This window comes from Lutra lutra, chromosome 7, assembly GCF_902655055.1.
Source record: "Lutra lutra chromosome 7, mLutLut1.2, whole genome shotgun sequence".
NCBI classification, from domain to species: domain Eukaryota; kingdom Metazoa; phylum Chordata; class Mammalia; order Carnivora; family Mustelidae; genus Lutra; species Lutra lutra.
Window position 1 is genome coordinate 61,994,671 of NC_062284.1, and position 927,465 is coordinate 62,922,135.

Below are 927,465 nucleotides of genomic sequence, written 5' to 3' on the forward strand. Positions count from 1 at the left end.
TGACATGAGTCAAGTGCCTATCCATGAATGGGTGCCTGTCATAGCACACAAAAAAAAACATGTATACCAATGATAGTATTTTTTTTAAGATTTTATTTATTTATTTGACAGACAGAGATCACAAGTGGACAGAGAGGTGGGCAGAGAGAGAGAGGGAAGCAGGCTCCCTGCTGAGCAGAGAGCCCCATGCGGGACTCGATCTCAGGACCCTGAGATCATGACCTGAGCCGAAGGCAGCGGCTTAACCCACTGAGCCACCCAGGTGCCCATCAATGATAGTATTTTAATACTTAATGTATTTATTAAATGTAGTCCATACTCATTCCCCAGGATCCTATTTTTAGTGACTACAATTAATCCGATAAACCGAGTTACATTAAGATTAATAATGGTGGGGCGCCTGGGTGGCTCAGTGGGTTAAAGCCTCTGCCTCCGGCTCAGGTCATGATCTCAGGGTCCTGGGATCCAGCCCCGCATCGGGCTCTCTGCTCGTCGGGGAGCCTGCTTCCCCCACTCTCTCTGCCTGCCTCTCTGGCTACTTGTGATCTCAGTCTGTCAAATAAATAAAATCTTTTTTAAAAAAGATTAATAATGGTGTGAAGTGTTACTCCTCCTACATTATTGAAGTTCTAATAATGTCTATGTTTAACAAGATCTTCAGATCCTAAAATCAAAGTAAGCACTTCCCTTCATCTATATATGTCCAGATTTTCATCTAAAGGACTGAGGAACTATTCCAATTCTGTATTTGTGACATCACAATTTCTTGAAACACTCAAGGTCTGAGGTACACTGCTCCTTCTACTCTCTTTCAAAGATGCAATGGAAGGACTACTTTGCCCTATAAGCTAGGGGCCATAGTCCAAGGAAAAGCTTGTAGAAGACCAAGGTCAGCCATTGGTGAGCATCAAGGTAATCCTAGATCAGAGTTTCTTTTTTCTTTTTTTTTTAAGACTTATTTATTCATTTGAGAGACAGAGAGCAGGGGAGGGGGAGCAGCAGAGGGAGAGGGAGAGAAGCAGACTCCCAGCTGAGTGCAGAGCCCAGTCTGGTACTTGACACCACCACCCTGCGATCATGACCTGAGTGGAAACCAAGAGTAGGATACCCAACCAACTGAGCCACCTAGGTACCCCTAGGTCAGGGTTTCTTAACCTTGGTACTATTGATACTTTGGACATACTTTTTTTTTTTAGAGGTGGGGAAGGGCAGAGGGGAGAGAGAGAATCTCAAGCAGGCTCCACGCCCAGTACAGAGCCCACTGTGGGGCTCCATCTCACAACCCTGAGATCAAGACCTGAGCTGAAATCAAGAGCTGGATGCTTAATGGACTGAGACACCCAGATGCCTCAATTTTGGAGATAATTCTCATGCTCTCCTGTGCATTGTGGGATGTTGCTAAGCATCCTTGAACGCTAGATGCCTGTAGTATCCCCCACATTTACATCCATTATATGCCTTTACATTACATCCTTTATGTTACACCTACATGCCTTTACATCTCCCACCCCAATCCCCATCATCTTGACAATGAAAAATGACTCCAGACATTGCCAAATGTTCCTCAAAGGCAAAAATGTCCCTGGTTGAGAACTATGGCATTATACCATGGCAGTAACCCTCCCATAAATAAAGTCAACCCCTTCTGCCCACACAAAGTAATTGCTGCTTGAGAAATTCACACAGGAGGGTAGAAGCTGGGGAGTTCATTTTTACCAATCTTACACAGGACCTTCACATTGCTTAACAGTCCTACTACTTGTCTGGGGTCAACTTGTTCTTTCACTTTCTGTAACAATTCCAAAACTTTTCCACCTTCCTTAAAACTCCCAACTCCTTTTCTATTAGCAGATGACTTCATCTCCTACTTCACAGAGAAAACTGAGGTCATCAGAAGAGAACTGAACTTCCTGTTACTAAACATAAAACTTACAGGCACATACTTCCTCTTATATTTGAAATATCTTCTCTCTCTTCCAAAACCATTCCCTCTTCTCCTTTGAAATACTTTTTATTTATTTATTTATTTTAATTTGCAGAATTGTGCTGTATTCTTAGAGGTGCCTGGAAGAATTCCTGGACCTGTTTAAAGCCCTTCAACAGCTCTCTGTGTTCATAGCACAAAGCGCAGGCTCACTAGTCCATCCTTCCAAGATCTGGCTCATTGCTGACTATTTAAAGCTTATTCCCCACTTCACCCAGAGATAGACGATGAGCTGTAAGCCTCTAACCAGGATGAAGTACAAGGAACCTACCGAAGGTGCTATGTTCTTAATGGTATACGCCGTTCCTACAGGCTGGAAATTATTTCTCTCCAACCCAGGCTTCTGGCAGAACTCCTACTTAGCCTTCCTGATTGAAAAGTCACTTCCTTTGGGAACCCTTCCAGACATCCCTAAGAATAAGGCGCTGTTTTCATTGTGCGCCAACTCGGCCTCGGACTTTCCAACACCACGCACTGTATTCTATCCACTATAATTTGTTTACATATCGATTTCCAATCTAGACAGACGGAAAGGCCCTGGAAGACAGGGAAGGCATTCTTTTCTTCATCGATCATCTACCAAACGGCTTGCCCTTTACAAATGTTTGTTGCATAAATGCTTCCCACCTTTGGGAGACATTCGAATTTTCCGGTTAACGGGTGAGTCCCCAGACTCTCCGCCTGCGTGGCAGGGAGATTTAAACCCCTCAGACCGTGATTGGCTCCAGCTCTAGGGGTGTGTCCGTCCTCGCGCTGAGGGGGAAGTGCGCAGGCGCGGGGATCCGGCGCGCGCAGGCGCTGGGAGGATTCAGCTCCAGGTCCAGTGTGGGGGTGTCCGAGCGGCTGGGGCGCGAGAGGAGTGGCCGGAACTGCTTGGTGAGCCTTCAGGAGTGGGGTTGAGAGAGGTAGCCTGGTCGAAGATTGGGATCAGGTCCCAAGAAGAAAGAGTATTATCATGACGGTTTAAAACTTGGTGGGGTCGGGCTTAAGCGGAGGAGTGGCGGTGCTCTGGCCCGGACTGGGCAGGCCGGGCCCAGAGCAAGGACGGGAGGCGCCGAGAAACTACCGTGGGGCCGGCGGAGGAAGGGTGGCGGGATCATGGTTCGTTGGACCCCTCCTCAAAACCTTCCCCACCCCTACCGTGTTGCTATGATCGGGGTTAATTGACTGTATGGTGACCACAGTGATCAGATAACTCTGAACTAGGTGTTTGAAGGTGTCTGAGGTTCGTGTCATTGAAGAGTACATGCTCTCTAGGAAAGTCCATCCTTATGCCGTGGCTTTACTCTAGGCGCACAAAGGATCCCTGAAACACCGACTTTTACAATTCCGGGCTGGAGTTGGTTGCGGGAGACTGCGTGGGGGCGGGGGGCGGTGGAGAGAGGGGGGCGGTGGAGAGTAAGTACTGTAAAGTGCTGTTTCATCTCATCCTTTTTTTCCCCATCGTTAGTCACCACAATGTTAGGAAAGGTAGATGAGGAAAGAGGAAACCGAAAGACATCAGAGTTGGGAAAAGGAGATGAAAAGGGAGTATTATTTTGCCTTTTGCTAGTCATCTTTAGGAAGTAGGGAGACGATTGGCGAGGGGTGTTTGGATACTGGCAGCTTCTGACAGCGTTCCCTCAGTCATGTGAAAGTAACGTAGCTTCACAGTAGCAGATATTTCAAGAACTGAGAGGAATATTACTCCCTCTGCCTCTATGCCCTTAAGACTGGCATTCAGATGTGCTAGTAGAAAATACGGCAGATAAGACCAAATAGAAAGCGTTCTTGCTTAGCTTGGAAAACCACACTTGAAATTCATAGCACATCATTACCTAGAATACGTTGAGATCTAAATTTGAACAATTTCATAGTAAGATTTTTTAAAAATTAATGTTTCTTCCACCATCACAGTTGATGTTTAAGGCATTCAAATGGTCAGTTGTCATTCATTCCTTTGGCAAGAGGTAATGAGAAAGAACACATTCATATAAATATGAGGAAATATTAGGAGAAACATCTCTGCTCACATTACCATGCTCCTTTGATAGTAAATGTGAATATAAATAGAATGATCATGTAACAGCTTACAGCTCAGATATTTATCACATTCTTAGCCTTTTGGGGTTTTTTGTTTGTTTTGGTTGGCTTTTTTTTTTTTAGGTGCTTGTGGTATGTGAATATGTACTAGAAAATTCCTGTTATTCCAGTTCCAGGATAGCAAAGTCTTATTGTGCTATTATGTTCTTAACAGTATGGCACTCTTGCCTGTAAAACAGTAGCGTTTCTGTATGCATCTTAGTGTTTGCTTCTTTTACTCTAAATGAGCTTAAGCATAGTAACAGGATCACTTAACTAAAGGTCACATCATTTCTAATCATTCAGAACACAACCTTGAACCAAGAAGGAAGCAAAAAACAAAACAAAAACAGGCCTTGTTGTTCATGGGACAGCTGTCAGTATTTCACTCCTCGTGAACCGTACCACCAGCATAAATTTTGCCTTTTGGAGGATCGCCTGTGTTATTTCATGTTTTTAATAGACTTGTTTTCAACACTAATCTTTTCCAAAGTGATAATTTGTGAAATCATGGTTTTTATGTATACCTTTTTCTAGTACACATTATAATAAATACGTAACTTCAGTACATAACTGTTGCTTACATAACAGCTGAAATCTTGTGTCCATGTTCTGCACTCTGGAAAATACTGCTGTGGAACTAACCTCATTTTTAAAATAAAGTGAAGATTGGACGTGTCCATTGGACTTCAAAATTCTGTTAACTCAGTGATGGCATTCACTGTTGTGACACAATTCTAGCACACTTACTTATCTGGTTTCACCAGATGAAAGTAGATTAGAGTAGCAAAAGGGAAAAAGAGGATGTTTGCTCTTTGACATTTTTGTGAAATCAGCTGCCTTTTATTTTCTTCTGAGTTTAGGTGCCATGTCTTAAAACATTCTGAAAGATTGTTTTTTAGTTGTGTTTGTACTCAGTGTTACCCATAGTCTAGCATTTATAATACATGATGTTGCTTGCATTCAAGAGTGCTGAACTTTTTGATTCGAGTGCTGTATTTCGTTTCTAGGTCTGTAGATTGAGAGAGGACTAGATGACAAGGAACTGATCTTTTTCTTTGTTGTGGTGGATAGAGACTTGAAACAGATGGATCCAGTGCCTCCAGCAACTGGAGGAAGTGGATTGTAGAGCCAGGAAACAGCATGTACTGTTCGTTTTGTAATATTGGTGGTGGAGGTGGTGTTCCATTTGCAGTCATTTAAATTCACGGACATTTTGGTTTTGATTTCAGTTTGGGTTGTACTGCTAATAAAATATTTAAATCACTGATAAGTATATTTTTTCTGGAATTCCCCCCATCCATCTTGATTTTTGGAGATCTGTAACTTGGATTTAAATTTATTTGAATAATGCTTTGACGATTGAAATTACCTTTAGATGGCCTTTTGAGACTTCTAAAATAAAGTTCAAACTTCTTGGTTAAAATATACAAAGCCCTTTAAAACTTGTTTACTCTGTCTGCCTTTTAAAACCACCCTACCTACCCTGTATACACATATAGTATATCCTGACATGACTACTGAGGCCTTACATTGTGACACTTCTTTGATAGTTTGAAATCATAATTTTTTTAGGGTTGATCATGCTTGGATTTCAATTCTCAAATCAAAATCACAAGAGATGTTTAATAATTATGAAAAATTATGATAGCTTTATTGAGCACTATGCACCAGCCAAGGTTTAAATGCTTAGCATGAATTAACTCAATCCTTCTAATGCTCAAGATAACCATTATATTCTCATTTAATGAAAAACACTGAAGCACAGAGAAATAAATTAAGCAGTAGTCAGGATTCAAAAACATGCCTCCACGTATTGGGCACTTAACCACTGTGCTGTTTTGCCCTTTGTATAAATAAGAATGTCACTCTTCTTCTTTTTTAAGATTTTATTTATTTATTTATTTGAGAGAGCATAAGCAGGGGGAGGGGCAGAGTGGAGGGACTAGCAGACTCCCTTCTGAGGACTGAGCCTGATCTCAGGCTTGATCCCAGGACCCTGAGATCATGATCTTTGGTGAAGTCAGAAGCTTAACCTACTGAGCCACCCAGGTGCTCCAAGAATACCACTCTTCTTTTTTTTTTTTTTTTTTTAAGATTTTATTTATTTATTTGAGAGAGAGGCAGTGAGAGAGAGCATGAGCGAGAAGAAGGTCAGAGGGAGAAGCAGACTCCCCGTGGAGCTGGGAGCCCGATGCGGAACTCGATCCCAGGACTCCGGGATCATGACCTGAGCCGAAAGCAGTCGTCCAACCAACTGAGCCACCCAGGCGTTCCAAGAATGCCACTCTTGGGGCGCCTGGGTGGCTCAGTGGGTTAAGCCGCTGCCTTCGGCTCAGGTCATGATCTCAGGGTCCTGGGATCGAGTCCTGCATCGGGCTCTCTGCTCAGCAAGAGGCCTGCTTCCCTCTCTCTCTCTGCCTGCCTCTCTGTCTACTTGTGATCTCTCTCTGTCAAATAAATAAATAAAATCTTTAAAAAAAAAAAAAAAGAATGCCACTCTTTTAACCTAGTGTGGGACATACGCCTTTCCAGGGACGTGAGTGCTTAACATTCTCTATCTCTGGCATCTGATTCCTCGAATCAGAGTATTTGAGAAGCTAACCAGAAAACTTCTAGGTGAACTTGGAATCAGAGCCAAAATACTTGGATGACTTGGGTAAATACTTCATACAGGCAAGGTGAAGCCTTGCTAATTGTTCCTACCTCAAACTTGGTGTCTTCCTCTGCAGATACCATAGTTAAGTCTGCCAGATTGTATGTCTGTCCTACTTGGAGAATGGATGCTGCATTCTTGAGCCTCTTTCTTAACTCTTAACAGAGCATCCCTTTTCTGTTTCCATAGCCTTTCTTTTATACAGTGTCGATACAATTGATTATAATCATATATAGATGTACCTTCCTAGGATTATATTCTGGTCAGTTAGAGTAGAATTGTGGAAGTTCCAGGGTTGAGCAGGACTTGAAACCTAGATGTTGGACTTCAGCAATTAAGTCATAAACAGTACTTCTGTAAAGCTGATGTGTAATCTTGATCTTTTTGGTTCCTGATTTTTAGTGCTATTTTCTCAGCAGTATGCTTTCTGTCTTGAATCATGTGCTTCAGTGCTCTTTGAAACCAAGATGTTTAATAGATAGGATTCAGTGGTATACTTCTTATATTTGCATAGTTTTTGAGTTTATAAGAATGGTTAAAATTGTTCCTGTAGAAGGAAGTAGAAAGGAAACAAGAGAGGAAGTAAAAGGAGGAAACTAACCTTAATATGAATAAAGGTCTCATCTGAATGCCTTTAGAAATAATTAAATTTCCTAACCAGAGCAGGGGCTCTTTTTTGGCGTAACCTGGAGTATTTTGAGTATTTTAGAACACTGTGCACCTGGATTTAGTGTGTGAACATCCTTCCTTCCTTCCTTTTCAGGCAGAACTGAGCCACCCAGGCGCCCTTAGATCCTATTTTTTTTTTTTAAAGATTATTTATTTATTTATTTGACAGAGAGAGATCACAAGCAGGCAGAGAGGCAGGCAGAGAGAGAGGAGGAAGCAGGTTCTCCGCTGAGCAGAGAGCCCGATGCGGGGCTCGATCCCAGGACCCTGAGATCATGACCTGAGCCGAAGGCAGTGGCTTAACCCGCTGAGCCACCCAGGCGCCCCAGATCCTATTTTTAATATGAAACATTAAAAATGTTCACACATGGGGCGCCTGGGTGGCTCAGATGGTTAAGCATCTGCCTTCTGTTCAGGTCATGATCCTGGGGTCCTGGGATCAAACCCCCACGTCGGGCTCCATGCTCCCAGGGAGCCTGCTTCTCCCACTCCCACTCCCTCTGCTTGTGTTCTCTCTCTCGCTGTGTCTCTCTCTGTCAAATAAATAAGTAAATCTTTTTTTAAAAATGGGACCTAAGAGCAAAACATACATTCCTAAAGAAAAACTAGATTCTTTTACCCCATAAGTGATGGTCCATGTCTGAATTTCGACTTTGTTCTCTGTAACCCTTTCTTCTATTCTTTCTGTTTATTCTCCATTATTCATCTTTATTTAGAGTCTTTAAGAAAGAGGTACATAGATACAGCATGACATGGGGCACCTGGGTGGCTCAGTGGGTTAAGCCACTGCCTTCGGCTCAGGTCATGATCTCAGGATCCTGGGATCGAGCCCCATATCGGGCTCTCTGCTCAGCGGGGAGCCTGCATCCCCCTCTCTCTCTCTGCCTGCCTCTCTGCCTACTTGTGATCTCTCTCTCTCTTCCCGCCCCCGTCAAAAAAAAAAAAAGATACAGCATGACATGATACACAGGTGTGAGGTGGGGATGACTGGCAAGGCTCACCCTGCTTGAATAAAATATTCATCCCAACCATCCAAAGTATTTTGGCTCTGATTCTAAGTTCACCTAGTAACTTTTTGATTAGCCTCTCGAATACCACAGATAGAGAACATAAGTAACATGAGCACTGTGCTAAACACTTCACATACATTAATTCATTTCTGCAACAGCATTGGGAAGTAGAACTGTTACCCTTTTTATTTTTTTTTAAGATTTTATTTATTTAACAGACAGAGATCACAAGTAGGCAGAGAGGCAGGCAGTGGGGGTGGGGGGGACGGGGAGCAGGCCCCCTGCCAAGCAGAGAGCCCGATGTGGGGCTTGATTCCAGGACCCCAGGATCATGACCTGAGCTGAAGGCAGTGGCTTTAACCCACTGAGCCACCCAGGCGCCCCTAGAACTGTTATCCTAATGAACAAGGAAACGGAGACTTGGAATAGGCTAAGTAAATTGCCTGGATATCAGATCTAGGATGAACTCAGGGTCTGTCTGAGCTCAGACAGACATTACACTACATACTATATACTACATACTCATAAAAACTACATTATGTTCATTCAGCACAATTTATTAAATTATCTCACCTAATCTAGAAGTAGCAAGGTTAGTCACAGGAGAATTAATAGTAACTGCAATCATTTTCAGCCCAATTCAGCCTTGACAATAGTTGGGGTAGTCTTAGCCTTAAGCTAAGAAGACTTTAGTCTTGTAGACAGGCAGGATTTGTATACACAAAACAACTAGAAAACTAAAAAATCTGGAAACTCTATATATTTAGAGGCAGGGGAGAAGAGTGCTTTATTTTCCATATTCTAACTACAGAGTATCATAAAATACACATTTAATAAGAAAGGAGGGTAGTTTTCTTTTTTTTTTTTTTTTTTAATTTTATTTATCTATCTGACAGACAGAGATCACAAGTAGGCAGAGAGGCAGGCAGAGAGAGAGGAAGGGAAGCAGGCTCCCCAAGGAGCAGAGAGCCCGATGCGGGACTCGATCCCAGGACCCCGGGATCACGACCCGAGCCGAAGGCAGACGCTTTAACCCACCGAGCCACCCAGGCGCCCATAGGAGGGTAGTTTTCTTGACATCACAGTATGTTCCCTTACTTGATAGCAGATCTTTGAAAAATGTTTGTGGAATGAATTAAGAGGGGTGTATTCTGGGACTAGGATCTCTTTCTGCTAAGCTTTCAGGCTAGCCAGACTGCTGACTCACCATCCATCAGCATAAGGGAACTCTCAACTCTTTGGGGGCAGTCACCATAGCTAGATGTCACCACATTCTCTTCTGACAACCTTTGTCTAGTTTTCCTTTTCAGTTGGGTTTTGGTCTGGGACCTTCTGAGGTCCCAGGCCTCTGCAAACAACTGCCTTCTCCTCAGTTACCATCAGGTCTGTTCCAGGAAGGACCACCCCCCTCCCTCAGAAGGGATTATGTATTATGCAAAGAGCCTGAGAGCCAGAAGTACTGCTTTTTATTCCCTTAGCATAAAGAAGTTGGACTAGATGATCTCTGAGGTTTATTTTCAGAGACTGTTCTCTGAGATAAGAATTGAGAAGACACTCTGTTCCCAGATAACTGATTAATCAGGCAGAGATTACTGTAGGCTAGTAGTTTCTAAGTCATGCTCCATGGAACCTTGGTTCCCTGGGATTAATAAAAGTATTCTTGGGGGGCGCCTGGGTGGCTCAGTGGGTTAAGCTGCTGCCTTCGGCTCAGGTCATGATCTCAGGGTCCTGGGATCGAGTCCCACATCGGGCTCTCTGCTCGACAGGGAACCTGCTTCCTCCTCTCTCTCTGCCTGCCTCTCTGCCTACTTGTGATTTCTCTCTGTCAGATAAATAAATAAAATCTTTAAAAAATAAATAAATAAAAGTATTCTTGGAAGGAAGGACTTTATGGTCATCTGTATTTGACTGGGATAGCCACAGTTAAACAGATTTCTTCACTGCTTCAGGACTTCTGATTTCCAGCCAAGAATTTAATTAGCCAGCCAGTCTATAATACAAGGATAAATAAGAAAAATAGAAGATGGGGAGGTTTAAGACCTAAATGTCTTCATTGTAGGAAGGTCATGAATGATATCCAAAATTGGAAAATATCAAGGGGCTCCTGGGTGGCACAGGGTTTAAAGCCTCTGCCTTTGGCTGTGGTCATGATCCTGCCAGGGGAGCCTGCTTCCCCTTCTCTCTCTCTGCCTGCCTCTATGCCTACTTGTGATCTTTGTCTGCCAAATAAATAAAATCTTAAAAAAAAAAAAAAAAAAAGAAAATATCAAGAAACAACACTATCAGCATATGATTTAGGAATTTGAGGTTAAACACTGGAACAACTAATATTGTTGAAAATTTTCCCTCCAGGCTCCTGGAAGTAGGAATTGGTTCAGGGCACAAGAGAAGGTAGGGGAATTGCTGTTATACTGTTATAGAACTATTTGACATCTCAAACTATATATATTCATATATATATGATTAAAATTAAATATGGGGGTGCCTGGGTGGCACAGTCAGTTAAGCAGCTGCCTTTGACTCAGGTCATGATCCCAGGGTCCTGGGATCAAGCCCCATATCAGACTCCCTGCTCAGTGGAGAGTGTGCTTCTCCTTCTCCCTCTGCCTGCTGCTCTGCCTACTTATACTCTTTATCTCTGTGTCAAATAAGTAAAACAACAACAACCACAAAAAAAAAAAAAAATTGAAAAAATAAAATAAAATTAAATATGGGAGAATATAAAATCTTCAAATAATTTTGAATGGCTGAATAACATTGCATCATGTAGTTGTACCATAATTATTCAGTCAAATTCCCTGTCATTGGTTATTTAGATTGCTTCATTTTTTTAATATTATAAATAATACTGAGACATATAAATATATATGTATATATATATTTAAAGATTTTATTTATTTATTTGACACAGAGAGATCACAAGTAGGCAGAGAGGCAGGCAAAGAGAGGGAAGGGAAGCAGGCTCCCCGCTGAGCAGAGAGCCCGATGCGGGCCTTGATCCAGGACCCTGAGACCATGACCTGAGCGGAAGGCAGAGGCTTAACCCTCTGAGCCACCCAGGTGCCCCTGAGACCAATATTTTTGTCTATATCTGTGATTTTCTTCTAGATTTCTGAAAGAAAGCCGGATTTGGGGCACCTGGGTGGCTCAGTCCTTAAGCATCTGCGTTCAGCTCAGGTTATGATCCCAGGGTCCTGGGATCAAGCTTCCTGCTCCTCCCTCTCCCACTTCCCCTGCTTGTGTTCCTTCTCTCGCTGTGTCTCTCTCTCTGTCAAATGAATAAATAAAATCTTTAAAAATAAATAAATAAAAGAAGAAGAAAAAAACCAGAGTAAGAAATATCTTGAAATTTTCTTGTCTGTATTACATCATCTCTTGAGAGTTTTGGGTTTTTTTTGTTTTGTTTTGTTTTGTTTTTTTTAAAGATTTTATTTATTTGACACAGAGAGATCACAAGTAGACAGAGAGGCAGGCAGAGAGAGAGGGAAGCAGGCTCCCTGCCGAGCAGAGAGCCCGATGCGGGACTCGATCCCAGGACCCTGAGATCATGACCTGAGCCGAAGGCAGCGGCCCAACTCACTGAGCCACCCAGGCGCCCTTTTGTTTTGTTTTTAAAGATTTTTTTAATTTGTTTGACAGAGAGCAGGAGAGCACAGGCAAGGGGTCTAGCAGGCAGAGGGAGAGGGAGAAGCAGGCCCTCTGCTGAGCCAGGAGTCATGGGTGAAAGACAGTTACTTAACCCACTGAGCCACCCAGGCGCCCCAGAGTTTTGGTTTTTTAAAAATCAGCATTTTACTTTCCTAAATAGTGGTTAAGAAAGCTTTAATTTTATAGGAATGGGAATTGAAATAACCATAGATGTCCTGGGTATACTATTTCTTGTGTCATTTGGAGCTTGCAACATTTTTTTATCTTTTAGAGTTTTTCATTATCAAAGGCTTATAGTTTTTGCATAGAGTTGCTGTTAATGAAGTTATAGAGTATTCTGAAACCTATCTACAAAACCAGTGATTGGGTTTTCTTTTTTATAAGATTTATTTATTTAAAAATTTGAAAGTCCTGATCTTTGAGTTCTTTCCTTCCCCGCAAAATTGATTTATTTGTGAGAGAGGGCCAGCATGTGAGTGACAGGAGGGGCAGAGGGAGAGCATCTTCAAGTAGATCTCCCAATGAGCCTGGAGCTGCAGGCAGGGCTGGATCTCACCCCCAATGAGATCGTGACCTGAGCTGAAACCAAGAGCTGGATGCTCAACTGACAGCGCCACCCAGGCGTCCCAACCAATGTATGTTTATAACATTTCGGGAGTGGGGTGAGGAGTTGGGTTAAATAGGTAATGGGGATTAAGGAGTGCATTTGCTGTGATGAGCACGTGGTGATAATCACTGTGTTGTACACTGAAACTAATATACCACTGTATGTTAGCTAACTGGAATTAAAATCTTAAAAAAAAAAGTCCTTTTAAAGAAAATTTAGAAAATACATTATTGTATAAGACAAAAATCATCTATAAAATTTTTAAAAATATTTTCAGTCCATCTCATTTAAGCTGGGTAGACATTTACATTTTTGGCATTTAGTTTTTAAACCATACTTATTTTTTAATGTGGCATTAAGATTTATTGATAGAAAATAGTAGTGTATAACCTGTATAATGACCATTTTAAGTCTCCAAAAACAGCTCAGCATTTTCATATATATGTTAGTGTATCTGACCTTGATGTTCCCTTATTTAGGTTTCAGTTTCTCTTGCATTAGTTATTAATAATAGCCAGAAGTGCCAGTTAAAAACATTTTTTTTTCTCTCATTGCAGGAAAGAAAATTGGACTCTTTCATTTTTAAAGATATGGAATGGCATGTTTTCAGAATTCCAAACACAGACTATGCTTGAATTTTTTTTTAAGATTTTATTTATTTGACAGAGATCACAAGTAGGCAGAGAGGCAGACAGAGAGAGAGGAGGAAACAGGCTCCCCAAGGAGCAGAGGGCCCAACATGGGGCTCGATCCCAGGACCCTGGGATCACAACCTGAGCCGAAGGCAGAGGCTTTAACCCACTGAGCCACCCAGGCACCCCTGTACTTGAATCTTAATAAAGAAGTACATCACATGGGGCGCCTGGGTGGCTCAGTGGGTTAAAGCCTCTGCCTTCGGCTCAGGTCGTGATCCCATGGGATCGAGCCTCGCATCGGGCTCTCTGCTCAGCAGGGAGCCTGCTTCCCTTCCTCTCTCTGCCTGCCTCTCTGCCTACTTGCGATCTCTCTCTCTCTGTCAAATAAATAAATAAAATCTTAAAAAAAAAAAAAAGTACATTACGTGTATTTTTTTTCTTTTCTTTCTTTCTTTTTTATTTTTTTACTAACATATAATGTATTATTTGTTTCAGGAGTGCAGGTCTGTGATTCATCAGTCTTACACAATTCACAGCACTTGCCATAGCACATACCCTCCCCAATGTCCATCACCCAGCCACCCCATCCTCCCACCGCCTCCCCTCCAGCAACCCTCAGTTTGTTTCCTAAGATTAAGAGTCTCTTACAGTTTGTTTCCCTCTCTAGTTTCATATTGTTTCATTTTTTCCCTCCCTTCCCCTATGATCCTCTGTCTAGTTTCTCAGATTCCTCAAATCAGTAGATCATATGATAATTGTCTTTCGCTGATTGACTTATTTTGCTTAACAAAATAGCATCTATTTCAATCTACATCATTGCAAATGGCAAGATGATCTGTTTTTAATGGCTGCATAATATTCCATTGCGCGCGCACGCGCGTGTCTGTGTGTGTGTGTACCACATCTTCTTTATCCATTCATCTGTTGATGGGCATCTAGGCTCTTTCCATAGTTTGGCTATTGTGGACATTGCTGCTGTGAACATTTGGGTGCCTGTGCCCCTTCAGATCACTCATCAGGTGTATTAATATGGTTGTTCTGTCCTGTTTTCCAACCACCATTTTTCTTTTTCAAGAAGAAGGGACATTTCAGTGGTGCGTACTCTATAGCTACTATCATTTATTTTAACCACATGGGATTTTGTTGCAGAAAATTGTTGGGCGTGAGAAAAGCTACAAAATTAATGTTTTCCTTTTATCCTCCTTTTCTTTCTTACTCATACTGTTTTCTTTTCCTTAACTGTTCTCTTTTCAAATATTCTTTCTCCATCCTGAAGTCATTTTTTTCCATTTTTAGAAATTGAGACATAATTCACATAATGTAAAGTTTGCCATTACAGTATACAACTTAGTGGCTTTTGGTATATTCATAATGCTGTGCAACCATGACTACTAATTCCAGAACATTTCCATCACCTCCAAAACAAACCCTATATCTGTTGGTCAGCAGTCCTGTTCTGCCTTTCCCCCATCCTCTGGCAATCATTAATCTACTTTTAAATAGGGTTTACCTATTCTGGACATTTCACATAAATGACTTCATACAGTATGAGGTCTTTTGTATCTAGTTTAATTAGATTAATGCTTTCTAGCCTCATACATGTTGTAGCATGTAACATTCCCTTTTATGGCTGAATGATATTCCATTGTATGGACATTTGGGCATTTGGGTGTTTTCTGCTTTTTGGCTGTTAGCAATAATGCTGCTTTAAACATTTGTGTACAAGTTTTTATGTGGACGTGTGTTTTCATATGTCTCTAATGTACATAGGAATGTAATTGCTGGGTGACATGTAATTCAATGCTTAATCTATTGAAGCCTGAGTTCTTGTCCTGCATTGTTAAATGGTATGTTTTTCCTCCATTAGGTACCAGAATTATAACAGGGGTAGGATATCATCCGTTAGTACCTGGCTATACATTAAAAAAAAAAAAAAACAAAACAACTTTCACCTAAAACAGCGGTTTTCAACATTGGCTGCTCATTGGAGTCATCTGGGAATGTTTAAAATCAACTGGCACTCATTTGCGACGACGTGGATGGAACTAGAGGGTATCATGCTTAGCGAAATAAGTCAATCGGAGAAAGACAACTATCATATGATCTCCCTGATATGAGGGAGAGGAGATGCAACATGGGGGGTCGAGGGGGTAGGAGAAGAGTAAATGAAACAAGATGGGATTGGGAGGGAGACAAACCATAAGTGACTCTTAATCTCACAAAACAAACTGAGGGTTGATGGGGGGAGGGGGTTGGGAGAGGGGGTGGGGTTATGGATATCGGGGAGGGTATGTGCTATGGTGAGTGTTGTGAAGTGTGTAAACCTGGCGATTCGCAGACCTGTACCCCTGGGGATAAAAATATATGTTTATAAAGCTGTAAAAAAAAAAAAAAAGAAAGAAAGAAAGGATGAATCCCCAAGTTTTGTAGCAACATGGACGGGACTGGAAGAGATTATGCTGAGTGAAATAAGTCAAGCAGAGAGAGTCAATTATCATATGGTTTCACTTATTTGTGGAGCATAACAAATAGCATGGAGGACAAGGGGAGATGGAGAGGAGAAGGGAGTTGAGGGAAATTGGAAGGGGAGGTGAACCATGAGAGACTATGGACTCTGAAAAACGATCTGAGAATTTTGAAGGGGTGGGGGGTGGGAGGTTGGGGGCACCAGGTGGTGGGTATTGTAGAGGGCACGGATTGCATGGAGCACTGGGTGTGGTGCAAAAATAATGAATACTGTTATGCTGAAAAAAATTAAAAAATTTAAAAAAAAAAATCAACTGGCACTAACCCCCAGAGTTTTTTATTTAATTAGTCTGGGGTGCTGCTTGGGCCTCCAGGTGATTATGTGTAGCCAAGACTGGGAACCACTGTTCTAACTCTAACTGGAGTTAGACTTGCTGCTTGAAAAGGGGAAGGCAAGGACTTCATATATATACTTTTCTTGGCAAAACTGCTACACATTTGAATGACTTGATATTGTGTCTCTCTATTCTCTTTTTAATGTGTGTAATAGTGATTGAAAGCACATACTCTGTATCGGTCTACCTACCTTGGAACCTGGCTCTACTATATGACCTTGCAAAAGTTGCTTAACCTCACTGTTCCTTAGTTCCTACATCTGTAAAATGTGGAATTAAATAGTGTTTGCTATGATCTAAATATTTCTTGAAATCCTAATTCCTGGTGTGATGGTATTAAGTAGAACCTTTGGAAGGTACTTAAGCCCTGAAGGTGGAGTCCTCATGGATGGAATTAGCGCTTTATAAAACAGGCTCCAGGGGCCCCTGGGTGTCTCAGGTAAGGGTCTGCATTTGGCTCAGGTCATGATCCCACCCCACATCGGGCTTCCTGCTCAGTGGGGAGCCTGCTTCTCCCTCTCCCCCCCCCCCCCCCCCCCCCCCCGTGCTTATGCTCCCTCTCTCACTCACTCTCTATCCAATAAATAAATAAAATTTTAAAAGGGGGGTGAGAACTACCTAGTCCCTTCCACCATATAAGGCATCAGTTTTGTACCAGAAAGAGGGCCATGATGAGAACGTGACCAATGCAGACACCTTGAGCTCAGACTTCTGCCTCCAGAACTGTGACAAATACATTTCTGTTGTTAATAAACTACCAACTCTATTTTTTTGTTATAGCAGCTGGATAGACAAAGAGAGTGTTTTAAGGATTAAATGAATGTGTGTGTGTGTATTTTTTAATTTCTTAGAAAAGTGTCTTGCATGGGGGTGCCTGGGTGACTCAGTTGCTTAAGTGTCTCTTGATTTTAGTCATTATCTCAGGTCATTATCTCAGGGCTGTGAGATGGAGCCGTGCTTCAGACTCTGCACTGGGTGTGAAGCCTGCTTAAGATTCTCTCCATCTCCGGGGGGCCTGGGTGGCTCAGTGGGTTAAAGCCTCTGCCTTCGGCTCAGGTCATGATCCCAGAGTCCTGGGATCGAGCCCTGCGTCGGGCTCTCTGCTCAGCAGGGAGCCTGCTTCCTCCTCTCTCTCTGCCTGCCTCTCTGCCTACTTGTGATCTCTGTCTGTCAAATAAATAAATAAAATCTCTAAAAAAAAAAAAAAAAAGATTCTCTCCATCTCCGTCTGCTCCCTACCCCACCTCCATCCCTGTGCTCACTCTGTCTCTCAAAGAAATAAATAAAATCTTTTTTTAAAAAAAGTGCTTTGTGCATGTATAGTGCTTTGTAAATGTTAACTTGTAGTTGTTACTGTGATTCCTCTCAGTCCTTTACTCACTATCTAGACTTACAAAATGGTGAGTAATGACAATTAAAAAGTTACGTGACTTTTTTAAAAAAGATTTTTATTTATTTATTTGACAGAGAGAGAGCGAGAGCACAAGCAGAGGGAGTAGCAGGCAGAGAGAGAGGGAGAGGCAGGCTCCCAACTGATCAGAGAGCCTGATGTGGGACTCGATCCCAGGACCCTGGGATCATGACTTGAGCCGAAGGCCGCCACTTAACTGACTGAGCCACTCAGGTGTCCCTAAAATGTTACTTGCCCTTTTATTTATTTGCATGTTTGTTCATTTATTTAAAAGATTTTATTTATTCGACAGAGAGATCACAAGTAGGCAGAGCAGCAGACGGCAGGGGCGGGGCGGGGCGGAAGCAGGCTCCCTGCTGAGCAGATAGCCCCGACTCGGGGGCTCCATCCCAGGACCCTGAAATCATGACTTGAGCCAAAGGCAGAGGCTTAACCCACTGAGCCACCCCAGCACCCCAGTTACTTGCCATTTTAAAGAACTGTCCTATATGTTGAATTCTTGCATAAGAAAAAGTTGAGAAAGTAGCATGATGACATTTTCCTGTATTATTCACCAGCTTCATCAGTCATGGCCAATCTTGTTTTCTCTGTACTCCCACCCATTTACCCACCTTTGAATTATTTTAAAGCACATCCTACAGGTTACCTTTTAAATGGCTTCTAATTTCATATGTTTTCTTTGAATCCCTGAGGAGAGTGACGATTGGTAGGAGGTTTGAGAAAGAGAATACACTGAAGGTGAGGGGCCATGACAGGAGATTGCTTATATTTCAGGATGAAGTTGTAAAATCTTTATTCCAGCTAAGTTCTCTGCTTCTGCATGGGGCCCTCTTTTATCTACCTCTTAGTATTTTGCCATGAAGTACTAAAGACTTATTCAGAACTCATTAGAACCCATTTCTGTCGCCTAATGTGAATGAAATATGGTTCCCAGCTGAACTTTAGCTAGGGCCTTTGCTCTAGCCATCTGTTAGCAGAACATTTAGGACAAATTGTTCTGTATTATTTCCATACCTTTATGCTTTGGAATGCTGATCATCTATTAATGAATGAATATGTTTCTGCAAACTTACATTTGCTTTCAATATGTGCCAACAGAAGATTTCTCTCAAGAGAGGCTAAGAATTCATAATTATGCTTATGAAATGGGGTCTAAAATTAATTCCTTGTCTTTGTTTTCTCCAGTCTTATAAATCTTTCTTGTTTGTCATAAGCTATCATATATTTTTTTAAGATTTTATTTATTTATTTGACGGACAGAGGACACAAGTAGGCAGAGAGGCAGGCAGAGAGAGAGGGGAAGCAGGCTCCCTGCCGAGCACAGAGCCCGATACAGACCTTGATCCCAGGACTCCGAGACCATGACCCAAGCCAAAAGCAGAGACCCAACCCACTGAGCCACCCAGGCACCCGCTATCATATATTTTTAAAGATTTTATTTATTTATTTATTTATTTATTTGAGAGGAAGTGAGAGCAAGGGAGCTAGAAGGAGCATGAGCGGAGGTGGGGGAAGCAAAAGTGGGGGGTGGGCAAGGAGAGAGAGAGAAGCAGACTCCCCACTGAATAAGGAGCCATACCCAGGGCTCAGATTCCAGGATTTGGGATCATGACCTGAGCTAAAGGCAGACATGTAACCAACTGAGCCACCCGGGTGCCCTTAAGCTGTCATGTTTTATGATGAAAATAAATGTATGAATTTTAAAAGTAGTATAACTACATTGCAAACTATTTTGTAAACTGGGAAAAGAAGAAAAATCACTTAATTCTACCACCATAGCTCTTGGTTATATTTTAATGATTCCCTCCTAGACTTTTTTCTCCCTATATATATATATATTTTTTTTTTTTTATATAAAGTCTTTTTTTAAATCATTTTTAAATATTATTTTCTCTACCTATATTTTTTATAGCAAGTATTTGATTATTTTTAAGTCTTACTTTGTTTACTTCATATACTGACCATCGCCATTTTGTGTGGTTTTGTGTTTGCTAATAAGCCTTAGCCAGGGGAAAAAAACCCAACATTTTAGGCAGTCTTTAACTTTTTAGACATGCAAAGCTGTATATATATTTGTCTAGATAAGTACCAATCAACCGGAAACTTGGTTTAATTTAAAACTGTTTAGTATCTGTCTTGACATGTGCAGACTCATGGCTGGTGTATAGCTCATACAGTATTACCAACTTTAATATTAAAATTTAGCCTTACAGATAGAAGAATTAATATTTAGTAGCATTTATGTTAATGTCACTTACACTTAACATTGTTGTTTTGCTTTTCTTTTGCCTATTTTTATCTGCTTCCCTAATAATGGCTGACACGAATATTAGCCATGTATCAGGCACTAATAATAAGCGCTTTGTATGGATCATCTTTTTCTTTTTTTTTTTGGATCATCTTTTTTTAATCCTCACAAAAAGGGCCTATTATCTCTATTCTACAAATGTAGAAACTAAATCTTAGTGGATTTAGTTAACTTGCCTGAGGTCATACAGCTGATACATTTTAGGGTCAGAATTTGAATGCTGGAGTTCCTGCTACTCACCACTATCCTAGCCTGCTATGAACAGAAATTTGCACTTGCTGTCAATACATTGATTACCATGAAAGTCTAACCAAAATATACCAAAGAGAATCACAAATTTTTATCCTACAGTAAACTACATGGTGTAAGTTGTAGAGCAACTTACATTAGGATTAATTTTAAGAGAAGGAGTAGGTCATGAACTAACTTAGTAGAATATTTAATGCAAAATCTTTGCTTTCCAGTATAAAATGTTTTATAAAATCATTCCTATATTGGTCTAGGCAGGACACTGGAATTGAGGGTGATTTAAAGTGCTGTTTCTTTTATTACTTCCTAACATATCCCCATTTTTATCAGTGAAGACATGGATCTCCTGTTGACTTAGTTCTAAGACTTTTTTCTTTGTATTCCTTCTTCCCAGTAGTATTAGTTTCATTTTCTAAATTTAAATAATTTCAGGTTCTACAAGATACTTTTTTTTTTTTTGCTTAGTTGCCAAGGCAAGCAATTTCTTTGTTGATTTAAGTAATCACTACACCCAGTGTGGGACTTGAACTCACAACCCTGAGATCTAGAGTCCATTGCTGTACTAACTAAGCTAGCCAGGTGCCCCAGTTCTTCCTTTAATTTAACTAACTGTGACTCTTTTGAAGGGTTCTTATGGTTTTATTATAGAAGGCATCTTAGGGGTGCCTGGGTGGCTCAGTCACTTAAGTGTTTGACTCTTGGTTTCAGCTCTGGTCATGATCTCAGGGTTGTGAGATTGAGTCCCACATTGGGATCCACACTCAGCAGAGAGTCTACTTGAGATTCTCTCTCCCTCTCCCTCTGCCCCTACCCCCCAAAATAAATAAATAGATCTTAAAAAAAAAAAAAAGAAGGCATCTTAAATTTTGAAATGAACTGTCAGGTAGGGGAATTAGTCTGTTTTCTGATATTCAGCACATCTTTGTTAAGGGAAGATGCACCCAATGGTTATGGGCCCAGCATGCTTACTTTTTTTTTTTTTTAAGATTTTATTATTTGACAGAGATCACTAGCAGGCTGAGAGGCAGGCAAAGGGGGAGGGGTAGGCTCCCTGCTGAGCAGAGAGGGGCTCAATGCAAGGACCCTGAGATCATGACCTGAGCTGAAGACAGAGGCTTAACCCACTGAGCCACCCAGGCGTCCCATGCACCCAACAGTTGAGACTAGTTCCTAAACCATGAACTATCTTTGGTTTCAGAATACCCAAACTTGAGTAATGAATCTGCCCTTTACTGACTTAGTCACCTTGGGCAAATTACTTACTTGAGCCTTAGTTTCCCCATCTGTAAACTGGTATAATAAAGATAATGATGGGGGTGCCTGGGTCTCGAGCTCTCTGCTCAGCAGGGAAGCTTGCTTCCCCCCCTCTCTCTCTGCCCGCCTCTCTGCCTATTTGTGATCAAATAAATAAAATCTTTAAAAAAATTTTTTTAAAATAAAAAATAAAAAGATAAAGATAATGATATATATAAGTACTTAGTAAGGTATATGACACATAGTAGGTACTCATTGACTATTTCTTCTTCCCCACCCCCCTCCAAAGTTTATAAAAAGAAATTAAGGTAAACTGGGAGTCTTCTAGAAAGCCCAAATGAACCATAGTAAAAAAGATATATTGTAAAAGCATTGGGGAAAATCTTGCAGTTTCCTCTCAAAGGGAGCATATACTATTCTCACAATTAACATAGTATATTAGGTTCTGGGAGCATTGAAAAACTGACACAGATATTTAATTATTAGGTTATATCTAAGAACAGTAAGTTTAATGGGATATTTGTGTCAAACGACATTTTGTTTTCCTTCCCCTCTCCCACCTCTAATTGTCTTTACTACGATATCCTGGATAGCCTTTTCCTGACTTCATAAGAAAAACTTCTGAAGATAATCATAAATATGAGTAAAGCTATACAGCTAATTCTAGGTTGCACCCTGCCTGACACTTGTGAGCAATTTAGTAAAGGCTAAGAAGAGCCTGGAGAATATTGTTGCTTTGTCCTTCCCCCTTACAATTCTGCTTTGTCTCTCTTACTCCCATTTACTGTAACCATGTGTTCAACACCATCAAGAATCCAGAGTAGAGGTCTTAGGCAGCTGTGTCCCAATGTCAGCCTGTCAGACATGTGAGAACTTTACATAAGTCCGTTTCTTGTCTTGTGTGCCATCTGCTGAGGAGAGAAAAAAGGAAGTACTAGGAAGCACTTTGAGATCACCAGTGGGTGTGTCCTTCAAAATGAGCCCATAGCCATGCCAGAATTGATTCTTAATATCTACCTCCCAGCTGTATGTATGTATGTATGTATGTATGTATGTATCTTTCTCTTTCTTGCTCTCTTTCTCTCTCTCTCTATCGTTAGAAGGTAGGACTCTTGGTATCTGCTCATTTGACAGAGGTCAGTTTTATATTCAAGGGTCTCTTTGAACCTATGAGGAGTTTTTGCTCATTTTCACTAGAGTGGGAAGATATACTGACCTGTACTTGGCAGGAATCAGGTCCAGGAGTAGAATTATAAAATTATGCAATTTGAGAGATCTGAGCATCCTTATGCCCAAAATGTCTTCCTATCCACAGGATACCATATTGGAAAACCTGACTAAGGGTGTCACTTCCAGGCATTGCTTGATTAGCCTATATTACTTTTCTCACCACTTTCTGCTCTGCTGGGCATTGAAGAGGTATAGACAACTGGAGCATGCTGGGAAGGGCAGGCTTTGATTAGTGTGTTGTTAGGGCTCTGAAAGTAATGGAGAAGCATAAAATTACATGGGGTATTACAGAAAGAAAATGTTTACAGAAATCTGTACTATGTAACTATGAAAGATTAACAAGAGAAACTGTAGCATGAACAGATCTGTGATAAATCTTATGCCTCAAATTATTAGCAAAGTAATCAAGCATGTGGTTCTATTAATGCTTCCTTAATTCAAGAAGGACCTTTATATCTTGATTTTACATCTTAGTATATGAACCTTCTGCCAGAATTAGAGCTCTACACTGGCAAGCAAGATATGAAATTAAATTTGCAATTTTTGTAGTAATGCTTTTTATTATTAATAATGTTAATTAATAATAATTGTCTACATGAGCATTAATAACTTTAGTCAGTGTTCAAAATCTTAATTAAACCTAAAACAGCTGTGACAGTTGAGTTAATAAATAGACCTCCAAATGCAATGCCTTTTTGCTTTTTTTTTTTTTTAAGATTTTATTTATTTATTTATTTGTCAGAGAGAGAGAGAGAGAGCACGCACACAAGCAGGCAGAGGCAGAGAGAGAAGCAGGCTCCCTGCCAAGCCAGGAGCCTGATGTGGGACTCAATCCCAGGACCCAGGGATCATGACATTAGCCAAAGGCAGCAGCTTAACCGACTGAGCCACCCAGGCATCCCTGCAATGCCTTTTTGTACTGAGAATCTAATGTTGCTTTTTGTATTATCAGTGATGATTCTACTAAAAGTGATGGTTAACTATGGATGCGACTAAAAAGATTTGTGGGTGACCAGCAGGCCATTCCAGATTATACATATGTAATGGCAATTTTTGGTTTGTGTTTCTAGTGGATATTTGCAGGTTTTCTGCTACTGGTACATATAGCTTTGTTTCCAGGATCCACTTAAGTATTTTGAGAGTACATCTTATTTTTCTCGTATTTGGTCATTCAGCATATATTTGCTGCAGTACCAACTGTCAGATCCTATTAGGTGTTAGAGATAAAAATATATACAAAATCTCTGCATTCCAAGGATTTAGTCTAGTATATTCCTGGTTAACTAGGTTCCTGCTGGTCAGTGAATTTATTACATGGCAGGGTTTCTCAACCTCAGCACTTTGACGTTTATGGCCAGATAATCGTTTGTTGTGAAGGACTGTCCCAAGGAGAATTATAGTATATTTAGCAGCATCTCTGGCCCCTACCTGCTAAATGCCAGTAACACTACCCATCCCCCTCAAACTCATGACAGTCATTGCCAGATGTTCCCTGAAGGCAAGTTTAGAATGTAAGTCAGACTTTATTGTGTCATTGACAAAGAACTTTGGTAAAATTAGTTTTAAAAATGTAATACAAGAAAAAAAAAGTAATACAAAGCTAGCAAATGTAATGAAAGAAAGCAACCTAGAGTGTTACACAGTACTTCTACTCCCTATGTCTTTTTCAAAGAGGAGTACACAACGGTAGTACTGAATAACACCTAAATGTGTTGTGTTTTAGTATGAATGTTTGTGAATCTTCTCTGAGTTAGGAGTTACTATGTATAAGTGAATAATTACTTAGTTTCTTAGGGACTTCACTAAAACAGCAAACAGTATTATAATTGGAAAGAGAAAATCCTCTATGAAATATTTCATGTTTTTTGGGGCGCCTGGGTGGCTCAGTGGGTGAAGGCCTCTGCCTTCAGCTTTGGTCACGATCCCAGGGTCCTGGGGACCGAGCTCCGCCTCAGGCTCTCTGCTCAGCAGGGAGCCTGCTTCCTCCTCTCTCTCTGCCTGCCTCTCTGCCTACTTGTGATCTCTCCATCTGTCAAATAAATAAATAAAATCTTTTTTTAAAAATTCATGTTTTTTTCTGAGTTCATTGTCAACATTACTCTTTTCTTGTTTAGAATGAAAATACTTCATTTTCTCCAGCTGGCACATGTCTGGAATGTTTCCTGTGTTCTTCAGGCACACCACCTTGACTTTTGTTACTTGTTTAATGGAATACTACCTAACTTAGACGTCTTCACCTTACTGCTTTGTGTGTTCAAATAATGTATAAATACATATAGACAAATTATTTTTATTAGAAAATAATTTAGAAGGTTATGGGACTTCAGGAAGCAATGTGGACTGTGACAAAAGAATGTATCATAAAAGAATGTATCATAAAAAAAGATAATGTATGAATAACATTGTACAACCAAGAATTCACTTTATTAATCTCTTAAAGGAGTGCCTGGGTGGCTCAGTGGGTTAAGCCTCTGCCTTTGGCTCAGGTCATGATATCAGGGTCCTGGGATCGAGCCCTTCATAGGGCTCTCTGCTCAGCGGGGAGCCTGCTTCCCCCCGTCTCTCTGCCTACTTGTGATCTCTCTATCTCTATCAAATAAATAAATAAAATCTTTAAAAAGTTTTTTAAGGGGCACCTGGGTGGCTCAGTGGGTTAAAGCCTCTGCCTTCAGCTCTGGTTGTGATCCCAGGGTCCCGGGATCAAGCCCAGCATCGGGCTCTCTGCTCAGCGGGGAGCCTGCTTCTCTCTCTCTCTCTCTCTCTGCCTGCCACTCTGCCTACTTGTGATCTCTGTCAAATAAATAAAATCTTTAAAAATTTTTTAAAAAATTTAAAAATAAAAAGTTTTTTTAAAAAATTTAATAATCTCGGGACGCCTGGGTAGCTCAGTTGGTTGGACGACTGCCTTCGGCTCAGGTCATGATCCCTGAGTCCCACATCAGGCTCCCAGCTCCATGGGGAGTCTGCTTCTCCCTCTGACCTTCTCCTAGCTCATGCTCTCTCTCACTGTCTCTCTCTCAAATAAATAAATAAAATCTTTAAAAAAATTTAATAATCTCTTAAAGCTTGTCTTCTAGTTCGTGCTCCTCAAAGTAAAGAAACCACTTTCTCTTTGAAACAGCACTTCCCAAAAAAAAAAAAAAAAAAAAAAAATGGAGAGAGAGAGAGAAAAGAAAAGAAACAAAATGAAACAGCACTTCACTAGAGGTCCTGAAACCTGAGTTGAGTTTCAGGTTTACCTCTGGTACTAACTAGCATTTTAACCATCCATTTATCCTTTCTTGGCCTTAATTTCTTCACCTGTGATAGCTAGCTAGTTAGCTAGCTAAAGATATAGATAGGCTTTTTTATTCTGTTTCCCAGATAAGTATCCTGAATTCCATAAATCCACACTCTTTGTTTAAACAAACCCTTTTGTATCTTTATTCTTACAGAATAGCCACATTTCACTTTCCGTGCTTATCAAAAGTTTTAATTCATCATGGATAATCTGTCATCAGAAGAAATTCAACTGAGAGCCCACCAGGTTACTGATGAGGTAAATGTTATACTTGGAATAAGTAGTTCACTTTTCTCAGTGGAAGGATGAGAGGACCTTTTTAGAAATCCATTTTGGCCTCCTCCCTGTCCCTTTATGTCCAAGAATCCATTTTCTTCAGAGTGCCATTTCTGGCCCCTTAGTTTTTCAGCTTACCAAAAACTAAACAAGTGAAAGCAGCTTGCATGATTTTCCTTTTTTGTCATTGTTTAACAGTTACTTACAACAAAGATACTCTCGATTTGAGGAATTGGAAACATCTGTGTAATATAACTAGATTTCTGCTTACATTAAACTTTTATAAATGCTGCTAACTTTACCTTCCAAATTTTTTCTTAAGGAACAACTGGTAGGAAGAAAAAGAGTAAAATTACAGTGATCAACTTTCTTTTTAGTTTGTTTTTGTTTTAAAGGGGGGAGGTATGGCTGAACTGGCAGTATTTAAAAATGGGGCAGCATCATGACTATGTGATCAGATTTTTATTTATTTATTTTTTGCTACATATTTTAGAATATTAAAAGCCTGTGTTTTCCCCTAGTCTCTGGAAAGTACAAGGAGAATCCTGGGTTTAGCCCTTGAGGTAAGACAATGTTTAATCATTAAGCAGAAAAATTGTATAAGAGGGATCGATAGCACAAACTGGAATTTTTTTTTTTTTTTTAAGATTTTATTTATTTATTTGACGGACAGAGATCACAAGTAGGCAGAGAGGCAGGCAGAGAGAGAGGTGGAGGCAGGCTCCCTGCGGAGCAGAGAGCCCGATGCGGGGCTCGATCCCAGGACCCTGGGATCATGACCTGAGCTGAAGGCAGAGGCTTAACCCACTGAGCCACCCAGGTGCCCCACAAACTGGAATTTTTGTTAGGAATCAGAAGTATATGGTATCAGTAAGCTTTTATTATTTGAAACCAGCAATTGCTGAACTTGTCAAACAATGAACTGATGGGCCGTTTTTGTTTTTCCCATTGACACTATAGACTATGACAGGGAAGATCAAGTCACCGTGAATTTTGACTTAATTATATTGGGGGGAGTTAATATGTTAAAGTTTGTTGCTGTGGGATATTAGCTTTCTCTGTAGCTCTGATCCTCTGAAAACTTGGGTTTCTAAATGATTCTCTCTTGCTATTAGGCCTTGTAGGTTTTGTTTCTGTTGCTTTTGTGTTGTGTTGTATTGCTCTCAGCTTTTTTCTCTTCTTTTAGTCTCAGGATGCAGGAATCAAGACTATCACTATGCTGGATGAACAAGGGGGTGAGTTGCAGTCATGGCAGAAACTCTTGATTTTACTTATGACGCCAGAAAGCCCTTCCAAATCATCCATGTCTAAAATTAAGCCTTGGGAGTGTCTTCCCTATGTAAGATAAGAGTGATTCATTTACTTCCTTTTTCTGATTTGAATTATCCTGTTTATTGCCTGTTTGAGGTGGGAGCAACAATGCCCAATATACACCAAGTATTTGTCAGGTAGCAGGACTGTGTGTATTTGTCATTCGTACATTAGATACTGTAATATTCTAGCATCATTTTCAGAAGTCAAGTTAAGTCCTTAAACAGGTTTAGATTCAGGTAAGTTTGGAAATATTCTGTTTGAGTTGGCCCTGAGAAATCTGGCCTAGATTTGATTAGACTTATGATAGCCTTCAGGTTTTGAACTTACTGAGAGAGAGAAATGCTGGGGATCCAGTCTGGTCAGAGTATACCTAACCTAAATCAGTTGCAAGGGTGATCTTGAAATATAAGCCTTCACATGCTCCTATTATACAAATTTCTTTAGAGCATGTCTTCCCACAATAAGAAGCCAGGTGCCTCGGAATCAGTTTGTGAAAGATTGTTCTCATGTTGCACAGTGTGTAGTACCTTCTGGCACTGATAAAGTCACTGGGATGGATTACTGGTGGATTCAAAATTGAAGTTTGCTGTTCCACATTAATAGTGTCTTCTCATTGTAACTGTGAATATAACACAAAATGTCACTTCCACAATTTACTCTTAGAACAACTAAACCGCATAGAGGAAGGCATGGACCAAATAAATAAGACATGAGAGAGGCTGAGAAGACTTTAACGGAACTCAACAAGTGCTGTGGCCTTTGCGTCTGCCCATGTAATAGGTGAGTTGAGAAATCAAGAACTTTTTAAAATGAAAGTGAGAACACGCCACCCTCCCGTCCTCCAGGAAGGTCAGAAGTGTGCGTGGGCCTAAATAAGGAACTTTGTTAGATAAATTTAAGCCATTTTTCCTTCAGGCAGAACAAGCTTTTCATGTAAATGGGCACATTCACTGAAAACCGTGGCTTGAATTTAGTCAGTCCTTGAATCAAGTCCCAATTTCGTTTTCTAATAGTACACGAAACATAATATATGGGAAATAAACATCTGGCTAATACAGAGGAGGATGGAATTAGTGTCTTTTCCTTTCAAACACAGAATATTAACAAAATACATACTCTGTGGTAGGCACATGAGGAATGGCCAAGGGAGTAAAGGACTTGGATCCTGTCTTCGAAAGACCTACCATGTGATGGGATATATGAAGGAGAATAGCAAAAAAGTAGAAAATATATACATCTAGTGGTAAATCATGTGTCAACTGAGGACACAGAACTGATAAAATTTGGTTTGGAAAAATTACAGGAGAGTGAGGACTTGCATTGGACTCGGTGATTAGAAGGATTTGGATGAACATGGAAGAACTAGGGAAGGCATTTCCTAATGTAAACATAAGTTATAGAGGAGCTTGACTTAACTGAGCTACATGATTCATATAGATGAGAAGTGAAAATTAAGACATATGTAGGTGGACTAAAGGGTAGATGGATTGGAGTGGCGTATATAACTGCCCTAGTTAGGAACCTTTTGTAATCTGGGTCTGTGAGGCGAGGCCTTATTAGTGAGATTAGAGAAAAAAGTATAAGTCAAGGGAATTTATTTTAAAGCAACTGATTGTATGTCAAACACAAGAAGGGAAAATCAAAGAAGCCTCTGAAAATTTGAAGTTTCTAGTAAAGTAGGAGATGAAAAGTCTTCAAATTTTTTGTGTATAAGTGTATAAGATTATGATTGACAGAAAGAAATTCATTCTTTTTGGTGACTCCATTATGAATATTGAAATTCCCTACTTACTCTTTAGTAAACCAAACTCCATATAGTTGACAAATACTTTATGTATTTCGACTAGGAGGAGGTTTGGGCTGAGGCAATTAACCATTATCTTCCCTTCTGTCTGTTATTAACAAAACAACAACTTTGAACTTTCCCCTTAGTTGAAATGACAACGTCTGGAAATTGAATGACCATCCTTACTGCTGAGAGCATTCATTTGAGAAGAGCTTCATAAACATTAGTATTTGATCTAGTTGTCTCAGCTGGTATGGTAAACCACAAGTGGGATACAAAGGTTTACATACTCTCATCATTTTTACTTCTCAAGGAGTTGGGAAAGGAGGAACTTTTGTTATATTGTCATACTTTTAGATAGGTGTTTTCATGTGACAGCATTCTCTGCCATCTCTGCAAGAGAAAATAGAATTAAGTTGTTTATTGGTCAACTTTAGTGTTTGTTTTGAGCATAACAAATTAAAATTTGACAGTATTCTTCCTACTGTTGTTCATTGGCCTTCTATTCTAAGACAAATCTGCTGGCCTGTTTAGAACTTGGTTGACTCTCTAAAAATGCATATTTTAATAATGACTTTAAATTTAAATATGACCTGTCCATCAGGGCATAGCAGATTACCTTAAGCAAACAAGTTAGAAATGCACAAGTTTTTTCTTTTTTTACCTAAACTCTTAACTATATTTTGCAAACTTGTGCTTTTCTCGTGTGTTCTGTGTACCCTTTCAAAAGTGCAGAGGAGAAAAATCAAATGAATTTCCCTGAGATTACATATTAGGAGAAGAGAAAGGCAGAAGTCATCCTCCTGAGAACATAGTGCAAAATCACCTCTGAGTCAGGGGTTGATAAACAGGAAAAACAGTGAATCCTACGATGGTCTTAGAAAGTGGGAAATAGAACTACAGAAGTATTAACTATTAGTTAATATTACTGTTTCACTTTGAATATCCTAGCCAAGCATGGGCAGGATTTTCTGGGACACTGGTGAGAAAGAAGGTGGAATATGGTCCTGAGGCAGTTTGCAGGCTCTCACCTCAGCAGAACCCTTTCTCAGTAGGTCCAAAGTATGCACTTCTTAGCAAATGGAATGAAGGGGCTCCTATAAGAGAACAGTTGTTCTCTGAAGAGAAGAGAGTGATATTCCAGCTTAAAGATGTCAGATTTTAATTGCCTTCCTTGTGTCTCTCTCTTCTTTATAACATTGACTTTTTGGCCTCTATGATATCCTTGTCCTTAGCTCTGTCTACTATTATGTCTTGATCTTTCTAATTTTATCTGCTAATCCGGGCTTTAGTTAGGCTTATTGTATAAATAGTCATAACATGAGCTTCTTAAAGGTAGATCATATAAGACTAGTATTAATTCTGGTAGTAATAAAATCCCAGGTCCACAATCTCTTATCTGCCACTTAGAAATCTGAAAATCTCTGAAAACCAAGGATTTAGGCTTGGGTTTTTTTCCCCATAATGTGCCACAACTCATTAATTAGGCCATAAAACAACATGAGTTGAAGCTTTTCTTTTTTTTTAAGATTTTATTTATTTATTTGACAGACAGGGACCACAAGCAGGCAGAGAGGCAGGCAGAGAGAGAGAGGAGGAAGCAGGCTCCCTGCTGAGCAGAGAGCCCAATGTGGGGCTCGATTCCAGGACCCTGGGATCATGACCCGAGCTGAAAGCAGAGGCTTTAACCCACTGAGCCACCCAGGTGCCAAGTTGAAGCTATTTTTAATCTTTATCCCACTTAGTGTAAATGCTAATTTGTTTCACTACAGAAATACTCATGTATTTATTGATTATGTGATACTGCTCAAATGTCACATCCAAGGGTTTGGATGAAATTTGTGGGCCTATATGTTAATTTAGGCTTTTATTATTTTGAGCACTTTCAGTTTAATCCTAACAGTAACCTTAATATGAAATAGACTCTTCTTATCACCATTTTACGTATGCTGAAACAGAGGCACAAAGAGATTACACCAGAAATGGAAGAGTTGAGATCCAAAACCAGGCAGAGTCTCAGCTTTTACCTATATAGCTACATTGCTTGACTTTGGCAGGAAAAGAATGAACCTTTTTGTTGTTGCTGTTAGATGTATTGCTGTATAGAAAATGTCTTGCGTAGATTTGTTCTTTGAAATGTTTTTCTGTTTGGTAGTTTTCATTGAAGCCAGCTCAGCAAGTGAAACAGACATAGACATAGCTTTATTTAATAGAGCCCTATATTAGAAGAGAATTTTAACTTTAGCTAATTCTTTTTAAAGGACTACCAGAATTTAAACAGACTACCAGGATTAAACTTTAAAATTGTGAATTGTGTCACCATCTTTGATGGTAACTTTGATAAGTTGTCATTCTAATTGTTAAACCAATTAACAAGAATTTTAAAGGAAGCACACTTTAAATGGGAAGTCTCAGGATAAGTAAACTTGCTGGTGTCCTGGTTTAACTATTCTCAGACAAGGTATTCTTCTGTCTGAAGATGCCTCTCTTCAGTCTGTACTTAAAATGTCAGACACATAGTTTGAAGACAAATTGGTATTTCTGGACCACTTATTAGAGAAATTCACAATTTGTACTACAGATTTTCTCCTATTCAAGTCTTACTGAGATGTAAAAATTCAGCTCTGATTATTAAAATAAATGTTGAATTATATTTTAGTCAACATTTGAATTTTCTCCCTCCATCCTCCTCACTACACATACAAGACAAGTAAGGTATAGCTCTGGCACTGTTTCATTTGTCATTACTCTTTATTTTTGGGAGGCCTGACATGGTAGCTGATATATAGTAGGTGTTCAATAAATACTTGTTGATTGAATGTCCTTAAGAAACTTGTTGGCTGATGGGAGAGTTAGACATGTAAAAAGATTTTTTTTTTAAAGTTAAATGCACATGAATATGTAACAAATAATTAGGAGAGATCTGTAATCACCAAGAAAGAATGAAGAAGTCTTAGACCCTCTCCATTAGTTTTCACCTTCTCTTCATAATGATTTTCATAATTTTAGGAAAGAATATCATCACCCAGACATTCTTAAGAAAAATGAAGTGTGCTCTGGTTTAAATTATTTTCCTGTTTTTCTTTTTATCTAGATTCTCAGATGTTCATTGTTTCTATGAAACCAGGCAGGAATTTAAATGCATTATGTTTTTAGAATTCTAAACTTGCTTCTGTTCTGTTTGACTGGCATTCACTCTTTTTCTGCATTTCATTCTCTCACTTGATTAATCTCTTCCTTTCTAATCTGCTTACTAAAAATGAAGACTTAACATCAGGAGCCGAGCTCCGTAACTGATCAAAGGGAACTTTAAGATGCAGTAAGATGCAGTCTTGTGGCGCAGTTTGGGCTGTTAATCTGCTTTCTAAAGGTGATGCTTCAAATGGTTTTTCTGTGCATGTGCATGGATTTTGTGAATGGTGGAGACTATCTTTAAAATTGTGCTGTGGTGTGTAATGTAAAGTGAATTTGTTCTGAGTGTTGTATGCCGAAAGATGGACTTGACAAAATGTTCTTAATTTCTAATGCCCCCCCTTTGATTAATGGTTCTGATAACTAAGTTTTTGCTAAATAACATTTAAGATTATAAAAATAAAAACATCCCTGAAGTTTCTAACAAAGTTTTAATTAAGGTGATGTTTGTAGTGAATTGCTTAATCCTAGTTCTGATCAAAGGTAAGGGAATTCAGGCAAAATCCACCAATCTCCATAGGACTTTGATTTCAGAATCCTATCTTCTTTTACTTCCCTGTGCCTTTCCGGTTCCAGAATCAAGATTTTTCCTATTTAAGAGTTGCTTCTAAATGATTCGGATTCTCCATAACTTAGGCCACTTACCAAATTGGAATTAATTGCCAATCTAGTCATCTTGAATACCACTTGGAACATGGTGGGATATAAACTTAAAATGTTAGTTTATCTGGTATTTTCTTTCTTTTAAATAAGGATTTTCCCTCTTAATCTGCTCTGTAATTCCTATAATGTCCCTTGTTAGCTTGCTCTGGTTTCATGCTGAATTAATACAGAGCTAACTAATCTTATTCTTTTTTAATGAAAGTTAAACCTAGTCTACCTACTGTTAAGTATAATGTTTGACTCCTTAATTTTGGAGCTTATTAGGAACTGTGAAGACCATGGTTAAATGTTAGAAAATTGAGCATTTGATCTTTACAGTTTGTTTCTTGCCCTCCTTTTTTTTCCTTCCTGTAGCCTGATCACCCAACACACACACACACACACACACACACACACATATGCTCATTACATTTGGTATTTATTTGGTCCCTTTTCTTCCTGATATGAAAGAATTATAGCTAATATTGGGCTTTCTTTTTGCTCTCTTTATTCAGTTAATTTAATGTTGATAACCAAAACTAAATAAATCATTAATATTACTGTGATCATATCTTTTTTAACTTTTTAAAATTTATTTATTTATTTTTTTAAGATTTTATTTATTTATTTGACAGACAGAGATCACAAGTAGGCAGAGAAGCAGGCAGAGAGAGAGGAGGAAGCAGGCTCCCTGCTGAGCAGAGAGCCCAATGCGAGGCTAGATCCCAGGACCCTGGGATCATGACCTGAGCCGAAGGCAGAGGCTTTAACCCACTGAGCCACCCAGGCACCCCTATTTATTTATTTTTTAAGTAAGCTGGGCATGGAGCATCAAGCTCAACACAGAGCTTGAATTCAAGACCCAGAGATACAGACCTGAGCTGAGATCAAGAGTCGGATACTTAACCAACTGAGCCACCCAGGTGCCCTGTGATCATATCTTGACACTTGTTTTCTGCTTTTACAACAGCTTCTTGAATTGATTAAGGGCTATTTCAAATTTGCCATCTTGTTTTTTTGTTTCTTTGTTTTTTAAAAGATTTTATTTATTTGAGAGAAAAAGTGCACAAACGGGGAGGGGCAGAGGGCTCAGCGGGGAGTCCGGTGTGGGGCTCCATCCCAGGACCCTGGACCCTGGGATTATGACCTGAGCTGAAGGCAGACACTTAACTGACAGCCATCCAGACACCCTTCAAACTTGCCATTTTTGAATGAGATATTTATATGGGAAAAAATGGTAATGATTATTAGAGTCCTCAGAACTGACAGGGTAAATCTAACTTTCCAGATGGCATTCTTTTTTTTTTTTTTATTAAAAGATTTTATTTATTTATTTGACAGACAGAGACCACAAGTAGGCAGGGAGGCAGGCAGAGAGAGAGAGGAGGAAGCAGGCTCCCTGCTGAGCAGAGAGCCCAATGCGAGGCCCGATCCCAGGACTCTGGGATCATGACCTGAGCCGAAGACAGAGGCTCTAACCCACTGAGCCACCAGGCGCCCCCCCAGATGGCATTCTTAATAGCAATTCTATCACAAATTAGCTTAAACATTTTAACATAAAGTCTAATTTTCTTCTCAGAAGAGCTGTAAATTTTATTAAGCAAAATAATTCAGTCATAGATCAGACTCATTTCTTACTGTAGGCCAAAACAACTTGGGCCTAGTTGTCTTTTTTTGTAGCCATATTCCAACTATATTCAGCTCCTATAGATCTCAAAGCTAGGGAGTGTTTATAGGCCAGAATAGTAAACATGCCACTTAGTAATCTGTGCCTTAAAGGCATGAACTATTAAGTAAGGATCAGGTTGAGATCCAAGCCAAATAATAGAAATATTTAACTAATACTTTTCAAAGCAATTTATATCCATTATCAATAGAATCTTTTCATGGACCTGTGAAGTATTTATCGTTTTTTTTAAATATATTTTTTAAAGATTTTATTTATTTATTTGACAGACAGAGATCACAAGTAGGCAGAGAAGCAGGCAGAGAGAGAGAGGAGGAAGCAGGCTCCCTGCTGAGCAGAGAGCCCGATGTGGGGCTTGATCCCAGGACCCTGGGATCATGACCTGAGCTGAAGGCTGAGGCTTTAACCCACTGAGCCACCCAGGTGCCCCTCATCGTTGTTTTATTGTAGTTTTACATATAAGGATATATATGGATCCTTCGATCTGAGCCAAAGGTAGATGCTTAACCGACTGAGCTACCCAGGCATCCCCAAGGGTCTTAAATGCTTTAAAGGTAATATTTCCGAAACCTGACTGAGCCACATAATGGAAGTTTTTGGTTTTTTTTTAAGATTTTATTTATTTATTTGACAGACAGAGATCACAAGTAGGCAGAAAGGCAGGCAGAGAGGAGGAAGCAGGCTCCCTGCTGAGCAGAGAGCCTGAAGCGGGGCTCCATCCAAGGACCCCGAGATCATGACCTGAGCCGGAGGCAGAGGCTTTAACCCACTGAGCCACCTAGGCGCCCCAAATAATGGAAGTTTGCTTAAGGTTCTATAGCAGTAGAATGACAGGTCTAGGATTGGAATTCATGTCAATATATTACAAATCTTGTGGCCTTTTAAAAAAAAAGGGGGGGGCACCTGGGTGGCTCAGTGGGTTAAAGCCTCTGCCTTTGGCTCAGGTCATGGTCCCAGGGTCCTGGGATTGAGCCCCACGTCGGGCTCTCTGCTCAGCAGGAAGCCTGCTTCCTCCTCTCTCTCTCTGCCTGCCTCTCTGCCTACTTGTGATCTCTCTCTGTCAAATAAATAAATAAAATCTTTAAAAAAAGAGAGAGAGAAAAAAATCTTGGTGTGTACTTTTGCTTTGTCCAGATTAATTTCTCAGTGTCTCGATATATAGAAATACTAAGGTAGACTGCTGGAATAACTAAAATACTCTTTCTACAAGAGAGTGGAAGTCCATTAGACAGTGTTTCTTTTCCCTGGCTGGGAAGCTAAATGAGCTTTTGAATTTAAATAAAAAAATAATAACAATAAAAGATTCTTGGGCTCTACCCCATATGTACTAGAACAAAACTTTTAGCGTGCAACTTACAGACCTGTGTGTTCAAAGGCCTCCATATTGCCCTGTGCTTAGTTAGGTTTGGGAAATACTACCTTTCAAGCATTCAAGATCCTTTGGGGGGATGCCTGGATGGCTCAGTCGGTTAAGCATCTGCCTTCAGCTCACGTCTTGATCTCAATGTCCTGGGATGTTCTGCATTGGGCTCCTTGCTCAGTGGAGAGCCGCCTTCTCCTTCTGCCTGCCACTCCCCCTGCTTGTGCTATCTCGCTCTCCCTTTCTCTCTCTTTGTTTTAAGATTTTATTTATTTATTTGACAGAGAGATCACAGGTAGGCAGAGAGGCAGTCAGAGAGAGGGAGGGAAGCAGTCTCCCTGATGAGCAGAGAGCCTGATTGGGGCTATATATCCCAGGACCCTGGGACCATGACCTGAGCCAAAGGCAGATGCTTAACCCACTGAGCCACCCAGGCGCCTCTCCCTCTCTCTCTGACGAGGAAGTAAAATATTAAAATAATAATAATAATAATGCATTTAAGACCCTTTGAAGGAAGACAAACAAGATTGAAACCATGATCATCATTGTTATTATTAGATGAGTAGCTGCTTGACAATTCCTTAGAAACATAACTTTCAAGGGTATTTCACGTTGGTGGGACAAACTCCAAGGTGATGATGGCAAGTGGCAGGGTAAACTGGAAGGCATTACCTAGAGTGCACATGCTGAAAGAGACATGGAGCAGCCATGTGGATGAAGATAGAAAATGAGCACCATTTAAAAATCACCTCTTCACAAACATGCAAAACATGTCGTAACTGCATGAGAAAAGTGTTTTTCCCCAACTCATTTGAAACTCATTTGAAAAGCAGACTGAACCCAGAGGCCCCTGGGTGGCTCAGTTGGTTAGACAACTGCCTTCCGCTCAGGTCATGATCCTGGAGTCCTGGGATCGAGTACCGAGTAGGGCTTCCTGCTCAGTGGGGAGTCTGCTGCTTCCTCTGACTTTTCCCTTCTCAAGCTCGCTGTCTCTCAAATAAATAAATAAAATTAAATCTTTTTTAAAAAAAAATGAAAACCCAGTGCAGAGCTATTAAAAGAAAAATTCAAAGTCACCTTTTTATCCCTTTTCCCCTTAATATTGGAACATCTTTTAGGATCCAGTTCTCTTAAAGGGAGAAGGAATGATAACCATTCTGATTCTTTGTTGAGAACACAGATGATGATTTCATTGGAATTCATTCATAATATCATGTTGAAACAATTCATTTGCATCCTGAGCCCCTTGTATCTAATTATGGAAAGAAGAATTCTCAAAAACTTAAAGGAATTTCAAATCTTTCAAGATCCAGAAGGAAGTTGGAGCATGTATGTATTTCTTGATAGACCAGGAGCTGGCAGGCCCTGTCCCAGTCTACTCTTTATGTATTATGACTCTCAGAAACATGATGAATTCCAGCCCTCACTCTTTCACTTCTACAATCTGACATCCCGATAAAAGCTGCATTTACCTTCTGTTACTTTTTATTGATATATCTGGTTATTAACTTTCTGATAAACTTTCGTGCTGTTTATTTTGTTTACTAGGTATTCCTCTGCTTTAGCCTTTTGTCTGAAAACTTACCTTATTAACAAAGAATACATGTAAATGGGTTTCACCAAACTAACAGATAATTATTTATAAATAATCATTTAGAAAAGGTATATCCCACCTTGTTCCAGGACAGATTTAACATGGCTGGTTAATAAATTGATAAATTAATTAAACATAGTAGCACAAGTAGGAAATTGTGAGAACTTAAAGTGGAACCAAGAAAGGCACTTCGATTAGTTCTTCAGTGTTCATAGATATATTTACCTTTTTAGTACCTCTTATAAAAAAGGTGATAGTACCCTTTCTATAGCATTAATGACTTAAGGTTTAGATCCGATTCTAGGTTTGCCAAAACCTGGAATGTCTGTTATGTCTATTAAGGAAGGAGCTACAATTTTCATAAAGATTTCTGTTTTTGCAGTTTTGTAACTTCCTTGTTAACATTATGTAGGATAAATCAGAGACCAATATTACAGCTTTATACTAGTTTTTGTTTATAGAAAAGTAAAAACTAAAATTAAGAATGAAAAATGTACCTAGCCAAATAATCAGTAAAAAAAATTTTTGTGTTATTTTTTTGTAACATTAAAAGTCACTTTACAAGGCTTTTTTTCTTGCCATTATTACCAGTTTGAATAGTAAATCCCTACATAAAATTCTGGCTTTGACTACATCAGTTACGTCTAAAGTATATTATATACTTTTATTTTTAAGAGGCTTGGATTTAGGATTTTGGGGAGAGGGGCGGAGAGTAAAATCTTAAATGAAAAAGCCCCAAGTCAAAGGATTTGCAACTGGTACCAGTGTGGTCAAGATGGTTATCATTGGCTATTCAATTTGGAAATAATTCATGCCTTTCTTTCATGATGTTTGGTTTTTGTTTTTGTTTTTAATTTAATGCAAAATTCTAGCTTTAAAAAACATCTGGATCTACCCTGGTTCACATAAGTGGGCAGCTGGGGTCTGAGTATTGCCCACTCAGCCACCTTTCTTTTCTCTTCCATCCCTCATCAACTTGGGAGATCCCTCCAAGGAACCTCATAAGGCATTCCAGAACATCTTTCCTAAGGAATTTTTTTCCCTAATATCCATTGTTTTCTTTTCTGAAGACTGTTACAGGCCAGGGAAACCTGAAAAGTCAAATATTTTGCTACTTGCTAACTTTTTAATGAACATTTTATGTAAATAGTTGAACTTTAAAAAAATGTTTAATGTCAGTGGCCTTCACAATTCATCTTTTTCATATACCATATTATAATGGAGCATATCATAGCTAACCTCAATCTAACTGTAGGTAGCTTTCATGTTAAGGATGCTAGGGTCATCCTGAAAGTAAAAAAACACTAATAATTACAATTCTTCCCCTCCTGCTTTTCCGTATCTCTCTACAATCCTGACTCTTACACAGGACAAAGAACTTTGAGTCTGGTAAGGCCTACAAGGCAACATGGGGAGATGGTGGAGACAACTCTCCCAGCAATGTAGTATCTAAGCAGCCAGGCCGAGTGACAAACGGTCAGCCTCAACAAACAACCACTGGAGCAGCTAGCGGTGGATACATTAAACGGTATGCCAGCTCCTTCTAATTTTTTTTTAACCCCTTTCCTAAATGAATGGCTCACTCAGGGGAATGGGTGTTGTTATACATGAACCCTAACTCATCAATTAGAAATAGTGTTTATTCATTTGAAAAATGCAACTTTTAAAATCTGCCTTCTGACAAAATGTTGACTGGTTATGACTTTCATTGATAGATTAACTTTTTCTTTATATTTTTCAGTATTTTGAAAATTACCCAAGTAAGCATATTTTACTTCTATAAATGGGAAAATGTGTTTTAAAATGTATCATGCAGGATCCGACTCTTGATCTCAGCTTAGGTTTTGATCTCAGGGTCATGAGTTCAAGCCCCATGTTGGGCTCCATGCTGGGCGTGGAGCCTACTTAAAAAAGAAAGAATATATCATCATGAGTTAGAAGTTGGCCAGATCCCTATAAAGATAACCGTAAAGGATCAGATAGTAATATTTCAGACTTCGCAGCTACTCAGTCCTGTTGTTGTAGGGTGGAAGCAGCCATAACAATACAGAAGCAAGTGAGCGTGGCTATATTGAATAAAACCTTACTTACACTATCAGGTGGTGTCGTGTGCACTGAAGTAAAGTTGTCAGACACCAATCTGAGTGGCCGTGTGGGGCTGCCTCTGCAAGGGAGAGCAGCAGCCTCTGAATCCTGCACATAGCTTCTATTTTTTTATCAGAAGAGCAAGGACACATGCCTCCAAAGTGTGGGAAAGGAATACAAAGTAATGGCAATATCTTGAAGCGGCTGGCATTTTCCCCTATTTGTAGGCACCAGGATGTTTGGGCTAGCAATCGCCAGGTGCAGAAAGGAGAGACTGAGGGTTACATTATTCATAGCTCCCAACTTATGCCCTGCCCCTAGAGATCATGGGATGCCACTCCTGCCAGGCCATTGCGTTCAACAGCTCAAGAACAGGAATGCTGCTGATGTTTCAGCTGCTTCCATACTCACTCCTTAGGGTTTACAATATATTCTCTTAACCTGTGCCTTGCCCCAGAAGATCATGGGATCCTGCTCCTCCTGAGCCAATGCATTCAGTAGCCTGAGAACAGGAGTGCTGCTGATGTTTCAGTTGCTTCCACAGTCACTCCTTGGGGTTTATAATATATTTTCTAAGAAATACTTCATAAGATGGCAAGCCAGTTTTGACCTTTGGGCCAGAGTTTTGCAACCTTTTTTACAGCAGTGTTTCTTTAGACTTAATCTGCATGAGTTACCTGGGGGTTTATTAAAACCTAGAATGCTGGGATTCACTTCCAGTTTGATTCAGTGGATCTGTAGAAGAGTGTGAGAATTAGCATGTTTTCATGTTTAATAAGTTCCCAGGTAATGCCGTGATCACTCTTTGAGAACCATTGTTCTAGAGTTGTTTCTTCTCCTCCATGGCCCTAAGACATTTGTGCTCTCTTTGGTCAGTCTTTCAGTTTTTACTATAGAATGTTTTCTGAGAATGGTAACATACATTCCCAGGGGTCTAACACTTGCTGAAGTCATTTTGGTTACTTATTTTTATGAAGACTAAACCCAGATTTAGTCCATTTTATAATTCACCAAAAAGCTGAATTAACTGTCTTTTTGGGATAGTATAACTAATGATGCCAGAGAAGATGAGATGGAAGAGAACCTGACTCAAGTGGGCAGTATCCTAGGAAACCTAAAGAACATGGCCCTGGACATGGGCAATGAGATCGAGGCTCAAAACCGACAAATAGACAGGATCACAGAAAAGGTAAATGGTCTTTCAAAATTCCTTCAGGAATTTGAGACACTCACAGTGTTTTAGTACTGGACATCTGTGCTTGATACTTTTGGGGGAACAATAAGAGAAGATCTTGTCCCCACAGGATATGAGGTGGCAGTTCGAACATACTGAAAAATTATAGCCAGGTCCTACTCTCTCTTGGTCATGGGAGTTGGTTCATTTTGAAACCAAAACCTTAGAATGAGTGATTTTATTTAAAATTTCACACATGAACCTTAGAGTCTACTCTAACCTTTGGAAGGGCTATATTTTTTCCCCCTGAATGAACGTGTTAGCTTTTGGAGTTTTACTTTGATACTAAAAAATTAGTAAGTTCCTAAATCCTCATCTCATGAGTCAGTAAGTGAAAATCAGTTCTGCAGAATGGTTCTGGTGGAATGGACACACAAAATGGGGTCCTGTGAGTAAAGAAAAGATGGAATTGCTTTTTTTTTTTTTTTACTTCACATGATATAAAAGATACTGAAAATGCAGTTGGGTTCAGTGTTTGGATGTGCCATGTCTAAAAGCCATTATTGTTATTTCATTAAAAATCTCAGGGTCCCTTAAAGAATGGGGTGAGTTTTGGGGCACCTGGGTAGCTCAGTGGATTAAGGCCTTTGACTTCGGCTCAGGTCATGATCCCAGGGTCCTGGGATCAAGCCCTGCACCAGGCTCTCTGCTCAGCAGGGAGCCTGCTTCCCCCTGGCAAACCCCCTCTCTGCCTGCCTCTCTGCCTACTTGTGATCTCTGTCAAATAAATAAAATCTTTAAAATAAAAAAAAAAAAAAAGAATTGGGTGAGTTTTTAAGTTTGGCTCTGTTGAAATCACTTAACAGTGGATTTCATGGAAGTAAACTGTCGTTCATAAGATGCTTTTAGAGCTGTCCTGTGGGTTTAACGTATTACCTATCTTTTTAATTCAGATGTTGATGTGGATGGTAATAAATCTGTTAAAAAATCTTGGGAAGAGTTCTTTCAGTCTTTCTGGGTTAAACCTAGAGTCGTCTCAGATAAGATTCTGTGATTCAGTTTAGGGAACTCCCACAATGTCCACATCTATAGCAGAAAGCATTTTTAATTTCATTGTGTCGAAAAAGCCATTGATTATAAGATGCATCCCAGTTAGGGATGCCTGGGTGGCTCAGTTGGTTAAGCGGCTGCCTTCGGCTCAGGTTATGATCCCAGCGTCCTGGGATCGAGTCCCACATCGGGCTCCTTGCTCAGCGGGGAGCCTGCTTCTCCCTCTGCCTCTGCCTACCACTCTGTCTGCCTGTGCTCATGCTCGCTCCCTCTCTCTCTCTAACAAATAAATAAATAAAATCTTAAAAAAAAAAAAAAGATGCATCCCAGTTAAACTATGAAAACATACTACAGAATTCATGAAATACTGGCAGGTTCTTTTGTTAAACCTTTGTCATGTTTATATTCCGTTTTCCCGAATGAATTTCATGTTCTCTCTCTTCTTGCCGAAAATGAGTTGTTTGTTTTAAGATTTTATTTATTTATTTGAGAGAGAGAAAGTGAATGAGAGAGAAGAAGAGAGGGGAGGATCAGAGGGAGAAGCAGGCTCCCCACTGCAGGGAGCCTGATGCGGGACTCCATGCCAGAACGCCGGGTCTGTGACCTGAGCCAAAGGCAGTCACTTAACCAACTGAGCCACCCAGGCACCCCTGAAAATGAGTTTTGTAATGTAACTTCATGCTTCCTGAATTTTCTCAGTGTGTCATTTACTCCAGATGTATGAAATTCAACTTTTATTAGAGTAACTTACCTTGTAACATAATGCTGATACCTTTTTTTTCCCCCCTAGGCTGACACCAACAAAGATCGTATTGATGTTGCCAATGCCAGAGCAAAGAAACTCATTGACAGCTAACACTGCTGCTGTACTTCTTTATCGTGTATTCACTTCTCTAGCTCCTCCTTCAAAGTTATTAACTTTTCAGAGTTTAACATTTTGGTTCCATGCTCTTCTCAATCAGGAGATAATGTGCAAGAAGGGCCAGGAGTACAGACCCTCTGTTCTTTTATGATCTCTTTCCCTTGAGGGTATACTACTGCTCAGACTTCCTTCTAGTATTTTTTGTCCCTTGGTTCATAGTCTTAGATTGGTTTTTATACATCATATAAAGTATTACTTTTCATCCTCCTCATTTACTTTAGCAGGTTCTTTTGCTTTCAAGATTTGGAAGCCTTGCCAAAGACAGCCATGAAGAAGGAAGCTAGAGGCGGTGGGGGGGCAAGCACAAGGAGGAGAGGCAAGAGATAAGAGGTTGTTACCTCAGTAAAACCTGCAGGCCACAAAGCAAAAGTTGCATAGCCATAGTAAAGATCTAGTTGGGTTTAATTTGTCAATTTAAGTTGCAGTTATTGCCAGTTTAGGCTACTACTTGGTTTCGGAGCTTTTATACACAATATTTTTGTTATACGTCACAACTTGGCAGCCTCTGCTCCAAAAAAAATAGAATGACTTTTTCAAAGTGGGCTTATTTTCTGAACGTTTGGTGATTTATGTATGTACATAGACAGCGATCCCATTTCACACTGCACCATACGGGAACACTTTGTATAAATGAATGACTTTTTATTTTTACATTAGTAGTATCATGGTCCCATTACATGCCTATTAACCTCATAAATTTGTTATTAGTCTTTGAGGAAAAAAATATGTAAATATGTATTGTAACACGAGAATTTCTCTCTAAAGCAGGACTTAAAATTTTTTTGGAAAAGTTTGACAAAATATATTACGTGAATTCAGATTTACCTCAATGTCAAGAATTATGTTTAGATAGGAAAAAAGAAACTTGTTTTGATCTCAGGTAGAAAAATAGTTAGATTGCCTTGAGTTTTTTATAGCTTTAGACTTTAAAAAAGCTAGACTTTATTCTGTTTAACTAAAAGTGATTTGGAAGATTATGCCTTTGGTTTAATTATTGATGATTGCACTATCATTCACTTAGCCTTGTAGATTGAATTATGTCTAGAATCACATTTATTTAGATCCTGAACAGTGTTATAAGAATCTGATTGATATTTGTCACCTTTATTTAAGAAGTAGTATCTGCACACTTCGAAGCTATTAATGTGGATCGGTTTGACCAATACCACTGCTTGATCTTTACGATTAAATTTTATAAGTAACTGGTGGAATTGTTCTTTCAAATAGGTAATATGATTCTGTGACTATTTGGTGGGGGCTGGGGGGCAAAAATTTCATCAGCTCTTAACAAACTGAATAAAGCAAAGGTCCTTAAATCAAGAAGCACTCTGATGGAAAGCTGCCTTTATAGCACCTTTCCCATTTTTTTATTGGAAATACTGACAGGACTTTTCTTCCTATGATTTGTCATGAGGGTCATTTTAATTATTATTAGCCTCTTACTCATTTGAGCTTTAATACAATCATTAGTGTGAACTAGCACTACAGCCCACTTAGTGAAGGTACTGTTAACACGAGGACTTCCATAGGCTGAAGAGGATAATATTTAGAGAGATTCAGTCAGGCTCTCTGGAATAGAAATGCTCCATGCCAAAAGGAGTAGTTTGGCAGGTGGTGGTAAATGTGTAAAGAGAGAAAGTATAAAACATTAGGGATTGTGATATACCTAAATTGAAAAATGTTTTTCATGTTATGGCTAAAGGCAGTAGTTCTGAGGATACCAAAATGCTGCCCCCACAATATAATTGGTTAGAAGTGTAAGTTAAGGCACTCAACTATCTGAATTTATACTCTGCCACTTGCTGAGACTGTAAGCCCATTTCTATGCCTCAGTTTCTTTGTCTGTAAATGAGGATTAATAATTCCTCCTCCATAGAGTTGTCACGAAAAGTCAGTGTGGTGATGCCATGTCAAGAACTGAGAGCAGCACCCAATAAATGCAAGAGCTTAATAAATTATAGTTGCTATCCTCTCTTGGGTGAAGCTCTTTTGGGGTCAAGAGTCCATTTGTGAATTTGATGAAAGACAACTTAGCCTGTCTCCCCAGAGAAATAAACATAAACATGAATCACGCATAAGTAAAAATCACGCATCAGTGGGTCTTAAAAGCCTATCTGTGGATCCCAGGTTACAAATGCCTCCAAGAGAAAGAAAGAAAGGGAAAAAGAAGAGGGATGAGGTCATAGAAGTTAGGTCCATAATGCATAAGAAATACAAGCTGCTGACTTAAAGCCTTTTCTGATTTTCTCCAGTAACATTGTGTGGAAACTTGTTTCCATTACTTTTGAAAGGTAGTAACTGTAAGTAGTTAACACAAGCTCTAGAGTCTGACCACCTGTTTCAAATTTTGCTTTAGTCATTTACTTGGTGTAGTCTTTTTTTTTTTTTAAGATTTTATTTATTATTTATTTGACAGAGAGAGATCACAAGTAGACAGAGAGGCAGGCAGAGAGAGAGAGGGAAGCAGGCTCCCTGTCGAGCAGAGAGCCCGATGCGGGACTCGATCCCAGGACCCTGAGATCATGACCTGAGCCGAAGGCAGCGGCTTAACCCACGGAGCCACCCAGGCGCCCCTACTTGGTGTAGTCTTGAGCATAACACTAACCTATAATTAAGGAGTTCAAAAATAGTATCACCCTTGGGGCACCTGGGTGGCTCCGTGGGTTAAGCCGCTGCCTTCGGCTCAGGTCATGATCTCAGGGTCCTGGGATCGAGGGTCACATCTGGCTCTCTGCTTAGCAGGGAGTCTGCTTCCTCCTCCCCAGGTGCCCCAAGGGTGATACTATTTATTTATTTGACAGAAATCACAAGTAGGCAGAGAGAGAGGTTGGAGGAAGCAGGCTTCCCGCCAAGCAGAGAGCCCGATGTGGGGCTCCATCCCAGGACCCTGGGATCACTACCTGAGCCGAAGGCAGAGGCTTTAACCCACTGAGCCACCCAGGCACCCCCTCAATTTAATTTTTTAACACTAAGCTCCTTCTTCAAGTTTCCAGTCTTATAATAACAGTGGTATTTATCCCTGATAGTTATGCTTATTTCTTTCCTCCTCCACTCTTTTTTTTTTAAATATTATTTGTCAGAAGAGAGAGAGCGAGAGAAAGCGCAAGCATGGGGAGCCAGCATGCAGAATGAGAAGCAGGCTCCCTGCTCAGCAGGGAGCCCAATGTGGTACTTGATTCCACGACTGTGGGGTCACGACCTGAGCCGAAGGCAGAGGTTAACCAACTGAGCCACCCAAGTGTCCCTTCCTTCATCCTTGTTACCACACTTCAACTTAGATCTTTTCATGTCATGTGTGAATTATGAATCTCCTCTTAACCCAGACATTCTATATTCAATTGCACTTAGAATTAGTTTCTTTAAATATTATTTTCTCTATTAGGTCACTGTCTTATCAAAATTCCAGGTTATCCCAGTTAGTTTCCTAATCAGATTTGTATTTTCAGATTTGTATTTCTCAGATTGATAGTCAAGTTCCTTATTCTCTAGTCATTTGTTTTCATCCTTTTTAATGTAGTATTTGCTCTAAGCCTTCTGTTTCTATATGACTCGCTAACTTCTATTTTAATGCCGTACAGGTGAAATAAATGGCACCGTTTATTGATTGCTTACTCTATCATGGACACTCTTCTAAAATGCCTTTATGTATCTTTTTACTACATCCTTCTAACAAACCTGAATGGTTGGAGGTATTCTCCATATTACAGATGAGCATAAATTGCTCAAATTCACAAAGCTAGTAAATGACAGACTGTGTATTCAAACCAGGATCTTTCTGACTCCAAGGCCCATGATCTTAATATATGACACTGACTTCTAACCAGGCTCTAAAAGAATGTGGGTGACTTCAGGTTGGTGGCCAAACAAATATGGGTCTCCAGACCACATACAGGTTAACCAACTTCATTATGTTGGCTCATAGGTAAGTAAATACTTGTGCTTTATAAATCTGGGCATGTTACTTCACATAGTTCCTGCCCACAAGTAGCTCATTCTAGCGAGAGACAGATATAGTGCTATCATAACAGATGGGGGAGCTATTAATTTGGCTTAGAGTTAAAATGAATTTTAGACAGAAGAAGCACGTTTAGTGAGACAGGACATTCCTGACTGAGCAAACAATGTAAAGGCAATTACAGGGGAGGCACACACTGTGGGTTTAAGGAGCAGAATAATCTGGTAAGACTGGGCAGGTGAGGGACGCCTGGGTGGCTCAGTTGGTTGAGCGACTGCCTTCGGCTCAGGTCATGATCCCAGTGTCCTGGGATCAAGTCCCACATCGGGCTTCTAGCTTGGCAGGAAGCCTGCTACTCCCTCTGCCTCTGCCTGCCACTCTGCCTGTGCTCGCTCGTGCTCTCTCTCCCTCTCTCTCTCACACAAATAAATAAATAAAAATCTTAAAAAAAAAAAAAAAAAAAAGACTGGGCAGGTGAAATGAGAGTGAAGAAAGGGTATCTGAAATAAGGCTGGGTTCAAGTTGTGAAAGCTAGCGGTCACTGATTCTCAGAGATGGGGGGTATTTTTAACTCTAATAATTAAATGTCGGGGGACATTTAAGTTGTTTAGTTTAGAAGTTCTGATTTATTAGATGTTAAGCACTGATTAAAAAAAAGAAAACAAACCTAGAGAAACATTGTTTAGTAGACCAAAAGATTAAGCATTGAAGTTTACAAAAAGCAAAACTCAGCTTCTAAGGATAAACTGGCAGCCCATCCCTCCCCATGTTGAGAAACAGAAAATAACATGGGAAATATGGAATACCCGGATCAGATTTCAAGTCAGAGAGATTTACGCATATAAACACTAAGCTGTTGTGATCTATTGACTTAATGGTTAAACTAGGTTTATAAAACAAGAACTGACAATACGTGCTAAATTGCCCTGGCAAATACAAAACCTCTGAACATTTGAGTGGTAGTTTCCGAAATGTTCATGTCAGTAACAACCAGAAGTCATCTACCTTTGTACTTTCAGTTTCTCTTAATAAGCATGGTTCCAGTACTTGCAAGGTGTTTATCAGTCACATGAAGACATTTCGTACTCCTGCACTTTAACAAGAACATGAAACATTTCTTTCTAATCAGTTTACTTTCAAAGGGCCACATACAAGTTAAAGTTCTGCCTTCTTCCTTTGAAGGATTAACCCTTTTTCCAGCCGAAGTTCATTAAAAATTCTTTATTTAGTGTATTCTTGCATCCAGAGAATAAACTTTATAAACATAGGTTATTTTAAAATATTGTAGCAGTAGTTTTGATAGGTAATTTGATTAGAATTATAAATACAAAAAGGGAAAAGGATTATCAGAAATAAGATTATTTCTAACAAAGCTTCAGGAAAATCTTGATTATGACAACCGTCTGTATCTTACAAGTTTTGCATATATGATTTTAGCTCTTCAGAGCCCCCTACCAATAAGGCACATGCAATAGTAAAAAATTTGCTACTGCAGCCTTGGGGAACATCTCTTAGTGTTGTGTTGGTGCTTTCTCTGACACAGTACACTTTTAATCAAGACAGTAACATATTTATGTACATTCTAACTTCCAAGTATAAACACTGCAATTGAACTGATGGACTGAAATAAAATCATAAGCCCTTAGATTAACCATGGTAGCCTCTCACAAATTATTTAAATTTCATAAAAATATGAAATGTTAACACAGGTGGAATGGCAACTGACTTTATGAAAGCGCTCATACACTGAAACTAAACATGAAATTTCAAGCTGTGATATGGAGTGGTTCTGTTACCAAGCAGCATCCTTCATTGTGTAAATAGTAATGAGCTACTAATTTTCTTAAAGCCAGACTAATGATGGTTTTGATGATCAACACTGTCCTTTATCCTATCCATGACTCAAAATGGAGGACTCTCACTGTCCCTTGATTTTTTAGCTTGCTTAAGACGAGCCCTGGAAAGGAAAAAGATCACTGAAATATTATCTGCGGGAGCATCATCTCCATACTGCAGATAATCCTTGACAACAGGAGCCTCTGATTCAGCCAGATTGTAAGAGATTCCATGTCAGTGTCCTGTAAGTTTCTCGAGCTCCTGGAGAACATCATGCAAATTTCTTCTTAGTGGCCGTGAACCTCTCCATGTACTAAAAAATTATAAAAGAAGAATATGGTATTTTGGTATATGAAAATATTAGCATTTTTTTAAAATTAGGATTTTGTAATTTTTTTCATTTAGGATTTTATTGGCTATGGTCTTTTTCACTTCCTACAAAATTCTATTCTATTCTATTCTAAATGCAGATTTAAAGCACACAGCTTTGGGTTTTTCCCTTATATCTTAAGAGGACACCCATCAAAAGACAAAAATGCTTTACAATAAGCTACTTGGAAGAAAAGTTATCTTGGCACAATACTATTTGGCTAATTTTTAGAATCCACCTCCAAAATGGGGAACAAATCCTGCTGACATAAACAGGATTATGCATACATCCTGTAGCTATAAATGTTCATGTAGTTTCACCATTGTCATCTCTGGAACAGTGATGAAGTACACTAATACATACCTTATCATATCCTTCCAGTTCTCGAAGTTTCTTTATTTCAAAAAGGTTGCCTTCCACAGCAAGCAGACAGATCTGGGAATCACTGAGAATGCTCTGTGGAAGCATGCTGAGCTCAAGACAGTTCTCTTCCAGGCGAAGAACTTTAAGGCGAGGACAGCAAGAGATCTTTACTGAGATCTGTGATATCTATTGAACAACAAAAGAATCATAAGAAAAAGAAAAAGCACTACTATATACATATATTTTTTTTTTACTAAAACAAAAACTTGACCATTTGTCCTAGTTCTTTTACCACCTCCATTTTCTCACCACCTACTCATTCCCAAAGCCTGTGCTATCTAGCTTCTGTTACTCCTCCTCCACTTTTTGGAAAAAAAAGATGCTGTTTGAAGGTTACCAGTGGCTTTTTAGAAACAAAAATGTTCTAATAAAAGTACAGTTGATTACAGAAAATTTGAAAGTCAAATGAGTTTAAAGAAAAAAGTTACCTCTAATCTGCCACCATAAACGTTTTGGTGCATTTACATTTACTGCCAGTCTTTTATGTGTACATAGATGCGGTGCTGCTATACTGCCGAAGTCAAGGATTCACTGTCCTCACTCCCTATTGGATTTGACTACCATCTACCACTTCTTTGAAACTCCTTCTTGTACCTAAATAGTGGACTTCTCTTTTGAATTATTCCTGATTTTTGGCTCCCTACCCCTTGTTCCTATGGACATTTTTTAAAAAGATTTATTTATTTGAGAGAGAGAGAGATCACAAGTAGGCAGAGAGTCAGGCAGAGAGAGGGAGAAGCAGGCTCCCTGCTGAGCAAAGAGCCCAATGAGAGGCTGGATCCCAGGACCCTGAGATCATGACCTGAGCCGAAGGCAGAAGCTCAATCCACTGAGCCACCCAGGCACCTGCCTATGGACATTTTCAAGCAGCGGTCTAATACTTAATATTGGATCTTTTTCCTAAATTTCCTCCTTAAAAGCTCATCCTTTCTTAAAGCTACCACTTCTGTTAAGACCTGAAAATCTTTATCTACATTCATATTCGCTCACATCTATTTTTCTCCTGTGTGTCTAATTTTTAGTAAAACATTTCAGTTGGGATGAGTTACCATTATAATCAACTCAGTTTATCCATTTATCCACTCAGTAGCACCACTCTTCTTTTAGGTCCTTGAACAATTAATCTTTGATTCATTCACCTCTTTTGCCCTTTAAATTCTTCAACTCATCACATTTTATTTACTCTGCCTGGTATTTTAGACCATCACCTGGGGACTTTTTACAAATATAAATTCTCAGGGGTGCCTGGGTGGCTCAGTCAGTTCAGCATCCGACTTTTGATTCTGGCTCACGTCATGATCTTAGGGTTGATATGGAGCCCCATGTTGGACTCCACATTCATCTGGGAGTCTTGAGATTCTCTCCCTCGGCCCCTCCCCCTTGCTTGTGTGTGCACATGCACGTGTGTTCTCTAAAAAAAAAAAAATCTTAATTTTTTAAAAGATTTTGTCAGAGAGAGTGCACATGTGCACAGGAGAAGGGTCAGGCTGAGGGAGAAGCAGGCTCCCTGCTGAGCAAAGAGCCTAATTTGGGACTCAATCCCAGGACATGGGGATCATGACCTGAGCCAAAGGCAGACGCTTAACAAACTGAGCCACCCAAGATTCCCAATAAAAATCTTTTTAAAAAATGTAAATTCTCAGACCCCACTCCAGACCTACTGAATCACAAATGTGGAGAGTGGGGACCCAGTGATGTCTTCACAAGCTCTTCTGGTTAATGTGGTGCACACTAAAATCAGAACCAGTGATAATAGGGCAGCAGCGTAGGTGAATGGGGTGACTGAGCAATTAGTACTTCTTAAGGTTTTTCTGTAAGTTTTTTTCAAATAATCACAATTTTTTTCCCCCAAAAGTTCAACATACAAGAATATCCACTTTTGGGTGTGCCTGGGTGGCTCAGTCAGGTGTCTGCCTTTGGGTCAGGTCATGATGCTGGGGGTCCTGGGATTGAGCCCCGCTTCTGCCTCTGCCTCCATCTCTCTCTCTCTCTCCCTGTCTCTCATGAGTAAATAAATATTTTTTAAAAAAAGAATATCCACTTTCACAGAAAAGGTGAGGCAATCTCAAAGACAGACTGAATTTTATCACAGTATAAGATTACTACAATCTAGAATGGTTTTATACAATAAAACCTGGCAGTGATTGAAATGTTTATCTTTGTGGTTCAATATGGTTGCCACATACAGCTTTTGAGCACTTGAAATATAGCTAGTGGCAAAGAGGAACTTAATTTTTAAATCTAATTTTTTATTTTTTTATAAACATATAATGTATTTTTAGCCCCAGCGGTACAGGTCTGTGAATCGCCAGGTTTACACACTTCACAGCACTCACCATAGCACATTTAAATCTAAATTTTAACACCCATGTGTGGTGGTTGTATTGGACTATGCAAATCTAGAATTGTACGCAGTAAAAAGGCCACTTAGTCTCACTATGTTTAATGTTTCATCATTTAAGCCTTACGTCTTGACCAAGGATTATTTCTCCAGATACCTATTAACCAAAGAGCTTCCAAAGTAATGGAAACCAATTTCAAATATTTCAATTAAAGCTGTCCAACAATGAAATGGGCCAGAAAGCCTGTCAGTTATGAATTTTCAGTAAAAGCAGGACATGCTTGAGAAAGAGGTCAATAAAGGGACAATGAATTATCTGTCTTGTCCAACTCCAAGAACTTATGAGTTAAAGCCTCTTTTCCAGGGGCGCCTGGGTGGCTCAGTGGGTTAAAGCCTCTGCCTTCGGCTTAGATCATGATCCCAGGTGTCCTGGGATGGAGCCCCACATCCGGCTCTCTGCTTAGCAGGGAGCCTGTCTCCCCTCCTCTCTCTCTCTGCCTGCCTCTCTGCCTACTTGTGATCTCTGTCAAATAAATAAAATCTTTTAAAAAAAAAGCCTCTTTTCCACTCTACCTGACATAGCTCCCTGCAAGATGATTAGAGGCATATTTGAAGAGGCTCTGAATCCTTCAAGATTTGTGAGACAGTTTAACTTTTGAAATTATCCAACCCCATTACCCATCCCACTCTCCTAAAAACACCTACACAACACACACACACACACACACACACACACACACACACACACAGTGTCTCAACTAATTCTATAGCACTTTGAGCTTTGAAATAGTCCAGCCCGTAGACTTTACTGCTCATCTAGCCTCTGATACCCAGCTCCATGACTACAGTTTAGAGAAGAACGGATTACAGAAGACTGTAAACCCACATAATGTAAGAAAAAAACCTTAAGCTCTAGACCTGGTTCTGGTTGAGATTGAGTTCGATGACCTGCAGCTCCCCCACTATGTCAGGTATGCTCCGAATCTGATTCTTGGAGAGATCCACCACATCCAAGTGCCGGAGGCTACAGAGTTGTGGTGGTAGTGCTTGAAGCTGGTTCCCAGAGAGGCTCAGGGTCTTGAGGGCTGCCAGTTGCCCAAAGGTAGATGGTAGCTCTCTCAAGTGGTTGTTGTTCAGGCTTAGCATCTCTAATTTTTTCAGATGGCATAACTCCTCAGGAAGAACAGCTGGCAAAGAAAAAAATTAAAAACCTGAATGATACAGCTGAGACACACTTTAGACAAAGTCTAGAAAAACTACATGGCCACCTTATATGCCTCCTATCAATAAAATTCAATAAAAATCAATAAAATTCCAACATTTTGTGCCATTTTTAAGTATTGCATTTTACTAACATAGTCTTCAGAAAGTGAGGGTGCCATCAAAATACAGGAAAGCATTTATGTGTATATTGGGCTCCTTTTATAAAAGGACCTCTGCAGAATCCGACAGCAATTTTGTGGGCTCCCCCTTCCCACTCCATCCCCTTTTTTAAATTTGCAAAATTAGCTCTGTTTACATTACATCCCAAAGATGGTCTTCCCTTTCAAGTCCAAATTAAGCCAGTACCAATCATTACACACCAGAGGAGGCGTGTAGATGTAATTACGAGATAGCTTCAAGCACTCTGTGTCTTGAGCTCTCAGAGAGGTTTCATAACAACAAAAATCAGCTTGTAAGAGAAAACCACCCTTCTTAACAGCTGGTCACTAGCAAAAGCTTCCCAGGCGCAAAAGCCGTACTCAGTTTGTTGTTGTTCAAGGAGAGGCTCTTCAGCACAGTGAACTTCCCTATAATCATAGGCGGTAGGCTCTCGATCTTGTTGTTGGACAAGTCGATGGTCCTTAGATTGCTGGTCAGCTTCTGCAGCTCTGAGGGGAACTGGAGAAAGGGGTTCACAGCGCGAAGAATCCCTCACCGATTAACTTCGCCACCCCCGCAGTCCCTCTCCCTTTATTTTCCCTGGTCCGTCCCCTCCCAGTCTCACCTCGGTCAGCCCACGGTCCTTAAGCTGAAAGACACCAGTTTTCTGCGCGGTTTCCACATGAGCGCGGAGGGCACTGTTTCCCATCCTAGGACCGCGGCTCAGGTCCCTGCAGGAAGGAAGCGCAGCTGTCACCACTCAGTCCAGGCACCCAACCACCCCATCCGCCTCTCGGCTGGGTCTCTTGGCCAAGCTGTCACCTCCTGCCGACTCCTAGATCTTGGGGATCAACTAAAAGTGGCAAGGAAGAAAGGGAAGAACTGCCCGACCACCACGCCCAATAAGTTTTACAGCTCTTCTGAGGCCTGACGCCGCTAGAGCCTACAAATGATCAGGGAGCGCGGGACTCGTCTCCTACCCCTCAGCTCACAGCCGGCTCAGCAAGGGAAAACCCGCGGCCCGCGCTCGCCCGGGATGAGCTCCCCGGGCTTCCACCCGGGCGGAAACGCCCAGTGACGTCATCGATCCGCGCCGCGCGGTCGCCGTACGTTCCACTCACTCATCGCGGGAGCCGGGGAGGTGGGTCCCAGCCATGGCTGCTGTGAACCCTTGGGATCCCGCGTCCGCTCCGAGTGCTGCCGGGCTACTGCTGGGCCATTTAGTTGCTTCGGGGGTGGTCACTCAGGTGCGTGGACGTCGATGGCGTCATTAAGGGGGTGCCGGCGGTGGCGACAGAAGATGGCTGTGAGGTGGTGGTCCTGGGCGGCGGGCCTGTGTGTGAGGGTGCTGGGTGGGGGCTGTGGTGGAGTAGAGGCCAATGGAGGCCTTTCAGGCAACAGTAGTGACGGTTCTGTAGTGGTTGTGCGAAAGCGGGGCTCCGAGCAGAGGATGTTTCAAGTGTCTGCGGGCGAGTTATCCTCGGTCAGTTCTTGAGGGATAATAAAGATCAGTCTTCTGCTTTTTTTCACCCAGTGATAGCGCCTCTGTATAGTAATGGGTGCCGGGGTTAGGAAATACGATTAAGTGTTAAACGCTCCCAAACGCTTGTTTGAGGTATTGAAGCATATTTGGGGCTGGAGATGCTGGGTACAGGAGAGCTTCAGGGAAAGCACACAACTTTAAAGGCAAAAATAAATGAATGAATGAATGAATGAATGAATGTTGAGAAGTACCGGGAAGACCTTGGAAGGTGAATGCAGGAGGGGAGTAATTATCAGAGAAGAGACACATTATTCCCAGCTTTTTAGTTTTAGTTTTAGGCTCCGCAAGAAGAAGAACATGTTAATATGCCAAAGTGAAAGGAGCCAATAGAGGGAGAAATTAAAGATACGCGGGAATAATGGAATCCAAGTGGCAGAAGTGACAAGGGAATGGGGAAAGTGAGATTGAGGGAAAGAAATTTTGAGATAACGAGCAAGTTGAGGTTTTTAACTAAAAAGGAAAAGTTGAAAGGTAAAATCATCCGTGGAGATTAGCTGTATGAACATGATGGAAGATATTTAGAAGAGTCATTAGAGAATTTTACCTTAATCTGTTTTTTAAAAGATAGATTGATTGATTAAAGAGAGAAAGAGGGTGGGGAGGGGCAGAGGGAAAGAATCTCAAGCCGACTCCTTGCTCAGCTGAGCAGGAGGTTGGGGCTGCATACCACGACCTTGACATTAAGACCTGATCCGAAATCAAGAGTGGGAGGCTTAACGGAGGGAGCCACTCAAGCGCCCCTACTGTACACTAATTTTTAAGATGAAGAATGTAAAGGGGCGCCTGGGTGGCTCCGTTGGTTAAGCCTCAGACTCTTTTGACTCTTGATTTCGGCCGAGGGCCTGGGGATGGAGCCCCATGTGGGGCTCCCCGCTCAGCAGGAAGTCTACTTCTTGATTCTCTACTTCTGTCCCTCCTCACTTGCGCATGCGCGTTCTCTCTCTCTCTTTCTCTCTACCTCTCTCACTCTCAAATAAAGGTTTTTTTTGTTTCGTTTTGTTTTGTTTTGTTTTTTAATGAAGAAACTAAGGCGTAAGGAGAGCAAGTAATTTACCCAAGGTCACTCAACCAGTGAAACAGATCACAGTGCTCTCCCTTTTCTGACACATTGTATCATCTCTGGGATGAACTGTGATAGGTGATACTATGACACTATCTTGAAAAAGTTTAAACTTCTGATGAAGAATTCCTGTAGATTAATGGAGGTTCTAGTAACCAGATCTTAAGGATTGGGGGTGGGAGGGGGTACAAATGAATGCGTTGGAAAATAGGCAGAACATAACTACAGAACTCCACCAGTTCTCACCTTCTCTTACCTCCTGTTTTCTTCCTACCAAAGCACCTGGTAGTCTCACTTACATTGTTTAGTTCTGTAACAAAGTAATTTGGTAAACATACTGTAAGACATTTGAGACTTACCCTCTAGAGTGTATTGGTAGAAGAAATAAACACCTAAGAGAATTTTGACATTGATAAGTCAGGTATTTGTTGAGGGAAGTTGTTGTGAAGAGCATTGTCTAGTGTCTTTTAAGTATCACTAATTGGACAGTTCACTGCTTTGCCTACAGGTAAAAATCTCTTTAAGACCATCTTACAATCTTACTACACAGCTAGTCCCAATGAGGAAACCTTACAGATTTGTAGCATGATTTTGCTTTAAGCAAACTTTACATATGAAGGCCCATTTTTATTAGGAGGATTTAGCATTGGTTCTTTCAAAATGATGTTATATGATCTCTTTAGCCTATCCCTTAAGTGTGCATCATCCCATGCGCATTAAAAAAATCAAGTGATGCTTGAAATTGTGATATGATGCAACTCTTCCAGAAAACATAACTTGTGTTTTGTTTTGATCTATCCATTGGGGAATGATTTAGTGGAAGAAAGTATAGTTAACTCTCTGTGGGATAAATGGGGTATTTGTTTTCGTTTATGCCCTAGGACTACTTTAATGGCCTTACATCCTAGCTATTTTTCTGGCAAGCTTTAGTGAGTTATGGTAGGTCAATCGAATACATACACATACACTATATAGAGATATATGTAGATATTATTTATATGTGTGTTTATACATTTATATATATATATAAATTTTCTATGTAAATTCTGTATAAATATATACATTTATATATATATTATTTTCTCAGTGTGTCCTGCCCACCTCTGTATTCCCTCCCCCACTTTAAAGACTCTGCTTTTAATTTCTCTGCTATACTGCCTCCCTTTTAGTGTCCCTCAGCTAGAATTCAGTATGAAGTAGAAAGGACAAAAAAGAAGAAAGGGTGCCCCCAAACACAAGTTTATACATATATATATACTTTGTACACAGTGTTATCAGGATTTTTATATTATACATAAAAGTCTTGGATTTCATCTTCTTGTGCCTAGCAACAGAATGAGCAGAAATACCTTAAAGAGACTCCCTTTTTCAGGATCCTTTCATTTTCGGTGTCCCTTTACCCTACTGGCATATAAAGTGTATAATATATATTGGCAGTAGTCAACAGTAAAAACTTTTCTGTAGTCCCAATCCTTGCCTTTTTTTTTTCCTTTTTTTAAGATACAAGGTTAAGTCACAATCCTCAAATGTTAGAATTTCTGTTTTATTAGAGAAATTGGCTACTCTTTCTTTCCTCTCTCCTTTTGGCTCTCGAACATTCTCACTTTTCCATTGGTTTCTCTTACATGTTCTTGGCTAAGCTCCATTACCCTGCTGTTGAACCTAACAGTTTACTCGTTTGCATGTGTTCAGTTAAGATTAGCATATACCCAGGGAGGGATGAAGAGATACCAGACTACCAGTAAGTTACAATGAGGAATGGGAGATGTTTTACTGTTCATTGATCTTCTACCTAAGAGCAGAAAGAAGAGTAAAAGAGTTATGCTGATATGATGGGCATCAGTAGATTAGATTCATCCTCATTTCAGCCATGATACATATTTATAGAATGAAGTTAAACTCATGCTTTGCTCTCCCAAACCTCGGTTTTGCCATCAGTAAAATAACTTGTGTTATCTTTGTCATTAAATGGCATATCTATCTGCCAGTCACTAGGGATCCTCAGAGTCAGTATTGACTTGACTTTATCCCTAGTACCCCATATCAGCCAGGATTTGCCCTTTTTAAAAAAGATTTTATTATTTAATTGAGAGAGAGACAGAGTGGGAGAGAGAGAGAGCATGAGCAGGGTGAAGAGCAGAGGAAGAAGCAGATTCCCTGTTGAGCAGGGAGCCTGATGGGAGGTTCAGTCCAATGTAGGGCTGGATCCCAAGGTAGATGCTTAACTGCCTGAGCCACCCAGGTGCCCCAGTGGTGGGTTTTTTGGTGGGGAAATGCTCATAAAACTTACCATGTTAACCATTCTTAAAGTGTACAATTCAGTGGCATGAAGTACAGTCACAGTGTTGTGCAACTATTTTCAAAACTTTTTTTTTAATCAACCCCAGTGAAAACCCCATCTGCATTAGTCACTCCCCATTCCTTACTGCCCCCAAGCCTAATTAGTTTTATTTTCCATGCCATCCCCATTTAAATTTCTAAGATATATATTATATATCATCATGTTACTTCTTCACCACGAAGCCTTGAATTACTCGAATTTCCTGCATTATAATTGCTTGTCATAGCCATTAAGATCTTCCACAATTATGTAGGAAACTACATAATCAGATTCTTCTTTCCCTTCTTTTCACATATATGTTAGTACTAGAAAGCTTTTCCTTCCCATCCATCCTTCAGTCTTCTACAGCCTAACTGAATGAATGCCTATAAAATCGGTTGTCATTGGTCAGCAAATTTTTGCTATTAAGGACCAGAGGGTGAGTATCTGAGGCTTTTAGGTCAATATGGTTGTATCTTGTCTATTGTAGTGTGAAAGAAGCCAGAGATAATAAGTAAATGAATGGGTGCAATTGAGTTTATTCTGGATCCTGAAATTTCAATTTCATGTTGGACGTGTGTCACAAAATACTGTTTTTATTTTTTTCTCCCAGCTTTAAAAAATTAAAAAACCATTCTTAGCTATGGGCTGTACAAAAATAGGCAGTGGGCTGCATTTAGTTCATAGACTATCCTTTCCCACCCTTTTTCCTATAAGATCTCTAAAGATCTCTAAATGTGCTAATATTCTTGAAAAGAAGAAGAGGATACAGAAACTCGTGGATGAAGCCAGGGGATGAACAATATTCTTATTCTGAAGTAACCTGCAATTTAAGGAGGCTATATGCAAGCAGTATTTTGCATAGAATTAAAGGATAAAAGGAGGGAGTAAGGTTTTTAGAAGAATAATTCCACCTGGACAAAACATTCTTTTAAGAGAGTATGTGAAAAGATGGGACGCCTGGGTGGCTCAGTTGGTTAAGCAGCTGCCTTCAGCTCAGGTCATGATCCCAGCGTCCTGGGATCGAGTCCCGCATCGGGCTCCTTGCTCTGCAGGGAGCCTGCTTCTCCCTCTGCCTGCCATTCTGTCTGCCTGTGCTTGCTCTCTCTCCCTCTCTCTCTCTCTGACAAATAAATAAAAATCTTAAAAAAAAAAAAAAAGAGAGAGAGTATGTGAAAAGAGACAGTATGAATGAATTATAGCCAATAGAGGTCATTTAATGAATCAGATAAATGATTCCATGGTGGGAAAGTATTTGACTTTAGCCCCAGGAAGGTCAGAGCCTCGGTTTTGTTGATTCGTGTAGAGGTAATTCTCCATCAACCTCAAGCTCATCCTTCTTAACCTTATCAGCTGTTACTAATGCAGTTGTATTGTGCATAGTCCTTGAGGAAATAGGACAAAGTGACCGAGTCTTGTTTGTTTTTCTTATTTTTTAAATATTTGGCCAAAAGATTTGTGATAGTGAATATTTAGTGCCTTTTTTTTTTTTTTAAAGAACATAATTCTTTCTTTCTTTTACTTTTTTTTTTTTTTTTTTAAGATTTATTTAGGGGCACCTGCATGGCTCATTTAGTTAAGCATCTGCCTTCAGCTGGAGTCATGATCCCAGCGTCCTGGGGTCAAGCCCCGTGTTGGGCTCCCTGCTCTCTCTCTCAAATAAATAAATAAAATCTTGAAAAAAAAAAAGTATATTTATTTATTTGAGAATGAGAGAGCAGGCACAGACTGAGGTGCAGAGAGGAGGGAGAGGAAGAGGGAAAGAATCCCAGGCACACTGAGCACAGAACATAATGTGGGGCCCAGTCTTAGAACCCCAAGATCACTACCTGAGGCAAAACCTAGAGTCTGCCTGACGCTTAACCCACTTAGCTACTTGGGTGTGCAGATAGTGAGTATTTTAAAAAGAGGAATGTACATTGCTACTGTTACTCTCTGTACTTCATTTTTCAAGGGCTCTGTTGGACGTAATAAATCCTCATGTTTGGGGCACTGGGTGGCTCAGTCCTTAAATGTCTGCCTTCGGCTCAGGTCATGAACCCAGGGTTGTGGGATCGAGCCCCGTGTTGGACTCCCTGCTCTGCAGGAAGCCTCCTTCTCCTCCACTCTCCCTGCTTATATTCCCTTTCTTGCCATCTCTGTGTGTCAAGTAAATAGGATCTTAAAAATAAGAAAGTAAGTAGGTAAATAAATAAATAATTAAATAAATAAATCCTCATGTTTTAAGCCTGTGGGGGTGCTATTCCAATGCACACAGAAACTTTGTGACACACTGCTACTTTCTCTGTTCATTTACCAATAGGAGATGTTAAATATATCCAAGAAATCAGCTTCCTACTTTGCAAACTTCTCCAGACTACAGCAGATCACAGATATTGAAGCTGAAATCTACCAGGTATATTATATTGGACTTTGTACTTTCTGTTTCTAGTACAGGAAAAAAAAATTGATTCCAGCAGTAGTTCTCGTACACTTGGAACATTGTCTAGCACATAATTGGGTAAGTGTTTACTTATTTGTAGTAATAGTCATAGTAATAGTTAGTAGTAGTAGCAGTAGCAGCAGTACAGCTTCAACACCAAAATGAAAATCTTCAGTAAATTCCCTGGGCTCATAACAAATCCTCCTCTCCCTGCGCCCTCCCCCATATTCATGGGTTAAAGACTATGCCTTTTTTACTAAAGTTTAAGCCTTCAGGCAACATTCTACATGAACTAAATATTATTTTTCTTCTCAATGTAGAAAAACTTGGAAATTGAACTTTTAAGACTAGAAAAAGATACAGCAGATGTTGTTCATCCTTCCTTTTTGGGTAAGTAATTTGATGAAATGGGTAATCATTGGAATTTCAGCTTTTTCTTGAATTACCTTGGATAAGCACCAGGCAATAAAATTACGATATACCATAATTTTTTTAGGTATTAGCCCAAAGCTAATAAAATCTTATATTCTGTGCTCAAATAGAAGTTCTGTTGGTTGTAGTGCAAATAGCATTAAAAGTGACCCAGGTCAGAGCTCTTCAAATTCAGGAAAGCTTGAAAGACAAAGAAAGGCTGAAGAACTTTCCAGATTACAGGAAACTAGAGGGACTCAACAGCCAAAGTACAATGTGGGACTCAACAGCCAAAGTACAATGTGGTCATGGATTGAATACTTGATTACAAATTCATTTTGCTATAAGGGACATTATAGAGTTACTTGGTGATATGTCAATATGGACTGTATTAAATACTGGTAGTATTGTACCAATGTTAAATTTTCTGAATTTGATACTTGTAGTTACATAAGATTATGTTCCTATTTGGGGAAATACATGCTGAAGTTTTAGAGGTAAAAGTTCATGGTATTGACAACTTACTCTCAAGTGGGTCAGCAGAAATACATGTGAAGAAAGAAAGATGTAGGTAAATGTTAATAGTTGGTGGGTCTAGATGAAATGTATGTGGGAGTTCAATAAAACTTTTCTCTAAGTTTGAAATTTTTCAAAATAAAAATTTAAAAGAATCGGGGCACCTGGGTGGCTCAGTGGGTTAAGCCGCTGCCTTCGGCTCAGGTCATGATCTCAGAGTCCTGGGATCGAGCCCCGCATCGGGCTCTCTGCTCATCAGGGAGCCTGCTTCCTCCTCTCTCTCTGCCTGCCTCTCTGCCTGCTTGTGATCTCTGTCAAATAAATAAATAAAAAAAATCTTTAAAAAAAAAAAATTTTTAAAGAATCAATTGGCAGCATTAATTGAATTCCGGTCAAAATATTGAAATAATCAGAAATAGCTTGAAGACATGTTCATTTTTTTAATTTCATGTAGAATGTTAGAGGCAGAGACGAGAAAAGATTTTATGTGAAGAATATGGCTCTGGCTATAAAAACCTGAACTAGGTATAGAGTTGAATAATGAAGACAAAGAATTTAGCACTGGATTTGGTTGTCAGCAAGCAAAATAAGAGAAAATCATTGCGGGGCACCTGGGTGGCTCAGTGGGTTACAGCCTCTGCCTTTGGCTCAGGTCATGATCTCAGGGTCCTGGGATCGAATCTTGCATCGAGCTGTCTGCTCTGGCTGGGAGCCTGCTTCCTCCTCTCTCTCTCTCTCTCTCTGCCTGTCTCTCTGCCTACTTGTGATCTCTATCAAATAAATAAAAACTTTTTTTTAAAAGATTTTATTTATTTATTTGACAGACAGAGATCACAAGTAGGCAGAGAGAGGAAGGGAAGCAGGCTCCCTGCTGAGCAGAGAGCCCGATGCAGGGCTCGATCTCAGGACCCTGGGATCATGACCTGAGCCAAAGGCAGAAGCTTTAACCCACTGAGCCACCCAGGTGCCCCTAAATAAATAATATCTTAAAAAAAAATCATTGAGGGGCGCCTGGGTGGCTCAGTGGGTTGGGCCACTGCCTTCGGCTCAGGTCATGATCCCAGGTCCTGGGTTCAAGCCCCGCATCGGGCTTTCTGCTCGGCAGGGAGCCTGCTTCCTCCTCTCTCTCTGCCTGCCTCTCTGCCTACTTGTGATTTCTCTCTGTCAAATAAATAAATAAAATCTTTTAAAAAATAAAAAAAAATAATAAAAAAAAATCATTGAAAGTAAACTGATTTTGATATTAAAGATAGCAAAGGGGAGATACTTAGGGGGAAATGGATTAATTTTTGACATTGGTAGTGTCAAACCAAAGCAAAAAAAAATTATTAGTGATTTTAAAACTTGTCATATTGCTAACTGTAATTACGGTTTCTGGTTTGTATAGCTCAGAAGTGTCATACTCTGCAAAGCATGAATAATCATTTGGAAGCGGTGCTAAAAGAGAAGAGGTCCCTCAGGCAAAGACTGTTGAAACCCACGTGCCAGGAAAACTTGCCTATTGAAGCTGTTTATCACAGGTTAAACTAAAGAGTTGAAATTAATGGTCACACATATTTCTTGAGGGTTTAGTTTATTATTTTTTTTGTTTAGTAGTTATTTCGTAGCATAATTTATTAAACAATATATAGTGATTATATCTGTTATCATTATTTTTAATGCTGATACATACAATCAGAAAGAAAATCTCCTGCTTTTAAGGAGTTAAGCTGTGGTGAAGAGAAAGGCATTCTTTTTGCCCACTATATTTTGGGAATGATATAATGAATTCAATTAAAGAAATTAGATCAATAGCATCTAGTAAGATGGATAAAATTATTTTTATCATGTATAGACTGTTTTCTATGAAGTAAACTTATTGTTGTGTTAATCGTACCTATATGTAAAAATTCTCTTGGGGAGTGTAGGCAGAGAGAGATGAAAACCATGTCGGCTAAAAGAAAAAAAACATGAGTTCTGCTCTCATTTCTGCTGTTTGTACGCCTCAAAACCTTGGGCAAATGATTTGTTTTAGCCTCAGTTTCCCAGTCCATAGAGTGGGGATGCTTTCTGTTCCTCTTTTCCTCATATGAGTATCGCAAGTATAATAATAAACAACAGTGAAGAAGCAAACATTTGGGAATCTGATTGCTAACTCTCTCCACCAGTGCCTCACTAGCTGACCCTTAGCAAATCAGTACCTCTCTTAAGTGTCAGATTTGTTATCTTGTAGTAAAATAATAAATGTAAAAATCCCATTCTTGTGGATATGTTCAGTTATCTATTCAGTATAGTAAAATACCATTAATGTATATATTATACATTATATATATAGAAGAACTGAGTAATGATTTTAAAGCATTTTGCAAATGTGAAGATTCAAAGTGGTTTTAGGTGTAGACAGTTTCAGTCAAGTACGTTTATCTTTATTATCTTCACCCTTCATGGAAAATGAGTAGATTGAAATGGAATGAGATTTAATCTAGGAAAATTATATGAGAAAATTACTAACATTAAGTTTTGTCTCATATTAGGTTGGGTACCAAATTAGCATTGTCTCTGTTTTTCTGTATGGATGACGAGTTAATTTCTGCTTAAAGTGAAAGAAAATTACATTTTTATCACTGGTATTTCCATGAATGCAGAAAGGTTATTATTGGCTCACTGGGTTGATTGTAGTTCTCTTATATTAAAAGTCCTGATTGAGGGGCGCCTGGGTGGCTCAGTGGGTTAGAGCCTCTGCCTTCGGCTCAGGTCATGATCCCAGGATCCTGGGATGGAGCCCCACATCCAGCTCTTTGCTCGGCGGGGAGCCTGTTTCCTCCTCTCTCTCTGCCTGCCTCTCTGCCTACTTGTGATCTCTGTCTGTCAAATAAATAAATTTAAAAAAAAAAGTCCTGATTGAAAAGAAAAAAAACACAAACTAAAAAAAAACATAGTTTATTTTTTCTCTCTCTTTTAGCTGTATGGTACATTTGCTGGAATTGGCAGTAACTTTCATTGAAAGATTGGAAAACCATCTTGAAACAATTAAAAATATCCCTCATTTAGATGAAAATCTAAAGAAAATGGTGAGTATTAACAGTAGCATTTAAGTATCTCAACTACTTCACATTACATTTGGCTGTCTTTGGTTCTTTTATACCAGAATCTCAAATGTGTGATTGCTTTAACCTTTTTTTTTTTTTTTTCTTTTTTTGAGAGGGAGAAGGTGGGGAGGGGCAGAGAAAGAGAATCTTAAGCAGGCTCCACACCCAGTGCAGAGCCTGATGGCAGGATTTGAGCTCACAAACCTGTGATCCTGACCTGAGCCAAAATCAGGAGTTGGACACTTAACCAACTGAGCCACTCAGGCACCCCTTTGTTTAACTTTTTGATGGCTAATATTCTAAATGACTTATTTTTTAAAATTAAAGTGTCTTTTTATAGCTTTTTTAGAAGTCATTTTACATTGTTTTATTCTAATATTTAATAAATATGTGTTAACTTTATTGTTCAAGGGGTTATGCCATAGGTATCAGGAGAGATAAACAGATATGACAAGTCCCCGCCCTCAAATTCTCAAGGTTTAATGAGCTCTAAGATACTATCTGTTTTATAATATTTTTTTTGTGCAGTGGATATAGTAGAGAATTACAAAGAAGGTCCTGTCTATTAAGCAAAGAAAACAGAGGGATTGTTTCTACTTTAGGGAGATAGGGAGTAGAATGGGAATAAGAATGCTTCAGTAAAGTTTTTATTTTATTTTTTTAAAGGTTTTATTTGTTTATTAGAGAGAGAGAGAACACAAGCAAGAGGGAGAGGGAGAAGCAGACTCCCCACTGAGCCCCAGTTTGGGGCTCAATCCCAGAACCCTGGGATCATAACCTGAGCTGAAGGCATATGCTACCCAGCTGCCCTTTCAGTAAAGTTTTACATAGTAGTTAGTAGTTAGTAGTGAGCTGAAGCTTGAAAAATCAGTGAAATTTGTATCAAAAAGAATAGTTTGGTCCAAAGCAGCAATGTGAGGAAAGACATGAAAATTAGCATTGGCAGTTTGCGGGAGGAGTGGTACTCCACTTTGGCTGATCCTTAAAGGTATTTAAAGGGAGATTAAATCATGGTTAGTTTATAGAATGCCTTGAAAGCCAGACTAAGAAGTTGAGACTTTTGAATACTGGAGAACATTCAACAATTTAACTGGTTGTTTGGTTTGGTTTGTTTTTAGAGAAGGGCACAGAGGAGTGACTTGATCAGAATTACACTTTAATCGAGAAAATATTGGGTAGAAGAGACTGAGTCACTCAGAGTATGGGCAGAGAGCTCAGCAGCACCTGGAAGCTTGTTAGAAATGCAGAATTGCAGACTTCATTCACCTTAGACATTCAGATTCTGAATCTATAATTTATTAAGTTCCTCAGGTGATTCCTACACCCCATTAAAGTTTGATAAACTGTAGGTTAGAGGACTAGGCAAATGAACCAAAGGCAGAGAAACTTGGAGAATAAATACAAGCATTCAGATAAAAGATTTAAAGCATAGGAAAACAAAAGATTATATAGACTTTGAGATTTGGGACATCAAATTTCTAGAATGTGTCTACTCTTTGGACAAGAGACACATCCAAAGTAATGAAGTAACTAGCCTTGGTGACTTGAGGGTGAGTAGGATCAAGAAATCAAAAAAGCTAATGACCGGGGCGCCTGGGTGGCTCAGTGGGTTAAGCCACTGCCTTCGGCTCAGGTCATGATCCCAGGTCCTGGGTTCGAGCCCCACATCGGGCTTTCTGCTCAGCAGGGAGCCTGCTTCCTCCTCTCTGTCTGCCTCTCTGTTTACTTGTGATTTCTCTCTGTCAAATAAATAAAATCTTTAAAAAAAAAAAAAAAAGCTAATGACCTTGTTTTCTTACACGCCTTCCACAGAAAGTAGATCTTCAATCATTGTTGAATTGCAATAAAATCGAGTTTGTGATACTGAATGTACACTCAGGTAGATACTCAATAGAGAAATATGGGACTGAATTTTAGGAAGGGGGTAGGTTTTACAATACAGATTATGGGTCATCTGCGTTGAGGTGATAATTGACAAAGAAGAGGTGAATTTATAAAGAAAAAGCATGTTCTGTAATAGGTGGGGAGGATACAATTTTTTTTTTTAAAGATTTTATTTATTTATTTGAGAGAGAGACAGTGAGAGAGAGCATGAGCGAGGAGAAGGTCAGAGGGAGAAGCAGACTCCCCATGGAGCTGGGAGCCCGATGTGGGACTCGATCCCGGGACCCGGGGATCATGACCTGAGCCGAAGGCAGTCGTCCAACCAACTGAGCCACCCAGGCGTCCCATTTTTAAGATTTTATTTGTTTATTTGACAGGCAGAGATCACAAGTAGGCAGACAGGCAAGCAGAGAGAAGGGAGGGGGAAAAGCAGACTCCCCACTGAGCAGAGAGCCCGATTCGGGGCTCGATCCCAGGACCCTGGGATCATGACCCAAGCCAAAGGCAGAGGCTTTAACCCACTGAGCCACCAGGCGCCCCGGGAGGACACAATTTTAAGAAGCCTTTGTATTAAGGGGGTAGAAAAGGTCAGGTTTGAACTTTTGGTATCATAACCATTCATGATATAATAATGATATATTGATGACAAATGTAATTTCTCCTCTTTTCCCCTTCTTTCAAACACTACAGAGTATGGCTTTAGCAAAAATGGATATGTTGGTGACTGAGACAGAAGAACTGGCAGAGAATATACTCAAGTGGCGAGAACAACAAAAGGAAGTTTCCTCTTCTATCCCCAAAATACTAGCAGAAGAAAATTATCTTCATAAACATGATGTTGTAATGCCTTCTTTACCTTTTACTTCTAAAGTTCATGCCCAAACTGTTAATGCCAAGTGACTTGTCAACTTTATTTTTGCCTAGTTGTATGTATTACGTGAAGTCTATTTCTAGCCAGTTGTAATATGGGCATGTATAAGCTCTGCCGCTAGCAGTACTGAAAGAGCCCTCTTTATATTGAAGCAGTAAGAGTCCAAGTTCATTGAGACCAAATTGAGTTTTCCTTTGTTTTTCATATATTTTCATTATACTTTACAGTAAAACTCTTGAAAATCAAATATAACTATGAGTTTATTAACACGAGTGCATTAGCCATTTCTCAGGCAGCAACTCTATTTATGTCTTCTTTTTAAATGCTTGTTTCTGAATTAGAAGAGTCTTCTTGCGGGGCGCCTGGGTGGCTCAGTGGGTCAAGCCGCTGCCTTCGGCTCAGGTCATGATCTCAGAGTCCTGGGATCGAGCCCCGCATCGGGCCCTCTGCTCAGCAGGGAGCCTGCTTCCTCCTCTCTCTCTGCCTCTCTGCCTGCTTGTGATCTCTCTGTCAAATAAATAAATTAAAAAAAAAAAAAGTAAAAAAGAAGAGTCTTCTTGCAAGTGAAAGTATGTCAATTTTTCCTGTGGGATAGTTACTGAATGTATAGAAAAGAGCAAACATAACAGGCCTAACTGCTATCCTTTGAAAGGCTTGCTTACAAAGTTGGTCCTTGCCTGGCTTCTGGGAATTTAGATTTCACTAGAGTTCTTCCACTATCACTGATAAGAGCACTCACTGTGACTAAAGTGTTTATACAGTGTGGTTTGTGCTGAGCACCTTTCCTTCTGGGAGTCTAGAATTTTGGTCCATGGTAGAAGATAGCTATGTGGCTAGCCCATGATAGTAACCCTTGGCACTGCATTTCTTTCTTTCTTTCTTTTTTTTTTTTTTTAAGAGTTTATTTATTTATTTGACAGACAAAGATTACAAGTAGGCAGAGAGGCAGGCAGAGGGAGGGGAAGGGAAGCAGGCTCCCTGCTGAGCAGAGAGCTCAATGTGGGGCTCTATCCCAGGATGCTGGGATCATGACCTGAGCAGAAGGCAGAGGCTTTAATCCACTGAGCCACCCAGGAACCCCTCGGCACTGCGTTTCTTTCTTTTTTTTTTTTTTTTAAAGATTCTATTCATCTATCTGACAGACAGAGATCACAAGTAGGCAGAGAGGCAGGCAGAGAGAGAGGGGGAAGCAGGCTCCCCGCTGAGCAGAGAGCCCGACCCGGGGCTCGATCCCAGAGGCCTTAACCCACTGAGCCACCCAGGTGCCCTGCATTTCTAATGAGATTTCATGAAAGACATTTCACACGTTACACCTTAGTTGCTGTGGGAATTAAGCATATCCTCTGTGACTCCACCAGCAGAGGACTCTGGAAGGTTGTGCTTGGATTCCTCTGGACTTTGTCCCTTGCACCCTTTCCCTTTGCTGTTTTACTTTGTATGCTTTTGTTGTAATAAGTCATAGTCATAGATACAGTGATATGCTGAATCCTGTGAATCCTCAAAACATCTGACCTTGGGGGGTGTAGGGGGTTGGTCTTCAAAACCCTGAGACATGAAGAAATTCCTGAGGGTGTTCACTGGCAGCCTTACAGATAGGCAAAGAAGAAAGGTAGAATAAAGAACAGAAAAAGGCATGTTATAGTAAAACTTTTAGATGTTTATCTTACAAATGCTCAGATATTTTACCCGAGATTATTGTATACATAAAAGACAGCAGTACCTTGGGGCACCTGGGTGGCTCAGTCAGTTAGGCTTATGATCTCAGGGTCCTGGGATTGAGCCCTGCATTGGGCTCTGTACTCAGTGAGGAGTCTGCTTGAAATTCTCTCTCCCTCTCTTTCTGCCTCTCCCTTCTGTGCTCTCTTGCACTCTCTCAAATAAATAAATCTTTCTTTTAGAAAAAGTGTTATATTAATAGTTTCTAAGACTAAGCCTCAGGATGTATTAATTTGTATCAGTACTGTAACTACCTCTGGTTATTTTCAGACTTGGTGTTTTCTTTTGCTTTAAGAAAATGGAAGCATCAGTATTATTATGCTGTTGCAGTCTCTATCACCAGGGTTCACTGATCCTTCTTTCATCACACTCCTTAACACGAGAAGACCTCAGCAGAGTGAGTAAAGTAGTTATTCGTAAGGAAGCAAGATCATTACCAAAAAACCGCTAGAACAACTAGAGATCATGTTTTGAAGCCTCCTTTGCTGACTTTTGTAAATTGGGTATAGAAGAGTGGTCAGAATATCTTGAACATTACCTAATATTGTCTAGTCATTTAAACAGTTTTAGTTGTGTTTCATCAGAAATTTTTTCAAACCCAGCCTTGGTTTCAAACATCATACTATGTTTTTTCTTCATGTGATTTCCTATATTTCTTCATGTGATTTCCTATATTAGTGTGTGTGTGTGTGTGTGTGTATTTATATTTATATATATATCATGCCACAAAAATTGATATCCCTGGTGTTGTTTTTGTCTAGTTATGTCTTTTACAAAATAAAATGAATAAACCTGTAATTTCTAAATAAAATTGTGTGGCCTTGGTCTGAATCCTATATGATAGATTCTCTATGTAGTGTCTGCTGTTCAATATAGGCGTGTAGTCCTATAGGCTGGCTGACTCAAAAGCTTAAGGTAAGGGTGCCTGGGTGGCTCAGTGGGTTAAGCCTCTGCCTCGGCTCAGGTCATGATCTCAGGGTCCTGGGATCGAGTCCCACATCGGGCTCTCTGCTCAGCAAGAAGCCTGCTTCCCTCTCTCTCTCTCTCTCTGCCTTCCTCTCCGTCTACTTGTGATCTCTCTCTGTCAAATAAATAAATAAAATCTTAAAAAAAAAAAAAAAAAGCTTAAGGTAAGTTAGGACAGGTCTGCTTCAGGGCACTGGGGTGGCGCAGTCAGTTGAGCATCTGATTTGTGATTTCATCTCGGGTCATGATCTCACTGTCATGGGGTTAAGCCCTGTGTGGGGCTCCACACTCAGCGGGGAGTCTGCTTCTCTCCCTCCCTCTGCCCTTCTCCCAACCCCCTCTCTCAAATAAATAAATCTTTAAAATTTAAAAAAAAAAGTCTACTTCAGAGAGAAAAGCTAATTTAGTACTACATTAGTGTGAAAAAGTGCTGATCAACTTTTTTTTTTTTCTTTTAGTTATTACCCACCTTTAGATGCGGATACTAAAGCTCTGGAATGTCTAGATGGGGGAGGTCATTGAGAAGATGTGACTACCAGTTGATCTGTTAGCTGGACCCCAGCAGTTAGAAGTTCCTCACCCCCTCCCCTATCCTTGAAATTTGGGTCTACTTTCCCTACTCCCCAAAACTGACCAAAGGATATATGTTTGAGATATGTATAAGTAAGTCCTTGCTGTTATTGGTTAAGATAGTCATGTGCTGAGACTATCTGGATGGTATACATGACTGAACCCAGTTAAGGCCTCCACATATAAACTAGTAAGATTTGCTAGATGGATTTGGAGATCTAGTCATCTTGTAGCTTCTAAAGCAACCCTCATAATGTAAGTTCCCTTTTTTATTAAATCTGCCACCTACTAACCTGGAGAGTCGGCCTCTTCAGTCTCATCCTGCCCAATAAATACAGGGGCCAATTTTAGGTTGCACCTGGAAAACTCCTGAGGAGCGAGATGTGTAAATTCATTTCCAGCATAATAATGATGCCACTCTGGGGCACCTGGGTGGCTTCGTCGGTCAAGCTTCCAACTTGATTTTGGCATAGGTCATGATCACAGGGTTGTGAGATGGAGCCCAGCATCAGGCTCTGGGCTGGGCATAGAAACTGCTTAAGATTCTCTCTCTCCCACTCTTTCCCCCTACCCCTACCATCTTTCCAAAAAAAAAAAGTCACTGTGAAGAATATTCTGGAGGAATTGAGATGCTGCCTGGTTTTTCTATCATTTTTCTTATTTTACTCCTTCCTCTGATCTATGACTATATGTTCTTTCTAATTTTTCCCATATGAGCCTCAATTTCCTTTTCTCTAAATGGAGTTAACAGTGCCTACTTTATGGATTCTTGGGAAGATTAAGATAATACACAAAAAACAGTTCTAGTACATAATAATAAGTGAAAGTCCTTGCAGTTATTGGTTTTAGCCACAGTAGAGTAGATGACTTTGGTAACTCCCATTTCCCTTTCCAGGCTATTCTTTTTATTTTCAGACACTAAATTAAACAAGCAAGAATTGGGTATGGAACTTAGCTAAAGAGACCTTTCTGGATTCCCTGAAATTTCATTCTTCTTATTCAGTCTCATTTGGATGTGGCTGCCCAGTTTTACCAACACCATTTATTGAAGATACTGTCCTTTTCTCCTTGTATATTCTTGGCTTCATGTAGTAATAGACTATATATGCATGAATTATTTCTGGGCTCTTGATACTCCTGTGGTCTTTTTATGTCAATACCATACTGTTTTGATTAACTTTGTATACAGTTTGAAATTAGGGATTGTGATGCCTCTCCAGCTTTGTTTTTCTTTCTCGAGATTGCTTTGGCTGTTCAGTGCCTTTTGTGGTCCCATATACATTTAGAATTGTTTCTTCTTTATCTGTGAAAAAAAACCATTGGAATTTTAATAAGGATGGCATTGAATCTGTAGGTTGCTTTGGACAGTATGGACATTTTGACAATATTAATTCTTCCAATCCATGAACACAATATATTTCCATTTATTTGTGTTTTCTTCAATCTCTTTTATTAATGTCTTACGGGTTTCTTTGTTGTTGTTGTTGTGTCTTGTAGTTTTCAATGTAATTTCCAATTTCAGGTCTTTCATTGCTTAAATTTATTCCTAGGCACTTAATTCTTTCTGATGTAATTGTAAATGGGATTGCTTTCTTAATTTCTCTGATAGTTCATTTTTAGTATAGAAATGCAGGGGCACCTGGGTGGCTCAGTGGGTTAAAGCCTCTGCCTTTGGCTCAGGTCATGATCCCGGGGTCCTGGGATTGAGCCCCACATTGGGCTCTCTGCTCAGCAGGGAGCCTGCTTCCCTTCCTCTCCCTCTGCCTGCCTCTCTGCCTATTCATGATCTCTGTCAAATAAATATATAAAAATCTTTAAAAAAAAAAGAAATGCAACAGATTTTTGTAAATTGATTTTATATCCTGCAACAGTACTGAATTCTTTTATTCTAATAGTTTTGGGGGGGAATCTTTGGGGTTTTCTTTTTCTTCTTTTTTATTATTCTTTTTTTATTTTGTTCCTTCATTTGACAGAAAGAGAGAGAAAGCACAGGAAGGGCAAGCACCAGCAAGAGAGGGAAAAGCAGGCTCCCCACTGAGCAGAGAGCCCAATGTGGGGCTCAATCATAGGATTCCGGGATCATGACCTGAGCCGAAGGCAGACACTTAATTGAGCCACACAGGTACCCTTCTGTATGGTTTTCTATAAATAACATGTCATGTCCAAGTAGTGACAATTTTACTTCTTCCTTTCCAGTTTGGATGCCTTTTATTTCTTTTTCTTTCCTAATTGCCACGGATAGGACTTCCAAAACTATGTTGAGGGAAAGTGGCAAGAGTGGGCATCCTTGTTCCCTATCTTAGAGGAAGGTTTTTAGCTTTTTATTATTGAATATGATGTTATCTGTGGGCTTGTCATTTTTTTTTTAAGATTTTATTTATTTGACAGACAGAGATCACAAGTATGCAGAGAGGCAGGCAGAGAGAGAGGAGGAAGCAGGCTCCCTGCTGAGGAGAGAGCCTGATGTGGGGCTTGATTCCAGGGCCCTGGGATAATGACCTGAGCTGAAGGCAGAGGCTTTAACCCACTGAGCCACCCAGGCACCCCTGTGGGCTTGTCATTTATGCCCTTAATTATGTTGAGGTACATTCCTTCTGTAACCAGTCTGTTGAGAGTTTTTATCATAAATGGGTATTGATTTCGTCAAATGTTTTTCCTACATCAGTTGAGATGATCATATGATTTTAATCATTCACTGATTTTAAGATGTTGAACCATCTTTGCATCCCTGGAATAAATCCCATTTGATCATGGGGTATGATCCTTTTAATATATTGTTAAATTTGGTTTGCTAATATTTTGTTGAGGGTTTTTCTTTTTTTGAAAGATTTTACTTATTTGTTTGACAGAGATCACAAGTAGGCAGAAGGGCAGGCAGAGAGAGACGGAGAAGCAGGCTCCCTGCTGAGCAGAGACGCACCCCCACCATGCGGGACTTGATCCCAGGATCCTGGGATCATGACCTGTGTGGAAGGCAGAGGCTTAAACCCACTGAGCCACCCAGGCACCCTTGTTGAAGGTTTTTGAATGTATATTCATCAGGGACATTGGCTTGTAATTTGGCATTCTTGTCTGGTTTTGGTATTAGGATAATGCTGGCTTAGTAAAATGAGTTTGGGATTGTTCCCTTTTCTATTTTTTGGAAGAGTTTGAGAAGTTTTGGTATTAATTTTTTGAATGTTTGGTAGAATTTGCCAGTGAACCTGTTGGGTCCTGAACTTTTGTTTGTTGGAAGGTTTGTTTGGTTTTTAAGTTTTATTTATTTAGGTAATCTCTACACCCCATGTGGGGCTCAAACTCACCACCCCAAGGTCAAGAGTCATATACTCCTCCAACTGAGCCATCCAGGCATCCCTGGAAGGTTTTTTTTTTTTAAAGATTTTATTTATTTATTCGACAGACAGAGATCACAAGTAGAGAGAGTCAGGCAGAGAGAGACAGAGAAGCAGGCTCCCTGCTGAGCAGAGAGGCTGATGCGGGGCTTGATCCCAGGACCCTGGGATCATGACCTGAGCCAAAGGCAGAGGCTTTAACCCACTGAGCCACCCAGGCGCCCTGGAAGGTTTTTTATTTACACATTCAATCTCCTTACTAGTAATTATTCTGTTCAGATTTTCTATTTCTTCATGATTCAGGCTTAGTAGTTTGTATGTTTCTAGGAATTTATCTTATCTTCAAGGTCATCAAGTTTGTTGGCATGTAATTGTTCATAGTAGTCTCTTTTTTAAAGATTTTATTTATTTATTTGAGAGAGAGGGACAGAGAGTGCAAGCAAAAGCATGAGAGGTGGGGAAGGGTGAGGGAGAAGCAGGCTCCCCACTGAGCAGGGAGCCCAATATAGGGCTTGATCCCAGGACCCTGAGGTCATGACCTGCACTGAAGGCAGACGCTTAACAAGCTGAGTCACCCAGGCGCCCTGTTCATAGTAGTCTATTATGATCCTTTGTATTTTTATGTTATCAGTTGTAATGTCTCTTCTTTCATTTCTGGTTTTGTTTGACTCCTCTCTTTATCTTGGTGGGTCTGGCTAAAGGTTTGTCAGTTTTTCATTTTTTTTTTTTTTAAGATTTTATTTATTTATTTGAGGGGGAACGAGTGAGAGAGAGCATGAGAGAGGAGAAGGTCAGAGGGAGAAGCAGACTCCCCAAGGAGCTGGGAGCCCGATGTGGGACTCGATCCTGGAAGTCTGGGATCATGACCTGAGCCGAAGGCAGCTGCTCAACCAACTGAGCCACCCAGGCACCCTCAAGTTTTTATTTTTAAGTAATCTCTGTATTCAACATGGGACTTGAACTCACAACCCCAAGATCAAGAGTTGTATGTTCCACCTATTGAGCCAGCCAGGCACCCTAAGGTTTGTCAGTCTTGTTATCTTTCAAAGAACCAGTCTTAGTTTCACTGATCATGGGATGCTTGCTGCATCCCATAAATTTTGATATGTTGTGTTTCCATTTCATTTGTCTCATGGTATTTTTTTCCTCCATTGATTGTTTCTTTGACCTCTGTCAGTGGCATGTCATTTAATCTCCACACACTTGTGAGTTTTCCAGTTTTCTTCTTGCTTGATTTTTAGTTTCAGAATGCTGTGGTTGGAAACATTGCTTGATATCCTCTTAAATTTATTAAGACTTGTTTTGTGGCCTAAGATAAACTAATATATTTTTTTTAATTTTAAATAAAAAATGATAAATAATAGAGACATAAAAAGAACCAGAAATCCTTGAAGAAATGGCTGATATCACATTTGAGTGGGAAATGTTCAAAATGAACCTGGAACTTCTTGTCATATCAGAAATAAATGAAGCTACCAAAGACTACTGGAGCTGAGTCAGAATTCAGTGAGTTTCCCACTGGCCAAAGTTGGGATGATTGGGGTATCAATAATAGTAAGTACAATAGGCTGAAGCAAATCAAATACACTTAAATCCATGAATTTTTTTTTAAGATTTTTTATTTATTTATTTGACAGAGAGAGATCACAAGTAGACAGAGAGGCAGGCAGAGAGAGAGAGAGGGAAGCAGGCTCCCCGCCGAGCAGAGAGCCCGATGCGGGACTCGATCCCAGGACCCCGAGATCATGACCTGAGCCGAAGGCAGCGGCTTAACCCCTGAGCCACCCAGCGCCCCAAATCCATGAATTTATAATAGTATTAAAGACAACAACTCATTAACCACCTTTGGGAAGTGCTAGAGAACAAACTTATTTTAAAAACTGGTAATTGATGGGGCGCCTGGGTGGCTCAGTGGGTTAAGCCACTGCTTTCGGCTCGGGTCATGATCCCAGGTCCTGGGTTCGAGCCCCACATCGGGCTTTCTGCTCAGCAGGGAGCCTGCTTCCTCCTCTCTCTCTGCCTGCCTCTCTGCTTACTTGTGATTTCTCTCTGTCAAATAAATAAATAAAATCTTTAAAAAAAAAAAACTGGTAATTGAAATAATCAAGCATTTGTTCTGCCTTTGCAATGTAAACTGCACCTCGGAGTAACCAAATAGTTGATGAGGAAAAGTTTCTCTGGTAAAGAAGTATTTCAACTCATAAATGAAAAATGATAGGAGCACCTGGCTGGCTTAGTCAGTAGAGCATGTGAATCTTGCCCTCAGGGTTGTGGTTTGAGCCCCATGTTAGGTGGAGAGATTACTTAAAAATAAAATGTTTAAAAAAAAAAATGAAGAATGATAAAATTAGAGTATCATCACTGCAATCCTATGACATTGTAACTTACAAAAAGGAATATGTATAATGGTCTTCACCCATTTCTGGCATAGAACTCCTAAAACCCTTGGAATTTTCTAAGTGATGAGACTGTTAAAGGTGTCACTTGTTTTGGTAACGAGGTGACTTTTTTATCCCACCTAGGAATGAGGGCTGGTTGCCAGGAGAAGCACCATGTGAACAGAGAGTTGGAACTCCTCACCTCCCTAAACTTGTTGAATTCATTGAAGTCTTGTTGGTTGAATTCATTGCCAATAGTCAGTTACTTAATCAGTCACACCCTTGTAATGAAACCTTCATAAAACCCCAAAAGGATGGTGCTCCAGTAGCTTCCAGAATGGGGAACCAGAACACTTCCATGTGCCACCATCCTGGGTTCTGAACTTAATGAGGAAAGAAGTTCCTTTGGGACCTCACGCTGTGTATGTCTTCATCTGGCTGTTGATTTGTATCCTTTAATATTCTCTGTAATAAAGTGATTATCTAGTAAGTAAATGGGTTTCCTGAATTTTGTGAGCTTCTCTAGCAAATCAGTTGAACCCAACAAAGGGCTCATAGGAATTTCTGGTTTATGCCCAGTTATGTCAGAAGTACAGGTAACAACCTAAACATTTTGACTGACATCTGAAGGCCACTCTAGGAAATTAATTAAATACAGGACAGGTTGTGGTAACCTCCAGTTTGTGGCCAGTGTGTCTGAGGCACAGGTAACAACTGGGTTAGTGACTGGCATTGGAAGTGGAGGGCAATCCAATGGTTCTGAACCCTTAACTTTTGGAATCTGATGCTATCTCTGGATAGATAGTATCAGAATTGAATTGAATTGTAGGATACCCAGCTAGGGTTGGAGAATTGCTTGGTGGTGTGGGGAGCCACCCCCATCCCTCCACACACCTTCAAACACCTAATTAATTGATGACCCACAATGAGCTCAGAGGATAATTATTAGTGGTTGTAAATAGCACAAAAAGAAAGACAAGTGCTTATTGATTTGATCAAGGTTCTGGATTGAACTACCAATTACAGAAAATACAGAGATGGAAAAATACTTGGATATCACCACAGGGATTAATTTGCAAAATCTAGTCTGTGGGGAATCTACAGGAAAATGGCCTTTGTTTGTTTTTAATAAATTAATGCCAGGGAGAGAAAGAAAGGAACAAGGAAGTTACTGAATAAAAGATTAAAAGACATACCAAGCCAATTTATTTGGATCCTGATTTAAACAGATTGTAAAAAACAAAAAACAAGCAAACAAAAACCAACAGCAGCAGCTTTATGAGACAATAAGGGAAATTTGAACTCTGAATATTTATGGTATTAAGGAGCTAATATTCTTGGTTGTAATAATGGTATTTAAAAGATAAGGACTTACCTTTTAAAAACCCATATTGAGGGACATCTAGGTGGCTCAGTCAGTTAGGCATCTGCCTCCTGCTTCGGTCATGATCCCAGGTCCCTGACAAGCAGGGAGCCTGCTTCTCCTTCTGCCTGCCACTGCCATTCCCCCTGCTTGTATGCTCTCTCTCTAACGACAATAACAACAACAACAACAAACCCCCCAAAAAAAACCATACTGAAATATTTATGAGTACATACAGTTTGAAAATATAGAATATTGTTGTGCCAACCTCTGCAACCTGAAAATAGAAATATATTAACATAGTAATGCTTTTCCAAGCTTTATTGAGATACAGTTCATATTTAACGTGTAACTTTAAGGTATACAACATGACTATTTCTTCTTTTTTTTTTTTTAGAGATTTTATTTATTTGTCAGAGTGGGGGGAGCACAAGCAGGGGAGCGGCAGGCAGAAGTAGAGGAAGAAGTAGGCTGTCCACTGAGCAAGGGGCTTGATGTGGGACTTGATCCCAGGACCCTGGGATTATGACCTAAGCTGAAGGCAGCCACTTAACTGACTGAGCCACTCAGCCATCCCTGATTATATATTGTGAGGTGATTACCACAATAAGATTGGTTAATATATCCATCACCTCATATAATTACTTTTTTTGTGTTCCTGGTGGTAAGAACACTTAAGATTTATTCTTCTGGTATCTTTCTTCCTTCCACTCTTTTTCTTTCTTTCTTTCTTTCTTAGTAATCTCCACACCTGCATGGGGCTGGAACTCACAACCCTGAGATCAAGAGTCACATGCTCTACTGACTGAGCCAGCCAGGGGCCCCTCTTAGCAACTTTCAAGTATACAATATGGTATTGTTAACTATACTCACTATTTTGTACATTAGATCCCTAGAACTTACATCTGGAAGTTTGGTAGTTCTTGACCAACATATTTAGGGCTGGAACCACAAAATCTAGTCTCTATTTTTATGAGTTTTATGTTTTTTAAGATTCCACATATAAGTGAGATCATACAGGTTTTATCTTTCTCTGTCTGAACTTCTTTCACTTAATATATTGCCATCCATGTTGTCACAAATGGCAGGATTTCCTTTCTTTTAATGTCTGACTAATATTCAGTTACACACACACATACACACATACACACACCACATTTTCTTTATCCATATTTTGATGGACAGATTTTTTTCCATGTCTTGGCTAATTGTGAATAATGCTGCAATGAATATGGGAATGAAGATATATTTTATTTTATTTTTTTAAGATTTTATTTATTGGGGCACCTGGGTGGCTCAGTGGGTTAAAGCCTCTGCCTTCGGCTTAGGTCATGGTCCCAGGGTCCTGGGATTGAGTTCCACATCGGGCTCTCTGCTCAGCAGGGAGCCTGCTTCCTCCTCTCTCTCTCTGCCTGCTTCTCTGCCCTACTTGTGATCTCTATCTGTCAAATAAATAAATAAATAAATAAATCTTAAAAAATTTTATTTATTTATTTGACAGAGAGAGACATAGTGAGAGAAGGAACACAAGCAGGAGGAGTGGGAGAGGGGAGAAGCCAGCCTCCCGATAAGCAGGGAGCCCTACGCAGAGCTCAGTCCCAGGCATGCTGGGATCATGACCTGAGCCAAAGTCAGTGCTCAATGACTGAGCCACTCAGGCACCCCCATTTTCAAGATAGTGATCTCATTTCCTTTGGATACATACCTAGCAGTGGGATTGCTGGATCATAAGGCAATTCTATATTTAATTTTTTGAAGAACCTCCATACTGTTTTCCCTAGTAGTGATTCTTTTCACTGTAAGACAGTGAGTAGAGAAGCCATTCGTAAGACTAGGGTTCTAGGTGACTCTGGATAGTAAACCAGCTGTCCTAATACTCCAGATGTGCATTAAAGGCACCACCATAAATTCTAGCACTGTCACTGGAGTACTAAAATAAGGTCCTGACTGGGCTCTCTTGGGCTTTCATCCTTCCCATTCCTCAACTTAGCCTCTAAATGGCAGCCCAAAGAATCCTTTAAAGTTATATATCCCATAATTTGCTTTCTTCTAAAACTTTCCAATAGTTTGGGGGCACCTGGGAGGCTCAGTTTTTGGGCATCTGCCTTCTGCTCAGGTCATGATCCAGTATCCTGGGATCAAGCCCCATGTAGGGCTCCCTTGCTTAGCAGGGAGCCAGCTTCTCCCTCTCCAGCTCCCCTGTGCTTGTGTTCCCGCTCTTGCTAATTCTCTCTGCCATAAACAAATAAAATCTTAAAAATAAAAAGATGTATTCTTAAAAAAAAAAAAAAAAGCTTATCAGTAGTTTTCCAAGTCACCTAGAATAAAATCCAAAGACTTTATGGTGGCTTCATGTTCCTCCATGACTCCCTCCCCCTCTGTCACTTGCATTCTGTCACTCCTGAATTTATTGTTCTTCTTATTTTCCAGACAACCTCCCAGTTTAGGGCCCTCACATTGGCCGTTCCTGTGTCTGGAGGTTGTCCTTCCAGATTACTGCAGGAATCTTTCTTTCACATCCTTCAGATTTTTCTTGTGTCACTTTCTCAGCGAAGACTAACCTGGCCATATTTAAAATTTCAACACCCTCTCCACTCACTCTCTATCCCCTCTCCTGCTTTATTTTTTTTTCTCCTTAGCTTATCTGATATACATATTACTCAAATTGTTTTGCTTATTCTTAATTTCTCTCACCAAGCTCCATGAGGTCAGAGGTTTGCCTGTTTTCTTCGCTGCTTATGTCCCTCCTGCTTAGAACAAAGCCTGTCCTAATAGGTGCTTACTTAGAAAATATTTATTAAATAACTGAAAAACTGCACAGCTCCCTCCCTCACTTTCTTCAAATCTAGTCAAGCATAACCTTCTCAGTGAGGCCTTTCCTAAAGATCCTATATAAAATAAGCACCCTTCCCTTTACACACCCCAAACCATTACTGTATCTTATCCTGCTTAAAAAAAAAAAAAATTGCATTTAGCATCACTTGACAAATTATATATATATAAATATAATAAATAAATATAAATATATTATATATTATATATAAATATAAATATAATAAATAAACAAAGCCATATATATATATATATATATGGCTTTATTTATTTATTTATTTATTTACCAGAGAGAAAGAAAGCAGGAGCGGGGGGAGCGGCAGGCAGAGGCTCCCCGATGACCAAAGAGCCCAATGCAGGACTGGATCACAGGACCCCAGAATCATGACCTGAGCTGAAGGCAGCCACCCAACCGAGCCACCAAGGCATCCCGACAAAATTATATTTATTGTCTCTTTCCCTTCCATGTAGATTCTAATTTCCATGAAGACTTGGGCTGTGTCCTCAAGAACCTTAAAACAGCACTTGAGTCTCGGTAGGTACTCAAGTTATTTCTTGGATGAACTAATGAACTATTTCTGACTGACAGCATTCTCTTCACGATCACAAACACTGCTAGAGTGGCCCTGAAGTTCCATCACAATCGAGAGAAGCTTGGAGCACTCTAAACTTCTCCACACACCCAAAGAGACACTTGCTCTTTTCTGGTAACTGCAAAAACAATGGTGTTCCCCGTCTCATTTCTGCCCCTAAAATTTAAGCACAGAATTGACAACTCAGGCCAACGCAGCGAATACAAGTATTTAGCAAATTCCGTTGTAAATTTCGCCTTAACCGAAACTTAAACGTGTTTACTTGACCCGGTTTAGCGTTGTCCAAGAACAAAAGCTAGCTCTTAGTAGGTGGGACTTGGCCGCACCCAGCGGGGACTGGCGCCCTCTCGGCCACAGGGCTCAGGATTGGCTGAGGAACCTCGGGCACCGCCCCCATGGAACGGAGGAGCGCATGGGCGGGGCCGACCGGGAGGTGCGTGGGCGGGGCGGGGCGGGCGGAGAGAGGTGGGCCCGGCTGGCGGGGCCTGGCCGCGCGACTTCCCGCCCATCGGGCTCAGGATTGGCGGAGACACGGCAGGCACCACCCACGCTGGCCCTAGGCGCGCGCATGGGCGGGGCGGGTCCCGTGAGGCGCGTGGGCGGGCGGGGCAGGGTTGGCTTGGACAGGGGGTGCTGCCACTGGGCGGACTGTTGCTTGGGTGGTGGCCGAGGGATGGCGAATGTGCGGGTGGCCGTGAGGGTCCGGCCCCTCAGCAAGAGGTGAGTTGGGGAGGGAGGGGGCGCCTGAGGCGTCAAATGAGCTGAGAGGAGGGCGAGGTCTCCGCCTCTCCCTCAAGAGATTCTGGCGCGGGGAAGTCAGACACAAAGTGGCCCACGGGGCCAGGGTCCGGAAACCTTAAAGGACTATCGGCACAAAGCCTCTGTTAGAGCTTTCAGGTCGTGTACTGGGGTATAGCGGTTCCTGGATTGCGTCAGGGGTGGGGGTGCGCCGTGTCTCTGTTCCTGGAGTCCTGTGAGCAGGAGTTTTTGGGGTACAGCGGCTCAAGTCTGGATGCACGAATTGGGCCTTTCTCAGTGAGTTCCCTGAGTAGAGCTGGGAAAGTACGCGGGGAGAGAGTGATCAGTCTCCTTTCCTTGGTGGCTCTAGAGTACCTGTGGAGACTGAGGCAGAATTCCGCGTGTTCCTGGGCGCACATGGGTTTCTCTGCAGAGATGTGGAGAGAGCCAGGTTGTAAGGTGTGAGAAGGAAATTGAGGCCCGGGGAGATCGTGGTTTCATCCTACACGCGACAGCAATACTGTGAAATAGAAGGAAGTTTCCTTAGCGTAGCCAGTGCGCATTTCCTTATGGGTCAATCTCATGCAGCACCTCTCAGGTCTTGAGGCATCCAGTGTCCAGCTACATAATTTCTTCCTCTTTTCACTGATTTTCCACTCACATTTGGAAAGTCAGGGAAGAGCTGATGTCTGTATATCCAGTGTGGGGCTTGAACTCACCATCCAAGTTCAAGAGTCAAATCCTCTACAGCTGAGCCAGCCAGGTGCTCCAGAACAGCTTTTTAAAGAGCTATTAGAGTTTGCTGACAGGTGAAGAAGCTGTAGAGAGCACTCTGTAGAAAAGACACTGAGAATAAAGGACTTCAGCTGTTAGAAAAGTTTTGGTGGTTTGGTGAGAAGGTGTGTAGAGGGAGGTGAGAGGACACAAAGCTGGCAGAGTATAGCCTGGGATCAGAAGACATACCGTGGAATTATTTGGGAGGTTTAAAAGTTTCCAGGACATAAGATGGCTGGAAAATTGGACAGAAGAATAAAAAAATGCATTGTCTTCCATAACAAAATTTGGTACTAGTAGGGATTATATTTGTCCCTGATATGGTGGTGATTCATTTTGAAAAGTCATTCAACTGACAGTAATGAGGAGAACAATGGGATGAGGGAAAGAAACAGAACAGAAAAGAAAGTAGGAAAAAGACGAAAGAGATACATGGAGAAAGAAGGAAAGCAGCACATGCCCGAACTACTGTGTTTAGATTGATATGTGGCTTATGACATCTGGCTTCTAGGTTACTGGATGTGGTTACTTAGGGTTGAAAAGTTTTCATAGGAGTATGCTACCTTGGAGGTAGCCTCTAAGCAGGTCTTCTTTTTGCAAAACTGTTCTTTTAGGGTTCTCAGGGTAATTACCTTGGCCTCTCCTGACAGTAACTTCTCAATTCCTTGAGAGCTAGGAATTTATAATAGTGTGGATTAGGTTAAGAAAATGCTGTTGAGGGGCGCCTGGGTGGCTCAGTGGGTTAAAGCCTCTGTCTTCGGCTCAGGTCATGATCCCAGGGTCCTGGGATTGAGCCCCACATCGGGCTCCCTGCTCAGCAGTGAACCTGTTTCCCCCTCTTTCTCTGCCTGCCTCTCTGCCTACTTGTCATCTCTGTCAAATAAATAAATAAAATCTTTTTTTTTTTTAAGATTTTATTTATTTGATAGAGATCACAAGCAGGCAGAAAGGCAGGCGGAGAGAGAGAGAGGAGGAAGCAGGCTCGCCGCTGAGCAGAGAGCCCGACGCGGGGCTCGATCCCAGGACCCTGAGACCATGACCTGAGCCGAAGGCAGAGGCTTTAACCCACTGAGCCACCCAGGTGCCCCAAATAAATAAAATCTTAAAAAAAAAATGCTGTTGAAACTGAGTTACTTGCAGCCACAGTAGAGAGTAATTTATCTCATCAAACAGAAGTGAGGAGAAAAGAAGGGCGCAAAAGCTTATTTACTTTCAGTCAGGTTAAGAGACTTCAGCGTCAAGAGGTAGGATGCCAATACTGCAGATACCCAGGTGTGAGTAGGTTATTACCAGGCTGAAGATTCAGGAGCAAATATGGATAAACACAGTGTGACCACCAACATCCTCCCTCCCCCAGTTAAGAAGTAGAGACCACTCCTTTCTCCTCAGAGAATCCTGCAGAGATGCAGCTGTACTCCAGGGTTTGTTAACTTCCATCATCTTTGCTGAAACTTATCCAAATGTAGGCACTCTGCTAATTACATGGTTTGTTCAACCTTCAAATAAGTTATCGGCACAGATTCAGTTAATAATCATTGGATCTGATGTGCTTGGGAAGAAATCTTAGAGATCATCTGGTCTAAACTTATATTTTTTTGTTTTTCCAGATGAGGAAAATGATCTTGTTTAAGGGTTAAACAAGGTAAAGCCAAGTTAAAGGTAAAGCCAAGTTTCTATTCAATAGACCAAGCTGCTCCTTCCTGAGACTACAGAAAAATTGTACTGCTTGATCAAATGCCTATTTGCCTAGAAGAACTAGAACTGACCATCAGTAAAATGATAATGTGGGGCATGGTTTTGATTCCCTTCCCACTCCTCATAGTTTCCCATGATTAGAAAGTCGGTAGCTCATTATGTGATGCTGTCCCTTGTCTATCCAAAATCATTAATCATTAACAGAACATGTTCTCTTCTTCCAGTATTGTAGACTTTGGAACACTCCCCACTGCCCTGTCAAAATTTACTGTTCAAATAGTATATTCCCTTTATGTGGAGTGTGTATGTGTTGTCTGTGTGTGTGTGTGTGTGTGTGTGTGTGTGTGTGTGTTTTGAATCAAATATAGGATAGCTAAATATAGGATAGCTACTTCAGTGGTTTTTTATGAAGATTAAAAGAAATAATACGTTAAAAATACTTAGGGCTTGGCTCATTTTAAGTGTACAATAAAGTGTTAACTGTATAATTTTTAACTGTTTTTATTACTGCTTATACTTCGCTTTCTACTTATATTTTTAAAGTTTTACAAAGGAATAGATAATAAGTGGTCATGTCTTATTTTCCCTTCTAGGACAGTGATTCTCAAATTATAGTATGCGTACAATCCACCTAGAGAGTTTGTTACAATGCAACTTGGTTTTGTTTTGTTTTTTTACCCACCCCCCATAATGCAACCTGTTAACAGGAATTTGAATTAATAAACCCCACCATCTCATGTAATTCCGATAAAGGTAGCCTGTGGACCATGCTTTGAGAAACATTGTTCTAGGAGTAAGTGTATAACTGAGGATTTATTCCTGTGCAAAGGGAAATTCATCTTAAGGAATGAATGCCTTGGTAGAATTTAGGACCCAGAGGCAAGTAATAGTAGTGCCACTCTGCCATGTGTAAGGCTCCATCTCCAAAGACTTTCATTGAACTCTCTGTGGCCAGGTCCCCAGTTGAGGTTGGTGCCCTTTCTTTCTGTTCTGCTCAATTTTAATTCTCCTCACTTTGTTTAGAATAGCTTGGAATCACTAGGTTACCAATGGCAGTGGTCCAGGCCAGGAATGAGAAACATCTTACCCTTATAGTTTGTATCTTTCTCCCAAGAAGTAAAATTCAGGGGGTGCCTTGGGTGGCTCAGTTGTCAAGCGTCTGTCTTCGGCTCAGGTCATGATCCCAGGGTCCTGGGAGTGAGCCCTGCATTGGGCCTCACACTGGGCTCCCTGTTCAGAGAGAAGCCTGCTTCTCTCTCTCCCACTCCCTCTGCTTGTGTTCCCTCTCTCACTGTATCTCTGTCAAATAAATAAATAAAATCTTAAAAAAAAAAAGTCAAATTCAGGACACTTCTTTCTAGGCTGCTTTACGTGAAAGAACCTTAGATGAATCCTCAAGAAAGGGCATACTTTAAAAAAATATTTGATGATAGATTTGGAAAAATTATTGCATCATTTTTCTTTTATGATTTTATTTATTTATTTGACAGACAGAGATCACAAGTAGGCAGAGGCAGGCAGAGAGAGAGGAGGAAGCAGGCTCCCTGCTGAGCAGAGAGCCCCATGTGGAGCTGGATCCCAGGACCCTGGGATCATGACCTGAGCCGAAGGCAGAGGCTTTAACCCACTGAACCACCCAGGTGCCCCAGCATTATTTTTTCTTATTTATTGTCCAAATTTACTATAATCTGTGTATTACTTTTATAGGGGGAGGAGGGTTAAGAAAGTCTACTTTACAATGGAGAAAGGAAAAAAAATGTTACCTTGTAAAATGATAACAGCAAAGATGAAAGATTTTCTTTAGAATTGTGGAGGGCTGTGTGGGGGCGGGGGTGTGGTTTATGATCCTGAAGGCCTAAGAATATCTCTGCTGCCTTAAATACTGTGTAGCATGAAATGTGAAATAAAGAGCATTAGGGCCTTGAGGAAGTTTAAGTAACAAATGTTATTACATGGGAGAGGGAAATTTCCTATCCTGGGCTTTATCCCAGACTCACTTAGTGGTGTCTTCCCCTCCCCAGATTCTCAAGATTACATCCTGGGAACCATGAGGAAGGATAAAAATGAGACAGAACATATTTTCTTAACTTTAAGTTCCCAGGCTAGGAATAATTTAATTGATTACTTTTACTGTAGTGGAGGAAATGCTGATGACTTAATTCTTGTCTCAACATTCTGGCTTGAGCATGTTAGCTAAAGGTTTTTATGTATGAGAAAAGATTTCATCTATAGAATGGAGTAATTCTGCTCATTTTGGGCTTCAGGTTTATGGGTCACTTGGATTAAGCCCCTTAAAGTAAATTTAGGTGTTGGTTAGTTGTTAACAGTGTTACTGCCTAACTGCAACATAGGAAAATTCTTGAGAATCTTGGCTCTCATTCCAATTTATGAAGATGAAAGGATTTGGGAAATATGTTCTCAGTATGTCAACAGAGAGGACTCCAAAACCTTTTTCATTACTCTCTATGCTCAAAATCCCGGAGAAAGTGAAGGGGATGCCTTGTGCATTGAGCAAAAGATACTCTCCAGAATTTCAAGCCTGATTTCTAAGGATATGGCTAAGAGCCCAGGCTTTGTGGTCAGACAGATCTGGGTTTAAATCTCAGTTCTGCCACTGCTTGATGTGTGACCTTGGACAAGTTACATAATTTCTCTCAGGTTCAGTCTTCCATCTGAAAAAATGGTAGGAAACCATGTCAGGAGAGTGTGTTAGTGGGAAGATTGCATAAAATGAAGTATAATATGTACTGTACCTAATAGAATGCCTATCACATGAAGGGTGCTCAATAGTGGTCATTCGTAGCTGTTCTAGGGCCAAATTCAAATGATCCAGAGAAGCATGTCAGCTAGGGACAGCTACTTACCGAGATAGCAGTAGGGAAACATTTTGTCCCAGTAACCCTGATCTCAGCTTCCCTTTTCTTAATTTTTTTTAAAGCAATGTTTCTTCTTTTATGGGCTTGGGTCTTGTTTCTAGGGAGACCAAAGAAGGAGGAAGAATTATTGTGGAAGTTGATGGCAAATTGGCAAAAATCAGAAATTTAAAGGTAAGCCTGAAATTGTTTTCCTTTCTTTTTCCACTGAGGAGTTTGTATATTACAGGGGCTTCTGGGATAAAGATGTGTGTGTGTGAATGGGTTTAAGGTGGGGGTTTGGGAGAAGGGAGAGTTTTATACAAAGCAAGTATAAAAATAAAGCAGGAAAGAAGTATAGGGACTGTGGCCACTACAGGCCAAGTTCTGTTAAACAGGGTGCAGCTGTTTGGAAACTGGTCGCTTACTGCTTATGAGAGTCATGGCTAGTGTAAGTCACTTCCATGGGTATATTTAACTCACTGGACCACCAGTTAGACTTTGTCTGAAGCCTCTCATTTGACACCACTTAGTCCAGAAGCATTACTAGATTTTAGTATGCATCAGCTCCCCGAAGGGGAGTTGTTGTCCTGAATCCTGCTGTAGATCTTCTTTCACAGATCTGATTGACCTTTGAGTCACAAGTGGACAAACACTGGGAACTTCCTCCTCCACCCATCACCCCCCAGGGCTAATTTCCTCCATCCGTTCCTCCATTTACCAGAACAGCAGAAGTGGAAGGGGTTCTTTCTATATGGGCTTTGGGGAGTGGAGGGAGACAGGGAAACTGACCTCTACCTGCTGCTGTAGACAGCTTGCAGGTGGTACTCAGCATTCCTGGAGCTAAGGAAGCGGACTTGTAGGAGCGAGGGTTATCTGGACCCCAGGTCTACAAGCCATGCCCACCCCTGTGATGTGGTATTTCCATTTGTCAGCAGCTCTCTGCTAAAAGAGAATGGGACCTTCCAAACTTTCAATAGGTGCTCCCCAGGGACAAAAGACCTTTTATTCTCTACTGTCTCCTATTTATATCTCTGTTGCTTACATACTTCAAGGGCTTTGTTCTGAGAGTTGAGAGTTTTGGTTTTTTAAGAATAAATCCTGGCCAGGATCAAACTCTAATCTGTCACCTGCACACCTACTGAGCTGCTTACTTCCTTGAGTTCAGTTATCCCCTAAGAATTTCTTAGTCATTCTGACAGCCTCTTTCTTTCTTTCTTTTTTTTTTTTCTAATTTTTTTTAAATAAACATGTAATGTATTATTAGCCCCAGGGGTACAGGTCTGTGAATCGCCCGGTTTACACACTTCACAGCACTCACCATAGCACATACCCTCCCCAATGTCCTAACCCCGCCACCCTCTTCTTACCACCCCCCCCCCCCCCGCAACCCTCGGTTTGTTTTGTAAGATTAAGAGTCTCTTACAGTTTGTCTCCCTCCCGATCCCATCTTGTTTCATTTATTCTTTTCCTACCCCCCAAACCCCCCACATTGCATCTCCACTTCCTCATATCAGGGAGATCATATGATAGTTGACAGCCTCTTTCTATTGTAGTTTATGGCAGCTAGTGCTAGGGTTTGTCTATCCCTGTCCAGAGTCTACATATTAAAGAATAAGATAAAACATTTGTGGCATTAATACCATTCTCCCCACTACCTGGATGTCAGTGTGGTTCCAAGCTCTGAATCTATCCTCATCTACCCTGGGCAGTTGGGTTGGTCCTCGTTCTTCTATCCAGTGTGCTTTCTAATGCACTGGGGGTAAATACCCAGGGACCTCTTTGAAAGCCCTAGATTGATAGGGTCAGAACTACTCATGTACTCCTGGTATCCTTTACAGAAATACTTGGAGAAAGAAATGATAGTGTTAAGAAGATGCTCAGAGAGTTGGAAAGGCTTTCCCTCCTAAGCTGTTCTATGCTTGGTTCATATGTAGGCAGATAGGTAATAGTATGAGAGACAAATTTAATTCTCTGGAGCTTTTATTTGATGATGCAAGGACAGAGTTTACATGTTTTCTTTTTCAGGTCGATAACATAAAGATTCTCATGGCCAGTCAGGGTTTCTCTAGGTATAGCAGGGAGGAATCAAGTGGCACTGGCTAGATTCTGACATTATGATAGAGAGGACTGTATTCTATGTTTGATTTTAGGTGGACAATCGACCAGATGGCTTTGGAGACTCCCGGGAGAAGGTTGTGGCATTTGGCTTTGATTACTGCTACTGGTCGGTCAACCCAGAGGATCCTCAGTATGCATCTCAGGATGTGGTAATGTCATTTTCCTTCACTCTCCTTAGTGCCCCATAACTGGATAATTATTAGGAAATTGACATGGAATTGGGGCCTGGCTATTTCTTATTTTAATAGTTTGGTCAGAAATTAATAATGTTTTGGGGTGCCTGGGTGGCTCAGTGGATTAAAGCCTCTGCCTTCGGCTCTGGTCATGATCCCAGGGTCCTGGGATCCGGCCCCGTGTCAGGCTTGCTGCTTGTCGGGGAGCCTGCTTCCCCTTCCCTCTCTGCCTGCCACTCTGCCTACTTGTGATCTCTTTCTGTCAAATAAATAAATAAAATCTTAAAAAAGAATTAATAATGTCTTGATCTGAGAAGTAGTAGTGAGAGGCCATCAACTGCAGAAAGGACAAAGGGGATGAGAAAAGAGTGCTTCTCTAGGGCATAGAAGTTGGCTAGTGTCCATTTAGGTTTGGGCCTCAGCATGATTCAGGAGGGTACAAGTTAGTTCAGTTAGTGATCTTCTCCAATGGCAGGTAAATGGGTTCACTTCAAAGTTGGCCTGTGTTTTATACAGCAGAAGGGCCCAGGAATCCTAGAGGCTAGAATCTTTGAGCCTTAGGCTTGTGCTTATGGTCCTAGGCTGAGCATAAAAGGCTTAGTTGGCTAGTCTGGCAATAGAGGTGAACTCTATTGATGTGCTGAGGATTGAGAGAACAAGCCAAGGCCTTCCCAGCATAGTTGTGACCATATATGTGTCATAGAAGACAGTGGTCTTTATTCGTAGAAAGTGTGAGCAGTCTGATGGCTATTTCAGTCCTCCCTGGCCACAACATACCTAGGGCTAGTCTCTTTTTCTTTTTTAAGATTTATTTATTTGCTTTAGAGAGAGGGAGGGAGAGAGAGCGGGTATGTGCATGCATGGTGGGAGGGGCAGAGAGAGAATCCTGGAGCAGACACCCTGCTGAGTGGGGAGTCTGATGTGGGGCTCAGTCGCAGGGCCCTGAGATGATGACCTGAGCTGAAATCTACCGTTTGGGATGCCTGGGTGGCTCAGTTGGTTAAGCATCTGCCTTCTGCTTAGGTCACGATCCCAGGGTCCTGGGATTGAGTCCCATAGGGAGCCTGCTGCTCCCCCACTTGTGTACTCTCTCTCTCCAGAAAATAAATAAATTAATTTTTAAAAAAAATTCCACCACTTAACTAACTATGAGCTACATAGGCACCCTAGGGCTATTCTGGATACAAGAAAAGTTAAAACTCTTTGTGTAACAAATCAATAATCTGGGTCAATAATGTTTGTAAACAAAATTACATATCTATATATATCTCAAAAACTTGGTATAATTTTGATGTGAGGCTCACATTTTACATTTATATAGCTTAAGTGTATAAAAAATAATGTAGTGGGAAGCCCAAAAGTCCATAGTGGAGGGGAGTTCATAAATATGATTCTTATGTTGTTGCCTGATTTGGAGTTTAGTGGAAAGATCAAATGGGATTTAGACAGGAAGCCTGTGCAGAGAGATAAAACCACTGTCCCCTGAGGTTTATTCTCACTTGTTTATTAATTGTCTAAGGCTTTCATCAGTCCCAAGGGGAGTTAAGATAGGAGACAGCAGGAAAGGAGCCTCTGTCACAAGCTTAAGTAGGGCCAGAGATTCTTGAATGATGGCAGGACTCATTGCTTTAACACAGAAATTAGAACCCAGACTTAACCCTGAGGTCACCAGGAATGGAGAGGCAGACTGTAATAAAACCACAGGACGTGGGGTGGAAAGAATTTTTATGTCATCCAGTTCAACCTCTCCTAACAATCTTCTCTGTAGCATTTGTGGTCATATTTTGGGGATGTGGGTAAGAGGGGTCAGTTTTAAAAAAAATTTTATTTATTCATTTAACAGAGAGCACAGGCAGGCAGAGTGCAGACAGAGGGAGAGGGAGAAGCAGGCTCCCCACTGAGCAAAGAGCCTGATGTGGGACCCTGGGATCACAACCCAAGTCAAAAGCAGACACTTTAAGAACTGAGCCAACCATGGGCCCCAAGGGCAGTTTTATTGAAATATAATTTAGATATAGTAGATTCACATTTTTAATGTACAGTGTACAGTTTCATGAATTTTGACAGTTTTGTAGCTATAATCCGTATATAAAACAGTGCATCATTCCCCAAATTCCTTCATGTCCCTTTGCAGTCAAATTGTTATCCTTACCCCCATTACCTGGCGACTGCTAATCTGTTTTCTGTCCCTGCAGTTTTGTCTAATCCCAAATATCATGTAAACGTAATAAAATAGCATGTAGCCTTTTGAGACTGGCTTATTTCAGTAAGCATGATGTATTTGAGATTCACGTATGCTGTTGTGTGTAGTATCTTATTTTGACCTTGATTCAGAGCTACTTAAATCAGCTTCTTGGCCAGAAGGAACTTATGGCTTTGGAAGCATGGATTCTAACTGCAAAGAACAAGGGACAAAGTCCCTGGAGGATTGTGCCCCCTTCATCACTGGGTTTCTTCCTTTTTTAGTCAAAATTTTTTTAAAGATTTTTAAAATTATTTGTTAGAGAGAGAGAGAGAGTGCGCACAAGCAAGGAGAACAGCAGGTGGAAGGAGAAGCAGGTCCCCCGATGAGCAGGGAGCCCAATGCAGGACTCAATCCCAAGACCCTGGGATCATGACCTACAGCGAAGGCAGCTGCTTAGCTGACTGAGCCACCCAGGCATCCAAGAAACCTCTGGGTTTCTTCCGTTGTGGGGAAAGACTGTCCTCACCCTCAAAAATATGGCACTGATTTCAGAATATTCACATATTGGAGGGAAAGTTTTCCTCCACTGGCTGTAGGGGGATTTTGAGCAACGTCATAAGCCATTGCTTGATGATATTAGCAGGAATGTCATCTATTTGGTGTCGGTTCTGCCTCAGAGTCTCTTAGAATGTTAGAGCTCGAAGGGAACTTAGCAGTCACATCTAGGCCAGGGCTTCTCAGCCTATTGATATTTTGATATTGTTACTGAAATTTTGACCAGATAATTCTTTGCTATGGGCATCTGTCCTGTGCACTGTAGTGTGTTTACCAGCATCTCTGGCCTCTACCCACTAAATGGCAGTGGCAATCTGAATCAGGAACATAAAAAAAATGTTTCCATCACCCTCAGGTTCCAGATATAGCTGTTTGATTTATATGGCATTATACAGGCAGTTAATGCCCAAGCGAGCCTGGACCCATGCTTCCTGTGGTGGTCTTTTCATTGCACTGTACCATTCTACCTCCTTTTTATATTTATTTTACAGCCTCAGAAGATAGGTTCAAGATTAGCATTTCTTAGTGCTTTAACATTTGCCATTCCTTAGTGGTGACACACTCAATTCATAAATTAGGCATCCACAAACATGGGCCTCTAGAGAACAAGTCAGCTACTCTTAGTTCTACTGAGAGGCAGTTTTCTTTGTTAATATATGGCTAAATATCTATAGATTCTAAATGTTTATTGTTTCATTTGATCATCTCCAAAACCTTTAAGTCCTTACTATTTATTTCATTTTATAGATAAGGAAACTGAGGTACATAAAGGTTACAAGACTTCCAGATCACTTAGCCAGTAAGTGGTGGAGCAGGGATTCAAATCCAAGACTGTCCAATTATAAATTGTTTGCCAGCAAGCCTCACAGACCCTCAAAGTTAAAAGAAATCTCAGTCTACTAGGAGACCAGGTTATCTCTTCATACATACTGTCTGATTTAATTCCTTCAATAGCCTAAAAGGTAGGAGATTTTATCCTTTTATAGTCAAGAAAATTTAGACTTAGAGAAGCTATGTGATCTGCCCAAAGTCACACAATAAGAAATGAGTTTTAGATTTGAACACAGGTTATCTGAATGTGAAATTCATATGCTTTGCTACACTACAGTGTAAAAAGGAAGAAAAAAGGGATATAGGAAAAGGAAGAGATGATAAATTAGGAGAGAGGAGAGAGGATGAAGAGGAAAGACAGGGGAAAGACTGTAGTGAACAGGGGCTGGTAGGGGATATCCTACCACCTGTCTTGTCCATTACCCTATGACCCTCGTGCTGTTAGCTTCCCATTCTTAAGGCAGCTTGTTCTTCATCTTAATTGTGTTTTTAGTCTTTATTAATGTTTAGACCTCCACTCAAGCCTTTTCTTGGTATATATATAAGCCAAAATTGGCCTATATTTTATCTGGTTATAATCTGTATTAATGTTAATCTACTTCTTCTCTGAGGTTAGGCATGGGTTTCAATTCAGGCATAGCCACTTATTAGCTGGCTTACTTAACACAAGTTACTTAGATTCTCTGAGTCCTCGTTTCTTGAGCTTGAGCTCCTGTGAGGAGGAATTGAAATAATTAAGTTCCCAGCCTAGAATTTGGCAACCAGAGTTGATAAGGGAGGTCCAGAATACTGTGGCTTGGTTCCATGTTGTGATTACCCTATCACAGAATGAGAGAAACGAGGCCCATGCTCCTAAAAGCTGAACTAGATTTGAAAATCTCTTCTTGAATCTGGTTGTGATCCCTTCTGGATCATCATGCTCCACTTGGAAAAGTAACTTCCCTCCTTTCCTCCTGCTCAGGAATATCTCTTGGAGCTGGAGTTCTCTGATTAAGTGTATTGTGTTTGGGTAATTTTGTGTTTGTTAAACTTTCCATGAAGAGCATTAGCTCAGCTTTACCTAAGAAGGGCTGTAATTGGCTGTCAAAACAAGTGCAGACTGAGTCAACAGAAAGCACGTCCAGAACAAAAAGCTACCCAGCCCTTTGTGGAAAGCAATTGCTTCTGTTCTCCTGGGAATCTTTATTTTTAAATGGCCAGTTATTTGGCTGAAACACAACACCTAAAACACTTGTATCTTTTCCGGATAAAAGGTCAGGTGAGTGTACAAGAGATTTCCTTCTCATAACCACTGAATCCAAAACTGAAATTATAGCAGCAATGTGTTGTACTTTTGTTTTTATAATATTTATTTAGTCTCTACCATGCACTGAACACCGAACACACAGTATATCCATTGTCTACTCTCAAAGAGCCCTGAAGAGGGGTGGGGTGGGGTGTGTGTGTGTGTGTGTGTTAACACATTCTTTGGTAAATATTCTCTTTAGTTCTAGACTTTAGTTCAAGTATGTTAGGAAACTCCAAGAGTCTTCAGAAAATAACCCCACATAACACTAAAAATGATTGAAGGGCTGACTACAGGAACCAAGAAGAAAGCCACTATCGGTATAGTGTACATTATGTGCATCTGCATGTGATTATTTAATAAAGAAATGTTGGTTCGGGGTGACTGGGTGGCTCAGTCAGTTAAGCATCTGCCTTCCGCTCAGGTCATGATCCCAGGATCCTGGGATTGAGTCCTGCTTCGGGCTCCCTGCTCAAGAGGGAGTCTGCTTCTCCCTCTGCCTCTGCCTTCCCTCCTGCTCGTGCTCTCTTTCTCTCTCAAAGAAATAAATAAAATCTTTTAAAAAGAAGTGTTGGTTCAGAGACAAGAAGACAGGTGATAATAATGCTCAAATGCAGAACATGATGATTTTAACAGTTTTTGGAGCATTAGAACCAGTTAGTCTTTAGTTCCATTAGGATAAAATGGAGGAAATTGCAGATGATTATATGTAATTAGGACATAAAGAGTAAGTTGTGCAGAATTTTTGAATCCTAATATGTGACGAGGCTGTGATTAGATATGCTGCCAAAGAAGGAATGTTTCTCTCTGGGGACCCCAACCCATTATAAGATGAAGACAAATGATCTATTACTTCCTCAGTAAGCAGAGTGAAGTAGAGAAACAGACTGAGACCCTCATTTCTTTTTTGTGTTCTGAGCTTAGAGTGTGAATGAGTAGAGTAGAGAAGGTGGAAGAGTTACTGCAACTGAGGGAGGGACCTTAGAGGGGTAAGAGGAGGGGGAGCACAAAGAGGAAACTAAGACGAGAAGAAATTTGAGAGTTTACAGAGGGGGAGATGCTGTTAGGGTTATGGTACATTTTATAGTCACCATTATTATCTCCATCTTCAGGATGGGAGCAGGCTCAGGCACTATGACTAGCTTGCTTTAAGGTCATACAGCCAAGTTAGAGACCCAGTATTTAAACCCTTGACCATGTGACTCCAGAGTCTCCGCTTTCAAATGCTGTACCACACACAGCTCTGTTTATTTCTGTATTTCCAGTGTTGCACATTTTATGTTTTTTTTTTAAAGATTTTATTATTTATTTGACAGAGATCACAAGTAGGCAGAGAGGCAGGCAGGGGGGCAGGCTCCCTGCTGAGCAAAGAGCCAGATGTGGGGCTCGATCCCAGGACCCTGGGATCATGGCATGACCCACTGAACCACCCAGTGGCCCCACATTATATGTTTTTTAAGATTTTTTTTTTTTTTTAAGTAATCTCTACACCCAACGTGGGGCTTAAACTCACAACCCGGAGATCAAGAGTCACAGGCTCCACTGACTGAGCCAGCTAGGCATCCCCAGTGCCATATATTTTAAATGACCAATTAATGGTTATTGGATCAATTATTCAATTCATGGTTCAATAGATGAGAGACAAGTTAGGACTCTGCCCTCTTGAATCTTGCTGCCTGTTTTCAGAAAGCCTCTCAGTTTACTTACGTTAGAGAACCACAGTCCCCTATCAGTTTCTCTGTGCATCCCTTTTCCCTAATGCATTTGTGTGTTAAGGGAGCTAGGGAGTGTGTAGGCGACAAAGCATTTTCTCATGAATATTTGCAGAGTTGTGTACATTCCATCACTAGTGCTATTTCTTCCCAAGCAGGATGGAGACAGAGGTAGAAGGGAGAAAAGTTTATAAGAAAAAGCCTTTTTGTGCAATAACTGGATGGGGCTCTGCAGGCACAAGTGGGGGAAGGGAGATTATCATGAGTGTTTCATTTCAGTATGTTCCTTCCCCCTGCCAGCAGCACAGCTGCTCAGCTACATAAGCATGGCCATGGGCTGGATTTTAAGGGAATAAGGTCATTCTTTTGGCTTCATCTAACACATTTTTCCCCTCTTTAGAAACTTGATTATGAACCTTTAAAGAGTAGCTTTCAGACTCATAAAAGTATAAAGAATTGAGGTCCTTGAAACTTAGTTTGCTGCTGGTGCTGGATGCCTGTACAAAAATGAACAGCAGAAACTAGAGAACACTTTTAAAATGCAAAAGTTGGCTTGAAGCAGTCTTTTGGATTTTTTCTCCTTCCCTGTGAGCCAAGGACTAACAGAAATTTCTGGTATGGAGCTGGGTCTTTGAGATCTAGGCCAGTGAGGGAGGTTATTTGTAGAGGAGGCATACCCGAAGCTCCATAGTCAGTTGCAGATGTGGAGCAGCCTAAATATAAATATAAATAGGGTTCCCGAGACAGTTGTCCTTGACATTGCCCAGAAGTTCTCTTGCTTGCATGTTCAATGCTGACAAGTTGATTTATACATGCACTCCCTTTATATTTGAATTTGTCCTGGGTTTAAAAGGTTTAAAGGATTGCCAATTAATTGCTTTAAAAAGAGCAGTATGATTGATGATGGTGATGCTTACTTCGAGAGTCTGGAAAAAGTGATTCACAAAATCATCTAAACAAAGGGATATAAACTGAAGAGCAGCCCTTTGTACAAAAGGTCTATGTTTCTACCGCAGTAGACGTGTGCACAGGCAGACTGATAACGGTAGGCCTCTCCAGAGGAGGCCACCTGGTCTGCCTCGCCAGGTGCTAAATTCTCTCCCACATACTTGCACAGTAAGTCTGTGTCCAAGCACACTCTCAACACCATGTCAATGGTCCTCTGCCTAGGGGAGCCAGTCCAGCTGACCAACAAAAGGCCCGTTCTAAGTACTGTGTTCTAAAAAAGATTCAGAAAGTGTGGAGAAAGAAATGGTACTGGTTTCTATCTAGTTCTGTACTCAGTGGAAAGCAGATGACTCCATAAAAAGTGTCAGCAAATGAATTGGTTTATCAAAATATTTTGCTATAAAGGAAATGCAAGCTAATTATAACATATACAAATAGTACAGAAGAGTGTAATGTAAAACGTGGGAAAAAACCTTCTCCTTCCACACCTCCCCCCAGTCTCATTCTCTAGAGGTAACCACTGTCTACAGTTTCTTTGGTATCCTTTCAGATAGTCTCTAAACATAAAAATCATGTATTACATATCCTTTAAAAAATGTGGAGGGGTTTACACTGTACATACTATTTTTCAATGTTTTTTCAATACTATTTTTCAATATTTTTCAACTATTTTCAAGCTTTTTACTCAGCTTATCCTGGCTCTAATTTATTTGCTATACATGTGGTTCTATCTCATTGTTTTAATGCTACATAGAATTGTGGTGTATAAAGGTATTAGAGTTTAACTAGTTCTCTAGTAATGGATGGCTGGGATATTTCCATGTTTCTGCTATAATACGGAATACTGTAATAAACATCTTTGCATTTTTGCAAGTATAACAGTAAGACAAATTTCTGGAAGCGCTGTTGCATGTTCAGAGAGTTTGTGCATTTTATTTATTTTTAACATTTTCTTTTAAAATTTTATTCGTTTATTCGTGAGAGGGAGAGAGAGGCAGAGGGAGAGGCAGGCTCCCTGAAGAGCCTGAGGTGGGACTTGATCCCAGGACCCTGGTACCATGACCCAAGCTGAGGGTAGAGGCTTTAACCCACTGAGCCACCCAGGTGCCCCCCGAGTTTGTGCATTTTAAATTTCAATAGATTTTTGTCTAAATGCCTTCAAAAACATTGTACCACTTTATACCCTTAACAGTAATTTATCAGAATACCCTACTGTATCCCTTGTCAATACTAAGTATTACCAAACTTTTTAATCTTTGCCCATCTGACAGGTAAAATAGTATCTTACCAGCTTTGATTTTCTTTCATTTATAATTGAAATTGAGCATCTTTTCATGTTTTCTTAGCCATTTGTATCTTTTCTGTGAATTATGTGTTCATATATTTTCCCTATTTTTCTACTGTATTGCACATCTTTTCTGATTTTTTTTTAAAGATTTTATTTATTTATTTGACAGAGAGAGATCACAAGTAGGTAGACAGGCAGGCAGAGAGAGAGAGGAGAAAGCAGGCTCCCTGCCAAGCAGAGAGGCCGATGTGGGACTCGATCCCAGGACCCTGAGATCATGACCCGAGCTGAAGGCAGAGGCTTAACCCACTTAGCCACCCAGGCGCCCCTCTTTTTCTGATTTTTAAGAGCACTTAGTGTATTAAGGAAATTGATCCCCCATTTCAGATGTTGGAAATATTTCACATTTTTACTTTTGTTTTGGCTCTGTTTATGGTAAATTTTTTTCTCTGTGTGAGTATATCTTTAAATATAGGCAAATTTGGGGTGCCTGGATGGCTCAGTCAGTTGAGCGTCTGATTCTTGATTTTGGCTCAGGTCATGATCTCAGTGTTGTGAAATCAATCTCCAAGTTGGCCTCTGTAGTGGTTGTGGAGTCTATTTAAGATTCTCTCTCTCCCTCTGCTCCTCCCCTCCTCTAAAAATCAGCATTTTTTTCATGGTATACTAATAGATTTATCTTTTCAATATTTAATATTCTATCATTTGAAATTTTTTAGTATAAGAAATGAGGTAGAGCTTCAACTTTATTTTTTCCCTCAGCTTAGCCATCTGTCCCATTATCATTTATTGAACACCCGGCCTTTCTTCACTTTCATCATTTACTAAATTCTTGTCTGTACTTGGGTCTCTTTTAAAACTATTTTGTTTAATTGATCTATTCATATTTTGTGATAGAACCATATTGTTTGAGGAAAAAAAACACAGTTTTTCACTACCTTTTCTTTTTTTTTTTTTTTAAGATTTTATTTATTTATTTGACAGAGATCACAAGTAAGCAGAGAGGCAGGGTGGGTGGGGGGAAGCAGGCTCCCTGCCGAACAGAAAGCCTGATGTAGGGCTCGATCCCAGGACCCTGAGACCATGACCTGAGCCAAAGGCAGAGGCTTAACCCACTGAGCCACTCAGTCGCCCCAGGACTTTACTTGTTTTTAAGTAATCTACACCCAAAGTAGGGCTGAACTCACAACCCTGAGCTCAAGAGTCTTGTGCTCTACCAACTTCCTCTCACTATTTTTTTAATATTAGACAGGGCTAGTCCTTTCCCCTTTCTTTCTCAGACTATCCTGGTTATTTTGGTTATTGCTCTTCCCCAAAATGTCATGTATTTTCTTGCTTTTGCTCGTGTTGGCTCTTCTTTCTAGAATATATTAAAATATCTCACCTCTCCAGTTCCTGCCATTCAAAATGCTGCTTGTTTTTCAAGACTTGGTTAAAATAAAATGGTACTCAGTCCTTGAAGTTGCATTGCTTAGTTCTCATAGTATTTGTTACTCTTTTCTGACACTTCCTGTATATTACAGTTAATGCTCTTTGGGTACATGACTTACATATTTTATTTTTTTTTAAGATTTTATTTATTTATTTGACAGAGAGAGAGTGATCACAGGCAGAGAGGCAGGCAGAGAGAGAGAGAGGGAAATGACTTACATATTTTAATAGACTGTGGTCTTTGAAGGCAGATGGGGCCTCTTCCATCTTTTAATAACCCACATTCCCTAGCACACTGACATTTCTTTCATTCATTCAGTGAGCATTTAGGAAGCAACTACCATTTGTAGCATAATGGGGTTGAGTGCTATGCAGAATATGGAATATGGACTTATATGAGACGTGATCCCTGCCCTCAGAAAGTTTACAGTCCTATTGGGAATACCAGGCTTTAAATATATAAAAATAACCAACAATATTGAGCATTCAAGTGTTAAATGGGTGGTACTTAATGATAACTACTTCAGGAATCCAGAGGAATAGCAATAATAATAGATTGCTCTGAGTAAGTTCAAGGGAGGTCATTTCAGTCAGAGGGAAAGGCAAAGATTATAAGGCAAGAATAAGAATATACAAGATGTGTTTGAATGGATTATGTGGTGGCAGTCCAGGGTGAGGCTAAGAGGATCTCAGTGCCCATCTTTCCAAGTGTTCTGGGAGGCCAGACTCCCATATTCCACCTCTTTAGCTACTCCAGATTTCAAGGGATATGGAGGCTAATTACAGTTTCTTTGGTATAGTGGCAGAGTGGCCTCAAGGATGTCCTGCCTACTCAGCTGAGTCCTGCAGATACAGGCCATGTCATCATTCCCATTACAGAAGCAAAAAAGGGGAGGATAGGTACTTTCACTTCAGATAATTTGGGCACCATGAAGATTTTCAACCTGAGGGAAGGAGGCCAAGTATCCTGGGTTCCAAGATGGCAGAAACAGCATTTGCTCACTCAACAAACATTTATCTACTCTATGTCAGGCATATACTAGGTGCTGGGTAATCAAACTGTGAGTGTGTGTATTTAAGACAGCGTTTTGCTCAGTTTTTTGTTGTTGTTGTTGTTGTTCTTGTTTTTATTCTTTTTAATTTTTAATTTTTATTTATTTATTTATTTATTTTACCTTACTTTGATACAGCTCCTTTTCTCTAGATTAGATTTTGTGCAAATCTAATGTCTCATTCAAAGCTCCTTTTCCAGAGGTTCTAATAGGCTATAGTGCCTATATCATCTTTCTGTCCACCCCACTGTTACTTGGGAATCACTTCCTTTTTTGTTTCCAGATACTGAGCTTGGGGCCATCATAGCTCCATCTCTACTGATTTTTTCAGCAGCCTGCCCATGGGGCATCATACAGATCTGTTCTTGTTCTAAAACAGTAGAAGTGTTCACATTTTAATTTAAGCTACTTTCTTGTAGAAAAATAGCCTCCCAGGAACACATTGCTGGTTTTTCCTTCTGGATATGCCTATTAAGCTTTACTGAAGACCATGCATATCCAGAGGCCTCCTTGCCATGGGAGGAAGAGAACTTGTTTCCTACCCTGGGAACACAGATGTAGAGAGCCTGGGGTTGTTCTTGCTACTCAAAGTATGGACCTTGGTATTTCCTAGAGCCTATCAGAAATTTATATTTTTGGGATGCCTGGGTGACTCAGTTTGTTGAGCATTCCAACTCTTGGTTTCAGCCCAGGTCGTGATCTCAGGGTGGTGAGATTGAGCCCCACATCAGGCTCCTTGTTCAGTGGGAAATCTGCTGGAGATTCTTTCTATCCCTCTCCCTACCCCCCTCCACTTGAGTGCACACACACACTCTCTCTCAAATAAATCTTTACTTATTAAAGATTTTATTTATTTATTTATTTGTCAGAAAGCCAAGGAGGGGGAGCAGCAGGCAGAGGGAGAAGCGGGCTCCCTGCTGAGTATGGAGTGCAATGCGGGACTTAATCCTCCCAGGACCCTGGGATCATGACCTGATTGAGCCACCCAGGCATCCCAATAAATAAATCTTAAAAAAAAAAAAAAAAAAAAAAAGAAAACAGAAAAGAAAGAAAGAAGGAAAAAAAGAAAAAAATACGTATTTCAGACCCAACCCAAGGGTACTGAATTAAATCTGCATTTTAGAGATCACCAGGTGATACATATGCACCTGAAAGTAATTCAAGTTAGAGAAACAGATTTGGAACCAAGAGGTCTGAGGTGGAGTTAAGATGCTGCATGCCTGAGGACTACACTTTGAGTAACAAGAGTGTAGAGTATGTGATGCATTCCACTGCAGTTTATACAAATCTGAATTGATGACTGCTTTTTTTTTTTTTTTTTTTGGCTACAAAATGTGGATTATTTTTAACCCACTGAGCCACCCAGGTGCCCCAAAATGTGGATTATTTTTATTTTATTTTTAAATATTTTATTTATTATTTATTTGACAGAGATCACCGGTAGGCAGAGAGGCAGGCAGAGAGAGAGGAGGAAGGCAGAGGCTCAACCCACTGAGCCACCCAGGTGCCCTAAAATGTGGATTATTTTTAAAGATTTATTTTTTATTTTTTACTTTTTAAAGATTTTATTTATTTGACAGACAGAGATCTCAAAGTAGGCAGAGAGGCAGGCAGAGGGAGAGAGGGAGAATCAGGCTCCCTGCTGAGCAGAGATCCTCATGTGGGGCTCGATCCCAGCACCCTGAGATCATGACCTGAGCTGAAGGCAGAGGCTTAACCCACTGAGCCACCCTGCTTTTAATTCTTTAATAAAATATTTTCTTCTAAAAATACTGTCTTAATTTTTTAAATAGGTAATATGCACGTATGGCAAAAAAAAGGTACAACAGGATATATAGTGAAAATTAAGTGTCTCTTTTATCTCTAGCCACCTCCTTCCACTATGCTGAGGCAACCATTGTTAGCAATTTCTCATATATATTCTCAGAGAATTCTATGGAAATATAGAACATAACTGTATATTTCTTCTCTTTAAAAATTGGAACACACATATTCTGCATCTTGCCTTGTTCAGTAACAGATCTTGGAAACATTTTCATATCCATTTATATCATTACTTCAATTTTTTTTGATGGCCCCATGGTAACCTTCTGTGTGGGTTAACCATAATGTATTTGTTACTATGAACTTTTAAACTATTTAGGTCTTTATATTTACAGTGAATTTCTTGTAGGCAGCATATATGTTTTCCTAACCAGATCATCTCTGCATTCTAATTGGGGCTATTTCAACCATTTACATTTAGCATAATTACCAGTACAGTCATAACAATCATTTTGCTTATTTGTTTCCTATTTGTCACATCTCTTGTTTTTTGTTTTGTATTTTTTAACCTTTTTTGGATTGTAATTTTTAAAAAAAGATTATTTATTTATTTGACAGAGATCATCAAGTAGGCAGAGAGGCAGGCAGAGAGAGAGAGAGGAAGAAACAGGCTCCCTGCTAAGCAGAGAGCCTGATACGGGGCTTGATCCCAGGACCCTGGGGTCATGATCTGAGCCGAAGGCAGAGGCTTTAAACCACTGAGCCACCCAGGGGCCCCTGGATTGTATATTTTTTATGATTCCATTTTATCCTTGTTGGTTTTTTAGCTATAACTCTTTGTTTGCTTTAAGGTTAGTGCTTGCTTTAAGGTTTATAGTATACATTTCTAACTTAATATAGTCTACCTTCAAATGATAAGATACTACTTCCCCCCACCTTAGAATACTTCTGTTTCTCCTCTCTCAGGCTTTATCCTATCAAATCATATACTTTATGTCTACATGTGTTATTAACTCTATTATAAATTAATATTTTTGCTTAGACAGTAAATTATCTTTTAAAGCATTTAAAATCTTTAAATATAAAAAATCGTATTTATTTACCTGTGTAGTTACTAGTTCAGGTACTCTTCCTTTCTTTTTTAGATCCATATTTCCATCTGGTGTCATTTTCCTTATGTCTCTTAGTATATTCTTCAGCTTTATTTCAGCTATCATATTTTGGATACTGCAAAGATAGAGACTGTGTTTGATTTATATCCCCAAAACTATATAGCATTATGACTGGTGTCAGCACATGATCCACATTGGTTTGTGATTTGCTGTATGGACTCTAGTAGAGCACATTTTAACTTAGCATTTGTCTCCTAAATCAAAGGCAGCCAGAACCTTTGTCAGGCACAGTGATAACTATGCTGTGGCTTCTAGAGCATGGACATTTGATAATTTTCTCTGTAACATTTGGAGCATTTCCAGTTGTAGATCTTGGCTGCCCAACATCCTTGTTGCTACTTGCTTTTCTTTCTGAACTGCGTTTTTTGGGACAGTAGTTGGCCTCATATTTCTTTTTCAGGATCCAAAGTTAGGGGTGATCACTACAATATACTGGCTCTAATCTGTGATTTACATACATCTACATAAACTCAGCTTCCAGTAAAAATCGCCTTTTTGGAGTTCTGAGCTGGTATGAGGAGGAAGAGGGTACAATCTGTTTTTATCTTTGTTCTATCATTTCTACTTGGTTGTCCTCCTTTTCTGTTACCTGTCCCTTAAACCAACATTCAATTTGATGTTTCTTTTATTTGTGAAAGCTCATTAAGGTCATGTAATATGCAATTCTTTTAACTTGTTCCATTATTTATTCAATGTGTATCTACTAAAAAATATTCCAAGAATTGCGCAAAGCACTGGAAATAACCAAGAAGAATTGGACACTGAAGGGACACCTGGGTGGCTCAGTCAGCTGAGCATCTGCCTTTGGCTTGTGTCGTGATCCTGGGATCCTGGGGATCAGTGTGGAGCCTGCTTCTCCCTCTGCCACTCCCTCAAAACTCCCTCTGCTTGTGCTCTCTTTCTCTCTCAAATAAATAAATGAAATCTTAAAAAAAAAAAAAAGAATTGGACACTATAGTTACCCATTAAAAATTCATAGTTCTTGGGGCACCTGGGTGGCATAGTCAGTTAAGCGTCTGGCTCCTGGTTTCGTCTCAGGTTGTGATCTCAGGGTTGTGATATCAAGTGTTGCTTCAACCTCCATGCTCAGCGTGGAGTCTGCTTCTGATTCTTTCTCCCTTTGCCACTTCCTCTTGTGCATGCTCTCTCTCTCTCAAATAAGTAAATGAATCTTTTTTTTTTTTTAAAGATTTTATTTATTTATTTGACGGAGAGAGAGACAGTGAGAGAGGGAATACAAGCTAGGGGAGTAGGAGAGGGAGAAGCAGGCTTCCTACGGAGCAGGGAGTCCGACAGGGGGCTCTATCCCAGGACCTGGGGATCATGACCTGAGCTGAAGGCAGACTCATAACAACTGAGCCACCCAGGTGCCCATAAATCTTTTTTTTTTTCAGACTTTCTGTTTATTTATTTGACAGAGGAGAGAGAGAGAGAGCACATAGCTTAGTGAGATTCCAAAAAGATCAGATACTTTTCAAAGCATCATGTAAATTATTCACTAATTTTGGGGTGCATGGGTGGCTCAGTCAGTTAAGCATCAGATTCTTGATTTCAGTTTGGGTCATGTTTCAGGGTTGTGAAATGGAGCCCCTTGTTGGTCTCTGCACTGGGTATGGAACCTGTTTAAGATTCTCTCTTTCTCCCTCTGACCCTCTTCCTCTCTAAAAAAATCATTAATTAATTTTACTGGAGCTCCCTCCTGGGTTTCTTTCTAGATACCATTTACTCTTATAATAAAATAAGTGTATGAATTAGTTGATTGAAGCTGGCTACTTAGCATACTAATGTAATGTATGATCATTATGGAGGGAACTGGATTCAGGAACTGGATTCCTTCTCTGTAGGAAAGGCAGTTGATGGTTTCTCATTTTCAAGTGTAAGGCGTAGCAGCATGAGCTATTTATAGACTTACTTCCCCCAACAGACTGAACACAATAGAAGCTTGAAATCAAATGATGACCAGATGTGTCCAGGCATCCCTCAGTTTGAATTTAGAATGGAAAAGGCAGAGCCCTTGGGGAGTTGGTCTCTGGGCAGAAGCAGATGGACTCACTCATAAGATCATTTTCTATATACAAAAGCCCCTTACATCTGTCCCCAGGAGTGAAAGAGGTAAACAGAAGAGTGTGTTAAACTTTTTTCTGGCTTTTCTTCCTAGAAATGGGGGATAGTCCTTTGTCAGCATTTCATTGCTTGACTCTTATCTCAGTAGTTACACAGTTAGGTAAAGTACAAATGTTTTATGGGGATATGTGCTGAATTGATGTAGGAGGAAGAATTATCGCAGCTTCCATACAGCTGGTAGAGATAGTGGTTCTACTCAGATGAGAAGAGATCTGACAGGAATAGGAACCCCTAGTTACTTTTTTTCCCCCTTTACTATTCCTCCCCTATTAAACTAATCCCATCTTGTTTGTGGTGGTGGTAAGGTTTAAAGCACAAACATGTCGTTTCTGGTTGGTATTGCTTTTCCTTTTCTCCCACATCAGAGATTTTAAGAAAATAGAAGCAACTTCCTCCTTCAATAAGCATCTGGAAATATTCTTAGTTAGTTTAGAGATTTGATTTCAGGGTTTGGAAAAGTTGCATTTAATTTTGGAAAACGTTCTCATGACAACTTGCTTAAGTGGGAAGTGAGAAAAGAAAATACCATTTCTTTTTTTCTTTAAAGATTTTATTTATTTATTTCAGACAGAGATCCAGAGTGTGAACACAAGTGGGGGGTAGGGGCAGAGACAGAGGAGAAGCAGACTCCCCACTTCTGGGGAGTCTGACATGGGGCTTGATCCCAGGACCCCAGGATCATGACCTGAGCCAAAGGCAGACTTTTTTTTTTTTTTTTAAAGATTTTATTTATTTATTTGACAGAGAGAAATCACAAGTAGGCAGAGAGGCAGGCAGAGAGAGAGGAGGAAGCAGGCTCCCTGCTGAGCAGAAAGCCCGATGTGGGGCTCGAACCCAGGACCTGGGATCATGACCTGAGCTGAAGGCAGCGGCTTAACCCACTGAGCCACCCAGGCGCCCCCAAAGGCAGACTTTTAACAGACTGAGTCACCCAGGTGCCCCAGGGAGATACCATTTCTTGAGAATCTACTCTGTTCTAGGTACTGAACTGAGTGCCTGACTTATTTTCTCATTTACTATTTGCAAAAACCCTGTAAAATGGGTTGTTAATATCTCTGCGGCAGAGACATGAAAACTGAGGTTCTGAGAGGTTAGGTCACTTGACCATGGCCACACTACTATGAGGTGGAGCTCAGATTGAAACCCAGATCGCTCCAAATCCCTTGTTCTTTCCACTCCATCCAGCTGCCCACTATGTGAGATAACTCCTCCTGTGTGCCTGGCTCTCCTATTTGAAATACGCTACGAATTAGCTGACAAGTAGAAAAATTTGGGCTGTTAACCTTTGCATTTATTGTAGGAAAGGACCCCAAAGTTATGAATAAGGAACTTGTGTTGTCAAGCCTTCCTAATGGTGCCTCTCTCTCAGATATGGAGAACCCCACCTATTTTTTATTTTGTTTCTGAAGCAAGTGCTTGCCTATAGGTGCAGTCAGGGTGTTGTGTTCTAAATCCTCTGAGTAGCCATAGATGACCCAACCATGAGACAAAAGAAATAGTTCACACTTCATAGCAAAGAGATGCTTCAGTTCACCTCTTCTAACCAGGGGCCAGATTTTTAAGTGGATTTTAAAATGGTGAAGTGTAACTGGAAGTGTCCATGAAGGGGACTGGGATCTGTGCACTAACCCTTTCAGCCATTGTGCTCCTTTTCCTTCCTGGTACAACTCAGCATTTCCTGGTACTTGCTTTTTTTTTTTTTAAATAGGTTTCTTATTTGTTAAGATACCCTATGGCATCTACTTTCATATTGGGGAGGGAGGGAAAGAATGAATGCAGGACCTCCAGATTGAATCCAGAAGAAAAAATCTTAATATGTATATATATTTGAATTAAATGAAATCCTACATTGTTGTCTAGATTTATCCTAAATTCCACCAGCTTTAATTTCCAAGTATTTATTTTTTAGCAGAGATGAATCTCATCTCAGTATTTTTCATATAGAAACATCTATGCACCAGAGAAAATGAATCTCTTAGACATTTTTCAGCTCTGTTAGGATTTTTAAAATCTTATTAACCATGGTTCATTGAAAATCAGTCCCAAGTTCCTGATTGGCCAGGTTTATGTCAGTTCTTCTCTTTGTTGTTACCAGCAGGTAATTGTTGCCTTGAGCACTCAAGTTGTCTTCCATCATCTTTTTTGTCTTTTGCCTTTACTTTGATAAGTGGCAGTGATAACCCTGAGATAGTCCCAGGCTATTGGCTGAGGTTGGAGTCATGCTTTGTTTATTATTGAGGGACAGCAAATGCCCCATACCAATGGTTGGAGATGGAGATCTTTTGATTCTTTTTTTTTTTTTTTTTTTAAGATTTTATTTATTCATTTGACAGAGAAAGGGCAAACACAAGGAGGGGGAGCGACAGGCAGAATTAGAAGCAGGCTTCCCGCTGAGCAGGGATCCAGATGTGGGACTCAGTCCTAGCACCCTGAGATCATGACCTGAGCCCAAAGCTGATGCTTAACCAACTGAGCCACCCAGGTGCCCCTGAGATATTGTGATTCTAACATGCAGTTCTTCTCTTTGCAAACTGGTGTTGCAGGAGGGAAGTGTGGCTCCAGGGAGAATGGCCCGTGTCAGTGGGATGCATGAGACAGATGCTGTGCAGATCAACACAAATCTCATCTCTTTAACTAGGCCTTGGATTCCTGGGAATGAAATGGGCTTCAGCAAGGGGGGCTGCACCCGACTATGAAACTGGAACTGTCTTAGGGGCCCAGTTCATTTGCTTCCTCAGCATTAAGATTGGTCTCTAGAGACCTATTCAGACTAAACAATACTAAAAACAGGAAATTTGTTCCTAGCAGCATGGTTGCAGGAAAACTTTTTCTACTTAGGCAGGAATGAGAGTTAAAACAGAAACTCCATCCTCCAGGCTTACTTACTTCTTAGTACTAACAACTCAACAAGCTGTTTGAAGCAGCTTCATCCTACATGACTGCCTTCAGTGTGCTGGCTGATGGGACCTGTTATGAAAGGTGGTAAAGAGCCTTGTGAACACATTAAAATATGAAACAGGGACACCTGGGTGGCTAAGTGGGTTAAAGCCTCTGCCTTTGGCTCAGGTAATGATCTCAGGGTCCTGGGATAGAGCCCTACGTCAGGCTCTCTGCTCAGCAGGGAGCCTGCATCCCCCCTCTCTCTACCGGCCTCTCTGCCTACTTGTGATCCCTTCAAATAAATAAATAAAATCTTTTTTAAAAATATGAAAACTGGGCGCCTGGGTGGCTCAGTGGTTAAGCCTCTGCCTTCGGCTTGGGTCATGATCCCAGGGTCCTGGGATTGAGGCCCACATTGGGCTCTCTGCTCAGCGGGGAGCCTACTCCTCCCCCCCCACCCGCCCGCCTGCCTCTCGGCCTACTTGTGATCTCCCTCTCTCTCTGTCAAATAAATAAATCTTTTAAAAAAATATGAAAAACAGTGCTGTGTGGAAGATAATAACCTGGTGATGTTCATCTTGATTAAAGATCAAATACGCAGAATTAATGCAGGCAGGATTTAGAGGAGACCTAGAGAACAGCCATCATTTAATTTTATTCAGCACACATTTTTTTGCACACATTTTGGATTCAGTCCATAGATAATGTATTCATTTATTCAGTCAGTGTTAACTGAATGTATACTGTGTGTTGTGCACAGGTGCCATGTCCCAGCTGCAGCCTTAAGAAGTGTGATGTTCTCTTCCCTCTTTAGGACCATAGGGCCCGCTCAGGTCTCTTTGTCACAGTCAGCTCAGGGCATCCCTAGATCTAGGGATTCAACTTCTGTGACTGCTCCTCTTTTGCATAATTTGCTGCTGGGGTTAGTGGGGGTGGACAAGGGACATTCAAAAAGAGAGTGGAGACAAAGAGGAAGCTAAAAGCTAGGGAGGAAGTGCTCTTTTCTTCCTCCCCTGCTGTGATGCCACTCTTCCTAAATAATCCAGTGTTGAGGAAGGCTTCTGAAGCCCTCTGTGAACACAACCTGAGCTCATTCTGTTACTCCAGCCTCTGTTTGCATTCCTTACTCTGGCTCAGTAGATGTGTCATGAACAAGCTTCTGCAGTAGAAGAGATTATGTAGTCAAAAGATTCCTTAGCAGATGTATGTCATCACTTTCTGTTGGTGAGAAAACAAAATTACTCTTTTTAAAACTTTTAATTGAAATATACATAAAGATGCTTGTATTATAAGTGTACAGCTCAAATTTTCTATCCACTTGAATTTTCACAAGCTGAACATATCTGTATATTCAGCATCCAGATAAGAAATAGAACCTAACTAGCCCCTTAGAAGTCCCACTTGTGCTCTGTTAAAATACATTTTAAAGCTCTTTCCTGGGGCCTTTTCCAATAATGCTCTGAAATGTTGAGAGGTGAACTGTTTGAGGATAGGTCTTTCATCTTGGTTCAAGTGTGACATTCATCATGCTGCTTCCTAGTAGACTTGGCAGAGGGTCTTACAAATATTAGAACAGTCGCTGCCTTTTTTCAGTCCCTATAAATACTCCAATGTCACAATGATAGAGTTTGGTTGCAGGGGTTACTCTTACATAGTCTTAGAATTTGCCTGGCAAAAAGAGGATGAAATACCAGCAAGTGGAGACCCTGTGCAAAACAGACCTAGGAGAAATCAGGATGGACTCATAAAAGTGCCTAGGAATACAAGTGGATAGAAAATTTGGACATAGGTATAAGTCCTCCTTCTACCATCAGCTTGCTATGTGACCCTGAGCCAATTACTTCTCTCTGGGTATCAGTAAAGTCACTACCTAACCTGCTAATCTGTGAATCTAAAAGATGGCAGTCCAAACACAGCCCTGCCGCCTTCTCAGCTTTCCCTTCTTTCTCTGACTTTCAGGACTGTATGTGGGCTCCTTGAACAAACTTCTGTTGAGACCTAAGGTCCAAGACAGTATGCTTCCCCCCAACCTTTCTGTTCTATTTCTCTTTATATTGTGCTTTCTTTATGTGGGGTTTTTATGGAATTAGTCTGAGAGCTGTCAGTATCCTGCCAACCTCCTTACATTTAACCTGGGGCTTGTTTCTAGCTATAGAGATGGATTTTACTTTGTTCTTATTTTGTGTTACCTTTATAAATATACTGAAAACCATAAAGTGCATTTCTTTACCAGATATGTATTTCATGTAGAATGTCTTTAAATAGAGTAGATCCAGGGTGCCTGAGGGGGTCAGTCAGTTAAGTTTCTGACTCTCTATCTTGGCTCAGGTCTTGATCTCAGGGTCATGAATTCTAAGCCCTGCATTTGGCTCCCTGCTGGGGGTAGAGCCTACTTTAAAAAATAAAATGAAATTGAGTAGATCAGTGAGGTTTTAGCATATTTGGTGTTCATCATCCCTCCTCATTTTGGTACTGGTCGAGTTGAGTACATGTCCTATTTAGTAGCTGCATTATAGCCCCACGTTGTGAGTTATCATGCACATGCTGGCAGTGCAGCTGGCAAGCTTCATGGGAGCCAGGCCCATGTTTTGAGGTAGTTCCATGCTTGGTCAAATGGCCACATAGGAATGGAAGGTATACATATATATATGAAGGGGAGCCAGTAAGAAGAAAGATCATAGAGTTAGAAGTCTGTAAACAGGGCAGACTTTTAAAAGACCATCCATCATGCAATATTGTTTATAGTTAAGACTGTGGACGCTAGAGCCAAACTGCCGGGTTTGATTTTCTTCTCACATTTACTAGCTGTATGATTTTGGGCAACTTTCTTGTCCTTCAGTTGCCTCATTTGTAAAATGAAGATGATAATATTATCTATTTCATGGGTTATTGTGAGGAGTAAATTACTAATGCATGTAAAGTACTTCAAAACTTCCTGGTACATTTCAATAGTGAATTAACTGTTATTCTTCTTGTTACCTTAACATTGATCATGACACTAGATTGTCAACTATCTGAATCTCTTTTTTTTTTTTTTAACTAAATGTAAATCCTTATGGGATTGAGATAGAATATAGAGTTTACTCTTCAGAAGTATTCTTTATAGGCAACTTTGCTTGCACACGTTTATTTCATAAGATGAGGACATTCATAGCATTGGAAAGAAAATCTCACGAGTTTTTTTTTTTCTCTCAAAGTTTTTTTTTTTTAAACTGTCTTTCTCTCCTAAAAATTTTCTCGGTAGTAAGCAGATCCATTGTAAGCTTCTATCAATTCCACTTTGCAGAGAGTGGCTGAAGTTTTTCTTATAACAGTGATTCTTTTTTTTTTTTTTTTTTCTTATAACAGTGATTCTTAAAGTGAGGTCTCCAGATCAGCAGCATTAGTATTACCGGGGAGTTTGTTAGAAATGCGGCTTCTTGGGGTCTGCCCCATACCTACTGAATCAAAAATCCTAGGGGTGGGGCCTATCAAACTCTTTTTAGCAGTCCTCCTGGTGATTCTCATGCTTGCTAAAATCTGAAAATGACTGCTTTATAAATTTTCTATTAGTAGACAAGTGGGAGTATAATCAAAATTACAGGTTGTGGGGGAGGGACTCGAAGTTGGGAAGCAGCTGTCTTAAATGAGTTAACTTCATAGTGTATTTGCTGGTTTACAAAGTACTTTCACATGTGTTATCATAGACACATCTATTTGATTATCTCAAAATTGTTTTGGTAGGTATCATATTTCTACATTTGGAAGGGCTGGTAGAGACTTCCATTATCTAATAAGTGGTAGAGCTGGAACTTTGTCATTTGGAGTCTTCTGAGTCCAAATTCTGGCCTCTGTCTATAGCACTAATTAGCCTTTTTATCCTTAAGCTGTGGGTGGGCTGTTTCCAGGCTGGCTTACTCAGTAACTGACTCTAAGATGGGGAGTTGTGTGAAGGTAATTTATTAGGAAGTATTGTCAGGAAAGAAATCATAGGTGGGGTGGGGGAGTGAGACCAACAAGGGAAAGAGATTGAGCAAATTCATGGGGGGTGCTTTAAAGACACTGTAGAGTCTCCCTGATCAAGAAATTCCCAATCAAAAAAAAAAAAAGAAAGAAAGAAAGAAAGAAATTCCCAGTTTTCTTGCACCCATCAGCTGTTGGTTAAGGCTGACTCTTAGGACATCTGGCTTTCAAAAGGAGTTCCAGTAACCTGAGGGCAGTGCTCCAAAAAGAGAGAGAGACACCAGTATTGGTTTTTGGGGATTAAAGCACACCAGCTGCCCAACGTGCATGAAAATGGTGAAGGAATCCAAGTGTATATAGATGAAACATTAACAGCACCTGCTATTCCATCAAAATTGATCTAGAAGGGACGCCTGGGTGGCTCAGTTGGTTGAGCAGCTGCCTTCGGCTCAGGTCATGATCCCGGCGTCCTGGGATCGAGTCCCGCGTCGGGCTCCTTGCTTGGCGGGGAGCCTGCTTCTCCCTCTGCCTCTGCCTGCCATTCTGTCTGCCTGTGCTCGCTCGCTCTCCTCTCTCTGACAAATAAATAAAAGAAAAAACATTAAAAAAAAATTGATCTAGAAAACTACAGTAGGGAACCTAAGGAATTGTGAAATATATGCTGATCCCAGAGTGGAATATGGCAGCACCCCTTTGTGAATCCTGTCCCCACTATCTCCTGAAGAACTCCGCTTCCCATGCAGTTTCTGGTTATAGCCCATGGTCAGTGATAACTGCAGAGTCCTGTGACTTCAAAATTCTTAGACAGTAAGGAAAAAGATACCAAACAATAAAAAATATTAATTTAAGTGAAGTTGACTGTGGTTTCTGGCTAACCAATTAATCAGAAATGTCTTCCATTAAGAATCTCATTTTGTGATCAATTAGGTAAAGTGGCTTAACTATTGCTATGTGATAGTCAGTCATGCTGCTTACTGAGTATTCATGGTTCTTCATCTCCTTTGTGATAGAATTTTACCTTCTGGGGCACCTGGGTGGCTCAGTGTGTTAAGCCTCTGCCTTCAGCTTGGGTCATGATCTCAGGGTTCTGGGATCAAGTCCCTCATTGGGCTGTCTTTTCAGCAGGGAGCCTGCTTCCCCTTCTCTCTCTGCCTGCCTCTCTGCCTACTTGTGATTTCTCTGTGTGCGTCAAATAAATAAAATCTTAAAAAAAAAAAAAAAAGAATTTTACCTTCTGGTCCTGTTGTGTGAGATGGGGCCATGTGATTAATTTGTACAGTGTGTTATGAGCAGAAATTATGTCTGAACATTCAGTTGCTAGGGTATGACCTTTCAAGCCCTCTTTTCTTTTGGCACCATGAAGCAACATTGGAAATACGTTGTTCTGTCAACTGGTCTTAGAGAAGCTACAACCCCAAGAGTCCTCTGTTGACCCACATGTAGCATGAGCCAGAAATAATAAAATAAAAATAGTTGTTTTAAAGCTCCCATACTTTGGTAGTTTGCTGTAATAATGTTACTTAGCCTGTCATGTCTGATAAACTATTCAGTGTGGAGTTTATTGAATAATCACTTTAACTTAGCTACAGTATCAGTCATTATAAGAAAATGGACAAGGTGATCTATCTGTACATGTACTTTCATTTTATGTTTAATGATAAATGATTTTAATGTATTTATAAGGATTAGAGGAACTTTCACATAGGCAGGATTTGCTTTAGTCTTGCTTTGTTCCCTTTTTTCTCTTGAAACCCACAAACCAACTTGTATTTTTTAAGAAATTGGCTCTAAAAAGGACTTTAGCCCTGTAGTAGGGATTGGCAAACTATGGCCTGTGGACCAAATCTGGCCATCACCTGTTTCAGTCAAGTTTTACTGGAACATGGCCATGCCTATTTATTTATGTAGTATCAGGGGATGCTTTTGTACTATGAAGGCAGTTAAGTAGTTATGACAGGAACCATATGGCCCACTAAGTCTAATTAATATATTTGCTCTCTGGTCCTTAATAGAAAGAGTTTTCTGACCCCTACCCTCTAGGGTTTTTAATTGATTTCCAGATGATTTGCCTCAATTGTTGCAGACATCTTAGTTCTTGGAATTTTTACCTGTTAGAATAAAGGCTTTCTCCTGGATCTCTACTTTGTATGCTATCCTTAAGTCAGTGACACAGCTTACTATTCTTAGATTTTGCCTATAACTTAGCAAATACTCCCTCAGCTTTGATAATCAAACTGCTTTCTGTATTGCTACTGCATTGTTTTTGTCCAGGCCAGCTGTTGGACAAACTGCTAATAGGTCCACCTATGCGACTGCTGCTCAGTATTTCTGCTTTGTACTTATTGCTGTTGACGTTGAACTTGCCATTGTGATAGGGCTTTTTCAGGCTGCATGGAAGGAGGTGATCAGATTATCTCAGAGTGGGTCGTGAATGTAAAATTATGTGGGGGAATAGGAAATTGGAAACTGTTTGCAGTCACACAACCAGCCACATGACCCTGGAACATTTGTTATGGCTCAGAATTCAGCAGTAACTGTTAGAGGCTGATGGCAGCTCTGTCTCCCTAACAGAGTTGATAATGCCTGTTAATCTTTATCCAATTTGGCACACCATATTAGCATTCTTTTTTTTTTTAAGATTTTATTTATTTATTTGACAGAGAGAAATCACAAGTAGGCAGAGAGGCAGGCAGAGAGAGGGGAGGAAGCAGGCTCCCTGCTGAGCAGAAAGCCCGATGCGGGGCTCGAACCCAGGACTTGGGATCATGACCTGAGCCGAAGGCAGCGGCTCAACCCACTGAGCCACCCAGGCGCCCCCCATATTAGCATTCTTTTTTTTTTTTTTTTTAAGATTTTATTTATTTATTTGTCAGAGAGAGAGAGCAAGCACAGGCAGACAGAATGGCAGGCAGAGGCAGAGGGAGAAGCAGGCTCCCTGATGAGCAAGGAGCCCGATGTGGGACTCGATCCCAGGACGCTGGGATCATGACCTGAGCCGAAGGCAGCTGCTTAACCAACTGAGCCACCCAGGCGTCCCCATATTAGCATTCTTATGTAGGTCACCTAATGCTGATAGTCTCTCTTAGGCCCATGCTGAATGTGGTTGCTTTTGCTTGGGATCCAGTTAGCTGGGGCCTGGAAATGACAGAAAACATGGCAAAATGTGATCAAGGAGCCACTTGTGGTTGTCTTTTTAGAAGAGGTTGTGGGAATGGAAAGAACTTTGGACTCTTTTCCAGTAAAACCATCTTTCATCTTTTCTAACAAGATCCTGTCTAATGAATCTACCTTTTTGCAAGGAAAAGGAAAGCAGTAGAGCTACATATCCATCTTTTTATTCTAGGAATTCCTTTTTTATGTCCAGAGGGTAGGACAACTGCATATGGGACCTACCAGATCTCACATGCCATTCAGACAGTTGTCCCTGTAAACAATCTTTAGCAAAACAATATTGTTAGAAATAGCAAAATCTTATATAAACAAAGACGTGTTTTGGTGATCTCAAAGCTCAGTTTTCTTGGTTCCTTCAGGAACCAGGGGCTTAGACTGGGAATATAAATTTGCATTTCTCCATGTTTCTTTTAAGCTGTTGAGCAACTAGGTGAAATTAAGAAACTTGGGGTGCCTGGGTGGCTTAATGGGTAAGCCTCTGCCTTCGGCTCAGTTCATGATCTCAGGGTCCTGGCACTGAGCCCCGCATCGTACTCTGCTCAGCAGGGAGTCTGCTTTCCTCTCTCTCTGCCTGCCTCTCTGTCAACTTATGATCTCTATCAAATAAATAAATAAATAAATTTCAAAAAAAAATAAGAAACTAGTATAATGATTGAATAATGTGGGGTTTTAGACAAAATAGAAGGTCTATAAAACTATGAAAATGAGTCTGTGTATAAAGCTTCATTATACTTGACTGAGAAGTATTTCCCTGGAGAGGAAGAATATCAAAATGTTGTGCCAGTGGGGCGCCTGGGTGGCTCAGTGGGTTAAGCCGCTGCCTTCGGCTCAGGTCATGATCTCAGGGTCCTGGGATCGAGCCCCGCATCGGGCTCTCTGCTCAGCAGGGAGCCTGCTTCCTCCTCTCTCTCTGCCTGCCTCTCTGCCTGCTTGTGATCTCTCTGTCAAATAAATAAATAAAATCTTTAAAAAAAAAAAATGTTGTGCCAGACACTACCCTACCAAGTTAAGGATGGCACTTCTGGGGCCTTAACTTTAGATTGTACTTCTGAGGCATAAAGTCTATGTTTGGTATAAGTTTGTCTTAGTGGGTTTTTTTCCTTCAGATTTTAATTTTTTTGAGAGAGAGAGATCACGAATGGGTGAAGGGACAAAGGGAAAGGGAGAGGGAGAAGCAGGTTCACCGCTTAACAGGAACCCTGATGTGATGCTTGTTCCCAGGACCCTGAGATCATGACTGAGCCAAAGTCAGATGCTTAACCAACTAAGCCCCAGTCTTACTGGTTTTCTGCTAAGAACCTTTAAAATTTTTGTTTGTGGGGCACCTGAGTGCCTCAGTCAGTTAAGCATCTGCCTTCGGCTCAGGTCATGATCCCAGGGTTCTAGGACTGAGCCCTGTGTCAGGCTCCCTGATCAGCAGGGAACCTGCTTCTCTCTCTCTTTCTCTCTCTTGTGCTTGCTCTCCTTCTTTCTCTCTCAAATAAATAAATAAAATATTTAAAATTTTTGTTATTGTAGCACTTTTTACGACAAAACTATACTTGAATAGTTCCGAACTATTATATATATATATCTTGTATGAAACCTCTCCAATCAATGGGTTTCTTCTTTCTTTTCTTTTCTTTCTTTTCTTTTTTTTTTTTTTTTTGTAAGATTTTATTTACTTGAGAGGAGAGACAGAGAGAGAGATAGCATGAGCTGGAGGAGGGGCAGAGGGATGAGAGGTAGAAACAGATTTCCCACTGAGTGCAGAGCCCACATGGGGCTCAATCCCAGGACCCTGAGATCACGACCTGAGCTGAAGGCAGAGGCTTCACAACTGAGCCACCTGGGCACCCCTGGATTTCTTATTTCTATGTGGAATTTTGTGTCTTGCAGTCTCCTATAAATAACAATTAAATTCCACCCTTTTCTTTACCTTAACAGGCAGCAATAACTATGGGATCAGCTGACATTCAGGGCCTAGAGAGTTCAGAGAAGGCCTCAGGCTTTCTTGCAGTTCTAATACAGGAAGCTGGTACAGGACTTCATATGGGGGTGGGGACAGTTTTGGAATGGAACCCAGAGGTAAAGATTGAAATGCACAGATTCTTGGAGATCATGGTGCAAGATGAGGATAAAGTCGACTTAGGTTAGTCATGCTCCTTGGTATTTACCCAAAGGATTTGAAAACTTATGTGCACACAAAAACCTGTGCTTGATGGGGCGCCTGGGTGGCTCAGTGGGTTAAAGCCTCTGCCTTTGGCTTGGGTCATGATCCCAGGGTCCTGGGATCGAGCCCCGCATCGGGCTCTCTGCTCAGTGGGGAGCCTGCTTCCCTTCCTCTCTCTGCCTGCCTCTCTGCCTACCTGTGATCTCTGTCTGTCAAATAAATAAATAAAATCTTTAAAAAAAAAAAAACCTGTGCTTGAAATGTTTCAGCTGCTTTAATTGTCAAAACTTGAAAGCGACCAGAATTGTCCATCAATATGTAAATGGATAAACTGTGGAACATCCAGACAATGGAATATTCTTCAGTGTTAAAAAAGAAATGAGTTGGGGAGCCTGGGTGGCTCAGTGGGTTAAAGCCTCTGCCTTCGGCTCAGGTCATGATCCCAGGGTCCTGGGATTGAGCCCCACATCTAGCTCTCTGCTGAGCGGGGAGCCTGCTTCCTCCTCTCTCTCTGCCTGCCTCTCTGACTACTTGTGATCTCTGTCTGTCAAATAAATAAATAAAATCTTAAAAAAAAAATGACCAAGATGCCCTTCAACAGACAAATGGATAAGGAAGATGTGGTCCATATACACTATGGAGTATTTTGCCTCCATCAGAAAGGATGAATACCCAACTTTTGTAGCAACATGGACGGGACTGGAAGAGATTATGCTGAGTGAAATAAGTCAAGCAGAGAGAGTCAATTATCATATGGTTTCACTTATTTGTGGAGCATAACACATAGCATGGAGGACAAGGGGAGTTAGAGAGGAGAAGGGAGTTGAGGGAAATTGGAAGGGGGAGGTGAACCATGAGAGACTATGGACTCTGGAAAACAATCTGAGGGTTTTGAAGGGGTGGGGGTGGGAGGTTGGGGGAACCAGGTGGTGGGTATTGGAGAGGGCAACGGATTGCATGGAGCACTGGGTGTGGTGGCAAAAAACAATGAATACTGTTACCTGAAAATAAATTTAAAAAATTTAAAAAATGAGTTATTAAATCATGAAAAGACAGGGAGAACCCTAAATACATATTACTAAGTGAAAAAAGCCAATCTAAAAAGGCTGCATATTATGATTCCAAGTTGTATGACACTTTGGGGAGAGGGAGGAAGGAATGACTAGGCAGAATACAGGGCATTTTAAGGCAGTGAAATTGCTCTGTATGATACTGTAATGATGGATACATGTGATTACACATTATACATATGTCAAAATTCATAGAACTCTACAACAAAAGGAAGGAACCCTAATTTGAACTATAGGACTCTAGTTAATATATCAATATTGTCTCATCTATTGTTACAAATGTAGCACATTAATACAAGACATTAATGGGGGAAACTGAGAAGTGGAGAGCTGAAGAGATGCATGGGTACTCTACTTTCTGCTAAGTTCTTCTGTAAACCTATAATTAAAAAAATAAGGTCTTTTAACTTAAAAGTCAGTAGATTTTGAGGAAAAAAATATTTGCAGTGCATGTGACAGATATAGCACTGCTGTATATAATATACTAGGAAGTCTTTTATATTGACAAGAAAAAGAAAAACAATCCTGTAGAAAAATGGGCAAAGGGTATAAATAGGCCCTTTCTAGGAGAGCAAACCCAAATGGGCAAAAAATAAACGATAAGTTCAAATTCACTGTTACCCCAATAATGATAAGATATGAGATACGAGTTTACATCGTTCAAACTAAGAGCAGTTAAAAAAAAAAAGGCAGTAGTACTGATTGCTGGTGGTAATAGTAAAGGGTACTCCTACATTGTCAGTGGAAATTTTTGGAAAACAAAATCTATTTGAAAATAAGAAATCTTTGACCCTTTTACCTGGCAGCCCCATTTCTGAAATGTATCCTATAAAAAATAAAAACATCAGTATAAGGATATATGGTCAAGGATATTTATTGAAACACTGTTAGGATAAAATAGTAGAAACAAAGTGATCTACTCATTCCTACAGGGAATGGTTGAATGACTTTTGGTGCATTTATACTATGGAATATATTGCAGGTGACTTAGAAGAATTTTCATGAGATGATATTGACTGAGAAAAACAAAGGGTATAATAACAATAACATCCCTTTTTAAAAATTTTTTTATTTTACAGAAAAAATTATTTATTATTATTTTTTTAAGATTTTATTTATTTCACAGAGAGAAATCACAAGTAGGCAGAGAGGCAGGCAGAGAGAGAGATAGAGGAGGAAGCAGGATCTCCGCTGAGCAGAGAGCCCGATGCGGGACTCGATCCCAGGACCCTGAGATCATGACCTGAGCCGAAGGCAGAGGCTTAACCCACTGAGCCACCCAGGTGCCCCGAAAAAAATTTTTTTGAGAGAGACCACACACTTGTGGGGTTGAGGAGGGTTGGGGGAGAGGGAGAGAGAGAATCTTGAACAGGTTTCATGCCCAGTGCAGAGCCCAATTATGGGAGGATAGGGCTCCATCTCATGACCCTGAGGTCATGACCTGAGCCAAAATCAAGAGTCCGATGCTTGGGATGCCTGGGTGGCTCAGTTAGTTAAGCACCTATTGGCTCAGGTCATGATACCAGAGTCCTGGGATTGAGTCTGGCATTGAGCTCCTTTGCTCAGCGGGAGGCCTGCTTCTCCCTCAGCCTGCTGCTCCCCCTGCTCATGCTCTCTCTCTCTCTCTCTCTGACTGACAAATCTTAAAAAAGAAAAAAGGCAGATGCTTAGCTGACTGAGCCACCCAGGAGCCCCAAAGACATCCCATTTTAAAAATAAGCAACCGGGGCGCCTGGGTGGCTCAGTGGGTTGGGCTGCTGCCTTCGGCTCAGGTCATGATCTCAGGGTCCTGGGATCGAGTCCCACATCGGGCTCTCTGCTCAGCAGGGAGCCTGCTTCCCTCTCTCTCTCTCTCTGCCTGCCTCTCCGTCTACTTGTGATCTCTCTCTGTCAAATAAATAAATAAAATCTTTTAAAAAAAAAATAAGCAACCAAGGGCACCTGTGTGGCTCAGTTGGTTAAGCGTCTGCCTTTGGCTCTGGTCATGATCTCAGGGTCCTGGGGTTGAGTCCTATATCCAGCTCCCTGCTCAGTGTGCAGTTTGCTGTCTCTCTGCTTTTCGCCCCTGCTTGTGCTCTCTCTCTCTCATTCTCTTTTTCTCTCAAATAATTTTTTTAAAAAGGAAAAAAATTTAAAAGTAACCAAAACCCACAAATATGCAAGTGTGTGTGTGTGTGTGTGTGCGCGCGCGTGCACACCTTATGACTGTTGGAAGAACAAGAAATGATGCTAGTTGTTAACATGTTACCCGAAGGTGTGGGGTTAATGTAGAAGGAAAGAAAGAGGAGGGGAGAAAAGGAAAGTCAATAAAAAGGAAATAAAGCATTAACCCCACAGCACGAGTGATATCCCAATTATTTTAAATTTTATTTGGGTAACTATGGCTGTGGTGTGTATGCATGAAAAAGGAAAAGTTACATATGTGGCAAATAACCTGAATGTTCATGTGATAAAAAGCAAGTTTGAAGTTGGTGTATATTGTATGTGTCTATATCAGTGAAAACAGACAAAAACAAAGAACTATCTATCCTTCTATATGTGGAGAAAGGTATGGAGGGACATACTTGTTAGATATAGCCTTTTCTGCCTAAGTACCTGAAGGCTACCTGTTGGACACCTGAATGAGTGGGATTAGGGGTGAGGAAAGCAAGGTTAGCATTGTTGGATATTTTTTTTTTTACTTGATACAAAAATGAGCATTCTTTGTAATTTGAAAAATCACAAAGAAAAAAATATATTTGTGTGTGTCTCTAATAAGGCTTTAGATTCTGGTCGTTTAATAATGGCAGTGTGGGGGGCGCCTGGGTGGCTCAGTGGGTTAAGCCACTGCCTTCGGCTCAGGTCATGATCTCAGAGTCCTGGGATCGAGCCCTGAATCGGGTTCTCTGCTCAGCAGGGAGCCTGCTTCCTCTTCTCTCTCTGCCTGCCTCTCTGCCTGCTTGTGATCTCTCTGTCAAATAAATAAATAAAATCTTAAAAAAAAATAATGGCAGTGTGGGTGAAATTTGGGCATTAGATTATAATTCTCTTTATACACACTGAAAAGGTTAATGGAGCAGAAAACTCCAAAAGTGATTAACAAATGGCAGTAGGATCAGAGTTCATTGTTTTTGGCCAAAATATAACAAAATATTACTGAAAATTCTAATAAGAAATACTAAAAATGAGACTTGGTAAATTTTCTCCCAGTGTAGAGCAAAAACAACAGAAAACAAGGAAGCCATGAAGACAGTTGTAAATCGTAGGGTAATAGCTTAGTGTTCAGCAGGTGAGTTGAATAGTTACTTGTAACGGGTTGAACCCTTACTGGTAACTCCTAACAGTTACTTTGTTAGCTACAGGTATCACAGTGGTTAAGAGCAACAGCTTTGTTTAGAAATACTTAGTACACGGGGCACCTGGGTGGCTCAGTACTGGGGCGCCTGGGCCTCTGCCTTTGGCTTAGGTCATGATCTCAGGGTCCTGGGATTGAGTCCTGTATCGGGCTCTCTGCTCAGCAGGGAGCCTGCTTCCCCCACCCCCTGCCTGGTGCTTTGCCTACTTGTGATCTCTATCAAACAAATAAATAAAATTAAAAAAAAAAAAAAGGTTTTAGGAATACTTAGTACCTGTGAGACTTCAGTTTTCTTCTGTGAAATTTAGAGAATGATAATAATAGTAACTACCCCCATAAATGTGTTCTGAGGAGTAATAAACACTTTTAATGTGCTAAGAAGAGAGCCTAACACAAAATAATTGCTTAGTAAATGTTACTGGCTATATGGATCTAAAACCCTGGCTTTGAGTGAAATACTTCTATTTTTTTTTTCAAGACTGTATTTATTTATTTGTCAGAGAGCACAAGCAGGGGAAGCAGCAGGCAGAGGGAGAAATAGGCTTCTCACTGATCAGGGAGCCCGGTGTAGGGTTCTACCCTAGGACCCCAAGATCATGACCTGAGCTGAAGCAGACACTTAACTGACTGAGCCATCCAGGTGCCCCAGAATAAAACAGTTCTAATGAAGTAATTATTGTGCAAAGTAAGCTTAACAGTTATCTTTAAACAGTGGGAGTGGTGCCTAGCGCAGTATTTTGCCTTAGTAGGCACTCTACAAATATTGTTTGAATAAATAATTTTAACTTCTTTCACTTGACTTTATTAGAGTCTCTGATTATTTTAACATTATTTCACATATTTCTGTTTTCTGAAAATTAAAAGGAAAAGTATATCTGTAGGGTGATAATTTGGGTGAATCATAGTTAATGGATTCAAGAATAAGAGAGATTCCTTTGTACTTAAATAGATACAGTTTTCAATAGGGAAATATGATACTAATTTGTATTTTCAAGAATCATTATGGAGGAAAGAAAAAAATCATTATGGAGGAGAGGAGTTCTGGGAAGATGGCAGAGTAAGGAAACATCCAGAATCTGTTTCCCCACCTAGACAGGGATTTCACTGGCCAGATCTGTCTGATATAATGATTTTTGGAATTCTGGAGATTATTGAGGGTTTGCAGCTTCCAGAGGAAGACTTGGAGGATAAACTGCAGTTAATTTCCATTAATTTCAGCTCTTAGCACAGTAGCAGCTATCCATTCTTTATCCCTAGCCACATGGCAGGCAGCTGTGCACTGGTCCTAGAGCATCTTGCACACAGTCTGCAAGAGTCAGGTAGACAAAAAGTATCCTGTCTTCCAAATATCAAGAATCTGTGTTGATTGCTAATTCCTGCTTGGGAGCACGGTGTTGCAGACTTGGGCAGCCATTGTTGTTGAAGCATTCCTAGTGGTTCAAGTCCCTTCCCGTCCAGCCAAAGTGGCTTCAGGGGATTTAAAATGACAGCTGTCCACCACCCCACTCCCACTTCATTTTTCTCTTTTTCCCCATTTGGCAATCATACATTGAAGACCAGGGCATTGAAAAACAACTACGTACATGGGGAAGTTTGGGAAGTGAGACTGCGTGCCCAGGGAAAGGCTCAGAAAAGACCTGTTAAACCTTCGGTTTACATGGCAGGCTGATCCTCAGCACAGAGACAGCCTACAGTAATAAAAAACAAAAACAATAAACAAAAAGAATAACAAGAAATAGCATACCCTGGGGAAAGGAGAGAATCTGATTTCCAGAGTTACTATCCTGTTAGATTCAAATGTTCAGTTTTTACTTGCTCTTAGCCAAAAGGCTGAGAAGTGATGACACGTGTTCAGTTTTCAACATAAAAAGTCATAAGGCATACAAAGAAACTTGAAATTGTGGCCCATTCAATGGAAAAAAAAAATCATCAGGGTGCTTGGCTGGCTCACTTGGTGGAGCATGTGACTCTTGATATTGGGTTGTGAGTTCAAAGCCCCACATATTAGGCATGGAGCCTACTTAAAAAAAATTTTTTTTAAATCCATCAATAGGGTGCCTGGGTGGCTCAGTCTTAGGCATCTACCTTTGGCTTGGGTCATGACCCCAGGGTCCTGGAATTGAGTCCCACATGGGCCTCCCCTCTCTGTGGGAAGCCTGCTTCTCCTTCTCTCACTCCCCCTGCTTGTGTTCCCTCTTGCTGTGTCTCTCTCTGTCAAATAAATAAATAAAATCTTTTTAAAAATATTCATCAATAGACACTGTTCCTGAAAAAGACCTAAAGGCAGATATACTAATTAAAAACTATAGACCAATGGTCTTAAAGATGCTCAAAGAACTAAAGGAAGATGTGGAGAAAGTAAAGAAAACAATGTATGAATAAAAAGTTATTCTTTAATCATGGATTTTGCTGTATTTGATTGCATGATATGTTCTTTTCATTGCTTTGTGACTAGTTTATAACATCAGTTTTGATTTCTTTTGATTTGAGGTTTATCTGTGTTTCTTAATTTCTTTCCTATTTGTTTGTCCTTGTGCTGCTGATTTTTCATGGTATAACAATGGCTCATCTGTCATGTTCCTTGAGACTCTGCCATAAATAATGCAGTACATGTTAAGATGAGAGAAAATAAAACCTGATCCTTATCATGACCCCAGTACTTTATTTTTATCTCCCAGCATATCTGATTTTCAAATTCCACCTGAACAGCCATGGATTTTTGTTACTCATAGCTTTGCTATGAGTGTTCTTTGTGCCACCTAAAACATCATCTCCATCATGAAAATCCTTGTTTGAGACTTAGTTCAGATGTTCTCTGTTTCATAAAGTCTGGCCAAGTTCTTCTGCCAGGATTCCCTTCCTCTTTTAGGTCCTGTTGAATATCTTCCTTTTGCTCAAGATTAACTCTTAAACCTTTTCCACCTTACTCTCTGCCCCCAAGGATGACCTGTTGGACTAAATAATGGGCTCTCTTGGCCTCTGGCTTGAGGAAAAATGGAAAGCCCTAGCAGGAGAGCTGAGGGATATCCCATGGGGTTGTCTTGGTCTGGCCTCATCCATTTGTGTTTATGAAGCTTTCCCTACTGGCCAAAGTCTTTATTATTTTGGAAGTAGAGTTCCATACAATATTTTGTTAGTATCAGATATACAACATAGTGATTTGACAATTATATACATTATGAAATGATCATAATGTATATAATTACTGTAAGTATAATTACCACCACAAGTGTAATTACCATTTATCACCAAAGTTGTTGCAATATTACTGACTACATTCCCTGTGCTGTACTTTTCATCCCTGTAAATTATTTTATAACTGGAAGTTTGTGTCTCTTATGCCTCTACACCTATTTTACCCATCTGCTAAACCTCCTTCCTTCTGACAACCACCAGTTTGTTCTCTATTGAGTCTGTTTTTTGTTTCTTGTTTTATTTCTTAGATTCCACATATGAGTGAAAGCATATGGTTATTTGTCTTTTTCTGTCTGACTTACATCACTTAGCATAATAACCTCTAGGTTTACTCATAATGTTGCAAATGTCAAAATTTCATTTCTTAAGGCTGAGTAATATTCCACTGGATAATATATATATATTTTTATTTACTCATATATTGATGGACGCAGGTTGCTTCCATATCTTGGTTACTGTAAATAATGCTGCAGTGAACTTGGGAGTTCATATATCTTTTCAAATTTGGCATTTTCACTTTCTAATGAAGTTAGAATTTGGAATTTCATTTTCCAATTCCACAGAAGTAGAATTACAGGGTCATATGGTATTTCTATATTTAATTTTTTGAGGAACCTCCATACCTTTTTCTACAGGGGCTCCATGTACTTACATTCCCACCAGCAGTACACTACACATCATTTCCTCAATATCCTCACTAAAACTTGTTATTTCTTGTCTTTTTGATACTAGCCATTCTGCCAGCTGTGAGGTGATAACTCACTGTGGTTTGATTTGCATTTCCCTGGTGACTTGTGATGTTGAGCATTTTTGGCCATCTTTGTATTTCCTTTAGAGCAGTGTCTGTTTAGGTCCTTGGCCCATTTTTGACTGGGTTCTTTGCCTTTTTGGTGTTGAGTTGTACAAGTTCTTTGTACAAGTTCTTTGTACAAGATGGTTTTTTGGATAACCTCTTACTGGAGATATCATTTGGAAATATCTTCTTCCATTCAGTAGGTTGTCTTTTCATTTTGTTGATTTTTTTTTTTCTGTGCGGAAGCTTCTTAGTTTGAAGTAGTCCCAATTGTTTATTTTTGCTTTTGTTTCCTGAATTTGAGAAAACAGATACAGAAAAATATTGCTAAGGCCAATGTCCACGAGATTACTGCCTATGTTTTCTTTTTTTTTTTCTTTTTATCTTTTTACTTTTTTTAAATTTTATTTTATTTTTTTCAGTGTTTCAGAATTCACTGTTTATGTACCACACCCAGTGCTGGCTCTACTGCCTATGTTTTCTTTTAGAATTTTAATGGTTTCAGGTCTTACATTTAGGTGTTTAATCCATTTTGAGTTTTATTTTTGTGTATGGTGTCAGAAAGTGGTCCAGTTTCATTCTTTTGCATGTAGCTGTCCATCTGGTGTAATATGTCATGCAAGGCCATTGTTTTCTTACTGATTTTCTCTCTGTGCAATCTATCCATTCATATAGATGGGGTGTTATAGTCCCCTACTATTAGCATGTTACTCTCAGTATCTCCCTTTATGTCTGTTAATATTTGCATTATGTATTTAGGTGCACCAGTGCTTAGATGTTTACATGTGTTATATCCTTTTGTTGGATTGATCCCTTTATCATTATGTAATGGTGTTCTTTGTGTCTCATTACTGTCTTTTGTTTTAAAAGTCTATTTTGAAAAAAAAATAAAAGTCTATTTTGTCTGATAAAAGTATTGCTCCCCCAGCTTTTTTTTTCTCACTTTCCTTTTCATGGAATATCGTTTTCCATTCTATAACTTCAAGTCTGTATATGTCTTTAGATCTGAAGTGAGTCTCCTATAGGCGGCATAAAGATGGCTCTTGTTTTTTATTTAGTCACCCTATGTCAGTTGATTGGAGCACTTAGACCATTTACATTTAAAGTGATTATTGATAGAAATGTACATATTACTGTTTCGTTAATTCATTTTTTGGTTGTTTTGTAGTCTACCTTTGTTCCTTTCTTCTCTTGTTCTTCCCTTATGATTGATGACTTCATTCATCATTATGCTTGGATTGCTTTCTCTTCATTTTTTGTGTATCTATTAGAGGTTTTTGGTTTATGGTTACCATGAGGTTCATATATAACATAATAAATATATAGCACCCTATATTAAGTTGATGGTTGCATAATTTCTAACACATTCTAAAAGTTCTACATCTTTACTCTTCTATCCCTCCGTGTTTATGTATATGAAGTCATATTTTACATCTTTTTATAAACTTAAAATTTTTTTGAAATGAGGAAACACAGAGAAGATGGAAGTACATTTAAAGATTTTATTTATTTATTTGACAGAGATCACAAGTAGGCCGAGAGGTAGGCAGAGAGAGAGAAGAGAAGCAGGCTCCCTGCTGAGCAGAGAGCCCAACGCAGGGCTGGATCCCAGGACCCTGGGATCATGACCTGAGCTGAAGGCAGAGGCTTTAACTCACTGAGCCACCCAGGCACCCCTGTGGAAAAACATTTAAAACTTTATTCCTGAACCATCTGAAAGTTGTCATCCTGATGTTCAATTACCCTAAGTAGTTGAGTGTGTATTGTCTTATAGAAAAGACATTCTCAGGACGCCTGGGTGGCTCAGTTGGTTAAGCGGCTGCCTTCGGCTCGGGTCATGATCCCGGTGTCCTGGGATCGAGTCCCACATCGGGCTCCTTGCTCAGCGGGGAGCCTGCTTCTCCCTCTGCCTCTGCCTACCACTCTGTCTGCCTGTGCTCATGCTCGCTACCCCCCGCTCTCTCTAACAAATAAATAAAATCTTTAAAAAAAAAAAAATGACATTCTCTAATATAACCACAATATAACCTTCAGAATTGGGAAATTAAAGTGTTGTATTACTACCATCTCATCTTTATATCCATTCATGTTTTGTTGATTGTCTTAATTATGTCCTTCATACCAAAAGGATGTGTTTAAGAATCACTTGTTGCATTTAGTTGTCTTATGTTTAGTTTAATTCAGTCTGGAACAGTTCCTCAGTTTTTCCTTATATTAATAATCTTGACACTTTGGAAGATTACAGGCCAGTTATTTTGTAGAATGTTTCTTAATTTGGTTGTCCAGTGTCTCTTCATGGTTAGATTCAGATTATACATTTTAATAGGAATATCAGAGTTCACTTTGATTACTTGATTAAGGTGTCATCTGCTGGGCTTCTCCACTCTGAACTTAACTCTTTCCCCCTCTTTGTAATTAATATTTTGTTGAGGGGTACTTACTATGTAAATATCCCATTCCTTGTTAGAGTTTCAAATTATTTATATGTATATTAATTCATGGGTTCCCATTTTATTCAGTGAATTACAGTCTGTTATTATCATTGCTTATTATGATGCTCAAATTGTTCCTATTAATAGAAAATGATATTTAGAAGGTGAGATCTAGGTGGTAGGTACAGTCATTGCTGTTTGGGTATCATTGCTCCCAGATCCTCTTAGTAGAGTTAGACAAAGTGAGAGATGATATATTTGCTTACACACACACACACACACACACACACACACACACACACACACACAGTTACATCATCATATCTATTTCTGTATCTTTTTCTGTTGAAACCCATGAGTTCTCACTGATTCTGATCTGACACTGTAAGGCTCAAAGATTAGAGTGGGAGGAGAGAACTTGAGTGCTGGATGGAGTTAATTAAAAATAACCCAACCAATGCAACAAGAGCAGTTCTAAGAGGAAAATCTGTGGTGATATAGGCCTACCTTAAGAAACAAGAAAAAGCTCAAATAAACAATCTCACCTTAAAACCTAAAGGATTTAGAGAAAGAAGAGAAAAGACCCAAGTTGAGTGAAAGGAAGGAAATACTAAAGATCAGAACAGGAATAAAAGAAAAAGATAAACAAAATTGATAAAACCCTTGGCCAGACCCATCAAGAAAAAAGAACCCGAATAAAATCAGAGAGAACTGACACCATAGAAATACAAAGGATTATAAGAGAATAGTATGAAATCTTATATGCCAACAAATTGGACAACCTAGAAGAAATGGATAAATTCCTAGAAACATAGAATCTTCCAAAGTTGAATCATGAAGAAATAGAAAATTTAAACAGATTACTAGCAATGAAATTGAATTAGTAATGAAAAAACTACCAAAAAACAAAAGTACAGGACCAGATGGCTTCATAGGTGAATTCTATCAAACATTTAAGGGAGTTAATGCCTATTCTTCTCAAATAGGAGAGAAAGGAAGACTTCCAAATATATTCTGTGGGGCCAACATTACCCTAATACCAAACCAGATAAAAACACTACACACACACACACACACACACACACACACACACACACACGGACATGCTACAGGCCAGTATCCTGATAAACACTGATGCAAAAATCTTCAAAAAATATTAGAATCACTCATCATGATCAAGTGGGATTTCTTTCAGGGATGTGAGGATAGTTAGTATTTTGCAAATCAGCTTAATATAGCACATCAACAAAATGAAAAATAAAACTCATATGACCATCCCCGTAGATGGGAAAGAAAGCATTTCATAAAATTCAGTATCCATTCATGATAAAAGCTTTCAACAAAGTGGGTTTAGAGGAAACATACTTCAACATAATAAAGGAAGGCCACGTATGAAAAGCTGACAACCAGCGTCATACTCAGTAGTGAAAGTAGTGAAAATTCCTCTAAGATCAGGAATAAGACAAGGATATCTACTCAAAAGTACTAGAAGTCCTAACTGCAGCATTCAGACAAGAAAAGAAATAAGAGGCATCCATATTGGTAAAGAAGTTAAATTGTCATTATATGCAGATGACATGATACTATACATAGAAAATCCTAAAGATGCCACCAAAAAACTACTGGAACTGATAAATGAATTCAGTAGAGTTGCAGGATACAAAATTAATATCCAGAAACTGGTAGTGTTTCTATACACTAATAACAAAGTAGCAGAAAGGGAAATAAAGGAAACAATTCCATTTACAATTATACCAAAAAGAATAAAATACCTAGGAATAAACCTAACAAAGTAAGTGAAAGACCTGTACTCTGATAACTATAAAGTACTGATGAAAGAAATTGAAGATGACACAAATGGAAAGATATTCCATGCTCATGAATGGAATAATTAATATTGTTAAAATGTCTATACTACCAAAAGCAATCTATAGATTCAGTGCAATCCCTATCAAAATACCGATAGCATTTTTCACAAAACTATAACAGTACTAAAATTTGTATGTAACCCTCAAAAGACCCCAAATAGCCAAAACAATCTTGAGAAAGAACAATAAAGCTAGAGGAGAGGTATCCTAATGCCATATTTCAAGATACACTGCAAAGCTCTAGTACTCAAAACAGCATGGTACTGGCACAAAAATAGACACATAGATCAATGGAACAGAATAGAGAGCCCAGATGTAAACCCACACTTCCACAGCCTATTACTCTATGACAAAGGATGCAAGAATATACAGTCAGGAAAAGGCATTCTTCTCAATAAATGGTATTGGGAAAACTGGACAGCTACATGTGACATAATGGAAATGTGACATAATGGAAAACTGGGCCACTTTCTAATACCGTACACAAAAATAAATTCAAAATGGATTAAAGACCTAAGTGTGAGATCTGAAACCATAAAAATCTTAGAAGAGAACACAGATAGTAATTTATATGATGTAAGCTGTAGCAACATTTTTCTAGGTATGTCTCCTCAGATAAGGGAAACAAAAGCAAAAAATAAGCTATTGAGACTACATCAAAATAAAAGCTTCTGCATGGCAAAGGAAACTATCAACAAGATAAAAGGCAACCTAGGAATGGGAGGAAGATATTCACAAGTGCTATATTCAGTAAGGAGTTAATATCCAAAATATATGAAGAACTTATACAACTCAACACCAAAAAGCCAAATAATTAAATTAAATTAAATTTAATTATATTAAATTATTTAATTAATTACTGCCAATTAAAAAATGGTCAGAAGACCTGTCTAGACATTTTCTCAAAGAAGTCATACAGATGGCCAAGAGACACATGAAAGGGTGCTCAATATCACTAATCATCAGGGAAATGCAAATCAAAACCACAATGAGATATTACCTCACACCTGCCAGGATAGCTAAGATAAAAAACACAAGAAACAAGTGTTGGCAAGAATGGGGAGAAAAAGGAACCATCATGTACTCTTGGAATGTAAATTGGTATAATCACTGTGGAAAACAGTATGGAGGATCCTCAGAAAATTAAGAATAGAGCTACCATATGATCCAGTAATTCCACTACTGGGTATTTACCTAAAGAAAACAAGAACACTAATTCGAAAAGATATATGCATCCCTATGAGTTTATTTTTAAACTTTTTTTAAAATTTCCAATATAGTTAGCATTCATCTATTGAAGGACACTTGGGCTGCTTCCATAATTTGGCTATTGTAAATAATGCTGCAATAAACGTGGGGGGCTGTGTATGTGTGTTGAGTGGAATATTATGCAGCCATTAAAAAAGATGAGGTTGTGCCTCTTGCAGTAACATGGATGGTCCTAGAAGGGATTATGCTACTTGAAATATGTTGACTGAGAAAGACAAATACCATATAATTTCACTTATATGTGGAACTGAAAAAAAAAAAAAAAAACAAATGAAAAAAAGCACAATCATATGTGGAAATACAGAGAACTAAATGATGGTTCCCAAAGGGGAAAAGGCTGGGGAGACGGGTAAAATAGGTGAGGAGAGGTAGGAGATACAGGCTTCCAGTTACGAAATAAACAAATCATAGGAGTAAGTGAGTAAAAAGTACAGCATAAATAATACAGTCAATGATATTGTAAAGCATTGTATGATAACAGATGGCAGCTATACTTGTGTGCATAACTTAATATATAGATTTGTCTAATTGTATTTTATACTTGAAAGTAATGTAATGTTGTCACCTCTATTCAAATAAAGTAACCCACTCAATTCAGCAAATTTATTTCAGGGTAAGGGGTACTTGACTAAGGTGAGTTGATTTCAAAGAATTTTGGAAATTGAGGGCTTAAAAATTGTGAAATCTGCATTTTTTTTCTGTTTTCTTACAACTGGGAATAATTGATCTTGAATTGCAGTTATAAACCGGTAGCACTAGTTGCTACTAATATTCCTTTTAACAAAATTTTATTTTAAAAAATTATTTTTTTTCTAAAGATTTTATTTATTTATTTGACAGAGAGAGATCACAAGTAGACAAAGAGGCAGGCGGAGAGGGAGAGAGGGAAGCAGGCTCCCTGCTGAGCAAAGAGCCCGATGTGGGACTCGATCCCAGGACCCTGAGATCATGACCTGAGCCGAAGGCAGCGGCTTAACCCACTGAGCCACCCAGGCACCCTAAAAAAATTATTTTTAAGTAATCTCTACACACAGCATGGGGCTTGAACTCACAAACCCAAGATCAACAGCTGCATGCTCTACTGACTGAGCCAAACAGGCACTCCACCACTAGTATTTCTTAATGGGAGTTTTGGGTTTCATTCATCTCATGTTGGAAGGCAGCTATGCTCACCACTATACCACCAATGCTCATTCATCTCATGTTGGAAAGAGAATAAGAAAGCAGTCAATTGTTAACTCTTGAGGATAGTTGTGTAAATTATGAATATATAAAATTATAATTGTGAAAATGAATAACAGAAATGTTTAAAATCCTTAAGTGTTTTAGGAATATAGGAATGAAAAGCAATACACAAGAGCTTATATATTCTGAGTAGCAACCATATAAAACTTACATATTTGTAGAAAAATGGAGAACTACAGTGAAAATGTATTGTGCGCAGCAATAACATTTGGGTAGGTCTTCCAGTTTTCTTTTGGGATGTTGACTAATCCTGATTTGGAAGTGCTCATATATTGTGATATCAAATTACAGTGTGTACATTATAGAAAATAAGTACAGAAGAAAGTGAGATAGAAATGCATGTATATTTCACCCTTTATTCTTCCTTCTTTCTGCTGACTGAAGCAATATACTGAATCCAGTTAGGAAAAGGCTGAATGCTTTGGTCTTTTCCAAATGCCCCCTAGTTCTGTAATGATGACAGTAGCTATAGGGTCTGAGAAATTTTAAGTGGGGCTACTCTGGTCTTTAGTCCTGTGTCATGGTTAAGAAAATTGCAGCCCTTCTGTCTCCTCCTCTTCCTTCTTCAGGAGGGATCTCCTGGATCAGGTACCTTATAGGGCATTGTGAGAAGAGGGCTAGTTTACAAAAACCAAGCAGAAACTCCAGAAAGATTCTGTTTTATCTCACCACAGAGTAGTATTCATTTTAGGAAGTGATAGTTACATACCACTAAAGGGTTGCTTAATGTGAATGGGCCACTGCCACTACCAGTGGGACCCTTCCATTGAGACTAAGAATATGTCACTCCTGATGTCTATCCTTTTTGTACCCATACCTCCGTGTTCAAATAAAGTAACTTTAATGAAGGAACGGGAAGGGATTTATTTGGCCGTTTCTGGGATTACTTCCCTGGATGTTTGTTGTTCCTGTGGTGGGAGATCTTGGGTCATAGGCATGAACTTTCCAAGGTTGACAGCCAGTTATTTAGAGATGGCAAATGGTGGTCTAAGGTTTTTCAGAGTAAAGTAACCTAGTTGTCTTATTGTTTCAGCCAGAACTCTGACTTAATGAAGGATTAAAATGACAAGGATACATTTTAGATCTTGTCGTGGGGTCATGGGGACATTGTTGATTCAGAGGAGAGGCCTTTACCTGGGGATATAATTTAAAGAAGGGACATATCTGAAAACATGCCTAAGAAGCAGAAAAAGTGACCTCTCTGCTATGAAGATTTTTGTAACTCTCCCAGCCCACAATCATTTTCCCTTCTCAGATATGTTTATATCTACCCTTCATTCATATTTTACTATGTACTAGTATTGAACTTTTTACTAACTGCATGGTCTGTCTCTTCAACCATATGGTAAGCTCATTTTGAACCAAGACATTGTTTTAAATGTCTTTCAAGTCTCTCACAGTGCCCCCTGCAGTGGGAGGGCCCTTTTGGCATTTTAATAAATATTTGCTTCCCAAGGTGAAGAGAAATCTGGTTCTGAGACCTGCCTTTGTCAAAACTAGTTTCTTTTAGAATATTGATTCTTCTTTCTCTCATTGGGTATGGCATAGGTTTCAGTTGGCCTTATTTGTGTTTACTTGCATTTCAGAACTTCTGTTGTTTCTTTCACTTCCGATTCCTTGGAGACTGTTTAAAGAACAATTTCCATGGTATTTAGTATATGTGTACATTTGCAATATGAATGAATATGGGAAATAAATTTCTCTGTATTTCACCTTATAATATAGAGAAGCCAAGTAGGAAATCTAGTTCCATCTGTCAAAGTTAAATACAGGCTGTTGCCTGTTTCCTTTGGATAAAGCTGCTACAAAAGATGAGGAATAGTATCTGGTCCTTACTTGAACTAGGATCCAGATGATGATCAACTTCTGGCCAGGCTTGAAATGGAAATGGGCCATCTGTAAAAATTTATGCTGGGTAGCGACCCAAGGATGAATAGCCTACAATGGGATTGAGGGACTAGCCCAGAATTTACCTGACATTTATGGAAAGTGGACAGTGTTTCCTGACATTTTGTGGGGTTGTTTTGTCAAATGTGACACAGATGAGGCTTTTTTCCTCCCTTCCTAAATACTTGCTTGCACTTTGGGTGGCACCTGCCAAGTGGACAGAAGAGTCTGGGCTGTGGCTTAGATATATTTGGATACCTGGTGGGTGGGACTGTAGCATGCCTTCCCACTTGGAAAATTAAAGAGAAATTTTAAAATAAAAAATACTAAATTGTCTAGCCATAAACATAAGGAAAACTATGAGTATCGTAATAATTATAACAAGATAAAAATAAAACAAGATAAAAAATAATTATAACAAAAAACATAATTATAACAAGATAAAAATATAAAAATAAACCTAGGTTTAATTTAGATTCTCATCATATTCAAGTATTCTTAATTACTATATTTGTGTCAGAATTTAAGACCTAGATTGGAACATTCAATATTATCTAGGAATAGAACAAAAGTCGGAAAGAGTAAGCTATATGCCAAAATATTAACAGTGGTTATCTCTAGATGGTGGGATTATTTTTATCAGCATTTTTTCCCTATTTTCAATTCCTGACTTTTATAATAAAATTCTCATAGTTAGTACTCAAATGTTGTTTCTGTGAGTAAAGATGGTATCTGTTACTGAATTAGATACCAGTTTTACATAATGATGTATTGTACGGTGACTAACATAACACACACACACAAAATAGACAGCAGTTTTACTAAAAGGAAAAAAGTTTTCTAGTTGAATCCTTTTTTTTTTTTTAAGATTTTATTTATTTATTTGACAGAGAGAGAGAGATCACAAGTAGGCAGAGAGGCAGGCTGAGAGAGAGGAGGAAGCAGGCTCCCTGCCGAGCAGAGAGCCCGATGCGGGTCTCGATCCCAGGACCCTGGGATCATGACCTGAGCTGAAGGCAGAGGCTTTAAACCACTGAGCCACCCAGGCACCCTAGTTGAATCCTTTTATTTTAACAAAGAATTTATAGGTCAAGAGAAATAAGTAATATTTAATATTAATTTAAACAAAATACATCATAGAATTTAAAGCCATTTTCTCACAAATATTCCTTTAGATAAATTAAAAACTGGTAAGTATTTCTTTATAATAGCAACTTCATTTTATAATAGAACTGTGTGGGTCAAAGCTACACATTTCCAGTTATAAAGTGAATAAGTAATGGTGATGTAATTGACAGCATAGTGACTATAGTTAATAATACTGTATTGCATATTTTTCAAATGATTTTATTTATTTATTTGTCAGAGAGCAAAAACAGGGGGAGTAGCCGGCAGAGCAGGCAGAGGGAGAAGCAGGCTCTCCACTGAGCAAGAAGCCCACAGTAGGACTCAATCCCAGGACACTGGGATCCTGACCTGGGCTGAAGGCAGATGCTTAACCAATTGAGCCACCCAGTTGTCCCTATATTGCATATTTGAAAGCCGCCAGGAGAGTGGTCTTCAAAGTTCTTATCATGATTTTAAAAAAGTTGGTAGCTTTGGGGACGCCTGGGTGGCTCAGTTGGTTGGACGACTGCTTTCGGCTCAGGTCATGATCCTGGAGTCCCGGGATCGAGTCCCGCATCGGGCTCCCGGCTCCACGGGGAGTCTGCTTCTCTCTCTGACCTTCTCCTCGCTCATGCTCTCTCTCACTCTCTCTCAAATAAATAAAATCTTTAAAAAGAAAAAAGTTGGTAGCTTTGTATGCTGATCTATGTTAATGACTTGTGATCATTGTGGAATACGTATAAATATCAGATTAAATAATATATTGTATACCTGAAAATAATATAGTGTTATGTCAAATATACCTCAATAGAAAACAAAAGAGAAACCAGAAGAAAAATATATGAAGACTTTCTGTGGAAAAGTATTAGGGGCCAAGAACTTAATATATTTTGTTGGATAGGTAACCTCCTATAAATGACATGATTTTCATATTATAGGTAGGAAATAATAATCCCTAGGCTCTAGCAAAAACCTTCAAGATATGAAGAGTTTTAAAGATTTATTACTTTAATGGTTTATGAAAGTGTTTTTGGAAATAAATTTTTAGTAGGATAGAAAATAGAAGTTTTTCAAAAGTTATCTGTGAAGTTGGGAAGTATTAACTATGGTATCTGTATTCAGGTGTCTATTTTCCAAAATAAGTACATAGCTCTTTTTAAAATAGATGAGGATATCAGAAAGAAAGATGACTGAGTAGTTCTTATACAGAAAAGTGGGAAAAAAGTGTAATAACAAGAAAAACTTTAATTAGTGCTCACTTTGTTCCAAACATTGTTCTAAATGCTTTCCATATATTAGAACAATTAATCCTCTCAAAAACCCAGTGAGTTTTAGGTGCTTTTTAAAAAACTCTATTTCTTTCTTTCTTTCTTTTTTTTTTTTTTTTTTTACTTTTTTGTTATGTTAGTCACTATATAAGGCATCATTAGTTTTTTTTTTTTTTTTTAAAGATTTTATTTATTTATTTGACAGAGAGAAATCACAAGTAGGCAGAGAGGCAGGCAGAGAGAGAGGAGGAAGCAGGCTCCCCGCTGAGCAGAAAGCCCGATGCGGGGCTTGAACCCAGGACCTGGGATCATGACCTGAGCCGAAGGCAGTGGCTTAACCCACTGAGCCACCCAGGCGCCCCCAAGCATCATTAGTTTTTGAAGTAGTGTCTTCTAGGTGAGGAAACTGAGGTAAGGTTACCTCCCTAAGGAGCCAGGCTTGGAACCTAGAAAGTTCCAAAACATGTTCTTAGTGATTAAACTATAGGTAGCTGTTTAGAGGAAGAGAAATAATCTTAAGCACTTTCCCCAACTCCAGGCACCATTAAGTTATATATTTTACATGAATGCTCTCTCTTTAAATAACAAGCTCCAGCCCTGCTTTTCTCATTTTTTAATTTTAGCAAATAATTTTATTTAACAGTGTACTAATGTAACACATTATCAGATAGTTCTCCATTTTTTGTCTATAATGGACATTTTAAATCAGTATCCTGAATCTACAAACAACAAAAAAAAAATCTCTTTGGACTTCTACATGTTAATGCAGTGCAAAAAACATTTAAGAAACTGTTAATATAGTTAATATAACAAACTGTATAAATATATACCTTCTCTGAAAGATTTGAAATGATATAAAAATAATTATAGCAATGTGTTGTTGGATTTTTTAAATTAACATATAATGTATTATTTGTTTCAAGGGTACAGGTCTGTGATTTATCAGTCTTACACAATTCACAGCACTCACCATAGCACATACCCACCCCATCCCTTCCACCCCCCTCTCCTCCAGCAAGATTAAGATTAAGAGTCTCTTATGGTTTGTCTCTCTCTCTGGTTCTCTATACAGATTACCACAAGTTTGGAGAGAGGCTGGGTCAATAGAGCCATAAATGGTGTTAACCTTATGTCAACCTTGGGAGACAAACCATGAGACTTCTTTTTTTCTTTTTTTTTTTTTAAAGATTTTATTTATTTGTTTGAGAGAGAGAGAGGAGAGAGCATGAGAGCTGAGAAGGTCAGAGAGAGAAGTGGACTCCCCGTGGAGCTGGGAGCCCAATGTGGGACTTGATCCTGGGACTCTGGGATCATGACCTGAGCCGAAGGCAGTCCCTCAACCAACTGAGCCACCCAGGTGCCCTGAGACTTCTTTTTTAAAAAATATTTTATTTATTTGTTTGACAGAGATAACACGTACGCAAGCAGGGGGAGTGGCAGACATAAGGAAAGGGAGAAGCAGCCTCCCCACTGAGCAGAGAACCTGACACTGGGCTCGATTCCAGGACCCTGGGAACATGTCCTGAGCTGAAGGCAGATGCTTAACTGACTGAGCCCCCATAAGAGACTCTTGATTATAGGACACAAACTGAGGGTTGCCAGAAGGAAGACAGGTGGGGGGATGGATTAATTGGGTGATGGGCATTAAGGATGGCATGTGATGTAATGAGCACTGGGTGTTATATGCAACTGATGAATCACGGAACTCTACCTCTAAAACTAGTAATACACTATTTGTTAATTAATTGAATTTCAATTTAAAATAAAGTGTCAGTACAACTCTGGATTTTTTTTTTAAGTTTTTAACTCCAGTTAGTTGACATACAGTGTTTTATTAGTTTCAGGTGTACAGTATAGTGATTCATCAATTCCATACATCACTACTCAGGGTTATTTGTTCATTTTTTAAGTTTTTAAAAATTTTCTTTATTTTAATTATCTCTATACCCAATGTGGGGCTTGAACTCATGACCCTCAGATCTAGTGTCGCATGTTCTTCCAACTAAACCTTGGGTTATTTTTAATCTAAAAATAAAGTGTTTCAAACACAGGTGACTATAAATTCCCTATAGTATCTCAAGAATCAATTCAGTTTCAGAAAAAAGATTGCTAAGGAAAATGTATTCATTCAAATATATTTTAAAGTGCTTACTGTATGCCAGGCACAATGCTAGACATTATAAATTTTAAAATGATATGGTTCCTTAATCTGGTATGGGAAGAACTACATTGATGTGCTTTCTACTTTCGTTGTGACAGGTTTTCCAGGATTTGGGAACTGAAGTATTGTCTGGAGCTGCTAAAGGCTACAACATCTGCCTTTTTGCCTATGGGCAGACAGGCTCTGGGAAGACATACACCATGCTGGGGACCCCAGTGAGTATTGGTATTGGAATATGATCTCTTTCTATTGCCACAGAAAGCCTGAATCTCACACTGTTTTTGTTACTGAGAGAAAGAGTGCGAATTTAGTAATTATTGAACTTTAATAAGATTTAATGGGCTCCCTTTTGTATTAAGAATGGGTTTCTCGGCCCTTTAGTTGAAAGATGAACTTTGAATAATTAGCCCCTCTTTATTAAACCTTGAAGAACCTTAGAATTACATGACTCCCTTTGATGAAGCTGACCTTGTCAGTCGTTTTGCATTTCTCATATTATTTCCAAGTTCATCACTTGAAGCTTTTTAACACAAGCCCCAGACTGAATCTGAAGTGTTGCTTAGGGCTATGCAGAAATGGGGCTATGTGTGTTAGATCTGAGCATTGGAAAGAAGCAGGAGAACTACCTACTGGGTTGGAGACTTAAAAAGTGTGGAGGACTTATGAGAGCCTTACTTTGTCATGGAGAATTGAGAAGGTAGAGGTCCTTAAGCATACCTCTTTGTTTTATGTTTAGAAGTATCTTGGTGAGTTGAACTGGTGTGGCAGGTGACAAATAACACTACCCAGGGACATTCTCTGTGACACTTTTCTCCCAAAAGATTATCTGTATTTTGTGCTCAGCTCGTTGCTTACTATGTCCATGTTTAGTGTGCTTTTATATATTTGAAGAAAGAAGAAAATGTCCATTAAACCAGGGGTGTAAAAACTTTAACCTACATACAAATTAGCAGTGGACCCAAGATGAAAAAAGAAGCTGCTTTTCCCTAAATGTGTATTTTAAACACCCATGTACTCTAGTTCTCCTGTGTATATAGGGATAGAAAGTTTTCAGAAGGGACCACAGTGGTAAATTGGTTTATCCAAGAAGGATGTAACCTTTATTGTGTGAAAGCAGGTACCTGGATTTGTTAGCCTCTCCTCTCTTCCTTCTTATGGTAATAATCTGCCTCTCAGCTGGTACTTGCCTCCCTCCTGAGTATCTCCTGAGAGCCAGGCAAATAGTCTTCTACATACCACCAGTGAAACTCCCTAAAAGTGAAGAGGCTAGCGCAGGAAGCCCATGTGCCCATTCCCTGCCAACCTTGGTTTCTGGGTGTTGGGGGAGAGTTTTTCTGTGCATGAACAGTAATGCTTTCCTTTCTTCTGTTCACCAGGCTTCTGTTGGGCTGACGCCACGGATATGTGAGGTATAGACTCTATTTTAAGTAGATCCTCTCAAAGTAGACCTTCTTTGTACACTCCCTTCATTGAAACTCCAACCCTCTGGTTTGTGCAGGGTCTCTTCATCAGGGAGAAGGACTATGCCCCACTGCCTTCCTCTTGTCGGATAAAAATAAGGTAAGAATCTTTCAGGCTCTGGGGCCTAAAATATTTCCATTTCCACTCCAAATTCTAGCATGTTCAGCTGTCCTCTCTTTGCATCAAGAGTCATCCAGAGGAAGGGAGAAAAGCCACAGAAGAAATATTTTGCAGTATAGGGAGATGAGAAACATACTTAGATCTTTGGGTTGTAGGAAACTTAATTCCTATCCCTACACTTAACAAACGGGTGTTTCATGTGGATCAGCTTGCCCTGGCTGTCTATTTTACTTTTCTTCACTTTCCTTACAATTTACTACTAGCTTTTGGAATTTCTCTTCCAGCTCCCTCTGCATTGTTCTTTGGGTCAGTTGTTTCTAAGCTCTAGTTCTGAGACAGTGCTGGTTACTCCAATGTGAAGTTTTAACCAGTCTATAGTGAAAATGTTAGTGCAAGGTTACCAGCTGCCCAATTACCCTTAATTTTTTCTATTTTTTTTTTTTTTTTTGGGATTCAGTGTCCTTTTTAAAAAAACATGAAATGTATGGGGCACCTGGGTGGCTCAGTGGGGTAAGCCTCTGCCTTCAGCATAGGTCATGATCGCAGGGTCCGGGGATCGAGCCCCGCATCAGGCTCTCTGCTCGGCGGGGAGCCTGCTTCCCCCTCTCTCTCTGCCAGCCTCTCTGCCTACTTGTGATCTCTATCAAATAAATAAATAAAATCTTAAAAAAAAAACCACATGAAATATAATTCATATACCATAAACTTCATGCTTTTGAAGTATATATTTTTCAGTGTTTTTCTTTATATTTACAAGGTTGTTCAATCACCTTACTATCTAATTCCAGAACATTTTCATAACCCCAAAATGAATAAATCCCTTTTAAGAAATTAAATGATAGTAAACAGTATCTGTACATTTTTTTTTAAGTTTGTGAAGTAAATATTTGTAGGCCTTTGTGTGTGTGTGTGTGTGTGTGCCTGTGTGTGTAAACATGTACCTGTATATTAAATGTTTTATTGTCCCTGAAATCTGGGAATCACTATTCTGAGAGACATCTGGGCTTCCTGTTTCCAATTCCGAGAAAGAAGGAGAAACAATTTAAAAGAAGAGTGCAAGGTGGCCTGGGTGGCTCAGTGGGTTAAAGCCTCTGCCTTCGGCTCAGGTCGTGATCTCAGGGTCCTGGGATTGAGTCCTGCCTTGGGCTCTCTGCTCAGTGGGGAGCCTCTTTCTTTCTCTCTCTCTCTGCCTGCCTCTCTGCCTGCTTGTGATCTCTCTCTGTCAAATAAATAAATAAAATCTTAAAAAAAAAGATTTAATAAAAATAAAAATAAAAGAAGAGTGCATAGAGTTCATCTGAGGTGGAGCCTTTTTTAATGGCCGCTGGCTTCATAGGCAAACATCTGTGTTCTGATGAGGAAGACCTTTCTGTGAGAAGTTTGTTTTCTTTTTTTTTTTTTTTAAAGATTTTATTTATTTATTTGACAGAGAGAGATCACAAGTAGATGGAGAGGCAGGCAGAGAGAGAGAGAGGGAAGCAGGATCTCTGCCAAGCAGAGAACCCGATGCGGGACTCGATCCCAGGACCCTGAGATCATGACCTGAGCCGAAGGCAGCGGCTTAACTCACTGAGCCACCCAGGCGCCCAGAAGTTTGTTTTCTTAACAAAATTTTTGCTGATTGTAATCAAGAATTCTAGCTATGTTATTATTTTAAAAAGGAATTAAATACCAGCAGGTACCTATAAGATAGAGCATATCTTAAAGTCCCATTGTATGAAACAGGTAAAATGAGATCTCTCCTACTTAAATTAGGGGTGGGGACCAGAATCTTTCTCATTTGGCTTTCCTCATTGCTTAGCAGTGGCTCTTGAGATGCCTTCACAGAGCACTGAGAGGTCGTAGATGATGTTTGAAAATCACTTAAGAAACAAGCCTTAAACTCTGTGGTCTGATCAAGGTATAGACTGGTGGCAGTATAACCCACAACTATGCTGAAATAGCCTCTTGAAGGCTTAATTTGAATCAAGGCTGACTTTGTAAACCTACAACTGTGAAGTGATGACAGCTAATGTGGCAACACAATTGTGCATGCGTAGAAAGAGACTCAAGAGCAAACCCTGGCATGGTCAACGTCTTAGAGTGTCAGAGGTGGAACTAGGTTAAGAATTAGGGCCTTCTGGGACGCCTGGGTGGCTCAGTTGGTTAAGCAGCTGCCTTCGGCTCAGGTCATGATCCCAGTGTCCTGGGATCGAGTCCCACGTTGGGCTCCTTGCTCAGCAGGGAGCCTGCTTCTCCCTCTGCCTCTGCCTGCCATTCTGTCTGCCTGTGCTCGCTCTCTCTCCCTCTCTCTCTAAAAAAAAAAAAAAAAAAAAAGAATTAGGGCCTTCTGATTCTTGGCTTAGTGTTTTGCCCACTTTCTTCCAAATCTAACTATGTTGCCTTCTTTAAAGTGTAATTTTGAAAAGATGTCATCATTTTCCAAAATCTGATTATGTGCCTTGTTCCACATGTCTCTAGTTTCCTGGAAATCTATAACGAACGAGTACGGGATCTGCTGAAGCAATCTGATCAGAAGAAGTCCTACACTCTGCGTGTCAGAGAGCATCCAGAGATGGGGCCCTATGTACAAGGTGAGCCACTGTGGTTCTGGAGGTCTGAGACCAAATGGAATTCTGGGAAGCTTTCCTAATGGTCATGGATTCATTCAACAAATAAATAATGAAACTTGCTATGTGCCACCTATTGTACTAGATGTTGGATAAATAACCGTAAAAGAAAAGACAGTCCTGCCCTCATAGGCAGGCTTATAGTCTTGTGGGGGTGAGGCAGAAAATAAACACTTAATTACAAGTTGTGATAAAGACTAATAAAAAAAAATAGATGTCGTGATGGAAAAGAACAGTGGGCAGTATAGATAGTCTGTCTGCATGGCAGGGTCATGAAATGCTTCTTTGAGGAGATTCAAGAGCCAATCATGTAAAGAATGGTATTCTGAGGGGAAGGATGATTCTGACAGAAGGAGCAGCATGAGCAAGAGCCCTAAGAGAAGGGCTGGGTGGTTGCAAAGAGGCCAGTGTGTCTAAAGAATAGTGAAGGAGGGGGAAAGGGGCATGGAATAAGGTGGAGTCTTTCGTGGCAGGTCCAGAGGGCCTGGACTGATTTTCAGATCAGCTAATCTCCTTTTCAGGGTGGTTTTCTCACTGGTGGCAATAAGGGGATGAGGAGCTGTCACACATGACACTGGTCTGAGCTGCTTCCTTATTAACTACTGATATTTGGTGTTCGGTACTATCTGTCTTATCCTACTAGACTAGGTCTTACTATGAGGTAGGAACAGTTGTATTCTTTTGTACAGGAAGTTTTTACCCTTTCAGCCCACTTTACAAAGAGCAACATATGAATTTTATGCTCCTGTTCCTTCAGAAATATACTAATTTAATTCCTAACAAAGAGATGGACACGAAAGATCAAGAGCTGGTCTCTTCTTTATCAGGGCATGGCTAATGGAGTGTGCCAGTTACAGATTCTGCTACCTGTGTCTTTTCCCAAAGGTTCCATCATGAATAGCAGCCTGGAAACAAACAAAAAATACCATTTACTTTTCTGGGAGCCAGTAGTTTACTTCATAAAACTCTGTGCATATAAATTTTTGTGTAAAGCGGTACTTTGAGGGCAGACCAGAAGTTGATGCAGTGCTGTCAAAGTTTCTTACTTTTGTATTTTATTTTAATGTATGTGTGTGTGGTAGGGGGAGTAACTAGAGGAGACCCAAGATGTAGTCCAAGTGTCCCCCTTGCACAGAAGCTAAAATGAAGCTGCAAGAAGCTACAGGGTGTTCCCAAAGTCACACAGTAGTTGGAGCAGGGTTGGAACTGGGAACCTTGCCTAGGATAGGAAGGGGTCAGTGGGATGGAATCCTGAACATCAAGGTGACCTGTGACTATAGATTCTTTGATTGGCATTGTACTTGAAACCCAGAGAAGGTAGGAACTTATGCAAGGTCATTCAGTTTGGGTGATACGCCCAAGGCCAGTGATAGGAACCGGACTGAAGTCTCAGGGCTCTTTTGGACCTTCATGGAGCAAACCCTTGTGGGGGCGGGGGATGGTTGGTAGGAAATAATTCTACCCAGCAAAAGGTCTCTTGGGTCCTTTGGGTTACATGTTTTTGAAAGTTGGTCTGGACTTTCTTAAATCATGACAAATATAGGTCAACAGTCCTTGCATTTCTTAGTGAAGGAGCCTTGAGCTCAAGTACCGTCCTGGGACGCTAAAACCCTGAATAGTCACACTGAGCTATTACTTCCATTACCACCTTCTGATGGCATTGCCATTAACTTCTTCTTTTAAGATTTTATTTATTTATTTGAGAGAGAGAACATGCATGTGTGCAAGTGGAGGGAGGAACAGAGGGAGAGGGAAAGAATCTCAAGCAAATTACCTGCTGATCATGGAGCTTGACATGGGGTTCGATCTCACAACCCTGAGATGATGTCCTGAGCTGAAATCAAGAGTTGGATGCTTAACTGACTGAGCCACCCAGCACCCCTACAGCAAACTTTTAGTTCTTTAAATGTTTGCCTTCTCATTCATTTATTTGTATTATATGCCTGCCTATATCTGTGTCTATGTAGCTCTATCTTCAGGCTCATATATTCTGTGAATATGATTACTAAGTGGGAAAGTGGTTTCTGCTTTGAAACCAATTTTATGGGAATTTATTGGGCACATGCTAGATATCCATACTATTCAGGGTGTTCCAGGAAATAAATATGAGAACTTAGAGTTCTAGTTCAGAATTGTGAGCTAGAACTTGATAGTTGCCTAAAGCACAGGAAAGGAAGGGGGTAGCCTATTACTTTCCATTAAAAAGTTTATTAATTAGATGACTGGTTAAGTTGAAATCTGAAATGTACACAGCCCTGCCCAAAGCACATGAGAAGCCAGTGGTTGTAGGTGTCATTTAAATGAAGAAAAGATAATATCATGTTTTTTGCCTTGATCTTAATCTTAACATAAAGGGATAGGTACAGAGCAGGAGATGTTGGTGGTAGGTAATTGCCTTGCCCCCAGTTTTTGTTGTTGTGGGTTTTTTGTTTTTTTTTTTTGTATTTTCTGTGTGTTCAATCTGCACAAAAGTTTTTTTCTTTTTAATTTTTTTTTTTTAACTTCTTAAACCTTTTTTCCCCTTGCCTTTCTACACTTACTAAGACCTCTGGTACCATATTAAATAGAAGTGCTAGCAGTATTTAGTCTTGTTTCCAGGGGAAAACTTCAATGTTATACCATTAAGTATGATGTTTGCAATAGTGTTTGTTTTTAATAAATATCCTTTTTTAAAAAAGATTTTATTTATTTATTTGACAGAAAGAGAGAGATCACAAGTAGGCAGAGAGGCAGGCAGAGAGAGAGGAAGGGAAGCAGGCTCCCTGCCTAGCAGAGAGCCTGACGTGGGGCTCCATCCCAGGACCCTGAGATCATGACCTGAGCCAAAGGCAGCGGCTTAACCCACTGAGCCATCCAGGCGCCCCCAGGTACCCCTTTAATAAATATTCTTTATCACACACTTGTAAAAATGTCCGTAGCAAAGGATCAGGTTTGTTTGTTTGTTTTTTAAAGATGTATTTATTTGAGAGAGAGTGCGCATGTGTGCAAGTGGGGAATGGGGTAGAGGGAGAGAGAATCCTCGAGTACACTCCCTGCTGAGCGTGGAGCCTAATGTGGGGCTTGATCCCAGGACCCTGAGATCATGACCTGAGTGAAATGAAGAGTCAGCCACTTAACTGACTGCCACTTAGGTGCCCTGCAAAGGACCAGGTTTTTTTTGTTTTGATTTTTAATTCCAAGCTATGGCAAACTAACACTTGAGTAAAATAAAGATGAGTTACTAGAAAAATGAAAATGACATCTTAATTACAAGCCCCCAATTTTTTTACAATTCAGAAGATGTAAAATCACTCTGTCACATTGTTATAAAAGTTGCTAAATTTCTTTATCTATCTCATTATGTACTAATAATAGTTTGAGAACCGGCCTTAGTCTTTGGATTAGCTTTGAGAAACATTGCCATAGCAGACTAAGGGAATTCTCTTTTTTTCCCCTAGTTTTCTTTTTTTAAAGATTATATTTATTTATTTGAGAGAGTGAGAGAGAACATAGAGGGAGGTGCAGAGGGAGAGGGAGAAGCAGACTCCCTGCCGAGCAGGGAGCCCAGTGCAGGGCTTTATCCCAGGACCCTGGAATAGTTTCCCTGAGTTGAAGGCAGATGCTTAGCTGACTGACCCACCGATGGGCCCCTTTCCCTAGTTTTCTAAGAGTTTTTGTTTTTTAACATTGAAACAAATTAAACTTCTTAAAAAGCTGCAAGAACTTTTTTCTTGAGCCATTTGTGAGTGAGTTGCCAATCTAATGACCCATCTCACCTGATTATTTTAGGGCGTTTTCTCTCCATTCCTTCAAACAAGAATGTTCTCCTGTATCATTACAACACAATCACCCAAATCAGGAAATAAACTTTGGCATGTTACCACCATCTAATCCTTAGAGCCCATTTAAATTTCTCTAAATTTAAATGAGCCCAATAATTGCTCATTTGAGATTCACATGTTGCATGTTGTTAGGGTATTTCTTTGGTCTGGAAAGTTTCCTGGGTCTCTCTTTAACTTACATGAACTTGACAACCATCAAGTGGTGTACAATTTTGATATGTCCCATTACTCATGATTTTCAAGATGATATCTTACAGCCTTCTTCACTCTAGAATTGCTGTTCTCCTTTTGTAATCAACAAGTGTTTGTGGGGCAGTACTGTGAAATCATGTGTCTATCCCATCTTCATCTTATTTTCAATTTATTTATGTCAGTATAGATTCATGCTTGTCTATTTTATTCAATGAATTATCTTCTGTTACTGTGATTTTTTTTATTCTGATGCTCAAATTATTCCAAATTTAGTCAACAGAATCCCTTTCAAGTGTATTTCTGTGACATTTTAACATGTCACTATTATTCTTTGAGCACCTTGTTTTCTGGCATAGAGGTATTCCAGGCTTATCTTCTACTTTCTTTGCCTCAGTCTTGGAATCAGCCATTTCTTTTTACTTTTATTTATCTTACCTGTTCCTTTTTGCTGGAGAGTAGTATTTAGAAATTAAAGCTAAGATATAGGTGCTATGTATGCCTATTACTATTGATGTTGCAACGTGGACAGATCTAGGTAATCTGTGTTCATACCAGTAGCTCTAATTGGTGTCCAACACAACAGAGTTCATTCTCGATTTCTCCCTTTTCATATTTGTAATTCCTTAATTTTATTTTTTAAAAAGACATATATTTATTTAAGAAAGAACAAAAGCGAAGGGAAGGGCAGAGGAAAAGAGAGAATCTCAAGCAGATTCCCCTCTGAGCGCAGAGCCCAGTGTGGATCCCACAAGTGCATCTGAGTGGAAACCAAGAGTAGGACATCCAACTGACTGAGTCACTCAGGCACCCTTGTAATTCTTTTATTTAGCAGGGGAAGTACTTCTCTGATCTGCCTTCCTACATGTAATCAGTCTCCTTGCCATTGCTCTTCTCTCTCTCATGTGGGTACCCTCCTTGCCTGGCTGTGGTTAGACACCATCTGCTGGGCCCTGTCTCCACAGTTCCAGCACTCTGTGTGGGAGTGCCTGCCCCTTAGCTCCCCACTGTGTAGGTGCATTCTATACCCCTCTTGGTCTTTGTATCCCTTTGCTGGTCCACCTCCCCACTCTGACATGGAAGCTCTGCCTCTGACATGGATGCTCCCTTCAGCCCCCTCAGGCTCTGACTTTCTGGGCCAGGCTGCAACATGTGCAGTCACCCTTCTCACCCCACTGTCCTGCCAGGCTTTCCCTTTGTGTGGACCCAAACAAACAAGGTTGTGGACAACCCTGCTCAGGCTTGTCTTGGCTATATGTACCAGGCAACCCTATGTGGACACACTCCCCCTCCTTTCAGGCTCTTCACCCTGCTCTGCGTCACTGCAGCCATCACTGCAGCCCCTCACCTTCATAGTAGCCTACCATGCTCTGTTCAGCTTGATAACTTTAGGATTAAATTTGCAGGGAAGGGAAATAGAAAGGGTGCTAAAAATGTTTTAATAAGATTACTGTGTTTTGGGGTGCTTAGGTGGCTCAGATGGTTAAGCCTCTGCCATTGGCTCAGGTCATGAACTCAGGTCCTAGGGTTGAGCCCTGCATCAGGCTCTGGTGAGTGGAAGTCTGCTTCTCCTTCTGTGTTCTCTCTCAAATAAATAAATAAAATCTTTTAAAAAATTACTGTGTTTTTACAAATGCTTTTCCATAGCATATGACATTTGTCTTATCCTGCTAATGTGGTTAATTACTCTGATTATTATTATTATTATTATTATTATTATTTGGTTTTTGGTGTTTTTTTTCCTTAAAGATCAGGAAATAATTTTAAAATGTTTTAAAATTTAAATTCAATTTAGTTATCATATTGTGTATTAAGGGACACCTGGGTGGCTCAGTGGGTTAAGCCTCTGCCTTCGGCTCAGGTCATGATCTCAGATTCCTGGGATCGAGCCCTGCATTGGGCTCTCTGCTCCGTGGGGAGCCTGCTTCCCCCTCTCTCTCTGCCTGCCTCTCTGCCTACTTGTGATCTCTGTCAAATAAATAAATAAAATCTTTTTAAAAATTAAAAAAGTTTCAGGGATAGAATTTAGTCATCTATCATCATCTATCAGTTGCATATAACACCCAGTGCTCATTACATCAAATGCCCTCTTTAATGCCCATCACCCAATTACCCCATTACCCCACCTACTTCCCCTCCAGCAACACTCAGTTTGTTTCCTATAGTTAAAAATCATTTATGATTTGTCTCCCTCTGTTTTTATCTTATTTTATTTTTCTTCCCCTTCCCCTATGTTCATTTGTTCTGTTTCTTAAACTCCATATATGATTGAAATCATATAGTATTTGTCTTTCTCTGACTGACTTATTTCACTTAGCATAATATCCTCTAGTTCATCCATGTCACTGCAAATGGCAAGATTTCGTTCTTATGATGGCTGAATAACATTCAATTGTATATATATCCCACACTTTCTTTATCTTGTCATCTATTTATGGGCACTGGGCTGCTTCCATATTTTGGCTATTGAGAATAATGCTGCTATAACATAAGGGTGCATATATCTTTTCAAATTAGAGTTTTCCTATTCTTTGGGTAAATAGTGGAAATACTGGACCATATGGTAGTTCTGTTTTCTAATTTTTTAAGGAATCTCCATACTGTTTTCCACAGTGTCTGCACCAGTTTCCATTCCCACCAATAGTGCATAAGGGCTTCTTTTTCACTACATTCTCACCAACAGTTGTTGTTTCTTGTGTTTTTTATTTTAGCCATTCTGACAGGTATGAGGTGATACCTCATTGTGGTTTTAACAATAACTTCTTAATATAAAGAAATCCAGTCAATGTTGAAATTGCTTTGTTAATTTCTAGTATAATTATATTTACCAATCGAGCCGCCAAAGTTAGTCTGTCCCTGTATCTCTGATTGAGTTGTGAAGGCACTTTTTGACCTGGTCAGTAACTACCCATAAAGACTTTCATGTCCTTAAGCTCCTCTTCACCTATCTGAAGCTGACCCATTCTTCAGTGACTGAATTCAAGTCTCACTCCCTCCATGAAGCCTGCCTTGGCCACTCCTCTGATCTCCTTACCATTTATTATCTCTTTTACTCCTGTGGCATTTGGCTATATTATGTTGTGTAGTATAAGTTCTTATGATTGTAAACTGCTTTTGGGTAGGGACATGTATACTGTATGTTTTGTATGTCAAATTGAGTCTGCCATCTTGTGGGACACATAGTATCTGTTTGCCTTAGCAATTTGGTGAGGGCCAAGTGAGATAATATAAGAACTTTTCTTATACCCTATATAGCTCAATTGTAAGGAATTACCATTTTTTTGTTGTTATTAGCATAACCACTATATGAATTCTGGACTACATTTTCTGTGAGAGCAGAGACTTGTGTTTCCAGAGCCTATCATAATGCTTGACAGTAGGCTTTCCCATTAAAAATAAGTAAATAAAAAGATAATTTACCATCTTAAAGAATTTAGTCAAGTTCTCTCATCCTTGTCTATCAAATGATATAAAATAGGATAAAGTTAATGGCCAATAGGAAGAAGTTAAACTTTACCAAAATTTTATTTCTTTTTTCCTCCCTCACAAATCTGATAGGTTTATCTCAACATGTAGTTACCAACTATAAGCAAGTAATTCAACTCTTGGAGGAGGGAATAGCAAACAGGTAACAGGTTTATTTGTTGCTGTCCTTCTTTCAGTCGTACTCTTCTTTCCCCCTTTGGAGTATATGATTATACTTCTCCTTGCAGCTTTCCCACATTCACAATCAGGAGGCCTTTCTCAGAACAGTAGTGTACTCAGGATAAGGGGCAGTGGCTGAGATTTTGTGCATTTCTCACTAATAGTGAAGGTGGAGTTTGTTCTGGATATAATAATATTGGGCAGTAAGCCCAGAGTTACTCTGTGCTTTGTCTTATAATATATAACTTTTTGACTGAAGAAAATATCCTGCCTGCATTGTCCTCTCTGTAGGCTTGATAGAAATAAGATCCAATATAGTTTAAAGTGTTTCAGAAAATTGTTTTTTCTTCTAGTTTTGCATACTTGTAAATGCTACCCCAAAAGACTGTTTTGAATCTGCAATGAATAAGCACTGCAGACTTTCCTATAAACTATTGTAAATTGTGATAATATTGCATATTTTTAGTTACTAGGAAATGCCCACACTGTTATTAGTATATGCCTGAAAGAATAGCCTTTTTACCTGGAAAAAACGTTGGGATTTAGTCTTCTTTTTACCCTATTAGTAGCAAGTCCAAGTTAATTGACTGTAAAGGAAGACCCTTTAAATTTAACATTCCACTCCTTGGGTTTCATGAACTATTCTGGAGGCACTTGCCTTTGGTCTTCAGGATACCCTGGGTTCCTTGATCTTGAAGTGTCAGGCTTCACCTTCTCTATCCTTGAATCATGAGACCCGACTTTGGAGTTTGACTCTACTTAAATTCTCCAGCTCCTCTGAGGACAGAAGTCAATGACATGATCTTAAGCTGAAATATGATTGACTTAGATTTAGATGAAGGGAAGGCTCTTCTGACTTTAAGGATTAATATGATTAATATTGCAATGAATTTCTGAAGAAGACTTTGAATTTCACCTGGCTTAAGTATGACATTGACATAATTCAAGATCTCATTTCAAATTCCTTTCTGACACTGTAAGACTAATATTTAGTGTTTACTCACATTTTACTTTCTCTGATGCTTCTCCAGCAAGCTTTCTACCTCCATTTGTCCTACTTAACTGGGTCTGTTTTAGGGGTCTTCTTCCACGTTGATGACACTCTAGTATTCCCCTTTTTCAACTCTGATTTTTGCTTCTATTGCTTAAAATGTGTTCTAACATAGTTTAATATGAAGCTACACTGCATTTTATTCTCAGATATCAGTACCTAGAATGATGCTTCTGCCATCTTTGGATCACTCTCCTAACTAAACTGGACTAAATATGGGTGTTTTATGATTCTCACCGGTGAACCTTGGCACTAACATTTCTTTTTTTCCCCATTAAAGATCCGCTGTGGATAAACAATACTTATCCTAATTGTTTTCCTTTATGTACATAGAATCACAGCAGCTACTCATGTTCACGAGGCCAGCAGCAGATCCCATGCCATCTTCACTATCTACTATACACAGGTTGGTTACTCCTTTATTTGCTTAGATTTCTTCCTTTCCTTGTCCCTTTTAACTGCTTTCTTGTGTCCTTATTTCTTTTCCTTTCTTCCTAACTTTCCATTTACAGGCCCTCTACTTTGACCTAATGTTATAAGGAGGACCTACATATAATCTACTAAGGTTCTACACCAGAAGGGGTAGAGGCAGTTTCATAAAGACTAATCAAAATATCTTCAATTTATATTTTACTTATAACATTTTAAAGTACTTTTACATCTATGTGATCAGTATAAGCATTAAAATAAGAAGTAAGATTGAAATGAAAATAAGCATTAAAATAAAAACATAGAAGATTTACTTCTGTTATGACAATTTACTTCTCTTAAAAAGTAGATTTACTTCTACTAGGAATAAGTAGATCAACAAATCCTCCCCCCGCCCCAAAACAACCGTAAACCTGGACAAAATGTCAAAGTAACCACTTCTCGGGGCGCCTGGGTGTCTCAGTGGGTTAAGCTGCTGCCTTTGGCTCAGGTCATGATCTCAGGGTCCTGGGATCAAGTCCCACATCGGGCTCTCTGCTCACAGGGAGCCTACTTCCCTCTCTCTCTCTCTGCCTGCCTCTCTGTCTACTAGTGATCTCTCTCTCTCTCTCTCTCTCTCTCTCTCTCTCTCTGTCAAATAAATAAATAAATAATCTTTTTAAAAAAATTTTAAAAAAAAGTAACCACTTCTCTGCTCTAAAAATAGACCAGAGTCATATAATAAATCAAGACATTTATTCAAGAAAACTACTGAATTACAGGTAAGAATAGTGCAGATCTGTGGTGTATTGCCTTGGGCTGTTCCCATCCCTACCTGTCTCTGTAAGTGAGGTAGTTCAATCAGAGAATGGAAGGCAGTGAAAACCAGCAACTTTGTTGCTACCACTGCTAGAGGAGTTCACTTGATTTGGACCATTGTCAGAATGGTGCTCTTGGTGGCAAGCTAACGAGGAAATCAGTGACTCCATTAGCCTGAGATTGTTAGTCTGTTTCAGGCAAGAAATGAACTGGCAAATTAACTGGGGATTAATAGGGAGTTCTGGAAAATGATGCAGCCATAGTGGGCTTGATAAGATCTTCACATATCCTGTACTGAGCAGAACTTAAACCTAGAACTGAATTTTTAATGCATTCCCCAGCCCACACATAGATCCACCAAAAATGAATAGAGATCTTATTGGCTCAAGGTGTTTGATTATAACTTCTGAACAGTCTTTTGCTATACACTCACCTATGCAGACAGAGGGTGGCCCCCCAAAGGTCAAGCTTAGAATTAAAAATAATTAAAGGAAAAAACCTGAACAGAGACCTCTTTGGCTACATATTGCTAGAGAAGCAGAATTTAAGAAATTTTTAGCCAGGGAAGTTACCAGAGAAACCAAACAACAACCACTATGACCCTCAAGATGGAAAAATTCAGAATTCTGAGTTGTTACAATATGTTATCTAAAATGTCTAGTTTTCAACCAAAAATTACTAGACGTGCAAAAGGAAATAAGAAAGTACAGCCAATGTCATGAAGGGAGGGGAAACAGTAAGTAGAAACTGATTCTAAGTGCTCCAGATGTTTGATTTAGCATACAAAGTCTTCAAAGCAACTGATATAAATATGTTCAATGAGCTGAAGGAAACCATGTTTAATGACAGTGACTCCATAGAATTTCAATAAAATCATAGGAATTGTTAGATAAAATAGGGTTGGGGTCCTGGAATTGAAGTGTACAATAACTGAAACAAAAAAGTAGTGGGGACTTGAGCAGATAGGAGAATAGCAGAAGAACTAGCTAACTTGAATATAGACAAATAGAAATCATCCAATTTGGGGACACCTTAGTGGCTCAGTTAGTTAAACAAATGCCTTGGATGAAGTCTTGTATTGGGCTTCTTGCTCAGCGGGGAGCCTGCTTTTCCCTCAGCCTGCTCTACCTGCCACTCCCCCTGCTTGTGCTCTCTCTCTCCTAAGATAGATAGATAGATAAATAAATCTTTGAAAATAAATAAATCATTCAGTTTGAAGAAGAGAGAGTAAAAGATTAAAGAAAAATGTAGAGTTGGGTGCCTGGGTGGCTCAGTTGTTAAACATCTGCCTTTGGCTCAGGTCATGATCCCAGAGTCTTGGGATTGAGTCCCACATCTGGCTCCTTGCTCGGCAGGGAGTCTGCTTGTCCCTCTCCTCTCTCACTCCCCCTGCTTGTGTTCCCTTTCTCTCTGTCTCTCTGTCAAGTGAATAAAAATCTTCAAAAAAATTTATAGAGCCTCACAGACCTGTTAACACACAGCAACTGTGTTAACATAAATGTAATGGGGATCCCAGAAAGAGAAGAGAAAATAGGCATAAGAAAAATTTAAAAATAGTGGCCAAAAAATTCCAAAGTTGTTGAAAATCATTAGTGTACAGATACAAGTATTTTAAGAACTCCAAGTAAATAAACGTAAAAAGATCCATACCTAGACACATCACAGTCAATTGTTGAAAGACAAAATCTTGAATACAGCTAGAGAAAAATGACTTATGATATATAAGAAAACAGTTACATGATTAATGGTCATTGGACCCCAGAAGACAGAGTGCTGAAAGGAAATAAAGTGTCAACCAAGAATTGTATATGCAGCAAACTAACTTTACCAAATGAAGATGAATAAGAACATTCCTAGATTTAAAAAAAGAAGAAGAAAAAAATTCATTGCTTGCAAGTGTAACTTGTGAGAAAATCAAATGAATCTTTCAGGCTGAGGAAAGGAGTAACTTAAGTCTACAGGAAGGAATGAAAAGTGCTAAGAATAGGAAATATGTGGGCTAATATAAAAAGCTACATAAATATATTCTTCCTTATTTTTCTTCCATGTTATTAAAAAATAAGATCGTATAAAAGAATAATTATAGGGTGCCTGGGTGGTTCAGGTCCCACATCGGATTCCCAGCTCCAGGAGGGTCTGCTTCTCCCTCTGACCTTCTCCCCTCTCATGCTCTCTCTCAAGTAAATAAATAAAATCTTAAAAAAAATAATTATAATGCTGTGTTACATATATCACATATATACATTGTCATACATAATACACTAAGCACAAGGAGTGAAGACGAAAAGAAGATATATGGCAGTAAACTTTCTATATTCATAGGAATAAGTTATTATTATTATTTAAGATTTATTACTTATTATTTGACAGAGAGAGAGAGCGAGATCACAAGTAGGCAGATAGGCAGGCAAAGTGGGGGAGGGGAGGAAGCAGGCTCCATGCTGAGCAGAGAGCCGGATGCAGGGCTCCATCCCAGGACCCTGAGACCATGACCTGAGCCAAAGGCAGAGGCTTATCCCACTGAGCCACCCAGGTGCCCCTAATATAATGATTTTTAAGGCAAAAATAAAAGGCTAATCAAAATAGTGTGACATTAACGTTAAGATAGACAAATAGATCCATGGAACTGAAGAGAGTCCCAAATAAACCCGTATATATACAGGCAAGTATTTTTCACGAACTTGCAAAGGCAATTCAGTGCAGAATGTAATCTTTTCAACAAATGCTGGTAGGACAAGTGGATATCCATATGTTAAAAGTAAAAACAAACCCCTCTCCCAAATAGAACAACTTTGATCCATACCTTGACTTATCTAAAAATTAACTCCCAACTAGATCATAGACATAAATGTAAGGCCTGAAACTATTAAACTTGAAGATAACTTGGGAGAACCTTTGTGATACTGGATTAGGCAAAGGTTTTTCTGATGTGGCACTAAAAACACAAACTGAACAAAAGAACAAATTGAAATTTATCATTGGTCAAAATTTAAAACTTTCTTTGAAGACGTTATTAAGAGAACAAAAAGAAAAATCACAGATAGGGAAAATGTGTATGTAAAAACATCTGATAAAGGACTTGTATCCACAATATATATAGAACTATATCAATAGTAAGAAAGCAACTCAAAACAGTGGACAAAAGTTTTAAATCAACACTTAAGTAAAGAAAATATACAGATGGCAATTAAGCACTTGAAAAGATGCAAAAATCACTAAACATTAAGGGAGTGCAAATTAAATGAGATGCCACTGTCTGCTTTTTAAAACAGCTAGAATTGAAAAGAGTGATTATACTAATTCGTGACTTGATATATAGGAGCTGGAGTTCTCATCCACTTTATTAAGTTGGAATATAAAGTGATACAACTTTGGAAAAGAATTTAGCAATTTAAACATATATCTACCTTATAATCTAAAACCACACCTAGCTATTTTTCCCAGGAGAAAAGAAATGGTATGTCCATATAGAGACTTGTACTCAAATATTCATGGCAGCTTTATTTGTAATTGCTCAAAGCTAGAAACAACCCAAATGTCCATGAAGAGGTGAATGGATAAATAAGCCTGGTATATTCATACAATGGAATACAATTCAGTGATAAAAAAAGGAGTGAACTCTTGATACACGCCACACTGTGGATGAATCTCAAAATAATTAAGCAGTGAAAGAAGGCAGACCTTGTGTAGTTCCATTTGTATGAGATATCCTGAGAAGACACATTTTATATAGAAAGTTGATGAGTGGTTGCCTAGGCATAGGAATGGGAGTGGAGCTTGATTGCAAACTGACTTGAGGGAATTTAGGGGATTGTTGGAAATGTTTTAAAACTAGATTTTGGTGATGGATGCACAATAAAATGAAAGAACAAAACCCCACACTTAATTTCTTTAAAAAAAAGGAAAAATAGTTTTGCTCTTGAGGGCTGGATGCTCCTGAGTAGAGAACATAGGTAGATTTGCTTGCCCTGGTGAGTTAACATGCTGTGACTCCAGTTAAGGAGAGAGAAACCCTGTCAGGGGCCCCACACCTGCTGTGGATCTCTACTGATGAGAGTCAGCCCCCAAGAGGGGAGCTGAGCATTTGCCTGCTAAATCATATTAAAATTTCTGGTACCTCTGAAAATTGTGCTCATAAGACTTTGTGGGGATTTACTGTGTGGAAGTCCTGCTCATATTTTTAATGAAATAAAAACTCAGGGCTTACTGACTGAGTTATCAGACTTTGAGAGCTCATCTGGTTCAGGGCACATTCAAATACAGATTTCTTGAGTGATTTGGCTAAAAGTCCAGAATATCACCTTGTTTAGGAGGGCGTCTAAGGGGTGGGGGGGGGACACTGTCTTCCAAATGACAAGCTTTAAATGTGTTTTCTCCCTTAGGCAATCCTGGAGAACAACCTCCCCTCTGAAATTGCTAGCAAGATCAACCTTGTGGACCTAGCAGGCAGGTAATTAGGATTTCAAAGCCAAGGGGAATTAATCCCTTGGCAATGACCTTGTTCTTGCCCATTTTACAAGGAATAAACTTGTTCCATCCTTTTTCACATTTAGATCATCCTGAGAAAATGACAAAAGAAACAAATTTTTTAATGCTATTTTAAGAAATTATAGTTTTCCAGAGGCTAAAAAACATCTATGTCAAGGGTTCTAAATCTTAGCTGCCTATTAAAATCACCTGGGCCTTTAAAAATTCTCTGCCTTAGTTTCACCTCTGATCAAATAACTCGAGTTATTAGTGAGGTCAGAGGCAGTGCAGAGATCAGTAATTTTTGAAGCTCCCCAGGTGATTCCAGTGTATAGCCAAGATCAAAAAACACTGCTCTAAATGGAAGTAACTGAGTTAATACACTTTTTTTTCTCTGTCTTAATATTGATTGTGTGCCGGTATGCTACTGAAAAAAAAAAAAAAAAAGGAAAGAAAGCTTTTAAAAATACTGTTCCATTGAGGAGAAGATATGATCTTCTAAGTATTAGAAGAAAGCACGAATTGTAGTCATGTATATCCAGAAAGAAGAAAGTCTTGGAGATGTCACAAAAAAAGTGTGAGATGAGATAGAACAAATTTTCTTATTTTAAAACTACTAAATTATTACTATGGTACATCATTCCCTTAAAAATGAAGGATTGTCTCTGTCAGCTGCAACTCTGGCATTTTGGGGGGAAAAAATGAAGGGCTGTCTGGAAGAAACTGTGTCAGGCACCTGGAAGTATGACTTTTTAATATTTCCCATTGACTGCAGGAAGATTAAGACAGTTGACAGATAATGACACAGATACCATAAGGCCATTAATAGATGAAATTAAAACAAAGGTTGGGCATATTGATGCTAATATCATTACTGTAAATGAGCATTACAGTTAGCTAAAAGTGCTCTAGCAGCCAAAATTTTAAAAAGGTAATGAACTATTTGATTTCCATTGCCCAAGAAGTGGAGGAAATGCCAGTTTATTACAAGATGGTAAGACTTTTCCTGGTAGTGAATTCTAAAAAGAATTTATCATGTGGGCTTTTAATATAATGTACAGCATAATGGATAGTGTCTTTCAACAGCATTTCAAGGACAGTGTCTTCTTCTTTGCTTTTATTTTTTTTTTAATTGACTGTTTCAGTGAAAGAGCAGATCCCAGTTACTGTAAGGACCGCATTACTGAAGGAGCCAATATCAACAAGTCTCTTGTGACTCTGGGAATTGTCATCTCCACCTTAGGTATTGTGCTGATAGATGATTATCAGAGTGGGAGGGAGACTCTGGAAAATAGCTCACATATTTTCATTTTATGAAAATGGGGTAGACATTTACAAGGTTCTTTTTATAAAGTTACCTCCTGACTGAGGCCATAAAAATGGATATTCTTTTGTCTGCACTTGAGAACCCTGTGTGGTCATCATCCCAACCCTCTCATTTCAAGAAGAAGGAAGACTGAAAAATCATGTGGGTCAGATAGTCTGTGTTCTGAGTCCAAAGGCTAGTTCAGGATTGAAATTTGTACTATTCTGTCATTCAGAGAGGAATTCAAAGTGTGATACTTTGTGTTCTTCGGCCATTGCTTTAATGCACGTGTTTCACAATTCCTTTCTTTTTCCACTTTTATTATTTTGTTGTCTTTAAAGCCCAGAATTCTCAAGCATTCAGCAGCTGCCAGAGCCTCAACAGTGCAGCCAGTGATGGTGGTGACAGTGGGATCCCTAGCTCTCCGTCTGGGACCAGCAGTGGAGTGGGGTCCTCCCGAAGGCAGTCTTACATCCCGTACCGGGACTCCGTGTTGACCTGGCTGCTGAAGGACAGTCTTGGAGGCAACTCCAAAACTATCATGGTTGCTAGTGAGTGGGATGCTAGAGCTTGTTGGGACTAGTACTCTGCCTCAGAGAAAGGGCCGTGACCACCCCTTTCATTAAGGGTCTCATGATATAGCATGGACGGTAGCAGTAAGGCACGTGGTTACAGGCTGGGTTGTAAGGGCTTGGCATGGTTTCTAACTTTCTCCTTCTACCTCAGCTGTGTCTCCTGCACACACTTGCTACAGTGAGACCATGAGCACCCTGAGATATGCATCCAATGCCAAACACATCATCAACAAGCCACGGGTAAATGAGGTGAGACCTTCATTTGAAGTCTTGGTCTGGTATCATTTACACTAACTTCATTTAGTCTCTCATTTTTAAAATTAATTTCTTCCTCTCTCTCTCTTTCTCTCTTTTCTTTCCTTTCTCCCTTCCTTCCCTCCTCCTGTCTTTCCTTCTTTCTTTCTTTTTTTCTCTCCCTTCACCCTCACCCCAACTTGCCCGACTTTACCAAATGAAGACAGAGTGGAATTCTTTCTTTCAGAGCCATACCCTTCTCTCATATCTCTACTGACTTCATTCAGTTACCTTTTTAAATTATTTTAGATATTTCTCTGAGACCATTCCTTTTAAGATCTCCGGTATACCACTGCCACCCTAAGGGAGATCACTTAAAATTTTTTGTGTTTTCTGCTTTTATTTTGAGTTTACATGGATGTATGGTTGTATTTTATTTATTTCTGCGCAAACTGCAGTGAGTTCTCTGTTTCAGGCTAAAAGGGGCATATAAGGAACTTATTCGTTTGAAAAGTTGAGTAATAGTGAGAAACTTTAAAAAATTTCTTATGTGCTTTGCAATTTCAGCAAAGAGTTTCAGGGCAGGGATCACAAACTGGTGGCCAGGCCTATATAGCCCGTCTGTGGACTGTTTTAAAGGGCCATGTGATTAGGTAGATACTAAGTGTAGTTGCACTGCAGGAAGATGAGCATCTACTACCCATACGTGCTCTGGCACTTGTGTTACCCGTCACCCTCCTGCTCAAGCGCAGCGGTTCTCATACTTGAGTGTGTATCAGAATCACCTCCTGGAGGGTTGGTTACACCACAGGTGGGCCTGAGCCCTCAAGAGTTTCTGGTTAAGTACTTTCGGGTGCAGAATTTGCATTTCTAACAAGTTCATAGGTGGAGGTGATGTGGTTCTGGGACCGTACTTTGAGAAGACTGCCTCAGAAGTTACTCCAAAGTAATAAACCACTTTTTCCAAACTATTTCTTTGTAGCATCTTAGAGTTTTGGGGGGCCAGATATCAGTCTTTGTGAAACCAAGTTCTTTGTGTTTCAGGATGCAAATATAAAACTGATCAGAGAACTCAGGGAGGAGATTGGAAGACTCAAAGCCATGCTGCTGAGCTTCGAACTGGTATTCTGGCAGTCAGAACTTTTCTGTTCCCCCAAACCTGCTTTTCTTCTGCATAAAATCTGAGCCCTGCTGCATTCCATGTTTTCAATTAAGGGACACTTGTAGAACAGAGGCAGGAACAAAGACAAGACATGGATGACTCTGATTACCTGAGTAGTTTCAGATGGGGTGGGCATCCCCACTATATCATCTTTGTTTTCCAAAGGGCATTTGCCTAAATGGCCCTCCTTCTGTGTGTGGGTGGATTCAGGGAATGGGGCCCTCCAGAAAAATTTCTTTGAATTTTTTTTCTTTGTACTAATATGATCCCCAGTATTTAAGCTTCTGATTTGTTTCTGATTTTAATGATAAAGTCTTTATCCTTCATAAGAATAAGGATGAGACCCACATCACACATCTCTCTCTCTTTATGCAGAGAAACTACTGTCCATTGAATGAGGAAAAGGATGAGAATCTGAAGGAGCTGGTTCTCCAGAATGAATTGAAGGTGGGCGAATTGGGTAGACTGAGTTATGTTTTGCATCACCTTGGTAGTAGATCTCTCCCTCCATTATTCCTGAATGGCTGCTCCCTTGTGAGGACAGAGAGGTTCTATCTAGTTTAGAGACAGTTTTGGTATTCACTGAGCTTTGAGTGGAGAATGAGTTTACCTTAGGGGCTGGTAACTGGCTTTCTTTGTTTTGTTCTCTTAGGGGTTCATGATAACTTCCTTTGGGTAGGGACAGTAGCCTAGGAAAAAAATTATTTTCCAGGGATGCCTGGGTGGCTCAGTTGGTTAAGCAGCTGCCTTTGGCTCAGGTCATGATCCCAGCATCCTGGGATCAAGTCCCACATCGGGCTCCTTGCTCAGCAGGGAGCCTGCTTCTCCCTCTGCCTGCCACTCTGTCTGCCTGTGCTTGCTCTCTTGCTCTCTCTCTCTCTGACAAATAAATAAATAAAATCTTTAAAAAAGAAAAAATTTAAAATAAAAATTAAAAAAAAAATTATTTTCCAGTCAGTAAATCAACTGACTGACATGTATTCACTGAGCAACAAATAGGTGTTCAGCATGATGCTTCAAGAGAGGAAAAGAAGTTCCTTTCCACAGGTGGCTTGCACTCTATTTGGAAACACATTTAGAGAATGGTTAAATGTAATGAACTACATGAGTTATATAAAAAGAGCTTAAGGAAGGAAGAAATCATTATGGCTTGGAATTTTCATGGCCAGTATCACAGTGATGTGGCTGAAGGCTAGAGGACTTGAACTAGACCTTGAAAGATTGGTAGAGTTGTTAGATAGGAAGAAAGGGTTAGGCATTTGGGGTGAGGATGGGATAATCTCAGCAAGACCGTGGAACTGAAAGCATGAACTGATGTGGGCGGCCATGTGGAAGCCCACAGTGTGAGGAAGACCGAGCGGATGAGAATACATATTCATGGCAGAGAGTAGTAGAGGTGAGGTTAGGGCCAGTTTAGGAGGTTTGAACTTGACATTCACAATATTAATTGTAGCTTCTTGAACCAGGTTGGTGACATAATAAAGGTGTATCTTGGAAAATTAATATGACAGTTGTGTGTAGGATGAATTGGAAGCACAGAGATCAATCAGGAAAGAGACTAACTTTGTGACTCCATGAAGGTGAGGACAAGACATCTAGGAAGGTTAGATTAAATGGTGATTTCTGGAGACACTTACAAGGAAAAATGGCAGGCATTATTTGGTGACAGGTTACATTTAGATACCACAACCCAAATGTCCCAATTCCCAGTATTCTGTTGCACCATCATTATACATTATAAAGTATCCTGGCTATGTCAGTATTTTGTTACCCAAACTAAACGTTAGGACTACATCACATATCCAGACATTTCTCAAAAATTCTATGCTTAAATATACATTCTGATTTTTGGTTCAGAAAAAAACAAACAGGGTTTGGATGAACCTGGTGATGGGCATTAAAGAGGGCATGTATTGCATGGAGCACTGAGTGTGGTACATAAACAATGAATCTTGGAACACTGAAAAAATAAATTAAAAAAAAAAAGGAAAAGGAAAATACCACTCACGTATACATAAAAGATGAAGTACAGAGTCAAAATCATTCCACGCTCATTAGCAGTTTTACATTATACATTCTGGCAGATCTGGATTTGAATCTGCCACTTGCTGGCCTTTGACCTTAGGCAGTAAGGGAGGTAGGTGATGAAAGCCAGCCAGAAGGGGAGGTGTGTTCAGTGGTACCTCCAGGTAGCTGAGCAGGCAGGCTAAACTGTAAGCCAGAGTGCCTTGCTGCTCAACTTTGCCAGGTCCTCATCCAACTCAGCCCTTCATGGGTACCCTGTAGTCTCATTCTTTGCAAACTTCAACTCAGTGAGTATAACATTAAAAATAACATTTCTGAGGTATGTAAAACACTTGTACCTAAACTTGACATACTTTGTTTTTTCTCAAGTATCCCTTTTATGAGAGAAGTACTTAGTCTTTCTGGTCCTTTTCTTGCTTCCTCAGTTCTTCCATTCCCAGGATAACTCTCCTGCCTGGGCATCCATTTCCACCATTTCCACCAAAAGAAGAGAAAAGCACCTTATGTTCAACATTGTTCATTCACGTTCCCCAGGTGGCCTTATCTTAAGGCCTGTAACTTGCTGTATTATATTTACCTATCTATCTGTCTGTCTATCTATCTATCTCTATCATCTATTTTTTTAAGGGGGTGGATAGAAGCAGAGGGAGAGAGAGACTCTTAAGCAGGCTCCATGCCCACTGTGGAGCCTGATGTGGAACTTGATCTCACAGTATGGATCACACAGAAGAGGAATAGGGAAAGGGGAATTATAAACATATAACTAACATCTCAATTAATAAAAAAAATTTATGGCATTTTTGTCGAGTTATAGAAACAATACACGCTTGTTGCAGAAAACTTTAAAAATAACATTTACTGAGGGAGTTTCTATTTATAAAAGTAACACTTGCATTTTGGAGAGATGTTAGAAAACAGCTCACAGAGGAGGTGCAATGGCCTCTGTGGAGCTTTGAATTGTAACAGTGAGGAAAGTGAGGAAGGAATGCCATGAGGAATCAAGCCAGGATGGTTTCTGACCTTAAGTCTGCTCCACGGGCGGGGTGCCTAAAACCACGTCCTCCATCTCTGCAGATAGACCAGCTGACTAAAGACTGGACCCAGAAGTGGAACGAGTGGAAGGCCCTCGTGGAACATTACAGAGTGGACATCAACAGGAGGAGGGCTGGTGTGGTCATTGACTCCAGCCTGCCCCATCTAATGGCCTTGGAAGACGACGTACTCAGCACAGGTGTCGTGCTCTATCACCTCAAGGTGAGCAGGCTGGTGCATTCCCTCTTTTCCTGAGCTACTGGTCCCAGAGGTCAAAAAGGGAGAAGTCAAGGGCAGCAGCTACACATCTGTGAATTGAGCCAGTTGCCACAAAGCTGCCTTCAGGTTTGCCCTCAGGAAACTGGGCTAGCCAACCAATTATGATTCATTTGCTTTTGTATAATTAGAGCAGAAGACTGGAAATCAGAATAATTATTTGTTTTTCTGTGGCTGCCACTGCTGCTCTTATACAACTTACTTTCATTCTCTGTGATTTAATTTCCTCATTTTAAAGTAAGAAAGATGCTGCTTATATTCCTTTTCTGGCTTCCCAAAGCATAAGAATGCAGGCATGGAAGTGAAATCCTAACCTCGAAATCCCATGGGCACTCCTGAGCTCTGCACATCCAGGCTGCTCACAGCTTTCAGAGGCTACAGGGGGAATCAAGATCTGAAACAGTTTCCTTCTAACACCTCCCCACTTCTCAACTCTCAAGTCAACAAAAAGTGCACCTCCTGCTTCTCCATTACTAGGTTTACCAGGGAAAGAAGAGAGGAGAATGAAAGTAGACACAGAAAGCTTAAAGAAAGCATGAGGGAGAGCCCAAAGAGCTGGTGGGCCAGCACGGTGCCGGAGGGCACACCACCAGCCATCTGGAACAAGGGAAGGAAGCTCCTGCCTTCCAAGGCCTGGATCACCTGGTTCTTTGTCACATAGAGGCAGGTCACGATTTCTAAATGAAGCATTTTGAGAGTCCGTTCCCAGTGGTAGGTACATCATATCCTGTCCTTATCAAAATGTTTGTGTCCCCATAGAAGGACAGTCCCTGTGGTTGGCAGAACGTACTTTATGTGGCCAAAATCCCTATGCTCACTGCAAATTGAATCCTCATTCTCTGAATTGCCCCCAGCTGCCAATTGAAAGGAACAGAGTTTATGGGGGATACATAATGCTGCTCTTACCCCTGGAGAAATCAGGCTCCTAACGCTGTAGTGTATCTGGTAGTGAGATGTTAAGAGAGCTCCTTTTAGGATGAGCTCTCAGGGTCCATATCAGGGACCAAGCCTCTCAGAAAGTTCAAGTAGCTCATTTTCAACACAGTGAATGTAAATTAGCTCAGTGAAAATGCCTCAGGCAGAGGTGGCTGTTACCTAAAAACCAGATCTAAATACCAAAGGCTATCAATTCTTCTATTAAACAGAACCAAGGGGAGAAGTTGGAGGTTAGGAAAAGACCAGGTGGATTAAAATGGTTACTATTTGAGTAGAACTGATCTGCTGTATTGGTTGGATGTGGAGCGAGCAGATGAAGCTAGAATTCAAGTGGTAGAGCTCAGGGTGGCATCAGAGGGTTAAAGGACAGGACTGAGATTGAATCAGGCGAGAGATGGGTGCAGGCCTCATCTGAATGTAGGAGCGTTGGTTTTCATTGAGAGTCTGTGTGCGCTGAGGGTGGTGACCCCTCCTTGATGCATTTCCAGTGAACCTGAAGGGTGAGGGTTCAGTCTACTTCTAATCCTGGCATTTCTGCATTTTATGTACCCAGTTTCTCCTTTTTTGTTTGTTTAGATCCTGGTTTGGGCAATGGTATAGCAGTAATTGCTCAAGATTCTCTGTGTGTTTGTTTGCATTGCTGTCTTGGTTACAGACATGGAACTAACCCTAGCAATGCCCAGGAAGCTCTTTTGCCTTTGGTCACCTTGGGTACTTCCCAAGTACCTTGGGTGGGAAGAGGACAGAGGGAAGGGTGGGTAGAGCACAGGTTAGTGGTATCCTGGACTTCATTCTCATAACTGCCCTGTACCGTTAATTCTTCCTACATAAATAAGCAGAGGGGGCAGCAAGCACAGACATCAACTAACTTCTTGTAAAATGAGAATGCCCTTGGGATTTGTGATGGTTTCTGCCCTGTAGATGTAGGAGTTGTGATAGGCTGTGACCTTATCTTTTTGTAAGGAATGCATTTCATCATCAGGGCTGACCATGAACTGGTAGGAGGGGTCTTAACCCCTTTTCCTCAGTTTTGTTTCGTGTTGTTTGTAGGGACCAGCGTCCATTTGTTTGAGAGGTCCTCAGTGGCTGAGCAGAAAAGGTGGGGCTCTGGTTGTCTGCGTGTGCAAGCCCAGTAAGGTCAAAGTCTCGTTCAGTTCTTTGAGGAAACTGCCTTTACACCAGCTATTTTGGGGGAGCTGCAGGGACCACCCACTTCTGACTACTAACGGTTGAAGCCTAGTGGGGGAACTCTCTGGTCACTTCAAAAACATCAGCTACCAGGGAGGTGGTGGTACAGTGAGGATGGGCAAACATGGGCTCAGGCCCAGAGAAACGTCAGTTCTAGCCATGGCTCTCCTATTTAGTATATGGGTTCCATGGGCAACTTTCTCCATCAGCTTCAGATTCTTCATATATAAAAAGGGGGATAATAACTATTTTAAGTTGTTTCAGGATTAAATAAGAGATGTCTATAAAGCACTCAGCGCAATGCCTGGGACATAGTGACTGTTATTCAGTACATGATAAACATGTATCTAAACTCAGCATTTGTCATGTTGTTGCCTTCCACAAACAGAGGCATGTATTCTTAAAAGAATTGCCATAATCCAAGGGCCAGAAGGCCTGTCTTCTACTAACCCAGTGATTCGTTTATGCTAACTCCAGTTTCCCTTCCTCTCGTATACTCTTCCAGTCCTTTTTGATTCTAGATACGCTTTTCTCCTATTTGTGTTTTACCCTTCTTAGAATCTGGTGTCTGTCGAACTTCATCTGTCGACCAAGAAGGTAAGATCCTGTGCTTCCATACATCTTCATAGAACATGTGTCTCTTGAATAATGGACTAAACTTAAACCACACCAACCTTAGTCCCTGGAGGAGAGTTCTGCCTGTGTGCCCACTTCCTCAGACTAGAGAATCTCTGACCAATGGTCATGGCTATTTCCTAAGGCTATGGGACAGAAGGGAGTTTGCCAATACTTGTTGACTTTGCAAAGAGTTGGTGCTGCTTTTTATATTCCCCCCACTGCCTTCTCAGAGGCTTCCTGGGCTGCAGTGAGTGGAGAGAGCAGTCAGAACAACCTGGACCAAAGTTGAGAACTGGTGTGGAAAATGCCAGAGTGGTGTGGGAAGACAGTGATAACACTCCAACAAGTGGACTCTGCTTTGGGGGCAGGCTGTGTCCCTTTGATTCTTGTTTAAAAAGATTCGTTTTTTTTCCTTTAGGAGGGGACAACAAAAATAGGAAGGATTGACTCAGACCAGGAACAGGACATTGGTAAGTGATAGAACATTTGGGTCTGACTCTGTGGCAGGTAATCATGACTCATGCCTGAACAGTCTCTTTAGAGGAACCTGAGAGGAAGAATCTTTGAAGATCAAGGGGCTGTTCCTGTTTTGCTTCAGCGTTGTGGTTGTGGGTCAGGGACTGATAGGAGAGACCCACATGGTGGGGAGAATCCAGTCTGGTGGTTTCAGGTGGTGGCTCTTCCTCTCTTACCATAATGTAGATCTTCCAGGTGTGATTCTGATCTCACAGAAGGGTGTTTCCCTGGGTGTCTCCCACACCCATTGACCCCCCCATCTCTTGTATAGTCCCTACAGGGGGCATGGATTGAGAGAGACCACTGCACTATCCACCAGTGCCTGTGGGGGTAGTCATTCTGCGACCTGCCCAGGGGGCCCGCTGCACAGTCATGCCGGGAGTCCACTGCCTCCTGTCGTTTGAACCCAAGGTAAAACTGCTTAAACTCTATTTATGCCAGGATAGGGATGGACTCCACCTTTTTCCTGGGCCAAACCCAGGGAGAGCCCATGAAGCAGACTTTAAAGATGTGACACCCCAGCCTCTGCACTCGTAGATGTACAGGTTTCCTAATACCATCCTCTTCCCTAAACAAAGAAGCCCGAATTCCAGGGTACCAGGGAGGAGAAGGACTGTCTGAAATTTGTAACTGTGTCCTTGGGAGAGTTTGGAACCTCAGTTTGCTCATCTGTAAAACAGCCGTAAGAGGATTATTGTGAGGATTGAATGAGCTAGTTCATGTGATGTTCTTCAGGTTCTTGGCACCCAGTGAATTCTCATTCTCATTATTACTATTACTACTATTGTTACTCTATTACTATTACTACTGTTGTTAATCTAATGTTAAGCATTCCCTCACTATTCCACCGGGAACTCATTTTGCTTTCCGTTGGAGTAGCAGAACTCCTCCTCTTCATTTTGTTAATTCAATACATATGCTGTGCAATATCCAGTGACTCTTACTGACTGAGACCTAAGTTATCAACTTGTTGAGGGCAGGATTTTGTCTTCCCGAAGGGTGCCTTACTCGTAATACACACTCAGAATGTGAGCTCTTGGTTAATTCTTACCTGTCTCTGTCACAGGAGCAGTCATAACCCTGGGGAAAGCACAGAAGTTCCGATTCAACCACCCCCGCAGAGGCCGCTGTCCTGCGGCAGAGAAGGCAGGGTGAGTGTGCTGCGGTTTCAAGGGTGGCTGCCAGCCTCCCTGCTTCTCCTTTTTGAGGGACAAGGTTGAGCTTTGTCTCGTCTCCTTGAGTTGGGGGTTGGTGACAGCAGCCTCACCCGCTTTCTTCCTCATTCCCAGGTCGGAGAGGCCTGTGGTGGCGTGGCTCTTTGGAATGGTTGGACTTGGATGAGATGTCACCACCTCCCGGTTAGGGCTCTGCCCTTTGCTTGGGAAGAAAAGTTGAGAAACATGTGCTCCTTCACTGTGAACCTACTGTTCTTACTTCTTGGTCTCTTAACAACGTGGAGCTGGATAAGGGAGGTGAGTGTAGTAGCCAAGCTCTGAGTGAGGCCTGCACAAGTGACTGAGGGGAACCGAGCTAGCTGCTTAGCTTGTTTTTGGCAAGGAAGCAGTCTTGGCCCTCATGCATTTCATGTTCAGTATTGTAACTTTCTTCATCACTGGAAGTAGTATATCATTTGATATTTCCTATGGCTGCTTTCTTCTGCCAGGATTTGAATGTGACTTGTTCACACGTATCTTTGAAACTGCTTCTGAACTTACCTCCCTGTGTTCCCCTTTAAATTCTGGACTGCCTGTGAGCTCATAGCATGTGTCAACTTCCAGGACTATGGCTTCCTCCAGGTTTTTAAAGAGAGTGTGGGACTCAGAATCCTTTTTTTCCCTCAATACCAAGGGTCCAGAACTACACATAAGAGGGTCGGAAACTCCTGGAACAATGTGCAAATATCTCAGGGTTCTACCCTCTGAAACCCACTTCGCCTGCATTGTGACCATGGAAGCATGGAGTCAGAATTTTCTATGTAATTGGTGGCAACCACTCTTCTTCATAGTCATTGATCCATTCTACATAGAATGCCCTTCCCAGATCTACATGTCTCATAAGTCAGATACTGGGAAAAGGTTATCTTTCCTATAAGTCAAAGTAGCCTCTGACCTGGGGAGGTTCTATAGAAAATGCCAGCAGGAGACTCAGTATCTGTGAGACCACTGGTAGTCGGAGGCTGCCCAGCATCATGAGCATGGAGCCTGGGGGGTTCTGATGGCCCTTTCCCCTGGTGCCTTCAAGAGGGATATAGCTTGCTCTGTTCTCAGACCAGGAGTATTGCTGGCAGCTAACGACAGTCTTGGGTCTGACCTTGTGGTGAGGGACATAGTCATAGGAGCAGAAGTGCTGTGATACAGGGAGCATAAACAGCAGGCAAGTCCTCACATGCGGGCTGCTAAGGACCAAAGGATGAGGCAGAGTTGAAGGCAGGATGGCCCCAGTGTTGCATGACAGAGGACTCTGTGGGGTGACAGGGAAGCTAGGAGAGGTGACACAACTGGAGTGTATCAAGGCCAAAGTGGATTAAGGGACAGCTGGAGCTCTTCTTTGTCAAGAGTACAGTCATGAAAGGAGGCCTTGTCTTAGGTTAGGTTTCTGCTGGGAAGATACACTGGAGCTCTGTCTTTCCCAGAGTTCACAGGTATACAGGGAACAGCTCTGCAAGTTAACAAGCTGTGGTATTGTAAAGTCATATTGGAGTTGGATAAAGCTGCATCACGTCCTGAATTTCTTTCTTACTTTTTTTTTTAAAGAAATTTTATTTATTATATAGACAGACAGAGTAGCAGGCAGAGGGAGAGGGAGAAGCAGGCTCCCCGCTGGAGCATGGAGCCCGACATGGGGTTTGATCCCAGGACCCCGGGATCATGACCTGAGCTGAAGGCAGTCGCCCAGCTGACTGAGCCACCCACGCAGCCTGACATCCTGATTTTCTGAAGTAAAAGCTCTGTGGCTCTGGGCAAGTTACTGAGTCTCCAAGTCTGTTGGCTCACCCTAAGTAAGGATACCACCATCTGTCTCCAAGAGATCTGTGTGATAAGTATTGAAAGAGCAAGTACACACAGAGTGCTTTGCCTGCTACCTGATGCTGCCAGCCCTGTGGCTAGAGGCCCTTGTGTAGAGCTGCCCAGGTACACAGCTTCCCTTTCATTTTCATGCCTCCCACCTTGTCCCAGCTGACCCATCCACTCTAGAGAACACTGCCTTTTTAAAGTCTTCTCAGCTCTATAGCCCATGGGCACTGACATGACCTTTCAGCAACACCAAGAATGCACCCTTTCATTTGGAGAGGACAGAGAGGGATTGGAGAATCAAGGCCTCTCCCACTTGCTGCCTCTAGTCTTTAGCACCAGCTCCAGGAGCCTGTGGGCTGGGCTGGTCCTGCGCAGCTCCAATAGCTAGCATCTGTGTGTCAAGCCCTGGTGGAAGTGATGTGGAATGGGGCCTGGTGGAGAGAATCCAGGAGGAGAGGAGAAAAACTGCATGTTGTCAGCTGGGCTCCCAGACGGGTTTGTGACTGTGTCTCCATGAGAGTCTCATCTGTTCTGGTGGGGTGGACTCTAAAGCCTCTCTTTGTCCTAGAATTTTCTTCCCCTCATTTTTCTCTCTGGAGGAGCACTCATGGGGAGCCTGCAAAGCTGGAGCCAGCTCCAGAGCCAGAGGAGATTGGCCAGCCTGCCTCTGTTTTCCCTTGCGTAGTGATAGAGACCAGAGAGGAGTTTGTCCTTGAAAACTGTAGCATTTTCCCCTTTGGAATTTGGGGGGCTTGGTGATAAGTGCTTAGAGCCTGGGAGACCTGTTGCTACTGCCACTGCCACATCAGGTGAGTACACACTGCTGCATTCTGCTGGGCAGAAGCTGTCAGGCCTCGAAGCAGCTGGGAGGGCTGGGGAGATGGTGCGGGAGGACGTGATGGAGTCCAGCAAGCTGCAGGGAGATGCTGGAGCCACCCAAGATGAAGGGCAGTCATCTGACAGAGGTCCTTGCTGGCAGGTAACTGAAGACCTCGCCAGTAATAATCTACCCAGATGTGTAACATAGGTTGGTATTTTTTTCCACCTGTTTTCTTGTGGAAAAGCACATCTGACTGATGTGCTTAGCTGAGGAGCCGTTTTTCAGTCTATTGGCGTGTGGCATTTGGGTGAATGTGCTGTGTCTCTGGTGCTCATTCCAAACAGCTTCCCCTTGCAGGTCTTGTTGGTGCTGGGAAGCAAGCTGCACTGGTCTGCAGAAGGTGACTGGCTAGCTGCTGGGGGGAGGGGTAGAGGGATTTGTCTACTCTGGAGAAGCAAATTGTGAATATGAGGATTTGGGAGACAGGAAGAGGAGGAAGTTGTGAATACCATCTGGGAATTAAAAATAAAGATGCCCTTACCTGCTCTTTGCATCTGATGTTCTGAACTTCAGCTGGGTTCTTCTAAGAGTCCTTTGATGGTCATGTTTGTAATTCAGCCATATCTGTGGTCAGACAAAATTTGGGGCAGTAATGCATGTACAAAATGTTTCCCATCAGCAGCCTTTTCTAACTGTTTGGTATTAACTGGTTTTCGTTCTAATTGCTGTCCCTAGTCTTTTGCCTCACATGTGGCAAAGGGTGCCTTTCCTCTTTTCTGTACATTCCAGTGTGCGTATTTGGCCTTTTGGCCATAACAGCACCAGTTTTCCCCAGAGCATACTCAATATTTGGGCCTGTCTCAAGTCCTCGGATCATTGTAGATTGAGTCACCTCTTAGCCTCCTTCCCAGGGAAGAGATTGCTACCTCCTACCCATACTCTCCCCCTCCCCCATTCATCCTTCACTCTCCTCTGAAGGCTGCATTAAGAAATCACAATCTCTTCCACGGTAGAGGCAGCAAACTTTCTGTAAAAGGCCAGATAGTATTTTAGTATTTGTGGGCCATAAATTGTGTGCAGCTACTCAAGCAGCCTAGATAATACATAAGTGAATGAATTTTCCAGTAACAGTTTATTTACAAAAACAGTCAGTGGACCATATTTGGCTCATAGGCTATTGTTTATGGACCTCTGCTTTGATATGCCTCTGTGATTTCATTCTGCTCTACAAAGTAGTAAATGTAAGCCAGGTAAACGAACCCCCTAGAGTACTACTGCTCAGACTATCTAGTGTCAAGTCATTAAGTGGGCCTTGAAGAGGCATGGCATCCTGGACTGGAATGAAGGCTAAGGGCTGGTGAAGGGAGAGCAGATTGGGGCTTTTTTGCTAGCCCAGGACAGATCCCAATCCCTCCCAGTCACACCCTACTCCTACAACCCAGAAGACCCATGCAGTTGGCTCCTTTAGCAACCCGAGTGACAGGGATGGAGAGACCCTGCTGTGAGGTCCTTGCATAAGAGGCCATTTGTGACCAAGGGAAAAGCCACACAGGTAGAAGCTGTCAGTCTTCAGAGGAAGACTGTATCTCATCCATGGCCACACAGGAAACTGCAGTATAAAGCATGACTGCAATCTAGAATTCTTTTCAAACTTTGTATTCTGGAGAATTCCAAATATACAACCAGTCATCAAATCATGGCTAATCTTGTTTCATTTATATCCTCACTCCCTTTCCACTCTCCCCTGTTCTCCCCAGCTGGCTCTAAATAAATCCCAGACTGTTTCACCAGTAAGTATATCAGGGTGTATCTCTGAAAGTCATGATAGAGTCTAAAACTCTTGAACCCTATTCTTGGGCTCATTCACTGAGAACCGCCCTCGAGTGAAGACCAGCTCTCCTCCGGGTCTCCAGCCACACACACAGGTGTGGTGTGCGTATAAATTCTCTCTTCTCTGTATTGGCTGTCTCCTACTCCCAGGTCACAGAGGGTTTCTGTTTCATAAAATGGAGATAGAGTCACAATCTCTGAACATGTAGGAGACTTTGTGTTCCCACAGTGTTTGTTGGAGCTTCTGTTCTATTCTGTTTCCAGCAGGTTTTACATTTTTTATTTTTTTAAAGGATAAAGCTTCTTGATTTAACTAAAATGTTTGTGTTTTTTAAAGCTGCTTTACTTTTCTGGTCATTTTCCTTAACCAGAATGAACCTGTGTTTCTGGTCACCTCACAGTCTAACAATATGCTAGTCTAAGGACCATTCTCACCTCCTGCACTGTGACATCATGAACTGCCTGTGACAGCATGCCTGTGTGTCCCAAGTTGCCAGAAGTTCAAAGCCCTCTCTGCCCTGTTGAATTCAGGGCTCTCAGGAAGGCTTAGACTGCCACTGGTTTGTCCTGAACTGGGTTTGCATTTCACTTGGGTAACCCCGGCCCCTCTGTGATAGGAGAGTGCTGGAAGAGCAGAGTGACGAGGACCACCAGCCACTGAGGGCTGGAGAGGCGCCCCACAGGGCCCAGATTCAGCAGCAGCACTACGTGGGGGATTTGAGGCAGCGAATCCTAGCAGGACAGATTAGAGCCAAACAGGATCTGGAGTTGGACCAGGCGCACATCAGCCGGCAAATTAAAGACAGTAGGTGCCCACTGCTCACCATGTCTGCTTCACCTTCTCATCTCTTCATTTTCATGTTTCCACATCCTTCTGTATTCTCTCCTTTGTTTTCTTTGTGATATGATGGAATCTTTGGTATTAGGTGTTCTCTCCCCTCTTTTAGAAACCAGAGGCTCTTATGAGGGCTAGAAGCAAGATAAGGAAGCTAGCTTCCTTACTGCCCCTCAGAGTGATTGGGCCCCCTGCTCTTTCCTCACATGCACATTTATCCATGCTTTGCTGCCTGCCCCAGCATGTGCTAAGGCCTGGGAGCTTCTTTCCCTAGCCTTGTGGTAAGGGGGCTGGGTAGCTCTCAACCCACCACATCACCCCTGGCCAGCACTTTGCCTCCATTAATGTCCAGCCACAGCCAGAGGTGTCTGTGTCTAGGCTGCACGGGCAGGGAGGGAAGTGCTGACTTTCTCTCATGGGTGTCTTTGGTTCCCAGACCAGGAGTGGCTCTTCAGAGAAGAAACTTGGCCAGCTGGCTTGCAGCAGCAGCAGCAGCGAAACCACGTGGCAGAGAAAGAACTCGAGGCCTGTGTGCCACCTGGTGCTTGGCTTCAGGCAGATCCTGAGACTCCACTATCCCCACTGGTCCGAAGCCAGAAGAGGGAGGTGCGACTGCAACTTGGGCGCCCGAAAGTACTTCGGGCAGCACGGCGGGACATCCGGCAGCGAAGAAAGGCCTTCTTCCAGCTAGAGAGAATCATCAGCAAGCAGAGGCTGCTGGAGGCCCAGAAGGGACTGGAGCGGCTCACGGCATTGTGCTGGATCCAGGATGGCTGCACCCAAAAGCCCCCACACCGGGTACCCAGCACTGACGCCATGGTACCAGGGCCTCAACGTGGAAGCAGACGGACAGGTTGCAGTTCTTTGAGCCTCCGAAGGCTCTGCAGCCTGTACTTTCCCCACCTACACAGGTACAGCCAACAGTGGTCACCTGAGATCATTGACCGAGGTTTACAGCCTTGTTGCTCAGGAGGTGTTCTTTACTTCCCAGGGCCTCAGTTTCTCAGTCTGAAATGGAAAGATTTGCCTACTCCTCTCTTCCCCACCACTTTCCCACTCTTTTTTTTTTTTTTTTTTTCCCCTACTTTCCCCTCTTTTGACTACTCTTCTTTCTCTTTAGTGAGATCTAAGACTCAGGCTTTACCTTCTCCTAATCTGAGTGGCAACTCTTGTTGCTTTGGTGATATCTTACAAGTAAGAATCTCAGCCTCGTTTTTCACCTGCTTTTTAGACCCTGGCTATCCACGTACATCTCTTGTGTTTGTTCTGCCACCCCCTTCATCTCATGTCTCCTCACACCAGACTTGGTTCCTACACGCTTCCTCCTTTTCCCTCCCACCCGTCCTGCCACCCAAAGTGAGCTTCCTGACCTACCTTCCAACTGGTAAGCAAGTGGAAGGCTATCTTTCTGACCCTCGGGTCCAGTTTGGGAACTTCCTTTTTTTTCTCCTTCACTCCTTGCATTCGGTCAAGGTGACAATGGAGCAGGGGACTGTGTCTACTTCTTTATAACCTCCAGGCCCAGCTGGGCCTTGCCCATAGTATGTTTATAGTTCATGTCTGTTGGTTCTGTTTGCTCACCTCTCTGGTCTTCAGAGTACTAGGCAGGTACTAGGCAGGTTTTGTGGGGGTTTTTGGCCTTTTTATTAAAATTTTTCAAACATAAACTAGTTGAGAGGATAGTATGCCTGTCTCCCACATTCAGCAATTAGCAAGATTTACCATGCTTGCATTAATTTCCTTTCCTTTCCTTTTTCTGATGAAGTATTTTTTCTAAAGATTTTATTTATTTATTTGACACAGAGAGAGAGAGAGAACACAAGTAGGCAGAGAGGCAAGCAGAGAGGGAGGGAAGCAGGCTCCCTGCTGAGCAGAGAGCCTGATGCAGGGCTCGATCCCAGGACCCTGGGATCATGACCTGAGCTAAGGCTTAACTCACTGAACCACCCAGGTGCCCCTGATGAAGTATTTTTATTTTATTTTTATTTTTTATTTTTTTTTAAGATTTTATTTTTTTTTATTTATTTGACACAGAGAGATCACAAGTAGACAGAGAGGCAGGCAGAGAGAGAGACAGAGACAGAGACAGAGAGGGAAGCAGGCTCCCCGCTGAGCAGAGAGCCTGATGCGGGACTCGATCCCAGGACCCTGAGATCATGACCTGAGCCGAAGGCAGCGGCTTAACCCACTGAGCCACCCAGGCGCCCCATATTTTTAAAGCAACTCCTAGACATCGTGTGATTTCTAAAAAATAAGGGCTTTTCTTATAATCACATTGTCATTGTTCACCTAACAAATTAAGATCAGTTATTCAATATAATCTAAAACCTGGGCCATATCCAATTTCTCTGATTGCTTCAAAAATATTTACAGTTAGTTGTTAAAATTAAGATCCAAGTAGGGTTCACACACTGCATGTGACCTTTTAAGTTCCTTATAATTCTTTTGGTTTCATTTTTTTTTTTTTTAAGATTTTTATTTATTTATTTGACAGAGATCACAAGTAGGCAGAGAGGCAGGCAGAGGGAGAGAGGAGGAAGCAGGCTCCCTGATGAGGAAAGCCTGACATGGGGCTCGATCCCAGGACCCTGAGATCATGACCTGAGCCGAAGGCAGAGGCTTAGCCCACTGAGCCACCCAGGCGCCCCTTTTGGTTTCATTTTTATTTCTTCGTATCATTGATTTGTTAAAAGTGGATCAGTTCTGTAGAATATGCCACTTCATAGATTTGCCCATTTGATTCCTTGCAGTATCATTTAGATTGTTCCTCTGTTCCTCACATTACCTCTTAATGGAAGTTTTCCCTAAAGGCATGATTAGATTCAGATTCGGTTCAGTCCTTTTATAAGATAAAAAATTTGAGTGACAGAGTATAGCTGGGCCTCTTTGAAGCCAAGACTGTAGTCCACAGGTGCTTTTTGTACCTGTAGAGCTTTTCTCTGATCTCAAAGGCTAGAGGGGACAGTGACATTGTTGGCTTAGTCATTAACCTCTTTTAGAGCAAACTAAATGGGACTTTATATTCCCTCTGTGAGCAGGAAATAGGGACCTTTTATTTTCTGAACTGGCTTTTCTTTTCTCCACAGTATTTTCCTGAATCAGGATCCCTCCACCATGTTACCTCCTATGCCTGATCCTACTGACCAAGTATCAGAAAAAATTCCATCAGAAGAGTATTTGCCCCAGGCTGCTTCTTACCCTCCAAGGACAGGATACTTCAATAAGAATGCCCTCTATTCCTCAGGCAAGGGTCATCTCTGCATTGCTAAAGGGGCCTTGGCAAGGAAAGGAACCTCAGCGTCAGGCACCACCCTCACTGTGAGTTCTGAGTCTACCAGCATCCAGGAAATGAAAAGAGTGGGTAAGCAGCCCTGTTGGATGGTGTCCCAGAGCCTAACATCTCTGGATCATTCAGCCTACAAGCTAAAGCCAAGGGATGAGCCAGATGTACTCACCCCTTACACCTGTACCAGGAGGGGTAGGGAACCAGCAGACCCTGACCATACACGAGCAGGGTGGCGAAAAGAAGGGAACCTTGGGACCCACAAGACTTCTAAGGGAGCCTGTTGCATTTCCTCATGTCCCCGTGGGCCCAAACAGGCATCTGGGCATGGAAAGACTTTCTGGGTGGAATCCAAACCACCACCTCCAACCAGGGCATCAAAAAGGCAGCAGAGGGTTATGGTCAAAGACATTGCCAAAAAGTCCTCCTTTTTGCTTCCTGGCAGCCCTTTGAGGGGGCAACACATTGTGGGAGACCCAAACTCCACATCCTCACTCACAGATTTCAGCCCAAGTGTGGACCACATAAGAGAGAAAGATGGTGATTTATCTGATGCAGATAGCAGTTACTCTGTGGATTCTCTCTCTTGTGTCTACACCAAAGTCCTAATGAAACCACTAAAGCCAGAGGACCACCAGGAGAAAGAACAGGATCTCCCAGAGCCAGAGAACTCTGAAAGTGAGGATGGCCAAATATCTGAGGACTCACTGGCTGAGAAGGGGTATGAGAGCCCACCAGACAGCCCAAGGAGTAGTTATCTTCCCAATGGCCATGGCCACCACAAGGTCAGAGTGAGAGCCTCTATGAGGGGCTTCACTGAATCCTCAAACAGTGGACTATTCACCCAAACTAAAAGGAGCTTTTCCCTGGATAGCCTGCTTGATGCCCAGGAGGAACTGAGGGAAGATCAGCAAGAAGAGCCTTTCTTCAGTTCAGCTGATGAGATGCCCACAGAGACTTTCTGGCACCTACAGACCTCTAGTCTGCCCACAGTGGACCAGGAGGCAATGTACAACCTTGGTCCCATCAACCATGGAACAGGAGCCAGGCTGGATGCCATCCTGCCAGTGAGCAGTTCATTTTACCTTGGGCCCCCGCCCCAGCCCCGCTGTGAGCAACCAGAGTCAGAGGTAGAGGCAAGCTCCCCTGAACAGGCAAACATACTCCAAGGCCTGCAGCTTTCAAGAGGGAGCCCTCTGTTGTCCATGGATTCCTGGTTTTCCTGTGACTCTAAGATCAATTCCAGCAGCCCCTCAGGAATAGTGGGTTCTTTATGTCCAAGTCCTGATGTCCAGGAATCTCAGCCCTGTGGATGGGAGAAGCCTGGACACTGGCAAAATATGGAAGAACTAAAGCCATCAGGGGCAGAAACACTCCTGCCCTACAGCTCCAAACTGCCCCGAGGCAGTGCTGAGCCGCCCGGCCGTGTAAGCAGTGCGAACGCAATCCCTGCTTCTCATACTTCTAGGCTGTCAGTCTGGGGGTCTTACAGGCTTCTTCAGCCACAAGCTGCTGGCATCTTTCGGACCAAAGGTATCTCTGACACAGCCCAGGAGCCCAACCCTGAAGTATCCAACAACTCCAGTGTGCCAAGCGTTTTGGCTGCCTCTGCGGCCTCATTCTCTCACATAGGCAGCTCCCAGGAGAGGGACTGGGCTGCCCTTCAGCAAAAGTACCTCCTTGAACTGTCCCATCCTGTGTTGGAGGCTGTTAGAGAACCCAGGCCAGCTTTCTCCTCCCTCGAAGAAGACTCTGCCTCCTTGACCCAAGCTTCTGGCAAAGAAACAGATACTCTATTGCCATTTGGTTCTGGGGTATCGAGTAGTCTGGATTTCAACAACCTTCCTATCCATTTATCCAAAATTAGGTGTTTGAGAGCAGAGAAAGAACAGGACAGTTTGAGTGCTGAGTTAAAAGGGACTTCAGATTTCTTTATAACTAGAGAGAAAGAGGTGAGTCATAGTGGAACTTATTCAGCGGATGTAGAATCATTGACTTCTGGAACTACAAATGCACCAGTCTTTGCAGCAAACAAGATAGCAAACTCTATGACTGAAGCATGTGAAGTCAAGCAGAACAGCTTGGAAGAGTCTTCTCACAGTAGTGGGAAACCTCAACTGATCACTTCCTCTGATGAATACTTTTTACAGAGGAGCCCTTGTCACGGTCATGTCTCCATAGCCACTAAAAACCACTCGCTCCAGAGCTGGGCTTCTCTTAGGGAGAACAGTACAGGCCAGGAGGGGCAGTTCAGTCCCAGTGGCTACCCCTGCCTGCAGGAAGAGAAGGTAGACTATCAGGAGAGCTCCAGGGAAGTGGTTGGAAGACACCCAAGTGTTTCATTTGTGTCAGGTCCAAAGCGGTACCCTCACTCTGCCACCTGGAATCCATTCCCGTCTTCCTTAAAGCCACCTCCCTTGGAGACATTCTATGTGACCAAAAGCCGGGATGCCCTGACAGAAACTGCCTTAGAGATCCCGGCTTGCAGAGAATCAAGAGTGCCTTCTCCACCCCCAAGAGAAGCCTGGGGCTTTGGTCATGACCATCAGGTTCTCCAAAATATTTATTTGAAGAATAATTGGCCAGTGCTATTACAAAACCAGAATTCCAAGATTGCCTCATCTCAGCAGGTCACAACAGGGAGGCCATTTGATCTGAACACCAAGGAAGTTAGCAGAGATAGAGGGCAGGGCCCTGGAAATATTGAAGAAGAAAGCCATAATTCAATTTATTTTTTTGTTGCTCAGAACAGACATTTTCTTTCATCCACTAGCACAGAAGTATGTGAATTTGAAAATCAAGTTGGAATTTTAAATGAACACAGTCTTTCAGAGCGCAAGGAGGGAGAAAAGGCCACTGTACAGTCCTATTGCAATGTTTGCTCAAGCCGTTCTAGGTCTAGGAAGCCTCTCCTTATTTGTGAGTCTGAGGCAGATGAGGAAGAAGAGCAGGATCACAATGTAGTCCTAAGGCAGACTCAGGCCTTTGATATGAACAGACAGTTTCCTTCTGGGGCCAGGTCTGATTTCATCTACGAAACCATCAATTTAGCCCTTGACAAGGACATGCTGGGGGAAACTGCTATTTCTTTGCAGTCCAGATCAGTACATCATAGAGTAAGTGGCCCAAACATGATGGCCCTGGATGAGAGTCTAGCTCACAAGGCTGAGAGGAAGAATGAATCTGGGCTTCTTGGGAAAGCTCTCTATTCCAAAGGCCACTCAAAAGAGTTTAAGCTTCCACAGACAGAGTCTACATATGAAAGATTCCAGTCAGTTACATGCTCTCAGGAAAAAAACCTGAGTGAATGTAAGGGCCCTGGAAGGTCACAAGTAATGTTAAGCCCTAAAGAAGAACCTTCTGGAAAGAAACAAAATAAAAGAGTCAACAATGCTGATGAAATGGCCAGGCTAATTAGGAGTGTAATGCAGCTAGAAAATGGCATCTTGGAAATTGAATCCAAGCAGAATAACCAGCCAAATGCTTCCCACTCACTGGGAGTCAATAAAGAGTTTGTGTTCCAGGACCGGAGGGACCAGGAGATGGCTGACTATGTCCTGAGGCCAGGCAGCTTTGGAAACCACCTGTTTTTGAAGGGTCAACCATCTCTGAAACAGAGAGATGATGTTACCTTTAGGGATAACAAAGCTGGAGAAATGGAGGTTAACAGTAGCATTGGGAAAGGTCCCCGGGTTGAGAAAATCACCTTGTACCCCTTCAAGTCAAAGGAATGTGTAGAAGACAAGTTTGCAAAAGAGCACACTCTCCTAACTGTATTAGACAGACCCTCTTGGGACACGTGTGGTGATGTAGGGACATGTACAGCTGGCAGAGAGTTCGCAGACATTTGTGCTGATCCAAGAACCAAGGCATTGGCTGGTGCTCTGCCATTGCAGCTGAGCCCCAAGATGTCTTCTAAGAAGCAGGCCAAAGCAGGGAATGCATCTGCAAGCTCCAGAGGGCAGCCCTATGGCTTGGGAAGTCTTGAGGAACTGGAAGCTGTGGAAAGTTTTTGGGAAACCCAAGTTGCCAAATGTATAAGTAGTTGTAAGCAAGAGGGACCCAAAGTTCAAGGCAGAGTTGAGGAGATGGCTGTGCGAAGCGGAGGGAGCCTACAGGAGGAAAACACAGTGATCTCGTCAACTCAGAAACTTCGTAGCCCAAGCCGGCATTGTATGGGTACATCTTCCAGCCAGGAGACTGGCCCATTGCTGAGTCAGCCAGACTCCTCTGCAGTTCCTCATGAAGACCTGAGCAGTACCTTGTCCTTGAATTGTCCAAGGCTGCCAAGAGACTGTCTTCATGCACATGATACTGTAGGCATCTCTTCAGTTGATTATGTGCTGGATCCCACAATGTTGAAAATGCCTGACAGTCCCTTGGTAACTGGAGCAGGGTGTCAGAATCTGAGTGGAGAGCCCCGAAGCCACAGTCCTCAGGGAGATGTTAGAGGGGGCTCCTCCTTGGCACACACTGCTTGGTGTGGGTCTGTGACATCCATAGCCATGGGATCTCATGGTCAATCCCATGTATCAGAGAGCATTCCCCTGGCGGCAGAGGGCCACCGGTCAGCAATTACCCAAGACCAAGGAGAGGACCTCAGAAGCATCTCAATGGGCTTGAGTCCCAGAGAGGGTTTTGTTTCTGAAGCTGAGGCAGCTGTACAAAGAGGAACAGAAAGAACCAGATCCCTGAATAGGGTCTCTAGCTCACTTGAACAGAAGGCCCACTGCCTCTTAGAAGAGGATAACAGGCAAGGCCAGCAAGTGAGGCAGAAAGCAGAGAAGGAGGCTGAAGACCTCAGTTCTCCTAGTGGCCCTTTCTCAGCGCCTGTGTCCCTGCCAAGGGTGTCTCACCCAGAGCACTGTGCTCATACTTCCACGGGCCTTGCTGTGTTGGAGATCAGACAAGCAAAGGCCCAGGGAAAGCAGCTTCATGACTTTGGAGCTGAGGCCAAAATTCTTTCTTACTATGAGACTTCATTAGGACCTGAATGTTCTTCAGGGCCCCCGGGTGGGTCTCAGTGTCCAGAAAGGGGGGACCAGTTAGTGTCAGAGAGGACCAGGAATGAGGCTGAAGCAAAAGGATTTCATGTGGCATCTCTCTCTGCTACATCAGGACATCTGTTGACTAATGAGAGGAAATTTCCTCAGGCCACGCCCCTCCCTGCAGAGAGCTTTCAACATCCGCCCAACATGGAGACTAAAACAGGACCACAACGTCCCTCACAGACTTCTTCCCCTGCAGCCCCAACTCTAGGCAAAAGCCATTGTGCTGGAGAACTGAGACATTTTCTGGAAACTGGTGAGCGGTTTCTGTGTCACTCTTGTTCTTCTGAAATCACAGAGAAAAAGAAGAAAGCACCCCGAACACCTTCCTCTTCTGATCCTGTGGGCTCAGGCAGTTTTCCGTCAACAGTTATGGAGGACAGGAAGGAAATATCAGAGGAAGTAGTGACTCCCTTATCTTCTTGGGCCCCTAATGACGACCCTGGCATGATTCCTCATGGGGGAAATCAGTTAGCTCTGTGGGAGACTGCAGGGGCCGTGCGCCCTGGTGGTCAGGAGTGCAGCCCAGTGCATCAAGATCCTAGAATTCTAGATACCACTTGTGGAGGAGGTTCAGGTAATTTCTTAGTGGCTGCACAGGGAGGAAAAACAACCCATTTTGAAAGTCAGCTTGTGACCTGTGATGTTCAGAATTCTGTCAGCCTCTCAGTGCATACCCAGGACCACTCCCAGTGCCTTGAGGCTTCCATTGGCTTGGAAGAAGGGGGTTCAAATCCCAGACAGGCTACCATCCTGCCTAGAGCCCTGAGGAGTGTTAAACCAGAAGCTGCCTTGCAGCAGGGTGTGAAGTGGAAGGAGAATGTTGGCTGTGGGCTGGCAGAAGCCTACAATGCTGGCAGCGAGCATCCCAGACTGACTCCATTGCCAGATCAAAGACCTAGCTTGGGTCCTGGGGGAGTTCAGGAGCAGGCCCAGTGCAGGTGCCCACAGCAAACTTCCTTTTGTGTTGTCGTCTTAGGGAACATTGAAAGCAGCAGGACTCTTAGTGCATCTGGGGGACAGGAAGACAGCAGAACAACTCCTTGCAATCCTCAACCTGTTACTTCTCTTGCCTGTTTCTCACTACCCTCCACTTTACCGTGTCATAGGGATGGTGACCTGGGAAAGGAGAGTTCCAAGGCTGCCCCGCAAACTCTCCAGCCATGCTGCATAGTACCTTCCAGAGCCTGTGGAATGGATGAGAAAGGAGAGAGCTATACCAGGGAGCTTGAAGTGCTTTTGGCACCTGGTCTTGAGCCCAAAGGCATTCATAGAGAAATTGGGCCAATAAACAACAGCACTCTGGAGCCTTCTACTTCTGCCGCTGTCCTGTCTGTGGCTCAAGGGGACAGCTCCCCTTCTGTCTCTCATGTTGGGGCAAATTCACTGAGCCACTCAGTGGCCGATGGAAGCTCAAGGTCAGTAGAGTATGCTGAGAAAAAGGATGCCAAGAAGAAAGCCAGCACAGAGCTTGAGGCTGCCTTTTCCTCTGCAGGCACATGGTCTGAGCCACTGAAGATGTTTCTGGAAAGCTCTGGAAGTGACCAGAGTACACAAGAGTCTCAAACCAAACCAGAACCACCTTTAACAACTGAGAGACCTCACACCCTGGATTTAAGTGAAGGGTCTGTTGAGAGTGAGCTTCTGGGGGAACCACAGCATGGATATTTAGGAAATGCAATCCAATGCCTTCCAGAAAAGCCACAACTTTCCACTAAGTCCAGAGATCACAGTGGCTTGGATCCCCAAGCCACGTTTGTAGCAAAGTTAAAACACATCTCCAGGCAGCAAGCTGATGGGCCCTGGGAAGAGGAAGAGCAGCAGAGAGATCAGGCTTCAGGTGGTGGTAAAGAGCCTGCCCAGGGCAGGAATTCTCAGCCTTCGCATGAAGGTGGCTTAGACAGCTGTCAGATTAGAGGTGCAGGCAGAGAGGAGGCATGTGCAGCCAAGGCCTCTGTGTCTAAGCTCTCATCAGGCTTCAAAGACTCAACTAGCATGCCTTTGGAGCAAAGTGAAGCCCCACGACCCATACCCCCTAGCCCTGACCTGCCTGCCTCTGGCACAGAGCAGCCGGCTCCCCCCAGCAAGGGCTCACTTCCTGTGATTGCAGTTGTCTCTGGCCCCAAACACTCTAGGTCCTCCCTCAGACCACAGTTCTCTGTGATCAGCTCTTCCCGGTCTCTTCTGGAGCTGAACATGAGTGTGGAGCCTCCTTCCCCCACAGATGAATATACACAGGAGCCTAACAGATTGTGGTTTCCACATCCCAGGGACTATTTCTCAGGTAATTCAGCAGTGAGAACATCTCTGAAAGCTGAGGGCTGCGGTCAGAGAGCCTCATCTAACTTGGACAATAGCACTGCTGACCACAGGCCCCCAAAACCTGCCACCCCTCCTTACCCAAGGTCATCAGCTCTCTCTTGCATGCCAACCCCTGATTTCATGACCAGTTGGACATCTAATACCCTAGAAGAGACCTGGCAGGAAAGTCCAGAGAGACTAGGTGGCCAGGCCAGGCCAGAAAAGTGGCACTCCAAGGCAGACAAAGGAATGTTACACTTTGACTCCAGTGACATCCATCCCTACATCCTATCCTATCCAGAGGGGCTTGTGCAGATCGGCTGGAAGCAGTATGTGTTTGGCAATGCAGTGGATGTCTCCTGTGGCCAGACACCCCAGGGCCTGATACCATCAAACACGGCCCATTGTTCAAGCATGGACAATGGCCTAGAACACCAGAACTCTCCACTCTCCTCCCACATCAGCACCTCTGCCAATGCCCGGGACCTGTCGAGCCCACACAGTGTGGGAAATGCCCAGGGTTCATGTGAGGCCTGGGAAGTATGGGGCTCCTCATTTGCTTTGGGGAACCTCCACATCCTGAAGAACCCTGAAGGAGCAACCGCCAGTAAGGGTCCTGACAAGAGAGCCCAGTTCCTGGGCACCCCTGATGAAGCAGGCTGGCTGAGGAGGGAGCCCCTCTTGGCTGAAGGGAATGCTGCAGGTCCAGTAGATGAGATTACGCTGCTGTGTCCATCAGAGGCAGGTGGTCCTGTGGGACCATCCAGGATGGGCACCTTGGAGCAGGGTACACAGACCGTGGGGTGCAGTCTCCGCTGGAGCTCCACCGACCTCTCTGCTCAGCCAGAAGCCAATGCAGTGCCAGGCTCTGGTCTGGTCTCCTGGACCAGCATGCATAATCTGTCTCTCCACCTCTCACAATTGCTGCACAGCACCTCAGAGCTGTTGGGAAGTCTTTCCCAACCAGGTGTGGCTGAAAAGGAACAGAACATCAAGAGGGAGACCCCAGATGAGGTGACGCAGGCCCTTATGATAGATGGCTGTACTCAGACCACCATGGACAAGGGCATCCAAACTGACCTGGCCTTACCACCTCTGCACCTTCAGGCCCCAGAGGCCAACCCTCAGGAGGTCAACGTGGTCCTCGAAGTGCTGGGCTCAGATATTCCCACCATGTCTCAAGAGCAGGGCTATGTCACGGGGATACTTCAAAAGACAGAGGCAGAGGAAACAACATGGAAAATGGCAGGGCCTTCAGAACTTCAGGAAAAAAGCACCCACTTCAGGCCCCAGAGCGTTCCGGCACCCCCCATCATCCCACCTCAGGTTTCAGAAAGCTCACTTTGGGCAGAACCTCCCTTCTGTGAACCCTCAGGCTTCTCCTGATGACTCCCTACCTCCCAGTTCCCAGCCAGAGGATCCCTCCTGCCTGGCTGTTGGTAGCCCGAGCCTCAGTGGCTCCCAATCCCCAGAGCCCTGTCCCAGTGCTGCGGAGTCTGTCAGGGATCCTAAGGTCGAGAAGGAGCTGGGCACCGGAATGTTGTTGGTGGACAGGGCCTCCTCCCCAATCCTCACGCTTAGTGCCAGCACCCAGGGGTTAGGGCTCCCCGCAGATTCTTTGTCACTCATAGCCCCCTCAGCATGTCCTTTTGAAGGCCACCAGGAGCTTGTCTCCAGCCCAGACCTTGACACCTCCAGGCCTCTAGTGGATAATCATTCTCAAAGCACTGATGAGGCAGGTGGCTCCCAGCGAGTGGGGGTTCCATGTGGGGAAGGCAAGAGTCCCTTAGAAAGGAGCGATGGCAGGTCATTCCTTGAGATGAGCCCCCCAGGCAGCCCACCGCAGAGCCCACAACTCCCAGTCTGTTTTTTAGGGCAACTGCCTCAGCAGCTTCAGCCCAGGACCACCACCTTGGTCCAAAGCAAACTGCCACCACCCTCACTGAGGAGCATGAGTCAGAGGCTGGCTGATGGCTTTGTGCCAGAGGACCCAGCTTCCTTAGAGGACAGCCCAGTGAGCAGTAGGGGGCCAAGTCAATGGGAGAGCAAGACAGAAAATGGGGGTGAGAGTCCAGCATTACCAGTGGAGCCACAGCCCAGTCTGGACTTTCCATCTTCAAGGGGAGGCCTCCAGCTCCTCAGCCCCTGTCCTGTCTCCAAGTTGACTGATATAGCAGGGCTCCAGGCTTCCACTTTGGGCCCGACTGAGGCCTGCCAGTCTGAGGTGCCACTGTGCCCCACTTCCCAGGTGTGCAGGGCCCCTGACCCCCAGCATCATGGCCCGAAGGACTTCCCAGTGCATAACAAATTTCCTCGTTGGTGTGGGGTTCAGAATGGCTCTCCTGGGGAGCTAGGTGTGATGGAGTCACTGGAGACCAGATATGATCTGAGCTCTGGAGAGCAGGGACAGAAGCCCCTACAACCTCCTGATGACCAGAGCTGGGATCCTCAGTGGTCCCAGAGGGATCGGATCCCCCTGCAGTCTGGGGCGCAGAACCTCTCACTCAGCATGGAACTCACAGAAGCAAAACTGCACCGCGGCTTTGGGGAGGCAGATGCCCTGCTGCAGGTGCTGCAGAGTGGGACAGGGGAGGCGCTCACTGCTGAAGAGCCTGCGCGGTCTACCTGGGAGGAGCTCTATGCCCGGTAAGGGCCTGCAGCCTGGCGGGCAATGGTGAGAGGTGGGCTGGAGGAGAATCAGAAAAGGCTAATGGCTATACCGTTTTCCCCCGCTAAGCTCTGGGATCTTCTGGGGATCAGAGGTAGATCTTAAGATGGAGAAGGGCATTCAGGGCCAGCTTCAGTGAATCAGTCACATTTCGTCTCAGGCAAAAACAAACGATTGAGACCCTCCGGAGAGAAAGGGCTGAACGACTTCAGAACTTCCACTGGACACGGAGCCTCCAGCCCAACAGGGATCTCCACACCCGGGACCCCAACCTACCCAGCAGGCGCCGAGAATACCTGCAGCAACTGAGGAAGGATGTTGTGGAGACCACCAGGTGCGGGTGGACCCAGAACCCCACAGAGAGCAGGTGTGTAGGGTGACAGGGCTGTGGGGAGCAGGGCTTGGAGAGAGGAGGCTGCAGCTTTCTTGGACGGGAGTGATTCCAGGAGTGGGTCCCACGCTCCCGTGGGCAGGTGGAGGTGACTGTGGGAGAATGGGGCAAGAGAAAGAGGAGGATGTGGGAAGGCATAGGGTGGGGACAGGGGACAGGTCATGGGAGAAGGTGGGCAGAGTGGCTGTGACCTACCATGTAAGACAGTAGACCTGAGCCTCAAAATGCGTTGTAAAACCAAACTGTAGGCAAAGAGAGGATGGTATTGAATAGGTCTGGGATGAGCAGGCCAAGGCTGTCACCCACCTGCCCATAATGTTAAAGGGCATCTCTCCACCCTATGGTTTTCCTCAGGAGCCCAGGGTCGGCATCGCGGTCTGCTCACCCCGCCTCTGACATAGCACTGATGCTGCAAGAATACCAGCGTGCTCGCGAGGAGGCCAAGGTGGAGATTGCCCGGGCCCGGGCCCGGCTACGGGAGCGGACTGAGCAGGAGAAGCTGAGAATCCGCCAGCAGATCATCTCCCAGCTGCTGAGGGTGGGAAGTGGGACAGGCCGGTGATGTCAGGGTAGTCCTAGAGCAGATGTCAGACTGGGTCAGCCTTCACTGGAGCTGCCTCTGAGTCAGGATGTGGCAAATGGAGGAAGGTGTTGGACTCCTAGTACCAGCTCAAAGCTGTGCTTACTCTCTTTCCATGCCATCCTGCTCTGACCAGCTCCTGTCCCGAGGCCAGAGGCTGGGAGGAGGCAGCTTTGGTTTTTAGTTGGGGTAAGCTTGTGGGGAGGCCTAAGTGTTTCAGGTTGAGGTGGGAGGTGCTGGGAGGTGATGGGTGCTGGGGAGGTGAGGACTGGTGGTGTCGGGTGGAGTGGGTAGTGGGTAGGTTACACCAGAAGCTGGTTGACAGCCCCCTGTCCTTCTCAGGAAGAAGAAAAGCTGCATACCCTGGCCACGTCCAACTCCCTGTGTACCAGCTCCAATGGAAGCCTCTCCTCTGGTGTTACTTCTGGCTACAATAGCAGCACAGCCTTGCCAGACCAGCTCCAGTCCCCAGACAGTGTGGTGAGTAGGCAGATGCTAAAAGTGAGCCAGGGGCCAGAACGGAAGCAAGAGTTGGGGCAGGAAGTTCTCCCTCCTGGAGGCTGCTGCTGACATGAGCCCTTCTTGTGGATGAGAGGTAGTCTTTGGTTTTACCTTTAGTTTTGTCTCCTACTTCCTGTTTGTTCATCCAACAAGTGTTTATTTTGTAGGTAGTATTTTAGGCACTGGGGATATAGCAGCGAGGAAAACCATTCTTGGGCTAAGTATAGCTTATTTAGTGACTATTTAATCACCATCGCAGTAAGTTATATGAAGAAGGGGTACTAAGCCAATATAAAACGGGATCTGATCTAGTCTGGTAGGTCAACAAAGATAGTCTGAAGAGGGTGCCTTTAAACTGAGATCAGGAGGGGTGAAAGGCAGTTAACAGAAGAGGTTAGTGCTGGGGGGTCAGGTGTCAGGAGAGTGACAGTCTTCCAGGCAGAGGGCTTGGCAAGTGAGGCCATGAGGGAGGAAGAGTTGGAGGAACTAATAGAAGGCTGGTGTGGCTGGAGAATAGTGAGACAGGAAAGGGAAAAATCACATAGACTGTTGTGAATTCTGGCCCTTTTAGGATCCGTGTGATCATGTTACTTCCCAGAAGCTGCTGTAAAGCTTTGAAGCAGGGGAGCAGGATGATGAGATTACAGGAGAAGGGGGCAGAGCAGCTGTGGGTAGAACCCAGTGAGAGTTGCCTATCGCCTTGTCAGGAGCCCTGGCCGTGAAGCCGAGCACAGAGAGTGCTGTGGACAGAGAGCATCCCCAGGACACAGGAGCCCATTGCCTGTGAGAGGAGGGTACAGGGTAGAGCTGGGAACAACACACACTTCTGGCTTGAGTAGCTGAGGGGGCCGTGATGGCGACAGTACCTCGGAGCATTGGAGGAGGACAGGTTTTGTGGGGAGGATCGTCAGTCTGGTTTTCCTGGGTTTAGAGTGCCTGTGAGAAATGCGAGGAGAGCAGTTGGAAATATAGATATGGAGCTTAGGGGTAAGATCTGGCTGGGATATAAAATTTGAAATTTGTTTTATATTAAACTTCACATAGTAAAAATAGTATTCAAACAGTAGCAAAGGACATATGATATCAAGTTCATCTTCCAGTCTCCTGTTTTCCCTCCCCCGAAGCAGTCACACACCAGTATGGGGTATATTTCCAGAGGCATTCTGGACGACATTCTATGTTTTAATATCTATAAGAGTGTGCATATCTTTTTCTTTAAATTTTCTTTTTTTTTTTAAATTTTCTTGTTTTTTAGATTTATTTTTCTTTCTCTTTAAAATTTTATTTTTTGTTGTATATTTTATTTATTTATTTTTGAGAATGTGTGTATATTTCTAAAGTATATGAATGACAGCATACTGTATATACCTGCTTTGTCCCTTTTCATCCTGAGGAATGTCTTTCGGACAGCACTGCACACTGGCAAATCTGCTGCTGACTCGTCCTTTTTAACGGCTGATACAGTGTTTCCTTTTTCTCTTTGCATGTTTATAAATGTCATGTTTTTGCATAGATAATCTATCATATGGTATTTCTACCATTCATGTGGTAGAAAAGACAAAAAATATGGACATCTGTAAAGATATATAGGGCAATACCTGTTCCCATTGCCTGAGAACCTGGTCCTCCTCCTTCACTGACACCTACTCCCCCTCGCCCCAAGGCAACAGAGCTGTTGCACAGGGGGGCTTGAATTCAGTCTTCTGCTGTTATGAACAGTGCTGCCATCCATAACTTCGTGCGTGTGTCATTCTGTACATGTGCAAATATACCTAGAAGTGGACTCAAAAAGTATATGTATTTGAGATCTTAATATTGACAAGTTTTCCCTCACACAAATGTACCAATTTATACTCTCACCAGCAATAGAAGAGAGACACGTTACTACCCCCATGCTCTCACCAAGTTGTTATCAAAATGTTTGATTTTTGCTGAGCTATCTGTTCATATCTTTAACTCATTTCTCTAATTTTTTCTTACCAATCTCTGGAGTTCGTTTGGCAAGCTAGCCCTTTGTCTGATAGGAATTATATTTGTTTCTGTTCTTGGTTCTCTTCTGACTTTGCTTATTGTATTTGGAGCCATTCAGAAGTTTTTATCAGTTTTTCTCTTAATTGTCTATGTTCTGATCATAATTAGAAACACATTCTTCATTTGAAAGTTGCAAAGAATTTCTCCTGTGATTTCTTCTGGAAATTACATGGCTTTATTTTTCATGTTTAAATCTTTGATTAAAAAAATAAATTTTTGTTCATTTTGAAAAAATATGGGTGCCTGGGTGGCTCAGTTGGTTAAGCGACTGCCTTCAGCTCAGGTCATGATCCTGGAGTTCCGGGATCGAGTCCCGCATCAGGCTCCCAGCTCCACGGGGAGTCTGCTTCTCCCTCTGACCTTCTCCTTGCTCATGCTCTCTCTCACTGTCTCTCTCTTCTCTCAAATAAATAAATAAAATGTTTAAAAAAAAAAAAAAGAAAAATATATGTGTGTGTGTGTGTGTGTGTGTGTGTGTGTGTAGTATAAGGTGGGATCCGACTTCATTCTTTCTAGATGGCTATCAAGTTGTCCCTTTAACATTTGATAGTTCCTCTGGACAGCTCATCTCTACAAGCTTAGGATGCCAACTTTTCTTATATAAGGTTTATAATGTGTTTTACTCCCGGTTCTTCTTTTTCTGAGCTTTTTTTCCCTTAAATTTATGTATTTGAAAGAGGGCAGAGCGAGTGAGAGAGAACTCGAGTGAGGGGAGTAGGCAGAGAGAGAGGGAGAAGTGACTCCCCCTGAGCAGGGAGCCCGATGTGGGGCTCAGTCCCAGGACCATGACCTGGGCTGAAGGTAGACACTTAACTGGCTGATCCACACAGGTTCCCTTTTCTAGAGTATTTTTTCTTGTTTACTTTTTATATGAGATTTAGAATTAGCTTAACTAGTTCATTTATAAAAACTTGTTCATATTTTTAATGGGACTTTGTTAAATTTATAAACTGATTTATATTTATATTTATAAACTGAGATTTAGGGAGAAATCTCATCTTATGTGATGGAATTTCCTAACCAAGAACATAGTAAGTTCCAGCCACCTTTGTGTGTTTAATATTTCCTTGACATGTCTCTCAATTTCTTGTCAGATTTATTCCTAAGTGTTTTATTTTTTGTTACTGTTGTAACTGTACGTGTTTTATGTTATTTTTGTTACTGTTGTTTTGCCTTTATATCTTCCGTATGGTTGTTAATTTGTATGTATGAAAGGCATTGATGTTTATTTTGTGTGTCCATATTGTTTTTTGGTCTGTTCTCTAGATCTGTACTAATACAGTAGCCACCATCATAGGTAAGCTATCTTATTTTAAATTTAATTAGAATTGAATCATAGCTTTTGCTCTTAAGTCACACAAGCCACATTTCACATGCTCAATTACTACACGTGGCTAGTGGCTACCATACTGTAGAGCCCTGCTTTCGATTTTTTTTAGGCATAAAACCACATAATCTGCAAGTAGAGATGGCTTCCCCATTTCCTTTCTAATTTTTGTACCAGTATTTTCTTCTTCTTTTCTAAGTGCATTACCTAGTATTTCCAGCATAAATAAAATCATAGTGATGACAGTGACCATCCTTGTCTTATTCCAGGCTTTAGTGGGAATGCTTCCAGTGTTTCCCTATGTAAGCTGGGTGCTAGTTTTTGAGTTGAGCTAGATCTATTTGGCAGTACTAAGTAAGTATCCATCTATTCCTATTTTACAGAGCATTCTTATATGGAATGGTTATTTCATTCTTTGGAGATGATCATCTGATGGGATAATATTGAGCCATTCTTACAGTCTGGAATCAATCCTATAATACATTGTGTACTTGTGCATATGCTCTATTATTTTAATGTAGTGTCAGAGTCTATTTGCCATGTCTTCAGGATTTTGCATCAGTATTTATGACTTTTTCCCCTGTAGTTTATGTTTTTGCAATAAGTTTCAGGTTTTGTTATCAGTGTTATATTTCTTTTTAGGAATAAAATGTTCAGGAATAGTTAAAAAGTAATGAAACTTTATACCTATTAAGTTGTCAAAAATTAGAAAGTCAGATGTTGGCAGGACTTTTGGGAAATAGGAATCTAATAAGACTTATAAAGTTCTTATGATCCAGCAATGCTTGCATAGTTTATGAGGGGACATGTATGAAATTATTAAAGCATTGTTTGAAGTGATAAAGAGTTGGAAACCATTTGAGAATCCATCATTGGGCGAACGGATAGATAAAATGTGGTTGATATGGGACGCCTGGTGTCTCAGTTCGTTAACCGTCCAACTCTTGATTTGACCTTCATTCATGATCGCAGGGTTATGAGATCCACTCCACACTGGGCTTGGAACTTGCTTGAGATTCTCTCTCCCTCTGCTCTTCCCTGCCCCTGCCCCAGTACACGCATGCTCTCTCTCTGAAAAAAAGGAAGTGGTCTGATGAGATCAGGAGTTGATAAACAAGGCTCTTTGGCCAGACCAGGCCCTCTGCCTGATCTGATTTTGGTAAATGAAGTTTTACTGCAATACAGCCTTGCCTATTTATTTATATGTTGTCTGTGGTTATGTTTATGTTCTAATAGCAGAACTCTGAGTAGAGGAAACTACTCAAATGGTCCACAAAGCCTCAAACACTATCTAGACCTTTGCAGAAAAAGTGTGCCAGTCCCTGGTTGAGATTTTTTTTCTTTTGGAGTTTTTATCCTAATTTGTTAATTTCTGCTTTAAAAAAATTAATTCCTTTTTCTTGTGATAATTTCTAAGTCTTGTCTTGTGGTCAGTAGTTTTGTGGAATGTGTTTGCTATTTTCTCATGATTAGATTGAAGTTATGCATTTTGTCAAGAATACCACAGTAACGATGTGCCCTTCTCATTTGGGGTTGCTAGATAAAACAAAGAAAAACACAGGACATCTCTTAGAGTTTTAGACCAACAACAGATGGTACTGTTGTGTAAGTCTGTCTCCTGCAAATGCTGTATCCTTAGTACATTATAGCAGAGGCTGCTTGATGTCAATATGTCCTGTTAGTGGTGTTAACCTTGAAGTTACAGTGATGTCTAGGAGCTGTCCACTGAAAGTTACTATTTTTCTCTTTATAATTAGTAAACATTTGGCAGAGATACTTTTAAACTATGCAAGTATCCTGCTTTTCCTCAAACTTTTGCCTACTAATTTGAGCATCCATCAGTGTATTTTGTTTGAAAAAAAATTATTACTGTGGTTTTCTTTTAAGATTTTATTTATTTGACACAGAGAGAGAGAGATCACAAGTAGGCAGAGAGGCAGGTAGAGAGAGGAGGAAGCAGGCCCCCCACTGAGCAGAGAGCCCAATGTAGGGCTCGATCTCAGGACCCTCGATATCATGACCTGTGCTGAAGGCAGAGGCTTAACCAACTGAGCCACCCAGGTGCCCCTTACTGTGGTGTTTTAATGGCAATTGTGTATTTCCCTCATTTCTTCTACATTTATTAATTAGAATTTTTCTGTAAGGAAGTATTCTTCTCTCCTATTTATTCAGTTATTTAATTTGTTCAGTTTTTGACTCATATATATTTTATTCTGTGGGTTATAATCTAATAGTAGCATTTTAAAAAAAGATTTTATTTATCTGACAGAGCGAGCAAGCGCAAGCAGGGGGAGGGTCAGAGGGAGAAGGAGGCTCTCTGCTGAGCAGGGAGACCGATGTGGGGTTTGATCCTAGGACCATGGGATCATGACCTGGCTGAAGGTAGATGCTTAACCAGCTGAGCCACCCAGGTGCCCCTCTAATACTATCATTATTTCATTTCTCAGATTGTTCCAGCTTTCCTTATTTGTAGTTCTTTCACATTGAGTCTTGTGCCCTTATATCTCTCCTTTTTTTGAGCACTTCCTTTAATTCATTTTTTTGTTATAATTCATTGTCTTTTAGTACATTCACAGAGTTATGTATCCATCACCACAATCAGTTTCAGAATATTCTCATTACCTTAGAAAGAACCCCCGTGGCCATTAGTCATCACTCCCCAAACTCATCATCCCTAGCCCTGGGTAAGCCCTGCTTTCCTTCTCTATGGATTTGCCTGTTCTGGACATTTTGGTCCCTTGTGACTGGCTTCTTTCACTTGGCACAATGTTTTCAGGGTTGTGTTAATTTCCTAAGGTTTCTGTAACAAATTACCATAAACAGGGTGGCTTAAAACAACAGAAATTTATTTTCTCATAGTTCTTAAGGCTAGGAGTCTGAAATAATGGCATCGACTTGGCCATGTTTCCTTTGAAAGCTGTGGGGAAAAATCTGTTTCATGCTTCTCTCTGGGGTTCTGGCCGCTGCAGGCAATCCTTGCCTTACAACTGTACACTCCTACCTCTGCCCCTGCCCTCAAATGGCATTCTCTCTGTATGTCTTGGTTGTCTTCACTGCTCTTCTTAAAGGACATGAGTCATTGGATTTGGGGCCCACTCTAATCCCATATGACCTCATTATAACTTGATTACATCCAGTGTAATCCAAACAGGGTCACACTCATAGAGGTCAGGGGTTAGGACTTTTGGAAGACAGTAACTCAACCCACCAGGTTTCTTCTACATTGTGGCATGTATCAGACTATCATTCCAGTATAACCAATAATAACACATTGTGTGAATAGGTCACATTTTACTCATTCATCAGTTGATGGACATTTAGATTGTTTTTACTTTTTGCCTATTCTGAATAATGCTGAATAATGCTATTCTAATAATGAACATTCACATCTAAGTTTCGGTGTGGGAACTGTGTGTTAGGTCTGTGGGAAAGAACTACAAGACATCTGTCTGCTGTAAAACTATGTGAAAGACCTAATAGATTTTTAAAATCTTGGGTATGGGTGTTTCCCAACAATCTGTGCAATTCTAGGGTGTGATAGTTTAGGAGTGAATAGGATTTGAACTCATTCATGTGTAGAGTGAAATTCATGTGAAATTGAGAACCAGGCAGATCCATCTACTTCCTGAACATGGCTGCAGAGAAATTGGATCTCAAAGATTACAGGTGGGGGATTTTTGAGGTATGTCCATATTCATTCAAGTGGAGGTCAAAGAAGCCCAACTGAAGGAACTCTGGACTCACAGTGACAACTGTGGATTGAACAAAAGTTCTTTTTAAAGGGGCTGTTTTGAAGATTATGATTCTGACTTTGGAGGAACTATGGTGATTGGCACTAGGAGGAATCACATGTAAAATTCCTTAAATAAAAACTAATTGACTTAAAAAAAGGGGGGGGGGGTGCCTGGGTGGCTCAGCAGGTTAAGTCTCTGCCTTCAGCTCAGGTCCTGATCTCAGGGTCCTGGGATTAAGCCCCGCCTCGGGCTCTCTGCTCAGCAGGGAGCCTGCTTCCTCCTCTCTCTCTCTCTGCCTGCCTCTCTGCCTACTCGTGATCTCTGTCTGTCAAATAAATAAATAAAATCTTTAAAAAAAATTTAAAAAAAAGTTTTGGGGAGTGCATGGGTGGCTCAGTCAGTTAAGCATCTACTTTCTGCTCAGGTCATGATCCCAGCCAGGGTCCTGGGATTGAGCTGCCAGGCTTCCTGCTCAGCAGCGAGCCTGCTTCTCCCTCTGCCTGGCCCCTCCCCTGCTCATGCACCCCCATGCATGACAAATATCTTGAAAAGGAAAAAGGTTTTGTATGGACATAGTTTTTCATGATTTGGGGGTATATGCCTAGGAGTTGAGTTAATGGGTCATAGAGTGCGTGTTTTAACGTTTTTAACAACTACCAAACTATTTTTCACAGAAGCTACCCTATTCTAAAGTCCCACCAGCAGTATATGAGCATTGCATTTCTCCACATCCCAGCCAACACCTTTCTCTTTATTTATGGTAATCCTAGTGGAGGTGATAGGGCACCTCAGTGTGGTTTGATTTGCATTATCCTGATGTTTAAAGGCTTTGAGCATCTTTTCATGTGCTTACTAGCCATTTGTATGTTTTCTTTGGATACATGTCTATTAAGATCTTCTGTCCATTTTATAAATGGGTTGTCTTTTTGTTAAGTTTAAAAATTCTTTATATATTCTAGTACCAGTCCCTTATCAATTACAAGATTTGTAAAACTTATATCCCATTCTGTGTATTGTCTTTGCACTTTCTGGTAATGTCCTTGGAAGCACAAATATTTTGATGATGCTCATTTTATCTACTTATTCTTTTATTTCCTATGCTTTTGGTTTCATATCTAAGTAATTATTGCCCAGTCCAAGGTTACAAAGATTATGCCTATATAGGCATACATGCCTCATTTTATTGTGCTTCACAGATAATGTGTTTTTTACAAATTGAAAGCTTGTGGCAGTCCTGCATTAAGCAATTCTCAGTGCTATTTTTCTAACAGCATTTGTTCACTTCCTTTTGGTGATTCTTGAAATATTGCCAACTTTTTCATTATGATTATATTTTTTATGATCTGTGGTCAGTGATTATGACTCACTGAAAGCTCCAATGATGGTTAGCATTTTTAAGCAGTAAAGTATTTTTTAATTAAGGTTTACATATATATTTTTAGACATAATGATAATGCACACTTAGTAGACTACAGTATAGTGTAAACATCACTTTTTTGTGCACTAGGAAACAAACTAAAATCATTTGATTCACTTTATTCCGGTGGTCTGGAACCAGACCTGCAGTATTTCCACAGTATGCCTGTATTTTCTTTTAATAGTTGTATAGTTTTAGTTTCTACATTTAGGTTTTGGATCCATTTTCAATTAAGATTTGTATATAGTGAGCCAAAATTAGGGGTCAAATTTCATTCTTTTGCATGTGAATATCTAGTTGTCCCAGAACCATTTGTTCAAACAACTGTTGTTTGCGCTCATTGAATTGTCTTGGCACCCTTGTCGAAGATGAACTGACCATCAGTGTAGGATTTATTTCTGGACTCTGAATTTTATCCCATTGAACCACATGTCTGTCCTTATGCCAGTTCCACTGTCTTGGTTACTGTAACTTTGTAGTAAAGTTTGAGGTCAGAAAGTGTGCAACTTTGCTCTTTTGCAAGATTGTTTGGCTATTCTGTGTTCCTTGAATTTCCATGTGAATTTTAGGAATCAGCTTATCAATTTCTGCAAAGAAGTCAGGTGAGATTCGGGTTTGGATTGCAGTGATTCTGTATGTCAATTTGGGATGTATTAAACACCTTAACAGTAATGTCTTGATCCATGAACACGGGCTGGCTTTCCTTCTATTCAGGACTTCTTTGCTTTTAGCAGTGTTTTATAGTTTTCAGAGTAGGAGTTTTGAAATTTTTTTTTTTGTTAAATTTATTCTTAAGCATTTTATTCCTTTGATGCTATTATAAATGGAATTTTAAAAAAAGATTTATTTATGTACTTGAGAGAGAGGGAAAGGGAAGGAGAGAGGGAGGGAGGGAGGGGAGGAACAGAGTCCCCAGCAGACTTCCCACTGAGCACTGAGCCCAATGTAGGGCTCCATCTCAGGACTCTGAGATCATAACCAGAGCCAAAATCAGCAGTTGGACACTTAGGCAAATAAGCCATCTGGGCAATTTTTTCTTAAATTTTTTCTTAATTTCATTTTCAGTTTGTTCATTGCTACTCTACAGAAATACAGTTGATTTTTGTATATTCATCTTGTCTCCTGTACACTTGCTGAACTAGTTCTAATAGTTTTCTAGCAGATTCCTTAGGTTATTCTGTACACCAGCTCATAGCATCTGCCTTGGTTGTTTTTTTCTTGCCTAATTGCCCCAGTAGAATCTCCAGTTCAATGCTGAATAGAAGTGCCCTGAGAGTATACATCCTTGTTTCTGACGTTAGGAGAAAACCATCCAGCCTTTCACCATTAAGTATGATGTTAACTGTGTGTTTTTTGTGGATAATCTTTATCAGGTAGAGGTAATTCTTTTCCAGTCCTAGTTTGTTGAGTGTTGTTTTGTTTTTTTTTTTTTTTTTTTGGTAAAGATTTTATTTATTTGACAGAAATTACAAGTAGGCAGAGAAACAGGCGGCGGGGGTAGGGGGGTGGGAAGCAGGCTCTCTGCTGAGAGATATGGGGCTTGATCCCAGAACCCTGAGACCATGACCTGAGCCAAAGGCAGAGGCTTTAACCCACTGAGCCACCCAGCTGCCTTGTTTAATGTTTTTATCACGAAAAGGTGTTGAATTTAGTCACATGCCTTTTCTGCATCTATTGAGATGATAGTGTGGATTTTTTCCTTTATTAACATGTTATATTGCATGATTGATTTTTGTATGTTGAACTAACTATATCCCAGGAATGTATAATGTATACTTGGTCATGTGTATATTTCTCTTTCTGTGATGCTAGATTCAGTCTCCTAATTTTTGTTGGCAATTTTGTGTCTCTATGCATAAGGGATATTTATCTGTAATTTACCTCTGATGTCTTGGGTTTTGTGTCAGGGACTTACAGAATAACTTATGAAGTATTCCCTCTTCTGTTTTTGAGAAGGGTTTGTGAAGCATTGGTGTTAATTCTTTAAATGTTTGGTAGATTTGAAGCTAATGAAGCTGATCTTGTGAAATTTTCTTTATGGGAATTTTTTTGTTTACTAATTTAGTATCTCATTAAATGTTCAAATATTATATTTCTTCTTGAGTCAGGTTTGGTAGTTCCTGTCTTTCTAGTGATTTGTCCATTTCATCTAGTTATCTAATTTATTGGTGTATAATTGTTATAGCATTCATTTATTATTTTTCATTGTTTATATTTAAAGCTAAAAATTTCTACTCAAGCCCTGCTTTAGTTATATCCCACAAATTATTTTTATCGATTTTTAAATAATTTTGCAATTTCAGTTTGTAATTCTTCCTTGATCCAGTTGTTCTTGAGTTTTGTGTTTTGTTTTGTTTTTTTTAATTATTTATTTATTTATTTGACAGAGAGAGAGAGATCACAAGTAGGCAGAAAGGCAGGCAGAGGGCGGGGGAAGCAGGCTCCCTGCCCAGCAGAGAGCCTGATGGATGCAGAGCTCGATCCCAGGACCCTGAGACCTTGACCTGAGCCAAAGGCAGAGGCTTAACTCACTGAACCATCCAGGTGCCCCAGTTGTTAAGAGTTTTTAAAAACTTTTTTGGTAGAAAGGCTCTTGTGTTTTCTGATTTTGCTAAGCATTTTTGTTGTGTGTTTGAGTATGTATGATTTCAGACAAATGTGATTTCTATTTTTTTAATTTGTTGAGGTTTTTTGTTATAAATATTCCCATGGACATCTAAAAAAATTTTTATTATCGTGTGGTTTATATGTTCTCTGCATTGAGGGTGAATATGTGTGTCTTTTTTCTGATAGTCTGGAAGTCTTGAAAAAAATTCTTTTCATGATCACTTTTGTATCTTTATATAATCTTTATTACTAGATTTAGCAGTTTTCTTTTCACCCTGGTGATAAAACATGAGGAAACCAGTGTATTTCCACCTTGTCTTTTTTTTTTTTTACAGTATTTCTACATTGTTTATAATGTTTGCATGCATTGAGATGTTCTTATGCTAGATTAAATGGACTCTCCTCACCTCTAGTGATTAGCCCAGCATTCTGTAGTCCACCCTGGCAATCCCTCCCCTGTAATTTCTTCAGAAAGGCTCACGGGCACCTTCTCTAGGGTCTCTGAGTTCATATTTGAAAGTGTTGTTTATTGCTTTTATACTTACATGAAAGAACATCTGTTCTTTGCTAGGTCAAAGGATATGTACATTTTTAATTTAAAATACGTGGTAAATATTTCCACAGTATGCCAGTTTACACTCTTAAGTAATAACTGCCCACTGTGCTAAAGGTTATTTTCTTCAGTCTTTGCCAAGGTGAGAGGCATAGAATACACCCTTCATTTTAGTCTTGGCTTGCAGTTCAGTTCTGCCCTTGTGTCAGAGATCGCACGCCTTGTAAGGTACTTCAGACCCTTTGTCTTCGTGCTCGGGGCCACTGGATATGTCCCCCTCTCAAACCCGCTGTTAGTCTTTTTGGTTTTGGAGGCCCTTGTTATGTAAAGGAAATTACCCGTTTGTGTCATATGAGATACCAGTGGGTTATTTCCTAGATGAGTCGTGTGTTTGTTTTTATTTTGTTAATGACATTTATTACTACTAGGAAAATGTTAATTTTATGTTGCCTAGTGTTCGTCAGTCTTTAGTTTCATGGCTTCTGTTTAGTTTCATGCCGTTTAGGAAGGCATAGCCCCACTATGAGATAATTTTTTTAATTTATATTGTTCTGTAGTAATAATAAGTTTTCTTTCACTCCATATATTTTTGCATGATGTATGAAATGGGTCTCTGATATAACCTTTTTTTTCATATGCAGCCAGTTGACTCAGCAATATTTATTGATCGGTCCATGGGTATTTATTTTGGGAAGTCATCAGCGTAGCAGTGGGAGCAGACGGAATTCCCCAGGAGTATATTATTGAGGGAGAAAAGAGGGCCTAGGCCTGAGTCTTGAAAGAATCCTAGAGTATCAGTTTTTGTTTGTGGAGGGTGAGCCAACCCAGGAAATTGGAAAGGAGCACTGCAGAGGTAGGGAGCCAGGAAGAAGTCCAGGGCACTCAGGAATGGAGTATCTCAAGTGGAAGGGAGAGGCTGGCTGAATGGAAGTTCTCTGAGAGGTTGAGTAAGATTGGGCCTGGAGTTGTGGATCAGATCTAGTCACAGGGACCTGGGTGATTTACTGTTTGGCGGAGTGGTGAGGCAGGTGCTAGGTTTAAGTGGGTTCAGAAGGGAGTGAAAGGTGGGAGACGGCAAATGGTAACAGTTGTTTCAAGAAGCATATCTGTGGGTGGGAGAGCAAAGACGCCTGTGAGGAAGGTTTTTAATGGTTTTGCATACTTAAATGCTCATAGGAAGCATTCAGCGAAGAGGGTGAGGCAGAGGCAACAGGTGAAGAAGGAGAAGATCAGCAGTGGAAAGTTCCCAAGAAGAGGGCACAAGACCTCAGTCTGAGACAGAGGGACCCGCCTAAAGTAGGAGAGACCACTTGTAATGTTGCAGCAGGAGGAATGGAGGCAAGGATGGAGGTGGAACTGTCTGTGTTCACCTCTTTTTGTCTTAGAGTAGCAACAGGTTAAGAACTGATGATAGAGGTTGGTGCCTCTAGATGGATGATGCCTGTTGGGTCCAGCAGGAGTCAAGGTCATGTCCTTGAGTTGCTGGCTGAGATGAAGGTAGGAGGAACATATTGCAGATCCAGAGGATCATCCCCATCTGGTTCCAAATTAGGACCTTTGGTTTAGCCGCTGTATGGGGCGTGGCGGGGCAGGGTGGAGAGCATGTGGAGGCCCCAGGGTCAGGCTTCTAACAGCCCATTGCTTTTCCTCCCCCTCTCCTGCTTTCTGCTTGGGCTTTGTTTGCTATCCCACTAATCCCAGCTCTAGCCATGGCCACGTTCCTGTTGCCACAATGGTAGAAGGCACTCCCACCCCTACACCTACTGATGCTCTCTGCTGGGTCTTCTGAGCTCCGTTTGTTCTGGTTCCTTTCGGGAACTCTCCTGCAAGCCATCTTTGAACCTGTGGTTTGAAGCATAAGGGGAGATCATCCAGGGACAGGTTTCAATTGCTCTCAACTTCTTGGGGGGGCATCCAGCCTTCTGTAATCCCAGCGAGGAAGATCTTTTACAATTGAGCCTTTATGTTGGAAACTGTTGGCACAGTTCAGAGTTGGAGGAGATAATTCTGCACGGGCTTTCTGGTGCTCTGCTTTTCTCTTTATCTGCCTTTGCTCTGATCTTGAGCATTTTCTTTTTTGCAGGGGGACATAAACTTGCCTGATTCCAGTGACTCCTGGATAGGGGATGTTCGGGGCAGTTCCACAGTGAGGAACAGTCACCTGAGTCTGGCCGGGTCCACCTGGAAGAGCTTAGCTTACAGTGAGTGGAGGAGGCTGAGGGCACATAGCTACCTGCCTGGTTTGGGGACTTTGGGGGCTGAGGTATCCTAGATCCTAGGGAGTCACTGGCCTGAGGTTATCAGCCCCCAGTCACCATCCCTCAGGAGGCTGTTGCTGCTCCGATGCCTGGATAATCACGTCTCACAGCCTCTGCCCATTCATCGTAGGCCACAGAACCTCCTTGGGCAGCTGCTGCTGTTCTCCATCCAGCCTCTCCAGCCTGGGGACCTGCTTCTCCTCCTCCTATCAGGACTTGGCCAAGCACATCATTGACCTCTCTGTTGCTGATGTGAGGAACTGTTCCACTTATCTCCGTGGTTCCTTTATCAGACCTGTGCTGGGTGGGGAGGATGGGAAAAGAGGGAAAGAGCAGGGCACTTGAGGGCCGCATGGCTGCTGGTGGCTCTCCTTCTTGACAGAAGGGGAATTGGGTGCATGCTGGCTGGAGTGACTGGCTAATCCAAGGGTCTGGTTTGTCCTGTGTCTGCTAAAGTGGGTGTGATCGCTGTGTCTCCAGGTGATGGCTGCTTGCTCAGATAATCTGCACAACCTCTTCAGCGGCCAGGCAGCAGCTGGCTGGAAGTAAGTGCCTTTGCCCAGCGTCTTGTCCTAGCCTGCTGGCTGTCCTTTTTGTCCTCTCTCTTTTCCCTTCTCTGCCCTGGCTTCCTTGAGTCCCTCACCCCAAGCTGTGACTCTGACCCTGGATCCCAGTTTTTACCTCTTCTTCCTCTTCGTTACCCTTGGTGTTCCCCAGCTATCAGGGTGAGGAGCAGGAGGTCCAGCTTTACTACAAGATGTTTTCTTCTACTCGGCATGGCTTCCTGGGGGCAAGCGTGGTGTCCCAGCCACTGTCTCATGTGTGGGCAGCTGTGAGTGATCCGACCCTGTGGCCGCTGTACCACAAGCCCATCCAGACAGCAAGGCTGCATCAGCGCGTGACCAACAGCATCAACCTGGGTGAGCCTGGGGAAGGCTTCCCGTGGGCTGTGGCTAGGGACAGAGGGAGCAGGGCTGGAGGCAGCCCTCTTGGGAGGCCAGATGCTCAGACGACCTCCAGATCACTCAGGCTGCAGAACGATGGGATATTGGGGGTGCTTCTGGGCTGGAAAGTCTGTCCACACACCTCCTGACTCTCCGCATTCCTGACCTTCCAGTATACTTGGTGTGCAATACCACCCTGTGTGGCCTGAAGCAGCCCCGGGATTTCTGCTGTGTCTGCGTGGAAGCCAAAGAGGTGCCTTTCTTGCTGATGGTAAAGATATTATGGGCAGAACTTGGGCTGGGGTGCTGTGAGAGGCCGTCATCGTGGGCATCAGGACCTCTGGGCAAAGGAAGTTTGGGCAGGCATGATGGTAGCTTAGAGGCTGGCTTCACTGGAGCCTGTCCCTGTCTGACCCTTGTCACTCTCTGTCCCCAGGGGCACCTGTCTGTCATGGCAGCTCAGTCTGTTTATGACACATCCATGCCAAGACCCAGGAGGGAGATGGTCCGAGGGGAGATCCTGCCCAGTGCCTGGGTTCTACAGCCTGTCACTGTGGAAGGAAAGGAGATTACCAGAGTCATCTACTTGGCCCAGGTGATCCTCCCTGCGTGACTGGCTACGTGGAATGCCTTGGTTCGACCCTGGCACCCCACGGGAGTTTTCTCTTTAGCTGCTTGTCACCCTTCAGTGCCGAGGCCCTATGTCCCAAGAGCCAGAGACTTGGGCTTCTTGGGTCACAGTAAGGGGGTGGTCTGTGGGGAATTAAGGCAGGAGGGGGCAAAGTTGGTCAGTCACCAAAGAGCTCAGCAGCCTTCAGCCTCTCTGTTGCCAGTGTCCTCAGGAGATAGTCGTGGCAAGGGAGGAGCAGCAGCCTTAGCAGAGCAGAGTGAGCATGACCTGGGCTGTTTCTTTCCTCTCTATTCCCAGTTCCCCACCATGACCTTCAGTAGCGGGAGGGGAAGCCCATGCCAAGATCTGAATAGCAGAGCACAGAGGCCTGTAAACTCTGGAACTGCAGACAGTCGGAGGAGATTTTCCCATCACGACAGCCCGGGTGGCTCCTTGTGCCCATCAGGAATGGAACATCCGCATCTGTTCACACCTTTAACTTCCCTCTCTGCTTAATTTCAGGTAGAACTTGGCGCACCAGGCTTTCCCCATCAGCTCCTGAGCTCCTTCATCAAACAGCAGCCGCTGGTGATAGCCAGACTGGCTTCCTTCCTTGGTAGTTAGCATCTTACCGTCAAGATGGTGCTGCAGAGCCGCAGGCCCAGGATGCGCCAGTGACGATAGGGTGGCTCTCATCACTCTGTCCTGGGATGCAAGGAGAGGCGAGGCTACCGGCTGTGGCTGACCAAGCAGACAGCACTCAGGCTGAGTGGCCAGCAAAGCCCCAACAGTACTTGGGTGACAGCTGGGGCCTCTGCAGAGCGAGGGGACCTGAACTCTTGGCCCTGGCTGGCCAGAGTGAATGAAGCTCAACTCACCATTTTGGACTTCTTACCTTTCTTTCCTGCCCCTGGGACCCGGTGGCAGACAAGTCGCTTGAAGACCAGGATTGGACGCAGCCGGCAGAACTGGGGAAGGGCAGGTCTCTCTGGCACCATGCTTCCTGGCTCTGGCCCAGCCCTTGGGCAGGGAGGGAAGCAAGCAGCCATTGGCCAGGACTGCTCGGAATCTGCCTCCAGTGTTCACCTCCACTGAGGGATGGAGTGTTGGAAAATAGCAAACCAGAAAAAGGGTTTAAAAAAACAGCTGCACAAACCACAACAGTGATTCAGAATTGTTTCTCCTTTGTTTTTTTACAAAATGCTTTATTATTAATTTTTGGTTTTTTCCCCTTTTCCTTTCCCTCACAGGAGAGGACATTTGGGTCTTTGCCTCATTCAAAGTATTGAGCAATGCTCAGTCTTGGAGCCATCACTCCAGAGCTCAGAATGGAAAGACCACTGTAGAAGCAGGTTGGACAGATTTGGGGTCATCAAGGGGATTCTAGGTCTTTGAGGAGGGGTGGGGATGAACAGCTAGGTGTTGGCTGCTGTCTGCACAAGAGGAATTTTAAAAAGCTGAAAAGTTGCTTTTTGAAGACTGGAGAGAAGATACTAGAACTCCTAGAAGTAGTACATGACTTGTTAGGAGGAAACTCAGTTCCATTCCTCACCTCCCTCAGAGCCTTGGTGCCAGCCTTCAGTGGTCTCTTGGGCATCCTGCTATTGGGGTAGGATGGGCTATTCTAGGAGGGGCTGGGGAATGGGCTTGGTTTTCTTGTACCTCAGCCTGGCTGAACTTGAGCTTTGAGTTTGCCATATGGTGATGTGGAAGTGGTTGGGGTGGGAGAGAGTCCCATCTTCCGTTCTGGTGCTCAGAGTCTTTGGTGGAAGAGGGCGACCATATGGGGTCGGAAAAGATGTGGTGAAAAGGTTTCTGTATGGTACAGTGCAGAGATTTCTTTAGAAGTGTTTGCAGGATTTTCTTTTACCTCAGATTGTTACTTATGTAAAACTGAAGGCTTTTTAAATTGCCTTTAAGTGTATTTTTCTGGTTTTTTTTTTTGGTATATTTAACACCCTATTTATGTACTCCCATCTCTGTTCATATAAATCTTTAAAGACTATTGATTGAAAGAGTACACTTGTAAATTAGAAGTCCATGGTGTCCTTTCATTTAGTGAAGACTACTGTATCATTTGAGTTCAGAATTTAGCCTGAAGATGATGACAGCAACACCTGCTCATGGCCCAGTCTGAAGATATACGGTTCATACAAATATACCGCGCTCTTCCCATGAGCTCAGCACAACTCTGCTTGAACAACAACCTGATCTGTTGCCCAACTGTAGCCAGCTGTAGCCCAGATATACAAATGAGAGAGGATACCAGAGCAGTCACTGCCACGCAACCGCGACCACAACCCCCTGGAAGGAAGCTCTTCAACAGGTGAGCACCTCTGGGCTTCTGGGCAGAGCCGGCAATGGGAATCCAAACATAGGGTCGCTAAGAGGTGACAGACACTATTCCCCTTACCGTTAGAGCCTCACACCTGGCCTGAGTCAGAATCTCAGAATATCAACTGAGGCTGATGTTGCATTCAATGTAGTCCAGGGCCCCAGCTCTAAATGATCATGAGGAAGTCATATTTTGGTTTTGATGTGGGGGGCTCTCAGGCTCATCAGAATCACCTGGAGAACTTGTTACATTACACCCCAGAGTTTCTGAGTGGGCCTGGACAGGGGCCAAGACATTTGTATTTCTAGGAAGTCTGAGGTGATCCTGAGGCTGCTGGTCTGGGGACCACACTTTGAAAATCACTGTTTTAGACAATTCACAGCCAGCAGATACATAGAAAAGGACCTAATTCATTCACTAGTTTTTGAGCTGCCTGTGATTCCTAAGTTTATCTTATTGCCTAGAGAGTGGGCCTTTAAGGTTCACACAGGCCCATGATAAGTTTCCTGAATTGGGCCCATGCTGCACTGAACTGAGCGGGCTTGAACCCAGCACCTGCGGCTCTGGGCTTGTCTCCCACCTGTCCCATCCATGGGGAGCTGCCCCAGCTCAAGTGGTAGCTTCTTACCTCGGGGGTCAGATTCGAAGGACAGTGCTCATGTTCAGCCACACCTAGTAGGCACACAAAGATAAAACCCTTCTTAAAACTCTTTTGGTTCCCAGGCATCTGGCACCTCCTGAATTTGCTATAGTATAAAATGGATTTAAAGAACAACGATAAAGGCCTTTAAAAATGAAGAGATTATGGAAGGAAGGTTCAGCTGCTAAAACCTGTGAAAGGAGCAACTGGGAGAAGAGGGAGGGAATGCACCCAGACAAGGTGTGACAGCGAGATCTTTCTGTGCAGCTGGCCGACAGGAAGGACTTCCCACCAGCTTTCCTAAGGTGCCATCACAGGCCCCCTCTGCCCAGAGAACCTGACACTTCCTTGGGTCGCCTCTTTGACAGCTGTGTGCTTTTCCCCAGGAAACACACATGGATGCGCAGGCAGAAGTTTTGTAAGACATTAATAGGGTTCACGGAGTCTCCTTCCTCCAACACAGCCTGAACCTCTCTGTGCTGCTGATGCAGAAAGACCATGAATTTTATACAAGTGAACTTCATGCACATTACCAAGGTAGTGCTTTTTTGTCAAAATCAGTGGATCAATTAGACACACAAAATACTCCTGAGCCAAATCAGTCTACACTCCCCCCCCCCCCCCCAACAAAACAAGCGTGACAAGAGCTGCCCCGCCATCTAGTTTGTTAGGGAGTGGCTGGTGAGTGGAGACTTTGCATATTAACTTAACCTTATAGGGAGATATATAGAAGTCGCTACCGTTGGCAAGGAGGTAACAGGGCCCCAGGCTCCAACAGGATGGAACATTTAGGCACTGCTAAGTGGCCAGGCCATTAGTACAGCTCTACTCTGTTGTGCCCACCTTCAAGCCCACCTGGGACTTTGCAGCCTGCTAAAGGGAAGAGTCAGGTGAGAATAACTAGACAGAAACCCTTTGATAAAAGTTTATTTTAAAAAGCTCTAATGTTCTGCCCTGTGCTTGGCCCCTGGATGGAGCTACGGTTGAGAGTTAATACCTGTACAGGGCTGAAGGCAGAGAAGGTGCAGGGCAAAAGCTGGGTTTCTGGCGGGTCAGCCCCACCTCCCATGTTGTGCATTTTTAAGAAGATGGCAGCAGTCCAGCTCCTGATGGTAAGAAAATGTCGACTCCCAAGATTCATGTTTTAACTTTCCCCACAAGTTAAGCAGAAGTCATCTGCCTCTGTCATGATTTCCAAACCACAAAGTTTTAAGGGACGCTGGGGTAGCAGCAAATGGGGCTCAAGTCTTGGGTCATCAAGCCCATACATGTCATTTAATCCAAATAATAAATGCCAACTCTTCGGCTCCAGGACTGGAGTCTCTAGGCTTTGCCTTCATAATCCTCAATCAGGCGAACCCTCCTCCTTCCTCTAGGACTCGGGTGGTGAGCCTGCAGTCGGTGGGATGCCAGGCAGCCCCATACTTCCTTCACACGTGAGCAGAAGGCCTGACTACAGACTCAGCTACTCCTTCCTCAGCAAGGGTCAGCAGTGAGCACACGGAGGGGGGCCTGGGGCCTCCTCCTGAGGCACAGTCAGCCGGGATTCCGGGGTTCTGGTCAGACACCCAAGACATGGCTGCTTCCGAGCCCTAGCTCTGGGCCAGCACCGTTCCCCGGTTTGTTTGCACCAACTCACAAGCTCTTAGCTGGGGTTCTGGCATATGAGGCTCAGCTAGAAACAGGTGGAACAGTGTCGCTAATTCCTCAGAGAAGTCCTGGAATAAGCAGAAAGACGACAGACAGACAACACTGACTGACATATAATTCTGGATGATACAATCTTTCTACTAAAAGGCAATATCCAGGGGCACCTGGGTGGCTCAGTGGGTTAGGGCCTCTGCCTTCAGCTCAGGTCATGATCCCAGGGTCCTGGGATCGAGCCCCGCATCGGGCTCTCTGCTTGGCAGGGAGCCTGCTTCCCCCTCTCTCTCTGCCTGCCTCTCTGCCTACTTGTGATCTCTGTGAAATAAATAAAAGGCAATATCCAATATCAAGCCCGGCTAACCAGCGAGTAGACAACCTTATTTTTTCCCACCTGCCTTCTACACTGAAATGGATATGACCCGTTTTCCCAGGAGTACTCTGGGACGTTCAAGTTACACCAGGGTGAGTGAAATCTGACAGCAGACTCCACCACGGAGTACCTCACCACCACCATGTTTCATCTTGACAAACCATAGGAGGTATAAATCATTCTGCCCTAGATCACAATAACATTAAGTACCAGCTGAGATTAAAATCTAGGTTATTCTGATTTTTAAAACTACTCACGGTACCACGCTGCTTTCCAACTACCTACCTGCCTTCCCTCTTCCCTCCCCCCACATCATCTCAGGGTGGTCCTGAAGATACCTGACAAAATCCATCGAGCTTTGGGAAGATCTAAAGAATGCCTGGGCCCCATCACTTGCCTCATTTCAGGATAAAAGGGCATATGACACCCGTTCTCTGTCCAGGTATGAGGAGATGAGAACTCCTTACCTTTGGCCACTGGGCATCACGGAGGCTGCCCAGGCAGGCCTCTATCTCCGTCCGTCCCATAAGCCCTTTCTCTACCAGCTCCCGGAGCAAGAAGAGGAGCAGGTCCCACTGTAACACATACGGAGGAGGTCAGGGTGGCTAGGAACACACAGCAACCTTGACTGATCCAGAGGACAGACAACTGCCAAAGAAGCCACCTGGAGCCCACGCTAGGGTGTCAAAGAAACTGAGCACCACTGCCAGAAAAGGGGAGTAAAGGAACCCCGGCCATGGTGGTGGGGTTAGAATAGGACTGCAGAGGGCTAAGGAGCCCGACTGCCCCCGGTCTGCTGGCTCACCTCCCTTGGCCGAGTGTCTGCCAGAAGCCCCACATTTCTTGGGCTCAGCAGCAGTTGCAGTGGAACTGGCACCTGAAAGTCATCCTTCCACAAGGAGAGCAGCACGTGCAGGAGCCTTCGAGCCTGCCCTCTCTCTAGCCCGCGGGGTGATGGGGGCCCGAGGACAGGTATGTGGTCTGCCACTATGGGAAGAGAAGAAAGCCCAGCTTTAAGAGACAGAGGTAGGGTCCCCTAGCCGGCCCCTGGGAGGAAGAAGAAAACAAAGCTCCATGTGTGTCTAATCTTGCTTGTACCCAGCCCCAAGATCCGGGGGATCTGGCAAGAGTGAGAGGTCATGGAAAGGAGTCATACCAAGGAGGGATGCTAGATCCACAGAGCACTTTGCCAGATGCTGCTCGGCAGGCGGGCACAGGAACTGTGGGGAAGAGGCAGGGAAAACCCCGGGCGTTAGCACCGTCCTTACAGCTGCAGCCCCAAGCCACTGCAGCTCCGGTTCATGGACACCGGACAAGGACACCCAGCGGAGCGTCCCGCTGTGGCTCACCTGGCGGCACTGCAGTGTCTGGCCCAGCTGGCCCAGGAGCTGCTCCAGATGGTCCAGAGAAACTCCTTCCTCAGGGTCCCGGGGGCCCACAGCCAAAGACAGCACATCCTGGAGACAGCAGGGGTGGAAGCAGAGTGAGACTGCATACCCGGCTGGCACCTGGGAGGCCACAGAGAACGTGGCCTGGGGCAGGGATCGGCCAGTGGAAAGAGGCAGAAGGAAAAGGAAGACGGCCCCTGGATGAAGTGGCGGGGTCAAGGTGCCTTAGACCTGGGGCTCGGCTGGGACCGCACAGCTGGGAGAAGCAACCACGTGGACGCCAACAGATGAGGAGTGGGAGCAGGTCAGCCGAGGAACAACATGCTGCCTGAGCTTGAGATGTCCCTCGTCTTCAGAGAAAGGCGAACCTAGCCAATTCCCAGAGAGCGCCTGACTTGGCAAGTACTTAGGGGAGCTGTCCTGCTCCATACATGGTGGATTTTCTCTCTCTCAGGCTTCTCTGTTCATCTTCTCGAGAAAGTCCGGTTTCAGTAGAGAAAACCAGTAGCTAATGGTCATTTAGCCTTTTCTTCTCCCTCCCGGATACTCTCCATCTTTAGTCATTCCTCCTTAGCCCTAGTCCTAATCTTTGCCCTACCAATAAGTAAAGAGTTGAGGCTCTGCCCCACTGCTCAACTCTGCTGCTGTAGCACAAGAACAGCCTTAGGCAATTCATAGCTGAACAAGTAAGGCTGTGTGCTGACCCCTACTCTAGACACGCTCTAAATTTTTCAGATTGAGAGCAATGGTAGTTTATCCTTATCATCTGTAACTAAATAAGCATCACCTCCCACAGAGGAGAACATTACTGAAATCTGATCCCAAAAGCAGGTAACTGCCCCTTAGAGACTTTCCTACCTGTTAATACCAGACAGGCCCTCGTGACCAGGCTCCCATCGGCACCTGTGTAATATGCAGCCCCTCCCAAACTTTCCCATCTGCCTGCTTCTCCTTTCGGGTGACTCAAGTACCAGAAGTCCGAGAAGAGCAATGAGGAAAACCGTTCAGTTCAGCTCTGCCCCACCGAACCCCATTGTCATGATGGACACTGGACTAGCTGCACAACACAGAAAGCAGCTACACGAAACACTGCAGCGGACGCGAGGAAGGAGGGAGACCAGGAAAAAAGCGGGGAGAGGGCAGAGGGGAGGGGCGCAGGGAGGAGGGGAGCTGTGTACTTTGATCTCGGAGATGAGGTGGGAGGGGAGGGGAGCATGGTGCTCACAGGCTCGGGAGCAGCCCCTCCGCTCCCCCCGGGCAGCTGCTTCGGGACCCTGGGCTCGAAGTGTGCGACTCACTGCCGCCTTCACCTCTCTCCTGATCAGTGCTGCAGGTCAAAGGGAGAACAGAAAAGGGGTCACACCACGCCAACACATGCCCAGCACTGTTTCCAGCTGCCTGGTGTTCCATCTCCCCAAGGGCCTCACACTTTATGCCAGTCCACTTTGGAAGAACCTGGCCAGCCCTCCCCTAGCCCAGACCTTACCTGTGATGTTGGCTGACAACCAAGTACAGGCTTTCTCTGTTGCAAGCCCCACAGCAATGTTCTCTGCGCTGCTTAGAACCTGTGACCCAGAAGAACTGCAGTGTCAGAGGCCCAGGGAAGCTTGCAGATGACATGAACACGCAAGGCGCACCCAAGGCTGGGACCAACGCACGGGCCCACCCGCCACCAGCAGCCTCACACACGCACAGCCCGCGGCACACTCTCCCACCACCAGACACTAGTGTGCAGGCTCTCGGCCTCCTCCCTACTTACAGCTGCTGGGGTCTCCTCGGGAAGCAGTGCCCGTACAGCCCCAGGACTTTTCTTCTGACAGAACCTGAAAAGAAACAGAGGCTTTCAGTGATGGCTAGAGATTTCAGCCTGGCTCACAGAAGGAAAGGCCAAGGGCACCCATCCCCTGTACCAGGATGGCCCTGCCTTGTGGAGGGTACGGTAGGGTGGGGTGGGGGTAAGAGAAGCACTGTCAGTCCTGAGCCCACCCTGATCCCTGATGCTGGGGGGGATGGGACACCCAACCCCCTCTCTTCCAAATTCAACTTCGGACGTTGGGTCCTAAAGCTCAAGATACAAGCCTACAGAGAAGCAAAAGAACAAGGTGGGGGGTGGTTTGGAGAGCACATGGAATAAAAGTGTGTGAAAAAGGCAGAAAAAGAAAAGCTGAGAGTGGGGATGAGGGTCCAAGTAGACCGGTATCTCTTACTCCCGCCCCTGGGTCAATGCCTGGGCCCCATGGGGGCACAGCTGGGAACACAAGATCTCCAACAGCTGGGCTGGATCTCCTCCGTCCTGTCCCTGTGTCACCAGCTGCTCCTGAAGAAGCGACTCAGCCTGGCGCACCAGATCTGCCACCAACGTGGCCCTGCAGCAGGGACAGAGAGGCTTGGAGGTAGCTGAGGGAGCTGAATCAGAAAGGGGCTACAAATTCAAGGAAATCTGGTCAGAACTAACTTCAAAGAACGTTAGCAGTTTGAACCTCCCCACCACATCCTTCCCCTCAAGCTAACTTGCCTCAGACTGGCAACACGTTAGGAGATTTAAAAGGGGGAACACGTGAGGGAATGAGCCCGCACCCCTCCCTGGATCTGCCTTCCCAACCCTCTCAACCCTCGCTCACTTGATGTGTTTGACACAGTTAGAGCCAATTCTCTCTGCCACAAACTCCACAGTCCTGCGCAGGGAGGGCGGCTGGTTGTGGAAAAAGGCTTGGGCCAGCTGTGCCTGTGGGGAGGGAACATTGGGTTGTTTCCTTTCTCTTTCCCTCCCGGCGCTCCCTGCCTCCACCCAGCCCCTCACCTGCAGCCCCTGGCTGGTCCGGGGAGGCTGGGCTCCAAGGCCGGTGGTGGTGGTGGGAGTGATCTTCCTCACAAAGCCCCCACTCCTTGCACTGCTACCCGACACCCAGGATGCGAGCAGTTTTCGGAGCTCTCCTGCATCAGGGAAGCCCGAGTGCTTAGTTCCAGAGCCACCCCTACCCTCCCAGGCATATTGGGCTTTAAGTATTTGTGGAGTAAAGTGGCTGAGGCACCCGGGGAATGCCTAAGGAAAACAACGTGTTCAGCTGTGAGGCCTACAGGATGTCTGCTGGGTACTCATAAAGGGACAGGCCAAGGACTGAGGACCCTGGGCGGCAGAGCATCAGTATCCTCACCAATATAGGGGCAGCAGGTGTAGAGCAGGTGCTGGTCCACCACGGGCATGCCATCCTTGGGGAGAGAACAGAGCAGAGCTAAGGAGGCAGGTTTCTCTTCCTTCCCACTGTGCCAGAAATGGGACAGTCGAGGAAGACAGTTACTCTAGAACTCCCAGCCTGCCTGCCTCCTTTATTCCTTCCACCCCCACGGCTCTGGCAGGACCGCAACACTCACCAACCCAAGCTCTGAAGCTACTGTATCCACCTCCAAGGCATCCAACTGACCCTCTTCCAGAAAGAATAGGTCCTCAGGGACTGTGGGAATCTGACAGAAGATCAGGGCAGTGCAAGCTGCAGTCTGCACTACAGACCTCGTGGCTCCAGGAGCAAAGCCACCTTCCTCCAAAACCATGGGATTCCCACCCCCCTCCACCCTCCATCTTCTGAGTCTGACCTCAATCAGACTCAGATATCCTCCCACTCCCCAGCTCCCACCACACTGGCTACCTCCCTTCCCTAATCTGGATCTTCCCTCACTCCACTAACCTGGAACAGCCAGCCCAGGACAGCTAGCAGCAGCAACTTGTTGAGGAAACACATCTCCCCTTCACTCTCCTTTGACAAGACCAAGCTCCTAGCAGGAACATTGGGACCAAGAAAGAAATGGAAGGGAGTAAAAGAAAGCTATCACAGGGAAGGTAATTCTCAAAAGCAGCCCAGAGGAGACCGCTGTCATGCAGGCGAGCAGGATCTCACCGCCCTTTCCCAGATCTGTATTCCCTCTCAGCTGGGCCACAGGAGGAGTCAAAAAGGTCCAACTGAAGTGCAAGGAACCTCCCCGGTTCTGCCGTGGACCCGAGCCTGCATCTCCCCTGGGGATCAGCCTTGGCCTGGGCTATGTGGCCTCCTTCCTGGCAGTGCCCTCGGCGCTAGCCCTGCCTCACTACACTCACCGGTGCAGGTGCAGCAGGACAGAGAAGATGCTGCGGTAATAGTCCAGTAGGGGCACGATGTGGTCAGCGAGGGAAAGGAATTCCACCAGCCAGGGCACGGTGAGCACGGCTCGGCGGGCCCGCAACCCCTGCTGCAGCAGAGCCCGCACGTCCAGGGCCGGCGGCACCTGGCAGGGCAGGGCTCAATCAGTGGATGAGGCTGGGGGCCAGACATGCCCTCCAACTCCAGGACTCTGGGGCCCCTCTCAGCCCTCCTTACCAGAGCCCCCATTCACCTGGCTCCTCAGGGCCAGAATGGAGTCCTGGAGCTCACGGGTTGGGGGTGGCTCAGGCCCCCGGTATGGCAGGAAAGCCACAAAGCCCAGGAATTTAGCCAGAAGCCTCAGGCTGAGCAGCACCATGGCAAACTGCCTCCGTTCACCCTGCAAGGGATCAGGGAAGTAAAAGGTCCTAAGCATAGGGCTTCTAGAATAATTATGAATCTGTCATAAATTCTTGAAAACAGCCCCTCCCTCCTAGGTCAGAACCCTATATTCTTCCTCATTCTGCTTTCTAACCTGCCAGTCCACGTCTGACTCCCCATCTTCATCGCTAGGCTCAGGTTGGGGCAGGGCAAGGCTGTTAAGCTCCCGGATCTTCAAACTCAGACTGTCCATGAGATGTTGATTAAAATGGAAGCTAGAAAGAAAGGGGAAAAAAAAAAAAAAAAAAAGAGAGACTGGCAGAGGTATAGAAAGACCCAGAATAGAGAAGAGGTGCTGCAGACAGAAAGGCACAGTGGGGTACAGAGGGGAGGCAAAGGAACAGTGAGGTTACCTACATGGGTAAAAGAATGAGAAGGGAAACAGAGGCAGAAGTGTGAGCTGCAAGGAGCCCGGCCATTGCCTAGTCCCACCCTGTTAGATTCCAGGCAAAGAGAGAGACAACTGTTGCCCTTCTCGAAAGACAAACCTCTCCTGGCCCTAGCCCCACTCCCTGCAAGACACAGGGGACCTTTACCTGCTGGCACTCAGGATGAAGTCCCTGAAGAAGCCCTGACAGCCTGGGAAGGTGGGGGGTGGGCAGGGTCCCCCGCTGCTCTGAGGGGCCACAAGCCTTTCCTGCAGGCGCCGCAACCGCCCCAGCTTGTCCGCTCCAAGCATACTTAATACATCCGGAGCCTCCCCCAAGACAGTGCCCCCAGTGCCACCAGGACTCTGACACATCTGAGGCAGAGGAAAGAGGAGACAAATAAAAAACCCCTAAGTTTTTCCAGAAAGGAGGACTGAACAAAATAGGGCAGAATGAACGAACATTTAGGGAATGCCAACCCCATATCAGGTGCAACAGATCTGTTTTTCAAGGTAGGGATGATATCGTTTATAGGTGAAGAAGCTAAAATTGCAAGGTGAAACATTTGCCTAGGGTCCCTGGAGCTAGAATTTGAAATCAGGCCCGAGTAGTGCGCCAGTGCTCTCTCTACCACAGCACAAATTGAGCGCAAGGAAGTAGTGAGAGTCTGCAGGCGGGCAGGGCGTGCAGGACTCATGATAGAGGGGTCTGGCTCCTCTTCGACTGCCTGATTTTGGCCACTGCTCCCCCACCCCCAACGGAACAGAAGTGTTCAAAGTCCAGCCCAGGACCTGTCTGGCTGTCCGCCCCATCCCAGAGTACCAGTCATTACTTGGCTGCCTTTAATACCTACTGATCCCCTGTAATCTCCTGCTGGGGCTATTACCTGGAGAAGTTGTTTCTGGAAAAGCCGAACAAAATGGCTGTGACTGCAGGCTGCAGAGAGCTGACCCATCATGGCTCTGAGGAGTAAGAGGCAGGAACAGAATGTGAGGGAAGGAGGAAGGGTGCAGAAGTCTGAGAGAACGAGCTAATCCTTGGGCTCTTCAGTCCTTTACCAGGGGCCCAAGCAGACCTTGGCCAGAGCTGGCCAGCACAAGGTAACAGGTAAGTACACCTCACGGTAACAGGTAAGGGACACCTTCCTTCCTCAGCACCAGCATCCCTCAAGGCTACAGATACACTTAACCTGACAAGAAATAGTACCACCCCTCTCATCTTCAGTCTACACTGGGCTCCAGTGAGTTTCATGACCCAAGTGGAAGGCAAATCCCTGGACAGAGGATACTCTCTCTGCACCTCATCTCACTATGCGAAGTCCTCAGAACTGCTGAACTCCATGATGGAGAAAATGGGAAGTTGGAAACGGTCTAACCAGTGACTTGGGCCAAGTACTCCATCACTCAAGCAATCTGGAGAAAGGGTTTTGCACTTAACTAGACATTAGCCATCACAGAACAAGTCTGGGTCACGTCTGAGTGCAAGGAGCTAGCCAAACAAATCCCTTCTGAGTTGGGCCAAAGCTGCCCGTAACTAGAGATGAAGGAGCACAGAAGGTAATTGCAGGCTAGGGGTCGGGGAAGACCCCCCCTCCAGTCAGCTACCAGAACACTACTAAGCTGCCCACTGCCAGAAGCAAGAGAGAGACAAGGTGACCGGTGTGGGAGCACCTACCTGATCCTGCTGCCAAGCCCTTCTCAAAATCCCAGCCAGGCTCCTCGTGCCGATCTTCCCACTCTCGAAGCACCTCAAAAAACACGTCCCTGATGGGCACAAGAATGCCTGATCAACAGAGACACGGCTGACCTCACCGACTACCAGGAGCGCTCTTCTCTAGCTTTTCCTCTCCAAAGTTCTCTAGATGACGAGAACGCTGCAGACCCAGTGGCAGCATGCCAAAGGGCTCACAGACCCTGGTGCACAGCAAAATCCGATTCTTTCTTATTGGAGAACCCCGTGACTAAAGTCATACACCTGTGAGAAGGCTGCTAAAATTGGAGGTTCAAGTCCACCACAGGAAACAAAATGAAGGTTCATTTTGAAGGCCATTCTGATGGTTGGAAGGGAAGGGCCCAGTGGTGCTAACCTACCACCTGCTAGTGCCAAACTCCTAGTTTCTATGAAAACAACATAGGCTGCCTATCCCAGAGAAAATGCCGCCTCGTTCCCTCCCCAAAGTTCCCTTTTCTTATCACCTCTGTTTTTTAAAAGTATGAAAGGCTCGGTCACTGGAGAAGTTGGCACGATTGTCTGTTTCTGGCTGAAAGGAGACAGCTTGAGCAGAGGGTGGCATCGCCAGAGAGACCTAAAATACGGGAGTGACATTAGGGATGGAACCCTCACAGGTCGTGCTCAGAAAACTTCACCCCCGCATTTCTGCCCAGAGTTAGCCCACATGACAAGTAGGGTGGTGGGTGCCAGGCTGCCTGAAGGATGAGGCTGGGGAAGGTGAGGTCCAGGCTAGGCAGGGTCCCTACCTTGGCAACACTGCCCTCATAGGCAGCCCGGAGGCGGCCTTGCAGAGCAGGTGAGAAGCACAGCAGCCGCTCGTTCTCAGCCAAGAGCTTCAAGGTCCCTTTGTCCAGGTAGGAAAGAACCCTACAGGGACAAGAGCGCATCTGACTGAGAAGGGGATGCACTGCAAATAGGAAGCAGGCACCTGTGCACCACAGAGCACATCATCGGGAACATGGAGCAGGTATGTACGGCAAAGTCATGGGCAGAGCGCTTAAGATGCTGGAGGCAAGGGGGGCAGGAAAGACCCCTAGGGAGCAGGGAAAGATCAGACACAAACCCAAAGGGTAGATGCCAAGACTACAGGGGGCAATTTGATTCTGTCAGGGGTTAAATTCATAGCCTTGACACAAAATGATAGGCTACATGTAGGAAGAGGCCCAGGGTCACTGTGCCTTTGGAAAGCACAAGCACTTACCCCAAGTGGCCAGAGAAGCAAGTGGACAATGGGAATAAGGCTTAAATGCCTCAGCTAGGGAAACTCACTGAAACTGACGCTCCAACACCTGCACTGCAAAGAAGACACAATCATGGACACTCTGGAACAGTGGGCTTTCCAAGGAATCTAGGAGGATAGTACCAAGTTGTCAGTTAAGAACTGTTTCATCTGCAGACTTCGTTTCCAAAAAGAGGCTTGCCCACTAACCTGGTGCTCCTGGACTTGGTTCAAGGTCACCGTCCTTGGTGGCCACCATCCTCCGAGCAGTAAGGAGCTGAAGAACGAAGAAAAGCTCCAGGAAGAGGTTTGGTACCAGGTTCTCTGGATGTAAAAAGAAACCCCAGGGTGTTGGGCACCATTTGGAACCAAGGCTCAGTTCTGCACACCTTACCATTTCTCCTACCCCACACTTTCTCAAGCATCTACTCCAGCACCCTTTGCTCCCACCCACCGGCAATGCATGAAGAGTAGACGAGGGCTATCAGCTCTAGGCGCTGGCGGGAAGACACTCTGGCAGGATCAGCGGATTCAGCTGTGAGGTTTCCTGACCAGCTGGGAAGCGGAGGCCCCAATTCTGAGGTGGGACAGGTGGTAGGTGGTGACTGCTGCAGCTGCTTAGAGCTATGGGGACAGAAAGATGTCATGAGCAGTTCCCCTAGCTTCCCCCACACAGCCACACTCCGGTTCCTCCAGAGCAGATGCCCACAGCCCAGGAAATAGACCCAGGGCTCCCTGGGGCAAACTAATCTCAGGGAAAACCCCTTCAGATCCCCCAGTGGGAGGAAGCTGACAACCCAGGGAGTGGCAAGGTCATACCGCTCCTTCCTGAGCATCTCCCGCTCCTCTTGCAGACTTCGGCACCCTGGGGGAAGGCCATGGCCCCAAGGGCTAGTGTCCGGGATTGAGGGTTGGGAACTGGGGACACAGTTGATTGGGGGTGAGGTGAAGCAGGTCTTGGGCTTGGAGAGTGACCGCTCTTCGCTCACCGGAGTTGGATTGATCCTGCGTGAAGGCTTCGTCCTGCTAAGTGGCCACAGGTTTTTCTCAAATTCCTATCTTCAAACATGTCCCCCTCCACCGCCTCAAGGGCGGGGGCCGCTTGCAAAATGTCCCTCACTATGGTTATCTCACCCCCAACCTTCCGGCCATTCCCACGCTCAACTGCGGAGCGCCCTGCCCTAATTTCCTGACTCCCCTCGCACAACCTTCGTGCCACCCCGCTCATGGGGGAGGGCTGATTCTCACCCTGCAGGGCCGGGGGGCACCGAGCCTACGGGAGGGAACTCCTCCAGGTTGCTGAGGTTTGGCGGATCAGAGCGCACGAGGCTGGGGCTGCCGGGGCTGCCAGAGCCCCTGGACCTCCGGCCCCCAGCCCAAGGCTGACTCTCTCCACCGACTCCCTCCTCCAGGCCCCCAGGGCCGCGGCCTCCCCGCTCGCGGCCCGGCCCCGGGCCCCGCCTCCTGCCCCCGCGGCGGGCCGAAGGGGCCTCGGCGGCGGCGGCGGCGGCGCTCGAAAGCTCGGTCGGAGGGAAGAGCTGGCTGCGCGCCCCGCGGCCGCCCCGCGGCGGGCCCCCCGGCCTCCCTGGCAGAGCTGCCGAGGAGCCCGGGGCCTTAGCGGGGGTTGGGGGGCCCTGCGGGAGGACGCGGCTGCTCTGCTCCCTCAGGAAGTTCAGCAGGAACGGCACGAATTCCTTCCGCAGTGGCCGGAGGGAGCTCAGCGCGGCCGCCTCCCCGGGGTCATCCTGAGGGAGAAGCGGGAAAGGATGAGAGGGTCAGCGGCCAGCCCGGCGCCACGAGCAGCCGGGACCGCAGGGCACGCTGAGGCGGGCGGCCCGGACAGCGGCCCCTACCTAGTTGGAGCGCACTCGGCCCGCGCTGACAGTCAGGCACCCTAGAGAAAAGGAACCTGAGGGATGGTATCTACGCAGAAAGCAGATTCCGGTCAGGCCCGGGAGTGTGCAGGGGCTGTTACCTCGGAACTCTGGGTGCTGCGAGCGATCCACCGCACCGCCGCTGCGACCGACACCTCTTCTCGCAGCAGCGACTCTAAAACGGCCGCCATCCCGGTCCGGGCGCTTGAATGCGATTGCGCAGGCGCCGGCGCGCCACGGGCGGCCTGTGAGGGCGGAGCAGGCCGACAGAGCGACCGTTGGGCCGCTGGGTGGAGGGGCGGGGCAGAGGGGCGGAGCCGGGGCTTCCCCGGGCTGAGTTCGGGCTCAGGCCTTCGGGCAGGCCCGCAGCCGGCTCCGCGCCTCGGGACCATAGGCCGGTGGCCCGCCAAGTAGAGCCGAACCGCGGTCGGCGAGGCCCAGCTCCGGCTGCCCGGGCGCGCGGGGCGACCTGTGGGGACTCGACATGACGGGAGACCGAGGACCCGGGAGAGCGGATGGATGGTAAAGATGAACAACTTTCCGGAGAGACACCTGCCTTCTGCGATAAGCACACTCATTTCTTTCAAGAGTTTTGGTGGTTTTTTTTTTTTTTTTTTTTGAGAGCGCCGAAGGAGAGGGAGAAGCAGACTCCTCACTGAGCAGGGAGCCCGACTCTGGGCTGGATCCCAGGACCCCAGGTCGCCAAGATCATGAGCTAAGTGAGCCAAAGTAACCCACCTAGCCACCCGGGCGGCCCCTCAAGAGTTTACGTTTTCTAGATTCAACCGTCACCACCTTGAAGAAGTTAGGATAAAATTCGTCTAACCTCATTTGATCACTTAAGACTAAGAATTCTTGCAAGGACGATTTTTAGAATCCTCAGCCCGCAACCCTTAAATGCCTCAGGTACGCACAAAATCAGCTGTATCTTTACCTTACACCAGGTTCTTACTTCAACTGCTCTGCAAGATGAAATGTTAAGAGGCACATGCTTGAGTTATTTCTTAATTTCTCTTATTTGTTAACACGGGATAGGCAGCTCTTTGAAGGTTGTTACTAGTTGAGATAAGAAGGGGAAACCAGGCAGGGAAAGACTGATGGCACTAACATTCCAGGTCAGACCATACAAGGTGGGGTAGAAGCAGTGCCCATGTGAGTGCCTCCTGAGAGTTCCTCTGGTTCAAAGGAAGGTCACAGGTGGAAAGGAGAGGGTGGTGGGGAGCAGGAATGACTAGTGCTTCCTGTGGAGAAGGAGAAAGTATGTTCAAAAATGAAGGACGGGCGCCTGGGTGGCTCAGTGTGTTAAGCCTCTGCCTTCGGCTCAGGTCATGATCTCAGGGTCCTGGGATCGAGTTCCGCATCAGCCTCTCTGCTTGGCAGGGAGCCTGCTTTCTCCTTTCTCTCTCTGCCTGCCTGTCTAACTACTTGTGCTCACTGTCAAATAAATAAATAAAATCTTAAAAAAAAAATGAAGGACTTAGAGGGAACTCTTAGCACTTGCTAGTTTTAAAAAAATTTATTTGTGGGGGGGGGTGTCACAAGCGGGGAATGTCAGGCAGAGCAGGCAGAGGGAGAAGCAGGCTCCTCCCCAAGCAAGGAGCTTGATGCAGGACTTCATCCCAGGCAGCCGCTTAACCAACTGAGCCACCCAGTTTTTAGATTTTATTTGGGAAAGAGAAAATCTCAAGCAGACTCCACACTCGGCGGGGAATGGGACAAGGGGCTCAATCCCAGGACACTGAGATCATGACCTGAGGGGAAAGGAAGAGTCCGACACTTAACCTGCTTAACCAACTAAGCCACCTAAGCGCCCCTTAGCACTTGCAGTTTCATTACTTCATCTTCAGTTTTATTTTTTATTTTTTTAAATATTTTATTTATTTGACAGAGAGAGAGAGAGAGATCACAAGTAGGCAGAGAGGCAGGCAGAGAGAGAGGGGGAAGCAGGCTCCCTGCTGAGCAGAGAGCCCAATGCGGGGCTCGATCCCAGGACCCTGGGACCATGACCTGAGCCGAAGGCAGAGGCTTTAACCCACTGAGCCACCCAGGTGCCCCTCATCTTCAGTTTTATTACATGAGGAACCATCTCCTTGTATCCCAGAACTCTGGCTTTTATCTGTAGGGGTACTGAACACATAGCTTCTAGTCAATCCACTGCTGCTTTTTCTAGGTCACTTCTGGATGTAGTACTGCATTTAGAGCAACACCTTCTGTTCCCTGTTGGGCTTGTAACCTCTGGTGCATCCAATAACTTTATTAAATTAGAAAAATATTTCCCTTTAAAAGCAAACCATCACACAAACAGAACTACAGTGTGCATGCGGAATGAATATTTTATTACTAGATTATAAAAATAAAATACAAAATAATTTTAAAACAGAACTTAAAACACTGTACAAAGCTTTAATATGATACAAATGGGAAAATTAAATAAATAATTACACTTTTATGTACAGATGGCCTATACAAAAGCACTCCATGTTTCTGCCAATACTCTTATGTCCTCGGTTGCCTGAGCAAAAATGCATAAAGAGGGCTGCTTGGAGGGAAAAGGACAATACAATACCTTTGGAGGTATTTCAAAGAACAATTTCTCATCACTCTGGTTTCATGAAGAGGAGAAAGGGCGAAAACTGTGGGATTACTAAAGTCCTCTATCCTAACTTAACTGGTTTTGCTCGACAAGAAAATTCTTCTGGTTTTTGGTTCAATCTGATAGAACAATTGCCAGTAGTTCCTAACTTTCAAGAATTATATCTAAGTCAAAACTAGATGTCTCCCCTCTTTTTTCCTAAAAGCCGCAAAACGATACATAAATGACCCAATGAAATCAGCGCTGGTGATTTTAGGAATGGAGCCGGGAAGGGGATGGGAACTGTGCAAGGCAGAGGAGTGTGTGGGCTCAAGCATGGGTCACCTTAACAGTTTTCTTTGTTCAGCTCACTCAATCCAATTTCGGAGCCCCTAGTGGCAGAATGCTGTGTTTCTTTCATCTTCCTAACTGTATTTTTGAATGCTTTCTACCTTAGTGAACTAATTTATCTATCTTGTGAATCATTTAAAAAGAAAATAGTTTTGAAAAGTCCTAAGGGCTTTCCCCTCCCTGGGTTACTCCCTAAGATAAATCACATTAAAAACTCTAGTCACCTTGTTTATCATGGGTGAATGAAGAACAAAGCCCAGATTCCAAATATGGGGAAATGCTGTGAATGAATTTTTAGGGATTTTAAACTGTGTACTGTAAGGTGGGAAGAAAGGGTCATATGGCAAGGATAGTGTATATTAAAAACTTGGATTTACGCAATGTTTTTAGCTGGGTGAGTGAACAGTTCTGTACACAACATGAAACAGTATTAAACTACTGAAAAGAGAGGTAAAATTTCTATCGTTAGTGTGTAAAGCTATGTCATGGGCAAATTCTCTAGTCACAGAGGCCCAAAGATCTGCCTCATGGAATCCTATACTGTAGGTCAAGGAACCCAGAACCACTGGCCCATGGGTACTGAAGAGACATGGCAGCATCACCAGTGACACACACGTACTATGCCCACACGGTCACTTCCAATTTAACAGGCAGACTCTCTTAAAGTTCCAAAGGATAATGAAGGAAAAGACTTCACTTCCTTTACATGTCTCCTCAGACCAAAGATCCAGCGAAGCGTAAGGAAATATTCAACTCATTACTAAATGTTACTTGTTGGCTATTCAGTTTTTTTGAGATCACATATAATAACCACAAAGTGATCCTGATCTAGTCATAAACTTTCATTTTCTGATCCAGATTTGCTCAAGGGGGATGATTAAACATCCAGTTTACATTCTGAAAGTCAGAGCAGATCATCACAACGCACTTAGACAAGGTACTGATGGGCCAGGACTCTCATTTCATGTCTAGCCAAGGATTTCTTAGGGACTTGAGGTGTGCAGCATCCACATTCCCCTCTAAAACACTAGGGATCCTGGTCCCATATCCTGCAGCTCACTAAGAACTAGAGGAATTCCCCAGACACCTCCTGCAGATCCTCCTTGCAGATTCTGCAGGCTCCCGAGACTGTCTGGGTTAACGTTCTCCTAATTCCAAAGAGGCAGCCAAAGTACTGAGAAAATCCAATGAGAGATGTTTCCACACTCCTCCCCCATCCTTGCAGTGTACCCCAGAGTTCTACCGGATAGGGGGAGGGGAGTGGGACGTTCTAACCACCAGGAGGCAGGGGGCGTTTCCGTGCACCACATCCTTCTGTGTGGTCTGGGGACCTGCAGTTGCCACGTGTTCCCTTCTTTAAGTTAAGGTCTAAACCCACACCCATGGATTCGGGACTTGGGTGAATATGGACCTGTGGGGATGGCCATAGTGGTAACTCACCTTAATCTTGTAATACTTTTTGTGTTAAAACCTAGGTAACTCTTCTGCAAATAAACTGTACAGACCCAAACTCAAGAAAGTTGGACAATGCCACTGTCATCAACCCTTCTATCTCTCCTCAGTGATACAGGTGCCAAAATACGTCTCCCTTTAGGCAAAGTCCCAACACATCTGTGGTAAACGCATATAAACAGAAGTGGGCAGAATATAAAAGAGTGAATGTCAACAACTTAATTCCAAAATACATGAACATGACAGAGGAATGACTCTCTAACATATGTCGTGTTCTGATAGATACAAAGAACAAAGTCTTGAAATGTGAAAACTTTGATCTCCAAGACTATATCTAGAGTTATCTACAAATTGATATATTTTCAAATAGCCAGAATAAGATGCATTTTTTTCCCCCTAAGCTGCTAACTCTGAATTCCGGATCCTGTTTCTCCTATCACCAATTTCTAATGTTAGGTTAAGAATGTAGTTCCTAGAACAAAGAATCCTCTAGGGAAAAAGCATCTGTTTTTAATTCAAAGCTATTGGGTATAGAAAAACTTATTATAGTTTTAACTATCTGTGTGTGGGTTTATAAAACATGCACCAATGTACACTTCTTCCTCGTAGATTGAATGCAACCATAGAAACATTTGCATAAAAATCTGTGGCCTGGGAGGAATCTCTGATGATAACCAAAGAGACACAAATCCCCCTAGTGGTCAGGAACTGAGCAGAGATACTGCACAACTAGTCCGCTGAGTCAGTAAGCAGCTGGGATCTGCTTGGTATTTTAAAGCAAATAATACAAAGTGGATAATGACAACAGCGGGTATCAATTATCATGTTGCTACTTATCTAGGACTGGATTGACTTGGCAACTTTTACAAAAAAAACATTCACTTCACAACATGCAACTTAAGAAACGCAAGTGTGCTGGTGCCCTTGTCAGCAAGGCCAGCTTGCACACCGAGGTGGGAATGACAGCGCCCACCTGAGACTTCCCGTTCAAAGATGTTTACAGTCTGTGCTTTAAGGTTACATTTGATAAGATCCTATTTTCCTTTGTTCGCTATACATTAAAGTTAAATGCCTTTATGCTGTGCAAAAGATGGCCAGTGAAATTTTAATATTTTAACCCATCTGTATACCCTGGAGATTTGGTGGCATAATGCAAGAAGAATGCTGCCGATGGGGACTGAGAGGTGCGAATCCATTTTCTGCTCCACCTAAGTAACTCCGGAGACTAGACATGGCGGGGTAAGGGCAAGTATGATTAGAGTTGCCATCATGTTGTGAGAGGAGAAACCAGGACGCACCTGATTTTCGAAAGCTGGTTTTCACTTTTGCCCCATACTACTTTTCATATAGTTTGGCTTGACTTTAATTAATGGCCATGTCCCTCAGCTTAGATAAAATAACCAAAGTGGTTTAAAATTACTTGGATGATCTCTGTTTGTCACTGAAATCTGAAATATGCCATCACTTAAAAAAAAAAACCAAATAAATAAAAAATAAGTAACTAAAACAACCAACTCATTCTCTGTATCATACCTTAAAATAAAGCAAAAACAAAAATCCTTGTGCCAAAAATATTTTGCTCAGGGCTGCCAACTTCTCTTTTTAGCCTGAGACACTGAATATCTAAAAGCACAAACTATGCTTTTAAAAATCATAAAGTAAATCTCTATATGATAGTACTTTTACGTGGACCTATTGATACATATGATATAACTAGTCTGTTTTCTTTTCAAAGTATCAGAGCTGAAACATCTTTGGTTAACTCTTTCCTCTACACTCAAGATGAAGTATTCTTATACACTGAGGCTATTTCTCTCTGGATACGGAGTTCGTCGGTGCCATCTGGAAAAGGGGGCAACACAGTGGAAGAGTTGGGAGAAAAACAGAAGAAACCAAGAGAGAGAAAACACCCAATTGCCATGTTGCCATCACTGTTTGTTTCGACTGCTAGAAGAGAAATACCAATAAGTACACACACACATGACTATAGCCTCATCTGCTTTTCCAATGGTTATGATGGGCACGCTTCTAATGACAGGGGTAAGGATTTAAAGCTGGCTACTTTTAGCACAATTTAGCTAATACAAGAGAAAAAAGAAGATAATTCCTTAATTGTAGACTGCTCCACTCCCCCACCATCCAAAAAATAGTGAGGTGCAAAGAGGAATGTAGAATGGCAATTTTTAAGAGATTTTTTTCCCTTTAAATCAATTTATGTCAGACCCATGATTATTGCCCTAGTTTATCCCCTTTAACCATAAGGACAGAATTATGTGATTAACGTGACAAATTTTTGAACCAGTATTACAAGCGTGTCCCAGTAATTTTTTTCCCCTATCAAAATTTTTAAAAGTGAAAATTAAATAGCCTATCTTGGCTTGAAGGCTGCCAACCCTTGCATTATACACAAAGAAGGCAAGAAGAATCTGAAGGGTCCCATGCCAAGAACATATTTTCGGAAAATGAAGACAGGCGAGGCCCAAGTGTACACGAGGCACACAATAAAAAGGAATTTCACCATCTGTGATCTTGAAATTACAAATGGAGAAGGAGAAAGAATGAGTTTATATAAGCATATGTTTCTCTATTTATAAATATTTATATCATTTACCATGAAGACATGCAAGTAGTGTTAGAGCAAATATTATACAATATCATACAGAAGGACTGGTCTTCCAGTATTACAGTTGCTTTAGTTAAACAGCAAATATGTCTTATCTATTGCATTCCTCTGTAGTGCTTGAAACTGGAGAGAAATTAAGATTCCACACTATGCTACATTTCTTACGGGAGATCGTATAGGAGTCGATAGTGTTTGGAGTTTCGGGTTTTTTTTGTTTTTGTTTTTGTTTTTAAAAACAGCTCCGCACAGAGAGAACGAGAAGACCAGTGCAGCTTCAGGGCAGCTTTGATGCAGCATCATGAGAATGTAGTCACCTGGTGAGGAAACAGACTTCTTTTTGTTTTTTTTTTTTCCCTTTTTTTTTTCTGGTTTCCAATTCAACCATATTCGATTTGGCAGCAAACACAAGGTCAAAGAGAAAGCACAGATGTTTGCTAGAAGGCAAATTGCAACAGCAAGCAGACCAATTTACCTGACCTCAATAAGGTCTGTACAACACAAAACACCTACAGAGTAGAAAAGAGCCCATTGGAAAAATCTAGCATAATTTACTTTTGCCTGATTCCTGTTAGCAGAAGACTGAAATGAGAACAAACACGCTCCTCCTCGCAGCTTTATAAATTGAGGTTACAAGGAAATCAGGTCCAAAAGCCCAAACATTCAAACTAAAGCACAGGAGAAGCAGTAATAAAACAGTAAAAGATAGATATTGAGCCTAAATTTATTTCCCCAGATACTCATTCCTTATTGGCTAAACGTATATAAAATACAAAGTTTGAGGATTATAAGCCTCAACAACGTACCTAATTTCTGTTTTTCTTTCTAAATCTCTAAGAGCATAAAGTCACATTCCACAGCATCGGACTTCCCTGGTATCATCTTGGAGGTTAATATTGGAAAACAGTCAGTATCCAGAAGACCTAAGAAAGCAAGGTCTGCTCTGGTGGGTCTTCCTTCCACAAGGAGGAAATGGAGGGGAAGAGCGTTCTTTTGTCTTGAAGGGTATTCACCCCACTCTGTCCCTCTGTCCCTAACGTGCTAACGCCTGTGCAGTAGGCTGTTTCAGCTTCTCCTTCCTTTACCTAAGTTTCAGTAGTTCTTTTTCACAATAAAAATATACTGAGTTAAGAACTGTGAACTGTAACTTTTTTCTGTTCCACAGAAAAATATTAGGGGACTAAAAAAAAAAACAACAAAAAACCATACACAACTGGATTGGAAATTTTCAGCATGTGCTGCTAAAAGCATATTAGAAGGTACTGTTAAAATAAGAAAAGGGAGATTGATTCCAGGGAGATACTCTAACTTTAAAAACCATGAAATGCAGGGAGGGTAGTAGGAGTGAGGCAAAGTCAAGGTGTGAACTCCCAGTACACGAACAAACACACGAGCTGTGTGTACACTGGCACTGGCTCCTCAGCAGCAGACTCATTATATATCCTCCTACTGGAGCAATTCTGACTCTCCAAGGTTGGGAAGTTTTGAACGAAAATATTAAAACAACAAATTTCACTTTTGCTATATAATCTTTGAGCAATGCCTTTAAAAAAACAGGCCGAACCCCTTAAAATTCCATTCCATTTCCTACCTTCAACTCTTTTGTTTCAAAGGCAGCTGAAAAATGAGAGTTCCTTTAATCTCCCCCTTGGATTTTGCTGGATTGCCCCTTCCTATGCAAAGGCATTGATTCCTGATCTGATTGCTGCCTGCCTTAGGTAATTCCTTATCATAAATTTACGTCTTCTTATAAATAATTTATCATGTTACTTTCTTTTGCAAGAGAAGATCAACACTGATTGTTTAAATAGACAGTACAGGGACACACATGCATCAGGCTGAGGAGGAAGATCTCACACCTTTCACAGAGCTACAGCCCGGCTTCTACCTGCTGAGTTTAGTGGCTGACTTACTCTTCCCGGGGGGGGCTTTAGTGCTGGCCGAGTGGTGGTGGAGGCTGTTGGATCCTTTCAGGCCATTCTTACTGGGTTTGCAGTGCTCCTGTTGGCAGGACCTCCTGGAGGAGGAAGATCCTGAGTGGCTGGGAGGGGACTTGCTTCTCCCCAGATGCGGGGACGAACTCCTCTGGTCATGGTGGGGCCGGGCAGCCCTGGATGGTGAGGAGCTGGACGTGCGAGGCAAGGAAGAGCTTCGAGGAGAGGCACTGGGACTTCTGCGGGGGACAACTGGACTCTTGGGTGGTGTTTTTGGATTGTGGGGTGATCCTGGACTCTTGCACTGAGGAGTGCCCCGGGGCTTCTGAGATCCATTTTGAAGAATTTGGGCCAGGCGGGAGAACAGGTCTGAGTCAGAACTGCTACTCCCTAGGACTTTATATCTGCGGAGCCTTAAAAGAACAGACAAGAATTCTTTTTATTTTAATCCAAAGGCGTCCAGAAAGTCACAGTGTCCTAATGATAATGTGTATAAGGTGAGTCAAGTCAGCAAACACTGGAAACAGAGTTACTCTTTCACACACCACTTGCATGAGCCTGGACAAATTATTTAACCTCTCCTTTTTTTTTTTTCAAAGTGAAGTACAGTTGACACACGATTTTGTGTTAATTTCAGGCATACAGCAGGACGATTTCACAATTCTATACATTAACAATGTTCACCATGATAAATTTTGTTACTGTCACTGTACAAATTTATTACAGTATCATTGACTATATTCTCTTTGCTATACTTTCCATCCCTATGACTTATTCTGTAACTCAAAGTTCATACCTCTTACTCCCCACCCTTCACCTATTTCGCCCACCCCTCCCACCCTACTCCCTTCTGGCAACCGGCGGGCTATTCTCTGTATTTATGAGTCTGTTTCTGTTTGCTTGCTTGTTCATTTTGTGTTTTTAGATTTCACATGTTAAGTGTGAAAATACCATATGATTTCACTTATATGTACTTGGTATTTGTCTTTCTCTAATTTCACTTAGTACAATACCCTCTAAGTCTGTCCATGTTGTAAATGGCAAGATTTCATTCATTTTTATGGCTGAGCAATATTCTATGACATGTACACACACCCCCCCTACATTTTTGCCCATTCATCCATCAATAGACACATTGCTTCCATATCCTGCCTATTGTAAATAATGCTGCTATAAACCTGGGGTGCATATATCTTTTCAGATTAGTGTTTTGTTTTCTTTGGGTAAATACCCAGCTGTGAAATTACTGGATTGGATGGTAGTTCCATTTTTCATTTTTTGAGGGAATTCCATACTGTTTTCCATAGTTGCTGCATAAATCACATCCTCACCAGCAGTGCACGTCACCTCTCCTAGCTTTTAATGGGAATGTTACCTACCTCCCAAGATTACTGGGCAGTCAAGAATAATGGCGCAAGTAAAGTATTTAGTATATATGCTGCCGAAGCGAGCACCCAAGTAAAGTATTTAGCTGGCTGGCTGCTGTTCAGAAGGACTTAAATGTTGTTGGTCCCTTTCTCCTATGGCACGTTTGCTCTTCCTCTTCTTTTAAGTTTTTATTCATTTATTTAAGTAATCTGTATACCCAATATGGGGCTTGAACTCATGACCCCAACATGAAGGCTGTACACACTTCTGACGGAGCTAGCCAGGCACCTGGCCTGTTTGTTCTTCTAATTTTAGGATCAACTTAATGAAACATCTCTAGCATGTTAGTAAGTATGAGAGAGAGTAAACCATTTTGTATAAGGCTCCAAGACAGAAATCTGGCATGTGTATATGCAGACATTAAACCCCACAACGTGAAGTATACTCACCAACATCAAGAACTACAGATCAAAGTATTATTTCAACCTCATTTAACACTTTGCAAAAGGAAAGCATAGTCACTGGTTTCTCTGGGCTTCAGTGTCTGTCTCTGACAATAGTCTGAGATTCAAGAAAGCTGGGTTTGGAGACTGACTGCCCTGTCTTACTGGCAACAGAACTTGGGCCCTTGAATTCTACATCTAGAGAATATTCACATGAATATCAGTGTCTCCTCTGGCCTATATTCTTTCTGTCTCAGCCTAAAACCCACTCAGTTAAAGAATTTAAACATCAGGCGCCTGGGTGGCTCAGTGGGTTAAAGCCTCTGCCTTCGGCTCGGGTCATGATCCCAGGGTCCTGGGATCGAACCCCGCATCGGGCTCTCTGCTCAGCAGAGAGCCTGCTTCCTCCTCTCTCTCTGCCTGCCTCTCTGCCTACTTGTGATCTCTGTCTGTCAAATAAATAAATAAAATCTTAAAAAAAAAAAAAGAATTTAAACATTAAACTGCTGGGGGGCCTGGATGGCTCAGTCAGTTAAGTGTCTGCCTTCAGCTCAGGTTATGATCCTGGAGTCCTGGGATCGAGCCCCGAGTCAAACCCTGTGACAGGCTCTGTGCTCAGTGGGAGCCTGCTTCTCTCTCTCCCTCTGCCCCTGCTCATGCTCACTTGCCCTCTCTCAAATAAATTAAAAAAAAAAAAAAAACAAAACAAAACCAAAACTTTCAACTGCTGACATGCCACTCCTTATGGAAGGAAGTGGGAGAAGAACTTGCAAGGTCGTATTAGCAGCTGCAGGATGCAGGGGCATAAACAGCCATCATCACCGTAATGGGTCAGCAATAAGCTACTGATTTTTTTCTCTCTTCCTCCTTTCCCACCATCTACTTATTCTGACATGATGAAACTCCTTCTGGTTAAACCTACCCTCGTGGATGTTATAGTAAAGTCGGAAGAATGGAATAAAATAATTCTTCTGTGCCAGGACCTATGTGGGAGAGTTGAGTGACCCCTGAATTCCCAGATGAAGTCCAGGCTGGTCAGCTCCGTGACACAATGCCACATGCTTGGCTTGGTTACCAAGTGCTACTTTTAAGGGACTTATAAAGTGCTAAGTAATAAATGATAACCAAGATTTGTTTGCTGAAGTCCAAAGCAGCTCAAGCCACAGATGACACCATCTCTACTAAGTACAGAGGACAAGCAAAAGGAAGAGGGGATGTGTCACTACTGTTCATGGAATCACCTTTCTAAACTGTCTCAAATGACTGTTGTTTACTCATCACCATGCTTCCTGTAGGAGTCTAGTCCCATTGGCACTTCAAATCCGATGTTTAGTTACCCTTGAACCTGAAACCCTATGGCAACTCAGAGCTAACCTTACCTAAGGCGAACAAGTTCTGCTGGGTAATGATAAAGATAGACTCCCACTTTAATACACTTCAGAATCCATAACAATAATCCATATTGTTGTACTATCTAGAATAGGCTACAGTCTTCATGTATTTTGATTTTTCACCTGGTTTTTGTTCAAAGGCCATTCTTTTTCTCATTCTCCTAACAGGGCTGAGACCATTTTAGTCTGTGGAATGAATAATCATTCTCCAATGAAAGCACTCTTAACTGGTTTATCACCTCCCAATAGTTTCCTCTCTTCTTTAAAATATAATTACCTTATGGTCAACTCTACACAAGAATACTTCAATTAACAAGTATACCAAGTAGTAAATATTGAAGTAATTCTTTTATTATGTATGGCTATATGTATCATCAGACCTAAGGGAAACTGCCTATGGGGTTTTGTGTTTGTTTACTTCATTATAATCAGATAAAGAGCACTGTGACCAGGACCCATTCATCAAATTATGGACACAGTCTTTTTCACGAGAATTTGACACCATAATGACATCTCTTATAATGGGATTTGGACTAGAAAAAGCTGGAAAATTACCGAGTATCTAGTTAAAACGGACTAGAAGAGACATGACCTTGGTTGCATGCTAATTAAACCCGTCACAAAGCTCTACATGTACGCAACCATATTGCAGTCCACATGCGCAACCATATTTGATCCTGCCCAAACCACAAGGCAAATATAAGACCTATTTTATGGATGCAGAAGCTGAGGGTCACAATGCTAGAGAGTGGGAGCGCTAAGAGTTTACTTCCTCTATACTGGCCTATAAAGCTTGGGGAAGGCAGTGAAGGCAACAGATAATCAGAAGCAGGCAACGGAGAAATGAGACCACTGACGTAACATAATCAAGCAGACACAGAGAGAACATTACACACTTAACACGGTGACAACACAGAGCCTTACCTGGCTTCCACTCCAGGCCTCGTGGGAGGCTTTCCTGGTGGTGGCCGAGGCAAGAACTGAGCTGAAGTTGCGCTACTGACTTGATCTGTGTTGACCCATGAAACTGGCCTTGGGATTTTGCTCTTTCTGGACTGGGAGATGATGGGTGACAGAAAGCTGTCTTCGGCTGATGTGCTCAGGTGTGAGTCTATAGCCAGTCTTGAAAAGGGAGCAAAGACCTCCTCCTCAGAAAAGGGGGCGGGAACAGTAGCTAGTCTCTCCTCCAGCAATTTATCAGAGGCACTTGAGAGATCCCCAAGGAAAGACTTGAGTTGCCTTTTTTCCACCAGAAGCCTGACGAGGTCTGGCTGATAAGCTTTCTTTTGGAGGAGCTTTTCTTTTGCGGAGACTGGAGAGGATGATTCAAAAGTTGAGTCTATCTCTTGGGCTAAAACAGGGATTCGGCTGTGTCTAGTTACAAAGGATGACCTGATCACGTCCTTCCGGGATGGGGGACAATGTTCGCTCTCGGAAACACAATGAAATAATTCCCCATTTCTAGGGGCCACTTTCTCTCTCTTACCCTCTTGGTGCAAAAATGTAGACAGGTCTCCCTGCTGACCTGGCAAGTCTGCACTCCTGACATCATCATCCTTAGATGGCTTACCTTTTTGCATTGCTGCCACCTGACCTATCTGTCCTTCAACATGTGGGTCAATGACTCGTGAAGAAACTTCTGAAGTTTCAACCTCCAGAAGCTTCATTATCTCATGATTTTTGTCTTGATTTGGCACTACACTAAAAGTGTGTGTCTTTGCCACATCAAGAGGTTCAGTGGTAGCTGAGTGATCTCTTTCCACAGTTACCAAGTCTCCTGGAAGGGAGGCGATCTCAATATAATGCTGCCCTTTACTTAACTTCTCATCTTCATTATCTGACCCTAGAAGGTTGCTTTTCTCTTCAGTTTCCCTAGGGAGACTCTCAAGTTCTCTCAAAGCCAGTCTGTTATGGTCAGGATGGTCTTTTGGTCCTAGATCTTGAGATTTGTTACACTCTCTAATATTGGATAACAAGTCATGACCAGTATGATCTATCTGCAGCCCCAAGTCTGTTCTGCTTCCTCCACTAGGAGGTTCACCTTCTGTTACAACCAGGCCAGAGAAGTTCTCCTTTGGAGAGTAAAGTTCCACAGTGGGTTCCACAGGCTGAAGGTCCTTCTTCTCTTGCTGTTGACCAAGGTGAAAGCTTCCTGAAGTTGACTGTGTAGATGCCACAGAGGGTCTAGGAATTGTAATCTGGAGAGACAGGAGTAAAAGTGTTATGCAATAACGTGGAATATAATAAAGATGCCTGATTTGAAATTTCACATGTCAAATTCTAATTTGTAAGAGGAACACAAATATTGACCAGGTCTGCCCAACTCATATTTAAAATGAACAGCTCCAAATCAAAGTACATCAAGCTCTCCCACCCAGGAGCTGTATAAAACAGTCTCTGTCCAGGCTCATCCCTGCCTCTTCTTTAGCCTGCTCTGTGCTCTACAACACTGACTTCTCCAGACTGCACGACTCAGACTCCCTTGCCTTCTGATTTCCGGCTGGGTTTGCTCAATGGGCAGCACCAACAGAGCATCAGAGTTGGAGAAGAAAAAGGTCTGGGTATTATTAATATTTTCAAAGAGATTTATTTATTTATTTATTTATTTATTTATTTATTTATTTATTTATGAAAGTGAGAGAGAGAGAGAAAGAGAGGAGGAGGAGGAGGAGCAGAGGGAGAAGGAGCAGACTCTGTGATGAGTGGGGGAACCCCAACATGGGGTTCAACCCTAGGACCCTGAGATCATGACCTGAGCCGAAATAAAGAGTCAGACGCTCAACCAACTGTGCCACCCGGTACCCCCAGGTCTAGGTATTAATTCTCTCTGTATCCTGCCCAAGGGATAGCAGCTTTGGTAGTGGCTACAGTTTACCACTTCTGACCACAGTTACTATGGTATGGCCCCTCTCCTAGCTTTTATTCCCTCTTCCTCCTCCCACAGGACTCAAGATAGAAATGGCTCCCTCCACTGATGCTTCTGTTAGTTCTCTCAACTCTTCCCACCCATCTGTAAAAAGCTCTTCTCAGTAAATTCTCTCCAAGTCCCCTTGAGTGTGCCAGCTATTTTCTGCCAGAATCCAGATACAGGATTACAGGGGAAAAAAATTACTGGCAAATTGTACATTTAAAAATTCCAGATTTACATGCATTTTGTTTCCCATAACTCCTATCAATCAATTTTAGGAATATACAAGCAAAGCCATACAAAGAAAGACGTTTCCTAATGTTTCATTATCTTCTTTAATTTTTTAAGGTCAAGCCTATGATACCTTAAATTCTATCATCCTTCCACTGAGGTCATTTAACTCTATGTGAAGTAAGCCAAGCAGAGAAAGACAATTATCATATGGCTTCACTCATATGTGGAACATAAGGAATAGCACGAAGGACCATAGGGGAAGGGAGGAAAAGCCAAAGAGGGAGAAATCAGAGAGAGATGAACCAAGAGAGACTATGGACCCCAAGAAACAATCTGGGGGTTTCAGAGGGGAGGGGGTGGAGAGGTGGGGTAAAAGGGTGATGGGTATTAAGGAGTGCACATGCTATGATGAGCACTGGGTGTTCTACTTAACTAATGGATCATTGAACACTACATCAAGGACTATGTACTATACAGTGGCTAACTGAACATAATAAAAAAAAAAAAAGAGAGAGAGAGAGATTCAATATCTAATAAGAATGACCCAGGGGCACCTGGGTGGCTCAGTGGGTTAAAGCCTCTGCCTTCGGCTCAGGTCATGATCTCAGGGTCCTGGGATCAAGCCCCGCATCAGGCTCTCTGCTCCACGGGGAGCCTGCTTCCTCCTCTCTCTCTCTGCCTGCCTCTCTGCCTAGTTGTGATCTCTCCCTCTGTGAAATAAATAAATAAAATATTTAAAAAAAAAAAGAATGTCCTACCTTAAGACTCCTAAAGTTTCTACATTTTCACATTTGTTAAAAGTAACATGTAAGAGGCCACCTGGGTGGCTCGGTTGGTTAAGCGACTGCCTTCAGCTCGGGTCATGATCCTGGAGTACAGGATCGAATCTCGCATCAGCCTCCCTGGTCAGCAAGGAGTCTGCTTCTCCCTCTGACCCTCCCCCTCGCACGCTCTCTCTCTTTCTTGCTCTCAAATAAATAAATAAATAAAATCTTTGAAAGGAAAAAAAAAGTAACGTGTAAGAAAACAAAAGTGATACATAAGGAGTCAGCAAATATCAACCACATAAACTGGTATGGAAAAAAAGCCTTTTTGAGAAAGGAAATAAGCCAAATTGCTTCATGAAGCCAATTTAGTTCTAGGAAAATTATGGAAATTGGTCTGAATTCAAAGCAAAATGAATTTGGAACTGTTGTGGGAGATTATGCTTAGACCCCACCTTAGTCTACAGACATCAAGAAATCGGTGTTGTTCCAGAGTCAGAGATACTGTCTGGATCTGTTTCTCTGTGTGTCAGGAATACAGTTATGTATACGAACATGTAAAGCTTATCCTAAGCCCAGCCCAGGAGAAAACACCTAACTCATGTCCTGAAATAGCTCCTGGATAGAACCAGTATCCTGAGGATCTGTCAGGTTAATTGAATAAAGACAGGCTGTTTGGGTTCAGATGTGAATTCTTACAATAAGCCCAGACCTATAATGACCTTCGAGAAAAGGGAGTAAGTTCCAGCAGTGCTGTTGCCCTTCAGGAAGTCACCTCAAACCTCTATCTCTTTCATTATTCTAAAATATATTCAGGCAGATGTCAATTTCCTAGTATATTTTAAAAAATCATATTGAAACCTAACATGTATAGTTACTTACTATTCAAAATATAATTTTTAAGACCTGAGAGTGATGGTGATAAGAAAATCAGGTATGAAGTTATAAAATGCCAAATAACAAGGGAGATGACTCGACCTACATTGAAAATACACCAAAAGTCACTTCATTATTATATGTAATTCCAAAACATCAGCCAAAATAAACTCAGCAATGTTTACACAAGTAATAGTTTACTGCTCGGGACGCCTGGGTGGCTCAGTTGGTTAAGCAGCTGCCTTCGGCTCAGGTCATGATCCCGGCGTCCTGGGATCGAGTCCCACATCGGGCTCCTTGCTCAGCAGGGAGCCTGCTTCTCCCTCTGCCTCTGCCTGCCACTCTGTCTGCCTGTGCTCGCTCTCTCTCCCTCTCTCTCTCTGACAAATAAATAAATAAAATCTTTTAAAAAAAATAGTTTACTGCTCTTTTAAGATTGGAGCTAGGGAATCCATGCAATTCTGAGTTTAACTCATCTTAGATTCAGGATATAAAAGGATGTGTGTGTGGGCACCTGGGTGGCTCAGTGGGTTAAGCCTCTGCCTTCGGCTTGGATCATTGTCTCAGTGTCCTGGGATTGAGCCCCACATCGGGCTTTCTGCTCAGCAGAGAGACTGCCTCCCCCGCAAGCCCCTCTGCCTGCCTCTCTGCCTACTTGTGATCTCTCGCTCTCTGTCAAATAAATAAATAATCTTTTTTAAAAAAGGGTGTGTGTGTGTGGTATGACAAAAGGAGTGACAATCTTTTTAAAAATTTTTTTTAGATTTTATTTATTTTTTTGTCAGAGAGAGAGCACAAGTAGGCAGAGAGGCAGGCAGAGGCAGAGAGAGAAGCAGGCTCCCCACTGAGCAAGGAGCCTGATATAGGACTCAATCCCAGGACCCCAGGATCACAACTCGAGCTGAAGGCAGCTGCTTAACCGACTGAGCCACCCAGGCATCCCAAAGGAGTGACAATCTTGTACACAGAAAAGATACTCTGCCTGAATTTTTCTTAAAAAAAGATTTTCAGCAATTATGATGAACTGCATAAAATACTCTCATATAATATTTCTATAGCACCTTAAGTTTCTAAAATATTCCTAAAACCATTTTTACTAATTCCATTTTATATCTGCCCTACATTTCAATTGGGTGCTATTTTTTACACAAATTTCACAAATGAGAAAAAAAAAGGTTCAAAAAAGTCAAGGATAGGACCGAAGGGTTTTGAAAATCATGCATATCATACATAGCCCACCACATGCACTATACTTAAATGAAGTCTAGAAAAGTCTGCAAAAATATTATCTGACAAGATAAAAGGAGAAAAACCAAAGAACAATAGCTAAATGTAGTAAAAGGAAGACCAATTCTAAGTATAGCTGAAAATAACTTCCTTTTTTAAAATCTTTAAAAATTTATTCATTTATTTATTAAAGATTTTATTTATTTATTTGACACAGAGAGAGACAGCAAGAGAGGGAACACAAGTAGGAGGAAGTGGGAGAGGGAGAAGCAGGTTTCCCACTCTGCAGGGAGGCTGATGAGGGGCTTGATCCCAAGACCCCGGGATCATGACCTGAGCTGAGGGCAGACGCTTAATGACTGAGCCACCCAGGCGCCCCTGAAAATAACTTCCTTAACCTTAGACTGTAAGATTTGAAAGCAATTCCCACGCTGGGACCACTTTACAATTGGACTAAATCAATGATCTGCCAGTAAGTCATATGCATTTTTTATATCTTTAATTTCTATAATTTACAAACATCTCATTAAGGCATGAATTCACTCAAGTCCTTTCTTCTGTTCTCTAACTGTATAAGGTAACACCTTTTTACAGAACTAGAATATGACTTTGGTACTTTCCATTTCTTTAATATTAGTTTTACTAATGCCTACTACTCAGTTTGACTAACATCAGTCTCATTACTGTTTAGTTCAGATAAAGTAGCCTCATTATTTATCGTTATCCCATGTTTATGACTGGCCAGATAGCAAGAGACAATAAACTGCAAACTAGTTATTATGTACATTTAACTTATAAATACCCTTTTAACTTTCATCTCATTCAAGGGCTGTAATGTTAGTAAGATAATAAAAACTCTGGGAATTCAACATTGATACCAAACAGCCTCTCTTCCAAATAAAAGGTATGTGATTTATGAAATATCTAGATCTCGGGCGCCTGGGTGGCTCAGTAGGTTAAAGTCTCTGCCTTTGGCTCAGGTCATGATCTCAGGGTCCTGGGATCGAGCCCCACATTGGGCTCTCTGCTTAGCGGGGAGCCTGCTTCCCCCCCTCTCTCTGCCTGCCTCTTGCCTACTTGTGATCTCTGTCAAATAAGTAAATAAAATCTTAAAAAAAAAAGAAATATCTAGATCTCATTTTGTTTTTTTGACAAATACTTTATGAGATACAGGTAGTAGAATAATTTAGTGGTTCCTACTCTTGCCAAGAATAACAGTTATATGAACACATTCCTGGTCTATTAAAAAACTTAAATTATTTATTTATTTATTTATTTATTTATTATTTAGAGAGAGAGAGAGAACATGAAAGGGGAGAAGCAGACTCCCCACAGAGGTGGGAGCCTGATGCGGGACCTGATCCCGGAATTCCAGGATCATGACCCGAGCCGAAGACAGTGGCTTAACCAACTGAGCCACCCAGGCACCCAAAAAAACTTAAATTTTAAACATTTACATTTCTTTGAGCCATTCAAAGACTTCTTTTGTTAAAAGCATCTTTGTGTGATACTTTATACAACTATGGAAAATTACGAATAAAACTAAAATACTAGTATTGAACCATGTTTTTAATGTATCGAGTTTTTATTTCTAGAGAGTGCACAGCAATGATAACATTTGAATGATAAGAACCCCTACATGCTAAGAGAATATCCCACTCTCTTACTCTTAACCCCTATTGCTTACTCTGACCACATTTATGCTGGGCACTATCGTTGAAGATGCTGCTGTAGTGTGACTTGGCTTATGGATGGTGGACTGGCAGGAGGAGAAATGGAGCAGGCAGCAGTCTGCTACAGAGGTGGAGAAAAGTGAAAACCTGAAGCCTCAAGACCTAATTAAATAAAAAGTAGAAGCTGCTTTTTCTCTTTCCTGTTATCCCACTCCTCAGAGACAGTCACTCATCATCAATAGTAACAATGTATTTAGTGGGACTGGAAACTCTCTAAGAATGTTGTGGGGATGCTAAAAATCATAAGCAAGCCATAACTCACACCCAAAGATTAGAAGTCACAGAAAAGACAGACTAAAATAAAAATATTTTTGGCTGGCCAGTGATTACACATCACATATACAGCTACAGGATTCACAGTCCGTTTTCAAGCCCCTTCACATGCAATACTAGAAGACACTTCAGGTTTGAATCTTGTCTTTTTTTTGTTTTTGTTTTTGTTTTTTAATGGCTTCCCGGCCTTCAGGATAGCCATTCTTCTTCTTTTTTTTTTTTTTTTAAAGATTTTATTTATTTATTTGACAGACAGAGATTACAAGTAGGCAGAGAGGCAGGCAGAGAGAGAGAGAGAGAGGAAGCAGGCTCCCTGCTGAGCAGAGAGCCCGATGTGGGGCTCGATCCCAGGACCCTGGGATCATGACCTGAGCCGAAGGCAGAGGCTTTAACCCACTGAGCCACCCAGGTGCCCCAGGTTTGAATCTTGTTCAACTATTCCCAACTTTCATAACCTACAGATTTCTATCACAGCATCTCTAACACTGAAGACTGTTTCCCTTTACTAGCCTGAAGACTCTTGAAAGCAGCGAGGAGACTCATGGGCTTTGAATTCTTCACTGTCTAGTGCAGTACTTGATACATAGTAAAGGCCTGATAACTAATGAACACGAGACTGCATCACTGGATGCCTGGGTCCTTTCCATGGAGCCTCTCCCAAGGGACAGTCCAGTCTGTTACTTGAACACATCACAAAAGGGCTTCCTTTACTTCCCAAATCAGGCCATCCAATTTCTGGTCTTTTCTGTTCATAGACTGAATTACACTGTCACAGATCATTTCAGAGGTGTAATCGCATACAAACAAAACTTTTCTATCATTACAGTAACCAAATTTTCCAGAACAAAAATAGGTATCCGTGGTAAGACAGAGGACATGTGGCCACTCCCCAGTCAAGGTACATGCAGTCAATACAGATTTCTCCTGCAAAATCCATTTCAAGTTATTCCAGAAAGTCTTTACCTTTTCACATGACTAAACTATACTATTAATACATTACATGGATCATTCCTTTCTTCAGTGGGGGCTCTGAGTATTCCCTCTAGTTTATACAAGGGCTCCAAACAGTCAGTGGAACCCATTTCGCTGGGAAAACCACATGAAACTACTATTTCAAATGAGTCGTACCACTAAAATGTCTCTCAAGTTCTCACTGCAATTTTCACAGTTCAATCCCTCATCGTATTTGCTTGAATTAATGCCAAAGCCTCACTGGCTGCGGCCTCGGCCCATTTCCCCCACTCGGCTCCCAAATAGCATGTTATTTCCCGCCCACAATCCTGGCAGTTTCTTGTCCCACAGCCCACACAGCTCAGCAGAGCAGGTGAATCCCCGTTATCACCTTACCTTCTGTAGCTCTTCTTCAGCTTTTTCCTTTGTCCTAAGAAAAGGGCACTTATATTCTAGATCACTCATTTAAACTCTGAACTCTGATGCTTTAAGCCTCTATGTCTCTGTACGTACTGTGTTCTCTGCCTGATAACCCTGCATCTCTCTCCCGCAAACTAATTCATCTTTCAGAGCCCTCTTACTTTTGAAGTGCAACTTAATCTTTTTTTTTTTTTTTTTTTAAGATTTTATTTATTTATTTAACAGAGACAGACAGCCAGAGAGGGAATACAAGCTGGGGAAGTGGAGAGGGAGAAGCAGGCTTCCCGCCAAGCAGGGAGCCCGATGTGGGGCTCGATCCCAGGACCCTGGGGATCATGACCCGAGCCGAAGGCAGACGCTTAACCGTCTGAGCCGCCCAGGAGCCCAAAGTGCACCTTAATCTTCCCAGGAAAAGATTTTTAATTTTTATTTCCTCTCCAATTATGAAGGTAGTGTATTTTCAAAATTTCAGTTTTCATGGTAAAAAAAAAAAAAGTTTTGATGATAAAAACCCCCTGATATCGCACTCCTTAGTCCTAGGCATGTCCACCTGTGTCCTCGTTTTGTACACAGATCCACTAGAATCACTTCATGCTCTTTAAGGTAACTGTTGGACATAGGCCTTCGGTGCCAACTGATTATCCCTGGGGTAGAGTAAATCCTGGAACGTAGGAGACAACCAATGGAATTGAAGGAATGAAAAGAAGAGGACTAAGGCAATGCAATCACTGCTGATCTGATTTTCGTAGAACTGGGATTGGTACTGCTGTAAGTCAGTCAGAGGAATCCTCTTAATAGATGTTGACTACCAGACAGATCACACACACACAAAAAATTACATGACTCCCTTTCTCTCTGTCCTGTTCCCACTGTGTGCATTATTGTACACCCCCTTTCTTCTTCTCAATGTCTAAGAAATAAGTCAATGAGAAAATTCCTTCAGGATGTTGATAATCCCCTGGTGTGGGAACGTAACAGAGTCTACTCCAGTAGCCATCTGCCTCTTTATAGATGATCTCACTGTCCTACGGTTTTGTGTCATCAGTGCAAAAAAGGACAATATTCCCTCTGCTTGCTACACAGAGTTGTTGTTAGGATCAAATATGAATGTATTCTATGAAATAGAAACGTAAGATTAAGATGGCAGCCAGTCTCTCTGATGGCCCCAATGACCTCTGCCTCCTGGTATTCATACCCTTGTCTAGTACCTTCCACACTGTAACAGAGTTGGTCCACGAGACCAACAGACCCACGAAGTGCTGGTGTGCCCCTTCTGAGATAAAGTTATAAAAGAAACTATGGCTTCCATCATGGTGGAGTCCTATTCACTCTACCACCTCATCTCTCCCCCTATTTCTGCCTCCTTCTCTCCTCAGTCTGTGCAAAAGCCAGCTGCCATGACAAGAATGGAGAGGAACTGAAGCCTCTGGCCAATAACCACAGAGTATGCCTGGAAGGGGATCTTCCCATCCCGGATGAACCTTACAATTTCAACTCTAGGTGACAGCTTGACAGCAACCTCATGAAAGACGCTGAGCCAGAACCATCTGAGCCATTCTTGCACTCTTAACCCCGAGAAACAGGGTGAAATAACTGTGTTGTTTAAAGCTGCTAAGTTTGGGGTAATTTGTTACACAGCAACAGGTAACACATTGGTGGTATTATTATTTCCCAGTCACATTTATACAGCTTCCAAAGGTAACATTAAAATAAAACAGTGGCTTTCTAAATTACCATCTAGAACCAAGAGACCATGTGGTACAATCTGCCTTGATACCTGGTAAGAAAGATGTCTTCCACTTCTACATTACTTTTCAAATTCAACCTTCTCCCTACCAACAGTGATTACCCAAGGTCACATAAAACTGGTCATATTCTTCCCTACAGCTCCTGCCATTCTGGACCAGTTGTTAGACCTCTTTTGAAAGCAGTTCATATTTCCTTCTCTACCCTTATTCACTTATGCTCTCTTAATTTTGTCTCTGCATTTTCTAATCAAAACATAATTTAATATTTGTTCTGTAAACCAAAGGTTGGTCTTATTTACTTCCTATAAATCTGTGTTGCTTAGCATCTTTTTAGAAATGACTAACAGTGGGTCAATTTCAATACTGTTTACCCAAGGAAAAACACTTAATTTCCAGTAGAGCCCCAAAACAATTTCTTCCAAATCTAGCAAATTTATCCATCTTTCAGAATATATTATCTAAAAAGTTTACACATGCTATTTGATAATCAGTGGCTTCATGTGTAGGGATAAGGGAAGACCTAACGAAGGCTCATGAATCTGTACTAAGACACAAAGAGAACTAGAGGGTGCTAAAACTCATCGGTTAGTTTATTATGCTAACTATGACTATAATACAGATAAACTTTTGCTTTGCTCATTTTTATAGCTCTTACATATTTTAAGACATCAATATACTTTCCCTTCATAAAAGAGAAACAAGCCTGAGTGAAAAAGATACAAACTAACAAAGTGTTTTCCATCAGAATATGTCTTAATTTAAAATACTCAGATAGCCCAGTAATACGGTTTAGCATATCCAAGCTAGAACATATATTCAGAGTTGTAAAAGACAGGGAGAGATTAATTGGCCGTACTCCCTATTTAATGTGTCTGTAGTAAAACAGGGAAATAACAATGTCTGTTTTACAAAAGTAAACTCTGAATTTAAGCCTCAAGAAGAGAATCAAGATAAATATATTTTTAATCCCTGCCCAAGTGAAGGAAATGGTAGGTTTATTACCTTAGACATAAATATACAAATGATGTAGGTGTTATTTCTTTAGAGACCTTCAGTTAAGAAAGATGTTTTCTGTTTTGTTTTTTTTAAAGATTTTATTTATTTATTTGAGAGACAGAGATCACAAGTAGGCAGAGAGGAGGAAGCAGGCTCCCTGCCAAGCAGAGAGCCCGATGCGGGGCTCGATCCCAGGACCCTGGAATCATGACCTGAGCCGAAGGCAGAGGTTTTAACCCACCGAACCACCCAGGCGCCCCGAAAGATGTTTTTATTTAGAACTACACAGTATTATGCTGAGCAAAATAAGTCAATCAGAGAAAGACAATTATCATATGATCTCTCTGATAAGAGGAATTTGAAAGTCAGGGCAAGGGGCTTGGGGGGTAAGGAAGGAAAAAATGAAACAAAATGGGATCAGGAGGGAGACAAACCATAAGAGACTCTTAATTTCACAAAACAAACTGAGGGTTGCTGGAGGGAGTGTGGGTATGGAGAGAGGGTGGTTGGGTTATGGACATTGGAGAGGGTATGTGCTATGGTGAGTGCTGTGAAGTGTGTAATTCATAGACAATTCATAGACCTGTACCCTTGGGGCAAATAATACATTACATGTTAATAAAAATAATTAATTAAAAAATGCTTTTATTTAAAGATACCTGAAAATAAGGTTGAACTTACAATATCAAATATATGAATACAAGTCTTTCAATAACTTGACAGAGAAAATGCTGCAGGCAGCGTAATAGAACCATGAGAACAATCTTTGTGGATAGAATACTACTTGTGGGAAAAGGCAAAAAATACTAGGAGAAGTGGAGCCAAGGCTGTAGAAAGCCTCTTTGCAGGGAAGCACACCAGAACCCAGTTGGAAAAATGCTTGAGTGGCAGTGAATGCACAGTAGGACAGAGTCAGAGAAAAGAAGAACTGAATGTGGGAAGATGGAAAGAAAGAATGAAATAGGAAAGAGGAAAGATGGGAGGAAAGAGTGTTAAGGGGAGGGGAGGGAGGTGGCTGGACCTGCCTCTAGTCCATAGGTTACTGTGTACAATTTAAAAAAGGATGCTCCTCAAAGAGGAAAGAGAGCCACACAAAGATGCACAGTTTGGTTAACAACGTTGGGGCTAGATTTCAGCCCCTACTTCCTCCTTTGGCTAGGCCACTTTATTCAGTGAACAACCTGTATAACTGTATAAAACAGTCCTGGAAAAGAAGGAAAGACCAACCCTGACAAAGAATGAGGCAGGCATTTATTTTCCTATGCTGAAGTGCAGATGAATTCCTACAGAGCTATATACAAAATCAGATTTTGTCATCTTTTTTCACCGTTTTACACCTGCATTTGGAATTGTGTTCTAAGAAGAAACATTTCAGCTTAAGACATGGCTGCTACATGATTAGGGAATTTAAGGAAGTCTGGTACTTCTACCCATGTAAGGACAGATGTACCTGCCCTCGGGCTGGTGCCAAAGATCTGTGTACACAGTTCCTTACTGCCTGCATGTTTGGCTTTGCTGGGGCTCCTGTGGCTCACAGTCCTAGGGGCATCGTTGCTCACTGATAATAAAAGGGTAACAGGTGTCTCCAGCTGAATGTCCAAACTGAGAGTAAAGAGTACAGTTTCTTCAAAATGCTCCTTTGCAGAAGACATTTATCAACACCTGCTCTCAGCTACTTGTTAAAATGCAGACTCCTGGGCTCACTCTATCTCAGACCTATTGAAGCAGAACTTCTGGAAGAGAGGCCAGAACTCTGTGTTTTAAACAATGGACATCAAAGCTGGAAAACTACTATTTAAGAGGAATGTAAAATATGACAAATTTCTGTGTGGAGATTACAAAAAAAAAAGCAACAAAGAGAATCAGGCCTAGCCTATGAAGTACAAACCACATATGCCTTCCTCACCAGATTTATAAGATTCAAAATCTCTAGAATTACAAATTCTTTTTTTTTTTAAAGATTTTATTTATTTATTTGACAGAGAGAGATCACAAGTAGACGGAAAGGCAGGCAGAGAGAGAGAGAGAGAGGGAAGCAGGCTTCTTGCTGAGCAGAGAGCCCGATGTGGGACTCGATCCCAGGACCCTGAGATCATGACCTGAGCCGAAGGCAGCGGCTTAACCCACTGAGCCACCCAGGCGCCCCTAGAATTACAAATTCTTAAAGTCATAGACAAACGCATAGATAGTTCCTGTGGTCTAATTATAGATGTTATTCTGAAATTAGGTTATAATGACACTTCAGGTGTTGAGTTGCTATCCTGACAGACAAGCTCATTTGTTTTGAGAAATTTCATACTGGTTGACTGACTAGAGAAGTTAGTCTAGACATCACTCCCTATCTCCATGTGCCAAACCTAGGCATCTGCTGATCAATCTTAGTTGATCAACTGTTCGTTCTTTTTTAACAGCACCTTGAGTGGGTAACAGAAAAATAACTGGAACAAATCTCTTACCGCTGTGAGGGGTCCTTCTGCTTGCGCCTCCATGGGACTCGTGGGTGTCACTGCAGCAAACTGGCCGGCAGTCCCCGCCTGGAGTTCCAGCCGATCCATATACTGTTCTGAGGCAGCGGTGGCAGGGCATTCCCCAGAAAGTGCTAAGACCACACCTGAGGGTTCTTTCTGTAAGTGATTGCTTTCTGCCCAAGGACCCAGTAGGAGCTTCTCATCTTGAGGTGATTCCTCTAGGACTTGAAGGACTTCAGGCTCCTCATCAGAAGGGCTTCCAGTTGTTTTATGACCTAAAGCCTCATTTGTCCTAAAATCCCGAAGGTCCTGCTCCTTGTCCACAATCACCCATTCTTTGGAATCAACCTCCTGCTTGCAGGAGCTCAAGTTAACTGCTATAAATCCATTGCTGGCACCGCCATCTGCCTGTTCAGGGGTGTTGGCAGAGGCAGGCTTTGAAGCATCTGGAAGATATTCCTCATCATAGTGCCAGATGTGGTCAGTACGGGACACGGCAGGAACACAAGGCTTATGAAGCAGAGAAGGGAGAACAGATTCCTTGCCTGCACTGGAATCTTTCTGCATTTTCTCCAGGCTTAAAAAAACAGAGAGAAGTTACTCAACTGCTCTAGGAAAATATGTATTATATAATCTATAAGCTCTATACAGAACTAAGATTCACACACGGAGGAGAGAATAATATATAAATAAAGCATGAGGAAAATTTCACAGGCTGCTAATGTTCTTCTCCACCTGTCATAACCGGATTTTGGAAGATGGAACCCATGGGGGAAAGACGGCTCTCCTGCTGCAGGGCAGGGGACATGCCTAATCAGGTTGACTTATGGGATCTCGTTCACCTTTTCTAACCAATTCAATCACATGGCTCTCTGCTCTCTGTGGGGGACTGAGGCAGAGCTGAGCCAAGGGGATTTTGCCTCATCAGAAGCCCTACAAAAGGAAATGAAGAAGCTAGTATAGGAAAGGAAATGGAGAAGCTAGGCAGATGCTTTATGTGTTTTGTCTTCAGAGATGTACGTAAATGTAGACTCATTCAAGGGAACTTCAAAGGCAGAACTTTTAAGAAGAGCTACTACACCTGCTCAAGCAGGCGCAGCCCACTATGTACACGTGGGGCACCCAGTGGTGGGGGGTGTGGATGTGGCGTGGGGGAAGCTTCAAGGTATACTGCCTGTTTAGGTGGCTTAGAAGGCAGTCAACATGGTATATGAACCTCTGCTACCTGAGGGTCAGGCGACAGTGTGACCATTCGGCTGCACTTGCTTCTACGAACCATTCTCTGCTTCAGGGTAGCAGTTTAAGGGATATGTTTCTTCCTTTCCAAGTTTGTAATTAGGTGCTTCAGTTCCTTCAATGGTTTCCTACTCATTCTAGGTTCTGGCCTGAGTTCATTTTCTTAGATAACTTCTCTTTTCTCAACTCATTTCTCAGCTCTTCCCACAGCAGGGACTCTCTTTTTAGTTCTGTTCTTTTATTAAACTAATTCTTTACCAAACTAAGCTTTTATCCCTATTGCATTTATATAGTTATTTCTAACATTAGCCACTACTTGAAATGTTTAAGCACTGCCCCAACTCAAATTCATCCTTTTGATCACATCAATGTATAAACAGAAGCTGCTTCTTTTTTTTAAAGAGATTTTTTTTTTTTAAAGATTTTATTTATTTATTTGACAGAGAGAGATCACAAGCAGGCAGAGAGGCAGGTAGAGAGAGAGGATGAAGCAGGCTCCCTGCTGAGCAGAGAGCCCGATGCGGGGCTCGATCCCAGGACCCTGAGATCATGACCTGAGCCGAAGGCAGCGGCTTAACCCACTGAGCCACCCAGGCGCCCCTTTTTAAAGAGATTTTATTTTTATTTATTTATTTGAGAGAGAGAGAGAGAGAGAACATGAGAGGGGAGGGCAAGGGGAGAAGCAAGCTCCCTGCTGAGCAGGGAGCCCGATGCAGGACTTGATCCTGGGATTCCAGGATCATGACCTGAGCTAAAGGCAGTCATTTAACCAACTGAGCCACGCAAGTGCCCTATAAACAGAAGCTTCTATTACATAGGTGTGAGGCTGAATGATTGCCATGGAAGAAAGAACACACATATATGAAGGACTGTCAAAAATGGAAGCTAGATTAGAATAGGCTGAATTATCTTTGTTCACAGTAACTACCATGTCAATCAAATACGTGGTCTTTCTCACCTAACATCTCATTACCAAAAGCAGCCACCAGTGATGTACATTGAAGGGTATGTGACTATCACTAGTCACTCGGCTCTTAATATTACTGCAGCCTTCTGTAATTCATAAACATATCCAAATTCTTTTTTTTTTTTTTAAAGATTTTATTTATTTATTTGACAGAGAGAAATCACAAGTAAGCAGAGAGGCAGGCAGAGAGAGAGGAGGAAGCAGGCTCCCTGCTGAGCAGAAAGCCCGATGTGGGGCTCGAACCCAGGACCTGGGATCATGACCTGAGCTGAAGGCAGCGGCTTAACCCACTGAACCACCCAGGCGCCCCTCCAAATTCTTTTTAAAGTTTCATTTCTGTCTTCTGTTATCAAAATTTGGGGATAATGGGACTTATAAACATGAACTAGAGTTATTACCTATGCATAGTTCTCCAAAGTTCCACTGTTCCTTCTTTCCAGGAAGAATGATAAACTTATTTGTGTCTATTTTTCCTACAGTACTTATTCATAAAAGGCATTCATTAAAGTGAATTTAACTGCCTGTCCCTTGTGTATAAATTACTTGTTTCCCTCCTTCACATGCTCCCCTCCTTCCTGTATCATGCCTTCTTTATCACGTGCTCTCCAACTCTACATTGCATTTTCTCATTCCAATGAAAGAGATCCCTTACAAACAAAGCAAAAAGCTCATTTAACTTATGCTGGTGTCATGAAGTTACCAGCTCCCATTGCTCAGCTCCCAAACCCAAAGGTTGTTATAGAACTTGTAACAATTTTATAAGACAATTCACATTAGGAATCACAATGATAATTAAAAACATGGATGGAGATGAGAACTTAATCAAATCAGTACTACAAAAATGCAAAATTTTCTTATTTGAAAGAATAATAGAATTCACAATGATGATAATGATAATGGTAATTATATATCCTAGTAGTTTAAAAAAAAAGAAAAATTATTTTATACCAGGTCTCAAGAAACTTTTCCGTATCTGGCTTTGACTCCAGTGTCAGACGTTTTTCCAGCTCAAAGCTGTGGATGGAGCGTAACTTCCGCACCAATGGAACATCTCTGTCTGGCTGAGTAATCTCGGAGCGGACACGAATTGGGGAACCAAGGCTTGGAGCATTCAGAATACCGTTTACTTGACCGTGGCTATTCTCTTCCTCGGTAGCAGCCTAGACAAAATATAAAAGAAAACCATGAAAAACATTCAGGTGACTGTATGTGTAGCAATCACTGAAGTCTTTCAAAATAATAAATGCAAATGCTTGGGAGGTGTTTTCAGAAATAAGGTATTCTGGATAGCGACATCATTACATACTTGTCTACTAACCCTTCATAAAGCGAGTTTTCTTAATTTATTCTCAGTTCAGTATTATTCCAGTTTTTTATATTTGGGGTACAAAGATAAACAGTCTAAAAATGTTTACCCACCTTGACTTTTTGTATCCTGTCTAATGAAATACTTGCAGGACTCCATTCCACTAAACTAAAAATAAAACCTGGAAAGGACATTTTCTTGGAGACATAAGTGGTCTCACAAGAGGTAGGATGGGTCACCAAGCCTGAATATCCCCTTGTTCCCTCTCTAAAAAACAAGTGAAAAACCAAACAAAAACAAGAAAACCTGAAACTAGAACAAAAAAGAGCTGGGCAGAGCAGAAGGAGGTTGAACATGACACAGCTCAGAGCAGTGGGGCTGCCTAAGGACAGATGCCCAGAGTAGTACACTTACCAGAGAAATTAAACCTGACCCCAGTACTGGGGTGAGAGAGGGAAGTCTGGTATGTCCATTCTGATTAGAGACCCACAGAAGATACCCAGTTGGTCTCAGACTGGGGGTCTACTCTGGCTACTAGCAGAAGCAGAAGACAATCTCTGAAGGAAGGCTTCCCAATCCCCAGTTTAGGTTTACAGGATTGCCATCAATTATTAACTAATAAGTAAAACACTAAAGATAGTCAAACACACAAGAAGGCATGCCACCATGACTAAGAGCAGAAATAATAACTTTTAGAAAAACATTTAAAACTCCCTAAGATATGAGGGGCACCTGGGTGAGACAGTCAGTTAAGCATCCGACTTGGTTTCAACTCAGGTTGTGATCTCAGGGTGGTGAGATTGAGCCCCATGTCAGCTCTGCACTCAGCATGGAATCTGCTTAGGTTTCTCTCTCTGTCTCTGCCTTTTCCCTCCTCTTTCTCTCTCTTATTTTTAAAGATTTATTTATTTGAGAGACTATTCCAAAGATACCAGATATTAAACTTGTTAAGATACAGAATACAGAACTGTTATGCATCAAATGTTTAAATAAATAAAGGTCATTATCACAAAGATCAATAAGGGATTGTTTGAGATTAACTGATGAATTTAATATTAAATATTCAATTAACAAGTTAAACATCAAATTACCCAGAAAAAGACAAAGTTATTAACCAGTGAACTAGAAGACATAGCAAAAGAAATTACCTAGAATGGAGCACTGCAAGGAGAAAAAAAATACGGAAAAAAAAATTAAATTATATAACAGAATGAAAAAGCGTACATTCACTTGGAGTCCCAGGATGAGAGAACGAAAAGAATGAATTAGTGGAAATATTTTGGTAGGAAATAGCTGTACATCTCCTAGAAATGATATGAAACTATGAATCAAAGATTCAGGAAACATAAGCTATCCTAAGCAGGATAAATAAAAAGAAATGTAAGCCTATGCACACTCTAGATAAAATGCAGAACACCAAAGACAAAAAGAAAAGTTAAAAAGCAGCTGGGGTAACAAAGACAGAGAGCAATGGACCATCTACAAAGAAAAAAAAAGTAAGTAACAGACTTCTGAACACCAATAATTGAATCTAGAGGAAAAATAACTGTCAGTCAAAAACTCTGAACCTAGTATAAACTCTCTTTAAAGAATGATGCTGGGGAACCCTCTCAGGTTCCCTCCCTCCTTGGAAGCTTTGTACTATCATTTTGCTATCATTCAATAAACCTTGCATTGATGCCCACGAAGAAAAAAGAAGAATGATGCTAAAATAAATACATTTACAACTAAGTAAAAATTGAGAGAGTCCCCAAAGACCTCAACTAAAGGAACTTCTAATGGAAATACTTCAAGAAGAAAGAAGACAAGTCCAGGACTTTCAAAAATGCAAGGATATAATAAACATCTTTGAAAAATCCAGACAAATATCACTGATATTAAAACAAAACAGTAGCCAAAACAAAACAAAACAAAACAAAATACCAGAGTATCTGGACGGCTTGGTTGTTTAAGTGTCCGACTCTTTGTTTTGGCTCAGGTCATGATCTCAGGGTCGAGAGACCAAGCGCTCCATAGGTGTCTGAGTGGCTCAGTCAGTTAAGCTGTCTGCCTTCGGCTCAGGTCATGATCCCGAGGTTCTGGGATCAAGTCCCACATCAGGCTTCCTGCTCAGTGGAGAGTCTGCTTCTCCCTATGCTTCTCCCTCTGCCTCTCCCTCTCTTCCTCTCTCTCAAATAAATTAAAAAATCTTTTAAAAAAAATTAAAGGAAGGAATTAACAAGTAGAAGAGAACTAAATACAGGTTAAATTGTGATGATGGGTGAAAGATAGAAACTAAATAACTCATCCCCATGTCAAGTGCCATTTCACAGTATCATACACACAGAGATACTCATGTGGGCTGGCAACTGAGAATGTCACAAAAGGATTTTTTACTGTAAGAACAGTTTCTGCTTCTGGTGCAATAAAGACAGTTACAGTCGACATTATAAAAATCTGACACTGACTTCTTGACTACATTTCACTACCTATTCTTTTTTTTTTTTTTTTTAAGATTTTATTTATTTATTTGACAGAGAGAGATCACAAGCAGGCAGAGAGGCAGGCAGAGAGAGAGGAGGAAGCAGGCTCCCCGCTGAGCAGAGAGCCCGATGCGGGGCTCGAACCCAGGACTCTGAGATCATGACCTGAGCCGAAGGCAGCGGCTTAACCCACTGAGCCACCCAGGTGCCCCTCACTACCTATTCTTAATTACTATTAGTCCGCATAGGGCTTCTTCTTTTGTCTTTTTTTTAAAATAGTTTATTTTTCTTTTAAAGAATTCTTTTAATTCAAATTTGTTAACATATAGTGTATTATTAGTTTCAGGGGTAGAATTTAGTGACTCATCAGTTGCATATAATACCCAGGTCTCATCACAAGTGCCCTCCTTAATGCTCATCACACAATTACCCCAACCCCCATCCACCTCCTTTCCAGCAACCCTCAGTTTGTTTTTTATAGTTGAGAGTCTCCTATGGTTTGCCTCCTTCTCTGTTTTTATCTTTATTTTATTTTTCCTTCTCTTCCTCTATGTTCATCTTCTGTGTTTCTTAAATTCTATGCAAGAGTGAAATCATCTTGTATTTGTCTTTCTCTGACTGACTTATTTTGCTTAGCATAATACCCTCTAGTTCTATCCACATCATTGCAAATGGCAAGATTTCATTCTTTTTGATGGCTGAGTAATATTCCATTGCAGATAAACCACATCTCTTTTATCCATTCATCTGTCGATGGACATCTGGGTTCTTTCCATAGTTTGGCTATTGTGGACATTGCTGCTGTAAACATCAGGGTGTATGTGCCCCTCTGAATCACTACTGTTTGTATCCATGCAACTGCTGGGCAGTTCTATTTTAAACTTTTTGAGTTAAACTGTTTTCCTGAGTGACTGCACGAGCTTGCATTCCCACCAGCAGTGCAGGAGGGTTCCAAAGAGGGCTTTTTCAGTAGCCAGACCACAGAGCAGCATGTCATATCTATGCTGAGAATGATTTTACAAAGTGACTTCCATGACTGAATGTATATGCTGTTAATTTTTTTAATTATTAAGTTTAACAATATAGTATGTAACTTGTCTGAAGACAGACTAAGCCCCTCAGAATTGATCATGGAAAATTCTTTCCAAGATACATCTCACAAAGCACAACTAGCCAACTTTCTATCAATGATGTTAACAGGTATGAGCCCAAAGTCTCATTTTACACCTATAAAATTAACTTCCATCCCAACTAAATCTTTATAAAATCATAAGCAGCACCAAAAGCTAATTGGTTCATAATTCACTGCCCCTCCATTCCCATTTAGCCTCATCTTATCTTCTATGAAAATGGAAATGACAAGGACAGTAAGATCAAAAAGAAATTTGAGTACTAAAGAGTACTGCAAGAGTACGAAAAATTAACCATTTAATTCAGAAATCTGTATCTCTCCCCATACTTAAATATTGGTACTGTTTAGAATCCTAAGGAAGAAAAAATCATGTCAATTATTCAATATCCACTTTATCAGCTTCTGATTATTTTGGTGCTTTCCATTTCTAGCCCCTGTTTCCCCACCTCCACTTAAGACAATTTTCACAACAGGTACTCCTAGCTCCTCAGGTCCACACTAAAGAAGGGGCCAAGAGTCTTGTCATATTATTTAGAAAGACTATTAACTTCTGACCTACAGATGTCTCTTCTTTCAGTCTCAGTGTGATTTTTTTTTTTTTAAATGCCTTCATCTTTTCCACCAAATACAAGATGAAAATTAATGTTTAGTGTCTGTATCTCACTGTTATGGGCAAAATTAGCCAAGATGTTGTAAATACAAATACATAAATCACTAGTAATACAATTTTCTATCTATTTCTCATCCAAAATTAAGAATCATGATACTTTGTTACAGCAACAGAAGGAAAATATTAAGCACTTAGGAAAGAAACCCCGTCCTATGCAAGAAATACACACCTTACAAATCCCAAGCTTTATCTTGTTCCTGTTCGCATCCATCTCTTCCCAGACATCCTTCTCCTGGGGACGTGGGTGTCCCAAAGATCCCGGCAATTTATCTGGTGACACACCAACAGGGATGCCATTCTCCCCATCACTAAGCTGTTCATCTGGAAACACCTCATCTGTATTTTCCCGAAGCAAGTCTCCTGGGATGGGAGTGGCATTGGCAATTCTAAAAATGTGGGGTGAAAGAAAGGTAGAACTTTAAAATACCAGAATCAAAGATTACTATGAGACTATCTTACACTTTGCTTCTGAATTTAAATGATCAAGTGTATACATAATTAGAAGAGTAAGACAAAATAAAAAAACAAAACCTCAGAAACTTAGGCCATGCCAATTCTACAAAATAAAACTATTTTTTTTGAGGGGCGAGGGGCAGAGGAAGAGGGAGAGAGAGAGAATCTTTTTTTTTTTTCCCCAGCGTTAACAGCATTTATTGTTTTTGCACCACACCCAGTGCTCCATGCAATCCGTGCCCTGGAGAGAAAGAATCTTAAGCAGGCTCCACAGCCAGTGTGGAGCCCAACGCAGGTCTTGGTCTCATGACCCTGAGATCATGAACTAAGCTGAAGTCAAGAGTCAGATGCTTAACTGCCAGCCACCCAGGTGCCCCAAAACATCTATTTTTGATGAGGAAAATTTGCAGGATGATCTAAAAATACAAATTTTAATATAATAACTCACTGATTTAAGAATCACTTTAAAAGTAAGAAATATTTGGTCTAGGGGCAGTGGTTGGCTCAGCAGTTTAAAGCCTCTGCCTTCAGCTCAGGTCATGATCTCAGAGTCCTGGGATCGGGCACCCCGTCAGGCTCTCTGCTCAGCAGGGAGCCTGCTTCCCTTCCTCTCTCTCTGCCTGCCTCTCTACTTGTGATCTCTGTCAAATAAATAAATAAAATATTTTAAAATAAATAAATAAAAAATTTAAAAAAAAGAAATATTTGGTCTATTTTCTAATAAGTCTTGTGTCTATTTTAATAATTTCTACTCTTTACCCATTTTTTTTTAAAGATTTTATTTATTTATCTGACAGAGAGAGATCACAAGCAGCCAGAGAGGCAGGCAGAGAGAGAGGAGGAAGCAGGCTCCCTACCGAGCAGAGAGCCCGATGCGGGGCTCGATCCCAGGATCCTGAGATCATGACCTGAGCCGAAGGCAGCGGCCCAACCCACTGAGCCACCCAGGTGCCCCACTTTACCCATTTTTTGCTGAGAGTAACAAAAACTATAAACAGAAAAATGTCAAGTGTCATTATGACATAAGTGGGTATGAGATCAGTTATATATATATTTATTTTTATTTTTTTTAAAGATTTTATTTATTTATTTGACAGAGAGAAATCACAAGTAGGCAGAGAGGCAGGCAGAGAGAGAGGAGGAAGCAGGCTTCCCGCTGAGCAGAAAGCCCAATGCGGGGCTCGAACCCAGGACCTGGGATCATGACCTGAGCCGAAGGCAGCGGCTTAACCCACTGAGCCACCCAGGCGCCCCAGTTATATATTTTTAATAGTGTAAAATGTACATTTGCTTCTTCATTTACAGACTTTTTACAAGTATCTACTCTATGCAAGGCTCTAGGAACATAAAGAGGAGAAAGGAAATTCTTGCCCTCTGGGTGAACTAGAAATACTGTAATTATACAGAACAATTATACAGAACTGCATGAACTGACCAGCAGCAAAATAAAAAAATATTAATTGACATTTGTCAATATATTTCTTTCAAAGTAATTTCGTGTCCTATTTATATGACTGGTTGTCTCTCCCTCAGAGTTCTGGCTTGTGAGGAGCTTTTTCCAGTTCTGTTATTACTTTTTAAGTGATCAGGTCCCTATCAGCTTGCATGTTCTGCAACTCTACTTTGTACACTAGTTTGTTTTGCTTTTCAATATTGCTGACTGAACACAATATTTACCACACAGTGAAATCTTTTCTAAGTGATCTGGAATGTCTAAAAGTAGAGAAGAACCAGTTTTCAGTAGACTATACTGACACACACAATTCTTCTGAGTGGGAAAATAGGCATCTTCTCAGTCTACACCTAGCCCACGTGTCATCCATATGTCATGTTGTGAGAACAAAGATCAGTCATTCTTCAGGGACTTGTCCTGCCTGAGCTGATGACCTTCATTACCATCTCTCCCTATTGGGTCAACAGTAGACAATGAATCTCATCTCGGTATGTTGTAGGTATAATTTAGAAAAGCACTGATAAGGGGGCACCTGGGTGGCTCAGTGGGTTAAAGCCTCTGCCTTCCGCCCCGGTCATGATCCCAGTGTCCTGGGATCCAGCCCTGCATCGGGGCTCTCTGCTCAGCAGGGAGCCTGCTTCCTCCTCTCTCTCTGCCTGCCTCTCTGCCTGCTTGTGATCTCTGTCTGTCAAATAAATAAATAACATCTTAAAAAAAAAAAAAAAGAAAAGAAAAGCACTGATAAGAGCTCCCAGGGAAAAAACCTTACAGCCCTGTAAAAACAGTTCTTGTAGTTCTGAAACTGGGAACACACTGAAAAGGGAGTTCGAAAAAAAGAAAGAAAAAAAAAAAAAGGAAAAAAGAAAAGAAAAGGTAGTTTGGCCTAAAATAGTTCCTATGAAAGGGTTTATTCTAAAAGTAACCAAAGTTCTGGGCGCCTGGGTGGCTCAGTGGGTTAAGCCGCTGCCTTCGGCTCAGGTCATGATCTCGGGGTCCTGGGATCGAGCCCCGCATTGGGCTCTCTGCTCGGCAGGGAGCCTGCTTCCTCCTCCCTCTCTGACTGCCTCTCTGCCTGCTTGTGATCTCTGTCAAATAAATGAATAAAATCTTAAAAAAAAATAATAATAAAAAAATAATAAAAGTAACCAAAGTTCAAAGATAAATAAAGTTCATGAAGTTCATAAATAATACTCTCACATATACTTTTGCACTCACTCGACTCCTGAATGTAGGATAATTTTTCTGGGAAGGAATTTCTTTCTTTCCATAGCTCAAACTCCAGATTTGGATCAGAGTTACAGGAGAAGGGAGAAAATAGTAATTATGTAAGGAGTAAAAATGGGCAAATGAATGCAGAGAGGAACCTGAGTCATGTGGAAGAGAGCCCGTGTGGGGAAGTGGTGAGAGCCAGTAAGGAGCTCCAAAGATTTTTCAGATAGAAGTTCAATATCCTTTACTGACTGACGCATACAAAGGACACCAACATAGATGTGCTACATGGTAATCCAAATGTTTATTGAAAGAATTCCCTTTGTTCATGAGGAAAGGGAGTGACAAAAGAATCAATATCTGAATTCAGTAAGTTCAGTCTACCAGCCCCACATTTTTTCCCATTTTCATCAGTATTCTTCCAAATCCTTTTTTCCCTATGCCTAAGCTACTATTCTGCTTCTTTCCAACTACCCCAGTTCCTTGGCATCTCCTTCTCCACTCCTGAGGAAACAAAGCACACCTTGACCTATGAACTGCTTCTATTTTTACTCTATCTTGGTTTCCCTCTTCTCTCTGATACTAAACACTTCAAGGGGCTCCCACAGCTTCCCTACATGGGCTCTCTTCCACATGACTCAGGTTCCTCTCTGCATTTATTTGCCCACTTTTACTTCTTACATAATTACTATTTTCTTCCTTCTCCTATAACTCTGATCCAAATCTGGAGTTTGAGATATGGAAAGAAATTCCTTCCTAGAAAAATTATATTACATTTAGGAGTCGAATGAGTGCATATGTATACATGAGAGTATTATTATTTTTTTAATTTTATTTTTTATAAACATATAATATATTTTTATCCCCAGGGGTACAGGTCTGTGAATCGCCAGGTCCACACACTTCACAGCACTACATGAGAGTATTATTAACACGTGGTTTGTGTTGGGTGGTTGCAGGTAAGGTATAAATTACAGAAGCAAATTAAGGAAGAAAAGTAAGGACATGTATAGAAAAATCAGAGAGACATCAAGAAAAGCAGAAAGAATGGACATCCTTTTCACACTCTCTTCCCCACCATCTAAGGCAAGGCTCGCCAACTAGGGCTATGGGCCACATCTGACCTGCTCACCTATTCTTGTCAATCAAGTGGTATGGCAAGAGTCCTGCTCCTTCATTTACACACTGTCTGTGGCTGCCTTAGCACTAGAAAGGCAGTGGTAGTGAGGACAGAGACAGCAAAGCCCACAGATATTTAGGTCTGCTATAGAATCAGTATTTTAATTCAGAGGTCAGCAAATTCATCCACTTCTTAAATGCTAGGCCTGTAGGCCTTATACTTTTCAGGTAGATTCACAGGCAGACTCTAAAACTTGTGGGCAAAATTACGATGAAAAACAAGTTTATTCGAATTGTCTCAAAGTATCTTCCCACAAAATACTTCTTACAAAGTAAAGATAGTAACTTCACAGTGGAGAAACCTAGCTAATATCACCCTAGCCCGATTAACAACATTAATAGGATCAGTAATAGGACAAACTGACATTATGTAGCTCCTTATTTAATACCAAGAATTTCCCTCTTTAGTATATGTGCTGCCGAAGCGAGCACAAGAATTTCCCTCTTTAAATGTTTAAAAAAAAAAAAAAGAGTACTTTGATAGGTTTCTAAGTTTCCAGAAGGATGGGCTTTTGACATTTTTGTTCTTGTTGGAAAGTTCTAATTCTACTGTAGTGTGATCAGATAGTATAATACTTGTGCTTTATGGGTCTACTTATATGCTTTCCTGATGACCTAATAACTGATCAATTTTTATTAATGTTCCAGAGGCACTTGAGCAGAAGGCACAAGCTCTATTATCAGGGTGTAGAGTTAAAGATCTATCTTATTGAACCTATTCTTTGTCTATTTCTTATTCTTTGTTCACTTGATCTGTCTTGTACTGAGTTACATAGGATTTCCAATTACTTGTGTGTTTCTAGCTATGCCTCCCTGGATCCTCTGTAATTTTTGCTTCCTAAAGGTGACTGATGGGATTCTCAGGACTAAATATTAACAAACACCGTATTAAAGGGGCACCTGGGTGGCTTAGTCAGTTAAGTGTCTGCCTTCCAGGGTCCTGGGATCAAGTCCCACATTGGGCTCCCTGCTCAGCAGGAAGCCTGCTTCTTCTCCCACTCCCCCTGCTTGTGTTCCCTCTCTTATTGTGTCTCTGTCAAATAAATAAATAAAAATCTTTTTTAAAAAAATGCTCTTATGAAATAAGTCAAGCAGAGAGAGTCAATTATCATATGGTTTCACTTATTTGTGGAGCATAACAAATAGCATGGAGGACAAGGGGAGATGGAGAGGAGAAGGGAGTTGAGGGAAATTGGAAGGGGAGGTGAACCATGAGAGACTATGGACTCTGAAAAACGATCTGAGAATTTTGAAGGGGTGGGGGGTGGGAGGTTGGGGGCACCAGGTGGTGGGTATTGTAGAGGGCACGGATTGCATGGAGCACTGGGTGTGGTGCAAAAATAATGAATATTGTTATGCTGAAAAAATAAAAAAATTATTAAAAAAAAAATGCTCTTAGTCCCACTTTCTTATTTCACCTTGCCACTGAGTTTCTCAGGTTTCAATGGTATTGTCCTTCAGGGACTCGAACAAGTGCTATCCCTTGTCTGCATTCCATTTGCACTACTTTCTCTCTAGTCCTTTTAAATGATTTTTTTGGGGGGGCGGAGAGAAGGGGTAGAAGGTGAGAGAGAATCTTTTTTTTTTTTTAAGGTTTTATTTGTTTGAGAGAGAGAGAGAGAGAGATCACAAGCAGGCAGAGAGGCAGACAGAGAGAGAGGGGAAAGCAGGCTCCCTGCCGAGCAGAGAGCCCGATGCGGGGCTCGATCCCAGGACCCTGAGATCATGACCTGAGCTGAAGGCAGAGGCTTAACCCTCTGAGCCACCCAGGCACCCTGGTGAGAGAGAATCTTAAGCAGACTCCACACTAAGTGTGGAGGTGGACACAGGGCTCGATCTCACCACCCAGAGATCATGACCTGAGTTGAAATCAAGAGTTAGACACTTAAAGGACTGGGCCACCCAGGCACCCCTTTAGTCCTTTTACATGATTTATTTTCATTCTCTTAGGGCTTTTTTCCCCTTCTGCCTTTATTCAATGCCCTTTATTAAATTTTCATTTGCGTCTATTCTCCTTTGTGCAACTTTATAATTTTTTCACTTCGAAGACATCTTTTTCTTCCATTTGTTTCCCGACCTCAATCAACTCTCATTTGTTCCTCTCTCTTCTCGTTTTCTGTTTTCTCCCAGCCCCCTCTACCCTGTGGTCTATTTCTGTTCTTAGTTTTTAACTTTCTGATTCAAGGTAGTTGTCCTTATCTTTGAATGCACGAGTATATTTGCTTCCATTTGGGGTTTTATTTTATAGTTTTCTTCTTCTTCATGGCTACTTCTCTGAGGGGAAATTTCCTTAGCATGAATTAGATTTTCTCTTCTGATTTTTTTTCAGTAACATTGAAATCTTTCACTTCAAATCTGTTCATTTTTGTGGTATTAGAGTATTTCATGAGATTCGTAGTTTAATTAGTGCCCTCTTCTGTCAATGTGGCAAAGTCCAAACAATTTAGGGGATTTTTATTTGTTTTTATGGTCAGAGAGACACAGTATCCTCTGACTTCATAGTTCTCCCTCTGTAGGCTGTTAAATTTTACTTCCCCTTTGCCCTTCTGTGATTATTGATGTACTGCCTTCAACTTGAAATTCATCTTTTTTGCCAGTTCTATGAAAGTAGATCTGAGCTCTTTAGCTATTTTCCTTTGCCAGCTAGCCCTGGAGCTCTGTCCGTAGAGGGCACTGGAGAGACACTGCAGGAGGAGAGTGCTCTGCTGTGGGTTCCAGTGTGCCGCTTGGCGAGTCTCTCCAGTGCGTGTGGCTCTCCCTGGCACAAGGATCCTGCCACATCCCAGCATCTTCAGCACCTGTCTCTTGCAGCACAAAGACCGCAGCAACCAACAGCTTCCCTGAGCAATTCCCACTATCTAGAAGAAAGTAAATAGCTTTCTCTGCCACCCCGGAGAATAGATTTGCATTAAGTTCCAGAGGGCAGATTTTCAGCAAATTCTACCAGGCATCAGAGTGACTTCCCCGCCATCCAGTAAGCAACGGACATATGCTCTCCAACAAGGTCAGGACTCAGCCCTGGTGCTGGTGGGGCTCAGTCTTGGGATGCTGAATCTCAGCCCCTGGAGTAGGAGCTTTACTTGGTATTTGCTATTCCTGTATTCTCTACTTCCTACTAGTCTATCCCACATTACTCCAATTCTGTATTATAGCTACTAATTCCTTATATCATCTTCCCCTGTTCAAATTACTATGCAGTTTCTCTCTCCTGATTGGATCCAAAACATAAATGTTTTTTCCTTCACTGTTCAACTGATAAAAGGCATTTTCTCCTTTTTTTTTTTGTCTTTTTTTTCTTCTTTCTTTCTTCCATAAGCTGTATGTTTTGAATCATGCCTATTTATACCTCTCTGTCTACCTGAACACTTTCTAGTAATTACATTTGTAGGATGGGATTAGTTTTTCTGGTGTTGGCTTAAAATCAACCTTAAGTCCTATTTCAAATTCTCTTCCTCTGCATGGTTTTTATTGATCTGCCTTTATAAAGCCTTGGGGCAGAGTTGAGTAAGGCGGGAGCGTGAGAGAGTTGGTGGTTTTGATTTCTCTTTTTACTTCTTTTGGAGTTTAGGCTAGGTATCCTTTATCTTCAAATTATGGTGAGGATGTGGTTTTTGCATAGTTTTATTTCTTCTTTCTCATTATTGCTTTATTTTAGGAGGAAACATTGGGAGATGGGAACTTAAACTGTCTTCACTGACTTCAGTTACCCCGAACTCCTTATCATCTGGATTTCTACAAGTTTGAGACTCACCTACTTCTAACAACAATCAAAGGAGAAGGAGAACAAAGGCATGAAAACAAGAATCAAAATTTTAGAAAGGCTCTAGCTCTGTTGCTAGTTTTTACTTAGTGTTGATGAGTCACTCAGCTAGTGTTAGGAGTAGCTCATGTGTTTGTTTGTTTTATAAAAGATTTTATTTGGGGCGCCTGGGTGGCTCAGTGGGTTAAGCCGCTGCCTTCGGCTCAGGTCATGATCCCAGGTCCTGGGTTCGAGCCCCACATCGGGCTTACTGCTCTGCAGGGAGCCTGCTTCCTCCTCTCTCTCTGCCTGCCTCTCTGCTTACTTGTGATTTCTCTCTGTCAAATAAATAAATAAAATCTTTAAAAAAAAAAAGATTTTATTTATTTATTTTAGTGAGTACTTTTAACAAATCTCTGTGATGATTCTAATCTAGCTAGTCAGGGCCCCTCACTTAGAACTCTTAGACAAGCTAATCAAGGATATCATACCTAGTTAAACAAGTCCATGTAAGCTTTTCTGATTCGATAAGCTCTAGTGATCCCAACTTTCAATATAAAATCAAACAATGGATTAGTGATAAACTTCCCCAATTATAAGATGATTTTTCTCTATTTACTTTTTTTCTTTGTTACCCAAACATTTTAAAGCAACCAGAGCAGGTAAAAACGGATTGGGGGGGGGGGTAGAGAACGACCCCCCCCCCCAATTTATTTAATAACAAACAAGCAACTGTATTTAATGCATGAAGAGAAGAAAACAAACAAACACAAGATGATGGAAATACACCATAATCTGTTCCTAATATACTTTGCAAACTAAATCACTTATTCATAGAGGAACAAGCTTACATTTTTTGTTCATATTAAACTTAAACATAGTATAGTTAGGTGCAATTGTGGCTCATTCTTTCCAGGTCCCATATATTCTTTAGAAGTAAATGCAAACTGGGGTGCCTGGGTAGCTCAGTTGGTTAAGCATCTTAATTTTCAGCTCAGGTCATGATCTCAGGGTCATGGGATAGAGCCCTGCTATTGGCTCAGTGGGCAGTCCACTTGGGATTCTGTCTATCTGTCTACCCCTCCCCTAGCTCGTTCTCTCTCTCAAGTAAATAAATAAATCTTAAAAAAAAAAAAAGAAGTAAATGCAAACAATTCCTTCTCATTTTGAAAAGCCACTGTAAATCTGACATCAAGAAATCATACAAGCTTGAAGCTCCCATTTCAAAGTATGATCTATAAATACTTTCTAAGAAAAATAAATGTGAACAAAGACATATATAAAAGCAATGTTAATGCAAGGAAATTCATAGGCTCTCTCCTCTGTCTCAGCATTTTGTCATCTGAAGGGTCTGGAGGAGATAACAGACGTCTCTAAGAACACAGTGCACCTAAGAAAGCCACTGCTAAATAATCTGCATGGGACATACCCGATGGCCGCGGGGGTCAGGCGGGTGTGCAGCTGAGGGGTGGTAGAAGTAGTGGTGGTGGTCAGGGAACCATCTGTTCCAGTCTTCTCCCAGTCAAAAGGATCACTCTCCATTACTCCAAAGGTCTTGATGCTGTTGTCAAACACGGATGTCAGAAGCTAGACCATAAAGAAAAAAACTAGAGTAAGGTAACAATAAGCATTGTCATTTTATTCTTTAAGAGAAAGCTGCTATGTTCACAAATTAGTTTTGTAGTGGGATTAAAAAAAAAAACCCAGATGGTACAAATAGGGGAATTTGAAAAAGGACTATATGTAGATGATGATATTGAATACTGATTTTTCTCAGCTGAGGTACTGGTTTATAGTTATATAGGAGAATATCTCTGTTTTTATAAGATATATAATGAAGCATCTTATCTAAAACCTACTTTCAGATGGTGTGGCAAAAGGAAGTTTGTGTTGTATGTGAAAGATATTTATCCAGTTTTAACCATTTAATCTTTTTTTTTTGTCAAAAAGGAGTTATTTTTATATGGTTCAGCTTAAATAAGTGAGCAATGTTAACAGCTGTTATATCTAGATTAAGGGGTCTATAGAAGTTCATTGGGCTTTCTTACAGTTCTGAGGGGATTGAAAAATTCTTCAGCTGTATGTGGTATGGGTGTATGTACATATTATCACAAAGAACTCTGCCATTTATTTGGTTTATATTAAATATTTCATTTTTTTGTCTTTTTTGAAAAGATTTTTTTAAAGAAATCTCTCCACCTAACATGGGGCTTGAACTCACAACCCCAAGATCAAGAGTTGCATGCTCTAAGACTGAGCCAGCCAGGTGCCTTCAAATTTTTGCCTTCAAATTCCAAAACTCATTTTCTTGCCTTCAAATTCCAAAACTCGTATTGCATGGAACACTGGGTGTTACACACAAACAATGAATCAAGGAACACTATTATCAAAAACTAATGATGTACTGTATGGTGACTAACATAACATAATAAAAAAATAAAATAAAATTAATTTCAAACTCTGATGTGATGTAGATAATGATCTCACAAAAACTGCCCTTTACTGTTTCTGATTTTTAATTTTATGATTATAGCTTCATTCTCTCCTCATCATTTCTCTTACCCTGTTAGTATCCAAGAATAAATAATAATTTAGATTTCTGTCCTGAGCCATTGGGTAATAAATGGTGGTGTCACTTACTGAAAAGGAAAGCAGAGAGTTTGAGGACTAGGACACTGAGAGTTTTAGGGAGTTTAGGGAGGAAAATGGTATACTACAAACTCAAGAGTCATCAGCATATAGATATGAATAGGTATTATTTAAAGCAATAGGACCGGATATCACCTAAGGAGAGTAGGTAGCAAAGAGGTCCAAGGGCAAAGGCTAAGGCACTCCAACATTTAGTTAGAAAGAAGACTCACTAAAGCAAAGCAAGGAGAAGTGGCTAGTGAGACAGAAAAACCAAGTGTGTGCAGTTTTAGAGGCTTACTGAAGAGAACATCTGAACAAGATGGCCAAATGCTATCAATTGTAAATTGTAAAAGTTATTTCTGATTATTTAATTGGTTTCTCTCTTTTACCCAGACTGGAAGCTCCTAGAGGCTGGCACTCGTCTGATCTTGTTCATCATAATATCTAACACAGCAGCTTATATATGAATGCAGTGTTGTGATTTATAAGAAATAAGTTTGGTCAACTGCATAATCAAAATATATTTTTTATATATATTTGGTATTTGTCCACAGTTGCTGGGTCACAGGTCCCCAAACGCTTAAAATTTCCTGAGAGAAAAGAACAATAGGAGTACCTTTTGTTATAATATTTGATCTGTAGTCCCAAGTTCCTGAAACCATGTCAGAGCCATAAAGGTAAAATGACTCTCTTTTTATTCGTAACAAGCCCCTTTCCACCACCACTGAGTTTTTGTTAATGAGGTGACTTTTGGAAAGCACCTATGGATAGGGGCTGGTCACGAAAGGAACCAACCCTGTGACTAGAGAGTTGGAACTTTCCTATCCCATGGCCTCCAGTAAAGAGGAGAGGGGCTAGAAGATGAATCAATCACCAATAGTGAATGATTTAATCAATTGTGCCTACATAAAGAAGCCGCCAAAAAAACCCAAAAGGATGGGGTTTGGAGAGCTCCTGGTTGATAAACATAATGGAGGTGCTGAGAGTGATGCCCTCGGAGAGGGCTTGGAGGCTCCACACCCTTTCCTCATACCTTGCCCTATGCGTCTTCTCCATCTGGCTGTTTTGAAATTATACCCTTTGTAATGAATCAGTAATCTGGTGAGAAAACTGGTTTCCCAAGTCCTGTGAGCCCTTCTAGGAAATTAATCAAACCCAAGGAAGATGTTGTAGGAACCTCTGAATTACAGTCATAGGTCAGTCAGAAGTACAGGTGACAACTAGGACTTGGGATTGACATCTGAAGTGGAGGGTGGTCTTCTGGGATTGAGTCCTTAACCTGTGGAATTTGATGCCATCTATCTCTGGGTGGATAGTGTCAAAAGTGAGTTGAATTGCAGGAGACCCAGCTGGTGCCCAGAGAATTGCCTGGTGATGATGGCAGGGAACCTATGTAAGAATTATGAGTGCAGAACCTTTAGTGACTCTAAAAACATTTTGAGAACAAACACGTGCGAGAATATCTATTGCAAGATTCCCAAAAGGAAAACAAAAATAAATGGAGAAAAGGAAACTAAAAAGATCAAAGGAATTGTAAAAGGCATGGTTACAAAACCTGGGAATTTTTGTTTTGGTCATATTTTCGTTGACTTAAGTTACCTATGTTATAACATAGATTTCCCCAAATTGTCAAAGTTAGAGGGCTACAGAAAACACACAAGAAAGGAGGATGGATTAAGACCCAGCATATGGGAACAGAAGTCGCAGATCTTGAAGTCCTCTCTCCTGACTCAGGAAATGGAGGTTCTTGCAGAGCGGGCTGCATGCCTCCTGAAAGAGGGAGTCCCTAACCAGGAGGCAGCGCCTGCCTTGCTGTGTGAGCACTTAGACGGCTGCCACTAAGCGCACTGCCCAGACTGGGCTGCCAAGGGAATGATCCTAAGCAGTTTGTATGCCAGATGTCCTTTCACTATGAATTATTTTCTTACATTTACCATAGTATTAGCGTATGTCTTAGAAATTGTAGCATATGCCGCTGGGCCTCAGATAAAAAAAAGTTTGTTACTAAGATGGTGATAAAAGAGACCAGCAGCAGAAGGCAGAAGGATGGGAGGCACAGAACAAAAGAAACAGACCCTCCCTGGCCCTCTAATTTATGGGAGGCTCCCCCTTGTTTCTAGCTCAAACTGATTGTTTTGTTTCCCTAACAGCCCAGCTATGCCTTCTGAGAAATGTAACTCCAATGTCATCAGAGTCAGGGGAATCCTAAAACAGCTAAGTCCCCTGAAGCAAGAGGCAAGCCTGCTGCATTTTGATGTAACCTCTGTTTAGAAAGTCCCATTCCTAAATCTAGGAAGAGATTAACAGGATTAATAAGAAGCTTGGTCAGCTGTGGATTTCCTCTCTATTGTATCCTCTGATTTCAGCAATGTTGTGGCACATTGTATGAACTGGTTGCTCGACACATTTTAGTTTCAGGCTCCCGCCATTGTGGATATTTATGGGTTTTATTAGTCTTCTCAACTTGCTTCTCAACAATGCTTAGCATAACTGGGACACTCTAATAAAGATACTTTTATGTTCTTATGTCAGGATCACATGATTCTACTAATTGCTGACAAAGATTTCAAATAATTCTTCATATAACTTTTTAGTTCTTTCATTGCAGTTTTATGAACCAGTCATGTTAGTATTTATTTCACAGTGGCTGCTGTATTTGTGGCCACCTCTCCAAAGAAGGCAAGATGGTGAAAAACGACCAGAGCTTCGGCTTTTTTGAATGAGCCAGAAATTGGGTTCAGGCACCACTTCCAGCAGCACGAGTTTTCCCAGGCAACGGGTCTAAACTAAATCTCCATAAAATGGGAATAATAACACTACCCGGGTACTACTGTGACACTGCTGGGTGTCCTTACTGTGACAATCATGTGCAAATGCACCAAGGGTTCTTCTTTATCCAATCTGATGCTATCTTAGTTTCCTATTAACTAGTAACTGTGTCATCTACCAGTGTAGTCTAGGTGTGGAATTCAAGGTTAAGACCTTCCTACACACTCCTCAGAGACATGTTCCTTTCTCAAAACACTTTTAAAAGGATTGTTTAAATTATAAGGTGGCCACAACAGAACTGAATGTTTCTAATTACTACCTACATTTCTGAAACTGTTGGTCCAGCATTTTTTTTTACTTTTAATCTAAAATAAAAATTCACAGAAAATTACAAAAATAGTACAGAGAAATCCTCTTCACCCGACGTGCTCCAATAGTAACACCTTAAATAGCTAGACTGCAGTATCAAAACCAGCAAAGTGACATGGGTACAATCCACAGAGCTTATCAAATTTCACCAGTTTTACATGCCCTCATGTGCGTATGTGTGTGTTTCCGTGTGCATGTATATAAATCCATAGAATTTTATTGACCTGCGGAGATTCGTGGCCCAGCATCTTTTTTTCTCTTACGGTTGCTATACTGTTTCAGAATCTAATAATAAAAACGTTTTCATAATAAGATCTCTGTTTCAATCTTGGCTATAATTCTGATAGCTTCACCTAGTTTAGTTTAACAGATAGAAAACAGTATTTATGCACTGACAAGTTGATTTTTCTTAGATTTCCTTAGTAGGAGACTGTTAGGCAAACTAGGATTCAGTTCAATTTTCCTGACATTTGTTGAAAATTTAGGTGCCAGGCACAGTCCAAGGACAGTGTGGGATAAAAAAAGAGAAGACATGGTTGTACTTCCAGGACTTAAAAGCCAGCTGGGAAGACACCCTTGTATATAAATACGAAGTACTGATAAACTTGGATGTCATTTCCCAAAACACCATAACACTTTCCAAAAGCAAGTGTCACCCATTATTCTAATTGAGACATGAATAAAAGATTCCTGGGACACCTGGGTGGCTCAGTTGGTTAAGCAGCTGCCTTCGGCTCAGGTCATGATCCCAGGGTCCTGGGATCGAGTCCCACATCGGGCTCCTTGCTCTTCAGGGAGCCTAATTCTCCCTCTGCCTCTGCCTGCCATTCTGTCTGCCTGTGCTCGCTCTCTCTCCCTCTCTCTCTCTGACAAATAAATAAAATCTTAAAAAAAAAAAAAAAAAAGATTCCTGGTAAAGAGCAAAACAGCTCCTCTCTCTATATCTGCTGTCAGAGCAAGCAATAGCAGGCTACTGGATGAGGTATTAGCCATGTGCAACTTATTTTTTTTTAAGGTTATATTTATTTATTTGACAGAGAGAGAGAGAGAGAGCGCACAAGCATGGGGAGCAGCAGGCAGAGGGAGAAGCAAACTCCCCGCTGAGCAAGGAACCCAATGCAGGACTCGAGCCCAGGACCCTAGGAGCATAACCTGAGCCAAAGGCAGACGCCTAACTGACTCAGTCATCCAGGCACCCCTCACAATAGTCTTCTTTAGATTATAGACAGAACTAAGTGGTGAATGTGATAAAAAATTCTTATTTGCTCAACTCTTATACTCCTGTGCAAACTCAATCAATAAAAAAATTTTTGCACCTAAGGTGGGAAAGTTGGAACATTTTCCAGCTCTTCCTGAATCTAGTATTATAGCTTTAATTTCATTATTTTAAGTAATATGAGCTCTGTGCATTTCAGAAATACCTATGAAATGTAAATATAAGAACATGCTCCAAAACACCTTGTATGTTCTCCATTTGTAAGAGTCTCTAGTTATTAACACAAATTGCCACATAGGAAAGAAGGTGATAGGCTCACCCACTTAAGGTCTCTAAGGACCCAAGACTATATGCTGTCTCTCTGCTTTATACCCTGTTTATATTTATACAAAAGCTGCCATTTCACACAGAAATAGTTAATATATATGAATAAGTTCACTGTGCTTTGATGGTCTTCTGACTGGGCAAACTGACAATGTTGTAGAATGTAAAACTTTCTTTAACAGTAAAGTCTATGTGTTGTACTTTGCGGGTAAAAATTATAAACTAATACATCATTTTTACAGGCACAGCTCAGAGATACTACAGGCTGGGTTCCAGACCACCACAATAAGGCAAATATTGCAATAAAGTGAGTCAAATGACTTTTTTGGTATCCCAGTGCATATAAAAGTTATGTTTACACTATACCGAACAATAGTATTAAGTGTACAATAGTTTTATGTTGTACACTAAGAAAACAATATACATGCCTTAATTGAAAATACTTTATTGCTAAAAGATCCTAACCATCACCTCAGCTTTCATTAATTAAGTGTAATCTTTTTGCTGCTAGAGGGTCTTGCCTCAATGCTGATGGCTGCGGACTACCCAGGGTGGTTGCTGATAAACACAGGGGGTGGCTGTGGCAATTTCTTAAAATAAGGCAATAATGACTCTGCCACACTGATTGACTATTCCTTTCACAAGTGATTTCTCTGTTCCACGTGACGCTGTTTGACAGCATTTTACCTACAGAACTTCTTTCAAAACTGGAGTCAACCCTCTCAAACTCTGTCACAGCTTTCTCAGCTAAGTTTATGGAATAGTCTAAGTCATTTGTAGTCATTTCAATAATCTTCAGAGCATCTTCACCAGGAGTGGATTCCATCTCAAGAAGCTATTTTCTCTGCTCAGCCACAGAAGCAACTGGTCATCCATTACAGTTTTATCATGAGCTGGCAGCAACTCAGTCATATCTTCAGGCTCCACTTCCTATTCTAGTTCTCCTGCTATTCCCACCACATCTTCAGTTAGTTCCTCCACTGAAGTCTTAAAGCCCTCAAAGTCATCCAAGAGGTTGAGAAGTTCTTCCAGACTCCTCTGTTAGTGATAATATTTTAACTTCTTCCCAAGAATCATTAACGTTCTTAATGACATCTAGAATGGCAAATCCTTTCCAGAAAGTTTTCAATTTAGTTTGCCCAGAGCTATCAGAGGAATCGCTGTCTACAGCACCAACTGCCTTACAAAATGTATTTCTTAAACAGTGAGACTTGAAAGTTGAAATGACATCTTGACCCATGGCTGCAGAATGGAGGCAGTGGTGAGCAGGCATGAAAACAACATTAATCTCATTGTACATCTCCAACAGAGCTCTTGGGTGACCAGGTGCATGGTCAGTGTGCACTCATATTTTGAAAGGAATCTTTTTTTTCTGAGCAGTAGGTACTAACAATGGGCTTAAAATAAACCATGCTGTAAACAGATGTGCTGTCATCTGGGTATTGTTGTCCCATTTAGAGAGCACAGACAGAGTAGATTTAGCATAATTTGTAAGGGCCCTAAGATTTTCAGAGTGGTAAATGATCACTGGTTTCAGCTTCAAGTCACCGGCCATAGTAACTTCTAACCAGAGAGTCAATCTGTCCCTTGAAGCTTTGAAGCCAGGCATTGACTTCTCCTATCTAGCTAGGAAAATCCTAGATGGCTCTTCTTCCAATAGAAGGCTGTTTTGTCTATACTGAAAATCCGTTGTTTAGTGTAGTAGCCACCTTCAGAAGCTAGATCTTCTGGATAACTTGCTGCCTCACCTTGTACTTTTATGTTACAATGAAGGCTTTTTTCCTTAAACTTCATGAACCAACCTCTGCTAGCTTCAAACTTTTCTTTGGAAACTTCCTAATCTCTCTTAGCCTTCGTAGAATTCAAGAGTCAGGACCTTGTTCTGGATTAGGCTTTGGCTTCAGGGAATGCTGTGGCTGGTCTGATTTTCTATTAAGACCACTAAAAGGGGCGCCTGGGTGGCTCAGTGGGTTAAGCCTCTGCCTTCGGCTCAGGTCATGATCTCAGGGTCCTTGGATTGAGCCCTGCATCAGGCTCTCTGCTCAGCAGGGAGCCTGCTTCCTCCTCTCTCTCTGCCTGCCTCTCTGCCTACTTGTGATCTCTCTCTGTCAAATAAATAAAATCTTTAAAAAAAAAAAAAAAGACCACTAAAACTTTCTCCATATCAGCAATAAGGCTGTTTTGCTTTCTAATCACTCATATGTTCACTAGAGTAGCATTTCTAATTTCCTTGAAGAACTTACCGTTTGCATTCACAACTTGACTAACTATTTGGCACAAGAGGCCTAGCTATCAGCCTATCTTGGCTTTTGGCATGCCTTCCTCACAAGTTTAATCATTTCTAGAAAGGTTTTGATTTAATGTGATAGACATGAAACTCTTATTTTCACTTGAACACTTAGAGGTCACTATAGGATTATTAACTGACCTAATTTCAAGATTATTGTGTTTCAAGGGATAAGGAGGCTGAAGGAGAGGGAGAGACAGGAAATGGCTGGTCAGTGGAGCAGTGAGAACGCACACAACATTTATAGATTAAGTTTTCCATTACATGGGTAGGGTTCATGGCACCCCAAGACAATTATAGTAGTAAACATCAAAGATCACTGATTAGAGATCACTTTACAAATGTAACAATAACAAAAAAGTTTGAAATATTTCAAAAACTATCAAAATGTGACACAGAAACATGAAATAAGTAAATGCTGTTGGAAAAAATGGTGCTGATGGACTCGCCCAATGCAAGGTTGCCACAATCTGTAAAAAACGCAATATGTGCAAAGTGCAATGAAATGATGTATGCCTGTTTTAACCTATGTGTGGCTTCATTTATGTCTTCAGAGGTAGTAATTATTTTGCATTAAGCTCCAACTCCTCCCTGAAAGCAACAGAATCTTCTGAAATATATAGTTGGTTGGGGTTAAGGGTGCAATTTGTGGTAAACCTACTCAAGGCCTTATGAATCGACACCCTAAGGAAATGATTCACTGACCACAGATAAAATGGAGCCAATAATCTTCACTGACTTTGTTCCATAGCATATTAACATATGATATTACAGCCCTTAAGCCCTTGACAGATACATTACCCAGCTGGATATTTTCTTCTGATCAACAAATTAGCTACCGGATTTACATAATTTGGACCATCAGCAGTTTTATACACCAAATGAATCAAAGCAGGAACAGTAAAATCTGTTCAATAATAAACAAACCTAAAACTCTAATGAAGTATGCCCACCCAAAATGGAGGAAACACACACACACACATATTATCCTCATCAGTCAATATTACCACATTTCTCAGGATGTATTAAAATATCATTCTAGGGACCTTCCATACTGATGTACAATATAAAATAAGTGAAGATAAAGACTAAATGAGAGAAGAATTAACCCACAGAACTCAAAAAGATGATTACCTGGTAGTCTGGTTTTGTAAAATAATCCAAAGAGGAGATGTGATCCAAAAAGATGCTGAATTCTGGAGGGAGATGTTTCAACATAAGCCTGTGGTCATACCTCTCCTTAATAGAACCTACTTGCTCCTGGGAAGTAAAGAGAAGAGGAACCAAAGTCAATTTCTCTTGGCAGCTACACATTAACAGCCTCTCAGTAACAGTCTCAAGGGTATGTACTAGGGAATGAGATAGTGAGTAATTAAGTATAAAGCAAGATCTGAGCTCCGACTAATAGCTTAATGTACACTGCTTTATGGGGGGAGGGAGGACTGTAATGAATAACCAAAAGGGTAACACAAGAGTTCTGCATCAGTGAATGGACAGTCTGCCAAATAAAGAGTTGATCTTCAATCTAGTCTATTTTTTTTAATCAACATGTTTACAGTTTCCAAATTAAACAAAATAATGTAACAATTAAAATTTAAAAGCTTACACAACTTATAAAAAGAAAAAAGGAGAACTAGGGAAAAGAAAAGCTCTGAGGGAAAGCTAGAAATCAGATCAGAAGCAATGATTTAACAGATCCTTAAATGAGTATTCTTCATGTACGTAGAAAAAAATCATAACATTAATTAGATCTTTAATATCAGCTTAATTTTAGTTCTTTTATGTAAGTATATTCTCATCCATTATGTCTACCTGGGAGAAAATTTTATTCCTTCCCTTACTAAAACTGTTATTTCCACTTCCATTTCCAAAATTACCTTGTCCTTTATTTTTCTCCAAGGCAGCTGACCAACCACAAACTCCACCAACATGTAGAATAAGGACCAAAGGTCATCATGTCTTCCCATTTCCTTCATAAGCCAAAGAGAATTCAGTCACATTATGTAACTACTCCTTTTGAGTATATTACATTGTCTAAGGACTAACCATTGTGTTTCGTCTTATTAGGCTTAAAAATTGTAATGTATTTCGCATAAAATCTTCTGGTAAATATATCTACATAGCTATATAACAATCTATAACAATGTACATATCAGAATAGATATAATAAAATACTTTTTGCTACAAAGAACAACCCAAAACCCAGAAATGCTGGAAATGTAATTAACAGCTCATTAATTAATAAATGAGTTCATTAAGAAGGGAAAGTGGTTGCCAAGAGCTGAGGGAAAGGGCAAGGGTGAATTAGCATTTAACAGGTATGGAGTTTCACTGCTGCAAAATGAAAAAAGTTCCAGGGGCACTTGGGTGGCTCAGTGGGTTAAAGCCTCTGCCTTCAGCTCAGGTCATGATCCCAGGGTCCTGGGATCGAGCCCCACATTGGGCTCTCCACTCAGTGGAAGCCTGCTTCTCTTCCTCTCTCTCTGCCTTCCTCTCTGCCTACTTGTGATCTCTGGCTGTCAAATAAATAAATGAAATCGTTTTTAAAAAATGAAAAAAGTTCTAGAACCCTGTTGCACACTAATATGAATATACTTAACACTGCTGAACTGTGAGCTTAAAAATAGTTAATGTGGATGGCAGCTACACTGGTGAGCAAAGCATAATATACAGAGTTGTTGTATCACTGTGTTGTACACCCAAAACTATTGTTACACTGTGTGTCAACTATACTAAAAGAAAGAAAGAAGGAATGAATGAATATGGCTAACGTGGTAAATTTAATGTGATAATATTTTTTATCACAATAATAAATAAAGAAAGCAAATTCTAGGAGCCAAAATTAAAGAGAAAGCTGGAAACAAGAAAAGCAAGCTGATGTGGAAGCTTTGGTTTTAGGGGCCTCTGTTACAGGTTTTGTCAACCAGGGTTTTAACAGTGAGGAAAGGGAAAGGTGTGAAAGCACTGAGCCTACACAAGACAGGATTTGTAACTGAGACACCTTCTCTTAAGCCCTCACCAAACACCTTGGAACCTCTCAGGGCTATCTCTACTACAATATCTGGTATATACATTATACTACAGTAATTGTTTTTTCTGTAAAATTTAACCACTATCAAAAGGATAAAGTAAGCGATTAAAAACATTGCCTCCCCAAAAAAACACTGCCCTGAAAATTTGTGGTGACAGACCTGCCCCTCACTCAGATTTGGGGTTTAAATTTATACCACTTGTGTGGTTTGGGAAACAAAATCCAGAAATTTTTTTCTGGGTGAACATGTCCTGTAGTAATGACAAATGCAAATGAAAATCCTCTCAAGATAAAAGCACCTTTAAATTCAGGCCTCAGAGAAGTCCTTATAGACAAAGACTCACCAAATATAACCTGCTTATTCAGAAGTATAAAATACATTAAGAAGCAAGCTATCATAAGCTAATGGTAAGAGAAATTATAGAGCAGAATTAGATATCCAAGAATTCCAGATATGGAATTATAGGATAAAGAATACAAAATTAAAATGTTTAAAATGCTTAAGCAACAGGCACCTAGGTGGCTCAGTCACTAAGCATCTGCCTTTGGCTCAAGTCATGATCTCAGGGTCCCGGGATCGAGCCCCACATCAGGCTACTTGCTCTGTGGGGAGCCTGCTTCTCCCTCTCCCACACCCCCTGCTTGTGTTCCCTCTCTCGCTGTGTCTCTCTGTGTCAAATAAATAAAGTCTTTTAAAAAAATGCTTAAGCAAAAAATTGAATCAAAGTCATAAGATAGGAACCATATCCTATCTAAAAAAAATTAAAAGACCAGTTTGATTTCAAAAAGGACCAAAAAGAACATCTAGAAATTAAAAATTCAATGGCTAGGTTAGAAAGCTGGTCAAGGGGCGCCTGGGTGGCTCAGTGGGTTAAGCCGCTGCCTTCGGCTCAGGTCATGATCTCAGGGTCCTGGGATCGAGTCCCGCATCGGGCTCTCTGCTCGACAGGGAGCCTGCTTCCCTCTCTCTCTCTCTCTCTCTCTGCCTGCCTCTCTGTCTACTTGTGATCTCTCTCTGTCAAATAAATAATAAATAAAATCTTTAAAAAAAAAAAAAAAAAGCTGGTCAAAAACAGCAAAAAAAAAAAAAAAAAAAAAAATTAACGAACAGGAAGACAGATCCGAAAAAATTATCTAGAACACAACACAGAGACACAAGAGAAAATCTGAGAGTGAATTTCAGAGGCATGGAAGACAGAACAAGAAGATCTAACATACATCAATTTGAGATATGAAAAAAGAGGTATTAAAAAGAAAGGGGGGAAGAGGGGAAAGGCAATATTTAAAGAAGAAATGTCTGAGAATCTTCCAGAATCTATGAAAGATGTGAATGTTCAGATTTAGGATGCACAACAAATCCCAAACTGAATAATTATAAAGAAATCCATGTGTAGGCACATTCTAACTTATCTGTAAAACAGCAAATATAAAAAAGCAGATATCTAAAACATCGAAGAACAAAGATAAATTAAATGCAAAAAGATCTTCTGAATAGCAACTACAGAACCAGAAGACAGAATTTCTTCAAATTACTGAGACAAAACAAATATTAATAAAGGACTGAAATGTAGGACAACAGTGTAGTGAACAGAGTTCAAGTAGTATGAAAAGTCCTATACTGTCTGGGAATCATTCCTGTTAAAAGTTGAAGATTAAAATATCCAAAAAAAAAAAAAGAAATGGAGTATATTTTTACTTTTTTTAAATTTGTGGAGATTTCTAAAAGTAAAAATATATTATCTTTCTACTAGATATTCTGGAAATGCTTATATAGCTATTATGATCTCTGGAAATGTTTATGCTTATTTCAGAAAAAGTGTCCTATTCAAACATTCCAATGTGGACCAAAATTTTAAACAGAATTAATTAAAAAGCTTAGTAATTCTAAAGGTTTTTAAGAATATATCTGGAAAATAAGAGTACTTTCTTTTCAAGACAGAATAATTGACTAGATGCCTTATTTTTTTCTAAGTTTATTTATTTTTCGGTAATCTCTACACCCAACATGGGGCCCAAACTCACAACCCTGAGACCAAGTCACATGCTCTTCTGACTAAACCAGCCAGGCACGTACCCTAACTAGATGCCACAAATTAATACAACACTGAATCAAACCAAATGAGCTGAAATGCTTGACAGAGTGCTACATTATTCACTGATAAAAATACTTTTCCTATTTTCAATTTATAATCATATTATTAGAAACAAAATTAACTGGAGCATAACATATAAGACCACAGTGTACTCTTCCTACTATAGTTAGCATTAGTCAAATTTTCATTAAATTTCATTATTTTGGTTCACAGAACAAGAGTAAGGTAAGATTAAGAAAAGATTTCTCTTTATTTTATGAGGGAACGACATATTAAACTTCTCACCTCCAACCAGGGAAGTTCAAGGATTAAGAATCCACAAAATAGGGGCGCCTGGGTGGCTCAGTGGGTTAAGCCTCTGCCTTCGGCTCAGGTCATGATCCCAGGGTCCTGGGATCGAGCCCCGCATCGGGCTCTCTGCTCAGCAGGAAGCCTGCTTCCCCTCCTCTCTCTCTCTCTCTCTCTGCCTGCCTCTCTGCCTACTTGTGATCTCTCTTTCTGTCGAATAAATAAATAAAATATTTTAAAAAAAAAAAGAATCCACAAAATACCCAACTTTCCTACTCATAATTAAGGTTCAGAATGGGGAAAAAAAATCAGAGAAGAACAAAAGGAGCAAAGTAAAAAAAAAAAAAAAGAAAGAGAGAGAGAGAGAGAGACTTTAAAAAGTTTACCCAAGAGGTATCATTTCCCAGAAAATTTGAAAGTAGTTTGTACTTGAGATCTTCATGAAAAGAAAAGGTTTAATGGAGAGGGGATACCACAGATTAGATGCATACTACAGATAAAATGATGACCCCTATATTTCAAGGTATTGTAAGTATGATATTCTCTAATAACTTCTTAAGATTAGAATGCAGGTGTTTTACTTCTTCAAAATTCCGTATCAGATTTGTTAATACTTATACCTAATTAAGGACACAAGGTTCCCTACACACACATACACACACTCTTAGCTATTATCTTCTCTGGCAAATACACTTTATTTTTTATGTTGCTGTACACATCTATCATCTACTATACATACTACGGTACATTAGTATTACTAACACCTTACTCTCTGCTCCCAAGCACCTTCCATACTTGTGTATCTAACGTAAAAAAGTCAATCTCATTCAAGTAATCAGCATGCTTATATAGATATGACTAGTTCAGATACCTACCCTGTTTCGATGAGCGTTGATTGATGCATAACGAACTGTCCCTCGAAAGCCTGCCACAGTTCGAGGCTACAACACCACCAAGAAAAGAGTAATAAAATGAGCTCCAAATAGCAAAAGACTCAGCACACCCAAACCCATTAAGTAGAAGGGAGAAACATGCATTACTGTCACAATAAAATACTACTTAAATTTCTAATTTTTTTATTGCAAAATTACAGAAAATTAGAGAGTATCTCTAAATCACGTTAAAAAAAACTACTGGCATTTTATTTATCAGGGAGTCCCATTTTTTTGTACCTGCATTTTAAAGTAAAGCAGCATTTATGACAAATTCTGTACATTAGAAAACACTAAATACTTTCATATATCCAGAATCATGCCAAGCATTGTAGTACATACAGTAATATTCAGGCTCTGGTTACATTTAAGCACAGTAAGACCATAAGGAGTCTGCAAGTAAAGATGTCAACCTATGTCCTGGCTATTTCACTCAAACTCGACTTGAAGACAATGGCAACTTATATCCCTCCCTATACGTGAAATTCATATATTCATAAATCAAGTCACTGGGTAACTATTACATGCTAGGTACTAAAATAATCCAAACATGAATAATACATGATCCCAGTTCTTGGAGAGCTCAGCTTAGAATAAAGTCCAAACTTTTCTTATTTGGCCTACAAGAGTTCCATGATTTGGCACTGGCCTCATTCCCAAACAGATTTACTTACAGTTTCTCCTACAACCAACTGTGTACCTAGCTTATTCTGCTATTCTCTCCAGTGAAAAGCCAACACTTTACCTTCAATGGCTAACTCTTCTACCCAACACCTCTGCTCAAATGTCCCCTCCTCAGAGAAGTACTCCTTAATCGACCTAATCTAAAATACTACCCACCCCCTTCAATGCCACTCCATTCTTTTTTACTCTGCTTTATTTTTTTCCTCATAATACCTTTCCTTACCTAAAATTAATTTTATTTAGACTTTTACTTATTTGTTCACTGCCTATTTTATTTCATTGAAATATAGACTCTGTGATGGCACGGTCTTGGTTTGCTCATTTCACAGACACAGAAACAGGCTCTGAGAAGTAACTAACTTTATCTGAACACACAGAATCAGTAGGTGATAAAACAAGCATCAACCAAGGTCTTCTGACTTAAAATCATACACTGTTTCCACTCTACTGCTTCACAAGGATCAAGTCAGTATCCCAAAGACTCAATATGAAAACTTGACAAACCTGAAAATGACCACAGCCAATAAATAACTTTCATTAGTAGAGGTTTTTCCCCCAGTAACCGTTAATTATCTTCAATTAAGATGTGTTACTGTTATAATCAGAAAAAGAATATAATAAATGTTCTTTTAAAAATCTTTAGCTACCAGAATCATTCTGGTCATATGCTGTAAGATAGACATTCTATGTGTTCTTCCTTTGATCATTTTTGTAACATATGTGTTATCTTTTTAAATTAGTTTTCCATTTATTTGTTTCATGAAATTCTGTCTTCTCTTTTAAAAAATTTTCATTCCATTTCATTTTTAAATAAGCTCCACGCCCAGTATGGGGCTTGAACCCACGACCCCAAGATCAAGAGTCACATACTCTATTGACTGAGCCAACCAAGTGCCCTTCTCTTTCCATTTTAATTACTCCTTCTTGTTTTTGTCTTAACATTTAACAATTTTAAAAATATTCTTGGGGCACCTGGGTGGCTCAGAGGTTAAGCCTCTGCCTTCAGTTCAGGTCATGATCCCAGGATCCTCGGGTCGAGCCCCGCCATCAGGCTCTCTGCTCCGCAGGGAGCCTGCTTCACCCCAACCCCCCGCCTGCTGCTCTGCCTACTTGTGATCTCTCTCTGTCAAATAAATAAATAAAATCTTCAAAAAAAATTCTTTGTATTTAATAACTCTCATTAATCAAAAGTTCCTGTGATATATTTAAATCCCTTTTCTCACCTGCCATTCATTGTCAATCATAGTCAGTAGATCTCAATATTTTCCTACAATATCACAACTAACAGGAATAGCTAATATTCTCAATTTGATGGAACTCTGAGATCAGAGATTTCTTTTCTAGACAAAGAATGTATAAGATTATACATGAAAGCCTATCAACTCTATTCAGTAAATAACATTTCACTGGTTGTACTTTTATTCATTACCTGACAAGAGCATTCACTAACAAAAATGTTTTAATAGCATGTACTTTTTCCTAGTTACTTTCACTCCAGTAACTATCAGGATAAAAATCTCCAAAGCTATTACCACACTCTGCAATCCAGTCCACAGTTAATTGGACACCTAGATGTCCCCCTGATAGATTCTAGCCAAGACAAACCCAGGAGACTCTTTCCAGTTAAGAGTACCCCTGACTTTGCTTCTGCCATGGAAAGGTTGGGCCAGAGAGAAAAAGAGATCAGCTGTTTAGAAAGATCTTGATGTGATTCATCAAAGAAATTATGCCAGGTCAAGAAAATTCAGCCATCTTATATAAAGCAGAAAAGAAAACTCAACCCACCTGGGAAAAATAGCCATATATAGAACTACTAATTTAAAGCAAATTATAATTAAGATCATTAGCAAAGTACAATAAGCTATGAAAGCCTAGGAATGGAAAGCATTAGTTCCATTTGGTGAGAGGGGAGAAGGCAAAGTCCTGCTGAAGAAGAAATAATCTTAAGAATAAGCAACATTTAATGGGGCCTTAAAATAGATGATCTCTTGACTGTCCAGGAAAAGCTCTCAGTTTTTCCCCACTGAGGATAATATTAGCTGTGGGTCTTTCATACACGACCTTCATGATGTTGAGGTATGTCCCTTTGTTATGTACTTTGTTGAGGGTTTTTTAATCAAGAATGGATATTGTGTATTGTCAAATGCTTTTTCTGCATCTATTGAGAGGACCACATGGTTGTTATCCTATTTTTTAATTAATTAATTTATTTATTTTTTTAATTTTTTAAATTTATTTTCAGCATAACAGTATTCATTGTTTTTGCACCACACCCAGTGCTCCATGCAGTCCGTGCCGTCTCCAATACCCACCACATGGTTCCCCCAACCTCCCAGCCCCCGCCCCTTCAAAACCCTCAGATTGTTTTTCAGAGTCCATAGTCTCTCATGGTTCACCTCCCCTTCCAATTCCCCTCAACTCCTTCTCCTCTCTAACTCCCCTTGTCCTCCATGCTATTTGTTTATGCTCCACAAATAAGTGAAACCATATGATAATTGACTCTCTCTGCTTGACTTATTTCACTCAGCATAATCTCCTATTATATATATATTTTTTAAAGATTTTATTTATTTATTTGACAGAGAGAGATCACAAGTAGACTGAGAGGCAGGCAGAGAGAGAGAGAGAGAGAGGGAAGCAGGCTCCCTGCTGAGCAGAGAGCCCGATGCGGGACTCGATCCCAGGACCCTGAGATCATGACCTGAGCCGAAGGCAGCGGCTTAACCCACTGAGCCACCCAGGCGCCCTCCTATTATATTTTTAAAGATACTATTTATTTGAGAGAGAGAGCACAAGCAGGGGGAGGGCCAGAGGGAGAAGGACAAGCAGACTCCCCACTGAGCACAGAGCCCAATGCAGGGCTCAATCCCAGGACCCTGAGATCATGACCTGAGACAAAATCGGAAGTCAGACACTTAACCAACTGAGCCATGCAGGCACCCACTTATTTTTTCTATTACTAATGTGGTGTATCAGACTGATTGATTTATGACTACTGAACCATCCCTAGAGCCCAAGAATAAATCTCACTTGGAGGTTCTTCAAAAAGTTAAAAAGAGTTACCCTATGACCCAGCAATTGCCCTACTAGGTATTTACACAAAGGATACAAAAACACAGATTCAAAGGGTTACATGCACTCCAATTTTTATAGCAACACTATCAACAATAGCCAAACTATGGAAAGAGCCATGTCCACTGAATAATGAATGGATAAAGATGATGTGGTGTATATACACAGTGGAATATTATACTTAGCCATCAAAAAGAATGAAATCTTGCCATTTGGAACAACTTGGATGAAGGTAGAGTGTATTATGCTAAGTGAAATAAGTCACTCAGAGGAAGACAAATACCATGACTTCACTCATATGTGGAATTTAAGAAACAAAACAGATCAACATATTGGATGGGTGAAAAAGAGAGATAGGGAAACAAACCATAAGAGACTTTTTTTTAAAGATTATATTTAGTTATTTGAGAGAAATAGAGTATGCATGAGAAGTGGAAAAGGAGAAGGAGAGGCAGAGAATCTCTACTTGATCTTAGCCCAAAGGCTGAGAAGTGTATGAGGCAGAGAATCTCAAATTGAGCTTGATCCCAGTGACCCCAAGACCATGACCTGAGCCAAAACCAAGAGCTGGACACTCAACTGATTGAGCCACCCAGGCACCCCAACCATAAGAAACTCTTAAAGATATAATAAACCACGGGTTGATGGAAGGAGGTGGGTAGGGGATTAGCTAGATGGGTGGTGGGCATTAAGGAAGGCACTTGTTATGATGAGCACTGGGTGTTGTATGTAAGTGATGAACCACGGAATTCTACTCTTAAAACCAATACTGCACTGTACTGTTAACCAATTAAAATTTAAATAAAAATTTGAAAAAGAAAAAAACTAAGTGATCTCTTAAAACCTCCCTAACTAATGGCAATTGGGCAATATCTATCAAAACTTCAAAGGCACACATTCTCTTTGAAAAAGTCATGTCACTTCTGGAAGTTTATATTACATATATACTTGCATATGTGCAAAAATAACGGACATAACACATTCACTCACTACATTAATGTTTGTGATAGCAAAAGACTGAAAGTAATCCATATGTTCACAAATATGTTCATAAATAGACTGATTAAATAAATTACAGTACATCCTTACAACAGAATACACTTTGCAGCTTCACAAAAGAATGAAGACGCTCTATATCCTGACATGGAAAGATCTTGTACATACACTGTGGAAAAAAAGACAAGTGCAGAATGTACATCATGCTACCTTTTAAATCAAAAAGAGAAAAATGAGAATATACATTCATCTATATTGCATATTCAAGAAGAAATTCTGGAAGAATACATTAAAGAAAAAACAAAAATATAGTTACCTAAAGGTCTGAAGAAGGCATAAGAGCAGTATAGAAAATGAATGCATTTGGGATAGCAGGGATGAAAGAGAAATTTGTTTCATTGCTTCTTACCATTTAGTTTTTTTCAAGTCAATTTTCAAGGTACAATGTATTCCTATCACCCCAAGAGTTCTCTTTTTTTAAAATTAACATATAATGTATTATTTGTTTCAGGGGTACAGATCTGCGATTCATCAGTGTTGCACAATTCACAGAACTCACCATAGCACATACCCTCCCCAATGTCCATCACCCAGCTACCCCATCCCCACCCCCTCCACTCCAGCAACCCTTAATTTGTTTCCTGAGGTTAAGAGTCTCTTATAGTTTGTCACCCTCTCTGGTTTCATCTTGTTTCACTTTCCCCTCTATTCCCCTATGATCCTCTGTCTTGTTACTCAAATTCCTCATATCAGTGAGATCAAATGATAACTGTCTTTCTCTGACTTATTTCACTTAGCTAATACCCTCTAGTTCCATCCACGTCACTGCAAATGGCAAGATTTCATTTTTGATGGCTGCATAATATTCCTGTGTGTGTGTGTGTGTGTGTGTGTGTGTGTGTGTGTGTGTGTGTATGCCACATCTTCTTTATCCATTCATCTGTCAATGGACATCTAGGTTCTTTCCAAAGTTTGGCTATTGTGGACATTGCTGCTATAAATATTCAGGTGCACATGCCCCTTTGGATCACTACATTTGTATCTTTGGGGTAAATACTCAGAAGTGCAATTCCTGGCTCATAGGGTAGCTCTATTATCAACTTTTTGAGGAACCTCCATAATGTTTTCCATAGTGGCTGCACCAGCTTGCATTCCCACCAACAGTGGAGGAGGGTTCCCCTTTCTCCGCATCCTTGCTGACATCTGTTGTTTCCTGACTTATTAATTTTACCTATACTGACTGGTGCGAGGTGCTGTATCATTGAGGTTTTGATTTATAATTCCCTGATGCCAAGTGATAGTGAACACTTTTTCATATGTCTGTTGGCCATTTGGATGTCTTTGCAGAAATGTCTGTTCATGTCTTCTGCCCATTTCTTGACTGGATTATTTTTTCTTTGGATGTTGAGTTTGATAAGTTCTTTATTGATTTTGGATAATAGCCCTTTATCTGATATGTCATTTGCAAATATCTTCTCCCATTCTGTCGGTTGTCTTCGGTTTTGTCGACTGCTTCTTTTGCTGTGCAAAATTTTTTTTATCTTGATGAAGCCCCAAGAGTTCATTTTTGCCCTTGTTTCCCTTGCCTTTGTGATGTGTCTTCTAGGAAGAAGCTGTTGCAGAGGAGGTTGAAAACGTTGCTACCTGTATTCTCCTCAAGGATTTTGATGGATTCCTGTCTCACATTGAGGTCTTTCATCCATTTTGAGTCTATTTTGTGTGTGGTATAAGGAAATGGTCCAGTTTCATTATTCTGCATGTGGCTGTCCATTTTCCCCAACACCATTTGTTGAAAAGATTATCTTTTCTTGATTGGACATTCTTTCCTGCTTTGTCAAAGATTAGTTGACCATAGAGTTCAGGGTCTACTTCTGGGCTCTCTATTCTGTTCCACTGATCTATGTGTCTGTTTTTGTACCAGTACCATACTTTCTTGATGATTACAGCATTGTGATAGAGCTTGAAGTCTGGAATTGTGACGCTGCCAGCTTTGGTTTTCTTTTTCAACATTCCTCTGGCTATTCAGGTCTCTTCTGGTTCCATACAAATTTAAGGGTTTTGTATCATTTCTTTGAAAAAAGTTGATGGTATTTTTATAGGGATTGCATTAAATGTGTAGATTGCTATAGGTAGCATAGATATTTTCATAATATTTGTTCTTCCAATCCATGACCGTGGAACGTTTTTCCATTTCTTTGTGTCTTCCTCAATTTCTTTCATGAGTATGCTACAATTTTCTGAGTACAGATTCTTTGCCTCTTTGGTAAAATTTATTCCTAGGTATATTATGGCTTTGGGTGCAATTGTAAATGGGATCAACTTCTTAATTTCACTTTCTTCTGTCTTGTTGTTGATATATAGAAATGCAATTGATTTCTGTGCATTGATTTTATATCCTGACACTTTACTGAATTCCTGTATGAATTCCAGCAGTTTTGGGGTGGAGTCTTTTGGGTTTTTCTTATAAAGTATCGTATCATCTGCAAAAAGTGAAAGTTTGACTTCCTCTTTGCCAATTCAGATGCCTTTTCTTTCTTTCTGTTGTCTGATTGCTGAGGCTAGGACTTCCAGTACCATGTTGAATAGCAGTGGCAATGGTGGACATCCCTGCTGTGTTCCTGACCTTAGGGGAAAAGCTCTCAGTTCTCTCCCATTGAGAATGATATTTGCTGTGGGTTTTTCATAGATAGCTTTTACGATATTGAGGTATGTACCCTCTATCCCTACACTGTGAAGAGTTTTAATCAAGAAAGGATGCTACACTTTGCCAAATGCATTTTCTGCATCTATTGAGATTATCATATGGTTCTTGTTCTTTCCTTTATTAATGTACTGTATCACACTGATTGATTTGCAGATGCTGAACCAACCTTGCAGCCTTGGAATAAATCCCACTTGGTCGTGGTAAATAATACTTGTAATGTATTGTTGGATCCTATTGGCTAGTATTTTGGTGAGAATTTTCGCATTGGTGTTCATCAAGGATATTGGTCTGTAATTCTCTTTTTTGATGGGGTCTTTGTCTGGTTTGGGGATCAAAGTAATGCTAGCCTCATAAAATGAGTTTGACAGTTTTTCTTACATTTCTATTTTCTGGAACAGTTTCAGGAGAATAGATATATTCTTCTTTAAGTGTTTGTAGAATTCCCCTTGGGATCTGTCTGGCCCTGGGCTCTTGTTTGTTGGGAGATTTTTGATGACTGCTCCAATCTCCTTACTGGTTATGGGTCTGTTCAGGTTTTCTATTTCTTCCTGGTTCAGTTTTAGTAGTTTATATGTCTCTGGGAATGCCTCCATTTCTTCCAGACTGTCTAATTTGCTGGCATATAGTTGCTCATAATATTTTCTCATAATTGTATTTCTTTGGTGTTGGTTGTGATCTCTCCTCTTTTTTTTTTAAGATTTTATTTATTTATTTGACAGCAGAGATCACAAGTAGGCAGAGAGGCAGACAGAGAGAAAGGGGGAAGTAGGCTCCCCACTGAGCAGAGAACCCAATGTGGGGCTCGATCCCAGGACCCTGAGATCATGACCTGAACCGAAGGCAGAGGCTTAAACCACTGAGCCACCCAGGCGCCCCTCAATGGGTCTTGTTTTTTTATCCAATCTGATACTCTGTGTCTTTTGATTGGGGCATTTAGCCCATTTACATTCAGGGTAACTATTGAAAGGTATGAATTTAGTGCCATTGTATTGCCTATAAGGTGACTGTTACTGTATAGTGTCTCTGTTCTTTCTGGTCTATGTTACTTTTAGGCTCTCTCTTTGCTTAGAGGACCCCTCTCGGTATTTCCTTTAGGGCTGGTTTGGTGTTTGCAAATTCTTCTAGTTTTTGTTTGTCCTGGAAGCTTTTATCTTTCCCTCTATTTTCAATGACAGCCTAGCTGGATATAGTACTCTTGGCTGCATATTTTTCTCATTTAGTGCTCTGAATATATCATGCCAGTCCTTTCTGGTCTGCCAGGTCTCTGTGAATAGGTCTGCTGCCAATCTAATGTTTCTACCGTTGTAGGTTATTGACCTCTTGTCTGGAGCTGCTTTCAGGATTTTCTCATTGTCTCTGAGACTTTTAAGTTTTATTATTAGATGATGGGGTATTGACCTATTTTTATTGATTTTTAGGGGGAACTATCTGTGCCGCCTGGATTTTGATGCTTGTTTCTGTCCCCAAATTAGGGATGTTCTCCGCTATAATTTGCTCCAATATGCCTTTTGATCCTTTCTCTTTCTTCTGCTTCTGGGATCCCAATTATTCTAATATTGTTTCATCTTATGGTATCACTTATCTCTTGAATTCTCCCCAAGTGGTCCAGTAATAATCTTTTTCCTCAGCTTCTTTATTCTCCATCAATGGGTCTTCTGTATCACTAATTCTCTCTTTGTTATCCTCATTTATCCTAGCAATTAGAGACTCCACTTTTTATTGTACCTCATTAATACCCTTTTTGCTTTGAATTAGATTTTAGTTCTTTCATTTCTCCAGAGAGGGATTTTCTAGTATCTTCTATGCTTTTTTCAAGCCCAGCTCTTATCTTTATAATCATTCTGAACTCTAGTTCCAACTTCTTACATTAGTAAGATGTGTTGATTAGGTCCCTGGCAGTCAGTACCGCCTCTTGTTCCTTTTTTTGAGGTGAGTTTTTCCATTCTGTCATTTCGTCCAGAGAAGAATAGGTGAATGAGAGAACAAAATGCTAAAAGGGTAAGAACGACCCCAGAAAAATATTTGGAGACCCAAAACTGGGGGGAAAGAAAGAAAGGGAAAAAAAAGGAATATGATCAAGTTGGTGAACAGAATAGAGCCACACACTAGATTTTGGGTGTACTGTAGTCTGTTAAAAGAAAGTGCCTCCCAAAATTTTAAAGAAAGAAAAACTTATATATATACAAAAATAAGGGTAAATATTGAAAGGATGGAGTATGACTGTAAAGATAAAAATTTTAAAATATTTTTAAAAAGGAATTGATAAGAAGTTGGCTGATAAAGAAAATAATTAATTTTTTAAAAAACGGAGAGAATGTGATCAGGTGGGAGACTAGAACAAAGCCATATACTAGAATTAGGGTATATTTTGGTCTATTAAAAGAAACTGTATCCCAAAAATTTAAAGAAAGAAAAACTTATGTATATACAAAAAAATAACATTAAATACAATGAATAGAATATGACTATAAAAACGAAAATTAAAAAAGACTTAAAAATGAATTGATAAGATGTTGGTTGCAAAAGGAAAGAAGAAAATTTTAAAAAATAGGAAAAGAAAAAAAGAAAATGTTAAAAATTAACTTTGAAAGACTCAAGAATCATGGAGAAAAAGTCATGAATTCTATATGTTGTATTTCCCTAGCACTGGATTTTTACAGTTCTCACTGATCAGTAAACTTGGCTGGATGTTCTTGCTGATCTTCTGGGGGAGGGGCCTGTTGCAGTGATTCTCAAATGTCTTTGCCAGAGGCGGACTTGCACAGCCCTTGCCAGGGGCCAGGCTAAGTAATCTGCTTGGGTTTGGGCTTGGTAGCTTTTGTTCACTGAAAACTTTCTGTACAGCTTTGGAGGATGGGAATGAAAACGGTGGCCTTCCAATCTCTGGGCCAGAGAAGCCGAAAGCTTGGGGCCCCACTCCTCACTGCACCCTGAGAGAAAAGCAGTCAATCACTCCTGTTCTCCCTGGTCTCCCGTACACTCTGTGCTCAACCAGCCTGTAACCGAATGTTTCTATCTCTGGCACATGACCCTATTTGAAGTTTCCAAACCCAGTAGGTTCCTGTGGTGCGCTGCCGTGCCACTCCTCCCAGGGGAAGAAGGGGCGTCTCCCTGGATCTGCCACTCACAGGGTCCCTACTTGAAGAGCAGTGGCCAGACTGTGCCTCAGATCACAGTTTATGGCAACCCTGAGATGAAAGCCCACTCCTTGGCTCCACCTTTACAGCCAGCTTCCCTGCTTCAACCCTTCGGTGCTCTGCCACCCTCAGGCACCCCTGGTCTTTCCCGAGGGTCCTGAGACCACAGTGTTCCAGCAAGGGTTCCCACCCCCCAACTTAGCCACTGGAGCTATGTCCCTCCACAGAGCAAGTTCTGATTTTGGGCTCCGCTGCTCTATTACATGCTGGGAGCCAGCTGACGAAGGCTCCCTCCCCCACCCCTGCAGTCTACCTTCCTGAATATCGCCTCGGAATCACTTCTTGGCACATCCTACCTTCCAGAAAGTGGTTACTTTTTTGTTCAGAGAATTGCTGCTATTCTTTTCTTTGATCTCCTATTGAGTTTGTAGGTTTTCAGAATGGTTTGATAATTATCTAGCTGAATTCTTGGGACCAGATGAAATTTAGGTGTCCTGCTCTTCTGTGGTCTTGCTTCTCCTTCTCCTCCCTCCCCAAGAGTTGTTCTAAAGTCCTGTATAGTCAACCCCTTCCCCTCCAACTCCCAGTCTTTTGCAACCTCTGATTTTCGTGCCTCACAAGCATTCAGAAATGTGTTTTTAGCTTTATTGCTGTGTAGTGATGTCTCACTGTGCTTTTAATTTGCATTTCACTGATAACTAAAGATGTTCACCATTTGCTATTGTGTTTATTTACCATCTGTAGTGTTTCTTCTTTGATGAAATGCCTATACAAATCTTTTGCTCATGTTTATTCATTTGTTTTATTACTGAGTTGTGAAAATTGTTTATAGATTCTGGATATAAGTCCTTTGTCAGACATGTGTTTTGAAATATTTTTCTCCCAGTCTGTGATTTGTCTTTTCTTTTGCTTAACAGTGTCTTTCAAGGAAGTGTTTAACTTTGATGAATTTTTACTTTCTTATGTTCACACTACATAAATATATTATCTCTTCAAGAATTATATTTTAAAACTATCTTTAAAGATAAAAAAGAAAAAAGTGAGAGTGGTTTAACAGCCTAAGAGCACATTTTACTAAAATAAATACCTAAGTATTTAAGTGAAAATGAAAAAGAAAAAATAAATTGGACCTTGAAAAACTGAAAGAGGAGTGCCTGGGTGGCTCAGTTGGTTGAACATCCAGCTCTTGATTTTGGCTCAGGTCATGATCTCAGGGTTGTAAAATTAAGCCTCAAGTTGGGCTCCATGATCAGTGGGAGATTCTCCCTCCCACTCCCTCTGCCCCACCCCACTCATGCTCGGTTTCTTTCTTGCTCTCGCAAATAAATAAATATTTTAAATGAAAACTGAAAGAATTACAACAGGAAGAAGAAAAAGCACTTTAAGTAAAAAGAACACTGTGTACAATGCAAAATGGTAGGAAAGTACTGTGTGTGTGCTAGGGAAAGTGATAAGGCTGGAGCAAATGGTGAGAGGAAATAATGGAAAAGGAGGTTGGAATCAGGTTAAGTAAGGATGGCCTTGAATGTCATACTAAGGTGTTTCGTTTATAACATGCAGCGAAATGGAATTCATCAAAAAATTTTAAGTAGGAAAGGGACATGAGTGAGAAAGTGCTTAAGATGCTTACTCTTCTGGAGGTAAAAAGAAGAGACTGGAAGGAGGACTTAGGGAAACCAAGGAGGAAACTCTTAATAATCCCAATGAGAAGCCTCAAGACTACTACAAAGACAGAGCTGTGTGAATATGAAGGAGAGGATGAATGTCAGAAACAAAATGAGCTCCCAGGAGACTAAATCTACCAGGAGCAGGGAGAGACTGTAAGCATGAACCCAGGCCTATTGCTAACCAAAGGTAGGGACTCTGGAAAGGGACAGGAAGCATAGAGAACTATGTAATATAGCCCCCAGTGGAAGTAAGAAAATAGTTGAAGTTGTGGAATTGTAACAGAAAAATACTCTTTTTAAATTAACATAAAATGTATTATTTGTTTTAGGGGTACAGGTCTGTGAATCATCAGTCTTACACAATTCACAGCTCTCACCATAGCACATACCCTCCCCAATTTCTACCACCCAGCCACCCCATCCCTCCCACCTCCCTCCACTCCAGGAACCCTCAGTTTGTTTTCTGAGATTAAGAGTCTCTTATGGTTTTTCTCCCTCTATGGTTTCTTGTTTCATTTTTCCCTCCCTTCCCTTATGATCCTCTCTTGTTTCTCAAATTACACATATCAGTAAGATCATATAATTGTCTTTTTCTGATTGACTTATTTCACTTAGCATAATACCCTCTAGTATATCCACATCCTTGCAAATGGCAAGATTTTATTTTTTGATGGCTGCATAATATTCCAGCGTGTGTGCACACACGCGCATGCACACATACACAAGTATATGTGTGTGTATGTATGTATGTATGTATGTACACACCATATAACCACATGGATAAAGAAGATGTGATATACACATATATATATTTATATATATATAAAAATTTACATCTTTAAATTTATTTTTTATTTTTTTAAGATTTTATTTATTTATTTGACAGAGATCACAAGTAGGCAGAGAGGCAGGCAGAGAGAGAGGAGGAAGCAGACTCCCTGCTGAGCAGAGAGCCCGACGTGGGGCTCGATCCCAGGACCCTGGGATCATGACCTGAACTGAAGGCAGAGGCTTTAACCCACTGAGCCACCCAGGCGCCCCCCCAAAATTTACATCTTTAAAATCAATTTTTAAAATTATGTTATGTTTTGAGGGGGTTTCTTTGTGGTGATGAAATAGTTTGGTAGCTTGATTGTGGTGTAGGGTGTACGAATCTACACATGGGAAAAAGTTTCATATACTCCCCTCCCTCAGGAAAAATTACATATAAAAATATATTAAACGCTGACTCAGTCCTGCACTTGAGTTAGTAATAGTAAGCCAGTATCTATTTCCTAGCTTTAACAATATACTATGGTTATGTAAGATATTATCACTGGGGGAAACTAGATGGAAGCCACATGATAACTGTACTATTTTCCAATAGCTCCCTGAATCTGCTTTATGCTCCAAAACAAGTACTGTCAGGTTGGCAGAAGACAGACTTATTCGTGCAAAATTCAGAATGGAGGTTATATCTAGAGCTGCAATGACCAATATAATAGCAACCTAAATCTAAATGAAATTTAAAACAGTCCCTCATTTCCTCTGGTCACATTTCAAGTGCTCAATAGCCCATGTAGCTAGTGACTACCATATGAGTAGGGGTACAGAACATTTCTTTCTTTTTTTTTTAGATTTTATTTATTTATTTGACACACAGAGAGAGATCACAAGTAGGCAGAGAGGCAGGCAGAGAGAGAGGGGAAAGCAGGCTCCCTGCTGAGCAGAGAGCCCGATGCAGGGCTCAAGCCCAGGATCCTGAGATCATGACCTGAGCCTAAGGCAGAGGCTTAACCCACTGAGCCTCCCAGGCACCCAGACATTTCTATCCTTACAGTAACTTCAATTAGACAGTGCTGCTTGAGGAAGAAGAGGGAATGAAATATATAGTGGTAATGAGCTATTTCTTAACCTAGATAGAGGCCACAGATGTTTTACAGTCTTCCTTAAAATTTTTATATGTGTTTTTTACACTCTTCTGGAATACATAATACAGCAATACAAAATAAAAATATTGATTTTTGCAGATAACATGATGGCATACCTAGACAATTCAAGTGACTCAATTTAAGTTTCTTACAAGGAATAAATAAACAAAATTGTACAATATGAAACAAATCTACAAAGGCAACTTTGATTTTATATTAATGGAGCAATATGAAAAAAGGATTTCAATCATAATCATGATCTGAAAAAGTTTAAAATTAATTTTACCTGAGATTTAAGAGATTTAAAGAAAATTATGAAAATCCTACTGAAATTCTATAAGGTGATATATAAAAAAAAGGGAAAGATCATTCCTTACACAGTCTGAATTATGTTCAACCACAATAACATTCTCTCAACTCTCTTCTATCACTCTTCCATAGTGCTAACCTGATCCTTACCCAGGTTAAACCCAACTCTCACACTAATGTGCACTTCTAAATAAACAGTTTAAGGTGTTTAGAGAAAAACAAACTGTACTGACAATCTCACCTTATATTACCATAATACTCAAATGAGTTTTCAGCCCAGGTCAGCAATCTATTTTCTGAATCTAGTTCACCTCTCCCTCTCCATGGTAACTATTTCGCTTGTCCTCTTCCATCTTCAACCTCCAGCACCATTCTGCACTCTCAGCAAAAGGCCTTACCTTCTCTAAGAGAATAAAAGCCATGAGAGAACTTCAACTTTCCACTACCAAATCTAAATGCTTACCTATATCTGTGTCCATTTACTCGGCCTTTTCTCAGTTACAATGGAAGGAGTGTTCTTGTTCTTAGAGAATGAGCTAACCTCATCATTTGTGCTCAGGTTCCTTTCCTTGGCTATGCAAGAATGTGGCTCCTAGAATTTTTCCTTCTCTGTCTACATTATCATTTTTTTCACATCTCCTGGAGTATTACCATCAGTACACAAGCATGCTGCAATAACTGCCATTAAAAAAAAAAATGAGGGCACCTGGGTGGCTCAGTGGGTTAAGCCTCTGCATTTGGCTCATATCATCATCTCAGGGTCCTGGGATCAAGGCCCACATTGGGCTCTCTGCTCAGCAGAGAGCCTGCTTTACCCTTTCTCTCTGCCTGCTTCTCTGCCTACTTGTGATCTCTCTCTCTCTCTCTCTCTGTCAAATAAATAAATAAATAATCTTTTAAAAAATAAATAAATAAATGAGAAGGAAGGAATAAATTAAGGAAGGATTTTATTACTTCCCTTTCAACTACGTCCCTGTTTTACCAGTCTTCTTCTTCTTCTTTTTTTTTTTTAAGATTTTATTCACTTATTTGACAGAGAGATCACAAGTAGGCAGAGAGGCAGACAGAGGGGAGGGGGGAGGCAGGTCCCCCACTGGGCAGAGAGCCCAATGTGGGGCCCAATCCCAGGACCCCAGGACTATGACCTGAGCCAAAGGCAGAGGCCGAACCCATTAAGCCACCCAGGCGCCCTTACCAGTCTTTAAAATAAAACATCTCTCAGAGTTGGTTAATCATCCAACTGTTAATTTCGGCTCAGGTCATGATCTCAAGGTCATGGGATTGTGCCTTTTGTTGGGCTCTGTGCTCAGCATGGAGTCTGCTTGTCCTTCTTCCCTCTGTTCCTTCCCCCTCAGACACTCTTTCTCTAAAATAAATAAATAAAATCTAAAATAAAATAAAAACAGCTCTCGGGGCACGCTGGGTGGTGCGGTCCATTGAGCATCTGTTCAAATACTTTTCTTTCTTGTTTCACCAGTACTTGTCTCTCTGCCTTCAGATTTTCTCAGTGTCAAGTAGTCAAAGCTTATCTACTTGGGACCCCCAAAACCAGGTACTCTCGCACCCCTGTGCCCTGACTACACCCCCACCCCCAATCAAATTATTCTTAAATTTCTATTATTTCCAGTCCTGATTTCTCTTTTGAGCTACATATTATTGTATCAAATCACCTTCTTGTTGTATTTCCATCTGGAATCTAAGAAGCATCTCAAACTTAACTTCTAGAAAATAGAACCTCATTTTTCCCTTATCAAATCCACTGTTCATCCTTCTTCCCCATCATGGTTAAAGGCATGACCATTAGTTCAGGACAAAAATTTAAAAGTCAATCCTGACTCTTCTTTTTTCTTGACATCTGATATTAACAAATCCAAAAGGAAGCATCATTCAGTCTATCTTTAAAATATATCCTAAATATGACCATTTCTCACCACCTTCATTAGAGCTCCCTAATGCCCTAGATCTCAGTCACTATCAATGACCATTGGACTAACAAATTTAGCCTTCTCACTTGTAACTTTCTGATTCCACTCTTGCTCTTGCTCTCAATAGTCTCTTCTTCACAGCCAGAGTGACTTTAAAAAAACAACAACACATGTTCTAAAACTCGAAAAACTGTTACTTAGAACAGAAACAGGATTCCAGAAATATATTCAAATATAACAAACTACAAAGAACCTAAGTTCTTTTCTGCAAGACTGCTAATTTACAGAAGAATACTGATAGAACTGAAGATAGGCTCCTTACAATTTCTAGGCACTGAAATTCTCCTAAGGCTATGTCTTAAATATAATCTACTTCTGTATATAATTCCATTATATAATTAGCTTATTGACAGATCATGTACCAGATTATACAACAACCCCGCTCAAAATTTTCCAAAGGCTTCCTATCATATTTAGAATAAAATCTCTTTGTAAAATTGTATACAATCTAGGGCCAACCAACCTCTTATACCTTATCTCTTGCCACTGAACTCCTCATCATGCTATGCTGTGTTGTGCTATACCCACGGTGGCCTCCCTGCTTTTTCTCAAACACACCAAACTTACTATACCTTTAGGGCCTTTGAATTTGCTATTCCCTTTGCCTGGAACACTCTCTTTCAAGATATTCACATGGCCCACTCTCACACTTAATTCAACTCTCAACTCAATACCTCCTCAGAGAAGTCTTTTTAAACTATTACTTCTAAAATAGTCTCCTTTTTTTCTTCTTTGGTACTAACATAGTCTCTTATTCTCACTGCCCATCACTCTGTCAATACACTGTTTTGTGTTTATTCATAGCATATACCACTACCTAAAATTATGTGTTTATTTGTTTTTTAATCTGTCTTCTCCAAAAAAATATAACCTCCATAAGAGCCTCATTTTGGTCTGCTTATTCACCACTATAGTCCTAGCACCTAGATCCATGCCTCACACAGATTATGTGCTCATCAAATATATGTTATGTGTGAGAATAAACAATAACCTGTAACAGTCTAAAAATTCAAAAAGAATGATATCTGGAAAAGAAATGGGATTCCAGAAATATATTCAAATCTAGCAAGCTATATAGAACCTAAATTCTTTACCTGCTTTGCTATGTATTAATGCAAGATTTTCACTAGAATCAAAAAGATTATCTTGTAATTTTTAAGGCACCTCAATTCTCATGTGCCTATATTCTAAATACAATTTACATTTACATATATAACTCCATTATTATATATTTAGCTCATTCAAAATCAGTATTTTAGCTTTTGTGCAACTTAATTTGCTAGGAAATGAAAATCACAATCAGTACCAAGTTAAAACAAAACTAAAAGGTAAAAAGGAGACAGAAGAACTGAACTATAGGTTATGACAATATAATGAGTTCTACTGACCTGATCCCCAGTAAAATTGGTGAAAATTATTTTAAAAAACTAAAGCTCCTGGAAATGGTCCTTAGGGCAAATAACAAATAAACATCTATTCAAGAAAAGTGAAAATTCTATGATACTTGAACCAAAACTATTCCCTCCCTCCTCTCTTCCAGAGCAGAGAACGTGGCTCTACTCCAGACTATCGCCACCATGGACACAGGACCCCCTTATTTCCCAGTTCTGAGCTGGAGGGCTTTCTTCCCATAGAAACAGGACTTCAGCATTTCTGAGGTTCTTCCAGATCTCTACCTTGGGTGTATGTTGACAATCCTGGGAGCCCAAGAGCCCTTCCCCGTGGCTCAGGAGACAGTGCTTCCCTGACAGGACAAACTCAGAGATCTCCACTTACTGCCCTGTCTCAGCTCCTAAAGAGTAAAGATGTCATTCAGAAGCTACCACAGTTCTCCGCCCAACTTTAGAGCCTTGGCTCAGAGATTTTGCCTGGGGGCAGGAGAAAGGCCATTAAAAAAGACCACCTGTTAATCTCTTCCCACAGGAGTTTATCTTGTTTGCAACAGTAACATTTAAACTTAAAACATTTCTCAAAAATAGGGAAGGTTGTGGTATAGGGAGTTGGGAGGAGATTTGCTTACAGATCTAATGAAGATAAAGCCTGGACTACAGGCTGGCCAGGTAAGAGAGAACCAGGGGAATAAGACTTCTAGAAGGCCTCTTGAGGTCAGAAATATCCAAACTCTAACCTTAGAAATTAGATAAGATTAGTTTGTCAAGCCCCTGCCCGGAATTTATACCCCAGGGTACTATTATAAACAACAAAGCAATCAGCCAGCAATTAGTGGAGCTGAAAACCTGGGTGTAGTCAGGGAAAAGTGTAGAGGAGAGCTCCACCAGTACAAGAGTCATTCCAGGGTGACTATAGGCAGACTGGCCCAGGAGCAACAATAGAGACTTAATATTCTGTGCTGGGGAAAGGGAGGGAAGGGTCACAGGGGGAACAGCCTTCACAGAAACAAATCCAGTTCAGCCCCTAAACAAATAAACAAGCAAATAACAATAACAAAGCACTGGAAAGGAGGACCGGTATCTAAAACAGCTATATTATCTAAAATGTCCAGTCTCCAACAAAAAAATTATAAGGAATCAAAGAAACAGGAAAGTATGACCCATACATTTGGGGGTGGGAGAAGCAACAGAAACCACCTGTGACAGTGACTAGATGTCAGATTTAAGAGGAAAGATTTCAAACTAGCCATTATAAGTATGTTTACAGAACAAAAGGAGAGCTTGATTAAAGACAGAAGGAAAGCATGACGACAACATCATGTCAAATAGAGAGTATCAATAAAGAAAAAAAATGTTCATTCTCAAATAGAGAATATCAACAATGAGAAAAAATATTTCCAAATGGAAATTCTGGATATGAAATGTACAAAACGAAAATAGAATTGTAGGATATAGAAAGAACCTCAGACTGCAAAAAAGACCCTTGAGCCTAAAGGGCCAATGTATGTTCTTCTCCAAATCCATTCTTCCAACTCTGTGTCTGATGTCCTTTTTTTTTTTTCTTTTTTAAAAGATTGTATTTATTTATTCGACTGAGAGAAAGCGAGAAAGGACAAGTAGGGGGAGTAGCAGACAGAGAGGGAGAAGCAGGCTCCCCATTGAGCAGGTAAGCCTGATGCAGGGCTGGATCTCAAGATCCTGGGATCATGACCTGAAACAAAGTCGGATGCTTAACCAAGCCACCCAGCTGCCCCTAATGTACTTTTTTTTTTAAAGCCACAACTTTCAATAATAAAATTAATTAAAAAAATTAAATAAAATCTATATGCTACTTCTTGGATGACATCCATTCTATACATAATTCATATTTCTTTTTTAACAAAGTGATATTATAAATAATAGGTTAATTCTCAAATTTAATAATAATATGAAAAATCTTACTGGTCTGACGTCACCACAGGAATTGGTAAATTGTCGAGCCAAGCCAAAATCAAGCATGTAACATTTCCTACATGTACTAGGAAAGCGACCCATGGCGAAGTTTGACTAGAAAAGCAAAGAAGGAAAATATACATATTCTTATAATACTAAATCCTTACATATATCCTTCCTATATTTTAATTCTTCTATTTAAACTCTATATAATACATATGTCTCAAACACACTATTCTAATCCATGATATTTACTGGATATTAATACATAATCTTGTTGTGTATTCTATTAATGCCTAGGAGCAGGTAACTTTGAGGAACAAAGAATTAAGTGATGGTACAAAGTTACCTACAACAACACTGACTTAAGTGGAACTCTATGTTCCTTGAAATTCTGGTCTAAGTCAACTTTAAAGACAGCCCAATTCTTCCTTTTTAAAATGGGAGGAACTAGGAGTGAGCAAAATTGAATACACAGCTAAAAATTTAAATGAATTTCCTATAAGCATCATAAAGCTGAATTTCACTAAGCATAAAAATTAAAATTCAATTTAAGGAAGCATTTCAAAACAGACTTACATGAAATACACTTTGCATTCTTCCCTTAAAAAATAAATGTAATGTTAAATGAGCACAAATTTGCAAAGATGGTATGTAAAAAGAGAATTTATAAAGGAAAAAGCAAAACTGCTACAAAATTTTTAGCTTTTATTTTAAAATAGTGTTCTACTTAGGGAGTTTTCAGATGAAAATGGAAAGTCTTCAGTCACCATGCTTCTAAAGTAGTGACATTTAGTTTGGCATAGAATTGAGAACAAGAGAAATCTATATTACATTAAGCCTGACTCTACTAATGTTAATTTTAGTTGGCATTTTCATGTAAACTATTTAATTTTAGAAATCATGTAGCAACAGATGGATGTAATTTTCAACTGCACTAACCAACACATGATATATTTATAGTAAATATAGTATATCAGAAATGGATCATTTCCCCTTGTGAGCAATAAAAAAACAAAGAAGGAAAAATAAATGCATATTTCAGTTATGGAAATGACAATTTCTAAGAAAAAACAGAATAGAAAAAAATACTATATATTGCCACTGTAGCACTCAGAAGAAAAAATAAGGTCTTTCATAATTGATGGTTCCTTATAAGTACAATTTGTCACTTGAGAAATATTTCAGAGAACACAATGAATATAAAAGCCACATATGTCTGTACCCCTGGGGATAAAAATATATTATATGTTTATAAAAAATAAAATTAAAAAAAAAAAAGCCACATATGTATATATTTTTACACAGTATCAGGAAAAAGAAATCTAAAGAATGACTTCCAATTTAGGTGTAAGGCTAAGTAACTAGGAATGTTAATGCACATAATAATAATAGTCAAGCATTATTAATTTTTACTTTGGCTGCGAGCAACATTTTCATTGTATGAAAAAAGCTCCTGAATGTTAAATTGTAGTTTGTAATTAGAATTTTTTTTAAAAATTAAGAGGCAAGTTACATTTTGCTTCTAATTACAGAATTAAAATATTACCTTGTATTTAATAATAGAAAGAAAATACAGAAAGCTGCATTCATAATTTATTGTGCCCCTTCATTAGATTAAGAGTACAAAGCAAACTCATTCTGTGCTCTGACTTGAAAAGGCCTCTTACCGGTTTGATGTCTCGGTGCAAGAATCCCACAGAATGGATGCTCTCAATAGACTCGAGAATCTGTCTACCCAACCGAAGAGTAGTGCTAATGGTGAATGTGCCCCGGGACTGGCTACGGCGTAGATCTGCCAGATTCCGACCCTGTGTAAACCAAATAAACACTTTCACATATGGTACTATGTTATAAAAGAAGAGCGGGAAGTTATTCATTTACCATTAAAAATGTTTTGACAGGGGAACCTGGGTAACTCAGTTGGTTGAACATCCAAGTCTTGGTTTCAACTCAGGTCATGGTCTTGGGGTTGTGGGATGGGAGCCCTGAGCAGCGTGGAACCCACACTCAGCGGAGCCTCTGCTTGGGATTCTTTCTCTCCCTCTACTCCTCCCCCCCGACTCATCCTCTCTCTCAAATAAATAAATCTTTAAAAAAAAGTTTTGACAGAAAGAGCAAGGATTCTACCCAAATCGTGACCCTCTCATTCAAGAGAAGAGATTCCATTAAGGTAATATATGAATGTTTCAAAGAAATTTAAGAATAACCAGAAGTTTTTGAACTTATTATGTTTTTGAGTCATCATGTTTCCGTCTTTCATGCCATAACAAAATATAGTCTTGATTATTTGAAAATATAGAAAACATATGTACCCAGAGCAATAATTCCAAATATAAAAAAGTGATAATCTACAATAATGAGTTTTACAATCCCATGAGTAGCTAATAACTTATGAGCATTCCAATCATTTTTTTCTCAAAAATCAGTATTTTGATTTCCAAAAATATACCTAAGAAATACTGGAACTTTATTTGTAAACAACTTCCACCATTATAAAAGCTTTTGAAGGAAAATCAATTAATTTGATTTATGACAGTAGTAATGATTCTAAAATTTCAAATCAGTTATTTTTTAATTTCTTTAAAAATTTAATTAATTTATTTATTTGTCAGAGAGAAGAAAGAGCACACAAGCAGGGGGAGCAGGCAGAGGGAGAAGCAGGCTCCCCCCTGAGCAAGGAACCCGATCTAGGACTTGATTCCAGGACCCCAGGATCATGACCTGAGCCGAAGGTAGATGCTTATTCAATGAGCCACCCAGGTGTCCCTAAAATTTCACATCTTTTAAAATGTAAACTAAGGTATCAATTAACAAAATCCAAAAAGATAAAATATAAGGCTAGAAGGAGTATGGGGAAAAGTTATTAACATGGTAAATACATGCAGGTTTTATTCACCTAATTAAAATTAAAAACTTCACAGTATAAATTAAATAAAAGTAGTTATTATTTGTTACAAAGAAAAACTGAAAACAATCTACATATCTATCAATAAATGAAAGGTTAAATAAATTATGGTACACTCATCTTACTGACTGGTACACAGCCACTGGGAAGGAGGGGGATTCTTATTCATAACATAGAATGAATATTATTGAATGAAAAAAAAAAAAAACAAATGGATTTTTCCCTAAGTAATTCTATAAATTTAACATGATCCCAATAAAAATACAAGTGGATTTTACTACTAAAAATGTGAAGTGAACCTAAAAGAAAATAATATAATGAACCCTCATATAACTACTCATCACCAAGAATTAACAATTATCAATTCATAACCAATATTGTTTCACCGGTTTGTTACCTACTCCCCCAAACCCTTGCAATGCACACCCTTTTCCTTCCCACACATATATATGCTGGATTATTTTCATGTAAATCCCAATATCATTTCATCTACATATATTTAAAAGTGTGTAAGAGCAAAGAGATAAAAATAAATTGTCAGCAACCCTACTGTCACAAATTTGAACTAGAAATATCTACTTTCTCTTTTAAAAAATGTGTATCCTGAACCCATCCACTTGAAATGAATTTAAAACAATGTTCAACCCAATTACGAGAGATACCCATAGCCTCTAGGGTTTGTGGTCTCTAAATACCATTTCCCACGAAGAGGAATCAGGGCTTACTGGAGAAATGGCTGATTCTAGCTCTGAAGCATGAAACAGAATGAGCTTGGAACATGATATTGGACGAGAAAGTAAGGATGCTATCAAAGACTGCTACAGTCTGGTCTTACCAAAATGAATCAGAATCCAACTTGAAAGAAGCCCTATTGGTCAAAGATAGAGCAATTTGAACATTAAAAACAACTGCAATAATTGAGAAATATAAAAGATGTGAAATCCATGAACTCATATTTTTTTAAAAAGACAGAGCTCATCAGTCCTCTTTGGAAAATATTAGGGAACCAACTTGTTATTTTGAGAACTAGTAAATGAAAGAAAAGAAACAAGTACAAATCCTGCCCTTCCTATATAAAAATTTATCTCAGGTAACCTAATAGTTGAGGGAGTGCTTTTTTTGAAGAAGAATTCCAGCTATTAATTAAGGAAAACTGATAGAATTAGAATCATACACCTGCAACCCCACCGAAGTAATGGATCTAGGCAATGATTACTAATCGGTTGATAAAACCTAGAAGAAAAACTACTGGGAGCTTTAAAAAGGATGCATCAGGCTGACTGTCCCTGAATCTCAAGGATCAATCCTAAGAATATTAAAAAGAGACAACCCAGGGGCGCCTGGGTGGCTCAGTTGGTTAAGCTGCTGCCTTCGGCTCAGGTGATAATCCCAGGACCCTGGGATCAAGTCCCGCATCGGGCTCCTTGCTCAGTGGGGAGCCTGCTTCTCTCTCTGCCTCTGCCTGCCGCTCTGCCTGCTTGTGCTCTCCCTCTCTCTCTCTGACAAATAAATAAATAAAATCTTAAAAAAAAAAAAAAAAAAAAAAAGAGACAACCCAGACATTGCCTAGGGATGGCATGCAAGAGGAAGCATACCACTCACCTCTGAAGTACTCTGGCTAATTAAAACAAAGATCTAATCACCAGTTTACAGAAAATACAGAGGATAGAACAACATGTTAAATAAGGAGGGAGATAATCAGCAAACTCCAGAATATGTGAACTTCATGACAAGCGACATCATTTTTGTCGATGACAATATGAACAAAAACAAAAAACTGTAAAAAAAAGAAATAGAGGGAACCTAGAGAGTAAAGAAGGTTTAAGAATTATATCCACCACGGGGCACCTGGGTGGCTCAGTGGGTTAAGCTGCTGCCTTCGGCTCAGGTCATGATCCCAGGTCCTGGGTTCAAGCCCCGCGTCGGGCTTTCTGCTCGGCAGGGAGCCTGCTTCCTCCTCTCTCTCTGCCTGCCTCTCTGCCTACTTGTGATTTCTCTCTGTCAAATAAATAAATAAAAATCTTTAAAAAAAAAAAAGAATTATATCCACCAAATGCAACATGTGGAACCCTCTGTGAAACCAGATTTAAGTAATCCAAATATTAAAAAAAAAATAAAATAAAAGATATACAATAAGGAAATCTGAAGATTATCTTGATATTTAATGCTATTATTAAGGAATTACTGTGTACTGTGATTAAGAGGAGAAAAAGAGTCTCTGACTCTTAGGAATACATATTCATGTATTTCCAGATAAAATATGCTTCCATTTTGCTTTGAAATAATTTGGGGAGGGAGAGGAGAGGAAGAATACACCAGGAACAAAATGGGCCATGTACTGATAACTACTGAAGCTGGGTGATGAGTACAAGGGTGTTCATTATACTATTTTATTTTTGTTTATGTTTAATTTTTTTCACAATAAGAAAAAGTTTTAAATATAAGGCAGCTCTGATGTTAGGAAATCCAGATCTACATCTGTATGATTATAAGATTCAAAAATTTTTTTGCCCCTCCCTAGGTGATAACGCTTTTTCACAAAATATCACACTTTGGCTATATGAAAGCTGCTCATGTAAAGCCTCAATGATGAAAGGAAATTTCACGAGACTCTTCCCAGATGTTGCAGGTAGAAATGAAAAAAGAAGCACAAATTCTCAAACCCATAAGATTTCAAGACCCAGATTTTAAGAGCCTCCCAGGTGCCCCAGTCCTTAAAATTTTTAAGGCAGATATTCTACAACTGAATCACCAAGAGGAAAAGAGTATTAAAGAATAATAAATTTAGGGGGCGCCTGGGTGGCTCACTCAGTGGAGCATACAACTCTTGATTCTGGCTCAGGTCATGATCTCAGGATCATGAGATCGAGCCTGCATCAAGCTCTGTCCTGAGCATGGACCTACTTAAGATTCTCTTTCAATCTCTCCTTCTGCCCCTCCTGCCCTCCATATCCAAAAGAATTTAGGATTTTTAGAAGAAATTAAAAGTGGCAGTGAGAAGCTGACTATGTAAATTTTATCACAATATACAAGGGGAAACATAGTAGTTATCTTCAATATGTCATGTAAGACAGAGTACCCTCTAACAATTATATTAGATTTACTCTAAATCAAGTCAATCATAACTGTACAGATGCATGGCTAATGGTGGATAATTTTCTTATGAACAGGAAAAAATACAGCATGAAAGTCAATTGGAAAGGTTCTTGGATAAATCCAGAGGAGCCTGCCAAAGGCCACAAAGGCCATCGTTATCTGATCTACACTGGTCTCCTTAGTTTTCCGTAACTTTTTCTGAATTTCTTTCCTCTGCTGCCCCAACCCAACTCCACTCTCCATCTAGGAAACAGAACTATGTTAATGAATGAAAAAAGAAAAAGGAATGCATTTCTCCTATGTATCAAGTAATGCTTAAATTTTCAAGCAGTCAAAGTTGGTTCTTGAGCACATAAATTAAAAACTAGAGGTAACAAGAAGTAACAAAGAGAGGAAGGGAGAGGGACCCGGCAAGATTCCTATCCAACAATCCATGTGGGGATTGAAAAACTGCAATGGTGATAATCAATGGATAGCTGACAAGAACAACCCTTCCAGAGGGAAAAATGAAACAAGATGAAACCAGAGAGGGAGACAAAGGATAAGAGACTCTTAACCTGAGAGGAAACAAACTGAGGGTTGCTGGAGGGGAGGGGGTTGGAAGGGATGGGGTGGCTGGGTGATGGACATTGCATAGGGTATGTGCTATGGTGAGTGCGGTGAATTGTGTAAGACTGAGGATTCACAGACCTGTACCCTTGAAACAAATAATATATTATACGTTAGTTTAAAAAATAGCAAAAAAAAAAAAAAAAAAGAACCCTTCCATCTTTGGGAAAATCTATGTCAAATCTGTTTATTTATTTATTTTTTAAAGATTTTATTTATTTATTTGACAGAGAGATCACAAGCAGGCAGAGAGGCAGGCAGAGAGAGAGGAGGAAGCAGGCTCCCCGCTGAGCAGAGAGCCCGATTCGGGGCTTGATCCCAGGACCCTGAGATCATGACCTGAGCCGAAGGCAGTGGCTTAACCCACTGAGCCACCCAGGCGCCCCTCAAATCTGTTTAAATGAAATTCCATCTGCATAATATAAAACATTCTGAGGTGATACCAAGAATTCTATTTTATTCATATCTACTGAAATTAGGTACTTTGATCAAAACTGAAATATTTTAAGATACATTTCCAAGTAACCTACCTGCAACTGCATGACCACATAGTTGAATCGATCATTCCTCCCACAGCCAATAAATCTACAAACGTGGTCTTTCCCTGGATAAAAGAAAGAAAGAAAGACAGAAAACAGTGGAAAAGGTTATGCTATGGTTTCTCTTCTAAATAATTAATAATTTGCTTTTCTGTATAGTATTTTATAATTGAATATAAAGGACCTGTCTTATGAACCTTAAAAATAGGAAATCTGTATTATTCAAATTTTCTATCCAACTCCCCCTAGACCCTACATTGCTCTGTGTGTAGTCAAACACATGTTTATTGAATGAATAAATAAGTGAATGAGGAAATAAATGAATGATAATTTATTTATGAAGTAAAGAATTAAAAGGTCATTTCAGGTCAACTTGCCCGTATATTATACGTATGAAAACGGAGAAGAGCAATAAATAAGAACTCTGTTAGGAATATAAATCCTGGGAGATACAAATATTATATTTATAATATAAATTTATTGTATAAATATAAATCCTGAAATATATATATAAATATAATATAAATTTATTTTATAAGTATAAATCCTGAATTTCAGATATGGTCTGCCATTCACCAATATATGACTTCAGTCCCTTAATCACTTAATCTTTCTGGGCCTCAATGATCTGGATTAGTTTAGTGTTTTTCAACCTGGGTTTTACCTATGAAATCCAAGGAGGTGCTGACTAGGGTGCAGAGGAAAGCAGAGGTGGAACAGGTAGAAATCCAGAGTCTGCCCTGATTCAACAAAAGCAAACAAAGGTCTTAGGAAAGGATTAAGACTGGTGGGCTCCAGGGCAAGAAGAGGGCATTTTGTCTGGAGCATAGTGAATAAAGGGAGAACAGCATGAGGAGATGCTGGAGAAGCAAGAGACATGAGGCCCTGAAAGGTCTTAGACTCTATAACAAGGAAAGTGAGCCACATGGAGAAGTCAGTTTATCTCAGCCCCAGCTACGTATCGAAATCATCTTGGAAAATTTTGAAAATTCCTGCACTCTTTAGTGATTCAGAATTGGTGGGGGAAAATACAGGTTGGAGCTTTTCAAAAGTTCTCTAAGTGATCCAAAAGCAGATGGGCCATGGATGGATATATGATCTATTGGATCTATTGCTGGGTAAAGAGAAGCATCTACAAGACTTTAAGATGAGGAAAAACACACTTAAAACATTGTACTTTAGAACACTGCTATGGTGGCAATGACAGACCACACAGAGGTCAACTCTAAAGGCAGAAAGGTCACTCTGGGAACAGTTACAATATCCCAAGAGAGAATAGGGCTTAATAGTATAGGAGAGATGGAAAAAATAAGATAAATATGAGAGATACCAAAGACAGTTCTGACTAGAAACTGGTACAATTAAATGGTAAGTTTTACCAAAATAAGAGAATATATAGTAGGTGGTATAGGCTGTAAGGGATATTAGAATGTCGAGTTTAAGGACAACCTGGTGAAATTAGCAGACAATTGTAATTTTAAGCCTGCTGCAAGGCAAAAAGCTGAGCTGTAGAAATACACTGGGGAACCATAAGTTCATGGAAGATAGATAGAACTACACACACAGATGGAAAACTACCAAGTTGGAAAAATATAAAGAATGACAAGAAAATTAATCTAAGAACTGAATTTTAGAAAATGAAACATTTAGAGCATGGGAAAAAATAAAAGAATACATGAAGGGAATCAAGTAATAGCCAGAAAGGTATGAGGAAACTATGAGAAAGAGGTATTATAGACATACAACGAGAAGAAGCATTTTGGCTAATGGCAAATGCTATAGAAAGGCTGAAAGAGTTGGTTAATATAAAAATTAGGAAGTCACTAGTGAGTAGAAAGGGCGACAGCCAGTCTTCAATGGAATAAAGTATGACTCAACCACGAGGCAGTGAGGGTAATCTTTAAGAAGTTTGCCTGTAAAGTGAGCAAGTCATATGCCAAGAGCAGGAAGGGCAAGATTTAGTGAATGAATGAGAAATACATCTCAAAATTAAAACAAAAACAAAAACAAGGGGCACCTGGGTGGCTCAGTGGGTTAAGCCACTGTCTTCGGCACGGGTCATGATCTCGGGGTCCTGGGATCGAGTCCCACATTGGGCTCTCTGCTCGGCAGGGAGCCTGCTTCCCTCTCTCTCTCTCTCTCTCTGCCTGTTTCTCTGCCTACTTGTGATCTCTCTCTGTCAAATAAATAAATAAAATCTTTAAAAACAAAAACAAAAACAAAAACTTTCTACTGACGGACTTAAAATACAAATGCAATCCAGACTTATTTTAGATAATAATTCAACTTCTTTTACACTATTCACTCTTTCTCTGTGGTTTTGCTGGAAAGGGTTGGAACTCACAAAAAATATGTTCAATGGGAGCAATAATTCCCAATGTGTACAATGCATGTGCATCACTTTACATGTATTTTATAAATATTTGCAAAACTGTGTCTGTCATCTAGTAAACTGCAGTAAGAATGAAAGGATGAAATGACGGCCAATTAGCAACTTACTCTTTCCCTCAGCTTCAAAGGAACAATTTAAAAATCATTTATGAAGTATTTTATTCCTATTATCCATTAAAAATTCCACCTTCCTAGCATATAACATTTAAATGATGGATGTCTATTACAAAGACATTTCAACCATCTAAAAACAAAAGGCCATACTGTATTTAATGCTTCTCAGAATGTTCTTTCAAAAATATCTTTATGGTACATAACACCAAAATACTATTTATCTCTTGATAGTGAAAACATCCTACTTATATATTTAAAAAAAAATCAAATAAACTGTAGATCCTTGACTGATAAACAAAATACAAAGTCAGTAGCAAACTCTTTAGGATTCACCAACACATCTTCATTGATATAGGTTAGAGCTTAATGAGTTCTTAACTCATACTTTTTAGCAGAGTGTACTACTGTTCTTATATTTTAGATACATGCAATTAGTGAAAATCCTTGGTTCAATAATATGTACAAATTTTTAGAAGCATGAAGAAACTACATTTAACTGGAACAGTAATTCTTCACCACCACTTAAAGTATTAAAAATAACTATTGTAATAACTAGTACAAACTGAGATATCACTCCACGAGTACAGGGACCGTATCTATCTTGTTCTGGTGACTAGCACAGCATCTGTCAATTAGTGAAATGCCCAATTAGTATCTGTGAATAAACAAATTAATATAAATAATGATAGCTAGTAAAACATACATAATATGCAAGCATATTGTGCCAGGCATTATATTAAGTGCTTTACATGCATTTAATCTTCACACCTTAAGTATTATTATTTTCCCCATTTTTCAGATGTGAAGAATTCAGCAAAATAATCTCTAAAAATGAAGGGAGCAGGGTAAGTTATACTTGAAGAGAGTGTTAATAATTCAAAATCATTGCTGTGGAGAAAGAGAAACACAAAGGGAAAGAGAATCAGCTTGCTAAACCCAGACTATATCAGAAGAGACCTAATAAACTGTCATTAGTTAAGAGTCCTGAGGAGAATCCAGATACCAGAACTACAGCAATCTTTATGATAAGTCAGGCAGTCTCCTAGGTCAAATCTTTTTTTTTTTAAAGATTTTATTTATTTATTTGACAGACAGTGATCACAAGTAGGCAGAGAGGCAGAGAGAGAGAGGAGGAAGCAGGCTCCCCGCGGAGCAGAGAGCCCGATGTGGGGCTCAATCCCAGGACCCTGGGATCATGACCTGAGCCAAAGGCAGAGGCTTTAACCCACTGAGCCACCCAGGCGCCCCTCCTAGGTCAAATCTAGTTTGTAAGCAAACAAACAAACAAACAAAAAAAAACAAGACAGTCCCACACTATGCACTGCTAGGCATGATTATGATTCCACGTTCACAAAAATAGTTATTCAACTTCATGCACAATAAGATTAGAGGAGAGGTCCAGAAATATTACAGAAACCACTCAAAGTCCCTAGATAAACCATTTTATAAAGTTTTAAGAACTCCCAGTATAAAAGACATGCAAATAGTCCTTTTTTAGAAGATTTTATTTTAGGACACCTGAGCGGCTCAGTCCGTTAAGTGCCTGCCTTCACCTCAGGTCATGATCCCAGGGTCCTGGGATGGAGCCCTGCATCAGGTTTCCTGCTCAGCCTGGGAGTCTGCTTCTCCCTCTCTGTCTGCCCCTCCCTCACATTCATGTCCACGTGCTCTCTGTCTCTCTCACTCTCAAATAAATGAATAAAATCTTTAAAAATAAATAAATAAAAGATTTTATTTTCAAGTAATCTCTCCATCCAACTCTGAGATCAAGATTTGCACACTCTACCAACTGAGCTAACCAAGTGCCCCCATGACATCTAAATAATCTTAATGTCACTCTAGGACAGGAGTGATGTCAAACCCACACCAATCCTCATTTTATTCTTACTTAATAACCTCCCATACATTCTCATTAAAGGCACCAGAATATGATAGATATATAAATTTAATTTCAGCATCATTAGACTACACTGTCTTTGCTTGTCTGACCCCTAGACTGTAACTACTCCTAGGGTAGGGGCTCTAGTACCCAGCTCTGCACAGGGTACACACTAACTAAACAATGAGTAAGTTTTTTACAATACCTTTATTGGAACATTATTAATGTACCACTAAATTCACCCATTTAAAGTGTAATTCAATTGTTTTTAGTATATTCACAGTTGTACAACCACCACCATAATCAACATTAGAACATTTTCAACAGCCCTACCCCACCCCACCAAAAAACCCATACTTATTAGTTGTCACTTCCACTTCCCCCTGCAACTCCCCCAACCCCATGAGAGTCAGTCTCACTAAACTACTTTCTATCTCTACAGACCTGACTATTCTGGACATTTCACATAAATGGAATCATACAAATAAGTAGTTTTTGTGACTGGTTTCTTGTACCTAGCATAATGTGTTCAAAACTCATCCGTGTCGTAGCACGTATCAATATTTCACTTCTTTTCATTGTCAATAATATCCATTATGTAGCTATGCTTAATCTTATATAGTTATTAATATGTTTAATCTTAAGCAGTCCATAGGAACTGCTAGACTGTTGTCCAAAAAAGCTGCACACTTTATATTCCTACCAGTAACATATGAGGCTTCTAACTTCTCCACATACTCACCAACTCTTGTTATTATCTGTATTTCTTTTTACTGCGGTCATCCTAGTGAGAGTGAACTGACATCTCAGTATAGTTTTGATTTACATTTCCATAATTACTAATAATGTTGAGCATCTTTTCATGTGCTTACTGGCAATCTGTATATCTTCTCTGGAGAAATGGCTATTCAGATCCTTTGCTGATTTTTAAATTGGGTTTTATGTCTCTTTATTACTGAGTTTATGAGTTCTTTATATATTTTAAATACAGTCCCTATCAGATGCATGATTTGAAAATATTTTCTCCTATTCTGTGGGTTGTCTGTTCACCTTTTAAAATTTTTTTTTAAATTTATTTAACAGAGAGAGAGAGCACAAGTAGGGGTAGCAGCAGGTAGAAGGAGAAGCAGGCTCTCCGCCAAGCAGCGAGCCCAATACAGACTCAATCCCAGGACCCTGGGATCCTGACCTGAGCGGAAGGCAGTTGCATAACAATTGAGCCATCCAGGTGCTGTGTCTGTTTACCTTCTTGATGGTGATCTTTGAAGCACAAAAGTTTTTAAATGTGATGAAGTCCAATTAATCCATTTTTTTTTTTTTTTTGCTGTTTAACAGTTTTAGCAACATATCTAAGAACTCATTGCCTAATCCAAGGTCACAAAGATTTATACATATGTTTTCTTGTAAGAGTTTTATGTTTAAGTCTTTGATCCACTGTGGAGAAATTTTTTAAAGATTTTTTTTTTGAGGTGTTTTCCCTCTATTCTTTTTTTTTTATTTTTTTATTTCTTTTCAGCATAACAATATTCATTGTTTTTGCACCACACCCAGTGCTCCATGCAATCCGTGCCCTCCCTAATACCCACCACCTGGTTCCCCCAACCTCCCACCCCCCGCCCCTTCAAAACCCTCAGAAAGATTTTATTTTTTTATTTGTAAGTAAATTCTACATCTAATGTAGGGCTTGAACTTATAACCCTGAGATCAAGAGTCAAATGCTCCACCAACTAAGCCAGCCAAGTGCCCCCATTTTGAATAAAATTTTATATATGGGTTTATACATGGTACAAGGTAAAGGTCCAACTTCATTCTTTTGCATGTATATAACTGTGATGGAAGACACACTCCTCTTGTGTTTCTCCTTTACTCTTCCACTACCACCACACTCAAAACACTTCTGACACCAGACATGTGGGCTTTCCACACATCAAGCTATACTCCTAGAGACTGGCTGGCTGGGTGTCTGTCCTATAATTCAATTAAATTCTATCTACCTGGAGTTTACATCAGATCCCCAAAAGGGCTTAGTTCTGCAACACTGCCCCTACTTGAAATGCCAATCCCAAGTCCCAGGTTGTCACCTGTATAAATGACCCCCTCCTTGGGTCTGACAATTTGCTAGCTTATAGAATTCAGGGAGATACTTAGATTTACCAATTTATTACAAAGGCTATAATAAAGAGTACAGATGAGCAGCCAGATTTAGAGACACATAGGGAGAGCTGTGTGGGAAGTGGTGCAGAGCAGCTGTGCTCCTTCTGTGTGCACCACTCTTCCAGCACCTCTAAGTGTGCACCAGCTCAGAAGATCTCTGAACCCCATCCTTCTGGAATCTTTACTACTTCCCAGAGGACAGAGGGTAGGGCTGAAAATTCCAAACTTCTAATCATGACCTGGTCTTTCTGGTGACCTGCCATCATCCTGAAGCTATTAAGGAGCCCACCTAGAGTTGCTTCATTGGAACATGAGACACTCCTATCGCCCAGGAAATGCTCAGGAACACAGGAGCTCTGTGTCAGGAACCAGTGTCCTAGCCAAAACTACTAAGACCAAGCATCAGAACAAAAGTTGCTCCTAGTGCTGTTATCACTCAAGAGATTATACGGATTATAAGAGGTCTCTGCCAGGAACTAGGGGCAGAGACCAATATATGTGCTCTTTATTCTTTTACAATATCCAACGGAGTTGTGCTGGCACCATTTGTTGAAAAGACTCCTTTCTCCATTGAATGTTCTTGGCACCCTTGTCAAAAATCAACTGACCAGGGCGCCTGGGTGGCTCAGTGGGTTAAGCCGCTGCCTTCGGCTCAGGTCATGATCTCAGGGTCCTGGGATCTAGTCCCGCATTGGGCTCTCTGCTTGGCAGGGAGCCTGCTTCCCTCTCTCCCTCTCCGCCTGCCTCTTTGTCTACTTGTGATCTCTCTCTGTCAAATAAATAAATAAAATTAAAAAAAAAAAATCAACTGACCATAATGTGACAACTTCTGGACTTTCAATTCTTTCTACTGATCTACATTTCTATCTATATGCCAGTACCATAATTACTATCATTCTGTAGCAAGTTCTGAAATCAGAAAGTGTAAATACTTCAGCTTCATTGTTCTTTTTCAAGGCTGTTTTCCCTTATTATAATCCTCTTCATTTCTGTAAGGTCAAAAGAAATGTCCCCTCTTTCATTCCTGGTTTTAGTAATTTGATTCTTCATTTTTTCTTGGTCTGTCTAGCTAAAGGTATGTTAATTTTGTTCTTTTTTTTTTTTTTTCAAAAGAACCAATTTTTGGTTTTTTTGGTTCCCCTTCTTGTTTTTCTATCTTCTATTTCATTCATTTCCACTATAATCTTTACTATTTCCTTCCTTCTCTCTGCTTTAGATTGTTTTGTTTTTGTTTAAAGATTTTAATTTATTTTTCAGATAGAGCACAAGCAGGGGGAGTGACAGGCAGAAGGAGAAGCATACTTCCCTCTGAGCAAAGAGCCCGATAATGGGGCTCAAACCCAGGACCCTGGGATCATGATCTGAATTGACAGCAGACACTTAAGGGACTGAGCCACCCAGGCATCCAAGAAGGGGCTTGAACTCACAAACTTGAGATCAAGAGTCAAATGCTCTACTGACTAAGCCAGCCAGGTTTGGCTCTGCTACCTTTAGGTTTAATTTGCTCTTCCTTCTCTAGGGTCATAAGGTGAAAGATTAGGTAATTTACTGGAGATCTTTCTGGCTTCTCAATATAGGTGTTCACTGTTATAAGTTTCTGTTTAAGCACTGCTTAAACTGAACCCCGTAATTTTGGTACCTTGTGATGATATGTAAATTAAGGAATCTACAGAAAATCACTTTGAAATCTTAGATAGGGTCATTGATGCCATATGCCATGTGGGACAGCCTATTATTTTTCTTTGAAGAAGACACAAGACTGAAGGAAAGAAAAAAAGGACTAGCTTAGAGTTAAATCTCATTCTGCCACTTAATAATTAGGGAACCTTAAGCAAGTCTCAGTTTCCTCAGCAAAACTATCAAGAAAATTAAATGATACAGCATATTTATAAAGGATCTTTTTTTTGAGATCAAGAGTCAGACACTTAACTGATTGAGCCACCCAGGTACCCCATAAAGCATCTTCCTCACTAAATATCCAGTGTTCATTCCCCCTTACTAATAGCACCCAAATTACCCAAATTGGGGAATGATCTTCCTTTATCATGTATCTACTGTCTCAATGGGTTTGATCTACTCCCAGGACCAAAGTTGGGCATTAACTGCTCTAAAATCAGAGTAATAGACACATTTCTCTTTTGTTATGGAAATCAATTTGTTGATGGCAAGAAAACTAAATATTCAAGACTTAAGGCATTCAATGCATGATATTACTCTGAGATCAATCTGTTGATGGCAAGAAAACTAAATATTCAAGACTTAAGGCATTTAATGCATGACATTACTCTGACAAATATAATTATTTTTTTTCTTTTGTTTTCCAAGGATATTCTAATCAGAGCAAAACCTAGTACATTCCATATGACAATTATGAGAAGAAATTTTTTTTTTTAGATTTTATTTATTTATTTGAGAGAGAGAGAGCATGAGAAGTGGGAGGGTCAGAGGGAGAAGCAGACTCCCTGCCGAGCAGGGAGCCGGATGAGGGACTCGATTCCAGGACTCCAGGATTATGACCTGAGCCGAAGGCAGTTGCTTAACCAACTGAGCCACTCAGGCATCCCGAAATGTTATTTTTAAGGAGAAAAGAATGTAGCTCCCTTCCAGTTGCTATCAGCAACTATCTCTCAACCATGAAGGAAACCAGCATTAAGAATTAAGTCTACAAATATGGAAGAGATAATCACACACAAAAAAGTCAGATGGACAGCCATATGCAAAAGAATGAAAACTAGACCCTATCTTATACTTTACACAAAAATTGACTCAAGATAGACTAAGATTTGAATATAAAACCTGAAACCATAAAATTCATAAAAGAAAACATAAGGATAAGCTCCTTGACCCTGGTTTTGGCAATGGTTTTTTGAATTTCACACCAAAAGCAAAGATGACAAAAGCAAAAATAAACAAGTGGGACTACACCAAATTATAAAACTTCTGCACAACAAAGAAAACCATCAACAAAATGAAAAGGCAACCTACTGAATGGGATAAAGTATATGCAATTCATATATGTGATAAGGGGTTAATATCTAAAATACCAGGAAAGGATGCTGTATTTTGTCAAATGCTTTTCCTGTATCAATTCAGAGGACCATACGGTTCTTCTCTCTCCTCTTATTTAATGTGTTCTTTCACACTGATTCATTTCCAAATGTTGAACCATCCTTGCATCCCAAGGATAAATCCCACCTAGTGTAGGGATGGAGGAACAGTCCTCAACTTCATAAAAACCATCTATGAAAAGTCACAGTGAAAATCATTCTCAATGGGGAAAAGCTGAGAGACTTTCTGTTACGATCAGGAACACAGGGGCGCCTGGGTGGCTCAGTGGGTTAAAGCCTCCGCCTTCAGTTCAGGTCATGATCCCAGGGTCCTGGGATCGAGCCCTGCATCAGGCTCCTAGCTCGGCAAGGAGCCTGCTTCCCTCTCTTTCTGCCTACTTGTGATCTCTGTCAAATAAATTTAAAAAAAAAAAAATCTAAAAAAAAAAAAAAGATCAGGAACACAACAAGGATGCCCACTCTCACCACTACTGTTCAGCATAGTACTAGAAGTCCTAGTAACAGCAGACGGACAACAAAAAGAAGTAAAAGGTATTCAAACTGGCATAGAAGAAGTCAAACTCTCTCTCTTTGCAGATGACATAATACTTTATGTGGAAAATGCTAAAGACTCCACTTCAAAATTACTAGAACTCATACAGCAATTCAGAAATGTGGCAGGATACAAAATCAATGCACAGGTATCAGCTACGTTCTTATACACTAACAATGTAACTATAGAAAGATAAATTAGGGAATTGATTCCATTTACAATAGCACCAAAAATCATCAGATATCTTGGAATAAACCTAACCAAAGAGGTGAAGGATCTATACTCTAGAAACTACAGAACACTTATGAAAGAAACTGAAGAAGACACAAAAAGATGGAAAAATATTCCGTGCTCATGGATCAGAAGAATAAACACTGTTAAAATGTCTATGGTTCCCAGAGCAATCTATACTTTTAATGCCATCCTGATCAAAATACCAATGGCATATTTCAAAGTGCCAGAACAAACAGTACTAAAATTTGTATGGAACCAGAAAAGACCCCGAATCGCCAAGGGAAGGTTGAAAAAGAAAAACAAAGATGGGGCATCACGTTGCCTGATTTCAAGCTATATTACAAAGCTGTGATCACCAAGACAACGTGGTATTGGCACAAAAACAGACACATAGATGATGGAATAGAATAGAGAGCCCAGACATGGACCCTCAACTCTATGGTCAACTAATCTTTGACAAAACTAATCTTTGACAAAACAAAAGTCTATGGCCAACTAATCTTTGACAAAGTCAAAACTAATCTTTTGACAAAATATCCAGCAGAAAAAAAGACAGTTTCTTCAATAAATGGTGCTGGAAAAACTAGATAGCTCTATACAGAAGAATGAAACTTGACTATTTGCATACACCAAACACAAAAATAAACTCTAAATGGATAAAAGACCTCAATGTGAGACAGGAATCCATCAAAGTCCTAGAAGAGAACATAGGCAGTAACCTCTTTGACATTAGCCACAGCAACTTTTTTCAAGACATGTCTCCAAAGGCCAGGGAAACAAAAGTGAAAATGAACTTGTGGGACTTCATCAAGATAAAAAGCCTCTGCACAGCAAAGGAAACAGTCAACAAAACAAAGAGGCAACCCATGGAATGGGAGAAGATATTTGCAAATGACACTACAGACAAAGGGCTAGAATCCAAAATCTATAAAGACCTTCTCAAATTAACACCCAAAAAACAAATAATCAAGTAAAAAAATGGGCAGAAGACATGAACAGACACTTCTCCAAAGAAGACATACTAATGGCTAACAGACACATGAAAAAATATTCATCATCATTAGCCATTAGGGAAACTCAAATCAAAACCACATTGAGATACCACCTTACACCAGTGAGAATGGCAAAAATTGACAAGGCAAGAAACAACAAACGTTGGAGAGGATGTGGAGAAAGGGGAACCCTCTTACACTGTTGGTGGGAATGCAAGGTGGTATAGCCACTATGGAAAAACAGTGTGGAGGTTCCTCAAAAAGTTAAAAATAGACCCAGCAATTGCACTATTGGGTATTTACACCAAAGATACAGATGTAGTGAAAAGAAGGGCCACATGCACCACAACGTTCATAGCAGCAACATCCACAATAGCCAAACTGTGGAATGAGCCAAGATGCCCTTCAACAGACAAATGGATAAAGAAGATGTAGTCCATATATACAATGGAATGTTACTCAGCCATGAGAAAGAATGAACACCCAACTTTTGTATCAACATGGACGGGACTGGAGGAGATTATACTGAATGAAATAAGTCAAGCAGAGAGAGTTAATTATCATATGGTTTCACTTATTTGTGGCGCATAACAAATAACACAGAGGACATAGGGAGATGGAGAGGAGAAGGGAGGTGAGGGAAATTGGAAGGGAAGATGAACCATGAAGAGACTATGGACTCTTAAAAACAATCTGAGGGTTGTGAAGGGGCTGGGGGTGGGAGGTTGGGGGAGCCAGGTGGTGGGTAATATGGAGGGCACATATTGCATGGAGCACTGGGTGTGGTACATAAACAATGAATTCTGTTACACTAAAAAGAAATTAAATTTTAAAAATGTGCTTACAAAATAAATAAATAAATTTTTAAAAAAGAAACAAAACAAATGAACAAAGGGGGAAAAAAGATACAACCCCATAAAACAGACTCTTAACTGTAGAGAACAAAATGGTTACCAGAAGACAGATGTATGGGAGATGGTTAGAACTGTGAAGGGGATTAGAACTGGGATTGTCTTGATAAGCACTTAGTGTATGGAACTGATGGGTCACTACATTGTATACCTGAAACTAATATAGCACTGCATGTTAACTACATTGGAATTAAAATTTTTAAAATTAAAAACAGAACTACCAAATGATCTAGCAATTCCACTTGTGGGTATATACCCAAAGAAATGAAACTATCTTGAAGAGACATCCCACACCCATGTTAAATGCAACATTATTTACAATAGCTAAGACATGGAAAAAACTTATGTGTCTATCTATAAATGAATGGATAAAGAAAATATAGTATTTATATACACTACAATACTATGCAGCCATAAAAAAAATAAGAAAATCTTGCCATTTGTATTAACGTGGATGGGCTCTGAGAGCATTATGCTAAGTGAAATAAGTCAGACAGGGAAAACTTATATGTGGAATCTAAGAAAACCAAACTCACAGAAACACAGAAGAGATCAGTAGTTCCCAGAAGTGGGGGGTGAGAGGTAGGGAAAACAGGTAAATGTGGTTAAAAGGTACAAACTTCAGTTGTAAAATAAGTAAATCTTGGATATGTAATGTATAGCATGGTGATTACAGTTAACAAATTTTAAAAGTTCTCATCATAGGAAAAAAAAGTAACTGTGAGGTGATAAACTCAACCAACTAAACTTACGGTAATCATTTTACAATATATATGTGTATCAAATCTATGTTTAATCTACATATAGTACAAAGTTGTATGTCAAATACCTATACATACACATATATAAGTACATATATGTATACATACACATATACATTACACTGAGAGGGAAAAAAAGAGAATTGAAATCAAAATATACCTAAAGTCTACTCTCCACCTCTGGATCTTTCAGTCTGGTATATAAGAAAAGTATATGTGCTCAAGACTACTTGAGGTAAATATCAGCTTTTTCACTTGCGAGCTTGGTACTTCATCTCTAAAAGCCATGTGATGGGTAACAAAAGCACTTACCTCAAAGAGTTATTACATAAGTAAATCAGCTAAGGTATGTTTAATATTTAATATACTACCTGGCACATAGTAAATGCTCGATATATGCTTCCTATAATTATCATTAGTGATTATGAACACAAGTTTTAGAAAGACACAGATCTAAGCTAAAATCTGGCTCTTTATCTTACCACTTTTTTGACCGTGGACAGCTTATTTAACCTCTCTTAGGCTGTATTTCCTCAACGATAAAATCTGGGGAAAGTTGTGGTAAAAATTAAATCAAATAATATTTTTTAAAAAACATTTAAAACAATACCTGACACAGAAAGAATGAATGACTGCTAGCCTCTTCATTACATAATAGGTACAAATTGCTTTTTAAAGTGGTTGTACCAGTTTATACTTCTGCCATCAGGACATGAGGAAGTTTTCTTTTCTCTATCTTCACCAATACATGGTACTGTCAGACTTTTTTTTTTTGCCAATCTGAAGGGATAACTTGCATTACTCTAGCTACTAGTAAGTTTGAGTATCTTTTCATCTGTTTATTGATTGTTTAGGCTTCCTTTTTTGTGAATTTCCAGTCCTTATCCTTTGCCCATCTCCTCTCTGTCCACTCCTACTGCCTACCTTGGCCTAGGACATTACTATGTCATAGAGTATGTACTTGGAATCCTCAGCCTCTATGTTCTTCAAATACTTTAAGGCCCTCACTGGTTCCTTTACACTACATTCCTTTCTCACCCTATTACTGGTGCCACTTAACCTCTAACCTAAGGAGTCAAGCCCACCTCACTCTCTCCCTGAGGCCCAGCAGGAAACGTTTATGGAGTTCTAGCAACCACAATACTCTCGATGTCATGAACCATTCATCCTTGCTGCTAGTTTTGTCCTAATTCCCTGGTTTGGACAACTGAGCTTCTGCTTAGTTTCCCTTTTGTTCCCTTGTCAATGCTCCTATGGATCTTTTTATACATTCCTCTTTTGTCTTTTAAGATTTTATTTATGTATTTGACAGAGAGAGAGAGAGAGAGAGAGAGAGATCAATCACAAGTAGGCAGAGCAGCAGGCAGAGGGAGAGGGAGCAGCAAGCTTCCCAGTGAGCAGAGAGCCCAATGCGAGACTCGATCCCAGGACCCTGGGATAATGACCTGAGCCAAAGGCAGACAAACTTAATCAACTGAGCCACCCAGGCACCCCCATTCCTCTTTCTTTTTAGGTTTTATTTATTCATTTGAGAGAGAGCGAGCAAGATGGCACACACAAGCACAGGGGGGCAGCAGGCAGAGGGAAAGGGAGAAGCAGGCTTCCCATTGAGCAGGTAGCCCAATGCAGGGCTCAACCTCATGACCCTGGAATCGTGACCTAAGCCAAAGACAGACGCTTAACCAACTGAGTACCCAGGTGCACCCATCTTCCTCTTTCTTGAATATTTTATACATTTTTTTGATAACTTATCATTCTATAATTCTACATCATTCTATAACGTCATTATTCATTCTCAGTGTCAGTCTGAGTTGACTGTGAACTGCTGAGGACAAAGACCATGCCCTGTTTATATTCCTAGCTCCTAGCACAGTGGTTCACATTTACCAGGCATCTAAGAAGGAAAGAAGGGAGAATGAAAACAAGCATTCATGAACTATCTAATATCCTGGACTTTCTAGAGCTTGCCCCTTCTTCTCCACTCTACTCCCCCTCTCCCCGCCCCCCAGGGCCAAATGTCCACCTTAGAATGATAAGCATGAGCTTGCTTTGTCCTGTGCTTCACTTTCCTTTTATAAACATCCTACTGGACTCTGCTGATGATGACTCCTCTAATGAATTACCACCAATTATCTATTGACAAGCTCACCTAGCAGTGTCTCTTCTGGACCCCATCTGTTTGATCACATCTGACAGTACTTCAGGCCAAGAATGTCCCATAATGTCACCGGCCACACACTATTCATAAGATAATCTCCCCCCAAATACTGATTTTATCATGTCATTATCTATTCAAGAAACCATAAACAATAATGCCTATAGAAATAACATTAAAGTGGTTAACCCGGACTCCTCCACAAAACTACTAGAACTGGTGAATGAATTCAGTACAGTCTAAAGATACAAAATCAGTACAAAGAAATCCATAGCATTTCTATATACTAATATTGAAAGAGCAAAAAGAAAATTAAGAAAACAATCCCATTTATAATTGCATCAAAAATAATAAAACACCTAGGAATAAACTTAGCCAAGGAGATGAAAAACCTGTACTCTAAAAACTATAAAACACTGATGAAAGATATTTAAGAGGACGTAAACAAATGGAAGACATTCCCTGCTCATGGATTGGGAGAACAAATATTGTTAAAATGTCCAAACTACACAAAGGAATCTACAGATTTAAAGCAATCCCTATTAAAATACCAACAGCGGGGGCGCCTGGGTGGCTCAGTGGGTTAAGCCTCTGCCTTCGGCTCAGGTCATGACCTCAGGGTCCCGGGATCGAGCCCTGCATCTGGCTCTCTGCTCAGTGGGGAGCCTGCTTCCCCCTCTCTCTCTGCCTGCCTCTCTGCCTACTTGTGATCTCTCTGTGTCAAATAAATAAATAAAATCTTTTTAAAAAATAAAATAAAATACCAACAGCATTTTCCACAGAAGGAGAACAAATAATCCTAAAATTTTTATGGAACCACAAGAGACACTGAAGTTTCCTCAAAAAATCAAAAATAAAACTATCCTATGATCCAGTAATTGCACCAATGGGTATTTACCCAAAGAATATGAAAACACTAATTCGAAAAGATGTATGCACCCCAATATTTACTGCAGCATTATTTACCATAGCCAAATTATGGCAACAACCCAAGTGGCCATCAATAGATGAATAGAAAAAGAAGTGATGTGATGTGTGTGTGTATGTGTGTGTGACAGATTATCATTCAGCCATAAAAAAGAATAAAATCCTGCCATTTGCAGCAACATGGATGGATCTAGAGGGTATAATGCTAAGCAAAAGGAGTTAGAGAAAGACAAATACCGTATGATTTCACTCGTATGTGGAATTTAAGAAACAAACAAAGAAAAAAAGGACAAACAAAAACCAGCCTCTTAATTATAGAGAACAAACTGGTTACCAGAGAAGAGGTGGACAGGGGGATGGGTGAAAAAGGCGAAGGGGATTAGGAGTACACTTGCTGTGGTAAGCACTGAAAAAGGTATGTAAATATTGAATCATTATATTGTACACATGACTAAAATAACACTATGTCAATTATAATGGAATTACACATTTTTTAAATTTACTTTCTGAAAAAAATAAATAAAATGGTGAACCTAGAATTTACGATCATTCTACATTATTTAGCAAACCCCATTTCCTTCAGTTCTTCAACATACATCATACACTCTGATGAAGTCAGTTTGTTTTTTAATTCTCCTTTGAAAATGTGCTACTTTGTTTTTTGCTCAAGTTATTCCCCTCCACCTCATTTCCTCAAACAAATACAAATCTCGAATCCAAATATCCTTGTAGGAAGTAATATCAACCAATTAAAACTCAGGATTAGATTTACAGCTATCAGCAAGTTAGTTATTTAGCAAAGCCCTGAGGGGAAAAAAATAAAGAAGTCTATTAAAATAAGTTTCCTGGAGTTGAGTAAGAGCAATCAAGTCTGGCGCAGAGATGAAAGTAGAGAAAGAAGAAAGTCAGCAAGGTAAGCACTGATCACTAACAGTCATAGATTGTTGACCTCAAGAAAACATAGCATGGAAATATACAATAAGTCAATTTTAACTCCTTATATGTCTCTTACGTTAAAGAAATCCTTTAAAAGATTAAAGGAATCCTGATGGGAGGCCTGGCTGGCTCAGTTGGTTGAGTGTCTGCCTTCAGCTCAGGTCATGATCCCAGGGTCTGAGGATCGAGTCCCACATTGGGCCCCTTGCTCAGTGGGGAGCCTGCTTCTCCCTCTGTCTGCCACCCCCCCCACACAAATAAATAAATAAAAACTTTTTAAATAAATAAATAAATAAACGAACCTGAACATACAAACCAAATCTTTACCAGTCACTCTAAATACCACCACTAAGGCTTCCTCTTTATTTTCTAGCTCTTGACTAATCTAACTGAATAGGGAATGTTTGTGGTCTGTCACCAAACATTCATGCAAAACATGCAAAAAAAAACATGCAAAAAAAAAAACATGCAAAAAAGAAATAATCAATGATATGTCCACTCAAAAAAGACAGTAAGAAATAGACTTACTTTAGACAGGTAGATAATGTCTACAGATATTACAGGCAAGGTAGCATCTTGCTAGTTAAACACAGATTTTAACTGTGATATTAAAAAGGATTTTTATTCATCTGATGCATGTAGTGATAAACCCTTCCTTACTGTCCAAAATCTTTTTTTAAAGGAACAGATAAACTGTACTCTAAAATTAATGCATATGGAGCACCTGGGTATCTCAGTAGGTTAGGAGGCCAACTCTTCATTTTGGCTCAGGTCATGATCTCAGGGTCCTGGGATTTGAGCCCCGAGTCAGGCTCTGCACTCAGTGGGGAGTCTACTTTAGGATTCTCTCTCCACCCTCTTTTCCTTCCCCAACTTACACTCTCTAAAATAAATAAATCTTTTTAAAAATAAAAATAAAAAATTGGGGTGCCTGGGTGGCTCAGTGGGTTAACGCCTTTGCCTTAGGCTCAGGTCATGATCCCAGGGTCCTGGGATCGAGCCCCACATCAGGCTCTCTGCTCAGCAGGAAGTCTGCTTCCTCCTCTCTCTCTGCCTGCTTGTGATCTCTGTCAAATAAATAAATAAAATCTTTTAAAAAATTAAAAATTAAATAGATGCATTTTAATGAATCTTTTTGTTCTTACAATTTCAAATAATCATCTACTACCCTTGCTTTCAATACAAAAGCTTAAAAAGCTATGGTAAGTGATGGTATGGTGGTCTACACCCCAGCATTAAATATTAATGAATAACAATGCCACATAAAAGGCAAATAATTTTATATGATTTTTATATGCCTGAGAAAGTAAAACAATCAAAAAGAGGCATTATTTTCCTTTTTAAATAAAAAAAGCCATTTAGTAATAAAGTAAAAAGCTAGTTAAAAGTATCCTAAACACGACTTCATGAAGATAAAAAGCTTCTGCACAGCTAAGGAAACAGACAACAAAAGAGGCAACCCATGGAATGGGAGAAGATATTCGCAAATGACACTACAGACAAAGGGCTGATATCCAAGATCTATAAAGAACTCCTCAAACTTAACACCCCAAAAAACAGATAATCATGTCAAAAAATGGGCAGAAGACATGAATAGATAATTCTCCAAAGAAGGCATACAAATGGCTAACAGACACATGAAAAAATGTTCATCATCATTAGCCATCAGGGAGATTCAAATCAAAACCATATTGAAATACCACCTTACACCAGTTAGAATGGCCAAAATCAACAAGGCAAGAAACAACAAGTGTTGGAGAGCATTTGGAGAAAGGGGAACCCTCTTACACTGTTGGTGGGAATGCAAGTTGGTGCAGCCACTTGGACAACAGTATGGAGATTTCTTAAGAAATTAAAAATAGAGGGGCACCGGGTGGCTCAGTGTGTTAAAGCCTCTGCCTTTAACTCAGGTCATGATCCCAGGGTCTTGGGATCGAGCCCCGCATCGGGCTCTCTGCTCAGCGGGGAGCCTGCTTCCTCCTCTCTCTCTGCCTGCCTCTCTACCTACTTGTGATCTCTCTGTCAAATAAATAAATAAAATCTTAAAAAAAAAAAAAAGAAATTAAAAATAGAGCTACCCTATGACCCTGCAATCGCACTACTGGGTATTTACCCCAAAGATACAGATGTAGTGAAAAGAAGGACCACATACACCCCAATGTTCATAGCAGCAACATCCACAATCGGCAAACCGTGGAAAAAGCCAAGATGCCCTTCAACAGACGAATGGATAAAGAAGATGTGGTTCATATATACACAGAATATTACTCAGCCAACAGAAAGGATGAACACCCAACTTTTATATCAACATGGATGGGCCTGGAGGAGATTATGATGAATAAAAGAAGTCAAACAGAGAAAGTCAATTATCACATGGTTTCACTGACTTATAGAACATAAGCAATAGTATGGAGGACATTAGGAGAAGGAAAGAAAAAGTGAATTGGGGGAAATCGGAGGGGGAGAAGAACCGTGAGACACTATGGACCCTGAGAAACAAACTGAGGGTTTTAGAGGGGAGGGCGGTGAGGGATGGGTAATCCTGGTGGTAGGTATTAAGGAGGACACGTATTGCATGGAGCACTGGGTGTGGTACATAAACAACGAATCCTGGAACACTGAAAAAATAAAATAAAACAAAATAAAGCAAAAAAAAAAGTACCCCAAACCTACTCATGGGGATGCTCTGGAACTCAAAGAACAAATTTCAGGTTAGTGGGAAAGTAGCAAATACTGGGAATTCTGCAAAGCTGGACTATTATACTGCTAAGGACACAACAAAAGCAGTCTTAGCATCCTTACCCATCATTTCTTTTTACTTAACCAGTCACACCACCACCAAACAACCAACCACACCCAATCTAACAATAACAGCTCATGAAACAACTATACCAAGGAACACAGAAAAATATAAGGTATAACTCCTTTCATCAAAGAATTTACAATATTTTTGAAAGAAACAAATGTACTGGGGCGCCTGGGTGGCTCGGTGGGTTAAGCCTCTGCCTTCGGCTCAGGTCATGATCCCAGGTCCTGGGTTCGAGCCCCACATCGGGCTTTCTGCTCAGCAGGGAGCCTGCTTCCTCCTCTCTCTCTGCCTGCCTCTCTGCTTACTTGTGATTTCTCTCTGTCAAATAAATAAATAAAATCTTTAAAAAAAAAAAAAAGAAAAAAATGTACTATAAGATAATATGATAATACAAGATCAAATGATAGTTTCTATGAACAAAAATAAGCACTGTGAGAAATCAGTAGATTAAGTGGATCAAAATGCTTAGAGCACAGAGCTAGGAACTTATGAATGGTAAAACAAAAAGAACGCTGAGTGGTCTAAACCAAGTTCCCAGGAAAAAAAAAATTGAGCCAAGAAGTTTAAAGAACAAAGGCTCCTCTTAGCTCTCATGGGGATGCCCTTGGGTTCTAGTAGCTCCCCAGGAGACAAAGACAAAACAAAGTTTCCAAGCTCTTCAATCTAGATAACCATCACAGGGAATTCTATCTTTTAAACAAAACTATCCTATCATAATGGTCAATTTAAAACTATCAGGTTTTTGTGGTTAGAATGGAAAAAAAAAGAGCACAATTTCATCATCTTCTCTATTTAAAACACGTACTTGTTAATTACAAAAATATATGAACAAATGTATGTAAAAATAGGAGAGTAAAAGTCAAGAATTGGGGAACCATTCCAAGAGACCCAATATCAGCATAGCAAGCGTTCCAGAAAAGAAGGGGTAAAAAATTAAGGGGCTGGAAAACATCAACAAAATAATTCAAGAAAACTTCCTGAGAAAAACTTTCAAATCACAAGTTTCAATAAAGGACAAAGACAGGCACACTAGATGAAAACATACCCATACTATGGTATAACATCATGAAATTGCAAAACCCTGGGGGAAGAGAGAAAAAATTATATGTTTCCAAAGTAACATGAATCATAACAGAATTATACTTCTCAACCGCTACAGGGAGTATAAAGACAAATTTTGGAAGTAAAATTATTTTCAATCCAGAATTCTATATCCAGCCAGTTTTTCACTTAAACACCAGGGTAATATAAAAACTTTCAGACTTGCAAGAGAGGTCTCAAAGACATACCTCCCGGCATCCTTTACTCAGGAAACTATTTAGAAGAGGTATTTCACTAAAATGAAAATAAACAAAAAAGAGAAAGGGATTCAACGAGGCATACAATATAAAAGAGAATCAAAGAGAATCCCCAAGAAGACAGTGAAGGGTGATCCAAGGATGATACTTGTGAACAAAAACACCAAGGTGGACTGGAGCTGACTAGGAGGTCCCTACAGAGACTTACCTAAGGAGAGGAAACCCAACAGCTGTGCAAATCAGTAGCTCGTTGTTTTTTATTGCCAAATAGTATTCTACTGTATGAATATACCAACCCTGATTTATCCATTCACTTTTTTCTTTGAAGTATACATTTTCGGCAAGTAAGAATAAAGCTGATATAAATATATGAACACAGATTTTCATTTCTCAAGGTTAAATGCCTAGGGGTAGGGTTGCTAGATCATACAGTAAATCCATGTTTGACATATAAGTATATGCTTAACTGTTTTCCAGAGGAACTGAATCACTCTGCATCCCTACCAGCAATATGTGAGGGTTCCAGTTGCTCCACATCCTCCTCAGCACTTGGTACTGACAACTTTGATTTAAGTAATTCTAATGGATGTACAGTAGTAGTTCACCATTTGCACTTAATTTGCATTTCCCTAATGGCTAGTTATGCTAAACATCTTTTCATGAGCTGATGTGCCACTCTATATCCTCTTGCCAAAGCCTATTAAACATTTTTAAGTGGCTTGTTTTCCTACTGTTGAGTTTGCAGAATTCTTTACATATTCCAAATATAAGTCCTTTGCAGGTATATGATTTGCAAATCTTTTCTTCCAGCCTATAATCTGCCTTTTAATTCTTTTAACAGTGTCTTTGCAAGCGATGGTTTTAATTTGATGAAGTCCAATTCATCAATTTCTTCTTTTATGAATCATGCTTTTGGTGTAATGCGGAAGAACTTCTTATCTACACCCAGGTTATGAAGATTTTCTCCTGTCTTCTTCTAAAAGCCTTACATTTCTATATCTCAAATTTAGATGTGTGGTACATTTAAAGTTCATTTTCATATATTGTGTAGTTTAGGTCAATGTTCATTATATTTGTATGTGGATATCCAATTGTTCCAGGACCACTTATTGAAAAGATTTTTCTTTTTTCCGTTTTGTCACTTTGTAAAAAATTACTGGCCATGGTTGTGTGCGCCTATTTATGTGATCTCTATTCTATCTCGTTGCTCTACATGCCTTTCGCTTTGCCGATACCACAGTCTTCATGATGATAGCTTCATCCTGTTTTAAAATCATGTAGCTTGATTTTTTCCAACATTTTTCTTTTTTAGAATTGTTTTGGGAGGCCTGGGTAGCTCCATCCTTTAAGCATCTGCCTTCAACTCAGGTCATGATCCCAGGGTCCTGGGACTGAGCCTCACATTGGACTCCCTGCTCAGCGGAGAGTCCACTTCTCCTTTTCTCTCTGCCCCTCTCCCTCACCCTCTCCCTGTCTCTCAAATAAATAAAATCTTTTTAAAAAAATGGTTTTGGCTATTCTAGGCCCTTTACCTTTGTAAAGAAATTTTAGAATCAGTTTAAAACCAGAAACGGTGCTGTTGGGATTGTTTTTATTAGTACTGCATTAAATCTATAGATCAATTTGGGGAAAATCAACATCTTTACTATTGTGATTCTTCAAATTCATAAATACATTTTTCTCCATTTACTTAAATATCCTTTGATTTTTTTAAAAAGATTTTATTTATTTATTTGACAGACAGAGATCACAGGCAGGCAGAGAGGCAGGCAGAGAGAGGAAGGGAAGCAGGCTCCCTACTGAGCAGAGAGCCCGATGCGGGGCTCGATCCCAGGACCCTGAGATCATGACCTGAGCCGAAGGCAGAGGCTTTAACCCGCTGAGCCACCCAGGCGCCCCTCCTTTGATTTTTTTTTTTAAATCAGGGTTCTATAATTCTCAGCATAGAGATCTTATATATATTTTGTTGAATTTATACCTAAGAGTTTCACTTTGGGGAAGCTACTATAAATATCTTTAATTCAGTTTTCAATTGTTGTATCACTAGTATATAGAAATATGATTGTTTTTTGTGAGCTGACCATGAAGCACTTGCTAAACTCATTTACTCTAGGAATTTCTTTGTGGATTGCTTGGGATTTTCTACATAGATGATTATGCCATCTGCAAATAGGGGCAGTTTTATTTCTTCCTTTTTAATCTTTGTACCATTATTTCTTCAAGTATTTTTAATGGATCACATTCATTATCTTCTCATTCTGGGTTTCCGATGACACAAATGTAAGACCTTATCATAGTTTCATAGGTCCCTGAAGCTGTATATTTCTTTATTTTTAAGCTTTTCCCTGTTATTCAAATTGGATCACTTCTGTTGACCCATTTTTAAGTGCAGACTCTTTCATTGTCATGTCTACTCTGCTATTGACCCCTTTTAATGAATTTTAATTTCCATCATTGTATTTCCTAGTTCTAAAATCTCCATTTATTTCTTCATATCTTCTATTTCTTTGCTGAGACTTTCTATCTTCCCGTTCAATCCTTGAACATGGTCATAATAGCTGATTTTAAAACTACTTTTCAGATAATTTTAACATATGTGTGATCTTGGCATCACCACCTGTTCACTGTCTTTCCCCATGTAAGTTCAATTTTTCTGGTTCCTTTTTTTTTTTTTTTAAGAATTTATTTATTTATTTGACAAAGAGAGATCACAAGTAGACAGAGAGGCAGGCAGAGAGAGAGGAGGAAGCAGGCTCTCCACCAAGCAGAGAGCCCGATGAGGGGCTCGATCCCAGGATCCCGGGATCATGACCTGAGCCAAAGGCAGAGGCTTTAACCCACTGAGCCACCCAGGCGCCCCTTTCTGGTTATTTTTAAGCTGAGTAATTCTAGATTGTATTCTGGACATCTGGATATTATGTTATGATATTCTGAATCTTATTTAAGCCCCACTGAGAATGCTGGTGTGCTTGTTTTAGCCAGTAATTGATTTGACCCATTGGGTTCACATTTCAAGTTCTGACCAGCCTTCTGTGGGTTGTATTTCCAATCACAATTCAGTTTACAAACCCTCTGCAGTCATACATACAGTTTCATAACTGTACCATGCAGTGTCCAGTTTGGGCGTTAGGGGTGGTCTATCCCATAATTCAGTCCTTGATGTTTCTGTATGCTGATTAGGAATCAGACTCATACAGGTCAGCTTGGGAGTCAGCTCATGAGTCCATCACCAACTTTAAGTAGTCAGCTTTCTAAACTCCTCATTCTCTTGCAATCTTTTGGTTCCCTGGGGCTCCCCTTTTCCACCTTTCCAGCAGAAAGCTGGGACTTCATTCACCCCACTCTGCCATGTACTTCCCATGACTGCGCCCACATCAGGGCTAAGCAAAAGAAGAGCAGAGGGAGAAGAAAACAATGGGATTTGCTGCACTCTCTTGATAGCAAAGCTCCTCCAATCTGGGAGGAAGTCTCCCCTCCCTCTGAGATTTAGGCTCCTGCCTGCCCCCATTGAGGCCACTGCAGCTTCTGCCAAGGACTGCTTGAGGCCTGGGGTGCAAGAAAATGAAGAAAAGGAAAAAAAGAAGAAGAAGAAGAAGAAGAAGAAGAAGAAGAAGAAGAAGAAGAAGAAGAAGAAGAAGAAGAAGAAGAAGAATGTGGGAAAGAGATCCCTTCGGCTCCTTGAGTCAGAACCAGAGGGCTTCTCCTGGTGCTTTCTCTATCCGTATTAATAATGCTCACTTCTAAGTTTCAGGATACATTAAGTTCAGGCTGGGGCATACCGGAAGAAAAAAAATGGTAAACTCACCGCCGGTTCAGTGGTACTTTGAATTCTGGTCTTCTTCCCCAATCTGCCTCCTACTATTTATTTTTCAGAGTCCTCAAATAGCCACTCCAAGCATTCTGTCCAGGTTTTATAGCTGCATTCAGTGGGAGAGACAGGGTGAAGTGCGCTTACTCCATCTTATCTGGAACCAGAACCTGGACTACTGTTTTTCATAACACACTTTGTCGAACTGATTATTGAAACTATTTATAGAACTTTGATTACAAGAAGTTAAAAAGTAAAGATAAGCAAATCCTGTATTAACCTTACTGTGGAAAAGGGAACAAGGAAGCCAGTAGGATCGCATTTTTTTTAAGCATATATTCTTTTGGGTATTATATGCTTAGGAAAAGTGAAGTTTTTAATTGTATTTGTTTTATTTATTTAAATCCTATCTTATCTGTGGACTTTTATAAATACTAGGACTGTTACAAATTTTTTAAAAGAAGAAGAAAAAGTAGTATGAGACAGAGGAAGCAGAATTCAGATGAGAGGCCTTAAACTGTTTAAGAAATTGAAAAAAGTTCAGGATGACCAACACTCCAAGTGTAAGCCAACAGTTTCTGGTAAAGAGGCTAGGGAAGCAGGCAGGAATCAGTTCAAGATCTTGCATGCCAGGTTAAGGTGGCTGGACTTTACCTGAGAAAACGAAGGCCTTTAAATGTTTTAGCAAATGTTGGGAGTGACATGATCCAATCAGTATGTTTGAACAATCGCTCTTGCTACAGAACATAAAGATATGTAAAATATGAGTCTTACTGTCTGAATGTTAGGGGGTCACATCAAGTAGCAGAAAAATACATATATATTATGGTTGCACATGTTGTTGAGGGATATGGGTGAGAGGGTTGTTTCACATAGACATGCATGCACACAGTCATTATATATCATATGTAATCATATGATTTTATACATGATTATGATTCCATATGATTTATATATATAGGATATATATCACATGATTATGTGTGTGTAAATATAGATAGATAGATGACAAAATATGTATTGAATGTTTCTGGAAAAAAACACAAGAAACCAGTAACAGTGGTTAGTTTAGGAGGAAGTTGGGGGCTAAGAGAGAGCAAACTTACTTTTCACTTTATTCTTCTCTCATTTTTAAACCTTTTACTGTGAATATTTACACCCTTAAAAAGGGTTTAAAAAAATAGAGGGAGGTCTTACACATGAACTAATACACTAGAACAAGTATGAATAAGCCTAGCATTCAGTAATCCATCTTCCAGCGTAGAGTTAGCACTCAAACACTACTACAGATTTCCCTACAAATATTACCTCACCATTTATAAAGTTCACAACACAGAACAGCTTTTTTTATTACATTACATTATACTGCATTTCACTAATTTACTACATATTTTCAAGCACTGAGAAATTTAAGAAAATTAAGAAATTTAAGAAATTCCAGAAGATGGAAGAGTAAGAACCGATTTTGAAGATATCATCATTATACTACATTTTTTCACTATGAAATTATACATTTTCACTATAAAAGAAATGTTTGTGTTACTCTTTTCAATTTCTTAAGCACTGAAGGACATAAAGGGAAACATTAAAAGATTTTTTCTTCTTTCCTGCTCCCCCTAATGCCAATTCATAAACTTAACTATCCTCACTGGCTTCTTGAGCTCTGTATGATTCCAGACTTTTGCTGTGCTTATAAAGCACATATAAATATATGTGTATACAAAGACACACACATATATATTATACTCTCTTTCAAGGAAATGGATCTCTGCTCCTTAAGATAACCTAGACATATTCAACTTCCTAAATGTCATTTTCCTAAATCCAGAGTAATCAATAGACAAATCCCCAAGCTGGCAGATAATGTGAAATCTTCCAAGTAGAGAATGTTAAAATAAACACTGAACAGATAAAGTTCTCAGAGATCTCCTAACACATCTTTGATGGAACAGATGAACTTTAACCAGGGCAAGCAAAAAATTACTTTAGGGAAAAAAAGTGTACAAGTTGTAATAAACAAAAGGACAGGTGATAGGTATATAAAAGGCTAAAGAAAGACTACAGAGCACAAGCGGAGGATTGGGGCGAAAAGTGTCATTAGTACAGAAGAGCAACTGCATGGGCTCCTAGGTGGCTCAGTTAACTGTCTACCTTCAGTTCAGGTCATGATCCCAGTGGGATTGAGCTCCCTGCTCAATGCGGAGCCTGCTTCTCCCTCTCCCCCTCCCCCTGTTTATGCTCTCTCTGTCAAAGAAATAAAATCTTATTAAAAAAAAAAAAAGTGACTACAACTCTTCTGCCTTTCTGCTTGAAGTCTCTAGCTACTGCTACAAAGTACAACTACTCCCTCTCCCAGTCATAAGAATGGGAGACGTATGTCATTTTGGATTAGACTACTGGTCTATCCACAGACTGCTGTCTATGAAAGTTCCTCCAAAGTGCTTACCCTCATCAAGGTTCATCTGTTCCATCAAAGGGTGCAGAAGATCTCTGATAATTCCTTTCGTGGGAGAGCATAGCAGTTGAACTCTGGGACTAAAAGGTTAGGAATAGACCCTTACCCCTTATTATATTCTTTACTACTTTGTGCTATCATTTTTGCCACTGAGCATGATACAAATATCAAATTTAAGTGTATGTAATTCTTTAAGTGGCTTGCAATTTAAAAGAGAACACAAGTGTATTTTTTAAAATAAACAATTCAGGGGCACCTGGGTGGCTCAGTGGGTTAAAGCCTCTGCCTTCGGCTCAGGTCACGGTCCCGGAGTCCTGGGATCGAGCCCCGCATCAGGCTCCCTGCTCAGTGGGGAGCCTGCTTCCTCCTCTCTCTCTCTGCCTGCCTCTCTGACTACTTGTAATCTGTCTGTCAAACAAATAAATAAAATTAAAAAAAAAAAACAATTCAAACACATTGAAAAGTGCACATAAGGATAAAACAGACAAAATCTAGTAATTAAAACCTACTGAGAGAAATGTGTTCGCCCAATAACAATTAATACCCTAGTGCCCATACTCTGGTTTCAATTATTTCTCAATGAAAGGAAACAGGGCTTCTTGGAGAAAGAGAGTTCCTGATTCCAACAATGGCACAGGGAAAATTCAAGGAAAGTCTGAAATATGGACTGTGCCAGAAAAGAAAGATGGTATCAAAGAACTCTGGAGTTAGAAGGACACAGCAGTCCACTTGAAAGGGCTTCCACTAGCCAGTCATGAAAATTTGAGCATCAAAAAACAATCACCACAATGAGTTGAAATAAAATACATAAAATATTGAAAACAAAAACAAACTCATTGGTCATATGGCACAAAACTCATTTTTCTGAGAATTGGTAAATAAGAGGGAAGAAAAATCAAGCCTTTATCCTGCCCTTCTTGTAGTGACTATACTTCGGGGGAAACAAACAGCTGATGAAATAAAGTTCTACTTGGTAGAATAATTCCAGTTCAGAAATTTGATTCAGAAAAAGAATCATAAAAATCACAATTTTGCCAACCATATGGAAACAATAGATCTAGACCATGTACTCTTGCCAAAAATAAGAATAGTAACAACAACATGAATCTCATCAAGGCTCTGCATCTACTACCAGTTCACAGGAAAAACAGAGGCTCGAGAAACATGTTAAAAGATACCCCAAGTATGCAATTAGCCAAATCCAGAATTTGGACTCTTCTATCAAACTAAGAACTTCATTTCTTCAACAAATAAATGGCAACACCAAAAAAAAAGTTGGGGGGAGGGGGAGTAGGAGGATGACAGAGGAACTGTGGAACTCTCAAAGACTAAGAGACTTAAGAGATATGTCAACCAAATGCAGTGTATGTGAATCTTGATTTGAACAAGTCAACAACAGGATACTGCTTTCAATCAATCTAACATTAATTGAGGGCATTGTGCTAAACACTTGACTTTTACCACTTCATTCTCACAACCAACCTATAATTTGTGTGTTGTTAATGTTCCCATATTGCCCTTGGGAATTTGAGCTAAGTAGGTTCACATGGGCAGAAGGTGGTGGAGATGGTCCTCAGTTGTCACTTTTTTTTTATCAACCACAAGTTATGTTTCTCTATATATTGTACTTCTGCTACTTCCCACTGGACAATGCTACAGTCAATAGCCAAAGCATGCCCCCCACAAGTCCTCCTCACTCAACAGTTACTTCCCTCCCCCACCATCAACGCTGACAAGGTCTCAACATGCCTCAAAGACAGAACAATAGGATATTTTTAAGACAATGGGAGAAATTAAACACTGGCTAGATTTTAGATGATATTGAGAAATAATTTTGTTAGGTGTTTAAAACTACTGTGCTTATGTTATTTTAAAAAAAGGAGTACCTTACTATAAATTATAGACTTTTGTTAATAATAATGTATTAATATTGGCTTCACCAATTATAACAAACATATCCCACTAACACAGCATTTAGTAACAGGGGAAATTATAGGTGGGGAGGGGTACTATGGGAACTCTATATTTTCTGTTCAATTTTTCTGTAAACCTAAAACAGTTCTACAAAAGTAAAGTGTATTAGTTTAAAAAAAAAAAAAAGCAAAACTGTGAACATGGGCTTCCTCTCCAATGAATTCTCTAACCCATTATTAAAACTGGCCACCTGAGGGGTTTCCACAGACTTATTATTTCACTTTTCCAGTTATATAGATATCCCAAATGTTCCTAATGTTTAAAATAAACTACTTCTAATATATCCTCACAGCATTCCTTTTTTTTTTTTCTTTTTTGAAGGATAAGTGGCTAAGACTTTCTAGGCTCCCACAGATGAAATTTAATGGTTTTACAAAATCACTGATCATCAATAAAGCACTCATTCGCAGGCAAAGTAGTATCTGTCAAATTTTGATGTATCTCCAAATACCCCTACTCCAACCCTATAGACTCCCTAACTGGCTGGTAATTCATAACTCTATGAAATAAAGAATATTTTCATTAAAAAAAGGAGCCCTTATCTATTAAGTAGAGATACATACTGAAGTATTTATACATGATATAATGTCTACCATTTCTTTCTTAAATTCATTCATATCTGTTACAACCTTTTAAAGCAGAATATGACTTGAGTACTACATTTCCACTTATAAAACTTGCTGTTCTGAACAGCTTCACAACACACCTAAGTGGGCTTTTAATTGGCTACTCCAAACAATGCTCTTCAGAAAACAAACCCTATTATGTAATAACTCCCATCAAGTTGGTTCACTTTAACATACTAGTTTCTAGAGGCCTGGTGTACACAGTTGGTAACTACAGGGGATATAAGATTTTAAAAGTAGATCCTAGAAGGTGAAGTTGTTTTAACCAATATTTTTCTTTTAAACATCAAAGTGTAGCTCAGTCACTTCAGTGACAAAAAAATTTGGTCTCACTAGGGAATCCGCTTGATAGCTAAACACTTTAGCCCACAAAGTTAATATTAGGTTAATATTAGGTTATGTACACCTTACAACAAATGTTACCTTGTCCTGTTAAATAAGCTCACATGAAATCAGAAAAGAAAGACTGGCTGGGCTTTTGTTCCTAAGTATCAGCGTATCATAGGAGAAAGAAACCTTATCTTTCCCTCAAGCAGATACTGTCATGTCATGCAGATTTTTAAAATGTTAACAAAAATAAAGAAAAATATATCATCAGAGGGAATGAAGACAAAGTATTGAATACAGATACAAGTAATTCTTGGGATGGAACTTAGAGCTTAGCCTACTTCTTCTACACATGACATGTCATCCTCTCCCTTGAGGGGTGACATCTCTTCTGGTCACAGCAGTATTACTATCATCAGCAGTGGGGTCATCTTCATTGATACCAAAACAAAGTTTGATCATCCCATAGATCCTGTTAGCATATGTCTGGGGATGTTCCAGAATGAAGCTGGAGGACAGAAGTGCAGTTTCATAGAGCAGGATGACCACTGGTCATTCTTGTCATTTTGCCTTCTGCCATGAGTTCTCGATCATAGAGTGGTCAGAGTTTTATCTGCAAGTGCTTCTTTGCTGCCATGTAGCCATGGTTGAGTTGCCTCTATGGCTGGAGCCTTCATGATTCTTTCCTTATTTGCCATCCAGCCACATGTGCTTGTGACAGTACAGTATGAGGATGTCACCAATCAGTTCAACACACGCACCTTTATTTGTTTCTTCAAAATATCCTTCATGATTTTGCAGATTTTCAAACTTTTTTTCCTCTTCCTGTTTTTTTCTCTTCTTCATTTTCTGCAAGTTCTAAGCCCTATTTGATAACAGACACTACAGTCTTCCCCTCAAATTCCTTCTGCTGTTGGACACTATACTTGTCAAAAGACTTGATCATATATACTTCTAGGCCATGCTTCCAAAGACATTCCACAAAGCCAAATTTACTACCTGGTCCTGGGTCTTACCTGTGATGTAAAAGATATGCTTCTGGTATTCCTTCACTCTGGTACAATAGTTCTTGAGAGAAACTATCTAATGACCAGAAACAGATGTGTAGTATCTTAACAGCTCTGAAAGCTTCTTCTGATTTTTAAAATCCTCAGGTAATTCCAAACTTAATAGGTTTTTTAAAATTTATTTATTTATTTGGTGGGTGGAGATGGAGGAGGAACAGAGGGAGAGAGAATCCCAAGCAGACTCCACTGAGCACAGAGTCTAAGAGTTTTGATCCCACGACCTTGAGATTATGACCCAAGCTGAAATTAAGAATCAGAGGCTTAACTGACTGAGCTACCCAGGCGTCCCCCAAGCTTAATATTTTACAGAAATGCTCATAGAGGTACCTGAGTGGCTCAGCCAGTTAAACATTTGACTCTTGATCTCAGCTCAGGTCTTGATCTCAGGGTCATGAGTTCAAGCCCCACACAGGGCTCCATGCTGGCTGTAGAACCTACTAAGAAAGAAAAGAAAAGAAAAGGGAAGGGAAGGGAAGGGAAGGAGGGAAGGAAAATAAATGCTCATAAAAGTTTTGCAGTTCTGTCTTATGTCAGTTCAGTGAAGAGTTAGTTCTAAGAATCTTTTGACCAAATTCTGTAACTTTTATAAAATTCTGCTTTGCTGTAACATCTCATGGGAAATATTTAAAGGAAGATCCTCAGAGTACACCACACCTCTAATGACATTCAGATAAATTAGGGATTAGCTCCTTGCAGTTATCCATGATAAAAATTCTGAGAACATGGGGTGCCTGGGTGGCTCAGTGGGTTAAGCCACTGCCTTTGGCTCAGGTCATGATCTCAGGGTCTTGGGATAGAGCCCCACATCAGGCTCTCTGCTCAGCAGGGAGCCTGCCTCCCTCTCTCTCTGCCTGCCTCTGCATACTTGTGATCTCTCTGTCAAATAAATAAATAAAATCCTAAAAAAAAAAAAAAAAAAACTCGGGCGCCTGGGTGGCTCAGTTGGTTGGGCGACTGCTTTCGGCTCAGGTCATGATCCTGGAGTCCCGGGATCGAGTCCCGCATCGGGCTCCCAGCTCCATGGGGAGTCTGCTTCTCTCTCTGACCTTCTCCTCGCTCATACTCTCTCTCACTGTCTCTCTCTCAAATAAATAAATAAAATATTAAAAAACAAAACAAAACTCTGAGAACATACAACTTGATGTTGTTCTTTATCTTTGTTTTCAAACAAAACAAAGGGAGCACGACTTGGGACAAAAAGAAGGGATCTGAATTCCAACTGCCCTTCGATTGAAAAATGCTTCACTTCTAAGTGATCCTGCCACTCATCAGTCAAGCTCTTATAAAATTATCCATATTCTCCATTAATAATATCATCAGGATTTCTGGTCCAAATAGGCTTTGTCTTGTTCAGTTCTTGACCAATGTACTTCTCCTTGATCTTTTTCTTTTCTTATCACCAACCTTCCTTTCTTTCTCTACCTCATCAGAACCAACATATATTTCAGGTCTGTCATTAGACTCCTTTTCTTTTTTTCCTCTTTCTTTTCTTTTTTTTTTAAAGATTTTATTCATTTATTTAAGAGAGAGAGAGTATGAGCAAGGGGAAGGACAGAGGCAGAGAAAGAAGCAGACTCCCCCCTGAGCAGAGAGCCTGACACGGGACTCCATTCCAGGACCCTGGGATCATGACCTGAGCCGAAAGCAGACGCTTAAACAAATGAGCCACCCAGGCACCCCCTCTTCCTTTTCTTCAGCTTCATCATCATTGACTTCTTTATCACATTCCTTCTCCACAAAAAGAGTAATATATAGCCAGTAAACTGGGAGTGTTTCTTCACAATCATCTTTACTCTTCTTTCTTCCAAGTACTCAGTTCAGTCTTCCTTCAGATGCAGGATAACCTCTGTTCCAGGACCCACGAGTTGACCTGTATCAGTCCTAACTGTGAACGATCCTCCTGCAGAAGACTCCCAGGCATACTGTTCATCATTATTACGTTTGGTGATCATGGTCACTTTCTCAGCAACCAAACAGGCACCAAACTGGCCAATTACAGAAATATGCACCAGCCTGCAAAGTTTCCAAGAACACTTTGGTTCCAGACCTGGCAATAGTACCAAGGTTACTGATCAAATTGGCCTTGGTCATGCCAATCCTGGTATCCACCATAGCGAGGGTTAGATCTTGGCTGTTTGGAACATGGTTAATGTGCAGCTCTTACCCAGAATCTAACTTACTGGGATCTGTCAAGCTTTCATATCTGATTTTGTTCAAAAAATCTGATGAATCTGAAATAAGCTTCCTCAGAAAGATCTCTTTATTCAAGTAGAAAGAGCTGATGACCAGGGACATCAACTGAGTGATTCCCACCTGAAAGGTGAATGTCTCAACCACCTTCTCCTTCATCAGCTGGTCTTGGGTCTGGGTTTCCTCAGGTATCTCAGCTAAGGGACCACACAGGCTTCGTGATGACACAGCACCGGGACACAGAAGCCACTCAGCATTTCTTTTTAAATACTCCAGCAAGGTGGGAAAAAGTGTTGAAGGAGTAGCACATAGCTGCAATAAGACTGGCCAAGTGCTGATAACTTACTGAAGTTGAGTACTGGGTAGAAAGAATGTTCTCTGTATCATTATTTCTATTTTTGTGTATATTTAAAGTTCTTCATAATAAAAATTAGGGAAAATGGCAAATTTAAGATTTGCCTGTCTTGCTGCAGGATTCTAGCTATGTATCAAATTTCTGTTAAGAATCCTTTAACAAAAAAAAAAAAAGAATCCTTTTAAAAAGCATTGATGGTAGGTTCCTCAGGTACTGCAGAATTACTAGTGATCAATTTGAAATCATTAGAGAGTTGGTTTTTTTTTTTTTTTTTTACTCTTACACCAGCACTGCAAATAATACTGTATTTATTAAAAAGACAAAAAAGAGGGGCGCCTGGGTGGCTCAGTGGGTTAAGCCGCTGCCTTCGGCTCAGGTCATGATCTCAGGGTCCTGGGATCGAGCCCCGCATCGGGCTCTCTGCTCAGCAGGGAGGCTGCTTCCTCCTCTCTCTCTACCTGCCTCTCTGCCTGCTTGTGATCTCTCTCTCTCAAATAAATAAATAAAAATCTTAAAAAAAAAAAAAAAAGACAAAAAAGAGGGGTGTGGTGAGATACAGCTCAAGAGTTCATTAAAATGGAGAAGTGAAGATAGCCAGGATATCACCCTAAAATATTTACTGAAGATGGGAGAGAAGAAAGATAAAAAAGAATCTAACAGCCTAGGGAGGCAATTATCCCCTTTGCTCCAAGTTTCAAAGCAAATGAACTGAAAGACAAAGGTCTGAAGACAGTATAGTCCAAATGGAGACAAGGAGGAAACACAAATAAATGGTTATATGGAGATGTATGTTAATAAAAAGAAAAGCTTATTAAGTTTTGTGTTTCTATGTACTAGGAATACTCTAGAGAATAATAACTAAGTGTAGAAGTACTACCTAACAGGCCTACAGACAGATGATTTAGTTGTTTTTTTTTTTTCTTTTAAATTTTATGTAAATTCAAGTCAGTTAACATATAGTGCAGTGTTAGTTTCGGGGTAGAATTTAGTGATTCATCAGTTGCATGTAACACCCAGTGTTCATTCCATCATGTGTCCTCCTTAATGCCCATCACCCAGTTACTCCATCCCCCCACCTCCCCTCCAACAACCCTCAGTTTATTCCCTATATTTAAGAGTCTCTAATGGTTTGCTTCCTTCAGCAGTGACTAACACATTCAAACACATTTGTAAAAACCAAGTATGATTCAGGAGTCAAACTTGATTCAATAGAGAATAGTAAGATACATCCAGAGTGGTTCTGAGAGTTGTGAAAAGAGAGTAATCTGGGTAGCACCATAGGGGAGGTCATTTAGAAGAAAAGATGAGGTAAAATGCTAAAGCCCTCACACTTTTCAGAGCCGATGAGAAAGGATCATCCTAGTAATCAGATTTACGCATGAGCTGAGGAAATCTAAGTTTAGCAAGTACAGGAAAGACTGAGAGAAAACTAAGAACTCAGGGTATTCAGGAAAAAAACACTGTGAGAGTTTTGAAAAGGGGAACTGATTTATTACAAAGAACAAAACTTAGGGTTCTGGCTAAATTCACCATAGAATATTTTTTTTATCTTGTCAAGAAACAAATCCTGATATCACCTATCAAAAACATCAATTTAAAGATTTATTTGAGAGAGAGTGAGCAAGCCTGCATGCACAGGGGGCAGAGAGGGGCAGAGAAAGAGGGGCAGAGAAAGAGGGAGAGAGATGACCCTTAGGTTACAACCTGAGCGGAAACCAAGAGTGTGATACTTAACCAACTGCACCACCCAGGCGCCCCTGTATATCAGTTCAAAACCAACCAATCCTTTAAAGGGTTAATCTCTGGTTATATATCTTCTCCTTACACACTTAGCCTTTTTATTGGGGCCAGTAAGTAAGAAGTCATTATACAAAAGGAGGCAAACCTAAGTCAACCCCATAAAATGTTCTCAAAAAGGCCTAGATTCTAAAGCACCCTTAATCAAAATAAGTTGTAAGGCATTAAATATACAGAAGGTATAAGTTAGGAAGTCAACAAAAGAGTCAAGGGCTGCCTCACTGAAATACAGAGCTTGGAATTAAAATTAAAACTTCAAAAAAAAAAAAAAAAAAGGCAAGAAGAAGAAGAAATACAGACCAGAAGATAAAAATCTGTTTGTTTTTGGAATGTGAAGAGCTGTGAGGACTAGGAGGTAGTTATAAGCAGGTAGGAGAAACATTTTAGTTAATAGTATGGAAGATAGAAGGAAAGACTTAGCATCCTAAGGTTTCCAATTCATCCATTAAAAGGTACTAAAGTTATCTTCAACCTTTATCCCATAGAATCCTGGGTAAATCGTGGCCAAAACAGGCAAGAGAACCTATGGAAAGGGCTATGGAGCTGTATTCTCCCTCACCTGGAACACCTCCTTAGGGCCAAGTAGGAGAAAAGTGAAGTGGCATGCTCCAGGCCACTGATGCTGACACATCCTTTTTAGGATCATCGTCTGAGAGTCAAACTGATCCCCTAGGATCTGTGCAAACCAGGAACTGGTAGCTATAGCTGCACCTATTTGTGGCCTCTGTGTCACTGAGCTGAGAACAGCTCCAAAGAAATAGGGAGTAAGGAGAAAGGCTTAAAAAAAAAAGAGAGAGAGAGAGAGCGCCATCTTTTCCCCTATTCTTCCTTTTCCAGTTACATTTTTTCTAGTAGTGACAATAGGTTTTGATCTATCCATTGCCTTCCTAATTTCCCATGTTTTGGGAAACCTAAGTTTGGGCTAAAAATAACTATTAAACAGATCTAGCATTTTATTAGCATCAGGCTCTAAACAAATGAGCCAACTGGTAGAAACACCTGGGTAATGAGAAAGCTTAGGCAAAGGACAATGATTAAAAGAACAGACATTGCCAGAATACATAATACACATTTCATCAACTTAATACAAACCAGTTTACTAGAATTCCAAACACCAGGAATTCACAAGGAGAGTACAATCACCCTGGAGACTACACAGGGTCCTAGGTCCTAGGCTACAAAGCATTTTGGGCTTGCTACTTCTACCAACTACAGTTATTTCTACTAATTCCAGCAACTTCTTTTGCTCTATATTAGTATTGAATTTTCTTTAGATACTAATGAATGTCCTATAACAAAATCAAACGTTCAAGAACTTAACAAGATCATTTAATGTGCTAATCACCCACTTAATTTTGATTCAGATACAACATTTAAAAATAAGTAATATCAGATTATATCATTAACCTGAAAAAACAAAGACGAATACAAACTAGCAATGCATTCAGGGTTTTACATCACTGGGTTAAAGTCAGAAAAAAAAGTTATTTATCCTTGTAGTAAAAAACAGGAACCCAAGTAGTAAAACAGATCTCAAAAATGACAACAGGGCCAGAAAAAGTTACTCTATGAAACTGAAGTTAAAGAAATCACATAACAAATACTATTATTTTTAATCCACCCTGCAGTGTGATTTGAAGGTTTCCTTAACGTGATTAAAGCATATTTACCTCCAACAACACAGGCAGAAACAACTCAGAGGTATTCATGTTTAGTGGTTTAAAAAAAAAAAAAGGTAAATTTTTACCATTTGCCTTACAAAAACACTTTCTAAGGCAGAATGTTTCAGCTAATTCACTCTCTCATCCTTATTCACTATGAAAAGGAATTCGAAAAAAAAAAAAAGAAAAGGAATTCCCACAGTCCAATTAGCCTAAGCAATTAATATTTCTACTACTACTAGCTAGTGATAAAATTTCAAAGAGAAAAATACTAAGCATTGTTTATACTGAGCTGACACCTGATTATTCAGTTAATAGAGGATGTAAAGACGTTCAGAAAGATAAAAATAAATTATAAACTGTTTGGTATATCATACAAAGCAGCTTACCTTGTAGTTTTTTCAAAACAGCCACCTCCATTTTCAGAACTTGTTTTGGTTGTTGAGCTGATTCTACCTTCAGTGCAACATTTTCCCTGGTAAGCATGTCCAAGGCATCGTAAATTTCTCCAAAGCCCCCACCCCCAATCTTCCTCAACTGCACAGGAAATAAGAACATACGCACATACAATTACTAGAACATTCTAATTGGAAATCAACTCATCTCTTATATTGAAAAAAATAATATATAATTTTACTATCCCTATTTGAGGACAAAAGATCTCAATATTGTTAAATTAATTATACATATGTCAAGAAGAAAACAAATGCCTAGAAATAGCATCAAAACCTTTTCTCACAGTTTTGCCCACAAAAGATAACGAAATTATCTTAGCCACAACTTTAAAATTTAGTCTACAGCCAGCATTTAAAATGTCACAAAAAGCATCGGATCTCAAAGTTTCACTTCCCACAAATGCCCCTCAACAACCAGATATGTTCTTTTAATTCTAAGGCAATCATTTGAAGACTTTTTAAACCATGAAATCTTTTTGCCAACTGAAAGCTTATCTGGAACCCAGCTGAGATGTGTATGTGGGGAGGTGGGAGTGGGGCAACCAGAGCCCAGCCCTCTCTGCACCATTTACCCACCTCTCTGAGGGACCGAGCTGGCTCCAAAGAAGAGACAAACTCCTGTCCAGAATATGCTATATAACTATATGCCCAAATAATATGCTCAAATACTAAACCTTAATCAAATAAAACACTTTCAACCAACACTTAATATCCTTCCTGATAAAATGTTTAACTGGGGGAATACCAGGATCTCTAGTATCATAGTATCATAGGCAAGTTCTCAGGTGTCAGTGACAACTTAGCCTGTAAAGCTACAACCACCAGGGTGGGTAACATATTTCATGCTAGATACAGCATGGAATTAGCCTTCTTCCATTTCCTGAAGGTCCTCTCCCTTCCACATTATCAAACATCTAGGATGTGATATAATGCCAGAAGTCATCACTAGAGGTACACAGTCCTAAATTCTAAACACCCCAGAGGACTCATTTGAAGTTCTACTTCTTTCAGTACTGGGTCTGTACTGATTACTACCCCCAGGCTGATTTTTCTATCTTCTGAATTTCTATAGTTATTTGTTTAATCATTTAATTACTCATTTTACTAGGCTAAACACCTCAGATATCACTTATATTAATACACTGGACAGTTTTTTAACTTTCCACTGTCAATGTCCTAGCCCCCTACAGTGAAACCAAGCTTCTTCAGAGAGTCACTCTTTTCAATTTTTTTGTTTTCCCTATAGCGAGTGGCTAAGTGGTAACTACATAATTACTGCTAAACAATTCAATGCTTTGTATATAAGAGACATAATCCTTTATTCCAGTGGGTGATGGGAAAAGATACCATGAGGAGCTACAGTATGAACTCAGGATTAAAATAAAGTTCCAGAACTTCATTTCAGTTAAAAAGTTTTTTGTTGGGCCCTGAGCAATACTTCCAATTCTTAACATTTGCCCATTAAACAAAGCCTAGTGTAACTTTAAAAACTCATAAACAGTACAAAAGGGACATCTCTCTAATTACAGACTGTACTGAGAGGTAGCTTTATGTTTCACTTTACAAAAAGAATTTACCAAATAACAGAACAAAAAAGCTACACCAAAGTAATGATTTTGCACCTTGGTCTATTCCTATGTCACTTCAATGATAGTGGAACATCAATATTTTTTTTACCGAGCTCGACAAAGCACTAAGACATCATTAATGCTTATAAGGCAAAGAGCTAGAGACAGTTTAGTATTGGGGAGGGGGAAGACAGATTAGGGAAAGTATAGAGGTAAGTGGCAGACTTTCTTTACCAAAGACGATATCAACAATATCAACAAAACCTTTGCTCTTCTTTAGTGTGACCCTGCCATTCACCCATCAAGAAGCAGAGTCCATTCCCCAACCTCTTAACTCTGGGTAAATCTTGTGACTGCTTTGACCAGCAGACCACTAGCCCTGAGAATAGTCCTTAACAGCCTTGTCGCTTCTGTTTCCTGTCACTCAAAAGCCAGCTACTATGTAAAAAGTCTGACCATCCTGAGAAGACACAGACCTGTGGAGAGATCCTAGAAAATAAGCTACTAGAGATGAAGGGGGGTGGGTAAGAGAACGAAGGACCTCCAAGTCACCAAACAAGCCATTTGGGAATGGATCCCCTAATCCACACAATCCTGCAAGTACCACATGGTTAAGAGACAAACCACCAAGCAAATTCTTCGCAAATTCCTAATCCACAAAATTGTAAGCAAATTAAAAATTGTTTTAAACCTTTAAGTTTTGAGGTAGTTTGTTCATAATGATAGATAACCAAAACACCACCCCTAAAAATGGGCCTATGATTTCTTACTAAAATGCCACTATACTTCCCAATATATGCATGTTCCATACATATATTAACTCTAATTATCAGGACAGAGCAACTATGCCAGGCGTAGCTGCATTTGTCACCTTTTGATAGGTCTACTGGAAAAAGCCAAACTTGATCACAGCACTTAATACAAAATACTCACCAAAGCAACACTCATTCCTGACTTACATAAAAGACTACTAACTGTTGGAATTTCCCTACATCAATCCATGATGACAACATGGTTCTTTTCTTATATTTACTCAAGTAAATTTTCAAAGCCTACTGAACTGCCTAACTGGCAAAACACTGTAACCCAGATACAATATTTGTAATTCTAAAGGACCAATCTTCTTTTTCTAATCTGTGATAGAGTAAGGAAACCACTAAAATAACTTTGCTAAACCTGCTAGTGGAACAAAACTTTAATAAAAAATGGTAGCGATAAAATATATACTTAAATACATCTAAAACAAAAATAGTGTCTTTAAGAGCAGGAAAGATGATAGATTCCAGGTCTAGGGCAAGGAAGACTTCAAAAGACTTATTATTAGGATTAATTATTAGTTGAAAAGACTCAAGAGACAACATGAATGGTGTCCCCTAGTCAAGTGAGAAAATTTGGGGATCAATACGGATAATATCTACAATTGACTGAAACACTTAAAATATGTTTAAATCCATGAATTCTTAATTGTATATTTTTTAAAATCTCATTTTTGGAATCATCATCTTTTGGAAAATGATATGGCAGCAATTCATTATTCTGAAAACTGGTAAATTAAGAAATTATGTACTTATTGCTTTCCTAATCAAAATGTATCTCAGGGTAATCAAATAGCTGATGATAGGAAGTTTCTCTTTGTAGACATACTTCAACTAAAAATATGAAGGCATGACAGAATGTCACAATCTGCGATTAATAGACTTAAAAATGATGATCAATAGTGCTAAAATGATAATGAGCTATAGGACAAACAATGTCTTAACGGGTAATAAGACATTCTGTGCCTCCTATTGACAGTTCACAATACCCTTTACGAAAAAAATGCCACCTAAATAAACAACCCTGAACTCAGATCTAATTGAGTCTCAATAGCAGTATGCATAAAACACAAGACAGTGAAATATGTTAATACCACATGGAAGAAATCAGAGAAATCGAAACTATGGGAAATTCTACAGGCAAATGATCTACTTTCTTCAATTTAAAAAAAAAAAAAGGAAAAAAAAGAAAGATGAAAAGAGATCTAGAAATTAAAAGAAACTTAAGTGATGTCAACCAACTGCAACACCCAGGCTTTATATGGATATGATTTAAACCATTAAAAATAATTTACAATGGGGAAATGTGAAAGTTAAAAGGATACTTAATATTAAAAAATTCTTTTTCTTAGGTGTGATAGTATTATGATTACATTTTTAAAAGAATTTTTATCCTTTAGAGATACATAACTCAAGGATGTACAGAGGACATGCTAAGGTAAAAGATTTGCTTCAAAATATTCTGGGTGGGAGGTTAAAGAGAAAACAAGACTGACTACAGAATGATAACTATTTAAGCTGGGGCATGAGTACATTAAGGTTCATTAAATCAGTCTTGTTATTTTTACGTATGCTTATAATTTTCCTTAATAAAAGGTTCAAACATTTTTAAAAAGAGGAGTTCATTGTATGGTATTTTTGTTGGTGGTGGTTTGTCTTTCCTAAGTACACTTTGATTTACCTTACTCAACATTAGCTATCAGAGATTAGGAACATTTACTACTATATAAAGCAAGAATTATGGTATAAACAGGATTTAATCATAGGAAGATAACTGAAAATATGCTTTAGGTATGTAAACAATATATTTATTATTTTCTATGGAAATGTTACTTTTATCAAGATACCAAAAATTATCCCCTGATATGTTCTCTCTCCAAGATGTTTACCCACCACTTTCCATCTTTCTTTGACCAGGATTCCAACACTGAGAATATCCGGTTGCTCTCCCCCTCCACTCATTGCAATTCACTGATGTGATATAACGGCTACACAGGCATCCAGCTCCCAAGGATGGTTTCCATTTAACCTAAAACAAAGCAAAACAAAAAAACAGCAGCAGCATATCAGGGCTCATTAAATAACAAACATTCCAGGGCCAAGTAGCACTACTAATTCTATACATTAATTAGGTTATTTTGTTGGAAAGGGGGTAAAAACCCCACAAAAATCAGTTTCAAAATCTGTTTAGTGCAAAAAAAAAAAAAAGGTACTTATCTTTCCATTACAGATGCCCATGAAATAGCTAGACACTACAAAGACATTATGATACAACACAGATATAATTCCAAGCACTAAGATTGCTAGACTGTAGAGCAAGCATGGTGTCAACAGCAACTGACCAAGACAGACCACTGTCTTAACTAAAACAAATTGCTAAAGAAAAGGACATGGTACCTAACTTACTTACAACAGCTTATCTAGTTTAATAGGTTGCAACTTAGAGCTTAACATCATCAAGAGCTAATAAAATTTTAATATTACATATTGTACATAATGCATTCAAAGTGCACAGAAAATAAACACGAGCCACAGAAAAGGGCACTTGATCAATTCCAATAAAATGATACTTTAAGAAAAAGAGGATAGTAATATGTATAGCATACCTATAGAAAATGAAAATACAGGGACGCCTGGGTGGCTCAGTTGGTTAAGCAGCTGCCTTAGGCTCAGGTCATGATCTTGCTCAGCAGGGAGCCTGCTTCTCCTTCTGCCTCTGCCTGCCACTCTATCTGCCTGTGCTCACTCTCGCTCTCTCTCTCTCTGACAAATAAATAAATAAAATCTTTAAAAAGAAAATGAAAATACAGCAGAAAAAGCTGGTCTAAAGGAGATGAAAACTGTAACTTTACGTTACAGAACAAACTAAAGAAACGTTTTCTAAAAAGCTTTAAAACAACATAAATCGTAATTAGAAAAGCCTTTAAATGAGAAAGCTAGATAACAGGAAGACTTAAAAAGAAATCTGAGCTAACTCAGAAAAGGACCAAAAATGAAGACTCAACTAGAAGAGACATAAGAGAAGACACCATATAAATAAGGGAGAAAAAAAGAAATAAAATGAAAAAAAATTTAAAAGATATTTAAAAATAAAACTGATAAGACAAAGTAAATACCAAATAGATATTCTAGGAGCCGCGCCTCCCCCCCAAAAAAAAAACACATGCAATGAAATAGAATAAATACTAGCCACTATAATTCAAAAAATTTCTGGAAATTAAAAAAAAAGGCTAAATCTATTTTTTTTTAAAAAGGCTAAATCTGGGACGCCTGGGTGGCTCAGTTGGTTAAGCAGCTGCCTTCGGCTCAGGTCATGATCCCAGCGTCCTGGGATCGAGTCCCACATCGGGCTCCTTGCTCATCGGGGAGCCTGCTTCTCCCTCTACCTCTGCCTGCCATTCTGTCTGCCTGTGCTTGCTCTCTCTCCCTCTCTCTCTCTCTGACAAATAAATAAATAAAATCTTTAAAAAAAAATAAATAAAAATAAAAAGGCTAAATCTTCAGGGGCACCTGGGTGGCTCAGTGGGTTAAAGCCTCTGCCTTCGGCTCAGGTCATGATCTCAGGGTCCTGGGATCGAGCCCCGCATCGGGCTCTCTGCTCAGTGGAGAGCCTGCTTCCTCCTCTCTCTCTCTCTCTGCCTGCCTCTCTGCCTACATGTGATCTCTGTCTGTCAAATAAATAAATAAAATCTTAAAAAAAAAAAAAAAGGCTAAATCTTCATATTGAAATGGTGGTATATATCACATACCTGGGAAAACAACTCAGAAGATCAACATCAACACACAGTCTCCTAAAACTACTGGATTTTAAGGGGGAAAAAATTTCATTGGCATCTGCACAGATAGTCCAAATTATTTAGAAGAGAAAGAAAAAGACATTGGCATTGACCAACAAGAGACACTGGCATAAACAGTTTACACCAGCAGACAATGAAATTATATATGTAAATACTCAAAGAAATAAAATGCAAGCCAAGGATGCTCTATACAGCCAAACTAACTTTCATGGCTAAAGGAAACAAATGGTTATGAAACACAGAACTCAAAGAACACTGTTCCAGGGAAATGCCCCCTGGGAACCATGTAACAAGTTTCAGACGATCAAGAAATTATGATAGAAGATCTGGCATTAGGAATGGCCTGAAAAGGCCTAAAAGCAATGATAACCCTGTAGCAATGAATAACCCCTGCCTTCAGACTGTGTACTTTAAACATCAATTTCTCATTTAAAGAAATCATGGTTCCATCAAGGAAATAAAAATCAAAACCACAATGAGATACCACCTTACACCAGTGAGAATGGCAAAAATCAACAAGATACTAAACAACAACCATTGGTGAGGGTGTGGAGAAAGGGGAACCCTATTACACTGTTGGTGGGAATGCAAGCTGGTACAGCCACTCTAGGAAACAGTATGGAGTTTCCTCAAAACGTTAAAAATAGAGCTACCCTACAACCCAGGAATTGCACTATTAGGTGTTTACCCCAAAGATACAGATGTAATGAAATGAAGGGGCACATGCACTCCAGTGTTCATAGCAGCAATGTCCACAATAACCAAACTGTGGAAGGAGCTGAGATGTCCCTGGACAGATGAGAGGATAAAGAAGATGTGGTTCATACATAAAATGGAATATTACTCAGCCATCAGGATGAATACCCACCATTTGCATCGACATGGATGGAACTAGAAGGGATTATGCTGAGTGAAATAAGTCAAGCAGAGAAAGACAATTATCATATGGTTTCACCCATATGTGGAACCTAAGGAATAGTGCAGAGGGCCACAGGGTAAGGGAGGAAAAAATGAATGGGAAGAAATCAGAGAAGGAGACAAATGAGGAAACTCTGGACTCTGGGAAACAAACTGAGGGTTACAGAAGGGAGAGGGTTGAGGAGATGGGGTAACCAGGTGATGGGTATTAAGGAGGGCATGTGTTGGTGATGAGCACTGGGTGTTATATGCAACTAATGAATTGCTGAACACTACATCAGAAACTAATGATGTATTACATGTTGGCTAACAGAACACGATAAAAACATAATTTAAAAATTAAAAAATAATAAAAACTAAAAAAAAAAAATAAAAGAAATCAGGCTCCTTGGAGAAATGGCTTATTCCAGGTCTGGCATAGGAAACTGTATAAAATGAACTTGGGTCATCTTATCAAATCAGAAAGCAAAACATTAAAATTCTACTATAGGCAAGTAAAAGGAAATCAGAAACAGAAGGGATTCTTATTTGCCAAATTTCTCATTTGAGTATATATAAGAATGCTCAAATAATGGTCACTAAGAATGGTGACTGCAATGATTGGAAAATATAAAAAATATTAACACCTTTGAGTTCATAACAACATTCAAAAAAGAAAAAAGAAAATTACTCTTTGGTCAACTTTCGAAGTTGCTAGGGTACAACTCACTATTCTGAACATTGATAAAGAAATAAAGAATCATGGATTTATCATGCCTTTCTGGTAAGAACAGTATCTTGTAGAAACAAAGGAGATGAATTTTTTTCCTCAGAAAATAATCATAGATAATAAATGTTACAAGAACTGATAGAATCAGAAAATCACTATTTCCAGGGGTGCCTGGGTGGCTCAGTCAGTTAAGTGACCAAGACCTGATTTCCACCCAGGTCATTATCTCCAGGTGTGAGATCCAACCCCAAGTCTGGGTGTGCAGCCTACTTAAGAGCCTCCTTCCCTCTGCCCCTCCCTACCATCCCCCTCCCTAAAAAAAACCAAAAAACCTCACCCATGATAGCAGATTATACCTGGGTAGCTTGAAGAGAACACACTGTATTTGCTAAGTGAGTGAAAAATATTCTCTTTGAACAGAGAATTGCTTTTTGAAATATTGCTTTGAATATTGCTAGGCATATATATAAAATGTGGTATATACATACAATGGAATATTATTTAGCCTTAAAAAGGAAGGAAATTCTGACATGCTACAACATGAATGAACCTTGAGAACATTATGCTGAGTGAAATAAGCCAGTTACTAAAGGGCAAATACTCTATGAATCCACCTATATGAAGTATTTAGAGTAGTTAAAAAGAATGGAAACAAAAGTAGAATGGCAGTTACTAGAGGCAGGAGGGGAGGGGTAAAAGGGGCAGCTGCTGTTCAATGGGAACATAATTTCAGTTCTGCAAGATTGAGAGAATTCTGGATGTCTGTTCTACAATGTGAATATACATAGTTATCTATACACTTAAAAATGATTAAGGTGGTAAATTTTATGTTATGTATTCTTTACCGTAGGAAAGAAGGAAGGGGAAGAAGGGGAAATGAGGAGGGAAAAGGGGGAGAAGCAAATAGGGGGAAGGGGGAAGTGGGGAAATGGGAAGAAAGGGGAAGGGAAAGGGAAAGGATGGTATGGGCCCATGGTGGGGAAACTGGTAACATTCAGCATGATAATATACATTAAACTCTAATTCAAGAATAACACTTCAATGAATCTATCCCAAAGATATCATGACAAAAAATGTGTAATGACTTTTTCACAAGGCTTTCTACTATAACACTACTTAAAATCACAAGACTAGAAAAAACCTAACAGTCCATTTATATTAGGTTAATATAAAATGGTTCATCTAAATAAGGAGTGCTAGTCCAGGAATAAGAGAGATACTGATAAAGTGATTTTTAAGAGAGATATTGATAAAGGATTTTTCAGGATATATTAAGTGAAAAAAAGCAAGATGGAGTAAAATGTTTACAGAATGCTACCTTTTGTATAAAAGGAAGGTAAACATCAAACTCACTAACTTATTTCCTCTTAAAAAAGAAAAAAAAGATAAGCCAAAAAATGATGAAAATGATTCTCTATTGCAGAGGTCAGTGTTTTGTTAGTAAAGGGCCAAACAGTAAATATCCCAGTCTTTTCAAGCCGTATAATCTATGTCATACCTATTCAACTCTGCCATTACAACACAAAAGAAGCTATAGATGAAATGTAAACAAATGAATACTGCCATGACAAAACATTATTTACAAGAAGAGCTAGGTAGCCAAATCTGGCCTGCGTTAAGGCTGTTGTTTACCAATCTTTTATCAAAAGAAAGAAAACAGGATAAAAGGGGTAAGACTTCTGTGAATCTATTTTTTTTTTAAGATTTTATTTATTTATTTGACAGACAGAGATCACAAGTGGGCAAAGTGGGAAGGGGGAGGGGAGCAGGCTCCCTGATGAGCGGAGAGCCTGACGCAGGGCTTGATCCCAGGACCCTGAGACCATGAGCTAAGCCGAAGGCAGAGGCTTAACCCACTGAGCCACCCAGGCGCCCCTGTGAATCTGTTTTGTAATACAGTTTTGATTTTAAAAACAAAATCACTGGGGCACCTGGGTGGCTCAGTCCATTAAGTGTCCAACTCTTAGTTTCATCTCAGGTTACAATCTCAGGGTGGTGAGATTGAGCCCCAAGTCCGGCTCCATGCTGGGCATGAAGCCTGCCTGAGATTCTCTCTAACCTTCTCCCTTTGTCCATCTCCCCACCGCCCACCCCCCATCCATCCACCACCCCCCACTGTGGATACTCTCACTCTCTCTAAAAATAAATAAAACTTTTTTTTTTAAAAGATTTTGTTTATTTATTTGAGAGTGAAAGGGAGAAGCAGACTCCCCACCAAGGTGGGAGCCCGGCGCGGGACTCAATCCCAGGACCCTTAGATCATGCATGACCCAAGTCAAAGGCAGATGCCTAACTGACTAAGCCACCCAGAAGCCCCAATAAATAAATCTTTAAAAAACAAAGTAAGGGAACGCCTGGGTGGTCTAGTCAGTTAAACTGCTGCCTTCAGCTCAGGTCATGACCCCAGGGTCCTGGGATGGAGCTGCACATCAGGCTCCTCACTGAGCCAGGCGCCTGCTTCTCCCCTACATGCCATTTCCCTTGCCTATGCTTGTTCTCTCCCTCTCTCTCCCTACCCCTCACTGCATCAAATAAATAAATAAAAATGTTTTTAAAAAATTAAGACAAAATCATTGTTTTACATAAGAAAAAAAAATTCTTACACTCCAAATTCAAGAAAGGACAACAGCAGGCATCAGATCTGGCTTTAAACTCATCCCAGTCTATCAATAATAGCTACAAATCGGTGACCACACTTTAGAAAGTCAACCAATCAGTAGTAACAGCAACACTCCATAACCACATTCATCGCATAACAAAGTTCAACCACTAACTTCCTAAACACTCCCACTGCAATCCCTGAACTAGAAGCCTCACAGCTCTCCCTTGCACAGAGAGAAATAAATTTAGTATTTGGTTCAGATATTAAGTGAGGGCCTCTTCCTTCAAAACAATTAAAAGATAAAATAAAATTTAAAAAGAAAAAAAAATGCCAAAAATGGCGGGGGGGGGGGACAATCTCTAAGTATTTAAAACAGACTGAAACCAATACCCCGCTGCATTCCAAGTTTGTAGCATAATTACACAGAAAAATAAAACATGTGGCTTTGAAATACAGTATTTTGATTGTACATTCCTAGTGCGATATATCTAAAGGAATAAAATAACCGCAAAGAAATGTTAAACCTGGGGGTGCCTGGGTGGCTCAGTGGGTTAAAGCCTTTGCCTTTGGCTCAGGTCATGATCTCAGGGTCCTGGGATCGAGCCCCGCATCGGGCTCTCTGCTTGGCAAGGGGCCTGCTTTCCTATATCTCTCTCTCTGCCTGCTTGTGATCTTTCTCTCTGTGTCAAGTAAATAAAATCTTTAAAAAAAAAAAAAAAGAAAAAAAGAAATGTTAAACCTGTATTTAGTAGTGGGGCGCCTGGCGGCTCAGTCAGTTAAGTGACTGACTCTTAGTTTCAGCTCAGGTCATGATCTCATGAGTTGTGAGACTGAGCCCCCCATGAGGCTCTGCACTCAGGTCTAAGTCTGGTTAAGATTCTCTCTCTGTGCTCCTCTTCCCCACTCACACGCATGAAGCTCTCTCTCTAAAATAAATAAATCTTTTTAAAAACCTATATTTAGTATTTATATGGTTAGGAATAATATCAATTACGTTATTTTAAAACTATTATAAGTATACTGCAGGACACAGCAAAAAAGTGATTACATTTTTTTTAGCGTAAAGAGATATAAAAGTCAAAGATGTAAAAAATTCTGAAATCCCACAATAAAGAAAATATGAAAAAAAGTCATGATATTTATTTAAATACATACTTCACAATTAACCACTGAGAAATCCTAGAAGCAACACAGGGCAGTGGCATTAAGCATCCCTTAGTATTTAGATTAGGGTTACCAAATACCATGTCCCTCAAAAAAAAAAAAAAAAAAAAAAAAGGAAAGAAAAGAAAAAGAAAGCTCCTTGGACAAAAGACCATTTCTAAAACTAGGCCAAGATATGGGACGCCTGTGTGACTCGTGGGTTAAAGCCTCTGCCTTCAGGTCAGGTCATGATCCTGGGGTCCTGCGAATGAGCCCCACATAGGGCTCTCTGCTCAGCAGGGAGCCTGCTTCCTCCTCTCTCTCTGCCTGTCTCCCTGCCTACTTGTGATCTCTGTCTGTCAAATAAATAAAATCTTTAAAAAAAAAGTAAAAACTAGGCCAGGATATATAAAAGATACACTTAGAATCTCCCTATGCCTGAAAGCAGGGAATATACACACCAAACACTAGGGACAGATCCAGGTTTTATGGGACCTCAAGTTTACATTAAGCTGGGCCTTACCTTAAAATCTTTTTTTTTTTTTTTTTTTTTTTACAATTTTACAAAACCTATACCACTAATAACTAAAGCCTTAATCCCAAAGCCTTGTAAGAAGCCTATACAAATAAAGAACTCTGATGTTTAAGCTTCCTTATCTTCAAAGAAAATCCAACTTTCTCCACCGAAGCCAAATGGTAGGGGCTCATACTGGTTTAAGGTAAGAAAAATTTGACAACCAAAAGAATGATGACTGGGGCACCTGGGTGGCTAAGTTGTTTAAGCAGCTGACTCTTGATCTCAGATTAGGTCTTGATCTCAGGGTCATGCCGCACACCCAGTATGGAGCCTACTTAAATAAGTAAATATCCATGAGTTCATAACAATACTCAAAAACAACTCATTAAGGGCACCTGGGTGGCTCAGTCATTAAGTGTCTGCCTTGGGCTCAGGTCATGATTCCAGGGTCCTGGCATCGGGCCCCACATCGGGTTCCCTGCTCAGCAGGAAGCCTGCTTCTCCTTCTCCCACTACCCCTGCTTGTGTTCCCTCTCTCGCTGTATCTCTCTGTCAAATAAATTAATAAAATCTTTAAAAAAAAAAATCAAACTCATTAGACATGAACAACTGCTAGAGCACTAATTTATTACTCTGAATATAAATAAAAGGAAAATAAACCAAGCATTTCTCCTGCATTTCCTATAGTATTAATTGTATTTTGTATTTTGAAACTGAATAATGATTACAGAATTAAAAATCCACCACTCTGCAAAACCTAATAAAATGATAAAGGCAATGATGGATAAAATTCTTAGGTAAAAAGTTAGCTGATATAGAACTTAATAATAGATGGATGAGACTAGTAATATACTTAGACTCATTGATCAATATTAGCATTTCTAAAAGAGCTGATATTAAACAGCATACTTTGAGAACTGAATCAAGGTTCAGACGCACCTCCCAGGTCCCAAACTCGCTACTCAGTACACATTTGGGACAGATCTGAATATAATTTCAAAGTCTTTGAAAACTGAACTAATATTAAAACCAACATACATGGAAGGCTAGTCAGAACTTGCACACTGAACATAAGCGAATAGCTAAAATTTTTAAATATCAACATTCTTCACAGATTTTTAAAAAGATTTTACTCATTTATTTAACAAAGAGAGACACAGTGAGAGAGGGAATACAAGCAGGGGGAGTGAGAGAGGGAGAAGCAGGCTTCCCAGCAGAGCAGGACTCAATCCCAGGACCCTGGGATCAGGACCTGAGCCAAAGGCAGATGCTTAGCAAATGAGCCACCCAGGCACCCCTCTTCACAAAGTTTAAATAAACCTTAAGTATCATAATTTGTTAAATGTCAAGGATACAATCCAAAATTACCAAGCATAAAAAAACCAGGAAAGTCCCAAATTACATGTGAAAGCAAAATCAATAGACGTAAATGCTAAAATGACACAGATTTAGGACCCATCAGAAACTTTAAAATAGTTACAATAAAAAAGCTCCAAGAAGGTAAACATCCTAGAAATGAACAGGAAGATATATAGTCTCATTTAAGAAAAAGAAGACATAAATAAATGGAATCTTAGAAGTAAAAATACAGTAAGAAAAATTCTGAATGTCACTGGATGGAGTCAATGGAAGAATGGAAGTGTCTAAAGAATAAGTCAGTAAACCTGAAAACAGAAAGGATTTTTTTTAAATGAACACAGACCCCAAGGACCCCAAGGACCAGTGACCTTATTTATTTTAGAGAGAGAGAAAGAGAGAGGAAGCTGGGTGAGGGGCAGAGGGAGAAGGTGAGAGAGAGTCCACAAGCAGACTCCTCACCAAGTGCAGAGGCCGACATGAGGCTCGATCCCAGGACCCCAAGATCATGACCTCAGCCAAAACCAGGAGTCAGCTGCTCAACTAACTGAACTACCCAGGTGCCCAGGTTGAGTGTCTTTAAGTGTTAATTTCATTTGGTTGATGGGTTGCTCAGATTCAGGTCTCTGACACCAAATGTGTATCCTACAATTCAGTTCAATTCTGACACTAACTACTCAGAATCAGTGAAGACCCTACAGGTTAAGGTACTCAGTTCCACAAAACTGCACAAATCTCAGAGTATAGCCCCAAGTCCTGGGTGTCACAAAGCCACACATGCTTTGCCTGGCTGGCTACAAATTTGCTAGAAGAACTCACAGAACTAATGAAAGTGTTATACCTATGATTATCATTTTCTTATAAAAGATACAAATCAACAGCCAAATAAAGAGGTATATTGGACAGGTCGGTAAGGGTTCCAACCACAGGAGTTTCTGTCCTTGTGAAGTTTGGCTGTGCCACCCTCTCAGTCCACATGTTCACTAACCAGGAAGCTCCTTAAGCCTTGTTGGTCAGGGTTTTTAATATCAAGATTCATTACATAGGCATGTGTGAATAAATCACTGACCATGTACAAGGATGTGGAGAAAGGGGAGCCCTCTTACACTGTTAGTGGGAATGCAAACTGGTGCAGCCACTCTGGAGAACAGTATGGAGGTTCCTCAAAAAGTTAAAAATAGAACTGCCCTAGGACCCAGCAATTGCACTAGTAGGTATTTATCTAAAGGATACAAAAGTACTTATTTGAAGGGGCACATGCACCCCAATATTTAGAGCAGCACTATTAACAATAGCCAAAGTATGGAAAGAACCCAAATGTCCATTGACTGTTGAATGGATAAAGAAGATGTGGTGTATATACACAATGGAAAATTACTCAGCCATCAAAAAGAATGAAATCATGCCTTTTGCAACAACGTGGACAGAACTAAACTGTATTATCCTAAGCAAAATAAGTCAGTCAGAGAAAGACAAATACCATATGATTTCACTCATGTGAAATTTAGGAAACAAACAGATAAACATAGGGGAAGAGAAGGAAAAAAAAGATAAAAACAGAGGGAGGCAAACCATAAAAGACAACTATAGAGAACAAACCCGAGGGCTGCTAGAGGAGAGGTGAGTGGAGGGATGGGCTAAATAGATGATGGGCATTAAGGAGGGCACTTGTGATGGGCACAGAGTGTTATATATAAGTGATGAATCACTACATTCTATTGAAACTAATATTATACTATATGTTAACTAACTTGAACTTAAATAAAATCATGGAGGAAAAAACTATCTTATTTCATTAAAGAAAAAAAAAAGCACTGTCTATGTAACTGAACTGAAATCTTCAGTACCACTCTCTCTGAAGGTCAGAGGTTGAGAGGTAGGGCTGGAAGTTCCAACCCTATAAATCATTTGCTTAATCTTTCTGGTGACCAGTCCCCATCCTGAAATCTAGGAGCCAGAAGTTACCTCGTCAGTGTAACAGACATTCCTATCACTCAGGAAATGCCAGCCTCTGCCAGGAATTGGAGATAAATCGATAAATGTTAAGATTAGTAGACCATATATAGACCAAATATATTTTTTATTATTCTGAAGTACTGTTGAGACAGGAGTGATGAAAAATCCAGTTATAATTAATGGATTTATCTATTTCTCCTTTCAGTTTGTTAATTTTTATTTTATGTATTTTGGTGCTCTTTTTAAAATGTATACACATTTATAATTACTTTGTAAATTGGCCTTTCTCTGATTATGTGATAGTTCCCATTCATCATTAGGGATCGTTTTTGCTCCGAAGTCTACATTGTCTGATACTATTATTGGTACTTCAACTTTCTTCTGATTAGTGTTTGCATGGTGTATCTTTTCCCCTTCCTTTGCTTTTTAAAATTAATAAATAAGCTTATTTATAATGATATTTCTTATAATAAAAACATACATGAAAATCACGAGTTATACAAAGAAATGGATGTATAATAAAAAAAGCAATAAAGACAGGAAAAAAAATTAAAGATTTAATGAAGAGATAAATATCAAATAGACAACTTTTCTTCTTCTGAATTCCACTCTGTCATGCACACTAAATTGTAATTGAACACTGGCTCTCTCTTCAGGAGGTCCTGTACTGGAAATTCTGGAAACTGGTAATTGTATTTTGATAAGAGTTTAAAGTTAAACATGTATTTCCCTGTAGTACTTAATCTTAATGCTGCCTTAATATGAAGTCACATTTGAAGTGAAATAGCTGTAAGTTAATCTATTCTACTGGGCCACAAAAATGTCATCAACATTTTCCTGATGTATCTGAATGTGTCAGGATTAAACTATTTTTTAATCAAGTTTTTCATTTTAATTCCAGTTTAGTTAACATACAGCATTATATTATTTTCTACTGTACAATATAATGACTAAACAATTTTGTACATTACTCAGTGCTCATCATAATAAGTGTACTTTTTTTTAAATTTTATTTTATTTTTTCAGTGTTCCAAGATTCATTGTTTATGCACTACACCCAGTGCTCCATGCAATATGTGCCCTCCTTAAGTGTACTCTTTTTTTAAAAAAATATTTTATTTACTTATTAGAGAGGGAGAGTGCGAGTAGGGTAGGAGCAGAGGGAGAGAAATAAGCAGATTTGAGCACGGACGCCCAAAGGGATGTTGATCCCACAACCCTGAGACCATCACCTGAGCCAAAATCAAGACATGGATGCTTAACAGACTAAACCACCCAAGCACCCCAAAATATTTTAAACTGAACAAAAAATCCAACATATAAAAATCTGCAGGATGCAGCTAAGACAGTGACTAGAGGGAAAAGTATACCACGGAAAACATTCGGCATGAAGGCTCTGAATCGGTGGCTCAGTCAGTTGTCTGCCTTCAGCTCAGGTTGTGATCCCAGGGTCCTGGGATCAAGTCCTGTGTCAGGCTCCCTGCTCAGCGGGAAGCCTGCTTCTCCCTCTCCCTCAGCCCCTCCCTGTTTGTTCTCTCTCTCTCTCTCTCTCTCTCTCTCTCTCGCGTGCGCGCTTTCTCAAATAAACAAAATCTTCAAAAATAAAACATTCAGAATAAGAAAAAGTCAAAAATTAATAATCTAAGCCTCTGCCTTACAAAGCTAAAAAAGAAAGAAAGAAACACCAAGCACAAGGCAAAAATATAAAAGTAGAAATTAAAGCTAGAAAAACAATAGAGAAAAGTCAATGAAATCTAAAGTCAGTTCTTCGTAAATACCAATAAAATCCGTAAGCTTTAGAAAAATTGCCAAAAGAGGGGCGCCTGGCTTAGTCAGTTACAGGTCTGCCTTTGGTTCAGGTCATGATCCCGGGTTGTTAAGATCAAGTCCCGCATTGGGCTCCTTGCTCGGCGGATAACCTGATTCTTCCTCTGCCTGCTACTCCCCCTGCTTTGTGCTCTCTCTCTCTCACACACAAATAAATAAAAATACTTTTTAAAATAAAGAAAGAAAAACTGCCAAATGAAGAGAGAAAACACAAATTATCAATATCAGGAATGAAACAGGAGTCACCACTCCACAGACATTAAAAGTATAATGAAGGAAATATGAAGAACACTATACACATAAACTAAACAACAGTGGAGCAACTCATCAAAAACCATAAACCCAACAATTCACCCAAGATAAAAGGAAGAGCCTGAAGAGTCCTATTAAAGGAATTGAATTCATAATTTAAAACCTTCCCAAAAAAGAATCTCTGGCTCAGAGATTTTTCCTCCCCAATGACAAATTCTACCATATTCAAACATTTGTGGGGGAGGGCACAGGAAGAAAGAGATAGAGAATCTTTAGTAGGTTCAGAGCAGCCTGGAGCCCAACTCAGGGCTCAATAAGCCTGAGATCACGACCTATGAAGAGTGGGACACTTAACTGATTGAGACACCAGGCACTCCTACCACATTCAAACATTTAAAGAAAAAAATAAAACAAATCCATACGTCTCTTCCAGTAAAAGAAGGGAAGGAAATACTTCCCAAATCATTTATAAGGACAGCATTACCCTGTTATCAAAACCCATCATAAAACTGGGGCAAAAAAATGTAATTACTAGTGTGGAAATTTTATAAAAATACATTATCAAAAAAATAAAATTACTCAAAGACAATACAAGAAAATAACAAAGCAATCTTTCTCATGAACACAGTTACAAAAATTCTTAAAAAACTATTAGCAGCGGAGGCGCCTGGGTGGCTCAGTGGGTTAAGCCGCTGCCTTCGGCTCAGGTCATGATCTCAGGGTCCTGGGATCGAGCCCCGCATCGGGCTCTCTGCTCAGCGGGGAGCCTGCTTCCTCCTCTCTCTCTACCTGCCTCTCTGCCTGCTTGTGATCTCTCTCTGTCAAATAAATAAATAAAATCTTTAAAAAAAAAAAACTATTAGCAGGGGCGCCTGGGTGGCTCAGTGGGTTAAGCCTCTGCCTTCGGCTCAGGTCATGATCCCAGAGTCCTGGGATCGAGCCCCACATCGGGCTCTCTGCTCGGCGGGGAGCCTGCTTCCTCCTCTCTCTCTGCCTGCCTCTCTGCCTGCTTGTGATCTCTGTCAAATAAATAAATAAAATCTTTAAAAAAAAAAAACTATTAGCAAATTAAATCCAGCAATACATAAAAATAAGACACTCTAACCCCGTGTGACTTATCCTGAAGGGAACAAAACTGATTCAAGATTTAAAAACCAATTAATATATCCATCTGATTAATAGTCTAAAACAGAAATCACATAATCTATCGTGTGATATGAGAAGCATGTGACAAAACTAAACATTCATTCATCATATAAATTCTCAGTAAACTAGGAATACACAGGAATTTTCTTTTTTTTTTTTTTTAGGATTTATTTATTTTAGAGAGAGAAAGAATGCATGCGTGGGGTGGGGGGGCTAGGAGGGTAGGGAAGATAGGCAGAGGGAGAGAGAGAATCTCAAGCAGACTCCCTGCTGAGCAAGGAGCCAACTCAGGGCTCAATCTCACAACCCCAAGACCATGACCTGAGCGAAAACCAAGAGTGCAACGCTCAACCAACTAAACCACCCAGGTGCCCCTAGAAAGGAATTTTCTTAACCTGATAAAGGGCATCTTTAAAAAAAGCTCCTTGAACTGATTAATAGATTTAACAAAATTTCAGTTGAAATCTAAGCAAAAGGCCCTATAGAGACAAGCTGATTGTAAATTTATGTGGATAGGCAAAGGAACTAAAATACCCAAAACATTTCCAAAAAATAATAATGAAGTTGGAAGAACCACACTACATGATTTTAGGACTTAACTGATAAGGCTACAGTAATCAAGCCAGTATGTTACTGGCAAGGAATAGACATATATAGAGATAAGTGAGGTAGAACAAAGAGCCCAGACATAGATCTGCACAAATATAGCTAATTAAATTTCTTTCAAGACTTATTTATTTATTTGAGAGAGAGTGAGAGAGAGGGCACATGCAGGGAGGAGCAGAGAGAGACACAGAACCCCAAGCAGACCCTACTGAACATAGAGTCCAATCCCGGGCTCAATCTATGACCTGACATCATGACCTGAGCTGAAATCAAGAGTCAGACACTTACCTGACTGAGCCACCCGAGTGCTCCTGGCTAATTAAGTTTTAACTTTTTAAAATTCTTAAAATTTAGATATAATTCACATACCATAAAATCCATTGTTTTAAAATATACAACTCAATGGTCTGTAGAATATTCACAAGGTTGTATAATCATCACCACTATCTAATTTCAGAACATTTCACCAGCCCCAAAAGAAACCCCATAGAAACTCTCTATTCCCTCCTTCCCTCAGCCCCTGGCAACCACTAATCTATTTACTGTGTCTATGGATTTCCCTATTCCAGGCCAACTGATATTTGACAAAGACGCAAAAGCCATTCAACACAGAAAAAACACAATTTCTAACAAATAGTGTTAGAACAAGTGTATATCTGTATGTAAAACACTTAACCTCAATCTTAAACCTCACACCGTATACAAAACTTGCCTCAGAATGTATTACAGATGGGGCACCTGGGTGGCTCAGTGGGTTAAAGCCGCTGCCTTCGGCTCAGGTCATGATCCCAGGGTCCTGGGATTGAGCCCCACATCGGGCTCTCTGCTCAGCAGGGAGCCTGCTTCCCTTCCTCTCTCTCTCTGCCTGCCTCTCTGCCTACTTGTGATCTCTGTCTGTCAAATAAATAAATAAAATCTTAAAAAAAAAAAAGAATGTATTACAGATATAAAAGTATAATGTAAAACTTTTAGAAATAAACTTGTGAGCGTATCTTTGTGCAGAGTTTAGGACATGATACTAAAGCACAATTCATAGAAGAAGGAAAAACTGATAAGCTGAACTTCACCAAAATTAAAAACTTTTACTCTGTGGAAGACACTACTAAGAAAAGACAAACTACAGACTGGGAGAAAATGTCTGCCAACCACAACCAAGGGCTTGTATCTGAACATATAGAGAACATTTAAAATTAGCAGTAAGAAAACAAAAGAACTAATTTAAAACTAAGAAAAAGACAGATGTTTCACCAAAGAAAATATATTGATTGCAAATAAATAAATGAAAAGTTGTTTGACATCACTCAGTCTCCAAAAATTACACATTGTAGTTACATGTATATGACATTCTCAGAAAGACAAAACTATAGCAACAGAGAATAGAGCAGTGGCTGCCAAGGATTAGAGGCAGGGTGAGGGTATGACTCTAAAGGAATAGTATGAAGGAGTTCACAAGAGGTACTGGAACTACTATGAATACTATTATGAACTATTATGATTATAATAATTATGGTGAGGGTTACATGAATCTACACATGTACCAGAACTCAGAACTGTAGAACCCAAAAGTCATTTATCATATATTATTTTTAAATTAAAAAATTTCTAATTTATAGAAAGAAAATCCTTATCTAAAAAGGCTAGTAAAATATTCCTCCCTTTTCCAACTGTGTCTCTGTATAAGGCCATATTTTCTTCAGATGCGTCAACCAAAGCAACATATTGCAACAGAATGAACACAGAAGTATGAGAATCCAGCAGGTTTCTATCATGCCAGATATTAAAGAGACTTGAAAAAACATAAAACAATGCCACTCATTTCACCAATTTCCTTTTCTATTCTGGAAACTATTTGAAGCCTATTAGATGTTAACATGTAAGTTTTATTATTTTAAAATAAATAAATTTAAAATATGTTTTAATTTCAATACAGTAACATTACATATAAATCCATGCTAAAAACAAACAAACAAACAAACAAAAAACTCTTTAGGGTCCTCAATGAATTTTAAGTATAGTAAGAGGTCATGAGACCAAAAAGTTCAAGAACAGCTAAATTATGTTACAGAGATCTGTAACAGAGATTTTCCCCATTAAAAATCTTGATTTATGGTATACAAAGTTATTTGAATGAGTAAACTTTTTTTAGAGTTTCATTTTTATTTGTTTTATAATGTTTTCTAATATACCATTTTGTAGTTTTGTTTTCACCATGGTTAAGTGTACTCTTCAATCCCCATCACCTATTCCACCTCCCCCCACTCTCCTCCCCTCTAGTAACAGTTTGTTCTCTATCAGTTATTCTCTATCAGTTGTTCCCTAAAGTTAAGAGCCTGTTTCTTGGGACGCCTGGGTGGCTCAGTAGGTTAAGCAGCTGCCTTCACCTCAAGTCAGAACCTATGATCAAGTCCCACATCAGGGTCCTTGCTCAACAGGGAGCCTGCTTCTCCCTCTGCCTGCTCTGCCTGCTACTCCCCCTGCTTGTGCTTTCACTCTCTCTGACAAATAAGGCACAAAAACAGACACATAGATCAATGGAACAGAATAGAGAGCCCAGAAATAGACCCTCAACTCTATGGTCAACTTATCTTCAACAAAGCAGGAAAGAATGTCTAATGGAAAAAAGACAGCCTCTTCAATAAATGGTGTTGGGAAAATTGGATGGCCACATGCAGAAAAATGAAATTGGACCATTTCCTTACACCACACACGAAAACAGACTCAAAATGGATGAAGGACCTCAATGTGAGAAAGGAATTCATCAAAATCCTTGAGGAGAACACAGGCAGCAACCTCTTCGACCTCAGCCGCAGCAACATCTTCCGAGGAACATAGCCAAAGGCAAGGGAAGCAAGGGCAAAAATGAACTATTAGGATTTCATCAAGATCAAAAGCTTTTGTACAGCAAAGGAAACAGTTAACAAAACCAAAAGACAACTGACAGAATGGGAGAAGATATTTGCAAACGACATATCAGATAAAGGGCTAGTGTCCAAAATCTATAAAGAACTTAGCAAACTCAACACCCAAAGAACAAATAATCCAATCAAGAAATGGGCAGAAGACATGAACAGACATTTCTACAAAGAAGACATCCAGATGGCCAACAGACACCTGAAAAAATGCTCCATATCACTCGGCATCAGGGAAGTACAAATCAAAACCACAATGAGATATCACCTCACACCAGTCAGAATGGCTAAAATTAACAAGTCAGGAAATGACAGATGCTGGCGAGGATGTGGAGAAAGGGGAACCCTCCTACACTGTTGGTGGGAATGCAAGCTGGTGCAACCACTCTGGAAAACAGCATGGAGGTTCCTCAAAATGTTGAAAATAGAACTACCCTATGACCCAGCAATTGCACTACTGGGTATTTACACTAAAGATACAAACGTAGTGATCCGAAGGGGCACGTGCACCCGAATGTTTACAGCAGCAATGTCTACAATAGCCAAACTATGGAAAGAACCTAGATGTCCATCAACAGATGACTGGATAAAGAGGAAGTGGTATATATACACAATGGAATACTATGCAGCCATCAAAAGAAATGAAATCTTGCCATTTGTGAAGACGTGGATGGAACTAGAGGGTATCATGCTTAGCGAAATAAGTCAATCGGAGAAAGACAACTATCATATGATCTCCCTGATATGAGGAAGTGGAGATGCAACATGGGGAGTTAAAGGGGTAGGAGAAGAATAAATGAAACAAGATGGGATTGGGAGGGAGACAAACCATAAGTGACTCTTAATCTCACAGAACAAACTGAGGGTTGCTGGGGGGAGGGGGGTTGGGAGAAGGGGGGTGGGGTTTTGGACATTGGGGAGGGTATGTGCTATGGTGAGTGCTGTGAAGTGTGTAAACCTGGCGATTCACAGACCTGTACCCCTGGGGATAAAAATATATGTTTAAAAAAATAACTTAAAAATAAATAATTTTTAAAAAAGAATGAAATATATTTTAAGGAAAAAAAAATCTTAAAGAAAAACGCCTGTTTCTTGGTTTGTCTCTTTTTTCCCCCTTGCTCATTTGTTGTTTCTTAAATTCCATGTATGAGTGATATCATATAGTATTTGTCTTTCTCTGACTGACTTACACCACTTAGCATAAAACTCTTTAGCTCCAACCACATTGCTGCAAATGGCAAGATTTCATTCCTTTCTTAAGGCCAAGTAATATTCCAGAGTGTGTGTGTGTGTGTGTGTGTGTGTTTCTTCATTACCCATTCATCTATTGATGGATACTTGGACTGTTTCCATAGTTTGGCTATTGTAAATAATGCTGCAATGACTATATGGGTACATTATCTCTTTGAATTAGTGTTTTTTGTATTTGGGGGGTAAATACCCAATTGTGCAATTACTGGATCATAGTTCTACTTTTAATTTTTTGAAGAACCTCCATATTGCCATCCACAATGGCTGCACCAGTTTGTATTCCCACCAACAGTACAATAGGGTTCTTTTTTCTCCACATCCTCACCAACACTTTTTGTTTCTTATGTTTTTGATTTTAGCTATTCTGACAGGTGTGAGGTGATTTGCAGTTTTGATTTGCATTTCCCTGACGATAAGTTATGTTGATCAACTTTTCAAGTGTCTGTGGCCATTGGTATGTTTTCTTTGGAGAAATGTTTACTCATGTCTTCTGCCCATTTTTTAATTGGGTTATTTGTTTTTTGGGTGTTACATTATATCAGTTCTTTATATATTTTAGATACTTAAATCCTTTATCAGATAAGCCATTTGCAAATACTTTCTCCTATTCAGTTTTAGTTTTGTTGATTGTTTCCTTGGCTGTGCTAAGACTTTTTGAGACATTAGTTTTTGCTTTTATTTCTCTTGCCTGAATGAATAAACATCTTTTTTAAATTCTACAATCTGAACTTTTACAATTCTTTTTTTAAATAAAAAAGATTTATTTATTTGACAGAGAGAAAGAGAGCACAAGCAGGGGGAGCATCAGACAGAGGGAGAGGGAGAAGCAGGCTCCCTGCTAAGTAGAGAGCTGGATGTGGGCTAGACCTGAGCCGAAGGCAGATGTCTAACCAACTGAGGCACCCAGATGTCCCCAATCATTCTTTCAATAAACATTTGATGAAGACTCTGCCAAAAACTGTGGGAATACTAAATGAGTCACTATACTAATACTAATACTAATATACTAATACTAAACAGTCACTAGCCTGTAGGACATGAATGGCTCTAGAAAAGACTTCTCGAAGATGATGCTATTGAAAGAATACCTACATGAACTGAAATATATTAAGAGGAGACCGTACAGCTGGTGGAAAGTTTGGGACTGAATTAGTTAGTGATTAGGGAACTAACCAACCAAACACACAAACAAATGAAAAAATCATTAGCTCCAGGAAAAACAAAAAATAATATAGGACAGAAAGAATACTCACCACTATTATCTCTATCTATATCGATAGTAAATTTCACCTATGTGTCAAAGCATTCACAGAGTCAAGAAAACTTAAAGTCTGGGGCACCTGGGTGGTTCAGTCATTAAGTGTCTGCTTTCAGCTCAGGTCATGATCCCAGGGCTCTGGGATTGAGCCCTGCATGCATTGGGGTTCCCTGCTTAGCAGGAAGCCTGCTTCTCCCTCTCCCACTCCCCTGCTTGTGTTCCCTCTCTTCCCATCTCTCTCTCTCTCTCTCTCTCTCTGTCAAATAAATAAATAAATAAATAAAATCTTAAAAGAAGAAGAAGAAAACTTAAAGTCTGAATACTGTCATAACCAAAATTAAGATATAATATTACTAGAAAAATAGCATCTATGGTAGGAATGAGGTAAGTAGTGAAAACACTAAACCCTCATCTTCCATAGTGGAAAGCCAACAAACTATGACTTAAAAAGTTAAAAATTAAGCAACAGCAATACGGCTTAATAGTTGGAGATATGGAGCTAAACACTGGAAGAATCAGGAAAAAGTTCAAATGAGTACTTCTGCAGAGTTCGAAACAGGCAAGGTGGGGAGGACAGAAAAGTATTCAGAAAACTGTTCTTTTCTAGAATAAAGTGTAGAGAATCATTCAATTTTATATGCATAAACTGATTAAAAATAAAAAATAAATTTAAGGGGCATCTGGGTAGCCCTGTCAATTAAGCATCTCACTCTTGATTTGGGCTCAGGTAATAATCTCAGGATCATCAGAGAGAGCCTCACATTGGGCTCCATACTGGGCATGGAAGATTCTTTCCCTCTTGCTCTCTGCTCACCCTCACTTGCATGCTTTTTCTCTCTAAAAACATAAAAAGCAAAAAATTTAAAAAAACAACTTGTAAGACATTTAAACATGAAAAGTTCTTTATGTTTTAAGTGAAAGAGCTACGAAACAGCATATATGTATGATCCCATTTGTATTTTAGAAAGTGTGCACACTGAGGTGACTGGGTGGCTCAGTCAGTTAAGCATCTGGCTCTTGGGTTAAGCTCAGATCCATGATCTCAGGGTCCTGAAATCAAGCCCCATGTCAGGTTCCACGGTCAGCATGGAGTCCCTCTCCCTCTGCTCTTCCCCTTGCGCTCGCTCACTTGCTCTCCCTCTCTCCTGAATAAAGTCTTAAAAAAAAAAAATGTGTGCACATTAATTACAATACAGGAAAAACCTGAGTGATGTTTACCAACTATTAACATATTAACAAATACATGTCTACATAATAGGATTAATTTCTTGGAGAAGATTCCTGTGAATTTATAACAGCAAGTATGTAGTTTTACAATAAGAAGAAAAACATCATTTTTAAAAGTTAAAATTTTCAACCCTTACATATATGGTCAAATGATTTTCAACAAGGGTACCAAAACCCATTCCAAGGGGAAAGGACAACCTTTTTAACAAATGGTGTTGGGAAGCAAGATATTCACATGCAAAAGAATGAATCTGGATCCTCACTTTATACCAGATAGAAAAATTTACTGAAAAGGGACCAAAGACCTAACTAAGTGTAAGAACTAAACTACAAAACTCTTAGAAGACTACATAAGTAAAAAGCTTCATGACATGGAATTGGCAATGATTTCTTGGATGAAACACCAAAACAGAAGGAAAAAAAAAAAACAGATAAATTGGACTTTATAAAAACTAAAAACTTTTGTGAATCAAAGGACACTATCAACAGAATGAAAGGGCATGAAATGGGAGAAAATAACTCTAAATCATATCTCATTAAGGGTTAATATCTAGAGCATATAAAGAGCTACAATTCAACAACAAAATAACAAACAACACTATTTTAAAATGGGCAAACGGGGTCGTGGGGACACCTGGGTGGCTCAGTCAGTTAAGCCTCTGACTCTTGATCTCACATTAAGTCATCATCTCAGGTCATGAGTTCCAGCCCTGTGTTGGCCTCCACACTGAGCATGGAGCCTACAAATATATATAAATAAATAAATGGGCAAACATCTTGAATAGACATTTTTCCAAAGAAAATATGCAAAGGGTCCATAAGCACATGAAAAGATACTCAACATCATTAATTATTAGGGAACTGCAAATCAAACCACTAACCACTTTATGTGTATTAGAATGAGAATTATAAACACACACACACACACACACACACACACACACAATAACTGCTGGCAAAGATGAGAAACTGGAATTTGTGCATTGCTGATATTAACATAAAATGGTGTAACTATTACAGAAAACAGTATTGGAGGTTGCCCCAAAACTAAACATAGAATTAAAATATGATCAAGCAATGCCACTTCTGAGTATATATCCAAAAGAATTCAAAGTAAAGAGTCAAAAACATATTTGTACACCGGGGCGCCCAGGTGGCTCAGGGTTAAAGCCTTTGCCTTCGGCTCGGGTCACAATCCCAGGGTCCTGGGATTGAGCCCCGCATCGGGCTGTCTGCTCAGCAGGGAGCCTACTTCCCACGCCCCCTCTCTGCCTGCCTCTCTGCCTACTTGTGATCTCTGTCTAATAAAATCTTTAAAAAAAGAAAAATATTTGTACACCAATGTCCATAGCAGCGTTATTCACAATAGCAGAGAGAAGGAAGGAAACAAGTGTTGATCCCAAGTGACAGATGAATAGATAAAATGTAGTATATACATACAATGCCACATTATTCAATCTTAAAAGGAAGGAAATTCTCAAACACATCACAACATGAAGGAACCTTGAAGACATTATGCTAAATGAAATAAGCCAGTCACAAAAGGTCAAATATATGATTCCATTTATAACAAGCACCTAGAGTAGGCAAATTCATACAGACAGAAAAGTAGTTTCTGTCTGGTGGTTGCCAGGGGCTGCAAGGACAGGATAACAGAGATTCACTGTTTACTGTATATAGAATTTTGTTTCGGAAAAATGAAAAAGTTCAGGTGGTGATATATGCACAACGATGTTAATGTTCTTACTGTCACTGAACTGTCCACTTAAAATGGTTAAAATGGTAAATCTTATACGTATTTTACCACAATAAAAATTTAATGACTACCAGGTACCCTTCAGATATAACTACAAAAGCCAAATAATTTTCACTGTCTCATTCTGAATTGCCAGGAAAAAAGTAGTATCCCATAATGGAGTCCTTCACAGAACACTGAAATAAATCTAAGAATACACCTGTTCCAACTGGGAAGTGAACCCTAGGGGAAAAGCCCAGAATCCCATAAGCCACCAAGGTATACTATACTACTTATAAAATGGCTCTCAATGATACCCCATCTGATACTTTCTATCACTCCCACCCCTGAGTATAGGTGAATCTAGCGGTTTGCCTCTAATGAACAGAATACAGCAAACATGATGGGAAGTCACTTCCCAGATGTATTATAAAAGACTGCAATGCCTATCTTGCTGACATTCTCTCTCTTTGGATCTTCCCATTTGCTTACTCTGATTAAACAAGCTGCCATGTTGCCCCCAGGAAAGGTCACATGGCAAGGATTATAATTCTGCTAGCAGGAATTATATAATTCCACTTATAATAGGTACCAACAGCTAGCAGAGAACTGAGGTCCTTGGTCCAGCCACTCACAATGAACTGAATCATACCATCGGACTCAGCTTGTAAACAGATCCTTCCCCAGCTGAACCATGTGACAATTACAGCCCTACCGTGACTGCAGCCTGTGATTGACCCTAAAACAGAGTACCTAGCTGAGGTCACAAACTAAAATCTTGACTTACATACACTGTGAGATAATAAATGTTGTTGTTTTAAAACACTAAATTTTGGGTAATTTGTTATGCTGCAATACACAACCTATATACTAGACTTCAATGGCATGGGATAATAGTTTCTCAAAGTTGTACATGAACCACAGGTTCTTTTTGATTCTACATCATTGATTATATCTTTAAAAAATTAATGTAATTTGGCTGCAGTATCAATGCTGTCAAATAATTGGAATTCATTTTTTCAGTAATGCTAATAAGTTAAAAATAATCTTGATACAAGAAAACTAGATACTGCAAGAAAAAAATTAAATAAATTCCTCCTTGACAATATCCTCATTGACCTAAAATTCAGAGTAAATAGCATACTGATAAATTCAGACAATGATTCTAAATGTGGGGGTGTTGTCAAAACAGACCCAAAGATGATGAAAATATGGACAAAACATAGTAAATGGAGATTCAACTTGCCAAATAACATGTGGTAAAACACGAAACATTTACTAGATAGAAAAAGATTGAGAAGCAAGTAGCCAACAATAACACTGACAATCCCCAAGACTATAAATCCCTAATGATGAAGACCATATCATACTCACATATCCTCTGCCATAATCAAAAAAGATTAACTTTGCAGTTAATCAATAGATAGTTGGTAAAGTTAATTGATGAGCTGAAAATGAGATATCAAGCTATAATTTAAAAGTCATATAGATTCACATACACAAAACAAAGATGAGAGGAAAAAGAGGGAAAAAAAAGGAAAATGAAATAAGAATGATATTTGGGGCACCTGGGTGCCTCAGTGGGTTAAGCCTCTGCCTTCGGCTCAGGTGATGATCTCAGGGTCCTGGGATCGAGCCCGCAAGCCCCGCTTTGGGCTCTCTGCTCAGCAGGGAGCCTGTTCCCCTTCTCTCTGCCTGCCTCTCTGCCTACTTGTGATTCTCTTCTCTCTCTCTCTCTCTCTGTCAAATAAATAATAAATAAAATCTTTGAAAATAAGAATGTTAAGAGGCACAATGGCAAGTGGATAAAAAATTGTGTAAGAATTCCATAAGCATAAGCCAAACCAAGCCACACCTAAAAAAGAGAACTCCCTATAAGAGAAAATAACATAATACTGCTGTGTGTTTATTGCCTTCTAACCCCAGGGACTTCTCACAAAATAGACATTAAGACCAGACTACCTAGATTCAGATTCTGGTTGTGTAATCTAAGGCCCATTACTTAACTTTTCTGGGCCTCAATTTCCTCATCTATAAGAAAAAGATAACGGGGTGCCTGGGTGGCTCAGTGGGTTAAAGACTCTGCCTTCAGCTCAGGTCATGATTCCAGGGTCCTGGGATCGAGCCCCGCATCAGGCTCTCTGCTCAGCAGGGAGTCTGCTTCCCTTTCTCTCTCTCTGCCTGCCTCTCTGACTACTTGTGATCTCTGTCAAATAATAAATAAATAATCTTTAAAAAAAAAGAAAAAGATAACAACGGTTGTCTATCTAAGGATTAAAGTGATAATATTTGATATATGTAAAGGTTTATCTGCCTGGCACAATAAGTATGCTCAATAAATGGCTGTCATTACCTAGTAAATCATACTGTATGCTTCTTAACCAAAGAAAGAGAAATTGTCATATCCACAGACATACTTCTGTCCAAACAGACCCTATATTGCTTGCATGCTGATGAAAAGAAATTATGTTTGCATGGAGGCCTTGAATTTAAACCTATTATACAACTACTACTTATCAAAATCTAAACAAAAATTTATCAGCAAGAGAAAATTACTACTCTACAACTGTGATTACAAATTAAATTACAGCATTTGCATTGTTACAGTTTTGCTTTTAAAGTTAATAGAAAAATTAGTTGATCAAAAAGGGAATAAAAATAAAACAATGACACCTACTATTTCCAGATTGGAAACAGTATAATTAGTTCCTAAATATGTCTTGACTTGAAGCAAATTTGAGAACCCACCCACATGAAGGAAGAAGCATATCATAGTGACTATCAAAGGAGAAATTATTTAAAAATAAAAATTTAAAGACTCATACACTGCTGGTAGGAATGTACTTTGGAAAATAATCTATATTATAAAGCTGAAAATATGCTTACCCCACAACCCAACAACTCTTTTGCCAGGTACATACCCTAAAAACACTCTTCTCTCATGTGTACCAGGAAACATACAAAAATATGTTCATAGCCATACCATCCATAAACACCAAAGCTAAAAACAACCCAAATGTTCAGCAAGAAAAGAATGAAAAAAGTATAGTATATTCACAGAGGTTAAAAAAAAAAAAGTATTCATTTCCTACTACTATTATAACAAATTACCACAAAATTAGTGGCAAAACAACACAAATTTAAAATCTTACAGTTCTATAGATCCAAAGTCTAGGCTTCTAATGGGGATAAAATCAAGGTGTCAGCAAGGCTATGATTCTTCTGGAGTCTATGAGGCAGAATCCCTTTTCCAGTTTTAGAAGCTTCCTGGATGCTTTGGCTCATGGACCCATCCTCCATGTTCTGAGCTAATAGTGTAGCATCTTCAAATCTCTCTCTCTGACCTCTGCTTCCATCATCACCGGTCTTTATTTATGCCTCCCTCTTACAAGGTCCCTTGTGACTACAGTGAACCAACCTGAATAATCAGGGATAATCTTCCCACCTCAAAAGCCTTAACTTAATACAACCATGAAGGCCTTTTCACCATATAAGGTAACACACTCACAGTCTACAGGGATTAGAGCATGAATATCTTTGAGGGACTATTTTCTACCTACTACAAAAACTATTAAAATGAAAATGGGGACGGCCTGGGTGGCTCAGTTGGTTAAGCGGCTGCCTTTGGCTCAGGTCATGATCCCAGCGTCCTTGCTCAGCGGGAGCCTGCTTCTCCATCTGCCTCTGCCTGCCACTCTTGTCTGCCTGTGCTCACTCTGAACAAATAAATAAATAAAATCTTAAAAAAAAAGGAAGAAATGAGAAACTACTTCAACATGAACTATAAGAACAAATCTCACACACAACATTGAAAAAAATCAAGAGAGACATATACATACAATATAAGTCCTTTTATATGAATTCCAAACATAAGTAAAAAAACTTATAAAGTAAAAAAATTATATGGGGTGCCTGGGTGGCTCAGTAGGTTAAAGCCTCTGCCTTCGGCTCAGGTCATGATCTTGGAGTCCTGGGATAGAGCCCCACATCGGGTTCTCTGCGCAGTGGGGAGCCTGCTTCCTCCTCTCTCTCTGCCTGCCTCTCTGCCTGCTTGTGATCTCTGTCTGTCAAATGAATAAATAAAATCTCAAAAAAAATTATATTAAATAGGGATGCCAAACACAGGTAGTAAGTCTATAAGAAAACCAAAGGACATGATTTTTCACAGAAATCACAAGAATAGATTCCTTTGGGGTAAAGGGGGATGAGATAAGGAAGGGGTTTCTGAGATGCAGGTAATGTTCTATTTCTTAACCATTTATAATTATTTATTAAACTGCACAATTAAGTTTTATGCAGTCTGTGACTAATATGTCTTATAATAAGAACAGTAACAGATAACCGTCATATGAACCAGAAGCAAGGATAACCAGAAACAGAATAATTTAGGCAACAACCATCTAGCAGTGTGACAGCTCAGCAAGAGACTGTTCCATCTACACAATGGTGAAAAGCCAGTTAACCTATGAGTTGGGCATAGGGCAGAAATCTGGGTTCACAATAAAAACAAGCCTAAAAACATATACATAATTTACAATGTCTTCCTAATAGACTATAAATTTCTTGAGGTCAAAAGCAGAATTCTTCTCATTTTGTACTTAGTACCTAGTATAATACCAACCACAGAACAATCTTTCTAATAAATGTTTAATTACTGGAAGAATGAATGAAACTTCTTTCACCTCCTATAAAGCTGACTGAAATTAAGTCATCCTCCAGCAAATAACTGAGAGTTGATTTGAAAATACAACATATAGTCATTCAATAAATTGCTACTAATACACAGAAGAGTAGATAGAAGTATAATGGAGGTTTCACCCTCAATGAGTTTACGATCAAGGAAAAAAAATGTAAACAATTATTTCCAAATTCTTCTTTGAAATAGAATACATACTACAAAAACAGAAACTGACATTAATTCTCTGGACTTCAAAGACAAAAAATATAAAAAGTTAATAAACATCAATTATAAGGGCCAAATACATATGACACATCAGAACTGCAGGAGGTTACCTGGGCTAGGACAATCGAGTTTCTTAGAGGAGGTGGATAGGATTTACAATGGTCCCGTTAGATTGCAAAATAGCCACAAATTCCTCCATTCCTGTATACACACCTCTTTACATTGTGACCTTGCTTCATCTCCCATCAAGAGGTAGAGTTTCTTTCTCCATTCTAGAAACCGGGCTTGGCCCTGTGACTTGTTTTGACCAATGGGATATTAGCAAATATGACCAGAAACTTGAAAAGTACTTAAGCACTGAACTTGCCCTCTTTTGCTGGTTTTGGAACCTAGACTGTGGAAAAAAAAAAACGAAGATAGCTGACTGCCTCATGTAAGCGAGCCCAGACAACAACCAAAAAAGAACCATTCATCTGGGTTCAAACTACCAATCCAAAGAACAGTTAACCAACAAACTCTTGTTTTAGCCTCTGGACTTTGGGGTGGTTTGTCTGAAGGCAAAAGCTAACTGAGGAACTAAGCAAAGACACAGAAGAGGAAATGAACACAACGTACAAGTGCATGGGAAAAATGAATGCATGCATTAGTCTAAATTGACTAAGATTAATCTAAAATAGTTCTGATCATAGAGAAAGCATAGGTGTGAAAGGTAAAGTTCAGACTGTAAAAATCAGGCTAGGAAGAAAAATGAACTCATTCTATTTCAGTAGGCAAAGGAAAGCCACTGAAGGACTTCAGAGCTGGGGGAGGATACAAAGCAAGAGGAAAGGAAGACCAGTTAGAACTACTGTTATCTATATATACTGAAGTAATAAAATTTTATTTGGCAGGGAAGCTAGACAATTCACAAAATAAATAAGTGTAGTTTTTATAAGTAATGTCATATATAGTTTATGTTAGATTCTGTTCTAACAGAAAAACAGAAAAATTATTTTAAAGATTTATTTATTTATTTATTTGAGAGAGAGAGACCACACACGTGTGAGTGCCCATGAGCAGGGGGAGGGGCAGAGGGCGAAGGAGACAAGCAGACCTCCCACTAAGCTTGATCCCAGGACCATCTAGCAGATGATTGAAATCATGACTGAGCCAAAATCAAGAGTCAGGTGGTAAACTAACCAGGCCACCCAGGTGCCCCAGGAAAATTATTTTTACCTACAATTTTAATCCCAATGGAAAGAATGCTAGCATTAATCATCAGAAGAACTCATGACGTGTCTAAAGAGTGTAGAAGATATTTTTGAAACTTTATTTGGGCATAAAGATAATACATAGATTTCTAATGACAGCATAGCTGTGAAATATGACTCCTCTTTGTTTGAGATTTAAATTTTCTCACCAGAATACTGCAGTTCCTGGTATAATAAAGTAATAGAGATCAGACTTACCCTCCTACCTTCAACAACTAGCAAAAGGGACAATGGATTTTAGATACTACAGAAAACAGGAACTACAGAACAGGGATCCATGAGAAAAGAGAAATAAATAAGGCAAACCTTACAACTGCCCCCAACTCACAACTTGGAAGGGAATTTCCAGGCCACAGCACAGGAATGGGGAACCCAAACAGAGCCCAGCAGTCTCACTGAGTTGAGGAGACAAAATTCAGAGTTCTAGGGAAGTCAAAACGGGACAAGAGGGGAGGACAGATCGGCACAAAGAATGAGCTGTGGATATCTAAAAAGGCTGATTCCCCTTGAGACTCTGGCTGAGTTTATAAGTGTATGTGTGTGAGGAAGTGAAATGATCAAAGCCAGGTTCAAATCACTGGAGAGGGGTAGGCAGAACAATCTCTGATACTCAAATAAGGCTGCAAATAGTTTGCATACTCACCTGAGTGAAAAAGACCTTCAAAAACATCCAGGGCATTGAATGTATCAAAGTATTCTCAAGTAACTTAACTGTCTTCCAAAATAAACCCTGAAAAGATTTAAAGGAATTAAAAAAAAAAATCCTAGCACATAATAATGTAAAATCATAATGCCTAGCACTCAAACAAATTACCGGGGATGCAAATAAGGAGAAATATCAGTCAATAAAAACAGACCCAAGTCAAAGCATTCTTGAGAAAGAAAAACAAAGATGGAGGTGTTACAAACCCAGATTTCAAGATCTACTACAAAGCTATAATAATCAAACCAGGATGGTATTGGCACAAAAACAGACACATAGATCAAAGAAACAAAATAGAGAACCCAGAAATAAAACCGCACACTTATGGTCAATTAATCTAAAACAAAATGAGCAAGATTATACAATGGAGAAAAAAATGGTCTCTTCAGTACACGGTGCAGGGAAAACTAGACGGCTACATGCAAAAGAATGAAACTGGACCACTTTCTTACACCATACACAAAAATGAACTCAAAATGGATTAAAAACCTAACTGTGAAACCTGAAACCATAAAACTCCTAGAAGAAAACATAGGCAGTAATCTCTTTGACATTGGCCTTAGCAACATTTTTTTAGATAGGTCTCTGCAGGAAGGGAACAGGAAATAAAAAATAAACTATTGAGGCTACACCAAAATAAAAAGCTTTTGCACAATGAAGGAGACCATCAACAAAACAAAAGGCAACCAACTGAATGGGAGAAGATATTTGCAAATGATGTATCTGATAAGGAGTTAATATCCAAAGTATATAAAGAACTTACAAAACTCAATGGCAAAAAAACCAAATAATCCAATTTAAAAATGGACAGAGATCCTAAATAGACATTTTTCCAGAGAAGACATAGAGATGGCCAACAGACACCTGAGAAGACATTCAAAATCACTAATTATTAGGGAAATGTAAATTAAAACCACAAGGAGGTATCACCTTATACACGTCAGAATGGCTAGCATCAGAAAGATAAGAAATAACAAGTGTTAGCAAGGATGTGGAGAAAAAGGAATCCTCTAACACTAATGATGTAATGCAAATTGGTACAGCCACTGTGGAAAACAGTATGGACAGTTCTCAAAAACTAAACTAGAAATACCATATGATCCAATAATTCTACTAGTAGGTATTTACCCAAAGAAAATGAAAACATTAATTCAAAAAGATATATGCACCCCGTGTTTACTGAAGCATTACCTACAATAGCCAAGATATGGAAGCAAACTAAGTATGCAACAAGAGATGAATGAATAAAGAACTTATACAGATGGAATAATATGGAATGTGGAATATTACTCATCCATAAAAGAATGAGATCTTGCCAACAGTGACAACATGGATAGACCTTGAGGGTATTATGCTAAGTGAAATAAGTCAGACAAAGACTAATACCATATGAGTTCACTTATATGTGGAATCTAAAAAAATTAAAAAACAAATTAAAAAAAATCAGATCCACACAAGCAAAGAACAAGCTGCTGGTTGCCACAGGGGAGGGCAGTGGTGGGATGGGCAAAATGGATGAAGGGAGTGAGAGGTATAGGATTCTAGTAATGGAATTAATCATTCATGGAGATGAAAGGTTAAGCATAAGAAATATAGTCAATGGTATTGTAATAGCACTGTATGGTAACAGATGGGAGCTACATTTGTGCTGAGCATAGTACAACTCTAGGTTTTCTTAGCACTATGTGGTACACACTGGAAACTAATGTAACACTGTGTATCAATTATACTTTAAGAAAAAGGAAGGAAAGAGGGAGGGATGAGGGGGTGGAAGGAATCAGAGAAAGAAGAAAGGGAGAAAGAAAAAGAGAACAGAGAAAGAAAAAAGAAAGAAAGGGAGGGAGGGAGAGATAGACAAAGAAAGGAAGGAGGGAAGGAAGGAAGGAAGGAAGGAAGGAGGGAGGGAGGGAGGGAGGGAAGGGAGGAGAGGGAGCAGAGGGAAGGAAGAAAGAAAAGGAAAGGAACGGAAAGGGAAAAGGAGGAAAAGAAAAGGGAAAAAAAAGTAAAAGCAGACCCAGAAAGATACAGATGACAGAACTGGTAGACAAGGAATTCTAGACATGAAAAGTATATATCTGAGATTAAAAACAAAAAAACCAACACTGTATAGGGTTAACACCAGATTAGCTACCACAGAAGAAGGAATTAGTGAACTTCAAGGTAGAGAAAAAAAACTACCCAAAATTAAACATACAGAGAAAAAGAAACCAACCAACATAGTATCAGTTAGCTAGGTGCTAAAATCAAAAAGCCTAACATACATGTAACTGGAGTCCCAGAAGGAAAGAACAGATTGTTTACACCTTTTACTTTGTTGTCAGTTACTGTAACATACTGTGTTATATAAAGTTTCTCTCCACTTTTAGTAGATATTTTAATTTCTAGATACGCCTATTGGGCCCAGAAAATTCCATGTTTTGGGGGGAAAAAATCTAAAGAGAAAATGTCTTAAATTTTTTCAAATCTGATGAAAACTATAAATATACCAAACACCCCCTATTAAAGTGAAAGATCAGATGCTTTCAAAGTAATCATGCTCTATTATGTAAATACTATTTGGAATATATATTCTGTAGTCCAATTATAGATTATAGTTAGGTACAGAGTGACTATCTCATGTATCTCAAAACTCAAAATAATATACTTTTCACATAATAAAAAATAAACTCAATTCTGTTTTTAAACAAGCTGAGTTACAGACAAAAATTATCAAAGACTATACAACAGGTAAGTTTTTTAAGACATCTAATAATATCAACATAAACAACAGAAATAAGAGTGGAGAACAGGATAAACCCCGTGTGATTTTGTTTTTGTTTTACCCCACAGGTTTTAGCAAGACTCTCCCAAAAGGGTTATTAAAAAGTGATGAAGGGTATGGACATTGGGGAGGGTATGTGCTATGGTGAGTGCTGTGAAGTGTGTAAACCCGGCAATTCACAGACCTGTACCTCTGGGGATAAAAATATATTATATGTTTATAAAAAATAAAAAATTTGATAATAAAAAAAATTTGCAACTAAAAAAAAAAAAAAGTGATGAAGGGGCACCTGGGTGTCTCAATGGGTTAAAGCCTCTGCCTTCGGCTCAGGTCATGATCCCAGGGTTCTGGGATCGAGCCCCACATCTGTTCAGCAGGGAGCCTACTTCCTCCTCTCTCTCTCTGCCTGCCTCTCTGTCTACTTGTGATCTCTGTCAAATAAAAAAATAAAATCTTAAAAAAAAAAAAGTGATGAAGATTTGTGCATAACCCTACTTGCTGACAGCAAAGGAAAGGAACATTCAGTCACCACTTATACTTCATTCAAATGTTCCTTCTAGGGACGCCTGGGTGGCTCAGTTGGTTAAGCAGCTGCCTTCGGCTCAGGTCATGATCCCAGCGTCCTGGGATCGAGTCCCACATCAGGCTCCTTGCTCATCAGGGAGCCTGCTTCTCCCTCTGCCTCTGCCTGCCATTCTGTCTGCCTGTGCTTGCTCTCTCTCCCTCTCTCTCTCTGACAAATAATAAAATAAAAAATCTTTAAAAAAAATGTTCCTTCTAAACTTTTACAGGAGGTAAATTACACTTACAGGAGCATGGAAGCTCTCTGGGTTCAATAAATATATTCAAGAAGATAAGAAACTTTACAAGTCAGTATGGTTACAAATACTGACAACAGGATAAAAGTGTAAACAACAACCTAGTTCTCTTCTCCCTGACTACCACACTAACAACTACAGAAGTACAGTGTTAACTTACATGTCCAGATTACAATGAAATTATTAAACAAGACCATTCCTTGGATAAAATCTTCTGTAACCATATCAACCAAACAAAGCATTATATCTACGATCTTCCCATTAAGACAAAGAAAACAGCAATACAGGAAACTTCTCTGTAATGATCTCCATTGTAATTATATTTTAAGTATATTAATTTCCCTTATTAAAAATAGCAAAACTGAAGTGAGAAGAGATTAAGTAATCTAAGGTCCTATGATATGTTACAGTAGAAATGAGAATACATTAAAATCTCATCTTGATGCATATTAACAGTTTATATTCATTTGTTTTAAAATCATTTATTGGGTGCCTGGGTGGCTCAGAGGGTTAAGCCTCTGCCTTCGGCTCAGGTCATGATCTCAGGGTCCTGGGATCAAGTTCCGAATCGGGTTTTCTGCTCAGCAGGGAGCCTGCTTCCCCCTCTTTCTCTGCCTGCCTCTCTGCCTACTTGTCATCTTTCTCTGTCAAATAAATAAATAAATAAATCTTTTAAAAAAAGAATCAAGAACATATAAAATAATAATCACAAAGAGAAGAATAATTATGTCTACCATAGTCATATAACATAAATATAGATAAAGAAATCTGCTTAAAAATCACCTGCTTAAAAGATGAAATGGTCTGGCATAACTGATATTCACATTATGTAAATAATTTAATTTCAATCTGTATTTTGAAGACTTTTATCTTTTTAAAGTAATGTCTACACCCAGCGAGGGGCTCAAACTCACAAGTTGAGTTCCAGAGTCACATGCTCTACCAGCTGAGCCAGTCAGGTGCCCCTCAATCTGTATTTTAAATCTGCAATCAAAGCTCACCAGATGTTAAGGAAGATAGAAACTTTTTTTTTAAAGATTTGTATTTGCAGGGCGCCTGGGTGGCTCAGTGGGTTAAGCCTCTGCCTTCAGCTCAGGTCATGATCCCAGGGTCCTGGGATCAAGCCCTGCATCGGGCTCTCTGCTCCGCAGGGAGCCTGCCTCCACCTCTCTCTCTGCCTGCCTCTCTGCCTACTTGTGATCTCTGTCTGTCAAATAAATAAATAAAATCTTTAAAAAAAAAGATTTGTATTTGCTATTTTCTTTTTTTTTTTAAGATTTTATTTATTTGACAGACAGAAATCACAAGCAGGCAGAGAGGCAGGCAGAGAGAGGGGGGGGGATGCAGGCTCCCCGCCAAGCAGAGAGTCCGAAGCGGGGCTCGATCCCAGGATCTCGGGACCATGACCCAAGCCAAAGGCAGAGGCTTTAACCCACTGAGCCACCCAGGTGCCCCTGTATTTGCCATTTTCTTAACATACATTATTTTATATTATGTTTTTAAGATTTATTTATTTACTTGAGAGAGTACAAGCGTGGGAGAGAGCACAAAGGAAGAGGGAAAAGCCAACTATTCAATTGAGCAGAGAGCCCAATGAAGGGCTCGATCCCAGAAGCCTGGGATCACGACTCGAGCCAAAGGCTGACATTTAACCAGTGAGCCACCTAGGTTCCCTGTAAGATAGAAACTTTTGAGTGGTTATACTGTATGTGTTGTAAATATGCTGAAACTTCAGCTCTAAAAACCTCAACTTTTTCGTATAGACTTAAAGGCTCTTGTATCAAATATGGAAGTCTGACATTTAATCTGAAATCACTGAGTACTTAGAGAATAAAAGCTATAAAAGCACTTTTGACACAATGATTCCATCCACTAAAGCCTGGCGAGGGGGGTGTCTACCACTTGCATCATTATCATTTACAATATACTGGATAACAAAAAAGTTTAGTTTCAAAAATATGTAAATACTGAAGATGTCCTGCAATACTGCTAATCACATAAACTGACAAACCTCCAGCTATATTTTGAGTATTTCTCAAAAACCTCAGAAAAGAGAAAAAAAAAAAAAGAATATGAGTAGAATATATTTGAGTAACATATGCTCAAATTGCTTTTTTAAAAGGATTTATTTATTTGAAGTTTTATTTAAGTAATCTCTACACCGAACATGGGGCTCTACCTCATGACCCTGAGATCAAGAGTTGCACGTTTTTCCGACTGAGCCAGTCTGGCACCTCATATGCTCAAATTCTAAAGCTGCTGGCCACATATCTATAAATTTATTTATTTATTTATTTGGAGACAGAGCACAAGTGGGAGAGGGCCAGAGGGAGCGAGAGAAAGAGAATATTAGGCAGTCTCCATGCTCAGTGTGAAGCCTGACACAGGGCTGGATCTCACAACCCTGAGTATCATGACCCGAGCTGAAATCAAGTGGGAAGCATAACTAACTGAGCCACCCAGGTGCCCCTAAATAATTTTTTTTTATAGGAGTTTTTTTTTTTTTTTAAGTGGAGAAGAAGTAAGCTACATTCTCCATAAATTCTCAAAGGTTGTTTTATTTTGTGAACCAATTCAGCCCACACCAGTTCAATAATGGTCATTAAACATTTTCCCTTATATACAGCCTTTTTTTTTTTTTTTTAAGGCAAAAGACATTCATTAACTCACAGAGTTTCTAAGGATTAGGAATCTAAGAGTGTCTTAGTGGTTCTAGGTCAAAGCCTCTCATGAGTGGCAGTCAAGTTGTCATCTCTATATATAACTTTTTAAAGTTATAAAACAAAGAATTGACTGCCCCTGCCAAAGTTAAATTTCATGATCATGGTGAAGTAAGCTCCATTACATTTGTTTACATTGAAAAACCAACAATCTATCACTAATTCTCACATTTTAGTGCATTTTTTTATGTAAAATACTTTCAAAATTGTCTAAATTACACAAACTTTACTTCTAACACTACATTTAAATATATCTGAAGTCCTACATAATTGAGTTCAATTTGCTAAAGCAAATGAGCCTAATCTTATGAAGATTTCCTGAGGCTTTAAAATAATCAATATTTTTTTATTTTATTTTTTATTTTATTTATTTATATGACAGAGAGAGACACAGCAAGAGAAGGAACAAAAGCAGGGGGAGTGGTAGAGGGAGAAGCAGGTTCCCCACTGAGCAGGGAGCCCAATGGGGCTTGATCTTCATGACCTAAGCCGCAGGTTCAGCATGCTTAACGACTGAGCTACCCAGGCGTGCTTATAATCAGTATTTTTTAAAGTAAAAAAAGACACAAAATCTGAATAGAGTATGCGCTAAATTATGCATTAACCATAGTTAATCATTAATCATAGATAATGAGCGAGATATATTATTCTTAGCCCCCTACTGAAGATCAAATTTGTTTCAATTTACTATTAGAAATTAAGTTAAATAAGCTAGGGACTTTATGTGTCTAACACTGAAAAAGGAAAAAACATTTCTTAACATCCTATCATAAAGGAAAAGTGATAGAGAAACTTCCCTTCATAAGCATGCCTCAAACATCCCCTACAGTGCCTTGATAAAAATGTATCATACAGGAAAACATAAGCTTTTAAATTAGATTCCTTATGGTATCTTTTCCATTTGAATAAATTACAATATGCCATGGAAGTCGCTGGAATTAATATTAATAGTTAATATTAATTTTTCAAGATTACTCCTAATACTAGTATTTATCATTATTACTACTTCTTTGTAAGAAATACTACATGGCATCCAGCTCCCTAAATACTTTACAATCAATCTCCTATCTCCCCTTTCCCCAAAATAGAATGTTGACTCTATTCCATTTAGCCAAAAGAAAACAGCAAACACATCTTTATGGTCTATTCTGGCAAATCAGTGTTTAGAAACCAATGCAACTGTTACTAATGGCTCAGAACCAAACACTGTAACAAAACACACTGAGTGGATCCTCCCTGTGTACATGCGCCCATTCATAATAACGTGATCCTCATACATGCATTCAAAATCTCAGTTTCTACTAAATACCAGAACACCTCTACATAATACACAGCATATAAGAAAACTGCCCTCTTTAATGTTCAAAGAAAGAACAATTTCTACAGCTAAGGATGAGAAGAGTTAATACCGGGATGCTGCCACCTATCAACTTTAATTCAAAGCAAAGTACAACTCAATGTCATTTTTACCTCTAATACTGCCACGCTGAAACAAAATTAACTTCACTGTGCGATAAAGTATGCTGGCATCCCAATGGATTATTTACTTCCCTGATTTGACATTACATATTTGTGGAGTCTTTTGTCCCTCTCACAGCATCCCAGAGTGTCAACAGCGTCTTAGTTAAGGCAAATGACGGGCAAATCCCTCAGGTCATTACTTCGCACCCTAAGTACCAAAAAGTCATGGCCTTCATGTCGTTACTACACAGCGAACACTGCATAGTCCCATTACCCCTTCTATTATATTTGGGGAGGTGGGGTGCGAAAGAAGCGCTCCGTGTATCCAGAGAACGCTGTGTTCAGTCCTGGTACCAGAAGCAGCACGAATACAAGTAATATGTGGGTCACCCACAGAGAGAGAAACAGTGGAAGCTTCGTGACCCTCCAAGTTCAGTGAAGACACCAAAAGCTTCTCAGGAAACAGGGCACAAGCCTTCGGGGAAAGGGGCAGAAGCAGGTCTCCTAGGTGGAGTGACTACCTCTGGCACAAGCCCAGGGCGTGGGCGACTGAGGAGTCGCTCGTACCCTTTCCCTCCGCACCAGGGTCGGTCACTCCGCGAGGGGTGCGGCCCAAGGAGGCGGTCAGGACTGGGAGAGGGCGGGGCCCGGGGCACCCCAGCGGCCCCCTGGGGGTTCGGGGGGGGTGTGTCCTACCTGGGCCGTGGCGGACGCAGGGATTTCGGGTGGAGGGCTCGGATCCAGCTCAGAGCCAGGACCCGCAGGGATCAACCCTCAGCAAGCGGGACCGCCGCCGCCTGCCCATCCCCCGCCGCCGACTGCGGCGGGACCCGAGCGCGGCTTCGAGGGCCGGCCGGCTTGGTAGTCCCCTCGGGTACCGTCCGCGTTTACTAGCGGCGGCGGCGGCTGCTGTAAATGCTGCTGCTGGCCGCCCCCAGCCGCTGCTCTTGTGCCAGCCCCTGCTCCCCCTCCTGCCGCCGCCGCCGCCTCGTCCCCACCGCTCCCATCGCCGCTGCGGCGACTACTGCAGCGCCCGCTGACCCGACCCGACGTTATTCTCCCCCTTCGCAACCCGACACAGCCTAGCCCACCTGCCCTGCCAGTACGCACGCCCACCTCTCCGCTACAGGTGCTGATTGGAGAGCGCGTCCCGGGCCCGCCACGTCGGTTGGCTGATACCATTGCCTATCACGAAGTGGGCGGAGAGTCAGGCCCGGAGCATCTCCGCCCCCCACCGGAGAATTGCCGCTATCTTCAGGTTTGCCTGAGAGAGCGAGTTACCGGGAAAGGAGCATCACAATGGCAGCGCGCATGTGCGCAGGAATTCTGGGCCTTGTAGTTCCAGCCGCAGCCGCAACTGCCCGCTGGTCCAGAGTCGAGAAGTAGAGCTTCTGAGACTAGTGGTTGGCGCACAGTGGTGTCCTCCTAGCTCAGTAGTTAACTTGCTTATAGGGGCATGATTGTGACCCCAGGACTGGGCTTTTGGGAAGAAAATCGGAGATACGTTGTCACATGACGAATTTACACCCTGAGATGGTCACGAAGAAGGGCCCCAAATCGTGAGGCCCTACCATGCCTCCTCCTCAGAACCGGAGCTGCCAGGATCTGACAAATTGGCTCTGTCCCCAGAACCGCCTAACGTGAAGCTAATCACCAGCCGGCACTAGGGAGAGGCCTAAAGGTATAAGGAGAAAAGGAGATGGAGACCTCCAGAAAAGAATACCGGCCTGGAGCCCGAAGTATTCTTACAGTTTTTGCAACCCATGAAGAATGAGATTACCTTCCGCTTTTCAAACACCATCAGCGAAGGGTTCAATGAGCATCCCCTGCGAGCACGGGCATGGGAACCTAAGCAAGAGAAGGCGGGAGTCCCTCTAAGACTTCCAAGGAAAAGCGAGGAGAGCAGAGCAATGAAGTTGTGTGGGATAAATTTGTATTAGGCGTTGATTATGTCAAGTTCTTTGGTGAAGAGGAATCCTTAAGATTAAACCGCTCCCATCCACCACTTTACAGAAGAAAATCTCAAAGAGGTTTAACAACTTTCCAAGGCTATAAAACTAATGATTGACAGTACTAAAACTCAGGTCTCTTAAACTTACTTCTGTGTCTAATGCCTTTTTTTTTTTTTTTTCAACTTAATAATCAAAATGACGCCCAGGAGTCTGCCAAGGACTGAAAATATGCAATGACTTGTGAGCTTCGTTTTACTTTTTTTTTTTTTTAAGATTTTTTTTTTTTTTTTTTTTTTTGACAGATCACGAGTAGGCATAGAGGCAGGCAGAGAGAGAGAGGAGGAGGAGGCAGGCTCCCTGCTGAGCAGAGAGCATGATGCGGGACTCGATCCCAGGACCCTGAGATCATGACCTGAGCTGAAGGCAGAGACTTTAACCACTGAGCCACCCAGGCGCCCCAGCTTCGTTTTACTTTTAATCTTTTTCTTCACTTAAATGACATTCTGATTAAAGCTGATTAATTAAGAGTATGGAAAGGTTAAATATAAATCCTATATTCAGTCTCAAAACTGTTACAGAATCTGTTTCTTCTTGTTGAGGAAATGCCACAGCTTCTGGACATTCTTAAAAAACAAACAAACAAACAAACAAACAAACAGCAGATACCTCGACTGTCTGTCATGTCTAGATCCTTGGGTGAAAAACAGGACAAAGTGTACATTAAAGGCAATTAATGATGCAGCTCATCTTGTTCTGTTCAAACTTAAAGAAGATGCCAACTTGTCTCCTTTCCACTGATTAAAACCACAAGTTGTTTTTCCCATTACTTTGTCTCACAGAATATATTTCACTTCACAATATTGGCTGGGCGAATAATTTTAATTGGGAGGGATTAGGGTTCCTGCAAATGCTTTCCTTTAAGATTAAAGAAGTTTATAGGGGAAAAAAATCCAAATTCCCTGAAATTATATCTAGCAATATTTCAAATAACTATTCTCTGTTCAAAGAGAATATTTTTCACTCAGCAAATTCAGTGTTCAAGCTACCCAGATATAATGTCTGTTATCATTGATAAGGTTTCTGTTTGTTTGTTTGTCTGGGGGGTTTTGTTTTGTTTTGTTTGTTTTTTAGAGGGAAGAGAGCGCTTGACAGCTGGAGGTGGGAGGGGTGGGGAGGGGCAGAGAGAGAGGAAGAGAGAGAATTTTTTTTTAAGATTTTATTTATTTATTTGACAGACGGAGATCACAAGTAGGCAGAGAGGCAGGCAGAAAGAGAGAAGCAGGCTCCCTGCTGAGCAGAGAGCCCGATGTGGGACTCAATCCCAGGACCCTGGAATCATCACCTTAGCCGAAGGCAGAGACTTTAACCCACTGAGCCACCCAGGCGCCCAAGGGAGAGAATCTTAAGCAGGCTCCACTCTCAGCACAGCAGAGGCCTGGGGGCAGAGGGGCTCCATCCCACAATCCTGAGATCATAACCTGAGCCAAAATCAAGAGTCTGTTGCTTAACTGACTGAGTGACCCAGGCATCCCAGTAAGGATTTTGATTAATGTATTCACAGAATTACTATTTTATTTATTTTAAATGAATCAGTAGATACACCTGGATTCTCCAAATATGGACAGATGATTATTCTGATTGTTATTTTATAACCGACTCCATTTGCAAATCCATGAAGGGTTAAGATAAATAGAAGAGTATATGAGAAAGAAAACCAGTAGCTGCATATAAAGAATGAATTTTTATTTTAACCAACTGAGCCACCCAGGCGTCCCTTTTTTTTTTTTAACAGGACCTGTGAGTCCTATGGGATATAGGATGGAAACCACCCTCAACGTCTTCCTCTCCCTAAACTAGTGAATTTTTATTTTAATGCAGTGCAGAGAGAAGTGTTCTATGAGGAGGATCTTGAGAATAGGGCAACAGTGTATCTCAGAGCAGGAAGTGTAAGATTGAATATATAGTGAAAGTTAATGCCACAGGAGTGGGAAGCCTAGGATAAGGGACTGCTCAAGGAAAACAGCTTCCCAGGTCTCCCTTTTTTCTCTGATCTTTTCCATTTAAGAAGTATTGGGCTGTCCCAAGAGGTATTTGTTCAGTTAAGATAATGGCAAAGTAATGTATTATTCAAGAGCTGGCACTGGAATTCTGGAATCCCTTTTGAGATCAATTGATCTATTATGAGTTTTTTTTTTTTTTTTTAATAAATAGGGTAGCAAGTCTCCACAGCGAGCCCCCAGTGATCTCTACCTCCTGGTATCTTCACCCTTGTGGAGTCCCTCCATACTGAATTGGGCCGACCTGTGTAACTAATAGGCTTTTTCAGAAATTATAGTGTGTAAATTCCAAGACTAGGTCATCAAAGACTTTGCAGCTTCTGCTTTATGCTCTCGTGGATCACTTACAGGGAAGCCATTTGCCATAGTAGCAGGATGCTTAAGCAGGCGGCCCTTAAAAGTGGCCACCTGGCAAGGAACAGAGGCATTACATAGATAATCAACACCAGTCTGTCAACCATGTTAATGAACCGTTCCTGAAAACAGATCCTCCACCCCTTCAGATGACTACAGGCCCAGCTGGCATCTTGACTGCCACCTTGTGAGCTACCCCAATCCAGAACCACCTAGTAAGCCATTCCCAAAATCCAGACCCACAGAAACTATGTGATATGATAAATGTTTACTATTACTTTAAGCACTCAGTTTTGGGGGACAATTTGTCATGCAATAATTCATAACTAATACAGTAAGATTTATGAAAATAATAGAATGAGAAATGATTTAAGTCTAGGGATATCTGCCCTGGATACTTGAATCTGAAAGAATGAGACTTTCATCCTAGGACCAGTCTTAGCATATTCAAAGATAATGAGCAAATTTCAGATTTATACTGATTCCCCACCCAGAACATAATGTCCCTTTCAACCAGCTTCTTTTCTCCCAATGCAGAATAAATAACATATTTGAGAACATTTTTTCTTTCTCCTTTTCTCCATTTGTGGCCTCCTCTACCCATCTTTAGACACCCATTGATTTAACACGTTCTAAATTTCCCCTAATCTAAACAGGAAACAATCTAGATGGGTTATTTGTATCATTATCAAAAGGACTGCAGGGGATGGGATGCCTGGGTGGCTCAGTTGGTTAAGTGCTCATGTCATGATCCCAGGATCCTGGGATAGAGCCCCACATCAGGCTCCTTGTTCAGTGGGGTGCCTGCTTCTCTCTCTGCCTGCTTCTCCCCCTGGCTGTGCTCTCTCTCTTTCTGACAAAGAAAATCTTTGAAGTAAAAATGGACAACAGAGGTGACTGCATGGCTCAGTCGGTTGAGCAACGGACTCTTGGTTTCAGGTCCGGTCATGATGTCAGAGCTGTGATCTCAGGGTCCTGAGATTAAATCCCACATCCCGTGTCCAGCTCGGTGCTCACTGAGGAGTCTGCTTATCCGTCTCCCTTCCTACCCTTCTAACCAACCCCCAACTCAAATAAATAAATAAAATTGTCAAAAAAAAAAAAAAAAAGACAACACCACAAACACCACAGTATTAACCAGTGTGCAAGTCAAGGAAAAGAGACCCCTTTTCCCTTTTGCTTTCCATCTCTCCCTTCAGAAACAAATCTCATCTTGTACACCTGATACCAGTATAATGTTATGTCAATTATACCTCAAAAACAACAACAAATCTCAGAATCATATATTTTAAATGGGTGGATTGTGTGATATGTGAATTATACCTCAATAACTCTGTTTCTGCACAGTCCTTTGAAACACGAACAATAGTGGACTGGTGCTCAAGTGATTCCACAAACCAGGAAACAGCCCCATATTTTAAATTTTTCATCAGTCTTACGAGTTTCTATTTGAATCTTGCTTGACCCATTAAATGAAAAATTTTAGAGCCTATTTATGCCAACTACTCTGCTAGGTACCGGGGAAACAAACATGAATAAACTCAGGGCTCGTTTCAACAAACACGTAAACCCTACTACAATGCATTGTAACAACTCCTATGAAAGAGGTATATTCTGTAGCACACATAGATGCTCTAGAACAGGAGTCAGTAAACCATAGCCTACAGGCCGGTCCTCTGAGAGCTTGGCGTCTTGAAGCCAGTGTCAGCTGCGTTCTCATTTTGACAGAGATTCTTAATACCATATGTATTAACTACGTCAAGTATTTGTGTTTTTGAAAACTGCAATCCTTATTTTGTTGTGAGAGGATTTATTTATTTTGATATTTTTTAAAATTTCAAAAATAAGAGAAATCTGGAAATAAGGCAAGGTAATCTCAATTTTGAGTGTTTGAATCTATTGTTTTTTTTTTTTTAAAGATTTATTGGGGCGCCTGGGTGGCTCAGTGGATTAAAGCCTCTGCCTTTGGCTCAAGTCATGATCCCAGAGTCCTGGGATCAAGCCCCGCATCGGGCTCTCTGCTCAGCAGGGAGCCTGCTTCCCTTTCTCTCTCTGCTTGCCTCTCTGCCTACTTGTGATCTCTGTCAAATAAATAAATAAAATCTTTTAAAAAAATAAAAATAAAAAAAGATTTATTTATTAGAGAGAGCAAGTGAGCGGGGGAAGGGACAGAGAGAGAGAATATCCAGGCAGACTCCTGCTGACCACAGAGCCCATTTCGGGGCTGGATTCCACGACCCATGAGGTCAGGACGTGAGCAGACACCAAGAGTCCAACACTCAACCAACTGAGACACCCAGGACCCCTGTATCTATTATCTTTTAACATATTGAATATCAATTTGTGTTTGATGATGATTAAAATAGAGCACAATACCAGGGAAGATGAACACTTATTAGAACTAGTAAAATTAGAAAAGAAACTAAATGTTTGCATTTACAAAATACTGTTATTTCTTGATGTACTTCCTGTTTATGCCTAACTTTTATGAAATATGAAACAACTATACCATTGAATGGTAACAGTTAACGTTTTCCAAGTTTTATTCCCTTGGAACAGTTAGTTCTATACATATTTGGTCAGCCTTCTAGGTTTCTTCTTTGTTGCAGGGTCATTCATTAACACAGCATGGTTGTATACTTAAAATTTTCAAATGTGGAAATGGTGAGGTAATGTTGTGATTCCCGATGTGTGGCTTTGACAGTCTGCAAAAAGTTCGATGATTTTCAGTCTGGTGATTTTCAGTCTGGTCCAGCAATAAGCTTCTGGAAACACTGGGCAACTTTCTCTGATTTTCAGGCTCCACTGCCAGAAGACTGACTGGCCGGGGGTGCTAATAGCGCACCCTAGTAACCATAGTGTTCCACTGCCACCTGTATTGAAATGTCAAACGGTCTTTTTTTTTTTTTTTTTTTTTTAAGATTTTATTTATTTATTTTGATAGAGCAGAGGAGACGGAGAGGCACTTTCCCTGCTTAGCACAGAGCCCAATGCAGGACTAGATCCCTGGAACCTGGACCTGAGCCAAAGGCAGTTGCTTGATTGACTGAGCCACTCAGGTGCCCTGAATGGTCTCTTTTTCTATCTTACTGATCAAAGGAGGCTATCCAGTGGATAAGAATTTTTACAATTTTGGGGCGCCTGGGTGGCTCAGTGGGTTAAGCCTCTGCCTTCAGCTCAGGTCATGATCCCAGGTCCTGGGTTCGAGCCCCGCATCGGGCTTTCTGCTCAGCAGGGAGCCTGCTTCCTCCTCTCTCTCTGTCTGCCTCTCTGCCTACTTGTGATTTCTCTCTGTCAAATAAATAAATAAAATCTTTAAAAAAAAAGAATTTTTACAATTTTTAGAAACCTGTTGATGATGGTGACAAAGATGATCTTAAAAAACGTTTTTCTGGGGGCGCCTGGGTGGCTCAGTGGGTTAAAGCCTCTGCCTTCAGCTCAGGTCATGATCCCAGGCTTCTGGGATCAGGCCGGCATTGGGCCCTCTGCTCAGCAGGAAGCCTACTTTCCCCCACCCTCTCTGCCTGCCTCTCTGCCTACTTGCGATCTCTCTCTCTCTGTCAAATAAATAAATAAAATCTTCAACCCACAGTTTCAGGTTCTCTTTCTTTCTCTCTTTTTAAAAGATTTTTATATATTTGACAGAGAGAGAGAGCAAGTACAAGCAGTGGGAGCAGTAGGCAGAGGGAGAGGGAGAAGCAGGATCCCCAGCTGAGCTGGGAGCCCAACTTGGGGCTTGATCCCAGGACCCTGGGATCATGACCTGAGCCGAAGGCAGAGACCCAACCAACTGAGCCACCCAGGGGCCCCTTCTCTCTTTCTTTTGTCATTTGATCCTGCCCCTAATTAGAATGATCTTCTCTCATGGATGAAATCCACAAGGAAGAGCATACAGAGCAAGAAGGCAAGAGGGCAAGATTGGAACCTGGAGAAAAGCTAACATTTAAAAGGAAGATGGTGGGACAAAAATCCAGAAGAGGCCACTGGTTGAGGTAACTTAACCTGCTTGAGCTGAAGGCTCAGCTTTCCACATCACTTGCTACACAGTGCTTATGCCTGCCTTAAGACTTCTCTTGGAAGGATCTTACAAAGGCTTATTTTCAGCTGCCTCCACCCTATTCTCTCCTGACAATAAAAATGCTCATCCACTCTGACTAAAAATATCAGAAGGAGGATTTGGCAGACCATTCTTTTTCCCCCTGATTTCGTTGTTTGGTGTACTTATTTGTTTAATGGAAAATAGATTCGCATGGTTCAACATTTGAAAAGTACTGAAACAGTATATTGTGAAGAGTGAGCTTCTTTCCCATGCATGATTCCCAGCCACTCGGTGTACTTACTCCAATTACTGGTTTCTTGTGTAGCTTTCTCACCCATCTGCAAACAAATACAGATATCAGTTCTTTTTCTTTAGACAAATAGCAAGCAACCAGCACTTTATGCCCTCTTCTACAACTTTCTTTTTTCATTAATATTTTCTTAGAGTTTCTTCAATATTAGTGCATTAAAAAAAAGACAAGCGCAGAGAATCAATTATCATACAGTTTCACTTACTTATGGAGCATGGGGAATGACACAGAGGACATTGGGTGAAGGAGAGAAGTGAGTTGGGGGAAATCAGAGGGGGAGATGAACCATGAGAGACTGTGGACTCTGAGAATTAAACTGAGGGTTTTGGAGGGGAGGTGGGTGGGGGGTTGGGAGCCTGGTGGTGGGTATTGTGGAGGGCACGTATTGCATGGAGCACTGGGTGTGGTGAATGAAAAATGAATCTTGGAACACTGAGAAAATAAAATTTAAAAATAAAAGAAAAAAAGAAAAAAATCTGCCTCATTCTTTTTGATGATTGTATAATATTTATTTGGAAATAAGATTCTAAAATAGACTATTCTTTGGAATAGTTTTAGATTTACAGGAAAATTGCAAAGGTACTACAGAGAGTTTGCATGTATCCTCTCATCCAGGTTTCCCTATTATTAACAGCTCATGTTTGTATGGCACCTCTGTTCAATTAATGAAATATTGATTCATTATTGTTAACTGAAATTCATAGTTTATTCAGATTTCCTTAGTTCTTACCTAATTTTGTTTTCTGCTCTAGGATCCCATTCAGAGCACCATGTTCTATTTACATGTTATTTCTTTAGGGTTTCCTTGGCTGTGTCAGCCTTGGTTTTGATGGTTTTGACAGTTTTGAGGAGTACTGGCTAAGTTTTTGAGGGATGCCCCTCTTTTGGAATTGGTTTGTTTTCCTTGTTATTAAAGGTTTGGGGGAGGAAAGGCATATAAGTTGCCATTTTATCACAGCATATCCAAGATACCTCCCACCAGCACGATTTATCCCTACTGATATTGACCTTGATCACCTGGCTGAACTAGGATTTATCAGTTTTCTCCACTGTAAAGTTATTCTTTTTTCTTCTTTTTATACTGTATTCTTTGGAAGGAAGTCACTATAGCTCATATTTAAGGAGTAGAGATGAAATGGAAAAGTTTAATTACCTATTAAAGTTATTCTTTTTTCAAAGATTTATTTATTTATTTGAGAAAGAGAGAGAGAGCATGAGCAGGAGGGGCAGAGGAAGAGAGAAACTTAAGCAGACTCCAAACTGAGCGCAGAGCCTGATGTGGGGCTCAATCTCACCACCCTGAGATCATGAAACCAAGACTTGGATGCAGAACTGCCATGCCACCCAGGCACCCCATGTTAAAGTTCTTCTTACAAACTGGCTAAAAGTCAGAGCATAGCTGGTTGCAAAGGAAGGGAAGAACCTCCCCCTCTCCCCGCAAAAATAACCTGGAGCCATGTTTTAGAGGCTCTTGAGTTTCATGAGCCACTGAAGATTTTTAGGTTACTACTGAGTAGACATGTAACAACTAGAGATATTACCAGATCTGTCCTTAGGAAGATTAAATTTGTGATGATATGCAGAATTAATTCAAGAAAGTAAGAAACTAGAGAAAGAAGACCAACCAAGAGGTCATTGCAACTGTTCTGGCAATGATGGAAGAAGGACCTGAAATGGGGAGGTGAGAGTATACAGCAGAGAATAATCAGAAGAAACAATTGATGAGACTTGGCCAGTTTGCCAAGCCATTTCCTGTGGAAGAAAGAGTCAAAGATAATTTAGATGTCAAAACTGCATGACTTGGACAATAGTGGTATCTTTAGCAGAAGTAAAAAATCAGGAAGAAGAATTGGTTTGGGGCTGAGGATGGGATTGATTTTTAGACTCTGAGCTCGAAGGTCCAGCAGCACTACCAGGTAAAAAGTTGGAAATGCAGGGCTGATGTCAGGAATGGACACATACATTGGAAAATTTTTCACCTAGAGATGAAATCAGAGCTCTAAACCATGAGGCATCCACTAAGGTGATGAGACAAGGGTAGGGTTCAGGGCAAAAGGAAGAAAGACCAACAGCAAAGGGGGGGAGTGGTAGAAGGAGGCAGTCCTTGGGCTGTTGAGGCTTTGGGTGAGCTCAGTGAGTTACTCTCCCCAAAAGTCATCTGCTCTCATCTTTTTGCATAATTCATTCAAATTTTCTGCTTTTGTCACCTCTCCTACTGAGGTCTTCTGTTGTTTTCTAAGTTAGTATGAACTTATTATTTTACTATCATCCAGAGGTAGTTTACTTTCCAGTTCATCTATATTGCTTACCAAGGGCCACATCAACTATGACTACAATTTATTTATTTATTTATTTATTTATTTATTTATTTATTTATTTGACAGACAGAGATCATAAGTAGACAGAGAGGCAGGCAGAGAGAGAGGAGGAAGCAGGCTCCCCACTGAGCAGAGAGCCCTATGGGGGCTCGATCCCAGGACCCTGGGATCATGACCCAAGCAGAAGGCAGAGGGTTAACCCACTGAGCCACCCAGGCACCCCTATGACTACAATTTAATCAGTTCTGGAAGCTGGCATCAACAACTTGTGACCTGTCTTGATTGACGCTTGTTTATAAGAAAAGAAGTTTTAGGGGTACCTGGGTGGCTCAGTCAGTTAAATAACTGTCTTTGGCTCAGGTCATGATCCCAGGGTCCCGGGATGGAGCCCAGCAGCAGGCTCCTTGCTCAGTAGGAAGACTGCTTCTCCCGCTCCCTCTACCTGCTGCTCTGCCTGCTTGCGCTATCTCTGTGTCAAATAAATAAATAAAAATTCTTAAAAAAAAAAAAAAAACAGAAGAAAAAGAAAAAAAAGTTTTAGTAACTGATCTTGCATTCATTGAATTGCATTATTTTCATTTCATATTTCACATTGAACCCAATAGTTTCATTTGTTTCAAGTTCTTTTTGTTAACAGTTTAATAACATTTGTTAAGATGTTCTTTTTAGTACCTTCTGGAGATGAATTTCCCCTGAAGGAAATGTCTGTCCTTAGAATGGCTTGAAATATGTGCACATTTTTATTGATTGGTTTACTGAAATCACACTTGATGTGGACTAAGTGGAGCCAGACATATTTTATTTTCTAAAAATCAATTCTTCTCCACTCCAATTGCTACTTTCCTAGCTTAGGTCACCCTCTTCTTATCTACATTAGTTCAGGAGCCTTTTAACTGGCCTTCCCTGGTGTCTTTATTTTTTTCACATTATAGCCAGAGAGCTTTTGCTAAATGTGAATTTGACCACATTATTCATCTCTGAGAAAATACTAGTGGTTCCTCATTGTCCTCAGCATCTCTTACAAAACTCTCCCTGGTCATTTTCCACTCTTGCTATTAAGTTACCACACTCTATACCCCAGCTCATTCAGTAAGAGAAGAGGAGGAATAAGACACAAATCCTGGAAGGTAAGAGAAAAAAAGATATTTATCTTTCACATAGTAACTCTCAAAAGCATCTAAAAAAAGGATTACAATTAATATGACGGTGAGCTACCATTACACACCCACCAGAATGTCTACAATTGAAAAGACAGACAATACCAAGTGTTCACAAGAATATGGGGCAAGAGGAACTTTGGGACAATGTTTGACAATTTCTTCAAAGATTAAATAAACACGGATCAGTACACACACACACACACACACACACACACACACACACATATATTTCATTACATATCTCATTATATATGTCACTAAATATGTACACATACATATACATCTAGTCATATACACACGTACATATAGTCTCCAAAAGAAATGAATATATATTATCTAAAGCAAAACACTTGTAAGGGTGCCTGGGTGGTACAGTCAGTTAAGTTTTGGCTCAGGGCATGATCTCAGGGTCGTGAGATAGAGTCCTACATTGGGTTCTGCGCTTCACAGAGTCTGCGAGAGAAAATCCCCAAGCCAATTCCCTGCAGAGTATGGAACCCAACAGGGGGCTTGATCCCAGGCCCCCGAGATCATGACCTGAGCTGGAATCAAGAGTTGGCCTCTTAACCGAGTGCACCACCCAGGCTCCCCTGTAAGAATGTTCTTAACAGTTTTATTAATAATAGCCCCAAATTATAAACAACCAAATGTCTATCAACAGGAGAGGGGATACATTTTCTGTATTCCTATAATGAAGAACACAATAAAAGAAAAGAACTACTGGTACATACAACAACATGGGTGAATCTCATAGGTAAAAGAAGCTACACATAAAGTGCACACACTGTATGATATGATGGATGGACATAGGAGTATGTGCACAAAGTGGGAAGATTTTTGCTTTAGATATGAATGTCTGCCAGAAAGTATCTATTACAGAAAAGGTTACGAACAAGGAAGCAATCAAAACCACTTAGACCTTAGGCCCCTCTGGCAGCTGACACAGTGGGCACGGAATGGAGAGATGAAGGGTAAGCATGGAGCCAACCAACAGCATGGACTTCCACTTAACAAGACCATTAGAGCTACTGCCATGTCCACCCTGCCAGTAACGGGTCCATTGCTTTATTGACAGGGCATTGCTCTTCAAGGAGATCAACCAGCTACTTGGTGTCAAGTTGATTTCACTGGGATGATTCTATTCTAGAAGAATCAGTGCTTCACTCTCACACGATTGGGCATCTCTTCAGGGTCTAAGTATTCCTTTCCTGCCCACAGAGCTTCAGGTAGCACTGCTATCTGGGGGCTCATAGGGTACCTGTTCCATTACCATGGGATTCCACACAACATATCATGCATGCAGTCAGCTTACACATCACAGCTAAGGAGGTGCAGGAGTGGGGCCATGACAGAGGGATCTAATGGCTGCCTTGCATACTGCATCGTTCAGGAGCAGCTGGGCTGACAGAATGTTGGGATGACCCGTGGAAGTTGCAGTTCAGGTATCAGCTTAGAGGCAATGCTCTGGGGCGGGGTGGGGGGGGGTGGTTGCCATCCTCCAGGATATTCAGTATTTGCACTGAATTGGAAACCTTTATATAATGCTTTGTTTCCAAAAGGAAGTATGCCTGGGGTTCAGGGCCAAGCAGTGGCTCCACTCATCATCACTCCCAATAGTTCCCTGGAGGACTCTATGCTTCCTGTCCCGGCAACTCTGAACTCTTCAGAGATAGAGGTCTTAGTCCCGAAAAGGGGCTCACTCCTGCCAGAGGACTTGGAAAATATCTTACTGGACTATAAACTCTGGACGCAGCTTGGGCCTTTGGTATTGCATATAACCTGGGACTAGTGAACAAGAAGAAGAGGCACCATCTTGGCCAGGCTAATTGGCATTGATCAGCAGGAGAGTGTAAGAGCTGTGTTAGACAAAGAGAGGACTGCTTGTGGAATTCAGATGATCTGCTTGGGCCCTTCTTGGTACTCCCTTGCCCAGTTGTAATTGAACAGATTAGTGCAGCAATCCTTTTATGTTCCCAAATCTGACTCATTGTCCGCTTACTATAGGACCCAACTAACACGCTATGTTGTTTGGGTCTTCTATATCCTTACAAATTTTTTGCCTACTTTATCCAGGTTTGGGAGATATTTGTTAAAGAGTCTTTATTAATGCGTCTATGTATCTTTAAAAGTTGCTGCTCTATTACAAGTCGTCCTCAGCTTGTGTTGTTCCTAGAGGCAAAATTTTCAGTTACCTTGTTTTATTATTTATTTTATTTTTTTTTAAGATTTTATTTATTTGACACAGAGAGAGAGAGAGATCTCAAGTAGGCAGAGCAGCAGGCAGAGAGAGAGAGGGGGAAGCAGGCTCCCTGCTGAGCAGAGAGCCGGATGTGGGGCTTGATCCCAGGACCCTGAGACCGTGACCTGAGCCAAAGGCAGAGGCTTAACCCACTGAGCCACCCAGGCACCCCAAGTTACCTTGTTTTAAATAAACACCAGTCCCTCAACCACAATGGTTCAAATTTCATTTAAGATGGCACATTAATTGTAATTGCATAAAGTGTGAACTCTGCAGCTAGTCGCTCCCTTCGCACATCACTAAATAATGCTTGTCACGATCAGAGGTCAATTATGTCACTTCTTTCAAAGTCTGTTGGTGAGTTCAGGGACAGGGAGCAAAACATGTAGTTGTGCTGTCTCCTTGTCTCCCAGTGATAAGCCCATGAGATATTTGACAAAAATTGATAAGCAAAAGAGGGAATTGGCCAACAAAGAGAAAAGTGCCAAAGACACTGAAGTGATAATGCCAGAAGTGAAATTTGGGTCACCTATAAATGTCATAGAAGTTATACAGGGCTTATTCTAGAAGAAATATACACTGTGGGATTGTTGACACTGCTTCTGCTTGAGAAACTCTTGATACGCAGTCAGAGGAACTTCGTGAATACACACTTATTGAAATAAATAAGTGGTTATGGCTAACATCCCGGAAAAAACAATGCTGGCACAAAACTTCACATGAAAGGAACTCCTGGAAGTATTTCACAAGGATATGAAACACAAAGGATACAATGCTGGAAGCTGACTCAAACTTAAAAGAATGACAATTTGCTAAGGCATAGAAAAGAGACTCACTCTGTATCATAAATTACACAAAGAAGGCAAGCACTCTTGATGTTTTTTTCTTCCTAAGTTTCTTAAAATAAATGGAGCACTTTAATTTTTAATGTTTCTAATGTTATAAATCACACTGTGCTCAATAAATGTTAGTTTCACTATTTTCATTTCCCTATACATTTATTAGAGTTTGTTTCCACGACAATTTGTAAAGACCATGGAATAATCACAATCTTTCCCATATTATTTTTTTAAAGATTTTTTTTTTTTTTTTTTTTTTGACAGAGAGAAATCACAAGTAGGCAGAGAGGCAGGCAGAGAGAGAGGAGGAAGCAGACTCCCTGCTGAGCAGAAAGCCCGATGCAGGGCTCGAACCCAGGACCTGGGATCATGACCGGAGCCGAAGGCAGCGGCTTAACCCACTGAGCCACTCAGGCGCCCCTCTTTCCCATATTATTAAGAATGTTTTGTTTGGTTTCAGTTTGCATTACCATACAAAGTGAGGTCTGCCTCTATTTGTTCCAATTTCTCTACATCCTATTGCCAACATGTGCATCTTATTAATAACCATCATAGTGGGTGTGAAGTGGTTTCTTATTGTGGTTTTGATTTGTATTTCCCTAATGACTAATGACATAGAGCATCTTCTCAAGTACTTATTAGAAATTTGCATATCTTCTTTGGAGAAATATCCAAATATTTTGCCCCTTTAAAAATTACTCTCAACACCATCAACAGAATACACACACACACACACACACACACACACACACACACACAAAGAGATTCATTTTTTTATCTTTTAAGATTTTTAATTTATTCATTTGAGGGAGAGAGAAAAAGAGGAAGTGAGAGCATGAGCAGCGGGGAGTGTTAAGAGAGGGGGGAGCAGGGCGCCTGGGTGGCTCAGTGGGTTGAGCCGCTGCCTTCGGCTCAGGTCATGATCCCAGGTCCTGGGTTCAAGCCCCGCGTCGGGCTTTCTGCTCAGCAGGGAGCCTGCTTCCTCCTCTCTCTCTGCCTGCCTCTCTGTCTACTTGTGATTTCTCTCTGTCAAATAAATAAATAAAAATCTTAAAAAAAAAAAAAGAGGGGGGGAGCAGACTCTCCACTGAGCAGGGAGCTCGATGTGGGGCTCCATCCCAGGACTCTAGGACCATGACTTGAGTCAAAAGGCAGATGCTTAACCAACTGAGCCACCCAGGCGCCCCACATGAGATTTATTATAGGAATTGCCTCATGTGGTTATGGTTGCTGAGAAGTCCCACTACCAGCAGTCTGCAAAAGAACCAGGAAAAGTTGGTGGTATAATTCAGTCCGAGTCCAAAGGTCTGAGATCCAGAAGCTCCAAAATCTGAGAGTAGGAGAAGATAGACAGCCCCGCTCAGAGAGGGAAGGAAATAATCCTTCCTCTACATTTTGGTTCCATTTGGACCCCCAGTGGATTGATGAAGCCCACCCACAGATCTCTTTGTGGTGAGGACGATCTCTCTGCTCAGTTACTGAATCAAATTCTCATCTTTTCCAGAAATACCCTCACAGATACACCCAGAAATTATGTTGTACCAGCTATCCAGGCATCCCTTAGGCCAAATTAATATATAAAATTAACCAGCACAGTTATGTTCTTTTTTAAATGAGATGGGGGAGGTGCTTGTCAAATAGACAGGGATGGGTCAAGAAAATGTTTTTAGCTTCATAGCTCAGACTTACTTCTTCTATTTTTAATGTCAAGTACTCAGTATTCTCATGTAATTACATCTTTAAATGCAGCATTTTGCTAATAGATTTTTTCTCCAAATTTTTATTTACATTCTAGTTAACATATAGAGTAATATTGGTTTCAAGAGTAGAATTTAGTGATTTATCACTTACATAAAACACCCAGTGCTCAACATATCAAGTGCCCTCCTTAATACCCATCACCCATCTACCTATCCCTCACCCACCTCCCTCCCACCAACTCTGTTTGTTCTCTACCATTGATGGATCATAGGGTAGTTCTGTTTTTAACTTTTTGAGGAACCTCCATACTAATTTCCAGAGTGGCTGCACCAGTTTGCATTCTCACCAACAGTGTAGGAGGGTTCCCCTTTCTCCGCACCCTTGCCAGCATCTACTGCTTCCTGTGTTGTTGATTTTAGCCATTCTGACTGGTGTGAGGTGGTCTCTTGTTGTGGTTTTGATTTCCATTTCCTTGATCAGTGAGGTTGAGCATCTTTTCATGTGTTGTTACCATCTGGATGTCTTCTTTGGAAAAGTGTCTTTTGGTCGTCTGCCCATTTCTTAGCTGGATTATTTGGTTTGGGGGTTTTGAATTTGATAAGTTCTTTTTTTTTTTTTAAAGATTTTATTTATTTATTTGTCAGAGAGAGAGAGGGAGAGAGAGTGAGCACAGGCAGACAGAATGGCAGGCAGAGGCAGAGGGAGAAGCAGGCTCCCCGAAGAGCAAGGAGCCCGATGTGGGACTCGATCCCAGGATGCCGGGATCATGACCCGAGCCGAAGGCAGCTGCTTAACCAACTGAGCCACCCAGGCGTCCCTGAATTTGATAAGTTCTTTATAGATTTTGGATACTAGCCCTTCAACTGATATGTCATTTGCAAATTATCTTCTCCCATTCCAAAAGCTGCCTTTAGTTTTGTTGATTGTTTCCTTCACTGTGCAGTTTTCTATCTTGATGAAGTCCTGGTACATTTTTGCCTTTGTTTTCCTCCCGTCTGGTGAGGTGTCTAGTGAGAAGTCACTACACCCGATGGCAAAGAGGCTGCTGTCTTGTTCTCCTCTAGGATTTTAATGGATTTCTGTCTCACATTTAGGTCTTTCAACCATTTTGAATTTAACAATAGGTTATATATCACTCATGCATACAATTTGAACTTTCTCTCTTACCCAGTAATAGTATTACTGGATTCTCAATCTGGTTTCTGTTTTTAGCAGTTTTCCATGGGGTGGGTGAGGCTTTTTCTGTAATGAAGGCAGTATTTAATGGTTATTTATAAGAATGTAGAGGACTTAGACTGCCAGCACCTTGTTTCTCTTAAGACTGAGCAGTTTTTCACTTATGCTCACAGCATGTGAAGACTTTGATCAGCTCTGCTGGTAATCCTCAGTCCTGAGTGTCCAGGTTTTCTATTGAGTTGGTTTCTTCCCATTTGGGGGTGGTTGGCAGTTTCTCAGTCCTACAACTCTTTCTTTTTTAAACATTCTATTTGGGGTGCCTGGGTGGCTCAGTCATTGGGCGTCTGCCTTCAGCTCAGGTCATGATCCCAGGGTCCTGGGACTGAGCCCAGCATAGGGCTCCCTGCTCAGCGGGAAGCCTGCTTCTCCCTCTCCCACTCCCCCACTTGTGTTCCCTCTCTCATTGCGTCTCTCTCTGTCAAATAAATAAATAAAATCTTTAAAAAAATAATTTTTTTTTTTTAAATTTGAGAGAGAAAGATAGCAGGAACAGGGGTGAGAGGGAGAAGCAGGCTCCCCCACTGAACAAAGATCCTGACGTGGGGCTCAATCCCAGGACTCTGGGATCACTACCTGAGCCAAAGGCAGACGCTTAACCAACTGAGCCACCCAGGCGCCCCCAGTTCTGCAACTCTTACTCGGTATCCCCTTTCACTTTCCACCACTTCCACTGCACAACCCTGCTGCTGTTGGTGCTTTGAATATATCTGTCCATACTCAGGAGTTCATGGGAGATTTCCTGCTGCTTTGTTTTGTTAAACTTTGGGTTTTTTCTTTTGTTATCCTGGTTAATGCATACAGTTTTCTGGAAGAGTTTTGAGGAAATTCAGAAGCTGTAACTTGATATGATCATACCACCTAACTCTGGATATCTTTTTTTTTTTTTTTTAAAGATTTTATTTATTTATTTGACAGACAGAGATCACAAGTAGGCAGAGAGGCAGGCAGAGAGAGAGGAAGGGAAGCAGGCTCCCTGCCGAGCAGAGAGCCCGATGCGGGACTCGATCCCAGGACCCCGAGATCATGACCTGAGCCGAAGGCAGCGGCTTAACCCACTGAGCCACCCAGGCGCCCTGGATATCTTTTTATTAATGGAGTTCTTTGTTGTACTGAAGTTTTAATTTTTTTTTAAGAGGAAGGGAGGGAGAAAGAGAGAGAGAGAGAGCACTCACTCACAGGGGTGGGGAGGAGCAGAGGGTGAGGGGGAGAGAGAATCTTAAGCAGGCTTCACCCCCAATGTGGAGTCCAATGTAGGGCTTGATTTCACAATCCTGAGATCACACCCTGAGGTGAAATCAAGAGTCAAATGCTTAACAGACTGAGCCACCCAGGTGCTCCAGTTTTAAATGTTAATGCAAATTGTAAAAATCTGCCTGGTTTTATTTGTTTTTCCTAGTAGTGGCCAGCTATTCTAAGTACAGAGAAGACTTCATCAAAGTAACTTCTTCCTAATTCCAAGTGCCTTGTATTTTCATAACCAAACACTTTCTTCACTGCCTTCAGAGCTACTACTCACCTAGAATATTGTAAAATCTTAAAACAAAAGCAATGACTTTTGTTTTAACTCTAGGTATCCTTTCCTTAAATGAAAGTTTACATAGAAAGTCAAAATGAAATATCACAACTATCTAAGTTTGGCACTTTTCCCCTCTTTGATCTGCTTTTCTCTCTGAGGCTCTTTGGCACGTAGACTAAATCACTGAGGTAAAAACAAAGAAAGCTCTAAATTTTAAGGGTAATGGTTTAGAAACAGAAGGAAATCATAATGGTTTTGTAAAGGCTCAATCTCAGGAGATTCTGATTCAGGACCAAGGGTGAAATCTGGAAATTTATTTTGTTAATGCTTTTTAAGTGACTCCTAACAGTCAAGTCTGAGAACCATTAGATTAGATTTATGCTGTCCAATACAGTAGCTACCAGCCACACACGCCTAGTAATTAAAATTACTATTAAACTACTAAAATTAAAATTAAGTAAAATAAAAAATCCAGGTCCTCAGTTGCACTAGACACATTTCAAAACGTTCAACAGCTGCATAGGGACAGCAACTATCATACTGGAGTGCAAATCAAGAACATTCCTGTCACTGCAGAGTTCTCTAGACAGTGCTGCTCTATACAGTGGAGTCCACAATAGGTGTGGACACACCCAAAGAGATGCATAGATTCACTTGGAAGATATTTAAATAGAAATATTCTACTTTTTAGCTGCTTTTTAAAAATCTCCATTTTTGGGCAATCATTTATAATGTACTTAATACATTAGTACCATACTGAATATAAAAAATTCTCTTTGTATATATGTATAGTGCATGCTTAAAAATTATTTACTGATGGAATGTATGGTCAGAAAGTTTGGAGACCATTACACTGAATACCTGTGTCTTTTATTTTATTTTTTAAGATTTTTATTTATTTATTTGTCAGAGAGAGAGCACAAACAGGGGGAGCAGCAGGCAGAGGGGGAGGGAGAAGCAGGCTCTCCACTGAGCAAGGACCCCGATACAGGGCTCCATCCCAGGACCCAGGGATCATGACCTGAGCCAAAGTCAGATGCTTAACCGACTGAGCCACCCAGGTGTCCCAATACCTATGTGTTTTAAAGAATTTGTCTGGGCTGGCAGAGGTAACATTTAATTAGAGCTCCTTTCTAGGTACAGATTTTTATACTTCAAACCCAAATCCCCAGACATGAGAAGTCCCTTTTTTCTTTGTAAATATACACATATAAGATATTTTATTTCAAAAAGCACAAGAACATTATACAAGTTTTAAATTTACATTTTGCAATAAAAGATATCAATATATGCATTATTTGTATAACTTCATCATGGATGGCAATTGAATCAGTGGTATAAACATGTTGCAGTCACTAGATATAGATCATCATCACAGTGAACCAAATGCATAGTTGTTATGAAATGACAAATGACCACTAACAGGTGAACTCACAGCCCATACACCAGCAAAATAAATTAATTATACAGATATATGCTTTTCTTCACTCTATCATTAAAATTCCTGTCAGCCCCTCACCAAAAACATTAGAAAAACACAGTTTTGGAGCCATCCTGTTGAACTGGTTCCTCCACATTCTACACTAATGAAAATAAAGTGACTTTTTGCTCATTTGCAAGTAAACTCCGTAAGCATAATTAAATTGTTTGCAATGATGAAGGCAAACCACTATGATATTTGAATATAATTAGAAATCCCTAGGGCTGGGGACAGCACTAAGACACATAATCATCTCCAGTGCAGGGGTATGAATCAATCTCAAGAGTGGAACTCAATATGAAATGGGTTCTTTGGCAGTGAAGGTCTGACTGGCCAGGACAGGGTAGTCCCTCTGGCAGCTTAAGAGCTTAACCAAAGGGTTTATGAAGTGAATATAAAAAGACTAGAAATAAAAAGTCAGTTTATCTTTGCTAAATGGGGCCAATCAGGGCAGAAGTCAGCATCTTCTGTTGCCTATTCTGGCTCAGATTTTCCAGTCAGACCACCCACCACCACCCCCAAATTATATCAGAAATAAAGGGAGATGTTCTAATCATTTAATCATACTGACAAACTGGACAAGCAGAATACTGAATTTTCGGATCCTCACTCATCACTTGTTACAAATAGTTCAGTGGAATTGTATCTTGTTTCCTGATACCTTCCGAATAATAATTATTCAAGTATAAAATCATGATTATGATTCTGATACCCGTTCATGCCAATCCTTTACTGCAAAGCCCATCTTTACTTTACACAACACCACCAAAAAAATCTAACCCCAGATGTGCATCATCACTTTGCAAATATATTTTTATTTGTTTGCCTTTGCTGAGCAAAAAGAAGACAGGAAAACATTTACACACATATACGATGGTAGTCACCAAAGGCAAAATCAGATGGTCTTTGAATGCATCTTTCAAATTCTTGACATTATTCCAGAGACACAAGAAGCTAAAGTGGAAGATTTCAATTTATCTTCTGTCTGCTGTTTAGATCACAAGTTCTCGATATAAAAACTTAAAGCCAAAAACCAGGAAGTCTACACACAGATTCGGGAGAGCTCTATTATCTATAAACACGATGGCTCAACCACAGCATATTATAACAGGACACATGACCACTGATCACATGGCTTTTTTGGTTGTCGGTACTAGTCATAAAACCAGAGTTTATGAAAAGGTTGCACACAGGTAACAACGGAAGGATTTGTCTTTTATAAAGACACAGAAGATGACAGAGTTGGCTTCAATCTGATTGTTCTTATCGACAGCTGCCATGCTCCATTCACGGGGGAATTTTCTTATCCTCGTTCTAGAGATAGTTTACATCAGAACTGTATCAGGTTCTTAAGAGTCAAATAGGATGGTGCCACAAACAAGAGATAAGGGAACTCATTTTAGAAATTTGCCTCTGGAAAATAGAAAGTATAATTTCAAAATTCAACAAAGCTATTTGTGGTAAGAGGTGAGAACTACAGTTTCTTTGGCCCATAAGGGATAGGATAATGTATACATTAACCTATCTTATCCTATTCTTGAGGTCTACAATGGGCAAAAAGCTTTTCCACATTAGCAGACATTTGCCTTAAAAATGGCAACTCAGCCCACAGAAAGAGTTGTTTGATTTCTGGCTGAAACAGTAAGCGGCACATTAGGGGTATTTCCTTAAAAGAGAAGTAATTAAAAAAAATTTACTCTTTCGGAAAATTTCTCAGTTGAAGTATACTGAATGGTTTCTGCAATTCCTCTTTAGCTGCATGGAAGACGACCACAGATTAGAATCCTGTTAGTGCTTCAATGTCAGCTAAACTAAACCTGGGTATGTGCGGGAAATACCAACACAAAACTGCAGAAGAGTTAGCCAACATAAATAAATGTCCACAACTGCTTAATGTGACTTCATTTACCAAGTGAATGAAATGAAAAGAAGTGGGACAGATTATGAAGGGAAATGAGTTTTCTGGAAATAGCAGAATCAGACACTTGGGGTAAAGAAGCATTTTTTAGTGTTCTAGAACATAAAACAGATTAATCAATGTCTTTTTTCTCCTTAAGCATATTTTCACTAATTGAAAGCAATACTCCGTTAAGGAATATTGTATTGACGTATGTGAATCTGGACATGGAGCAAAGATCCGCCAACCCTTCCCTAGCCCTCAGAAAGATCTCCGTAATTTTGAATCGGTCGGTCGTCATTACTGTTCTTCATTTGTGATTGTCCCAAGGCAAGGTTGAAGCTCACAATAATTGCCAGTTGAATCCAAATAACATCTGATTAGTTTCCTGGCTCCTAGCAATCTCTTCTATAATGCAGTGTTGTTGCCACACCAAATGGAGCTTCCGATATCGCTCACGAGATAAATGAAGGGGGTTGCCCCTCCTTCAGGGAAAAAACAAACAAACAAACAACATGTAAGTTCAAATCAAATAACTGCCACATCTTTACTGCCTAAATTAGTTCACACTCTTGAGATGTTCTTAGAACTGGGAGGAATCACAAGGACAGAGTTTTAAAAGGGATATTCTCCCTTCACCCCTAATCACCACAAACTTAACAGATCACTTAGCCGATGAAGCAGAAATTTACTCCTTGATTATTCAGAAAAGAGGCAAAGTATATCACAGGCATTATGAGACCCCATTTATTTTATTTTTTTATTTTTTTAAAGATTTTATTTATTTATTTGACAGAGACCAGAAGTGGGCAGAGAGGCAGGCAGGGAGAGAGAGAGGGGGAAGCAGGCTCCTGCGAGCAGAGAGCCTGATGCGGGGCTCGATCCCAGGGCCCTGAGATCACGACCTGAGCCGAAGGCAGAGGCTTTAACCCACTGAGCCACCCAGGCGCCCCATGAGACCCCATTTAAATGTAAGGTTTATAACATGAAGCAGCTCTATTCCTTTTCTGGGTAGTCTAATGGGGCCTTAATGGCTTTTTGGCCTCATACAGTTTACTTAGCTTTGATTTCTAGTCTTTGTATATAGGAGAGATTAAGTCCGAAGTATAACACTAAGTCCTCAAATGACATTCTGCTGCTCAGAAATATTTGCTTATTGTTGTCTTTATGACATAACAAATTTGCTGGTGATTAGCAAATATTTAAACAAAACTATTCCACATCAATTCTAAGGCAGTATAGTCCATAACACAGCTAATCTCAAATGACTAAAGTTTGGCTGTTGCAATTATGGAGAACTGTGAGATCCTCAGTCTGGAGGCACTCAAGTGCCTCAGTTGGTTGGGTATTTTCAAATTGCCTAATGAAGTAAAAAATCTTGCTACTTCTTACCTTTCTGGAACAACTCAGATCTTATCCTCAGTCAATAACTACTTTCACCATTCAGCTATTTTCTCCCTTAATCCAAAGACTACCTCCATACTTAGACCTTCTAAGTAATTCTGAACAAAGGTTGATTAAAAACAACATAATATTCAAACATTAGGATGGCTACATCTTTAATTTTAGAGGAGGATTACCCTCACATTCTGGAGAAGCACAAAGCTGTTCAAAATTATGTGCTACATTTAGGATGGTATCATACTTAGTATTTTTAATTTGTACTTATTTTAAAATATCTCTCAATATTTAGCATTAGTTTCTGTGTTTAAAGAACTGTTACTGTCCATGTCCAATAATGGGACTAAAATGAAAAATAAATAAACCAATCTTACTTCAGGCCAGGGTCTGTTTCTCCATATTCATCCAAGTAAGGGGCTGGATAGGCACAGCCTCTGGCTTTACCTTCAACCAGGACTACTCTGCATTCTCGGATTCTGAAGGAAAAAACAACCAATTGGAAATGTTATTAACTGCAGGTATGCAAATGATAGGCACTAAATCAAAGTTAATCTAGAGAAAAGACACGGCCAATATCTTAGGAATTCAGTATAAAGAGAGTAAACATAGACCAACAGACTAAACTGTGTTTTGTTTAAATAAAAGACAGTGAACACTGCAATTTTTACTTAAGTATGGGAAAGGATCAGTGGATTTAGGGAATTGGGACCATTAATACTGACTGAATGTATTGAAGAGAGGAAGGAAGCTGTTCTACTTGAGCCACAGATACCCTGGAAAATGATGTCCAGGGTTGTTTCTGGACCTACAACCTAGAATGGGGAGCTTAACAGAAGGACAGAACATCTCTTGTTCTGATAACTTTGGGCCAGAAAGAAGGTCAGCTAGGGAAGTGTCAAGCCATTTCCAGTTAGAACCAGCCTCCAACAGTGCAAATTATAAAGAACTACTGTGCCACTGTGAAGTTACTTGTGCCTGTTACAGCCTAGACAGGAAGATATAAAAAGAATGTCTGTATGCACGTGTACAGAAGGGATAAGTACCAAAGAGTGACATAAAATAAATAGATGGAATAGGTAGTGGGTTTACATGCTGTAAGTTTCCTAAAAGAAGAAAATAGGTGTTTGGGTGTGGCTTCTAAGAATTCATTCCCGCTGTTCCAACAGATGCCTACACGCAATAATTACATATTCCATAGTTAGATATTTGGGCTTACATAAACAGAAACTACATTACATAGCGAGAATGGAAAGAAAAAGCACCCATCTCCACTTTGAATTTTATTTCTCTCAGGGAACCTGTACTGTTCTTTCATAAACATTAAGTTAACTATTGTTCCACTTTCAGCCTTTTGGTGAGAGAACAGGGAAAACAATGGTTGCCTGATAGTGGAAATGAAGAAAATGAATATATTCAAAGGACAACTTTGCATAGGTACTTTTAAAATATAAGTGTGAGGACTCTAAGCCCTTTCACCACACCTGAGTGTTATACAACACCAGAGTAATCAATGCAAACTCTATCATGCTTACAATATACCACAAACAATTGAATGTGAACAGAATCCTTTTTTCAAACTTATTTTGTAATATTCTGTAATATCTTCTCAAGTGCAATTTCATGTGAATAACAGGTCTATTAACTTCTGATAGACCATTTCCTACCAACACACTGTTCTACCATAATAGCCTCCAGATTGGATCCAGATTCCGTAAATTCATTATGAAGCATCCAGAACACTCACTACTCACTTTAGGAAAATGCAGACTCCAGCTCCACAGTGAAGTGCATGAAAAATGCAAGCTCCAACCTCTTCCCCATTCACAATTTCTTGGCAGCAAATGTTCTGAGAACACAGTATGGCTCCACAGAAAAGACAAAGGACAGGGTGCTTTCGCTCATCATCTGTAGACCGTGGGCACCTCAAGGGGAAGAAAACATTTAGTATGGGGGAGAAACAATAAAAGCATGATATATTCAGTTAGCAATGAATTGAGTTCATTATTGGCTGCTTTGCAGAAAAGAAAGTTCTTAAATACACAAGAAAATGTTCATTCACTCATTCGTTTAGAGAGGGAGAGAGAAAGAGAGAATCCCACACAGGCTCTATGCCCAGGGTGAAGAGCAGGTTCCATGCCTAGTGCAGAGCCCAATGTAGGGACCCGTCTCAAAACCCTGAGATCATGACCTGAGCTAAAATCAAGAGCTGGATGCCTAGCGGACTGAGCCACCCAGGTGCCCCAAAACACAAGAAAACATTTAATTATATGATTCCTCTTTAATAAAGACATAACAAAAAAAATCTCCTGATTAATCCATAGTAAAAAAACTTATTATTAAAAATACAGTGTCCTGATAATTCCCATAGTTTGGCAATTAAATATGCCTTGAGACTGAGATACTTTTTATAGAATCTAGTATTCAGCTGACATGACCAATTATAGTCAACTCCCTCCTCTGGATTGGTTTCGTCAAGCTTACGTCCTCAGTATTAGAGCAATATGAACTGGTTAAGTGTAAAAAAAAAATTTTTTTTTTATCACAAATGTGCAGTAAGGGTTCAGATACATTTTCCTGTCCATTTTGTTTAAGTATTGAGATCTTTAGGGTTAAAATAAGACTGTAGTATTAGAGTTCACACACTATCTGGGAAACAAAGCAAGTCCGTAGGAAGGAAAAAGTGACAGAGCTGACTTGCTTGAACCAAGCAGTACGCTGAGATCTATCATTTTACACAGAAGATGCTAGAGCCTTGCTGTAATGCCCCTCAAAGAGGGGTATCACTCTCTGAATTAAAGCGATAATGCTATCTTTAAAAAAAAAAAAAAAGCTTTCTACACTCCTATCTCTGCCTTCTAATGGACATATTAGAAACATCAAGAATTCCTTTATTTGGGGAGTAATAAATAAATGCAACCGGTAAGCTGAGATCCAGTGAGGCTTAAAATGGGGTCAGAATAAAGAACACCAAAAGAACCTCCATCTCCAATAAAGCATTAACAGTTTATTCTCTGATCCCTCATTTCTCAGGTAAGATAATAAAACCACTACTGTCTACATAGGAGCAGAAGGACTCCGTGCACAGGTATTCCACTCCTGTCTCCGGGAGGTGAGGAGACTATTTTCACTTCCAGAGGGAAGAACACAATTTTAGCTCTTTTTGGATAAAGCCAAAATCTTTCACTTAGTGCAGGATGGCCGAGTCCTATCACTAATATCCTAGAGAGGAAAAAAGGGGTGATACCTAAAGTATAGTAACTGGGCAGCTTACCCTCCTACAGTAGAAATGGCTCAGTCTTAATGGAAACTGATGGTGACAAAGAACTGGAAGAGATCATAAGATTTATTTTCACTTTACTTAAAACCAGTATGTAGTATCATCCAGAGGGATCTTCACTGTGATTAGTGACTAACACTCTCCTCAGATCCTTCTAGGAGCCAACAGTGATACTCCTTAACACTGGGATTCACCTATTCACTGGGATTCTGTGATAGCAATACAGCCCTAAGATTAGGAGAATCACTGCATTTGGAGCTGGATGCAATTTCTGAAACCACCTAGCTCATGTTTTAAGGGCTGAGAGGTGAATGGCTCAGCCATTTCTTTAGGTGGTTGAACCTAATCTGCATGGGACAAACAGCAAGGGAACTAAAACCAAGATCAATTCTATCTAGCACAAGAGGTGGGAGTATGGGCTGCCCAAGCCCCTGCTGGGCCCATTAAAGTCCCTGGCTTCAGGGCTCAAAGCAATGGTTGTAACAGAATGGGATAATTTCCCTAATCATTTTGGAGATCAGTGATTCTCAGAGGCCACATAAGGGCTCTTCAAACCCTCAAAATTATAATCAACTGCAATCCCTTTCTTTGCTCCTTCAAATGACAGCAAGTTATTTAACATATGACTAAGGACTACAATAGTCACTTTGTACGCCAAGGCAGTTCATTAGAATTATTAACTGGTATCCTTGAAACAAAATTTAAGAGTTCTTTGTGTTTTCTGAGAGCTCTAATTAAATTTATTAAGAAGTCTGGCTGCTGTACAATGCTTACTTAATATTACAGAACTCCTAACTGAGCTTTGGAATTCCTGCCATTTGCAAAACAAGATGCTCTATTACCATGCATCATCAATAAAGTCTTGACTAGGCTTTGATTTTCAGACTGAGATTCTTGCCTTTTAATTACAAATTACTGCTAATTTCATGTCATTGCTATTAATCTGGTTTGCTATGGGTGGTAGTGTGATGCCACCTGAATGTCAAGGATACATAACAGCATCAGTAGTAATTCCGGCCTATTATTTTTAAGACATGATACACTGTGATTCAAATATGAAATATTCACACGCCAATGGCTAAGGCGGACATGAATATAATTTCTCCATCCAGGGGCATTACATTGTTGGTGTGCAGCTCATGAATTTATGTTATTTGAATAACTTACATCATATTATAGCAAGGTAAGTGTGAACTGTTAATGTTATATTGTAAGAGCCTATTTAGCCAGAGCAGCACCACCTCAGTTTAACAGCCATTTTGTTGTTTATGCAGTAAAACTTAAACTGACACTACCCCAGCAGGGGAACTTACTTAAAAGCAAGTCTGGGAAACCAGTCCCAGGTAACAAAGCCCAAATACAAGGGTGGGTCAGTTCAGGTAGAGATAACAGCCCGAGTGCAGGGATGAGTTGGGTCAGGGGGAGACATCGAATCAGTAGAGTGCGCACACTGTCTCCCTAGCTACCAAGGAGTGTGGGCCCCACCTTTTGGGTGCCAATTCTGACCAAGGCGATAGGCTAGTTCAAATGTCTACTATAGGGTAAATTGTAGTTCAATTGGCCACCCGTGTGTGACCTAGCATGACTGCAGCTTTCTCTGTGTGTTACAATCTCATTCGCCACCTGTGTGTGGCCAGGGTCAACCACATGGTCTTTGCTCTATAAAAGTTAATCTGTGAGGCAGGGAGGGCTTGTCCTCTCTGTAAGGGGCAGCCCCGACCAATCTGTTTGACGGTCGGTTTGATTCTTGATGCTTGGTGCAAAATAAAGCTTTGCTTGACCTTTGCTTTGTATCAGTCTCCCTCCTTTGACCATGGACCCATTATTAGGGGACCCAACAATATGACATTACTTTATCATATAGAATCATGTGGGTTTTTTTTTTTAAAGATTTTATTTATTTGACAGAGAGAGATCACTAGTAGACAGAGAGGCAGGCAGAGAGAGAGAGAGAGAGGGAAGTAGTCTCCCTGCTGAGCAGAGAGCCCGATGTGGGACTCGATCCCAGGACCCTGAGATCATGACCTGAGCCGAAGGCAGCGGCTTAACCCACTGAGCCACCCAGGTGCCCCTAGAATCATGTGTTTAAGCTCATGCTGTTTTCTTATAAAAGTAACTAATTCAGGTAATTCATTTATGATATTCATAATGAGTACAATGTAACTTGTTTATTGTACTTCTTACCAGTCTTTATCATCCAGATTTTTTTTTTTTAAAGCAATCAGTGAAAGGGAAGAGGAAGATAAAGTCCGAGAAACACTGCGTTAGTGTGGTATTTATTTTGATTGAGGTAGAGGAGAACAAGTATCAAAAAAGGCTAAGGTGGTGTACTTCTCTCTCCAGCACCCAGGCTTAAAACTGAGCCACAATGCTATTACTTGTTTTGCTGTTCTAATAAGATTTCATATAAGATTTGGCTTGCACAAACAAGGATTCTTCAGTGTTATTTCAGTGAGGATGTGGTCACCTCACTCTAATGCACATATAACAGTGCTTAACGACACATGTATAAAAGATATTTCTAAGAGAACTATTTGTTTATGAAGTTGAAAACAGTTTATTTCAGCTGACAGATGTGCTGACCACAATTCTACAGTAGCACACTGTTAAAAGATACAGGAATAAATGATGATTCTTAGAGTGCTTTAAAAAAAAAAAAAGGCTCCTGTAGCTTTAAAAAAAAAGTTGTGGGGAGATATTCTAGAACATGGTAGAGTATCAAGCTCCGAGCTCTGGGAATTGTTTCTTCTACCAATACAACTATTGATCTGGCAAGAACTGTCTGAAGCAACTATTTTGGGACTTGAAATCTAGGTGAACACTTACAGCATCCACAGGAGTGCTTACCAAAGAAAGAGGCTGGTAAGTTTCAATGAATTTTGGCTTTTTGTGTTGTGACTACCACCTTCTAACTCCCAGCCCTATAGCAGGTAGCTATGGGGGTGGCTGCCCATAATTCCGGTGTGGCTTGCTGGTGCCATGATGGGTAATAGAGATGATGTCCTCAAAAGTCATGGTTGTGGGTTTAGCTCTACCTGGCAGTTTACTGGAGGGCTGACAGAGATATTGGCCATTGTTTCAACCCCTATGGACTAAAGTGACTTTCTCTGCAGTGATGGTAGAGGGAATTTAAAGAGACAGAATATTCTTTATATTTTTTTCTTCTCTTACTTTTCTTGTTGGATACAGAAATTTAAGGAAATCTTGTCAGTTCACTGGCTGACTGCAGAGATAATGGAACAGAGACTTTAGTGGATACACAAAAAGGAACACAGTCTTTGCAAAAAACAAAAACAAAGAAAAAAAAAAAACACAGCTTGGAAAAGTCACTAAAGAGACACCTGAAGCCTTTATCAAGCAACAGTGGCAATTCTTGGGAATAAGGTAGAATTTGATTTGCAGAGCCACTACAATAATCAAAATGTCCCATTCTCAACAAAACTAACAGAGCTTACAAAGAAGCAGAAAAGTATGACCTATTCACAGTCAAAGCAACACTGAAAAAGTTGGAAAGGCTGCACGTTATAATTTCAAAACTTACTACACAGCCATGGTAATTAAAAGTGTGGTACTAGCATCAGGACAGACATATAAACCAATGGAATAGACTTTAGAATTTAGAAAGGAACCCAAACATCCATGACCAACTGATTTTCAACATGGGTGCCAAGATTATCCAAACTCTTTAAAAATGGTGCTGGGATAATTGGAAACCATATGAAAGAAAGAATGAAGTTGGACCTCCTGTCTTATTCCAGAAATTAACTCAAAACAAATCCACAGTCTAGGAGTATCTGGGTGGCTCAGTCAGTTAAACCTCTGCCTTCACCTCAGGTCATGATCCCAGGGTCCTGGGATCAAGTTCTGCATCAGGCTCTCTGCTCAGCAGGAAGCCTGCTTCTCCCTCTCCCACTCCCCCTGCTTGTTCTCTCTCTCTAATAAATAAAATCTTAAAAAAAAAAACAAAACCCAAAAAACAAACCCACAGTCTAAACATAAAGCTAAAACTACAAAACTATTCAAAGAAAACAAAGGGGTAAACCTTCATGACCTCAGATCTGGCAATGGATTTTTAGTTTTGACACCAAAAACACAAGAAACAAACAAAAAAATAGGTAAAATGAACTTAAAAAAAAAAAAAGATTTTATTTACTTATTTGACCGAGATACAGCAAGAAAGGGAACACAATTGGGGAGTGGGAGGGAGAAGCAGGCTTCCATTGAGCAGGGAGCCCAAAGCAGGGCTCCATCCCAGGACACTGGGATCATGACCTGAGCTGAAGGGAGATGCTTAAGGAATAAGCCACCCAGGTGCCCTTAAAATTAACTATTACATATTGAAAACATTATGAAGAATGTGAAAACACAACCTATAGAATGGAAGAAAATATTTGCGAAATAAAAATCTGGTAAGTGCTGAATATCCAGAATATACTGAAAGAGAACAGAAGAGGCCATCCCAAAACATGCCACTTTGGCATATTGATTATTTTGAATTAAAGTTACTTAAGAAACAGCAGGTGCAAAAAGGACACTCTGACTATCTTTTGTTCTCCTGGAAGCAGGAAATAAGTCTCCCCTGTGAAGGTATCCTCCCTATACCAGAAGCATAGAAAATACCCTTACCACCAGAGATAGGGAATTCAAGGTCAAGAAGGCTGTATAGGGGCTCCTGGGTGGCTCAGTGGGTTAAAGCCTCTGCCTTCGGCTCAGGTCCTGATCCCGGGGTCCTGGGATCTAGCCCCGCATTGGGCTCTCTGCTCAGCGGGGAGCCTGCTTCCCCCACTCTCTCTGCCTACTTGTGAACCCCCTCCCGTCAAATAAATAAAAAAATCTTTAAAAATTTAAAAAAAAAAGGGCGCCTGAGTGGCTCAGTGGTTTGAAGCCTTTGCCTTCGGCTCGGGTCATGATCCCAGGGTCCTGGGATCGAGCCCCGCATTGGGCTCTCTGCTCGGCGGGGAGACTGCTTCCTCCTCTCTCTAGGCCTGCTTCTCTGCCTACTTGTGATCTCCGTCTGTCAAATAAATAAAATCTTTAAAAAAAAAATAATAAAAAAAAGAAGCCTGTATAAACAAACTCTCTTACTTCTTCATTAATTTGGTACTCCAAGCCTAAACCCCTTTGTCTTGTCAAATCTTTACAAAAAACTGTTTCTTTGACTACAAGGTATAAACCCAGTCATTTCTTTGAGCCTTGTATTTCTATGAGCTCCTACATATGCAAAATTAAACTTTTCTTCTCTTAATCTGTCTTATGTCAATTTAATTATTGGGCTAAAGAACCCAGAGGGAAGAAAGGGTTTTCCTTCCCTTCAATATAGTCTTACAACTCAACAACAAAACAGACAGTCCAATTACAAGAAGGGTAAAGGACTTAAACAGACATATCTCCAAAGAACATACACAAATGTCCAACAAGGACATGAAAAGATGTTTAACATCAGTGGTCATTAAGAAAATGTATATCAAACCTCAATGAGCTACCATTTTATACCCACTAGGATAGTTTTCATTTAAAAAATAGGAAACAACAAGTGTTGACAAGGATATGAAAAACAGGAGTCCACTTATATTGTTGATGGGAATATAAATTGGTATAATTATGGAAAACAGTTTAGTGGTTATTCAAAGATTTAAACACAGAATTACCATAATGACCCAGTAATTCTACTTCTAGGAATATATATCCAAGAGAAATGAAAATAGATGTCCACATAGAAACTTGTACATGAATGTTAATGGTAGCATTATTCTTTTTTTTTTTAATTTTAATTTTTTGTTAACGTATAATGTATTATTAGCCCCACAGGTACAGGTCTGTGAATCGCCAGGTTTACACACTTCACAGCACTCACCATAGCACATACCCTCCCCAATGTCCATAACCCAACCACCTCTCCTACCCTCTTCCCCGGGCAACCCTCAGTTTGTTTTGTGAGATTAAGAGTCTCTTATGGTTTGTCTCTCTCCCAATTCCATCTTGTTTCATTTTTTCCATCCCTACCCCCCAAGCCTCCCACCCTGCCTCTCAAATTCTTCATATTAGGGAGATCATATGATAATTGTCTTTCTCTGATTGACTTATTTTGCTCAGCAAAATACCCTCTAATTCCATCCACATCATTGCGAAAGGCAACATTTCATTTCTTTTGATGGCTGCATAGTATTCCATTGTATATATAACCACATCTTCTTTATCCATTCATCTGTTGATGGACATCTAGGTTCTTTCCATAGTTGGGCTATTGTGGACATTGGGTAGCATTATTCTTAATAGTCAAAAGGGGGAAATAACCTAAATGCTCATCAATGGATAAACAGATAAACAAACTCTGGTATATACATACAATGGAATATTGTTATTATTATTTTTAAGGTGTTATTTTTAAATAATCTCTACACCTAACATGGGGCTCAAACTCACAACCCCAAGATCAAGAGCTGCATGGTCCACTGACTAAGCCAGCCAGGCACCCCTATGGTGGAATATTAATTTAGCCAAGAAAGGACTAAATACATACTACAACTTTTTTTTTTAAGATTTTATTTATTTATTTGACAGAGAGAGAGATCACAAGTAGGCAGAGAGTCAGGCAGAGAGAGAGAGAGAGAAGCAGGCTCCCCGCTGAGCAAAGAGCCCGATGCAGGGCTTGATCCTAGGACACCGAGATCATGACCTGAGCCGAAGGCAGCAGCTTAATCCACTGAGCCACCCAGGTGCCCCTACATACTACAACTTAAATGACCTCAAAAACTATACCAAGTGAAAGAAGCCAGACACAAAAGGTCACACATTATGTGACTCTTTTTATCTGACTCCTTTTATCAGACTCCAGAGTAGCCAGATCCATAGAGACAGGAAGCAGATTACTGGTTACCAGGGGATCGGGAAAGAGGGAAAAGGGGAGTGATTACTTAGTGGATACAAGGATTTCTCTGGCGTGATGAAAAAGTTTTTAAACTAGAGAGAGGTGGTGGTTGCACAACACTGTGAATACACTAAACAGCACTGAATTGTACTCATCATTAATTTATCATTAATTGCTTATTTTATGGTTCTCACCTCAATAATAAGAAAGAAACGACAATCACTGTTATAGAGGATGCGCAGTGGTCACTTTAAAAAAAATTTGCTAGTGGTGATACATATCAATTGCAAGCTTAAAAATTTTTTAGAAATATATTCCTTCTTACCTGAAATGAGAAGCTTGATTTAGGAGGCAGCTATAGTCATCAGGAAGCTCTATCAAACTATTTCTTTTTCTAGGGTATCTAGAAACATAATTTAAAAGACAATTTTACTTCTGAGTAAATAAGCCCATGTCAAAAATTGACCAAGTAATAGAAGGACAAGTATTTTAAAAATAACAAAAGGATCCATACTTGAAACCCACAGTAATTCCTCCTGTTGAGTACATTAAATCCAAGTTTCTTGGCCTAGAATTTCAAATCCTTCATCATCTGGTTTCCTTTCCAAACTCAAATCCCACTATTTCCTAAGACTAAATGTTTTAGCTAAATTTCCATGATAGCTAGGAAGGTAACATAAAGATGTTGTTAAGAACACAGACTTCATGACTAATACATAGGCACTCCTCATTAAATGTAGGAGGCAGAGAGAGAGAGATAGAAAGATGGAGGAACACAGAAAAAAGGATTGTAAAAGTTAAAAAAAAAAAAACCCACACACAAAAAAACCCACAGACTTCATCTGAAATCAGATAGACCTTGCTACAAATCCTAAATTCTTATACCTGACAAGTCACTGAACTTTAGCCTTTATTTCCTGGTCTATAAATAGAGGATGGATATATTATCCTTTCTCAGTCATAAGGTATATCATCAATTTAATAACACATTTCTGAGGTGGTGGGGGGAGAAAAATATAAAGATTCGTGCTGATTTAAGAAATGTTAAATATAAATAATAGTATGGAAGAAGCTCACAGCTATTGAGGACTTAATAAGATATTGAAGCGGAATATAAAATACTTAGTACTTGATAACATGTTTGCAAATATTATTATTCATTCTTACCATACAATACAGATACAATAAAAGCCTTACAAATATGCCCTGGAAACGTCATGTGAATCATGTGGAAATTCTATCCTCAAATCCCAATCACCTTAAATTCTTTATTATTATTATTATTATTTTTATTTGAGAGAGAGGGAAAGTGGGAGAGATCACAGAGGTAGCAGACTCACTGCTGAGCGGGGAGACCCTGATGTGGGGCTTGATCCTAGGACCCCGAGATCATGATCCAAGCCGAAGGCAGACACTTAACAGATGGAGCCACCCAGGTGACCCCCAGTTAACTTAAATTCTCTAATTCCTTCTATGTTCAGCTAAAAATTATCTCCTCTAAGACTGTGCATCATTAAGAATATTTTACTCTTTATTATTATTATTATTATTTTTATTTGAGAGAGAGGGAAAGTGGGAGAGATCACAGAGGTAGCAGACTCACTGCTGAGCGGGGAGACCCTGATGTGGGGCTTGATCCTAGGACCCCGAGATCATGATCCAAGCCGAAGGCAGACACTTAACAGATGGAGCCACCCAGGTGACCCCCAGTTAACTTAAATTCTCTAATTCCTTCTATGTTCAGCTAAAAATTATCTCCTCTAAGACTGTGCATCATTAAGAATATTTTACTCTTTAAATTTCTATAGCATTAACAGTATATTCATACATATACTATTTAATTTTATGTCTTTAGTTTATGTACATAATTAGATTGTAAATTACCCACGACCAAAAAGCTGTATGTGTTAGGTCTTTTTTTTTTTTTTTTTTAAAGATTTTATTTATTTATTTGACAGAGAGATCACAAGCAGGCAGAGAGGTAGGCAGAGAGAGAGGAGGAAGCAGGCTCCCCGCTGAGCAGAGAGCCCGACGTGGGGCTCGATCCCAGGACTCTGAGATCATGACCTGAGCCGAAGGCAGTGGCCTAACCCACTGAGCCACCCAGGTGCCCCTGTGTTAGGTCTTTTAACTCCCAAATTATTTTAGCACCATGCTGAGGAAATAGTAGGTGTCTAAAGGCACACAATGAACTGAAATAAAGGAAAAACTGTGGAGATTAACAGTTTTAAAACATGTACTCATCTTTTAAACTTTTCTCTCTATTCTCTTTTCTTGGTGATGTGAATACTACTGTATCGAAGTTATAAAAGCTGGATCAGTAATCTCTAAATCACTAAAGTTGGGTTAAGGAGCAGGTAGAATATGGGGAAGGAAGTTTGAGGGGTAAGAAAGATGAGAAAAGAAGGTGGCAAATACTCATTGTGCCACAGTTGTTTGGTTTAAGCCATGAGAAAACAGTACTGATGTCAGCAATTAAGGTTGGGGGTCAATTCCTCTGCTTGTTTACTGATGCAATTCAACTGGAATAAAAATTAGACACATATATAACATAAAAAGGCCTTGGAGAGGATACAGAGAAAATAAGCATGCAGTCTGGGCCCTGAGTTTACTATTGAGTGCTTTGTAGTGCTGGCAGGCACACATGAACACACATCTGATAGCTTATTACTAGAGCAGACTTGCAGGAGGAGGTCACATTTGAATTAGTCTTTGAGGAAGAGGTGGATTCTGATTAAGCTGTAACAGTTGGGGGCTGGGGAACAGTTTTGTTGGGTAGTCTTTAAGTATATAGATCAAAAGGGAAGGGAAAGAGGGAATGGTTCTATTTATATCTTACTCTATTCTCAAAAGGAAAAAAGTGGAGTGTTGTAATACTGTTACTATTTTTTGATTTTAATAAACTGGCAGCTCCAAAATGCCATCTCCTCCTGTGCCTTTTAATAAGTATGTTAGAGCTTAACGGAGAGGAGCTGGTGGAATGAAACAATTTAAGAGGGAGAGGATAGCCACTCCAAGAAAAAAATCAGTTGTAGGAAGAATCCAATTCCTGGCAAAGACTTAAACATAGGGAAACAATGTACTGAGTGAGAATGAAGAAGAAAGACTGGACTGCATGTTCCACAAACCAACTACTTTTGGAAACACAACCTGTAGATGGGGGGAAAGGATTGAGAAGGAAAACCAACCTGACTACAGTGCTTTTTTGCTTCAAACAGTTTAGTAATGCAGGATCTGCACACCACCTATATGGGGAGCCAAGAGAAAAGCAAACAGGTCGTCACAACTTCAGCACAGTCTTCATCCATGAGTCACCCACTCCAAATCCTTCTGTCCCTTCTTTCCATGTTGCCTCTGTTAGACTTCTGTCTCACATCTTATTCCTTGGCTTTTCATTCCTTCATTTTTGTGTCTGTTTATTTTCCCCCTTTCTTTTGTTCACCTCTTTTAAATTTAATTAATTAATTTATTTGAAGATTTTGTTTATTTGAGAGAAAAAGAGAGAGAGAGAGAGAGATAGTGAGATAGAGCACAGGCAGGAAGAAGAGGGAGAAGCAGGCTCCTGAGCAGAAGCCTGATGTGGAGTTCAATGCCAGGACTCTAGGATCATGACCTGAGCCGAAGGCAGATGCCTAACTGACTGAGCCACCCAAATGCCCCATTCATCTTTTTTTAAAAGGGCTAATCAATCAAGGTCTTGCTAGAAAAACAGAAACCATTCTGAAGAAGGAATTTAATACCAGGAATTGGTAATAAAGATGACAGAAGGGCTGGGAACCCAACCAGGAGACAAAAAAGCAAGGCAATCCAAAGATTAGCTAATAATAGTAAGCCACCACTTCTCCCAGGCTGGAGGAACTAAAGGAAGTTTTGGTATTATTACCCCGCTGGGGTCAGTGGTGGATACTGGCAAGAAATGGCAGCTGTGGGGAAGAGTAGTACAAGGAATGGTAATCATGGTGGGACAAGTGGAAAGTCCAGCTGCCATGGCTGCTGGACTTATCTCTAACTCACTGAATGTGTGAATTAGGAATCTCCTATTTTTTTGTTAACCCACTTCAATCAAGTCTAATCAATCTAGAAGCTTAGCAAATAATTTTAATTTAAAATTTCCAAACTATATAATGACCCAACAATGATATTTTACTCTTACAGTACCTCTGGAGGAGGGGTCTTACAGTATCCCAATATTCCTGAAAAAGTAGGAACAAATTTGTGGGTAAAGACAGATAGCTACAGAGTGCACTGTACTCTCCTTCTGCAGAATCTGCAAGAGAATAAAAATACATTTAATAAGCACATTATTCTTACCTGGTCAACCTGTGAATAGAGTTTCTTCATTGTTTATGTTCATTTCTATACTCCATAAAACTTGGAGACAAGCCACAGTGATCCTTTCAAAACGCAAATCTGATTCATTCTCCTGAAGAGGTTTCTCCAATGCCACTCCACCACAAGGCACAAAACACACAGTCTTTATCGTGGCAATAAAGGCCCTTCATAAGCTGTCCCTGGCTGCCTCTTGAACCTCATCTCTTACCACCCTCACCCTGTTCATTATGTTTCAGCTACACTCATCTTTTTATTATTCTTTGATTATGTCAAGCAAAGCTTTGCATTTAGTGTTCCTTCTGCTTAGGAATACTCTTCCTTCAACTCTCTGTCCAGTTCAACCCCATCTTTATTTCAATGTCTCTTTGCTCAATGTGTCCTCAAAGAGAAGTCTTCCATGACTATCTATGAAACGTATTATTCCAGCCCAGCACTCTCTATCTATCCCCTTGACCTGCTTTATTTTTCTTGGTAGCACTCATCACCACTTACATTTATCTGTTTGTATACATTCAGTCTCCTCCCAATAAAAGACTTAATCTTACTCACTGTTGTATTACAGCACTGACTAGATAAATTAATACATGCTTTTCTAAATGGAAACAACAGCTCTGTATGGGCAACTACTTGGAAAGTAGCCCTCCATTTACAGGCATACCATGGAGATAATTGTGGGTTTGGTTCCAGACCGCCACAATAAAGCCAGCATTGAAGTGAAGCAAGTCAAGTGAATTTCCGGTTTCCCAGGGCATATTAAAGTTATGTTTCTACTATACTGTAGTCTATTTAGTGTGCAATAGCATTAGGTCTAAAACAACAAGGTACAGACATTAATTAAAAAATACTTTACTGCTAAAAAATGCTAACCATCATCTGAGCTTTCAGCTAGTCATAATCAATCACTACAGGTCACCCTCACAAATATAATAATGAAAAAAATTGAACTATTGCAAGAATACTCATAATGTGACACAGACATGAAGTGAGCAAATGCTACTGGAAAAATCGTGCTGACAGACTTGCTTACCACACATTTGCCACAAACCTCTAATTTGTAAAAAACACAGTATCTGCAAAGCACAGTAAAGTCATGCACAATAAAACAAGGTATGCCTATATATAGAACCATAACCTAGATCAAGTAAGCCCTACTGAACTGAGTTCAAGAAAAAGCTGAGAGCGAGTAAAGCTGAGCTGTTCAGCTTAATCTCAACAGACAAAAGCATGACTCTGAACAATTCTGGTGATGCTTACAAAATATACAAATGTTCTGAATTTTACCTACACAAAGCTACCAGGAAGCCTTGTCTACTTTGATCTAGATTAAAGGCAAGTAAAGAATGGATGTGATTGTTACTCAGATATGTGTGTCCTTGGTTTGTTCCAAAAGGAGTCTCCTCGCAGCAGTTTAGTTCTTTTATAACAGTCATATGTTCAAAATTCAAATAACAGAGTACACAAAAAAGTTATCCCTCTACTTAGCTAAAACATTCTCTTCCCTAAAGGTACCAATGTTTCTAATTTTTTGCATATCCTTTCTGTTATATTCTGTGCTCATTTTATAAGCTCAAGTACATAAACTAGACCTAGAGAGGAGCCATGAGTAGGTTTTGCATAGTATGAGGCTAATCTCATTTTTGGTCTCACTTTTAACCTACACCACAGCAGGCGTACACATGCTAGGAGTGAGCACTGATTGAAGAGACAGGGAATAGACAAGTGGTTTTGCCTGTCCCCACTTAATATTTCTGAGGTTGAAGATAAGGGAAAAAATCCCTTATTTACTACTCTGAGATTTCATCTTCCTACTTACTGGTTAGCAGTTCTTCAGGTGGAGTTATTCCAAGTAAATAATGGAAAAACAATGCAGCACAGCGAAGGTAAGGGGTGATGCCATTCTTCAGTGAGGCCCACAAATACCAGCCAGGAACACCACTGCCAATGCAGCTAAGAGGCAATAATTCCAGAAAATAACAGAATAGTAATCAGACTAAAACTCTAGACACACCCTCTTTTAAAAACATTGCTAAATATTTAAATATTTTTTATCCATTTTTTTTTAAAGATTATTTATTTATTTATTTGACAGAGAGAGAGCACAAGCAGGCAGAGAGGCAGGCAGAGAGAGAGGAGGAAGCAGGCTCCCTGCTGAGCAGAGAGCCCGATGCAGGGCTCAATCCCAGGACCCCGAGACCATGACCCGAGCCGAAGGCAGCGGCCCAACCCACTGAGCCACCCAGGCGCCCCTTTTTTATCCATTTAATACAAAATATTTAACTGGCAGTAGCTTTTATCTTTAAACCTAAAAGTTTCCTAAAGAAAACCACAGATCTTGCATCTTTTACTATGTAGACTTCTAAAGCAAATAACTATTATCTTCATTTTTTATAGGAGTAAAGATGTGTCCAAACTTGTCTCAGTCTCAGAAACAAATGGGTACCTGTTATTTCAAAAGCCCTTAACTAATTTTTAAAAACTGGAATTAAAATTGTTCAAAAGTTACTCTGCCGAAAAACTGAACTAAAAGGTGGAATTATTTTTATTTTTTTAAAGATTTTATTTATTTATTTGAGAGAGAGAGAGAGAGAGAGAGAGAGAGAACATGAGCAGGGGGTGGGGGGCAAAGGGAGAGAGAGAGAGAAGCAGACTCCTCTTTGAGGAGGAAGCCCAGACGTGGGGTTCGATCCTATGACCAGAGCCAAAGGTAGACACCCAACCGACTGAGCCACCCAGGCGCCCCTAAGTTTGAATTATTAAAACAATACTCAAATAGGCTGGACTAATGGACTGCTACTCACCCATTTGTGTATTGAGAAACTTCTGCCAAGAAAGAAGATGCAGAACGAGCCTCTTCACTCTCTTCTTGAACCTGAGCAAGGGGAAGTTCTGAAAAAGAAATTCTGAAAGATAAATCTATGAATTTGCTATTCAATGTATAAATTAGACCTCAATTTTATGGTTCCAGGATAATAAACAATGTCAACTCAAATGAGGTTCTTTTCCTTGTTCTCGATCTAAATAGCTGATTTTAAAGATTAAAACTGTTAAGGAAACTTTATCAGAATATTAGGTGGAGAAATAAATAGGGCAGAATCACATGGATGTTTAACAAATATTTATCTCAGGGGTGCCTGGGTGGCGTAGTTGGTCAAGGGTCCAACTCCTAGTTTTGGCTCAGGTCGTGACCTCAAAAGGGGCACGAGATTGAGCCCTGGGTGGAGTGCTGTATCAGGCTCTGTGCTCAGCAGGAAGTCTGCTTGAGATTTTCTTTCTCTCAAATAAATAAATATTTATCTTATTGTAATATGACCAGGTAAACAAATCAGTGGTCATCTGCTCTGGGTTCCTAGGAGTCTTAGGTAACAGGTAGAAATTCAACCTCTAGAAAGGGAGGTACATTGCTGTCCTGACTTTATGCTCAAGCAATGAAACACATTAAAAAGAACCTTGTAAGGTAATTTTTCTCCATTAATCTGTCCTTAAGGAGGACCATCCTAAACCTTTCCAGCAATTGCTAACTCACCCAACTTACGTTAAAACTCTGGGTAAGCCACTTAAATTCTCTGAACTTTAGTTTTACTATATTAAAAGGGGGACAAAAATGCCAACCTTGTAGTTCAATGTGACGGATGGTTACAGCTCATTTGAATACTGTTCTCTTTAAAAATGCTTTTTTTTTTTTTTTAAAGATTTTATTTATTTATTTGACAGAGAGAGATCACAAGTAGACGGAGAGGCAGGCAGAGAGAGAGAGAGAGGAAGGGAAGCAGGCTTCCTGCTGAGCAGCGAGCCCGATGCGGGACTCGATCCCAGGACTCTGGGATCATGACCTGAGCCGAAGGCAGCGGCTTAACCCACTGAGCCACCCAGGCGCCCCAAAAATGCTTTTTAAAAATATACATTAATTCATCTCAAAGACAACAACTAAAATTACCCTGAGTCTCTTACTTTGGTTCTATTGCTAGTTTTTCTCCTTTCCAATTAGGATCTCTTAAGGAAATATATACTTTTCAAATATATATATATATATATATATATATATATATATATATATTTAGAGGATATGAGTTTTTAAAAAATATTTTATTTATTCGACAGAGAGAGAAACAGAAAGAAATAGAGCGCAAACAGGGGGAGCAGCAGAGGGAGAAGGAAAAGCCGACTCCTTGCTGAGCAGAGAGCCCGACATGGGACTCAATCCTAGGACACTGGGATCATGACCTCAGCCAAAGCCAAAGCTTAACAGACTGAGTCACCCAGGCACCCTAAGAAATACACACTTTTTTAAAAAGAGGAAAATACATTATTGTATTGGTATTTCCAATTTAAATATAACAGTTCAATATTTGTACATGATTGACGTAAATTTTATATGCAATGAAATATACAAATATTAAAAATACCAGTTGATGAGTTTTGACAAATGCAAACACCCATGTACAAGATTTTTTTTAGTTAATAAATTTTATTTTTTTTAAAGCAATTTTAGCTTGATTACAGAACCGAGTGGAAAGCACAGAGTTCCCATATACTCGCTGTCCCCACACATCCATCATCATCCCTGACTACTGACATCTAGTACCAGAGTGGTACATTTGTTACAATCAATGAACCTCTACTGACACATCATTATCATCCAAAGTCCACAGTTACCATTAGATTCATTCCTGGTGTTGTATATTCGACAGGTTTTCACAAATATATAACATGTATCCACTATTATAGCATCATACAGAGTAGTTTCACTGCCCTAAAAATCCTCTCTGCTCTGCCCATTCACACATCTCTCTCCTCTAACTTCTGGCAATCGTGGACACTTTTACAGTTTTCAAAGCTTTACCTTTTCCAGAAGTCATATACATATAACTCTTGAACAACACTGGGGGCGAAGGGTGCCAACCCCTGGCACAGTCAAAAACCTACCCAAACCTTTTGACACCCTAAAAACCTTACCAACAGCCTACTGTTGACTGGAAAACATATTTTGTATATGTATTTTATACACACACACACACACACATATATGCTACATGTTGTGTATTTTGTATGTCATATACTGCATTCTTACAATAAAGTAAGCTAGAGAAAAGAAAATTTGTTAAGAAAATTGTAAGAAAAAATACATTTATAGTACTATATTGCATTTATTAATAAAAGAAAAACCCATATGAGTAGACCCTCTCAGTTCAAACTTGTGTCATTCAAGGATCTATTATGGTTGGAATCATACAGTATGCAGCCTTTTCAGATCTGCTTCTTTCATGAAGTATCACACATTTAAGCTTCCTCTATGCCTGTTCATTGTTTGAAGGCTTGTTTCTTTCTGCACTGAAAAATATTCCATTGCCTGGATGTACCACAGTTTACTTATTCATTCACCCACCGAAGAACATGTAGTTGCTTCCAAATTTTGGGAATTATGAATAAAGCTGCTATGAACATCTGTGTGTAGGTTTCTGTATGGACACAGGTTTTTAGTTCATTTGGGTAGATGACTGCTGCATCATATGGTAGGAGTAGTTTAGCATTGTAAGAAAGTGCCAAACTGTATCTCAAAATGGCACAGAATTCCTTTCAGCAATGAGTGAGAATTCCTGTTGCTCTACATCCTCACCAGTACTGAGCATTGTCAGTGTTTTGGATTTTAGCTATTCTAATAGGTGCATAATGATATCTCATTTTAATTTGCAATTCCCTAATGACTTGTGATATTGAACATCTTTTCATATGCTTACTTGCCATCTATAGATCGTATTTAGTGAGGTGTCTTTTGCTTATTTTTATCTTATTTATTATTAACATATAATGTATTATTTGTATCAGGGGTACAGGTCTGTGAATCATCAGTCTTATACAATTTACAGCACTCAGCATAGCACATACCCTCCCCAATGTCCATCACCCAGCCACCCTATCTCTCCCACCAATCCTCAGTTTGTTTCCTGAGATTAAGAGTCTCCTATGGAGGGCGCTGGGGTGGCTCAGTGGGTTAAAGCCTCTGCCTTCAGCTCAGGTCATGATCTGAGGGTCCTGGGACCGAGCCCCGCATCTGGCTCTCTGCTCAGCAGGGAGCCTGCTTCCTCCTCTCTCTCTCTCTCTCTCTGCTTGCCTCTCTGCCTACTTGTGATTTCTGTCAAATGGATGAATAAAATCTTAAAAAAAAAAAAAAAAAGAGTCTCTTATGGGTTGTCTCCGTCCCCGGTCCCATCTTGTTTCATTTTTATCTCCTTTCTCCCTACAACCCCTGCCCTGCCTCTCAAATTCCTCATATCAGAGGGATCATATGATAATTGTCTTTCTCTGATTGACTTATTTTGCTTAGCATAATACCCTCTAGTTCCATCCACATCATTGCAAATGGCAAAATTTCATTTTTATTGATGGCTGCATAGTATTCCATTGTATATATATACACCACATCTTTAAAAAAATTTTTTTAAAAGACTTTATTTATTTGTCAGGCAGAGATCACAAGTAGGTAGAGAGGCAAGCAGAGAGAGAGGGGGACGCAGGCTCCCCATTGAGCAGAGAGCCCCATGCGGGGCTCGATCCCAGGATTCTGAGATCATCACCTGAGCTGAAGGCAGAGGCTTAACCCACGGAGCCACCCCTTCTTCTTTATCTACTCATCTGTTGATGGACATCTAGGTTCTTTCCATAGTTTGGCCGTGGACACTGCTGCTATAAACATTGGGGTGCACGTGCCCCTTGGATCACTACATTTGTATCTTTAGGGTAAATATCCAGTAGTGCAATTGCTGGGTTGTAGGGTAGCTCAATGTTCAACTTTTTGAGGAACCTTCATGCTATTTTCCAGAGTGGCTGTACCAGCTTGCATTCCTACCAACAGTGTAGGAGGGTTCCCCTTTCTCTGCATCCTCTCCAACACCTGTTTCCTAACTAGTTAATTTTAGACATTCTGACTGGCGTGAGGTGGTATCTCACTGTGGTTTTGATTTGTATTTCCCTGATGCCAAGTGATGTTGAGCACTTTTTCATGTGTCTTTTGGCCATTTGGATGTCTTCTTTGCAGAAATGTCTGTTCATGTCTTCTACCTATTTCTTGATTGGATTATTTGTTCTTTGGGTGTTGAGTTTGATAAGTTCTTTATAGATTTTGGAGACTAGCCCTTTATCTGATATGTCATTTGCAAATATCTTTTCTCATTCTGTCCTCTTTTGGCTTTGTTTTGTTTTTGTTGACTGTTTCCTTTGCTGTGCAAAAGGTGTTGATCTTGATGAAGTCCCAAGAGTTCATTTTTGCCCTTGCTTCCCTTGCCTTTGTTAATGTGTCTAAGAAGAAGTTGTTGTGGCTGAGGTTGAAGAGGTCACTGCCTGTGTTCTCCTCAAGGATTTTGATGGATTCCTGTCTCATGTTGAGGTTTTTCATCCATTTTAAGTCTATTTTAGTGTGTGGTGTAAGGAAATGGTCCAGTTTCATTCTTCTGCATGTGGTTGTCCAATTTTCCCAACACCATTTGTTGAAGAGACTGTCTTTTTTTCCATTGGATATTCTTGCTTTGTTGAAGCTATTCCTGCTTTGTTGAAGATCAGGTGACCATACAGTTGAGGGTCCATTTCTGGGCTCTCTATTTTGTTCCACTGATCTGTGTGTCTGTTTTTATGTCAGTACCACACTGTCTTGATGATTACAGATTTGTAATAGAGCTTGAAGTCTGGAATTGTGATGCTGCCAACTTTGGTTTTCTTTTTCAATATTCCTCTGACTATTCAGGGTCTTTTCTTGTTCTATATAAATTTTAGGATTATTTGTTCCATTTCTTTGAAAAAAAATGGATGGTATTTTGATAGGGATTGCATTAAATGTGTAGATTGCTTTAGATGGCATAGACATTTTCACAATATTTGTTCTTTCAATCCATGAGCATGGAACATTTTTCCATTTCTTTGTGTCTTCCTCAATTTCGTTCATGAGTACTTTATAGTTTTCTGAGTACAGATTCTTTGCCTTTTTGGTTAGGTTTATTCCTAAGATAACCTATTTTAAGGTTTTGGGTGTCCTTTGTTTATTTTTAATCAGGTTGTTTATTTTTTTATTGTTGAATTAACAGTTCTCTGTATATTTTATAAAACAGTTATTCAGATGTGTCTTTTGCAAATATTTTCTCTTAGTCTGTGGTTTGTCTTTTCATTCTCAACACTGTCCTTTGCAGAACAGAAGTTTTTAATTGTAATGAAGTCCAGCTTATTATTTCTTTAATGGATTTTACCTTTGGCCTTGTATCTAAAAAGTCACTGCACACCCCATGGTCATCTAGGTTTTCTCCTACACATTCTCTTCTAATAGTTTTGTATTTTACATTCAGGCCTATCAACCATTTTTTTTTTAAATGAACCATTTTTAGTTAACTTCTATAAAGGTTGTAAGATGTGTGTCTGTCTTATATGTGGGTGTCCAATTGTTACAGCAACATTTGTTGAAAATCAGGTTATCTTGGCTCCATTTGTCCTTGTTCCTTTATCAAAGATCAATTAACTGTATTTATGTGTACAGATTTTTTTGGGCTCTCTATGCTGGTCCACTAATCTACTGGTCTGTTTTTTTCAGTCTTGATTCCAGTAGTTTTAGAGTAAGTTCTGAAGTCAGGTAATGTCAGTCCTCTAACTTTGTTCTTCCCCTCCAGTACTGAGATGGCTATGCTGGATCTTTCTCCTTTTCATATATTTATATTTTTCATATATTTATATTTTATATTTTCATATAAACTGTAGAATCAGTTTGTCAATAACCACATAATAACTTGCTAGAATTTTGACTGGGAAATTATTGGGTTTTTACTTAACTTTTCTGAATTTATTCTTTTAAGTTTTTAGTTTTAATTCCATTATAGTTAACATAGAGTATTGTAGTAGTTCCAGGTGTACAATACAGTGATTCAACAATTCTATACCTTGTAAGTGTACTTTCAATCTCCTTCACCTATTTCACCCATTCCCCCACACACCTCCCCTCTGATATGCTTTATTATTTTTTAAAAAAGATCTTATTTATTTGAGAGAGAGAGCACTAACAAGGGGAAGGGTAGAAGGAGAAGCGGACTCCCTGTTGAACTGGGAGGCTGACACAGGGCTCTATCCCAGAATTCTGGGATCATGACCTGAGCTGAAGGCAGATACTTAACCGACTGAGCCACCCATGTACCCCTTTATTTTATTTTTCAAGTTTTATTTATTTAAGTAATCTCTACCCCCCATGTGGGGCTTGAAGTTATGATCAAGAGTCACATGCTCTTACAACTGAGCCAGTAAGGGTGCCCCTGAAATGCTTTATTTTAAATTAGTACCCTCAGTTATTTTTTTTCCAAAAAGAACATCTTTTACTTGAAGCATACTTCAGAATGCACAGTTCTGAATTAATTCTTAAGTCTCCTCCTTCCTACACTAAAAATCTTGGGTCCCAGTGACATTTACACAAATACTTACTTGGTTTAACCTAAAAATTACCTAAAATAATTTCAAAATAACAATACTAGAACTTAGTACCATTTTGTACTGCTAATATGAATTTAGTTTAATGATTTTTTTTTTTAGTTCTTTTATTGTCAGAATATATCCTATTGGGGAAGTAGAGTTGAAATACCGTGTTTTAGGGGTGCCTGGGTGGCTCAGTTCTTCAAGCATATGCCTTCAGCTCAGGTCATGATTCTGGGGTCCTGGGATTGAGCCTCATGTAGGACTCCCCACTCAGCAGGGAGTCTGCTTGTCCCTCTCCCTCTGCCCCTCCCCATGCTTGTGTGTTCTCTCTCCCAAATAAATAAATAGAATTTTAGAAACAAGACAAAACAAAACTACATTAAAAAGACACTTATAGGGGCGCCTGGGTGGCTCAGTGGGTTAAGCCTCTGCCATCGGTTCGGGTCATGATCCCAGGGTCCTGGATTGAGCCCCGCATCGGGCTCTCTGCCCCGCAGGGAGCCTGCCTCCACCTCTCTCCTCTCTCCTCTCTCTGCCTGCCTCTCTGCCTACTTGTGATCTCTGTCAAATAAATAAATAAAACCTTTAAAAAAAAAAAAAGACACTTATAAAGTTTTTTTTTTTTTTTTTTTAAAGATTTTATTTATTTATTTGACAGAGAGAAATCACAAGTAAGCAGAGAGGCAGGCAGAGAGAGAGGAGGAAGCAGGCTCCCTGCCGAGCAGAAAGCCCGATGCGGGGCTCGAACCCAGGACCTGGGATCATGACCTGAGCCGAAGGCAGCGGCTTAACCCACTGAGCCACTCAGGCGCCCCAAAAAGACACTTATAGGAGTCTTTGCTCAAATCCCTGACTCTCTACCTTATCTAGAGGCAACTCTTTTGGTTTATACTTCTTTTGTTTCATTTATAAAAAATATAAGCAAATATGAATATATGTAAGCATATATTATGGATACATATACCTAAAATACCTTACACAAAGACATTATACTACAACTACTGTTCTGCACCCTACTTTTTTCACTCTTAATAAGTATATCCTAGAGATTACTTCTTCAGTAGATCTTGCTCATTCCTTTGTATGGCTGCAGAAAATTCCATTATATGCATATACCATAGGATATTCAACCAATCTCTGGGGTTTTTATTATTCCAAATAATACCACAAATGAATAATCATGTGCATATATCCTTTCATATTTTTGCCAGTATGGCTTTGGGACAGATTCTTAGAAGTAGAGTTGGTAGGTCAATGAATAAATGTGTATTTAGTTTTGTTAGATGTTGTTCTAAAGTCACTTTAATTATCCATTTTCTAAATTACCTGAATTTTCAGGAGCCCTTCTTTTTTTTTTAAAGATTTTATTAATTATTTGAAAGACAGAGATCACAAGTAGGCAGAGAGGCCAGCAGAAAGAGAGGGGGAAGCAGGTTCCCTCCTGAGTAGAGAGCCCAATGCGGGGCTCGGTCCCAGGACCCCAGGATCATGACCTGAGCCAAAGGCAGAGGCTTTAACCCACTGAGCCACCCGGATGCCCCAGGAGCCCTTCTTGATCACTGACAGCCAGGAAGCAGACTTTACTTTCAACTAAGAGCAGAGTTTAAGAGAATAACTACATCATGATTCCATGATGCTGTATTATTCAGGTATCTGTGAGTGAACATTTGTCCAAAAAACATTTAATGAATACCTATTTGGACTTTAACTTTATGAGAAAAGATTTTAAAATCTGAATGTTCTCTACTCAAGAAACTTGCAGGGGGGAAGGAGTAGTGAGAAAGGAGAACCAGGGAAAGAAGCAGAACAGCATAAAATTATAAAATAAGATACTATGTGACAAATGCTATAAAACATTCTATTATCATTCTAGCTGGAGGAATAAAAAATGGTTTCATAAACAGGCTTATCAAAATTATTTAGCAGGGACAAATGTCGGAGAGACTAATCCCCAACCCTGAAATTAGGAAATCTGAAAAAGGGTACAGCAGGTCCAAATGGTTTCCCTGTATATCTGGAGAGCAGCCACAAGTTAGAGAATCAAGTGGTTTAGCTAATTTATCCCTTTCGTAGCTCTTCTTTTTATTTAAATAGCATCCATTAAGAAACAAATGATCATTCAACAAGAGATATAACACAGAATTTAGAATATATATATATATATATGGGCGCCTGGATGGCTCAGTTGGTTAAGTGACTGCCTTTGGCTCAGTCATGATCCTGAAGTCCCGGGATCAAGTCCCACATCGGGCTCCCTGCTCAGCAGGGAGTCTTGCTTCTCCCTCTGACCTCTCCCCTCTCATGCTCTCTCTCAAATAAATAAATAAAATCTTTAAAAAAAAAGAAATATATATGTATATATACATGATTAATCACAAGCAAAATGAATTTTGCCAACAAACCATGGGTAATTATTATTTACAGTTAACATCTGATGGGAGCTTTACCTGTGTCTATAGTAAGAAGGATCTGAAGCATGTGTGCCATGGTGATCAAATGGAAGAGATAAAGGTGGGTATAAGAAGAACTAATTGATGACGGCTGCAGATCAACAGTGTCCTCCCAATACAAGGATGGGAATGCTAACACAGCACCAACCTATGAGAGAAAATGGACATCAACATGTGTGACAACAAACATCAGCATGGGCTAATCTTATAATCAAATATATCAGATACAGCAGGGTGTTTGTGTGTTTTTTTTATAACCACCATATTTTTCCTAATTATTCAACAGAATATCTTAAAATATAGTGTACCATAAATGGAGAACAAAAGTCATCACCAAATAGGTTACCCTTTCCTGAAACTTCTTATTCTAGGAGTGGTCTCAATCCTGTCTGTGGCTCAGAAGACTCAACATTACAGTAACTTGGGGAGCTCTTAAAATAACACTGATTCACAGGCCAATCCAATCAAATCAGAATCTTAGGGTATAGGGCCAAGTTACTGGCATTCTTTTTGAAGTTTTCCTAAAGATTCCAAAAGACAAGAATGACCACCACCGGGCAGAGTTCTGGACAATGAGAGGTGGAGAATAATGGCTAACCCATATTCACAAACTCTATGGTCCCAACCTCACCAATGATCTCTCTAGAGAACTCATTTTGAAGGAATGGGGTCACTGCAGGGAGGGAAAACCTCTCTAAGAAATTCACAGAACAGGGGCGCTTGGATGGTTCAGATGGTTAAATATCTGCCTTCAGCACAGGTCATGATCCCAGAGTCCTCATGCTAAGCAGGGAACCCGCTTCTCCCTCTTCTTCTGCCTCTGGCTCTCCTGCTTGGGCTCTCTTTCTCTCTCTTAAATGAAATAAATAAAAAAATCTTTAAAAATGGAAAAAAAAAAAAAAAGAAACTCACGAAATAGTTGCCATCCATCCACAGGTGTTTGGGGGAAGCCTAGATGTGTCAAGGGCTTGGTTCCCAACATCAAATAATCAATGATTTTAAGATAGCTCACACTGTCATTCATGCTTATAATGTAAACAATAAAAAGGTGGAGGAGGAATGCATAATATTTATTTAGACAAAGTCTGCTTGGACAGACACCAACTATATGTATAATCAACTAGGATGATACCTGTTACAAAATAAAGAGTATAAAAATGCTTTCATTTTTTTTCTTTCCACATTCTTTATTTTTATAGATTAACTTATAATTATAGGTGGTTGTGAATGAGTAAATGTGGGACAGCGATGAGCTTCCAGAAGAAAAGCATGTTGCTATCACCCCATACTGAGTAACCAAAAATCAATGCACATGCAATCATGAGTAGGCCCACACAGCAAATGTTTGGGTGGCTATCTGAGATTGATCTCGGTATTTAGGTTGAAGATGACCCCCAAACCATGTTGTGAGTTCATATGGAACACTAATTTAAGTATTTCCCAGATGCAACGTTGACAAGACTATCTTTTTTTGCCCAGAAGAGTAGATAGTTCAACTGTGGGGATAGTAGTGAAGAGATTCTGTTGTGGCCTGTTCTCCATCAATGTGGTTAAGCTGGAGGTATGTTTCCCAGAACCTCCTTCCCTGTATATTTTCAAGCTGGACTTTGTCAAAAGAGGAAGTCACACAAGCTTTGGAAGACAAAAGAGAAGCAGTGGCCAGCACTCTCTCTGAAGATTGTTGTCATTGGATGTGATGAGTCAGATGCGGGGACGCTGGTGGGTTTCATTTGTCCTTGCTCTCCTCTTGCTGACCTGATATTCTTCTCAACTGATGATGACAGAGTGGCCTCAGGCCCACCATTATTTATCACTGCATCTCCAGTGCACAGCACAGGTCCTATTTTATAGGTATTCATTGTCTGAAGTGTTCATTGAGTAAATGCATACAGGTGATGGTGTCACCATGAAAACATATTCCCCCAGCCCTAGTCCAGGGAGTCAGACTGCTTCCAGAAAGGATGCCCGTCTCACCTCATGGACTCAGAATCACCGTTCCCTGCTCACCGCAACGCTGTGCATGGGCTGGTCACCTCGCTTTTATGACAGGTCCGTCACTGGTTCAGCTATGGGCTATCCCAGCCTTACTTATATTATTTATTTTCCCCCTCACATCACTGAAAAAAAGTGATGCATTAAGAAGATATAACATGTCTATTTTGCAGCTGTAAGCACTTCTAGCACGAAGTCCTAGGCTCTGAAAACGAGGACTAGAATCCTTGTCCAAAAACCTGCCCTTCCCTGAAGACATTTCGCAGCCACCTAGAGTTTGGGGTAAGCTGAAGCTGCCTGAAAGAAGACACAGAAGGGGCTAGAAGTGCCCTTCCATTTCTCTGGAAGCTTTACCTCTACCTTCCTCACTTCCAAGTCTCCATTTCTTGTTTTTGGACACACTCCACTAGTTTTTAATGTGTTTTCATTTTTAAAGTGATTATTTATTTATTTGTATTTTATTTATTTATTTGACAGAGAGAGAAATCACAAGTAGGCAGAGAGGCAGGCAGAGAGAGGGGGAAGCATGCTCCATGCTGAGTAGAGAGCCTGATGCGGGGCTCAATCCCAGGACCCTGAGATCATGACCTGAGCTGAAGGCAGAGACTTAACCCACTGAGCCACCCAGGTGCCCCTAAAGTGATTTTTAAGAAAGATTTTTTATTTACTTATTTTTGCGAGAGAGAGATATAGAGAAAGGGAGAGAGAGAGAGAGAGAGAGAGAGAGAGAGAGTACAAGGCAGAGGGAGCAGGAGAGAGAGAAGCAGGGCTCCCTGCTGAATAGGGAGGCTGATGCGGGACTTGATCCAGGGCCCTGGGATCATGACCTGAGCTGAAGGCAGACATTTAACCGACTTTGGCCACTCAGGTGCCCTTTTAAAGTCTCAGTCAAATCTGTATCTATTCATAAACAGAATGGAAAAGAGACTAAACTTTACAGTCTGAACACCAATAATTTATAATATTGAAAAAAGAACATGAGGGGCGCCTGGGTGGCTCAGCGGGTTAAAGCCTCTGCCTTCGGCTCAGGTCATGATCTCAGAGTCCTGGGATAGAGCCCCACATCTGGCTCTCTGCTCAGCAGGGAGCCTGCTTCCTCCTCTCTCTCTGCCTGCCTCTCTGCCTACTTGTAATCTCTGTCAAATAAATAAATAAAATCTTAAAAAAAAATTTAAAGAAAAAAGAACATGAATTTGAATGGGAAAATACATGAAATCAGAAACTTGAGCGACTTAAGAATTTTAGTTGAACACTTACCAAAACATGAAAGAGATCTATAGATAGAAGGCAAGGTGTATCTTCAGATTTTAGGTTAGGAAGAACAACTGGGAAAAACAACAACAGTGTAATTCATTCAGTAAGATTGCAATGTAGTTAAATATAATATAAAATATCTAAAACAAAAATGTAACACAGTTATAAAATACAGAAACTGGTAAACTGGAACATCACACCTTTAAGATATGGGAACCACAACTAAAGATAAGTTAAACTAATAAAAGCTCCTAGAAAGCCTTGTATAGAATTTAAGAGTTGAAAGATAAGATCCAGGAGGAAAAAAGGTAAACAGCATAACAGAATAAAAATATGCTCAATGAATAAGAAGAATTACTTTTATACTATGTTCCTTAATACTTTTTTCCTAACTATACATTTCTAAATGTCTTGTGATACACAGAATATGTATCCATACATACAGAGCAGAGACAGCATGCAAAGCAGTACAAGTGAAATGAGGATGAAGAATATCCTCTTGATCCAGCAAAATTAAACCTATTTTTAAATTAGCTATCCATGTCATTGATCCCTTTTCTAACCAGATTAGGATACAAATATGTTAGCTAGCAGTTGTGGATGTTGGTTCAATAAAGTCCCGAGGTGGGTAGATGTTAAGTTAAAACCATTTGGAAAACCTGAGTTTTGAAGTAAGATTGCAGGTATTATAGTGGCACCAGGTCTTTTGTTTTTTCTTTTGTAAAGCTGCTGTAGTGAGTGATTCCAAATTAGTGCAGTGTGTTGCTTCCTAATGAAATACACTGCCAGAAATGCAATGGAAAAAGACATGTAAGTAATAATAATTAAGAGGAGACTACCTGACAGGAGACGAATAAGATGCTTCTGTATCAGGACCTGAGGACAGGTAATCTTCTGTGCAATGGCAAACTGCATTAATGCTTTCAGACCATTATGCTAGATTGTAAGAGAGGGAAAGATAAAAAGATAAGGGAAGATGATAGGCTGAAGTCACTCACTGTAGAACTCAATCCCAGTCTGCAAGAATTAGCTGCAGACTTATTATATACTTTATAGTCTTGCCAATAAATTACAATATTTTTAGTACTTTTAGAAAGTTTTATGAGCTCATCAAATTTTTAACAGATTTTCCCATGACAAAGAGGTATTAAAGCGATTAATTATTTCAATTCTCATTTAAGTACTCATTTTCCCCAGTCAATTTCTTAAATGTTTGGACTAATTTACCCTGCTGAGGCCTGGGCAAAAGAATATATATATTTATAGAAATTCTAAAATGATGGCAAGAAACCCCTAAAAGTTCTAATTGAATTCAGATCTCCTGCTTCCTAACCAGAAGGCAGGAACTGTAGGGAAGCACACTATGGACTACAAGTTTCCTGTGCCAGCTGTCAGGAAAATAAGAGGGAAATGGCGAGGATGGGGGTGGTCTAGGGAATCTTTGGTTGCCCATTCTGTTGTCCTAGGGCTATTTGTTGAGCACTGTTTCCCAGGGTCCCCTACAATATGAGGCTTAGGCCTGGAGATAGGCCTGGCATATAGTACTGTGGTGCCAAGATCTGCCCATCAAGGAGCCATGGTTTAGTTTCATTCTTGAACTTACTATGAGGATTCATTTATAGTTAAGCCAGCACTAATACTTAATGTTACATGATGGGGAAAAATTAGTGAGGAAGGAAAATGAAGGAGACACCAGGTTTCTGACTCGGCAGTAAACAAAGTAGGGGGAGAAAAAGTTAAGTATCACCGGAAATCTCTCTCATTTAACCACCAAGATTGAGTAAGCTCTCTAAAGTGTACAATGTCTTATTTCTCAGATTCCTCATTGTCAGTAAGATCATATGATAACTGTCTTTCTCTGATTGACTTATTTCAATTAGCATAATACCCTCTAGTTCCATACAAGACAGAGGATCATAGGGGAAGGGAGGGAAAAATGAAACAAGATGAAACCAGAGAGGGAGACAAACCATAAGAGACTCTTAATCTCAGGAAACAAACTGAGGGTTGGTGGAGGGCAGCGGGGTAGGAGGGATGGGGTGGCCGGGTGATAGACTTTGGGGAGGGTATATGCTATGGTGAGAAAAATAAAAATTAAAAAAAAAAAAAAAAAGTGCACAATATTGGCCATTTAGTCTCCCGTGAGACTGAAGCTGCTTAAAAAAAAAAAAAAAAAAAAAAAGAATTTTGCTAATTTTTATAGAAAAAGGAGTGAATTAAATAATGGTTTTAAAAAATGTTAAATTAGACTAATGTTAAATTAGACTATACCAAAAAAAGCCTACCATGAGTTACACATACCCTTCTGGAATATACACACCTGTCTATTTTGAAGTGCTCCAAACAGAGGTTTCCCTTCATCTCCCAAGAGGTTTTCTCAAAGAGTAAGAAAAACAAAAATAATAAATCCTGAATACTGCTACAATTGTATACTTGGTTTCTATCAGATGTTCTTTAACTGGTTATATTTTTGCCCAGATGATTTGCACTTTTCCCCTTCAAAGTTTCATGTTTAAGCCAAAATTTCCAAATTTTTGAGTGAGAAAATATTATAAAAAACAAATGCAGATCACTTACAAATTGTTACTATAAATAATAAAGCCCCTGCAGTTATCTATAGAGAACGCTTGGAAAAAACAAATCATCCTGGTTCATTTTTCATCCTTTGAACATTGCTTCTATGCCAACAATTTTTAACCAAATCATTTTTATATATAATCACAATCTATTTTGTTTAAAAATACATAAGGCAGATGCAAGTAACTATTGCTCTTATAGGTACTGTTAAAAAAGAATTACATTTATAGGAAAAATAGCCAAAAGTGGAAATAAAAAACAACAACAACCCATGGATTCATATGCATTTCTCCTTGCTGGCTAGGGCATTTACTGCTATATTACTTGTATTTTCATTGCTCTCTGGCAGCGGATATATCTATGAGTAAGGAGGGCTTATTTCCTATTTTCTGTTTTCAATTCTGAATGGACAGTAATAAGGGATGCTATATATAGATTCCTTAACAGTAGTTTCTAACTATGCCAACACATCCTGCATATGTCTCTCCATACGCATAGGGAATGAGGTAAGTTAGTGGCTTATACGCTAGGTCCCCGAATGGAAAAAGCACTGTGAAAACAGTAAAACACTACAGTAATCAAATAAAATCCAATTACTAGGTTACAGAACCACACAGAAAAATTTAGTCCTATTCTCCAGTGAACTTCTCACCACTTTCATGACAAAAACTGTGCATTTTTTGAAATGTTAACTGTCTCAATATAAACTCCTGATTCCTAATGTTTGTCTTGCCAAAGACAGTAAAGTGTAAAATGCCTTCACTGGAAGTCTCAAGATACTCAGTAGCAGATCATGACTCTAAGAGAATGCTTTGTATTTATCAATTTGTTCAGATTCTATTCTATTTAAATCTCATTCTTCCAGGGTGCCTGGGTGGCTCAGTTAAGCCTCTGCCTTTGGCTCAGGTCATGATCCCAGCATTCTGGGATAGGGCCCTAGGTCGGGCTCTCTGCTCAGTGAGGAGTCGGCTTCTCCCTCTGCTGCTCCTCCCTGCTCATGTTCTTTTTCTCTCTCTCAAATAAATAAATAAATAAATAAATAAATAAATAAATAATCTTTTAAAAAAATCTTATTCTTCCTATTTCTCATTTTATTTAATCATAGTAAATATAAATCTGAGTATTATCTTTTATCCATGATTTAAGTCTGACAGGTTTGGATGTAACTGTTTAGGAGGCTGAAGCTGATATGCAGGATGGTTTTGTGAAAGAAATGGCTTCACGCTACTTAATTTGAATTGCAAAATAACACCTTGCTACAAAAATATATGAAAATGAAGAAAAAGTGGTAGACTGGGACGCCTGGGTGGCTCAGTGGGTTAAGTGCCTGCCTTCAGCTCAGGTCATGATCCCACAGTCCTGGGATCAAGTCCCACATTGGGCTCCTTGCTTGGTGGGGAGCCTGCTGTTCCCCCTGCTTGTGCGCTTTGACAAATAAATAAATAAAATATTAAAAAAAAAAAAGAAAAAGAAAAGGTGGTAGACTCCATTAAAAACAACTGCCAAAAATCTATATTGGAAAGGGAAATTGAAACTGTCTTGGATAAAGAGGACATAAAAGAATTACAGTTCTTACTGTTTTTAAGATAGTATATCTTGTGACTGTAATAAGTGTGCTAATTTTAAAATTTAAGCAATTCTTCACTACTACACTCTTCTCACCCCCCACAGCTGTCCTGAGATGTAACTGACACATAACACTATGTACATTTAAGGTGTACAACATGTTGATTTGACTGCTACAATTTTCTGTAAGAAACTTTCAGTATGGCGGGGATTTTGTCAGTGGGCTTCCCCTCTGACCTCTTAGTTCTTTCTGCTAATCTGTCTCTCCTAACTGCCTCAGTCTTCCTTTCCCTATCCTGATAATGTTTTAGGTGACTTTGGTTTTTCGTTCTTTTTCTCTCAAAGTGTAAAAAAAACAAACTACTGAACATTTCTGGCTTGACTCTTCTTCCTTTGCCTTTTTTTCTTGATTTTCCAGTGTTGTAAATCTGCCAGCTTTCAAACAGCTTGCTTTGTGCTTTACCTTTCAAATATTTTGAGCTTATTTTGCATAAAGCCAACACTGTAGTTAAAAAGGGATTGATAAAAAAAATTCTCAGACTAGGGGCGCCTGGGTGGCTCAGTGGGTTAAGCCTCTGCCTTCGGCTCAGGTCATGATCTCAGGGTCCTGGGATTGAGCCCCACATTGGGCTCTCTGCTCAGTGGGGACACTGCTTCGCCCTTGCCATTTGCTTGCCTCTCTGCCTACTCGTGATCTCTGTCAAATGAATAAATAAAATCTTAAAAAAAAAATTCTTGGACTAAATGGCATCAAGCCACACTAATATACTGAGATATTAATAATCCTCCAACAATTCAAACTATTTTAAGCCATTAGGGGAAAAATGGAAAAATTGTGGTCAATTTTAATCCTGTTTCTATGAACCCTCCAAAGCAGTCTCTCACAGGCTTTACCAATTGCCTGGATAGTGAAAGCACATGTGCTCCAGGTCATCATGGGGATTCGAGGATCCGTTTCATCAGGAGGTACTTTCAGTCCAATTCTATAAATTGTTGTAGCAAATAGAATGACCATTTCCTTGATGCTATTAGAATATTTTATCCTAAAAATAAAACAAGAAAAATTTGTATAGTAATTTAGTAAACGGGGTTATCTACTGAGAAGTCCAACTAGGTACTGAAGTAGCAATTTAACTCCTTTTGACAAAGTAAACTGCTCTTTGTCAAATTAGAGATTAGAGCCTCTGAAAAAGGGAAAAGCTGAATTCTGTATCTTATAGGTAGAAAAATACCTTTTACAAAATGATAATGGCCCATATAACTTTACTTCCTGTAAAAGATGTGATGTAAATGAAGTAAATGATCACAGCAGAAAGGATCTAGATCCAAATTAAGGGCAGACTCAGAGAAGGAATAAAATTCAGAGGAAAAAGATCCAACCTAAATAGTTTTAGTGTCTGTAAAAGGGACTAAGAAGGACTTCAGTGTTAACAGTGTGTGTGTGTGTATGTGTATGTGTATGTGTGTGAGAAACAGAGAGACAGAGAGAAAGAGAGAGAACATGTCATGTACTTGGAGTGATAATTTCTGGTTTTCTGAACTTCCTTTCCTAACATTCCTTTCCTAAGTATTTTCAATAACAATGAGATAATGTAATATAAATAAGGATCACAACTAAAAAATGTACATAAGATAATATCTATTAAATAATAACACCTGATTTGGATACATTATATTTTTCAAGGTGTCTTCACATAAGTATTTTTCTAATAACCTTATAATGTAAGATAAGAGGGTACTGAATTTTACCAACAAGAAAAATGAATCGGGGAGGTGGATGACTAGAGACTTTTCAGAAGTCAGAGGGCAGGTCATATATGACTTTAATTAAAGTCTCTTAAATACTGCTCTTATTGTATGCAGGGCTATAGAGAAATGGCATTTTTGTTGGTCAAAAATGGTTAATTACAGGGTGCCTAGGTGGCTCAGCTATGGTTAAGTGGCTGCCTTCAGCTCAGGTCATGATTCTGGAGTCCTAGAATCGAGTCCCTCAGCGGGAAGTCTGCTTCTCCCTCTGACTCTCCTCTTTCTCATGCTCTTTCTCTCCCATTCTCTCTCTCAAATAAATAAATAAAATCTTTAAAAAAAATGGTTAATTATAGACATGGTTCACCCTAATACATAATACTCTAATACCTCACACCACTTTATTTTATTGTACAAATAAAACTTCAGGGAGAAAGAAACAAGATAAAAATGGGGTAAAGAAATAATTTTACAAATAAAGCAGGAAGGAAAGATGGGAGGATGGGAGGAAGGATTATTCTCATTCTTATTTTCACAGCCATTTACAGACTTCTCTTAACTACTTAGATACTTACGAAGACTGAACTCCAAAATTGAGGATAGAATGGAACTCAAAAGTGGAATCGCCCATTCCTTGATCAAATAAGACTGGAATTGTTGGGTTTTCTCCTTATAAATGAAAAGGGAAAGGAAAGAAAAATCATGAGGGTTTAGTGAGACATCTTTCTAGCTTTTAAAAATTATATATGACAATTTTAGGAAACTTAGAAAATGCTAATAAGCAGTAAGTAATCATTCAAAATTTCTCTAGTAACATTTGGGTGATATTCTTCTGTTCTCCATATGAACATTACACTACAGATTTTTTAATAAAGACAAAATCCATAGTACTGTTCTGTGTCTTGTTTTTTTCACCAATGGATCATAAAGGTCTTTCCACATCAGTAACTCCCCCTCTATAGTTTCATTTTTAATGGATGCATAATATTCTATTAGTAAGGCAGCATATATTAGTGAATAAGAGCAGAGCATCTGGAGCCAAGCTGCGTAGGTTTGCATCCTAGCTCTGCCACTATGACTAAGACCTTGGGTGAACATTAACCTCTTTTTGGTTCCAATTCCTCATCAAATTGGAATTGTTGTTCCCTATATGAAACAAGTGGTCTTTTTCTGATTGCTTCTGAGATTTTTTTCCCCTTCATCTTTGGTTTTCAACAGCTTGGGTATGATCTATATAGGTATAGTTTTTCTTTCAGTTTATTTTTGAGGTTTCCTGAACTTAAATATGTAAATTTGTTTTTCACCAAATTTGGGAAGTTTTCAGTCATTAGTTCTTCAAAAAAAAAACTTTTTTTTTCTCTACTGTACTTTTTCTTTTTGAGACTTGGAGGACATAAATATTGGATTTTTAAAAATTGGATCCATAGGTCTCTAAAGCTATATTCTTTTTTTATTTTTGTTTTTGTTTTTTTTTCCCATCACTTTTCTGTCTATTCTTCAGACTGGAGAATTTCCACTGATCTAATTTCAAGTTTACTAACTCTTACCCTTCCCATCTCCATTCTACTATTGAGCCCATCCAGTTAATTTTTATTTCATACGGTACTTTTTCAATTCTATTATTTCTATTTGGTTCTTTTTTTTTTAATAGTTTCGATTTTTTTCTGCTGAGAACTCCTATTTTTCCAATTATTTCTAAAGTGTTCACCTTTACCTTATGCTTAATAATTATATAGCTGTTTTAAATTTTTTGTCAAAAAAGTTCAATGTTAAAACATCTCAGGATTGGCATTTAATTTTTTTTTTTCCTTGAGAGTTGGTCAGATTCTTATGCTGAATAATTTTGGATCTTATATTGGTTATTTTGAATATCCCTCAGTGGTGGTTTAATGCTTCTTCACTCTCAACCCTGTTGCCATTTCTCTGGGCCTGTTCTACACCTGTGCATCTTGGAGGCAAGCCCAAGATTTGTGCTGGTCTCAAAAACAGGACATTCCTCTTCTATAGGCTCTCTCCTCTCTGTGATTTCCCCCATATTCTCTAGCTCCAAGGGGCCCTTTCCCCCAGTTCCTCTGGCCAAAATGACATGTTTCTCTCAGTTTTAGTATCCTCTGTTGTCAAGTAGATTCAGGTGACTGGGTTTACCTGTGGGGTGAAGCTGTGAGGCAAAGACAGAAAAAATAATAAGGGTTCGCCCTGCCTTCTTTGGAACACAGAGGTCCTTTTTTTCCCAGTTCCTCTGGCCAGAGATACTGGTTTTCTCTTGGGATTTTATGTGTCTTATGACCACTGTGGCACTGTAGCTCCATGACTGGGGCTGACCTCAGGAGAGGGTCAGAAGATGAAAAAAACCACAACAGGAATTCCCTTTACAGTTTCCAGTTCTGAGGGGCTTCTTTTCCTGATCCTTTGGCCAAAAAGAGGGAATCTCTCGAATTTTTTTGCTGTTCATGTCCAATGCAAAGCTCTGTGACTCAGGCTACCCTGGGGTCAAAGCTGGGAAATAAAGGAGGGAAAAAAACCAGGAAACTCATTGCCAAGTATTCTTCAAATTTTGACTTCCCTCCTCAATCTGCCTGCTGTTGTTTACTTCTCAGAGTCTTTAGATAGTCTTATCTCTCAACTGTAAGGAATATATAAATGAGGTAACAGTTTTAAAATGTTATTTTTATTATTAATAAAAACATATTAACAAAATTTTAACAGTAACGGCTAATGCCTATATTATATATCATGCACTGTTTCACTTTACAAAAGATAACTCAATCCTTCAATCAGCGAGATAGGTACCATTATTCCAACCTTGCAAATAAGAAAGTTGAGGCACAGAGAGCTTAAGTAACTTGTTCAAGATCACAGAGATAGTAAGCAATGGATCTATGATTTAACTCCAAGCAGTGTTAAAGCAGTGTGACTCCAGATTAACCACTGTTTGTATTGCTAGCCAGTATGAAAATTATTTAATCTAATGAAGTGATTTAAGCCAAACTTAGTCTTGGCTTTGAAAACCTTTACTTCCTGATAATCAACAAATCTGTACTGGCAAACCATAATTTAGAGCAGTATATACTTGAGAAAAAATTAAAGACTCTAACACTTAAATCTTACGCAGCTAAATATAAAGTAAATTTAAGCAAACCTCTGGCATGTTTCATATTATAACCTGATATTCTGGCCAGAACAGTCTGTATCCATTGTTCCAGGGTCAAAAGTTGACCAACAGCTTCTGTATTCTCACTGAAAAATGACATTTAAAAATTATTAAGCCTTTGGCACAAAGTTAGACTGAAAAGCTGCACTTGTAGAGTCTTTCTATAGATACATGGCTGTATAAAAAAAGTCAAACTCCCTCAGATTAACTTCCTAGGTCATAGAAACACATATGTCTATAAATACAGTTCTAGCATCATTTACAATAGCCACAATGTGGAAGGAACCTAAGTGTCCACTGACAGATGAATGGATATAGAAGATGTAGTATATACACAACAGGATATTACTGAGCCATAAAAAAGGATAACACCTTGACATTTGGGACAACATGGACAGATGTAGAGGGTATTATGCTAAGTGAAGTACGTCAGACAGATAAAGACAAATACCATATGACTTCACTTATATGTGAAATCTAAGAAACAGAACAAATGAACCCACAAAGCAGAAAGAGACCCATAAATACAAAGACAAACTGATGGCTGCTGGAGGGGGCAGAGAATGGGCCAAAAGGGGTGTTGGGGAGTGAGAAACACAGGCTTTTAGTTATTGAAAGAATAAGTCATGGGGACGAAGGCACAACATAGGGAATATAGCCAATGGTACTGTAATAGTGTTGTGTGGTGACAGATGGCAGCTACACTTGTGGTGAGCACAGCATAACACACAGACCTGTCAAATCACTGTGTTGTACCCCCGAAAATACAGTAACATTGTGTATCAACTATATTTCAATAAAATAAATAAATAAAAGTAAAAAATGTAGTTTGGGGAGGGAGGAGAACTTTAAAAGGAGTAAGATACCACTCACAGGCCCAACACCTAGAAGTAAAACATGTCAACAAAGGGAATCACCATTCTAGTCACTCAAATAAAAAACCAGGGGTCATCACTGATTTCTCAGATTCTCTCACAGCCCACCTTCAAACCCAGCAGCTATTCTTCCTGGTTTAACTTCTAAAACATATGCCAAGTTGATCACTTCTTTTTACCTCCACTGTAACTACCCTAATCCAAGTTACATTATCCCTTACCTGAACTATTTTGATACATTGTTTTTCCTGTTTCCACAACAGTGCTTCATTATTATCTATGTATTCATTGTATAACAGCCAAAAGGACCTTTTAATGTAAATCTGGCCTCACCACTCTGTTCAAAATACTCCAATGGTTTCCCATCACACATAAAATATTTTATGTTTTTAATACTAAAAATAAAATTCTAATTTTTTACCTTATAAACCGTTTTATGATCTGGTTCTTTGTTTGTTGCATTCCAACATACTACCTGTCTGCTGTGCCTCAAACATGCTAATGTATTCCTACTTTGGGACATTTGCTCTTTCTATTGCCTGTGCTCAGAATTCTCTTCTCCCAGAGATTAACAGTACTTGTCTTTCACTTCATTTGGGCCCTTATTCAAATTTCATTATCCCAAAGAGGAGCTCCCTGATGACTGTGTCTATAGTCTTATGCACCTGATCTGTTTCTAGCCTTTTACCTGGCTGCTTTAGCTTTCTCATAGTATTTCTCACTTTGTATTAATATTTTTATTGTTCGTCTCTCCTTTCTGTAATACAAATTCTGTAAGGGCAGGGAACTGATCCAAACTTTTATTAACAAACAATGAGACTAGAAACAATGTTATTAAAAGGGACTGTTGAAAGGACAGTCTTGAGTGAAGTGAAATTATATAATGAACTGTGCCAAAATTCACATATCTGGATATATACTTGACCTAAGAATTTTTCAGTTCTCAGAAAGTGTACTATGATCGGTTATGACCAATTTTCTTTAAAAATATCAGTTTATTACTAGTTTTAAGTTTTTTTATACACTTAACTTTCATATCTTAGGTTATACTCATACTGATTTTCTAAAAACAAAAGAGGCAAATACATCCAACTACATAGGAAGGCTCAAGTGCTTTAAAAAAATGTTATGTATAATTAATTATTTCAGATCCTAAGTAACAAAGGTGTTATTACACATTAAAAGTGTCACAGTGTTCAGAGAGACCCAGTTGTAAGGACTAGTCTAACTTCAGAAAGGATTGCCCTGAAGCATCCTATTCTTCCTTTTTACTTTAAAATATTTTATTTATTTATTTGAGAGAGAGAGTGAAAAAGAGAGCACACAAACATGACAGAGCATGAATGGAGAGGGGCAGAGGGAGAGGGAGAAGCAGACTCCCCACTGAGCAGGGAGCCCAACCAAGGGCTTGAGCCCAGAACTGTGAGATCAGAACCTGAGCCACAGGCAGAGGCTCAAACTGAGCCACCCAGGAGCCCCTGAAGCATCCTATTCTTAAAGACATCAAGGGGAGTAGGTACTGAATATTCCTTTAGAGAATAATTTACATGTTTAATAAGCCTTATTCGGGGAGCCACTGTGTAAAAAAGGCTTATACAGGCTAACAAGAAGTTGGAAAAGTCACTTAATTTTATTACGATTTGTTTTATCTTTGTCTTCATGTATATAGTTAGGTAAGGCTTTGGTGGATTCAGATCTGGGTTCAAATCCTAGGTCTGTCTTGGGACAAGTAAAAACTACTCATTGTCTCCAATTCCTTATCTTTTAAATTGCAATAACGGTACCTGCCTTTGTTGGGCTATTTGAGTATTAAAAAAATAATATAGCAAGTGCTTGGTAGAGTGCCTAGAACATATCAATTATTCAGAAAATAAAAGATAAATGCTTCCAGTGCCATCTTCTTCCTAAAATATGACATTTTATGTCCCAAAATGCTGAGTAGAAGACAATTTTCAAATCAGGTTTTCTAATGACATGTAATAGTAGAGATAGAACAATTCCTTATTGACCCTAATTGCCAAGCCTATCATCCTTGAGCACTTTTGTTGTGGAAACATGTCAAAAGTGTTTTTATCAACAAAATCATTTTCTATAGCAAAACTTAGGTCAATTATTACAAATGTATTGCATTTTAAAAAAATAAAATAACAATAATACTGTTATCATGTATAACAGTGACAACATAGAAAATATATAATTAAGTGTTACAGTTATAACAAATGCATAAATTCACTGTTAAGTTCCATATATAGATGGTCAGAACAAAAAAGCTTAAAAACTTAAGTCTAAAAACTCAAAATCTATCCCAAGATACACAATGAACCTAGTGGTTTTTTTTTACTTTTACAGTTAACATTTTGTCCACATCTCTACAAGTAGAAAACTGGATCTTCTGAAAAAACAGAATTAAAATAATAATACAAAGACCTTTAGAGAAACCAAATTCTAAAAAGTAACTGTGGTCGTATCAAAGGACTAGATGAAAGAAATGAATCTTCTTGGCATCTTGTCTCCTTATGTGAATGCTAAGGTAGAGATCCAAGTTCTATTACTTTCATGGCTATTAGAGATACACACACAACATACAGATTTGAGTTAATGAACATTAGTTATTTTAGAGACCAAACACTGGGGCTTTTCATCATATTTTTAAAGTAGAATGCAAGTTCTGAAAAGAAAAAGTATTACATTAAATAGCAAAAAAAAAAAAAAAAACCCTAGCAATCAAAACAGACACAAATGAAAGGATTAAAGATAGCTTTTAAAAAAATTAACCAAAACATGAATTAAAATATACCTGCTTATCCTTTGAGGTTGCAAAGGAATAATGGGGATCACAGTATTACACAGAGACTTGCAAAGAGGGCAAAGATATTCTCCACTCTCTAAGTCGAAAAGGTCAACGTGAATGCGCTGCTGAGAGCTCAGTTGTACAGCTTCAAAATATCTGCAAAATTCCAAGGCATGTGTCCATTTAGAACAATGCATTTATCTTTAATCTTTAATCCAAGTGACAAAAATCTGGAGTTTTTGCCTCAATAAACATCTTTAGCATCTATACGCCGCAAAACCCAAGTTACAATTACAGAAGAAACAGAATAACCATTCTTTTGCGGGCAAACTGGAAGAGGTACCAGGGCAGAAACAAATTTAAAATAATTCTACTGAATCATAACATGGCTCCTAACTCAACAGCATGGAAATACAATGTAGACACTAGTTCCCTCATTTCCAACAGCCAACTATAGTAGTAAAGGCTGTTACAGGAAAATTGTGTATTTTAATAATGCCAAAAGGGTGAAACCTATATGAAGATTTCCTAGGAATTATAGTTCTGAATTTTTCTCTTTTAGAGGTGGAACTAGAATTTGTCCTATTTTATCTCAAAGGCATTTTTTCAAGGAAATGAGATTTTTTAGGAAGAAAGATTACAGCTTCTTTTATACAAATACTGATCAAGAGTAACTAGCTTATGGAGAGGAAGTACAAAGGGTAGTGAACATTTAAAGTTGGTAACTTTTTACACCTATTTCTAAAGGTGATAATGAGTATCATGCAAACAAAACTGGTAATTAAAACTGTTCAATTATTCACATAAAAAGGAAAAAAGGAAGGAAAGACATGAGAAAACATGCCTTTTTGTGGCCTTTAGTGAACTTCAATTATTCCTAGTTTCTTTCAAGAACATGTCAGAAGGACAACTTACTTCTGCCAGCACACTGCATGCATTACATGACCACAGCTTCCTGTGTAAGTTCCATATGCCAAGTCTGGATCCATGAAAAGCGGGTCCACAATTTCTGGTACAGGAAGACAAAAATAGGAGGTATGTATTCATCTCCCCCGTGGTCATAAAATGAGAAAAAAAAAAAGAGAGAGAGAGAGATTATCAGGTCTAAATTTTTAACCATAAACCTTCTTAGGAATGTCTAACTAAACTGTCACAGTATCATGACAGCAGGAGATATATTCTTAAGAGTAAATAAAAACTTTAGAGAAAAGTAAAACCTGGACTTCTAGGTAGGATTCAAAATTAAAATGAATTAATGACAACTTGTGTTTTTGATTTGCATTTTTAACCTGACCTTTGGGTTTAAATTGCTTTGTCTTATTTATTGAAGTGATTTTCTATGATTCAAACACAATTTTCTTTTGTAATTTTAACAGTAATTTAAATTACTTTTTAAGGGATCTTTAAGGCATTATAATCTACTGGATAAAAGCAAAGACGAAAGTGGTTCAAAATCTGGTTTTATTACGTATAACTCATAGCCTTGGGCAAATTATTTAACTTCTCCGTGCCTCAGTTCCTTCATCTGTAAATGGAGCCAGTATTGGTACCAAACTCAAAGAGTTGTTGTGAGGATTAAGTGAGTAAACACAAAAAAGCACTTCATCAGTGCCTAGCATACAGTAAGTAGTCAATAAATGTTAGTCTTTTTTTTAAAATCATCATCATTATTATTATTATTCCAAGGTATATTATAAAGCAGCTAACTCTGATACAATGTAAAAAAAAATTACCTAGTGTGCCTGCCAAGAAAATCTTTAAAATGAACCTAATGTTGAGACAACAATCAGACAAATCCACAATGTAAGACACTGTACAAAATAATAGGTCTGTATTTTTTCAAACAAATTATCATAAAAAAAGGCTAAGTGACTATTTTAGATTAAATTAGACTAAAATAGACATAATAAAGGTGATGCATCAAACATATCTGGATCTTAAAAAAGAAAAATCTAGCTAAAAAAAAAAAAAGATATTTTGAGGGCAACTGGGAAAATCCAAATATGGATTTGACATTAGGTGACAATCCTGAATTATTATTCATCTTTTTAAATGTTATAATGGTATGATAGATATATAATAGATTATTCTTAATTTTAGAAAATGCATGCGGAAATATTCAGGGATGAAAGTCATATGCCTGCATCCTACCTTTAAAAGGTTCAGCAAAGAGAAATGGAGATAGGCAGATAGAGACAGACTAAGCAGTGTGGCCAAGCATAACAAAAATTAAAATTAAAAAATAAAACAGAGGAGCCAACATGGACCTAGAGTCCATCTTACACATGGATAAAATGTGATCTAAGTAAAGCTAAATACAGTCTCATTCCCAAACTTCCTTCAATATTTTTTCTAATCACATAAATACGAAAAGAAATGCTCAAAAGGATATTTATTAAATAATACATACCCCCTGAGAGTTCTATAGGTTTTCCCCTGTTCTGGGTTAAGGCGGTAGATTTCTGGACACAGGCCGATAATACCATGGCATTATTTTCTATTTTCACCTCTTGTTCTTCTTGGCAGAGGATGCATGTCAGCACCTCCTTTTCAGTAACAGTCGGACCCCGTTTAGGACCCAAAGCAATTCTAGAGTAGTCACTGACTGCTGGGGTGCTACCAAGAGAAACGACCAGAAGTGAGGACACATGTTTTGGTCACTTGTCTTTATATTTTGGTAGATTTTAAGTAACCATACGGTAAGAACTTTAAGAGCAAAAATAGTAAAATAAAAATGATAACTTAGCAATATTAGCTGAAAATCTTTCCCCTTGATTTTTCTGACTCTTATCAGTTAATTTGCTTATTAGAAAATACACTTTGTGCTGCTAAGTGCAAAAAAAGCAGATCACAAAGTAGACTATATAATTATACTTAATTTATTGAACCAAGAAGCTGGGTTATTGGTTTTTTCTGATTATAAAAGTAATGCATGCTTATTGAGAAATTTTGGAAAATCTACAAAGTATAAAAAAGAAAACAAAAAGCATGATACACTCACAACCTAGAGATAACCATTTGCATATTCCCGTCCAGTTCACTTTCTCTATATAACATTCTTTATACATAATTAAGATCATATTAGATATATAGATTTGCATCTTGTATTCACTTATATCTTAGTTGTTTTCTCATGTCATTAAAATTTCTTCAGAAACATTGTTTTTAATGGCTGCACAGTACTCTTACTATATGGGCTGGTTATAGTTTTATCCATTCCCTCTTATTAGGCATTTAAGTTTCTATTCTATTTTGGTAGGCATTAAAATAAAAACTTATATCTTAATGATTTAGCAATTCTTAGTATGTATTCAATGTGTGTAATAATAATATAATAACAGCAAATATTTATAAATCACTAATTACGATGTGAGGCACTATTTCAAATACTTTACATTACGTTAACTCATTTAATCTTTCCAACAATCCTATGAAGTAGGTCCTAATATTACCTTCCATTGTTAAGATGAAGAAACTGAGGCCTAGAGACAGTAAGAGACTTACCTAATGACTCATCACTATGAATAGCAAAGCCAGGATTTAACCCACATGATCTGACTTCATAAGCCATGCTCTGCATTACCTGAGCAAGAAGCTCCCCGAAATGTCAGAAATCGTTCGACAAACTGGGAATAACTTAAATGTTCATCATCAATGTAATGTAATGTAATGTTCATTATCAATGTAAATGCAATTATATCATACAGAATATTATGTAGTTTTTAAAAGGTGCAGTTTACAAAGCTACGTGTGCTACAACCTCATAGGAGGTGTTCAGCAAGATGTGGGGCAAGGTTTATTTTCTTGGTTATCATAAGGACTGGGAGACAGTACTGGAATGAGTGGATGAGGAGCTGGAGATACTAACTGTCCTGCAATTCATGGAGCATGAAGAAGAACTGTTGCCCAAATGCCAAGACTGAGGAACACTATGCTCGTTTTGTATGTAAGAACATACTGCATAGATTTCCAAGTGAAAATGCCAATTTGCACAATGACACATACACAATACCACTTATTGCAAATAAAACAAAAAGACTGAATGATACTATATAATTTCTATAGTTCCATATATTTGTATGTAATAGCATAATAGCCATTCTGACAGGACAAACATAAAACTTATGACCAGAATATCTTCTGAGGAAGGGCAGAAAGGAGTACTGGATTTAGGCCAGTACTCAAACAGAACTTTAAGTTTCATGTCTAACATTTGATTTTTTTTTTAAGATTTTATTTATTTATTTGACAGACACAGTTCATAAGTAGGCAGAGAGGCAGGCAGAGAGAGAGGGGGAAGCAGGCTCCCTGCTGAGCAGAACCCAATGTGGGGCTCGAACCTGAGCAGAAGGCAGAGGCTTTAACCCACTGAGCCACACAGGTGCCCCTAACATTTGATTTTTAAAAGGAAAATGTATCAATATAACTGTGTAATTAAAATTTTATTTTAAAAATTGTAAGAGAATGCATTTGTGACTTTGGAACTGAGAAAGCCTTTTAAGATACAAAAAATTAAAACTCTAAAAGACTGATAAATCTGTCCTTACTAACACTGAAAACTTCTCTATAGCTAAACTTCATAATCAGTGCTAAAGAATTAGGGACAAAATATGGGAAACATGCAACAAAGTTTAGTACCCATAATTTTAAAGGACTTCTAAAGATCAATAATAAAACAAAAGCAAAGTACCCAACAGAGATGTGCAAAGGATAGCGACAGGTAATTCCCAGAAAACAAAACACAACAGACTAGTGAACAATTATGAAAAGATGCTCAACCTAGTACTAACTAGTAATCAGGGAAATTCCGACAGGCACAGATTTATAATGTTGATAGTATCCAATTTTTTCAAGTACCAATAATAGTAAGTATTGGTAAAAATGAAGGAAATAGGAACTCTCAAACACTGTTGGGAATAGGAACTGGTAAAACCACTCTGTAGGACATTGTGGCAATATCAAAATTTCAAATAATTATGACTCAGACCTTTCACATATTAATTCCACCCTTGAGAAGTACTTAATACAACTGTACAAGAAGGCAAATATAAAAATATGTTCTGACACATTGTTTATAACAAGGGAAAACTGGAAAATAAGGGAAAATCAACTTAAACACCCAAAGTCTGATAAATAAAATATTATATATACGCACTAGGGACTATAATGAAGTAGACATAAAGAATCATGTAGTATCTATACCACAGATCTATAAACAGTAACATGAGAAGATTTATAAGACACTGAGTAAAAAACCAATCTGTAGAACAAAAGTCAAGGTAAAATAAACTACTAAAAAACACAAAACAAAATCACTTAAGTGCACATAAATAAATGCACAGAAGTAAGTTTAGAATACAAGTTACTTATTAACAGTGATTATCTGTGCAGAAAGACTTATGTAAAGGATGGTCAAAGGGAATTTAATATTTTATTGGAATTGTTTTCAATGAGAACATAATAATTTTACGTATGCAATCAATCAATAATAAAAAATAAATAATAAAAGTATTAAGGCCATTAATTAACTCTGAGCACATATTTGCTTATATCCTCTTATTTGGATAAATATATGGTAATCTCTTTCACTACTTTTTTTATTAGCTATTTTTATTAACATATAATGTATTATTTGCTTTAGGAGTACAGGTCTGTGAATCGTCAGGCTTACACACTTCACAGCATTCACCATATCACATACCCTCCCCAATGTCCATAACCCAACCACCCCCTCCATACCCACACTCCCTCCAGCAACCCTCAGTTTGTTTTGTGAGATTAAGAGTCTCTTATGGTTTGTCTCCATCCCAATCCCATCTTGTTTCATTTTTTCTTTCCCTACCCCCCAAAACTCCCACTCTGCCTCTCAAATTCCTCATATCAGGGATATCCTATGATAATTATCTTCCTCTGATTGACTTATTTTGGTCAGCACAATACCCTCTAGTTCCATCCACGTCGTTTCAAAAGGCAAGATTTCATTTCTATTGATGGTTGCATAGTATTCCATTGTGTATATATACCACATCTTCTTTATCCATTCACCTGTTGATGGACATCTAGGTTCTTTCCATAGTTTGGCTATTGTGGACATTGCTGCTATAAACATTCAGGTGCACATGCCCCTTCAAATCACTATACTTGTAGCTTTAGGGTAAATACCCAGTAGTGCGATTGCTGGGTTGTAGGGTAGCTCTATTTTCAACTTTTTGAGGAACCTCCATGCTGTTTTCTAGAATGCCTGTATCAGCTTGCATTCCCACCAAAAATGTAGGAGGGTACCCCTTTCTCCGCATCCTCTCCAACATCTGTTGTATCCTGACTTGTTAATTTTAGCCATTCTGACTGGTGTGAGGTGGTATCTCACTGTGGTTTTGATTTATATTTCCCTGATGCCGAGTGATGATGAGCACTTTTTCATGTGTCTGTTGGCCATCTGGATGTCTTCTTTGCAGAAATGTCTGTTCATGTCTTCTGCCTATTTCTTGACTGGATTATTTGTTCTTTGGATGTTGAGTTTGATAAGTTCTTTATTGATTTTGGAGACTAGCCCTTTATCTGATCTGTCATTTGCAAATATCTTCCCGTTCTGTTAGTTGTCTTTTGGTTTTATTGACTGTTTTCTTTGCTGTGCAAAAGCATTTGTTCTTAAGTCCCAAGAGTTCATTTTTGCCCTTGCTTCCTTGCCTTTGGAAATGTTTCTAGGAAGAAGTTGCTGTGGTTGAGGTTGAAGCGGTTGCTGCCTGTGCTCTCCTCAAGGATTTTGATGGATTCCTTTCATCCATTTTGAGTCTATTTTTGTGTGTGGTGTAAGGAAATGGTCCAGTTTCATTCTTCTGCATGTGGCTGCCCAATTTTCCCAACACCATTTGTTGAAGAGACTGTCTTTTTTCCACTGGACATTGTTTCCTGCTTTGTCGAAGATTATTTGACCATACAGTTGAGGGTCTATTTCTGGGCTCTCTATTCTGTTCCACTGTTCTATGGATCTGTTTTTGTGCCAGTACCATACTATCTTGATGATTACAATTGTAACAGAACTTGAAGTCTGGAATTGTGATGCCACCAACTTTGGCTTTCCTTTTCAACATTCCTCTGGCTATTTGGGGTCTTTTCTGGTTCCATATAAATTTTAGGATTATTTGTTCCATTTCTTTTAAAAAAAAATGGATGGTATTTTGATAGGGATTGCATTAAATGTGTAGATTGCTTTAGATGGCATAGACATTTTCACAATATTTGTTCTTTCAATCCATGAGCATGGAACATTTTTCCATTTCTTTGTGTCTTTCTCAATTTCTTTCATGAGTACTTTATAGTTTTCTGAGTACAGATTCTTTGCCTCCTTGGTTAGGTTTATTCCTAGCTATCTTACGGTTTTGGGCAAAATGGGATTGACTCCTTAATTTCTCTTTCTTCTGTCTTGTTGTTGGTGTGTAGAAATCCAACTGATTTCTGTGCATTGATTTTATATCCTGACACTTTACAGAATTCCTGTACAAGTTCTAGCAGTTTTGGAGTGGAGTCTTTTGGGTTTTCCACATAAAATATCATAGCATCTGCAAAGAGTGAGAGTTTGACTTCTTCTTTGCTGATTTGAATGCCTTTAATTTCTCTTTGTTGTCTGATTGCTGAGGCTAGGACTTGTAGTACTATGTTGAATAGCAGTGGTAGTGGACATCCGGGCCATGTTCCTGATCTTAGCAGAAAAGCTCTCAGTTTTTCCCCGCTGAGAATGATATTTGCTGTGGGTTTTTCAAGGATGGGTTTGATGATATTGAGGTATGTGCCCTCTATCCCTACACTTTGAAGAGTTTTGATCAAGAAAGGATGCTGTACTTTGTCAAATGCTTTTTCAGCATCTATTCGGAGTATCATATGGTTCTTGTTCTTTCTTTTATTAATGTATTGTATCACATCGATTGATTTGTGGGTGTTGAACCAAATTTGCAGCCCAGGAATAAATCCCACGTGGTCATGGGGAATAATCCTTTTAATGTACTGTTGGATCCTATTGGCTAGTATTTTGGTGAGAATTTTTGCATCTGTGTTCTCAAGGATATTGGTCTGTAATTTTCTTTTTTTGATGGGGTCTTTGTCTGGTTTTGGGAACAAGGCAATGCTGGCCTCATAAAATGAGTTTGGAAGTTTTCCTTCCATTTCTATTTTTTGGAACAGTTTCAGAAGAATAGGTATTAATTCTTCTTTAAATGTTTGGTAGAGGGTGCTGGGTGGCTCAGTGGTTTAAAGCCTCTGCCTTCAGCTCAGGTCATGATCCCAGGGTCCTAGGATCGAGACCCGCATCGGGCTCTCTGCTCGGCAGGGAGCCTGCTTCCTTCCTCTCTCTCAGCCTGCCTCTCTGCCTACTTGTGATCTCTCTCTCTCTGTCAAATAAATAAATAAAATCTTTAAAAAAAATAAGAATAATGTTTGGTAGAATTCCCCTGGGAAACCATCTGGCTCTGGGCTCTTTTTGTTGGGAGATTTTTTTTTTTTAAATAATTATTTATTTTATGTTTTATAAACATATATTTTTATCCCCAGGGGTACAGGTCTGTGAATCGCCAGGTTTACACACTTCACAGCACTCACCATAGCACATACCCTCCCCAATGTCCATAACCCCACCCCACCTCTCCCAACCCCCCTCCCCCCATCAACCCTCTGTTTTGTGAGATTAAGAGTCACTTATGGTTTGTCTCCCTCCCAATCCCATCGTGTTTCATTTACTCTTCTCCTACCCCCTTAACCCCCCATGTTGCATCTCCTCTCCCTCACATCAGGGAGATCATATGATAGTTGTCTTTCTCCGATTGACTTATTTCGCTAAGCATGATCCCCTCTAGTTCCATCCACGTCATCACAAATGGCAAGATTTCATTTCTTTTGATGGCTGCATAGTATTCCATTGTGTATATATACCACTTCCTCTTTATCCAGTCATCTGTTGATGGACATCTAGGTTCTTTCCATAGTTTGGCTATCGTAGACATTGCTGCTATAAACATTCAGGTGCACGTGCCCCTTCGGATCACTACGTTTGTATCTTTAGGGTAAATACCCAGCAGTGCAATTGCTGGGTCATAGGGTAGTTCTATTTTCAACATTTTGAGGAACCTCCATGCTGTTTTCCAGAGTGGTTGCACCAGCTTGCATTCCCACCAACAGTGTAGGAGGGTTCCCCTTTCTCCGCATCCTCGCCAGCATCTGTCATTTCCTGACTTGTTAATTTTAGCCATTCTGACTGGTGTGAGGTGATATCTCATTGTGGTTTTGATTTGTATTTCCCTGATGCCGAGTGATATGGAGCACTTTTTCATGTGTCTGTTGGCCATCTGGATGTCTTCTTTGTAGAAATGTCTGTTCATGTCTTCTGCCCATTTCTTGATTGGATTATTTGTTCTTTGGGTGTTGAGTTTGCTAAGTTCTTTACAGATTTTGGATACTAGCCCTTTATGTGATATGTCGTTTGCAAATATCTTCTCTGTTGGGAGATTTTTGATGACTGCTTCAATCTCCTTAATGGTTATGGGTCTGTTCAGGTTTTCTATTTCTTCCTGGTTCAGTTTTGGTAATTTATATGTCTCTAGGAATGCATCCATTTCTTCCAGATTGTCAAATTTGCTGGTGTATAGTTGCTCATAATTTTTTCATTACTTTCTAACCAGTATGTTGCTAATATGCAATATCTAGAGGGCTGGAACTTGTTAATTGTTTAAGTTTTGCATTAATTTCTAGTTTTATTACTATCATCACCCAAGGATACCTTTACCTTCATATCTTTTTTAAATCTTTAAAATATACAGTCTTCATCCTTAGGGTCCTTGTTAGCATATTCAACTTCAGGACTACAGATGCATTATGGATAATGTTACTACTGTTATTGCAAAGGGAGAATTTCCTAAAACTATCTACAACACACATTGTTTAAAGAGCAATGGAAGCTTGTTTTTAAAAATAAGCATAGGAGGTATTTATAATATTTTAAATTGGAATGCTTTTAAAAGTACCCTTATTTTGTCTCCTTTTCTCAGTATATCTATGTAACCTCCCACAAAGCGTGACCCTCAGCAGGATAACTGATTTCCCCAAAAGCATACCACAGTGAGACCCAGAACACCAGACTTACTGATTCCCATTTTCTACTGTGCTATCCATGACCACAACTATGGTCATTGTCTTCTTTCTCTTTAAGAAAAAAAAATGAACATAAACCACCTTTTTCAAGTGAAGAATTTTTTTTTCAATTTGTAATAACCACAGTCATTTTTAGCAGGTATCATAAAAAAGATGTGAAATATTTGAACTGATACATAAATGTGCATCTAAGGGTCTGTGCATTATGTAATATATTCTGCAACATATATGTTAATATAAAAGAAAATTTATAAGTTCAAAGAAACAAAAAGTACAATTAGTACCTACATTTTAACATTAAAAAAAAAGAGCCTGTGCATACAAGATAACAGAAGTTGATCTCAATTTTTGCCATTCCCATTTTTGTATCTTTTTGTGCATAAAGCCTCCCACCAAACTACTATGCACTTGAACTCCTTATGAACATAAATTTACATTCATTAGGTACCTTAAGAGCTTTCACTGTACCTTTCCTAGTTTAAAAATAATGTAATTTCTCCTATTATAAAATGTATTTTGGAAAAATTTTATTTAAAATGAATATGTCATTTTCCCTCCACAAAACTGAGTTGCTAATTTCTAGTTTTGCTTGGTTTTACCTCTCTTCCTCCATAATGGAGTCTTCTTTCCCAGACATTTCCGAGGTGCTGTCATACATGAGTTTATGAGTTTCAATGAAGTTTTTCTGTAAGGCAGACATCTGAGCCATAATCTTCTGGCGGTGCAGTCTAGCAGCTTCAGCTTTTCTTTTCCTTTCTGCTTTTTCTTTATCATGAGTAATCTGGTATTAAGAAATCACAAAAAATTAGGTAAGATCCCTTGTTGAAATTTACATATATTGTTCAATCAGGAAAAATTCCCTAGAGTTAAAATCTGATGAAATTTGATTACCACTTAAGACTAGATGCAATCTGATGTCTCAAAACGAGCATGCAGGCTCCAAATATCACACAACTAATTACTCTTCTGGTTATTTCAATAATTCAATGTAAAAGGCACAAGTACTTTGAATATCTAATAAATTGTCTTTTATACTCAATGCAGGTAGATTAAGAAATAAAGTTAGAAGAAAAAATTTTTAAATCATAACTCAATCATTCAATCAATGACATTTAATCAATTTTACCCAACTTGATGATATCTAACAGTTACTACTAGAAACCTAACACTTACTGCTAGATGCAGTGCTAAAACTGAGAACTTAAACATATTACTGAGATGTATGGTGTCTTTTTATTGTTTCTATCTAACTTAAGTCCAGTGTTTTTCTTTTAGGAGGGATAGTTAAAAATCACAAGTAATAAAAAAATCACAAGTAGTAGTATTTTCATAATTTTAAGATTAGAATCAACAAAACTTGATTTGTTATATTACAGTATTTTGTAACGTAAATATTACTGGACTTCATTAAATCTAAGATCTACCATTATCCTATGTTGCGCTAAGAAAAGAATGCTGCTGATTAAATTATAAGACATTCGGGACTGGAAGAGATTATGCTGAGTGAAATAAGTCAAGCAGAGAGAGTCAATTATCATATGGTTTCACTTATTTGTGGAGCATAACAAATAACATGGGGGACACATGGGGAGATGGAGAGGAGAAGGGAGTTGAGGGAAATTGGAAGGGGAGGTGAACCATGAGAGACTATGGACTCTGAAAAACAACCTGAGGGTTTTGAAGGGGCGGGGGGTGAGAGGTTGGGGGAACCAGATGGTGGGTATTGGGGAGGGCATGTATTGCATGGAGCACTGGGTGTGGTGCAAAAACAGGGAATACTGTTATGCTGGAAAGAAATTAAAAAAAAATTATAAGTCATTAATTATAGGCTATGCCCCAATTTCAGATATTAAAATATTTTAAAAATTAACAAAATATGGTATTTCCAACAGAGCTCCATTGTACATCAATTTCCTCTGCTTTTATAAAATACATATTTTATATTGGACAACTGTATGTCAAATACCATTAATCTCTGTAATATAGAAACACAAGCAAAAGAAGATGGACATCTCATAAACTATAGGTTCCTTCTAACAAAAAAGCAGCAGCTCTCTTACACCAGTGAAGTTCAAAGGCAGAGAAGAAGATCACCATCATTATAATGTTATTACCTCATCATTCTTAATAGATTCTGATCCTGATGTAGTTGCCACAATTAAACAAGATTTTTCTCTTAATCGCTTCACTGTGTCAAACATCTATGACAAACAGATGAAAGGTTAAAAGATTTGGTTAGACTGACCAGAAACCAGAAAAACTCACTAATTTGATTTAGTCATATGTCACAAATGTCTTAGACTTAAATTTGACATACATACACACAAATAGTTACACATGTAAACAGTTATATAAATATTTCAAGCATATAAAAAGTGACTCCTGACTCTGCCAAACCTCCCCCAGTTGATGAGCAATATAGCCAAGGAGGAGGCTGCATACCTGCTGATTTCATCTGCAGGTATGAGCATATCTATACTTTTGTCAGGAGAAAAAATTTCTCTTTAATTTAAAATAACATTTTTAGTACAAAGATATATAAAGACAAAAATACGAAATGGAAAGTGAAATCCTCTTTTCCTGATGCCAGTTGCTGTCCCCAAAATTAAGATTATTAGGGGGCACCTGGGTGGCTCAGTCAGTTAAGCATCCAACTCTTGATTTCTCAGTTCATGATCTCAGGGTCATGAGAGCGAGCCCTGTGTGGGGCTCCACTCTGGGTGTGGAGCCTGCTTAAGATTCTCTCTCCCCCTCTCCTTTTGCCAGAAAAAACATTATCAGAATATATATTTCTTTATATTTACATATATTCTCATCAAAAGCAACCCTATCATATATACCATTTCCTATCTCTTTTTCACTTAAACAATTATCTGTAGATACTTCCACAATAGCTTATATAGATGAGTCTCATTCTTTTTAACAAAAATCAAAGTTTCAGCAATAGGATAGTACCTCCCCAAAACTTGTTTATATTTTGGAGTCTCATTCTCATGCATAAAAACCTCCCACAAGGATCTTACAACACAACTTTATATTAAACATTTGGGGAAAATATGCAATGATTATAAGAACTGATATTTGTACTTTTTGTATATCTTGATAATGAACTTTGGTATTCTTTTTTTAAAGATTTTATTTATTTATTTGAGAGAGAGAGAATGAGAGAGTAAGCATGAGAGGGGGAGGTCAGAGGGAGAATCAGACCCCCCACTGAGCAGGGAGCCCAATATGGGACTCAGTCCCGGGACTCCAGAATCATGACCCCGAGCCGAAGGCAGTTGCTCAACCGAGCCACCCAGGCACCCCAAACTTTGGTGTTCTAAAAGAAAATAAATTTTGGGAATGGATCTCCAATAGATAACATTGTATTTACAGATATAAATGTTGAACTAAATGTAGTTCAATTTTTTTCCTTTTTTTTTTTTTTCTTTTAAATAGGCTCCATGCCCACTGTGGAGGCCAAGGTGGGGCTTGAACTCACAACCCTGAGATCAAGACCTGAGCTGAAATCAAGAGTTGAACTGACTGAGATACCCAGGTGCTCCGATTTCTTTTCTTTTCTAGATTTCATTATTTGAGAGAGAGAGAGTGAGAGAGCACACACAAGCTGGGGGCAGGAGGAGAGGGAGAAGGAAATTCCATGCTGAGCAGGGATCCCGACTTGGGGCTCGATTCCAGGGCCCCAGGATCAGGACCTGAGCCAAAGGCAGACACTTAACCAACTAAGCTACCCAGGTGTCCCCCTGGCACCTTTATTTTTTTTATTTTATTTTTTTTTAGATTTTATTTATTTATTTGACAGACAGAGATCACAGGTAGGCAGAGAGGTAGGCAGAGAGAGGAAGGGAAGCAGGCTCCCTGCCGAGCAGAGAGCCCGACGCGGGGCTCGATCCCAGGACCCTGGGATCGTCACCGAGCCGAAGGCAGAGGCTTTAACCCACTGAGCCACCCAGGCGCCCCATGGCACCTTTATTTTTTTTTTAAAAGATTTTATTTATTCATTTGACACAGAGAGAGAGTGAGAGAGAGCACAAGCAAGGGGAGCAGCAGGCAGAGGGAGAGGGAGAAGCAGGCTCCCCACCAAGCAAGGAGCCCAATGCGGGGCTCGATCCCAGCACCCTGGGATCATGACCTGAGCTAAAGGCAGACGCTGAACACACTGAGCCCCCAGATGCCCCCCTAATTTCTTTTCTTTTTTTTTTTTTTAAGATTTTATTATTTATCTGACAGAGAGAAATCACAAGTAGGCAGAGAGGCAGGCAGAGAGAGAGGAGGAAGGCAGGCTCCCCGTTGAGCAGCGAGCCCCGACGCGGGGCTCGATCCCAGGACCCTGAGCTCATGACCTGAGCCGAAGGCAGCGCGCTTAACCCACTGAGCCACCCAGGGCCCCTCCCCCTAATTTATTTTCTTAATAAGAGTTGAATACTTATGTTTTGATTTTTATATTTTTAAAATGATTATATTGGCAAATTTAACACAAATACTAAATACTTGTGAATTTACTCCCAGAGAATACCTTAATAATATCATTATTTATATCAAGCATGTTTAAGGAGTATCTCTAGTTACAAAAAAAAAAGCTGACTTCTTGAAGTACAAATCAGTACAAAGACCTCCAATTGATATGAATATGGAAAATAATCACTCCATATTCTAGTTATCAAAACAGTTATCTTGCTTACCACATCAGAATCTTTTTTTTAAATACAACGAGGGGAAGCTCCATAATCTTGGTTTCATATTTCCATGTGGAGGGTTTCCCATTAAGGTAATATTCCTTGGCTCCTACCCCTTATTCACTCCTCCCCAAAGGCAGCAGCTTCCACTCAACAGTTCAAGCTCTAAATTTGAGTCATTTTTTGCTCCTTCATTTCCCTCACCCTTTCCACCATTATCTATCAGCAAATTCTATACATTCTGCCACCAAATTACCCCTGAATCAGTTCAGCTTCTCACCATCTGCATCTGAGTCTTGGTCATGCTCATTTCTCAACAGGATTTCTGCAAGTTTTCTTTTTTTCCTTTCTTTTAAGATTTTATTTTCCTTTAAGATTTTATTTATTTATTTATTTGTCAGAGAGAGAGAGAGAGAGAGAGCCACAAGCAGGCGGAGGCAGAGAGAGAAGCAGGCTCCCTGCCAAGGAAGGAGCCCAATATGGGCCTTGATCCCAGGACCCTGGGATCATGACCTGAGCGGCTCAACTGACTGAACCACCCAGGCATCCTTCAAGATTTTATTTTATTACTTTTTTTTTTTTTTTTTTGAGAGAGAGATAGTGAGAGAGAGCACAAGCAGGGGATAGGGTAAAGGGAGAGGGAAAAGCAGATTCCTTACAGAGCAGGAAGCCTGACATGGGGCTTGGTCCCAGGACCCTGAAATCACAACCTGAGCTGAAGGCATACGGTTAACCACTGAGCCACCCAGGCACCCCTCTGCAGCAGTATTCTACTAGTTTCCTTGCTTTTACTCTTGTCCCCTATAATCCGCTTACCCACAGGAGCCACAGTGATCTTACAGAAGTAGAGACCAGATTATGTCACTTAAAATCCTTCACTAGTTTCCCACTGTCCTCAAAAATAACATCCACCACTTTACCCTCACCTGTCAGGTTCTATATGATCTTGCTCTTGGCTGCTCCTGTGACCTTGCTGCCTACCTTTCTCTCCCTCCCTCATTGTGCTTCAGTCATACTGGCCTTCTTTCTGGCCACCTAGAGCTTCTGCAGTGCTGTTTCCTTTTTGTGGAATACTGCTCCCGATTATTTATTTATTTATTATTTTTATTATTTATTTTTTTTTAAAGATTTATTTATTATTTGACAGTGAGAGATCACAAGTAGACAGAGAGGCAGGCAGAGATGAGAGAGAGAGAGGGAAGCAGGCTCCCTGCTGAGCAGAGAGCCCGATGCGGGACTTGATCCCAGGACCCTGAGATCATGAGCCGAAGGCAGCGGCTTAACCCACTGAGCCACCCAGGCGCCTGCTCCCGATTTTTTAAAGTCTGGCTCCATGTCATTCAGTTTCAATGTTATCCCCCTAACGAGGATTTTTTTTTTTTTTTTTAAGATTTATTTATTTGCAAGAGAGAGAGAGAACATGCACTAGCCAGAGGAGTGGAGGGAGAGGGACAGAGAATCTCAAGCAGGACTCCAACTTGAGTGCAGACCCCGACAAGGGGCTTGATCTTACAACCCTGAGATCGTGACCTGAGCTGAAACCAAGAGATGGATGCTTAGCCAACTTAATTTGGCCACCCAAGTGCCCCAAAAGGGGCCTTTCAGATTACCCATCTGAAGTTACCCTCTATCCTCTACTGAATTATCCTTTTCTTGTGCACTGCCTGTACCTCAACTAGTGTATGCTCCATGATAGCAAGCACCTTATCTGTGCTGTTCAGAGTCCAGAAATGACCCTGGCACATAACAGGCATGTAACAGATGCTTACTGAATAATGACAACAAATGAATAAATCTTAGTTTAAAAAAAAAAAAACTTCCACTAAAACATGAAAAAATGTGAGTGACCATGAAATCAGTGGTAAATGACTTTACAATTGGAGAAGAGTGGTTTAACATTACAGACAGAGGATTCTTCAATCTTTAAACCAAGATATGATACAGTTTATTTATCAAGTTCACCTGGAGTATCCATGTTATCATGTCCTTCTGGCCTTCTAACTGGGGAATTCCTTTGAGTTTTTCCAAAAGCATTTGTATATTCTGAGCATTCATGGCTGAACTTCCCAATCCTTTTTTAGAACACAAAAGTTAAAATCATAAACAAAAATCGTCATAATTATAATCTTTAGTGTTATGTTATTCACATTGATAACCAAAGTTCATAATCACTCCCTTAACTACATTAATTTTTCAACAGAAGAATATGCAATGACATAAAGTACTCAGTACTGAATTAAACAACTTGAAAAACTTGAATTATTTTAGAACTTGTAATACATTTTCTACTGGGACTGCTAGTCAAAGCTACCTTTAATGATCTGACTCTCCCTTTTCCTCCACTTGGCTCACTATCTAGTAAAAATAGTTAATGAGAAACAAGGCTTCCAAAAATATGAAAGTGGGGGCTTTTTATGGTCATAAACTGAAGAGGTTCTATGATGTCTTCAAGGACCTAAAAAATATAGTCTAGAAACAAAATATGAGATACCTTTTTCCTATTGGTCTCGTAATCAATGTCCCTGGAATGTGCTTTGATGAATTATCTTAATTTAATAAATAAATCAAAATACATCTTAAAAACAATCTAATCTAAACCTATCCTTTTCTGACAGGAAGAAAGACAAAGAATGAAAGTAAGAAATCATCGATGTATGCATCCCTACTCAAAAAAAGGAGGGGGGTTTAAGGAGTAAAAAGATTGTAGTAGGGGATTAAAAATCTATTTTACTGTTGAAAAGAGTTAAGAAGTAAAGATGCTAGGGAAAGTCTTAATTTCAGGATTGTCTATTTTTTAAGGACTGGTAGATTAACACTCCGTAAGAGCTAAACTTTCACTTACAAATTGGTAATTAGCTGAAGCTATGCTGAAAATTAATATTAAAACATACTTGAAGCCTTATGGTAAAAGTCAAATGTCACTTCTTCTTCAGGAGCTTTTTGAAGCTGTTGCTTTTCTTCTAGTAAACCCAATGCCAGAATATGAATGCCTGAAAGAGGAATATGAAAAGATCTATAAAAACTGTGCTTCCATCAGGTAAATATACTTTAAATGAAGGTAAAAAATAAGCAATCTGACAGATAAAAGGGGGCAAATGTTATGAAAAAGCAGTTCACAAAAAGTGAATGATACACATATGAAAATGTCCAACCTCATTTAAAGAAATGTGAACTAAAACAGACCATCCTGTTTTCATCTATTAGAGTGGCAAAAATTTTAGAGTTTAGTAAAATACAGAGCTGGCTGAGGTGCTGGGAACAGGCACTTTTCACCACACTGGTGATGGCAAAGTAACTGGTATAATATTTTGAAGGCCAGCAACGATCTTTATCCAACATGTAAAGATACAGACCTAGTATTAGAAATCAGTATGACAGATACACTCAAGTATGCAAAGATATTTGTACAAGGATATTCATTTTAGTGCTGTACAGAGACCTGGAAACAACCTAAATGTCTAGTAACAGGAGACAGGTTAAACGCACTATACATATCCATACAACAGAACAATCATCTATCAAGAATGAAACAGGGCAGTACATGCTAATGTGTAATGATTTCCAGAAGATACAAACCTTTAACAGTGGTTATCTCCTAGGTAGGACACCAGGGGTAGGGCTAGAAATTTTAACCTTTGATTTCAAATATATCTCCATGGCCTGAAATTTTTAGTCATGTACTTACCACTGTTATAACAAAAACTGAGATACGCATATGGTATGACCAGCATTTAGAACCTCCAGACCAATAACAGCCAAGGAAGAAAGAAAACTAATTAAATTAAATTAATTAAATTAAATTAAGTTAAATAAATACCTAGTTATAGCTACCAAAGGTGACATTATTAACTAATTTATCTATAACAATACCAAGAAAAAATACCCACTTCCACTTAATGAGCTACTTCCTATAAAAACTTAATGAAATAATTATACCCACGTACCAACGGAGAAATTATTCTTTGCTCCTAAATAGGAAGTGGGATAACCCAAGATTCAAGTCTGTCTTCTAATCATTATTTGCTCATAATACAAGTAAAAATAAGAAATATAGAAATTATGATGCAATAAGGATATACCAACTTATTATTAGCAGGGCAGGGTTTTAATTCATTTTTTCCAATATAAATGGTTCTCAAGAGTAAGGATACTAAAAACATGAGAATGTATGACTAAGAAAGTCTGCATCAAATCTAAACTATTTTTAATGACCCCTAGGTCTCAGGTGCTCTAGTGTGGTTCTGACTGAAGTTACAAAGTTGGAACCAAAGATCTTCTCCTTCCTGATTCCTCACAAACCCCATCATGTAGAGAGAATTTTGGAAGCAGAAAAAAATATTTCAGGTATACATACCATCTGAAGCATTCCTTCAGTCCACAAGTTAGAATCTGTGTCAATTGCCCGCTCAAATATGGTCCTGAGAATGTACATCATGATATCACAGTTGAGAAGGTTAACCACTTTGCTGAAAGCAGGGCAGAATTCAGGAGGTGGTGGAGGTGGTAACGCTATAGTGATGGGAGATGGACAGCAGGAGACAAACAAGTAATTTTGATTTGGGTTATCCTACATGCTAAATTGCATATGTCAAAATCACATATTATATGCAAAACAACACATGATTTTTGTTACCTTTAAAGCACTGAACACAATGATGTGAAGGGAAATATAAGTCACTATATCAGTCACCCAAAATAAACTCTATTTGCTATAAATTAAAAGATTCTATTGCCATTGTATAAGTCATATCTTAATATGAGGACAAGAATTAACAGATTCTTTGTACTTCCACTAGTTGCCCACCCTTAAAAAACAACAAAAACAAAAATGAAAAACACCATATACTTTGCTGATATAAAAGCCACAGAAAATAGTCAAAAGTAGTCTGTTCTGGGGACCTAGGAGGTTCAGCATCTGACTCTTGATTTTGGCTCAGGTTATGATCTCAGGCCTGTGAGACTGAGCCCTGCATTGGGTTCTGCACTCAGAGTGGAGTTGGCTTGTCTCTCTCCCTCCCCCTCGACCCCACCCCTTGCTCGCTCTCTCTCAAAATAAAAAAAATAAAATAAAATCTTAAAAAATGAGTCAATCCAGAATCTCACTTTTTACCTTCATCTTTGTTTTCTTGTTTTCTCCTTTTTTTCTGCATATGTTCTGCCTACGTATCAAAAACAAACAAACATAAACCAGCAACTTTAAATACATTGTTTGGCAACATGAAACAAATGGGATACTTTGAAGCAAGCAGGAAAGATCCAAGAGCCCACCAAAACACATACTAAGTATGTATTCAAAATGTTACCTTGTGCAAGAAATAAAATGACTATCCTAGGAAAAGCCAAGCAAACCAGATGAGTAACATCCCTCCTCAAGACTCTACTCCCCATTCTTTCAGTCTACAATACTCTTTTAATGCCTATTGTTTATTCAGGGCATCATACTATGGGCTAGAAATTATTCATTCATATTTATAAGGACAAGTTCAATATCACCCTAAATGATCAAACTTAACATTCCCCTTAATGGGACAAATAGACATTATGTGCCTACTAATGTGAAACAATTTATTACCTATGTAATATTCTTGCCCCAAAAAGTTTAACTTAAATCTAACCATGAGAATACAATCAGGCATATCCAGAATGTAGGGTATTTTAAAAGATCAGTAGCCTATACTCTACAGATAAATGGCAGTATTATGAAAGACAAAAAAGGCAAAAAGATTACCCTAAATTAAAAGGGACTACAGAAACATGACACCAAATCAACTGCAGGATTCTTGACTGAATCCTCCTCCCCATGACACAGTGATAAAGGATTATTTCTAGTAAATCAGAAAAATTTAAATGTTCCCTGTATACTAGACAACATTACTGATTCAATTTCAGTTTCTTGGGTGAGAAAATGGCCTCTATTGGTGAGAATCAGTATGAAACTACAGAAAAACCAAGAAACTTTCTGTGGAGTTAGGAACCATAAAGGATTTAAGGCTTATTTACTGAAGAGGATATCTTTTCCTACCTTGCTATGCTGCGTTTTGGAATAATGATAAAAGTACATGTTGAAGTCTTTCAATGATTCATCTTTCAGTTCATAAACTCCATGGCCTGACACACCTGGTTTCCTAAACAGAAATATAGAGATGTACTGCAGTGTTCTTATAGTATAAAATACTGACATAATAAGAACCTAAAAATTAATCAAACTGTCAAAAGCTAGAAGAAATATGATCATTTATCAATTAGCTGCTTAAACTGAAATAACTAATTTTATTCCAACAGTAAAACTAAAAACCTATACTGCAAGCTAAAAGTACTGATAACAGCCAAGTTGTGTTTCATAATTAAGAAATTTAAGTAAATCTGAGGAAGTTTATATTATACAGTCCCGATCTCATGCCCTACTTAATTTGCTAAGACTTTCTAAAATGGTAGTGAGATATCAAACTGTAGATGAAGATACAGTGTTGGGACACCTGGGTGGCTCAGTCATTAAGCTTCCAACTCTTGATTTTGGCTCAGGTCATGATCTCAGGGTTGTAAGATGGAGCCCTGTGTTCAGCTTGTGCTCAGTGGGGAGTCTGCTTGAGATTCTCTGTCTCCCTCTGCCCCTCCCCCTATGTGTGAACAAGTTCACACACTCTCTCTCTTCCCCTAATAAATAAATCTTTTAAAAAAAGAAAGAGGAGAAAGAAAAAACAGTTTGAATCTTTTATACTGTACTATAAGGAAAAGCATCAGGGCCAAAAGGAATACATCATATTTGTTCAGCACATTAAACAGCTTTTGGTTTCTACTGAATTTTTAAGTGAAATGTGTTATTATTAAACCATAAAAAAGCTACATCCTATTTTAAGTTATTTAAACTAGTAATTTATTTATGATATAATACTATAAAAAGTAGAAATTCACTACCAATAGGAATTTTTTTAATTTCAAGAATTGATCCATTTAAAATCTTATTTCCATTTCATGTATCTCAAAGAATCAAAGAATTATAAAATCTCCCATTCAAATGTATACTGCTTTTTTGTTTTGTTGATGATTTCCTTCACTGTGCGAAAGCTTTTTATTTTAATGTCATCCCCCAATAGTTTATTTCTGCTTTTGTTTCACTTGCCAGGAGACATTTATAAAAATGCTGCTATGGCTGATGTCAGAGAAATTACTGCCTGTGTTCTCTTCTAGGATTTTTACGGTATTAGGTCTCACATTAGAGTCTTTTATCATGCTATTTTTATTTTTGTGTATGGTGTTAATAGGTAGTCTCCAGTTTCATTTTTTTATATCAAGTTGTCCAATTTTTTTCCCAATATCACTTACTGAGGAGACTATGTTTTCCCCATTGTATATTCTTGCCTCCTTTGCCATAGCTTAACTGACCATATAATTGTGCGTTTACTTCTGGGCTCTCTTCTCTGTTCCATCGATCTATGTGCCTTTGTTGTGCCAGTAGCATACCATTTTTTAAAAAATTAGTTTTATTCTGGTATAGTTAACAGTGTTATACTGGTTTCAGGTGTAAAATACAGTGGTTCAACAATTCCACGCAACACCTAGTGCTCATCACAAGTGCACTCCTTAATCTCCCCATCATCTATTTTACCCATCCCCCACCAAGCTTCCGTCGGGCAATCACCAGTTTGTTCTCTATTTTCGAGTCTGTTTCTTGGTTTCTCTCTCTCTCTCTTTACCCCTTTATTCATTTGTTTTATTTCTTAAATTCCACATATGAATGAGATCATATGGTATTGGTCTTTCTCTGACTGACTTATTTCATTTGGCATTATACTCTCTAGCTCTGGCTATGTTGCGGCAAATGGCAAGATTTCATTCTTTTTTTTTTTTTTTTTTTTAATTTATTTGGCAGAAAGACACAGAGAGAGGGAACACAAGCAGGGGGAGTGGGAGAGGGAGAAGCAGGCTTCCTGCGGGAGCCCAATGTGGGCCTCGATCCCAGGACCCTGCGATCATGACCTGACCTGAAGGAAGATGCTTAACAACTAAGACCCAGATGCCCAATTTCATTCTTTTTTTATGGCTGAGTAATACCACCTTTTGTTTTTCCATTCATCTATCGATGGATACTTGGGCTGCTTCCATAATTTGGCTATTGTAAGTAATGCTGCAATAAACATGGGGTGCACGTATTCCTTTGAATTAGTGTTTCTGTACTTTTAGGGTAAATATCCAGTACTGCGATTACTGGATCATAAGGTAGTTCTACTTTTAACTTTGAGGAACCTCCAAACTGTTCTCCAGAGTGGCTGCACAAGTTTGCATTCCCACCAACAGCATGAGAAGCTTCCTTTTTCTCCACATCCTTACCAACACATGCTGTTTTTTGTGTTTTTGATTTTAGCCAATCTGACCATACAGTTTTGGTTATTATCTTGTTATGTATCTTGAAATCTTGAATTGTGATACCTCTAGCTCTGTTCTTAATATTCCTTTGGCTATTTGTCTTTTGTGGTTTCATACAACTTCTAGTATTATCTGTTCCAGTTTTGTGAAAAATGCTATTGGTATTTCAACAGGGATTGCACTAAATCTACAGATTGCTTTGAATTATCTGGATATTTAAAAATATTAATTCTTCCAATCCACGACCATGGAATATCTTTATATTTGTTTGTTCATCTTCTATTTCTCTTATCAATAGAAAACTGAACTATTAATAGCCTACTACTGACCAGGAGCCTTACTAACAACATAAACAGTTGATTGATACATATATTTTGTATGTTAGATGTATTATACACTGTATTCTATAATAAAGTAAGATGGAAGAAAGAAAATGTTTTTAAGAAAATCATAATGACCCTGAAACAAAGAATACATTATATGTTAATAAAATAAATAAATAAAAAGTTAAAAAGCAAAAAAAAAAAAAAAATAAAAATAAAAACCTTTTGGTTGAAAAAAAAAAAAAAAAAAAGAAAATCATAATGAAGAGAAAATATAGTACTGTACTGTAAAAACTCCACGTATTAGTGGACCCATGCTATTCAAACCCATTTTGAAGGGTCAACAGTCTTATCATCTAAGTCATTTAGTATCATAAATGAATATTTCTCATACACCTGTCAAAGATACTCATTTCTTCAACAAACACATACCAAGTGCTTATTGTGTGCCTCTCATTTTCACCCTTTTTAATCTGTACTCCGTTCTTGTTCTTGGGAGTTCAGCCAAGGAATTCAGAGCTTCTACAAAGTACCCAAAGTACAAGAACAAAGATTGGTCTCTCTCTCAGAATAAGCATAAATATTAAGTACTTACTTAAATGTGGCCACTTTGTTAATGACATTCTCTAAGCCAGTTTCATTATTTTCCTGTTGAAACAATATTTTTGTCATTTTTACCTTCATGTTATGACTTATCCTTCTCTTATTGTGAACTGAAATACATTTCAACAACATTCTGGAAGTACTTTGTAAGCAATAAAAAAAGATCAACTTCTAATATAAAAAAAATGAGGTCTGAAGCCAATTAGCTTTGTTTTGAGGAATCAATTTCTTAACAGAAATAAAATATATAAATAAACTGCTTTCAGGAGAAATTTTATCTAAGTCTGCCCCCATATGTATATACATACAGACACACACACACACACCCGCCCAACAGTTCAGAGAAAAAGAGCTTTCCTTTATGTAATTTGTTCATCATCCACATCATTTAAGCACATGTCTATGCTGTACCAATACCTAAAACCAAGGTTATAACATAAATGGGACCTAGAGCAAAATACAGGTAGATGCCCAAATATACATTTGATTCTGGCTTCTGCATTATAATAATTTTCTGATTGGCTGGAACTTTTCCTTAATCAAGTAATTTTTTTTAATGAAGTCATTTAAAATCAGGATAAGAACAAAATCAAGATACCAAAGCAAGCTCACAGATTCCCATAGTTGTGCAAAAATTATGATATTTAACCTCCTTTAAAAATAATGCACTTGGTGGACGCCTGGGTGGCTCAGCTGTTGAGCTGCTGCCTTCGGCTCAGGTCATGATCCCAGGGTCCTGGGATCGAGTCCCGCATTGGGCTCCTTGCTCTGTGGGGAGCCTGCTTCTCTCCCTGCCTCTACCTGCCATAATGCCTGCTTGTGCTCTCTCTCTCTCTGAAAAATAAATAAATAAAATCTTAAAAAAAAAAAATAATGCACTTGGGATAAGCAATGAAGTTAGAGTATGCCCTAAAGCTTCTTTTTGCAAAGTATGGTATGCACATCACTAGTGGTATGTGAAATTATTTTAGGTTCCACATAGTTATATATTCTTAAAATTTTGAATTATTTTAATATGAATTAGGAAAAAAAAATCCAGAATCTAAACCTACTATTTCACTGATAGGATTGCCTAGAAAGATGCTAAGAAAAAATGTAATTTAGGGGTGCCTGGGTGGCTCAATCAGTTGAACACCTGACTCTGGATTTCAGCTCAGGTCATGATCTTTTAGGTCATGAGACTGGACCCCACATTGGAATCTGCACTTGGTGGGGAGTCTGCTTGAGGATTCTCTCCATCTACCCCTCCCCCCACTCTTGTGCTCATGGGCTCTCTCTCAAATAAATAAATCTTTAAAAAAAAGTAATTTGGTCTTGGGGTGCCTGGATGGCTCAGTGGGTTAAGCCTCTGCCTTCAGCTCAAGTCATGATCTCAGGGTCCTGGGATTGAGCCCCGCATCGGGCTCTCTGCTCAGCAGGGAGCCTGCTTCCCCTCCCCTCTCTCTGCCTGCCTCCCTGCCTACTTGTGATTTCTGTCTGTCAAATAAATAAATAAAATTTAAATAAGTAAATAAATAAATAAAAAGTAATTTAGTCTTAAAATGTATTAATAATTATAAAATTGGTAGATGGATATACAGAATTAGGAAGGTGTTATACCAAATGGTTAGTTTGAGAATCAGTTAACAATGGAACTGGAAAAAGATACAAATATTTTTTGGGAAAAACAACCAATAGTCCAAGCTTATCTCTCTGCTTCTCCAGAACACCTTGATAGTAGATAAGTCTAATCCTCTTTTAAGAATCATTGTTCTAGGTGCCTGGATGTTCTAGGTGCCTGCCTTCAGCTCAGGTCATGATCCCAGGTCCTGGGATCGAGCCCCACATTGGGCTCTCTGCTGGGTGGGGAGCCTACTTCTTCCTCCCCCTCAGTCTGCTTCTCTGCCTACTTGTGATCTCTCTCTCTCTGTCAAATAAATAAATAAAATCTTTTAAAAATGTTTAAAAAAATTAAAAGTAAAAAAAAGAATCATTGTTCTAATTCAAAATTAGAAATATGAGACTCATAGTCTTTAGGACTAGTACTTTGATTATCAGTATACACAAAAATGTAAGTATCACCTGTGGTGGCGCTGAGAATGACACTGAAGGCCCCAGAGGCAGCAGAGACACTAACACAGGCTCGCTCTGCGATAGAGGAAGACATCAAGCCTGGAGTAGATTATCAGTGGTCTAGAATGCTTCTATCTAACCTACCTTTCTTCCTTCTCCTGGAATCAGTCCTGTCTGACAGTCTGATGGCTCCCCCAGCTTTTCCAAACTCCCTCACCATTTTCTCTCACAGGCAACATTCCTAATAAACCCTTACATGTTTTATCTTGACATCTGTCTGCATCTTGGGAGATCCAGACTAATACACTACCCAAATAGTATTTCATGGAGCTCCTTTTTTCTCTAGAGAAATTTTATTTTAAGGTAAACAAAAAGTCAAGGAGTTTCTTGTTCTAAGATGTTTTCCAAACAGCTCTAATGTTTCTAAAATGTTCCTACCCAAAAGTTCAGAATTGAAGTTTATACCACTAAAGAATGGATAGTCGTAGATCTGCAAAACTTGCCAAATAGGTTTTCCTCAAACTTCAAAGTAGTTTCCAATTAACAAAAAAGGAAAAAAAATTCCATCTTAAGGTGAATGGAGTAAAAAACAATATTGGACTTACATTCTCAGGTAAATTTTTGGCAATGGCACTATGTGGCATGGGTTCAATACAAAGCAAATGAATAATTTCTCTCATTGTGACCTCTTCTTTGGTTACATTTCCCACTCCAGGTACATAACGCTCTCCTAATACAAACAATGAAAAGAGAAGTAAAACAATTATTTTCTGTTTAAATCTCTTCTACCAGGAATACTTATACACAGAACAAGGCAGTTAAGTCCATGAGAGAGTGACCAAAACTTATTTGCACATGTTCCTAAAATCTGAAGAAGTCTTTATGTAAAAGTCAGAGAAAGAGAAATGAAGAGATCTAAAGAACACAGGCTTTTTTGTAATTTATACAAACACAAACACACATAAGTATACATACACATACTCACACATTATAAACAAGGCCCCTCAATTAAATTAGCATGTGTTTCTAAATCAAAAAACAAAGTACATGGCACTGAAAGAGCAGTGGCCATTGTTGAACAAGAGCTTTTCGAGACCTTCAATTTTGTCTCTACTTATTATTTTAAGAAAGAACAGTGAAAACTCAAAAACAAATACTTAAAATAATATGTATGAGGAATGACTGGTGTTGCTAATGCCCACATGATCACACTTCCATTTTTCATTTCAATAAACTGCCAAATGGAGAGAGAAAAACAGCTAAGTTAACTATGGGAACTTCACCGGTGTCATATCATCTAATTCTAATTGCCTAAAGAAGGCCTACAGTAACTGGCCTTATGTAACCACTGATTTTCAAAACAACATATATACCAAGTCCTATGATATTTATAACAACAGAAAACTTTTGCCTAAGAGATTTGATAAATTCTACACATTAGCCAAAGAATGACTTTTTGTGAAATAAATTCATTTCAAACAGATGTAAAGCACTTTGTAACTTTCAATTTTCTTTACTAAAACAATACCCCAGAAGTTCAGTGTTAGAAGGAACTTTAGAGACCATACAGATTAGCCTCAAATTTTACAAATCAGGACTCTGAGACCCAAAGAATATAGATGGCATGCTCTAGATAATCAACATATTATAAATAACAATAATGATGTATAATATATAATAATATAACATATAAATAACTAATAATACAATGTATAATATAACATGTAATTACTATAGAATATTATATAATTATATATGTTAATTATACATATATAAATGATATATATTAAATGTTGACTCCTGAAAGCAATGAACTTACTATACGCAAGAATATAGCAAACATGACAAACCATATGTGACTCTTAATCTCACAAAACAAACTGAGGGTTGCTGGGGGGAGGGGGTTTGGGGGGGGGTTATGGACATTGGGGAGGGTATGTGCTATGGTGAGTGCTGTGACAAGTGTGTAAACCTGGCGATTCACAGACCTGTACCCCTGGGGCTAATAATACATTATATGTTTATAAAAAATAAAAATAAAAATAAATAAATAAATAAATTTTAAAAAAAGAATATAGCAAACATGAACTAAAAATCAAATCACATAGGAGGAAAAACCTAATAAATCTGGATAAATGCAGTAACAGAAAAATAATAGTAGCAATAATAAAACAGTAAAAATATAAAATAGCAAAAACATAATACAATACTAGAAATTCTTCATATAGCATTCCAAGAACAAACATTAAAATTTCCCTCAAGTTTTTATAATTTAATAAAGCATAGCATTAATTTAAAAATCTTTTACACATTTCCATCTCATTTAGCAATGAAGGTTTATCATACTTCCTGTGGAGACAAGCAGCCAATAAATAATTAACTCTTTCACAACAAGTAAAATGAACTCATGTTTTCAGATTTAGTTAATGGCTAGAATCCTCACTAGGAACTACTAATGTAAAGCCATGTCTGCTGCAGTAAAGTAAGAAATAACAGCTAGAATGAGAAGTTTAGAACTTTCACTTAGCTGATAAACCAACAGACTATAAAATAGAACATAAAAAAAATAAAAGTATGGCTAATATTTGCACAAAGTCATTTAACAGAATGACATGATGAAAATATATTTTATTTAGACCTATTGTACACTGAAATTTCATATGTAAATAAGATTTTTAGCACTCAATGTATAAATATTTTTCATCTACATTTCTAAGTAGGATAACTGTATTCCAGACCTCTACAAACATGACCAATTATAAATCAGGTATTGAAAAATAAAGATATAACAGAGCTGTGCTTTTTCAAAAGCTGGGTCTCTAAATATATCACTCATATTAGTCACATTAATCTCTAATATTCTATGCTATGTTTGGGAGATGAGTAAAATGATAAATTATAGTTTTTATTAATGTTCTCTCTAAAAAGAACTCATATCCTATTTCAAACATGTTTTAATCTTACCTACAATATAGATGAGGACTTGAAGCATTTCCTCTATTAATGTATTATATTGTTTAATCAAATCCTATTGAATCAAAAAAGAATAAATTAGTTACATATGAACCAAAAGCTTTTGTAAGACATAGATTTCTGGATCAGGGTCATGGCCTATGCAGTCCAGTATTTTCTTCCGGACTACAACAGATTATTAGGTGAATAATTCCCTTATCCGACATCAAATTCCATAAGGTTCACAATAACTGGCAAATAATAACTCAATAAAAATATTACTGTTTTCATGATCATTGCCATATAGCCTTAAATCAATAAAATAATTCTAATGACTTCCTTCTTTTCTGGGTTGGTGGGACAGTGGCTTCAAACAATAGATCCCAGTTACAGTGACAGTAGTTTTCGTTAATACACCTCTTATATAAGCAATATAGCAAATTAAATACTCATTTTTCACTGAGTATAAAATGACTAAAAATTAGCTTTATATTTTATATCCTATTCTTTGGTCCTTTGCAACTAACTTCTAATGTAAAAGCATAAAATAACATGATTCATGAATTCAAAGTAAGGTAAGGACTCCTTTATAAGTTCATATCACATTTCAAAGCACTAAAGGTATAATGAAACTGTATAAGACAACAAATAATAAATTGTGAAAAATGTAACAATAAATGAAGAATATCCTTATTAAACAAGAACTCTGACAAAAACAGAAAAAGGTTGAAGGACTAGAAAGATACTTTACTATCAGAAAGGGGGAGCAAAAGGCCAAATAATCAAGAAAACATGATCAGCCTCACGGCTAATTAAAGAACTACACCTACAAATGAAAGACCAGCTTTCACCTACTGCTTCAATGAAGATTAAAAATACCAGTGTCATTACAGATGTACACAGTGGTAGACAGGGTAAATCTGAGTGACTTTTCCAAGAGCAATTTGACAATCTGTATTAAGAGTCTTAAGAAAGAGCACACTGTCTTCATTGGCAAATCTACTTCTAAAAAGTTATCTTAACAGAATAATTAGGCAAGTGTTTAAACCATAAGGTTCAGAGACATTTCTGAGACCAAAACACTAGAAAACCTCTTCAGCAATAGAGGACTAAGATATAATGTAATCATATAGTACAATAATATGCAGCCATTAAAAATTATGATGTAGGGGCGCCTGGGTGGCTCAGTCATTAAGCACCTGACTTCTGCTCAGGTCAAGGTCCCAGGGTCCTGGGGTCGAGCCCCGAGTTGGGCTCCCTGCTCAGTGAGAAGCCTGTTTCTCCCTCTCCCACTCCCCAACTTGTGTTCCCTCTGTCACTGTCTCTCTCTGTCAAATAAATAGATACATAATCTTAAAAAAATTATGATGTAAAAAATGATGTGCTTGTATATTTATTTAATGACAAGAAAACATATAGCATAATATCTCATTAAGCAGAGAAAGCAAATTACAAAATAGCACATACAAAATGATTCGATTTTTGGGTTAAAAACAAACAAGACACCAAAACTTAAGTGATCATTTCCAAATTCAGTAAAGTCACAGGATATAAAATCAATGTGCAGAAATGTGTTGCATTTCCGTACATCAACAATGAAGCAGCAGAAGAAGAAATCAAGGAATCAATCCCATCTGCAAATGCACTGCAAACAAGATGATACCTAGGAATAAATCTAACTATAGAAGTAAAAGGTCTGTACTCTGAAAACTAGAGAAACATTTATGAAAGAAATTGAAAAGGATACAAAGAAATGGAAAAGCATTCCATGCTCATGGATTAGAAAAACAAACATAATTAAAATGTCTATACTGCCCAAAGCAATCTACACATTTAATGCAACCCCTATCAAAATACCACAAGCATTTTTCAGAGTTAGAACAAACAATCCTAAAATTTGTATGGATCCACAAAAGACCCCAAAGAGCCAAAGCAATTCTGAAAAGGAAAAACAAAACTGGAGGTATCATGATTCCAGATTTCAAGCTATATTACAAACCTGTTGTCATCAAGACCGTATGGTATTGGCACAAAAACAGACACATAGATCAATGGAACAGAAGAGAAAACCCAGCAATGACTCTCAACTCTATGGTCAAATAATCTTCAACAGAGCATGAGAGAATATTCAATAGAAAAAAGTCCCTTAGGGGCCTGGGTGGCTCAGTTGGTTAAGCAACTGCCTTCAGCTCAGGTTGTGATCCTGGAGTCCAGGGACAAGTCCTGCATCGGACTCCCAGCTCCCCGGGGAGTCTGTATCTCCCTCTGACCTTCTCTCCTCTCATTCTCTCTTTATCTCTCTCTCTCAAATAAATAAAATCTTAAGAAAAAAAAAAGAAAAAAATAAAAAAGACAGTCTCTTAAATCGTGTTGGGAAAACTGGACAGCATCATCCAGAAGAATGAAACTGGACCACTTTCCTAAACCTTACAGAAAAATAAATTCAAAATGGATCAAAGACCTTAATGTGAGACAGGAAACCATCAAAATCCTAGAGGGAAACGCAGGCAGAAGTCTCTTTGATCTCTGCCATAGCAACTTATTAGACATGTGGCCAAAGGCAAGGGAAACAAAAACAAAAATGAATTACTGGGACTTCTTCAAGATAAAGAGCTTCTGCACAGCGAAAGAAACATTTAACAAAACTAAAAGGCAGCTTTCAGAATGGGATAGTTGCAAATGACATATCTGATAAAGGGTTAGTATTGAAAATCTACGAAGAACTTAACAAATTCAACCCCCCCAAAAACAAATAATCCAGTTAAGAAATAGGCAGAAGAGGGGCATCTGGGTGGCTCAGTTGGTTAAGCGTCTGCCTTCCAATCAAGTCATGATCCCAGGGTCCTGGGATCGAACCCCACATTTGCTCCCTGCTCATCGGGGAGCCTGCTTCTTCCTCTCCCTCTGCCTGCTGCTACCCCTGCTTGTGCTCCCCCCCGCCAAGAAAATAAATAAACAAAAATCTTTAAAAATAAAAAAAGAAATGGGCAGAAGACATGAAGAGACATTTTTCCAAAGAAGATATCCAGATGGCTGACAGACACAGGAAAAGATGCTCAACATCACTCATCATCAGGAAAATACAAATCAAAACTAATATGAGATACCACCTCACACCTGACAGAATGGTTAAAATTAACAACACAAGAAACCATGGGTGTTGGCAAGGATGTGGAGAAAGGGGAACCCTCTTGCACTGTTGGTGGGAATGCAAATGGGTACAGCCACTCCAGAGCTGTTTTGAGGTTCCTCAAAAAGTTAAAAATAGAACTACTGTATGATCCAGCAATTGCACTACAAGGTATTTACCCAAACAATAAAAAATACAGATTTGAAGGGGTATATGCACCCTGATGTTTATAGTAGCATTATCAACAATAGCCAAATTGCCCATATGTCCATCAACTGATGAAAGGATAAAGAAGATGCACAATGGAATATTATTCAGCCATCAAAAAGAATGAAATCCTGCCAACAATGTGGATGGAGCTAGAGTGTATTATGCTAAATGAAATAAGTCAGTCAGAGAAAGACAAATACCATATGATCTCACTCATTTGTAGAATTTAAAAAAAAAAAAGATGAGCATTTGGGAAGGCAGAAAACAGAAAGGAGAGAGGGAACCAAGCCATAAGTGACTTTTTTTTTTAAGATTTTATTTATTTGACACAGAGACAGAGAGGGAGAAAGCACAGGCAGGGGGAGTGGCAGACAGAGGGAGAAGCAGGCTTCTCCGCTAGGCAGGGAGCCCAATGCAGGGCTTGATCCCAGGACCCTGAGCCAAAGGCAGACATTTAACCTACTGAATCATAGATACCTGCCATAAATGACTCTTTTTTTTTTTTTCCTAAAGATTTTATTTATTTGACAGAGAAAGACACAGCAAGAGAGGGAACACAAGCAGGGGGAGTTAGAAAGGGAGAGGCAGGCTCCCCACAGAGCAGGTAGCCCAATGCAGGGCTCAATCCCAGGACCCTGGAATCACAACTTGAGTCGAAGGCAGACGCTCAACATCTGAGCTGCCCAGGTGCCCCCGTAAGTGACTCTTAATGCTGGAGAACAAACAAAGGGTTGATGGAGGGGATTGACTAGATGGGTGATGGGTCTTAAACAGGGCACTTGTGATGAGCACTGGGTATTGTATATTAGTGATGAATCAGTGAATTCTACTCTAGAAACCAATATTGCACTGTGTGTTAACTAGTAACATTTTTTAAAAAAGTGATCATTTCTAGGAGGCAGGCTGTTTCACATGATTTTTCTTATTATTAATCTATATATTCTAAATTTTTAAAAAGAGTATATGTGTGCATATGTAGATAGATATGCATGTTGTATGTATGTGTGATTTTTGGAAATATATCTAAAGAAAAAAATTCTAAATATGACTAAAATTGTTAACAAAAATATTTCCTTTGGAATTTATTCACATGTCCATTTCCGTTCTTACCTGGTCTTTTGTGGATATAGTCTTATTAAAAGCATCAGCAAGTTCATACCTCTGAAGTACCAGTAATAAGAACTTGTTGGGATTCATTAAAGATGCACCAATCTGTGAAAGAAATGCAGCATCATAGTTCTACATGTACTGAATGAAGAAACATTTGTCTCTAGTAGGACTTCAGAAATAGTATACAGTCTGCAGAAGATAATGTAGTAGTCCCTTCCATTTTTAGTTTTAACAGTAAGAAAATTTTAAATAAAGTTAAAAATAATTATAGTATCTTTTCTCATTACAAGGGATCTAAGAAGGAAAGTTAAGACATAAATATAAAAAGTAATTTCAATAGGTACCTGAAGCATAATGATATCTTTATCATACATTTCTTCTCTGCATTTAACATCTTGGTAATAAAATACCTATAAAATAAAAGGTAGACGTTACAAGAATTATTTTATTTTAAACAGAATCCTCAACAAAAACTTTTTAAAAACTTTCTCAAAATGAAAAATTCCAAGAACTCCTTAGTGGGGGAAAAAAATGTAAATCTCTGAATTATTTTAAGGGATTTGTGAGATTTTGAAGGAAATATGGCATGAAAATACTTCAGAGTTTAAAATACTCTAAATTGGGGCACCTGGGTGGCTCAGTTGGTTTGGTTAAGCATCTGCCTTCACCTCAGATCATGATCCCAGAGTCCTGGGACCGAATCCTGTATTGGGCTCCCTGCTCAGAGAGGAGCCTGCTTCTTTCCCTCTCCCCTTGTTCTTCCTCCCAGCTTATGCTCTCTCTCTCTGTGTCAGATAAATAACCAAAATGTTTAAAAGACAAAAAACAAAAAACAAACAAACAAAAAAGAAGGGTGGTGGGAAGACTACATGTCCCCAAGTAAGGAAATCTTCAGAAAAGACCTATACTAATGGACAGGTTTCTACTGGCTTTCATTTAATCTATCTACTCAATAGGATAGAAGAACAAAAGTCTATATGGTTACCAGAACTTTCATTTCTGAGTTTCTATAAGAGAACAGGAAATAGTCAGCAAAATCCAAAAAGGAAATAGTCAGCAAAATCTAGGGACACAGGTTAAAATCAAAAGAGAAAGAACAATCAGAGAATGAACATACTCATAAATGTAAACAGGACTTGCCATACCTGGCTAATGAGAGAGAGCCCATTTCTTCGCCACATCTCAGCAACAACCTGGGCAACCAATACCAGACAACGCAAAGGATATTCCACTAGTACCTCTACTTGAAAGTCCTCCTGAAATAGATGAGCAATTTTGTTATTTTTCAGAGGGTTTGGCTGTGTCTCAAAGTTATGGCACTACACAATCCTCAGTTTTCTCATCTGTAAAATGGATGGACCTGAATGAGTAATTCGAAGTTCTTGTGATTCAGATTTCAATGTACTTATAGAGAGACATAAAAGGACGAAATTCAGGTAGGTTTCAAAATTTTTCTTCCCTCTCATCAACCAAGAGGTGTTTAGAAATAGGACATGAGTAAATTAACGCTTAACAGAGTCACTTACAAAAGGCACAAATTCATGCAGTCTTGAAACAGCTCCCAGTCTGCTTAAACGCACATGAAGACCTAATGTTATTACAAAAAGAGAGAGAGAGAGAAATCAAAAAAGAATAAACCCAGTTTAATTGTCTCATTAACTCCTCAAGTTTAGAATCCTATGAGATGGAAATGTACATTTATTGAGTTTAGCAATGCAAACTTTTGATTTCTAATTTTGAAACACAGTAATATATTAATATTACTACTATATAATATCCTATATTGTGCAAGATGTGCTTATATATTATGTAAAAATAATATGCTGCCAAGATATTTTCTTATTCTGCTCTTAAATAAGCATAAAATAAATGAAAACTAATTTAATCATTTCTTTTTATAAAAATAGAAGTGACATAAAAATCACGTCAATTACACCATGTACAAAATTTAACTAAATTAATCAAAAAGCTACACACAGGAGCCAAAATTATAAAATTCTTAGAAGAAAATAGGGAAAAGGCTTCAATACATTAGATTTAGCAATAATTTTGAAGGACACTATCAAAAGAGTAGAAAAGCAATGCACAAAATGAGAAAATATTTGTATATCATATATCTGATATCTATCTCCAACAACAAATAAATATGATTAAAAAACTACAGAGGACTTGAATAAACATTTCTCAAAGAAGATACAAACATGGCCAAAGGAAAAGATGCTTAAGAGTCACTAATCATTGGGGAAATGCACATCAAAACCACAATGGGCTACCACTTCATTCATAGGAAGGCTATTTTTAAAAAAGTAGAAAATAAGAAGTGTTGGTGAGGATGTGGAAAAAATGGAATCCTTGGGCACTGCCAATGGGAATGTAAAATGAGCAGTTGCTATGAAAACGAGTATGGGGGTCCTGGGTGGCTCAGTGGGTTAAAGCCTCTGCCTTTGGCTCAGGTCATGATCTCAGGGTCTGGGGATCAAGCCCACATCCAGCTCTCTGCTCAGCAGGGAGCCTGCTTCCTCCTCTCTCTCTGCCTACTTGTGATCTCTGTCAAATAAGTAAATAAAATCTTTAAAAAAAAAAAGAAAGAAAGAAAGAAAATGAGTATGGAGTTTCCTCAAAAAATTAAAAAGTAGAATTACCTTATGAGCCAGCAATTCTACTTACAATATATGCCACAAAAAACTGAAAACAAACAGATACTTGTACACTCATATTCACAGTAACATTATTCGCAACAGCCAAAAGGTGGAAGTAACCCAAACATCCATTTGTGGATGAATGCATAAACAAAAGGTAGTGTATACACACACGCGCACGCGCGCGCGCACACACACACACACACACACACACACTATGGAATATTATTCAGCCTCAAAAAGGAAGGAAATTTGAAAAAAAGGAAGGAAATTCTGATAGATGCTATAACATGGATAAACTAAGGATATTGTAGTAAGTGAAATAAGCCAGTTTTTTTTTTTAAGATTTTTTTTTTTTTTAAAGATTTTATTTATTTTTTTGACAGACAGAGATCACAAGTAGGCAGAGAGGCAGGCAGAGAGAGAGGAGGAAGCAGGCTTCTGGCCGAGCAGAGAGCCTGATGCGGAGCTCAATCCCAGCACCCTGGGATCATGACCTGAGCCAAAGGAAGAGGCTTTAACCCACTGAACCACCCAGGCACCCCTTTTTTTAAGATTTTTTATTTATTTATTTGACAGACAAAGATCACAAGTAGGCAGAGAGGCAGGCAGAGAGAGAGGGAGAAGCAGGCTCCCCGCTGAGCAGAGAGCCTGATACGGGGCTCGTTCCCAGGACCCTGAGATCATGACCTGAGCCAAAGGCAGAGGCTTAACCCACTGAGCCATCCAGGCGCCCCAAAATAAGCCAATTTTTAAAGGATATTTTAAGATTTTAATTACATGAGGTACCTAGAGTAGTCAAGTCCTAGAAATGGAAAGTAAAAATGTGACTGCCAGGTACTATAGGGAATGGTCAGGATTGAGGCATTATATTGAATAGGTACCAAATTTCAGTGGGGAAAGATGAAAAAAATTCTGAACATGGATGGTGGTGATAACTGCACAACAATGTGACGTACTTAATGCCACTGTATACACAGAGGAGAACAGAGTTGGGGGAATCGGAGGGGGAGACAAAGCGTGAGAGACTATGGACTCTGAGAAACAAATGAGGGTTTTGGAGGGGAGGGGTATGGGGGGCTGGGTGAGGCTGGTGATGGGTATTATGGAGGGCATGTAATGCATGGAGCACTGGGTGTGGTGCATAAACAATGAATTTTGGAACACTGAAAAAATAAAAGAAAAAAGAAAAAATTTAAAAAATGGTTAAAATGATAAACTTTGTATTATATGTATATTTTACTACAATTAAAAATATGTATGTAGGGGCATCTGGCTGGCTCAGTCAGTAGAGCATGCAACTGTCTTTTTTTTGTTTTGTTTTTTTAAAGATTTTATTTATTTTAGAGAGAGAAAGGCAAGCATAAGAAGCAGGGGGTGGGGGAGAGAGGGGCAGAGAGAGAGCCGGGCAGAGAATATCAAGCAGACTTCCCACTGAGACCAATGAGCCTGCATACCTGCTCAATCCCATGATCCTGAGATCACAACATGAGCTGAAACCAAGAGTCAGACACTTAAGTGACTGAGCCACACAGGCTCCCTGGGTATGTGACTCTTGATCTCAGGATTGTGAGCTCAAGCTCCACATTGGGAGTAGAGCTTCATGACTTCCCAACTAACTAACTAAATTAGAAAGCTGCTATCAATATTATTTAAAAATAAATAAATTAATGCACTTAAAGAAAGTTGTTTTAAAAAAACTGACAGGGCCAATTTACATGGAAATGCAAATCAAAGAATGATTAAATGAAATTTATGATTTCTTTCTTTTAGTGGTGAAAAGAACAATGACACAGACAGCACATTGGTGTAATCAAGCAGAGAGGGTGTTAAAAACCAGTAACAATGTGTGTTAACCATACTTCAATTAAAAAAAAAAAAAACAATGAGAATTTAAAAATTTGAAACAACAGTAAAACAAAAACAAACTAGCAACAAGATTTTGCTATATTTAAGTCTGAGTGGAAGATGAGTTACCAAGTTAGTCCTTAAGTTTGTATTACAAGGATCCATTAGTTGATCCAGATAAAAAAAAGGCCCGGGTTCACAAGCATCCTTAGATAGATGTTATTTGAAGGACAGTGACAGTTCTTAACTGCAGTATCTGATCTGAGTATGTCTGTACATACTGAGCACAGAACAAAAACAGAAATAATTCCACTACCCTGAATATCTAAAAAACAAAGCTAATAGAAACCTGCAAAAAACGAACACTCACCAGCAAGAGTCCTAGAGAGTGGCAGATGTATGCTTACAAGATCTTCAGATACTCTGTAGGACTTAGTTTCCAGAGTATGACCACACAATTGTACTACTGTCTTACTACTAGATATAAAACTTGTACTGCACCTCATCACAGCTTTGTGACATTCTTTATAAGCCACAAGTAAGAGCTCTTCCTAAAAGAAAAATAAAAATGCAAATAGATTAACAAGTTACTTTCCTATACCACTCAATAAATATAATCTAAATATAAGCACAAATATATATAAATAAGCAAAATAATATAAAAAATAATATAAACACAAAATTATTTTATGTACAGCAGGGACACCTGCAGAGGATCTGCAAACTAGGTGGAAATATAAGACAGACAGACAGACACAGACACACACATGTGCCCTATCGAAGTAAAACATTTTAAGTACCATGTAAATGGTACAAACAAATTAAGAGGGAGGAAAAAGAATTATAAACAACTGGGAAGACATATTTATGAAAGCATTTTTGGGTGGGGTCTAAAAGAATATGCAGAATTTAAGTATGAGGGAAAAGATGACAATAGGTGGCAGGAGAGGCAGACGGGGAGGGAGAGAGAGGGGCAGGGAATCTCAAGCCGACTCCGCACTGAGCCTGGAGCCCTGCCTGCTCCCATGATCCTGAGACCATGCTCTTGCATGCTTGTCTCTTTCTCCTCCTACAATAAATATAATCTTAAAAAAAAAAAAAAAAAGAGTCATGTGCTCTCCTGACTACTCTCTCTCCAAAATAAAATCTTGTGCTCACTTTGGCAGCACATATACTAAAATAAAATCTTAAAAAAAAATAAAAGAGTCACATACTCTACTGACTGAGGTGACAGTGGCATTATAAGCAGAGATGGGGGTAAAAAGAGAAAAAAGGGGAAGTCCAATTCCTGTTCAGTCACCGTGGAAGAATAAAAAACTAGATAAATTAAAGGATTTATGGATGAAATTAATGAGCAGTTAAGCTGGAAATATGCCTTGGCAAGTATGTAAATGCACTGATTATGTCTGAAGTGTAATGATGTCAATACAACTGCTTCAGAAAGAATTAATGAGTGTTACTGAAGATGACAGATTGGAGAGGGTAATGTTAGAAGACAAGGGAACCAAGAGAAAGATTACCAAGAAGTCTAACTGTAAGGGGACAGGGTCTTAACTGTGTTAGGGGCAGTCAAGGCAAAAGAGAAAGAACACACAGGAAATAAGTTAGAATTATAAAGTAAATTTAGGATAAGGAAAATTCAAATTAGGATAGTATGCCAGGGAGAGAAGAGTCAAACTGACTTTTCAACACTGGGTCTCTTACACTAATTTTATCCCAAAAAAGGGATTTTATGAGCAAATAAATTAGGAATATTCCACTTAGAAATGAGCACATTGATTATTTAAAGGGTTTGAGAAGTTCAGTGGCATTTTAAAAAATCCTATTTGAACTTGTTCAACCTAGCATTTCTCAATTTTATGTGAACACAGAACTTTCTCCCCTGAAAAATCTGTTAACATCTAACACACAGAATGCAGTGGCTCTGAGATTTTTCTGTGTGGATGAATGTATGAATCACAATGAACAAGGGAAATTGAGAAGGGAAAGTACAAGACGGAAGTAGAAAGAAATGATGACAAACCAATTTAATATACTTTGAATTTGAAATATAAGATCTAAGCAAGGATATCTAGCACATAAACAGAAATGATATTATAGCTTAGGACAGTCATCTCTGCAGTTTTTTTTTTTAAGATTTTATTTATTTATTTGACAAAGAGAAAGAAAGATCACAAGAAGGCAAAGAAGCAGGCAGAGGGGGAGGGGGAAGCAGGCTTCCTGCTGAGCAGAGAGCCCAATGTGCGCCTCGATCCCAGGGCCCTGGGATCACGACCTAAGCTGAAGACAGAGGCTTACCCCACTGAGCCACCCAGGCTCTCTGCAGTTTTAATTGAGGTGGTAGAAAGGAAAGACCTAAAACTATAAGAAGAGAATATTGGGAATGTCTCGTTTAGTAGGCAGAAAGAATTGGGGTGGGGGGAAGGAATCACTGAAATCTTAACAAATCAATAACAGAAGTATTAGAATAAGTAGGTTTGTAAAAATCAGGGGGAAAGAAAGTTTCAAAAAGATTAAGGTACTCAACAGGGGCACCTGGGTGTCTCAGTTGGTTAAGCATCTGCCTTTGGCTCAGGGTCCTGGGATCCAGCCCTGTGTTGGGCCTCCTGCTCAGCGAGGAGTCTGCTTCTCCCTGTGCCTATGCCCCAATCCCTGCTTATACTCTCTCTCTCTCTCAAATTAATAAATAAAGTCTTGAAAGAAAAAAAAAAAAGATTAAGGTACTCAACAGAATACAATGACAAACATTTGAAGGAAGATGGGGACTTAGAAAAGATTCTCTGAATTTGGTTACTACATAGATCCTTTGAAATTTTTTTCAAAAAGCAGTTCCAATCAATTGGTAAGGGCAGAAAGCAGACCCTAAAGAAGTTTCAGAAGCTAGAGTGACAAGATCAAACGTAGATGACTTCAGAAAGTTTGGTAAATGTCAAGATGAGCAACGCATATTTTGACCTCATCTTAAATTTAATTATGCATGCCCTCCCTAAGGTGAGGGCTGCCAAAAAATATGTGATATGGCTAGTTGCTGGATAATATTTCCTGTCCTTATTGTTCTACAAAGCTACAGTGCTAGATTAAATACTGTCATGTCTGTATGACTGCTACTCTGAACCTGTGATCAACTGCTCATGGTGAAGCAGAAGAAAGGAGGAAAAAAGAGAGTTCACAGTTCACAGGGGTAGCAGAGACAACTAAGGGGCTTTTATTCTTATTGATTTTAAGGAAAGGGGAGTCCTGTGTGTGTACAGGCAGATGAATGAAAGAGTGGGAAGTAACAGAGGAGACAAATGAGGAAGCCAATTCCAGGAAGAAGTAGCTCAGGACCAAGAGCCTAGGTACAGACCTCAGTTTTAGAAAGAAAGAGATGAAAAGAATAGGACCAAGTGTGAAGACACAAAAAACTTAATGAATAGACTGTGTCATGTAAGAAGAATAGAGAAACTCGAGAAATCAAAACAATTTGATTCAGATAATGTCAGTTTTCTCAAAAGAGAAATAAATGATGTCATCTAGGGTAGGACTGTGTGTTTTAAGAGGGCTATGGTCTAAAATTATTGCATAAGGAAATATATTAGCTCTATATTTTGAAATTAATTTTCTTAATGGTTTAATATGCATAACAGAGCTCTTGACTGAATAAATATCCACCCTTTTCTACTGCTGAAATAGTTTAAAGTCTAATGTGATCCTAATTTTCACACTAACATTCATGTCCAAGGAAATAAATGAATACATATATAAATAACTGTGTTTTGTTGTATTGTTTAAACCCCACTATTCCCAGATGTAAATGAAACTACCATGGGGCACATTTTTTAATTAAGTATAAAAAACTGGATTCTCTGAGGCACCCGGGTAGCTCAGTCGGTTAAGCATCTGACTTGATTTTGCCTCAGGTCATGATCTCATGCTTGTGAGATCCAGGCTGGTGCTGGGCTCCATGCTCAGTGGGGAGACTGCTTGAGATTCTCAATCCTTCTCCCTCTGCCCCTCCCCCTGCTCATGCTCTCTCTCTCTCTCTCTAAATAAACAGAATCTTTAAAAACAAATGAACAAAAACCAAACACTGGATTTTCCTTCTAAATTTAGTAAGACAGGTGGCTTAGTCGGTTAAGCGTCTGCCTTCGGCTCAGGTCATGATCCCAGGGTCCCTAGGATCAAGCCCTGCATGGGGCTCCCTGTTCAGCAGGAAGCCAGCTTCTCCCTCTATCACTCCCCCTGCTTGTATTCCCTCTCTTGCTGTCTCTCTCTCTAATAAGTAAAAATCTTTTAAAAAACTCTTTTTTTGGAAAAATAAATTTAATAAGAAAAATTCAAACACACAACTTAAGTAATAAAATTTTACCTCAAGCAAGTTGCTACATAAAACTTTACTATTGATAACCATTAGAGCACTTAAAAAGGCACTGATCCTACTATAATAAATTTTACTTACATCACAAGCACACCACTCTTGGAACATGAGTAAAATATTCTTTAATTGCATCTGTATAGCAATGGCAGCCTCCCAGTCAGGATCCACTTCTATGTGCTGCCCAACCTGTCTTCTGATTTCTTCCATTCCCTATAAGAAAAGAGTGATTACTATATATGTATATAGTGGGCCCTCTTTCTTTGCTCCTCTACTGTCAAAATATAAAATTGTTAGGATTCATATTCATACATGCATAGCTTTCTTAACATGGCTATTATACAAGTTCAAACTGAGTTCAAATCCCAGCTGTCACTTTCTAGCTGCATGTGACCTTGGTCAAATTATTTCTAGACTTCAATTCCCTTATATGGAAAATGAAAATAATAGTAACTACCTTATAAGACTGCTATGACGCTCAGCAGAGATAATGCATGTGAAGTGGTTACTACCGTATCACATAGTAAGCATTCAATAAACATTAAAGAGTAATTTAAAATATTAAATAGTTAATAAACATTAACTAAAGCATACAGAATTATACCTATTAAAGATCTATTAAAGCGGGATCAGTGAGGCAGTATTTAAATTTAATTCTATTTTATTAGATACAGTCTTCCTCAAATAACAACCAATATTTGCTTAAAACAAAGAATGACTGGGGCTAAATTTTTAAAAATAAATTTATTTTACTGATGTACAGAAGAACTATCATACCTGCATACATGTAAGAATCTTCAAAAAAGACCGAAAACCTTCTAGAAACTGCATTCTTAATCTTTCTGTCCATGTTGTGGGCTTGCTGATTAGGATATACCTATCATTTCAAAAGACAAAGAAATATTTCACTTTCCCAGTCTGAGATAATTTTAAAGTTATCAGAGCTATAGAGAATGTTGATTCATCAACATTATGGATTCTAATTTCTTAAAATAATCAGAAGCTCTAGGCAGAGCTACAATTATACCAGCAAAATGTGAAGGCTCTGTGAGAGGCGGTTGTCAAAGTTAAGCCTGAATTCTCTACTCAGAAGTTGTTCTGCTTAAGCGAACCTTGGAAGCAACCTAGCCTATTACAGATAGACAACCACAATACAGATTTTCTAGGTGCTCAAAATATGTGAATTTCCCCTTCTCCTTGTCATTAGAGATTTTTCTATTTAGGTAAGGATATAGGAGAGAAGTTGTTAATAACCATCCAAAGACTGGGAAAACTTTAAAGTTAACATCCGAACCAGCAACCCTAAAGTTTTAACATATGGTAAAGTATCTAGGGATGTGCTGACTCTATAGTATTTATTGTAGAGAATAACTATAGTCGGAAATGCATAATACAAAATAAAATGTGATAAAACAATGAGGTGATTATGCACTACTTCCCTGGATTAAAAAAAACAACTCAGCTACAAGAATATTTCACAGTAATGAGGGTCACAGTAAAGAGATTTTTCCTGTACAGTATACCTAGGAATAATAAATACACCGATTTAACACTGATACTTTTAAGTAGGGCCATTTGGCATTTTTGTGCATTTTTTGCTTGTCTGTTTTGCATACATGTTAATTTATGCATGATTTGTGAAGCACACTGGCTAAATGGTGATTCACTACTGGCGAAATGGTGATTCACTACTGAATTTACCTACCATCTCTGTACTGAGGTTGTGATAATGTAGTAATTTGCTGAACCCGAGAGAAAGATTTATAGTCACATTTAAAAACTGAGGAATTTGAAAAGGTCTGGAAACTTCCCTTAGTACTATCAAGGATCCAACGCATAATTCCAGAGCTCTGTAAAATGTTTTGTTTTGTTTTTTTTTAAGATTTATTTAAGAGAGAAAGAGAAAGAGAGAGAGAGAAGGTCAGAATGTGGGGAGACACAGAGGGAAAGGGAAAAAAGCAGGTTTCCCACTGAGCTTAGAGCCCAATTCTGGGCTCCATCTCATGAACCTGAGATCACGACCTGAGCCGAAATCAAAAGCCAGTCACTTAACTGACTAAGCACCCAGGTGCCCCTGTCAAGTGTATTTTTAAGCAAACTGAACTATTTCTAGGTTAGTTTGGAAGCCTGTTTCCACCCCTCTATGCCCTAAACGGTCATTAAAAGAAGTAGACAAAATTAGAATGATTTTTCCCTACTGGGGACTAAAAATAATTAATTCAATACACCTTGGAGCTCTTCAATTTAAACAGTAAACTAAATGAAATGTGTTTTAATATATTCTCAAAAGAATTTTCTGGAACTTATGATTTATTGAATACTTTTACATCACAACACTTATAATATTCACCAATTCTAAAATAAATGGAAACTTAATTCCTTTTAAGTCCAACAATCCCAAAAGTGATCTATCATGTGATTCCAACTTTAGTTTAAAAGGAAATTCTATTCTCTTCAGCAAAAAAACTTAAGAAACCCCTGATGAGCATCAATAACTTGGTTGTATGTATGAAAAAGGGAGTTAAAAAGAAACTCAGATCAACAAGATTATCTGAAACCATGTACAAATAGACTACGTAAAAGGGAAGAAACAAAAGTACATGAGTGAGAGTGAGTGAAAGGCATGATAGTTATGATGGAGATTCATTTAGTGACCCTAGAGACCCAAAGTTCCTGTAAAAGGCCCCTCCTCAATACCTCCTTTGTTAACCAGGCTGCAACTTTATATAAGAAGCCTTCAGTTAAAACATTTATTGACATGAGACAATAACAGTTCCTTGTAATTGCCATCATTATAAGGAAAATTCTAAATAACCAAAAGGATGAGAAGTCTATTTATAAAATGGAATACATAAGCACACTGTGATTAATAGGTACCCTTACCTTTTGACTTGAACAACTTACTTTAGATCACATATTACTGCATATACTCTTCCCAATTTGTCCTGGCTGTAACCCTGGAAGTTAAATTTATTGTTCCTGTCTAAGTATTCAGGCAAAACTTCTAGCAGGGTTTCAGTAATGACAGAGATAACATTCTGCTCTTCAATAAGATGTCGAGCCTGCAGAGTATTTCAAGAATATTCTTTAGTGTTAACTCGTGATAGTATGGACTTAATTTATTCATTCATTTGGTTGGTCAGTGAGTCATTTTAAATGTTCCAAATAAATGCATCAAACAGTCCTTAGTCTCACAGAACAGCAAATTCTGAGATGCTATTTTCTTTCTTTCCTTTTTTAAAAATTAACTTATAATGTATTATTTGCTTCAGGCGTACAGGTCTGTGAATCTTCAGTCCTACACAATTTATAGCACTCACTATAGTACATACCCTCCCCAATGTCTATCACCCAGCTACCCTATCCCTCCTCTCCCAACCGCCAGCAACCCTCAGTTTGTTTCCTGAGATTAAGAGTCTCTTATGGTTTGTCTCCTTCCCTGGTCCCATCTTGTTTCATTTTTTTTCTCTGAGACGTTATTTTCTAAAAGTGATAATTTCTTACTCTTCAGTAACACCTGTCTGGATACTCTAAGCCCATCACACAGGTTATCTACATAAATGTGCACCATCGGTAATCACATGATGAGCAAAGTAGAACACAGATACACTTCATGACTTCTATCATATTACTATCTATTCTATTCTATTACTATCTCCCTTTCACTCCTAATCCACTGTCTCTTCTCCACGCTTTTCTCTCACCTTTGACATGGGAAAGTAAGAAGAGTTAACCAAACTATCAAAAAGAAACACGAAAGGTAGTAGTATTAAAAAAAAAAAAAAAAGCAGAATTCTCTACTCTCTTCCCAGGCCTATACAGTACCTTGTCAGTACTATTTCATGCAAATGCTTCAGAGAACTCTCTCCTTCTGCTTTGTTTTACCTTAATCTATACCCCTGCCTCCAAGCAATAACTACAGAATAAAGGAACAGCAAAAAAAAGTAGTATGGGTATTGAAAAGACACAGCTCTCATTAGTCTAGAATTTGAGAAACCAGTTCTGGACTTCACCAGCAGAGATCAGGACCACTGGACAACAGTCACGCCAGCACTCCCACTCCAAAGCTATCTTGTCTTTGGGTCCCATTAACGTATAGTTCACATGCAAATACTACTGAAGTATTATTCAATTTTCCAAATGAAATTAGCCCAATATACTACTCCGACATTATTTTAATTTGATTCACTACTAGGCAAATTCTTAAAAAGCAAAACAGGTTTTACTTGGAAAGGTTGCAAAGAAATGATCAATACATACCAGAGTAGGAACAGTAAACATCTGAACTGAGAGCGCAGTTACCGAGATACTTCTGTCATGATCATCACTGATATACTCTTTCTGCAGCTGTTTATAATACTGAAAGACAGAATAGTAAGTGGAGAATCAATGATAAATTGTTGAAAACTTTTAGAATCCCAATTTTAATAGCTGCTGCAGATTTGTTTCTACACATATGATGAAAAGTAATGTAATTCCTATTTCTTCTTTTTTTAATATGTATTTTTAAAGTAATCTCTACACCTAACATGGGGCTTGAACTTACAGCCCCAAGATCAAGAGTTGCCTGGTCCACTGACTGAGCCAGCGAGGTGCCCCTATAATTCCTATTTCTAAAGAGAAGACAGTATGTTGAACAAAAATATATTAGAGAATAACAAACAAAAGGCCAAATATGAACTCAGCTACCCAATCTAGCAGAGTTGTAAGTGAAAACTATAAAAAAAACCCAAAAAAACCACACACACATCTAAGAGTCATAGCGGACTGTGGTAGTGCTGTATATCCTTTCTCTAAACAGAATCTGGGACAATCTTTAGCAGATTCTATTGCAGTGGTATAGGGCAGAGGCAATATTCAAAGTACCTAAAAACTGACAGGACCCAGAAAACCAACCAATTGGATTCAATCCAACCTTAGACAGAATGGATGCTGGATGCAAATAACTTCTTAACTATACTGGTGCAGCTGGTTAAATATACTGGTTCAGATTAACTATACCAGCTGAAAATCAACCTGATATAGTGGGAAACAAAAATAATAATACATCCAGTCATGTATCAAGCACAGTGTTAGATCCTTGACCTACATATTTAATCTTATCCATTAGAATTCCTACAAAGAAGTAATCATGATATTAAAAAAAATCCAATTTAAGTAAGGAGAAGTACTTTTGTAGAAGAAAAAAAATACTCATTTCAGATCACAGATATGGTCCAATATTCTAAGAATTTTAGAAAAATAGAGTTAAATAGCTTGAGCTGTTACTATCTTTCAAGAAACTAAACGTGTTACTTTTAACGCTCTACTTGTAAAATCCAGAGAGTGCAGGTATCTTGTCCCATAGTACCATTATTTCATTCTCTGCTTTCAATTCCATCCTGGACCCTACCTCTGACCAGTTTTAATTTTTATAGAATTGTCTGTAACCCAAAATCAGAGGAAACCAACAATTACTTATTGGATACCTTTTTAACTTCTTTTATTTTTTATACACACACACACACACACACACACACACACACATATATAAAATTTTTTTTCTTAAATAGTCTTCACACCCAACGTGGGGCTTGAACTCACATCCCTGATATCAAGAGTCACATGGTCTACTGACTGAACCAGCCAGGCACCCCTTGGATACCTCTGTACAAGGCAAAGTGAAAGATTCAAAAAGTCCTTATGTATTACCTTGCAATCTAACTTCAGAGATAGATCCCGCCCCTTGCAAAATACATATATATATAAATATAAGAGATAGACAACAGATTAATAAAACAATATTAAAAGGCTATATGTTTTCTCTTTACATTTTAGCCTTCGTTAAGTACAATTCTTGCTCATCTAATTTCTGCCTTCCTTTAGCATGCATACCTGTTCCTTTCCTTGCTATGCCTTTTCAACTAGTCACTTCTTCTCGTTATTTTATTTGTTATAAAATAGACAAATGATTAGGAAGAATAAATGCACATGTGAATGTGATAACTTCCTATTGCTCTGTCCAGGCAAATAACAGGTCATTTTCCACCTATCTCCGCTCTGAGACTACTGCTTCCATATTCCCAAATGTGCAAATAAATGGACTTTAGACAAAAAAATAAACCACAAAGTTAAATTCTTGATTCATGATTGTCTTTGTTTCTACAGCTTCATTTCCAAAATGGTTTTCTTTTTCTATTATTGATACCTATTTATAAAGAGTAATTACCTTCACAAATTCCATAGCAAAGAATTTTTTGTACTCCATCTCCATAAAAAAACTACTGAAGATCAATTCGTGAAGAATCTTACGGGCACCTACAGATCATTTTGGGGGGAAGTGGAAGAGTAACACAAAGGCAAATAAAAAAATTCCAGCTATTAGAAGTGTTAGAATATTATAAAAATATTTCACATATTAATAGACTTCAAGGACTCAAATATGAGTAGCATTTAATCCATTAATAATTAATACCAAGAATTTAAAATACATATATGCCTTTTCCCTCTGTTTCTGCCCCTCTACTTTGCTTTACTTCACTCTACCTTATCCAAGCTTTCTCCATTCCTTTTTACTCTATTTTACTCAAAATTACTCTTACTCTGTGTCTTCCCTTTTCCATTCACTTTAGCTTTTTTCTCATCTTTCGCTTTTTGTTCTGCATTTGGATTTTTTAAAATAATTTTTTTATAAACATATAATGTATTATTAGCCCCAGGGGTATGGGTCTGTAAATCACCAGGTTTACACACTTCACAGCATTCACCATAGCACATTGCATTGGGATTTTTAAAGTTTTTTAATTTTTTTTGTTTATTTGACACAGAGATACAGAGTACAAGTAGGCAGAGCAGGAGGCAGAGGGAGAGGGAGAAACATCCCCGCTGAGCAGGGAGCCCAATGTGGGGCTCGATTCCAGGACTCTGGGATCATGACCTGAGCTGAAGGCAAATGTTTAATGACTGAGCCACCCAGACGCTCCTGCACTTGGATTTTTAAAATAAAAATTAACATACCTTTAATAATGGCACTACTACATGAATATATACATACTCTTTTTACTGGTCTTGACTAAACAAAAAGACACTATAATTAAGAGATAGTAGCCCTGGGTTTTAACACAGAAGAATACATATTGACTGGTTAGCTTTTTCTTAAAGCACAGTAGCTCATCAATCAAGATCACTGTTTTAATAAAGAAAAAAGATTATAGCTCCACTTTAAGGTCATGCTTCATGGCAAGCATCATAGCAAAGATCTACCTACCTTTATAAAGCTTTGCATCCCAAAGCATTAACCTGCTTATAAGACAGGGATTCTCAGAGCCAGGTTCTTCTCTAAGGCATGCTTGGCAAAAGATCTGTCTAAAGTCACCTACAAACAAAAGAACTCAGGTAATTTTTATTCTCACAATATTCCTCCCAAAAGTATGTTTCCTACAACAACATGTGAAAAAACTAACAATCTCCCCAGTTTGATATCAAGAATAATTCTGTCAATATCAAAGAATCAAAAGCCGATAAAATATTATTTGGAGCAGTTGAGATGCAATTCTGAAAATTAATCAAAATATATATACCGAAAATGAAAAAGAAATTTGTTTTATACTCAATGACATTTTCAAATTCGTGGCTATTTCAAAAACCAGTATTTTATGAGAAATAAGAAAAACAGGCAATACGCTTACTTGAATAGCTCATAATTTTATTCATCCAGGAGCCAAGACGCAAAGCAAATTTCTGATGAGCCATAACCTCAGAGTGTAATACTTCTACATGAAGTGGATGTTGAGAGACATTTTCTGAATGGCTCTATAAGTGAAAGGAATATTAAAAACAAAACACTAGTTTTAAAATTTGTTTTAACTAGGTAATCTATTCTTCAAAAAAATCTTATGTAACACTTACAGCTTCAAATCTCTGGGTCTAAATGGCCCAATCCTACCTTTACATAGGATGCCAAACCACTTCAACAATGTAATTGTTCTACTTCGGCTCTTGTAATGTGAATTCCTCTTATAATTCTCTTTCATCCCGAATTTAGAAAATTACCTTTATATCTTCCTTGGCTTCCTGGCAAGCAGCAAAAGCACCTGCTTTGACAGCTCGACGACCCTAATTATAAACAAACATGAGAATTAAGTAGTAGACTGACAATCCCAATCAAAAAGTAATATGTAGTCCAAAGCCCTACTGAGCTTTTAATCATTTGTCAACTGCCTTAAAGTCCTAAGATGGGCAATACCCATCTTAGGGTATTGCCCTAAGATAAAAATAAATGTTTTAACACTTATATGAAGCTTCAGAACTTTTGATACTGCTAGTAGAGAATATACTTGAGGATGCTGGATTTCCTGCTTGGTAAGAATGTCAGTCCTTCATTTGCTATAGTGTACTCTATTTCTATTCAATAATAATAATTTATGTTTTTACTAAACTCCTGGTACATGTTTTGTTTTTTTTTTTTTTTAAAGATTTTATTTATTTATTTGACAGAGAGAAAGATCACAAGTAGTCAGAGAGGCAGGCAGAGAGAGAAGGGGAAGCAGGCTCTCTGGAGCCCGATGCGGGGCTCGATCCCAGGACCCCGGGACCATGACACGAGCCGAAGGCAGAGGCCCAACCCACTAAACAACCCAGGCGCCCCTCCTGGTACATGTTTTAAATACTTTTCATGCAGGTGTCTGGGTCTTTCAGTCAGTTAAGCATCTGCCTTGGGCTCAGGTCACGATCCCAGGGTCCTGGGATCGAGCCCCGTGTCAGGCTCTCTGCTCAGGTGAAAACTGCTTCTCTCTGTCCCTCTGCTTGTGTGATGCTCTCCTTGCTTGTGCTCTCTCACCCTCTCTCTCTGTCAAATAAATAAAATCTTTAAAAAAAAAAAAGTATAAGTAAGTAAATACTTGCCATGAATGAAATTTACAAGTTCTACAACACACTTGGCATCCACCAGTGGATGATAGGTATGACCAGGATATTGATTCCTCAAGCCCTAGGACCACTATGCTGATTACTAATGCCATGCTGCTGCTTCCATTATATTACACTCCTCTCAAGGACAAGGATTAAGTTAATATTGTCTCTATATATCTGAGGAACACAGTTTGCTTTGGACAGGTATTTTTTAAAAAGCTAAACCACAGAATCAGTATTATACTAAAAGTAGCTGTAACAAATAATGTTAAAAATGTCAAAATTGATGCATTTATTCATACACTCAATAATTATAGAATACTATTTTAATAAATAATTATATAAACTGACTGAAGCTGACATTCTTAATTAACTACTTTTCACCAAATATAGTCAGTAACTTTCTAATTATTTAGAATAAAAGAAGAAAGCTAATAGTTTATTTACAATTATGATATACAGAAAAATCAAGTTTAACCAATTAACCTACGATATAAAGAATAAAAGAAGAGTATGATTATTCCTAACACACTGTATTACAAAACAGCACTTGGCAAGGGCTCAGTCAACACCTGACTCCCAGGAAGCTGATGTAAGGGAACACTAGAATTCAAACGAAGCCCACAAACCTCTTTGTCTATGGCAGTGGTGTGCAGCTGGGCCTCTGCGAGTTCACAGTCAAGAGCTCTCTGTAGACTGTATATGACATGGTCATACGAATGGTGTTCATCATTGAAAAGGACACAGTAGTATCTCTCATTTTTCTCCCTGTTTAAAAAAAAAAAAGATGGATACTCAGATACTAAAACAAATAAAGAAAAATGTGAAAAATAGACTAAAATAATATGTAATATCTGTACCAAAGCACCACCATGTAGTTTGTTATGTATGAGAAAGTACCACAGCAATACTGATAAAGTTATTGTAAGTATTACAGTGTCATGAAACTTTAAAAACCCTGATAAAAGTATTACCATTTCATCTTTTTATTACCTCTCAATGTAAATTATTACTTTAGTGGCAATATGTTTTTTTTTTTTTAAGATTTTATTTATTTGTCAGAAAGACGGAGGGAGAGAGCAAAAGCAGGGAGAATGGCAGACAGAGAAAGAAGCAGGCTCCCCGCTGAGCAGAGAGCCCAATGTGGGACTCGATCCCAGGACCCTGGATCATGACCTGAACTGAAGGCAGATGCTTAACCAACTGAGCCACCCAGGAGTCCCTGGCAATGTGTTTTTAACACTGCTCTTAACTCTTGCTAATCTCTTACTGCACAAAGGGAGATAGCACTGGGCTCAGGACCTTCAGGTAGGCAATGATAAATGGTAAGATTTTATTAACACTTAGTTTTTTTTTTTTTTAAATTTTATTTTTTATAAACATATATTTTTATCCCCAGGGGTACAGGTCTGCGAATCGCCAGGTTTACACACTTCACAGCACTTACCATAGCACATACCCTCCCCAATATCCATAACCCCACCCCGCCTCTCCCAACCCCCTCCCCCCATCAACCCTCAGTTTGTTTTGTGAGATTAAGAGTCACTTATGGTTTGTCTCCCTCCCAATCCCATCTTGTTTCATTTACTCTTCACCTACCCCCTTAACCCCCCATGTTGCATCTCCTCTCCCTCATATCAGGGAGATCATATGATAGTTGTCTTTCTCCGAATGACTTATTTCGCTAAGCATGATCCCCTCTAGTTCCATCCACGTCATCACAAATGGCAAGATTTCATTTCTTTTGATGGCTGCATAGTATTCCATTGTGTATATATACCACTTCTTCTTTATCCATTCGTCTGTTGATGGACATCTAGGTTCTTTCCATAGTTTGGCTATCGTAGACATTGCTGCTATAAACATTCAGGTGCACGTGCCCCTTCGGATCACTACGTTTGTATCTTTAGGGTAAATACCCAGCAGTGCAATTGCTGGGTCATAGGGTAGTTCTATTTTCAACATTTTGAGGAACCTCCATGCTGTTTTCCAGAGTGGTTGCACCAGCTTGCATTCCCACCAACAGTGTAGGAGGGTTCCCCTTTCTCCGCATCCTCGCCAGCATCTGTCATTTCCTGACTTGTTAATTTTAGCCATTCTGACTGGTGTGAGGTGATATCTCATTGTGGTTTTGATTTGTATTTCCCTGATGCCGAGTGATATGGAGCACTTTTTCATGTGTCTGTTGGCCATCCAGATGTCTTCTTTGCAGAAATGTCTGTTCATGTCCTCTGCCCATTTCTTGATTGGATTATTTGTTCTTTGGGTGTTGAGTTTGCTAAGTTCTTTATAGATTTTGGACACTAGCCCTTTATCTGATATGTCATTTGCAAATATCTTCTCCCATTCTGTCAGTTGTCTTTTGGTTTTGTTAACTGTTTCCTTTGCTGTGCAAAAGCTTTTGATCTTGATAAAATCCCAATAGTTCATTTTTGCCCTTGCTTCCCTTGCCTTTGGTGATGTTCCTAGGAAGATGTTGCTGCGGCTGAGGTCGAAGAGGTTGCTGCCTGTGTTCTCCTCAAGAATTTTGATGGATTCCTTTCTCACATTGAGATCCTTCATCCATTTTGAGTCTATTTTCGTGTGTGGTGTAAGGAAATGATCCAATTTCATTTTTCTGCATGTGGCTGTCCAATTTTCCCAACACCATTTATTGAAGAGGCTGTCTTTTTTCCATTGGACATTCTTTCCTGCTTTGTCGAAGATGAGTGGACCATAGAGTTGAGGGTCTATTTCTGGGCTCTCTATTCTGTTCCATTGATCTATGTGTCTGTTTTTGTGCCAGTACCATGCTGTCTTGATGATGACAGCTTTGTAATAGAGCTTGAAGTCCGGAATTGTGATGCCACCAACTTTGGCTTTCTTTTTCAATATTCCTTTGGCTATTCGAGGTCTTTTCTGGTTCCATATAAATTTTAGGATTATTTGTTCCATTTCTTTGAAAAAAATGGATGGTACTTTGATAGGAATTGCATTAAATGTGTAGATTGCTTTAGGTAGCATAGACATTTTCACAATATTTATTCTTCCAATCCAGGAGCATGGAACATTTTTCCATTTCTTTGGGTCTTCCTCAATTTCTTTCATGAGTACTTTATAGTTTTCTGAGTATAGATTCTTAGTCTCTTTGGTTAGGTTTATTCCTAGGTATCTTATAGTTTTGGGTGCAATTGTAAATGGGATGGACTCCTTAATTTCTCTTTCTTCTGTCTTGTTGTTGGTGTAGAGAAATGCAACTGATTTCTGTGCATTGATTTTATATCAGGACACTTTACTGAATTCCTGTACAAGTTCTAGCAGTTTTGGAGTGGAGTCTTTTGGGTTTTCCACATAGAGTATCATATCATCTGCGAAGAGTGATAGTTTGACTTCTTCTTTGCCGATTTGGATGCCTTTAATTTCCTTTTGTTGTCTGATTGCTGAGGCTAGGACTTCTAGTACTATGTTGAATAGCAGTGGTGATAACGGACATCCCTGCCGTGTTCCTGACCTTAGCGGAAAAGTTTTCAGTTTTTCTCCATTGAGAATGATATTTGCAGTGGGTTTTTCATATATGGCTTTGATAATATTGAGGTATGTGCCCTCTATCCCTACACTTTGAAGAGTTTTGATCAGGAAGGGATGCTGTACTTTGTCAAATGCTTTTTCAGCATCTATGGAGAGTATCATATGGTTCTTGTTCTTTCTTTTATTAATGTGTTGTATCACATTGATTGATTTGCGGATGTTGAACCAACCTTGCAGCCCTGGAATAAATCCCACTTGGTCGTGGTGAATAATCCTTTTAATGTACTGTTGAATCCTATTGGCTAGTATTTTGGCGAGAATTTTTGCATCTGTGTTCATCAAGGATATTGGTCTGTAGTTCTCTTTTTTGATGGGATCCTTGTCTGGTTTTGGGATCAAGGTGATGCTGGCCTCATAAAATGAGTTTGGAAGTTTTCCTTCTATTTCTATTTTTTGGAAAAGTTTCAGGAGAATAGGAATTAGTTCTTCTTTAAATGTTTGGTAGAATTCCCCCGGGAAGCCATCTGGCCCTGGGCTTTTGTTTGTTTGGAGATTTTTGATGACTGTTTCAATCTCCTTACTGGTTATGGGTCTGTTCAGGCTTTCTATTTCTTCCTGGTTCAGTTGTGGTAGTTCATATGTCTCTAGGAATGCATCCATTTCTTCCAGATTGTCAAATTTGTTGGCGTAGAGTTGCTCATAGTATGTTCTTATAATTGTCTGTATTTCTTTGGTGTTCGTTGTGATCTCTCCTCTTTCATTCATGATTTTATTTATTTGGGTCCTTTCTCTTTTCTTTTTGAGAAGTCTGGCCAGGGGTTTATCAATCTTATTAATTCTTTCAAAGAACCAGCTCCTAGTTTCGTTGATTTGTTCTATTGTTTTTTTGGTTTCTATTTCATTGATTTCTGCTCTGATCTTTATGATTTCTCTTCTCCTGCTGGGTTTAGGGTTTCTTTCTTGTTCTTTCTCCAGCTCCTTTAGGTGTAGGGTTAGGTTGTGTACCTGAGACCTTTCTTGTTTCTTGAGAAAGGCTTGTACCGCTATATATTTTCCTCTCAGGACTGCCTTTGTTGTGTCCCACAGATTCTGAACTGTTGTGTTTTCATTATCATTTGTTTCCATAATTTTTTTCAATTCTTCTTTGATTTCCTGGTTGACCCATTCATTCTTTAGAAGGATGCTGTTTAGTCTCCATGTATTTGGGTTCTTTCCAAATTTCCTCTTGTGATTGAGTTCTAGCTTTAGAGCATTGTGGTCTGAAAATATGCAGGGAATGATCCCAATCTTTTGATACCGGTTGAGACTTGATTTAGGACCAAGAATGTGATCTATTCTGAAGAACGTTCCATGTGCACTAGAGAAGAATGTGTATTCTGTTGCTTTGGGATGAAATGTTCTGAATATATCTGTGATGTCCATCTGGTCCAGTGTGTCATTTAAGGCCTTGATTTCCTTGTTGATCTTTTGCTTGGATGATCTGTCCATTTCAGTGAGGGGAGTGTTAAAATCCCCTACTATGATTGTATTCTTGTCGATGTGTTTGATTTTGTTATTAATGGGTTTATATAGTTGGCTGCTCCCACGTTAGGGGCATAGATATTTAAAATTGTTAGATCTTCTTGTTGGACAGTTCCTTTGAGTATGATATAGTGTCCTTCCTCATCTCTTATTATAATCTTTGGCTTAAAATCTAATTGATCTGATATAAGGATTGCCACTCCTGCTTTCTTCTGATGTCCATTAGCATGGTAAATTCTTTTCCACCCCCTCACTTTAAACCTGGAGGTGTCTTCGGGTGTAAGATGAGTTTCTTGTAGGCAACATATAGATGGTTTTTGTTTTTTTTATCCATTCTGATACCCTGTGTCTTTTGATTGGGGCATTTAGCCCATTAACATTCAGGGTAAGTATTGAGAGATATGAATTTAGTGCCATTGTATTGCCTGTAAGGTGACTGTTATTGTATATTGTCTCTGTTTCTTTCTGATCTACTACTTTGAGGGTCTCTCTTTGCTTAGAGGACCCCTTTCAATATTTCCTGTAGAGCTGGTTTGGTATTTGCAAATTCTTTCAGTTTTTGTTTGTCCTGGAAGCTTTTAATCTCTCCGTCTATTTTCAATGATAGCCTAGCTGGATATAGTATTCTTGGCTGCATGTTTTTCTCATTTAGTACTCTGAATATATCATGCCAGCTCTTTCTGGCCTGCCAGGTCTCTGTGGATAAGTCTGCTGCCAATCTAATATTTTTACCATTGTACGTTACAGACTTCTTTTCCCGGGCTGCTTTCAGGATCTTTTCTTTGTCACTAAGACTTGTCAATTTTACTATTAGGTGACGGGGTGTAGACCTATTCTTATTGATTTTGAGGGGGGTTCTCTGAACCTCCTGGATTTTGATGCTTGTTCCCTTTGCCATATTGGGGAAATTCTCTCCAATAATTCTCTCCAATATACCTTCTGCTCCCCTCTCTGTTTCCTCTTCTTCTGGAATCCCAATTATTCTAATGTTGTTTCGTCTTATGGTGTCACTTATCTCTCGAATTCTCCCCTCGTGGTCCAGTAGCTGTTTGTCCCTCTTTTGCTCAGCTTCTTTATTCTCTGTCATTTGGTCTTCTATATCGCTAATTCTTTCTTCTGCCTCATTTATCCTAGCAGTGAGAGCCTCCATTTTTGATTGCACCTCATTAAAAGCTTTTTTGATTTCAACTTGGTTAGATTTTAGTTCTTTTATTTCTCCAGAAAGGGCTTTTATATCTCCCGAGAGGGTTGCTTTAATATCTTCCATGCCTTTTTCAAGCCCGGCTAGAACCTTGAGAATCATCATTCTGAACTCTATATCTGACATATTACCAATGTCTGTATTGATTAGGTCCCTAGCCTTTGGTACTGTTTCTTGTTCTTTTTTTTTGTTGTGAATTTTTCCACCTTGTCATTTTGTCCAGATAAGAGATTATGAAGGAGCAAGAAAAATACTAAAAGGGTGGCAACAACCCCAGGAAAATATGCTTTAGCCAAATCAGAAGAGATCCCAAATCGTGAGGGGGGAGAAAGGGGATAGAAAGGGGTTCAGAAAGGAAAAAAAAAAAAAAAAAAGAAACTTAAAAAAAGAAAGCCGATAAAAAATATAAAAAGGAAAAAAATATATATATATTAGATAAACTATTTTAAAAACGTTAAAAAAGAAAACGGTAAAAGTTAAAAAAAAATTTAGCAGAAGAAGAGAAAAAAAAATTGAAAAAGAAAAAAAAATTAAATTAATTGCAAGGCTAAAGAATCATGGGGAGAAAGCCATGAGTTCCATGCTTTGCTTTCTTCTCCTCTGGAATTCCGCCACTCTCCTTGGTATTGAAACTGCACTCCTTGGTAGGTGAACTTGGTCCTGGCTGGGTTTCTCGTTGATCTTCTGGGGGAGGGGCCTGTTGTAGTGATTCTCAAGCGTCTTTGCCCCAGGCGGAGTTGCACCGCCCTTACCCGGCCGGGCTGAGTAATCTGCTCGGGTTTGCTGGGTTTGCTTTCGGGAGCTTTTGTTCCCTGAGCGCTTTCCGTAGAGTTCGAGAAGATGGAAATGAAGATGGTGGCCTCCCGGTCTCCGGCCCGGAGGAGCCGAGAGCCCGGGGCCCCACTCCTCAGTGCACCCTCAGAGAACAGCGTCCAATTACTCCCGTCACCCTGGCCTCCGGCCGCGCTCCGAGCTGACCGAGCCTGCGACCGGTTCAAGGTAACCCCGAGCTAAGAGTCACTCCTTGGCTCTGTCTCTGTAGCCGGCTTCCCTGTTCTAATACCGGTAAGCTCTGCGACACTCAGACACCCCCGATCCTTCTGTGACCCTGTGGGACCTGAGGCCACGCTGACCCCGCCTGGGCTTCACTCCAGTTAAGCCGCTGGAGTGATGTCCCTCAGCGGAACACACTTTTAAAAGTCCTGATTTTGTGCTCCGTTGCTCCACCGCTCGCCGGGAGCCGGCCCCTCCCCCCGCGGTCTATCTTCCCGTCGCTTTGGATTCACTTCTCCGCCAGTCCTACCTTTCAGATAGTGGTTGATTTTCTGTTTCTAGAATTGCTGTTCTTCTTCTCTTCAATCTCCCGTTGGATTTGTAGGTGTTTGCAATCTTTAGATAAGCTATTTAGCTGATCTCCCGCTACCTGAAGTAGTCTCAGCCTGCTACTTCTCCGCCATCTTGACTCCTCTTAACACTTAGTTTTTATTGAGTTTATTTTTGCTTTTACTTTCTACTTACTTAAAGTGATATTGGTTTTAAAGAACACTTAACTTTAACAAAAAACGGTGTATAGATTGAAAGTGCTAGCTCTAGGGGCGCCTGGGTGGCTCAGTGGGTTGAGCCGCTGCCTTCGGCTCAGGTCATGATCCCAGGTCCTGGGTTCAAGCCCCACATCGGGCTGTCTGCTCAGTGGGGAGCCTGCTTCCTCCTCTCTCTCTGCCTGCCTCTCTGCCTACTTGTGATTTCTCTCTGTCAAATTAAAAAAAAAAAAATTGTATTAAAAAAAAAAAAAGAAAGTGCTAGCTCTATCATGTGACTGAAGGATCTTCGGCTACTTGTTTTTAATCTTGTTGAGATGACTGTGCCTCTTCCATCTTTAAAAAGAGCATAATATCTACATTAAAAGAGTGGTATGGGGATCTCATAAGAAATGTGAAAACAGTTGTCATGGACTACACAAATGTCAGATGTTATCATCAGTTTTAAACAGTTTACAATATGCTTTTATAATATACTCAATCCATCTCATTAACTCTAAGAAGCAGATTTTTTCAGGCCTCTTAAAGCTCAGGAAACAGGGGTGCCTGGCTGGCTCAGTTGGTAGAGCATCTGGCTATTGATCAAGGGGTCAAGAGTTCACGCCCTACATTGATGGCAGAGCTTATTAAAAAAAAAAAAAAAATCAAAAACAAAACACAGGGGCACCTGGGTGGCTCAGTGGGTTAAGCCTCTGCCTTCAGCTCAGGTGGTGATCTCAGGGTTCTGGGATCTCTCTGCTTGGCGGGGAGTCTACTTTCCCCTTTCCTCTCTGCCTACCTCTCTGCCTACTTGTGATCTCTCTTTCTCTCTGTCAAATAAATAAATAAAATCTTTAAAACAAAACAAAACAAAACACCAAAAAACAAAAAAACTTCTCTATGGTCACAATGCCAATAAGCCATATTCAGATCTATGAATCTGAAGTCTGATGCTGCTATATATACACTCAAACTCAAGCAACTCTCCCTTTTCAGGCAGGCAGATTGCTAGTATCATGTTTACCAACACAAAGTTTCTTAAAGAGTTCAACTGACATTATCACGTATCTGAAATTAAAGCATTTGTGGATGCAATCTCTGATGACCTTTATTTCCCCAACCAGTTTATTGCCTACCAAGAGTCAAAATAATACATTTCATGTCTTTATAAACTAAAATGTTTAATGCTCTCTCCTCCTAAAACAAAAAAAACCCATAAACTCAAAGAACAACAGTATTTAAATTTGTGATGCAATTTTGTGAAATTCCTAGTGTTACAGAGACAGAAAAATTCCCACAAGGCCCAAACTGTATCATCATATCAGATCTGGAATTCTCTTGTACATTTATAAGTTAAGAGCAAATACTGTCACAGAAAGATTTGTGACTGTTAGAAATCATTGGGTTTTAGTTTTAAAATGTTGAATCTCCACAACTAGTAGGGAAATAATCAGAGATATCAAAGCACTTGGAAAATGGCTATCTCCTTATTCCCACCACAAATCTCTCGGGGAATATGGAGGCTGGTCAAGAACAGGATCAAATAGGACAATTTACTTCTTTACTGGGATGGGTAGCTACTAGGTCCTTACAAATCATTTAGAACAAGACCTCCAGCCCAAATAATGAAAGAAAGGTCTTTGTCCCCACCATGGCTGAGCTAATCCAGAAGAAGCTATGCTACAGGGAAAAGGGGTGAAATATCAGCAGCTACAGAAGGACTTGAATAAATCCATGTCAGGGCAGCAGAAGCTTGAGGCTCAGAAAGTAGCATCGTGAAGGAGGAGCTGGCCCAGCTAGATAGGTCCAACATGGTCTTTAAATTTCTGGGTCTTGTGCTGGTCAAACAGGAGCTGGGAGAGGCTCGGGCCACAGTGGGGGAAGAGGCTGGACTATATCACAGCTGAAATTCAGTGATATGAGTCTCAGCTCCAGGACTTTGCTAGTCAGAGCAACAGAGGGAGACCTGGCTCAAACTGCAGCAGGAGTTCCAGTGGGCACAGGCAGCCAAGGCAGGGGCTTCCTGGAAGGCCAGACCCTATGGTGGGGGATGGGGAGGGGTGGAATGAGGCAGCTCTAGGGCTGTACCACAGCTAATAAAATGTGAAAATATATGGCTGTTTTCTGACCAAACAAACAAACAAACCCCCCCAAAACAAAAGAAAACAAAAAAAAACAAACTCTTCTTTCTTAAAAGTCAGAAGGTCCAGTTTAGGGTCTTCTTTTGGCTTACCTTCTGTTTAATGCCTACTCAGAGCATCTCATATAAATGGATACTTTGAAAGTATTCTCAAAAGATAATTCTCTAGAAAATTTTCATAATCCTGATAAATTAAAACCAGTCCAACATAAACATTTTTCCAACATTTATTTTGCAATATAAATAACCTTTGCTAAAACTTCTTTTTGTAAACTGTCCCCACCTTATCTGGAGTTCAGGAGGCAGTTCTTTTTCCTCTTCCCATATAGTCATTTCTACAATGTATTTTATCACTGAAGGGAATATTTTCCGGGCTTGGGCAATAACCTCTTCATTTAATGGACAACGTAAATTCTGTAAGAAAGTATAGAAAAAATTTAACATGTAAAATGTATACAACATTGTATACAAATAAATGGATCAGAAAAAGGTTACTAATTTTTAATTATTTTAATGACTTTATTACACCACCCTTCAGGAGCAAATTCAAGTTGAGCTCAAGAGGTTGCTCTTCATGACAGTTTAGCTTAATTCCTTGTGGCCAAGTTGGTGCTATAGATAGAATGGAAAGGAGACAGAAACACAGAGTTCCTTTTTAGTGATGCTCTCCCTTAAAAATGTTCTCTGCCTTCCTGAGTAGCCTAATTATGGTACTATCAAAGAACATTTGGTTATCCCTTAGAGCTTACAAAAAACTTTTCTTATTATTTTAACTGATCCTCATGCCCACTCCATAAGAAAGGGAGAGAATTAGTGACATTTTTTTTAAAGATTTTATTTATTTATTTGCAAGAGAGAGAGCATGAGAGAAAGAGAAAGAAAGAGAATGAGCAAGGGGGAGGGACAGAGGAAGAAGGAGAAGCAGACTCCCTGCTGAGCAGGGAGCCCTATTTGGGCTCAATCCCAGGACCCTGGGATCATGACCTGAGCTTAAGGCAGATGCTTAACTGACGGAGCCACCCAGGTGCCTGAGAATTAGTGACATTTTAAGGATAAGGAACCCACCCAAGGTAAAAGAGCCTATAAATAGCAGAAACCCAGTCTTTGGCTCCCACAAGAAACAGTGTTCTCTTTATTACAGACCACTACCTCCTTAACAAAAGGCTTGTTGAAACCATTCAACTAAAAAAAATGCGTTCAAATACTTTTGATTTTGATACAAATCAAAATAATGAGATACTTCTTCACACCTGCTACAGTTACTATAATAAAAAAGACCTATAATAACAAGTGCTGACCAGGATGTAGAGAAATTTGAACCTTTATATATTGCTCATGGAAATATAAAATGGTACAGCCAATCTGGAAAATAGTCTGACAGATGCTCAAAATATTTAGCATAGTTATACAATCCAGAAATTTCACTCCTACATATCTATCCAAAATAAATGAAAACACATCTGAAACAAAACCACATATGCAAATATTCATAGCTGCATTATTTATAATAGCCAAAAAGTGGAAACAACCCCAATGTCTATCAACTGATGAAAGGATAAATAAAATGTGAATATTTAGCCAAAAGACTATTACTTGGCCGTAAAAACACAATATTACTTGTATCAAAAAGTACATGGTCCAACATGGATGAACCCTGAAAACATTATACTGGTGAAAAAAGCCATTCTTGGGGCACCTGGGTGGCTCAGTGGGTTAAGCCGCTGCCTTCGGCTCAGGTCATGATCTCAGGGTCCTGGGATCGAGCCCCGCATCGGGCTCTCTGCTCAGCAGGGAGCCTGCTTCCTCCTCTCTCTCTACCTGCCTCTCTGCCTGCTTGTGATCTCTCTCTGTCAAATAAATAAATAAAATCTTAAAAAAAAAAAAAGCCATTCTTAAAAGACCACATACTATATGATCCCACTTACATAAAAGTCCACAGAAGACACATGTATAGGGACAGAAAGTAAAATAGTGATTGCCTAAGGCTGGGGAGTTTATAAGAAATGGAGAGTGACTGCTGATGGATACAGGGTTTTTGGGGGGGGGTAATGAAAATGTTCTATAATTGAGGTGATGGATGAACAACTCTGTGAATATACCAAAAAGTGTTGAATTGTACACTAAAAGTAGGATAACTTTTTTTTTTAAGATTTTTTTTTAATTTATTTGACAGACAGAGATCACAAGCAGGCAGAGAGGCAGGCAGAGAGAGAGGAAGGGAAGCAGGCTCCCTGCTGAGGGAGAGCCAGATGCGGGGCTCGATCCCAGGACCCTGAGATCATGACTGAGCCGAAGGCAGCAGCCTAACCCACTGAGCCACCCAGGCACCCCAGGAGAACTTTTTATTATGGCATGCAAGTTACATCTCAATAAGCTGTTTAAACAAAAGACTAAACAGGAAAAAAAAAAAAAAATAAAGGAGCTCTTGAAGACAAAAAAATAAATAAATAAATAAAAATCCAGTAGTAATTCAATATAAGATTTTAATGTTAAATTTTAACCTACCTGCTGCAGACCATTCTAATGAACTGCATTTCATTCTGTGTTCACCAAACCCTTAACCTATGCAATTCTCTTTTGCACCTATTCTTTCTCACTCCCCAATGCTTTATGATTTCAATTTTTACCTCCTCTTCAACATATCACCTTCTCTCTGGAGATTTTGTTCCGAAGCATTTACTAGAGAGAGATACAAAGAGTGCCAAAGTACTAAGACCAACACTGGTCCACTACATTCCTATTTCATTCGTGTGTGTGTGTGTATGTATATATATATGTATATGTAGATATACATATATCTACATATACATATATATATATATTTTTTTTTTAGCTCAATATATCCTTTTGAATTCTTCAAAAAAATAGTCTGAGGTGAAGAGTTAAAAGAATCAATTCATTACTTCCATAACGTATCAGAGGTAAGTCCTTTAGAAGAGGTCTGTTAAGTATAAGAAACTTTCAAGCAAAGCATCTAAAGCCTAAAAAGTAAGGTCAGTGAAAGGAAACAAAAGGGCTATAATCTAAATAGAAAAAAAATTAAAAAGAACTTAATAATTAACCCAGAAATGTACTACAGGACTAGAGAGAAACTGCTTTTATATATACTGGAAAGAGGCTTTGCTTTTAAAGACATTGCCGAAAGCTGGATGATTGGCTGATTAGTACCGACGGGATTACACTTGGTAAATCCCCACTATGACTGGCACAATGCCATGCACCTGGTACAGTATGGCTTTCACATTCATCAAAGCAGAGATGAAACAAAATGCTATGTACACAGGACTGTTTGTGTTGAGTGAATTGATTAGATATACGTAAGCCACAGGTGCCCCTCTCTTACCTCCAGATAATCAGTCAGTTCCAGAATATCCAGATTTACTTTTAGGATAAGCCTGAATGACCAATCACCTTTTGAATCTAATTCTAAATCCAGGATCATCTTAATTCAGTACTAAATTCAGTGTTCTGAGGCCATTATGATTCAGGAAACACCAAAGGGACTGGAAATCCATGAGGCAGATGAAATTAAGCAAGCTTTGTAAACTCAACGAGTCAACTTAACTCCCACGGATTCCTTAGGTACTTAAAACACAAAGACAGTTTTTGCAGAGTGACTAGCTATGGAATGAAGAGGTTATAAAAACCAAGCCACAAATTACTCTCTATGTGCCAAAATATTTGAGTACCCTTTCAAAAATATTAGAGGAGGAAAGTGAAATAATCAGAATTAAAAGCATTCATTAAGCAAAACAAAAATGAGAATAAATCTGAAAGGTTTAAACAGTATTCTAGGTAATGGACATTTGGTAACATTTAATCAAGTAATAGACACTTGATAAATAAATATGTGTCAAATGAAGGAATGGCCTTCTGAGATTAGGACAAGTAAAATAAGTGAGAGAGAAGCAGCAATCTAAAAAATGAATGCTGAATAATAAAGTAAATGCGGGAAAAGGCTAACAGTGGTGAAAGGGTAAAAAGTATATGAATATTCTTTTTTTTTTAGTTTTTTAAGAAGATTTTATTTATTTACTTGTCAAAGAGAGAGAGGGAGAGGGAGCACAAGTGGGGGGGAGGAGTAGAAGGAGAATTAGACTCCCCATTGAGCGGGGAACCCAATGTGGGTTGGGTTCTCAGGACCCCAGGATCATGACATAAGCCGAAGGCAGACACTTAACCGACTGAGCCACAGAGGCATCCCAAGCATATGAATATTCTTTGTACTATTTTGATTTTTGCAGCTTTTCATAAATTTGAAATTACACCTAAACTCATGATTTTAAAAAACATCCTAGAACTCAGAATCTAAAGATCTGAATTTTAGGTCCAACTTTGCCACTGACTAAATAATGCAAAGCTGAACAAGTCACTTAACTTTACTGAGTCTCTGTTTCTACTTCTATAAAATGGAGCTACTATATCTACCTCACAAAGTAATAATGAGGATAAATTGATATAATTCGTGTGGAAGATCTCTGATAATTCTAAAACATACCAGTTAATTCTAAAACATTACTAGTATCAAATAAGAAAGGTAATGGGAAAAGTAGCAGGAGCTGTAATGCTAATACTAATGATGACAGCTAACATTTACTGGGCCCTTAGAACATGCCAGGCATATTCTAGGGCTAAGCACTTTGCATGTATTATCTCATTTAATCCTCACAGCCCTGTGAGGCAGATGGTATTATCTCCAGTTTAGAGATAAACTGAAAGGAAGAAACAGTGAATAACTCTGCCAAGATCACAGAGCTATCAGTGGGGTTATAAAGCAAACCGAGGACACCTGCTCTAGAGCCCATACTGTTGTGCTCTAATGCTCCTACTCAAGAGAAGACAACACATTTTACCTCCCCAAATATAATTCCAATTCTTTCCATTCTGAGTTTTGTAAAATAAGAGTATACTACACACGAGTGGTCATATAGCACAAATATACAGATTACCAAGGGTTTCTTAATGACAGATAATTATCTTTTATGACACACTGCAATGTTTCTTCCAGTCTGCCATTTAATCTCATGACAAGTTTTTGCTATAAAGAAGTTAATTTTTGCAGAAGCACATTTATCAATCTTTTCCTTTTTATGGCTTCTGAAGTTTCAAAAAAATTTTAGAAAGGCCCAACCTACTTCAAGATTATTTTAAAAAATTCACTCATATTTCCTAACAAGTTTATAATTTCTTTTCTTTAAAAAAAAAAAAAAGCTTTTAAAAATCATTGATATTTCTGGAATTTATCTGATCAAGCTTAATATTTTTTTCCCTCAAATGGGTAGCCCGTTCATATCACCACCAACCTTAAGTGCTATCTTTACTAACAATTTGGATTTAGATTCTCTTTTCTATTCCATTCTTTGCTGTCTACTCCTGTAGCAAGAATCACAGTATTTGGATTACTAGAGCTCTTTAATACATTTAAATCTGTTACACCTACTCACACTCGTAATTCTTTATTTCAGCTTTCCCTGACAATTCTCACAGATTATTTTTCCAGAAGAACTTCTGATAACTTTGTCAAGTTCCAAAAGAATATTTGGCTGTTATTCTGGTTGGGAATATAGTGATTTTGTGGATTAACTCTAGAAAAAATTTTAATATTGATTTTTTTTGTAGTATTGAATCTTCCAATCCAAGAATGAAGTGTATCTCTTGATTATTTTTTTCTTTCATATCTGTTAGAGTACACTTTTCAAGTTTCTTAAAACAGAGGTGGCAGATTTATTTTTTCCAAGTTATTATATTTTTTTCTCATGCTATTGTGAATGAGATCTTCTCTTCCATTAAAAAAAAAAAAAAACTCTGTACCTAACATGGGGCTTGAACTCACAACCCCGATCAAAAGTCATTTGCTCCACTGACTGAGCCAGCCGAGCATCCCTCTTCCATTACATTTTCCTTTTTTCCCCCCAAGATCTCTTTTTTTTAGAGAGGAAGAGAGAGAGAGAGAGAGAACATAGCAGGAGAGGCAGAGAGAGAGGCTAAGAGAATCTGAAGCAGATTTTACACTGAGCACAGAGCCCAACATGGGGCTCGATCTTAAGACCCTGAGATCACAAGCCAAACCTAAACCAAGACTTGGATGCTTAGCCAACTGTACCACCCAGGCGCCCCTCCCATTACATTTTCTAAAAGATAGTATTGCTTGTAAGGGTATTAAAGTAATATTTGTTGAATACATTAAACAGAAAAACTAATGGTTTTTAAAATGAGTTCTGTAACCAGTAACTTGACTAAACTCTACTCTAGTTTCCATTTTTCAGTTAACATTCTTAGGTTTTCCAGGTATCATTTTTAAAAAGAGGCTACTTTTCCAGAAAGTGCCAGGATTAACGGTTTCACAAGTGAATTCCAAGAGGAGTTCATTCCAGGAAGGTAAGCATGATAGTGTTACATTGTTTTAAAAGACTTGATTTCACTCACTAATGTTTTATTTAGTATTTCATCATAACAATGATTAATAAAACTGACCTGTACATTCTCTATTTTGTCAGATATGAGATCAATATAATGTTGGCTTTACATAACAAATCTGGAAACTTTATCTTTTCCCCCTTCTATGCTTAAGGACAGTTTCTATATTTTTGTTATTTATTTCGTATTAAGTTGACTGGTTTTTATTTTTAACCAGTAAAATTTTTTAAATGTGGAAAAGCAGGAAAATCATTATAATAAAGACACTTTTACCTAAATTCAATAATTGTTATTTTTCCATATATTTTTTTCTAGTATTTTAAGGTATTGGTCATATTCTAAACCTAGATACTTAACATGCATTTCTAAAAAAAGAATTTTCTGGGGCGCCTGGGTGGCTCAGTGGATTAAGTTGCTGCCTTCGGCTTGCGTCATGGTCTCAGGGTCCTGGGATCGAGCCCCGAGTCCGGCTCTCTGCTCAGCAGGGAGCCTGCTTCCTCCTCTCTCTCTGCCTGCCTCTCAGCCTACTTGTGATCTCTCTCTGTCAAATAAATAAATAAAATCTTAAAAAAAAAAAAAAGAATTTTCTTACATACTTATGATGCCATTATTATATCTAGTAACATTAATAATTTTTAAGTATTCTCTAAAGTCTTGGTCATATTCAGTTTTCCTAATTCTTCCCCAAATATCTAGCATTTGGTTATTATGTCTAGGTCATTTACATCTAAATGAATCTCCCATCTCCACTTCCAGCCTTTTGTTCTTCATGACAGAAACCAGGCCATATTTCCTATAAAAACTCCTACATTCTAGATTTACCTTGAAATGTCCTACATTTTATATTTATCTTCCTTGTGGTCTTCTTTAACGTGTTCATGTCTCCCCTGTATTTTCTAAAAGTTAAACCTCAAGATTTTACTAAGTTCGGGCTAAACATTTTTATCAAGAGTATTTCGTTAAGTGGGGCCAGATGGTTCAGTCACTTAAGCATTCCACTCATGATTTCGGCTCAGATCATGAATGATATCATGGGTCGTGAGATGGAGCCCTGTGAAAGGCTCCATGCTCCATGGGGAGTCTGCTTGAGATTCTCTGTCCCTCTCCCTCTATCCCTTAATGGACATGAACCCATGCAATCTCTCTCTCAAATCAATATTAAAAAATATACATATTTCATAAGTGAAGCTCTAGGTACTTCAATTTTTTTAACAGCTTAAGATATAATTCACATACTATATAACTCACTCAAAATATACTATTTAATGGTTTTAGTTTATTTACACATATTTGTAACTATCACCACATCAGTTTTAGACGTTTCATCACCTCAAAAAAACAAAAACAAAAACACTCCTTAGTGATTTCTTCCTCTGCCACCCAATGACTCCATGCCCCTAGACCTAAAGAACCACTACCCCATTTTCTGTCCCTTTAAATGTGCCTATTCCAGACATTTCATTTAAATGTAGTCATATAATGTGATCTTTTATAATTGGCTTCTTTCACTTAGCATAATGTTTTCAGGGTTCCTCCAAACGGAAGCATGTTTCTTACTTTCCTTTTATAGCCAAATAATGCATTGTACCAATTTACTCACATTTGTTTATCCATTAATCAGTTGATTGACATTGAGTTGTTTCTACTTTTATTATGAGTAATATATTATTCTCTAATAATACTATTATGAATAATGTTACCATGAACATTTATGTCTAAATATTTGCTTGAACTGTTTTCAATTATTTTGAGGATATACCTAGAAGTAGAGTTCCTGGAGTGTTATGTTAACTCTACATTTAATCATTTGAAGAACTGCTAGACTATTTTCCAAAGTGACTGCACTATTCTACATTTCTACCAAAGTGTATGAGGGCTCCAACTTTGTCACATTCTAACACTTGTTATTATTTGCCTTTTTGATTATAGCCATTAGTGGGTATGAAAAAGAATGTCATGATTTTGGTTTGCATTTCCTTAATAAGTAATAATGCTAAGCATCTTTTCATGTGCTTACTAGCTGCGTGTGTATCCATGTATATATACTCTTTGAAGAAATGACTATTCACGAAGAAATTACTATTTGCAGGTTTTAAAAACTGGGTTGTCTTTTTCTTATGGAGTTTTAAGAGCTCTTTTTAAGTTCTAGATATGAGTCCCTTATTAGATAATATGATTTGCAAACATAATTCTCCCATTCTGTAGGCTTTTCATTTTCTTGACAGTGTCCTTTGGTAAAGTCCAATTATCTATTTTTTCTTTTATTACTCAGACTTTTGCTGTCATGTCTATCAATCTACTGCCAAATATGAGGTAATAAAGATTTACCTCTATGTTTTCTTCTAAGAGTTTTACAGTTTTAGTTCTCACATTTAGGTCTTTGATCCATTTTGAGCTAATTTTCATGTATGATATGAGCTAGGGATCCAGACTCATTCTTTTTTTTTTTTTTTTTCAGACTCTTTCTTTTGCATGTGGCTATCTAGTTGTTCTGGTACCATTTGATAAAAAAGACTATTCTTTTCCTAGTGAATGCCCTTCATATTCTGGTTGAAAACAGCTAACCACAGACAGGTGGGTTTATTTCTGGGCTCTCAAATCTATCCTCATAATCTCTGTTTATCATTATGTCATACCACATTGTCTTGATTACTGTTGTTTTGTAGTAGGTTTTGAAATAGGGAAGTGTGAGTTCTCCAAATTTGTTCTTTTTCAAGGTTGTTTTGGCTATTCTGGGTCCCTTATAATTCCATATAAATTTTAATGTAAGCTTGTCAATTACTAAAATAGAGAAAAAAATTTCCCAGCTGGAATTCTGATAGGAACTGTATTGAATCTGTAGATTAACTGGAGCATATGGCCTGTGATATTCTGATGTATAGGAAGAAATATATTTGGTCTTCACCATTTCTGGTATACAGCTCCTAAAACCCTTGGAATTTCCAAAGTGTAGGGAGGAATTTTTAAAGTCTTTCATCATGTTAATGAAGTGACTTTTAGAAAGCAACTAAGGATGGAGGCTGGTTGCCAGGGGATCTGAAGGTTGGAACTTCAAGTCTTATCCCCTGACCTCTGGAGAGGGAAAAGGGGCTAAAGGTTGAATCAACCACCAATGACCAATGATTCAATCAATCATGCGCCTATATAATGAAACATCCATAAAAACCCAAAAGGACAAGATTTGGGGAAACTTCTAGGTTGGTGAACACACAGAGATCTAGGGAGAGTGGTGCACTCAAAGGCATACAAAATCCACAACCCATCCCCAAATATCTTGCCCTATGCACCTCTTCCATCTGGCTGTTTCTGAAGTACAGTCCTTTATAATACATAGGTAATCTAGTTAATCTAGGAAATCTCATTTCCTTAGTTATATGAGCTGCTCTAGTAAATCAATGGAATCCGAAGAGAGGGTTATGAGAATCTCTGATTTATAGCCAATTGGTCAGAAGCAAAAGCAAAGAGAACCTAGACTTCCAAGTGATATCTAAAATGGGGGAAGCTTGTGAGACTATGCCCTTAATCTCTGGAATCTGATGTTATCACCAAGCAGAGAGTATCAGACTTGAGTTAAATTTGTGGGATACCTCGTCAGTGTCAATGGAGAAGTAAGTTTAATCTCTTGGTGGTGCTGGGGAAAAAATACCCAATGGACTGCCACATTAACAATTTTAAGTCTTCAAAATACCATATGATTTCACTCATGGAATTTAAGAAACAAATGAGCAAAGGAGAAAGAAGAAAAAGAGAGAGAATCAAACCAAGAAATAGGTTTTTAACTACTGAAAACAAACTGATGGTTACCAGAGGGGAGGTGTGTAGAGAGATGGATGAAATAGGTGATAGGGATTAAGGAGCGCACTAGTCATGATGAGCACTGGTGATGTATGGAATTGTTGAATCACTATATTGTACACCTGAAACTAATATTACCCTTCATGTTAACTACTGGAATTAAAATAAAAACTTTAAAAAAAAGTGGGATGTTTTTCCATTTATTGAGATCATCCTTAATTTCTTTCAACAGTGAAAGAATATAAATTTTATGCTGTTTTTGCTAAGTTATTTCTAAATATTGTATTCTCTTTGATACTATAATATGGAATATGGAATTATTGGAATAGAATATTCCAATATGGAATTTTTTTTCTCAATTTCTTCTTCAGATTTTTGATTACTGATGTATAAAGCAAGTGATTTCTGTATAATTATCTTGTATCCTACATTCTTGCTGAACTTATAGTTCTAATAATTTTTTTGTGTGGATTCCTTAAGACTTTCCATATACAAAATCATGTCATCTGCAAATAGAGCTAGTTCTACTTTTTCCTTTCCAATCTGGATGCCTTTTACTTCTTTTTCTTGCATTACTAATTGCCCTAGCCAGAACCTCTAATACAGTATTGAATAGATGTGACAAGAGCAGAATCTTTGTCTTGTTCCTGATCTCAGAGGGAAAGTATCTAATATATTTATAGCTAGGAGTTTTTCATAATGTCCTCTATTAGGGTTGAGGAAGTTCCATTCTGTTTTCAGTTTGTTAAGTCTTTTTATGATGAAAGTGTGTTGGATTTAGTCAAATGCTTTTGCTACATCTACTAAGATGATCATGTGGTTTTGTTTTTTACTCTGTTTATATGGTATGTTACATTAACTCATTTTTTAAAAATTTTTTATGAACTTTTATTTATTTTTTTCCCAATATTTCAAATTTTTATTTAAATCTTAGTTAACATATAGTGTAATACTAGTTTCAGGAGTAGAATTTAGAGATTCATCACTTACATATAATAGCTAGTGCTTATCACAAGTGCCCTTCTTTTTTTTTTTTTTTTTTTGGAATTTTTTTTTTTTTTAATTTTATTTTTTATAAACATACAATATATTTTTATCCCCAGGGGTACAGGTCTGTGAATCGCCAGGTTTACACACTTCACACAAGTGCCCTTCTTAATACCCATCACCCATATAGCCCATCCCCTGCCCCCAGCAACCCTCAGTTTATTCTCTATAGTTAAGAGTCTCTTATGGTTGTCTCCCTCTCTTTTTTTTCCCTTTCCCTTATGCTCATCTGTTTTGTTTCTTGAATTCCACATATGAGTGAAATCATAAAAATATAGAATACTTCACAAATTTGTGTCATCCTTGCATAGGGGCCATGTTAATCTTCTCTTTGTCATTCCAATTTTAGCACATGTGCCACCAAAGTGAGCTGATTTTGAGATGTTAACCTATGTACTTTATTTTACATCCTGTGAGGAGGCTCATTATGCCATCTCACTCCATTATTAGTAATGATGCTAATACCAATGACCAGTTTCAGGAGATGACAATATAATACCTCCACTTAAAGTTCCACTTTTTTCTTTTATGCCTAGCAAGTGATCTATGAGATGACAATTTAGAACTATGTGAATATTGTTCATATCTTAATGGGTTTAGCATCCATTAATGAACTTGCCTGAATCAAATATTTCTTCAAGGTTTGCAAAATGTTAATTATTCTAATCCTATTATCCCTTCTCTATTAGCTAGGTAGCATTCACCCAGAAAGAAGAGCTTTACCTTGTAAACTGGAAATACTTGTTTACCATGAAATACAATTGCTATTGAAATGGTGGAACAGGGGTACCTGAGTGGCTCAGTTGGTTAAGCGTCCAACTCTCAATTTTGGCTCAGGTCATGATCTCAGGGTCCTGGGATAGAGCCCCGAGTACGGCTCCAAGTTTAGAGTAAGTTCAGGGGTAGTGTGCTTCGGATTCTCTCTCTCCCTATGTCCCTCCCCCAACTCTTGCTCACATGCTCTCTTCCTCTAAAACAAATAAATAAAATTTAAAAAAAAAAAAAAGAGGTAGAATAAATGCTTAGTTCATTCTTTTAATTATCAGGTTTCAGTGTGAGAAATTGATATAATAACCACTGCCATGGCAAAATTATTAAAGTTCTCTTTGGTGTTACTAGGAACTCATGAATTTTCATATATTATGACTCAATCAGTTACAGCAGTTATTGTAATTAGTATTATTTTGATGCTCTAATTGTCCAACTCTGATCAATGACAGCCCTTTCATGCTGGGTCCTAGATTCTTTAGACACAAATCCATCCTCATAAGCTTACTTAATCCTCGACTCAGACCTGGTCAGGTATTTTTACAAGCCCTGAGTTCTTTTAGCGGGTAATGGTACTTAAAGAGATCAAAATCTGGGGGTTCGGGGTATTCATTGCTACAGGATTATCTGGGACAGTTTAAAGAGTAAAAAAACTAGGGACACCTGGGTGGCTCAGTTGGTTAAGCAGCTGCTTTCGGCTCAGGTCATGATCCCAGGGTCCTGGGATCGAGTCCCACATCGGGCTCCTTGTTCGGCAGGGAGCTTGCTTCTCTCGCTGCCTCTGCCTGCCTCTCTGCCTGCTTGTGTGTACTCTCTCTCTCTCTCTCTGGCAAATAAATAAAATCTTAAAAAAAAAAAAATAAAGAGTACAAAAACTATTTCTTGCAGTTTTTCAAAAGGGTCACTCTGTGAAATCATTTGAACATAGGAAGTACTTCTTAGGAAGTACTTTCTTGTGACAACATTCTGAATTTCTACATTGGTTATTAACTGTTCAAGTTTTCTCCATGTTTGAATAAATGATGAAATTTTATATAGCTTGATAAAATAACCCATTTTTCAAATGTATTTGCACATAGTCTTATAAAGAGTCTTTTATAACCCTTTTAATTTCTTCTGTATCTGCAGGTCTATAATTATTTCCTTATTGTCCTTCCTAATAGCCTTTATCTGGGCTTACTCACTTTTCTTGATTAGGATGGTTAGTAGATAATCAATTTATTGACTGTTTTTTCTTTAAGAAAAGTAATTTTTTTAAGAAAAGTAATTATTGAAGTTACATGTCAATTCTACTGTTTCATTTGCTCTTTTAGCCTTATATATTACTCTTGCCTATCAAATTGACTGCTTAACAAACAGAACTAAGAAATTCACTCTTTAGACAAATAAATAAAGAGTAGAATAAAACTCCTTACATTTAAATACTGGAACATTAAAAACCAGGATTCTTAATGGAATTGAGTTTAACCCATAATGTAACATTTCTTTCTACCTAACTGCATCAAGCTTAAAATAATTAGTAATTTTTAAAAATAGTACTCTTACCTCTTTTGTAGTACCTGCTCTTCCAGGTTCATGACTTACACAAAATGGGCCAGTTTTCCATGCCTCTGTGTCTCCACAATCACAAAATCCCCCTCCAGTAGAAGTATGCATCTGATAAATGAAAAATGAGTTTGTCTTGACTTTAAAACATTACAAAGCAAGGAGGATGAAGATGACTCAAATAACAAATGCTCCCCGATACTTAAAACATAACTGCCATTAATATAACAGAAACCAAATAAACCAAAACCCACTTTAGTTAACCAAAATAAATAAAAATCTGAACACTTAATCACAACAAAAATGAGCCTTCAAAATTGACAAAATTTTGAAATAAATATGCTTTGAAACACCTAATTTTTAAATATTTTATTTTTTAAAATTTTTATTTATTTATTTGAGAGAGAGAGACAGCGAGAGAGAACATGAGCGAGGAGAAGGTCAGAGGGAGAAGCGGACTCCCCGTGGAACTGGGAGCCTGATGTGGGACCCGATCCCAGGACTCCAGGATCATGACCTGAGCCGAAGGCAGTCGCCTAACCAACTGAGCCACCCAAGTGCCCCGAAACACCTAATTTTTAAATAATAGTTTTTAAAATTGTGTACTAGTGGAGAACAGACTATGAAGTATGCAAAAAAACCCAACCCACTATGCAACACCTAGAATGCTTGAGTAATGACATTTTTCTGCTTAAACACACTTCTAAAAATCATTATAATAATACTTACATAGTTAAGAAATGTTTACAGTATTTACATCTATTTGATGTTCCACTGAAACTAAAATTATTTACTTTTGTTATTAGTTACTATTTACTCTTCCTTTCAGAGTTCCTGCAAACAACAACAACAAAAATGATGCAACATACATGAATCCAGATAAAGGATGATGACTATGGCCTGATTTTGAATCTTCCCCAAAACCTTCCTCCAAAACATAAACAAGGAGAGCAAGAAAACCACACAGGATTCATGTCTGCAGCATTACTGAGAGATGAAAAATACATTCCACAGGCTTCAGATGACTTGATCCATTAGAGTTCCTATTGCCTATAGCTTCAAGCCTACAAACGCAGACAAGAGAGGGGCTTAAGAGGCTCCAAGAAAGAAAACAGAAGAGTATAGAGGACTTAGATGAAGCACATACAAAGCCACGCCCAATACTGGGGAACATAGGCTGAGACGAGGCAGTTCCCAGGGAAAGATAAAAAATGAGCATGACCAGAAGTGGCAACTTGAAAGAAGTGTTGCTTTTGGAGGAAAATGAAATATGTTTTTTTTATTTTAATTTTTTTTTGGTTAAAATATTTTACTTATTTATTCGACAGAGAGAGAGATCACAAGTAGACAGAGAGGCAGGCAGAGAGGAGGAAGCAGGCTCCCCGGTGAGCAGAGAGCCCGATGCGGGGCTCGATCCCAGGAACCTGGGATCATGACCTGAGCTGAAGGTAGAGGTTTAATCCACTGAGCCACCCAGGCGCCCCGAAATATGTCTTTTTAAAAAAAGGTGATAAGCCCTGAACAGTGTGGCAGTAAATGAAACAAGGGGGAAAAAAGGGAAAAACTAAGGATCCTACAGAAATGAGAGAAACACAAGCCAAATGCTCTCCTCACCTCACCTCTACCACCAGCATCATCTATAAAAGAAATTACACAGAAGAGGGCAACTGACAGAAGAGACCACTTGTGGACCCTATCCATGAAATAAAAAAGAATAGAGGTAGACCACATTCATACAAAACTATTACCAAAAAGGAAAGGCCAAAATTGCAGTAAGAGCCAAAATCCAATCACAAAGCTAAAGGAAATTGTAATATAAGGCTCCAAACTTAATTACATAGCCTCAAACAAGCATCTGGGGGATATGAAAGTCCTTAATCAGATTAAAGCACCTTTAATTAGAAATAAAGAAACTAAGAACAGAAGTGGACAAAAAAGGAATAAATGAGACCTGACTGAACTCAGGAAAACAAACAAACAAACAAACAAAACCCAGAAGAGAACTAGAAAATCCTATCAGAAATGAATTCTAAATTACAAGGTGCCCAAGACAATAGGTTCAAATGAAAATATAATACATAACACTAGGGGCGCCTGGGTGGCTCAGTGGGTTAAGCCACTGCCTTCGGCTCGGGTCATGATCTCAGGGTCCTGGGATTGAGTCCCGCATCGAGCTCTCTGCTCAGCAGGGAGCCTGCTTCCCTCTCTCTCTCTCTGCCTGCCTCTGTCTACTGTGATCTCTCTCTGTCAAATAAATAAATAAAATATAAAAAAAAATAATACATAACACTAAACAAAGCAGGAAAAGCAATTAAGAAATGAAAATGCGGTAATTAAATACAGAGTTAGAGAGAAGGGGGTTACAACAGAAAATAGGCATGACTGGAGTCACCAAAGAAGAAAATCTAAACAATGGAACAGAGCTGATATTTAAAACTGTAATCCAAGGAAACTTCCTAAAATAAAAGAAGACCTGAGTCTACACACTGGAAGTACCCATGAGTCAGTAAAACTCACCTAGGATGATCAGCTCTGAAGTATATCCTACTAAAGTTCTAAGACTGTAAAGATAAATGTCCTAAGGCTTTCTGGCAAAAAGATGAAATAACAACAGTAGCAAGAAAATTAGACTGTTATCAGACTTCTCAATGACAACATATAAAACAAGACAATAGCAGAGCTGTGTCTTCAAGGAAAGAAAATGCAACTCAAGGATGTTATCGCTAACCAATCTATAAAAATACAATTTTGAACATGTCAGAACATCAGGAATACTGTATACATGAGCCTCTCCTGAGGAATCTACTTGAATAGAGATCAGCACACTTTATGTATAAAGAAACAAGTAGTGGGGAGCCTAAAAGGCTCAGTCAGTTAAACATGTGACTCTTGATCTCAGCTTAGGACTTGAACTCGTGAGTTCAAGCCATCTGTTGGGGTCCATGCTGAGAAAGGAGCCTACTTAAAAAAAAAAAAAAAAAAAGGGAACAGACAGTAAATATGTTAGGCTTTTCAGGTGCTATAATCTCTGCTGAATTACTCAAATCTACTGTTGTAGTGCAGAAAGAGCCACAGACAATAAATACATAAAAGAGCATGGATATATTCCAATAAAGCTTGATTTATGGGTACTAGAATTTAATTTTATAATTTTCATGAAATAGAAATTTTAATTTCACATAATTTTCATGTATCATAAATTATTACTTTTCTTATCGTTCCCCAATCATCTAGAAATATAAAAACAAACTTAGCTTGCAGGCCATACAAAAACAGGCAGTGAATCAGATTTGACCCACAAACTAGTTCATCAACCCTTAGAGTATGAGCTTCATCTGACCAAGAGATGACTAGAAAGACCTGAGAAAAAGGACAAATGGTGAACATTTTACAAATTTAATTTCAGAGTTAAGAACAAATCAAAAGTAAGGACATGGATGGAGAATGTAAACATTGTATGATCTAACAATCAGAAGGGCTACAATTAAAAACTGGGACAAGTGGAAGAGAAAGTAACATAAGATTATTAACTATTATACAGGTAGTAAGAAGAATTAAAGATATCATTAAAACTGACACACTAGGGGAACCTGGGTTGCACAGTCAGTTAAGGGTCTGCCTTCAGCTCAGGTCACGATCCCAGGGATCTGGAATCAAGCCCTGCATTGGGCTCCCTGCTCAGTGGGGAGACTGCTTCTCCCTCTCCCTCTATCATTCCCCCAACTTGTACCCTCTGGCTCTATCTCTTTGTCAAATAAATAAATAAAATCTTCTTTTTAAAAAAGTAAAAGCATCATCTTAGAATAGGGAATGGCGTAGAAGCAAGGCACAAAATTTAGAAGCCTTAAAAAATATGGCAAATTTAACAACATACATATTTAAAATGTCAGAGGACAAATGACAGATGACAAATGACAAATGACTTTTAAATCAAGTTAAAAGGCAGAAAACAGATCTTATAAAATCAAACATACACTTAACTTAAGATTAAGCAATCCTACTTCTAGGTTACCCAAATGAAATGCAAACATTTGCCCACACAAAGACTTGTACATGAATGTTTAAAGAAGCTTTATTTAAAAGCTGGAAACAGGGGCACCTGAGTGGCTCAGTGGGTTAAGCCTCTGCCTTCGGCTCAGGTCATGATCCCAGGGTCCTGGGATTGAGCCCCGCATCAGGCTCTTTGCTCAGCAGGGAGCCTGCTTCCCCCTCTCTCTCTGCCTGCCTCTCTGCCTACTTGTGATCTCTGTCAAATAAATTTAAAAAATCTAAAAAAAAAAAAAAAAAAAGCTGGAAACAACTCAAATGTGCACCAATGATGAAGATAATAAATTGTAGCAGATCCCCACAAAGGCATACTATTCAGCAATAAAAAGGAACAAATGCTGATATATGAGAGGATCTCAAAGGCAATACGCTAAGAGAAAAAAGCTAAACAGGAAACACTACATACTATTTTATTTCATTTATATGACATTCTGAAAAGGCAAAAATATAGGGGCAGAAAACAGTTCAGTGACTACCAGGAACCAGGGATATGGAGACAAGACAACTGAATGTAAAGGAATTTGGCAGATGAGCAAACTATCTTGATCGTGGCAATGGTTACTGAACTATATAATGTTTGTGAAAACCTCAAACTGTACACCTTAAGTGTAGATTTTATTTTATATAAACTTTATCTCAATAAATCTCACTTAAAAGAAGTTTTAAAAAAAATTATTAAAATATTTGTGAAGTATGTAACATAGCAATAAGTTAAAAAACAATAGAAAAATGAGTAAAGAAATAGTAACACAAAAGAAATTGAATATACATTTAAAATATGAAAAGATGTTAATACTACAAATAGATATGCAACTTAAAGTAATGACATTCTTCAATAATCTGAAATCTAATAGATGGCAAAATGTAAAAGAAAAGACTGATTAAATAAAGGTTGGGGACAGCTGTGGAAAAAGAGCATTTTCATATTTTTTAAAAAAGATTTTTATTTGAGAGAGATAGAGAGCACAAGTGGGGGTGAGGGGCAGAGAGAGAGGGAGAAGCAGACTGTCTGCTGAGCAGGGTGCCCAACGTGGGGCTCAATCTCAGGACCCAGGACCATGACCTGAGCTGAAGGCAGACACCTAACCAACAAAGCCACATAAGTGATCCCATTTTCATAGTCTTTTACTGAGAATGTAAGCTCACGGTAATTCAAGGAAAATATTTGGCAAAAATCTAACAAAATTTTAAATGCATATACCCTTCAATCCAGAAAATCTACCTCTAAATATCTAGCATCAGGCATTCTTGGATTATATATATGCACTGGTTCATATGAAAACAAAGGTATATGTTTACATTCCAATAATATTGGTCAGTGAAGAGCTGGAAACAACATAATTGTCTAAAAAAAGGGGAGGGTTAAATACATATATGGTGATATAATCCCACAAAGGAATACATGCAACAATTAATAAGGCAGGAGAGTTGTTATACGTATCAACATAGAATTATTCCCTTTACATACTGTTAGGCTGAAAACAAATTGCAAGACAGGATATATAGTTTAAGATCCATTTATATAGACACACTATATACACCCCTCCTAAACATGTAAATGTGTGTGCATGTTTGTAAATACATAAAGATTTGTAAGGATGTATATACACTAAATCGTATTCAATTTAATAAAGAAAGTACAATGAGACAGAATGGCAACTATAATTTTTATTTATATTTTCCTGTATTGTTTGAATTTTTTAAAAGGTAGTTTTATTATATTGCCTGGATAAATTAATTATTTTTAGTGCTGTTGTTTCAAAGACAATATAAGAATATAAATCTCATCATGTAAGATTACAGCAGGCTGATGTTAAAATAGACCCTCATGATTATCTTTATAATTAAATGTTAGATATCAGCTCTACCTATGGTCTAGTCCTTTTGATCCCAAAACTTCAAGAGACGTTTGCTGAAAGCCTCCATATTCCAGGTACTATGAAAGACACAGGAGGTGTAAAGTACATGAGACCTGGGCCTTGTCCTGCAGAGTTTACAGTCAGATGGGGATGAAGGACACGTAAACTTATCATTGCAATTTAGTAAATGAAAATAGAGACATACATGGCAAAGGGACAGAGAAAAAGAAGACTGGTAGTGGGCTTTGTTTTCTTCTTCAGATTTATTCTAACTGACCCTGCAATGTGTTCAATAAAAGGATACCAATGTTAGAAGCTGGCCTGGCTTTGGTATCAGCTTCCAAGGTACGAGAAGACCCTAATTAGGTGAACTCAGCCACACTATTTTGGTTCTGTTTGATCAAAGCTACATTATTGTGATCACGGCTTCCTGGAATTTAGTCTACTTATCAAATCAATGACCTTGGCCCTGTCAGCAAGGATGATGGCAAAATAAACAGCCTTGTTCCTATGATCCAGGAAGATGGCAAAGTAGCAATGCAGGGATATTTCATACTCACCATTCCAGAATAAGCAAAGAGAAACAACTAAGAACAATCAAGAAAATACTTTTCAATGAAGTGGAGGAAAAATTGTTTTAAGTTGGGTTCAGTTTGAAAGGTTTTTAGTTTAAAGGGTTTCTATTTAAAGGTTTCTGCAGGTTCTGTGAGATTCTATACCCTAATTGTAGTACATTTGGTCTAATTCTTTCATGAGGCACTTTCATAAAAGGTACTAGGAAACTTTGAAATTCATTTTTAAAAATTAACAGACTTTTGTAGAACAGTTTTAGGTTTAAAGAAAAAATAAGCAGAAAATACCAAGTTCCCATATACCTCTACTTCCCCACCCCCATCAGTTTCCCATATTATTGACACCTTGTATTGGAGTGATACATTTGTTGCAACTGGTAAGTCAATGTTGATATATTATTTTTTGATACATTATTAACTAAAGTCCATAATTTATATTAGGGTTCTCTGCGTTGCGTACTTTTTTTGTTCTAACATATTAATAATGACATGTATATACCACTACAGTATCATACAGAATAGTCGGGGCGCCTGGGTGGCTCAGTGGGTTAAGCCGCTGCCTTCGGCTCAGGTCATGATCTCAGGGTCCTGGGATCGAGTCCCGCATCGGGCTCTCTGCTCAGCAAGAAGCCTGCTTCCCTCTCTCTCTCTCTCTGCCTGCCTCTCCGTCTACTTGTGATCTCTCTCTGTCAAATAAATAAATAAAATCTTAAAAAAAAAAAAAAAGAATAGTTTTACTACCCTAAATATCTCCTGTGCTCCACCTATTCATTCCTCCATCCCTCTCACCACCATTGTCAGGCTCTACTTTTTAGTCTCCACGGTGTTGCCTTTCCCAGAATGTGATACAGCTAGAACCACACAGTATGTAGGCTTTCACAGTAGCTTTCTTCACATTGCAATATGATCATTTAAGGTCCTGTCATCTCTTTTAATAGCTCATTTCTTTTTATCACTCAAGAATATTGCATTGTAATGGTATACTAAAGTTGGTTTATCCATTCATCTATTGATAGACATCTTGGTTGCTTCCAAGTTTTGGAAAATGTGAAAAAAGCTTCTATAAACATTCTTGTGCAGTTTTCAGTTTATTTGGGTAAATATTAAGGAACACAACTGCTGGATCATATGGTTACAGTATGTTTACTTCTGCAAGAAACTGCCAAAATGTTTTCCAAAGTAGTTGTACCATTTTGCATTTCCCTCAGGAATGAATAAGAGTGCCTGTTGCTCCTAACTTCATCAGCATATGGTGTTAACTGTTAGTGCTTTGGATTTTGGCCATTCTAATAGGTATGTAGTGGTACCTCATTCTTGCTTTAAAAACAGACGATGCTAAGCATTTTTCATGTACTTGCTGACCATTTATACATCTCCTTGGTGAAGTCTGTTTCAAATCTTTTGCCCATTTTTAAACTGGATTGTTAATTTTCTTACTGTTTAAGAGTACTTTGTATGTTTTGGATACCAGTCCTTTATCACATACATGTATTGTATACTTCCACCTAATCTGAGGCTTGTTTTTTATCTCCTGAAATGTTCATATTTTTTAAACCAGTAATTCCACCTCTGAGAACCTATCCTAAGGAAATAATCCTACATACAGAAAAGTGACTCACACACAGAGATGTTTATAGCAGGGTGCCTGGGTGGCTTAGTTGGTTAAGGATCTGAATCTTGATTTTGGCTTAGATCATGATCTTAGGGTAGAGAATTAGGAGCCCCAGTGTGGAGTCAGCTTGAGTTTCTCCACATCTCCCTCTGCCCCTCCCCCTGCTCACATGTACACTTTCTAAAACAGATTAATCTTTTAAAAAAAGATGTTTATAGCAGCACTGCTTACCATAAAAAAACACAACTGAATCCTAATTACATTCCCCCAATAATAAGTAATAGTTAAAATAAACTATGGTTAAGTATTATATATACAATATGTTTTAAAAGAAATACCAAAAATTGAATGCATAATTTATTATGCATGAATAATTTATATATTTTGCTATTTCCATATAACAGTCTACCATGAGAATGTTTTTCTTTCACAACTTTATAAACTTCATTTGGAGACATTTATTTCTGATTAAAGGGGAAGACTGTATGAATACGGGCATATCTCAGAGATCATACAGGTTCAGTTTCACACCACTGAAATACAGCAAAAAGCATAATAAAGTGAGTCAAATGACTTTTTTTGTTTCCCAGTACTTATAAAAGTGACATTTATACTATACTATAGTCTATTAAGTATTTAAATTATTAAGTGCCATTATAATTAAAAAAAAGGTATATATACCTTAATTTAAAAATATTTTACTGTTGGGCGCCTGGGTGGCTCAGTGGGTTAAGCCGCTGCCTTTGGCTCAGGTCATGATCCCAGGTCCTGGGTTTGAGCCCCGCATCGGGCTTTCTGCTCGGCGGGAGGCCTGCTTCCTCCTCTCTCTCTCTGCCTGCCTCTCTGCCTACTTGTGATTTCTCTCTGTCAAATAAATAAATAAAATCTTTTAAAAAAAAATATTTTACTGTTAAAAATGCTAGCCATCATCTAAGATTTCTTTTTGGGGTGGGGGGGTCTTGCCTTGATGTTGATGGCTACTGACTGATCAGTGTGGTGGCTGCTAGAGAAGGCATGGCTGCAACAATTTCTTAAAATATGACAACAATAAAGCATATCACATTGACGGACTCTTCAATGAACAATTCCTCTGTTCCATGCAATATTATCTGATGGCATTTCACCCACACTAGAACTTCTTTCAAAATTGAAGTCAATCCTCTCCAACCCTGCCACTAATTTATCAACTATGTTTATGGAATATTCTAAATCTTTTGTTGTCATTTCAACAGTCTTCACCAGTAGATTCTGTCTCAAGAAACCACTTTTGCTGCTCAGCCATCAAAAGCAACTCGTCATCCATTACAGTTTTATTATGAGCTTGCAGAAATTCAGCCACATCTTCAGGCTCCACTTCTCATTTTAGTTCTCCTGCTATTCCTATCACATCTGCAGTTGGTTTTCCTCCAATCAAGTCCTGAACCCCACAAAGTCATCCTTGAGGGTTGGAATCAACTTCTTCCAAATTCCTGTTCATGTTTTCTCCTTCTTCACATGAAGCATGAATGTTCTTAATCTAAAATGATGAATCCTCTCTATAAACTTTTCAATTTGCTTTGCCCAGACCCATCAGAGGAACCACTTATCTATAGCAGCTGTAGTTTTACGGTATGTTTCTTTTTTCTTTTTTGGTATGTTTCTTTAAAAAAAAAAAAAGATTTTATTTGTTTATTTGACAGAGACCACAAGTAAGCAGAGAGACAGGCACGCAGGGAGCCCGATGTGGGGCTCAATCCCAGAACCCTGGGATCATGACCTGAGCTGAAGGCAGAGGCTTTCACCCACTCAGCCACCCAGGTGCTCCTGATATGTGTTTCTTAAATAAGATTTGAAAGTTGAAATGAGTCTTTGATCCAGGGGCTGCAAAATGGATGCCGTGTTAGCATCAAAACAACATTAGTCTTATTTTACATCTCCATCAGATCTCTTGGGTGACAAGATGCACTGTCAGTAAACAGTCATATTTTGAAAAGAATCTTTTTTTTAAAAAAAAGATTTTATTTATTTATTTGAGAGAGAGAAAGAGTATGAGAAGAGGGAGGGTCAGAGGGAGAAGCAGACTCCCTGCCAAGCAGGGAGCCCGATGCGGGACTCGATCCCGGGATTCCAGGATCATGACCTGAGCCGAAGGCAGTCGCTTAACCAACTGAGCCACCCAGTCGCCCCTTGAAAAGAATCTTTTATCTAAGCAGTAGGTCTCAACAGTGAGCTTAAAATATTCAGTAACCATGTTGTAAACAGAAATGTTTTCATCCAGGCTCTGCTGTTCCATTTACAGAGCACAGGCAAACTAGTTTTCGTGTAATTCTTAAGGACCCTAGGATTTTCAGAAATGTAAATGAGCACTGGCTTCAACTTCAAGACATCAGCTGCATTAGGTCATAACAAAAAAGTCAGCATAACTTTCGAATTTTTGAAGCCAGGCAATGACTTCTCTCTGCCTACTGAAGTCCTAGATCGCATCTTCTCCAATACAAAGATGTTTTGCCTACACTGAAGATTTGTTGTTGAGTGGAGCCACCTTCATTAATGATCTCACCGAGATTTCCTGGAGAACTTGCAGCTTCTACATCAGCACTTAGCTCTTCACCTCGTAATTTATGTTACGGAGATGGCTTTTTCCCCTAAACCAACCTCTGCTAGGTTCCGACTTTTCTTCAGTAGCTTTTTCACTTCTCTCGGCCTTTACAGAATTGAAGAGCATTACAGTTTTGCTCTGGATTAGGCTGGCTTAAGGGACTGTTGTGGTTGATCTGACCTTCTATTCAGACCTCTCAAGTCTTTTCCCTATCAGCAATAAGGCTGTTTTGCTTTCTAATCATTCATGTGTTCACTGCAGTAGCACTTTTAATTTCTTTTAAGAACTTAGCTAACTGGCATAAGAGATCTAGCTTTCAGCCCAACTCAGCTTTCACCATGCCTTCCCCACTAAGCTTAACCATTTCTAGCTTTTGATTAAAAGTAAAAGATGTGTGATTCTTCCTTTCACTTGAACACTTAGAGGCTACTGAAGGGTTATTAAATGGCATAATTTCAATACATTTGGGTCTCAGGGAATAGGGAGGCCTGAGGAGAGTGAGAGAGAGGGGAATAGGCAGTCAGTAGAGCAGTCAAAACACATACAACCTTTATAAACTAAGTTTGCTGTCTTATATGGGTACAATTCATGACTGCCCCAAACAATTACAATAGTAATAGCAAAGGTCACTGATCACCATAACAAATGTAATAATAATGAAAAAGTCTGAAATATCACAAGAATTACCAAAATGTAACATAGAGACATGGACTGAACAAATGCTGTTGGAAAAATAGTACCAACAGACTTGACACAGGATTGCCACAAACCTTCAAGTATAAAAAGCATGGTATCTGCAAAACACAATTAAGTGAAGCGCTATAAGACCAGGCATGCCTATAATATTGTTGGTTGTAACTCATTTTCCTTGCTTTCAATAAAGGAAACATTTACTATTCAAAAATAATCTTTAACAGTGGGTCTTTGAAGAGAAAATGCACAGATTAGCTTCAGGTTATTTTAAAAAAATAGTACGGCAGTATATTCTTTTTTATATGTACTTTTTAATAGTACGGCAGTGTATTCTTTTTTTATATGTACTTTTTAAAATGTGTGTACAAGCATTTAAGTTGTACTCTTCTAACAGATTTCAACTATACAGTACAGTGTTATCAATTATAGTCACATTGTATGTTAAGGGATAAACTATGGAGAACCTAGAGATCATGAAGAGTCACATTCACACAGCAGAATAAACAGTTCAAAATTTCAACTTTGTTATTTTCTTGTTCTCAAGTTGTTTGGACTACCTGCCACTAAGAGTTTTTCTTGGTTCTGTCTTCTTCAGTGTCCAATCTTTGGTCTGTCCCCTGTCATTACTCTTCTTTGTGTTCTCTGGAGCAACAGATACCCCTTCTTATTTCTTCCAATCTTTCTTTTTCTTTTTTTTTTAATGGCTGTTTTCTTCTATGAAGTGTTTTATTTCACAGAAGATATACACAATAAGGTAAGTTACAAAGGTAAGTTATAGGTAAGTTACAAAGTAAAACAATGAAATGAACACCCATGAACCTAACACCCAACCCAAGAGAATATTAATACTGCTGAAACTGCCTGTGCCATCCTCCAGAATCCCATTCTCTTACATGCCCTAGAAGTTACCACTCACCTGTAGTATGCTTATTAGTCATTCACTTGCTTTTCTTTAAAAATTTCACCACATATACAGCAATTCCAGAGAGAGTCTATCAATCTATTCTCTCATCAAAAGTGTTCTGTTCCCTTCACACTCACATTTGATGGGTAATATATTTTTTTTAAGATTTTATTTATTTATTTGACAGAGATCACAAGTAGGCAGAGAGGCAGGCAGAGAGAAAGGAGGAAGCAGGCCCTCTGCTAAGCAGAGAGCCCTATGTGGGGCTCGATCCCAGGACCCTGGGATCATGACCTGAGCCGAAGGCAGAGGCTTTAACCCACTGAGCCACCCAGGCACCCCTGATGAGTAGTATTTTTTAAAGCTTATAGATATCATCTTTTATTAGGCATAAAACACCCCATCCTTTGGATGACTCAAAGGTTCCTGAGTAAGTCAATGTAAGCACCTTATTCTGTAAGATGAGCTCTATAAAACCTCAAGATGGCAAACCTAAGTATGCTCCATAAAAGAGTGCTTCATAGTGATGATGTAAACTGGTAAGCTTTAAAAACTTGAAGGTAGCCTGGTGAAAAGGTTCCCAAAATTTAACAAAAAAGTTCTTATCATTCTACAGAAAAACCAGAAAAGGAAGAAATGTAGTGAGATCTTTCACAGAGCTACATGGATACAACTTAAAGGACTGGTCTTTATTCTGGAATTATCCTACTTTCCTGGAATTAAAATATCTTTTCCTTTATAAAATTATAGGAAATGGCAGGTATATTTGGTTGCTGTCCACGTGTTCTTTTTAAAATTAAAACTGAACTTCATTAGCCAAAGAAAAATTGAAAACCCTATGTCTCATTCAAAGCTTTTGCAAACTGTACTGACCCCCAAGATCCCAAAGCTTAGAAAGCATAAGCTTAGAAGTCTTGAAGTCTGAGGAACTGGAAAACTTTGGTCTTAAGACTTTTAGCATCTCTGGGAGATCATTAGTCTCCCAAAGTAAAAATGAGAAGAAATTAACAACTTTCTCATGTCTCTACTTCCAGCATTCTTTCTTTGGCTTTCCAGCATAAGCAATACTATAATTAACGGAGGTGATAAGAAAATATGGAAATATGAAATAAAGTTAACAAATGCTTAACTTTATAAATCTCATCAGCAATTAGCTTTGCAATCTTGGGAAAACATTTTAACCACACTATATCATAGGTTCCTCTATCTATTTATTCTTGTGCACAGTAATAATAATACTTATAATCTTTATCAATAGCCCATCACCTCCTGAAATAGAAATAGTAATGTTGAGACCAGTCTCATAACATGAATAGTGCTTTCAATTCTATAGAAAACACAGATATACCTTTAAGATGTTATATACATTTATACAGGACCTTACCGTATTTAACAGGATGTTAAAGAGAACCATCAATAAAATCAACATCTGTCTAAGCCCAGAGTATACAAAGTATACAACCAACACAAATATGTGAGAAACACATTTCAGCTCAAAATAACAAAGTTGTCTACAAATGTAACAAGTAAGGAAAAAACCCCTCAACCTCATTAGTAATTAGGAAAATTAAGACCACAATGTGATACTATTATAGACCCACCAGACTGGCTAAAATTAAAATGACTGACAAGACCAAATCTTCCAAGAATGTGCAGCAATGGGAACTTTCACATACTGCTGGAGAGACTATAAATTAGTATACACACTTAGGAAAACAATGTGACATTATTTATTATAACTAATGATTCACATACCCTAGAACTCAGCATTCTATTCCAGGTATGTACTTTAGGGAAACTACTGGACATGTGTACCAAAATACACAAATAAGAATGTTCACAGCACAACTGTTCATAACAGCCCCAAACTAGAAACAATCCACACATATGGTACAATGGATAGAGACAACATGGATTATTAAATACTTGAAGGTCACTGGACAAACTATAGTTATTAGACATAATACTCTACTCAACAAGAAAAAGATATAGCATGACTCTGTCTATATAAAGCTCAAAAATAGATTAAACTATTCGATGTGATTTGAGTGATAAACTAAAAGAGAAATCAAGGAAACCATTATCACACAACACTGGAGAAAGGTTATCACAATGGGAGAGAGAAAGACTGATATAGAAGGGATAAAAAGGAGGCCTCTGAGAGCTGACAATGCCTATTCTTGACCTAAGTAGTGGTTATACAGATGTTTGCATCATAGTTATTCTCTAAGTGCTCATGTGCTTTATACAATCTCTTGTATAAAAATGATATATCTCACAAAAAAATTATACAAAGGGCTGCCTCTTGAGGTAGTAGATCTCCTATCACATGATATTTAACCAGAACTAAAGGTTCACATATCAGAGCTATTACAGCAGGATTTCAAGTACTGGTAGGATTTCAGACTAGATGGCTACCAGGTTCCTGCTAATCTAGAGATATTATGGATCTATTTTCATACCTTATAACGATGATTTTTATGAACACTATTCTGGAAGCAGTCCATACAGAGTACACATGTTGGGTCAATTGCACAGTCCCTGAAAAAAATTAAAAATTAGATTCCAAAATTTAGAGGACGCCAATGATGTTTAAGGTGTTAATACAATGTGAATGAGTTTCCTGTGTGGTGTACAAGCTGAATATGAAAATGTCTCAAACACTAAATTCCAAATAATTTTAGCCATATTTGAATACTTACGATTGGTTTTGCTTCTTAAGTCCTCCTCACTATTTTGAGCTTTTACCTGATTTCAGACTGTTAAGTTGCAAATCAAAATTAGTTTTATGACAAACGATTAGCTGTTTTTTCCATTAACTGTCATCGTCTTACCCTCCTGCCTTTATAAACATGTTTTTTTTTTTACAAACACTGATTGTTCACTGGTAAATGAGGTTTGGATAAAGACAAAATTCATTAGAATGTAAGCAGCGTAATGGCAGGATTGTTTCTTTATTTTGTATATTGTTACGTCCTAAGCACCTAGAACAGTGCCGGGCACCTGTTAGGTATTCAATTAATATTTATAGAATGAACAAAAAAAATTCAATCTCTCTTAATCTCTTCCTTAATAGTAACTCTAAAAAGTCACTATCTTATTTAACATTTCCAGAAAAACATTAAGAGCAACATAAACTGGTGAAAAGTGCAAAAGAAATTTTTAAAATATCTGATTTTGAAGAGTTGAAGAGATGGCACTAGCAAGTTTAAAAAATTATTTTAAAGTCTATTAGGAAATAAAGATTGCCTAATTATTCTCTTGAAAATATATATGATCTACTGACCTATTTAGAGCAGAATTTCTCAACCTCAGCAGTACTGACATTCCGAACTGGGTAATTACTTACTGGGGATAGAGGAGACTGTCCCGTGCACTGCAGGATGCTTCAGGAGCAACCCTGTCCTCTATCCACTAGATGCTAGTACCATTTCCCCAGTTGTGACAATTTAAAATGCCTCCATGAGACTTTTGGAGAAGTGAGATCTATAAATATCTATCACACTTTAGCTGAGACTGATTGGGCTTCAGCTAAAATATACATAAGAAGATAAACAAACCTTACTACGTATGTAGTAAAATAGTACACAAGATATAAAAGCTGACTTTTTTCTGAGAAAAGAACAGGATAAAGATACTGTGTGCTAAACAACTGTTAACTATAAGTAAACCAGTCAAACCTAGAATTATAGTGAAGCCAAAAACAATTCTCTGAATTTATGAAGTCTAAAAATTCACTCCTAACCTGAACTACCACTAGTAAAGGGGGAAAAACACCCAACTAAAACTAGAGTACAGCTAAGGTGTAAAAGATGAAAACGTCAGGCAGGAGTAGGGAGTAAAAATGTTCTCTGTGCTACCCTGATGTTTAAGACACCTGCTCTTAGAAAGGACAAAAAGCCTAAAGCTGCTTCTAGTTTCCCTACTACTAGCCTTTTCTACTCAAGTGAATTACAACTGTTCCTACGGCCCACAGTCCCTTGACACCAAATCTCACTTGGTAGCAAAAACTGACCTGAAATGACATGAGACTGTAGACTTTATTTATACTACTTGTTGTGAATATTCATAGATTTCTTACAGAAATGCTACGTTTGATGATAGGATCCTGCCTTGACACTGCTGGGAAAGTGTTCAGAACTCTGGAATACACCCAGCCCCAGGGTTTCAGATAAGAGTATGTGGACTATATTATAAGCAACACAAAAGTCCATCACTTAAGTACATTTAGAGAACGAAAAGTGAGACAACTGTCTAAGTCATATACTCAAAAACAAGCTATACAAGCAGAAACAGATTTATAAGTGCATAATAAAAGGAAATTAAGTATGATTAAGTATATTATAAAAAGTAATAAGCAAAATAAAATACATCATAAGTACAAAATACCAAAACAGAAATTGTAACCAATCCTGTAAATTTCTAATTCTTACCTACAAGAATATGTTGTCTCTCCACTTTTGAAAACCTTCCCACAGAGCTGAAATGCTCCACTGTGCTTCAATTTCTCTAAGCAAATATCTGGATCTTCTCCAAATAAGTACCATTCCAGTGGAGTGAATATGGACATTTGTATACTCTCCTCCTGCTTTTCCAAGTCTGGGTCCATTTCAGCAGAATAAATTTCTGGCACTAACTGGGCCAAATAGTGCAAGAAAGTAGTATAAAAATCAACTTGCTGATCCCACCACTGAAAGAAAAGAAAATGAAAATTAGACTGTTAAAAATTTCCCCTTGAAGATATAGGGGGACAAATATTGGCACAATTCTGTAATTTCAGAGAAAGTGATTAACAATATATTATTTTATCCCTCACCAATACAAAAGCAAAGTGGGTAAAAGCAAACTGGGTAATAAAAAAAAAATAGCCTTGGAAGTAAGTGGTTGCCCACATACCATATACACCTGGAAAAAGAAAGAGAAGCTATAATGGATGAGAATTACCCTTCCCTCTTAGAATGGGCAACTCCTCGTCTGTGAAGACAATTCTATTACCAGTCAGGTGCTGTAGAGACAAAGCATTTCTCACACTCTTAGTTTAATTGTTTTAAGGAACCATAACATTTACTGAGAGATCAAAATGAATGAATGCAAAAGAGCTTTCAGAATGCCAAAAGCACTAAACATAAAAGAAAATGGATAAATTAGACTCACCAAAAGGTAAACCTAAACCCTTCTGCTCTTTAAAAGAAACTATTTCAGGGGTGCCTGGGTGGCTCAGTGGGTTAAGCCTCTGCCTTCAGCTCAGGCCATGATCTTAGGGTCCTGGGATCGAGCCCTGCATCAGGCTCACTGCTCAGCGGGGAGCCTACTTCCCCCTCTCTCTGCCTGCCTCTCTGCCTATTTGTGATCTCTCTCTGTCAAATAAACAAATAAAATCTTAAAAAAAATAAATAAATGATTTCAGGGGCACCTGGGTGACTCAGTGGGTTAAGCCTCTGCCTTCAGCTCAGGTCATGATCACAGGGTCCTGGGATAGAGCCCTGCATCAGGCTCTCTGCTCAGCAGAGAGCCTGCTTCCCCCTCTCTCATTCCCCCTTAAAAATCTTTTAAAGATTTTTAAAAAACTTTAAAAAAAATAAATAAAGGAAACTCAGATGGCTTATTTGTACATGAAAACATGCTCACCATCATAAGTCATTAGAGAAATGCAAATTAAAATGACAGTGAGATATCCCTCCACACCCTATTATATTAAGGTGTAGATAAAAAATAAAATAAAAAACTGACAATACTGGTGCATAAACAATGAATTCTGTTACACTGAAAAGAAATTAAAAAATAAAAAATTTTTTTAAAAAATGACAATACCAAGTATCAACAGGATGCATTAAACTGGAAAAGGAAAATGCTGGTAGGAACTGAAAATGGTATAGTCACTTTATAAAAGAGTTTGGTAGTTTCTTTAGAATTAAACATATACTTACCGTATGACGCAGCAATCAAACTCTAAAAAAAGTATCTACCTAAGAAATGAAAACTTAAGTTCACACAAAAAAGTATACATGAATGTTAGGGTAGCAGCTTTAACTGCCAAAACCCAGAAATGACCCAATGGTCCTTCAACTGGTGAATTAGAAACAAACTATTACAGCCAAACCATGGAATACTCCTCAACAATAAGAATAAGAAGTTACTGGGGCACCTGGGTGGCTCAGTGGGTTAAGACTCCACCTTTGGCTCAGGTCATGATCTTGGGGTCCTGGGACAGAGCCCCACATCGGGCTCTCTGCTCAGCAGGGAGACTGCTTCCCCCTCCCCCTCCACCTGCCTCTCTGCCCTACTTGTGATCGGTCAAATAAATAAATAAATTCTTAAAAAAAGAAGAAGTTACATATATGCAACATCAAAATCTATTATTGTAAAAACAGTCTAATTAAAAAGGCTACGTACTGCCTCTTAGCAAATGGGGACATGTTCATAGTGACATCATCTGTGTAAACTGAGCAGAGCTCATCTCTGTGCCAAATTCCTGATTTCCATTAAATGTGGGTTTCACAGACACTATATGCAGGTTTCAATAACACCACCATTCCATTCTTACTTGTTTCAAACAAAACAGCTTTCAAAACCCTGTTAAAAAAGACATTTGGGGATTACTCACTGGCCATTTGGGCTTAAATGTGAGGTATGATTACCCTAAACCATCCAACCAGACCAGCCTGAACAATTTTCAATGGCACTCAGTAAGAGCAAGCTTAAATGAACAGAAGGTTGAGTGCACGAGATCTCTACTATCAACTCAACACTGACAATTTAGTTGCACTTAACGTCCTTCTATTTAAATTAGTATTATTCATGTGAAATGGGCTGGCTCTCTGGTGTTAATGGTATTTCATGTTTGTCTCATAGTTAGTAAAAACTGGTATTTATACATACTTTTGTATTTGTACACATTAAAATTATATTCTAAAAGTAATTTTAAAATTTAAAGGCTATATACTGTATGGTTCCATTTATAGGACATTCAGGAAAAGGCACAACTATATCAAGATGAAGTACTGCACAGTGGTTCCCAGTAGTAGAAGAGAGGAAAGTAGAAGAGAGGAAAAAAATTTTTTTAAAGATTTTATTTATTGGGGCGCCTGGGTGGCTCAGTCGGTTAAGCATCTGCCTTTGGCTTGGGTCATGATCCCAGGGTCTTAGGATAGAGCTCCGAATCAGGCTCCCTGCTCAGCGGAAGGCCTGTCTCTCCCTCTCGCTCTGCCTGCTCTCTAGCTCTTTGTCAAATAAATAACCAAAATCTTAAAAAAACAAAAAAAAAATATTTTACTGATTAAGCATGGGATTCCTGATCCTGGGGTTGTAAGTTGGAGCTCCATGTGGGGTGCAAGGTTACTTAAAAATAAAAAAATCCTAAAAAAAAAAAGTGATGTCAAATTGTCTCAGAATATCTCCTCAAAGATATTTATTAACTATAAGGAGAAAAGGTAATAACTTTAAAGTAGAGAAACTCTGCAGATACCAACTTAACCAAGTGATTAACATAAATATCACCAATAATAAGAATAATGATACCAAGAATCCCTTAATATGATACACTGAGAAGGCTATGGTACCACTTTTGTGTTATTTTTCCCAAAAATACATAACCTCATTATAATCATGAGAAAACATCAATCCAAACTGAGGAACATTCTACAAAATAATTGTTCAATATTCTTCAAAAATGTCAAGGTCGTGAAAAATAAGGCAAGAACAAGATGCTGTTACAAACTTGAAGATTATGGAGAAAGTAAGACCCTATTACAGACTGGAGGCAATGAAGGAGAAATAACTAAATTTAATGTGAGATCCTAGATAGGATCCTGGAACAGAAAAATATTTAATGTCAGTGGGAAAAATATTATAATTCAAATAAGGTCTATAGTTTAGTTACTATCAATACTAATTACTAATACTAATTACTATCAATACTAATTTTCTGTCCCTGATAGTTATACTATGGTTAGGTAAGATGCTAACATTAGGGAATGCAGGTGTGAAGGATATAAGAGAACTGTTACTACTATTTTTTGCAAGTTTTCTGTAAGTCTAAAATGAGTTCAAAATAAAAAGAAAAAAAGAACCAATACTGAAGATGATTATTTACTAATACAGAAAGTCATTAATAGTATACAGTTTGGTAAAGCAGGTTACAAAGCAGTGTATATAAAACCTCATTTTGGCTAAATATTTTATATGAGGGGAAAAAATCAGGAAGAATATACACCAAAATGTTAACAGCAGTTGGTAGTGAGAGTTTAGCATATTTTCACAGAAACTGTACATTTGCTTACCTAATATGAATAATATTCTTAGTGACAGTTTCCATATTTGAGGGGAATTTTTAATTGTAAAAATATTTTTCTAAAACTTAAAAAAAAAAAAATTGTACCTTCCAGTATCCTAACTCCCAACTTTTCTAGGGTATGCACAGACCAACAACTTGTTTCCTCCACAAATCCAGCAACTGTAACTATAAAGTAAAGAATATCTAATGTTCTGTTGTACACCTAAGGTTCTTTTCTCCAAAAAGGCCTGTTTATTTACCGCTATATACCAAACAAAAAAATTTTCTGTATTATCTAATTATGGAAGGCACAAAATCAGTTGAAGTTTTTGAAGAATACTTCGAAGAACATGAGAAATTTGACAGTCACCAAAACCTGAGGGATATTCTGGTTCAAGTCTCTCATTTTATAGATGAAAAAAACTGAGTCACAGGGAGAAATAAACTGTCTTTTCCAAGATCGAATAACCAATTAATAGTATAGTCAGGAACAGAAGTTAGGTATCCTAACTCCTAGAGTTCAGTGCTCATTGTACTCAACCAAATATAAGCACACAGTGCTTATACATCTTACACATCTGAATTTACCTTTAAGACCAACCAATTTCATTTTAATCATAAAACAAAATAAGAAACATAGTTTTGCCTCCCTTTCATTTCTTTCCTCCAAATGAAGTGTATTCACTAACAGCTGCCTAACACTCCTGTGTACTCTAAATATTCTTAAATTCTATCTCTGTCATTACATATCTTGGTGTGAACTAATATTTTATTCTTATTTTTAAAAAGATTTTATTTATTTGTCAGAGAGAGCGTGCACACAAGCAGGGGGAGCAAGAGGCAGAGGTAGAAGCAGACTCCCCACTGAATAAGGAGCCTGATGTGGGACTCAATCCCAGGACCCCAAGATCATGGCCTAAACCAAAGGCAGATGCTTAACGAACTGAGCCACCCAGGCATCACCGTGTGAAATAATACTTTGAAATGTTATCTTTATACTGTTGGTTGATTTGGCCAGAATGTCTGGGTGTTGATGCCTTTAATGCCCTCGTCAGTGATCTTACCACTAGCTCTCCATCCTTCCATCCCCACTGTTGAGTTATTCCTTAAGGTCCATCAAACTCAAGGCACTCCTCTCTGACTACTACACTGATCAGCCTAAACAATTTCTCTCCCCTGTAACTCAAATACAGCACTTACTGAAGGAGGTACTTATTCAGTACCTACATTAGTTATCTTCATCTGTGTACACATAGCCTCTTCACCCAGACTATAAATTCCCTGAGGTGAGGAATGCTGCCTTTTAAATAAATCCCTGTATCACCACAGGCCCACCACAAATACTTAATAAAAGTTCTCTTGGGGCACCTGGTTAAGCATCTGACTCTTGATTTCAGTTCAGGTCATGATCTCAGGGTTGTGGAGTTGAGCCCCACATCGGGCTCCATGCTCAGTGAGGAGTCTGCTTGAGATTCTCTCCATCTCCCTCTGCCCCACCTCCCCCAACACGTTCCCTCTTTCTGAATAAATAAATAAATAAATAAACCCTTAAAAGAAAAAAAATGTTCTCAGTCATTGCTGAATGTCATAGATTTCTTGCTAGAGAGAACAAAGCAAATATTGATTGACATTAAACCTTCTAAAACTATAGAATTCTTACAGGAGATAAAATATAATTTCACTCTTTCATGAAGACTTTTTCCTGGATGACTGCCACATCTATGAAAAATCTTTTTCAACTAAGATTTGTCTTTTTTCCAGATAAGAAAAACTACACAGCATGTATTTTACTGGGTGACATGTTCAGGAATTATTCATGCCTGGAACAGATTTGACTTTCTTATTTATTTATTTGGTTGTTTTTAGTATTTTTACCCACTTCAGATAAGAATAAAATTAAGCATCTTTAATTTCAATGTCCAGAGGGGGGAAATTTTTTTTTTTTCAAATTTAGAGTTCAGAGAGGATTTTCTTAATTGACTGTTCTGTAAAAACAAGTTCTCACAACATTTAAATTCCCAAACATTCCAAGCATTTTTCTCATCCCCATGGAGATTAAGATATGTTCTCAACTCTGACCCAGGGACTTGGATTCCTGTCTGGGAACATCATTCTGAAAAAGGAACATACTTTTAAAATGTTCCTTTTGTTCAAACCACAACTTACACATCTTTAGACAACTGCTGACATCCATGAGGCTTCAGATTCCTTGAAACTCTTTTCCCAGCTCTTCTGTTTTAAGGTAGTAACAAAATCTAGAGGCTCTAGGATTGTTCATAACAAGTACTAGATGAGTGTAATTGGAGTATCTCCATCCATCAAGAAATCTTTTGGTTACAAAGTTTTCTTGTAAAACTATTGGACAGATTCATAAAGTTTCATAAAAACAAGCAAACAATAACAGCAAAACCCCTAGTTTAACTGCTTACCCCATGAGGAATACTATCTATAACATATCTAATAATTAGTTCCCTAAGCCTGTCTGAACACTTCCTTTCAGCCAAAGTCCATTCTTACAGCTCATAATTAAACAAAAATCTACTCTCCTGGAATTTTTATCCTATACTGCCTGAAATAATCCATATGATATACTGTGCTCTTTCATCAAACAACCTTTCAAATAAATGAAGATAACTATTAAGTCTCCCATCAGTCTCTATTCTAGAGCTACACTGGAACACAGAAACTAAAGAAATCTGTTCATCCCCAGAAATGACATTCAGTCATCCCTAATGCCATGGTATTTAGACCACTCTCTATGTTGATTACTCTTTTATGGAACATGCACATTGTGCCTCTGTATAGAGAAGTGGGACTATTTCTTACCTTCCTTATCCAGGATACTTAACCACTCAAAAAGGTCACATTCTTTTTTTTGGCAGCCACATCATATCATGACTTAGTGAGTTTGTGGACAAGTAAAACCCTTAGGACAATCACATATGACAAACCTGGTCCAATACACAAATACCTAACCCGAGGTATAAGGCTATACTTTCACCCCGATTGAATTTCACTTTGTTAGTTCTGAGGCAATGTTCAGACTAAGGAGATATTTTGTATATGTGTCCTAAAACGTATTTCTTATCCCTGCCAGCTTTGTGTTGTTCGTAAATACGATAAGTAAGTATACTATGTCTTCATGGCACTGATAAAATAAGCTAGGGTCAAATATAGAATCATGTGGCAAATAAGGTCCCTCTCTTTTCTTTTAAGATAATACACAAGCATACTGTCAAAATTTAGTTTCTGAAAGCATTCTGTCCCCAAGTCATTCTCTTCCGTTTTCTTCTCTGATCATAGGTTCATGCTCCAATTTTCTAAGCTCTCCTTGAAATCTTTGGAACAATGAATTCTGCTTTCCTAAACTGTGGAATAAACATCTTATATTTCTACTGTATTGGATATATTTGAATATGGACTAAAATCCTTTCTTAGACTACAAGGTAGAATATGTGTGCATATAAAAATAAATGGATAAATTAACAGGTTTTTCTTCCTGTTCCCAAGTCATTCTAGCTTACCCATAAATACCAAGAGTTCAAAGGGATTTTTAAAAGTAATCCATAAAGACACAGTCAAGTAGTTAAGCCCCACTCCTCCAAACAGGTCAAATAGACTTTGTTCTGAAGAATGGCATTAAGTAAACTATTAGAAGGAGAATTATTATAGTCAAGTGATTAACAACAGACTCCATCCTGGACTGGTCCTATATCACTCCCAGATAGCAAGTAGGCACTTAGGGAAACACAATAACTCTCCTAGAGTCATTCGGTAACATTTCTTTAGTACAGCATATTTCTATAAGCACTTAGCGTATTACAGGGTACAACTTAACACCGAAAAAAAAAGCTGTACCAAATGCTTTTAAAAAACCAAACTCATCAAATAACAATTGTTTCTTCAACAGGAAGCATGTTAACTCAGAATACCTTAAAAGAACATGAAGGAGTTCACAGTAAATCACCTGGGACTAGAGAGTTTTAATATTTTGTCTTAAGTCACCTGAGGCAATGAGTTAAAAGCTTAAAGAAAACTTTCACAGAGGATGGTGTACAATTAGCACCTGTAGAGAAACGGGTAAAATGATTGCAAGGGAAATCTGAGATAACCCTCAAGGCCAGCACAGATGAAGAGAGAATGGTCAGGACACTGCATTGGTTTATCCTGCACCACTGATTTACACACATATCAACCCACAGTCTCCACATGCAGTATTGAAGACAAAAACCTCTTTATTTGCAGGACAATGTCTGTTATTAAACAAAAGCAGTCCATCTTCAGCACCAGCTTATCCACACTAAATTACTATTCTTCCCTAGACTATTAAAGATAGTGGGATTGAATCTATCACTGTAATCTGCAATTTTACACCTCAACTTCATAATTAAGGCTATAGAGTCTGATACTGAAAATCAGAATTTTCCTTAGCTGTCCACAACAGAAATTAGGAGATAATGATGAAAAAACAACATACACTAGGCTCTGCTATGATCTGGTGACAAAGCACTTCAGTCAGGACTCAAAAGACCTTGGTTTTCCATCCTAGTTTTCTCATTATAAGTGTGTCTTTGGTACAGAAAGCTGTGCTCTGGCCTAAAATGATATAGATTGCAATTTCTAAGAAATAGCACCACTACTGAAAATAATATATAACTTCATGTTCTTTCTTTTGTATCTTAGTATTTTACTCATTTTTTAAAGATTTTCATTTTTTTAAGTAATCTGTACACCCAACATGAGGTTCGAACTCACAACCCTGAGATCAAGAGTCACATGCTCCATCAATTAAGCCAACCAGGTGCCCCATCTCAGTATCTTAAGATCAACTACCAAAATAAATTTTTATCTTTTAAAGATCCAGTACACATAAGAGATTGTAGACAAATTTTTCCTTGATTTTCATGATTATTGCATGATTATTATTAAACTTAAAAAAAAAAAAAAAAAAAAAATCCCAGTTGGAGACAATATACCTTTGGGAGTTATGGAAATGTTCTGTACCCCAATTTAGTAATAGTTACACAGGTGTATACATTCATCAAAACTCATCAACCAAAACACTTAAAATGGAAGAATTTTATTGTACTTAAATCTAACTTGATAATGTTAATTTTTTTAATTCCCCTTTCAATTTTAAACCTTTCAGCCTCATTTTCTCTTAACCTCCTCAACTCCTATTACCTTCACCTGCACTCCACCTCGGTTATTGTCTTCTCATTCACTCATTCATGCATGCATTCAATAAAAATTCTGAAACAATGTGTTAGGTACTGGAGATACAAGTATGAACAAGAACAGCTCATGCTCAAGGAGTTTATTGTCTAGAAAGACAGACAGCAAACAGGTAATGCTCAGGACAGTCTGAGACATGCTGTGTATAACAGGAATATGAAAAGGGTGCTCCAGGAATGCACAGAGGCTCCTCTAACCAGCTCTATCATCACAAAATCTGATGTGCCTCCATGTTCTCAAACTCCAAAAGCCCTTACGGACCACAATGTTCAGTTCTTCCATTTATGTCAACATCATAACTTTTAATAACTCAGATCCCACCAATTCTCCACAGAATTCCTATTTTGGCTTTTCCTATACCCCACCTTCAGCCTAGACCCCAATGTTAGCTACTACCCTAGTATGCCTCCTCATTTCTCTTCCCATCCTCCCTCCACAACTCCTTCCCCCAATCACCACCAATCTTGTTAAAATAAATCCCTAATGTTGATTCTCAGTTATTCATTAAGAGTACATAAATGTCTACTATTTCAAACACATACTGGGATATATCAATGGACAAGTCAGACATGATCATTGGCTTCACAGAGCTTGCATTCTGGTGGGAAAGACAGATATTTAAATAATAAAGACAACACAGTAATTACAGATTGTAATAAGTACAATAAAGGAAATAAACAGGGTGCTTACACACAGAAGGATAAGAAGAACCCATCTTTTAGACTGGGTAAGCATCAAGAAAAAGCAGAGGAAAAACACTCTTGGGAAAAAGAACAGCAAGCAAAGGCACAGGCCCTAGAGCAAGACAGATCTTGTGCTTGTTTTAGAAACTAACAGGCCAATGTGGCTAACAGTAAATGACAAGAAATAACAGGAAATGAGGGGGAAATGCAGGAGCCAGATCATGCAGGATCTTGAAAGACCTGTAATGAGTTTAGATTTTATTCTAAGTAAAATGGGAAGTCACTGAAGGATTTAGGCAGGAGGCTGACATGATCTGAATTAGTTTTAAAAAGATTACTCTGGTTGATCTGTGGAAAATAAACTGGAAGAGGGCAGAAATGGAAGCGAAGAGACCAGTTAAAAGGCCACTCCAGTTGCCTAGGCAACAGATGGTGGCTACGACTAGAGAGGTGGAGTGGAGACAGAGTTGTTTGTGTTCAAGAGCTATTATGGAAGCGTCAGAGACAGGGATAAGAAAATTCTTGATCAGCCTCCCTTCTTTCCCCTCTCCAAACCTGGCTCTTTCTCTCAGAATATGACACAACCATGGCCATGAATGCTTAAACCAAAAACTGAGGATCCAGATGTCATTTGCTTCTTCCCTTTTATCCTCATGCCTAATCCATTAGCAAACCTTTTTGCTTCTACCATACCTGCAAAATCTCTCTCAAATCTATCCACTTCTCTGTATCTCTAGTGATGTCTCTCTAGTACAAACCACCATCAGCTAAGGCTTAGGTTATAGCAGTAACTCCCTAATTGCTCCCCCTGTTTCAAACACTTATCAGACATCCAAGTGGCTATATCAAGTAGGCAAGTAGTTGGATTTGTGAATCGTTAAGTTCAGAAGTGAGATGACCTGGAGATGTAAATTTGGGAACAGAATGCATACTAACAGTATTTAAAGCCACAGAACTGGATGAAATCACATAGGCAGAGGGCATAGACAGGAAAAAGAAAGTGCTAAGCCAGGAGACACCTTCTGAGACTGACTGAGGAAAGAAAACCCAGTCAAAGTAGACAGAAGGCAAAAGTTCTATCAGACCACCCCACGTACTCTCTGAATTCCCAGTTTTTCTCAGTCCTTACCTTCTTGACCCATTAAACCACCCTCTTCTAGAAACTAGACCCTATGGCATCATACTACTCTCACCTACTTGCCTGGCTGCTACCTTTCTATGTCCTTCTCTGGTCCTTTCTCCATCTCCTATTCCTGAAATTCAATCATCCCTGTCCCCAGTCCTTCTCCCTCTCTCCCTCTGTGTCTGAACTTGTGTGCATGTGATCATGTGTGCATACACACACACACACACACACACACACTTTTCTCCTCAAAGATCTTCACCATTCCCACAATCTCAACCGTCAACTCTGTATTGAGAATTTCCAAATGTCTAAGCTAAGTCTTACTCAAAGTGTGGCTCACAGACCAGGACTTCGGAATCAGCAGGACATGCTTGTGAAAATTCCCCACCCTAGACCTACAAAATCAACTCCTAATGATTCTTAAGCAATGACTTTTATAAATGTCCAGTAATTCAGACCTATTATTTCACCTTAATTGCATGTTAGGTGATATTGGGAATTTGACAGCCTTCATGTTTTTGATAGCAGTATTGCAGAGAAATAATCTGGGGTTTAAGAAGAAAGTTTGATTTAAGGATAACGGAAAGTACAACCAAGAGTAAGGCTCTAATGGAGTTGGTAAGATTTCTAAAATGTTGTAACTGTCCCATATTTATTATTTTTGTTTTCCCTGCTTCCCAATGGTGATTTAAAATACAAATCATTCAAATGTTAAAGAATCTCTGAGCTTGTTTTACTTAACAGCAAAGAAGTAGTGAACTGAAAAGCCAGTATGCCACTCCACTGTCAGAATAAAATTGAGGACAGTAGCTTTAAAAAGAAAAGGAACATAAAGACATATCTGGAATCCTCAAGTAGATAGAGCAATCTGCCAAAAAAGTGATCATGAGGCCTGTCACAGGTCTTCATCCACTTATATCACCCTATCTTGTATTAAATTCTTTGAGCATTTGTCTTATCTGTGTCACTGAACTGCGAGTTCCCTCGGGCTATTCCATTTCTCTTGGCATCTATCCACTACTTTGTAAAACCTACAGCCTTGCCCCAAGAAATCTAGTATTTCTTGAAGTAAAGAGTTTGCAACCTAATTCTACCTTGATATCTGTACCATTATGTCCAATTAAAAATAAGCAGAGTCTAGACTGATGAGGTTTTACTTAACCACCTGGAAGGAATTAATATATCAAAGCTTTAAATAAGCACTAGTCATTTTTGGCAATACAAAATTACAGTAACACTTCTATCCACACAATTTCTGTACTGCTTCTAAGATGTGGAACACACAAGCTACCATTAAAACCAGATGTTTCAGGTGCTTCTCAATTTTCCCTACCTTCTCATTTCAAACAGATGCTTTCCTACTTCAATACCGGCAGTGAAGCAAGGTTTAACTGCTATATGAGATAGAAGATGGTTGCAAGCAATTGCTCTAGTTATGGCCAAACCCTTATTCCAACTCCCTCCCTACCTGGTTTCTATCTCCCAGCCAGTCTCCCCAGTCCCTGGGGTGGATTCTTAATTCTGGAGCTCACTTTATTCTCTCATAAAACAATGCTGAACAATGATTAAAACAGTCCAAAAATGCATTTATTAAAACTACAAACAAAAATACTTCAGAAAGAGGTGTATATCCCACACTTTTCTATATACAGCAATAAAGACAAAGTGATAAAACTTAATACCATGCACGGATCAGTATTTGAGTATTTCCTGCATATCTCCCCACTAGATGCCCAGAGACATCCAGAACATTCCCCAATATTGCCCCCTAGCTCTTATCCTCCTCATCTGCTTTCTCCCTGTGGCCAGACTATAGACTCAAATTTGCTCACTGTCTCTGCCTTCCCATTCTTTCAAAATACAAGGGCAAAGTATAGACTGCTATATTAATTAATAGTACTGCTTTGATTCAAAATGTCTGGAGGTTTTTTTCTTCACCTTTAATAAGAAGGGACAGATGACGGGTTTCTCCATTGAGGGGTTAGGCTTGGGGTTCTCAAGACACCAGAATGAGACACTACAATTCCTACACCCCATATCTTGACGAGTTGACAGTGGCAGTATTCCCTGCCATTATCAGGCCCCACCCAGCCAGCTAAGCAATATAACATTAGGTGCAGCGTCCTGGATTCCTGTCATCAAGAGGGGTTGGCACTGCGTCTATGCGAAAATGGCTTTTCCTCTAATCCCGCCTTAGCCCCCACACCAGGCCACCTAATAACATCACCAGTTCTTTCTACTAAAGGATAGAGACAAGCTTGAACTCGTCACGACTAATAAATGACAGAATCATTATATTCCGTAGACTTAGTCGGCAGGAATGTGGGTAATGACTAACTTTTATTCGACGGTTTCTTTCCAGATCAATCCATACGACTCCCCCTCCCCAGAGCCGCCATAAGGGGTGAAGCCCGACATCCTCCAGAGCGCGGTAGGGAGGGAGTGGGGGGGACAAAAGGAACTTGCCTACAAGGACTTACAGATGCCAGGAGCTGAGGGGTCTGGGGCAACTCCGTACTGACTTCCATCCTCTCCGCACCCCCGGCCTCCTCGTCCGCCATCTTGAGGGAAACTGACACCCGCAGTTCCAGACCCCGGGCCGGAGACGAGCGGAAACCTGTGGCCCGTCCAAGAAACGAGGGGCGACACTTTTACGACGGCCCCTGAAGTCGGGTTTGACGCAGAATCGAGGAGTGGCTTCCGGTCCGCTTCCCGGAAGCAAGCGTCACGGCCGGTAGGGCTGAAGGTTTTTCTTCCCCTAATTTCTTAGTTGTAATCCCCGGTGCCTGAATGGTAGTGCATCTGGTTTCGTTGCTGTGAACTGTTGCATCTGCGAGGTAAAAAATAAATTCAGCGTCCATTTTGGAAGGAGGAAGACTGTCAGGGGCTGAGAACCTAGTCTGCGTCTCGTTCAGGCCGGGTTGTGTTGTTCTGGGGGCGTTTGTCGCCCTACGTACCCGTAATGGTTCCTTAGAACCCACAAAATGAAAAAAAAAAAAAAAATACTCAAAGCTATTCCATGTTTAGGAATGTAGACCTTGGCCACTTGCGCATGCGCACAAGAAAGCTCAGGCCCCAGCCGCTTTGAGGAGAGGTGGTGAATATTAAAAATTGAAACCTTGTAGTCTTGCATCGGTAGAGGGAAAACAAAATGTAACATGGTCATGCTCATTATGGAACACCATGCGTTGGTGTCAAAAGGAACAAGGTAGGCCATCGTGGAAAAATAAGGATGAGTTAAATGAGGGGAAGGAACCCAAGTTGCCGCAAACTGTATTATTTGCAGTTGTGTGCTTTGAAATGTGAAGGGAAAAGTCTGAAAAGGAAAAGAGCAAACTAATAATAACTCTGAGGATAGGAAAAAGTTGGTCAAGAACTACTTTAGATTGATCTGTATTGTTTTAAATTTTAAATTGTTTACAAACCAATTTAATAGTATATTTTTAGCAAAAGGGAAAATAACGATAAATCTAACATTCTTAAAGGAATTAAAGGTTAACTATTGGGAAGAGATTAATCTATACCTCAAATTATACGTATAAAAATAATTCTTAATGAACTGAAGAGTTAACTACAAAAAATAAGTAAATATTTGTATAATATTGGGATGGAGGAACCTTTTTTGTTTATTTTTTTGTTTTTTGGAGGAGGCTTTTTAACTAAAGCATGACACCAAAGGCAGAAAATATAAAAAGACTGATAGATAATTTAATCAAAATTAAAATATATACAAAAATAAACTATACAAAGTTAAAAAGTAAACAAAAATTGGGAAGAAATGTCTGCAACATTCATAACAGACCAATACCAAAGAAGACTGTATCAATAGAAAAATGGGCAAAATACGTAAATATGCAACTCACTAACTTTTATAAACATGAAAAAAACCTAACTAATAAGCAGATAAATGCAAACTAAAATGAGGTTCCTTTTTTTTGCTGTAAATTTGGTCAGGTTTTGTTTTTACTTAAAAATAACCACCATGGGGCGCCTGGGTGGCTCAGTGGGTGGAGAGTCTGCCTTTGGCTCAGGTCCTGATCCAGGGGTCTTGAGATGGAGCCTTGCAACCCTCTCCCTGCTCAGCAGGGAATTGGCTTCTCCCTCTGACTCTCCCCCATCTAGTGCACGATCACTCTCTCTCTCTCAAATAAAATCCTAAGAAAAAAATAACCACCATGTTGGTAAGCTGAAAGGATACTCATTGTTATGTAAAATACACGTGTACATTAGTAAACCTATAGGAAGACAATATTCAGAAGCTGTTTTTTCTTAAATGCTTTCTGTTGGCCCATTTATTCCATTTTTTTTAAGATTTTTTTTTTTTAATTTGACAGATCACAAGTAGGCAGAGAGGCAGGCAGAGAGAGAGAGAGGAGGAGGAGGCAGGCTCCCCGCCGAGCAGAGAGCCCACTGTGGGACTCGATCACAGGCCCCTGAGATCATGACCTGAGCCAAAGGCAGAGGCTTTAACCACTGAGCCACCCAGGCGCCCCCATTTATTCTATTTTTAAGGCCGTATCCTAAAGATATAATTCAGGATGCAAATGAAGTTTAAACTACGTCATTACTGGTAATGGAGAAAAATTAAAAATACTCAAATATCCTCAATTAAAGGACACTGGCTAAATAAACTGTGGTCACTCATAAAATGTAATTTTTCTACAGCCATTAAAAATGTTGTAGAACATTGATTCTCAAAGTGTGGTCCACAGACTCTGAGCGTTACCAAAATTTAGGAAGTTCGTGAGGTGAAAATTTTTATGGTAATAAACAAAGGAGTTATGTGCTTTTTTTTTTTTTTTTTTTTTTTTAACCATGTGGTATTTGTACTAACTGCTGCAGAAGAAATGGTGGGTGAAACTGCTGGCCCCTTAGCACAAAATAAAAGCAGGGGCATCAAATTCAACAAATCACCAAAGCGATCTAGAAGTCATTTCTTGACCACCACGCTCTTGCAGTTAAGGGGGGGAAAAGAAAGAATTTAAAGCATTTTTCCCGATGTCTTTGATGAAGCAGTAAAAATATATTAAATCTCAACCTGAGAGTCTTTTAAATGTTCTGTATGATGAAATGAGAAGCATACATAAACCTTTTCTTCTGTGTATAAAAGTATGATAGTTGACTTGAGGAGAAATACTTGAGTTGCTAGGTGAACCGGCCATTTTTATGTGGAATATCACATTCACTTACAAGAATAAGTGACAGGCAACTCTCTCAGGTCCCCTCCCTCTTTGGGCGCTTGGTACTATCACTCAAACTTTGCTTCATTATCACTCAATAGACCTTGCATTGCTGCCCACCACTCTGCCTACCTCTTCATTCTTCAAAGCAAAGTGACCAAGAACCACAGGCACCAAAGGAAAAAATCCTAACACTACTTACATCTATTTAATTCACTTGTTCTCAACAATTATGTGTACATTACTTATGAAAATTTCATCATATCAAGTTTGTGTTAGCAAAATTTGAACAGACAATGAACTTACTTGACTAATAAAAGCTTTATAAAAAATATAATAGATATGCAGGGTTATTCAGACTTAGGTATTTGACAGGCATTTTCTCAAATATGAACAAGAAAGTCTTTCTCTTCAAGGAAAACAGTTTTTGTTGTCCATTTTACAATTAGAGCTTTCAAGGAACATTCTGTAGAGAACATATCTGCCACTGTGAGTTTGACAAAGTCCCAAGGAAATTGGTCATATTAATGTGTGATTTTTAAAATAATGTATTATGAAATACATTGACATTTGGAAGATCTGTATAACTCATTGAACAGATATTTTATTTTTTTTAAGATTTTTATTTATTTATTTATTTATTTTGACAGACAGAGATCACAAGTAGGCAGAAAGGTAGGCAGAGAGAGAGAGGGAAGCAGGCTCCCTGCTGAGCAGAGAACCCGATGCGGGACTTGATTCCATGACCCTGAGATCATGACCTGAGCTGAAGGAAGCGGCTCAACCCACTGAGCCACTCAGGCGCCCCTGAACAGATATTTTCTTTATTTTATTTTATTTTATTTTATTTATTTATTTGACAGAGAGAGAGAGATCACAAGTAGGCAGAGGCAGGCAGAGAGAGAGGGGGGAAGCAGGCTCCCTGCTGAGCAGAGAGCCCCATGTGGGGCTCGATCCCAGGACCCTGAGATCATGACCTGAGCCGAAGGCAGAGGCTTAACCCACTGAGCCACCCAGGCGCCCCTGAACAGATATTTTCTATATGACAAATGGAGATACTATAAAGTATGGGTGAAAGATCTCTTCACATTGCTAAATAGACCAAAATAATTTAATGTTAACGGAGTACAAAATTTAATTAATATGCTTTTAGATTACACATTGAATTGATCTTTAAGCTTTTACTGTTTTCCCAGTTCTGCTGCAGTTTCAAAGCATATCCACAATTATATGAAAACACCATTAAAATATTCCTCCCCTTTCCAACTATGTATCTGTGTGAGGCCAATTTTGCTTATATATTTCAACCAAAACAACATATCACAATACATTGAATACAGAAGTAGCTATGAGAACCCAGCTGTCTTCTGTTAGAGATTTCCAAAAATGTAAAACATTGCCATACTTTTTTTTTAAAAGATTTTATTTATTTATTTGAGAGAGAGAGAGAGAGACAGTGAGAGAGGAAATACAAGGAGGGGAAGTGGGAGAGGGAGAAGCAGGCTTCCCACCAAACAGGGAGCCCAATGTGGGGCTCGATTCTAGGACGCTGGGATCATGACCTGAGCTGAAGGCAGACACCCAATGACTGAGCCACCCAGGTGCCCCCATTGCCATGCCTTTTAATAATTCTTTTTTTGTTTTTTTGAAAACTTATTTTTCATTAAAAATGTTTATGTTAACATGTATTGGGTTGATAATTGTTATTTTGAACAAATTAAAAGATCATTTAAAATTTTTCTCAGTTTTAGTTTCTAATGTAAATATCAATAGATAAAACCTACATAAACAGAAGATCTTTAAGGTCCCCAATATTTAAGCATATAAAAGGATCCTGAGACCATACAATTTATTTTTTTTTAAGATTTTATTTATTTATTTAACAGAGATCACAAGCAGGCAGAGAGGCAAGCAGAGAGAGAGAGGGGGGTGGGGAAGCAGGCTCCCCGCTGAGCAGAGAGCCCAATGCAGGGCTTGATTCCAGGACCCTGGGATCATGACCCGTGCCAAAGGCAGAGGTTTTATTTTATTATTTTTTTTTAAAGATTTTATTTATTTATCTGACAGAGAGAGATCACAAGCAGGCAGAGAGGCAGACAGAGAGAGAGGAGGAAGCAGGCTCCCTGCTGAGCAGAGAGCCCGATGCGGGGCTCGATCCCAGGATCCTGAGATCATGACCTGAGCCGAAGGCAGCAGTTTAACCCACTGAGCCACCCAGGCGCCCCAAAGGCAGAGGTTTTAACCCACTGAGCCACCCAGGCGCCCTGAGACCATACAATTTAAAAGCTATTGTTGTAGAGACATTTTTATTAACTTGAGAAGATATTCACTATATATTGTTAGGTGGAAAAAGCAAGTTCCTAAAACCGTATGAGTCTATTTTTGTAAGACCAAAAAAAAAAAAAAAAAAAAATGCACCTATGTATTCAATGAAGAATACTAGTCACCAACATATGGTTATCCTTGGATTGCAAAAATATGGAAATTTTAATTTTCTACTTTTTCCTTAACTGGTATCTTCTAATTCTTCCTCTAACAAGTACTTAGTACTTGTGTAAAAATTTATTTAGGTTTATTTTAATTTATTTATCTCAGAAACAGAAAGATAGCCCTAGAGCACAAGCAAGGGGAGGGGCAGAGGGAGAGGGAGAAGCAGACTTCCTGCTGAGCAGGGAACCCAACATGGAGCTGCATTCCAGGACCCTGAGATCATGACCTGAGCAGAAGGCAGATGCTTAACTGACTGAGCCACCCTGGTGACCTATGTAAAAAAATTTTACTGCCTATTTTTTAAAATAGATAAAATACCAAATACCTGGATGGGTATTTGAATGGATGAATGGTTGAATGGACAGATAGTTTCTAAAGCTCAAAAGTCCTCCATGATAATATCTTCTGTGATCTAGCCAGATGTGGTTGGATCTTTCCTTCCTCTTGGAGGAACTAGTAGCTATATACCTAGTGTCTAGAACTGAACTTTCTGGATTTGAATTTCTTTTTTTGCCACTTGCTGGTTGTGTGACCTTAAGCAAATTAACCTCTCTGAGACTTGGTTTCCTCATCTACAAAATAGTTGTGGTAATAAGACTATTTTCCTCATATAATGGTTGTAAAGATTAATGAGACTCTATCTAAAGCCCTCAATGACTGGCATTGTGCAGGACAATGCCTGTTAGTGTTCAAGATGGACATTGTTTTTGTTTTGTTTCCTGATTGTCCTACATCTGTTGGCACTTTCTCCATTTGGTGCAGGAGGTCTTTCCATTATAGGAGGTCTTGTTGGAGGGAGACAATGTTCCCAAATATGTGTTTAGAATTCATGCCTGGTTGGTATCCTCAAGCAGCAATGTCTATTCTGACTATTCTTGTTAAGAAACCATTGGCCTCCTGCTTCTTGGTCCATGGCAGTTCCTTGGGTTTCTGCTTTTTTTTTTTTTCTAAGCCTGTCCCTAGCTTCTTTCAGAATCTTTGAGTCTCTGATAGCCTTTCAGTAGATGTGCTTTTTTCTCAAGACAGTTAAATATGGTTTTTATTATCTGAAGCTGTTAGGATCCTATCTGATGTAACCATCAAAGTACTGTTTTTAACCTATAATGCTAACCTAAATGTGTCACAGTTTTTCATGGCCCAATTTAATTCCTTCTCTAATTTGTTAGTTCTTTGAGTGCAGGAGCCAAGACACATACTTAGAAGTCAGCTACTATGTTAAAGACTTTAGATGCATTTTAAAGTATAACTCTGGAAACAATCTTTTTTTTTTTTAAAGATTTATTTATTCATTTGACAGAGAGAGATCACAAGTAGAGAGAGAGGCAGGCGGAGAGAGAGGAGGGAGCAGGCTCCCCGCTGAGCAGAGAGCCCGATGCGGGACTCGATCTCAGGACTCTGAGATCATGACCCGAGCCGAAGGCAGCGGCTTAACCCACTGAGCCACCCAGGCGCCCCAATCTTTTTTTTTAAGAATTTTCTTTATTTATTTGTCAGAGCGAGAGAGCACAAGCAGGCAGAGCAGCAGAGGGAGAGAGAGAAGCAGGCTCCCCACTGAGCCAGGAGCCCGATGCGGGGCTCGATCCCAAGACCCTGGGATCACGACCCGAGCCGAAAGCAGTCACTTAACCAATTGAGCCACCCAGTGCCCCTCTGGAAACAATCTTATGATGTTGTTCCTGTTATCACTATTGCACAGAAAGGAAGTTATAGCTTGAATGAGTGAGACTGCTTGTTCAAACCCACAATTACTAAGTGACAAAACCTGGATTCAAGACCTAGGTCTATATGGCTTCCAAATGTGTGTCTTTAACCACTTCACTGTCCTACCTCCAATAAAAAAAAAATTTAGTCTCTTTTACCACTTTATACGTTGTAATATAAATGTTTATTATTAAACCAACAAAAATATCAGGTATCTGGCACACATTTAACATCCTAGCGTGCTTATATTAGACATTTCATAGGGCCCGAACAAGATAAAATAGATACAAACTTATGAATTAGCATTGCTCTTTTCTGATCTAGACCAAGGTGTGGCTTGACCTGCTTTAGAAGAGGATTATGAATTTCTTTGATTCTTCTGCAAATACATATTTCTTTTTAAATTAGCATCAGCTCACAGTAACTTTTGTAAGTTGACAGGTCATTTTTCAGGTGTCATTTTACTGTTCGAAGTATCATCAACAGCTAATACACATTAATTAGTTTTATCAAAGCCCCAGAATAACACAGTTAGGACAGCCACACTCAGAGCTCTTTTCCTTACACTCTTCATTTATGAATTGTGCTGGAGTTTTTTAACCCTGGTCACATGTTAGGCTCACCTGAGAACTTTTTAAAAATTCCAACACCAGGTCTCACTCTAATGATTCTGATTTAATTAAAAAGGAATGAGACCTGAATAGCCATTAAAAAAAAACTCTCTCAAGTGTTTTTAATGAGCAATCAGAGTTGAGAAACCCTCAGTGATTCTATTTTAATAGACTTCTTTCTCTGGGATATTTTCTTATGTGGATGATAGTAGTGCATACATGATTCCACCTGTCTGGTACAAATCCTTGATAATCCTCATCCAGATTAGAGGAGAGTAACCTTTCATCTGATCTCCCTATTTCCACTCTCTTGCTCATATTCATCACTTGTTTTTCTGCCAGAATTATTTGCAAATATAAATCTAGTCATGTGACTCCCTTTTCTAAATAAATTAGACGACTACCCTATAACATAAAACTTAATTCTTGAACATGGCATCCAAAGCGCTTCTCAATCCAGCTTGAAACACTTTTTGCTAGTCTAATCTCCCTTGCCACCCCTCACCTTAAACTATCCATACCGTTTTTCCCGTATTTCCCATTCAATCTCATCCTTCTGTGGGTTTGCATAGGTTAGTCCCTTGGCCTAGAATGACCCCTCTCCAACCACAACACCTCCTTTTATAAAGGGATTTCTGTTATTTTTTAGAGTTCAGTTTATACATGACTTCCCCTGAGAAGTTCTCTGATTCTCTCATTTTCCAGCATGCAAAAGTGTTCCCTCTGTGATTTCATTGCACTGGAAATGAAAGAATAACAGGAAACTGGGATATAATCTTGCTAAAACTGCAAAAATAATTTGACAACTTTTACAAAAAGAAACCTTCAGTTCAACCTAGATGCTGAATATATACATACATATATATTATTCTTTCATTTACATGTGTGGCAATTCTTAGCCTTTTATTTGTCCAATTCACTGAGTTACAAGATTATCTCAATTGGACCTGGCACATTCTTTGTCAAGAAATACTTCCTTTTTAACACTAAAGACTGTTTTTCATTTTGCATAATCTTTGGCCTGTTGGAAATAGAGCTATTGGGAAGCCCTTGAGCATGTTTTTTAAATGGCAGCAACTTGATTATAAAAATGAAGCATTTCGGGGCGCCTGGGTGGCTCAGCCATTAAACATCTGTCTTCATCTTAGGTCATAATCCCAGAGTCCTGGGATTGAGCCCCGCATCTGTTCCCTGCTCAGCAGGAAGCCTGCTTCTCCCTCTCCCTCTCCTCCTGCTTGTGTTCCCTCTCTCGATGTCTCTCTGTGTCAAATAAATAAAATCTTAAAAAAAAAGTGAAGCATGTTCAGAGACAGTCCAGTGTACCTCTGCAAATTTGAAAAGGCATTCATGGTATGGTGAATGTTTATTGCTTAGCTTATTTGTTTTGGGGTATTTTTATAAATTTTTTTTTCAGTGTTCCAGAATTCATTGTTTATGCTCCATGTAATACATGCCCGCCTTAATACCCACCACGAGGCTCACCCAACCCCCCAACCCCTTCCACTCCAAAACCCTCAGTTTGTTTCTCAGAGTCCGCAGTCTCTCATGGCTCATCTCCCCTCTGATTTCCCCTAACTCACTTCTCTCCATTTCTCAATGTCCTCCGTGTTATTCCTTATGCTCCACAAGTAAGTGAAACCATATGATAATTCACTCTCTCTGCTTGACTTATTTCACTCGGCATAATCTCTTCCAATCCCGTCCATGTTGATAGAAAAGTTGGGTATTCATCCTTTCTGATGGAGGCATAATACTCCATTGTATATATAGACCATATCTTCTTTATCCATTTGTCTGTTGAAGGGCATCTTGGTTCTTTCCACAGTTTGGCAACTGTGGCCATTGCTGCTATGAACATTGGGGGTACTGATAGCCCTTTTTTTCACTACATCTGTATCTTTGGGGCAAATACCCAGTAGTGCAATTGCAGGGTCTATTTTTAATTTCTTAAGGAACCTCCACACTGTTTTCCAAAGTGGCTGCACTGACTTGCATTCCCACCAACGTGTAAGAGGGTCCCCCTTTCTCCACATCCTCTCCAACACATGTTGTTTCCTGTCTTGTTGAATTTGGCCATTCTAACTGGTGTAAGGTGGTATCTCAGTGTGGTTTTGATTTGAATCTCCCTGATGGCTAATGATGATGAGCATTTTTTCATGCGTCTGTTAGCCATTTGTATGTCTTCTTTGGAGAAGTGTCTGTTCATGTCTTCTGCCCATTTTTGGACGTGATTATCTGTTTTGTGTGTGTTGAGTTTGAGGAGCTCTTTATGGATCTTTGATATCAGCTGTTTGGGGGCATTTCAGTGGAAAAGTTAACCCAAGACCCTTCAGACAGGAGGATACTACTATTACATGATTCATTTAGAAAACAAAACAATATGAAGCCTAACTGAATTCTGTACTTTCTAAAAGATACACATTTTAAAGAAGAACAAAAGAGAAAAAAAAATAGAGAATGGTACCACCGTCCTCCTCTTATGACTCAGTTCTACTTCTGCTATTTGTAAGTTGCTATTCCAAGAGTGCTGGTTTCTGAGCTAAGAAAAGAGCCTGGGGCTCTCAGGTCCTCTCAGGAAGTCTATGGACTATAGCAATCCCATGTGGGAGCAGATCATACTTGAAGAAAAAGGCTCCCATACTGAGCTGAGAAACAGGGATCATTAAGGTCTTTAGGGTCCAGAATGGAGAGGCGATGTGATGGTCTTCATTAGAACAGAAGTTTTCAGTCTCGGACAAAGGTCATTCCTACAGTTGTGGGGAGATCAACCCTTGTTAGAACTGGAAAAGTCCTGGGACTATGATAAAGTAGTCAGGACTGGACGCTTCAGCACCAGTTTTTTTTATTTTTTACTTTTTTTTCTTACAATTTTATTAGTTTGACAGAGAGAGAGCACAAGCAGAGGGAGTGGGAGAGGGAGAAGCAGGCTTCCCATAGAGCAGGGAGCCCGATGTGGGACTCGATCTCAGGACCCTGTGATCATGACCTGAGCCAAAGGCAGACGCTTAACGACTGAGCCACCCAGGTGCCCCACGCTTCAGCACCAGTTTTAGGAGAATCAATCCTGGGTTCAGAGATTACATTTCTGGGGTTGGCTTCAACCAACCTTATTTGGCTTCCTTATTTAAAAACAAGGATATCCATACTCAGGGAGTCATATCTGGAGTGAAACTCAGATTGCTGGTTCAACTTGAGTCAGACCTGGATTAGGGATCCATATAGACCTGGATATTGGGTTCATCCTCTGCCCTGAATCCAGAGGTTTCATTTAAAGTCTCTGCTGGTCAGACAACCTTATCTGTGCAAGTGATTGACCACAAGAGCATTTTAGCCCTGATAAAGGGGGGAGGAAAGTCTGGGAAGAGAAATAGATAAATAACTTGTGGAAGGTACTACAAATAGAAAGAGAGAATTGGGATGTGGATCAAGAGCCATACAACTCCAGCGAGCATGCCCTTCACAGAGGAGCCAGGACACGGAAATGTGCATATGACTGAGAAAAAATGAGAGTGAATGCTCTCATTTCTGGTAGGTTGAGCAAGAAATGGCTCAACCTACCAGAAGAATAAAATCCGGCTTGGAGAGAGACAAAGTGGGTCCTTCCATCAAGTTTGTGGAGAGTTTTAGGCCCCAGTTTGCAGCAGGCTGCATCAGTATGGGGTTCAAGTGCTTTGGTGAACAGATTAAATAAACATGAACAAATTTATTGGTCCAGGATCTGAGTATATTCTGGAAAGAGGAACCAAGTTGGACCCATGATAGTTTGAGCACCTGTCAACACAGCCTACCAACCATCTGTATATTCTATTCAGGCATCTTATTCCTTTAAAATTGTTTTTAAAATAAATAATAATAAATAATATTACTAACAATAAATATAAATATATATATGTGTATATATATATATACACACACATATATATATATATGACCAGAGCAGAAATCCAGTGAAATCAATGCAATAAAAACCAAAAGCGGGGCACCTGGGTGGCTCAGTGGGTTAAAGCCTCTGCTTTCGGCTCAGGTCATGATCTCAGGGTCCTGGGATCGAGCCCCGCATCGGACTCTCTGCTCAGCACTGAGCCTGCTTCCCCCTCTCCCCCTCTCTGCCTGCCTCTCTGCCTGCTTGTGATCTATGTCTGTCAAATAAATAAATAAAATCTAAAAAAACAAAACAAAAAAAACCCAAAAGCTTGTCCTTAACAGGAGTGAACAAAATATGGCCCCAACTCCACCTGCTGTCTATTTTTTTTTTTTAATTTTAAAAGATTTTATTTATTTATTTGTCAGAGAGAGAGAGAGAGAGAGGGAGAACACAAGCAGGCAGAGCAGCAGGCAGAGAAAGAAGCAGACTCCCTGCTGAGCAAGGAGCCCGACATGGGACTCAATCCCAGGACCCTGGGATCATGACCTGGGCTGAAGGCAGCAGCTTAACCAACTGAGCCACCCAGGCATTCCCCTGCTGTCTATTTTAATATAGTCTTCAAGTTAAGAATAGTTTTAACATTTTTCACATGGTTGAAAAAAGGTCAAAAGAAGAATATTTTATAATACACTTAAAATGCATAAACTTCAAATTTCAGTGTCCATAAATAAAGCTTTATTGGAATGCTGCCACCTTATTCGTTTGTATATTGACTATGGCTGCTTTTGCACAGTGGTAGATGTGAATAGTCACAATAGAAACACCTGGCTCACCAAGCCTAAAACACTTACTATCTGGTCTTTTATAGAAAAATTTTGCTAAACCAAAACAAAATAAAAGTTTTTTTTCCTCTTTAAGTTGTCATTGTTGAAAACTCAGAAAATATGGATATGCAAATAGGAGAAAATATAAATAACCTATGATCTCATATAATTTCAGAATCCCAAAATAACCACTGTTGACAGTTTGGTGTATATGCTTCCAGGTTTTTTTCTGTGTGTGTGTGTGTGTGTGTGTGTGTGTGTGTGTGTGTGTATAAAATACCCATTAACATGTTATCAGTGTATTTTCATACTATTAATGTTTTTTCAAAATTATTTTAAGATTACTGCATGGTATTGGCTTATATGGCTGTGTCATTTTTATCTCTAGGACTCTTACTGTAGAACATTCACTGTAGTTTGTTTTCAGTTTTCTCCTATTATAAACTTGCTTTAATAAACATACTTATTGGCAATTCCCTATAAACATCCATATATTTCCTTGATAACTTATTTTAAGTATAAATGCCAGGTTGAATAGAGTGCACATTTAAATATTTTTCATATTTTTAATGGAAAAATAAGTATGCATTTATTGCATTTTTTTAAAATATTTTATTTATTTGACAGAGAGAGAGAGATCACAAGTAGGTAGAAAGGCAGGAAGAGAGAGAGAGGGAGAAGCAGGCTTCCTGCTGAGCAGAGAGCCCGATGCGGGGCTCGATCCCAGAACCCTGAGATCATGACCTAAGCTGAAGGCAGAGGCTTAACCCACCGAGCCACCCAGGTGCCCCCATTTATTGCATTTTTATTAAATGTTTCTTATAAGAATTTATGGTAAATATTTTATAATACTATAGGTTACATGTAACATATGTACATGTTAAAGAATAACAATAAAATGAGGACCAGTGTATCCACCATCAATTTAAGAAATAAAGGCTAACTTTTAAATATTAAAAAAATAATAACAGGGGCCACCTGGGTGGCTCAGCCAGTGGAGCAAAGTGTGTGGCTTTTGTTCTTGGGGTTATGGGTTCAAGTCCCCATGTTGGGTATAGAGATTACTTAAAAATAAAATCTTAAGTGTGTCATGGGTGGCTCAATCAGTTAAAACAGCCAACCCTTGATTCTGGCTCAGGTCATGATTCCAGGTCCTGAGATTGAGACTTGCTCAGTAGGAAGTCTGCTTGAGGATTCTTTCTCACCCTCTGCCCTTCCCCGTGCCCCCTCCCCCACTTGTGCTCTCTCTCTCAAATAAATAAATAAAAAAAAAATGAAATCTTAAGTAATAATAATAATGTGACCAACATACTTCTCTGGGAGTTTTTAATTTTAATTTCTGAGTTTGGTGCTTTTTCTAACTTTTGATGAGGGCATTAGTTCTCTGCATTTTTTTTTAAAAAGCTTTTGGATTTATGCTTCATTGCAGGGATGGCAAATTAGCATTTGTATCTCAGGAATGTGAAAGCCGACAACCTTATGACTGTTTTCCCATCTATCATATACATTTAAACACATGTAAAGAATGGATTTGATGTCATCCAAACTTGCCATGATTGCCCCATCCCAAAGTGGCTGTGTGGTCCATGTTTCTTTTACTCAACCATAAAATGACATATAAATGGTAATCGTGTTTTTAAAAAAGATTCTAAATAGTCTCTACACTCAACAGGGGGTCAAACTTACAACCGCAAGATCAAGATTCTCATGCTCTACTGACTGAGCCAGCTAGGTGCCCCTAAATGGTGATCATTTTCATAGTAACCTAAGATGGGGCGCCTGAGTGGCTCAGTCAGTTGGTCCGCTGCCTTCAGCTCAGGTCATGATCCTGGAGTCTTGGGATTGAGCCCACCGTCAGGCTCCCTGCTCAGTGGAGAATTGCTTCTCCCTCTGCCTGCTGCTCCCCCTGCTTCTGCTTTCTCACTCTCACTCTTTCTCAAATAAATAAATAAAAATTTTTAAAAAGTAGTAACCTAAGGGGCACCTGGGTCGCTCAGTGGGTTAAGCCTCTGCCTTCGGCTCAGGTCATGATCTCGGGGTCCTGGGATCAAGCCCCACATCGGGCTTTCTGCTTGGCGGGGAGACTGCTACCCCCTCTCTTTCTGCCTGCTTCTCTGCCTACTTGTGTTCTCTCTCGTCAAGTAAATAAATAAAATCTCTAAAAAAATAGTAACCTAAGATCAAGCTTCCCACGTTTATTTTTTAATTTAGTATTTTACATATATATTTAAAGATTTTTTTTATTTATCTGAGAGAGAAAGAGAGAGTAGAGAGCACATGCTGGGGGAGGGGCAGAGGGAGGAGAAGCAGGCTCCCAGCTGAGCAGGGAGCCCAACCACAGCTGTACAGTGGCATTAAATGCATTCACATTGTTGTGCAACCATCACCACCATCCAGCTATAGAACTTTCTCATTTTGTGACACTGAAAATTTGTATTTATTAAACCTTAACTTCTCATTGCCCTTGGCAGCCACCATTCTACTTTCTGTCTCTGTGAATTTGAATACTCTCAGTACCTCATATAGGTGGAATCATACAGTATTTGTACTTTTACAACCGGCTTATTTTACTGGCATAATGTTCTAAAGGTTCGTTATATTATGACGTGTGAGAATTTCCTTGATCTGTGATTTCTTACTTTTGCTCGTGTTTCAGGTTCCTTATACAGAGCCTGAACTACTTAGATGAAATTCTCCTCAAATTTGTTTTCCTAAGGGGTGAATGGAGTGTTCCCAAAAAGCTGAAAAACTGTCTGGTACCCACTGATGTTCATAGTAACAGCATCCACAAGAGCCAAATAGTGGAAATAATCTGCATGTCCTTTCACAGATGAATGAATAAAGAAAATGTGGTATATTTATACGATGCAATATTATTTGGCCCTAAAACAGAAGGAAATTCTGACCCATGCTATAACATAGATGAAAACATTTATTAGGGAGTGGGGAGGGGAGGATGAGGCTTCAGTATTTAATGGGTATAGTATTTTAGTTTAGTTCAGGAGATGGATGGTGATGATGGTTGCACAACAATGTGAATGTACTTAATGGCACTAAATTATATACTTAAAGATGGGTAAGATGGTATATTTTATATATCACAATTTTGAAATTTAAAAATCCTTACATACACAAAAAACTACTTTGATTACATTACTTTAGCTCTACACAGAAATAACATCACATAACAATTATTACATACTGTATTTTTGGAATTTTATTTTTTTTAAATTTTTTTATTTTTTCAGCATAACAGTATTCATTATTTTTGCACCACACCCAGTGCTCCATGCAATCCGTGCCCTCTACAATACCCACCACCTGGTGCCCCCAACCTCCCACCTCCCACCCCTTCAAAATTCTCAGATCGTTTTTCAGAGTCCATAGTCTCTCATGGTTCACCTCCCCTTCCAATTTCCCTCAACTCCCTTCTCCTCTCCATCTCCCCTTGTCCTCCATGGAATTTTATTTTTTTTTTAAGATTTTATTTATTTATTTGAGAGAGAGACAGTGAGAGAGAGCATGAGCGAGGAGAAGGTCAGAGAGAGAAGCAGACTCCCCATGGAGCTGGGAGCCCGATGCGGTACTCAATCCCGGGACTCCCAGGATCATGACCTGAGCTGAAGGCAGTCGTCCAACCAACTGAGCCACCCAGGCATCCCGTATTTTTGGAATTTTAAAAAAGGTTTATTTATTTGAGAGAGAGAAAGAGAGAGTCCATGCGAGATGGGGAAGGGACAGAAGGGGAGGTAGAGAGAATATCTAAAGCAAACTGCACTGAGTCTGGAGCCTGATGAGGGGTTCAGTCTCACAATCTGAATATCATGACCTGAGCCGAAATGAAGAGTTGGATGCTTAACTGACTGAGCCACCCATGCGCCCTGCATTATTGGATTTTTAAACAAACTTAGTATAAGAAATAGTAATCTGAGGATAATTTCTACATGTTTGTGAGAGTCACATTTTTCAGTTTAAGATTGCTGATGACAATGTCCATTGTTTGTGAAATGCCAAAGTGATACATTCTTCCTTGACTTTAGTTCTAGGATATTTTGCTTTGATGGTGCATTGCTGCTTGCTCTCTTTATGAGATAACAAGAAATCTCCTTTCTCCTTTGGCTGTTAGGAACTGAGAATCACCTTGTATGATGATTTGTGGTGTATTAGCTGTATTCCCTAAAGAATCATTAACCGTCATTAAACAATTCCTGTTTCGACTTGCTATGAACACCATGAGTGAAGCAGCTTGCAGTTCAGTGCCTGCAATCCAGACTCCTGGCCATTGTGACTTTAAACCATTATTTCTCAGTCCAAAATGTCTTAATAGCATGTCTATTCCTATCATCTATCATGCAGATTCTTATTGTCTTCCATTTCTGGAAAATTATTCTCATATTTTTAAAGTTGTTCTAAGGCCTCTCCAAATGCCTGTCATACATGCCATATTGCCTATGTTTTAAATCATCATCTCAAACATATCTTCCAAATTTGGTTTAAAGATATCCATACAGATATTTTTCTAGTGCAATATTAGACAAAACCAAAAACTTTATTCATATGGACAATGCTCTCCACACATATATGATAGCCTTAGTATTTTTTTGTCACTTGGGTTCCAAATTTTGATACTAGCTTTTAACTATCTTTTTTTCTTCCCTCAAATATCCAATCAGCTGTCAAATTCTGTAGTTTTGGTCTTCACAATTGTTTTACATCTGATCTTTCCTTTGTAATCTCAGTGTCACGCTCTCCCATCTTTCTTCTTCAGGACTTTGCAGTTACCCACTGCCTGCAGTCTCAGTCTGTTTGGGCTGCTAAGATAAAATATTGCAACTGGGTAGGTTGTAAATAACAGTATATTTCCCATAGTTCTGGAGGGTGGAATTCTAAGATCAGGGTGCTAGAATGGTTGGATTCTGCTGAAGCCCTCTTACAGGTTGCAGATTGCTGATTTCTCACTGTGTCCCCACATGGTGGAAGGGGTGAGGGATCTCTCTATGGTCTCTTTTATAAGGGCACTAATTCTGTTCATAAGTGAAGAGCCCATCTGTAAATTCCATCACATTGAGTATTAGGATTTCAACATACACCTTTTGTGGGGACACATTCAGACCATAGCACTGGATTATTCCAATATTCTTCCAAACAGAGTCTCTGCTATACCTCTCCTCTGTCCAGTTGGTTCCCTGTGCTGTTGCCAGATCTGTCTTCACTCTTGACATTTATACAGGCCTTCCAAAATGTGGCTCAAACTAAAGGTCTGGTTCAATTACTACTATTCCTCTAAGTATACTCTAGGCCCATACAAACCAAAGTACTCACTGTTTCCTCAACAGGTCTTACATTCTCATCTTAATGCTTTGATTCATGTTAGGTCCTGGTGGAAAATGCTTCTCCCCACCCCATCCCCAATCTCTGCCACTCAGAAATAACTATCCATGTTCTATATGACACCTCCTTAAACTTTTCCTGATCCTATAGATGGGATCTGTTCTGGTTAAAACTCTTCTGGCCTTTTATATCTTGTTGTCTTTTGTGCCAAATGGCATATTGGTCTTACATTAAACTTACTTGTATATTTCTCTTTCCTACCTAAGCTTCTAAATAATGAATCATGGTTCTTTAGCTACTTGGATTTCGTTATATTTTCTACTGAGATCAATGTCTTGCTTTCCAAAGGTACACAAAAAGTATTTAATGAATTAAAATAGGCATAACTTCAATATTGGCAACATATCGCAAGAAAATAACTCAAATAGGTGTTTAAAAGGGTGCTATTTGTATAAAAATGTTTTTCTTTCAAAACAGCATGTTTATTCAGAATGTTTATTCAGAACATTCTGAACATAAGTAATCCAAAAGTTCAACAATAACAGAATGGTTAGAGATAAATTAAGGGCAGGACCCGAATCTAATTCTTCTCCTGTGACTGCCCATAGGGAGTATTTAGTTTGTTAAATGGCAACGGGATATTACATAGCCAAGTGCGTAAGAAATCAGGTTTAGAAAAAAATACCTTTACAAAACATACGTACTACATCTATTGAAAACCTATGGAAACACGTTGTTAATAATCAGAAGGGCCGAGAGAGAGTCAGCTGTCACATCTGTAGTAATTTAAATGGCGTCCTTATACATACTGTGATTCTCACAAGCCTGTGAAGTACGCACGCGAGGCTTCTTTAGATCCGTTTTATGGGTAAGGAAACTGACCCGGGTCAGGAATGATGGACTAAGGCGGAGCCAGGACTTTAGCCTCCGCCTCCCGGACCAGGGTTCTTTCCCCACCACTCCTCGGCAACCTTGATTGGCGCCGGGGGTCTCGGTTTCCTTTACTTCACACGCATTCCGTATGCCAACCCAGCCCAGAGACTTGGGCGGCTGGCTGGTAGCAGGTGCCTGGCGAGGTGCAGGTGCGGCGGCGGCGGCCGAGCTGCGCTTTAGGCCCCCGCGACCATAGAGTCCGGAAGTGCAGCTAGAGCAGCTCCCGGGGGTGCAGCACCGGCTGAGCCCGGGACGGCAAGGGCAGCGCCCGGGCGGGCGGAATGGCTGCAGTGCTGGCCATTAGGGTGGTTGCGGGGCTGGCGGTAGCCGCGCTGGCGGCTGTCCTCTTGGAGCACTATGGGTTGGCAGGTCAGCCCTCACCGCTGCCCCAGCCCCGCGCCTCCAGGAGCCCGCACCCCGCGCCGGGCCCCGGAGCCGGCAACATCTTCTGGGGTCTGCAGGTGACGCAGCGGGAGCAGGGCAGGGGTGGGTGGGAGAGCCGTCACCACGCGGTGAGACGCGGTCACTTTCCACCAGGGTGCGACCTCCGCGGCCCCAAACTCCCGGCTGAGGGCTCTGTTCTTCCCTGGAGGGGGGTTCGTTCTTGCGGGATATCCTTGCCATTTCCTTCCGCCTAGAGAGAGCTGCATGGTCGCATGCTGTCCGTGCTGCCTCTTCCTGACTCAGATATCTCTGTTTAATACCTGCTTTCGGCAGATATCCGACATTCACCTGAGCAGGTTTCGTGATCCAGGCAGAGCTGTAGACTTAGAGAAGTTCTGTTCAGAAACTATTGGCATCATTCAACCAGCTCTCGTCCTGGCAACAGGTAGGGAGGGTTGCCGTGCTGTCGCGTTGTTCTATGGTCCGGATGGTAGAATGCTAGCCAGGGCTAAAGCTTTTCACTTGGGGAATGTTGGGAACACTATAGCCCCAGCCCCAGGTGAGTCCTCCTGTAGGGGAGATGGGACATTGTAATTTCCTTTGCGTATGCATGATTAAGTCAAGATCCAAGACCAATCAATGACTTGCCATAACAAGGTTTTGTCAAAGCAGTAGAAGCAAGGCTCATGATTCTTCTTAGTATACCGTCTGCTGTATTTGTATTCGTTCGTTGTTATAGTTCTGGATTTCTGAGAATTAGGGAAAGCCCTTTAACCACAAATCAAAAGTTTCCTCCCTTCTCTCTCTCCCCTCCTTCCTTCTCTCTCTCTTTCTTTTGAGGTTGGGGGAGAGGCAGAGGGAGAGAGAGAATCTCAAGCAGGCTCCAGGCCCAGCGCAGAGCTCACCAGGGATCCATCTCAGGACCCTGAGATCATGACCTGAGCGGAAATCAAGAGTGGGAGGCTTAACTGACTGAGCCAACCAGATGCCCAAAAGTTATCTTTTTTTAAAAAACTAATTTTCCTTTTTTAAAACAGCATTAGTCAATTCTAAAAGTGACTTAGGACATTTTTCTTCATCTTTTGGTACTTCTTTGACTTGGGTTCTCTAGAATCTTTCAACTCCTATTTGCTCTCTAAATGTGTTGGAGAAAAAGCTAAAGGAGCATCTGTCTTGTCTATTGGGGGATTCATATCCTACCCACCTTACTGAAACACCTCTGCTGATAGATGGCTTATCAGTCCTCATTTTATGGAAAACCTCCATTTCAACTGTCTGTTTTGTTTTCCAGAAATTTTGGTATTTCATTGCCTAACAACACCTCCAGATCACTTCTTGCTGTAGAATAACACTTGGTCAGATTACATATCCTGATTTTGGGTGTGGAAAATATAGTTGTCATAGATATCAGGCATCTGCCCAGAGTGTTGGAATTTCTTATGGTTTTCATTTTTGTCAGAGTTTCATGATGCATTTTGTACTGCTCTCTTTAAAGATAATTTTTTTCAGAATCCATTTCTAATATCACGGGAAGTTAAATAGATACTTGCTAACCTATAAGAAGCAAATAAGGTCCTTTCAACATAAGAAATTCCTATTTTGTGTGGCTTGCTTTGGACATAGATGGACTTATAAGTTGTTATGCTTATACATGTTGAGTACTTTAAGTATCTTTGTTCCTTCGGTGTGCATTTGAGAACATTTTTTAAACCCCTTGGGTTTATTTTGCATTGTGATTCAAGTCTTATGTAAATCTACAGGAGACCTGACTGATGCCAAAACAAAGGAACACTTGGGATCCACGCAGCATGAGGTAGAATGGCAAACTTACCAGGGTATTCTGAAGAAGACAAGGGTCATGGAAAAAACCAAGTGGCTTGATGTTAAAGGAAATCATGGTAAGAGTCAACACCCATATATAATTAAAACTAGATTTTTTTCCCTTTAAGAGCCCAGATTCTCCAGTTTGGAATATAAGATTATAAAATGGGAACTTTGTAACAAGGTTTAGTTATACCAAAGCCCACAACTATGAAATACAACTATATTATATAATTTTAAAACTTCAGATGTCACTTCTAGCCTTTGAGGGGAAAGTTGGGATGGTCCTTCTTTACATGAAGAAAAGCCTCTAGCAAAACCTGTGTGGAGGGTGTTTAAAAGTATAACCATTTTGGGTGTCTGGCTGGCTCAGTTGGTAGAGCATGCAACCCTTCATCTAGAGTCATGAGTTCAAGCCCTACATTGGGTGTGGAACCTAAAATCAATCAGTCCATACATATATACATTCACACCACATACGTAAATACATATGTATAAATCAATAGATAAACATTTTGCCCAATAGAAACCACCACCCATAAGTTTATATACTGTATGATTTATGTGACATTCAAGAAAAGGCAGAACTATGGAGAACAGATTGTGGTTGCCAAGGATTGGGGGAGGGGTGGATAGGCTGACTACAAAGAGCCATCATGAGAGAATTATGGGGGATGATAGAACTGTTCCACTGTGGTGGGTACATGACTGTGCATTTGTCAAAACCGAAAGAACTGTACATTACAGTGAATGAATTTTACTGTGTATACTTAAAAAAATTAAAATTACAAACAAATCTCTACGTATGAGGAGAGAAATAGATGGATAATCCCTTCACATTTTTTACATTATTATTGTAGTGTTAGTAAGGAAATCTCAGCAAAATATCCTAACAGTAAGCTTGTTTGTTTTTATATAGGTTGACCTTCTTATTGGTTGTTAAGTACTTGATCTGCTTCACTTGATTATTAATTGCTGCTGTATGCCTAATTATGAATATTTTTAAAACTATCATTTTAAACAGATAATTCTGTCTGGTGAAATACATAGTTTTGGTTTGATCAGAAAATGCTCTCTTTATAAATAGTTCTTACAAAGCAGCTAGGAATTATTAATTGAAGATGGGGTATCTGGCTTATAGCTTTCTCTGGTATACCCTCTAAGCCTGGTCCCCAACTTACGATGGTTCAGCTTATGATGGCTTGAATTAGATATTTTTTAAGATTTTATTTGAGAGCAAGAGAGCGAGCAAGCAAGAGGGAGAGCAAGTGAGAGAGAGAGAGACAGAGACTGAGCATGAGCAAAGGAAGTGGCAGTGGGAGAAGCAGACTCCTGTCTGAGCAAGGAGCCCAATGCAAGGCTCAGTCCTGGGACTCTGGAATCACAACCTGAGCCAAAGACAGAAGCCTAACCAACTGAGCCACCCACGTACCCCTTGACTTACAGTTTTTCAACTTTACAATGTATGATGGTGATACACATTCAATAGAAACTGTATTTTGTATTTTGAATTTTTATCTTTTCCTGGGCTAGTGATATGCAGTATGATACTCTGGTGATGCTGGACATGACCGCCAGCGTAAAGAGCCATTAACCTTATAACCACTTTGTGCCTGTGCTTTCATTTTGTTTTTCACTCTCAGATCTTCAGCATGAGATATTCAACACTTTATTATAAAACAGACCTTGTGTTAGATGACTTTGCCCAACTATAGACTAATGTAACCATTCTGGGCATTTTTTACGTAGGTGAGGCTAAGCTATGATGATCAGTAGGTTCAGTGTATGAAATGCATTTTCTACTTAAATATTTGCCACTTAAAATGGATTTGTCTGGATGTAACCCCATTGTAAGTTGAAGAAGATCTAAATTTACATTTCCCTTTTTTTCCTGACCCTGATTAGTGGTACAGGTCAAATTCTTTAGTAATGAAAAGCAAGCCTGTACATAATAAAAAAGTTTTTCAAGCCAAGTTACTGATTTATTTCAAGTAATAAATACCGGACTCTTGTGATTAGATGTTGTGAACAGAGCTCATCCTTTGGAGTTCATGATAATCTAATTTGATTTGTATAAGGACAAATGCTTACTGTATGTATTTATGTTTATATATTGTGTTAAGATAGGAAGAAACTAGTTTTTATTAAAATTTAACTATAACAGTATTGTTCTCTTACATAGTAAAAGGATTGCATACACAATAATAGCTCTTTTAGCCTAAATTGGACTTAACAGCTTATTCTCTGAAGTTATTAGAAATGTAGTGGATTCTTAGAATTCCAAGCTGGTAAGAAATTTTAGTTATTGCAACCAGACAATCAAGCTCTGTGAAATCCTTATATTTCCAGGTAAGTGTTCTACAACATCCTTTACTTTACCTCTTACCATTATATAATTCCTTTCTTATTGAATCTTTAGGATTTAAGAAGAGATGGCCTTGTATCAGTCATGATTAAAACAGCAGCAACACCATCCAGTCTTAGAACTGCAAATTGATGTATTCTGAATAGTACATAATATGAAAGTATTTCTTATTCTATAGTATACTAGTACCTTATATAAGTTTCCAGATAAAATGAATTCTGTTACCAAGTTTTAAAAACGATCAGGCTAATTTATTGGCAGTCTGCCTTTTAAAGTGTTATTGAAAGTATTGTCATTTTTCTTTAGTTGTTAAGATGTTTCTATTTTCCTTTTTAATATAGATGATGTTTGTTCTTTTTTTTTTCCATGTGCTTTTCTTCCCCCAAATTTTTATTTAAATTCCATTTAGTTAGCATATAGTATAATATTGGTTTCAGGAGTAGAATTTAGTGATTCATTGTTCTTTTCTTTTTAATTAGATGCATTCAACATTCCAAGTCTGGACAGTGTCGAGAATTATTACAGGTACTGTAGTGAACAGAACACAGACCATGAAGTAGTACAAGAGGGGTGCAGTCAAGTCAGTGAATGAGTGAAAAGATTTTTTGTTTTTAAAGATTTTTTTAATTTATTTGACAGAGAGAGAGAGATCACAAGTAGGCAGAGAGGCAGGCAGAGAGAGAGGAGGAAGCAGGCTTCCCACTGAGCAGAGAGCCCGATACGGGTCTTGATTTCAGGATCCTGAAATCATGACCTGAGCTGAAGGCAGAGGCTTAACCCACTGAGCCACCTAGGTGCCCTGAGTGAAAACATTTTTTAACAGAAGAACCTCTAGTAACTTAGAATTTTTGTGTGTGTGACATACTCAGTTCCTTTTTTCCCAAGACTTTTTCTTTCCTTTAATTCCTTTTATCTCATATACTTTATGCTTTTTATTGGCTAATGATACTTTAAATATCTCACACAAACTTTTTTCCTGCCATTGATATAGAGCAGAAGTTGTTTTTTTATCTTAATTTTTTTACTTGGATATAATTGACATTTAACATTATATTCATTTTAGGTATACAATGCAATGATTTGATAGTTGTATGTATTATGGAATGGTAACCATGATAAGTTTAGTTAACACCCATCACCATACATAGTTAAGAAACTTTTTTTTTTCGGGACGCCTGGGTGGCTCAGTTGGTTGGATGACTGCCTTCGGCTCAGGTCATGATCCCGGAGACCCGGGATCGAGTCCCGCATCGGGCTCCCAGTTCCATGGGGAGTCTGCTTCTCCCTCTGACCTTCTCCTCGCTCATGCTCTCTCTCTCACTGTCTCTCTCTCAAATAAATAAATAAAATCTTTAAAAAAAAAAAAAGAAACTTTTTTTTTCTTGTGACTACTTTCAGCAACTTTCAGATATACAACAGAGTGTGTTTGACTGTAGTCACAATACTGTAGCAGAAATCACTTAGATTAGAACTTGTTACCAGAGTACTATGGATTTTAGGAATACTGAGTAACTGATTCTCTGAGCCTCTAGAGTGGGAGAGGAGCTCAGTTGGTCACCCTGGTTGCTTTGTCCATTTATCCCAGTATGTCACAGAAATATTAAAATTTTCTTTATATGCCATGAATGTGAAAAAGGCTATGAATATGAAAGGTTCTTTGAGTTAGAAAACCAGCTCTCTAGTTATAATGTGTTTGGGTTCTTTTAGTTGTAGTTTCACTTCCAGTTCTGGCGTATTCCACAGCTTTGTCCTACATTGACCATCACTCAAGTAGTGAGAATTTGTTGAGAGCCCATCATTAGCTGGATAGCATGAGAGATACAAGAGCTAATATTTAAAAATATGGCCTCTACCCTCAAGGAAGTCCAGTTAAGGGAGATAAGAATTGTTTGGGAAACAATTAGAAAAGAACATGAAGGGATGACTGATGAAATGCTGCATTATTTGGTACACATGATAATCACTATGAGAAATCGGAAAGGGCAGAAGTTAGTATGGGCTAGACATAGAGGAGACTTTATTTTATTATTGAGATATAACTGACATATAAAATTGTATAAGATTAAGATGTACAACATGTTCCTGTGATACATTTACATGTTGCGAAATGAGGACACCATAGAGTTAGCTAATACCTCAATTACCATCACATAATTATAATTTTCTTGTGGTAGGAATAATTAAGATCTAGTCTCTTGGTGACTTTGAAGTTTATAAAATGGTACTTTTGATTATAATTATCATGCTGTGCATTGGATCTCCAGAACTTATATATCTATAAGTTGCAAGTTAGGACTTTATAAAAGAAGCAAAAATTGTGTCCAGCCTTAAGAGAAGGATTGCATTTCGAGAAGTAAGAAATTTTGAGGGGTATATTTTAGGCAAAACCCCAGAGTTTTAAAAGCTAGAATGAGCTTCTAGGGACAGTAGGAAACTGGTATCACCAGAATAAAGGATCATTTTGAGGCCTGGTATGACATTGGGTAGGTAGCTTAGGTCCAGTTAACAGAGGTCTTAAGTGACAAGTGTAGAAATTTAGATGTGTTGGATAATGGCTCATAATCCAGCATAGATTCCTAAGGAGACAAGTTACATAATGAAATAATACTTTATAAAGGGCAATCACACAACAAAAAAGAAAAAAGATAGGGATAATAAGCAAAAAACAGGGAGATTGGAGTTTTGTAGAATAAAGGAGTCCTGTAATAGTCCAGGCATGATATGGAAGGGCTATTTCTGAAATGTATAGGAGATATACCCCATCTAGCGAAGTCCATAGATATGGGGACAGTGTCATCAGCTGGAGGGTGGCAGGTCAAACAGCATTGGTTAACATATAATTAGAGTCACCATAACTTGGAGGACAAAGTTGTCCCTTTTCAATGTGAGAAAGGAAAAGGTAGGAGATGGAAATCTTTCATTTTCTTTTTTTTTTAATTAAAATAAATTTAATTTCTTTTCAGTGTTCCAAAATTCATTGTTTATGCACCTCACCCACTACTCCATGCAATACGTGCCCTCCTTAATACCCACCACCAGGCTCACCCAACCCCCCAACCCCTTCCACTCCAAAACCCTCAGTTTGTTTCTCAGAGTCCGCAGTCTCTCATGGCTCATCTCCCCCTCTGATTTCCCCTAACTCACTTCTCTCCATCTCCCAATGTCCTCCGTGTTATTCCTTATGCTCCACGAGTAAGTGAAACCATATGATAATTCACTCTCTCTGCTTGACTTATTTCACTCGGCATAATCTCTTCCAATCCCATCCATGTTGATAGAAAAGTTGGGTATTCATCCTTTCTGATGGAAGCATAATACTCCATTGTATATGTAGACCATATCTTCTTTATCCATTTGTCTGTTGAAGGGCATCTTGGTTCTTTCCACAGTTTGACAACTGTGGCCATTGCTGCTATGAACTTTGGGGTACAGATGGCCCTTTTTTTCACTACATCTGTATCTTTGGGGCAAATACCCAGTAGTGCAATTGCAGGGTCTATTTTTAATTTCTTAAGGAACCTCCACACTGTTTTCCAAAGTGGCTGCACCAACTTGCATTCCCACCAACAGTGTAAGAGGGTTCCCCTTTCACCACATCCTCTCCAACACATGTTGTTTCCTGTCTTGTTGATTTTGGCCATTCTAACTTGTGTAAGGTGGTATCTCAGTGTGGTTTTGATTTGAATCTCCCTGATTGCTAATGATGAACATTTTTTCATGCGTCTGTTAGCCATTTGTATGTCTTCTTCAGAGAAGTGTCTGTTCATGTCTTATGCCCATTTTTTGATGTGATTATCTGTTTTGTGTGTGTTGAATTTGAGGAGTTCTTTATAGATTTTGGATATCAGCCCTTTGTCTGTAGTGTCATTTGCGAATATCTTCTCCCATTCTGTGGGCTGCCTCTTTGTTTTGTTGACTGTTTCCTTTGCTGTGCAGAAACTTTTTATCTTGATGAAGTCCCAAAAGTTCATTTTCACTTTTGTTTCCTTTGCCTTTGGGGACATGTCTTGAAAGAAGTTGCTGTGGCTGATGTCTAAGAGGTTACTGCCTATGTTCTCCTCTAGGATTTTGATAGATTCCTACCTCACGTTGAGGTCTTTTATCCACATATATTCCTACATTTATTCCACATTTATTCCTTCCTCACGTTGAGGTCTTTTGAGTTTATCTTTGTGTATGGTGTAAGAGAATAGTCGAGTTTCATTCTTCTATCCATAGTTGTCCAATTTTCCCAGCACCATTTATTGAAGAGACTGTCTTTTTTCTACTGTATATTTTTTCCTGCTTTGTCAAAGATTATTTGACCATAGAGTTGCGGGTCCATATCTGGGCTCTCTACTCTGTTCCACTGGTCTATGTGTCTGTTTTTGTGCCAATACCATGCTGTCTTGGTGATCACTGCTTTGTAGTAAAGCTTGAAATCAGGCAATGTGATGCCCCCAGTTTTGTTTTTCTTTTTTCAACATTTCCTTAGCAATTCAGGGTCTCTTCTGGTTCCATACAAATTTTAGGATTGTCATAAAATCTATTTATAAAAAACCCACAGTGAATATCATCTTCAATGGGAAAAAGCTGACAGCCCTCCCTTTGAGATCAGGAACATGACAAGGATGTCCACTCTCACCACTGTTGTTCAACATAGTACTAGAAGGCCTAGCAACAGCAATCAGACAACAAAAAGAAATAAAAGGTATTCAAATTGGCAAAGGAGAAGTCAAACTCTTTCTCTTCGCAGATGACATGATACTTTATATGGAAAACCCAAAAGACTCCACCCCCAAACTACTAGAGCAATTCAGTAATGTGGCAGGATACAAAATCAATTGCTTTCTTATACACTAACAAAAAATATAGAAAGGGAAATTAGAGAATCGATTCCATTTACTATAGCACCAGGAACCATAAGATACCTGGGAATAAACCTAACCAAAGAGGTAAAGGATCTATACTTGAGGAACTACAGAACACTCATGAAAGAAATTGAAGGAGACACAAAAAGATTTAAGAGTATTTCATGCTCATGGATCAGAAGAATAAACATTGTTAAAATGTCTATACTGCCTAGAGCAATCTATACTTTCAATGCCATCCCTATCAAAATTCCACTGGCATTTTTCAAAGAGCTGGAACAAACTATCTTTCATTTTCTATTATCTATTTGTATCTTTCATGGTGACTGTGGAATGGAACTAGGGAACATTTTCAAGGAAGAATTAACAGGACTTTGGGTCTGACTGGTTATCTGGAGGGTAAAGCTATTAGTCACTTGAAGGTTTCTTACCTTTATATTTTTGTTTCTGAGCACCTAAACTCTATCTGAATTTTTAATAAGCAGCATTTTAACAGCCTGGAATGTGGACATTACAGATATATCAACCTGAAGGAAAAAAAAAAAAAGTTTTTTTAAAGGATTTTATTTATTTATTTATTTATTTTTATTTTTTTTAAAAGATTTTATTTATTTATTTGTCAGAGAGAGAGAGAGGGAGAGAGAGCAAGCACAGGCAGACAGAATGGCAGGCAGAGGCAGAGGGAGAAGCAGGCTCCCTGATGAGCAAGGAGCCCGATGTGGGACTCGATCCCAGGACGCTGGGATCATGACCCGAGCTGAAGGCAGCTGCTTAACCAACTGAGCCACCCAGGCGTCCCAAGCATTTTATTTATTTGTCAGAGAGGGAGAGCAAGAGAGTGAGCATAAGCAGGGAGAATAGCAGGCAGAGGCAGAAGCAGGCTCCCCGCTGAGCAAGGAGCCTGATGTGGGACTCAATCCCAGGAGTCTGGGATCATGACCTGACCCGAAGGCAGAGGCTTAACTGACTGAGTCACCCAGGAGTGACTGAATGAAAAAAATCTTTTTTTTCCTCCTAAAAACAAACACTCATATTTGTTTATTTACATAACATGGTACTGTGATTTAAAAAAAATTTTTTTTTAAATTTCTTCAGTGTTCCAAGATTCATTGTTTATGCACCACACCCAATGCTCCATGCAATATGTGCCCTCCACATCACCAGGCTCACCCATTCTCCCACCCCCCTTCCTTCCAAAACCCTCAGTTTGTTTCTCAGAGAACATAGTCTCTTGAAAGTCAATTATCGTATGGTTTCACTTGTGAGCATAAGGAATGATACGGAGGACAGTAAGAGAAGGAAAGGAAAACTGAATTGGGGTGAACAAAAAAATCTTAAAGCTAAATCTTGATCTTAAGAACCCCCCAGAGAATAACCAAATCCATAATTCAAAAAATGTTAATAGCTATCATATATTTTAATCTCTATTTTCAAGTAGTTGGGTTGATAGTTGATTTTAATGTGTTAAAAATATAGGAAAGGAAACAGTATATGTGAGATTATAAGATCCTAAAGAATAACTGAAAACAAATTAAGCAGGAAAAATATAAATAAAAATTTTACTGAGAAAAAAAATTGAAATAGAAAATTTTATTTTATTTTATTTTACTTTATTTAAAGATTTTACTTATTCATTTGACAGAGAGAGACAGCAAGAGAGGGAACACAAGCAGGGGGAGTGGGAGAGGGAGAAGCAGGCTCCCTGCTGAGCAGGGAACCCGATGTGGGGCTCGATCCCAGGACCCTGGGATCACGACTCAAGCCAAAGGCAGACGCTCAACCAACTGAGTCACCCAGGCGCCCTGAAAATTTTATTTTTTTAATAGATTTTATTTATTTATTTCAGAGAGGGAGAGTGTGCACATGCATGAGCCCATGTGACCAGGGGAGGAGCAGAGGGAAAGGGATAAGCAGACACGATGCTGAGTGCCAAGCCCAGTGCTGGGCTGGATCCTATGACCCTGAGATCATGATCTGAGCTGAAATCAAGAGTTGCTCGCTTAACTGAGCCAGGTGCCTTCCAAAATAGAAAATTTAAAAATACCAGGAAGGGAGGCAATAGAGCTAATTGACTTTTAATTATACTATCTGTGATAATCTATTTATTTTATGATAGATTTAGATGGCTATCATGGCTGAAATATAGCTCCCCGATAGCACATTAGGTTTCAGGAGTTTATTTGTATTTTTCCCTATGTGCCTTATCTATTTTCTTATAATGTTTTGACATTTGAATAATATAGGTATGTCCCCAATCTATACCTTCCTTCACATTTATTCAACAAATACTAATGAGTTCCTACACTGTGTACTGTGTTACCTACCCTCTCGCCCTATTCTTCATTCTCCAACCTTACAGACACATGAACACTGTTAATACTTAGGTAGTGAGGACATTCATTACTGAATGTATACCCCGTGTATGTTACAGCTGTATTTTTAGGAACTGAAGAAGATTTACTGACCCAGACCTAGCTAACATTTTTCTCCTGGCTTGATGACTTCATCTTTGCAAGGCTTTATTGTGAGTTAAGTCTCTGTAATCCTGTTTCAGGATGCAAATACCTTTTATATCCCACTACTCCAAGAATTCTGCTAGGTACTTTAGTAGGTCCTCACTAAATTTTTCAATGATGGATAAGTACCATTTCACTGGATTCTGATTGATCTCTCTTTAAATGTTCAGTGGATTGCCTAAACTAGCCATTTCCTTCTCTGCTTTGCTTGATGACCTTGTGTTTGGTTACTTATGAATTAGTTGGCCTAAATCTTTGTAGACAATGGGAAAAAAAATCTTTAAAATTTCTTTTAATCAGCTTATTGTGAATAATTGATGTATTTCTCTGTCAGATTAGGAAATTATCAAAGGGAGGCAAAATATAGTGTGATAAAGGGGGAGGAATTTCAACTCATTCTGTTTTTTTTATGATTGCACTAAAACTTTCCTGTCTTGTATTTTTTAGGAAATATTCTGCTGTACGTAAGGATGGCTCTTTCCATTATGTCCACAGTACTCCCTTTGGAAACTATTCTTTCATCTCTTTGGATGCCACCCCAAATCCAGGGCCTAAGAGACCCTATAATTTCTTTGGAATTTTAGATGAGGTACAGTAAAAATCTACCTTCCCTTTGTAGCTAACCTATTTTGTTTTTTCTTGGATAAATGTGGCTTACTTAAGGTTATCTAGGTAAACCAGTTCTTATCTAGAAATTCTTGCAAAAAATTTTACTGTGGTTACAAGTATGGCTAGAAGAAATCACTGGCTACTTGAGCACTATCATTGCTATCCCTGTTCTAGTCCCAAAATCTCATAAAGAAGTACCTCATATTTTGTGCTCGCTTCAGCAGCACATATACTAAAAAAAGAAGTACCTCATATTTTATATTTATTCAGTAAACATTTATTAAACATGTACTAAGTGCAGCATACTCTTTGCAAGGTGCAGGGCATACAGCTTTTATACTATGGGGTATATTCCTAAATCCCCACGGTTGCCATTTCTAACTAATGGACTCTATTTATTTTAATAAAAGAAGGACAACCACTGAAGTAAATAAATTTCCATTAAAGCAAGTGAGGTGAAAACTGTTGCTGGATTAAAACTGTCTAGAAAGTCACATCTGAGACCTTCCCATTATTTCGTAGTACAACAGATGTCAGCTCACTAATAAGCGCATACCCATAGGAAGACGTATGTGCCTGCCTATAAGCGTACAAGAGCAATAAGATCAAGTCACTTGCCTCTTAGAATATTTACTGTAGTGGAGGGGCGTTAAGACTAGTGCAGAAATAACTATAATAAAGGGCAGAATTTGCTAAGTGCCAAGAGAGATTCAAAGTGATACGAGGGTTCAGAAGACCTTGAAATCAAGTGAATAGACTATTGTGAGATGCATTGTGTTATACTACACATTTTATTTAATGAAGGTATATTTTGTTTCTTATCTCCCAACTGTCTTTAGACAGTTTTTTAACTTATTATTTTAAAGTCTACTCCTTAGAGCAGTGTTTTTTAATATACGATTCAAAGATCATCTGCATGAAAATCAGTTGGACTCAAAATGCAGATTCTGACTTTCCCCAAGACTTGTCAAATTAGAAACCCTGAAGGTACGGTCCAAGAATTCATTGCTATAAGCACTTTATAGATAATATATATTTATACATGTTAAAGTTATTTTTTTTAAGATTTTATTTATTTGAGAGAGAGAGAGAAAGGAAGAGTGCTTATGCACGTGCAAGCAGGGGTGTAGAGCAAAGGGAGAGGGAGAAGCAGGCTCCCTGCTCGAGGGATGCGGGACTCGAGCCCAGGACCCTGGGATCATGATCTGAGCAGTTGCTTAACCGACTGAGCCATCTAGGTGCCCCTGTACAAGTTATTTTTGAAATCAGCTTTATGATGGATGATTTACATACAATAAAATGCACTCATTTTAAGTGTTTGAAGAGTTTTGACAAAAAATATGTATGCTGGTATACCTGTCACCACAATCAAGATAGAACATTTCTGTCATCCTAGAAAGTTCTCTTTTGTAGTCAGTCTTCACCCCAATCCTAGAGAACCATTGATGGGTTTTCTGTCAGTATAGATTATATAGATATATAAAGATATATATATATATAGATATAGATAGATATATAAAGAATTTTATGTAAATGAAATCATATAGTATATACTCTTCTTCTGTCTGGCTTTTGCTCAGTGTAATGTTTCTGCGATTCATCCATATTTCTGTGTGTTTGAGTAATTCTTTCCTTTTTATCACTGCATAGCATTCCATTGTTTGGATATATTGATGGTTTCTAGTTTTTGGCTATTCTGAGTTGAGCTTTTGTGAACATTCAGGTACAGCATATGTACATCTTATTTTAGAAGTTTAGTTTCAAGTTCTTCTTTATTAATTGCAATGTAGCATACAGGACTGAAAAGATCAGTGGTTCTTCTTATTTTCTGTAAAGAAATTTCTGTAAAGAATTTCTATTAAAAGAAAGAAATAAATTTATGCCATTTAAAGATTGTTCTCTATTTCTCAGTTCCCTCATCTATCAAATGCGGCTAATACTTGTCCTACTTAGCACAGAGTTATTTTTAGGATCAAATGAATTATAATGTATATGAAAACAGTTTGAAATTTATACAGGTCCATACAGGCCATTAATTAGTAAGGCTTAGGCCTTAGACATAATATTAGTATAAAACTTCAAGGGAGATGTTTAATGTGTAGATTTCAGCCTGAGCCCTGATTAAAAATCCCTCTGTTTTTCTCCTATTTCAGAAGCGGATGGAGGAACTTCTCCTACTGGCCAAAGAAAGTAGTCAGAGCAACCACAGTATTTGGTTTGGACACTATACAACATCCACTATCCTTTCTCCATCACCTGGAATTCGGTCTATAATGAGGTGAGACAGGCTTCCAAAATAAAAATTAATTGCTTGTAATTCTTTTATGTTCCTCTTGCTCTCCTGAAGAGATCTTTTTATTAGTTTGGCGTAACAAGTTACCTGTTCACTTATTCTGTTCATTTTTCGTTAATTAGTTCAGCTATAGCATATTTGTGTGGGCACCTGCACACTCTTGGTGGACTCATGCCTGTTTTGCACACGCGTCACCTCCAGGGCACTTTGGAACTTGAGGTGGGAGACTGGAAAGAGAACAGAAGGTAAGGGAACTACCCCACAAAATAAAACTTAAACATGTAAGTTTTGCTAAAATGATAGTTTTCTTATTGCTATCGTGGGTGATCCCAGTCAAGGAAGAACTTTTGATTTCCCTAAGTTTTTAAAGTAATATAGATATTGTGTGTGTTGGTGTGAAAAACCTCATTGCAAGAGTTATATTTGCTCTCACTGTGTTACATTGGATTTTCAAGATGCATCCATTTGGAAATGGATCTCAAACTCTAGGCTGCACAAGGATTGTGGAGGAGGTTATTAAAAATAACAGTTTGGAGGCCCTATCTCCACAGAATTTGATTGTATGGGTCTGGTTTAGGACTCAAGAAACTGCATTTTTTTTTTAAAGCCCACCAGGTGCTCTATGGACCACACTTACTTTAGAATTGTAAGTGTATCACCTTCTGAACTTTATATCTACCTTGGTAGTCATTACAGTGTTAGTGCTTTAAGTTCTTCAAATACACAATAATTGGTTTTATTAAGATTAAAATCTTTCTGTGAGAAAACATAACCTGTTTATCAAAAGCATACAGTATAGTTAAGTATATAAAGAGACAAGAACTAAATACATATTTTGAGAATAACTAAGTACAGTAGCTTAAATATGGAAGAGTATCATCTCATTGTTGAACATTGTTTTATCAATTACTGTTTAATTTATTCACACTCCTCTGAAGATTTTATTCAGTAAATATTTTTCAAGCTAAATATGTTATCTGTCTATTTTTAACTACTTCCATGAATTAAAAGATAGCTTTACATCTTGTAAGGGACTTAATCATTTCAAATGGCTCTGTTAGAAACTGTCTAAAGGTATGCTTGAAGCCTGTAGTTAGTTGGCAACTGTAATTACTTTGAGCTAAGAACTGTCTATTCATGACTGTGAGGTTGTGGGCTGGGCTGGGATTGCCTTTTACCAGATAGCCTTCCTAATCCTTGATCAGCTTCTTTACTTCTTATAAATGCTATAGTTACAAGTTAAGTGATGTCATGAAACCATTTCCTCTCTTTCTCTTCCCACCTGCTCTCCTGTTGTTCCAACCCTGAGGTTTTACCAAAAGGACCTAACCTTTACCTGCCCTTCTAAACATTTAAGTTGCTTTAGGATAATAGAAGAGCTTTTAAAAGTATATTAGTAATATTAGGCTAGGCTTTGTTGTGGATACAAATAACACAACAGATGTTTATTTTTTCATATATGTAAATCTGGTATGAGCCAGGGCTTCTCTCTTCCGTGGGGTGACTCAGGGATTCAGACTTCCTCCATCTTAACACCTCAATTCCAGGGCAGGGAAGAGAGCATGGAGAACTTAAACCCACTCTTAAGTACTTTGGACCAGAAGTGTGATACATGTCACTTCTGTTCACAGCCCATTGACCAGAAATAGTCACATGGTCCCAACCTAATACCAGGGAGACTGGGCAATGCAGGGGAGCACGTGGAGTATTTGGTGAGCACTATTGTTTCTGCCATAGTCAAATCCTTTCTTTTCTCAGTTTAAAAAGTAGAAAATATAAAATTTTGGTTATTCTTTAATGACTCTCTGTACCTCTCACCATGCATTTAGAAAACCAAAATAAGCTTTGTTAATTTCTTTGAAATTATAGAAATAAAGGTTTGAAAGAAGAATGAAAGATTTCTGATTGTGTTCATGTTAATATTAACATTTTTGATGAGATGAGGAATGTCAGGTATTAGGCTTATGATGAATGTCTTAGATTCAAAACAGTCTTAAAGTACAGAAACCAAATGAATTAATTTATCAAGCATTTGTTTGAAAACATTGTTTGAAAGGGTGCATGCTATGTACCAGGCATTGTCCTAGGGCACAGTTAAATTATGTCTTCAATGAGATCCCATTTGTGACAAACATGAACTATAAAGCGATAGGGACAAGGGAAGAAGGACAGAAACAATATTATTTACTTTGTATAAATTCATGATCTCAGAAACTATATTTTTACATTTGTTCTGTGTATTACCTTCATACCCTCTTATAATACGCAGTGACTAAATTACCTTATTGTCTTCTGGTCTCTAGGTACCGAATCTTTGCTTTTGACCATGACCTCTTTAGCTTTGCAGATTTGGTCTTTGGCGAGTGGCCTGTGGTTCTTATCACTAATCCCAAGTCACTCTTATATAGTTGTGCTAGACATGAACCACTAGAAAGACTCCTTCATTCAACACATATCAGGTATGTAGCACTCTTTCAGAATTTACTTTCAGTTTGATATTAATGGAGAATAAGTCAATGTGATTATAATCTCATGTGAAAGCAATGAGAAGCCCCACTTTAATTTTCCCAACAATCTGAACATTATATAAAGATAAAATGCTTATTGCTTCATTCCCATTCAGTTAAAAAATAATTTTTTAAGCTGTTGAAATTTTTTAAAAAAAATCCAGAAACTGATAGCCCTACCACTGTCATTTTATTTTCATGTTTTTCCTTGCTGTAATCCCCCTAGCCCCAGAGAGAGCTGTTAATGACATTTCTGACTTTTCCTTCTCAGGCATTCTCTTTGAGGCATGTTTTTTCATAGTTGTAAGGATAGGGCACAGACTGTAAACAATTCCTAGTTTTTTTTCTCTCAACAGAGAGAATGCTCTACAATTTTTTCTAACTATTTTCCTATCTTATTGGTGAACTTTTTCATTTACTTTCTATCTTGGGAATGAGCATCTGATGCATGTAGATGCTTTTCCCATTTGAATAATTTCTTTAGATAAAGTTCTAGAGGTGGGAATCTTGGTGAAACATTATGAATTCTTTTATGACTCTTGATAGAGATTGCCCAATTACTTTTTTTTTTAACTAAAATCATTATTCTTTTAAGAAATTGTGGTACAATATATGGAACATAAAATGTGTAATTTCACCAGCATTTAGGTGTACAGTTCAGTGGCATTAAAGTACACTGATACTGTTAGGCAATCATCACCACCATCCATCATCAACACTTCCATCTTTCCAAACTGAAACTCTGTACCCATCCAACAATAACTCCCTGATTTCCCCCTTTTCCCAGCCTGTGGCAACACCCATTCTACTGGTCTGTCTCTATGAATTTCACTATTCTAGGAACATCATATAAGAGAATCCTACAGTATTTGTCCTTTAACTGGCTGGCCTTTTTTTTTTTTTTTTTTTTTTTTTTTAAAAGATTTTATTTATTTATTTGTCAGAGTTAGAGAGAGAAAGAGAGAGCACAAGCAGGCAGAGTGGCAGGCAGAGGCAGAGAGAGAAGCAGGCTCCCCACTGAGCAAGGAGCCTGATGCAGGATTTGATCCCAGGACTCTGGGATCATGACCTGAGCTGAAGGCAATGGCTCAACGGACTCAGCCACCCAGGCGTCCCTAATTGGCTGGCTTCTTGAACATAATATCCTCAAGGTTCCTCCATGTTGTAGAGGGTGTTAGAATTCCTTTGCTTTTTTAAGGCAGGCCAGTATTTCTTTGTGTGTATATACAATATTTTGTTTATTTGTCTGTCAATACTTTTGCTTCCACCTTTTGGCTATTGTGAATAATGCTACTGTGAATGGGAGTATACTCAGTTCATATCCCTGCTTTCGGTAGTTGTGGGCATATGTCTGGAAATGGAATTGCTGGATCACATAGTAATTATATGTTTAATTTTTTGAGGAACCACCATACTGTTTTCCATAGTGAATGTACCATTTTACATTACCACGAGCAGTGCCTAAGGTACCCAATTACTTTTTAGAATAGATACTAATTTATAATGTTACCAGGCAAATGAGTACAAATTTTATGGCACTCTTATCATTTTTGGATGCTCTACTTTTAAAAAGATATACTAATTAATCTGATTAATTGATTCTGTTTGTGCTCTTGCTTCTTGTGGACAGATATGTTGGGAACCAAATGAGTAGATGGTAGGATTAACATGAGATTAACAAAGTAAGATGTCTAACCAATATTCTTTTCCTGTGTAAAAAACCAGGATTTAAGGAGTTTATCAGAAAGAACTTTGGATCTACTCCAGCTTTATTTGTCAAAAGAAAATTGATTTTCCTTTCTAAAAAGTATGAAAATAGTTTCTAATTTCTCACCAAGGTTAGGTTTGCTAAATTATACAACTCCAAAAGCCACCATTCAGAAAGAAACCAGATCATGAACAGTGATCATATAAACAATTATACAGTATGATGGTTCTGCCTACATTTATATTTTTTCAGATTATAATAGTTATTCTCCTTTCTAAAAGCAGTAAAAATATCTAAAACCACATGCTTATTATGTATGTTCTCATTTTAGAGTCTTGGCCTTTTCCTTGACCTCCATTACTTCTGTCACAGTTAAGATTGATGGAGTTCATTTAGGGCAAGCTATTCATTTGTCTGGTCCTATTTTCATACTGAAGTGGAACCCACAAAACTACAGTAACAGGACACATAACATAGAAGTAATTGTCCAGGTAAGTTAGTAATTTTCAACGTGCCATATAAATGATTTGGCTGTAACCACACTAAACTCTGATGTGATTTTTTTTTTTCAGTCAATTGATAGAGATGAAACTAAGTTAATTAAAAACTTGAGGGGCACCTGGGTGGCTCAGTTGGTTGAGCATTCAACTGTTGATTTTGGCTCTGGTCATGATCTCAGGGTTGTGGGATTGGGCCCTGCAGCAGGTTCTGTGCTCCAGGTGGAGTCTCCTTGTTTCTCTCCCTCTCTCTCTCTGCTCCTTGCCCCCTTCCCTGGCATGCTCTCTCTCTCAAATAAATAAGTAAAATCTTAACAAAAACCTTGAATACACTGGATTTAGTATTTTCTGAAAATGAGCACTGAGGAATAATTCTGTTAGACAAAAAACTAGACTTCTCAGTTTGCACAATCCCCTCTTTTTGGGCCCCAGGAAATCATTCTTTTATTTTCTTTCAACTTTGCCTGGAGTCTTTTAATAATGGGAGCAAATTCCCCAACAAACCCAGAGATAATAGAATAAGTCAGAAAACATGTATTTATGTACCCTTGCCTTTGCTTGCTATCTCCAAATATAGGAAAATTGTGTCACTATTTTGGAAGCTGTAGGATAGGGAATTCTCAAGGCATCCAGAGGATTTTGTTTGTTCATTTTGGGAGTATGCACTGATAGCATATGTAGTAACAGTCTTCCTACTATTCTAATTCAGCTTGGGGCATTTAATTCACTAGCACCTGCCAGGGTAGTAAGTGGTCATTCATTACCAAAATAGAATGCTTTCGTCAACATTAGGAAATTCTTTAGGAGATAGACTGTGCTCAGGAGTTAGTTTCTGGAAAAAAAAAATCTGTCAATTTCCACAACTTTATGATTTGATGACAGTTTTTAACTATTTCATCTTCTAATAGTAAGTCTTAGTTTGAAGATTACTAAGTAATCCTTCAGAAAACACATGTAATTATTTTCATTATCTTTTGTGTGTGTGTGTGTGTGTCACAGAGAAGGATTTTGAATAGGAAGGAGCTGTTTACTGAGCTCCTTCCAAGGAAAGGCTGAACCCTTATAATTTCTTACTTAATCCATATAACAGTCCTTTATGGTAGGGAATTTTATCCCCAGTTCATAGATGAAGAAGCAAGAAAAGGCACTCTGCAATGCCACGCATCCTTGAAGTGTTCTGCTTAGGAGGCAGAAACTCACAGGGAGGATATGGAAGGAAGGATGATTGGGAATGAACTCTTAATGTTCTTTCTGTTAGAAGGTGGATTATTGAAAGAAAACCTGAAGGTACAAGTACACCTAGAATGAATTATTCCCTTTATTTACAGTTATGAGGAGGCACAACCATAGGAGATGTGTTCACAGTAGGGATAGGGACCTCCCAAATCTTTGGATTGCCTCAAAAACCTCAGCTTCTATGATTTTATGAGGAAAAAACCATAGCTCATGTTCCTTGAAACATTTCTGGCTGCTTCATTAAATTTTTAGTAGACATGTGAAATTACATATACTTTTTCCATGTTTAACGTTTCTTATATTATTGAGGTATAATTTACATACAAAAAACTCTACATATTTAAAGAGTATAATTTGGTGAAATTTTTTAAAAGATTTTATTTCTTTATTTATTTATTTGACAGATCACAAGTAGACAGAGAGGCAGGCAGAGAGAGGGGAGGGGGGAAGCAAGCTCCCTGCTGAGCAGAGAGCCCGATGTGTGGCTTGATCCCAGGACCCTGAGATCATGACCTGAGCTGAAGGCAGAGGCCCAACCCACTGAGCCACCCAGGCACCCCTGTTTTCTTTTATATAACTTTAAAGGATTTGTCTACTGAATATTAAATAGTGAACTTGGTCCCCTCATTTGTCAATGGGAAAGTTCTGTTCTTTTATTTATATTTTTAAAGATTATTTATTTATTTGAGAGACAGTGAGTGAGCAAGCATAAAAGGGGCAGGGGGAGAGGGAGAAGCAGACTCCCCACTGAACAGGGAGCCCAATGCGGGACTCAGTCCCAGAACCCTGGGATCATGACCCAAGCCAAAGGCAGACACTTAACCAAATGAGCCACCCAGGTACCCCAAGTTCTAATCTTTCAAATACAGTATACTATAGATAAGTCTGAGAAAAATCTATGAGAGACAACATCAATTTATTATCTTAACATTTTACCCACTCACTATTTTTACTGACTGTCTATAGGTCTGAGCAGCCTCGTAGCAACTAGACCCTTTGATCAATTTTCAGCATGGTTCCTGAACTAGTAACATCAGCATCACCTGGGAACTTGTTAAAAATGTAAATTCTCATGTCCCATACCAAACTTCTGAATCAACCTCTGCAGATGGGACCCACCATCTGTTTCAACAGTCCACCCAGGTGGTTCCAATGTACACTAAAGTTTGAGAACCAGAAATTTATTGTGCCTACTTTGCCAATGAAAGAGCAGACTCCAGAAATCTATCTCAAAATTAAAGACAAACTCTGCTTAAAATAAGAACGTATAACTTAAAATAACATTTTGAGCAGAAAAGTTTGATAAACACATGTGCAAATTCTTTTTGCTATTTTAAAACTTTTGTACGATCAGAAAACTTAAAAATATATGCAAGAGATAATACTATAATGAATTCCCATGTATCCCTTAGCCGACTTAAACAGTTACCAACTCCTGACCAATCTTGATGTTATTCCATCTGTAATATGACAGTATGTATCCCTAAAAAAATGATTTTTTAAAATGTAACCATAATACCATCACACTTGAAAAATTAATAGTAATTCCTTAATTTCAAGCTATCTAGTGTTTAGTTTTCCCAATTAGTCATATATATATAAAACAAGCATGTGGTTGGTTCAAATCAGAATTCGGACAAGAGTCCCACTCTCTTCTCCCCCCCTTTTTTTCCTTGCAATTTATTTTTTGGAAAATTTTGGAAACTGGATCTTTTGTCCTGTAGAGTTTTCGATATTCTTGATTTACGTTGTTTACGTTGTTTACATTCATGTATCATTCAGCATGTTCATCCACCCCCTCTAGTTTCTATAAGTGGCTGTTAGGTTAGAGGTTTGATCAGGTTCAAGTCTTTTTTTGGCAGGAATACTTGATTTGTTGTTTTATGCTTTTATCAGAAATCTGTGATATCTGGTTGTCCCTCTTTTAGTAATGTTAGGATTGATCATTGTATTCAGATGTTGTTAACTTTATCCGGTGATGTGGTGGTAAATATCTAACAACCAGCTTGGGACATGTTTGAAGAGGGAACCCTGATTTGTCGTGTTTCCCTGATTTATACCAATTCCCATAGTATAAAATAGCTGATTTGAAGCTACCAGCATATCAACTGGCCTGCAAAATTCCTGAAAATTTAACAATTGGCTTTTGTGAGCCTGTCAAGCCAGCTCCAGCACACTGCCAGCCTTTCCCTCCATTCATTATGAAGTAGCTAATCAGCTTTTCACTGAAGGATTTCCAGCAGCTATTGATGGTCTTGGCCTAGATCCATTATATCATTAGAGTTGTACAATGGCGGTATTCAAATTGGCACTCCTTGTAAAAGGAGTATTAATTAGAATAGTCCCATAAAGAAAAAAATTCCCTTACCTATTTAGTACTCAGAGAAGTTCATACAGGAAAGGTAGGATAAATTCTTAATTCTTCCCCCACCCTCCCTTTTCTAAATCGATTTTCAGAATAATGAGTTGCTTCCCTAGCATCTGCCAAAGGTAACCAAATGAATCTTTTATTTTTAGTATCATTGTGAATTCAGAATTTAAAAAAATATATAGATCTGGTATGTTTCAATCCATGGCATTTATATTTTTTGATGTTTAAATTGTTCTACCTTTGGCTAGTGGGAGCTTCTCTAAGTTGGCCACTAAATCTTTCGATATAATCGCAGTAGTCTCTGTTAGTGTTCTTGCTTTCTGGCATGAAGATATTCTAAGCTCTCCCTGTGTCTTTCTTGTTCAGGAACTGGAATCAGCTATTTCTCTAAAGAGCACTGATCTTATAATGAGAAATTTTATTTTGAGAGTACAATCTGGGCACTAGCCCAGCTAGCTCCTTGCTCTTAGATTTGTTACTATTTTTAGGCCTTTTCAGTGAGCAGAGGGAAAACACAAATTTTTTTTCTCTTTAAGAGAAAATGTAGGGCGCCTGGGTGGCTCAGTTGGTTGGGCGACTGCCTTCGGCTCGGGTCATGATCCTGGAGTCCCGGGATCGAGTCCCACATCGGGCTCCCAGCTCCACGGGGAGTCTGCTTCTCCCTCTGACCTTCTCCTCGCTCATGCTCTCTCTCACTGTCTCTCTCTTCTCTCAAATAAATAAATAAAATGTTTAAAAAAAAAAAAAAAAAAAAAAAAAAAAAAAAAAAAGAGAAAATGTATTGTGAGTACATGCTGATATTTCCAGTTCAAATCTAGAATTACAGGGTTTAAAAGAAATTACATTTAAAGTGCTTATAGGGGGTGCCTGGGTGGCTCAGTGGGTTAAGCCGCTGCCTTCGACTCAGGTCATGATCTCAGGGTCCTGGGATCGAGTCCCACATCGGGCTCTCTGCTCAGCAGGGAACCTGCTTCCCTCTCTCTCTCTCTCTCTCTCTGCCTGCCTCTCTGTCTACTTGTGATCTCTCTCTCGGTCAAATAAATAAATAAAATCTTTAAAAAAATATATATAAAAAAAATAAAGTGCTTATAGGAAGAAGCAAAAAATAAATGAAAAAAATACAGCTATTCAGAGATAATGGACAAATGTTACTGGAAGCTAAATCGTGGAACATTATACATATAAATGTGCATGAGAGTCACTGCTGTGCTTTTAACTAGGATTCTGCTGGAAGAAGTAAGAGTGTTCACCACCTATTTTCTGTTCAAGAGGATGTTCACCTCAGATTTGATCCCCTGGCATCATTTATTCTCCTTACCGACCATTGCATCGTGGTAAGTAAATTCAGCTTTCGATGAGATTCGGTGGAATCTAGTGGTGGGTCCAAAGTAGTAATATAATCATGTGGCGAGAAAGACAAACTTTATAAAATTTAGTTATTTGTCTAGAAGAAGATAATGCTTTAAAGTTGATTTGAATTAAAAGAAGCAGAGGTATTGACAGGTAATACCTGTTTTGGAACCTGGTTCTAACCAATACCATAAAATCAGAATAACTAAGGGAATTAAAGGAACTGCATAAAATTGGACTAAGGATCTTTTAAAAATAATTATTTCTTTCTATATAAATAATACACGCCTAATGTAGAGAACTTGGAAAACTTAGAAATAAAGTAAAATCAGCCCCACATTATTCTTTTATAACACTACTTATTATATAACCATTGTATTTGTCATTATGATACTCATTTTTTTCTCATATATATTTGTGTATGAGTTTTTAATATAAAATAGTAATTTTCATTCTCTTGTGGTCTGAATTTTTTTTTTCTACTGAGGAATTTGTTTTGACTATTTTCTGATACCAGTTTATGTTACTTTTAAGAATGATGTTGATTGGCATAAATATACCTTAATATTTTTAACCATTTATCTCTTGTTAATTGGGTATTGACATAAAACACACCAAAGAGACACACTATGATGTTGAGAGGAAATTGATTTTACTTTTTTATTTTTTTAAGACTTAAGACTTTATTTATTCATTTGAAAGAGAGAGCATAAGCAGGGGGAGAGGCAGAGAGAGAGGGAGAAGCAGACTCTCCACTGAGCACAGAACCCGATGCGGGACTCGATCCTAGGACCCTGGGAATGATGACCTGAGCCAAAGGCAGACGCTTAATCATCTGAGCCACCCAGGCGTCCTGAGAAGAAAATTTAAGCCTCCTTTAATTTCACTTTCTAGACATAGCTTTACATATATCTTCACAGACTTACAATGTAAATTTATTATTTTAATTGTATTACTTGTATGATTAAGCTTTTTGGAAATATAACTAATGGGCATTTGTATCTCAGTTTTACAAGTTCCTTTAGTGTCATTTGTTTTTCTTTTGGGGGTTTTTAATAGTCACCTAGATCAGGCTTTGGAAACTTTGAGGTATTATGAATCACCAGGGAATGTTAATAAGAAACGGATTCTGATTTAGTAGGGCTGAGATGGCGCCTGAGATTCTGCCTTCCCAACAAGGCGATCCCAATGATCCCATACTTTGAGAAACCAGAAGCTAGGTTATGTCTCTTCATTGTGAGTTAATCTCCAAGTGAATTGTGCCCTGACGGAGAAAGTAAAAGAAAATACCGACTTAGTTCATTTTGCCTGCAGTGCACCGTGTATGGTTTTTCTTTACTCTTCTACAACTTGAAATAAAACCAGTTCTACTTCCAGGACAGTGAAGGTGGACTGTTTCAGTTTGATCACTTTATATAACTAAGAATTACTTTGTTTCAATATTAGTCTCAGTATCCAGATCCTGAAAGAGTAATGCAGAGGCTATTTATAATTTTCTTTTTTGGTGGCTCAGTTGTTTGGTTCTTTTTTTTTTTAAGATTTTATTTATTTATTTGATAGACAGAGATCACAAGTAGGCAGAGAGGCAGGCAGAGAGAGAGGAGGAAGCAGGCCTCCTGCTGAGCAGAGAGCCCGATGTGGGGCTCTATCCCAAGACCCTGAGATCATGAACTGAGCCGAAGGCAGAGGCTTAACCCTCTGAACCACCCAGGCGCCCTGTTTGGTTCTTTTTGATGATTTCTTTTTCTTGCATAGTCATTTCTGGCAATGGTGTTATTTCCATTTTTGTTGATGAAGCCATTCTAAAAACCTTGACTGTCATTGTACCATGTATCTGCTTCATGCTAACACCAATTTCTCTGCAGGCCCGGGTCCTTTTTGTGATAATTGTGCTGATCCAGCTCACTGTTCTCATTACTTTTAGGCACCGAGGATATCCAGAGCATAAAGGTTAGTCATGGTTCCTTGTATTCTCAGACGTCTTCATTCTAAAGTGTCACATAATATCCTATTACCAAGTGATAAATATTATTATAAATTATCTTTGCCCTAGCTCTGTGAGGTGCATTCTTCAAACTTACTGTACTTTTTCCATAGTAGTACTCGATCTTTTTTTAAAAAATTCACTTTTTGGGGCGCGTGGGTGGCTCAGTTGGTTAAGCATCTGCCTTCGGCTCAGGAAATGATCTTGGAGTCTCGGGATCAAGTCCCACATCAAGTTCCACAGGCTCCTTGCTTGGCAGGGAGCCTGCTTCTCCCTCTGACCTCTCTCCTCTCATGCTCTCTCTCTCTCTCTCATTCTCACTCTCTCTCTCAAATAAATAAAATCTTTAAAAAATTTTAAAAATTAGGGGTTTTTTTCTGCTACATTGCAATAATATGAAGCTCAAACAGAAATGGGAGGGAAAATCACAATATAGCTCAAAATGACTAAACGTCTCTGCCAGATATTAAAGATCCTCCACAGCTGGGTCTTATCTAATTAGCTGCATTTTTAACCAGTTATCTGTATTTCAGTCTAGATAGTTTTCCGCTGTTCCCTACAAACACCATACTCATTTATGCTTCTGTGCTTTTGCCTAGGCTGTTATCTTTAAGTTATTTTTCTAAACTTATCTAAATCTTAGCCTCCTTTAGGGCACACCTCAAACCCTCGTTTTCCATCCCATTTTCTCCACCCCTTCCAGGTCATAATGAGCTCTTGCTTCTCTGAATCCCTCGAGTCCTTCCTGACAATTAATGCTACTTGGCCAGTCAGTCACCTTGCTTTCTGTAACCACCCCAAATGTATATTTACATTTTCTCCTCAACCCAACTATAAGTTTCTCATTATAGGAGCTCCTGTTTTCCACTTCTTTTCTGTTTCTCACAGCACCCAGCACTGTGTGCATAACAGACAATAAATACTTGTTGAACTAAATTTTCCTTACCCCTTCCTGGCTTGGATGAAATCCCTGGGATCAGGGACTGATTGTAGGGGAGGGGAGTACCATAGCAATGATTCAACAGTAAAATGGCTAACTACAGAGGGAGTGTACACATCCCACTGAATGTTTTCCTGCCTATTTTCACAAATTCTGTGAAGAAGTTCAAGAACCGTTATTGTACACATATGTTCCTGCATATAATGTAAATAAATAAATGTTTAAGGGAGGGCCCCAGCCTCATTCTGTGGGGATAACAATATCTTTGTGTAGTTATTTGAAATTTATAACATATTTTTACCTATTTACCTATTTTTACCTATTATCTCACTTAATCCATACAGCAATCCTATGAAATAGGTATTATTGTCCCCGTTTTAAAAATTAGGACACTAAGGACTGGAAAGGTTGTGAAGGTTGTTCAAAGTCTCATCGCTAGGAAAAGACAAAGGAGAGACTCGAAACCTAAGTCTTCTGACCCTAGGTCAGTTCTTTTCTGTAAACAACACTTCTTAACTTTGCACCTTAGAATCCTCTGGTGTCTTTTAAATCTTGATGTCTACCCAGCACCCTAGACCAATCACATCAGAATTGCTAGGAGTAGGATCTAAGCATCAGTAGTTTATAAAGCTCCCCAGATGATTCCAATGGCCAGTCATGGCGGAAATGTTCAGCTCTGACTAAAGCAGTATTTCTCAGTCCTGGCTGCTTAGAATCACCTCGGTTGCAACCTAAGCTTCTCCTCTCCCTCAGGCCAATTAAATCTGAATCTGTTGAGTGAGACCTGGGCATGATTATTTTTTCAGAGTTCCCCCAGATTATTATTATTATTTTTTAAGATTTTATTTATTTATTTGACAGAGATCACAAGCAGGCAGAGAGGCAGGTAGAGAGAGAGGAGGAAGCAGGCTCCCTGCCAAGCAGAGAGCCCAATGCGGGGCTCGATCCCAGGACCCTGAGATCATGACCTGAGCCGAAGGCAGCGGCCCAACCCACTGAGCCACCCAGGCGCCCCTCCCCCAGATTATTTTAATGTGGAGCCAAAAAAGAAAATCACGTTTAAAGTTTATGCTTAAAATCTGGAGCATGGGGCGCCTGGGTGGCTCAGGGGGTTAAAGCCTCTGCCTTCGGCTCAGGTCATGATCCCAGGGTCCTGGGATCGAGGTCCTGGGATCGAGCCCCGCATCGGGCTCTCTGCTCAGCAGGGAGCCTGCTTCCCCGCCGCCCCCCCCCCCCCGCCTGCCTCTCTGCCTACTTGTGATCTCTGTCTGTCAAATAAATAAAATCTTAAAAAAAAATTTTTTTTGGAGCATAGCTGTCTCCAAGGCTAAAGGATTATCTATTTACAATAAATAATAATTATTGGGGTGCCTGCGTGGTTCATTTGGTTAAGTGTCTGCCTTCGGTTTAGGTCCTGATTCCAGGGGCCTGGGATTGAGCCCCCTGTCAGGCTTCCCTGCTCAGTGGGGAGCCTGCTTCTCCCTCTGCCCTGCTCCTCGCTCGTGCTCATGTGCTCGCTCTCAAATAAATAAAATCTTTAAAAATAAATAAATAATTATTAAAAATGGACATGTAGATGACTACTTTGAGAAGTACCAGACTAGAACAAGAAAGACTCTTAAGAGAGGAATGAGTAGCAATAATGTCACAAAGTGGGGAAGATCATTTGTTACCAGGTTTTGTACAAAATCAACTGTCAGACTGAACAGTGTTTTAAGTACAAAATGGATATGTTGGCCATTAGGAAAGACATACTATTTAACTTACATCAGGCTGTCTTTCATTGGGACTGGTTCTTTCAGTAGTTTTCACCTCTAGGGGTGCTCAGTGTGTACCAAGTTTCCAGTCATGTCTTCTGGTTTATGACGAGCCACACACATGAGTGGAAAAACGGCTGGCTGAGGTTGAGGATCTGTGATACTTTAGTCTGTGGCCACAGAATGGAGCTACTCTGTGTGTGAAGCCTATATGCTTGGCATTTTTGGCATTATATTTTAAGAGATGTTAATTCGAAGAGCTTGGGATCTCCTTCAGTTAGAGTAAGAGAATAACTATGAGTTAGGAGCTATGTCACATATGGGAAAGAAATATTGGACGGTTATTCATACTTAAGATTAGACTGGAGAAATTTTGATACTTCTTTGATATATTTTTATATACCACTTGGAAGTTTGTACATTTGGATACTAAATCCCATAGAAAACAGAGACTTTGAGCACAGCACTCTATTTCAAGCCTACATGTTTATGCAGCTATAAGTGTGTGCATGCATGTGTGCATGTGCATGTCTCCCAACCACACCATTGCCTTGAACTTTCTACTCTCTGCAATTCTAATTGGACTGGCTTCTCAGGATTCCTGCCAATTTCTGAATTTAAAGTGGTGTCATCTCTATAGTTACCATATAACAAAAGATAGCCCATGGAAGTCTTCTAGAAAATCTTATAAAGAAATTGAACTTAGAGAAAGACAAGTATCATATAATTTCACTCATGTGGAAATTAAGAAATAAAACAGATGAACATAGGGGAAGGGCAGGAAAAATAAAATAAGATGAAATCAGAGAGGGAGACAAACCATAAGAGACTCTTAACTCTAGGAAACAAACTGAGGGTTGCTGGAGGGGATTTGGGTGGGAGGATGGGGTAATTGGGTGATGGGCCTTACACTTGATTTACTGAGCACTGGGTGTCGTATGCAACTGACCAATCACTAAATGCTACCTCTGAAACTAATTAGAAAAAAAGAAAGAAGGAAGGAAGGAAAGAAAGAAAGAAAGAAAACTTTGCATGTGCTCACTGTTTGTTTTTTCAAATTTATTCTATTTAGGGTCTCCAGGATTTATAAATTTGACTTCCTTTTCTCTCCACGTCCTGAGCAAACTAAACATCTTCTACTATTCTGTGTTGTTGCTAACCCTGTATACAGCACTGGGTAAGTCAATTAGGAAACATGAGATTGTGAAGAATTCTGCTAAAAGATGTATGGAGTATTTTGACAAAAGAGTCATTTAGACTCTTGAGAGCATAATGAACAACACATGGATTCTTCATAAATCATTTCCTGGAACATGATCTTAGGAAATAAAGTTCTTTCCTAACATGTTTGAAGGACATTTAGTTGACACAGAGTTAACTTAAGCTGAGAAGACCATTAAATAATTAGTGTGTGTGTACAGAGCAGCCTTCTTTGAGTACCTTGAAGTTTTATCCTTTATTTCATCACACTTTTTATTTCCTTCCTTACTTTATCAGAACCTGTGATTATCTTTTGTGTTTATCATCTCTTCCCTCATTAGAATATCCACTGAAGTCTTGTCTGTCTTGTTCTCCTCTATGCCCAGCACTTAGCACAATGGCTAGTATGTACTTCAGTGAATATTTACTTATGGATACCCCTTAAAAACTCAGCTCAAAAAGGAGAACCTGAGATGAGTGGTGAGTTCAGGCATATCCAAGTTCTTCTGTTACATTCTCATACCAATACTTAGTCCCTCAGCCACTTATGGAAGCAGGAAGCAGGAAGCACTGTGGTTCTGTATTTACAGCTTTTTACTAATGTTCCTTAGTGACTTAAAGTCAGTTAGGAGTAGATTAGCCTATTCATTGCTTAGTCTTTGTCTTATACTTTTATTCCACCCCAAGACTTTTCTTTGCCTATTAGTAACTCCCACCAGAGAACAGAGAGTAATTAGATAAAAAAATACAACACTGTATAATTCTGTGTACCAGGCTTTGGCGGATGGCCCTTTGGAGGTCAGTTTCCTTGTTAGAAGATAGGTTGAAGCTACTTTAGACACTTGCCTTACACTAGAGGGTGAAGCACATGATTTGGCTCCTGGCTGTAAAGAAAACATTAAAAGAGTAGAAGTTGCTCCATGTTTAAAAGTTGAAACTTTCAGGGAAAACACTTTTTTAGACCCTGTATCCAGTGGAGGTTATATAATAACATCTGAGGAAATTACCTATGACTTTTTAAAGCTGAACCCTGTTCTTACCAACAGATTTGCATTTTGAGAAAGGAAGTCTTGACTGTCCATTTATCACTCTGGACAATATAGTAGTTCCAGAAACCTACATGCTAGGGAGGACATTAAGTAATAGGGAGGAGCAAAAAGTTATTCTGGCATTCTAAATGAAAAAGAAATTAAATTTTTTACATGTTAACCTTGAGTGTATAGTTGATGTACAAAGTAATGACTTGGGTCAGCAAGAAAAGGTCAGAATACATTCATGAATATTAATAAGAAAGAGAAGAAATGCATTTTAGAAAGATGAAAGTGGTTGAAGTTTCATTGCTTAAAGGAGTAAATATCAGTTATCTGGAAAATTAACTTCCACAGACTACCTCTTTGCTTCTTAAAGGAAATGTTAATGCATTATATTAAGATTATTATTGCAACAGAATCTTCTAAAGTTTCTGAACATACTCTGACCTGTTTCTGGAATCTATTCAGGTATAGCATGTACTCAGATGATTTCATAATCAGACAAAAGTGGAGTAAGGAGCAAATGGTTGGTTAGCTAAGATGTATGGTGCAACATACAGATCAGTAAAGAAGAAAAATTATGCCAATAAAATGCTTACCAATGACCACTCTCACACTGTGTTATTCCTATAAATGTACCTTGTGATGTATATAATCAGAATCATAATCATTTAATCTTCTCCTTTTGTCCCCATTGCCTCTTTCAGGACCATGGTTCGTTGGTGAGATCACCAAAGGCAAATTGGGTTGCTGCTTTTCCTTTGGGATGTTTGTTGATGGACATTTCCTACAAGGCAGCCTAACATTTGTAGTTGGCATTCTGCAGGTAAGAGGTCAGAAATGGAATGTAAGAATGCCTTGGCCTTTTGGACTAATTATATAGCAGTTATGAATTAAATCCAGAGCCTCAAACTAAACACCACAGATCATATTTCCTAATTTAATATTTGCTGTTTTGTTTGTTTTCAATGTTTCAATTGTTTTTCAAATGCTTCCTAAGCTCGCTCTTCCACCACTCTCTCGTAACATCTAAATACATTCGGCAGGAAGCATTTCTAAAAAGTTTCTGAAAGAGATTTTTGGTTTTGTAATTTGTTTTACTGTGCCTTTCCCTTGATGAAAATGAGATAAGGGACTTGCAGTAGAATAAGTAAGTAAACCAAAATTGATTATGATAAGAAGGAAAATGTTTCAGAGGGAGGAAAGGAAAAATAGACACACAAGAAAAATAGGTCTGTTGTCCAGGGGAAGCTGCACTGGGCAAGAACCAGACCTGGGCTTTTTAGTGATGTCTTAGCTGCTGTTTGTTTGGGAAAATAATAATAGGTTAGGTTTACATGTATATTAAGATTCCTTTAAAAGAAATACACAGGGGTGCCTCGGTGGCTCAGTTGGTTAAGCATCTACCTTCAGCTCAAGTCATGATCTCAGGGTCCTGGATCAAGCCTCATATCAGACTCACTGCTCAGCAGGGAGTCCGTTTTTCCCTCTCCCTCTCCCCCTGCTTGTGCTGTCTCTCAAATAAATGAAATCTTAAAGCACACACACATGCACACCCCCACACACAAACACAACTAACCAATAGCAAATCTCTGTATATAGTTTGGAAAGTATTTACCTACTATGTATTTTATTCACCTATTGGGGCTAAAGGTACTAAAATCTCAGGTAATGATCTCATGTTTGGGAAGAGATCCAAAAACATTTTTCAGAATGAGCTCACAGCCTCATAATAGGGTAGTAAAGGTGATTGGCAGGATTAGAGAGAATCAAGGAAGACTTCTGCCTATAAACATTGACCACAGACCAGAATGTTCTCTGTATAGCAGCATTTTATATGTGAGTAGGTCGTGAGTCTCGTTCAGTTGTCTATTATGTAGGTGGAGGCTGTCTCACAGGAGCACTCTTATACCAAATAAAACCTGAGCCTTACTAAAAGGTAGGGTTTATATTCATATATTTTTAAAATATTTTATTTATTTATTGGACAGAGACAAGAGAGAAGGAATACAAGCAGGGGGGAGTGGAAGAGGGAGAGGGAGAAGCAGGCTTCCCGCTGAGCAGGGAGCTCGATGTGGGGCTCCATCCCAGGACCCTGGGATCATGACCCGAGCCAAAGACGCCTAATGACTGAGCCACCCAAGCACCCCTATATTCATATTTTAATAAATAGTACACCAGTAGTGGATTTTATGTATCATCTAGGCCAGTGGCTCCCAAATGTGTTATCTCTGCCCTTGACTTGTTCTCTGCATTTCAAGTGTCTATATATCCACCTGCCATTTCACATCTCCCCTTAGATATCTAACAGGCATCTCAATATCACGTGTCTACCTCAAACCTCTTCCTCCCCCAGTTCTTTACAATAAGTTTTTCTAGGATGTATCTTTAATTTTTCCCTTTCCCTCTAATACCCTATATCTAATCCATTAGCAAGTAATACCCTGTTCGGTTTCCCTCCGATGCATATCTTGAATCCACCACTTCTCTTCATCTCTGCTACCACCACGCTAGTCTAACCCATAATTATTCCTTGCCTGGTCCACTGCAGGAACCCAGATTGGTCTTCCCACTGCTACCCTTGCCTCCCTACTCTCAGTTTGCCACAGAGCAGTCACTCCTTTCAAAACCTTAATCAGCTCACTCCTCAGCTTAAAACCTTTAAGCAGAGCAGCAACATGATCTGAGTCCTGCTGACTGCCTCAGTTTCCACTTGGCTCATTGTGTTCCAGGCTCATGGGTCTTTAGTAGGCCAAGGCCTCTCCCACCTCAGGGGTTATTTGTTTCCTCTGCCTGGAATGTGCTTCCTTCCACGGAGTCATTCCTGCTCTTCAGGCCTCAGAGAACCCATCTCTCAGTTACCCTCTTGTGACTCAGTTATTTTTTTCATTGAATGTGTCACAACTATAGTGATCTTTTGTGTTTATTTTTTTGGTCTCTCTTCTCTCTGTTAGAATGTAAGCTCTATGATGCATCTTTGCTGCATGTCCTTAGCCTAGAGCCTGGCATCATGCCTGCCATGTAATGGGCATTTATTTGGTGTAATAGGCAATTATTTGGTGAATGAATGAATGAGTGAATCATACTGCAGCTAAGCTTAGATTATAACTTAAATCTGATTTGTATTCTAGTACTCATAATGCTACTTTAATTAAAAATACAGAGATAATAGGGGCACCTGGCTGGCTTAGGTAGTGAAACATGCAACTCTTGATCTTGGGGTTCTGAGTTCAAGCCCATGTGTGGTGTAAAGTTTACTTAAAATAGAAAAAATTAATAAAAAACACAGAGATAAGAAAAAAAAATACTGATACCTAAGTCCCCCTTCACTCTGCCAAAAAGAAAAGTGTGTTTATGTACATATTTATACATATATTCATTTCCAACTTAAACATTACTGAGGGCTTCAACATAAATGATACCTACTTTTTTTTTTTTAAGATTTAATTTATTTGACAGAGATCACAAGTAGGCAGAGAGGCAGGTAGAGCGAGAGAGGAAGGGAAGCAGGCTCCCTGCTGAGTGGAGAGCCCGATGTGGGGCTCAATCCCAGGACCCTAAGATCATGACCTGAGCCAAAGGCAGAGGCTTTAATCCATTGAGCCACCCAGGCACCCGTTAAGATGAACAAAAAGAGGGGCACCTGGGTGGCTCAGTGGGTTAAGCCGCTGCCTTTGGCTCAGGTCATGATCCCAGGTCCTGGGTTCGAGCCCCACATCGGGCTTTCTGCTCAGCAGGGAGCCTGCTTCCTCCTCTCTCTCTGCCTGCCTCTCTGCTTACTTGTGATTTCTCTCTGTCAAAAAAGTAAATAAAATCTTTAAAAAAAAAAAGATGAACAAAAAGATACAGGCAAATATACAACCATAAGTCACTTCTTGTGAGTGTTATAAGCAAATGTGATTGAAGCATAGAATCAGAGAGTTAACCCCCAAGAGAGAGCAACATATCCTTAGGTGCCACTAATAATGCGTTAATGAGGCCCGACCCTCTTGCTCATGGTCTGTTCTGCTTCTTTTTTCAGCTGGCATTTTTTAACATACCCTTGATGGCTTACCTGTGTTGGAGCTTGCTGCAGCGGTGCTTTGGCCACAACTTCCGGTCTCATCTCCATCAAGGAAAATACTTGAAAGTTATACCTGTTCACCTACTTATGTTACTGCTGTACATCTGGCAGATCTATTCCTGCTACTTTCTTCATATGACATATGGTGCTCTAGCTTTTTTCTTCTCCCCTTTGCGGACCTGGTTAACACTGTTGACACCTGTTATCATTCGTTGCGTGTGGACTCTGAACTCTACTGAGCTTGGAACCTTCATAGCACAGTTAAAAAGCCACTTGAGCTCCTGAAGGTCTTGTGTCACCATCTGCCTCTGTAGCCCAGGCTTCTGCCCCAGCAGCAGGTGGAAGGCCAGTGCTGGGGGCAAGCTTCAGGGAGCTGCTGCAACCTGGACATCTGGGAGTTGGGGGGATTACTCACTACTGATTCCTGCAGAATGGACTGCAGAAAAATCGAAATAATGCCATGATTCCTTCCTTCGCCGGGAAGGCAGGGGATTGATTTACTTTTGTGAAAAAGTTCTAATCAGGAGATCCACAGGGCAGGGTCTGGGTGTGTGTATGGGAGTATCAGAAGCCCACTGTATTTTTTATGGTTACCTCATGTAAAGTACCTAGCACAGTGTGTGGAACTCACGGGCAAGGGTGCCACTAGAGGGGTAGGTAAGCGGTAGGAACCTGGGCCCTCCCCTGACTACCCTTGAGATATTAGCTCCAAGTCTTCTTTTCCCTCGGGGTTATGGGCTTTCGGGTTCTTTAGGTGGGGGTGCTTTCAGCTAATCAAATAAAAGAGTAATGATTAAGAACCCCGACTGGGCGTTGCGTGTGTGTGTGTGTGTGTGTGTGTGTGTGTGTGTGAGAGAGAGAGAGAGAGAGAGAGAGAGAGAGAAAGAAATTGAGACCAGGCCTCTGAGAGCGGGAGGAGGAGTGGTCGGGCCTCTAGGGGAGGGGCGAATCGTGACCAGACGGCCGGGGGTGGGAGGGAGGCGTGGCCGGACCTCCGGGGCGGGGAGAAAGGCGTGGCCCGGCCGGGCGAGATAAAAAGAGGTGGGGCGGGGGCTGTGGGGCGGGGCCGGGAGGGTTGTTGCCGGAAACGAACCCATATCTGTGACTCCCGGATGTGGAAAGCCTATGGAAGTGCGGCCTTAGCCCCTTCCTTGGTCGCTTTTGTCCGGAGGTTCCAGACGATATAGTGAGATGGCGAGCGCAGCTGCACCTACAGCCGCGGTCCCCACCGTAGTTCCGCCTTTGGAGCAGCTCCGGCGATTGGCGGTGGAGCTGCGGTTGCTCTTGCCTGGATTGCGGGGTGAGCTGACGCCGTTGAGACAGGCGGCGGCAGGGGCGGGCTTGATTTGGGAAGAGGCCGGCGGGGGCGGGGGCACGGGCGGAGGAGGTGGGGGTCGGGGGTGACTGGGCTTACTTGTTCTTTCGCCCCCGCCCGGCCCACATGCCAAACCCACCAGTCGGCGAAGCCCGAGAGACCACCAAGGAGTTTAATCCTGAGACGTTTTGGAGGAAACTCAGTGAGTACCTCTCGTGTTGGGGACTTGTATTTCTCATGCCTTTCGGTGTACCGACCCCTTTCCCTCCGCTTCTCCCCCTCCCGCTTCTCCCCCTCCCACCGCATCGTCTCAGGATACTTCACCTTACCAATCCTTTGTATTTCGGAGTTGGGGATATGAAACATTGATTTGGGGAGGTGTGTTGAGAGGTCTTAGCTGGTAAGGCTGACATTTTTAAAGTCCGTGCAGCAGCTGCAGGCCGATGTTTTGGCACTAACATATAGGCTCCTCCCCTCAGATGAGGCAGCTGTGAACGTGGCAAGGGAAGCCACGACTCTGACAGAAGTCTTCTCTCGAGTTCCACTGCCCTCTCCACAGGTGAGCTTTACTTTCCTGGAATCCTTGTGTTGCTTCGTTCATTAGGAATCCAGTCACCTTCTTTCCACTTTTACACTCAAGCCAGGGGATTTATTTTCCACACCTGTCAAATAGGATTGCGGTTCTCATCTCACAGGATTGCGGCGAAGGCCAAATTGCCAGGCGCAGTTCCTGGCACGGCGTAGGCAGATCTTCTAAATAGGTATCTGTTCAACTTTCAGTTCATCCCTGGTTATTCCCTTTCTGACATATATTTTTTAAACACTCGCTATTTGGTAGGTGTTTTCACATACGTGATTCCCATCTGATACATGAGTAAGCAAGCTTAGAGGCTCAGGTTAAGGTAAATAAGCAGTGGAGCTAGGATTGAAATTAGGGTTTATGGTGTCTAAATTACAGCTTTTCTGTCATACTACATAATACCCTTTTTGTATCGAATTACTTTTTATATTTAATCAGTAACATATGTATACGTATAAAATTCTGAAGATGTCAAAGTGTGCTAAAAGTTTATATTTCCCCTCCCCAGTTACTTTTGTATTATTCCATATATATTCGATGCATAGACGCACTTATGTGTATATGCATGCTTCTTTTTTACACAATGATAGGATACCATAAACACTTTTCTGGATCTTCCTTTAAAAAAATTAATAACATGGATTGCACATTGATTCTTAGCAGGACATTTAAAGTTGCTCAGTTCTTTATAAGGCTGCATGGTATTCAGTAGAGTGGATATAGCCATAATTTATTTAACCAATACTTTATGGGGATATTTAAGCTCTTTACAACTTGTGACTTATAAACGGTGCTATAGTAAATTGCCTAGGACAGTCTTTGTATGTATGTATTATCAGTAAAAAAAAAAAAAAAAAAAAAAAAAAATTCCCAGAAGTGGAATAGCTGGAACAAGAAGTTATGCATTTTTATTTTTATTTTTAAAAAGATTTTATTTATTAGAGAGCATGAGTGATGGGGAGGGGCAAAAGGAGAAGCAAACTCCTTGCTGAGTAGGGAACCCAACTCAGGACTCAATCCCAGGACCCTGAGATTACAACCCAAGCCAAAGATTGACGCTTAACCAACTGAGCCACCCAGGTATCCCAAATTTATACATTTTTTTTTAAATTCTTAAATTTTTTTTAAAAGATTTTATTTATTTATTTGACAGACAGAGATCACAAGTAGGCAGAGAGACAGCCAGAGAGAAGAGGAAGCAGGCTCCCTGCTGAGCAGAGAGCCTGATTTGGGGCTTGATCCCAGGACCCACTGAGCCACCCAGGCGCCCCCAGATTTGTACATTTTTAAATTACCTGTTATTGTAAAACGTAGTTTTACAATATGTTGGCTATGACCAGGTATGCTTTATGCCATTTTTCTAGAACTAGGCATACTTAATTTAGGAGTAAGTTTATTTAAAAATGGCATATTTATTGCCTTATTTCATTTTCATAGTCAATAGTTTGATTCTCTTTTTCAGTCTGTATATCAAGATGTTTTGAAATGAAAAAATATTCTTTGCTACACCTACAATGATAAACTCTCCTCCTGTAGACCCCAGAGATCTATGATGAGAAAATAAGAAATGAAGTGTTTGAGAGCATTTTAAAAGCTTTGTGCAAGGAAGTCAATATTTATTTTAAGGGGAGTAGTATTACCTTATTTTTCTTATCTGTTTGCCTGCTTTCTTTCAAATATACTCAGGACTTGTTGCTAAAATTCATAGCTAGTAACATACCATGAGGAGGGAGCATAGAACTATTTTTCCATACATGCTCAGGACAGTGGTTTCATTCATAGGTGAAAAGTTTTATTTATATTTGAATTATGTGTATTTGAATAACAACTGTTTTCTTAGAATCTTGCACCTTAGTTTACTGAAGAATGGCTTTACTTATTTTTTTTTAAGTGCTTGGATGTTGAAGCAATGTCACATTGCCATAAAAAATTTTTTAAACACTTTCAGTCACTGTGCTTATTCACCAACCCAGACTGGTAACTGTTCACAGACTGGCGCCAGTCTGTGGACCATATTTTACAAAGCACTGGCTTAGAATTTAGCAGAAAAGTGAGGACAAGGAAGGTAGGAGAAAGCCAGTGACTGCTTAGAAGGAAAATAGTCAACATTGAGCAATGTTGAGTCTATGCTAAATTATCTTTAGGTATATTGTGATTCTGTTAGAGATCAGACACCTGGCTAATGATCTAAGGGTTGGCAAACTCTTCTTTAAAAAGTGAAATAGGGGGGTGCCTGAGTGGCTCAGTGGGTTAAGCCTCTGCCTTTGGCTCAGGTCATGATCCCAGGGTCCTGGAATCGAGCCCCGTATTGGGCTCTCTGCTCAGCAGGGAGCCTGCTTCTCCCTCTCTCTCTGCCTGCCTCTCTGCCTACTTGTGATCTCTGTCAAAAAATAAATAAAATCTTAAATAAATAAATAAAAATAAAAAGTGAAATAGTAAATATTTTAGGCTTTGAAGGTGAGCTAGTTAACTTTGTCCTTGTAGTGGGAACACAGCTGGAAGTAATATATAAACAAGAGTTTGGCTGTATGCTGGTAACACTTTATTTATTTATTTATTTAAAGATTATTTATTTATTTATTTGACAGACATAAATCACAAGTAGGCAGAGAGGCAGACAGAGAGAGAGCAGGAAGCAGGCTCCCTGCCAAGAAGAGAGCCCGATGCGGGACTCAATCCCAGGACCCTGAGATCATGACCTAGCCGAAGGCAGAGGCTCAACCCCCTGAGCCACCCAGGCGCCCCGGTAACACTTTATTTTTAAAAACTGACAGTGGATCTAATTGGCCCATAGGCTGTAGTTACCAACTCCTGGTCTGAGATAAGAGGAACACCTCACAGCAGATCATGGGTACCTCATGATGTGGAGAGTATTAGGAATAAGTTTTTCCTGCTTTTTTTTTTTTAATATTTTATTTATTTATTGGAGAGAGAGAGAGAGCAAGACAGAGAGCACATGAGCAGGGGCAGAGGTAGAGGAAGAGGGAGAAGCAGACTTCCTGCTGAGCAGGGAGCCTGATGCAGGGTCCTGGAATCATGACCTCAGCTGAAGGCAGATGCTTAACCAACTGAGCCATCCCAGCGCCCCTTTCCTGCTTTTTTTAAAAAATATTTTATTGAGTCGTCACCTCATTCTCTTGTGTCCAGCTAACTCCTCTCTGCTATGTGCAAGAGCAGCAGAAGCCCTAAGTCATAATAGGACTACAGAAAATGTTTGTAGATCATGCTGTACAGTTGTCTGCTCTCTTCTACAGTAGATGGACTGATGAACCTAATCCAGTTTTTTTTCATTCTGAAATTGATCCATCACCTCATAGGAAACCAAGAGGTTCTGTGAACAAGTCCATGCCGCCATCAAGACAATCACTGCAGTATACTATTCACTTCCCAAGGATCAGGGTAAGCCACTGTGTGCACAGAAATGTTTCATTTATAGGGTAGCTCTTTGCTAATATGATAGTTTATGTCCTGTGACTTTTACCTTGTCCTCAATTTGAGCATGTAATGTATCTTTCTTCCATAAAATGCACTCAAGGATAATTTTATAACATTAGTGACCTCCATAAATAAACTTTCATGCTAAGGTACGGATGCTTTGTTACCATCTTCCCTGCTTTGCCTGACTCTAAGGCTTTTAATTCTCACTGGCTCCTCCCTCTCTAACCCATTCTAACCACTACAGATGCTGGATCTTTAGCATCTCCTCCACCCATATTACATCACATCTTGTTTCTGAGCTCCCTTATGGTTAAGTGACCTCTAACTCTGCCTATAGATTAATGCTTTGGTTATAATCATGCCAAAATTATAAATGAATATGTGTCTCATGGATCTTAAGTTTAGTCATAGATGCTTTAAACTTCATCTGTTTCATCCACAGTTGTCAAGAGACCATTGACCTTAATGAATGGATACATGCTGTCTTAGAAAGATTTTGTTCTAGATCTCTTTTGGAGGACAGTACTCAGGAATGGTGGGAGGAGCAAGAAAATGGCATGGGTAGATACATAAGACCTGAGTTTTGTTTTGGCACTCCAATTAAAGGATATGGGTGCACATTACCTCAAGTTCTGAAGGGCTTAAACTCTGAAGAAAGCAGATGGTGACTTCTGGAAAGACCAGCCTACTTACTTAGTCTTTGGGTTTCTTCAGGAATCACCCTGAGAAAGCTTGTACGGAACGCCACTCTGGACATCGTAGATGGAATGGCTCAACTTGTGGATGTGCTTTTCATTACTCCAGGTCAAAGGTAGTAATACCACAATTGGGGTTATCAGTTAATGGGGTTTATTCCTTCAGGGAGGGGGAAAAACTCATTCAACAGCAAAGTTACTAACAGCTGAGAATGATGACTAGTAGGAAGGGGTTTTTTTAGGAGAGAGGAACCTTGGTTATTGATATATCCTTATTGATTCCTTTCTCCAGCCCAGATAACAGTGACCTTATTTCCTACAACAGTGTCTGGACTGCATGCCAGCAGGTGCCTCGGATACCAAAAGGTGGGTCAGAGTGGGAAATGGGCCATTGACTCTGTTAGCCAAAGCAGATAGAAACTCTCCTATCTAGTTTCTAGTTTTGTAGCATGGATGTATTTTAACTTACAGTTTAGTAAAATATAATAGTTTATCACCAACATCAAAAGATAAGTATTCGTATATTTTCTCAGTCCGTTTAGTTCTCATACTTTTTTTTAGCCCTCTTTCTGTGGCCCTATCTTGTTGAACAAATGTGGTTTGTTCTCCTGGTCCTGCCCAGGACACACTGAAGCATTTATGAGGTAGTGCCAGCCAGGTCAAAAGTAGTGTTCATCCATGAGGACCTTGATGAGAAACATCATGTGACCATTTTTTTTTTTAAAGATTTTATTTATTTATTTCACAGAGAGAGATCACAAGTAGGCAGAGAGGCAGGCAGAGAGAGAGATAGAGGAGGAAGCAGGTTCTCCGCTGAGCAGAGAGCCCGATGCGGGACTCGATCCCAGGACCCTGAGATCATGACCTGAGCTGAAGGCAGAGGCTTAACCCACTGAGCCACCCAGGCGCCCCATGTGACCATTTTTTAAAAAAAGATTTTATGTATTTATTTGAGAGAGTGTGAGCAAGAGAGGGAGGGAACACAAATCGGGGGTGGGGAGGAGAGGAAGAGGGGAACAGATTCCCAGCTGGGCAGGGACCTGGACATGGGACTTGATCCCAGGACCCTGGGATCATGACCTGAGCTAAAGGCAGATTCTTAACCCACTGAGCCAACCAGGTGCCCCTTGTGTGACCATTTTATTTCTTTTTTGTGGTGAATGATGAAAAGCTTTTTAACTCCTATCTGGGTACCTAGAGGATGGGTATTAGAAAAATTTTACATTAAACCACTGCTCTTGTTGATTATCCTGGGCACTCTTCTCAAATGGGAACACTATTGGTTGTTATTTGCAGACTTGACAGAATTATAGGCTTCTTTTTTTATTCTAGTGCTTCTGATTTTTCACTCCTAGATAACAAAGCTGCAGCCCTTTCAATGCTGACGAAGAGTGTGGATCTTGTGAAGGATGCACATGAGGAAATGGAACAGGTAAGGGGACAGCTCCATGATAGTGGATGAGAATTGTAATGAAAGAGATGGCCTGAGCATTGACTCAATTAAGTCCCATCCTCATTCCTGGATTTTGACTATCTCCTACCTCATGCCAGTGTGTGATTTATACCATTCTTCTCTGTCCTTTGCTGGGTTAGGAGAGTGAGAACGGGGTTTATGAAGTGATTCAAGTGTGGCCATTGGTGAAGTAGCTGGGTGATGTTTTGGGATAACTCAGATATGAGGCTGAAAGTATAACAGTCTCTCTCTCTTTTTTTTTTTTTTTTTTTTTTTTGGCATATCTTAGGCCGTGGAAGAATGTGACCCATACTGTGGCCTCTTAAATGACACTGAGGACAACTCTGACAGCCAAGGTGATGAAGAGGATGATAGGTTGGGGTGTCCAAACAATCGGGACTTATACTGGTCAGAGGAGGATCAAGAGCTCATAATCCCATGTCTTGCACTGGTGAGAGCATCCAAAGCCTGCCTGAAGAAAATCCGGATCTCAGTGGCAGAGAATGGGAAGAAAGATCAGGTCGCCCAGCTGGATGACATTGTGGATATTTCTGATGAGATCAGCCCTAGGTAAGCAGGATCCCCACTTGAAACATATGAGTAGCAGCGTGTGATCTTAGCTTGTGCTGTCACCCCAAGCTTTTCCCCCAGTTTTTTATTTTGAAAATATTCAGTCTATAGGAAAGTTAAAAAAAGTATTGCAGTGAACACCCATATATCCTTCATTTAGCTAGATTCACCTGTTGCTCACATGTTTTTTTCAGTATTGGTTTATTTCTCTATGGTTAGATGTGCCAGTGTTCTCCTGAACCATTTGAGAATAGGTTGCAGACATCAGTGACATTTCACCCCTAAATTCTTCAGCATGTATCTCCTAAGAACAGATATTCTTGTTATTACTTCCAAGAGATTTAACATTAAATAGAATAATATTTAATATTCAAATTTTCCCATTTGTCTCTAAAATGTATTTTATTGCTTCTTTAAAATTTTATTTTTTAATCTGGGGTTCTGTCATGGTGTCACATTGCATTTGGTTATCATCTCTTGGAGTAGTCTCGTATGGTTGTAGTCTCTTGCAACTATAACAGTCCCTGTCCTTTTTAGTATTTTTTGACATTGACTTTTTAAAGGGCAGTTGTCTTGCAGAATATCTAAAAATCTGGATTCACATTATTGTCTTTGTCATGATTATAGATTATTTTCAAGTTAAATATTTTTTTGGCAAGGATATCATGTATTTGAGTATTTTGTGCCTCTCATTGCATCATGTGGGCGAGGGACATGTTAGTTTGTTGGTACTAAATTTCTTTCTTTCTTTTTTTTTTTTTTAAGATTTTATTTATTTGACAGAGAGAGACAGCGAGAGAGGGAATACAAGCAGGGGGAATGGGAGAAGGAGAAGCAGGCTTCCCACTGAGCAGGGAGCCTAATGTGGGGCTGGATCCCAGGGTCCTGGGATCATGACCTGAGCCAACGGCAGACACTTAATGACTGAGCCACCAGGCACCCTGGTGGTACTAAATTTCACCACTTGGTTAAAGTAGTGCCCACTTGAGTGCTGTTCCATGGATGAACTCCACTTGCGTCAGTTACTAAATTAATGGTTTCAGATCCCCCCATTTTAAATATTTGAGAGAGAGAGAGCAATGAGCAAGGGAGCGGGGAGGAGCATAGGGAGCTGGAGAGGGGAAGCAGACTCCCCACTGAGCATGGAGCCCAGAGGGGTGGGGCTCAATCTCCAGACTTGGACTTGGAGATGTGACCTGTGCCAAAACCAAGAGTCAGACACCTAATCCACTGAGACACCCAGGTGACCTCGGAGCCTCCCATTTTAAACTGAATTAATCATGTCCTATCATAAAGGCCAAGGGAGTTTTTTTCCCCCCCATTTCTAATGAAATGGGGTATGTATGTGTTTAGTAAATACCAGTTGAATTGATTCTGGTTACCCAATTTAAGGAATTGAGAGGCATTTACGGACAGTTGGGTTCTCACTGGTCACATCACTGGAAACTACCCAGTTGAGCTTTGTTCCTTTTATTGTTAATGGTTATTTTTGCTTTCTGCCCTTAGTGTGGATGATTTGGCTCTGAGCATATATCCACCCATGTGCCACTTGACTGTGCGAATCAATGTAAGTACCAGCTTTGAGGGAAAAGCTACTGACCTAACTGGTAGGATTTTACTACCTACTAGTATTTCCTTTAAGCTATAGGAAATACATTTATTTGTCAGTTAGATGCCAATATAACAATAGTGTCATAGTTCTTACATGTATTTCTGCTTGATAAATCTTTACTGAAGCCCTGAGTTCTGGTAGTACTCTGTTCTGTAACCATTTGGGTAATCACTTAGAAGAATCCAAAGACCTTAGAAAATGCTACTTTGAAAAGAAAGTCTGAATTACCACACTACTTTAGGATCCTGTTAACCCAGAATCACTGTTTCTGATTTCTGGTGTAGGCAAAAATCTGTGTCCAGAAACATACTCTGTTCTAATATAAACATATTGGACCATTGAACTACAGAGGGTCAAGGTCTTTATAAAAATATGGTTTTATTTTATTTTTTCACGTCCTGGGTCCTGTGCTAGAGAGAATTCTCTTGTCTCATTTTTAGAGACTCAGATTATCTCTATAGTTATTGGAAGGAGAAGTAAAACTGCCAAATGGCTTATATCTTACATTCAGAACTATCTGTCCTGAAATATTTGATATATTTGATGAATTTCCACCATCTAATTTATCTTCACAGTATGTGAACACCTTAAAGTAGAATGGGTGTTAACTTTTTTTCCCATTCACTTTTTTAAAAAATTGACTTCCTAAGAAGTAAGCATCTTTAGTAATATGCCTTGTCAGTTACCCCAAATAAAAATTTTAAAATGTGTACCATAGATTGGTGGAATACATATGTTCTCATGTTATCTTGTTACTGGTGTGCTTAAAATTATGTACGTATTCTTTTTTTTTTTTTTAAAAAGAACACTACCTGTTTCTACTATATATTTAGAACTGCAGTTGGGATAAATTCAGGTTAAATTCTAACTTTTTCTAGTTTTTTTAAATTTAAAAGTATTAAAAAATTTTTAAAACTTACAGGAATGTTATAGCAACACTATTAATAAGATTTTGTAAATAGAGAAGAAACCTATAATCCTGCCACCCTAATCTAATCAGAATTTTTGTTTTTGCAGTTTCCTTCAAGGTTTTTTGTTTGGATTTTTTTCTGCCCTTTTTTTTTTTTTTTTTTTATAGTTTATTACTTGAGTCCTTTAGTATATCTTAGCTCTCCTTCCCTTTTTATGTGGCGCTCAGGGTGAGTAACTCCTTTTTTCTTTTCTAGTCTGCGAAACTTGTATCTGTCTTAAAGAAGGCACTTGAAATTACTAAGTGAGTATGAGGACTTCTCATCAAATAGCTTTTTAGAGAATGAACCCATCCAGTCATTCTCAATTCCCAAAGCCCCATTTCAAGAAGTGGAAGAAGGTGGGTGTGGTGTTTTCTTTCCACTTCAGTTGTGGAGCCACTAAGTTTCTACAAAGAAATTTGCCTTATCTTACTAGTTTTTGTGCTCCTTGTTGAGAGTAGGTTTCGCCTTCCCAGTATAAATTTAACTTCTCTTTTTCCCCATTCCATTTGCAGAGCAAGTCATGTGACCCCACAGCCAGAAGATAGTTGGATCCCTTTACTCATTAATGCTGTTGATCATTGCATGAACAGAATCAAGGAACTCACTCAGAATGAACTTGAATTGTGAGTTTTCAGGCTCCTTTGTACTCTCCTCTCTCCTTTCCTTACTATCACAAGTAGCCTCTGATATCTGCTTTTAAAATGAGGCTAGAATGCTCTCCTGATCAAAAGGGAGTTCCCGGGGCGCCTGGGTGGCTCAGTGGGTTAAGCCGCTGCCTTCGGCTCAGGTCATGATCTCAGGGTACTGGGATTGAGTCCCACATCGGGCTCTCTGCTCAGCAAGAAGCCTGCTTCCTCCTCTCTCTCTCTCTCTGCCTGCTTCTCCGTCTACTTGTGATCTCTCTCTGTCTAATAAATAAATAAAATCTTTAAAAAAAAAAGGGGGGGGGGGGGTGGAGTTCCCGTCCATGCTTGTCTAGAGACATTGTTACCAAAGATTGTTGGTTGGTTAGGCCAGACTGGCAGTTATTTATAACTATATGAGTATGATATATTTTTCTGTGCTAGATTCAAAAGGTAATTGCATGAGTTTGTGTTCCTGAATCACCTTTCAGAGATTTGTGTAGAAGCTGCCTTATTCCCTATTTGCAATAAAGTGTGTTGTTTCATTGTTAAACATGTTGATAATCTTAATAAAATGGTGACCTGCCAGTAGTTCAGTAAGTAACCTTCCAAAGTTTCTTTCTACCAGAAATGCAGTGGGTTGAGACTAGCACATTGGTTTCGTTTGGATTTGTGGGTCTAAAGATCTGATTCTGATCAGAACTGTATTTAGAACAAAAATGCCTGACTTTATTTTTATTTATTTTTAAGATTTTTATTTATTTTGAGAGAGAGCGAGTGAGAGAGAGAGACAGAGAGCATGAGCAGAATGGATGGGCAGAGGGAGACACAGGCTCCCCACTGAGCAAGGAGTCCAATATGGGGCTCGATCTTAGGACCCTGGGATTGTGATCTGAGCTGAAGGCAGGTGCTTAACCAACTGAGCCACCCAGGCATCCAACACCTGACTTTATTTAGAGAAGATGACTTCAAAGCTCCATTAAGTGCTTCAGCAGTTACATAATATCATCATTCTTAACATTAAGTCCTTCTAAATGTTATTCCATCCATGCCTCCAAAATTATTTCATAGTATTGAGCTCATTTTGTTAGGTTGCCCACTTTATTGAACAGGTTTGTTTTTCTTAACACATGCTTGTTCTTTTCTACATTACATGTCGTTCCAAATGTAAATACAAAATGTATATACATCAAAAATTTGTAAATGTATAAGAGAGTTTATATGGTTTTAAGGGCCTTTTTAGTTAATCCTTTTGCATTGCCATCATGATTTAATTGTATTTTTGCATTGGTCTAGAAGATCACATATCGGAAAGCAGGGTAAACCTGTATGATGTGCATTCTGGTGACCTGACGTGGTCTGCAGGTCTCCACAATGTCTGATGCCAGTCTTGTTCCTTGCATGGGTGTAACTTATCCCATCTGCCCTTTTGATGTGTCCCCATGGTCTTTTTAGTTCTAATCAGCTACAGTAGTCATTCTTTTGAGCAGTTTGTGTGTACTTGAGTTGAAATTCTTTACGTCAAATGAGTTTTAATTTACTTTTATCAAGCGCCATTCTATACTTCAGAAGGAAATGAAGTAAAACTGAGAGAGTGCCAAAGCAACAAAATACTGTAAATAACAAACAAAAATGATAACTTTGTACAAAAGGAGTACAGTTCTTTTATTTTTATCTCCTTGGGCCTGTTTTCTATATACTTAATAGTTTTCATATTTCTCTAGTGGGCCGAGTTCATGTTATCAATATCAGACTTTAATTAAGGGATACTTAATGGAAGTTTAAGCGGGAAGTTCAGGGGCTTCCACAGTGACGTTTCTGTAGTTGGTTACGTTCTGGAACATATCGCAGTCCATTTCCACAGTGAGCCTCTGGAGCCCCACCTGTGTCGGTGTGAACTGGAATTCAGTGTACAAGATGTTTCCAGGCCATACAGAAGCTAATCTGAAATAAAGGAAAAGGCAGGTGGTAGTTCTGTCCCATTGCTTTGCTAGTCCCAGTGACTCTGATCCTTCCCTGCTTGAAGAGGTGAACTGTGAAGAAATAAACATTTAAGTACTTTGCTGTTGAAACAGGGGAAGTTTTAAGGAGATAGAAGACAGAAGCCTCCCTATGGCAAACAATTGCAGGGTTAAGAAGAGAAACATCCTAATTTAAGGGCTTCCAAGCTGCATCTGTTACTTCTTTTATCGCCTGTAACTGGTCCCTCTCTTGGTAGTAGTACCAGGGTATGTTTGGGAAGGCTGTGGTTTTGGATCCCTCACATTGCTAAGTGCTGTGAGGGTACAGTGGACATATACAGAAGATGTCAGTCTGTTAACAGATGGTGTTTGGCATCCTATCAGCAACCTTCTCATAGTGACTAAGAGAGTAGCACAGATTTCCTTTGAGGAGCTTTCCCCCATGGTTGATCTGGGATACCAGGAAAGTACAATTAAATGTTGACAGTCTCTCCTCTCTCAATCTACTAGCAATAGTGATTCATTGAGTTTTATAAGGCTGAGGCATTGGCTCAATAACCAGAAAACTACCAGGGATTTCATGAGTAGGCACCGTGAACTCTAAACTGTGTACTGTGTTTTCAGCAAAGGATGTGGCAGACACAATGAGAGAAGAAATAATGAAGGAAGATACTTGCAACATCTGAAACCAGCAAAGGACTCATACAGGGAACTCCTACAGATCAACAAGGAGGAGAGGCAGAAACACCAAAAGGAAAGTAGGCAAAGTTAAAAACAAATATTTTAAAGAGGAGGAAACTGAAAAGGCTAATAAACATATGAAGAGTTGCAAATCAAAACAATAATGAGATATTACCTTACTTCCATTTGGAAAAAAGGAAGCTGAGTATGGCCAAGAGTGGAGAAAAGTGGAGAAATGATAGGAATATAGAAATTCCTGTACTGCTGGAGGGGATGTGGACTTCTGCAGTCATTGTGCAGACAAGTCTGATAGTACCTGGTCAAACCAGATCCTGTGATGCACATTCCTTCCTCCCCGACCAGAGTTTCAAGCTAGTATATAAGAAGACGTATGAGGCTGTTTATTGCAATAATATTTGTGATGTTTGAGAGCTGGAGGCTCTCTGGGTGCCCATCCCAGAGTGGCATGGTAGGAAGTACGGATGTACCAAATGAAACCTTATGTTGCCAGAGCAGTGGGCTTAATACATGTGGATGAAACTCCAAAACAGCTCATTAGTTGTCATTAGTAGAATGCAGCTCTTTGGCCATACCAAGAGGCAGCCTGAGCTTTCTGGGATATTTTCTAGTACTCAGACCTAACTCCTTGCCTGCAATTACCAGCAATACCAAACCTCTTCTGCATGACCAGGGCAGCAATCGGGGTCAGGTGGATGCCCGTGGGGCACTTCCTCACTCCTGTCTTCCAGGAGGAGGGAGGCCCTAATCTTTCAGTTCTGCTTCTAGAGGGTATTTTTTTTAAGATTTTATTTATTTTTTGATAGAGATCACAAGTAGGCAGAGAGGCAGGCAGAGAGAGAGAGGAGGAAGCAGGCTCCATGCTGAGCAGAGAGCCTGATGCGGAACTTGATCCCAGGACCCTGGGATCCTGACCCGAGCTGAAGACCGAGGCTTTAACCCACTGAGCCACCCAGGTGCCCCTAGAAGGTACTTTTTTTCTATCTCTATGAACACAGCAAAAAGACAGTCATTAATCTTGGATCCCTGCCTTTCTAACAAGTAGAGTTGTTTCACTGAGATGAGAAGCTTGCAATCTCTCTCTCTCTCTCTTAAAATATTTTATTTATTTGAGAGAGCACAAGAAAGGGTGGGTGGGGTGAGGGGGAGAAGGAGAAGCAGGCTCCCCATTGAGCAGGGAGCCCAGATGCAGGACTCCATCCCAGGATCCCAAGATCATGACCTGAGCTGAAGGCAGATGTTTAACCAACTGAGCCACCCAGGTGTCCCGAGAAGCTTGTGGTCTCTTACCTATACCTCCTCTCTCTATGAATGAGGCCCCTTCCAAAGAGGGAGATCACACAGTCCTTCAAGGGAGCATCTAGGAAGTTATGGAGCTGGACTGAAGCCTTAAGAAGTTGATATTGCTCTGCTGTCTCTGGCATCTGTGGGAAGAGGCAAAACCTGGAGTGGATGCCATGAGCACAGGGCTGCACTTACTGCTTCCCCTCCTAGGCATCCTCCCTGTACTCTCCTCAGTTACTCTCTTGTCTCTGCCATCCACACCCAAACTCCACACCTGACTTCTTTACCCTTCTCTCTGGTCTTCCTGAATTGATACTTACCCTTGCCTTGATTCACCTGTGGCCATCTCTGGTAGTTTCTCTCCTCTACCTAGAAACCTTGGAGGGGTTCCCATTGTCTTCAGAATTCAGCGTTGGTAGGCATACAGAACCCTTCGTGGTCTGACCCTAATCCCCTTCTCCAGCCTTATCTGTTCTTCCCTTGACTAAATGACATCCCAGCACCCCCCTCAGACTCCCTTTACTGGGGCCTCTCTGCTCAGTGTTTGGCCTGCAGTGGCCTTCCTCAACTTCTGCACTAAAGCTTACCTATTTTTCAAGGCCAGGCATAAATGCCTCCTTCTAGTAAGTCTTCCTCAAACCCACCAGCTGAAATTAATCCCCTTACTTAACTTATGTCACAGTGACTTCATACCTCTATTGAAGCACTTACATAAAAGACCTAACATTGTGCCTCCTTTACTTAACTATAATATACACTCATTGAGGGCTGGGACCAGATCACATTCATTTTGGTCAGGGTAGACATGTGGAAAGAGGACTAGATCAAGAGCCATAAGCCTCTGAAACATCCCATTTTCATGATCATGGTATGATAATCTCCAGGATTGTTTCCTCATCTGAATAATGGGAATGGTTCCACTTCACAGGGTTTTTGTATTAAAGAAGGTGAAAATACATTGGCATATGTATAAAGTGCTAAATAAATATAGGCTAGTATTATTCAAGAATGGAGGCAGCAAGTGGAGAGGCCCTGCTTTTTAAAATCTTTATGGAACCAAAAAAAGAAGTTGGAAGATGTAGACCTTAACCATCTCTTTCAAGAGAAGGAGCTCTCAACCTAACATTTTCTGGTAATCCTAGAGCATGGTTGTTTGCCCTAAAGCTTGAGGGGCTCTGATTCCTTCTGAAACAGGAGCAAATGAGAGTAACTTGGGGAAGGACTGGTGCCTACCTCAATGGTAAGGTGTGGTCTACAAATGACGATGTCTTCCTGAGCAAAGCAGCTAAGGCTGAACTCAGAGTGCGTTGCCGTGGCCATGACAGTGAGTCTGAGGAAGCTGTTCTCTGGTGGGCTTTGCTCAAAATAGGAGAAAGACAGGTTGCTGGTGATTGAGTCAGCTGAAACACAAAACAGGCAGAGTCAGTGCAAATCATGGGTGTGTGTGCCCTGGCAACAGGCAATATTACACATAGTGCAAAGGAATCAGTATCTTACTGAAGTCAGAAAGATGCCTCATTTCTCACAGCAATTTCAAACTGGAACTCCGTCAAGATCCCACCACCTACCGCCATCACTGCCTCCTCCAACACTCTTGCCAGACCACCTTAGCGTGACTGTGGAAGGCCCCTGCAGACTAGAGCAAGTTAAGCTCTCTGGCCTCAGATTCCTTTTCTAATAATAACGCCTACCTGGTGGGTGGCTTGTGTTAAATTGAGATACTGAGTGCTTATCTCAGACTCTGCCACACAGTTGTTGCTGAATATATGCTTACTTCCTTCCTTCTTATTCTCTGCTGCTTCTGTTTCCCTTTTGCAGAGAAAATGAAGCCATCCCTTATTGTCTAGGAATCTTCTCAAGCTCATGTTCCTAGTCCCTACCTGTAGACTAGTCATCTACCCCTGCTTCCTGCTACCACCTCCAGGAAGATGAGATGTCCTCCCTCCCCAAGTCAGACCCTCCACTCTGAACGTCTCTGCCCCATTTTGACCCCACCACTGTCTGCTGTGTAACTTTTGGGCAAATTATGTAACCTTTATGTGTCTTGATCTCCTCATCTGTAAAGTGGGGATAATAATGGCTGCTGCCTCAGAAGGTTGTTGTAAGGATAAGTGCGATGATGCATATGGAACACTTAACACTGTGTTTACCAAAAGTAACTACAGTTATTCTAGTTGCCTCTTAGTCCCCCAAGGGTTGCACCATCAGTTATAACCCATCTTTCCTGAGGCTTCAGTCTTTCCCTCTCTGTTGATTATTTTCCTCAGTGTATAAGCAGATTCTGCTCTCTGATCTTAAATAAACAAAAAAATGCCCTCGCTCTACCCAGTGTCCCTGGCTGACCACCACTCAGCCTGTCTCCTTTTTCTGTCTGTTCTTCCAGGAAGGACTGCATACTATGTCTTGCTTCCTCAGCTCTTCATCTGTTTAGCCCCCAGGAAGCTGGCCTTTGACGTCCCTTCTCAGTAAGACCACTCCCTCAGTGTCTGCTTTTCAGCCTTAACATCTCATGGCCACTCTGCTGCCCCTCTGGTTGCTCCTTCCTCTCTTTGACTTCTCTGTTTCCCTTATTCCCTGCTCTTTCCCTGCCTGCCCCCTACATGCTGGTGCTGCCTGGGTTCCCCTTTCACCCTCTTCTCTTCTCACAGCTTTTCTTCCACCCCCAGGAACTCATCAATGCCCTGACTCTTGGCAGCCCTCTCTGTGCGGGGATTCCCACCTCTGGTCTCCAATCCAGGCCTTTATTTTGAATACCAGGTTTAGGTGTCTAGCCATCTACTGGCCATCTCTGTTTGGATGTTTCATGGGCTTTCAAACCCAACATGCCACAAACAGAACTCATCATCCTTCTCCCCATACGTGCTCTCCCCCATTTTTCCTGTTCTAGAGAGGAAGCAACCCTCTCACCACCCCCCACACACATATTCACAAGTCCAGTCTATCCTACCTCTTTAATATGTCTTCATTGGAAGTGCTGCTAGTCTAATTTGTCCTTCATGCCTTGACCGTTATAAAACCTTCCAACCTCTGATCCAGTGGTTGTCAACATTAGATGCACATTAGAATCATACAGCGTTATAAAACAGTCCCAATGCCAGGCTACACAACAAAATCAATTATATTAGACTCTGGCAGTGAGGCCCAGGCAGCAGTATTTTTAAAGTTCCCCAGGTGACTCAACATATAGCCAAGGGTGAGAGTCATTATTCTAATGGGACCTCTTCCATTCCACTCAGACAAAAGTTTTTTTTTTTTCAAATGGATTTCTGATCGCCTAGGCCCCTCTAGTTCACATTTCCCCCAGCTTCCCACTGCCCAAAGAACAAAACTCAAACTCCTTGGCATGACATACAAGTCCCTGCATGATCCAGACTCTGCCTCCCTCAAAAAGGTAAAACAGTGAAGAGATTGGAGGCAGGGGAGCTGGTTAGGAAGCTGTTGAAATAATGTAGACAAGCTCCAGTCCACTGATTCTCTCTTATCTGCACATTGGAATCACTCAATGAATTTAAACAGTTTTTGATGTTTGGGTTCAACCCTGGGGTTTCCAATTTAATCGATCTGGGATACAGGCTGAGCATCAAACTTCCCCAGGTGATTCTGATAGGCCGCAAAGTTTGAGAGCAACTGCTCTAGTCCAGGGACTTTCAACCCTCGGATAACATGGGGAGCTTTTAAAAAGTACCAATGCCTGGACCCTATCCCAGACCAATGAAGTAGGACTTTGGGGGAGGAGGAAGAACCTGTGCACATGTTCTTCCCTGTGCCTTGAATATTCGTAACTTACTTTTTGGCTCTCACTGCCCTTCCTATTCATCCTTTCAGACCCAGTGCAGTCTGCTTTACCTGGGAACAGCCTGCTGTATCCTGGGTGAGATGCTCCCCTGCCATTGTACTCTGTTGACCTTATCAAACACTTCTTTAACTGCTACCATTGTCTGTTTCCTTATCTGACTGTAATCGGAATTGTGGGGGCTTTGGTCTCTGTGAAGCTCAATAAATATGTGTTGAACAGCAGAGAAACAGGGCACATTAGGGGCTAGAAGCCACCTCTTCAGACCTTCAGGGGTGCCCTTAGGCTGCTGCCTGTCAGGGTGGAAGCTGGAGTTTGGGGATCTCGGGGGGCCATAAAATTACCCTTGGGACTGAGCATAAGGGACTGCTTCCTCTTCCAGAGCTCAGCAGCAAGGATGCCATTGTAGTATATTGCCTGCAAGGCAGATGTCAGCTGCACTGCCTTCTCCTGGTCACTGAAGTTAACCAGTTTCACTGAGTACTGGGCTTCCCCTCCCAGGTTTAGGGAACAGGGTACTTCTAAGAATATGTGTAGAAGCTCAGCAGTCTTGAGACTGGGAGGATGGATGCCACTGTCTTTTTCATGTCGCATTCTCTCTTCCTGGACTTTCTCCAGCACCTCTTTTTCTTGAAGAGATCCTGAAGAATAGAGGAGATAAAGCAGGCCTCTTATCTAGAGGGTATAGACTGTTCTAATAAAAGTCCAAGATTAAGATTCATTTACCCGCTGCCACTCAAAAGCCAAAATCACAAGAGCTCTGTAACCCTCTAAAGCCACATTTAGCTTAAAAAAAAAAAAAAAAAAAAGTCTGTCTTAATGTGAGACATGAAACCACAAAAGAGTCCTAGAACACAGGTAGTAACTTCTTTGACATGGGCCATAGCAACTTCTTTCTAGATATGTCTCCTGAGGCAAGAGAAAAGCAAAAATAAACTATTGGGGGCACCTGAGTGGCTCATTGGGTTAAAGCCTCTGCCTTCGGCTCAGGTCATGATCTCAGGGTCCTGGGATTGAGCCCTGCATCAGGCTCTCTGCTCAGCAGGGACCCTGCTTCCCTTCCTCTCTCTCTGCCTGCCTCTCTGCCTACTTGTGCTCTCTGTCAAATAAATAAATCTTTAAAAAATTTATTTGGACTACACCAAAATAAAAATCTTCTGCATAGCAAAGGAAACAAACAACAGAACTAAAGACAGCCTACAGAATGGGAGAAGATATGTGCAAATGACATGTCTGATACAGGGTACTATTCAAAATAAAGAATCTATAAAGCTCATCATCTGGGGTGCCTGGGTGGCTCAGTGGGTTAAGCCGCTGCCTTCGGCTCAGGTCATGATCTCAGGGTCCTGGGATCGAGTCCCACATCGGGCTCTCTGCTCAGCAAGAAGCCTGCTTCCCTCTCTCTCTCTCTCTCTGCCTTCCTCTCCGTCTACTTGTGATCTCTCTCTGTCAAATAAATAAATAAAATCTTTAAAAAAAAAAAAAGCTCATCATCCCCCAAATGAATAATCCAATTTTTAAAAAGGGCAGAAGACATGCACAGACATTTCTCCAAAGAGGACATACAGATGGCCAACAGACACACAAAAAGATGCTCAACATCACTCATCATCAGAGAATGCAAATCAAAACTACAGTGAGATATTGCCTCACACCTGTCAGAATGGCTAAAATAACCAAGAAGCAACAGGTTTTGGTGAGGTTGTGGAGAAAGGGGAGCCCTCTTGCACTGTTGGTGGGAATGCAAATGGGTTCCGCTCCTCTGGAAAACAGTACGGAAGTTCCTCAAAAAGTTAAAAATAGAACTACCCTGCAATCCAGCAATTGCACTGGTAGGTACTTACCCAAAGAATACAAAATACTAATTCAAAGGTATGCATGCTCCCGGATGTTTATAGCAGCATCTACAACTAGTCAGATTATGGAGGCAGCCCAAGTGTTCATCAACTGATGAATGAATAAGAAGATCACACACACACACGAGTATTATTCAGTGATTAAAAAGAATGAAATCTTGCAATTTGCAACACTATGGTTGGAGCTAGAGTGTATTATGCTAAGTGAAATAAGTCAGTCGCAGAAAGACAGATACCATATGACTTCACTCATATGTAGAATTTAAGAAACAAATGAGCAAAGGGGGAAAAAGAGAGGCAAACCAAGAAACAGACTCAACTATAGAGAACAAACTGTTGGTTAACAGAAGGAAGGTAGGTGGGGAGATGGGTGATGGGGATTAAGGATTGCACTTGTCATCATGAGCGTTGGGTGATGTATGAAAGTGTTGAATCATATTATACACCTGAAACTAATATTACACTGTATGTTAACCAACTGTAATTAATATAAAAAACTTGGGGCGCCTGGGTGGCTAAGTGGGTTTAAAACCTCTGCTTTTGGCTCAGGTCATGATCCCAGGGTCCTGGAATCGAGCCCCGCATCGGGTTCTCTGCTCAGCAGGGAGCCTGCTTCTCTCTCTCTCTCTCTCTCTCTCTCTCTCTGCCTGCCTCTCTGCCTACTTGTGATCTCTGTCTGTCAAATAAATAAATAAAATCTTAAAAAAAAAAAACAAACTTAAGGGGTGCCTGGGTGGCTCAGTGGGTTAAAGCCTCTGCCTTTGGCTCAGGTCATGATCCCAGGGTCCTGGGATCGAGCCCCAAATCAGGCTCTCTGCTCAGGGGGGAGCCTGCTTCCCTTCCTCTCTCTCTCTCTCTGCCAGCACTCTGCCTACTTGTGATCTCTGTCTGTCAAATAAATAAAACAAAAATCTTTAAAATATATGTATAACTTAAAAAAAAAAAAGTCTGCATTGGGCAGATCCACCACAGATAAAGCGTGTCTCTTCCAGGTCATTCCCGTTCTTCAGGTGTTATGCATTTGCCCCTTGAATGGTGAGAGAGCAAGCTTTTGGACAAGCCATGCTAACTCTGAGGACAGGTCTGCAGGGACTCACACCTTCCTACGTGAAGAGTTGACTTACTTCAAGGGCAGTGGGGGCCATGGAATGTTCTAGAGCGGGGGAGTAACATCATTTTGTGTCTTTCGTGGAAACTAAGTTGGAAAGGGAGCGATAATGGAGAGACTGGACCCAGGGGGTTCCAGTTAGGAGGCTGTTACAGTGCTGCAGACAAGAACTGTTGAGGCCCTGAATTTTCTATAAGCAGTCAGGAAAGAGGTGAGGAAACAGATGTGAGAGTAATATGGGGCAGTGAAGGAGGGAGAGTTGAGGAGAGTGCAAGCCTTCTTGTTTGGATAAATAGGTGACAGTGGTGCCATTAATCACTATGGAGAAAGGAACAGATTTGCGGTGCTGGAAGAGAGGGTGAGAAGGAGAGAGGGAGAACATCTTCTGGCAGCTGGAGTTGGTATTAGTGTGTTGTTTTATAGTAGTGGTTTTCAACTGGGGGTAATTTTGCCCCCCAGGGGACATTTAGAAACACCTGGAGACCTTTTTGGTTGTCACAGCCCGTTGTGGGGTGCTGGCCTCTAGTGGATGCAACCTGAAAATGCTGCTGAACATCCTGTGATGCACAGCCCCCCACAATGGAGAGTTATCTGGCCCCAAATGCTGATAGGATCAAATGGGGTTACAAAATCCTATTTTATATGATGGGGAGAAGACTGTGAGTCTCTCTGGCCTGCGTCTTCCTGACCCATCCCTTCCCCTCTGTTGGCGTTTCAGGTGCTGAGAAGCCTGGGGCCCTCCCCTGCCCAGTACCTTCAGGATACTTGTAGTTCTGAGTGATGTCCTCACAGCGGTTGCTGCCCACACCCTTGGTGCTAATGTTGTTGCCAACATACTTAGTGTTGGAGTTAGTCAGCTCCAGTGCGCCGTCCTCCCGACACTTCCAGACCACACACGACGCATTTACTGCAGCAAAAAGGTCTGATACTCCAGGGGTCAGGCTTAGTGTCCCCTCCTTGACTGCTTTGACAGGGGTCAGATCACAGGACCCCAGGACTGAGAGAGAAAAAGTTCAGTGAGCCAGAGGAACTGTACCCAGACCTTCTTTGAATCAGAGCTGTATAACCTCAGTCCCTATCCTATACCCTATTTTCCCTTCCCGTAGATCAAGGTCAGAGGTGGGCACTAGGCAGAGTTTCTGGAAGGGCACTGTGGTAGTGAAATTCACAATTATTTAGTGAGAGTACTTTTTGGTCATGGCTTATGGCAGGAGACCTCTCAGAAACTGGGCAGGTAGAACCTCAGAGGAATGTAGTAAAGCCGAGTTCCTTAGCCAGCTCTACTATGGATATGATAAGAATAGGTCACCTTTATTGAGTGCTTCCTTCATGCCAGGCTCTGTTACTGTTCTGCTGCTGAGGAAGGAAGAGCAGTCCTTGTATGGCTCCTGGAGATTTCTTCTCACAGGCCCCTAACCCAGCACATCCACCAGCTATCTTAAGGCCTTTTACCCTCCACTGAAACTCTGCTCCCTCACCCATTGCTCTGAGATAGGACAAGTCTCCTCATGCCCTTGGGCCTAGATGGCTAACACCTTTGTTCCCTTGAGCCTGCTTCAGGCTTCAGGTGAGCATTCTGTTGGCCACTATCACTCCTTCTACTTCTCCTGTTTTAGAAGACACAGACCCCCTTTGGACCTCCTGCTGCTCCTGTTTTTGAGGGACTTTTTGCTTGCACAGCTTTGTGTAGCCCAGGATGGTAGTGGGTCTACCCCCAGCTGTTACCTCCACCTCCACTGGAAACACATGGGTACAGAATCTGCCATCCATCATAACCTGGGGGCAAAGCAGGCCGGGTCATCCAGCACTCCGTGGAAGTCTGGAAGATCCTGAAGGTACCAAAGGAGTAATTCAAGTGAGGAAGAAAGTGGTCCTAAAGAGGACTAGACATGGCAGAGTCATTATTGCCATGGGGATGGGAGGAGTCTGTAAAAGTGGCTGCAACACTTCCAGGGTTGGGGGAGGTGTGGGGAGGTGCATGCCACGACCAACCATCAGCATCCTGGCTACAAGAGTCTTGAGGGCCTCCTCTCAGTGCTAGGGTCACTCAGAGTGTGGGGGTGTTGTCATGAGGTTATACCATGTGGGTTTGGAACCCTTCTATATCTGGGACCTCATCCTGCTTGGGCTTCTCACCAGATTCTGCCTCCTTGGCCTTCTCCATTCTGAAGGCCCTCCTCATTGTAGTATTCATCCACCAACAAGCGTCCGCCGGTTCCCTGGGCTGAGGTGAACGTGGTAATGACACGGGCAGGGATTCCCAGGCATCGCAGCACTGTGTGGAAGGGGCCAGAGAGTCAGAGGGTGCCAGAGAGGCCTGTGTATGTATAGCTAGTGTTTTCAGTGTCTCCTCTGGGAAGGCACGATCTTAAATGCCACCTGACACTGTGGAAAGAGGAAGGACGCAGGCACCTGGCAGGTAGGACTGACACACACACGCAGGGTACATGGAGGCCGAGAGATGAGAAACTGAAAGTGTATGCAGCAGGCAGAGTCTACAGCAGGGCAAGGCTTGCACAATGTACAATAGAGCACCGGGGTTTGCTGTCCTGGAGCACGGGGAGGGAAAGTTTCAGGGCAAAAGCATGGGGAAACCCAAAAGGCAGGGTGGACACACCGTACAGTAGCCAAGGTGACCCAGGAGTGTGGCAGGCAAACCAGCTCTGTACCTGTGCAGGCAACTGCGGCGAACACCCAGGCCTGACTGTCGTACACAGGTCGCCCTTGGCCTGTGACCCACTGCCGCAGGATGGGCACACTGCCCCGGCGCTTGCTTAGCAAGGCCCCTTCCTGGGCAGTGGCGGCCTTTGTTGGGGGCAGGACACTCTTCTCCTTGAGAGCATGCAGCTGTTTGTGGAAATGAGCACATGTTATGTGGGGCCCAGGACAGAACAGCCTCTGGAGGAGGGGCGGGGAGGAAGGAGGGCTTAGACCACCTGTTTCAGAATCGCCTGGATTCTCCTGGGCATCACCCTACCCATTGGCTTATAATCTCTAGGAGTGGGGCCTGGGAAATTCTCCTTTCTCTCTAGCCCTCTGGAAGCCAGGGGTTCGTGGACCACATTGGCAAGCAAAGTTCACATCCTAAGAAGAGCAAGAGAGCTGCCTCTCACTGGGGGCTGGTTTCACTGCTCCCTCACTTGCCTGACCCTGATTTCTTTGAGGGCATGCACTTGGGGCCTCAAGGCCCACTTATCCCAAGCTTCCTCCTCCTCACAGGTTAACCTTGTCTTTGTCCACCTCTTCAGAGGGGAGTCCAGAGGCATGAGCAGAAATGAGGAAATCACAATTCCTCTGAAAGGACATTTAGGGACAGTAGGAAGCACCAAACTACCTTCATGGTCTGTATATTCTTAGGAATAATTTAGAAATGAAAACAAATGACCGCTTGAACAGCATACACTGGGCAAGTTAGACCCTATCCCCTCCCTCCCATGGACCTAAGCTTGCAGGTTGGGCTGATGGGAGGAGGAAAAGGAAGGAGGAGTGCTCTGAGGAAATCCGGGCCAGTTTTAGTCCTCCTGGCTTGTGTCCCAAGGGATGACACTTCCCTTTGCTTTTCTCTCCCTTGTGGATACTACTGTCCTCCCTCCTCACTGAGACTATCTCTGGGAACTGGCCCCCACATCCTAGGAGGAAGGTACCATTTGTGATTTGAAGATTTCCAGGGCCGTAAATGTAGGCAGCTCGAGCAGAGGGCTCCCCTCCCTCCCCAACTCACTTACCAAGGCACCCAAAATACGGGCCACATGCTCAGGGTTGCCCCACTCCTCCACCTGCTTGTCCACACTCAGTAAGCGGAGGCTGAGGTTGATGACACTGCTCTCAAACTGTAAGGAGCACACAGGACCATGATGAAGACCTCCAGGTTGGGTACTCATCCCCTCACCATCACCTCAGACTTCTTCCAGACCAGGTTCCACTCCTTCCGGCCTTGCCTTCTTGTCTCTCATGGGAGTTACGGCTTTTCCCTCCCTCCCACCATCCCCCCTGGTCCCTGAGTCCACGCAGTCCCATCCTTTGTCTGTTCTGTTGTCTGACTTTCCCAACAGGGCGGGAGCCCTTGAGGACCAGAGCTGTATCGTTTCATTTCTGTCATTTGCCATTTCATGTGCTCCCACATCTCTCCTTCTAGGACTGACCCACATGGGGAGGAGACCCAAGACAGCTCTTGCTCTTGAGGAATCCACATTTAGGAGCAGAGAGGGTCATGTAGGCACTTAGACTATGGATCTCAGGAACACGGCCAGTGTTCTAGGAAAGATGTCAGCCCAGAGCAGAAGGCATAGTGAGAAGAGTCACTCTTATCTTTGGGGGCTGAGGAAAACATTCTGATGTTCTTAAAAGATGGGTAAGAATTTTCTGGGGTGATAAAGGAGGGAAGGTATATTCATATACCTTCATATTCAGTCATATTCAGCCTGTTTGATCAGGGGATGGCCAGAAGCTGGTGGATGGGGTGGCTCTTGAGGAAAGGAAAGCAGTGGCCTGGCTCTGAAGGGCCTTAGGGGTCAAGCCAGGGCATTTACTTTTTATCCTGTAGACAGTGGGGATTTAACAGAGGGTTGATCTGCTGTGGCCTTTAGGAAGATAGCTCTGGAAGCTGTGGAGGCTGGTCTGACATGGCCCTGAGGAAAGAGAGGCACGACATGGTGGAAATGGCCAAAAGAAGCCTCACTGACACACCAGGAAACAAGGTTGTGAGAAAAGGAGGATTCTGTGTGGCGCCACCATTTTGTCCATCTTGGGTCTCTGCGCCTTTCACAGAACTTCCAAGAGCGCTATGCTGGGATACAGCATCTGGAGGTTCACAACCTCTGTGGTCTATAGGAGCCACTGTGAGGAGGGCCCAGGGAAAGATTTGCCATTTTCAGTGGAAAACAAGCAGCATTTACTAGTTAGGATGACTATATACTTGGATCTGGCTTTCCTTTACCTTATTTTGTAGTAAGAAACTAACTGCTTAAGAAATAAGGTGTTTAAATTAATCCATTAAACAGACGTGGAAGAGAGCATTTTGAGAGGTGCAGTCTCTTTGAAAAATGGATCAAACTCGAGTTCAACATACTCAATATGTTTGTAAATAAACTTACGGCATGAATCCTTAAAAAGAAGAAGAAAAGAAATGGCCTCATTACCTAATAGGCTTTTGGATCTGCCAGCTCTGTCTGGTCTGAACACTGAAGGTTATGGGGCAATCACTGCCCTTCCTCAGAGGTCCCCATACCTGGCCAAAGTCCCAGGGCTCTGCATGGAAGCACTCAGCCGTACCCAGGTAGATGAGGCCGTTCTGGTTCAACACGTACTCCCTGCGTTGAGACTCCTTCTTCAGGAATACTGCATCCTCTGGTGAAAAGCAGGCAGGGATGAGGGCCTGTGGGGAGCTAGGCCTGCCCTCCACAGCTAGGTCTCTGCCCTCCCTGCCCAATCCAGGTTTGGCTGCTGGCCTTCCCTTTAGCTCTGGGTGTGATGAAGACTGGGGAGGAATTCCCCTTTCTCACTGACCCCACTGGGACCCAGAGTCTTCTCTGATGCAGAGTGGGGACAGGGGTCAGAGTCTTAGGGGTCAGCCAAGGTGGCCTACATGGTCAACCATACAGACGGGAACAAGTCAAGCTTAAAAAGCCTACTGGTGGGGACGCCTGGGTGGCTCAGTGGGTTAAGCCGCTGCCTTCGGCTCAGGTCATGATCTCAGGGTCCTGGGATCGAGTCCCGCATTGGGTTCTCTGCTCGGCAGAGATCCTGCTTCCCTCTCTCTCTCTGCCTGCCTCTCCATCTACTTGTGATCTCTTCCTGTCAAATAAATAAATAAAATCTTAAAAAAAAAAAAAAAAAAAGCCTACTGGTGGGGCGTCTGGGTGGCTCAGTGGGTTAAAGCCTCTGCCTTCAGCTCAGGTCATGATCCCAGGGTCCTGGGATAGAGCCCCACATCGGGCTCTCTGCTCAGCGGGGAGCCCGCTTCCTCCTCTCTCTCTCTCTGCCTGCCTCACTGCCTACCTGTGATCTCTATCTGTCAAAAAAAAAAAAAAAAAAAAAATCTTTAAAAAAAAAAAAAACCTACTGGTTACCAGAAGACATGGGCAGCCAGAGTGATTTTGGCCCAAGAGAGTTTGGCAACAGCCCTGGGAACTTCCCAGTGGGCCTGTTAGATCTCACAAGTTCAAGTAAAAAAGAAAAAAAAAAAAGCATTTCAGGTGTGCTTGGCTGGCTCAGTGGGTAAAGCATGCAACTCTTGATCTTGGAGTTATAAATTGGAGCCCCACATTGGGCATAGAGATTATTTAAAAATAAAATGTTAAAAAAACTTTTAAATGGTGTTTCAGAAAAAAAACAAAACTATTAAACATAGGTTGACAGAAGTGAGCAGAAAGGAAGAGGAGTATACGGTAAGACAGGGTCAAAGAGAACCGAAGAGCTGGGCGAAGTAGAAGCTAGTGGAAGCCCTGGGGGCGTCCAAGTGGGTCTGAGACTCCCACAGTCTCTCCTGCTTCTCCTGCTGCCTTCCTCAAAGGGTCAGGCTGGGGTTCATGAGGAGGATGGTGGGCTTTAAGGAGGACACTCTAGGAAGCCAGGAGCGTCAGGGAGACCTGCTCTGTTTGCCAACTATCTCTCTCTGCACGTGTTGCTGGGTGGGGTAGGGGAGGAGGGTGCTTAGGCTGGTTCCTGGGGACTAATAAGAGAAGAGGCTTTCCAGATTTTCCCTCCAGGCATCTGCTGGGAAGAGGGTACGGTATGCAAAACAACAGAAGGGTAGGATATTAAAAATTAGGAAGCCCTGAAAAACCTGAGGCCTAAAATCATAGAACCATGTGCCTGAGGATCCCTTGACTCCTGTCCCTCCATCTTGAGTACTCGCTATGAAATCACTTCAAACTGAGGTCCTGGGCCCCAGGCTCTGCAGGGCTCTGGGAGGTACCTTACCAGAGCACAGGTTGCATCATCCTCCCCTTTCCCTCCAGGGTGTGGCCCCCTTTTATAAAGTTCTCTGCTTTTGAATAGGACTTTACTAATAGGATGTAAAATTTCCTTTTGAGTGCAGAAGGCTCCATCTCTAAGTATGCTAAAATGGGACTTGTCCTGGACAATCTGAAAATCTCTTAATCACCTCTCAGATGAGCAGAGCCCATCACTCACCCCTGCCAACACAGACATCTCCACAGGGATTCACGTAGAGAGGCCTTCCCCAGGCAGGTCAAACCAAGCCTAGAGGCAAGAAACCTGGCATGGAGTCAAGGCTAAGAGTTCCCACTGAACTGAGCACAGTTTCAGAACTGTCTTTGCTGTGTCTTTGCTCTGGCATGAGGGCCTAGCTCTGGTTGTGGGCTCAAGTCAGTGAGGCAGGTACACTAGGACTTCAACTTTGGAGGGAAGTATGTCAAGAGCCATGGGTCCTCCCGCAGCTGAAGGGGCCCTTACTCCACATTTACCCACATGGGGCAGCTGCCCCTGAATGGACACTCGTTTCCCTCTATTGCTTTACCTGCTCATCCCCTTGGATCAGGAAATAAGAGCCTGAACTGAGGATAGGCAGGGCTACCTGAAGGAGGGGGATTGGAGAACCCCACCCTGTGCAAGAAAAGTGGAGAGAGGGAGCCCACTGGGTTTCAGATGCTACAAAGAAAGGGAGTTAGGAACTGGCTGGAAAAACCCGGGAAGATTTTCTCTGCTTCCCTGTTTCATTTTGTCTCCAGCCCTGCCTTATGAGGGCCGCTTCAGGCTGGCAGTGAAACTCCTGAAAGAAAAAGGCTCTGTGCTTGTTGTCTGGGTAGTGAGGACAGGAAAGCTGGTTGAAATTTTTTCCCATCCCCCCAAGAAACCCTTCAGGGAGACCGGAGGATTAAGGTGGGGGGGTGTGGCAGATTTAAAAAGGAAAGACAGACTCAACCTTCAGAATGGAAAGGAAGAGGAGATGCCCTCCTCATGTTTGGGACATGTCAACCACCTCCGATGATTTTTTTAGATGAAATAGCCCTAATAGCCAAGGTTGGGCTTTGCCAAGAGGTGGCCACTGGTTGGGCTGCAGGAGGTCACCTGACCTCAGGAAAGCCCACCCTTAGTTATAGGCCCCTAGCTGTTTCATTTGCCACTCTAGTGAATATTTAGATCAATGTGGAGAGGACCCAGTAGCCAGTAGTAATAGAACATAAAAGTGGAGAGAAGCAAGACAACCAAACAGGGCAGATTTATTGTAGAGCTGGTGAAGCTGAAGCTTTGGGCCCTTCACTTGCACAGACCACTTTAGGCCTCAGCAATTCAAACTTTTGTGTTCTTTTCCTTAAATTATACAAATAGACCTCAGGTCCTGTAAAACCTGGATTCACCCTGGACGCGGACTATGGGAACCCAGGGGAGAAACAAAGAAGCCCATTCCTCAGGTTGCATCCATTCCCGAACCACTTTCCAGTTCTTGGCCCCTGTGCTATCACAATAAAGAGTAGCTCTGCCAGGATCATCTCAGTGAGTCTCAGCTCCTGTGACCAAAGAGCCCGACCTGGCACCAGGGTTTGGTGGTGAGATAAGCCTTTGCTTTCAGTGGGAGGCCCCAGGCTGCTTGTGCCAAGGGTGACACTGACACAGGTCCTGTGTCTGAGAGGCCATTCAGCCAGGGAGCAGGTACCACAGTAACTGAATGCTGGTGTTATCCTGAGGGGGAGCTGCCCACTGGGGCCTGGGGCAGTCACTTCCTTCTAGAGCTGTGCCCCAGCTCTGAGGCCGGGAGTCCCTGTGCAGCCCAGTCTGGTTCAGGTCCAAACTCACCTCGAGCCCAAGGGTTAAAGAGCAGTATGAACTGGCCTAGGTGGAGTTGCTTCTTGCCCAAGACCTGCAACAGGAGCGAGTAATGGCCAATGATGGCATCTGCGGGCGCGGTCACAGAGATGGCCCAGGACTGGTCATTTCTGTCTTCCACTGCCGCATTCCACCACTTCTGGTCCCCCAGACGGGAAATTGGGAATATAGCTTGGGTCTTGTTGGCCTTGGAAGGATGCTCTCCTGCAGTAATACACAGAGATGAGTTGGTCATTTGAACCTTTTGGTCACAACTCAGAGTAATAAAGTCAAGTATCACAAAGTTGGAACAGGTGAAAACTGGTTTTCGATGAGAATGGAAGCAGCCCATCCAGTAATGGGAGGCAGTAAAGGGTGCAGGGAGAGCACAAGTTCTCTGTGCTCATCGACTTACATCTAGAAAAAGGTCCATAGGGTATAAAGTGGGCATAGTGGTATGCCTTCTTCGTAGGGCGGATGTGAAGTCTTAATGCGATACTGCATGTAAAGTCCTTGGCCCAATATCTGACATGCAGTACCAATTCAAAAAATAGTAGTGATTAAGTGTTACCGTAAGCCTAGATTAGATCCATTCAGGCTTTCTACAAAACTGATATATTTGTAACCGAAAGGAACCACTTAGTGATAATGATGTTCAGCAACTTCTGAATCATAATAAATTATTTTTAAAAAGATTTATTTACCTGTTTTAGAGAGAAAGCAGGGGGAGGGAAGAGGGGGAGAGAGAGTCCTCAAGCAGACTTCCCATTGAGTGCGGGGCCACACAAGGGCCTCAATCCCAGGACCTGAGATCATGACCTGAGCCAAAAGCAAGAGTTGGCCACTTAACCAACTGAGCCACCCAGGTGCCCCAATACACACTATTTTTTAGACATGTTATCTATCTCATCCTCACCACAGCCTTCTCAGGTTGATAGGACTTCTTGAGTCTCAGGTACAGTGGGGGCCATTTGCCCCTTTGTTCCCTGAGGGGGTGCTAGAGGAAGAAGCTCTCCAGTCCTAGGTCTGCCCTACTCACCAGTTTGTGCAATGAGGGCTACCTTCTTCAGGTTGGATGTAAATGCATAGACTGGAGCCTGGAAGTGCAGGATGATGGTGAAGGGCTGTCCTCTCCTCACAATGAGATGCTGGGAGCTGATGGCCTTGGTGTGGTGCTCCTCATTGTTTTTTGCTGCCTGGAAGTCACAGTTCTTGATCCCCAGAGCTGTGGTGGAAAAGGAAAGTCACGGAGACGAGGTAAATGTGACAACTCTAGTAAAAGCAGAGACCCTGGAGTCAGAGTTAAACTGAGGTTCAAATCCTTGGATCAACTTACATACTAGCTGTGCCACCTAAAGCAAGTAACTTAACCCCATGAACCTCAGTTTCCTCTTCCTTAGAATAATCATCCTTCTCTGCAGAGTTGGAGAAATGAAATGAGTTAATGTATTAATACAGTTAGCACAGTGTCAGACATGTAGGAAGTCCCATTCAATGAGACTTTTACTATATTATTAATAAGAACGATGCTTGCCCTCATTGTTGACCTTCTTTTCTGGTCCCTATCCAAAACAATAGATAAAACCTGGAATTTTGCTTACCACTACTTCTGTCTTCTTCAAACACAGTCAGATAATTTTTAAAGCTGGTTTTGAAATCACTGAGCTGATTCTCTTGTTTTATAGACAGGAAGAGTGAGGCCCAGAGAGTTAGAACCAACTCACCTGAGATCATACTTGGCTCTTTCACCTAAAGGCTCACCAAACCCACGGCCTCCTGCAGCCCAGAAGAACTTTCCAAGGAGGGGGCCTGAGAGTATTATGACAGCCTATCAAGCAGTTCTCATTTTATAATAAGTCTTGCAAATATACAAACAGACTTATGCAGAGGCTCCTGAGCTTTCTGTGTCCTCTGGTTCTACCTATTATCTTGCTTGTTGTTGGCCTCTGTACCTTGAATTTGGATTCCCTGACTCTTACCTCCCCTTCTTTCCAACTTGGCTTTGAGGCTATAATGCCCTCACGCTTTGCCAGGATTATCTCCTGTGTGTATCACAATCCAGTAAGAATAATCATGTTGTAATGCCATGAATCCATGTTAACTGTCATCATCGTCTTCACAACTATGACCACCGATTTACCACCAACAACCAACCGTATTGCCACACCTAGCAGTCACCTAGCAGCTAGCATCCTACACACCTACACACCACACACCCCACACCTAGCAGCTACCATCACCACAGCACCCACTACCACTCCCAACACAGCCCCACCCACCATCACGTCCACCACCAGCAGCACCTACCACCACCTCCACCAGTCACACCACCATAACCTCCACCACCATCCTACTTCTCTTAATGAAAACACGTTATGATGGAGGAGCTACTGAGAGTTAAGTAAGCCCCATGGAGAAGTGGCTTGGCTCACCCTGTCCCATGGCTATAGGCTGCTCTTCTCCACTCGACCACAGAAAATGCCTGTCTTGAACTGTTGCTCCGTGCTTCTGCCTTTCTGAATCTGTCCCGAGAGAAAATGATGGTGGTACTCTCATTGGCTTAAGAATCTATAACGGTGGAGTGTCCTCCCACTCCTCCTGTGAGCTCCCACATATGTTTCTCTTTTTTCTTTCTCTCTCCCCACTGGTATCTCTTGGGCCAGCTGCTGGGAGTTGCCCTTTTTCTTTTTATCTCTTATGCCGGGCTGGAGTGAAGGGTGGAATGGGGGAAGATCTGCCAGCTAGAAGCTGAGAGGACACTTATAAGCCTGTCACTTCAGTGGTCTCAAGAGACCCTCAGAGATGTTACCTGGACAATGCTGGAAGACTCTGGAAGAAATGACTCCATAAATAGGAGGCCCACATCCAACTCCAAATCTCAGGCCCTAAACATATCATGGGCTTTAAGTTGCTACTTGTTTGTGGCTATTTTGGTAATAGAGAGACCTGTGTGTCTGGGATTCATCTGTGTGAAGCAGATAAAGAGGTAGAATTTGTTGGTGAAAAATAAATATCCTAAAAGTAGAAGTCAGAGCCCCTGCTCTTCTAAGCCCACTGGGTCTGGGACACTCTTCCAGGGAAGGTTGGGAACTATCTTGGGACTGAGGGCCTGTGTCTTTTCTATTCAACTTATCTAGTCATGGAGGAGACAAGAAACAGGAAAGGACCTCCTCTTTGGCCCTCTTTGGTTTTTGGAAGCCCAGCTTTTGCTAGAGGCCTCTAAGACGGTGCAACCGGGAACACTCTCAGGGACAGCCGTGCTGGCCTGCATGCATATGGGATACCTGTAGAAAGATATAAAAGACATTACAAAGAACTCTGGGTGCCTGTGGGGAGGAGAACTGGAGAATGGGGTAGGAAGATGATTTTTCTCCTGTTTATACTTTTATACTTTTAAAACTTTGAACCATTGCCCATTTGAAGAATCTTATTATGTTAAAAAAAAAAAAAAAAGAAGAAGAAGAAATGAAGCTGCTGCTTTTTTACTCCCCCTGAAAATGATTCTTTATGAGAAACGAAGAGGTAAATTTTTCGTTACTTGAAAATAATGTGATTTTTACCTAGAAACCATAAATCAACTAAAAAAAAGATTATAAAAGATCACTTAGAATGCTATTCTTTTTTTTTTTTAAAGATTTTATTTATTTATTTGTCAGAGAGAGAGAGAGAGCAAGCACAGGCAGACAGAGTGGCAGGCAGAGGCAGAGGGAGAAGCAGGCTCCCCACAGAGCAAGGAGCCCGATGTGGGACTTGATCCCAGGACTCTGGGATCATGACCTGAGCCGAGGGCAGCTGCTTAACCAACTGAGCCACCCAGGCATCCCTTAGAATGCTATTCTTAAGTTTAGTGCATTCCCAATAACAATTCTAACAAGCTTTTTCTCTGAAACTAGAAAAGCTGATTCTATGGTTCAAAAGAAAATTTCTAAAAGATATCAGATATAATCTAAAAAGATCTAAGAAGATATAAAGATGTTTTAGATGAAAACATCTAAGATGTGTTTTACTATCTAGTGGGCCTTGTCATGCTACATTTCTGACTTCTTATGTAGTATAACCAGCTTTCTAGATATTAAACCATAGTATGATATCACTACATTTGAAAAAATACATTGACCAAAATAAACACATTAAATATGGGCTAAACGTGGCACTTTGAATCAATGGGGAAGATAAGGATTTAGTAGTAGATGGTTTGGGGACAACGAGCTTGCAGAGTAAAATTGGTTTCCTATCTTTCACCATACACCAAAATGAATTCCAGATGGATCAAAACTCTAAATGTAAAAAATTAAATCCTAAAAATACTAGAAGAAAAGATAATAGACTTACTGTTAAGTCAGCATGGAGAAGGCCTTTTAAAATATAACACAAACCTCAGAAGCCATAAAGAAAAAAATAGATAATTTTTATTCCTTTAAATTTTTTTACTTGGAAAACTCCATAAAGTTAGAAGATATACAATAAATTTGGAGAAATGTTTGGAACTCATAACACAATTTTTACTTTCCTTAATGTACATGGTATCTGCAAATCAATAAGTAAAGAACAACAAATCAATAGGGAAAAGGGTGAAGGATACGACAGAAAAGAAAATTCAAGTGTCTCTTAAATACATGAAAACATGTCTAGCCTCATTTAATAGAAATGCAAAATTAAACTACCCTGGGATATTATTTCTTTCACCTATCAGACTGGCAAAGATAGAGTAGTTTGTCAACTTTCTGAGTTAGTGATGGCTAGGGAGTTACTCTCTAAAAGTACTGGTAAGAATGTAACTTGGCATAGCTTTCTTTCCTTTTTTTTTTTTTTTAAAGATTTTATTTATTTATTTGAGAGAGAGAGAGAATGAGTGGGTGGAGGGGCAGAGAGAGAGGGAGAAACAGACACCCTGCCGAGCAGGGATTCCCAGGACCCTGAAATCATGACCTGACACAAAGGTAGACACTTAACCAACTGAGCCACCCAGGTGCCCCTAAGTTGGTATAGCTTTCTAAGGAATATTAAGTAATATTTACCCAAAACTTAAATCCCTCTGCTTTTGGCTTAGCCATTTCACTTCTAGATATTCTAATGCAAATAATCAAACATGTAAAATGAAATTTATACAAGTATATCCATTGTACTGCTAGTTAAAATAGCAAAATACCAGAAACTACATAAACATTCATAATAAGGTACTAGGTAGACCTATTACAGGATGTGTGTTCAATAGAAAACTCTGCTAATGTGAAAAAGAATGAAGTAGCTCTGCGTTAGCTGATAGGGAACAATCTCCAAACTACATCGTTAAATGGAATAAGCAAGGGGCGCCTGGGTGGCTCAGTGGATTAAAGCCTCTGCCTTCGGCTCAGGTCATGGTCCCAGGGTCCTGGGATCGAGCCTGCTTCCCCCTCTCTCTCTGCCTGCCTCTCTGCCTACTTGTGATCTCTGTCTGCCAAATAAATAAATAAAATTTAAAAAAAAATCTCTTAAGGATTTCTGCTTCTAGATAGAGCAGACTAGCTTGATCCTATCACCTTTGTTGACAGTAACCAGAAGAGCTGAATAAAATATTTCAAAGCTCTGCCTGAAAGCATCAGGGCAGCACGGATTTGAGGGATCAAGATCTCAGGGAGAAGAGAAGCAGAGCAAGGTGGGCCTAACAGCGTGTCACTTTTCCCTTTAGGACATTTGCTGATTCACAATTGGCAGATGACAGCCTGAGAATCTGAGCAGATCTTCTGACAATCTCACATTACTGGAGAATAAAAATTGGAGTTCCACAGCCGTGAGGAATGAAGGGCCCCAATAAACATTAAAGCCTCTTTTCAGTTGGGATCACTGGAGGACTGTTCCCCAAGAGTAAAGGTAATAGGAAATAGACCAACACTTAAGAAGACTGAAACCCGGTCTTACTTGTTTGTTTTTAGGCACTCAATCAATGGAGATTTTTATTCCTGTTGACATTGTTATGGATGCTATTGTTATCATTATTATTTATCTAATAAGGTTATAAATGTTGGAACAGCATAGAAAAAATTCTGTGGTAGAAAACACATATCATGAAACTTACCATCTTAACCATTTTTTTTAAAGAGAGAAGGAGAGAAAACATGTGCTCAAACAGATCATGGGTATGGGGCAGAGGGAGAGAGAGGGAGAAAATCTTAAGCACATTTCACACATGTGGAGCCCAAAGTAGGGCTCAATCTCACAACCCTGAGATTATGGCCTGAGCTGAAATCAAGAGTTGGACACTTAACTGACTGAGCCACCCAGGCACCCCTATCATCTTAACCATTTTTAAGTGTACAATTCAGTAGTGTTAACTATGTTTACATTGTTGTGAAAGATATCTCGATCGAGAATCTTTTAATCTTGCAGAACTGAAACTCTGTACTAATTCAGCTACAACCCCCTCACCCTGCTCCCTGGTCTCAGGCTTTGGTAACCGTCATTCTACTTTCTATATCATTAATTTGACTAATTTAGATACTTCATAGAAGTGGAATCATACAGTATTTATCCCTTTATGGCTGGCTTATTTCATGTAGCATCATGTCCTCAAGGTTCATCCCTGTTGTAGCATGTGGCAGGATTCTCTTCCTTTTAAGGCTACATCGTATTCCATTGTACGTATATACTGAATTTTGATTATCCATTCTTTCAACGATGGACTTTCGGGTTGTTTCTACCTCCTGGCTTTTGTGAATAGTGCTATGGACATGGTGGGCAAATATGTCTTTGAAATGCTGCTTTCAGTTCTTTTGGATCTATACCCAGAAGTGGAATTGCTGGGTCATATGGTAGTTGTATTTTAAACTTTTTGAGGTACTGCCATACTGTTTTCCAGAGTGGTTGCACCATTTTACAAGCCTACGAACAACACACAAGAGTTCTAACTTCTCCACATTCCCACCAATACTTGTTATTTTCTGTTTTTTGTTTTTGTTTTTGTATTTGTTTTTTTTTTTTTTTAGATAGCCATCCTCATGGGTGTAAGGTAATATCTCAGCATAGGACTTTTTTTGAAGTATAGTTGACACACAGTGTTACATTCATTCAGTACAGTATAGGGATTGGACAAGTCTTTTTTTTTTAAATTTCTTTTCAGTGTAACAGAATTCATTGTTTATGCACCACACCCAGTGCTCTATGCAATACATGCCCTCTGTAATACCCACCACCTAGTTCCCCCAACCTCCCACCCCCCGCCCCTTCAAAACCATCAGATTGTTTTTCAGAGTCCATAGTCTCTCATGGTTCATCTCCCCTTCCAATTTCCCTCAACTCCCTTCTCCTCTCCATCTCCCCATGTCCTCCATGTTATTTGTTATGCTCCACAAATAAGTGAAACCATATGATAATTGACAATCTCTGCTTGACTTATGGACAAGTCTTTTTTTTTTTTTTTAAGATTTCATTTATTTATTTGACAGAGAGAAAGAGAGAGAGAGAGCACAAGCAGGGGGAGGCAGAGGGAGAGGGAGAAGCAGGCTCCTTGCTGAGCAGGGAGCCAGATGGTAGGACTCAATCCCAGGACCCTGGCATCATGATCTGAGCTGAAGGCAGATGCTTAACCTACTGAACCATCCAGGCGCCTGGGATTGGACAAGTCTTTACATTATGCTATGATCACCACAAGTGTAGCTACCTTCCGTCACCATATAATGCTGTTACAGTACCATTGACTGTATTCCCTATGCTGTACCTTTTATTCCCATGACTTATTCATTCCATAACTGAAAGCATGTATTTCCCACTCCCCTTCACCCATTTTACCCATTTCTCCACTCTCTCACCCTCTGCCAGCCATCCGTTTGTTCTCTCTATTTATGAGTCTGTCTGTTTTGTCTATTTTTTCTTAGATTCTGCATGTAAGTGAGATCATGTGGGAATGTCTTTCTCTATCTGACCTACTTCACTTGGCATAATCCTTTCTAGGTCCATCCATGTTGTCACAAGTGGGAACATCTCACTGGTTTTGTTTTTTTTTTTTTGGCTGAATAATATTCCTGTGTGCGTGTGTGTGTGTGTGTGTGTGTGTGTGTGTGTGTGTGTGTGACATCTTCTTTATCCATTCACCTATGGATGGACCCTTGCGTGACTTCCATATCTTGGCTATCGTAACTAATGCTGCAATAAACATAAGGGTGCATAGATCTTTCTGAACTTATGTTTTTGTTTAGTTTAATTCCAGCAGTGGAATGACAGAATTGTGTGGCATTTACCTTTAGTGTTTCAGTGTAGTTTTGACTTGGAATTTTCTCATGATTAGTGATATTGAGCATCTTCTTGTCTGCTTTGTGGCTATTTGTCTATCATCTTTGGAGAAATATCTATTCAAATCCTTTGCCTTGTTTGCTTTGTTTACTGCTCTATTACTTGGGCCTAGAATATTCAACACATAGATTCTCAATAAATGTTAAACGAAAAGTTGAAAGACAACCTTGACATTGAGGGGAGGCTTTATTAACTCAGAGGAATGACTCTGGTTGGAATTGCAAGCTCCTATGACAGACTAGGGTAGAGAACTATTTGTCCTTAACATGCTTCTCAAATCACATGAAGTCTGCTCAGCTCTGCAAAACAGAATCTACTCTAAGCACTGACACTGCAGGCATGACTGTGATCCAAGACTTACAGGAAACAGATACCTGCAGGTGATCACTGTCTAAATAGACTGCCTGCCTGAAACTTTTCATCTCTTGTCTCTAGCCTTATTTTTTCCTGCTTCTTAACTCTTCCAGCTCTGATCTCTAGCTATCTGACTGATTGCAATTCCTGACTGCTTTACTCCGTCCCCTCCCCTTTGACCCTGAGTCTATTTGGCTAGCTCCTGGTCTTTTAGCTTAAATGCCACTCCCTCCAGGAATCCTTCCTTGATTCACAGTCCCAAGATTAGACAAGCTGTACCTCCTCATGCTCCCACAACACCCTACACTCACTCCAACAGTAGTTCTCATCACTCTGTCTTATAACCTCCTGTTCATTTTTCATCCTCCACATGCTTAGACTTGAGCTCCTTGAGAGCAGGCCCTGGTCCTTCTTTTGTCCTCAGTGCCTAGTTCAGGGCCTGGCCCCTAGTAGAAACTCTAAATATTTGCCAAGTGAAAGAGTTAATGAATGATGAATGTAGTGTTAAAATCAAGATTCATAAAAGAGTCTGAGGGTGTAGTAGTTGAAATGTTCCAAGTACTTCAGAGCCCCCTGTCTCTGTAAGATGTTCCCATCCACAATGTTTTCCTGAAATAATTTTTCACAATTGTTAGGCAACAGTTACAGAATGAAATAGTTATATATTACTTCCCAATCCCTGCTGTCCAGGTTCTCCTGGTTCTCAGCTTACTCTTAAAGAAGACCTCAACCCGCTAAGGAATTTTCACCACACCCTCTTCTCTCCCTCTGATCAATTACACTTACTCTTTTGTTTATATATGATTGAAGTATTTATTTCATGTGTGTGCATTTAATATATGCCCAACATAACTGTTTCAGTCCTGGAGCTAGTCCCTGGAGGGCAGACGCTTCATGCTTTCCCCATCGAGAACTTGGCGCTTGCCCTGAGAAAGCAGTGCTTCTGGGATGAGGTAATGATTGGAGTTGCTTTGTGTTCAGAAGGAGCATGTACACAGCTACAGCCAATACAAAGTTCTGAGAGTACTTCATTTCCTACCAAAAAATCTGCTTCACTGCATTGGTCAGCCAGCTTTTTCTCTGGAACCATGGTCATTCCAGGTCCACCCAGCACCACGAGGTCCTGGCAGACTTTGAGCCAAGAGGCTGGAACTGTTAAGATTGGGGGACATCTTGGATGTGATATGGAAAGGGATTCAAAGGAAGGCCAAGTGAGAGATCTCATAGGCTTTCTCCCCCCAAGATATGAAGAGAGTAGGTGGTATGTAGAAACTCTTAGAGGGCTTTTGGTTTCCCCATCCAGATCATGACTGACACATCATCTGTAGATACCTTACCTGTTGACATATTGATTGTCTGTATCCCCCCTCCACCATCAATAGAATGTAAGCTCCATGGGGACAGAGCCTTTGCTTTGTTTACTGTCTTCTCCGCTACACTCAGACAGTGCCTGGCATATACTGGGCACCCAGTGATTTACCCTGGAATGGACTCGGGCATTGCAACAGTAGGACACTCCCAGCATCCAGGTGGGGGCTGCTGCAGGGCAAGTGATGACTACATGGGTGCAAAGGGGGTGAGAACAAAGACTGAAGTTTATTGGGACTAGGGAACTAGCCACTGCAGTGACAAAATGACAGTGAGCTTCTCAGCCAATTTGGAGGGGGGTGGGCAGTAAGTCATGACCAAGTCCAGCCAGTGTCCTCAGACCTCTGTGCTATCTCACACTTCTGGATTGGACACCATAGAGTCCCTGCACTCTGATCAGAGTCCTGGGGAGCTGTGCAAATGGCTCAGGGGATTATCCATCTCTCCTCTGCTGCTTCCTTTGGAGCCTTGTAAAGCCTCTGTTGTGGTAGGGAGTGGCACAGCTTGCATTTGAACTTGCTCAAAATCCATGCATCCGGCTTACTGTTCTAGAATTTATAACATCAAATCTACATAAACATTCTTGTAACCCTTGATGTCCTTAAACTTGTTGCTCCTCAAATTTGCTTGGATCTGCCTTTGGCCACTCTTGAAGGGGACAGTCTTCAGAGTGATGCTGGCCCTGTGCTGAGGTTTGAGGACTCCAATGCTATAGCAGAGAAAAGAGAATGTTAGAAGACCATAGGCATTGTGAGAACTCCAGAGCTCTTTTCCACTCAGCAACCACGGTTTTCCTTTCCTGGAGTTTTCAGAGACTGGCCCCAGTGCCTGTCACCAGAAAGAAGGCTAGTGAGAACCCCAAGATAAGATGGGGGCAAAGGCCACGTACAGCCAGCACTCACAGGACTCTCTGCTGTTTCTTGAAGAGCCCGCTTCCTTCCATAGTAAGCACACAGTCTTCCACGTGCTCTGAGAGGGGGTTTGAAAACAGCACCTGGATGGAGAGTGGCTGGTTTACAACGGCAGCTCCTAAAACCTAAACAGGGAGATCCAGAGGAGAAGAAGGGAGCAGAAGATTAATCTCATTCCCTAATTCAACAAACATTTACAGAGGGCCTTGCTCTTCAGATCTGTTTCCTGAAGAGATGGACTTCTGTGGCCCATGTTTTTTCAGCTATGGCTTAAAGCCAATTTGATGGGTTGTCATTAATGTTTTTTAAAAAATGAAATAGAAGAAAATATCAATGTATACCACACGAGATATTGTTAAGTAAAACTGTGCTTCATTTATCCATCCATAGATGTTTGTATGAAGTATTTTATATCCCTCAACCCAGCATATGGAAAAATCAGGTAAATTGGAATCTCTAGTGATGTTTCCTCTGCTCCAAAGATCTCATCCAAGATTCTCATGCATAATTTGAGTGGATAGAATCTTCTTTGGCACTTTCTTACTGCAACTCTGCTCCATCCCTTTTCTCCCTCATGACATAACGGGCTCATTTCTTTTCACCCCAGTGTGTGAGTGAAGAGCAATGGAACATTCAAGGCTGTAGAGAGATGGAAATAGTCTCAGGAAACCCGGAAGCCCTTTTGGAAACACTCCCTAGAATAAGACTCCAGTGGCTTGATTTGCCAGATGTGCCCTACCAGGGGGCACCACAGGCTCGCTTGGCAGGATCTAGGAGGCTGCTTGGCCTCAGGGAGGCAGCACTGAAGAGACGCAGACCCATGAAGTCTTGCCACTCAGAGAATCACAGAATGTCACAGTAGGCAGTGTCCTCAGAAGCCAGCTAGTCTAACCTTCTCATCTGATAGTTTAAGAAGCAGAGGCCCAGGGACTTGTCCAAGAATGCACAGCCAAGAAATGGCAAATCAAACCTGAGCTGACCTCAGGCAGTGCTTTTCTCCCCACTCAGGTTCTTCCCATTTGAGCCCATAGTTCCTCATGTTGACCCTGGGGAAGGCCAGCAGTGGGAGGTGGCACAAGAGAAGGATCTCTTCCCGTCCTCTCCATGGCATGTGCTCAAGGTCCACCCGTAAGAAATTGGGCGGTGCAAAAGGATGGACACCTTGTCCAGTGTTTTCAGATGAATCTCATGTTTCCAAGAGGGAGGTATTTGGGGACATCAGGAGAGGCAGTGGAAAAGAGGGGCTGCTTTCCTGAACAGACTCTCAGAGGGCTACACTCCCCAGGAGTACAGATCGCCAGGAGCCCCCAGGCCACTTACATTAATTATGATGCCTGGATAGGCTAAGGTGATGATCTTGTCCACCAGGATCTTTTCTGGACCGCTCTTCTCTTCGCCCAGGGCACTGATGCGGATCAGCTTGTCTGTTGACAGGTACTGGCTATACTGGGAATATGGAATTCTACAGGAGTGGGTCTTTGCTAGGGAGAAAACAAAAAGATGAGGTGAAAGTAGCTGGGAAAATCAACTAGGCCTGGGTTGGATCTGGGGGATCCTTCTTTGGGGAAGAGGGGACCAACATGTACTAAGCCCTAGTGAAGCAGGTTCTAGGTTTTCAGGTGGAGAGGTTGAGGTTAAGAGAGGCAAAATGGTTTCCGCAGGGTCATTCTCCTGGTAAATGGAGGAGCTGAGGTTCTAACCAAGTTCTATATGCCTCCAAAGCTCAGGCTTCCCCTACTAAACCAGGCTCTCTTCCTTGAAGTAGTAAAGGGAAGGAAGGAGGAGCAAGAGAAAAGAGGGAAGGGGGTGGAAGGAATCTGCACCAAAGGGAAAATTAAGGCTGGTGTCACAGAGGTCTGTCCCCAGAACTGTGTCATCTGGCTTATCTCCACTGGCATTTCCATAGCCCACTCTGTGTACCCAGACTGTCCCCATGCCCAGACCCAGAGCCCATACCTTCTTCAGGAGAGAGTGTGATGAAGGCTGTGTCCTGCCAGAAGGGTGGTAGGGGGCTGCCATCATGCAGCAGGGACTGGGCACTCAGGTTCACTTTGAGGTCCTTGAACTGGAGTGACATGTTGAGGGCCAGCAGGACAAAGCATATGTCCTGGCCCATGTGGGGAGGGTCAAGCAGCTGGAATTTCAAGGAGACCTGGACAACATCACTAGGCCGAAGGGAAGGTGTATGCAGGCCCCGAAGGCCGTCCCCACTCCGTGGCTCAGGTGTGGAATATTGTGAATCTGCTTGGTGGGGGTCTTCAGACCTTCCAGCCTTCAGCTTCTGAAGAGCCTTCAGGAACACCTGCCTCTCCTGGGGAGAACCTGGAAGGCAGAGACAGTATCAGCTGTCCTCCTCAGGGAGGTAAGCCTTGGCCAAACACTGCAGAGCTGTTAAAACCCTCATTTCCAACAACAGACATTCCCTACTATTCATCAGGTGCTTTCTTTTCTTTTTCTTTTCTTTTCTTTTTTTAAGATTTTATTTATTTTCTTGAGAGAGAGAACACACTGTGGGGGGAGGGGCATAGGGAGAAGCAGGCTCCCCACTGATCAGGGAACCCAATGCTCCCCACTGGAGAAAGGGAAGGCCTTCTGGACCTTCACTTTGGTGCCATGAAAGGCCTAGAACTATTTTTCTTTAAGTCACTAGCACTGTTTTACTTATTTGTTTATTTACCTACTTTACCCATTTCTCCCTTCCCACCCCCGCCTCTGGTAACCACCAATCTGTATTCTGTATCTATGAACTTGGTTTCTTTTCTTTTCTTTTTTTTTAGATTCCACATATAAGAGAGGAAATCATACAGTATTTGTCTTTGTCTTATTTCACTTAGCATAATGCCCTCAAGGTCCATCCATATTGTCGTAAACGGCAAGATTTCACTGTTGTTTTGTGATTGAAAAAAATATTCCATCATGTATGTGTATGTATGTAATTATGTATGTGTGTGTGTATATATATGTATATATATATGTGTATATATATGTGTATATATATATATATATATATATATCACATTTTGTTTATCCATTCATCCCTCAGTGGACACTTGGGCTATTTCCATAGCTTAGCTATTATGAATAATGCCGCAGTGAATATGGGGGTGCACGTATTTTTTCAAGTTAAAGTTAGTGTTTTAGTTTTCTTCAGACAAATACTCAAATGTGCAATTGCTGGGTCAAATGGTAGCTCTATATTTAATTTTTTGAGGAACCTCCATACTGTTTTCCACAGTGGCTGCACCACCTTGCATTCCTAACAACAGTGCACAAGGATTCCCCTTTCTACACATCCTCACCACCAACAACAATATAATCTATATACAGTTGAGTAAAATGGGGTTCAGAGAGGTCCCGTCACTTGTCCAAGTCCCACAACATGGAAGGGGCAGCATCCAGGTGGAAACCAAATCTGCCCAACACAAAAATCTGTGCTCATGGTCATTAGACTCTATTCTGACTTCCCCATAGGAAAGATAAAGGCCCACAAATGAGGAAGACAAAAAGAAAGAAAGAGAGAGAGAAAAGAAAGAAGAAAAGAAAAGAAAGAAGGAAGAAAGGAAGGAAAGAAGAGAAGAGAAAATAAAGTAAAGTAAAATTCAAGCAAGCTGAATTCCCAGAGAGTCCTGGCTTCAGTCCTCGGTGGTACTGTGGCCAGGATATGCAGGAATACTCACTGGAGCTTCCCTAATAATCCTAGCAGCTGTATCCACGTAGCACTCACTGACCCCAGTGTCTGTCCCACCCCTTCAGTGCTTCCCCACATCCTCCCCAGGCAGAGGCACTTTCTAAGCCTAATTCCAGTCAAAAGAGGATCTCAAGGCATCTACTTCAGCAAGAGTGATGTGAATTAGATTTAGCTCACCTGTGGTCTGCTCTTCCCCCAGATGCCATCAGGCCGAGTGGGAGGAGATCAAATACTGCCCAACCGAGCAGCACCCTCAGGCCCACAGGAATATAGCTGCAAACCCCCAAGAATACAGTGGAGCCCCGTGGACCTCTAGCAAATGCTGCCCAAGCCCACCCAGCTTAAGGAGGCACCCTGTGTTGGCTTTCTCTCCTCCCCTGTCTCACTTGCTCACTCTCCTTCCTGCCAGTATTTGCTGGATGGCCTCACAGATCAACCACTTGTACTTGAATCCTTGCCTCAGGACTTGTTCTGGGCCCCCCAACCAAGATAACCCCCGAGTGGATGGAGGTGAAGGGGATGGCAAATAGCCAGTTGGGCTGTGTTCAGCGCTTGCCTCTTGCTGTGTAAAACTACTTCTTCGGCTCAGATGCTGGAGCTTCTCTGTGGGTCCCAAAGGCCCACTTAGACAAACCACAGATTAATTCTACTTGCCAGCACTCCCAGCCACTGCTCATCTACCCACTACTCCCCCATTTTCCTGATTCACTCTTGCTCCTCACTCAGCTTCTGGTCCTCAAAGACTATATTATTGCTTGGCTCCCTGGTGGTTGAACCTAGTGGTTGGTGTTTCTCAGATCTTGAGAATAAGTTCACGCCTGACTACTTTAGGTGCCTATTAGCACCTGCTGACTTGAGTAAGAAGCCCCTGTCAGGTCTCCCACATCTCAGATCCGACCTCTGCAGGAGGTAGGTGTCCAGAGTAAACATTTGGCCTTATGTTAGCCTTCGTGCTGGTTGGCGGTCTGGATTGTCCTCCAAATACTCAATAAGACAAAGTTAATTAGGCAATATGTTAAATGAAATTCATTAAATTAACAATAGGATAGTGTTTACTAAATCCCCTCGCATCTTGAGACAGAGGCTAACTTTTCAGGAAGGCTATTGGTGGGATGCCTGTCAGTGGCCCTACAGTCAGTGTGAACATCTTGTGGAGAATGCTCATTGGCCTGTGGGGATATGGGGGGGTGGTGTGGCGGTGGGCACAAGGAAGTGAGGCAGTGGGAACATCTCAGTTGGCATCCTAAAACTGAAGAGACAGTGGACCCAGGTTCTGTCCTTCAGATTCCGTCTGGTTCCCCAGCTGCTGGGAGGTTCCCTAGAGAAGATGTCCCCAGGACTTGGTCTCTGGCGGGGACTGGCTCCGTCGTACCTTCTATGTATTTGTAGTTCTCCGTGATGTCGTCTCGCTCATCACTTTGAATGCTCTTGGTGCTGATAAAATTGCCAACAGTATTCGTGTCCCGGTGAATCTTCTGTTCCTTCCCTCCGTAGACAAGCCAGGACATGCAGTCAGCATTCACCATGGAAAAGGCAAACGCTGTGTCATAGTTCAGCTCCACCTCTCCCTCTTTGATGGCTCTGACGGAGGCAGGGCCGCAGCAGTAGAGGCCTGAGGAGAACAGAAGAGCCACGGTGGTTGGTTGGTTGCCGCAGGGTCAGGCAGGGGCAAGGGTGGATTTTGTGGGAGTGGGTTCCGCCTTCTGAACAGCCTCACCGTTGCTGGTCTCCTGAGGTGTGGCATCCAGCACCTGCCAGCCTCCATATCCAGGAGGGAGATCCTTTCGGGCCATCCAGCACTCGTTCCACACGTGAAAATTCCTAAAGGAAAAGCCGGAGGAGTCAATGTCAAATGACGCTAAGGGAGAGTTTGTAGTGCTTGTGTTCTTTCCAGAGCAAGACAAGGGGCAGCGGGCAAATGGACTGCTAAACAGAAAGACAGATTTAGTGCACCCGAGGCCATCAGACCTCCATGGGTGAGCGGTGGCAGCTCTTCCTCGTGTGAGCCTCAGCTTGCTCAGAAAAGAGTTTTCTTCTGGGAACAGAGAGCGAAGACATCCCGAACTAACTGAGGTTAAAATCTCTCTCTCACTCCCTTCAAAAGATCCTCATGGCCCTTTCCTGTATGTGCTGCTGACTCCCGGGGGCAGTCACAGTGCATCTGGAGGTGAGGTTGTAGGCTGATATCAAAGGAAAGAGATGACAGAGGGAAATGTCACCCAGGGCAGAAAACTCTTGTGATGTGAAGATTCTAAACGCAGAATCGGTTTTGTGTTCAGCTGCGGCTCAGCCTTCAAGTTGGGGATACAGAGCCCTGGGACTGGTGAATGTGGAGGGGCCGTGAGAGGGCAGCGGGCTCATGGGTGCAGTCCTGCCCCACTCTCTCCTAGAGGGGTTTGCCCCAGAAAGAGATGGGGAGGTTGTTTCTTACCAGACACTGTCTTTCTTCTTATTCTCCAAGATCCTGCCCGTGCTGTCATAATACTCATCTATGATCAGGTTTCCATCTGTGTCGTGGCCAGAGTCAAAGTTGGTGATCACACGGGTAGGGATCCCCAGGCACCTCATTACTGCAGAAAGAGAAAGTAAAAATCTTCTGTGGGCTGTGGATTCAGGAGTCCTATGGATTCTTTGGGCCCAGGAAAGCCACTCATTTGGCACTCCCAGGACCTGTCAGGAGCTGTTGGGGCAATGGGTTGGTGATATTGCCAACCTCTCTTCCCACCTTCTTGAGCTCCTCTCTGGGGCTCATTGAAGAGACTCTGGGCAAAGTTTAAGCTTCTGGTTGCTCAGACAAGCACTGCCAAGGCCAAGCAAGTCGTGAGTTCTCCTGCCTGCAAGCAGGAGGGGACAGGCACACCTCCTTTGGCAAGACTCAGTGGCCTGACTCGGTCTCACTTCCCTCTTGGCCTTGAATCTCCATCTTCAAGCCAAATAGCTAGGATTTTGACTCAGACCATCAAATTCTTAGAAAAGAGGTCTGTGGTTTGGATTCCCCCTTTTCCATGGGTGTCTTGGAAGCTTATCAAGGAAAGCCTCACAAAGGAAGGCAGAAAAGGAAGGAAACTGTGTAACGAATGCTTAGAAAAGTGAGAATTTGTACCCAATAGAGAAATTCTAGGAAGGAGGTACAACCTTGTTTTTATTCATGAGGAGACATCTCTTCCCTTTGCCAGCCAACTTCTTTTGCTTTGTCCCCATATTTCCCCTCTTCGGTACTCTTTAAGTGCAGCGATATTCTACCACCAATGTTCTGGGGGCCCTCTCCCTTCAAGTCCAGCATTGGCGGTCCACCCCATTCAATAATAATAATAGTAGTAGTAGTAGTAACATAGTAATAATAATAATAATTCAATAATAATCACACGTGCCGGGCATGTTGCTAAGTTACCCTCAGGACAACTCTACACAGAAGCTGCTATTATTATCCTCATGTTAAAGATTAAGACTCAGGGGGCGCCTGGCTCAGTGGGTTAAAGCCTCTGCCTTCAGCTCAGTTCATGATCTCAGGGTCCTGGGATCGAGCCCCACATCGGGCTCTCTGCTCGCAGGGAGCCTGCTTCCTCCTCTCTCTCTCTCTGCCTGCTTCTCTGCCTGCTTGTGATCTCTGTCTGGGTGAAATAAATAAATAAAATCTTAAAAAAAAAAAAAAGATTAAGACTCAGAGGCTAAGAAAAGTTAGCAACCTCGACCAAAGTCACACAGCTGGCAGTTACAGACCTGTCACTCACAAATCCTGATTACACTGCTGAGCTCATGCTCAATTCTGAGCCCGCCTCCCAGTATTATGCACACAGTTCAGTGCTCTAGTATTTTCACCTTATTAAACATATCAAGCATTTTCCTATGTGATCAAATATTGGCACAAAGCCTCTCCAAGTCAGGGTGGGGACACATCTCTGGATACACCTTGGAACAGTGAGGAGAGAAGCCCAAAGGGGAACCTGGCGTTCTCTTGGAGTGGCAGGTCTGTGCAGGGCCAAGGAATGAGGACAGGGAGGGAGCAGAGCTGATAAGTGAATTGTGAGTGAAGGTAACAAAGGACAGCCTCCTAGGGGAGGGAGAAGTTTGGAAAAGCTGCCACTAAAGGAACATGAGACAGGAGGAAGGTGAGAGCATCAGGCGACTCAGGACCATTGCACAGAACACATTTCTGCTAAGATTACAGTCAGGAGGGTGGGTAAAAGGATACTCAGAGAAGGCACCAAGGAGAGTGGGCAGGGAGAGCAGGAAGCAAGCCTCTGAAATTCACCCTGACTGATCACAAACAGCCAGTTGGAATGTTGATGGTGATGTCAACTCCTGCTCAACAAGGCCAGACTGACCTTTCCCACCTGAACACAGGTCATTATTCTCACAGCATTCTGAAGTTCTCTAATAGACATAGCACATGGCTTGTAATGATTTGTTTGCAAGTAGGCCCTCCTAAGGGCAGAGTTTGTGTAATATCCATCTTTACCATTATACAGCCATTAACAACACAGAGCCAGACCTGTTTTGATTTAGTGCATTGTTGCTAGACTGGTGAATGAGTGTCCCAGGACTCTCTTCCCCTTTCTTCTGACTATCACAGCGCTATCATAATGACTGTGCACCATGCTTTGAGTAAGCTTGACTGTAAGCTTTGGAGTGGTGATGGATTTGCCCTCATCTGTTCCCCTGGCTTATGAGAGGCCTGGGATGGGGGACAACAGCCTGTCCCAGTGAGGCCACGTGGGGCAAGAATGGTTGTTAACATTCTAAACAATGTTTAGGGTGAGGAGTGAGTGAGTGAGGGGAGTGAGGCCTCCCTTAGCTTCCACATCACACTAAAGGAGCTAACAGCACCCAGAACTGCATGAGGTTGTACAAACTGCATGAGGTTGTACACACATATTTTTCCTGGGTTTTTGCTCCCTTTGTCCTGCCTGCTCTGTCCTCCCACAAAGAGCTCATCCTCTGTCATGGACTTGTCTCTCCCTGTGTGCCCACAACTTCTGAATTTGAATCTTGGGCCTGTATGGAGACCTCGCTGCTTCTTTTTTTTTTTTTTTTTTCATTGATAACTTACTAACATACAATGTATTACTTGTTTCAGGGGTACAAGTCTGTGATTAATCAGTCTTACACAATTCACAGGACTCCCCATATCACATACCATTCCCAATGTCCATCACCCAGCCACCCTATCCCTCTCACCCCCTCCCCTCCAGCAACCCTCAGTTTGTTTCCTGACATTAAGAGTCTCTTACGGTTTCTCTCCCTCTCCAGTTTCATCTTATTTCATTTTTCCCTTCCCTTCCCCTATGATCCTCTGTCTTGTTTCTCAAATTCCTCATATCAGTGAGATCATATGATAATTGTCTTTCTCTGATTGACTTTCGCTTAGCATAATACCCTCTAATTCCAAACACGTCGTTGCAAATGGCAAGATAATGGTTTTTTGAATGGCTGCATAGTTTTCCATCGTATATATATAACACATTTTCTTTATCCATTCATCTGTTGATGGCCATCTAGGCTCTTTCCATAGTTTGGCTATTGTGGCATTGCTGCTATAAATATTCAGGTGCACGTGCCCCTTTAGATCACTACATTTGTATCTTTGGGGTAAATACCCAGTACTGCAATTGCTGGGTCGTAGGGTAGCTCTATTTTCAACTTTCTGAGGAACCTCCATGCTGTTTTCCAGAGTGGCTGCACCAGCTTGCACTCCCACCAACAGTGTAGGGACATCGTTGCTTCTAAACACATCCCCAGCTGTGCTTGTCTTCCTTGCCAGCTGAAGGCGTCACCACCATTACAACGCCAGGCACGGTGCCGAGCACTGCACAGGCATGATCTCATTAAACTATCTCCACAATCCTGGAGTTGTCCCCACTTTAAAGAGGAGAAACCTGAAGCTTAGAGAGGTTGAGGTCACATGGCAGAAAGAGGAGAGCCAGGGCAGGATTTAAGCCCATGTTTCTCTGATCTCAAAGCATCCCCATGCTTCTAGCAACAGGCCACACCGCTGCAACTTCGCCAAGCATCCAGGCAACAGCTCATTCTCAGTGCATCTTTCTTTGTGAGTTTTCACTGCCTAATTCATACCACACTAACCTCCCTTCCCATGCTCTCACTTAATCCCAGTCACCTGTGCTACATATTTTATCAATGGATGGAGCTCTCTGGGATTTCCTGCATTTGTCGATCTTGTCAGCCAGATCACACATCCCCCTGGAGTAGGACTCATAGAGGACACTTTTCTTGCATTTCTTTGTTTCCAGCATAATGCTGGGCACAAAGTAGATATCATTAAATTTATGCTGACATGAGTTGTCTTTAACCTGTGGAAAAGATTTCTGCAGACTGTCAGTCCTAGTGACTCACAGTTTGACATGAGACTCAGGTGACTCTTACGGTGATAATTTTGTGGGAGCTGAGTCCCTTGTAAAAGGGAGGTGTGTGTTTTTGTGTGTGTGCACATGCTTGCACGTACACACAGTGATGCTTAGACAAAGGTGGGCATGATATCAGAATAGGGAGAAGGTTGCAGATTTCCCAAGGGATACATCACACCACACTGCCAGCATGAATTACTATGTCTCTTCATTCAGCCATTCAGAACTTATTCAGTGATACGTGTCAGGCCCCTGAGATTAACCAGGCAATGGGTTAGTTGCATACACAGAAATGAAAGACATCCCTGTCCTCAAGGAGTGTGGCTCATTTTTTGACTGGTACATCCCAATGGTGTATCAGAACATGGAGGCTGGGGGCGCCTGGGTGGCTCAGTGGGTTAAAGCCTCTGCCTTCAGCTCAGTTCATGATCTCAGGGTCCTGGGATCGAGCCCCGAATCGGGCTCTCTGCTCGGCAGAGAGCCTGCTTCCTCCTCTCTCTCTCTCTCTCTCTCTGTTTGCCTCTCTGCCTACTTGTGATCTTTGTCAAATAAATAAGTAAAATCTTAAAAAAAAAAAAAAAAGAACATGGAGTCTGTTTCAGGACTGGCCATGAAGCTTCTCACAAGTTCTTTTCCGTCCCCTGCTCCCCTATTACCTCCTCATGTGGAAATGTGACTCTCATTTAAAAGAGACATCAGAACAAGATGGGATTGGGAGGGAGACAAACCATAAGTGACTCTTAATCTCACAAAACAAACTGAGGGTTGATGGGGGGAGGGGGGTTTGGAGAGGGGGGGTGGGGTTATGGATATTGGGGAGGGTATGTGCTATGGTGAGTGCTGTGAAGTGTGTAAACCTGGCGATTCGCAGACCTGTACCCCTGGGGATAAAAATATATGTTTATAAAAATAAAATTTGAAACAACAGAAAAAAAAAATAAATAAAAAAATAAAAGAGACATCAGTGGGGCACCTGGGTAGCTCAGTGGGTTAAGCCTCTGCCTTTGGCTCAGGTCACGATCTCTGTCCTGGGATTGAGCCCCACATTGGGCTCTCTGCTCAGCGTAGAGCCTGCTTTCCCCTCTCTCTCTGCCTGCTTGTGATCTCTTGTGATCTACTGTGATAAGTAAATAAAATCTTTAAAAAAAATAAAAGAGAGGGCACCTGGGTGGCTCAGTGGGTTAAGCCGCTGCCTTCGGCTCAGGTCATGATCTCAGGGTCCTGGAATCGAGTCCCGCATTGGGCTCTCTGCTCGGCAGGGAGCCTGCTTCCCTCCCTCTCTCTCTGCCTGCCTCTCTACTTGTAATCTCTCTCTGTCGAATAAATAAAATCTTAAAAAAAAAATATGTTAAAAAAAAATAAAAGAGAAATCAGCATTAAGTTCCAGTTCAATTTGTTGAAATTGTTTGGTCAGCTTTGCTGCCACCCTTCCATGGTTTATACTGAAGAATATAGCCAAAGCTTCAGCTAATAGAATTGAAGGGACTGCATCTAAATATGATGATATTTAGCATCTTTTAATTTTTCCCTGGACACATAAATCTTCCATATGGGAAAAGTACCTTCCCCTCCTATGCCTTTAATTGTTCCTTAAGCCCAGAAGGTTATATTGTCTTGATTTTTCAGCTATACCTTCACAAGGTCATATTAGAACTGTTCTTCATTATCTGCAATGGCAATGAATCCCAAAGCTGCTCTAAAAAATATCTATTATAGGAGTACCTGGGGGCTCAGTTCAGTAAGAGTCCGACTCTTGATTTCAATGTAGGTCATGATCTCAGAGTTGTGAGATCAAGCCCCAGTCAAGCTCTACACTGAGCGTAGATCCTGCTTAAGATTCTCTCTCTCTCTCCCTCTGTCCCTCTCCCTCCTCACACACATTTTTAAATTTATTTTTATTTATTTTTATTTATTTATTTGATAGAGATCACAAGAAGGCAGAGAGGCAGGCAGAGAGAGAGAAAGGGAAGCAGGCTCCCTGCTGAGCAGAGCCCAATGCGGGGCTTGATCCCAGGACCCTGGGATCATGACCTGAGCTGAAGGCAGAGGCTTTAACCCACTGAACCACTCAGGTGCCCCAATTAGTTAGTTTTTTAAAAAGGGGCATGAAGCAATAGTTGAAATGAGATGGGTTGTTGGTTTGTACCAGGATGGTGGCAAGGAAGATGGTGAGCAGTGATCAGATTCTGGAAACATTTTAAAAAATAAATAAATAAAATAAAATAAAAAGGGACATGAAGCAGATCTGTTATGATAAATATTATGAAATGAGGAATATGATTAATTTAACCCTAAACCCTCCAAGGAACAAAGAAAGGAAATAATGTAAAAAAAAAAAAAAAAAAAGTGATGGAAATGATGGTGAACTGAATTTTAGGGGATGACCAGAAACACTTTGTGAATGAGACCCAGCAAGACCTCTGGAGTCCAAGAGGCTGAGATTAAAATAGTATCAGACTAAATATAATAGCTAACATTTATGTAAAGCTAACCAAGCGCCAGGCATTTTTCTATGTGCTGGCCATATATTAACCCACAACCTGGTAAGGGAACATTCCATACAACCCAAGATGTCTCATAAATCAATGGAGAATAATAGTAGATTTGTGTTTGAGCCAAAGGATGAAGCGAAATAATACACCAGGACCTTGGCTGAGGTTCCTTTTGTAGAGCTAAAGTCTCAGTAAAAACAATGAGAATAACAGTTTATTCAAATGAAGACAATGAGGTACTTTATAGAGGCCACTACACAACTCAGTGAGAAGAAATCTTAGGTGGACATCTAGCCCGGGTGTGTTCAATAAACTGTTAAGCAGAGAATCCTATATGCCAGGCAAGACAAGAGTAGGGACCCAATATACAAAAGATATACAGATGGGGTAGTTTTGGATGCAGAGAGGAGGGCCCAGTCCCGAGCAACACAGCCTCCTCATTTCCCACCACCCTTCCCACCATGGCTCTTGGGCCCAGGTGTCTACAGAGGAGGGGAATCATACTCCATAGACCTGCTCACAGTCAGAGTTCATGTCTTCCAAGTCGTTGCTGCTCCTGCCCCATGCAGCTGTGGGCAGGAAGAGACAAGGCACCTTCCTAGGATGCCTAGCTTTAAAACAAAAACGAAACCCCAATTTTATTGAGATATAATTCACATACCATGAAATTCACCCTTGTAAAGTATATAATTCAGGAGTTCTGGTCTAAGATGGCGACGTAGGAAGACCCTGAACTTACCTCCACCACACACACCAAATCTATCCCTATTTATAGAACACTTCCTCTTGAAGAAGAACTGAGGGCTGACTGAACAGCTTCTGCATAACAAAAGATAGATCACATGGAGAGCGGAAGAGAGAGGGAGACATGGTGACAAAGGGAACTCCCACCCCAACTCTGGGAACTGCAGCGGGGATGGATGATACTGGGAACCACCAGACTTAGAACCCTGACAAATGAGGGGGGTGGGGTGGAGGTAGAGCTGCTGGAACTCTCTTCAGGTTCCCTGTCACCGGGAGTGGATGGCCAGAACAGGAAAAGCCTGATGGCTAAGAGCTGTGGGTGGCCAGCCCGCAGTGCAGAGAAGGTAGGCCAGAGATTTGTCTGAAATTCCTAAAATAACAGCCACCTAAATGAGTGTCAAAGTAAAAGCCTGTTCAAAAAATTGGAAGTGTATCTTTGATGCAAGCAAATTTTCCTTTTGGTGATTTTTTTTTTCATCAGGAAGTTGAAGTTAATATGTTGACGTTTAAAAAGGCCGTTCTGAACAGAGGCAGTGCTGCAGAGGGAAGAATGCATTTCTGAGTCAGACACAAGAGTCACTTGGTCACTTCAAGCCTCAGTTTTCTCATCTGTAGATGATGCTAACTCGCAGGTGGTCATGAGTGAAAGTGCCCAGCATATGCCTGAAGTCCAGAGGATGCTGGGTAAATGGCAGTTGCTAGTGAGGTTTATGCATCAGTATAGCCTAGTGGTCACAGCGTGCCAGCCCTGGATATGAGACCTGCCTTGCTGCTCAGTTTACTCGTCTGCAAAGTGGAGATGATGATGGTAGACCTACTTCCTAAGGTCATTTGGGGGGATCACACAAGGTGATCCTAGCTGTACTTGCTAAACATTCCCGGCCCTATTTATTCTTAGCACTCTTCATGTATGTATTACCTCAGTTCTTCCAATAACCCTATGAGGTATGTACTATTACTTTCTCCATTCTAAGTCTGCGGCACAAGTTAAGTGACTTGCCCAAAGCTATTCAGCCAACTGATGGTAGTGCTGGTATTTGAACCCAAGCAGCCTACCTCCAGAGTCCACATGCCTCACCATTTAGGTTGTCAAGATTTTAGCACGGTGTCTGGCACTAAAGAGGTCCCCAGTAAATGACAGCTATTGTGAGTGTGAAATAACAATACTAACAACAAATGTGCTTTGGCAGCTATATTGGGCTAAGGAATTTGATAAGCCCTGGGATTTGATAAAGGCCAGGTCTTACTCATCTTTGTATCCAAGAGTACTTACAGCACCATACCTAGAATAGAATAAGGACTCAATAAGTGTGGCTGAATGAAAAATCAATTTTTCAAACAGATGCACTTATTGATATACCCCACAGTGGCCCTTTTGGGGAAGGCTGCTGCTGCTTGAGCTACAGTAGGATCAAGTCACATTTGACCCACTTTGCCCAACCCTTTGCTTCCCAGGTCACTAAGGGGCCACGATTCTTATAAACATTTTAATTGGCCTGCTCTCCTTGCATAATCTCCATTTACCGGCTCCACCCCTCTCATCACCCAATTCCAGACAACCACACCCAAAGCCCTAGTCCTCTCAGTCCTCACACACACACCCAGCCCATTCCCCTCTAGGTTTTTCCATGCAGAGAAAAGTTCCCTCTCCATCATGCCCAAGAGTAATCCATCCTTTGCCTGCCAGTCCTGTGTCTCCTCCCTGGATGACTCAGACACTCCAGTTCACCCATATCTCTGTGGCTCCCCAGTATCAAAGCTGTTGAATTCCTGGTTTCCTGTCCCTGAGCAATCGAAGCCTCCGAGTCAAGGTGTGGCTCTGCAGTGGCAGAGGAGGAAGAGCTCAGGACTTCTTCCTCATCAACCCATGTGAAGTCATCCTCTGTGGGTGTTTGCAGAAACTTCCTTGTACTCTTGGCCAGAGGCCTGGCACTCGCTCCCCAGCATCAAGGCGTGGGGGTGTCCCTAGGCTTCCCCAAGAGTCCAGAGATGGGCTTAGCACACATATGCACACAGACTGCACCAGGTTTTGCCATACAGGGAACTTCGTTGTTGTTGTTTTTAAGATTTATGTATTTATTTTAGAGAGGGACTGAGAACACAGTGGGGAGGGGCGAAAGGAGAGGGAGAGAGAGAGAATCTTAAGCAGACACCACTGTGAGCACAGAGCCTGATGCGGGGCTCCATCTCATAACCCTGAAATCACGACCTGAACCGAAACTAAGAGTCGGATGCTTAACCAACTATGCCACCTAGGCGCCCCTGTCATATAGGGAATTTCTACATGAAAGGCCTGAGCCCTCAAGGAACGCTAAGCTAGTCTCCCTGGGTTGGACTAGAGGGTGCTCTGAGCAAAAGTAGTTATTTGGCCTCTTTTCCCAGCTAACAAGAGTAAGAGTTTCCTGACCATGACCCAAGTCAGGTACACAGATATGCATGCCTAAAGGCTGAGAGCTGGCCTAGGCATGGGGGGCAGGGTGAGGGTCAGGACCAGTAGCAGGTTGGGCCCTGGGTGAGGCAGAAGGCTTCCTCCTGCTATGTCTAATATGTGACTCATTTCTAGGTATCAGTTGCCTCAAGATTCACCACTCCCCCCTTTCTTCTGCTTGCTCCTCTTGCCACCTACAAATCAACTTCCATCTGCTTTCCTTCCCCATTACATATTTTTATTTATTTTATTTTTTAAATTTTTAAAAGATTTATTTATTTAATTATTTGAGAGAGAGAGAGAAAGAGAGAGAGTGTGTGCACACGAGCAAGCATGGGAGCCCAAGCAGGGTGTGAGGAGTGTTGGTGGCAGAAGGAGAGGGAGAGAATCTCAAACAGACTCCCTGCTGGGCACAGAGCCATCTCTCCAGGCCTCAATCTCATGACCCTGGGATCATGATCTGAGCTGAAATCAAGAGTCGGATGTTTGATTAACTGAGCCATCCAGACACCCCCACCTCCCATACATAATTTTTAGATTTTCTTCTACTAGTGTAACATATACTTCCCATCTAAAGAACTGATCTCCCATTTTCCTTCATTCCCTATCTCCCTTGACTGAGTTGGGCCTCTAGACCTGCTGAACATGAGACAACTCCAAATTCAAGGTCATTTTACTTCAGCCGCCATCTTGCTCTGACCCTATAGGGCCCACACCACCACTGTGATGCACATTTCCCTTCCAGGTCAAGATCACTCTCCAGGCTCAGAAAGGACACTAATCAGTTTGTAAGTTTTCTAACTGACCTTTCATCTCATTCCTGTCTGGAACCAGACAATTTCTAGCCAGGCTCTCAGGCTGTCCAAAACCAAAGGAAGAGAAGAGTGGGGAAGGGTGCAATTTCATCCTCAGAACCACCAAGATAAGCCCAGACACATGAAGCCTGAAGCCAGTGATGAGACAGTTCTACAGAAACGACTTCCTTTGAAACATTCCCTGGTGGGACTTGTGCAAGACTGGAACGAGAATGGTTCAGAGGGCTATATGACATGGGCCAGAACACTTTGGGTTCTCTCCATGGGGCCCTTTCCGCTCCCTACCTGTGCACATGATGGCAGCAAAGACCCAGCACTGCCCGTAGCGCACTGGCTGGCAGCCTGCAGCATGCCACTGTTTCAGGATGGCCACACTTCCTGTCCACTCCGCAGGGTTGACCCCGTCTAAGTAATTCTCACTCCAGTTTCCATTGAGCACCCCGTTGTCATCGTTGCTGTTGATCTGAAGAGAAACCATATGCAGACACATTAAAAGCATCCTTTTCCTCAGCAAGATGTAATGTGTGGGCTTCCTCACAAGGTTTGTGGGCCTGAGACACAGCAGACTCCTTGATCTCATTTTACGTGGGACTTTCCAGACCTACTAGGGAAAGGGTGGGGTGGGAAGCCAGCCATTCTGACTTGTCTCCACTGTTAGTTTATTATTCTATTTCTACCCACCCCCTTCAAAGCAAGAGCTCAGCTTTTCGAGCTCTTAAAAATCCTTCAGAGCAAAGGAAATTTCGAAAAGACAAGACCATTTCCCAAACCAGAGCTACACTCAGCCTTCCCTAAAAATTGCAGTTTGGAATTAATCAAGGTGATGGCCCACACCCAGCTAATTCAGACCTCGACTGAGAAAACCTGTTACCCAGATTTTTGTCCTCAGTCTCAGCCAAATTGGCCTTGCCAGAGGGCCCCTGCTCTTAACTCTTCATCCCTCTGTTGCAGGGGGCAACTGTGAGTTGGCACCCCAACCCCACACGTGGCTTCCTCCCTCTCTGGACATACCCTGAGTGGGCAGAGCCAGAGCCAGATCCAAGCTTACCATGGCACACACCACTCTGCTGAGGTAGACCGGGCTTCCCCTCAGGGCACAGTCTGTGGCTGGGTCGATCTGGAAGTTCAGGCTCTTGTCTAGCAGCTCCAGGCAGATGTCTATGATATTCTCTTCAAACTATAAGGGGAGATGCAGAGGGGCAGAGCGCCCATAATTGGCACAGGCAGATATGGGAAGAAATTCATGACCCACCCCGCCCAGCTCTCGAATAGAGTGTGTTTGTGGAATGCAGACCCGTTTGGAAGGTAACTGTGTCCAGTAGCCCAGACACGAAGTGCATCCTAAGCCAGATGCAGGGTCTCAGAGCTCTGAGAGCTCTGGGGTCACAAGCCGCATGGTTTGCATATCCTACAAATCAAATCCCTGGTTAAAAGGAGTCTGGTTAAAAAGTCTCTTTTTCCCTCTTCACCTTTCAATGCCCACACTCCTGGAGCCTATGGGATGTTCTTGCTGAAACCATGTTGCCTCATCCTCCACCTCCAGCTGCTGACCCAGCTCATTATTGGCAGCTGCCAACTTGCCTTGGCACCTGTGACTCAGTTGGGCTCTGGAATGACTAATAGCATGTGAGGTACAAAAACTTCCCACCCAAGGCAGGCTGACTTGTCCTTCAGGCTTGACATGGATGCCACTTTATCTGAAGCTTTCCCTGAACCTGAACCTGTTTTAGCTTCAGGTAGGATGGAGCCAAGTTCTGTCTTCCCTGCCTGAGCATATGCTCTGTCTCTCTCTAGCTGTTCTTCTTCTTCTTCTTTTTTTTTTTTTTTTTAGATTTTATTTATTTATTTGAATGAGAGGGGGGCATGAGCAGGGGGGAAAGGGAGAAGCAAGCTCTCCGCTGAGCAGGGAGCCTGACGTGGGACTCAATCCCAGGACCCCGGGGTCATGACCTAAACCAAAGGCAGACACTCAACCAACTGAGCCAACCAGGTGCCCCCTCTCCAGCTGTTCTTGCAACTCTATGCCCCAGAACTGGCACAGTGCCCAACACATAGTAGGGATTCCATGCATTCAACTCCACAGTTGAATGAGAGTAAATTAATGCATTTATTCCCATGTAATATTCCCACTAGACAATAAATAGGATTAGGAGGCTTCTTTGACCCATCTTCCTCAGGGGAAAGTTCCATCAGTTCACTTTTCTGCTTTGAAATGTTTGAAGTCCTCTGGACCTTCAGAATCAAAGCTTTCACCTCCTCTAAACATAAGACCTTCCCTGATCCGGCCCCCTTCTACCTCTCCAGCCTCATGTCTCAACACCTCCTGCCTCATCATTTTGCTTCAGCAAAATCAGATTCCTTGTAACTGTTGCAGCAGACCAAACCGTTTCTCCCCTTTGTGTTTTGGCTAATGTGTCACTCTGCCTGGGATATTTTCTCCACTTTCCTTCACTTGTCAGTCCAAACATCTCCCTTCCTAGAAAGCTTCCTTGAGAGCTCCATGCCCAACCACATGCTCCTCCTCTGGTCTCCCAGAACCTCCTGTGCGCATCTCATTCTTTGCAATACCCACTGCATGGTAAGTGACCTGCTTATGTGACTGAGTCTCCATTACACCGTTAGCTCGGGACCGCGTTGAATTCATTTTCACATTCCTAGCACCTAGCACCCAGCCTGGCCTTCAGTAGACGTTCAGTGTAAGTCCACTAAACGAGAGGCAAGGAGAAAGGGAGGGGGGGTCAGAAAGAATCAGTTGCTCACTTCTGTTACTCACAGATGATGGTAAGCTCCTGTCTCTAGGGGCTCTCCAGATCCTCATTTGTCCATGCTAAGTGAGGAGCTGGGGAGGTCAGTTGGGGCCCGTTGAGGCTGCCAGATCTCATCTTACCTATGGCCACCTGGGGGGACCTAGGCTGTGTGGCTGCAGCCACATGTGTTAGAGTTCGATTTGGGCAGGTCTAGGAGAGGAACCCATATCAAATGGACACAAGGGCCCCCAGGATTTCCCAGCCAATAGCCAGCTGGCAGCGGGAGCTGGTCTTCTCCTGGCAACGGTGTTGAGAGAGAACCCTCTTCCCTGGCCTGGTGCTGTACTTCCTGGAGCACCTGCTGGAGGCTGAACTTTATGTGGGAGGCAGGCTTTCATCAAGGAAGAAGTTGCAAAACACTGCGATGAACACAATGCAATTTTTATCAAAAAATCATGGTTTAGAATATACACAGAAAAGAAAATGTACAGAAACATACACCATGCTGGTGACAGTGCTTAGCATGGCCTTCATACGCCAAGTACCTATTTTTGCAATGTTTCTTGTAAAGTTTTTTAATCAGCCAGGTATTAGTTTTATAATGAAAAAGATATCAAACTAACAAAGAGGTAATAGTAACCAGGAGGGAAATGCTGCATGTCCCTGAGATGTTCAGGGACAAGTTACCTCTGTATGACAGAGCTGATCCTAGGGTCTGTGGTCTGGGCGATGAGGCTGAAGTGAGAGAGGCAAAGCGGGCCCTAGTGGAAACAGTTCAACAAACAAAAACCAGGCACCATCATGGCCGTCATCACTCTTGTCCCTTCATCCTCATCAGCATACTCGAAGGAATTCCAGGGTGGGTGTCTTTAGCTGCCTTTCCCCCTTGGATCCTGATGTCCAAACCAGACATGATCAGCAAAGAACATCTTCCAACTGTCTATGACTGCTCCTCTAGCTCCCTGGAGTGTCATCTCACACCTTACTGTTCCCATTTCTCAGTTTTGGGTGAACCCTGCATGAGGAGAACCCTCCCACCCTGCTCCTGTTCCCCTCTTCCCATGAGCTGTGAATAGGACTGAGACTCACCTGTCCATAGTTCCAGGGGCATGGGCGGATCCAGTTCTTGTTCCCTTGGTAAATGAAGCCATAATCATTCACAACATATTCCTGCCTCTGGGCCTCACTGTCCAAGTAGACAGAATCGTCTAGGAATCAAAGTGGCAGAACACAAAGCAAAGAGGTCATTTTGCCCTTCCTGCCCCATTCCCATCCCCAGAAGACAAAGTCCCATGGAAACTGAGCTCTGGGAGCACCTGGTTGGCTCACTTGGTTAGACTGCCTTTGGCTCAGGTCATGATCTCAAGGTCCTGGGATTCAGCCCCACTTTGGACTTAGGGCTCCAGCTTCTGGCCTTAACAGGGAGTCTGCTTATCCCTATCCTTCTGCCCTTACCTTTGCTCTCTCTGTCTCTCAAATAAATAAATAAAATCTTTATTAAAAAAAAAAAAAAAAAAAAAGCTCTGGGGAGGGCACTGGATAACACCAAGAGGGGCAGAAGGCGGCTGGTTCTTGGAGAGACCCACCTACAGTCCCTCAACACCAGCCACAGGTTCAATCCAAACATGAGGTTGAACAGAAAAAAATTTACCTTTGGTGGAATTTCTTGGTTCACACAGCACATTTACATCCTCACCCTATTTAAGAATGAGGGAACAGGCTCAAAGTGGTAACTTGTCCAAATCACATGTAAGTACAGAGTGAAATTTGAACACAGAATCCATATGACACCATATTCCATGATCTTTCTGCTACACTCAACTAATCCTGATTGGAAAAGAGCAAACCAGAATTTTGGGGTTGGCAGTAACCTCCTCATTCATTTTGTAGGAATTTAGTCTAAAGACAGTATTTTGGAAGTACACAGAGATTTGGATGCTAAGCTGTTTATCTGAGTTCTGTTTATGACACTGAAAAGCTGGAAACAACCTAAATGCCTGGTTCTTGGAGCTGATTAAATAGCCATACTTCTGTACACTATTAAAATAAGATCATAATGGGGCACCTGGGCGGCTCAGTGGGTTGAGCCTCTGCCTTCGGTTCAGGTTGTGATCTTGGGGTCCTGGGATTGAGCCCTGCATCGGGTTCTCTTCTTGGTGGGGAGCCTGCTTCCCCCTCCCCCTCTGCCTGCCTCTCTGCCTACTTGTGATTTCTCTCTCTGTCAAATAAATAAATAAAATCTTTATAAAAAAATAAGATCACAAAATTGTATATACAGGCATCAAAATCTACACATGATATATTCAGATTAAATGGGTTATATAATAATGTTATAACATAAATTGATGTTTGTTAAAAACATATTTATGCAGAGGATTTTTTTTTAAAGATTTTATTTATTTATTTATTTGACAGAGAGAGATCACAAGTAGACAGAGAGGCAGGCAGAGAGAGAGAGGAGGAAGCAGGCTCCCCGATGAGCAGAGAGCCCGACGAGGGACTCGATCCCAGGACCCCGAGATCATGACCCGAGCCGAAGGCAGCGGCTTAACCCACTGAGCCACCCAGGCGCCCCTTGAAGGCTATTCTAAAAGGGGTTAATAGTAAATTTTTTCCCTTTTTCCTATTGCTATTCTCCAGATTTTCTGGCATGAACATGTATTACTTTCGTGGTATAAAAAAATTATCTTTGGGATGCCTGGGTGGCTCAGTGGATTAAGCCTCTGCCTTCAGCTCAGGTCATGAGCCCAAGGTCCTGGGATTGAGCCCTGCATCGGGCTCTCTGCTCAGCAGGGAGCCTGCTTCCTCCTTTCTCTCTGCCTGCCTCTCTCCCTACTTGTGATCTCTGTCTGTTGAATAAATAAAGAAAAATCTTTAAAAAAAATTATCTTTTTAAAGTTGAGAATGAACGAACAAAGGCCATGGAAACAGGTTTCCCCTTTGCATTGTCCTGGGACAGTCTGGAAGCACTACCAAACCCTTAGGTCAAAGTGCTCTCCTTGCTTCCTCAGACTCAGCCTGCATGGTGGAGGATGACCCCTGTGAGAGATGCATTTTATTGAGGTCTTTCACCAGTATGGTGAGACCTGCGGGTTCACGGTTGAGACCATACAGATCCCTCCTCACAGTGGGGGCTAGCAGTGGCCAGAACTCCAGGGTGGGGCTCCCCAGCCAATATCTTGGACATGGTCATGGGGTAGCCACTGAACCTGACTTCAGCCCCTAACTGCTCCCTAGTCCCATAGTGAGACTCCCTGGAACCTGGATAGGGCACAGCTACAAAAAAAAGTCCTCACAGATATCGCTTTCCTCCTCATAGCTCAGGGGAGACCTCAGTACAGTCTGAAATCCACAGTCTTGGAGGCCAGGAGGAGTGTGTATAAGAGAGGGAGAGATAGAAACAGACAGACAACTATCCTCCTTGACACAGTGGCAGGGCCTTTTCACATGGCTAATGGGTGAGAGCTCTGGGCCACTCAGTGACACTTGCTGTGTGTGGTGGGAGGCGGTTAGAGATGCTAGATTCCAGCCAGGTTCTTTTTTTTTTTTTTCTTTTTAGTTCAATTCATTAACTATCTTTTTTAAGATTTTTATTTATTTATTTATTTATTTGACGGAGAGAGAGATCACAAGTAGGCAGAGGGGCAGGCAGAGAGAGAGGGGGAAGCAGGCTCCCTGCTGAGCAGAGAGCCCAATGTGGGGCTCGATCCCAGGACCCTGAGGTCATGACCTGAGCTGAAGGCAGAGGCTTAACCCACTTGAGCTAACCAGGTGCCCCCCAGCCAGGTTCTGATACCACTCACCTGGCCCCCTTGGGATAAGGTTGGGGGAGCAGTAGATGAGAGGGTGGAAGGGGAAGGGACATCCTCTAACTAGAAGTAAGACTGTTGAGCCCCATTCTCTACTATCAGCTCTTTCTGCCCTTCTTCCCACTCTTTCCTCTTGGCTTGTCCTTCATTCTGCTCACACCATGTCTATATGTCTGTATAACTACTCTGCCCCCAGGTAGATTTAGATGACAGGGATTGTGGGGACATGTAGTGCTGGGCTATTCCATGTAGCTTTGTTTGTCTAAGACAAAAACTGGAAATAGCCAAAGTACCCATAAGTAGGAGACCAGTTAAAAACATTTGGTGCATCCAAACAGTGGAGTACTTGTAGCCATTAAAAGAGACATATTGATAGGAAAATACATTCAAAATTGAATTGTTGAATGAAAAAAGCAGGGCATTCTATGTACCATATAATCCCATTTGTGGTATGATTATATAATCACACACATATGCATATATGTATAAGTACATATTTATTTAAGCATAAAACATTTTTGTAAGGCTGCACAAGAAAGTGTGAACAGGATTTTCCTCTGGAAGATGGAACTTGGAGATTGGAATGAGGTTTTACTCGTCACCTTATACTTTCCTTCCTGCCTCCTTTCTTTCTCTCTTTCTTTCCCACCTTCCCTCCCTTTTTTCCTCCCTTCCTCCTTCCCTCCCTGCCTTTCCTTCCTCCCTTTTCTCCCTTCCCTTCCCTTCCCTTCTTTCTTTCTCTTTACCTCATTCCACACTCAATACAATTTTACTTATAATGAAAAAATTTAAGTTAACTTAAAAATATATGGTGGGGCGCCTGGGTGACTCAGTTGGTTAAGTGCCTGCCTTCAACTCCGGTCATGATCCTGGAGTCCTGGGATGAAGCCCTGCATCCGGCTCCCTGCTCAGTGGGGAGTCTGCTCTTCCCTTGCCCTCTGCCCACCCCCACCCTTGTTCTATCTCTCACTTGTGCGCACATGTGCATGCTCTCTCAAATAAATAAATAAATAAATAAATAAATAAATAAATAAAATCTTTTAAAAAATATATAGTAAAAGTAGATGTTAATAGTGGTCAAATTTCATTATAATAGTTTTTAAGTAAAGATAACTAGTCTCATTTTTTAAAAAAGATTTTATTTATTCATTTAACAGAGAGGGAGAGTACAAGCAGGGAAAGCAGCAGGCAGTGGGAGGGAGAAGCAGGCTCCCCGCTGGCCCAGGAGCCGGATGTGGGACTCCATCCCAGGATCCCGGGATCACAACCCGAGCTGAAGGCAGACGCTCAACAAACTGAGCCACCCAGGCCTCCCAGCTTGGCTCATGTTTTTAAAATTCTAAATAAGTAAATAAATAGCAACTAGTCCCGCCCTCTTTGTTGGTGGTTGGGAGTAGATGCTGAGTGCATGCAGTTGGGAGGTTTCTGGTAGCCAAGGAACAGGGGTCTAGAAATCCTTGAGCCTGGCTCTCTGTGGCACTGATAAGGGGGCAGAGACAAGAGGCCCCCACACAGACACTCGCCTTACCTGGGCACCAGGGATTGAAGAGCAGGATGAACTCCCCAAGCTGGTAGGCTGTGACGGATCTCTGGAAAGAGTCAATATGAACTTTCAAGAGATACCGACCCACAGGTGCCACAGGAGGGGCGCACAGGCTCACCTCCAGGGAGCTGGCCCCATTAGTCTCCGGAGAGGCAATCCATGGGCTGGGGCCATGACGACCTGTTAGGCTGAACAGGGCTCGAGTCCCATTGGACAGGTCTGGTAGGGGTCCTGGGAGGGAAGCAGAACAGAGGCTCTGTGTTTCAACCCTCCAGAATCTCCCTAAATACATCACACACACACACACACACACACACACACACACACACACACACACACAAATACACACACACTCACACCCTCAGGGGTCCTCACCAGTCTCAACGACGAAGATGATATTGTCCAGGTCTGGCTGGAAGCCCCGGTTCCTGAAGTACAGAGTGACGTTGAAGGACTGGCCCCGGCGGACTAGGAGGCGGTCAGTGCTGATCTCGTCTGTGTGGTGCCGCACGTTGTTCTGGGAGCTCTGGAGGTCTGTGAGGGCCACTTCCAGCCCTGCAACAGGGCAGCCAGGAGCATGTGAAAAAGCAGGGTTGTGGAGCCTGGTCCAATACTGCCCACCACTTATTAGTTGTACAAAATTGAGAAAGAAGCTTAACTTCTCTGAGCCTCAGTTTCCAAGTCAGTAAAACAGAATCCATGATACCAGCCTTACATGGTTTTTATGAGGATTAAATGAAGATTCATACATGCAGGTGCCTCTTTCTTACTTCCTTTACCCTCCCTTCCTTGCTTCCAGGACCCTCTATCCGCATCTTGCTTACACTCTCCTGGAGATGCATGGTTTTCTGCCTCTATCCAACCCCTTTTGTAGTCCTGGTCAAGTGTGATCACTCCCTTCAGCCTAGCATATCTCCAGATTCACCCCAGCATCCAGCTTTTGGACTCAAGTTAACAGTTTCAGTTGGCCCAGTACCAGCCTCCACATCTAGATCTGGTAGTACTATGCTTTTAGCAATTTGCTGACTCTCTGCCCTCCACTAATGCCATGTGCCTATTGCCCTGGGAGCTGGGATTCTGAGGACAGTCAAAGAAAGGCCCACTCCCAGGGGCACCTGGGTGGCTTAGTCAGTTAAGCGTCCAACTCTTGGTTTTGGCTCAGGTCATGGTCTCAGTGTTGTGAGATTAAGCCCTGCACAAGGCTCCACACTAAGCGGGCAGTCTGCTTGTGTTTCTCTTCTTTCCCTCCCCCTTGCCCCCCCCCCGCCGAATAAAAATAAATCTTAAAAAGAGAAGAAGAAGAAGGAGGAGGAGGAGGAGGAAGGAGAAGAAGAAGGAGGAGGAGAAGGAAGAAGAAAGAAGAAGAAGAAAGAAGAAAGGCCCTCTTCCTGCCTTCTGGAGCTTCTAATGAAACACAGATTGATCTCACTGTTCTCCAAGTGTGTCTCCCTGAAAGAGGCTCCATTTGTGACTTCCTGATGTTTGACCATGGTCTTACAGTGGTCCCCAGGCACCTGGGCTCACAAGCTTTAAAGCACAACTGGCTCTCCTATCTCCTTCTTAGTCTTTATGCATTCGTGTGTGACAAGTCCCTTTATCCAAATTAAAATATCTCTGATGCCAACCCATCCCTTTCCAAATTTACACAATTCTGGCCTCCTCACTTCATACCTAGTGACCATAAGAACCTCTATCAGATCTCCTGCTTCCTACTCATTCCCTCCTAACACATCACCAGATTTTCTTTCCTCAAGATAAATTGATCATGCCAACCTTTTGCTCTAAAAGTTCTGAGATACCCCACAGCCCACCATAAAAAGACACACTCCTTAACCTGACATTTATTACCACACCTGGTCTTCACCTACACTTGCATTCTCACTTCTCACCACTCCCATTATGGACTCTCTCCTCTAGCCAATCTGTCCTCAAGCAAATGGTAGCCTTGCCTGTCCATATATTTTGATCCTGCTGTAACGCCAACTTAGAATGGCCTCTCATTCCATCTGTCCCAACCAAATATCTAACCAAATTCCACCTGTCCTCCAAGGTCTGTTGAAGACCCATCTGTTTCATGAAGCCTGCTCCAGTTGACCCACCCTTCTTCCCATTTCCCACTGATCTGCCGTACTTAACTGCATCACTTACAGAAAATCTTAATTGCTTCATTTAGTTAATGCCATGCTCATTTTTTTCAATTTTATCAAACTTTTACTGAGAGCCTACTAATTTCAGGATCAGCATGAGAGCTTCAGGTAGTTTTGTCAAGTTTTTGTCTGTCTTCCACCACGAGGATAGAGGCCTAGCTGTTTTGTCTCAGCTGTATATAGATTATAAGAAATACAAACCAAAGCATTTGACGATATCCAACACCCTCTCATAATAAAATGCAAGTAAATTATATCTAGGAAAATAAGTAAATTTGCTCAACCTGATAAAGATTATCTGGGAAAAATCCAAGCCAAAACCATACTTAATAGTAAAAAACTAGATACTTCCCCCTATGTTGAGGAACAAGACAAGGATGTCTCCTCTCTCCCCATTCATTAGCATTATATTGGAGTTTCCAGCCAATATACACTGGAAAGAAGCAGTACAATTATCTTTATTAACATATAACACGATCTTGAGGATAGCAAATCCTAACAAATCCACACACAAAATTAGAACTAGTAGACATATTCATTTACTGTCATCAAAAATTAATTGCATTTCATACACTTGTGATGAATAAAGTTGCACCCCTACCTCACACCATATAAAATAATGGGCTCAAAATCAGTTAAGGACTTGAGTGTAAGGGGTAAAACTATAAAACATTTAGAAGAGGGGCACCTGGGTGGCTCAGTGGGTTAAGCCTCTGCCTTCAGCTCAGGTCATGATCCCAGGGTCCTGGGATCGAGCCCCGCATCGGGCTCTCTGCTCAGCAGGGAGCCTGCTTCCCCCCTCTCTCTGCTTGCCTCTCTGCCCACTTGTGATCTCTGTCTGTCAAATAAATAAATAAAATCTTTAAAAAAAACATTTAGAAGAAAACATAGGGGTAAATCTTCATGATCTTGAACTAGGAAATGATTTCTTAGATATGAAAGAGAAACACAAGCAATAAAAGAAAAAAACTATAAATTAGATTTCATCAAAACTAATAACTTGTAGTTTCAAGTACATCTTCAATAAAATGAAAAGACAACCCATAGAATGATTGAAAATATTTGTAAATCATATATCTGATAAGGGACTTGTATCAAGAATATATAAGGAGGGACACCTGGGTAGCTCAGTTGGCTAAGCTGTTGCCTTTGGCTTAGGTCTTGATCCTGGGGTCCCAAGATGGAGCCCTGCATTGGGCTCCCTCCTCAGTGGGGAGTCTGCTTCTCCTACTTCTTCTGCCCCTCTCCCTTGCTCATGCTGTCTTGCATGCATACTCTCTCTCTCTCTCTCTCAAATAAAGAAATAAAATCTTTAAAAAAGAATATATAAAGAATTTGTATGACCTAATAATAAAAAAAATAAAAAATGGGCGATTGATCTGAATAGACATTTCTCCAAAAGAATATGCAAAAGACCAATAAGCAAATGAAAAAATGTAAACATCATTAATCATTAGGGAAATGCAAATTAAATACCACTTCACACCCACTGGGATGGCTCTAATAAGAAAAACAGAAAATAACAAGTGTTGGTTAAGGATGTGGAAAAACTGAAACTCTATACATTGCTGGTGAGATTGTAAAATGGTGCAGTTGCTTTGGAAAACAGTATGGCAGTTCTTCAAAGAGTCAAAAATAGAGTTACCATGTGACTCAGCAATTTCACTCCTAGGTATGTACCCAAGAAATTGAAAATATATGTTCACACAAAATCTGTACATGAATATTGATAGAAGCTTTATTCATAATAGCCAAAAAATGGAAACCATCAAATGATTACTGGATCAATGAATGTGGTATACCCATACAACAGAAACTTGAAAACATTATGCTAAGTGAAAGGAGTTAGACATAAAAGGTCACATGTTATATGATTCACATTATGAAATCTGCAGAATAGGTAAACTCATAGAGACAGATGGTAGATTAGGGTTTGCCAGGGCCTGGGAGGAGGTGGGAATGAGATGTTACTGTGGATGGGTATGGTGTTTCTAATAAAAAGAAATATAAGCATAATGGTCAGCACATTGTAGGTACTAAAAGATTGTTAGGGCTCATGGGTGGCTCAGTCAGTTAAGCATCCAACTCAGTTTTGCTCAGGTCATGATCTCAGAGTCATGAGATGGAGCCCTGCATTGGACTCCACACTCAGCATGGAGTCTTCTTGAGATTCTCCCTCTCCTTTCTCCTCTGCCCTTCCCCCTGCTCTCTCTCTCTAAAATAAATAAGTAAAATCTTAAAAAAAAAAAAAAGATGTTTGTTAGTTTGAATAGAGTTCTCTATCCTTTGCATAATCATTCTGCACTTATTTCAAATTCAACCAACACCTCATTGGAGGCTGGGCACCATCCTAGGCACTCTGTCTCATTGACTCCTCACCACAATGTTGGAGGGATGAAATGCCATGTCATTCACACTTAGAGATGAGAAAACAAGGTTCAGACAGATTAGATGTCTTATCTAAGCTTGAACCTAGGGTTACTGGCCCAAGTCCTGTGCTCTTTCCATTACCCAACACTAGCTGCATTGCTCTTCCTCACTCATGTTCAGAAAGGACATCTAGCCCACTCTCAGCGGGACTAGTGGAAAAAGAAGTTCACTCTTTTTGGAGACCAGATGACTAGACAGACATTACTAACTGGCTCCAATTCAGGTTGGGCATGTGACCCAGAACACTCAACAGGTACAGCAACATTTGCCTGACAGCAAGCACTGAGGCCAAATCTCATCTTCTGGATATATCATGGGTCAAGTTAATCTCTGCCTATAATGTTGGGATCGGTCTTCACTCCAGATACCAGATGTTCAAATATGGGGCACATTTATTATTGGCCATATTTGTTCTCCTTTATGTGAGGAGAGAAGGGAGTGAAATGATCAGGGAGATAGAAAGGAAATTATAGGAAGAATTTTTAAAGTAATTGATCTCAGAGATAAACTGATTTATCCTAGAGAAACACTCCTACATAAGTACAGAGGCATCCATAAGAATGTGCCTTGCAACATTGCTTATATAACTGGAAAATGAGAAACAACCTAAATGCCTACCAAAAACGGACTGGATAGGGGCGCCTGGGTGGCATCCTGATCTTGGTTTTGGCTCAGGTCTTGATCTCAGGCTCATGGGTTTGAGCCCTGCAGCAGGCTCTACACTCAGCTGGGAGTCTGCTTCCCTTCTCCCTCTCCCTTCCCCCTGCTCTCTCTCATAAATAAATACATCTTTTTTTTTAATGGGACTGGATAAATAAATTATTTATACCTGTACTATGGGATGCTTTGCAAAGTGGGAAATTTTGAAGTAGATTTATAGATACTAATTGGCACAGGTAGAGCTCCAACACATTACTATTGAGTGAAAAAATATCAAGCCTTAGAAAAATACGTGTAACATGATGATACCATGATACACCAAAAACAAGCTTGGCGTATATTGAATATATATCTTTATTTATAGACAAAAGACTAGAACAGTTGTTTCTCTTAGAAATGATCACAGTGGTTTCTCAAGATGAGGCTGAGGTTGGGGGTGGCAGGCAGGCGACTGTAGCTTTATCTGTAATTATGTTTTATTTTACTCCAACTATGTACCCATGTATTTCTTGTGTAGTTAAAAATTATAAAAACTTAAACAAAAAATAGTAAATGAAGATGTGGCTGTTAAGTTTGTAGAGCTTGGAGTTCATTCTTATAAATGGTTTCAACTAACCATTTACTCTTCAGTAGAAGCTTTCTAGAGAGGGAGTTGATACAGACAGGAGTGGTGGTGGGAAGATGAGCTAAAATGAGGAAAAGACCTCCTGAAGTGGGGGAAAAAAGGGAAGATATGAAGATGAGAGAATGTTGGAGTTGAAAGACAACTTCGAGATTGTCTTGTCCACCTCCATCCCTTATGTTTCAGGCCAGGGGCTGGGAACTAGAGAAGTGACTTGCTAAATGTTAAAGAGTCAGCAAGTGCTAGAGGACGGGATCCCTGACCCACTCATCCCTGGCCCTGCCCCGTCCCGCTGGGTTATGGAAGCAGACATGCTGGTACACAGCTATTTGGCTATGTGTACCAGCCAGCCTCCACCTTGTCTCCTGGGTCTCAGGCTATCAACAAATACTGAGGTTCCTGAGTTTCTGCTCTTTCTGCCTCAGTTCTTTATTTACTCTTTTCTTCCCCTGAATCCATTCTCCCCTTGACTTCCTATGGTCTCTCTGTCTTCTTTCTCTTTCTGCTCCAGCTGCCCTGTGGGCCTCCCCTACCTTGCTCCATGGTGGCTGCCTCTGGTTCCTGGGCTGCTCCCCACAGGAGAGCTGGGTGGTGTGGAGCTTCAGGAAACTGGTTCTGGAGTGGTTTTCTCCCCCTCCATCCTCAAGACTCCAGGAGACACTGAAGGCAGGGTGGCTGCTGCACTGCCACCTGCTTACTGGGCAGATCACAACTAGTTTTCTCACTTGCCCTCAGGTTTTTCTTGGCAGCGTTGCTTGGCTGAGAGGAAGTGTGGAGGCCAATGAACTCTCAGGCCCGTGTGCCATGTGAGCTTTTGACAGCTCTTGGGCAATGGGGCCTTCCATGGCAGTTGCTGTGCTGTAGTCGGGGAGCCAGGTGGGGGAGATGAGCTGATGGGGCCTCTCAAGGGATGGAGGGGGCTGTGCCTCCCCGAAAGAAAGAATACCAGGGTCCCAAGACCACAACTCACAACTGAGAAAGCCTGGGAGAGTTCTCAAGCCTAGAACTCTGCTCGGCCTTTTTTTTGCCCTGAAGAGTCACTTTCTAGACATCAAATACAAATGGAACCCACTCTGGATCACCCTTGGTATGATTTTGTAGTATTCCTTTTTTGGCGGAGCTATTGTCTTGGGTGAAACCTGCTGGTGAAGGTGAAACTCAGATAAAAGCAGTAGAGGAAGCAAACTTGGGAAGATTCATGGAGGAGTTTTGGAAGTAGATTAGAGGTTGGGAATGCCAATGAGTGACCTTGATTCTATTAAGAACAGTACATGTTCTGGGAGTGAGTGTGCAGGGAGAAAAGCACAGATGGGAGAAGACAGGTGGAAGGAGGGGAAAGGGCTCTTCTCAGGGAGTGGGTGGGACACTTTAAGGCTCCCCTCCCCCACCCCCCCTCCACACTGCCTCTCCCTCCTGTGGGACCCTTTTCTGTGCATTCTCCTGCTTTCTGCGTCCCTTAACCTCCCTCCTTAGGAACCTCACTCATCACCATCTGCCCTCTCTCCTGTATTTTTTTATTAATTATTTTTATTAACATATAATGTATTATTAGCCCCAGGGTTACAGGTCTGTGAGTCATCAGGCTTACACATTTGATAGCAATCACCATACCACATACCCTCCCTGGTGTCCATAACCCAACCCCCTCTCCATACCCAACTCCCCACAGCAACCCTCAGTTTGTTTTGTGAGATTAGGAGTCTCTTATGGTTTGTCTCCCTCCCGATCGCATCTTATTTCATTTTTTCCTTCCCTACCCCCAAACTCCCCACCTTGCCTCTCAAATTCCTCATATCAGGGAGATCATATGATAATTGTCTTTCTCTGATGGACTTATTTCACTTAGCATAATACCCTCTAGTTCCATCCACATTGTCGCAAATGGCAAGAGTTTAATTTTTGATGGTTGCGTAGTATTCCATTATATATATATGTATACATATACATACACACACACACACACACACACACACACACACACACACCACATCTTTATCCATTCATCTGTTGATGGACATCTTTCCCTAGTTTGGCTATTGTGGACATTGCTGCTATAAATATTCAGGTGCACGTGCCCCTTCCGATCACTACATTTGTATCTTTAGGGTAAATACCCAGTAGTGCAATTGCTGGGGCATAGGGTAGCTCTATTTTCAATTTCTGAAGAATCTCCACGTTGTTTTACAGAGTGGCTGCACCAGCTTGCATTCCCACAACAGTGTAGGAGGGTTCCCTCTCTCCCGTATTTTCGACTCTCGCTCTCCCCAGTCTGCTCTTACAATGTGTGTATCTATGCACATACGCAATTCACTACCACACACACACACACACACACACACACACACACATACCTTTAATCCAGAATGGAACGCCTCCCCTCTCCCCTTCCTCCTGCATTTCTGGTCTTGGTGTGTGAGGATGGTGCCTGCCCAGTCCCTTTGGGAGCCACCTTGTAATTCTCTGTCTTCCTGGCCTCCTTTAGGCCATCAGTCGCTGAGCCCTGCCAGTCCAGCTCCTGATTATCTCCTAACATTAGCCCGTCTTCCCTGTGCCCTTGGCCCTGCCTTCTCTGAAGCACCCCCTTGCCTGGACAACTCCCTCCCATCCTTTTTCCAAAAGAGCCATCTTCATGATTTTTCTGAAGTGCCAATTTAGTCAGGTTGCTCTTGGCTTAAAATCCAGCAGTGGTTTGGGGTGCATGGGTGGCTCAGTCGGTTGAGCATCCGATTCTTGGTTTCCCCTGAGGTTGTGATCTCGGGGTCATGGGATTGAGCCCCATGTGCAGCTCTGCACTGGGCATGGAGCCTACTTAGGATTCTCTCTCCCTTTCCCTCTCGGGATACCTGGGTGGCTCAGTCGGTTAAGCATCTGACTCTTGATTTCGGCTAAGGTTATGATCTCAGGGTTGTGGGATCGAGCCCCGTGTGGGGCTCTGTGCTCAGTGGGGAGAGTGCTTGGGATTCTCTCTCTCCCTCTGCTTTCCCCACCCCAGTCACGCTCTCTCTCTCTCTCTCTAAAATAAATATATCTTTTAAAAAATCCAGCAGTGGGTCAAGTCCAAACTTCCCAACATCGCCCCCAAAGCCCTTCAGGATCTTTCCTTCCTGCCTGGAGTCCACTCAGGCCAAAGTCCTGCTGTTCTCAGATGCAGACCTGCTCTCCTGCACCTGTCAGTCTCTTTCTGAATGTTCTTCTCTCAATTGTCTACTTTCTCAGATCCAGGCTCAAGCACTTCCCCTCCAGCAAGTTTTCCTAACACCCTCTCAACTACCACACCAGGCATTTGGGGGCACCCCCTTTTCATTCCCTATTAGCCAACTCATACACAACATTATAAATATTTAAACTATTTTCCCCCCAGACCCCTGGAAGGTATGACCTAGTCTTATTAATATATCCCCAGTGCTTACTAATGGTGGGGGCTAATAGTAAAACTACTAGTAGACTACTAGTAGTCTAGTAGACTAGACTAGTAGACTAGTCTAGTAGTAGTCTAGTAGACTAGACTAGTAGATTAGCGACATCTTTTCAGTTCCAGACACTGCCTTACATTATGTGCCTTATCCCACTGAATCTTCATGCTGTTGCCCATGAGTTAGGTACTATTATTGTTCCTCTACTACAAGTGAGGAAATTGAAGCTTGAAGTCATTAAATAGTTTTCCCAAGATGACTAAAAACTAGTGGAGCCAGATTTGAAGGCTGGCAGTCAGACTTCAGAGTCTTGTGTAAGTGCTTAATGCACTATCTGAAGGATGGGCAGTTTTCCAGTTCATATTTGCTGGCCAGTGCAGTGAATGAATTAAAAGATGACCCATGCATGAACAAATGGATAGATGCCTGAACCCATTACCACATTAGTGGAAATGGGTTAGCCCAGGGGAGGAGGAGGAGGCATAGGCAAGAGAGCTGAATTGGGAGGAGAGACAGGAAGGTGAGTGCAGCGAGGGCGATTGGGTCTGGAGAGGTGGGATAGCCAAAGAGGAAGGTGCCCAATGGCCACCAGACAATAATAGCCTATTTCATGGCAGTGAGCTAATGAGCTGACTCACAGGTTCAGCTTTTCATTTGATTCCTATAAACCATTAGAGAGTGTATGGAGGTGTGTGTGCGGGGGGCAGGAGGCAGCACTGATCACAGCAGCTCATTCCTTGGTCCAGGGTAAGGGAGGCAGAGGAGAGCCAGGGAAGCTGAGCAGAGTTGATGAGCACCTTCCTCTCGAGAGGGAAGTAAGTCTGTGACCTGCAAGGGTAGGGCACAGAGCAGATCCTGGAACACTCAAGAAGGCAGGTGTGGGCTCACCTACCTTCCCCTTGGCTGGCTCTCCCAAGATAGGGGTAGGTTACCTCCAGAAGTTTCTAAAACTCAGACTAGGATGGTATTTCTGACCCTACCATGAATTCCCAGTATTCTCTGAGCCATGTTCCAATTTCCTTACCTGTAGACTCAGGGTCCATGACTCCATAGGTGCCCAGATCTGAGGGGATGGAGGGGGTTCCCCACAGACAATTGCAAAGGGAAGCCCCAAACTGACAGATCCATGTGTGTTCCTCTGCCTCCTCCCTCTTGCTCTGACCAGAAATGGAGCTGGTCACCCAGGAGAGGTGATTAAACTGATCGGAGGACCTTTGAGCATGAATGTACTTCGAGAATGGCAAAGCTCTTTAGAACGCACTCTCTCATTTGGTCCTCACAACAGTCCTCTGAGGGCTGGCTCTGCTACTGTTGCTGGTATAGTCTCGCACCGGAGGGACCCAGGACTCAGCCCCAGAGCTCTTTGCTTTATATCACACAATGACAGTGAACAGCATGGACCCCAGCACTACCAGCTGAAAGGACATGAGCACCACGGTCTCCATGAACACCACAGGGGATTCCTGGGGAAGACCAGCAATTAAGAGACTTGGGGGCTGGCTTGCTTTGTACCCCTGATCTACGCCCCCAGACATTTCTGTCAGAGTTCATTCATGGGCACCACTGCCTGGGAGACCAGCAACACTGGGTTTTTCGAGACAAGCAGAGGGTGAAAGACAGTGAAGCAGGATCAGTCAGGACATATTCTGAAGGTGCTCAGCAGCAGGGTCCTGGGCCCTGGAAAGGACTTTGAGATTGTCTAGCTTGTCCAGCTGAAGTAGGGAAATGAAGCCAGAGAGACTTGCCTACACACAGAAAAGAAAACACTACAGAGTACAGTTTTTTAAGCCAATTTTTGGATGAGGAGACTGGAAAGTATTTGAAAGGTTGATTGTGAAGATAGAAGTGGCTAACCAGGGGCGCCTGGGTGGCTAAGTGGGTTAAGCCTCTGCCTTCGGCTCAGGTCATGATCTCAGGGTCCTGGGATCGAGTCCCGCATCGGCCTCTCTGCTTGGCAGGGAGCCTGCTTTCTCCTCTCTCTCTCTGCCTGCCTGTCTGCCTACTTGTGCTCTCTCTCTGTCAAATAAATAAAAAATAAATAAAATCTTAAAAAAATAAAAAAAAAGAAGTGGCTAACCATCCCCTCCCATCGAAGACCCTTGAGGGCCCAGTAGGAAGCCTGTCCACTGTTCCCCCTCCAGGGACACAAGTAACACAGCCAGAAAGCTCTGCACCCCCAGACCAACCTGACAGGAAGAGCAATGACTAAACAAAGGAGGAGGAGGCACTTGGCAGGCAGAACAAGGTTTCAGATTTCCGCAGGAGCCAGCCCAGGTTCTAGGTCTCCCTCAGTGGGTGGGACCGAGATGCAGCACAGCAGTGACAAAGCAGTGACAGAGCCCCACAGAAATGCCCTTGGAACTCGGTGGGGATGGGTGCAGCAGGCACACAGGGTGGAGCTTGCAAAAGCTAAATAAATTTTTTTTAAAGATTTTATTTATTTATTTGAGAGAGAGACAGTGAGAGAGAGCATGAGTGAGGAGAAGGGCAGAGAGAGAAGGAGACTCCCCGTGGAGCAGGGAGCCCAATGCGGGACTCGATCCTGGGACTCCGGGATCATGACCTGGGCCGAAGGCAGTTGTCCAACCAACTGAGCCACCCAGGCGTCCCGCAAAATAAATTTTAAAAAAAGAGAGAGGAGGAGGGGAGAGGGTGGGGAGAGGTGCCAAGTGAACCAGCAAAGCCACTAAGCGGGTGAGGAGTGGCAAGGATGAAGGGACCATGCCTGAAAACCTCCAGGAGGAGGATCTCGTTTTTTGTGTTTCTGAAGTTTCCAAATCTTCCATGATGGAAATATGCCAATTTATAATAACTGTTTTTTATTTTTGACTGAGAGGTAATTGGCGTATAATATTGTGTAAGTTTAAGGTATACGACATGTTGATCTGATACATTTCTATATCTAATATTATTACTACAGTAGTGTTACTAACACACCCATTATGTCACATAGTTATTTCTTTTTTGTGGTAAGAACATTTAAGATCGGGTCTCTTGTTAACTTTGAGTATATAATACACTATTGTTAACTACAATCACAATGCCATTAGAGCTCCAGAATTTATTCATCTACCAACTGGAAGTTCTTCGACTAACATCTCCCCAGTTCCCTACCCCCAACCCCTGGTAACCACCAATCTACTCTCTGTTTCTAGGAGTTCAGCTTTTTTAGACTCCAAGTGATATGTATTTGTCATTCCGTGTCTGACTTATCTCTCACTTAGCATAAGTGAAAGTCCATTCATTTTGGAGCAAATGGAAGGATTTCCTTTCTTTTTCATGACTGAATAATATTTGTGTGTGTGTGTGTGTGTGCACGCACGCATGTGCGTGAGATACATCTTTGTCCATTCATCCACTGACAGACACTTGGGTTGTTTCCATATCTTGGCTATTGTCAATAACACTGCAATAAACATGGGAGTGAAAATATCTCCTCAAGATAGCGATTTTATTTCCTTCAGATAAGTACCAAACATGGGATTGTTGAATCCTAGGTAGTTCTATATTTCATTTTTTAGGTACCTCCATACTGTTTTCCACAGTGGCTGCACCAGTTTGCCTTCCCACCAACAGTGCATGAGGGTTCCTTTTTCTCCACATCCTCGACAACACTTGTTATCTCTTATCTTTTGATGATAGCCATGTAATGATATCCTTGAAAAGCATAATGAATGTGTGTGTGTGGCGGGGGGAAGAACACAAAGATATACCGCAAACTGTTAGCAGAGATTTCTTCTGGGACAGGGAGCTGTTTGTTATTTTTTCTTTTGTTTCTTTTCACTTTTCTGCTCTTTCCCAATTATCTAGACTGAGTACAAATGGTTTTGCATGAGCCCAGCCCAGCCATTTCCATGCTCTCAGCAGAGAAGTCCTGCCAGATAGCTCTGGCCTGTGCCCCTGGGCCGTCCCAGGCCACTGACCTCCCTCCTGCCTCTGTCTGCAGGCTTGCTAAAACAATTTAAATGGAGAGACCTGGGAACCTTGATTCCAGAGAAGCTGACTTAGAGGGGAACATATTAAGCTTATTTTGTGATTGGGGAATCTTAAAGCAAGAGAAAGAAGACAGGAAGAGTAGGGAGGGCCCAGCCGACACAGCTGGCAGGCAGGCCGGAGGACCATCCAGTAGCAATAAGGAGCTTGTTAGTGGAGAAGAAAGAACACAGGTGATAAATAAAGACTGCTTCATTGTCTTTTCCCAGGATGCACAGCGGTTCCAACAGAGTTTTATTCACTCCCAGGCAGGCCGGGAAGAGGACGGAGAAGGAACAAAGATAACATTACACCTTCAGGAGCAGAAAACACCAAGGTGGGGCTGTGAGGAAGGGCCTCAGGAGGAGGAGGGGAGGGGCTGGTGGGGGGGGGTGGATGAAGAAGGGAGCAAGAGGAGGGGTGGAGCTCTGGGAGGGGCTGGGCAGTTGGGAGGGTAGGGGTTGTGGGGGAGGGCTCAAGAAGCCCTGGAGGCAGCCACAAAGATGTCCCTGTAGCCCTTGATCTCCTTGATCTCTTTGCTGCTAATGAGGACTTGCAGCTGGCGACGCCCAGTTTTGATGGGATAGAGGTCCACTTGAATTTGGATGGTATGTCCAGCCACCAGCGTCCCAATGCTGAAAGTCAAAAAACCTGTTAAAGCTTTAAGTAACTGTCGGGGGTGGGGGTGAGGGGGGAGGATGATCCGGTTTCCCCTCTTGGTGGGTAAGCACCTCCCATGCCTCAGTACCACCAAGCTCAACCTTCCCCAAGGAGAGTGGGTGAACGGGGGTGAATAGGCACCAACCAGGAGATGAAGGACCATCCTGTGACCCCACAAGGTGCCCCTTGTCAGAGACCAGCATGAGACAAATGGTACATACTTCTTGGATATCTGCCCATCGATGAGGCCACTTCCCTCTAGGACCATGGTGCAGTTACTCAGAGCCACTGTCAGGGTATTGGTGAGGGTGATGTGGACCCTCAGTGCCTTGCCCACCTCCGCCCTTTTAGACACCTGTGTGGAGAGAAGGTGGGGATATTGTGGTCAGCTGGCCTGATTTCTGTACTCCAGCTCAGTCACCTGACTCCACCATCCCACTGTTAACCACCAGGGACTGCTTACTGAGTGGTAACACCGCTGCAGGGTGAGAAGAATGTGAGTCCAGAGTATTTAAGGTTAACACATATCCAGACCTGTCTTAGAAGGTCACAATGCTTAAGGAAGCCACCACCGTCTAGGAACTGGCACCACGTAGAAATCTATTTCCCTCCCCACCATCTGGTTCAGGATGGCAATTTGATTTTGACCTAAGGGCCAGCTCCAATCTGTTAATCGTGGCCGATAGAAATGGTGTGTTGGAAAGACTCCTGAGGACAAATCCAGAGTCAGATAGAGTTGTGATCGATTAGTAGTGTCTGACACAGGAAGGGGGTAAGGAAGTGGTGTCCTATGTGCCATCTATATGCTATATCAGCAATATTATTCCAAGGCCAAGGTCACATGATATAGCAGAGCCAGGACCTGACCCAGATGTCCCAGACTGTGGACAGGATCTTTTCCCCACGTTGCTCTGACATTAGAAACACTGAGTTTTTCCAGGTGTGTTCTGTGCATCCCATGGGAATCTGTGTCATAGGGCAGCACAGCTTTGGCCTGTGAGTGAGAGGCAGGGATTCTAACCTACTCACTTCTAGAGCTGGTGCCTAGCTCATCTCCTGCCAAGTGGTGGATATTTGATAAATGAATGTTGAACTAAGATGAATTCTGACCACCCAGATCATAACTTGGGACACGTTCTGGCTCAAAAGAGAATTTAAAAAAAAAAGGGAAAACAAGAACACATCCTGACTTCTCTAAAATTCAAATGGAAGAAACAAACCCTTTGTACTCTAATGAGGGCAGCAAAGTAGAACGGGTAAAAATGTCTTTGGCTTCTCTCCTAGTGGTACAGATCATCCTTAGGTCCCTTACCAGTGGGGACCAATTAATAGTCTCCTCGGCATCCCATATGTTTGCACTGGATCTTGTTGGGAACCAGGGCTCTGGGTAACAGGCAGGGCGCTCACCTCAGCACCACGCTGTGTCTGCACTGCCCACTGTCTGCCACATCATGGTCTGACCACCTGACAGCAGGGCCAGGTGGTTTATGATGTGGAGCCACTCAATTCTTGCTCTGGGTGGGGTAGAGCATGCTGTTAACAGATCCAGCAGGGGCAAAGCCAGCCTGGGACTAGGCAGAGGGCAAGTCCTTCAGAATGGGGTGTGGGGCTGGGGAAAGGAGGCTTCAAGGGAAGAAAAACCCTGGTAATAGGAGATGGGGAACATTTCTGCTTCCATTGACCTTTCTTCTACCTGTGTTCCTTCCTCATGTAATTACTTGCCAGCAACACGATCTTCGAGTTCAAAGTCCGAGCCTCATCTTTCATTTGTTTTCCCTCTTCCCTGTCACACTTATATTAATATCTGTAGTCACCTTTGGAATTTGACTTGTGTTTTTTCTCAAATCCAACTCCTCAACTCCATCTCCTAGCCATGCCTCTCCTGTCTGTCCGCCTCTGCCAAGCTTTTTCCTTGCTTAAAATGCCTTCATCTCCATCTCATTTCTCTGTACAGTGTCTTCCTGTGTAGCCCCCCCAAAATATCACTCCTCTGAGAAGGCTTTCACCCTGCCCTGCACTTTGCAGGGTATGAGATAACATCATACTGGGCTTTAATCATATATTTGGTGTCTGAGGCAGTGACTATGTTCTGTTCACTGCTGGAGCCCAAGCCCTGGATTGGGTGAGTCAGAGGGCCCCCAGGCTCCATCTCTGTCTAGACACCTTACCTCAATAGACAAGTGAGGAGGCTCCAGAGAGATGTCTTTTAGGACCAGCATGGACCTCCCTGTAGCCTCCACCTTGGCAATGCCAGACACCCGGATCAGTTTCTCATCTGTCAGCTTGTTTCTGTAATTGTCGTAGGGTAGTAAGAGCGGCAACTGTATCTCTAAGCACAGACAAAAGACACCTTGAGGAGTCTGGAAAGAGAGAGAGGGAGAGAGAGAGAGTATGTGTGTGTGTGAGAGAGAATATGTGCGTGAGTCTGTATGTGTGTGCAAGTATGTTTGTGTGCATGTGTCTAAGAGATTCAGAGCACTTACCCTCTACCCACCACCACCAGAGGTCACTGTTGGGTCTCCCCTGGCAGGATGGTGTCAGAGTCCAGCTCATAACATGCAATGTCCTGCCACCAGCAGCTTCACTGTCTGCCATGTGGGTGTGTTGGGGTGCGGGGATCTCCACGGAATCTGGCTGAACCATACCCAGCTTCATTCATGACCCCAAGGTTCCCATCCTTCTTGGCGACTTTCCAGGCCTATCTCATACTCACCCTTCCCAAAATCCAGGTTCAAGTGTACCGTTTGCCTCCAGAGAGGCTCCCGGGTTCCACCCTGGTGCAACAGGGCCTGGGCGCTGAAGCGCACTGCCAGGCTGATGGACTCCCTGGAGTGGACTCTGTCTGGCACCCTCCAGGCACGCAGTGTCAGCATCAGGTCCTGGCCCCACTCGGGGGTCCTGGCCAGGTGAAGCTGCAGCTGTGCGGGCTGGTCCTCAGGGCCCCCAGAGCCCAGCAGATCTAGGAAAGGGGAAGAGGCCCTTCTTGGGGCCAGCATTTTCCGGGAAGCCTTCATGAACACAGATCGCTCCTCAGGGGATCCTGGCCAAAAGAAGAGCCAGTGAGGAGAGACTGAGAGACCAGGGGCCTCCTTTGGGAAGCTAGCCACCCCCAAAACTCTCAGCTCCCCTCCCAAAGCCCCAACCATGTGAAGAGCTGCAGCAGGAGACAGGACAGTATCATGGCTGAGAACATGGGGATTGCCAGTGCTCGGTGCTGGGTTCAAGTCCTTGCTCAGGCACAGTCCCTTAATCTCTGGGTGCTCAGTCCTTTCATCTATAACCCAAGTATAGCTCCTTGCCTCCTAGAGTGGCCAAAATGGTGAGTTACATGAGTTGCTGAACATAAGCACCCAGCATGGTTCTTTGTCATCAGTATTGCCACTGTCATCAAAGCCAGAGACTTCTTCCCCTGCCAGCATCCTCACTTCTAAAATACATGCTCATGTCTTCTAAATGGATCTTCATCTCTTGCTCCTGGCGGCTACTCAACATTCAGGCTGAATCCCACCTCACCCCAAACTGTGGACTTCTCTCTATATAGCTGCTATGTACCAGAGGCATTGCTCCAAGTGTTTTCTGTGCATCTACTCTCCTGCCCTCACAACAGCCCTTGAAGGTGCCATTAACCCATTTTATAGATGAGGAAGTGGAGGCACAGTGATGGTAAGAACTAGGCTAGGCTTACACAGCAGGACCTTGGTTGGTACTCAGGGTGTCTGACTCCCCCTGGCCTTCTTCGCAGGGACGTCTACTCCCTTCCACAAGCCAGGCATCCTTTGCTTCCTTAAGCATCCACCCCCCTACTGTCTTGACATAATGAGATCATGATATGACCCTAGGACAGAGTTTCAAGTAAAATAAAGGACATTCAATTTTGAATTTCAGATACACAATGAATTGTTTTCAGTTTAGATATATCGCATACTATATTTGGAACACACTTATACTAATAAAATATTTGCTTATTTGAATTTATCTGGGATTCAGATTTACCTGGATACCCTCTACTTTTATTTGCTCAATCTAACAACTCTAGGGCCACATGGCCAGGGTCCAGGAAAGCCCCTGGGAGTTTGCCATGAGGAGGAGGTGATCAGGCTGGGTTTTAACAGGAGCAAGCCATCCTCACCGGGAGGCATGCAAAGGAGATTTTACCCACCCCCCACCTCAGGGTGAGTCCCCAGGGCCCCAAGCACCTTCTGGATACTTGTAGGAGCTGGTAATGTTCTGGCGCTGATCTGACCCTACCATCTTGGTGCTGATTTCCTTCCCGATGGAACTGGTGTTATGGACCAGGATTTCCTGGGCCTGGCCATTCCCAAAGAGCCAAATGACTTCATCAGCATTCACTTCGGCATACACAAATGGGGTGTCATAGGGCAGGTGGACCTCCCCTTCCCTGATGGCCTTCACAGAGGCAGGGCCACAGCAGAACAGCCCTGTGGAGGGAACAGAAGTTGAGGACAGCTGCCAGCTGCCAGCATGTGGACTGGGGTGGCTGTTGAGGGGTAGGGCGGCAGGGACAGGCAGGGAGATGGGATGGAGAAGACCCACATCCACAGAGTGCTCTCAGATTCCCACAAATTCACCCAATCCTCACAGCCACCCTGTGAAGTATCATCATCTTCCCTACTTTACAGGTGAGGAAGCAACTGAGAGGTCCTGTTACTCCTCTAGGTCACCCAGCTGAAGGCGACAAAGTAAGAAAAATACTGCTCCTTTCTGGCCTCCTGCTCATGTGGTCAGTGCCTGACCAGCCTCTGCACAGAGCCCAGACCCTTCCACAGGGCCCCTCACTCACCACTGCTGGTTTGCTGGGGAGTGGGGTCCAGAACCTGCCAACCATTGTATCCTGGTGGGAGATCTTTCCGGATCATCCAGCACTCATTCCAGACGTGGAAATTCCTACAGAAAAGAGGAAGAAGATGAGGATTTATTTCAGAAGATTTGCCAGGTATTGGACACTATACTGAATCCTGTAATTTATATCAGTTTTTTAATTAAAGTGTAGCTGACATACAATATTGTATTAGTTTCAGGTGTACAAAAACGCGATTTAACATTTATATCAGTTATGAAGCGATCACCATGAAAAATCTAGCTACCATCTGGCACTGCACAAAGCTATTATGTTTTAATTATATTCATGCCCCGCCTTTTTTTTTAACTTATTTAGAAGTCATTTCAAACTTACAGTAAAGTTGCAAGTGTAGTACAAAAAATACCCATCTACCCAATTCATCTATCATTAACATTTTGCCCATTTGCTTTATCATTCGCTTTGTTTCAGTATGGATGTGAAGATGATAAATACATTTGTCCCCTTTGTTTTTTACTTCGGTGTATACTTTCTTAGAGATCTTCTCCTACATAATCATGTACAGTTATCAACCTCATACATTTACTGCTGATACAATTTCAGTTTTGTCAATTGACCTAGTGATGCCCTTTATGACATTCATTTCTGCCTGGTCCAGGATCACAGGCATCTAGTTGGGCAAGGCCCTTTGTTTGCTTGGATCTGGAGGGGTTCCTCAGCCTTTGTTGTATTACACTGACATTTGAAATACAGTGTTTATTTATTTGCCAGAGTGATCCTCATTTTGAACTTGTCTGATGTTTCCTCAGGATTAGATTCCAACTGTGCGTTCATACACAGAATTCGACGTAATTCTGTGATCGCACCTTCCCAGATACACCACTGCTGACTGAACGGGGGATGTTTCATCCTCTAGGAGCTCAGAGAGGGAGGGGCTCCAAGGATAGCCGCTAGTTCTCACACAACTCAAAGATCGTACCTGGAAACTAGCTGGAAAGGAAAACCGGAAAATCAGATCTGAAGTAGAGCAGAGGAAAGAGGAGCCAGGGGAAGAGATGAGAGATACAGAAATGAAGGGATGCACAGAGATACACTCGCACGTACACATGCACGCTCACATGCGAGCAATGAGAGTGGGGTAGGTAGAGGAAGAAGAAGGAGAGACTGAGCAAGTAGGCAAAGACAGCAAGTCCAGGCCCAAGAAGGCAAGCAGAGAATGGCACAGACAGAATGGCTCAAAAAAGGAGGAGTAAGAGGCATGCAGGTTTTGAGATCAGTATTCACAGACCACACAATCTATTCATTAAGATTGGGCTCTGGAATGTTACCCCATAGTCTTCTATCTCTGAAATGAGTGTGATGTGATGACCTAATTAGCCAGAACAGACTCCTAGGTGGGGGAATTACTCTCTGGGCAACAGCCACAAAGGGAAGGGTGATACTGCCTCAAGACCAGAGAGCAGTGTGTCAGAGTTTCCCTGCCCGTCCTGAGATGGAGCAGAGATCTGTTTGAGACTGTGTCCCCTTACCATATTTTGTCTCGCTTCCGAGTTGGCAGCATCTCTGCATTTTGGTCATAGTAGGTGTCAATGGTTAAGTTCCCATCCATGTTGTGTGCAGAACGAAAACTGGAAACCACACGGGTTGGAACACCTAAACATCTCATTACTAAAGAGAAGGAAAGTGTGGAGAATCACTGAGTCCATTTCAAGTAGAATCTTTGGTTTCCCAGGCATCCTTTCTAAGTTTTAAGCTGAAGGACAGAAAGAAGGCCAAGATTCTTGCAGATCCATACCTGTAACTCCTTTATTCTCAGGGCACTGAACCCAGGCCCAGAACCCTGCTGCCTACCTGCCCCACTGAAGGTCTCCATCCCACTAGGAGAAAGAAATCATGTGAAGGTAACTTAAAACAACAATAAGCAACTCAGTTTATCATTTAGGGCTTTTTTTTCATTCAGGAGCTTTCCACATTAAAAACAGAGAACGTGAAATATTTGCTAATTCAAAAGAATAAGAAATTTTAGGCCTTATGCTGTGGCCAGTTTCAGGAGAAAAGCTGTGTGACCATCAGTAGGTGACTTAACTTCTCTGGCTCTTAGTCTCCTTGTGTGTAACAAAATAAGGAATTGGACCAGCTGATTTACTGAAATACAGGGTTTGGAGGAGGTAAGAAAGAAATCAGAGAAAGGATAGAAGGGCAATATAGACTTAACAGAGGTTAAGCAGAAAACCTCAGGGACAAAGGGAACTTGCAGGTACAGAGGCAACAACGATCTTTGACAAGGCAACACCACCCTCTTGTGGCTTCTCAGGATAGTACAATAAAGCCTTTTTATTTTCTGTATTATTATTTTTTTATTGTTATGTTAGTCACCATACAGTACATCATTAGTTTTTGATGTAGTGTTCCATGAGTCACTGTTTGCATATAACACCCGGTGCTCCATGCAGTATGTGCCCTCCTTAATACCCAGCACTGGGTTAACCCATCCCCCACCCCCTCCCCGCTGAAACTCTTTGTTTCCTGTAGTCCACAGTCTCTCATGGTTTGTCTCCCCCTTTGATTCTCCCCCTTCATTTTTCCCTTCGTTCTCCTAATGTCCTCTATAAAGGCTTTTTAAAGCTGAGTTAAAATTTCATGTCAAGTGGTTAAGATCTACTCATTCAAAGCAGATACACACATACACACGCACACGCGCACACACACACACACACACACACACACACATCTGCCCAAAATCAAGAGCCAGATGTGCCTTTGGGACATAGGGCCCCACCTCAGCCAGCAAGGCAAAGAGTTTAGATGAGGAGTTTAAGCAGAGGTTTCCTCTACCTCTCCCTTGTTCAGGAGGAGCAAAGGGTGCTTCCTGAGGCTGCTGGGAGGATAATAAGTAAGAAAAGTAAGAGAACTATTGAGATTGATCAATATTTTGATTGATTCAACCCCAGAGGGAGCCAGTCACCTGTTCACAAGTCACCTGTCTATGCCCAGCACAGCTTCTGGGCCTGTCACCCTTTGCAGGGATGACAGCTAAACCAGGGCTGCAAGTGGCCAGAGGCTGTCTGATGGGAGCAGCTGTCCCCTCACTCAGTGGCCCCAGGGCTCTAGGGCCTGGGAGTAAGGAGAGGCTTCAACGTGGAGTAAGGATGCCGACCTAGATCTCATCCTCTCATCCCAGTATCTAAGGGCCCAAGCCCTCCTCCATGACACCTGCCTACCCAGGGACTTCCCAGGCCAGGCATGTGGCCATACTAAATTCTGATGCTGTGCTGAGCATTTTTCAGGGAAAATGGGAAAATGGAAGAGCAAAATGAGGTCACTTGATTTGGTCACTTGATTTGAACATCTCCTCTGTCTGCAACGCCCATACCTAACTGCCAAGCTATGCTGTCCCTGTCAGAAAAATTTAGAACTTTGTCTTTAGCCTCTGTCTCTGTCTTCCCTGATCTATGTTCCTCCAACTGAGAGCCAGTCCATTCATTCAGCAAACACTGACTGAGCCCCACAATGTAATGGGTACACTCTTCCTTGCATGGGGGAAGACAGGAAGGCACCTCAATATTCTGTCTTTCCCTCACCTTCACAGATAATCCAATCAATGCCTTTGTACTAAATTGTAATAAACAATCATGCATAAAACGTCGATGCTTCATGCAGGTAGTTGGCCAAGTAGCAAACCTCCAATTGTAACTCCTCAAGAATCCCTCCGAAAAGTATTTGGTAGCTGCCAGCTCTGCCCACAGGTGAGACCAGGCTTTCCCAGACCGTCTGCTTGCACCTCAAGCTTCCCCCATCCTGTACCTGATTCCAGGCTCCCCTGGAGCTGAGAAGCCTGACTGTGGTAGAAAGGAGCTGCCTTTGCCTCCACTTTGAGACCACAAGCTTCTCTCTCCAGGTGACCATTTTAATAGTCCATCTGCCGGATGATTGCAACAGGTCAGCCTCCCTCCTAGGCAAACACGCAAGACTCCTCAGTCTATGCTGGTTCAGGGTCACATGTACATCATTCCTTAGCTGGGGGGCTACCAACAAGCCACAGTTAACTTATGTGAAAATGGAGATCATCAGAGCCCAACCTCAAAGGGTTATCACGAAAATCAAATGCATGACCCTGCATCCCCATCTCCCCACCACTCACCTGTGCACATTACAGCTGCAAAGACCCAGCACTGCCCATACTTCACAGGCTGCCTGCCCCTGGCTGACCACTGCCGCAGGATGGCTACACTGCCATTCCACTCCAGCGGGCTGACCCCCCTGGAGTAGTCCTCTCCCCAGTTCCCCTGTAGCACACCGCTGTCGTCATTGCTGTTGATCTGCAAAGGCCAGACAGGTGCATTTCTACAGTGCCCCAGGGAAGCTCAGCTCATCCTCAGACAGAGGTGGGAGAGCTGTCCTTACCATGGCGCTCACCACCCTGCAGATGTACACTGGGTCATTCCGCTGAGAGTAGTCTTTGGACGGGTTCTCTAAGAAGTACAGGCTCTTGTTCAAGATCTCGAAGCAGATATCTATGATGTCCTCTTCAAACTTCCAAGTGATTTCAAGGGAGAGAAAAGAGAAGAGTATAAATGTCCATTATCCTGAAACATCAAGTCAGTGACATAGACTTTGAGGGATGGGGTATATGTGCTGGGGTTGGGGGTTAAGTACTAGACAAAGTCCTACCTTCAAAGAGCTTACAAATCAAATTGGGAATGTATGAGATAAAGAATTCTGAAAAATGAACTGTGTGGCTCTGGTGGAAAAAGGCAAACAGAATTCAGAGGTGAGAGATCCCTGTTGACCAAGAGATCAGAGAAGGCCATTGGTGCCAGGGGGCTTTGAAGGACTAGATGGATGGGAAGAGAGCAGGGTAGAGGTCTTTGAGTTTGGTTTCAAGGACAGGGTTTAGAGATTAGTTTCTAATCTCTAAAGGGTTTAGAGATCCTTGTTTCTGGAGGACATGAGGGAGTAGGAAAGATCAGATGGATAAAAACAGGGTCAGCCATGAAAGGAGAGGAGGCAGAGTGTGGGAATCCTGGAAATCAGGTAGAGGAGTTCAGCTGAAGCTGGGAGCCCAGGAGAAGCCAGTGTAAACTCATGACATACGTTTATAGCATGTAAAGCAACACATGCTGCAACCCTTTTGTCTGCCAGATGCACTGGTATTTGTTTCAGTTTCAAAAAATTACACAAGTTGTCACAGAGGGAGAACAGGGCAAGGCCCCCTGCTCTCTCCCCACTACCCTCCTGGTGAGTATGGAGGGGGCTGAGATGTTAGTGGGAGGGAGGCAAAAAGTACATCAGTCATGGCTGGTGGTGGGAGTGGGAAAGTTGCCCAGAGCCAAAGGTCCCAAAGCAAAAATATATAAACAAAGTTTATATACTGACTGGATATTGGATATTATTAAAGAAATTGCTGTTCATTTTTTCAGTTATGATAATGTATTGTTTAGTTTTTCTCAAAAAGAGTCATCATCTTTTAGAGCTATAAACAGAAGTATTACTGGACTGAATGATACAGTATCTACAATTTCCTTCCAAAAATTCCAGTGATGAGTTGGGAGGGACGGGGACAGCAGGGATGGGCAGACTTTTTCTGTAAAGGACCAGATAGTAAGTACTTTAGGTTTTGCAGGCTGTGGGATCTCTGTCTTAGCTACTTGACTCTGCCACTGTAACATTAACACAGCCATAGATGATATGTAAATGAATGAGTGTGGCTATGTTCCCATGAAATGTTATTTATGGACACCAAAGTTTGAACTTCATATAACTTTCACATCAAAAAATTTTTTTGGTTCTTTTTCAACAACTTAAAAATATGAAAACCATTCTTAACTCAAGGACCATATAAAAACAGTCAGTGGACTCTAGTTTGCAAACCCCTGGTGTAGATGGAATCAGGTTCACCATAAATTGCTCACTATTAAACTTGAGAGATAGGTTAATTTTAGTAGCCTGTCTACTTGGATTATGTTTGTAGTTTTTTATGTAAATTATTAAAAACTTGAGAGGCGCCTGGCTGGCTCAGTCAGTGGAGCATGCCACTTTTGATCTCTGGGTTGTAAGTTTGAGCCCCATGTTGGGTGTAGAGGTTACTTTAAAAAATCTTGAAACAAAAACCAAAACCTTGAAAGATATCTCCCCTTCCTTCCTTACCCTCTCTTACTGGATGAGAAACCGGCAGGTGCCACACACCCTGACTTTTGTTAGTAGCCCTTTGTGAGCTAATAGAGTTGATTAAGAACCAGCTTCAGGAGACCCGCCCCAGGACCACTTTCCGTGACAGGGTTACCTGCCCATAGTTCCAGGGCCAGGTGGTGATGAATCTTTCATGACCCTTGTAAACAAAGCCATAGTCCATCATGATATACTCCTGTAGCAGTATTTCACTTGGCAGGTAGACATCGTCCTCTGAGTGGTTAAGGAGTGGAGGGGGCAGAAAACAAAAAGTAATGAAGAGATAAGACAGCAATGACAGCGTCCTGCTGGAAAACAGGGGAACAAACGTGTTGATGGCAAGAGAAATCAAGACTGGACCCTTTAAAAATCGACTTTGCTTTTCTAGAGGCCAGTGATAGAATCAGTCCCTTTAAAATAATCATTATCATTTGCTGATGGTAAAAGTGGAAAGCTTCTTGTAGAGATCTGGAAAATACAGATGATGGAAAGAAGATAATGAAAATCACTCAGTCCTCCCACTCAGAGATACCCACCGTTACAATTGGTGTATCCCAGCCATTCTTTCTCTCCACGTATACAATTAAGGTCCTACTGTGTTCCATTTCCTAATCTATTTCACTTAACCTCACACCATGAACATTTTCATCATGCCATTAGGTTTTTTTGGGTTTTGTTTTGTTTTGTTTTTTTGGTAAAGATGGTTTTTAGTGAGCACATGGTAATATATGCCATAGATAGTTGACTTGTATCTTCTGGGTTTTCTCAGAAGAACCTCACTGAGCATTCCCAGTGTTTCAGGTTAGCATTACCTCCCGTGAGCAAGTCGTACCTGCATTCCAAGGGTTAAAAAGCAGGATGAAAGTCCCCAGTGGGTGAACCACACTGTGACTCTGACCCTGGGAGATCTCTAGCTTCAAAGTGTAGGGACCAATGACTGCGTTGGCTGGCGTGAAAAGGGAGACTAAGAGCGAGTTGGTGTCAATGGTGAAGTCAAAGGCGCTCCAGACATTTCCTTTTCGAGCCTGGGTGAGAGAGAAGGTGGCTCGGGTTCCCAGTAACTCCTTGGGCATCGGTCCTGTGTGGGAGAGAATGACCCCAGAGTGAGGTTTTAAAATCTATGTGACGTGATTCCAGGAAGACTGAGAGGACCCTCACCTCCTTGCTAATCTTTTTGGCTTAAGGCTTTTATTGCCACTGGGTGTCTTTGGGCAAGCCACTTATGACCTGTGGGCCTCAGTATTTTTATCTGTAAAATGGGATCATAATTCTACCCACCTGAAACTCTCATCATGGGGATTAAATGAAATAATATGTATGAAGTTTGAGCACAGCACCTGTTGCATATGGAAAAATCAGCTATTACTATTACAACTGCAGTTTGCTGAGTTGGCCAAATCTTTCCTTAACATCACTTACAGGGCCCTGGGGATCCCAAGAAAGGAGAGGGGAGGGAGCACTCAGAAAGGAGAGGTGGGAGCCCTATAGGTGAGTTTTGCCTTGGGGCCAGGTAAACTCACCAGTCTCGGCCACGAAGGTGAGATAGTCTGTCCCAAAGTGAAAGGGTTGGTTGAAATGTAGTCGGAGCCCAAAGGACTGGCCCCGTCGAACGATGAGCCGCCTCAGGCCCATCTCCTGGGTGTGATGCTCTTTGTTGTTCCTCGGGCTTTGCAGATCCACAGACCTGAGCTCCAAGGCTGCCACTGGAGGGGGGCAAGGAGGAGACCAGTCATTACCCAGCTGCGGCTTCCTGGCTCTATCTTAGGTAGGATTCCGTCCAGACCTTAGCCCTTCTGCCACTCTGCCTCCTAGTTTCACAGCCTAGCCTCGGAGGGCAATGTAGCAGGACCTGACCCTGGAGTGGGAAGACTGTGATCCTAGTGACCTCTGCCCCTGGACCCCAGAGCTACAGGGCTTAAGAATTAGGGCCCCAGGAAGAGAAATGTTTCTACAGCACTAAAACTTAACCCTTGAAGGGCCACCATGTACTATTAACCACTTTTATTGACAGTCTTTCCAAAAGTTACTCTATTGTCCTACTGATAGAAGAAAGAGCATATTAGAATTTTGTACGAATTAAGTCAGTGAGTTGACTGGAGGCTGGGACCTCAGCTACAGGCTTTAAGATCCTGGGTGGGTGGCTTATTTCTCACCAGTCAGCCACATTCCATGTGTATGAGGGCACTGACTCTTCCCAGGATGCTCCTGTAGGTGTACACCTAATATACAGATTAAAGACTCTCATAGCTCCGTGGGCCGGAGTATGGGCCCTCACCACCTCAGCTGTGAGACTTTGAGCAAGTCACTTATGTCCCCAGACATCAGAGTCCTCCACTGAGAAATGGAGACTGTGGTATTCCCACCCCGTAGGGTTCACATGCGCATTGAGTGAGGATTCACGTGGAAAGACCTTATTGTAGTGGCAGGTGGAGAGTCAGCCCTCAGTAATCCCTCATTGCTCTTAGTGCTAGGAATAACGCAGCCTCAGGCTGCATTTGCTTTGTTATTTCTGCTGGTGGTATTTATTGCACTTACCGTAAATGAAAATCTGTTAAGCCTTTGTCCCTAGTAGCATATCAGTTTATCTCAGTGGTTCTCCACTGGAGAAATTCTGTCCACTGGGGGAAATTTAGCAATGTCTGGAGGCATTTTTGTGGTCACGACTGGGATAGAGCCCAAGGATGCTGCCAAACAGCATCCCAGAGGAAAAACAAATGTTGGCACCTACTTGGTTTTTGTGCCATTCACATTTTGAACTTCCACATATATTCTTTTTTTAAAAAAATATTTTATTGATTTATTTATTTATTTGAAAGCGAGAGAGCAACAAGGTGGGGGGCAGAGGGAGAAGCAGACTTCCCTCTGAGCAGGGAGCCTGATGCCGGGCTCGATGCAGACTCCGTCCCAGGACTCCAGGATCAGGACCTGAGCTGAAGGCAGACACTTAACTGACTGAGCCACCCAGGTGCCCCCAAACTGCCACATATATTCTTTATGTTTTTACTAAATAAGTTCACTTTGCTAGTTTCAGCTCATCTTTCCCACCTGGCTGGACTTCTTGAATTTCAATTCTTTCACTCAAACACCATCCGAGGATTGCCTAAACTGTTTTCCAGCTCTTCTTCCAGTCACTGGTAATAAGATGGTTCTAAACATTAGGGCTTAAGTCAGAAGCCAATGGAGTCATGTTAGAGCTTTCTTCCAGGTTAATGCTGAGCTATTAGGAAATATTCTTTAAGTATAGTTGTTCAACTACCTGTGACTACATCTAATACTTCACATGAAGAAAGTGGATTAGGTATTTAAATATGTTTTACAGAAGGGTGCCTGGGTGGCTCAGTCAGTTAAGCCATCTGCCTTTGTTTCAGGTCATGATCCCTGATCCTGGAATCAAGCCTGTCCCTCATTGGGCTCTCTTCTCAGTTGGGAGCCTCCTTCTCCCTCTCCCCCTTCCCCTTCCCCTATTTGTGATTTCTAGCTCATTCTCTCTACCAAATAAATAAATAAAATCTTTTAAAAATGTCTTTCACAGTCTAAAGCAAATCCAAATTTAATATTTGCATCTTTCCCACAAATTTGTTAAACTTTTGGCTAAAAACAATGTTCTTGTTGATCCTTTGATCCCTCTTCTTATAACCTTCTTTCCTTGAGGTAGATTCAAAGCTATATTAGTGGATCGAATAGTACAAAGTTTTTAACTTCTTGATGTAACTTAGGCACTTAAATAATTACATTATTAGAACCAGAAAAGTCAGGGCAAGATCTAAGACAGATGCTTTTGGGTTACTTGATAGCATTTTTTTTTTAAATCAGGTCCAATCCATTAGTAGTTAGAAAATAAATTTAGGTAAATGTGACCAATATTTTTTAAAATAGAAAATATCACAATGTATCACACATAAGGAGAGCAAGTGTAATTTTATGTGTAACTGGGTCATGATGTGAACTGTGGGTCATAGTCAAAAATTTGAAAACTGGCCTAGATACTGGTGGAAACGGATTGCATCTTCTCTGTTCCTGAGGGGTCTGACGTATTCATACCAGGAACTGCAAGACCTCTGAAGGAAGCTTCTCCACCCCATGTATAGAGCCCAGTGGCCATTCCACCCTGAAAGATCAGATTCCCAAAGAAGGCAGTGAACAGCACCATCACTTCCACAGAAAGGAACAGGACTGGGGGCAGCCTTTTCCTGGCTGCTGTTCACAGCTGGAAACATAGTTCCTAAGGGCAGCCAAGTCAATTCTCCCTTTACCCAGGCTGGATCTTGGTTTGGGAAGGAAAGGGGAAGAGGAAGAAGGAGATGTCTTCCTCTCCTTGCCTGAGGTTGCAGTGCACAGAGAAAACTCATTCTCCTTTGGAGACTCAGGTTTGCTTTTTATTCCACTTAATACCACTATGTATTTCGCTCACTAAAGTGCATTTCCTGTCAGGGAGACAGTGACTTCAGAGAACAAAAGAGAGGTCCTTCAAGGGAGTAGGAAAAGAAAACCAAAAGTCTCAAGAAGAGGTTCAGCAAAGCAGGAAATCCAGCAGAAGCAATTAGTAAAAACATGTCAGCACCCATAAGGCCTTCTTTTTTTTTTAAGATTTATTTATTTATTTGACAGAGAGAGAGAGAGAGAGAGAGATCACAAGTAGGCAGAGAGGTAGGCAGAGAGAGAGAGGGGAGCAGGCTCCCTGCTGAGCAGAGAGCCTGATGCGGGGCTCGATCCCAAGACCCTGAGATCATGACCTGAGCCGAAGGCAGAGGCTTAACCCACTGAGCCATCCAGGTGCCCCCCCATAAGGCCTTCTTGACTTGGTTCCAGGCCCACAAGAGTTAATGACTTGAGTGAGAGGACAGTTTAAGACCTGGCCACGTGATTCCTGGTGGTTGACTAATATGAAGACAAGGAAGGATCAAAATATCCCCCCATGTATTATTAGTCTTAAAAAGTTGGGGGGGGGTGGACATTTAAACAGCCATCTGTCTGTGATGAGTTCTGAGGTGAGTGTTGAAGCTCCTGCCCTTTGAGACCACAGCCTGAGGCAGTCTTGCTCTTGAGGGTGGATCCGTCTTTGCCCTTGGGTCTTAGCTCAGAGGTAACCACTACAATGAGGCTTTCTTTGGCCACTGAATATGATGCCTCACCTCTCACCCTATTGCTTGCCATCAAAAAACCCTCCTTATTCTCTGCTATTCATAGTATCTAGAATTAGTTCCTCAGAAGCAGAGACCTTGGCCATCTTCTTACACCTGGATCCCCCATGCCTAGGATGGAGCATGGTTCCTAATTGCTGTCAATGGTAGCTAACGCTCACTGACTACCTATTACATGCCAGACACCATCAGAAGTAATTTTATTTATCTGAAACCATTTCTGTTCTTTCAACCACCCTGTGGTGGAGGTGTTAATATTGTTCCCCACATGCAGGCAGGTATAGGGCAGAGCTGGGATTCAAACCCATGTGGGCTGGTTCCAGAGCCTTCCCTCTTAACCTTCACAGTCTCCTGCCTTCCTTGGTGGGTTCTCTAGGATGTTTGCTGCAGCAGTATGTGCAGCGTGGATGAAGTACAAGGAGAATAACCCTACAGGAGGGCATTGGGACTATAGGGGAAGAAGAGAGAAGCCCACGATGACAGCAGGTCCAACATGAGTGGGTGCTTGATTCCAGGCCAAGATGCTGCTGTTCGATTCAGTAGTAATGGGTACACCTATCCATGGTGGGAGGATAAAATGGTACAACTTTCTGAGGGCAATTTATCCATATTTATTACCAAAGAAAAGAAAGTCTTAAAACATAAATACATTTGAGCCATAAATTCCTCTTTTGGAAATTTTTCCTAAGAAAAATCATAATTTGTGTACAAAAATGTAAGCAATGAGGATCTTCAGTTCAACCCAAATATCCTACAGTAAGAGCTGGATATGTAAACTTTATTCCTCTCATCTCAATGTAACCAACAGAAAGAACAAAGAATCTGGGGAAATAATTCATGAGGCATTAAGAAGCAACATAAAAAGACTCAAACCCGATATGGTAAGAGGTGGCACTATGGGAAATTCCTCTTTCCTTTGAGTTTTTTGGTATTGTCCAAGCTTTTGCTTTGAACATGTATTCCTTTTGTATAAGAGGAGCTGCTCTGGTGGAAGAGTGGGGAGCTTCTCTGTAGAGCCCTAGGGGTCTAAAGAACACCATAGATTCTTCCCAACCTCCTCATCTGAAAACGCCAGGTGGTCAGGTCAGAACCAGTTCCAGAGCCCACCTGGTGTCCCTCTCTTCTCTGGAATTTCTGGGACTCTGAACCGTTTATTTGTCAGTTAATCATGTACTACTAAGCTGTTTCTTTGAAACACTATTTCCCTTTAATGGTATCTACAAGATTAACTGTATTACGTAGTTGTTTATACCTAGTACTCAGCAATTCAAATAGCCGCTAGCAGGAGGAAAGTGACCCTAGGATGGCTCTACAGTTTAGATTTTTAGGCCTTTTGCAGCAAATGTAACAAAGGACATATATCCATAATGTAGAAAAGTTGCTATAAATATTAAGAAGCCTTGCTGTAATCAGAGAAATGCAGACTAAAACAATAAGGAGATCCTATCTTTGATCCACTTAAACTATTTAAAAGATTTTTTAAAAATCTTTTTATTTTATTTTTTAAATCTTTTAAAAAAATATTTTTATTTTTTAAATTAAATTAAAATAAATTTAAATTTAATTTAAATAAAATTAAATTTTAAAATATTTTTAAAAATATTTTTAAAAATATTTAAACTATTTAAAATAGCATATTCTGTGAATATGCTATAAATGGAAGTGTACTGTTTCATACATTGATGGTGTTAGTATAAATTCATACAGATGTTTTAGAGGAAATCAATTGATATTGAAGAGGAACAGAATATGCCAATCCAAAATATGCCACTTTGACATAAAGATTATTTTGAGCTGAAGGCGCTTGAGAAGCAGATACAAGAAAAGGTCTCGGCACTTCCCCTATTTGCCTAAAAGCAGGACTCACATTTACAAAGGTGTCCCTCCTCTACCCTTTTCTACCAGGAAGGGTAGAAGTCCATCAACAGAGACAGCTCTAGACGCTCATCAACCCAGATATGGCACCAGAGGAAATCTATATAACAAACTATTAACTGGCTCTTCTCTTCTACTAGTTTCCCCCTAAATTTACCTTCCTACAACTTTCTGCCCTAGGTATTCCAAGTCCTTCTTTGTCTTGTCACTTCTTTAAAAATCTCTTGTTTTCTTGTTGAGATGCTATACAAGCCCAAGTTCTAATCCTCTCTTTGAGTTACTCATCACTAAGTGCTCCCATGTGTGTGCAAAGTACATGTTAATACACTTCGGTTTGTTTTCTGTTTCTTTTATCAGTCTAATTATTGGTCCCCAGCCAATGAACTTGACTGGGTAGCAGGAAAAATAGTAAAGTTTTCCCTCTTCTACAATATCCATTAAAAACTTAGTGGATATTGTCTTTGATCTAAAAATTCTTTTAGAAATCTTTCATATAAAAAAGACTTTCACACATATGCAAAGTTTTATCAGTAGGGATGTTCATTGCAGCATTATTCATAAGAGCAAAATACTGGAAACAATCTAAATGCCCATGAAAAAGGCATAGTAACAAATAAAATAATTTTTATTAATAAATTTATTTAATAAATTAATTAAACTGTTTATATGTCCAGAATGGAAAATTATATATACTTCATTTAATTTTTTTGATAGACAAATATGCAGTGGCATGCAAAGATTTCCAAGATATATGATTAAGTTTTTAAAAAAGCAAGTCAACAGATAATATGTATTACATAATTCCATTGTTTAAAATGAAAAATTCTATATAATCTATTATTATCTGGAAACAGTTAACCATATTGTTAACAGTTCTCTCCCATGAGGAAGGAGCAAGATTTGGAGTACATACATATGTGAAGGGGGACTTGGCATTTTTTATCCTAAAACGTGAACTTTTTACTTTTTATAACAAACATATTTTGTGTGTGTGTTTTACTTGCTTAATTAAAGTATAGCTTAAAAAAGATAATATAACATTTAGGCTTAGGTTGAGGATACCTGAGGGGAAAAATTACCCTAGACTTTGGCAAAAAAAAAACCCTAGAATCTAGTGTACAAAGAGATGTCTTGAGACTTCTCTATTAAACTATGACTTGTGGTATAATACCATGTACATTCCTAATCTCTAGTAGTTTCCATGATACATAAATTTGGACACAATTTTAAGAAATACAGAATCCATGTTTAGTGTCCTCTCCCAGCAGACCTTGTGTGCCTGCCAGGCTGGAGTGTTCTTTACATTCCTAGCAGCAGAGGTTCTGAGGAGACCCAAAAAATAGCCTGAGTTCAGAGGGCAGAAGCAGCACTCTCTAAGGGGAGCTCAGAGTCAGAGGAGAAGCTGGGCCAGGAAAAAGGTCTAGGATCTAAGAGGTGGTCTTCCCACAGCTGCAGGGTTAGCCAAAGAAATGGCTTCCCAAGTACCAAGGACAGCTGGTGGTAAAGGTCAAGATCCTTATGGGCTTCCTCAGACTTCTCAAGGCCATTCCAGTCACAAGATGTCAAAGCAAAGTTTGCTCACAGCTTTAAGGTTAAGCTGAATCCACTCATAAGAAAAGTAATATTTGTGCCCCAATGATTTGTATCTTCCTAATGAAAAGTGGGGCAATGGGGGGAAGGAGCCAGATTACAAAATGAACTATCACCATCCATGTAAGTTCTCCTGTCTCTTCTGTTCACCCCCCATCCTCCCCAAACACCTCCCGTCTCTTAATTCAGCACCTCAGAAAAGTCAGATTCCCGGTACTCACTCTGGTCCATCTCCCTCCTTCTTCTGTCAGCCAAGGCCCTTCAGCTAATCAGTATTAAGATTCCAGACCTAATTGTGTCTTCGAGCATTTACAGTCATCCTCCTAGAACCTTTTCTCGCATCCTGAGTTGGTTGGGTGGGGCTGCCACTTCCTCCTCCTCCTAGGACTCCTCCTGCTCTTAATTTCCCCACTGTTCCGGATGCATCTTTGCATAAGGAAAGAAGTTTCTGTCCTAAGCCTTTTTAAAAATTGCTGAGGGATTTGTTTCTGTGGCCTCCTTTTTAAGCTGAGAAGACTCAAGTGATATGGAAGGCAAAGCATGATTTGATCTGTCCCTTTGCACCTCTGTCACTTTAAGGCTTGGGATTGGGACCCAGTTCACTCTAAGCCAGCTCAGTCTGGTGTCAGGCACTGCCAGGTAGTCAGTGTCCAGATGGGGACGAGTAAGGAGCAGAGCTGCCCTCAGGAAGGTCATTCACCAGTGGTCATGAGAACAGATTTGAATAGCCCATTAGGACCTGGAGACCTTTGCATCTTGAAAAACGAAGTATGTTGACACGGGTGAATTATTATGCCATTGATTAAATATGAAGTTGATAGGGACATGTGAGTGGCTCAGTCAGTTGAACATGCAACTCTTGCTTTTGGCTCAGGTCATGATCTCAGGGTCATGAGATTAAGTCCCACATCTGGCTTGGTACTCAGTAGGGGGTCTGCTTGAGATTCCCTTCCTCTCCCTCTGTCTCTTCTCTTGCCACGCCCCAACCCCGGCTTCTGCATGCTCTCTCTCTCTCTAAAATAAATAAATAATTTTTAAAAAATGAAGTTGGTAAAAGTTTCCAATGACAAGGGGAAATGCCTATAAATAGTGTTAACTAAGGTGTGTGTGGGGGGGGAAGCAGGGTACAAAAACAGTGCAGCTTATCTCAATAGTGTAAAAGATGTTATTTATATAAATAGACCCATCTTTAAAAGATGGAAGAAGATATAAAGTGTGATTGTTTAAGAGCAGTGGGATTGTGAATGATCGTGATTTGCTTATTTATACTTTTCTGAATTAAAAAAAAGTTTTCATGGTGGGAGTTTAAGATGTTTTTAACTAGGGAGGAAAAAAAAATTCTTTTCAGGTGGTGCCTGGGTGGTTCAGTGGGTTAGGCCTCTGCCTTCGGCTCTGGTCATGATCTCAGGGTCCTGGGATAGAGCCCCGCATCCGGCTCTCTGCTCAGCGGGGAGCCTGCTTCCCCCTCTCTCTCTATCTGCCTCTCTGCCTACTTGTGATCTCCCTCTCTCTGTCAAATAAATAAATAAAATATTTTTTAAAAAATGCTTTTCAGAGTAAGGGAGCAAAGTGGTAGGAAGACCATGACTGGAAATCTGGACATGGGTATTTTACCTGATTCACAGTGTAAAGAGAGAAGCGGAAGTATTTAGTCAACACACCTGAAGGAAGAATTTGGTTTGGTGAAGAATAGTGCTGCAGAGAAAACATAAAGCTATTTACATGTTCACTGATCATTGTCAAAGGTATGTAAGAGGTGCCTAATTCCCTGGGTTAATCTGTGTGATTCATCAAAAATTCCCACACCTATTGTAACCAAAGCTTTCTGTCACATCCTCTGCCTTTTTTTAATGTGTTCATGTATTTAGGAAATGATCCTCAATTAGATGCATTAAACTTACTCATTACCAAGTGTTTACTGAACACCTCAGGGACTTTATTTAAAAAAAAAAAAACCTTTGGCTCAGAAAAATATACTTTGGTTACTGGTGCAAAAATCTCTTGTATTAGAACCATATGCTCTTTTGAGGAAAGTGGAATTTTAAAAAACCTCTTTGTAATAGAACTCCTAATTCATACTGAAGATATTTTGAAAATAGAATTTTTAAAATGATTGTATTTATTTATTTGAAAGAGAGAGAGCATGAGCAGGGGAGAGGGGCAGAGAGAGAGGGTGTGCTGAGCAGTGAGCCCAACACAGTGCTGGATCCCAGGACTCTGAGATTATGACCTGAGCCATGATGACAGACCATTAACCGACTGAACCACCTAGGCACCCTGAAAATAGATTTCTTCTTTAATGGTAGAGGGTAATATACATTTTGGTAAATTTCCTTCCTGTTATTTTGTCTATGCAGAGGTGGGATTTTTTCCTTAGTAGTAATCACACTGTATATTGAGGACAGGACCTGCTTAAAGTGTGAATTTCCATAAAAAACAATTTGCCATCTTATTTGAAAATACAGCTTTCACAATGTAATGACTTTTGCCTTGTAAAAATAAACTTTCATGTTTCAAATTCTATTTATTTATTTATTTACTCACTCACTTATTTGGGTGGGGGCTTAGATGAGAAAAGAGGTTACTCCAAAAATAACCACAGTATTACTATTTAGGTTAACAAAAGAAATTTCATTCAGTCAACCTAAGAGCCTCATTAAGACTGGATGTCCTGGGGTACCTGGGTGGCTCAGATGGTTAAGTGTCTACCTTGGGCTGAGGTCATGATCCCAAAGTCCTGGGAGGTGTCCCGCATCGGGCTCCCTGTTGAGTAGCAAGTTTGCTTCTCCCTCTCCCTCTGCCCCTCCTCCTTGCTTGTATGAACACTCTCTCTCTCTCACTCTCAAATAAATAAATAAATAAATAAATAAATAAATAAATAAATTCTTCAAGGGAAAAAAAGACCGAGTATCCCAATTTTCCCTACTATTTTGATGCCTTTCCTTCCTTTGTTTTACAAGTTTGAATGCCCGGAATACTGATGGCACCATATTAGAAGTTTTAAGGCACACAAAGGTGGTCTTCAACCCAAAGGAGCTTACAATCCATTGGTGGAGAGGAAACATGCACAATATCCTCTACAAAGGAAACTGCTCTTCATAGGCTCAAAACAGTGGAAGTCTTCTAGGGAGGAGCTCTGGAAAGGCTTTGTGAACTGTGAGCAGCCACTGGCAGATGAAGAGGATTTTAGAGAGAAAGCTGGTGTGAGAAAGGCATTCGGGCCAAAGACACAGCACCAGTAAAGGGGGAGAGCAGGGAAAGCCAGGGCTTCTAAAACCGGCAGAGGAATTGGCTGCAGCAACCCAAACTCATTTTATAAACCAGTTGTCTTTGGTAGGGAAAAAAAGGAAGAGAGGCTTGAAAGCTCGAAAATGGTGAATAACAAAGCTACTTTTCCTGCACTGCTTTAGAAAGTATAGTTTTATAGCTGCAAGTGACCAGTTTTAAAACCTAAACATCACTGAAAAAATTGAGCTTTTGATTACCTCTAGCTTTTTTTCATACCACAACCTACACCAGCTCCTTCTACATGATTGTCATACCTACCTGGAATCTAGCTAAGCAGTTATATTTGGCAGAAAGTTTTTTTAATGGAGTTAGAATCACATGATTAAGTTATCAGTATCCATCATGGTATTGCAAACCATGTTCATTGACTGAGTATATTACATTCTGTGTATAGATTTTTCTCTAAAAGACAAATGCCTAATATAGTCAAGCTTTAAATTTGGTTTTCTGAACAGAAAAGATTTTCTTCCATAGAATCATCTCTGTTTTGATAGTAGACTAACATCTTCTAGGGTTAATCTACTAGATTTGTCCCATAACAAGGTCGCAAGCTCTGAGGACCCTTAAATCTAAAATAAATACAGAACAGACCCCCTGTAACCCTCTCCTGGCTCCATATCATTGTATGTGTATACTGCTTGAAGATCTTGCTGTTACTTCAATTTCAACATTTTCAAAATTGAATCTGTTAGTCCCACACAGCCCCCAAATTCATATTCTTACTCATCCTTGTAAATATTATAAATCTTCATTAGTTTTTTGGAGGCTTCTGTTTGACGGTTATGTGACCAAATGGATAAGGCACAGGCTTCTGAGTTAGAGAAGTGGTTCAGGATCCTGCTCTGTTCTTTCTGAGATTTAGTGCTTCCCTGACTATAAGCAAGTAAGCCTTGATGAGCACTCTACTTTTACATAAAATGGGGCTGATAGCAGGGCCTACTTCACAGAGTTGCTTTGAGACTCAAATAGATAATGTTTGTAAAAGCCTTAAAGTGCTACACAAACATTAGCCAGTTTTATTTGGCAATAACAGTAATATTTATGATCCTTCAGAATGTGAGCTTCATACAAGAATGTGTCAAGATGGGCTAAGCTTCCCAAAGAGACATTCATGACCATAGAGAACTTGCCATAACCTAGTCCAGCCCAATCTCATGCAGCCTTGTCTCTACTCCTGGCCTGATTATTCTCAAGGGGATGGAAAACATATATGACCTGAACAGATTAGGTCATACCCTTGCTTCAGACTCACCAATGGCTTGCCTTGCTCCACAGTCCAAAATCTTCACATGGCTCACACGTTCTGCCGTGTTCTACCCTGACCACATCTCCAGCCCTATTGCCCACCATTCTTCCTCTCGCTTGCTGATCTTTTCTTGGCTTGCCCAATCCATTCCCTTCCCTGATCACACTCTGTACCCCCTCTCCAGACCTACACTGAAATGTCACTTTATCACAGAAGCTTTTTCTAACTAGCTGAGACCCCATATTTACTCTCTTGGAACGCGTAGCTTCTCCTTCACAGCACCGATCACACTCGAAACAACCATATGTATACTTTTTCTTCTCCTCTAGACTCCCTGCCTCCTATGCATCGTTTGCATGATTCCTCTCAAACAGGCTGAGCCATCTGCAAAATGAAGCCCGTTTTCTATGATACTTGAATTACAACAACACCAATCCCTCCCCTATGAAATTAGCTGGAAGTCAATAACTCCGGAGATCCCCTCCCTCCCCAGAAGTCCTAGATTCCCTCCCCTAGAATTCCCCAGGGTTCCTTACTTTTGTGCACAAATCAGCTCTGCTGCCTTGACCCCTGGTGCCTGTTTGGAGAATGGGAACTCAACCGCAGTCCTTCAAAGATGGGTTGATGGTTCTGGCAGGCTAGATGTTTTCGGCCAACCCCACAAGCTGGGGAGGACTACAGAGGCATTTAGCTATATAGCTGGGAGGGTGTGGCAGAAGGGGTTAATAAGATCGGCCACACCCATTGCCTGGGCAGCTCCTGAACCTCTGCTGTAGACCAGGTTCTCATCCAAACAGCCCCTTCCTGGTTGTGAGTCCCTGCCTGCCTGTCTGACCACAATCTGGACCACCCAGGCCATCAAACTTGTTTTAAGGAGTAAGCATCCAAGGGAAGTTAGTCATAGTTGGTCTCCTAATACCCCCTTTCCAGGTGTTCCTTTGCCACTTGAAAATGATGGAGGAAGAGTAATGGAGGAGTTTCACCTAAACATTAAAACCTAGGGTGGAGGTAAGGCCAGTTTTGCCAACAACAACCCGAAAATGGACAAAAATATGTTTATTCTTTTTATAATGTATGTGTTAATCCCATCAATTATGCTGCAACCAGATTTTGTCTTCAGGCTGAACATAATCCAGTTTCCTCTACTTTTTATTCCAACCCCACCTACCACCAGCACAGTTCACTATCACCCCTCCTGGACCACTCTACCTTCTAACTGGCCTCCCATGGCACACAATCACTATACCACACAACACCCAGAGTAATCCTTCAGAAAGCCAAGATTATCAGATGAGTCCCTTGCTTAAACTCTTCTGTATCTTCTTACTCCCCTTAGAGTAAGGTCCAAAAGATATAATACAGTCTTGTATGTTCTAACTCTCCTCTCCTTTTCCTTGTTCTCTTTCTGCTGCAACCATTCATTCATTTGACACATATTTGCCAAGCATCTGTTGGAAGAAAAGAGCAGCCAGTGTGAGTGGGGTGAGGTTGGTGGGGGGAATGACTTGAGGAAAGGGTCAGAGAAGAAGAGGATGAACCCCACTGGTCATGTTAACTATGGTTAGTTCAGATTTCCTCTGAGCTTTCCTGGTTCTTGGGCACATCTGTTTTCTCACAATAACTTACATGCATTTTCCTGGAATATTCTCCACTCTTTTATTCTGCTAGCTAAATGGTCTTCTTTCTTTAGAACTCTAGCTTAAACATTACTTACTTCTGGATGACTTCCTTGATAAATGTCTCATAGTTTTCATTCGTTTCATTTGTTCAGCCACAAAAATATATTGAGTGTCTGTCATGTGCCAGGCACTGTTCTAGGCTCTGTGGATACAACTAAACAGATTTTCATCAAATTAGAAAGCTATGTGTGGGATGATATGACAGGAAATGTGGTTTACATGGTATACCCAGAATCTGTCTTAGGGAACTCCCTTGAGGAGCATCTCAAAGAGACGGCCATCCTTTGGAGCAACAAAGGTACAGCAAGCATCTCTAGGCTTTGGGCTGAAAGGGACACATCTTATGAAGATATAGTAGGCCTAAGAAAGTAGCGACTTCAAATTAATTGCAGGCACTGATTTGGGATCTAGCTGCTTCTCAAATGGACAGCACTATGAAATCCAAAGTTTATTTACTTAGAAACAGTAGTGATTTCCCTAACCAACCCCACGGAGGACATATGGCTATTAGTGGAATAGACATATGGTTATTAGTGAAGAGATATATGGTTGTTAGTCCCCATAAGAGACATATGGTTATTAGTGAAGAGTGGCTGTATCCAACCTCTGCTGCAGACTCAAGTAGCAAGTTGTTAGGGGCTGCCACTATTTCCCAGATGGAATTCTGCAACCCCAAGTGGTGTCTGGAATGACTCCTTTCAGAATGAGCCTCTGAAAGTTTAAACAAAGAAATTCTGTTTTGTTTTGTTTTTTTTTTTTAAGATTTTTTTTTTTTTAATTTATTCGAGACAGAGAAAGACCACAAGCAGGGGTTGGGGGCAGAGGGAGAGGGAGAAGCAGACTCCTTGCTGAGCAGGGAGTGTAACATGGGCCTCAATCCCAGGACCCTGGGATCATGACCTGAGCTGAAGGTAAATACTTAAATGACGGAGCCACCCAAGTGCCTCAACAAAACAAGTCTTTTTTTAATTCATTCAACAAACATTTTTAATTTTTAATTATGCATTTAAATTTATTTATTTATTAATCATCATTAGTTTTTTTTCATTTTTAATTTTTTATTAATATATAATGTATTATTAGCCCCAGGGGTACAGGTCTGTGAATTGCCAGGTTTACATACTTCATAGCACTCACCATAGAACATACCCTCCCCAATGTCCATAACCCAACCACCCTCTCCCTACCCCCCTTCCCCAGAGACTCTCAGTTTGAACAAATAATTTTGTTGAGAGCTTCCATGAGTGTGGCCCTCAGCTAGATTCTAAAGGTGCAGCAGTAAATAACAGACATGGTGCCTATACTCACAGAGTTTATACTCTACCAAGGGAGATAAACATCTCCAAACTAATTACTTAGCTCCAAGTGAGCAAGTAAGAGGATTCTGAAACCATATTTCAAGAGAGCCTCGTCAGTCTGGGGAAGAGTGGAAGGTGGGGACAGGAAGGCCTCCAGGGGGAAAAAGATCTTTGACTTTGTTTTATAAGATAACTGGAAATTCTAAGTATGGGAAGATGACGCTGAGTGGCAAGGAGCTGAGCAAACACCCTGCAGTAGAAAGAAGCAGGTGTGAGTCCCCTAACATTTCTGAGAGAAGGTCGGTGCGACTGAAGTACCTAGAGCAAAGGGGAGCATAGGATGAGATGAAGGCCAGAGATTTCATTTTGGTGTTATGACAATGAGAAGCCATTAAGGGTTTTAAGTAAGGTAGGAAATGTCATGTTTATGTTTTTGGTTTTTGTTTTGTTTTTTTGTTTGTTTGTTTGTTTGGTTTGGTTTGTTTATTTATTTATTCAACAGACAGAGATCACAAGTAGGCGGAGAGGCAGGCAGAGAGAGAGGAGGAAGCAGGCTCCCCGCTGAGCAGAGAGCCCGATGCGGGGCTCCATCCCAGGACCCTGGGATCATGACCCGAGCCGAAGGCAGAGGCCTTAACCCACTGAGCCACCCAGGCGCCCCTCATGTTTGTGTTTAAAGAGATCATTCTGACTTTATGGTGGAAGAGCAATTGGGAGGGGGGAGCAAAGGTGAATGGAAGGAGACCTATTGGGAGACCCCTGAAGTGAAGCAGGAGAGAAATGATGGAGACCTGGACCAGGGTAGTGGCATTAGAGATGTTCTCAGCAGAGGACACTAGAGGCATTAGAAGGTAAACTGATAGACTATGGTAATTGACTGGATATGTGGAGTGAAGTAAAAGGAGATGTCATGAGTCCTAAGGGTTCTGGCTTCATGCATCTTGGTGGGTAGTGATGCTGTTCTTCAAATAGGAAACACTGGATGAGGACCAAGCTTATGGGGTCAGAGTAGGGGTCAGGTTCAGGATTTGTGGTTGAGTTTGAGATGCCCTTTAGACGTACAACAGAAAGTCTGATTAGGCTGTTAAACAGATGAATTTGGAGCTTACAGGACAAGTCTGGATTCAAGATGTAAGAAGTCATTGGAGCTGAGAGTTTGGATGTGTGCACCTGGGAAAAGTTGTAGAGTGAGAAGAGAACCTAAGACAGATTTTGAGAAACACCAGCACTTGAAGGGTGGGTAGAGGAGGAGGATGGCCATGGAGGCTGAACAGAATCCAGAGAGGTAGTAGGAAACCAAGGAGGTGGTTGTCCCAAGAGGACAAAGAAAGGGAATCTCAAGAAAAAGAAAGTGCTTATCGGTAGGAAGGGCTGACAAGCTATCAAGTAACACAAAGTCTGAGAAGTGTCCATCAGCTTTGTAGTATGGAGACAGTTGGACCCGGAGAGAAAGATTTTGATGGTGAGATGGTGGGAAAGAAGATATTGGAGAGAATTGAGAACATCATGGCAGGGGAGGGAATGGATGCAGTGAATGTGGACAGTGTTGGAGTGGACTTTCTTTCCTATAGCCAGGCTTCATTTTCATTCTTTTTAAAAATAACCAGCAAAGGGAAAAATTCAGGACACCTAGAAGTAGAGGCCAATTGAAGAGAATTCTTTCACTGTCCCTTTATTTTCTACTCAAAACAATATTCAGTAACATTTAAACATTACCCACTTTTGGGGCAACCAGATGGCTCATTTGGTTAAACATCCAGCTCTAGATTTCAGCTCAAATCATGATCTAAGGATTGTGAGACTGAGCCCTGCATTGATCTCCACACTCAGTGTGAGTCTGCTTGGGTTTCTCTCCCCTCCTTCCTTTGCCCCTCCCCCACTCCCAGCATATTCTCTAGATAGATAGATATAGATATTACCTACTTTTGCTTCAACCCTCTGTGAACGAGATGGCAGGGTTGGGTATTTTTTTTCTTTCTCTCTTCTTTTCCAAATATCTAAGTCAATCTGGATCCCTTTATGGGGGAAAAAACACACAGGGTTTCTCATTCTGGGTACTTTCTTCAAAGACACAGTGGAAGCAGATTTATTTGTAGATATAACATTGATCTAAACATATTCCCTCACTTGAGCCAACTGCAATGGGTAGGTCTTGCACTACTTGTAATTTTAACATAAAAGTATGATTGGGTAAAAATTTCTTACCAAAATTCTGAAGCAGTGTTACATATTCCACTTGGATAACATCAGAAATTTGCCATCTGAGAAAAGGTAGCAAATCTTCGGTTAATCTGCTTTTATTTTTTTTCCAAGGAAATAGAAAAAACTTCATACCCAAATGGTGAGTACCAGGAGAACTTTGGGCCTATTTGGGGAATTTGACCACGGGGCCTCCATTATAACAACTCTTTTAAGACGTTTGGTGGTGAGGGAAGGGTAGCATCTGGAGAGGTCAAAGGAGAGCTTTACCTTAATGGGGGAGAACTAAGCATGATTAAATGTTAATAGGAAAGAATGAGTAGGAAGGGATTAGGAAGGATTAGGAAAGAGAAGCAGTAATTCGGGGACTTCAAACTCAAATAACCTAAATGCATGAGGCAGTGGGATGTAGGAAATAGAGAGAGTGCCGGAACTACAGAGACTGGAGAGTACAGGCTCTTTCTGAATATTTGCCTGAGGTACAGGGGATTCTGGGAGGTGAGGGAGCTCTTCTTGATTGTGATGCTAGTATGCCTACAAATGTATGTGTTGGTTAAAACTCGTGGAATTACACACTAAAAAGGATGGATTTTACTTTACATTTTTCCTTATTGTAAGTAAAAAAATAAATAAAAGGGGGAAAAAACCTATATAAGCCAAACATAGGATATGTCTGTGGGCCACAAGCATCATTTTGTGGTCTCTAGAATAATTGAGAGAATAAAGCTTTTGAAAAGATGTGAGGAATGGGACCTAGACATCAGGCAGAGAGGCTCACATCAGCTGGAGGAGGAATAGGATTTCTGTGGTACCGGGAGGAAAGGTAGTAAGGGAATGAAACCAGGAAGACAAGTTTGTGTGGAATCAGACCCTGGGATCATGGCCTGAGCCAAAGGCAGAGGCTTTAACCCACTGAGCCACCCAGGCGCCCCCCCAAAAACTACTTTTTTTTCAACAGCTTGGCTTGTGGCTTCCATCCCTAAGGTTCCCTCATGGTTCAAGATGGCCACAGGAGCTGCAATAGAAGGGGGAAGGGGAAAAGGGTAGCTCTTCCTGATCAATCAACTCTCTTAAGCTTTCTTGCAGCAACCACCCTATATCCTTCCTCATTTGCTGAAATGCAGTCAGAAGACCAACCTGCCTACAAAGGAACCTGGGAAATGTCGTCTTTTATCCCTAGCAGCAATGTGTCCAAGTAGACATCAGGGTCCTATTATTAAAGAATATACCTGAGAGTATGGAACTGCTAACTTTTACCACAGTGATCTGTCGTTCTCTAATGGGGCTTATCCCAGGATATAACCTGGGAGTTGGTTTCACCAGGAGTTGGGACTTGATCAGACAAATGGTATGAAAGTGCTAAAGAGCAAGAGTCTAGAACTGCTTGAGAGAGTGACTAAAAGTATGAACCATGGATTTTAAACTAGTCTGGGGAGAATGATGAAGGCAGGAGGAGACTGAAGGCTAGAGAGAAAGTGGAGATCTTACTACTTAGACATCCTGATGCCGTGAAAGAAAGAGTCCTGCTGAAGAAATTGAGCAGGCAAGCTTGAAGAACAGGTGATTGTGGTGGAGAGGGAGAAGTGAGGCTCTAGAGAGATGGGATGACAACATTGAAGCTCAAGTGAAGATCAGGAGTAATAAGAATCCACCAGCCCTCTTTCCTGTTGCTCTTTCCTCCACATCTACTTTCTACTTTGATGAGTGTGTATCCACAGTATTTCAAACTGAGGGTGTACTACATGCATGCCATGCCCTACCTCATATCCACTTGGCCCATCTTTAACTCTAGCTATTTCTGCAACTGTCAGGTGTGACCCCATAGCACCATGTCTCAGCTTCAACAAGAATCTCTTGCCCTTTGCCCCAGCATTTCTCTGACCTGCTATGCACTCACACATATACAAACCTAAAAGGGAAAGAAAGTTAGTACTCCGAGGGGTAATCCTTGACCATGGAGACCAGGATCTGGTAGATAAATGCTCCCTCTGGTCTCCTTCAGGGTGGACAATGCTGAGGTACATTCTTCTTGGCTTTCCAACGGGTCCTAGCAAGACTGAGTCCTGGATGCCCATAACAGTGACCAGCTTGATAACACATATTTTTTATTGTGTTAACATATAAAATTTACCATTTTAACAATTTTATGGTGTAAAATTCAGGAGCATCTAGTACATTCCATCATGCAACCATCACCACTATCTAGCTCCAGAATACTTTCATCACCCCAAAAAGAAACTCCATACCCAGTAAGCCATCACTCTCCACTCCTCCCTACCCCAACTCCTGCTAACCACTGATCTGTCTTCTGTCTCTATGAAGCTGCCTATTATGGATATTTCATGTAAATGGAGTCACATAATATATACCCTTTCCTAGCTGGATTCTTTTACTTAGCATATGTTTTTGAGATTCATTCATGTTGAAGCATGGATCAGTACATCTTTTTATGGCTGAATAATATTCCACTATAGGGATATATGACATTTTGTTTATCTGTTCATCAGTTGATGGACGTTTAAGTTTTTTCTGCCTTTTGGCAATTGTATATAGTGCTGCTCTTGAGTGGCAACCCATTTTTATATTGGCTTTTCTTCCTTCCCAGTCAATGTAGGAGATAGAACGGTGTGGGAAGAATCTGGAAGCTGTGAGGCCACTGCAATAGTCCAGGGGGAAAGGGACACCTTGGAGATCTGGACTAAAGCAACAGGACATAAAGAAGGGGCTACATGTTAGAGACACGCAGAATTAGGACTGATGGGATTTGGTGACTGTGAGGAGACAGGACCCGGTAGACGGGGGAGGGAAATGAGGATGATACTAGAATTTTAACTTAAAACCAATGTTTTAAATTGCTGCCCTCTTCAGAGCCCAAATGTTTGATAATTTTGATAGCGAGCACATAAATAATTACTATATTACTAAATCCCACATAAGTCCAACCAACTGTGGGGACAAGTATTTCTGGGTTCCTAAAAGCAGGGCCACACTTATAGTTTGCACAGCCCCTGAGTAAATATTTTTTGCAGGGTCCCTATCTGAATAAAAATTTGGAATCACCCAGTCAGCATGCCAACATCATTCTGGCAGCTCAGTCTTGCAGGATCCCTCAAGGAAGTATCTCATTGGCCAACTGGAGTAATCTGTTCACCCGGCAATCTTCCAGAAACGTGATCCTGGCCACAGTGCCCAGGGACAACCCCATAGATTTGAGTCCTAGAACTCCTCAGGGTATCTGGTTAACCCCATGTTGGGGAGGGAAAGATATGGAGAGTTAGAGTGCCTGAAAGAGATTAAAAATGGAGTTTGGGGCCCATATGGGACCAGGTCCAAGCTAGTCCCCACTGCCAGCAATTACCAGAGAGGGATTTAGAAAATTTTGAGGAAGGCAATCCAAAGTACAGGACCCTCTCACTTGCCCAGGTCTGAGGGTGGTAGAACCCAGAATGATCTGGGATTAATGTGAACTTTAGGAAGCAGAATTGGAGATGGAAACCAACATTTGAGTGTGTCCTACCTGCCAAGTACCATGCAAGACCCCTGCATCATTTGATCTTTATAAGCACCTTGTGAGGTAGGTACTATGAAACCCATTTTACAGATGAGAAAACTGTGTCCCAAAGAGATTAGGTGACCTCCCTCACATCACCCAGTGGTGAATCCAGGTTCTAAACTGTGTTCCTTTCCTATACACCCTGTGCCTGCCCAGAAAGGGTCTTGTCTTCCCACTTCAACTAAAAGGGCATGTACTGTTTCTCTACAAAGAATATGTCACTCTGATCTCCTTTTTTACTTGCTGAACATTCTCTAGTCGACTGAATACATTCTACACTGAGTTTCTGTGACTGGGTTTTAGCCATGGCCTGAAGCCCCCTCTGATCTTTTGAACAAAGGGATAAGGAGAATACTTTCTTGGTTTTCATTCAATAATTCCATGGCTCCTAAACCCCTATCACAGGACCTAGGAGTCCACCTGTGCCTGATGATCCCCTGCCTGTTCTGGGAAGGTTCAACTCACACATGGAATGAACTCAAGCAACTCCCTGAAAAACAATTAAGCCAGAGGAAGAGTCATCAGGCTAGGTGATAGAAGGTTTATTCAGAACCTTACAAGAAATTAAGTTAAGGCCATTCTGCATCAGTCTGTGGTGACGTAAATGATTATTCTAGTTTGGATTGTCATTGGCTGGGACAGACTTTGGGCAAAAATCATTAGGCAAGGTGTGGCTGTTCTCTAACTTTGGCTGACGAAATCTTGCACCTAGGCAAAGGGCCAGGCAGAATTTAAGGACAGCTACGTGGCTTAGCTGTTGTTTCAACACTTTCACCAGAAGCCCTGAATGAGAGATGGCTTCATCTCTTGAGAAGTGTTGACAGGTCAGGTAAGAGATTCTCTGCTTTATAGGCATATTGGTCTCCTTCTCTTGAGCCTCCATCTTTTTTCCCAGCCCATTACTTATGACCCCATAAATAACCACAAATGAATCAATAAAATGGAGCTCCTGTGAAGGCAGAAACTCAGGATTTACATTAGAGGGAGAAAAATTGTAAATATAGCGTCCTGAAAGAGGACATTTGGATAGTTTGTAAGAATGAGACAGTGAGGGGCGCCTGGGTGACTCAGTGGATTAAGCCTCTGCCTTTGGCTCAGATGATCTCAGGGTCCTGGGATCCAGTCCTGTGTCTGGCTCTCTGCTCAGCAGGCAGCCTGCTTCCCACCACCCCCACACACAACCCACCCCCACCCCCTGCCTACTTGTGATCTCTGTCTGTCAAATAAATAAATAAATAAAATCTTAAAAAAAAAATGAAAAAGAATGAGACAGTGTGTCCTGTGATTTGAACAAAACCTCAGGACTGGATGAGGTGCTGAGAGTAACCATTAATATAAGTTCCAAGATTCAAAACAGTGGCTGTTTCCATCAGCCCTAGAACAGAGAATTACTCACAGTCCCTTGAAAATGACACTTACTATCTCAAGAAGGGGTAAGGAAGATGCCTCCCAGAGGGGTCTAATATCAGAATAGACATTGTTTCTTCCTTGGGGGTAGTTATCCCAGAATCTGAAAGTCAATGCCTACTCTTAACTTTTGACCTATAGCAAATAAGGTTATAGATATGAAACCAGGACCTAAAAGCAGTCTGGTTTCTAAGGAACTTGATAAAGCAGTAGCAACATTTCTGGATGAGAGAATGACTTCCAGGTTAGCTCACCCCCTAGTGCTAGTCCCAAAACTTGGCCATCCAAGTTACAACACAGGGACTGGGCACCTGGGGCAGCTAAATTTATTACATCAGCTCTGGGAAATACCATACATTTCCATCATTGTTTCATGTTTGGTGGGTTGATCTAGACAAAAGGACAATGATTTCCCTTGATGGCTTGTGTTCAGCTGCTGCAACAGAAACCAATGCCTGGGTTATTTGACTTCATCGTGGCATTAAAATTATGGCCCTGTAAAAGCAGTAGAGACAGTGAAAGGTTATGTAAGGTTTAGGTCTCAAAGTCAACAGAAATGGGTTTCAGGTTGCTGGGCTGACAATGCAGAGAGGGAGTTCTGTCATTCCAGGGGCAGGGCTGATGCTGCCTGTAAGGCCAGTCTGACTAGCAGCACATTCTCAGAGGTATTGTCCTTGATGCTAACTTGACTATTCCAGTTTGGGTCTGTAAAATGTCAAAAGCCTTTTTGTCATGGTGATTGTTCTTACAAGGCAGATTAGTGCCATGGTGTGGTATTCAGTCCAAGCCTCGGAGCTACCTTGAGACTGGATTACTATAGGATTCTCAAACCTGAGTTTGAATCCTGTCCCAATGATTAGCCTATGTCTGTGAATAAATTACATCCCTTCCCTAAGCCTCAGTTTCCTCATCTTCAAAGGGGACATGATAATAGTACCTCTTTACACGGTTGAGAGGATTATAGGAGATAATTCTTGAAAGCTCTTGGCTCACTTCTGGAAACAGAGTCAGCACTGAATAAACAGAAGCAATTATGACTATTTAAAAGGCCTATGTCTGCTCAAGTAGGGCTCTTCTCTTTTCTTGCCTTCCTTATTTTTACTGAAGGAGCCCCTGGCCAGGTCTACAGAGACTAACCAGTCCTTACTGTACCTCACTGCCCAATAGCCCATTTCACTCCATTTCTGGACAGTTCGGTCACTGTCCTAATGTGGTTACCTATGATGATTACCTCAGCAATTGACTCAGACTTTTTGGTAAGGAAGAAGGCAGGACTATGGGCTGTTGACACCTTATTTGATATAATAAATAAGCGTGAAGCTGTTTGTTGAGTAACTACAAGGCTGGGTCCAGCATCTGGAAATAGTTGAAACTTGCAAGGAACTCAAGTTACCACCAAAGTTCTTTGCTGAATGCAGAAGGATGATAATAACTTATGTTCTCTAGATTTTTCAAATTTACCTGTCTTGAATGATGTCGTGGAGAGGAAATATGTTACTTGTTAAAAAAAAGTATTTATCATCGTGTAAATGCAATACAGAGGATCAAGTTAACAAAAATAATGTGTCTTTATATTTGAGAATTGGCTTTCCTAACTCCTCCCCATTAACTAACAACTTAAATTTATAGATTGGGCCTAAAAACTCACTTGTGTCCCATTAAATCCCATCTTAACCTTCAGGAAATTGATCTATGTATACCATATTGACATACTCAACACATCTTAAACTAAATTCATTTCCTCTTTTTTTTTTTCCCCTTTTTACCTTCCTCTTTCCCGACTATGCATTTCTTTCAATAGAGTTACCACTTCAATCTCCAAACCTAGAGTTCTTAGTGGGATCTCTGATTTTTCCAACACCTTTTCCTGTTGTCAGGAGCTACTTGGTCATGTTGCCACATCATGGTCAAGTAGACTGGTTAAGATTCTGGGCCCCATCTTAGACCTAACCTGGTGTGATGCTTGGCTTTACCACATTCATCTGTGTGGCATGAAGCTTGTTAATCTCACTGTGCTTCCATTTTTTCTTCTTCAAAATAGGGAAAGTAATAGTTAATTCTTTATGGAGTTGCTGTGATAATTAAATGAGATAATATTCAGCACAATGCCAGCACATAGTAAGTACTTGTTCTGTTACTAGTCTTATTATTATTGCAAATAGTACAGGATGTGTTCCTTCCTCTGTATTTTTATTGTAACTGCTCTATTTTAAGCTCTTATAATTTTGACCTGGGTTACAGATATTGATATCATATTTTATTCTGCTTCCAGCGTTCCCTCTCTTCACTCTGTCCTGTAGGGCTCTGCCAGATTTGTCTTCCTTAAATATCATACAGCTCTCCAACTCAGAATCCACCTCCTAATAGCAATACCTATGGCTTCCAATCCAGCTTCCCTGGGAAGCTTCCAAGGCCCTCAAGAATTCACCCTGCTCAGGCGCGCCTGGGTGGCTCGGTGGGTTGAGCCTCTGCCTTCGGCTCAGGTCATGGTCTCAGGGTCCTGGGATCGAGCCCCGCATCGGGCTCTCTGCTCGGCAGTGAGCCTGCTTCCCCTTCTCTCTGCCTGCCTCTCTGCCTACTTGTGATTTCTCTCTCTCTCTCTCTGTCAAATAAAAAAAAAAAAGAATTCACCCTGCTCAGTGTCTATCCAGGTTAGTGCAGTAACCGAGGGCACAGGTTCTGTTGGGGCCTATGGCGCTCCACCATTGCCTGACTGTGTAACCTTAGGTAATTGCGTTGTTTTAGTCATTTCAAAGTGTAAACTCCCTGTTTGGGCTATTTCTTCATTCTTAAGACCTCCTTCTTCCTGATTTCTTTCAAAGGTGGCTTCTGAGTATAGGGGGAGCTTACACATCCTCACAGGGCCAGGGGCACAGACCTTTGGCTCCCCTCTGATTTTGGATATTCTGTGTCTGGTCCTGCTGTGTCTATGTTGGTTTGCTGAGGTTCTTATGGTCCCACCTTGCTCTCCAAATCTCATGCTGGGCCCCTCCTTTCCTCCACTGAAATTTGTGGTCCCTTCCCCAGCAGCTTCACTAAGCCTGACCCCAGGCTTCTGCCAGTCTGCTGGATATTTCAGTGTGTTTGTGTTGTGCTGGTCCTAAAGGAGCTTCTGCTTTCATTAAATACCACACACTGGCTGTGGGAAATGGTGGTGCTACTTCAGACCTTCATATTCCTTAGCAATTTCTAAATTACCCATGGCCCCCTATTGCTCTGGTGCCATGTTGAATATGGAGTTTCGCTGAAAGGTTTACGATTTTCCCGGGCCTTGCCTTGAGAACTGAGAAGAAACTTCCTGCATTGGGAGTTGCCTAAGTCCATCTAGATGATTCTACCATCCTTGACTCCACCTCCCCTCTCTTTTGACCCCAAGGTAGAGTTGGGAGAGTGGGAAGATAGCTCATACCTCAAGTCTTGTCATCCTTCTCCTTTTCTCTCCCTTCCAGGACCAAAAAGTTTTCAGCTGTCTTTCCATCTAGAAGGTGCTTCCCTTGTGTCTTATTTTCTTATTTTGTACTCTAGCTTCATGGCCTAGTATTAAAGTCTAAATGACTTAAAGTACAAAATAGGAACCATCAAATAGGGATAATACGTTGGAAGGCATTCCAAAGGCATGCTATCTCAACTGTATATTTCAAGTGTACCTGAAAAGACTTACTTCTTGCCTCTATTCAACAATACTCTATCCATCCTTTCCACGCAAGGCATTTATCTCACATTATCCTTGAGGTATTCTTTCTCTATTCCTTCTCACTCTAGTCAACCCCCCCCCCCCTTTTTTTTCAAGAATATCTATGTGGCTACAAAACCTCTCTCAATTAAATTCTTTATCTGATTTCTCTAAGATATTCTGATTCTAAGCATTATGCTGTCCATACTAACTGTTATCCAATTGTTTTATTATTATTATTATTATTGTCTTATACAATAATGACAGTAAGTGTTTTAAAATGAATTGTTGGCTAACACATAGCAGGATATGGAAGCCACAGGTTGTACTGTTCTAGCTGAATCGACACTAGTAGGAGTCTAGGTGGTTAGCTCAAACCAAAAGTGACTACTGGTGAATCTTAACCCAAACTGAAAATTTCAAAATATATTGGGCTAGAGGGTAAGTTGCAGGTTCAAGTCACTACTGAATGGATCTTCTTAATAGTTAGAATATGGTTAATATACTGATCTCCCTCAAAATAATACAAAAAATTCAGTATCTCAGATGACTTATCTTTATTACTACTCACCAGATGTCTGAGTGGGAGATGGAGGAAGCAGTAAGACTAAGAATGGGGTTCCTGAAAACAGATGTGTATAATCACAACTGTATTCTAAAGGTTCTGGATGATTCTTTCTAAGTTTATGACCAATGGCACAGGCTTGCATGACAGGAGTTTGTGGTTTTGTTTTTGTTGTTGTTGTTGTTTTGTCATTATTCTTCACTGATGTTTCTCTATTCTTCTACAAGAAGCCAGTGGCATAAGATTATTATCCTGAAAGGGTATGAGAAAGGATTGGCTCCAAGAAGTTAAACACCTACAATGAGAGATCCTTGTTCAGTTTCAGTGTTTATAGTTTCAGGTGCTGGGAATATAAGATGAATAAGATACTATTCCTGCCCTCAAGGAGTTAAATCTGCAGTGAGAAGACAGACTAGAAAACAGATTATAAGACAATATGGTAAGTGCAATATGGAGGATATTTACAAGGTATATTATAATATAGAAGGGTAACCCATCCCAGCCTGAAAGGGTAAGGGTATTAAAATCATGTAATGCTTTTAAAAGATAAGCTTCAAGAGGTGCTTGGGTAGTGCAATTGGTTTAACATCCCACTCTTGGTTTTGGCTCAGTTCATAATCTCGGGGTCACAGGATCAAGCCCCACATCTGGCCCTGGGCTCAGCGTGGGGTCTGCTTGAGACTATTTTTCCCTCCCTCTGCCCCTGCCTCCCACTTGTGCTCTCTCTCTCTCTTAAGTAAATAAATAAATCTTAAAAAAAAAAGATAAGCTTTGAAAGTCAAGCAGGAGTTGTATACACAGGTTAAGAGTAAGGTAAGAAGAGAAGTATCAAGAATCTCATAGGGAGAACACTGTAAGCAAAAGAATGGAGGTATTTGGAGACTCAGGTGTAGTTCCATATAACTGGGATCTCAAGTAAGAAGAGGAGGTATAGCAGGGGGTGAGGCTTGTGACATAGGGAATGTCAGACTCTGGCTTTATGAAAAAATCTACTAATGGAAAATTACACAGCATGCTTAACAAATATTAATAGAGAAAGAAGTTAAAAATCAGAAAAAAACCAGGACATTGAATCTGAATGAAAGTGGCTCTGAGAAGGGCTCTGGGAGCCAGGAGCAGCCAGGCATGGGCCATCTCATAGAGGATTTGCCCCTCTTATTCTTTTTTTTTTTAATTATTATTTTTTTAAAGATTTTATTTATTTATTTGTCATAGAGAGAGAAGCGAGAGTGAGCACAGGCAGACAGAGTGGCAGGCAGAGGCAGAGGGAGAAGCAGGCTCGCTGCCAAGCAAGGAGCCCGATGTGGGACTCGATCCCAGGACGCTGGGATCATGACCTGAGCCGAAGGCAGCTGCTTAACCAACTGAGCCACCCAGGCGTCCCTGCCCCTCTTATTCTTCAAGTTACAATTTGTGTTTCCAATTCAGCCATTTTTATTTGCCAGTTCCATTCTTGTGTTTGGTCTGGTTATTTATAGAAGGCAAAGGAAAAAATGAGTGAATGTAGAGAATAAGGAGGAAGGTTATAAAATAGATATTTGAGTAAGTGACTCTCCATTTGGTTGTCTGACATGGCAAAGTTAATATATCCAACCTGAACCCCTGATCTACCTCCCCTACTGCCCCCACAAATTTGCACCACCTTTTGGTGATGGCAACTCCAATCTTCCAGTTCCTTTGGACCAAAGTCTTAGAGCTCATTCTTTATTCCTCCCTTTTCATCATATTCCATATCCAGTCCATTAGGTAATTTTGTTAGCTCTTCCTTCAGAATATACCCCCATTTTTCACCACTCCAGTTGAATCCACATCATCTTTCATCTTTATGACTACAACAGCTTTACAACAGGTCTCCCTGCTTTTACTCTTGACCTCCTACAATCTATTCCTCTTATGATGTCCAAAGGGATCCTTTAAAAATGTGAGTCAAATAGGCGCCCCTTGGGTGGCTCAGTCAGTTGGGTGTCTGACTCTTGATTTCTGCTCAGGTCATGATTTCAGGGTCCTGAAATCAAGCCCCATGTTAGCCTCTGTGCTTAGCAGGGAATCTGCCTGAGATTCTCTCCCTCTGCACCTCCTGTCCCCTCTGCCCTCCCCCCATTCATATGCTCTCTCTCTCTCAAATAAATAAAATACGTCTTTTTAAAAAATGTGAGTCAATACCCTACACAACCCTCCTTTTCACCCAGATCAAAGCTAAAGTTCTTACACTGAATTTCTTAAGGAGCTTTGCTCTGGCTATTCCCCCTACCCAAAACACTCTTTCCTTAATAATCTTCTTAGTTAACTCTATTACCTTCCCAAATTTCATGGCTCCATAGAGTGATCCTGTCCATCCTTTTTAGTTATTGTAACCTGTTACCCCTATCCCTATGCACTCCTGATCCCCCTTATCCTATTATACTTTTTCTTATTTCCACAGTCCTTATCACTTCTAATATAATATGTATTTATTATCTTTGTTGTTTAGCTTCTTGTCTCCCCTTACTAGGCTGCAAATTCCACAAAGGATTATTTGGTTCACTGATCTATCCTATTTAGAATACTAACTACTGAATGGATGAATGAATGAACGAGTTGCTTTGGTCAACTGAAAGCTTCACTTTATATTATCCAAATTTCCCATTGTTAACCTATCTCAGAAACTAGTACTGAGAAACAGAGGAATGAGTCACATGCATCTTAATTCTAGGGACTGAATAAAAAAAGGAAAACAAGTTTTCCTATGACCTGACCCTGTGGAGAGGGAAGAATGTATTTTCCTAATTGCTCTGAAGTTTTACATGAATAGTTATCAGATTTTTAAAATTTGGTTTATATGTATGTATATATGTACGTAGGCCTTTCCTACACCTAAGATTATAAACATACTCTTTTATACTTGTTACTTTTATACTTTTTATACTTGTTCTCATATAATTTAGTTTGGCTTTGTTTTTTAAGTCTGGTCTTTAATCCATCTGGCATTTGTGATTGTGATTTGTGAGAAGTAGAAGCTGACATCACTTTTCACATATGATTAGCCAAGTAGTACCAAACTGTACATATACTTAAGAGTCCAGTCATTCGGGGTGCCCGGGTGGCTCAGTGGTTAAAAGCCTCTGCCTTCGGCTCAGGTCATGATCTCAGGGTCCTGGGATCGAGTCCCGCATCGGGCTCTCTGCTCAGCAGGGAGCCTGCCTCCTCCTCCTGTCTCTCTCTGCCTGCCTCTCTGCCTACTTGTGATCTGTCTGTCAAATAAATTAAAAAAAAAAAAAAATCTAAAAAAAAAAAAAAAAAAGAGTCCAGCCATTCATCACAGGTCTGAATGTCACTTTACTATACAATCTATTCTTTTTTTTTTAAGATTTTATTTATTTATTTATTTATTTTAAGATTTTATTTATTTATTTGACAGACAGAGATCACAAGTAGGCAGAGAGGCAGGCAGAGAGAGAGAGGAAGGGAAGCAGGCTCCCTGCTGAGCAGAGAGCCTGATGCGGGGCTCGATCCCAAGGACCCTGGGATCATGACCTGAGCCGAAGGCAGCGGCTTTAACCCACTGAGCCACCCAAGCGCCCCTAAGATTATATTTATTAACTTGACACACAGAAAGAGAGTACAAACAGGCAGAGTGGCAGGCAGAGGGAGTAGAAGAAGCAGGCCCCCCAATGAGCAGAGAGCCCAGGACCCTGGATCATAAACTGAGCCAAAGGCAGACACTTAACCTACTGAGCCACCCAGGCACCCGTATACAAGAATATACAGATATTCTTGAATTCTTTGTTTCTTCAATCTTTTTGTCTATTCTGGCACCAATACCAAATAATTACTATGACTTTACAATATATTTTGATTTTCTGGGATAATCTCTGATCTTAACATTATAACTCACTATTTATTATTAATTTTAGCCTGAATCAAACATAAATCCATTCTTCATGTGCATTAATTGAACATATACTATGTTATGCCTTGGAAATAAAAATTGTTCACTGGAGGCCCCTGGGTGGCTCAGTTGGTTAAGCATCCAACTTCTGATTTCAGCTCAGGTCGTGATCTCAGGGTTGTGAGATTGAGCCCCACATCAGGCTCCATGCTGGGCATGGAGCTTGCTTAAGATACTCTCTCCCTCTCACTCTGCCCTCTCACTCACTTCCCTCTTAAAAAAAAAGAAAAATTGTTGGCTGGATTCAGTTGTCCATATTTAAATTCCGTTTACTGAGGTCTAGACTGCCTTTTCAGTTAAGTTTTTAGAAGGAAAGGAAAGATGGGAAAGTTGTTTTTTTCCACTTAAGTACTGCTTAAGTTGCTGATACAGCCATACATAAGATCTGCTTTACTAAATTTTTCTGAAATAGTAAGTCTACATATGAGTCAGATGTTGAGAGGCTCTAATGAAAAGCCTAAAAATGTGGACAAAGGCTAGGGAATGAGAAAATCAGAAAGTAGTATCATATCCTAAATTTACAATTTATTTTCTAGCTTTAGACTGCCATTTAGGTGGCAAATAACTTTTTGCATAAATATTAGGGCAAGTTTTTTCCTCTCCCTGTATTAAACTTTGAGAGTTACACACCAAGTTATGCCCAGCGAAGCATCACCACATCCTAGTAAGATCTGGTGTGTATGTGTTCATGAGCACATTTAATTGCATGTTCCTACATTCTCAGATTAGCCTTTTGGCAAATTTAACTCATTTAATTTGCAAAGGATATGGGGTAACCATGGTTCATTGCTGAGCAAAGAGGCATGAAGATCAGCTGGAAATTGCAATCAGAGAGGTTTTGGGTGTAATCCATAAAGCTAAGAGTAACACCGGGAAGCCTACCACATTTGCCAATGTTGAAACAGTTGAATTTTTAAAACTCTTAAATAGGAGGTCTTTAAAAACTTTAATGCTCCCCCCCACACTAATTAAACGAATGTTGACATCTGTTTGTGCATGGTATGTACAATAGTGATATTCAATATTAATTTATTTGAGTGTCAAATTGAACCTCCATCCAGTAAGTATTTATTAAGCATCAAGTATTTTGGGGATAGTGAAATGAACTAGACAGACCCAATTCCTTCCATAGTCAAGGAATTGCCCCTTCCCAGCCAAATGCTTTATGTCATTGACCAAGAAAGATAAGTGAACAGTCTTTAAACTGTGGAATGACAGAAATCTTTTGTTTACATAATTATTGACATCCAAGGAAATCTCAATCTACTCTGAAGCTGATTAAAAGTTTCATAATTTTTGCTTGACATATTTTCATTCTCTCCTTAAACATCAAGTCTAAACATGATTAGCCAGGACTTATGACCCTCCTTGCCAGTGTAATGCTATTTTATATCCCTTTCACTACTGCAGTCAAAAACTGAGTTTAGTTTTAATGTCACACTAGACATTATTGGATACCTATGAGTAAGAACTCACCTTAGTGACTAGTTCTCATGTTCACCAGATTCTCCAAAGAGTACAGGCTTCTCTCCCACAGGAAAAGAAATAGTTGGCTACATTTGGGGCTGCCATATGAGAGTATTTTCCAAAAGATATCATGTAGTATGGGTCCCAGGGTAGGCCTGGGCTGTTCAGTGTTGGGTTTGGGATTACAAACGCATAGAGAATAAACCGGGACTTCAAGGTCTAAGATCACAGAAAGAGAAGACCAAACAGTCTTTGGGCACTGGAACATTATTGTTACATGTCAATTTCCTAACATCACTAAGGAGGATTAAACTTGCAGAAAGATAAAAAATGGATAGTTGATGGTAAAATCCAGAAAGCCCACAAAGAAGTGACAGCACTGGCTTTTGAAGAACATATCCTAGAAGAGTTGTCCTTAACTTTGTTTATATATCCTCAGTGGTATGATATACTGTTTTTGAGACCCTGACAGAGTAGATACTCAAAATGAGAAATAGTCTTCCTTCTTTTTTTTTTTTAAGATTTTATTTATTTATTTGACAGACAGAGATCACAAGTAGGCAGAGAGGCAGGCAGAGAGAGAGAGAGAGAGAGAGAGAGAGAGAAGCAGGCTCCCCGCCGAGCAGAGAGCCCGATGTGGGACTCGATCCCAGGACCCTGAGACCATGACCTGAGCTGAAGGCAGCAGCTTAACCCACTGAACCACCCAGGCGTCCTAGTCTTCCTTCTTTAACTAGTTTTTCTGGTCTAAAAAGAAATGCAATCAGTAAATAAGGTAAAAAACCTTTCATTGACTCTCATAACTGCACCAGGCTCCGTACCAGAATTTTATAACAAAAATATTCAGCTGAGTTGGAGAGGCGAAAACCATTGTCCAACTTCAGTTCTCAATCTGGCCCACATCTCTAATTAAACTGTTATGAAACTAGGATCCAGCACTAGTCCATACTGAGTGCTGCTCCAGAGGTACAGAGTAAATGCTGCTGACAAAACTTCTAAGTGTTCTAATGAGTAGAGCTTGAGAAACGAATAATTCCTTAACTGAGTATGATGGATGTATAGGGTTAAAGGTGGAGAGCATGCTTAATCTGGTAATCACTTAGAGAAAATACGGGTAATTCCTCTGGAGAGAACAAGCCCAGTTACTCATAATGCACCACAGCGGGCAGTACTCAAGAGGCACCACGCACTACTAATGTAGGTCTGGCTCACATCCACATCCTCTTGACAATCGTGCCCCCACCACCTTTTCTCTCCCCTCACCAAAACTAATGAAAAAAAATGGTTGATGGCACCATCTGAGAAGTAGCATAATGGAAGGTATAACCTGGACTTTTAAGTCATTTCTAGGTTAGAATTCTAGAACTACTACAAGCTGAGAACACTCATTTCATCAACATTCTGCTTTGATCCTTCCTGCAAGTTGGAGGCAGTTTGTGGTGAATTTAAAACAAGAAATACAGAGCAGCCTTTCTGCCTTCTGATCATATTCCTCCCAGTTATTTAGTATCTGGCCCACGATAGCCTTGCCAGATGCCAAGCTGTTAAGCCCTTTGTTTCCTAGGGGTTATTAATATCCATATCTGATAAAGTAATGGGGTTCATTTCAGATTTCATACATGAAGAATGAGGTCAAACCATGTCTCTTCAGCCATATTCAACCTTGTCTTCTTCTTTTTTAAAGGGAGTCTCATAAAAACAAGGCCTCAAAAATTAGTTTAAAACTCATTACTGTTCTTCTCCATGGAAATCTTTAGAAAAAAGCAAAAGCTTTATGTACTCCAAAGAGAAACCAGAGTTATTGACTTTGTATTCTCACCAAGGATCTGTTTTAAACTTTTTCAAAGCCTTAGAGTGGAAAACTTTTCACTTGACTAAGGCTAACAGTCACTCTAACTCCATAAATGGATAAACTTAGGAAAATCAATAAACTAGACACAAAGGGATCCAAAGGCTCCCCAATTCCTACTCTAGGACTGTATGGCCATTCTCTTCAGATAGGCCTACTAGTGTTTTATTTTTGTGTCATCTCTCTGAATGTTGGTATGTGTTTAACAAACTCTTTCACGTTCTGTACTGGATAGTAGTGCTAATGAGAAGGAAAAAAACGGGGAAGGAAGGAGTGGTAATGTCTATAGACACAGTCAAATCCTGTTTGTGGAAACTTTTATTGTCTAAGTGGGTCGTCAATATATAAAAAGTTCAGTCCTACTGTCCAGCATGTAAGGAAGAAAGGCCTAATGTCACTGTATGGGGGTTTAAGTAGGTGCCAAAGGAAAAGCAGTTCCCACCACCTCCAAGGAGCAGGAGCTGCTGCTCTTCAGGAAGGAGGATGCTGGTATGATTGTGTAACATTAATGGCCATGGCACACATGTTGTGTCAATCTGATACTCCGAGCTCAATCCTGTAGTCAAATCAATTACAGTCACTCCAGGAACTGAGGAAGAATGAATCCAGACCCCTCCAACTAGTAGAAGCTTCCCATTGAGCACATGAGCTGTGTGGGAGTACCTTGGTGTAATGGGAGGCTGGATGATTATGGATTCCCAGAGGAATCCACAAGAGATTGGTTTTAGAAAGAGTACAGAGCTTAGTGGCTCCTCAGAAGCACCCAGACCTCCAGCAATAAGGGCTCCCCCTTGCCAGCTGCAGGCACTGTGTGAATGCCGACCTTCAGGTGCTTCCCCCACTACTGGGATATTGACCCAAGCCATTGTCCCCGTATGTAGGAAATGCCAGTCACTTAGTACAGGTTCTACCACACTTCGACCCCCATACACAAACAAGTATTTCTGATTGTCATAGGACACTTCTGTTGTTGAATGCCGCCAACATGACAACGTGGAATCTTCTGGATCCACCTTTGTTATTGTTACATTTAGGTCCTTAGTCGTATTATCCTTACTCTTAGAGATACCAAGTTGGAGAATCCCCAAGGCTGGAGTTACTGGGGACAGTCTCCCTCCAAGAACCAAAACCTCAGTATCTGAAAGTCTTGTCATGGTGTGATAAAGGCGCCCATCCCACTGGGCTCCAGTCTCACAACTGCATATTTGGTTGCTTTTCCATTCGAAGTCACCATATCTTGAAAGCAAGTGAAACTTGCTCACTCGGCAATGCCGCCCTTCCTGCTCTCCAAATCCTCCCGCACTAAGAATAATGTTTCGGTTCAAAAGGACAGAGGCATGCCCGTATCTCTTAAGGTTTGAGCCTTTGCGGTCACTAGTGACTACACTGGCAGGGAAGACGCCTGATGGAGAAGCAGGATCTATTCGAGGAAACACCTCTGAGGGTGGAAACACCAGAGTTTCGAAGAGAGTGTCTCCCCTAGAAGCGGCCAGAATGAAATAGTGGGCGCACTTCAAATGCCACTCCTCAAACTCATCAAAAGGTTCAAGATTCTCCACGCGCTGGCATTCTTCTGAGGGGAGAAAGCAGCGATAGAATTCATTCATGTCCACGGCACAGCAGGCAGTCCAGCCAGCCTGAAGGAAGCGGTGCTTCTGGGCCTCCACGTCGGGAAAGCGGTCTAGGCCATGCAGGGGAGAACTGAGCTGCCGAAAATGCTGCTGCATGACCTGGCCAAAGGCGTCATGCGGCCTCATCTGCTCGTAGGTCACGAAAATGGCATCAGGAAAACGCTGGGCTGCCCAGGCGATGAGGGCCGCGGCATCTTTCGGCTCAAGGTAGGTCAGCACAACCTCAGCTAGAAGCAGAGTGGGTGCGGCCGCGTTAAGGCCAGCGGCGGCCAGGGCCTGGTCCAAACGCGAGAGCTGTCGCAGGTCCACCCCTAGGAGGCGGTAGTCCACACTCTCAAAGCACAGCGCAGACGCCCTGGTCTGGAAAGGCCCTGTTAAAGCGCACAGCTCCGGCGTATCTTGAATCCTCTCTGCCTTGCGCCGGGCCACGTCTGGAAAATCTACTTCCCAAACTGCAGCCCCGGCCAAATGGCCCGCAGATTTCAGGCGAAAATACAGCGAATCTGAACCCGCTCCCAGCGACAAGATCTGGGGACGAAGAGCACTCGGAGCCGCGCATGTCCGTTCAAGGAAGGCGCGTACGCAATGCCCCAGGGCGCGTGCGCGGACGTAGTAGCCGCGGTGGATTAGTGGCGCGCGCCGCGCAGTCCCCGGAACGAGCACCGCGGCAAAGGGGTCGAGTACGTACCCGTGCGCGGCTAGGGAACTCTTGCTGAGGGCGCTGCTGTCATTAGTGCTCTGTACTGCTCCAGCCCGACGCTCGCGGCTCCGCGGGCCCATGGTCGAGATGAGGGAGAGGAGCGACGGCTCGTCACCGGAATGAGCTCTCTTTCATTCTGCCGTACCCACCTCGGGGATTCTGTAGAGAAAAATCAACCCTCTTCCGTGACTCCCCTCCGTGTGTGTGTGCGTCACTTCCGCAAAGAGGGCACCTCACCAATCAGAATTGAGGAGGGTGTAGCTTGTGCTGATGTTCGACTGTGATTGACTTTTTTTTTGGATTTTTCTGGGACTGCGTTTTCGCAGAAGGCTGACCCGTACGGCTTATTGTGGGCACGTGGACTGTGTCAGGGAAGCTCAGGTCTGAGCTTATCTTCCGTCTGAAGAGAAAATTAGCTAAGTCCTCATAGTTGACTCAACTGTTGACAGAAATCTTGAAGGGGTGAGTGTGTGGGGACTGACAACCAGACCTTCTTGGACGACAGGGTCAGCATTGAGTAATCTGGTGGGGCAAAGTAGGGTTAGAACCACTGAGGTTGGTTGGTGGGCAGGAAGAAGAAGGGGTCGTCCTCAGATGCTAACTACCAGTACTTATTTAATGCTTTCATAGTTTAAAAAGAGATCTCATTTAAATCTGAAATTTAGTCATTGAGGCCAGATGCAAAATGAAGGAACTTTTACAGAGGTTGTGATTCACCCCATAAATGTTTCCCCACAGATAAATACTGTTAATTCCCTTGTATTCGGGCTCTGCAAAGCTGACAATAAATAAAACACTCAGCCTCTGTTTCTCGGTTATAAAATGGCATTCCCCTCCACTTCGAAAAGTCTGTGATTCTAGGGTAATGTTGAATATAACCACGGAAGAGGGAAATCACAGAAGAGAGATGATTATTTCCCCTGATACCGTGTGAGTCTTGTCAGGGGTTTAAAATAATCATAAAGTTTCTTGAGTTGAAGGTCTGCAAGTCATCACCCCTAAGAAACCGCTTCCAGAGATATTTAGGAGATTTATAATTTATTGATTGGAATCTGGTGACTGACTGCAGGGGCTGAGGTGGAGAAGGGAATCAGGATAACTCTAAGTATGGTTACTTCGAAGCAGTCTAGCAGAATAATAAGAGCAAGAGTTTAGGAGTCCAGCCAGTTTGGATTTGGATACTGTACTCAGAGGTTTAAGCCAGGATAAACTGAAAAGATTTAGTGTTGAAGAGCTCTTAATGACTTCAGGGAGAGCAATTCCTGTGGAGCAGTAAGGGCAGAATTCATGTTTCACCCTGAATGGGAGTTAAGTAAATGGAGGCAGCCAGTCTAAATTATGCTTTCAAGGAGCTTAGCTTAGAATGAAAGGAGAGACAGGGCAGTAAAGAGGAATATGGGATATAAGAAAGGCTTTTGTTTATTTGCTTTTTAGGTGAAAACAAATAAAGTACATGCATGTTGGTTCCCTGAGGGAAATTAGCCAATGGAGAGAGAGGTTGAAGGAACATAAAATTGAGAGTAACTGATGGAGTAATGACTTGAAATAGCTAGGAGGGAATGGGATCTAGGGCACAGGTCAGTGTTAAGGACAGAAGAATGAATCCCTTTTCTCTGAGTTATGAGAGAAGAAAGTGTACAGATAAAGGTAAGCTAGGTGTAGGTGAGGGAGTTCTTGCCTCATGGCCTCTTTTATCTTTGTAAAGCTGGGTTGTCAGTTCAGTGTGAGGTGATTGGGTCTAGTGGAGTGTTTGAGGTGTTTGGAATTGCCTCTGATGGAATGGGAGAAGCATTACCCTGAGGTTGTTAGGCCTGGGATATTCGTGTCTAGAATGAAAGGAGTAAGTGCTGCTTTCTGGGGTGTCTCAGAGTTGATTGTGGCCAAAGAAGAAGAAAAACAAATTGTAGGACTTTTAAAAATATATACAGTGCTGTAGAAGTGGATTTTTAAAAATTTAGGTGGTATTGGGGCATCTGTGTGGCTTAGTCATGAAGCGTCTGCCTTCGGCTCAGGTCATGATCCCAGGGTCCTGCTATCGAACTCCCACATCACAGAGCCCTGCTTTGCATCGGGCTCCCTGCTTGGCAAGGAGCCTTCTTCTTCCTCTCCCACTCCCCCTGGTTGTGCCCCCTCTCTCCGTGTCTCTCTCTGTCAAATAAATAAATAAAATCTTTAAAAAATAAAATAAAATTTAGGTGATATGTTAGAAATGTTACTTTTTTGATAAAGAACAGATCAAGAAAACTGATTCAGGAAGAAAGAGAATGGAGCAAAATTTGTGATATGGGTAACAAGGAATTGTTTTCTGATTATTATTTTTTAATCTGTTAATTCTTACGTAAAATGAGGATAATAATATCTCATGGGTTGTGAGGATTAAGTAAAACAACCATTTAAGAAACTTAGCATGCCTGGATCATGATAAGTGCTTAATAAAAAGTAACACGTGTCTTTATTATTCTGAGTTCCCTTTTCTTATTTGGGCATGAAAAAAGTTCTCTGGGAGAGAGGAGACTTGGTCCTGGCCCTGCTCTAACTTGATGAAGTATAGTACAAATGTAGAAAGATCTTATCTCAATGTGTTGCCTTTCTGCTCCTCACTCCCATCCTAGCTTCTTCCCACCCACACCCAGTGTTGCCCAGGAAGATAGAATTTGGCAGGGCATGGTATTGTTGATTGCAGTATCTTAGGCAGGGATCAGTGAAACAACAGTTTTTTAAATGTGTAAAGATTGTGCTTTTGGGTGGATCTCAAATTTACAGAGGTTAACATTGTAGCCAGTGGGTCAGTAAATTTACTCAAAGACCAGTCTTGAGGGTGGTTTGAATGTAGCACAGAATAAGATCAGGATCCTAGAGTGGGATTGGAAATACATTTATTTAGTTTTTAAAAGGTCTTATTTATTTGTCAGAGAGCGAGAGCCCACACCGGAAGGGGGAGCAGCAGGCCGAGGGAGAAGCAGGCTCCCCACTGAGCAGGAAGCCCACTGTAGGACTCAATTCCAGGACCCTGGGATCATGACCTGAGCTGAAGGCAGATGCTTAACTAACTGAGCCACCCAGGCATCCCTGAAAATATATTTTAAAAGCTAGCCATTTGTCAGATTTATTATCAGCCTGCTATGAAAAATGTCCTAAGTACTTTTTTAGGCTGTCATTCCATTGTCTAAACATAGAAGTTCTTCCCTCTCACAATTCATAATAATAAAATTGTTTTGCAAGGTTTTTTTTTAAAGATTTCATTTAATTATTTGAGAGAGAGAGAGAGAGCACAAGCAGGGGTGGCAGGTAGAGGGAGAGGGAGAAGCAGACTCCCCACTGAGTAGGGAGCCAGGCACAGGGCTCTATCCCAGGACACTGGGATCATGACCTGAGCCAAGGGCAGATGCTTAACTGACTGAGCCACTCAGGCACCACTGTTCTGCAAGTTTTAAAAATTATTTAACTTTATAAATAATTACTTTAAACCCTGTGTTATTTTTATTAAAATTATTAAGTAAATTATATAAATTTATTAACATTTTAATTTATTAAAGTTATTTCAGAAAGCAGTCAAGTATTACATGCTTGTAAAACCTTTAAGTTGCAGAACACTGTGTAAGGTAAATTAAAGCAAAATTCTCTCCCCTGACCTTTGCCACTTCCAACCCATAATTATGAATAAATAAAACATGCTTTGTTCATAAATGCCATCTTTCTAAGCAATATATTTTGCTACTTTTTGGAAGTAATATTATATCATAGAAGTCTTTTCATAGATACTCTGTTGGACTGAGATAAAATTAATTTAGCCAGTAGCCTACTGATAGACATTCAGATTGTTTCCAGTTTTTGCTATTATATGATATAAGAAATGTATTTTGGGGGGTGCCTGGGTGGCTTAGTGGATTAAAGCCTCTGTCTTTGGCTCGGGTCATGATCCCAGAGTCCTGGGATCAAGCCCCGCATCGGGCTCTCTGCTCAGCGGGGAGCCTGCTTCCTCCTCTCTCTCTGCCTGCCTCTCTGCCTACTTGTGATATCTGTCTGTCAAATAAATAAATAAAATCTTTAAAAAAAAAAGAAATGTATTTGTGAATATCCTATAAGATATAGGATAATTTTTTTTTTAAGATTTTGTTTATTGGGGGCACCTGGGTGGCTCAGTGGGTTAAAGCCTCTGCCTTCGGCTCAGGTCATGGTCCCAGGGTCCTGGGATCGAGCCCCGCATCGGGCTCTCTGCTCAGCGCCCCGCATCGGGCTCTCTGCTCAGCAGGGAGCCTGCTTCCTCCTCTCTCTCTGCCTGCCTCTCTGCCTACTTGTGATCTCGGTCTGTCAAATAAATAAATAAAATCTTAAAAAAAAAAAAAGATTTTGTTTATTGGATGGAGAGAAAGAGTGTGCACACAAGCAGGGGGAGTGGCAGGCAAAGGGAGAGGGAGAAGCAGGCTTCCCTGCTGAGCAGGGAGCCCAATGCAGGGCTGGATCCCAGGACCCTGGGATCATGATCTGAGCCGAAGGCAGACATCTAACCACCCAGATGCCCCAGGATCAATTCTTAAAAGTAGAATTGTTGGGTCAGAAAATAAATGGTGTTTTGTGTTTGTATGTGTTGATAGATAGTGCCAAATTGCTTTCCAAAAAGACCATATCAAGTTTTGCTTCCACCAGAACTTTTACTCATACCTTCACTAATATTGGATATTTTTCTTTTGAGATCCACAATTTTTTCTGGATAATTTTATAAGTTAAGTCTTCCACATGAACTTTAAAAATCAATTTCTAAGAAATAACTTGGGGGATGCCTGGGTGGCTCAGTTGGTTGGACGACTGCCTTCGGCTCAGGTCATGATCCCGGAGTCCCGGGATCGAGTCCCGCATCGGGCTCCCAGCTCCATGGGGAGTCTGCTTCTCCCTCTGACCTTCTCCTCGCTCATGCTCTCTCTCACTGTCTCTCTCTCAAATAAATAAATAAAATCTTTAAAAAAAAAAAAGAAATAACTTGGAATATTTTGATTAACATTGAATTTAAAAGTCAATTTATGGTAAATTGATTTTACCTACAGAAGATGTGTTTTTCCATCTTAATGTTGTCTTCTATGTATTTTGGTAGGAGTAGTAAGCATGTTAGTTAAACAGCCTATCATTTTCATGTGTTACTATTTATGAAGCACCTACTATAGCATTTTGTTGAAATGCCACTTTTATTTCATACTGTGTTGGCCTTTCTGTGGATTTCTGTGGCTCTGTGCATTGTTGCACAGTTTTTAAAAAAGATTTTATTTATTTATTTATTTATTTATTGAGAGAGAGAAAATGCACACACATGCATGAGCAGGGGAGAGGGGTAGGGGGAAAGAGATGGAGAGAGAGAATCTCCAGCAGTCTGAGGCCTTTTCTTATTTCTAGGTTAGATTGTTAATTTGCTTAAATAGCGTTGAAGGGGCTTTTGTTTTTTGAGGTATAAAGTGGCAAAATTCTGTTTCTTTGTTTTTATGTCAACGTCTGAAAATGTTCACATTTGTTTAAATAGGGGAAGCTGAGCCCAGAGCTACATATACAGGTTATCTTATCAAAATGTGTGGACGTAACGCAATCTGAAGGAAATTCAAGACCACGAAACTTGCTGGCCAAAGCACATTGTACAAGAAGAGTATTTGGAGAAAGACCTTTCTGTGAAATCAGGATGGAAGCAGAACACCAACAGCCACGGAAGACACCCTTTTACTCAGAATTACCTAAAGTGGTGAGAATTCAACCACAGAATTCTGGAGTGGTTGCTAATTATAAGGATGTTTGTGTTTGTTTGTTTGTTTGTTTTCCACAAAGAAAAGTAAATTTTACAGGGAGAATTTGTAAGATTTGTAAACCTTAAAAGTTATATATCTACATCTAGTAGGCAGTTTGCCTAGTGCAGATTACGGACATCAGGTACCTGGTAGGATGCTATTAATCTATTGGATACTTGAGAAATTTTTACTGACTGTATTCTCTTGTTTTAGGAACTTCATGCCCACCTGAATGGATCCATTAGTTCTAATACCATGAAGAAATTGATAGCCAAGAAGCCAGGTCTTAAAATCAGCAATCAGATGACTATGATTGACAAGGGAAAGAAAAGAACTTTAGAAGAGTGAGTTTAGAGAAGTTGTGGACATACTTCTTTTTATCTCTGTTACTGTTTTGAGATTGGAAATAGTCTGTAAGAATCCAGATTTTAGTAGTTAAAGGAATTGGGTAGCCATCGGCTGTGGAGAGTGTAACTTGATACACAGCATTTTTTTTCCAGCTGTTAGACCATTGACAGTATTTTTAATGCTTTATGTTGTTTATAAAGTTATACTGTATTAGAATATTCTTTAGACCTGAAAATGTGGGCTTATTGATTTTTCTCCGTTTGCTGCTATCAGCAGGGGGTAGGGGAGTGGCAAAGGGAAACTGTTTTTTCCCACTTAAAAGTAACATTTTATATTCAGTTATTTGATTATCCTCCCAGGTCAGTGTAATTTTTGAAAAACCAATTCTGTAGTTCCTTACAATATATAATTAGTATTAGTCTAAAATATATTCATTCAATTTAGTGGGCTTGTGTCGAGTGACATGTTTTTGATGACTAGAGTATGTTAAAACTTTCTGTTGCAGATGTTTCCAGATGTTTCACATTATTCATCAGCTTACTACTAGCCCTGAAGATATTCTAATGGTGAGAAATGAAGAATTACTAGAGTGGTTTAAAATTTATTATGTAATTTATGCCCTTTTGGTATTGCACATGAATTTTTGCTTTCATCAAGAGTCAAATGAAAAATATTTTTTGCTTTTTTATGGCAACTCTTTTCAAAAGCCATGTAAGACATTTGCCAAGAGCTAATTATAAGAGCTCTGAGAAGAGAAGCAAGGTCAACGTATTCTGTTACATAGAAGATAAAATCTTGTCCTGTTTTCCACCATATATAACATGAAATATTTGACCATAGGTGGGCATCCTTTGATACGGCTTTATCTGTATTGCTTGAGATACTTTTAAGTGCCTGGGTGACAGTATAGAGAATGAAGTTCAGAAGTACTTAGCGATTGAATTCTCTCTGGGAGTGAAGAACTAGAGGACACCACTGTGTTCTCTTACTTGTAGCTCTGTGATACTACTCTCTGATATGGAAGACTGGTTTCTGTATCATTGTCTGACTAGGGTGGTATTTTATTTTATTTTATTTTTTTAACTGTTTTATTTATTTGTCAGAGATAGAGAGAGCACACACAAGCAGTGGGAACAGCAGGTAAAGGGAGAAGCAGGCTCCCTGCCGAGCAAGGAGCCTGATGCAGGACTCGATCCCAGGACCCTGGAATCGGGACCCAAGCCAAAGGCAGATGCCCAACTAACTGAGCCACCCAGGCATCCCTACGGTGGCATTTTAAAATGTACTTTTTTTAAGTGGAGAAAAACAGAATCCTTATTAGTGTTCTTAACCATTAGGAAAAAAAAATGTGGAGTAAGAGGAAAACTTGGGTTTCTGGAAAAATAACTTTTGACTGGTCAAGAAAGAATTTTCCTTCTTGGCTGAAACTGATCTTATGATAAGTATTAAGTAAATTAATCACCTTTTGGTGGAGAATAGCTCTAAAAGTCTAATTCAACAAAAGTTGCCCAAGTGCCCACAGTGTTCTAGGCACTCTGCTAAAGACTGGGAGGTAAGATAGACGGACATGGTCTCTGGCGCCTGAGGAGAGAGAGAGACATATCCATATGCAGATAAATCTGACATAATGAGGTAAGCGATATGTTAGAGATACATACAGGGACTTACAGGAACCTAAAGGAGAATTATCTAATTAGCCACTCAGCAGACACTATTGAATGCTGCTAGGAATGTCTCACTTTCTTTTGTTGATTGTAACAGAGCAAAACTGATGAAATCCTGGATTCTGAGAGCTTATGTAGGGCTACAGTAATGCCAGGCTCATTATTTTTTTACTTTCAAAGCTGGTAAAAAGCTTTATTAAAATGAAGTTAGGGGGCACCTGGGTGGCTCAGTTGGTTGAGCATGTGCCTTCGGCTCAGGTCATGATCCTGGGGTCCTGGGATCGATTTCCACATCAGGCTCCCTGTTTCTCCTTCTCCCTCCGCCCTGTTCCCCTGTTTGTGCTTTCTTTCTCTCTTGCTCTCTCTTAAATATATAAAAATTTTAAAATAAAATAAAACAAAATAAAATGAGGTAAGGAGGGGTCCCTGCCTGGATACTTGGCTCAGATCAGGATCTCAGGGTTATAAGATTGAGTCCTCCTTAGGCTCAGTGCAGGAGTCCGCTTGGGGATTTGCTCCATCTGCCCCTTCCCCAACCCTTGCTGAATCATGTGCTTGCACATGTGTATATGTGCTCTCTTTCTCTCATATAAATAAATCTTTAAAAAATATAAAATAAAATGAGGTAAGGAATTAAGATTCTGTGATTTGACTTAGTGGTACTAGAATGAGCAACTTTAGGTGGTTCAGAAGGATGACACTGAGAGTGAAGTTAATGACATTTACATATAATAAATGAACACTGTAGGAATAAGGCAAGAGATTCTTTGTTGTGTGTGGATCACTTAACAGTCTAGTCAAGATGATCTGGATGTAATCTGAAAGAAAAAGGATTGGAATGTGCTTGAAATAATAATATTAACTATTACATGTGCCAGACACTACATTCAAGACTGCTCTCTGAAGTGGGTATTTTTATTGTTCCCTTTTTGCAGATGAAAAAAAACCCTGAGGCTTAAATTGATTACACATAACTTGCTCAAAGTCACTCACAGAGAGAGCAAGTGGTAGAATTGACTGTCTTTGGTTCCAGAGCTTATGTTCCTTCTCATTCAAGAGATGCAGTCTTACCATCCTTTGAGTAAGCAGAAACTTAACTAATTGTGATGTACACTGTCTGAAGAAGGAACTCGAATAAGAGTTGTCCTTAGTACCAGTTGCAGCATGGAGCAGAAAGGGCTGAGTCTGGCAGACACAGATGTGGAGCAAGAAAGTGTTATTGGGCATGGGTAGGGATGATTCCACAGGCCTTGCTAGGACCTAGATAAATTTCCTTATTGCTCTCATTCCATACTTGCCAACAGCCTTCTGTTGTTTTATTTGGTTTCACTGGCTGCTCAAGAAACGAAGAGAGGGGGCCTTGGATAGTAGCTATGGTCTCATCAGTCACTGAGGACTGCCACTTCATATCCTCACTTCACCCTCCATGTCACTGCATACATAACAGATAGGTTTCTGCATTAGCCACATGTGAGCTGGAGTAGAGGGAGTTGGCTTCTCTGTGTCTGCTCTGGAGCCAGTAACTAGATGCAGTTCCGTAGCCTGCATAGATGAGGCCCACACTCTGGCGGTAGCATTGGCAGCAACACGGAGTTTGGGGAGCACCAGTGCCATGGGGTCCAGTGCCTGTGATGATGGTACAGAAGCTGCAGGGTCATGCTCGGTGGTGGAGGAAGCAGTGGTGTCTTGCTTGGTCCAAGAGTGTTACATGATTTTGAATGCTTTTGTGTTGTCCTGAGTTGTATAATCTCTGAGGCTGATTCTCCAGACCTCCTAGTGAATCTCAGCTTAGTAACATTTATATTCTAATATTACAATAAATTCCTTTTTGGCTTAGGTAAGCGCATATGTACACAAACACACGCACACCCACACACACACCCGATGAAGCCCAGACCTTGGATTACAATGAATCCACTAAAGTAGTCCCACCTTCTTAGGCACTGTCTACACAATTGGCCAACCCTTATTCCCTTGCCAGAACGTTGCACTTGCCCACTTATGTGCATGTGGTCAAAACAGATTAAGATTAGGATACCAACCACAAGCACTAGCTAGGGCTGGTTGTCACAGCTTTTCCAACCTGGTCCTTTTTTCTTCTAGATTTGGTACTTTTTTAGGATTGATTGCAGAGAAGGAAAACATGCCCTTAATCCTTTTGATATCTTTTACCCTGGTAATTTAGTCATTTTTGGGTTGTTTAATTTGTGCTAAATTGGGTACCATTTTACTCATATTTATCACTGATTCTCTTTGCCAAAGAGAATTTTCTTAGTACTCCTAGGGACAATTTTACCCTGCCTGAAGAAACTTTTGAAAAATCCAACTTATTCATAAATAACTTGAATAAGAACCATAAGCCATGACTTTGAGTGGTATATCAGTAATGCCTAATTGTTTCAGCCACTTATTTCCATACATACCTTCCTAGTACTGCACTACACACTCAGTTTTAGTTTTGCCTCATTTCTTTGTCTTATTAGCTACTGTTATGAACACTAGAAAATGGAGAAATGGCTAAAAGGAGAGAAGAGAAAAAGTGAGATGTGCAGACTTGTTTGATGTGAGCAATCTCTAGCAAGGGTTGTGACAAAACAGGTCATCTTAACCACATGAGAGACTTCCAACATTTTTTGCAGATCAAATCTAATGCGTGAAATAAAGCTGTAGCATTTGGCATTTTCATTGGGATCCTTTCACTAACATTATCAGTATTGTGTCCATTGCCTTAACCATCAGGTCACAAAAGATGTCATTAAAGAATTTGCAGATGATGGTGTGAAGTACCTGGAACTAAGGAGCACACCCAGAGGAGAAAATGCTACAGGTAGAGTTTAATTACGTCTCAGCAAATGTACTTTTTTCCTCTGTGCTTTGATGATTCGTGTGTTTGTAAGTTGAGAATATGAAGCACTTACTTTTACACTGTAGTAGAGTCAACAGTCCAAATCTTCTGATGTGCATTAGTGATGTACATTATTAATGAGTGAGGTGTTAAGTTAAAAAGTCAGGTCAAGGATTATCTGTTTAAGGGAAATTAAAAGGCCTGCAAAAATTTTGCTGGTTCTTGTTTTTTCCTCACTCTGAGGAAAGAATACTTGCTCCTTATAGTTACATTGTCTTAAACAGAGGCTACTTCTTGCTCCTTGTATCAAGGGCACTTGTGAGACGGTGCCACTGAGTAGATGCTGAATCATGTTTTATGACGATCACAGAAATGAAGGTTTTTCAGTCATTGCGTGGAGACTGATAGTGACTTATGCCAGGAGCAAGTGGTGATGTGGTAAAACCTCTCTGGATGGAGATGAGTGCATCTGGATGTGGTCTGGAGAAACTTCCTGGAACCCTCTTTTCATAAGGGCAGAATGGAGAGATATTATGTGGTATCATTGGGTTCCTCTTAGTCCCTTGTCTGTGACCTGAAAAGGCTCTGCCAGTTCATCTTGTGACATGTACAACCCAGTCATTTAGGGGATAAGCTTTTTTTTTTTTTAAAGATTTTATTTATTTATTTGACAGACAAAGATCACAAGTAGACAAGAGAGGTAAGCAGAGAGAAGTGGGAGTGGGGGGAAGCAGGCTCCCCGCTGAGCAGAGAGCCCGGTGCGGTGCGGTGCGGTGCGCGCTTGATCCCAGGCAGAGGCTTTAATCCACTGAGCCACCCAGGCGCCCCTAGGGGATAAGCTTTTTAAAACTCCATAAAGTAAGTGTTGAGATGGGACAAGCAGAAGATTCTTATCTCGCATTTTTAAATTGTAGGATCAGATCCAAGTTACCCTGGTAAGGATAGTGAAAGGGAAGGAGAGAAGAAACCTGCCACTTACTAGAGCTAGTTTGCTCTTTGAATGGAGATTCCAAGAGGGATGTTAACCTGATATGCAATAATAGGGGAATGATTAGATAAGGGTTAATGGAATATGAAGCAGCCACTAAAAATATTTGCAAAGCTACTGTAAAGACTTGGGGATAACACTCAGAATATAGGACTGTATTAAACAACTGAATAGGATACATATATACCTGGTAGCATCTCACCTATTTAAAAAATAGTATACTTAGAAAAACAGAGTGGTTATCTCTGAGTGGTGGAATTACAGGTTACTCATTATTTTTTCTTTATAATTTTCTGTGTTATTGGAGATTTTCTGCCAAAAATAAGCATTCTGTGATTGGGTACAAGAGTATTTTAGAGGAAGTTGTTCTGGAGAGTGCTCTTTCAGAGCCCCCCAAAAGAAGAGGACTTGTACACCCAAAATTGGAAGAACTGCTCTAGTGCCCTGGACAGGAAACACTGAGCCTGACCAGGGTTGAAGAGACAGGAGCCCAAGAGGGGATTTTTTTTCTGGACCAGCAGGAGAACATTGTTCTAGTAGAGGAAAATGGTTTGTTTTTGTTTCTGGTTTTTTTTTTTTTTGAGGCCAAGCCTTAGAAAAGGGCTGTTCCTGTGTTGTTAGAACAGGCATTTTAGATTTTTACAGCAATTTGTGCGATGGGTTTTTTTGTTTTGTTTCTTTTTGTTAGTTTTTATTTTTATTTTTATTTTTTTTAAGATTTTATTTATTTATTTGACAGAGAGAAATAACAAGTAAGCAGAGAGGCAGGCAGAGAGAGAGGAGGAAGCAGGCTCCCTGCTGAGCAGAAAGCCCGATGTGGGGCTCGAACCCAGGACCTGGGATCATGACCTGAGCCGAAGGCAGCGGCTTAACCCACTGAGCCACCCAGGCGCCCCTAGTTTTTATTTTTTATTTTTTGTTTTTTTAACTAGGCTCCACACTGAACACGGGGCTTGAACTCACAATGCTGAGATCAAGAGTTGCCTGCCCCACCAGCTGAGCCAGCTGGTGCCTCATGAGGGCAGTTTAATGTCTGTTGGATCTAAGAATAATTTTTAAATGGGCTTATATTTTGTATGTCTTTCTTTCCATTTCTGCTTTTTAGTACTTCATTTAAAAAAATTTATTAAAGTACAGTTAGCATTTATGAGAATGTACCCATAGGACTATGTTTTAACTCCTCTCTAATCATGCCCTTGTCACAGCATAAAGTAAAAATGTAATTGTTCATAGAGGGATGCTGATGTTGAAGGATGGAATAGTTGATTATCTCTTTACAAATACTTTCTTTATGTCCTTTCTAGGAATGACTAAAAAGACTTATGTGGAATCTGTACTTGAGGGTATAAAACAGTCCAAACAAGAAAACATAGACATTGATGTTAGGTAAGAAGCATTGTACCTTAGTGTTTACCATTTAAAAAAACTAGAAGGTGAAAATGTTGTTATTTTGATCATGAATGTAATAGATTTTTATAAATCAAACAATAACTGACTTTTAGAAAAATGGAGTCAAGAAATCTATTGCTTAAAGTTGAGACTGCAGTTCTGAGTTTATTCATGTGGCAAAACATTTTGAGTACTGTTGCTCTAGAGAAATACAGTTTCCCATTGCTCTTCGGCCAAAATCCAGACTTCTTATTGTGGCCTACATGGTCCCATGTGATTTGGTTGCCTCTCTTACTTCAATAGCCTTATGTGGACCACTTGTCATTATTACACACTGGTTTGTTCTCTATTCCTCAAATAGGCCAAGAATGTCCCATGTCAGCATCTTTGTACATCCTGTTACTTTTGCCTATAACACAGTTCCTGCCATATCCTTGCATGGCTGGTTTTTCATTATCAAGTTCTCAATTTGGCTGTCACTTCCTCAGAGGGCCCTTCCTTGACCACTTTATCTAAAGGTTCCTCCCACCCACCCACAAATCCTCTAGTAATCCTTTCTATTTCCTTATGGCACTCTTCTTGATAAGATCAGAAATTATCTTTTTTTTTTTTTTAGATTTTTATTTATTTATTTGACAGACAGAGATCACAAGTAGGCAGAGAGGCAGGCAGAGAGAGAAGGGGGAAGCAGGCTCCCCGCTGAGCAGAGAGCCCGATGCGGGGCTCGATCCCAGGACCCTGGGATCATGACCCGAACTGAAGGCAGAGGCTTTAACCCACTGAGCCACCCAGGCGCCCCAGAAATTATCTTGTTTTATTTGTGTGTACATACCTCCCAGAGTATAAATTCATGAGGCCAGGAACCTTGTCTTTTGTTCACCACAGTACTGAGAAGAGAGATGACACAAATCAGGGCTCAATAAGTCCTTGAAGGAAGAAAGCTACCTGTATAATTTCTGGCTATAAAATCTCTCCAAATTAAGCTTAACTAGACTAACACCCACACCCTTCCCAAAAAGAAGCAGGCAAAAGAAAAGAAGAGAATTCAGAAAAGAAGATCTACAAATGACCAATAAATCTGTAGGGAACTATTTAATCTCACTAATCAGATAATTTTTTTAAAAGATTTATTTGAGAGAGAGAGAAAGTGTACAGGGGATAGGGGAAGGTCAGAGGGAGAGGGAGAGAGATTCTCACCCAGACTCCCTGCTGAGCATGGAGCCTGACATGGGGCTAGATCTCACAACCCTGAGATCATGACCTGAGCCGAAATCAAGAGTTGGATGCTCAACCGACTGAGCTACCCAGGCATCCCAATCAGATAATTTTAAAGATTTTTATTTGTTTGTTTATTTATTTATTTATTTATTTGACAGAGATAGAGACAGAGAGGGAACACAAATTGGGGGAGTGGGAGAGGGAGAAGCAGGCTCCCCACGGAGCAGAGCCCATTGCAGGGCTCAATCCCAGGACCCTGGGATCATGACCTGAGCTGCAGGCAGACACTTAACGACTGAGCTACCCAGGCGCCCCCCAATCAGACAATTTTTTTTTTTTAAGATTTTATTTATCCATTTGACAGACAGAGATCACAAGTAGGCAGAGACACAGAGAGAGGGAAACAGGCTTCCTGTTGAGCAGAGAGCCCGATGCAGGGCTCGATTCCAGGACCCTGGGATCATGACCTGAGCTGCAAGCAGAGGCTTTAACCCACTGAGCCACCGAGGCACCCCTTAGACAATTTTAAAAAGAAATGTTACAATGCCATTTCTGTAGCCCCCCTGCCAGAAAACAGGGTAATGACCACTGTTTGTGACCTTACACACTGCTAGTAAGCATATATGATAAATAAAACCTCTTTAAAAAGTAGTATGTATTAAGATGTATAAAAATGTTTCCTTCTGGGGCACCTGGGTGGCTCAGTGGGCTAAGCCGCTGCCTTCGGCTCAGGTCATGATCCCAGGTCCTGGGTTCGAGCCCCACATCGGGCTTTCTGCTCAGCGGGGAGCCTGCTTCCTCCTCTCTCTCTGCCTGCCTCTCTGCTTACTTGTGATTTCTCTCTGTCAAATAAATAAATAAAATCTTAAAAAAAAAAAAATGTTTCCTTCTCACCCAGTACTCCACTTCTAGAAATGTATCCAAAGGAAATAAATTGATTTTTGTGTAAGAGTCTTTATTGTAGTGTTATTTATTTATTTGTTTATTTTAAATATTTATTTATTTTAGAGAGAGTAAGAAAGTGAGAGAGCACGAGCAAAGGGGAAGGACAGAGGGAGAAGAAGCAGACTTTCTGTTGAGCGGGGAGCCCAACATTGGGCCAATCCTAGGACCTCAGGATCATGACCCAAGCCCAAGCCAGATGTTTAACCAACTGAGCCACACAGGCACCCCTATAGTGTTATTTATAAAAAAGTGGAAAATATCCTAAAACATTTAGCAGAAGACAGTTATATCATGTTATGGTCATATGATTTATATTGTTTTCTAATATTTAATGTTAGGATAAACTGTGAATTAAAAAAAAGACTGCAGTTATATATCATTGATCCAAATTTGATAAATAAATGCTGGAGGAATTTCATATGTGTGAAAAAAAAGTAGATAAATTAATAAATGTGGGAGGAAATTATGCAATATTAGCAGAGATTCTCTTTTTTTTTTTTTTTTTAAGATTTTATTTATCTGACAGAGAGAGATCACAAGTGGGCAGACAGGCAAGCAGAGAGAGAGAGAGGAGGAAGCGGGCTCCCTGCAGAGCAGAGAGCCCGATGTGGGACTCGATCCCAGGCCCCTGAGATCATGACCTGAGCTGAAGGCAGAGGCTTAACCACTGAGCCACCCAGGTGCCCCTTAGCAGAGATTCTCTGGGTATTAGATGGCTAGTAGAATTTCAGCTAACATGAAGAATGAACTTGTATCAGCTATTGGATATGTGTTAGAATATTGCCAATTTTTTAACACTTACTAAAATAATGAATCTAAGCCTCCTAATGAAATAACACACCACCACTTATGAAATAATCTTGCTAAAAAAATGAATCTGATCAAGCCTCTAGACTAGATCCAATTTTCAATTTGTAGGAGATACAAGAGACAGAAGAAACAGGTTAACAATACAGGAATTCACTCAGCAAAATGACTATTGTAGGAGACCTTATAGAAAAAGGATATGGTTTCTTTAAATTCAAGAAATAAATTCAAGAAAAGCGGTGGGGTTTTGCGGAGAAGGGAAGGTGGGGTGTGAAGGGAGTGCCTTCAGAATAAATCTGAAGTCCACTGTGGACTTCAGTTGAATTCTGAATCAAACTAAAAAACAAATGCAAGGATAAAAAAAACATGAAACATTTAAGAATTTGAACACTGACTAGATGTTTGGTACTATTTTGAAATTTATGGTCTCATGCCCTCTGGCAAAGTAAGCTGTCCTGTCAGTCAGGCTGTTTTTCTACTAAGTGACTTACATGTAGCCTGCCATACCTCTCTGGCCATACTCAGAGTTGTTTTTTTCATTCTCACTATATTTGTTTTCAACTGTGTTTTTCTTATATTAAAGGTATTTAATAGCAATTGACAGAAGAAGTGGCCCTTCAGTAGCCAAGGAGACCGTTAAACTTGCTGAAGAGTTCTTCCTCTCTGCTGACAATACAGTTCTTGGCCTTGACCTCAGTGGAGACCCTACTGTAAGCTGTTTTTCTTAAATACATTTTATTTCTGAAAAGTAGAATCAGTTTGTGGGGTAAGTATTAGGTTGGGGCATCCTGCATTCTCCAGAGGTCTAGCAGGCTCCCAGTGGATGAAGATCTATTCTTAAATAAAATCTTAAAAAAAAAAAGGTGGATGGGGGGCAGCACCCGGGTGTCTCAGTCAGTTAAGCATCTGCCTTCAGCTCAGGTCATGATCCTAGGGTCCTGGGATTGAGCCCCACACTGGGGCTCCCTGCTCAGCAGAAAGTCTGCTTCTCCCTCTCCCCCCTACTCATTCTCTCTCTCTTTCAAATAAATAAAACCTTAAAAAAAAAAAAAGACCTATTCTGCCCTGGATGACCAGAATATCTATAGCAGCTGTTCTCAACCAGGGTTCTATGGAAGAATTAAGCCCTCTAAAAAAGAAAAAAGATTTGAATGCGAAGAGAGAAATTAAGTCATTACATACAGTGTATATCTAATAATTAGTATTTAATTATGGCTATGCCTTAATTATCTCACAGAACCCCCAGTTGAGAAAGGCTGGCCTAGAGCTTCTTGAATGTCAGATTCAAACACAGTGTCTCACTTATGTCACTATTGACATTTTGGGCCAGATAATTCTTTGTCCTGGGAGAATGTCTGGTGTATTGCAGCATGTTTTGTAGCACTCCTTTCTTCTCTACCCACTGGACACCAGTAGCACCCTCCTAGTTGTGACAACCAAAAATGTTTCCAGATACTACCAAGTTCCGGTGTGGTGGGGGGGGCGGGGGCAGAATTGTTCCTGGTTGAAAACCACAGGATTTAGATTGTCCCATGAAACTGGTTCTTAAGGCTTTGTCTAAACTTGGACCATTGTGCTCTCATTTCATTCATCCATTTGGTAGAAGCTTTCTTTGCTATAATCATACAGGTTCCTAAATCAGGTGGGTTCTTCTCCTTAGCACTAGATATCTAGATTTCCTTACAGAAATAAAACTTGGTGACCTCTATATCTAGTGTGGCTGATTGACTTCAGGTTCACTGATATGGGACTCAACATTCTTGACAGCAGGGATTGTTTTTGCGAGCTTTATGTTCCCTAAAGTGTCTGGCACACTGTAGGTGCTTTATAATTGAAATTTTCAAATGAGTCAATCTGCCATTTTTTTCCTTGCCATTATTTTATTCCTTTGCTTATTGACACACAGTAGCTAATTCTTCAGTCTGCCTAGAATTTTCATGCATCTTCATTTTAACTTTTATCTTCAAGGTAGGACAGGCAAAAGACTTCTTGGAACCACTTTTAGAAGCTAAAAAAGCAGGCCTGAAGTTGGCATTGCATCTTTCAGAGGTAAATAATATTGTAAAATTAGGCTGGAGAAGATGGATTATGGTGAAAATAATAATCATTTGTAAATGGCTAAAATTAAACCTGGAGGTAAAAAAAAAAAAAGGAGGAAAGTAGAAATTTTTTTAAATGTAAATTATGATAAAGGTATGACTTGCTTTAGTCCCTTGTTACTGTTTTTATGTTTTTGTCATTCATGAGGGTGGCTGTTGACTCACAGTATCACTATGTCATTAAAAAAGCTATTGACATCTTACTAGAGAAAATGTGAAAGTTTTCATCATCAGTCTTGTCATTGGCAAGCTGTCACTGAGAAAAACACCAGTTCATCTCACCTGTCCTCGTAGGGTAAGGGACCTGAATGTATCACATGCACTGGCAAGAAAAGAAGTAGCTCTGGGACGCCTGGGTGGCTCAGTTGGTTAAGCAGCTGCCTTCGGCTCAGGTCATGATCCCAGCGTCCTGGGATCGAGTCCCACATCGGGCTCCTTGCTTGGCGGGGAGCCTGCTTCTCCCTCTGCCTCTGCCTGCCATTCTGTCTGCCTGTGCTCGCTCGCTCTCCTCTCTCTCTGACAAATAAATAAAATCTTAAAAAAAAAAAAAAAAAAAAAGAAAAGAAAAGAAGTAGCTCATTATTATTTATAAGGCTCATCAGAAGATTGGGTGCCCATCATTGGGCCCCAGCTCCTTGGCAACATGAGCACAATGACAGATAATGTAGAGATAATGGCTAGAGAACAGTCACTTTCTTAAGCACATCCCTGTGAAGCAAACAAGGGAGTCAATTACACTTTCCCCCATTTTACGGATGGATTTACTTTATAAAGCAGTACTTCTATTGTTTTTTTTTTCTTTCTTTCTTTCTTTTGTTTTGACATACATTTTCTTTTTTCTTTTTTGTTTTTGACATACAAAAAGCTGTACATGATTAGTGTATACAGATTGATGAACATGGAGTTTATTGTCTCAAGTGCAGGAAATAATACTTAGGCTACTTTCCTCACAGAGTTATTTGTATTAGATGCAGTAATATATAAATGTTGAATAGCATCATGACTTAAAAATTAAGGAAAAGTTGGAGCTTCTTGTCAATACTGATATTTTCATGTCTATAAGCAAAGAGTAATCTGGTGGCAGAACTTAAAAGGTAGGATCTGTGTTTCCACACTCTGAACAAAAAGATGTCACTCATAGGACTTCCTCTTGCTAACGTAACTGATGTCTGATTGAAGCTTATGGTCAATAAAATGGAACAACCAGCATGTGTTACTGTGACCCGTTATCTGTGGTCTTTGTGCACAGCATCAGAACCTTCCCTTTACCTTAGTCTCTGTTGCTTTTCTTTTTTTTTTTTATTTTCTTTTGCCAATTTGTTTCCTTAAAAATTCTTTTTAATATTCTTTATTCTGTTGCTTTTCTTGTTTGATCCATTGGATATGAAACACTTCATTTCCTCATGTTATGGTCATTTGTCTTATAGGCTGTCTAGTAGATAGAGTACATCTAGACCTTTTCATGGTAGTTGTGGTATGTATGTAGCTACCTGTGTCAAAATAAAACATGAATGGGGCACCTGGGTGGCTCAGTCCATTAAGTGTCCGACTCTTGATTTCCACTTAAGTCATGATCTCAGAGTCATGAGATCGAGCCCCACATGGGTTCTGCATGGAGTCTGCTTGAGTTTCTTTCCTTCTCCCTCTGCTCCCCACCCCCCACTGCTTGAGCTCATTCTGTCTCCCTCTCTCTCAAATAAATGAATAAAATCCTTAAAAAAATAAATAAAAAATAAAATAAAACATGAGTACACTACACAGAGAATCTGGGCCCTGGAGTCAGACAGAGTTCCATGGCCTTAGATAACTTAAAAAAAAAAACCTTTATATTTTAACTACAAAAGTTAGGTATATCTGAAGAAATCCCAAGTGTAGAGAAGTATAATATAGAAGGAAAAAATTAAAAAATGAAAGGTCCCTTTCTTGTTTCAATTCTGTTCCCAAGTTGATCCTGTTACTTTTTCTGAACTTCAGTTTTTTTCATCTTAGTACTTTGTAAGAGTCTTGTAAGGTTTAAAGGAGAATTTATGTGAAAAGGCACAAAGCAGGTCTAAAAGTGTTTATTATTATTATGCTTATTAACCATAATTATTACTATCTTTGAAACAAATCTATAAGAATATTAGAAAATGAATGGGAAAATAAAGGCAAAGAAGAAAGCTGGGAAGGTAAAGATAGTTCAGCTTTCCAGAATGCATTATCTTCTCTGAGAGACAAAGTAGCTGGCTACAGAAAAAAGTACCTTTAAAAATCACTGAAAGGGGCACCTGGGTGGCTCAGTCATTAAGCATCTGCCTTCGGCTCAGGTCGTGATCCCAGGGTCCTGGGGTCGAGTCTCACATTGAGCCCTGCATCAGGCTCCCTGCTCAGTGGGAAGTCTGCTTCTCCCTCTCCCGCTCCCCTTGCTTGTGTTGTCTCTGTCAAATAAATCTTTTTTTAAAAAATCACTGAAAGAGGTTACTTATGTTCCCCTTTTTTTCAGATTCCAAACCAAAAACAAGAAACACAAGTACTTCTGGATCTGCTTCCTGACAGAATTGGGCATGGGACATTTCTCAACTCCTCTGAGGGAGGATCCCCGGATCTGGTAGACTTCGTGAGGCAATACCAGATACCACTGGGTAAGGCTTAGGGCTTCACTCCTCCAGACAAGAGGGTACATTTGTCCCCAGCCACCAGGTTGCAACCCCTATGTGGAGAACTCCTATTCTAAATATTTAAGTGTCATTTAGAAATTAAAAGTTGCTTGGACATGTGCCTCCTGAGCCATAAAGTAATAGAAAGTTTTAGCTTCCATTAGAATATAAGCTCCATGAAAGCAAGGACTTTGTCTGTCTTGTTCACTGCTACATTCCCCAGTTCTTGGAACTCAATAATTATTTTACTGAAGGAATAAGAGTCATCTAGTATTTTAAAATGACTTTAATGAAATTAATGTGTTATGAAAATGTATGACATTTATTTAAAAATTAAGAATTATGGAAGATTCAAGATATAGTTTTATATGTGTGTTGACTATTACATATTTGTCTACATGTGTATTTAACAACAAATACTTATGAAGTGCCTGTTCTGTTTCAGTTACTGTTCAAATTGTTGGGAATAGAGCAGTAAACAAAACAGGCAAGGTTTCTTTCTCAAGGAACTTGTATTTTGGCATTGGTAAAAGAGACAGTAAACAGTTACACAAGAAAATGTCAGTGTTTGAAGAAAATTAAACAGTTTGAGATAATAGGGATGAGATAACCACTGGTCAGTGTTATGGTTGGGAAAGGCTTTCTCTGGAGGAAAAAAAGCAGTTGGCTGAAAACCATTTTACTGAATGATCAGTTTGCAAAAACATTTGTGTATGATGTGTGTTTTTTAATTACGTATGGAGTTTCCAGCAATTCATAATGAGATTTTTTTTTCTTTTTACTAAGGACATTTTTAAACATCCATGGAAGTTGCAAAGATGGAAACACTTGCATAGCGATTAGTGTGGTAGTTCAGCTTTGTGCCCAGCCGTGTGAGGGGGGCAGGCTGCCATCCCTTAGACTGAGTTGGCCTTATGTTGAGGCTGCCTTATCATACTGAGCAGATACCATCAATTAAGTCAGTGAAGTATTTCTGCTGTGGCTGGGGAGCCCAGTGTAGTGTGTCAAGGAAGGAATTTGTTAATAGAAGTCATTCTTAAAATGGACTTAACTTGCAGCAGACAGGGAATAGATGGTTGTCTGAGTAAAGGAGTTTAGGGGTTTTCTTTAAGTCCATTTCTGCTCTTGGCTTTTTATATAATACTGTAGCCCTCAAGCAGTGCTACCATTTGTTTTAGCCTCCACTAGAAGATCAGGAAGAAGTGCAGCAACCATTCAAAAATTCCTTCATGATTCTATCCTGCTTTCTCCATGGGGACTGGCTTATAACATTCCCCTTTCCTCTCCATTTTGGATAAAAGAAAGGGGGACACACATAGCTGTGAAGAAGACATTAATTCCCTGTCTGGTACAGTTGCTGCCAAAACTTGCAGCACATACATCCTGTACAACTACACTAATTGAACTATAAATTTTCATGCCTAAGGTCAGTTTTGTAAAGTAATGAACTATTGAAAATTAACATACCTCGGAAAAATTTCTCACGTATCTACTTGGTGAACACTGGTGAATGAGTCTACTAATCTGCTTTTAATAAGAGACTTTTTCCTCCTTTCATCTAGAACTCTGTTTGACCTCAAACATCAAAAGTCAGACAGTTCCATCTTATGACCAGCATCATTTTGGATTTTGGTACAGCATCGCCCATCCATCTGTGATCTGTGTAAGGTGTTTTGTATGAAGTATTTTGCTCCTTTTTTGTTTTATTATTGTAGTAGGTCAACAGTCACTACTAGCTGACTGCCTCGTGTGCCTCGTGTGCCTTGGGATGCTGCCAAAGTAGAGGAGTGAGAGAGTATCAGGGCATGTGAGGCTGCAGAGGGCCAGGTGACTCAGGTAAAGGTCCTAGGCAGTGCCCAGAGGAACATAAAAAAATACTGATGCCCAAGTGCCCATCCCTTGAGATTCTGTTTTATCTGATCTGGGGTGAGTCCTGTACACAGATACATTTTAAAAGCTTCCTAGTGATTTTAATATGCAGCCGTGGTTGAGAGCCCCTGCCCTGGTGTTTTTGGGTTTTGTTTTAAAAAGAATAAACAGGCCTATTTCATTATAGATAAGCATGGATGCATTTATAGACCTGTTTAGACTCTTAAAAGAAGCATGGTAAAGAGGGAAATACAGACTAAACATGAGTTACTGTTTTTAAAAAATCATTTCCTGGGGCGCCTGGGTGGCTCAGTGGGTTAAGCCTCTGCCTTCGGCTCGGGTCATGATCTCAGGGTCCTGGGATCGAGCCCCGCATCGGGCTCTCTGCTCAGCAGTGAGCCTGCTTCCTCCTCTCTCTGCCTGCCTCTCTGCCTACTTGTGATCTCTCTCTCTGTCAAATAAAATTTAAAAAAAATCATTTCCTTGTTAGTTTTAGATTTTTTTTTTTTTTTTTTGTCAGAGAGAGAGGGAGAGAGAGCGAGCATAGGCAGACAGAATGGCAGGCAGAGGCAGAGGGAGAAGCAGGCTCCCCGCCAAGCAAGGAGCCCGATGTGGGACTCGATCCCAGGACGCTGGGATCATGACCTGAGCCGAAGGCAGCTGCTTAACCAACTGAGCCACCCAGGAGTCCCTCCTTGTTAATTTTAAAACTTTGGTTTTTTGTTTTATTTTGGTTTTTGGTTTTTTAATTTTTGTTTTGTTTTGTTTTGTTTTGGCAGACCGATGATAAGGGTGTTTTTGCAACACACCTTTCTCAGGAGTACCAACTAGCAGCTGAGACATTTAATTTGAACCAGTCTCAGGTGTGGGATCTGTCTTACAAATCCATCGACTACATCTTTGCTTCTGACAGCACCAGGTCTGAACTGAGGAGGAAGTGGAATCATCTGAAACCCAAAGTGTTACATTTTTAAGCTGCAATGAGGTGAACTACTTTTGAATATGTGTTGCAACCAAGAGCTTCCTGCCATCTCCCACGTAGTAAACCGTCCACCACTCCCTCTGAAGCACAGCAGCCAGGTACCATGGGCTCCATCACCAGTAGCTTACTCATGACTGGTCCCATGACTGGCAGGCTCTGAAGTCTTACAGAGCTTATCTCCATGCTGCTTCCTGGAAGGGACCTGAAGGTGGCGGCTATCTAAACTACCCACACGGCACCTGGGTGGCTCAGTGGGTAAAAGCCTCTACCTTCGGCTCAGGTAATGATCCCAGGGTCCTGGGATCGAGCCCCACATCAGACTCTCTGCTCGCCTGCTTCCCCGTCTCTCTCTCTGCCTGCCTCTCTGCCTACTTGTGATCTCTCTCTGTCAAATAAATAAATAAAATCTTTAAAAAAATAAAAAATTAACTCCCTACTCCACCAGATATTTGACTTAACAGTCCCTCTCCATTAATGATCATAAACCTTGAGGAAAATCAAAGGAGTTTGTCATCAAGAAGAGTTTTAGAATAACTAAAGATGAGGAGAGGGAAAACAAATTGCCCCCAAAACCGTTAAGCCTTGTAACTTGTGACAACAGTGCTCTGTATTTTGTTTTCCTTGTTTTACTCAAATTCCCTTCACTTAAGTATTCCCCAAAACTGCTGACTCCAGGTTATACTGTATACCATGGATTTTTTTGAATACCCAGTAGTCAGGGTTAATTTACTTTGGATGACCCTAGTGACAGATAAAACTAGCTTCTGAGATCTGGCTTTGTCCCTCTCATGATTAATCCCCCTGGAATCAAGGTGGTGGGTTTTTTAAATGTTCCTAACTTATCCCTCTGTAATTTTGACCCTAATGGAGCTATACCAACCAGACGCTTCTTGAGGTCTCCTTAGGTTTCTATTTCCTGCTTTTAATCTGACTTCTGATTGTTCCAAAGTTTTGTTCCTGAAAGAGCACCATGGTGGATGTAGGAGTAATTTAAACTCCTAACTAAAATATCTCCATATAACATGTTACTTTAAGCTTAATGATATCAGAGAATATATACCATTTTATATGTCTAAACTTTGATATGCATCTCACTGGACAGTTGAGTGTATAGGATTTTGAATTGAATAATGGAAGAATTGATTGCTTCTATCTCAGCTTCCCTTTTATACCTGGTCACCATAAAAATAGTTCTCTACAGAGTTAATAAGACTCAGACTCCATATTCCAACTATAGTAAAAGAGAAATGGCAACAAGAGAAAACATATAAACGTTACTAAGTTCTGTAGAATTGGCCATAGCAAGCAATCAAAAGGAAGAATGTGGGGCACCTGGTTGGCTCAGTTAGTGGAACATGCAACTCTTGATCTCATGGTCGTGAGTTTGAGCCCCAAACCTACCTGGGGGTAGAGGTTACTCAAAAAAAAAAAAAAAAAAAAGTGGGGGCATCTGGATAGTTTAATTGCTTAAGTGTTTGACTCTTGGTTTTGACTCAGGTCATAGGCTTAAGGTCCTGGGGCCAAGCTCCCCCTGGAGGGCTGTATCTGGCTCCGCACTTAGCATGGAGTCTGCTTGAGATTCTGTCTCTCTTTCTCCCTCTGTCTTTCTTCTCCCTCTTTCTCTCCTTTCTCCCTCTTCCCCGTTCGCAAGTGCATACTTTCTCTCTCTAAAATAAATAAATAAATACTTTTAAAAAATGGTAGTGTGGGGAAAATGAAGAAAGAAACAGTAGCACTAGAAAACAGCTGATGAGGATATGATTGTTCAGCTCCTGCTAATACATCCTTACTTCCTTTGCTCTACATGTCGCTCAGTATGTCCCCACAAAGGTCTTATGAATATTAAAAGGGTAGGGTGCACAGATCCTCTTACTCCACCTACATTGGCCTTGGTTTCTCTTTCTTTGAATGTTGGAAGACTATTTCTTGCTTCTTCCATCCTTAGGAATGCAGACTGGGTAGGAGAAAAAGCCTTGTTAAGCTATTTGAGATGAAATCGGCTTTCCCCAGTAAGAGAGTTTGCCTTTGCCCTGTTCCTTAGGTACATTCTCTTCATCTGGAGGTTGGTGGGGAGAAGGGAGGCTGGTGCTGGGTCTTTTAAAGTAAAACTTACTCTCCATGCCCAGTTGTGACAGGTCGTAATGCACTGTACTAATGGATACAGATACAGACACCACAGAAGAATCTTCATTCTAATTTCTCTTCTACCACATCCTAATTTGTTTCTCAGTCTAGCACATAAAGATTCAAACAGGCATACTTCTGGTAAGCCCACACAGGGAGCCAAAAAAGTGGGTAAAAATTTCTTTTCCTAGCAACAACAACTTAGTAATTTGCACATGTATATTTGGTGGGGTGTGGGACGGGGCGAACCATCTGAAAAAACACTGGGTACTTTATAGACATTAATTTTTATTAACATGGTATCCCTGAGAGGCAGATTAAGGTGTAAACATTATTCTGCTTTACAGAAAGGGAGATGGAAACAGGTTGACTTACACACAAGACATCTGGAACCAGAATTCATATCTGCTGATACCCCCAACCAGTACTTTTTATACACAACTATCCATAAATATACTAAAGACAGTAATCTCCCATATTAAAAAACACACACACACATTTAAAAGACACACTTACTAAACCATCTCAAATCCTGAGGAACTGCTTTAGATTGGTGTTTCTTCTATCTTTCTGTCTCCTTAGGCCACATAATTGAGATACCATCTTGTCCTAATAAACATTAGGAAATTCTTTGTAGTAGGATCCCTCAACACCAGAACTCAACCTCTCATCTAACACAGCAAGCTATGAATTACAGAATATTCTATCTCCCCACTCCTCTTTGATACCTCATTCCAGCCACAGGACTCTAATTATATATGAATATGAAACAGCTACTTATCCTAGACCTTAGCCATCTGTTCACATTCCTCTTTCCTCAGACCTGCCCCCTGTAGTATCTTCTCAAGATACTAGTTTCTGACCTTTGCCTCCCATAGGAGCTAGTCCCCTCAAACAGTTCATTCTTCTTCTCCAGGGCAAGCTGGCTCTTTCATCAATAAGTGCAGCGCAGTATCTGATTTATTATAGGTGGATGGGACCACATCCTGATCTGCCTCCGGTACTCCATGTCCCAGTTAAGGCAGTGCTCTGCCTCGTGCGTAGCCTAGTTAATACTATTCCTCAGATTTTGTGCTGCTCCAAGATTTGTTTAACTTTCCTTACAGTCTGTCCTTTGCTCTTGGCTCCATCTGCGTAAAACACCTTGTTCTCCAATTTTCCCATTTCTCACCCACTCAGCACTCAGTTTTGTGATTGGTTTGGGAATTTCATCCCACCCTAACTTACCCAGTAACCTTCCTTCCTTGAACACTTGCTGTTTCATGAAGCCTTCCTGAATAAAGAGAAGAAAATACCTCCCAGGTTTTTCTTATAGAAAACTATAATGCATTAGACCTTAACATTTATGCAAAATGTTACTAGATTTCAGATTTCTCTAAAACGATTGCAGCTCTACATGTGCATTTATTATTTGTCTATGTCAGTGTCATCTGTTTTAGGTTGTAAGAGTAAGGACAGGGCTTGTTTACCTTGTGCTGTACAGGGCTCATCATACTACTATGAACAGGTGGGCAATTATTCAATACTATTTGATTATACAGATCAGAATTACACTTGTGTTTGAAGAGCTTTTAGAAATAAATCTGTACATGAGCCCTGCATCAGGCTCCTTGCTCAGCAGGGAGCCTGCTTCTCTGCCTGCTGCTCCCCCTGCTTGTGCTCTCTCACTCTGACAAATAAATGAATAAAATCTTTAAAAAAAATTAGATCTAGACAGTTAAATATGTGCATGTGCGCAAGTATTGGCAACTCCAGTGACCAAAGATAATCTGTCCTCCTTGTTAGGGTAAAGAGTTGTTGGCACAAAGGGGTCTGTTTCCTAATTCATGGGTATGTGGCAGTTGTTTCTGCTCAATGCAGGTATTCAGTGACCATGGGGTGCTGTGTAACACTATACTAGGTGTTTGTGGAGTGTGTGAAATGCAGACAGCCCCCTACTGGCAGCTTTAAATGCCTTCTCTCATATCAACATATCCAGCAGGCTTGCTCTTTGCACTTCTGGACCAGCAGGGACAGATGAAATTCGTATCAGATGGAATAGAAGAAAAAAAAATCTATCTAGAATGCTCTAAATATATTATTCTATTCCAGATCTTCTAGGGCTTTGAAGAAATTAAGAAATCCAGGGTTCGTACCTCAATATTTATATAAGGTTTATACTCTTTCCCCATATAGAACACCTAGGCTTTTAACAAGATGATTCATAGGTCAGAACCAAGATGGATATTAAATTCTCCTTTAAGGTAAATGAAGAGTGGGCATGACAAATGTCATTCTGAGCACAGACTTATATGAACAAGAGAAGCCACTTTTTCGCATTTCCATTATTTTATAAAGAGCTAGACCCACTCAGAATAAGTCTCACAACCTCTCTCTGAAATGCTGCTGTGGTAAGTTTTTCCAGTTGAAATGCAGCCGAGTATCAGGATAAATAAATACATGGGATCTACTACTACATCCTCTCTATTAAGGAAACAACATAGGCACTGAGAGGTAAAGGTGTTATTTCTCATTTCCAGTGAAGGCAAGGAGAGAGACTGAAATCTTCCTTTCATTCTTAAGATAACTACCTTCGGAATTCATAGACCCAGGAAAAATAAGGACAAAGTGGGGCAAATCTTAGAGTGTTTCCTAAGCTAGTTGGGCAGAGAATAGGAGATGGATCTACTATTGGAAGACTTTTCCTAATAATTTCAATGCATGTATCTTTTCTTTAAATTCTCAGGGGCTTACTTAGGTGTTGACTGTGACAGAAGTTTTTCTCGAATATGGATCTCTCGGTGCTTATTAAGGGCGGAGCTTTTACTGAAGCATTTGCCACAGTCATGACACCCATAGGGTTTCTCTCCTGTGTGGGTCCTATGGTGTGCACGTAAGTCAGAACTCTTACTGAAACTCTTTCCACAGTCAGGACACACATGGGGTCTCTCTCCTGTGTGTATCCTCCGATGTGCACTGAAATGAGAACTATTGTTGAAGCTTTTTCCACACTCTTCACATTGATAGGGCTTTTCTCCTGTGTGGGTTCTCTGGTGAATTATAAGGCTTGAGCTCTGATTGAAGCGTTTTCCACACTCACCACATTGATACGGTTTTTCTCCTGTGTGGATTCTCCTGTGGGTGATGAAATTTGAACTGTCACGGAAACTTTTCCCACAGTCAAGACACTTGTAAGGTTTCTCTCCAGTGTGGATTCTGCGGTGTCTGATGAGGCGTGCGCTCCGACTGAAGCTTTTTCCACAATCAGCACATTTATATGGATTTTCCACTTGATGAGATATCTGATGCATGAGGTGGGAGTTTGGAACAAAGTTTTTGCTGTATCTGAGATATTTACAGGGTCTCTCTCCCAAGTAAGGTCTCTGATGATTTAGAACTTTACCTAAACTCCTCTCTGGGAGTGTTGGTTTTCCTCTTCTCTCCCCTGGGGTCGTTTCCCACTGTTGTCCTGATCTACATTCACTCTCACCACCTTTACCCTGAGTAAGATGCCGGGACAGTTTCCTTTCAGACCTTGCAAGTAATGTTCTATGTAGTTGTACTTCTTCAGAAATATCTCGTTTTAGATTCTCTTCATTATCAAATCCAGCCTCAAAACCTGATATAAGAATAGAATTTCAAAGGTTATCCATTTCCTCAATATTATGTGCTGGGGGTAAAGTAAGTATCATATTAGATGATTAAAGATAAAAATTAGGGAGCACTAGATCCCCAGTGACTACTACCAATTAGAATTCCAGTGTTTTTACTCCTGTGCTTAGTAACCAATCACATGTTTCTCATCTGTTATAGGGGCTGATTAATACATTCTTTTAATGCTTCCTGGATACCCATCATCTTCAGAAAACTCTCAGTATAACAAGGAAAACCTACCAGATTTAAGATAGGTCCAGGAGTACCCAGGAAAACCTTGAGAAACTTCTATATCCAAAAGAGCTATCTAAGTCCCCCTCCCCTCAAATTCCAATGTATGTTGAGAAGGAAAACAGGGTAGGAAAATATTTGGTGTCTTTCAAAGAACAGAAGGCCTTCTGGAGAGAAATTTTGCTAGGAAATACCTCCCTAAAACAGTCTCTTTTCCCTGGAAGAATAAACATTAAATGTTCCCAAAGCACTACTCTAATGCCCAAGCTAAGCTTTTAATATTCTTCTACACAAATACCAGGCTCCCCAGGCCTAGGTTATGTGAATTTGCAGATACTTGGCAAGTTTTCAGTTTGCAAATTGACCTTGAATTTGCAGAATTTTCAGTGTTTCAGACAAATTCTGGATCCCAAATTCCCTGGACTAAATCTGAGAGCAAAGGAATACTGAGCATCAGCCTGTTTATGTACCCCCTAAAGACAGTATTTCTATCCAGAAGCTCAGTCATGTAAGATGCCCCTGTGAAACAGAGATTTGTTAAATTTAATGAAATCTCAGAACCTTAAATATGTGAGTGTGTATTGTGAGCCTCTGAGGAGGGTAATTTAGCACTTCCTAAACTTACAAGACATTTTTTTAGTGGAACATATTAACACCACCATGGGACACCCTTGAAGAATGTACATCTGAAGAACTTTTTGAAAAGAAAACTATTACTTATTAAATACTTACTGTGTGCCTGAGCACTGTGCTAGGTGCTTCACCATAGTACCTCATTTACATCAACTTCAGTGAGGTACATCGTAATATGTAAGCAAACGTACAGGGTTTTAAATAACTTGCTCTGAGTCATTCAGCTGGCTAATGGACAAGAGAGTTCAGATTCACATACATGTATGACTCGAAAATCAGAATTATTCCTCCCACAAGGAGGGAAGCCATAGTGAAGTATTTCTTTTTCTTACACAACAGCTAAGGTTCAAACGGTCCATTCCCTAAGAAATCTCGGACTTTTGCCCAGCTGTGGCTGAAGAGGTTATTGGGTTTTCATAGGTGTGAATAAAGCAGACATACAACTCGTATGCAAGTTTGAAGTAGAGGAAAAAAACATTTAACAAGAATGAACTTTCAAAATCAACTTCATCCCACTATGGGTATACAACATGCTACTTGGGAGATGTTAACTTTCATACTCCCTGCTAGGTAAACTGCCTACTAGCTTAGATGTAAATGAGAACAAATTTATAAACTTTGCACCCATCAGATTGATGATGTATTATGAGAAGGCAAGACAGGTGAATAATTTATATCCCCTCTGTGAGCTGCTTTAATAGAAAAGAAACATGGAGAAGAGAGAAGGTGGTCACAAGAAGAATCCATGAGAGCTGGGTGTAGAAGTCAGTCTCCTACTCTTCAGATTGTTGATTTTTCTCCTAAATCCCACTGTCTCCCTTCTGCTACTCAAACCTCAAAAAGTAAAAGGATCTTACCTCTGGGGCTCTGGAATAAGACTGGAGCACGGGTCATGACAACCCCCAGGGGTACCTCAGTATCCTCTTCATCATCCTCAGAATCTTCTTCTAGGGTCTCTTCTGCAGCCTCAGCCTGCTTCTCAGCTTTGGTCTCACTGGTGGTCTGGATGGGGCAAGAGGCTGTCTCTTCTTCCTGGCTGTCACTGGGTGGGGCAACAACCCTGGCACTCACCAAAGCATCCATCTCTTCAAAGAAGGGACAGGTCTCTGGTGCTTGGCCATTCTTGACTTTCCGATAGCTGGTCTGTAGGCTTTTAAACTTGGTCCGACACTGCTCTGGTGTCCTTAAGAATCCATATTCCCATAACCGCTCAGCCACTGCTCCATACAGCTGGCTGTTGCGGTGACAGTTCCGGAGGGCTTCGTAGAACTGAGTCTCACTAAGAATTGCAAGGTAAGTCTTTGTCTCTTCATAGCCCCAGTGTACACCTGCCACCAGAAAAGAATTTTCAGCACCACTTAATCCAGGGCTTTATAGCCTCTATTCCTCAGTCCTACCAAGTGTCTGATGAAAAACCACCTAAGCTTGGGCTCCTAGGTAAAAAAGCAAAAATACTTTGTTTTCCAAAATCTATACAAACTCATTATTAGAATGTTTTGCTTCTCTATATCCCACAGCAATTTCACAGGGACCTTGATTCCTATTTTCTCTTTAGCCATTAAAAAAAAAAAAAAAAAGTCTTTCCACCGGATCACTGAAACACTCATTACATACACTGAGTCAAGAGTAGAGGATGCATTTCCCCATTCTTCTAGTAATTTCTTTGGAATTCTGATCATAACTAGAAAATAACTGGCCAGGGGAATAAGACCTAGTCAATCACTGTCATGAGTCATCTCTAACTTTTCTGATCACTCTTTTTCCATCAGCTCTACTTCCTTATGAATTAAGTGTTTGAAAGCATGACTCAGGACCCCAAGGAACAGTCTCTTGCAGAATCACACGGTTGCCCATTCCCTATTATGGCCCTTCTTCATTTGCCACAATCTCAAAAAAGCCCAGTAATAGCAAAGACCTGAAGGGTACAAGGTGAGAGCCTGATAGTCATGCACCTTATCCTTAGGAGTGAAGGTCTGGTGGAAGCTGGAAAGAGGAAGAAAGTGAGAAGTATCTCCCGGCCTGAGCCCGTACTAGTGCTGCAGGCTTCCTTTGGGCAGTACTTCAGTAGGATTACAGACTCTGCTCCTTGCTAGTCCCCAGGCTAGAGGAAAAGGAGATTCAAAGAGTTTTCCTCCCACTTGACAGCCACCTGGAGATGCTGCTTCTATCATCCTCCACTAACTGTCAAGTAAAGGAGTTGGGGGAAGAACTGGAAGACAGAAAAAGCAGTGGAAAAAGTTGAACAGATCATGAAAATAATGGTAGCTAGCATATGTGCCATGTCTGTGGTTTACCTGCATTTATTCCATTGTCAAAAAAAGAATGAAAGAAAAAAGCATACTGAGAAAGGGAAAAGAAGATAGGAAGACAAGAAACCTGTAACAGAACTGAAGTAACAACACACACATATAATAAAAAAATGAAAAGATCACTGTTCACAGTGAAATGGCAACTTTAGAGAAGTAGTCCTGCTGCCACGCCCCATTTTACAGGTGAGGAAGCAGCTCGGAAATGGTCAGATGACTATCGAAGGTCACCCAAGGTGATTAGTAGTCAAGATTAGAAACAAACCCCAGACTCATATTCTGGTGTTCTTTCCGTAACAACATGGTTATACAAATTATATCAACAGTAATAAATAATACTTAAAAACAGTTCCATGGGCAAATATTTCAACCAAGTGTTAAACTAAGATTTCTTCCTATGTGTGTTGCAGATCTCCTGTAAGAGTCTTAGAAAATGTTTCCCCAACTTTGGGAAGTCCTCCACTATGCTATGCTAAGTGAAAAGGAACACAAAATAAACTGACATTGAGAACTGGGGAAATAAAGCAGCAGTTTGTGTAAGGTGCTCAATAAATATTTTCCTTAAACATAGCATAGTGCCAGCAGGTTCTTCTCAGCTGTTAGTGATTTTATAATCAGGGAAAAAAATTTTAATAAAGAAATGGAATGATATTCTTTTAAAGAGCTCTGGAATTTTCTGAGTGTACATATTTAAAATATCTAAAATTACTCCGTACTATTATCTAATTTTCCCACAAGAGAATGAAATACACATAGAACTGAAAAGTGCCTGCCTCTTTGTTTTCTATTTAAGTGACAAAGCTGACAGGCAACATTAGACTTCCTGACTGCACATGCAGTCTCATAACTCCTCAAATCTAATCCCAGAACCCCCAAAAGAAAAGCTTCTTACCACTGGGGCTTCGAAAAAGAACAGGTGCAGTTGAGTTGTCAGGGTCTTGGGGGGTGGCCTCCTGGCCCATTTCATCACTGTCCGACTCTTCAGCCACAGCCTCTTCTGCTTCCTCATGCTGCCAGCCCTCTTGCCCTGGCTCCTCTGTCTCAACATCACTGCCCACCAGGCCAGAGTGAGAGGCTGCCTCTTCCAAGCCATTACTGGGCAATGCAATGACTTGGGCACTCATCAGGGCCTCCATCTCTTCAAAGAAGGGGCAGGTTTCAGGTGGGTGACCACTCTTGACTTTCCTGTAGCTCTTCTGGAGACCTTTGAACTTGGTCCGACACTGTTCCAATGTCCGAAGGAAGCCATACTCCCGGAGCCGCTCAGCCACAGCCCCATACACTTGGCTGTTTCGATGACAGTTTCGGAGAGCCTCGTAAAACTCAGTCTGACTGAGAATTGCAAGGAGGGTTCTGGTCTCTTCATAGCCCCAGTGCACACCTGCTACCTTCTCATCCTCAAAGCCCCAGTGATCCTGGTCCACCCAGCTTCTTCTCTCTCTCTTGGGTGATAACAGATCAGCATGCATTTGTCTTTCTCCTGTGTGACTGCCTCTTGAGAGTTCCTTCTCCTTGGAGCCCAGATCAGGGAGCTCTCCTTGCTCCAACCTGGAGACCACACCGGATTTAGGAAATGGAAATCCTGCTTGCAGGGAAGCAAACAAAGGATATCACAATTTGGATTGATCATAAAAATACCTCTGAGTTCAGACCTGTCTTTTTTCGAATCCAAGAGGCTTATAAAGAAAGTGTCTAAGGAAGTGTTCTCAGAAAGTTCAATGGGTTGGAGAAAGTGGGGGAAATACATAAAACCTCAAGAAAAGAAAATATTTTCCAGAGCAGGGTTACAGAGAGGAAAAGGTTCTGTTTGTGTGTTCAGAGCAAATTACTTCTGTTCCATATTGCTCCCTAGCTCTCCTCACCACTTACAGGTCTTGGCACTGCTGGGAATCTTACAGGTCTTATAGGAGGTCTTGGTACTGCTGGGAATAGTCATCTCCCATCTCCTATAAGTTCTCCACTTGGCACTAGAGAATTAAACTCAGAGTGATTCCAAGGGCAAAAAGAGTAGGGGAGAAACTTCAACTCATCCATTTCCTTCACAATGCCACCAAGTTCTAAAGGCTTCTCCCATAGGATGTCCTGCTCTGTTCCTTAAGCCCCATCCAAGTCTAGAACCCTTATCCTCTTACAGCCAGATAAATGCAGCAGTCACTGTTCTACCTAATTCCAGGCTCTTGCTTCCTCAGCTCAACACTATACTGCTGAACCTTAACCTGAGTGCCTCCTATGCACTGTCCATTCATATCAGACTCCTCTCTAGATCACAGCATACTATTATTCATCACTCTGGGCCTTTCCTGTAAGTTCCTCCTATCCAACTTTTTAACCCATTCTATGAGAAGTTGTATTTGCCAGAGCCACCCTATAAAGCCTTCCCTACTGCCCTCCCTCATCTCTTACTCTGCCAAACCCCTTTTGTACTCACACAAACTGACTAACAGTCATTGGCTGGCATGGTTTCAATATAGTTCAGTTCAGCACATATTTGTTTCCAATCACACCCTAAGCTCGTTGAGAACAGGCACATTTACTTATTGCAGAGTACCTTGCAAGGTGTTAGAATGCATGGTAGGTGTTCAAAAACTGATTAATTCTGCAAGTCTCTGTTTGGGGCTGAGGACTTGCATCTGGATTGCTAAACAGAGACCGTTACAAACGGCTGAGAAGGCTAGCTTCTTGGATGATAAGATCAGAATTCAAAACAACCTTAACAAGTTGAAGAAACGATCAAAAAACCCCCAAACAGATAATAGGGAATTCAACTGAGAACAAATAAGAAAAACAAGTTCTACAAAATCAAATACAACAATAAGGAGTAGGCACAAAGACAATGGGGAAACTGGTAAGAGTCCTGAAAGTTACCAAGTAAACAATAATCACCAGTTAGTAGAGCTTTACTAAAAGAAAGTGTAGTGAAATTCTCAAGTAAAATTCCTACTCTGCCTCTACCTACCAGACCCTCCCTCAAATAATATAATTTAGTTCTCCACAATTAACTTGGTATTTGGAAGACTTCATTTCCAAAGGAGAATAACAAAAACTTAATAGGTCTAAAGAATGGAGCTTCTGGGGCGCCTGGGTGGCTCAGTGGGTTAAAGCCTCTGCCTTCGGCTTGGGTCATGATCCCAGGGTTCTGGGATCTAGCCCCACGTGGGGCTCTCTGCTTAGTGGGGAAACTGCTCCCTTCCCCCACGCCTGCCTCTCTGTCTACTGTGATCTCTGTCTGTCAAATAAATAAATCTTTAAAAAATAAAAAAGAATGGAGCTTCTGAGGAAGAGCTTGAAGAAACAAATACAGTTCAATTTGGAGAAGGAAAATGACTAAAAAGAGGCTGTGCCTTCAAGTATACAAAAGAATTTTTATCTAGAAAATACCTAGTATCATCATTACCAAGAGGAAATAAAATAGTTCCAATTCTGATAAAAACTAGGAAGTCATCCTCTGGCAGACTTGTTGAAAGAGGAAATATAAGAATACTACACCAGAGGGCTAAACTACGTACCTTCAGGAGGTCTCCAACAACTGCATACTCTACAATTTCAACTCTTTTCCTGAAATCCCTTTCCCACTCACTATTCCCAACCCTACTTCCCAACTTAGAATGGTATCCTATCTTCCCATAGGAATCTACTCCTCACCGCTCCTTTGAAAAGGTCTGAGCTTCTCCTTTGGGTTCATCTGCTCCTGTGGTCCCAGGTCTGGGCTCCTTGCCCTCTCTTTCTTGGTTACACCCCTGGGCTGGGGTTCCACTGACTCCTGCCGAACACTTAATAACTCTCGTGATGATTTCAGGGGTGTCATCTTCTCCAAGCGCACTTCCTGCCCCTTCACAGAGACTGTGACCTAGAAACAACCCCCATTAATTGTCACTGCAAGGTTATAATGAGGGGCATTCCCAGAGGAGATTATTTAATACCCCAAAAGAGTTCATCCTTTTGGGACCTGGCTAGGTTTGGCAGGGGAGGAGGTTTAACAGTGAACATGGGTCTTTCTTATTCCATTAGCTTAGAGCAATTGGAGCTCCAGAAAGAAAAGCTCAAAATAGTAAACCCACCTACAGCTAAAAAATAATTCCCCTTTCTTCTCTCTTAAGTAAAAAACCTGTAAGACTATGAATAACTCATTATGACAGGATAGCAAAGGTACACCCAGGTAGCATCTCCAGATAAGCTCTATCTGAAAAAGTTACCTGTTCCAGGACACTAAGTATAAGCATCACCAAATGAGATTGTGCCCCTCTTTAAAGCTGTATATACCTTAATATGGCCCTTTATCCTTGCCCCTTCCCAGTCACACACTTCTGAATTCCCCCTCCCTTCTCACCGAACGTCCAGGTCTTCCAGGCTCTCTTTCTAAATCTTCCACCAGAGCCACTGCCTCCTCTCCACTTTCTGGACATTGCTCCTGTACCCAATTCTGGATCTCCCCAGGTAAGATGGTCAGGAACTGCTCTAGCACCAACAATTCTACAATCTGCTCCTTGGTGCGCACCTCCGGCCTTAGCCAACGACAGCAAAGTTCCCAGAGTTGGCTGAAAGCCTCCCGGGGCCCAGCTACCTCCTGGTAGTGAAATCTCCTGAAGCGCTGTCGGAACGTCTCAGAGTTAGTGCCATTCCCTCTCAGAATGGGTTTGGCCATCATTCACAGCAGAAAGCGGCTTCCCTCCACTTAAGGGTTGGAGGGCTTACACCTATTTTCCCATGTCCTTGGAGAATCACCTGCAGATGAGTCTCTCAACTGTAAGAAGAGTTTCCTCCTAGGGTAGAGAGAGATGGCACTATCAGAAGAAATACACTCACTCATATGTCTAAAGTCTTGCCAAGGGTTGGTTTGACTTCCCATATACTCCATGTGGCCATGTGAGGTAGCACCAACTTTAGGACAGCAAGCCAAACAGCATGGAGACCTTTCAAAAGCTACCATTTCTGGGCGACTTTCAAGGCAGCCTGGGGAAGCAGCAAAGTATAAAGTATTGTCTGCCCTTCTTCCACCTCCCCCCAAACCTGATCCCAGTCAACTCTCTTGCATAGTGAGTTCGAACAATATGGAAAACCTGGAGCTGGCGAGAATCTAAAGGCAAGTCACCCTCTTGCTGAAGGCAACAAAAAGCCTCTGTCCAGCGGGTGGCAGCTGATCTCCCCCAGTACCTCCGCAGTCCTTCCGGGGACCCTTTACATCCTCCCCGCCTCCTCAGACTACACAACTACCAATTCCCACCCGGGACAAAAATCAAATACTGAATACTGGGTCTTTGTTTTCCCTCACAGCCTAAGTAACCGCTCAGCAACTACTCGGGAACTACTGACGGGAAACCTCGAACACTAGGAGGATTGGTTTGGGTTCCTGAAGCGAGGGCGGTGGGCGTGGGGAGTCACAGAGTTGGTGGAGAGAGGGAGTCCGAGGGGGCAGTAGTAATGGGTCTCCTGAGGACGAGTTCGGTTGCTGGCCAGGGGCTCCGGGTGCTGCGGGGTTCGCGGGAGCGGGACTCGACTCTAGGAGCGGCGGGTGCGGGATTCCGGCCTCTTTGTCTTCGGTCCCTCCGGCCAGGTCACTCTCGGAGCCGTCGTGCGGTCCCTCCAGAGGCCTCCGACCGAGCTAAGGCGCCCTGAGAGCACCCTCCGGCCACCCCAGGTAGCGTCTCCTTCTCGGGGCTGCCCCTCAACCCACTCGCATCTCTGCCCCCGGGCCAGCCTCACCCTCTTAGGGTCGGGCCCCAGCCCCGGCTCTCCAGCCTCCCAGTCCAGCTCTCGAACCGGAAGTCGGAGCGGGGGACTCGGGCACTAAGGACGCATGCGCAAGGGCACTCCGGGGATTCCTCCAGCAGAACCTCGGCAGGAGCGAGCGAGTGGGCCCAGCCAAGCGCGGCACACTTCCGGGACGTGGGGCGCCTATCCCGTAATATTTCCCCTCCGCTCTTCCCGCAGCAGTTGTCTTGCCTCTTGGGATTCAGGACAAATCGCCTGTCCCAGGGGCCTGTGCGCTTGTCGAGAAGGCGGCATTCGCCCCTGCGGTCCCCTGGAGGGACGTTGGAGGAGGGGGCGACGGATATAGGGACTCGAGATCCGCCGTGGGAATGATCCACGAATTGCTCTTGGCTCTGAGCGGGTACCCAGGGTCCATTTTCACGTGGAACAAGCGGAGTGGCCTCCAGGTACGGCCCAGCCCCCTGCGCGGGAACCAAGGAGCGCAGAATGGGCGGGCTCGCGCCGGTACCTGGGGGAGGAGTCTGCGGGGTCGAAGGGCGGGGCTTACAGGGGCAGTGTTCGGGGAGCGAGTGCCTGGGCTGGTAACCGGGGAAGTGCCTAAGGGCCGTTGGCGCGCGGTACCTCACCTCTGGAGGGCTGGGCCCGGGCTGGCGTAGAGAAGGCGGACCCGGGAGGAGGGAGCGCGCGACCCTGCCTGAGGTTGAGGTGTCTGAGCGAGAGTTGCTGGGGAACTGGATGTGAAAGTGAAGGAGGCGCTTTCACCCGTTTTCACGCTTGCACTATTTTAAAGTGAACTTTGAAAACTAGTCCAAATACGTAGCTCTTAACACACTATGTGGGGGTCATCCAGTTTTGTGACTAAAAAAAAATGAATAGTGTTTCCCTCATTGCTCCTTTCGCAGGAAATTTCTGCACTAGGAGAATTTGGAAGGCGATTTTCATATAACCAGGAATGTATGAGGAGGAAGGGCTAGGTACTATATGCATTATCTCATTTAATCTTCACAATCACCTATCTTCATTTCACAGATTAACTCCCTGTATTTGGTAGCTAGTAATTATTGAGCTTCGTCTTGAACCCCAGGTCTGCTTGGCTCCTGTATCTGAACCATTCTTTTCTCCTTCTGCTTTCTGTAATATTATCCAGTCCTCTCTATAACTTAGTAACTTAGGTATTGTTAGCCAGAATTGACGAAAGAGCAAACTGAAGCTCAGAGAAATTTATGGTGACTAGTCCTCGTAATGGCAAGATTTGAATCTAGCTCACAAGATTTGAATCTAGCTCACAAAGTCATGCCAATTCCAAACCAAGCAACATATTCTTAATTATAGAGAAAAAACTGGTGGCTACCTGAGGGGGAGGGACATGGGGGAATGGGTGAAATAGGAGATGGAGGTTAAGGGGTGCACTTCTTATGATGAACACTGGGTATTGTTGCCATATAGTAAGTGTTCAGATATTTATGGAAGAAAAAAAGACTACTAAAAACAGAAAATATTGCATACTTTCTGCAGAGCACGTTTTTCACAATCATAAAGGGGAAAATTGTTATGAATGCCTAATATTGATAAAAATCATTTTATTATAATATTGAATATATGTACACATTAACCTAAGTATAAACTCAAGCATATTGCTCTTTAAAAACTGCAAAACCAGGGGCGCCTGGGTGGCTCGGTGGGTTAAATCCTCTGCCTTCGGCTCGGGTCATGATCCCGGGGTCCTGGGATCGAGCCCCACATCGGGCTCTCTGCTTGGTGCGGAGCCTGCTTCCTCCTCTCTCTCTCTGCCTGCCTCTCTGCCTACTTGTGATCTCTGTCAAAAAAATAAAATCTTTAAATAAATAAATAAATAAAAACTGTAAAACCAATTATTTGTTACAAAATAAACAAAACTACCAAATGGATAAATTCAAAATAACATTAATATATGGTTTCTCAACCTTGGCACTATTGACATTGTACACTGGATAATTCTTTGTTGTGGGAGTGTGTCCTGCTTGTGCATTATAGGATGTTTAGCAGCATCCATGGCTTCCACCCACTAGATGTCAGTAGTACCCCCTGAATTGTGGCAATCAAAACTAACTCCAGACATTTACCAAATGGGGCAAAATTGCCTGATTGAGAACTGGTGATGTAATGTGACATATACTATTGTTTTGCTGAAACTAAATCTCCAACACTGAGTTTAATAATAGTATGACTGCTACAGATCTCTGTTTTGACATCAGTAAGTCTGTGGTAAAGAATGTCTGTTCAGGGACCCCTGGGTGGCTCAGTCTGTTAAGCGTCTGCCTTTGGGATTGAGCCCCACATGGGGCTCCTTGCTCCGCGGGTCACCTGCTTCCCCCTCTGTTTGCCTCTCCCTGTGCTTGTGTTGTCCCTGTCTGTCTGTCTCTCTCTCTGACAAATAAATAAGAATGACTGTTCATATAAGTAGGTTGTACCAAATGGTATCAATAACTTCAAAGTACTGTTTGCCGTTTCAGAATAACTAGACCTTGAACTTTTCTAAAACTCTGCCAACAAAGCACTGCTCAAAATTCCAGTTTTAATGGGAATTATTACTTGATAACTGTGTAGAGCTGTCCTAATAATAAAAAATTGCTTTCATGTATTGAGCACTTGCAATGTTCATGGCTTTACATGTATTAACATTTATCCCCACAATTACCATCTCCACTTTCTAGGTATGAAGACTGAGGCACAGATAGTTATTATAATATGCCTAAATTTTCATGCAAGTAAGCAGCAACTCAGGGATTCAAAACTGGCACTCTGACTCCAAATATGAGTTTTGTTTGTTTGTTTGTTTGTTTGATTGTTTGAAAGCCACAGGCAAGGTTTTATTGGGGGTATAGTTCCAGCTGAAGGGAGACACTGCACTAAACAGAGTAATTAGGTTGGCCTCCCAAAGACAGATTCTTTTTTTTTTTTTTAAGATTTTATTTATTTGACAGAGAGAGAGAGATATCACAAGTAGGCAGAGAGGCAAGCAGAGAGAGAGGAGGAAGCAGGCTCCCCGATGAGCAGAGATCCTGATGTGGGGCTTGATCCCAGGACCCTGAGATCATGACCTGAGCCGAAGGAAGAGGCTTTAACCCACTTTAACCCACTGAGCCACCCACCCACCCGTCTTTGGGTGCCCCCCAAAGACGATTCTTTTTTTTTTTTAATTTTATTTATTTATTTGTCAGAGAGAGAGAGGGAGAGAGAGCAAGCACAGGCAGACAGAATGGCAGGCAGAGGCAGAGGGAGAAGCAGGCTCCCTGATGAGCAAGGAGCCCGATGCGGGACTCGATCCCAGGACGCCGGGACCATGACCGGAGCCGAAGGCAGCTGCCTAACCAACTGAGCCACCCAAGCGTCCCCCAAAGACAGATTCTTAAGCACTGTGTTGTTAAGCTATTAACTTGAAGATATGGTTAGTGTTGTGTCATTAAAATATGCATGAAAAAGATTCCTAAGGGGCTCCTGGGTGGCTCAGCTATTAAGCAGCTGCCTTCTGCTCAGGTCATGATCCCAGGGTCCTGGGATGGAGCCCCACATTGAACTCCCTGCTCCGTGGGGAGCCTGCTTCTCCCTCTCCCACTCCCACTGCTTGTGTTCCCTCTCTCGCTGTGTCTCTCTCTGTCAAATAAATAAGTAAAATATTTAAAAAATGGATTCCTAAACATATTATGGATTTGGTAACAGAAAAATTCTTCTTTGCTCCTATTTATTACCACATTTACTATTATGTAAAGATGACATCCACAAAATACAGTACTCAATGATATCAATAGGTAATATACTAAGTTCTTTGGGAATAGTAACTACATCTGATTTTGTTCACTGTTTAATCTCGGGATATTAACACAGTGCCTGGGATAAGTAGGTATTGGTTAAATGATGGTTGATCCTCCAAAGAAGATATACACTGGCCAATAAGCAAATGAAAAGATTATCAATATGGCTGATTATTAGGGAAATGCAGATCAATGAGATAGCATTTTATACCCATTCAGAAAAAACAAAATGACAAGTGCAGGTGAGGTCGTGGAAAAATAAGAACCCTTGTGCATTACTGGTGGGAACAGAAGATGGTGCAGCCCTTGTGGAAGATAATAGGGTGACTCTTCAAAAAAAATTAAACATAGAACTACCAAATGATCTAGCAATTTCAATTCTAGGTACATACCCCAAAAAAGTTAAAGAAGAGACACGAACATGTATCGTATACAATACCCATATATTTGTATACCCACGTTCATGGCAGTATTATTTGCTGTAGCCAAAAGGTAAAAGTAACTCAAGCATCCCTTGGCAGATGAATTGGATAAACAAAATGCTGAGCAAATATACAGTTGAATATTTTTCAATCTTAGGAAGGAAATTCAGATGATGCATGCTACAACATGGATCAACCTTGGAGACACCATATGAAGTGAAAAAGCCAGTCATCAAGGGACAAATATTGTATTTACACTTATTTGAAGTACTTAGAATGGTCAAAATTATAGAGGCAAGCAATTGCCAGGGGCTGGGGGTAGGGAGGAATGGGAAGTTAATGTTTATTGGATACAGGGTTTCAGTTTGGGAAGATAAGAAAGTTCTAGAATTGGATAGTGGTGAGGAAGGCCCAACGGTGTGAATGCACTTAATGCCACAGAACTGTACTTTTTTTTTTTTTTAAAGATTTTATTTATTTATTTGACAGAAATCACAAGTAAGCAGAGAGGCAGGCAGAGAGAGAGGAGGAAGCAGGCTCCCTGCTGAGCAGAAAGCCCGATGTGGGGCTCAAACCCAGGACCTGGGATCATGACCTGAGCCGGGCAGCGGCTTAACCCACTGAGCCACCCAGGCGCCCCAGAACTGTACTTTTAAAGATAGCCAAAATGGTAACTTTTATGTATAGTTTACCACAATATTAAAAAAAAATGTGGTTGAATGAGTACATTCTCCTACTTTGTTGTACTCGATCTGCTATGAAACCTTTATAAAGCACAGTAGGTTATTATTTGGCCTTCCTTTCAATTAAGATAATATCCAATGAAATGAAATACCAAATACAAATGAAAATATGGACACTACATTTATATGTCCAGTTATAAGGTGCTTTTATAGATTATAGTATGTTACATTAATTTTACATTTTTATGGAAATGAAAATAAAATTTAAAATTTAATAGAGAATTTGTAAATCTTAAGAATATGTCTGAGAAAACCCTAGAATCTGCAGATCCCGGTTTGAGCAGTAGCGCTAAAGAGACTTTGTTGAAATCGGGTTAAAAAAAACTCCATATTCTTATAGGCCATCCCTGGAAGATTGCAAAAGAAACAAGTAACAGTAGCCACCTGTGGGGAGGTTGGCTTGTTTTTAATGTGCAACACTTGGTAGTGTTTGAATTCTTTACCGCGTGTTAACACCTATTTCAATAAACCTAATTAGGTCAGGGATGGGGAGCAACACCTTTGTAGCAGTTTGGAATTTACCAAACTTAAATGGGCATCTTGAGAAGGGGAGTGATTGATAGTATGAAGCATTTGAATCACCTCGAGATACGTGGGCATCCGGGATTTTAGCCTGTCCTCTTCTGCAGGTGTCACAGGACTTCCCATTTCTCCATCCCAGTGAAACCAGCGTCCTGAATCGCCTCTGCCGGCTGGGCACAGACTATATTCGCTTCACCGAGTTCATTGAACAGTACACAGGCCATGTGCAGCAACAGGTAGGCTGCCGGTCCCAGGGAATGGACACCCCCAGAGGTCAGGAGCCATGTCAGGTTTTGAGTGAATCCATTGGTAATTGATATGAAATGAGTCTTAAGATGTTATGAATTTCTTACCATTGGAATTATTCAAGTGAGGGCCAGGTAACTAGCTCAAACAAGGGAAAAAATATACACAGGGACCAATCTAGGCAGATTGGTATAAGAGAAAATATGCTTTGCCTGAGTTTTAGGAGACCTGAGTTAAATTAGTTTGAGCTGGACCAGAATTCCAATTCCAGCAGTAAAAACAAAGCATCATTTCAGATCTTTTTGTCATTTTGCTTCTAACTTCCTTAGTCACATTAAGCCAATAAACTAAGCTCTTTGGGCTTCATTTTTCTTATTTGAAAATAAAAGAGTTAAATTAGAGAAGGTGCTTGGCACATAGCAAGCACTTAAATAGTATCCATTAATATGAGTTCATTGGAAGTGTATATGTTAATTGTGATTAATGGTGTAGAGGTCAATGATTTGTGTCCTGCTCTATCACTTACTGGCCATAGACTGCTTGGCAGTAACCTAATGCTCAGTAACTTTGGCTCAGTTCACTTACCTATAAAGTAGGGGTAATAAGTGTACCTATTTCACAGAATTGTAAGGATTAAACAAGGTAATTCATGCAAAGTGCCTGGAACATAGTAAGCACTCATATTTTTTTAAAGAGAAATTTTGAAATTCCCTTTCGTTTTTAGCAGTTTGTAATTCTGTCTGTGGTAAATAAAAAGATTGCACAATTGTGTAACTGTGATTCAGTGATGACTGTTGCCCAGTTGAAACAATGATTCTGGTTGGGGAGAAAGGTGGGGATTTCTAGAAAGAAAAAGGAAGGATTCCTGGAATAATGCAATCAGTACCCTCTCTTATTAAATTGGTTGTCAGGCCTTTGGTGCTCATCTGTGGGGCAGAAGAGTTGGAGAATAATGCGTTATATTTTCCTTTCTGGGACAGGGATTCTGATTCTCTCAAAAGTATTTTATTGGGAATGTGTAAGCTAAATGTGAGCTTAAAATCTAATCAATGCCATTTTGCTACAAAATCATATTAATGAGGGCACATGAATTATCAGAGTTGGAATATATATATATATCTATATATATATAGATATATATATCTACAGATGAAAAGGCCTCTAGTTTTAATTTCTTAAGTAACACTTGAAAGAGAAAAAGCTGTCCTGTATTCCTGTGACTATATGGATTTTTCTTATATAATAAATTCCTACTTTCCCAAATCCTAAAGATAGCGGTAGTGCCTCTTTTTTTTGGAACAGTAAAAAGTATACTTAATTTCTCTTTCATTTCATGATAAATGAAGACGTTTAGTTCTCTGGAATGACAGAAGATCAAAACAAAATTGGCTGGTTGCAAGCCCATCTGGTCTATTTCACCCTATACCCATGCCAGTCTTATTATAGCTGTGAACCTTTATCTCCAGGAACTGCTAGTACCTTTTGCAGCATCCTCTGACTATACCAGGCCTCATGACCCCTGAGGCTGAGCTTCCTACCCTGTTTGTTGTGGTGTCCTGTGATTGTATCTGCTGCTACCAGAGCCTGATCACCATGTCAGAAGAACATAGCCCAAGAGGTTGGTCATCGTGGCCTCTAGTCAGCTCCCTCTGCAATTCCCTGTATAAAATACAGAAGAGGCTCTTCGAAAAAAATTGCAGGTCTCCTGAAAGACAGCCATATTCGCGAGTAGGCTCTTGGTGAGGGTCTTACCACTCCTCATGTTAACGATCAGATTCGTGCTCCTGATGAGTTACCAGGCCAGGCGGGAGAAGGGATGTTAGAAGGACGATTGAGGTCATTTTATTTATTCAGTAAATATTTACCCTGTGCTCAAAGAACTGTGTAGAAGCTGAAATACAAAGATGAATAAAGTGCGTGTCCTTCCTTCACAAAACTCTTGGTCTAGAGAAGGGGGCGTATAAACCAAAGTACAGTTCCAGCACTACACAGAGATGCTCTGAAAGCAACAATGTCGGGGTGATTCGTTTCCTCGGGAGAGTTAGGAAGGGCTCTGAGAAAAGAGATGCTTGAGTTGGGTCCTGTAGGAAGAGTAGGTATTTGTCACAAAGATGAGTACACTGTTATAAGTGGAACACATCCAGATTCATGGGGGTGAGAAATAGAAGCAAGGCACATTTGGCGAACTGTGGGTAGTTTGGAAATGAGAATGTGAAGTTGGAAGCAGTAAAAGATAATTTTAGAGAGATAGTTAGGGGTGCGAATGTAGAAGTCACTGTATGCCATGCAGAGGAGTTGAGGTATTATTTTGGGGCAATGGGAAGCCACCAAAGGGATTTAAGCTGGAAGTTATAAGGTTAGTTGTAGAAAAGTCTCCTCTGACAATATGAGGTAGTACCTAGTTGTTTATTTTAGAGAGGCAGAGAGAGAGAGAGAAAAGGGGAGAGGGAGAAAAAGTATCTTAAGGAGGCTCCATGCTGAGCACAGAGCCCCAGGTGGGGCTCCATCTCACGACCCTGAGATCATGACCTGAGCTGAAATCAAGAGTCAGATGCTTAACTGACTGAGCCACCCAGGTGCCCCCTGCCTGATTGTTTGCAACATCTAGGCTGCATGGGAAATTAAAATATCACATTTTAAAAGGTAAAAACTCAAAATCTGTCTCTCTAGTTGGTTTTTCCTCTCACTGAAGCACGGCTTTGCTATGGAATCAAGCAAAAATAGTAACACTAACAAAGGATAATGTTTTCCTCGGGTTTTAGAGTGTAAGACATGAGGCTGAGTTCTCTGTGTTTGATTTCAGGATCACCATCCATCTCAGCAGGGCCAAGGTGGGTTACATGGAATCTACCTAAGGGCCTTCTGCACGGGGCTGGATTCCGTTTTGCAGCCTTATCGCCAAGCACTGCTTGATTTGGAACAAGAGGTGAGAGAGGAGATACGGGAAAGGCGTCTCTGGGACAGCTGCTTAGGGCATGTTCTTGAATTTGAAATACCCTTTGATGTGGTCAGGTAGTTAAGAGAGAGCTATTTTCTGCATGGCTGCAGGGTACAGTATAGTCTGTGATTGCCCAAGCCACGGTCAAAGTGGCATGCAGATCATGGCAAAGGTTCTTGAGTGAGTTTATCAGAACCCTGTCTTGGTTTTTTTTGGTCACTTGAAAAATCAGAATTAATACTCTACGAACTATCAATTCTCGATAGCCTAAAACTACCACGGAGCCCATTCTCAGATTCCTATCTAGTTTTCAAAGATCAAATAGATTGAGATGTTTTATATGGAGCCCTAATCACAGTGGTTTTTGTTGCAGTTCCTGGCTGACCCCCATCTTTCCATATCACATGTCAATTACTCCTTGGATCAGGTATGCTGCCCAAATAAGAAAATACCTTAGGATCTGTTGATAACTGTTAGAATAATCTAACTTAAGGGGTGGCCGGCTGGCTCAGTCAGTGGAGCATGCGACTGTTGTTAACAGGGTTGTGAGTTTGAGCCCCATGTTGGGTGGAGAGATTACTTTAAAAATTTTTAAAATAAGTGAAGAAGGGGCGCCTGGGTGGCTCAGTGGGTTAAAGCCTCTGCCTTCAGCTCAGGTCATGATCCCAGGGTCCTGGGATCAAGCCCCGCATTGGGCTCTCTGCTCAGCAGGGAGCCTGCTTCCCTTCCTCTCTCTCTGCCTGCCTCTCTGCCCACTTGTGATCTCTGTCTGTCAAATTAAAAAACTAATAATAATAATAAAAAATAAGTGAAGAATATGGGGCGCCTAGGTGGCTCAGTTGTTAGGCATCTGCCTTTGGCTCAGGTCATGATCCCAGGGTCCTGGGATCAAGCCCCACAGCGGGAAGCCTGCTTCTCCCTCTCCCACTCCCTCTGCTTGTGTTCCCTCTCTCGATGTCTCTCTCTCTCTGTCAAATAAATAAATAAAATCTTTTTTTAAAAAAAGTGAAGAATTAAAAAAAAAAAAAGAGGGGCATCTGGGTGGGTCAATCATTTAAGCATCTGACTCTTGATTTTGGCTCAGGTCATGATCTCAGGGTGGTGAGATCAAGCCCCGTGTCAGGCTCTGTGCTGGGCATGCGGCCTGCTTATAATTCTCTCTCTCTCTCTCCCCATCTGCCCACCCCCTCTCTCTAAAAAAATTTTAAAAATTATAATTAAACCTATTTTTAAAAAGAAGAATAACTTAAGACATTATTTTTTTAGAACATTTTTCCTTCTGGATTCAGAGCCTGGCATTTTATATTTTGTATACTTTCTGAGATCAGAACTGTTTAGAAAGCTCCAAATTTAGTAAAAATCTAGTGTCTGATATTAATGCTCTGTGTTGACTTCAATATTAACAGTTATGCTAGCCTCAGAAATAGAAACTGCTTCTGTCATTCTCTCTCTGCAGCCAAACCCGTATCGAATTGCCTTAGGATACTGGATCTTGGCTGTTCTGTGGTATTGCCGTATTGCCGTCTTTGTGTTAAGTGGGACTATTTGGAAACAAAAGCATCTCCTGAGTCATTTTTTTCCCCTTATATTTGATTATGTGCCCTCCTAATTTTTCTGTGCTTTGCAGTTCCAGCTCCTTTTTCCCTCTGTAATGGTCGTGGTAGAACAAATTAAAAGTCAAAAGGTGAGAACTTTCCTTTTCTCCTTTGCTGTGGTAAGCACCAAGGATGTATTCATAATAAATTTTGCCTTACATTCTTTTTTGAGGACCCTAGTTTTTAGTAGTTTTCATTTACTTATTCATTATTTTAATAATATTTGCTTGGATATCATGCTAAATGTCAGAAATGCAAAAAGAAGTTATGACACTGCCCTTAAGCACCTCCTGATCTGAAGATGGGGCTGATGTTAATAGATGTACCCCAGAATACTGGTGGGTAAAAGCAAAATGATATGGATGGTATTGGGAGGTGAGAGTGTTTTACATTAAGGATTTAGATGTTTTGGATATGGGGATGCCTGGGTGGCTCAGTAGGTCAGGCATCTGCCTTCAGCTCATGTCACCATCTCAGGGTCCCAGGATTGAGCCCCATGTCGTGTTCCCCATCCAGTTGGGAGTCTGCTTCTCCCTCTGCCCCTCCCTCTGGCTCATGCTTTCTCTCTCAAATAAATAAAATCTAAGAAAAATTGTTGGATATGGATCTTGGGAAGCGGAAAGTTCATCTTTAGAAAGAATAATAGAGGGGCGCCTGGGTGGCTCAGTGGGTTAAAGCCTCTGCCTTCGGCTCAGGTCATGATCCCAGGGGACCTGATCCCAGGGTACTGGGATCGAGCCCCGTATCGGGCTCTCTGCTCAGCGGGGAGCCTGCTTCCTCCTCTCTCTCTGCCTGCCTCTCTGCCTACTTGTGATCTCTGTCTGTCAAATAAATAAAATATTTAAAAAAGAGGAAAAAAAAGAATAATAGATTTATGATTAGGGTGCTGGCAGTTTTCTGAGAATTAGATCATTGGTTGAAACCCAGATGCTTATTTTATTTAATATGCCTGTTCTTATCACAAGTTCTTATCATGTGCATTGAAAAGTGAGGGTCCCCAATAACAGGAGAATGCCTTTTCTGGGGAGAGATAATAACTAAGGAAAAAATGCTTTGAGATTTCACAGTAGAAGAATTTGCTAGTCCGTAACTGAATGAAAAAGGACAGATGGATTAAATATGTTTAGCTCATTTATGTTTTTAAGCTGTTATATTTGTGCCTTAGATTATTAGGAGTGTTTACCTTGATAAATATAACTAATTAATTTGCCAGCTTGCTTCTTCATTTTTTGTGCTGTGTGAATATAGATATTTCTGCTGTGCTGAGCTCATTCTGAGCCCCCAAAGCCAATAGGGGAGGTGCTGTTTGGCCTTCAAAGCTGATTACCCTCATCAGATAACACTCAGCTTTTATTACGTACTTACTGTATACCAGACACTGCTAAGTGCTTCACATACTTGATCCCTTTCAGTCCTCTACCGGGTCAAGTAGGTTAGGGAATGTGCTTAGTGTCACACAGATGGTAGGAGATGGCAGAATAGGAATCTAAACCCGGATATGTCTGGCTCAAAAGATTATGGTCTTAACCGCTCTACTAAACTCTCCTCCCAAGATGGAGGGGACCTTCTAGATAAGTAGAGCCAAGGTAATAGTTCCGTGCTTAGCTGCACATCTCAGTTGACTTCCAGTTTCCACTGGCCACAGGAAGAAGAGTAGAAACTGAGTAGAGCGACTGCAGATGGGCAAATCTTCCTGCTTTCCCATGGTAGTGGTAGAGAAGCCGGTGTGCTCTGGCTCTAGAGAGTTAAAAAAAATGAGGTCTTAAGAACATGGGTTGGGGGGAGAACAGGGATGATAGCCAGCAGACATAAGGGATCCTTTTAGAGTGATGGAAATGTTATAAAACTAGATTATAGCAATGATTGCACAACACCGTAAATTTAGTAAGCATCGTTGAATAGTATACTTAAAACGGATGAATTTTATGGTATATAAATTAAACCTCAATAAAGCAGTTTTAAAAAGAAAGCCAAAAAGGGTGGCTTAGTGGGTTAAGCCTCTGCCTTCGGCTCAGGTCATGATCTCAGGATCCTGGGATCAAGCCCCACATCCAGGTCTCTGCTCAGCAGGGAGCCTGCTTCCCTCTCTCTCTCTGACTGCCTGTCTGCCTACTTGTGATCTCTCTGTCAAATAAATAAATCTTTAAAAAAAAAAAAAAAGCCAAAAGGACATAGAAGGAGGAAACAGATTTTTGGAAAATTTTGTTTTTATAAATAGTCTGAATTAGGCCTTCATCTGAAATAAAGAGCTTTCTTTACCTCTTAGCTTGGAATTTCATCTCTAAATGATTCTGGTTTCTCTAGCGCAAATAGTTCTCAAACTTCATTGTACATTAGAATCAGTTGGAACAGAATGTTAGAACCACATGGCTGGGCCCTACCCCAGAGACGCTGATTCAGTAAGGCTGGAGTTGGGCCCAACAATTTACATTTCTTACAAACTCCCAGGTGCTGCTGTGGCTGCTGCTGCTGCTGGGATACAGGTGGGTGGAGAGGAGTAGGGAGGGTTGAGGGTCCATACTTTTGAGAACAACTATTGTGATATTGTTATCTGTAATAAGAAATGTAGGTTAGGTCTCCATCCCCTTTCTGACACAGGGCTTCTAAAACGCTTGGAATTTCCTAAATGACAAGAATGATAAAGGGGTCTTGATAGTCGTAACAAACCCCTATCAACCACACCTGAGTCTATGTTCATACGGTGACTTTTGGAAAGCATATCTAAGGGTGGGCTGGTTGCCAGGAGAACCAACCATTTGATTGGAGGATTGAGGCTGCGTGCCCCTGACCTCTGGGGAGGAGAGAGGGGCTAGAGATTGAGTTCGGTTGCCAGTAGCTAGTGATTTAATCACCTGTGCCTCTGTAATGAAGCCTCCGTAAAAACCCGGAAGGTCTGCTTTCAGAGAACTTGTGGTTTGATGAATCAGAACACTTTGTGCTTCACTGCTGGGCCCACACTCCACAGGGACAGAAACTCCTTTGTTTGGGACCTCACACTGTGCATCTCTTCAGCTGACTCTTGATTCTGTCTTTAGTATGTCTTTAATAAACAGGTAATCTAGTGAGTAAACGGGTTTTCTGAGTTCTGTGAGCTGTGCTAGCAAATTAATGGAACCCAGGGAGAGGCTCATGGGAACTTGTGATTTATCAGCCGGTCAGTCCTGGGCTTGAGACTGGTGTCAGAGGCAGAGGACAGCCTTGTGGGACTGACCCCCTAACTTTAGAATCTGATAATATTCTGGGTAGGTAGTGTCAGAATCGAGTTGACCTATAGGACACCCAGCTGCTGTTCAAGAATTGCTTGGTGTTGTAGGGGAAACCGCCCCCCCCAAATACATTGGAGTCAGAATCAGAACTATACATAGATCTTTGGCCCCATTATCCGCTGGATTGTACCATCTGGATTGAATATAGAATATGAGTTTGTGCTACATGAACTATTAAAATGGAATTAAGTTTGACAAGGCTGTATTTTGCACAGATTCATGGTTGTCAGATCCTGGAAACGGTATACAAACACAGCTGTGGAGGTTTGCCTCCTGTTCGCAGTGCGCTAGAAAAGTAAGTCATGGCTTAACTGGGAATTGGGGGCGGGGGCGGGTGATCAAGTGACTTGACTTTGTACTTGTTTCATTTTCAGGTCATCTCAGGTTTTCCCCTGGGGAAAGTTATGACCAGGATAGAAAAGATCCATGAGGTTTTCTGTGTAGAGCAGGACAGAAAAGCCCCCATGTATGATGGCTTGGAAACTGCATAAAGAGTGTTATGAAGTGTTGAGTATCAAAGCTAGGATCTAATTGCCTAGATAACCTTGAAGCAATGCTTTTTATCCTTATCATTATCCTTGGAGAATTTCCATTACATGTGCAGGATAAAGTAGCTATATCTAATCATGTGTATTTTGAGTAGCTGGTATTTCATATCAAGGGCCTTAAAAATGTTTATACTCTATAATCCCATAATGCCACTCTTAAGAATTTTATCCTAACAGTTATTCGAAAGAAGAAAATAACCATATGTAGAAACATTCGTTGTAATGGTGTCTGTTCTATCAGGAAATTAGAAAATTACCAGTAGCTGGAAGACAGCAAAATAGAGGTATATTCACTTGATAGTCTATAAAATAAAATTAAAATAAAAAATACTATATTATTGTTAGAATCCACCAAAGGAAATGTTCCAGAACATGCTTAATTCTGTTTAATTCTCTATCACAGGGCTTTTTTTTTTTTTTTTCTAATAAAAGAACTGCATTTTGATTATAGAAGATACATGCAAAGAGAAGAAATATTTTCTGATCTTTGAGATAAACAATTTAACTTCTGCCATATATTTCTTTCTATGTAAATATATTTAGTTTTATGCATGGAATATAAAATCTTGCATAGATCATGTGATAAGTGCATGTTTGTTATATATTTGCAGGGACCAAATTTTATAGACCAAATACTCAAATGTGCACAATGTAAATGGCCTCCCATTTGATTTTTTTAAAGAGGGATTCCATCCAGTTAGCTTACTATAAATAGCAGACTCAAGCTCATAGTTTCTTTTCTCCCCAAATTATTTTGAAAATTTCCATGTCTACAAAAAGTTGAAAGAACAGTATAATAAACACCTGCATATCCTTTAGCTTCACTAATTGTTAACATTTGACCCCATTTTTCTTTTTCCCCTCTATGTGGAGTATGAAATATATGCATGTAAGTATATATAAATATACAAACACAGACACGACACACTTTTTTACAAAATCATTTGAAAGGCCTATCAAATACTTCAGCTTGGTATCTCTTTAGAAAAAAGGCTTATCTAATCTCAGTTCTCTTAAGATAACCTTGATACCATATTACACCCAAAAAAGTTAACATTAACAGTGTATTATCCAGGATAAATCTGAATGTCTCCATCTGTCCACCAGAAGTCCTTTCCCATTGTTTTTCTTTGTACTCCCAGACGCAGTACATGTTCTCACGTGGCATTTGGCAGTCACCTCGTTTTAGTCCCCTTTAATTTGGAACAGTGCCTTCCTTGCCTTTTAAATCTTTGGTGACAATTGACATTTTAAAAGTCTTGACTGGTTGTCTTGTAAACTGTTACACGATCTGGATTTTTCTGATTATTTCCCGATTCTTGGCAAGAACACTACATACCATAGGCCACATTATTTCTTGTTTCATCACATCACAAGGCACAGAAAGTGTGTTCCATTTTTGGTGTTGTAAAAGCTTGATCACTTGGTTTAGTGTTTTCTGTCAGATCTCTCCATTTTAAAGGCACATTTTCCTTTGTAATTCATGTTATCTGGGAAGTGGTCCTTTGAAACCATGAGAATATCACCTTCTTCAACAACCTTTCTGCGTTTTGTTGGATTATCCTTCTTCAGGTGTACCTGCTTCTCACAGAGTGAATCTACTCTCTCTGTGTGATTCCAACAAAAACAAATTTAATATTGTGTCAGCCGAAAAGACTCCTGTAAGAGCATTTAATTTTAACAAGAATCTTTAGTTTTGAAACTCACTTTACACAAAAGGAGGAAAGAAAATGTGTTTCTTCTAAAAAACTAGTAGAACATTTACCGAATATTTAGACTTCAGTATATAGCCTACAAGTTTGGGAAATTTAATCACTAGTTCATCTACAAACATTTAAATTAAAATAGCACAGTTATTTTTAGTTTAATTGGTTATTTTCCTTCTGAGTCATCAGACCCTCAGGCCTCTGTTTATCCTGTCGCAGTTTAGAGCATGGCCTCTGTGCCGATGTGGGGTTTAATGTTTGTTAAGAGGACTTCTAAGGCTCCTGCTTTCCTCTCCACTCAGGATCCTGGCCGTGTGTCATGGAGTCATGTATAAGCAGCTCTCAGCCTGGATGCTACATGGACTCCTCCTGGACCAGCACGAAGAGTTCTTTATCAAACAAGGTCCCTCTTCTGGTAATGTCAGTGCCCAGCCAGAAGAGGATGAGGAGGATCTGGGCATTGGGGGACTGACAGGAAAACAGTTGCGAGAACTCCAGGACTTGGTGAGAGCATAGCAGAAAGCCTAATATACTCCTGCCAGGAGTCAGCAAAGTCTAGAGCTAGTTGACCTTTCAGTGATTTCCAACCCCCCCAATCCTCTGTCCCCCTGCCGTTCCCAGCTTGTAGTAGTTGAAGCACCTTTCACAGATTCTGCAGATATAAACACTTGAACTTGGTTTTATCGTAGTTACATTCTTAACACCTAACTTAATGTGAGACTACGAAATAGAAAATATATTTGTGAGATTCCTTTGTTTCCCCTTTACCCAGTATGTGCATTTCTGAGGTTAATAAGTCTTGTCTCTTAAGGTAGCCATGTAGCTACCCTATAACTTTTTTTTTTTTTTAAGATTTTTTTTATTTGACAGAGCACAAGCAGGGGGAGAGGCAGAGGGAGAGGGAGAAGCAGGCTTCCGGCTGAGCAGGGAGCCCGACATGGGGCCTGATCCCAGGACCCCAGGATCATGACCTGATCCAAAGGCAGATGCTTAACGATTGAGCCACTGGGGAGCCCCTACCCTATAACTTTTATTTATTTTTTTTTAAAGATTTTATTTATTTATTTGACAGAGAGAGATCACAAGTAGATGGAGAGGCAGGCAGAGAGAGAGAGGGAAGCAGGATCTCTGCCGAGCAGAGAACCCGATGCGGGACTCGATCCCAGGACCCTGAGATCATGACCTGAGCCGAAGGCAGCGGCTTAACCCACTGAGCCACCCAGGCGCCCCTCCCTATGCAGCTTGGAATTTCAATTAGAGTCCCCAAAGCTCTGTATTGTCTTTATTCATCCATTGATACGTTTATTTATTTATTTGTCCTGCTACAACATATTCTCAAATGCCTGTTACATATATGCCAGGCACTGTTCTAGGAGAGTTACTGGGTGTTGAACTGAAGTAAATGAATAAAATGTAGCAGAACCTATCCTTAAAGAGCTTACTGTTTAGTGGAAATCATAGAAAAGTCAACAGTGACATTACAGTGCACTAAGTGCTCTGGAAAGTGCAGTTATGGGTGTTCTCAGAACTTGGTCTTAGGGTAGCTAGAGAAGCTTTGCAGTGGAATGTACATCTAGATTGCAAAGAGTTTGGGAGGAGAGGTCCAGAAATGTTCCAGGCAGGGGGATGGATGTGTACAAAGTACAGAGACCATGAAAGATGGTTTACTTGAGGAACCAGTAGTAATTCAATTGAAATGGTCAAGTAAAGGCTGAAATACAAAATGCAAGGACAGTGGAAGGGGTTGGGGAAGTTGCAGTCAATGAAACTATTGAGATAAGATCATGAAAGCCCTTGTAAACTATGGGAAGGAATTTGGACTTGAACCTCAAAAGAACTAAGAGCCAGTGAAGAATATTAGGCAAGAGGTTAACACAATCAGACTTTATGATAGATGACTCTGGATAGTGTGTGGGGAAATTGTTTTTTAAACAATCAAGGCTAGCAACAGGTAGATCCAGTTAAGAGAATGTTGGGGACACCTAGGTGAAAAATAATGGTGGCCTAAACCAAGGGTGGTAACAGTAAACATGCAGAAGAATAAAGTGGCCTGAGGGAGATTCAGGACATGGAATAGGTAGGCCTTAGTGATTGGATAGCAGTGCAGAGGGAAGGATCAAGAATGTTACCCAGTTTCTGCCTTCAGCAGCTAGGTGGGTAGAGATGATACGGAATGTGTATGGCAGGTATTGAGAGAAAAGAGATGGATCTAATTTTGGGTCCATCTAATGGTTTAATGTTGAGGGGCACCTGAGTGGCTCATCCCTTAAGCATCTGATTCTTGCTGTCAGCTGGGGTCTTGATCTCAGGATCATGAGTTCAAGGCTCACACTGGGCTTCATGCTGGGTTTGGAGCCTACTTAAAAAAAAAAAAAAAGAAAGAAAGAAAGATTTACTTTTGGACATGTTGTGTTTGAGGTACTTGCAGGAAATGTCCAGTGGGCTGAGCTTGTAGTTCCTGAGAACAGTCTAGCTTGAAGATAAGTTTAAGGAGTCATCAGCCCGAAGCAGTTTTTAACCTGGGGCCCATGGGTGGCTTCAGGAGGTTCTGTTTAATGTATGTTTGTATATTTGCCTGGAAGGTCCATAGCTTTTATATATGGCAGAGAGTCCTGTGATGTAAAAAGATTTAAAACACCTGTTACGGGGCACCTGTGTGGCTCAGATTAAGCATCTGCCTTTGCTCAGATCATGATCCCAGTGTCCTGGGATCAAGCCCCACATTGGGTTCCCTGCTCATCGGGAAGCCTACTTTCCCTCTCCACCCCACCCCCCGCCTTGTGTTCCCTCCCTCACTGTCTCTATCAAGTAGATAAAATATTTAAAAACAAAAACAAAAAAACACCTGTTACAATGATCAGTTCGGTGACGGAAGAAGATAGGATTGTTTAAGAAGAGTTAGGAGATGGATAGGAAAATGCCCTGAGCACCACCTGCATTAAAGTGCAGAACAGGAAGGGTGAACAGCAGAGCTCAAAGGCAGGATTGTGGAGCCCAAAGCTCCTGGTTGGAGCTGGAGGATAAGGGTCAAACCCAAAACAAGTAGGAGGAAGGGGGGGGGCACTGAGTGATTGGGTGGTGGGCATCTGGGGCTTCTTGAGCCGATTCAGTGGTTCTCAAACTTCCACGTGTGTCAGAATCAGCTGGAGAGCTTGTTAAAATACAGAGGGGTGGCTGGGCTTCATCTCCCAGATTGTCCTGGATCTGGGGAAGGGCTTGAAAATTTTCATTTCTAACAAGCTTCCAAGTGAGGCTCATGCTGCTGGTCTGGGAGCCACACTTTGAGAACCACTTGGCTTAATGACTCTGGCTACGTACTAGTGAAGAGCTGGGCAGAGCCCACATAAATGGCGAGATAATGATGTCATAGACCTATAGACCTGGAAAAATAAAGACCAATGATTCCATTCTACAGGTAAGGAAACTGAGTTCCCAATCTGCTACGCAAATTCTTACATAGTAAAGGCAGAGTGAGGACTAAAATCCCAATGTTGAAAAGCAAAAAACAAAACAAAAAAAAACCAATAAGACTGTTATTTCCACTGTGCTATCCAGCTGTCTGAAAATGGAAGTATGTTCATCTTTCTGACACTGGTAGTTCAGGCATTGTGCAACTTCAGATTTAAATCCCTGCTTCTGGGGGCGCCTGGGTGGCTCAGTCGCTAAACATCTGCCTTTGGCTCAGGTCATGATCTCAGGGTCTTGGGATCGAGCCCCCACATGGGGATCCTTGCTCAGTGGGAACCCTGCTTCTCTCTCTCCCACTCCCCCTGTTTGTGTTCCCTCTCTCACTGTGTCTCTATCAAATAAATAAAATTGTTAAAAAAAAAAAAAGTCCCTGCTTCGGGGCGCCTGGGTGGCTCTGTTGGTTAGCATCCAACTCCTGATTTGGCTCAGGTCTGAGATCAAGCCCCATGTGCAGCTCTGTGCTCAGCACGGAGTCTCCTTGAGATTCTCTGTCACCTCTGCCCCTCCCAACTTGAGCACACCCTCTCTCTATATAATAATTTTTTAAAAATTCAAGTCCATACCTCTAGAAAAAAATAGAAATCATGGGTTGGGAGAGTTGATGTTTTCTTGCCTTCCACTTCTTACTTCATACTTCATGTCTGATGTGGATTATTTCCTTGCATAGCGCCTGATAGAGGAAGAGAACATGCTGGCTCCATCCCTAAAACAGTTTTCCTTACGAGTGGAGATTTTGCCATCCTACATTCCAGTGAGGGTTGCTGAAAAAATCCTGTTTGTTGGAGAATCTGTCCAGATGTTTGAGAATCAAAATGTAAACCTGACGAGGAAAGGTAAGAACCTCCTTGCCCAGTGGCCCTGTCTTCAAAGGCCCTTTTTAATAGCACATGGCCCCTCCAAGGGCGTGGCTGATAAGGTTTCTGCACTGAGATTGCAGCACAACCAGGACGCACTTACGTGAGAACCTGGAAGGAGGTGCCCCAGGGAGACCAGAAGTCCTTGCCCATCCTGCTGTTCTCTGCCTTCCTTTGATGGTGCCTGCCTGCTTTGTAGGATCCATTTTGAAGAACCAGGAGGACACTTTCGCTGGGGAGCTCCATCGGCTCAAACAGCAGCCGCTCTTCAGCCTCGTGGATTTTGAGCAGGTGGTGGATCGTGTTCGTAGTACCGTGGCCGAGGTTTGTATGTCCTAGTAGGCTTTCTTAGCAGGAAAACAGTCTAGGCCCCCAGAAATTGAGCACTTGACTTCCATTGCTTCTTGAAGTGGTTAGAGCTTAGCTTGGAGGGAATTGTGAGAGTTGCAGGGCAAGTTTTTAATAATAGACACAGAACTGCTTTAGTCTTCACACCTGACAGGATTCTAGTTAGCTATTTACTTGAATAAAGGAAGGTCTCACTTTCAAATTCAGACAGTTAGCATTTTGAATCTGTCAGTGTAGTTGGCGATAATGGCTAGGAATCAATGGATTCTGACTAAATTTAGCACCTTGCTTATATTTTAGATGGCTTTATTACTTTTTCATTAATAGGTATAATAACTATGAGGAACATAGAATGAGTTTTATTTTTCCATTTTTACAAATGAATAAAATAGAAATCTAACTTGGCTAGTGTTGCACAGTAACAGAGGTGAATTCAGAAGCAGGTCTCGTAACTCCTAGTTCAGTGTTTTTCTTTCTTCCTTTTTTTTTTTTTTTAAGATTAATTTGTTTAGGGGCCCCCCAGGTGGCTCAGTCAGTTAAGTGTCTGCCTTAAGCGTCTGACTTCCCCTCAGGTCATGATCTAAGGGTCCTGGGATTGAGCCCAGAGTCAGGCTCCCTGCTCAGCAAGGAGTCAGCTTCTGCCTCTACCTACTGCTCCCCCTGCTCGTGTACTTTCTCTCTATGTCTCAAATAAATCTTTTTTTTTTTTTTTAAGATAAATTTATTAGGGAGAGAGCAAGCATAAGCCAGAGGATAGGCAGAGGGAGAAGGAGACAAGCAGACTCCCCACTGAGCAGAGAGCCAGATGCAGGGCTCAGTCCTGGACACTTGAGATCATGACCTGACTAAAAATCAGGAGTCGGAGGCTTAACCTACTGAGCCACCCAGGTGCCCCCTAGTTCAGTATTCTTAAGTGAATTCTGCTTTATCCACTGACTTAGATTGTGACCAGTAATTTTTCAGATGTGCATCTGTTCTGTGGCCTAAAATAAAATTTGGCTCACAGGTGTGTGATAATGTGAAATGGGATTTTTAGTTTAGTCAGCTGTTTTGTTTACTATATTACTGGTTTTCTTTCTTTTTTTTTTTTTCTTTTAAAGATTGATGTATTTGAAAGAGAGAGAGAGAATGAGAGAGGGCATGAGAAGGGGGAGGGTCAGAGGGAGAAGCAGACTCCCTGCCCAGAAGGGAGGCCAATGCAGGACTCCATCGTGGGACTCCAGGATCATGACCTGAGCCAAAGGCTGTTGCTTAACCAACTCAGCCACCGAGGCACCCTGTATTAGTGGTTTTCAACTTCGGCCCTCACCTCCAGAGCAGCTGACTGGTAGATCTGCGTTGGGAGGGAGGGAATAGCTATGTGTATTTACACCATCCAACTACACAACCAGCCAACAAACCACTGCAGGTGACAGTGAAGCATACCCAGCACACTACAGTCTCTAGAACTGAGCAGCTTAGCAGCACATATCCTCACGTTGGAAGCACAGTAATTTATCATGAATATGATTTCCTTTTCTAGTCACTGTCTCAAAAATTCTAGGCATGGGAGATAGCTGTAATATTGACAGAATATTAGATCATAAGGTGACCTTTAGGTATCACTTCATTTGATTCTTTATAGGCAAATAATTATTTAAACTCTTTAGAATACATGCTTTTGTCCTTTTGTAATTTCAAGATCCTACCCCTCCATCTATAGCCAAGGCAGCTCTTGTCTAAGGGGCTGGTGTCTTGAGGTCCTTGCAACTTATTTTATTAAATCTATTTCTGTTCTTTCATGATTCTTGTGATAACTTTGGAGTTAATTCATGGAGGAAAGTAAAAATCGTATTGAATGAATAATACAAGATTTCAAAAAAATTTTTTTTCTTATGAAATTCTGAAATGTGGATATTGGTAGAAATTACATTTCCAGTTTAAAAATGATAGATGAAGAGTGGAAGTTCAGACTCTTTGAAGTTTTTTATAATTGTAGCTAATAGGCCTTTTTCAGAGCTATTCTCTTAAAGTAACACTTTATAGTAATGAAAATAGTTTCCTTTTCAGAAGGAAAAAGGGGAGTGTCTTACAATATATATCATACTCATCCCCTTTTTTCTTTTTTTTTTTTAAGATTTTATTTATTTATTTGACAGAGAGAGATCACAAGTAAGCAGAGAGGCAGGCAGAGAGAGAGAGAGAGAGGGAAGCAGGCTCCCTGCCGAGCAGAGATCCCAATGCGGGGCTCGATCCCAGGACCCTGGGATCATGACCAGAGCCGAAGGCAGAGGCTTTAACCCATTGAGCCACCCAGGTGCCCCTTGGTTTTCTTTTTTTTAAGTATACATGCTCTATGAGTTTATTTATATAAAGTTCAAAAACAGTTAATGTAAAGTTTAATATAAAAGTTCAAATGCAGGGCCGCCGAGTGGCTCAGTCAGTTAAGCGTCTACCTCTTGATTTGAGCTCAGGTCATGATCTCAGGGTTGTGAGATCCAAGCCCTGACTTGGGCTCTGAGCTGGGTATGGGGTCTGCTTAAGATTCTTCCTCTCCGTCAGCCCCTTCCCAACCCCACTGTCCATCTCTCTCTCTCTCAAAAAAAAAAAAAAAAAGTTCAAAGGCAGAACTAATCTGATGTTAGATGTCAGAATAGAATTTGACCTTGGTCAGTGGAAAGGGCAGGAGGAGGGCTTTCAGGGTGCTGGTTATACAAGTGTGTTCAATTTGTGAAAATTCTCCAAGCTATAAACTTATTATTTGTGTACTTTCTGTATATTTTTTACTACTTAAATGAAAAGATTTTGAAACTTAATTCCTAGATATTTAAGTTGGTTATTTGATTTTTTTTTAGTTGCTTACTGTTTTATGTAGAGAAGTGGCAGTATTTTTGTGGATTAATCTGTGTGACAACTCGAAGTCTTTTTTTAGTTCTAACAGTTTGTTGTTTCTATTGATTTTTCTAAATAATAATCATATCATTTGCAAATAATGAGTTTTACAACTTTTAGACTTCTACTTTTCTTTTTCTTACAGTCTTGGATCTCTAATACTATATTAAACAACTGGAGTGATAAGTTGGTATAAACTGTGTTAACCAGTGGAGGCAATGGTGGGCATTTTTGCTTTGTTGGCCCTTAAAGATCATGCATCAACAGTTTCTCTATTACTTTAATGTTTGCTGGAGGCTTTCGGCACATAAGTTTATCAGGTCAAAAAAGTTAACCTCGTTTTTAGTTTGTTATGTGTTTTTGTCATAAATAGATGTTGAATTTTGTCACCTGCTTTTTCTTTATCGATGATGGTGCAATTTCTTGCTCTGGGTTCTTTTTCTCCTTTAGTCTGTTCATAGGGTAAATTCCTGGTTAGATTTTCAGATGTTGAATCTTCCTGAGATAAACTGTACTTGAAAACATGAGTTTTTATTTTTTAAAACACTGTTGGATTTGGTTAGGCAATATAATACTTGGAACTTTTGCATCTACATTTACAAGTGACATTAGATGATTCCTGTTTTATTCCCATGTGGTTGCAGAATAAAGAGCCTTATAAATGAGCTAGGTATCTCTCACTTTTCTTTTTTTTTTTTTTTTTTTAGAATAATTTGTATAAGACAGGAGTTGTTACTGGAAGTTTGATTGAACTTATCTGAAAAATTATCTAAGCTAGGTTGTTTAAGAAGGGGAAATCTTCGGAGTGCCTGGGAGGCCCAGTCAGTTAAGCATCCAGCTCTTGATTTTGGTTTAGGTGGCGATCTCAGGGTCCAGGGATTGAGCCCCACGTGGGGCTCCACACTCACTGAGGCATTTACTTGAGGATTTCTCTCCCTTTCCCTCTGCCCCTCTGCCCGCTCATGCCCCCCGCAAAAAGTAAATAAATCTTAAAAAAAAAGAAAAGAAAAGAAAATCTTTACCAAGTCAACATATTTTAAACCTGTATTAATCTGTTCAAGACTGTTATTTCTTATACCAATTTTGGTATTTTCTGCTTTCCTAGGAAGGCCCATTTCGTCTAGATTTAATTTTCTTAGAAAATCTGTAGCTATTTGTTTTATTTTGTATTTTATTTTAATCTTTTATTGTTCAGTCTTAACTAATCTTTTTGAAGAGCCAGCTTGTGTTTTTATTACCTTTTTTCTTTATTTCATTGATACCTGCCTTTATTATTTTTCTTCCTTTTTTTTTTAAGATTTTGTTTTTTTTGACACAGAGAGACACAGCGAGAGAAGGAACACAGCAGGGGGAGTGAGAGAGAAGCAGGCTTCCCACTGAGCAGGGAGCTCAATCAGGGACTCCATCCCAGGATGCTGGGATCATGACCTGAGCCACCCAGACACCCTGTTTTTCTTCCTTCTTATTTCTTTGAGTTTTCTATTACTCTTTGCCAGTTTCCTGGGTTGAAACTTGACTTTTCTATTTGTAACCCTTGCTTCCTAGGAAATATATGTAAAACTTTATTGCCTTCACCTTGTCCCACAAGTTTTTGGCATGGAGTATATACATATTATCATCCTGTTCTAAATAATTTATTTTCTTTCTGATTTTCTTTTTAACCCCAGGAATTTATTAAGCTTTAATTTTTATTACAGTATAGTTGGAGAACACAGTCTGTAGATCCGTCCTTTGGAGTTGATTGAGGCTTCCTTTATGGATTAATGTAGGGCCCATTTTTGTTTTTAGTTCTACCTGTGCCCAGAGAGTGTATATCCTGTGAGTTTAGAGTTCTGTGCCTGTTCTAATATCTCATTTCCGAGCTGTATGTTAGGCATGTGCATATTTGTAATATATATTTATTGTTTTCCTTTTAGTATATTTAATGTCTTCTTTATATACTTATTTCTGTATATTAATATATATATGTACATACATATATATACACTCACATACACACATATTTTTTAAACTTAAGTTCTATTTTATTAGTTAAGAATCATTACCCACCTCTTTTCTAGGTCATTACTTACCTCATATCTTCTTCCATCCTTTCTTTGCAACTCTTTTTACCTCCCTGGCCCCAAGCAACCACTGATGTGCTTTCTGTCACTAGAGATTAGTTTGCATTTTCTAGAATTTATATAAATGGAGCCAAACAATACGTGCTCTTTTGGGGAAGGAGGCGGGTCAGGATGTTTTTCCTTATGATTATTTTGAGATTAATCCCTGTTGCATGTATCAATAATTTGTTCCTTTTTTAAAGCTTGTACAGAATATTTCTATAACCATCATTAATATCATTATTTTAAACATTTCTCTAAATGCATTGCTGAATGGTAAACACATCTCTGTACTTAAACACTCATGTCATAGCAATTAGGTACCACTTTTTTTTTTTTTTTTTAAGATTTTATTTATTTATTTGACAGAGAGAGATCACAAGTAGGCAGAGAGGCAGGCAGAGAGAGAGAGAGGGAAGCAGGTTCTCTGCTCAGCAGGGAGCCCGATGCGGGACTCGATCCCAGGACCCTGAGATCATGACCTGAGCTGAAGGCAGTGGCTTAACCCACTGAGCCACCCAGGCGCCCAATTAGGTACCACTTTTATAAATACCATTATTACAGGTGTTTATAAACACTTCTCTGAATGCATCATGGGAGAACAAGCACATCCATTCCCTGAAATAACGCTCTTCTCAACGTATCCTGAGCATGCAATTTTTTTAAACTTTATTTTATTGAGGATCTTTATTGATCTTTTCCTGAGGATCTTTATTACATGTGTTTTTATTTTTTATTTATTATCATCATTAATACATGTGCTTTTATTTTTTTAATCAAACTGTATTTGATATATAACATTGTGTAAATTTAAGGTATACAGCATATTGATCTGACTCATTTATATATATATTTTTTTAAGATTTTATTTATTTGACAGATCACAAGTAGGCAGAGAGGCAGGCAGAGAGAGAGAGGGGGAAGCAGGCTCCCTACCGAGCAGAGAGCCCGATGCAGTGCTCCATCCTATGACCCTGGAATCAGGACCTGAGCCAAAGGCAGAGGCTTTAACCCACTCAGCCACTCAGGCACCCCACATTTATATATTCTAAGAAGATTGTCATCGTAGGGATAGTTAGCACCTCTGCTATATCCCATAACTATCATCTCTTTTTTGTGGTGGGAATAATTAAGATCTAGTCTCCTAGCAAATCTGATTATAATACAGCATTGTTGTCCATATTCACTATACCACGACTTCCATCTCCAGGACTCAATTACCTACTAGTTGCAAGTTGGTAACCTTATACAACGTCTCTCCTATCCCCCTACCCTGCAGCTCCTGGTAACCACCATTTTACTCTGTTTTTATGAGTTTGGCTTTTTTGGACTATACATCTAAATGATAGCATGCAGTGTTTCTTTCTCTGACGTATCTCAGTATAATATGCTCAAGGTCCATCCATGTTGTCACAAGTGGCAGAATTTCCTTTTTCGTAACTGAAATATATATATTTCATTATATATCACATCTTCTTTATCTGTTCACCCGTCATGGACACCTAGTTGTCTCCGTATCTTGGCAGTTGTGAATAACGCTGCAGTAAATGTGGGAGTGCATGTATCCCTTTGATAATCCTGTTTCATTTCCTTTGTGTACACACCGAGAAGTGGAATTCAGGATCATGTGGTAGTTCAATTTTTAATTTTTCAGGGACCTCTGTACTGTTTTCCATGGTGACTGAACCAATTTACATTCCCACCAACAGTTCACGAGGGTTCCCTTTGCTCCACATCCTCGCCAACAGCTTGTTACCTCTTCGTGATGATAACCATTCTAATAGGTGTGAAATGATATCTCTTTGGTTTTAACTCACATTTCCCTGTTGGCTAATGATATTGAGCATCTTTTCATGTACCCATTGGCCACTTGTATATCTTCTTTGGAAAAAAAAACCTGTTTAGTTCCTCTGTCCATTTTTTAATTGGATTGTTTGTGTTTTGTGGTGGTGGTTGTTGTTGAGTTGTAGGACTTCTTTATATCTTTCAGATATTAATTCCTTATCAAATATGTGGTTTGCATATATTTTCTCCTATTCTTGAGGTTGTCTTTCATTTTGTTGATTATTTCTTTTGCTGTACAGAAGCTTTTTTAAGATTTTATTTATTAGAGAGAGCAGGAGCAGGTGGGGTTGGAGAGGGGCAGAGCAAGGGGGAGAATTAGGCTCCCTGCTGAGCTAAGAGCCTGACATGGGGCTTGATCCCAGGACCCTGGGATCATGACCTGAGCCAAAGGCAGAGGCTTTAACCCACTGAGCCACCCGGCCAGCCCCGCCACCTGGCGCCCCCATTTTAATTCTTAAAATGTTGCTGGTGGGCAATGACTTTATTCTCTAGGCAGACGCTTAATGACTGAGCCACCCAGGTGCCCCACAAAACCATTCTCTATAGAAGTTTTCATTGGAATGAAATTTTGTTCCTGTTTTGTTCTTTTCACAGCATCTCTGGAAGCTCATGGTAGAAGAGTCAGATTTACTGGGTCAGCTGAAGGTAATAGCTGTCTTTTAATTCTTTTTTTTTTTTTAATTTATTTATTTGACAGAGATCATAAGGCAGATAGGAAGGGAAGCAGGCTCCCTGCTGAGGAGAGAGCCTGATATGGGGCTCGATGTGGGACTTGATCCCAGGACCCTGGGATCTTGACCTGAGCCAAAGCAGAGGCTTTAACCCATTGAGCCACCCAGGCACCCCGTCTTTTTTCTTAAAATGATGCTGGTGGGCAGCGACTTTATTCTGTAGGCTCTCCCTGAGAGCATTGGTTGCCTGTACCCAGATTTCCAGAGTGGCCTCACATGTCCTCACCCAAGAGGGCAAATTCTCCCTAATATTACACATGTACTGTAGCACAAAGGCTTGGGTGTTTACTTTCTTCTGGCAGAACAGACTTGTGTCGCCATTGAATAAATGACACTAAAGACACACCAGTTGTCCTGCCTTGACGAGTTGGGAAGTGTGCCCCTGTGAAATGCCAAAGCCTGTATCCTTTTGTAGGCTGGGCTCACACTGATGAGATTAGCAACTTCATGTGTAATTATGACGGTGAGCAGCTCCTGCCTTTCTAGATCACTGAACTATAAGTTGACATTCTTTCTGCAGATCATTAAAGACTTTTATCTTCTGGGACGTGGAGAACTGTTTCAGGCCTTCATTGACACAGCTCAACACATGTTAAAAACACCACCCACTGCAGTAACTGAACATGGTAATTTCCCTCTGGGCCTGAGAATTACCAGTTGACTGATGTTGTAGGGTGTTTCTTGACTTCTGCTGAACCGTTCAGTCTGTTCCACGTTAAAAGCAGCCTGGTGAGTTAGCAGGGTTTCCAAAGATGGAAGGCCCTTTGGTGGGCTGCACACTGAAGTTGCTGGGAATTGCCTCTTGATCCTTCCTGGAAGAGTGGGTATAAATCAGGTATTATGTTATCATAGTGTCATCCTACATTCCTACGGGACAGACATAGCGCTACTTACTGCCCCTTGTTATATTTGAGTTCTTTAGGTTGCAAATGATGGAAACCTAACCTGAACCAACCTATGTAGAAAGGAGGAATTTATTTGCTATTTCATCTGTAACTCCAGTGGGATAGTATAGCTGGGCTTCAGACAACAGAAACTAGGGACTTGAATATTGCTAGAATTTTCTTTCTTACCGTATCTTGTGTGTGCCTCTTCCATGCTCTCTGATGGCCTTCCACTCCAATTTGGAAACATGGCCAGCAATAGTTTCGAGCAAGTACCTCACAGTATCTACTGGAGGAGCCAAATCCAGCGTCTCTGGTAGCAAATTAAAAGATTCCAGGAGGGGGTTTTGATTAGCCCAGTCCAGATCATAAACATACCCCCGCACCAAAGATGTCCAACATTAAGATACACCCTTGAAGTGTTCACCCTTGACTAATGGGAATGACAACCATTCCTTTCAGACTATGTGAGGAGAGTCGGGAAAGGATCAGAATAAAAGAAATAAATATAAATAAAAATAAATAAATAAATAAATAAATAAATAAAAATAAAAATTTTAAAAAAGGAAATGGGGGGGAGACTAAGGTTTCCTTTTTTCTGACTCTATAAACAATAGATGGCCACTGTATTCACACAAGACTTTTTTCATTGCAGATATCAGAAAACCCAATTCAAACTCATGCAAAGGGGAAGAAAAATGTATTGATTCTGATAGCTGAAAAGGCCAGAGGATGAAGGTTTTAGGCAAAGTCTGATGCGGGGGCTCACATGACGCCTTCAGGACTTGGTGCCATTCCATCTTTCACCTCTGCCTTTTTTTCTCAGACAGGCCTGCTCCATATGGTAGCAAGATGGCCTCCAACCAAGCTCACATCCCACTAAATCCCAGTTTATCTAAGAAAAACAAAGAAAAAGAAAAACTCTACTCTGAATAGAGCCTCTGGATTGGCTTGGCTGGAGTCATGTTCATATCCCTAAACAAAATAGTGTAACAAGTTAGAGTATTACATTCCCTTGAGCATGCCTGGGTCTCCTGCCTACCCCTAGCATCAGTATTGTCAACCCCACTGAACCACATGGCTAATACTGGGAGGGGTGATTCTCTAGGGAAAACTGGGTGCTATTATCAGCAAGAGAAGGGGGAACGCGTGCGAGGCAGGTAAAAGCAGCCTGTCTCCACGCATCCCACCATTAGTGTCAGGTGGGCTAGAGAAGTGGAAAGCCAGCGGCATCTGGGTCTGTTATGTAGCCTAGCGTTCTTGTCAGCCACTGTGTTCCCCCTTGCAGATGTGAATGTGGCCTTCCAGCAGTCCGCACACAAGGTTCTGCTGGATGATGACAACCTTCTCCCTCTGTTGCACTTGACAATCGAGTATCATGGAAAGGAGCATAAAGGTTTGCCGTTCTTTCTTGCATCTTTCTGCTTCTATGGGTTCATCATCTGTTCTCCCATCCGTGCTTCCACCCACCTCCACAGAAACCATTTCATTTTGGACCTTAGAAGTCACGTTGTCTGGGGACCTATTTTGTATGGGAGGAAAGGGAAATCCAGAGAGGCAAGGCAGGATTCCCAGACCATGGTTTTTTTTTTGCCCTGCTGCTGGAATGGTCTCTGTTTATTTCCAACCACCAGACTTTTAAGGCTGAAAAAAGAATCTGAGAGACCTCCTAAGAGAATCTCACTTGCCTTCTAATGCAAGTCCCCTTTTGTCACCTGTATGCTTCTGACACTATAGGCTCAAGTGATGAGCACTCTCTCATGAACGTGACTCACCTGTCAAAGCCCTGGTTCTGAATGAGCAACGTTGTCTTTTCTTAACAGATGCTGCTCAGGCAAGAGAAGGGCCTTCTCGGGAAACATCTCCCCGGGAAGCCCCTGCATCAGGCTGGGCAGCCCTTGGTCTCTCCTACAAAGTGCAGTGGCCGCTACACATTCTCTTCACCCCTGCTGTTCTGGAAAAGTGAGTATTTCTGAATTTCTCCTAGGTCAGTATGACCTGACTTGCAAGGGTAGAAATAAATAGGAATAGAATTCTTGGGCACAGGATAACCACGTGGCTGGTGGTCGTATAGTCTGTAAGTCAGAGGCTGCAAATGCAGTTGCCTTCAGGGGCTGGACAGAAAAGCTTAGCAAGTGAAGCTGCAGACACGAGGCCTTGGGGGTTGCTGAGTGCTGGGTGCTGGGATGAATGAAAGTGTCAGACCCTCAAACCACCAGTGTGGTGGCGGCGTGTGTGTTTGTTGTTAAGATTTTATGTTTTAAGCAATCTCTGTACCCAGTGTGGGGCTTGAAATTACAGTCCCGAGATTAGGAGTCGCAGCCTCCACCGACGGAGCCGGCCAGGTGCCAGTTGTCATGTTTTAAGTCGCACAATCAGCAGTTTACACACTGTCTGTCTGTGGCCTCTGGAAGATGCAGTCTTGAGCACCTTATGAAGAATCTGGCCCTTGCCAATTCCATCAGACTAGCAAGTTTCCTCCCTAAAACTTGTGTAATTTTTTTGTTGATCTACTTGGGAAGACTTTCCAAGCCCAGATGTTTGCTGTGGACTTGAGCCACTGCAGAGGAGCTCTCCTTCTTACCCCCAGGGAGAGGCAGTGGGGATGGCTAAGCTGGGATGGAATACGGGAGCAGGACCAGTGTGGTAAGAGGCTCTGGGATCAGCTTGGTTCTTTATCCTGAGAGCCTGCCAGGTGCTGTTGCTCCGTTCCATCAGGACCTCCTGTCCCCGAGGCAGGAAACCAGAGCTCTAGGGGAAGGGAGGTGGAGAAGCAGGCTTGGCTAGTGGTCACCTGTGGAATCCGTCCCCACACTTATACAAATCTCTCAAATCCTGTCCTGGCCCGGGCTGTGGCTGGAGGACAGTAGCTGTTGTGCTCAGGCCAGAGGAATGGAGATAAAGGGAAATGATGACCAAAAGGGCCTCTCTTCCACCCTCTGCTCCTGTTCCCAGTCCTCTCTGCCTTTCTGAGTAGAGAAGCTTAGGGTATGAGAGCCTAGGCATGATCTGGAGAAGACAAGGCTGGTCCCAGGAGTTTGGGGGGCAGGTTCAGGGCCCACAGCCCAACAAAGGAAGTTGCTCCTTGTCCTTGGGCTTTCACCACTCCCAGTGTCCCACAGGCAAACACGTACATCCTCACTTGATAAGCTCTGAACACCCTTGAAAAAAATCAATCTCTGATGTAGTTTTAAAAACTTTTTATTATGGGAATTTCCAAACATAAACAAAAGCATGGACCATAATGGCCCCCACGTATACATGATCCAGCTGTAGCATCTGTCAGCGTCACCTGTTCCATCTCTTGTTTTAGTGAGAGCCTTAGACAGCAAAGCCCAGGCATGTTGTTTGACTCCATCAATGTGCGATGCAGAGCCGGTGTGTTGTCAGTGTAACTACAGCGCAGTTATCACAGCCAGTAAAATTAACAATAAGTCCTTATCTGATATCTGGTACAGAATAAAACTTTCCCAGTTATCCAAAAATGTCTTGTTATGTTTTGGTTTGTTCAAATCCGAATCCAAACAAAGTGTACTATTTTTACTAGGTTGTTCCATTAGAAATAGATCTTAAAACCAAATCATATTGGTTTCTGCAAGTCTGCCTATGAACAAGTAAATATATCCAGTTTCGCTAGGAATCAGCTGTTCTTCCCATGTGTGTCCTCAGCGTGGGGCTCAGCATGAGGCAGCTAGGCCCTGAGCTTGCCGTGAGGCAGGAGCTAGGGAGCCCTTAATTGCATTCTCTTCTTTGGGACAGAAAATTCGATTAACTGAAATCCTTGCCTCCTAACACATTGTTATTATTATTGGGCCACACAAGACCCTCCTGCCTTCCTTTCACATACGCTGTAAAAGCACTTCCCAGCATAGAAACTGGAACACCAACAGTAACGGTCTTTCTTAGTCTCCCTCCCTTGGCTCCCCCTCTCCCACAGTCCCGTTTTCTGTCCTTTTAATATTTAGTTCTATAACATCAATATATATTCCCTCAAAGTATGTTTTTTTTCCTACCCACTTATTTTAAGCTTTATTGAATAAAAGTATAAAAGGCTCTATGTACTCTGAGATTTACCTTTTTATTCAGAATCCTACTGCTAGGAGTCCTCTTGGGCTGTGCAGCTGAAGCACGTTCATTTTGACAGCTATGTAATATTCCACCATCTCAATGAGCCACAGTCCATTCAGCCACAGCTCTAGCCATTCTCCTTGCCTCCCTTGCCTCTCAGGGAACAGGTGGCAGGCCCAGAGTCCTAGGGTCTGTCATGCAGGTGAGGTAGGTAATGAAGTTTTATTCCTGAAGAGCCTGACATTTCTGTCGCAGGTACAATGTCGTCTTCAAGTACTTACTGAGCGTGCGCCGGGTGCAGGCCGAGCTGCAGCACTGCTGGGCCCTCCAGATGCAGCGCAAGCACCTCAAGTCCAACCAGACAGACGCTGTCAAGTGGCGCCTGAGAAATCACATGGCCTTCTTGGTGGATAATCTTCAGTACTATCTCCAGGTCCGGGCCCAGGGCTGACTAGAGGAAGGGCGACCAAAGTCTGGGAGGTGGACGGGGTTGACTCAAGAGGGACAGCAACCCTGCAGTGGTTGAAATGTTGGGGGTTGAGAAAAGGCACAGATTTTATCACTGGGCAGGGTTTCTTGGTGGCATTTTAGAAGAAAGTGGGAATGAAGGGAAGGAGACTGAGTCTAGGGTTCTTGTCAGCAGTGCAGTATTTAATTAATTCTTGTTGATCTGACCCTCATGTTTAGAGTTGGCTAGAATGTCAGTTGGTGGAGGGGATGTGGCATGAGGCGAGGCGATCTGCCAGAACTTTGGAGCTTTCTTTGTAGAAAGCTAAGCAACGCAAAGGGGTCTTTGGTCAGCTTTAAAGTGGCTTGAATAGGAGGGAGACTTTCTCTTTCATACTGTCAGGCATCTTAATGTCCTTGAGTGCTTAGAATGTGCTGGGTCCTGAAAGTACCTGTGTCCCTGCCCATCAGGTGGACGTGCTGGAGTCTCAGTTCTCACAGCTTCTGCATCAGATCAACTCCACCCGCGACTTTGAAAGCATCCGATTGGCTCATGACCACTTCCTCAGCAATCTGCTGGCTCAGTCCTTTATCTTGTTGAAACCTGTAAGTAGGCCTGTTGGTTTCCTCAGACTGCTTCTCGCCTGACTGTTCCCTTAGATCCTGAGTTGCCAGGATACTAACTATCATTAAACAATTGCTGAATCTCCACTTTCAGACCTTTTTAACAACTTAAAGCAAAACTAAAAGGGAATGTTAAAAGGGAACTTAAATGTCTTTGAATTTCTGAAATATTGTATCCTGGGGATGTGGTGAGCAGCTACACAAGATAGAGTATGTGCTGAAAGGATTTAATTTAAAAAAAACCTGACACCACAGAAAGACTAACGAAAGCACATATAGTACTTTCTTAGCAATCTTTTGGGCCAGGATGCACAAGTTCCAAGTTGTTTTCACAGCCAAGAGTAGTGTCTCCCTGCCCATGTGTATTACCCTCAACCTTGGCTACACATGGGAATCACCTGGAAGCTTTAAAAATCTGGGACCCTGAACACTTAAATTAGAATCTCTGGAGTGAAACCCAGGGCCTGGTGTTTTTTTGTTGTTGTTGTTTTTGTTTGTTTTAATTTATTTGACAGAGATCACAAGTAGGCAGAGAGGTAGGCAGAGAGAGAGAGGAAGAAGCAGGCTCCCCGATGAGCAGAGAGCCTGATGTGGGGCTCAATCCCAGGACCCTGGGATCATGACCAGAGCTGAAGGCAGAGGCTTTAACACACTGAGCCACCCAGGTGCCCCCCCGGTGCTTTTTTTTTTTTTAAAGTTCAACATGCATGCCAATTCCAGAATAGAAAGCGGGAAGGATGAAATAACCCCTCACAGATTCTCTGATTATATGGGTTACATAGATTACACTTCATCTCTGATGTCAGCCAGCTCTTCTCCCTCAGTTCTGCCACACCACAAACACTGCAGACTTCTCTTTTGTTCCTATTTGAAGCCTTTTTTTTGCTGCACTAAGGGAGAGCAGGTTACACAGATGCCACTCCCAAGGGCTCTTTCTGTGAACTGACAACACCAAAAGCTACTGTGACAGGCAGACTGTCCTCAAATGGCAGGAGTGCATCCTTGGGAAAAGGAGAAGATGAGAGCAGGTGGTCACCATTAAATATTTATTGAGTGCTTACTGTGTGCAAGGCACTGGGGATACAAAGAGGTATAAGTCATGGCTCTGCCCTTAAGGAGCTCACAATCTAGTTGGAGAAACAGAACATACATACATACATACATAAACCAGTAACAACACAGGCGGCCTGAACAGGGGCCAAGAGAACAGTATAGATAATAGAAGCAGGGGTCACTAAAGGCTACATGGGGAAAGGAGTGTTCCACTGAGAAGGCAGAACATGAAGCGGCTGCAAGGAAAGGATCCTGGGTATAGGGACCAACGGTGAAAGCAAAGCTCAGGGCAGGAGCACACTGGGTGGGCCTAAGAAATGATGACTAGTGTGATGTGACTACAGTGGAAGGTTTGTGCAGGGGTGACTAAGAGAATGATAGCATCTTTGCAGGAAGGGAAGAGTTTGGTTTCCACTTGTTGCATTTTGAGGGGCCAGCAGGACTGACACGTGACATTGTCTCTCCTGAGGTCAAAGAGTAGGAATAAGGTAGCTCTTAGACTGTTTTCCCATATCTTTTAATATCCTACATGTATCTTCCTTCTTTTCCTAATACCAACCGTTTCCTGGGTAGGTGTTTCACTGCCTGAACGAAATCCTAGATCTCTGTCACGGCTTTTGCTCGCTGGTCAGTCAGAACCTGGGCCCGCTGGATGAACGTGGGGCTGCCCAGCTGGGCATCCTGGTGAAGGTGAGTCTGCCTGGCTGTTGGCCGTATGCAGCCCTGTCCAGAGGGTGGAGGATGTTTTGCCAGTGGGGAATCACCATCTTTTCCTCAGAGTCAATAAAGCATTTCCCCCAATACATACATACACACAGAAATAACAAAATATAAAGATTAAAATGTTGGTTATCAGTTCATTCTGAAGCAGCTAATTATGTGCCATCATCTCAGCGTTCAAAAATAGTTCAGCTGTGAATAGTTTCTTCAGCCCACAAACATGCACTGGCTTTGTTCTCACATTCTCCTATCCAACCTCCTTACTTCCTTGAACGAACTCTGCTTCACTGGGATTTTAATTATCTTTAACAAAAAGCCACCGGCTCTCCCCAGCCCCAGTATACAACAGAATACATTAATTTGAAAGCGGATGCTAACTTCCTACTGCGCATGGGAGTGGACTTTCACAGAAAGTCATGCTATCTGTGGACTCCGTCCTAAGAAGAACTTTTAGGAGCTAAGAGAAGCGAGGCTGTGGGAAGGCCAGCTGGTGCTGTAGAATTTTGAGCAAGAGTTTTTCAAGGAGCTCCCCCGCTCCCACCTCACTCCACATGGACAGTTGGTGAGTCTGAGAGGAGTGATAGCCCGGGTCTTTCTCCCTTTCAGGGCTTCAGCCGCCAGTCTTCACTGCTATTCAAGATTCTCTCCAGTGTTCGGAACCATCAGATCAACTCAGATTTGGCTCAACTACTCTTACGACTAGATTATAACAAATATTACACCCAGGCCGGTGGAACTCTGGGCAGGTACGAACAAGCGTTGGGGAAGTTTGTGGACGCTGTGTGTGTGACTTTTGAACAGTTTATAATTCCAGAGCTAAGAGACGTTAGCCACCGTCTCGTCTAAATGGCCTCATTTTATAAACAAGGAAACTTAAGGCTGAGATAAAGGGCTGTGTCTGATCATCTTTATTTATATTAATGAAGCTTAACTTCTAGTAAAAGCCACCATCATAGTGAAATACTAAAACTCCTGATGCTGAGATGGGTTTTTAGATCTCAGCTGGGCAGGAAGAACGAACTGGGAAGTGGAGTGGCTGTGGCTGGTTCCCAGTTCTGACATTAACCAGCTCTGCAGCGCTGCCTCCCTGGCTTCTAGTACCCAGCTTCCATGCATGGGAAAGGTGATTACCCCTTCAAGTTCTTAGCTTTTTAATCCAACATTCAGTGGAACCAGCACCAAGATTCAGTGGTGGTTGGCTTTTCTCAGAAGTCTCTCCTATTTTTAAAAAGCATTTTATTGTTCTCCTTTTTGTTTCTCAAATGTCCTCAAGCAGATTTTTCCTAAGTGATTTTAAGCAGAAAAGTCCAAGAAACACTGTTTTAGAAGATGACATTAGGTAGATTACAGGCTGTCCTGATTACTCTTTGAAGAAAATCTTGGGAAAGCATATTTGATGAGGTTCTTTTTTTCTTTTATAGTTTTGGGATGTGAAAATAACTGGTTCACAAACCAGCAGTCTCTCACTGCGTTCCCACATCCGTGACAGAAAATTCAAAACATCCCACTCTCCAGCCGCTCTGCAAATGCCTGCCGTCTACTGAGGGCCCTACCTTTCCTCCTAGCAGCTACTACTATTGAACATTCATGGGTACAAATCCTTCCCGTGTGGAACAGTCTACCCCATCTTAAGGGAGTTCTTAACTCACCCACCATGGAGAGGACATGTGGTGCCAGCTCTCCCTCTGCTGACCTTGCAAGATCCATTACATGGAGAACGTCTGTCAGACACGTCCATTTGTTGAGCACCTACTATGCGCCTAGGTACTGTTCAAGCTGCGAGAGACAGCAGTAAGTCATAACTTCCAATTATTTCAGACTGGAAAAAGGGCAATTCTAGCTATTGACGACGTGTTTAATTATTCCTATTTTAACAAAGAAAAGGAGTCCTTATGAAAAAGCCTGAGGTCAAATTTCTAGGTTCCAAATATTGAAAACTGTGAGTCTTATTATCCCCTCTTGGAAAAACCACAGAAGTTAAGGTTCCCCTAATCTGGCCCAACCATTACTGTAATTATTAATGTTCATATTGGTGTGAACAAAAATAAATGTTTATTGAACAACTCCCTCTATAATGAGAAAGAATGCAGCATTCCAGCCTCAGTCTGTAGCCAGTGATTCTGTATCCTATTTCCTACACTTGTGTGCTGAAGGTAACCCTTTCCACTGCTGTCCGTGGAGAAGTTAGCAAACTCTGGCCCACCACCTGTTTTTTGTAAATGAAATTTTACTGGAACCCAGCCACACTCATTTACCTGTTGTCTGCGATTGCTTTCATGCTGTCATGGCAAAGGTTTTGTGACCCGTCAAATGGCCCAGAAGGCCTAAAATATTTACTGTCAGGGAAAACTTTTTAACTCCTGCTTCAGAGAATGACAGGACATCAACAGGGATGCTGCTAGGGGTAGGGAAGGAATAGCTTCTAGGAACCATGACAGCAATAACAGTTATAAAATTGGACCTCTGGCCAGAGCTGCTAACATTTCCAAGTGTTGTCCCTGCGTTTCTCATGTTTATCCTTGCAGAAAGTCATCCCATCAGGCTTATAGTCACTGCCCTTTCACAGCAATTGGTGCTTTTTCCTTTTTAGTTCTCAGAGTACAGTACCCACAGGTCAGCTGTCAGTGAGCTCAGCTCTAAGATGATTTTCTTTAAGTAACAGGAAATGCCCAACTCTATTTAACTTTGCTCCATCTATTGATTTGGGCCTACTATAAAATCAGGTTTTTTTTGAAAGTCAAATTTTAGCCCAGGATAACCTTTTGACAAAGATACCACAGAAAATTTTAAAAATTTTACTTATTTACCTTGGCTAGCTGTCCTCCTACTATGAACAAGCCTATTGAAAACCGCAGAAGGTACTAGGTTTGTCTTGCTTTTTGTTCTGCAATTAAGTTCAAAGAAATGGATGAAGAAATCCCAGTTACTACAACCAAAGAGATTCAACATTTATTTTATCATAAAAGTCCAGCAAATAAAACTATATACAAGATCCATGCAAAGAATCCAGTTACACACAAGACACATTTAAAACCCGGTTAAAACACAATCTCCACAACATCAGGGAATAAAATTAATGAGACGAAGTATCCTTAGTGAGAAACATAATCGTGTTTATATTTTGGATGCTGCTTGAATCCAATTCTCTCCCCAACAATGAGGCACTGGATCACCCACTCCTGTGATACCACAGGCAGCTGCAATGCTTCCGCACACTTCAGCACCGAGGCCGGGCATGAGGGATCCGTCACCACCACGTCAAATACCCCTAACGCAATATCTGCAGAAGCAGGGGAAGGTGAGGGAAGAGAGGAGACTGGATTTAGCCTTCCGTGGAAAAAGACATGCTTCCTAGCCAGTGCATAGCACTGAGCCCAAACTCAAGCTTTTCATGTCAGTGTTACTGATCACAACCCAAAGTGAAAAGTCACCATCATTAGATGCTACCCTTATAGGCATGTTTATCAGTACAGCACTGGACAGCAGCAGAAGCATCAACAACCCAGGGCCTCACTCCTAGTGGCTTACCTCTTGAGGGTGGTACCTTTCTTCTCTCAGAAACATGGATAAGGTCAGCCAGTCAGACCACAAGGCCGAGCACCCACGGGGCTGAGGCCCTCCCTAGAGCAGTACCACCACACACACTCTGCAGGGACGCACCTTTGTTATGGGCACTTGAATGGTGCTGCTTCACGGAGGCTGCCCCCCCAGTCATGAGGATCTCAGACCAGAGCTCCAGGAAGTTCTGCTGTTGGTCTGACACCAAGAGTACCTTCAGATTGTGGAAAGGGTTTTCGCGGGGTTGCCTATGAAGGAGTCAGAGACACAGCAGCTTAGAACTGGAAAAGACCTTAGCATGACAGATTACTTCCAACAAGAGCCCTTCTGCCAAAGGACTTGGGCCCATGTGAATGTTTCCCAAAGTCCTGCATTAGGATACCACTCTCCTTCTCTCCTGTGAATCATGTATTTTCTGGAATCCTGGCATTCTAATTCAGCCCTTCTGCTGTCCAGATCCATCCTGGGGCTGAGAATAAAATGCCTTGCTTAAAACTTAGTCCCCTAACCTTAGAGGTCAAGAATACTGAACCTACATGGATCCTCACATATTTTCAAAAGGTCCTTAACCAGGATACATCAGGAACATAAATTAGATGAACTGATGAAAAGAACTCACTGAAATTCTCTAATTTATCCTATGACAATTATAGTTTCTACAAATACACTCTCACCTAGATTCTCCCCCCTCCAAAAGCTTGCTATCTTCCTGCCTACCATCCTAGATGGGCTCTCAAATACTCACCAATCCAGAATTCTTTGCTCCTCAAGGCTGTACCCAGCAGGCAGCAAATAATTACGGTAATTCTGGAGCTGGTTGGCATGGCAACTATCATGGACCCAGACATGAGACACACAAGGAATCCCACTGGCAAGGCACAGGAAATACTTCCGGGTTCGACAGTGCTGATCCGCAATTAGGAGACACTGGTAGGCTGTGTTACACTGGAAGAAAAGGAACAGAACCAATAGGTCTGGTGACTTCTACAGAAAGCCCCTGAATAGCAGCCCTGAGTTCCAGAGAACAGATCTGAACACTTCCAAATACTACCCAAAATGGGGCTGAGCCTATCCTTCTGCCCAACACTTCCTCTCCCAATGAAAGGCCCAAGGCACTGCCCTAGATACTCTCCCTGCCACACCTGCAGGTTTTTCTGGGGGCCTAAACCCTCAAGGGACAACCCAAGCCCAGGTCTTCAATCTTCCAGGCTGAGAATCAGCAACACTATAATGGGGATTTCTATTAAACACAAGTTTTAATCTGCTTTTGTCCCAGAAACAGAACCACAGCCTTTAACAAATAAGGGTTCCAACTTCTCTTCCTTACATAAAAGTAAAAATTCTACTTCATGCAAAACCTTGTAGCAGTTTCCCAGTTCCTGAACTGTGGAAAGGGTTTTCATGGGGTTGCCTAAGAAACCCATCCCCTTCCTCTCAGGTTCTTTTCCTCATTGACCCACCCGGGAAGCTACACAAAGAAACTCCTCACCTGGGCTTCATTGAAGTCTTCAAGGATATAGCCAGCTCCTGCTCGAAGCTGGGATTCTGTATACTGCTTGTTGAAAGGAGGAATTTCTAAAAATTCTATTTAAAAAAAACAAAAAACCAAGATCATAATTACTAGTTGGTTTCTTATTCGCTACTTTAAGACTGCTTCTTACTGCCTCCTTTCACACTTCCCCCACTATCTCTATATCCCAAAGACGGATCAAGGGCTTTCCCATGGGTCAGAAAGAGCTCTGTCATGAGGACTACAAAATGCTGCCAAAAGAAGGGACAAGAGCAGAAGGGGTAGGGAAGATGAGAAATGGGGTAGGTCCTGGACCTAAAAAACATCAAAGGTTTGTGTACTGAGTCATGGGACTGTTAACAAGGATGGACACACAACCAGTTCCCATGGTGGGTATTCCAATATGAGTAACCCTTACCATCAAGAAGCTGTCCTTTATGCCTACCCTCAATCTCTCCTGCAAACTAAGCCCATTTCCTCTAATTCTCCCTGCTTGTGGAGATAAAGAATAGCTGATTCACACTTTTTCTAACAAAGCCTTCAAATTCCCCCTTCATCAGCAGTTTTACCCTCTATACACTAAAACTGTGATGAACCAGAAAGCTCAAAGAAAGTAGGGTTTCTAAAATGTAACTGATTAAGTGAAGATTAGCCAGAAAAATCCTATTTCAACCTTTTTATTGAAAACTATCTACCTTTGATGATCTTGAAGTACCTCAGGACACTGAACATCAATGACTGCATTACAGTCTTGAGGGTGAAGTAGAAGTTATGAGAGATGAGGCTGAAGCTGTAATGACCCTAGGCAATTAGAAATTGCTTCTTTTGACCAAATATCTGCTCCTCTCATATATAAATAACACATTAAAAAAAGAAAAGAAAAAAGCAAGACATTAGAGATTTTAGTTAATTTAAGATTTCTGAGAAATTAAGTTCTAATGAACTTACACAAATAAAAAACCCAACCAAATTCATTAAGAGTTCAGAGCCAGGACCACTTCCCATCCCCCTCATGCCCAGTGGTAAATACCGGCAGAGCAGACCCCTTGAGGCCAGCCCTGTGCTGCCCTCCTTGCCTGCTGGAGTCGCCCAGAGTGCTGGTGCCCCACAGTCAGGACTCTACACCTCCGGGAAGGTCTGACTGGCTGACCCATTCACCTTCATTGCTCTTTTCTTGACTAACCATTCTCCATGTTCCTCTTAAAATGAGAGCTCAAACTGGAAACTCTAAATGGTTGTAAACAACTCAGAATATAGCAGGACTATTGCTCAGGCTTGTCACTGCATCCTGTTGATCTATCTCATTACACCTCGTCACAATTTTTGTACCAACGACTCTACTGCTGAGTTACTGCCAAGGCCTCGCGTGGTCCTTTCTTTTTCCCAAAACTTCTACGTTACATCTGCTTAATCCAGGTCTGTTTCTAGTCCTGACCTCTTTGGTTTTAATTGCCAATTATGTTCCTTGCATCTGTGTAATCAAACATTATCCCACCTAGGTAGCAGTAGTCTACTCCTCTACTTTTTCTCATTTTGGATTTAAATTTTATTTGCAACTTATGAGTGGCCCTGCCCCACCAGAGGCTAAAATGAACAGGTTTTTAATTCCATCATCTAAAGGATGAAGGTACTAAATGAACCCAACTCTAGAGTCAAATCCCCATGGCTGATGGGCCGCTGATGGTATGCCTCCCAACAATAACCAAGTGCCATATTCTTAAATCATGAATAAATAGGTCTCATTAAATGAATTCAAATATTTTATGAGCTCCTTATCTAAAGTAGCATCTAAGAGATTCCCATTTATCTGCAAGTAATACCACATGGTTTCTTTAAATTCTTAAATTCTTAAACATGGTTTCTTAATATTCTGTTAGAAGACTGTTCTAGTACAAATGTCTTTAGGCTTTTTGAGATTGAGGGACCTTCAACATACTAAAAGTATCAAGGACTTTAGTACTTTGGGGCAATAATCCAACAATAAAGGAGCAACATAAAACAGATGTGTTCACTACAACCACATTTTCCACAAGAAACCTGGAAATCGGGGCACGTGGGTGGCTCAGTCAGTTAAGCGTCTGCCTTGGGCTCAGGTCATGATCCCAGGGTCCTGGGATCAAGCCTTGCCTCTCTCTCTGCCTGCTGCTTCCCCTGCTTGTGCACTCTGTCAAATAAATAAATAAAATCTTTAAAAAAAGAAGAAGAAGAAGAAACCTGGAAATCTCTCTAAAAAAAAGTCCAATTTCCTCCTCATTTAGACAAGGCCTACCTCCCTCACGTTTGGTTAGAAGGTTGGGATTAAAAACATTTCATGTATCAGCAATGGAGGGAATTCTTCTGAGCTATTAATCTTACATATGGTCACAGACGTTTAAGGAACTGGACAGTCTGCATCTCATACCAAAGCTGGCTTTCTTGACCATGCTGTACCAACCCACAAATAAAATATCTACAGAACTGCCAAGTCCTGGGTCTAGGGAACGGCTAGGAGTGTGCTGGAGAATAAGGAAGGTCCGGAGTCTAGCAATACTGCAAAAGAAAACAAGACCACACACACTGTTTTGATCCCACAACACATCTCACACAATCCCCAAGGGACTCATTATGATCAATGTAAAACTACACTCTTGGCTAGGAAAACAGACACCTTATTATCTCCTTGCCTATAGGTAGGACCTATACCTATCTCAATCCTGACAATTCTATACCTATCTCAATTCTGACAAAAAACGCTGGGTGCACAACCCTGAAACCCCACACATGCCACCTGCTCCCGCACGCTAGAAACGCTCTGCAGCTGACTCCGTTTATGCACCTTCCAAATAGCATAAACCCTAACTGCAACTTCCTGACCACCTGTAAAGATCTGCGTCCCTATAAAGATCTCCACATGGCTACAGTGGGTGAGATATAGTTTTAGTTAGTTAGCAGAGAGTCATCCAAGCACCTGACATGCCAACCATCACAGATCTACAGTGCTGCTCTTTTACGATAACCATGTTCCCTAATGTGATCCCCTCTTGCAAGATTCAACTCTAACCTGCAGAACATCATCCCATCTGGATGCTGCTGAGTCACTTACAGTGTATACATTTTTATCTGTCCATTTTCTCTCCTAGATCACACTTTTCAGACAGTTGAAACAATTTTTTAATTCTCCCCACTGCAGCCTTCACTCAAACCCTATGAAACAGACAACACAGAAATGCAATATACAGAGGAGGTTTAAGGTTGAAGAGAGGTACAAGAGCTGCAAAGGCTTAGGAGCTGCTTCTCTGTAATCACCCAAGGGCTCTGGGCACCCTACATTCTTAGTCTTACACTCAGACCTCAAGAGACTGCACTCGGCCCTCACGTGGGTCTTCTCTAGCAGTTGCCCCTTGCACACAGATGGGAAAGCGGCAAGGCATTCAGAAACTTGACGGATCCGGATGACTATAGTAGGGTAAAATGAACAGGGGTTCTAGTCCCAACTCTACCATTACTGCAGACAAAAAGCAATTATTTAACCTCTCCAAGCTGGTTTCCTCATCTGTAAAGCAGACGGTAAGATCTATCTCCCATCTGGCTCACAGGGTTGAGGAGCCACCAAGAGGAATTCTGTGGAAACAATCTATAAATCAAAAGGCAGGGCTCATTAACTTTCCCTGACCAAGATCCGAGATGCCACCTGGACTGCCACATTTGTAGGCTCATAAAGTGAACAGAAAGGAAGAAAGTGCCCAAGTGTCAGAGTCCCCAGGGCTTCCTAGGGACTTACCCTCCTCTTCCTCACTGCTTCCTGTAGGACCGTCTGGCAGTTTGGAGCGACTGGCCAACTTGTCACTGGTTGTGGCCATGGTGAGAAGAAAAGCATAGCCCAAAAACAAGGTCTTGTTGAGGGGCAAGGGCCCTCTCTGCTCTTCCAGGGCAGAGGGTTCACCCATGTTGTCTCCACTCTCACAGGGGCTCACAAACTCTCCTGCCCCCACCGCACCTGGAAAGGACAGAGCACAGTTACTAGAAGGCTACAGACCACTGCCTGGGCACGACAGGATGGGCTGGGGAGGTCCTGACCAACTTTTTTGAGCTATATGATCAATAACGTAGGGCCCAATTTACAGTGCAGAGAAATGGGATATATTTAAATTTTACAGTCATGATGATGTATACATTATTTTCATAGATTAAAATCAACTAGTATTGTTTTTATACAGTCAAACCAAATACTTCCGAGATCATTTGAAGAAGGTGGTGGTTCTAATACAAACGAAGCTTGGGTAGGAATGAAAAATTATTTGTAAATCTTCAGCCCACTTTCTTTGCCCAGTGCTCAGAATCCCCCAAGATATGTGTTATTTTGAAACAGCCCTTAAAAACAGACAACAAAAAGCCCACCTTTTTTATTACCAAGAAATGTCCCTGGCAGACAGTCCATCCTATGCCTGACCCTCACCAGAACGGTGCACAGAATACATGGTAAGAAAGTGTTCTTACACGCTGACGGAGCACCATCAAACCAGCCTGCTTCAATTGTCCCAGTTTCCAACCCCTGGTGGTGGGTAAGTGAACCAGCCAGCCCAGGACTCCCAGAACACCCATGCTAGGAGTGCCCCAATAAGTCCACAGAAAGAAAACAAATACCTGATTTGGAGAAGCGGAATCATAGCCTCATTAGGAGGCTAAGATGACAGACAGGTCATGCCTCCCTAAAACAAAACCAGCAGGAGAAGCACAGTCTGATGCAGTATGTATAAGCTTTGACTTCAAAATCGAACTGCCTGAATGTGACTTCTGGATGACTCGGTCACCTTGGAAAAGTCAGCCCACTCTCCTGTGCCACAGATTCTTCAACTGGAACATGAATTCTAACATCTATACCTCATAGGGATTATCTGAGGTCTTATGTGTAAAGCAGTTAGTTCCATGCCTCACATAACCTGAACACAACAGGAGTGTGAGATATATATGGAGATGACACAACCCAAATACACAAGAAACAAAAGCAGTTCTGGTGCCAGGACAATGGACGTGTAACAATCAATGAAGTCCTTCAGTTTGCTGGACTGAGAGGGCTGCCTCAGGGCAGACAGGAGGACTTTACCCCTGTGTTTCTAGAACCCCAATGGATGTGAAGGATCATAGTAGAGACTGAAACAAATACAGATATAGATAGATAAATTCCTGATAATAGGAAGCATGAGGGACTGGAAAGCAGTTGTTTGGGAACAGTATGAGGATGGGAGATGCAGAGTGAGGTACTAGCTTTCAAGAGGAAGTCTGGGAGAGCCAGAGGACCCTGGGTGCAAGGGAGGGGGAAGCAGAGCTTCCTGAGGTAGAAGATTGTGCCAGGTAAAGAAGATATGTAAGACCAGTTTCACCTATTTTGAATCTGCTTAAAATTCAGTACTTCTTTCCCCCTCTTAGAACCTACACGGAAGTCAATGAATGTTTCCAACCAAGATTTCATGTCCTATCTACCCCTACTGGACACTCTGCTGGGAGATGCATAGAGGAGGATGCAGTAAGCGGAGTACCTCCTGGGGCTTGTATGGGACCCCATCTTTGTAGCCAGGACAGAGGAGCCACCGCCACTTCTCAGGCTCCATCTCTCCGGCAGCTAGCCCTGCATTCCATAGTGGTCTGAGGGAGAATGAGGCAAAAGGAAGCACTCACCAGGTTTCACAGTGGCAGACTTCCGGCCTCGCTTGGCAGGGGACCGTTCCTCTTCAGAGGTGATCAGTTTTCTTTTGCCTGAGGGAACTCCCGAGGAGGCACGAGGGCTTTCTGTGGTCTTGCGGGTAGGGGTTGTGCTGCTGCTGCTGGAGGCAGCGGGGGTGGCTGGGGAACTGATGTTGCTGCGCCGTTTCCGCTTCCCTTCCACCAAATTGTCTAGGATAGGGTAAGCCAAAGGTTGGTCAACTCCGTGAGACCATGAGGCCCTGGACTCCAAGAAGCTGGGCAGGGCCTGAGTTAGAGATCACCACACCCTTTCCTCCACCTCCCCAGGCAGCACAAAACCTCTCTTCAAGCCACCACCTTTTCGGTTTCAGTCTCAGTCATGACTGAAGTATGCCTGGCCCCCTGCAGAAAACTGGGGAGGTCAGAAGAATCTGAGGACTTACTGTCTGGTCCAGGGAAGGAAACAGAGATAGGCAATGGCTCCAGAAAACAGCAGCTCATCAGCATCTCATACACCACAGGAGTAGTAAGATTTAGGGAAGCATGCTTACTACTCTAGAATTCACTCCTCCTAACACAAACAGAGCAGGGCCTGGGGGCGGTTTTTCAGGAAGCAAAGGTCTTACCCAAGCTGATATCTGCTGCCTTGGTGAGGGGGGTTACTGCCTCGTATGGGCCAAGGCCATACTGCTCCCTCAGTCTGTTTCCTTGCTCCAAGGACAGAATGACGGCCATTCGCTTGTACCACTTCCTTTGGCCTTCTTTTTCAATGCTGTAGTACAATTCTCCAGATTCCTTCCTGTGCCCTTTCACCACCCCTGAGTGGGAACAACAGAAGAGCGGTCTGCTGTTGTTTTAGGTTGCTTGGCACCCACTCACCATGGCTCTACACGGCAGGCTTGGGGCAAGGCATTAAAAGGTACAACAGGGGGCTGAAGCCAGTACTTAAAGAAATTCCAGTGGTCAATCCCAGACACCACCACCACTTAGGAAGGTATGTAGCTACTACCCTGGGGTTGGGACATGGAAAGGTTCTTAACAGAAGGAACTCTTCAGTTATAAAATAACTTCCTAAAGCCACCCTTTATGAGTTGTTCGTAGTTCAATTATTTTTTCAAGTGAGACATGTGGTTTCTTAACAATCCCATTATAACTTACTAAACCTTTCCTTCTTGGCTTCTTTGGAGGCTGAGTGATAATTCTTGAGTTAAGCTGTAGGTGAAAGATGACATCACGCTAAAAGAGAACATGTGTCTGTATGGCTAAATCAAAACAGAGATACAGAGCAAAGAAAGGAAAAAATAAATAAATTCTGCCTCTCCTGCCTAATTCTCCCTCTTATCTATTTCTTGCTCTGATTCAGAACCTAAAAATAAGGCCTCTCATTTAGAAGGAACACAATGTGGAATATAAAAGGGATCAGGGCTAGAATTCAGGAGACCTAGGCTTACGTCTAATTCTGCCACCACCAAGCAGTGTGGTCTTGGGTAAAACCCATTCTGAAACCTATGAAAAGTTCCCTCTACCTATCAAACAATTCACACACACGTGTGCAATATATATATGTGTGTATGAAAACACATATATGAGGTAAAAACAATGCATTATCATGAACACCTTTTAAAAGGGTCCATTTGTTTTCCCCCATTAGCCTGTGCTTGAATGAAGGGCTAAAAGAAACCCACAGCATATGCCACCAAGGAAAGAAATACAGACATGAAAGCAAGCCTTGGTTCTCTATCTATGCCACACAACCACTCCCTTTCCTCTTGTTTAAACCTCTATCAGGAAACTAAATCACAAAGACCCCCTTGAAAAGGACAAAGAAGCCCCCCCCAAAAAATAAACTTCATACTGATTCAGAGTTACTAAAACTAAAGGTGGCTAACATTGACATTAGTAGACAGCCTAATAAATGAGACACAGACTCCCTCCAACCCCGATGCTGTAATTCACCCTGGATACAGACGGTCTGTCTTAAGAGGACCCCCAAGATAAGCTTTACATCTGAAAAAGAATGAATATATTTGATACAAACTACATAAGCTACAGACCATAAAAGACCTAAATCCACATGCTACTAACTAAAGCCACACAGAGCTGTTATTCAGCGCTAAAAGGTTAAGTTTTACAACAAAATAAAGGGGAATCAACTACTCAGGAGTCTACATCACAGGAAGGTGTGAAGATACTTTAACAGAGGCACTGTTGCCCATTATATCCTAATCCATGTTCCGAACAATCTCCAGAAACGGTATTTTTAAATGACAAAACTCAACACAAACACTTATTTCCAAATTAGCTCACAGAAAAGAGGCAATATATTCAAAGAACTGGCACACGAAACAGTCATAACAAATAAAGATCTGTCACCATCATGATTATGGGGAACTGGCCACTATAAGAAAAAAAAAAGGTACCATTTTTCAAACTAGACAGTAAATGGTCGGTAGGTATGCAGGCACAAAAACACAGTACAAACAACTTCTTCCTAAGTAAAAATATCTCAATATATCTGCCACTCACCTACTAGATTCCCAGCAAGGCAGGTACTATATGTAAGTCTCAGTGGTGAAAAGGAAAAACACTAACTTTACAGTGGACAAAACTGGCAAACACTTTAACCAAGGGATGAGGACTAACGAGACCAGTGACGTCCTGTGGATGTCATAGCCTCTCTACTCTATGTGATGTCAAAAGAAGTGCACTTCACCTTCCCAGCATTCTTTTCAAAACCCTTAACACTCTGATCTAATCAAATAAAACATGAGAAGACCCAAACTGAGTGATATTCTACAAAATATTTAACCCCCCAAAACTGTCAACGTCAAGAAAAAGAAGAAAAAATTCAGAAACTGTCACAGATCAAAGGAGATCAAAGGACACATGAGGGCTAATGGACTGGATCCTAGAACAGAAAAAGAACATGTAAAGGCTCGTGAAATCCAAACAAGGTCGGGAATTTAGTTAGTAAGGAGTTAGGCTGGTTTCTTAGTTGTGACAAATGTACCATGCTAATGGAAGATATTAACAACAGGGAAAACTGGGAAGCTGGCTGAGGGGTGGACAGCAACTCCCTACGCTATCCCAGTATTCTGTACTTGGCACAGTACTCTGTATATTTCCTGTAAATATAATATTATGCCAAAGTAAGTTCATTCAAAAATAAGCAACAAAGGAAAACAAAAAAGGCAGTGTGGAAGTAACCAGTATAGTAGGAATGGAACAGCTTTGGAGACCCCCGCAGAGGGGTCCAGCAATTACGCTGGAGCGAGGGCTCTTGGTAGTAACTGACTGGAGAGAAGACTGGCCCCGGCACAGCAAATCTCTTACAGACTCCACCCCTTTATTACCTGCACTGAAATACTCATCCTCGGAGAGGGCTGTCACTTCTGTATCCAGTGGGATGGGGTCACACAGCAGAATGTCTTTGCCCAAAACGTCACACTCGTATCCATCATCAAAGAGCAATTTATACTTCCCAGCTCCGACATCACGAGTGATCTTCCCAGAGTAAAAATAGCCATTTGACGACCACTTGGCTACAACACGGAGCCCTACAAAGCTATTCCCTGGGGAGGAGGCATCCAAACCATCAGAAGGACCAGCAGCAGCTTGGAAAGGAATCTCTGGAGAGTCACTTCGACGCAAAGCACCAGCACCCACGTCTGCCCGCCTGGTGGAGTCCGGCAGTCTGGGCACAATACGAGTGAAGGATTTATCCTCCGGTGACATGCTGGGTGAAATGTCCTCTATGCCCAAGGGGCCAGGAACAGCTGCTTCTCTAAAGAGAGATAAAAGACAGGGGGCAGCAGTAAGAATTAAGAAAAGTACTTATCTACCAGGTTTCCCACTCCTTTGTCAGCCCGTTCTTAGAGGACCCCGCACAGGCATAAGCCTGGTTTCTCGGTAGCCTCTCTGATCCCTGCCCACTCCCCAGTCGGTGCGGACCCCTCATGTCCCTCCTGACACCCCACATACTCTCTACTCCCCTCTCTTCTCTCTACTCCCTTTTTTTCTGAACAAGTCATAGACTAAGCGTTATCTCACACTACCCGGGTACCTGGTTCCAGTGGTCCGAGAAGGCGGGCGGCCCCTTCGCCCGCGCCCACGAGGCGTGACTGGAGCCTTCCCTCCCTGTCTGATGCCAAGGCCTGCATCACCATCCTCCTCACACACTGGCGCCCCTGTCTGACTGACCCCTTTTCTAGGACTAGAGAATGAAGACAGGTTAGTCTGATAGCGCCTGCGACTGGGTCCTTTCTTCACAAACTCTCCCCACGGCCCTTAAACTACATGCCAAGCCAACATGTGCTAGCCCTCCAGGGCAGCAGGAAGCCGGTCTGAACACCCACCACCAAAACTATCAGCCAGGGAGTGGGAGTGTTGGATAATAAGGAAAGGACATCCTCCTCTGCACAAGTCTATTCCCTCCTGACAAAGCCTCCTACTGCTGCCCTCAAAAACAGCACACCCATTTCCGCCCTGCCTCCTCTTCTACTTCAGGCTCTAGACACCTGCAGAGGATAACAAGAAGCTAGGAATGTGTCAAGTTGGGGTCACTACCCTAAACTTTTTGTATTCCCAACCAAAACACTTATAGGCTACATAAAATGGGGATGGCAGCAGCATATGCCAGCACTCCCAAAGTCCCCTCACCTGTTTTCCTACATTTTCTTAGAAGTCTAGCTCCCACAGAGCTCCACCCTACTTCCCATGCAAAACCAAATAGGAGAGGAACAAAAGGGGAGGAAGAGGATTTGAATTATCCTAATTGGAGGATTGGGGTGGGGGTTCCCATGACTCCCCTTTTCCTGTGATATTAAAATGTCAGCAACCCTGCCCCTGCTGTAGCTCTCTCTCTGGAGACCCTGTCTGCACCTCAGTTTTCCTGGGCCTCCTCGGGAGCTGGGCAAGGCAAAATCTGCGGGTTCTGTCCCGCTGGTTTTCCCTTTGAGTGGTCCGGCTCCTCTCCCTGAGCTGCCACTGCTGTGCATGGCTGACAGACTTGTCCCACTTGACGTGCGGTGTAAGCTGGACGCCTTGGAGGAAAAGGAGCTGATATCCCCCAGGTCACCTGAGGAGCCCCCAGTCTGTGAAGGGGAAATTTCGGTTTCACATTCCTGACACTCTACAATTGGCTCTTCAGTCTCCTGCAAGAAAGAAATGGATACAAAAGCTAAAAAAAGCCACAATGACATCATGCTAATGTGGAAGTTGAAAAACCCTAGAGATGGATAGAAATTTCAATTCAGAAAGGCAGGAATCAGGAGACTTTCTGGAATCATGGTGATGTTCTCTATCTCATTCTGAGTAGTGGTTACGTACAATTAATTGTCAAAAGCCACTGAACATTTGAGACTTGAGCATTCTACGGGGGATTATATATGCTCAATAAAAAATAAAGGTGGTACTGGATTGCAAAGAAAGAGACCTCTATTATAAGCCAGTAAGTTAAATTATCTTTTTACTCAACAAGATCACAACTTTTGGCTACTAAGAAAACAGTAAGGATTCTAATCCAGACTACAGAGGCAATTTTTGTCTGGGAGAAGAGAGGTAAGAAGAAAGGAAAGTTAGAGGAGGAAAACAAGTAGTTAGGGGCCCTTCTGGGTATTTGATCAGCAGTGGATAAAGTTATATGTTTTTTGAAATTAGTTATATTACTTTTCCATAAACGATAAAGGAAACAGAAAACTAGGCAAAAATGGGCTAAAAATGGTGCCACTGTTTAGAAAAATGAAAATCAAAAAGGTAATAAAACGTATAAGGTTGCAGTATCATAGAAGACAGGAATGTCAAACTGACTTTATCTCATATGCTTACTTTAATGGAGTGGTAAATGGAGCTGTTTTAAGCAGTCTTTAGAGGCTAATTCCCAGGCTTCTGCTAAAAGGTTCTGGGACCAATCAGCAACATCCTCTCTGGGCATAGGACTGAAAATTACAGCCCAGGTGCTACCTATTTGCCTTCCTGCTCTAGACTGTTCATGCATTATTATCCAAATCATCAGAGAAGACAGGGAGACATGTAGACAGACTCTCCTCCGGCGGAGTTTATTTATAGCCTCTCTGGGCATACAGTATGCAAAGCACACATATTTAAATAATGCTGTAAGATAATTAAATGATTATCTTTGACCATTCCCTTCTTGAAAATCTCTCCCTTGGAATCTACAAAGTCACTTTTACTTTCATTCCACCTCTTTGGCTACTTCTTTATGTGCTTATTTTTGGGGTTCCTCTTTCTTGGTCTAATCCTTTAGAAATAGTATTTCACAGGAATTTTCTCATTCCTTTCTCATTCCTTTCTCACTCTACTGTGCTTTCCCTGGTCTTACCAGACTCACCCCTGTGTGTCTGCCAACACACAATGACAACTCCGCTCCAAACTCACAGATACAAATACCCAATAAAGTCTTCTCTCTGGAGGTACTAAGCACACCTGACATTTAACCCATCCAAAACACAATGTTCTCCTCTTTCCATTTCCTTGCCTTCAATGAATGAATCCTGGATATGCCCAGTGCATCTCACACCCCCTACGACTCTCTGCAGAGGCTGGTTTTTCTCAACCAACCTCAATTCAAGAGTTTGGAGGTAAGAGGCAACCTTCCTCCCCACTGCCATTAACAGACCATTTCTATCTCCCCACCTCTTGCTCCTACTAAACTACTATTTGCCATTCTGTTCAACTTTCCTCTCCCCATTACTCACCAAATCCTCCCACCCACTCACTCTCATGAATGAACACTGTAATTCCTGGTTCACAGCCTCCCTTCCCAGTCTATCCCTACATCTGTCACTATCCTCTGTGGCTTACATTCATCAGATGACCCTCCTAGCAATTCCCAAGTTCCTGATCTGATTACCGCCATCAACATTTTCCACTACCTTAGCCATGTGTCCTCAGGGTCTTTACCAGAAATTGCACCACCTGTAAAAAGTGTCAGAGATAAATATGACTTTCTCAAATCACTGTCTCCTTTCACCGAACTGTCTGCTCCAGCCAGATTCCAGTCTCATCATCTGAATACAACAGGTGTTATGAGCCCAGAACTGAAGTCGATCTCTTCACTTAGATATGACAAATGTGTAGAGGCATGGTCAGCCTAAAAGGCTGGGATTCCAGGCTCTATCTCTTTTGGAGAGTAAGCGCCAGAACAGTAGCAAGCTACTCCTGCCTTTGCAACTGTCCTGCAGTCAAAGCCACTGCTCTCCTAATGACTTGGATGCAGGCACTAAGCTGGCCTGTTAAGATCTTTTTAAAGTATTTGCTTACTTGTTTTCCTGTGTGTCTCTTCTTCCAAACTACAGAGGCCCTGTTAAGACAGAGATGGTAACACTGTCTTCTTTCCTGGGTATGTATATCCCCCAAATCCAGCACAGTGCATGCCACAAAAGAGACCCTCGGGAAATATTTACTAAATGATCTTCTCTCTCAAACCAGTGTTCTATTTACGTTCTTTGACACAGTGTGTGGTACCACCATCTATCTAGCTGCACAGGCAAAAAGTCCAGGGACCAAGCTATATTCCTCCCTCTCCCTTTATCCCCACATTCAGGAATTCACCATAGTCTATCAAAATTTTACCCTCTATTTCTTGCATCTTGTCTCTCCTCTCAACCCCTACCACCACTGTCCTAATCTGGCACTCATTACCTATTGTCTCAACTCTGCCTCAACCCATTCTAATCCATGATTAAACAGCTACTAAACTGACCTTTCCCACATACAAATCTGAGCACATCACTCTTTTCTCCAAAATTCTTTCAAGGTTCTCCATCACACCAAAGATAAAAATCTAAACTCCTCTATGGTATACAAAAGCCCTTACGCTGTGGGCCTTTACCAACCCTGATGGCATTCTCTACCATTCCCTACCTGACTGTAGTGTCATATTGAGCCTCTAAATATTCATTAAACATATCATGCTATCTACATATTTACGTACTTTTCATTCTGTCTATAATGTCCTTCTCCCCCACCCCTCAATGTCATCTGCTACTTTTGAGTACTACATCTTCTGAAAAATCTTTTAGCCACCTTCAGATAAGCTGGCAGGTTCTGCCCCCTCTTCTAACACATCTTTCTACTCCCTACCTCATCAACCAACATTGGATTCATTGCTCCTAAAGAACAGGAGTCTTTTTTTATCTTCATAGTCCCAGGGCCTGCCACAGTGTAGGAACACAGTAAGTATAAGCTCCTAGAGAATAGGAGTCTTTTTTTATCTTTGTAGTCCCAGGGCCTGCCACAGTATAGGAACACAGTAAAAAAGAAGTTGCTGGTAAACAAATGAATAAAATCTCTAAAAGATAATAAGCAAAGGATAACAGATATGAGGAAAGTTAAGTTCCCAGAATCCTCTGACCTCAATCTTCACACTCCTTCATGCATCTTTTTTGCTGCCTACCAACTAGACTGTTCGTGCCTGTGTGTTCTTTATCTGTGCCTTTACTCACCAAGCTTTCTATATGGAATGCCTTTCCCCCTTATCAACCCAACTTCTAAAACCTTCAGTGTCCAACTCAAATGCTTTCTAGACATCATTCAGAAAGACTATATCAAAATTCCCCTCAGATGAGTTTCTTCCTCATCACACTACCGTATGAATCACACATCACTTCTTGCATATAACATTTTTACTCTTAAAAGTGAGCAAATGTAGTGGTTAAGAATGCAGACTCCAGACCTAGACTGCATGGGATGAGTTCTAGTTCCTGTTTATTAGCTATGTAACCTAAAGTAGGTTATTTTTACTGGCTATGCTTCCATTTCTTCATTTAGAAAATGGGATAACAGCATCTACCTCATAGCTTAGTTGTGAGGATTAAATAAGTTAAATCACTTAAAGTCCTTACAATAGTGCTAGGCATATAGTTAGTACTCCAAAAACATTAGTTCCTGTAATTACTGTATTTAATTATGGCAGCATTTTCCAAACTATGTTCCATATGGGTATAATAAGTACTACCTTAAAAAATGTTCAGTTGTCAAATAAGTTTGGTTAACTTCTGTATCAAATAATAAAATAAACATCTTTAGTAAAGGACTTCTTAGAGCCTTTAATGTAATATGCACTATGAATTTTCATGGGGGACGAGAGGTTTCTCAGCATTTGGTATTTCTCAAACTTGGACCATGGAACCTTTTTTTCCTCTCAGAGTATCTGAAAGACCTGCTGTTTCCAGAAATATGTGTTTAGAGAACACATCGGGCTCCTGAGTGGCTCAGTCGGTTAAGCGTCTGACTCCAGCTCAGGTGATGATCTCAGGGTTCTGGGATCCTGCTCAGCGGGCAGTCTGCTTCTCCCTCTCCCTCTGCCTGCCGCTTGTGTGTTTTCTCGCTCCCTCTCTCATTCAAATAAATAACTAAAATCTTTAAAAAAAAAAGTACATCAAATAATAAATTAATGTTACAGTGTAACATTTTAGATTACAGTATTTATAAAAACTATCCATGAAAGCAAATCACTTTTCTAAAGCTGCTAAGTTCCCAGTTTTTCCAAAATAGTAGTAACACCAAAAAAAATTCCACTAATGTAAAACTGAAGATAACATCTGGGATTTTGGTATACAATAAAGAAAGAATACAAGACAATTTCTCAAACTAATGTCAAATCCTTTCTGCTGTGAGGGGCACGATGGCCCATCAATGAACAGCAGCAATAATATGTTCCATTTAATAAACTACATACAAGTTTAATTCTCCCTGAGCTCAACTTCCCGTATGGCTAGCTGGCAGATTTTTTAAAAAGTGCCTGGGTAAAGGAAGGAAAGTAAGTAGCTCTTCATCTTATCAATTAATAAAATGGTTCTTAGAAATTAACATATGTACCAAGAATGGTGCCACATCTTTAATTCTAGAAAATGTGTTTACTTTCACCTAGTATGAGATCTAAACAAAGTCAGTATAGTGCTCGCTTCGGCAGCACATATACAAAGTCAGTATAATGCTGTCCAGTGTCAATGAATAAATGCCAATATTTTGCCAACACTGGGAATGAGTTCATAATGAATCCTACTAAGAAATAAAGGTGCATTTTTACCAGCAGGTATAACCACACATGAATGGAGACCCAAGAAAGGACACAATGAATAAACATAAACACAAGTGAGAAAACAGCGAGAGGCAATGAGAAAACACATGGAGTAAAGCAGAAGAGTTCTAAAGCTCCTTAAGAGTTTCCAAGGATTAAAAATAATACATAAACTGTACTAATACATGACAGGGATTTACGGAGATTCATCAATCTGTTCTTTACAAAAACTGAAACCATGATGGGACTGGTTAAATAAATGACCAAAGGTCAAACAGTAAGCTCACGGTTGAGAAAAAGAAAATTGAAGACTCTCCTCTTGGGGCGCCTGGGTGGCTCAGTGGGTTAACCCTCTGCCTTCAGCTCAGGTTATGATCTCCAAGTCCTGGGACTGAGCCCCGCATCGAGCCCCACATCGGGCTCCCTGCTCTGCGGGGAGCCTGCTTCCCCCTTCCTCTCTGCCTACTTGTGATCTCTCTGTCAAATAAATAAAATCTTTAATTAAAAAAAAAAAAAGACTCTCCTCTTACCAAGTTCTTAAATCTTTCTAACAAGACAAAGGAAAACACAAAAGCTAGTTGTACAAGAAAGGTGGGTAGAGGTGGACATGGAGAGCCAGGGAAACTTTTCTACTGAAATTTGCCACATAGATCCAAAGTATGTATTACCTCAGTTACTTTTCTTTCTACTTCTGTTCCATCCACATAATACACATCTGTGATGACACGGGTGACAAGCGTGCGAACCTCACGGATTGTTCTCATGTGGCGATGCAGGACATGGCCATGTGGGGGCTGAGGCATATCAAACTCTTCTTCTCCCTGTGACAGAAAATACAGAACACAAGCATGGGTCTCACTGCAAAAAGAATCATAGATCAATTTCTTCATGATGAGCATTGTTCAGAGTCCATGAATCTAGTGTGATGGAATTTTCTAGTTGTTTTGTACTCTACTCACCTATAGATAAGAACAGGGATGGACTAGCTATACAGCCAGAAACTAGGAAGAGTTTGTAACAGTTTATCACTTAAAATAACCTATTTCTGTCTAAGTCAAAATCATAACATCTAGCACTTGTATCAAGGATATTTAAGTGAAACTCTGACCCCCATAAAAGTACATTTTAGGTTATAATCCTTCGGATTCTGATGCTGACTTGTCAATCAGTATACAAACTTATACTTGCATCATCTCTTTAAATAAAAGGCATTCTTTAGAACTTTATATTAAGAACAGAGTAATCTATTAATCTCAGTGCAGTCTGTTTTTCCCACATTAGTCACCAAAACTATAGTTTAATTATGCCTAGAACTAGATACAGATTTCTCTCAGAATTAAATATAAAATATTTAATCTGTTTCAAGTAATAATTATAACTTAAGAGCCAAGCTAGTGTCCACAAACAGAAAACATTAATAAATAAAGATTTTGTATTTACTTGTACTATAAAGAATAGTTAAATAGCTTAAATAAACCCTACATTTTTATGCCAACTGTTACATACATGTTTTCTCATTACGCATATACCACATTTGACAGCATCCATGCCCTCCCCCCACCCACCCCCACTGGCTCTCTAATTCTGAGCAGGAGAAAATGCACTTTTTCTCCCACTTCCACACAGTAGACTGATTTTTTTTTTAAACAGTCAATGTCAAGGTATCCAAGTCTTTCCAAAGAACTATATATACCACTGCAATGATGATGATCCTGGGTTTTTACTGACCAATATGGTAGTAATTTACCTAAAACTTTGAGTAATTTTCCTAATTCCCACTCCAACTACATCTTAGGGGTAAAGTATCTACTAAAATGGGTATCTAAATTATGAGGATATAAATAAAACAAAAAGTACAGAAACATAAATCAACTAATTTCTTAAAATATTTTTGTATAGTGCTCGCTTCGGCAGCACATACACTAAAATACTTTTGTATACACAACTCTGGTTAATGAGTGGTCAGAGCTCTGGTCTGTCACAGCTCCATCATCAGGGTGCTGCTGTATCAGAACCATGACAGCCTAGACCTCCTGCCTACACAGGGAGAACCAGGCCCTGGATCACAGAGGTCTTAAAGGTTTCAGGGATACATCAACACTCCTTGCGTTCAGACTTCTCAAGACTTCCTGCATTCTTCCACTAGAAGAGCCAGACAAGATGATCACTTCAAGAGAGACACTTAAACATGTCTGATAGAGTAAGAAAGGAGAGAAAAGAAAGGGGGCAGATAAAAAGAAAGCTATGCTTACTCTCTTCAAACAGTCTTCTGAAAAGAGGTCTCCGTAAAGATAAATAGCTTGATGATCTTAGCATTATAAAAGGAAGATAACAAAATGAAAACAAAACCAAACTTTCTCTTCATTAAAAGCCCGGCTCTAGGCGCACTGGATACAGAAGTGAAATTTTAAGGACTATCTAAGGTAGGCTGCCTATGCTTTTCCCCAGCACTGGCCCAAGTCCTACCCAGAATGCAGTGGATACAAAAACACTGGCACCTGGAAAACCTCCACAGAGCCTTCCTCACTTTCCAACATTCTTCAAAATACAGCACAGCAATGCCGACTTGTTACTGTACTCACCTCATCTGTTAGTAAAATATACACGAAGTTTACCACTATAATCATTTGTAGGCATACAATTAGTGACATTCACATTCACACTGTTGTGCAAACATCACCATAATCCACCTCCATAATATCTCACCTTTCCCAAGTGAAACTGTACTTACTCACCACCTAGATTTTCCTAGCACCTTTCTTAGCAGGAAAAATTAGCTCTTAAATATTTCAGTTATTTCACTCTGTATGACACAATAGCAATACAGTATCAGCAGTGGTGTTTAAAATCATAATAATCAACAGGCAGCAGCAGTAACCAACATATACTGAGCTATCTACTATGTGCCAGGTGTAGTGTTAAGTAAAGGCTTCACATGCCTTATCTCATTTAATCCTCACAATACTCCTGATAGAAGTGGTCTGACTCCACAGCCTAGGCTTAACCACTCTGGCTCACTGGCTCCTGCTCTCATCATCATGAGATAGGAGCAGAGATTATTTCCCTATTTTACAAAGAAAAAAAAGGAAGACATAATCTAGTGGCTTCAACAAGACTGCTATCTTTAGGATCAAGTTTAACACTTTTTATAAAGGTAGAGAAACCACATTATTACATGGCAGACTGTAAACACTTTAATGGTAAAAATAGGTGCAAAATAGGGTCTGATCTATTATAACCCCTATATTCAAAAAGCCATGCTATTTTTAATCTGTACAAACTGATAAAGTCTTAGGTCTCATAGACTGTGTTACCTTGAAAGGCTAATAATATAAACATAATTTCTGGAGTTCCTGGAGAGGCACAGATAAACAGAACAAGACTACACAGGCCATGATTAATAAAGAGAAAAGCAACATAGCATAATGAAAAGAATACCGATTCTGAAGTCAGATATGCTGAGTTCAAATTCCAGTTCTGCCACCTACTGATGGCAAAATCTTGGGCAAGTTACTTAACCTCTCTTCAGCTCGGTTTCTTTACCTGTGAAATGGGAATAATAATACCAACCTCATGGGTTGTCTTGAGCACAATGCTGATACACTTTAGGTGTTCAATAAAGAGGAACTATATTATTTTTATAAAACAAACAACTTGGACAATTAGAACAAGAGGCACATCACTAATGAAGCTTTCCTAGGCAGATTCCAAGTGAAGATAGTCTACCAGAGCAACTGAAAAGGCAATTTAAGCACTATTAATAACTTCCAAATTTTCCCTGCCATGGAACCCAAATGCCATCTGATGAGATTTTATGAACTTCCTCTTATTTGTTAATAGGTACAGTTCTACCACAGCTTCTTACCCATTCAATTTTTATTACTACCTACACTTCCCAACTCTCTTCCCAAGAACCTGTTGCTCCTCCAGTCTTACTTCCATCAGCCCCAATCCTTTTCCTCCCATTTTATCTAGCTGTAGCCTCTTTCTGCAGTCCTAGTCACCGGAGCACTCCTTCCTCTCTCTCTTACTGTTCTGTTTCTAATACTGTGGTACAGTATCCTTCATGCTTCTCTATCCCTTCTCCTCTGCTTTGTACTCTCTCAAGTTCCTGGGAACCTTGGTGAAATAAACTTGGGAGGGAAGCAATCAGCTCTGATGCTTGTAAGGGAAGATGAAAAATCGTGGCAAAAAAAAGTTAAATGTAGAAGACTAGACTATATTCCTGGCTTTCTTTTCCAATAAAGTCCTACTTGACAAACTCCAACACCGTTTCAGACTACAAACTGGATACAGCTACCCATAATTTTCACTACCCTATCTCTATCCTGGAAAAATTGTTTTTTGTTTTTAATGACTGTTCTGTACAAAACCCTTAAGAATTATCATTAGGTACAAGTACCACATCTTCAATTCTCCAGCAATCCATGAAGTCAAAAAACAGGGCCCCTAAGATAGTCTGTATGTTGTCTCACCTGGCTATGGAGAGACTCTGTATCATCCCCAGGAGCAGTGACTGGTTTTTCACCAGTCCCCCTCTCAGTCTGAACTGTGGCATCTTGTTTTCCAGAATTCTGGTCCACCGTACTGGTCCCCTGTTCACATACATTCTTTACAGTCTGGGTTGCTGCTGAAACAGTTTCTGGAACCCACAGGGAATGCTCTATGGTCTGGATTCCTATGTTATTTTGGCTGGGCCTTTCAATCAAGGCATTACTAGGTTTTTCCTGATTGGTATTCTGGCCTTCTAGCACATCTGTCTCCATTGCTTCCCCTTGAGGACTGGATGGCCCCTGTGTGGCCACCTGCTGGGAGACAGGAGAAGGAGGGTCTTTGACAGGACAACTGGGCTTCATAGGCTGTTGACTCTTCCTGGTCCTTTGTTCACCTTCCAATTTTTCCTTCTCTTCTTCATCTTGAGTACTTGGAAAACTGAGCGAATTCCCCCTAAAAATCAACCATAGGAAGAAGCCATGTCAAGTAAGCAAGTGTGTGTGTCTACTGGCAAGAGGAAGTACACAAATTTGACAATCTGAGAAATGTGGGGAAGGGAGGAAATAAGGTGACTCAGTATATCACCTTACAAAGTTCAACATAATTTCACCTTTTTTTTTTTTTAAGATATATTTCTTTTAGAGAGAGTGAGAGAGAGAGCACAGTGGGGAGAGGGAGGGAGTCTCAAGCAGAATCTGTGCTGAACCTGACTTGGGACTTGATCTTATCACCCTGAGATCACAGTCTAAATCAAAACCAGAAGTCAGTCCCTCAACCACGTGTACCACCTGGGTGCCTCAACCTAACTATACTCTCGAAAAAATAATGGCACATAGGACTATCCCACCATGATGATAAAATAGTCATAAAATTTCTTCCCATCACTAGTTACGAACTCTGAAATCTGACACCAGAAAATAAGGTAAACAGAAAGATGTAAAGCTGAAGTCAAAGTCAATGAAGGCAGTTTAGGATCTACTTCAAAAAAGCTCAATTAGGTCAAGATGTATAGTTTGGTTTTTATTGGTTCTAACGTTCTTAAATGACTCCTAGCAGTCAAGATACTTTCCATTACCTCCTACCCCAACCAATAATTTTAGGGAAAGAAATTTAATTTACACAGCATAGAGTTATAGGTGAGAGTCTAGCTTTGCTAGCTATACTGGTATATCTTACAACTAACAATTCAAAATGACTTGGGTTTCTTAAAGACATTCTCAAGATACAGCCTACTTTTCATTAGTCTTCCCATTGGGCCATCAGTGACTTATTCACTTATCCCACAAGCATTTGATTAATGTCTCCTCAAACTAGATACCACCAAGCTCTGAGGTGCCTAGGGGCTTTTTTAGATGTCCTTAACCAGAATAAAAAGACCCAGATTAACTCCAAGTGAGGTTACACAGGAACTTAACATTCATATCTTATTCATCTCTACTTCAAACACCTAACACAGAGCTCATTATACGTTAAGTGTTTAATAAATGTACTACGAACAAAAGAATTAATGTTCTCTCCATTAAGAGATTGAGTAATTGTAAAAATCAACTCTCAGATTAAGTAAACTAATTGTATAAATAGCAAATTCATATAGAAAATGCCTATAAACTTTTAACTTTTTGGTAAATTAAAATTCAGTGAGTCATTACACTATAAACAAAACAAGAAACTAAAGCATTTTAGGCTACATTAAATGCATAGTAGCCAGAAAAAAGATAAAAGGAATCCATTCTAAACTGACCATGGTATGACCATATCTGTATGTTTCAGTTTGGAGTATCACAGTTTATATGGCATAAACTGAGATACACCTAGAAGAGAATAGCCAGTATAATCAAGGATCTAGAAACCATGTCATATGTTGCTGAGAGCATTTGGCCAGAGAAAGATGGAACTAGTCATTGAGAAAGAGAAAGCTGTCTCCAATCTGGAAGGAGCGCTCATCCCTTAAGAAATGAGCTGACAAATGCAGGCAGAAAATAGGAAACATGAAGAGCTCTTGGAGAAATGCCCTGCTCTGGATCTTGAATAAGAAAGAGAAAAGTTTCTGAGATGTCTATCTTGTTGAGCTCAGTTTACCAAAACAGGATATTAAAGAGATTTAGAACAGAGGCGTAGTCTCTGTTTGGTGGTCTCTGTTTGGTGGTCATAGCTTGAGTCCTGTCAGGAACCTCAAATGAATAAGGATATATAATACAATAAAGAAAAGGTAAGAGTAAGAGTCCACCAGGAGACAGAGGAGTAAAACCTACCTCTGAAGAGGTTGTAAGTGACCATATATATCGATTACTTAGCACAGGGCTAGGTACACAGCAGATGCTCAATCAATACTAGTTGAATAAAACAAAGCAATTAAGAAAATTCTATTCATCTTTTCTATGACCTAAATACTCATGTCTGAGTATTTCAGGCAGCGAACATCAATAGCTGAACAACAATGAGAGTCAAAAGCTGGAAGCAAAAGTACTTGATTAACTATTTGAAAAATTCAATTACCACTGTTTCCCACCCTTAAAGAAGCCTACCACATTTTACAGAAGCTGTTTATTTAGGGTAGAACTTCTGAACAGAGGGATGGCTGGGTGGCTCAGTTGGTTAAGTGTCTTTGGCTCAGGTCATGATCCCAGGGTTCTGGAATCAAGTCCTACATTAGGTTCCTTGCTCACCAGGAAGCCTGCTTCTCCCTCTGCCTGCTGCTCCCCATTGTGAGAATGTGACCTGGGCTATTTGATTCTCAAGAATACCAACAAGCTCACATTTAATAATCAGAATGCTAATAAAAGCACTGACAAAACACACACACACACACAAATAAATAAAAGCACGGACATATTTCCTTCTGACTATTTATGTCAGTAACATTAAAAATTATGCTGCAAGGGCGCCTGGGTGGCTCAGTGGGTTAAGCCGCTGCCTTCGGCTCAGGTCATGATCTCAGGGTCCTGGGATCGAGCCCCGCATCAGGCTCTCTGCTTGGCAGGGAGCCTGCTTCCTCCTCTCTCTCTGCCTGCCTCTCTGCCTGCTTGTGATCTCTCTCTGTCAAATAAATAAATAAATAAAATATTTAAAAAAAAAAAAAATTATGCTGCAAATAACATTAGGAACATACCCGCTGACAAAACATTATCCAACTCTCTAATTACAGAATCACTGAACACCACCTAATAATGAAAATACAAGCTTATTTCCATTGCCTTATTTCCTTATACTAAATATAAGAACTGTATATCCCAAACAAGATACTCTATTTAAATAGAGAAAAAATACTTTGTAACTCAAAAATTTTTTTTGTTTCAGAGCTATTCTAAGAGATTATGGAATAAAGAAATCAGGCAAATCTTAATTCCATCAAGTATGACAAACTTTAAATTTTGGGGTGAACATCTCAGTTTGCCCTTTGGGAAACTAAAGAAAACTGAAAAGTCTTATTAAAAGCAAACAGTTCCAAAACTAAGAAAAAAGGCGTGATTTTGAAAATATAGAACTACAGATTTTTTTTAGAATGATATATTTTCATAAATTTATGAAGACTGAATCATTTCAAATTGATAGAATAAGTAAATCAAGATGAAAACATATCTATAAAATATTAAATAAAATTTCTCACATCTCATTTATAAATCCATCTAGAATATGTCACAATCCCTCAGATAAAAATGTAAGCTCAAATTCACAAAATGGTAGCAATGTACATTCTAGATTTTGGTACCAATCATTCTGCAAATCAATACGACTCAAAAGAGGCTATGAAAATAATGCTCACCTCATGGGCACAGAGGAAGGATTCTGACTTCGAGCCTCATCATCTTGTTGGGCTTCACAAACACAGCTAAACACAGACACAGTCTTCGGAGAACTAAGATAATAAAGCAATACTGGGTTAGTATGGAAAGGGAAAGTACCTCTGGCGATTATCCTTTTTAGGCACAAAGGGAATAAAATCCTTGCTCTATATCCCAAACCACCTTATACCAAAATACCCTTCATACTTGTTTCAAATTAGCACAGTTAAAAACTCCCAAAAAGATTCACAGGAAATAAGATGGGACAAAGGACTGTATCAAATACCAAAAAGATGCAATCAGCAAAGTCCAAACTTTAGTACTCTATAGAACAAACAACTCAGTTTCTTCAACAAATAAATTGCTAGGGGGAAAAGGGGGGTGTGTGGCGGGGGAGGAGATCCCAATAGAACAATGAATCATGGAACACTACATCAAAAACTAATGATGTACTGTATGGTCACTAACATAACACACACACACACACACACACACACAAAAGGACATAATCAGATCTGATGAGACAGATCAAATCAAATTTTAACTTAAGAGACATAGTATGTGGACCTTGTTTGGATCTTGATTTAACCATGTAAAAAAAACTTTTATGATGCAATCAGAGAAATCTGAACACAACTTTTTTTTTCAAGGAATCACTGCCAATTTTAGAAGTATTATCATAGCACTGTGGTCAAGTTCAAAATAAAAAATCCTTATTCTTTAGAAATAGCAGTGAGATATTTATAGATAAAATGAGATACGCTGGAATTAGCTTCAAAATAATCCAGTGAGGGTAAGTGTGATGGAAGTATTTATAAATGAACCAAGACAATAAGTTAGTAATTTTTGACACTGGGTGGTGAATACGTATTGGTGCATTCTACTATTCTTTCTACTTCTGTATATACTTGAAACCTTCAATAATGAAATGTTTAAGAGAAAAAGAAGATAACAGCAAGTAATCTGAACAGAGCCCAGTTAACAGATGACACTTTATAACAGTGGTACTGCTTCACCTAAATGCAAAAGAAGCAATCATTTAAAATATTCAAGCAGAGGGGTGCCTGGGTGCTCAGTGGGTTGAGCCTCTGCCTTCGACTCAGGTCGTGGTCTCAGGGTCCTGAGATCGAGACCCCCCATCGGGCTCTCTGCTTGGTGGGGAGCCTGCTTCCCCTCCCCCTCTGCCTGCCTCTCTGCCTGCTTGTGATCTCTGTCAAATAAAGAAGGTCTTTTAATAGATATATAGATAAATAAAATATTCAAGCACAGCTTACTTAAATGATTTCTATGGTGAACCTAACTGTAAAGTGAATAGTCAAAGACTTTTAAAATCTAGATTCTCATATACACAATTTCCTTAACAACAGTACCAATGAATTTCATCTCATTCTCTGACTCCCCAATACCCATCCTCCAAACTGAAGTCTTACCCTTATTTTTCATCCCTCCATTTGGCACAAAAGGTTCAACAACACATTGTTCCCTCTTAATGTGCACATGCACAGACTAATGACAAGTCATGTCTGATATATAATTATGTTAAAACCTAAGCAAGTGTATACTTCCATTTTCTTTAACTTGTTAACATTAAAGAGTCTTTAACTGAGTAAGGACCCTCAACTGCTTATCTTCCAAATTAAATATGCAAGAGCCCAGAGAACCATCTCTCTAAAACAGAATTGAGTATAGTTCAAAAGGATTTACATGTGGGTCAGAAACTTGCAACTGAGGGTCAAATTTAATCCACAGACATGTTCTATTTGACCCAACAAGCAAGGATTTTATTTTAAAAATCCAGCTTTCTCTTTAAAAGTGTAAAGGTCTGCCAACAGTAAGTTTGCACTCTTGCACGGTAATAACCAGCTGGAGTTGAACAGGGGCACATATTCAAATGGGACACACATTCAGCCAGCCAACGTCCTTAATACTCTATGCTCTGGCACCTGGCCTGCTTTACTTATTTACTGTACTTGCCAAGCCCCATTTAAGAATCCTCACCTATATTTCACCAACGACTGCTGCTAGTATGTTCATGCTGGATGACTCATGCTATAAACCAACGAAACAGTTCTACTCTCCCAGCCACCAGATGGCAAAGCTTACCACAAGAGCCTCAGGATGGGGTCACACTCATCCTCCAAGCATTACAGCATTCATGACAAAGCAAAAATCAACAGTTCAACACAGTAGTTAACTTGGCAAGCAGAAGAGAAAATGGCCTGAGGTTGCAGCTGAGTCAGGAATCTTTGAAGGAACAAGGTCTAAGGCTAGCTCTTATTAAACCCTTTATTACCTTACCAATAAGCAGCAATAACCTCTCTCATCAACAGGAAAAAGAAAAAAAGGTACTCCCACATGAACAAAAGGAAGAAAGAGAAACACCTTTAAATATCTTAGTTCTAAGGACAGTAAAAGCTTTATTAGACTGAAAGTATTGGTAAGACAGCCTACGTTAGATTCAACACATGGCTAAATCCTTTCTGCTGGAGTTTCATTTTAAGTTTTTTCCCCTATCAATAAATCATCTTCTCCTTATTACCAGAGTGGCTTTGTATATTAAACTCCTCTAAATAGCAACCAGCTCTGGTTACCTGGCAACAGCCTCAGCAACAGCAGTAGATCCATTTTTTCTTTCGCCAGTTGTAGGCTCTGAATAAAAACAAAAGCAAAGACAGAAAGTAAAGAGAAACGGAATTCAGTTAGTACCACACTTATAAACTTGTTCTACTAATAACTGCAACAAGTGACAAAAAGAGGTAAGAATAAGTGAACAAAGATTTATCATTTAATGGTACAAGTTTTTCTCACTTGCGCCAAATCAATTTTCTTTCAAACCTCCTACAGAAGACAGTTTGTCCAGAAATACAATATAATGAATTACTAAACAGTGACATGTAAAAATGACAATCAAACTACTCCTGAATCAATTCCTCTCTTCTCATACAAGATGTATAAAATTTATGTAAAAAAATCTTTTTTCAGGGCGCCTGGGTGGCTCAGTTGATTAAGCTGCTGCCTTTGGCTCAGGTCAGCATCTCAGGGTCCTGGGATCCAGTCTCACATCAGGCTTCCTGCTCAGAGGGGAGTCTGCTTCTCCCTCTCCCTCTGCTGTTCCACCTGCTTGTACTTTTTCTCTCATTTTCTCTCTCAAATAAATAAGTAAAATTTAAAAAAAAATACAAAATTTAAAACAAAACTAAAATTTAGGTTAAAAAGTCTTAAACTGATGCACAAAATTTTATCTTTTTTGATGCACAACTTTTAAATAGTGGGCAGTTTTAATAGAACCCAAAACAGACAGTACTCAAGTTCTTCCCAAAGTGCCTTTGCGACAGATACTCAAAATACAAAACACAATTTCAAGAAAGAATCTCTAGCAAAGAATTAAGGGTGATACTGAAAAAAATCCCATATTCTCAAACCAATGTTACTAATGCCAAAGGATTAAGATTTGCTCATGTGCAATTTATTCCAGCCTTAGAGAAAAATAGCAAATATTTTTAAACATTTCTAAAGCATTTATGACTGGACATAGTCTAAACAAGGTGGGAGTTAAAACGTTAGTGGTTAGAGCCCTGGCTCTGAAACAGAAACCTGGCTCAGGCCCTGGCTCCAGCATTTAGTAGTCCAACCTGGAAATACACTCCATCTTCTGAGTCAGTTTCCTCATCTAGAAGACAGAGATAAAACAGAACCAACCTCACAGATTTGTCGTGAGGATGAAAAGAGTTTAAAACTGAAAGTACGGTGCTTGCCTGATACAATGCTCCTGGTATCAAGAAAGGCAGTATTATCATCCAGAACGTTAGCTCCATTTAAGGTCTTCCCAGTTATAATTTCAAATCTAAAGATTCAGTCTTTAAAAAAAGCAGGGGGTGGGGGGAGGAGAACCTGGCTGGCTAAGTCAGTAGAGCACATGACTCCTGATCTCTGGGCTGTGGGTTCAAGCCCCATGTTGAATGTAGAAAATACTTAAGAATAAAATCATTAAGGGGTGCCTGGGTGGCTCAGTGGGTTAAAGCTTCTGCCTTTGGCTCAGGTCATGATCCCAGGGTCCCAGGATAGAGCCCGGCATTGAGCCCTACATCGGGCTCTCTGCTCAGAGGGAGCTTGCTTCCCTTCCTCTCTTCTCTGCCTGCCTCTCTGCCTACTTGTGATCTCTGTCAAATAAATAAATAAAAATCTTTTTTAAAAAATAATAAAATCATTTAAAAATAAATATAAATAAAGGTTCAAGGCTACCACATACTCTCTTGATAGACCCCACTTGATATTAGATATACTAAAAATGGAAACATGTAATACTTTAATTTCTGAGTAGTAAGATTCAAATTACTAAGCACTGAAAAGCAGAATAGCAATGTAATTCAGACCCAGACTTCTGGTTCTTAAAACGACTGTTGTTTTTTAATTTTTTAAAAAGATTTATATATTTGGGGGGGGGAGCGAGCATGTGTGCACAGGGTGTGGGGGGGATAGGGGCAACAGGAGAGGGAGACAGAATCTCCAACAGACTTCCCACTGAGCACATAGCCCAATACTGAGCTTGATGTAACGACCCTGAGACCATAACCTAAGCTGAAACAAAGAGCTGGATGCTTAACCAAATGAACCACCAAGGCACCCCATTTTTGTTTTGCTTTTTTAATAATTTATTTTTTTAAGGAATCTCTACGTTGAATCCACAACCAACACAGGGCTTGAACTTACAACCCCAAGATCAAAGAGTCGCATGCTCTTCCAACTGAACCAGCCATGCACTCCTGTTTCTTAAAACTACTTTGAATTCGGGCTATTCTATTTACTAGGCATTCGACTTTAGGAAAGCTGCTGTCTCCCTATGCCTCAGTTTCCTCAAGTATAAAATGAGGGTAATAAAGGACCTATTTCACAGGTTTATTGTGAGATTTACTGAGCTGTACATGTAAACTGCCTGGTATATCTTAAGAACTCAAAGTATATTGGCTAAAATTTCTTTACTTTGGTCTCCACAGAGAATGCAAGGCACTTCTTATTCAAGTCCACCAATTCTAGTGGTAGTCTTTGAAAACTTCCTTTCCCAATACCCCCAGGATTTTGATCCACCAACTATTTCCCTTGATCCCTCATCTTTAACCAATCTGTTTGGAGACTTTCTTCCACTCTATAAATCTCCTTAGGCCCCTATGTTTATAGGCATAAAAATGAAAAAATATTTCCAATCCTGAATTTCTAACTTGACATATTTTTCCTTCTTTCCTCAAACTTCTCTAAAGGATAATATATCTGCTACCTCTTTTCCCCATCAATTCTCAATTACCTCCAGTATAGCATCCACCCAAAGCACCATACTGAAATAGTTCTTGCTAGAGTCACCAAATGGATTCTAATTGTCAAATCCACTGTTCATTTTCACATATACCTTATCAGACCCTTACTTTTGTGTCTCACGTTGTTACCTTCTTAAGTCCCCACAGACTTCCATCTTCATACTCTTCTAGTCCTCTTTGTTGAATGTTCCTTTACAATCCTTTAAGACTTCTTGCTCTAACTCCATTAAATAGCATTTAGAAACTACCTAGTGGAAGTATTATATAAACTTCTGTGTCAAACAGATCTGATTCAAACTCTAGGACTACCTCTTAGCAATTACTGTGACTTTAGTGGGGTGCCTGGGTGGCACAGTGAGTTAAAGCATCAGACTCTTGGTTTCAGATAACCTTAGGGTCCTGAGATGGGAGTCACGTTTCAGGTTCCGTGCTCAGCATGGATTCTACTTAAGACTCTCCCTCTCCCCCACCTACCTCCCTGTTTTCTAAAATAAATATGTTTTTAAAAACTACTGGGGCACCTGGATGGTTCAGTCACTTCAGAATCTGACTTTAGCTTAGGCACGATCCCAGAGTCCTTGGGTCAAGCCCCTAGTGGGCCTCCACACTGTGGGCAGTCTGCTCATCCCTCTCCCTCTGCCACGCCTCACCGCCTAGCTCATGCTCTATGTTTCTCTCAAATAAATACATAAAATCTTAAAAAAAAAAAAAAGTTATTGTGACCTTAGATATGTAACTGGAACAGCTCTCTGTGTCTGGAAATAAGAATATCTACTTTAGAGCACTATCATAAAAACTAAATTCTGATGTAAATTCATACTGCCCCCCCCCCACCCTCTTTCTTCCCTGTCCCAAGGTTCTCTCTGGTCTACTATTCACCTCTCAGATTCAACCCCTCATTTCCACCTCCTCTAGTAGTGACCCTACTTCCTGGTTAAACAAAGAGGGACTTTTCCAGGCAGGAGAACAGGAAATGGGCAAGGCAAGGAAGAATGCAAAGGCAGAATATTTTTAGACACTCAGCTGATCCTTTTAAAAAAACCAATCTGGAGCACCTGGGTGGCTCAGTTAGTTAAGCATCTGCCTTCAGCTCCGGTCATGATCCCAGGGTTCTGGGATGGAATCCCACATTACTGGGCTCCCTGATCCACGGGAGCCTGCTTCTCCTTCTGCCTCTGCCTCCCTCTCTCTCTCATGAATAAATAAATAATCTTTAAAAAATAAATAAATAAAAATAAAAAAACACATCTGGTATTACTCCCTAACCTAAAATTCTTCAGTGTTTCAGCATCATGTAAAAGGCCTTTTCGAATCTGGATCCTACTTTGCAGCCTCCTTTGTACCTTCTCTGCATTTTAGCCATACTAATGGATGTGCAATTAATTAACATGAAAATAGTCAACATAAGCCTACAACATGAATCCACAATCCTACAGTGTCTACCCTCTTCTTAATTGTTCTCTGAATATGGAAACCAATTACTTTAGAGATACAGGTTTACTACAGAAAAACAAACACACAAAAGATTATAAAATGAAGTGTCTTCAGTAACACTACAGTGACTAGCCGAAAGCAAAGAATTAAATCTATAAGAACAAGACTTCAGAGATACATTTAGTAATACAAGTATTAATCACTGTAACTAGAAGATAACTAATACTTCTCAGATGATCTGCAGCTACTAATTACCCAAGATTAACATAAAATAAACTTACTTTCCAGATTAAACTGCAAAGATTCTTCACTTGTCTCAGTCTCAGGACTGACCAGTTTCATTTTTAGACACAATTTATCATCCATTTCTGGGGCAGCCCCAGGATCTCCTTTTACATTCCCAAGTATGGGATCGTTGCTCTCCATCATGCTTTCAGACATGACATCACTGGTTGCTATGGTGCTTTCTGGATAATTGCTAATACCTGAAACAAGGGAGGCAGGAGGAAGAAAGAACACTAAAATACAAACAGGAAAAACTACAATTCAAGGTCATCATTTTGCTTGTTTGGCTCCACAGCTCTGCAGGACTGCAGGGGGTTCCTAGGATAGATCCTGTCACAGTATCAACAACTACGCACTAGTTTTGACACCTGGTCTTAAGAGGAGCAACAGGATTCAGTTCCACTTCTGCATCTGGACAAAGGATGCTGCATGAGCCCTCAGCCAACCCACATCTGCCAGCATCAGGCATAGGTAGCAGGAGACTCCAGACGGCATGATTGTTACCTCCCAGCACTGACTAGAGAAAACAAATAGGTTAATGCAGAAGACTACTGGCTGCTTCAGGGAAGGAGGATCTAAGTTTTCCTGCCCTGTCAAGCAGCAGACTGATAGCCAGGGTACTGAATAAATAGTACTTCTACCCTATTTCCTGACCCTACCTTATAAAAATAGCTCTGTATCATTCCTTAGCACTCAGATTCTACTGCCTTGAAAGTAACAGAATACAATCCTCATAAGTAGTCTTTCTGTTCCTTCCTTCCACCCTTTCTTTCTTTTCATTACTGCTCAAAATCTTTTGGGAGTAAATTCATAGAATCCAATACTACAACCTTATTCTTCCTAAGACAAAAACCAACCTTATCAGGCAGACCCAACTCCTCAGATCTAAAAGAATCACTTGCATAAAGAATGGTACCTCAGAAATTCTGCTTTAAATACCATTATGTTTTAGCCACTCACCAATAGGAGTACTGTGTCTCTTGGGCTCCAATTTCAGGTGTCCAATAAGAGGTGGAGTCGCACCTGTCAATGGTGGGATAATCTCACCTTCTTTGGGCAAAGTGAAATGAAATGGAGTTTCTGGAGGTGGAAAAAAAGATGACCAAAATGGAATTATCAAAAAAAGTAAAACTGAAAAGAACTGCAAGAAATATTTCAATTATTCTTCTCCTGTGCTCCCTAAATTGGGCTCATTCCCAACCCCCCTCACCAGACCACCCAACCAATTTCCTACTATTCTCTGTGCTCTCATTATAGCCACCAACAGGACTGACACAAAGCATACAATCAGAAAACAGAAAAATTGAAGACGTCCAAAGTTTAGAGGCCCTAAGAAGCAGGAGATGAGAAGTAACATGTACTGACCAGCACTCACTCTAGGCCATGATAGTAATATTCATACCTAAATGTCTGCACAGTGGTAAATCTCACATATATGAGCATTCCCTATACACACATTTTGGTTAGTCATCAATAACATAAAACATTTGCTAAGATATAAAACTTCACTTTTTAACTAGGCCTTGGTTCCAAATTTTTACTAATCAAATTAGTCAACGGCCAAAATCACATTTTCCTGATTTGTTTACCTCTTTTAATAAAATGACCAAGTTTGGGAGAAAAAAAAGAACTGTGCCAGACTGCTCCTATTAAAACATCACTTATGAAAATTTGTACTTATTTTCCTTTGATGGCTCAAAATACCTACAATCTGCCATACCCAGTCGCTACTCCTTCGCAAACATTTTGCCCATTGTGTATCCTAATACCACCAAGCAATTCTCCAATTCTCAGCAGACACTGACTGGGTGTCTCAATTCTGACACTATCTACCTGGAATTAGAATCAGATCCCACAAATTAAAAACTCAGTCCCACAAGACTGCCCCCACTAGAGATGCCAATCACAAAGCCAGGTTGTTAACCGGTGTTACTGACCAACTAGCTGTATCTTTTAGATCCTACGACAGCCTCCTTCAGGTAATGACTAACTTACAAGAGCTGCTCACAGTACTCAGAGAAACACTTACTTACGTTTACCAATTATAAAAGGGCACAGATGAACAGCCAGATGAAGCTGTACAGAGTGAAGTCTAGAAGGGTTCTGATTGCAGGAGCTTATGCCCCAAGCAACTAGGATGAGATACCCACCCTTCTGGCTCCTAACAAGGAGAAACCTTATTAAATCTTATTCAAGAGTTTTTAACTGAGCTTTTATCTCTCTCTCGAGCCCTTCCTTCCAGGAGAAGGGTGGGCAGGGCTGAAAGTTTCAATCCCCTAGGTCTTCCTGGTATACAGCCCTGTCCTGAGGCTGTGTAGGAATTCCACCCTAAATAGCCTCATCCACATAATCTCATAAGTGTCTGAAAGGGTTGAATATGAATAACAAAGAGAGGAACTTGGGTGGGACAGTCAGTTAAGCAGCTGCTTTTGGCTCAGTTCAGGATCCCAGCATCAGGGGATCCAGCCGCACTTCAGGTCCCTGCTCAGCGCAGTCTGCTTCTCCCTCTCCTTGTTCGTGTTCTCTCTCTCAAATAAATAAATAAAATCTTAAAAAAAGTATAACAAAAGATATTCCTATCACTTAGAAAATTATAAGGATTTTTGGAGCTCTGTGCCAGGAACTGGATGAAGAACAAGTTTATTTCTGATAATACATTTTTCTCTTTCCATCTTTTTCCAATTCCACTTCTGTTCTTTATTATCTTTTATATAAAGCACTTTGATACTTTTTTCTTCAAAGTCACAAAACAACAAAAAACATATGAAAGAAAATGAATTAGTAACCTGAAGGGATGAAAAGAGAAAACGAAAAACACTTTAGAAATAAAGGGTGAGAAGTATATATGCTCAGCTAAAGGAACTGTAAAGAGTATGAGTGAAGAATCAGAGTCATGCTTTTTTTTTTTTTTTTAAGATTCATTTATTTTAGAGAGAGCGAGGGAGCATGAGCAAGAGGACAGGTAGAGAGGGAGAGAAAGAGTCCTCAAGCAGACTCCCTGCTGGGCAGCAGAGCCAGAGATCACGACCTGAGCCAAAATCAAAAGACAACACTTAACCAAATAAGCTACCCAGGCACCCCTCAGAATCACATCTTAAATGGCAAAGAAAACCACTACAGTAACAGAAAAAAGAGAAATGGGGCAGGTAGGTAAGGATTCATTCTCTGGCAATTCCCTAAAAAAGCAAGTCCTTTAGGTTAATAAAGAAGACTTAGAAGAGATACAGAAACTAAAAAGTAAAAAAACATCTCACAAATATCAAACATTCCAAAGATGTATTTTATAAAATTTTGGTTCCTGGAACAATCACCTGCACTGCACTGTTTTATTGACAGGAACCATCCCTCCTATTATGTTTGACCATGCAGATTTTTTTAAAAATCTACATGAAATGTTTAAATCCATCCTTCTATGTCACACTATAATATGCAAACATAACATGCAAACACTAATTACTGAACACTATATTTCCCTGTAAGAGGGTTTCCTTTGCACGGCACAAGATAACACTTATGAAAAACTATTTTAGCACCACTGACCCCGCTGCATTCCTACATCTTAATAGGAAAAAAGAGTCTAATTTTATAGGCAACACTGACACTATTTATCTGGGCCTTCAATGACTCATTCCTGGATTATTACAACAGCCTATCAACTCCATGCTCTGTCTGAAGTCTTCCCCTTTCCCCAACCCAGAATACTTTCAGCACAAAACAACCAAAGCAACATTCCTATAAAATGTTACTTTGAACATGTTAGCCCCTTGTCAAAATGCCAAAATTTCCACTAGAAGATAAATTCTTGTCTTTAGTCAGCATTCAATTAATCAGATGCAGCCTTTAATTATTCATATTCAGAAAGCCTCTATTCAATGTCCTCCAAATGCTTTCCCATTTCTCTGCTTTTGTTCAACTCAACTGAAAGACACCACTAATCTAGTCAAGTTATCACCATCCTGCAAAATAATATTTTAGCCTTTAATACTGGAATTTTCCACATATTTAATTCTTTCTCTGACATTTAGCATGCCTACTGTTTAAATTATCAAGTCTCTTCTTGCTATCCCAGATTATCATGGGCTATCCTACTCTATGCCAGCATACCAACCTATGAAGAAAGACAGCAATGAACAAAAGGAAATTGAATATCAATCATCAAGCCAGCTGAACAGGGTGTTTGTCCTTATTACTAAGGACTTTAGAGAATTCATTAGTTCAAAGTGATTATTTAAAGCTCTTTATGTCAGGAAGGTCTCCCCAACTTCTAACTTTGTTACAATCTATAGCCCATTTAATCTTCTTTTGTGCTCAAAAGAACTGGTCACTTCTTACAACTGATTAAAAACCATCTAATTAAAAATACAAGGGCTTCTATACTGGGTGACATCATGCATAAACAGTATACCCTAAGAGTCTCTCTGTGAGATTAATCGCTAATTAGAATGATAATTCCATAAAGTAAGCCAATAAAGGTTAGAGCTAAAGCACAAAACATACTAGCGTCCTTGATCATTATTAACCTATCACAGACTACCAATTGTGGATTTAATTACAGACTTGTTAACTTGTCACAATTTTTCACATAATCAACCTACCAAAAGTGTATTTTATATTGAATAAGGCAGGTTTCTAAGTACCATCTTTCTAAATTTCCTTTTTCAAATTTCAATATCTCCTTAAGGGGCGCCTGGGTGGCTCAGTCAGTTAAGCACCTGCCTTCACCTCAGGTCATGATCTCAGGGTCTTGGGATCACGCCCAGAATCCTGCTCCCTGCTCAGCAGGGAATCTGTTCCTCCCTAGGCCTCTGCCCCTCCCTCCTGCTCGCTCAAGAAAACGCAAGCCCACTCGCTCGTGCTCGGTCACGCTTTCGATCGCTCCCTCAAATAAGTAAAATCTTATAAAGAGAGACTCCTTAAACAGATGTCTGAAAAGGTCTCCAAGTTATCTATCTATAGATATAGGCACTTAACAGTGATTGTCTCCTTTTCTCTCCAAAATCCTCTTCTCCTTCCTGTTTGAACTTTTTAAGCAGATACCTTTTTTTTTTTAAATCAATAAAGCTATTAACAAAAAACAAAAGTACCCTTCTAACTTCAGTGTACAGAAATCTTATTAAACAAACCTGGCACTCAACCAATTCATACCTTTCATTCTGTCTTTCCAGACTAAAGAGCCATTAACTTTTTAGGTTACTCTCATTTAAATTAGTCTCTCTTTAACTTTAGCAACTAAATAACTGTATTTTAACTATAGAATAATTTTTTCTAGCCATGCTCTTCTGAATGACTTACTTTAGACTAATTCTCTAACAGTCCAACTACTGGCTTTACTATTTTTAGTTGTTTGCTCAAAAACTAAAATCTTGGGGTGTCTGAGTGGCTCAGTCGTTAGGTGTCTGCCTTCAGCTTGGGTCATGATCCAAGGGTCCTGTGATAGAGCCCCGTGTCGGGCTCCCTGCTTGGCGGGAAGCCTCCTTCTCCCTCTCCCACTCGCCTTGCTTGTGTTCCCCTCTCTCCCTGTGTCTCCTTCTGTCAAATAATCTTTAAAAAAAAAAAACAAACCCCAAATCTTTAAAAAAAAAAAAAAAAAATCTTTTAAAAATCTTTTAAAAAAATCTTTTTAAAAAAACCAAAAAACTAAAATCTTGAAGTAAGCAGAAAATAACTTACTAGTATCTTCAACAATCTAGATAAATATTAGCAAAAATAAGTTTTACTATGGGAATGTCGACAATAAAAACTGTCCCTGCCAAGTAATAGTGTAAACAAGAATTCATGGAGAATATAGTTAATGTGACAGAATTAATATCCCAATGTTAGAAGCTTCTTTTGCATACAACTAAGATAATTTAAAAATCTTCTTAAGTAACCATATTAAAACAATCTATAGGTTCTAATATTTTCTTAGCCTAGGTCAACAACAATATTCAGATGTAACACAATTACAAAAATATTCAACAATATTAAATCATTCAGATGGTTGCCATTATTCGTCAGATTCAGAGAAACTATATTACACAGTTGACAGGAGTAAAAAGCAGAGACTTCAGAATCAGGAGGAGACGTAGGTTCTAATCCCACCTTAATTATTAACTAGTCCTGACTTTAGAAAGAAAAGACTGAACCCATAACTCCTAACTTCTTTTTCAGCTACATTTTCTTGTTCTGAAAAGGGGGGGCGGTGGAGAGTAGGAATCCTGATTACAAAACCTAACTCCTAACAAACAGGGGCAATTCTGAAAGGTACCAAAAAAAAAAAAGTACTACTAATAATCACACCTAGACAAGTATAAGCCACCAGAAAGTCCGATCACCCATACTAATAGCTATGATGCCCAAATACTGCATTTTCATATCCCTAGAGGCTTGTTTTCTTAACTTGGTGTCTTGTTTTATTTTTTTTATTTTTGGAGTTTGCTTTGTTTTTAAATTATACGAACTCAATCGCTTTTTAAACTCATAGTTTAAAAACTTTGTTTTTAAATTATACGAACTCTTGGCATTTAGAAAGTTGGGATTCTTTTCAGCTAATGTCATATAGAATATTCCAAAAATATTTCAGAAAGTAATCTATGGGGCACCTGGGTGGCTCATTATGGTTAAGCGGCTGCCTCTGGCTCAGGTAATGATCCCAGGGTTCTGGGATCAAGCCATGCATGGGGCTCGCTGCTCAGCGGGGAGTCGTCTTCTCCCTCTCCCTCTGCCTGCCCCTCTGCTTACTTGTGCTCTCTCTCTCTCTGTTAAATAAATAAATCTTAAAAAAAGAAAGTAATCTATATTCTCATTCTGATCTTAGATAAAGTAGGTAAAGAACACAAACTAATACCTTTTCCAGTTTAACATTTAAGATATATATGTGTTGAACCAAATTTATAACTTTTGCCCATAAAGAGGAAAAAAACAGTAACAGTACACTCATTAACAGAGTTCTAAATATTTTACTATGTAGGGTAATAAAAAATCCTTGTATTTCAAGGAAACTGTCAAAATACAAAAATATAAAAAATGGTTGGGACCTAAGTAGAAAACAAGACTGATACAATTTCCAAATATTTAGAAAATTCATTTTGATTATTCCTGAGTTACAATGCTGACATACAACTATTATTGGCTATTCACAACCATAACTCCAAGAAAATTTTCTGCCCTGATATAAGCACAGTTCCCTCCTACCTTCCATTCCAAGTCACAATTTGGTTGGAAACACACAACAATTTCTAAGCACACTCACCACTAGAGCTTTCACAGAAGCTTTGCGAAGCATGGGCAGAGCCCTTCTCCGGTTCCGGGGCTTCTACACTTGAGCCCAGCTGCTTTGCATTAGCTATTTTTGAGTCTTTTGTTAACGCGTTATCAGTTTTCTCTGGAGGTTCTGCCTCCTGCATCTCTAGGTCAGGTCCCAGAGCATCACCTGCTCTCTCTAAAGTCAAGGGAGGTTGTGGAGAATGTACTTCTACAGGTTCCTTTTCTGCAGTCACTGATTTCAGATCTCCTTCATATTCTGCACTCTTTCCTTCCTGGGCATCAGCTCTATTCTCAGCACATGGTTCTATTTCTGGAGCATCATCCTCCCACGACTGGGAATCTGAGCATTTCTCCACTCCCTCTAAAGGTTCAGAAGAAACATCAACTCTGGGAGATGGCTCCTTCACATCTACAATGACAACACTTGAATCCTCTGAAGTAGCTTCTTCCCACGCTTCCTGATCCTTATGTTCCAATTCCTGGTCAAGTACTGGAATCTTTTGGGGGGAATCGATACTAATCACACTGGTTTCAACTTCCATAGCTTCCTGGCATTCTTGTTTTGGGATTTCTTTTGGAAGACAGAACGCCTGGGACTGAGTTTCAGTCAGAGAAAGGTGCAATGCGACACTCTCCATATTTTCTTCTTTGGGCTCCTCTCCTTGACTCTCACAAGGAGTCTCAGGGATTTCTTCAACCTCAGACTCTGAAGACCCCTCCTCTGGATGATGTTCTTTAATTTCCATAGCTTCCTCCTGATCTAACACACTAGAGAGTGCCTCAGATCGAGTAGCTGGAGAAGGAACTGCCTGACTCCCCGAATCACAAGTAAGATCAATACAAACATCCTCTGCTACAGTCTCTTCTCTGCCTTTGCAGCCAGAGGCTAAAATACTAATGTCGTCCCTGGTTTCTGTGTCATCCCCTTTTGTTTTATCATTCTGATTCAGTTCTACTTGGCCATCTTGTGCTGGATTCATCAGGATATTATCATTTTCAGCAGGAGCAAGTTTAGAATTGAGAACTGGAGACATGGGTTCAGTATCCTCAATCTGTGTGTTTTCTCCATCTTCATCAATCCTGTGAGAACTCAAGCTCTCCATCTTTGGGGACTGACTATACTCACTTGTAGAAAGCATCAACTTACAAGAATCCCCTGTCAAAGATAGCCCAAGATCCTCAGTGGTATTCTTTGGTTCAATCTCTGAAGTTTTAGAACACTCAACAGTCAAAGATGAACTATGCAAATCTCCACCTTTCTTCCCATCACTTGATCGTTCTTCCAAACTTGGAGAGGGAATGAAAATGTCCTGAGGAACAAAAAGAAATAAATCATTTGTTCATAATATTTCTTTTATATCTAATCTCTGAATTCATCTAAAATTTCTCAACCAATTGTTCAAGAATTATAGAACTCTAGGGCCATAATCTCAGAAATACAAAGCTCATAAATCACCAGTCTTTTCAACAATACAAGTCACTGTTTAATCCTTTTCTTGTGAACCACTAACCTAGAATCAGCATAATATAAATAAAAACAATGAAGTATTACCTTATCCTTCTAAGGGTAGGAAGACACTTAAATTTAACTATACATCACCAAGCTACTAAAATCATTTCATATGTTTGGTGGGCCTTCAATTTCATAGTAATCATTCAAACAAATGCTTACACAGCCCACTTCAGTTCTTACAATGTAGGAATATACACTTATTTTACTTTGTACTGTTTCAAAACAGGCTAGCATTCATAAAACAGATGTTAATCCAAAGCTTACAGTATCATCGGTCAACAGACACCACTATATACCAACAAGGCCAGCTGAAGTTAAAAAGACTACATCCCGTGGGTGAGATGTGAACAAGTGCAACTCTCATACACTGCTGGTGGGAAGGCAAAATGGAGACGAGCAGGACAGTATCTTACAAAGTAAAACACACATTACCATATGACCCAGAAATTCCATTTTTAAGTATTTACCCAAAAGAAATAAAATCCTATGCCCATCCTAGAATGTGTATGCAAATGTGTATAGCAGTATTATTCATAATAGTTCAAAACTGGAAGCAACTCAAGTATCTGTCAACTGGCGAATAAACAAATTGTGGATATCTATATTACGGAATACTATTCAACAACGTAAAGGAATAAAATGCTAATACATGTAATACGACTGAACCTCAAAAATATGCTAAGAATTAAAACACAAAAGACCATATACACTTTACGATTCCAATTATGTGAAATTCTCAAAAAAGAAAAACACTACAGTGACAGAAGGCAGAGGAGTGGTTGCCTGAAGTTGAAGAGATCAGGAGGATGGGGAGGAGGAATTAACTGTAAAGATTACGAAGAAACTTCTGAGGGTGAGGAAACTTTTCTACACATTGATGGTGGCAGTTATACATTTGTACACAACTACCAAAATTCATCAAACTATCCACTTAAAATGGTATTTTATTTTAAATAATATCTTAATATAAAAAAAAGAGAAAATAACTCAAAGCTTAGACATGTTTTTATGTAAGAACCTACATTTAGTGTGTTATTTTGCCTGACATAAATGCTATATAACTCTAGACGTAGCTGGTAAGGCATTAATTGCCTATGATTTTTAACGGAAAGAGAAAATCAAAACAGGATGCCAAACATTCCATATATTCCATAACCACTTACATTTCAACGTCTGGGGTTACAGTTTATCCTCTCAGGTGATAAAAGTCATTAATTTGAGACTCTCAAGTATGACTGAGTAAAAACTGGTTCAGTGTTTCTAAGTGACATTAGGACAATAAACAACAGTCCTGAAACTTCATATACCCCTTCACTCAATAATTCCATTTCGGGGAAATGATTTGATGGAACTGGGACTTAAGCTACAATACTGTTCAATGCAAATTTATTTTTTTTTAAAGATTTTATTTATTTATTTGAGAGAGAGAGAGAAAAAGAAAGAGAGAAAGAGAGAACGAGCATGAGAGGGGGACAGTCAGAGGGAGAAGCAGACCCTCTGCTGAGCAGGGAGCCCAATGTGGGACTCTATCTCAGGACTCTTGATCATGACCTGAGCTAAAGGCAGTTGTTCAACCAATTGAGCCACCCAGGCGCCCCAAATTTCTTATTTAAAATAGAAAACAATATAAAACACCTTGAATGTCTAATAGGAGATTCATTTAAAGATTTTATTATTTTTTTTAAACTAATCTCTACAACCAATGTGGGCTCAAACTCAAAACCCGGAGATCAAGAATCACATATTCCTCTGACTGAGCCAGCCAGGTGCTCCAAGAAAGAGATTCATGTAAAACTTGTGACACAAAGTATTTCAATGATCCGTGGGGTCTGCGTTGGGCTCCCCACTCAGCAGGGAACCTACTTCTCCCTCTCCCACTCCCCCTGCTTATGTTCCCTCTCTGTCTTTCTCTCTGTCAAACAAGTAAACAAAATCTTTAAAAAGAAAGTTACTTTTATGAACATTAAAAGAGGAAAACATTCAGGCTATGCACCAAATAGAAAGTCTCCATTTCAGTGGAGGAAAAAAAAGTACATGAATATGTATTTTACTATACTCTTTTTATACATGTTTAATTTCATGTATTCTTAAATTAATAAATATATACATAAAAAGGTTAAACGTGGGGCTCCTGGGTGGCTCAGTGGGTTAAAGCCTCTGCTTTCAGCTCAGGTCATGATCCTGGGGTCCTGGGACCGGGCCCCGCATTGGGCTCCCTGCCTGCCTCTCTTGCCTACTTATGATCTCTGTCTGTCAAGTAAATAAACAAAATTTGAAAAAAAAAATTTTATTTTAAAAAAAAGGTTAAACATAGTTACTTCTGATATAGAGTAATTGATTTTTTTTAAAGATTTTATTTATCTATTTGAGAGAGAGAGCACAAGCAGGGGGAGTAGCAAGCAAAGGGAGAGGGAGAATCGATCTCCTCACAGAGCAGGAAGCCTGATGTGGGACTCAATCCCAGAACCCTGAGGTCATGACCTGAGCCAAAGGCAGACATTTAACAGACTGAGCCACTCAGGTGCCCCAATATAATTATGATCTTAACTTTCATTTATCCATATATTAGACATCGTCTACAACAAATATGTAATTTTCCCTACTGAAAAAAGTCATTTTACAAATGCTTACATATAAGACACTGTTATTAAACTGCAAATATCTTTTAAGTGAAATTTACATAACAGAAAACTAACCACTTCAAAGTGAACACTTATAAGGCAGGGCAACCACCACCACCTCTAGTTCAAAAAATTTTCATCACCCCAAAATGAAACCATATATCCATTAAACAGTTGCCCCCCTCAATTATGAATACCTTATAAGCATTATTAGAATAAATACTGGTGTGATTTTTTTACAGGATTTTTGCTTAATATAGTGGAACTTTCGTCATGGGCTAACCAGCCTATCAACAAGCTCTATTTCTAAGGACTGCCTGGATCTAGCCTCAAGAGTGTTTGGCCCATAATAATCCACAGTGCTGAGACTCCCTAGAGGCCTGGTCAGAATGACTGAGCTAAGTGAACAGAAACTCCCCAGTGCTCTGAACAAAGAGTGATGGAGAACTGTCAGGTCTACGCTCAGTATGAGTCCATCTTTAAGTCTAGATTCAGTACAGACCTAAATCCATAGAACCCAACCAGTCAAAAACTGGTCTCACATATATAGAGCTTAAGAGCTATTCATAGTCCTCTGTAATCTGTCAACCCCGAATTAACATGTATATCAGATATGAAAAAAGTGTCAAGTATCAAACCATATTTTACCAATCCTTTCCCACATCAGTCTTCCTGCTCAGTGAGAAGCCCGCTTCTCCCTCTGCCTTTGCTTGCTGCTCCCCCTGCTTGTGCTCTCTCAAATAAATAAAATCTTTACACCCTTGTGAAGGGTGAAAGAGGCAATGCAATTAACAAATATATAAAGAAAGAAAAAAATACACAAAATTACCTTTATCCTAATTATCTTTTGATCAGTATTTATCTCATAAGTATTTAGATCTTACAACATCATAATTAGGTTGACTTGGACTCCAGGGATCAAGGTATAGAATAACAGATGTGCAAAGGTTAGCCATTAAGAATAAAATGTAGTAAGTTTAATAAATAAGGGCAAAAAATCAAAATGGTGGATTTAATGCACACATTTACCTTAACTCTTTTCCAAAACCCCACTAAGAAATAGTAAACTTTTTTTTTTTTAAGATTTTATTTATTTATTTGACAGAGAGAGATCACAAGTAGGCAGAGAGGCAGGCAGAGAGAGGGGGAAGCAGGCTTCCCGCCGATCAGAGAGCCCGATGCAGGGCTCGATCCCAGGCCCCTGGGATCACGACCTGAGCCCAAGGCAGAGGCTTTAACCCACTGAGCCACCCAGGCGCCCCAGAAACAGTAAACTTTTTTAAAAAATTTTTTATTTATTCAATTGAGAGCAGAGTGAGCAAGTGAGAGAGCACAAGCAGCAGAGCGAGAGGGAGAGGGAGAAGACGACTCTCCACTGAGCATGGAGCCTGACAAGGTACTGGATCCCAGAACCTTGGGATCCTGACTTGAGCTGAAAGCAGATGCCCAACCAACTGAGTGACCCAGGAGCCCCAGTAAATTTTTTTTAAAACATGTATTTTCAAGAAAAAGAACAGAAGAAATGATAACTGCAACAAAATTTTGGAAGAGTCATCACCTATTTCACAGACTAGTGAGAGCTGAATTCTAAGCCAGCAGTGGAGAAAGCCAAGCAACCCAAATTACACCACAGAACCACCATGTCCAAAAAAAGATTCAGGACTTGGCAGCAGCACCAGGTGACTCTGGAAGTGGTGGTGAGGGTGGAGCTAAAAACAGCAGGACTGGTTGGAAAGCTATTTAAGAAGCAGTTCAGGGGCGCCTGGCTGGCTTAGGTGGAAGAACATGTGACTTTTGATCTCTGGTGTAGTGAGTTCAAGTCCCATGTTAGGTGCAGAGATTACTAAAAATAAAATAAAATACAAACTTTAAAAGAAGAAGAAGGAGAAGAAGAAGAAGAAGTTGTTGTTCAACTCTCAGATACAGAGAGATGAAGTGAAAATTCACATACTGAATGGAACCTGTACCTGCCTTCCAACACCCCAAGCCCTCTTCCATCAACAGACTTCTAGAACAATGACAGACAGGAGACAGGAGATTAGACATTTTTCTGGGGAAACTGACCATGCTGAAACAAATCAAGATACTGATACAAGGGGATCATCAAAATTGCCCAGCAGACCACTTTACAGTGAATCCCAGAAATAAGTATCAACCACCAGTTCAGAACTTATAATCAGTGTTCTGGTATTATACTTTCAAAGCAGATAATCAAGGATTATCAGACACTTGAGGAAACCCTTTAATTTTAAAGTCAAACATCAAAACTAACTAAAATCTCTTTGAAGAAATAGCGACTATTGCAGTAAAGAGAAAATTTCTCAAAAAACTATTAATAATATCCTGAGGCAGATAAGATAGTATACCCATAAAACAAGACGTGCTACTTTTTTTTTTAACAAAAAGAAAACAGAGAAAAAACCAGTTTCTAAATTAAAAACCCAGAAGAAGAAATTAATAACTTAGGTCTAAAGAAGATTGAGCCCAGCAACTGCACTCCTAGACATATACAAGAGAAATAAAAACATATGTGTACACAAAATCTTGTCCATGAATGTACACAGTAGCATATTCACAATAAGCAAAAATGGGAAGCTACCCAAATGTCTATCAACTGATGAATGAATAAAATGTGTTATATACATAGAATCTGGTAGCACTATTCAGAATAAAAAGGAATGAAGAAAAAAAAGGGGGGAATGGAGTTCTGATGCATGCCACATCATGAATGAACCATGAAAACATGCTAATTTAAAGAAAACAAAAGACTACATATTGCATAATTCTACTTATGAAATAATCCAGAACAGACAAATCTACAGAGACATGGAGTAGATTAGCAGTTGGCTAGGGCTGGGGATAGAGGAAATGGAGGGACTGCTAATGGGCATGGGGTCTTTTAGAGGGAGGGGGAGAGATGAAAAATGTTCTAAAATTAGATTGTGGAGACTAACTGCACAATTCTGTGACTATACTAAAAGTCACTGGATAATACACTTTAAAAAATGGTGGGGGGCGACTGGGTGGCTCAGTTGGTTAAGCGTCTGACTTCAGCTCAGGCATTAATCTCTGGGTCCTGGGATTGAGCCCTGCACAGGGCTCCCTGCTCAGCAGGAAGTCTGCTTCTCCCTCTTCCTTTGCCCCTCTTCTGCTCTCTGTCAAATAAATAAAATCTTAAAAAAAAACAAAACAATTTTTTTTGCAAAGACAGAAATGTAAAGTACAAGACAAAGTAAGAAAATTATAGGACTATTCTAGGAGTTTCAAAATCCCAAAAACAGGTATTCTAGTAAAAGAAAAAATTTTAAGAAGAGTGACAAAGGTGGGCACCTGGGTGGCTCAATGGGTTAAGCCTCTGTCTTCAGCTCAGGTCATGATCTCAGCATCCTGGGATCCAGTCTCATATCCAGCTCTCTGCTCAGTGGGGAGCCTGCTTCCTCCCACCACCACCACCACCACCACCCCGCCCCCACAGCCTCTCTGCCTACTTGTGATCTCTGTCAAATAAATAAAATCTTAAAAAAAAAAAAAAAGAAAGAAATGACAAAGGGGAAGAAATTAAACAAATCTCCCTGAACTGAAGGGACCCAAATTTCTAGATTAAGAGGGTTTAACAACTACCCAGTACAATGAAAATAAACCTGTGCTGTGGAATTGGAAATTTCAGAACACTAGAGACAAAAAGAGTAAGTCCTACAAGATTTCATTAAGGAGAAAAACAGCTTACATATTAAAAATCAAAATCCGACTGGCTGCACACTACTCAACAACAACACTGCAAGTTTGAAGACAGTGGAACAATGCCTTCAAAAATTAAAAGGAGTTATTTCCAACCTAGGATTCTATACTTCTACAAACTATGAATCAACAATGAAAGTAGAGGGGCACCTCGGTGGCTCAGTTGGTTAAGCGTCTGACTTCAGCTCAGTTCATGATCAGGGTCCTGGAATCAAGCCTCACATCAGGCTCCCCACTCAGGGAAGTCTGCTTATGTGCTCTCTAATAAATAAATAAAATCTTTTAAAAAAAAATGAGATAGAGAGTATCTACTAAACAATGTCCTCTACCAAAATGAGAGAGTAAACCAAGCAAGACATGGAACCCAAAAAGAATCCAACACAAAGACACATAAAGACAACCTCCAAGGACTGTGGTGAAAAGGAGGTGAATTAACACACCAGGCGTAGAAGAAAACAGGAAAGATTAGAAATCAGGAGGGGGGGGCGCCTGAGTGCCTCAGTCAGTTAAGCATCTGCCGCTAGCTCAGGTCATGATCTCAGGGTCCTGGGAACCAGCCCCATATCAGGCTCCCTGCACTGTAGGAAGTCTGCTTCTCCCTCTCCCTCTCTCTCTTAAATAAATAAAATCTTAAAAAAAAAAAAAAAAAATTTTTTTTTTTTTTTTAAAGATTAAATGGGGCACCTGGGTGGCTCAGTCATTAAGCATCTACCTTTAGCTCAGGTCATGATACCAGGGTCCTAGGATCGAGCCCTGCATCAGTCTCCCTGCTCAGCAGGAAGCCTGCTTCTGCCTCTCCCACCTCCCCTGCTTGTGTTCCCTTTCTAGCTGTGTCTATCTCTGTCAAATAAATAAATAAAATCTTTAAAAAAAAAAAAAGAAAGAAAAGAAAAGATCAGAAATCAGGAGTCTCCAAAAGAGGTTTCTCCAAAGAGATGAAGTTTGAGACCCTCAAACATCTTGAAAGGAGATTTTGACAAGTGGTGGAGAGCCTAGGGTTGATGAAGTGAGAAATTTGTAGAAAACTAAAGAAATAAAAAAAACTATATTATCAACTCCAGAGAAAATAAGAAATTATGCAAACATGAAAAATAATATTCCACAGATTCTGCTTTGAATAGTGTTTATAACAACATTCATAATATGTAAATTCAATAATGATTTAAACAAAATTATGATGTAACTATACTGAGAAGATGGGGAAATAGCTAAAAAATTTTTTGTGGGGGGCCAGGGAGGAGCAGAGGGAAAGGGACAGAATCTCCAGCTGGGTGTGAAGCCCGACACCAGGTTCAATCTCGTAACTATGAGATCATGACAGGAGTCAAAATCAAGTCAGACATTTAAACAACTGAGCCACCCAGGCATCCCTAAAAATTTTTTTAAAGAATCCATGAAGGATGTCTGCATGGCTCAGTGGGTTAAGCATCTGCCTCTGGCTCAGGTCGTGATCCCAGGGACCTAGTCATCCAAGAATCAAGGCCTACATCTTTGGGCTTTCTGCTCAGCGAGGAGCCTGCTTCTCCCTCTGCCTGCAGCTCCCCCTGCTTATGCTCATGCTCTCTCTCAATCTCTCTGACAAATAAAATCTTTAAAAAAAAATAAAAATAGAAAGTGCATAAAAATATAATCATGATATACAGAGTTATGGAGAAAAAGCTGAAGGAACTGAAAGTGGTTGTCTCTGGGTGGGGGGTGAAGAGAGAACTTGTTTTAACCATCTGACTCCTTTTTTGGCTTTTATAAGGTTTATTAAGTAAAAACAGAGCCTTAACATAAAAACTGTTAAGGTATTCTTGAAAGATTTGTAAAGGTACTTTTTTTGTTTGTTTTCTTTTTTTTTTTGGAGACTTGGACCACTGTACTGACTGAGGCATCTCAAAATATAAATCCAAAGAAATCTAAGTCATCTTAGGTTCAAAGGACCTTTGAACTATGTTCAACATCATTATTTGACTCAAATTTTTATTGCTGGTTTTATAAATGCTCTGGAGCTCTTTAGTAAATGCTGAAGGTGAAGCAATTCCTTCAACAGTGCCTTGTTCTTCAAAAAGTCAGTTATCTCTTTGTGGCCAGGCTTCACTTCTCCTGGTAGGGATACCTTTTTGCAAAGATACACATTTCCATGCAAGTCATGTTTGATCACTGATAAACATCTGTAACTGGTCTCTTTCACATCAGCTTTTTCTAGAAAATTCTTCTCAGTGCTCTTGGTCAGTGCTTATAGCTCATCCCTAAATTCTGATGATTCTTTACAACTATATATATCCACATACAACTTTCACAGAAAAACAAAAAACTAAAAGATGTACAGTGTATGCACACTGACCTCACCTCTAGGTAGCCATGTCTTCACTCTTTCACTGCTGGCAAAACTAACCCTTCTGGATCATGCAAGGCACTAATCTAGGCACTTGATATATATTAACCCATGTAACCTTCACAACTACCCTTGAGGTAGGTAGTATCCATATCCCAATCTGATTTGATGAGGAAACCGAGACTCAGTTCCAACTGGTCACAATGGCAGTAATGGCAGAGCCAGAACTAAGTCTAGGAAGTTCTGACTCCAGCATCACTCTTAACCACCCCACCAAGTCACTTCTAATGATTGGCATAAAAAGGAATTTCCAACAAAACACACAAGTTTTGAAAACTGCAGAAAGCAATTAAACTTTTTTTTTTTAAGATTTTATTTATTTGAAAGAGAGAGTGAGTGAAAGAGAAAAGAAAGAGAGCACAGAAAGCACAGAGGGAGAGAGAGAAGCAGATTCCCTGGTGAGCAGGAAGCGAAGCTGGGCCAGACCCCAGAGCCCTGGGATCACGACCTAAGCCAAAGGCAGAAAACCAACTGAGCCACCGAGGTGCTCCGAAATTTTAAAACTTTTCTTCCTACTATCTCTATACTGAATTTATAGTATATTTCACTACTGTTCCTTTTTAAATATAAACTTTCGTATAATACCCACAAATTGAAAGGCATGAAAGAAGTTCTCCTAGTAACACTAAAATAATCCCCCCAATTATAGTCTTATAAGAAGAGGCATTTAGACTGAAAATATAATATACTCACTTAGATTTAGTTAAGGACTTTCAATTCACTATGAATAAAACCTGCACTCTATTATTTTAATACTTAAACTTAAAATTACACAGAAAAGATGTTAGTTTTCCCTTGCTTTTAGAAGAAAACTTCTCATTTGAAAACTTAAAATCATCCTAATACCCTCTGTCCAGGAGTGATTAATTAGCTTATGGTACATCCACTCAGAGAAATACTATACAAGTTTTGAAAAGGTAGTATGGGGGTGCCTGGGTGGCTCAGTCAGTTAAGCATCCATCCAACTCTTGATTTGGCTCAGGTCACTATCTCATGGTTTTGAGATAGAGCACCGAGTTGGACCCTGCTTCTCCCCCTCTCACTTTCCCCATGCATGCACTCTCTCTCTCTAATAAATAAATCTTTAAAAAAAAAAAAAAAAAAGGGAGGAGGAGGAAAAGGAAAAGATACTATGAAGACTGTGTAACACTGAAAAATCATTATGATGCAATGTTACCTGGAAAAAGATTAAAGCTGTATGTTCACTATAAGCAACTTCATTTAAAAAAAAAAAAGTAGGTGGGGTGCCTGGGTGGCTCAGTGGGTTAAACCTCTGCCTTTGGCTCAGGTCATGATCTCGGGGTCCTGGGATCGAGCCCCGAGTGGGGCTCTCTGCTCAGCAGGGAGCCTGCTTCCTCCTCTCTCTCTGCCTGCCTCTCTGCCTACTTGTGATTTGTCTGTCAAATAAATAAATAAAATCTTTAAAAAAAAAAAAAAAGTAGGCATATGGAAAGACAAAAATGATAGTAGTTGTGTTACAGTCAAATTATGATTAACATCCCCTCCAATTTGCACGAACACTTTCAAAAAGCTCAAGACATAATACAAAATTTAAACATAAGTGACTCTGGAAGTGTTCTAAAACTAGACTGTGATGACAGCTTCACAACTCTGTAAATGTATTAAATATCACTAAATTATATATTTAAAATAGGTGAATTTTATGATTTATAAATTATACCTCAAAGATGGTTAAAAAAAAAAACAACAACAACAACATTAGGAGGAAAACACTCTTTCTATAATACTCACATGAGAAAACTCGGGCTGTGATGGGATAGGAAGTGACCCAGGAGTAAAGACTGGTGTGCTCTGAGATACTGGTGTTGAGGCCTGTGGTGATACAGTGGACTTATGTGGGAGAGGGGGATTTTCTGTCTCCACTGGTTCATCATCCTGGAGTTTCTTCTCAAAAGACTCTCTTTTTCCTTCCGATAACACTGACATGTCCATTGGCTCATCTGGTTTAAAAGAGGAAAAACAAATCAGTATCACTCATGTTCAAAATACCACTAAGTAATTATGTTACAGAAATTTCCATTCCTAAAAAAATTGTGATTTAATTTTCAGAAAAGCAAATAGATAAACAGTACATTGAATCACAGAAATCTAGCAATTCTTTCTTTCCGTGGGAGGAGGAAGGTCCACACTTCCAAAATTCTGAGATAGAGATGAAAATGGGGTTCACCTGGGGATATCCACTCGTCCACATGAAAACATTAACTCGGCTCCTCTGAACCCCTTTCCCTACTATAACTCAGTTTTTCATATTTGGCATAGGAACATCCAGATTAATGTCCTCTAATTAACCATCGTATATTCTGCCACAGGCCTTGAAAAGCAGAACTTGTCACCACTCCAATATCTACTTATTTATGAACTCATTACATTTGCCTTAACAACTGCTAACCACAGAGAGATGAATGCAAGGACAAATACAGAAGAAAAAAAATCTAACAATGCCCATCGGCAGTGATTTATCAAAGAACGAAGTTACCAAGCCACTAATCAGGAGACAAATTGCCCAGGGGGAAAGCACACACGTTGGTGTGTGCACACGCACACCCACCCACACACCCACCACCACCTCCCCACTGTGTTCCCGAAATATACTACCCACCTGCAGGGTAACAGGCTCTCCCTCAGAACCCACCTAGCTAGCTGGGTAGCTACCCAATAGCTATTCAACAACTCTTTCCCCCCTTTTTACAACCTGACCCCAACAGGCTTCCCTCTAGACCACTCTCACAAACTATCTATGCCACTAGGTTTTTCACTGCAATGTACACTCACGGTACTGGCTATGCCTCACTTCAATACCTACCCCTGCTGCTTTGCTTGACTTCAACCTCACATCCCAGTCTAATGCTAGGTTGCAATCTGGTGCTACCAGTCTTTAGCATGCTACTTCAGCTGTGGTTAAGTATTTTCATAACATCTTTTGATCTGTCACCATGACAAAGCACTTATTAAAGACCCACTATTCAAAGCACCACATATAAAAAAGGCTTTAAGGGGGCACCTGGGTGGCTCAGTGGGTTAAGCTGCTGCCTTCGGTTCAGGTCATGATCTCAGGATCCTGGGATCTGGCCCTGCATCAGGCTCCCTGGGAGCCTGCTTCCCCCTCCCTCTCTGCCTGCCTCTCTGCCTACTTGTTCGTTCTCTCTCTCTCTCTCTCTCTCTGTCAAATAAATAAATAAATAAGGCTTTAGGCTCATAATTTTAGAAAGAAAGAAAAAGAAGGAAGCACACAAATATAGACACACAAAGAGGCACATATTAAGCAAATACATTAACTCTAAAATACATTTGACAGGAGAAAATAAGAGTATGTTACATAAAAAAAAGAACACTGCATCATATATTTAACATATTCCCAAGTGTGTAAAATACTTCTTTATGCATAGAAAACATTCTGAAAGTAAATATATCCTAATATTAACTGTAGCTGGACTGCGATATCCACACGATTTTTATTTTCTCATTACTTTCCTATATGCTTTCCAAACTTTCCACAGTGCGTATTAACTATTTTACAGTCAGGGAGAAAGTTTTTTTTTTTTTTTCATTTTATTTATTTCTTTGACAGAAACAGATCACAAGTAGGCAGAGAGGCAGGCAGAGAGAGGAGGAAGCAGGCTCCCCGCTGAGCAGAGAGCCCGATGCAGGACTCGATCCCAGGACCCTGAGATAATGACCTGAGCTGAAGGCAGAGGCTTTAAACCACTGAGCCACCCAGGCACCCAGGGAGAAAGTATTTTTAATGTAACTTTTATGTATCTTCAATGTTCACACTATGAGTAGAAGAAATGGTTTTAAGTATAAATCAAACTTATCTTGTGTTGGAATTTTTTTGTAGAATGGATTACTTTTATTTTTTACTAAAGATATCATTAATCATGTTATGCTTAAAGTTGTACTAGTCCACTTGGATACCTACAACTGATTTCAAGACAAATAGCCAGACACAAAGTTAGTGGCAAAAGAAAGATTAAATTTTGTCATGGGTAAACTGCACCTGAAAAAGTTAAACATATTTCTATATTTACATCACTTGACAGTAGAGACAGCAGGGTATTATAGAAGGCATGTAAACAACAGATAAGACCACTGGCCCTGGAAGCAGCTGCCTGAGTTCAAATCCTGCCTCTATGACTTATTAGTTGTGAATTCTCTCATGACTAATTTCTTCATCTGTAAAATGGAGATAAAAGTAGCACCTACTTCTCAGGATTGTTGTGAGGGTTCAATGAAAAATGAAAAAAACAAAACAAAACAAAAACAAAGAAAAGCACCTAGAACCAAAGAGAAGTACACAAAACAATGCCTGGCATACAATAAGTGCTCAATAAATATTAACTATTACATCATTATTGGTAAGTGAAAGAATGAAAAAGAAAATCATGACATTTATTGGAAAAGTTTTCATGCAGAAGTAGCAGGAACTTAAAAATATCTTAAGTGACTAGGGCACCTTGGTGTCTCAGATAAACATCAGACTCTTGATTTTGGCTTAGGTCATGATCTCAGGGTCATGAGATTTGAGACCTATGTCAGGCTCTGCACTGGGTAGGAGCCTGCTTCAGATTCCTTCTCTCCCTCCCCTGTGTATGTATGATTTCACACTCTAAAATAAATACATACATACATACATACATACATACATACATCCTCTAAAAAATATATATCTTGAGTGACTGGATATGAGACTAGGACAGAATAAAAGAGGTTTAGTGAGATAAATTAAGTAAAAAGGAATTCTTTCTTGTGAATAAAATAATATAAAATCACTAGGTCCGTGAAGGACGATGTGAATGAAGTCAAAATTTCTACCACTACTTCCTAGCCACTCCCTGGCTAAAATTGCTTTGATGATAGCAAAAGTAACCTCTAAAGAGCAAAAGAGGGATGCCTGGGTGGTTCAGTCAGTTAAGCATCTGCCTCCGGCTCCGGTCACGATCCCAGGGTCCTGGGATCGAGTCCTGCATCAGGCTCCCTGCTCAGCGGGAAGCCTGCTTCTCCCTCTCCCACTCCCTCTGCTTGTGTTCCCTCTCTTGCTGTGTGTCTGTCAAATAAATAAATAAAATCTTTATAAATAAATAAATAAATAAATAGCAAAATAATTTTTGGTTCCCTTTCACCAGAAGCATGTCAACATGCTGCTGGAAACTACTGGACTATTAGTAATAAACCCAGTTCTTCATTAATATACTACTACAATATACTACTTTGAGTTAAACTTTAAAGACAAACATTTTGGGGCGCCTGGGTGGCTCAGTGGGTTAAGCCGCTGCCTTCGGCTCAGGTCATGATCTCAGGGTCCTAGGATCAAGTCCCGCATCGGGCTCTCTGCTCAGCAGGGAGCCTGCTTCCCTCTCTCTCTCTCTGCCTGCCTCTCTGCCTACTTGTGATCTCTGTCAAATAAATAAATAAAATCTAAAAACAAAACAAAACAAAACAAAAAAAAAACATTTTGCCTTAAGGATCTTTTTAAAAATTAAATCAACAATACAGAATTGGTGTAAGAATCAGTGCAGTGCTAGAAGAGCAGAGGACTAAGGAAAGCACTTTATACTAGGCCACATCTCTGAAGGTGAGTCAGATACAAGCCCTACTGAATAATGTCACAGTGTTCAAGCAAATAAAGAAACAGTACATTTTGCAAGGCAGAAGTGTTCCTCCTCTTCTAATCTGAGACCAACAGACAAATCAAGAGAGCTCACCTTTTCTCCCTTCTTGCTCTGTGGGACTGCTAGGAACGATAAAAGGGGTAGATCGGAAAGCATCAGGGGAAGGAGCAACAAGATCTGAGGAATTCCTTTATATAAAGAGAGAATTCACAGGTTATTTTACTATAGCCACAGTTTTGTATTTGTTTTTTACTTTAACAGCAAAAATATCCAAGTCAATCAGACAAATCTTATTAGCAATCTCTCAAACAGCTACCAGAGGTTGGCAGAAGAGCCATGAATAATACTTAACTATTTCTCATACCAGACCTATCCAAACTTAGAATGGAAAAAAAAAAAGAGTAAGGATAAAGCCATATGATTATAAGAGAAATAAACAATCTGACAAAAGAACATCATGATTACAAAGAAGAAAAGGTGCTAAAAAATAAATTCATCTGCAGAAGTGGGATTAACACCATTTTTTCCTAATTAGAAAGATCAGAAAGATTATGCACATTTTTGTTTAAAAAAAAAAAAAAAGCAGGGGTGCCTGGGTGGCTCAGTGGGTCAAGCCTCTGCCTTCAGCTCAGGTCATGATCTCAGGGTCCTGGGATCGAGCCCCGCATCCGGCTCTCTGCTCAGCAGGGAGCCTGCTTCCCCCTCTCTCTCTGCCTACTTGTGATCTCTCTCTCTCTGTGTCAAATAAATAAATAAAATCTTAACAAAAAAAAAAAAAAAAAAAGGCAACCTCTTTGCCATAAATAAAGAGCTCTAACTACTGTCAACTCTAGTATAACCTATTCTCCACCCCTATGCTACTAAATGGAAAGAACTGCTGGTCAAATGGAGGAGCAGAGTACTCGTTTTGGATGTGTAAGAGAACATAAACTAGGCAGTTTCTTCCTAGTGGAACCTCTGGGCTACTACTATAAAATCTCAAAACAGAAAAGAAGAGCTACCTGCTTTCAATAGGTCCAGTAAATTTTTAACCCCAAAATTCTAAAGCCCAGTTTGCCTTTTAGTTTTAAAAAGAATTCTGGACTAATAGACAATTTTAGCTCTTTCAACCTTAGCCTAAGACCCTCAGATACATGTTTCCTTAGCAGAGCTATTTTAGGCTTACTTACATGGAAAGACTCTCCTGAGCAAGGGACCTCTGACCAGACAGCTGCAGGACGTGCAGAGTAGTAGCAGGTGTGGAAGCCAGAGAACATCCACCTTCTTCCCTTGAAGGAGTAGAGCAACCATCAGAAGCTATTTTTCAAAAAAAGAGAGAGAGAGAGAGAGAAATTCTAGTTGCATTTACTTCTCAGATTAACATCACGGAGTTGTATTAAAGAAAGGAGGAAAGAGGAAAGAAAGAGGGAAGGGAAGAAGGAAGGGAAGGGAAGAGGGAAGGGAAGAAGGGAGGGAAGGGAAGGGAAGGGGAAAAAGAAAGAAGCCACTGTGTACGGCAAGAAGAGTAATATCCATATTTCTAACCATGTTCCAAGAGGGCAGAAACTGTTTTCTGACTATAGTATAGTCAATGAAATTGGATGCTAACACAAATTCTGAGTGACTATTCAATGCCCCCCCGCTGCTAAATTATGGCAAGAAGAGTAATATCCATGTTTCTAACCATGTTCCAAGAGGGCAGAAACTGTTTTCTGACTATAGTATAGTCAATGAAATGGATGCTAACACAAATTCTGAGTGACCATTCAACGCCCCCCGCTGCTAAATTATGGGGTTTTCTTTCTTTCCTTTTTTTTTTTTTTTTTAAGATTTTACTCATTTATTTGAAAGAGAGACAGAGAAAGAGAGGCGTGTGCGTAAGTGGAGGGGAGGGGTAGAGGGAGAGGGACAAGCAGTATCTGTGCTGAGCAGAGAGCCAATGCAGACCTTAATCCCAGGACCTCAGGATCATGACCTGAACTGAAGGCAGATGTTTAACCCACTGAGCTACCCAGGGGCCCTAAAATATGGGTTTCTTTAATACAGAATTGACAAAATGTTTCCTTAGTGTTTGTTTTGTTTCGTCTTAAAGATTTTATTTATTTGAGAGAGAGTGAGCAGGAGAGTACAGGAGCATGGGCAGAGGGAGAGGCAGAATTAGACTCCCCAGCTAAGCAGGGAGCCCAATGTGGGGCTCAATCCCAGGACTCTAGGATCATGACCTGAGGTGAAGGCACTTGCTTAACCAACTGAGCCACCCAGGTGCCCCTTCTTAGTTCTATCATGACCAAAGCTTGGAGGAAAAAGGCAGGATCCTAATACCTCTGCTTGGCTGCTCTTCTGTCTTGTGAAGCTTCTATTATAAAACAGCAAATGAGCCTTTTATTCCAAGGTCTGCCTAAGGTGATGTAAAGCTCATGCCATGATGCAGAAGGGAGACGTCAAAACAATGCGCATAACACCCGATGATACAGGGATGCCAGGGTGGCTCAGTCGGTTAAATGTCTGCCTTTGGCTCAGGTCATGATCCCAGGGTCCTGGGATTGAGCCCCACACTGGGATCCTTGCTCAGCAGCAAGCCTGCTTCTCCCCCTGCCAACCACTCCCCCTACTTGTGCTCACGTGTGTGCTCGCGTGCGCTCTCTAACAAATAAATAAATAAAATCTTGGCGGGGGGGGGGGGGGACCCTGATGATATAAATGCAGCAATTTTCAAGATTAGAGCCTGAACCTCCTCAGAGGAGACAGAAAATACTAATGCATTAGTAAAAGGATATATGAGCAGCCATCACTGATTTATACTATGAAGAATCTTCTGTTAGTCCCTTCTCCTCAGAAACAGATGGGAATATCAGCTGCATTAATCCCTTGGGGATTCCTTGGGGGCACCTGGAATTCCTTGGATTGGCTGGATGGCTCAGTCAGTTAAGCATGTGCCTTGGTATCAGGTCATGATCCCAGGGTCCTGGGATTGGGGCCACCTTGGTCTCCCTGTTCAGTGAGGGGAAAGGGCGGGGGGGGGGGGGGTCTCCGCTTCTCCCTCTCCCTCTCTCTCCCCCGATCCTGGCCCCAGCTCACATACGCACATACGTACTCTCTCTCAAATTTAAAAAAAAAAAAAATCTTTTAAAAAAATAAAATAAATAAAATTAAATAAAATAAAGGGAATTTCTTAAATACAACCTAATAGCTTCAGTGAGAGGCCAAAAAAGTTTTTCTGGTGACCCTCTAAATGTCTTGAACATATTCACAGCAGAGTAAAGGAATATAACCTTCTCTTCTTCCCTCCTTATAACCAACATATATTTTGCAGGCTGTTACTGAAGCTCTCTGGCTCTGTCAGGTCTCAGAATGGGGGAATGGTGGAGATTAACACCATGTGAAACAAACACCATTCCAGTCTTCTAATTTTATGTTCTTTCTGGTAGGCTGTAACTTCCTATTTCTGACAGATGAGAAGGTAAACTGTTGTCCAGGTGATTATGAAAACTTACCCTTAATTATCATTATAGTTAAGCTCTAAAGATCTATGATGACAGAAATAGCTACTCTGTCCACAATATTAAATTTACTATATTATTATTATTCCTATTTCCATCTACAACAAAGAGAGAGAACTATGTTAAAATGTTAACCAGCAACCATTCCCAAAAAGCCCTTCTCATTAATCAGGTAGAAACACATTTTCCTTCCACATTACAAACAAGTCTACATACCTATAAAGTGCCTTCTAACTTAAATGTAGCCTCCAAACAGAAATAAAGTTTAGATCTTTGGAGAAGAGGAGCTACAGCAACTAATTACTCTTTGTACCTGTTTTATTGCTCTGGTCAAACAAGTCTTCCTGAGTTGACAAAACCTCAGGCTCTGGTGACTTCTGAATCTTCAGTCCACCTTGCAAGAGTTCTTGAGCAGTTACTTGTTCATTTGTTTCCACAGCAGCAAGAGATACTTTGGGACTAGAAGGCATATCCTCTGACCTAGGAAATTCAAATCACCAGGAGAAAAAGTTGCTATGTTCAAATGCATTCACCTCTGAATTAACAAGCTTCTTCTGTTTTGTGTTTTCCTTTAATAATTTCAAAATTTCCAGTGCTTCCAGTTTATATAAATAATCACTGGAAGTGAATTAAGCTACTTTTTGTAATATAAAATCCTCAGCCCATTTCAAAGCCTGTTTCTCACACCAATATTTCTTTTCAACTTTGCTCACTGCTGTGCAGCATGCTGGCCAAGATTTCTCATAAGTGATTTAAGGATTTGTGTTACATATACTGTTACCTAGGGAAGTATGAAGGATTCTGATCCAGACCACAACAATGCCAGTTCTAATGAGGACCTTCCACAAAAAAGAGCTTGGGTGTGAATCATCCACGGTGCTACTGCCACACACCATCTATTGCTGGCCTTTACCATCTGATCTGCTCAACCTAAGCCCCAAACCAAGAATCCTTCATACCAACACTACTCATACGTATAAGACTCTCAATCCTGGCCCCTTTACAGAGACTTGGGAGACTCACATACTAAAGTGATAGCATAACTAGCTACAAAAGCAACTTCCTAAGAAAAGCCTAAAAAGTCGGCCCAAGTTAGGCTGAATATTTTGCATTGGAAAGACAACTTCTCTTGATATTCAGCTTTATTCAGGACCCCGTTCCTCACCTTTTCTACTGCAGGAGATTACAAACAATACTGAATGTTTATTCACTACCTCCCCTAAACTGGACACATCCCACTTTTCCTCTGCCATATTGAGCTGCTGACCAGAGGTAATGAAGTTTAGGATACAACAATCACCATAGGTAGAGCAGAGAAATATGCCTAATTCCTACCAAGTTAGGGCCCAGAGGACTTGGGAAAAGATACCTCTTTACAGCTATACCAGAAACTTTCAGACACAGGATACCTGAGGACCCAAAGCAATCTGGGTGCTCCTCAATATAGGAACAGATTTTCAAATAGTCATGTGACCTCTCATAACACTAGAGAGGGTAGAAGTCCTCCCATAAGCAGTGCCTCTGTAGACAAAGATCAGAGAGAAGTAACAAGCAAAGATTAAGGAGTCGTGCTTATAGGGCACCTGGCTGGCTCAGTTGGTGGAGCACGCGACTTTTGATCTTGGGGTTGTGAATTCGAGGCCCACGCGCTGGGTGTAGAGATTATTAAAAATGAAAATCTTAAAAAAAAAAAAAAGGAGGAGTCATGCTTATAGTTATAGCAGCAATAAAATGATTTTGTAATATGCCTAAAGATGAGATAAGGACACAGCAAGAATTTGTAAACAATCAGTGTTTCCACCAGACCAGAAATATGCATATTATAAGGGGGAAAAAAGGCAACAATTTCTAAATATGCTTCCACCTAGCCAAGTAAAGCAAGTGTGACCCTAAAACAGAAACTCAAAAATACTTTCTAGAAAGAGCAGGGTTTACCTTGCAGGCAGTGGGTTTTGCTCTTCAACCACATGTACATCCTTACTGGGCTGTGCTGCCATAGGGACACCCTTGCTGGGCTGTTCTGCTATGGGGGTATCTTCACCGGACTGTTCTTCATGCTTACTCCCTTGAAATTTTAAAAGACAGGAAGGAGACATTTAATTTTTCAAGGTACTAGCAGCAGTCCCAAATGCTTTTTTTTTTTTTTTTTTAATTTATTTATTTGAGAGAGAGAGTGTGAGAGTGGAGAGCTCAGAGGGAGAGCAGACTCACTGCCAAGCAGGGAGCCCAATGTGGGACTCGATCCTGGGACTCCAGGATCATGACCTGAGCCGAAGGCAGTTGCTTAACCAACTAAGCCACCCAGGTGCCCCCCCAAATGCTTTTTTAATGGCAAAGATTTTAATAAAAAGAGAAGTCCAATTTCAAAATATATACAGGCATCTTTTCAAAAAAGGAAAATAACCAGTAACCCACTTACAAAAACTTAATCTGCAAGCCATCAACTGACAAGTATTTGCCAGACAACCTTACTATATTAACTTAGATTATATTAACTTAGAAACTATAACATGTATCAAGGAAAAAAACAACTAGCTCTAGCTCAGGAGAAAAATGCTTATACACAATTCCAAATGCCAGAAAACATGTTTCATACCAGTATTAGCATCCACATCAGACAGCCTAGTATAAGTAGAGTTGGTGGTTACTGACAGTGGAGGCTCTTTAGCTACTTCATATGGCACAGTATGCTCGTCAATATCCTGGCTCTGAGACAGTTCCAGAACTCCAAAGCCCAACTGTGATGAGGCAGAATCTAGAAACAAAATCCCAAGAAATTAGGTAGCATCCCACAATATTATGCATTGTGTAAGGTGCTGTTCCTTAGCAAAAAAAAAAAAAGGGGGGGGGGTCATTTTAAGTCCTCTACACAAAAGCCTTGCCCCAAAGCTTTTCAAAATAAAATTAAGAATAAAGGAACTCGGGGCGCCTGGGTGGCTCAGTGGGTTAAGCCGCTGCCTTCGGCTCAGGTCATGATCCCAGGTCCTGGGTTCAAGCCCCACATCGGGCTTTCTGCTCAGCAGGGAGCCTGCTTCCTCCTCTCTCTCTGCCTGCCTCTCTGCCTACTTGTGATTTCTCTCTGTCAAATAAATAAATAAAATCTTAAAAAAAAAAAAAAAAAGAATAAAGGAACTCAAAGTGGGGGGGTACCTGAGTGGCTCAATGAGTTAAGCATCCCACCTCTTGATTTTGCTTTAGGACACGATTTCAGGGTTATGAGATTGAGCCTAGCACTGCGGGGCTCCATGCTCAGCTGGGAGTCTGCTTGAGATTCTCTCCCTCTGCCCCTCCCCCAGCTCCTGCGCTCGCTCGCATTCTCTCTCTCTTTAAAATAAATAAATCTTGGGGTACCTGGGTGGCTCAGTCATTAAGCGACTGCCTCCAGCTCAGGTCATGATCCCAGTGTCCTGGGATAGAGGCCCTGCATAAGGCTCTCTGCTCAGCAGGAACCCTGCTTCTCCCTCTCCCACTCTCCCTGCATATGTTCCCTCTCTTATTGTGTCTGTCGCTGTCAAATAAATAAATGAAATCTTTACCACAAAAAAAAAAGCTTAAAAAAAATAAATCTTTTAAAAAAAACAGAAAACAAATAAAAAGAATAAAGGCACTAAAAATGAAGAGGAAAAATATGTAATGAAGCAAAAAATTACATATTATAAAACCTTAGGAGCACCTAATATATAGGTAGTCTATGTCTACTTTCTAAAAATATACATAAACCATACCCACACACAGCAATTCAGATTGTACTTCCACACGCAAAGCATACATCCCCAAAATACTTGAAAAACAAATGCAAAATGAAGAGTCAATATGCAGAATGGGGACTATCCAATAAGTATCAAATTCCTGAACATCAAATTAGGTGGAGTATCTTAGACAACTGCAAATTTCTTAATGACTATTCTCAATTTAATGATGAGAAATCTAAGACCCCATAAAGAGAATATATTTTTTTTAAGATTTTACTAATTTATTTAAGAGAGAGTGAGAGAGCAAGAAGGAGCAGGGGGAGGGGCAGAGGGAAGGGAGAAGCAGACTCACCACAGACCAGAGAGTCCGAGGTGGGGCTCTGATCCAGGGACTCTGGGATCATGACCTGAGCTGAAGGCAGACATTCAACTGACTGAGCCACCCAGGTGCCCCACCGATAAAGAAAAATTTAGATATCTACATGCTTATGTTAAAGGGACTTAGAACAATCTACTATCCAGAAAAAGCATAAAGCTACCTTCAGCACCAAGGGAGTGTGTGATAGTACCATCTCTAGTATCTTCTTCCTTTTCCTCCTCCTCCTCTTCCACGTCTTCTTCCTTCTCTTCCCCCACAGGTGGAGCAGATTCCACTGAGATTCCCAAAACACTAAACAGCAGAAAGACACAATTATGTCTTTCCAGACAGGTTCAGACACTTTGCTCAAAGCATCTTTCGAAATTTATTTGTGACATCCCCACACACCAACATCTTAAGCAAATTTGAAAAACCGTAAAAGGCGTGGCCCCCATTAGTGCTTCTTTCTACAGAAAGCATCTGACAGCAACTCAAAAAACATTGTGCAGAATTAAATAGCACAAATACTTAACAGAAGAAAGGAACTAACATACTTGGAATTTTACCTTTCTCTGAAAAAATATAACCAGGGAGAGAAAAATCTTACTCTCAAGAGAATTACTGACAAGTGACATGAGAAGATATGCATTAGATGTGCACTGAAGGGACTCAAAAATACATCAACTAAACCAGTCACAGTTCACAAAAATATTTTAGTAAAAAAAAAAAAAAAACCTTAGAGTACATATATAGAATCAGACAGTCTGAATAAAATTCTGGTAAGAGGCCTGTATATTTAAAGGAAATTAACACTACAGGTCAAAAAACATTATAAACAAAAGTAGAAGACAACAATTAGAAAAAATACTCCAACAAATAGAACAGTGTCCACAGAACATAAGGAATTCATATGAAGAACCCTAAGACATAAATGAACAGACAACTCATAAAAAAAGAAATATAAGCATCTTTAAACGTGTAGAAAAACAGAGAAACTAATTGTTGCCCATCAAATTAGGAAAAAAAAAGAAATTACAGGGCGCCTAGGTGGCTCATTTGGTTAAGCAACTGCCTTCAGCTCAGGTCATGATCCTGGAGTCCCAGGATCAGTCCTACATCAGGCTCCCTGCTCAGCAGGGAGTCTGCTTCTCCCTCTGACCTTCTCCCCTCTCATGCTCTCTCTCTTTCTCATTCTCTCACATATATAAATAAAATCTTTAAAAAAAATTATAAATACCATACTACCATTCAGCATTGCCCAAACCTGAGGTGAGATAAACACTGTCATTATATACTATTTATAACACTAAACTATTTAGTTTGCTATAAACTAAAAGAACCTTCTGGAGAACAATTTGGAAAGATGTTTCTAAAAAAGTTCTAAAAAAATGTTTATAACCCAATAATTTCAAGAAATAATTTGAAATGTGCAAAAATCCTTGTACAAACTTATTTCTCAATGTTTACTGTGATTAAGAAATACCTATAAGGCTGGCATTAAGGAAATAATTAAATAATTTCCTAATCCATAAAATTACATATTATGCAGCTATTAAAAATGTTTGAGGGGCGCGTGGGTGGTTCAGTGGGTTAAGCCTCTGCCTTCAGCTCAGGTCATGATCCCAGGGTCCTGGGACCGAGCCTTAAATCGGGTTCTCTGCTCAGTGGGGAGCCTACACCCCCCCTCGACCTGTCTCTCTGCCTACTTGTGATCTCTATTTGTCAAATAAATAAATAAAAATCTTAAAAAAAAAAAAAAAAGTTTGAAAAAACCAGATACAATGTGTAGAAAACCTGGATTGGATCCTGGATAACTAAAAAGATAAACAAACATACTTGAGACAATGTTCATTATAAAGTATATTTTGACATCTGATACAACTGTGAAAATCTAAGTAGGAACTATTTTGCTAGGTATTACTGAATTAATATTTTCTTACATGTGATATCAGTATTACAATAATGTAAGATAATGTATTACATGATAGGGAATGATACTAAAGTATATAAAGGTAACTAAGATGTCTGCAGCTTAGTTTCAAACAATCCAGCCCCCCAAAACATGTATTTTATATATGTGTGTTTATATATGTGTGTGTATACATACATACAGAGAGAGAACAAATGTGTAATATCCTTTCATCTTTTCTGTGGGTTTAAACTTTTAAAATAAAAAACTTGGGGAAAATGTTATTAAGAGTTTTAACTGTCATGGGAACAATTCCATGTTGTTAAGCAAAAAAGGTCAACAAACAAACTTTTACTTTACACATGTCAACTACACATATATCGAGTGCACACACAAAAAAGAGGGAAAATATGCCAAAATGTTTACAGCAATTAGCCTCTGGGTGGCAGAATTATAGGTAACATTTTTCACTTCCTTAAAACTATCTACACATTTAATATTTCATACAAAGATGACTAAACATAACTATAATGAGCATAAAGAAGTGAAAACACAAATTTGCAAAGTTAGGGACCATGATCCAAGGAAACGGGACTAAGTAAAGATTTTCACAAAAATAAAATAGAACATTACCTATAACCAATTAGACCAGTTACATAACCTTGGGAAATATAGGGAAAGAAAAGTCCAAAAGCAAACATGACAAAATGTAGAAGAGCAATGAAACACAACGCAAATCACATACTTTGGCTCTTCCTCAGTATCTTTTGGTGGTTTGGCTTCATGTCCCTTTCTGACCTCTAAATGCTGGTAGGCTCAGTGAGTCCCTGGAGCTCTTCTCCACCTTTACCCACTTCCTTAATGATCTTATCCAGACTCGGCTTTGAGTGTCATCCATACTTATGACTGGGCAATTTAAACCTCCAGTTAGTTACACCATCCCCCTGAGGTCCATCCAGATTTACCAACAATTGCCTCCAACTGTCCAATGAAAAAGCAGCTCAACTTCAATACATCTAAACCTGACCTTTTCTTGCACTCTTGTTCATCTCCTCTAGCAGCAACTCCATTCTTCCAGTGCTGAAACCAAAAATGTGGTATCATTGTTACCACCCTCTCTCTCATATTCCACATCCAATAAAAAAACCCAGCATCTCACCACTCCTCATCCACTTCTACTCTGGTCTAGCCACAGGCATATGTTGCCTAATATTTTCAGAGGATGCCTGGGTGGCACAGCTGGTAGAGCGTCCAACTTCTTGGTTTTGGCTCAGGTCATGATCACAGGGTTATGGAGTCAAGCCCCACGCCAGGCTCCATGTTCACTGCAGAGTCTGCCGGGGGTTCTCTCTTCCTCTCCCCCTCCCACCTGTGTGCACGTACACTCTCACTCTCTCTACAATAAACTTTTTTTTTTTTAAAGATTTTATTTATTTATTTGACAGAGAGAACACAAGCAGGCAGAACAAGAGCAGAGGGAGAGGGAGAAACAGGCTGCCCACTGAGCAGAGAGCCCTATGCAGGGCTTGCTCCCAGGACCCTGGGAGCACCACGTGAGCCAAAGGCAGCCACCGACCCTCCATAACTAACTAACTAACTAAATAAATAAATAAATACAGTAGTCTCCTAATTGGTCTTCCTGCCTCTACCCTTGCTCCCCCTTCAGTCTATTCTTCTCTTTAATTTTATTTAAATAGCTTCTTTTAATTTTTTTCTCCAGCTTTAACAAGGCATAATCAACAAATAAAAATTGTTCACTCTTCAGTCTATTCTTACCACTTGGCCACCACGCCTGCCTTCAGTCTATTCTTAATCCAGCAGCCAGAGTGATCCAGTTAAAATATTGAATCCGATCATGTCATTCCTCTGTTCAAAACCCTTAAATGCCTTCCTATCTCACTAAGAGTAACACCTGAATTCCTTACACTGTCCTGTAAGTCCTTACATATTCTGGCTCCCCCTTTATTTCTTTGACCTCTTCTCCCACTTCTCTCCATCACTCTCCTCCAGCCACACTAACCTTCTTGCCATTTCTCAAATATTCCAGGCACGTTGCTACCTCAGGGCCTTTGCACTTGCTGTTCTCTATGCCTGGACTGCACTTATCCCAGATAACAGCAGACATCACTTAAGAACTTTTTTTTTTTTTTAAGATTTTATTTATTTGACAGAGAGAGATCACAAATGGGCAGAGAGGCAGGCAGAGGCAGAGAGAGAGGAGGAAGCAGGCTCCCCACAGAGCAGAGAGCCCGATGTGGGACTCGATCCCAGGACCCTAAGATCATGACCTGAGCTGAAGGCAGAGGCTTAAGCACTGAGCCACCCAGGTGCCCCCAATTAAGAACTTTTAATCAAATGTCACATCAGTGAAACATTCCTTATGTCACCCTATCTAAACTTGGAAATCCTCTGACATTTCCTATCCCCTTCTCTGCTATATTTCTCTCTCCAGCCCTTATCAGTGTTTAACATACTATTTACTTATTATGAATTGCTATATCTCTCATACAAGAATGTAAGCTCTATTAAGGTCTATGATTTTTATTTCTTCTGGTCCTTTTCATCTCCAAAATTCAACAGTGTTTGGCATATAGGAAATACCCAACAAATATTCACAGAATGATTAGATGAATCTGAAAAGGCCTGAAATCAGATTATAGACAAAAAATACTGATGTTAAATTTTTTTCCATTGTCTAAAGCTGATGGAAAAGAAAACAAAGGTTTAAATACATTATTTAGAAATATAAAAGTAACTAATAAAATTTAGAACTAAAATAATTATTATCAAAACTTGGGAGTGTTTTGAGTTAAATCTTCATCTTTCATTATGGAATTCAATTGTCTTAATTTGATAAAATAAGAAATGGCAGTATAATGGTGTTAGCTTTACAAAAGATTTGAGTGCTAGGACAACAACCTCTCAAAGAAGTTAAAACACACTTAAACGGCTGCCTCTGTGAAAGGGGACCAAGGGTGGAAAAGGACCCTGCTTTTCATTATAAGCTCTTTTTCACTTTTTATCTTTTTATTTTTATTTTATTTAAGTAGGCTCCACACCCAGCATGGAGCCCAACATGGGGCCTGAACTCATGACCCTGAAATACTGAGTTGGAGACCTGAGCTGAAATCAAAGTCAGACACTTAACCAACTGAGCTACCCAGGTGCCCCAAAGCCCTTTTTTTTTTTTTTTTAAAGATTTTATTTATTCATCCGACAGAGAGAGAGATCACAAGTAGGCAGGGAGGCAGGCAGAGAGAGAGGAGGAAGCCGGCCCTCCGCGGAGCAGAGAGCCCGATGCGAGGCTCGATCCCAGGACCCTGGGATCATGACCCGAGCCAAAGGCAGAGGCTTAACCCACTGAGCCACCCAGGCGCCCCCCAAAAGCCTTTTTTTAAATAAATTAAGTATTTTTGAGGCGCCTGGGTGGCTCAGTGGGTTAAGGCCTCTGCCTTCCGCTCGGGTCGTGGTCTCGGGGTCCTGGGATTGAGCCCCGCATCAGGCTCTCTGCTTGGTGGGGAGCCTGTTTCCTCCTCTCTCTCCGCCTGCTTCTCTGCCTACTTGTGATCTCTGTCAAATAAACAAATAAGCTCTTTAAATTAATTAATTATTTTTATTGCTCTGTTAAAAATATTTGACAGGTCTCATCAAAATTAAAAATCTGTTCTGTGAAAAAACCCTCTGAAGAGGATGAAAAGACAAGCTATCAGGTGAGAAAAAACATTTGCAAACCACATATCCTATGAAGGACTAATAACTAGAATATATTAAGAATTCTCAAAACACAATTTTTAAAAATCCTATTAGAAAATGGACAGAACACATGAACATTTCCTTAAAAAGGATGTACAGATGGCAAATAAGCACATGAAAAGATGTTCAACATTACTTGCCACTAGGGAAACTCAAATTAAAATAAGATTATTACTTTACACTTATCGGAATAGCCATAATAAAAAATAGTGACCCCACCAAACACCAGTGAGAATGAAGAGAGACTGGGTCTCCTATACTGCTAGTGAAACTATAAAATGATTCAGTCACTCCAGAAAACACTTTGGCAAGTTTCTTAAAAAACTAAACATGTAGGTGACCACCTGGCCATTTATCCCAGCTTTGAAGACTTACATTCACACAAAAACTAGCATACAAATGTTCAGAGCAACTTTATCTGTAATAGTTATAAACCAGATCAGCCCATATTTCCTTCATTAGGTAAATGGTTTAACTGTGGTATATCCACACCATGGAACGCTACTCAGCAATAAAAAGGAATGAACCACAGATACATGCAACAATTTGGACAGATCTCCCAGGAGTTATGTGGATGGAAAGAAGCCTATCTGAAACGGTTACAAAATGTATGGTCCCATTTATATAATATTTTGAAATGACAAAATATCACAAACGAAGGACAGTCTTAATTAGTGATCACCAGAGGTTCACTAGTGGTTATAAAAGGATAGCACTAGGGATCCTTGGAGGGCTGGAACCATTCAGTATGTTGACCACAGTGGTAGATACACAGGTAACTAGACTTTATAAAAATTCACACAGACAAACACAAGTGAAACTAGGGAAACCTAAGTACATTCAGTGGATTTTATCAATGTCAGTAGCCTCGTTATGATTTTATAGTACTATTTTGCAAAACATTACCATTTGGGAAACAGGGCAAAGTTTACAAAGGATCTCCAAGTATTATTTCTTAAAACTGCATGTTTTAACCTTAACTTTTTAAAAAGTTTAATAGGGAGGAGCGCCTGGCTGGCTCAGTCAGTGGAGCATGCAATTCTTCATCTTGGGGTTATGAGTTCGAGTCCCATGTTGGGTGTAGAGACTGCTTAATTTCAAAATTTTTACAAAAATAAAGTAAGATGTTTGACAGGGAAATAAAACAATCTATAGTTCTTCAGTATATTTTAGGATGCTCCATGTTTAGGACCATCAGCTTCTATCAACTGAACACTAGATATGAGAGGAAGATCTTTTTGGAATTTTATGTAGAAAAGTTCACAAACAGCTTTTCTCAAAATACTTGCATTAATGAATAAAGACAACATTTAAAAAATAAACATACATGTGTTTTGAGGGGCTTTCAATCTCTCGAAATCAACTCCAAATCCTTTCTAGATTCATGGGCTTTGCACATATAATTCTGTCTAGATAGCTCCTTCCCCCCACATGCCAAACTTCTGCCCAACCCCTCAACTATGGCTAACAAATTCATATTTATAGTTTAGACTACATTCCTTAGAGAAGCCTACCTCTATCACACAAAAATAGGTTATATATTATATTTTCCTTCCTCCTTTGCAAGGATCACAATTGTAACTGCATAGCTACTTATGTAATGATTTCAATAACTGTCTCCCTATTAAATTATAAGCTCCATGATGGTAAAGCCCCTTTAAAACACCTGTCACAGTGTCTGCACATTTATTGAATGTAAACATTCAAGGTGTTTTGTGAGTTTTTTGGTTTTTTGTTTTGTTTTGAGAAAGGGCAACACATTGATGCAAAAAGGGAAAAGTAGTAGCATGGGCCTTCTCTGACAGCACTGCTTCATATACAATAAGGGGTACGCATAATTCCTGTTCCCACTAGTTCAAACCAAGGGGACACAAAAACATAAGCAAAGCACATGTTCCTAAAGAAGTACCATAAACTTAAATGCCTACAGAAAGCAAAACAAGGTTACATAAATGAGTGAAGTGGCTAAGAAGAAAAGCAAAAGCACTACAATAAACGAATACTTGGGGGGGCGCCTGGGTAGCTCAGTCGTTAAGTGTCTGCCTTGGGCTCAGGTCATGACCCAGGGTCTGGGATCAAGCCCCGCATCAGGCTCCCTGCTCAACAGGAAGCCTGCTTCTCCCTCTCTCACTTTCCCTGCTTGTATTCACTCTCTCACTGTCAAATAAATAAATAAAATCTTTAAAAATAAATAAATAAAATAAGTGAATACTTGGCTTCAGTGTCCATGTTCAATAGTCAACAGTGAATTACAGAGTCTATAACAGACCATAGCTCTCATGCCCATCTAAGCAGAGGTAGGCTGCTACTCACAGCTCCAGCCAATTGTTAGCAATAATATAACAGCTGTATTACCTCTGAACTGCTAATGCCAGAAGATGAAATCCAAGTTTTATGTAAAATTTCCCCATTTTAAAATTCTATCAATTAATGTAAATATATTTTACAACCATGTGTGGGCCAAACAGAAACAACCTGCAGGCCAAAATAAACCCACAAATTTGTAGCTTGTTCTAAAGTATCCAACTGGTTATTTGGGAGAAAAAAATTATGTGCAGAGTATTAAATAGAATTTTTTTTAAAAGAATTTTTTCTTGGGGCGCCTGGGTGGCTCAGTGGGTTAAGCCTCTGCCTTCGGCTCAGGTCATGGTCTCAGGGTCCTGGGATTGAGCCCCGCATCAGGCTCTCTGCTCAGCAGGGAGCCTGCTTCCCTTCCTCTCTCTCTCTCTGCCTGCCTCTCTGCCTACTTGTGATCTCTGTCTGTAAAATAAATAAATAAAATCTTTAAAAAAAAAAAAAAAAAAAGTTTTTTCTTAAGAGAAAACCATACTCTTTCACCACCTCAACCTAACATTCTCCTCTCTGACTGCTCCCTTTTCTACCTTGCCATCACAAGGTCCCTGAGGTTGTCTAAGTTCTCCTTTGATCTTAGATTTTAGGAGGACGATTAAGAAATACTTAGTAAAAAAGAAAGAGAAGGCATTTGAGTCAGGAGGGTCCAAAGCTCAGCCATCACTTACAACCAATGTATGCTACAGCAAGTTATTTAACTTCCTCACCCATCAGTTTCCCCCTTTATGTAATGGAAATAATAAAAAGTCTTCACAATACAGCTACTTTACAGACGAAATTAAATGAGACTATATATCAAACATCCAACTAATGCTTAACAGAGGATAAACTCAATAAATGGACAATATAAAACTAAACATAAGACAAAGTAAAAATTCAACACTGTTTAGGGTATGAATTAAACATTGTGGTTCTAAAGGTAAGATAATTTAGTTGGTACATCAAAAGCATGCCTAACAGTTTTGATAATATATTTAAATATTTTTTGATGATTTTTTTCCTACTAAGTCATATCTATGCCAAGAATGAAAAATGCTTATTTTGTTTTACATGCACAAAGTAGATCACAAAAATAATAGTACAGGTGTAAAAATGTTATTACCTTTACAAAAGTGATTCTAGCTATCAGTATTAATGTACTAGTTAATACACTCCTCAAATCCCACTTTCTAATTCACAAAAATAAGATTAATCCTTTTATCTTTGGGATAAGGCAATAGGCACAAATGAAAGAATTCAGCCATTAATAAATTTAAATAAATTCCTGCCAACACTAGTATACCTGCTTGTCCTGTTTGGCTGAGGTAACTGTTCAATGACCTGACTGATGGAACTACATGTATCCAAATGAGAAGAATCCATAGGTTCTGAAAAAAATAACTGGGTATTAGTATAAAAGGCATTTATCACCAAACTTCAATGCAAGTTTAGAAATGTAGACAATCCAATCTAACCAGCTACATTAAAAATCAACTTTTTGAGTGCCTACTATGCACCAAATACTGTGCTAAACCTCCTTATGTACATTCACCACAACCACATGTTTAGATCCACCCAGCTCCACAAGAGCACTCCTGCAAAAGGGACCAATAGCTTTAAACACCTCACCTGCAGCTTTGTTTTCTTTCAGGTGCTCATTGAACCCACTATTACTATCTCCTTGTTCTTCTCCAGCTGTTTGTTCAGGATTGGACACAACATCCTAGAAAATATACATACTTAATATCCCCACTATATATGAAATAATCCAAAATGAGGCATACTTTTTGTGAATGTGTTGATTTCATTTTTACAACCAATTTTAATCCAAAAGATAGTGATCTCCTAAGTACTTATGTTTGCTGATTGGTCTTGATTAACTCACCAACACAGGGTTCTCTTTGTGTGTCTGCAGATTAGGAAGGTGTCGAGATAGCATACTGAAGTGAGAACCAGAATCATCTTCTAGAACCTGGCTTTCAGGCTGAGAATCTTCTATTATCAGGCAAGGAGTGTCTTGCTGAGAGAAATCTGAATCCAACTGACTTCCAGTGGGGTCCATCTGCTCCCCTGGAATGGAATAACAAAAGATCAGTTCGGTGTAACCTACTAGCCTTCCTCACGCAGTTTGAGCTTAAATAATGGGGCGGAAGTGCAAGAGCTAGGAAAGGGGACCCGTCTAGGGCTCTAATTAGATTATATTTATAATCGCTGCAAGCACTTTCCTATCACACCTCCCAATGCCTGGTTTCCTCGTTATTTACTATCAGCCTGCCAATCCTTCTCTCCCTCTTCTTTTCCATCACCTTCCCCGTAGACACCCCTTTCCTCCCCTTCCTAACCTCTTCTTTCACCGCCTCTTTTTCCATCCCCCACAACGCTCCCTACGTCCTTATGGCGCCTCTATGGCCCCCCAAAAGGCTGCTTTGTAATCTCTGTTCGCCAGAACACCCACAGCCCTTCACGCTTCCTCAAGACCACCCAGCCTTCCCAGCTACTACTTCCCCACCCCCTTCTCAGGGCCCTCCACCCTTTCCCCGTCACCGCCGCCATGCTTGTCACCCCGCCCCCTCCGGTCAGCCATCCCTTCAGACCCGAAACCCAAGCCTTCAGAGCTCATTGCACCCCCACTTTTCTACAAATAGTACCAGGCATCCCGGCGGGAGATCACTCGCGCTGGAGCTAGAAGTCCCTGCACGCTCCCCAGCTCCCTCCAATCGAATCCCCAGGTCGCCGCTGTAGCCGCCGCCGCCGCCGGCCGCGAGCTCCCCCTTTTCCCGTCGCGTCACGCAGTATCAGCTCGCCCATTCGCTGCTGCTGTCCGCCACTCAAGAAACCCTGTGGATAATTGGTGGCTGAGGCAAAGTGCCCCGCCCCACGTAAGAAAAAGGAACACCGCGGCGTGTTTCCATGGCAGCCTGGACGTTGCAGGCCCTCCCCCTAGTACGGCCAGAGAATGACAGTATCCTTGAACCGAAGGGACCTTGAGAGGGCGTGAAATGTATTCCCCTGCCTCTAGGAAAATTGTTTGTACTGAGACATAAGAGAAAAGACCTGATTCCGATCGTACCTGCACCTTGAGGTCCCTTCTATCACCCTCTTCCATAGAAAAGGAGAGGGTTCCCCGGCTTTCTAATAAAAGGGTGAGGAAGAGGATCCAGGATGCCTAGTACTTCAGAGCTGTTAAAACTGAAGAAAGGGAGGATGCTTTGGGTTTACCTGTGTCCCTCAGGATCCTTTTATGTGGGCCTCTGACTGTATTCCAGGCCCTCACATTACGTCTCCGCCAGTTTGGGCCAGTTTGGGGTTGGTTTTGGGAGGTTTTTTGTTTGTGCTGCTGTTGTTGTTTTCCTTTATATTGTCTGAGAGCCCCAGTAAAGATTTTTTTTGTTTTGTTTTTTGTTTTTTGGGTCCCTATTGCCCTTTGCAGTCTGGAACATAGTTCGAGCTTCACGTTTGCTTATCATTGTTCTATCTTTTATATGAACTTGACGCCCAAGGAGAGTATATCCCCAGACATTTTTTGCACTTCCGTTGAGAGAATTGAGCACATTGATTTGCAGCCTCCGTGGTGAAGAGAACAGCTGCCACCCCTTTAACTAGATGACCTCAAAGATCCCTTCAAACCTTAAGAGTCTCTATTAACCTAATTATGGTGCCAGGGTCTTATAAAGGGTGTGGCAGCTGTGACTTGTATTAATGAACTAGACACCATGAGGAATACGTGTTTTGTTTTATTTAAGTGGTGGTTGCATCTGGAACGGAATTCTAGCCAGAGCAGCTGTCAACAGGGAAATCACCTAACACTCTGCCAAGCATACACCTAGCAGGCATTCAATAGGAGGTAGTTCTTTCTCTCTACCCCAGGCTCAGAGTGACTTAGGTACAGCCCAACCACCATCTTCCAACCCTGTAAATACCTAGTTTAGCACTTGATACAGGCTAAGAGGAAGTGGAGCTTCCTATAAACCAGTCTTCTCCCTGCTGTTATAAATTACAGTGATCACATTTTTTAAGCCAACAACCAAAGTATATCATGTGAGTTTATGTTACTTATGGAAACAACAGGACAGAATATTTGAAATGAATCTGTCCTGAAAAATCCAAAATCTATTGTTGCTGTAACTAGAATATAATTAGAGTCCCTGGAATGTTTTACTAGTGGAACAAAAATGGAGTAGAACACACAGACACCACCTACTTCTTAATCTTGAAATCATTTATAATTGACTCCTCCTTTCTTCCACTCCTAATGCTGCAGAAGACCAGTGACCACATAAATTTAATTCTAAAAGGACCAGGGCAGGTCAATATTAACAACATGAGATAGACTTAAGTGAATTCATCTGTTCCACTTGTGAGAGCTCAAGCAGTCAATTCCTACTGTCGGCAAATCTTGACCTCGATTTTCATAAAAATACCCCAAAAGTCACTATATATTTGCTCTTTTCTGTCTTGCTATCACATCCCTCCCCAAGCAAGACATAAATAAATAGGCTTTCTTGATTATTTGAAAGGCAACCATATATGTTTGTTAAAACTCACAAAACTGTGCACGAAAAAGGATAAACAACCTCAATAAACATAGCTAAAAATAAATAAATAAACCTGAGCCATTCCCATTACTAAATAAAACTGTGAAGAAAAACTGTGAGTGGCACCTGGATGGCTCAGTCAGTTCAGTGTCCACCTTTTTATTTCAGTTCAGGTCATGATCTCAACATCATGAGATGGAGCACTACCTTGGGGCTCCACACTGGGTGTGGAGCCTACCTACTTAAGCCTGTTTACAATTCTCTCTCTGCCCCTCAGCCCCACCTCATGTGAGCATGTGAATGGGCTCTCTCTCTCTCGTTGTCAAAAAAAACCCCAAAACTGTGAATTCCTTGGTAGCCAGTATAACAAATTAATCATTAAATAACCCAAGAAGATTAGAAAATGCAGGCACAGATGGTTACCACTGAGACTGTGACTAATTGTGGTAGGTGAGCCAAAGACCTTTATTGACTCTAGGCTGTCAAGGACCATCAGTTGAGCTACCTACCTGCAGGTGCATCTTTACCTAAGCCACCTCAGGGAGAGAAATCTAATTTACCTCTGAAGACAAGAAAACCCCATCAGACTTTATGTTAACTCACGTTAAATTTAGTAAGCCGGGGCACCTGGGTGGCTCGGTGGGTTAAGCCTCTGCCTTCAGCTCAGGTCATGATCTCAGGGTCCTGGGATTGAGCCCCGCATCGGGCTCTCTGCTCAGCAGTGAGCCTGCTTCCTCCTCTCTCTGCCTGCCTCTCTGCCTACTTGTGATCTCTCTCTCTCTCTCTCTCTGTCAAATAAATAAATAAATAATAAAATCTAAAAAAAAAAATTTAGTAAGCCTCATTGTCAGAAATTTTTCTTTTAATCATCTAATCTAAACCCTTTATTCTAGAACTTAAAGCTACTTCCTCTTCTATTGTCTTTAATGGTAATTTAAAAAACTGGATAAATTTTCATAAGGCCTGGAATTATCTAGTCCAATAATTCTATAATATATTTCAACCAAACAATAAATATAAGTGCTATATACTTCCTTTGCTAGTCCTTTTTTTTTTCTAAGATTTTATTTATTCATTTGACAGCGAGAGAGGGAACACAGCAGGGGGAGTGGGAGAGGGAGGAAGGAGGCTTCCCACCAAGCAGGGAAACCCAATGAGAGGCTTGATCCCAGTACCCTGAGATTGTGACTGAGCCACCCAGGTGCCCCTGTTAGTCTTTTTCTGAGGTCTCATCACAGACTTCTCTAAGCAAAAGAACCCCAGATGATTTAGTCCCACCTCACAGACACTGTGTGTCTGTGAATACACCAACCCTTAAATTTGCTTTATTGTTTGCATCTGGAAACTCAGTTTGGGCATTCAGTGGCAGAGAACTTTACTGAGGATATCACAAGTGCTGAATTTAATGAAAAACTATTATAGATCCCTTTTAAGCTGCAATATTAAGTATTACCATTTCAACTTACATTTAAGGTATAGTTGATTCTGACCCCTGGGATAACTTCTGTTGCCACTTGGACCTATACAATCATGTCCAGTCGTACCAATGATATAACTAATAATATATTACATTTTGCTATGGCAGCGGGTATTGTGCTCTATTTTCTATTCCTTCTCCCACCTAAAAGCCTCACACTCTCTGAGGGTTACAGATGAGGACACTAAAGCTTAGAGAGATGAAATAATTTGCATAGTGTCTTAAAGCTAGTAAGAGTTAGAATTTGAACGCAGTCCCTAGTGCATTAGGAATTCATAATAATTAAAATAATATGAAGAAAACAGAGGAAAAATTGTAAAGTTGTCAACTCTACATCCTTATGAAGAAGTTAAGTCAATGGGGCGCCTGGTGGCTCAGTGGGTTAAGCCTCTGCCTTCGGCTCGGGTCATGATCCCAGGGTCCTGGGATCGAGCCCCACATCGGGCTCTCTGCCCAGCAGGGAGCCTGCTTCTCCCTCTCTGCCTGCCTCTCTGCCTACTTCTGCCTACTTGTGATTTCTCTCTCTGTCAAATAAATAAATAAATCTTTAAAAAAAAAAAAGAAGTTAAGTCAACAAAGAGGTGATGATGTAATTAAAACGTGAGAGAAAATTTCTTAAGGTACTCAATAATTGCCTATGGTACTATATAAACTTCCTAACATGAGCCTGGCAGACTTGATACCTGCAACCCAGGCAGTAGAAGCAAGCCCATTGGTCTGTATCTTATCTCTATAGAACTGCCTCCTGTTCATTTTAAGTAAACTTTTTATTTTGAAAAGAATTTCAGAGCAACAGAAAACTTGCAAAAATAGTATAATAAACATAGTAAAGTGATCTCTCATAAACCCTTTCACCTAGATTCACACGTTAACATTTTGCCACATTGCTCCTACTCAATTTTTTTTATTGTGATAAAATACATATAATGTGACATTTACTATTTTAGCCACTTGTAAGGGTACAGTTCTGTGGAATTAAGTACATTCACTTTTTTTATTAAAGATTTTACTTATTTGTCAGAGAGAGAGAGAAAGAACCAGTGAGCACAAGCAGGGGGAGCAGCAGACAGAGGGGGAAGCAGGCTCCCGCCAAGCAGGGAGCCCAATGTGGGACTCGATTCCAGGACGCTGGGATCATGACCTGAGCCAAAGACAGATGCTTACCCAACAGAGCCACCCAGACGTCCCAGTACATTCACGTTGTTATGCAACCATCACGACCATCCATCCCCAGAATTTTTTCACCTTCCCAAACTAAAACTCTGTACTCATTAAACAGTTACTCCTCCAACCCCCCTCCCACCGGTCCCTGGCAACCACCACTGCTACTTTCTGTCTCTATGAATTTAACAACTCTAGGTACCTCATATAAATGGAATCATACAATATTTGTCCTTTTGTGTCTGGCTTATTTCATTTAGCATAATATCCTCAAGATTCATCCATATTGTAATTTTATTTTATTTTTTTTTAAAGATTTTATTTATTTATTTGACAGAGAGAGATCACAAGCAGGCAGAGAGGCAGGCAGAGAGACAGGAGGAAGCAGGCTCCCTGCTGAGCAGAGAGCCCGATGCGGGACTCGATCCCAGGACTCCGAGATCATGACCTGAGCTGAAGGCAGCGGCTTAACCCACTGAGCCACCCAGGCACCCCATATTGTAATTTTAAAAGCATGTATCAGAATTTCCTTCCCTTTTAAGGCTGAATAGTATTCTATGTACATATCACTTTTTTTTTTTTTTTTTAATTTCTTACTTTTAGGTAATCTCTCCACCCAACTTGGGGCTTGAACTCATAACGCTGAGATCAAGGTTCGCATGCCCTACCAGCTGAGCCAGCCAGATGCCCCTGTATAAATCACATTTTCTTTGTCATCCTTGTCCATTTTTACCCACTTTTCTAATCTCTCCAGAGCCCCAAATTTGCCACAGATGAAGCCGTGGAAGGACATGAGCAGAGCACACTGCCCCCTTCCGGCTAGCTTCATTTTCCAGCCAGCCAATCAGCTGTAGGCCTTCTTACCAGCCGGAGTCTCTCTCAAATAGGCAATTCCAAACACAGTTGTGACTGCGGTATTAGCTGCAGTTTTCTGTCTTCCACCTTTTCAGATTTCAGTCTGAAGAGTTTAACTCCACTCTGAGCCACTTACCTGGAAACAGAAACAGAAAATTGTGGTATTGGGGTGGGGTGGAGGGAGGAGATGGAATCCTTGCCTATCTGTATACTGACGGAGATTACCATCCTTCCCCTGATTATTCCTCTTTTTCTAGAAGTATTCAAATATCCATATCCCGGTAGCATCTCCTCTCCATTTTACCTCTTTATCAAGTTCCCGGGCTTTCTGTTTTCCTTCCCTCCAAACTTGGCTTTCTCCATACCAGTAACTCTGTAATCCTTTGCAATCTGGCTTCTGTGTCCATAAACCTAGTGCCTTGTACAGTTCCCAGCACAAAGCAGTTACTCTAAAAAGGTTTAATAACCCATTCTGAAAATTTCTTGTCAAATCACCTCATTAGCTTTGACCTTTACAGTGTATGATGGTGTTGCTGATTCCCTCCTCTTTAAAATTCTCATTCAGTGACTCCAGAGTTCCTGGTTCTCCTCCCTCTTGCTTTCTTTCCAATCCATAACTCCCTGGAATTCAGTACTACAAGAAAAGGCTTAAGAGTGATACCAACCTGCCACAACATGGATAGAACTTGAAAACATTCTGCTAAGTGAAATAAGCCAGACATGAAAAGACAAATATTGTATGATTCCACTTACATGACGTACCTAGAGTAGGCAAACTCAGAAACTGAAAGCAGAAGAGTGGTTTCTGGAAGCTGTGGGGAGGAAGGAAAAGGGGAGTTATTGTTTAAATGGTAGAGAGTTGCAGTTTGGGAAGACGAAAGAGTTCTGGAGATGTACGGTAGTAATGGTTGTGTAAGGTGAATGTACTTAATGCTACTACACTGTATACTTAAAAATGTTTAAAATGCAGATACCTGGCTGGCTCAGTGTGGGGAGCATGTGACTCTTGATCTTGGGGTTGTGAGTCCCAGCCCCACACTGGGTGTAGAGATTACTTAAAAAAAATTTTTTTAATAAAATTTTTTTAATAAAAAATTTTTTTTTCGGGGCACCTGGGTGGCTCAGTGGGTTAAGCCTCTGCTTTTGGCTCAGGTCATGATCCCGGGGTCCTGGGATCAAGCCCCGAGTCGGGCTCTCTGCTCAGCAGGGAGCCTGCTTCCCTTCCTCTCTCTCTGCCTGCCTCTCTGCCTACTTGTGATCTCCGCTCTGTCAAATAAATAAAATAAAATCTTTAAAATAAAATTTTTTTTCAAATTTTTAAAATGGTAAAGTTTAAAATTGTACTACAATTTAGGATGTTTTTAAAAGATTTTATTTATTCATTTTTCAGAGAGAGAGAACATTCATTTTTCAGAGAGAGAGTGGCAGACAGAGGGAGAAGCAGACTCTCCGCTGAGCAGGGAGCCTGATATGGGGCTCCATCCCAGGACCCTGGGATCATGACCTGAGCCAAAGGCAGATGCTTAACCGACTGAGCCACCCAGGCTTCTCTAGTTTAAAAGATCTTTAATGAGGGCACCTGGGTGGCTCAGTCAGTTAAACATCTAACTCTAGATTTTGGCTCAGGTTGTGATCTTGTGGTCATGGGATGGAGCCCTGAGTCAGCTCTGTGATGAGCATGGAGCCTGCTTGGGATTCTCTCTCTTCCCCTCTGCCATGCCCCTAGCAATCCCCCACACACGTGCTTGTGCTCTCTCTCTGTCCCTTGCCTCTAGAAAAAAAAAAATTTTTAATGAAACAACACTAAATTTCAGTATTTAAAAATGTGCACCTAGGTCACAAAAAATAATAATAGCAAAGAAACTATATGATTGCAATAAAAGTCAGGACTAGTGGTTAATTTTAGAGGGGTAACAGGGTTTTAACTCTTTAAGAGGCAAGCAAGGTGCTTGGAAATGTTCTATTTTATTACCAGGGGCATTAACAGGTATACAATTTATAATTCATGCCTTTCTATGTATATATTTTATTCATTTTTATGTGTGTTATATTTCACAATAAAGATGACTTAAATACATGTCATTTGTGCTAAAACTAACAATTGGTAGAAAAGAGGGTATTTACTTAGTTTCAAAGTATCTCCCTAAAATGTATTAAATTATTACAAACATAAAGTAGTATATTTGCAGTGAAAAAAAAAAATTTGGTATTCACCAGCCTAATCAAGTGATTCCAGTTAACATCACCAATAATGGGATAAAAGACCATTTTGTGTCACTTGATAAGATGCACGGAGAAGGGCATAACATCACTTTAATTGTATTCCTGCCAAAAATTCATTACCTTAATCTAACCCTAAGGAGACATCAGATAAGCCTAAATTGATAGATGCTGTGCAAATAACCAGCCCTTATTCCTCAATTAGAGACATAAGAAATGGAGAGAAAGAGAGAGAGAGATGCCAAGATCAAGAATGACAAAGACCGAGAAACTAATTCAGATTTGAACAGACTAAGGAGATAAGACCCAAAACCATCAAATGCAACATGATATCCAGAACCAAACCCTGGATAAGAACTTGGTTTTCTTTCTGCTATAAAGAACTTCAGTGAAGTATGGATGATAGCCGAATAAGGTCTGTAGATCATATAATAGTATTGAATCAATGTTATTTTCCTGATCTTGATGTGAAAGAAAGAAAGAGAGAGAAAAGAAAGAAGGAGACAATAGAGTGGTACTGAGTTAGGAAAGGGTTAAGGTATAGGCAGGGAGAGATGGGGGCCCCTCACTAGGCTGGAAACTATTCCTGGCAGGCAGAAGCTCTAAGACAGAGTGAAAAATAGATAAGGGAATAGAGCAGACCACCTGGCCCTGGATAATAGGGAGTGTTTTTCATTGGCGGCTACACTGAAATCATACACAGAAAATGACCAGACCTCAAAGAGGTAAGTCATTAAGGTGGCTACCAATAGTCCCTGCTCAAACCAAGATGGCAGAAAAATCTCAAGGCTACAAGTTTCCTACAAGTTTTCAATAAAAGACTGGCCCTTAAAACCCTTAGTAGCGAGGGAGGAGTCAAGATGGCGGAGAAGTAGCAGGCTGAGACTACTTCGGGTAGCGGGAGATCAGCTAAATAGCTTATCTAAAGATTGCAAACACCTACAAATCCAACGGGAGATTGAAGAGAAGAAGAACAGCAATTCCAGAAACAGAAAATCAACCACTTTCTGCAAGGTAGGACTGGCGGAGAAGTGAATCCAAAGCGACGGGAAGATAGACCGCAGGGGGAGGGGCCGGCTCCCGGCGAGCGGCGGAGCAACGGAGCAAAATCAGGACTTTTAAAAGTGTGTTCCGCTGAGGGACATTGCTCCAGAGGCTTAACTGGGGTTAAGCCCAGGCGGGGTCAGCGCGGCCTCAGGTCCCGCAGGGTCGCAGAAGGATCAGGGGTGTCTGAGTGTCGCAGAGCTTACCGGTATTAGAACGGGGAAGCCGGCTACAGAGACAGAGCCGAGGAGTGACTCTCAGCTCGGGGTTGCCTTGAACTGGTCGCAGGCTTGGTCAGCTCGGAGCGCGGCCGGAGGCCAGGGTGACAGGAGTCACTGGGCGCTGTTCTCTGAGGGCGCACCGAGGAGTGGGGCCCCGGGCTCTTGGCTCCTCCGGGCCGGAGACCGGGAGGCCGCCATCTTTATTCCCGTCCTCCGGAACTCTACGGAAAGCGCTCAGGGAACAAAAGCTCCCGAAAGCAAACCCGAGCGGATTGCTCAGCGCGGCCCCAGGTAAGGGCGGTGCAACTCCGCCTGGGGCAAAGACGCTTGAGAATCACTACAACAGGCCCCTCCCCCAGAAGATCAACGGGAAACCCAGCCAGGACCAAGTTCACCTACCAAGGAGAGCGGCGGAATTCCAGAGGAGAAGAAAGCAAAGCACGGAACTCATGGCTTTCTCCCCATGATTTTTTAGCCTTGCAGTTAATTTAATTTTTTTTCTTTTTCAATTTTTTTTTCTTTTTCTCTTCTTCTGCTAAATTTTTTTTAGCTTTTACCGTTTTCTTTTTTTAACGTTTTTTAAATAGTTTATCTAATATATATATATTTTTTTTCCTCTTTTTATATTTTTTCTTTACCGGCTTTCTTTTTTTTAATAGTTTCTTTTTTTTTTCTTCTTTCTTTCTGAACCCCGTTTTATCCCCTTTCTCCCCCCCTCACAATTCGGGATCTCTTCTGATTTGGCTAAAGCATATTTTCTTGGGGTTGTTGCCACCCTTTTAGTATTTTACTTGCTCCTTCATAAACTCTTATCTGGACAAAATGACAAGGCGGAAAAATTCACAACAAAAAAAGAACAAGAGGCAGTACCAAAGGCTAGGGACCTAATCAATACAGACATTGGTAATATGTCAGATATAGAGTTCAGAATGACGATTCTCAAGGTTCTAGCCGGGCTTGAAAAAGGCATGGAAGATATTAAAGCAACCCTCTTGGGAGATATAAAAGCCTTTCTGGAGAAATAAAAGAACTAAAATCTAACCAAGTTGAAATCAAAAAGCTATTAATGAGGTGCAATCAAAAATGGAGGCTCTCACTGCTAGGATAAATGAGGCAGAAGAAAGAATTAGCGATATAGAAGACCAAATGACAGAGAATAAAGAAGCTAAGCAAAAGAGGGACAAACAGCTACTGGACCACGAGGGGAGAATTCGAGAGATAAGTGACACCATAAGACGAAACAACATTAGAATAATTGGGATTCCAGAAGAAGAGGAAACAGAGAGGGGAGCAGAAGGTATATTGGAGAGAATTATTGGAGAGAATTTCCCCAATATGGCAAAGGGAACAAGCATCAAAATCCAGGAGGTTCAGAGAACCCCCCTCAAAATCAATAAGAATAGGTCCACACCCCGTCACCTAATAGTAAAATTGACAAGTCTTAGTGACAAAGAGAAGATCCTGAAAGCAGCCCGGGAAAAGAAGTCTGTAACGTACAATGGTAAAAATATTAGATTGGCAGCAGACTTATCCACAGAGACCTGGCAGGCCAGAAAGAGCTGGCATGATATATTCAGAGTACTAAATGAGAAAAACATGCAGCCAAGAATACTATATCCAGCTAGGCTATCATTGAAAATAGAAGGAGAGATTAAAAGCTTCCAGGACAAACAAAAGCTGAAAGAATTTGCAAATACCAAACCAGCTCTACAGGAAATATTGAAAGGGGTCCTCTAAGCAAAGAGAGACCCTAAAAGTAGTAGATCAGAAAGAAACAGAGACAATATACAATAACAGTCACCTTACAGGCAATACAATGGCACTAAATTCATATCTCTCAGTACTTACCCTGAATGTTAATGGGCTAAATGCCCCAATCAAAAGACACAGGGTATCAGAACGGATAAAAAAACAAAACCCATCTATATGTTGCCTACAAGAAACTCATCTTAAACCCGAAGACACCTCCAGGTTTAAAGTGAGGGGGTGGAAAAGAATTTACCATGCTAATGGACATCAGAAGAAAGCAGGAGTGGCAATCCTTATATCAGATCAATTAGATTTTAAGCCAAAGACTATAATAAGAGATGAGGAAGGACACTATATCATACTCAAAGGAACTGTCCAACAAGAAGATCTAACAATTTTAAATATCTATGCCCCTAACGTGGGAGCAGCCAACTATATAAACCAATTAATAACAAAATCAAAGAAACACATCGACAAGAATACAATAATAGTAGGGGATTTTAACACTCCCCTCACTGAAATGGACAGATCATCCAAGCAAAAGATCAACAAGGAAATCAAGGCCTTAAATGACACACTGGACCAGATGGACATCACAGATATATTCAGAACATTTCATCCCAAAGCAACAGAATACACATTCTTCTCTAGTGCACATGGAACATTCTCCAGAATAGATCACATTCTTGGTCCTAAATCAAGTCTCAACCGGTATCAAAAGATTGGGATCATTCCCTGCATATTTTCAGACCACAATGCTCTAAAGCTAGAACTCAATCACAAGAGGAAATTTGGAAAGAACCCAAATACATGGAGACTAAACAGCATCCTTCTAAAGAATGAATGGGTCAACCAGGAAATTAAAGAAGAATTGAAAAAATTTATGGAAACAAATGATAATGAAAACACAACAGTTCAGAATCTGTGGGACACAACAAAGGCAGTCCTGAGAGGAAAATATATAGCGGTACAAGCCTTTCTCAAGAAACAAGAAAGGTCTCAGGTACACAACCTAACCCTACACCTAAAGGAGCTGGAGAAAGAACAAGAAAGAAACCCTAAACCCAGCAGGAGAAGAGAAATCATAAAGATTAGAGCAGAAATCAATGAAATAGAAACCAAAAAAACAATAGAACAAATCAACGAAACTAGGAGCTCGTTCTTTGAAAGAATTAATAAGATTGATAAACCCCTGGCCAGACTTATCAAAAAGAAAAGAGAGAGGACCCAAATAAATAAAATCATGAATGAAAGAGGAGAGATCACAACGAACACCAAAGAAATACAGACAATTATAAGAACATACTATGAGCAACTCTACGCCAACAAATTTGACAATCTGGAAGAAATGGATGCATTCCTAGAGACATATAAACTACCACAACTGAACCAGGAAGAAATAGAAAGCCTGAACAGACCCATAACCAGTAAGGAGATTGAAACAGTCATCAAAAATCTCCAAAAAACAAAAGCCCAGGGCCAGACGGCTTCCCAGGGGAATTCTACCAAACATTTAAAGAAGAACTAATACCTATTCTCCTGAAACTGTTCCAAAAAATAGAAATAGAAGGAAAACTTCCAAACTCATTTTATGAGGCCAGCATCACCTTGATCCCAAAACCAGACAAGGATCCCAACAAAAAAGAGAACTACAGACCAATATCCTTGATGAACACAGATGCAAAAATTCTCGCCAAAATACTAGCCAATAGGATTCAACAGTACATTAAAAGGATTATTCACCACGACCAAGTGGGATTTATTCCAGGGCTGCAAGGCTGGTTCAACATCTGCAAATCAATCAGTGTGATACAACACATTAATAAAAGAAAGAACAAGAACCATATGATACTCTCCATAGATGCTGAAAAAGCATTTGACAAAGTACAGCATCCTTTCCTGATCAAAACTCTTCAAAGTGTAGGGATAGACGGCACATACCTCAATATTATCAAAGCCATCTATGAAAAACCCACCGCAAATATCATTCTCAATGGAGAAAAACTGAAAGCTTTTCCGCTAAGGTCAGGAACACGGCAGGGATGTCCGTTATCACCACTGCTATTCAACATAGTACTAGAAGTCCTAGACTCAGCAATCAGACAACAAAAGGAAATTAAAGGCATCCAAATCGGCAAAGAAGAAGTCAAACTATCACTCTTCGCAGATGATATGATACTCTATGTGGAAAACCCAAAAGACTCCACTCCAAAACTGCTAGAACTTGTACAGGAATTCAGTAAAGTGTCAGGATATAAAATCAATGCACAGAAATCAGTTGCATTTCTCTACACCAACAACAAGACAGAAGAAAGAGAAATTAAGGAGTCCATCCCATTTACAATTGCACCCAAAACTATAAGATACCTAGGAATAAACCTAACCAAAGAGACTAAGAATCTATACTCAGAAAACTATAAAGTACTCATGAAAGAAATTGAGGAAGACACAAAGAAATGGAAAAATGTTCCATGCTCCTGGATTGGAAGAATAAATATTGTGAAAATGTCTATGCTACCTAAAGCAATCTACACATTTAATGCAATTCCTATCAAAGTACCATCCATTTTTTTCAAAGAAATGGAACAAATAATCCTAAAATTTATATGGAACCAGAAAAGACCTCGAATAGCCAAAGGAATATTGAAAAAGAAAGCCAAAGTTGGTGGCATCACAATTCCGGACTTCAAGCTCTATTACAAAGCTGTCATCATCAAGACAGCATGGTACTGGCACAAAAACAGACACATAGGGCGCCTGGGTGGCTCAGTGGGTTGAGCCGCTGCCTTCGGCTCAGGTCATGATCTCAGGGTCCTGGGATCGAGTCCCGCATCGGGCTCTCTGCTCAGCAGGGAGCCTGCTTCCCTTCCTCTCTCTCTGCCTGCCTCTCTGTCTGCTTGTGATCTCTCTCTCTCTCTGTCAAATAAATAAATAAAATCTTTAAAAAAAAAAAAAAAACAGACACATAGATCAATGGAACAGAATAGAGAGCCCAGAAATGGACCCTCAACTCTATGGTCAACTCATCTTCGACAAAGCAGGAAAGAATGTCCAATGGAACAAAGACAGCCTCTTCAATAAATGGTGTTGGGAAAATTGGACAGCCACATGCAGAAAAATGAAATTGGATCATTTCCTTACACCACACACGAAAATAGACTCAAAATGGATGAAGGAGCTCAATGTGAGAAAGGAATCCATCAAAATCCTCGAGGAGAACACAAGCAGCAACCTCTTCGACGTCAGCCGCAGCAACATCTTCCTAGGAACATCACCAAAGGCAAGGGAAGCAAGGGCAAAAATGAACTTTTGGGATTTTATCAAGATCAAAGGCTTTTGCACAGCAAAGGAAACAGTTAACAAAACCAAAAGACAACTGACAGAATGGGAGAAGATATTTGCAAATGACATATCAGATAAAGGGCTAGTGTCCAAAATCTATAAAGAACTTAGCAAACTCAACACCCAAAGAACAAATAATCCAATCAAGAAATGGGCAGAGGACATGAACAGACATTTCTGCAAAGAAGACATCCAGATGGCCAACAGACACATGAAAAAGTGCTCCATATCACTCGGCATCAGGGAAATACAAATCAAAACCACCATGAGATATCACCTCACACCAGTCAGAATGGCTAAAATTAACAAGTCAGGAAATGACAGATGCTGGCGAGGATGCGGAGAAAGGGGAACCCTCCTACACTGTTGGTGGGAATGCAAGCTGGTGCAACCACTCTGGAAAACAGCATGGAGGTTCCTCAAAATGTTGAAAATAGAACTACCCTATGACCCTGCAATTGCACTGCTGGGTATTTACCCTAAAGATACAAACGTAGTGATCCGAAGGGGCACATGCACCCGAATGTTTATAGCAGCAATGTCTACAATAGCCAAACTATGGAAAGAACCTAGATGTCCATCTACAGACGAATGGATAAAGAAGATGTGGTATATATACACAATGGAATACTATGCAGCCATCAAAAGAAATGAAATCTTGCCATTTGTGACGACGTGGATGGAACTAGAGGGTATCATGCTTAGCGAAATAAGTCAATCGGAGAAAGACAACTATCATATGATCTCCCTGATATGAGGGAGAGGAGATGCAACATGGGGGGTTGAGGGGGTAGGAGAAGAGTAAATGAAACAAGATGGGATTGGGAGGGAGACAAACCATAAGTGACTCTTAATCTCACAAAACAAACTGAGGGTTGATGGGGGGAGGGGGTTGGGAGAGGGGGTGGGGTTATGGATATTGGGGAGGGTATTTGCTATGGTGAGTGTTGTGAAGTGTGTAAACCTGGCGATTCACAGACTTGTACCCCTGGGGATAAAAATATATGTTTATAAAGCTGTAAAAAAAAAAAAAAGAAAGAAAGAAAGGATGAATCCCCAAGTTTTGTAGCAACATGGACGGGACTGGAAGAGATTATGCTGAGTGAAATAAGTCAAGCAGAGAGAGTCAATTATCATATGGTTTCACTTATTTGTGGAGCATAACAAATAGCATGGAGGACAAGGGGAGATGGAGAGGAGAAGGGAGTTGAGGGAAATTGGAAGGGGAGGTGAACCATGAGAGACTATGGACTGTGAAAAACGATCTGAGAATTTTGAAGGGGTGGGGGGTGGGAGGTTGGGGGCACCAGGTGGTGGGTATTGTAGAGGGCACGGATTGCATGGAGCACTGGGTGTGGTGCAAAAATAATGAATACTGTTATGCTGAAAAAAAAATTAAAAAATTAAAAAAAAAAAAACCCTTAGTAGCAACACATTTGGGACCCCTCTCACTCTAGAGAGCTTTTTCTTTTTCTTTCTTTCTTTCTTTTTTTTTTTTTTTTAAGATTTATTTATTTGACAGAGAGAGACATAGGGAGAGAGGGAGCAACAGCAGGTGGAGTAGGGGAGAGAGAAACAGACTCCCCACTGAGCAGGGAGCCCAGCTTGGGGCTTAATCCCAGGACCCTGGGATCATGACCTGAGCCGAGGGCAGATGCCAAACTGACTGTGCCACCCAGGGCCCCCGAGAGAGTTTTTCTTTCCTTTCTGCTCTCACCTTCATTTAATAAACTTTCACTTCACTTCACCCTTTTCTGTCCACGAGATTCATTCTTTGACTCCCTGAGACAAGGACCCTGCCATCCTGCAACAATACCAAATAATCCAAGATCGGAGCTGAGCAGGGGTGTTACTAACCAAAACTACAAGAAAATTTTACCTGAACCCAACATAGGAATAGGATGAGAGCAAGAAAAGGAATATTCTTAGAGTCTTTGGAAACTGCCAGGAATGAGAGCCAGGATAGTAATGAGAAAATGAGAAAATGAGAAAAGTCTTCTTGCAGATTAAAACAAAAACAAAAACAAAAAGCTATTCCTGAACTCTTAAGTCCCAATGGGGAGAATGTTCTGGAGCTGAGAAATATAAGAAGAAAATAAAACACTTCAGTGGACAAGGGCACCAAGCTAATTCCTGTTCATGCATGGGTGGCTAAGCCATGAAATATTTACTCATCCTCTGAGGTAAGTGTGTGTATATATAAGATCATATACATGGTGTCAATTTTGTATCCTACTCCCCATATCACTATGTCATATTGCCCTTCATGCCACTCTTTGTCTCCATCCCCTCTCTGTACTTTTTTTCAAGTACTATTATTATTTTTAAAGATTTTTTATATTTCTTTATTTGAGGGTTGGGGAAGGAGGGTCAGACGGAGCAGGAGAGGAAGGAGGAAAGAATCTCATTTAGGTTCTGTACTGAGGGTAGAGCCCAACACAGGACTCCATCTCACATCCCTGAGATCATGACCTCAGCTGAAACCAAGAGTCAGATGCTTAACCCATTGAGCCACCCAGGCACCCCTTTAGTTATTATTTTAATTACAGTGTAGTTAACATGCAGTGTTAGATTCGTTTCAGGGGGCGCCTGGGTGGCTCAGTCAGTTAAAAGTCTGCCTTCAGCTCAGGTTATGATCCCAGGGTCCTGGGATTGAGCCCCGAGCTGGGCTCCCCGCTCCATGGGGAGACTGCTTCTCTCTCTCCCTCTGCCTGCTGCTCTGCCTGCTTGTATTCTCTGTCAAATAAATAAACAAAATCTTAAAAAAAAAAAATTCGCTTCAGGTGTACAATATAGTGATTCAACAATTCCATACATTACTCAGTGCTCCTCTCCCACTTCCCACCACTTGTGTTCCGTCTCTCACTGTCTCGCTGTCAAATAAATAAATAAATCTTTTTTTTTTAAGATTTTATTTATTCATTTGACAGACAGAGATCACAAGTAGGCAGAGAAGCAGACAGAGAGAGGAGGAAGCAGGCTCCCTGCTGAGGGATAAATAAATAAATAAATCTTAAAAAAAAAATGTGTACTCTTAATCCCCTTCACCTATTTCACCCAGCCCCCACCCACCTCCTCTCTGATAACTGCTTGTTTTGTTCTCTATAGTTAAGAGTCTGTTTTTCTGGTTTGTCTCTTTTTTTCTGGTCCTCTGTTTCTTAAATTCCACAGATGAGTGAAATCATATGGTATTTATCTTTCTCTGACTGACTTATTTAGCTTAGCATAATACACTCTAGATCCATCTATGTTGTTGCAAACGGCAAGATTTCACCCTTTCTTATGGCTGAGTAATGGCCCATTGTATATATATACTTCTTCTTTATCCATTCATCTATTGATGACCCTTGGGCTTCTTCCATAATTTAACTATTGTAAATAATGCTACATAAACATAAGGGTGCATATATCTTTTCAAATTAGTGTTTCACATTCTTTTTTTTTAAATATTTTATTTATTTATTTGACAGACAGAGATCACAAGTAGGCTGAGAAGCAGGCAGAGAGAGAGGAGGAAGCAGGTTCCCTGCTGAGCAGAGAGCCTGATGCGGGGCTTGATCCCAGGACTCTGGGATCATGACCTGAGCTGAAGGCAGAGGCTTTAACCCACTGAGCCACCCAGGTGCCCAGTGTTTCACATTCTTTAGGTAAATAACCAGTAGTGGAATTACAGGATCATACGGTAGTTCTATTTTTAGTTTTTTGAGAAACCGCCATACTGTTTTCCGTAGTGGCTGCTTCAGTTTGCATTCCCACCAACAGAGAATGAGTGTTCCTTTTTCCCCACATCCGCATCAACACTTGTTTCTTGTGTTTTTTATTTTAGCCACTCTGTCAGTTGTAAGATGGTATCTCACTGTGGTTTTGCCTTGCATTTTCCTGTTGATGAGTGATGCTGAGCATCTTTTCATGTGTCTGTTGGCCGTCTGGATGTCTTTTTTGGACAAATATCTGTTCAAGACTTCTGCCCACTTTTAAATTGGATTACTTGGGTTTTTTCGGTGTTGAGTTTATAAGTTCTTCTCTTTTTTTAAGATTTTATTTATTTATTTGTCAGAGAGAGAGAGTGCATACACAATCAAGGTGAGCGGCAGACAGAGGGAGAAGCAGGCTTCCTGCTGAACACTGAGCCTGATGTGGGACTCAATCCCAGGACCCTGGGATCATGACCTGAGCTAAAGGCTGACACTTAAAGAACTGAGGCACCCCTATGTCACATATAAACTTTTTATATATTCTGGATACTAAGCTTTTAATTGGATATGTCATTTGCAAATATCTTCTATCATTCAATAGGTTGCCTTTTGGTTTTGTTGAAGGTTTCCTTTTTTATGCAAAGGTTTTTTTGTTTGGATATAGTCCCAATAGTTTAGGTTTGCTTTTGTTTCCCTTGCCTCAGAAGGCATATCTAGAAAAATGTTGCTATGGCCCATGTCAGGGAGATTACTACCTGGGCTCTCTTCTAGGATTTTTATGGTTTCAGGTCTCAGATTTAGGTTCTTAATCCATTTTGAGTTTATTTTTGTGTATGGTGTCAGAAAGTGGTCCAGTTTGGATCTTTTGCATGTAGCTGTCCAGTTTTCCCAGCACCATTTATTGAAGAGATGTTTTCCCATTGCATATTCTTGCCTCCTTTGTCAAAGATTAATTGACCATATAATCATGATTTTGTTTCTCCTCTGTACTGTCTTAGATAGGGCTGGATCCCAAAGGCTGATTTAGGCTATACAGAGCCGTTAGCAAGAGCTACAGTAACACACTTTGGCCTGCTAACATATAAGCCCATCAATATAGGGAGTCTCATGAAACTGAAGCCAGAAAATCCATAGCACTGACCAGAAATTTCTTTACAAACTCTAGTTCGCTTATTGATTTCAAGTCAGTTATATGTAAGATACCATTCTGGGTCCATGGTGGTAGTGGAAGGAGAGCAATATATAAAGATGATTAAGACATTTATTCCCACAGTGTGCCTGGGTGGCTCAGTCAGTTAAGCATCTGACTCTTGATTTTGGCTCAGGTCATGATCTCAGGGATGTGAGAATGAGCTCATTGGAGCCTCAGGCTCCAAGGTCAGCAGGTAGTCTGCTTGAGATTCTCTTTTTCCCTCTCTCTCTACCCCTCCCCACACCTCACTCCCTCTCTAAAATAAATAAGTAAATCTTTTTTTTTTAAGAACCCATTCATTTATTTGACACACAGAGAGAGAGAGAGCATAAGCAGGAGAAGCAGCAGAGGGAGAGGGAAAAGCAGGCTCCTCACCGAGCAGAGAGCCCAACATGGGGCTCGATCCCAGGACCTGGGATCATGACCAGAGCATAGGCAGATGCCTAACTGACTGAGCCACCCAGGTGCCCCAAATAAGTAAATCTTAAAAATAAATAAATAAATAATAAATAAAAAATATATATATATATATTTCCCACATTTAGGGAACTTATTTTATAGAGAGCATAATATAACTATATTATATATATAATATGTAAATATATTACAGTAACTATAATACAGAATATAATAAAAGTATTGTAGGAGTTCAGAGAGGAAATCTGAAATCGAAAGTGATAGTTTTAATCATATTTTAAATGAATATTTATTGAGCACTTACTATGTTTCCTCTTGTTCCTTTTTTGATCTCATCCAAACTCATTGCTATAAATGTCATTACAGGTTAATGACTCCCAACTTTCTATCTTTAGCCTAGACCTATCTCCCAAATCCCAAATTTATATATCTAACTGCCTATTCAGTATCTCCATTTGGAGTTCAAGTGACATCTCAAATTCAATATGCTTAAAATTTAACTCATCTTTTCTATTAAACCTGCTCCACTTGCAGCCTTCCCCATCTCAGTGATGGGGATGAAACTTCATCCTTCCTGTTGCTTATAACAAAAAGCTTAGAGATATTCTTTTTATTTTTTAATAGAAAAAGAAAATAAATAACCATGTACTTATCAACCAACTTCAACAATTATCAACAAACATCCAGTCTTGTTTCATCCAATTTCCCACCTCTTTCCCAACTGATTATTTTTAAGCAAATTCCAGATACCATATAATTTCATCCATAAATACTTGTATTTGTTCGTAAAATATAGAGAATCTTTTAAAAATATCATTAACACAAAGAAAATTAACAGTAATTTCTTAATGTTACCAAACATATAGTGTTCAAATTTCTCCAATTCTCTCTCTTTCTTTTTTTTTTTTTTTTTTTTTGCAGTTCCAAAACAAGATTTACACATTGCATTTGGATGATTCTTTTCTTAGCTACCCTTGAATCTGTAAATCTCCCCTCATTTTTATTTCCTGCAATTTATATATTTGTTGATGAAACTAGGTCATTTGTTCTGTAAAATTTCCAGCAGTGTGGGTTTCTTTTTATTGCATCCCCATGGTGTCATCTGATGTATTTCTTTGTCTCTTCTTATTTCCTATAAATGGACAGTTAGATATAGAGTTGTTATGATTTATGTTCCATTTTTTCTTTTTTGGCAAGAATACTTCATAGGTTCTATCATTTACTTCCTATTGCACCTTTTTTAAAAATTTAAATTCAATTAGCTAATATATACTACATGATTAGTTTCTTCCTATTGCATCTTATCAGGAGACATAACATCTTGTTGAATGTATTTTTGTTTTGTTATAATTGATAAGTAGGCTCAAATATGACTATTTTTTTTTACTTGATAGTTTAGCAGTCATTGATAAGCATTACCTAGGTGTATTATCTCACTAAGAGCTGCAAAATAGTGATATTCTAATTTTAACATACTGCCTTCATTTATTGGCTGGAATTCTTTTGTAACTAAGAAATTTTCCTTCATCAAACATTTGATTACCTAAGGAAAGGCAGAATAAATGCTTGATTCTTTCTTTTGATTTGCTAGTTTTCAAATTGATGACTTGAGGTTCTCTACTAATAGAGAATAGCTCTCCAAATGATGAAATTCCTTAGCATACTTAGCATAAAAATGACCAATGAGATTTTTGGTTTTAGTCTCATTATGAACTCATGGATTTTAACACATTTAGCATATCCAATACATTTCAGTTATTGCTTATTTTGAAATGCATATCATCACATCTTTGGACTGTGGAAATCCCTTCAGATTAGCTCCAGAGTCCTTCTGACTCGATTCCAGTGGTCTTTGGTAGCTTCCTTGTTCTCTGTTGTAAGAAGATGTTCCAAGTTCACCTTGTTCATTTCCTGCTGCAGATCTGGAATCAGATGTTCTGAGAAGCCTTGGTTCATTTTAGTAGTAAATGACATTTAGAGACCACAATTTGAATGGTTGGAAAGCTTACTGCTAACATTGGATTGGTCACTGTTTTGCTTTTTCCAATTAAATTTTAGGATTTCAGGGATTTTACCGAAGTTTCTTGATCTTATATTTGTATCTCTTTATGATTAACAACTTGGTTCCTGATAATGTTAACATTATCTTTAATCTTTATTCTGTTCTCTTTCTCTCTCTATATATATATATAAAACCATTTCAGAAAAATACCAATATTATTACTAATGAGACAATTAATGAAAAAAGTTTAACATTCCTCTCCAGTTTAATTTTTTCCTTAAGGCACATCTCATAAAAAATGTACAGTTAAGACTTAGGCTACAACATGGATGAATCTTGAAGATGTTATCCTACAGGAAATAATTTGATCACAAAAAGACAAATCCATTTATATGAGGTACTTATATACTTTATATAATTATATAGAGTAGTCAGAATCATAGAGGCAGAAAGTAGAATGGTGGCTGCCAAGATCTGGGGAGAGAGGAGGAATGGGGAGGTATGATTTAATGGGTACAGAGTTTCTGTCTTATGAAATAAAAAGAGGAATAGAGATGGTGATGGTTGCACAACACTATGAATATATTTAGTATTACTGAACCATATATTTAAAATAGGCTATAGTAGAAAAAAAATGGCTACAATGGTAAATTTTATGTATATTTTACAATAAAAATTTTTTAAAACAGTACAGTTAAATTAGTGTATTTAGAGTCATTTGAAATAATTCTACTAATTTAATGCAGTGGTTAATTTATTTCATTTTGTTTTTTATTTTTTTTTTATTTTTTTTTTTTTAAGATTTTATTTATTTATTTGAGAGAGAGACAGTGAGAGAGAGCATGAGCTAGGAGAAGGTCAGAGGGAGAAGCAGACTCCCCATGGAGCTGGGAGCCCGATGTGGGACTCGATCCCGGGACTCCGGGATCATGACCTGAGCCGAAGGCAGTCGTCCAACCAACTGAGCCACCCAGGCGTCCCTGTTTTTTATTTTTAGTGACTATATTTTTTTAACTAAGATGAAATTCATTTTTTAAATTTATTTTTTATTAAAGATTTTTATTTATTTATTTGACAGAGAGAGAGAGATCACAAGTAGGCAGAGAAGTAGGCAGAGAGAGAGGAAGAAGCAGGTTCCCTGCTGAGCAGAGAGCCCGATGAGGGGCTTGATCCCAGGACCTTGGGATCATGGCCTGAGCCGAAGGCAGAGGCTTAACCCACTGAGCCACCCAGGCGCCCCAAGATTAAATTTAAATACAATGAAATGCACAGTGCTTAGTTGTATAATGTGATGAGTTTTAACAAATGTATATATCTGTGAAACCTACATACCAGTCAATATATAAAACATTTTCTTCACTTCAGAGAGTTGCAACCATATATCAGACAAATTAGATTTTAAACCAAAGACCATAATTAGAGATGAGGAAGGACACTATATCAAACTAAAAGGTTCTATCCAACAAGAAGTTCTAACAATTTTAAATATCTATGCCCCTAACATGGGAGCAGTCAATTATATAAATCAATTAATAATGAAATCAAAGAAATACATCAACAATAATACAATAATAGTAGGGGACTTTAACACCTCCTCACTGAATGGACAGATCATCTAAGCAAAAGATCAATGAGGAAGTAAGGGCTTTAAATGACACACTAGACCACATGGACATCACAGATATATTCAGAACATTCCACCCCAAAGCATCAGAACACACATTTTTCTCTAGTGCACATGAAACATTCTACAGAATAGATCACATCCTGGGTCACAAATCAGGTCTCAACCAGTACCAAAAGACTGGGATCATTCCCTGCATATTTTCAGACCACAGTGCTTTAAAACTCAAACTCAGTCAGAAGAGGAAAGTTGGAAAGAACTCAAATACATGGAGGTGAAAAAGCATCCTACTAAAGAATGAATGGGTCAACCAGGAAATTAAAGAAGAATTTTAAAAATTCATAGAAACAAATAGAAATGAAAACATGACTGTTCAAAATCTTTGGGATGCAGCAAAGGTGGTCCTAAGAGGAACATATATAGCAATACAAGCCTTTCTTAAGAAACAAGAAAGGTCTCAAACACCCTACACCAAAAGGAGCTGAGGAAAGAACCACAAATAAAGCCTACACCCAGCAGGAGAAGAGAAATAATAAAGATCAGAGCAGAAATCAATGAAATATAAACCAAAAGAACAATAGAACATATCAATGAAAGTAGGAGCTGGTTCTTTGAAAAAATTAATAAGATCAATAAACCCCTGGCCAGACTTATCAAAAAGAAAAGAGAAAGGAATCATGAATGAAAGAGGAGAGATCACAACCGACACCAAAGAAATACAATTATAAGAACATATTATGAGCAACTATATGCCAACAAACTAGACAATCCGGAAGAAATGGATGCATAAACTACAAAAACTGTGTGCCTGGGTGTCTCAGTTGGTTAAGCCACTGCCTTCAGCTCAGGTTGTGATCCTGGAGTCCGGGGATCAAGTCCCACATCGGGGTCCCAGCTCCACAGAGAGTCTGCTTCTCCCTCTGACCTTCTCCCTTCTCATGCTCTTTCTCACTCTCTCTCCCTCAAATAAATAAATAAAATCTGTAAAACAAAACAAAACAAACAAAGAAACAAACAAAAACTACCAAAACTGAACCAGGAAGAAATAGAAAACCCGAACAGACCCATAACCAGTAAGGAAATTGAAACAGTAATCAAAATCTCCCAACAAGCAAGAGCCCATGGCCAGATGGCTTCCCAGGGGAATTCTACCAAACATTTATTTTTTTTTTTAAGATTTTATTTGTTTATTTGTCAGAGAGAGAATACAAGCGGGGGAGAGGCAGGCAGAGGGAGAACCAGGCTCCCCGCTGAACACAGAGCCTGATGCGGGATTTGATTCCAGGACCCTGAGGTCATGACCTGAGCCAAAGGCAGACGGTTAATAACTGAGCCACCCAGGTGCCCTCTACCAAACATTGAAAATAATTAATTCCTATTCTCCTGAAACTGTTCCAAAAAATAGAAATGGAAGGAAAACTTCCAAACTCATTTTATGAGTCCAGCATTACCTTGATCCCAAAACCAGAGACCCCATCAAAAAGGAGAATTACAGACCAATAACTGTGATGAACATGGATGCAAAAGTTCTCACCAAAATACTAGCTAATAGGATCCAATAGTACATTAAAAGGATTATTTACCACAACAAAGTGGGATTTATTCCTGAGATGCAAGGTTGGTTCAACATCCTCAAATCAATCAATGTGATATAATACATTAATAAAAGAAAGGACAAGAACCATATGATATTCTCAATAGATGAAGAAAATGCATTTGAGGGCGCCTGGGTGGCTCAGTGGGTTAAGCCGCTGCCTTCAGCTCGAGTCGTGATCTCAGGGTCCTGGGATTGAGTCCCGCGTCGGCCCCTCTGCTCAGCAGGGAGCCTGCTTCCTTTCCACTCTCTCTGCCTGCCTCTCTGCCTACTTGTGATCTCTGTCTGTCAAATAAATAAATAAAATCTTTTTTTTTTTAAGATTTTATTTATTTATTTGACAGAGAGAAATCACAAGTAAGCAGAGAGGCGGGCAGAGAGAGAGGAGGAAGCAGGCTCCCCGCTGAGCAGAAAGCCCGATGCGGGGCTCGAACCCAGGACCTGGGATCATGACCTGAGCCGAAGGCAGCGGCTTAACCCACTGAGCCACCCAGGCGCCCCAATAAATAAAATCTTAAAAAAAAAAAAAAGAAAGAAAGAAAATGCATTTGACAAAGGGAAGCAAGGGCAAAAATGAACTCTTGAGACTTCATCAAGATAAAAAGCTTTAGTACAGCAAAGGAAACAGTCAATAAAACCCAAAGAAAACTGATGGAATGGGAAAAGATATTTGCAAATAACATAGCAGATAAAGTGCTAGTATCCAAAATCTGTAAAGAAATTATCAAACTCAACACCCAAAGAACAAAAAACCCAATCAAGAAATGGGCAGAAGACATGAACAGACATTTCTGCAAAGAAGACATCCAAATCACCAACAGACATATGAAAAAATGTTCAACATCACTTGGCATCAGGGAAATACAAATCAAAACCACAATGAGGTACCACCTCACACCAGTCAGAATGGCTAAAATTAACAAGTGTGTAAACAACAGATGTTGGTGAGGATGCAGGAAAAGGAGAACCCTCCTACACTATTGGTGGAGATGCAAGCTGGTGCAGCCACTCTGAAAACAGTGTGGAGTTTTCTCAAAAAGTTGAAAATAGAGCTACCCTACAATCCAGCAATTGCACTACTGGGTATTTACACCAAAGATACAAATGTAGTTATCCTTAGGGGCACGTGCACCTGAATGTTTATAGCAGCAATGTCCACAATAGCCAAACTATGGAAAGAGCCTAGATTTCCACCAGCAGATGAATGGATAAAGAAGAAGTGGTAATATATACAATGGAATACTATGCAGCCATTAAAAAATGAAATCTTGCCTTTTGCAATGACATGGATGGAACTAGAGGGTATTATGCTAAGTGAAACAAGTCAATCAAAGAAAGACAATATCATATGATCTTGCTGATATGCGGAGTTTGAGAAACAAAGCAAAGGATCATGGAGAAAGAGAGGAAAAAATGAAATGGGACAAAACCAGAGAGAAAGACAAACAATAAAAGACTCTTAATCACAGGAAACAAACTGAGGGTTGCTGTAGTGGAAGAAGATGGTGGCTGGGTGATGGACACTCGGGAGGGTATGTGCTATGGTGAGTACTGTGAACTGTGTAAGACTAATGAATCACAGGGCACCTGGATGGTTCAGTGGGTTAAAGCCTCTGTCTTTGGCTCGGGTCATGATCCCAGGGTCCTGGGAATGAGCCCCACATCGGGCACTCTGCTCAGCAGGGAGCCTGCTTCCTCCTCTCTCTCTGCCTGCCTCTCTGCCTACTTGTAATCTCTGTCTGTCAAATAAATAAATAAAATCTTTAAAAATTAAAAAAAAAAGACTGATGAATCACAGACTTGTACCTCTGAAACAAATAACACATTCTATGTTAATATAAATAAATAAATAAATAAATAAATAAATAAATAAACTTTTGCAATATTCACAAATAGGACTTTCAAGGACATATATGTTCATTTCTCTTGCGTAGATATCTAAGAGTGGAACAGTTGGGTCACAGGATAGGCATTTGCTTAACTTTGTAAGAAACTGCCAAAGTTTCCAAAAGGCTGTATAATTTTTTACTCCCACTAACAACATGTGAGAAATTTCGGTGCTGCACATCTCACTACCATTTGATATTGTCATGGTAAAGTCCTATCTCATTGTGTTTTTTAGCAAACTTTGTATATCATTTGTGTACAATAAAATGTGCCCATTTTAAGTGTAGCATTTTAATAAGTTCGACAAATGTGTGTGTGTGTGTGTGTGTGTGTGTAGCCACCACTAAAATCAGACATAGAACATTTTCACCTTCCCCAAAAGTTCCCTTGTGCCCCTCTGCAATCAATTATCACACCCTCCCCAGCTCCAAGCCATCACTTACTTACTTTCTATCACTGCGGATTAGTTTCACCCATTCTGGAATTACGCAAAAACTTAACCATGCAGTATGTAGTTGTAGTGACCATGAAAACGCACCACTGAAATCTGCGTTTGGGGGCATAAATAACTAATGACCCCACCTGCTGCCTTTTGGGATCTACCACCACATTTGCACCAAAGCCACACTTCCCACAGGCTGATCCCAGCCAATGACAGAGCACAGCAGGGCTATACAAGCAGGTCCAATGCTGTGATAGGCAAGATGCCTCCAACAGGTGCTTTTGACTTGAAGGCAATTTTTTAAGGATGTAATATTTATTGAATTTTTTTTCTTGCTAGGACCTGTTATTCAGGGCCATTTTAATATTCATTAGGTCTTAGGTTAGTGGGTACATTAAGCCAATAGATTTGCTCACATTTTTGAAGGTAAAATGGTGTATGACATATTAGTTTCAGGTATACAACATAATAATTCAATATTTGGGGTTTCTAAAATAATTTTATCTTTAAATAATCTCTACACTCAACTTGGGGCTTGAACTCACAACCCCTATATCAAGAGTCACGTGCTTTACTGACTCAGCCATCCAAGCACCACAATAATTCAATATTTGTATATGTTACTCAATATAATACAGTAACTCAATAATTCAATATTTGTATACATTACAAAGTGATCACTTATCAGTAAGTGTGGTGTTACCATCCATCACCATTCAATTAATCCCCTTCATCCATTTTGCCCACCTGCCTGACTTAAAGCTTCTTCATCAGTCCAAAACTTTCTTGGAATGATGCTGTAGGACAAGACTCTTCCATTCAAAGATTTATTTCTTCCTTCTCTCCTTCCACAGATGTCAGACCTGTAGCTTGGTCTGAAGGCTCTGTCTTTCCCTGATCCTTCCCTGTAGTGGTTTAAGATATGCCCATAAATTCATTGACATTCCCTTCAAAAGGCAGAGCCTATTTCCCTCCTCTTGAGAGTGGACTAGACTTAGTGACTTGTTTTTAATAAATAGAATAAGACAGAAGTAATGGTGTCTAACTTCCAAAACTATGCTATAAAAGGGCATTGTGTCTCCTTCCTTCTTTTCTCTTTGCTCATTTGCTCTGAGAGAAGCCAGCTGCCATGTCATGTGGGTGCTCAAGTAGACCTAGGGAAAGGCCTACATGGTGAAGGAACTAAAGATTTCTGGCCAACAGCCACGTGAGTGAGCCATATTGGAAGGAGATATCCAGCCTCAGTCAAGCCTTCAGATTACTATACACTCAACCAACAACTTGACCACAACCTTATGAGAAATTCTAAGCCAAAATAACTCAACTAATTTGCTCCTAGGTTTCATATCCTTAAAAACTATGTGAGATTATAAATATTTGCCATTTTAAGCTGCTACATTTTGTGTTGATTTGTTTCAAATTGATAGATAACCAATATACTCCCCAGAAAAATCTCTTGCCTATCTTTTTTAAGATTTTATTTATTTAATGGGCAGAAGATATGAACAGACACTTCTCCAATGAAGACATACAAATGGCTATCAGACACATGAGAAAATGTTCATCATCACTAGCCATTAGGGAGATTCAAATTAAAACCACATTGAGATACCACCTTACACCAGTTAGAATGGCCAAAATTAGCAAGACAGAAAACAACGTGTGTTGGAGAGGATGTGGAGAAAGGGGAACCCTCTTACACTGTTGGTGGGAATGCAAGTTGGTGCAACCACTTTGGAGAACAGTGTGGAGATTCCTCAAGAAACTAAAAATAAAGCTTCCCTATGACCCTGCAATTGCACTACTGGGTATTTACCCCCAAAATACAGATGTAGTGAAAAGAAGGGCCATCTGTACCCCCAATGTTTATAGCAGCAATGGCCATGGTCGCCAAACTGTGAAAAGAACCAAGATGCCCTTCAATGGACAAATGGATAAGGAAGATGTGGTCCATATACACTATGGAGTATAATGCCTCCATCAGAAAGGATGAATACCCAACTTTTGTAGCAACATGGACGGGACTGGAAGAGATTATGCTGAGTGAAATAAGTCAAGCAGAGAGAGTCAATTATCATATGGTTTCACTTATTTGTTGAGCATAACAAATAACATGGAGGACATGGGGAGATGGAGAGGAGAAGGGAGTTGAGGGAAATTGGAAGGGGAGGTGAACCATGAGAAACTATGGACTCTGAGAAGCAACCTGAGGGTTTTGAAGGGGCGGGGGGGTGGGAGGTTGGGGGAACCAGGTGGTGGGTATTAAGGAGGGCATGTATTGCATGGAGCACTGGGTGTGGTGCAAAAACAATGAATAATGTTATGCTGAAAAGAAATAATTTAAAAAAATATTCCAAAAAAATAGATTTTATTTATTTATCTGACAGAAAGAGAAAGATAGAGAGAGAGAGAGCACAAGCAGGGGGAATAGCAAAGGGAGAGGAACAAGCAGTCTCCCTGCTGAGCAGGGAGCCCAACACAGGGCTTGATCCCAGGACCATGAGATCATGACCTGAGCCAAAGGCAGCTGCCTAACCGACTGAGCCACCAAAGTGCCCCTCTTTTGCACATCTAATTATGTCTTGGCATTAGTTACCCAGGAGACCAACTAACAATATTCTTTTGTATTTTGTTTCTTTTGTTCAGAATGATGTTTTTTTACTTTTTATCTATGTTGTGTACATTTGTAGTTTCTTTTTTATCTTTATATTGCATGAAGATACCACAATTTGTTTATCCATTCTCCTACTGATGGACATTGGGTTGTTTCCAGTTTGGGGCTATTATGAATAAAGTTGCTATGAACAGCCATCACAACTCTTTTTGCAGACACATTTGTTTTCATTTCTCTTGGGTAACTGTCCAGGAATGGAACTACTAGGTCATAAGGCAGGTATTTGTTTAATTTTACAAGAAACTTACAAATACTCTTCTAAAGTAGTTATAACATTTTATACTACTAGTAGCAGTGTGTGAGAGTTCTATTTGTTCTACAACCTTGCTAACACTTGGTGTTATAGGTTTTTTAACTTTTGCCATTCTGTGGGTGTTAAGTGATAGTGCACTGTGGTTTTATTTTTTTTTTAATTTTTTAAAAGATTTTATTTATTAATTTGACAGACAGAGATCACAAGTGGGCAGAGAGGCAAGCAGGGGGTGGAGGTGGGGGACTGAGCCGAGGGCCTGATGTGGGGCTCGATCCCAGGACCCTGAGATCATGACCTGAGCCAAAGGCAGAGGCTTAACCCATTGAGCCATCCAGGGGCCCCTGCACTGTTTTACATTGCATTTCCCTACAGCTAATGATGAACACTTTTTCCTGTATTTATTGGCCATGTGTGCATCTACTCTTGTGGCTATCCACTCAAACTGTCCACTTTATAATTGGGTTATCTTTCTTTATAGATGTCTAGATTTAAAAATATACTCTGGGGGCACCTGGGTGGCTCAGTGGGTTAAAGCCTCTGCCTTGGGCTCGGGTCATGATCCCAGGGTCCTGGGATCGAGCCCCACATCGGGTTCTCTGCTCCGCGGGGAGCCTGCTTCCTCCTCTCTCTCTGCCTGCCTCTCTGCCTACTTGTGCTCTCTGTCAAATAAATAAATAAAATCTTTAAAAAAAATAAAATAAAAAAATAAAAATATACTCTGGATCACTTATTTGTCACATTGGTCATTTTGAGTTCATTTTGGCTCATACTTCTTTATTTTATTTTTTTTTAATTTTTATTTATTTATTTGACAGACAGAGATCACAAGTAGGCAGAGAGGCAGGCAGAGAGAGGGGGAAGCAGGCTCCCTGCCGAGCAGAGAGCCCAACGCGGGGCTCGAACCCAGGACCCTGAGATCATGACCCGAGCTGAAGGCAGAGGCTTAACCCGCTGAGCCACCCAGGCACCCCGGCTCATACTTCTTTAAAACATTTCTATTTCAAAGTCAAATCTACAAAATAAGTTAAATTTTTAAAAGTCTACCTTCCCATCCCTGGCTGCCTCACAGTCTGCTTCTTCTGTCCTCCTATGAGTGATTTCTTTTCTTTTTAAGTTTTTGGTTTATCTTTGGAGTCATTATTCTCTTTCTCTCTCTTTTCATTTCATCAGACAGGAAATCAGGATGGATCTACCTTTAAAATACTATGCATCTAGGGCACCTGGGTGGCTCCATGAGTTAAAGCCTCTGCCTTCGGCTCAGGTCAGTTAAAGCCTCTGCCTTCCCTGCTCAGCAGAGAGCTTACTTCCCCCCCTCTCTGCCTGCTTCTCTGCCTACTTGTGATCACTGTTAAATAAATAAAAATTTTAAAAAATCTTTAAAATACTATATGTCTAGAATCTCACCGATTGTTACCATCTCCACTGACATACTCTAGTCTGAGTTACATCATTGCTTACCCAGATCATGGCAAGATCCCTGAGAGACTTCCCACTGTAGCCCTTATAATATCTACAGTCTATTCTCAACACAGCAGCCAAAGTGATCTCGTAAAAATCTAAGTCAAGCCATATTACTCCTCTGTTTATTTTTATTTTTTTTTAAGATTTTATTTATTTATTTGACACAGAGAGAGAGAGAGAGAGATAGCCAGAGAGGGAACACAAGCAGGGGGAGTGAGAGAGGGAGAAGCAGGCTTCCTCCTGAGCAGGGAGCCCAGTGCTGGGCTTGATCCCAGGACCCTGAGCTGAAGGCAGACACTTGACAACTGAGCCACACAGGTGCCCCTCACCCCTCTGTTTAAAAGCTTGCATATGTTCCCCATTTCACTCAGAGAAAAAACCAAAGTCCAACAATGCCTATAAGGAAGGCCCTATGGGGGCACCTGCTTGGCTCAATCAGTTAAGCATCTGACTTTCTATTTCATTTCAGGTCATGATCTCAGGGTTGTGAGATCGAGTCCCGCCTCAGGTTCCACATTCAGTGAGGAGTCTGCTTGAGATTCTCTCTCTCCCTCTGCCCCTACCCCTACCCCCATGTTCACTTGAGTGCATTCTCTCTAAAATAAATGAATCTTAAAAAAAGAGAGGTGCCTGGGTGGCTCAGTTGGTTAAATGTCTGCCTTCTGTTCAGGTCATGATCCCAGGGACCCGGGATAGAGCCCACATCAGGATCCCTGCTCAGCAGGGAGTCTGCTTCTCCCTCTCCCTCTGCCCCTCCATTCATTTGTCCTCCTTCTCCCTCTCACTCAAATAGATAAATAAATAAAATCTTTAAGAAAAAAAAAAAGGGAAAGCCCAATGTGATCTGGTCCCTGTTATTCCCCTGATCTCATCTCTTACTCTTCTTTCTCTTACTCCTCCATTCCAGCTACAATGGGCGCCAGCTATTCCTTGGATGTACCAAGCACACCGCTACTTTGTGCTACCCATCCTCTCTTTCTACAAGACTCCTCTGCCAGATATTCAAGTGGCCATCTCCCTTATTGTCTTCAAGTCTGCTCAAGTCTCTTATCCTCAATAACACATAGCCCATTTAAAACTGCAACCTCGAGATGCCTGGGTGGCTCAGTTGGTTGAGCCTTTGGCTTGGGTCATGATCCCAGGGTTCTGGGATCAAGTCCCATATTGGGGTCCTTGCTTGGCGGGGAACCTACATCTCCCTCTGTCTGCTGCTCCTCTGCTTGTGATTTCTCTTCTGATAAATAAATAAAATCTTAAAAAAAAAACAACACTGCAACCTCTCTTATCCCTTCACCATTCTTCCCCATCACCACAGCCCTCATCAGCATTCTCAGTCACACTTATCTTCTTTTTTGCCACAGCACTAATCACTTCTGACAGACTAAATCATCTACCTCTTTACTAATTATCTGTCTCCCCCACTAGAATGTAAGCCCTGCAGGAGCAGGAGTCTTTGTGTATTGTGTGCACTAGCACACAGTAAGTGCTCAATAAATATTACTGAAGGAATGAATAAGTAAATGAATTCCAGACATTGTTCTGAGCATATTCAAGAGATTGTCCCACTTAATTTTCAAAATAACAATAAGGTGGGATGCAATTATTATAATTTTACAGAAGAGGAAACTAAAGCACAGAGAGGATAAGCACCTTGCCCAAGTTCACACAGTTGGCAACTGTGGAAGTTAGTTTCATAGAAGCAGCTGTGTTTTAGTTTGGTCATACTCCTTAAATCCTTTGTGGAATGAGATGGGACCTTGTTCTATAAACAAAGCAAATAAAAAGGGTAAAATAAATAAATCATTAAATGAGAATGAGGGTGAACCAAAGCATCCAAGGAAAAAGAGACAGCCTGAACAGAAAGTTTAAGAATGACTGAGGGATGAGGTGTCTGGGTGGCTCAATCGGTTAAGCATTCAACTCTTGGTTTTGACTCAGATCATGATCTCAGGGTTGTGGGACCAAGCCCCACCACGGGCTTCATGCCCAGCATGAAGTCTGCTTGAGATTCTCACTCCCTCTGCTCCTTCCCCCCAACCCCCACTCATGCTTTCTATCTCTGTCTAAAATAAATAAAATCTTTAAAAAAAAAAAAAAAAGAAAGAGTGAAGGAAACACAAGTGGTTCAGATTGACTAAGGGTTAATGCAAAGAATTTGCAAGACGTGATGTTAGAGGGGCACCTAGGTGACTCAGTCAGTTAAGCATCTGCCTTTGGCTCAGGTCATGACCCCAGAGTCCTGGGATCAAGCTCCATTTTCCCTCTCGCTCTGCCTGCTTGTTTTTTCTCTCTCTCTCTCTCTCTCTGTGTGTGTGTGTTAAACAAATAAATAAAATCTTAAAAATATAAAGAGGTAATATTAGAAAGGGAAGTTAGGGTATATTATGAAGGAAGCTAAAGAAATAACTAAGAAGGAAGGGAAAGGGTAATTGTGGTCTTGTGATACTGAGAAGGGAATGTTACTTCTTCAACTCAAGCACTCCTTCAAGGCAAGTAACTATTTTACAAATACCTATAAAAAATGATGTAAAATTTGATTCACACACAGGCATGGCCTCAAAACTAAGTTATATACTTAGATTTGGATTACCTTTAAGACCAGCATCTCTACCACCCCAAGAAAACCCATAGAAGTTCCTGTAGTAAGAGGTAGCTTTGCTCAGAAGGCAAAAGGAAAGTACTGACCACAGACAAACACTAACTTCCATCTCACAGGCTAAAGGAATGGATAAAGGAAAATAGTATCTCTAAATGTTCCTTTTTTTTTACTCTTGGGAATTATTTTCTTCAACAAAAGAATGAGGGAAGTGAGGGAGAAAAAGGGGTAAATACCTTCATTGTCCTTTTGCAATGTTCTTTGGGGAGAGGATAAATCCAATGCCTGTGTTTTTCCCATTATTTAATGTTAGCAAATAGCAATTAGGAAAATTATCCAACAGATAATTACTGTGGACCTCCTCTGTGTGCCAGACATAGTAATAAATGCAAGTTTCTCCCCCACCTCAACCTTTTTAGAGATGATTCTACTCAGTGCCTCTGCAGATAAACCAGCTATTCATGCTAAGAGGTGACCCTATGGCTGCCAGTATACATTATGATCACACTATTTTCCCCAAAAGCCAAGGATAAACCTCTGACACAGCAATCCTGTAATCCAACACTCCTCTCTCTGTGTAAAGAACGCTTTATAGGCAGAACAGAGTACAGGGTGGGAATCTGAGCTGCATGCATCTCCTTTTGGATATTTTAGTTGATAAGACCATGCAATCCAGAAGAGCAGGCTGGAATTCTGCCAAATGAGATCAGATCCTCAGAAAAACTAATGACATTCATCAGGCTAGAAGTAAGGGAGGAGTCAGTGTCTCTTCTTTATGAATTATCAGAGCTGGCTTAAGTCCTGTGGAGACCTTAAGCATTGAAAGCCCTCCTCTCCCACATATACATCATTTAGGATGAGTGCAATTAATCTTTACAAAGTTCCAATTTTCTTAAGAGGACAACTAAACATTTAATTTAAATGCCAAATATGAAATTGTTTCCAGAAAATATTTAAATATGGCCCTCCGACTTTGTTAAATATGTGCATAATTCACCCATTCGATAACTTATCACTAGATATTATGAACTGGTGAAGTTCTGAGAATCCTTTAACTGGCTTACACTTAGCCAAGGCTACAATTACCTTTCATACTATTCCAGATTTATACAGTTTTCTGCCTTATGCCCACTGCAATGCACACCCAAGGAAAGAGCCTATTATAGCATCTTCTTTTTTTTTTTTTTTTAGCATCTTCCTTTTGCATCTCCTCTAACCTCCCCTTTCAGCAGTAGATCCCTAGAGACCCCTTCTACATTCAAGAGCCCTTCACCACAAACAGTTTGAAAAGCATTGGTTATAATCACTATATCTGTTAATTCTACATGACAAGGGTGTGGAAGAAACTACAGAATAAGGGAGTTCCCAAAAGATCATATTGGGGAGCCTGGGTGGCTCAGTAAGCTAAGCATCTGCCTTTGGCTCAGGTCATGATCCCAGGGTCCGGGGATCGAGTCAAGCTCCCTGATCAGTGGGGAGCTTCTCCCACTCTCTCTCCCCCTGCTTGTGCTGACAAATAAATAAATAAAATGTTTTTAAAAAATCATATTTGGTCATTCCAGTGGTCCACAGTTGAAGGAAATACTGAAGTGGGCTCTATAACCACCACATACTAATGGGTGTTCCTCACAATCATGCATAACACAGGTGCCCAATAATCCCTTTGGACTGGTCTTTGAGTGACATCCTTTTATTATTAGGCTCCTGCCACAGCACCCTCTTCCTAAACACAAAATGGGTTTTATGTACTTTGCAATTCATGCATGTATTTCTTCAATATTTTTATTCAGCTTTCTGTGCCTTTTACATATGTGCATGTTTTCTGTTTTCGGTTTTAAAATTCTGAAACATAGATAGTGATGCTAAACACCATAGTTTTCTTTATAGAGCATTGTGTACACAGTGCTGTGTGCCATTTGATGCTTGAAAATATTTTCTGATAATATGATGATAACACTGGGATCATCACCCAATGGCTGGGATTAACCAAGAAAACCATGAAACCAAGAAAAGATGGGGTAATTAAGAGATACCCCCAGTCAGTCTTTCTAGGACATTTTCTGTCTTTTAAAGAACAGCCTGCTGAATGCTCATCCAGCATGTATGTGCAATTTCAGTATTATCACAGTTTGCCTTTGCAGCTGTAATTAACAAAACCTAAT

At 40.5% G+C, this 927,465-nt stretch overlaps 17 protein-coding genes, 2 non-coding genes and 3 pseudogenes across 52 annotated transcripts; 9 read left to right on the forward strand and 13 right to left on the reverse strand.

Annotated features, from left to right (window-relative positions):
* The first annotated feature begins 25,785 nt into the window (after positions 1–25,785).
* Positions 25,786–44,143, forward strand: SNAP23 (synaptosome associated protein 23). The gene is given in 10 exon segments (XM_047737625.1): positions 25,786–25,816; positions 26,018–26,121; positions 26,661–26,702; positions 27,326–27,374; positions 28,117–28,155; positions 28,158–28,233; positions 32,334–32,366; positions 39,084–39,242; positions 40,844–40,988; positions 42,814–44,143. Coding segments are annotated over 9 exon segments (666 nt in total). The 5' UTR covers positions 25,786–25,816; positions 26,018–26,064; the 3' UTR covers positions 42,880–44,143.
* A 3,359-nt stretch (positions 44,144–47,502) lies between these two features.
* Positions 47,503–54,323, reverse strand: LRRC57 (leucine rich repeat containing 57). The gene is made up of 6 exons (XM_047737620.1): positions 54,213–54,323; positions 53,858–53,963; positions 53,613–53,751; positions 52,789–53,057; positions 49,470–49,655; positions 47,503–49,049 (listed from the first exon to the last, which is right to left on the reverse strand). The coding sequence occupies exons 2-6, from the start codon at positions 53,939–53,941 to the stop codon at positions 49,008–49,010; spliced, it is 720 nt and encodes a 239-aa protein (XP_047593576.1). The 5' UTR covers positions 53,942–53,963; positions 54,213–54,323; the 3' UTR covers positions 47,503–49,007.
* A 4-nt stretch (positions 54,324–54,327) lies between these two features.
* HAUS2 (HAUS augmin like complex subunit 2) lies at positions 54,328–67,594 on the forward strand. 4 transcript variants are annotated; one of them, XM_047737621.1, is made up of 6 exons: positions 54,328–54,479; positions 60,458–60,550; positions 60,898–60,967; positions 62,892–63,024; positions 64,446–64,554; positions 67,147–67,594. In XM_047737621.1, exons 1-6 carry the CDS (start codon positions 54,387–54,389, stop codon positions 67,354–67,356), a joined length of 708 nt encoding a protein of 235 aa, XP_047593577.1. In that variant the 5' UTR covers positions 54,328–54,386; the 3' UTR covers positions 67,357–67,594. The 4 variants fall into 4 exon arrangements, with proteins under 4 accessions (XP_047593577.1, XP_047593578.1, XP_047593579.1 ...); XM_047737623.1 differs by lacking the exon at positions 54,328–54,479 and adding an exon at positions 54,524–54,543; XM_047737622.1 differs by lacking the exon at positions 60,458–60,550 and having other exon boundaries at positions 54,338–54,479.
* Positions 67,595–81,694: 14,100 nt separating this feature from the next.
* On the forward strand, positions 81,695–206,797 carry STARD9 (StAR related lipid transfer domain containing 9). The gene is given in 39 exon segments (XM_047738251.1): positions 81,695–81,797; positions 87,262–87,331; positions 89,290–89,406; positions 139,650–139,766; positions 140,928–140,960; positions 141,050–141,111; positions 143,593–143,705; positions 151,310–151,379; positions 152,781–152,853; positions 158,057–158,124; positions 159,287–159,384; positions 159,789–159,998; positions 160,174–160,271; positions 161,301–161,378; positions 161,794–161,865; positions 164,518–164,697; positions 167,912–167,983; positions 168,281–168,331; positions 168,334–168,383; positions 168,385–168,412; positions 169,069–169,122; positions 169,124–169,175; positions 169,317–169,346; positions 169,349–169,399; positions 169,478–169,481; positions 174,294–174,478; positions 174,945–175,419; positions 177,595–186,445; positions 186,447–187,786; positions 187,969–188,142; positions 188,554–188,737; positions 189,122–189,259; positions 203,033–203,150; positions 203,338–203,459; positions 203,688–203,752; positions 203,925–204,127; positions 204,325–204,404; positions 204,588–204,746; positions 205,284–206,797. Coding segments are annotated over 39 exon segments (14,094 nt in total). The 5' UTR covers positions 81,695–81,750; the 3' UTR covers positions 205,386–206,797.
* Positions 206,798–208,653: 1,856 nt separating this feature from the next.
* CDAN1 (codanin 1) lies at positions 208,654–221,136 on the reverse strand. The gene is made up of 28 exons (XM_047738252.1): positions 220,988–221,136; positions 220,261–220,757; positions 219,832–220,035; positions 219,467–219,636; positions 219,223–219,336; positions 219,063–219,141; positions 218,540–218,660; positions 218,258–218,367; positions 217,733–217,825; positions 216,949–217,024; positions 216,231–216,436; positions 215,789–215,909; positions 215,507–215,653; positions 215,232–215,398; positions 214,825–214,912; positions 214,514–214,603; positions 214,297–214,351; positions 213,942–214,075; positions 213,763–213,866; positions 213,349–213,507; positions 212,901–212,964; positions 212,628–212,706; positions 212,320–212,468; positions 211,103–211,210; positions 210,910–210,973; positions 210,559–210,740; positions 210,221–210,328; positions 208,654–209,454 (listed from the first exon to the last, which is right to left on the reverse strand). The coding sequence occupies exons 1-28, from the start codon at positions 221,075–221,077 to the stop codon at positions 209,329–209,331; spliced, it is 3,705 nt and encodes a 1,234-aa protein (XP_047594208.1). The 5' UTR covers positions 221,078–221,136; the 3' UTR covers positions 208,654–209,328.
* Positions 221,137–223,201: 2,065 nt separating this feature from the next.
* Positions 223,202–387,426, reverse strand: TTBK2 (tau tubulin kinase 2). 5 transcript variants are annotated; one of them, XM_047738246.1, is made up of 15 exons: positions 387,081–387,426; positions 348,453–348,588; positions 344,111–344,258; positions 306,292–306,365; positions 300,819–300,959; positions 299,158–299,262; positions 279,305–279,370; positions 274,895–274,987; positions 274,152–274,277; positions 264,851–265,008; positions 255,558–255,774; positions 250,767–250,978; positions 247,604–248,192; positions 233,942–235,215; positions 223,202–230,228 (listed from the first exon to the last, which is right to left on the reverse strand). In XM_047738246.1, the coding sequence occupies exons 2-15, from the start codon at positions 348,519–348,521 to the stop codon at positions 229,766–229,768; spliced, it is 3,735 nt and encodes a 1,244-aa protein (XP_047594202.1). In that variant the 5' UTR covers positions 348,522–348,588; positions 387,081–387,426; the 3' UTR covers positions 223,202–229,765. The 5 variants fall into 5 exon arrangements, with proteins under 5 accessions (XP_047594202.1, XP_047594204.1, XP_047594203.1 ...); XM_047738248.1 differs by lacking the exons at positions 348,453–348,588; positions 387,081–387,426 and adding exons at positions 331,267–331,378; positions 331,924–332,006 and having other exon boundaries at positions 344,111–344,219; XM_047738247.1 differs by lacking the exons at positions 348,453–348,588; positions 387,081–387,426 and adding an exon at positions 331,267–331,378 and having other exon boundaries at positions 344,111–344,227.
* Positions 339,324–340,476, reverse strand: LOC125105122 (heat shock protein HSP 90-alpha A2-like; annotated as a pseudogene).
* Positions 387,427–408,488: 21,062 nt separating the features above from the next.
* Positions 408,489–558,211, reverse strand: UBR1 (ubiquitin protein ligase E3 component n-recognin 1). Its single transcript, XM_047739193.1, has 47 exons — positions 558,007–558,211; positions 544,644–544,900; positions 542,673–542,751; positions 527,946–528,056; positions 514,657–514,787; positions 505,117–505,255; positions 503,630–503,692; positions 503,266–503,389; positions 502,845–502,952; positions 501,807–501,895; positions 499,859–499,957; positions 498,503–498,660; positions 496,376–496,475; positions 495,683–495,811; positions 491,615–491,795; positions 488,284–488,345; positions 487,903–488,013; positions 487,102–487,167; positions 486,758–486,859; positions 482,320–482,383; positions 479,961–480,085; positions 477,296–477,348; positions 474,036–474,138; positions 473,124–473,172; positions 472,364–472,522; positions 470,905–471,003; positions 469,976–470,085; positions 465,449–465,535; positions 463,934–464,115; positions 455,608–455,813; positions 454,113–454,206; positions 453,204–453,353; positions 449,520–449,617; positions 446,956–447,049; positions 445,529–445,677; positions 442,812–442,867; positions 441,331–441,427; positions 440,495–440,562; positions 437,243–437,393; positions 428,159–428,246; positions 427,174–427,307; positions 425,187–425,295; positions 424,217–424,273; positions 421,354–421,431; positions 412,635–412,805; positions 411,258–411,359; positions 408,489–409,967 (listed from the first exon to the last, which is right to left on the reverse strand). Exons 1-47 carry the CDS (start codon positions 558,085–558,087, stop codon positions 409,826–409,828), a joined length of 5,265 nt encoding a protein of 1,754 aa, XP_047595149.1. The 5' UTR covers positions 558,088–558,211; the 3' UTR covers positions 408,489–409,825.
* LOC125105588 (prefoldin subunit 6-like) lies at positions 513,885–514,308 on the forward strand (annotated as a pseudogene).
* Positions 525,901–526,003, reverse strand: LOC125105767 (U6 spliceosomal RNA). Its single transcript, XR_007129033.1, has one exon. It is a non-coding gene; the product is annotated as a U6 spliceosomal RNA (small nuclear RNA).
* A 27-nt stretch (positions 558,212–558,238) lies between the features above and the next one.
* TMEM62 (transmembrane protein 62) lies at positions 558,239–612,749 on the forward strand. 4 transcript variants are annotated; one of them, XM_047739189.1, is made up of 14 exons: positions 576,488–576,922; positions 577,179–577,290; positions 578,606–578,743; positions 581,511–581,556; positions 588,845–588,986; positions 591,160–591,284; positions 591,422–591,544; positions 593,603–593,758; positions 595,846–596,005; positions 600,839–600,952; positions 602,834–602,918; positions 606,722–606,826; positions 608,588–608,706; positions 611,902–612,749. In XM_047739189.1, exons 1-14 carry the CDS (start codon positions 576,743–576,745, stop codon positions 612,226–612,228), a joined length of 1,932 nt encoding a protein of 643 aa, XP_047595145.1. In that variant the 5' UTR covers positions 576,488–576,742; the 3' UTR covers positions 612,229–612,749. The 4 variants fall into 4 exon arrangements, with proteins under 4 accessions (XP_047595146.1, XP_047595145.1, XP_047595147.1 ...); XM_047739190.1 differs by lacking the exons at positions 576,488–576,922; positions 577,179–577,290 and adding an exon at positions 558,239–558,363; XM_047739191.1 differs by lacking the exon at positions 577,179–577,290 and having other exon boundaries at positions 576,805–576,922.
* Positions 612,750–612,997: 248 nt separating this feature from the next.
* Positions 612,998–691,740, forward strand: CCNDBP1 (cyclin D1 binding protein 1). Of its 10 annotated transcripts, none has more exons than XM_047737251.1 (12): positions 612,998–613,243; positions 613,401–613,460; positions 613,738–613,817; positions 617,156–617,237; positions 617,991–618,087; positions 618,264–618,337; positions 619,327–619,403; positions 619,714–619,994; positions 621,501–621,561; positions 622,773–622,819; positions 623,072–623,182; positions 691,650–691,740. In XM_047737251.1, the coding sequence occupies exons 1-12, from the start codon at positions 613,135–613,137 to the stop codon at positions 691,723–691,725; spliced, it is 1,155 nt and encodes a 384-aa protein (XP_047593207.1). In that variant the 5' UTR covers positions 612,998–613,134; the 3' UTR covers positions 691,726–691,740. The 10 variants fall into 10 exon arrangements, 9 of the variants coding, with proteins under 9 accessions (XP_047593207.1, XP_047593208.1, XP_047593210.1 ...); XM_047737252.1 differs by lacking the exon at positions 691,650–691,740 and adding an exon at positions 629,510–631,299; XM_047737254.1 differs by lacking the exon at positions 691,650–691,740 and adding an exon at positions 628,945–629,461.
* Positions 624,785–645,214, reverse strand: EPB42 (erythrocyte membrane protein band 4.2). The gene is made up of 13 exons (XM_047737248.1): positions 645,082–645,214; positions 643,689–643,874; positions 642,641–642,874; positions 639,111–639,229; positions 637,609–637,713; positions 636,553–636,730; positions 636,020–636,158; positions 635,609–635,712; positions 634,638–634,880; positions 631,264–631,560; positions 628,360–628,526; positions 627,133–627,266; positions 624,785–625,126 (listed from the first exon to the last, which is right to left on the reverse strand). Exons 1-13 carry the CDS (start codon positions 645,203–645,205, stop codon positions 624,964–624,966), a joined length of 2,193 nt encoding a protein of 730 aa, XP_047593204.1. The 5' UTR covers positions 645,206–645,214; the 3' UTR covers positions 624,785–624,963.
* LOC125104633 (cytochrome c oxidase subunit 7C, mitochondrial-like) lies at positions 638,451–638,994 on the forward strand (annotated as a pseudogene).
* Positions 653,089–684,765, reverse strand: TGM5 (transglutaminase 5). The gene is made up of 13 exons (XM_047737249.1): positions 684,568–684,765; positions 678,551–678,730; positions 678,161–678,406; positions 673,913–674,031; positions 671,125–671,253; positions 670,362–670,539; positions 659,667–659,805; positions 658,953–659,056; positions 658,608–658,847; positions 655,504–655,869; positions 654,868–655,028; positions 653,539–653,672; positions 653,089–653,345 (listed from the first exon to the last, which is right to left on the reverse strand). The coding sequence occupies exons 1-13, from the start codon at positions 684,575–684,577 to the stop codon at positions 653,192–653,194; spliced, it is 2,160 nt and encodes a 719-aa protein (XP_047593205.1). The 5' UTR covers positions 684,578–684,765; the 3' UTR covers positions 653,089–653,191.
* TGM7 (transglutaminase 7) lies at positions 691,698–707,283 on the reverse strand. The gene is made up of 13 exons (XM_047737064.1): positions 707,214–707,283; positions 704,587–704,769; positions 703,899–704,144; positions 703,182–703,300; positions 701,303–701,431; positions 701,040–701,217; positions 698,428–698,566; positions 696,881–696,984; positions 696,276–696,518; positions 694,793–695,119; positions 694,248–694,408; positions 692,301–692,434; positions 691,698–692,054 (listed from the first exon to the last, which is right to left on the reverse strand). Exons 1-13 carry the CDS (start codon positions 707,281–707,283, stop codon positions 691,895–691,897), a joined length of 2,193 nt encoding a protein of 730 aa, XP_047593020.1. The 3' UTR covers positions 691,698–691,894.
* Positions 707,284–737,662: 30,379 nt separating this feature from the next.
* LOC125105739 (U5 spliceosomal RNA) lies at positions 737,663–737,776 on the reverse strand. Its single transcript, XR_007129006.1, has one exon. It is a non-coding gene; the product is annotated as a U5 spliceosomal RNA (small nuclear RNA).
* A 348-nt stretch (positions 737,777–738,124) lies between these two features.
* Positions 738,125–740,235, reverse strand: LCMT2 (leucine carboxyl methyltransferase 2). Its single transcript, XM_047736479.1, has one exon. It carries the CDS (start codon positions 740,233–740,235, stop codon positions 738,184–738,186), a length of 2,052 nt encoding a protein of 683 aa, XP_047592435.1. The 3' UTR covers positions 738,125–738,183.
* A 58-nt stretch (positions 740,236–740,293) lies between these two features.
* ADAL (adenosine deaminase like) lies at positions 740,294–767,467 on the forward strand. Of its 2 annotated transcripts, XM_047736486.1 has the most exons (13): positions 740,294–740,617; positions 743,701–743,757; positions 745,665–745,877; positions 746,134–746,264; positions 746,774–746,834; positions 750,672–750,759; positions 753,070–753,151; positions 756,708–756,834; positions 758,093–758,173; positions 760,706–760,844; positions 762,422–762,522; positions 763,508–764,052; positions 767,453–767,467. In XM_047736486.1, the coding sequence occupies exons 2-12, from the start codon at positions 743,719–743,721 to the stop codon at positions 763,700–763,702; spliced, it is 1,257 nt and encodes a 418-aa protein (XP_047592442.1). In that variant the 5' UTR covers positions 740,294–740,617; positions 743,701–743,718; the 3' UTR covers positions 763,703–764,052; positions 767,453–767,467. The 2 variants fall into 2 exon arrangements, with proteins under 2 accessions (XP_047592442.1, XP_047592443.1); XM_047736487.1 differs by lacking the exon at positions 758,093–758,173.
* Positions 766,103–778,475, reverse strand: ZSCAN29 (zinc finger and SCAN domain containing 29). 6 transcript variants are annotated; one of them, XM_047736476.1, is made up of 6 exons: positions 778,338–778,475; positions 776,965–777,397; positions 776,280–776,484; positions 773,530–774,219; positions 771,189–771,659; positions 766,103–769,432 (listed from the first exon to the last, which is right to left on the reverse strand). In XM_047736476.1, exons 2-6 carry the CDS (start codon positions 777,280–777,282, stop codon positions 768,564–768,566), a joined length of 2,553 nt encoding a protein of 850 aa, XP_047592432.1. In that variant the 5' UTR covers positions 777,283–777,397; positions 778,338–778,475; the 3' UTR covers positions 766,103–768,563. The 6 variants fall into 6 exon arrangements, with proteins under 6 accessions (XP_047592432.1, XP_047592430.1, XP_047592429.1 ...); XM_047736474.1 differs by having other exon boundaries at positions 777,964–778,403; XM_047736473.1 differs by having other exon boundaries at positions 777,948–778,403.
* Positions 778,476–778,661: 186 nt separating this feature from the next.
* Positions 778,662–816,202, forward strand: TUBGCP4 (tubulin gamma complex associated protein 4). 5 transcript variants are annotated; one of them, XM_047736480.1, is made up of 18 exons: positions 778,662–778,792; positions 783,932–784,060; positions 786,874–786,996; positions 787,382–787,435; positions 788,636–788,692; positions 792,085–792,164; positions 794,426–794,627; positions 798,259–798,424; positions 798,645–798,769; positions 806,206–806,256; positions 806,863–806,968; positions 808,515–808,622; positions 809,050–809,188; positions 811,550–811,727; positions 812,213–812,347; positions 813,992–814,108; positions 814,745–814,884; positions 815,560–816,202. In XM_047736480.1, the coding sequence occupies exons 1-18, from the start codon at positions 778,715–778,717 to the stop codon at positions 815,570–815,572; spliced, it is 2,001 nt and encodes a 666-aa protein (XP_047592436.1). In that variant the 5' UTR covers positions 778,662–778,714; the 3' UTR covers positions 815,573–816,202. The 5 variants fall into 5 exon arrangements, with proteins under 5 accessions (XP_047592436.1, XP_047592437.1, XP_047592440.1 ...); XM_047736482.1 differs by lacking the exon at positions 778,662–778,792 and adding an exon at positions 781,073–781,093; XM_047736481.1 differs by lacking the exon at positions 788,636–788,692.
* An 863-nt stretch (positions 816,203–817,065) lies between these two features.
* TP53BP1 (tumor protein p53 binding protein 1) lies at positions 817,066–891,654 on the reverse strand. Of its 5 annotated transcripts, XM_047736467.1 has the most exons (28): positions 891,511–891,654; positions 890,748–890,932; positions 890,492–890,585; positions 890,166–890,250; positions 881,051–881,181; positions 879,416–879,574; positions 878,755–878,884; positions 877,133–877,299; positions 874,510–874,636; positions 873,434–873,528; positions 869,463–869,671; positions 857,445–858,768; positions 851,174–851,293; positions 850,210–850,413; positions 845,777–845,834; positions 843,167–843,259; positions 839,385–839,856; positions 835,578–835,730; positions 829,749–830,020; positions 828,931–829,080; positions 828,221–828,651; positions 825,494–825,685; positions 824,862–825,077; positions 822,967–823,182; positions 819,186–819,280; positions 818,442–818,641; positions 817,799–817,944; positions 817,066–817,418 (listed from the first exon to the last, which is right to left on the reverse strand). In XM_047736467.1, exons 1-28 carry the CDS (start codon positions 891,515–891,517, stop codon positions 817,231–817,233), a joined length of 5,919 nt encoding a protein of 1,972 aa, XP_047592423.1. In that variant the 5' UTR covers positions 891,518–891,654; the 3' UTR covers positions 817,066–817,230. The 5 variants fall into 5 exon arrangements, with proteins under 5 accessions (XP_047592423.1, XP_047592424.1, XP_047592425.1 ...); XM_047736468.1 differs by lacking the exon at positions 873,434–873,528 and having other exon boundaries at positions 874,510–874,608; XM_047736469.1 differs by lacking the exon at positions 828,931–829,080.
* Positions 891,655–927,465: the final 35,811 nt, after the last annotated feature.

Bases quoted from the DNA above. Each gene is read 5' to 3' on its own strand.
- LRRC57 (XM_047737620.1), bottom strand. From the start codon at position 53,941: ATGGGAAACAGTGCCCTCCGCGCTCATGTGGAAACCGCGCAGAAAACT. The intron at 53,752-53,857 runs GTGAGACTGGGA...CCCTTTCTCCAG, and splicing joins AGGACCGTGGGCTGACCGAG to TTCCCCTCAGAGCTGCAGAA. The intron at 49,656-52,788 runs GTCTAGAGCTTA...GTTGTTCAATAG, and splicing joins TCAATCTCAACCAGAACCAG to ATATCACAGATCTCAGTAAA.
- HAUS2 (XM_047737621.1), top strand. From the start codon at position 54,387: ATGGCTGCTGTGAACCCTTGGGATCCCGCGTCCGCTCCGAGTGCTGCC. The intron at 54,480-60,457 runs GTGCGTGGACGT...ATTTACCAATAG, and splicing joins CTTCGGGGGTGGTCACTCAG to GAGATGTTAAATATATCCAA. The intron at 60,551-60,897 runs GTATATTATATT...TTCTCAATGTAG, and splicing joins TTGAAGCTGAAATCTACCAG to AAAAACTTGGAAATTGAACT.
- CDAN1 (XM_047738252.1), bottom strand. From the start codon at position 221,077: ATGGCGGCCGTTTTAGAGTCGCTGCTGCGAGAAGAGGTGTCGGTCGCA. The intron at 218,661-219,062 runs GTGAGTTTCCCT...TTGTCCCTGTAG, and splicing joins GTGTTGGAGCGTCAGTTTCA to GGTTCTTTCCTACCTGGACA. The intron at 216,437-216,948 runs GTAATAGCCCCA...CCTCTGCCTCAG, and splicing joins TCCAGAAACAACTTCTCCAG to ATGTGTCAGAGTCCTGGTGG.
- TTBK2 (XM_047738246.1), bottom strand. From the start codon at position 348,521: ATGAGTGGAGGGGGAGAGCAACCGGATATTCTCAGTGTTGGAATCCTG. The intron at 344,259-348,452 runs GTGGGTAAACAT...TTTCCTGTGCAG, and splicing joins TCAAAGAAAGATGGAAAGTG to TTGAGGAAGATTGGGGGTGG. The intron at 274,278-274,894 runs GTAATTTTGGAA...TTTACTTCCCAG, and splicing joins GGAGAAAAATAAAGGACAAG to GAGCAAGTAGGTTCTATTAA.
- UBR1 (XM_047739193.1), bottom strand. From the start codon at position 558,087: ATGGCGGACGAGGAGGCCGGGGGTGCGGAGAGGATGGAAGTCAGTACG. The intron at 502,953-503,265 runs GTAAGCGTATTG...TTTTGTTTGTAG, and splicing joins TAAAATTATGAGCTATTCAA to GTGACTTTAGACAGATCTTT. The intron at 482,384-486,757 runs GTAAGAACGGAA...TTGATTCAATAG, and splicing joins CTATATCCACAAAAGACCAG to GATTTGATTAAACAATATAA.
- TMEM62 (XM_047739189.1), top strand. From the start codon at position 576,743: ATGGCTGCAGTGCTGGCCATTAGGGTGGTTGCGGGGCTGGCGGTAGCC. The intron at 588,987-591,159 runs GTACAGTAAAAA...CTCCTATTTCAG, and splicing joins TCTTTGGAATTTTAGATGAG to AAGCGGATGGAGGAACTTCT. The intron at 593,759-595,845 runs GTATGTAGCACT...TTCTCATTTTAG, and splicing joins CTTCATTCAACACATATCAG to AGTCTTGGCCTTTTCCTTGA.
- CCNDBP1 (XM_047737250.1), top strand. From the start codon at position 613,135: ATGGCGAGCGCAGCTGCACCTACAGCCGCGGTCCCCACCGTAGTTCCG. The intron at 617,238-617,990 runs GTAAGCCACTGT...GGGTTTCTTCAG, and splicing joins TTCACTTCCCAAGGATCAGG to GAATCACCCTGAGAAAGCTT. The intron at 619,404-619,713 runs GTAAGGGGACAG...GGCATATCTTAG, and splicing joins CACATGAGGAAATGGAACAG to GCCGTGGAAGAATGTGACCC.
- EPB42 (XM_047737248.1), bottom strand. From the start codon at position 645,205: ATGAGAGTACCACCATCATTTTCTCTCGGGACAGATTCAGAAAGGCAG. The intron at 636,731-637,608 runs GTAAGTGAGTTG...TTCCACAAACAG, and splicing joins CCCGTATTTTGGGTGCCTTG to CTGCATGCTCTCAAGGAGAA. The intron at 627,267-628,359 runs GTAGGCACCAGT...CTCTTCCCACAG, and splicing joins GACCACACCTTACCATTGAG to ATGCCAGAGACAGCAGAGCA.
- TGM5 (XM_047737249.1), bottom strand. The intron at 674,032-678,160 runs GTAAGGCGAGTG...TTTGATTCCTAG, and splicing joins CTTCAATCCCTGGTGCCCAG to ACGATTCTGTCTACTTGGAC. The intron at 653,346-653,538 runs GTGAGTGCTGGC...TCTCTGCTATAG, and splicing joins AAGAAACAGCAGAGAGTCCT to CATTGGAGTCCTCAAACCTC.
- TGM7 (XM_047737064.1), bottom strand. From the start codon at position 707,283: ATGTTTCCAGCTGTGAACAGCAGCCAGGAAAAGGCTGCCCCCAGTCCT. The intron at 696,519-696,880 runs GTGAGTGAGGGG...TTCCCTCCACAG, and splicing joins TCCCCAGCAAACCAGCAGTG to GGCTGTTCTGCTGTGGCCCT. The intron at 695,120-696,275 runs GTGCTTGGGGCC...TCTTTTGGCCAG, and splicing joins CTCCTACAAGTATCCAGAAG to GATCCCCTGAGGAGCGATCT.
- LCMT2 (XM_047736479.1), bottom strand. From the start codon at position 740,235: ATGGGCCCGCGGAGCCGCGAGCGTCGGGCTGGAGCAGTACAGAGCACT.
- ADAL (XM_047736486.1), top strand. From the start codon at position 743,719: ATGCTTGTAAAACCTTTAAGTTGCAGAACACTGTGTAAG. The intron at 745,878-746,133 runs GTGAGAATTCAA...CTCTTGTTTTAG, and splicing joins ACTCAGAATTACCTAAAGTG to GAACTTCATGCCCACCTGAA. The intron at 750,760-753,069 runs GTAGAGTTTAAT...TGTCCTTTCTAG, and splicing joins CAGAGGAGAAAATGCTACAG to GAATGACTAAAAAGACTTAT.
- ZSCAN29 (XM_047736476.1), bottom strand. From the start codon at position 777,282: ATGATGGCCAAACCCATTCTGAGAGGGAATGGCACTAACTCTGAGACG. The intron at 776,485-776,964 runs GTGAGAAGGGAG...GGTTGTTTCTAG, and splicing joins CTGGAAGACCTGGACGTTCG to GTCACAGTCTCTGTGAAGGG. The intron at 769,433-771,188 runs GTAAGATCCTTT...TTCTTATATCAG, and splicing joins CTTATTCCAGAGCCCCAGAG to GTTTTGAGGCTGGATTTGAT.
- TUBGCP4 (XM_047736480.1), top strand. From the start codon at position 778,715: ATGATCCACGAATTGCTCTTGGCTCTGAGCGGGTACCCAGGGTCCATT. The intron at 798,770-806,205 runs GTTTGTATGTCC...TTCTTTTCACAG, and splicing joins TTCGTAGTACCGTGGCCGAG to CATCTCTGGAAGCTCATGGT. The intron at 809,189-811,549 runs GTGAGTATTTCT...TTTCTGTCGCAG, and splicing joins ACCCCTGCTGTTCTGGAAAA to GTACAATGTCGTCTTCAAGT.
- TP53BP1 (XM_047736467.1), bottom strand. The intron at 873,529-874,509 runs GTAAGTAAGCCT...CTTTATATAAAG, and splicing joins GCTCAGGAGAGTCTTTCCAT to GAATTCCTCAGATCTTGTTG. The intron at 823,183-824,861 runs GTGAGTGCTTCC...TGTCCTTTCCAG, and splicing joins GTCTGCCACTGTGAAACCTG to GTGCGGTGGGGGCAGGAGAG.